The sequence below is a fragment of the Canis lupus genome, chromosome 18, assembly GCF_011100685.1.
Source record: "Canis lupus familiaris isolate Mischka breed German Shepherd chromosome 18, alternate assembly UU_Cfam_GSD_1.0, whole genome shotgun sequence".
In the NCBI taxonomy this organism is placed as follows: domain Eukaryota; kingdom Metazoa; phylum Chordata; class Mammalia; order Carnivora; family Canidae; genus Canis; species Canis lupus.
In genome coordinates this window covers 17,041,194-17,978,042 of record NC_049239.1, presented here as the reverse complement: position 1 = coordinate 17,978,042, position 936,849 = coordinate 17,041,194, and the positions used below count along the sequence as shown (strand labels likewise).

The window sequence follows — 936,849 nt, the reverse complement described above, 5'->3', positions numbered from 1 at the left end:
GCCTCTGGGCCTCACCCCCTCGCTTCTATGGAACTGGGGTGAATTTCTAGCTTGAACCGAAGATGGGAAGATGGGGAGTTGCTGTTCCTTACCCTCAAGCCGACGCTGCCCCGAGGCGACCAGGGCCGCCCCCTGCTGGTCTCTGAAGCTTGTGTAGGGATTGGAGTCCGAGGAAGGCGCCCCCTCACCTGACGGAAGGCGCCCTCCGGCCCCTCCTGCCCCCCCGGCCGGCCCCCCGGCCCCTCCGGCCCCTCCTGCGGGAGGTTATTGCGGCGCCTGCGTCCACGCCCTGGGGAGAAAACGGGGTTGGGCTCCCAGGAGGCTAGCCGGAGGGTTCGGGAGCTGGGCCTCTAGGACGGCACATTCATCTTAAGATCTTGTTTTTAAGTCATCGCTGCACCCGGTGCGGGGCCGGAACTCGCAGCCCCAGGGTCCAGTCGCGAGCTCCCCTGGCCCAGCCGGCCTCGGCCCCACACAGCTCGCCGCAAGCCGCGCGGCGGCCCGGAGGCCCGGAGGCCGGGGGGAGCCGGAGGGGGAGGGGGGGAGCCGGGAGGAGCGGGGGGGGGGGAGCCGGGAGGAGCGGGGGGGGGGAGGAGCCGGGAGGGAGCCGGGGGTGGAGCCGGGGGGGGCGGGGCGGGGAGCCGGGAGGAGCCGGGGGGGGAGCCGCGGGGGGCGGGTGGAGCCGGGAGGGAGCCGGAGGGGTAGGGGGGGAGCCGGGAGGGAGCGGGGGGGGGGAGGAGCCGGGAGGGAGCGGGGGGAGGAGCCGGGAGGGAGCCGGGGGTGGAGCCGGGAGGAGCCGGGGGGGGGGCCGCGGGGGGGGGGGTGGAGCCGGGAGGGAGCCGCGGGGGTGGGGAGCCGGGAGGAGCGGGGGGGGGGGAGCCGGGGGGAGCGGGGGGGGGGAGGAGCCGGGAGGGAGCCGGGGGTGGAGCCGGGGGGGCGGGGCGGGGAGCCGGGAGGAGCCGGGGGGGGAGCCGCGGGGGGCGGGTGGAGCCGGGAGGGAGCCGGAGGGGCAGGGGGGGAGCCGGGAGGGAGCGGGGGGGGGGGAGGAGCCGGGAGGGAGCGGGGGGGGGGGAGGAGCCGGGAGGGAGCGGGGGGAGGAGCCGGGAGGGAGCCGGGGGTGGAGCCGGGAGGAGCCGGGGGGGGAGCCGCGGGGGGGGGGGGGTGGAGCCGGGAGGGAGCCGCGGGGGTGGGGGAAGCCGGGAGGGAGCCGCGGCGGCCACGGCGAGGCCCACCCGCACGTTCGCACCTGCAGGCGGTGGGCGGCGGCCCTGGGAGCGGAGCCCAGGTGACCCCGGGCGTCGGGGGGCGGGGCGGGAGGCTGGGGCGGCCCCGGGGCCTCCAGGCCAAGGCCCCCTGCTCGCGGCTGGGCTCCCGGGCCCCCTCCCCCCCGGACCCCCGCCTTCATCCCGCAGAACACGACCCGAACTTTCCTGCCTGCGACCCCGCACCCCGACTTCCTCCCACACGGGGTTAAGGACGGCCGCCCCGCCCCCCTCCCCTCCCCCCGCCCGGGAGCCGCGGCCTGTGCCCGCAGGAGCTCGGGGCGTGTTTGCCGGCGGGTTCTCAAGATCCCTCCTTGTCCGCAGGCACGGGACAAAAGGGAAGGATCGCACTTTTTCGAAGATTTTACTTTATTCATGAGAAACACACAGCGAGGCAGAGGGGGAAGCAGGTCTGCGGAGCCCGCCGCGGGGCTCGATCCCGGGACGCGGGGCCACGCCCTGGGCCGCAGGCAGCGCCCCTCCTGGCAAGGCTTTAGGATGACTGGGGAAGACCTGTGTTCCGAGATGGTCCGGGTGCCTGGCACCCTGCAAGGATTAGGCAAGTTAATCAGAGACAAGCCTGAGTCCGCACGAAGGCTACAGGTGCCCTAGGAGCGCTCGTGCCGCCTGCGAGGCGGGGCCCCCACCTGGGCCCCCCGCGGGTGCAGCGCCCACGCAGGCGGTGCGGCTGTCGGCTCCGGGCGCGCGGGGCCTCGGGGCGCCTCGGGCTGGCTCTGCCGCCCCCGCCTGGCGACCGGGGGAACAGCCGATGTTCCAGCGCCTGCAGCCACCACAAAGGCTCTACTTAAAATCCTTTGTCAAAGATTGCAACTTTCAGAAATCTTTGTTCCTAAGCGAATTCACATGAAAGTAAAGTATAGACATAAAACTCCTACATACACGTTACAATTTACTCCCACTACAGGGAAATGGATAGTGACAGGTGGAACAGTAACAGAACAATGGGCAGCTCGCCTTAGGTTGAAAAGATGGTAAGAATACTTTGTCCTGCTGATTGACTAGCAATAGGAAATTCCCTATAAACTGCATTTCACTTCTGAAATAATGAAATGTTCATATATAGAATTTTAATTTTTAAAAATTTTTCTAATGTTTATCTCAGCTAATCTCTGTATCTTTCAAATTATGACATGTAATATGGTATTACATATTTTAAATATTTTGCATAGAAGCTGCATGAAACTGTTATTGTGTGCTTACTTTAAATACAATGAGAAATGCTGAATACTTAGGTTTTATGTTTAATACAGTGTATTACTGGGATCCCTGGGTGGCTCAGCGGTTTAGCACCTGCCTGCGGCCCAGGGCATGATCCTGGGGTCCCGGGATCAAATCCCTTATCGGACTCCTTGCATGGAGCCTGCTTCTCCGTCTGCCTGTGTCTCTGCTTCTCTCCCTCTGTGTCTCTCATGAATAAATAAATAAAAATCTTAAAAAACACAGTATATTAAATACTTTTTCACATTTAGTATTAGAAGATATTGGAAATATTCTAATAAGTTAAAAACAGACAAAGCTAAAACTTAGAAGGCACAATACTTTAAAAAATCACAGAGGTATAGATGATCTGCACGTTTGTGTACTTACTAAACCATCCTACCAAAGAATTTTTCAATCAGAAAAAAATAGAATATTGAGGGGCAAGGTGGGCAAAATGGGTGAAGGGGGTCAGTAGTCCAAACTTGCAGGTATAAAACAAGCCAGGGAGATGTACTGTGCAGTGACTGTAGTTGATAATACTGTACTGCATATTTGAGAGTTGCTAAGAAAGTGGATCTTGAAAGTTATCATTGCAAAAAAAAAAAGTTACTATGGAAAGAAAAGAATTAATGATAAAAGAAAAACAGTATTTTAAGAAATTTAGAATTGTTTCCCTGTTTGGCTATTTGGGGCTAACTCCGTGGTAGCTAAAGAATGTTTTTGCTTTAAAAAAAAAAAAAAAAATTTATTTGAGAGCGAGAGCACAGGGCACAGGAGCCCGGGAAGGGCCGAAGGAGCAGCAGACTCCCCGCTGAGCAGAGAGCCGCCAAGGGGCTTGATCCCAGGCTCCTGGGATCCCGACCTGACCAGAAGGCAGACGCTGAACTGAGCCTCCCGGGCGCCCCTAGAGGATATGTTCTTGTTGAGCCAGAAGCACATTCTCAAGTCACAAATGCTACGTCATGACGTCAGGATAGCGGTTACCTATGCCGTGCTATCTCTAAAAAATGTAAAACGACTGGAATCTTTGGAATTCCCTTCCCCCACTAATTCAGCAAAGCCCAGATTTGTTGTAGGTAGAACACGGAGACACGCCCTCCAGAGCCACATAAGATAGCTGCTTTCCACTGGTTAAATTATCTGATGTGCACATCTTTCGAGATTTGTGCACCTTAAAAGACAAATAACTAAGGAAACAGATTGGAGCAAATCTGTTTAAAAAAATACAGTTCCTATTCAAAACTACATCTGCTTTGCACTTTTAGCAAATATGCAAGGGCTTCCCATCAAGTGGTTATGTGCCAAAATCTTAGTTTAAAGCTTTTGCAATTCTCCATCTGCCAGAATGAAAATGTGAGCTTCTGGCCTTTAAGAGCTGTGTAACAAAGATCCAGTATTAGAGAATACTTAAAAACTGAAATTGATTCACATTTTGTTATTTAGAAAGCTATCAGTAGAATCTTGGGGCACCTGGCTGGCTCCGTTGGTAGAGCGGATTTCAGGGTTGTGAGTTCAAGTGCCATGTTGGACACAGAGCTTACTTAAAAAATAATAAAAAAGGAAAGCTATGAATAGAATCTGAATTTTAGATATCCAGAGTAACGTCACTAAAAGCAGGTATTGAGATATCTGAGAAAACAACAGCAAGAACTTTTCCCAAACTATCACAACAGTGCTTTAATTCAATTTAATCCTACATTTAGGATTAAACTAGAATGATTTCATGGATTGTAATCAAGAGTACCAAATACGTATTTCAACAAAAATATTACAATCGGCATACATTTTAGGGCTCAATATAATTAAGATGATATTCTTTGAGTCTCAAAAGCTTCAGATTGCAAATTGCAATCATTCTTTTTATTGCTCCCCTTCACATTTGGCACAAAACATTTTTTGGTTTAATTATGAAAAAAATCTTTAACGTATATGTATAGATGTCTTCAGAACAGAGCCAGCTATTCAGTTTGGACACTATGGATATATTTTTGGAAAAGCACTCCCAGTGAGTGGATGATGTCTAGTGGATGATGTCTTTGACCACTCTCCGAGCTGGCTCCAGGAGCAGGGACAAGTAGAACAATCTATTATTAAGCTTCGCTCCATGAGTGTATTTATGTGAGTGCTTTAAATTGTGTCAAGAGGTATGAAGTTTGAAAATACAAAGACTTAATAGAAGGGTGGTTGGGAATGTAAATCAAAATCAGGTGTGGATTAACTATCTTAACATGTGCTATGGTTTTGGATTCAGTTCACCTATTCAACTGACATTTATTTTCTCCTCTGTCAGGACAACGTTCAAGAAAACATATATTCAAAATTAGTTCTACTTTACACATTTAGCTGTTTTCAAACATATATATATATATATATATATATATATATATATATATGCCAGCATTTTCACGAAATATGATCATTTCTCTCAAGGGGCTAGGTTAGTAGAGCAGGAAGTCTAACCAAGTACACTAATAAATAAATGGGGTACAGTGTAGACAGACACAAAGAGAATACGGCTGATTGACTTGGTGTGGGAAACAGAATGAGATGAAGGGCTTAATGGAAGATGCAACACTTGAATCAGTTGTGATAGATGAGTAGGGCTCACCAGAACAAGGACAAAAGTAGGGTGTTCAAGACAGAGGGTATAGTAGGAGTACGGAATGGGGGCTCAGGAAATTTTAAGTACAGGTGACCCTGTACAACACGGAAGTTAGGGCCCCCTGTGCAGTCAAATATCTTCTTAGAACTTTGACTTAGCTACTACTAGCCTACTGTTGGAAGTCTTACTGCTAACATAAAGTCTGTTGACATATATTTTGTGTATGTATTAGATACAGTATTTTTTTAAAGACTATTTGAGAAAGAGAGAGGAAGCATGAGCAGGGGGAGGAGGCACAGGAAGAAGCAGACTCCCTGCTGAGCAGGGATTCCCAACACGGAGCTCAATCTCAGGACCCCGAGATTATGACCTGAGCCAAAGGCAGGTGCCCAACTGACTGAGCCCTAGATACAATATTCTTACAATAAAGTAAGCTAGAGAAAAGATGATTAAGAAAATTAGGGACGCCTGGGTGGCTCAGTGGTTGAGCGTCTACCTTCGACTCAGGGCATGATCTCAGGATCGTGTCCTGCATCTGGCTCCCTGCACGGAGCCTGCTTCTCCCTCTGCCTGTGTCTCTCTCTGCCTCTCTCATGAGTAAATAAATAAAATCTTTTATAAAAATAAAAAATCATCAACACGGAGCACCTGGGAGTGAGAGGCACAGGCTTCCAGTTATGGAAGGAATAAGTCACAGGGATGACAGGTACAGCCTAGGGAACAGAGCCAATGGTAATGTAATAGCATTCACTGCATGGTGAAGATGGTAGCTAGAACTGTGGTGAGCACAGGGTAACCACAGAGTTGTTGAATCACTATGTCATACACCTGAAACTAATGTAACATTATGTGTCAACTAAACTTCAATAAAAAATTGAAAAAAAACTTTAACAGTGAAAATCCTAAGGAACATACATGTACAGTACTGTACCGCCTGTAGTGAAAAAAATCATATTGGGGCATCTGGGTGGTTCAGTCAGTTAAGCATTCGACTCTTGGTTTTGGCTCAGGTTGTGATCTCAGGTGGTGAGACTGAGCCCCACATTGGGCTCTAGGCTCAGAGCCAGAGCCTGCTACAGTTTCTCTATCCCTTTTCCTCTGCCCCTCCCTCTGCAGGCTCTTGTGCAACCAATCTTTAAAAAAAAAAATCATGTATAGGTGGACCTGTTTCAAATCCTTCTTGTTCGAGGGTCAACCACAGTTCATTATGACCAGAGCGCAGACATAAAGCGTAGTTTAAGACTATGACAGGCAGCAGCAGACAGATCTTGGATGGGGTCTTGCATCATCTGCTAGGTTAGGCTTGATCCCGTGAGCCTGGCTCTCCAGTTTCGTTATGCACCACAGTCATCTATGGTGCTTGTCCAAAACATTCTTTTTTTTTTTAAGTTTTATTTATTTAAGTAATCTTTATACCCCAGGTGGGGCTTTGAACTCACGACCTCAGTATCAAGAGTCACCTGCTCTTCCGACTGAGCCAGCGATGTTTGTTAGGTGTTTTACTGGATCTCAGTAGGTGAGCTGAGAAGGCTGCCTAGGGCTGACTCAAGTATTAGAATTATGAAGCCATGTTTTTGCAGAGGCGCTCTCTATTCTTTAAGAGTTGAAGCCCCATTCACACTCATAACGTAAGGACTTAAAGAGCCAGCAGGAAGGCAGACACGAACTCTAATTTGCTAGGAATGAGGAATGAAAAACTAAGACAGGTTGGCACTGTAAAATTGTTTTTGTTTTTTTAATGGCAGGTCAAATATCCTGAAACATACATGTGTTTTGATAGTCTTCTAATCCCACTTGAGTTCAAATATTAAAGTAACACACACAAGCTAAGAGAATTCAATATTGTTCCAAGGCACTTACTGAATCTCCATGACTAGATGAAAACAAGGACAATTAGGATAGACAATTAGACAGTATATAATATAAAAATAACTTTTGCTTACAATTTACAAAATGTATTATTATTACAATCTTTGATCTCTGATAACCTGCAATGCTGGCTGCATGAATCCAGCAATTTTAAAATTCAGAAACTATTTTCTAAAACTTCAGGGCAAATAATTTACAAATAAGGTACACAAAGATTTAGACCATGCAGAAATTTCTTACATCTTCTGTTAATAATATTTTATGACTGCAACTTTATCAAATTATATACCTACTTGCCCTGTACATATACAAAATAATGCATACATGATAAAACATTAGCAAAAGAGTAGTCCTTAAACTCAATTTATCATAAAAGTATTACTATATTAACATGTCTACAAGCAGCGTGTAACAGGGTTAAGAGACATTAAGGCAATAATACTTGAAGTTACAAAATAAACCATATGTAATACTTTTTCCTAAGTGTAGTATAAGGCAGGTAGATGGTCCCAGCAAAAAAATACAAAGGTAACAATCTACGCTGCTGTTAGTCCCACATTTTTAAGATGGAATACTATAAATCTGGCTTTCGGTGGCACTTGAATTTTCCAGTATAATTTAAAGTGTCTTTTAGCTCCCTGAATCATGTCCATTCTGAAGGTGGATCTCTTGGTCCTTTGGGTTTCCCACAGCGATTACGAAAACCTGTAATCACAATACCATAGTAGCTGGTCAGATTCCAGGATGTATTATAGTTTACTAAAAATTCTTAATTTGCTTTAGGTATTTCATTTAAGAACCTGAATAAATCATAGCACAAAGTTTGATAAACTTTGCCTTAAGGAAAGCCTGAAATGATGGCAAATAACCTTTTCTCATTCTTGCCAGCATTAACTACATAATTAAAGCTTTAAAATTACTGAGCAAACGAATTACCAATATCTGTGGCCTCTGTTGGACTTTCTGATATCTGATCTTTCTGGTTACTGAAAATGGCTCGACATTCTGTACAAGTTTCTGTGTGAATACCTCCTGATGGATGATCTAAAATGTGAAATAAAGCCATTGTTAATCACCATCATGTGTAGCATCATATGTAAAATCCTCTAATCGTTTTAATGTCTGTATTAAGTTAAAAGAGCAAGTTTTCTCTCTTGGGCATCATAATTTCAGAGGCCCAGATACATAAAAATGTAATGGTAGTGAACATAGGAAAATCATGTTAGGTGTTCCTGAGGGGACCTAGAAATCTTCACGCAATGTATGCATTCTCCTTATGCTCTTAACTTTACTTAATAAACCTCAATATTGCCATTTTGTTTCCTTAAAGTAGTTACAGTGTGTGCTAAGGCAATAATTGCAAGTGAATGTCTTTATATGGAAATCAATGACAATCAAGTTCATAGTTAATGGACTACTGGCTTCTAATTTTTTTTTTGAAAGTTTTACATCACTGAAATTTTAGTTTACTTATTTAATTACCAAAGTATAAGATTAGTAACAAAAGAAATTTTGTTAAAGAAACGTTTATGGAAACTTGGAATACAAGTCAAAGAATACATGATCCTTGTCCTTAAAATGCTTATAGTTTAGACAGGGGTCAGCAAACTTTTTCTATAAAGGGCTAGAAAATAAATATTTTAGGCTTTACAAGCCACATACAGTCTCTGTCACATATTCTTCATTGATTTTTTGCTTGTTTTTAAACAACTTTTTTTTTTTTTTAAGTAAGCTCTACACCCAATGTGGGGCTTGAACTCACGGCTCTGAGATCAAGAGTCACATGCTCTACAGAATGAGCCAGCCAGAGGCCCCTAAACAACTCTTTAAAAACGTAGAAGTTAATCGTTCAGCTCAAGATCAGAACAAAAACAAGCCAAGGCCTAGTCTAGTAGGAGAGACCGACAAGCACATTATTATTATACTGATGTGGTAAGTCTTACAGTTAAATGATGCAGAATGCAATGGGGACTGAAGGGAGAGGCAAGGAGGTGAAACTAGTGGTTTCAGGACTGGCTTCTACTAGGCAAAACTGATGATCTACTGAAAAGGCTTCAATTTTCTCAGTGAAGTAAAAGGTCACCTACTGAGTAAGTCAGTAGGACTGATAATTTCAGAAGAAATTAGAGATTTATTATGTACGTATTTATATTTATTTAATTCAGGGGTGTGGGGGTGTGGGCAGCAAAGCAAAGTTTAATGAGGCATAGTACAAAGCTCCTGATGAGGGAAGGGACCCCTGAGGGTTGCCCAGAAGAAATTAAAGATTTGGAAAATGCAAGGAAAACAAAAAGGATACCAACTAGAATATATGAGATAACCAAGCAAAGCTAAGAGCTCAACTATGGATGAAGACTCAGAATTGTAGGCTCAATCTATGAAACGGAGTGAGGTTCTCAGCAGTATTCAGGAGTTTCAAGGGATAAAATGGTATGAGAGGGAGGAGCAAGAATGCAAGGGTAATTTCAAGCATGACAAGAGTAATGGAGGTCGGTGCCTACACTGGCTGGAGAAGAGAAACGGGAAAGGAGTTAGCGTGCAGTAAGAAATAAAGGGCCCATGGATCCAGCAATAGCGACAGAAGTTAACAGAATAAAAACAGTAACAGTAACAGGCCTGCTTCCATCCGAGTGCCTCCCATCATTTGCAGACCACAGAGCTGATAGTCCACGAATGGGATCTGATTAATTCCTCACAGCAGTGCTCTAGGGTTGGTGCTGTTATTACCTCCATTTGATGGAGAAAACAACCGGGGCTAAGATTAAGTGACTTGCCCGAAGTCACATAGTAATTAAGTAATATGGAAAAATGAAATTCCAAACCAGATGGGTTTGACTCTAAAGCTGCTGTTTCTTTCCTTAAGTTGCCTCAGAAAAGTAGACAAAGAGTAATGAGAATTTATGAGAGGGAATGGAGCCGCATCAGACAAAGATGCAGGGAGGAGGGCCAGAGCAGTGGGCCGATCAACTCGGGGAATTCATCAGTCTGGCTAGGATGTCTGATGAGCTGCTTTCATGGTCATTGATGTACAGGAATTAATAATAACTTGATGTATTCTACCATTTCGGTATAAGAAATGTGGCAGAACGATTTTCTCATTTGGCATTCTAACTGGGCTGAGCTACACAATCTTATTGGTCCTTCACGAAGGCAGAAGTCCTAGAAGGGAAAATTTTAAAACAACTGACTTTTAGGGACCTCATTCAATAATCTGGTGAATTTGGGACATTTATTCAAATCACTGTCTGATCTAGATTCTAAGTGTTTATTTGATGCACAGCAGAAAATAAAACACAGAAAAATATTTTTAAAATCTTTTCTTTCCCATTACCCTGTAACTACCCTTAGTAAATGCTGTTACTTTCCAGATTTATCTGGGTATATTATCCAGATATAGTATCTGATACAGTAAGTTGGAAGAATTATGCTACATAGTTCAGGTTCTAGAAGTGCCCTTCACATTCTCACATACAGAATGGGACATGCTATTTTATGGAAATTATCAATATAATCTATAACAAAAATCTAACTTACCACGTTTTTAAGTTAGAGCAAACTCTACTTACCACATTTTTCACTTCCAGGGGTTATCAAGCCCTATAAGGAAGATATTTAATAGCTATTACAATATATCCCTTTTGTAACAAAGAACAGAAAAATTTGTCTGTTATGAGTATATATCCCAAGAAATCAGGATCTATTAAGATTCTCAGTGTCAAAGGGAAAGAAAACAATGGTATTTTCAATTAGGCTCTAAAATTTTTTAAATGTTATGGTATTTTATACTGGGAATAAAAAGACAGGTAAACTACTTTATCCTTCTGGATGGAAACTGAAAACACAGGAGCTACAACACAAAGAAACACGCAACTCCATTTTGTCAGTCCTCTACCATACTCATCAAATTATGACATTGTAAGACATAACATCATGAGTATAGGTTACCGCTATTTTATGTGCCAAGGAAAGTATATTATGTTTCTTGATCAATTGTAAGATGTGCCCTAATTTGGGGGATACTAAAATATGGGGGAAATATGAAAAATAATAATGTCGATGAAAAATGGTATTTCCCATGACTAATATATTTAGCTACCAAACATTTCCTGACTGTGAGAGGAAACCTCTTATGACCAGACAAACCGAGGGATGGGACTATGTAGTTAGTGTTACAATCTAAGACAGTATTATGACCCTGAAAATGTAGCTTCTGTTCTATTCACACCTCCAAAATGATTCAAAATGTGGCATAATTTACAAATTTCGAAAAGGGTCCAGGAAAATGACACCCTGAAGTGATAGTCATATATATATCATGTTGCCCTTTTAAAAAATTTCATGTCTCACATTTCATATAGGCTTTTCATCTGAAATCTTAGCATAAGAAATGCTGATCAAAAATGATAATTAGCAGTCTTAAGGTTACAGTTATTGTAACAAAGATAAATTGACAAAAGAGCAAAAATACTGAGTTACAGCCGTTCCCATCCCAAAAGGACTCACTTCAGGTATTTTTTGTTCAGAATGTTCCTGACTTTGAAGTTCACTCCATTCAGATCTTACAGGTATATCTGAGAAAAATGAAATCTTACAATTAATATTCTTAATTCTTGCATTTCTTGCATTACAGTAAGATACAAAAACAGACCCTAGAGATTTTTTAGAAACTATCACTTCTATAAAATATTCTCTTATTTATTAAGTCAAGAAAATCCCTTTAAATTTCCTTCCTTAAAAATTTCAAGAATTCAGTTATCAGTTTATTACATAATTATAAGCTCACTGTAATCTATACCTGTGACAGACTTAGATATATTCATTTAGTAGTACTGAAGTATATGACTTCACTGTTTTTAACATTCTTAAAATCTGTTAAAATTAATATAATATTGGTAAAATGTAACTCAGATAAGACTGAGTGGGGAGGGACCCCACGGAGCTTAAGACACTATAAATCTAACAAAGCTGTTCCTGTACTCTTTTTTAAGAAGAGACAGAGAAGAAATATATTATCAAGGCTTTGGAATATAATCACTTTTTCCCAGTTCTCACAGATACTCATGTGGCCTAAAATCTCCCTCAATTAACACCAACTGAATTGATGCCCACCTACAACCCAAGTTAAATATTTATTTGCCTAAACTGGCACCCAGTGGAACTATGCCTTTTCATATATATTGCTATTTTTAGTGAATGAAAAGATACCAACTTGTGAAAACAATTATAACTGAACTGCCATTTTTCACAATCTTAGCAAATAAAAAATACCACTTTAAAGTATTTTTCAAAAAAATAAAAGTATTTTTCATACAAGGAATTAAAAACATTTGTATCAATTCAAACCTCTTTTTAAACTTAACTTAATTATGCATTTAAATTTAAATTTGCAATTCAATAGCAAATAGACTAAAATCAGCCATATTTTTTGGAGTTTATTATTACAGTATGAAGAATGTAAAAGCAGAAGAGACACTCACTATGTTCACTTGCTAATACAAAAGATTCAGGAGTTCTTTCAGGTAGGGGAGGAGGTGAATCTTCACTAACGTCAACATCTATATTAAATACATAAAATTCAGACAAATTATGAACTTGTTAAAGAATATCAACTCATTGAAGAATGAATTTGTTATCTAAACAAAATAAAATTTTACTGACATTGTAAAAATCAATTCCTAAGTATCTAAGAGAACCAGTTTTTAAAAATGCAAAAACAAGAAATCTTTACTACTTGACTCGTTATCAAGAATTATTGATGCTTAATGAGCAAAGTGGAATGAACTCCATCACCGCTGCACAGAGAAAATGACTCTCTCCTGACTTTCCTGACACCTTGCAGACATTATTCACTCTGCCCTCTCAATCTGAATGCAATCCTCAGTAGAAAGCGAGGGACCTCTCCATTAGGCTTGCGGGTGACGCTCGGAGTCCACGAAGGAAAGGTTTGGTCATTGACAAAAGCCAGTATTTTACCAAGCTGGATTCAATTGCTTAATTCCGCTCCTGAATTCTGCCATACTACATACTACCATCTGTCCTGATTTTACTTTTTAAATCCCACTCATTTTTAAATTAACCATATCCTTTGGTCACATTTTATTTATTTGGGGGGTCATATTTTAAACAGTAATGACTAAAATAACAAATTTGAAGTGTTATTTTTCTAATATACATAAACTATTAAATTTTTTTGAATGTTCATTTATTTAATGCCTAAAATCTTCTGAACAGTGGCTATGACCTACTCTGAGAATACTGAGCCCATATTAAAGCTTTTCACCTATAAAAAAAGATTCACTCTTGGAAAAGATAATGCCCTAAGCGAGCCTCATCAGTTAGCATATGACCTATTAAAGGTGTAGTAAATCTTTTGAGGTGTCACTGGAGGTAAAGACTATATGAGGATATAATTCCTTGTATGGACTCTAAAAGTTAGGGAGGATGGGGTGAAGAAAGGGAAACATACGAATCCTATATTATTTTGTCTGGGCCCTGACAATTGTTCTCTTTAAAAAAACGAACAGTCTTGCCATGATACTTTGCTATTTAACCATATCTGATAGGCTGTGCATTAAAGAGACTGAAAATCAATAAAGCCTTTTCAGTTTTCAACTAGCATAAGCCAGGTATGACTGCTCATGCCCTTCCTACACTATTTAGCTGAAGACCCAAGAAAATATAGCCTCTGGGTCCTGCTGAGAAAAGAATTCCAGTCCATGACTTTATGTGTCTATCACTAGTACTGGAACTCTCTCTTGCATATGAAGTTAAGCCACTGAAGAACAATCCACCTTATCCAGTGGTAATAACCAGAGCCATCACCATTCTTCCCCTTGCTCTTATGTTATAACAGCTCACAACTGAAGAGGCGGCTGTTGGAAGGAAGGGATGCATAATCTTGCATTGTGGTGCCAGTTCGATCAGGAAGGACAGTCCTGCTTAGTTTATATTAAATATCAGGTATCTTTCAGAAACTCTATACTTCTTTTTCCCATGACAGTCTTTATTCTTAAAGACTTTTATTTTCTAACTGTGGCTCTTGCTTCTCAGCTCTGGTTTTCCTTGGAACTCTAGACTGCCTTTCCTATGTTATAAACTTCTGTTTTTAGAGGTTATCCAATCAAAGACTGGACATTTTACACAGGCTTTTGCAAATCATACACTGAATGGGGACTCAGTGTAGTCATGTTTGAGAAATCTTTCCGGAGGCCTGAGTCAATATTAAAATCGGAATTCATAGCCAGGAAGTTAACTTAATGCAAAGGTTGTTTTAAGTATCAAAACAAAATTATTCTGTTTAACTCCCTAACAAGTTTTAAAACGAGCAAACAAAAACCTAATTCTTATGCCAGTGGTTCATCTAACAAAGTAAATAAACATTAAAATAGAATTGCTTGTAATCATGTTGCAGCACAGAGCACTTACACAGGAAAATTTTTTCAGTATACCAAACTCATTTAGCATAGTTACAATAGGGCAAAAAGAAACCAGAAATCACATTTACAGCTATCTTTGCTTTGACATACAAATAAAATGGAGAGAACAGACGTGAGCTGGTTTACAGCAGAAAGACTTCAACTATCCTTACATAACATTTTGTATTTTAAAGAACTATTGTCACCACCAGAAGATTAGTCCTGTAGCAATAACTTTCATGTATCCTTCCTGCCCTCACACCAAATTCTATTTCTACTAATGGTTTAGAGAAATAAATTTCCCAGGTACAAGATGCATGCCTGATATCCTCCAAAAGCCCAAAAAGGAAGTTTGTCAGCACATTTCCTTGTGTTAGTTACAACCTGGCTATTATTTTCCAAACTCTGAAGTGGAAGAAGAAAAAAGATATTAACAAATTTAAATTATAGCAAACTGGTAAAGTAGTATTTATTGTGGTAACCATTATCGTACGACGATCCAAAAGACAGTTGCCTGGGTGGCTCAGTCAGTTAAGTGTCTGACTCTTGATTTTAGCTTGGGTCCTGAGATTGAGCCTCCACTGGGCTCTGTGCTCAGGGTGGTTTGCTTCTCCCTCTCCCTTGGCTTTTCCCTTACCCCCTCCTCTCTCTCTCTCTCTCTTGAATTAAACACACACACACACACACACACACACACAACAATCAAGACTACAGAAAATCCTGTAAATTTAAGAAATGACCTTGGATTCTCGCCTACTCTATCATATACATTCTCAAGATTAAAAAACACAGTATGTGTGAGTTGGGGAGAATAAAGGCATCACAGTACAGATATTACTCATTAGGTCAGAAATAGAAAAAGAAAGTTATCTTTCAAGTTCACAGTACTTACACTGCCTGCACTTTGTAAATACCAGCCTATGTAGGTGACGACCAAAGTTCAATGACAAGTAAATGACCACTGATAATCGATCTACCAGTAATTGCTTTCACATTTATTACATTTGCTCTCAACTTATGGCCTATTTAAGAAGGCAACCAGAATTATCTCAGTAGATCAAAGATGAGTTCCAACAACAAATAATTCAACTTGGGAACCAAGTGCACATATTACCTTGAAAAGCTAAGACAGTTTTAAAAAGAGTCATTAATTAATAGTATCAATGACTTACATAAGAGGATAGATATACCCTGTTCACTACTGACTGAATTAAATTTCCCATATTCTGCTGAGTAGTTGGAATTTTGCTTTTTGGTTACTCTCAAGAGCTAAAAGTAGCCTCATTTGCAAGAATTTTGTGAAGGGACTTTTTTTAAAGGTATTCTGTAGTTAAAACATAAAAAAGATGATGAACTAAAGTCTGTGATAAACATAGATAAAATTAAATTGTTACTTTAAGCAATTCTATCTTCCCTAAATTATTTCTGATTTTCAGTCAGTTAAATCTTTGACCTACATAAAATACTAAAAACTGTAGCACAGGAGGAAAAAAGTAAAAGCACAAAAATTTTCAGTTACAACTGAAATACTTGGGAAACACAAAACCTAGCAACGCAATTAATAACCAAATTAAGGTAACAAATAGAAGCTGACTTTTAAAAAATGAAATTCTGCTGTAGGTACTAGAGCAAAATATGGAATAAAACATAATTAATATAGAAGAATGCTTAACACAGAAACTGGCACACAGTAAAAATATTCAAATGTTAGATACTGTTATTACCTTTTTCAGCACCTGAATGTATTGTTCCTGCTATATCATGTCTAGCAATGGACATTGGCAATACTTTCCTTGTAGAAATGCTTTCAGTACTAGTGGCACCAGAAACTGTGGCACTTGCTGTTGAAATATTAGTTTTATTCTTGGTCACAGCACCATCAGAGTTCCTTTCATCTGAGTCCGAATCATCAGAGTGAAGAGGATTAGTAAAACTGAGGGGTGCTCTGAATAGAGGCGAACTGTTATGATGATCTGCAAGATCATGGGTTTCAACTGGTGTTGTGGGGCTTGGTGTTAGACTCACAGTTTTCATTGCTTGACATGGGGTATCTGAAGGTTTGCCTTCAGATGAATCAGGCCTGGGTAGGGTATTTTCAGGTCCATGAAATGACCATGTTACATGTCCTTTCTCATCAAGAGGCAAGCGGTCTGGCCGTGGAGGTGTGCCTGAATTCTTCTGTGATTCTTCTGGTGGAGTAAGTGGAATTTTATTTGACTGTGTTGCACTGCAGTCTACACAAGAATTCTGAGAAACATCATCAACTTTTAGATCCCCTGAACTCAATTCCTGTAACTTAGAGATTTTATCACTTATACAAGGTGGAGTCGATTTAATTTTAATGGCATGTCCCCTATTCAAAAGTGTGTTCCCATCAAAACTTTTTGGTCCCTCTTGGAGGGGGACCTTCTTAATCTCAAAACTTAAATTTCGCTCCAGTTTTTTATCCATCTGTTCAATGGTTGATTCATTTTTCCCCGGAAGTTCTGCTGACTTGTTGTAGTTTCTGTTGAGGTCTGTTGAATGTTGTTCTGATGAAACCATGTGCAACACTGGCTTTGGATGGTATCTGTCATTGTCCTGCCACACAGTTGTGACTGTTGGAAAAGCTGAAGGGGGAGAAGGTGTCAAGATGGGTGGTACTGGATGAGGTTCCGGTGGCTGAAGTATTTCTTCCTTGGCATCCCCTTCTACAAGGCAACTGAAAAACATTAAGAAAAGGGCATCATAAGAATGTTCATCCTTTTATGAATAAAGAATTGTAAACTGTCAAAATTTAATGTTTAATAAGGCAATACATGTACACTGTTTATAGCCCTTCAGCTTTCCAGGGACATCAACTTTTAACCTTCTTAAATAGCTGCTTCTAAGATTCACCTCCATTATTTAAAATATTTCAAAATGCACAAATTGTTATTTCTTGATCTACTTCAAGGTTCTCCATTGTCTTCCTACTATGTATCTTTTGTCTTCTCAATACTGTTATATTGTAACACTTAGCTAGTTCAATCTTATGACTATAAATATTATTCTCACCCAAGACAACATGATTTCCTATATTTTCTTATACAACTTCTTGTTTTTCTCTAAAATTGCCTTGGGTTTCAGATGGCTTAGTTCTCTATATCATCAGTAACTCTGCCCTTCTTCAAACTTTCTTTTAAAAAAAAAAAAGATTCTATTCATTCATTCATTCATTCATTCATTCATGAGAGACACAGAGAGAGAAGCAGAGACCTAGGCAGAGGGAAAAGCAGGCTCCCCACAAGGAGCCTGTTATGGGACTCGATCCTGGGCCCCAGGATCATGCCCTGAGCCGAAGGCAGATGCTCCACTACTGAGCCACCCAGGCGTCTCTTCTTCAAACGTTCATACAGATTTGTGTACTTCCTCTCAATTGGTTAATCAAGCAGACTAGATAATCATCAATACCACAGGTGTCCCTCTTAGATTCTTGGGCTTCCTACTCCAGTATGTACCAGTGACTACCTAGGAACATTCTCTCCTGTGTCAGACTCTCCAGTTTTCTAGGTCCCATCTTAACTTTCCCTAATTATATTCTTCCGTTGCTTCTTAAGAACTATACAGGAGACAGGGGCGCCTGACAGGGCCGCCTGGGTGGCTCAGTCAGTTAAGCATCTGCCTTTGGCACAGTCATGATCCCAGGGCCCTGCAATCGAGCCCCACATCAGGCCCTCGGCTCAGTAAGGAGTATGCTTATCCCTCTCCTTCTGCCCCTCCCCACCCCTGATCTTTTACCACTTTCTCTCTCAAACAAAAAAACAAAATTTTTTTTAAGATTTTATTTATTTATTCATAAGAGACACACACACAGAGAGAGAGAGAGAGAGAGAGAGAGAGAGAGAGGCAGAGACCCAGGCAGAGGGAGAAGCAGGCTCCCTGCAGGGAGCCCAATGTGGGATTCGATTCCAGGTCTCCAGGATCACACCCTGGGCTGAAGGTGGTGCTAAACCTTGAGCCACCGGGGCTGCCCAAAAAAACCAAATTCTTAAAAAAAAAAAAAAAAAAATCTGTATATAGGAGGCAAATTTCTTGAGGCTTTTGTATATTTGAATATTATATTTTCAAGTTACCGATTTTTTGAAAAGATACAGAATTCTAAATGAAAAATAATTTTCCTTCATAATTTTAAGTGTTTTTTTTTTTTTTGGATGGGGGGTAATCTCTATATCCAACGTGGGGCTGCTCAAACTCATGACCCTGAGATCAAGAGTCACATGCTCTTCCAACTGAGCCAGCCATGCACCCCTCCTTCACAATTTTATAATCTGATTCCTGCTCCTTTAAATGGGAACTGTGTTTTTTTTTCTCTCTCTCTTTCTTAGAGCTTTTAGGTTCTTTCTGATTCTTGATGTCCTAAAATCTCATCATGGAACTTTCAAAATCCATTGTCATGTAATTTTTTTATCCATTATGTTGTCAATTTTCTTTTTAATTTATTTAACTTATTTTTTTTTAAAGATTTTATTATGTATTTGAGAGAGAGAGAGATTATGAGCAGAGGGGAGGGAGAAGTAGACTCCCCACCAGGCAGGGAGCCCAATACACACACACAAATACATACATACATATATATATATACACATATATATATATATTAGAGAAAGTCAAAGTATATATGTGTGTGTGTGTGTGTATATATATATATATACTTGAAAAAAGCACATATATATGTATGTGTTACATATGGTATGTGCTATATATATATTTATAAATTAAAGAAAGTCAAAGCATATATATATTTGAAAAAAGCATATATATATATATATATATACATACACACACACTACATACAGATTTTCCACTATAATGTCTAATACTCCTTTTTTTTTTTTTTACTATTCTGATGTAAAAAAAATTCCACTGATAGACATATGACTTGGGTAATTCTTACTGCAAGTATTGGTTTTAATCTGATCTCTTTGGAAGAAGGCTTATTTTTCCCTTCTTAAAAACAAAGCAAAATATTCAGGACCTACCACATAGTAATAAGCATTGTACCAGTGTCAGAAGAAGACAGAACAATGAATACAACAGTTTGGAGAAATAGTGAAAAATAAGGCTATAAAAGTAGATTGAAGCTATACTCTGAAGGCCCATCATTTCAACACAAAGACGTGAACTTTATAATAAAAAAATTTTACATTTCTTTGATCAAGTCTTAAAACAAGTGACTATAATTTTTTTTCAAATTGATGTTTTATTTAAAAACCAGAAATTACTTTTCTTACAATAATTTAGGCTAAATTGCATATGGGGTGGAAAGAGTATGGAAGTGAAGAAAATGGCAACCAAAAAATTAGAACCTAACACTTAAACGCAAAAACCTTTACCATTCTCCTTTTTTCTAGGGAGGTAATAGCATATAATGACAAAAAGCATTACTGGACTGGAAGATAAGAGATTTGTGTTCTCAGCTGAACTTTGCTAGCCTATGCAGGTCAATTCTTCTGGAAAGCAGCTATGTTAATATCCCTGTAATCAAAATCACGGTAAAAATCAATGAGTTTGTGACATCACTTATCATCACTTTGATATATTACTATCTATAGAATAGACAACAAAAAAGGAAGATGAGAAAACATACATAGTAGATGTTAAAACAATGCAAATGATTACTTTTTTAAACCAAAACAGTAGTATATCCTATATTGCTTAAACTTTGGAGTTAAGAACAATGTTCTACTTATGTTTATCCTTTATTTCTTAGTTTTATTAAATATTGTGACTGTTTATCAATAACTTTTAAAATTATGCCAGGGATCAAAAGTATTTCTAACAGTAAAAAGAAACCAACACAAGAATCAGAGAATTACAGTAAGGATGCATAACTTTGCATTTTGCCAAAATTGTATTTTGCCAAAATCTACCCTTATTTATCTTAAAGGGTGCCAATTAGGAATGAATAATTCAATTAGAACTTAAAAGTTTTAATTAGTCACATAGATCAATTTTGTCCTTTGTAATTTCCTTTATCCCTTCTAGGATATCCCCCTCCTATAAAAGTTTGCCAAATATTATATTTTGTTTTAATAATTGACTTTCTCTAATTTAATTATCTGAAGCTTGCTTTGATATTTGATATAAGGATCTAAATATATTTTTCTTCAGATGGTTACTAACATTATATTCTGACTTAATAAATAAATAACCCTTTTCTTTCTCTCCCTATTTGGTATGTATTAATTCCTAACAGGATCTATTCCCTAGCTATTTATTCAACTCCATTAACTGGCAATTAAGTTAAATAAATAAAAAAGAAAATTGCCAACGTAATGGATTAAAAAAATTACATGACAATGGATTTTGAAAGTTCCATGATGAGATTGTAGAACATCAAGAATCAGAAAGAACCTAAAAGCTTATACCACTGACAGACTATTTTATTATCACTGATAAACTATTTTAAATATTATAGTTTTAAAAGAGTTGGTCCGGGCAGCCCCAGTGGCGCAGCGGTTTAGCGCCGCCTGCAGCCCAAGGCATGGTCCTGGAGTCCCGTGATCGAGTCCCACGTCAGGCTCTCTGCATGGAGCCTGCTTCTCCCTCTGCCTGTGTCTCTGCCTCTCTCTCTCTCTGCATCTCTATGAATAAATAAATAAATAAAATCTTTTTTAAAATAAATAAATAAATAAAATAAAAGAGTTGGTCCTCACTTATCACTATTTTCATCCCAAGTTTTGATATTTCTGTCTCTTTACTCATCCAAATGAACCTTCACATTGCATTGTCAAGTTCAGAAAAGATTCCTTTAGTAATTTGATGAAAATTACGTGAAATCTGAAAAGAAATGGTATTTTATATATCATTGATAAAACTAAATTACATTTAACTTTTCCAACCAAGAACACTTTTTTCAATAATACAAATGAGTATATTTCTACCTAATGTTCTACTTTCTATATATAAGGTTATTTCCAGGGATTTAATATTCTGAAAGGCAACTCTTCTAATCATTTCTCTTCTTATTTGGCTGGTCTATAGGACCATTTCCTACTGTTATACTATCACTTTGCTCCTTTCTTAAAAATTAACCACTTTAAAGCAATATATTTGGATTTAATATAATCTATTTTTTAAAAATCAACAAAAGAAAAATAACATTTCAAAATAGAACCAAGATTTCTTTTATAAACAGAAAAACAGTGGAGTAGAATAAGAACTGTCGTGTGAGATGGATTTCTCCCATCACCTCATTTTCTACTTGCGATTTTTCTAGAGTCCTTGGTCACCAAAATCCTACCAGATTCTTTGCTAGATGAGAACTCCCCAAATCAGGTAACTTCAAAAGCCTCCCAAGTGAGCAGATCTTAACTCCTTGTTTTGACCCCACAAATGCCCTCATCTATTTAGGATATGCTATGAGCCATCGATGTCTGCAAGTCCAGTTCATTCTCCCAGGGAACCTTTAAAGAAGTTGATATTCCTTTATTTCTGCCAGATATGAAACACCTTTATGGCTTATAGAATGCTACGGTTTCCTGGTTTTACTTTATCCCTTGGTGGTTTTCTTTTTTTACAGCTTTCTTTTTTGGTCTGTTCCTCACAAATTATGGTGCTTATCAGGATTCCCTCCTTAGAACTTTGTTAAATGTCCAGAATCTGAAAGACTTTATTCCTGCCCAAGTCTTCTATATACCAAACCCTCAATAAGTCTTTACCTCCAGCCTAGATATCAAAATGTCTGAAACAGAACTACATTCCGGGGATCCCTGGGTGGCTCAGCAGTTTGGCACCTGCCTTCGGCCCAGGGCGTGATCCTGGAGTCCCAGGATCGAGTCCCACATCAGGCTCCCCTGCATGGAGCCTGCTTCTCCCTCTGCCTATGTCTCTGCCTCTCTCTCTCTCTCTCTCTCTCTCTCTGCGTGTGTGTCTCATGAATAAATAAATAAAATCTTTAAAAAAAAAAAAAAAAGAAGTACATTCCATCTTCCTTCCAATACCATTCCTACTTAAAACTGTCTGAATTGAGAGGCGTTAGGTAAAAATATCCAGTATACTGTCACTGTCTCTAGTATTACTATAGCACATACCCATTTGTATCTCTGCAGTAAATTTGTTGACAATTTATAGAACCTAACAAGGTATACTTCCAGAGTGCTGGTGTTAGTGAAAAAACATCAAGAACTGTATTAGTTTAACAAAACATGTAATGAAAATGGAAAATGAAATCTGCTATTCAAAATCTTCAATAAGAGCATTGTATAAACCAGTTTGTATAAACCAGAATTATATGACTGATTAAATCTAATACAATCTCTAGATCTTTCTCCAAAAACATGTACTGAAAACAAACAATTCATGTATTTGCTTACCATAGCCATACTGAAAAACAATGTGTACCATTTTTACTTTTTATCAATCACAGGGCTGTCATGATTTTATTTTTAGTTAATTTACAGTAGTTCTAAAACTCATCTCAACCAGGAACTCACAGAGTATGCTTTGTGGAACGTAATGAAATTCTGCCATTTAACTCTATTGCATGATAAAAAAGATGACCTCAGAATGTAATATAAAATCACAGAAATATAAAAATTTGAGCACATATCCCTAAATAAAATCCTGTCTTAAACTGAATGAACATTTTTCTGCTAATATTCATTTGCTACTTCTTTATTATCTTTTTATTAAAGAATAAGAAGATTCAAATTTTCAAAAAGGCAAATGAGAAAGACTTAAAATTCAGAACATTCTATTCATTTTTTTTCCCTTCAAAATTAGGTAGATACTACCACTATTTGTTGTTGGAAATACATGACCATGTACAACACAAACATCAATGTACACTCTGAGAACCTCTACACTGGCTCAATCTCAAAAAACAGATTAAAAGATATTAGGGTAGCAAAAATATTTCTTGTTTTATCACCTTTATATTTATAGCCAGTACAGTTTCTTTTAGAGTCCCACAAACTCATATGTGGAACAAAGAAGTTAGAGAACTAAAACCTTAAAGATTTTAACTGGATAGCTTCCATAGAAGGCTAAAATCCCAATTTCAGAATAGATACCAAAGTGTAAATCAAACAAGAAACAACTTCTGGGAAGTTTTGTTAGTGCATAGTTAACATCCTGAGCATTTAAATGCTGACACGTAAACCCATCTTTGGGTTCCTTAGAGAAGCACACAAAAGTATTCCAGAGACTATAGTAGCTATCATATCTTGCCTTAGTTATCAAAGAAAATTGGAGGCTTTTCTTTTATAAAGAGGAATAATCTCATTAAGGTATAGCATCTCAAGGAGAAGGCTGAACCCCATTCAACTTTAGACAATTTCTATCACACGTTTAAGGGAAAAAAATAATTGGTGAGTCATATATAAAATAAGTCCTACTTTGATGTAAGGCCAATCAATCCCTTTGGGCAGATCTTTGCTCAAGACAAGACCCTGTGTAAATCATTCTAATAGTTTATTATTACAGATGTTCTACTGTGCCTCCTTTTAAAAATAATTCAATTAACACCATTTTAATTCCACATTCTAATGGGAAAATTAACATGTAATGGAAATCTAACATGTGCCAAGTCCTATATGCAGTATTTTCACATAGTTTATTTCATCCATAGAACAATACGTAAACAAACAAAAAACCCAAAACCAACCGTTAAATAAGTGAAGTGACTTAATCACAACCTCAAAGCGTTTAGCCTTTCAGCTAAATGGCTGAAAAAAACTTGAAACTGAAACTTTCTGATTGTATCTATATTCTTTCTATACTACCATATAACTGACCTAGCAGCTACCCTAAGTGAAAAAAGAAATTAAAAAAGGAGCACAAGAATATATCTTGACTTTATTATAAATGAGCTTGATATAAAAGTAATAAAGTGCTGAAACTCATTTTTGCTAGTAATGTTATTAATTTCTTCAATGTGCATATAATTTTTGACAATCAAATATTACTTTAGTCATTATGCAAATACTGAATCTTTAGAATATTTAAAATTTTAATTGTACTACATACCAAAATATGAGCTATTGTCAGTTCAGTTACATTCATTATTCTGGTACAGTATACTACTGAGATTTTACCGTAAGTGAAACAGAATTCTTAGTACACCAGTAACAAATTAGTTGCATTCACATGCTATTCCCTAAACAAAAGAATGATAAAAGTTCCAAAAATAACTTGGAAATATTCAGGTTTTGTTTTAATTAACAGTGAGTAAAATGAAAATAACCTTTCAAAGAAACTGTGATGTACAATACCTGCGGGTCCTTGGTGGTTTTGGAGGAGGAGAATCTTGTTTATCAGGATCTATGGAGCTGACCATATTTTCAGTGTTAATTTCATTCTGCTGAGGGGGGAAAAATGCTTCATTAAAGTCAGAAGAAAAATAATTTTTCATGTTTCACATAAACTGTTTCTAGGCTTTTGAATTTTTAAAATAATGCCAAATGTCCCAAATAACAAAATGGGTTTTATATTCTCTATATTTTAGGCTGAAAGGGCCAATGAGAGAGCTTAATATCAAAAAATAGTCTAGGGCACCTGGCTGGCTCAGTCAAAAGAACACGTGACTCTTGATCTCAGAGTCATGAGTTTGAGGCCCCCATTTGGTGTAGAGATTACTAAAAAAATAAATAAATCAACTTAAACCCAGTCTATTTCCAGTTACTGAACATTCAATTGTGTACATGGCAATTCAACACATTTCAAATGCTACTGTAAAGAAACAGATTTCCCAAGAAAATAAAGATAAAACAAGATACAGCTTTATTTCAGGCATTACTACCAGCAGAATCTTAACATGTACAGAGAAGAAAAAAAGCCAATAAAATAAGGCTTATATCTTTTAATTTTCCCAATCTTTTCTGGGATTCCTATTGCTATCTAGTACTTTTAAGCAGGTTCCAGATCTCATTTTAATCATTCTTTGCCCTACCCTTTATCACCATGGAGTGCCCTGCTCCATTAGCATATATAGCCCTTATATCACTCCCTAGCCAAATAAGCCTCCAAAAGGCAGAGAGCCCATCTAGGCATATCTTTGTTCTTGCTGGTCTCAAGGGCCAGTAATATTAACATTGATGTTTCTAGAGTCATTACAGTTATAAGAATCTTAAGTTGTTGGGGCGCCTGAATGGCTCAGTTGGTTAGGCATTTGCCTTCAGCTCAGGTCATGATCCCAGAGTCCTTGGGATTGAGCCCCACATTGGGATCCCTACTCAGTGGGAAGTCTGCTTCTCGGCACTTGATGGGATGAGCACTGGGTGTTATTCTATATGTTGGCAAATTGAACACCAATAAATAATAAATTTATATAAAACTAATAAAAATAATAAAATCTAGTTTGCCTGAAAAAAAAAAGACAAAAAATAACAAGTGTTAGAGAAGATGTGGAGAAAAGGAAACCATCATGCACTGTTGGTGGGAATGTAAACTAAGTGCAGCGATATGGAAACAATGTGGAGGTTCCTCAAAAAACTCAAAACAAAACAAAACAAAACACAACCATACGATCCAATAATCCCATTTCTGGGTATTTATCCAAAGGAAGTGAAAACACAAACTAAAAAGATATATGCACCACCATGTTCACTGCAACCTTATTTGCAAGAGCCAAGACATGAAAGCCACCCAAATGTCCATTGATGAAAGAACTGATAAGCAAAATGTGACATATACACACAAAGGAAATCTTGCCATTTGCAACAACATGGATGGACCTTGAGGGCGTTATACTAAGTGAAACATGTCAGAAAGAGAAAAACAAATACCGTATGATCTCAATCATATGTGGAATCTAAAAACAAATAAACAAAAAACTAAATCATGGATATAAAGAACAGGTTGGTGCTTGCCAAAGATGGGGGGTGGGAGGTGATTGAAATGGATAAAGGGGGTCAAACAATGCAAATGTCCAGTTATAAAATTAAAAAGTCATGGGATATAATGTGCAGCATGGTGACTATACTTAATAATACTGTAGTACATATTTCAAAGTTCATTAAGAGAAAATCCTGAAAGTTCTCATAATAAGAAAAAAAATTGTACCAATTTGTAATAATGGATGTTAACTAGACTAATTGTGATGATCATTTCACAACATACACAAATATCAAATCACTATGCTGTACCTGAAACCAATATAATATGATATGTTAATTATATCTCAGTAAAAAATAAAAATTTTCTATACATTTGAAAAATATAATGGTTAGAGTATTTTTCACTTGTATATACCAAGGAAATGGTAGTCTAAAATATATACATTTCTTTTTTTTTTTTAATTTCTGTAGTATAGAAGCTTTAATTTTGAAACTAGTCTTGCATTTTTAAAAACAACAAATATTTGCTTAAAGGATTAAAGAAAAAACTATTTAGCTTTCTGAAGCATCAACTGAATGTCAATTTAAATAACATTATACAAAATAATATATAAAGCATTCTATCCTATTTTATAGGATATTTGGCTACATTCAGCACAGATTATAACAGGTTTTAATTAAACTAAAAGGAATAAAGACAGGTGCCTGGGTGGCTCAATTGATTAAATGTCTGCCTTCAGCTCAGGTCATGATCTCGGAGTCCAACATCAGGCTTCCTGTTCAGCAAGGAGTCTGCTTCTCCCTCTGCCCTTGCTCATGTTCTCTCTCTCTCATAAAGAAATAAAACCTTTAAAAGAAATAAACTACAGGGAAAAAGAGATAGCAACGTGTAAGGCCTATGTTAACATAGGAAATAAAAAAGAGGTCACATGTATTAATCTTAAAAATCAGCAATTATCACTTGGCTACTAAAGGAACTACTTACTACAGCTACTTAGCTAACGCTAAACTCATGGGTCAATATTAGATTATTTTAAGACACTGAGATCAGCATTGGGTAACAAGAAATTGTTACCACTTACAAAACCAAAAAATTTCAAATAGTCTGGAAAAATGCCAAAAACAATGTGAAGATAGAAAGGGGGAAAAAGGTTATAAATTTTACAACTTTTTTCTTCATTTTACTTTAATTATTGAGGGTAAGTTGATTTATCATGTGATGGCTATCTTAGGTTCAGGGATAAAAATGTAAAGAAATTTTACCAAAAAAATAGCCCAATTCCTTCAAGGACAAGATGATTACATAAAGACAGCAAATAAAAGAACTAGTTACAAAACAGAGACAGAAATGAGAACTCTATGAGAATAAGTATTTCTGTCAGGTCAAAAGTGTAAATGTCCAATAAGATCTTTTAAGGCTAAAATGACATTGAACTGAACACATGCCAGAAAGGGACTTCATTGTAGCACTATAATTCTACTAATTAAAAAGCCTGTACAAAATTAACTACAAAACTTTATATCATCATGACCAAGAACAAAATTTAATTCATGTAGAATCAACTTAAAATTACTTACTTGAAGGATAGAAGAAAAGATGGAACAGTGCAGTTAATTTTCTTAAAAGCAATTTATACTTGAAACATTAATGATTTCTGACATAAGACCTATCTGAATATTATTTAACTTGTACTAGTCATTAAATATCCATGACAATAGAGATATTCAAACAGGAAGAAGGAAAGGGGTTAACAAAATTGAGGTTAAACAAAAATAACAACTGTCATGGCTATTCTCCTGTTAGATAAAACACAGATGACAGTTAAAAAGCTAAATATTAAATCTTGGTAAAAAGTAAAAGTTTTCAGGGTGCCTGGCTGGCTCAGTTGATAGAGTATGGGACTCTTGATCTTGGGGTTAAGTTTGAGTTCCCATGTTGGGTGTAGAAATTACTTTAAAAAAAATAAAATCCTAAAAAACAAAAAAGAAAGAAAAGTTTTCTAAAATTAATAGACCGAGAATACCTACCACTCCATCAGCAAGTTTCTGAGCTCCATGAATTTCATATAGTTGTAGCTGTTTTTCAAACAGCTGGGCGATAGCTCTATGAACAAGCTCATACTGCTCCTATTAGGGAGATGACATGATAAACAAGGAAAAATAAACAAAGGAAAAGACATTTGGGGAAAAAAAAAAAACACAAGAAGGCATTTATAAAACTACAGTTTATAAAATGAAACAAAAAAACTATACCTTAGTTTGCACTGCAGAATGCCTTTGTGTTCTCATTTCTTGTATTAAATTAAATACATTAAATTCCTCTGGTATTTTCTAAAACAAAGAATTTAATGCATCAACTCTTTTTCACATAGACCTTTAACTTTTCATACAGACCTTAAATTACATGCTGGATGACCAAAAACATTTATTGAGCACTACCTAACATCCACTAGACACTACTGCTAGCATAGTGAATACAAAGCTAATCTTAACCCTCAGGGTTAATCTTAACCCTAGTGAGATATGTGAACAAATAAATATCCAGCCAAGATATAATTGAAGTACACTGGGAATAAAGATGCTGTGACTAACTCTAGTTGGTGTGTGGAGTGAAAAGTGAAAGAAATATACATAAGCACAGCAAATTAAATGTATAATGTATTTGGGGAATTAAGCTCAATGTGGATATAGCCTAAAACTGAAAGAAGGGGAGGTATTTAAGGAGGAAAGAAGATAAGGGTACTTGGGATCAGACTATAAACATAATAAGAGTTAGAACTCCTTCTATAGGCCACTGATTTCCTGGGCTGGCTACATAAGGACCAGCTAAGAAAATTGGTAAAAATACAGATTCGTCAGCTACATCTCTGGAGACTGAAACATCCTCAAGAATTCTTTGGTACACCTGTAATTAGAACTACTACAACAGGTAACACAGACATTGAGTAGATTTGATACTTGGTCCGCTTTTGCAGCAGAGGAAGAAGACAGTCTGAAAAGGGGAAAAAACTGGTAAAAGTTTACTGAAGGAGTCTAAAAAAAGATACAAAGTTAAAAATTATTCCCAGGTTTAGTGCTTGAGAGTCTTAATATACATCAAGAGATTTTTACATCAAGTCCTAACCTAAGACAAAGATTATAGATATGTTAAGCCAAATGCAATCAAATGAGGACTATGTTCAAAATACACAACTTCTGAAATGTCTAGATATTTATTTTACTTACTATTTAAATGCCTTTTTCCATACCAATTTTAATCTTTGACTTTTATGTTAAAATGGGTTAGGATCCTGGTTAAATTTTGTTAAAATTTAAAATTTTTTAATTTTTAATTTGAGTATCAGAAGGTGATTACAACTTTTGAGGAATACAAAAATAAAATTTAACCCCAGAGGGCTTTTGAAGAAAATTTAAAATGTAACTATTCTCTCGCAAAATTGAAAAATACTAAGAAGGCGGGGGGTGGGGGAGAGAAAGAACAAAGGGAGGAAAGGAGGAAAAAAAATCCTATTTTATTAATCCTATTTTACACACAATAAAGATGGACATATTTACAGAACATACTCTAAAACTATAAAGGTGTCTACCTGGCTGGCTCAGAGTAGAGTATATAACTCTTGATCTCGGGGTTGTGAGTTCAAGCCCCATGTTGGCCATAGTGTTTACTTTAAAAAAATAATTTTTGAAAAAGCTATGAGGAGGGGATCCCTGGGTGGCTCAGCAGTTTGGCGCCTGCCTTTGGCCCAGGGTGCGATCCTGGAGTCCCGGGATGGAGTCCCGCATCGGGCTCCGGGCATGGAGCCTGCTTCTCCCTCTGCCTGTGTCTCTGCCTCTCTCTCTCTCTCTCTGTCTATCATAAATAAATAAATAAATCTTTTTTTAAAAAAAAAACAAGCTATGAGGAATTAAAAACTTCTCCCTAACGCACAGAATATGAATAGTATAGAACTAGCAAAAGAAGCAAATCTACATACACTGAGAAACATTTTTCAAATCTGTAATGAGGGCTGTTTTATTCACCTTTTATCTTTCACAGTACTGAACACAATGTCTTGGAAATAGTAGTGGTGGTAACAACAGTAACCCCACAGTTGTAATGAAAACTCTGAACTGAGCACTTGCTACAAGACACACACACAGTTCTAAAGAACTTTACAAAGGTCAATTTATTTCTTATGAATTATTAATACTATCCCCATTTTTTTGGTTGAAAAATTGAGGCAGAACGAAATTAAGTAATTTGACCAAAATCCCACAGCCAGTAAATGATTAAATTTTAACCTGGGCAGTTTGGGTCCAGACTCAGCATCCTTAACCACTATAATACAATGTTTGCATTTAGGCATAAATACTTCTTGAATTGACTACATTTATATCTAGAATATATGTAAAAGGTAAGGAGGATTCTGTATTGGAAAAGTGAACCCAGACTTTACATTCTTAGTGTAGGTATCAATTCACATAAAACAAATTGTGGTAACATGTTTACTTTGCTGCCTCATGCATTATCTCAAGTAATATACATCATTTATACTTTTTTCCAGTTCTACTACCTTTTTTCTTACATAGTAAAGCTACTTCTAAAAAAGTAACATGTAAAATGAAACACATGCTATAATTTATTGCAATTAGCCATTAAGATGGAAAATAATAGATCAATTGGATATAATGCTATATAAAAATTATTCTTACCCCAGCTTTTAGTAAATTCCATGTATAATCTATGGCACAAATGGCACCTGTTCTTCCACAGCCTGCACTATAAAGTTTGAAAGAACAATTTGATTTTTGTCATAAAAGAACTATAAAATAAATGAACATGTTAATTCTCAGAAGCAAAAAAAAAAATCACTTAAGAAATTTGACAACATTCTCTTTTAGTAAACAAATTGTAATTTAGAGTGTGTACACAGCAAACATCTTTAAGATTAGTATTTATATCTCGTTTTTATTTAATTTAGGGAACTTCCAAGATTCAAAGGAAACCTAAGTGATTCACAGATTATTTAAGAGTTTTAACTTTGGAAGTCTAATTCTACCTCAGAAAATCTTGTCTAGCCAACTTAGTTAACTTGCAGAGAGGAATTTATTTTTTGTCCAAAATGGCTCTGGTGCCTTAGAGAAGAAACAATACATAATTTCAATTTGCAAAAGGTAGAGAAAACATGAGCAATACCACAAGCCCTAGAAACTGGTTTGAACACTAGCAGTGATTTCACCAGAGCAACAAAGATGCGTGATGCACTCTCATTTCCTAAAAAAACAACAGAACTTGGAGAATGTAAAGTGAAATTCTGCAGGTTTCTTATTTTAAAACATGACAAAAGTACTTTAGAGCAACTGCTTCTCAACTGGAGGGAGTCAGGAGACATGTCCCTCAGGACTGAGAATAACTCTGAGTAATTAAAGACATTACTGTCTTCACCAGAATAATTTTTATTTTTTTTTTTTTTTCAGAATAATTTTTAGATAGAAAAAAAGTTGGGTAGCATTTTAATGCACATCTTGAAACCTTTAGAAATAGCAGTAGTTTGTCAAACATGTCATCTAACAATTCCTGATAAATTACATCTATCAGCAATTGAATATGATTTTTAAAAAGCTCTTTAAAAATATCAGTAATAGGGATCCCTGGGTGGCGCAGCGGTTTAGCGCCTGCCTTTGGCCGAGGGCGCGATCCTGGAGACCCGGGATCGAATCCCATGTCGGGCTCCCGGTGCATGGAGCCTGCTTCTCCCTCTGCCTGTGTCTCTGCCTCTCTCTCTCTCTCTCTGTGACTATCATAAATAAATAAAAATTTAAAAAAAAATCAGTAATATTTATTTTTAACTACTGATATATTTATCAATTCCTTCCATCAAAACATTTTCAGAATTCTGAGTTAAGAGTTACTCTGGGCCAAATGACATATATTTAAAACTTGATGGTTAAAGTGTGACTTTACAAAGACTTACACAACCAGACTGATGAAACACAATGCAAAATTCAGAAACAGAATTGAGTATATGTAAGTATTATAAAATGGTGGATTCTCCCATGAAAGAGGAAAGATCAGACTGTTCAATGAATGATACAGGGAAGTAAGGCTAACCAGAACAAAAGCTGGATTCTTACCTCATAACTTAATCATAAAAATTCCAGATGGATTAAAAATGTTTACAAAAAAACCTATAAAAATGCTTAAAAGGAGTTTATGTACTATTGTTATAAAAGGACTGTCTAAGCATCTTAATGGACAGAAAGCATACATGAAGATTTACAACTCTGACTACATAACAAATTAAAACTTATGTGTGGCAAAAGATAGGCAGAGTAAAAGCTATATAAAAACCATGCTACTGGGATCCCTGGGTGGCGCAGCGGTTTGGCACCTGCCTTTGGCCCAGGGCGCGATCCTGGAGACCCGGGATCGAATCCCACGTCGGGCTCCTGGTGCATGGAGCCCGCTTCTCCCTCTGCCTGTGTCTCTGCCTCTCTCTCTGTGTGACTACCATAAATAAAAAAAAAAAAAAAAACCATGCTACTTAAAAAAGAAAAAAGAAAAAAAAAGTGCTACTGGGATCCCTGAGTGGCTCAGTGGTTGAGTGCCTGCCTTTGGCCTGGGGCATGATCCTGGGATCGAGTCCCGCATCGGGCTCCCTCCGTGGAGCCGGCTTCTCTCTCTGCCTGTGTCTCTGCCTCTCTGTGTCTCTCATGAATAAATAAATAAAGTCTTTAAAATAAAAATGCTACTTAACATGACTAAAAGTGTACAACCTCAATATATATATAAACAATTTATAACATGATTATTAAGAGATGAATGACTGCTATAAAATAATTGGTAAAGTATACAAACAAGCAATTCACAAAAGAATATGAACCATCAAGAAAAAAACAAAACAAAACTCTTGCCTGTCATGCAGGCATTAAATCAAACAAACAAAAAGATAACAGTATTGAGGAGAGTATGGGAAAATGGGCACCCCATAAACTAATTATAATTAGCATTAGCTTTATGGATAACAAAAGTTAAAGTATGTACTAAAAGCATGAAAAAGTTCATGTTCTTTCACTTAGAAATCCCATTTGCATATATATCCTTTTTTTAAGTTACGGTTTTATTTTCTTCTTAAATTTATATTCAATTAATTAACATATAATGTATTATTAGTTTCAAAAGTAGAGGTCAGTGATTCATCAGTCTTATATAATACCCAGTGTGTATATATCTATCCTAATAAAGTAATTACAGATGTGCTCAAAAATTTCATGACGAACACCTGCCACTTAGACATTTAAACTATTCTTTTAGATGAAAAAGAATGGAGGAGGGATAGTAAATACCAAAGAATGGGGAAGTTAAATATAAAGTATAGGGCAGTCATAATTCATTGTAGAAAGAATAGTTACATGATTTAGAAAAATATACATGATTATTTTACATGGGGAATATTCTTTAAAAATACTACACACATACTGAAAGGACATATACTGAAGTTTTTAAATGATCACCTCTACTAGAATTGTGAGCAATTTCCTTCCTTTTATGTAGGTATTTTCTAAGTCACTACAGTTAACATACTATTTTATAGTGGTTTAAAAATATTAAATGGTCTATTTAATTTTTAAAGGAAAACCCTCCTATCAAATTGGATTTATGATCTACATATACTGACTGGGTAACATTGATAGAACAAATGATTCTGACTAACTTGTGAAGAAAAGTCAAAGCAATTTCTATAATTAGATTTTTCTTCTTAAACAGTCACCTATTTAATTAAATGGTCAACTAACCACTGAATTAACTGAAGAAAAATACTTTTTTAATTAACTAAGTTGTTAACTGACTCCCACATGCCCATAGCAAATCACCCTTCTGGCCCATAAATAAAAAGCAGCCTTTTCAACTACTAATAGTTTTTCTTATCCAATAGGTCTGACTGTAATGCTTATCATTGATGTTCTGTCTCCACTAAAAAAAAATCTTTGAACTATTTAAGTAACCAGTAAATTTCTGAGTCTGAGAAATTTCATTTACCTTTTATAGCAAATGTGAATGCAGATACAAGTCACTTAGAGAAAGAAACAGTTTTATGAAGTACTGTGTTTCCAAGTCTTTTAGAAGAATCTAATGTAAATTAAAAATTAAGAGAAGAAAAACTGCCTCAGAATTCAGATAGCTTTTACTATTTGGTAACCCCATATAATGACTTATCTCACTTGGTAATTCCAAAAATTAGGTTTCAAAATACCATACATCACCCATATTACAATGCCACTTATATTCCAAAGTACTTAAATATTTGGAAAATTCTTTTTACCTGCAATGAATACAAATAGGCACATCTTCATGCTCTTGATATTTCCTCATTAAGCTGATCATATCCAGAATAGAATCAAATGATGTGGGAACATCATGGTCTGGCCAATTCACATAATGAAACTGATATAGCCTACGAGATTCCTTCAAGAATAACAGAAATTCAGCAATTATGAAAAGACACTACAAATTTTAAAACCTACAGAAAAGCGTATCTCACTTTACCATCATTTCTAAGATATTTATGTGGTATTTAACACTGCCTCAAAAAAATAAATGATAACTACATTTACTGACTCTCATATACTAAGTACTGATCTAAGGGTTTCAAATATAACAATTTATTTATTCTCCATGTGATGCTATGAGGAAGGTACTGTTAATACTATCCACGTTTTATAAGTAAGTAAATTGAGACAGAAAGATGAAATAACTTGCCTAATGTTTCACGGTAAGTAACAAATGTGGGATCTGAACCCAGGCACTCTTACCTCCAAAGCATGCACTTTAACCCTTATATTTTGCATATTCTTTAATTAATCCACAGTAAATGGATGAGCAGTACATCATAAGCACTGTTTGAGTCTACGGTAATTAGAAGACTATTAGAATAATAACTGAACTGAAAAAGAAAATTAGAAACAAACGTGTCCAACCCCAACCCATTTCTTTATTTTATATCAGTGGTTCTCAAAGTATGGAGTGCTGGAACTATGTCTATTTAGAAACAGGAAAGTAGGAGGTGTAGTATGTTTACAAATGTAATAGTTGGGCAAGACTGATGCACTTGATGGCCATGATTAATTGTTCAAAATGGTTTAAAATTTTAAAATAATCAAAATATAGAGACTGAGGAAGAAACCAATAGCATTCTCTAACGTCCATCAGATTTTGATTTCTTCCTAGAAAATTATCATTTTATATAGATCTGAAACACTAAAATCAAGGGCCTCAAGTGAAAACAATATATAATCTAAATGAAGACTTCGTTTTGATGGTGGTTCGTTTCTAAAAAGTTGTAAACTAGCAAAAGTGAGTAGTAATTCTGTAAACAATGTAATAATCTGCTTACTGTAATAGAGGAAAACTATTTGTAGCAAAGATCCAAATATTCCAAATATAGTAAATTTTATTTAGGAAAATTGTTTTAAGGTAAAATATATATTACTTTATCTAATTTGATAAGCTTAAATTAAAGCTCAAAATACTAAGTAAAACATTGCACCCTGATTTTCTTCTTATTTTACATAAAGGAAATTAACAAATTTCCTTAACTATGCAAGATAAGACAGGCTACAATTTATATATCTTCTCTTTAAAAATTATCCTTAGAAACCATCTCTAAATGGAAAAACTTACATTTTGAAATTCAAGTAAGAGTGTCCTAATGAAGTAGTCTGTTCTTGCTTGTTCAGCTTCCTAAAGGAAAACATTGTAAGTCAGTATGAACACTGAAACAAAAACATAAACACAATGAAACAAACAATAACCTTGTATTTAAAGTCCACAGTATAAAATTAATCATTAAAATTCCAGGTATACCTCATAATTACAAAAACAACCATTCTAGGGCACCTGGCTGGCTCAGTCAGTTAAGCATTGGACTCTTGATTTTGGCTCAGGGTGGTGAGATCAAGATCCAAAACAGGCTCCACAATGGGCATGGAGGAACCTGCTTAAGATTCTCTCTTCCTCTGCCCACCCAGCAGCACCCCTCGACCGCTCTCCCCACTCAAAATAAAACTACACTAAAAACCATCAAACCATTCTAAAAGTCACTAAGTTTTACTTAAAGTTAAAAACAAAACAAAACAAAACCCAGAAGTGTCTGTTAACCAATTACTTAACTAGGAGTCCATCACCAATAAAATATTTGCAAATTTATAACTTCCCCAGAATTATGTTACAGAAATAATACAAAAAATATATAATAGTACAAAAAACCTACTACCATCTTCAACTATGATTTTCCTAACCTAACAGTCAACTTTCAGTTAACTGAATACCAACTTGGGAAGGAAGAAGATGCACTCATAAAATTCTAAATTATTATTTTGGTTGATGACAATATAACTACTTTAGAAGTCTCTTATTATCATTTGTCAAAGTATTAGAATGAAGCCATTATATCGGTTTGTCCCTTAGGAAACTGTTCTTTCTGCTTTGTAGTTAAAACCACAGATAATCTTTGACACTGACTGTCAAGAACAGGGTAACCTGTTTTTTAATAAAAAGAAGATTCAATATTACTCCTGCTTTAATTTTTTAAATCACAGTAGTTCATTTTGAACTTTTCAAATAACAATAAAGGGGACGTTTATGTTTTTACTTTCAACAAAAAAAGGAGTATGGATGAAAACACCATTCCAAGACTTAACTTCTTTTTTCTTTGAAGATTTTTTTTTAAGATTTTATTTATTCCTGAGAGACAGAGATAGAGAGAGAGAGGCAGAGACACAGGCAAAGGGAGAAGCAGGCTCCACGCAGGGAGCCCGACATGGCACTCAATCCCAGGTCTCCAGGATCACGCCCTGGCCAAAGGCGGCGCTAAACCGCTGAGCCACCCAGGCTGCCCTTTATTTTATTTTCTTAAGTAATCTCTACACCCAGTGTGCGACTCGAACTTAAAACCCTAAGATCAAGAGTCATATGTTCTACTGACTGAACAAGTCAGGGACACGTAGGCTTAACTTTTTCTTGCCTAAAAAGGCTAGATTGTAAATATTTCTGGCATTGCAAGCCATAAAAGTCTTTGTCTACTCAGCTTTGCTGTTTGCTGTTGTGATAGGCAATGTGTACATTAATGGTCATGGTGGTATTCTAGTAAATATTTACAAAACAGGCAGTGGGTCAGACTGACCTATGCATAGTGTGCCAACATCTGGTCTAAGTGGTTACATGCAGCAACATGCAACTGAGTTCCTCCTAAGAAGTCCTCCCTCCAGGGATGCCTGGGTGGCTCAGCAGTTAAGTGTCTGCCTTTGGCTCAGGGCGTGATCCCAGTCTGGGGATCGAGTCCCACGTTGGGCTCCCTGTGAGGAGCCTGCTTCTCCCTCTGCCTATGTCTCTGCCTCTCTCTCATAAATAACAAGTAAGACCCTTAAAAAAAAAAAAAAAAAAAAAAAAAGGAAGTTCTCCCACCCTCTCCCACCAATATTTTACCCTCTTTCTCATCACCAAATCCAGAGAGCTCCGGATACTGTTCCTGATACTGATTAAAACCTGACTGTCAGTCAAGTCACTTACTATGGTTATTTAATTATAAAGTTAATCTTTTTAAAGATTCATTTATTTAAGAGTGCGCAAACAGGCACAGGGGGAGAGAAGAAGGAAGAGCAAAGAGAGAATTCCAAGCAGACTCCCCACTGAGTGTGGAGCATGACTTGGGGGCTTGAACCCACAACCATGAGATCACGACCAGAGCTGAAATCAGGAGTCAGACACTTAACAGACTGAGCCACCCAGGCGCCTCTATAAAGTGGATTTTTGTTTATATCAGTGATAACAAATCCTGAGTTGTTGGAAATAACCACAAGACATACAAATTGCTTCCTCTTTGAAATCTTGAAAGGATTTTCTTCTTTGGCATGAATTGACCCCAGTATTGACACATCAAACCAGCAACTGCTAATCAAATCGAACTTCTCATCAAAAGAACTTCTTAAATTATCTTTTAGTTCAATTTGAAAAATCACCCAGGACCCCTGAGTGGCTCAGCGGTTGAGCATCAGCCTTCAGCCCAAGGCGTGATCCTGGAGTCCCAGGATCGAGTCCCACATCGGGCTCCCTGCATGGAGCCTGCTTCTCCCTCTACCTCTGCCTCTGTCTCTCTCTGTGTGTCTCAAGAATAAATGAATAAAATCTTTAAAAAAATGAAAAATCACCCCAAAAAGTCAATTCATGTTTTTCCAAATTATAATCTTTCTTTCTTCTATTCATTATTTTAAATATTGTTTTACTATTCTTAAAGCCCAACTCTTCAAAAATTTCAACTCATTTAGTTGTAGAATGTTAAGCATCATTTGTTTTTTAATTCGTTTTCTCAGATTTCTGCTGTGTTAGTTTTAGAACAAGAATTTAACTCATTTCCAGAGCTTATTAAATAGATATTTAAGTTTCATAATAAATTATCTGCCATATAGGATCAATTTTTACTCCTAGGATTGCAGTTCTCAAAACATCTTTGTATATAATTTTTAAAAATCTGGATAGCATAACATATGAAACATTAACACAATACACTATACTTCAGTCATCAAGGGTTTTTCACATATCAGTTTGAAATTACCCTGAGATTAAGAGTCACATGCTCCACTGAGTGAGCCAGTTAGGGACCCCAACTTGATACTAATTTTCAAATAGATCATTCAAAGCACACAGCTAGGTTACTCTGTTTACCCTTATATACATAAACATGTATTATCAACTTATATACAAAGACTAACACAAAATTAACATAATAAAAGGAAATTACACATTTATGAAGTAACTTTCAAAGCTTTTAAATTTAAAAGCAGCATAAAAATAAACAACATTTTTTTTTTTGAAGATTTGTTTGAGAGAGAGAGAGAAAGCAGGGGGAGAGGCAGAAAGAGATGGAGATAGAGAATCCTCCTGCAGACCCCCTGCCAAGAATAGAGCTGGATGTGGGGCTCAATTCCAGGATCCTCAAATCATGAACTTAGCCAAATCAAGAATTGGTCACCTACCTGACTGAACCACCCAGGCACCCCTAAAACCAAACATTACTATTATTATTTTTTATAATTAAGTGCCAATTTATATGGAAATATTGAATGCTTAGCTTTCATAAAACTGAGTTCATACCATATTATAATTATTCAACAGTTTAGCATCCCAATTTTCTAATTAAATAACATACATATAAATAAGTACTTACACAAGAAATTTTAAAAGGTGCAAATGTTATAGGTTCTTCTCCATACAAAGGCCAATAGCGTTCACATTTTTTCTGTTGTCCAAAAAAAGAGTCAGTAAGTAATTCGTATGATAGTTTTTCCTGAACTTTTACAAATACTTTGTGTACTAGTGTGCAACTTGTTGCTTTTCCCAGAAAACAAAAAAACCTGACATCAGTAAGACAAAGTGTTAGAAGAACTTAGACTTATCCAACTGTTCTTAAAGGGTAGCTACTGTTGGCTCTTCAAGATTACTCATAAAAAAACTTATTAATGTAAGTGTCTGAGCTGTTCATTGCTATCTGCTTGGTCAGTAAGAGTAAACTCCAAAGATCCTCTTCTAGAAAAGAAACACCGTTTTAAAAAAACAAAGTGCCTGGCACAACAAAGTTCATTTAGTATAAAGGGTTGCCAGACAAGTCCTAATACTTGTAAAATGACAATCTCTATAATATCTAGCTGAATTCCCGTTAGGTATAAAATCTGTGGATAGTGGATAGGATAAAGCTACTTGCTTTAAAAAGAATTTTCCAAGTCCTAACGTTACTATTTTATTGACCCTTAGGTTCCTTTACTTGTAAAAATGGGAGTAATAATCCTTATCTTGCACCATTGTTGCAAGTACTAAAAATATTTTTCAAATATTCTATTGATGGTAAAAACTCTATACAAGCATGATGTACTATTTAAATTATCCACTTTTATTTGAGATTACAGAAAGTTTAATTAGTTTGCCCTCTTACCTTCCCATTTTTAACAAGTATAGACTTAGAACATTCAACTTTCACTGGTTACTAATATTAAGCCCCATCATTTTAGAAACTTTGGTTAAGTGAATGCCTAACTTTGTAGAAGATACAGTGATTCTGATGCTAAGAAATGATGCAATTTTATCAAGATCCTATAAAATTAAAGCCTGTAATTAACAATCTAGCTTAAAATAAACCTTTGGCAGTGGGCAATGCATCAGTTCTTACCAGATTCTTACAGGTCTAAACACGTAAGTGAAATCATTAACTACAGACTGGAATTATCTCTAAGTTGACAATAATGCACACAGGACAACAAAGTAGAACTATATAGTAAGTATGTCAATTTAGCTTACAGTAAATAGTGGTAATATTTTAAAAGACTTAAAACCACACACCTCATTTCCCAGTGAAAGTTTACAGAGAATAATAAAATTAATTAAATTATTTTTTAGGGTTTTTTTTTTTTTTTTTTTTGAAGAGAGGGTTTTCTACTGGGTCAAGTCTTAAATCTTGAAACAAGCAAAATACAAGTTATTGGAGTTTAATTTAGTAAGAAATGAAAGCTGCATGACTAACATGTCCCTCTTTATAAGTTATAACTAAGGACTGGTATTTATATTCCAGGTATAAACTTAATAAACAATCAATACCAAAAACTATGTGCTAAACATCATACACGTGTAACCTAAGAACATCATTCATTACAAAGATGAGGAAACTAAAGCTCAGAGAGATAGTTCACTTCACCATGGTCAAAATGATAGTAAAGTGTAGGTTTATTTGATTTCATTATCTATGTTCTTTCCATTAAGTCATATTCTAAGTCAAGATGAATCACAAAATCTTTAGCTTCAAAAATTTCTGTATTCAATACCTTTTTTCATCAAGTATTATTACTGAAATACAAGTAGTAAACTTATTAATAGAATGGAAGGAGGAATAAATCCTAACCTTTAACAGTAACTTAAAAAAACACTAGGAGAATGAAACTGAAATATTCTACTGCAAACAATTAATAATACTGTTTGTTACTAAAGTACATCCTGTCGAATCTTAAACAGATAATTACTTAATTTCTTGGTTTGTGTATTTTCTAATCTTAGACTGTTAATTTTCTACCCAATGTTAATTAATATTTCCACTACTGGTAAAGGATTTAGTAGGGAGGAATGACAAAAATTATTAGTTAGAATAAGATTTTCCGTTGATTTATATATTACAATGTCCACATAACTAAAAGATGCACTATCTTGCTTAATGCAATATATCTCTTACTGAATAAAATTTCACAAGAATTTTTACAACTTTTTTGCTAGAGGTGAATTGGGTAAGGTGATAAGTGAAATAGATTTTTAAAAATTCCACTTTAACGTACCACATTAATATAAAGAAAATTCAAATCACCACATAATTTGTTCTAAGTCTGATATGTGTGTCGGACCACACTTAAGTTTTACTTAATATCTATTATATATAAATCTATTAGCACCTTCAATATTAAAACTTAATTGGTCTTAATGCTGCACAAGACCACAATGGTTTTAAAACTATTTCACTAGCACAGAGTATAAAAATAACAATATTAAAAATTTCAGATTAAGGAATTTTGTTCTCTTTGCTTTTGAAGATAGTACGAACAAAAGAAATGTTGTATTCTCAGAGAAATCAGAATATTCAAGCTACAAGTTGGTGATAATTAATAAAAATTTTTTTAACTCATTTTCATTTGCTCAATTTTATTCTTATTTTGAAATACCTCTCTACTTCAGTCCATAAATAGTCCATAAATACTTATAACATCATTAAACATCTAAAGACTATGAAATAACACAATATCTACTTTTTAAGTGTATCATAAAACATACCTATGAAATGTAAAAAAAAATGTTCATGTGTTTTAGAGATTATGATGTTCCTTTTATCAAATAAAACCAATAGCAGGACACAAAAAAGAAGTATCTACTTTAACCACTTGGGTTCAGAATATAATAAAGGACCAGGAATCATAATATCACTAGAAATGAAGTGATAAAAAGGATACTCCACAATTATTTTAAATGTTAATAGTTATACATACCCTTCCCATCTCAAATTCTCGACAGGCCATCACAATGATCTAAAAAGAAATGGGAGATGGGATGAGATGAAGAATGTACCAGTTAAACACAATTTTACTTTATAAACAAAATATGAATTCCAAGAACTACTTTTTACTCTGAGTAAAATTATACCTGGCCTGTCAAAAAAAGTAGTTTTAATATTAAAAGCAGGAGTTAAAGAAATGATCAAAATAACACCTTATTATCAAGGGGTAACTATACAGCAACAAATTAAATTGGCTTCAATTAACATAATGTATTTTATTTGAATTAAACTTTATGATTCTTACAGGTTGGCCTCTGACTTTTGAAGTTACATTAAAATATAACTTTTAGGATATGTTTACTCAAACACTATGAAATATTCTAAATACATTTAATAAAATTATCTGAAGGTTGAATGCATTTAATGTGTTAAACAAAAAGGTTATTAGATTTGCTTCTTCATCCTAATATTTTGTAATGTAACGTTTCAAACATATAGCAAAGTTAAAATAATTTTACCTACCATCTATATTCTACCCTTAACATTTCACTCTTCTTGGTTCAATCACATAGCTATCCCTCTATCCATCTATCAGTTCATCTTACTCAGTAAGTCAATAACTTACTAGTTATTGACTGAGGAAAAGTAACTAGTAAATTACTTATCTTCTTAAAATAGTTCAGCTAATTAGTGAGAATTGAATGATACACCCTAGATTTCAATTTCTGTCTTTTTAGTAAACGTTATAATTAACATATCCTTATGGCTAAAAAGTCTTCTTATCACTTATTCAGTAAAACATCCTATGTCATTACATTAATACTTCTCAAAACAGATTATGAAAGGTAAATTACTTACTACGACATTGTACTCCCATATCATCCTCCAAAAATCTATTACTGTATTTGCTAAAGGTCCTTGGGTTGCCACATACGCTTTTGGCCCATAAACACCCTAAAATAATTAAAAGGAAATTTCATATTATTATAATTACCAAAAATACTCCCTTACCTAAATTTTAAGGTTTCAAATTTTATTAGTAATACTCCTCTTTTCACATAAAATATTTCTAAATAATTTTTCTTTCATAGTACATAAAAGCATGACAAAATATATTCAATTCACTTCAGCTTTTGGAGAAATACTATTTTTGTGTATTTTTAGACATGGCACACAGAAATGATAATTAAACTAAACTGCCTTATGCTATGGGATGCCTGGATGGCTCAGCAATTGAGCATCTATCTGCCTTTGGCTCAGGTCGTGATCTCCAGGTCCTGGGATCAAGTCCCACATCCGGCTCTGTGAGGAGCCTGCTTCTCCCTCTGTCTAGCTCTCTGCCTCTTTGTTTGGGTCTCTCATGAATAAATAAAATAAAAATCTTAAAAAAAAAAACTGCCTTATGCTAATTTACAAATTATTATTTACTTGGCTCTTAAAAAAGAAGCCCCAATACCTAGTCAACAAAGCTCACTGGAAAGAAACATAAAAAACATGCACTGATTCTAAAAACAATAGTAAAACTACCTAACAGTCCAATTATTTACTCAAAAGGTTTACTTGGTACCTACAATATACATATCTAATTACATACCTGGGAATATATGAAATAATATGCTAAACTAGTACATAATATAATCACACAATAAATCACTGTTACTAAGTAGAATTAAAAACATGGACTTTTCTTTGTTTTCAAGGATTTTATATTTAAGTAATCTCTATATCCAACATGAAGTTCACACTTACAACCCTGAGATCAGGAGTCGCATGCTCCATCAACTGAACCAGCCGGGTGCTCCAAAATACTAGAACTTTTAACAAATGTCCTTATAAAAGAATATCAACATTGACAACATCTAAAACAGCAAACCACCTACATATTAGTCTTTGTTTAACTTTTTAGTTTTGGGTTTTGCCATAATTTTAATAAAATTGATTTTGTTGGGGAAAAAAGTTTTTATTTGAAATCATGACTTTAATGTTGACACAGATAATATTAATTTTACCATATAACTTGTACCACCTTAATATTTCAACAAAATATTTTTTAAGTACCTATAAATACCATATATAAAAGAACTGAAATTATTCAAAACACAGAATAACTATTGGAACAAAGTAGTCTTTTATTTAATCAAGTAGCAGTTTGGGCAGCCCCGGTGGCACAGCAGTTTGGTGCCGCCTGCAGCCCAGGGTGTGATCCTGGAGATCCAGGATCGAGTCCCATGTCGGGTTCCCTGTGTGGAGCCTGCTTCTCCCTCTGCCTGTGTCTCTGCCTCTCTCTCTCTCTCTGTGTGTGTGTCTCAATAAATAAATAAAATCTTTAAAAAAAAATCAAGTAGCAGTTTGAATCTATTGATAACTATGTAAGAACTTGACTGCTTTTGTATAAGAGTAACCAAAAATGGTTAACTACATAAAGGCTGTATTTAATCTTGTACTCACTAGTGCTGCCACTTGAAAAATAGTGACAATTTTCAAAAGGTATTAATCTAAGTCTGTAATTCTATAATTTTGAAACAGTATTACACACTAATTCCAGCCCTGATAATTTATCCTCAGAAATTCGAAAGAAAAATGTTCACTGCAATATTACAAACTGGAAACAACCTACATAGCTCAACAACACGGAATGACTATGTCTGTACATTTTTGTACATAAACTCAGAGGGACAATGGAAAAGATTTAGCAACTGGTAAACTGTTTATAAGTCTTCAATGTAAAAAAAGAAACAAAAGAAAAAATAGAAAGCCATCACAACTATCATGAAACTAAGCAAAGTCTTTATCTTTGTGAATAAGGTTAGAAGGAAACCACATAAAAAGTGTGCAAGGGCTGTAATTTTCTTTTTGTTTTTGCTATTGATATAATATTCAGGCAATTTAAAAAAAATTTAATTATTATGTAAGAAGACATTAAGTAGGGCAGAGAAACACCATTTAAAGTTAATACATACCTTAATAAAATTTGCATTGATATAGTCTGAATCTTGAGAAGGAGTCTTTAAAGTCAACTTAACTCGACTGTGATCAACTATAAGGAAAAAAAAATAAAAAGAATTTCATGAATTATGCCCTGTTGATAAACATATGTTTTCTAATAAGCCATATAACTCAAAATATTTTCTTTAAAAAACTTATAATATCATATTTATAGAAAATAAGTCTATAAAAACAAAAATCTGATGATGTAAAGCTATGTTTTAACGCTATACTGTAATCAGAATAATCTCAGGAACTCTTTTAAAATACAAATTCCTGGGCATCATCCCAGATTTTGCTAGACAAGAACCCAGGGTGAAGCCTTTGCAGTTTTTAAACAAGTATATATGAGGTAATAGACTCTAACCACTGATGTACAAGCTCATTTGCTAAAATTCTTATTAGGAAATGTAGCTTTCATATTTCACCAGAAATTATAAAAATTAAGTAAATTATGACAAATGAAATAAGATGATTCATAAAAGTGCTCAATACTACACTTGGCAATAATATTCATTATTAGGTAATGACAACTTAAGGCTAAAAAAAAAATCTTTACCAAAAAAGTTCCAAAATAGAAATTTCATTAGTTTTATAGAATTGCAACTTTATTTTTAAAATAAAAGTAGTATGTATATGATTTTTAAAAATCAGATTTTAAAGAAAGTTTTTTTTTTCTTTCTTTCTTTTTTTTTTTTTTTAATTTAAACAGGCTCCATGCCCTAATGCAGGGCTTGAACTCACAACCACAAGACCAAGACCAAGACCTGAGGTGAGATCATTTGGACACTTTACCAACTGAGCCACCCAGATGCCCCTTAAAGAAAGGTATAAAATGAAAAGTAATCTTCCCCCACCCTTGAAGTCCAGGTCCCTTTCCCAACAAAGACACTATTAAGGTTCTTTTTACCTTGCAGAAGTAATTTTTATGCATATACCTACATACTTGAAAAACTATGCAAATGCAATCATCTCATATTCTGTATCTCACTTTTCAGTTAATCCCATATCTGGGAACTCTTCCCAAAGCTAATACATATATCTATCTTATTCACATAATGTTACATGAAATCCATTATATGGATGTTTTATTATTTATTTAAACAGCTAGTGTACTGATGAACCATTTTTTCCTATTAAAAACACTACCACACTGAATGCTGCTGTCCATGTATCTGCTTTCACTGCTAACAGTGGTATAAGATAGGTTCTTAACAGAAGAAATGCTACTTGCCTTCTAAAAGGTGTACAGTAACTTAAACAGTACAAATGCTATTTGTTAGAGTGACTGGTGTTCTACTTTTTAATAAGTGACATTCTAAAAAGTAAAAACATCAGATGTGTATTTCTTGAACTATGCAAGTGGTCACATATTTCATAATTATTGATTAGATTTCTTTTACCATAAACTGTCTGCTTATATCCTTTGTACATTTTTACCTATGTCTGTTTTCCTACTGATTTATATGAAAAAAAAAATCAGTCTTTAGTCATAGATAGTACAGTTTTGTTCCAGTTTGTATTGATCCTTAAAATTTTACTTAAAGCTGATTTTAGATTTACAGAAAAACTGTAAAAATAGTACACAGAATTCTCAAATGTCCCTCACTCAGCTTCCCTTAATGTTACATAACCATCACACAGTTATCAAAATCAGAAAATTAACATTGTCACACTATTTTAGTAATTATTAGTAATTAACAGACTGCATACAAATTTCCGCAATTAAAAATTTTTTTTTCTCTTTCCCACATTACATGTAGTTATTATTTCACCTTAGTTTGTTCCAATCTATAAAAGCTGCTCTGACTCATTTTGTTTTCTTCTGATTAGAATGAGGGTATGCATTTTTGGCAAGAACACCAGAGACCGATGATGTGTCCTTCTCAGCGAGAAGACACACCAAGTGGTTTATGATGTCAATATCATATTACTTGCCATGTTAACCTTGGATACTTGGTTATTATGTTGTGGCCTGGTTATCCCCACTGCAAAGTTACTATCTTCCCATTTGCCATAATAAATATTTGGGGGGAGATACTTTGAGTCTATGAAATCCTAAAGTAGTAGGATTGACTAATAGTCACAAGTATCCAGATTAGAGAAAACCACAACATATAATATGTGAAATGCTATTATCATATTATGGTCCTTTCTAATCCAGGGACAATGAATATTAAAGGCAATTAAAGGGCAGCCCAGGTGGCTCAGCAATTTAGCACCGCCTTCGGCCCAGGGCCTGATCCAGGAGACCCAGGATCGAGTCCCACATCGGGCTCCCTGCATGGAGCCTGCTTCTCCCTCTGCCTGTGTCTCTGCCTCTGTGTGTTTGTGTGTGTGTGTCTCTCATAAATAAAATAAAATAATAAAATAAAATAAAATAAATAAAATAAATAAATGCAATTAAAATAGAAAAAGACAAATACAGAAATGGTAACAGATGAATAAAACTTAGCAAACTCTTAAAAGTCATCTAATGAATAATCTGTCAATGACTCAAATTTTATACATTAGTACTAGGGCTCAGTTCCTCTGATGTTATTAATTTTTGGTGAAATCTTTGGAAACTTGTAGGAAGAGATACAGAAGACATACTAGTCTCCAATTAAAATCATTGATCTCTTTTCTGTGTTTCCAGAAAAGAAAATGTTTATATGTTTACTAATGCTTTGTTTCTTATCTCATTTGATCTTCTGGTAAATGGGAATACTCAGTTGTTAGAATAATGACAAGTAATTTACACGAAGCTTCCTCTTATCATTTTTGTTAGTAATGAGGAGTCCCAATTAATTACCTTTATTCATGTGGCTATTAGCCTCCAGTTAAAGTATCTCAAACATAGGGCTTTGTACAACAGTCGGTTTACCACTGGATCCTCAGTAATATGTTTCTGGGGATTGTGAACCCAAATGAGAACAGTGGCTCCCAACTCATCGTCCATACTGGGACCAGGCTGCTACATCCAAACTGTTAATTTTTTTTAAATATTCTATGATAGAGAATTTTATGCATACACAAAAATAAAATAACATAATGAATCCCTATATATCCATTACCTCATTTTAGTAATTTCAACATTTTAAGGTTTTTATCTAAGTTCCAGTTCGATTACAGTGTAATATTTAATTACAACATTTTGCCAATCTTATTTCATCTATCTCTAATTATATAACACCTGGGGAGGGGGGTTGGAGAAAGCAAATTAAAATACAAGACTTCTGAATACAATATTCTGTAGTAAGTTTGATTCAGTAAGTTCAAGGTGGGGCAGAAAAATGGCTTAAACTGAAGCACAAACAAACTTTGTAGTCGTTGTTTTATACTAAACAATTGTAGTATGTTATTGACAATTTTTAAAAATCAATATTAGGTTGCTTATATAACATAATACATCATCCTATGTATTTTCAATTCTTCATTGGTGCTATTAAGCATAAACATGTATAGAACTTAAAGAAAATTAAAGAAATGAAAACAATTATTCCTCTCCATGGTTTTGCTGATTGCCTCTACAATCTCCCAAGTACCCAACTCCAAATATGCCTGGGTGGCTCAGCGGTTAAACGTTGGCTTTCCACCCAAGGCATGATATCAGAATCCTGGGATCAAGTCCCACACCTGGCTCCCTTCATAGAGCCTGCTTCTCTCTCTGGCTGTCTCTCTCTCTCTGTGTTTTTCATGAATAAGTAAATAAAATCTTTAAAAAATAAAAACAAAAAAACAAGATTGGCCACACAGGAGGCTCCCTAAGAAGCAACTTTTTTTTTCCCCCAAACAAACATCAGCAACCTATGGCAACAAGGAGAAAATATTTAAATATTGTCACCTCTGAAGTAACCAGAACTTCCTCTTGATTAAATCCTAGGTCTTAGGGAAAAAAAGAAAACTCTCCAAATTAAATTATGATACATACATCACACTAATCTATCATTTCTAAAGGACAACCAGTTTGATTTTAGTCCTCTGAGCAGACAAAGCACAGATCATTCTTGACACAGGGCATCTAAATATTTCTTAATTCTGGAACTGGCCTCAGTATTCTAGTATAAAGTAAATCAAATCTCCAAGACAGCTCCAGAAAAACCTATATAATCTTTGAACAATGATGAAACTACTTTTAATGGACCAAAAGCAAAAATGTCTGCTTTTGCCAGTTTGACATTGTATTAGAGGTCCAAACTAGTAGAATAAGGCAAAAGAGACATTCAGATAGGAAAGGAAGTAGTAAAACTGTCATTATTTGCAAATAAAATGACTCAGTATATAAAAAAAAGCTAAAGGATCCATAAAAACTGCTAAACTAATAAATGAGTTCAGGAAGGTCACTGGATTAAAAAAAAATCAATACAAAGATATAAATTGTATTTCTATGTGCTAGTAATAAAGAATTTAAGAATAATTTCATTCAAATAAAGAATTTTTTAAAAATACAAGACTTGTACACTGAAAATAATAAAACATTGCTGAGAGAGAGTAAAGATCTAAATAAATGGAGAGAGACATTTCATGTTCACAGATTGGAAGAATCAATAAGGTTTAAGATTGGCAGTTCTCCCTAAACTGATCTGTAGATTCAATGCAGTCCTTATCAAAATCTCATTAGGGTTTTTTTTGCAGAAATTGACAAGTTGATCCTACAATTTGTATATAAATGAAAAAGAAACCAAAAGAACCAAATAAATTTTAAAAAATAAGAACACAGTTGGAGGACTTAATTCTTGCTTTTAAAACTTACTACAAAGCTACCATAATGAAGACAGTATGATACTGGCTTAAGAATATAATAGCGTAGTAGGGAAAAAAACAAAAAGCCCTTATATTTATGGTCCAATGATTTCCAACAGGGGTACCAAGGCAATTCAGCGGAGAAAGGACAGCCTTTTCAACAAATGGTATTAGAACAATCCTACTTACACAGATTTCAGAACAATCCTACATACACAGATTTCAGACAATTAACTGAAAATGGATTATAGACCAAAATTTAAAAGCTAAAGCTATAATAGTACTAGAAGAAAAATAAGAAAACAGGGAAAATCTTTGTGTCCTTGAATTAGGCAGAGTTCATGGATAGAATATCAAAAGTATGATCCATAAAAGTGACAACTGGACTCCATCAAAATTAAAAGCTTGCACACTTTAGGGCAGCCCGAGTGGCTCAGCGGTTTAGTGCTGTCTTCAGCCCAGGGTCTGATCCTGGAGACCCGGGATCAAGTCTCACGTCAGGCTCCCTGCATGGAGCCTACTTCTCCCTCTGCCTGTGTCTCTGCCTTTCTCTGTCTCTGTGTCTCTCATGAATAAATAAAATCTTTAAATAAAAAAAAAAAAAAAGCTTGCACACTTTAAAAGACACCTTAAGAAAATGAAAGGACAAGCCATAAACTGGGAGGAAAAAATTTGCAAACCATATAGATGAAGAAAGACTTGTATCTAGGACAGCTAAAGAACAACTCAATAGAATTAAAAAGAAGTCTAATGGAAGTACAAAGGATTTGAGGAGATTTTCACCAAAGAGGATATATAAGTGGCTAACAGAACATGAAAAGATGCTCAACATCATTAGTTATTAGGGAAATACATGTTAAGAGCACAATAAGATACCTCTACATACCTACTAGAATAACTATAATCAAAAAGACTGACAGTAAAAAGGAATGTGGAGAAACTGGAACCCTCTTATGTTGGTGGTGGGAAAATACAACAGTATACAACTACTTTAAAAAAAGTTTAGCAGTTTCTTAAAAAGTTAAACACAAGCTACTATAGAATCAGAAACTCCATTCCTGGGTATCTATCCAAAAGAAAGAGAGCCATGTGTCCACACAAAGATTTGTATGGAAATGTTCATAGAGGCATTATTCATAATGTTCATCAACTGGTGAATGGATAAACAAAATGTGATATATCCATACAATGCAGTACTACTGAACAATAAAAAGGAATGAACTACTGATATATGCTACAACATGGATGAATCTCAAAATCGTGCTTCGCAAAAAAAATCCAGACATAAAAGACTACAATTTATATACTTACATTTATGTGAAATTTCCAGTATAGGAAAATCTAGAGACAGAAAGCATTAGTGTTTGCCTGGGGCTAAGGACTATAAACTGACATAAAAGATCATTCTGGGTTGATGGAAATGCCCTAAAACTGTACTGTGTCAATGGTTACACAACTCTATAAATCTACTAAAAATTATTGTATATTTAAAGTGGGTAAATTTTATGTATGTAAATTATACTATACCTCAATAAAGCAGTTTAAAAAAATACTGTGTCTGGAAGCACTGGACATGCTAAATATGCAAAGGAAATTGACAGCTTACATTATTTTTATGACAGTAAGTAAATATACATTTCTAAGTACAATTGCTTTTAATATAGTTTTCCCAAATTAAAATGACTAAAAATTTACTGAAAACTGACTTACCAAATCTTAAATAACTTAAAAGGAAAAAAGACACTACCAGTCTGACTAAAGCATAATGATTGACCTCAGGTTCTAAAGCAAGGTTTCTCAACCTCAGCACTACAGACATTTTGGCCTTGTGTAATTCTTTGCTTGTGGGGGGAGGCTGCAGCCTCTGTATTATAGGATACAATAGCATCTTTAGCCTCTCTCTACCCACTAGATGCCAGTAGCAGCCTGCCATTCCATATCCCAGTTGTGACAACCAAAACATCTCCAGACATTGCTAATTGTCTCTTCTAAGGGGCAAAATTACCCTAGTTGAGAATCACTGCTCTGGACAACAACTACCTGAGTTCAAATTCTCATCGACTCTATTAACTGTGTCACTAGCTATATAATTTCTCTGCGTCTCAATTTCCCATTTGCAAAGTGGCAGATAATAGTACCTACCTCAAAGTTTGTTGTGATGATTATGGCAAATAATCCATTTACTACAGAAGCTGACAGTACAAATTAGGGTTTTTATTTATTAGAGGGTCAATTTTACAGCACCCTACTGAACTTCCTCCTCTATCTCTATTTAAAATTGTAAAGCTTCCCCCTTCTAGTCTCATCTTTCTCTATGTGCTTCATCCCTACTATATTATCCTCGATACCACTAGTTACCATCTTAGAGACCATATATGTTATTTGTATTTATTTATTGTCCATTCCCTTGACTAGAATATAAATTCCACAAAGGCGGGGATTTTTGACAATTTGTTTTCTACTGTATCTCCAGCATACAGTACTTGCTCAAAGCTTTTTGAATAAAACAAAACATACGAAAATAGAAACCTGGAGCTGTTTAAGATTCATTTCCCCAGATGACAGAAAAAGAAAGTAAGGAAACTGTCTCTTTAATAGTATGTACATTAATTCCAGAGTACATTAAGAGCATGTTGAGATTATCTTGCTTAATAAAAACTGTCCAGAAAGCCATCCCATCCACCATTCTAAGGAAGACTGGTAAGAAAGTGGAATGTGTTTTCCAAAAGCTTAATGTGTACTTACTGTGTGCTAGGTATAATTCTAAGCTTTTTAACATGTACTAACCTATCTAATGCTAAAAATAATCATAAAAAGTATTATTATTTTAATCCCCATTTTACAGATGAGGGAAAAAAGGCACAGAGGAGAGGAGTTCAGAGTCACATAAATACCAGGTGGTAGAGCCAAAACTGGACTTTCAGAGCCAAAACTCATCACCATTATACTACATACACTTGCCACATAGTAATTCTGCTAATACTGGCCACCCACAGATTCCACAGCTGAGAATACAGTCGAACAACGAGAAAAAGATGAAGGATTACATTTATGCAAAGAAGACAGTGAAAAAGAGGGATGAGGCAACTTGAAATCCAGAAGGATATCATGGAAGAAGAAAATTTCAGAAATAGAGACTAGTTGATGGCATCAAAACAGTTAACAGGAGTAAGCACTGAAAAAAAAAAACTACTAAATCTGGCACAAAGAGTCACTGGAAACTTTATCAAAGACATTTTAGGGAGATGAACCTTTAAAAATCAATGAGATTTTGTCAATTTTATCTCAATAAGGCTGGGGAAAACAATGAATGAGAGTTGAGGGAATGGTGTCATGGAATGTATTTCAAGACATCGAAGGGAAAGAAAGAAACTATTAGCAGCTTTAAGAGCTAGCACGTATGATGTAAAGATTTTATATAAAACAGGAACACTCAAGTATGCATGCTTTTAGAGTTAAAAGTATTTTGCCAAAAAATGTGCTTTTAAAGAATAAAATTATATTATTTGTATAAAATAATGTTATAAGTCTAAGGTAGATTCTCAGAGACACATACTTAGACTACTGAGAAAGCAGGTATCAGGCATGAATCATCTTATATGGTTCATTTTTCATGCATAATTAGTCAATTACGGTTCTAACTGTAAATAGATAATAGATAAGAGTTAATATTTTTAGCATTTTATAAATTTATTCCATTATATTTACAGAATTATCTATTTCATTTTAACAAAACAACTTCTTTGAACAGGGAGTCACAAAATATATACTTGGATTTTTCTGTATTTAAAAGTTAGTATCAGAGCAATTATGATGCTTAAAGAAAAAAGTAAACAACAAAAACTACTTTCAGAAGAAAGAACAAAAAGCACAATTACAAATTACCTTATCATGTACCTTAAAAGAGTAGTTAATTACTAACTCAACAATCAAACTCATTAGGAAGAATAAAACTAGTTTAGACTACAAGCTACTAATTAACATTTCCAATTGTACTATGAGGGCATTTCAAACTTACATGGCAGTATGTCCTTATATCTGTTCTTTTTAACATTTTCTTCTTTTTCTCCAGTGGCTGTGGGATAAATCTTTTCTGTTCTATATTTAGTAGACAATCTTCTTAATCGCTTAAAACATAAACAAAAAATTCAAGTTTATAAAAACATTAATATCTTCACAATTTTAATGATTTATAAATAGCTCTTTATTGAATTTTGCTAACCCCAATTCCTTAAAACTCATTTTCCTGTTTGTCTAAGCTCACAGTATCTCCCTATCCCTTAACAATTAACCCCAAGGAAATTTTTTTTTACCTTAAGTGAAAACATAAGATTAATATTCCAAATGGCATTGAAAGAGGACACCAAAATACAAGAAAGCAATTTTATTTAAAGAAATCATTAATAAGTTTAGTCAGAATATTTCAGTCCTTAACTTACTCAAGTAATTTTTGTGTTTAACTATGGGTCCCTAAAACCAAGTAAATCATGCCTAAAAGATTATTTACAAGTTTCTTTATTCCTTCTCTCAATAAACCTTGGGCACCCATGATGTGCCAGGCTCCTTCCAAGGCATAAGCTAATAATTACTTATAAGACACTGCAAAACAAAGTTCTTTCATATTGCATTGGAAATGCCCAACAAAGACCAATTCTGCTTATTCACTGCATTACAGAAGTGGTTTGTGAGTTAGTGACAAATTCTTACCACATATGGCAGTAGGGATGTTCTTTGGGCTGGAATATTTCTGCATGTCAGTAATACACTTCCTGCTTTCAGAAGCACTGAAAGTCAGCATTGTGAATTGTTTAAATTCACTACTCAACTACATTGCTGAAATTTAATTTCAAAGAAGCCTACTTTCTTCCAAGCTTAAAGACATATTGAAGGCATTCTGGTTTTACTATTCAACAAATTATTGAATACAAATGAAATGAACAAAAAGTCTGGTAACATTTAACTTTTTCACCATTTTACTTTTGCTACTTGTAATGTTCATGTTTAAGCAAAAAAAAAAAAAAAAGTTTTTTTAAAATCACAGAACTTATTTAAGGTTCTTATTCTTGTTATGATATACTTCACAACATACAGCACTTGAAATAATCTTTTAAGTAGACAATTATCATAGAATAATGAGTCTTTTGTTTTTCTTTGAAAAACTACTAAACTTTATAATGACAATATTAGAGACCTAAAAGAGGAATGAATACACATTTTTTTTTTCAGTAAGATGAAAAGACCGACGAGAATCTTGTTCTGCATTGGCACAATGCCGAAATTAAATTCCCCACATTTATGATGCTATTTTCTATGGTAATAAGGTTTTCAAAAGTAGGTTAGGGAAAAAAATTATATTTAAAAGTAAACGTGCTGTTGGTAAGAGTGTGAGAAAATCAAAACTTCAATATAATGCTGGTAGAAAAGAACATTAACACAAGCCCTAAGGAGGGTAATTTGTTGATTACAAATACACATAACCCCTTAACCCAGGAAGTATACTTCTAAAAATTTGTCCTTTACACAGCACATGTGAAATGACATATTATACACCAAGTTATTTATTGCAGTATTGTTTAAAACAACAAAAGACTGCAAATAAAAGTCTATTAATAGAGGACTGGCTAAACAGATTTGTTTCATTTATACAATTAAATATAATTGAAAACAAATAAGGAAGCTCTTTATATACAGTGATATGGAAATGCCTCAAAATACGTATTAAGGGTAAAAAGCAGGGAACACCATAGTGTATATAATACACTACCACTGGTGTTAAGAATAAAAATATATTTGCATTTCCTTGTACATGTGCATAAAATATCTCTAGGAGAGAAAATGAACAAGGTTGTTGTTATTAGTTGAGAAAAGAAATGAATAGCTATAAGAAATGGATGGGAAAGAAACATTACTGTATGATATCTCATGCCTATTTGATTATATGCATGTATTGTCTATTCAAACTATTAAATGCTGAAGGAGTGCCTGGCTGGCTCAATAAGAGGAGCATATGGCCCTTGATCTCAGGGTCATGAGTTCAAGCCACATGCTGCATGTAGAGATTACTTAAATAAATAAAAACTTGAAAAAAGATTTTTAAAAATTAAATGCTAAAAAAATTAAAGGAAAAAAGACAGCTATTTTCTTAATCCATATTAACAAAGACCCTCCCAGTTATGCACTATAAATCTTACATATTTAATTAGAATCTCTATTATTTTTGCTCAAAGATTTTAATTTTCAGGTATTTATAGTATCTTAATGCATTACAAAATATTGTATGTGAATGTGACTTACAGAAGGATATGAGTCTAAACACAGGGGTAAAGGAATTAACTGAGGTAATAATCACTGAAAAAAAATGTAACTACAAAGAAATGGGAAAAGGGGATGAATTTAATTATAAAATGTTAATGCACTTCTGGAATACCTGCAATTGTTCCATTTATTTTTTTACACGATGAATTATTATTGAGAAATGGACAAAATAAAGTTTTTATATGAAATGACTGCATTTTTCATATTTAATTTTAGAATACTTTTGTGTACAAATAAACATTACACATGAGTTTGAATTTTATACATTCAGTTTTCTTAAAGCCCTGCACAGTATGGTGTACTTCTACTTCAACCTTCCAATGTTCTATTAAAATAAGTCTACATAAGCAGTATACTTAAAAAGTTTCATACTCATCAGCAATACTCATCTCTGGTGTAGTATAAATAAAACAAAGGTGGTCCATTAAACATTAACCTTTGTACATAAAAAAATTGACATTGAAAAAAATTCTACCCAAATGTTTTTTAAGAAGATAACAAGTAGGGTCTAATTTTCCTAACAAAACAAAACAAAAAAAAGGTCAGCTTTACAGTTAGTTGCTTGAATTAAAATTCTAGATCTACCACTTTCTAGCTATATGACAATGAACACAGTTAACCCATCTCATCTTCTGTAATATGAGGACAATACCCACACTCAGTAAACAAGCTTCCAAATCTTATCTACTTTTTAAGTCTTAGCTCCTTCAAAGTTTCTTTTCCCACTCATGCAAAAATAATCTTTTCCTTCTGAATTCTTTTTAGACTTTATATGCACTCTCAAAATACCATTTCCTTCTCTTTATGATAAATATGTAAAGAGAATACATTTTATTTCTCCTACTACACCGTAAGCTCTTGAGTACAAGATTATAATTAGATTAACATTTGTAATGTTCTGTACCCCTGGAACATATTAAATGCTTGTATGCTAAATACATTAATCTTAGAATACGATTTAAATGCTGGCCTAAACAAAAGATTTTTTTTAATACATCAAAATGAATGTCCAAATAGTGACTGAAGTAGAGATAGCACCAAAACTCATTTAACTACAGGAAATGAAAGTATCTATATATGTAATTTCATTTTAACTTCCTGGCCACCAATTCTATTGTCTCTAGGTGAAATTAATTACTAGGAAATTAACTGAGAAACATATAAAATACTAAGGAATCTTATTCATAGATATAGTGCATGTGACAGACTGTGTCAAAATAGCACTGAACTAAAACACCAATAAAATAATTCATTTGTTAAGTTTAACATAGTTATTTAATATACTCCTAAGGAAGAAAGTACTTTGAATCATTTACCATCCTAACTGAGCAAAATATAGCTAAATGGCATATTTACATAGGCTTACAGATACCATACCCTGTATCAGATATGTTTTTTTAATTATGGAAACAAAAAGCCTTTAAGAAAAATTTTCAATGGTCTACTCTTAAACATCTTGAAAAAGTCAGTAAGTTCTTTTAAATAATTTCATATCGCAGAGTTACTGTCCTAAAAGGCAAATCTGATCATTTTTAGTCAATCACATTAAAATCCTCTCGTGTCCATGACTTCCAAAATAAACTACCAACTCTTTAATTACAACATTTTGAATGCTGCCTGTCCAATTTCCTAGCTTCTTTTTTTTTTTTTTTAACACTCTCTTACTTAAGAATCTGATGCTTCAGCCACATAGAATCACTTAGTACCACCACCACCAAAAGCAATCCTCCACCCTTCAACATCACAGTTTGACATTTTTACCCTTGCTGGTGAATTAACAGTAGGATCTGGCTAAAGTGTTATTTCCTTTGTGAAGCTTTCTTGACCCTTCCCCTTAACAGCTCCTCAGCCCCCAGCACCAAAGAGTCAATAATACATTGCTCTCTTACCACTTGTGAAATTTCAGTCTTGCCGATCTCACCAACTATAAAACTGAAGGCACAAACTGGACTATCTTACTGGACTTTATAGACCAAGATCTAATGCAAATCACATTAAAAATGGGTGACATCATTTATTTATTGAGTTCAGGCAAGTTATACAGATGTCTCTAATAGATTAGAATTTTGGATGCACAAAAAAAACGAAGTTTAATACTTTGTTTTAATGTTCCAAATTCTTCTCTTTATTTCTTCAAACACAAAGCTTTATTCTCTTAATCCTGTATCAATAAACTGATTTCTCAAAAGCTTCTAACAGTCACATGCAATATAACTATTCTCTTTTAAGATATCCATTTGGTGTCAAGATTTGAGTTCTTTAACAAAGTAGTACAGTTTAATTGTTTACCTATGGTTCTAAGCTAGTAAGAATGTGTTGTGTGCTGTTTGTTGAATCTCTCTAGTCAAACAGCTGTCTACTGGATTGTCCACTGGGTGTCTCATGAGATCACAAACATGTCCAAATAAGCACTACCATTCAACAATTGCTCAAATCTAAAAGCTAGGAATCACCCCTGATTCCTTCCTTTACCTCCCCTACAACATCCAATGCATCAGCAAGTTGTGTTAGCTCCATTTCTAAAATATATCTAATTCTCTTCATATTCATTGAACACTTAGAATTCAGAATATGTTGAGGTAAGCAAAGTATTAATTGGCTGGATTTTAAATCAGAACAACTAAGAAAACCATGGACACAAAAAGTAATAGAGCTAACATGGAAATTTAGCTAACTCAAATAAGATAAATATCTTTTGGAATAAGATAGAATATAAATAAATTAAATATTGGAGCTCAAGACTTCTTACGCTATTACCAGGCCACACACTACTGCCCCAAATTCCTCAATGTCAACACTTAAAAAACAGTATTGGGGCACCTGGGTGCTCAGTCAGTAAAGCATCTGCCTTCGGCTCAGGTCATGATCCCAGGGTCCTGGGATGGAGCTCCACATCAGGCTCCCTACTCAGTGGGGAGCCTGCTTTTTCCTCTCTCCCGTACTGCTCCCCTCCTTGTGTTCTATCAAAGAAAAAAATAAAATCTAAAGAACAAAAAAACAATGAGTTTCATAAGTAGTAAATATGCACACAAGAATATACAAACCTAAAAACTGAACTTTAAGGGGAAATAAAACTGAAATACTTTAAGCTTAAAGTTTATATTGCACCAAAATATAATACCTAATGCCAAAAATAGTGGTTTTGCCACTGCTCTGAAAAATTTGAGACAATTATTGAAGAATCCATCTGAATTTTATTTTATTTTTTAATGTTTTTGAGAGAGCAAGAGCGAGCACATGTGAGCAAGGGGAGAGGGGAGGCAGAGGGGAGGAAGGGGGGAGAAAGAATCTCAAGCAGATGCCCTGAGCTCACAGGATCCTAAGAACTCTGAGATCATGACCTGAGCCAAAATCAAGAGTCTTAACTGACTTAAAATCAATGCTTAACCGACTGTGATCCATCCAGGTGCCCAAATCTATCTGAATTTTAAAAGGGAGGGGGCTTGGCACATAGATGGCACTCCATACTAACTGTTAAATGAAGAATCTGATTTTATACCTGAAACATTTAACTGTCCTGTCACAAAGCCACTCAATTATAGTATTACTAAGTTAATACTACTATACAAATTGTATGATCATTAAGCCAGAATAATTTTTAAACCCCAAATACAAAGTTAACAGCAATAAATAATAAAATCATATTATAATTCCCAGCAAAAGTATACTATCTCTAACTAGCTTTTCTTAAATCTTTACAAACCTATTTATATAAAAATATGCACATCACTAACACCCATCACAGGAATCAAAACAACCAAAAGGCCTTTAAATCATACAATTGCAATGTCTATATTCAATTGTAAAACATCCAATTCTGCCTTTCAAAATTCTTCCTATCTTTGCTCACGCTTTACCTATTACTGTATAACAGACTAACTTTAACTTGTCAGCCATTCTTTTTCAGAGAGGAAAGCTATGCGTTCTTTGAAGCAAAGTCAGGACAAATGGTAAAAGGATATTATTTTGAAGTAGGAGCAATCATATGGGTTCTTTGGGTAACAAAAACATTTTATTCTTTATTCATGTTGATTTTAATGCTTCAGTTATCTTCTTAGTAGTATACACCAAACAAACTCCTCACTTTATTCTAGCTCACTACAGAAATCCTCTTGTTAAAACATTTCCTGAGACCAGTCCTGGCACCAAACCCCATCTCCCACTTCCTCCCAAAGTGCTTCCTCATCTCTACCCACAGCTCTTTATCCTCTACTCTAGGACATATCCCAATGTGCAGTAGTTACTTATATATGTATCTATGCCATCAGAACATGAATTTCCTGAAAATGTCTTCTTTCTGTTAATACTAGCTACTACCGGCATAATTCATAACTCACAGTAGTGAGTAAATAGTGAGTAAATAAACTGTTTAGGTCTTCTCTGGTGGTAATGTTCAGAGAAAATGAATACAAATTAGAATTGACCAGTATACTTAAGAAACAAATGTCTATGCCCTCTTACACTTTATTACTACTTCACAATGGGACAGCTTTGAGGCTGAGACACTAGAGTTCAATTCCTAGTTCCATCAACTGCTAGCAAAGGAGATCTCCCGAACATAGCAACTTTTATAATTCTCCTCGAAGGGGTAGCAATAAGCTTTAAGCTTGTCTTTGTTTTTGCTTTTTAAAGATGTGTTTATTTGAGAGATCGAACACGTGCGTGCCCACCCACATGCACAAGTGCAGGGAAGGACAGAAGGCGAGAAACTCAAGCAGACTCATGCTGAGCTTGCAGCCTGACACACGGCTCCATCTCCCGATCCTGAGATCATGACCAGAGTGGAAATCAAGAGCTTAACCAAGTCATATGCTTAACCAACTGAGCCAACCAGGCACCCCTTGAGAACTTGTTTTAGAATATAACTTTGTACTATAGACTTTTTGTGTCTGTGCAAAAAGGTGGTTTTATTAGAGCACAGGGACAGGATAGGACCTGTGGAAGAAAGAGCTGCAATGAACTATAGACTTTATATATTAGAAATAATAAATATGGCAAAGCATAAAACTAAAAGGAAAAATAAATTCCCAATTCTATAATCTTTTTTTTTTTTTTTTTGCACAGCCCAGACAACAAGCAATACTTTCTTTAAAGGAAAGGCTCTTGTTCTTAGGTTGGAAAAGACAACACAGTGCTTTCTCAAGATCTCAAGTAAGTTAGGAGGATGTAATAAAATTTCTCCTCTGTCAATGTGCAAGTAACATTCTTATGGAAATAAAGTAGAATCCCATTTGAATTAACAGGACACTAAAATTATATATATAACTTTTACTGAAATGAAGATATATAATACATACAACAAATGGCAAAGAAGTGTTTGCAGGCTTGATAATTTTCTTTCTATACACAGGTTCTCACCTGTCCGTTCATTCCTTTCTTCATCATCCTTATCTAATGGTCCTCTTACTACCATTTAACTCATGAAACCACTGGTTCCACATTTTGCAGGTTAATCCCAAATTCAAATATTTTGTCCCACTGTCCCAGCAAATTGCTCAGAAATTCCAAAATTTGGGTATTATACTTATGGCTCCTGACCATGCCACCCCCTTTATCTGATTATGTGTCCTGACTGAAGAAAACACGTCATGACAGTCCCTACCCTTGAGTTTACACAGGGGAATACTCTGCCAAGCCCAGACTCTCATAGTTTTCCAAAGCAATCTATCACCAATTTCATTATTCCATAACATAGAGTATAAATAAACATACAGTAAAATTGAGAATACACAGTTCCAGCTTTAACACATTAAGCCACAATAACAGCAACTGTCGAACTAAAAAATTAAATATGACCCCCAAATTAATAGCATGGTTGCAGAATTCCTATTTACCTTTGCAAAAACAAATAGCACAGGAAGAGTCCCCTTAGCAGCTTAAGAGTTCAATACATATTTACCACTATATGGAAATAAATTATGTTTTGCTCAGCCAGACTGCCACTAAGCTGTGGCCAACAGATCACAGTTTTAAAGAGAAACCTGAACGTACTGGTGAACCTTTAACTCCCGAACCCCTCAAAAATTTCAATCTTCTCTTTACCACTTCTACTGAAACTACTTTTATGAAGTCACCAGTAATCTCCAAACTCCATCAATATCTCAAAGCCTTAATTCCGAAAAGTATTTTATTTAACACAAATGATCCTCCCCCTTTTAAAATTCCTTTCTTAGATTCCATGAAACGGTCCCTTGATTCTCCTCTTACCCTGCTAAATTAGTCCTTTCTGCCTCCTCTGCTTTCAAACCCCTGAATGTTGTGTTTTCTATGGAACTGTTCTCTTCTCAGATTTCATTTTTTAGGAAGCTTATCCCCTCCCTATTCTGACATTAACAATTACATTTATGAAGATTCCAAAATCTCTATTTCCAGTCCTGACTTTTCAGTTGTAGTTCCACAAACTGCTTATTAAACATCCCCAACAGCAATTCGAACCTAACTAGATAAAAAGAAACCTAATTTTTCAAATGATTCTTTTTTTCATTGCACCTCTGCTCTCCTTACCCTTTCAAAGGTAAGACCTCCTAAGAAGTTTTGGACTTTTCCCCTCTTATCTATCCCACTTGCTTCCTCTCACACCTAATCAATTTCAAGTTCTCATGAGTTTACTTCAGTAAACAACTCCCAAACATGGCCCCTTACTCTCCAGTCCCATCGCCAATGAAGAAAGAAAGCTGTTTTACTATATGAAATAGGTAACTTAATTTTCTTTCCTTTAATTACTTGTCTTTTCAATTAAAAATTAAAAGACTTAAGAAATCTTTTGAATGAGGGAAAAAGAACAACTTGGTGGGCTTAACAAGATAAATATAATAAATAAATAATATTGTTTATGTAATAATTATTTTAAATGTGATAATTACATTAAGTCAAGGAGTAAAGACAGAAGAAATGCATTTATTAAATCATGCATGTAAAGTACCCTACATAGCACCTAGCATAGAGCATGTCTTTAAATATGGAAAAATTAAGATAAGCATGAAATTTATTAATAGATGAGGAATTTAAGGGAAAAGTTTATTTTTTTTTATTTTTTAAGGGAAAAGTTTAATTAGCTGTCTCAGATTAGCTGAAATGGCAGACATCAAATTATCCTTATTTGTATACTCAAACACTGTCAAAAAAAAAAAAAACAACACTGTCAAATTTTGGTTCTTAAAGAGCAATTTAATCCTTTTTGTGTATACCCTAAGATTTGGTGCCATACTAGAGTAGGATATTGAGACCACACTGATTACCAGCTCCAATTCTTCTTTTAAAAACTCAGAAAGCAATATAAGTCTATTTAGACCCATTACATAAAATAAATCATAAGCCAAGTTCTAAAATGATAAACTGTCATTGATGTTCTCTCTAATCCTTCCATTGTCAATCCATACAGAGACCACAGAAGTCCTAATTGTTATATATATCCAAAGGCTTGAAAATTACTTGGCAAACCAGAGTTAAGTTTTACAAGCCATATTTTTGCACCTTTCCACTTCAACTCCCCAATAAAAATACATAAAGCATTATCATTAAGGGATCTGCTATGCCAATTTTTCCTATCAATGCATAAAAACATTCTTTGCTTAGTAAAAGATATTTGTTTTTAGATATAAAAAATTAAGAATAAAGGATCTGCTTTAACAAAATTACCATTTTTCAAAAAAAGGAGAGACCAAGTAGAAATAAAGTCGTGTTAGGTTGCCAAACTTTTGTCTGTAGAATTAGGTTTTAAAATCTTAATAGAAACATAGTTTGGCAATTCCTGAAAAGGATAAATATAGAGCAACCCCACACAACCCAGCAATTCTACTCCTAGGTATATACCCAAGAGAATGGAAAATATATGTCTGCAGAAAAACTTACATACAAATGTTCATAGCATTATTCATAAAAGCCAAAGAGTGGAAACAGCTCAAATGTCCATCAACTGATGAATGAACAAAATATGGCATATTCATACAGTTGACTATTGTTCAGTGATAAAAAGAAATAAGGTACTGATGACATAGTTAACAAATGGGTCTTGAAAACATTATATACTATGTAAAATACACAAAAAGCATATGTTTCCATTTATATGAAATGTTCAGACTAGGAAAATCAACAGAGGCAGAAAATAGATTAGAAGTTACATGGTATTGGGGAAAGGGAGAAATAAAGTGTTACTGGTAACGGGTATGGGGTTTCTATTAGTGACAAAATGTTCCAAAACTAGATAGTGATGACAGATACCCAGCTTTGTTACTACACTAAAAACTACTGAAACGTATATTTCAAAGAGGTGAATTTTATGGTATATATGAATTAATCTCAATATATGTGAATTTACCTTAACAAAGCTGTTATAAAAAAAAATCCTTAAAAGGAACTTAGATAATATCATTAATAGTAATTATTGGCGGCATCAGAGCATGCTAACGAAGGCATCCAGTCCCATCCAGTAATAAGGAATATCCATCCTCCCCAAAAGGAGTATTACGAAACTTTTGTTCTTCACTGCAGACCTTCTCATTAGAACATTAATTTGACAGGGTCAAACATAACAAGAACACAGAATCTGGCTGAAATAGGAGTAAAAGGAAGAAATTACAAATGAATAATTAGGTCTATTAGAAACTTTGGCCAGTGAACTTAGTGTATAATTTTTTTTAAGATTTTATTTATTCATTCATAGAAACATAGAGAGAGAATGAGAGTCAGAGACACAGGCAGAGGGAGAAGCAGGCTCCATGCAGATAGCCCGACGTGGGACTTAATCCAGGATCTCCAGGATCATGCCCTGGGCTGCAGGTGGCACTAAACTGCTGCGCCACCAGGGCTGCCCTAGTGTATAATTTTTTAAGGAAAGTATAGGTAAGTATGATGAGTAAGAAAGGTAAAAAATGCAGGTTTTAACATAACTTGATGTACAAATCACACTATGAAGCTAGACAACTGATCTGGAAGACCAGATATTAGGAGAGGAAGACAAAGAAAATGCTGAGGGAAAGTAGGAAGAACTGATAAACTATCTAAGATTAGGGTTGAAGTCTAAATTCTATACTTGTATAACTCTAACCCAAGATAGGAAAGAAAACTAAAGTAAAAGAATTAAACCCAAACCTGATCATCAGGAAGTCGGCTTGAGATTCTCTCTCTCCCACTCCCTCTGCCCTCCCCCAATCATGCAAGTGTGCATACTCTCTGTCTCAATAAAGAAATAAATCTTAAATACAAATTTATGATATAGAGGAAATACATAACTAAAAATATTATCTAGAATGAGTTTCTTAATTTTTTAAGAAAAAAGATAAAATAAGCCAAAACTTTTTAAATTAACAATATTTTGACAGCTTTTCAAATTACGGTCAAAGTCACTGAAGAGATTGTACTAATATATTCACCAGAAGAAATGTTACGGAGACAAACAGACTTGTCAATCTGTATAGTAGTCTTGTGAGGAAAAATGATAAATAGCTGAAACTTCAGCTGACTGTAATAACTATTAATTAAATTGGAAATAGGAGGCCATGGGATCCCTGGGTGGCTCAGTGGTTTAGCACCTGTCTTCGGCTCAGGGTATGATCCTGGAGTCCCGGGACTGAGTCCCGCATCGGGCTCCCTGCATGGAGCCTGCTTCTCCCTCTGCCTGTCTCTGCCTCTCTCTCTTTGTGTCTCTCATGAAAATTAAATAAAATCTTTAAAAATAAAATAAAAAAAAGGAAATAGGAGACCATATAACTATCCCATATGATGAGAGCATTTAACTTCAAAGATGACTCATAGTTTTATTATGTTTGGTAAATTTTTATAAGCTGAGACTTCTCTGTGCTAACAATGGATGTATAGAAATACCCTGATATAAAGAGCTCCCACAACTCAACAACAAAAACTAAACACTGAAATTTAAAAATGGGCAAAGGACTTGAGTAGATACTTCTCCAAAGAAAATATACAAATAGCCAACACACATATTAGATGCTCAACATCACTAGTCAGCAGGAAAACACAAATCAAAACATAGTGATGTATCATCTCATGCATTACAATGGCTACTACCAAGAAAATAAAATAACGAATGTTGGTGAGAATGTGAAGAAACTGAAATCTTTGTGCACTACTGGTGGGAGTGGAAAGAAAATGGTACAGACATTAAGGGAACCAATACAGCAGTTCCTAAAAAAATTATCACTTGAATTATCAGATGATCCACAAATTCCACTTCTGGGTATACAACCCAAAAGAATGAAATGCAGAGTCTTGAACAGATGTGTGTACACTCATGTTCATAGAAACATTATTCATAACAGCCAAAAATGAAAGCAACCCAAATGTCCATTGATAGACAAATGGATAAACAAAGTGTGGTACACATATACAGTGGAATATTATTTAGCCTTAAAAAGGAAAAAAAGGGGGATCCCTGGGTGGCTCAGCAGTTTAGCGCCTGCCTTTGGCCTGGGGCGTGATCCTGGAGTCCCGGGATTGAGTCCCACGTCGGGCTTCCGGCATGGAGCCTGCTTCTCCCTCCTCCTGTGTCTCTGTCTCTCTGTGTCTATCATAAATAAATAAATAAATCTTTAAAAAAAAAAAAAAAAGGAAGAAAAGTTTGGCACATGCTGCAACAGGGATGAACCTTGAGAACATTATCCTACTTGAAATAAACCAGTTATAAAAGGACAATTATTGTATGATTCTATTTAAGTGAAATACCTAGAATAGACAGTCTTAGAAATAAAAAGAATGCTGGTTGCCAAGGACAGGGAGAGGAGGGGAATGGGACTTGTTTAATGAGTACAGAGTTTTAGATTGCGAGATAGAAAGAGTTGTAGACCCTGGTTGCCCAAAACAGTGAATGTACTTAAATTAGTAAACTGTATGCTTATAAATGGTTAAGATGCTAAGCTTATGATGTTTGCATTTTACCACGATTAAAAGGTTTTTTTTAAAAAAAATAAAAAGCAACCCTTTGTAGTTCTTTGCTTAAAAATTAAATGTCTATCTAGTCATAGGAAGAGGAACAGCTAGTTGTAGGTAACATCATTAAAATATCTCAGATTAGGGCAGCCCGGGTGGCTCAGCAATTTAGCGCCACCTTCAGCCCAAGGCGTGATCCTGGAGTCCCAGGATGGAGTCCCACATCAGGCTCCCTGCATGGGGCCTGCTTCTCCTTCTGCCTGTGTCTCTGCCTCTCCCCCCGGCCCCCGCCCCCATCTCTCATGAATAAATAAAGTCTTTAAAAAAAAAAAAAATCTCAGATTACTAGGCCATACAACATTCATATAAAATCAGATAGCTCTGCTCTGCTCATGAATTAATAGTTACAATTTTCAAAAAAAAAATCTACTTTTTCAGTTTGTTGACATACTGGATTCAGGCACTTCTGACAAGGAAATGAGTGAGATTCAATTATCACCTTCATGAGGATGACTGATCTCACATCATTTTCTCCTAATCTAGTCTGTGTGCCAGGTTTTCTTTTAGGTGCTATAAATATAGTGGTAAATAGGACAAAAATCCCAATTTCATGTGGCATATATTTCAAAAGCACATCCTGCCTGTATAGCATTTATTATTTCTTCCTTTAAAGCCACCATCTGTTTACATGGTTTATTAGCCCATCACTACCACAGCTGCTGCCGACCAAGATTATAATTCCCTGTCAGTGACAATCTTTTATATTTCTCTTTATTTTCTGACAGTGCCCAGTGTATTCCATGTATTATATATCAAAGCACGGCAAGTCTTTTAGACATATTGGTAACTGATAAGCACATTCAGAACAACACATAGTCAAATGAAATTGGGCACCCTACTGTCATAGTTTTGTTTTGTTTTTTTTTAAGATTTTACTTATTCATTCATGAGACGAGAGAGAGAGAGAGAGAGAGAGAGAGAGAGAGGCAGAGACACAGGCGGAGGGAGAAGCAGGCTCCAAGCAGGGAGCCCGACATGGGACTCAATCTCGGGTCTCCAGGATCATGCCCTGGGCTGAAGGCAGTGCTTAACTGCTGAGCCACCGGGGCTGCCCAACTGTCATAGTTCTAACACATTTAGTTCAGTAACTTGAGATAATATAGTTTGTATAAACAAAGAGTATACTCTTAAAGCCCTTTTATTTGGTTCTATATTATATTACCTACAATGTCACCAAGGAAAGTTTGCAATCTTCTATCACCAGGGGAAAGATATGCAGAATAAAAGGGCCACATAATGTACACATATTAAAAAAAAAAAAACAAACATCAACATATCTTTAGAGATGTGTATGTATATACATACATACAATTTAAACATGTAATACATTAAATTTAACATTTTAAAATTTATATAAACAATACATGCAGATGCTAAAATATTCAAACCATACTGACAAGTTGTATCATGTATTCCCAAGACCCATTCAAACCATACTGACAAGTTGTATCGTGTATTCCCAAGACCACCTTCAGGTTCAATGATTCACAAGAAAGACTCCTAGGACTTAAATACAGTCACTGACAGCTATGATTTATTACAGCTAAAGGATACAAAGCCAAAGTAGCAAAGGGAAAGATGCATAAGGCAGGGTCCAGAAGAAACTAGGGACAAGCTTTGAAGAGTACTCTCCTAATGGAGTCACATAGGACCCATTTAATTCCTCCAGTATTGAGCTGTGACAAAACTTGTGAAATGCTGTCTACCTGGGAAGCTCATCAGAGATTTAGTTAGTGCCCAGTGTTTTCAATGAGGGCTGGCCATAGCCTAGCGTGAGTCAAAATTCCAGATTTCCAGAAGCAAAGTAAGTGTCTAGCACAAAACCATATACATAAAGGCATGGTGAGCCACTCTTACAGGGAATGATGGGAACTCTCCCAAAGGGGTAAGTTTCCACAGACTTTCCCCAAGGGCTAATCTTGCAAACAGGCCTTTCTAAGGATAGCAGTTTCAGGCTTGCTATATTAAATTTCTTATCTACACAATTATAAAATGAAAAAAAAAAAACTCCTCCTTCCCCATATTCCTCCCCTTAGAAGTAACCAACCATGTTAAACCTCTTTAATAGGTATTTTGTTTCACAAAAATTGCTGCAATGAACATACTTGAAATACTATTTTACGTACATAGCAAATATCATAAAGAAAAGATTCCTAAAGGTTGACCTGCTGGGTCAGAGTATATGCATCAATTCTATTAGAAATGGCCAAACTGCCTTCCAAAAAAGGTTTCACCAGTTTATATTACCATCAACAGATAGAGAATGCCAGTTTTTCTATATCTTTGCCAACATTTATCAATTTTTTAATTTTACACCAAATTTGGTGGAATCTGGTGAACACTCCCCCCAAATTTAATGTTGATTAATTTACATTTTTCTAATTATTAGAGAAGTTGGCAACTTTTCCCCATGCTCAGTAATTATCTGCATTTTTCTTATGTTAATTACCATTCATAGCATAAGCTCATCCTTCTATTGGAGTGTTCTTTTTTAATGATATATAGAAGCTACTCATGTTTCAGATAATAACCCATCATCCAGGGACGCTTAGGTAGCTCAGTAGTTGAGCATCTGCCTTTGGCTCAAGGTGTGGTCCGAGTTTCCAAAAGAGTTTCCAAAAGAGTTTCCGAGAGTACCGCATCAGGCTCCTTGCAGGGAGTCCGCTTCCCCCTCTACCTATGTCTCTGCCTCTCTCTGTCTCTCGTGAATAAATAAATAATATCTTTAAATAAAAAATAATCCATCATCTAGTAAATGTGTTGAAAATATTTTAACTTAATCTACTTATTTTTCATTACCTTTTGTATTATAGAAATTTTTAATGTTTATGAGATCAAATTTGATCTTTATTATATTTGTGCTTTAAATGTAAGTCTGAAGAAAAAGCATTCTAATTCAGAATTGGTTTTGACCTTAAATGGTGTTTCACCAGTCTCCTTACATTGGCATACTGACTGACTTCCTCTAAGAAACTATTTATCACCCTAAAAAAAAAAAATTTACCCAAATATGGTGGATATTATATCTTTTTTAAACTTGCTTATTTTATTTTTGAGGGGGAAAGGGAGAGGGAGAGAGACAATCTTAAACAGGCTCGATGTCCAGGGTGAATCCCAATATGGGGCTCAATCTCACAAACCTGAGATCATGACCTTAGCTGAAATCAAGAGTCAGGCACTTAACCAAGTGAGCTACCCAGGCACCTCTCACCTTGATAAAGGAAGTCTTAGGCAAAGTGGTATTCTTCTGGATCACTTTGTGAAGTGACAATTCTTAGGCACCCACCTAATTCCTAATAGGATGAGGACTTCAATGTGACCCAGTACTACACTGCTTAGAGACATACAACACTACTTATATAAGCCTTGATAGTTAATGTGTAGTGTGGGTACACTGACAATCCCTGGGGTTAAATTATTTTAGAGCATATCCCCGGTAATCGAATAACACTTATTTTTTTTAAAAATTTATTTGCCCTAGGCAGGGAGGGAAAGGGAGAGAGAGAAAAAAAAGAGGAGGGGCATGTGGGGGGGGAGCGGTTAGTACAGGGGAGAGGGAGGGAGTCTAAAGCTGACTCCTTATCGGGCCTGGAGCCTGATGTGGGGCTCAATCCCACACCCACAAGATCATGACCTGAGCCAAATCAAGAGTTGGACACTTTAACTGAGCCACCTTCTGGATTCACTTTATGTATTTACTTTTTAAAGTTTTTTTTTTTTTAATGTTATTTATTTATTCATGAGAGACACCGAGAGAAAGAGAGAGAGGCAGAGACACAGGCAGAGGGAAAGCAGGCTCCATGCAGGAAGCCTGATGTGGGACTCGATCCCAGGACTCCAGGATCACACCCTGGGCGGAAGGCGCTAAACCGCTGAGCCACCCAGGGATCCCCTATTTTTAAAGATTTTATTTATTTATTCATGAGAAACAGAAACAGAGGCAGAGACACAGGCAGAGGGAGAAGCAGGCTCCATGCAGGAAGCCTAATGTGGGACTCTATCCCAGGACCCGGGGATCATGCTCTGAGCCGAAGGCAGATGCTAAACCGCTAGCTACCCAGGCATCCTGGATTCACTTAAAAAATCCTTTCTTATAAAGCATTCCATGACTGTCCTAAAAGTATATGATTTTTCCCTTTTAGGAGTCCTCATTGCACAAAAATGTGGATGTGCGCTTAATGTCACTGAACTGTATATATTTTTTAAAGACGTTATTTATTTATTCATTCATTCATTCATTCATTCATTCATTGAGAGACACAGAGAGAGGCAGAGACACAGGCAGAGGGAGAAGCAGGCTCCCTCAGGGGAACCCAATGTGGGACTTGATCCCAGGACTGGGGGACCACACCCTGAGCCAAAGGCAGAGGCTCAACCACTGAGCCCACAGTCGTCCCTAAACTATGTACTTTTAAAAATGGTTAAAATGGGTAAATTTGATGTATATTTTACGATAAAAAAAGAGTTACAAAAAAAAGAAAAAGAATCCTTATGGCACTTTGTCCCACAGTATTGTATTCAGCTTTGCATTAGTTGTTTGTGTACATCATTATTTCCCCATCTCTACTCAAAATTCCCTCAGGAAAAGGATCACACACGGAAAGGGAATGGAATTTAAATGGGTGGGTTGAATTTCCCAAAAAACTCAGAATAACTCACTCTCTTTAAAATGATGCAAATTTAGGATATTTCTACATATGATTCATTCCAATTCTAATGTGATTAAGAAATACAGAGGTGACCATTTAACGTCTGTTTTTCTAACTTCAGTAGGTGAAAAAGAGCCTATTAGCTTTACTTTTACAGACTAAATTAGTGCTAAACTACTTCATTGAACCAAAACTCCATTGAAAATTATTACACTGATAAGAGACTTTAGAAACATATGATCATTATTCATTGTTATCATTATACCATCAAGTATTACTTATGAAAATATATACTAACTAGTAGAGTATATAATGGACAGAAATGCTTTGATAAGTTTGCAGAAAAGAAACCACCCCCACTCCCACCTGTGATTTAAAATGGTTCACATGTAGCATGTAAAAGAAATTCCATGTTAAAAACTATGGGACACTAACATGTTCAATCCATACCCAAGTATATTTAAGGTAAAGGATTCTGACAAATAGTTGACAGCCAACAGGTATGTTAACAAATTCTAAGATGTCAGGCAACCACTTATTTCCAAGGTTCTGCCAGTGACTCCCTCTCTCTCACAGTGGGAATGGATGATTGTGCTGCTGGTGCCAACAAGTGCACTGAAAGAGGTAACAGAACATAACAGTGAACAGCAGAAGTTTATACTGGAGTAGTTCTGCCACTTACTACCTGTGTGACCTTGGGCAAGTTCGGATTCCTCACTGCAAAAACAGGAATTAGAGTAGTCTGAGGATCCAATATAAAAGAAGGACCTGGTAATGTTTCTTGCAGAGTTCATTGTACAAATAAGATATATAGTAGTTTATAAATACATCATTATTTGTGTTATCTGGTAAACATACTTTGTAAGTACACTGTAACGACTAATTTATTTAACAAAATTTACTAAGCACCTATATGTAGCCATTGGCTAGGTACCAGAAGTATAAAGGCAACTCTCTATAGCAAGCATGAGAGTTTATCAACCTCAAACAGACACTTAAGTAACTCTAATGTTCTATATTCCTCTGTTATTCTCAGTATATATTATCTCAATTTCATCTTCAATGAGTTCCATAATCACCCATACACACACAAAAAAATTAGAGATCTATTAGGGAAACCAAGACATTGACCTGAAATCTATATTCAAATCAAATTCAATATATCTACAATTGCACTCAGTACCCAACTCCTCAGATTGTTTTCCTCCTGTATTGTCTTTCTCCTATCACTTAGTGTCCAACTTAGCTTAGATGAGCTCTTCCTCACCTTCTAATATGACCAAGTCTTGTAAATGCTACCTAAGAAGTGCCTTCCAAATTCATCCCTTTTCCTCAATTCACCGTCATAATCTTCAGGCCCTCCTGCTTCAACTACTGGAATAGCTTTAAGTGGTCTCTCCTTTGGTTCTTAACCTCCTAAATTTTAGTCTCCACATAGCAGCCAAGGTGATCCTGTTAACATAATACCTAAGAGTAAAACCTAAAAGATTCTCATCTTACTTAAAGACCATTCTTACAATGACCTACAAGAACAGAGATAGTCAGCCCTAACTCCCAAGCCTACCACAAATATAGTACTCTCTTCATCACCTATTCCGCTCAAGTAAACAGCTTCCTTCAACACTCTTAACTCAGGTCCATGGGCACTTAATGTTCTGTCTGGAATGCTTTCCTCGCAGATAACTACATTTCAAGTTTTGGTTCAATGTCTTAACCACCTTTTTAATATCTCCTAGGGCACCTGGGTGGCTCAGTGGTTGAACACCTGCCTTTGCCTCAGGTCATGATCCCACACTGGGCTCTCCACAGGGAACCTGCTTCTCCCTCTGCCTGTGACTCTGCCTCTCTCTCTGTGTGTATGTATTTCTCATGAATAAATAAATAAAATCTTTAATAACAATAATAACAATAATAATAATAATATCTCTTCTACTTGTCATATGGTAGATTGATCATATTAAAAGCCTAGTTTTCATCCTTCCCTGTATTAATTCCACATGTGACTTTTGCAGGGTTTTTTTACTTAAAAGATGAAATTGATTTCCCCACCCCTTGAAGTAGATATGGCATTGTAACTTGCCTTGTTTAACAGAAAGTAATGGAAGTGACAGTGTGCCAGTTCCAAGACTAAATAGGTCTTGTGTATTTGTTCCCCTCACCTGCACCTCTGCAACAGCCATGTAGCCTATTGGGGAATGAAAAACATGTGGAGCAGGGACAAGCAATCCTAGTCATCCCAGCCATAGCCAGGATTGATGTGCTGACAGCCAGCCAACCCCCAGAAACATGAATGAACCCAGTCAAGATCAGCAAAACTGCTTAGCTGACAACCAACAGCATGTAAAAATATTTATTATTATATGCCACTAAGGTTTGTGGTTGTTATACAACATTACTGTGGTAATAGATAACTGACATACTCCTTTTTCTTCCTTACTGTTTTACTGTTCTCTATTGCACTTAATATCTGACCTAGTTACATTTACTTGTTTATTAGGTTATTCTATGACTCTTGCCAATAGAATATAAGCTGCAGGAATTGTAGTCTTCAGAGTCTAGAATAACATTTGGCACACAGTAGGCATTCATTAAACATTAAACAAAGAAATAAAAATAAGCATGATGATTTAATGAACCATTTGGATCTATGAATCTGTCAATTATCTTTTTTTTTTTTTAAAGATTTTACTTATTTATTTATTCCTGAAAGACACAGAAAAAAGCAGAGACATAGAGAGAGAGAAGCAGGCTCCTCACAGGGAGTCCAATGCGGGACTCGATCCCAGGCCCTGGGATCATGCCCTGAGCCAAAGGCAGATAAATGCTCAACCGCTGAGCCACCCAGGTGTCCCAGTTATCTATTTTATTTATTTTATTTTTTATTTTATTTTATTTTTATTTTATTGTATTATATTGTATTTATTTTATTTTATTTTATTTTATTTTATTTTATTTTATTTTATTTTATTTTATTTTATTTTATAGAGAGAGAGAGAATGCACAAGCAGGGGAGGGGGCAGCAGGAGACGGAGTTGATTCCCTGCTGAGCATGGAACCCAGTCTTGAGGTCACCAGGCTCCATCCCAGGGCACAGACATCAAGACATCATCCAAAGTCAGAGGCTCAACTGATTGAGCCATGCAGGTGCCCAGTCAGGTATCTTTTTAATCTAAGGAAGTAATTAAACTCTGAGCCAGTCTTTCAAATCACTATTTTACAAGGTGTTAAAATCAAGACTTTTACAAAGTATTTTAATTTTACTGAATATCCTTTGTCATTAATAAATATTTTTAAAATTTATGAATATTATTTATAGGCTTTATCTCATCCTATTCTAATTTTTATATGTATTTTATAATAAATCTTAGCATCTGAAACTAATGATATACTATTATATATTGGTTAACTGAATTTAAATTAAAAAATAAATTTTAGCATAGTTGTATAAGTATGTAATTTATAAATTAATGAAAGTATATTGAGAAGGTGCATGCTTAAAAATTACTGTAATCAAAAGTTTAGAAATCACTGGCTTAGAGAATAAAGTCAAAACTCCCAAGTTGCTATCAATGATATCTTCAGATAATTACATTACATTGTTTCTTTCTCTATCATCAAAGAGGTTCAAAAGCGAAAAAAAGCAAGGGGTTGCCTTTTCCCTTCACATTTATTTTACTTCTCACTTAATGCCCTTAATCACTCTTCATTTCTAACTATGATTTATTTAGAACAACATCTAACACTACATTATGTTCTTTATTTCATATTATTACTAATTCTCACAGGGCAAAGTATTCCTGTTTTATGGATAAGGAAACTCAGATTGAGAGTAGCTTAAAGACTTATTTGAGAGACAGAGAGAGCACATGAGCAGGAGGACGGACAGAGGGAGAAGCAGGCTCCCCACAGCCAGACGTGGGGCTCAAGCCCAGAACCCTGGGGTCATGACCTAAGTCAAAGGCAGACACTTAACAGACTGAGCCACTCAGACGCCCCAAGAGTAACTTAAATAACTTACTGAAAATTACATGGATATGTAAGTAATGGCTAAATTTAATCCAGATAAAACTACTGTGATCTACATTTGCTAGAGTATCCAATGTAACACTAGACACTCAAATTGCTAAAATCAAATATATCACAAAGATATGCTACTACTTCCGTCTGGTCTTTTCTTTCTTGACATCTACACATTCCTTTCTTGACCTTAAATTATAATTCCCTTCCCCTAGCATCAAAGATTATTTTTCTGCCCTCTTCTAGTTAAAACATATTTTAAAGATAAAATAGTGACAATTTATATGTCTATTCAATCCACATTCTGTTTTAAAATAAAATTTTCTAAACCTCCATTAACAAGAAAAATAGTAAATGGTGAGATAACTCAGGAACATACTTGAAAATATTAACTATGGCAAAACAAGATATGGTTTGCAACCGATATATAGCTTGTAAATAATGTAAAAACTAGCATATAATACAGTGATAACAGAAGGATTGGTTAAATATTAATCCTATACTTCTAGTTTAGATTGTTACGTTTTCTAAAAATACTTTAAAAATAATCTGCTAGTCATCACAAGAATGTAGAGTATAAGAGAATATCAGTATTTTATTATTCTTTGAGACTCTTCACCAACATTAGAGCAACCATGTCACTATAGTCAGTTTCACAAGATTAGGAAAATTCTTATTTCTAAATATTCAATTATATTTCCCATAGGACTTCCCATAGGGTAAAAAAATAGAAGGTATATTACATCTGAGCCACTATTAGAGGAGAAAGACTAAAGAGAGAGGTTAAAAAAAAAGAAAAACAGGTATAAATGTTTCAACATCAGGTTAAGGACTCAGAAAAAAAAGACAGTAATTATTGCTGAATGCTAAAGAGGTATCAACAAACAAAGATGCATACTACTGTAAAGAATCTACTGGATGTGCCCTGGAGATCTGAGACAACCATAATAAATGCAATTTCAGCAAAATAGTAGATCCTGAAATCAAATTACAATGGGGGTTAAAGAAATGAAGAAGAGGCTGAGCAGGTGGAGTTAGCCAGTAACTACCTATTAATCAAGAAAGGAAATAATAGTTCCTATGAACATTGACTTTCACAAGTAAAATTTTTTTGTTTCAAGCTTTTGAACTATTAAAACATCCAATCTCTTTACTTTTCCACAAAATGAAAAGACCAAAGCATCTGGTATATTAAGCATTAAAACCATAGTTTTCTTACTTTAATAGCCTTCTATTATTCATACTATAAATTAAACAAGAAAAACTTTTTATTTTGAAAATCTAATAATGTCAGTGAATAGGTTTAGCAATAAATATTTGAACATAACCAGTTATTTCAGTTGCAGAATCCTATTATTGATATCCATCTACTCTATGTTCCTCCACTTATGTGTCATTTATTTACAGTATTAAAAGCAAAGAATTACAGAGGCACCTGGGTGACTCAGTTGGCAGAGCATGTGACTCTTGATGTCAAGATTATGAGTTCAAGCCCCACACTGGGAATAGATCTTACTTAAAAAACAGTAAAAGAATTACAAACACTAGGCATATATTATAGGAAATTTCTAAATTACACAGTACATCCTGATCTATCTCTAATACCCATTTCTAATACACATTAATCTGAGGCACAAAGAGGTGAATGGACAGCTAGAGAAACTATGAGTAGACAAAACATGGCAGAGAGATACAGAGGGAAGCAGATACAAAGGACATGCACACTATTGACAAGGCAAGATATTACATTACTCAGTTTTTATATGATTCAGGAACTTCTAAAAGAACTATAGATCTATTTTGTTGAAGCAAAATCTATTGTGAAGTAAATACATTAGTCTTTCAGATAATGATATATTTCAGATACACATTTGAGAAGTGAAAAAAGAATGACCATATAATACTTCAATAAAATGATCTTTTTTTTTTTTTTTAAAGATTTTATTTTATTTAATCATGAGAGATACAGAGCAGGAGAGAGAGAGGCAGAGACACAGGCAGAGGGAGAAGCAGGCTCCATGCAGGGAGCCCGATGTGGGACTAGATCCCGCATCTCCAGGATCACGCCCTGGGCTGCAGGCGGCGCTAAACCGCTGCACCACCAGGGCTGCCCTAAAATGATCTTTAAATAAGATATACTTACAAGAAGGTAAACGTTCTGGTTCCATATTTTAACACTGAAAAAATACAATTCAAATTTTAGATTCCATTAATATGCAACTTAGAGACTATCTTAATTTTATAGTTTTCACACACACCAAAAATTTGCCTGGTGTTTAATATGTACTGTGTATGTGAAATTAAACACCCTACCAGAGCCAACAGAATGATCTCTCAAGTCATAAGGACTCTTTAGAGCCAAAAGAATGATCTCTCAAGTCATAAGGACTCTTTATACTTCTTTTCCCCTTCTCTGAAAGAGAGTAGAAGTTTATTTGGGGCTGAAACTTCAATAGTTAAATTTTTTTTCAGTTTTGCTTCAAGGATTTTTGGACTAGGTACTCTTCGGACTGCCTGCCTAGTTAGTGAATGATCATTCTATTTACCTAAGAAAAGTCCCTTCCCCCTCCCATACATCTGAACAAGCTCCCTACTTGGTCAATTCACACAATACTCCTCTCACTGGTGAGTTGACTGATTCAGGAATGTGAAAAAGAGCTCAAGCAACTCTAGTCATTCTGATCTCTTACCCTAAACTGAAATAAATGAATGAGTTAGTTGAGACACCGAGATGGATACCTTTAATTCAGAATACCTTTATTCAGAACAGTGAAAGTCAAAATGCAGTGAGAGAAAAATAAAGCAGGTGCCAAGAAGCCAAGACAAGTATCCAAAAAGCCCTCTAGAAACAGAGAAACTGATAAATCATAGAAAGAAGGGCTGTGAAGAGAGAAGGTAAGGTTATGGACAGCTCTCCAATTCTTGGTTTCTGTTCTTCAAGTAGCTCAAGGGCAATATTCTATTGCAATTGATTTTTTTTTTTCATTTAAGCTAGTTTGGAAGTAGGCTGCAGACAAAAACTATACCAACAAGGAATTTTTCTGTATTTCTCATGTTCTGCTTTTTTACTGTTTTCCCTAAATAGTGAGAATGCAATTGTTGGCCTAGGCAACATCATGTCATAGAAAAAGCATGTGCTTTTATAACTTGGGACAAACTCAGCTCTGCCAACCTCTAATTGTAAAACCTGCTACAAACTCCTTAATTTCTAAACAGTTTTAATGTTTCTTTTCCTATCAAAGGGTCTATAACTTATGAGTAAATCCATTGTACATAATGTGGGAAGAAGTTATCCAGAAAAGCTTTTCTCCACATTTTTGTACCATGGAATCTAGAACTCCCCTTCCTTTCTCACTTTGGTTCTGGTCCCAAATGTGTAGTCTCAAACACTCTTGAGTGATCTTATGCAAAACTCACATTTGCAGAGAAATTCAAACTAAGCAAGAGGTCTACCACTATAAATAGGTCTAGGTCCTAAAGATTTTTTTTAATGTAATTTTTTTACAGGCCACTTTTAACAGAAGCCAATGAAAAACTGATCTAACGATCTTAAGAACTATGTAAAGTACTATTTTATATACCTGGGATAAAGTAAAATTACCAGATTAAGAATACTGACCACATGGTTGGAACTCAGTTTTATTTTTATTTTTATTTTTATTTTTTGGAACTCAGTTTTAAAAAGCTCTTTCATACCAACCAAATTGTACACTGTAAGAATAAACAACTATGTCATAATAATGAGACATCAAAACACTCCTCACCAAAACATTAAAAAATGCAAAGGTCAACTTCATATTCATCTCCTACTCAACATTTAAGTTGTCTCCCTTTGGGAATTCCCTTCCATATTTCAGTATATAGGGTTTGTTTATTTTATATACTTTACCACTCTGTTCCTCTCATCTAAAAACCAAAACTCTTATCTCTATGTGTTTTTAAGTGCTGTTAGTTTTCTGTATCTGAAATGCCTTTATGCTAGTTCACCTGACAAACTCTTCCTGTAAGAAAGAGTCAGTTCAAATGAGCTCTCTTTGCCAAAACGGTGCATATCCTGCCTCTAAGGTTTAAATCTTGAATACATTTCCACTAGAATAATAAGACATCTTGAATTACTACTGAGTACCTTGTACAGATGATGTTACTAGCTTTACATACATACTATCTTGACCTTGGTCCATCCAGGTAGGTACTATATATCCACAATTTCCCGAGACAACCAGCTTAAAATCAAAGCATAGCCAGGATAAAAATTCCTGTGTAGCTCAAACCTTGTTATCTTTCTACTAATCTGGAAGTTCCAAAGGTTTTTGGAACCCAAGCCCCTTGAAAATCTAAGAGCTATGAACCTTCTCTATCCCACCTCCACCAAAATGGGCATATACAAAAAGTATTAAATATAATTTGAAAGGGTTCAGAGACCCCCTGAAGCTCACTCAATGGAAACTTCCTGCTGCTTCTCCTAAGTCTGTTCACAGTTGGTAAACTTCTTGAGGAAAATGACTTTCATATTTTCAACTGCCAATTCTAAACACAAGTGCCTAGGGCATAGTGGGAACTCCAGAAATCGCTTATTTATGAACCAGTGGATGGCAAGAATCATGGAAGGATGACAGGGATACATTTTTGCATTCCTTCAGAGCCTACTAGGATAGCTACTCCAATATTGTTAAATAGCTTTTCAAATGCAGATTACATCTAAGAATAGTTATTATAAGAATTGTAGACATTAGCATATATCCCAAAGCGTCTGAGATTAACATGATCCACATTCCGTATTTTCTAGGAAAAACTCTGAGGGACCAACAACTTTTATCTGCCATAAGGCAGCTCATAGACACTACAATATTATACAAATGGAAATAAGACTTTTGTGTGTTTCACAGAGAAGGAGATAATTGTTAGGGTTTGACTGCATGAATCTAAAAAATTTTTTAGAATCGAAAGAACCCAAGAATCTAAAAATACTACAGAAAATATGAAATGTTGAGAGAGAAGTTCAACTATCTGGAAGAAACTTAGGGTGTCGTGAGGTTTAGAATAACTGCGTATCACTGGACTTGCATTAGGCAAGTCTTGAACTCAAATCTAATGCAAAACTTTTTCCTGATATTAAAAATCAAATTTTACAATAGAGATAGTATTACAATACAGATAACATTACAATGAGATATTACAATGGAGAAATGCTTAAGATAAACTGGGCTAAAATATTTACCCCAGAGAATTAATTACATTTTTGCTTCTAAGTTTGAGGTCAGGGTCAGAATTTTCAGTATTCTGATCTTCAAGGTACTGGTTAAGAAGTTTTCTAAAAAATGGAAAAAGTATGTTTAATAGTACACCACAAATAAAATTTCATTCATCCAGTGGGAATGCTCAAGGACAAGATATAGATTATTCCAGAAGGAAGGGGATATATATACTGCAGAGTACAGGATTTTAACACTGCAAAGGTGACAAACTATGTTAAGGCTCTGGAATGCCAAGCTAAGAAGTACAGACTTTATCCTATTGGCCTGTGATTCTAAACTAGGGCAAAAGTTATAAAATTGGGAGGACAGGAGAGAGGGAAATTGGGAAGACAGCATATAATTACAGTATGAAAATAATCAGAGCAAAAAAAAAAAAAGAAAAGAAAAGAAAAGAATCAGAGCTTGGATCTGATGCTTTGATTTGGCCTGGGCATTTAAGATTCTAATAATTTTAATGGTCATCAAAGGGAGCCTTGAATTGTTTTTGAAATTACATTTTTGATAATAAAAATAAAACCATTTTTCTTTCTTTCTTTTTTTGTAGGCTCCATACCCAGCATGCAGCCCGATGCGGGGCTTGAACTCGTAACCCTGAGATGGGGGGAGACCTGAACAAGATCAAGAGTTCTGATGCTTAATCAACTGAGTAACTCAGGCATCCCAAAGATAAAACCATGTTTCCAGTACCATCCTAAATAAACTTATTGATGAAAACAGAACTAAGGAGCAACACAGGGACTAAAATAGACATATCCTGATTTTTACAACCAGTGTTTTCTATTATCCCACAGATGCCAACACTTGAAAATGGTATTTTAGGAAAGTGAGTATGATATGCGGAATGGATTGGATGAGGCAAGAAACCAGAAGCAAGAAGAGAACAACAGCTATTGCTGTAATCACTCCAAAACACCCACAAGTTACAAGATACCACTATTTTTTGAAGAAATGCTAATAACATGGTATCTGGATTTTATCAATGGAACCTAAAATCAAAAGTTAAAAGTAGATATTTTATTAAAGTTAATATTCTAAGATAATGGTCTCCAAGTAGGATTCACGGGGTGGGGGATACATAAGCAGTTACTTCAAGTGGTTCCCTGAATCCTTACACATATCAACCAGCATCCAGAGAAAAATACGTACTATCTTTCATATTTATGCAGCAGATATTACAATTAATAAAACCCTGTTTATCTAAAAGTTTTCCTGAATGCAGCCTGATACTTTATCTCAAATTTTTTCAGTGGGTACTAAAAACACAAACACATTGTGTAAGCATACACAGAAGTGTGTACGCAATGAAAGGGGAAAAGCAGTTCTGCTCCTCTAAGAGACAAATCCCTTGGACCATTTGAAGAATCCACCTGGGGATCCCTGGGTTGCTCAGCATTTTGGCGCCTGCCTTCGGCCCGGGGCGTGATCCTCGAGTCCCGGGGTCGAGTCCCGTGTTGGGCTCCTTGCATGGAGCCTGCTTCTCCCTCTGCCTGTGTCTCTGCGTCTCTCGCACGCTCTCTCTCACGAATAAATAAAAACATAAAAAAAATAAAAAAAAAAAGAATCCACCTGAAGAATAAATCTCTGTCTTACAGTTTCAAGCTCACCACAATTTCTGCTCATGCAAGGGCCATTAATGCCTGTTAAGTGCCAGGCACTATATTAAGCAATGAGGATACAGAGATAATTAAGTCCCAATTGCTAGCCCTGGAGGCTTTCAGTCCAGGGAAGTCAGAAATGTAAATGTTTATGAATCTAATGAACTGAATGTTATAGAAACACAGAAGCATTTAACATATGAAGAAAAAAGTTTTAATCTGAATGTTAATGTCTTACTTTCAAACTGTCAAAAACCTTTTCCAAACTAAATGTCAACTATTGAATGAAAAAAAAGCTAGCACTATTCTGAAAGTAAATACATACAATAAAATTTTTTGAGAATTAACTATTAAATTTGTAGTATGCTGTCTCTGGTAAGCCATAGGGAAAGAGTTACTTAAAAGTTTACTTCCACTTATTAAGTTACTTAGAAATATGTTTGGCTGGATACTCATCAAAGGATGGCTTAGAAACTAAACCAGTAGCAAATGCAAAAAGAAAATACTTCCTATCACTCTAGGTTTGAAAGACACATTAAACATACAGAACCATTTATATAAACTCACTAGGATATTTTAAAAACCTACAAGTCAACCACAAGATACACTCCACCCCACTAGGATGGCTATAATCAAAAAGACGGACAAGTGTTAGTGAGAATGTAGAGAAATTGGTGGGAATGTAAAATGTGCAGCAGCTTTAACAGTCTAGCAGTTCCTCAAAATGTCCAACCATATCACCCATTAATTCTACTCTTAGATATATACCCAAGATAAAGGAAAACATATATCCTAACAAAAATGTGTACATAAATATTCATAGTAGCATTATTCATAAAATACAAAGTATTCTATTTTATGTATTATTATATAAAGAAAATATTCCAAAAAGTGGAAACAATTCAAATGTCCATCAGTGGATGAATGGATGAACAAAATGTGGTATATCCATACAATGGAATATTATTTAGTCATAATAAGAAGTCAAATAGTTTCAATTCCTGCAACACATGAACGAACCTTGAAAACATTATATTAAGTCAAAGAACTCAGTCACAAAACAGCACATATTGTATGATTCCATTTGTATGAAGCAAATCTATGGAGACAGAAGGTAGATTAGTGGTTGCCTCGAGGTCAGGGATAGGAAAGGGAGGAAGAATGACTGCTAATGGGTATGGGGTATCTTTTTGGGGTGATAAAATTGATAATGATGACTGCATCATTTTGTGAATATACTAAAAACTATTAAATTATACAGCTTAAATCAATGAGTTTTATTAAGTGAATTATCTCTCAATAAAGCTGTTACTGATTTTTAAAACACCTCAATCCACAGCATTTAACACTTTAACAATGAAAATTTTTATACTTATTTCGGCTGTGCAGCATAAAATCTTCCAGGCTTTCCATCTTTCTTCACTTCATGTTTTCTAACATTTCAAACCCAAACTTTAAAAAGCTTTAGAGGCCTCATTTAACCAAAAGACAAGTTCTTATCTGTCTTTTAAAATTATATTTAAAAAAAAATAAAATTATATTTAAACAGCAATCATTTCACAAACGAGGACACACATATAGTTAAGAAACATATAAAATACTGCACCTATCTTACCTTTAACACACACACACACAAAAGCAAAGTTTATGAGGGGAGCTCTCCTTCAATCTGTCTTCCTCCAGTTTCTACCATCTACTTTCAAAATGTTAAATGTAAATGTTAAGAATTTATACTCATTTGACCTATTTTCTCCTCAATCAACTACAATCTAGACTCTTCCATATCCTACCCAAACCACTTTTTGTGGTCACCAAATCACTCCTACTTGGCAAACAGAATGGGTACTTTCTCAATCTCACCTTACCAGTCCTTCTAGAAGTATTTGTTTTTGCTAACTACTCCTTTCCCGAAACCCTCCCAGGCTTTTCTGACATCCTCTGGGTTCCCTTCCCTCCTCTCTGAGCATACGGGCTGCTCTTTAAATGCTGCTGCTCTCCAACCTAAAGCTGGTCACTTTATACGCTCATCTGAATAAATTCATTCCCTCTCATGCTTTCAAATACCTTTTATATGCTCATATGGCAACTTCCAAATTTTTAACTACATCCTGTCAGCTTTCTTGAGCTCTACATTTCTGCCTGATGTCTCAGGCACCTCAGTTTACCACATTTAAACTAAACTAATTCTCTTCTACCTTGAAATTTCCTCCAACCACCTTCTGCTTGGTCTCTTCTACTTCTTTCTCTTCCCGTACTCCTAACCATACCAAATGGTATCTTCTAACTTGGGTGATAGTATACCAAACCAGGAAACTTGGAGTCATACTGTAAATATTCCTTTCTCCTGGACTACCCACATCTAGTGAATCGAGACTTCTTTCTTAATCCTTATCAGATCCTATATATACTCTCTATTCCACTATCTTAGTTTAGTTCAGGCCCTTATCTCACTTCCTATATTTCAACAGCTTCCAAAATGCTCTCCTTCATCACTAATTCCATCCTTAATACTGCCACCAGAATCAACCCCTACAAACACAAATCTGCCAAATGACTGCTTACCCTTCTTAAAACATATAGTGGCTATCCAGAATCTATCTGTATCAAAGAAGTGAAGGCTCATACTAAAGCAGTCTGTGGCAGAGGGTGGGGGTAAGTAGTTAGTAGTTCTAACATTGCTAGAATGTTCAGTTACTATGTTTATTTTCTTAACACCTGCCCACTTTCCAAGTGACCCTAAGAGTTGTAGTATAGAACTATTCAAAATCACTAATACTGATCTATTGAGTAAATTATAGCATAGATGCAAGAATCTTCACAATCTAACCCCTACCTAATTTTCTCAGCATCACCATTAGCCCTTACCATGCATTACTTCACTGGTTCTCAAAGTATGGTTCAGGGACAGCCTAGCCCCTGGCCATTTCAGAGAGTCCATGAAGTTAAAATTCTTTTCCTAATAATATTAATTTATGTTTCCTCACCTGTAAATATAGGAATGCACAGACCTAAGGCACGGTAATTTTTAAAAATCATTTTCATTCTCCTTTTTAGAGTGTACAGTGGCGTTTTCTAGAGTACAAACACTGCAACCATATGAACGAATCAGATACGAAAACCCAAATCCAGTTTCCTATTAAGCCAGACATTAAAGAAATTTGCAAAAATATAAAAATAATGCTTCTTCTCACTAATTACTTTCTGTTTTGAATAATAATTATCTATAGTTAATATGAAGTGGGTTTATTATTTTTTTAAGCAGATTTTTTTTATATATCTATTTTAGTTTGTAGTACAGTAAATAAAAGCTTTTTGGAGCCCTCAATAATTTTTAAGGCTATAAAGGATTCTAGAGACCAAAAGGTGTGAACTACTGTTTTTAGGTGATTATCTACCACTCCCCTAAACATGTTCAACTTTAATTTTTTTTTAAGAATTATTCATTTATTTCAGAGACAGAGTGTGCACGCACGAGTGAGTATGCAAGCATGCACGTGGGGGGAGGGGTAAAGGGAAAGAATCTCCAGTGGAATCCTCCACGCTGAGTGAGATTCAGCTCAATCCATGGACCCATGAGATCATGACTTGCACCAAAACCAGGAGTCCCAAGCTCAACAGACTGAGCCACCCAGGCGCCCCAAACATCTTCAACTTTAAAACTTCCATCCCTTTGCATGGTGATATACCCTCCCCACCACTAGCCTAGTCCCAGCCAGGTCCCAAAGGACCTCAGCTGCATCCTGGAGAAACAGAACAAAAAGAACAGAGGTTTTGGGGTGCCTGGCTGGCTCAGTTGAAGGAGCTTGTGAGACTCAATCTCGGGGTGATGAGCTGGAGCCCCAGCTTGATATAGAGATTACTGAAATCAATAAATTTTAAATGCTATATGTTGGCAAACAACTTCAATAAAAAAAAAATATATATATATATAAATTTTAAAAATGCTATATGTTGGCAAATTTAACTCCAATAAAAAAATAAAATAAATAAAAATAATAAATAAATAAATGAATTTTTAAAAAGAACAGAGGTTCTGAAGTCAAGCAAAATACTTAATTTCTCAGAGTGTGCTTCCTCATGTGTAAGATTCAATTTACATCTATCTCATAAATTGTTGACATGTGAAGTAAGATAGGGTGTAAAGTATCTGGCACAGTGTTTAGAATATAAAAGGGACAGAAATGTTAATTTCTTTTTTACTTAAAATAACTTATAAAGACTAACATTACTGTAGTAAAATAAAAATGGTCTAACAATTATTTAATCATAACAAAGCAAGCAGACAGGTTGCTTTGAGCAGTTATGTCAGGATTACTGTTTGTAGAACAGATGGTTTTATATAATAAATCCCTTGAAATGGATAATTTCTACAGTAGTTCTGAGTACTTTTGGTTGATAAATTAAGTTCAAATTAGTTTAAAACACCAGAATTGGGACCCCTGGGTAGCTCCGCGGTTTAGCGCCTGCCCTCGGCTCAGGGTGTGATCCTGGAGACCCGGGATCGAGTCCCACAACAGGCTCCCTGCATGGAGCCTTCTTCTTCTCCCTCTGCCTGTGTCTCTGCCTCTCTCATGAATAAATCAATAAAATCTTAAAAAAAAAAAAACAACACATCAGAGTTATTTTAAATAGCATTTTAACGTAGAATAGCTTGCTATTATACCTCAGTTTGGCTTTAGAAAAATGTCTGTAAATACTCTTCACAACAAAGTCCTGAAATTCACACCTCTACTGCATCCTGTTTTTTAAATACTCAACTGAATTCACTCATTATATTTTTGTTTTCACCTTCATGAATGGAGAGAGAACTGGTTTTTAAGCCGAAACTGCCATATTTACTTGTAGCTTACGTGTCATCTGTAATTATTTTTTACATACAAGTGTCTAATATAAATTAGATAAACTTTAGTCTGATCAAGAGAAATCTACTGCTTGTTTCAATGTTTCAGACATTGTAAAGATTTATTCATTTATTACTTATTTTTAAGTAGGCTCCCAGCATGGAGCCCAGTGCTGAGCTTGTAATCATGACCCTGACAAAAGATTGGAGCTGAGATCAGGAGTTGGATACCTAACTGGCTGAGGCCAGGCAGGCACCCCTAGACGTTATAAAGCTTTAAAAAGCACAAGAAAATGATTGAAAACAAAAGCCCAGATACCTTTTTCTTTTTATGTCTAGTTATCTGTAACTGACTACATAAATTAGCTATATGAGACCACAGACTTTAGCACCAGGATTTGTTAAATGATGACTCTAAATAATCACTCCCATACCTCAGCCCTATGAACTAGGTAGCATTTTTCTTCTTTAAAAGATGACAGAAATCAGTCATCCTATTTTCTTCAAAGTGGCCAGCCCAAGGTCCAACAGCTATACAATGAAAGAGATGAGCATAAAACCAGGTCTATCAAACACGATTACACATCACTCTATCCTATACATTTACTTGTCATGATCACTGTCTGCCATCTTGTAAGAAGACTTAAAGTCAAGATGCTCAAATCGAGTCCTGCATCTGCCACAAATCAGATGTTGAATAAGTAATCATCTTGGTGCTGTAGTTTACACCACCTCAATATCTTAGTTTTCTCCTCTTTAATGGTGGGCTGGAGAGGACACAACACACCAAGACAGGAATAGACAACTCAAAATAGTTAATGACAGGTGGAAAATTCCCTAACCTTACTAGTCAACACAAAATTCAAATTAAAACAAGAAACCATTTTCCAACCATCAAATGAATTAAATGAACGCTCATGTACTACTGGCAGTCGTATAAACTGATACAACTTCTTCAAAAGGTTATTTATAAACATGCGTTAAATGTTTATATCTGGGGCACCTGGGTGGCTCAGCAGTAGAGCATTTTGCCTTCGGCTCAGGGCATGATCCCAGACTCCTGGGATGGAATCCCTATCAGGCTCCCTGCAGGGAGCCTGCTTCTCCCTCTGCCTCTGTCTCTGTATCTCCCATGAATAAATTAATAAACTCGTAAACTCATAAATAAATAAATAAATAAATAAATAAATAAATATCCTTTTACCTAGTACTTCCACTACTGGAAGATATCTTATGCAACAATCCAAAATAAGGAAGTTTTACCCATAAATGTTCATAATAGAAAATAAATGGCCAAATATTCAATCACAAGGAAATGGTTAAGCTATAAAATAGTTGCCAAGTAAAATATCATATAGCCACTGAAATATTAAATAGCTACTGGATTTTTACAAATGAAAAGTACTTATCAAAATGATAAGTTGGGAAAAAAAACCAACAATATAAAATGAAATAAACAGCACCGTCAAACAGATGCATTAAGAACATTAACAGAGACGGCCTTTGGGTGACAGGACTAGGAAGGCTGGATACAACAAAGGGAAGAACATAATCCACCCCACATTCCTAAGAGTAAGGCATTATTAATTATTATTCTATAATCTCCAAATTTGAAATTAAAAAAACTAGTACTTTATAACTGAATAGTATTATAATAGATTATTTCTAAGGCTCAGTTCTAAAATGCTACAATTTAATAATGCATTTTTGATCCACATAAGAATTTAAGAGTAACAGAACACTTGAAATTATTAGCTTATCTTCTATTCTCTCTCCACGGCACAGGGGACATGGTCTCCCTCTAGCCTTCCAGTCAAGGGAAAAAGCAGCACCATCTATCTAGCAGGCTTAATTATAGCTATTGCTTATCAAGTCATGGAATAAAAAAAGCAAGCCCTATAAAAGAATAGCCTTAGTCATCAAATCTCCAGCGTAGAATCACCTATCTATCCCTAGGTATTATGGAAGATAAAAGAAACTCAGTCCTTCAGAAATGAAATCTCCAATAGGATCCCTGACTCATCCGCAAAGCACGAACCCCAAGGCTACTTCCCCTGCACATAAGTTCAGAGACTGGGCACCTGTCCTGACGGCCTTCATCACCAAACAATGCTCTTTCCTGACAGGATATGCCCAGGGATAACAAGATGACTAGCATGCAAACTCACAGTGACCAAGGACCACACCACCTCTTCTTCCATAACGAAAATAAGACTGCAAAAGCCTGGTTTTAAACTTCTAAAATGCCCTAAAAGTAAATATTTTCTATTGGCCAAAAAAAGGAAAAAGGGGACTCCCTCCAATTACTTCTGAGTGGCACGACCCAATTCTCACTAGTAAGAAGAGAAAATACCCTCTTTATTTTCCTCGGATCAAAAACACATAGGCTAAATATCCACAGAAAATGTCCAAAACAGGACACAGATTATTTTACCTACATTTTTCCATCTTCGAAAGATACTAACAAAATCTCACTCCCATCCTCTTTCACCGGTCTAGGAAGGCGGGAATCACGAAGCTCAACAATACTATTACACTGCTGTATAAGGTCAACGATCTATTGTACAAGCTGTTAGCAATTTTAATGCCTAAAACTGTAGATAACCGAGTCTCTTTAAAATGTGAAAAAGCATTTTCAGGGCTAAAAGTCATTTCAGCGGCACCTTGTAAACAATCAAACTGCACTTTGAAACAAACAAACAAACAAAAACCCTAGACAATGTGTGCTGCCCATTCATTTTTATGGACTTAGCCGTGTGTCCTTTTCACAATGGAGAATTCCGGGGTTAAGGGATCATTCTGCGGGGGGTACCTTGCCCGGGACCAACCTCTCCCGAGCCTATTTCCCATTCCCGAACCCCGCCGCGGCCAAGGAGCAGCCACTTCCCCAAGTCCCACTTCCTTTTCCATTCCCCAGACCTCCAGAGTTTCCAACGCCCCGGTCTTGCGCAACATCCGTAGGAGCAGCCGCCGCAACCACCGCCTCCTGAGCCGAGAAACAACCCTAAAGGGAACATTGTCCAGCAGAAAAATAAAAGGTGGAGGGGAGGGGGGGCGATGTAGGAAGCGGACTTCTGGTCCCACGCCTCTGGCCCTGACCCCCTCCTAGGGGCTGTGCCTCGGGCGACTTCGGGAGCAGGACCTCGCACCTCCCGCAGCCCGTGCGCCGAGCCGAGGGCGGAAGGGGGGGCAGGGAAGGTTATCTCCCGGTGCAGCGCTCCGGCCGCTTCGGAGCCTCCGCCCCACCAGGACTATTGTTCCCGAGTTCCCCGCCCCCACCCCGGATAGGAAGTGATGGTCACATCCCCTCCGCCTCCGACGACACCCCCAGGGGTCGGCGGGGGCTTCCTGCGGGAGCGGGAGCGGGAGCCGCAGCGCCGCGCACACCCGGGCCCTCCGACCTAACGTCGCGGGGACCCCGGCGCCACCGCAAACCTGGGTGTCGGGGCCCGCGGCCGACCCCGGCCCAGCCTCGGGGGTCCTCGGGGGTCCTCGGGGGTCCTCGGGGGTCGCGGCGGCCAAGCGCCCCGTGCCCACCTCCGCGGCCGGCGGGGCAGGGCGGCCCCGGGCCGGGGCTGACCTGGCGCCCCCGTCCCTCCGCCCCGCCGCGCTCCCCGGGTCACCTCGCCCCGACCCCGCGCGCAGACCCCGCGGGGAGACCCCCCGGGAGACCCCGCCGGGCGGGGCAGGCTGCACGCTCCCGGCCCGCAGACAATAGGTGGTCGCGGGCGGCGGCGCGCGGGGCGGGCTCGGCCGGGCGGCGGCGGAGGGAGGCCGAGGGCGGCGGCGGCGGCGGCGGCGGCGGCGGAGGAGGCGGCCCGGGCCGTCCGCCCCGCTGCTCAGCTCACGGCCGCGCACAAAGCGCCGGCGGGAACGGGCGGCGCGGGGCGCGACTCACCATGAAGTCCCGGGCGAAGTTGTCCTCCCCGTTGTGGTCCGGGCTCTTCATGGCCTGGACCCTCTGGATGAACCGCCTCAGGATCTCCACTTGCTCCATCCTCCCGCGCGCCCGCCGCCGCCGCCCGCCCGCCCGGCGCAGCGCCCGCTCAGCCTTCCCCAGCGCGCCGCCCGGCCTCCCGCGCCCCGCTCCCCCCACCGCCCGGGGCGGCGGCAGCGGCGGCACCACCGGCCCGGCGCCCGACGCCGCAACTCGAGGAGCAGCCGCCGCGCTCCCCCGGTCCGAGGCGAGCCGCTGCGGCTAGCGCCAGCCCCAACCCCCCGCCCGCTCCATCCTCGTCCCCGCCCTCCTCCTCCCCCGTTGGAGACGCCGCCGCCGCCTCAGGAGCTCGGCTCTCCCTGGCCCTGCCCCCCGGCCCGGTCCCTCCTCCCCACCCCCTCCCCACTGCCCGCCGCCGCCGCCGCCGCCGCCGCCGCCGCCTCTCCCCACGGGCGCGGCCCCGCCGCCACCCAGACGCGCGCCCCCGAGCCGTGGCCCCGCCCCAGGCGCCGAGACGCCCGGCCAGGCCCCGCCCCCGCCCGCGGGCCCCGCCCCCGGGCCCGCCCCGCCGCGCCCAGACCCTCTCGCAGTGGCTGCGAGGCCCGCGGCGGCCTGCGGGGCCGCGGGAGCCACTTCCGGGGCGTGGTCCGGCCGGGGCCGCCTGGAGCGCCCGGGGGTGGGGCGTCCCGCAGGACGGGGTGCGCCTCCGAGCCCAGGAAACCCTGGTCGGTCCAGGAAGACTTCCGCTGGAACTTGCGGGCTCACGGCCCGCTGGTGGGAAAGGCGCACTTTGCGAGTGTTTCCGCGCCGCCCTGCGGCCACAAGGCCCGGCCCGCGGGAGTCGGGGGGGGGGGGGGGCGGGACGCAGAGGCATGCCGGGAACCGTAGTCGCGTCCCCCCGCGTCGGGGCGGGTGGGTCTGGGTCCCGCTGCGGGCCCGGGATGCTGACGGCGCCTGACCTTGCCGCCTCGGGCAGTGGCTGCGGCCGGGACAAGCCAAATATTCCTTGAATGAAAGGCCTTCTGCAGATCCGTCTGCAGATTCAGCCCTGGCGGGTGAGCCCTGAGACCCGGAGCGCACCCGAACACCTGCCACGCCTGTGTTGGCTGAATGAGACGCACTTTGTGCTTTGGAGCTCAGATTCGCAGCCCTCCGGACAGAAATGATTAACAGGCTTTTTTCTCCATAGAATGGACTTGATGAATTTGTGTGCGTCTTTGCAAGTCTTCTGGCAATTAGAGAGAATCTGTCCTAATCTAATTCACCATTTTTGCGAAGAAAGTGGTTTGCCTGGGCCCACCCCTGCCCCCAGCGTACCCTTAGCAGAGCCAACACTAGAACTCAGACCTTCCTGCTTTCAGTACAGCCCTTAGATGGATTGCCCCTCACTAAGGAACGTAGTGGTAACGTGGCAGGACAGAATGATTGGATCCCTGGACTTCTCTGGATCCCTCCTACCCACACCCAAGAAATTTATCAGATAAGCTTGGGCAGGGAATGGGTCGAAAATAGGGAACATGCGTGCTAGCCCCCTCCTCCCAGATGAATGTTTAGAACCACTATGGAGCTTAACGATAAAACTCCTTGAAGAATATAGGTGGGTACAATATTTTTCCTGTTTCAAAGAACGATGTTTCTCTTTAAAATGCACAACTGATGTATGCCAGTCCAGTCCTGCTCTCAGAAATACGCACTTCCAGGTGTGCCCTCCTCAACCTCCTATGTATCTAAGTGGTGTATGTGCATATGAAAAGATAGGGATCCCTGGGTGGCGCAGCGGTTTAGCGCCTGCCTTTGGCCCAGGGCGCGATCCTGGAGACCCGGGATTGAATCCCACGTCGGGCTCCCGGTGCATGGAGCCTGCTTCTCCCTCTGCCTATGTCTCTGCCTCTCTCTCTCTCTGTGTGTGTGACTATCATAAATAAATAAAAATTTAAAAAAAAAAAAAAAAGATAGTTCTGTCCTGTACTCAAAGATTCACTTAGAATAGTTCAGTTTCCGAGTTAGGCTCCATTGGAAACAAGGGTCTGGAGTATTTTACTTTAATTAGATACTGAGACTCAGTTTTCACTGGATGTAGGAAAAGATCAGGATCTGGTCTTGATCACCCACCAAGGGTCACCCTGTAGGTAACCCTTTTCCCCCCAGAACTGGGAAAGAAATTAAAACTCTAAGCAAAGCAATGGGCAGATGATGAGGAGTGCCTGTACTTTTGATATATCAAAAGAATGTACAACCCAGAGGGTATTTGATGACTATATGCTAGACAAGTTGAGTAACAATCTAGGGACTGACTGATTGGATGTGTTGACTTGTTTTGAGTACGGAGCCTCATATTGTCTAGTGTTTTTGCAGTATTTTTACTTTTCCTCTTACTGACAGCCTTCTCTCTCTCTTTCTTGTAAAACTTGAGTGTTTTTTTAAGTTCCTAGCATCTACCTTTGACATCCGATGTAGATTAGGGAAAACAAATGTAGAGTACCGTTATGTATCTTGACTCTTTTGCAAAGGCTTACTTAGCATTTTAGTATACTTAGGTCACCTTTCAATTTACAGATAATTTTTGAACACCTCAAAATATGTGTGTATGTGAAAGATGCAAAAATGTTTTAGGGATGGCTTCTTAGTGTTTATAGCCTGGTTCAGGAGACAGGAAAAAAACAATAAACTTAGTTATACTGTGGGTTCATAAATGCCAAATGCATGATACAGACGTTGGATGGCTTAACATTTCTGAGAAAGTTGGGACCCCGTTAGCAACATGCAGTGGTCTCAGGGGACCTTGAAGTCTATGTGGAATTGAACAAAAAAGAAGAGCTCCCTGGTAAGAGAAGCGATAAAACAAAAAAACACGAAGACAGCACAGCAGAAGTTTGAGGCAGAACTTTGATATGCCCGTGAAGGTGCTAACATAGACAGATTGGATTCTAGAGAGTGTTGAATGCCTGCCTAATGACTTGGATTTCATATTGTCAGTGGGAGCCACCAAAGGTTTTTGAGAATAGACATGAAATTAGGAAAATAGTAATCTGGCTTTTTGTGGTTGTTGCTGTTGTTAAATCACAATAAGGGGAGAGAATGGGATGAGGTATTGGGAGCCAATATTATGAAGCAACAAAAACTGTAACTAGGGGCGCCTGGGTGGCTCAGTTGGTTAAAGCATCTGCCTTCAGCTCAGGTCATGATCTCAGGGTCCTGAGGTGAAGCCCCACGTTGGGCTCCCTGCTCAGTGGGGAGCCTGCTTCTCCCTCTCCCTCTGCACCGCTTATGTTCCTTCTCTCTCTCTTTCTCTCTCTCTCTCTTTCTCTTGCTCTATCTCAAATACATAAGAGTCTTTAAAAAAAAAAAAAAGCTTTAAGGTTACAAGACATAGATGGAGGTGAGAGAGACAAAGACCTCACAGAACTAGGGACTGACTTAGTAGACAAGAAAGGAGGTAGAATTAAAAATGACTGAAATTGCCAGGTTGGAAGAGATCAGAAGGTTTGACAATGCAGGGCTATGCATAGTTTCAGCAAATGGGAACTTTCATGCATGAATTGTGAGAGAAATCTGCACATCTTTGGATGCAGTTTGGCCATAAATGTATAATAATGGAAACCTCACACGTGCTTTGGCTGAAAAAACCTTAGAGGTAATATTTATAGGTGTATACAAACACAAATTTATTACAGTCTTATTTGTAATGGCAAGAGTAGAAAGGGGCCTGCATTTCAAAAGGGACTGGTTAAAAAACAAAATCACATCCATATAATTAGGTTTTTTGAAGCCAGTCAAACTATAAAAAAAAAATAATCTGTGTACGTTGATGTGGAGTAGGTCCCAAGATCTACTTACGGAATGAGAAAAGCTAGGCATTGTGTTTATGGTATTCTTACTTTTATATAAAATGGAATGTGGATAAAATACTTGAACACAGAATTTGTCTCAAGGATATTTCAAAAAACATTAGCTGTGTTTGCCTGTAGGAGGGCCCTGGCAAAAAGGAGACAACTTCAAATGTGTATACCTTTTTTTTTTTTTAATTTTATTTATGATAGTCACACAGAGAGAGAGAGGCAGAGACACAGGCAGAGGGAGAAGAAGGCTCCATGCACCGGGAGCCCAACGTGGGATTCGATCCCGGGTCTCCAGGATCGTGCCCTGGGCCAAAGGCAGGCACCAAACCGCTGCGCCACCGAGGGATCCCTGTGTATACCTTTTTATATTCTAAATATTACTGTGTATGCATTACTTTTCCAACAAAATTAAATCTATTTAATTAAAAATTTTTTAGACTTTCAATCTAGGTGACAGGAAGAATGGCAGTATCTTCAATAGAAACACCCAAATGGAGAAAATGGAAGCTGATCTTATTTGGGGAAATTTTTTAAAAATGGCACAGGTGTTTCAGAATGCCGACCCACTTTTACCACAATTCTCGAGAAACTATGGCCACCTTGCTCATTCCCAGCCACAGCTGCACTTGACCTATGCTGTGTAAACAGGCCAGCAACCTGTGGCCTGGTGTAGGAACAGGATCTTGGCCAATTAGTTCTCACTGTTCACAATCTGAACTTAGAAACCTAGAGAGAGTAAGTCATCAAACAGCAAGGTCAGAAACTGAATACCTTGGGATATTTTTAGGGAACGTCTTATAAGAATAGGAATTATAAAGAATCTGGTTGGTTAGTCAAAAGTCACTAACCAGTCATGCAGACATATGTAGAGATGTCACTCTGTAACCCACGTGGCCATGAGAGAAGTGGAGAGAATCCCTTTAACTGAGAACTGACTTAGAACTTTTCAGGACAGGTTTGGCCGGCATTTAATCCATAAATAAATTCTGCTTTTCCCGAAACAGAATAGGTCAGAATAAAGAGCCTGGGCTCAGAAGTGAGAGAGATGAAGTTTCAAATGCCCGTTCCATGCATTTCTTAGTCAGGATGTCACTTCAGCTCTCTAAGCCTTGGGTTGTAGAATTAGGGTACTGCACGTTATGCTTGCTCACAGAAAACAAAATAAGAACCGGTTAAACAAACAATGGATGATTTCTGGACCCTTTGCTTCTTTACCTACTGTCTCCTTAGGCTCTTGCCCTACTCACTAACCACCTTTACTCTGGGTAAAGACATGAGGGATGAAAAGAAAGCCAAAATACCATTTTCAAAATGTATTTTCTTAGTACATTTGTGAAGGTTGGAGTGAGATTTTTAAACCAACAATTCAAAATGGGTTTCAGGATTATCCACCTGTTTCATTCACGATATCCCTTCCCCCTGTCACTCAGTTAAAAGTGATGCTTCATATCTGTGTAGAAGTTCTGACTTTTAGAGTATTTTTGCGACTGTTCTCTTATGAAAACTACCTTTGTTATGGCTTACATGGCATTATAACTCTTTGTGAGTTCTTTTTAACAATTCTGGAAGGCAATTTGACGTCATTGTCCTCATTAATAGATGAAAAACTAAATAAAACATGGGAGTGAACACGACTAGCTCACTTGTAAAAATACAAATGTCAGACGCATATCCAGAACTGAGTTTCCAGCTTGTTGCATAAACCATTGAGTCACAATGCTTTAATACCTGGTGTAATTTAAGCAAAACTACACATAAGGATTCAAACCATTCCTGAGATTCTTCCAAAGTATTCTCCCAAAGTATTAGCACTTCTAATATTAACTTGTCATTAGAAACATCCCTCAGTTGTCTCTGTACTTTCAAACTAAAGGACTCCTAACGAGGAAGTTATGGGAAATAAAAAGGGAGGGAAATTCTTCTCTAATTTATTCCTGGTATCCCTTACTCCCTCATTCCTAGACCTGGTCACAGCAAAAAAGTTGTTGACCACTTGTAATCTGTGAATTTATTTTTGAGGTATGTGGTCCAATAGGGAACTGGAGGGAAAAAGCAGTATAACTTTTTAGTCTAGTGTGGCATAACATTTTTAGAAGAAAGGCACATAAAAATGGAAAGAAGTTTGGAAAGGATGATATTTCTTAAATATTTGATAAGTATTTGTAAAGCTAAGATTTCAGAGCTTTTTGACATAAGACTCCCATTTATTCCAATAACTCTATCCTAAGTAGGTAAGCCACGTATGATTATCTCCATCTTTCTTTATACATTAGAATGCTACTGAGGCTAATAATGCCTAAGCTTAAAGGAATTATTAAATGATTTGCTGAAGGTCGTATGGATAGCAGAACTGAACCAAAGCCCAAGTGACTCTCTATTCAATGAAAATTTCCCAGTGTTATATAACAGAGGTCAAATAGTGCAACAATAAATACTAACTGCAGGTGAATGCAATAATTAAATCCGCCCTCTAACTTTTCTATCTCATATTTCTTATACTGTTTCATTTAACATTCAAAGAAAAATTAAAATTTTACAAGTAACCTCAAAGTCAAGTACCTTAGCATCTAATTAGTGATCCTGCAGCCTAATGACATATACTTTCTATATTCAAGAATGGATCATTAACAAGGACCGTGAAATATGATTGTACTGTATAAAATCCATTCAGTGTATTGATTGGACTCAGACCCAATTAACAGAAAGCCTCAAAACAAAACAAGCAAAAATCCCTTTCATTCAGTGACTGCTAATATTTTATTTTATTTTATTTTTAAGATTTATTTATTTATTTATTCATGAGAGACACAGAGAGAGAGAGGCGGGGTCCCATGCCCACATGGGACTCAATCCCAGGTCTCCAGGATCACACCCTGAGCCGAAGGCAGCACTAAACCGCTGAGCCACCCGGGCATCCCAACTGCTAATATTTTAAAGTTAAATTGTAGACAGAGACGAATACTGAATGGTCTCACTTATCTGTAGAATCTAAAAAAGGGAAGAAGAAACCAACCTCAGAAAAAGGGATCAGACTTTTAGTTACTAGAGGCAGATGGTGGGGGAGAGGGATTTGGAAGAAGATGGTAAAAAAGTAACAAACTACCACTTAATAGGCTTAATTAAGCACTAGGTTTGTAATATGCAACATGATGATTATAGTTAATACTGCTATATAATACATTGGAAAGTTAAGAGACTAAGTCCTGAGAGTTCACATCACAAGGAGAAAGGGTTTTTTTTCTTATCATATATGCAATAATGGAGGTTAGCTGAACTGATTGTGGTAATCATTTCACAATATATATAAATCAGACTATCAAGACGTATGCTTTAAACTTATATAGTGATATATGTTAATTATCTCAATAAAATTAGAAACAAATAATGATTCCACTTAAATGAGGTATCTAAAACATTCAAATTGATAGAAATATTAAATAGATTGGTGATTGCCAGGGACTGAGGGTAGGGGGATTAGGGCAGTTGTGGGTTTTTTGGTGTTTTAATTCCACTATAGTTACCATACAGTGTTACATTAGTTTCACGTTTACAATATAGTGATGCAACAATTCTATTACATTACCCAGTGCTCATCATGAAGAGTGTACTCATAATCTCCTTCACCTATTTTCCCTATTTCCCCACCCACTTCCCCTCTGGTAACCATCACTTTGTTCTCTATAGTTAAAAGTCTATTTTTTTGTTTCCCTTGGGTTTTTTTCTTTGATTTTTTTTGTGTGTGTATGTGTTGTTTGTGAAATCCTACATGAGTGAAATCCTTTGGTATTTGTATTTCTCTGACTGACTTAAGTGGCAAGATTTAATTCTTTTTAATGTCTGAGTAATATCTACACATATACCTGTACACGTACATTGGTATACCACTTCATCAGTTGACAGACAGTTGGGCTGCTTGCATAATTTGGCTATTGCAAATAATACTGCTATAAACACAGGGGTGCATATCTTTTTGAATTAGTGTTTTTGTATTCTTTGGGTGAATACTCAATAGTAGAATCATTGTCTCATATGGTAATGCTATTTTTAATTTTTTGAGGAACCTCTATACTGTATTCCACAGTGTCTGTACCAGTTTATATTCCCACCAACACTGCACAAGGGTTCTTTTCCCTTCACACCTTTACCAACACTTCTTGTTTCTCCCGTTTTTGACTTTAGCCATTCTGACAGGTGTGAGGTGATATCTCATTGTGGTTTGATTTGCATTTCCCTGATAATGAGTAACACTGAGCATCTTTTCATGTATCCATTGGCCATCTGGATGTCTTCTTTGGAGAAATGTCTGTTTGTGTCTTCTGCTCGTTTTTTAATTGGATTATTTGGTTTTTGGGTATTGAGTTGTATCAGTTCTTTATATATTTTGGATACTAGCCCTTTATTGAGTATGTCATTTGCAAATATCTTCTCCATTTAGTGGTTGTCTTTTAATTTGGTTCATTATTTTCTTTGCCATGAAGACACTTTTTATTTTGATGTAGTCCCAATAGTTTATTTTTGCTTTTCTTTCCCTTGCTCCAGGAGCCATATATACAAAGGTGTTGCTACTACTGATGTGAGAGAAGTTACTGCCTGTGCTGTCTTCTAGGAGTTTTGTGGCTTTAGGCCCCACATTTAAGTCCTTAATCCATTTTGAGTTTATTTTTGTGTATGGTGTAAGAAAGTGGTCCAGTTTCATTCTTATGCATATAACTGTCCCTTTGTCCCAACCACTTGTTGAAGAGACTTGTCTTTTTCTAGTTGCATGTTCTTACCTCCTTTGTCAAAGATTAATTGACAATATAATCATGGATTTATTTCTGGATTTTCTGCCCTGTTCTATTTTGATCTGTACGTCTATTTTTGTGCCAGTACCTTACATTTTGATTACTACAGCTTTGTAATATAACTTGATGTCTGGAATTATGATGCCTCAAGCTTCGCTTTTCTTTTTCAAGATTCCTTCTGCTGTTTAGTGTCTTTTGTGGTTCCATACAAATTTTAGGATTATTTGTTTTAGTTATGTAAAAAATCCTGTTGCATTTTTTATTGTTGTTGTTTTAAGATTTTATTTATTTATTTATCTGAGAGAGAGCACACAAGTAGGGGCAGGGGCAGAGGGAGAAGAAGAGAATTTTGAGCAGACTGCGCTAAACGTGGAGCCTGACCCAGGGCTCAATGCCAGGATGCTGAGATCATGACCTGAGTGGAAACCCAGAGTTAGAAATTTAACCACTGGAGCCACCCAGGTGCTGTGCTGTTGGTTTTCTGAGAGGAATCACATTAAATGTGTAGGGTATTTTGGGTAGTATAGAAAATTTAAAAGTATGTGTTATTCCAATCCATTAGCATGGAATATCTTTCCATTTCTTTGTGTCATCTTCAATTTCTTTCATCAGTGTTTTCTAGTTTTCAGAGTACAGAGCTTTCACTTCTTTGGTTAGAGTTACTCTTAAGTATCTTATTATTTTGGTGCAGTTGTAAATTGTAATCCCAACTGTAAATGAGATTGTTTTTTTAATTTCTCTCTGTGTTGCTTCTTTATTGGTGTATAGAAATGCAACAGATTTCTGTAGTTTGATTTTGTATCCTGCAAACTGATTTTATCAGTTCTAGCAGGTTTTTGGTGTAGTCTTTGGGTTTTCTGTATAGAGTATCATGTCATCTGCAAATAGTCAAAGTTTTACTTCTTCCTTACCAGTTTGAATGTCTTTTATTTCTTTTTGTTATCTGATTACTGTGGCTAGGAATTCCAGTACTATGTTGAATAAAAGTGGTGAGAGTGGACATCCCTGTGTTGGTCTTGACCTTAAGGGAAAGGCTCTCAGTTTTTCACCATTGAAGGTGATGTTGCCTATGGATTTTTCATATATGGCCTTTGTTATGCTGAGGTATGTTCCCTCTAAACCTATTTTGTTGGAAGTTTTTGTCATGAATGGATGTTGTACTTTGTCCAGTGCTTTTTTCTGCATCTATTGAAATGATCATATGGCTCTTAGCCTTTCTCTTATTGATATGATGTATCACATTGATTTATTTGTGAATATTGAGTCACTTTTGCAACCCGAGAATAAATACACTTGATCATGATAAATGTCACTTGAATGATTTTTTTTAAGTTTACTTATTTATTTATTCATTAAATTTTTCTTAAGTAGGCCCCATGCCCAGGGTAGATAAAGCCCAATGTAGGGCTTGAAACTCACAACCCTGAGATTAAGACCTGAGCTGAGATGAAGAGTCAGATGCTCAACCAACTAAGCTACCCAGGCACCCCTTTTATTTATTAAGTAATCTCTACACCCAGCGTGGGGCTCCAACCTAGACCCCAAGATCAAGAATCTCAGGCGCCTCCAACTGAGCCAGTCAAACACCCTGTGAATGATTAAAGTATTGTTGAATTTGGTTTGCTATTATTTTGTTAAGGATTTTTACATCTATGTTCATTAGAGATATTTGCCTGTATTTCTGTTCTATTGAATGTGTTTATATGGTTTTGATATCGGGGTAATACTGGCCTGATAGAATGAATTTGAAAGTTTTCTTTCCTTTTCCATTTTTTGGAATACTTTGAGAAGAATAGGTATTAACCTTTTTTTAATGGGCAGTTCTCATATTAATTTTTGGTACCCCCATGGCTCCACAAGCCCTATACTCTGCTTCCTCATTCCTAGAGAAAATAGGAGTTACCAAGTTTGAACCCACTCACTGTCTCTGCTTTCCAAATAAAATTTGGAAATCATAAATTTACCTTATATCTATTTGTTTCTTTCTATTATTAGGATTCTTAGTCCTTTCCAAGGCTAACCTCTCTCTTTGTTGAATCTTTTCTGCACTCTTTTTTATCTCTTTCTAATTTTGTTGTACAGAGATCTCCTCTCCTTTACCTGTGTTCAGCCTTTCCCTCTCCACCGACTCTCCTTATTCTACAAAATGCTCAAGACTCCCATGAGCTGCTACACTGGCCCATCTATTGCGACCCATAACAATGTGACTACTGGCACACTTCTATATGGACTCCCCCCACTTGCCAGATCTTTTTTTTTTTTTTAAGATTTTATTTATTTATTCATGAGAGACATAGAGAGAGAGGCAGAGTCACAGGCAGAGGGAGAAGCAGGCTCCCTGTGGGGAGGCTGGTGGGGGACTTGATCCCAGGACAGGACCCCGGTACCCCGGCATCATACCCTGAGCCAAAAGCAGACGCTCAACCACTGAGCCGCTCAGGTGCCCCCTACTTGCCAGATCTAATGAGCTCTTAGTTTATATCCTACTCGACTGGTCTGGGTCATCTGACCCTTTTTGATAAATACCCTTCCTTCCTTAAATTTCTCCCTTTAGTTTTATTTTTAATGTGATGTGACATTGACATAGCATAAAATTGACCATTTTAAATTAACAATTCAATGACATTTAGTACATTCACAGTGTTGTGCATCCACCACCTCTATTTAGTTCTAAAATATTTTCATGACCTAAAAAGAAACCCTGAATCCATTAAGCAGTTACTTCCTACCCCAACCCTGAATCCATTAAGCAGTTACTTCCTACCCCAACCCTGAATCCATTAAGCAGTTACATCCTACCCCTCTGCTTTCGCCCCAACTCCTGGTAGCCAGTGATCTATGTTCTGTCTCTTTACTTATTCTGGGTATTTCATATGAATGGAGTCATACAATTTAGGGCCTTTTGTGCCTGGTTTCTTTTATTTATTGTAATTTCTAATTTCTTTGTTTTCATCTCAAATTCTAGTAGTTTGCTGTATATGCTTCAGATTTTATTTAGGTAACTAAACATTACAGAGAGAATTGAGATGCCTTTGTTGTCCTTCCCTTTCCTCCCTCCCCAGAAATAACTAGTATCTGGGATTTAGAATTTTTATTGAGATGTTCAATTTTTTTCTTAAGATTTTATTTATTTATTTATGAGAGACACACAGAGAGAGGCAGAGACACAGGCAGAGGGAGAAGCAGGCTCCCTGCGGGGAGCCCGATGCGGGACTCTATCCCGGGTCCCCAGGATCACCCCTGAGCCAAAGGCAAGCGTTCAACCACTGAGCCCCCCAGGTTCCCCCTGATGTTCAGTGTTACATTGAGTGGTGTCTTGCCTTGTTAAACTATGGTTTAAAAAAAGTGACTTAAAGTTTACTATCTGGGGTTCTGTGCTCAGTGGGTAATCTGCTTCTCCCTCTGCTTCTCCCCCTGCTCACGCATAAATGCACTTACTCTCAAAAAAAATGAATAATCTTTTTAAAAATTTTACTATCTTAATTATTTAAAAATGTACATTTCAGTAGTGTTGAGTATATTCACATTTTTGTGAAACATTTCCAGAACCTTTTCATCCTGCAAAACTGAAAAACTATACCTATTAAATAACAACTGCCCTATTTCCCTTATAGCCCCAGGTAGTCACCTTTCTACTTTCTGTATGTATGCATTTGATTACTTTAGATACTTCAAATAAGTGGAATCATACGGTATTTGCCTTTTTTCTGACTGGCTTATTTTCCTTAGCATAATATCCTCAAGCATGTGACAAGATTTTCTTTCCTGTTTAAAGCTGAATGATCCTCCATTGCAAGTATATACCACATTTTTCCATTTGTTGATATTGTTTCCATCTTTTGCCTTTGTGAATAGTGCTGCTATGAACATACTTATACATGCATTTGGAGCAGTATCACTCAATCATATGATATTCTGTGTTTACCTTTGTAGGGAACCACCATGCTATTTTGCGCAGTGGTTGTGCCATTTTACATTCTCACTAGCAATATACAAGGGTCCTAATTTATCCATATCCTTGCCAACACTTGTTATTTTCCTTAAAAAGAATTTTTTGGGGGGGACACCTGGGTGGTTCAGCAGTTGAGCGTCTGTCTGTCTGCCTTTGTTACACATTGTGATATCTCAGGGTCTGGGATTGAGTCCCACATCAGGCTCCCTGCTGGGAGCCTGCTTCTCCCTCTGCCTGTGTTTCTGCCTCTCTCTCTGTCTCAATAGATAAAATCTTTTAAAAAAGAAAAAAAAATTTTTAATCTTTAGATATCTTTGTGGGTGTTAAGTGGTACCTTGTGGTTTTGAATTGCAACTTCCAATGACTATGATGCTGAGCATCTTTTTGTATACTTGTTGGCCATTTGTGTATTGGAGACATGTCTACTCAAGTTCTTTGCCAATTTTTAGTTGGGTTCTTTGTCTCTTTATTATTGAGTTATAAGAGCTCTTTATATATTCTAGATACTAAACCCTTACGAGGTATATGACTTGTAGATATTTTTTCCCATTCTGAATGCTGTCTTCTTTTGGGTTTTAAAACATTACTCTGCTATTTTCCTCCTATCACTCTTTCAAACATTAACTTTATTCAGTAGGTTAATTTTGATTTCTTAGTATAGTGTTAGTCACTGTCTTTGGTACTAGCAGTAAAAATACAAATATTATTTACTATCTGACACTTTTTTATTTCTTTCATTGTCTTCTGTATTCCTCTTAATGCTTGAATGTGATCATTCTCCAGAGTTAGGTTGCCTTCTCTGTGGAGGTTTCCCACCTTTTTGTTTCAGAAAAAGCCCTATTTAACCTTCAGGTCCCAATCTGAACATTAGTCCTCTGGGAAGATTCTCTGATTTCACCAGAGAGAACCAGTTGCTCCTTCCTTGTTCCTGTAGCACTTTATACATTTAGCACAATATTATAACCTTTACAATGCTTGTTTATATATCTAGGATATGAGCTCCTTAATGTACATTATCCTCATAGCTAATAAATCTTTCCTGAGCTCCTAGTAAAAGTTCGGCACATAGCAGTTATTCAACAAGTATGGAATGAATTATCAGGCCCTGGATTTTTAAAACTTTACTGTGAAAAATTGTAAATTGATATAAAAATAAGGAGGATAGTGAAATGAATCACCATTCTTCATTAATCGGTTCTGACAATTATCAACATAAGGCTAGTCTTGTTTCCTCTAACTCCCTCCAATTCCCTCTCCCCACAGGATTATTTTGAAGGAAACCTCACAGAAGTCATTTCATTCCTAAATATTTTTGTAATATTTTCAAGAGAAAATTTTGGACATTAAATATAAAACTTTAGTGTACCTGGAGTCAAACAAACAGAAACTTTAATTGTTCTTCAGTTTTAAGAGAACTGGACAAATTATAAGAGCTGATCTGCAGTCTCAGAGCTTAAAATATTCAACTTTGTAGGTTATAGTCTTAAAACAATTCCAGCATTATCTACTAAATTTCTACACTTGGAAAAACTCAGACAATAAACTGATATTCATTACACTGAACTTAAAGTAGCAAGATCTAAATTATCAAAGAAATAACCAAAATAAAATATTTTACGTAAGCAAGAAGTATTTTTTTTGTTGCAGAGTTTTTTTTTAAAAAAAAAAAACATTTTATTGAATCTTGTTTCACCAGAAAATAAAGCTTCCTTTTATTTACTTACTTATTTATTTAGTAGGCTCCATGCCCTTCGTGGAGCCCATCATGGGGCTTGGACTCACAACCCTGAAACCCTGAGATCAAGATTTGAGCTGAGATGAAGAGTCAGATGCTTAACCGACTAAGCCATTCAGGTGTCCAGCTTTATTATATTTAGATATAAAAATGACATAGCTAGAAAGCCAAGGTGTTTTTAAATTGTATCACATAATGAAGTAATATTACAGGAGTATTTTAAGAATATTGAAAATTATTACTCTTTACATTCTTTACTAAGCATTTTTTTGTTTTTGTTTCATTTTTTAAAATTTAATTTAAATTCAATTATTAACGTATAATATCTTACTGGTTTCAGAAGTAGAGGTCATTGATTCATCAGTCTTGTATAACACCCAGTGCTCATTACATCACATGCCCTCCTTTTTTTTTTTTTTAATTTTTATTTATTTATGATAGTCACAGAGAGAGAGAAAGAGAGAGAGAGGCAGAGATACAGGCAGAGGGAGAAGCAGGCTCCATGCACCGGGAGCCCGACGTGGGATTCTATCCCGGGTCTCCAGGATCCCGCCCTGGGCCAAAGGCAGGCGCCAAACCACTGCGCCACCCAGGGATCCCACATCACATGCCCTCCTTAATGTCCATCACCCAGTTACCCCATCCTCCCACCCATTCCCTTCCAGCCCCCTCAGTTTGTTTCCTGTGATTAAGAGCCTCTTATGGTTTGTCTGCCTCTCTGATTTTGTCTTGTTCTATTTTTTCCTCTCTTCCCCTATGATCCTCTGTTTTGTTTCTTAAATTATACTTATGAATGAAATCGTATGGTAATTGTCTTTCTCTCATTGACTTATTTCTCTTAGCATAATATCCTCTAGTTGCAGCCACTTCATTGCGTATGGCAAGATTTCATTTTTTTTTGATGGCAGAGTAGTAGTCCATTGTGTATATATATGTATATACACCACATCTTCTTTATCCATTCATTTGTCAATGGACAGCTGGGCTCTTTCTATAGTTTGATGATTTTTGGACATTGCTGCTATAAACATTGGGGTGCAGGTGCCCCTTTGGATCACTACATTTCTATCTTTGGGGTAAATACCCAGTAGTACAATTGCTGGGTCATAGGATAGCTCTATTTTCAACTTTTTGAGGAACCTCCATACTGTTTTCCAGAGTAGCTGCACCACCTAATAAACATTTTTTGAGTTCTGTTTCCTACGTGCCCTTTGGGTACTCTGTCTGAAACTTATGGAGGTCTTTTCTGATATATCTCATATTTCTACTTTGCTACTACCCTTGGCCAAGCTGCTGTCTTCTCTCATCTGCCTCTTATGATCTTTGTCTAACTCTCCCTAAAAGTTAGAACAATCCTTTTCAGACATGTCAAGTCATATTCCTCCTCTGCACAAAACTTCTAGTGGCTTCCCATCCCTCTAAGAGACAGGAAGTAAAATTCTCAGTGGGATTGGTATTGCTCACTAGGGTGTATGTGGCAGATGTTTCTGGGGATGTAGCATTATTTTATTTTATTTTATTTTTGGGTGATGTAGCATTATTTAGTGGCATTTAGTGTAGGGGGGCCTGGGCTACTGCTCCATCCCACAAATTCTCTCACTTTCAAGAAGTCTCTCTCATCCTTCATGATATTTTTTAAAATCAGTTTTTGAGATACAATTTATAAATGTAGTTTTGGGGGATTAGCAGTGTAAAATAAAATATACCAGTTTAAGTATACAGTTTGATGCATTTTGATAAATGTGTATATCCAGGTAACCACAACAATCGAGATATCAAACATTCCCATCACCACAAAAAGTCCCCTCCTGTGTCTTCTGCATGACTTTTGGATGTCCTTTGGACATTTCTGAAGGTGAAGAGCCTGTTTATAATAACTGGACCTGGAACCTAACTCCATTTATATATAAATACAAAATATTTTTTGCATGGTTTTAGTGTACACTTGCTTTTCCAGAAATGCAGTTATTATGTAAATCGAGGGAAGAGGATACTCCATTCAGAATTTTACCAGAGGTTTGCCATTTTGAAAAATCATGTCAGAGACTTGCATCAGCATCACTATTTGTGGCATTTGAATTTCCAAGAATACGCTCCTTGGTCAGTCTGCACTTGTAGCCATCACACTTGTAGCGATTCTACATAAAGGTGACATATTTCATTCTTTAATGGTGTTTATGTCTGAACATTTACATATTGAAATATATATTATTTGATTATAAATTAATTTATTTCTCTCATAGATTCTTTCATTTATTTCTTATTTATATTGGTTCTTTTGAAGTTAGGTGTATAGGTAGGTTGTACTATCTGTGAGGTCAACTTGAGGATAATAAAGGAAGAGTACAAAATATTTGTTATAGAAAAAGAGCATTGGGCCTGTCAGATTAGAGAAGCACTGCCCTATGTATTCCGGTCCTGCTCCTCCCAACCCCACTCCCCCCCCCACCCCCCACCGCCTCCACCAAGATTACTTCTTATCAAATCTGCTCACTATTCTCTGTGTTCCCTTTCTGTAGCCACACTGGCCACTGGCTTCCCTACTGTTCCATGAAAGCTGCAGGCATATAGCCACCTCTGGACCTCTGTCTGCCTTTGCTGCTTGTTTCCTCTGCTGGAATGCTCTTCTATGGGTATCCCTGTGACTCATTCTCTCCTTTATATGTAGCTCTTTGCTTAAATGTCACCTTTCCAGAGAGGCTTTCCCTAACCATTCTTTTTAAAATTGTACCTCTACCCTCTAGCACTACTCATGTTTTCTTCTCTGCTTTATTTGTCTTATAGAATTTATTAATCTCTGGATAGACTTTATATTTTCCTTATTTACTTGTTTATTTTTTGTCTGCCTCCCCGACCACCACACTAAAATGTAAGCTTCATTAGGACAGCTGCAAAATGTGGGTTAGTGCCAGTGGAAAAAAAATTATTCAGTTCCCCAGCAAAGTGGCATTTGTTTCGATATGTTACATAGTCAGCTCTGGGCTCCCTTCTTATCTTGCAGCCTGGTGTATTGTACTGGCTTCCACCATCCCTTAGTCATATTTTATAAAGGCAGCAGTATTCCTGGAGTTTAGAATTGTATCCAGCACATAGTAGGTTCTCAAATATTTCCTGAATGAATGAATATATTTAGAACAACAGGAGAAGTGGTTTTGTGTGATTTTTATCTGAAAGTTTGGAGATTTAGATATTTTTATTTTTATATTAATATGCTCTTCTATAGAGTAATACAAAGTATATTACCTGGAGAAGTGCCATTTACACTCCCTTATGCTGTAAAAGTTGGTTGATGCATAATTGGTTCTTTAAAGGCCCTATTGTATTCTTTTCCTCATTAAGAGGATTGACAGCTATAACCTAGTGTTATTTATAAGCTATACCCATAGGCACATTGAAGTGTGTCCTACATATGGTGTAATTAACCTGAGTCTTAAATTGCTTATCAATCATTTGCCCCCAGGTGTCAGAGGCAATATATGGTGTCTTAAGAATAAAACTGGGGAAACATTGTTAATACAAATATACCTCATTGATTTGAGCCCCTAGTATTTCAGAAGTTGAGTTAAACTTGAACTGAGCTAAAATTTTTAACCCTTCCCTAACCCCTGAACAAAAGCAAATTAGTGGTGTAAAGAGGATTATAGGAAAGTGACCAACCTGTTTAAGAGAGCAACCTACTGGGATCCCTGGGTGGCGCAGCGGTTTGGCGCCTGCCTTTGGCCCAGGGCGCGATCCTGGAGACCCGGGATCGAATCCCACGTCGGGCTCCCGGTGCATGGAGCCTGCTTCTCCCTCTGCCTGTGTCTCTGCGCCTCTCTCTCTCTCTCTGTGACTATCATAAATAAATAAAAATTAAAAAAAAAAAAAAAAAAGAGAACAACCTACTTGTAAGCAATCATTTGAAGTAAGCATTCATTATTCACCCAGCCAGTATTTATTAAGCAGCTATAGATTACAATTACTGCACCAAGCATGAGTCTGGAAATAGAAGGACCAATTAGGTAAAGTCCCAGCCTTTAAGGAACTTACATTATACAAGCAAGTAAACAAAGAGGAACAGTAAAATGTCATGATTGCCAAGATAACAGTCTTATGGAAAGCAGTAGAGGTGGAAGTGTAATGGTCACATCTAACTAACTGCAGGACTGGGAATGAGGCAGAGAAGTCTTTAAAAAGAAAATAACATTGAACTGACTCTTAGTTAAGAATGTGGTTGTGGGGATCCCTGGGTGGCGCAGCGGTTTAGCACCTGCCTTTGGCCCAGGGTGCGATCCTGGAGACCCGGGATCGAATCCCATGTCGGGCTCCCGGTGCATGGAGACTGCTTCTCCCTCTGCCTATGTCTCTGCCTCTCTCTCTCTCTCTCTGTGTGACTATCATAAATAAATAAAAATTAAAAAAAAAAGAATGTGGTTGTGCAGCTGAATGGATGAGACAAAGATCTAGGCATAGAGTGCATGATATAGAGGTTACAGCAATCTACATGGTCAGCAGAATTGTTTGGCAGGTTTACAGCTAGACTGCTACTACTGATGGAGTACAGTGAAATCAGGCTGAGTACATGGATAGCCTGATACCATGGACTAAAGAAATTTGAACTTTATCTTATGGGCAGTGGAGAATCAGTGAAGTCTTTTCAGCAGGGTAATAATATCAACTTACTTTGCTGATGCGTTAGCAATGGATTGGGCAGGTGGAGCTAGGGAAGGTTAACTGTTACAATAGTCCAGATGAGCAATGATTGAGATCCTGAAGTAGGAATGTAGCAATCAAGATGAAAGGGAGGGAGACAGATTAGAGAAATGCTAGAATCTATAGGATTGCTGATTGATTGTAGCAGAGGTATGGCAAAAGGAAGGATTTAGGACAAGAGTGAGCCAGACAGATGACACAGATGAATCAAAGGAACATCAGCATCCACTGTGGCCATTACACTTACTGCATGACCTAAGAGCTTATCTGAGTCTAAATGGGACCTCTGTTACTCAGCTCTGGCTGATTTTTCCATGTAGATAAGATCTGAAGTTTCCTCATCTTCTGATTTTTAAAGAAAAGCTAAACCTGTGTTTTTATGCGAAATGTCCCAGATCCTAATTGTTGGCTCAAAGTTTTTAAACTGTTGTCTGAATTACATAAAAACAACTTCAGTAAATAAGCAGAGAGGTTCCAACCTCTCTTCTAGGATGACTCCTGTTTACTAATTTGAATGAGTAGGAAAGTATGGCACCATTCAAACAGGAAAGGGAGAAGGAGAAGCAGAATTAAAATAGGAAAGTGAGGAGAAGCAGGTTGGGAGGTGACGCAGGAAATGTAAATGGTTACATTTTGAACATGTTGAGTTTGAGATGCCTCAACTGAATGTGGGTCTGAAACACAAAAAAAAGCCTGAATTGGAAAATACAGATCTGGGAGTTGTCAGTAAATAGATGGTAGATGAAACTACTGGAGGAAATGGTTCTGCTTAGAGAAAACAACATATGAATAAGATGAAAAGAGCCAAGAACAGAATCTTCGAGAACACTATCGTTTCAGAGGCAGGCAGAGAAAGAGCAGCTCGCAAAAGACAAGAAGAAATTGTCACAGAAGTAGGAGAACTAGAGATCAATTATGTCCTTCAAGTCCAGAGAGATGAATATATTTTAAGAGCACCAGATTTCTTGAAGAAGTCAAGTAAGATAGAGTGAAAGAAGAGAAAGCGTGGAGGGGGTGTGTGTGTGAGAGAGAGATTAGAGTTGGTGGGTGAGGCTTCAACTTTGACCACTTGCTGAGGATGATAGGCGTAACAGACAGAGTTGCACTGACTGATTTGGAGAACACAGAGCCTACTGAGATTCCTTTGGTCCTATTTTGTTTTTAGCAAACTTTGGCCTTTGCTCTTCTCTCCAGTAGAATGCTACGGAGAAGTTTTCTGGGTATTTCTGAAGAAAACTGACATAGGCAGTTAGCAGGAAGAATTAGCCAACTTCCTATAAGGTGAACTCCTGATGGAATCATAGATATCTGAAATAGCAACAAGGCCTGGGATTTGCATAAGCCATTGGGTCTCAACTCTAGTTACATATTAAAATCATCTGAGGAGCTTTTAAAACTACTGTTGCCCTAGCTCTCCTCCAGATCAATTAAATTAGCAGCTCTGTGGATAGGTGTGTTCTTAAAACTTCCCAGTTGAGGGACACTGGGTGGCTAGTCAGTTAAGCATCTGACTTGGACTCAGGTCATGATCTTGAGGCCCTAGGGTCTAGCCCTGAGTCACACTCTGTACTCAGCAGGGAGTCTGTTTGTCCCTCTCCTTTTCCTTCTGCCCTTCCCCCACTCATGCTGTCTTTATCTCTTTCAAAAAGAAAGAAATAAAATCTTTTTTAAAAAGTTCCCAGTTGAGGGATGACTGGGTGGCTCAATGGTTGAGTGTCTGCCTTTGGCTCAGGGCAATGATCCTGGGGTCCTGGGATGGAGTCCCACATTGGGCTCCCCACAGGGAGCCTGCTTCTCCCTCTGCCTGTGTCTCTGCCTCTCTCTGTGTGTCTCTCATGAATAAATAAATAAATAAATCACTTAAAAAAAAATTCCCAGTTCTACAGTTGATTTCCAAAGCTAAGAATTAATGACCTTGAAGAACTGGAAACACCTGGAACTGCTTGGGAAAAATGGTACAAAAGTAGAGTTATTCCCATATGTACAATAATAATGGTAATTGCTATTATTATTCATAAACTGTATAAGAAAAATACATTTCTTTACTCTCTGTAATACGTTAAATTCTGTGTGGGCTTCCAATCCCACCAGGTTGATGGAAAACTTAAGAGCAATCCTTTAAGCCTCTCCTCCTCCCCCAGTTATACTAGGTTCTGGTATCTTACACATCGCCAAGTTGTCAGGTATTGGCACCTTGTTGCCACAGAAAGAGTTACCACCCCAGTTGTCCATGTGGTCACCAGCTTCCAATGATTATTACCTCCTGACATCCACCTCCTTGGGTCACCCCCTCCTCCATCATCTGAGAGTTGGTCTGTGTGACAAATAGAATTCAGGGGAAATAGTGGCCTGTGGAGATTTGGAGATTAGGTCAAAAAAGTGAAATTGCCACCTCTGACTTGCTCTCTTGTTCTGGGTGAAGCTAGCCACCATGCCCCAGGAATACCACAGAGTTGGTCTGTGTGACAAATAGAATTCAGGGGAAATAGTAGCCTGTGGAGATTTGGAGATTAGGTCAAAAAAGTGAAATTGCCACCTCTGACTTGCTCTCTTGTTCTGGGTGAAGCTAGCCAGCATGCCCCAGGAATACTCAAGCCCTGTGAGAGGTGCACATGATGACAACCAGGCCACCTGCCAATGGCCAGCACCAACCTGCCAGCCATGTAATGGAGCCATTTTAGAAGTGGATTCTCTAGCCCTAGTCAGGTCTTCAGATGACTGCAGGCATGGCTGATATTTTGACTACAACCTCATGGGGAGATCCTGAGCCAGAAGCACCCAGCTAAACCACTGCTATGTGAGATAACTGTTGTTATTTTAGCCCGCTAAGGTTAGAGAAGTAACTTTCTATACAGCAATACATGCCTAATGCATCATGGTTCATTCAGATATAAACATTGTCTCTTGCTTACACGTTACCCAGGAGCACTGGAATTCTGCTGTTTCATGAGGCACTTTGAGTATGGAAATTTTTGTGGGGTTGTGTATGACCCTGTTGACCCCAACACACCATATAATTATTCTTTCACTGGGATTCTACCTTCCTAGTTTCGTGCTCTGGAAGCAAGTCCCCCCCCAACCCCCATCCTTCATTCATAGCCTAGAGATATTTTGTTTGTCTTGGAGAAATCCTTACCCACCTTTATGGCCATATTTTCTTCTTCAATCTTCCCATCATCTCCAAGACTGTTAGAAATAAGTCAACAAACCTGCTGGCTTATCCGTTTCCTCCCATGTTCTGCTCCCTTCCCTGTGAACATGTAGCAATCTTTTTGAATTTCAGGCGGTGGAAAAGGGAAAAGGAATATGAAGGGCAAAAAATTGTAGGTAAATATCTCAAAATATGTGCTACTACAATTATCAATATGTGTTGAGTGCTTACATGCACCAGACACTACACGGAATGCTTTTAGATATTTTATTTCACTGAATCATTATAGTAAACTATGAAGTAAATACTATTAATCATGCTCATTTTACAAATAGGAATTTTGGGTTCAGAGGTCAGACTTTTGATCATTACTATAAATTTTCTGGTGAGGATGAGAGAGGGTGGATCTAAGGATACTCACCTTTGGCTTTGTTTGCTCACATAAGCATGTATGCCAGCCGTAGCTAATATTTATCTATTCATTAAGACATTCAGACAGGCGGTTCTCTGTGCACTTGAAAATGTTAAAGCTGCAGTTCTAAAATACTAACTCAGACTATTTCATTTAGTTAAGTAGTTATGTAAAATAATTGAAATGCAGGATGGATGTTTGTAGATAAGATAATGAAGAGGTTTGTTATACCACAATAACAAGTTAAAAATATTAAAATGTCACCTCAAAGGTAGACTCTTGTCCAAAGATATGCTTTGTTTGGTGTAGGTTTTTTGGTGGATTTGTCTTTGATTTTTGGTTTTTTGGTTTTTTGTTTGGTGTTGTTTTTAATTTTAGTATCTTTAAGCAGACATACATCCTCCAGTTTCCTGTCTCCTTGGGCCCACCTCTTCATATTATATGTGACCCAACTAATCACATAGTTGGGTTTCCTACCTACCCCTGTAGACATTTGCGTTTATTCCTTTTGCTACAGCAATGAGGAATTACTGGATAATATTTTACAGCAGAGAGAACATGAATGCATTTGCTTTTTTAGAGAAGACCATTTTGGCTTACTGTGGAGGATGAATAGTGGGGCCACATGGGAAGGAGGGATATGCAGATTAAGAGTCTGAAGGAGCCCAGGGAGAGGAAAGAGTTATGATTTTCAGGTTCCCACTGGATGAAGCATGGTTCCTTCTACCCAAAAGGTCATAAAATTCCCTAGGAAGTATTCTAGGGCACTTGCAAAGAGTCCACAAAATGGATATCAGGAATACCTGGATGAGATTTACCAGGAGACTTTTCAGAAGTATCTTAAATGTACCTATAAATATTGTGACGTATTTGTGTCACAAATCAGGATACATGTAGGACATGTTGGAATGTACCAATGGTAATAATGAGATGCACTGTTTATTTTTTTTTAAGATTTTATTTATTTATTCATGAGAGATACACAGAGAGAGGCAGAGACATAGCCAGAGGGAGAAGCAGGCTCCCTGTGGGGAGCCCAATGTAGAACTCGGTCCCAGGACCCCGGGATCATGACCTGAGCCATACGCTCAACCACTGAGCCACCCAGGTTGAGCCACTGATCTCAACCACTTAAACACCCAGACACAATGTTTAAAATGGGAACTGTTCTGAAAAATCTGGTGTATGTGGTCACTAAATATAAGAATTAGTTTATAGTCTCATTTGGGTTTTCTCTAATCAAAGTTCTCTCTAAATAAAAATATTAATTACCATTAGAATGTGCATATCTCAAGTACAGCTGGTCAATCTGCAGCTGTGGTTGTGCCCCCCCACTCCCGCCATTTGTGGTTTCAGTTACCCATGGTAAACTATGGTCCAGAAGCAGATGATCCTACTGTCAGAAGGCCAGTATTACCCTAACACCACATCACGATGCCTATATCATTCACCTCACTTTATCTCATCATCACAAGAAAAAGGGCAAATACAGGACAAGAAGATATTTTGAGAGAGAGAGAGACCTCATTCACATAACTTTTAGTATAGTGCATTGTTATGATTGTCCTATTTTTATTATTATTGCCAGTCTCTTTCTGTACCTAATATACAGATTAAACTTTATCATAGGTAGGTATGTGTAGGAAAAACAACATATATAGGGTTCAGTACTACCCACAGTTTTGGGAATTCATTAGGGGTCTTACACCCTGTGGATAAGGAAGAAATGTATTTCCTTATTTTCATCTCAAATAATAATTTAAATAATAATTTAAAACTCCTTTCTACCATCCTTTTTCCCCAGAGCTCTAAGTGGTTAACCTCATCAGCTGACTTGACTTTCTTTCCTCTCTTTTTCTGTAGCTCACATTCACTGGAGACATTAATGAGAAATATGTCTAAAAGACAGCAGGAGAGACATGGGTAAATCTCCACACTGGTTACTCAGGTACTAAGTAATCTTAAATCCACAAAAGTCTCTTCTATAATCTAAAAATACCTAGCACTTAAAGTACAAGGTATATATAAGAAGGAAAACCACACTGTAGCAATGTCTCCCTTGCATTCTGTACATATTACCATATTATCACTTTATAACTGTTAAACCTCATTTTATGTTAGAAATAATTAAGTTACAAACTTTCTCAAAACTTTAGAAACACCTTTAACCTACCAAAAATACTGACTGAGATACTACACAGACCGTAAGGGTGTATAAAACATGATTTCTTCTAGGAGCTAAATAGTTAATAGAGGAACTAAGAAAAAATAATAACATATATGGTGTCAAATAGTTCTGATAAGTACATACTTTACAAATAGCATGACAAATAGTCCAAATGATAAGGAAGTAATATATTTTTTAATCAAAGGGGCCCAAACAGTATTTGTCAGTAGTGAATACATGCTCATATTCAGGAATGCTTTACTAGTTAGTATGATAATGTGTTCATGATGTTCAAGTAATGACAATGTAAAGTAGTCTCATTTTTTTGAGGAAATCAAATATTCTACTACCAAATTCTAGATCAAAAAATAATCTATCCATGAGAAAGTCAAATATTGCTCACATTAAAGTCTTTTATTGAGACGCCTGGGTGGCTCAGTGGTTAAGCATCTGCCTTTGGCTCAGGGCCTGATCCTGGAGACCTGGGATCAAGTCCCACATCAGGCTCCCTGCATGGAGCCTGCTTCTCCCTCTGCCTGTGTCTCTGCCTCTCTCGCTCTCTTTCTCTGTGCCTCTCATGAATAAATAAATAAAATCTTTTTAAAAAGTCTTTTATTAATTAAGGATAGTAGATTTTAAAGATATCAAACAAATTATTGTTTTAGCATAATAGCTTTTATTGTAACTTGTATTTTTTCTTATTCCAAAAGTAATACATATTCATGCCGAAAATTAAGGTAAAAATGAGCAAAACATCATAATGAGTTTTAATATCATAAAGTAAATATTTTGACTACTAATGGTAAACTGGGTTATTTGGACCAATCTTTCTAATAAAAATTACTAAAAATGCTAGAAAAAGTATAAAAAATAAGTTTTTTTCAAAATATTTTATTTATTCACAAGAGAGGCAGAGACCCAGGCAGAGGGAGAAGAAGTCTCCCCATGGGGACCCCGATGTGGGACTTGATGCCAGAACTCCAGGATCACACCCTCAGCCAAAGGCAGGTGCTCAACCACTGAGCCACCCTGGCGTCCCAAGAAATAGTTTAAAAGCATTGAAAATGTGGGAAACTCAGGTTAGTGAGCACAGAAGCCATTTGCTAAAAATACTTGCTGATCCTTAGCATACTTCACCTTTCATTCTGTTAGCCTTATGAGGCCAAGGGCACAGAAATCAAAGTGCTTGGTCCACATGTCAAGGAGTTAATAGGCAATATGGACTCACACAGTTAGTTGAAGGTCCGAAACAATATACCTTCCTGGTAACGGTAAACTAGAGATAAACCAGTGCCCAGTACACCGGCTTGGGAGACAGAAGTCCTAGTATTTCAGCTTACAACAGTACAGATTTCTAAGGTCACCCATTTGTACAAAGGTTATTAGTTCTGGCGCTTAAATCACGTCTCTGACCTGTCAATTTATACCATATACCTTAAGGAAATGAAAACAGCCTTGAAACAAACAATGAAAAGAGAACTAATCATTAGATCCCTGTATCTGTTGGGAATAACCTCAGATCTAGGTAAAACACCCCAATAACAATAGCTCAAGCAAGATAGCCTTTTGTTTCTTTCTCACATAAAAGTCTGCAGGTCAGGTGGTCCAGTGCTGTGGTAGCTCCATTCCCAAGATCACCTCATGTTCCAGCTACACTGTGCCAGCCATCACAACCACATTCTGGTCTGTCTGGAGGAGGAAAAGAAGAATCAAGGGCCTAGGGTACATGCCAGCTATCCTTTAAAGAAGGTCTCAGTGCCATACTTTGCTTACCTGTGAGAAAGAGAAAAGCATCCCCTGACATTCAAGAGCTGCCCTGGCCCTCGTGGCTGGGCCTTGGTATTCTGTTAAGCACATGCAATTTCAAAGAACATCAACATCAGACAAGGCCATAAAAGCAAGACTACTCCATAATTATGCCTGAACACAGACAAAAATAATGAACGTTGTCCAAACCACAAAGTGACCAGACATCTCCCTATTTTGCCTAATGTGAACGACTGCTGCTTTGTTACCAATTACAGTTTTGGTTGTGTTTCATTCCTCCTGATAATATTTTAAGATACCTAATTATAGAATTGCCCCTGCTTCCTGACAGCACGCGATCCAGAGTAAAGCTCTGCTTCTTCAACCCTTCCTAAAATGGCCTAATACAGGCCAAATTCTATACTAAAGTCCTTCTAACACCCTGCCACTGAGACACCCATGGTTCGCTGTAGTCTTCATTCTCCCTCCTTGCCACAAGCAGTAAGTTCAACTTGTTTAACTACTGGCTTATTCCTATGATCTTTGGATGAAGATCACTGACACCTGTTATTGGAAATAAATTAGTTATCAGACTACATTCAATTGTGGGGTTGCTGAGAAATATAGTCTTGTCCTTGGGCCAGCATGTGCTCAGTGAAAATTGGGGTCTCTGTTGCCATAGGAAAGAGAATAGATACAGGACCAATAGACCATCTTTTCCACAGTCTCTAAACTTAAAAAGCTTAAAGGCGCTTCCGATGTCACTGTCCAAAATAAATGTGTGCTAAGAAGCAAGAAGGTGCCTTCAGAAAACAGGCCGTGTAATTGGCATGAGTCGAGGAAGCCAAGTTGTAGGCTCAGTCTCTTTCAAAAAAGGGAAAGATGTCTCAGGTGAGAAAAGCAGCCTCCACAAAGGAGCCAGCTACAGAATAGAAATCAGTTGGACCAAAACCAAATTCAAAGAGCACACTGCAGAATAAGACATCCTTTGTAAGCTTCATTCTAACAGCAGAAAAACAAAGTCATAAAAAGTTATGATTGTTGATGATAAATGTTGGCTACTGCTAACTCCAAGGTAGTGTGTAAGCAGAAACAGGGATTGGTTCTGTCTGGGAACAGGAGAGATCTCAGTGCCAGCCTCACAGAGGAGCTAATATTTTAGCTGCGCTTTGAAGAACTAGGAGGAGTCTAGTAATAATACAAGTTTTAGGAAAACTATTAAATGAATGGATTTTTCTGCATTGGATGTAATAAAGGTCATTATTTGTGGCAGGGGGTGGGGTTGGGTTGGGAACATGCTGCCAGTGTTCATTCATGATAGACACAGAGGGAGAGACAGAGACACAGGCAGAGGGAGAAGCAGGCTCCTGCGGGGAGGCCTGATGCAGGACTTGATCCCGGGACCCCGGGGATCACTCCCTGAGCCGAAGGCAGATGCTCAAGCACTGAGCCACCAGGCGTCCCACATGCTGCCAGTGTGATGAGGTTTTAAAATTAAAGTGAGGAAGACAGTTGGTATTACTGCTGTCTAGGTTTTCTCATTGAGGGGGTACCTTGCTGGCTCAGCAATAGAGCACATGACTCTTGATCTTAGGGTTGTGAGTTCATGCCCCGCATTGAGGGTAGAGCTCACTTAAAATAAAATTAAAATTAAATAAAAATGAGCAGCTTGAAAAAAAATTCCTACTGAGAAGTTGCTTATGATGTCCTTTGGCCAGCCCTTTGTGTTTCCATATGCTACAGGTAAGTGTATTAGTTTTTTTATTTTTAAGCAGCAAAACAAATAGCCCTGGGTTCATTGCTTAAACAAACAAAAATCGTTGTAATTAAGTTAGCTTCGTAGATGTTTCTTCATAGATGCTTATTAAAGACTCTTCAAAGAAAGGATCCTGGGGCGCCTGTGTGGCTCAGTTGGTTAAGCGTCCCTCTCGGCTCTCGTTTCAGCCCAGGGCATGATCTCAGAGTCCTGGGATCCAGCCCCATGTGGGACTCCCCACCCAGCAGGGAGTCTGCTTCCCCTCTCCGTCTCCCTGTGCCACTCACATACGTACTGTCTTTGTCTCTGTGTTTATCTATCTAAAATAAATAAATAATGGCCTAATGAAGGTATTCCTCACCTTCTAATTTTTTGCAACCAAAGTAGGAGCAATGACAAAATAGGAAGAGAACATTGCCTCTTCCACTGAAGACAATGTTAGATGATTAATTTCTGTAGCTTTATGAATAATAATAGCAGCTGACATATTTTGATCCTTTATAGATTATTGCATTTAAGCCTCCACACAACTCTATGAATTAGTTATCTTTTATTTTAATTTTACAGATGCTCAGAGTTACACAGCATGTAATTGGCAGAGATGACATTTGAACACAGACACTTAAATTTTAGAATCTGAACTCTTAACCACAATGCTCATGCCTCCACTTATATAATAAATAATACACTGGCATATTATTTGAAAGTAAGCAAAAAGTGGAGTAAATACAGTATTGAGGACAATTAAAAGAAAGAAATCAACTGCTTTGAGCAGCTACAATATGCCAGGCATTATACTGTGTGCTCTCATTTAACCTTCACACATCTAGTATGAAATACATAGTATTTTTTATTTATTTATTTATTTATATTTATTTATTTATTTTTTTTACATAGTATTTTTAAATTTTCTGTTTTATAGATCGGGAAACTAAGGTTCAAAGAGCTTAGATAATTTATACAAAGTAACTTCAGGTCTATTTGAAAGCAAAATTCATGCTCTTAATTACCTGAAAGTGTTAGCTACATATTTATGGTGATGTTAAAACACTGGAAGATGTTTTCTGTTTTTGGTAAGAATGTTCATTTTTAGTTGTCTACATTTTTTATTTTATTCAAAACATATTTTCAGTTGCTGATCAGCTTCATTATATTGCCCACAGATGTCACTTAGAGAATGGAAAAGAATTTTAGTATTGGAATAAAATGTAATAAAAATAAGTACCATATTTGCTTTAAAATGATCACATACTATTAGATATTATCAATCGAAATATAAATGACTTTGTAACTATATACTTTTTCGTATGATTCACTATATTTCAGTTAATGAAGTTGTAAAATTCATAGAATTTTATTTTTTTAAAGATTTTATTTATCTATTCATGAGAGACACACAGAGACAGAGAGAGGCAGAGACACAGAGGGAGAAGCAGGCTCCATGCAGGGAGCCTGACATGGGACTTGATCCGGGTCCCCAGGATCACACCGTGGGCTCAAGGCAATGCTAAACCGCTGAGCCACCCAGGCTCCCCACAATTCATAGAATTTTAAAAATTCAGAATTTAGTATCTAAATTGTTTTCACAAGTCCGTTGATAGCCATGACCCACTAATTAGTGTTTTTCTCATCTGAGTTTTGAATGTCACAAAATGTCAAAGGTGCCTGGGTGGCTCATTTGGTTAAGCATCTGACTCTTGATTTCGGCTCAGGTCACGATCTCAGAGTTGTGAGACCAAGCCCCACATCTGGCTCTGCACGGGGCATGGAGCTGCTTAAGATTCTCTCCCTCTTCCTCAGCCTCTCTCCCCTTCCCCCTACAAAAAGAATGTCACAAAATGTCAGAATTATAAAATCTGAAAGTTGGGCCAGACTTTTTAAACTATGTAGTCCAACCTTCTCATTTTCTTGATGAGGACACTAGGGTGTCAAGAGGTTAAAATGGTTTGCCCAATGTGACAAAACAAGTTATGCCAAGGAATAGCTGGAAGCCTTACTACTACTACTACCTGCCCTTCTCCCACCCACCTTAAATAAAGTATCTAAATAGAAATGTGTTTGCTATGTTACAAAACATGAAGACCCCAAAATCTATTGGAATTACCCCAAATCACTTTGAATTTACTTAAAAACTGTGTTTGCTGTGCACTTATGAATCAAATTGCTGCCTTTGTGCCTCTTTTTTCTGTATAAATTCTGGAGTCATCAGTGTGTTAAAGCCACAGTTCCTCTAACTTCAAGTGCAGTTCCTTCCTTCTGGTGTCATTACTGAATTCACTCACAACATACTTAGAGTAATACTTGTGCTTGCTCTGGCCAGCGGCTCTGTTCAGTGCTTTATGTATATTGACTTATTTGATCTTTCCATGGTCCTGTGATAGCCACAGTTTGTAGATGACAGGACAGGCACAGAGAAATAAGGAAATCAGATCCTTTAAGTTTCAAGTGACAAAGCTAGTGATTCTAACGCAGGCAGTCTGCGTCCACTATACAAATACTACAATGACAACAATGTAACATTCATAGGTCTTTCTAGAAAATTTTTAAACATCTATCCTCAGAATTTTTTGCATCCATATATTCCTTTGATTCATAATTAACTTTTTTGTTTTAGGCAAAAGAGTTCTTCTTTTTGGTGCTTTTAACCCCCTTGGATTATGCCAGTCGTTATACATCGTCTACATAAATTTTCAATTAACAAAATAGCTAAAGTAAAATACATTAATTTTAAAATAACCTAAACAACATAAAATACGTAAAGAGTGAAAATCTCTTAGCCTCCTCTCTAGTTCTGTTCTAATCCAATTTTTCCAGATACTTTTCAATCTATTTTCAAAGATACATTTTTAAATGTTACACATAAATGCATTTATGTTATATATACTTGCATATGTATAGAGCTATATGGACACATCTGTGTGAATAAATATATGAAAATCATACAGTTTAAATTTTTCACATGTAGAAATCTACATCTTTTTAAAAGAATTTTAAATTTAATCAGTGAATACCTGGTGCCATTTGAGCTCAAACAGGGAGTTTTTTTTTAAAATAGTTACCTCTAAAACCACTTGACATGCTTTTAATGCTGTTTCTTAATTTATCAGTTTAAGACTTTGTATTACTTATCTATTGCTGTGTGACAAATTACCCAAAAACTTAATGGCTTAAGATAACACTCATTCATTATCTCACAGTGTCTACAGGTTAGTACTTTGAGAGTGGCATAACTGGGTGATTCTGGCTCAAGGTCTTGTGAGGTTGCAGATAAGCTCTCAGTCTGGTTTACAGGGTGGACAGGGGGTGGGGGCCTCAAGATGGCTTGTGGGCGGAGACACTGGTTCCCTCTCCATCTTCTTTAGAGATTTAGAGATTTGTTAAAATGTCTTGCTATTGCTCCTTATTTCCTGCTGTCTTTGTCATTATCGATGTATATGCTGTTTTATTCCTTTGCTGTTATTTAAATGAGATTTAGTGTAATCAGTGCATCATCTTTAACTGGAAGACCACCTCATACCATTTAAAGGCTGCACAGTATTTCACAATAATAGCTGTACAGTAACTTTAAGCATACTTTTATAGAAAGACATTTGGATCATTTATTTTATTTAGATCCTCCTTGCTTATAGATCTCTGAATATTTGTAAAAGTGTTTCTATGGGATTAAATCTCTATAATTTGTTAAGAGATATATATATATATGTGCTACTAAGGGCTGTCTAGCTGGCTTGTGACTCTTGATCTCAGAGTCAAGAGTTTGAGTCCCATATTGGGTATGGAGCCTACTTTAAAAAAAATTTTTTTTTTTAATTAAAAGTACCACAAAATTGCATTTCACAAAGCTGTACCAATTTACTCTGAAATTTAGTTTTGGTCATAGTTGTTCATACATAAACATTCAAACATCCTAGGACTAAGCAAGTATTCCTCTGTGTTATATCCTGTTCATGAAAGAGTGGGAGGAAAGGAATATATAAGGTGTTTCCACAGCATAATGACAATTCCATCTTTAGCCTGTAAACAGGAAGTAGAACCAGGATGAAAATATGACTTCCTCCATTTTCAATGAGAAAAGCATAACAAACACCCTCCGCCTCCAGTATTACCCCCCACAAAGAATTAAGCAGCTAAATAAACATGCCACCACCTATAGATAACCACATTCACAAGCAAAATGAAGGTTGACATTTTAACCAGATGAAAGCCAGCCCCAAACGAAAATGGAATCCCTGTATATAAGGACCTATGCCACCGCGGCCACCTCAACGTATATAATAACTGCCTGAGTAGCTATGTGTAAAATGAGTTTTTTAAGTAGAACAATACATTATATTTACAAAGAGTGTTCAACTCTTAAATGAACTTTATGGCAAATCAGTCTTAATGTATTTTTTAATTCTATAAACATCTGTTTTCTCAGATGAATTTTGAATAGATCCCTTATTTAGAGTAATTGAGGTCTTTATTTTAAAATTAGCCAATTTGATTTAAACCACATTTTAAGAAACTATTGTTTTTCTGTTCTTGCTCCCTGGTGATATTTGTTAGTGATACTTCTCCTGGTCCTTTTAGGAACCCTTTATAGTACCTGGCACAGTGAAGGGCTTCAGAAAAACTCACTTTCTGGCAAAGAAAAGGATTTTTCTCTTAGTTTCTAAAGCACTGTCCTTATCCTCATGGCTGTTAGCTTTGTGTGTTTCTGAGCAGGAATTTTTTTTCTTTCTTTTTTAAAAATCATTTAAATGCAATTTAATGAACATGTAGTGTATCAATAATTTCAGAGGTAGAATTTAGTGATTCATCAGTTACATATAACACCAGTGCTCTTTCCATCATGTGCCCTCCTTAATGCCCATCACCCTGTTACCCAATCCCTTCACCTCCTCCCCTCCAGCAATGCTCAGTTTGCTTCCTAGAATTAAGAGTCTCTCATGGTTTGTTTCCCTCTCTGTTTATGTCTTATTTTTCCCTCCCTTCCCCTATGTTCATCTGTTTTGTTTCTTAAATTTCACATATAATATTTGTCTTTCTCTCACTGACTTATTTCACTTAGCATAATACCCTTCAGTTCCATCCACATTATTGCAAATGGCAAGATTTCATTCTATCTGATGGCTGAGTAGTACTCTATTTTATATATATATAATATATATATATATATTATATATATATCTCGCATCTTCTTTATCCATTCATCTGTTGGTGGACATCTGAGCTCTTTCCATAGTTTGACTATTGTGGACACTGATGAGCAGGAATTTTTCTGTCTCTGATGGTACCAGAACTGGGTTGAGGTGGGCTTCCTGAAGGTAAAATGTCTCCAAATGCCACTGTTCTTATATTACAAAATTGTAAGTTCTTTTTTTTTTTTTTAATTTTTATTTATTTATTTATGATAGTCACACAGAGAGAGAGAGGCAGAGACACAGGCAGAGGGAGAAGCAGGCTCCATGCACCGGGAGCCCGACGTGGGATTCGATCCCGGGTCTCCAGTATCGCACCCTGGGCCAAAGGCAGGCGCCAAACCGCTGTGCCACCCAGGGATCCCAAAATTGTAAGTTCTTAGAAGGTGGAAATCTTCTGCCCTGTTTCCTGATTCTCCACTAGCAGCTCATTTTTTTCTGCAAATGCTCAGAAATATGAATTGAGTAAACAAAACTGGTATTTATTTTGAATTTTCAGGCCACACGAAGATAAATTTGTTTCACAAGGTTATCTCAGTAGCTTACTGATGTTACATGTAGGCTGTAAGTCAGGTGCACCCCTATTAGCCTTCTAGTAGGCTTCACATGCCTCCTTATTAGAGGGACCTAAGCTGAAGAAGCATTCCCTTTGTGAGACATTCCCTTCTCATGGCAGAAAAAAAGATGGCTGGTGGAAACACAATGTCTTTTAAAGCTTCTACTCAGACATTATGTATATCATATCTGCTCACATTCCCTTGGCTAGATCCATCATCTGTGAGTGGGGATACATAATGTTTCAGGAAGCCTATCTATACTTGCAGTCTCTTAGACAAGGTGACTCATATTTTTTATAATATAGATGTGATGAGGAGATGAGAAGAAAGTGCTACATTTGAGATGTTATTCTTCTGATAGGAAAGGAAAAGTGCTTAGAAATAATTAGATCTCTGTGCAGAAGAGTGGAGGGTTTACTGGTTTTGACATTTTGAAAGAAAGAGTCAGATTACAGTGGAGTGAGTCTGCAAACAGATCTCAGGCTGGATTGCTAATGGTATGGAGTTTCTTTTTGGGGTGATAAGAAATTTCTATAATTAGTGGTAATGATTGCACAAATTTGTGAAAATATGAAAAGCCACCGAAAGGTATACTTTAAAAGGGTACATTTTATGGTATGTAAATTATATTTCAATAAAACTGAGATAAAAAAGTACTTGCATGCTGGAACTGTAAAAGGATGTTTTTGATACTTTAAGGAACTTTATATTTTTCTAGGGTAATGTTAAAAAAAAATATATTCAAAGAGGGGCAACTGGGTGGCACAACCAGTTAAACATCTGACTCTTGGTTTCAGCTCAGGTCATGATCTCAGGGTCTTTAAGCTTTTTATTATGGAAAGTTTTAAACATACATAATAATATCACAGTATTATAAAATCTATATACCCATCGCCCAGTTTTAACAATTATCAATTCACCAGTTTTGTTTTCTACTATGCCTCAAATTACTTGAAGTCCTAAGTAAATATTTAGTACACATGTCTAAAAGTAAGGACTCCACCATTTAAACATGATCACAAAATTATTATTACAGATGCAAAAACAATGGTAACTTTTTAGTATCATCAATTTTGTAGTTAGTATGCTTATTTTCCTAATTGTCCTATAAGGACAATTTAATAAATTGTATGAATAATATTTTTGTGAAGTCTCTTTTTTTACCTGAAAGAAAATCTAGTGCTCTAGATTATTATAAAAGAATTACGGGATTCAGAGCAAGAAAGTAAAATTCTTTATAAATATATATATAAACTATTTCCCAGAAAATACTAAGTATCTGAAAGGGAACTTCTTTCTTCAGCCTTAATGACATATTTTTACCCTAACATTTAAATATATGTGTGCCTCTGCAGGTAGTTACCTTTGAGGAAAGGAACTGCAGGTAAGGAGGGGGATTTTTCCTTTTTCTTTTTTTAAAGTAAGCTCCAGGCCCAATGTGGGGCTTTAACTCACAGCCCTGAGATCAGGAGTCCACATGCTCTACCGACTGAGCCAGCCAGGCACCCCAGGAGATTTTTAACTTATTCTCTATACTATTTGGATTTCCTAACTTTGGCAGCATATTTTCTTTAAAAATTAATATCAAGAGGAGTTCTCCAGATATTCTACTTTTGCTATCCCCTTTTTATTTTCCTCTATTAATATATAATAAACGTTACTTTTTATGTAAGGCGACAATGAAGGCTGAGACAAAAGACAACTGTCAGATGCAGCCAAGGGTGCACATACACCATTGAACTCTATATAATTGCTAGGAATGGGTTGCAGATTTGTGTTTAGTCTTTATAGTGACCAATAAAAGGATAAGCTGATGAGATACACAAGATATTACATAAGAAGAAAGTGAACCAATTGCTTAGGGAAAGCACACGTAGGCCTCTTAACAGAGGCAGAAGAAAATCTCCTAAGGGTCCTCATAGAAGATTCCACTTTGTAAAGAACATGCAATCCACACCCTTGACTATAGCTGAATGCAGAGTTTCTCGGGCTGTTTTATAGCTTCCCTAAATGTAGGCTGATGCCAGCCACCAAAATTAAAATCAGCAAAAGCAATGCTGAGAGTAAAATGGCAATGCCTGATACAGTCCTAGCCTCCAGACCTCTGCTGGTCCTCATTGATTGTAGAGTATTCGTAGACGTTGCAAAGGCAGACGTGTGTGGAGGGTGACCACCTGGAGATCCCCTGCCCTAATTAAATGGCACAGCTGCCATTTTCTCAGTTCTAGCAGATGTTGCCATGTGGGGACACCCATACAGTGTTTCAGTCCTTCTATATTTGAAATCTCATAATTTTTCAATGTCAGCTCAAATTTTTAAAGATACTGTGTGGGCCAAATAAAGTATGTCTGTGTGCTAGATTGATCTTATTTTGTGACATTATCTAGAGGAATGAATTGATTTCATATCCTTCAGATAATCTCCACGATCATGCTTCTTTCAGCACATCTACTTGTTCTAGTTTTTTTCTGGACTGGAGTAACGATCAACTTCCTCTTGCAAGAATAAGAGTTGCTTCAAGGCATGCGTTCCTGAATAGAAGGCCAAAAAGGAAGAGAAGGTAATACATTCCTTCTCAGTTTTCATGAAATGATCAGCAGAATATTAATTTTAGAGCTAGCCTTCTTCCACACTACACTTGGAACTAACCCAAAAGAGGCCTTACTTATCACACAGTGGCCAAAAATGACCTGGGGGCAGCAACCAGAAGGCATTTCCTCCTCGATTAGGTTCTTCTATTTGTACTTCCCACCACTGACATTAGGGCTTGTTGTTCTCTTACTCGTAGGTCACCAATTCGGAGTTCACAGATAATGGTGACTGGAAGAAGGTTTGACCTGTAATTTTATTAGAAACAGAGTACTATTGAGACGTCAGCATGATTCGTGGGTGTCCCAGTTCTTACATTGTGGTTTTAGCAGGTCAGCCCTTCTGATGCATGCATACCACTAAGGCTAAGTCAAGGAGAATGCTTCTCATTAGCATCTCCTCTAGGACAAGTATAAAATGTACATAACTCCCAGACTGGCAAGTTTCACATTTGAGAATGACCTCAAATACTCAGCTAATCAAAGTCAAAGGAAATAAAAATTTTAGAGACCACAACTGGAAATATGTCAGATTTGTTTCTTTTTGATTATAAATCCAGGGAATGATTGAGATTTTTTAAATTCATATGTGGAGTTCTATGATTTCTACTATTAATTAAAGGAAGTTTTTAGAATAGTTGGAGTACATGGCATTACATTAATGATGTAATATATCTATTCGGAGCTGTTTAACATGTTTGGAGGCAACCATATCTACTGCTGCTACAGGGTGTCAGTAGATTACATTTAAATAAACACACATTCCTAGTGTTTGGCTCTTGTGGTAGATATCACTTATCAGGAGTCAGATTTAACCTTTAATCAAAATAATTGTTAAAATTAAGGGGAAAATGTATTTAGTTTTGGCAGGATATAATTATTTATCTGTATTCTTTCTAAAAAAGATTTGAAGCATTGAGACATTTTTTAAAAAAGAAAACAACAGAATAAACAAGTCAGTGTTCAAACAGGTTATTGGGAATGAGAGGTTTAGGGATGATGAATAATTAATCTGAAAAGAACAAGTAGATGTTAAAATTGACTAGAAAACTTAACTCTGAACTCCTGGTAAAAAGAGAAATATAAGGCACCCCTAGGTGGCTCAGACAGTTAAGCCTCTGCTTCCAGCTTGGATCATGATCCCAGGGTTCAGGGATCAAGTGCCATGTGGGGCTGGCTGCCTGTTCAGCAGGGAGTCTGCTTCTCCCTCTCCCTCTGCCCCTACTCCCACTCGTTCTCAATAAATAAATAAATACACAAACAAATAAATAAATAAATCATTTTTTAAAAAGGGGAATATAAGTCACATAGTTCTTAACAACAACTAAAATGAAACATACTAGTTGATGAAAAGAAACAAGTATTGCCAAGCATTAAACTCAAAGACAAGTTTACCACATAGATCTTATGGAGGACAAACAAAAATGTCATCAAATTAAAATCTTTTGAAAGATGACAAAATAATCCCTACTTGGTTGTTTCAGCATAGGTTTTTGGCAGAAGTCCAAGAACAGAATGTTAAATAGATTTCTATGAAAGCTGAAGAAATATAAATTTATTTTGTAACTTTGGGGGTGATTGTAGAATGAACAAGTATAGACTCGATAATTGCTATGCTTCTTAGAATGTCCACTTAGTGTACAATGAAAGAAATATTGAAGACAACGCGTTTCAAGACTCACAACCCTTTTGAGATCTTTCATTTTCATTAATTCATCAGGTATTTACTGATGTCACTACATATATGTTTATTTTATATGTGTCCTAGAATGTTCATGATTATCTTATCATTAGATGGCCCTAAGTATTTATTTATTTATTTATTTATTTATTTTAGATTTTTATTTATTCATGAGAGACACAGGCAGAGGGAGAAGCAGGCTCCATGCAGGGAGCCCGACGCAGGACTTGATCCCGGGTCTCCAGGATCATGCCCTGGATTGAAGGCGGCGCTAAACCACTGACCCACCCGGGCTGCCCGGCCCTAAGTATTTATAAGTATTTATATATGATGTGTACATCCACTTGGTTCTAAAGAAAATTGTACTTACTATCAGCTCTACTCTCTGAGATATATACATATTAAATTCTATATTCAACTACTGTTTTCATGAGATCTATAGATAATTAATTTTCACCTCTTGTAAAAGTGAGGGCATGCACTTAAATGGGAAAAAAAGTCAAAGAAAAACATTCCATGGATCTAGTTTGGACAGAACATTTTAAATTATTAATATAAACAATTTAAATAATAAGAGGCAAGGAATTAAAAATAACCAGAAAAAATTCCAGACCCTCCAACTTTTATCTGGCCATTTGATCTAGCCATTTGTATTTCGGATAAAGTCAAATATTTTTGGTCAAGTTCTCATATATGCATTTATTTTGAGCCTTGGCTTTGGGAACACAGCTAATATATGTGCCAGATGATTTTGATCATAATGGGTGATAAAAGATGAAACATCAAATATTGTAATATGAGGCCTATGTCAAACTCCGAAGAATAAACCTAACAATTCTCTCTACTTCTGTCCTCTGGGAAATTATGTGTAACATTAGTTTGAAATGCGTGAAGAGCCTCTCCCAACATAGCAAAAAAGATGGAAATAACTTCACTCAGGCTCTAACAGGAGAGACAGTATAAGGCATCATGCTAGGCATTTTTACAGGTATTATACATTCTCATATCCTGTCCATGGCATCTCGTACATGAGGGAACAGATTTGGGGTAAGTAACTTGACCAAAAAAAGTGTACCAAGTGAGGATGGTAATGATGGCAATAACGTGAGGAGGCTTCCTCCAAAGGTGGTAAGGTAACCTGCCCCAAACCCCACACTAAGTGTTGGACCAGTTTAGTTCTTTGCCCAATACTTTATAGGCACATTTAAAAAATATATTTATTTATTTGTTTGTTTATTTGTTTGTTTGTTTGTTTATGTTAGAGAGAGTACACAACAGAGCTGGGGGAGGAGCAGAGGAGGGAATCTCCAGCAGACTCCCCCTGAGCGCAGAGCCAACACAGGGCTGGATCTCACCACCCCGAGATCATGACCTGAGCTGAAATCAAGAGTCAGACGGCTCAACCAACTGACCCACCCAGGCACCCTGGCACTCACATTTTAATAAGTAAACAAAAGGACACTGTGATAATTGTTAACTTTTTGTGGAGAGAAGGGTGTTGCTGGCAGTGGAACAACATCAGTGAACCAAGTGAACAAAATCCAGTGCTTGAACTTTCTGTGCTCCTTATCCATACCTTGCCTTTCTCAATCCCTGTTTTCCTGTCATATGCTTATAAATTTGAGGGAATGTGAGAGTTTAGAGAAACCATAAGAACATATTTTAGGTGTATGAAGTTCCCCCAAATTAGCTTACGCTTTACCAATTTCTAGGAGGCTCTTCTGTTATCTAAAAAAAATTAGGAGGGGTGTTTTATTAAATTAAATCAGTTCTGAAAATCTGAACTGTAATTTCTCCAGATGGTCTATTTACTAGATTTTTTGCAGAATAAAAATTTTTGTAACGTGGTATCTATTTTTGCTTTGGACAGAAATGAATACTCGTGGCATTTAACTTCTAAAAACACAACAACTCCTTTGCCTCTCATTGATAGCAAAGCTTTGTCTTCCCTCAATATCACCAGTCATGTCTAGTTGGGTTTGTGTGTTCCAGAGAGCTTCTTTCCATTAGGGAACTTTCTCCTGTGATATATCTACTTCTTTTGGGGTGGAGATTCCACAAACTCTCCCTCTGGGTAGCTGATTCCAGTGCTTACTCATCCCTGTAATCAGGAAGTTCATCTTTGCATCTACCATATATGATTCCCCCTGCATCTCACCAAGCTCTGCCTGCTGTGCCAGTGGGAGCAAGTTGGCAGACATGTGCTCACTGGGGAGCCTTCCCAAACTCTTAAGCAGAGAATGCACGAGGGAGTGGTTGTTGGCCAGTGAGGTGTAGAACAAATTACACAGTGCCCACCATGGCCTGTAAGTGACAATAATCCTACTCTGATCCCAGCCCAAACTGGCTGCTCCATTAATCTCAGTACCCCCCAAATTATTCTATTCCTCTCCCTTCCCCCTTCAAAACAGCTGCTTAACCAGGGATTGAATGGAGCAAACTGATGAAATATGTTTCATTTAAATATGTTTCATTTAGATCTGAGTGATTGAGAAGGCTTTTTTTCTCCAGCAGGTATTTATTTTTTAAAGCAAACCCCTCTTTCTTATTTTTTTTAAGATTTTATTTATTCATGAGAAGCAGAGAGAGGGAGGCAGAGAAAGAGGGAGAAGCAGTTTCCTCCTGGAGCAGGGAGCCCAATGCGGGGCTCCATCCCAGGACCCTGGGATCTTGACCTGAGCCGAAGGCAGACACTTAATTGACTCAGCCACCCAGGTGCCCCAAGCACCTCTTGATTAATAAGGAATAAAATGCTTATCAGTGAAAGAAATTAGAAGCTGGAGCTCATATTACTTCCTTTCAGGCCTGTGTAAAGTTTAGAAATAATACAGTAATAAACTGCTTAACAGATTATACCCATAAAGCAAATAGTATCTACTATTATTAGATCTATAATCCAAATAGTCTTTGATCCTGTAAATAATATTTCTATGTCCTTATCTGGAGAGTTTGGTGCTTTAATACAGTCCATATTAATAGTTTTGAAATGGAGACTCAACTAATAAGCTCAGTTTCTTTTTTTTTTTTATAAGCTCAGTTTCTTAAACTTGTCCTTATAGGTCTGATTGTATATTTTTTAAAGCTTTTGGTTATTTTTCCTTGGAATCTTTAATTAATTTGTAATATATCTATAACATTTATTTTTCTAATATTTCTATAAGATGCATACATTTTAAAATGTGAACAGCCAAGGGTCACCTGTGTAGCACAGTCAGTTAAGCATCTGATTGGTGATTTTGGCTTGGGTCGTGATCTCATGGATCCTGAGATTGAGACCCACCTCAGGCTCCATGCTCAGTGGGAAATCTGCTTGAAATTCTCTCCCTTTGCCCCTCCCTGACTTTCTCTAGAATAAATAAATCTCTTTTTTAAAAAAAGATTTTATTTTTAGGTAATCTCTACAAATTAACGTGGGGCTCAAACTCACAACCCCAAGACCAAGAGTGACTGAGCCAGCCAGGCACCCCTATTTTTCTTTCCTAAAGTAATGTGCTACTGGTGTCCTGCAAACCATCTTCTGGTCTTACCCATCTGTTTTCTTGTATTGTTAGAAATTTTAGTTTTAATTCAGTTTTCCTAGTTCATGGCCACTCCAGCCACTTTGAAGTTACTCTTAATTATCATTATTCAAATTATAATGGAACTGCAAAATGGCATAGGGTTCAGGACTGATCTGTAAAACACTCTGCAGTGCCCAAGTCCTAATTGGCTGTGGTATATTGGAAAGAAGGGGATGTTGAAAAGGTGGAGAAATATTTGGAAAGGAAGGAGGCCAGAATGAGAGAGAGAGACCTAGAGATCCAAATAGAAAGATATAGATGAGTAATGAGGTTAAATGGAAATATGGGGCTAAATAGGAAAAAGGAAAAAAGTATGCAACAGAGAGACATAATAAAGTTCAATAAGTGAGTAAGTAAGCAAAAGTTTAATGTATACACCAAGTCTTATTTAAAGCTGGCACACCAGCTGTCCATTATTTCCAGTGACTATTTGAAAATACAGTCTTAAGATAATTTTTTAAATTAACCATTACCATTTAAAAAAATTCTCTCCAAAAGATAATCTTTTTATATGGAGAAAAATTAATAACAGTTATCTTTGATTTGGGCTAACATACAGAAACAGATTTTTTTTTTCATTTAAAAGAATTGCAGTATGGTATCTTAGAATAAACAGGGGTTTAAGATCTAGGTAGATTTGAATTTCAAGTCTTTTCTTCTTGCTACTTGTTAATCTCAAAAGAATCACTAAATTCTCTGGCCTTTTTTCCTCCTTTACAAAATAGAGCTGTAATTAAAGACTTTCAGGCCTGTCATAAAGCTTAGAAATCATGTACATAAAATGTTTTGCAGAGAGTATGCATAAAATAAGTCAAAGGTATTTTTATCAGATCATGCAGTCCCAATTAGTCATTGATATAAGTAATATTTCTTGCCTTGATCCCTGACATTTCATTTAATAGGACCACCTGTATCTTTTCTTATTTTGTGTGCTTGGTATTTTGACATTAAATAGGAAATTTTAACATTCAGAAAATAATCTACACAAAATAACTCTAAAATGTCATCTAATTATTTCTTTACTGCAACCAGTAATTTATCTTGTCTTGCTAATGGGTACTACCTTAACCAAGTGACCAAGTTACATCACTAATGAGCAAAACTCTCTCTGTATGCCCCCTGAAGTAATGCGCTAAAGAAAACACAACATCACTCATTAAACATTCTTGCCAAAAATACATGTTTTGATCTACTAATGAGGCAACCTCAAAGTAATCTAAATTGGAGAATATTCCGTAAAAACAAATTCTAAAAAAGTCACTGTCATGAAAGACAGAAGAAGGCTGGAAAACATGCCAGATTAAAGGAGCTTTAAAAATGTCCTCTAAGGGACACCTGGGTGGCTCAGTGATGGAGTGTCTGCCTTTGGCTCAGGGCATGTCCCTGCAAGGAGCCTGCTTCTCCCTCTGCCTGTGTATCTACCTCTCTCTGTGTGTGTCTCATGAATAAATAAATAAAAATCTTAAAAACAAAACAAAACAAAACAAAAAGAATGTCAGCTAAATGCAATAAGTGGTCCTGGATTAGATCTTGGATTAGGGGGAAATTTGCCAGAAAGATCAATACTGGGAAATTGGTGAAATTTGAATAAGAGAATATATTAAATAATAACATATATTGTATTAAAGTTTGAATTTCTGGTTATGTAAAAGAATATCTATAAATATAAATACATAGATAGCACACACAGATAGATAGGCAGAGAGAGAGACAAAGGAAACTCTAAAGCAAATGTGACAAACTTAAAAATTGGTGAATCTAGGTGAGGAATATCCAGGAATTCTGTGTCCTACTCTTGCAATTCTTTTGTAAGTTTGAAATTATTTAAAAATAAAAAGTTCAAGGTGAATTTATCTTGTTTTATAGAAAGCAGCTGATTTGTTGATGCAACTAGAACTCAGTTAGAAAAGGTTTCTCGTCCTAGCCTTTAGCAACCTGTTAAAATTTATTTACCATATTGATTCCTTATTTTCGTGAACATACTTACAAGAAGTAATGAGGGTGATGAATTCTCTGCCGTCCTTTTAATATGTGGTTCCTCCAGGCAAGCAGAATATCATGGCTAGCTCTGTGTGTAAAAGTTTGCATTATTAATAGGAACTGAATTGATGATTAACTAGAAAGCAGCAGTTACAATTAATAGTTTTAAACTTCCATATAGAAGTTGTACCCGACAAATAAAAATTAAATCTTCTTTAGGAAAGATCGATCTCAATTTAGCCCATTGATCTTCAGAGAAAACTGTTAATATATACATTTTGAAAAGTCATTTTAAATATTTTAGATTTGTTTTCTCTGAGAATTTAAGAAAGTATCACTCATATAACTTCCCCTGAAGTCTGGAAACAAGATTAAATCTTACCTTTTGGTATTAAGAGGATAAAAGGGGGGGTCTCAAACATTTCACTTTTCCCCCAGAATATGAAATTCCTTATGAGGTAGCCATCAAAATATGCTGTTTCAACAGCATAAAAATGATACTGTTATTTGGATTTGGTTCACATCTGTATTTTCAATTTTGTGTGCATGCATTCATTTTAGACTAATTTTGGGTTCCATTTCTATTTTTAAAAATAAATAAATTTTCTTTATAAAACTGGCAAAAAAAAAAGCAAGTGCTCCTTTATTTAATATATTCTCCAGTTGGGAATGGTCACAGAATCCTAGAGGCCATGTGTCATGAAGTCAGTGAAATCACTCCTTTGTTGTGGAGCTGAAGTGCTTTCGTGAGTCCCTGTGGTTTGACCGGATTTCCGGGTTGAGTTAGAACAACCTTTGCTATCATGGGATGCCTTGCCCTGGTTGTGCAATGTAGCCATTAAAACCAAGCAAACCTGTTCAACTACTTTAATTCTGTTTCTTCTATATCCAAATCAGGTTATGCCCATGCAAACATGGTTCAATAGAATATTTACCACCTGACAAGAAGGATTGCAAAAATTTCTGTGGACTTATTGAATTAAAAAAAAACTGGTTTGAAAATATGCTATGAGTCCACTGGGGCTTGAAAGACACTCGGAAAAACAGGCTTTATTGTCTGAGTAAAATTCAGGTTCAGCCAAGAATAGGTGACATCAGATGCAATTGTTCCTGACAGGTGGCTCTCCCTTTCTTCTCTCTACCCACCTGGGCTACCCACAAACTCCTTTATTTCTCATCCTGGAACTATAGCACAGGTGTGGTAGGTGTGGCACTGCCACTGGTATAGCACTGGAAGAGATGCTCCTGCTTCCACCCAGGCCCGGGACCAGGTCATTGGTGTAGGCATGGATCCTTTGTTCTAGTTTTGGGGCAGAATGGGGGACAGAACGTGAGAGGAGTATATGAATCATCCTCACAAGAGAACGTATAAAGTCCTAGTTTCAGTGATTCCAGATTTCTTTAGTTTTTACATGATGACCTTAAAAGTCCATCATCTATTTCCTGTGAAGTAGATGATTTTTTTTTTAAAAAATTTTATTTATTTATGATAGTCACAGAGAGAGAGAGAGAGAGAGAGAGAGAGAGGCAGAGACATAGGCAGAGGGAGAAGCAGGCTCCATGCACCGGGAGCCCGACGTGGGATTCGATCCCGGGTCTCCAGGATCGCGCCCTGGGCCAAAGGCAGGTGCTAAACCGCTGCGCCACCCAGGGATCCCTGATGATTTTTTTTTTTTAAGATTTTATTTGTTTATTCATGAGAGACACACAGAGAGAGGCAGAGACATAGGGAGAAGGAGAAGCAGGCTCCCTGCAGGGACTCGATCCGGGTCGAGAACCCGGAGATCACACACTGAGCTGAAGGCAGACACTCAACTGCTGAGCCACCCAGGCGTCCCAGAGGATTCATTTTTTATGCTTTTTGTTCTGCTTTTGAAATTTATTTTGAGAAAAATGTGAATCAACTAAGTTTGAACTCAATTTTAACTGATATTAATTTGCTAACTCAAGTATTAATCCCTCAAAAAGAAAAGAAACCACTTGTGATCCCCAAAAATGGATTTGGAAATATTATTTTTAAAAAGAGGCAAAGAAATGGCTTAAATTTCCCTGGGCAGTTCTGTGTTGTAACTTTCCATTGCCAACATCTGAAACTTCCAGGGTTTCTGTTACAAAAACTGCTCTTGCATAAGGTTTTTCTTCTTTGTTTTATTTTATAATATTTTGCGCCCCCAATACTTTGCTGCATTAATAGGACATTTTGGGGTCTAAACCATGAAAAGATACACAGATTATTAATTGTGTCTGTGTACTAAACAAGTAATTGCTGAGGGCCTACTATGTGCCAGCCGCTGTTTGTGTGCCCAAGGTACAATAATGTTGCTCGCAGTCTAATTGGAGAAATATCTATGTATCTGAATAATTATGAAGTGGTCAAGGAGATGGTAAAAGAGATACTTACAAAGCACAACCAGGACCAGGCAATGGAACAATGAATTGTGCAAGAGGGAGGCAAGAAATGTGGTAATATTTGATCAAGGTCTTAAAGGATGACTAGAGATTCACTCAGTGGGTTCACCCGGTGGGAGTAGGCATTCCAATCACAGGGAACATTGTTTGTAAAAGCAGGGAGGCCTGAAATGCAAGATAAATCCCGAAAGTGGCCTGGAATTACTGGAATTTAGGGTACAAAGATTAAGCATAACTTCCTTTCACCAGTTGGCTGGCTCTCAGCTGCCTCTCACATTCTCTCTAGCTTCATGCCTGCTTCAGCCCCTAATACAACAGAGCTCTTTTTCTCACCCAGCATCTCTGGCCATTGAGTAGATAATTTCTGGGCTAGTTTATGAGCGTCAGACTCCTTTCATGAAAGGGACACACCTAGTGCCTCTCTGTGTGTATTACTCTCTTTAACAAAACCAATCTTGCCTAGTCTGATTACTCCTCCTGTTTATTGGGGTTTATTCCCAAAGACTTTTGACTGCTTTCAAGTCAAGTCTACCCTTAAAGAGTAAAGATTTGTCATCATTTGGGATAATTAAGGAATATGTTGCACATTCTGAAAATAATCTTGAGAAGTATTCCAAAAATGTTTTGAGAAGAGTTGGCATCACTTTACAGCCTTTTAAGGTGATTCTCTGAGAAAACTCCTTTGGATATGCAAATTGTAGTGTATTTTAAAATAGTCACATATTGTTCATTTTAAGGTGTGAAAATGATATTGTGGTTATATCTTTTAAAAAATTGTTTTTTAGAGACACATACTGAAATAATAAAGTGAAATGGTGTGAGATGTGCTTTAAAATAATCCAGGGGTGGGAAGAGGAGGCAGTGTCAGGAGTACAGATGAATTAGTGGATAGCTATTGGGGTTAATCGTACTTGGTCCTGCACGTGGTTTTTTTTTTTTTTTTTTTTTTGCCATGTTCCAAACTTTCAATGTCAGAAAGTTTTTTTTAAAAAGTCACATTAGGTCAGGACGCCTGGGTGGCTCAGCGGTTAAGCGGCTGCCTTTGGCCCAGGAAGTGATCCTGGAGTCCCAGGACCGAGTCCCACCTTGGGCTCCCTGCATGGAGCCTGCTTCTCCTCCCTCTGCCTGTGTCTCTGCCTCTCTCAGAGAATAAATAAGTAAAATCTTAAAAAAAAAAAAAAAAAAAGTCACATTAGGGGCACCTGGGTGGCTCAGTGGTTGAGCGTCTGCTTTTGGCTCAAGTCATTGATCCTGGGGTCTGTCCTGGGATCAAGTCCCACATTGGGCTCCTCACAGGGAGCCTGCTTGTGTCTCTGCCTCTCTCTCTGTGTCTCTCATGAATAAATAAATACAATTTTTAATAAAAAAGAAAAAGTCACATTATAGTCACCCTTCTTGTACTTGTAGGTGGGAAAGGAGTAATCATTTTCACAAACATAAAGATCCATGTACATTCAATGTCATCCCTTCATTATCCCCCTCCATAAGTTGAGAGAATCTTGAGTTCTTTATAAGGACCTCTAAAACCTTTCACTATAAAGAATTGTAATATATATTCATATGTGGATAAGTAATCTTTTAGCAATTCTAAAGATTCCTAAGTGGGCAACTAAATGTATACTGTAAAACTAACAAATTAATGTATCCTAAAAAGTCTACCTTTTATCCCAAAGAGGGCCTGACTTCTTATTTTAGTTCATCGTTATTTTTTATTTCACAGCACTTCTGGACTGTGAACACTAATGAATAAATATTACCAAATGTAAATGTAGAGGTATTTCTCTCTCTGTTAAAATTTATCAAGTTACATTGATTTATCTGTCCTTGTTATAGCGTCCTCCTCCACCGAAATAAAAGCTTTTAAGAATTCCAGGCATTTGGGGACAATAAAGATCTTGTTGAAGTCAGGTCTCTCTTGAATTCAAATTGTTTAGCCTGTAAAGTAGTTTATAGAGTGAGATGTCTTCAGTCCCTCTCCAGCATATAAAATGTTTTGTTCTAGAAATGGCAAGCTGACTCAGTAGGTCCTCTTCTTGCCTGGGAGAGCCCGCAGACTCCAGAGCACAGTGAGCTCATCAGTCTGAGCTCTCCTTCCGACCTCAGCCACTGGAGATGAACAGTGGCAAGTGAATCCTGAACTCCTAATATATGCATTTTGTAGTGGTCGCCTTGCTCCAGAGTCTGTTTAATTAGCCCTTTGGTTTCATAAATCACCTTCACAGATTTCAATTTATACATTTTCCAGGACATTTTCTTTTTAGGTGAAAGTTTCCCAAAGTGTGACCAAGGTTCACTCATACCCACATCTCTTGGAATGCTTGGAGAGCCACCCCCCACACGTTCCAGAACACATCACTGGAGGCAAGGCTGGGCACAGGGCTCTGGTACATGGTAATAACTGACACCTAAGCTTTAGAGGAAGTTTTCATATGGCTTTGGGATGGCAGGACCGAGGCCAATAAACCCCGACTGCACTCCTGCCCACACCTTCTTTCTTTAGAAGTGTATTTCCTCAAGTGGTAAAATGCACTTTTGATCTAACAACAGCTTCTTGTGCAAAAAGAAATCCTGCATTTTGGACAAAATTTCAAAAATATTAAATGCAAAAATATCCATCAGTTCTAAGAACAATAATAACATTGCACATATGTTTACCAGTTGTCACTTAATAATAAGCTCTTTTAAAATACAGATTTAAATGGTTAGTCATTCTCATCCTTTTAAGTTTTTTTTTTTTTTTCAAAGTGTATTTTATGCCATTGAGGAGATACTGCTTAGGCAAGTTGTTTTAGGGTAGCAGTCTTCAGATTATACCTAGGTCTCCCGTGGCCTAGTAGGAAGACTTTATATTAGATATAAAGGCCAAGGAGAGCTTTAAGGGAATCAAGATTGTGAATATTCCATTTCCCTTTGCGTTCCTTAAAACTGATCTGAAATAACTCCTGGAGGGAGGACCAAAATGGTGACATAGGAGGCTTGTGAGCTCACCTTGTCCCATGGGCTCACCTGAGGGTACGGCTACGCATGAAGCAATTGTTAATGAAAGAGACCCAGAAACTAGCCAAGCAACTTCTACACATCAGATGAATAAGAAGATACCCACATCAAAACATGTGGGGAAGGCTAAGGCACACTTGCCATAAACCTCCTCCTACCGTCCACACTCCTAACTCCCAGTTTCTCCCTGAGGAGCAAAGGGTTTGGACCCCACATTTAGTACCCCAACTTGTAAGACTCCCACTTGGCTGGCCCCCAAAACACCTAGCTTTGAAAGTCAACGGAGCTGCATCCACAAGATCCACAAGACCATAGAAAAAAGTATCATCAATAAATGATGTTGGGAAAACTTGGCAGCCATGTGCAAAAGAATGAAACTAGACACTAGACCACTATCTTACACCATACACAAAACTAAGTGGATTAAAGACTTGGATGTAAGGCCTGAAACTGTAAAACTCTTGGAAGAAAACTCAGAGGGGTAAGCTCTTTCAAACTGATCTTGGTAATGAGTTTTGTTTTTTTTTTTTTTAATTAGACAAGAGAAGCAAAAATAAACAAGGGAGACTGCATCAAACTAAAAAGCTTCTGCACAGCAAAGGAAACCATTACCAAAATGAAAAGGCAATCTATGGAATGGGAGAAAATATTTGCAAACCACATACCCAGTAGGCATTTAGTATGCAAAATAAATTAGAAATTCATACAACTTAACAGCAAGAAAGGAACTAACCCAATTAGAAAATAGGTAAAGAATCTGAATACACATTTTTCCAAGGAAGAGTAGAAAATTGGTTACGATGTCTGGGAGGTGAGGGAAATAGGAAGAGATTGGTAAAAGGGCACAACCTTTTGGTTATAAGATGAACAAGGTCCGAGGGCCTAATGTATGATATGTGTAGTTAGTAACACTACATTGCACAATTGAGATTTGCTTAGAGAAATTAAATATTCCCATACACACAATATAAATGATGTGATAGGTGTGTTAACTCAATGGAGTGAATCCTTTCACAGTGTATAATATATCAAATCATCACATTGTACGCTTTAAATATCTCGTAATTTTGTCAGTTATACATCAATAAAGCTGAAGCAGTTTTTAAAAACCTGATCAAACTCAGGATATATTTCCAGCTCAGCTTCCACATGTCCCTTCCCCATTATCTTATATTTTAAAGAAGAAAGGCCCCCTTCTCACCCTAATCTTTCTATAGCATATTACCCTGTAGTAGAAAAACTGTACCCCATTGATATCATTAGAAACATAGTACAGGTATTGGTATCAGTGTTGAGAGAGTCACACTAACCAATGAGTAACAAGTTCTTTTGTAGTTAGATGGTTTCCTAGTTTGCTTTCAGTAAAGCAAGGAAGATCTACAATCAGCTGTCAACTGATAATTAACAAATTTTGGTGCAAGCTGCCCCTGTGATTTTTGGCATATGACTGAAAGTGCAAAAGTGCAAAGAATTGAGAGCACTGCTATAACAAAGCTCCTTCTATCCCCACCTACTTATTTATATAAACAGTTTTTCTCAACATTTTCAAAACACAAAAAGGTGGGAGGATAAAACTGATGTTGAGCCCTGTCTTGATTTAGCTGAAAGTAGTAAGTAGGGATCCCTGGGTGGCGCAGCGGTTTGGCGCCTGCCTTTGGCCCAGGGTGCGATCCTGGAGACCCGGGATCGAATCCCATATCGGGCTCCCGATGCATGGAGCCTGCTTCTCCCTCTGCCTGTGTCTCTGCCTCTCTCTCTCTCTCTCTCTCTCTCTGTGACTATCATAAGTAAATAAATAAAAATTAAAAAAAAAAAGAAAGTAGTAAGTAATTATGGCTAAATTGATACGTGACCTAATTTTAGCAAAAATTAAATACTTGACCTAATTTTAGCAAAACCAGCCAGTCCCTATCCAGCTCTTACCATACATCTCAAATAAAAATTTTGATTTTTCTAATTACTTAGCAAAATTTATAATAAAATCCATTTTGTTTTCTTCAATAGTATGCTAATAATAATTGAATAACTGAATCCAGAATAATTTTTAAATACAGCTTCACAGTCATGGGGAAAAAAAAATATAATTTCAACCTATATGTCTTTTGTTGTGATAAGGTAATTGACCAAAGTCATTGAAGAAAAAAATATGTCATATTAGAATGATAGTTTTTGGTAGAAGCAGAAGAGAAATAGGAGTTCAAGAAGAGAAAGGAAAGATGCAAAATATCTGATTATTAAAGACCAACTTGCTTGTATATATTTAAAAAATAGATGATATGGTTTTAGATTCTATTAGATTTGTTAAGTACTGTTAAAAATATATTTTAATGATAATATTTACAATACTCTGGAAGTTAGATCTTTTGCAAGTATTTTAACTCAGGATGAAAAGTTTTAGATGTCAGCTTAATAATGTGCTCTCGAGAAGATACAAAGCTTTACAAAATCATTTTGGAAGTGTTTGCAAGTAAAAGGTTTGAAGACCACTATTTTAGGAAACCCAGTCAGAGCTCAGTGTGTAGTATGGGGAGGAATGGAGAGAAACTAAGCAGGGCACCAGTTAGGAGACAATTGATTTTTTCCAGATGTAAGGAATTTGAACTGTATCAAGTTCATAGTCATGGACATGAAGAGAGGCAGACTAAAATCCAAAGCTAATAAGAAGTAAGAATTATTAGTATCAGCCCTTGTTTCCTTTCTTTTATTTTTATTTTTATTTTTTTAGCCCTTGTTTCCTTTCATCTTAAATTTTAAATACTGTCAAAACAGAATTTTCTGAATTTTCTACCTGGACTTGATCTTGAGCTCCTTGCTACCCACTTACCCTCCCTCCCCTCCTTCCTTTCTTCCTTCTTTCCTTCCTTCCTTTCCCTCCTATTCAGTAGACCCTCTGCTGAGTGCTGGGACTTCGAAACAGTTAACATCAGGTCCCTGGCCTCCGAAAGCTTCCAGTTTGGTAGAGAAGCTTACAGCTAAGTACAATGCTGAGAGAGATCCATGGCCCGTACTACTCCAGCTCTCTGCCCTTTTAACACGCTAGGGGACAGAGAGCTAAAGCTTCCACTCCCCAGACTTCAGATTCCATATGTGGCCCACCCAGCTTTTGCCAAAGCAGACATATGAATGTTATATTTGGAAGACAGAAGTGAGACAGAGGTGGCACTTCTGCTGTTTCCACTACCACGCAAGGATATGGAGGCTCTGGCTTCTGTGTAATGTAGCAGAGGCCCCGGGGTCTGGTACCTATTTCTTTGGATGCCAGGGACATCCATTTTGATGGCATGGCTCTGCACTGAGACAGTGTGCCTGGAGCCAGGAGTTGAGGCTTCCATTGCCTTATTCCTCAGCTTTCTGGTCATTCTCCCAGTTTTCTGAGCATTGTACAGGTTGGCACATCTTGTGGTTATTTCTGGAAGCTCATCCCGAGGCCTGTTTCTCCAGACTTTCTAACCATTTTGTAAACAATTCATTATATTAAATCCCCTTGAATTTAAAATAACTAGAATGGCTTCTTTTATTGGCAACCAAATCCTGGCTAACACAGATGAAGCCCATCATTCCTCCCAGCCTCCTATTGTTCCCTACATCTCTTTATTGTCAAACAGCTGTTCTTCTATGGGCCCTGTGATAACTCTGGAATGGGACATTGTTACTTGAGTTGCTGCGGTTTCCCTTCAGTGTGCTTTAATTTTCAGAGCTAGTCTCTGGCATATTCTAAATGGTCCCGTTTTTGGTGAACCCCAGTCTCCCCTGCCTTACCCTGGTGAAGGCTATTCATAAACAGATCTAAATGGGGACTTCAGAAATACTGAACCCTTACATACTGTCTACTCTTGTCTGCCTCTGTGTTCCACTCACCTGCTTGGGACTCCATGACCTCTTTCTGTGTCCTTTGGACAGGGTGTCTTACTTACAGTGTGACTTCTTTTAATTGGGTCATTTCCTTTAGAAAATCGATTCTGTTTATCTGGCCTAAGAAGTCCCCTGAAGAGCTCATTTAAAAGGCAGATGCCCAAACTCCATCCTGACACAGTAGGTCTGAGGTATAGCTGAAAGTCTACATTTTTAACAAATGTAACAGGGCATTCTGATCCACTCAGGCCTTGTACTGCACCTTGACAACTCTGTGATGTCAGTATGTAAACCACTTGAGTGGTTAAGACAGAGAGTAGATCCTAACTCCTTCTGTTAGATCCCTGTACTGTGAAGGATGAAAAAAGAGAGACAATAAAGGTAGCCCCTAGGTTGTAAATTTGAATGACTAGGATTATGATTGTAGCACTAGTTCAAACAGGGAAATTAAGAAGGGAAACCAGTTTATTGAGGAAATAACGAGTTCCATCTGAGGCACATTGGGTTTGACATCCAAATGAAAATTATATACTGTTGGCGGCTTGTAATGGATTAATGACTCAGGCCTGGAGGTTGATTAGTGGGATGGATTCTCTGTTGTGTGGACTTCAGAGAATCACTGCTACAGCTAAATCATTTCTTTAATGGTACAACCATGATTGTCCTGAAGACATACATCTATTGGTGTCTTTCCCAATATGGCATGGAATCAAATATATTTTGTATTTTTTTACCGAATTGTATAAGAGGAAATGTGAGAAGATTCATGGTAGGATAATCATTGTTATAAGTTGCCTAGGAAATGCCTAAGATACAGCTCTTTCTCTTAGAGCTCGTTTTTTTCTCCCTCAGTCCTCCCTTCCCTTTCCTCCAGCCTTCTGAGAAACACCCGTTAGGTATATAACTTGGGGAAAGAAAAATTATGTAGGATAAGTGTAAGAGAAGAGAATAAAACCCAAAACTACAGGAATTACTGTAAATGCAAATGTCTCACAAGTCTTTGTGTAAAGGAGAACTCTAGACTTTTCTTCCAACTTATTGTAAAAGCTCTGCTTCTTCTCTGGACTCAAAGCCAGTGTTTAGGGATGGTTTTCAAGCTTTCTTCAAGTGAAATCTTATGCAGAAAAAGTATTTCAGAAATATAACTGTGCTTGATTGAATTCAAATGTATACCATTTATTCATTCTAACCTTGTTGCCTAGGTTCCATGGAACAATGAAACTATTTTGATGGACATAAAAGTTTAAAGCTAGGTTATATGGACATTGGTTGTATGTGAGCAGATTTCTTTTCAAATTTGTACCGATAAAATCCTGATTCATTCAGAAGAGTAGTTGCAAATGAACACTTAAACAACAACAACAACAACAACAACAACATATTTTGCAATCTTGGCCTACTGAAAGTAGATTGATAAGGTAACAGAACCCTAATTCTGAAACCTACCCTATAATTATTTAACTTTGTCAGGGGTCAGTCATAAATATTCATTGAATACTTAGTACATTCTAGATACTGAGGTTATGTTAGAGAAAACAGACACATGGAATTTATGGCCTAGTAGGGAAGGTAGACACTAAAAAAAAAAAAAAAAAAAAAAAGGTAAGTAATTTACAAGTGCATAGCATAAATTACAATTGAAAACAATTTTAAGTATGTCGGGAATGTATGACAGGAGACCTAACCTTGTATAAAAGTGGTCAAGGATGTTCTTCCTAAGGAAATGGTGTTTAAGCTGAGACATAAACCGCGACCAGGCAAAGGGAAGGGCAAAAAAAGTATTCCAGGTCGATGGGCCTCTCTGTGTAAAAGCCCTAAGGTGGTGGGAGAGGGCATGGGCTATTTGATAAATTAAAAGTCAATGTGGCTTTTCCCCAACAAAGCTGGAGAGACTAGAGAGCTATTGATAGAGTCCGAATAGTACAAGACTTTCTAGCCAATGCACGAGGGTAGTTTGTACAGTTATGAGTTGATGTGTTTTAATGCCAGTATCATTATTAACCCTCACCCCTCTACCACTTGGGCTGTAAGCCAAGAGGATTCCCCCCAAGAGGTGGAGCAAGTGCCATAAAGAAAACCAATAACAAAACTTTAAATATTTGGCTAAATCTAAACCAAAATAATAATAATAATAATAATAATAATAATAATAATAATAGGCTGGGCATTAGAAAAATTGGGGCAGTATGGTTACTGAGTGAGGGTAGAGGAAAGCACCCGCATGGGGTACCTGAGAAGAGGACCTGAGCACAGCCTCACAGATGAAGGTGATCCCCTGTGGGCTGCAGGGAGCAGCCCAGTATATTCCAATGTGACCAGAAAGTTACACTAAAAGGTAGGCTACTGAGGAGGTTGCTTGCAAGGGAATGCCAGTACTGAGGGGAGCAAGTGTCCAGACTGGGAGAGACAAGGGATCAGTACGTTGGGGTGGGTTGGGACTCCATCAGCTCATATTTCTTATAGTGTCCTGACATATCTCTGTTAAATATTGGGCATTATTTGAAAGGTAGTAGAGGCCACTGAAAGATTTAAATAAAAAAATATTTTATTTATTAGAGAGACTAGGAAAGCACATACACGCCCGCGTGCAAGCATGACCAGAGGGAGGAGCAGAGGGAGAGGGAGAGGAGTAGGCTCTGGACCAAGCACAGAAACAGATGGGTACCGGGCTGGATCCCACGAAGGCAAGATCAAGATCTGAGCCAAAATCAAGAGCTGGATGCCCAACCAACTGAGCTACTCAGGTGCCCCACCACTGAGGGATTTTAAATAGAAACCTGTCTTGAGGGGGCACATGGGGTGGATTAAGCGTCTGCTCTCGGCTCAGGTCATGATCCCAGGGTCCTGGGATCAAGCCCCACATCAGGCTCCCTGTCAGTGGGGAGCCTGCTCCTCCCTCTCCTCCCTGCTCATGCTCTCTCTCGCTATCTCTGTCTCTTCTCTCTCAAATAAGTAAATAAAATCTTTAAAGAAGAAAGAAAGAAAGAAAGAAAGAAAGAAAGAAAGAAAGAAAGAAAGAAAGAAAGAAAGAAAAAGAAAGAAAGAAAAAGAAAGAAAGACTTGTTCTGATGATACCTCTCTAGCTGGGTATACAGAATGGTTGGCTGTAGGTGGAACTGATTTCAAGGGAAAACTGCCAGAAGGATACTGCAGTGGTCTATCTGGCAAGAGATGATAAAGTGTGTATGAGGATGGTAGCAATGGAGATAAAAGGAAACGGATATAGATATCTGTCTAAGTCTACTCAAAGTGCCATAATAAAATATACAATAAAGACTGGGGAGGGGGGGCTTAAACAACAGAAATTTATTTCCTCACAGTTGTGGAGGCTCATTGTCCCAGATCCAGGTCTACCAGGGTTGGTTTCTGGTGGAGCGACGAGGAACTAGTCCTAGCTTGCAGATGGCTTGCATTGTGTCCTCACATGACACAGAGAGATCTCTTTCTTTCCTCCTCTTCTTATAAATGACTTCATTTAACTTTACCTCCTAAAGCCCCTATCTCAGTTAACAGTCACACCAGGGGTTAGGGCTTCAACATACAAGTTTAGGGAATACAATTCAGTTCATGGCAATATATTATATCTTTAGGAAATAGTACTTGATTGGATGTGGGGATGAGATGGAAGAGGGTAGGGGAGTCAAAAATGAACTTAGGTTTTCTGGCTTGAGTGGAAGTAATAGTGCTATTTATGGAGATTGGAATCGCTGGAGGTAGAGAATATTTTGGGGGAAAATGTCTCAACCTAAATGTTAAACTTACTTATTTTGAAGTATCTATGAAATATCAATAGGAAATGTCAAGTGGGTAGTTGGTTCTAGGGGCCTGAAATTCAGAAAAGACATCTGAGGTACAGATGTAGATGTAGGTCTCATCTGCCTATAGATAGTCATTGACCACAGGAGTGGGTGAGAGTCCCCTGGGCAGTGGTTCTCAAACAGAAATGTGCATCACAATCACTTGAATAGCTTATTAAAACAGATTGCTTGGCCCCACCCCCAGAATTTCTGATACCACTGTACATTCGGCAGCATATGAACACTTTAGGGCTTTTGAAATATACTGGCAAATTACTTTCCAGAGAGCTTTTGACAATTTATGTTTTTATCAGGTGAGCATAAGAAAGCCCATCTCACTGCACCCTTTATTGCATTGAATATTGTAATTTCTTAATGCTAAAGAAAAGTGAACTCATTGCAATTTTATTTTGCACATCTGTGGTTATCTGTGATGGCGAACATTTTTTCACATTAAAAAAAAATACTGCTTGAAGGCCCTTTGGTTTTTGGTAAAAACTTTTCTGTTTTTACATATTTCTATTTTAACACATATTCTTTAGCCCCTTCAGTACGCCATTGTAGTTTGTGATCAGCATATTTGCAAGATAATTTGTGCTGATGAAACGTAGCCTAACGTGTGTGTGTGAATTGAAAGAATTAGGCAGGTCTTTAATATTCCTCTTTGTCAATACAATGAAAAATACTCTGCTGCTGATACTTTTTCAAGTTGAATAATATAAAAAACTAGGCCTAAATGGCGCTAGAGATAGTTTCCATATGTGTGTAGGTTAAGTAAGACCAAGACATTGTCATTCTGATTGATGCTAGCTTGTCCTATGGCCTTTAGGGGGGCAGAGGCCCAGAAATTCTTCTTCTTCCCTAAATGTGGAACACACTTGACTGGCTAGGGCAACTGGCCATGACCTAATGTTCCATCTTACACCAGCACATTGCATGTGAAAGCCAGCCCCGAAGCTTAGCTAGATAGCAGTGAAACTACTGATGACAAAACCAGATCCTGCTGGGAGCTCAGCTGTCTCATCTCTGTGGCTCTTTTAGTCAAAACTGTGTTACTTTTCTGACAGCCTCGTTCAGTCAGCGACGTTGGCCGACTTGAAAGTATACTTCCGCGTATGTTAGAAACATCTTATGACTCTTTCCTGGCCTACAGTCGTCTTTGTCAATTTGTTATCACATCTGCCTTGGCCCCCTGTCACCACTTGTTTTGGCACCTAACAATCTCAATGCACTGAAGCTGGGACTCGGCCTGGTTTGATGGCTGTGAAGCAGATGTTCCCACAGTCATCATCAAATTGCATTTCTCAAACACCCACCCTAGCATTAGTTAATCACAGAGATACATTCCGGCTATTTGAAGTGAAAGAGAGCCAGCAGATTTTGCAGATAAAGTGCACAGAGGCATAGTATGATGTCATAGCAAGGGCAACTCCCTTCATATCCGCAGGACATTGGATTTTACAATATTTTTTTGCTCTGAACAGAGATTCTGGGACCTCGTACCTCTTCTTAGATTGGGAACAAAGCATAGCGTGATGGAGCAGACTTGAATTTTGAGTTTAAACAGACCAGTCTTCTGGCTGCGTGGCCTTGAGCAACTTTCTTCGTTTCTCAGAATTTGTTCCTTCATTTGTGAAGTGGGGTAATACATTTCTTACAGGGCTGTTGTGAGAATGCGGAAACATGTAAAACACTGCAGGTGTCCAAATGCCAGTTCCCTTCCCTTATTGACTCGGGGTAGCCACCATTTTATGAAAGGACTTATCAGTGTGACTCGGATTCCGAAGGTAAGTTGTCTCGTGGATGGCCAGATGATTCTTGAATCACAATGGCTCAGCCACAAGGGCTTGAGTAATTGTTTTATTGCTTTGAACTTCCTTTGGCACAGAGCCCCACCCAACCCATGTGAAAATGAATACCACTGAGCAGCCAAGTGTTCCTCAGTTGTTAGCACTCTCAACACAAATTTATACAAAGAATTTAGTAGCCAGAAATCAAATTACTACAACGGAATATTGCATATGAAGACCAGGATTCCCAGGACTCTCATTCCATGCCATGTCTTTAGCGTGGCTGTCTCTCCCATTTCTTTCTGGGGTCCATGATGATAGGAAGAAACAAGGAGGTAGAAAGAAGAGAATGTACCTGTTTTGGGCTCCATCAAAGGTTTCTTGCCAGGCCTCCACTTTCTCTTTGCTGCAGATTTTTCATGATTACAGTAACACCATCAGTAGAACTTCTGAAAATCACAAATTAAATAAAAGCTGGCTGGGCTTTGGACCCCTTTGATGTAGGGTTGTTTGGAACAACTCAGCTTAGATTCGTCATATGCTGATCACCTGTCATCCATATCCAGTCATTAAAACAGAATTTCTAATCTCTGTGAGCAAGACATGGTCAGCTTAGACTTATTGCTGTTTTTACTTCAAAGAAAAAAACTCTTCTAAATTAAAAAAAAAACTATTCTTTTGATTAATTCAGGCTGTGTCTCCCTACAACCTCCAACCTCGTCTGGTTCAAATTCGGCACTTGTAATTATTTGAATTTATTTTCCTTTGAGCATGCTGAATACAAATATGAAAATCAGAATTTAAATAAAGTTTAGTATAAGTTAGAGGCTAGTTATTAACTTTATGGAAAAGATTTCCTTCTGTAGTTGGAAATTATCTGGTTCAACTAAGTCAGTGATAAGGTCATGGAAAAACGCAGGCGGGAATGCTTGAGGAGAGCTCTGGTCTAGATTCTAGGGCCATTACTGACCAGTTTTGTCTCATTAGTTGTATCCTCTGGTGCTCAGTTCCTTACTATTAGTGGGTTAAGCAAGATAATCTCCATGGTTTCTTTTGTAAATTCAAGTTACAGGAACTCATCCATTGTGTAAACCCAGGCCCAAATTTCTGTCTTGGACATTCTGAGTCTCATGTCATTGTTAGTGGAGTCAGAAATTTCCCAAACTCTGTTTCCCATAATTCCTTAGTTCTACCATTAAGTGCCACTGTAATAGAATTCTAAGTATTTTGTTGTAGCTACAGCAATTAAACATTATATTCAAGGGCAGGTGGAGAAAAAGTGCTTTGAGTTAAAAGGATGCTAATACATTTCGTATGATAATGAGCTTATTCAATAAGCTTGCAAAGTTTCTAACTAATGCAGTATTATGTTTTAACTTGTATCTGTAGTCTATTAAGTAGTGCCTTTCCCCTTTGATTCAAATTTATGCATGTTGACATTAGTGATCACATTTTCTTTCAAATCACACCCATCATAGAACATGACCTGAGTCCTAAATTTAAATTCATACTGCAGTACAATTCCCTTGCCTTCTTCTGGTACATCTAAGATGCAATGATGGTATTACTCAACCACTGTTTTGGACATTTAGGATAACTCATTATTTAAAAAAAATTTGAGAACCGAAACTCCACTAACCATCAGAATGACTTTGAAAGTGACTCACCCAATTTGGTAGTCAGACTTTTTAAAAAAAAATTAGGTTTGAATGGAAAATGGAGAAAGCAAAAGGCTATTAATAATGACAGGAGGTGGGTGTATAAACAGGTGTAGTAGATTGTGGTGACAGAGATGTGAAAATGCTCCTATTCTGAAGAACCACATCCCCATTTTTTTGTCACCTTCTCAGCAAATGGTGGTTTTATGACTCGGAAAAAGATATACTGAAGGTTGAAACGAGACCATCAGAATCTTTTTCTTATTTAAGAGGATGAAAAGATTTCAGTATAAAACTTCAGGACTCGAGAATGAGTGTTATTTGTTATTTGTTTTAATCAGAATTTTGCACCAATAAAGGAGATCGCACATTTTCACAGGCATTTTTAATGCCCATGACCAAGAAGTCATTAATTTCATACATCTGGGAAGTTATCAGCTGTCACTGATCCTATGTCCTATCTTCAGTTGCATCCTCTTTTCTGTGTCTTCCCTGTGACTCCGTAGGCTTCCACCATTGTCCTTTCTTACCCGACAATGACACCAGCTCCCAACTGCTCTCCCTGCTTCCAGTATTGATTCTCCATCCTGTCAACAAGCTGACCTTCCCAAACATGAGTCTGATCATGGCCCTCCTCTTTTAAAAAGCCACCAGTGCATTCCGATTGCCTTCAGAATAAAATGCAAACCTTCAGCGTGACATAGAAGATGCATTAGGATCTGCCCTTCTTGTCAGCCTCACCTGCCAGCCCTCTGTTCTGCTCTCCAGCTTCAATTCTTGGTCATGCTGAATCAGATTTTAGTTGCTAAATTCACCCTGCTTTCTCCCCACACTTCTCTGCACGTACTGCTCCTCTTGCTTGGAATCACTTTCTTCATGTCTTCATCTGGGAAACTCTTACTCATCCTTTAAGATTCAGCCACCGTCTCCTTTTTTCATCTTTAATCACTCTCTCAGGTTGATGTTTCACCCATGCGCTCCCATGCATGCCCTCTCCCGTGATTCATTCCATTCTAGGTTGCACTTTATTGCCACGCTGTGCTGCAGTTGTCCGTCCCCCTACACTGAAACTCCTGGAAGGGAAGGACTGTCTCATTTGCTCTTGTCTCTCAGCACTTAGCATAGTGTCTGGCACAGAGCAGGCATTCTACAAATGTATGGTTTTTTTTTTAATTTTTTAAATTTTTTTTATTTATGATAGTCACAGAGAGAGAGAGAGAGAGAGAGAGAGAGAGAGAGAGAGAGGCAGAGACACAGGCAGAGGGAGAAGCAGGCTCCATGCACCGGGAGCCCTACGTGGGATTCGATCCCTGGTCTCCAGGATCGTGCCCCGGGCCAAAGACAGGCGCCAAACCGCTGGGCCACCCAGGGATCCCTACAAATGTATGTTAAAATAACCAACGCATAGATAATCCAGGAAAGAAAAGTTCAACATGGAACAACTTTATTTTTTTAATATGAAGCAACTTTAACATGGGATTATAATGATACTGATTCCATTATATTTAATAATACCAAAGCTGCTATGACCTACAACAGAAAGTGGCCCAAAACCGTGCAAATAACTCAGAGGAAACATTATTTTCTACTTGACTAAAAAGAACCACGCTAAAACAACAACCTTTCCTGATATTCTTTTATTTTACTTGAAAAGGAAGCCTTCATGATTTCCCCTCCCTTAAGCTATGGTTATTACTGGCACTTAAATCTCTGAAACTTCATGTATTCCAGTTAAAACGTCAAGTATTCCAGAACAATAACTACTGATTATACCTCTTCAACCATTTCTGTAAAATTATTTGAAATTTTATTTATATGTTCACAATGTAATTCTGTGAAAAATGCAAGCCCCCAGACAGTAGGCTTTCATAGGGAGAAACAACAGGCAAAGCAAGGATGGATGGATCTCCATGAACTTGGGCATCCAGGAAATCCTTCCTTATTTTTCTATATGCCTGTCATTCTATGAACTTAATTTCTATATAAGCCTGAGTAGGAAGGCCAGAAGGAGAGGTGACAGAAAGTTAAGCTCAATTTGAACTTCTCTTTTCTTCTCAAAGTCCAGGGGCTGATCTAGTTCCTGAGGATCAGAGAGCCAGGGAGAAGGGGTGTTTGGTTCTTATGCTTGTCTTTTAAGCAGCTACATCTCAACACACACACACACACACACACACACACACACGATAAAAATACAGGCCATACTCAGTTGACACTGAAGTTGGCTATTGTGACATTCAAGCTAGTGAAAAACAAAAGTGATAGCATACTGCTCTCTACCAGACCCAAGTGATAGATTTTATTAACTAAGCTCTAAAGCATTTACTATGCCCTCTGAGAATCTTAAACCAATTTCAGATAAGTTAAAAATGTTAAGCAAGGTTAATGCATGTCAGGAGTCCTACATCAGCTAAAATATGTAAGGTTTAATGTATGTAACCTATTGAACAATAAAGTCGATATGTTACAAAGAAGTAGATGATTTCTATCAATAGGAAATCGTGATCATGAAACAAATCCCGTGGTTTTAAACCCAAAGGGAAATAACAGTGGCTTTGAAATACACAAAAACAGAAGCCCTCTTGGAACTACATAGGTATCTGTGCAGCCTTGTTAATGTAACAATAGAAAAAAAATCAGAAAAATGCATTCTGAGGTATTAACACTAATTATATTGGGGTAGCAAGATCTCTGATGATTTAATAATTTTCCTTTTATTCTGTAAATTTTCTTTAATGCATATGTGTTATTTTCAGGATCAAAATGATTAAATTGTATTTCTAAATTCCACTTTTGAGGGTATTGTTCCTGAGACAACAGGCATTGTGTGTGTACTCGTGTGCACACATGAGAAGTCTGAAGGTAGCACGCGGGCTGACTGTATTCTAGCATAGTAGAGAGAAGCTCAAGTAATAATGGAATTGGGAAGGGCATACAAATAGTGTGGGTGAGAAAAAAGCAAGTAAAATGGAAGGCCAAACCCTATCTCAAGAGGGCAGCTCATACTCATTGCCAACTGACTGCCGAAAATGAGACGATAGAGCTCATAGAAGTTTTTCATGAGAAGCCAGATATCTAGATTTTTATGTGAAATTTTTTAATGTTGAAAGCAAATTATTTTTTAACTGTCACCACTGTATCTGCCAAACCAAAGAGGTCTGTAGAACAGATGTAGCTTCTGGGCATCATATTTGGACTTCTGCTCAGACCTATTGGTTCATAATTTCTTAAATTAATTCACAGTGCTTTCCAACATATTTGACACCAGAGCACACATAAAAATATGGTAACATTTGCACAGCACACTGAAAGAAGCTTTGCGTTGCTTAGAGGTATCTGAACTGTGGCCCCTTAATGCTTAGGTTTCAATTCTCCCCTGCCCTACCCCACCCCCGATTTATAGAGGGGCTGAAGAGCTCGCTGTCCCCGGCATCCCTGTATCTCACTGGCATCCACTTGCATCATCCACTGTCGTATACGGCCCACTTGACATAAGACAGCTTGGAGGAAATGAAACAGCACAGCTTTTCGTGCTGGAATAGGGAACAGGAAACGGGGAGAGATCCCAGGATGCAGAGAGCATTTGGTAGGAAGCAGGGGAGGTGGCTGGCCGGGCTAGAGCCCTTCGGTGAAGAAGCTGAATCTCTATCAGCTTCTTTGAAGACCAAGAGCATACAGGTCTTTGTATCCCTGACCTGGCACAGAGGCTGACATAGAAAGTGCCTAAAAATGTTTGTTGAATAAACGAGATGCAGTCCCTGGGTGCTGATTCAGGAAGAAGAGGCCTTACCTCAAAGTTGTCCCACTTTGTGGGGGGGTGGAGGGTAGATGTAGCCCCTGACTGCTCCACCTATGGACACCTACCACTCCTTCCTCTACCCTCCTCCCCCCAGATCCCTGAGGAATTGTCCTTGTCTGCAGGGGTCACATTGGCTTTTCTTTGTACAACTCTCAGAAAATACTCGTGGACTTAATTTTTATCTTTGCCTGCCTCTCTCTCCCACCTTCGGATAGGGCATGATGCAAGAAAGGAAATGCTAGTCAGCTTAAAGCAACTAAAGGTGCACAGGATTTCTATGAAGCACAGGGGCATAAAGATAGATTTGTTGGATGGAATCCAGTTGCTTCTGGATCTTCAGCTTCCTCTACTCTCTTTCAAACTGCATGAAGATATCCTTGAGGTGTGCTGCTTGCTCCTTTCTCACCGCCTCTTGCATAATGCCCTCCCCTCCACCTTGCACATTATGAAAGGGCCTCCCTCCCACTGGAGATGTTACAGCCGCACATTGCTGCAGGGTGAAGGAACCTCTGAAGTGTCGGACAAGAAGACAATTCAAATTATTGGTTTGGATGGGGGACGGGGGAATCATTATAACAGTCTTTTTGAAACTCAGGTTTTCTTTACTTTCAACAGAATTCAAGGAGGAACTAATTGAGCGGTCAGCTGGTGATTCATTAAAAAATAATTTTTATGATTCATTTCTATGTGATTTCAATTATATAACTCAGAAGGGGTTCAAATAATTGTAGGTCATTGCTGCAATAAAACTTTCAATCTCTGTTTCCCATGCATATGACTAAGTTTTTTAGTACTTACTGTAAAAAAGAGGGTTAAATATAAGTCTGATTCTAGCATAAGTAATATTAACCCACAGATACAAAGCCTAATTTAAAAAAGGCCCCATTACCTCATTAAAAGATACGCTTACAATAATATGTTAACCTATATTTGACATTCACTTAAATGTGTCAATTGGGTTGTTTGATCAGTGTTGTCATTCTGTGACAGTAACTACAGAAGAAAACAGTAACGGTATTATAGAAGCAGAAAAAACTTCAATGTGCATGTGTATTTTTATTGTAAAGAATTATGATACAGTGATTAATCAGGGACTTTCAACCATCAAAATATGACATATTAGGATAAAATTTTGTGAGTAAAATGGTATGGAAATATGAGTTCAAGGAGAAAACGTGATGTGAAATTCCTGCATATATAATATAAATATATATTTGTTTTTAAAAAAATATATATATATTTTTTATTTTTGTTTTTGTGAGAAGGAGAGAGCTTGAGTGGGAGCAGAGGAAGAGGAGAGAGAGAATCTTACACAGGCTCCACGCCCAGCATGGAGCCTGAAGTGGGGGTTGATTGTATGACCCTGAGATCATGACCTGAGCCAAAATCAAGTCAGATACTTACCTGATTGAGCCACCCAGGCGTCCCTCATACATATTTTTTTAATGATGTGGGAATCAAACCTCTCTGGTGTTACATTCCTGGACTACATTTAAGAGTCAGGTAATAGTTTAATTTCAAACATGTCAATAGTTATAATACACCAGGAGTCACATCCTTTGCCATTATTTAAATGTATCATGAAAAAAATTAGGCACAAATTTAGAAACGTGTGAAGGACTATAAAGTCTTTAAAAATTATTTTAGGTAGCATGCAAGCAGAGTCTAAACACCGCTCGTTTAGGAGCCAGGGACCGGATAGTAGGACTAAATCAAATCCTTTTTTTTTTCCAGTGATAAGATAGACTCCATGTTTGGAATTGTAATAATCAGTGTATTTACTTCTTCAGTGAAACAGATACTAAAGAATGCTGTAAGAAAATCTCAGTAATTAGCTGTTACTTGGTCATAAGGAGAAAACATCTAGAGTATTTAGCTTTAAATAACTTGTAAGTGCAGATGATTCACCGACTGACAGCTCTCACCCAGACCTCTCTCCTGAGTCTGGACTTACAATTCCCACCACCCTTCCCACCACCCGTCAGGGGGCCACCTGCTGTCTCTGGCAGGCCCTCTGCCCACACCTCGTCCCCTGTTCCAGTCCTGATACTGTAATTCCCTCTCAGAACCTCGCACTGGTTCCTCTTGCCAGTAAGTATAGCCTCCCCTGGGGTTTTAGGCAACTGTGGCCCCTTGCTGCATGTGGGACGTGAAAGAAATAAGAAAAGAAAAAAAAAAGATTAGGAGGGGGGAAAAAACCCAAAACACCTAGGTGATTTCTTCTGTTTTCTCTGAGCATTAGAGGTCTCCTTGCTTGCTCTTTGGGCCCGAACTGGAGCCTTCCAGCATCCTCTCTGTCCAGGCCTGGCTTCCACTTCTGCTTTGGGCCGGCCCGCGTCCAGGAGGCCCATTTCACTTCGGAGTATTCAGGTGCTCTGTCCATTGGGACCTGTACACAGTGACCGGCACAGGATGGAGCCTGCTGATGCGGAACCGGAAGCTCTGTTCTGGATCTTCTTATTGTGGAATCAGCATCTTCCATGTTTGCTAAGTAGTTACGGGGTGCCTCCCACACTTTTGATTGTTGTTTCCCACTTCTGTCTATTGTAAATGGTGATGAGCTTATAGTTTGGAGAATCTCTCTGTGGGGCCTGAGCCTTCCAAACACAGTCCTGTTACAGTGAGACTCTTTCTCCTTTTCACCATTAGACTGTCTCTTAAATTAGCCGGAGTTAGTAGATGTTAAGTTATAAGGGAAGATCGAGCAAGTCTATTTGAATTTAGGGGCAACTGTATTTGATCTGTAAGACTTAGAGCATCGTAATTGAGGGTGCACGGTGGCCCAGGGCACGCATGCCTGACCATTACTGAAAAGACGCACAAATGTATCTGAGTAGTCCCATAAACGTCAGAGCTCTCTGGCTCTCTCTCTTTCTAGGACAACCTGGCGTGAAAGGATGTGGGTCAGTGTGATGTGTTACACCTGCTGGAACCTGCAAAAAAAAAAAAAAAAAAAAAAACAAAACCTGCATTACTTTTCTCTCCTGAGGGGATGAAGCAAACCCTGTGATCTTGGGAGACCCACTTGTTTTGTTTTGTTTTTTTTTAATTTTATTTATTTATTCATGAGAGACAGAGAGAGATTGAAAGAGACAGAGAGAGGCAGAGACACAGGCTCCATGCAGGGAACCCGACGTGGGACTCGATCCCAGATCTCCAGGATCACACCCTGAGCCAAAGGCGACACTAAACCCCTGAGCCACCCAGACTGCCCGACCCACCGGGTTTTAGATGCTCCCAGGTCTCTCCACTGCCAGTACTCTGCTTCTTCCCCGGGAGATGAGAGTTAGAGCCCTGCTGTCTCTTGGAGTAGGGACCCTCCTCTTTCCATCTCGTTTAGTGTGGTGGGCAGGAGGTGGCACAAAGCTTGTTTTTCTATCACGCATCATATGTCTGTATTCTCCATGTAAAGTCTCACTTGATTAGAGGAAAAATAACCAGATTTTAGTTCCAACTTGGGGTGTAGGAAATTACTCTGATTTTCTTCTATCAGGCTTCATCTGTCTAAATGATTAGATTTCTCTCCAGAAAGATGGGACCAATCTACTTTTCCACTAAAAATATATGAAAATGCCCGTCTCACCATACCCTTACCAATAATGCTCATTTCTAATATTTATTAATTTGACAAATGAAAGATGGCATTTTCCTATTACAAATGTTCTCTCTTTAATTGCCTGTGAAGTAGAACATTTTTCCACGCTGCCAGTTGAATCTCTTCTTTTGTGAATTGTTCTTGTTCACTGTCTATACCATGGGCAAATGTTCATAAGTGTCACATTTTTAAAAGATTTAACATTTTATATTGATCATCTAGAAAAATCAGCAGTGGAAATACAAAGAAGTCTGACAAAATTCTGTTCTTTAGCTCTGAAATCGTTTCACTGCATTGTTTATTCCGGATCCACGTGGGAGAATGGTGGCAATTTTTGCACGAATAAGGAAATGTAGAAAGACCCTAAAGATCTAAATTAAGATAATGTCCTAAGTTTTCTTCCAACTTCTTGAGCAAACCAGCTACCAATGCTCTCCTTCCTGCCCTGCCTGCCCTCTGGTGGAGGTGTTAAAGAGCAGGCCCGGAGATCAAGCAAGCCATAGGGGAATAGAAATAGTGCAAAGGACCAGGGTTAGCACAAATGACACGGGCCCATGAGTAATGGAACAGCCAGTGTTTGACTTAACAAACCTCTGATCCTTGGTTTTTCTAGCATTAAATGAGGTTATGAGAATTTACCATAATTTGCCCCTTATTTCCACCACGGTACCTTTCCATAGGTACTGCTCTCTCTCTACCTTTGGTCTTGCTGACCTGAGTTATTCCTGCATGAGTAAAACGATCCCCAATTCTGGATCTGGAAAAGGACACAGGTTGACATAGTCTAGAAGTTGACTATGTCAACTAGAAGTTGACTACAGACTAGAGCTATAGTCTAGAAGTTAGGGCTCTCTTCCCAGCTCCAGCACTCGCTAGATAGTTGAGTGCCTTTGGGTAAGTCCCTGAAGCTCTCTGAGTCTATAAATTAAGAACAATGATATTAATGGGTCTATTGTGAGGCTCAAACGAGATAATAGCAGTGAAAGTGCTTTGTAAACAATAAGCCACTACAGATCTAGGGTGATATTAATACAGTGTTGACAACTCTTTCTCTCAATCAATATTTAACTTGACTTAGTTGCCTTTGTATTTTAAAACAAGAAATAATCAGTTTATCCTTTTAAATCTTTAGCAAATAAATGGAGCCTTTGGTCTCACATCCATAGAAAAAGCAAATTACATGTCCCAGTGTGACCCAGCTCTGTGTGTGTACTCTGATCTCACTTTCATTTTTCGTTGTAATTATAGCATTGAAAGAGTGGAAGGTTTAAAATTACCCCTGTCAGAACTAGTCATTATTCAGTGACTCTATGTTTCAAAAATATTGCTCATGTCTTTAAAATAAATTATCAGGTTCTTTTATTGTTACCTTGACCTAAATATAAATTTATTGACAGAGTGATGATAATGGTCTTTAGTGTTTTTTAAAACATTTCCTTGAAGTTGTAATAATGTGGAAGATTCAAACATACTATTTAAACATATTAAATATTTACATACAATTTAAGTATTTAAATTGCTGATACATTTTGTTCTGGGTGGCTAAAGATAAATGTGAAAATACATAGATTTATATACCTAGAAGAGTTGAGAGATTTGTACTCCTTTCTCCGCTACGTACATAGTCTCTCCTTCCTCCTCCCACCCACTGTAGTATGATACACTAGAAGGATAAAAAGGTAGATTATCTGAAAAGAGACAAAACTGTCAAAGGTATTTGGTCCAAGGCACCATTATTCTTGCCTGAGTATTTATAATAGCCACCCATCTGGTTTTCCTACTTCTGTGTGTTCTTAAAACAGCAGCCAGGATGACTCTGTTAAAATCCAAGTCAGCTGAGTGAAGTAAGTCAGTCAGAGAAGGACAAACATTATATGTTCTCATTCATGTGGGGAATATAAATAATAGTGAAAGGGAATATAAGGGAAGGGAGAAGAAATGTGTGGGAAATATCAGAAAGGGAGACAGAACGTAAAGACTGCTAACTCTGGGAAACGAACTAGGGGTGGTAGAAGGGGAGGAGGGCGGGGGGTGGGAGTGATTGGGTGACGGGCACTGGGGGTTATTCTGTATGTTGGTAAATTGAACACCAATAAAAAATAATAATAATAAATAAAAAAAAAATCCAAGTCAGAGGGCAGCCCGGGTGGCTCAGTGGTTTAGCACTGCCTTTGGCCCAGGGCCTGATCCTGGAGACCTGGGATTGAGTCCCCCGTCGGGCTCCCTGCAGGGAGCCTGCTTCTCCTTCTGCCTGTGTCTCTGCCTCTCTCTCTCTGTCTCTCTCATGAATAAATAAATAAAATCTTAAAAAAAAATCCAAGTCAGAGAATATCATTTATATGCTCAAAAACCTCTGATGGCCTTTACTACCCAGTCCCCTTTTCCTACCCACCCCCTCACGCCCTCTGTCCAGCCACACTGGCCTCCTGGACCACACAGGTTTCAGTTCAGCTTTGCCCTGGAATGCGCTTCCCTCAGATACCTATAGGAGTGGCTTCCTCACCTCCTTCAGGTTTATTCATTTTTTTTTTTTTTTAGGTTTATTCATCTTTTCAGTGGAGTCTTCTCCTTTGCCACTTCGAAAATTCCAGCTCCCACCCCATTCCTACATCCCTGCATTCCGTAATGCTTATCACCATCTAGCATACAATATGCTTATTTATTTCTTCTGTTTATTATCTGTCTCTTTTCCAGAATGTAGACACCACGAGGGCAAAGAGTTTTGTTTGTTTTGTTAACAGCTGTATTCTCAAGGCCTGGCTCATAGTAAGTGTTCAGCAAATGTTTGCTGAATGAATAAATGAATGCATAAAACAAAGATAAGTCATGGTCTTATTTGATTTGCGACACTGTGAAAATTGTAAATTTTCATCAAAACTTTTTCAAAAGCCAGAAAACTTTGGATCTTTTCTGATGATGAGACATCCAAGGTATCAGTGTTTTCCTTTTTTACCCTTCTCCTAATATCTTGACCATTTTACATCTGAAGAATTAAGATCTTCATTAATCATCACTATCCTGTTTTATTTGTATAAATCACTCCTAGTTTGTCCTGAAAGGATAAAATAATTGAATAATAATGAAATGTCTGTCCTTTGCTTTTTTTGACACTATCTCTTGATGATTTTAGTTTTGGCGACCCTTTTTCTGACTTCTCTTTCTTGCTGTTTCCAAAATATAAGTATCACCAGAGGATCTTGCTTGGATTTCTTTTCTTACTTTGCGTATTCTTAACCACTGTTGTGGCTTTTGTTATCTCCTTTTCTTAGATGACTCTTAATTTGTAAACTCAATCTTGATATTTCTTATTGGCTCTCAAATCTGCGTGTCCCAGGCTGGACATATCCAACTAGCCACCTTGCAAGGTCTCAAATCTTACATATCTAAAACCACATTTATCTTTTTTCCTTTATTTTTTTAAAAGATTTTATTTACTTATTCATGAGAGACACAGAGAGTGAGGCAGAGACTCAGGCAGAGGGAGAAGCAGGCTCCACGCAGGGAGCCCAGTGTGGGACTCAATCCCTGGACACCCAGACGTCCCTCTTTTTTTCCTTTAAAACTGGCTCCTAGGGGCGCCTGGGTGGCTCAGTTGATTAAATATCAACTTCTGCTCCTGTCATGATCTCTGGATCCTGGGATCAGGCCCGTATTGGGCTTCCTGCTCAGCAGGTAGTCTGTTTATTCTCTCTCTTTCTCTCTCTTTCCCTCCCCATCACTCATTTTCTCTATCTCTTAAATAAATAAATAAATAAATAAATAAAATCTTTAAAATAAAATAAAATAAAACTGGCCCCTGTTCCAGTAACCAATTTCTGTTAATAGCTTTGCCTTCTTCCAAGTTTAGAAATGTTTCTAAGGCTTGAATTGTTTGTAACTCTTTCCACATTGTCAGTTGTCAGCCCTTCTTGCTTGTATTTCTGAAGTAGCTCTTGATTCATCCTCTTCTTTAAGTAGATCGGGAATGTGGCCTAAGATTCTGCATTTCTGGTCTGCTTCCTGAGTCAAGCTGATATTGGTCTGTTCACCACACCTTGAGTAGGAAAGGCCTACTATAGGCTAACAATGGCCATTTGAACATAGTCTTTCGCTTCCCAGGCCATGGCCGTATCTAAGGAATACTTAATTCTCTTTCAAAATGGAAATCTAATATTGCCTAGTCTTGCTTTAAAAGAAAAAAACATCTTTTCTATGTCATAGATTTAGAAAGTTATAGAGACAGAAGATAAAAAATTCAAATCAGCCATAATGGTCCATTCACAATTAATCATCAACACTTAGAGACATCCTTATAGTCCTTTATTTCTTTGCATACAAAAAAAGTTCAGATTTTATTTATATTTTTAAAACCACAGAAGGATCTTTGATTCTTTCTTTAGTTGCTCTATGTATGCATTCGCTGAGTGTGTTGAATCCCTTGTCTTTTAAAGTAGGATCTGTCTTCCCTATATGATACAAGTGCTCACTGCTCCTTTTCTTGACCTCTCTTCCATCTGGGAACTCGGGACTTGGTGCAGCCAAGCAGATGCATCCTCTCTAGACTTTGATTCAAGAGCTGGTGACTCAAACAGCAGGGATGACGCAGAATCTGTCCTGGCCAGGGCACAGCAGCAATGGCAGCTGCATCCGGTTTCCAGTGGCAGGAGGGACAGCTGTTCTGTGGCAGGGGGCAGTGTCCAGCATCCAAGGACTGGGCACTGCAGATCACGAGGTCAGTGCTTGGCAGCTGCCATAATGACCAGCTTTTCAGAGTGCTTTGTTCGGGTGGGGTTCTTGCCCAGTGGTTTGTCTTTCCACCTTTACTTCTTAAATTAGCTTAAAAGTGGACTTAATTTACTGTCAAGAAGTTCTAATGATATTAACAATAACTAACTCTTTGGATTAGATATGCCTGGCAAATTTCAAAGGATATTTATGTATAAGGTATGCTTTGTGTGTGTTCATTCATTTAATTTTTACAACTTCTCATGCATGTACTGGTGTTACCCCCATTTTGCAGGCGCTGAAACTGAGTTACAGAGAAATTAGGTTACTTGCTCAGGGCCTGCGGAACTATAAATGGTGGCCCTGAAACTCAAACCTGGTCAGCTGACCTAGTTCTTCAGAGCCCTGCCTGACACATGTACTGTTTTATAACCTGCTTTTTTCTATACTAAAACTTCATGGGCACTTCCACATTATTAAATATTCATCTAAATATTTAAAGTAGCTGCATAGTGTTCATTTGTAAGGGCGATTCCTGATTGGTTTAACGAACTTGTAATTGTTGGACGTTAAGAATATCTTGGTGGTTAAAGTTTTTTGTTTTGTTTTGTTTGTTTTTTAAATATCCATGACTCTCCTTGGGATAAAGTCCTAGAAGCAGGACTTTAGTCAAAGGGTATTCCAATTGCCTTCCAGAAAGTTTCTACACACAGCAGTGTATGGGAACATCCTATTTCCCCGAGTCCTTAATAGCAATGGATATTATCATTAAAATTTTTTCTTTATGGTATTGAAAATGATATATAGCTTTCACTGAAGCCTGAAATTCTTTAAACCTTAAAAATAAATCTATTGATTATTTGTCAAAAGTTCTTTTTTGAATTGACTACTCCATCACCTATGGGATAAAGTTGAAACCTTAGAAGGCAATTCAAGGCTCTTCCTACTCTGACCCCAACTTCTTCTCTAATTCTCCTACAAGTCCTAAAAAACATTCACCCTCCACATCCAGGGGGATTATTTTGTTTTGTATGAGTTGGAACTATGTGAATGTGCTATTTTTATAGGCCACAAATGGTTGACTATTGACGTTTTCTTATGGTTAAGTCTTATAAATCTCCAAAATATTTGCTTTCCCACTAGAATGTTTTCCCAAATGTCTTCGTGTCTCGCTGCTTGGTGAAATCTTTCCCATTCCTTATGAAGCCATGTTCACTGGTCCTGTTCCTTACCCCCTTATTCCTTTACCATCCTTCTCCTCTTCCCCTTCCTACCCCAGTTCAGGTAACTGTAAATCACTCCTTTTCACCATTTCCACTCTACTTCTTTTCTATCTAGCTGTGGAATGGATTACAGCTGGATAATGTGCATTTGCCTGGCAGAGGCCAAGCCTTCTGTTGCTTTTCGCCAGCAGAGACTCTCTTATTTATTTTGGCAGTTAACAAGGTTTCCGGCTCACAGCAGTTGCACAACAAATGTACGTTGCAGTGAAGAACCAGTAACTTTAGGGCCCAGGAAGTGCCTTATTAACCAAATAATAATTGCAATTTCCTTCCATGTTAAATAAGGAAGAGCATGTGTAATATCTTCTAATTTGGTTGGTTGGTATTTTGCTTGGCAGTGGCCCTATTTATTTGGAATCCTCCATCCTTCTCTTTCATTTTTTTCCCTAAATTCTCAGATGTGGTAATTATATTGCAATTCAAAGAAATTAATTTACTCCATGGCACAATTCTCAAGGGCGAAAGAACACAATTCTCTAACTGGCTAAATAGTAATCAGTGTACTTTCCAATTAATTAGATTCACCTTTTTTCTTAGGTAGACTTTTAGGGAACATTTAGTGACTTCCAGGAAACACTAATTGCTATGGATAGAATTACAGTATTTCAGCAAGCTACAGAAAACATTAAGAGTAAAATTTTGCTTTAATCGAAGTGGAGTTGACATACAATATTATATTAGTTTCAGGTGAACAAAAAGTAAAAATACTTTTAAAACCATTAAAAACACTTAAACTGAATCTCATTAAGATAAAGCCTTCTATTTATAAAAAAGATACATTCCATGATCAATTTAAATTGTACTTACAGGAAGAAAGTCACGGAATCATAGAACTTTAAAGGTAGAGGGGATCCCCAAGGTTTTTAGTATGTTCTCTGGTGGAAAAATATCAAATAGGAATAGAGAGAAGATAATAGTCTGAATTTAGCATTGGCTCCATATTCCCCTCTCCAGTGAATTTTCAAGTGAAGTTTCAACCCTTGGTCATCTTCTCTCACCCACATATCATGCCCTAGCCATGCCTCAAACAAATTCAGGTAGAAGCAATCTCAATCCAGGCCTCTTTTGTGTGTATAGTCAGAAGAGACTGGGTGCCCCGGATCCCCCATGACTTTTTCTTTCTGCTTTCTCAGAATTTTTCCTTTTTTTTTTTTTAAGTCGCCTCCATGCCCAGTGTGGAGCCCAACATGGAGCCCAACATGGGGTTTGAACTCACAACCCTGAGATCAAGACCTGCGTGCTGATTAAGAGTCAGACACTTAACAGACTGAGTCCACCCAGGCACCACAGATTTTTGTCCTTTGTAGGTGGGCTTTGCTACCCAAGGAATTGGTTCAGTTGCCAGATCCAAAGGTCCAGAAGATCTGTTTGAGATTTTTAAATAGAGGGTGGGATGTTATGATGACAAAGGCAGATAATAACAACTAACTGGCAAGAATGTGGAGAAATTGTAACCCTCATGCACTGCTGATGGAAATGGGAAATGGTGCAGCCACTTTGGAAATAGTGGCCGATGGGTCTTCAAATAGTTAAACACAGAGTAACCATATGATTCAGCAAGTCTACCTGTAGGTGTACCCAAGAGAAATAAAAACATTTGTCTACACAAGAACTTGTAGATGAATATTTATGCAGCATTATTCATAACAACCGAAGAATAAAAACTACCTAAATGTCCATTAGCCAATGAATGGATAAATAAAATGTGGTAAATTCATCAAATGTAATATTATTCAACAACTAAAAGGAATGAAGTACTGATACATGATACAACATGAATGAATATTGAAAACATGCTAAGTGAAAGAAACCAGTCATAAAGGAGCACATTTTTGTGACTCTATTTATATGAGATTTCCAAATAGGCAAACATACTGACAGTAGGTTAGTGGTTGCCTAGAGCAATGGCACAGGGTGGGATGTAGGGGGTTCTCTTTGGGTCATGAAAGTGTTCTAAAATTGATTGTGGTAATGGCTGTACAAGTCTGTGAACATACTAAATGCCATTGAATTATATACTTTAAATGGGTAAATTATACAGTATGTGAATGTTATGTCAATAAAGCTATAAAAAAAAAGAAAAAAGGGATGTGTGTGTGTGTGTGTGTGTTTCATTTAATTTTATCTTTTTGTACTTCTCTGGCCAGCTAGACATTCCCATGTCTAATTTCAGACTCTCTTTGCCCTTTGATTCTGCTTGAAGTCCAGCCAATAGCTAATGTAGCAGGGTGGAAATTTAACTCACACTACAACTCAGACACAAAGAGAAAATGTAAGTTCTTTATTTAGGCTGTAACCAGTCTGGTTTTTCTCCTGCAGCCCCAACTGATGAATAGTAGTGAAGACGAACAGCATGTTTAGTCCCCAGTCTCTGGGAGGCCACTATGATGGAAGGAATGGGTGGGACTGATTTACCTGCAACAACCACACACTTCTTGTTGCAACTAGAACTACTCAAGTGACCAATGGACAGGAAAGTATGATGTGCTAAATATATGATGCTGAATTCTTGATTTTTAACTCTGTGCCTTGCTTTGGCCTTTGTTTTCTATGAGATTCAAGACTTGCTTTGAACTCCTGAGCGTATGTGTGCTGCATAACTCATGATGGCTCTCCTGACATCTGACTACCAGTTCTGTCTTACGCATTGGTTTCCAGGTAATGAATATGTCTCTGGGTTTGCTTTTTTCCTGTAACCGGCCGCAAATGTTCATTGTTTCAGTCTCCTGGTCATGGCTTCTAATCTCATCTCTATGATCAGTAGCTGGCTCAGGTGATAAAATGATTGTTTTGTGGTTTCCTGAAGCATTAGAGCTTAATAGACTATATATATATACTTGTTCCCTTCTAAGGAAGGTACATTTGAAGGCACTCTAAAATATTTTAAATAAAATTTAACATGTGCTTATAATTTTGTATTGATGATGCTCTGAGTACTTACTTTACTTTTTAAAGCTGTGTTTTCTGTTTTTTTGTTTGTTTGTTATTTTTGGAAAGTGGACTGCCTGACTACTGGTGCTTTGAATGGAGGGAGGTACAAAATAGTATTATATTAGTTGGCGGGGAGGAAGATGAACTGTGATGTATATTGGCACTTCAAATTGTTTAATCTTGGCCAAACCAGGTCAGTAACATGACAATTCAGAAAGGAATTCAAAGAGTACTTACTGGCTGCTTTGAGCAATTGATTCTGAAAAGTTGTGACTTCCTTAGACACCAAAAATATTTCAAAATTGATGTACAATCAGGACTGAATAGGACCTTAGCAGTGATATGTGTCCTACAGTCTGAGTGCCAATCCCGGGAGGTCTTTTTTTTGTTTTTTGTCGGTTTTTTAAATAAATAATACATTATTTGGGGGGCAAAACCCCCAAATTTAAGAACATTAAACATTATGTGAATGCCTTTTGAGTTTACAAAGAGACAAAATTGATTAAACTATTTGATTACTAAATGAATAGGGATTTGAGTATATATTTTATAGGATTTTTTATTCAATTGAAGGTATCTATGTGTACATATATAAATTAAAGTTCAGGGGGAATATATGTGAATAAATATAAATAAATATGTACATATAAGTAAATCATAAATATATGTATATATTCTTTCTTAGGTATGCTGTGCTAAGATTCTGCTGGATATAATTTTCATATTATCCTCTAAATGAAAATATTTGTTAATTCGTAAATTATACCTATAAATTCACTAAGAAGTGAAAAGTTGATAATGACCATTTCAAACAAGTGTATTCTTTTGGGTAGTTATTTGCTTACTCAGATACTCAAAAGTTCTTATGAGATATTAAAAATGCCTGAGACATTTGTAAGGACCTTAAAGCAGCTATAGAAGAAATACTAAAAAAGCATGAAGTGAAATTACATAGATTGCTAGGCCTGAATAAATGCAAGGATGGTAGACAAAGAAACGTCAAGAAGGAGAAGGAAACGGGCACCCGGGGGGCTCAGTCCATTGAGCATCTGCCTTCAGCTCGGGTCATGGGCCCAGAGTCCTGGGGTTGAGCCCGCGTCGGGGTCCCTGCTTCTCCCTCTCATTCTGCCCCTCCCCTCGCTTGTGCTTTCTCTCTCTCAAATGAATAAATAAAATCTTTTTTTTTTTTTAAAGGAGAGATGGAAGTGGAAATGAGAAGAGTGAAGTATCGAAGGACTAGTCTATCTAACTGGGGCTCCTGGGTGGCTCAGTCGGTTAAACATCTGCCCTCAGCTCGGGTCATGATCTCAGAGTCCTGGGATCCAGCCATTTTTTGGGCTCCCTCCCTTGCTGGGCAGGGAACCAGCTTCTCCCTCTCCCTCTGCTGCTCCCCCTGCTTGTGCGCATGCACGCACTCTCCTCTTTCTCTCTGTCAAATAAATAAATTAAAAAAATTTTTTTAAAAGGACTAATTGGGGATCCCTGGGTGGCTCAGCAGTTTAGGACCTGCCTTTGGCCCAGGGCGTGATCCTGGAGTCCCAGGATCAAGTCCCACATCGGGCTCCCTGCATGGAGCCTGCTTCTCCCTCTGCCTGTGTCTCTGCCTCTCTCTCTCTGGGTCTCTCATGAATAAATAAATAAAATCTTTACAAAAAATAAAAATTAAAAAAGGACTAATTTAACAGAAGCCCTGGGTGGGACACTGATGATCACTGTGGAAGAATGGAATGTGTTTGCACAATTTAAACACTGTGCTGCAATGAATGTGTGTATTCTCACCCAGCTCCTAGCTCGTCTTCTAATTATATTGGTTGGGCTGCAGGATAGACTTGTCTCAAGCGGGCCCAACATAATGAGTTAAACAAGGAAAATCCAGAGTCAACAAGGTGGCTTCCAAGTGCCTGGGACTGAGGCTCCTAATTCGTGGCTTTGCCATTCCTGAAGATGTTACCTTTATCATTCACACTGCAGAAAATGTCTCACCAGCATCCCGATCGGGCCCACATTTTAGCCAGTGAGAAAAGGAAAGGCAGAAGCAGATGGCCTTATGAAGCCTGACATGGTGTTAATCAGAAAGGGAAATAAAGGAGAAAGAAACCTGACCATGTGTCCAGTGTGATCTAAGAACAGCTTGATTTGGAAATTTAGCCCTTTGGGCAACCCTTTGGGTATGCCTTTCTAGGAAAAAATGGTTAATCTCTGGGGTCCCCCCACCCATCCTGTTTCTCACCTTAGAGAGATGCCCTGTTATAATGGGAAGAGGATGTGGTTTATGTGTCCCTGATGTGGGGTGAATTGGAAAGGTTTGGCTGCGCACCAGGTTTCAGCAAGGGTCAGCCACAGAGATGATCTCTTTCTAGGGCGCTACATGAAAATCAAGGACAAACTCCTACGTCATTGGTATTACTTTCATTTATTCAACACTGGTTCTCCAAGTGTGGCCTCTGGACCAGCAGCATCAGTATCACCTAGGAACTTGTGAAAAATGCAAATTCTCCAGCCCCACCACAGACCCACTGAATCAGAAACTCTGGGAGTGGAGCCCCACGACCATCTTTTAACAAGTCTTCTAGGTGATCTGAGGAACGTTAAAGTTGGAGAATCATGGATTTAATGCAATTCACTGAAAGGAGGAGTAGGAATACATGTTTGACTGCTTCTCTTTTTTCTCTTGGTCTCTTTCTCTCTCCTTTCCACAATTCTCTGGGACTAAGAAAGAGTAAGCTCTCCTTTACTTCCCCTAATGTGATATCCTACTTCTGTATAGCACCCACTTTCATATCAACCTCACTTAACAAAACAGGCAACTAATAAACCAAACTAACAAAGCCGTGAGAATGGGCCTTCGGGCTTAGTTGGGGAGAGGGGAGGAAATAGGTATTTGGAAAATAGTCTGGATTTCTGCATGATCCTACTTTGAATGCCAGAAACTATTTTGCCTTTGCATTCCTTCTTTAAGGTTTACACGTTTCCAGCCCCTTTTCCTTTTTTTTTTTTCCCCAGCCCCCTTTCCTGATGGATACCATGAACTCACTATGCTGACGACCCTGTTCTCAGGGCAGAAAGGGAAGAGCACACTTTCCCAAGTATTATATTACCCAGTTGCATCTATTTGTTTTTGCTAGAAGTCTACACTGAAATTTGATGAGAATGTTGTTGAAGAGGACTGACTGCCTACTCCTACGATGCTCCACAGAAAGAAATAGTACTGGGCAACAAAATCCAGAGAGAAATAGTCAAGAATAGCGAATGTCTAATTCCAGCTCTGCTTCTATCCCAGCATCCTCAGGGAAGTGCATAGTTTCCCTTGATTATAAAATAGAGATAAATTCTAAATGCAACATTACATAAAAAGGCATTTATTTTTGCTTCCTCCTCTGCATGGAGACAGTAATTTGTCTTCATCTTAATGTGAGTTAGAATTTATAATGCCCGAATAAAAAAGATTTCAATTTTCATTCATTTAGCAATAGTGTGTTTCCTTGGGAGGGAGTTGCCGAGTAAACAAAAAATGTGTGGGATGTTAGGCTTTTATAATCATTTAAAAGAAATGACTCTAAACATGCTACATTAATATGTGTAAATTGGAAGTTGTCATTTTTGTGAATGGAGAATTTATGTGGAAAGAGGCATGATTATTTCCTTCACTTAATCTATCCTCCACATGTCTGACCTTCTGAATAATCATTTTAAAAATATAAATTGCATCATTCCCCTCTTGTGGGGCTTCCGAGTGCATTTAGAGTAACCTTCAGTTGCTGCTGAGGCTCTACAGGATCTGCCCCTGCATTCTTCCTCGGCGTCCTCTCAAGGCTTTTTGCTCTTGCTCATCTTGGCTTTCTCTCCATTTCTTAAAGGAACCAAATTCTTTCATAACCCAGAGCTTCGGGATGTGTCCTTTGCCAGGAATGTCCTTTCCCTGACCTTTCATACAGTTAATTCCCATGTGTTCCTAATTGCTCAGTGAAAGGTCTCTTCCTCAGGAAAGCCTCCAGTGGCTTTAGAAGCCCACTGACCCTTCCCTTTCATATCTGCTACCAGTTTGGAGTTTTGTATTAATTTGGTGCTTCTTATTTTATTGTCTAAATTAGAGAATAAACCCTGTCACAGCAGAGACCATGTCCATTTTGTTTCCCTCCCCCTAACCAGTGCCTAGCATGGTGCCTGGCGCATAGTAGGTGCTCAATAAACATTGCACGGTTGGATTACCAAAGGGCTTTTTTTTTTTTTTTAAGATTTTATTTGTTTATTCATGAGAGACACAGAGAGAGAGAGAGAGGCAGAGACACAGGCCAAGGGAGAAGCAGGCTCCACATAGGGAGCCCACATGGGACTCGATCCCCGGGTCTCCAGGATCAGGCCCAGGGCTGCAGGTGGCACTAAGCCATTGAGTCACCCGGGCTGCCCAATTACCAAAGGTCTTATCCGACCGCACAACAGCCACTGTGGTTTGAAATGTCCACGATCCATTATCCTGAAATGTTGACACCATTACAGCATATTGAATCTCACTGTTCACAAATGAAATTGACCCCCAGGATCTGCTAACTGGTTATTTGCCAGGTCAGATGTCTCTGTAGAAAAGCCGGCAGTGTTGATCCAGGGCTACACCCGCGGAGAGTAACGCTTAGAGATTTTCTACCAGCTTATCTCCATCCCGTTATTGGTGTCGTGAGACTTCGGTTTCCAAATTAGGGTTCCTAGTTTTCAGCCTCCACTCAATTTTTGAGGTCTTTGTTTTTGTGAAATCAAGATAGAAGTGGTGTGTTTAAAAAGATGGGTTTTTTTAGTTTTTCTCTCAGGGTCTCTCTCAGTATTGGAATATTTGCATGAGGAGAGAGAAGCATTGCTGTGAAATTGCTCTCAGCAGAAGAGGTAGCCTTAAGGAGCTGGAAAGAGGGGGGCCTGGGGGCTTGGTGGCTGAGGGCTTCCTGCAGCCCAGGGCGTGACCCCGGGTCCTGGGATCAAGTCCCGTGTTGGGCTCCCTGCATGGAGCCTGCTTCTCCCTCTGCCTGGGTCTCTGCTTCTCTCTCTGTGTGTCTCATAGATAAATAAATACAATCTTTAAGGATTTTAAAAGAAAAGGAAAGCTGGGGAAAAGAGCATCCTCCCGAAGGAGTTTGGGAGGAGATCTGCAAGCACACCGTGTCTGGGTGTCCGCAGACTGGGGGTGCAGTGAGGTGGGGGGGGGGCGGCGACCCTGAAGTCAGCTCCTGGTGCTCTGCTGGTCATCGTGGCAGCTGCCAGGCTCTGACCGCCGTGGCAGGGCTGGCTCTCAGAGACCTGCTCGGTGGCACCTAAGTGTCACCCACCGGTGGGCATGTATGACTTACAGGGCCCAATATTAGTCAGGCATCAGCTCTCTCCTTAAGGTCAGTTCAAATCAAATTCAGATTTGCTTTCAAGTCCCTCCCAGACCTATAAAAGCACATTAGGCTCAGAGAGGCCTAAGTGGTGAAAAATTTCCCCACCAGAACAGGAGTTTCCACAACAGCCTTGACAGGTGTTCCTGCAGCCTGTGTTTGAGTACGCACCTCCTCCACACTCAGCCTGCTTCCTATTTGGACAGGTCTCGTTGTTACATATTTAACTTCCTTACGCTGTAATGAAATATGCCTGCCTGGACTTTCACCTCATTTGTCTTTGTTCTGCCCTCTGGAGCTATGCAGAATTTGTCTAATCCTTCTTCAACATGACAGCTCTCCAGGTATTTGAACACAGCCGTCAGACCCTCTCCCCTAAATTCTCTTTGCCAGGTGAAATAGCCTCAGCTCTTCCGATTGTACCTCTTCTAAATAGCTACCAACGTGGAGAGTGTATGAGCAACTGCCCTATGCAGACCTAGCTTCTGTTGATTTGTGTATTCAATTACTTATTCCTTTTGCATTTATTCCCACTGGTAAGTAGAGTAAGTACGATCAATCCTAACAAGTAGAAGCACTTGGTTCAGTGAGTGCAGATACCGAGGGGTTTGGCCAAGGCAGGGAAGTCAGCTAAGGCCCTCTTAGGAGGTCACTGTCCAACTGAACTGATGGGTGGGCAGTAGTTAACAAGGTGAAGAGGAGAGGAATTGCTCTCTCCATAGAAGGAGCAGTATGTACAAAGGCCCTGTAATGGGTAGGGCACGTGATGGAGGTTTGATCTTTAATTTCCATATATATGCAGAGATGGACTGTAATACCTTCTCCCTTATTAGACAAATTATTTCAAAATTATTTCAAAAAAAAAAAAAAAGAAAGAACGGGGGCGCCTGAGTGGCTCAGTTGGTTAAGCATCCAACTCTTGATTGGGCTCAGGTCATGAACTCAGGGTCATGAGATCAAGCCCCAGACTCTGTGCTGAGTGAAACCTGCATAAAATTCTCTCTCTACCTTCTATCACTACTACCCCCACTTGTGCGCATACACCCGTGCTTTCTCTCTCTCTAAAAAAAAAATTCAAGGACTATTGAAATGGATATGAATATGCTTTAAAGTGGTAACGTCCTATGGTATTATTCATAATAAAATAATCCACTAATCCAATCAGGTCTGTTCCATCACTAGACATCTGTCCTTTTGCTTCTGCTCATCCCTTCCTAGAAAGGCCTCCTCCTTTTCTGCTTATCCAATCCCTGCAATACTTAATGCCCGTCTTATTCCTCTGGGAAACCTCTCTGAGCCCTCAGGCCCAGGTCTCTTTCCACCATGTAACGGCTAAGTGCAGGGTCCTGGGTTTGAGTCCAGGTTCCATTTCTGACCACCTTATGGCATTAGACAAATTATTTAATTTCTCTGACATTTATGTATTTTCTTTTAAAGATTTTATTTATTTACTTGAGACAGAGAGAGAGAAGGAGAAAGAGATCACAAATGGGGGGAAGCCCAGAAGGGGAAGCAGTCTCCCCACTGAGTATGGAGCCCAGGACCCTGGGGTCATGACCTGAGGTAAAGGCAGATGCTTAACCGACTGAGCCACTCAGGCACCCCAATTTCTCTGACATTTAATTTCCTTGTCTGTGCAAGAGGTAATAGCAGTAACTACTTCATTCAAATTTTTATGATGGTTAAGTAAGATATTTACGTATCTTTATGTCTATAAATCTCTACCTATATGTCTCTGTCTTTGTGTTTCTCCATCAGTTTGACAGAGCACTTCCTAATGGTTCTTACTCCCTGTCCTGTATCTCCTACCTGGTTCAGTAGTTCTAATGGTGGCTCCAAGGATAGAGGCTTAGGGAAGAAGCCATATGCTCTGCTGCTGAATATTTGAAGCCTCTGGTCTCCTGGCAATCGCTAACCCACATCTGGGGGAAGTGCCCTTGGTAAGCCCACATGTACATGCGCACAGGACCTCTGAGCCACCCACTGGCCAAACCAGGAAACTTACAGCTCCTCAGGCTCAGTGTCACCATGCTTGACCCAACCACCCCAGCGAAACTGCATGAGGCACGTTATATGCTTTAAGTGGCAAGTAAAAACATGTTTCAGAATGTCATGTTGAAAGGCTTTTCTGAATTAATAATTCTTTTGCAGAATCCTATTTCATAAATACAGCTTGACAATGTTTAATAACCAGAAAAACAAACTGTTTAATTCTTAAATAAACAGGTTTTTAAAGTACTTACATTCAAATGAGGTTTACTAGGTGAAATTCTAGTATTATCTTCGAAAAGATTGCAACCTGTGTACCAAGACTGCAATTGAGGGTGTTGTAGTGACAAGATATTGAATTTCCTTCTTGAAAAAGACCTGGAAATGTGTTAAATTGATTAAGTCAATTGATTTAAGATTCTTTATGTTTACCTACTGCAGACAATAGTGGTTCAATATTGCAAGCAGTTTTCCTCTCTGTAAAAGTAAAAGAATCTGCATAATAGAAACTAAATCAATGTTGTGCTTGCACTTTAAAATATAACCCCTTACCAACACCACTCTGCATTTATTTCATACTCAGATACTTCTCATGCTCTTCCACTAGGCCAGGGACTATAGAAGACATTGTGTGTGTCTAATTCTGCAATCAATAAAGCTAATTTAAACTATCCTTTAACAGGTGAGGTAAAAGATTAGCATTTAGGTCTGGGATTAACAAGTAAAAATAGGTCATTCTGTGATATCTTCAGGGACACAGCACAGTTCAGGGTTTAAGGCTCAAAGAAAATCTGTTTTGAAAAGGACAAAGTCAAATACTTACTTCAATGCGGACAGACCTGTATCACATTAATGATGAACCTTTAACTTCAGTTCTGGAAGCGTCATCTCTCTATTAGGATATAACACATCTTTCCCCCACCAACCTCAGTTCATTCAGCTGAATTTTTCTGCCCTTCCCTTGGTTTTCTAAGTGAAGCCTTCAGTCACATTTACCTTGATTACTGCTTTGACAGATACTAAAACCAAGATCAATGTGCCTATTTTTCTGCTGCAACTATTTTGCATGATAAGTATTCAGATAGTACGCAAAATCTCACTGAAGCACTCAATTCAAAACCTGAAAATGTGGGTACAAAAACATCACTACCATGATTCTGTAGAGTTGAAAATTGGCCATTTTGCTTTCTTATGAAATTGGTCAAAACGAAAATGTACATTTTGTTCTCTTCATTTGCTTTTCCCTATCCTCTTTAATTCAGTTTTATTTCCTTTGTTCTGTGTACTTTCCCTCACCCCCATGCTGATTTTCTTTCTGCAAATCCCTTCAGTGATGGATACTGACATCAGTGTCCACAGTTTTAACATTTTTATTAAATCTAACACCGTTCATAAAAAGCCAGGCACACTCTAGGGAATTAGGAGCTCACTAAATGTTCAATAACCTCGTTTTATGGCCAAATTCCTCTTTTCCTGTTGCTCTAACATTTATTTTATTCAATTGTTATTACCTTTTGATCAAACAGCATGATAAGAAATGTAATTGAAGTTCCATTTTTTCTTTCACCGTCCAGCATTTTGTTTTGATAAATTTCAAACAGGCAGAAAGGTTGAAATAATTATATAGAGAATATCTGTACGCCCACATGTGCATATTCTATGAACATTTTATTACATTTGCTTTATCACCCAAGTGTGCATTTATCCATTCTTCAATACATCTGTCAACCCATCATAATTTTTTGATGCAAAAAGTTAGAGTTATCAGTATACTTCATCTCTGAAGTTTCAGCATACATATGTAGCGGTAACTAGAGTTCTATATTGGTTTACAATTCCTTTTTTTCCTTTCAAGTGGTGTGTATGTGTAATGACCTGTACAAATATTTAACTTACCGTTTGCTAAGTTTGGGCAAATATAGACACCTGTGTAACCTCAACCCCTATCAAGACAGAAAACCTTACTATCACTGTAGAACATTTCCTCGTGCTTCTTTCCAGTAAATCCTCACCCCCCCCTTTGCCCTGACCCCAGGCAACCCATGCTCTAATTTTTACCACCACAGATTAGTTTTGCCTGTTTTAGAACTTCATATGGATGGAATTTTAAAGTAAATGCCATTATGGGCAAAACTTTTTTCATTCAGCATAATGTTGAGATCCATCCACGTTGTGTGCAGCAGTAATTAGTTCCTTTTTACTGCTGAGTGGCATTTTGTTATATGACTGTCCTACCTTTGGTCTGTCCATTTTTCTATTGATGAAATCTGAGTGTTTTTCACATTTGGACCATGATGAATAAAGAAGCAGCCATGAGCATTTTTGTAGAAGTATTCTTGTGAACATTGTTTTCCTTTCCCTTGGGTTACTATTTAGGAATGTAATTGCTGGGTCCTAGGGTAGGTGTATACTTAATATAAGCAGGGATGCCTGGGTGGTCCAACTGGTTAAGCATTGGACTGTTGGTTTCGGCTCAGGTCATGATCTCAGGGTTGTGAGAGTCAGCCCTGTGTCAGGCTCTGTGCTCACCAGGGAGTCTGCTTGAGATTCTTTCTCTCCCTCTCCCTCTGCCCCTTCCCTTGCTCTCTCTCTCTCTCAAATAAATAATGAGAGCTACTTGCATAATTTACATATGAGTAATGATATATTTATGCTTATCTAAAAGAATGTGCATTTCATATATACTTATATTCTAATATTCTGATTTGAAATCAGTTTGTATGAGAATACAGCTATATATTTTTTCTACTAAGAGTTAATGAGTGTAGGGTGCCTGGGTGGCTCAGCTGGTTAAGTGTCTGCCTTCAGCTCAGGTCATGATCCTGGGGTCCTGGGATGGAGCCCCACACCAGACTCCCTGCTCAGTGAAGAGGCTGCTTCTCCCTCTCCCTCTGCCCCTCCCTCCACTTGTGCTTGCTCTCTCTCTCTCAAATAAATAAATAAAATCTTTAAAAAATATTATAAGCAACTACGAGGCCGATTTCTAAAATTGTGCCATGTCACATTTCTATCAGCAATGTATGGGATGTGGTTGCTCCACATTCCTGCCAACATTTAGGGTTGTCAGTCTTTTGAATTTTAGCTATTTTGGTGGGTACATATGGTATATCACTGTGTATTGTGGTATTCCTTGGCATTTCCTAATGACTAATGACGTTCAGTACTTTTCCTATGCATCTTGGCCGTTTTTAGGCCCATTTTTTGTGAAATGTCTGTTTAAATCTTTGTCTATTTTATTTGGTGGTTTATGTTTTTGCTTTTGTATATATCCTGGATGCCAGTCTTTTGTCAGATATATGTTTGTGAACCCATTTCTTTTTTATTTCATCCGTCTTGGTCTCTATTCTGTAGCGTAATTGATCCTGGGTTGAATATTGTCTCCATAGCCTGTCCAGACTCTTATAAGATTGTAAAATAAATTCCTGCTATATTTTTCTTTAATGCTATAGGAAGGCAATTGTGGAGTCCTGAAAACTGTTGAATGTCAGTAACTAATTTTTCTATTTTTTGAAGTTTTTTCTGTAGTATCAGTGGTTTTTTTCAGGATGGAATTAGCACTTAGCTTACGTTTCAAAACAGTTTCAGGGGTTTGTGGTTGGCTCAGTCGGTTAGAGCACATGACTCTTAATTGCAGGGTCGTGAGTTTGAGCCCCATGTTGGGGGTAGAGATTATTTTTTAAAATAAAAATAAAAATAAATAGTTTCACCTAGGGATCTATTTATAAGGTGATACAAAGTGAAACAAATCTAAGAATAATTATAAATCTAAGAAAACCAGGCATCACTGGAAAAGGTTAGAAAGCCAAGAAATAAATCCACTCATATATCATCAATTAATCTACGACAAAGGAGGCAAGAATATAAAATGGGAAAAAGAATATTCAATAAATGGTGCTAGGAAAATCGGACAGCTACATGCAAAAGAGTGAAACTAGACCACTTCCTTACACTATACACAAAAATAAACTCAAAATGGATTAATGGCCTAAATATGAGACCTGAAGCTATTAAACTTCTAAAAGAAATAACAGACACATCATCCTTAGAAACATATTTACGGGGATCCCTGGGTGGCGCAGTGGTTTGGCGCCTGCCTTTGGCCCAGGGCGCGATCCTGGAGACCCGGGATCGAATCCCACGTCAGGCTCCCAGTGCATGGAGCCTGCTTCTCCCTCTGCCTGTGTCTCTGCCTCTCTCTCTCTCTCTGCGTGACTATCATAAATAAATAAAAAATTAAAAAAAAAAAAAGAAACATATTTATGGAATCTCTCCTCAGGCAAGAGAAACAAAAGCAAAAATAACCCATTGGGACTACACCAAAACAAAAGAAACCATGAACAAAACAAAAAGGCAACCTAGTGGATGAGAGGAGTTATTTGCAATAATATATCTGATTAGAGGTTAATATCTAAAATATATAAAAAACCTATACAACTCAACACCAATCCCCCCAAAAAAACCAAAAACCAAAAAACCAACCAGTCTAGTGAAAAAATGGGCAGAGGACCTGAATAGGCCTTTTATTAAAAAGACAAATGACCAACAGACACAGGAAAAGTTGCTTAGCATCACTAAATTACCAGGGAAACACAAATCAAAACAACAATGAGATACCACCTCACACTTGTCAGAATGGCTAGTATCAAAAAGACAAGAAATAACAGGTGCTGGTGGGTATGTAGAGAAAAAGAAATCCTCATGCACTGCTTGTAAGAATGTAAATTGATGGAACCACTGTGGAAAAAGGTATGGAGTTTCCTCAAAAAATTAAAAATAGAAATACTGTATGATCCAGTAATTCTACTACTGGGTACTTCCTTAAAAAAAAAAAAACAAAACCACTACATTGAAAAGATATATGCACCTCTATGTTTATTGCAGCTTATTTGCAATAGCCAAGATATGGAAGCAACCCAAGTGCCTATCGATAAATGAAAGGATAAAGAAGTGGTGCATATATTTACAATGGAATATTATTATGCCATAAAAAAGAGTGAGATCTTGCTGTGTGCGACAACATGGATGGACCCAGAGGGTATTATGCTAAGTGAAATAAATCAGAAAGAGACAAATATCATGTGATTTCACTTATATGTGGAATCTAAAAAGCCAAAATGAGTGAACGAACAAAGAAACAGACAGACCCTTGAATACAGAAAACAAGGTTGCCAGAGGGAACATGGGTGGGGGATGAGGGGAATAGATAAAGGGGAGTAAAAGGTGAAAACTTCCAGCTATAAAATAAATAAGTTACAAAGATGAAAAATACAGCATAGGGAATATAGCTAATAGTACTGTAATAAAAAAAATACTGTAATAATGTATGGTGACAGATGTGACTACTCTTATCATGGTAAGCACAGAGTAATGTATAGAACCGTCTAATCAATATGCTGTACACCAGAAACTAATATAACATTGTGTGTCAATTATACTTCAATAATAAAGAAAACTAAAAAAAATAATAATAAAGAAAACTAAGCAATATTTTACTGTCACTTTATTCATAGTTATTAGGGGGAAAAGTAGCTAGTGCTGTCGGTGATTTGATGATGATAATAAAGTTGGTGATGACACTGCATATGTGTGAAACCACCTTTTTTATCTTTAAAATAAAAGCATGTCCACATTTTTTTATCTTTAAAATCAGGAAACAAACTTGGGAGTTACTTTCCTCTCTAAGAGAGAGTACTGCAACTAGTGTAACTGTTGTGGCAAATTATATTCAGATCTTGTTCTTAAAACCAAGGTGTAAGTGAAAATCATGCAGAGTTAAAGTCCTTCTGCATCATGCGTCACTACATCGTATTACAAAAGATTGGTAACGGTTCAAATAAACTGTTTTAACCATCCAATGGAATACTTTCTTTCTCTGCCTCCTGCTGGATGTGTCGCTTGTGTTGTTTTATGTTTTCTTTCTTGGTTTCATAACCACTGGGTTCTACAGATGGAAAGAACTTTGGGGTCCTCTGGTTCTATCTCCTCATTTTACAGAGGAAGAAAAAATACCCGATATTAAATATTATGCCTCAAACAGTAGAACTTATAATTTGAGGAATTACTACTAGGCATAGTTAGGACTAGACACAGATCTCCTGATTGAATAATCTTTTAGTTTCATGTTTTTTCTTCTATTGTCCAGCCCTGTGGATTTTTGCTTTAAGGTGACGCTTGTATTTACCCCCTTCATTTCTACTATGTTTGCCAATAGGGTCTCTAATTATATCTAAATTGGATTGTCACTCTAATCTATTTCCCTCAGGTCCATCCTGCACTGTTTAGTCTCACTGATTTTCCTTTCAACAGGCGCTCTTGCTTTCCAGCAACTTCAGTGGTTGCTATTGAATCAGGTCCTAGATCCTCAAGGATCTTCATGCCCTCCTCCCACCTTGCCTCTTCATCCTTATTTCCCACTCTCCCCAACCTGCACCTGCTCATCAGGGTGGTCTCCCTGTTACCTAAATTCCTATTGTGTTTCCCCTGTTAGTTCCTTATTCTGGAAACCCCCTCTCCCACCCCTGCTCTCCATTAAATCATTTACATACGGTTTATAGTTCAAAATCCAGCTCAAGCTCCATGAAATATTTTCTAATTCGTCTCAACCAGAATGATTTCTCACCCATTATTCATGCAACATACACTGCAACATCCCACGTATCAGTTGACGTGGGTACTAGCGTCCATAAGAGATAAACCCCCAAATCTCAGTGGCTTAACATCATAGAAGTGTACTTATTCAAGGATGATAGTGTGGAAGTATTCGTATATTGCCAATGCTGGTGATGGGAGCCCTGTGCCTCTTGAGGCCATTTAGTTGCCCAGGGTGATGGAGACTGTCATCATTTTTTAAAAAGATTTTATTTATTTAATGGGGGGGGAGGGGAGAGCATGAGTGGGAGGGGCAGAGGGAGAATGAGGAGCAGACTCCCCACTGAGCAGGGAGCCGGATGCAGGGCTCCATCCCAGACCCCAGGAATCATGACCTGAGCTGAAGGCAGATGCTTAACCAACTGAGTCACCCAGGCGCCCCTCTGCTATCTTTAATACAAAGCCCTCATTGTTGCTCAGGCATTGGAAATTGGGGGAAGAGTGGAGAAGGCAAAAATTCTTCTTAGCTACTTCAGTCGAGGAGGGACATGTCACAACACTTTTGCTGGTCAGAACTAGTCACAGGGCTCTCTATCTTTGTGTGCTCCCTGATTCAGCCTGTGTATCCCTGGAATCACTCTTCACTAAGGAGGGAAGCACAAATCTCTGGGGGGTGGCTAGCTAGCTTTCTTAACAGTGTTATTGTACTGATTTCTAATTGCTTGGTGTCCTCATATCCCCATCTGAATTTTACACTGTAACTAAAATTCCACAAATGTATATGGCAAAATGAGTCTGGCGCTTAGTGAAGGCTCAGCGAATGCTTGTTAAATAAGAGAATAATTTATAATTTATATGTTTTTTTTGTTCTTAATTCCTAAATTGAGAAAGAAAAACAAAGAACAATAAGTCCTTAGGGTTTCTGTCTTTGCCTTTTTTTTTTTTAAGATTTTTATTTATTCATGAGAGGCAGAAAGAGAGGCAGAGACATAGGCAGAGGGAGAAGCAGGCTCCCCATGGGGAGCCTGATTCAGGACTCGATCCCAGTACCCCAGGATCACGACCTGAGCCAAAGGCAGTTGCTCAACCACTGAGCCAGCACTCAGGCACCCTTTGCCTTTTTAAAGAACACATGTGCAATAAATTCTTCACACACAGAAAGGGAAACTTAGCTGGATTATCTTCAATTTAAGAATAATAACATTGTTTTCACCTTTAAAAATATTTTTAGTTGGTGCATCTTGTTTTCCTTTTCCTAAATTTCTTCTGCTATAGAAAAGCTTACACACAAGAATAGAGTGAATATTTATAATGAAGTCCCACGTACACACTGCTTGGCCTCAGTAATGACTGACCCGTGACCACTTCTGTTTCATCTATATGCCCCACTCCCCTCCCACGTTGAATTTCCGAAACTAAACATAAATATCATATTATTTCACGTGCAAATATTTCTATTTATATTGCTAATAGACGAAGCCTAACCCCACCCCCATAATAACTATATCTTGTTTAAGTAACAACAATTATTTCTTTCATCACTTAAAGAATCCAGTTAGTAAGCAAGCTTCTCCCATTTTAATAAACTATTAGTTTGTTCAAATCAAGATCCAAACCCTACATCTGAGACATACCTCTTAGATATTTTAAAAATTATAGTTCTTCTCCCCCTACCCCACTTTTTTCTTGGAAATTATTTGTTGAAGAAACCAAGTAATTTGCCCTATAATAGTTCTCATTGTCTCAACTTGGCTAATTCTATCCTTACGGTTCCTTTAAACAGTTTAATGTGCCTCTGTCTCCAGCATTTCTTATAGGCTGCAGTTAGGTCTAGAATCTCAATCTGATTCAGGTTTGATTTTTCATCATAGATCGGGGTGTGTACCACTATCAGAAGACACGTGACGTCTGCTGATCTCTCGTTTACAGGTTAACCTTTATCAGTGAGTTTAAGAGTTACTCTGATCCATCCATTATAAAGTTTGCCATCATGTGGTCTGGGCCACCACGGATGATCCACCTAGATCCATTATATCATTGTGTACCTCTTGTGTCTTTTTATAATAAGATCTTTCAAAGCTTTGAAATATTTTATTATTCCTTTTCATCTTGTGTGATTAAACATATGTAAGACATTGGAACTCCTCCCCCCAGTCGTAATAATGGTAATTAATATTAAAGTAAAGTGTCCACTTAAAATATTTTCACACGCACTGTTTCACCAATATTATCTGATCCTCTCAAATCACCTTAGAGGGAAGCTGGCTTTATGACCTTAGGCAAAGGTTGTCATCTTAAACATGAAGAAAGTAGTAATAACCATCTCTAGGACTGCTGTGAAAATTTAACAAGTTAAATACATATAAACCGCTTGCAATAGTTCTCACCCGACTCTGGTAAGAGTGAAACAAATGTTTGCTGCTGTTATTATTAATATTATTATATTGCTACCATCAAAATTTCCTTCTATTGTAACCCACATGCTGTAGTTTTATTTTAATCAATGTATGTAAGACTATCATATAAAGTGAATAGATACATTAGAACCTAGACGTAGAGACCACTGACAGCCCTTCCACAGGCATTCTATGCCTGGTAGTCCCATCCGTTCACACACAGTTGTACCTGAAAGAAAGATAGAATTGCAAGGCAGGTTCTAGGTAATTTTTCACTTTTGTGTATTTTTTTTTTGCTTTTATCATGGAAAAATTTAAATATACACAAATGTAGAAAGAATAGTATAATGAATCCTTAGGTACCCATCACTCAGCCCACTATCCATCAACCTAAAGACATTCCAGTTCTATTCTTTCCCTCATTCACTTCCCCTTTTGTATTATTTTGAAGCAAATTACAGACATCATACCATGTCCTCTGTAGATATTTGAAGTATATTTATCTAGAGGAAAAAAACATTTAAAAAATAATCTAAGATCAATCATCACACCTAAAGTTCCTTGATTTAATTAGGCAGTTGGTATTCAATTTTCCCTGTTGTTCTACAAACATCAACTTTTTCAGTTCCTTTTTTTTGAATTGAGATCTAATCCCCCACATTGTAATTATAGCTCCTTAATCTATGTTACTTTTTTTTTTTTTAATCTATGTTACTTTTGACTTTATTCGTGTTGAAGAAGACAGATTTTTTTTGACCTGTAGCTTTCCCCAGGGTCTGGATTTTACTGCTAACATCCCTGTAATGTAGTTTCAAGGCAGCTTTAAACGTTAGAGTGTTCATGTGTATTATTATCAAGGTTTCACCAAATGTGATGGTATTATTTTGAGCACTGGTGATAACAGCCAGAGGTCAGGGGAAGCCAGCATTGCTGGTGGATCCCAGCTGACTGTGAGCACTCTGTGACTGGCTGAGGTCGACTTGTCAGTAGGAGCAGCTGCTGTTGGGCTGAGAAAGCTTGTCTCCTGCCCCAGGCCTTTCCTGCTCTCTAATCTAAATGGGACCTCTTGTTATATATACAGTTTCAGGGCATCCTCTACTTTTCCTTCACAGCAAGTGTCACAATTTGTAACTGTAGTGGACTTCCCCCATTTATATTCAGAAAAGTCGGCAGTGCATGAATGTAACTTGGTGTACAGCTCAATTCCAAAGAACACACAGACCGTGGTTTCCAACTAGGAATGGGGCAACACAAACCTGACATGATAATCATTTCCACATTGGAACTTTTTCTCTTATGACTAAGCACCAAGTTAAATTGAATTCGTTCTTCCTCTTCTCTTCTCCCAGGGAGGACTAAGTTCCTGGGCCAGAGTCATGCCATTTATATGCAGTTCTTTCTTTATTCACTCCTCCCCTGTAACTGAGGTTGAGGCTATTTCTTCATTCTGCATTTGTCCTGATTTCACAGGTTTGTAAAAACTTTATGGTCAGTCTTTCCTCCAAACAGACAAGGAGAGGAGACTCAGAGGAGACAAGAGTAGAGAACAGATGCCAATGCGTGCTGAGAAGAAGCACAGGGCACCATGTTCCTTATGGGGCAAAACCAAGGGGGAGGTATTTGCAACACCCAGATTTTACTTAGATGAATCTCAAGTTTGGAATAGCACCCAGCCAATAGGATGTCTGGGTAACCAAGGACTGAGGGAGCCCTGGCAGATGGGCTGAGGACAGTATTCTAGAAAACTGCACATGCCAGAGCAGTGTGGGGAGATTACTGAGAGTTTTAAGCCCCTGAACGATTTGAGGGTGGTGGCAAAATGCTAAGAGGCCCAGGGAACCAGGAGACACTGTGTGTGTGGACCTTGAGGCTGGAAGCAATGGCAGGGCTTGCAGACACCAGCACTGGATGCCAAATAGACTGTACCTTGGCTGATGTGTGTATGTGACTCACCAAGGACCATGTGGACAACCACACTACCGAAGCCGCTCGTGCCCTGATGCTGGAGGGTAGTTAAGGGCTTCCTGGGGAAGTTGGCTTATCTTCAAGAAAAAGGGAAACAGAAGAAGGAAAACTGAATCAGAATGCATAGTCACTCGTTTTAAATGGAAAGATACTGAGTTATCTTCAAGTGGCAAATTTGAGCTAATTTTCCTTCCATCAGCAGAAAGGGGACTTGAGCTAAGTTTGAATTCCATCCGAAAAAGATAAAGGCACATTCCAGCACATCTGGGTTTTTGGTTTTTGTTTTTAAGATTTTATTTATTCATTTGACAGAGAGAGAGAGAGGGAGAGAGAGAGAGGGAGAGCACAAGCAGGGAGAGCAGCTGGCAGAGGCAGAGGGAGAAGCAGACTCCCCGCTGAGCAGAGAGCCCAATGCAAGGCTTGATTCTAGGACCATGGGATCATGACCTGAGCTGGAAGCAGACAATTAACTGACTAAGACACCCAGGCACCCCTGCTCTGACTTTATTCTGTATCTGAAGGGTATATTGGATACAGCAGTAGCCATAGCTGCAGATGACAATGATTATTCTGTGGAAGATGCTGAATAGTCAGTAGTGACTTCCCACCACCAACATAGTCCTGGCACCTTGGTTCCAAAACTCTCTCTCCTTTTTCTTCCCAGCCTGGGATCCCTTCTATTCTCATTGTCCTCTGCTTTTTCTGTGTTACCACGTTTGTCTGCTCTTGCCCATTGACACCCCCAATCTTCATGCCCTTTCAGGGGAGAATTCCTGGCCAGACAGGGGACATATGTTCTGGTTGGCTCTTGTTTCAGGTAGTCTTCTTCTTTGGGGAAACCAAGAGGAAATTTTATTAAAATATGTCAGTACGCTGGGGTGCATAGGTGGCTCAGTTGGTTGAGTGTCCGACTCTTGGTTTCTGCTCCAGTCATGATCTCAGGGTCATGAAATCAAGCCCCATGGTGGGTTCCACATTCAGCAGGGAGTCTGCTTGAAGATTCTTTCCCTCTGCCCTTCCCCTCACTCGTGTACATGCATGCTCTCTCTCTCAAATAATTAAATCTTTAAAAAAATATGTCAAAAAAAATAAAAAAATATGTCAATATGCAATTTTATATCTATATCTTTAAACCATTAATTTGTATTCCAGGGGCACCTGGGTGGCACAGGGTTAAGCATCTGCCTTTGGCTCAGATCATGATCCCAAATCCTGGGATCAGTCCCCTCATCAGGCTCCCTGCTCATCGAGGAGTCTGCTTCTCCCTCTCCATCCTCCTCTCCTCCCACTCACTCTCTCACTCACTCTCTCTCAAATAAATAAGTAAAAAATATTTTTAAAAATTTGTATTCCACCTCATTCATAAAGTATTTGAGGTAAGTAAGTATATCTTAGTGAAACATTTGTTGTAAATAAATTCACTAACCAGTTAAAAAATCTGATTTTGACTTGGGAAATAGGGACCCATAATACAGTATTTCCTGAATTTGCCTGAAACACAGATTTATCAGGCCTTTCCCCTCAAGACTGATTGGATGGCTTTTTTTTTTTTTTTTTTTTTTGCTTTAGGTAATTATTTTCACTTGAAAACTTTAATAAAAATCACCAATGTTAAAAAAAAATTTTAAAAAATCACCAATGTTAACAGGGACAGTGGTGGATGAAGACACATGAGGAATTGGGACAAAAGATTGTGAGGAGAGACAAAGAAATTTCTGAGTGAAAAGGAATTTGATCCAGCACTCTTTTTTTTTAAACAGTTTTTTGTTTTTTTTTTAGTAAACTCTACCCACAACGTGGGGCTTGAACTCATGACCCCATGATCAAGAGTTGTATGCTTTACTAACTGAGCCAGCCAGGTACTGCAGCACTACTTCTTTTCCTAGTATGAATATTTCTGTGTGAATGTTGATAATCAAAAAAACTCATGGCATTATGGAAAAATGATAATATTGATGGTGGCAAATTATACTGAACTATCAAAGTTTAAAAAAAAAAAACTAAAAATGTTGGTCAAGTTGTGTCAAGTGGTACTAATTACAGCCTTTCCAAGGATCTCCTTACTACTGTATCTTATTTTGCAGCATCAAATGTGTCCAATTAACTGAACTGTAAGTTTTATTTGATTAGAACAGTAACCTCCCTTCAAATACCTATTTCTATCCATATATGCATCTTCCTAGGCATTTGTATATGAGCATGATACCCTCTCAATTTTATTTTTTTTAAAGATTTATAAATTTATTGTAGAGAGAAGGTGAGCACGTGGGAGAGCAGGTGGGAGAGGCAGAGGGAGAGGAAAGAAGAATCTTAAGTGGACTCCGAGCTGAGCATGGAGCCCATCGTGGGGCTCAATCCCAGGACCCTAAGATCATACATGAGCTGAAACCCAGGGTTGGAGGCTTAACCAACTGAGCCACCCAGATGCTCCACCCTCTCAATTTAAAATTATTCAAAGGAACACTGCATAGATAAGATCTGTTCTTTATTCTCATTTTCTGAAATTTCAGACAAACAGCTTTTAGAATATAGTAAGTCACCTATTTTATAGTCTCTTTTGAGAATTTTGTTCCTTTCTGCCCCATCTTCCCTTGAACAGAATTCCACATTTCAGAAGCTTCTCCACTCAGCAAAGAATAGCACTTATGGAAAGGGAAATCCCAAGGTTTTGTATTTGGGGATCTCCAGCCTCTGAAGGCTCTGTCATTCACCTCCATGAGTCTCAGCCTCCCAGGGAGGGAGCTTCTGGGAAGGAGAGCCTCCAGGGAGGTTGGCAGATGTGAAGGGCAAGGATAAGGGGGTCAGGAGGGCTGGAATGGGCTCCTTGCTGCCAGAAGACCTCAGTTGCTAGGGATTTGTGAGGGTCTCGTGGAAGCTGACAGTCTGGAGACTTCGAAGGCCTTCTGGCATCTGATCCTGCCATAGTGTCCATTGCTTAAAAAGTGAGATTATTAAAACTAATAACTCCAAAAGGACACAGTTTTTGTAGTAGGAATCTCTTCCTAACAAAACACAGCACCATGTGGAAGGCGTTTCTTGGAGCAGGTTTTCGGGCCATTGCATTCTCCTGCCCACGTGGTCTGTGGGTCCTGTTGCTGTTTCTTGTCAGCAATCTGGCTTCTGGCCAGAGACAGCATATTTTCTAAGCCTGTCGCACTGAAAACTATTGCCATTCATAAAAATTCCTGGTTGCTTAGTCCTTTCCAAATGCTAGGTACTTTGAGAGGTTTGTAGCTGTGCAATTATGTCTATTGGTGTGATGTTACCACTGCCCCCGACTCCCGCCACCCCGTCTGCTTTTATGCAAACAAGCACATGGTGCTGGCTGGTCAGGTACTGACGGAATTCAGCAGGGACCCTGAGCATATTATCCAGGAAGATTACATCCTGGTTTCATAGAGTCACACTGCTGCTGCCTGTGTTTACCACTCTCGTCCTTTCCTCTCTTCAGCTGTCACCACAGAGTTTGGGACATCACTGAAGAATGGAGAAAGGAAGCCTTTAGAGTTTCCCACAACACATTTTCAGGAATCAAAGGGCAATGGCATTGATAGGAGAAGCAAGCTGTATTAAAATTATTTGGGCCCTTAGCTGGATTTCCTTGCCGGCTGGATTTGAGTCCCTTCCTTTGTGTCTGCCTGTCCATCTGTGAAAAGGGGATAATTACACCTGTTCCTCATTTGCCTCCAGAGGGATGTTACGAAGATTCATTTAAAAAGTCTATAAAGCTTTTGGAGCATGGAAAAGTATAATTATAAGAAAATAGATTGTCACTGCAGTGGTCCTGACAAATAGGAAGTAGTTTCATTCATCAATGTAGAGATGAATATGCAATATTCACCCTCATTACATAAAAGTTGGCTCTTCATGCTCTATGACTTTTCCCAAAGTATATATGTCTAAGAGGTGGGAGTTTAGAGAACAGATGACCAGCCACAAAGGTGGATTTTAAATAATCCATTTTCTTTTAACTCATTGTATTCAGGCTTGATGCTTAAAGAAATGAGCCAAAGAAATGACATGAAGGAAATAGTAATCCTCAGCTACACTGTACAGACTCTAATATTTTTCTGGCTTATAATAAAAAATGACCATCTGAATCAGAAAGATTTCTTCAGGTCAGAAATGCTTATTTCTGTTTCCTATTTTATTTTATTTTATTTTATTTTTTAAAGATTTTATTTATTTATTCGTGACAGAGAAAGAGAAAGAGAGAGAGAGAGAGAGAGAGAGAGAGAAAGAGGAACAGACACAGGCAGAGGGAGAAGCAGGCTCCATGCAGGGAGCCCGACCTGGGACTCGATCCTGGGACTCGATCCTGGGACTCCAGGATCACACACTGGGCTGAAGGTGACGCTAAACCGCTGAGCCACCTGGGCTGCCCTCCTATTTTAAAAGTTCCTGTGGGCAGCCCTGGTGGAGCAGTGGTTTAGCACCGCCTGCAACCTGGGGTGTGATCCTGGAGACCCGGGATCAAGTCCCACATCAAGCTCCCTGCATGGAACCTGCTTCTCCCTCTATCTGTGTCTCTGCCTCTCTCTGTGTGTGTGTGTGTGTCTCTATGAATAAATAAATAAAATCTTAAAAAAAAAAAATTCCTGTGTAGGGACGCCTGGGTGGCTCAGTGGTTGAGCATCTGCCTTTGGCTCAGGTCATGATCCTGGGGTCCTAGGATAGAGTACCACATCGGGCTCTCCGCAGGGATACTGCTTCTCCTTCTCACTATGTCTCTCTCTGTGTGTCTCTAATGAATAAATAAAATCTTTTAGAAAAGTTCCTGTGTAAGTCTTAACAAATCACCTGGACATATTTTAATTTTAATTTTAATATAATTAACAGACAGTCATATTAGTTTCAGGTGGATATATAGTGATTCAACAATTCTATACAGTATTCAGTGCTCATCACAAACAGTATGCTCTTAATTCACCTAGATCTTTTTAAGTGATAAGTTTTCCTAAGGATTCGAAAGAATGTCAGAAGTCAACTGACACATATACTTTAATTTTTTTTTAAAAGTCAATTGACATAACCCTAAAACTGCCAACTGTCAATTATGTAAGAGGCATGGCTATCACAGATATATAGGAAACACTAGTTTCTTCCAAAATATCATTTTACCTATTATTAAATTTTCATTGTCTTTCAAGGAGGTGAGCAACAGCTGTTTCCTGAAAGTTGCTAACATTGCATTTAGCACTGTTGTGCTAAAATTGCATCAACAGCGTGGGAAACAGAGTGAGGAAAAGGTACAACAAATAAATACAAATCCCCAAATCCAAATGAAGCAATTCCTGTTTTTTCTGTTCCACAGCACTCAACCCTGACCTCAAATTACGAAAATGAACAACAAATGGTTGTTAAATGCCTGCCTGCTATGTGTGGGAATCCTGGTTCTCAAGTGTGCTTTCCTAGACCAGCGACGTCAGCATCACCCGAGAGCTTGTTAGAAATTAAAATCAGAAACTTTGGGGCTGGAGCCCAGCAATCCATGTTTTAACAAGCCCTCCAGGAGATTCCCATACTATGAAAGGTGTCTTTTAGAGCTGGAATTTCACAGGGTAATGATGAGGTGGAGACTGGGCTGGGCACCCTGTGGGCAGTATGGGGTAGTCGCTGCTACAGCGAGCTCCTCCCTCTGACTCCTCAGGGGGTGCACCTCAGTGCCAGCTCAGGATTTGCATTTTGGGAGAAGAATCACTTTTCTCTGGGAGTCAGATCTCATTCCAGATAAAATGCTCAAATGGAAGAGATTCCAATTTGTGGTTAATACTGTGCCATGAAAACAAAGCTGTTCTCTATTGCTCTCATGACATTCGCTTACAGAGCTGGGGGAGGTACCTCAGAGGGAGGGCATAAGGACAAGAGGGCCTCAAAAAGATTCGGTCCCCACTGTTACCATCTCTCGCCTCTACATTCCTGCCCCACAGCTCTTTCGCCCTTTGCCTTTTGACCTCCCTTTGTGTGTGGCACGCTCTCCTATGAATTTTGGGAGAGCTGAAACAGTGAAGGTGAGATCCATGCTAGAGATGGTGTAGAGAGGGAGGCCCCAGGCCAGTCTCCACCTCACCCACTAACCTGCCAGGTTCTGATTCCAAGGGCAAGTTGCGGCTTCACTAGCCAGAGCTATACTATATATCCAACTTCACTTCCTTCTGGTTATTTTATTTTAATATTTTTGAAAGCAGTTCCTGGAGATAGAACTTGTCTTTCACTTAAACAGGACGTAACTCTGATGTACCTTCCAATTTCCACTGTTGGTGACCCAACTCCCAGTAGAAAGACCAAGCTGCCCCTACCCTAGTCCTTGGTGAAGAGGGCTGCACCCCCCATGTTCCCCCTTCCCGAGGTGCACAGAGCATGTCAGCCCTCTGCACACAGTCTCAGCAGTCGGATTTAGGGACCAATCATGCTTGGTGTCAGTATTCCCTGCAAGAAACCTTCCCTTTTGAACCTTTGGATCTTTGCAACATCAGAGTTCACCTGTGGCTTAAAATTAATATGTAAATATAATGAAAGAGAAAGAGGAAGCTGAGTGGAGTCAGCCAACCTTGACATCTGGGTCTTTTTCCCATACGAATTTTTTTGCGAGATGATTATTCAGCTGCATACACTGAAAGATTACTAACCAAAGGATAGGAGACAGAAGGGAAAGTTTATCTGGAATCCATATAATCCATATGCAAGGAGATAGGATTTTCCTAACACTGAAAGAAACCTTGACTAAAGCATTTAATTTTTTTTTTTTTAAGATTTGTTTGATGGCATGAGAAAGCACAAGCAGGGGAAGGGAGAGGGGAGAAGCAGGCTCCCCACTGAGCAGAGAGCCCAATGTGGGGCTTGATCGCAGGACCCTGAGATCATGACCTGAGCCAAAGGCAGACACTGGCTCAGAACTGGCTGAGCCACCCAGGTGCCCCTTGACTAACGTATTTTAAAGCAAATATTAGCAAAGTTGCTTATATCTTAGATTAACTAGAAGCATTTAACTACCCCCAAAGTATGGTCAGGCGTTTATCCAGTGGTCTGTGGATAAACCTACAGTTTGCTTTTTTAGGGGTCTGAGCGGTAGAAGTAAACTGCTGTTTTTAAAGACTCCTTAATATTCCTTAATTTTTAATTCCATTTCCACAGTTTTCTTTGTGCAGTGTGTTTTATCCTGCTATTTAGGATATCTTTGTTAAAATTTTAGTGTTTGCTTACTAGCACAATTTTTCTCCTAAGCCTCTCTCTTTTTTAACTTATTTTATTTAAATTCAATTAGTTAACATACAGGGTATCATTAGTTTCAGAGGTAGAGTTCATTTTTTGATCCATTGCATATAACACCCAATGCTCAATCCATCAAGTTCCCTCCTAAATGCCCATCACCCAGTTACCCCATCCTGCAATCCCCGTCCCCTTCAGCAACCCTCAGTTTGTTTCCTGTAGTTAAGAGTCTCTTATGGTTAGTCTACCTCTCTGATTAAATCTTATTTTATTTTCCCTTCCCTTCCTCTATGGTCCTCTGTTTTGTTTCTTAAATTCCGCATATGAGTGAAACCATATAATGGTCCTTCTCTGATTGACTTATTTCACTTTACATAATACCCTCCAGTTCCAGCCACGTCATTGTAAATGTAAGATTTCATCCTTTTTGATGGATGAGTAATATTCCTGTGTGTGTGTGTGTGTGTATGTCTGTGTGTGTGTCTCACACCTTGTTTATCCATTTATCTGTTGATGTACATCTGAGCTCTTTCCATAGTTTGGCTGTTGTGGGCATTGCTGCTGACACCAGTCAGAACGGCTAAAATTAACAAGTCGGGAAACAACAGATGTTGGCGAGGATGCAGAGCAAGGGGAACCCTCTTGCACTGTAGGTGGGAATGCAGACTGGTGCAGCCGCTCTGGAAAAGAGTGTGGAGGTTCCTCAAGAAGTTAAGTATAGAGCTACCCTACGACCCAGCAATTACACTACTAGGTATTTATGGAAAGATGTAAGCCTTGTGATCCAAAGGGGCCCCTCACCCCAATGTCTATAGCAGCAGTGTGGTCAATGTCCACAACTGGAAAGAACTCCGAGCGTCTCTTGACATATGAACTTGGTGACGGATTGGTGAGTGGAGATCTTTTTGGGTTATCTTATTGCCAGTATAGTTAAGAATCTTATAGTTAAGAACTAAGTGTAGCTAAGAATCATATTCTTAACTATACTGGCAATAAGATATACCAAAATCTACCTCTTCTAGGTATACTCCTTTATACCTAACAGAGACTTCAAAGATCATAGTCCAAGGAAACCAAGTCCAGAAAGTTTGAGTGGCTTGCCCAAAGTGCTTGAACTGTCTGATGCCAGGACTGTGACAAAATCCAGGCTTTCCCCCCCGCCCCCAAGATTTTATTCACTTACTTAAGAGAGAGCATGCGAGCTCCGCACCAGGAGGGTGGAGGAACAGAAGAAGGAGAAGCAGACTCCCCACTGAGCACAGAACCCATGCAGGCCAATCCCAGGACCCCAAGATCATGACCCGAGCGGAAGGCAGACAAATAACTGAGCCATCTAGGTGCCCCACCCTTTTTTAAAAAGTAAGCTCTGCGCCCTGTGTAGGATTTGAACTCAGAACCCCCAGATCAAGAGTCAAACGCTCAAAGGACTGAGCCAGCCAGGCACCCCAAGAATTCAGACTTCTTAACTATCAGGCCAGTACCGAGTACGTCACCCTACTGCTTTGCTAGTTTGTTTGCTTTAATACCTGACATTCTTTACTCTCTTGAGATTCCCTTCAGCATTCGGCCAACCTGGTGTAGATATCAGGTTTTTCTTAAGCAAGGAGGATTTGATACTATCAAAGGATACCAACATAGGAAATTGCTCCCAAGGGTGGACACAGATTAGATGGATATTTGGAAAGCTAGAGAGAAAGATGACACATTACAGGCTTCAAGCTGCCATAAGTGCTAAACATTCTGATGGTATTGTGATTTTGTGCAAGAGAGAGATAGGTCTTTCCTGCTGGTTCTGACTTGTCTCCCATTTTCTCTTTCAGCAGTCTCAGAGACCAGGCTTAATTAAAATAACGTAAATAGGGGAATCCCTGGGTGGCTCAGCGGTTTAGCACCACCTTTGGCCCAGGGTGTGATCCTGGAGACCTGGGATCAAGTCCCACGTCAGGCTCCCTGCATGGGGCCTGCTTCTCCCTCTGCCTGTGTTGTGTCTCTGCCTCTGTGTGTGTGTGTGCCTCTCATGAATAAATAAATAAAATCTTTAAAAAATTAAATAACGTAAATATCATGAATTTTTGAGAACGAAGATGGCTTAAACTAAATATATTTCCAAAAGTTAAATGAACAGAAGGGGGAACATTAATGGAATCCTCAATGTAACTTTAAAAACATCACCTCCAAATGCCCTGTCATTTTGGCTATTAACTGCTTGGATCCTCTTTTTTCATGCACCGGGCTAGTTTTGATTTCTCTGAAGCAGTCTGATTTATTTGCATGCACCCAGAGAAAGATTCAGAGGTCTCCTTTTTTTTGGCACAGTAAAATCTTTTTCAAAAAGATTTTCTATGATGTGGATTTTTAATACTTCAGGTCAAATCATGTTCCCTTTGTATATTGTGATTCATGATAAGATAAATAAACCACCACTGAAATTTGAAAAGAAGCTACTTCAGGAAGATCTTTAAGTAGTTAATGAGTCAGTGTGTATTCATAGAACTTTGATCAATGCTTGCAGGGACTATTTTGTGCTGAGAACAAAGACACCAAAGAGATAGGGCCACTGGGAGGAAGCTGGAGGGAGTGAACAGGCTGCCGTTGCAACCCTGGAATCAGGAAATTCCCAGCCCTAATAACCAAAGCCAAGTGCAGGGGAGAGCAGCTGGGAAAAAAATTCTGAACTGCCAACAGGTGAAAAATGCAGAAAATCCAATTCTTAGCAAGGAGAAACACCTTTTATTTTAGATTACCTGCAACATATTTTCAGGGTACAATCTTGGCTAAGAAAAGAGGTTCATGTGATTCAACAGCTGAAGACAGCCTGTCGTGTCCCCTCCAAAAAACCCCGACACTCCCTGGAGGGACACCAGAATCTTCTGCACTGGAGCATCACATCTTACAACAAAATATTTCATTTCAATCGAATGTATTTTCCTAGGAGCATTGCAAAGTATGGACTTAACCCTCTGCTATCGAGACGGTAATTTATTTACATAGTTCCTGTTTATTGGGGACCTAGCTTGGCTGGTTGCTTCCTCCAGGAATTACCCCTCCGGAGGCGGTGACAATAGGTCTTCTGTGCAGGGAATTGCTGGGAGGGCCACCAGCTTCAGCAGAGGCAGCTCGAGGGAAAGGGGGAGCCCAGGGCCAGGCTGCCAAGATTTTAATGAATCGCTCCAGATATGCTCTCTCATGCCTTCCCCTGTGTTCAGAAATCTGAAAGAAAAAAAAAATCCACATACAAAACACATAGCAGTTGGACATTAAAAATCTGCTACCCACACCAGTATCTGTTATGTTTCTTTTTAAATGGCTGAGTGCCATTTAAAAATGTACCTTTTTAATGAATATTTTTCTGTAGTAGGTGTTATTTAATTTTTAAATCAATTTCCCTATGAAATAAAGTCATATGATTGCTCAGGAAAAAAAAATGTTTAATTTTAGTAATTTTTTTTCCTGGGGCCAGTTAATGGAAGATTCCTATTAGGGAAAAAAGTCATTTCGGAGGTGAAAAAATACAATTTTCCATCATGCTTCTGCTTTTATTTGACTGTGGCTTATTTTCAGGCAGTTTGGGAGAACTTCTTAAAGCACAAGGTAAATAAGTTCAGTAACTTTCTTTGCGTTTCTTTAAAGGCAATCTAATTTAAAGCCTTTACATCTTCCGATAATTCGATGTTCTATTTTATTTTTTTAAATATTATATTTATTTATTAGAGAGAGAGACAGAGAGAGAGAGAGATTGAGCACAAGCAGGAAGAGGGGCAGAGGGAGAAGCAGACTCTCCACTGAGCAGGGAGCCAATAGGATCCTGGGGCTCTATCCTGGGATCATGACCTGAGCCAAAGGCAGCCACTTAACCCACTGAGCCACCCAGGAGCCCCTGATAATTCAGTGTTTTAAATCCAGCCCACCCATGTCACTATTTAAAGTTTTCTCTTAACTCAAAAATAATAGCTCTTTCTATGGGGAAAAAATAGTTTATGAAGCTTCTGAAATATCAGTCATTCTGAAAACATTTTTGTTTTTAGAAATATTTTCATCTTGAAACAATCATAAATTTACAGAAAAAGTGGGAGTATCATATAAATAACTTTTTTTCTGAACCATTTTAGAGTAACTGCTGATCTGATGTCCCATTTCCCCCCAAAACTTTAGTATATATTTTCTACAAATGAGAACATTCTCTTACATAACAATAACCAAAATCAGGAAATTGACCTAAAAACATCACTACCATCTAATCCTCAGGCCCATTCAAGTTTATTCAGTTGACCCAATAATGAATTTTTATAGCAAAAGTATTCAGGTCATGATCATGTGGAACATTTAGCTGTCATGTTTTCTTTAGTCTCCTGTCTGAAACAGTTTGTCTTTCAGTGGCTGTCATGACCTTGACACTTTCAAAGATAACAGTCCTTTTGTAGAATATTCTTCACTTGGTTTGCTTGATGTTTCCTCGTGATTAGGTTAATATTATCATTTTTGGAAGTGACTATATCCTATAATTTCCATTTATCCCATTACTGATGTAGTTTCTTTTGATCCCTTGATCTGGGGCATGTATACCAGGCATAATAAGGATTCTGTGGAGGTAGTACTTGGAAATTATCTAGATCCACATCAAGCTGCCTTCCACCTAATATATATGGTGTGTGTATGTGCATGTATTACTATGGTTTTCTGTTTTATTTAACAGGCTTGTTAAATTAATTAGAACAAGGAGGCCATTCGACTGAAGTGGCTCTAATGTCATGGTGGCCTATGTAAGAAAACCAACATCTAAGCCTATAAATGCCTCAACATTTTTGTTTTTGTTTTTAAAGATTTTATTTATTTATTCATGAGAGACTCACACAGAGAGGCAGAGATGCAGGCAGAGGGAGACACAGGCTCCTTGCGAGGAGCCTGATGTGGGACTCGATCCCAGGACCCTGGAATCATGACCTGAGCCGAAGGCAGATGCTCAGCCACTGAGCCACTCAGGTGCCCCTGCCTCAAAATTTTGAAGTCAAAACCTAAAGACAACCAATCACAGTCAACCAAGCTTTAAGTTACAGCCAATCAATAATTTCCTTATTTTGCTTCTACCTTTCCTCTATAAAATTTTTTCTTTAGCAAAGCACTTCTAACCATTTCCAGTTTGGTGCTGCCCGGTTTCAAATGGATTTTTGTTCAAATAAACTGTTAAATTTTAATATGCCTCACTTTAACAGTTCATAATCTTTCATTGTAATTGTGTATTTTGATACTCAGATGATCCCAGACTTGGCCATTTGGGATCCCCTACACACCGGCTCCTGTGTCCTGACATGTCTTCATCATACTTCACAATACTTTCTGGCACTATGAGATGTTTTAGGCTCATTTCATTCTTTCCTTGTGCCAGGTATGTTGATTGATATCAGAGGTATTGTTGTTCCCAGGCTTTCAGTGCCAAACTAGGGAATATAGGTGTCTGTCTGTCTATCATCATCTCTCTATCTAATGGAAACAATAAGTTTACACTAGTACCTCTAATTCCAATTCAGTACTACAGAGTTCATTTTTGCTCCCCCCTCTTTTCTTGTGACTCCCTTGCCTGATAGTGAGAAACATGATTTATATTATTCTTAGTATGTTTACTTAACTGACCAATCCTCCTGTAAGTAGATATACTGTCATCTCAGCTGCCATTCCCACCCTTTGTGCAGATGCCCTCCCAAGCCACTTGAAATCTGACACCTCATGTTGGCCCCCCACACACCCCTCTCCCACCCACATGGATGGATGCAGTTTGTATGAGACTGGATTCTGATACTTCATACTGGGTCATTCCTCCCAACCCATGCAAACCCTCTTCACTCTGCTTGGGCTCTGAAATCCAAATTTTGGCCAATACCCTGTGCTCAACCCCACCTGTGCAGATGCTTACCTTTCTTTGCCCCATCTGGTGGTTTTAGAATGTAATTTTTTAGGGACAGAAGGGGAAAGGGGATAATGCGGCTGGGGCAGGGGAGAGAGGATATAGGGAATACGGGGCAAAAAAGAGAGGGAAAATAAGGAAGGGGAAAGAACAACATTTATGTTTAAATATATCACAAGTCGGGGCACCTGGGCGGCTCAACGGTTGAGCGTCTGTCTGCCTTCAGCTCAGAGCGTGATCCTGGGGTCCAGGGAGCCTGCTTCTCCCTCTATGTCTCTCATGAATAAATAAATAAAATCTTTAAATAAATAAATAAACATATCACAAGTCGGCAGATTGTTTTTGTTAATAAGATATGGTTTAAATACAAAGAGAAGAATCTAAGAAGACACTTAGAAATGGAGTGCTTTCTGACATAGAATATAACAAATTTTTTTTTCCAGTCCTTACAAGTAATATGAAAATCCATGTGTTACAGCCCAGCTTTCACATGATTATATATTATGTGGATGATGATCTTTTCATATTTTGTATATCCATTGTTCTTCCTATTTGAGATACAGTAATCCCACACAGTTAATAATAAAATTTACTCCTCAGTAAACTTTCACAGGAACTTTGTGAAACATTCTTGCTGCCAGAAATGTTCAGCAGCCTTTCTGACTGTTTCACCCCAAAACTTCCCTATTCCATGATTAACTCGGATATAATTCCTTCCAAATGGATTCAGACTGTTGTCTAGTCCATCTTATTAAATGTCAATCCTCCATTTCCCTCCAAATCATAAGGCTCTTATTCTTTAGAACATTGCCCTAAAAGATCCATGTCAGTTTTCTTTTCAGCAAATGATGGGGAGAGTGCTCTCATACTAACATTGGAAATAAGTAAGCAGATTGAAATAGTTATTCTATCAATCACTGCTACATACAGTGTCAGCTTCCTATAATAACATATAAAAACAATCTATAATGTTGTTATATGGGGCAAAAATTGGCACAAATTATCAGGAGCATGGTCCCTTAAAGCTTGAACAGTAATTTTATTATTAAATCAGAGCAAAGGGATGCCTGGGTGGCTCAGTGGTTGGATGTCTGCCTTTCACTCAGGGCGTGATGACGGAGTCCCAGAATTGAGTCCTGCATCGGGCTCCCTGCGTGGGGCCTACTTCTCCTCCCTCTGCCTGTGTCTCTGCCTCTCTCTCTCTCCCTCTGTGTCTCTTGTGAAAAAATGAATAAAATCTTTAAAAAAAATAAAATAAAATCAGAGTGAAGATAAATATTTTTTTAAATTAAAGTTATTTTCAAAATCAAAGCATTAAAGGCTTAAAAAACGTTTCATGTAGTTATATTTCTCAGAGATAACTATTGTTAGCAGTTGAGATAGTCTTTCAAATTTGATTTGTAGGGATACCTGGGTGGCTCAGCGGTTGACCATCTACCTTTGACCCAGGGTATGATCCTGGGGTCCCGGGATCGAGTCCCATGTCAGGCTCCCTGCATGGAGCCTGCTTCTCCCTCTGCTTGTGTCTCTGCCTCTCTCTCTCTCTGCCTCATGAATAAATAAATAAAATCTTAAAAAAAGAATTCCATTTGTAACTGGTAAGAAATGGAACTATATCTTCTATTTTTAAACATATCTAAGTATGATTCCTTTCTTAGATGAAGAAAGTGTGTAGGATGTTAATGTGTTTCGTTTTCATTTTTAGAACAGAATTTAAAAATACTAAAAAATGACTATAAAAACATCTTCATCATAACAGAATGGAACTTGGAATTGGTGATTTAGGAACATAGGGATTATCCACCTTGAACATATTTTTAAAAATTCTCTAAAAAGATGTCATGTTTTTCCATCTCCTATTGTGTAGAATTCGAATACGATTACTAGAGTCACATTAAGTAAAACACTGAAACAATCTGAACACAGGTAAAGAAGATGTTGACTTCAGATGCCCATCTGTTGTTGTGTTAGAATCACTGTGTTGTGATGTGTACAGAATAGATACCTTCCCAGGACTCCTCTATTCCTGCAGCTTGGAGTGAGGCCTCTGCTCTGCACCTAACCACACAGGCTTGAACCTCAATAACTCAGTCGCAGACAAACAAAAAGAAAGAAGACAACTCGGGTGCCTGGGTGGCTTAGTAGATTAAGCCTCTGCCTTCAGCTTAGGTCATGAAGCCCGGCATCCTGGGATCCTGGGATCGAGCTCCTGTAGGGCTGCCTGCCCCACAGGGAGCCTGCCTCTCCCTCTCCCTCTGCCGCTTCCCCTTCTTATACATTCTCTTGTCAAATAAAATCTGAAAGAGGGCAGCCCCGGGTGGCTTAGCGGTTTAGCGCCGCCTTCAGCCCAGGGCATGATCCTGGAGACCCAGGATCGAGTCCTGTGTCGGGCTCCCTGCATGGAGCCTGCTTCTCCCTCTGCCTGTCTCTCTTTCTGTCTTAAATAAATAAATAAATAAATAAATAAATAAATAAATAAATAAATAAAGTTATTTAAAAAAAGAAATTATTTAAAAAAAATAAAATAAAATCAGAAAGAAAGAAAGAAAGAAAGAAAGAAAGAAAGAAAGAAAGAAAGAAAAACTCTTTGTTTTAAAGCTAGAATAGTACTTCTCAAACTTTATTGTGCACGTGAATCATCCAGGGGTCTGTTAAAATGTAGACTCTGATTCACTGCCTTCCTTCCTCTCCTCTTGCTTCACCTTGTGTCTGCATTTCTCCTATAAAGTGTCGGCACTTTAATTTTTGCCAGGCTCTGTTTTCTAGAAGTCTTGGGCTATTAGCCTTTTCCTTTCATCTAAAATGGTGCTCCCTTCGGTTCCTGACTTTCTGTGGTCTGCTACTAGAAGTGGTGGCCCATGGCTTGGTTCTAACCTGTGGAGTCAGGACTCACCCTCATGTTAGACTTGTCTCCAGACTCTGGGGAGCGTCTGGGGTGTCTCTACAACCAACCCAGCCCAGCCTATCCTCGCCTGGCCCTCTTTGGGGTGAAAGTAAGGGAGGAATACATGGGTGGGAAGATCCTTGCAATAGGTAATAGAGCTTTGCAGTTCATGGTGTCACTATGGACCGGCAGTGGCAGCTCATCTGGGGGCTTGTTAAAATGTAGACCCCAGTCTGCTGAATCAGAGTCTACAGTTCAACAAGATCCTCAGGTGAATCGGATGGTTATTGAAGTTTGAGAATCCTCAACTTGGGTTGCTATTAGCAGAAGTAACTGAAAATCCAATTCGAACTGGCTTACATAGTAAAGGAAATCTGTTGGCTTATGTAATTGAAAAGTGTGGCTGATGGAATGAGATTCAAGTGGGATCAGATCCAGAAGTTCTTAAGTTTTATTAGGGTTCTGGAACTCTTTTTGCTTATCTGGGCTTTTTTTCCCTCCAAGCCTATCCCTGAAACATTATTTCATTTTATATTAATGAGAACAAAACAAAAATATGGAACAATGTATAAATAAATAAATAAATAAATAAATAAATAAATAAATAGCACTCTTTAGGGAAGGCTACCAAAATTTTAACACAATGGTCCTTTAAAATTGAGACCCTTGGCTGCAAGTAAAATAAAAGGCTCACTCAATCTTGTAGACAATAGGAAGTTTGTGATCTTTCATATCAAAAAGGCCAAAGGTAGGTCTGGTGCCAAGACTGACATGCCAGGGCTCCCTTTCTGTGCAATTCTCTGGCCTCTGCCCAAGCCCATCTGTGGACTCCCATCTTCAGACTGGAGCAAAACTGGTGAAGTTCCAGGAATCATATCCAGGCCTTCAAATATATAAAGGCCGAAAAAGGACCTCCTTTTCTCATGTCTCATCTTTAAGAATAGATAAATCTTTCCCAGAAATAACACAGCAGAGACTTCCTGACCGCCCATTGTCCAGGATTAGGTTTCAGGCCCATGACAGAGACCTCTAGTTACTTCTGAACATCCATTCTCTGTTTTCTTTAGCAATATTGTTCTGATTTTATCTGGACATATGGCTAGCCAGCTAAAAGACTATTTCCCTGCTTCCCTTGCATCTATATTTGGCCATATGACTAAGTTCTAGTCAACTAAATGTAAGTAAAAATGTTATGTAGAACTTCTGGGAAGTATCCTTTTTGAAAGGGAGGCAGCATCTTCTCTTACTGCTCTTCCATTCTGATTTCTGGAAAGCAAGCAAAATGGTTGAAGCTTTCATGGTCATCTTAGATCATGAGGATATGGATATACTCAAAGAGCTGGTGAAATAAAAATCTCAAAGAAGCCCGGGTCCTTGATGACTTTGGGACTTCCCATTACAAGTAATAGACGGCCCACCACTAGGTTATGCAAGAAGAGAAAAGCTTATGTGTTTAATTCACTTTTTAATTTGGGTTTTCATTAATCTTTGGTGAACCTAATTGTGACCAATGCACATGCCCATTCCTAAATCAATCACTGGCCAGAGGAAATGTTACCACTTGACTGAGGGCAAATGGATTTTAGGGAGGCAAATGATTACCACTTTAAATATTTATTTACTTATATATTAAATATTTCTATTAAAAATAAATTACTATGGGGGACCTAAGTGGCTCAGCCGATTAATCATCCGACTCTTGGTTTTGGGGTCATGGGATGGAGCCCCACGTTGGGCTCTGCATTCAGCGCAGAGTCTGCTTCAGATTCTCTCTCCCATTCACACTTTCTCTCAAATAAATAAATAAAATCTTTAAAAAAATAAAAAAAATTACTATGGGGAGGCAGCCTTCTCAATATCTACATATGAAGCTGCCTTGTTGTAAGTGCTGTAGCATCTTAGTTACAAAACTTAGATGATTATTTCCTGTGAAGTGCAGAGTAATTATTTCCATTTATATTCTAATGGGTATTTTGGTGACTTCTATTAATTTTCATGAAAAAATTCTCATAAATCAAAGGGTTACTCTCCAAAATGCAAGGTTTGGTTTTTTAATTGACGTACTTTTACTTAATTTCAACACATATGACTTTATTAATGAAAACATTCTTTTAGCACATTTACTGCTCCACTGAAGGTGAGTCTCAAACCTGGTCTCTTTAATCCTTTCCTTAGATATCTTGCAGTTTTATACTTTGGGATGTGCTTTTTTAAATAGACCATTTTCTAATTCCTTCAAAATCAAATTGTAGAGCAAGCTCTGTCTCGGTTGGGAGAGTGAAGTAGAACTTTTCCTTAGAACGTCTCTGTTCAAGAAACTATTCTCATTTACAAGGGATTCACAACTCATATTTCCAATTCCTTTAGTTTCCTTCAACTCTAAAACTCCAGATGAAATTACAAAGAGCCAAAGCTATCGTGAAAAGGCCATATGATCCAAGCTCTGTAATATCTCACTGTGGTCTCAGCAATCCACCTCAATCAGGGTGTGGGGTTTGGGGTAACTAGAAATGCACAGGCTGTAAGTTAAGGTAAGAGTACTCTCATTCTGTTCATTGGACATAATTAATGCAACCACCAGTAGCAGAAGACTTGTTCAGAGCCCAACTTTGTACTTAACTAGCTTTGCTGCTTTAGACCAGACATTCATTTCACCTTTTCAAGCATCAAGTTTCCTCATCTATAAAATAAAGGCCCTGATTGTTACAAGATCTTTAAGTCTCCAATTGTTTTTTTAAAAATTTATTTATTTGAGAGTGTAAGAGAGGGAGCAGGAGCAGGGAAAGGGGCAGAGGGAGAAGCAGACTCCTCACTGAACAGGGAGCCCAAGGCAGGGCTAGATCTGTGACTGGGATCATGACCTGAGCCAAAGGCAGATGCTTAACCCATTGAGCCACCCACGCACCCCTAAGTCTCCAGTTCTGTGCTGTGCTCCAATTTTAAGGAAGACGATGGTTTATTTCTAAAATCCCCAAGAAGCAGAAGTATTTTTTCTTTACCCCAAAACCAATTCCATGGCTTAATGATTCTGTGAGGCAGCTTTCTTGTTTCCAGCTTTATTAAGGTATAAATGACAAATGAAAATGATATATATTTCAAGTGTACAACCTGATTTCATTTACATTTTTAAATGATTACCACAATCAAGTTAACACATCCATCAGGGAAGCAGCCTTTTAAATAAAGAAGATATGACTGTCACCTGTCTTCTCTGGAGTTTAAGGATAATCCACCAGGGACTCCTGGGTGGCTCAGCGGTTGAGCACCTGCCTTCAGCCCAGAGAGAGATCCTGGAGACCCAGGATTGAGTCCCGCATCGGGCTCCCTGCGTGGAGCCTGCTTCTCCCTCTGCCCGTGTCTCTGCCTCTTTCTCTCTGTGTCTCTTTAAATAAATAAATAAACTCTTTTTTAATAAATTTATTTATGATAGTCACAGAGAGAGAGGCAGAGACACGGGCAGAGGGAGAAGCAGGCTCCATGCACCGGGAGCCCGATGCGGGACTCGATCCTGGGTCTCCAGGATCACGGCCCCGGGCCAAAGGCAGGCGCCAAACCGCTCCGCCACCCAGGGATCCCAATAACTCTTTTTTTTAAAAAAAAGGATAATCCACCAGCACTCTTCTTCTATTAACCCTTCACAAATTTTAAGCCAGTAAGTCACCATTCACCAGTCTTCTCCTTAGTGAGTGATCTTGAAAGTTCAGCCATTCATGTACTACCTTCATGCTTTGGGCATCATCTTTCTGGTTCTCTGCCTTGGTTATCACGTTCTCTATGTTCCTTCTTAATTTTGGAGAGAATTTTTGTATAATCACGGCTTGATGAGGACTGTCTATGAGGACTCTATCAGTCTTGCTTGGCAAAAACAGAGGTTAACTATGGAAAAAAAAAAAAAAAAACCCAACCCAGAAACCTACTGATTTTTAAAATAGGCCAGTAAAGACTTCATGACAAAGGCAACAAGCCTCACTTGGTATGAAACACTGAAACATTTGTTGTAGTAGCTGGCCATGACTTCCTCCCTTCCGTGCATGAGCAGTATTAGTAGCCTCATGAAACATTTCTGCTGAATCTTTATGCACTTTACAGGTAGGAGGATTTTCCTAGGTTTAGGGCAGTGAGTAATGGAGGTCAACCTGGAATCTCCCACGACCTCAACTGGAGAAACATGTCTCTAGGGCAAAATCAATGGTTTCTTTTACCTTTATTTAGAATAGTTTTCAAACCCTAGCAAGCCTAAGAATCACCCGAGGCTCTGGCTAAAAAGTTCATTTCTGGGCCTTGCCTAGGTCAAGACTAGAGCCTAGGAATCCGCATTATAAAACAACTTCCCAGATGATTGCCGTGCAGGCAGTTTTCAGACCCTAACTTTGAGAAACACGTGCTAAGGCTTTCCTTGGTCTATTACTGGGTTAGCTCAGTCTTCAATAACTTGAGTGCTTTTCCGTCCTCTGGTAGGTGCCCCTGCAGCGGGATGCGCCAAGACTTAAGATTCAATATTCATGGCTCCAGGCAGTCTAGGACCGGCAGATGAAGCAAACTGGCAGCCTCTCTCTAGGAGCTCAGGGCTGGGAAGGCTTTGTGGATCCAGATCGGAAAGATCTGATGATTGATTGATTGATATTTTTTTGAAAGGTGGGTGGAATCAGAGGGATTCTGGAAGTTAGGCCTGCGTGGAGCTGAAGCTGTAGGTGCAGAGGCTGGAAAGGTCAGTTAAATCGCAGGCCCTTTCTCCTCGGGCGGTCAGCTGTGACTCGAGGTCTTCATCGCAGCGACAGGGGGACAGTCTTGTTTTAGGGAGAGTAATGAGGCGGCGTTGATGCTCCAGGTGGACGGGCTGTGGCTGAGCGCGGGGGGAGGCAGCTGCGCGGCCCGACTGGCCCGGGTTAGGCCCCGGGTTCTCCGTGGGGCGGACGAGCTGCCCAGAGGCCCGCGAGGCTTCCGACGGTCGCCGGGGGGTCCCGGACGACTCGGCGCCGTGACAGCCCTGGGAGGGCTCGCCCATTGCCTGGGGCAGGAGGGGGCCCGCGGCGCCCCCGAGGAGCCGTCCTCGCGCGCTCCCCGCCGCGGCCCCCGGAGCACCGGCCTCCCCCAGGGCTCTCCTGCCCGGTCGCACCGCCCGAGAGACCGAGCGAGAAAAGAAAAGAAACAAGTCAGCCCGGCGGCCCCACGGACGCAGCGCAGCCCCGCGCCCAGCGGGTTGGCGGCCTCGGCGCGAGCGGCCCGGGCCCCGCGGGAAGGCGCTCGGCTCCCCGGGAGGAGGGCGGGGCGGGGCGGGGCGGGGCGGGGGGAGGGGCGGGCGCCGGCCGCGGGGGGGCGGGGGGGCGGGGGCCGGGCCGCCGGGGGAGCGGGGGGGAGCGGGGGGGCCGGGCATGCCGGCGTTGCGGGCTGCGCCTCGGCGGGCCGCGTCGGGCGATGGCGCTGCGCCTGGTCTGCGACTTCGACCTCCGGAAGGACGTGCTCCCGGGGCTGCGGGCGCGGCGGGCGGCGTCGTTGGCCTCGGGGGCCCGAGGCGGCGGCCCAGGTGCGGGGGCGCGGGGCGCGGGGGCGGGGGGGGCGGGCCGAGGTCGGAGGGCGCCCGGCCGGGGCGCGCGGCTGCTGGTAGCGAGGCCGCCAGCCCGGGGCCCGCGTCGCCGCTCGGGGTCACCACCAGGGGCGGGGGGGGGGGGGTGCGGGGGCTGCGACGGGGCCCCCGCCGACGACGGCTCCTCACCTGGGGGCTCGGCCCGCCCCCGCGGGGCTCCCGCAGCGTGGCCCGGGGCCAGCAGGCAACCCCCCCGAAGATGCCCAACAGCTGCGTCGTTTGTCCTCCCGGGTGTGAGGCGTGTCCCAGGGAACAGCGTCGGTGTCTTGGGGGACACGCCCCTGCAGATGTGAGGCGCGAGGGGCAGGGGGCTGCTCCCGGGCTGTGAGCCGCCTACGGCCTGCCGCTCCGCACCCCGGGACGCCCCTCCAGCAGGACACTCTCACCCCGGGACGCCCCCACCCGGGACATCCTAACCCCGGGACGCCCCCACCCCGGGACACCCCCACCCGGGACACCCTAACCCCGGGACGCCCCCCACCCCGGGACACCCCTACGCCGGGACACCGTCACCCCGGGACGCCCCTCCAGCGGGACACTCTCACCCCAGGACGCCCCCACCCGGGACACCCCCCACCCCAGGACGCCCCCACCCGGGACACCCCTCACCCCGGGACGCCCCCACCCGGGACATCCTAACCCCGGGACGCCCCCCACCCCGGGACGCCCCCACCCGGGACATCCTAACCCCGGGACGCCCCCCACCCCGGGACACCCCTACGCCGGGACACCGTCACCCCGGGACGCCCCTCCAGCGGGACACTCTCACCCCAGGACGCCCCCACCCGGGACGCCCCCCACCCCGGGACACCCCCACCCGGGACACCCTAACCCCGGGACGCCCCCCACCCCGGGACACCCCTACGCCGGGACACCGTCACCCCGGGACGCCCCTCCAGCGGGACACTCTCACCCCAGGACGCCCCCACCCGGGACACCCCCCACCCCAGGACGCCCCCACCCGGGACACCCCTCACCCCGGGACGCCCCCACCCGGGACATCCTAACCCCGGGACGCCCCCCACCCCGGGACGCCCCCACCCGGGACATCCTAACCCCGGGACGCCCCCCACCCCGGGACACCCCTATGCCGGGACACCGTCACCCCGGGACGCCCCTCCAGCGGGACACTCTCACCCCAGGACGCCCCCACCCGGGACGCCCCCCACCCCGGGACACCCCCACCCGGGACATCCCAACCCCGGGACGCCCCCCATCCCGGGACACCCCTACGCCGGGACACCGTCACCCCGGGACGCCCCTCCAGCGGGACACTCTCACCCCAGGACGCCCCCACCCGGGACGCCCCCCACCCCGGGACACCCCCACCCGGGACATCCTAATCCCCGGGACGCCCCCCATCCCGGGACACCCCTACGCCGGGACACCGTCACCCCGGGACGCCCCTCCAGCGGGACAGGCCTCCCCCGGCCTCCGGCCTCCTCGGGTCACTGGGGCACCTCCTTCACACTGGGGGCGCCGGGTTTAATCTGTCACCAAGTTCCTTCGTTTTGGCTTCGATGAGGGAGAGAACAGTGACATTTGAACTTTTCCAGCATTAATCAATCGAAACTTTAAAGTCGGGGAACTCTGTGATAGCTCGCATCTTTTTCTTTTCTTTTAGAGAAATTTGCTGTAAATAATGATGCTTCTCAAGGCTTAAACTGGGCCCCGGAGCTTCCCCCCACGCGAGCCGCCACGCACCTGGGAGGCCTTCACCTCCACCTGTGCGCGCCCCCTGCCTCACCCCTGCGCTTTTCCTTAAACTGCGCAGCCTGCCCGGAGGCTGTTTTCGCAGGGTTTACCCTTCGAGCTACAAGTTCTCGCCCTGCCTCCCTTCTACCTTCACACCGTCCCATGTCCCATGGCTTTAGCAGAACTCTTCGTAGGGTTGCGTGTCTTGGCATGTTGGTTATTGGTTCCAAATAAGGAGTCCTGGTAGCTCAAGGCTTGGGTTTGCTGTAGTGTCCTAATTAGTAAAGTTTTGCTTTTTGGGGAAAAAAAAATTTAAGTCTCCTAAAGAGGTTTTTTGGTTTTAAGATTTTACTTATTTATTCAAGAGACACAGAGGGAGAAGCAGGCTCCATGCAGGGAGCCCGATACAGGACTCGATCCCAGGACCCCAGGGTCACGCCCTAAGCTGAAGGCAGACGCCCAACCTCTGAGCCACCCAGGCCTCCCTACTAAAGAGTTTTTGAAGGTTTAGCTTTTTAAAATACACTGGCCTGCTTTCCACTACAAAATAGTCCTTCGGCCAAGTCTTCATGTCATAGAGCTAAATGGCAGGTGTCTGTAAATGAAAAATTAGGTGAAGTGTGAAATGCCACAGTCGTACATTTCAATAATACGTGTTGTGATTGAAAAGTTCTACGTGAACCAGTTAGGCTTTAGCTTCCTGGGCCTTTCACTCATCTCTGAAGAAGTATAAGCTTGTGTGTTGACATTCCGCTAAACAGCAGATGAACTTAGGGCCTCGCAGATAAACCTGCTAGAAATACCAGCTTTTTTCTAATCTCGGTAGTATTTCGCTCTTTGCAGAGCACCTTGGCAAGATGATTAGCCCTGTCAGGCTAAGAGAATTGTTCCTCCTGATGATCACCAGTGGGTGGTAGCTCAAAAGAACACGGTTAATTCCTCTCCTATAATTGGTAGCACTGGCAGGGGAATCTGGGATTCTATTTTATGTCTAGCATGGCTGTGACTCCACACATTTGGCAAATTATTTTCCATTCAAAGCCTCAGCTTTTCAAGTGTAAATTATAAGTAATTATACCATTGTAATGTCTCCTCTCTGCACATTTGCTGTCTAGATTTGAAGCCTTAATATTTTCACATCAACAGATACAATTGAAGATTTTTTAGCGATGCTAAGTAATACTAAGTATGACATATTCCTGGCAAAATAGCCAGGGAGCTGGGCTAAGTTCGCCATGGAAATTCAGCACCTGTGAGGTAGTATTTTAATCAAGCAGGGTTTAAAGAGTAAGGAGGCCAGATTTGGTTACTATACGTGCTTCTGGTTCGGAGTTGAACTTTGGGAAAATGATCTCTCTCCTGCAATAAATGGAAAAAATATTTCTTTTAAAAATTAAAATGATGGGGCATCTGGGTGTCTCAGCGGTTGAGCGTCTGCCTTTGGCTCAGGTCGTGATCCCGGGATCGAGTCCCACATCGGGCCTCCTGCGGGGAACCTGCTTCTCCCTCTGCCTGTGTCTCTGCCTCTCTGTGTGTGTCTCTCATGAATAAATAAAATCTTAAATTTTTTTAATAAAAACTAAAATGATATAGCAAAGAAAACTTTGACACTTGTAAGCTATAAAAAACAAAAACTAAAATCGTGTACCCACCTTTAAGTGGGCAGCCTGGGTGGCTCAACAGTTTAGCACCACCTTTGGCCCAGGTTGTGATCCTGGGGTTCCGGGATTGAGTCCCATGTCGGGCTCCCTGCATGGAGCCTGCTTCTCTCTTTGCCTGGGTCTCTGCCTTGCTCGCTCTCTCTCACTCTGTGTCTCTCATGAATAAATAAAATCTTAAAAAAATAGAACAGTATCAGGGGCGCCTGGGTAGCTCAGTTAGTTGGTTGAGAGTCCGACTCTTGATTTCAGCTCAGATCATGATCTCAGGGTCATAAGATGGAGCTTTGAGTTGGGCTCCACACTCCATGTAGAGTCTGCTTGAATTTCTCTCTCCCTGCCCCTCTCCACTTGTGCACATCTACATTCTCTCCAATCAGTCAATCTTAAGAAAATAATATCAAGACTTTTGAAGGCTTTTGCATCTCCCAATCTGATCCTATTTCTCTATCCTTCATCTCCCAGTGGTAACAGCCATTTAAACTTTGATCTTATTTGTAGTTTTAACCTATATGTATATCTCTCTGTGCAAAATACCACTTGGTCTTGCTTGTTTGTGAACTTTAAATGAAAGAATATTATTTTCTATTTTGCTTTTGTTCCTTCTCAGTATCCATGTTGACTGCTGTAGGTCATTAACTTTCACTGATGTGTAGGATTCCATTGTGTGAATATACAACAATATGGTGACCATGGAGATGTACTGCTTAGATTTCCTTTCAAGGAAGAGCTTATCCCAAGTGCTCTCAGGTGGTCAGTAGATACATTTCAGCCTTTAGCCACTTTAGGGATGGCCTCCACAGAGGACTTTCTCGCCAGGTGTCAGGACATTTTGGGTGTGGCTCACATTTAATTAGGGATTGAAGTGGGGTATAAAGGCCTGGCTATTTTGACTCAACACAGAACAACTTTGACAACCCATTTCAGTACGAGAGACTCTCCCATGGGGGATTCCAACCTTACCCGAGGTTACTGCCTCTTGACTTCGCCCACTTCCTCCAACAGGTGTTAATCCCATTTCACTGAACATTCCCTGGTAAATACCCTGGATACTAACCTGTCTCAGAGTGCTTCTGAACTTTGCTTATCCTTTTTCTAGTGGTGATATTTGGGAAGTTTCTGGGGTTTGCTATTACAGCCAGTGCTTTCACTCACTTCCTGGTGCATGTCTCCTGGTCGACACATGTACACGTTTCTCTAGGATGGATGTCTAACTGGAGTTTCTGAGTCAAAGGTTATGTACATCTTCACTTTTCCTGGGTAGTGCCCAATTGTTTTCCAAAGCTGTGGTACTTATTAACAATCCCGTTTGTGGTGTAGAAGTGTTTTTGTACTCTGTATCCTCACAGACTTGATATTTCCACATTTTAAATTTTTGTCGAATGGGTGAGTCTAAATGTTACTGCATTGTGGTCTGAGGTTTAGCATCTTTCTATATTTATCGACCTTTCAAGTTTCCCCTTTTACGAGATGTCTGTTCATCCTGTCCATTTTTCTATTGTGGTTTGTTTTTTAATTTTAATGTAGCCTAATTTATGAGTCTCTTCCTTTTTGGTTTGTGCTTTTTTGAATATTTTAAGCAATTCTCTCCTATTTAGAGGGCACGAAGAGATTTTCAAATTAACTTCTAAAAGTTTTGCTCTTTGCATTTTGTTTTTTTATTCCATCAGGAATTTCCTTTTGTGTGTGACATGAGTTAGTAATCAAACGGGACACAAGAGCCTTCAAAAGTCTTGATGTTCTAATTTTAAGCTGGGTGTGGGTAAATGGTTTTGTTTCATTGTTATATATAAACTTACATGTGTCAAAATATTCTTTTGTAAATTGTATTGGTTTTCTATATTAATAGTTCTCATATTACTAACCAGGTAACTCTACCTCTTCTCATTGACAGCAAAACCATTTCTGTCACATATCAAGTTTCCACATATGTGTGGGTCTCCTTTCTTGGGTTCTTAATTTTGTTCCTTTTGTCAACTTAAGAGGAAAGCATCTTAACTATCTTTATGATAAGTCTTAATAACTGGTAGAGTAAGCCTGTGCACCTTGTCAGTCGTCAGGACCATCTCTGCTATCCTATGCCCTTTGCTCTCTCACATACATGTATTTTGGAATCTGCTTATCAGATTTGACCAAAAAGTCTGTTGGAATTTTGATTTGAGTTGCAGTGAATCTAGACATCAACTTTGGGAGAATCAGCATCTTTACCATATTAAATCTTACAACTATGAATCAAGTATGAGTTACTATTCATTTAGATCCTCTTTATGACTCTTAATAAGTTTTAGAACTTCTTCCATGAAAGTCCTACACACTTTTTGCTAGATTTATCTCTAGATTGTTGTTATTTTATGTTGCTTCCATAAATGGCACACTTAAAAACATCACATGTTCTAGCTGTTATTGGTATGTAGCAATGCCATAGATTTTATATATTAATTTTTTATCCAGTGCTTAATCTCCTATTGCAATGTATCACTTTCAAGAAAGTAAGAAAAAAGTCTGTGGTATGAAAGTTGTCTAAGGTTAAGTGTCATATGTGTTTAAGACCAGAAAGGATGTAGATTTTCTGGTCTATATTGTCTGCTTTGAATACTCTTGGACCTGTGATACACCAGATTGCTTCATCTTTCAAAAACTGTCATCATTCATCTTTACTAGGGAAGCGATGTATTTTATCAGGTGACTGATACAAGAGTAATGTATTTCTGTTGCCTCCTGTATACCATCCCCACTGACCGATTGTGGGGGCCTGGCATTGACATGTTGTTTTTATTCATTGTTTCAGGATTCTCTTGCTACTGTCTTTTTCACTTTCCCTCCTCCTACCTTTCTAGCCACCTTTTCTACTTCTCATATTTTTTTGTTGCTTCTTAACTCATCACCCCATCCTTGCTTTTTTTCATTCTATTCAGAATATGGGTGTAAATCATATAATGATATTCACTATATAAGTTTAGGAATTATAATATCTGGTAATGTTGAGCCATGGACTTAGGTAAATTATTTACAGAATAGATATGTCATGGGTATAATCCTATTTTAGCACCTCCTGATCTATATATTAGGAATTAATTCCAATTTTTGTATAAGACTGTGAGACTACTCTCCCCACCTGCACTCTTCCTAGTATGGTCATTGGAAGACAAGAAATATTTTTATCTGGTTTTTGTCTCAAAGTAGTTGGGAACAAAATTTACACTTTTGGCAAACATCTTCCTATAAAGCGAAATCTCTTGTATTTGGCAAAGATCCTAAAATGGACAAGAGTATCTGACAAACCAGCTCTAATTTTACATGAGCTGTGACTTACCAACATCTTTAGTATTGGAGTACTGTCCTTTTTTTAAATAGGTTTACTTATGCACGTATCTACATTTTTTCTTCATGAGCTCTGAGGACGCTGAACTGTAAAATTAAACCACATTTCCTCATTTGAATTGCTAAACTTCCTCCTCTGGACTTTCCAGTGATGAACTACTGGGAGAAGAGTCAGAATGAATAAGCAAAGAGGTGATTGAATACTTCTTTTAAAAGAGTGTGTCTAAACCATGAGCAACTAACCCGGGGAGGAAGGGCTGATAGGCTAATAGTGTGTGGTGAGACACTGGTCTCTGGATTTCCAACATTGCCAAATTTGTCTAATTCAAATGTCCTTGAGATGAGAATCATGCACTTAACTACAGGATTATTTTAAGACTACAGTTATTACTACCTAACAGATCCACGAAGGCATTATCTTTATTATTTATTTCAACTTGGTCTATCATGGTTACATTATAAGCTAGTCCCGGAAATGCTATCTAATGACTATTGTTTAATATGTAATATGAATATGTAGCCCAGTGGTTCTCAACCCTGACTGCACATTAGAATCACATGGGGAATTTAAAACACACACACCTTGGAGACTGGGCTTCTCACCAGTGCAGGAAAATCAAGATATTTGGGTAGGTCTTGGACATCTAGGTACTTTTAAAAGCTTCTCCCTAATCATTCTAACCCAAAGCCAGGGTTGGGAACCACTGGTTTAATGAAACAGGCATATATAATTTGTTGTCATCTGTACTTGGGGATTTTTTTCTCTTAATTGTTAGTGTTTTGAAAATAGATGTGCTTTTGCAAGTAAATTGAACTTTCTTAGCAAGATTTCTTGTAAAGGAGTTTCTTATCTTAGCTGAAACCTTTTAAGTGTGCTTTCGAGAGGGTCTCTCCCAGTATCCCTATAATCTTGAAAGAAAAAAAAAACTTCTCAAAATATTGACATATTGCATTCCAGAAGTTTTGAGTCATGTGCAGGATGAACAGAAACTCCCTGAAATTCTCTTGAGATGTCTACTAAGGCTACCTTAAAGGATTTTTCAGTAATTATCCCTTGTCTCATTGTAAGCATGATATGGGAAGCTTAGTTCATTCTGTTCACCTTTTTCTTGGTTTGAGATTAGTTTGTGCCACTTTTTTCTACATGATATTGGCCAAGCATCTGAACCTCACTAAAAATTGTTTTCTTAATACAGCAGCCTGTAATTCCTGACACAGTGTGGATGAGAGAAATAAATTTGTAAATTGTTAAGTGCTATTTAGCAGTAAGTTATTGACTCATTATTGTCCTAAGAGACTAGGTGATTATTTTTTCATCAGTGGAAAGTGTGTCTGACAGCTCAATAAACATCGAAAAGTATATATGCTGGTATTGAAATAAAAACAGCACTTCCCCCCTCTCCCTTTACTCCACTCCTAGAAGATCCAGGCAGCTTCTTTCTGTGAAGGATGGAGAAGATGATGTCAGGATGATTCCTAAATTTTCTATGAAATCTGCTCTTTGTCTTTTGAAATGTTTCCCACCCCCAATTCCAGTGCAGGGGTCCAGGTCACCACCAATTATCTTTTTTTTTTTTTATGTATTTATGATAGTCACAGAGAGAGAGAGAGAGAGGCAGAGACACAGGCAGAGGGAGAAGCAGGCTCCATGCACTGGGAGCCCGATGTGGGATTCGATCCCGGGTCTCCAGAATCGCGCCCTGGGCCAAAGGCAGGCGCCAAACCGCTGCGCCACCCAGGGATCCCTATCTTTGTTTTTTTATCCTGTTTTCTTTCTTTCTTTCTTTCTTTCTTTCTTTCTTTCTTTCTTTCTTTCTTTCTTTCTTTCTTTCTTTCTTTTCTTTCTTTCTTTCCTTCCTTCCTTTCTTCTTTCCTTTCTTCTTCTTCCTTCCTTCCTTCCTTCCTTCCTTCCTTCCTTCCTTCCTTCCTTCCTTCCTTCCCTTCCTTCCCTTCTTCCTTTCCTTTCTTCTTTTTTTTTTTTTTAGAGGAGGAAGAGCAGACAGAGTAGGAGAGACAGAGAATCTTAAGCAGGTTCCACGCCCAGCACAGAGCCTGATGCAAGGCTCTATCTCTATCATGACCTGAGCCAAAATCAAGAGTTGGTTGCTTAACTGACAGCTTCCCAGGTGTCCCCTATTTTTTTCTTTTAAATCAGGAATGCAAAGTGAAGTTTGCTCTGAGTTATAGGATAGTTTGCATATGTTTTATCTGAATATTGGACCTTGTCATAGTCAACACAATATTTGAACATCTAAAGCATTATTCATGTGTGGGGAAAAGGAGTCAAGTTTAATCAATTTAATTTTGAGGAAATTGGGGAAATATGCATTTCTCTCCGGTTAATGATGATAATTATCAAAGCTGCATCTACTAATGTGTAAACCCTTTAATTGTAGAATTGAGAGAAGTATACTAAATTTTTAGCTGAAAGTTGATGGTCAATTAACTTACAAGTTAAATGTTTTTGTTTTTTAAGATTTTATTTATTTATTCATGAGAGACACACAGAGAGAGGCAGAGACATAGGCAGAGGGAGAAGCAGGCTCCATGCAGAGAGCCCGATGTGGGACTCGATCCCTGAACTCCAGGATCACGCCCGAGCAGAAGGCAGATGATCAACCGCTGAGCCACCCAGGCGTCCCACAAGTCAAATGTTTTGTGTAAAGACTCTTTTCTCTCTCTCTCTCTTTAAAGATTTTATTTATTTATTAGAGAGAGAGAGAACACAAGCAGGGAAGAGGGGCGGAGTGAGAGGGAGAAGCAGACCCTCCCTCCCCACCCTGCTAATCAGGGAGCCCAAATCAAGGCTCAATCCCAAGACCCTGGGATCATGATCTGAGCCAAAGGCAGGCTGCTTAACCGACTGAGCCACCCAGGTGCCCCAAGAATCTTTTTATCTTTAAATCAAAATATGGCTTTCATACAGAAAAGTACACAAATCACAAGTGCATAGCTCAGTTGATTTTCATAAAGTGAAACTCACCCATGTAACTAGCACTCAGAGCAGGAAAGAGAAATTTAATAGAACCGTAAAGGTCTCCTTCATGCTCCTTTCCAGCAGTCACTCATCTAGCACCGTAGATTCATTTTGCCTGCTTTTGAAACTTATACATAAATCAAATCATAGTTTATACCTTTCTTGGGAGGGGGAACAACCTGGGCTTCTTTTGCTCAGCTATTTATATTGTACATTATAGCAAGTTATTCATTATTATTGTACAATAGTCCATTGTTTGGATATCCCACAATATATTTATTCTTTCCTTGATGGATATTTTGGGTTCCCAGTTTGGCTATTATGAATCATAGTGCTATAGAAATTATTTGTGTCATTTGTCAAAATATGTGCATATATCCGTTGCAATATATGTACAATTCCTGAGCCATATATGTTCAGCTTCAGTAGCTACTGCAAATTTTCCAATCTACATTCTTGTTAACAGTGTATGAGAGTTTCAGTTGCTTCACATTTCTTGGCATCATATAATATTAAAACAATAAGGATTTGTATTGTAATCTTTAGGGTAACTAATAAAAGAATAGCAAAAGAATGTATAATTGACAATAAGTAGGAGAATGAATTAATATGATTTTTGATTAAGCCAGAGGAAGGCAAGAAAAAACAATTGAGTCACATGGAATATAAATAGTAATATAATTGATAAAAATCCAAAATATCAGTGATTAAATGTAAATAGACTATTTTAAAGGATATTGCTTGTGTGTGTGTGTTTTTAAAGATTTTATTTATTTATTTGTGAGAGACAGAGAGGGAGAGGCAGAGACACAGACAGAGGGTGAAGCAGGCTCCCTTCAGGGAGCCTGATGCAGGACTCAATCCCAGGATCCTGGGATCACAACCTGAGCCAAAGGCAGACACTCAACCACTGAGCCACGCAGGCGCCCCATAAAAGATATTGCTTGTAAGACTACAGATCTTAGATATAAGGACACAGGAAGAGTAATAATAAAAGAATAGGAAAAAGCTGTGTAAGCACTAACCAAAGAAAGCTGATGTTGCTATACTGATATCAAAGTAAACTTAAAAGCAAAAAGAATTATTAAAGATAAAGGACATTTTGTAGTAAATAAAAGGGTTAACTTGTCCAGCTCCTGGCTAAAAAGCTATGTGTGATTTTTCAGGTGTAACCATATGCAATTGCGAAAGCTTTACCTGGAAGGCCTCATGGGGGAAAGCCACCCTCCCCAAACCAGACTTGGTGAATAGCCAGTGCACTGCAGTTCCTGAAGGGAGTTGTAGACAAGACTCAGGGCCCCCTGGCTAGACATCATCATATCCAAGGTTGCATTCTCAGCCCAGGTGCCTTCATTCAGGGGCCTCTTTATCAAAAGCCATCAACGGAGACCTTCTGAAGTACCTCTGCTGAGACTACCTCAGTAGGAAAAGGGGGGGAACCTTGAAGATACTTCTTCTCCACTTTGACTCAGTACTTTTCCACTCTTAGGTCTTCTCCCTCTCCCTGCAGTGGTGTGGACTCTCTGAGCCCCGGAGTCCACACCACCACACCACTGCAGGAGCCTTCTGTTGAGGGCTTCTTCAGCAGTTAGACTCCCCACTTCCCTGTTGATCTACCTGAACCCTCCACCAGCATGTCATTCCATGGGGGAAATGAACTGTGATGCTGGTGCCTTCTCTGGTATGGACTCTTGCTTATACTATCATAGCAAGTGTTAAAAGGCTTGACTGTAAGTTATGTTTTTATCTTATTGCAATAATCAACTACTCAGACACCAGGCAGTTAGTTCTACTGAGTTCCTGATAGGTTAATCCACCAGGAAGCAATAACAGTTCTAAGTTTTTATGCCTCTAACAACATAGCTTCAAAATACTTAGAGCAAAAACTAATAGATAACTTAAAATTTATTGAAGTATAGCATACACACAGAAAAGTATATGGGTTAAGAGAGTATGGCTCAGTGAGTTATTGCCAAATGTGTTGTTGGGTATATCGTATGGCCAACACATACAGCATTACCAGCACCTCAGAAGGCTCCTTTGAGATACCTCCCAATTACTAATCCTTTCCTCTTTCCTAAAGGTCACTACTATTCTCACCTCCGACACAATAGATTAGTTCTGTCTTTTTTAAAACTCTATATAACAGAATCATCAGTATGTGTTCTTTCGTACTTGGCTTTCCACTAATATTTGTTAGATATGTTTTTAAACATTCCCTGTTGAGGCACTTGGGTGGCTCAGTTGATTAAGCATCCAACTCTTGATTTCAGCTCAGGTCATGATCCCAGATCATGAAATTGAGCCCTGGGTTGGCCTCCATGCTGGCTGTGGAGCCTGTTTGAGATTCTCTCTCACTCTTCCTCTGTCCCTCTCCCCTACTCACGCACATGGTCTCTCTCTAAAAAAAATAATAAATTTAAAAGTAAATTTTAAAAATTCCCTGTTAAGTATTAAATTGCTATTATTATCATTTTAGGTATTTTAGAAGATAATTATGAGAGCTTACGTATACTGAATGTTGAAAGAAATGGAAATATTATTTATACCTATAAGGTATGTCTGTATTCTTTTTTATTGTGTAAGAAATAGAAATATTTGTACTATAAGGTATGTCCTTTTTTTATTGTGTAAGATATGTGTAACATAGAATTTACTACTTTAACCATTTAAGTTTTTTTTTTTTTTTTTTTTTACAAAATTTTATGCTATATCTTACTGAGAGGTAATGAATAAGACTTGTTGGCACTTAACCTTTTACATGACTCTTTTATTTTGTGAGATTAAATAAGGTGATTGAAATTCAGTCTTAATGTTTCTTTTTTTAAAATACGAACCAGATACAATGTCTGACACAGTGCTCAAATTTTTTAAGTGAACAGTTCAATTTTGCAGAGGAAAAAATGCTAAGTGAAAGATGTTTAACCCTAATTAAAATGTAAGGATTTATCTCAGAAAATATTAAATATAATTCCTCAACATCATCTGTTTAGACTTCAGTATGCTCAGACTTTTGAGGCATTATTGTTTTCAATGTTAAGTGTTCTAAGGAATGAAAATGTAGCTTTACTGATAACTTTACTATAATAGTGGAACATGAGAGAATAATTTCAGTGGCTAGCTTGCTCTGCATATGTGTATTATTCTATTTATTTATTTGCTAAAATGTTATTTTAAGTTGGGGCACTTGGCTGGCACAGTCGGTGGAGCATGGGACTCTTGATCTTGGGGTTGTGAGTTTGAGCCCCACGTTGGGTATAGAGATTACTTTCATAAATAAAATATTTTTTAAAAAAGTAATTTTAAGTTGTATTCTATATGTGTGCTGCATTTAAAGAATTATATGATTCAAAAAGTTTTATTTACAGGAATATCATGGACTTGTTGTAGCCACTCCCAATCTCTATCATATATATTGTCTTAAAGAAATAAACCCAAGTACAGAAAGATTTGCTCCTTTGCTAGGTTCTACTACCTCCTAGAAAGGGTCCCCAGATTGAGCTGTACACTCTTAATCCATTTCACTTTTTAAGCCCATATTACTAGCTGACATAAGTTTGGTCCCTTTCTGACATGCTACCTTTAGCATGTACTTATTGGTAATACTTATTGTACTTATTGGTAATATTGACTGAATTATTGCAGGTTTAAGATTAATAACATCCTAATTTCCTAATCAATGATATATAATACATATCTGGTTAATTTTTTTTAAGGATGATAAGGGAAATGTTGCCTTTGGATTATATGACTGCCGAACCAGACAAAATGAGGTAAAAAAAAAAAAAACATAAATCTTAGATACTCATTAGTTATTGCTTTTAGAGTTTTTTCTTCTTTCTGCCTCCTTTTTGTAGTTACAGATTCTTATTTCATTTTCTAAAAATTTAGTTTTTCTTTGTTGGCCTGCCTTCTCTCTTTTACCATCTCTTGATGCCATTATCTTTAAAGATAAATAAGTAAATGAAGTGTAAGGACTCCTGAACCAAAATATCACTTGAATCCTTTGAGATTTAAGCAAAGTTGGCTCAAATCAATTATCCAATATTCTGTAGGAATGTAGGAAGTCCAGTGTCTTCTAAGATTTGTGAGCTCCCAGAAGTTTAGGATCTCATAATGACCTCTGGTTATGAGTTCTGCTTCTCTTTAACCCTCATTTTTCTTGCTTCTCAAGGATCCAGATATAGAACTCAGCTTCCTTTTCTTAATTTTTCCCCACACCACCCACATAGGACATTGGTTTATATGACAAGCTTATCTAATTCTTGGTGCAAATGTGAGGGAGTCATTTTGTGTCTAGGTAAAAACAACTTACAAACATTAAGGGAGTAAGAAGTCTATAAATGTACACTGACACAGAAGGTTCTCCAAAATATACTGTTATGTGAAAAAAGCAAGTTGCCAGAATAATATATTTATGTTTTAAGACAACTATACCATATATATATATGTGTAAATATATATTAAAAACTTGTTTAAAAAAGATCTGGAGGCTATCGAGTAAATTACAAACATGTTTCCTTTTGGAAGGGAGTTCATATGGGGTGAGCATAGTGGAGAGCTTTGACTTTTTATTTGGTGGTGTTTCATGTTTTAAACACTGAGCCTATGTTCATGTGTTATTTTATAATTAAAAGGGTAAAACACTAAAAGTTAAGTGTATACTTCCATGATTCTTCTTGTAAATTAGAATGCCTCAGAGCAGGAGTCCAAGGAAACCAAAATGTCTCACATGAATTCAGAGCCTCCTTATTCACTCAAAGTTCACTTTTTCTAATCAAGCATTTCATGACTTTTCAACACTTTTCATCAACTTTGGGCCATAGGATTTTAGTGTGTTCTCAGTGCTTTTTTTTTTATTTTTTATTTTTATTTTTTATTTTTTATTTTTTTTTTGCTTTTTTTTTTAATATGCAAGTACTAATTACCTTCCTAATACTCTCGCTATGAGTTGTTTTTTCTTAACCTGTTCTCTGTCGAGGTCTAAGACTCTTCATCTTTTCTTACCCTCTGAAGGTATTCTAAGAGAGTTTGCCTAATATAACTGTGATTGTCTTCATTTCCTCAATTTGCATATCATATCCTCCTTCTGCATGACCATTTTCATTTTCTTTAATATTTAATAAGGAAATGGAATCTTGCAACACTTCAAACATCAAGAAAATTATTAAAAGGGCAAGTAAAAACAGAAGATTACTTTGCCAAGGCTCTGAATATGAGTTTTATAGGAGATGGGCTTGATAGTCTCTTAGACATAGTTAATGATATCATAGTTAAGTAACTTGATTAAAACTTTACTTGTCTCAATAATTATAATAGCTGACATCTAAGTGCTTATTAGTGGCAGACATTGTAATAAGTGCTTTGTATGGATCATCTGACTTGATCCTTCTAAGGATTTCATGAAATAGGTATTATGATTTTTATTTTACTGATGAGAGAATAGAAAAATGAATAACTTGTCTAAGGTTACACAGCTAGTAAGTGGCATCATCAGAATTTGATCCTACATCTAGCCTGTCTCCAGGGTCTAGGTTCTTAGCCACTAGATCATGTTGCCTCATGGTTAAGCTTCAGTGCCAACTATGGCCTACAATTGGAAACTTCTTTCTTAAAAAATAATCTGAAACTTCTCAGTATGGATAAACTGGTTAATTAATGGTTCTTTAATAGAATGTCTTGCCACCATGATACCTGTTTCAGAGCTAATTGGGAATTTGAATTCTAAAATTGTTCTTTAATACAAAACTCCAAATTAAAAAATAACTTTGTTTTAATAGCATCTCTATACATTTGAGAAAGACTTGCATGTCATCAGTTGCTCTATCAACAGTGAGAGAACTTTGCTTGGTAAGTTGAATTCTTTTATTGCTACATGTCAAGAAGTAAACTACATTTGTTGAGTTTCAAAGTATTGGACCTTTGCAATATTTGACTATCCTATACCAATGATTTTCTGGGAAAAGATGCTCTTGGGAGATTAATTTCAAAATATAAAAGTCTACTTACAAAAAAAGATTTTTTTTCTGCATTACCTTAATCATTCACTGACAGATTCTTGGAGCCCTTAACTTTTTTCAGGTATAAAGTGGTAAACTAATCAGCCACTGCATGGATTCTTTGTTAATGGATTATTTTTTCTTTTTTCATTAGCTGCAAGTTTAGTTCATTCTGCTAAAGAAGGAAGAAAGAATGAGCTTCAACCAGGTATGAAACATAAAACATCTTTATGAATAGCTTTTATCTCAGAATGAAAAGGCAAAGGCCATGTCAAGCATGAAAACGTTTTTTAAATTATTTTTTGAAGTAAACAAAGTACAGAAAATAATGTAATAGTGAATAGAAGTATTAGAAAGCAATTAGCACTTGCAGACAGAGCAACACTGAGGAAAAACTAGAACCCTATGATCAGAAGCTGGTGTAAAAGGCTGGGAAGGGGGTGGTATTCCTTCAAGAATATCATTTTTTTTCTTACATCTGGTAAGCAGTTAACTGATACATAATATATTGTGAATAATCTACCAATTCTAAATAAAAATTCTCATTTGTCAAAGCCCACTTTATAATTTATTGTCTTTGTAATATTCTTTCCTTCTTTTTAACATTCCATATCCCCCATCTGTCCAGAACTCAACAAGTAAGTGCATGGAGTGGGTCAGGCACTTTGCATGCCGCTGTGGATAAAATGTTATGCAAGACAGGTGTGGCAGTTGCCCTCGTGGTGAGCTGTCGAGGCTGGTGGTGGGTGGGGTGTGCCATGGGGCATCATCTCATCTTCAGTGGAGGGTAATAAGCCCTGTGGGACCAGTTTTTCAATTTACTGAGAGAAGTGTGGACCTTTACATAAAATTTTGTTAAATGTTGGCTCAAATTCTTTTAAAAAATTCTACTTGTTGCCCTTATTGCCTACTTATCTACTTATTGCCCTTATTAAAAATGCCTTGTTGGCCCTTACTCCTTTTAGCCTCAGGAATTCCTTATGCTGGTAAACCCAATAGAACCTATATTCCTTATGTGATGTTTACCAACTATGCCTAATTGTGCTGCAGAAAAATGATAATTATGTACATTATAAAATATATGTTCAAAAATATATATGTTCAGACCAACTTTATTTTAACTTTTATTAAATTGAATCCTGTTCAGGGGGTGCCTGGGTGGCTCAGTCGGTTAAGTATCTGACTCTTGGTTTTGGCCCAGGTTGTGATCTCAGGGTCACGAGATCAAGCCCCGCATCAGGCTCCGAGCTCAGCAGAGAGTCTGCTTGAGCAGCTCCCCCTCTCCCTCTGTCCATCCCCTCTGCACATTCTTCCTCCCTTTCTCTCTCTCTCTAAAATAAATACGTCTTAAAAAAAATCCTATTCAGGTCTGCTTACTCAGTCTTTGAAGTTTGATACACCTCTAGTGAAATTATCTGATCACATCTTTAAGAATATCAGAATGGACATTGTTAAGTATCATATTGGCTTCCTGATGTTTTATATCTTCTCAGCTCACCTTTTATGCCAGCTGCTGCGGTAAGAGCCAGATCTGCCCAGAGCTAATTTGACAGGCAGGGCCTTAACTCAGCCTCTCTGCCTGCGTCTCGTTTTTTTGCCCAGCGCCTTGGGAATGTCTCTTCACTACTTGCACGTGTGCCACCTGGAAGTATGGTCAGAAAGGATTCCCAATAGGACAAGCCATGACCATGGAGGGGCCAGGGAGCTGAGGGGTAAATACTCCCCTTTCCATCCCTGAAATGGACCATTCTGAGGTGTGCTCCATGCAGCTCTAGTCCCAAGGTGGTCATAAATTTGATAAGGTCCCCTTACTGGTGGATTCTTCCTGTTTCAACGCTCTCCTGCTTCCTCATGCCACTCAGGGCTAAAGTGATCCAGTCCCCTGAGATTACTTCTCATCTTAGTTTGCATTTTCCCTCTAAGTAGAGCCTGAGGCAGGCATTTGAATGCAATTAGTTTATTTGAGGAATGATCCTAGGAAGCACTATGTGGGGAGCATTTAAACAGAGATCTAGGGATCCCTGGATGGCTCAGCGGTTTAGCGTCTGCCTTTGGCCCAGGGCACGATCCTGGAGTCCTGGGATGGAGTCCCACGTCAGGCTCCCGGCATGGAGCCTGCTTCTCCCTCCTCCTGTGTCTCTGCCTCTCTCTCTCTCTCTCTCTCTCTCTCTCTTTCTCTGTCTATCATAAATAAATAAATCTTTAAAAAAAAAAAAAAAAACAGATATCTGAAAGAAGGGAGGGAGCAAGCCCGCGACTGGGGGGAAAGCACATTTCTGACAGTAACAACAGCCAGCACAAAGGTCCTGAGGCCAGAGTGTACTAGGTGGACTCGCTGATCAAGGATAGTGAGGAGGCCGAATGAAAAGGGGGCAGAGCAGAGTGGTATGAACTGAGGCCAGAGGAAGACAGGCCTGAAGTACACCTAGATCCGTGGAGACCCTACAAGGCCTGTGTTCAGTTAAGATTTCAGAAGTGATGTGACCAGAAAGCACTGTAGAATCCATTATGGTGTTTTATTCTTCGAACAAATGTCTTGGAAAGCCTTATTTTATCTGCCCATGAATGACCTGATAAGCCATTCGATTATAAAATGTAGTTTGCCTGGAGGTATTATTTCACACTCTATTGCTTATGAAGAGATTTTTCCGTTGCAAGTAAACTGTAACATCTTTCATATGAACAAGATAGGCTTTTTGGTCCACACACTTGCCAACACAGTTTTTATCAATAGTGCTTCTCTTCTTGGCTTTGGCCATGGCAGATTAATATTTTGTTTAGAAAACAGTAAAAGGGGGGATGTCTGGGCAGCTCAGTCAGTAGAGCATGTAACTCCTGATCTCAGGGTTGTGAGTTCAAGTCCTATGCTGTGTATAGAGCTTACTTAAGAGAGGGAGAAGGAGGAGATGAAAGGGGAGGAGGGGGAAGAGGAAGAGGAGAGGAGGGAGGGGAAGAGGAAAAGGAAGAGGAGAGGACCGGATCTAGCTGCCTCTTCTCCCTCCCCTCTGGAGTTGCATTTGCTGCAGGTCACAGTAGATCCCCGCTGGGCAGCTGTTGGGGTGGCCACCTGTGTTGGGCCCCTCTGCCACTGAGACTCTTCTGAGACTCCCTGTACCATTATAGTGAAGTCCTGCAGCTGCTCTGTGGCGCTGTGGTTTGCTTCAAGAGCTCCAGTAACCAGAGCTGCTTCAGAACTAGGCACTGCTGGACTCTTCTAACTTTGTCATCATTCACAACATGTGTCTTCACCTGGCTCAGACCAGATTCCTTTGCCCAGTGTCTACCTGCCCACCCTGCCAATGCCATGCTAATCCCTGTGCTTTTGTTTTTAATATTTGTTCAATTTATTTAAACTAAAAAAATAAAACTGTTCCCTTGTTTCTCCCATTCTCCAACCCTCATCTCTTATGATTGCCAATTTGTTTTCTGTATTTATGAGCATGGGTTTTTTTTTTCTTTCTGGGAGTCCACACGTAGGAAAGATGATACAGTATTTGTCTTTCTCTGATTTCACTTAGTGCAATGCCTTCAAGATCCATCCAAGTTGTCACTTCTGTTCCTGCTGTCTCTACTTTCTGTGATATCCACATCCTGCCTGGACCTGCCTTACCCTACAGCGATGCCCTCCCAGGCACCCCTGACATCTGGATTCTCTAACTTCTGAAGACGACTTTAAGCACTCCATAGAATCATGAGATTTCATGACTGAAACTGACTAGATAAATGATCTGATTCTTTAGTTTTTGTTTTTTTCTTTAGTAACAAGGCATAGAAGCCTAGGAATGCATTGTCCTTTCTGAAAAATGTGTATTAGGTTAGTAGCAGAGTGTAAACCAAAACTGACATCTCTAGAATCCTAATCCAGAGTATGTCATGTTACACCATGAAATCACATGATATGTTACTGAGAGAAATGCCTGTTTGCACGGTTACTCTTATCATTATGCTTATTATATTAGTTAATTGTCCAGGATGCCTCTATAAAGGAAAGAATTAGTGTAGGAAGATGGCTTGTGTCCTTGTGTCCCATTTTAAAGTCAAGTGGATTTAGCTGATAGCTGGTTATCAAATTTACTGCCAAAAAGTCCACATATGAGTAAAGTGATTCTTTACTTTTCTAAGGAGAAGATTCCCCACCTAGCCCCTAAAAAGTTTTTCCCCCAAATTGGAAAATGTAAACTTTTAGAGCAAGACATAAAATAGCCAATGTCAGCTTGTACTACTTAGTATATTAATTTAATTATACACACTTAATGTAAAATAACGTAATAAGGAAAATTGCTTTTTTTCTCATTCTTACATTTCACAAAGCATTTCTATTTTTCTTAAGTCTCTTTGACACTAATGTCTGTCTTCCTTCCTTCCTTCCTTCCTTCCTTCCTTCTTAAAGATTTTATTTATTTATTCATGAGAATACACAGGAGAGAGAGAGAGAGAGGCAGAGACACAAGCAGAAGGAGAAGCAGGCTCCATACAGGGAGCCCAACATGGGACTCCATCCCGGGTCTCCAGGATCATGCCCTGGGCTGAAGGCAGCGCTAAACCACTGAGCCACCCAGGCCACCTGACACTAATGTCTTTTTTTAAAAGATTTTTTTAAATTTAAATTCAATTTGTCAACATATAGTATAACATCCAGTGCTCATCCCATCAAGTGCCCTGCTTAGTGCCTGTTACCCAGTTACTCATCATCCCACCAACCTCCCCTTCTGTAATCCTTTATTTGTTTCCCAGAGTTAGGAGTCTCTCATGGTTTGTCTTCCTCTCTAATTTTTCCCCATTCAGTTTCTCTCCTTTCCCTTAAGGCCCCTTTCACTATTTCTTATATTCCACATATGAGTGAAACCATATGATAGTTGTCTTTCTGCAGTTGACTTATTTTACTCAACATAATACCCTCCAGTTCCATCCACATTGATATAAATGGGAAGGTATTCATCCTTTCTGAGGCTAATATTCCACTGTATATATGTGCACCACATCTTCTTTATCCACTCATCTGTCAAAGGACACCGAGGCTCCTTCCACAGTTTGGCTATTGTGGACATTGCTGCTATGAACATTGGGGTGCAGGTGTCCTGTCCTTTCACTACATCTGAATCTTTGGGTAAATACCCTGTAGTGCAATTGCTGGGTTATGGGGTAGCAAGATTTTATTTATTTGTGAGAAAGACAGCACACATAAGTGGGGGAAGGAGCAGAGGGGGAGGGAGAGGAAAGGGGAAAGAATCTCAAGCAGACTCCCCCCCTGAGCCTGGAGCACAATGCAGGGGTCAACCTCAGGACCCTGAGACTATAACCTGAGCCAAAGCAAAACCAAGAGTCAGATGCTCAACTGACTGAGCCACCCAAACACTTCAACACCAACGTCTTTCTTATTTTCTAGAGCCCCTTTTTTTTTTTTTTTTTTTTTTTTAGTTATCTAGCAGATTCACAAAGCTCCTCACCTTTACCTCTATCCCAGTTAAACAAGTATAGCCCTTTTGAACTGATATACAATCACTGGGATTTTTATCATAAGCTACAAGTATCATTGACCAAACAATATTTGATCTTCATTTGTTCCATCCTTATATCTTTGGGATCCCACGTAGTAACTCGCTGTCTTGCTTTTTCAGTAATATTTAAAAGGCATGTTTACAGAGATATCCAGTGCTTGTAATTGTAAGGCCATATGGTAGGAATTGTTTTACATTTTTTGCCTTTATTTTCTGTCAGTTTAATTTCTTAAATAGTGAAAATTGGCATTGATTCAATGCTGTGCTGTCCTGAAAATTGTACATTATTACTCAAAATAAAGTCATAGAGAAAGCACCTGAGAATATTAGACTCTGCAAGAACTCAGCTTTAAGGCAACTCCTTTTTTGAGGTTTAATCTTGGGGGAGGGGAACTCTTGGTCTAAATGTGGATCTCTGTGGTAATCCCATTGTAGCCTGTGTCCAAGGACTTCCTCCTAATTGCTATCTTTTATGTCATTTGCTGCAATGTGACACTGAGGAAATAAGTGGGTCTTTATCCACGCAGCTCTGCCACCATTCCAGAGGGAAGCCCTGTCCTCTTAATAGGGTCCGTGTACTGGAGCATGTTCATCCGCCAGAAATATCTTTATATTTTCATCCACAAGTGATATTCATTCATGTGCTGCAGAACTGGAGTGGTAGTGAATGGAGTCGTGTTTGCTTAGACTTAGGAGCCCAGAGGGCCTGTGAGGCTGTGCTAAGTGGCTGAGGAATGGTCAGGAACTCGCTTCTCACTCTGCGCCTATTGATTTCAACTTTGTGAGGTTTTCTTCTTTTGTCAAGGGTTTTAAGAACTGCCAAAGAAAATTTTAAGAAAATTACTTTTCCTCTTGGAATAACTAATACAATAGGTAACATATTTATGTTTTCAAAGTACAGACATAGGTGGAGAAGATAACGAATGACATTCTGGCCTCCTTTACTAAAAGCCTCCTTTCCTTTGTAGGATCAAAGTGCTTAACTTTGTTGGTTGAAATCCACCCTGTTAACAATGTGAAGGTTCTAAAAGCGGTGGATAGCTCTATTTGGGTGCAGGTAAGCGAGCAGGAGCAGGAGCACGATGTGGTTATCACTCATCTCACTAATCAAAAGGTGTGAAACCTAGAGGCAAAGGTGCTTATAAAGTGTTTTCACACCCATTATCACATTTAATCCTCAAAGCACTCTGGGAAACGGGTTTGGCTGGAAACATGGAAATTAAAACTCAACCTAGCTACTCTGTCTCCATTATAAACGGGTTTTCTGATCATAATGTAATATTCTTACTTGATAAAATGCTGACTCTCGACACATATCAGGTAAGTCTAAAAAATGGTTTATTTAATGTATTGCTTTAGTTGACAGAGTAAATATGAATAAATGGCTTAATCCCTGAATTTATCAACTCCAGGGAAGGATACAGAAGCGCTGTATGTATAGTGCAGGTGGACCATAGTCCGTCTTCATTACCTGCACACTCAGAGTTTGTGAATTGTACTACGCACTGAAATCTATTTGTAAACCAAAGTTGATTCTCACGGTGCTTTTAAAGTCATCTGCAGCCGTGTGCACAGTGGTGAAAAATTCGTCACTCAGCTGAGGTTCAACAAGGGTGACTGACACTGCCTTCAGGGTTCACTGCTCACACTGTAAACAGAGGTTGTTTAGTGCCTTAATTCTCACATGTTTGGGGCTCCTCATTGGTGATTGCACTATTTAAAATGTTCCCCGTGCATAGTTCCCAAGTGCTGTCTGGTGTGCTTCAGCACAAGAAGGCAGCAATGTGGTTGTAGAGAAAATATGTGGGTGAGATAAGCTTCCTTCAGGCATGAGTTTCTGGCGCGGTTGACCATGAGCTCAATGCTAACGGCTCAACAATATTTATTAAATAAGATGTCTTTAAATAGGAACACACAAAAGCAAAGCTATGTATTCATTGGTTGCTACAAATGTCATGACCATGCAGGAGCCCGGCCTCGTATTTCCCCCGGGAGCAGTGGTTCAGAATTCAGTGCATGCTGTTTGTGGTGATCCGTAGAATATGCCTGCCACAGGGGACACCTGACTGTTACATGTTCCTGCAGCGCTGTAGCATAACTTCCTTGTGGAATCTGAACTATCTGCTTCTTGTTCCCCCCACCTACTCCCAGCCTTGAGCCTACGGAGAGGATCTCCGCTTGCAGAGTGTCAGGAGAGGGGCCTCTCTCCCATCTGCCCCCTGCTTATAGGCAGGGCCTGGAGTGGAGCTCCTAGGCTGCCCTCCCCCTCCCCCAGGAAGCTGCTGTGTTTACACTGTCATCAGTACAGGGGTGACTGTGGGACACATCATACTTCCCTTTTCTGGCCTATTCTGGCTTCCTTAGCGTCTCCACCCAGGGCTGTGTAGGCAATGGAGACATTATGGAAAGATTGGGACAGCTAAAGGGAATTAATTAGAACATAAGGAAGGAATGAGTTTTTATGAGTATGTGGTTACACAACATTGTGAATATATTAACAACTGCTGAATTGACTATTTTAAAATAGTTAAAAAGGTGATTTTTCTCTTATGCAAATTTTGTCTCCACTTGAAAAAATTAATAGTACATGATGCATGACTGCTTTCCTAGGCCAAAGGGAAAGTCCCCCACCCAAATGAAGTAAAACCTGTACTTGTCTTGTGGACCCATCTCTGTTCCTAGCTCTGCCCCTTGCTCCTCATACCTCTGCCCCGGGGGAGAGAAAAATCCTGCAAACCTCCACCAAGGGCAAACTCCCACCTCCCTCTCCCCCTCCTGCTCCCCTTCACAGAAATGCCATTCACTGTCCACTGAGTTTAGTCTTGCCTGCAGTCTGTCTCCCTTTTCTTACCAAAACATTCATGGTGATCTCCAGTAGTACATTTCTACAAGGCTGTGTGTGCGGCCTTGACCTCCTTCATAGAGGAACTTTGGCGAGACAGTACTGGCTGGGGTTTGGATCCCAATCTGGTACTTTTGAAACTTGCCTACCAGCATGACCTGCATCTTCCAAATTGTTCCAGATATCCACCTATAGTGTATATCTTCCAACTATGAATATTAATAACCAAAGTCTAGCTCCATATTTGTGAAGATCAGTGTTGCCCTAATATGTTGTAATCTATATAGATTTCTACTGACACCGCAAAAACAAAACCAAATCTCACACGCTTTTATAGAGTGTGTCTGAAGCCTGTCTGTTTATAGTCTTACTTCCAGGCTTTGCTCTAGGGCTGCCTCGTCATAGAAAGGAAAACCATCACCACCTAAATGGAACTTTTGAAATCACGTTCCCACTGAGTGCCACACAAGACCCGGCAAAGGTTTAGGACTCTTCAGCACCTTCCTCCAGGTCCCAGTTCTAAGCAAGCATGCCTTGGCCACCTCTGGAGTCCCAAGGGAGGCCAAATCGTCTTCCGTAGGAGCATCTCCTTATTTTGAGGCACTGTTTGCTCTTCCATTATCAGTATGGTGCCACTCCCCTTTGCTTCTCCTCAACCCCAGGACACAGTTTCCTGTTTGATGTGCAGTTTCACAAATCAGGACATCCCAAGTTCTATATTACTTTCATAGCTGAATTCTGCACTGCTATCTATTTTATAATTTTGAAGTTTATGGTAGTGTTTTGATTTTCGATTCCAAAAAGGAAAACTTACAACAAACAATTTAAAAAATTTATCAGTCCTGTTTTCATTTTTCATTAGCAGTCCTGTTTCATTTCACTTTTATGAAAAGTTAGACACCAGGTAACCTATTTTGTCAAAATTTTTCGTAGTCTTTAGAGAGGCTGCCAACTCTAAAGTAGGGACATAAAAGGATTATGTTCTTTCGTAATGCTTTGAAGTTTAGAGGGAAAAACCAAAATTCACTGGTGGCTCTTATCTAGTAAGCTGTCTTTTCATGTTACAAAACAAAACTGCTGATTTATAGGTACCCTTTTGATGATGAAAGAATTAAGTCACTGGAGTCATCTCATGACCTCTTTTCCCTCATTGTCACAGCTCATAGCGCCAGGCCTGTGTTTCTGGCTGGCTGCTTTGTCCTGTGGGCTGGCACATAAGGGAGAGCACAGATAAGGAGTGGGGTGGATCAAGCCTTTTCTTCCCAGTGCAGTCATTCTATTATTTGAGGCTTGCAAATCCTCCACCACATGCCACATTGTGAGTCATTGTTCTTCTTGGAAAGTCCCGCTTTACGTTGTGCTTTGTCTCTTGGATGCGGGAATTTGGAAGTTGTAGAGCATACATTTGCTTGGTTCACAAATTAAATACTAGGTTTAGTTGCATAACAGATGTATTGATCACTTTTTTTGTGCATGTGAAATAGAACTTTCTGTACAGGTGTTGTTTATATTGTTTCTGAGTGGATTCAGAATCATGTATTCCAAAATAGGAAGCACCATCTCTAGAAATAGCTTATGCTTTAGCCTTACTGTTTAAATTAATTATGTTGGACCTGTCATGAATTTCCCCCCAGAAAAATCGGCTCCTAAAAGTATTCTTTTTCCTCCTTGTTTCCATCTGCAATGTGTGTATGTATGTGATTTATCTAACCTATTCTGTGGTTCTGAGTACCTACCTTCTATGGTATATAGTGATATAGTACAGTGATCAGACACTTTTGGAATATTTGTGTAAGCAAGGTTGTTGCTTATGATTTTGTGAATTTCCTCTTTACAGTTTCTCTACCCCCAAGTGGAAAGTCACCCTCCTCCAGAGAACCATCTGTTACTGATTTCAGAAGAGAAATGTAAGTATATCTTTTAGGTGGTCTATGTGAACTTCATGAAGGGCACATTTCTTGGTGAAGTATGGGACTTGACTGAATCTTCTAGATGTCCACTCACCAGTGCAACTGACCTTTGATGTCCACCTAAGACCTAGCACTCCTGTGGAAGGGCTTTTCCGTCTGCCCCCACGTCTTCCCTTAGGCTCTGCTCTGTTTCCCCATCCTGGGAATGATGGGCTGGCTCCTATATACATAGATTTCCACTTTTGTCACATGGTAGAGTGTAGTACAGTTGTGGAGGTCATTTTTACCTTCTTTAGTTCATCCTTCTTTAAGATGTCTGGCACCTTGGATAGAGAAAAGGAAAGGTATTAGAAGCCAGAAGAATTTGATGGCACAATTCGAGGACACATACATGGTCAAATTCAGGTAGAGGCAAATAAGAGTGGGACATTCTGTAATGAAGTTTACACTTTTGAGTGGGAAGGGTGGCAGAAAAAGGACAAAATCCACTGGCGGATCATATCTAGTAAGCCATCTTTCATATTACAAAATGAAACTGCTGATTCATAATGGCAAGGACAGACCTTGGGGGGGTTATTAGGTTTGTGTTCAGTTCCTATGCTCATGACCAATGATCTATCTCACATTTTTGTAACTAGAACTGGCAAAAGGTTAAGTATGGCCACATCTAGATCGCTTACTGAGAGAAAGGGGTCCACCTTACAAATCAGCTTAAATTGTTTTGGGTTTTCTTATTGTGAAATTGACCCTTGTAAAAATATCAGGGTTTCTACCCAATATTTTTATACAAGAAGTGTTTTGAGATAAACCCTGCCAAATGAACCTCTGTGTGCTCCAAATAAGGCTGATGATGCAGGGAAGGCCAATATTAAGGGGAGCAGAAGGCTTGAATGCTGCACGTATTGTTGATATTGATGAGCAGAGTAAATGCTGGATTAGTGGTAGACTGTGGAGGGAGGCTGGAGAAAAGTGGGTTTTGTTTTGCACTTATATTATGAATTGCTATCTGTGATATTACTATTTTTCCAGCCAGTTGATTACTCTGCATTGCTTTTATAAATAAAGGTTCACCATTGTGAGGTGTAAAAAGTGATTTTTAAATGATTTTCATAAAGGCTAAACTGTCTATCATTTCTCTTTTAAAAGATATTGAAAAATTTCATATCCACGTCATCCAAGAAGACGGAAATAAAGTGGTAAATATTTGAAATCTCTTTTGCTTCAGAGTTGTTGTTTTTTTTCCCCACAGAGTAACATTTCAAGACTGTTAAGGATAGAGTAATGTTATAGAGAAAGACTGCTTTCTTTATTTGATGTCTTGTTGTTGAAGCAGAGAAATAATATAGACATATGAAGGAGTTAATTATTTCTTTTCTCTTGACTTCGCTCTCCAGTCTCAGTCTCAGTCTCCTGAGATAACTCATGACAGCCTTGTGGGACTCTTTCCCTAGCTCATACACACTTCCACAAGGTTAGTGCACATAAACACGGATTCAGTCGTTTTTACCAAAATAGAAACATAATATATATATATATATATTGATTGGCCATTTTTGTTTTTACTTTTTACTTAGTACACCAGGGCTATCGCTACAGGTTTTCAGATAGAGATGAAGTTTTTTTCCTCTAATTTTTATACCTACAGAGAATAAATGGGATCATAATGTATATACTGGGAGTTTATATAGTTCCTTTTTTTATATAGTTCCTTTCCTTTTTTCCCTGTCTTTCCTCTCTTTTCTTTACTTTCTTTTCTTTTCCTTTTTCTTCTTTTCTTTTCTTCTTTTCTTTTCACTTGCATTCCACTTCTCCCTTGTCTTTTCAAAACCTCTGACTTTTGTCTACAGCCTATTAGGTATCCTTTCATGCATTTCTCCAAACCTGTGTATCTGCCGTCCCCACCCCTGATGCACCCAGGGGTTTATTATCCACTCCTTCCTCATTCAGCTTTGTGGCATTACCTCCAAGTCAACCAGAATAGATCAATTCATTCTTTTTAGAAGTACATAATAGTCCCTGGTATGGATGTACACAATTTTAATAGTTTTTTTTTAAATAGCTTTACATATTTGATACACATTATTTCTTTGGGCTAAGTCCTCAGGGATGGATAATTGGGTTAGTGGGTATATGCATTTAATATATCTCAACATATTTTGCTAGATTGCTTTCCAAAAAACCTTGTAACAATTCACTGTTGTACAAACAATGCATAAGAGTAAGAGTTCCCTTTCCCTCTATCCATACCAGTCATTGGTGCATTTGCCTTTTTAAAAAAGATTTCCAGTTTGATGAGTGTTAAGTTGATAACATTATTTTAGTTTGCATGTCCATTAATATTATTGGCTGTGTGAATTTGTTTTTCTGAAAATTGCTTAGTTACATCCTTGTCTATTTTTCTATTGTGTTATCTTTTTTTCTTGACAACTTGTGTAAGATCATAATCTATTATTGATATTAAAAATCATTTCCTTCAATATTTAGTTTGCATCAAAATAATCCTTCTCTGAAGATTTTAATTTTAAATTTAAGTGAGCAACATTGAAATGGAAAAATGCATTTATTAGTTTTATATCTCTGATTGAAAGACTCAAATCAAGAGGCCTGGCTGGAAAAGTGTGACTAGAAAGTGTGTGGCCAGAGCTTCGAGCCACCAGGGGCATGGTGCCACAATGGCAGGGCATGGACAGAACAAGTGGTCAGCAAAGAGTCAGGACAGGAAGGAAGAATGAAGTCAGAATCTCAGAGCCAGCAATGCGCATTTAGAGGAGAGAGTCTCCTAAACAATTCAAGGTCAGTGAACTAAACAAGACCACGAATGGGTAGATAGTGGTTAGAAGAGGGGCCTGGAAGCCCTGGGATACCCTGCAGAGGGAGGGCAGGGAGCATCTGCCAGCAGCCAACACAGTGTAACCTCACACGCCTTCATCCTAGTTTGCCCTTCTCTGAAGCATCATCGCCTTTCTTCTTCTTTTTTTTTTTAAGACTTATTTATTTACTTGAGAGAGAGTGCGCACACATGCAGGGGAGGAACAGAAGGAGAGGGAGAGAAATCCTCAAGCAGACTCCCCACTGAGTGCAGAGCAGGTGTGGGAGTTGATCCCAGGACCCTGAGATCATGACCTGAGCTGAAACCAAGAGTCAGGTGCCTAATCGACTGAGCCCCCCAGGTGCCCCCACTGGCCTTATTCTTAAGGGCTTAGATGATAGCTTCTTAAGGCCTTCCTTTCTGGCCTGACTTTTCTGACTACTGGCCCTGTCCATTCCCTTCCATCCCATGCATTCATGACATCTGTGGTAGGGTAGGTAGGCAGAATTATAATTATCCTCCTGTTTACTGAGAGTACAACAAGCAAGGCTCACAGGGGTGACAGAACTCTAGAGACGGACAAAACTGAGATGTGAATCTGGGTTGCCACATTCTGATGATCATGTATATACCTTTATCTGAGAGTCCCCAAATCTATTCTAATTTAACAAACTTCAGAAAAATGGAAACATGTGTTGCCCAAAGTTTAGACTCTTGTTGAGAATTTAAGTTGAGAATATAAAGGTATTGTAGGAGAAGGCATACTCATTGGGGTAGACCTATGGCTTTAGTTAAATGTAACTGTAATAGAAGTATGCCAAAGTACCATAGGAATACAGAGGTGGGGAGCTTTGCCTTGGAAGGAGGTGAGGGAGGCTTTGTGCAGGAGACAGTGCCTAAGTTGAGTCTTGAAGGATGGACAGTATCACCATACTCATTGTGGAAGACATAGGGGTAAGAAGCATGACCAAAGACACACGAATAGCTATGGCAGATCTGGGCTCATTGCCCAGTGCTCCCCAGCCCCAGCCTCAGGCCTAGTTTTTCCTCATCATTACAGCTGCTGTCTTTGGTGGTAAAGCCTTTCTGTCTGCAGATACCTGAGTGGGTTATGTACAGAATGGGAAGAATGAATCTTCTCTTTGGCCTTGGTGTTGATTTGTAGTTGGTGTGGCCTTGCCTTCAACAGCTCTAGCCTGCCTGGCTAACAGGGACAAGAATAATATAGTTCATCATAGAGTCTTTGGGAAGAGCAAGTGATTAAATAATGCCTTAAATCTTTTCTGGGAAGACTTTCCATGTGCATGTGTTGGGGGCAGGGGACTGCCAAAAATAAACTGTAGAAATATTTGTATGTATTATAAAGATATAATATGTAAAATAATGAATCCAGATATATTCTCCTTTGAAATAGTGGCTTATCACTAACATCTCTTTGCCTCTCTAGGTACTTAGAGACTCTGGCCATCTCCCAAGAGAGAGAGTAGCTGAGGATTTTGTTTGGGCTCAATGGGATATGTCAGAGCAGAGATTATACTACATTGTCCTGAAGGTAAAAACTAGTCCACTGGCCTCCTTTACAGTTTAATTTTGACATTACCATTATTACAATTTATTAAATACTGCATTTTCATTGATGGGGACAGTCAATGAAGGTTTATTAAAAATATGAAAGGTTTTCATTACTGTTTGCCTCTTAGTTGCTTCCTTTTCTTTTTTTATTTTATTTCTTTTTTTATACTAATGTTTTTGTTCTTTTATTTTTATTGTTTTTAAAAGATGTTATTTATTTATTTAGAGAGCATGTACGTGCATGCACATGGGCAGGGAAGGGGCAGAGGGACAGGGAGAGGGATAATCTCCAGCAGACTCTGCACTGAGCACAGAGCCCAACGTGGGGCTTGATCCCATGACCTGGAGAGCATGACCTGAGCCAAAACCAAGATTCGGATGCTCAACCAACTGAGCCACCCAGGCTACCCAGTTGATCTTTCTTTTAAAGATTTTATTTCTTTAAGTAATCTCTAAACCCAATGTGAGGTTCAAACTGACAAGATCAAGAGTTGCATGTTCTATCACCTGAGACAGCCAAGTGCCCCTTTGTAATTTTTTTTCTTTTTTGTAATTTTCACTTACTCTGTTTTCTCTTTTAGAAATCAAGGAGTATCTTAAAATGCATCCAGTTTTCTGCTAACGAGAAGTTTAACTTAATGGTAAGTCCAGAGAATGTTGGGCTGTAGGAAATTTTATAACACATGGCCTCCTTTTAAAGAGAGCTGTTATCAGAAACAGCATTTTAGCATTCTTGTTACATTAGTCACTTGTATGAGCAAGTAACATAGTTCTTATCGTCTCAAGGCTTTAACTCTATAACACACACAATTAACATGTAGGTAGAAGAGCACAGAGGAAATTTCTGCTAACTGAATGCCTCTCATTAGAAAAAACCATGCATGAGTGAGGACCTGTAGAAGTAATAGGTATGGCCTATGGTAGATAGCTTTAAGTGGTTACAAGTCATTTGACCCCAAAAGACTTGCGAGGATGGTGGATTTGAGTGTAGGGTAAAACATCAATGAGAGTGTATAGTTTAATTAGTAAATATCTAGCATCACTCTTGGCAAAGCCATTTGGGATGCTAGTCTTGTGAGGAATCATAAATGTCTTTACCTATGGTGAAGAAAATATTATTCTTCACTAGGATTAATATTGATGTCTAATATACATTGATATCATACTATTACAAGAATTTCATTTACTCCTCCCGCCCTTTTTTTTTTTTTAATAACTTATTCTAAAGACACCCAGTCCTTCTCTCTGTACATGGTCATTTGTGTCTTGTAAAAGTGTACCCCTACTGATTGGCTTGTTATACAACCATTTATGATATTCACATCTGAGGCAGTTTGTCAAGTATTAGCTCTTTAAGAAATAAATCTACACCAAGCTTATGATAATATGTAAACTCTAGAATATTCTCAATGGACTTCCTGTGCTGTGGATTTAGGGGATAATGTCTAAAAATAATGATGGTTAAAAGGATTCTTTTTCATCAATAGGCAAGCACAGCGTGGTCAGGCTTGCTCTGAGTTTCAGAACTATCGTCACTAAATTAATGTTATTTTTTTTTTTGGTTTGTGTTCTCATGATTTTTTGACAGTTTGAAGCACCCTTGGATATAACATTAAGTGCCTCGGGATTTGAGTAAGTTACTCATAGATTATTGTTAATTTGTATACATACTTATGGGCAGAATGATTATATTTATACCTAATCTATGGCATGCAGATATAAGGACAATTTGATATTCCGTGTGTGTTTGTGACCTTTTATATTCCTGTCCTCAATAGGGAATGTAAACAACTTTATCAAGCACAAACACAGGATTTTTCATGTAAAGTCAATCATATTGATTTTCGTAGTCATTTATTTCTGTAGGATGTTTCCATTTATTTTGATCTGTGGAAATGTTCTTCTCCCTTTGCTTCAACAAAAGGAGTTGATGAATTAGGACTACATTTAGAATCAAACATCAAAATCCTTCTCTTGTTGCCACAAAGAGGATGTTGCAGTCAATCCACTTGTAGCTCAGCTGTGTCTGTTGCCTTATTGTTTGTTTTCCTTTTTACACCTTTACAAAAGTAAGCTTTTCTTCTCCCAGACTGTTTTATGTATAGTAAAAAAAATGAACATTTTTGAAAAATAATAGACACAAGCCCACTAGTGCACAGAAGAACGAAAGTCTTCTTGAATTAGAGTAATAATAATCCAAAATTATTCTACATTTCAGTAGCTTTATTTCATCGTATATAAACACTCAGTTGTGCATATTTTGAAATCATATATACAGAAAAAATTTTATTACCTTCAACTTGTTGTTATATATTTTTTCTCTATTGCCACAGCCATGCCATTGATGTATTTTTTTTATTATCGTTTTATAGAACTTTTAAACAGACAAACAAACACATTATCTACTTAAATTTCTCAGGGACCAGTCTCTACTTCTGTTGGGTATGTTATAGTGGTTACTGTCCTTTATGAGGGAACTTTATTTTTCATTTAAAAAAATTCTTATTAAACTGTGGTTGACATACAATGTTAAATTAGTTTCAAGTGTACAACATGGTCAATTATGCATTGCTCACTGCATTAAGTGAAAGAGGGAACTAATTTTTAAATGCATTCAGTGTCTTGTCCTTTATGTTCTTAGACTTGTAAACTTTGGATGTGATGATCTTCAAGACCAAGGGAACCTATCCAAACACCTGACCCTGTGCGTTTTTACCAACCATACAGGTAAAACCAGGATTGTATTTATCAATTTATTCAATTGTACTTGAGTTCTATGAAAAATTTAGTCATTGTTTAGCTATATCTTATATATATCTTAAAATGTAATAGAGCCACAATCTTACATAAATGATCAGATGACTGTTTATATACCAAATTATCTTCTCCACTGCAATTTTATATATACGCTGTCTGTATGAGAGAAGCCACAGTCAGCAGGGTTATTGTTCTAATAGTTATTTGTGTTTTTTGATAAGAGGGGATAGATTCATATGTAATTGATCTACATTTTCTCACCTGCTCCATCTTTTAACAAATGGTGTACAATTATGGGGATGCTTTTTGTGTCAGGCTTACTGATGTATTTGAGTTCTAAACCTATGTACCTAGCTGCGCTAAGAACCATTCTATAACTTATGAGCTGACAGTCAAAGCTTGACATAAAGTTATTAGTATACTGTAATCATCTAAACAGTCAATTCTAATTACTACATCTAATAGCCTTTTTAAATACACTAGCTTGAGTGGACACTTACCACGGAGTTAAGTAGCACTTGGAATAAAGCTGTATCCCTTTAAAGCCAAATTCTGTGGTATTCACTAAGCCAATGTTTATGGAGATTTACTGTGTGCTAAGTATTGGAGATAACAATGATGAGCAAAACTGACCTAATTTTTATTAGTACAAAGGTTACTGTTTGGAGTTTAGACATTAAATAAATGCACACATATGTTTCAATAGAATCTTGAGAAATTGTAGGAGTTGGGAAGTCATGAGCATATATGTAATGAAGGTTTAATGGAAAATGATAGTATCTTCAAATATGTTCTAGTTCAGCCAGTGTGTCCCTGTTGTTCTTATTGTATCCCATTCAGTCTTAGTCCTAAAAATTGTCCCCTTTCCCACCTCACTTCATAATCCAACATATTGTTTCCATTCTCTCTCAGGCCAAAGTTCCTCCATAAACCAGTTTTGGGGAGTTTAGGGAAGGAAGTGATGTTTCACTTGAGACTTGGAGGGTGTATATGAACTAAGAACAGTGTGATTGAACTAGAGTGAGCAAGCAGGAGAAGACCAGGATTGGGGGAGAGCTGAAAAGTAGGCGTGAGTCAGGTTACATAGGGCCTTGCAGATCATGAAAGAGTTTATATTTCATCATCAGAATCCTAAAGTCATTAAAAGGGCTTTCTTTTGTTGTTGTTGTTGTTTTAAAATTTTGAGAATGCTCAAGCATTACAGAAAAGTTCAAGAACAGAATGAACATTCATGTACCTTTTACTTAACCATATAATTTACACTATCTGCTTGATCATATTCTCCACACATAGGTCCATATTCTTCCTTTTGACTACATCATTCAAAAGTAAGTTGCAGACATCTTGACACTTTACGGCTAAATAATTTAGCATGTATCTCCTTAGGTCAAGGGCACTCTTTTACATAACCTCAGTTCCATTATTAATCACACTAATCAGTAATTATTTCATATTCAAATTTCCATAATTATTTCAAAAAATTCCTCTATATGTATAGATTTCTATATGTGTATATATGTATGCATATGTGCTATATATGTCTCTACGTGTATTTGTATATAAATGATAAATGTATGCATGTGTATAACTTCTCAAGTCAGGATCCCATCAAAACTCATGTATTGTATCTGGTTATTATGTCTTTGTCATCTGTTTTAATGTAGATCACTTCCCTACCCCTACTCCCTACCCACTTTGTTTTTCTTTCACAGCAATGATATTTTGAAGAGTCCAAGCCAATTACCTTGTGGAATGTCCTGCATTCTGGATTTGTCTGATTGTTTCCCTGTGAAAGTATTTAACTTCTTCCTCTCTCCTCCACATTCTCTGTATATTGGTAGTTAGGCTGAAAGGCACCATTACACATAGGTTAAAATTTTTTCATCAGAATATGTCATGGGTGATATTGTGAAATTTATTTGCACCAGATCCGGAGGCACGTAATGTCAGGATGTCAGGATGTCTTAACTATTTATGATGCTAAGTTTGGTCATTTAGTTACATGGTAACCACCGTCAATCTCTCTTGAAAAGGTACATTTTAATCTCTGCGTGAGTGATCTGTGAATTATTGCTTTGGCATCACATGACTGCCCTTTCCGCAACAACTTTTCACGTGGCACTCCTTGATGCCCCTTCACTGAAGTGTTTTAAGCAGGCAGTGATGTGATTAGATGTGTATTTTTAGAAGATTACTGGCTGCTGTGTGAAGAATGGATTGGAAGAGGCAAGAGAAAAAGTGGGGAGGTGAGCGGATAGGATGAAGTTGTCATACATTTGGGTGGAGGATGGCCTGAACTGGGACAGGTGGCAGAGGTGGTAACTAGATGGGTTTGAGATGCATTTGGAGATAGAACTGAGAAGACTTGCTGTCGTTTAGGTGGAAAGGAACGGTTCTCAGGCTTCTGGCATAAGCAACTGGGTGAATAGTGGTGCCATGTACTAAGGTATAGTGGCTTGGGTGGGTCTTTGGAATGGAGATTGTGAGGGGTTTTTTGGACATGTTAACTAAGAGATCTGGAACTTAGAAGAAAGGTTGGGACTGGACATGAATAAATGTGGAAGTTTTTAAGACTGTAGTTTGGCATTTGAAGCCATGGGAGGAGTTTATAGGGTCAAAAGGGAGGAAATTTAGGAATAGGATCTAAGAAGCAAAATACATAAAGGTTAGGTGGAAGGAGAGAGGGAGGGAGGGGAAAACCAAGTGTTTTACTACAGCAGCCAAAGGCAGAGGCGGTCTCACAAAGGACGAAGTAACTAGCCGTTAATAGGTAGTGGGGGGTGGAGTCCACTGGGTCTGGTGGCACGGAGGTCACTGTAAGTGGGTTGTGTTGGGTGACTGAGGTGAAATTTTGGTTGTGTTGGGTGAAAAGGCATGTGGGAGTTGAAAAATATCACAGCAGGTGTAGACATGAGAGAGACAGCAGCTGGAAGGGCTAGTAAGATGTAGGGAATATTATTTTTGAAGGTGATAGAGACTCCCGTATGCTTGAATGCTCACAAGCTGTTTAGTGGCAAGAGAACACAGCAGAGGGGAACAACTAACTGATAGAGTTAGTCTGCTTGGAAGGTGGGCAGTAATGGGATCCAGCTCCCACGGAGGGCACGGGGTAGGCTCTTCCCTAGTACTTTGTCTTTAAATCAGTTGACTATAAACAATCATTTGAAGCTCTCATTCTTTGAAGCTAGTATTCCTTTTCATTCTAATGCCCCTAGGAATGTCTCCTGAACAGTAGCAGCTGTAACTTATAAATGGGCGATCTGTGACATGAAATGTTAGGTTTATCTGCATGAGAAGTAGAAGAGTGTTCTTTCCTTTCTCGGCAACATATAGGAAAGTAGAAAATGAGCCTTGCTCTCCACAGGCAGCTTTGCAATAGAAATAAGCCTGTTTCAAATGAGATGCTTCCCAAGTTAAGATGCAACAAACCAGAGAAGCAACCTTTTGATTTTTAACTAATAAACTGTCAGCACATGTATTTCCCCAAACTGCTTTTTACAAATGATTTTTCACCTTTGTGATTAAACAAACAAAAACCTACTTCAGGGGCGCCTGGGTGGCCCAGTCAGGTTAAGCATCTGCCTTTAGCTCAGGTCATGATCACAGGGTCCTGGGATCACGCCCCCTGCATCAAGCCCTGCATTGGGCTCTCTGCTCAGCGGGAGCCTGCTTCTCCCTCTCTCTCTGCCTGCCACTCTGCCTACTGGAGCTCTCTGTCTCTGTGTCAAATAAATAAATAAAATCTTAAAAAATAAAAAACCCTACTTCAATGAAGTAGGAATGAAGAAGGGAACAAATAGTCATCCCTATATGGCTCTCTCTATACTACGGAGCTTCATTTCCCGAGGGCGTGGAGACCAGAGAACGTCGTTCATGAAATGAATGCTGACAGATCAGGGTCTTCAACAAACTCAATTTTGCATCCGTGATGATGCTGTAAGAATATTTGATATTCCAGGATCCCTGGGTGGCGCAGCGGTCTGGCGCCTGCCTTTGGCCCAGGGCGCGATCCTGGAGACCCGGGATCGAATCCCATGTCGGGCTCCCGGTGCATGGAGCCTGCTTCTCCCTCTGCCTATGTCTCTGCCTCTCTCTCTCTCTCTCTCTGTGTGACTATCATAAAAACAAAAAAAGAATATTTGATATTCCTTTATCCTATATTGGTCATTGGGAGCTACTTTGTCCTTTCACCACTACTTGTTACATTCTTTTTTTTTTTTTTTTAATTTTTATTTATTTATGATAGTCACACAGAGAGAGAGAGAGGCAGAGACACAGGCAGAGGGAGAAGCAGGCTCCATGCACCGGGAGCCCGACGTGGGATTCGATCCCGGGTCTCCAGGATCGCGCCCTGGGCCAAAGGCAGGCGCCAAACCGCTGCGCCACCCAGGGATCCCCTACTTGTTACATTCTTGAAAGCATCTTTGACCTGAATTTTCCTGCCCTAAGAAATGAAATCCACTACCTTCCAATGAATTAGAGGGTGAAATCTGGATGATGGGGGTGCTCATGAGAGGTGACGAGGGGGCAGAAGAGCTGTTGCTGTTGTCAGGCCACTTCCTTTTTTTTTAAGATTTTATTTTTTTTCTATTTCTTTTTTTTTTTAAGATTTTATTTGTTTATTTGAGAGAGAGAGTGAGGGAGTGAGCACAAGCGAGGTGGGCAGACGGAGAGGGAGAAGCGGGCTCCCCACTGAACAGGGAGCTGGATGCGGAGCTCAATCCCAGGCCCCAGGATCATGCTAAGCTGAAAGCAGATGCTTGACCAGCTGAGCCACCCAGGTGCCCCAGGCCACTTCTGTATTAAGATTGAGTTTATGTAGATTTGTCAAACTAGTTCTAGCAGGAGGGTAAATCAGAGACTTCCTAAAGCAGTGAAGGAAAGAAAATATTCTTATTCCTGTCCCATCTAATAGTCCAACCATGCAGCTATGCTTGAGTCAGTGGCCATCATTCTTTCTTGTGCACAACCTACTGGGACGTAGTGAGGGGTGAAAAGTGTACATTCTCTTTCCCGTTCGTATAACTGCAAGAGTTGCCCTTCACAAGTTCCCAGAATTAGCCTTGTGTTTTAGCATTTTATAGAGCCTTTTACAATGAGATAATTTCCCTTGGAAAACTTTGTCCATAATAGCTTTCATTGTCCAAATAGTTTCCCAAAGGCTCGCCAACTTTGAGATTTTATCTTCATCATTGATGAATATTTATTAAACATCTCTTTCTGGATACGCCATTAAGAGCATGCTTTGTTTTTTCAAACTGCGACTTCCCCTAACTTGCAAATAGCAGCAAAATCATTCTGGAATACTAATAATCACAGCTAACCTTTATAGCTAGATAACACTTCTTCAGAAGAGCTTTATACATATTATCTCATTTAATTCTTATCTAAGAACTGTATGAGGTAGGTTCTGTGTTTTCTGTATTTAGAGACAAGAAAACTGAGGTTTGGAGAATTTAATTAATCTGCTCCAGTGACATTTTATTTCATTTATATTTTTGAGTTTGTTTACTTATTTAAGTCATCTCTACACCGAACATGGGACTTGAACCCATGACCCTGAGATCAAGAGTCGCACACTCCACCAACTGAACCAGCCAAGCGTGCTACCCCAGGCACATTTTAAAAATAGTGATGCCTGTGGTGCTTGGATGGCTCAGTCAGTTGAGCATCTAACTCTTGTTTTTGGCTCAGGTCACGATCTCAGGGCCGTGAGAGAGAGCCCCGCATAGGGTCTGCTCCCTGGGCATGGAGCCTGTTTTGGATTCTCTCTCTCCCTCTGCCCCTCCCCCAGTACTCGTACTCTCTCCCTAAAATAAATAAATACATACATACATACATACTGATGCCTGAGTCTTACCTTCAGAGATTCTGGTTAAGTTGATGTAATGGGGAGCTTGAGAATCTGTGACTCTCAGGTGAGTTCAGTGTACTCTCAAGGTTGGGAACCAGTGCTCCATTGTTGGATGGTCCAACGTGGTAGCCACATGTGGCTATTTAAGTTAATTAAAGTTAAAAAAAAAATAGTTCCCCAGTCATAATAGCTACATTTTAAGTGCTTCAATAGTCACATGTGGCTAGTACCAATTTAGCCAGCACAGATATAAAATATTTCAATTATCAAAGAAAATTCTATCAATGGGACAGGTTTGCAGAGTCCCATCACATCCCATGTCACCTTGCTGTCTGTGTCTTTAATATTATTCTTCCCCCTTTGGGCTTAGGAAAGGGAACTAAGTCACAACCTAACTTGGAAATATTTGCTTATGAGATCTGAAGATGGCTCTTGGTGTATGTAATCAGGTACATCTATTCTACACCTCACTGTAATTTTCTTCAAAACAAGAAAAATGATGACCTCCATTCTCTAAAGGATCGTGTATGGAGGATTTGGCTAAAATAGAGGATATAATCTTCTTTATATTGTTGACATTTCATGTTCATGCCTCAGGATAGAGTCCTACAAGAAGAATTTGGGTCAATAGTATGAATATATTTAATCCTCTACAAAACTGTATTTCCGAGGGGTTGTACTAGTTCTCTTTTTTATTATTTGAGAATGTTCTTCCTACTGCTCCCTTGACAGAATTGATTATCATTTTAAAACTTTTGCTAATTTGAAAGGAAAAATATGGTGCCTTTAAACATTTTTTTATTTTGTGATTAACAGGCTAAAGTTTTTAACTATGTTTGCTAAAAATTTCTTCCTCCTTGTGATCATAGAACATAAAAGGACAAGTTAAACCAGTAGTTTTTTGCTGGTAGTATGTTTACTTTATGAAAGTAGAGTGGTACATGGAACTTTTTTTAACTGTTATAATTACTATTTTTTGTTTGTGCTTTAGTATAGTGTTACTTTGATTCTTAGTGAGTCTGCTGTAATTTTAAAGAGAAGTTATTACTGTGTACTCAGTAACCATAACAGTAATTTTACATCTAACAGAATTAACTATTTTTTACCTGAGAAAATGTTTCTTTTTTGTTACTTTGCATTTAAGATATTGCAATAGGGGCGCCTGGGTGGTTCAGTGGGTTAAGCGTCTGCCTTTGGCTCAGGTGATGATCCTGGAGTCCTGGGATGGAGCCCTGGGTCAGGCTCCCTGCTCATGGAGAGCCTGCTTTTCCCTCTCCTCCCTGCTCATGCTCTCTTTGCTATCTCTCTCTCTCTCTCTTAAATAACTAAAAGAAAACTTAAAAAATGATATTGCAATAAAATATACTTCTAACAATATGTTATGGGTTTTTTTAAAGATTTTATTTATTCATTCATGAGAGATACAGAGAGAGGGGCAGAGACATAGGCAGAGGGAGAAGCAGGCTCCTCATGGGGAGCCCGATGTGGGACTCGATTCCAGGACCCTGGGATCACGTCCTGAGCTGAAGGCAGATGCTCAACCACTGAGCCACCCAGGCGTCCCTATGGTTTGGTTTTAAATGTCATTAAAAATGGTCACAAATGATAACCATTATAACAGAGTGCTCATTAATGTCCTTAATAGCCTTCTTAGAGAAGATTGGCCTTTTTTTTTTTTTTTTTTTTTTGCCACCATGATTCTTTGATTAAGGACCTAGTAAAGTATAACAGGAAATATTGCTGTTCACTGAGGTAATGATTGAATTTACACAGCTAGTTAAACTTAGCTCTGGAAGTAGAACCCAGCACTCTAGACCCAGTCAAGTTCCTTTCCACCCTGGAAATCTCCTGTTTCACATAATCACATAAATGTTAGCACTAAAATTCTCAGCTTCAGCATAATGCCCTCTTTGGTAGGTCTTTGTTGAGTTTATCTAGCCTACATATCTGGCAACAGCTGCTAGAGATGATGGACATATTCCACATTGGAATATTCCTCATATTCCAGAGAGTGTGAAGCCTGAGGGTGTTCTGGAGTGATGGGGTAAGGGAAGGTGTCAGGGCTCATCTGGAAAGACTACTGTGCCAGGAGCACTGTCCTTTGCACTTCAGCCAAGGCTCTCGTGACCCAAATACGGGTGGGTATGGGCCAACACACACTTGCTCTTACTACCCCAGTTTGCCTTCCAATTCCAGATAAAAATAAGGCTGGAGACTCTCTTTAAAGAGGAGATGCATTTTGATAAACCCAGGTCTATAATGATTAGTAATGGCCAGAAGACAACCTAAATGAGAGAGCAGGGCAATATATGTATATTAGGAGAATCTCCTTTGTAAACTTCTCTAGATTCCCATGATTTAATTTATTTTTATTTTTTTAATTTTTATTTTTAAAGATTCTATTCATTTATTCATGAGAGAGAGAGAGAGAGAGAGACAGGCAGAGGGAGAAGCAGGCTCCATGTGGGGAGCCTGACATGGGACTTGATCCTGGGACTCCAGGATTACGCCCTGGGCCGAAGGCAGGTGCCAAACCTCTGAGCCCCCCAGGGATCCCCCCCCCATGATTTTATATGCAGGAGTGTATCTCTATTCATTTTCCTCTCCTTCCATAGTTCACCACAATACATATGTGTGTGCCAAGTAACTGTTGAATTAAAATTTCTTAGCAGCTTGTTAATAAACCAGTTCTAGAATTTGGGAATAATCTATGAGGTAAGTTGAAGTAGAAACATCTAAAGGAATAGAAGTAAGGTTAAGTGGCTTAGGAAACTTTTTATTTGTCTATGGTTCTTTTCACCTCTAATAAACACCTTCTTACTTCTAGGAAGTTTGTGTGTATGTTACAGTCCGAAGTTTGACTCTTGGGAAAAAATCACGTATTCAGTGTTTTACTTTCATAAAGGTACATGTCATTTATTCTTGATTTTTTATTTTTACATAATCACTCTTCCACATAGTAGCAAGTTAGAAGTCTTATTACCTTGTAATAAGTTTATCAGTACATTCTATACTTCTATAATACATGTTTCCTGGAGAAATTCACTAATGAAGAATACAGTTAACCCTTGAACCACATGAACTTGAACTGTGCAGATTCACTTATATACGGGTTTTTTTTTTTCCCCAAAAATACAGTATAGTACTGTGAATGTATTTTCTCTTCTGTATGATTTTTCTTAATAACATTTTTCTTTACTATGATAATACAGTATACAATATAAGTAACATATAAAATATGTGTTAATTGACAGTTTATGTTATCAGAAAGGCTTCTGGTCAGCAGTAGGCTATTAGTAGTTAACTTTTGACTCCCTAAAAACTTATACATGGATTTTTGACTGTTCAGGGATTGGCATCCCAAATCTCTTTATTGTTCAAGGGTCAACTATATTGAGTTAGCTAATATTTTTATATATTTTTTCCTGACCTATGTTTTTTCTAGGCTTATAGTTAGACCAATACTTATGGAAATATTTGTCCAAAATGTGTTTGCTTGCTTTTTTATTATTACTAGTTGGAAAACATCAATATATTTAACTTATAGGGTTACACAGAGTTTTAGTTAAAAGCTTCCATCATCTCTGACCTCAACAGGTCTTAGACCTAAGATACCTTTATTTTGTTTCACATATCTGCAGCCCAGGAAACTGATTTGTCAGCAGTCAGCCTGGGGGGAGGAGTAAATATCCAAGCCTTTTCAGTTCTATAGTTGGCCAGTGTACCTGTAATAGTTTTAGTCTGAATCATGCTAAGGCATATTTATTTTACTTGTTTAGTTCTTTAAAATTAGTTCATGTAGTACATACTGTGGATAGAATTAATTTTTTTTTAATTTGAAATTTTTAAAACTAAAATAACTATGCCAGGCCATATTAGAGTTTATTTTGCAGGACTATCTAACAGTATCTTCAGAAGTTAAAAATCTAGGTAAAAAAAGTTTAACACCTTAATAATGAAGGTGTTAAAGCAACTTCAGAAGTAGACATGCTTTAATAGCATAAGTTGGATTTTTCTTTTGTGGAAAGTTTTCATAGATTTTTCTAATGATTAATATAATGGTTAAAACCATAAATAAAACTTCCATGAAAGTTTTATTAAGAGTTACTAATTCTGATGAAGAGTTAGAAAAATGGAGAGTGAAGAGAGAGTCTACTACCCTAAGTGATTGAGAGAAGTCTCAGAGGATCTTAATGATGGTAAGAAGGTACAGTAAACCGTGAGGGCCACTGAGCCACCTGGTCTCCTCCATCTCTTGGATCCTGAGGTAGATTCCTTTAGATCCTTCTGTCCCCACACAGCCCACCTTATAGGATCTAATATTATATGCTAAGCCCAGAACAATTACTGGGTCCTGATTGCAGTGTGATCTACCTTCCGAGCTGGCTTTTAGAGAATGATGGAGAACCGTGAAATCCAGAAATCAGACTCTTGGTTTGTCAATTTCACAGCTCCTGAATATTAAGAGTATCACATAGAATAGTAGCCTTGGGTGGAATTCCGGCTATTTGTTTCTTACCATTCTTTCCTTGGTTTCCTGTTCTCTCTCCACAGGGCACAGCAAGACCTTCACTGCTGCTCTTGGGAGTGTTGACTCACTTGTGACTAAGGGCCTTACTTTTCTCAACCTTGGTGAGTGAGAGAGAGGTGCATCTCTCTGCTCTGACTCTCCTTTCTAGTACATGTGATACTCAGCCTTCTATATCTCATTTGCTGCCTGTGTGCCCCATTTTCTCCTGCCTCTTTAGGACTTGGATTGTGATGATAACCACTGGCCTTTATGAAGCCTGATAGGGGAAGGTTTTTTTCTGGAAACCTTAGCACTCCTGATTTCTCTGTTATTCAAGGGTCAACTGTATTAAGTTAGTTAATATTTTTATAATATATTTTTCCTGACCTATATCTTTTTCTAGACCTATAGACCAATCCTAATGGATATGTTTGTGTCCCCCATTCAGGTCAGCCTTTTGGAAAGGGATGCATCTCCCTTTATAGAGAACCTAGGCTGTGAGCTTTCCTATGTTTTTAGTAGTAATACTAAAAAAGCCATTTGTTAGTATAAAAAATGATAACAGGGCACCTGGGGGGCTCAGTTGGTTAAGTGTCTGCCTTTAGCTCAGGTCATGATATTGGGGTCCCGGAATCGAGCCCCGTGCCAGGCTCCCTGCTCAGTGGGGAGTCTGCTTTTCCCTCTTCCTCTTCCCACCACTTGTACGCACTCGCTCTCTCTCACTCTCTCAGGTAGATTTATCTGTCTGTCTGTCTATCTATCTATCTATCTTTAAAAAAAAGTGATGACAGTGAGTGGGGCTTTCCCTAAAAGCCTATGAGAAATAATACATCTTGTCCCTTGATTCTAGAGAGGACAAAGGTCTTTGAGACATTGTCCATTCCCCGTTGCTAATTGCTAAGAGCTTCCAAGTCCTATAAATGATTCACGGATCAGCTCGAATGTGTTGATTTTCCCTGAGTAAATATGGTAAGGGAACTTGAGTGTTAGGTTTGAACATATTATGGAGACTATAATGAAGAAAATCAAGAGGGGGTTTATTGTACCAACCTACGGAAAGTGGCTTTTCCATGTCAGTTGGGATGAGGGGCACAAAGAAGTTAGCACAAGACCGAATAACAAGCCTATTACTTGCCCACCTACAGGACATGGCACAGTATTCAGAAAAGAAAAGCTTCAGGTGTAGAGCACGTGATTCTTTGATAACATTCCCCTCTTCCTGTTCCCCAGTCTGTCGACTATTATGACAAAGGTTTAGGAAGCTGTGATGGGAGGGGAGTTGGCAAGATGAGAATGAAAATGCTAAAGTTTATAAAAAAGATTTTTCTTTTGAACAATACTGTAGATGAGGTAAGATAATGAACACTGAGTGGGCCAGTATGTGGTAAATGTTAACATGAGCTTTGAACCTGTGGGAAATTGCCTTAGAGAGGCCTGATTCTACTGCTTCCTGTGGTAAGAGAGATAAATATAAGGTTTCCTGGGTCTGAGACTTGATTCTTATCAGAGAATGCTACATCAACATCCCATCTCAAGAGTGATGTGGGAAACTTTCCACTAAAAAAACTCCAGCATTTCGTGAGGTCAAAGGTAGCCTTCCTTTTTTTCCCCTTGAGAATGACTCTAGAAAAGGGCAGGCATGATTTAATCTATGGTCTTCGGACTGTGGAGCCAGCAGAAATACTAGAGCTTTGTAAAAATAGGTTCTTACATAAGTTATCTTTCCTTCTTAAAAGCATTTCATCTTCTCGGCACAAAATTATATCCAAGATTAAAACTATTCCAGAGGTAATTTTTATGACAACAGTATTGCTTTTTGAGTGATGTAGTTTTTTTCTTATGAATTATATGCAGTTGTCCTGAATTGTCACCCTATTAAAAGGGACTTATATTAATTAAAATATAAAAGCATAGGGGCGCCTGGGTGGCTCAGCAGTTGAGTGCTGCCTTCGGCTCAGAGCATGATCCTGGGGTCCAGGATCAAGTCCCACATCGGGCTCCCGGCATGGAGCCTGCTTCTCCCTCCTCCTGTGTCTCTGCCTCTCTCTCTCTCTCTCTCTCTGTCTATCATAAATAAATAAATAAATCTTAAAAAAATATTGAAGAATAGAGTTGGGGGAAGTTTTCCATGAACCCAAATACCTCTATATAAGATATGTTTGTAAATAAAAAGCTACCGTTTTAAAAATGAATACTATATGTTAAGCATGTTATTTCAATTATCTTGATCCTTACAATTCTGCTGGTGATGTTATCCTCATTTTACAGATAATGAAACTGAAGCTCAGAAAGACTGAGATGTGTACCCAGGCTCTTTTGAGTGTCTCTTGTCAGGGGCCCTGTGTTAGTTTCTTACTGCTGCCATAACAGATTATGACACATTTAGGGCTTAAAGCAACATAAACATTGTCTTCTGGTTCTGGATATCAGAGTTCTGAAATGAGTTTTGAGGGATTAAAGTGAAAGTATGGGTAGAAATGGTTCCTTCTGGGGAGACTCTGGGGAGGAATTCATCCTTGGCCTCCTCCAGCATCTCGAGACTAGCGTTTCTTTGCTTGTGACCACATCACTCCCATCCCTTTCATCCCCACATGATCTTCTCTGTAGCCCAATCTCCCTCTGTCTGCCTCCTATAAACATAATTGGAGTTACTTGGGTCCACTTGGATAATGGTACTCTTCGAATCTCAAGATCCTTGATCCCATCTGCCAAGGTGTCTTTTATCACTTCGGGTAACATATTCACAAGCTCTGAGATTCGCACATGTACATCTTTGAGGGTCATCATTTGGCCTACCACAGGTACTGTTGACATTTTTTATGAGATGATACTTTTTGTGTGAGAGTGTCCTGCGCGTTGAGGGATTTAACAACCTCCACCAAAAAAAGCAGTAGGACTCCTCCTTCCACTCCAATGATCGTGACAACTTGAAACACCCTCTTATATTTCCAAATGCCTCCTCTTCCAGGGACATAGTTATCACCCTAATTAGCTGGTTAAATGATAGGGCTAGAAGTTAATTTAGGTCATTTGATACCAACCGTTTTGACTGTACCTTACTATATCATTATTTATGGTTTTCTACTTAAATGTTGCCATAAGAAGAACATTATCGCAGCCATTTGAGCTATTCATTTTAACATCACTTAATCCACAGTGATCAAGAGGACACTTACTTAAGTCAATGGATCTGAGGGCTTTTTTTTTTTTTAGATATTTATTTATTTATTCATGACAGAGATTGAGATTGAGAGAGAGAGAGAGAGAGAGAGAGAGAGAGGCAGAGACACAGGCAGAGGGAGAAGCAGGCTCCATGCAGGGAGCCTGATGTGAGACTTGATCCCGGGTCTCCAGGATCACAACCTGGGCTGAAGGTGGTGCTAAACCGCTGAGCCACCGGGGCTGCCCCAATGGATCCGAGTTTTACATCCTCTTTCCTTTCCTCCGAATGCCTTCAATGCAAATGATTAGCATATATTTCTTTGCTTCTTAAGAAAAAAGAGTCCAGCTGGCTCACTTATAATCTAAATGTGTCATCTATATGAAATTCACTGCTATTGCGTGTGAAACATTATTGGCAAGGGCTACTTCCACCTTACCATTCTCCAGAAATCTATTTTTACACCTTGTCTCAATCTGTGTACAAGTGTTCTCGGTACAAAATTATCTGATACGGGGACCGTGAAGGTGTGAATTCTCGGCAGCTCACTATGCAAGGAAATACACTAGTACCTCACAATGTGTTAGAATGACTGCAGAGATTGTTCTGATGATTATTGATTTAAGGGTTCTCTAAGTGAAACGATGATGATGATAGTGATGATGCTGATGAATGGGCAAACATAGGAAACAAAATTTTAGAGCTTCCCCCAAATGGCAGAAACTAGGACGGAAATCCCCTTCTAAGCTATTCCCAGCCTACCAGAAAAAGGAATAATTCATATTGCTTGGTATTTTTTTTTTCTAATTTGCTTTCTCAGGCCATGTAGGTTCGTATGAAGCCACACTTCACTTAGAAACAAAATTACAGATATCAGTTAAGATAACCCTGGCTAAACGTATGAAGAAAATTAGCCACAGATAGAAATAAATGAGATCTGGCTAGTAAGATGAAATGTACCGACATCAGATGGTTTATTATTACGTTGATTAAAACTTTTGTGTTTAAATGGTTCAAAGAAAAATAGGGATACTGTGACATTCTGGGCTTTACATTTGCCTGTGCAGCTCTTGCTACATGCAGATAACTTATAGCTCTCTCTTCTAGACTATTATGTGGCTGTTTACTTACCTGGTCATTTCTTTCATCTGCTCAACATTCAGCATCCAGACCTGATCTGCCACAGTTTGTTTCTGACAGGTATGGCTATAGTTTTTCCCTCATGAACGTTGTCCATTTGGGTTTATCTTGGCCATGTTTATGTTTGGGTGAGAGAGGTTTCTTTTATTTGCTGACCTCTTTTTTGTTTTTTTTTTTGTTTTGTTTTTTGTTTTTTGTTTTTTTGCCAGGAAACAATGAAGTGGTTGATATGCTACCTCATAGTCCTTTACAGTCACTCTCAGGGTCCCTGGTACTGGATTGGTGTTCTGGAAAGCTCTATAGGGCACTCCTCAACCAGTCCTATTTATTACAGTTCCTATGGAACACTCAGCTAGACTGTGAGAAGATGGCCGTGTTGCACTGTGTGCTCTCCTGTGGCCGAGACCCCCGGTTCCTGGAAGCCAAGGTGGTGATGTAGCTTCAGTTTAAAAATTGGCAAATAGACACCAACTGTATATATCTGTGGTTGAAATGAATAGAAGTCACTTTTATTTGGTAATAATTAATTGAAGTTTATGGTTTGTGTCCTGATTTGAATGTATTCTCTTCTTGTGATTCTTTTATATGGACCCCAATCAGACCTCAGACTATGAGCATGTCTGTTCTTCTGACTCTTCTTTTCCATACTGTGCTAAACATTAGGTACATCAGTAACATTCCAAGAAAGTGTTCAGTAAATACTGAATAGCTTCTCAAATACCTACATTTTTCCTGGTCTATATTTGGTGTATAGTATCAGAAGAACTAAAATTTACTGGCATATATTTATTATAAATATTAATTTATTGTAATATACATCACAATGTATATTACATTGTAATAAGTAAATATTAAATATTTTATTGATAAATTTTATTTCATTTATTAATAAATATATTTGTAAATATATTTATATCGCATGATTTAATTTATGAAGCACTTTTACATGTTTTGTCATTTAATTTTACAGCTATCCTGTGAAGTTGGAGAAACCCCCCCATTAGAATTGATTGGGACCAATGGGTGGTTGGGTAATTGAAGAAAAGATACCTTAAACATTTTATTTTAACCTAAAACAAAAAAAGTACATTTATTCACATCTCTTTTGACGTAGATTAAGACCCTTCCTTTGTGTATTACCTGGTTGGAGTTCAAAATCATTTTTCTTACATAAAACTACTAGTAATGTGTTGTCTCTTAGTTCCTGTTAGTTTCTTCTTCCTTTTTTTCTTAACCCTACTACTTTCTTCTTCTTTTAACCTGAGAGCCATATTTTTAAAGATCCCTTCAAAATAATCCATATATATTGGGCAATTTTTTCTAATCTTTACAGTTGTCTCACACGAAGTTTTTTTAGTGTTTTAGACATGCTTTTGAGTCTTTCCAAAGCATTAAACTTTTATTGAGCAAACAACACTCTTTTTGCATCCATATTTCACTCCCTTATGATGATATTTTATTAAATTACCTAATTGTGAAGATAAGTACAACCAGCATGAATAGGTTTTGAAATAAAAACAACTTACTGGTAGCAGTATCCTTCATTTCTATAGTGGGAACAAGGAATTTCGGTACACCAGCAGGTGAGGATGGTTGTGGAGATAGAATTGTTACAGCTTGCCTTTGGGAGGACTGCATAGTGATGTTCACAAAGGTTAAGTGGTGTGACAGTGTTCACACTGTTGTCTAAGCTGGATTCAAACCCAGACCTGCTGCCTTCAGGCTTTGTGCTGTGATTTGGTTTGGTTTGGCTTTCTTCTGTATCCCACAGCTCTTCATATTGGTACTTTGCTATATAACATGACCTACCCTAGCAAAAATAAACAAGGGGTGGAAGGCTTATTTGGATTTCGACCAAAGGCATTTATGAAAAAAGATACGTAAAATGGACCCGATTTATAATACTGCTTAAGCCACAGTCTTGCATTACGTGTCTCGAAGAGAAGTGAGTGTATTCTTCGATGGTTCCAAAATAGATACAGAATTTTAAAAGATTCACGTGTATTTTGTACTTCTTTGATGGTGGGGGCCGGGTGCAGATGTAAATACCAACAGAATCGTCTTATTTCTTTTTAAAGATTATTCAGTGGATTTCTGAGAACATCTCCACCTGCCATTCATTTGACCTCATTCAGGAATTTATAATTGGTAGGTGTTGCTGATGGTGCATATTAAGTTGAGTCCTTGACCCTTTTGCGGGAAGGAAAACAGCAAATTGATAATGCCTCAATCTGTCAAAATGTTGGTTAGAAGCTTTTTTTTCCCTACTCTATTTCAGTCAGCAGCTAATTAAATTTCATTCTCTCGTGGTCTTGTGAGAAGCTACGACAGTTCAGAGACTGATGAGATTCAATATGATCTTGATTCGCTAACCTTATTAGTGATTTTCTTCCCCCCTGGCAAGATATAAAAACTTCTTGTGTTGGCTAGTTCTGTGTATAATGGTATAATGTCACTTTGGGTTAGGCAGAAATGCCAAGTAATTTTTTAAAAATTATTCTCATTGTAAAGATCAGAACCTGAACATTTCATAAGGTAGAACCATAAAGTTAGCCTTTTGAATATGTTCAAAAGGAGGATAAGGCAATAAAACCTTTTTGGGGGGTTGATTGTTTTTGATGAATTGCAGTGTCTACTGCCTTATTCTTCTTATTAAACCATGTCTTTTTTTTTCTTTCAAATATCTACCAGCTTCTTCATATTGGAGCATATATCCAGAGACAAGTAACATAGATAAACTTTTGCCGTATTCCTCAGTGCTCACTTGGAATACAGTAAGTTAACGCTTTGTATTCTTTATGTAACTAAAATTGATTCACAGTCATGGGTAAGTTGTAGGACATCCCTGTCACAGTACCCATGGCTGTGATTTGATTTGTGTTGACTGATAAGGATCTGAGTTGGAGTTTTCTGGCAGCAAAACAATAGTGAATCTTTGCTGTTAGCCAAAGGTATTTATATAAAATAGAAGAATCAAAGGAGAAAGTACTGAATATGTGTTACTCTTCTTACTGCTAAGCAGAAATAAGCCTCTGATTTAATAAGTCATCTTCAAATGGCATTTTAATTTTTTTTTAGCTACTGGAGTAGATTAAAATATTCTTTAGGTTTTTATAAATGAGAAATGGCCAGACCACTGCTGTCATTGTAAGCTGTTCTATTTACTAAGTAGATTGACCCCTTTTCCGAGCCTCATAAGGAAAATCTGTAATAATGGTAGAGCTGCAAGATCAGTGAAAGTTAGTAATCTCAAGCAAATTCACTGCCCTCAATCTTTTCCTCCTTCTGGTCCATCCTTCCTATTTTTCAGTTGAGAGTGCTGAGCTAACATATTGTTTATTTTCTCTTGAGCGTGGTATAGTAAACTGATATTTGTTGGATCAGAAAGTGAAAATCATGTACCAGCTGTCCCTGAAAAAGGTTTCTTCTTTCCTATTTAAATGTTAGAACTATATGCTTAGTCTCAAGGCAGAGGTTTGTATCAAAAAGGCATTTAGAAAAATAAATTGAATTCTAGTAACACAGACATGGGAGAGTACGTACTGGGATAAATTGTGACACTTGCCCATTTTGTATTTAGACTATCTAAATAGTCAGATATGTCTGATTTGTTTCTGAATGTTCGGTATGCACAAGGGTAGTGTTTTCCTAAAAGCCCTTCTGCCTTTAACTGTTATGAGTTATGAAGTTTTCTTGCCTCACTGTAGAATAACAAGGGAAAGGTGAGCTGGTTTTTCTCTGAGCCCTCACTCTTTGCTTTGAAAACTCATGTGAATATACATGCAGCCTCTATGGTGATGTGGCAGGAAGTTTGCAGGTTAAGCCACGAGGAGTCAGGAAATGCTCTTCTCTGTGTCCTTCCCTCACCACCCAACCCTATCATCCTCCATGTCTGTGTCTGGGAGGTGAGAACTGGGAACCCCCCTAGTTCCCAGAGTTGTGTTTAAAGATGGAGCACATGTTAACTGGATGTCCTGTGAGAGGCTCATCTTGACAGGCAATTCCTCACTTTCGCATTTCTCATGACTGGGGCGGAGGAGCTATTATAGACAGAGAGAGTGATGTCAGGAAGTCCTGTGAGAGTGTAATAGAAACAACCCACAGTTATAACCACCATATACTGAGCTTATTTTAGGGTTATACTTATACTGAGCTTATTTTAGGGTTAACCATGTTGCTCTAAACTTCAAGTGGTTGGAGTAGGTTACTTTTTTTTTTTTTTTTTGATGAGTTTATTTATTCAGGAGACAGAGAGAGAGAGAGAGAGAGGCAGAGACATAGACACAGACCCAGGCAGAGGGAGAAGCAGGCTCCATGCAGGGAGCCCGATGCAGAACTCAATCCCGGGACCTGGGATCACTCCCTGAGCCAAAGGCAAGCACACAACTACTGAGCCACCCGGGTGTCCCTTGTTATACCTATCTTAAGATGCCCTTTATAACCTAAAGCTGTAGTGAAATTTTAATACTTTTTTGAATTATCTTCTCTTACCAAGTAGTGATAAGTGAAACACAAAATGCATTCTCAACACAGGCTTTCTGTGATCACAGTGGACAACTCAGTTTTTTTTAATATTCTGGAAATTTATTTCTCCATTGCTGTGGTGCTCCTTTCCACAGGAACATTGTGTATCAGTAAAAATCTAGTACATTTAAGTTCTAAACAAATACCAGATTTTCTTTTTTTAAATCTAAATTCAATTAACCAACACATAGTACATCATTAGTTTCAGATGTAGTGTTCAGTAATTCATCAGTTGTGTATAATACACAGAGCTCATTACATCATGTGCCCTCCTAATTCCCATCAGCCAGTTACCCTATCCACCCACCAAACTCCCCTTTAGTGGCCCTCAGATTCTTTCCTGTAGTTAAGCATCTGTCATGGTTTTTCTCCCTCTCTGATGTCACTAGATTTTATTTCTACATAACACCTTCTGAATTATTTTCTCATATATCTTCTTTTTTTTCACTAGTTGAGAGGCTAGTCTACACAACTGATATAGAAGTACACTTCCAAAATAACTGAATGAAGGACAATTTTGGTTCCTTCTAGCAAGACAGGGGCCAACTATAACATAATACATTTAAGCAAAAAAAGAAGAGGGAGGAAGAAGCAATAAAATAAGGAAGGAACATGTATCCCTTATTTGATGGTGCAAATGTAGTTTGCCTCATTTGTTTTTAAATGGAAATGTGTAAATAATATATTATTTGCTCTGTATTCCTAATAGGCTTCTCCTTTCCTTCAGAGACACTGTCCTCTATTGTAATCATAACTTTAAAGAATATTTCCCTTCCCAACGCAAGAGATGGGTTGTGTTCCCTGTTATTTATAAACCCCAAAGTTTATTTAAAGTAGAGGTTAGCAAACTGGGAGCTGCCCTCAGCTTCTGTCTGTGCAGAAAACACTTCCTGGAGGCTCAAGCTTGTGGTGCTTGATACATTTAGCAGTCATGTGTGTGTGTTTTTCCCCCACCATAGGAAATTCCTGGAATAACCCTTGTGACAGAAGAGATCACATTGCCTTTCATGAAGGTAAGTCCTTGCAGAGAAGGACAAAAGCACACCGTGCATATGGCTTCCTTGCTGGCTTCCACACCTGACTGGAGTTCCAGCTCTGCTGCCTCGAGTATCATGGTGGTTCCCAAAGGGCTTGCAAACGGTCAAGGGAGGTTGGGGGGTAAGGGACAGGGTTAGTTCTCTAAAAAATCCTTCCTCGGGGGTTGAGTAGTAACTGAGGATGATATTATGGCAATTTTTTAGGAATACTCTTTGGAAAAAAAAAAAAAAAAGGAATACTCTTTGGAGAGGGAAGTTTTCTGAAGATAGAGAATGATGGGGATCAACCGAAACCGTACAGAACTCGTCTTTTCCATGCCGCCTCAAACCAGTTCACACTGGAGGGGTTCTTGTAGATTGTCCTTAGAGGACCTGGTAGCTGCTTCTTACTTCATTTGTATCCTCTCAACATGCACGCACGCACGCACAAATACACACACAGTCTGAAACCCATTAAGTAACCTGGGCTGGGATTATCTAATTTCCTTCTGGTTCTAAGAACAACTTTTCTGTTTTTCAAAAGTGACCTATGTTGTCTCTCTGTATGTGGTCTCTGTGAAGCTTCTGCACACCTCCTTCCTGCCACTAAGCAGTAGCGATTAGTGTCTTTCTGTAATCTGGTGGTTTCAGAAGAGTTTCTTAGTACAATAGGGAGAATAGAAAAGGGTGGGTGAGTAGAAAAGAATGTGTATGTAGTTAAAAACTGGAGAGTGTTTTAGCAGTTTCCTTGAAGCTCCTTTGTTGTTTTTGGCATCACCTCCTGTTAATTATAGCTTGGTGTGTAGTGGGAAATCTCAACTTTTGGCAGCAGGCAGCTCGCTGCACTGCCGCTCTTTTATTTACATTTGATGCTTTTGGATCCATGAAGGGCAGGTGAGGCCTGGGCAGCTGGGGAAAAGCTGAAACCCGTAAGGCTGAGGTCATGGTGGTGCATGGGCAATGAGAGAGGGCCAACTGGGGTAGGTTTAGCAGTTCTGGCTTTCAGGCCTAAGAAGCGTCCTGCAAGGAGGCTGACAAGTGATGGTTCTAGGCCCCAGCCTGAGACCACTGTGGAGCTCTCCAAAGGGAGGAGGATGAAGGGAAAAGAAAGGTTTGATTAATAGCTGAAAAAATTCTAGGGCACCTGGGTGACTCAGCCGGTTAAGCGTCTGCCTTCTGCTCAGGTCATGATCTCAGGGTCCTGGGATTGAGCTCCATATGGAGCTCCTTGCTCAGCAGGGAGCCTGCTTCTTCCTTTCCTTCCTGCTCCTGCTCTCTCTCAAATAAATAAAATCTTAAAAAAAAAAAAAAAAAAGCTGAAAAAGTTCTTAAGAGCCTCCATCTTTTCATTGTATGGTTTCTGCTCTTATCACTAGCCCTACCAAACCCATAATATGTTTGATGGACACACAATAAGCCAGTGAAGAAAATTTTAAAGAGAAAGTAATGTCACCCATAATTCTACAGTTCCTGACAGATCAACTTTCAGCTCCCCCACCCACCCCCGTTTCCTCCTGGCCTTTGTAATATTTTACCTAGTAATGACAACCATCCAGAGATATTTAGTAAAGATTGCCAATTATATCATTTTTCGTGCTGCTACTATGTGAACTTTGTAGTTATGACCTCTCATGGCTCCATAAGATTCTGCTGGGTTATTGTGTCCTAATGAATCATTTTTCTGTTTCGAGACATTTACTCTGTCTCCAGCCCGCATTAAAAAAATTGCTATTAAAAATAATGTTGCAGTGAATATTTTTACATAGATATATGTGATGTCTATGTAATGTCTATATTTGGTTTATTCCTCCAAGGTTAAATGTCCAGGAGTTTTACTGGGCGAAGACTATGACAATTTTAAAACTTTTGATTGTTATTGCCAAATTGGTATTCAAAAAAAAAGTTGTGATTAACTTACAAGGTTTTTATGAGTTTCAGTTTTACTATAACCTTTTCACCATTGTATATTTTCATTTAAAAATTGGGACAGCTGGGTGGCTCAGCAGGTGAGCGTCTGCCTTTGGCTCAGGGTGTGATCCCAGGTCTGGAGATTGAGTCCCACGTCGGGCTCCCTGCATGGAGCCTGCTTCTCCCTCTGCCTGTGTCTCTGCCTCTCTCTCTCTCTCTCTCTCTCTCTCTGTGTCTCTCGTGAATAAATAAATAAAATCTTTTTTTAAAAAAAAGCGTAAAGGAGTGATGTGAAGGTTCTCTTAATTTTTTACCCATTGGCTTATTCTAAGAATATGACTTGGCTTTCCTTCAGAACAAAGTAGCTTATTTTTGCACTTTTCTTTTTTCTATTTCTGTGTGTAAAATGTTGTTTTTATATTCATGTTTTTTTCTTTGATAGTCACCCTGCCATCTCCTTTTTTCTCCTCTCCCCTAATTATCTTTAGCATCTGGCCCTGCAGACAGATGTTTCCCATTAACCATCCCCAAACCTGCTTCGGAGATCGCTCTCTGCTCCACATGTGCCTACATGCTGGTAGGAAGGGTTACGTAGCGCAAGTTCGAGCCGTAGATCTCTTCACAACCCTGTCCACGCACATACGATGGACAGGCAGGGGAGCAAAGGTCCTGCTGGGATGGGCCTTGGGCTTTGGAGGAAATGGTACTAGATTTGGTTAGGCCAGTCCCCAGCCCAGCCCTGGTCACTCAGCACGGGGGACACAGGACACCTGGCTCTGATCTTTCTCGTTTGTTTCCCCACTTCTGTTTGCACAATAGCCCTCACTAGAAGCTGCTGCCTTTGACCTACTTCTTCTGCCCCAAGTCCCAGCTTAATTATATTGCGATGGACCTGCTTGCAGAGGCACATGCCACCCTCTGCTCCCCCCCCCCCCCAGCCCCAGTTATAGGACTGTTCTCAACATGCTTATTCAGCTACAGGAGTTGGCTCTGACTACCTATGACCTGAATCACAAGTTACCTTTCAAATGAATGTGTGCTTGCTGCCAGACTTTCCACGAGGCCCAAGGGACCTCTATTTACTCTCACCACACTTGCTTCCATTCTCCTTGGTAGATGACTAATGTGATAAGGAGTCCGGAGAGGGAAGGGCAAAGTGAAACTAGATAAGCATTTTCTTCCGGCTCTCTCTGCAAGTAATTCTCCTGTGCAGTACTTTACATAGGACTTAACTAGGACTATGTCATTTAACGTGCATAAACCAGTTAAATTAGAAGTTTTATCACCTGAAATGCAAGAGGCTTCCTTACATTATAAAATTGTTTCCCAGAGAGCTTTAAACAATTACCTGAATAGTATATTGAAACAAGGTCCTTGCCCTAAAAGCAGTGTTATCAAGAGTGACCTTCCTACAAATGATTTTATTTTTTAAAGATGTTATTTATTTATTCATGAGAGACCCAGAGAGACAGCGAGACACAGGCAGAGGGAGAAGCAGGCTCCATGCAAGGAGCCCAATGTGGGACTTGATCCCAGGACCCCAGGATCATGACCTGTGCCAAAGGCAGATGCTCAACCGCTGAGCCACCCAGGCATCCCCTACCAATGATTTTAACCCTTCATAAAACATGGTTTTCTCCAGGGAGGTGGCAATTTTCATTAAAGGCTTAAAATTACCCTTGATGTTATGGTGAGAAGAGAAACTATTAAAACTGTCCAACCACAGGAAGCACAAAAAGATTGAAAAGTATATAGAGACAATAACCTATTTGAACATAAAGATATAGGTGAATGAGCATACCACAAATGGAGAAATGGAGTATTTTTACCAAAGTATTTTTTAACCCAGACATCCTTAGTTTCTTTTTATAAAATAAGGAAACCTTTTCGTCATTTGTTTAGATTAACTGACTCAGAGACTGGGAAGACCAGAAAGACTTCTATGCCCTTCCCAGTTCTGTCCACTCAAACTCGATCGTGTTACTGCAAGTATCTATGGGGAGGGCTCTCAGTGCCCCCTGAGCAATTGGGAAAACGATCATGGGCACCTGGGCTCTTCTCCATTCAGAGACTTGTTTATTTAATTATGCTTCTTCACTTAAAAAGTGTCTTAAGAATACTATTTTAATTGGACAAGAGTATAATTAATTGCTTAAGGAAATAGAAACAACTTTTTTCCTTGACCCTCCCAATACAGACAACCACCATCATCTAAAGGTTGGGGATCCAGAGTATCAACAAAATTACAATGTAATAGCTTACAATTTTTAAAAGTGATGGGTGTCGCTTTGATAACTGTGTGTCCCAGATAATGTCAATTGGTTATGTGGGAAATTGATTTTGCAAAGTTCAGTTTGTACATAGGTGATACTGTGATATAACTAGAAATACTAGACATTTGGTCTCCATCCGTGATTCCTAGGACAGAGTTCCTAAAATCCTGGTCATTTCCTAAGTGATAAGAGCTATAGGGATATATTTTGTTATATTTAGCGTTTGTTCCCAGTTTCTGAAATAGCTCCGGAGCAAACCGGTGAAAAGAATGTCTTTTGTTATTCATATCAAGCCCCTTTCAGTTACACCTGAGTTATGTTAATGAGATGGTTTTTTGGAAAGCACCTAGGCTGTGGGCTGGTTGCATAAAGAACCAACCCTGTAGAAGGTTGGAACTTTCACTGCCTGCCCTCCTCTCACCTCCAGAGGTAAGGGAGAGTGGCTAGAGATTGAGTTCAGTGACCAGTGGCCAATGATTTAATTTATTCTGCTTGCGTAATGGAGCCTCCATAAAGAACTCTTACTGAAGGAGTTTGGATAGCTCCTGAGATGGATGACCAGTGAAGGTGTGGGAGGGTGCTATGCCTGAGGAGCCCTTGGAAACAGCCCTTTCCCCCATGCCTGCTCCTATCCATCTCTTCATCTGGCGGTTCCTTAGTTGTATCCTTTTACGATAAACCAATATATAATAAGTAAACTGTTTTCTTGAGTTCTGTGAGCTACTCCAGTGAATTATCAAACCCGAGGAGGAGGTCTTGGGAACCTCTAATTTATAGGCAGCTTTTGGGATCCAGTGCTGCTTCTTGGTAGGTAGTGTCAGAATTGAGTTAAATTGTAAGACACCCAAGTGGTGTTGGAGAAGTGATGGATGTAGGGGAGGAAACTCACACAATTGGTGACCAGAAGTGGAGTCTTCAGTGAGTAGATTGTTGTAGAAGAAAAAGAAGAGTTTTTTCCTATGCAAAATATCTCCTGGAACGGTGAGGTATAGCAAGTTCAATTAATATTGTCAAACATAATTTTACAATGCTACAAAGAAATATTACTGCTTAGAAACAGAGCATCAGGCTGGTGTTTTTATTTCTGTCATATCTACAGAGATGGGGGGTGCGCCTTCAGTTTACATCTCAGATGATGAAATTGAGGAACAGAGCCAGCCACTAGGCTGTGCTGCTGTTCTTCATAGGTTTGGTTGCAGATATACTGTTTAATGCTTAAGGTTGAAAGGAGAGAAATATGTTCCTCCTGGCTTTCTTAGGGCATGTGCTGGTTATGAAATAGTTTAGAGTCATACTTAGTGATTACATTAAAAATGCAGCCCATTAAAAATGGCTGAGAGAACTACTCAGCTGGGCAAAGAAGAGAACTGCATTTTTCTAGATGTGGGAAAGAAAGAGGAAGTTAATTTATAAATAGGAGAACTGGCACTCACAACATGCAGTCCCCTTTGCAGGAAGTCTCAGGAGTTCCAGTCACTGGTCCTCTGTATGGATCTGATGGTCTGTTCAGAGCATTTTGGCTTAGTATGGTGCTTTGCTAGTTTATGGACACACAAGGGTTTCTATTTTATTCTATCTGTGCTCAAGGTTAGTGGGTCACTGTGTTTCTCTGGGCTGCAAATAAAAGTTGATACTGAGATGGAATCCGTTGGACAGCCAAATGAAGTGATGCTCTAGTTTTGCTAGTTGAGCCCTGGTGTGGAGAGTCAAGGTTTTCTGAGTTGGCCTCTTCTCCTCTAAGAAGATGAGGATTAATCAGCAGATGCAGGACCAAAGCCAGAGGGCTTTTTAGAAATGAAAGGCAGATGTCTTTTTTTTCCTGGCAGGAATTTGCAGATGAGCCAGTACCACAGGGCTTTTTTTTTTTTTTTAAATCTCCCCAAATCAACTAGCAATCCAAATCATAAATGGGGAACAATCCCTTAATGTAACCCTCTAGTCCTTTTCTTCAATTAATAGTTTTTATGGGTTTTGTTTGGTAATTATTTTCATGTCTTCCTTAGAGACAAAATGAGATTTTTTTTTTTTGAAAGTAATCTCCACACCCCAACATGGGGCTCGAACTCACTACCCTGAGATCAAGAGTTGCAGGCTCCACCAACTGACCCAGCCAGGCGCCCCTATTTTTCAAGAAGAGACTTGGGATAATTTCCCTTCTTTCAAAATCAAGCTTTTTAACTCCTCCTCATGCAGGAAAATACTTCTGGGGCTTCCTTGAAAATCTGATGGCTTCTAACACCAGGATCTCCCAGAAGTAGCTAAATTTATGAGTATTTTTCTTTTCTTTTTTAATTTTATTTATTTATTCATGAGAGACACACACACACACACAGAGACAGAGACACAGGCAGAGGGAGAAGCAGGCTCCATGCAGGGAGCCCGACATAGGATCAGGGAGAAGCAGGCTCCATGCACCGGGAGCCTGACGTGGGATTCGATCCTGGGTCTCAGGCAGGCGCCAAACCGCTGCGTCACCCAGGGATCCCCCCTTCCCCGCATTCTATGTCAAAGCATCTAAAATTTTATCTTGGAGCTGCTTTAATTCCCTGGGTTAACGAGCATGCCCGTGTTACTCTGACGCTGGAGATCATCCTAGATCGGCTCCGACCTCCTCCTTAACCCTGCCTCCTGTTAATTAGCAACACAATCACAATCACAGGTTTTCAGACAGCTAGTTCTCCATCAGCCTGTGAACCAGAGGCGAGGCGGTAGATGAAGGAAACCTGTGGGGGTGGGTGGGCGAGGGAGATCACCTGGGCATGCTCCAGCAGCGTCCTCTGCCCCGACTGAGCGCTAGGGCTGCTCAACCCACCGCAGCCCAGTGTCCAGGGGATGCCAGCCAGGTGTTTGCTGAGCTTGGGAGTCACGTGCTAGAGGCAGAGCATGAAGTTCTCGTGTTGCTTTCTCCAATGCTCTGTCGCTGATCTAAATCCACGATCTGCATTCTTGTCACTTTGCTCACTCCCTAAGTGACCCATCTGAAACATCCTCTCCATGTCTTTCACTTACTCAAGTCCACTTTCGAACCCTGGGTCTTATCTATTACTCAGGCTTCCAAAGAGGCCTTCCAATTTACAGTGACCTCCGAGAATTTTCATAACTGAAAAAAATTATATCACTCACCTCATAGATTTCCATGTAGTGACATATGCCACTAATTGTTTTCATCTGTGTTATAACATCCGGCCCAGTGACCTTGAAAGACCTACAGGTTTATAGTAAAATAATTCCAGGACTTTTGGTTAACAGTGCTTCTTATTTAAATATAAGTGGTTTTTGTTTATTCTTTAAACTCAGAGCCTTTTCCTTCTAACTCAGGTGTTTGGGCTATTTTAGGTTATGAATTCCTTTAAACACTGGTGCAAGCTGTAGACCTTGTCCCCAGAAATGTCCCACAACTCACTCCATTTTACATACAGTCAGTGGGTTCATAAGCCCCTTTGAAGTCCAGCCATGGACTTGTTTTATCTGTTTATTCTCAACTGAGAAAAGGAATTTTTTTTAATAGGGTGGAAGGGGAAGGAAGAAGGTAGCTTGGGAGAGATCTTTTCTTAGGAGCTGCAGAAGATCCCATGAACACATGGGATCTTCTGACAGTACAGTGACATTTGGCCTGAGGGGAAGAGGCGCCCTGACAGAAACCAGTGTGCCCTCACAAGATGTCCTGGGCCTCACAAGATGTCACCGACCATAGCGTGGGACTGCTGTCCAAGCAGGCCGAGCGGGTATCTTAGCCAACCACTAGATGTCACCACAACACTGATTAGTTTCGAGGCTTTGTGTTAGTGTGCCTAACCCAGGAGTAGAAGAGCAAGAAAGCTGCAGTGACTTCCAGTCAGGGACTTAATACTGCCAAATGTTGGCAGAATTTGCTTTCATTATTATTTTTTTCAATAGAAGGAAGACCAAAGGGTGGACAAAGGTACATTAATTATAAATAAGTTAAAAGAGGAAGAAAAGGTGAGTGAGGTAGGTCAGTCAGGGACCGTGATGTGACACAAGTGTTCCAGTTTCCCCTAGAAGTGACCTTTTCTTGGAAATAGTTTTTCTTGTCTCTGTGGAAGGGATGTTGGCTGGATGGGCCTTTCAGGCTTCTAAAACAGCAAGCTAATATTATGTAAGCTAATATTATGTAATTTACGGATACTCCAAAATTCATTTTGAACCAGTGGGGACTGTCCTTTCTATAACAGTTTGGGTAATGTGCTATTATTTAACATAAGGGCATTTTTCTCGATTGAGGCATATTTTATTTAAAATAAAATATTTTTAATTTTTTTTTTTTTTTTTTTTTTGCAATGTAGCTAAATCTGTTACCACACTAGGCATTAGCTCACTTTGTTTTATGGCTACACATTGCACTTCTGGCCCTAGTCAAATCTTTTATAAATATGTATATTTTGGCAAGAAAGTATATCATAAATCTATCTTCACTGATTTAAGAAAACAACTTTTGTCAGTATATCCTTTGACATCAGCCATAGAAACCTTTTTCTAGATATGTCTCCTTAGGCAAGGGAAACAAAAGCAAAAATGAACTACTGGGACTACATCAAAATAAGCTCTTGCACAGCAAAGAAAACCACCAACAAAATGAAAAGGCAACCTACGGAATGAGAGAAGATATTTGCAAATAATATATCCAATAAGAGGTTAGCATCCAAAATATATATAAAAAAATTATACAGCTCAACACCCAAAAAACAAATGATCCGATTAAGAAATGGGCAGAGGACCTGAATAGACATTTCTCCAAAAAAGATGTACAGATGGCCAATAGACACATGGAAAGATGCTTAACAGTACTAACCATGAGGGAAATGCAAATCAAAACCACAGTGAGATTTCACCTCACTCCTATCAGAGTGGCTAGAATCAAAAAGACAAAAAATAACAAGTGTTGGTGAGGATGAGAGAAAAAGGAATCTTCATGCTTTGTTGGTGAGAATGCAAATTGGTACGACCATTTCAGAAAGCAGTATGGAAGTTCCTCAAAAAGTTAAAACTAGAATTACCATATGACCCAGTAATTCTACTACTTGGTATTTATTTACTTGAAGAAAAAGAAAATACTAATTTGAAAAGATATATGGACCCTTATGTTTATTGCAGCATTATTTACAATAGCCAAGATATGGAAGCAACCCAAGTGTCCATCCATAGATGAATGGATAAAGAAGTGGCGGTATATGTATATAAAGGAATATTACACAGTCATTAAAAAGAATGAGATCTTGGCATGTGCTACAACATGGGAAGACCTATAGGCATAGTACTAAGTGAAATAAGTCAGAGAAAGGCAAAGACCATATGGTTTCACTTATGTGTAAAATTTAAGCAACAAAACAAATAAATTAAAAAGAGACAAACCAAACTCTTAATTACAGAGAACAAACTAGTGGTTGCCAGAGGCAAACTGAGTGTTGGTGGGGGGTGGGGGGGAGGAATGGGTGAAGTAGATGAAGGGTATTAAGTGGTACTAACTTCCAGTTATAAAATAATTATTAGAGATGAACAGTACAGCAGAGAGAATATAGTTAATAAGATCGTAATAATGTTTTTTGGTGACAGATGGTGACTACAGTATTGTGAGCATTGAATAATATATAGAATTCTTGAGTCATCGTATTGTACCCTTGCAATACAGGATTGTATGTTAAGTATACTTCAATTTAAATTTTAAAAATTAAAAAATAGGGGCACCCAGGTGGCTCAGTTGATTAAGCATCTGACTCTTGGTTTCAGCTCAGGTAATGATCTGAGGGTCATGGGCTCGAGCCCAGCATCAGGCTTCGTGCTAGCAGGGAGTCTGCTTGAGATCCACTCTCTCCCTCTCCCTCTGCCCCTCTTTCCACTCTCATGCATTCTTTCTCTTAAATAAATAAATCTTATATTAAAAAATTAAAACTATTTGTGTCAACCCATTCTTCAATATTAAAAAAAAAGCATTAGAATTGCCTTTTATTTAAAAACAAATGTAATGGATACTTTATTGCTTCAATTATAGCAATATGTCAAGGACCTAGATAGAACGCCAGCAAATTCTGTTTTGGAGTTTTGGAATATTTTATGACTAAATGTGAAACTAGTTCACTCCACCTTTCTGATTCCTCGGTTCAGAAAGACATCTTTTGGTAGTAGATAAGCTTAGCAGTAAGTAAGGCTATTCCTGTGCTGTAAGTCTTATGAACTTTCTCTGAATATAGCATTGTTAGTACAACCTAAGTCAGAAAAGTGGGTGTCTGGAGAGGAAACAATTTTATGTGTTTAGTACAACACGGAGTTTAAAGCAGGCTTCCCAACATAGCCTTAACCTAGGTGATTCATACAGGTTTTGGAAAGTGAGCAGTAGTTCTCTATTAAAGGAGAAGAAAAGGAAATGGGGAAAGCAAGACTCCATAAGTCTTACTATTTTAGAATTCCTGCAGGAGGAGAATGCCATCTTTTGCGGGAAGAATTCACTCAGAAATGCTACCCTATATGAGCTGAGGAAGTAAGGCGAGCCTGGCTTTGCAGCAAGGCTGAGTGGTTCTCGCTGGTTGGTTGGGGCCACAGGCCCTGCTTGTCAAGCTCACCAATGTTTTTTTGTCTTCTGCAGGTCCACAGCTTTAAGGGCTACTGGGAAAAACTGAACTCCAACCTGGAATATGTTAAGTGCTCCAAACCATGCTTGCTCTATAACAACAGCATGGTCAAGAGAGAATGGCACAGCCTGATCTCAGAAGAGGTTTGTGTGGATTCATGAGAATAAAGCAAGAAGCAAAAGTACAGAGCGTTAGATGAGGTGATGCCCTTAAGTTCTAAGGGTGGCTTAAATTTGCAGCACTCTCCCTAATTGCCAGACTCTTTTGCACTGTTGCAAGAAGACCACAGTGCTTCTCTGATCTCTCTTCTCTTGAGGAGAATCAAGTGCACAGAAGTTAAGGGACACACACAGCATGTTCATAGTAGAAGTGAGACTAACATCCAGGTCTTATCTGTGTTCTTGCATTATTTGTATAGTTAAAAATTGGTTTAAATAAACCCAGTCTTCCCAAATTAGTGGTTGCCAGGGGTTAGGGCTGATTGAAAGAAGAGTGGCTGGGACTGACTACAAAGAGGGCAGCACAAGGGAGATCTTTGGGAGGATGAAACAGTTCTATATCTTGATTGTTGTGGTATATTGTGGCACATGAATCTATGTACATGATGAAATGACATAGGGCTCTACACTCATTCCAGCAATATCTATCTTCTAATTTTTGATGTTGTACTATCATCATTTATATAAGATATAAACATGGGGGGAGATTAGGTGAAGAGTCCATGAGATCTCTCGGTAGTAGTGTTAATGTATGTAACACAACACTGTATAGTTGATTTGCTACTTCCTATATAAATCCATAATAATTTCAGAATAAAATGTTTTTTAACTAATTTTTAAGAACCTTATGTATTTTGATTACTTGGAAAGTATATTTCTTTTTTCCAAAATTCTTTACTATATTGTATTATGTCCTTGGTATGAAAAATGTCACCCACAAAACCTCTATCTTCTACACCTCTGACATGTTCTCTCTTCTAGAAAACCGGAAGAAGAAGGTCCATGGTATATGTGAGGAATATTTTTGATAATGCAATGAAGTAAGTAAAATTAGGGATTAGTACCTACAAGATGGCTATTTTTTGCAGTTACTTTTTTGGATACCTTTCATGGAAGTAGTTTACTTTTGTTGAGTATCCTCAATAAAATGATGCCATCAGCTTAATGAATGCAGCCACCTGGGCCCTATTCTTGAGTTTGGTGCTAGAGTTTCTAGTGGGAAAATTGTATATGTTAAACGCCATAGACTTGCATCCTGAGGGTGGATGAAATATAAGCGATAAGTGGCAAAGAGAGCTCTTACTAAGTGAGCACTTTGGAGGGTAGAGACAATAGGTTCATTTAAAAAGCGTTAGTGGGCTGATGAGCTGGCTCTTATTTTGAAAGCCCATTTTCAGGACAGATGAGTCATCTCGGAGTGCTACAAGTACAGGCCCCATTCCAACCTTGTTCTATTTTCTGTTCCCATTATTTCCAATAACTGAGAGCTACGATTGTTCTAAATTGTTGTCATTGTTTGTGCTAAAGGGTTTTGAGATTTTATAATTGCCTAATGTGGCTTTTGTCAAGTTGATTAAAGTGTTTGAGGTTTTCAGCCACCTGAAAACAGTTTCTGCAGTGGTTTTATGGAGGATATCTTTGTATGGTATTGTGGCTTTTAAAAAAAAAATCTTCCTATGTGAATAACGTTGGCTAATTTCTTTGTAGGGTGATTTCTAACCTAGAAGCAAGGAATTTGGGTAAGAAAAGACCTGTAATAAAGCCTTCTGGATTTCAGTCAGTGTTTGGTTTGTAACACTGTGTTTCCTACCCCCGTGTTGGCAAGAAAATCACGCCCGATAGTGTAATGAAGACAGCACCCTTTACTATCTATCCAACCAGCTTTTTCCATGTCTGTCTTGGTACCAGGACCTTTAGGGACAGCTGCTGAATGTGCTTTTGCTGGAAGAGTCCCTGAGTGTTGGCTGTTTGGTTTTCGTTATTTTTCTTCATAGGCTTGATCTAATTACCATGCCCTGTAGCTATACCCACAGGATGCCCTTCTGCAGTTCCCCTAGCTTAGTGCTGCTTTCTTTCCAGCCATCTAATCACACAAGGGTCTTTGATTTTGGTTAATGTTTGGGCACTCACTGGGCTAGATCATAGGAGTACAAAGATAGGAGTCTCTGGATAAGCTTTGTGGTTTTGGGGGAAGAGCATGGGCTTGGAGCCAGACAGAACTTGGCTTCAGATCCAGTTCTAGCCACATGCTGACAGTGTACTCGTGGGTGAGCCATGTATTCATTTTGTGTATTATCCTTTTCAGGGCAAGGTGAGGGGGAAAATGAGAGCAAATGGGGTAATGTTTATAGTGCCTGTTACAGTGTTTGGCACAAGAGATGCCTGAGGTGGCTGCTTTGTCATTAACGTGTGAGGAAGAAATGCAAACGCACCATTTCTAAACCAGGTGACAGGTGTTATAGAACCACAATGGGGGAGGGATTGGGTCAGGAGTGGGGATGGTTGGGGAAGAGAGCAAGGTTAGAAGAGGCTTTCCAGAAGGAGTGACATCCGAGGTAAGTCTTGATAAACACCCTGCCAGGTGCAACTGGGGGAAGAGAATTTTAAGCGTATCTAGGTACAGCTTTTTTTTGTGGTTTTTGTCACTGGAACTCTTTCATGCTTCATAAAGGTCAGCCTCCACTTAAAAAGCTGTTAGTTTGATATCCCACTTTTGTTTTATAGGCTTGGATGTTTAGGTATATGTTGGGCGATCCTAACGGAAATTATTTTATACAGTGCATTGTGGTGCATCCTGCAGCTGTGCACACAGCTCACGTGAACCCTGACAGTGACCTTGTGATCCAGCCCAGGCCGCCAGAGCCTGTGCTCACTGCACAGCCCAGAGGGAAGCAGCCTCTGCCTGTGTTAGCAGACCATCCGTGCCTGAAGCCAGGGGTTCCACCACCGGCAGGAGCAGCAGGCAGGAGTCCTGCCTGGCAGCCAGGCTGTGGATGTGCCTGATTCAGGCTCGCCCTTCTTGCTCCGCTAGGAATTTTGCAACATGGGAAATGTTGCTGTTTGTTGAAGCTTTTGTTGTATCCGTCACTCCTGTCCCTGTTGGAGCTCTTGCTCCTGTACTCCCAGCCTGTTTGCATCCTGTGGCCAGTCACTCTCTCTGGGTGTACTTTGGGAACTTGTCCCTTCCTCTCACATGCTTTGCTTGCACTGTGTCCTAGGAAGAACGTCATCATTAACAGAAACAGAACAATCTGTGTGAAATTCAGGGCTGCTGGCATCAAGTTTTGAATTGCTTCATCTTAATCAAGAAGGTTGTTTAGGATCCAGGTTGGATTTATCCTGAGGAGTCGAGAGGCATCTGTGCTGGCCTATCCAGGGTGGTCAGCCTACTGACCAGGGCAGTTCTGCTCTCTTGATGGCTGTGTGCCTCAGGTGCTCCAGGAGAGGAGGAGCAGGGCACGAAGGTGCTGTTAGAGTGAGTGTTAGGGCACATCTGCCAACAAGACTGTGTTTGCCTGCCCCTCCAGTCTGCTGGTGTAGTGCAAATCATCGGATTTCACCTTCCATGTCACTTTTCCTCTTGATCTGGTTACCTTTTTAGTTGGATAACCTGTGTCAATTAATATTATTTGCTACAGTAATTGACAGATCCCCCTCAGTTCAATGACTCCCAAAGTCATTAAACTATCAGGGGGTCCCAAAGAAGGCAGTGATGTAATCCTTCCACTAAGTCCCTGTCCCTGTGTTTATGGCCCCTGTGGGGTTAAAAGAAGGCCCAAGTGTCTCTGACTCCAGTGAAACAGATTCTTAGACAGTGGTGAGCTTTCGTGTTAAAGAGAATTCAAAGCCAGAGCCTGTTGGTGTTGGGAAATGGGTTCCTTGTTTTCTTTCTCTCTTAGTCTGTTAGAGTAGAGCTTTCTGTGTATCATCTGACTGATAAGTTTGGCTTGTAGGAATAGGCCACACATTTAATGAAAAATTTCATCCCATCAGCAAAATGGTCTATTTTCCCAATAACTCAGAGAAGGGAAACCCAGGCTTATTTCTCTTCTTCTAGCCCATTTTCCAAAAATCACTCTGCTTGACTCTTGTTTTGTTTAATTTCAGAGCCAAGATTAACACCCCTCTTCCAGGAGGAAGACTATCACCAGAGGCTGCTTATAGGGCTGGTAAGTGGTCTGTGGGCCACTTGGGTGCTGGGAAACAACAGGATTCAAGAGAAGGGGAAAGGGCTAGATTGTGCTTCTCACATTGATCTTATTTTTCATTCACTCTTTTAATGCATAGCCATTACCAGCCACTGTAGGCCCTGTGTGTTCAGTGTTAAGCAACACTGATATGATTTCTGCACATTTACAAGTTATAGTCTGGTGGGAGAGATGTAGATGAATCAGTCACCACCCAGAATATATAATTACAAAACATCATAAGGAAATGCACAGCACTGAGTGTTTAAAACAAGGAAAGACAAGAACAATGTCTCTGTGGCATTTGTGTTTGGGGTTTAAAATACAACAGAATAAAGTATTCTTTCTCAAGAAGTCCTACTACAAGGAAGACCAAAGAGAGATAAATCAAAATAAATGAATGGGAGAGCAGAATTGGTAAATAAATCCAAAATCTATTTTTTAAAACACTGATTCAAGAGACATATGGAAAGTGTAATAAAATATTTTTAATACTGTGCAGGCTTAGGAATGGGATAATCTATTACCTTAAATATAGAAATTTTTAAAATATGTATAAATACATATTCACACATTTGAAAATTCCAGTTAAAGTTTCCTTGATAAATAGAAATACCAAACTTGAGCCAAGAAGAAGTAGAAATCCTTGAAAATACAATAACCATAAAATAATTTAAAAATATATCAAATATTATCTCGAGGGGTACCTGGGTGGCTTAGTTGGTTAAATGTCCAACTCTTGATTTTGGCCCAGGTCATGTTCTCAGGGTTCTGAGATTAAGCCCCATCTTGAGCTCTATACTGGGCATGGATGGAGCCTGCTTAAGATTCTCTCCCTTTCCCCCACTCCTGCCCACACACACTCTCTCTCTCAAAAAAAAAAAAAAGAAGTCAAAGATTCTTGCTATTTTCACTAAAATTTTACATTGTCTGGAAATTCTATACAGTGTGATAAGAAGCAAAAGTAAAATAAGATGCTATGATTGTCCAATGCAATAAACAAAATAATCACCTGGGGAAATGGAAAATATTAAGCAATTAGTAAATAAGCTGCTGATTCTAAATTTATTTTTTATTAGGATTAACTAGTTAGAAAAGTTAATGAAAAACTATTCCATTTCCAAATCCTTAGCATCTAGGCTTAATAAAATCACAACCAAAAAGCCAATGAAATTTCTCTGATGGTTGACCAGAGGAGTGGAACTAACATTATCAGATGGCCAAGTGTGTTATTGACCTACAGTAATTGAAACAATATGGTGCTTGTACAAAATACAGAATCAGGAGTCTCTAGTTTAAATTTGAATCTTTAGTGTATGATAAGTTAGGCATTTAAAAATTACTGGAAAGAAATAATTTTTAATCAATCAATGGCTGGCTATTTGGAAGACAGTTGGAGTCCTCCTATTCCAAATACCACCACCTTATACCACAAACCAACAGAAATACCAGATGGATTAAGGAATCTAATAAAAAAATTATATGCGTGTGTGCTTGCATATCAGATTGTCAAAAATTTAAAACTCACGCTAGCAAAGTTCATTGTACAGGGAATTCGGCAGCCCCATGCAATGCAGTTGAAAACTAGTATAACCACAGCAGGAGGCATTTCGGAAGTATCTCTAAAACCTTACATACGTGACCCAACAAGTTCCATTTCTAGGAATTTAGCTTGAGAAAATAATTGGGGATATGGCAAACAAATCATATACAAGAGGTTTTTTTTAGTACTGTTTACAATAGTATAAGAAGTATTCCATATGAGAATAAGAATATCCAATTCAATTTTAGTACTTTCATAAAATCTGAATACTGTGTAGCCCTTACAACCAGTGTGGTAAAGAAATTTAATGACATAAACTATGTCATTTTTTTATGAAAAAAAGCAAATTAGAAAACATTGAAATAAGTGTGCACACTGGGAAAAAAGGGGAATAAAAAATCCAAAATGTTACCACAGATGATAGGATTATGAGTGATTTAAAATTTCATCTTTATGGTTGTTACAGAAAAATTGAAAAGCATGACAAAGCATGCAATAATCTTTAAAAATTTTTAAAGTTTTATACCTAACTAACACATGGCCCAGAATGCCATGGGCTAAGTTTTGCTCCGGGTGTCATATGTGTAAATCTGCCAAAATAGAAGATATGTGCACACATGAGGTCAGTTGTATAATTTCCATGGAGTTTATTGGTGCAAAGATCGTTCCACCCAGGAGAGCCTCCAGCTGAGGAGGGCATTTAGGCAAAAGGGAGGAGGAAAAAAGGAGACAAAACAGCAAAAGGTGAGGAGGGCTGGGATGCTACACTGATGGGTGAGCTCCAAGAAAGATCAGAACAGAGTAGGTAGGGTAGCCCCGGTGGCGCAGCAGTTTAGCGCCGCCTGCAGCCCAGGGCATGATCCTGGAGACCCTGGATGGAGTCCCACATCAGGCTCTCTGCATGGAGCCTGCTTCTCCCTCTGCCTGTGTCTCTGCCTCTCTCTCTCTGTCTCTATGAGTAAATAAATAAAATCTTAAAAAAAAAACAAAAAACAGAGTAGGTATACAAGCCTGTTTAGAGGTGATGGAATCAATAATTTCATTACTTTTGTATGTCGGGGGGCTATGCCGAATGCCTAGAGCCCCTGCACAGAGGGGTACCTGATGCATTTCATTTTTACTCCTGCCTCTATCTTTCCAATGCCTCAAAGCATGCCTCTCCCCACTACACCTGCATCAACATAGTTCATCATTCAGGTTGTTCCTGTTAGTGCTCCAGGGCTGGGAGCAGTAGACTTCAACCCTTTGGTAGATCCCAAAGCCCTTGACTTCTAAGTTAGTGGCTTCCCTTGGCTTCTTTGGAGAATCCTCATCAGGGCTGGGAATCTGCCTCTCGGCTGCTCACTGGGCTCTGGGTGAATCAGCGGTTCCTCTTGAGGAATGTTGTTGTCCCTGATGTATGCCCATTAAAGTAACACTGTGGGTTATACATTTCTACCAATGGGCTCTTCAGGTCCAGTATTTTTCATATTGGTAAACTGTTAATAAATAGATCTAGTTTAAAACAGTAGCAGGTGTGAGTGGGTAGTTTGTGATGTATCTAATCCGTATCCTGTTTTCAGATGGTGTCTGAGCTAAGAGAGCATCTCCTGAGACACCTACAGGGTATAGAAAGAAGAAAATTGAACAGATGGTTCTGGACTACATTTCAAAACTGGTTGGTTTTGCTTTTTGTTCTCTGTCCTGCATTGCCCCAGCCCCCCTAGTATGTAGCTCCCAGTTTTTGGCTCAGTATGTTTTTCAGATTAGGTTTTTGCAGATTTTCTGTCCTCAAACCACTGTGTTTGGTGCTATAGATTGAACAAAGGGAAAAAAGAACCAAAAAACAAGGGGGACTTGGTTATGAAAGTGGTTTATTACACTCCCTTCAAATAGTGATCTATATGTTCACGGAAGCATGGAGCTGTGATGAGCTCAGCATGGTTGCCAAATGCTCACGTGCCTCTTAGCAACTTTCAGCTCCTTATTAAACTATCAGTAATGATTTCTATACATGGAGGCTGGTGAAGACATGAGAGAACTTGAACTGAAATTCTTAATGAGTGCCAACAGCCCAATTAGGCCAGATTCTTGCTTAATTGTGTAAATACTACCACATTAGAGTCTGCTGGTGAGATTGGTAGCTCATCCACCAGGTAGCCACCTGTTGGAATTGTGTGATCCCAATTAATAGCACCAGTCCATGTATAAACAGAAATGCTATGGCTAGACCGATTTTGAGGTGGTCTTGAGTCTCTCAGAAAGCATATGGAGCTGAGGCCTGACCCTACTTAGAAGCTAGAAATAATATGCTAGACAATTTCCTAAAGTATTTAAATTCATAGAAAGAGAAAGAACACTCCATTCCTCCCATTTGGGGTAAGACCAGTATGCAAATGACCAATGTGTGAACATACGTTTTTGCATTAAACTCTGGAAGATTAAATGTATTAGATATGGCCCTGGCTGGATTTCATGTTTAATTTTAAAGTTTTCTGCCTTTATTACAGTCATTAGTGTCTGTTTTTAAACAATATGTTTAGAATTTCACAATTTTTAATACATTAGGAGAGGTTGGTATTCTCACAAATTGATGTTTACAAGTGAGGCATTGAAACTTCCCTAAATAATAATTCTTCGTAGTAGAACCGTACCGAGGAGCTCACCTTATGAATGTGGCCTTTATCTTCTCCATGCTGGTATTAACTTGCTTTCCCTGTCCCTTAATAACACAAGTATTTAACATGTCCACCACCTTTCTTTCTGTTGACTTTAAATTTCACTTTGCAAAGTGTTAAAGATTTTTGTTCACGCATCATTCTTCCCTGTAGCTAAACCCATAAAAGTTTTAACACTAGTCTGTATTAACCACTAGAAGCAATGCGACCAGAAGTGGTAGAGATGTAGCCCCAGAAAACTCAGTACCCTGATTTCCTGACTTAGCAGTGACTGATGGAGGCCAGATGTGCGTGCTCCTGCCCAGCAGCAAGCAGCCATGTCCCCTGGTCCTCACAGGAGAGTGGCCCGACAGGCTTTCTGAAACAAATGCAAGAAGTTGCTGCAGCACGAGACTTCAGCCAAAGAGACACAGAGAATCTGTGTCGTTGAGAACTAATTATTTTTATCTGTGCCTATATGGAGATCCTTTCTGATTTGCCCCCTGGCCTTGGCTACACTTGCAGGACATGGGATCCATGGCTGGTGACAGCCCCAGGGAGACTGCTCTGTTGCTGACAAACTAGTCAAATGCATGACCCAGACTTGAAACTGGTCGCACTCCATAGTTGATGCTCGGGACCTCCATTCTGTTCTGTGTCTCCTTTCTCCTCATTGTCAGCTGTGGGCCTGTGTCATGGAACAGTCCAAGAGCAAATCCAGTTGTACTTGGCCTTCACTGCTGGCAGAGGGCCTGTGACCGAGGGCCTGTTGACCAGGCTGGGGAAGCTCAGCTGGGGCACTGCCTGCATAGACAGAAGGGACTCTGTTAGGCTCTGGTGCACATTTTCAGTCTTTCCATTTTGGATTCCACAACCTCTGAATTGGCTGCAGAAAGGCTGGTTCTGTGTCCAGGCGCAAGCTGAATGCCAGCCACCCTGAACATGCCTGTCAGGCCTGTGGAGGGCTCGCTGTAGGGACCCCGGAGGGAGAGGGAACGGGCAAAGGTTAACAGACTGTCTTTATCCTCCAGCTGGATCTCATTTGCCAAATACTAGAAACCAGCTGGAGGACACATCATCTTCACCCCTGGGTTCTCCACTTGTACGCAAGTATTTCTCATTCTCTTTTATCAAGGTGTACAAAGGGCTAAAACAACTCTAATTGCTGCCCATTTTGGCAAAGCTTTTTCAGAAGTTAACAACTGAAAACAGTTGTCACCAGCCCTGACACTGTCTTAGTTCTGTACTCATCATTTAAAGGAGTGGCCCAGTTACTTTACAGGTCCTCTTTCCCTGGCATATGGTTGATGGGGAGGAGGGGCACGTGATCTCAGGACTGCAGGGAAGGGGAATTTAGGTTAATACAATTTATCATTTATGCGCCTACTGTCTGGTTAGATTCTAGGCATTAGGCTGATGGTTGCCATCATACTCATGAAGCTTTCAGCAGGGCCTAGCCTTTCATAATTAGCATGAATTCCATCTCTATGTGCTATTCAGAGCCACTGCTTAGACAAACGGAGTTTTAGAGATGAACCCCTTGGCTGATGGCGATTCTGTTGTTTTTACCTGTCAGCAGGCGGGCCAGTGCTGCTGAATTTACAGTCTTTCACATCATGACCAGGATTCTGGAAGCTACCATGAGTTTGTTTTTACCTCTGCCTCCTGGTAAGTCTTGGCTCTTTTGTCCTTTGTTGTAAGAAATGTGTTCTTTCTTCTTCACCATGGTCCCCAGATTTTGGCAACATTACTGATTTAAGGATGAGACTTTCTGTGTTTGAGAAATTGTGTGTCTGGTGTCAGTGTGAGAGATGGGCCTGACGTTGGTCTCTGCAGACCAAATCACCCCTCATTATTAAATTATACTGTGACTTGTCACTAACTTCAGGGAGCTGAAGCTGGTCTCTATGCAGCTTGCAAGGATATTTTGAACCAGTGGAGCTGATTCAGGGAGATCTTTCCCTGATGTCTGCAGGCTTAGTTTATCTGATTGAGAAAGTTAACACTCAGGAGGAAGTGGGTCTGGCTGTTAGAAAATAGCTGATTTTTATGTGCTAAGAAGCTAAAAATCACCCTTAGGATTTTGAAACAGGACCAAGTCAGGCCTCAAAACACCCTTGGCACATGTATGTAGTCATTTATTTGATTGGTCATTTGTTCACTCAATAAACAAACATTGGTTGATTTTTTTTTATTACATTCCATATACTGTGCTAGAAAGTAGAGCAGTTACAAAAGTAACAGAAATCTAGTTGGTAACATGTATTCATTTTAAGAAACAATAAGCTCCTGTCTGCCTTGTGTTCATTACATATATATTCTTTTTTTTTTTAAGATTTTATTTATTTATTTACAGAGAAAGAATGCATAAGCAGGTGGAACAGCAGGAAGAGGGAGAGGGAGAAGAAGGCTTCCTGCTGAGCAGAGAGCCCATCACTGGGATCATGACCTGAGCCAAAGGCAGATGCTTAATGGACTGAGCCACCCAGATGCCCCCATTATGTACATATTCTGATGAGTGCTAAACTTTATGATAACTATCACTACATAATGTTTATCAGCCAACTTAATTTAACTTACTCATATACATTTATCCCATCATCTATCAGTAATTCATTCCTTTACTCATTTTTAAGTCAACATGTAGATGGTGCCCATTTTGTGCCAGTTACTATACTAAGTACTTTACATAAATGAGCCCATTCCATTTTCATAACAGTCCTAAGTAGGAGCTTAAATTGGACCACATTAAATTGCCAATACCCAACCAGTTTTTGACCAACAAAAAAGGCACTTTCATATAGTTCCACTTAATATTATTCCCACTTTATAGAAATTGAGGCATAGGAAGGTTAAGTAACTTGCCTAATAGACACACAGCTATTAAGCAACAGAGCCAGTGTTCAAATCCAGGAAGTTGAGCTCCAGAATCTGTGCTTTTACTACTATTCTGTGCTTGCCTCTTGAATTTTATATTTCATTTGAATTGGTTGATGCTAAAACATTGACAGTTTATTGGCCCAGAAATCCCCACAGCATGTTTCAGCCTGTCTGCATTTATGATACATCTGATTCAGTTTGGAATTCTTCATGCTTTCTCTATCCAACATATGCCTTATCTTATAAGATCTGCTGATATTGGAGGTACAAAAAGGGTTTCCTTTGATTTTTTAGGGATCCGAAAGTGACCATTCATGAGAAGAATGGATGACTTTAAATTATCCCAATAGAATAGGAATTTCAAGGTGCCCTCTAGAAAGAGTTAAGGGATTTCATGAAAAACTATGTATGGTTTTCTGGCTTCAACTCTTAATTATTTGTCATTAACACAAAAGAGTTGGTAGGGGCATGGATTCATGCTTTGAGATTTGTTCACCATGGATGTTCAAGCCTCTTTTGTAAATAAATGAAAGTGACTTAGTGGGGACAATATTATATCTGGGAGATCATAAAACTTTACTTTCTATGGAACATCAGGGACATGTAAGGAGGGAAAACATGGAAAAGTGTTATCCATAGTGATTAAGAATTATTATGAGTAGACTTTATGGTTTGTTTCCATGTGTCAGGTAAGGAAGAGCAGTATCTCTCCTTTTCTCTTAAATGTTTGTTTCCTTCATGTGACCTGGAAAGAGAGGTGAAGTGACACTGGATCACATGGGTGTACATGTGTGTGTGTAAATACAGGGTGTTTTTTTCATGTACTTGTGTATATAGGCTTGCTCTCCAAGCCTGCTGGACTTGTGAGAACTGTTTGAGTTCCAAGAGCTGGAAACTTGTAACCCAGTTGTTTAAGAAATAAGGAGAATGCGGACCATGAAAAAGTCATGGTTTCAAGGTGGAGCATTTGTAGTTTAAATGGGACCTGTGTTCCCCCCATGGGCTAGAGGAGGTCAGGAGCCCTGGCGGAGATGAGAACTAGAGTTGGCTGGAAAAGCTCTGTTTTGAAGCTGATGCCTGCTTATGCGTGCGCTCTCTCTCTCTCTCTCTCTCTGTTAGCCAATTTGCTCTGTTGCTTGGAGCTGACCCAAAGCCAAGAACGGACTGTTGGATGTGGAGCTGTGCCCTAGGGATAAAGGATGAAGGATCATCAGGGATCTTTAGGACATGGACACAGGTCTAGAGAAGGAATTCTGAATCCAAGAAATCTATAGGAACCTAATGAACTTTTCTTCAGAACAGATTTCATAACTTTTTCTAATCTTGGGAAGAATGTCCAAATCCACTTGAAAAATCTCATGTTATTGGTTACTGAGTAAAATCACTATTTTTTTTTCTTTTTTTTTTTTTTTTTTTTTTTGATTCAGGGAGGCCAGAGTGGAGTCATCCTGTTGTCAGCCCCTTAACATCTGCTTGTGGGCAGAGCCTGCACTTTATCTGACCCTTGATGTGGCCAAGGACTTAGGACTTAGGACTCAGTCTCTCACTGCTCATGATTCATGTGTTCAGAGAGACAGAGAAAACTCCACGATTGTTCTGAACTCAAATTCCAGCTCTTTGGGCATCATGTCTTTGTCATGTAAGCTCCTAAGATTAGGCTGTGATCCATTGTCATTCCCTACCCACACCCCATCAGTTTCCATGTCTGGACCCATTGCCACATGCTTCTAATCCCTTTCCTTCTCCTTCACTGTCAATGCCCCCATCACCCCTGGTGCAGGTTCATGCAGTGGCCTGCCAACACCGACAGCTTACACACCTCTTGCAGCAATCTGTTGATACTCCAGTCCATTCTTTGCCTGTTGCCGTTTTAATATTCCAAGAGCAAAACTCAGACCCTTTTTCCATCTTGCTCAAAAGCTTTCAGTGTACCTCCCCAAAGTCTTCTAAATAAGAGATTCCTTTCTGTCATTCAGCATTCAATCCCTGTCATGCACACTCAGAGCACCCTGCACTTTTCTTTCATAAAACTGGTCACTTTTAAAGATTTTATTCATTGTTGGAAGAAAGAAGGGGGAAGGGCAGAGGGAGAGAGAGCCTCAAACACACTCCACATTGAGCTTGGAGCCCCATGCAGGGCTCAGTCCCACAACCCTGAGATCATGACCTGAGCCGAAATCCAGAGTCAGATGCTTAACCAACTGAGCCACCCAGGTGCCCCAAACTGGTCACATTTTTAAAAACATATATGTTTGTAAATCTTTGATTGTCTTCCCAGCAGCCTGGGAGGTGGATGGGAGCAGTAGTGGTGTCTGTTTTGCTCATTATTGTACACCCAGCTGCTTGTCTGGTGTCTGGAAGGGATTTGTTAAATAAATTAGCCATTCCAACCTACCTCCTACCATCCCTCTTATATACCTGATTCCAACTCAGCTGGGTCATTCGATACTTTCTGAATATGTTCCATACTTCCTCACCTTTGGGCCTCTGTCCATATTGTCCCATTAACCCAGCTACCAATTTTTGGGGGCAAGATAATGTCATGGCTAAGAGCCTAGGCTAAAGTCCCATAGCCTGCATTCAAATTTAGCTCTGCCACTTACTAATTATATGATCCCAGGCCTTTCTTAGCTCCTGTGAATCTTGGTTTCCCCATTTATAAAGTGGGAATCAGGCAGTTCCCACATCATAGTGTTGTATGAGGATCAGGTTAGCCAGTGCAGAGATTGAAGGCCTTGCTACATGTTTGCTCTTGGTCACCATTGTGCTACCCCATTGCTAGACTCTTTTTTTTTTTTTTTTTTTTTTTTTTGTGCTAGACTTTTCATAGACCGAGGGCTGGTTCTCCAGGCAGTCCTGTGGAAAAGATACTGGTGGCTCCATTTTAGGGATGAGGAAATGGAGGCTCACAAAGTTTTAGCTGGTAAGCAACAGCAGGATTCTAGTGCAGATCTGCTCAGGGCAAAGTGGCTTTTTCAACTGCCTCCACTTTGTATGTTCTCTGGCCTCATTTCCACCCCCAGGAATTGCATTTACCCTACAAAGCTCCCCTCATGTGCTATCTTTTCTGAGAGGGCTTTTCTGATTGTTTCCTGGACCCATATCTTCTCCCATTGATATGGTTTTTATTGTTTATTATTAATAGTGTGCTTAGAACTCTGGATTTCTGAGCGTTTGAATAGCCCTCCCCATAAGACTTAGGTTTGAGGGAGTTGCCTTCCTCTCTTGAATTCCTATAGATTTGCTATCTGACCATATTATTTAGATTTTTCTTGTTTATAATTTAGTTCAAGTAGACCCCAAAAGCCTTTCTTTAGGGCATACCCAGAGATCAAGCATATAGACTGTCCCCGACTGGTTCAAAATTTTTCCACTTCAGCAAAGTGTGGTCCCTGTTAATCAGCCTTTTAGCCTGGGCATAGAGTTTGAAGGTCTTCTGTTAATTGTTCTCTTTTGCCATCTTACTGTAGAATTGCAAACCTGTCACACTGTACAACTGTTTTTCATCGAGCAGGCCTTGCACTCTTTTTGCCAAAGAAGGGACACAAAGTGAAGGACATGCCTGCTTGTTGGGAACTTACCATAGACCCAGCACAGTACTTAGTCACGATAACACAAAGAAGGAGACTTGGACCTTGTCTTCAAGAAGCATTTATTAGGGACGCCTGGGTGGCTCAGTGGTTGAGCATCTGCCTTCGGCCCAGGTCATGATCCTAGAGACCCGGGATTGAGTCCCACATTAGGCTCCCTGCATGGAGCCTGCTTCTCCCTCTGCCTGTGTCTCTGCCTCTCTCTGTGTCTCTCATGAATAAATAAATAACATCTTTAAAAAAAAAAAGCATTTATTAGGAACACCTGGGTGGCTCAGTGGTTGAGCATCTACCTTTGGCTCAGGGTGTGGTCCTGGGGTCCTGGGATCGAGTCCCACATCGGGCTCCCCACAGGGATCCTGCTTCTCCCTCTGCCTATGTCTCTCTCTCTCTCTGTGTCTCTCATGAATAAATAAATAAAATCTTTTAAAAAAATCAAAAGAAGCAGCATTTATTAGATTCTAGGTGTCAAGGCACTGAGCTGAGGGCTTTATTACTATCCTTGAATTCACTCCCTATAGAAGGCTGGCTGACCATGCGTACTACCCCCCCACCCCCACCCCCGGTCTCTCATCTAGGTTTTCATACTCTGCACACGATCCTTGGCGTCCACTGTCTCCCTTTGCATAACCTGCTGCATTACATTGACAGTGGGGTGTTGCTGCTCACTGAAACAGCTGTCATACGGCTCATGAAAGGTAAGAGGCTCTGAGTTCGCCACAGGGCCAGCGCCAGTCCAAGCCCCTTCCCGGCTGGCTTCCCGGGTGTGCACCCCGTGCAATCACACAGGGCCCTGCTGCCCTCGGGGATGCCCCACGTTCAGCTGCATGCTTGGCATTACATCTTAAAATTTGTAATATTGGAACAGGTCGGGGGGGGTGTCCTCATTTGTCTTCTGCAATGGACCCCAAAAATTACGCAGCCTGTCCTGCTGAGTACAGTTCATTTCCGGTAACCAGCCTTCGGCTAATTTAAAGTAGACTTTCAAGAGGCCCCAACGGGCTCCTTGATCCACACACAGCTATTGCATTCCTTTTCTGTACATGAGGGCACTTGAGGATAGGAGCCTCCAAAGGCTTGTTTCTCCAGAAAATGTCATGGAATGGCTTACTTTCAGCTGATTAACTCCGTCATCTCAGACTGGAAATGCAAGAAAAATTGAGAGAGTTAGCACTCATGTGAGTTTGGACTCGAAGGTCTCGAGTCTAATCACTTGCTGAAATTACTCACTGGGTAGCTTACAGATGTGTTGGGGTAACATACTTTAAAGTATTTGCTGTTGCCCAAGGTGCCTTCTGTTTTAGTACAATTGTTTTGTGACCGGCAGCCTCAGAACCCTGTCCCACATAAAAAGCACGTCAGTAGAGGAAAGCCCTTTAATTCAGAGACACAAACTAAAAATTTCAAGCTATTGTTAGACTTAGCCTGAGAATTCAGGGTGGGGAACGTGTGTTATCAGAATGAACCATCGAAGTATTATTCGCTTGCTCAGATATCAAAATGGAGATTTGTTCTTTTTGCCAATCTAACTTTTTTGTAGATCTGGACAATTCCGAGAACAATGAAAAACTAAAATTCAGCATCATTGTGCGGCTTCCCCCGGTAATCCTGACTTCTCTCTTATTCTCTCCATAAGCCTTGGTGTAAACCTCCTTAGTTTCTTCTTGCAAAGGGAGCATTTACTTGTTTTGGGCTAAAGTCAATTGAATTGTTTCACTTTTCGGTCCTTTCCAAGAAATCCCATGCATCTCCGCCCCGCCGGCCGTTCCCTGCTGCGCCCAGAAAGTGCTTGTACTGCCCCTGGCCTGGAGTGCCTGGCACGGCCTGCCTAGAACATTTAGCCAGTTTCTCCCTCTTAGGAAACCACACTAATATTTACATCTGTGAGCCTGTGGGGAGGGAGAGGGGAAACATGTGCTTCAGACCTTTAAACTGATAAGAAATTTAAATACAGGTGAGGTCAGAAGGTTCTGGAACTGCATTTCCCCCCACTGCCATTTCTACCACAGCAGGAAAACATTCCCAGGTTGAAGGAAGAATGAGAAACATGAGAGAAAGGCTTGTCCAGACACTCCTTGTTTTTATGGGGGATGTTAGCTCTCCAAGTCAGAACTACTGTGAAAATACAGAATTCCACAGCAAGGTCCTAGAGCCCCAGACTTCGCAGACTTGCTGACCCGAGAGCTCAGCCGGCCCTGCTGTTGACATACCTGGAGCGCCTGTACCTCCGGCTCAGTCCTCCCACGCAGGGATGTCCTTCTGGGCCTCCTCGGTTTCCTTTGTAACACCCCCTCCTCCTCGCAGCTCACTGAAGCCCAGGCAAGGGCAGAAAACAAGGCATATTTTCCATGGCTAGATCTCTCTGGGGAAAATCTCTGAACATTTAGTTTGGTCTCTAAATTTGATTTTTTTTTTTTTTTTTTTTTTTTGCCTCAATCTCGTAGGGAGTTACATTTTTCTGGGCAAGACGTTGGCGAGAACATGCCTACAACCTTTTGTTTCCCAGCAAGATACTGCTTAGAGTTGCAGGTACCCAGTTTTGAAGAATAGCAGATGAACTCCATTTCAGAAAAAGAAATTTGGCAAGATCAGTGTATAAACTACTTTCCTTGGGGTTGAATTGGAGTATTTATTCAAAATTCAGAAGCACACCTCCTAGGAAATGGCCTTTCTTCAAAGGGCCTCTCTTTTATTTTTTAGTTTTTTTTTTTTTTTTAAGATTTTATTTGTTTATTTGACAGAATGAGAGAGCATGTGTGAGCCAACACAAGCAGGAGGAGCGGCAGACAGGAGAGGAAGAAGCAGGCTCCCTGCTGAGCAGGGATGGGGTCCATCCTAGGACCCCAGAATCATGACCTGAGCCCAAGGCAGATGCTTAACCCACTGAGCCACCCAGGCACCCCAAGGGCCTCTCTTTAGACTAACTAGCTACTTTGGAATAATCCTTTTAAAATTATAAGTAGATAAAGGTACACATACTTGATGCCAGTATAAGCTACATTCTCCTCTCTATATTTTTTCCATTCTTTTATTGTTATTCTTGACTTAGTTTTCTTAGTTTTAGATACACAGGAAAATTGAGTGCAAGGTCCAGAGATTCCCAGTACACCCTCTGCCCCTACACATGCATAGCCTCCCCCGTTACCAACATCCCCCACCAGAGCGGTCCATTTGTTACAACTGATAAACCTGCGCTGACGCATCACAATCACCCAAAGTCCGCAGTTAACATTAGGGTTCACTCCCGGTGGTGTTCATTCTATGAATTTGGACAAACGTATAATGCAGTGAGTGGGTCCATCATTATATTATCACACAGAGTATTTTCACTGCCCTAAAAATCCCCCTCTACGTATTTTTCAATTTGCTTAACAGCATATTGGTCAGAAGATCTGTCGACTTTGGGATCATCCTATGAGTTCTAACATCATTTCGCGGAACCATGTGAAGCAACTGCTGCTGAACTATAAGAAACAGGTGAGTCTGTGGGCAAGCACAGCCCACCAGATGTTGTATGGATCCTATTTGCCCATTTCAACATAGCCACAGTCAGCAATTGTAGTGCTTACCACCACCACCACCACCCCTTTTTAAAGTTTGTGCTTGTTTTGGAGAGTCCGCTAATACCAGAAGTGGTTTCCCTTTTAGCCTCAGAGTTCTATGATTGACAAGTCACCAGGCAGTGTGGAGTTTCTGCCTCTGAACTACTTCATTGAAATACTGACAGATATAGAATCTTCCAATCAAGGTAATTGCACTCATCTGTCCTCAGGGCTCTCCTGCTTTTCTCTTGACACATCAGTCCCGATTCGCTTCTGCGTACCCCTTTCTTTCCAGAATACGCCTTACTCATAAGTAGCCCTTACTGCAGCGGGTTTTAATCAGTAACATACAGTTTAGTTCCTGGAGTAAATTACCAAAGGAATAATCACCCGTGAGGGGTGATTAGGGTTGAAGGGTTGAAGAGGGTTGAAGAGGCTCAAAAGCCATTTGGTTGATGTGAATGACCTTTCTTGGGACTTACGTATAATAAATTTTAACAACACATTTTCAGAGTCATGTGTTTTACTCAAATATAAAATAATTACGATTTCAATGAGCTGTAGGCCCAATGTTTTACCATGGCTACATAGTAACTCTTTTCTCCTTATTTCTTCCAGCTCTGTATGCTTTTGAAGGACATGACAACGTGGATGCAAAATTTGTGGAGGAAGCAGCTCTGAAACACACCACAATGCTTTTAGGCTTATAAAAGAGAAAATGCAATTATATCAGCTTCCAGTATTTTAATCTTGCTCATCACCTTGACTTCTGTTGAGACTCCTTTACCAATATTTAAAATTGGTAACCAAAATCAGAATACATTGTTGAACCATCTGAATTTCAGTTTGGTACTTGTTCAGAGAGAACTAAACTGCTGTACCTCATCCCAGTTTTGAAGAGCAGACGAGCAGTCAAGTGTAGAGGAGTGACAAAACAGTCTCAGAAGCATGGACTGTCTCAGTGAGGACCCAGTGGCTTATCTTCCTAATGATTTCATAGGCCAACAGCTAGTTTGTATTGCACTCTGAAATAAAATGTGCTTTAAAAAATGCAGGGAACAGTGCTTAGAAAAACAAAAACGAGATGTGTCGCGGAAGATAACGTACGACAAGTAGAAAAATGAAATGTTACATAAGAACTGTATTTGGAAAGAGGATGCTTTCTAAAGAACTGAATTTGGACCAGGTCAACTCTGCTATTTCCAGTGTGGAATGCTTTGTAACATACAGCAGCGTGTACATACAGTTCTGAGAGTGGGCTTTGTCTTTGTGATGGTTCAGATGGAACTTTATTTAATATGTTAAAGTTTTTTGTATTTATAAAAGTTTGATTTGGTAATATCTTGTCATTAAAAAAAAAAAAAAAAAGAACACTGAAGGTTCTAGCCTGATTCTTGGTTTATGAACCTTGCCTTTTTATTCCAGCCAGAAATCATGAGTTCATGAGCATGTTCCCTCAGAGGCCCCCAGGACATCTAACTAATTCTCCTAGTTTTTTTTTTTTCTTTTTTTTTTCTCTCTTTTTAAAAGATTTTATTTATTTGAGAGAGAAGAGAAAGAGCACACAAGCAGGGGGGAGGGGCAGAGGGAGAAGGAGAAGCAGACTCCCCGCTGAGCAGGGAGCCTGATGGGGCTCCATCCCAGGACCCCGGGATCATGACCTGAGCTGAAGGCAGATGCTTATCCCACTGAGCCACCCAGGTGCCCTTTCTCTCTCTTTTATAATGACTTAATTCTGACCAATAACAATAGTTGCTTGCCTGGGGTCAGCCAGGCCCTTTGCTTTTCTATCTTTACACTGTTTCTTACAGTGAACTTGTGAAATTGTAATGATTATAAATATCACTAGCTGGTAAAATAATTCAGCTTCTTTTCTAAAATCATGCTTGTGTTCCAAAAATTGCCCTCTCCTATGAATTTCCCTTTTTGGTCAAATATTTAGTTGTCACAGAGACCCCAAATCCTGAAGTCCTGTCAGCATGTTAGACTCTTCCTCTTGGAAGATCATTATTTTCCCCTCCCTACCCTTTCATACTTGGAGTTGTTTCGGTGTCTTTCTGAAGTCTGAGTCATCGGACTCACGTTGATACTGGTCCTGCCACCACTCTGCTCATAGCCATTCATTTCCGGATAAGATGCCAACTCCCTGACACTCAGTGTTTCCTAAATCCCAGCCTTACACACTCCCCCAACATGAACACGCTGTTTCAGCCAGGCCAGTTCTCTGGGCCCTGAGCACCTTTTTCTTCCAAGCCTTGCTTTAGGCTACTTCCCTCACCTGGAATCCCCTCCCCACTTATTAAAATCTTATTTATGTTTAAGGGCCAGATAAATAAGTCCATCTCTGACCGTGATCCCTGGCTATTCCCACACACAGTGACAGCTTCCCCTTCTGAACCAGTAGCACATGCTATAATATTTAAACATCCATCCCTTTGTGTCAAAAAATTGTATTTCCATTCTTAAGTTGTTCCTACAGGTATATTTTTTTGATTACTAATGCAATTAATAATTCCTACAACATAGGAGCTCTAAGTGTGCAGTATTTCTTTGTGTTGACCACACAGTATTATCATAGGCACTTTGCTTTATAAAGCCTTATATAAAACCACCAAATTAGATTAGATTCAGGACTGATTTGTAGGCTGAGAATGAGATTAAATTCCATTCTGGTAGGATGGGGGCTTGGAAAAGATTTTATTTCCATTTAGAGAAAGAAGAAAAATAAGGAATGTAGTATTTTTCATTTCCAGAATTATGACACAAAATCCATACCTGACACCAGTTTGAAGTATGGTTTGAAATATTAATGAAGTAAAATCAGTTTTCAAATCTTGTGTATTTTCATAGATGGGAAAATATAAAAACAGAATTAGGAAAATGTACTTGGGTGAAATGCAATAAAACCAGAGTAATGAAATAAGTGGAACTGGCCTCATTTTCAGCTCTGCCACATGCAAAGCTGTGTTTTCATTGCAATTTTTAAAAATCTGGAATCAGAACTTAATAACAGGCTTGTTTGTATATAATGTGAAAAATCTAGATTTAGAAGAAAGATAAATTAGGGCATAATTATTTTTGCAGCTAAAGGATTCTTGTAAAAAGAATTATCACGATGTAACTTTAAAAAGGACAAGCTTCCACACGGCTTTTTATTTGATTTACATTACCAACATGAACTTCAAATGCATCTATTTAACAAAGTGAATTATAACCCCCGTGATACTTGGGATACATTCCTTTTCAAACATTTTATCTTTCTCTTTCAAGGGAGTATATTGAATAGTGTTTGCTTTTTTTCTTCAATAAACAAAAACCACTCTGCCAATTCAGTAAAAATTGATTTATTTTTCTTGCATTTTTATAGCACTTGGACTACTATATAGTTTTGAAAGTCAATATATAGAGTGAAAAAGGAAAAAATGAACAATACAGATATATGCTTTGACATAGTTGTAGGAAAATTCTATGTCTTACTTAATATCGTGTAAAATATAGTAGCTGATGAGTGTAAAAGGAACCCATGCTGTTTGCCATTGTTGGTTGACTGGGATGCCATATTTGTCTGTAATTTAGAGCTATTCTGCTGATACTTTCCAGCTGTGCATCTGAGGAAGTGTGGCTGAAGTGTTTCCTTTAGAAGCCCAGATTGGTTCACACGCTCAGATTTCAATCGGCTTTGGAACAGGTTTCCTTATGTGCCTCATATTGGCCCCTTGTTCACTGGGCTTGAAAGGAGCCAAAGCGCCATACGGTTTTGGCAAAGGAAGAGCGGCCTCTGCCTCTGGGATGTAGGCATTTGGACGTGGCTCTGCAGTTGTGTAAACACCGTTGGGGAGTTGGCGGTTGTCTGATACCAAGAACTCCTGCAAAGAATGATTTTTCCTTTTTAGTTTCCTGAAAACAGTAATGAAATCCCTTCATCCTTAGGGCCCAGCAGACACAGCTGCATCTGAGCAGCCTTACGCTGTGCTGGCTGGTATTTTCCCCCAGGGATGGGAGGGTATGAGGGTGGAGTCACTAAACACACACACACACACACACACACACACACCACACACTGTGTCTCATCGGCATGACCCTTGTTGCTCATGCATCACTCTGTTCCTGGAATTGGGTTTATCATAGACTGGCTGGTGGGTCCTAAATTCACTGTATTTCAACTTCAATATCTTTCATCAAGCACTAATTATTTCCATATTTTTGAAAAAGGCTGGAGTAAGTCATCGGTGAGCAAATGTTACAAAGGAGGAAATAAGGATAAAGTAGAACCAGAGGAGAGAAGTGGTGAGCAGCTTGCTTTGAACCTCCAGGTCCTCAGAATTGTGCCTGTGCTTCTGGAGAATAGAGGAATTTCTTCTAGCGTTAAAAAGCACTCTAAGCAATGGAGACAGGTAAATGACAGTGGGGACAGGTAAAATCGGAATGCCCTCAAAAACACAGCCTCAGGCACTGTGGAAATTATAAACCCGACCCTACTTTCAGGTATTCCTAGCACATATTTGGAAAGCATGTTTTCTTGGGTTAGGGGTGAAGAGCGATCCTTTGGGGGGGTATCTACTTGACGGTCTGAGAGTGAGCCGTAGGTTCCCAGGATGTGGTCTTCTTAGGAAGATGCCTAATTCCATTGTAAGAATGTCATGGGGTGGGCAGGACTGGGCCCCTGAAGGGCAGGGGCAGTCTGTGTTAGGCCTACACGGGGGCCCGTGGCAGGAGAAGAAGCTGTGACCTTGAGGCCTATGACGCACACGAAGCAGAAGAGGCTGGAGGCCTCACAATGTGCTCCAGTGGCCCCAGTAGCCAGATGTGGGCTGAGGAGGGACGCAAGCAAGGACAGAGACTGAAGACCGTTGGACAGAACCAGTGCCAGCCTGGCCGCTGTCCTGCCAACGGGAGTCCATGGTGTTCAGCCACACAGGCCACGATGAAGGGCTGTGCGCTGGGACTTGGCGCTCGGTGAGCGTTTTCTGGAGAATATCATGCACTTTGGAGTATTATTTTGCCCTGTCTACATCCTCTCTTAGAACTCCTTTCTAATGATCGTCAGAACTAAGTGTGTGGTAGAGTGGGACATTTTTCATACATTTTGGGAGGACCCAAATCCCAGAACACAGCCCTTCCTAGCACACTTTACAAATGCAACACAGAAGACCAAGCTTACCCGAGACTTCTCAGCGACGGCCAAGGCATACATTTCTTCATCTCGGAGTATCTTCAACCATTCTGTCTCGATGTCTTTATTGAGTGGCAGGCCCTTTTCTATCCTGGAATTGCAAGAGAAAATGAAGTCTTCTTTCTCCCTGACTTCCTTTTGGAGTTCAATGGCCAGAGCTTGCTTCATGGACAGCTCAGCAACAAGAGCCATCATCTGTTCCGTAGCATCTTTGATCTTCTTCCGGTAGCCATTCATCTAGAATGAAAGAGCCCAAAGCTTAGACTATATATATTCCATGAAGAGTCAAGAAAATGGCAGGCTGAGAGCTGTCTAGAACGGTGAGGTGTGTGTGTGGGGGGGGGGCGGCGGCGGGCATTCTTGCCTGAAGGAGGGAGAGCCTAAGTGGGAATTCAGAGAAAATAAGAACTAGGAGAGATCTCAGAGATTGAGCCCAATTCCCTGGCTGTGTAAGTAAGGAGAAAAACACATCTGTTCATTGAACTATGGAGTTCCAAGTGGATAGGTAACATTGAGGGGAATAGTCCCTTTATTTTTAAGAGGTGAGAAGAAGAAAAGGACAGGATATTTTTGATGTCTAAGTTCTGGCCTAAGATTGCCATGTTTTTAATTTGTCACTTATCCAGCGGAAAAAAATCTGGTAGAACAAAAACTATACTTAAAAAATACTCATCATCATTGGGCAGCCCAGGTGGCTCAGTGGTTTAGCACCACCTTCGGCCCAGGGCCTGGTCCTGGAGACCCGGGATTGAGTCCCACATAGGGCTCCCTGTGTGGAGCCTGCTTCTCCCTCTGCCTGTGTCTCTGCCTCTCTCTCTGTGTCTCATGAATAAATAAATAAAATCTTAAAAAAAAAAAAAACTCATCACCTATGCAGAGGTCCCGCATCTGAAGTGATTTTTAATGGAAAATATCGTACCTCATTGTGGTTGCACTATTGATCATAATTCCTGGGATGTATCTTTATTAGGTCATGAGCAAGCATGAACTGAACCGGGGAAAATCTGGTCAGTCATTTGAAATGAAATGTTCCTTGTTCTACACGTATGTTTACCATTTCACATCAGGTGGTTATCATCAAAGACTTAAAAGATCAGGCTAAGTAGAACATAGCACGATTAAAACAATATTTGTTGAATGAAGGAATTAACGAATTCTATCTTAATCCTCCAGCCTTTTGAGCCAGGGTACACTGAGAAGCCATTTGCTTCTAGGAAAGATGAGAGCCTGGAGATCTGCATTCTTGTTGAGTCCCCACAAGGGGCTAGGCCACTTCTTACCTAGTGAATGCTTAAAACAACTTAAGCTAATGTCACATCCCTGTCACAGATTAGAAGACTTGGTCATTAAAATCCTCTCTGTGTCCTTCTCAAGGTCACTCGCTAGTATTGCTATGTCCCTGACCTGGGATCTGAACCATTCTACCCCTAGTTCTGCCTACTGTGAAGAGGTCATAATGTTGAATGAAAAAACAAAAACAAAACAGGGAGAGAACACCAAAGGTGGGGAAAGGCAGGGGAGATCAACCACTAGGCTAGGACTCCTCTGACGGAAGCCTCCCAGGTAGCAGTCACCACCATTCACATTTCTCTAGCCTTTCGGTTGACTTCCAGACTCTGTTGACCAGCCAGCCCTGGGTGAAAACGAAGGACTTCCCCTAAAGAGAGGGAAGTTCATTTTGCAAAAGGAAGGAAGGCAACATTTAGAGAAACAACATTTAGAGAAAATTAGAGAAATGCTGATTCAGGCAAGTTCATGAGACTAAAGAAGTCTTAACATCTCCTATTTCTGGAGTAAAGTTGTGACCTGTGCAGGAGCCGTGGGACTGGGGGCTCAGTGTGCTAGTGGAAGTCCTCAGAGCAGCCGGGTAAAAGCCAAGGGAAAACGGCAAAGGAGCCTTGAGATTTATAATGATTTTGTTTCTTTAGTGCACCCAAGTGTTTCTGGAATGGGACTGACTGTTCATTCATTCAACAGATTGTTTTTTTTCTTGAGCTTAGTGCACACCAGCTTTAGGGAAATTAAAATCCCCATGCCGTCACGGCGGGATGCTCCAAGGGGCCAGGAGGCCCAGCGAGCAGGGGACCCGGACGGCCCTGTGCGGAGGCCCTGCCTCCCCTGCCTCCCCTGCCTCCCCGAGCTCCCTCCTGCTGACTGCCCCGCTCTAGCACCAGCCTGACGGGTCGCTCTAAAGTAGCAGGCCTCAGATTTTAAACGTCTGAAATTGGGAAGCTCCACATTCAAGGTGTCGCCTTGCTAGTGGGGCCCCGGCAGTGGCTGCCCCCCAAGACTATTAGGCATGGGTGTCGTGTGATTGCTGTTCTCTTGTCATGGTCCCTGGCCGTTTCTGAGTTCTGGCTGGGTTCTGGATTGGGGCCCCTTCCATGCCACCTGCTGGCTAAGTGAGGCCTTCCGATCACAAGGAACTAGAGAGGATTCAACTTGGCACATGAAATATAAGGGTGACAATTTCCATATTTTGAATATGTGAAACTTGTAAACTGTCATCGAAAAGCTTAAGTCTGCCCAGTAAAAAGTGAATCCACTCAGGGAGCAAGATTGAAACTGACTCTGGACAATTTTTTAAGATTCACCTTTACATTTTAAATTTTACATCTTTGTTTCTCTAGTCGTAAAGTCTAATCTCTCCAGTGCTTCTGTCAATGAATAACGCAGTCGGCGGGAAATGAGAGGGGTATAGGATAAGGGACAAGGCAGGGCAGACCTTTTTGGCTAAGAGCAGCGTGTCCTGCTTGTAGGCCTGAGTTTTGCTGCAGAGCCTGTCTGTGAGCCGAGACACCTGTTCATAGATAAAGTCCTTCTCCAGTAACTTCTCCTCCTTCTGGGCCAGCTGTAGTTCCAGCTACAGTTGAAAACAATTTCAATAAAAAGGAAAAAAGTCATGCAAGTCAAAATCTCTCTTAATTAGAGCACTGTTTCTCCCCCTTAATGGGGACAGATTGCTTTTATACAGTTGCCAAGATGGCTCCAGGAAAGTCTTTAGCACTGGCCTAGGTCAAGACTTCCCTTGCCCACCCCCCCCCCCCCCCACCTCCGGATAGCTTTGGGAGGTCTTCCTCCCCTGGTAGAGGATGTCCCTCTCAGGGCCAGCCAGCTTCCATGTTGCCACTCCTCAAATTTCATCCACTGAAGATGCCAAAACTGTCCTTTGGGCTCTGAGACAAAACTGGGCATCTTGAAACCACTCAGGTTTTACTTCTTTTTAGCAAACACTAGAAACAAGCTTAGGTTTAGCTACAGAATTACAAGGAAAGGACTGGATTAGTGGCTAGGACAGTGAGGGATGAGGGACAAGTCTGTCTGCAGAAGCTGGCACAGCACCACACGTAGCTGGGCGCTGACGGACACCATTCTGAGGAAGACCACTTACCGAATCTAGTTTTTTTATCATTTCTTCTTGGGTCATATCCTTCCCTGGAATGAAGCGGATTCTGTTCTCACCGTCAGGATTTATAAATTGTTTCTCCAGGTCCTTTATTCTCTCTGTGCACTGTGAAAACTATTTAAACAAGAAACATTAACTTCAAAACCAACTCTCCTGCTCAGTAAATTTTAAAATTACATAGCCCAAGGTCTTTAAAATCTTTCGGTAGGATCAGTTTGGGGCAAGGTGAAAGAGGAGGACTGTCACCATCCCAGCCGCGGGGACCCGGGGTCGAGCGCCGTGTCCCGTGAAGATGATGCCCGGGACTGCTCTCCGCAGCAAGGCCGAGATCTGGGTCATCAGAGAAAAAGCTGATTTTACCACCAGCCCTCCGTGTTCTGCCGGTGGGATGCTGTGTGGTTGCAGCGCTCAGACTGTACTGACCTGACCTCTTTATTTTAGGTTGTTACGGAGGCCAAAGTAGACAACGTACAAGGCCGGTGACACACTAGACTCCAGCTTAAAACTCTGTTGGAATAGGTTTAATGGCTTCCAGAAGAACAAAGTTCTCAATTATTGGGTCAATCTGGTGTACGGTCTGCAAGGAACTGCTGAACTATTTATATTTTTTTGCTAACCAACCAAGGTAGTGTTTCACAGATCAACTATATTGGTTGAATCAATGAGACTTTGGCGGTAGGTGAAGAAATACGCTAACTCCCAAGCAGGAGGGGCAGTCACACTCAGCCTCACTTCATGGGGAGAGATGTGGAATGCAGTGAAAACCAAGAGTCATCACTTTCAACTTTTTTACAGAAAACCTGTAGAATCTTAGGCAAATCATTTATCATCTCTAAACCTTAGTTGTCATAGGTGGCTCAGTCGGTTAAGTGTCTGCCTTCAGCTCAGGTCATGGTCACAGGGTCCTGCCTTCAGCTCAGGTCATGGTCACAGGTCCACATGGGGCTTCCTACTCAGCAGGGAGCCTGTGCCTCTCCCTCTGCCCCTCCTCCTGCTCATGCACATGCTCCTCTCTCAAAGAAATATATAAAATCTTAAAAGAAAAAAAACAAACCTTAGTCGCTTCAACTGTCAAATGAGAAGATAAGGCCTAATCTAATGCAGTTGATTCACTAAATGAGATAACGCATCTTGAGTACTTTACAACATATTCTAGGGTGATGGGAGTAGAATTTAATTTTTAATTCATGTATTCACCTCCTCCCCCTCACAAAAAGAATTTTAAATGGTGATATAATTATTTTTTTCCTCTTTTATCCCTCTCTCTCAACATTCCTTAGTTGCCCTCAATATGGAGTTAAAGTATACATATATACATAACCAAGCGTAAATACATAATTATGCCATTTATTATTAACAATGCTTCACATTTTCGTTTCTTAATTAGGAAATAAAATAAGGAACAAAAATATGGTGCTTGCTTATCAAAATAGTACCTTGATTGGCCTTATTTCCCTATGGGTCGTTGAGGAAAAACTATATACTTTTTCTTTTTTTTTTTTAATTTTATTTAAATTCCAGTTAGTTAACGCACAGTGCAATATTAGTTTCAGGTGTAGAATTTGGTGATTCAACACTTACATACACCACTCAGTTGAACAAGTGCCCTCCTTAATCCTCATGTTTACTTTTTCTATATAAAATAGTGCGGTGTCCTAAAATAGTTCACGTAATTTCCAAGATCCCTAAAAAGGAGCTATTATTATAGGCACCAGGAAAATGTGACTCATGATCATCCTTGGATTACATTGTGAGACAATTAAAAATTGTTTCAAACAACTGAGGAAATGCAAACCTTAAGGGAATTCTGGAAATGATGCAAAAACTGGGAAGACTTTGGGGAAAAAAACACAAGACACTGCAGCTGTAACAAATAACAGGATGTGACAGGGCTCCAACACGGCAAGGCAGGGTACAAAAATGATTTGCCTAAGGCAAATTTTACATCATGTCCTTCAAAGGGCCCATGTGATTTCTGCTGAGTAGACAAGTAAGTGCAGCTTGAAGACTAATAGGAAACTTTTTTTTCTTTTTCTTTTTTTTTTTTGAGATTTATTTATTTATTTATTCATGACAGACACAGAGAGAAGCAGTTCATAGGCAGAGGGGGAAGCAGGCTCCCTGCGGGGAGACCGATGTGGGACTTGATCCCAGGACCCTGGGATCACGCCCTGGGCTGAAGGCAGATGCTCAACCACGGAGCCAGCCAGGTGCCCTGATAGGAAATTTCAACAGTTCTTAAGCTTAGAACTGACTCTGGCAGGACAGGTAACTGATGCTAATCCCTAGTCCATATGTCTCAATTCGTACGCAGTGAGAATGGAAAAGGCTCAGATCAGACATAAACGCTTCAGTAGTTTCCTCTTGGGTCAACTAAGCTCATATTTCACACCAGATACCTGGTTTTGTATAATGAAATGCCAAGTGCATATGTTTTAAGAACAATGAATTTTATCCATTGACTGGAAGCCCTGATTTGCAATGAACACACACAAAGTGCCTGTACAACAGGGAGAGAAGTTTTCTCTTGTGGATCTTTTTTTTTTTTTTTTTTTTTTTTTTTTTAAACTTTTATTTATTTATGATAGTCACACAGGGAGAGAGAGAGAGAGGCAGAGACACAGGCAGAGGGAGAAGCAGGCTCCGTGCACCGGGAGCCTGACGTGGGATTCGATCCTGGGTCTCCAGGATCACGCCCTGGGCCAAAGGCAGGCGCCAAACCGCTGCGCCACCCAGGGATCCCTCTCTTGTGGATCTTAATGAATTTAGAGTCCTTTTGATCTGCTGGGCATCTTGATAGTGTAGTATGGGCACAGATGGCCCTGAGGCTCTGTTTTGGGAAGGAGCTGGAGAGAGACAAATTATTCTATAAAATCGAGACAAGTGTGGAGTGCCTGGGGGACACTGTGGGGTGGTGGGGCTGCGGAGAGAAGAGGATGAAAGGTGGAAAGGCAAGCAGGTGAAATGGAGCCAGGCTAGGGTGCTGCATGGGCCAACACACGTGGACACTGTTAGCAGTGATGGGGTGGCTGCCCGTAGGGCTCTGCGGGTATGGGTATCTGATACTGAATTTGAGGTTCTTCACATTTCTATAATGTACCCCATCATGCTGTTGCCCCAAATCGTCAATCAGTTCACTAAGGTCTTGCATGAATGGTTCTGTGCAGGTAGGCTGAAGAAGGAGCTGGTCCTGAATCTGCATTGATGGGGCATAGAAGTGAACCAGAAAGTGTGTGTGCCAGTGGCGGGGGGGGGGCTATCCTTCATATGAACCACTCATTGGTAGTAGGAGTCAGACCCACAGGAATCCTGGGGAGGTGACCTTGGAGACCTGAGGGACTCCTGGGAGTGCCAGCCAACCCATCCACATCAGGCTACACTTATGAAAGAAGTGATTAGGAGAACTTATGACTAAAAACAAACATACATGGGGCAGCCCGGGTGGCTCAGCGGTTTAGTGTAGCCTTCAGCCCAGGGCCTAATCCTGGAGCCCCAGGATCGAGTCCCACATCAGGCTCCATGCATGGGGCCTGCTTCTCCCTCTGCCTGTGTCTCTACCTCTCTCTCTCTCTCTTTGTGTGTCTCTCATGAATAGGTAAATAAAATCTTAAAAAACAAACACACACTGGAATTAGAACCTTGGTACATTTATGCACAATGAAAGATCCCATCACTGATAAAGCATTTACACACTCAAATGGCATAAAAATATGAAAGTAGACCCGTTATCTGGTTCCATAGTCATGTAAATCCCATGACAGATTAAATGGAAAAAAAAAAAAACCCCAAAAAACAAAACCAGGACTCAAAACTGTCTACACATGAGCTAATGAAAACCGTTTACTTATATATCTTGAAAAAGACCAGAAGGCTCTCTGCCAGATTTTTGATAATTTTAATAGTGATTGTATCACAGGAATAGAATTTTATTTTTTTAAATGCTTGTATTTTTTCAAAACTTCATTAACTGAACATGTTTTAATTTTATCATCAGGAAAAAAAACTGAAAACAAATCTGACATTTTAGAAAACACACTATAGGTTAAAATTTGTTCCTGCTACGTTGAGTCAATGGAAAAAAGTGTAAGACACAAATCTTTATTTAATTTTTTTCTTCTATTTTCATTAAGAAAAAAACAATTACATGTGAAGAAAGTAGTTTTATGTTCATAATTTTTTATGTATATGTGTATGTATATTATTATATATTATTATTTCATGTTTAAATTGTTTGGCTTTATTCTACATTTAAAAAGACTGTGTCAGAGACCAGGCTATTCAATGGCAGGGAAACTACAGGGATTAATAAGGAGTGTAATTATATGTGATTGCTAATTAACAAATAGCAATCTCGGCTTCTAAGGTTAGGAGTTCTAAAAATGAGAGAATGAGATGGTCTCCAAGATCTTTCTAGCAAGCATGAAAAACATAGTTATGCTGGTGGCAGTGAAGGCCTGGACTCATTAAGTTTTGAGGTATAAGGAAGCTAGTGCTGAGATTCGGGAGGGCTTAAATTCCAAGGAAGGCAGAAAATGCTTCATGGGGAACCATCTGTAGCCTGCATTCCTGAAACATAAATTCCACCTGGAGCAGCAGAATTTTTTTTTTAATTTATCTATTTTAGAGAGAGCAAGCTGGGGGGGAGGGGCAGAGGGAGAGAAAGAATCTCAGGTAGACTCCCCACTGAGCACAGAGCCCTAGTGGGGCTTGACCTCATGACCTTGAAATCATAACTTGAGCCCAAATCAAGAGTATGACGCTCAACCGACTGAGTCACCCAGGTGCCCTGGAGCAGAGGCAGTTTTAAAGAAGACACGTAACTCATGGGTTTGTACAGGTACCAGGAAGGGCCTGGCTCAGTTTACATGTAAGAACTTGATATGATCTTCAAACCAATAAAGTGAGGGGAGGCAAATGGCCCCAGGAAGCGTCTGATGAATGTTTCCCCCACCTGAATTTGCAGCACTGCTAAGTCAGCATCCAGGGCCCTCTTGGTTGGCAATAATTTCTGGGTCACGTGAATTTGTCTTTGTTTCTCAGCAATCTTCAGTTTCAGGAATCGGATCTTTTCTTCCAGGACATGTATTTCAATTTCTCCATTTAGTTTCATCTTCTCTTGGATATTTATTTTTTCATAAAAGATGCACACCTCCTCTTCTCGCTGTATCAGCTGAACACCACTATGGCCAAAAGGAGAGGCAGAGGCTAAGAGGAAGTTGAGACTTATGGTAATTCCCTCTGGATTTGGGCACAAAACATCAACATTACGGAATTCCAGAAGACAATAGATATTTACTGTCTGCTCTCTAGTTAAACACTTTAAGTATTCCTGGGGATATGAGAGGGAGGGTTGTTTAGTGTCTCTGCTCTGAGCTGATCATGCAGTTGGCTGGTCACAGTATCTCTGCAAGTCCCAAAGGCTTTCTGAGGGTGGGAAAAAAATGTCATTCCCCATGCATGAATGAAGTGACCCCATAATCTGATTTTCTGCAGACCCGTTTCTTGGGCCCGGCTTGCCAACCGAGGTCTGGCCAGAAGTACCCAGGCAGGGGGCCAGGGAATGTGTTTCTGCAGTGATTCTATGGAACTTGCCAGGCCTATTAGGGTTTTTTTTTTTTTTTTTTTTTAAGTTGAATATTTTTGATGCAGATTTCCCCCTAAACAGGCAAAGCTCTGTCCTTTGTAATCACGCCAGGGGAAAGACCCCTCCATGTGAGGAGAATGTGGGAAAGAAACAAAGTAAGAATTTTCCAATTCCAGCCCTACAGGTCTGACCAGGGCCTGGGAAACATACTGCCTAAATAATTTGTTTTGTGCCGAGAGCCAAATAAGAGCACTTTTTTCCCCTCTCTCTCAGAGAAAACACCTGCCAGTAGTTTGAAAAAGTAGTGTCCTTCGCACCCTGAAGCTCTTCCCACACTCTGCATAGCCATTATCCCAGAGTTCATCTTTAGTTGCTTTTATCTCTTTCTCTCTCTCTTCCCTTATAGTGTGTGGACACATAATTGGATTTGCTTAATCTTAATGTTAAGATTATTATATTTCATCTGCCATTTTAGTGGCTCTTCTGGGGATCCTCTCATTTCTCCTGACAACAGAAGCCAGCAGCAATGATTTACCACCTTTCTGTGCTTGTAGGGTCCAATGCTTAGAATGTGGCTTCACGTGGAGCAGCCCACAGTCAAGCCACGATGAGGCCAGAAGCAATCCCTACAATCTCACTTAGAGCTCCCCATAGCTCAGGCAGCTTGGGAACCCCGCTACAGCAGTCACTGTGAGTAACATAACCGTAGCCTGCAAAAAATAATGCTCTTCGAAGAGTCTTACCTGCTGAGAAAGCGAGTTGGGAGAATTACTTGACAAATATCATACTAGGACCAAACCTGTCACAAAGGTGGTTACAAGATCCGAAGACTTATTTATGTCGATTATACTGAAATAACTTGCTGGTATCAGGGGCAGCCTGAAGGGTAGCTTGGGGAAGACCCCTGATCTTTGAGTGAGCCACCTACACCCACCTAAAGCCTACTCTTGCCTGTCTCTCTCTTAAAAGAACAACTTCTTATTTTCAGGCCACACACGCAGCTCACCCCCCCCTGCACCCCCACAAGAGGCGAGTGAACCCAAAACGTCAAATGCCCCCCACTACCCACCATCAAGTCTAGAGAGGAAAAGGGGCAGGCAACCTGCCTAAATGGGATCTCTGGGTTTCATTGCTCACATGATGTTCCTGTTTTTTTTTTTTTTTTTTTTTTGTTTTTAAGATTTATTTATTCATGATAGAGAGAGAGGCAGAGAGGCAGAGATACAGGAGGAGGGAGTAGCAGGCTTCCTACCGGGAGCCCGACGTGGGACTCGATCCCAGGACTCCAGGATGATGCCCTGGGCCAAAGGCAGGCGCTAAACCGCTGAGCCACCCAGGGATCCCCCAGATTCCTGGCTTTTTACCTTTCATTTCGACGCTGAACAGCTTTTTCATACTTCTTGCGCAGCTGCACCATCTCCTCTTCGACGGTGGTGATCATACTGGCCAGCCTGTCGATGTTATTCAGCTGGGCTTCCTTCTTCTCTTTCATTTCCTGGAGTTTTGCTACAATTTTGTGCACATCATTTTGCATGCTTTCACGGATGGTAACATTGTTGGCATGTTTCAGCATGGAATTTTGGAGCTTCCTTTAAAAATAATGGGAAAACGGGGAAGATGATCGTTTCCTTTGATTACTTTAAAAATAATGAAGACTTCAGAAAGTATCAAAGTCTCTGGGGCTGTAGTCTGTCCCTCAGAACGACAGGAGTAGTACGTAGTCCACGCGGGGACCTGGGCGTTTGTCACCTCCCAGCACCCCAAGAAGGGTGAGTACAGTACGTGAAGATACTTTGAGGGACAGGAAGAGAGACCACATTGACATAACGAATTCCAGTACGGCTGACCCTTGAGCGACGCAGGTTTGAACTGCGTGGGTCCACCTATAATGTGATTTTTTGGGACAAATACGGCACAGTGCTGTAAACGTATTTCTCTTTTTTTATGATCATCTTAACATTTTCTCTTCTCTAGCCTACTTTATTGTAAGAATACAGCATATAATACATATAACACACCAAATATTTGCTAATCAACTGGTGCCTGGTCAGCAGGAGGTTATTAGTAGTTAAGTGCTCTACAGGGATTGGCCCCCTGTGACCCGTGTGTTGTTCAAGAGTTAACTGTATATTGCTATAATAGTTCTACTTTATTAGTAGTTATTATTAACCTCTTACTATGCCTGAGTTATAGGTTAAATTTTATCATAGGTATGTATGTGTAGGGGGGAAACCCCATAGAATATTTAGGGTTCAGTAGTATCTGTGGCTTCAGGCAGCCACTGGGGGTCTTGAATGTATCCCTCGTAGATAAGAGGGGCTACTGCAGTAATTTATTTGAGAGAGAGAGCACGAGCAAGGGGAGAGGGAGAGGGTCAAGCAGACTCCCTGCCGAGTGCAGAGCTTGGAGTACCATGCAGGGCTCAGAATCCTGAGGTCACGCCCTGAGCCAAAGTTAGACTTTTAACGGACTGAGCCACCCAGATGCCCCAAATAAGGACTATGTTTATTGATAAGAAAAGCGAGCCCAGAGAGGTAAGTTAGCTTGCCCAAGGGCATGCAGCCAGTCAGCTGCGGGGCTGGGATTTGAGTCTAGAAAGCTACCTCTCTTAACCACTCTGCTGTACGGCCTCCTACAAGCACAGTAGATGCTTCAAATCTATATCCAGGGGGTGCTGGTTAATAAATATTTGATTGTCTTCCAACTTTAAATGCAAAGTGATCAGATTTGTGCTTTTCTTTCTAATTCAGTAAATTAAAACAGTATACAAACATGGTTTTTTATTCACTTAAAAATATGGCTATCCAACGTGGAAGCATACAGAATCGCATTCAGATGCTTAGAGTGTCATTTGTAAAGCATCTTTGAGCAAGGGCTCTTCCAGCTTTGTTATATGAATATCTTCTACTTTACTATTCCCAGGTATTTTAGAGTTCAATGAATCAGAAGAGAAACTTTTGAAAAGACAATAGTTATTATTACACTTACCTTTCTTGAGTAACTGCACTATTTCTTAAAATTTCCAGTTCGTTTAACAACATTTTATGCCTTTCTTTTATCTCATTTACTTTCTGGTGAGCTTTGTGAAGTAAGTTAACAAATTTGTTTCTTTCATTTCGAATAGTGTCATACAATTTAGCAAACTCTTTGAGTCTGTGGAAACATGAGGGTTTTTTTTTTTTTGAAACTTGTGAAATAAAATCCATTTTTTCCCCACCTAACAAGATAGATCATCATGTAATTCTTTTACCTGCGATGAATTTCACGTTTTTTCTTCTTGTGTATCCTGATTTCAAGATCCTTTGTTTTGATCTCCTTAACAATGTTGGTATATCTTTGCTGAAATATGAAAATTAAGTGTGAAATTAAAAAAGAAAGAAAAGCCCACCACCATCAACATATGGACACTCCAGCTTCACCCTAGCTCATTCCTGTCCAGTAAGGAGGAGAAGTCGGTCTTAGCCAGCTGAGTTGTACAGTTGAGGGGAAACTGTAAGGGAGAGATCTGGAAGCTGTCTGCCCAGCTGAACTGAATTAAGGACAAGAAAGAACAAGAAAAAGGGAAAGAAAAGAGCCTCTACAGGTTGGCTTTGAGGAAAAGTTTGGGGAACTTTTGAGAGAGCCTAGGAATGAGTGTGGATGGCACAGACGGGCTGGGTAAGTGAGGAGTCTGTGGAGGATAGCTGAGGAGAGGGGATTTGTAGTTAGTTTTGACAGATGCTATTGTCATATTTTGTGAGAGGCCGAAGCCGTGATTAAAAAAAAAAAAAGAATTTATTTATTTATTTATTCATGAGACACAGAGAGAGAGAGGCAGAGACACAGACAGGGGGAGAAATAGGCTCCCTGCAGGAAGCCCGATGTGGGACTTGATCCCAGGACCCTGGGATCACGACCTGAGACAAAGGCAGGTGATCAACCACTGAGCCACCCAGCACCCCCAAGGCCATGATTTTAAGGTGCTTTTCCAAGAAGAAATGCTACCCTGTGTAAATGCTTGGCTCAGAACAAAGTTTGCGGGATCCCTGGGTGGCTCAGTGGTTTAGCACCTGCCTTCAGCCCAGGGCCTGATCCTGGAGTCCCAGAATCGAATCCCGCATCAGGCTTCCTGCATGGAGCCTGCTTCTCCCTCTGCCTGTGTCTCTGCCTCTCTCTCTCTCTCTCCCTCTCTGTGTCTCTCATGAATAAATAAATAAAATCTTAAAAAAAAAAAAAAAAAAAACAAAGTTTGCCCTCGGAAACAGCCAACATCTGGGTCCCATGCTAAATTCAGGAATTCTCTTTTAGTAATACATTACATTCATTTTCAACAGGAAACCTCTGAACATAATCCTTTCGTGGAATAAATGATTTTAGCTGGCATGACAGCACAGTCATTTTTTTTGCCATTGGTTTCATTGTTCTTTTGGTTTGGGATGTTGCCCTGGGTCAACTCCGGTACTTTGTTGGGAGCCCAGTAAAGTCAGGGATTTGGAGCAGTAACTAAGGGCATCCTAGCATCGGGCTAAACAATGCTGGCCTGATGGCCTTGGGAGGGACAGCAGGCGAAGGCCACTGCTCTTGATTTGTTCTTGGACAAGCCCTGGTGGCTTGTGAGCGGCTGGGGAATCAGAGACCCGCCACCTGTGCACTGTCCGCTCTGCCCTGGAAGGTCCCTACCTTATTCTTACTGAAGTTGTCATGTGCTTGAATCCTCTGCTCATTGTCATTGACCCAGTTCATTTTTCCTCTAGATTGCTGACTATCGCTAGTTGAATCCTGAAAGCCTTTTTCACACTGTATGATTGAGTTTTGTTTGGGGAAGCTGTGTAGTCAAACTTGAAGGATACAATTACAGCTTCCTAACGAACACGGTGTACAGCTGAGGATCTCCTGAACTCTTACGGTAAGTAATGGATGGTTACAAAAATGCAGTTACCTGAGCTTTCAGGAAATCCTTGGATTTTTGGTCCTTCTCATCAATTTTGATTTGAGTCATACGGACAAGGTTGAAGACAACGTCTCGCATGTTTTCTTGCTCCTTTAAAAGCTTATTTTCTTCTGCAAGTTGTTGTTCCACTAACTTGGTCTCAGCTTCTGATAGGATTTTCTTTTGAAAAGCACAACATATTATAACTTTTTTCTTTGAAGAAACATACTAGGGCCAGTACCTTAATTTTTTTATTTCCTTTGTAGAATTTATTTTACTAGGATGTAAAACAAAGTAATGACTGCCTTAGCTCCAAGTAATTTATCTTATAAAAGAATGTACAAATATGATAACATGTAGTTTTTCTTAATCAGACTGTATTTTCAAGTAACTTTAAGAAAAAGAAGAGACAGGGCAGCTTGGGTGGCCCAGAGGTTTAGCGCCTTCGGCCCAGGGCGTGACCCTGGAGACCCGGGATCGAGTCCCGCGTCAGGGCTCCCTGCATAGAGCCTGCTTCTCCCTCTGCCTCTCTCTCTGTCTCTCTCTTTGTCTCTCATGAATAAATAAATTAAATCTTTAAAAAAGAAAAAGAAGAGACATAAAACATGTTTTTGACAGTGCTTGAATAAATAAAATTTGAAAATCTAGAATTAGACATTGGTGAAATAAAGCATATATTATTTTAAAACTGATTATATACTCAATAGCCCTTTTATTTTAATTTTTGCTGGTTCAAACACATCCTTTTTTCCCAAATTCAATGTGGGGTTTGGTCTCTGAGATGAAGAAACAGACCCACATGAGGAAGGATCAGTATTGATGAGCTTTTGTGAAGCATAGTTACAAACACAACTCTTTATTAATCATTCTCAGATAGAAGCTTAAATAAGAGTTGACATTAACCTGTTGGGCCAAATTCCTTTTAGCCACTTCCACTTCCTTGTGGAGTTCTCTCCTTCTCTCAGATAACGTAGAGTCATCTTTAGGGATAGCTTCAATCTGGAAATAAAAATTTTAAACTGGCATTTCCACAAGAACAAAATATTCAGTGTCACGTAGTCAAACCCATGATGTACCTTTTGCAAAAGGCGGACAAATTATGATTCTCAGTCTCACAGGAACTGCCTTTTATGCTGAATATTTTTTATAAAATCCTGGTAAACGAAAACATAAAAATCTGCCCCACATCTATAATTCACCAATTGCAAATATTCTATTTCTGCTTCATTTGGAAATAAAATATATTTTACTAATAATAGCTGCTAATAATTATAGAGCATTGACAATGTGTCGAGAAAGGTTCTAAGTGCTTATATGTATGGTCATATTTAATCCTCACAATAACCCTATGTGATAGGTAATATTATTATCTCCAGTTGTACAGATGAAGGGAAGGAAGAACGTTTAAGCAACTTGCCTCAGTGATACAGATGCAAACTCAGGTAGGTTAGACTCAGAGTCCACGATCCTCACACTGTATTCGATTGGTTCTCTAACTCATGACTCAGTACTTTGGAAACATGCATGTTCGAGTGATATTTATTATACTTATAAAATGTGAATTCACATACTAAATCCTATAGATTAAAAAATAGGAACTATTTATTAATAATAGTAAGAATACTTGGCTACTCTTTATTTTTAAGATTTTATTTATTTATTCATGACAGACACAGAGAGAGAGAGAGGCAGAGACAAAGGCAGAGGGAGAAGCAGGCTCCATGCAGGGAGCCCGATGTGGGACTCGATCCCAGGACACTGGGATCATGACCAAGGGTAGACGCTCAACCACTGAGCCGCTCAGGCGTCCCTACTTGGCTACTCTTATGTCATTCAAGGAATAGCTGGAAAGTTCTTACCCAAAAGAGAAGTCTCTTAACTGTTTTGTTGAAACCTGACATTCTACCCTTACATTTCTATTGCATTCGCTTGTGCTTTTGTCCTCTGCTAAAGTACTTCGGGAGAAAGTACCTTTCATTCTATCAGTCTTTGCTGTCTTGCTAGATTCTTTATGATGGAGGAGAGAACAGGGAGGAGGAGGACACATGGCAGCTTCCGGGGAAACACTATCCAAACGCAGGAGGGGTTATCCTGGGTGCTGACAGCACACTTGACTTAGAGCAGATTTAGAGTTGATCGTTGTACCAAAAGCACAGGACTCCAACCTGATATGGTTTATTTCCTACTGCGACAGGCAACAAAATGGAAGAGTGGCTAAAATTTGTATCAAGAAGGAAAGCTCATACTGTTTAGTAATGTAAAGGTCACCTAACAGACTCTTTCTGAGATTTATGTTGCTTTTTAAAAGTAGCTAAAGTAGGGGCACCTGGGTGGCTCAGTCGGTTAAGCGTCTCCCTTCAGCTCAGGTCATGATCCCGGAGTCACAGGGTAGAGCCCAGTGTCAGGCTCCCTGCTCAGTGGGGAGTCTGCTTCTCCCTCAACCATTGCTCTTTCCCCAGCTCATGCTCTCTCTCTCTATCTCTCAAAAAATATGTTTTAAACACCTTTAAAAATAAGTAGCTAAAGTAGGTCTTTGGATGTCCCAACATCCACGAGCCTGTGCCTCTTCAGTAGCACCTTCTGTACCCTCAGATGCCCAAGATGCCCAGCTTCCATCCCACCTGGGGAGCTAGCTGTTAAGAAGTACACACTGGATTAGAAAGATGAGACATGGTCTTGTGAAATCCATGTAACGATATACAGAATTTGTGATTTTTTAAAATAGATTTTTTTTATTTATTCATGAGAAACACACAGAGAGAGACAGAGAGAGAGAGGCAAAGACACAGGCAGAGGGAGAAGCAGGCTCCACGCAGGGAGCAGGACGTGGGACTCGATCCCGGGTCTCCAGGATCACGCCCTGGGCCGAAGGCGGCACTAAACAGCTGAGCCACCCGGGCTGCCCCAGAATTTGTGATTTTGATGAGCAGATAAATGCAAGTGCAGATCAGAGAAGGAACAGCTAAAAGTAGACTTAAATAATCAGGGAAGATTTTTTGGAAGAGTTTAAGAGCAAGAAAGAGTTTGATTTCTCCTTCTGGAGAGTGGAGTCGATTCTTCCAGAGGAAGTCCAGCAAGCATCCCAGTTCCTGGCTACTTCTCTGCCACAGGGGCCCAGGAGTGGGCTACTCCAAATGCTTTGCTCCCCAAGTGTAGGCAAATCTGTATAGGAATGCTAACTGGGACCAGGGAAGCTTCCAGGGTTTTTTACAGAAGATGTGATGAGGGCACACTCACTAGCTACTCTGTCAATTAAAGGCTCCTAAGAAATCTTCCTGGTTTCAGGTCTCAGACATTTAGGTCCAGTGTTTGGAATTACAAGCAATCCTGCAACAAATTATATTTATTTCTGAATCCTGGCTAGCTGATACCATTTTTAATTCTCCATAAACTCAATCCTCAAGTTTCAGATGAGAATTAGGATGCAAAAAAAAAAAAAAAAAAAAAAAAGAGAGAATTAGGGATGCTTGGTTTGTGGAAGGGGTAAGAAGGTGGCCCATTGGTAGCGAGCCTGCTGGTTGCCTAACCTACATCCACCTTCTACTTTGACTTTACTAATAAAACCCCAGTTTTGTTCATAGCTGCAATGTATCCAGGATTCCTCAGACTCTTTTGCAGCTGGGAGTGACCAGCTGAACCAGGACAGGCCAGTGAAATGTAAATGGAAGTCTGCTGGAGAACACCCCTGAGAGGGCGACTGCTTTCCTGTTAAAAAGACAGAGTCAGGGATCCCTGGGTGGCGCAGCGGTTTGGCGCCTGCCTTTGGCCCGGGGCGTGATCCTGGAGACCCGGGATCGAATCCCACGTCGGGCTCCCGGTGCATGGAGCCTGCTTCTCCCTCTGCCTATGTCTCTGCCTCTCTCTCTCTCTCTCTGTGACTATCATGAATAAATAAAAATAAAATCTTTAAAAAAAAAAAAAAAAAAAGACAGAGTCAGGGATCCCTGGGTGGCGCAGCGGTTTGGCGCCTGCCTTTGGCCCAGGGCGCGATCCTGGAGACCCAGGATCGAATCCCACATCAGGCTCCCGGTGCATGGAGCCTGCTTCTCCCTCTGCCTGTGTCTCTGCCTCTCTCTCTCTCTCTCTGTGACTATCATAAATAAATAAAAATTAAAAAAAAAAATTTAAATCTTTAAAAAAAAAAAAAAAAAGACAGAGTCAGTCAAGTCAGCTACCATATGGCTTTTATTTTCTTCCCTCTCAACTTTGTTCAGTCTTATGCCTAAACGTGGAAGGTCTTGTGGCCTTCGAAACAAAATATACACATTAAGGATGACAGAAAAAAAAGAGCCAAGAGCATCCTGAGCCTGCCTCTGGACTTTTTATGACGTGAATAAAACAATCCCCTAGTTAAGCCACTGTAATCGAATTTCTGTTACTTCTGGCCAAATCGAGTCTAGTTATTTTAGTTATGTTCTAATGCTGGGGTGGCTTGAGATATTTACTGTTACATTTAAGCCCCAAATTGCATCTATCAGTAGGTTTTGTAAGCCTATTTATTTTAGTTCTTTGTTTGGGTTTTTTATTTACATTTCATTCTTAGAGAACCAACCAAAAAAAGTGTGTAAGGTAAGAAATTAAACATCTGCTCCCACCTTTACTTCAAATACTACTTCCCAGGAGTCACTGTTAATTGTCTGGTGTCTGCTCTTCCAGACATTTTTAATGCACGAACCAACATCAGTAACTTCCATAAAAGTTAAGAAGTTAGACATGATTCTGTTACAGTAAGCATCCTAATTATTTGATATCAAAAGAACCTCAGTTTCTTTAAGGCTTTGATATTTTCCTAAAATATTTCAAACTTTCATGAGGTTTGTGGCTTGAATTTCTGGAGTCTCTACAGTCAAAAGCCACAGGAGAATCAAACCACTGTCTCCAGGGGGAAACGAGGTCTGAGGAGTAGCTGGAACCCTTTATGCTTTACCTTTTATCTCTTTCCTTTTTGGACCGCGTGCAAGGCTGAAATGTTCACTCATGCTGGGAGTGACTATTTTCAAGTACTGCCAGCCAGCGTAGGACTTGGCCGGGCTAATAATAAGCCATAAGGTCAAAGAGGAAGATAGTCTCTCCCTGAAACAAACTGCACTAGGGCAAAAACCTAGATTGTTTGCAAACCCAGTGAAGGAAGAGGATTTTATTTTATTTTATTTTTTTAAATTTTTATTTATTTATGATAGTCACAGAGAAAGAGAGAGAGAGGCAGAGACATAGTCAGAGGGAGAAGCAGACTCCATGCACCGGGAGCCCGATGTGGGATTCAATCCCGGGTCTCCAGGATCGCGCCCTGGGCCAAAGGCAGGCGCCAAACCACTGCGCCACCCAGGGATCCCAGGAAGAGGATTTTAATATGTTTTAATTTCTGTTAGTTTTATATTCATCGGGTGCTCTTTTGTAAATTGAATAGCTAGAAGTGTCCTAACATAAATAGCTTCTATTTATTAAAATCTGAACAACTTGTGAGCCTTCTACTGCAATCTCCCCTTGGGTCAAGGTCATTCGTTACGTATTTGTGTTCAGGCAGGTCAATGTATAGTGGCGACCCTCATCATCAGAAACAGCTCCCAACTAGCTTTATAGCATCCCACTCTTAATTATGAAGAGATAGCCACAGGGCCTGTAAATTAGCCCAAAGTTTCTACTTAAACATCGTAGTGTGCTAGGACCTGGGCTAAGATGGATTAGTTTGTAGTAAACCAATGCTCCTAACGAGAATAACTTGAAAAGTTCGATCAAAAGATGTGTTTGAAGGCTTAAGAGTTGCAAAGGTAAACAGAGTTAAAGTCTTCAAAGGTTCTAGCCCTGAGAGGTAGTAAATTACTAATTTATATGGACTCTAATTAAAGTCAAGGATGAGTGTTGGACCCTTTAACCACTTTAGGCTAAAGCATGGAAAGAGAATGCAAAACTAACTAAAGCATATCTAAAATGGGGAAAATAGAACAACTGGAAATAGAAATAGGACAATTCATCTGAGCCTCTATGATGGGTTGGATGCATTTTATTTTACTTTTATTTATTTTTTTCTTTTTAAAAATGTTTTATTTATTTATCCATGACAGACACAGATAGATGCAGAGAGAGAGACAGAGAACTAGCAGAGGGAGAAGCAGGCTCCATGCAGGGAGCCCGACGTGGGACTGGATCCCGGGTCTCCAGGATCAGCCTCTGGGGGGAAGGTGGCTGGCGCTAAACTGCTGAGCCACCCGGGCTGCCCAGTTGGATGCATTTTAAAATTAGCATTCTCTGATTTCCTTTTCTTTATCAATAGCAACAACAATTTCTTAAAATATTTTTACTTCAAAAAGATGGCACTGATCTTGAAAAATCAAAACGTAGTGTATAGCACTCACCTCTAATAGAAGCCTTTGATGTAGTGCTTGAGTTTGAGTGAGTGCATCCCAGGACACTTTCAAGAGTAGCTCCATCTTTTTTAAATTTCGAAAATCTCGTTCTTTTTCTCTTTGCTTACGAGAAAGTTCATCATGGTAGTTCTGCTTGTCAATGAGACAGTTTCGTAAATTGAGATCCAAGATCCCTCTGTTCCAGGTAAAGAGGGAAAATGAAGGTGATTTGTCATCAACTGCCCTTCATGTTTTTCAAGGCAGCATGCTCAGCATATTCATACAGAACTATCCTCATATTAGAATCAACTTTTAAATCATGCCAAAAGCAACTTTGGAGGTTGACATATAATTGAGTCACAGTCTTATAAAAAATGCAAATGGAATAGCAGCTCAGCAGAAACAGAGGCTCAGAGGCTGAAATTTTATTTAAAAATAGGAATTAACACCTTCCCAAGGAACTGCACCACAGAGGTATTCCCATTAAGAAAAACTCATGATTACCCCAGAAATACCATTCATCTGTTGGAAAAATCCCTCACCTATAGCATACTCCAGTGATACACTTTTCAGAGGCACATTTCAAAAACCTACCAAAATACAATACATTGTTCCTTAAGATTTGGTCATAAGAAATTGAAGAAAATGATGAGTAAAAGGTGGGGAAGATATTTGGAAATACTCTATGTAATATTTTTTAAATGGTAAAAATCTATAAAATACTTAATTGAATCAACATTAATCTATTTGAGATTATGTAATGATCCTCAAATATAAATTGAAGAAAAATTTTGATGACATATCCCAGAGATATTACTAACCTTTCAGTTAGTGAAGTTGCTTCACTCACCCTGGTTAATTCCAGGAGCTTGACCAATTGGTTATATTCTCGTTCTTTGATTTCAAGTAAGGCTCGTTTACCTTCAACTTCCTTTATTACATCTTCCTTCTCTTCCATTATAGAATTAATTTTGGTTTCAACTTTCTTTAGTGAGTCATTTAGTTCTTTGAGTTCATATTCCAAGACAATTTTTTTCTTTTCCATTTCTCTGTGGGGGATACATACATACATGTACAGATACATACACACATATATGTGTACACGCACACACACACACACACACGTCTGAGTCCATGCTATCTTTACCTATTTTTATTTTCTGAGAGGGCAACAGAGGAGCTAGTGATGAATTCAGAAGTGGGGTGAGGATGACGGGTGGGCGAGGCTTGGGGTGTATCTCCACTGAGGGCCAGTGAGGGCAGTGATTTGTTCTGCTTCCTCACTTTCTTCCCAGATCCCCAGTGTAGCATCTCCTGGGATCTACCCTCATCCTGACCAGCCTCCCTGAATCTCTCAACTTTGGTGGTGGTGGCGTGGCCTTCAGAACTGTTACGAACACCTGCTTTTTTCCCTTTGCACCAGAGCAAGCATACTGTTTCTCCAGAATTCTTGTATCTTCACTTATTTTTATCTTTGGGGGTCCTCTAAACCTTGAGAAATTTCTCCATGATTTCTGCCTCCAAATCTACTCTGAATGTTTGAGGGTGTTCCCCCATGTGAACAGTTGGTGAAGTGAAGAATTGCTGTCATCTTGGCATTAGGCTTCTGGCTGGCTGACACACTTCTAGAACACGGAAATTCAACACAGTTCAAATCACTTATCTCTTGCAGAGCTCTATGAAAGCCAGTTGGAATTCTCCATACACATTTAATTTGTAAACTCGAAAGACAATATTGACCCCAAATTAAGACATAACTGTTAGGCATGATAGTAATATGCTGCATTACTTTCTTTTAATGAACTTGACACACACACGCAACCTCAACAAGGCCAAATGCAGATAATTCGAAGGTCTTAAGAGTAATTCGATGTGTTCAGTGGTTAATATTCTTGTTTTAGCATGCACACATAACTTGGGGGAGAGTAGGATGGGAGGGATTAAGGATAATACTAAATCATACACTTTTTTGCGTGTCGTTTTTTCTATCTCTTTTCCAATTTGTACAGGAACAGCTTGATGATGGACCACCTCGTCCTAGTAAAGAAACAGGCCCGTGTTACATTATGTAGTGTTAGGCCAGAAAGCAGTTAAGACAAATTAAATAGAAAAGAATTATGATGTATAGAATTCTTGCTGCCTGTCCTGTACTGTGCAGGGTGCTTTAATTATTTCATTTAATACTCACAGTGACCTTAGAAGACAGCTACAGTTGTTAGCGGTTTAAAGAGGAGGCAGCAAAAAAAAAAAAAAAAAAAAAGAGGAGGCAGCTGAGTGTAACTAATGCTGTTTGCTCCCTATAGGAATGTATGCCCAGCCTTCGGGGGCGGTGGGATGGCTGCTAACAGCCCACGCTTGGTCTCCTCTGGGGGACTGCTCCTGGCCCACAAGAGCTGCCTTACCAAGGGATAAGGAGTCGAGGGAAGAGGGCATCCTCTGTGACCAGTGGTATAAGGCCCATCCCCTCCACCTCTGGACGGAAATCATGGTCTAGAGTTCCCCCTGGGGTCAGGTTGAGACTAGAGTGCTCCTGAAAACACATTTTGGCCCAGCCACTTCCCCAACTCTGTGCTGCTTCTCTCACCCTCCTATCAGATTCTCCTTAGTGCTCTCCCTCAACAGGTCCTTGTCCGAAGACTAGAAGCTCTGCTTCTAGAGAACTCCGCCTAAGACTCCCACTAAGAGAATTTATTATTATTATTATTATTATTATTATTATTATTATTATTTTAAGAGACGCATGAAGAAGGCCAGAGTTTGGACTTCATAGCCCTCTCAGATATGCAGACTCTTTTTTTTTTTTAATTTTATTCATAGAGACACAGAGAGAGAGAGAAAGGCAGAGACACAGGCAGAAGGAGAAGCAGGCTCCATGCAGGGAGCCCGACGTGGGACTCGATCCCGGGTCTCCAGGATCACACCCCAGGCTGCAGGCGGCCCTAAACCACTGCGCCACCGGGGCTGCCCTCCCACTAAGAGAATTTAAGTAATTTTCCCAAAGTCAGATGGCTAGTGAGTGGTAAGGCCAAGATCAGAAGCCAACTTTGCCTAGGACCACTTTCTCCTACGTCCTGTGGATTCACAGAAGGATTAGTTTTAACCTCAAGCGGCTTATGTACACGGCAGGGGTTCTGGAACAGCCTGAACCAGGATTGGTTGACTTGAGGATTGCACTGGACTTTGGTGCCTGGAGTAACACATGTGCACGGAGGTTGCACACATCATGGGGGTGAAATGCATTTCTCCCAGGGATCTGGCTCAGTCCTGGGGTCGATCCAAGTTTGGTAAGGCTAAGACTCTTAAGATTTATTGGGGGTCCTCTTTAGGAAGAAAGAGTACAAAATGACAAATGCTAAATAAGCACAGGGCCTTGGAAGAGGTTCGTGCACGTGAGGGCCTAAGGCTCTAGCTTTGTTGGGCTCCTCGTAAATCTGTCTCTGCTCAGGTCTTATGTTCCAGGTAGCAGCTGGGTATGTCTTATTTGACTGCTCTAACCCCTTAAGGAAAAAGACATTAAAGTGAATCATAATTGTCCTTTAAGCCAACGAGCCTCAGATATTGTTGCTTTTAAAATAACTCCAGGTTATTTAAACCGTTTTGAGAGTTACGTATTTTTCTTTATTTTTTTTTATTTTTTTTTATTTTTAGGGCTTTTTTTTTTTTAGGGCGAGAGTTACGTATTTTTCAAAGTACAATGAACTTTAACTATCTCCTAAAATATAAATGCACAAAGTCTTCATCCTTTCATGGGAGGAAGGAAGTAGTGTGGAATCAAACAGACAAGGATAAAGTCATACAAAGATACACAAGAGGTTAGGACATTTGGTTGCTCTCCAAAGAAGTGATTGTGTTTGTGACATTCAATCCTCATGCTGAAAATGCCTGGTGAGGTCTAGAGAGGTCTTTTCCCTGGGCCAAACTAGGGCGGCAGCACCAAACACTCTCGAGTTTTGGGTGAATTCCCAGAGCTCAGGTTTAGTTTGATGGGATCTGTCACAAGGCTGAACGTTTCTGTCGGTGTGATCCTAGTCCTCTGTGCCAAACCCGCGCAGCTAGTCTTGGTAACCAGGCATCTCTACATCCACGCAGGCACAATGCTTAAGTATTTATGAACTGTAAGTAGCACACCTTTAGGGTGACCTGACATTCCAACAATTCTTCTAGTTCCTTCTGTTCCTTTAGTAATTGCTTTTGCTTAGATGCCAAATCTTCCCGTAAATTTTTGATTTCCAATTTCCTCTGCATTATTTCTTTACGTAATTCTTCAGTGCTTTCTCTCAATTGTCTCATCTTCTTCTCCATTTCCTTTAAAAGTCATGAAAATTTATCAGGTTATATAGAGCCTGAGCAAGCATCTGTCTACCAAAAAATAAAATTAAAAATAATTTTACTCACCATTTTTATTATATTTGAGCTTTGCAAATGATTTCTTACAAAGTTAAATACAATAATAACTTCTGACATCTTTGATAAAGGTATGACAGTTGTACGGCATGTATTACACATTTTACATTATATTCATACTTTTTTTTTTTTTTTAACTGGTGCTCCTTTCTATCCTATATTTGAAATGTGTCCTTTTTGAGTTTATTTCTATTTCATACCCAAAAAACATTAGTGGAAATTTCTAGCCTATTTTCTAGGTTTGTGATTTGACATCAGATGCAAATAATCTTTGATTATTGGGCTTGTGGTTAACCTGAGTCCCACACGAGAATTAAACACTAGGGAGGTAATATTTGGAAAATCCAACCCTTTGTGCTCCTTAATCCCCCACTTTCTTATTGGTATTACTTCTCTAACTCATTCAGATTCTCCCCAAAGGTCCTCCATCCCAGATTCATAACACATCTTTGTTCCCTTGAGTGATTATTTGGGGAGTGTTTGACTTAGGGGAGAGAAGCCTTACACTCAAAATATCTACACATGGGGTGCCTAGGTGACTCAGTCGGTTGAATGTCTTCGGCTCAGGTCATGATTGTAGGATCCTGGGATGGAGCCCCACATTGGGGTCCCTGCTTAGCGGGGAGCCTGCTTCTCCCTCTCCTGCTCCCCCTGCTTGTGCTCTCTCTGTCAAATAAATAAATAAATAAATAAATAAATAAATAAATAAATAAGTAAAATCTTAAAAAAAAAAAAAAAAAGAAAACCTACACATTATTAATGACTGAGTGAATGGATCCATTTAGCTGCTCTGGGCTTTCTGCACATCTCCCTACTCCACTGCTGCTGGGAGAGGATAAAATTGGTGATCCTATGATCTGGAACTAAAATTCAAAATGCTTTTTCCCATAAAATCTGTTTAGTAAATGATAGTTAGGTGTACTTCTAGAATAGTGCATATTTTATATGCCATATATGTGAGTGTATGCCACACACACACACATAAAAAGTACTATTTTACTCCATGCTAAACAGGTTTTTGTGCCTTGGAGTTAAAACACCAACAACACACTTTTGACATATAACTGTTCGGAAGAGGGCAACAGTGCAAAGTGTAATGACATTTCTATTTACTTTATGTGATAGATCATGAAAAACAGACTCAAATTCCTCCTGTTCCTGTAGTTATTCTTCTCATTAAGAGGTAGAGCCTATTTCTCTACCCCTTGAATTCAGACTTAGCCATATGACTTGCTTTGACCAATAAAATATTCTAAAAGCAGAGGCTTGAAAAGTCTTGGGTCTTGGGGTTTGCCATTACCTGAGGCTGTTTGTCTCTTTCTTGAGTCTGGAAACCCTTCCATCATTATAGGACTAACTGGTGACATGTGATCTTAGACCAACTAGCCTGCCAAGTGGCCAACACATGATGAAGCCATCCTAGACCACCCACACCCAAATGAACCAGCTCAGACCAGAAGAACTCAGAACTGTGGAAAATAAGAAATGTTGGTTGTTTGAAGCCACTAAGTTTTGGGGCACTTTGTTATGCAGGAATAGATAAGTGATACATCTCCTCCATGAAAATTTCCTATAATAAGCTTGAGATGTTCAGGAAGCCCTGAGAGTAATAACTATGCAAAAATAATGTTTTTATGTGCCAGCCACAGATCCCTTTTTTTTTTCTGAAAACAAAGCAGATAATTGTCCAACCAAACACAGCCTAAATTAGATGCCAAATAGCTAAGCCTGTAATAGGCATCACTGTGTGTATTCCAGAAGTGATTCCTTCCAGCATTATCCATACTTAAGACTCTTGGATCTTTCATTATGTCTCAGGGTGTGGTTGTTATGATAAACACCAATATTTATCAAAAGGGATGTTTAATACAGCTGTATTTAACAAACTGTAAACCATCTAAGTAAGACTTACTCCTGGCTTAGGTATCTTCTCAAATTCCTTTATTATGAGATTTTTTTCTTCTGTTAAGCTGTGAAAAGAAAAAAAAAAAACAAGTTTGACAACGTACAAAGGAGTAATAAGCTATTTCTGACAACGTACAAAGGAGTAATAAGCTATTTCTACAGTAATAACTTTCTACTTTCTCTTAGAATGTGCTTCCCATGTTTGTTTGCCAGGTAACCTGATGGCTTCAGTGACTCCCAACTAGGTGCTTCCTCCCCAGTTCTCACACAACACTGTGTACACCCGCCCATGGGAACAGCTGTCTTACCACAATACAGCTACTTGGTAGCATGACCTCCCCGCGAGACTCGGACCCCTTCCAGGCAGGCTCTGGGCCTTTTCTTTTTTTCTACTATTTGCAATGAACCAGTGCCTGTCTGGATTGCTGCAATACCTCCCACTCACTCCATCAAACAAGCAGGTCTCGCCAGCCAGTAGGCCTGGGAACTTGGAGCTAAAGATGCATTCACATCTTTAGGGTTTATTTTTGTGAGTTTTTATTTGCAATCATGTAAATTAAGGTTAATGTTGCAAGTGTGTGCCACATGGAATTTAATATAGGTCAGCTGTCTGGGACACAAGCTGAAGTTGAACTTTCAGAATTTTGAATATGTAGGCCTTTGCTCTTAGAGCTTGCATACAAATTGATAATAGTCTCCTTCCCACCTATTGATCCTACACCTCACCCAGGCTGCCACCAGGGGGTGGTAGTGTGCTGCCATATTTTGGTTGTAAAGGACACCTTTATGCCCCTGAGTTGGAAAAATGGTGACATGAAGCTCTCCTGCAAGACAAGACTCACAGCCTTTCCTTTAAATAAATGTAAAATGACCTTTTCCTTAAACAAACATAAAATGGCTAATTCCTTAGGACACCTTAAACTAGTTGCATTTCTATCATGTGTTTTTTATTAAGAAAAACTGATTGATGTTTTCCCTTTAAAAGATGCATATTTTTCAGGCTCCTGGGTGGCTCAGTCGGTTAAGTGTCTGCATTCGGTTAAGTGTCTGCATTCGGCTCAGATCATGAACCTGGGGTCCTGGGATAGAGCCCCACATCAGACTCCCTGCTCAGGGTGGAGCCTGCTTCCCCCTTTCTCCTTGCTCCTCTCCCCTGCTCATGCTCTCTCTCTGTGTGTCCAATAAATACATAAAATATTTAAAGAAAAAAATGCATATTTTTCAATTTACAGAGAAATATATCATTCATATTCCCATCCCATCACACCACAGTTGATCATTTTTATTTTCCTTCTATCTTTCAATAATATTATACAAAATGTGTACCTATGATTGAATTCATTTTTACCCAACATGTAATTAAAGATATCTTCCCAGGGGCACCTGGGTGGCTCAGTGGTTGAGCATCTGCCTTTGGCTCAGGTCATAATCCTGGGGTCCAGGGATCGAGTCCTACATCAGGCTCCCCACAGGGAGCGTGCTTCTCCCTCTGCCTGTGTCTGTACCTTTCTCTTTGTATCTCTTATAGATAAAAAAATCTTCCCAATTAAAAATATTTTTAGACTTCATAATAATATAATAGTTTCAAAGTTCCCTAGTGGGTAGATGTCACATAATAAAATAATCGTAATATCATCTTTCACTGATCCTATGTCAATAGGATCAGTGAAATAGTAATTTCACTGCATAGTAATTTACATGCATCGTTTCTAAACTTCAGAACTTGCCAGGTAGGTATTGTTTTCTTCGTTGTCAAATGAAGACACAGGAGTTAAGTACCTTTTCCAAAGTCACATAGTCAAGGCTGAACTGACATTCAAACCTAGAAACTGAGCTCTGACTCAATACCAAGCTGCCCCCTCTGGAATACATTATTATTTAAATATTCCATTTTTCTTTAGAATTTAGGTTGCTTTCAGTTTTTCACTTTTATTTATTTTTTTAAAGATTTTATTTATTCATGAGAGAGACAGAGACATAGACAGAGGGAGAATCGGTCTCCTCGCAGGGAGCCCAGTGAGGGACCTGATCCCCACCCAGGATCATGTCCTGAGCCGAAGACAGATGCTCAACCACTGGGCCACCCAGGCGTCCCAGTTTTTCACTTTTAAAAGCAAAGTATAGTAAGTATCCTAGTAAATATCCTACATCCCTAAAGACATGTATTATGTCTTTTTTTTTCCCTCCTTTTAGATTCTCCTTTTTGCATGGCATTGCTGAAATAAAGAAAAAACACTTTTGTGCCTCTTGATACCTCTTAACACCTAATCTTTTAAAATGACATTAATATTGAAATCTGCCTGCCACCTTTCGCTTTCCTGGCTAAGGGGTGCTTCGGTGTCAAAGGTCTTCAGGATCCATTTCTTTCCTGAGACCATGTCATCAAAGACTCTTGGTTTTAAGGACTCGTGAGTAAACAGACAGTGCAGGAGGCCTGCATGTTGTTCTGTGCAAGAGGCATTCTTTCACCAGTGGTAGAAACAGCCTGAACGAGTGGAAATTGCCGCCGGTAGATTTTTGAACCAGTGCAAGCAGTAGAATCTAAGAGTCAGGCCGTCCAGAGCTGGAAGGGGCTGCTGGGGGCCGCCGTGGGCTTCTGTTGGGAGCGGGGAAAGCAGGCTGGAGGTCACAGAGAAGGTTCAGGGGGTCCCTAACGTGTAGTCAGAGCTGAGAACCATGAGGGTGGGGAGCAATTCTTCAACTGGACATGTGGCCGAATCACAGGGGGAGCTTGTAAAGCACTCGACGCTGCCTTGGGTGGGGAGGCCTGGGCAGAAACTGGAATCTTGCTTTAGGAGTTGGGTCTACCTTTCAAACAAGCCTCTCAGGTGCTTCTCTCTCTTTCGGTCATGCAGACTGCACCCTGCAGAGCCTGGTCTAAGCTCATGGTGCTCTTGGCTTCCACAGGCCGAGCAGGAAAGACTTCACAAGTGTTCAGAAAGTGCAACCCGTTGCAGCTGTGAGTTCTTACTAACTAGCCCTCGTGACCTGTGTGCCCCCTGTCATACCTAATACCCCGGGGTCCCCGAGGCATTGCTAAAATGACCTAGCTCTTCCTTTCTCCCCAGGGTCTGCTGGTTTCTCTGCCCGACCTGGCTGTCACTGCCGGACTACCAAGGCCCGGCTGACTCGGCACAGTGCGTCAGGCTGAGCACTGATTTATCTGCCCTCCAAATCCGAGAACTACCAGAAAGCAGACAAGCTCCAAAAGATAACAAAGTGAAGGCAAGGGAAAGGTTGAAAAGAGTATTGGAGGGGCGCCTGGGTGGCTCAGTCGGTTGGGCGCCCGCCTTGGGCTCGGGTCCTGATCCCGGGGCCTGGGGTTGAGCCCTCCGTCGGGCTCCGTCTCCCTCTGCTGCCTGCCCCCTGCTCAGGCTCGGGCTCTCTTTCTCTCCCTCCAATAAATAAAATCTTTTAAAAGAAAGGTATTGGAAAATCTTTTCAGAGAATGTCTTTAGAAAGATAATGACTTTGACTTTATTTCGAAAATAAGTTCTCAATAGTATTTATTACTTCATTATTTATGTGTACTATTTCTTTTACTTAAGAAGGTTATATATTCTTTCCTAAACTGCATATTCAAGAGGTCAACGAATATTAATCTCAAAGCTAAAACTATGGCGACAGATTTAATTATTAACCGGACAACGTAATTATATGCACCATTACATTTCTTAAAGATTTATATTATGTGAAACCGTGAGAAAAATCAACCAAATTACAGAGTGGAGTTTTTTTCTCTAGAGCATTTGAACATACTATTCTTCATAGTTGCCAATGATTCAGAAGTTCCCAAAGATATTGGGGTGGAGGGGTGCTAGTTATTAGGGCTTCTGTTATTTAGATGCTGAATAAAATGAGTTTGTTGTGCTGATCTGAAAAATAGCATCTGTATATTCAGATGAATGGTTTTCTCTCACTGGCTTAGTTTCTTTATTTTTAGGTGGGGATGGACCTATCTACTTTTTTCCTGGGGAAGGGGTGTTGAGTGTATTCGTTTCAGTACCATATAATATGAAATATGTTAATCCCAATGAAATACAGCCTATAATTCTTCCCTGGTATTCCTTTTGGAATCACCATTATTTTTATGGAACTAAGTTTGTTCACTCTTGAGCTGCTAATATTTGAGAATGTGAGGGAGTCTGCTCAAGCTAGAATATGATGTGTTACAAATCCAAAAACAATACACACTAAACAGTTCTGCAAATGTGTGTCCTGAATGTTCTCGTTCGCTGTCGGGCACTATGCACAGTCCCCTTCCTACCCCAAGTAACTCAGCGAACAATATGCCTGTCTATACCTAAAAGGCAAGAGTTCTGGTTGTTGCTGGGTTTTTTCCTTTGGCAGGAACACTTGGAAATTTTAAACAATTTAAATATCAACTGACTTATGTTCCTCTTACCCTTTCGTGGAAATGTCAAGCATTCATATTTTCAATACTAATGAACAACCACCAATTGTTTTAATTTCATTATTTTCTCAACTGAAAGAGTGCTTACAGAGCACAGAAATAGCTAAGCTTTCTTTTTATAGATCTCACTGTGAGCCTGAAACGAGTTTAGATTGAAAGACAAAAGAGAACTCAGATTCCCCCCCCCCCCCCCCAGTCTAACTCTTCTGGGTAGGCTAGCCTTCTTCATCCCCCAGTTGAAACGATAGGCCCCAAAGAGAGGATTCAAAACCCAGGGCTTGCAGAGTCCTCAGAAAAATCGCTCAAGTCATTTGCTTATCTCTCAGCGGGAATGAATTACATTCGCTCTACCGACTCTTAAAAATAGCCAGGGAAAGTTCTTCCACCTTAAAAGGTAGCAAATCCTAGGAGCGATTGTTTGGCCTTCTCTTCGGTACCCAGGCAGGGCACCCAGCACACCACAGCACAAAACTTGGATGGTAATCATTTTGAAATTCCATCTAAATAGTGTGATTTGCTGAACACAAGTCAGACTCTTCCACTGACTTGCTACTCCACAGGAGGAATGCTAGAGATTTTGGAAAGAACATTTGCCTTCCAGCAATACATCTCTCCTTTCGCTCACTGGATGACATCCTCTAGATCTGCATAAGTGAATGTGTCCTCCAAAAGGATATTGCTTTCTCTCTTGATGCTGAGGAATAGTTTAGGAGAATAAGGTTGACTCTATGGTTCATGTTCCTGTATTAGAAAAACAGAGGGAGCCACATGTGACCCTCAACTCACATAGGTCTGTCTGCAAAGTGCGTGAGGGGCGCCTGCCATGCAGCATATGGTCTGCTGCTGCTGAAGGGACACAGGGCCACCGTCGGGGTGAAGGTGGAGACTGTGCCAAGTCCTTGTTCTATGCAGGGTGTTCTCTGGCTATGGCCAATGCTTATGGCTTTGTTCTGACTCAGGGAAAACAAGAGCAGGCGTCTCCTCCTGCGGGTGTCTCCCTGTCACCTGAGATTTTTTTTTCTAGAAGCTGTGTGACCTTCTCGTTCAGGGATGGCCCGTTCTAGGAAATGAAGGAAAGAGCTAGGCTTATAGTCATCTTACACATTGCCATCTCATACTCATTGTGCCCAAAATTCCTTCCCGAGTCTAATTTTTCTGTTTTTGTTCATGTGGAAGGAGCTTTGTTCAACTCTGTCTTCGGTGTGTTTGAGAGAATTGTGTGCTTACCTATTTAACCTGTACTGAGTGTGGGACTCTCTTTCCTTCACTGCGTTGTATTCATTTTGATACTTGAGGAGTTGTTCTCGCATTTTAGAGACCTCAGTGGTGGATGCCTCAGGGAAATCATCAGCTCGCTGCAGGTGAAATTGCTGCTGCTGTATTTGCTCGGTGAAACGTTTGGCATCCTGGAGCAGTTGGACCTCTGACTCTTGTGTGCTGGGTTCCATGAAACAGAGATTCAAATAATGAGAGGGGCACAGTTTTAACACCTGTAGTGGCTCACATAGGGGGTCTAGCAAGGACAGCTCCTGGTTCTTTCCATTCCTGGGTTCAATTCAGTTCAGTGATATTTTTGTGTCAAATATTGTACTAGGTACTTCTAGGTACTGGAAGCGAATGGAGCTCACAGTCTAGCAAGGGGAACAGATGGAATAGGTAGCCGGAGTACCAGGTGACAAGCACTACCACTGGTGTCAAGACCAACATGGTGGGAGAGAGAGGAGCATTGAGTTGGATGGGAATGTGATATTTGTACTTGACTTTGAAGAACAACCATGACTTCCCAAACTGGGAGATAAAAAGGGGGAGAGTGGGTCCTCCCTTCAACTTTCCCGGCAATGCTGGCTTTCTCTAATTCCTGAATCCTCCTCCTGACTGTGAGAAAATCTTTTCCTTCTTGGGGAACTAAGAAACAACAAAGTTTTCTAATGACTTTACTAGGAAACTAGGATGAAAAACTCTTCTGTAAAATTATGGACATAAACCACCTTACAGATTTCTGATCCTATCTTTAATGTCTGGCTGGAGCTGGACTTGAATGTCACAGTTGAGGGGGACTCCCTATCTAGGTCTTGTTCCTGTCTAGGAAAAAGGGTTCAATATCTGGCAAGAAGCAGATTTGAGTGGACACAGGAACTGGACTTGGTGAAATCTTCTAAAGCTCCCCCACCTGTTCTGCATGCTGGCATCAGCTGCAGGCTGACCAGCAGCCCTGATTCAGCTGCCTCGTGTTAGCTACCTCTCCCACACGGAAGCAAGACTGGTGCCATCTCCTGCGTTAAAGCCAGCACTCCTCCTTGGCGCACACCCCACCAAGTTCCCTCCCCAGGAGAAACCGTCAGGGGTCTCCTCATGTGCAGAGATGCCCAATGACCTGATGAAGGCTGTCTCAACTGAAGTTACCTGCTCCACCCATTTCCTCTGGCGTTCATACGTCATTTGGCTCAATAACATCCAGCGAAACATTAACTGGGACAGAGTATGTTCCAGGCACTAGGTTAGGGTACCAAATAGCAAAAGCAGCTACAGTGCTAACACATATAACTTCTAATAATGAACGCTGGAGTGGTTTCTTACAATTCATTTTCCTTGCATATTAATATACTTTGTAAATCTAAAGTTGCCTGAGCTCCTTCATGAGGGTCTTCAGCTGCGGAACTGTGAAGTGTTGGCTTGTGCCTGATTTCCCCAGAAAGAAAACGGACAAAGCAGTTAGGGTTCTAGCCAGAAGGCAAATGCTGATTTACCCACATGGACTTGAAATATAGTGTCAGCAGAAGAGGATTTAACAACTTCTATAACGCGGTTCCTATGTAAAACCCATTCAGTTTCAGTTCAGCATTTCCAGGCTCTCTCTGCCCTGCTGAAACCCCAGCAGCAGGAGTGGGGAGCCTGTATCTTCATGCTGTTCTCACCCACCAGGCAGGGGCAGTGGGAGAGGGTGGTGGATGTTTGTAATGACAAGAGAGGGAAGTAAAGGGTCAAGAGGAGGTAAAATGTGGGTAGCAGAAGGGAAGTAATGGTTCTGCAACACAACCTGGAAGTAGGAAGAGATAACGCCATAGCTTTGGTCCTACATTATTGTCCATCACTGGGGCCCAGGGAACTGAATTGTGGGCCAGGGAAGGAGGAAGCTAAATCAGCCCCCCACAAAGCTCTGCTGAGCTCTAGATTAGAGCTATCGGGAGGGTGAGAAATGTTGCAGGATTCTTTGTATCTGCAAAGGGACTTGGAGAGATGCCCTGAGAGCTGCATGGATTTGTTCTTCCCATTTAAGCAGTGTGAAATATGTTGGAAAAGATTACCCCAGACTTCCTATCTAAAGTCTCCAAGTTCCTGAGTCTTGAGAACTGTGTGTACACTTTGGTAGTCAGGCCAATTGTGGGGAAATGGAGTCTCCGTGAGGGATGGGGAGTCAGCTTGAGGCTGGCATAGAGGAAGAGGAGGAGGAGCCAGAGCTGGGCAGTTACCAGGAACTTGGATGGAGCTGAGTAAGTAAGGCGTGGAGTGAAAGTGAAGGGTGCATAGGAATGCAGCTCTGCTCTTCCGGTGATTCACTCTTCCCACGTGCTCCCATCCTCAAAGTAGCCAAATCGACTCTGGACAGGAAAAGAAGTAGCCCAGGAAAAGAACTCTGGGCTAATGTTTGAAGACTGGGGGAGAAGATGGATGGGGAATGAAAGGATGGAGCTTCTCTACATTGCTGTCCCTCCTTGGCTTTTGGGGAAGACATATGAGGCAGAAGGTAATGGGAAAGAGAAAGAAGGATGGGGAGTAGTGAGGAGTAGCAGCAGAACAGGATTTCCCTTCTTTCTTCACTCTCCTCCCTTGATTCCCAGAGGCTCATAGCAGATGCTTGGAAAACTTTGTGGAGTCATCCTATGGAAGCCTATTCTCACCTGTTGCTGGTTGGGACTAGACTAAGGAGGGTAGCCTAGGGTAGGTGGAAGAGGTGAGAAGACCAAAGGCTCAGCAGATGTAGGCTGGGGTTGTGCTTGAACCTACACCTCCGAGTGGTAAAGAGAGGTGAAGAGCAAAGAATCCTACAAAAGCATCCTGGGGCAGATAATGTCAGTCTTCCACCAGATTCCCCCCATCTCGGTCTGCTCTTGGGTCACCTGTAGCTTTGGTGGACGGTTACCAGCGCGCCTCTGCCTGAGGGCTTTCTCTGGCCATAGGAACTTGCTTGGCTTCTCAGAGGGCATGCTAGAAGTGTCAGGAGCCCCTCTCCCTAGGAGCAATCATTCAACAAAGGATGGAAAAGAGTGGACAAATATCCCAGTTTCCTCACCTTTTGATGGGAGAGTTCTGAGGTGTGTTCCACACACGCAGAGGGTCCTCAGTGCGACTGAGCACCAGTTGGCCACAGGATAAAGCTGCAGATAGGCACCCCCCGCCCCCGATCCTTCCCTTCTCCATCTCACTTCCCCATCCTCCCATGATAATATCTGGTATCACTTCTCAAACTACTTGAACTCAAACCTTTGCCTCAAGGTCTGCTTTTGGGAGGCTACAAAAACAATACAGATCCCATCACACAAAAAAGAAATATATGATAAAGATGTCTCCACACGAGCAAATAGCCTACCTTACCACGGTATCATGCAGCAAGGTGTACTTGGCTTTTAACTCTGCCATTCTGGTTCCAGGAAGTTTCCCGAGACTGTGTAACTAGCAAAGAGAACACAGGATCACTATGAGAGATAATATGGATATAGGGATATTTTATAAAATCTTCCTATTCAACATTAGAGAGGAAACATATTAGGCAATGTGGTGTACTACAACGATGCTAGGTGTTTGGAGAAAATATTTCTCTTCTGCCTCCGGTGATCTCTATGTCCCTGGGCAAGACTCTTACCTCTCTAGATTATGATATCTTCACCTGTAAATTGAAGTAAGGAATGGAGTCAAATTCTTCCAATTGAAAAAAAAAACATATTTCTAGGTTTAGCCAACAACCTGGATAGTATAGATGACTAGGATGGCTATTTTTAAGTTGAGAGAACTAATAATTATCGAACGTCTTTTACGAGCAAGCGTTGGACAACAATTATTTCATTGTTAAAAATGTTTTTGTGAAGTAGGGATCATCTCCATTTTACTAAAGTTCAGAAAGTTAAGTGATTTGTTTCAAAGCTACTGAGCTAGTTAAAGGCAGTGTCAGAATGTAAACCCAAGTGGCCCAGCTCCAAAAACCCATGATCATTCCATTTTACCACACTCTCTCTGCCTCTACAGTCAAAGAAACATGAAAGTTTATTTCGTACAAAAGTGATATTATTTGTTCCTTTCTCATTTCTGGTAAAAGAACTTTTGGATTTACTCTCGGAGTTAGATGATAAATAGTAATAGACATCACAGCACAATATGAAACACTAAAGTTTTAACATTTGGATGGAACTAAAGGAAAGATCTGTTTATCAATGCCATGTTGTTCTTACCTCTAAAGTATTTCTTGAATCCATCTGTTTTCTTCTCCCTTCCCTGGGGAGGGAGAAGGGACTCACTAGTCCAAGTCACATCCCAGCTCAGTGGGACTACTGCAAAACCTCCCCTTGTCCCCCTCTCCATCCCTGTGTCCACTCAGGGCCCCTGTCTATCTACTTTCCAGGGAGATTTTTTTGAAATTTTTAAAAAGATGTTATTTATTTATTTGAGAGGGAGAGTGAGTGAGTGAGAAAGAGAGAAAGTGAGCAGGGGCAGAGGGAAAAGCAAGGGGCAGAAGGAGCCTGACACAGGACTCAATCCCAGGACCCTGGGATCACAACCTGAGCCAAAGGCAGATGCTCAACCAACTGAGCCATGCAGGCATCCCCAGAGAGATTAAAAAAAAAAAAAAAAATCAAAGGTTTTGCTATGCTGGGTGTTCAAAACTCAAGTGGAATAGAATTCAAGAGCCTGGGTATGACCCCTGAGGTCCTGGATGACCCTGCTACCTCCCAGTCTCCTTCTAGAACCCTCTCATCAAGCTTTTAGTGCTCCAGCCACACTGGCTGCCTTTTATTTCATTCCCCCAGGCCTTTGTGTTGGCCATTCCTCACTTATCCCCAGGCCAGATTCTTTCTTCATACCTCACTTTCAATATCAATCCATAATCAGGCCTTCCTCTGACTTCTAAATTAAGATAGATACCCCCACACACCACTGACCCCAAAAGAACACTGCACTTCATAACATATATTATATGATCTGCAGTAATAAATATGTGACTAAAACAACGTTACTCCCCAACTATCATGGTTGTTTAAGTGCCACGAGGAAAGGGCCTGGATCACCTTGTTCTTCACGGTGTCCTCAGCCAGTAGAAGCCCAGGCACAAAGCAAGTACTTGGCACACATGTGCCGCGTGAGCAAATGCATGAATGCAACTGATAAAATATGACGGTCAGAGTCTCCACAGTGGGCTTTCGTGGTCTCTCTACCCAAATAAGGGTGGCAATCACATTGTAAAATGCACTATGAAGCCCTCTCACCTTTGTGAAAGTGTGTGGGGTCTCCTGTGAGGGACTTACAAGCTAGTGCCAGACCTGGATTCCAATCCTCCAACCTTCACTTTCTATGTATGGTAAACAAGGCTTTTTTTTTTTTTTTTTATTTACATTCCAGATAGTTAACACACAGTATAATATTAATTGCAGGTGTACAATGTAGTGATTCAACACATACAACACCCAGTGCTTATCACACCAAGTGCCCTCTGCCCTCCTTAATCCCCATCATCTATTTCACCCATATCTCCACCCACCTCCCCTCTGGTACCCACCCGCAGTTTGTTCTCTATACTAAAGAGTCTATTTCCTGGTTTTCCTCTCTCTTTCCCCCTCCTCATGATTGTTTTGTTTCTTAAATTCCACATAGGAGCAAAATCATATGGTATTTGTCTTCCTCTGACTTTTTTTGCTTAGCATAATGCTCTCTAGTTCCATTCATGTCACTGCAAATGGCAAGATTTAATTCTTGTTTATGGCTGAATAATATACCATTTAGTAGATATACCACTCCTTTATCCATTCACCAATCAATGGACATTTGGTTCTTCCCATCATTTGGCTATTGTTGATGGGGCTGCTATGCATTAGGCTGCATGTATCCCTTTGAATCAGTAATCTTGTATTCTTTGGGTAAATACCTAGTAGTACAACTGCTGGATCTTAGGGTAGTCCTGTTTTTAACTTTTTGAGAAACCTGAATACTGGGTAAATAAGATTCTTAAGCCCTTTGAGGAAGTTCTACTTCTCACTATATCAAATAACTTAAAATGTATTCATGTGCCATCTAAATATAATTTATTTTACATGTAATTTTTAAAGTGTTGAGTTGCTACTGGTAGGTTGACTTAATGTTACACTTTATAGATATTTAATTAAACACGTTTATTTTGTTTCTTCCATTTTCTTTCTGCATTTTTGAACTATTATGTAATTTACTTCAGATCTCAAACATTTTCATTGGTTCTTAAAAATGGTGTAGGACATAGGCTCTGTGCCCTTAAGATTTAATATGTTAAAAAGAAAAAGCTTTGCACATGGGCCCTCTTAAAGGAGAAAAATTACTGGGAAAAAATCATGAAAAGGCAAGGGTAAGAATGTGTGTTTGTATGTCTGTGCGTGTAATACAAAGATCATGCGGTGACCAGCCTTATAATTAGGCAACAAGTTAACCACTCTAGGTAATCCATTGGGTAAGGTAATTATGGACTCTAATGTTAAAAAACAAATATAGTATTTATAGTTTCGTTATCAGGCTGAAAAGACATTACCTCTCACCTAGTGCTGTGCATGTTGAAAGCAGAAGTAAATGTGACATAGGTCCTCCCCTAAAGCAGCTCACAGTTTGAGAAGATAGAAATTACAAAATGCTTACACTCAGTAGTTTTATTGTTAGTAAATAACCATATTGGGCATTATGCAAGTATTTTCTCTATATTCTAAGTTATAGCAAATGAATAAAATGATAAATTACAGACCATTTCCAGGAGGTGGAACTTCTAGAATGGTATGTGAAGAGTTTGATGAAGACCTTGATGAAGAGCTCTCCCTCAAAGAAACATTGATTCAACTTGTCAAGATTATCTAACTCAACCTTTAAAGTCTCTGGAAATTGATCTAAGGGCTTCCAAAATAATGAGATGTATTTATTTACAAAATATGAAACTCGGGACACCTGAGTGGCTTAGTGGTTGAGCATCTGCCTTCGGCTCAGGGCATGATCCTGGAGTCCCAGGATCGAGTCCCACATCAGGCTCCCTGCATGGAGCCTGCGTCTCCCTCTGCCTGTGTCTCTGCCTCTCTCTCTATATCTCTGGGTGTGTGTCTCTCACGAATAAATAAATAAAATCTTTTTTAAAAAATCTGAAACTCAGAAAAATAGGAGACTGTGACATTTGAAACATGAACTGCATCCATTATCCTCAGTTCCATGTTGTGGAAGAAGTATTCTGGGCAGGCTTAGCAGCCAGGGAAGAGCTCATCTTCCCCACCTTCCTATTGCTAAAGACCTATTCAGGTGGGTGGGGCAAGGTTAAAAATAAAAGCAAGGAAAGAATATCTACACAGAGACATCAGAGGCTGCACACTATAGGGGGGAGAGGGGAGATACACTTTGCAGAATTAGTCCAGCCAAGTCACTAAACAAATAAACAATGAACAATAACACAAACCCAACAGCAACAACACGAAGCCAAGGGAGAATCCGAAACCAGAGTTGTTACAATAATATTATCTAAAATGTCCAATCATCAGCAAAAAATTAGGAGTTATTCAAAGGGGGTGAAGGGCAAAAACTCTTTGGGGGGGGTGCAGATGTGGACTTTAACAGACTTCAAAGCAGCTATTATAAATATATTCAGATAATGAAATGAAATCATATTTAAAGGATTAAAGGAAAAAATAAAGTATTAAAGGAGATTATGATGACAATTCATCAAATAGTGAATATCGATAAGGTATTGATCTAGAAGGATAAGAACTAAGATGTTAAAATGGTATTCTTTGGGTAGTAAGAATGTATGGTTTTCGTATATTTATGTTTCCTTATCTGTATTTTATAATTTTCTCCAACACATATGTATTGTTTTAATAATAAAAGTCTATTAAAATATGCTTGAAAACTTTGCTGTAAACAATAGGGATTCAGCAAAATTTCAAACTGGAGAATGCTGTGATCAGATCCTACTGGCAGATACAGCCAGATTCTAGCTCGGACTTAACGAAAACTCAGCTGTATTAGTGCAGTCTTTTCTAAAATACTAGTTAATCGAAGCCTGATGGCAGTTGGGCCAGGGGTGCATGTTGGCAGGTTTTATGACTACAGAAAAAGCAGGAAGGCTCTAGCCTCTCTACAAGCTTCTTTTCTTATTTGCTGTTTCCATCACTCCCATAGCCATACTTGCCTTTGATGCCTACAAACCTATGAAGAAAGCTGACAGGGTTAAACATCTGGTATGTCTTTGTCATTTCTACATAAATTGAAAAAATTTAAGTCATAGATGTTTAGAAAGAAGATTGATAAGCTACCTTTTATTCGATCTACTCTCCTAAAAACAAGTCTCTCTTAAAAAAGGAAAAGATCAGGATCCCTGGGTGGCTCATGGGATCTCTGGGTGGCTCAGTGGTTGAGCGTCTGCCTTTGGCCCAGGGCGTGATCCTGGAGACCGGGGATTGAGTCCCGCGTCGGGCTCCCGGCATGGAGCCTGCTTCTCCCTCTGCCTGTGTCTCTGCCTCTCTTTCTCCCTCTATATTTATCATGAATAAATAAATAAAATCTTTTTTTCAAAAAAAAGGAAAAGATCAAACTGCGAAGAATGGATTCTAACCTCCCTAAAAATAAAATGCATAATCTGGATGTAATATTCTTCCAACGGTGACTTTTCTGTGAAATTGCAAACTATCTCTTTAAGCAGGTCTATCTCTGGTTGGGAACTTCAGACTCCATTCTGGTGGATGAAATGCTTCACTCATAAACATAAAATAGCTGCATTTTCCCACTGCATGATACAAATAGGCACAGAAACCAAGTTTGTCATGTTTTAAAAATGCAGGATCTAAAGAACAGAGCATAAGGCCCAACTCAAACTGTCAAAGAGTATACATAACGAAAGGTTAGATATAATGTCATTAGGTTCATAAATATGATTTCACAATAGATAATTGTGTTACTGAATTGCCTTGTTGGTAATTGAGTCTGGAAGGAAACATTTACTCTAGAGCTGAAAGTTTAACAGGAGTTCATGATTCATGGATAGCATGTAATGATACGGAAAAAATTTCAAAAATGGAAATTCTAGGACATTCCAAGGAAAGTAAGAACTTTCACCAAGTGAACTTATCTGCAAGGGGGTCAGCATGAGGAAACAATTAAGTGTTTGTGGGGGTGTCTGAGGGGAACCACAATGACCATGGTTATTAACCTATTCTATTCTCATTGCCTCTTTGACATTACCTAGTGCTTTGGTCTTATCCCAATAAATCATTGGCTTTGGGGGATAACATAAACTTGAAAGCATAAATCCTTACCATCTTGTCTCCCACTCATGCTTTCCCTATCTCTGCTAGATATAAACAACATGGCCATTTGTAGCAGTTTCCAAATGCAATTGAGCTCTCAACAATGCTTCATCACTACTTTTGTCTGACCTTTCTCCTTGGTTGTTATATTAAGCTTTAGCTTTCCTGTATACCTAACTCATTGACCAAACAAAATTAAGCCACCTGAACTCATCATCTACATCAACAGATCCCTTTATCTACAGCCACACTCACCTTTAAGTTCTTTCCCCAGATCTCAAAAATGAAGGCAAGCCTGTCCACCTGTGTTTTCAAATATATACTCTCCTGCCTCGTCCTAGGCATTAAAGCATCAGTTATACCTTCCTTTTCTTTATGATCTCTATTTCTCCCTCATAACTGGCTCAGTGTGGTATTGTAATCAAATACAAATATATCAAAGCAGACTTCAATGTGAATTCCAGCTCTACTATTTTTTTCAAATTCCAGTATAATTAATGTACAGTGTTATATCAGTTTCAAGTGTACAATATAGTGACTCAGCAATCCTATGCATTACTCAGTGCTCATCACGATAAGTGTCCTCCTAATCTCCTTCACTATTTCCCCCATCTCCCGCCTCTGGTAACCACCAGTTCTCTGTATCTGACTCTGTTTTTTGTCTCTTTTTTTCTTTGTTGTTGTTATTTTTTAAAGATTTTATTCATTTATTCATGAGAGACACAGAGAGAGGGGCAGAGACATAGGCGGAGGGAGAAGCAGGCCCCATGCAGGGAGCCCTACTTGGAACTCGATACCCAGACCCAAGGATCACACCCTGAGCCAAAGGCTGACGCTCAACCACAAAGCCACCCAGGTGTCCCATTGTTTTATTCAGCTCTACAGCTTCTCAACCTTGTAACTTGGAGTAATATTTAATCAATCTGTGCCTCAGTTTCTTCAGCTGTAAAAGACAAAAGTAGTCCCAATTTCATAAGTCTGTAGTGAAAACTAAATAATTATATATAAGGTATTTGGTATAGTGTCTAGTACACAAATAAGAGCTTAATCAGTGACACTTATTTTACTATTGTCATCATTGACATTATCCTCAACCTGTAAATTTGCTCAAGTCTTTCTCATTTAAAAAGCAAGCAAAAAATCCACCCCTGGGTGCTATGTTCCTATCCTTCCTCTCCTTCACTCTCATATCAGCTTTTCTGAAAAGAGTAGTCTCTGCTCTGTATCTCCCCTCCCTGACCTTCAGGTCACTCACCAATTCATAGTCACTGGCCTGCCAGCACTTCACCAAACTGACAAATTGACCAATGAATTTCTCATTTCTCTGGCTGATTTTGATATTTTTCCTCTAAACCACTGTTTTCCAGTAATTTTTTTAATGATATATCTTGATGTGGTTTTCTCTGGCCTGAAATTTGTTCACAATGTTGGATCCATAAGTTTATCGTTTTCATCAAATTTAGAAAAATTTTAGATGTTGGTTTCTCAAATATTTTTTCTGTCCCCCTCTCCTCTCCTTCTGCAAGTGTGATTCATGTTTGGCCACCTGATGTCCACAGACCACTGAAGTTCTCTTCATTTTTATTTTACACTCCTTCTTCGTTTCATTTTTATTTTTTAAATTAAAAAATATTTTATTCATGAGAGACACAGAGAAAGAGGCAGAGAAACAGGCAGAGGGAGAAGCAGGCTCCCTGCGGGGACCCGATGTGGGACTCGATCCCAGGACCCAGGGATCATGACCTCAGCCAAAGGCAGATGCTCAACCACTGAGCCACCCAAGCATCCTTCATTTTTAATAATATCTATTGTTACATCTTAAAGACCATGAATCTTTTTCTTTAGTGTTTAATCTGCTGTTAATCCCATCCAGTGAACTTTTTTTAAATCTCACTGTCTTTTTCACCTTTAGAAGTTTGATTTGAGCCTTTTTCTAGCTTTCCCTTTTCTCATTTTATTTATGCTTCCTTCCACCTTTTTTTCAACATTCAAAATACATTTTAATATCTGTTCTGATGTCCTTGTCAATTAATTCTACTTCTGTTCCACTCCATTGTTTGACTTTTCTCCTCATTATAGGTCATATTTTCCTGCTTCTTTGCATGCCAGACATTGTGAATTTTACAGTTGATTATTTTTTTTTATATTCCTTTAAATATTTTTGGGCATTGTGAGTCACAGTTAAGTTACTTGGAAACAGTTTGATCTTTTCAAGGCTTGCTTGTAATCATTGTTAAGGAAGTCCAGAATGATCTTTTGTCTAAGGCTAATTTGGCCCCACGACTAAGTCAATACCCTTCTACATAGATTAGGAGGTCTTTCTATTTTGGTTGGTGGTGACATGAACGATTGGTTCTGTGTGGGTTCCAGGTATCATTCCATGCTCTCCTCTCTGGGAGTTCTTTCTCCAGCCTCAGCATATCTTCACAAGCATGCATGATCTCTGGAGCTTTTCTTCTACACTCTTCCCTCTCCTTACCTATGTATTTTAGCCAACTTGGCCTCCCTGAATCCCAAAACCTGTCATCACAAATCAGCAAGACCACTTGGTTCTGTTTGGGTTCCCCCCTCCCCATGCTATCACTTGGAAACTCTGAGTTGTAAGATGGCACAATTATAGGTCTCAACTTATTACATACCCCCAGAGATTAATGTCCTGTGCAATCTGTTGTCCAAAGTCTGAAAAACATTACTTCATCTAATTTGATTTGATTTGAGTTGTTTAAGGCAGTAGAGTAAATCTGGTTCCTGTTACTCCATCTGAGTTGGAAGTGGAGCCCCAGTGACCTCTTAATTATTATATTCAAATGACATTTCTCTGTCCTTAGGTTACTTGATAATTTTATGACATTTATTACTATTGGCTTATTTTATGGTTCATCATTCCTGGAAATCTCTCCTTTTCCAGGTCCTGTAACATATAGTCTCACAGTTCTCTCTCTTAATTTTCTGTTTTCTTCTATAGTCCTCCCTTTAAAAGTTGGTGTCATCCAGGATTTGGTCCTTATCTTTTTCCTCTTTTTAAATTATTTGCTTTCCCCAGGGCCTCTTATTTACTTCCATAGTCTGAGATACCACTACCTGCTGAGGACCCCCAAACAGAGGGGTCTGCAGCCTGTCATTGGACAAGCTAGAACTTTATTTGGGCAAGGGCCTTTTAGGACTATGGAAGTTACAATTAGAGAGTAATAAACATCTTTGTCCAACACCTGGAATACATGAAATTGTTTACTTAATACAATATCAATGTTCAGGTATTGTGATCATTTTTTAGAGAGAAATTTAGGATTATGTATCATTTTATCCTTTTATAGAATAAACAAAATCTACAATTCTTTACTGAACGTGTGGCAATAGATAACTAACCACTTTCCCTGACTCTAAGTCTGTCTCCCTTGAATGTGTCCTCCGTACTGCCAGCAAAACACAATCTTCACCTTGCTTTAAATCCTTCAAAGGATTCCATCATCTTCAGGATTGATTATAGGTCCCTTAACATGGTTTACAAGGGCTTTCATTACCTGGCAGCTGCCACTCTCTCCAAACCTGTCTCCTCCCTTTCTAAACCTCCCATGGCCATTTCAGTTCTATGTTGTGTCCTGCAGAATGATGCCTTTCCCCCTGTCCCCTAAGATGTCCACATCCTAATCACTGTGACATATCTAGAAATATGTTACTTTACATGGCAAAAGACACTTTGCAGATGTGATTAAGAGTGTGGACCCTAGGGATCCCTGGGTGGCTCAGTGGTTTAGTGCTTGCCTTTGGCCCAGGGCGCAGTCCTGGAGTCCCAGGATCGAGTCCCACATCGGGCTCCCGGCATGGAGCCTGCTTCTCCCTCTGCCTGTGTCTCTGCCTCTCTCTCTCTCTCTGTCTATCATAAATAAATTTTAAAAATCTTAAAAAAAAAAAAAAAAGAGTGTGGACCCCGAGAAGTGGAGATCACTGTGGATTACCTGGCTGGGCCCAATCTAATCATAGGTTAGCAGAGGACCTTCCTGGCCATGTTGAGAGGGATGAAATGGAAGAAGGAGAAAGATTGGAAGTGTGAGAAGGACTTGACCCACCAGAGGAAGGGGGTCATGGGACAAGGAAAGTGTGTAACCTCTAGAAAAGGAAAAGAACCAAATACTCTGGTAGGGCCTGCAGAAAAGAATATAGTCCTGCTTACACCTCAGTTTTAGCCCAGTGAGACCCATATTGGACTTCTGACCTACAGAATTATAAGATCATAAATTTATATTGTTTAAGCCACCAAGTTTGTAATTGGTTAGGAAAGCAGTAGAAAATGAGTACAGTGCCCAACCGTACCACACCTTACATGTTCTGTTCTCCTACCTTCAATTTCTTCTTTCTCCTGTCCACTTGGGGAACTCTTATTCTCCCTTTAAAACATCTCTGTGGTAACCACCTGAGACACCTCCAGGGAGAATTACTTCTTCTTCTGTATTTCTAGATGCATCTATTATTGTACACATGGTGCCCTATTACCAAAATATGTTTAAATATCTTTCTCCCACTACACTGCACATTCTTTGATGATGGAAGCCCTACCTTATTCATCTTTGAGCCCCAGTGCATGGCTTGGTATCTTGTAAGTACTCAATAATGTTCACTAACCAGTTACTGATTTGAGCTTATCTTAAAACGAATGATGCAGTTGGAAGAACTCTTGTTCATTCACTTGTCAGAGAAAGAGGAATAGGTTCAGGCAAGGTAACTTGGCCTGAGCATAGACTCAAAAAAGCAGAGAATGTGCTGTACAAAACTAGCCGCCTCACCCACAGATTCTCTTCTCCCTTCTGTGTGGGCGGCAGGGTGCACAGGACGAGCAAAGAGTCCCTGCAGCCAGCCGTCTTGTTCCTCTTCTGGTGGCCTACCACAGGAATTCGAGGGGGAGGCTCCAAGTGGCAAACAGGGCCTCCCAAGAGTTTAGGTTTCAAGTGCAGTGGACATCGTGGGTGAGTAATGCAATTGCTTAGCTATATGTAAGACTTCAAAGTTAAGTTATAATCATTTTAAGATAATGTGTGCAGCCAAATAAATAAAAAGCATGCCTAAGCATGTACATGCTAAAGGGTGGCATTCCTTTAAAACACTCACATTTGTCCCCTGGAAACTGCAATTGCTTGGAACTTTATCAATCATTTATCTCTTGTTTAAGATTTTTCCCCCTTTTCCCCAAAAAATCATGAGGAGAAATGGTAGCAGGATGGAGTGGCTGTAAGCCTGGGAGGCAGGAAATGAGCCAGACTGAAACCCAGCTGCTTCTTCAAGAGCTTCAAAGGGCGAACCAATGATTGAGAGCAAAGAACTTGACTGGGCCAAAGATATAAGGGCCAGTCACATAGGGTCCCAACAGAACTGGAGTCAGGAAACAGAGCCAGGTTAAAGCCAGTGAGTGACTAACGTCAGGAAATAGTACACAGAAGAGTAGGGGGCGGGGGCAGGGGAGAGGGATGCTATGGGCTCCAGGGAGGATGGTGTTGCCCAGCTGGCTGTCACCAATCGCATGCAGAGGTGCCACCTCTAGTGCACCTTTAAAGATCTTGAGTGGGTTTAGGCAGTGAGAACCCTGAAACAAAGCTGGGGCCCTTCATGGCCAGGGCATTTCTCACACAAGGATTATAAATGTATGAGGGTCATGTCCACAGCTAGTCAATTAATTGTTCATCTCACTTTATAATAGCTCACAGACCAAAGCCCCTGCTCTGACCCTGTCCTCAGGAGCTGTTATTGTGAATGTGGGCTGACTCTCCAGACCTGGCTGCTCTCTCTGCTGCGGAGTAGGTGTGGGCACCCACCTTTTGGGCCTCCTTTGGTGTGCCACCAGCACCGCCACTCAGCTGGATGCCAGCAGAGGTCCCCCAGCTCTGGGCCTTGAGGTTGGAGGGAAGGGATATAACCTCTCCCCACAACAAAGAAACTCAAGACGTCTAGTGCCCACCTTCCTGTTTTGAAGATGCTTCTGCCCACAGTGCTCTTGCCAGTATTCACAAGTCATAATTTATTTAGCACAGAGGCATCCAGGAAGCCACCGGCACCAGCATCACCCTCCACTTCCCCTTCTAGCAGGCAGATTGTGAGGGACAATGAAGTCTTTGACTGCTGATTGAAGAAGTGTGCTTTAAAAAAGAACAAAAACCCAAAGTTGCAGCTTGAATTTCCCCATTGATACTATAAAATGGAAACTTGGGAGCAGAATATGGGGATGTTTGAGTTCCACTCTTGTTCTTTTCTTTCTTTCTTTTTTTCAACAAGAACATTTTTTACTTGATGCATACTTCGGAGTACATGGTTCTAAAAGATATATATACAGGGCAGCCCCGGTGGTGCAGCGGTTTAGCGCCGCCTGCAGCCCAGGGCGTGATCCTGGAGACCATGGATGGAGTCCCTGGATAGAGTCCCACGTCAGGCTCTCTGCATGGAGCCTGCTTCTCCCTCTGCCTGTGTCTCTGCCTCTCATTCTCTCTGTGTTTCTATGAATAAATAAATAAAATATTTAAAAAGATATATATACATAAATGAAACATTTCACCCAAGAAAGATAGAATTACACATTTTCCTCAAGTACACACAGAATTCCCTGGTTAAATCATATAAAAAGAGACATAACAAACATTACAAATTTAAGAAGACTGAAATCATACTGAGTATATTTTCTAACCATAAGGGTACAAAACTAAAGATTAGCAATAAAACAAAGCTGGAAAATGTACAGTGTACATATTAAATAGTTACTATGTAAATACTAAACAATACACTACTGTACAAGCAATGGGCCAAATAATAAATCAAACAACAAATCACAATATATTTCAAAACAAAAGAAAACACAATATTCCAAAATTATGGAATGCAGCTAAAGCAGATGTTAGAACAAAATTTATGCTATAAATGTCTATATGAAGAAAAAAAAAAGTTCAGATAAACAACTTAACACGATACCACAAGGAACAAGAAAAAGAAGAAACTTAGCTGAAATTTAGTAGAGGAAAGAAATAACAAAGAAAAATCAGAAATAAATAAAATAGAGACCAGAATAAACAATTATATAACATTGAAAGTAATGGCCAGTTTTTCCAAAATAACAAACAAAATTGGCAATGCTTTAACTACAATAACTAGGAAAAAAAGAGAGAAGACTCAAAAACCAAAAAGAGAACTGGAAAACAGTACAACAGATGCCACAGAAACACAGTGTGATAACAAGATTATTGTAAACAATTATATACTAACAAATCAGATAACAGGAAAAAAACCAGATAATTTCCAAAAACACATAAGTTACCCAGATTGAGTCATGAATCTTGAATCCAAGAAATAGAACATCTTTTTAGACCAGTAACAAGAATGAAAGTTGAATTTGGACTCAAAAATCTCTCAGCACAGAAAAACCCAAGACCACACAGTTTCATTGGTGAATTCTACCAAACATTCAAAAAAATAATTAATGACAATCTGAATCAAAATCTTACAAATAGTGGAGTAGAGAGAATGCATTCAAAATCATTCTGTGAGGCTAGTATTACCCTCATATCAAAACAGCATTAAAACAAGAACAGAAAGTCTAGTTGGTCTGATACAAGTATTGCTACTCCAGCTTTCTTTTGACATCCATTTGCACTACTAATGTCTCTCTGCCCCCTCGCTTTCAATCTGAAGGTGTCTTTTGAGCTAAAATGAGTCTCTTCTAAGTAGGTGAGTTCTACTCTTGTTAATTCACTGGTAATGGGGCTTTAAATTCTGGCAGCATATTTGGATGAGCCATTTAATTTTTGCTAAATTTAATCCAAGTATTTTATTCTTTTTGTTTCTATTGTAAATGGAATTGTTTTCATAAATTCATCTTTAGATTGCTTATTGCTAGTGTGCAGAAGGCATTTAATGTTGTTCACTAAAATTTTTAACCATGAAAATAGAACCATAAAATAAACCATAAAAATTAACCATAAAATAGTCGTCTTCACTTTGGTGTCAGCCTTTTTTATATGTTCTACAAATGTTTCTTTGAGCCTCTTGTTATCTTGATGTATCCTGAGCATCTAGAATAAACTATCTGACACTAAGGTACACAAAAATATTTAATGAATGAGGCCACTATATCTCACATATTCCACAAAGTACATATCTTGTCAGTGTTGAAGTCTTGCTCCCATGTCTGTCTACCAGGTGAAAAGCTCTCTGGAGGCAAGGATCAGTCTAGTGCCCCCAAAACCTTGCATAGTACATGGCATGTGGCAGGTGCTCAGCACATGTCTGAAGAACCGAACAGTATCTAGCAGAGCAGGAGTGTGATGTAAATGATCAAACATATCACAAAAGGAAATTTCAATATATGGCTTTCCCTCTCCACATACACACGTGAATTGGGCCAAAATGATCAGTAAGGACATCAACAAGAGAATCTAAAGAAGTCAGTCTAGAAGGAACACCAGCAGCCTGAAGAGTGTTTGCGTGTATGTGCACATGTGTGTAAAAAAGTAAGGTGATATTAACTTTATACTGATTGTGCGAGATTTATGGATTGGTTGACTATATGTGGAATATTCATTGCCTATACAGTTTGGAATGGAGTATTAAACACCTTTGAATAGAAAATTTGTCAAACATTTTCTCCTGATACCCCGCCACCCAGTCCTCAACTCAACATGATCTATGTGTGGGGATGCATTACTCAGCCCATAGTTAATAACTTCAGTAGATTGATGGGCCAAATTTAAGTACCAGGGAGATTTAAATCCATAAATAAAGTAGAAAATCAAATATCTGAATATTTGAATCCTAACAAAAACTCTTTTAAGGGCAAGATAGTATAATTTTTCAAAACTAAATGGGTATCATAAAGTATTACATTTAAACATAAGGTTAGATCCTAAGAATCTTCCTAGTTTGTGTACTAATTTGAACCATTTAGTCACCTTATAAATTTCTTGAAATCCTGCAGTTGAATGGTAACAGATGGATAGCTATTACCCATGGCAATTACATAACAAATTATCTTGAAATTTCCTCAGAAAAGGGTGGAATGTTCAGAAATTAACATAGTTTTCCAAGAAATCTGGTTTCTATGATATTTGGAGACATAGTTTGTTAGCTTGTCTTGGTTTTGTTAAAAGGAAAGAAAACTATGTAATACCACCAAGTATACTTTTAACTCTCTTCACTTGATACCAACTTTGATACCAAGCAAAGCAAAATAAAAAGAAATGAGGGGGAAAAAGTTAAAAAATAGATCGTAGCAAACATTTCACCAAACACAGCTGTTTCTAGTTCACTAAGTCAACTATTACAAAATATTCTAATGTGCCTTCTGGCAAAACACAAATAACATCATTTCATGGAAATACCATGCTTCCAGTTATTCCTGATAGCTTGTAACAGTTTAAGGATATGCAACCATTTTTACAGATGCCCTGTCTTCCTTCCTTCCTTCTTCCTTTCTTTTTTTCATTTCTACATATTTCCATATCAGGAATAGAAGGTAAGACACTATCTAATCTTTAAACACATACAAGAAAGACCTTAATCCATGTCATAAGAGCGTATTTCACAACTGCAAACTAGTAGTCAATAGCATAAATACACTCTGCAAATGCTTTTAATATGCACAATATACAAATAAAATTAGAAAATTAGCCGAAAGCATTTAAAAATTGGTAGACTTTAAATAAAAATGGAATTTTCAGCTTCTCTTGATAAATTACCAGATTTTATGACACCAGATTCATATTCCAACATTACAACAATCAATTGGCATTTAGCAGAGGCTGACTTTCAGAGATACTTAAGAGGCTACCCCTTTTAAAAGGAGCACAGTCTGCCCCACCCATTCCATGTATGGCCCATGTACTAACACCTAGGCTGTTTCACTTATTTACGTTACTTTAATGGATCTTCTAGGCATTTGAGATTGGGATGCTGTACATATTTTATGATATGTATATAACATCTATATCTAAAGGTAGAAAATAACCAATTGATTAAGAGAGTAGCTCCATTCATAAAACTCCTGCACAAACTTTTTGGAGTGTCCTTTCCTTGGGGTTGTATCTGCCTCTTTTGCCTATCCATGTACCTACCAGACCACAAGGGTATATGACTGCATCATCTGGGGTTTAGAACTTGGCAGTTTAGGGGTACCTGGGTGGCATAGTTAAGCCTCTGCCTTCAGCTCAGGTCATGATCCCAGGGTCCTGGGATCGAGGCCCACATCGGGCTCCTTGCTCAGTGGGGAGCCTACTTCACCCTCTACCTCTGTGCTCTCTGTCTCTTGCTCTCTCTCAAATAAATAAATAAATAAAGTCTTTTAAAAAAGAACCTAACAGTTTAAAATTTGAGATTTTCTTACTGTTTTTCCATTTTAGCTCCTGATAATTTTATCAAATAAACAAGAATCTGATAGTTTTTTGACTAATTGACATATTTAACAATTATTTGAATTTAAATATTTTATTATTTGGATGTTGAAATGAATTTTCATTTTAATAAAACACTATGGAACAAAAAATAAGCTAAAAAGATCATGAATATACTGTGAAAAATTGTGTCAGCTAAATTTTGCTAGGGCTGAAAAACAGGAAATATTCAGTTAACATAAAGGCACTTTAAAAAAAGTCTATAAACATTATCCTTGCAGTTAACTATACTTTTGGTTATGTACTTTACGAGATTTGACAAAAAGAAAAAAATAAAGAAAAAAGCCTGTAACTTGCAAGGGAAGTGCAGAAAAATTCTTAACAACTTACTCCAGTAGTTATCATTTTAGAAGTCTGCACCATATAGGAAGTGAGCATCCAGTAAAGTAGTCAAATGAGAAAATTATTTCCATGCAAATCAGGCACCGGCACAGTAGGGATTCTGAGAGGGGAGTTACAGGGACAAAAAGAACTTATTTAGAAGTAGCATATTTCAGGTCATCTGAGTAGCTCAGTTAGTTGGGCATCCAACTCTTGGTTTTGGCTCAGGTCTTGATCTTGGGGTCGTGTGATTAATCCCCAAGTCAGGCTCCGTACTCAGAAGGGAGTCTGCTTGAGTTTCTCTCTCCCTCAACCTCTCCCCCTGCTTGTGTGCTTTCTTACTCTCAACAAATACATAAAATCTTAAAAAAAAAAGCATAATTTATGACTTGCCATAAGATGGAAGACTGGAAGTTCCATTAAGGTAGGGACTCTCATCACTATAGCCTAAGGTCTGTCCCATGTGGAACTCACAAAGACTTGAGTAAGTGGAAGAAAGAGTACATGTGACGTAAGCAGTCTTTCAATAAATATTTACTAAATAAATAATTCCTAAAATGAATTTATTCAATAAATATTTACCAAATGAATGAACACATGAGTAAAATTAATGACTCTTATTTCTTATTGAAAGTAATGCTTAACATTTATTTACTTATTGAGAGATTGTGTTGTAGTTTGTGTATATTATATCTCATTTAGTCCTCACAATCATCCTATAAATAAGTATTACAATCCAAAATTTTTTAAAGTAAAACTTATAAAAAATAAAACTTTTAACAACAGCAACAAAACTCAAGATGGTTGAAAAACTTGAGCAACATCATAAGGCTGGTGAGAGGCTTTGCAGGGATTTGGCCATAATCCTATTCTGTTACTTATTTTCGTGAATTAAAGAAACAAAAAAAGAAAGAAAGAAAGAAAGAAAGAAATTCCTTCTCTCTGTGTGTCTCTTGTGAATAAATAAGTAAAATCTTTAAAAAAAAAAAAAAAAAAAAAAAAAAAAAAAAAAAAAAAAAGAAGAAAGAAAGAAAGAAAGAAAGAAAGAAAGAAAGAAAGAAAGAAAGAAAGAAAGAAACTCGGAAATGAGTAGCATAGTCTTTCTGATAGCATGGAGACAGTGTGAAACATTTAAAGAACTTAAGGTAATATAGGTTGGCAAACATGAAAGACCATGCAGAGGTGGATGATATTCATGAAAGGATACTTTATCAAATTGATGCTGTGAGGAAGGATGGGTGAAGAAGACATGTAATTAATTCTTATATCACTTACAGTGTGAAACCAAAAGACAGTAGCCAAAAGTAATATGATGAAATGAATTATATAATGCTATGAATATACAGGTAACCATTATAACAAAAACACAAATCTTCCTAAATTCCAGAAGCTGTGCTATAATAAAGACATACATAAATATAAAGGAGGGTTAAACCTTGAAATAGAATTATACTACAGGAAGAGGGAGGGAACAGGGTGGAGGGGCTGGGGATAGAAGTTAGGAATTTTTTAACATACTTTGTTTTGGAGAATGATGTCGAATAGTACCTTAAGTATAATATTAAATTCATAAGCAACTCTAAAAATTGAAAACAAAATAAATTGATTGAATGTAACTATATATCAAATTGGCACATAACTGCATAATAATAAAGAAAATTGTACAGAACAATTAGAAAAGTATGAGTGGTTCTCACAAATATAACATAGATGGAAAGAAGTCAAACAAAAAATACATTTTGTATGATTCTATTTACATCAAATTAAAAATATACATAAAATAAAAAAGTATGGTGTTTATGGATTCATGCTTAAGCAGTAAAACTATAAACAATAAAAAAAGGATTACAAAAGTCAGAACAGTAGCTACTACAGGTTGAGTGACAGGGTATAAAGGGACTTTCTGGGAGTTGACAACATTTCATGTTTTGATTTGGGTAGTGGTTGACTATCTGACTTGAATTGTACTTTATATTTTGGACACTTTAACATATGTGTATTATACTTCAAATTTTTAAAAGATTAAAAACGATGTAGAAAATGGTCTATTTTTTAGAAATGCCACATTCAGAAAAATGACTTGAAATATAACAAAATGTTAAAGTATTATTACACTTAACAAAAAACCCCAAACAACCCAATTAAAAAATGAACAAAGGACTCGAATAGACATTTCTCCAAAGAAGAATATAAATGATAAATAAGCACATTATAAGATGCTCAACATTACTAATCATTAAGAAATGCAAATCAAAATCACTATGAGATACCACTTCACACTCATTAAGATGGCTATTATTGAATAGATATTGTACCCATTTTAATAGCAGTACTATTCATTAAAGCCAAAGGTGGAAACAACTCAAATGTTCATCAGTGGAGGAGTAGATAAACAAAATGTGATGTATACAGACAACGGAATATCAGTCAGCCTTAAAAAGAAATGGTATGCTATCCCATATCATGCTACAATATGAACGGACCTTGCCAACATTATTCTAAACGAAATAATCCAGATACAAAAGTACAGATATTGTTTGATTCCACTTATATGAGGTTATCTAGATTAATCATATCCACAGAGACAGAAAGTAGAGGAACGATTACCAGGAGGGGGATAGCGGGGAATGGGGATTTATTGTTTCATGGGAACCAAATTTCAGTAGGGGGTGCTGAAAAAGTTTTGGAGACAGATGGTGGTGATGGTTGCACAACAACGTGAATATAGTTAACACCGCTGAATGTACACTTAAGAATGATTGAAATGGTGAATTTAATGTTATGGATATTTTACCATGATAATAAAAAAGAAGTAGGATTAGTTTTCATATGCATTTCTGTATTTTCTAGTCTTTTTTACAATGAGCAAGTATTTCATTTATAATGAGAAAAAAAAGTTTCCAGGAAAGGGATTTAAAAAATTGGTCACATGCCTCCTAGAATGCAGCTCTGGGCAGGGTGGGACACAAGACGTTTTTTATAAAATAATTATTTTAAGAATTTATACTCTAAGCCAGACAATACAATCAATCATAGACAGACAAATGGGAAAAAATTATGAATACAGATGAGCACATATTGGAGAAACTGTCTAAATCATTTTCATGTAAAGCAAAGCATGTGAATATAGCATGTTTGGGAATTCCTAATCATTTTGAAAGATCTGAAGAAACTGTCTTGCTTTCTAAAATCCCAGAAGCATTGTATTAGGAAAGTTTTAATATGGGTAAACTATATTTTGGTTGCATTTTTCTATAGTCTAGCAACAAATTAAGAGTACTATACAGATCAATCCAGAATTAGCTAGAAAAGCTAGTCTGGAAATTGGAAGACCTGAGCAGCCTTCATCAGGGTTGGACAGATCATTTAGCTCTACCTAGACCTGTTCATTCATCTGTAAAATGAATGGGTTGGTCTTGAAAGCATGAAATATCATTTCCTGAGAGTTTATGGCACCATGAAAAGCTTGCGATAGCTGTTTAATATTAAACAGCTCTTTAGTATTAAAGTCCCTTCAGTAAAATCTAAGCACTATTTGTTCTAAATATTTTTTATCAGTTACTGGTTTAGTATATTCACCTTCTATCTAACAATATTATTTTGCTATTTGATGTCGTATTTGTGTTTCAAAATGTGAAAACTCAAGGAATTACAGGGAATTAAGTTGTTATGAAAGTGAATAGTTCCACAACAAAACTCCTTTAAATATTTGGAAATTGGATATGCTGGCTAAAAGTTTCGCACTGTTTGTGAAGTTAAGCTGTTTAGAATTTGTATGTCCTACAAGTTTATTTAACTTTGCTGATGGGCAATATAATAATATAATCCGAAGCAACTAGGGACACAACTAGCCACTGTCAAAATCATGGAGAAGGCACTTATTTTTGATGCCCTAATGCTCTGATTCCAATCTTATCCTATAACTTTGTTCTCTTAGTATCCATTCCAGGAAAAAAAAAATCCCATAAAATTAGCTTTACATATGGATTTAATATCTTCATTAAATAAAAGATGAGGGGCACCTGGGTGGCTCAATCAGTTAAGTGTCTGCCTCTGGCTCAGGTCATGATCCCGGGGTCCTGGGATCGGGCCCCACATCATCGGGCTCCCACCTCAACAGGGAGTCTGCTGCTCCCTTTCCCTCTACCTCTCCCCTTGTTTGTGCTCCCCCCCCCCTCTCTCTCTCACACACACACACACACACACACACACACACACAAATGAATAAATAAAACCTTTAAGAAAACACACACACACACAACCCACAAAAGATGGTGGTACAGTTCCCACCATGATTCCATTTTGCTCTCTTTTCCCTCCACCCCCAAGTCTGGTCTTTTTTCTTTGTTGTCTTTCCCCCACCACCTCCATCTCTCAGGGCTCCACTTCATTCCACTGTATTTCTGTCTTCTATGTTTGGGTGGGAATTACAGGGAAAAATTATAGAAGATGGGCACATAATAAGCAGCAGATGTTAGCTATTTGTAGAGCAGTGAGGAAGAGCAGCTTAAATTTGGCCTAGATTCTCCAAGTCAGGCCAGGCTCCTCTTCTGGTGCCTGCCTTATAAAGAGAAAAATAAAATCCCCCAATCCATATGCTGCTTCTCCCTCCTTACTCCTCACTGGTTCACACTACTGAAGCAAAGGTATAAAAAGGAGGGGGAAAAGTAGGAAAGGGGCAAATGTAAAAAGCAGAAAGTTTTAATATATTTACCTCTTGTGTTTTTATATTTTCATTACTACAGCTATGTCTTTATTCTGTGCATTCTGAAGAATTTATAATTTACTGAATTGATAAATCCTATACTCATTAAATAAGTTTTAGACTTAGGGAAGCTACATATGCCATTTGTATGGAATAAGGTTTTCTTTTTAAAATCCCTTTTGTTCTAAACACTTATTTCTTCTGCTTTGTAAATGAAAGATTTTGGAGCAGTGGTGGTTAGGGAGATGGGTTGAGACACAAAGAAAGAAGCCTAATAAGGGAGACAAACAGGAAGCTGTCTTCTCAACCCAGACAGCATATATCCACGGTAGCAGTGATTATTTACAGACACTATACAACCTTCGTGGTCTAATTTGAAAAAAAATGACTTGAAAAGTGGCCATTTCAGGAGTAGCAAAAGGACAGGCCAATGCCATGGTATAGAGGCAGGGAATTGAAGGGTTCAGGAAATGCCCTGGTGTGCTCTAGGCCAAACATACCACCTCTGCCCAAGGCTCGCTCTGGCTTGGAATAGGTTCCTCTACAGCTTAAAGCTCCACCAAGTGAGGGAAGCACCTGTTTTTTCACCCTTGTGATCTCCAGGGCCAGTACGGAGCATGGTTCAATAAATATAAAATAAATATCCATTGACTGGATAAATAAGACAAAGTAGATCTTTATAGTTTTTCATTGGAATTAATAATTTTAATTAAAGAATTGTCTGTACTTTTTTTTGTTCTACATTTTGATGCTTTGCTTTGCTATTCTATAGCTTCTAATGAATAACATTTAGAATCATAAACTGTCACAGCTGAAAAGAGCCTTAGCAATCTCTAACTTGACTTTCTCATATTACAGATATGGAAATTAAAGCCTACTTTAAGTGGCAAGAGTTACCTCATAGGAACATGAGTTCTAAGACTACCACCCTAAAGCTCTTTTCACTGTATCGTGTCAAGCTATTTATTTATTTATTTGTTTGTTTGTTTATTTATTTGTTTATTTTTAAAGATTTTTATTTATTTATTCATGAGAGACACAGAGGGAGACAGGCAGAGACACAGGCAGAGGGAGAAGCAGGCTCCATGCCAAGAGCCTGACGTGGGACTTGATCCCGGGGCCCCAGGATCACGCCCTGGGCTGAAGGCAAGCGCTAAATCACTGAGCCACCCAGGCTGCCCACGTCAAGCTATTTTTTAGATGATCCCAGTAATGAACAAAGATTTAGTTTAAATTTACATTTACATATGACTGACAAAACTTTTGTGTCTGTTTTGTCTTCTTTTGGTGCAGTACCAATTGTTGCAGCTAAACTTTGTATCACTTGTCATAACACAAGCCAAATCATTGGTACATGCAAACATAATCAAAATGACTTTGTATTAAATACACAAGCAGAGGAAAGCTGTGATTAATAATAGTTCATACTTAAAAATAAACAAAATAAACAATAAAGCAATTTTACATCTGTTGATAATGATCATAAAGTAGTTTCTTCTACCCTGAAAGATTTTCACTGAAAAGAACAGGAAATGACCCAAATCATAGATAACATCAAATGAGAAGCAGAAAAGGAAATAAACTAAATAAGATCATACTGCACCTCAGAATACTAAACTGTAAATGCTTAAAAAGATTTCCTACGAACCTGGGAGACCTATCAGTGTGTTTTAGTGTTTACTATTTACAACATTTAAAAAATTATTTATTTATTTATTCATGAGAGACACAGAGAGAGGGGCAGAGACACAGGCAGAGGGAGAAGCAGGCTCCCTGTGGGGAGCCCGATGAGGGACTTGATCCCAGGACCCCGGGATCATGGCCTGAGCCGAAGGCAGACGCTCAACCCCTGAGCCACCCAGGTGCCCTACTATTTGCAACATTTAATCCTTTTTATTATTTTCTCTACTCACCAGCATAGGGGAAATCAACCTTTATTGAGAGTTCACATTTTGTCATGTTTTTCATAAGATAAACTTGAGTCTTTTAAAAATGAGTCTCAGAGTAAAGACAGGTATTTAAAAGACATGCATTCAGGATGAAATTATCCAATTAGCATGGAATTAGTCTAATATTTTCATTTTTCCATAATTATTTAATTCAAAATGCACACTATTCTGATGAATTAAAAAATAAATCCTTTAGCTAAATTTTATGATTCAACTTATTTTTTTAATTTTTCAACTTATTTTTTTAAGATTTTATTTACTTATTCATGAGAGACACACAAAAAGAGAGGCAGAGACACAGGCAGGGGGAGAAGCAGGCTCCACGCAGGGAGCCCAATATGGGACTCGATCCTGGGACTCCAGGATCACGCCCTGAGCCGAAGGCAGACGGTCAACTGCTGAGCCACACAGGCATCCCTCGACTTATTTTGTACACATTATATAACACATATGATATATAGGATATGGATCATATGGATTTAATGTATATGTTATACATAATTTATATATTCTTTTTAAATGCCAAATAAAGCACTACCCTAAGGAAAGCAAGTGTTGAAACAGGTAAAACCAAATTATCCATTTCAGCTTAGAATGAATGAACAGACATTTCCCAGAATTTAAAGCTATGGATTTTGTAGCAATATACATTCAGTCCTCATTATTCATGGAATGTGTTTTTGAAATTCACCTACTCACTAAAATTTGTTTGTAACCCCAAGATAATACTTGCAGACTTTGGGGATCATTTGTAGACATCCCTAGAATGGTGAATATTTAGAGTTGCCCAACATTCAGCTGAGCTCAAAGAAGGCAACACTCTGCTGTCTTGCTTCAACTCTCATCCTGTAAACAGTATCCTTTCTATGGTCTAAGTGTCATGTTTTGTGCATTTTTGTACCTTTTTGTGGGCGATTTTGCTGTTGAAAAGGGCCCCTGAGTTTTGTGTTGAAGTGCTGCCTTGTGTTGCTAAGTACAAGAAGGTTACCATGCACATTATGGAGAAAATACATGTGTTCGAGAAGATCACATGAATTATAGTTCTGTTGGTCATGAGTTCCATGTGAATGAATCAACAATCTAAAATAAGATATTTTTACACAGAAACACATTTAAAACAAGGTTAGGTATTGACCAGTTGACATACATGTTATAATCAGAGGCTCACAAAAACCTAACCCAGTATGTCCCCTAGGACCGATGGTTCAGTATTTGTTAATGCAGTGCTTGCAATGATTTTATAGGAAATAACTACCAGAAATAGTGAGCAACAAAGAGAAAGTGCGGAAAGCCAAATCATGGCTTTGAAACAAAAAAGAAAGAAAGACACAATTAGATTTTCATGATTTTTTTTACTATGTTTTAATTGTTTGCTTTGTTTCAGGAATATAAAAAGGAAACTTAAGATCAATTTTCAATAAAGAAATAAAAATAAATACATTGTTTCTCCAACATTGGTTATATGAAGTTTTCTAAGTCTCTGGAAATTAGATGATAGCAAAATTAGATGTCATGTCCCATGGACCTCTTGGATCCTTCATGATCCCCGTGCTTGGTGTGGGATACATGGTAAAAAGAGATTTTGTTGATAGATAATGACTGATGGACATCTCAAGACTCCCATGGGATATTCCAGTTTCATAAATTCCAGCTCAAGAGCCCTAAGTACCCCCACTGAAGACCCAGGCCATTAGCATGTCTGATAATTATATATTCTGTAGTCTCATAAAGAGTGGACCCTTGGGTGTTTCTGTCCTATACTTCTTTTGAACCAGAATCTTTAAGGATTCATATAACAGATCTTTCATAGTAGGTCCACACTAGAGGGATTTCTAGTCTGCATCTATGCTAGTGAAGTAGTTGCAAAACAGATCAAAGAAACTATCAACTATTATTCTAGTTTTAACCAAAACCAGGCAATTCTTGATGTCTGTATGGGTTGCTGAAATCAGGATATTGTTTAAAGTTCTTTCTATGAAATTTATAACAAACAAGGACTAAGATCCCTAAGGAATATTAAAACAATAACATTGTTTTAATATTACTAAATATTAAATTTAATAGTAAATTTAATATTTAAATTAAAATAAATAGTAAAATAGTAAATAATAAATAATTTATTTACTATATTTATTTACTATTATTATTTACTATTTACTATTGACATTTCAAATCAAGTAGTTTAAAAAGTGAACGATTCAGAAAGGGAGACAGAACGTAAAGACTGCTAACTCTGGGAAACGAACTAGGGGTGATAGAAGGGGAGGAGGGCGGGGGGGTGGGAGTGAATGGGTGACGGGCACTGGGGGTTATTCTGTATGTTAGTAAATTGAACACCAATAAAAAATAAATTAAAAAAAAGATTACGAAAACTGGAAAAACTCAAAATATGTAATTTTGACTTAACAAAAGCAAGTATCTTTCCCTCTCTCCCCACCCCATTCCATATTTTTAAAAAAGCTGGGGGCAAGAGGAAAGGTTAGGGAAAAAATTGTTTATGGCTACTCAGGTAATTCTCCTTTCACAGTTTTCAAATTTTGAGCTCTTTACCCACAATTTCTCTGTCCTCTCTGTTTACAGGATTAAATGGACATTCAAGGACCTGCACATTTGGTCCCAGCATCCTCCCAGTTCACCCCGTAGGCCACCCACATGGACTCATTGTCCTCATTTTTGTGTTACAACTTTCGCACATGCTACTTCCTTTGCCTGGAAAGACTTCTTTCTGATTCAACTTGCCTGGAAAAGCCCAACCATCCTTTAAGAATCAGCTCAAAGGTCACCTCCTCTATGAAGGCTCTCCTGTATACTCAGTCATTCACCCACACATGCTTATTGAGTACTGTTGTGCTCTTCAGCCAAGACTACCATGAACCTGCCAGCAATGAAACAAGGTAGGAGATGCCTCCATGGGGGCATCTCCGTAACAGTGTTACACAGAACTTATTATAAGATGTGGATTTTGGTTTGGTGATTTGGGGAGGATCTAAGAAATCAAGAATTTGCTGTAGATTGGAAACCACCAGAGAACAAGGGCAATTCTATGATTGGGTTTTATGGGTGGCACAGTGACCTTGTTTTTGTCTTTGCAGAGACAAAATTATGCAGTGACCTTGTTTTGTTTCACTTTATCATGGTTCAGAGTAAGTTTATCTGAGGTTGGTGTTCTGTAAGACTGTTTATGTCCAACAAAAGAATAAAATGGCCTGGCTATGAGAGCTTGTAATACTAAAAAAAAAAAAAAAAAAAAAAAAAAAAAAAAGTGAACGATTTAAATTCTTTATTATCCTAAAAGCATGTATTCCCTAAAGTATAATCAAATACTCTTGAATTTAAAAATTAGAAACTAAAATATATTAATACATGTACATAATATCAGTGAAAATATTTCAGTGCTATAAATAATGATTGTCATATCAACTTCCTTTGGTACAAAGGGAGACATAAAGGGTTTCCTTTAAAAAAAAAAGCTGCATTAGAGGACATGGAAATTTACTTTTGAAATCTGAAAAATGCAGTAAATGCAGATCCTCCCTTGAATGTACTTTGAATAAGAAAACAATAAAGAAGTCCGAATATGTTGTGAATATAGGCGGATGAAATTAATTTTCATATGTGGCTTATAGAAATTCTATCATATGGTGCCATATAATTTGTTTAGATCTGAAAAACAAATCTGTAAATGGGCATAATGTGTCAGTTCTGAGCTGAAGGCAGATGTGGGAAAGAAGGGAAGATTCTGACACTGTTATGAAGAATCACACCCAATGGCTCCATCCATTCTCTGCCTTCAGGTCAGCTCAGGAGCCCAGGGTCCTGGGATCCAGTCCCTGCTCAGCGGGGAGTCTGCTTCTCCCTCCGCCTCTGCTCCTCCCCGCTGACTCTCATGCTCACTCTCTCTCTGTGTCTCTCTAATAAATAAATGAAAATCTTGAAGAATCAGAGGATAATACTCAAATCAGGGCAGAATGGGCATGAGAAAATCCAGAAGACTTCCCAGCAAAAAGCAGGAGGCAAAAGGTGAAGGTCAGATGATGAGAATTCCATAGGCATTGAAGACAGATCTTCAAACTTTTGATTATCTGATAGCTGCCTGCTTAAAAACCTCTCTCCCAGTCTTCACAACACCGCATTCTTCTAGTTCTCGTCCTATTTCTTTGACCATCTTTTTGGTTCCTGTGGTTTCAAGTTGATATCCACATGTATTCTGTGATGATTTCATATCTAGATTTCCAGCTGTTTGGCAGATATTTCTACTTAATAGGCTTGTCAGTTTTTTCAAGACAGAAATAATACTTCCACACTCTACCCAACCTGCAGCTCCCTCCCTACTCATTACATTACTTAACTTCAACTAGAGTCATATTTCATAGTTCTCCATTTCCCTCCATTTCTGATCAGTTTTCAGATCTCATGGCTTCTGTCAGTTCTCGGTAATAATGTATGCATTAATGTATGCAATAATGTATGCAACCCCCTCTGGGTAAGAACCCAGAGGATCACCTGCCAATGTCAATGAGAACTGATTAACAAAGCAGTTCTCTACCTTTTTAGGGGAATTTTTTATAGATCCCAAAGGGACAGAAGAGCCAGTTCCCCTCCTGCCATCACACTAATACCTCTCACCTACAACTCCCATTTCCTATTCGTTTGTAGTAGAAGATCCATTCCTAAAAATGGTCATGGGGTTGGCAGGGTAAGGTTCCTGTTGTTAACTGACATTTGAAAAATGTCGTATACATCACTTCCCTCTTGGCCAACCATAACACACTTTAGCACATGACTGATCTTCCTCAGATCTGCTTGTCCTGAAACTCTACTCATCAGCATTTAGTTACTCATGTTCCAGGAAACGTACTTTGGGAAACAATGACTTGTATTTAACTGGCCTCTACACTGCTTTCCTCACCTAATCTTTCCCTTTCTAGTGCATCAAGTATTCATTGACAGATTAATTTCTCTAAAATGCTTAACTGATAATATTATTCTCTTGCTCAAAACCCTTTTGTGGCTCCCCATTGGTCTAAGCAGTGGTTCTCCATAACATGGTACCAATATACCTCTCCAGTATTATCTTTCTCCCTATGTGGCAGTGTGGCATGGGAGAAGAGATAAGAACTTTGGAGTGAGATCCAGGTTCATATTTCAACTCTGTCTCTTGAAAACTGTAAAATGGGCAAGTATTTAATGTTCTGAGCCCCTTCTTTGCTCATCTGAAAGTGCACATAGTAACTGTAGAGATGGAACAATGTAGTGAGATAGTATTAGTGAAAGCTTCTCAAATGATTGTAGCACACACTCTCTGGCCTCGTGGGTTATAAACTCATTAGTCAGGTTGAACCACTTTCATGTTGTAGTCACATAATGTCTGCCTGCATAAGTGACCAGTGATTTTTTTAAATTAAGAACCCAGAGGATCACTTGCCAATGTCAATGAGAACTGATTAACAAAGCAGTTCTCTACCTCCTTTTTAGGGGAATTTTTTATAGATCCCAAAGGGACAGGAGAGCCAATTCCCACAGCACATCCAAGCTTTTTATGTGGAACTATGCCATAGCTCTTGGCCAGGTGGGGGTGCAGGGCCCAAGAATCAGCAGCAGTGCTGGAAAGTCAATCCCTGATTCAAACGATGAGACAACAGCCCAATACAAGAGTCAGAAAGCTGCACCTTCATTAGATTCAGAAACTTTTTAAAGTGCTTATGACTTACTTCAAAGTCCAATGTGAAGAAAATCCTGCCTAAGAAGGAAAATGAGATTTTGTTTGATTTGTTCCCTAGTGTAGCCTAAGTACCTGAAATAGTGTCTTGCCTATAGAGGATGCTCAGTTAATATATGATGGATAGAGGGATGGATAGATGGATGGATGGATGGATGATGGATGGATGGATGGATGGATGATGGATGAGTGAATGAATGAGGCCATGGCATGCATTTTACATATGATCTAGCATAGTGCTGGATATATAGAAGGTCATTAATTAATACCGGACTGGTTAAATATATAGATTGTATTCTAGCTAGTTAAGGGCATTCAGTAATGTATTCTAAACTAAATGTTATTCCTACATATTTCTACTTTATACAATATTTTTATGTATTATCTATGTTATCATCACTCTCTTTTAAAATTATTCATGTATTTCTCTCCTTACAATAGAAGAGTATCACTCACTTGTGAGAAAAGATGAAATTAAGAGATTATCTAAATATTTCTAGTCAAAAGTTAAGAAACTGTGTATATTGGTTTGACCACACTGAAAGGAATGAAGAGGAAACAAACTTAATTTTTTTAAAAAGCTGGAAGATGAGGAAGGAAAACGAGGCATAAGGTGTACAGAATGCGTTTGATAAATTTGTTTGGAAAGAATGTTACGCTTATACACCACATTTGCTATACACTTCACTCAAATTTTTTGTAATTATCGTTCTTGTATGAGGGAAGGACAGCCAAATACCTCCTTCACAGCTACAGGAACCAAGGCTCGGTAAAGTTAATGATAATACATACGATAAGAGGTAGATCCAGGAGTGGAATCCAGGTCTTCCAAGTATTCAGGAGTAAATACAATTGCCAAGGTGTAAAGTGAGCCTGATGTATTTAGAGAACATGTTAGGGTGAATAGAGTATCTGGCTGGAATGAAAGGTGTATAAAGAAAAGTCACAGGACATCAAGTTAAATAAATATGAGATAGATTATAGAGTATGTTAAAGTAATACAATAAAGAGTTTGGATTTTAATCCATATCAGTTATTTTGAAATTATTTTTAAAGCCAAAAAATACTTTTTAAAATAAGAAACTGGGACACCTGGGTGCCTCAGGTCGTGATACCGGAGTCCTGGGATCAAGTCCCACATGGAGCCTGCTTCTCCCTCTGCCTAGGTCTCTGCCTCCCTCTGTGTGTTTCTCATGAATAAATAAATAAAATCTTAAAAAAAAAAAAAAGAACCAAGAAAACTTATATGAGATGCCAAGATGTAAAACAAGGTAAAAGGAGGTGGTTTCTCCAATTGGAGTGTTCCCCCTTTCTGCCCCTCAGCCTTTGAGGAGAAAAGGTTGAAAACTGCGAAAAAAGGTTTAAACCAAGACAAGTCTGAAGAGGCATGAGTGCTGATATGTGTCTGGGCAACACAGTGACAGAGCAAGTGGCAGAGAGGCGGGTGGAGGGACCCCCTGTGGGCGCAGAGAGCCCTGACGCCTGGCTGCCAGTGGGAAGGAAAGCAGGGAGGCTGGGGACAGGAGAATCAGAATAGAGCCAGAAGTTCGAAGACAGTGTCAGAATATGACTGAGCTGGTGAGGGCGAAGGAGAAGGCTCTGAGGAAGGGCGATGATGCACTTTTAAATGCGTTTTTGTCGTAGAGACATTTCCACCAACTGTGCTGGGGCCAAAGCGGTAGAAAGCAACCCCTTCTTCTCGACCAGTTTTCTTCTCCTTTTCAAACAGGTGAAACAAAAGTGCATGGCAGGAGTCAGAAAGCTGCACTCGTGGTCATAGTTCTAAAAATTTTCAAATGCTTAAGATTTCACCCGAGAGCCCAACACGAAAAATACACAGAATCCTCAACGACCCCAACCTGAAAAGGAAATAAAAGCCCATCTCCCGTTTATGTAAACTCCCCCTTCTTCAGGCCGGATAACCGGCACCTTAAGCTTCATTTTTAACAGCTGGTTTCCCCAGTGGCATTAAGTACGATTTGTTTCAAGGATAATTATGGTGAAATCCGAGATTTTTTTCCCCAGGGCTGCAGAAACTACACGTACAAGCGCAACAGGAGGAACGAGTGCAAGCAGTCAGCCACCGGGGTTCTGCGCCCGCCGTCCTGGGAGCCACCGAGGGCTGTGCGGCGGCTGCGGGGAGGGCAAGGCCCCCGCCTCCCCGCTCCCCCTCTCTCTCGCTCCCGCACTCCCCCCGCTCCCCCCTGCTCCCCCGCTCCCGCTCGCCCCCGCCCCCCCTGCTCCCCCGCTCCCCTCTGCTGCCCCCTGCTCCCCCCCCCCGCTTCCCCGCTCCCCCTGCTCCCCCCTCCCCCTGCTCTCCCCCACTCCCCTGCTCCCCATCTCCCCTTCTCCCTTGCTCCCCCTGCTCCCCCGCTCCCCCCCACTCCTCTGCTCCCCATCTCCCTTCTCCCTGCTCCCCCCGCTCCCCCGTGTCCCCCCCACTCCTCTGCTCCCCATCTCCCCCTTCTCCCTTGCTCCCCCTGCTCCCCCGCTCCCCCCCACTCCTCTGCTCCCCATCTCCCCTTCTCCCTTGCTCCCCCTGCTCCCCCGCTCCCCCCCCACTCCCCTTCTCCCCATCTCCCCTTCTCCCCTGCTCCCCCCGCTCCCCGTGTCCCCCCCACTCCTCTGCTCCCCATCTCCCCTTCTCCCTTGCTCCCCCTGCTCCCCCCGCTCCCCCGCCACTCCTCTGCTCCCCATCTCCCCTTCTTCCGCCTTGCTCCACCCCTGCTTCCCCCGTTCCCCCCACTACCCTTCTCCCCATCCTCCCCTTCTCGCCCTGCTCCCCCCGCTCACCCCCTTGTCTCCCCCCACTCCTCTAGCTCCCCATCTCCCTTCTCCCTTTCTCCTCCCTTCTGCGCTTCTCACCCGCTCCCCCCCACTCCTCTGCTCCCCATTCTCCCCTTCTCCTTGCTCCCCCTTGCTCCCCCGCTCCCCCCCCCCCCCCCTCCCTTCCTCCCTTGCTCCCCTGCTTCCCCCGCTTCCCCCCCACGCCTTCTGGCTCCCATCTCCCCTTCCTCCCTCGCTCCCCCCGTGTCCCCCTCCTCGCTTGCTCCCCTCATCTCCCGGCTGCTCCCCCGCTCCCCCGTGTCCCCCCACTCCTCTGCTCCCCATCTCCCCTGCTCCCCCTGCTCCCCCGCTCCCCCCCACTCCTCTGCTCCCCATCTCCCCTTCTCCCTTGCTCCCCCTGCTCCCCCGCTCCCCCCCACTCCCCTTCTCCCCATCTCCCCTTCTCCCTTGCTCCCCCTGCTCCCCCGTGTCCCCCCCACTCCTCTGCTCCCCATCTCCCCTTCTCCCTTGCTCCCCCTGCTCCCCCCGCTCCCCCCTGCTCTCCCCCCCCCGCTCCCCTCCCCGCCCCCCTCCCGCTCCCCCGCGGCCCGGGCGCTGTGATGCAAGCGCCCCCGCCCGTTTCCGAGCACGCCCAGCGCCGCCCCGGCCGCCAGCTGCGCGCCCCTTAAAGCCGCGCGGGCCGGCCGGCGCCCCGGGGTGAGCGCCCGCGAAGATGCCGCCGGCCGGCTGGTGCTGGCTGGGCCCGGTCCTGGCGGCGTGCGGCCTGCTGGCGGTGGCGGACGGCGCGGCGGAGGCAGGCGGGGGCGCGGGCGCGGGCGCGGAGGCCGCCTGCCCGGCCACGCTGCGCAGCACCGGCAGGTGCGCGGCGGGCGGCGAGTGCGCCTACGAGGTGCGCCTGCCCGCGCTCACCGTCCAGCTGCCCGCGCAGTGGGGCAGGCTCGAGGAGGTGTTCAAGGAAGTCCAGAACCTCAAGGAAACGGTGAACAGCCTGAAGAAGTCCTGCCAGGACTGCAAACTGCAGGCTGACGACAGCCGGGCCCCGGGCCGAGGCGGACAGCTGTCGCCCAGCCCGGGAGCCCCGGGGGAAGCCGAGGACGGGCGGGTTCGAGAGCTAGAGAGCGAGGTTAACAAGCTGTCCGCCGACCTCAAGGACGCCAAGGAGGAGATCGACGTGCTTCACGGTCGCCTGGAGGAGCTCAGTCTTGTAAATATGAACAACATAGAAAATTATGTCGACAGCAAAGTGGCGAATCTAACGTCGGTGGTCAACAGTTTGGATGGCAAGTGTTCATCCAAGTGCCCCAGCCAGGAACACACACAGTCGCGTCCGGGTATGTACGACGCTTTCTCATCGCTTGTTCCTGACTTTTATATAGCTATCTGTAACTATCTGTAAACATTAACTTCAGCAAACAAGTTCGACAAATGGCAGATGAGATAAAAATTAAGCCCTGTATTCACCAAGGTAGTAGAGGAGAAACTACTATCTTTGCAAATGTGACCATAGAGATAATATAAGAATTCTAAAAATCGTGCTTGATTCTGTACCTTGCGAGAGCACTTCCAATTTCAAAGATCTGATGTGCTAATGCTAGAGCTACACACAAATGGAAGTGGAGAGATGTTGTTTTGATATAATGTTTCAGTGCATTTAACTTATCTTTTCACTGAAAGGTTTGAGAACAACAGAGAGAAAAGGCTGTATTTCTAGCTATGCTTTTTGTTCATTGGAAATCAGTCTCTTGTGGTTCGCTGACTGTTCCTTCTCGTGTGGTCACAAGAAGTCTTTGAAAGATTTTAACTTTCTGCCGCTTATAATCCCAAATATCTAATGACAATAGGAGATTTTATAGATAGAGTAAAAGCAGCTGTATGGCTTCATGTGTGCGCAGAACTTTTCGCTTTGAGGGGCACAAAAACATTTTAAAGGGAGAGTTTTGGCAGGCCAGGAGGACCACAAACCTAACTACTACTGCTTAACTACTCCTGCTATGCCCACAAACTTCTAACTGTGGCACTGGTTCCTCCAAATGCTGGCTTTCCATCTGAGTTCCTGGGACACTGCTGCTGATGGTCTGGCTGCACTTTGGAAAGCCATCTCTGCATGAGGGCGACCGTTTACCATGAGTGTAAGGTTGAAGGGATATGGCATGTGGGACACAGATCATATTCCGTTGGGCCAAGCACCTCATGTGTGCACCATCCCTAGGGAATCTGCCAAGGATCCGGAGGTAGGCAGAGCTTTCAAGGACCACTGGTAGTCTGGATCTGAATGTACCCTGAACTGCGAGGCAGAGGTTCACATCTTGGTGACATCTCTGGGCACACATTAGATTTGATGCTGCGTAGCAACTTGGAATGATATCAAGATTCTACTATTCATTTCTGTGCTAAAAGTTTGGAGGAAATATTGGGGTACTCTGAGTTCTAAACACACATGAGTGTGCCTCTGAGTAGCTCATATTAAATTTACCTTATCTGGTCCAAATCTTTATAGAAATTCTTTGAGAGTAATATCTGTATTTGACTCCTACAGAGCTATGTCGACTGATTATTATATTTATCCTGGACATAACCACCTGTTATTTCTTTCTAGAAACCAAGCATATGAAACACTGGCTAAATACTTTCCAGATAATAAATTCAGAACAAGAAAAATAAATAAATTCAGAACAAGAATATTGATATATTATTTTAAAAATTCTTTTTTTTACTTGATCTTTCATTGTCACACAAGTAAAACAAATGTGAATTTATGATCAGTTCTGTACCTTAAAATTTTAATACATCATTTGGACATAACCAAATGATGACAGAGGAAGGTATTGGCCCCTTTGGGTGAAAGGAAACAGAAAGAAACCTGTGCTTTTTTTGTACACATGGAATGCAGTTCTAGGAGAGTTGGAGGCATCTGACCTTTAGCACCAAGGAATGAAGTAGTTACAAGAACAAGCTTTACAGCCAGCTAGACCTCAGTGTGTCCTGGCTCTGCCACTTAATGCTTCTGTGAACTTGGGCAAGCCACTGATTTCTCTTTGAGCCTATTAAACATCCTCACCTACAGATCGGAAATAATACCTACATCATAAGGTCAATGTGCAGAGTTAAGTGTGAAAACGTGAAGTCTATATAGAATGCCTGGAACACATAAGTAGCACTCACTAAATAGTAACTAAATTACTGAAACTACTTTACTGAGCTCGTTGTTTATTGTGAACATTGTCACTACTATTACCAAGAGTATGTGGAAGAGCCGTGTCTGCTTTATAGCATCAAGTTCTGATTCCGAGGCCTTAATAAACATTTGCTAAACATGTTCAAGTAAGTTTTGCAGAGCAAGGTTTCATTAACATCATTGAGTTATCAGACTGCTTTTGTAAATGTAAAGAATTCTTCAGATGCATATTTTTTATTAACAAAATCCAATGCCTTTGTCTTCTTCCCCTTTTAGTGCAACATCTAATATATAAAGATTGCTCTGACTACTACACAATAGGCAAAAGAAGCAGTGAGACCTACAGAGTTACACCGGATCCCAAAAACAGTAGCTTCGAAGTTTTCTGCGACATGGAGACCATGGGGGGAGGCTGGACAGTGCTGCAGGCACGTCTCGATGGAAGCACCAACTTCACCAGAACATGGCAAGACTATAAAGTGGGCTTTGGAAACCTCAGAAGAGAATTTTGGTTGGGGAATGATAAAATTCATCTTTTGACCAAGAGTAAGGATATGATTCTAAGGATAGATCTTGAAGACTTTAATGGTGTCAAACTCTATGCCTTGTATGATCAGTTTTATGTGGCCAATGAGTTTCTCAAATACCGATTACACATCGGTAACTATAATGGCACAGCGGGAGATGCCTTACATTTCAGTAAACATTATAACCATGATCTGAAGTTTTTTACCACCCCAGATAGAGACAATGATCGATATCCCTCTGGGAACTGTGGACTCTATTACAGTTCAGGCTGGTGGTTTGATGCATGTCTTTCTGCAAACTTAAATGGCAGATATTATCACCAAAAATACAGAGGTGTCCGTAATGGGATTTTCTGGGGTACCTGGCCTGGTATAAGTGAGGCACACCCTGGTGGCTACAAGTCCTCCCTTAAAGAGGCCAAAATGATGATTAGACCCAAGCACTTTAAGCCATAAATCACTAATGCTTATTCCTCTGGGTATTCATTACCTAATAGGGCAGTTAATTCCTTCAGCACTTTGGAATATGTTTCATACTACTTTTCTGTGACTAAAAATTTATCTCTAAGGAGTAGGTTCTTATGCTACACAGCATTTGAAATAAACTGAAAAAAATGTACATTTCAAAGGAGCTCTTTGTTGCTGTTGTATTGTTATCCAAATGAGTACTTGCAAAGCGATTGGGAGTATTGAGAATTATACATTAGATTTATGATTTTCTTAATTTCCATTAATTGAAAGGTTTTCTACTTACTTGTATTACTATAATTATGAAATCATTGTTTATTTAGCAGCCTGGATTTTTACACAAGTAATCTGTATTTTGATTGTGACTTAAACACAATTCAAGGTAGATCACTCTTTTCAAACTATTCTCAGTTATTGAGTATTTCTTCATCTCTAAATATCCTAATCCTCATTCTGAGATAAACTCTCTCAACTGATGGCATTTACTGTGGTTCAGGAAGACCCCTATAGCATTTTAGTTCCCAGATGAAGGGAAATCTATATAATTAGACCTATTTAGGTACTATTTGTGAAATGTAAAATATTTGTCATTTAAGAGATTTTGAAAGCGGTAGCATAATGTCACTTCTAAAAGCATTCAGAAAATTAATTCAATCTTAAAGACTGTGGTTTAAAGGTAATTCACAATAACTCTTTAGATGTTGGATGGTAAAAACTGCTTTAACATAAAAATTAGCTTCCTTTGCTCTGTATGCACAATAGTTTTTAATTTAAGTTTGCTCACTACTGTGCATGACTACTGGTAGGCTTTCTTTTAGAAGGGCAGTTATGGGTGGGGAATGAAGCATTTATTTATAGACTAGCATACTCTGAAGGCCAAAGCATTTATATCCAAAGCAATAATTTCATTAAGTGATTCACTTCATAGAAAGGTGTTTTACAGGACATATGAATTTTGAACTATATAGAATAGTAGTTCAATAGTATGTATTTCAATTCTTAGCTGGTGTATTGCTTATTTTTTTAAAAGATTTAAATATAAGTGTTTATTTTTTTAACCAAACTAAAATATCTGAAACTTTTATAATTCACTAATTCTGGCAGTGTAGGTATCATTTTAAAAAAGATTATAAAAAATAGTGTGTTAAATTTCATCACTGTATAAAGAGATCATTTCAGAGAGAACAGTAGTATTCTGTTGAACATTTAAAAATATTTTAGAATAAAATTTGAAATAATACACTATATTGTATGTGAGTCATAGAAATATACTTAGCTTTTAATTTCCAGTTAGTTTCTATCATAGTAACCAAATTTTCAAAATAAACTCATAAAGATGCAACTTTACTCATTTGAAAATGATTAAAGAGGATAGTTGCTTTAGGTAACAAATTAACTTTTTCAAATATTACCCTTTATAGAAAATTCTAACCCAAAAAAGAAGCAAGATATTCTTTAAAATATATATATGACATACAAAGTTTTCAGGTACACATGATGAAAATTAGGTTACTGTGAACACTATCAAAAGGTTAAAGCAAGAGCAATGCAGATAGAATTGTGATGACCAAAATGTAAAATATCATTGTAGATTTCAAAGGCTTCATATCTACTCCATAGTTTAATAAATGTAAATGTAACTGATTTACTCTTTATTTCTCTCTTCTCTTAAAAAAAAGATTATGAAGATTTTGATATTACAATATATTTATTTCAGAGAGGATTTTCATTTACTGTATGTAATTATTAATATATGCATAAGTTTAAGTAATTTTCTGTTATCAAAAATGGACTTGTGAGGCAGGATGTTATCCTCTCAAACTTCTAATCCTCACAACAAAGAAAAGAAAAAAAAATAGACTCTTCACAAAATACAGTTCTAAAGAAAAATAGCCTATATAGTGAGTGTCTACTGACTTAATGGGAACGAGGTATCATTTCAGGAGATTTGGCAAACAATTCCACATAAATACTCAAAAGCTTGTCTTTCTATCTTTCCACCTTATTTTGAAGGATCAAATTTTATTTTCAATTATACTTTTATGGCACTTTTCTAATAGAAAGTTCTGTGACATAGGAATTCCTTTTTGAAATCATTTCATGTCATTTATAAAATATGTTTTATACTTTGATCATCTTTAACATGTTGATGGAAATAGATGATATCTCAGTTTTTTGCCTTAACATAGCTATTCACTAATATATGCTAATGTTCATAAATGTTGATTGATATCAGATATTTCAGAGTCTTGGTTCCATTTTAAAGGCTACTATTTGTTATCTAAATTAAGACTTTATTTCTAAGCTTTATCATTCTTTGAAAATGTTGACTAAAATTAGTCCTTAGAAATTCCAAGTGAAACGAATTCACTCATTGCTGAGAAGAAAAATCAAATTCTTCTTATAAGCAGTAATATTTCAAATGAACTAATGACACATCTGTCCAGTAAAATAAAGAGCTTAAATATACAAAGTATAAAGGATATCCTAGTAACAAAATTAGCTGGTCCTTATTTTTAAATGTCTATCCAAGAAAGGTTTTAAAAGTAAAAGTGATGGGTAGTCATAAGCTTTTGTTTAAAATTCTTATTTTCTTTTATGTATAAGTTGGTTTATGTCTCACGTCTTTTAGCAACTCTGTAAAATAAAAGATTTAATCTTCACCTCTATTTCTGCAATGTGGAAAAATTATGTATCATTGTTTGTAAAATAATATTTATATATTTACTTTTGTTTGAAAATTTGCCTAGTGTTTACCTAATTAGACTTTACCTTTGATCCAAAAAGACTTTAATGAGTTCTATTTGGTTAACAGGAAGACAGAGGCAAATACAGGAACATTATCTTATTTCTCTGCAGAATATTGTTGACACATATGAAATACAAAAGTTTCAGTTTCCTTTTGCAGCATTCAGCTCCATCTTTTTTCCATCATTGATGTTGCTGCCTGCCTCAGCCCTTATGAACTCCTTTGGAAATGCAAATGCTTTCTCAGAAACCCACGCCTTCTGTTTTGATCTGTTCCAACCCACCCTCCATATTTCACTGTCAGACAGGCTGTTCAGAAATACAACATATTATTCCATCAACCCCTCATTTCCTATAGGATAAAAATCCAGCAAATAAACCCCTTCATGAATTGGTCTCTGCCTCTCCTTTCAGTGTCCTTATCTGCCACTACATATACTCCTGCCATACCGAATACTTTGTTGTTCTCCAACAATCTCCGTGTTCTCTGAGTTTTTCGCTATTTTCGCTATGTTCCCTTGGTCCAGATAGAATGCCATCCTCAGCCCCTGCTGAGTTTTGTCTTATCGCTCATGATTAAGGGCAGGGACTCAGGAACTGGACTTGCTAGATTTGAATTTCAGCTCCACCCTTTGTAAGCTATGTGATCACCAGCCAAGTCACTTAATCTCACTGTCCCTTGGTTCTTTCAGTTATAAAATGGGTAACAGTAGAATCTGACAGTTATTGAGAGCATTAAATGAGACAACATATGAAACACCTAGAATACACACACACACACACACACACACACACATATACATGCCATCATCAGCATCATTATCCTAAATAGTTCTCTCTTTTGGCCAGTCTATTCTGATAACATTAGGAGGGGGTTGGCACCTCTCTTCTTTGGTCCTGCCATCCTACATATTCCTTATTATACATTACATTATTCAACAAGGGTTCTACCTTGAAATCAATCTGTTTGGCTAGGATATAGACAAACGACGGTCTCAAACGACAGTGTTGTTATTCAAAATGTCGAGTATGTTACCACAGATAAAGAGCTGTAGTGTAAGAAGCTGGAGTTATAACTGGGGAAGGAGCAGATACAATCAAATCTGAGGACTTGGGAGGCAGTGAATACAGGTGAATATAGGTGAGAAGTGGTTGAAGTCGGGGAAATATGACAAGAGGATGAGTATATATAGATTGGGTACATACACTGGCAAGCCTTTAGAAGGAGTTCTGGGAAACAGGCCTCTGGATACATGTCATGCAGAGGGGTATGGCAATACCAGAACACACAGTGATTGTTCTCCTTGACTGTGTTCCTAAAGAAAAAAGACTTTTTTCCCCATACTTCTTATACCATATTGTAATTTTGAAATTAATTTTGATCATACAAAATCCATGAATGCTTTAACTGAAGAAAACTACTATTAGACTAGAGACCCCTTTGCAAACCACTCTCAATTCCAATCTCCTCCCTCTCCCACGGCAACAAGCAGAGTCGGCTGAATTAAAACTAATTTTATTCTGTGTCTTGCCAAAATGCAATGTCTACTGAGTCATACCTAGGCCAGGTTTCTTTTGCTTATTTATTGGGAAGAGCTGGAAGTGAGAATAGAAATGAGGGAGTCTGGGTGTGCTTGGAGAACTCAGTCCCCTGAATTCCCAAAGGTGACCGAGCCTTCTTTGCTCCTTGAAGTGGCCCCTCCCCAACACTGAGAAGGTTCATCTTTCTTGAAGACAGTATTGCTTTCTTTTCTGATGGAGAGAGCTTCATTCTCTGTTCAGGCTCCTTCGTCCCACTCTTCAGCCTCTCTAGAACTGTAACCAGGGCATGCTCTCATGTCAATTATGAAGTCAAATTGGAGGAGAAGCCTTTACAAGAATTTGCTAATTTTTATCAGCAGAAAGCTGGGGGCAACATATGGAGACCGATCCTGAGGTTGCTTGACTAAGGAAGAAAAAACAGACTTTCAGATGTGACTGAAATCTATTGATATGGGCATATTTACCAGAAGCTCTGGATTCAGTGGGCCGGCTTGAGCAGATGTGTTTGGTTCTCATAGTTTGCTTGATTAGTTAACACAAACCTAGTATCAACAGCAGCTCATGGTAACTAAGATTAAGAAGCCAGAAATGCCTTGGAACTAAAGAACTTATGGGGATAGAAATGTTGGAGTGGATTCAGGTGCAATTCATTCAAACAGTATTTACTGAGTGTATACTATGTGCCAGACAGTCTTCTAGAAAGCCAGAAATATATCAGTTACCAAAAAGCCTAATCCCAGAGAGTTTATATCTTATCAGAGGAGATGAATAAATATATAATAAATGCCATAAGCCGTTAAACAGGGCAAAGCTGATAAGGAGAATGATAGGAAGGTCACTATTTTATAGACACAGACTGGGGAGACCTCCCTGAGGAGGTGACATTTGAACAGAGTCTTAAAGATATAAGAGAATAAGCCAGGCAGATACTGGGAGAAGATATCCAGGCAAAGGGAGAACCAGGTGCAGAGGTGCATGGCATGTTTTTAGGGTTGGCAAGGAGGCTAGTGTAGGAAAAATGGACAGTCTAGAGTGGAGAGGATTTAGGAGAGAAGACTGGAGAAAACTTGGGGAGGTGGGGTGCAGTGGCAGTCAGACCATCTAGACCTTATAAGTCATGGTAAAAATTCTGCCTTTTACTGAGAGTAGGTAACCAAATGTTTTTGATTGGAGGAGCTACATGACCTCACCCCATTTTAAAAGGATCACTCTTGTTGAGTGGAGAACATGCTCTTGGGAGACATGAATGAAGCACAAACACTGGTCTGACAATGTTTGCAATGATCTTGAAAAACTGTGCACCACAGTGGTTGCAGTGAAGTGGTTCCTTAAGGTAAAGCTGACAAAATTTGCTGATCAAAGATCGGGGTGGATGGCGAAAAGACCGGAGGTATCACAAACAATGACAAGATTTTGGCCTGAGCAACTGTGAGGGGTGGAGCTGCTGTTACCCGAGGTGGAGACGCTGCAGGGGGAGTCTGTCCAGAAAGTGTAGCAAGGGTGGGGTGAGGGGGTGGCAGTGGGCAGTTGTGAGCATTCCATGTTCAGATATCAATAAAACATCCAAGTGGATGGCATGTGGAGTTAGCATGACATGCAGAGACAACATCTAGCATTCAGAAATACATTTCTATACTTAGAAATACGAGAATGTAGATAGTAATGCATTTAAGGACCTACATGAGATAACTGAGTAAATAAGTGTACATGGAGCAAAGACTTCCACGGAAGAAGAGTTGGAGATAAGGAGGAACCAGCACCGTGGCAGCCCATCCTCTCACCCTGTAACCTTCATTTCAGAGGTCACGTGGCTGCAGAGATTTATTTCCACTGCAGCAGCTTTCTCTAGATTATTCTAGATTTAGATGTGCTTTTCCTTGCTTCTGCCGGCAACACTATTTTGATGAGTTACTGGATGTCTTAAAAGCAGTTATGGTATCTAGAAATGGTATTCCAGAAATCATGGCTCCTGACTTAGGCAGTCACTTCACAGTGAAAGGAGGAGGCAATGATCTATTGAAACCTCAGATGCTGCATCTTCTGGGGAACAGCACCATGTGAGGTGGGAGTGTTGTCATGTAGGATACAGTGTGCTGTGGGTTTTTTTTTTTAAGATTTATTTATTTATTTGATAGAGAGGATATGTGTGGGGGGTGGGGTGCAGAGGGGCAGAGGGAGAGGCAGAGAGAGAATTTTAAACAAGCTCCACACCCAGCACAGGGCCCAACACAGCGTTTGATCTCATGACCCTGAGATCATGACCTGAGCTGAAACCAAGAGTTAGACACTTAACTGACTGGGAGACCTAGTGCCCCAGATATGGTGTGTGTGCGTGTGGGTGTGGGGGGTATAGCAAAAGGAATATGAATATGAACTAGATTAGAGACCAAAAAATGTTCTTTGTTAAGAGTGTAATCCCTGAGATTGAGTAATCAGGTATGCTCATTTTAAACCATTAGGGTACTAGTTTGCTATGATTATAAACCTTTAGTTAAGCAAAGACTGATTTTACTCTTTTTTTTGGAGACAATGATCTTTCAAAAACATTTTTCGGGGGCGGGGCAAGCTGGTGGAGGAGTAGGGTCCCCAGTCACCTGTCTCCACTGACTTACCTAGAGAACTTTCAAATCATCCTGAAAACCTGCGAATTCGGCCTGAGATTTGTTTTTTTTTTTTTTTTTTTTTAAAGATCTTACATATTTATTCACGATAGACGGGGGAGGGGGGGCCAGAGACACAGGCAGAGGGAGAAGCAGGCTCCACGCAGGGAGCCCAAGGCGGGGCTCGATCCCGGGACTCCAGGATCAGGCCCTGGGCTGAAGGCAGGCGCTAAACCACTGAGCCACCCAGGGATCCCCTTGGCCTGAGATTTAAAGAGAGAACAGCTGGAATGCAACAGAGACAAGGGTTTGCGCTTCTAACAAGGTAGGAAGACAGAAAATCAATCAATCAATCAATCAATCAATCCAGTGGGGGAGCCCCCCCCCCCCCCAGGCGCGAGGAGGAGCCGGGCTGAGCGGGGCGGGGGGCCTGGGGACAGGAGAGCCCAGTCCCGGAGAAGCGGGAACTTTAAAATCCGCTCTGGGTCCTTCCCGGAGGGAACGGCGCTCGCAGGGAACTCGGGCAGGACCCCAGGAGGGGCAGTGGGGCCCCCGGATTCCCGGGTTCCCGAGGCTAACGGGAAGTGCGCCGGGGGAGAGCAGTAAAGGGCTGGAGCAGCGGCAGCCCGGGTGGCTCAGGGGTTTGGCACTTGCCTTTGGCCCAGGGTGTGATCCTGGAGACCCAGATCGAGTCCCGTCGGGCTCCCTGCATGGGGCCTGCTTCTTTCCCTGCCTCTCTCTCTCTCATGAATAAATAAATAAAATCTTTTTTAAAGCTGGTCTCTGGTGGGGGGGGGGGGGGGCTGGGGCCCCGGGAGTGGCGGGAGTGGTTCTGCGGAGGGAGCTGCGATCCCGGGAGCGATCCCAGCGCTGCAGGCCTGGGAGCCCAGGGCGCCGGGGGCCACAGCCCAGGATCCTGCGCTCCCCCAGGGACAGGCGGAGGCCGGGAGGGCCCAGGACAGCCGGGATGTTCCTGCCACCAGGCGCCTCCCGCCCCCGGAGCATCCAGACCCCTGCGGACTGGGGGCTGCGGTGCTTGCTGCCGGAGCGGACTCCAGGGCTGGGGAGCTGGCCGCCGCCAGTGGGGTTGTCCCTCCTGGTGTCACCCTGTGCCTGGGACGGAGCGGGGCGGCCAGGGAACGGGGCCTCACAGGGTAATCAGCTCCACTGAGCCCAGCACCTGGCAGGGGGCGGGACAGCTCCCCCAGGTGCACAAACGTGAGATTCAGCACAGCAGCCCCTCCCCCAGAGACCAGCTGCAAGGACAGGGGAAGAGCAAGTTCTGGACCGAGCAGCACTAGAAAGCTCCAGGGGAAGTTGAGGGATTTACAGTCTATAGAACCAGAGGATAACCCGCCTTGGTTTTGTTTGTTTGTTTGTTTGTTTGGTTGGTTGGTTGGTTGTTTTTGTTTGTTTTTCTCTTTTTCTTCCTTTTTCTAGTACAACTCGTTTTTAGCCACTCTGCACTGAGCAAAATGACTAGAAGGAAGAACTCACCACAAAAGAAGGAATCAGAAACAGTACTCTCTGCCACAGAGTTACAGAATTTGGATTATAATTCGATGTCAGAAAGCCAATTCAGAAGCACAAGTATAAAGCTACTGGTGGCTCTGGAAAAAAGCATAAAGGATTCAAGAGACTTCATGACTGCAGAATTTAGATCTAATCAGGCCGAAATTAAAAATCAATTAAATGAGATGCAATCCAACCTGGAAGTCCTAACGATAATGAGGTAGAAGAAAGAGTGAGTGACATAGAAGACAAGGTGATGGCAAGGAAGGAAGCTGAGGAAAAAGAGAAAACAATTAAAAGATCATGAGGAAAGGTTAAGGGAAATAAGTGACAGTCTCAGAAGGAAAAATCTATGTTTAATTGGGGTTCCAGAGGACACCGAAAGGGACAGAGGACCAGAAAGCATATTTGAACAAATCATAACTGAGAACTTCCCTAACTTGGGAAGGGAAACAGGCATTCAGATCCAGGAGATACAGAGGTTCCCCCCCGCCAAAATCAATAAAAACCATTCAACACCCCGACAGTGAAACTTGCAAATTCCAAAGAGAAAGAAAAAAATCCTTAAAGCAGCAAGAGACAAGAGATCCCTAACTTATATGGGGAGAAATATTAGCAGCAGATGTCTCCACAGAGACCTGGCAGGCCAGAAAGGGCTGGCAGGATATATTCAGGGTCTTAAATGAGAAGTACATGCAGCCAAGATACTCTATCCAGCAAGGCTCTCATTCAGAATAGGAGAGATAAAGAGCTTCCAAGGTAGGCAGAAACTGAAAGAATATGTGACCACCAAACCAGCTCTGCAAGAAATATTAAGGGGGACTCTGTAAAAGAAAGAGGACGCCCAAAGAAATAGCCACAAAACCAGGGACTGAATAGGTATTATGATGACACTAAATTAATATCTTTCAATAGTAACTCTGAACGTGAATGAGCTTAATGATCCCATCAAATGACGCAGGGTTTCAGACTGGATAAAAAAGCAAGACCCATCTATTTGCTGTCTACAGGAGACTCATTTTATACCTAAGGACACCTACAGCCTGAAAATGAAAGGTTGAAGAACCATTTACCATTCAAATGGTCCTCAAAAGAGAGCAGGGGTAGCAATCCTCATATCAGATAAAGTAAAGTTTATCCCAAAGACTGTAGTAAGAGATGAAGAGAGACACTATATCATACTTAAAGGATCTATCCAACAAGAGGACCTACAATCATGAATATTTATGCCCCTAATGTGGGAGCTGCCGAGTATATCAATTAATAACCTAAGTAAAGACATACTTAGATAATAATACACTTATACTAGGAGACTTCAACATGGCACTTTCTGCAAATGACAGATATTTTAAGCACAACATCTCCAAAGAAACAAGAGCTTTAAATGATACACTGGACCAGATGGATTTCACAGATATTTCCTGAACTTTCCATCCAAACGCAGCTGAATACACATTCTTCTCAAGTGCACGTGGAACTTTCTCCAGAATAGACCACATACTGCATCACAAAACAGGTCTTAACTGATACCAAAAGATTGGGATCGTCCCCTGCATATTCTCAGACCATAATGCCTTGAAATTAGAACTAAATCACAACAAGAAGTTTGGAAGGACCCAAAAGTCTCCACCCCAAGATTGCTAGAACTCATACAGCAATTCGGCAGTGTGGCAGGATACAAAATCAATGCCCAGAAGTCAGTGGCATTTCTATACACTAACAATGAGAACTAAGGAAAGAGAAATTAAGGAGTCAATCCCATTTACGATTGCATCCAAAAGTATAAGATACCTAGGAATAAACCTAACTAAAGAGGTAAAGGATCTATACCCTAAAAACTACAGAACACTTCTGAAAGAAATCAAGGAAGACACAAAGAGATGGAAAAATATTCCATGCTCATGGAGTGGAAGAATTAATATTGTGAAAATGTCAAAGCTACCCAGGGCAATTTACACATTCAATGCAATCCCTATCAAAATCCCATGGATTTTCTTCAGAGAGTTGGAACAAATCATCTTAAGATTTGTGTGGAATCAGAAAAGATCCCGAATAGCCAGGGGAATATTGAAAAAGAAAACCAGAGCCGGGGGCATCACAATGCCGGATTTCCAGGTTGTACTACAAAGCTGTGGTCATCAAGACAGTGTGGTACTGGCACAAAAACAGACACATAGATCAATGGAACAGAATAGAGAATCCAGAAATGGGCCTTCAACTCTATGGTCAACTAATATTTGACAAAGCAGGAAAGATTATCCACTGGAAAAAGGACAGTCTCTTCAATAAATGGTGCTGGGAAAATTGGACAGTCACGTGCAGAAGAATGAAACTAGATCCACTCTCTTACACCAGACACAAAAATAAACTCAAAATGGAAACCACAATGAGATCCCACCTCACACCAGTGAGAATGGGGAAAACTAACAAGATAGGAAACATCAAATGTTGGAGGGGATGTAGAGAAAGCGGAACCCTCTTGCACTGTTGGTGGGAATGTGAACTGGTGCAGCCACTCTGGAAAACTGTGTGGAGGTTCCTCAAAGAGTTAAAAATAGATCTGCACTATGAGTATTATGCAAGTCAATTGGAGAAGGACAAACATTATATGGTCTCATTCATGTGAGGAATATAAAAAATAATGAAAGGGAATAAAGGGGAAAGGAGAGAAAATGAGTGGGAAATATCAGTGAGGGTGACAGCACATGAGAGACTCCTAATTCTGGGAAACGAACAAGGGGTAGTGGAAGGGAGGTGGGCGGGGGGGTTGAGGTGCCTGGGTGATGGGCACTGAGGGAGGCACTTGATGGGATGAGCACTGGGTGTTATGCTATATGTTGGCAAATTGAACTCCAATAAAAAAAAAGAAAAAAAAATTTTCCAAAAGTTATCCCAGTTAGCAGTAATCGGAATCTTGTATTTCTAAGACTTCAAAGTGAAAATAGCTAGAAAATGCATTAGAATAGCTATAAATGAATCTCACTGGCAATTTTCACTTAATGTTGGGTCCAGCTGGAAATGTGTATAGTCCTCTGTATACGGGCAGGTTCCCCTGGTGGTGTAGACACACACATCAACACACAGGCATACACGTATGATACACACGCAGGCTTCTGTGTGCTATCTGTAACACATGCTGTAATACACAAGAAAACCTACCAATCCAAATAAAATAGCTATGCAGCTCATATAGTCAAAAAAGTCAATACAACAGAATAAACATGGGCCAATAGCTAGCTTATTTGAATAATGTTATTTAAAACAGGCTGCCATAAAAGAACTTCAGACTGCTTTCTTTAAATCCGCGATAACAAATTCTCTGTGCTATTGGTGCTGCTGTTATTCCTTGAAATGTCCCCTCCTCACTGCCTCTCTTCTCCTCCACAACCCCATAGCATGGCTCCTTCTACTTTGCTCCTTCTTCTTCTTGACGACCTCTCTGTCAGGTCAGCAGCCTACTGTTGCCATGTCCATATTTAATTCTGCCTCTGCAATTTTGCTTACCTAAAGTCCCAGAGGTAAACCATAATTAAAACCATGATCTAGCTAACTCGTGATCAGCATCTTCTTAGACACAACACAATATCTCAAAAAGATCTATATTATTTTATTAGTAATTTTCAGAAGGAAACTTACACTACACTTCTGAGGATATAAACTCTTCTTTTGAAATTCCACCTCCGAAAATCATATTTAGCCTTTTTTGTCTAAATAAGACCATAAATAAAGGCCATAAATAGCCTTTTTGTCTTAGTCTTTTAAAATAGCTGATATTACACTTATATTTATATTTCGATATGAATATGTATCATTTGCCAAATATGTGTATAGCATGATGCTATATGCTTATCAGAGTATTTTGGATATGATCTTTTCCAAATAACTATAAAAACTCTCAAAATCTGAGTTTAATCTCTAGCATTCAAGGTTTTCTTAAGAAGTAAGGATGATACTATTTAAGATGAATTGGTTCTCTATTACAAAAGACCTCATACAAAGGTTCAGCTTATTTGGGACCATATAGAATCTAAAATTTGTTCAGTTTCTGCCTCTGGAAATTGGCTTTCTCATCTTCTGTCAGAATCAAATCAAATAGTTCGTGCTTACGTTTTGAAAGTTTATCAAAGAAAGTTTCGCAAAACTACTTGCTTATATTTATGTTCATTCAGTAACGGTAGTATCACATTTTTTCCAGTTAATTAAGTCGCCTGTTTTAATTTTATTTAGAGATTCTTGCTTCTGAATAGTAATAATGACAAGCAGCTGTCACTTGCTGAGTGCCAGTCATGTGCTGGACACTTCCCTTGGGGCATTTCCAATGTTGTCTCTGCTGTGATTAATGCTGCAATAGGGAGGTAATATTTTACACTCACTAAAGTCTCCCCTGAAAAACAAACATACAAACCTCTGTTCCCTGCAAATTGTTCGTGATGTGTGGTCCATTACCCACTTTCAGCTTTCCTGGCTTTCTGGGTATATTTCTCATGAAATGGGCTAATTTTCCATGAAAGATAGTTTATGAGATTCCATGGTAAAGTGCACACAGAAGCAAATCTCAGTATTACCCCTCCATGGGTTTTCTGCGTGAATTTTTTTTTAAAGATTTTGTTTATTTATTCATGAAAGACACAGAGAAAGAGAGGGAGAGAGAGAGGCAGAGACACAGGCAGAGGGAGAAGCAGGCTCTGCCTGAGGTGGGCCTCGATCCCGTGACCCCGGAGTCACGACCTGGGCTGCAGGCGGAGCTAAACCGCTGAGCCACCTGGGCTGCCCTCTGCGTGAATTTTTAAAGTGGAAAATGATTCCAATAAAATCTCAATTTAAGGTGAAGCCTATATTTTTGTATTTTGCAAAACAAATTACATAATATTCTGCAGACAAGAGATATTTTTAAGATTAATACATTTTCAAGTGTTTTAATGTCCCTACTTAACCTAGTAGTTAAAAATTATTTTCTTCCTGCAGCTAAGTCAGAATTTATAACAACTCTGACAGAAAAGGCCAAACAAGTGTTCTATGCTCTCCAAACACTATTTTACTTCCATGGTTACGTGGCACAATTCATGATGAAAACCTTCTGCTTAAGTGCAAAGCACTTTGTAAGTTCTTTAGAAGCCAAAACATTTATCATGTAAATGCCAAAATCTTTATTTTTCGTTTGTTATATAAAATAATTATTCAAAAATGTAAACATCACTTATAAATGAATGGTGTTAGCAACGGCGACTTTTTAATTCTTATATTCAGGTAAAAATTTTGTCTTCATCGGATCAAGTCAATGATTGCACATCTAGAGAGGCCACGGTACCACGGGTAGCTATGCAAAATAGACAAGAAGACTGATGCTTGTCTGATGAGCATGGAGTTGGCGTTTAACCTGCTGAACTGCTAGGGTGGCGAAGGTTCCATAGACTATTCTGTGAATGCCCATGGAAGCGGGTCGGAAGAACCGGGAGAGCGTGTGATGCATGAAACGCTGTTCACCTAGAATATAGTTCTGCTTTCATTCTATATCTTGGGGCTCCACCTTAAGTTTCACTTGAAGAAGAGGTTTTGTTTTCAAATATATATTTGAAAAAAAAATCATTGCCTCCCCACTGCATATCCCTTCGGGGACCCAGCCAGCGAAAATGAAACTATAATAGATGCACGATCATTCTAACTTGGTATGATCTTTCTAACTTAGACTTTTAAGTGGACTTGATGTGGTTAAACACATTCAGAAACTTGGAAGAAATGTCCCCCTCTTTGAGTTGGCTTTGTAAAATGGTGATTCAGGAGTGTGATTTATTTTTTTTTTCGTGGAAGGCTTTCCTAATTACAATGTTGGTTCATTCTTTTGAAAATGGCATGGCTACACACACGATGATAAGCTAAACAAAGAGTTTTCAGGGAATATCAAGACGAATAGCATAGGCTTCCTGCTTTCAAAGTTCCTAAAACTACCAAAATTTAGTTTAAAAAACAGGAGAGAAAATAGTAAATGGCATAAGGTACAAACACCATGCAGGGAATTGATAGCAGAAACAGGGATCTCGGGGCACCTGGGTGGCTCAGTGGTTGAGCACCTGCCTTCGGCCCAGGGCGTGATCCTGGGGTCCTGGATTGAGTCTCACTTCGGGCTCCCTGGATGGAGCCTGCTTCTCCCTTGGCCTATGTCTCTGTCTCTCTCTGTGTCTCCAATGAATAAATAAATAAAATCTTTTTTTAAAAAAACAACAACAATAAATATTTTTTAAAAAAAGAAACAGGGATCTCACTTTGTCAGGAAGTGGAATGCTTCAAGAAAAAGGCAGGATTTGAGCTGTCTTTAAACAATGAGTAGACCACTGAAGCTCAGAAATGTGAAGGAGAGCACTTCTGAGCTGGATATAGGAGGAGCAAAGGCATCGGCAGGTGGCAAATGGGGCACTAGTTAGGAAAACAATATTGTGTCTAATTTGGCTGGAGCCTGGGGTCTCTGTCCAGGGACAGTACCAAAAAGAGAGGAACGGTGGAGACTGTAAAGGGATTTGCCTGTTAGGTCAAAGAGGTGTGATAATCTCAAGCAAGAAAACCTAAGAGAAGGAAAATGTCAAGTCAAAGTACCTACTATCTGCCCTGCCAACTACTCACGGATTGCTCAGCTCTGTGTCCGGGTCCGTGAGGTGATGGTGGGATCCTGGGTGGGAAGGAAAATTGGAAGGAACTCTGAAGACTGTCTTACAAAATAATGAAAAAGCCAAAGATGTCAAGGAGAGGATGGGTAGAGATACAGAGGGGGGAAAAACAGCTCGGGGACAGGAAAACAGTTTCTGGAAGAGTTTTTAAATAGGTGCTAAAAGGCGTGTGGGAGAGGCATCTGCTGTGAATTTTAGGGAGTTTTGCTGCATTATGTGCTGTGGAACTCCATCCTCTGTTCCTGAAGGAATAGTCATGTAATCAAACTGCTATCCAAGGCTTTCTGGAGGCAGATCTGTGTTTCCTTTTGGCTGTGCTGAGATGGATTTTAAGGTGAGAGAGAGAGCTCAGTTTTATTGGGCTCACAAACTATCTGTACAGAGCATGGGGCTCCCTCCACCCCCATGGTGTGCTGATGGAGACAGGAGATGTGAAGGAGAGGGCAGAGGGCACCTTCCACTCTGTATGCTTCACCTCTGCACCCACCACACCCACATCTGTTTACAGACTGGGGTGCTGTATAAGATTTCCACCGGAAAAAAGTGATGAAAGCGGTTTAAAAACAGAGTGAAATGAAGGGATAATAAGCTGAGAAATGTACTGTTAGTGTAAAATGAGCTTCAGAGAACCGTATTGATGCTCAAGGCTCTATGGCTTGTACATGGCAGAGCTAGAACTAAGACCCATCTGTGCTGAACCACTACTCCGCCCTGGCCGATCAGAGATTTTCTTCCCAAACCAAACCATTAAGATTTAAGATATTTTGAGCCTGTCCATGCTCAGATATAGTCTTTTGTAGACAGCAAAATCTGTCTTTTTAATCTGAAGCTTGATAGCAGGTAAGCCTTGTACCCCTTATTTCATATCTCAGATGCACCCTGGTGTCCCTGTTTGCCCCCCGTTGGGTATGCATGGACTGGGAATACAGTAAAGAACTTTTGCCTCAGAAGATAGTGGACTTGGAAAAAAAAATAAAAAAATAAAAAATAAAAAAAAATAAAAAAAATAAAAAAAAGAAGATAGTGGACTTGGTGTTAGGTTCTAAGCTTGCTGCTGGCATTTCCTTTCTGTTTGCCCTTACGTCAACATAAATGCCGGATGTGACAAAGGTTAAAATACGATGACTCGAACTATCAATGTACTGGGAGAAAATACAGGAAACAAATTTATGATCTCAGAGTAACAAAGGTCTTCTTACAGTATGACACAGAATCTGAAGCCATAAAAGAAAAGCGCAATAAAAAAACGAATTTCCACATAAAGAAAACCACCTTAAGGAAACTCAAAAGAAATCCAACAAACTGAGAGACTTTTGCAATGCATATTATACACAAAGGCCTACTTTTCTAAATGTATAAGGAATTTCTATAGATCTATAAGAAAAAAACTACACAATAGAAAAATGGAAAAAAGGATGTGAACAGAACTCGTACAAAAAGAAGTACAAATGGGTCTTTGTATTAACCATATGGGTTCCCTGAAGCTGATGCTTTAACGTCTGCTCTGTATGCCTAGGCTGGCCAGATACACCTTATTCTAGACAACCTGATAAGGTGCCTGAGTCACATCGCCTTAGCCTCCTGCCTCCCTCATCCTCCCCCTTCCCAGCCTTGATAGGAATCTTCCTCCTGGAGGTACACTTCTCAAATGCAAACCAACCATTCCAGAGTCCATGCTCTCAACTCTCTCCTTATTAGGCTGTCACAGGCCACTACACTTACCCCCATCACCCCAGAGCCAAGTACCAAATAACCAGGGACAGTCCCTATGGCCCAGAGCTCACTGAACTTAATCCTACTCACCAATCCCAAGCCTGCCCTACCCTGCTTCACTCATTCCTTCCCAAGAAAGTCACAATAAAGGCTCTTGCCCAGTCCCTCCCTCTCCCTCTACCTCCTGAGTTCCCAGTGCTTCCTCAGGTTGCTCATCATGGCAAGGCATGTCCCTTTTCCTTCAGAACTGTGAGTAATAGACTATCATTTCTACTATCATTTCAACATCTATCTCTTAATCTGTTTGCCTTCCTATACAGGACATTTTGTCTATAAACATATGAAAAGAAGCTCTGCTCCATGCATTTGAAGGTAAGTGTAAATGAAAACTATGATGAGGGACTCCTGGGTGGCCCAGCGGTAAGCACCTGCCTTTGGCCCAGGGAGTGATCCTGGAGTCTCAGGGATCAAGCCCCACATCCCCGCGGGGAGCCTGCTTCTCCCTCTGCCTATATCTCTGCCTCTCTCTCTCTGTGTCTCTCATGAGTAAATAAATAAAAACTTAAAAAAAGAAAAGAAAACTATGATGAGATAACATTTTCCTTTCAGCAGAGTGACAAAGGTCAAAAAGTTAGCGCACAGTAAAGTCACATTCATTTATTGTCCCTGGGAACATAAATTATTACAGCCTCTATGGAGAGCACTTCAGCAATAACAGTGAAATGTCAGAATATGCAAATTCACAATATGGCTATTCTACTTATGGGTACATACGCAAAAGAATTGAAAGTGAGGATCTTGAAGAGATATTTGTATACTCTGTTCATGGCAACATTATACAAAATAGCCAACAGGTGGAAATCACCCAAGTGTCCATAGACAGAAGAATGGATGAACAAAATGTGGTGTATACACACAATGGAATATTATTCAGTCTTAAAATGGAAAGAAATCCTGTTACATCATACAATATGGAAGGAACAACACCAGTTTGAACTGCGTGGATCCACTTATACATGGATTTTTTTCCCCGATAGACACAATACAGTACTATAAATGTATTTTTTCTTCCTTATGATTTTATTAATATCATTCTTTTTCTCTAGCTTACTATATTGTAATAATATAGTGTATAATACATATAACATGTGAAATATGTTCATCGACTATTTATATCATTAGTATGGCCAAGAGTAGGCTATTAGTAGTTAAGTTCTGTTGGGAAGGGTCAAAAGTTATGTGTGGACTTTCAACTGTGCAGGGAGATTGGCACCCATAAGCCCTGTGTTGCTCAAGGTCAATATATATTCAAATAGTTCTTGGGTTACTGAAGGTACTGTTTCACAAAATGGATGTTCTCTACTGAGAGCCACAAACTTTCAAAAGTCAACTTACTTTCACTCTCAAGAACTTTCTCAAAGGAAAAAATAATACTATTAAGTATTTCTTCCTAATCCTTATTTTTAAGAGCAACATCTGTTCACAGTGACAATTTAAAAAAAAAAAAAAAAGTATCTGAATTTAGGATTTTTTTTTTTTTTTTAAGTAGGCTCCATGCTCAGTGTGGAGCTCAACATGGGGCTTGAACTCACAACCCTGAGATCAAGACCTGGGCTGAGATCAAGAAGCAGAGGCTTAACCAACTGAGCCACCCAGGCACCCCTTTAGATTATTATTTTTAATATTTAATCAACTTGCTATAACAGTTTATCTAAAGAATCAATGAAAAGTACAGGGGTAATTAAAATTTTATTAAACATATAGTGAAAAATAATACAGGCACATGCATATACACAAACTAGCTCCTCATTATATCTATAAAAGAATCAAAAAAGAGAAAGGGAAATTAAGGACAATTAACCACACTGAGCAAGGGACAGATGAGATGCTTGGGGGTGGGGTCACTGTGGCATTGTCTTCTGGTTCCTAGCCCTGAGCCTAGCCTGTGCTCAATGCTCAGTAAAGATTTCAGAATGAGTAAAGGAAGATAATCTCAGATAGAAACAGAGGAACTCTCTCTGTCCTTGATTTTCAAGTCCCTTCTGACTCCCACTTGCCACTGATCACATGTTCAGATAGCAGAGTTTTTCCGACAACACCCTGGATTCCTGGACAGAATCAATCTTCATGTTTTCCATTTTAAAAGTACCAAATATAAGGATACCCTAACATGGAACTTTCTTTTCTCTTCCCCTGGACTCCTCTGCAGTATATGATTTTACTGATTGAATTTAGGGGCGTTAATCTACTTTGCAAAGTGGAATATGACTTGTATTCTTATAATCCTAATATAAACCTTTAATCTTTGTAAATAAATATTAGCCATGTCAATGCCACCAATATTTAAGTGCATTGCAAGCATGTCCCAAAGTCTTTCTCCATACTGGAGAGATTTTTAAATTTCCACCTTACTGTCAGAGTTAAAAAAGAGGAAAACACCAAAAATAAATAACTTAATGGGAAACATGGAACCTATCTGTATTGTTTAACAAATTATCAGTCTGTTTAAAGTTTCTTGACAGCCAAAAATATATCCTGAAAAATTATTCCCACAATGCTGGCTGATGTCTAAAAGGACAAGTGAAAATAGACCAACAATAGCAACACTTGTAGAAAGATTTTAAGAAGAGATTTAATAGTTTTTTTTTTTTAATGCATGTCCTCTACATATAGCATATTAATGAAGTGTGATAACTAAGAAAAGGATAGGGAAGTTAAGGAGAAATATTTTAATAGAACATTAAATATTTATCTTTATTGCTTTTCTTTTAATACACAGTTTACTTATAAAGTCAATTTGTTAAAATCCTAAAATAGTAGTGTTTAAATGTATCAATGTCAAGTGAAGAATGTCAGATGAAATGTGCACTAAGGGAGGAGCCAGGGTTCCTTGCCTGGCTCAGCACCTGCCCAGCTCAGGGCAAGTCTCAACCTTTCAGAACTTTAAGATAAAAATAGTATCTTAAAATTCCTATTCCTTATGGAATTGCTATGGGAATCAAATTACAGGCTTAAAACGACATAGACTAAGATCCTTGAGGATGAGGATCTTAAATGTTCATCTTTGTAACCAGTTACTTGACTAATTCAGGTATGAAAGAAATAGAAATAATTTTCATTCTTGAAAAACATTTTAAGTTTCATTACAGATTAACCCAAGAAATTTATTAGTATCTAGAGGAGGTCAAACCTAGAAAATTAAGGAAGCTTTTGTAGCACCAGAAAATCACCAATATTTTCAGTAACTAATCAAAATTTTGTATTAAAAATTCCTAAAATTATTTAATCTGTTACCATCCTTAGGAGAATGATATGTGTAAAGAATAAGAAAGTATCTTTTGAATATGTGGATATCCCAGTAAAAGTAAGAAATTAAGTAAATGATGGCAACATCTTTTTATAAACACACAGTGGTAGAAGGTGCTGTTAAATATAGATAAAAGCAACTTGCAATCCTTTCAGAAAGCAATCTGAATACCGGTGAGAACCTTTTATGTATATATATCCAGCCCAAGGACATCCCTGGGAAACTCAAGATCCACATATTGGGCATTCCTCTCAGACCTGATACTTCTTCTGGATTCTCTGTCCCTTAGGATACCATAATCTGGCCACTTTCCCAAATCAGAAATCCATCCATCAGTTCACTCCCTTTTCTCTTCCTCACTCCCCTCCTCCCTGTCCATTCAGATGCTAAGTCCAGTGTTTTCTATTTCCTTAATATCTCTCCTGTATATATTCTATCCCTTTTCCTATTGCCACTGCCATGGTTCAGTCTCTCCTTACATCTTATCTTGATACCAAAATGGCATTCTAATTGGTAATATGGCAGGAATGGAACAGAGACAAATTCAATAGGTATTTAAGAGATAGAATACAGGACAAACACTAAGTTTAGGAGAAGAATAATGAATTTAGTTCTGATCATGTTTAGCTTGAGGTACTTTAGGATCATCTGTTAAAAATATTCCCAGTACATGCGTGTATGGGTGTGGGCAAAGCTTAAGGACAGAGAAATAGGTTCATAGTAGACATAGTGAATATGGCTGAAATAGACCCTCTTGTGTCCTACTCCTCCAAAAAGCTTTTTCCAGATCATCCCATTCCCAGTCATTGTTCCTTCCACTCAATTCTGATAACTTTGATTGTACATTCCAGGTCCACAATTATATGTTGCCTTTTGTTGATATTTAGTATTTCAAGTTTCTTTTCCCCAAATTAAGCTTCTATATAATAGTAACTTTTTATATGCTTTATGCCTATGAATACCTATGCTGTCTGGCACTATGCAAGCATACAGGAGGCACTCAAAACAAAGAAGGAGCTGGCGGGATAAATTTGATTTTAGTGACTTTAATAATAACTATAATAAATATCTCCTAGCATAGAGTTTGGCACATAGTCGGCATTGAATTAATATCTGTTAAATGGATTAAGATCTAAAGTTTCCCATTACTCTTCAAAAACTTCTTGGTATCTCAATTGATTCCAAATCTGACATGCAACTAAAACTTGGACACGAATATATTTATTACACATTTTGTAAGAAGTCCAACTGTTGATAGTCTTATATAACTTGTTTCAGTGAAAAGGTCACATATCAGCAAGCTTAATCCCTCTTCATCTACTCACCCACAATACTCGAACACCCCCACACACTGCTTTTACAGAATTTCGTATTCTATATTGACATACATTCCTACTTCCTTAGTGTTTCCCTCCAGTGTTCACATTGGCCCCTCATACCTCCAAATGCTCTTGTGCTACCTTTTCTCTTTACAGGTCAAAGACTTAGCTATGATTGGCACAAGAATTATTTTCAGGAAATGAAGAGAAGGAAGGTTCTTGTTGAAAAACAAAAAGCCAAAAAGGCAACTTAATTTCATGTTTTGACTTTGACTCTTGGCATTAAAACAAGAATGGCTTTATGGCTTCGAAGTCTTGGAAAACTTCAACATCTGACACACTGACTTTTGACACCTGACGTCACACTTACAAATCAGTGGTACTTTACATAACTATGTACAGACAGAAATAGAAATCCTAACTTGGGGAATACCATGAAAGCTATAACTTATGTTAATCTTGGATGTACAAACAGCAGCTAGTATGATGCTTTGAACAGAGACATATCCAAACTATTTGTTGAAAAAATGATTTTTTATGCTAAATATTTACTGCTTGTCTCTGTGCAAGGTCTTGAGCCAGGTGCTGTATAAAATGCAAATAAAATAACACTTGCCACTGTATTGGACAACAAGAGTTATATATGGCCCATAGAGTGTGTTGTTGGTATAATCTTTTTGGAAAGCTATTTGAAGTTATCAGCTATTTGGAAAGCTGAATATAAACCCAGACTATGACCTAGTAACCCCACTCCTAGGTATACACCCAAAACAAATGAATTCATAAGTATAAGGCATGCATAAGAATGATCACAGAACTTTATTCATAATCATCCAAAACAGGAAACAACCCCAATCTCTAAACAGAATAGTAAGGATAAGCACATTATGGCATATTTACAAATAAGAACACTATATAGCAGTAAAAAAGAATGAACTACTGCCACACTCAATGCTATGATCAATTTCAAAGACGTAATGGGAGCAAAAGAAGCCAGGCACAAAAAAGCACAGACTATGTGATTCCATGTCTGTGATATCTAAGAAGATGCAAAACTAATGGGTAGTGATAAATCAGAATAGTGGTTAACTTTGGTGGGAGCAATGACTAGGAAGGGTCTCAAGGGACACCCCGGGTTGCAGGAAACATATTTTGATCTGAGTGGGAATATATGGCAGGAGTGGAGAACATATAAATTCAAGAGATATTGGAAGAAGATATTTAATTCTCAAACTGACAAAGAGAAGAATTAGGATTGGGAGAAGAATGATGAATTTGTTCTGAATGTTTTGGGTTATAGGACTACGTGAACATTCACTCAACTGTACGCTGAGTATTTGTAAGCACCACTGTATATATGTTATATGATAACAAAAATTTTTTTTGATAACAAAAAAATTAAAAAAATAAAATAGAACACCATCAAGTTTTCAATAAGACAATAAAAATCTGTGGAGCATCAGGCCTCACAGGTGGACAGTGATGGTAGAGTTGGGGAGCAGACGTGCAGCATTAATCCATACAGTCTACTGCTGGAAGCCATGTGGCTTAGTTCCTAAGTACCACTTGGAACATTCATCCCAGTGTGAATCAACACAGTGTAGTTCCTGCCCTGTTAGGTCTTAGTGATTTATATAGTCCCAGTGTCAGTGGGGAATTCTAAATTTTCCATGTAAAATATTATATGAGGAGAAGATATTCCATAAATATCTGTTAATGACCTGGTAACACGTGACGGGTGGAGCCTACAAATGCTTGAACAGTTGAGAGGTTGTAGGGAACACTGGCAAATTTCTCTAAGGGAATGGGAATTAAGCCAGACTCTAAAAGATTAGGAACAGATGCAGGGGTTACAAAGTATGGCCTATACAGGTATTTGATTTGATTTCTTTGGGTGTGAATAGCACAGTCTTTCAGGAGGCAATGTGACTAGAAGTATTTCTGGACAGCCAGATTTCTTGCAACATGGTTTGTGAATATGTGCCAGTTCCCTAGGCTTCTGAGTGTGGGAGAGTCCCTGTGATGGAGTGCACCATAAACAGAAGATCAGAAGAATCTAAGTGAATTATTAGCTTGCACACGTGGTTTGGGCCCAAATCACACAGTGCTATGAATACCATACTGAGCATATTCTGCAGGCAATGTTTTTTTTTTTTTTTTACTTATTTATTTATTCCTAGAGACACACACACACACACAGAAAGAGAGAGAGAAACAGAGAGAGAGACAGGCAGAGGGAGAAGCAGGCTCCATGCAGGGAGCCCGACGTGGGACTCGATCCCAGTTCCACTCGATCCCGGTTCCCCAGGATCACACCCCGGTGTGCAGGCAGTGCTAAACCGCTGCGCCACTGGGGCTGCCCTCTGCAGGCAATGTTAAATGAGACCTTGCCATTCGTATTTTGGTAATGTGGGCCAATTGTGTGACTAGCATTAATAATAATACATGCTGTAAGCAGCTTCTGGTTCTTTCAATGTGATGCCAAGCATCTGGACTTTTGAAAGTGGATTTCTGACTGCTTTCTTTCAGTTGCCATCTGAACTCTTGCTATTCTGCAGATACAGCTTCTGTTTAGATAAGCAAAGGAGGGAAGCTTATATAAAGTAGGTCAAAAATTTTGTTACGACTCATAAATCTTAGACAAATGCTGAAAGAATTAGCAAATAAAGCTATAGATGCCAACAGGAGCAATTTCAGTGGTGTTTCTTATGGAAATAAAGTTATTTGATGCTGATAATCATTCTGCAAGGTTTTGCTGTCTTGAGGAACAGCTGTCATGCAGTGAAATTACTGATTTAATTAGTAATGTAATTTTACGCTACTCAGAAGTGTAGATAAGACAGTTCTTTGACGCTAGTCTAAGGTATCAACCTTATCAGGGGCCAGTCATCCCCAATGTTTAATAACTATAATTTATGCATACATGTATATTGAGAGATTCTTGAGATATTTAATAAATTGTTACACTGAACATCAGTATGCAGAAGTTGTCCTAAGAGCTCCTTTGACTTTATAAGACAAACCTTCCATGCTTCATTATCTGTGCCTTAAAAAACTTGACTATAATTTTTATTATTTGCATAACCTTTAGTAGAAATGAATTCCAGTATAGCCTTATTTTTTATTTGATAGAATTGTTAAGGGTAGTGGTATAAAAATAGAAATTCTATTGCAAAAAGTTAGATATATGATGGATTTTAGCAGAAACAGAGAGCCCTTAAAAATATTAAGACTAGAGATGTGAATTCATGGTTTTAAGGATATAAATATAGATAAAGAAATAGCTATAAACTTGTGGGTAAATATATTCATGCATCTGTTGCCTAGCTGTCTTCTGAGAGGACTTAGAAGCAATGACAGACCAGTAGCTATGAGCATACCCAGCACTGAGATCTAAGTTTGCAAATATATCATTCTCCACTAAAAGGAACCAGGGATCCTTTGAGAAATTTTGAGAATTCCAAGGCTGGAGCAAAGAAAATGCAAGATGAGTCTGGAACACATTCTTATGACAGAAATTAAAGAATTACACAAAGAATCATAGAGTCATGTCAAAAGAACAAGTGAGTCCTCTTGAAGAGGTGTACAATGGCAAAATCAGGGAAAATTGAAACATCAAAACAAAAAATGACAGTCATGGATTATAACTCACTGAATGGAATAAGAACTTATAGGTCTAGATAGATACATAGGAAAAAGGTAGATAGAAATAAAAGAAGAAAAAGTTCTGCCTTACAGAAGCCAACTAATAAATGAAGATTGAATAATGGAATTAGACAATCATCATTTGGCAACCATCATAATAGGAATTGATTTGGGCAAGTATCATCAAGAGATGTAAACCTAGTAGGTGAAAATTTTAGGAGGAATAAGATATTTAATCTCAGTCTCAGAGAATATCCCCATAGGTGCTGATTAATTTCAAACAGAAAAATAACAATTTTACAAAGGAGAAACATTGTGAAAGTCACCACTTTAATCAAGTGATCAAAATTAACAGTAACAGGACAAGTGGACATCTTGTGTTCCTGATACCCTGTTTCTATATAAAATAAAAATTCACAGTAGTGGCAGCAATTATTTCAAATCTTTACACCAACAAAATATTTGGGTGGGGATTTGGTTTTGCTTCTTGGTTTTGAATAAACTCTGATTTTGTTCTAAGAGTTTTTAAGCTTATTTTAATTTTTATTTTTTAAAGATTTATTTATTTGAAAAAAAAAAAAAAGATTTATTTATTTGAGAGAGAGCGAGCAGAGGAAGGGGCAGAGAGAGAGGGAAATGGCGAGAATCCCAAGCAGACTCCCTGCTGAAAGTAACCCAATGAGGGGCTTGATCCCATGACCCTGAGATCATGATCTCAGCCAAAACCAAAAGTGAGATGCTCAACTGACTGAGCCACCCAGGCACTCCTAAGCTTATTTTTATTATGACTATCAACTTAGAGATTTTATTCAGTTATATTTGCATAAAGTAAATAGTCTAGAATTCAGATGTCCTCTAAAACACTTTCTAAAGTATAGTTCTCAAGCATGATAAGGTAACAGTTGCATATGTAGTCAGTTATTATTTTAAAAAGAAACTCTCCTCATATATGAGCATTTCCTAAATGTTCACCTTTTTAAAAAATTAGACAATAAGACAAAAATCGAACAAAAATCATATTTCCTTTTTTCTTCTCTGCTAGTTAAGAAGCAGTATATTTCGGTGCTCTACTGCTCTAGCTACATTTAGTTAGGTAAATGTACATTTTTCTATCATTATATGTCAAGATCTTTTATCTTCATTTTATGGAAGTGAATATAGCATATTCAATAATGAAAGAAATTTGCTCTCTTATATCATTTACTGACCTATAGAATGTACTTAATTGACCATATATATGCAAATATTTATTATGCTATAAAAGTATCAGAATCTACACCACTGTGTTAGTCCGAGATTGTATAAGACTTTGGAAGAGAAGGTGGGGACTATTTTATTTTAAAATGCTTCAAACTATGTATATTGCCTACAGGTTACATGTAATGAATCATTTTGATAATAACATTAGCTTCATCTGATTTTTAAGTAGATAATGACAGGTCTTAGTATAGTAATATGTAAAGAGAAACATACCTCATGTAGACAAATGAAAGCTGGAGTCGTAGATAAATCAACACACCGCTCATCTTGGATATTAATTGTGGGTGCTATAGCATAAATGGGGTCCTCTTGATCTTTTTCATCTTTCTCCTCTTCCTCTTCTTGTTCTGTGTCTGTTGTACTGTCTTCCATTTTTCACAATTCTAAAATAAAATGATACCATATCCAGCTTTAGGGAATCTTCAACTATAAAGTAAAATTAGTAGAAAATAATAAAAGCAAGCAAAAGTCAACTGGATTAAGCTATTCTCCAATGAAATTTCAGATCAGTAAACTTAGCTATAAATTATTATAAAGTCTCCTTTGTTATAAAGATATTCTCCATTGTTACACTCAATAATTCTTATTTATGTATTTATTTATTTACTCATTTATTTGACAGAGAGAGAAAGAGCACACATAAGCAGGGGGAACAGCAGGCATGGGGAGAGGGAGAAGCAGGCTCTCCAAAGAACAGGGAGCCCAATGTGGAGCTCGATTCCAGGATTCTGGGATCATGACCGGATCCTGATATATACATCATACAATATACATGACCAAAGGCAGACACTTAACTGATTGAGCCACCCAGATGACCCAATAACCCTAATTTTAAAAAGTAAGCTATTGTTGCATTAATTGGAAAAAAGTGATGTAACTAGAATGTAAGCTCCATGAGAGTAGAAACCTAATTTTGTTTACTGAGCAGTATAGTTATCTTCAATTACTATTTATTGATTGGGTAAATAAATATAACTTTCACTCTTAAAATATAACACAAAATTAATTCAAAAATTTGGGGGGAAACTAAAAATCAACACCCTATGGTGGTGAACACTGCCTGAGGCATGCACCTGTGCACCAGCCCGATTGCTTAATTGCTCCATACCTGTATTCCTGCTATGACCACAGCTCAGGCCTATGCTTGTATGTACTGCCTTGCCCCTCGCCTATATCTGCTGCCCATGTACATGCTTAGTTATCCTATCAGACTTCACTTATAAAACATAGGTTCAAGAATAAAATTAAGGATATCAAGATGGTGACTAGCATTAAACCAAGCTCAAGCCCTTCTGAGAGCAGGTCCTTATATGACTGCACAAGTCACGTAGCCAGCCCATTGATTTGCTCACATATTCAAGTGGATCCAGAGCAACCTCTAAAAGGACCTGTCTTGGCCTGCAAGGTCTCTTCTGGCCCATTTTGGTGGCATTGGGATAGTTGCTCTTTTAAGAGAGCTAGTAAGAAGACTCCATTGCATTTTTTTTTAAATGCCAATTTAATCATTTGCTCTTTGATTTCTGACACATGTGAATCTTCACTTAGCAGAAGAGTATACTTGCACTTTTCTCTTGCCAGAGAAGATAACTCCAACTGTCATAAATTTAAGGTCCAGATCTTCTGTTGAACATGTATCATCTCTCACGTCTATCTCATCAGATTAGCTGCTCCTTGATGATGGGAATCCTCATTCTTTTAATAGGGAACGCGTGATCTGTAATATGAATCTGGAAGGCACGGTAGGCTCTGGCTCCTAAATTTATTAGTCAGGTGGCCATAGTCATGCCATTTATTCATTAAGTTTCTTTTCTTCCTCTCTAAAATGGGAGTCACAGCAACTAATTTTTGTTTCATAAAAAGTATACACAAATTAAATATGATAATACCTGTGGACTTTCGGCTTCTATTCTGCTATCTCTAATTTTCTACCACAGACATAAATTATACATACACTTGTTTTCCAATTCTTGCTACAAAAATACTTCATAGGTGGTAGCATTCATTTCCATCAGAAGGCACTAAATGTCTGATTGTCTTTCTTTTTCTTTGTTTTTTTTTTCTCTTTTTTTGTCTTTTTTCTTTTTTTTTCCTTTCGCTTCATTTGGTTGTCTTTCTTTTTGTGATAGTAATAGCTACTGAGATCGTTTGGATTCCCACTCCTTTAATACGTGTATATTTTTTTCAGTGCCATAAAGCAGTGTTTTATGTGGGGTAGCTGGGTGGCTCAGTGGGTTAAGCGTCTGCCTACATCTCAGGTCACTATCCCAGGGTCCTGGGATTGAGCCCCACATCAGGCTCCTTGTTCTACAGGGAGCCTGCTTCTCTCTCTCTCTCTCTCTCCCTCTGCCGCTACCCCTGCTTGTGCTCTCGTTCTCTGTGTCAAATAAATATATAAAATCTTTAAAAATATATAATAAAATAAAAGAATCTGTTGTTATTAAGGCATCATAATACTTCAATTTTACCAATTACATGTTTGTTGTTTAAATCTTTAAGGAGCTAAAAAAGGTTTGATTACATATCTACATTTGTTTGTGTTTATACGCTAAAATATGTAGGTTCAACCATTTCATGGGTGAAAAATGTTAATGACTATCCCAGCAAAATATATCCTTCAGAACATTAGATCATACCTGTTAATTTTAGCTTTTCCTTTAAGAAATATTTCAAATATAAACAAAAATAACAGAATGGTATAGTCAATCCTCCAGTGTCCATCAACTAGCTTCAACAAATAATAATTCATGAACAATTTTGTTTTATCTAAACCTTTCTACTTACTCCTCCGCTCTCCATATAATTTTGAAGCAAAACCCAGACATGGAGATTTAATAATATACCCTAAAGAACTCTATAATACTGTACAGAGATAACCCTCATGTCATTGCACACCTGCACAACACTCCTTTATGTGGCTATGCCACAGGCTACTCAATCCCCAAATTATAAACATGTGGAATGTTTCCAGTTTTCTGCTATCACAGTTTTGCAAAGTATAGTACATATATTTCTTTAAAAATACTTTTTCAAGGCTCTTGGAATTTTTATAATCAGGATGACATTAACTTTCAAAACTTAATTTCAGGCAATCTTCTCAAAGCCCTGCACTTTACCTAGGGCACTGCACTTGCCCAGTGCAGCTTACCTAGGCAACAAAAGAAGGTCACTATGCTGAATTTGTACAAATTCCTCAGTCTGGGGAAGTTTTCAGTCTGTATTATCATGAAAACATTTCAAATACTTTAAATCAGGTAAAACATTATCCAGAGGGAAGCAACAAAAAGACACTATAACAGAGTTCTGATAGATATTATCAGACAAACTTTGACCTTTAGAAAAGAAAGGGAGAGTGAGTAGGAAAGTTAGAAAACACAATTGGACAAATACAAAAGTTTCAAGTGAATGTAAACCTAGAACACTAACTAATCTAAATAACGGGTTGAAAAGGGCTTAAATAGATAGCAAAATTTAACAGATTAAACACATATTCAAGGATTCATTAATGTGAGATTGCAAAGCCTATTAATATCACCATGCTGCAGGTAATATGATTGACAGCTATAAATAAAAAAAATAGAATAAAATATAGTTTCAATCTACATGATATAAACAAGGAAATATTTATAAAACATCTAAATTCCTAGTGTAGGAGGAACAACACAGCTATCAAGTATAGTCATTCTAGAGATGTGTATTTCCATGATACCTAAATCAAGTAAGCAAATATATACTGAGTTGTTTTATGAAGAGCAATAATTTACAAAGAGCCAAGCAATTTACAATATAAAGAGAAATCAAGGCAGGGAATAACTAGCTTTATATCATACAATGTAAGGTAAAATAAACCTAAATAAAAAGCAATGTTGTCCTACCAACATTGAGATAAGCCTTTAAAAGCAGCATGTAGCCTGGAATTTAGATTTTAATCTATAGGAATTGGAAGCCATTACTTTTTTGCTTTGTTTTTTTGTTTTGGTTTTGGTTTTGGTTTTGGTTTGGTTTTTTGGATTGAGGAGTTATCTGAGCTTGTAAAGGTGTTAGTGACAATGAAAGGAATGTTTTGGAAAGGGTGTGAATTCGAAGGCAAGGAGACAATTTAGTGGTTGTGAGTCAGATCCCTCTGCTAGGGACAGGAGATAGATTCTTTGGTGAGCAAAACCAGACCAGGTGTCTGGCCTCAGGGGTGCTCACAGACTGGTAAGCAAGATAGAAATTAATCAGAGAATTACAGAGATAAATGTAAAAATAAATATAACTGAAACAGGTGCTATGAAAGCATGGACCACAGGCAGGGTTACCATGCACTGCACATTTCCAGTAAGCACAATTCCCACGGCAAATGCTGCAGTGCAGCAGCTTGATGAGAATGTTAGAAACTGAGAACCTGAGCAGAGGCAGTACTGTGAGTCAGTACTCCATGCTGTAGGAGTCCAAAGAAGAGAGGACATGGTTTTATGAGGCTTTCTAGAAGGGAGAGGACATGTACTGAGGTTTAACACAGAAAAGCAAAAGGCTAGTGAAGGAGAAAGGCAGGTAAATATGAGCTTTAGTCCTATTCCATAAGAACACTGAGCGTCTCTATTATTCACACTTTGTCTCAGGCTTAAAAGATAAAGCCAAAATAGGAAGCTTCACAAAGAATAATGAAGCAATAAACATTGCAGAGTATGCCTTGTGTTGTAAGACAAACCACTACTTCCTTTTCTCTAGAGCCAAAGAAGTGATCATCATTTTGTGTTTTGATTTTGTACTCTTAAGGAAATTTTTCTTGACAGTTACAAGGAGCACATGCAAAAACCAAATAGTCCACGCACCAGAGAATGGGGCAGAATACACAAATGATGGTGATTTTTTTGAAGATAAAGGGCTATGCTTGCTTCAAGAAATATGTGGCAGGAAACCACGCTGCCTGATATTACTTGCCACCAAACTAGCCCAAGTTTTGCTCATCTTAGACTAGCAGGGTATGATGTAAAGTAAAAAATGATATAGTCCTACACTGAACCTGAGCATTCTTTATCATAAGTTAGCTCCTCTATCTGCCCTGGAAACATGATCACATGCTCCCTCCCCCAGCAGCCCATTGCTATAGGTGAGTTATGAGACTATGTCTCCAGTTAACTCAGAGTTGGACTTGTTGGACGAAGGGAAACATTTGGGACAATTATTTTGTTTGTTTCAGTTTCCTGTACTTACCAAAAAAATATGTCAAAATGAGGTTACAAAAATTGTGGTATATATAGAGTTATATGACAAGTGTCTTTTGGTCCTGTCAGTGTATCTCTGATTATATGCATATTCTTTTTTAGAGATGAGATTAAAAGTCAACATTGAAAGCTCTTCCTAAAAGGCCCCTGGTCCACATACCACAGGCTCAGAATATTGGGCACTGGATCCCACATGCAACCTATAGTTATCTCAGATCCACTTCATCCAACAACATCATCACCTGATAACTACCAACTCCAGAGCCCTAAATGCAACAGATACAATCACTGCATTTATTCATGTGTAGATCTTTAATTAATGTACGATTACATAATACCCATTGTTATTATACAAAGACACGGTTAGGGGTTAGAGTTGAAACATTTTTTTAAAGATATGGATGCAGACTTCAGGTCCTGTTTTTAAGAAGTGGGGGTAGATAAGCTTTGTCATTCAAAGACCTAACAAATCAAACCACAACTTCTTTCTGTTCCTAAAAAAACAAGGAAAGAAAGAAAAGAAAAAAAAAAAAAAAACACTCTCAAAAAAATAAAAGAAACCTGCAAAAAAAAAAAAAACCAACCCAATCTGGGACAAAAAAAAAATAAAACCACTGCAGTTCAGTAAGTACAGATAAAATTTGCCTCATAACTGAAGTGTTAAAGTAAAAATGTGGGTTAAAAACATACCTACATACATACATACATACATAGACATAAAAGAAAACTCTTGAGAGGAAGCTCCAAGTGCATATCTAGCCTTTAAAGTAAATGTTCACAGTATTAGTTAAATCTTAAAAATAAATAAATAAATAAATAAATAAATAAATAAATAAATAAAATAAATCTTAAATTATACGCATGTGTAACTAATGTTCACTGCCCATGATCGCAGAGAACCAGTGTTCTCGGATAAGCTCCCTCCTTGGGAGGGAAGGGAGCTAAGAGAGCTCTAGTCCTTCTCCCAATTCATTTCACTGTCCTTTTGCCTCCCTTTGCATGCTACCCGACAACCCCAAACACAGACCCAAGGAAAGTTATTCACCTTCTCTTTAAAACTAATTCTTTTTCCTTTTCCTCAGAAACCCACACCGTCAAAATAAGCTCCATATTACTCATTTCTGAGTGGGTATAACATATAGGGTCATGATGGGAAGGACCATCCACGTGAAAGACTTCAGAGAATCAGACATGATTCTCGTCTCTAACATAGGCTCCTGGTTGTGCTCATGAGCAGCTGGGAACTCCTGCCCAGTGGTGGTTCACCTGTGCACTTAGTAATAACAACACATAGATAGCCCTTCACAGTTTAAACAGAGTTTCCTTCATATGATTTCATTTTATTCTTGTAACAGCCATGTTCATAACTATTATTATCTCTATTACAGACAAGGAAATGGAAGGTCAGAGAATATAAGTGATGTGCCCAGGATCACACAGCAATAAGTGGGCAGTACTTATTCTAATTCACGTCCACTGGCTCCAAATCCCTTACCCTTATGTACCATCTAAGGACTCTTGCCATGGCCTTGATAAAGCCATTTGAGCTTAGCCTCCAGTAACGGAAAGCAGAATCAAGGATATAGCAGGCTAAAGGAATTTGACTTCTGTCATGGCAAAGGTGCAAAGCTACAACCCCTTTAGCAAAGAGCAGGCCAATACAATGTAAATCAATTAAAGACAACTTAATTCTTGTAGAGCAGTGATTATTAGGCAGTGCTGGAGGTGGTTAGACTGAGCTGTGCAAAACAATGGGCTATAGAACTTGTTGCTATAGTTACAAACCAAAGGAAAGCTTTAGCACGCAAAGTGTGGCAAGAAACACTGGTCTCACATCCGCAATAATTTACAGTCATTCTGCAAGTCCAGTCAGGCTTCAGAAATTCAAAGGATGCCTGAGAGGCCCTATCAGTTCCCCTGATGGTTACCAAATAATTTGTAGTGAGCAGAAACAGTTCCAAATCCTGTGGGAGGTTTGGAACGCTCAAGTAGGTCTGAAGCTGTCTTCCAGAAGGTCTGTGAAGCAGAGACTCTATATGTTTGCGTGCAATCTAGAATCTTCACATTGCAGGCCATTCCTTACTTTTGCTACAAAAATGTGCATGTTTTTCAAATTCTACTGTTAACTTTGCTTAAATTTTAAAAAACATACTTGAAAGCACATTCATAACATTACAATGCTAGTTTAAATGTCCTGTCAAATTAGGCCATTGCCTTGCAAACCTGCTTTTCAATTTACTCCTTTCCTCTTCCCCATATGCTACTCAGTAGGAACTGTGATTCTAGATTGGTCTGGCTTCTTAGCAAAGAACTTCATGAAGCTATTGCTGCTTCCCATCTGCAACAGCCCCCGGATCTCCCTTATTTCTCCCATTATTTCATCTAAGCCTGGGATTAGTGGCTTTAACTTAGTCTACCAGCATGACAGTATGGGGTAATGGAAATGAATACTTTGAAGTTCCATTCAGGCTTGAATCTCATTGCTCCCCTTCCTGTGTGACCTTGGACAAGATATTCAACCTCTAAGTGGCTATCTTCTCAACTGCAAGATGATTTAAGGGTTGTTATGAAGATTAAATGGAACAAAATCTCAGCCCAGCCCCAGCATGTAGTCTTCAATAAATGTTAGCTCCCTCCCACCACGGTCTGGTTCTTTTGCTTTCATGTGTAATATGCCTTAAATGATTTTGACAGGGATCAAATAAACAGATGTCAGCCTGTGACTGGATCAAATAATTTAGGAATCTCTAGATTGGGTCTTCTCTAGCATGAATTTGTCCCAGAATATTTCCTTAGGATTTCGTGTGAGAGTCTTGGTAAGCCTAACCTTCAACGCTCACTATCAGATGTTTTAATCTAGGAACAGAAAGACTCTGGAGGATATTGGGTGCTGCGAAATATTTGTATTTGCAAAGTATTTGGGTCCTTGAAAGAATATGTGTCAACTCTTAGGGCAGGGCCAGCTTTAGACAATAAGTAGGCAAAGTTCCTTATGCCATGGCTAGAAATTTCATAGCCTCCTCTTTTCATTGCATAACTACTTCCTGTTCTCAGGCTTCCCCTGGCCCTACACAGATCTCCACTTCGGTCTTCCTTCCCTTGGGCAGCATCCCTTACTCAATTTCTTTCCTTCCTCTAAAAGTAAAAGGTTCTTACATTCATTATAGGGTTAGAAGAATATTTACCGAGCCAATTTTCCTACTTTACATTGGAAGAGGAAGTTAAAAAACAAAACAAAACAAAACAAAACAAAAAAACCCACCCATAACCTCTCTCTGAGCCAGGGAGCAAGGAGAGTTGGCATGGGCCCCTGTGGCATTCTGTCTGCCCAGGACAAGGTTCAGGAAACGAAATCGTGGAACCTCAGAGAGAGGATGTGCCTCTTCTCCCAGGAGAGAGGTGGGGCAAGTGGCAAGGCTCCATACCATCACCGATCCTACCCTTGCATTCAATGAAGCAGTAGGCAGGGAAGGCCCAAGATGTTTCAAAGTGACATGGGAGACACACTGAGGTAGAGATGACAGTGCTACCTCCCAGGCGCCCTTGATGTTGTGATGAAAGACACAGCTTCAGGAAGCTCTGTGCCCCACGCAACTGAGAGAACCAGATAGGAATGCAGAATTCTCAGAAGGTGCCAACAAGGAGAGCCAAGTGTGAGACCCAGGTGAACGCATATCTCAAGAGAGGTCGGCAGGGTCAAACAGCAACCACTGGCCGGGCAACCATCCTGATGCCATAATGCTACCTAATAACACTTCACTTGGGCGTCACATTTAAGAGGAAGAGAGAAAAAGATGAATTAAGTGGGGTTCTTTAGTCAGTTTTATGGAAATACAATTTGTGTCATAAAACTCGCAATCTTAATAGAATTTGATGAGATTTTACAAACATTGACAGTTGCGTCATCACTGCCACAAACAAAGCCATTGTTCTCCAAGTTTCCTTTGGGTGCCTTTACACTCAGTGCCCATGGCTATCCCCCTGCCTGCCAGCCCAGGCACCTGGTAACATCTAGTTTTGTTTTTTCCAGTAACTTATATAAATAGAATCATAGATTTTTCTGGCTTCTATAATTTAGCATAAGGTTTCTGAGGTTCATCCACATTGCCATGGACATCAATATTTCATTCCTTTTATTGCTGAGTAGTATCACACTGTACAAATACATCACAATTTATTTGCAGATTTACCTGCTGATTGACATTTGATTCATCACTCGTGTTTGGCTATTATGAATAAATTTGCTATAAATATTTGAGTATAAGTCTTCATGTGAAGGACTTCATGTATGGTTTTGTTTTTTGGGTAAATATCTAGGAATGGAATTACTGGGTCATATGATAAGTATATGTCAAATTCTATAAAAACCGTCAAATTATTTTCCAAAATGGCTGCACCCTTTTATATTCACACCAGGAACAAGTGGACACCAAGGTTCCCACTAATCCATATCCTTGTACACTTGATACTGTCAGTATTTTTATTTTTTGCCATCCTGGTAGGTGTATAGTGGCATCTAATTTTAATTTTTAATTTGTAGTTCTAATTTGCATTTCCATAATGACTTATTAATGTTGAACATATTTTTATGAGCTTACATGTCACTTATATATCTCCTAAGATGAAGTGTCTATTTTCTATTGTTTGACCAGTAAAAAAATCAGGTTCTTTTGCTTCCTATTAATGTTGTGAGCACTCTGTGTATTCGGGATATCAATCCCTTATTAATCTGTTTTGTAGATATTTTCTCTCAATCTCTCCTAATCTTTTCATTTTCTTAGCACTGTCTTTTTGAATGGCAATTTTTTTTTAATTTTGAGGAAATCCAATTTATCATATTTTTCTTTTATGGTTCACTTTTTTTGTATCTTAAGATATCTTTGCCAAACTCAAGGTCACAAGATTTTCCCTTATGTTTTCTTCTAGAACTTTAGAGTTTTAGCTCTTCTACTTGCATCTTTTATCTCTTTCAAGTCTTGTGTATGCTGTGAAATAAGGGTTGATATTCTTTGGGAAGAGGGGCACATTAATATCTAGTTGTTCAGCACCATTTGTTAGGAAAAGCATCCTCTTCCCAATGAATGACTATGGTACCTTTTCAAAAATCAACCAAATATTTCAAAAATCAATTAACCAAATATTTCAAAAATCAATTAACCAAATATTTCAAAAATCAATTCAAAAGTCAATTAACCAAATATGTGTAGGTCTATTTCTATGTTCTCTATTCTGTCCCATTGATTTATGTCTATTCTTATACCATACAATATTGTATTGATTATCATAGTTCTGCAGTAAGTCTTAAAATAAGGTAGTGTAAATCCTCAAAGTTACTTTTCAAAATTGTTTTGGCTATACTATGTATTTTTATTTCCATAAAAAAGAATTAGAAGCAATTTATCAATTCCTGTTTTTAAAAAAGCCTGTGCAATTTTGACTGAACAATGAATAAATACATTAGTGTGGGGTGATATGCCATCTTAATGTTGAGTTTTATCTTTCATGAATATGATTTTTCTCCCTAGCTTTTTAGGTCATCTTCAGTTTCTCTCAGCAATATCTTATGGCTTTTAGAAGATAAGTCTTTGTATATGCTTGTTTAAATTTATCCCTAAGTATGTCACATTTTGTATGTTATCATAAATGATACTATCTTTAAATTTCAACCTCCAAATGCCATTGTTAGTCCTTAGAAATAAAATTGGTTTTTGTTATTGACCTGCATCTTGCACCTGGTGAAACATTTTTATTAATTAAGTAGCTTTGCACAATATTCCTTCGAATTTTCTACTTATCTGAACATGCTATCTGCAAATAAACACAAACTGACTTCTTCCTTTCCAATATAGATTCCTTTTATTCTTTTTATTGTCTTATTACGCTATGTGGAACCTCCAGTACAATGCAGAACAAAAGTGGTAAGAGTGAACATTCTATCTTTGTTCCACATCTTAATGGGGAAAGCATTCAATCTTTTATAGTTAAGTATGATGTCAAGTGTAACTTTCTAGAGATGCCTGTACCAGGTGAAGGAAGTTTCCTCCTATTCCAAGTATGTAGAGAATTTTTAACAGGACTAGGTATTGAATTTTGCTAAACAGTTTTTTAATCCATTGAGATGATCATATTTTTCAACAAATGATGCTGAATAATTAGACATCCTTATGTAGAAGAATTTACCTCAAACCATACCCCACATCATTTACAGAAAGTAACTGGAAATGAGGCATATACTTAAATGTAAAATCTAAAAGTAAAAAATGTTCAGAAGAAAACATAGGAGAAAATATTCACAACCTTGGTTTAGAAAAAGTTTTGTTAATTTTTTTGTTAATCTTTATATATTTTTTAAATTTTTTATTTATTTAGTTTTATGTAAATTCAAATTGTCAACATATAGTGTAACAACCAGTCCTCATTCCATCAAATGCCCTTCTCCTGGAATATAAGAAATAGTGAAAGGGATTATGAGGGAAAGGAGCTGAATTGAGTGGGAAAAAGCAGAGAGTGACACAAACTATGAGAGACTCCTAAATCTGGGACACACTGAATCTTTAGAACAGCCCATTCATATCGTAGCCCATAGAGGAGATGAATGTGATGCTAGAGGTAAAGTATCTTGCCCAATTTCCTTTAGTCTAAATCTAGGGTGATGGGTTTTCTTTTTTTTATTTCCTTTTTATTTTTTTTATTGGAGTTCAATTTGCCAATGTAGAGCATAACACCCAGTGCTCATCCCATCAAGTGCCCCCTCTCATGTTCTGTCTCCCTCTCCGATATTTCCCACTCATTTTTTCTCCTTTCCCCTTTACTCCCTCTCACTATTTCCTACACTCCCCAAATGAATGAGACCATATAATGTTTGTCCTCTGATTGACTTATTTCACTCGGCATAATACCCTCCATTTCCATCCATGTCAAAGCAAATGGTGGGTATTTGTTGTTTCTGAGGAATGGCTGAGGAATATTCCATTGTATACATAGACCACAGCTTCTCTATCCATCTTTCGATGGACACCGAGGCTCCTTCCACAGTTTGGCTACTGTGGACATTGCTGCTATAAACATCGGGGTGCAGGTGTCCCGGTGTTTCACTGCATCTGTATCTTTGGGGTAAATCCCCAGTAGTGCAATTGCTGGGTCGTAGGGCAGGTCTATTTTTAACTCTTTGAGGAACCTCCACACAGTTTTCCAGAGTGGCTGCACCAGTTCACATTCCCACCAACAGTGCAAGAGGGTTCCCCTTTCTCCACATTCTCTCCAACATTTGTTGTTTCCTGTCTTGTTAATTTTCACCACTCTCACTGGTGTGAGGTGGTATCTCATTGTGGTTTTGATTTGTATTTCCCTGATGGCAAGTGATGCAGAGCATTTTCTCATGTGCTTGTTGGCCATGTCTAGGTCTTCCTCTGTGAAATTTCTGTTCAGGTCTTTTGCCCATTTCATGATTGGATTGTTTGTTCATTTTTAGATTGGATACAAAACCACAAATCATAAAAGGAAAAAATAGATCAATTGGACTTTTTCAAAATCTAAAAGATCTGCTTTTTAGAAGACAGTATTGGGAAATGAAAATGAAAGTCACAGATGGGAAGAAAATATGTGCAAATAATGTATCTGCCAAAAGACTGGTATTGAAAATATATAAAGAAATCTCATGGTTTAATAAGAAATCAGGGACACCTGGGTGGCTCAGTGGTTGAGCATCTGCCTTTTGCTCAGGTAGTGATCTGGGGTCCTGAGATGGAGTCCCACATCTGGCTCCCTGTGGGGAGCCTGCTTCTCCCTCTGCCTATGTCTCTGCCTCTCTCTCTGTATCTCAAGAATAAATAAAATCTCTTTTTAAAAATAGGATATCAAACAGACCAATCTAAAAAATGGGCAAAAGATTTGAACTTATATTTAACCTAAGATATACAAATGCCATATAAGAATGTGAAAATATGTTCATTTCGTCAGTAATTAGAGGAAATGCAAATAAAAATCACAATGAGATACAACTACACACATTAGAGTGTTTTATTAAAAGTGACAATACCGGGGATCCCTGGGTGGCGCAGGGGTTTGGCGCCTGCCTTTGGCCCAGGGCGCGATCCTGGAGACCCGGGATCGAATCCCACGTCAGGCTCCCGGTGCATGGAGCCTGCTTCTCCCTCTGCCTGTGTCTCTGCCTCTCTCTCTCTCTCTCTCTCTCTGTGACTATCATAAATAAATAAAAAAATTTTAAAAAAAAGTGACAATACCAAGTGTTGGTGAGGATGTGGAGTAACTGGAACTCTCACATATTACTAGTGAGAATGTAAAATTGTAGAGCTCCTTTGGAAAATAGTTTACTTACTTCCTAAAAAGTAAACATACATTTACCAAATGACCCAGCCATTCATTCATATGTATTTATTCAAAGGAAATGAGGATATATATCTATTCCAAAACTGTACACAAATGTTTATATTGACTTTATTAATATTCACCCCAAACTGAAAACAACTCAAATATCAACTTATAGATGTATAAACAGATTATGGTATATTCATTCAATGGAATTCAACTCAGAAATTAAAAAAAATAAACTATTGATACATACAATAATGTGAGTGAATCTCAAATACATCATATTAAGTCAAAAGGCTATGTACTATATGATTCCATTTATATGAGTTTCTGGAAAACACAAAAATATAGGGACAGATAATAGATCAGTATTTGCTAGAGGCTGGATATTAGGGGAGAATAAATGACTAGTTGTATGAGGGAACTTTTGGCGACGATGAAAAAGTTCTACATCCTGATTGTCATGGTGGTCACATTACTGTATACATTTGCCAGAATTCATAGAACTGTTTTCCCAAAAAGGGTGAATTTTACTGTGTGTAAATTATACCTCAGTAACTTTAAAACAAAGCAAAGCAAACAAAAAGAACTAAACTTACACAAAGTGTGAAAACTGTAGACAATCAAAACAAAGGAAAAAAATTCTGAAAACAACCAAAGAGAAAAGGCAGTTTCTCTACAAATGCACTAAATTAGACAGATAGAAGACCTAGGCTTCTCATTAGCAAAAACTATACTCCTTCAAAGTACTGAGAGACAGTAACAGTCAACTAACTTATTACTTAAGAGTAAGGGCAAAATAAAGACATTATCAGGCAAAGTCTAAAGAAATAACTCAGAGACTCATGGAATATATGTAAAGATATACTTTGGTAAAAACAAAACCAAAGCTAGAAGGAAAGAGGTGAGCAAATAAATGGGTAAATGTTGCTAACCTAAAATGAGGACAAGATATAAAAAACAATAACAGGGGCACAGGCAGGTTAAGTGACCAACTCTCGATTTCACCTCAGGTCATGATTTCAGGGCTGTGAAATGGAGCCTCGTGTAGGACTCTGTACTGAACATGGACCTTGCTTAAGATTCTCTCTTGGGGCACCTGGGTGGCTGGGTGGTTGAGTATCTGCTTTTGGCTTAGGGAGTGACCCTGGGTCCTGAGATGAAGTCCCACATCTGTCTCCCTGTGGGGACCCTGCTTCTCTCTCTGCCCATGTTTTTGCCTCTCTCTGTGTCTCATGAATAAATAAATAAAAATCTTAAAAAAAAAAAAAAAAAAGAAAACCTACAGACTAAATGAATGGAGGAAAAAGAGGACCCCTCCCCTCAAAAAGCAAAAAGGCAAGGTTAATAGAAAACACAAAACAAGATGGCAAGAATACATGTAAATGTAAAAGTAAGCCAAAAATGTAAGTGGATTAATTTACCTGTTGAGACAGATTCTCAAATGGGTTTTAAAATATCCTGCTGTATTCTGTTTACAAGACACAAGTCCCAAATATAATGTCATAGGTTTGAAGTAAAAGGATGAAAATATTATTAAAAATATAAATAAATACAGAAATCAATACTAGAGATAATGATATTAAATATTAATATTTAATGACAAAAAGGAAATTTATCAGGAAACAATATTAATTCTGAACCTATACATCACGAGCAGCATAGCCGCAAAATATAGAAAATGTAAGTGGAATTTCTATTCAATGCTACTACTATGTGGATGATTGAAAGGCTATTGCTACTTGTCAAAATGGAATTAAACATTAGCATAAGCAAGACTCTTGTCTAAAGTTAGCTTTTAAAATTTTTCTATTATGAATGAACTTTGGTTGCAATAAAGTACTATCTTAGATGCACACAGACACACAAATACATATTGCTTTAACATACAAAGTACTCGAAAATATGTGTATCATAGGCAACTTCTCAAGGTGTTTAGAGTGGGGAAATTTGATTGCATTATATAACAACCTTTTACTTGTACCTCATGGGCATAGAAACAAATAGCAGGTAGATTTCAAATGAGGCTACCTACATATTCATTAGATATCTTAGTACTGCCAGTTACTAGTTTAGATTATTGAATTTATTAAGATTTCATAACAAGAATAAAAGTCATAAGATAGATTGTAAAAGTTTATAATTGAGAAAGTTAGCAAATTCCTCGGGCTTCCCTCACTTAAACTGAATTCCAGAATTCTTTAAGTTACATTTTTCTGAAAACTCTCTCATGCCCTCTGCTGTCCATTTATTGAATATCAATTATTAAATAAAGTAAAATCTTCATGGGCATTTTTACATTTAGATAGGAAGACATCCTCCATCTATTTCATTATTTGAGTTAGTCTTAGGAAACAATATATTTTAAGAAGTGCTTTTAAAATGTTTAAATTATAGGGATGCCTGGGTGGCTCAGTGGTTGAGCATCTACCTTTGGCTCAGGTCCTGATCCCAGAGTCCTGGAATCAAGTCCCACATCCCCGCAGGGAGCTTGCTTCTCCCTCTGCCTATGTCTCTGCCTCTCTCTCTCTGTGTCTCTCATGAACAAATAAATAAAATCTTTTTTAAAAGGTTTAAATTATAAACGTAATATGTGTTTATTATTGAAAACACACAAAAAATGAAATGATTGGCATCCCAAGTGGGTGGGAGCAGTCTTGTGAAACTGAGCTCTTAACCTGTGGGATCTGACACTATTTGCAGGTAAATAGTGTCAGAATTAAGCTAAACTGCAGAACACCCCGCTGGTGTCTCAGAAAATTGCTTGTTGTGGAGAAAACCCCAGACATGTGGTAGCCAGAAGTGTCAGAAGAAGTATTAAAGTTATACTTATAACTTCTTATAAGTTATAAGAAGAACACTTATAAGTGTTTATAAGAGTTATAATGGTAGTAGTGTGAGAGCAAAGGAGAAACACACAGGAGAATTGGAGTTTTCCTTTACAATTATTTTATGGAAGAGTTCCCCTATCATTGAATTGTCTTCAAAATATAATTTTTAAATTGCTGCATAATATTCCAGATGTTTACTGATTTATATAACACCTACTATTTTGGGACATTTAAGTTGCCTAAGTAATTATATAATAAACAAAATTCCTTGAATGTAAGTTTTTTTTTAATATCCCTAATTTTATGCTTACATTAAATCTCCAAAAGTATAATTTCCAGGTCATGGTTTCACATATTTTTAAAGTGCTTTATGCATACTGCTGAATTGAACTCTGTAAAGTTTGTAATAACTTACACTGCCACCAGCAATATATATTCACGACTACAGGAATGTTTTTTTTTTTTTAAACTGAAGATGTAAAAATATCTTCCAAGTCAGCTTTAAGGGGAAAAAGTTACATATGATTCTCCATTCATTTGGTGAATAATCATTTTTCTTCAAAGGTGTCAGGAGGATCAAGGACCTTTTCAGTACAGTGGGAAGAGGGCCAGACCTTAATTGTTTAATCTTAATCTTTCTGAATTTGTTTCTTCATCTATAATGTGAGGATAATATTTGCCCTGATAAACTTAATGTTTTATAAGGATACTATAAGATGACACGATTTGAAAACTATAATATCATATAGATGGAAGGCAGTATTTTTATTAGTCATCATTGACATGTGGACAGATTTGATACATAAGTCATGTATCCAAAAAAAGTATTTTTAAAGTATCAATAACTTTTTAATATCCTATAATGTTATATCATTTTCTCCATTTTCAAACTCATATAATCAGAAAAGTAGTGTTTCAATTATCTTTATTTGAAATTTATTTCTTTCAAATAAATTTATTTGAAAATAATCAATGATTTTGCACATAGACAAGTATGGTTCAGTTGACAATTCCATGAACTTAGTTTGTTCCAGAAAACGAAATATTACCATAGAAACAAAATGATCTGCTAGGTATTCCTATATAACCTAAAAATATTTGGCATGTGTACACAAATGTTAGTGCATTCTCAACTTGCTTAAACCAATGCCCTTTTCAAATTTTTTAAAAATTATCCCCGTGGGTTTTCATTAAAATGACACTTTGAAGATCTGTCTGAATAATTATGACCAAATGAAACAAAGCCAAGGACAGAGCTAGTATTCAGTGGGAACACGGTGAACCTAAAAGCTAGCACCTATCATGAGCCTTCACTAAGAGGAAGAATAAGGAGGGAGAAAGAACTAGGAGGACAGAAAAGAAGAAAGGATAACTTGTGAAAGCACTGAATTTTAAAAAAGATAATGGCTAGCAGAGAACCCTGTGACCTGGGCCCATGTGGACTTTAGACCAGTTCATTAGTTCTTTAGTCCATCTCTCTATCACTATATCTCCCATAATTCCACTTATTGCACTTTTGCCATAGGCTTCAGTTTGTTTGTTTGTTTTTAAAGATTTATATATTTATATGGGGGGAGGGGCAGTGGGAGAGAATCTTTAAGCAGACTCCCTGATGAGTGGGGAGTAGAAGTGGGGCTTCATCCCAGGGCCCAGGAATGATGACCTAAGTGGAAACCAAGAGTTAGACGCTAAACCGACTGAGCGCCCCTGGGCACCCCAACAAGGGCTTCAGTTTTTTGACACTCAGTTTCGGCACTTGCATTTTATTCAATGTCACTGCAGTTTGTCTTTACTGAAGAACATAGGGAATACTTGGTAGGAAGAGAAAGGGGTACAGAAAGGGAGAGATATGCAGGGAAGCAGGAAATAAATCTCGTGGGGCTTTTTTTTTTCCTTTATTAAATTGCCTGCAGAATAAAAGGTAAAAGAGATCTTAAAGAGTCATTTAGTACAATCCTTCTTCATCTTAAAACAGAAGCAGATTCAGGTGACCCAGATAAACCAATGATAGAGCCAGGAAAATAAGCAGTCTCATGCTCTTCCCATTGCACTGTGTTGACTCTTTTTTCCTTATTTTAGTTTTTTTTTTTTTCCTAAAACGGGGGGAGGGCGTCATTTGTAGCCAAAGAGATCAATGCTTCTGTCGACACAAGTTCTGATCTCTCAGATATTTCTTGGTTACTAAGAATCGATGCTCTCCCTAAAACAAAAATACAGTAATTTACACTGCAATTTTGCAGCCTGTGCATAGAGTTCACATCCATTACCTTATTTGATCTTTGCAAAAACTTTTTGAGGCAAAATAAGGGAAGTATTATTGACCTCATTTTAATAAGAAGAAATTAAAACGCTGAGACATCCAATGACTGGTTTAAGATCACTTAGGATCAGGAAGGAGGAAGGACTCTATTGCTATTTCTATACGAGGGCATTCCATTAAAAAAAAAACTACCAATCTGGTTTCTTATTTTCTTGCCCAGGGATTCACCACCCCAGGGTATCCCGCACTAGTTTAGTGAAGTTTAGATCTAACCACTCACTGGGGGTACTCTAGTTTGCATCCAGGTCTCACCTTTTGAAAGGTTTCTTACCCCTTAACTTGGTCCTGATCCTCCTTTAGGTTCCTGTTTTTCTCGGTAAATTAGGACCTCCCGCGTCTCACTCCAAAGGTCTACCCTGTCCAAAGCAGTCGCGTCCTTGGTAGCCATGGAAACCACGCAGTCCTGCCCACCGTGCTCCTTCCGCGCTTTCCATTGGCCAGTTGGATATCTGAGTAGCTCCTCCCCCCTCCTCCAATGGCTAGTGGGCACCTGCTCCCACTCCCCCTTCTGCCCTGCGCGTTGCCTCCTGGGATATGTAGTTTCTAAGCGGCCCGGAGCCCCACGACCTGTCTCCCCTTTAGAACTACCAATCCCATGCGCCTTTGCGAAAGGGGAGGACGCGGGCAGGGAGTCCAGGGGTCCGCGTGGATACTTACTGTCGGGGGCGGCGTGCGCGGCTGAGGGTTTAAACTGCCGACGGAAGTGAGCAGTCTTGCTTCGGCAAATCGCGAACGTCCGCCTTTCCGCCTTAAGGCGGGCGGCCCGGCCTGCGGCGGCGGCGGTTTGAGGGAGCGCGAGAGGGGCGCGCCATGTTCGCCCGGCGCCCTGGCTGCGGGCTCGGCGGCCTGCGGCTCACCCCGCTCGGAGTTGGGGCGCGCGGAGCCGGCCCGGCGCGGCCGCACGGCGGAGGCGGAGGCGAGCGGCCGCCGGGCTCCGAGCCCCCGCCCCCGCCAGGCCCCTCGCGCGGGAGCCTGAGGGCGTGGGCGCTGCGGGTGAGCCCGCTCGGCCGGCTGCGCGCGCGGCTGCCGTGCCACGTGACCGTGCGGCCGCTGGACCCGCTCGCCCACCCGGCCGGCGACCGCGTGCTGGTGGCGCTGCGCGCCGCGGAGGGCGGGGCGCGGGCCCCGGGCGGGCTGCGGCTGGAGCGCGGCGGGGCGCCGACGGAGGTGGCGGTCGTGCCGGACGCCCTCGACCCCGGGGCGTCCGTGGACGTGAGCGCGCCTCTGCAGTTTGGCAAGTGAGGGGGAGCAAACCGGGTTGGGGTCCCGGGACACAGCCCGAATCTGACCTCAGGCAGGTGTGCACTTTTTTTTTTTTTTTTTAGATTTTATTTATTCATGAGAGAGAGAGGGGCAGAGACCCAGGCAGAGGGAGAAGCAGGCTCCATGCTGGGATCCCAACGTGGGACTCGATCCTGGGTCTCCAGGATCAGGCCCTGGGCTGAAGGTGCTAAACCGCTGAGCCACCCGGGCTGCCCAGTTGCGCGCTTCTTATCGCAGCTCCTGCTGCTGATGCGCGCTTCCTATCGCTCCCCCTGCAGCTGATGCGCGCTTCCTATGGCTCCCGCTGCAGCTGATGCGCGCTTCCTATCGCTCCCCCCTGCAGCTGATGGGCGCTTCCTATGGCTCCCTCTGCAGCTGATGCGCGCTTCCTATGGCTCCCTCTGCTGCTGATGCGCGCTTCCTATGGCTCCCTCTGCAGCTGATGCGCGCTTCCTATGGCTCCCCCTGCAGCTGATGCGCGCTTCCTATCGCTCCCTCTGCTGCTGTTGCGCGCTTCCTATCCCTCCCTCTGCACCTGATGCGCGCTTCCTATCGCTCCCCCTGCAGCTGATGCGCGCTTCCTATGGCTCCCCCTGCAGCTGATGCGCGCTTCCTATCGCTCCCTCTGCTGCTGTTGCGCGCTTCCTATCCCTCCCTCTGCACCTGATGCGCGCTTCCTATCGCTCCCCCTGCAGCTGATGCGCGCTTCCTATGGCTCCCCCTGCAGCTGATGCGCGCTTCCTATCGCTCCCTCTGCTGCTGTTGCGCGCTTCCTATCCCTCCCTCTGCACCTGATGCGCGCTTCCTATCGCTCCCCCTGCAGCTGATGCGCGCTTCCTATGGCTCCCCCTGCAGCTGATGCGCGCTTCCTATCGCTCCCTCTGCTGCTGTTGCGCGCTTCCTATCCCTCCCACTGCCCCTGATGCGCGCTTCCTATCGCTCACCCCTGCAGCTCATGCGCGCTTCCTATGGCTCCCGCTGCAGCGGATGCGCGCTTCCTATCGCTCCCTCTGCAACTGACTCCCTGGCCTAACTGAGTTGCCTCCGCCCACAGAGCTTGCCTCTTTTTTTCTGTTCTGCTTTGCGTGGCCTGGTGAAAGGCAGACACCAGGTTCCCAGTTACAGACGATTTATAGATCCACGGGAAGTGTCGTCTGGGATCCTCTAAGTCACCTATTCTCGGAACCCTTGTGTCCTTCTTTGGCACATCGTTCCTGTTTTTCTACCCTGGTTTCTAAACCGCTGGGCCACTCGGGCTGCCCTGTTTTTCTGTGCTTGCACTTTGTCAATGGCAGACTGGTCTGCTTTCCAGGGTTGAGGCGTGTTGACCGCCCCTTCCGTGGCAGGTCGGCCGCCCCACATCTCCCCTTGCCCTCCAGCCTGCGCTCTTCCCTAGGATGTGACACTTCTACCTCGGACCAGGTGCTGGGTTTCACGTAGGCTCCTAGCTTCTTACTGATCTGTTTTAAGTTCTCCGTTGAGTAGCGGTGTTTGGAATACAAAAACAGGAAAACTGCCTTGGAGGCGTCATTCGCAGTGCCTGCAATGCTTTTAGGTATTCGGGTTCCATGATACTTAACCAAATGCAAGCCATTGTGTACGCATTTTCCTAGTAAAGTCACCCCAGGCTCCCCTTCCCGGGACTGAAGGGTGATACTGATGATGATGATGGTCATAGCACCTGACACTTAGAATCCTTTCTAATCCTTAGGATTGCACCGTACAGTAGTTACTGTTATTAGCACCGTTTTACATAAGGAAATTGAGATACAGCAAGTGTCATAAAGTAAGCATTTATTGTGGGTGAACGAATCCGTGCCCTCACGACACGGATTCTCGGGTAAGTCAAAAAAGATGTGTGTTCTCTCTCGGATATAAAGTGATGGAAAATTGAACTGATTGGAGTCTTCTCAACCGCTATGCTTTACTGCTTCCCAGCTTCTGTAAACTAGCCTAGGAGTAAAGGATCCTGGGCAGCCCGGGTGGCTCAGCGGTTTAGCGCCGCCTTCCTCCCGGGGTGTGATCTTGGGGACCCAGGATTGAGTCCCGCGTCGGGCTCCCTGCATGGAGCCTGCTTCTCTCTCTGCCTGTGTCTCTGCCTCCCTCCCTCTCTCTGTTTCTCTGTTTGTGTCTCTAATTAAATAAAGTCTTAAAAAAAAAAAAAAAAAAAGAAGAAGATCCTGCCCTCACAATGTACCAGTCTGGGGTAGGGAGGAAGGTTTGCCAGTATGTTATTTATCATAATAAAAAATGCACTGAGTATTGAAACAGAGTAAGCAAGGTTTTACAGTAACAAAGATAGAAATGGAACTATCTGTGCTGCTGGTCTCAAACCTCATTATTTGCGATTCCTCTTTTTAGAGTCAGAATCCCATTTCCAATTTACTGCCTCTAGATTTTTATTAAGCTTCTCAAATCAACATAATTCCATTTTCTTCATACATATTTGTTCCTCCAGTTTGTTTATACCTGTTTCTGTGAGTTGAGTAGAAGTATCATTATTGTCACTCAGTGTCTAGCCTCAACTTCTCTACCCATCTCGTGGGGATCAAGGATATTTAGAATATGTTTTCTTCTCTCCATGTCTATCAGCGCTGCCTTGGATCAAGGCTGTGTTGTGACACTACTTAACTGGGTAAAATTTATTAGTTACATTTGCATCCACGTAACCATGGGGTAAAATTGTTGGTTTATGTATTTTAGATTATTGCAAAATTATCATGTATTTTTAGATTATTATTGTATTCTGGATTATTTTAGATTATGTATTTAGATTATTGCTATTTTTAAAACCTTTATAGAGACTGCAATATATAAAACTGTCGAAATGTATTTTTATGTCCCAACCATTAAAATTGATGTGTTAAGCCTCAGTAGTTTGTGTGTGAGGCAACAAACAGATCTATACCACTCCTACAATTTGCTTTTAATTTATACGAAGTATGGGAACAAATCTTTAAATCATCGTGAAAATAAGAGAGAAGAGGCTCCAATTTACCATAATGACTTTTTAGCTTGCTGTATTCTTACTTGAACCTGTGTGTGTGTGTGTGTGTGTGTGTGTGTGTGTGTGTACACTTTATCAGTGGGGAAGAGGTTTCCGTGATCTTTCCCAGGAATGTCTGTTGTAATTGGAACCTCTACCCTCATTTATTTTTCTATGTTACTTTCTCTCTTTAGATGATATAGGTCAACTGGAATAATGCTTTATTTCTAAAAACCATAAAAGGGCACTACATTTGTCCTTTTGCTGTGGTGGAGACCCCTGAGGTGCTGACAACTATGGTGTCTCCAGAGTTCAATAACATAAACATAACAGAAAAGACAGATTTCTAGGGGGTACTAAAATGCTTTGGAGCTCATTAGCCATAGTACTAATTTGTTTTCTCTTTTTTAATTTCTAGATCTGAATATCAAGGCATCAGGGTCTGGTTGTGTAGAAGTCCAAAATATTGAGTGTGATAATTATTGCAGAATTGAAACTGAGCAGGGGACTGCCATCTTACAGTCTGTTAAGGTATGAACATTTTTCTAAAAGTCTTTCAGTATTATTTTAAAAAACCTTAAACTTTGAGCTGCAGTATCGAACTAGTGCTATTCGGAGTATCATGTATTGAGAATATTGAATACTATTTATTTATGTCTCAGTTCTGGCAAAAATTTTGTTTTGAAATCAGTTCTGCTCTGAAAGTACAGAAGTTGTAGCAACTTTCAAGATTTTCCTCATTTTTCCTTTAGATTTCATTTGAAAATGTACAGTGAAACTAAAAATACATTCTTACTATTCTTAGATCTTATTAACTTAAAGAAATTTTAGTTTTAACAAATGGTTTTCTTCCATTTATTAAAGAGTAAGGGAAGTCTTTAAGCACTCTAAATATGCTTCAAATATTAGTTGCATTTTTAATGTACCAGGTAGCTCATTACTTAAGGATTAAGTAGGTATTTTTGCTAAACAAATAATTCATCTTGTTTTATAATAACACTTTTATGTTTAATTCTTAAAATTAGATTAATCTCAGCTCTAAATGATTTCAAATATGTCTCTGGTAGGTTCTGGTTTATCATTAGTACTGGTACTTATGTATTTTTTACACTTGTATATTCAAAACACAATACTTTTGTGAACTTTGATGGCATATAACTTTGCTGAAGAGAAGTTTCATAATTGCTTTGCTTCATAATTACAAAACACTTTCATTTTTAGATTCATGAACACTAATTAGAATGATTAATTTGATGCATTTAAGATTTTTGGGTTTGATTTGTATTTCTCTGATGGCAAGTGATGCAGAGCATTTTCTCATGTGCTTGTTGGAATATAAAAAATAGTGAAAGGGAATAAAGGGAAAAGGAGAGAAAATGAGTGGGAAATATCAGTGAGGGTGACAGCACATGAGAGACTCCTAACTGGTAAACAAACAAGGGGTGGTGGAAAGGGAGGTGGGCGGGGGGAACTGGGTGATGGGCACTGGGGGGGCACTTGATGGAATGAGCACTGGGTGTTATGCTGTATGTTGGCAAATTGAACTCCATTAAAAAAAAATACCAAAAAAATTTTTTTAATTTAAAAAAATAGAATTTTTTATGTCATTTGTTTATTTCTTTTATTTACACACCTGCCTTTAGTATCTGTCCACATGTGAACCATTTCAAATAAATTTAATTGCACAAATATAAAAGATTAAAGAATACTATATATCCTTTTAGCAAAATGAGATGGTTCAGGTTCTTGTTGTAAAAGATACACAACGAAGTCTTCATGTTGAGTAACTAACTGGATAATAATATTCATAGTTCCTTTGTGCCTTTAGAAATCTACTGTTGACTCATCAGTGCTTGATGTTCAGAAAATTCATCTGGAATATTGTCTTCTGAAATCTTGGTATCTTATATTTTCAGTTTCACAATCAAAATTAGAAGCTAGATGGCACAAACAAAGGATATTTGGGATTGGAAGAATTAATATTATTATTAAGATAGCCTTACTACCCAAAGCAATCTATGGATTTAGTGCAATCCCTATCAAAATGCCGGTAGCTTTTGTCACAGAACTAGAATAAATAAATCTAAAATTTGTATGGAACCACAAAAGACCTTGAATAGTCCAGTAATCTTGAGAAAGAAGAACAAAGCTGGAGGTGTCACAATCCCAGATTTCAAGACACACTACAAAGCTATAGTAATCAAAACAGGTACAAAACTGGCACGAAAATAGATATATAGATCAATGGATAGAGCCCAGAAATAAACCCACACCTATATGGTCAATTAATCTATGGCAAAAGAGGCAAGAATATACAATAGGGAAAAGATAGTTTTTTTCAATAAATGGTGCTGGGAAAATTGAACAGCTACTTGCAAAAGAATAAAACTGGACCACTTTCTTGTATCATAGACAAAAATAAACCAAAAATGGATTAAAGACCTAAATGTGAGACCTGAAACCATAAAACTCCTAGAAGAAAACATAGGAAATAATCTCTTAGACATAGCATTAGCAACAGATTTATGGATATGTCTCCTCAGATAAGGGAAATAAAAACAAAAACAAAAAACTATAGGGACTATACCAAAATGAAAAAGTTTTGCACAGCAAAGGAAACCATGAATAAAACCCCTTTTTTTTTTTTTAAGAATGCGGAGTATTATATTTTTAAACTTCCAAATTTGAAAACAAAACAGCCTAGGTTAAATAATGTAGTTTTCCAAAGCTGAATGTGCTCATTTGGAGCTCAGTTTCTCTGCCTGCAGTACAAAACCAACTTCCTAAAACTCATAGGCAGGAGCAGTACTGTTGTGATGATCTGTGATTGTGTGAACTGATCAATCTCAGTTGGTAACATTCCTTTTTTTTTTTTTCTTGGCAAAGGTTTAAAAATTTTTAGAATAGATGCATTTTTCTAGTCTTACACAGACAATTTCATTCCAAATGTCTCCTGTAAACACCTTCTAATTAATCTTAATGAGCTCACTCATGTTGATGTGATCAGGTACAAGGAACTTGATTTTATCCAGGACAGGAAATTCACCCTTGTACTGTTCTAGTGAATGTGAGAAGATATTTGTGAATGATATATTTGCTAAGGGGTTAATATAAAAAATATTTAAAGAACTTACATAATTCAATACCTAAAAAACAAAAAATCCAATGGAAAAATGGGCAGAGGACCTGAATGGACATTTTTCCAAAGAAATCGCATAGCCAACAGATACATGAAAAGATGCTCCACATTGCTAATTATCAGAGAAATGCAAATCAAAACCATAATTAGATATCACTTCACACTAGTCAGAATGGCTAGTATCAAAAAGACAAGAAATAAGTCTTTGCAAGGTTGTGGAAAAAATGGAAACCCTCGTGCTCTTGGTGCAACTGCTGTGGAAAACAGTATGGACATTTCTCAGAAAAATAAAAATAGAAATCCCATATGATCCAGTGATTGCTTTACTGCGTATCTACCCAAAGAAAGCAAAAACACTAAGAAAGATATATGCACCCCTATGTTTGTTGTGACATTATTAATAATAGCCAAGAGATCCTGCCATTTGTGGTAACATAGATGATCCTAGAGGGTATTATGCTAAGTGAAATAAGTCAGAGAAAGACAAATGCCATATGATTTCACTCATCTGTAGAATTTAAGAAACTAAACAAGCAAAGAGAAACAAAAAAAGAAACCAAGAAACAGATACTTAAAGAGAGTAAACTGATGGTTACTAGAGGGGAGGTAGGTGGGGAGGGGATGGATGGAATAGGTGATAGAGATTAGAGTACACTTATCATGAGCACTGAGTAATGAATAGGTTATTGGATCACTATACTATATAACTGAAACTAATATAAAACTATATGTTAACTACCCTGAAATTAAAATTTAAGACTTAATATATTACCATTAAAAAATTGATAGTTCTGTGGGCACTGTTCAAATATAAATGTGCTCAAAATAATCACAATTAAAAGAGCTACAGATTTTTTAAAATTTAAAATTAAAAAATCGAAGCTCCTATCCTAATGTTAGTCTCTTTGCTTTTATCTTTTGATTCATCTGATAATTCTGAGAGATCTTTTTTGGTCATTTTTCTTCCTCCTGCCATTATGGACATAAAACAAAAAAAAAAAATGGTTTCTCAATCTTAGCACTATTGATATTTTAGGCCAGATAATTCTTTGTTATCATGGGCTGACCTGTGCCCTCTAGGATGTTTTGCAGCATCCCTGGCCTCTACCTACTAAATACAAGTAGCACACTCCTCAGTTTTATGACAATGAAAAATATCTCAACATTGCCACATGTTCTCTGGGGGGACAAAATCACCTTTAGTTGAGAACTACCATTCAGGGCAAGTCCTTCATTTCTTCTCTTGTATTATCATTTATTAAGCATGGTTGAGAATAATTGATGGATAATGATGAAATAATTCCTAGGATAATGAAATAGCAAAATATCATAAGATATGAAAAGTAAGAATACTAAGAACCCATAAAATATTTTAGATTTATAAGAGTCCAGTATTCTGATTATAGTAATTTTTTTAAGATAGAATGTGTTTTATTCTATTTTTTTTAAGTGAGTAAATTCTCTGTTTGTTCTTTGGAAGACCTCTAAGAAAGAATACAAATCATCAAGTCCTTAAAATAGTTTAAAAAAATATTCAAGAGCTAAAATTGGGTCCAATGGAGCTAAAATTGGGTCCAGTGGATCCTAATGGTATACCAAAGATCAAGAGAATTATTCTTAAGATCTTAGGATATAACTGACTTAAATTCACAAATGGGAAGCACTTTGTGAAAGATCTTGTTTAATTTTTAAATGTACAATATTATCTCAAATTAATGATTGCCTATTAATATGTTTCTCTTCCACTCATTTTAAGGACGTAAGTATATTTGATCTGTTTGATAAAATGTTTATAGCAATAATAATAGCTGTTGTTTTCTGGGTCTTTTTTGTATTGGGAAACTTAACTAAACCTTCATTTAACCCGTGAATTATAATATCTCCCTTTTATCAAGGAAGAAACTCAGGCACCAAGAGATTGAGGGATCTCATTTAGGTTCATATAGCTAACAAATTAAGCTGAGATTTGAATTTTAGTCTTTCTAATTTCCAAGCACATGTTCTTTCCACCTTTCTTTACTGTTGAGTAAAATATATGGCAATACTACATTTATTCTGCACTCTTAGAGAACAAGTAAGTAAATTTTTAGACAACAGGTACATAACTCATGGGAGGCCACACCTTTGCGTTTTTTAAAAATGCAATACAGTAGCTTATACTGAATTGGTTCTGATTTATTTATTTATTTTATATATTTTTAAACATTTTATAATCTGTAATTTTTTAGAGTTATATTAGTTTTAAATTATAACAGCAGCTCTTAATATGTTTGAGTCTTAGCTCTCATTGAAGATGATTATCTCCTTAGAAAAAGATGTACATATATGAAATTTTGTTTAGTTTCATAAGTTTCATAGACTCTCTAGAAATTCACGTAAGCTTGATTTAAAGTAACATTTGTTTTGGAGGTACTCTTTTCAAAAGTTTATCAATTATTTGATGAACACTATTAAATGCAGTTTGACTTCAGACTCATGTCTCTGTGGGCATGAAGTCTACCACTGTAATATAAATAAACTTATTAAGAATGATTTACTTTGTCCTTTTCACTAAATTTTTTGAAATTCATTCCTGGGCTTTTTTATCTAAGGTTTTTCTATTTTTCCCTTTGCGTAAAGCAACCAGAAGGTATATTGTTGTTTTGAATTTAATTTTTCCCTACAGTTTAGACACTTCTCTGCTTTTGCTGGTCTGGTTGTTGGTGAGTGTGCTTTTGCTATTTTTCTTCCTCAGCTATTTACCTATTCCTTTTTTTTCTTTTTTAATAATTATGACAGAACTGAAAATGTAAGTAATGGTTAAGGTAAAGCACACTACTCCAAAAAATAGACCAAATATCTAGTGGCTCACACACAGCTATAGTTTATTTCTCTCTGGTGTCCAAGTGTGGCGGTGGCTCTTCTATTTAGTGATTCTAGGTTCTTTCCATCTTCTGGCTTTGCTATCTCTTATAGTCTTACTGTAATTTGCACTTGTCTGGTGGAAGGGACAGAGTACAAAGAAGGCATACCAACTCTTCTTAAAAGCACCAGTCTTGAAATTGCCAGAGCATTTCCACTTAACATTCTGTTGGCAAGAACTTAGCAACCCCTTAAAATAATAGAAGCTGGAAAATGTCATCTCTTCATGGGCCCAGCTATGTTGCTATTACTTTGGGGGGAAAGATGATTTTTGTAGACCTATGGTAGTTTTGTCAATAGTTGCCAGGTGTGAAATCAAATCTTTCTCTCCTTCCCCAACCCCCACAGCCCCTCACTGGTCCACACCCTTTTTTTTTTTTTTTGACAGAGGAGGCTAACAGTGACTGTTATGTATATGAGTTTGAGATATTTTCTTTCTTTTTTTTGAGCTTGAGATATTTTCACCTACAGTTCCATTTTCTGGGGTGTGTTATGTTAGAAAGTTTAATAATCAGTGGGCTGTTACCCGAAGTATGAATATATCCTTCTTCAGAAGACTGGCCATCAACGTGGGTTTTGAAATCATACGGAGCTTGATTCTGTTTGTTTATATTTTGTTGTTTTCTATCACCTGATAAAGTTAACCTTTCTGATTCTTGAATTTCTTCCTCTAAAAAATGGGGAAAATATAGCACCTATTTCTGAGTTGTTGTCAAGATTAAATAAGTCATGTAAAGTAGTGAATACCATATTTGGTACAAAGAAAATGTCAAGTAATGTTAACTATTACTGTTATTAATAATGATGAACAATAATTGTTACCTTCCTTATCATTTATGTTTAGTTAGCCAGTCACAGTGATTTTATATTCCCAAGCCCTTTTTCAGTGAAGCTACTGGAATACCCATGTATCTTCTTTTTCTCTAATGAGTACAGATGACTTATTTAATCCCTTTAATGGCAATTGACATTCTTCCCTGGTTGATGTTATTATTCCAAACAGTGTGTTTCTATTTTATTCTTGGTTCCTTTTGCTGGTTTATTATTTAAAAAGAAATGTATAAACTGTTGGAAATTTTTTTATTAGTCTAAATCAAATTTATTCTTTTTCTCTGTATTTTTTGTCTTTCAGAGTAAAAAATTACATGTTCAAACAAAAGGAGGCAAAGTGATCTGTCTGGGAACAGTTTATGGAAATATAGATATTCATGCATCAGATAAAAGTGTAAGATTGAAACCTTTTTTATTTAGCAATTATTTTATATCTAGTTGGCTCACACAGCTTGTAGGTAGATTCTATAAAACTTGTAGCATAACTTTCTTTTTTAATGCATTTTCATTCATTAGTAAATTCAGATTTGAAATTGAAGTGATTAAGTATTACACAACTTAAGTTTTAGTTTATGATTTAATACTTTTGACAGTTATTTAGTTCTTTATTTGGAATTGATAACATCTTTAAGTACTAAATGTTTATTTAATTCAAGTTCAGAAAAAAAAAAAATTCAAGTTCAGAAGGAGTGTTTATGATCATGGATTAAAACTGGTCATTAAGTAATACTGCCATGATTAAGATTAAAATTTTTTTATGTACTAGATTTATTTGAGCATTTTCCCAAGACTTGTTTACTCTTCCTTTAGACAGTTGAAGGTTGAATTTCAAAACTCAACTTTCTTAGTATTTGCCACAAGATGGCACCATTAGATAGCATTAGTGTTCTCCAAAAACTTATCCGTAGGGATTTGGGTTGTTATGAGATAGTTTGTATTTTTTTAACTTTTGTCACTTTCTGTGATTTAGCATAATTTTAAGAATATAGGTATAATTTTGAAGTATAAATTGTCACAGTTTTTTCAACATTATGGATAATGTTGTAAATCTTTGAGAAACGGGCTGGCTCCCTTACAGGAAGCCTGTGTCTGCCTATGTCTGCCTATGTCTGCCTATGTTTCTGCCTCTCTCTCTCTGTATCTCTCATGAACAAATAAATAAAATCTTAAAAATATATATATCTGAGAATGATCTAGTTCACCTTTTATTTTACACAGTTTGCAAGAATCTTTCGTTATAAATTTAAATTCTCTACCCAGCTTTATTCGCAGGTAATTGGTGAGGATGAATTATAAGTATATCTTGTTGGTACGTTATTTTTGGCGTAATTAAAGTAGATTATAACAGTAACTGTTTCTACTATTGTCACTTTTATTTTCTATCACCTTTGTCTTAGAACCTGTAGGAGACTGTTAAAGCCCAAACATTGAAGTTTATCCCTTATCTTAAGATAGAAAAGTATTGAAAGATACTGCCTGTCCCACTTGGCAGCTCTTTTAAGATGGCATTTAATTTCATCCCTTGGATTGCTGTGGTCTTAGAAGTACAAAAGGGAAATTTTGTAGAACTTTGTAGCTCCTTCAAACCCTGTCCTTTAAATGTTAATTGAAATGAACTAAGTTACCAGAATATTACATATTGACGTTCAAATAAAAGTATCAAAGGAAAATTTAAATCATTTCTTAATTATTTGCTATTTTGAACATTTTAGCCACTGTGTCCACTCATTAGCTATTTATTTGTTCCAACTTCTGTGGTTTATTGAACATTCATTTATTCTTTTGTTTTTAAAAAAAGATTTTATTTATTCATGAGAGACACAGAAAGAGAGGCAGAAACACAGGCAGAGAGAGGAGAAGCAGGCTCCATGCAAGGAGCCTGACGCGGAACTCGATCCCGGGAATTCGGGATCAGGCCCTAAGCCGAAGGCAGATGCTCAACTGCTGAGCCACCCAAGGATCCCTATTCCTACTTTGTATTGTACTATTTTATTTCTTGCCTGATTGAGTTTTGTGTTTTATTAAAAAATTAGTCTAGATAATTCTTTTTATTTATATTATAAAGTGTTAATATTTAAAATTTCTAAGTTTGTAGGGTTTTATATAAAATGCTTATGATACATGTTAACTCTTAATATACAACTGTCTCAGTGGTATGCTATCGATATTTGAGAGATAGCATAGTGAATTGGTTAAGAGCACAGAATTGAGAACCAGACTGAGTTCAAACCCGGGCTCAGCCACTTAAACTTTTTAACTTCATACAAATTACTTAACCTCTATGTGTCTTAGTTTTCTGGAAAATGGAATAAGAGTAATGGACTTAACTCAGAGGGTTATGAGGATTAAGTCACTTAATACAGATTAAGTACTTAAAACAATGTCTGGCACATAGTTAACCTAACATGGTGTTTACTATAATGATGATGATGAAGGTAAATGAAACACAAGAAGGATAACCTGATGAGTCCTAGATATACCAGTTAACTTTACTGAGACCTGTTCCATTAGTCATAAAATAGAGATATTATTTGTTTTTCCTACTCAACAAGATTGTGAGAATCAAATGAGTACTGTAAACATTTAACAGCATTTTTAATATGTCATTTTAAACAGAGTGGCTGTTTTTAAATATTATCATTAATTTTAGTATCCTAAGTTTAGTACAGAGAAGATAGAAATTCATTTCTTCTAATGGTTGGATGAATTGGTGACGTAGTTGTCAGTTGACCTCTCTTAGTTTGGGCTACAAAGTCACAGTGCTTCCTTAAAGTTTGATTTTCATTATATGTAATGTTAATTTATAACAACTAAACTTATGAAAAATTTTTCTTATGTAGAAAAGAAAATTAATTTATAGCAATATCTCTGTCAAGAAGGTATTAATTTTTGGATGTACTTTTTTTTTTTGGATGTACTTTTGTATCTTTCTTTAATTAGCTACTTCTGTTAATAAGCAAGCTATACAGCTTAATCCAAAGAGTCTATTTATGACTTTTTGTTCCATTAGCATTAATAACTATATGCAAGAGCTTCAACATTTTGCTATAAACTATGGTGTCCTAGCTTTAATTATTGTAGTTAGTATCTGATATAGTGCATTATATGTGGTCCTCAGGGAATTTTGAATTTCATTTCTTTGAAATTAATTTTATGTAATGATTGGTTAAAATAACTGTATTATTGTAGTGGGGAAGGTGTTGTATTTTCACTTGCTTTCTTTTGCTTTGGTGCGACAGGAGGGTATTTTTCTATAAGGAAAAATATTTAGTGTTTTTTTTTAATAAATTTTTATTTATTTATGATAGTCACATAGAGAGAGAGAGAGGCAGAGACACAGGCAGAGGGAGAAGCAGGCTCCATGCACCAGGAGCCCGACGTGGGATTCGATCCCGGGTCTTCAGGATCGGGCCCTGGGCCAAAGGCAGGCGCCAAACCACTGCACCACCCAGGGATCCCCAATATTTAGTGTTTAATGAACAAAATAAATCCTTGACCGTTTCCAGATACTCCTAAGAAGTCTCTTAAAGGCTTTATTTGGTTGTAGGGAGACTCTAATCAAAAGTGCTCCTTTGCCAATTTAATTAAGTTTCAAATATTTCAATATTTATCTTTTTTTTAATCCCCTAAACCAGTCTGATTATCTATAAAAAGCTAGAGTTGTCTGCTTAATGGAAATACTTGGTGAGTTTGAAACCATGCATAAAGCAACTTTCATGAAAAAACTTTGTAAGGTAAAGGACAATTTTTTTCAGGAATTTGTGCTCGCTTCAGCAGCACATATACTAAAATTTTTTTCAGGAATTTTACATCTGTACTATAACACTGAGGAATACAAAACATTTGTATTCTCACAAATCTGAATGAATGTAGGGTAAAGTATCTTTTTTTGACTGAGTTATTGAAACTAGATTTAAAATAAAAATTCCTATGAATCCATAATCAGTTTAAAAGAAACTATAGATAAGCAATTAGGTATATATTATGTACTTAATAAAAGTTAAAGAAGAAAGTTATGTACTTCAAATCCAGAGGACAAATCATTCTAGTTTCCTTCCCAGTGGAACCTCTGAGTGCTTTCCTTTTTCTTTTTTGTACTTCCAAATTTTAATATTCTTGAAACTCAGTTCTTATTGAATTGATGATTTCATTATATGTATGTTAATTTATAACAACTAAACTTATGAAAAATTTTTCTTATGTAGAAAATAAAATTATAGCAATATCTCTGTCAAGGTATTTATTTTTGGATGTACTTTTGTATCTTTCTTTAATTAGCTACTTCTGTTAATAAGCAAGCTATACAGCTTAATCCAAAGAGTCTATTTATGACTTTTTGTTCCATTAGCATTAATAATGTTCTTATTACATAGTATTTTGAATTTCTAACATTTTTTGAAGCATATATTAGGAACGAATGACACTGGTGTTGTGTTGATGATGTATTGAAAAACAAGGGCAGCCCAGGTGGCTCAGTGGTTTAGGGCTGCTTTCAGCCCAGGGCATGATCCTGGAAACCAGGGATCGAGTCCCGCATCAGGCTTCTCTCTTTCTGTGTTCTCATGAATGAGTAAATAAAATCTTTAAAATAAAAAGAAAAAGGAAAACAATGATCTTTCTTTAAATACCTTAGTGTAATACTGGAATTTATCCTGGGCAAAACTGTAGCATGCCTTCCTGGTGACTCGATTTTTATGTCAACAATTTTATTTTTTTATTTTTTTTTTTAACAATTTTATATTAACATTCACTTGATGCTTATAAAACATATTTAAAATTTGATAGAGATTATTTGGAGTCCTTAACTAGATATCTTCGTTTTACATTGTGCTCAACATTGGAAACAAATTCATGCTAAATTTTGTTAGGAAAGCTTAGGGATAAATACAAAATTCTTTCCATTTTTTAAAAATAGAAATAGAAATCTATTTTGTTATTAGATTTTAAATGGAAAATTGTAGAAATAATAGTGTATTCACTACATTAATAGATGATAGGAGAAAATCATGATAGTCCAATAAAATCAAAGATTACTAAAAATTAAAAACCCATTTATAATTTCAACAGCAACAACAAAAAAAAACAAATTTCAAATAGAAGGGACATGATACAAAGGATCTAAACAAGCATCTTACTCAATGAGGTTGCTATATTGTAAGATTTCCCTATGAGAACAGGAGTATGATTAGGTTGCTTACTAACTCATTGCTTTTGTTCATTATTGAATTGGAGGCCTGAGCCAGATAGGCAGGGCAGAGCAGGGAAAAATAGTATTAATATAAGGATAGGAAAGGAAGTAATGAAACTATCACTTGTAGGCAATATGGTTATGTATGTAGAAAAACTTCCTTAAATTCAGGGAAATGATTAGGATTAGTAAGTGAGTTTCATGAAGTTGTTGGATTTAAGACCAAATACAAAAGCCAATTAAAGTAAAATGAAGTTTAAAAAAAGATTTCTTTTATAATAGCATTTAGAAAATATCAAATAGAAATAAACTTAAGGGGATCCCTGGGTGGCACAGCGGTTTGGCCCAGGCAATCCTGGAGACCCGGGATCGAACCCCACGTCGGGCTCCCGGTGCATGGAGCTTGCTTCTCCCTCTGCCTATGTCTCTGCCTCTCTCTCTCTCTGTCTCTGTGACTATCATAAATAAATAAAAAAATTAAAAAAAAAAGAAACTTAACAGCTGAAGAACTTTATATAGAATATAAAACATTATTAAGAGAAATTAAAGAAGCTCTAAATAAAAAAGGAATTTAATGAGTCTATTCCATATACCATAGAGAATATACTGTTGCTCACAATATTGTAATTAAAGCCAGGGAATCAAAATCAGTAAAGTGATTATGTACTGGGTAGTAACTTTTTATGTAGTTGTCCACTAACTCTGTAGGTACAATTTTGGCTTTTTACCAGTCTTTGTTTTATAACGAAATAATTTTGAGTTTTTCCTCTTAATAGACTGTGACCATAGATAAACTGCAAGGAAGTACTGTTAATATATCTACTGAAGATGGTTTGCTGGAAGCCAAATATCTTTATACAGAATCATCATTTCTGTCTTCTACTGCTGGAGATATTACATTAGGAAGTGTTCATGGTAAGATGAAAGAGGCCTAATATATCTCAGACTCCACATAACAAATTTTAAGAGGTGACTCTTGTTTCTCTGTAGACAAAGAATCTGCCACTAGGAACTGGCCGTAGCTAATGGCCTACTAATCCTTTTTTTTTTTTTTTAAGACTTTATTTATTTATTCATAGACACAGAGAGAGAGGCAGAGACACAGGCAGAGGGAGAAGCAGGCTCCACACAGGGAGCCCAATGTGGGACTCAATCCCAGGTCTCCAGGATCACACCCTGGGCTGCAGGCGGCGCCAAACCACTGCACCACCAGGGCTACCCACTAATCATCTTTTTAAAATAATTAATTAATGGCCTAATAATCATCTTTTTAAATAATTAATGGCCTACTAATCATCTTTTTAAAAAAAACATAAAATGACTTATAAGCTATTCAATTTTATTTTGGCAAGAAAATAAATACTATTCTGTTATATTTGAAAGTAATAGTAATTGTGATTTTTATTGCATTTCCTTATTTATTTTTTGCTTAGCTATGCCTTGAATAGTTCTGGTAATTTGTAACTCTTCATATTTTAAAAATGACTTTTATGTAGCATTGCATTTTTGTTAATGACAGTGAAAAGACTGTACATAATATTTTGAGTACCTTTTAGTAGAAAAGCAATACCCAGAGCAATACTCCAGGATCACACCCTGAGCCGAAGGCGGAAGTTCAACCACTAAGCCCCCCAGCCGTCCCTAAATCCATTAATGTTTAATTTCTTTTGCTTTAAGTTAGATATTTATTGAACTTGGGGGGCACCTGGGTGGCTCAGTGGTTGAGTGTCTGCCTTTGCCTCAGGACATGATCCTGGGGTCCTGGGATTGAGTCCCACATCAGGCTCCCCACAGGGAGGCTGCTTCTCCCTCTGTCTGTGTCTCTGCCTCTCTGTGTCTCTCATGAATATATAAATGAAATCTTAAAAAAAAAAGTTTGTTATAGTTTGCTATTAATAACTTAATAGTATTAATAACATACATGATAGTAAACAGATGCACCTTTTTGAGGCAATCATCAAAAAAACTCTAGGCTCTTATATTGATTATTTAAAGTGCTGAAATGGAAACAATTGCTAGGGATAAAAGAGTTTGTTCCTTATCCTTTGTTAACGCCTTTTGTATTTACTGACCTTTAATCTGAAGTCTGATACCTTTTCTTGGGTGGTTTAAATTTGGGTCAGACCTAGATCCTCTTTGGGCTGTACTCTCAAGTTGGATTTCTTGAAAGCAGACTCTGAAATGGAAATTAGAGTGCAGCACATTTATTAGGGAGGCGTCTTGGGACCAAAGCCATGCAGAGGAAGGAAGCCCAATTTCCACTAGAGAAGTTGGACTGTGATGCATCCTCAGTACCCCAGGGGAGAGCTCTGAAGCTAGGATTGTCCTCAGAATTGTCTCAAGTTGAGGTGAGGAAAGCTAGATCTTTATATACCCATCATTAGATAGATGCAAAATGTTGTAGGAAGAAGTATGATCTTGGGCCAAGACGGCTCTTTTCAGCTAAGGCAATTCCATAAGAGGGCTGACAGCTGAGGGCTGTCTGCTAGCAGCACTCCAATCAGCTAGGAAAGTAAGCCCTCAGGTATGGAGGAGTTCTGGATGATGAATTACAGCATTCACTGCAGTTATATTTATTGATTCATTTAACACAATATTGAATACCTACTATGTGGTATTTTCAGATACCAAGGATACCTAGTTGGGCAAGAGATGACCCCTATCCTTTAAGAACTTGCAGTCTTTATTATTTGTAATACTAGTACAGCAATGAGAAGTAAGAGAAGGGAAAATTTGATACAGTCACCACTGTTGAAAAGCTTCCATGTTATTTAACCCTGCTTTCCCCATCTGATCCTTGGCCCACACTCCACTTTGGCTTTTCAGTGGTGGTAAATTTGTGAGAGAGATAAAAGGAACCCTTCTCATTTCTTCATCACACCAGTGCCTGCCACTTTTTAACCACCCTTTAGATAAGCCTATTTCTTCCCTCTACCATGCCAATCTTATCTCCATCCTTGTCCTAAGGGTGTCCTAATGGCATCCTTATCATTATATGGACATGCTACTGGAGTTTGGATCGTGGAGGTGGGATGGGTACATAAAAATAAGCAATGTTCAAAAAAAAAAAAAAAAGCAATGTTCTAGCCCTAGTAGGTGAGAAGATCAGAGTCATGGCTAGTGAGAAGACCCTGTGTTTTAGATATGGGGATTTTAGTAGGGAGAGATATCTTCCAAGGATCATCCCAAATTGGAACTCTGAATATATATTGCAGTGAATTCTTTGTTCTAAATGGGGATGGTCATATAACTAATAAATTATATTTTGGCTATATTTAAACAAGCTGGCTTGTTTATGGGAAAATGTGTTGCTACCTCTAAACCTGACTTACAGAAAAAGATTTAGGAAATATATACATTCTAAGACCTGCCTGTCCAGGATTTATTTAGTTTGGCTTCCTTTCTTTCCTTAAGCAAAACTTAAGCTTATTTTTTTTTCCCCAAGTAGATTTAAAAAAATTTTTTTCAAATAGATTTTTTAAAACTCAGCATACAGATGTTATAAAAAGCCCTTTTTTTTTTAACCACAGGTATGATGACAATATCTGTCTTTTTTGATAGATTTACCAAGTATATGAGTTTGGAGATTTTGATGTCAGTGGGTAGGTGGATGGCTTGAAAGCAAACATGTATTGAGGGCTTAGGTGGGCCAGACCCTTTGACTTAATGGACAATTGGCTGTTTACCAATTGAAGAAAACAAAACTTAGAAATGTCTGATTGTTTGTTGTCAATTACAAGTTAATGTAAGAGCAAGGATATGATCCAGGTTTCTTGACCTTCTAGATGTTTTTAAACAATGTTCAAACAAATCTGTGTAATAGCCATGGTGAATCCAAATACCATCATTGCTTTGAGGGCTTCCTGGCATGCTCTAGAGATGTTTTCTGTAGGCAGACAGTGCTACAACACAGATGGACTGCTTCAGCTATGTTCTATATTGTAAACTCCAGTTTCAGTAACATTTGTTATGCCTTACAACATCTGGCAAAAAAGTTGATGTTCTTCTGTACAGTGTTCAGGTTCAGCTTGGCTCCATGGAGATGGAGATATTTAGGCATTCAGTTCATTCCATAAAAGTGCTGCTGCTATCTTCAATGTATGGTTTCTAAGGGTTCTATGAAAGGAAGAGTGAGCATGAAATTTATCTTGTCTGTATTTTCTATTTGTTCATATACCCTGATGACAAACCAATACCCAACGTGCTTAGAGTACTGATGCCCAGTAAAAGGGATAATGAAAGCAGTAATATATCTTTTCTAACTGCTAAATTGACTCCTTTGTGTAGAGAAGAAAAAAATCTATCCTAAATGTGTTTCCAAATGGAATTTTTAAATATAGTCAACCATATTTTTTCTAGGTAAAAAAATGAGTAAGTTACTTGACTAGTAATATTTACTATTTGTAAGGTTGGTTGACTCATATCTATTATGTACGTGTACCTTCTACTATAAAAGAAACTGGTTTATTTATTGATCCAACAAATATTCCCTGCTGTTCTGGACTGACAATCTAGTAGAGAATAGGTAGTTGGATAGTTTGTGTTTAGGTATAAAATTTTGTGACAGTTTACTCTTTTGATTTCCTTCTAAATTATCAAAAATTATAGAGTCTATGTGAATTATATTTTATTATATTCTATTTGAATATTATTTTACAAGAATTCTATTAATGTATATGTAAGATATACATATAATTATATATATTCTACTAAATATGTTTTTAAAATATAAATATATGTAGTCTCCTGACTCTTTAGAAAGAAACAAAAGCTACCTTGAAATGGTTTACTGGGGGGCAGCCCAGGTGGCTCAGCGGTTTAGCGCTGCCTTCAGCCCAGGGCCTGATCCTGGAAACCCAGGATCAAGTCCCACGTCAGGCTCCCTGCATGGAACCTGCTTCTCCCTCTGCCTGTGTCTCTGCCTCTCTCTGTCTCTCTGTGTCTCTCATGAATAAATAAATAAAAATCTTGAAAGAAAGAAAGAAAGAAAGAAAGAAAGAAAGAAAGAAAGAAAGAAAGAAAGAAAGAAAGAAAAGAGAAAAGGAAAGAAAAAGAAAGAGGAGAGAGAAATGGTTTACTGGGATTGGTTTTCATTTATAACATAATTTGAACAATTAATCAGTTTTTAATATGTAAGCATACTCATGACAGTTGTTTTAGCATTTTATATTTAACTTGTTACTATTTGGAGTAAGTGATTAATAAAAGTGTACTTTAAATATTTAGATTCCCCATGTAACTTAGCCTGCTTCTCTCTCCTCCTGTGTCTCTGCCTCTCTCTCTCTCTCTCTTTTATTTTAGGTTCTTTGGGATATACATTGATAAATAAATTGCTGTGTATTAGTTCTCTCATTTTCTTGAATTTTTCTCATTTAACTACTTTGAATTTTAGAAACTCACAGAAATAAAAGCTCCATTAGCTATACAAGTACAGTTGACAACTTTGATATCAGAACTTCATAAATAAATGTCCCAATTTGCTTTAAGAAATGACATGTAGTCACTGGTAAAATTGTCAAACATCTGCGTTGTGAATTTAGGAAGTCAAAAATAATATAAAATTTCAAAAGAAAAGCTTTTATTGGGATAAATAGAACTTTTCATGAAGTTCATGAAAATGCTTTGTTTAAATTCTAGGATTTATTGTTAAGTCTGTTGTAAAGTTTCAGTCTGATTATCATTTGGACATATGTTATGTTAATGTTGACTCTGGACACTTAAAACTTTTTTATATGAATACTAGGAAGGAATTACTGCTTGCTTTGTGGTACGGAGAGCATAAATTTTTTTTCAGGATTTAGATATGTGATATATGCAATATTTGGGCTCAGTTCCAAGTCCAAGATGGACTTGGCTCTCTCTGTAAAGGTGATGCTGCCATCTTTATTGTGTGGCTTCTAAGCTTCCACCCAACGAAGAGAGATCAGAGATTCATGGGAAAGATTTCAAAAACAAGCTGATTCTGCCATATATTTTTATCCAGAATATCTTATTTTTATTTATTTTTATTTTATTAAGATTTATTTATTTGAGAGAGAGAGTGCCTGCATGCACACAGGGTGGGGAGGTGGGGAGAGGGAGAGGGAGAAGGAGAGGGAAAGAGTCTCAAGCAGACTTCACACTGAGCATGGAGCCTGAGCCAGGGCCAGTCTCACAACCCCAAGATCACCACCTTCACCAAAACTGAAAGTTGGGCACACAACTGACTGCACCAGCCAGGTGTCCCTAGCCAAAATGTTTTAAATGACTTTATCAAATTGGAAGAGGCTAAGATTGAGAGTTAGCGGTATTTTAAGGCAGGAAAAAAGCACACAAATATTAGTGGGCAGTGGTAGTCTCTTTCATGTTTTATATTTATAACTGATCTTTCTCAAACTTCTATGAATTCCTCCTTTTTCCACACCTTGGGGTATTCTCCAGGATTTCATCCTGTTTTATGGTTCTTTTGCTTCTTTCTTTTTCTTGGGCATCTTATATGCTTTGAGTCTTAACCACTCACTCCTATATTCTGATAATTCAAATCTATATCTCTAGCTCTGACTGCTGACTTATACATCCATCTCCTTGAAAGACATAGCTAATTGGATCTTTACAAGCATCTCAATCTCAACATTTATAACTTCTTTTATCCTACTTTTCCCCACTTCCCCAAACCTCATCCATATGTTCCTCCTCCTCTGTTTACATTTGCAGTTCTGATATTACCATGTACCAAACTCCCCAAGCTAGAAATCTTGAACTTATCCTAGATTCTTCTCTCATCTCCCACTCATCTAATTAATCACCAGGTTTAGGTAGGTTTTATCACCTAAATATTTCTTCAATCTGTCCCATCTTTTTCTTTCTAATTTCTACTATTCTCTTTAAGATTCTTGTCACCTCAGACAGCCTAGGTGGCTCAGTGGTTTAGTGCCGCCTTCAGCCCAGGGCGTGATCCTGGAGACCCGGGATTGAGTCCCACATCGGGCTCCCTGCATGGAGCCTGCTTCTCCCTCTGCCTGTGTCTCTGCCTCTCTCTCTGTTTCTCATGAATAAATAAATAAAATATATTTTTTTAAAAAGATTCTTGTCCCCTCTTGTTTCAACTCTAGCAACAACTTTCTTCCAGTCTTTGCTTTCTTCACATCCTTCCTCCTGACTATAGCCTATGGTTGTTTATTAGAAATGCACATTGAACATGGCATTCTCTTATTCAAACTTTTGCAGTTGCCTGAATGACCTGCCTAACTTTCCATTTCCCTTTGAACCCTATACTTTACCCTCCAGAATTACATAATCTCTTACTTTCCCATATATATTCTTACATGTTTTATACTTTCAAGTCCTTGATCAGAGCCTTTGACTATACTGATCATTCTGTTGATAGTTTTCTTAAAGTGCTTTTCCCATCTTTCTTTACTTCATTGACTTTTATTAGTGTTCAGGTAAAGCATCATCTCCTCATCTTTGGCCTTCCATTGACCCATATATTTTTGCCTAATTGTAAGTTCCTCAAGAGCAAGGATAATGTTCTTCTGTTCATCTGTGTATTCTAGCATTTAGAACTATGGCTTACAAATAGCAAGTGCCTCCCATCCTGCTACCTGTCCCCTCACCCCAATACAAAAAGAATTTAACCTTAAAGGATATTTGATTGCTCTGTTTGGATTATTAGAGTATATGATTTTTAAAACCATAATCAAAAAAAAAAAAAAAACCTTAATCACATTTCTTTTAGTGAAGAAAAATAAACTCATGTTCATCTCTAATTGATAGCTTATCTTTTCTTCCCGCCCTACTAGAATGAAGAATTACTAGCTAAGAAAAGCAATATGTTTTCTCAAACACTGGGATTTGTGGAGAAGTTGCATAACTTGAGAGTAAGCATACATGGTTATTACAGACCTTATGGCATCCGCTTTATTGAAAAGAAGACTTTTACAAAGATCTCCTCCTCTCAAATAGTGATTTGTTTATTGGAGACCAAATAGGTAGAACCAAAATACAGGAAACTGTGCTAGTATTAGGTTGAGTTGTGTCCTTTTAAATAATCTGCCTTATTCCACAAAGCATTTGAGGTAAGAGGTCCATTTTGCATATTATAATGACTTTGGAATATTTCTGTTTGGGGTAGAGTTTTGTAAATATTTTGATATGAGTTGAAAATATATTTTTTTTTACTGCTTTAAAAGTTCTTTAGCAGTGACAAAAATATTTTGAAATATTCTTTATATTTATAAATATTTCTTATTTTCATAGTTTTTCTTGTTCCACTATGCTTTTACAGTATAGAATTATTAACATTCAAGAGAGATGTAATCTGAGACTCTAGGTGCCCCTGTAATATGAACTAGTCTTCATTCTTTATTTTTTTTTTTAAGATTTTATTTATTTATTCATGAGAGACACAGAGAAGAGAGGCAGAGACACAGGCAGAGGGAGAAGCAGGCTCCGGGGATCCCTGGGTGGCTCAGCGGTTTAGCGCCTGCCTTTGGCCCAGGGCATGATCCTGGAGTCCCAGGATCGAGTACCATGTCGGGCTCCCTGCATGGAGCCTGCTTCTCTCTCCTCCTGTGTCTCTGCCTCTCTCTCTCTCTCTCTCTCTCTCTCAAATAAATAAATAAATAAATCTATCTATCTTTAAAAAAAAAAAAAGAAGAAGAAGAAGAAGCAGGCTCCATGCAGGGAGCCTGATGTGGGACTCGATCCTGGACTCTAGGATCATGCCCTGAACCGAAGGCAGACACTTTAACTGCTGAGCCACCCAGGGTTTCCAACTTCATTCTTTAATAGATCTAAAACTTCTATCTTATGGATGTAAGAACCGTAACTTTGAGATCACTTTATTTTCATGATGAGCAGTAATGCTTAGCTTTTGAGAAACATGTTTTCCTTAAAAAAAAATAGGAAATATCTATAGAATTCATTGAGACTAGTAGAAGATAATAAAGCTTTTTTGCCTTGCTGAGTGGGCAACTGGGCCCACTAGCTAAATGACTATAAAACCGTCATAGTTCTTTTTTTTTTTTTTTAAGATTTTTTTATTTACTTATTCATAAGAGACACAAAGAGAGAGGCAGCGACATAGGCAGAGAAGCAGGGTCCCTTGGGCAAGCCTCATTTGGGGGACTCAATACCAGGACCCTGGGATCACAACCCAGCCAAAAAAGGCAGATGCTCAACCACTGAGCCACCCACATGTCCCTGTCATAGTTCTTTACTAATAGTTAAAATCACAAAAATCAGTGTTCTACTTCATTTTATTTTTGAAGTGTTCAGGAGGTGGAAACAATAAAGAGATTTCTGAATAGAAGTTTTCACTGTTTCACACTAGATTAATCTCCCTAAAGCATGGTTTTCTTATTTGTATCCATCTTGAAATTCTTCACTGACTCTTTGAATTTAGGATAAAGTCCATAGACTAGTACCCTACAGTTCTACAGATTGCTCTTCATTTGTTTTTCCAAACTAAATCTGAACATTTAAAAAATCATTCAAATCAATTTTAAAAATCATTTAAAAAATGATAATGTTTTCTGTGCACTGGGTACTGTACAAAGCTTTTTGGATATAATGATAAATAAGAAAGACATGATCCCCATCCCTATAGACGTGCCTAATTGCTTCAGCTTAACTGATTTGCATAATTTAAATATAGCATGTTTAGTTCTGCCTTTTTACCTTTGTTTATGTAATTCTTTTTTCCAGAAAATCCTTCCCATTGAACATATTCAAATTTTATTCATGCTTCAAATCTCAGCTCTGGTGATATCTGTACTATGTCTTCTCCTTGTCCACATCAGGTCATTTTAGTCTCTTTTTTCTGAATGGCCATAGCACCTAATACTTATTGTTCACTTTTGACTTTCACTTATAATTATTTATAAATACCAATTTTTAATTTTTTATGTATGTATCTCCCCAGATACCCTATAAGGCTTTGGATGGCCAGGCTGTCTCTGGCTCCTCCCCTAAATGATTCATGTCCCTCCCACATGCAAAATATACTCCCTTCCAAGTTTCCTAAAAGTCTCATCCCATTAGGTACCACATCAGAATACAGAATCTCTTCATCAAAATCAGATCAAGGTGTAGATGAGGCTCCTCAAGTATAGTTGCTTAAGTACAACTCCTCAAGAACAGTTTCTCGAAATCTGAAGACCTGTGAACTAAAGAGACAAGCTATCTAGCCTCCACATCCCCCCATGCACACTGCCTATACACTGATGGGACAGGTATAGGATAATTGCTATAGAGGTTCCTGTTCAAAAGTGGGAAAATGAGAGGCACGAAGCAGTCACTGGTCCATAGTGATTTTGAAATTTGGGTGGGCAGACATTGGAGTTTCCTTAATTATATCAGAAGACCTGAGAATAATTTCTTAGGGTTTCAGGCTTTGTCCTCTTGGTTTTTGTTCCTCCCTTTGAGTCATCCTTACTTTTTCATGAAATAAAGCATGTGTTTGCATCTAAGTGGTTTTCTTAGTCAGCTTCCTGACAATAGAATTTTGGAGGTCCAGTGGTCTCTTTTTACTTTGTACTGTTCAGTGTTCTTTTTAGTTCAGTTTAGCAGTGTGTTTGCTGTTGTTATTCTCTCAAAAATTTTGTCAGCCTTCTGTGAATCATGTTGGGGTTTATTCCATAAGATAAAAGCCACATCTAAGAATCTCTGTGGAGATATTGAGGTAAAATGTACTCAAGCTTTCTAGAGTGTCTGTTGTTTGATTGAGAGGCTCTGTGAAATATACCTTTAATCTTTTTAAAGGGCTTTTAGTATAATTAGTACTGTGAAGTACCACTCTTGACCTTTCTGGGGTCTTAAGAAGAGGTTTTGCAGTCACCCCTCAGCTTCATTTTAGGCCATGTACTGCCCTGGATTCAAACTTTGTTTGGAAGCTATTCCTAACTTTAACATCTTTTGCCATCTTGAGAGGCTGAGAATTTTCAAAACTATTTGTGTCCTGGTTTAGTTTGTTTGTTTGATTCGCAGCCCTTTCTTTAGATTAGTTTATCTCTCTTCTCTTGCATTTTACAGTAAGTGGTGCAAAAAACAAAACAAAACAAAAAACCTACACATAACACAACACTTTAACCTTGCTTGGAAATTTTAGTTAAATCATTCACTTCATTAAATTACATTTCTTAGTTTCCACACTACTGAAGATAATGGTGGTGTTAGGTTTCTGCAACTACTAAACAGGAATTTGCGTTTCTCCAACTTCCAAAAACATTTTCCTCACTTCCTCCTGAACCTTTGTATAAAGAATACTCAAAGTCCAACTTTCTACTAACTGTCTGTTCAAGGCAATTTAAGCTTTCTTTAACACATCCCTCAAAATCTTTCCAACCTCTACCCATTGCCAAGTTCCAAAACTACTCCTACATTTTTAGGTATTTATTATGGCAGCACCCCATGTTCAGTTTTCAACATCTATACTAGTTACTTCTAACAAGTTATCTCTAAACTTAGCAGCTGAAAGCAACAAACATTTATTGTCTTAACAGTTTGGTTAGGTTAGGAATCTTGGTGTGGCTTAACTGGATCCTGTCAGCTGAGGCCATGGGGTACATTTGAATGTTCCACAAAGGGACAGTCTGCTTCCTAGCCCACTCATGTGGTTGTTGGCAGGATTCAGGTCAGATCCTGTTGGACAGAGGCCTTTTTTAGTTCCTTCCTAGTGGGCTTCTTTTATGGGGCAGTTGACAGCATGACTAGCTGGCTTCCCTCAGAGCAGAAGAGGGCTGGCAAGACAGAAACTATTATCTTTTTGTAACCTAATCTTGGAAGCAACATCCTATCACTTTTGCCTTATGTTCTGTGTTAAAAGCAAATTATTAGGTACAGCCTATACTTGAGGGGAGGAGATTATACAAGGGTATGAATACCAGGAGGCAGGGATCATTGAAAGCCATCTTAGAAGCAGTAGGATCTTTGGCCACTAATTGCATATGATGGTGAATCTGCATTTACTGGGTTTGAAAATTGGAAGAGAGTGTCTAGAACACACCAATGAAATAATATTTACATAACACATTTAAAAGAATCTTTACAGGGATCCCTGGGTGGCGCAGCGGTTTAGCGCCTGCCTTTGGCCCAGGGCGCGATCCTGGAGACCCGGGATCGAATCCCATGTCGGGCTCCCGGTGCATGGAGCCTGCTTCTCCCTCTGCCTGTGTCTCTGCCTCTCTCTCTCTCTCTCTCTCTCTGTGACTATCATAAATAAATAAAAATTAAAAAAAAAAAAGAAAACTGGGATTTCATATCCATTTTAAAAAATAAAAAAAATAAAAGAATCTTTACAACCCTGTAACTTACTGAGACTTGAAAATAATTTTAGGAGCTTAATTTCTTTATACAAACCAAGTTTTATGCCTACACAAATGTATCCCCTTGTTTATATCCTTCACTTGAAGTATGATGGAGTAAAAGACTTTTTAGAGAGATTTTTGTAATCAAAGTACATCTGACTGTAGGACAAATGATCAAGTGCTTTGTTGGCTTTTTCTCAGTTACTGATATATGACCGTATTTACAGGATGTAAGAAGTTAAGTAAATGAGGTCACTTGCCCTGGATATTTCTGAGATAAAAGTTATTCCTGTACCTTTTTAAGGTAGTTCTGGTATTATGGTAGAAAGCCATGTTGCTTGCATTTTCAGTGCAGTGAACTTAGGTGGTATGACTCTAGGAGTAATTCTACAAACAGACACACATATGAAGAAAAATCATACTAATTTTGGTATTAGAAGAAAGAGGCTGAGAAGAATGATTGCAATATCCTATACTTGTCCTGGAAAATGTATTTTCATCAAAAGACAGGAACCTCTGAAACCTTTTTCTTTGTTAGTCATACTGCCGTGTGTTCATTATTCCTGCCCCAAACTCTGTAACTCTTGGCACAGAAATGACTTTAACAGGCCCGGCAGAGTGGCCTGAAAAATAACAGTAATAACTTTTTTCCATGGATTATTTTAGTATTAGTTGGTTCACAACTTGAGTGATCTGATAAATATAGTGATGTTTATGCTGAAAATACATAGTACATTTAAGTAACTTTTTCATTTACGCGTTACAGAAATATCCTTACATTTCTTTCATGTTTCCCAGAAAGTATGGTGGTTCCTTTTGTAGTTACGCTAGAGAAGCTTAAGGTAGAATAGAGGAAAAGAGTTTGTATAGATGACTAAAGCTAGTTATTTCAGAGTTGCAGCTAAATCTCTCAGTAGATTTGTAATAGAAAATTTGTCAACAATAATAACAATGTTATTAAATAACATGGATAGCCAACCGTGTTTTATTTTTTTAAAAGATTTTATTTATTTGTTCATGAGAGACAAAGAGAGGCAGATACATAGGCAGAGGGAGAAGCAGGCTCCTCACAGGGAGCCCAGTGGGGGCTCGATCCTGGAACCCCAGGATCACACCCTGAGCCAAAGACAACGTTCAACCACTGAGCCACCCAGGCGTCCCCCAACCATGTTAGAATACTATACAACAGTTCCTTTCTAGATTATCCCTAATATATAAAATTGTCTTTCTTTTTCCTTTACAGGTGATATAACGTTACAAAGCAAGATGGGAAATATCGTAGTAGGTATGTGCTAAGCTGCTGGTTGGTAAATTTTGCATCCTTTTAAGAATAGCTATCTTTGTGATATTTTATTAGGGTAAATAAAATCTGAAATTTAGCTGACGAATCTGATAGAATCCTGATAATGGAAGTCAAATATAGGCAGACCCATTGTATGAATACATAAAATTATTTCTGGAAATTCATTGACTCCTCATCCTATAAATAATGTATAATTATAGATTTGGTATCAGTAAGAATAAAGTTAGAATTCTGACTTCACCACTTTGTATAAATGGGCTAATTACCTTCTCTGTGCTTCAATTTCCACATCTAAAAAAATAGAAATAATACTAAGTACCTATCATTTAGGGTTATTATAAGAAGTGAGATCATATATTTAAAGTACTTCACGATTTATGACATTTGATAAAAATTGAATAAATAATAGTCATTTTTATTATTGTTCTAATCCTAAGTCAGAGCTAATAGTGGCTAATGGTACCTTAGACCTCATCACTACATGTGATTCTGCATCTGTGGGAGAAAAAGTTCAGATTTCAGAGAGTTTAGATAGTTTTTCTCCTCCCAAATAGCACCAAGTGGGCAAAGGCACACTGAACCCTAAGAGTAGTGGTGGTTTTTTGGCCTTAAAGGACTGGGGGTGGGGATGGGAAACCAGAACCTTTGTGGGGAAGCTGTGGCTTATTGTCATTATGAACACCCAAGCATCCTGGCTTTGTCCTTTTTGACATTTTACATTTTTCCTTTCTTTGTACTGATTGAAATAGTAAACATGTTAAATAGTTCTTTTCACTATCACTCCTGTAGTTTCTGGCTAAAAGTACATACCTTTTTAAAAATTTTTAAGAGGGCAGCCTCGGTGGCTCAGCAGTTTAGCGCTGCCTTCAGCCCGGGGTGTGATCCTGGAGACCCGGGATCAAGTCCCACATTGGGCTCCCTGAATGGAGCCTGCTTCTCCCTCTGCCTGTGTCTCTGCCTCTCTCTTTCTCTGTCATAAATAAATAAATAAATAAATAAATAAATAAATAAATAAATAAATAAATAAAATTTTAGAGGATAGTATCTTTTATGTTCAGTGAGTGATTAAGTAGAAAATAAAGCCTTCTTTTTTTTTTTTTTTTTTTTTTTATTTTATTTATGATAGGCACACAGTGAGAGAGAGAGAGAGAGGCAGAGACACAGGCAGAGGGAGAAGCAGGCTCCATGCACCGGGAGCCCGACGTGGGATTCGATCCCGGGTCTCCAGGATCACGCCCTGGGCCAAAGGCAGGCGCTAAACCGCTGCGCCACCCAGGGATCCCAAAATAAAGGCTTCTTAAGTGGTAGTTATAAATCCTTTTACCTAGGACTCCTGGGTGGCTCAGCGGTTAAGCATCTACCTTTGGCTCAGCGTGTGATCCTGTGGTCCTGGGATCGAATCCTGCATCAGGCTCCCTGCATGGAGCCTGCTTCTCCCTCTACCTATGTCCCTGCTTCTCTGCCTGTGTCTCTCATGAATAAATAAATAAAATCTTTTAAAAGAAAATTATTTTTAAAAAAAATCATTTTAACTAAGACATGACAGAAGGATTTACCTGTTTCCAGTAATCAAGATTTTCTGTTGACTGCTCAGGCCATTTCGTCAGAGCACACATCTTGAGATGGTAAGGGAAATTTCTAGTGTGAACAAAAAGGTACACTGGTGAGAAGCTAAGCTAGCTGAGGAGAGAAAATGCTAGACAGAGTGGAGTTTGTAGTAATAAGGCAAGAGGGGAAAAAGAGAATATTGCAAATTGGGAGGCACAGAATTTCAATACCAACTAGAAGGCCCTTTAAGCAGATATGAATTTGACGAATCTTATGATTATAATATGATAATGCTAGTGTTATTCTTGGATGGAAATATGGGAACAAAACGGAAAACCATTCTCTAAAATTGGAAATGGTTATTTATTTATACTGGCAAAGAATAGTAATAGCAGGGATGAAATGAACAGTAATGTACGTGTTTGAAGATGGTTTCAAACTCTGTATAAATGATTAACATTATAAATTCTTTTTAATTTTCCATATGAACTTTTCCCCACTATTAAGTACCAGAGGGATTTTCAAACAAAATGTTTTATTTTTCTTAGATTAATCTCTGTCTACTCAAAGAAAATGACCTAAGTCCAATGTTAAGAAATATATTATAGGGGGGACGCCTGGGTGGCTCAGCGGTTGAGCATCTGCCTTTGGCTCAGGTCGTGATTCTGGGGTCCTGGGATCGAGTCCCACATCGGGCTCCCTGCAGGGAGCCTGCTTCTCCCTCTACCTATGTCTCTGCCTCTCTCTGTGTCTCTCATGAATAAATAAATAAAATATGTTTGTTTTTTTTTTTAATATATTGTAGGGGCGCCTCGGTGGCTCAGTCAGTTGAGTGTTGGACTCTTTGTTTTGGCTCCACTGGTGATCTTGGTATCATGGGATAGAACCATGTGTTGGGCTCCATGGTTGGCAGGGAATTTGCTTGGAGAGTCTGCTTTCTGGCCCTCCCTCTGTCCTGCCACCAGGGCATACTTGCTCGTACATGCATGCTTGCTCACTTGCTCTCAAATGAATAAAAAAATCTTCTAGATTCTAGAAGTAGTTAATGACCCTTTATATTTTCTTTAGCAAAATTTAAATCGAGTCCGTGGTTTTAGGTTCTTAAAAATCCACAAATATGTGAAAGTAAATAAAGGTTGAATTCTTTATTTGGTAAATGTGGTTGATAAATTTAGGGTTTTATTTTGGAAGAATCTTTTAAAATAAGAGAAAATGTATACATTTGTTAAATTATATTTTGATCTGTTGTAGTGTGGAGAAGCATGAACTGTAGAAGTAGATTTGATTGTGAATTTTGGTCCTACCACCTATTTGCTGTGTGAGTTTGATCAAATTAATAAGTGTTTCTGAATTTGCATTTTTACACATAAAATGGATATCACTTAATATAGTGCAACATTGTTAAGATATTAAATAGCATAGTACCCACTAATAGCCTACTGTTGACCAGAAGCCTTAACCAATAACACAAACTGTTAGTTAACACATATTTTGTATGCCATATGTATTACATATTATATTATTATAATAAGTAAGCAAGAGAAAAGAAATGTTAAGAAAATCATAAGAGAAAATACATTCACAGTACTGTACTGTATATTTATCCAAAAAATTCACTTATGAATTTTCACTTTTTCAATTTTTTCAAATTCATAAGTGAATTCAAATTTTTTCAAATTCCTAACAGTTCAAACCTGTGTTGTTCAAGGATCACCGATATAAGGTACAGCCCAACAAATGGTAGTTATTCAATAAACTATCCTTCTCTTTCTTCTTGGAGTTTATTATCTATAATATAAAACATGTAAGCCACTATGTTTTAGCCCTAATTATGAAAGAAATGTTTATTTCATAAATTCCTTTCTTTCAGTATCTATATCAAGACTTTGGAAGAAAAATATAAATTATGTCTATATTTACTGCCTCAACATTGTGCTAATATTTGAAGACAATCTTGTGTATGACAGTAACTAGTCAACATCTATTTGTTGAATGCCTGCTCTGTATCAGGAACTCTTTTAGGTACTAGGAAATATTATGGTCAACAAGACATAGTCTCCATGCTCACGTTTGGCCTGAGTAGAAAGACAATAAGCATGTAAATAACCAAAGATAACTTCAAATTGTGCAATGAATAAATAAGAGGGTAATGGAATAGAGAATGAGGAAAGAAAGCTATTGCGTTTAGCAATCAGGAAGAGTCTGAAGAAGGGACATTTGAACTAAAGCCAGAATGGGAAAGAGGCTCATAAAATTCTGGATACAGAGCTCCCCAGATAGAGGAAAAGCTGGTGCAAGCCCTGAAAATTGAATGAACCTACCATTTTCAAGGTATAGAAGGAGATCTTGTGGAGAGTCATGGGAGATGAGGGAAGTGAGGGCTAAATCCAGATAGAGCCTTATAGACATTGTAAGAATACGGACTTAATTCCAACTACAACAGGTGTTAGCAGGGGAGTAATATATGATTTATATTTTGAAAAAGCAACCAAGAGCTGTTGTTTTGTAATGTACCAGAGGGTATAGAAGTTGAAGCAGGCAATTAGAAAGCTTAATTTGTTTATCTATACTGTTGATGGATACCTGGGCTGTGTCTAGTTTTTGGCAATTGTAAAAAAGGTTGCTATGAACATTTTTAGACAAGTCATTTTATGGAGGGATATATGGATTACATATATATAAATATATGTGTACATATGTGTATATATATATACACACACATTTTTATGTATGTATTTTTCTCCTCTTGGGTAAATACCTAGGAATAGAATAGCTGATTTGAGTTTGCATAATAAACTACCAGATAAACTACCCCCCAAGTTCCATTTCACACTTCCTCCTACAGTGTATGAGTTGTTCCGCATCCTCACCAGTATTTTTATTGTCAGTCTTTTAATTTCACCCGTTCCAGTGTGTGTACAGTGGTTTCCCTATATTAATTTACATTTCCCTGATGACTAATGATGTTTAGTACTTTCTTGTGTACTTATTGGTTATTAGTATATCTTTTTTTTTTTTTTCAGATTTTATTTATGTATTTGAGAGAAAGAGAGCATGAGCAGGGAGGGGCAGAGTGATAAACAGACTCCCTTCTGAGCAGGGAGCCAGACATAGGATTTGATCCTGGGACTCTGGGATCATGACTCCACTGAAGACAGACCCCTAACCAACCGAGCCACCCAGGCGTCCTCTCTTTCTTTATGAAGTTTTGTGTTTTGTTTGTTTGTTTAAAGATTCTATTTATTTATTCATTAGAGATACAAAGAGAAAGGCAGAGACATAGCAGAGGAAGAAGCAGATCCCTTACAAGGAGCCTGATGTGGGACTTGATCCTGGACCCCAGAATCATGCCCTGAGCTGAAAGATGCTCAACCACTGAGCCAACAAGGCGTCCCTCTTTTTGAATATTTTGTTCAGATATTTTGCCCATTTAATTTTCAACTGGATTATTTATCTTTTTATTATTGAATTGGAGGAGTTGTTCATATGTTCTGGGAACAACCCTCCGTCAGATCGTTGTTTTTCCATATTTCCTCTCAGTCTGTGACTTGCCTATGCATTTTCTTAAGTGTGTTTTGATGAGAAGATTTCCATTTTGATAAAGTCTAATTTACTGATTATTTTCATGGTTATTGTTTCCTGTGTCCTGAGAAATCTGTATCTGCTTTCAATCATAAAGCTGTTCTCTTATGTTTTTCTCTAGCATCTTTAATAGTTTCTGCTTTTGCCTTCAATCTATCTCTAATTTTTGTGTTGAGTGTGCAATAAGAATCAAGATTTGTTTTTTCCCATATGAATGTTTTAGTTATTATATCGCCACTTGTTGAAAAATCTTTCATTCTCCAATGTATTACTTCATCATCTTTATCTAGAATCGTGACTGTATAGGTAATAGATACTTTATTATTATATTAATAATTTGTTTTATCTGGTTTTACATTTGGTGATTTTTTTCAAGAAATTTGTCTATTTTGTCAAATTATCAAATTTGTTCACATATTTATGCAAAGTATTCCCTTATACTCCTTTTTATGCCTATAGGATGTGTAGTGATATTTCTTTCCTCTTCATCCCTGATATTGATAGTTATATTCTCTTTTTCTGGATTAGTGAGACTTGACTTTATAATTTTGTTAATCTTTTCAAAGAACCAACTTTTCATGTTGTTAGTATCTCTATTGTTTGTTTTCTAATGTATTGATTGATTTCTGCTGTTTATTTTGTTCTTTCATTTACTTTGAGTTTCCTTGCTCCTCTTAGTCTAGCTTCTTCAGGTAAAACATTAGGTCATTGATTTCAGACTTTTTATTTTAGACTTTGTTTTTTAATATTAGCATTTAAATTATAAGTATTAAAAAGCAATATATTCCTCATATTTTGAAATTAAGTTTTTATTTTAACTGTATTCAAATGCCAGTTGGTTAACATAGAGTGTAATATTAGTTTCAGGTATACAATATAATGATTCAATACTTCCATATATTACCCAGTGCTCATCACAAGTGCACTCTTTAATCCCCATTGCTTATTTCATCCATCCTCCCACCCACCTCCACTCTGGTAACCCATCAGTTTGTTCTCTATAATGAAGAGTCTGTTTCTTGGTTTGTCTCTTTTTTTTTTTTCCTTTACATAGATCCATGTATGGATCCAGCATAGATCCATCCTTGTTGCAAATGGCAAGATTTATTTTATTAGTTTTAGGTGTGGAATATAGTGATTCAGTAATTCTGTACATTACTAAGTACCCATCATGGCAAGTGTACTTCTAATCCCCTTCACCTATTTCATCCATCCCCCCACCTCTCCCCTCTGGTAACCATCAGTTTGTTCTGTATAGTTAAGAGTCTCTTTCTACATTTGTCTCTTTTTGTCTTTGTTGATTTGTTTCTTAAATTCCACATATGAGTGAAATCATATGGTATTTGTTTTTTTCTCACTGATTTTTTTTACTAGCATAATACTCTCTTGCTCCAACCATATTATTGTAAATGGTAAGATTTCATTCTTTTTTCTGAGTAATATTCCACTGTATACCACATCTTTTTTATCCATTCATCTATCGATGGACATTTGGGTTGCTTCCATAATTCAGTTAGTGTAAATAATGCTGCACTAAACACAGGGGTGTTTTTATCCCTTAGAATTAGTGTTTTCATATTCCTTAGGTAAATACCTACAAGTGTGATTACTAGATCATATGGTAGCTCTTTTTAATTTTTAATTTTGCCTTCTTTTGAAGGATATTATCACTGGGTATATAATTCTGAGTTGACTGATTTTTTTAAAGTATAAAAAAATATAAACCAGGGTAAAAGATAAGTAACAAACTAGAAGGATACCTGATATATATCCATATAGACATATAATCATGGGAGGGGGGTGTATGACAAATGAGAATAAAAGGAACACTCAGTGACAACATGGATGAACATGAACAAGCAGTTCACAGAGAAATAGTCAATATACATATATAATACTGTTCCATCTAAACCATAAACCAGGGATCCCTGGGTGGCGCAGCGGTTTGGCGCCTGCCTTTGGCCCAGGGCGCGATCCTGGAGACCCCGGATCGAATCCCACATCGGGCTCCCGGTGCATGGAGCCTGCTTCTCCCTCTGCCTGTGTCTCTGCCTCTCTCTCTCTCTCTCTCTCTCTCTCTCTCTCTGTCTCTGTGACTATCATAAATAAATAAAAATTAAAAAAAAAATAATAAACCATAAACCATAAATCAAAACCATCTAAACATAAGCAGCCATGACTTAAAATACTAATAAAATCAATTGGTGATAAAGTTACAGTGAAACATGGATTCCTATCAATATTTGTTCAGGTGTGAATTAATTAACCATTTTGTAGGTCAATTTGGAAATGTATATCAAAATTGGAAGTGTCTACATTTACTTTGCTCTAGCATTTCCTCTTTTAGAACTTTATCCCAAGAGGATAATCTGGTGAGAATATAAAGATATATACATTAGGATATTCATCTTTCTGTTTATAATAGAAAGATAGTGTACATTTTAAGTTGTTTCAGTAGGGGAATAATCAAATTTATTTGGCACATTTGTAAAACAAAATATTAGCCTTTAACAATATAATAACCTGACTCTATAGTTTACAATATAGACATATATTCCTGATATATTTTTTAAGATTTTTATTTATTTATTTGAGAAAGAGCCTGAGCAGGGAACCTGATGTGGGACTAGATTCCAGGACCCAGAGATCATGACTTGAGTGAAAGGCAGACATTTAACCCAACTGAGAAACCCAAGTGCCCTTGACATTTTTTTTTTTTAAGATTTTATTTACTTATTCATGAGAGACACACAGAGAGAGAGAGGCAGAGACAGGCAGAGGGAGAAGCAGGCTCCATGCAGGGAGCCCGACGCAGGACTCAATCCCAGGTCTCCAGGATCACGCCCTGGACTGCAGGCAGCGCCAAACCGCTGTGCCACCGGGGCTGCCCTAACCTTTTATTAAATGAAAAAAACCAACATAAGACGTTGTACTATTATTTCATATGTTTATATTTATAGTGAGTATTAAATCAGAAAAGGACAGGAGGGAGAAAAGAAGAGAGCAGAGCACAGCAAAAAATACCCAAAACTTGAATTCAAAGTTGTTTGGGTCCTGTTATAAATTTCTTCTTTTGAATATATCTGGACCCAAAAGTCACTGATTTGTGAAAATACATCCCATTTCTCCTAACATCTGGAACAGAAGATGTCATACAATTTCTCAAGAACCCACTTGTGCTCCTTTATAAGAAAAACATTGCTGAATTTTTTGTTTAATAGGAACATAACAGCTTAAGAGGTCAAACCAAAATGTGATGACATAATCTAAGCAAGTCAGCAAAGTCCTAGGTATCTATTTGATAAAAATAGTGAGCAGTCAAGGTCAGTGAAAAGTTAGAACTGCCCTGAGACAACTTTTTTTCATTTCTAAGCAAGAATTTAATATCTGTATACTACTAAAACCTTAGGAAAAGAGCTGATTTCAGTAAATTGGTAAATCTCATTGTCTTAAACAGAATTAAATTTTACTTTTGGGAGGGGGGGTGGGCAAGGGAGAGCTTATTTTCTCAAACCAAGATGTTTTGCTCTAAGGAATCAGCAGACTCTGTAAAGGGCCAGATATTAAATATTTTTGGCTCTGTGGGCCACACAGTCTGCCTGTACTATGCAACTCTCACATTGTAACACAAAGCAGTCATTGACAATGCACAAACGAATAGATATGTCTTGTTCCAATAAAACTTCATTAATTAAAAACAGGAGGGCTGTAGTTTGCCATCCCTTCTGTAGAGCCTAAAAACCTTGTTATGAGTCTGGTAAAATTTTGGATATGATGCCTTAATCCCAAAGGTGAAGTTTCTTGATTACTTGGCTTGTGTTTTTCATAAAAGGTTTGCTGGAGAGATTTGAAGGCAACTCTGAATCATGGTAACCTAATTAAAGTCTACTCAGTAACCTTGGATTTTGAGGAATTGAAATTGCTAATAAGCAAATTAGTTACAAAGAAACAAAAAAGTGATTTGTAGGAACCTGAGAGGGAAGTTTATTAGAATAGCAGAGACTTCAAAATATTGGAATAGGTGGTAAGAAAAAGTTATATATAATATTATCAAGTTAGAATATTAGGAGACTTGAGATGATTTAGGTATTATCCTATCTGATAAAGGAAAATAGACAAAGTATTCTTCCTATGATTCCTTTATTAAGAAGAATATAATTCAGGTAAAAGGAATTTAGATAATATAATTGATCAGGTTCTTAAGTATTATCTTATCAGTCATTTGGATTGTGTATATACATTATAATATGCCTCCCCAAACCCCATTCTTCCTAATTTCTCTCTCAGAAGCTAAGTGCTGTAAAAAAATTTTGATTATATATGTCAAAACCATGATTTTCTTTGGACTCATATTTCTTAAAATGTCTTTTTTTTTCTGGAATACCAGATCATCCATTTAAAATGAGTCAACAGGGGCACCTGGGTGGTCAGTCAGTTGGGGATCTGACTCTTGGTTTCAGCTCAGGTTATAATCTCTGGGTCGTGGGCTAGAGGCCCCTATTGGACTCTGCCTTAGTGTGGAGTCTGCTTGAAGATTCTCTCCCTTTGCCCCTCCTCTCACTAGTGAGTGCTCTCTTTCTCTCACATAAACAAATCTTTAGAAATAAAATAGTCGGGATCCCTGGGTAGCGCAGCGGTTTGGCGCCTGCCTTTGGCCCAGGGCGCGATCCTGGAGACCCAGGATCGAATCCCACATCAGGCTCCCAGTGCATGGAGCCTGCTTCTCCCTCTGCCTGTGTCTCTGCCTCTCTCTCTCTCTCTGTGACTATCATAAATAATAATAAATAAATAATTAATTAATTAATTAATTAATTAAAATAAAAAAAAGAAATAAAATAGTCAACAGTAGAAAGCAAAGCTTGATAGTAGATGACAATAGGATAGGAATGCTTAATAGAGTTGCTCACCTAGCCTTACTTTCACTGCCTTATGTTGCCTCTTTTGGAAGGCATTGCCAGAAGCCATGTACTGGTGATTTTATCTTTAAAAGAAGAATATATTTGGAGCAGGAGGTGGCATGGTTTGCCTTGTGTGTCATTTGTAAGCCCAGCTTCCTAATGCTCCCTCCCTAATACAGGATACTGACTTAGAAAGCTTTACTTGAAATAACCTTACAATTCTGACTTTGTATATCCTTTATGTCCTGTGTATGAAATTTGTTCCTTGTAATTAGTGTAGCTCTGGAAGTTGTAGGACTCGAGTTGCAGAAATGAAGAAATACCTTTTGTGTTACCGTATCTTAGTATCTACATGTTGAAACTTGAAGTTAAATGAAAAATTGAGAACTTTCTGAACATGTTTGATTTTGAAAGAATTCTTTCTTATCTGAGAGTTTGGAATTTTAGCCTTTCAAGTAGTTTTTATTCTCTATTAGACAAATGTATATTACAAATATATGGGGTTTTTTGGTTGTGTGTTCTGATTAGCTAATAGTCAACATCAGTTTTACCCTACAGTGTGTGTAATTTTCCAGGAAAACCCAGTGGTCTCTGGACAAGGACAAGATCCTTGTCCAAAATTGTGAGGATAGAAAACTCTCACAGAGAGCCTACTTATTCCAGACACTTATCTGGACTGATAATAGCTGTTTACTTCTTAATCGCCCTCTAATGCATATTTCCCTTCAGGCTTCTTCTAAGAGCTATAGAATTTCTCCATTATGTGAATTTCCAAAAAGTAAAATTTTATAGAGGAAGTCTTAATTTGACTCTTGGTAATTAATTTTTAGTTCCAGTCATTTGTATTACAGAAAACAAAAGAAGATTGGTGTTTGTTTTGCTACATAGCTTTTCAAATATCACTTTTGCTTTCTCTCTTTAAAACATATCTTGAGGGTTTTTTTGTTTTTGTTTTTGTTTTTTCAGTCTCCAAGGGATGGACCACTATCAAGAGCTCACGACTGATAACACGAGGATATAATTACTCAGTGGCTTAGAATAAAATTATTTAGCCTTTGTTTATTTCCCATTGGGTTGGGGGGAGAAGTATTTATTAGCTTCATGAAAATCTTGTGTAGTTTTTCCCCTAGAGACAGCAAGAAATCAAACATGTTTCACATATTTTACTTTGTTCAACCTGGGATAATATACACATTGTGTAGTCCACATTTCTTTTTAATTGTAATATATTTTTACCTGGCTTCCTTTAGGATGCAGTAAGAGATTATATAAAAGGAGTTTCTGTTGGTAACTGAGGAGAGAGATAATCATCTTTGCCCAACTATTCTATGTCATTTTTTATCACTAAAGGCTTAATTTCCCAGCATCAGGTTTACTTTTGAACTTAGAATTAAATAAATTGGGTCCAATAAAGGGCAGTTTTCAGTATACATTATAGATAAGTATTATGAATTATCTTGGGGTCAGATTTTAACCACTTTATTCCCAAGTTGCTTTGTTTAGGGTCATTTAAAAATTGAAAGAAAAACGTCTTGTATACAAATGTTTTTTCTTCACATTTTACTAAAAGTATAATTTTTGACATTATTTTCACCACACTCCCTAATTTGTTTCCACTTTGAAGTAGTAAAGTTCCTGATAAAATAGGCTTTTTAAGAGGTTTTTCATATATATATATGCGCTTTGGCCTTCTCAGGGCATTCAGACAGAATATTAAAAGTTCAGTTGCCATGAGGAAGAAGCAGCTACTTAGTACTGACTCTCCAACATCATTCTCTTACTTCTTTATCTCTAACTTTGTTAGCTTTCCCTTGAACTTGAAATGTTGGCTTTTTGAAGACTGGGGTCAATGATGACAGATTTGAGTGTCAAACCAGAACCACTGTAATTATGATTTTCTTCTCCCAACTGAAAAATACCTGTTCAATTCCAGAACTTTGAAAAGAAATATTTAGATATAAACAAGCTTCACCCACTCTTTAAGTGACTCCCTTTATCTCCATTTCTGTCTCTCTAAGAAATGCAACAAAATCTTATCCAGAGTAAGTGTTCACTATTAGCAGTACCTTTTTAGCCCCAACAAATTTGCTAAAAGGAGAAAATATAGGATAGTTTTGATTTGGGGGCACCTGGGTGGCTCAGTTGGTTAGTGTCTGCCTTCAGCCCAGGTCATGTTCCCAGATCCTGGGATGGAACCCCACATTAGCCTCCCTGTTCAGTAGGAAGTCTGATTCTCCTTCTGCCACTCCCCTGCTCATGCTCTCTCTCTCTCAAATAAATAAATCTTTTTAAAAAGTTTGATTTTTGTTAACTTTGCTATTCTCTGTATCTTCATGAGATAAAACTCTTTAAATATTGAAAGTTGATAATAAACTAAATGTATCAATGGTGCTTAATAGTCTTGGCTGTCAAGGATCCCCTGCTTATGTACTCTCCTTTCTATATATTAGGTTGCAGAGTAAGGATTTTTATCAATAGGTTATGCAAGTTACTATGGACATAGGGATTTTTTGTTATCTAGGTGTAGATTTGTAGATTTCAAATTCTGCTTTCATTTTAAAGTGAAAGATGGCATAACTATGGGGAAAATAAAAACTTTGCAAGACTCTTAGTGCCTTATCCTACTGTTGAAGTGGAGTCTTTTATTTCAAGTTTATCATTTCAATTACTACAATAAGAATGATTATACTTACAGTTTTTCTTTTTTCCTAGACTCATCCTCTGGATGTCTAAAGGCCACAACTCATCAGGGTGCAATCGATGTGTATGTCAGCCATCTAGGGCAAGTGGAGTTGAAATCCCATAAAGGTTAGCCAAGTGGAATGTTTTATTTTGATATATGGTGTACAGAAGGTTTTATGTAACATCCAGGAAACAGATGGGCAGATTATTTTCTCTCTACTGACATCATGAGCTCAAGAAAATTTCTCATGATAGAACTTGATTTAAAGACTGACTGGGGGGCACTTGGGTGGCTCAATTGGTTAAGCATCTGCCTTTAGCTCAGGTCATGATCTTGGGGATCAAGCCCCGCATTGGGTTCCCTGCTCAGTGGAGAATTTGTTTCTCCTTCTCCCTCTGCCCCTTCCCCCCCACCTCCCACTCCTCTCTCTCTCTCTCTCTCTCTCTCTCAAATGAATAAATAAAATCTTTAAAAAATAAAAGACTCACCAGAGGGGCACCTGGCTGTCTCAGTTGGAGGAACATGCAACTCTTGATCTTGAAATTGTAAGTTTGAGCTCCACATTGGGTGTAAAATTTCTTGAAAATAAAATCTTTTTTAAAAAAAGAATAATAAAGACTGACTGGGATACTAATAACTCTCTGGATCAATGATTTTTGAAACTTTTGGAACAGGTGGCTATAAAGACTGTTGTTACCTTTGTAGTATAAACAAAAGTGTTACAATATAGTGTCTGTTGTGGAATTATTTAGTGTTAGTGTTTGGATTTCTCAGTTTGGTTTTATGTCTGAAATAGAATATTATTTGGAGGGAAAATGCTCCCATACATTTCTTTTGGCAGCTTTTCTACCAACTTGTTATAGGACCTTCTTGAGCCATCACTCTAGAATAATTCTTTGCAGTGTGTGGTCCTGAAATAAAGATATCACCAGGAAAGCCCTCTAAAGTAATTGTTGACTTAATCTCTTGAAATATTAAGTCTTATTATGACATGTCTCTTTATATAATCTTATTTCTGTTACAAATAACTTATTCTAAGAATCCAAGTATTTAATTAAAAATAATATACTTTTTAGTCATATGAAGATTGAATATAAGTCTGTGTACATGGTGGCAAGTGGCTTGTATACTTGGAGTAGCTTGGCCATAGGAGCTGAAGTGACCTGGGTGCAGAAAGTTAAGAAATGTAGCTCCGTCTAAAAAAATTTTTTAAATAAAACTTAGACCTTGCATTTTGCTCAGAACAGAGCTATATGTGTATAACAAGGAAAATACTTCCTTACAGAAGTTGTTCCTGTTGTTAGTTTCTTGGGCATATTTTCTTGGGCAATACATTCTGTCCAACAAGGCTCTCTCATCAGAGTGTCAAAATAAAACTACAAACAGAGGCCTAAATCAGAAGGGTTTTTTTGCTGACACACAGGCGATTTGATTTCTCAAGATTACATTTTTTTCCTTTAAAATTGGATAATATTGCATTATCACTGAATTCCTGAGAGCTTCAGTAATGCCATTCAAGATATTTTGTAAGTTCTATTTAAGTCATATAATGCATTGTCTTATTACGAAGGCCCTAAGAAAAAATGTAATTTACCATAACTAGTAAGAGTACAAAGTTTTCAATAAGTAGCTTTTATATGAAAGTTATTTCTATTTTGTATGGATGGACAAAAAAGTAAAATAAACAAGAAACATTGTTAATCTTTATCTACTTAAAATATCTTTGAGCATTATTTGGGATGCTGATCCAGTAACCTATTGAAATAGCATATGATGTTGCAAAATTTGATTAAGTTTATAATTTTGTGTTTTTCCTATTGGACTGGCATGAAGCTTAAGGACAACTGGAAACCAAAAAAATGTCTTATTTCAGGTATCTTAATTCTAACTATACTTGGGAACAGTAACTTTTTAAAAGAGTAATGGAAAATTATTCAGGGTTCTGTTGCTTAATGCTTAGTGAAGAGATCTAGAATCCTTTCCAACTCTGCCTGTGTCTTACGGTAACAGGGTTTTGGAAACAAACCACTTGAGTGTCCTAGATGTTCTCCATTTCCCCATGTGAAAAAGAATGTGTGCTTGTTTTTCTCTTCCTATGAGTTAATCTTATTAATTCTTTCAAAAAGGCTGTGTTTAGGCTTAAGAGTCAGACCTGCATCTGAGTACTGACTCTTCCATTTAAATATGTCCTTGATGAAACCACTGATCCTTATATAGTGTGCCTTCACTATGTGGTATAGTTAGTATTAGTTCACTTTTTAATTTAAAAAATGGTATTGATCTCAGTAACTATGAAGATGGTTTATGAAGTGAAAGAGTTTGAAGTTGTAGCAAGAGCCCTCCTTTCTGAAAAAGGTAGTTAAAGATAGGAACATTTGAGAAAGTTTTCAAGTCATGAGAATTCTTTCATAAACAGTAATGGAGTTCTGATGGTGACAGCTTTTGTTTTTTAAGGATGTGGAGAGAGATGAGGATAGAGCAAGTTGCATTGCTTAACATTTTTAAAGCTCTCAGAGATTTAACACCCCTTTTCATTTAAGAACAGAAAAAAGTATTCATAAAATTACCACATTTAATATATTTAGAAATAAAAAGTCCTACAAAAAAATTTTTTTAAACTATTATTTTCTACTTTTAAAGTATGGTTGGTAGAAAAGCATGCATCTTCTATTCATTCTGAAATTCCCCAGGTTTTTTTTTTCCCCCTGAATCCCTCATATCTGTTGTTATAGGGAATCTCCTATCAGTAGTTTATATTTAAAAACTGAAAAGTAGTTTGTTTTTTAAATAAAATAACCTAGTTGTAGTGATATGCTTTGTCGTGTACTCCCACCTCACACATTTTGAGCAGTAATTATGAGAGTTTATCAGTTTTACTTCAGACTTTCCAGCTCCAGTTAGGAAGGCTGAGAAGATACGAAGTTAGACCCTGACATCATGACCCGAGCTAAAGGTAAAGGTCATGATCTTAACTAACTAAGGTACCCAGGTATCCTGCACCGCTGTTTAAATAAAATGTGCTAAGGAGTAAAGATGGTGTCCCAAGAGCATGCTACCCTTTCAGTCATTTTTCAAATAACCCCTGGTACTTTTGATTTCTTTGCATTAATAAACTTTTTAAAATTTATTACAGGCTCTATTCTTGTCAAGGTCGCACCTTCCATTCAAGCTTATTTACAGTTATCAGGGAAAGAGGTTAATGTAAACTCAGAAGTCCATGTTCAAGAAATGACTGAAGTTCACAAAGAGGATGGCGTAATTATTACTGGTAAGGGTGCTGCATTTTGCTATGTAAGATGAATAGTCATTGTTCACACATAAGTAGAAATATAGTACACTTAACTGCAGCTTTAGTCTTTTATTCCTTTCCATCATCACATTTTGATGTTTGACACTCTTTTCTTCCAACTGCTTATCAGTAAGTAGCACAGTACAGACATTTAGTTTGAGATACTCACTAACCTGTTATTGGATTAAGTCAATTTAAATAATTTTTCTATTTCCAAAGCATAGTTGCACACCCATGTTCATAGCAGCATTATTCACAGTAGCAAAAAGGTAAAAGCAACCCAAATGTCTATTGATGGATGAATGGATATGTGAGATATGGAAAATACATACAATGGAATATTATTTCACCTTAAAAGGGAAGAAAATCTTGTCATATGATACACATGGATGAACCTTAAGAACATCATGCTAAATAAAATAAGTCAAAAAAATAAATAAATAAATAATAAATAAATAAAATAAGTCTGTCACAAAAAGACTGTATGATTCCTCTTTGTATGTGATACCTGAAGTAGTCAGATTCATAGAAACAAAGTAGGGGAAGGGGAAAATGAGTTGTTCAATGAGTATAGTTTTGCAAAATGAAAAAGTTCTGGAGATCTGCACAACAATGTGAATATACTTAACATTACTGAACTGTAAGATTTATGTTATGCATTTTTTACTGCAATCTAAAATTTTTTGAAACCATGCATTTTTTTTCTGGTATAGCTGCTTTCTAATTCTTGGCCTTAAAAATCATCTAAATATATATAGTGCAATATTTAAAGTTAACTTTGCATGATTGGAATAAACACAAATTTGGATTGGTATTATACACATTGTAAACTTGCTCTTTTAATACAACAAATTCTCAGTCCCAGAAATGTGAATGGTTTTGCACATTTTTTCTGACTACTTCTGGCTGCATTGATGGCTGATACTATTTTTTAAAATATTCATCGTACACAGATACATAGTAAATACATGTACACAGTACCAAAAAAAAAGGAATGAATTCTGGTGAAGTTTTCCTTTAAATGTTACAAGAATGGCATTGAGAAGGAGACTGAAAAAGGGCATGTGGCGGTGTCTTCACAAGATCAGATTTCAGTTCTATTTTTTTTTTATTTTTTTTAAGATTTATTTATTTATTTATTTATGATAGACATAGAGAGAGAGAGAGAGGCAGAGACACAGGAGGAGGGAGAAGCAGGCTCCATGTCGGGAGCCCGATGTGGGACTCGATCCCGGGACTCCGGGATCGTGCCCTGGGCCAAAGGCAGGTGCCAACCGCTAAGCCACCCAGGGATCCCAGATTTCAGTTTTAAATACAGGCATACCTCAGAGATACTGTGCGTTCACTTCCATACCATTGCAATAAAGCAATTCAAAAGAATATTTTCAGTTTCCCAGTGCATATAAAAGCTATGTTTATACTATAGTGCAGTTGTTAAAAGTATACAGTAGCACTGCATTTTTAAAAAAAATGCAGCTACCTTAATTAAAAATGCTTTATTGCTAAAAAACAAAACAAAAAACATGCTAAGCATCATCTGAGCTATCCATAAGTGATCATCTTTTTGCTTTGATGTTGATGGCTGGTGATTGATAAGAGTAGTGTTTGCTGAAGGTTGAAAGTTGAGATGTCCATGACAATTTCTTAAATTAAAACAACAGTGAAGTTTGCAGCATTAATTCCTCCTTTCACAAATCATTTCTCTGTAGCACATGATGCTGTTTGATAGCATTTTACGCACAGTAGAATTTCCAAATTAGAATCAATCCTCTCAAATTCTGCTGCTGCTTTATCAAGTAAGTTTATGTAATAGTCTAAATTCTTTGTTGTCATTCCAACAATCTTCACAGCATCTTCACCAGGAATAGATTCCTTCTCAAGAAACTACTTTGTTTATCCATAAAAAGCAACTCTTCATGCATTAAAATTTTATCTTGAGATTGCAGCAATTCAGTCACAGCTTCAGACTAGTTCTCCTTCTAGTTCTTTTCCTCTTCCTACCATGTTGTATTTACTTCTTCCACTGAAGTCTTGAACCCCTCAAAGTAATCCATGAATCAGCTTCTTCCAAATTCCTGCTAATGCCAATATTTTAACTCTTTCCATGAATCATGAATGTTCTTACTGGCAGCTGAATGATTAATCCTTTTCAGAAGGTTTTTAATTAAAAAAAAGAAGAAGGTTTTTAATTTATTTTGTCCAGATCCATCGTGAAATCACTTTTTATGGCAACCATAGCTTTATGAAATGTATTCTTAAACAATAAGACTAAAAGTTGATTTACTTTTTTTAAGATTTTATTTATTTATTCACGAGAGACACACAGAGAGAGAAAGAGGCAGAGACACAGGCAGAGGGAGGAGCAGGCTCCATGCAGGGAGCCCAACGTGGGACTCTGGGACTCGTTCTGGGGTCTCCAGGATCATACCCTGGGCTGAAGGCGGCGCTAAACCACTGAGCCACCCGGGCTGCCCTGAATTTACTTCTTGATCCATATGCTACAGAATGGATATCGTGTTAGCAGGCATGAGGACATTAATCTCATTGTACATCTCCATCAGAGCTCTTGGGTGACCACTGCATTGTCAGTGAGCAGTCATATTTGAAAGGAATCTTTTTCTGAAAATAGGTATCAACAATGGACTTAAGGTATTTAGTAAACTATGTTATAAACAAGTGGGCTGTCATCCAGGCTTTGTTGTTCCATTGATTGAACACAGAGTAGATTTAGCATAATTTCGAAGAGCCCTAGGATTTTCAGAATGGTTAATAAGCATTGACTTCAACTTAAAGATAGCAGCTGCATTAGTCTCTACCAGGAGAGTCAGCCTGTCCTTTGAAGTTTTGAAGCCAGGCATTGACTTTTCCTTTCTAGCTATGAAAGTCCTAGGTGGCATCTTCCTCCAACATAAGGCTGTGTGTATACATTGAAAATCCTCTTGTTTACAATAGCCACCTTCATTAAAGATCTTAGCTAGATCTTCTGGAACTTGCTGCAGCTTCTACTTTAGCCCCTTGTGCTTCACCTTGCATTTTTATGTTATGGAGACAGCTTCTTTCCTTAAACATCATGAACCAGCCTTGGCTAGCTTCAAACCTTTTTTCGTGTAGCTTTTTCACCTCAGCCTTCATAGAATTGGAGAATGTTAGGGCTTTACTCTAGATTAGGCTTAGCTTAAGGAAATGTTGTGGCTGGTTTGATCTTCTATCCAGACCACTAAAACTTTCTGCATGTCAGCAATATGGCTGTTTTGCTTTCTTATCATTTGTGTGTTCAGTGGAATCATACTTTCAGTTTTCCTTCAGGAACTTTTTTTTTGCATTCACAGCGTGGCTAACCATTTGGCACAAAATGCCTAGCTTTAGGCTTCCTCAATAAGCTTAATCATTTTTAGCTTTTGCTTTAAAAGTGAGAGATGTGTGACTCTACCTTTCACTTGAACACTTAGAGACTATTTTAAGGTTATTAACTGGCCTAATGTTGTTGGCAAAATATTGTCCTGTCTCAGGAACTAGGGAAGCCTGAGGAGAGAGAGACTGGGGACTGGCCAGTCCATGGAGTAGTCAGGGACACATACTTACCAGTTAAGTTTACAGTATTGTATGGGTGCATTTCTGTGCTTCAAAAGTCACATTACTAACATCAAAGGTCACTGATCACAGGTCACCATAACAAGTGTAATAATAATAATGAAAGAGTTTAAAATATTGTGAGAATTACCAAAATGTAATACATAGATACTAAGTGAGCAAATGCTGTTGGGAAGAAGGTGCCAATAGACCTTCTTAGTGCAGGGTTGCCACAGACCTTCAATTTGTGAAAAATGCAAGGTCTACAAAGCACAATAAAGCAAGGTATGCCTTTGTTCATTTTATATATCATAAAAGTTAAAGTAATTTGTTAAAAATCATAGAATCTTAACAAAAAGCATGACAAGTAATAAAAATAAGTCCTGTACACCCACCCTCAGGTCTAACCCAAAGCATAATGAGCAGACTCATAGTGACATAGTGAAAATTTGATGAAAATTTAACCATATTAAAAGGAGTAAGAATCAATTTCTTGTGATCTAATCTCTGAAGTTTAATAAGGAGACAATAAAAAAAATAATGAGACAATAGAGTTGCCTTTTTTGGCTCTAGTAATCTTTTTTTTTAAAGATTTTTTAAGATTTTATTTAACTTATTTAAATAAAATCTCATGAGAGACACAGAGAGAGAGGCAGAGACACAGGCAGAGGGAGAAGCAGGCACCCAATTCAGGACTCCATCCCCGGACAAAGATCATTCCCTGAGCCAAAGGCAGAGGCTCAACCACTGAGCCACCCAGGCGTCCCTTGACCATAGTAATCTAAAGCAATAATATGAATCTGTTTAATAATGTTCTGAATTATAGCATATTAAATTATTTTACATATGTTAAGAATGTTTGAATTAGAAATTATTTTGTCATTTTTTGTTCTGTTACTCATAGAATCTTGTGTCTTTCTGAAATTTACTTTTAGCTTTAATTTAGTTTTAAAACCCTATTTTCAACACTTTAGCCATTAAAAAAAATAATAAACCTCATTAAATGATTTAAGAACACTTACTAGTCCTGTCACTGGATGAAATCAGTATCCCAGGCCTGATCTCTCTTTTTTCTGGCCCATCCTTATTCTGTTAAACTAGTACTACATCAAGCATAATATATTTGAAAACAAACATCATCTTTCCTTTGCCTAGCTCCTGTCTTCTGTATTTTCCTTTATTTTGTCAGTCACTCAACAAACTTTTATTGATTATTGAATCAAGCACTGCTAGAAATTGGGAATAAAAGATCTCTCTGTCATCTGGGAAGCTCATATCCTAGTAAGTAAGACAAATCAATGAACACAATGAAGTGGAATAAATGTATTAATTATATGTATATGATATAGTGAAAGGGTTTATATGACACATCTAAATTAGACTAGCATTATGAGTTTGAAGAAGTGAGAGAAGTCCAGCATACCTGGAGTATAGAGAGTAGGGGAAAATGGTATAAAGAAAGGCTGGAGGGCAGCCCGGGTGTCTCAGCAGGTTAGCGCTCGTTCGGCCCAGGTCGTGGTCCTGGAGTCCCAGGATCGAGTCCCACATCGGGCACCTTGCATGGAGCCTGCTTCTCCCTCTGCCTGTGTCTCTACCTCTCTTGCTCTCTCTGTGTCTCTCATGAATAAATAAATGAAATTAAAAAAAAAGAAAAGGCTGGAGACTTTGGGAGGGGTCAGATCATATAAGGCTGATTTGGATTTTATACTAAGTGCATTGCAAAGGCACCAGAAGGTTTTCATCTGGGTTTACACAACCAAATCTATGCATTACAAAGATCATTGAATGTTGAGTGGAGAAAGATTGGAAAGAGCAATGGTGAGTGAAGGAAAAGCTAATTAGCATGTTACTGTAGTAAATCAGGAGACCAAGGTCAGTGGCCTGGACTCCACAGTAATCTATCTTAAACTCCACAAACAAATACATAAACCTTCAAAAAATTTTGGTTGAAGAAATAGATGAATGCTATGAGGAAGATAACACGCTTACTTCATGAGCTATTATGAGACTCCTCAGAGTATTTAATTCTTTTTGTGTTATATGTTATTATGTCTTACACTCCAGCCCCTCCTTCCTAAACCAGGAAGGCCCAAGTTGCAGAATGAAGTTTATTTCCCGCCCACAGCGTAAGAATCTAGGTACTTAAAAAAAAAAAAAAAAAAAATCTAGATACTGATCAACAGAATTTTTTTCTTTTTTTTTTTTTAACTTTTTTTTAGTGGCTTTATTGAGATTTTTTTTTTTAAGATTTTATTTATTTACTCATGAGAGGCACAGAGAGAGAGAGAGAGGCAGAGACCTAGGCAAAGGGAAAGCAGGCTCCATGCAGGAAGCCCAATGTGGGACTCCATTCCAGTACTCCGGGATCACGCCCCGAGCTGAAGGCAAACTCTCAACCACTGAGCCACCCAGGTGTCCCCAGAATTTTTTCATAGAGTACGACATGACATACCATGAGCCCCAGATGTATCTAAAGATTGTCTCTCATATTAGGTTAAATCCATTAGAGTAATTATGCAGAGGGACCTCAGATAAAAACAGAGCAATCCCTTTGGAGAGCTGTATGAACAAGTGACTGAGTTTATAGAAACTTTCATAATTCATTTTAATTCTAAAACTGGGGGATCCCTGGGTGGTGCAGCGGTTTAGCGCCTGCCTTTGGCCCAGGGCGCGATCCTGGAGACCCGGGATCGAATCCCACATCAGGCTCCCAGTGCATGGAGCCTGCTTCTTCCTCTGCCTGTGTCTCTGCCTGTCTCTCTCACTGTGTGCCTATCATAAATAAATAAATAAATTTTTTAAAAAATTGTTAATTCTAAAACTGGTGCCCAGAAGGCCACAGACCTTTTTATCAAATGGATGGAATAATTTAAGAGGCCTAGAAAATCAGAGCAGATTGCTTTTTCTGTGGAGATTTCCAACATAAAACCCAGTTTTGGAAATAATGAGCAGCTTTATATGTGAGTTGTTATTATAGGCAGCTGAGCTCAGCTCATCTGGGCTTTCCTTACAGAGCCTATGAGGCATAGCAACAGAAATACCCTCACTGCTAAGAAGTCTGGATTGTATCTGTAGCATGACTGCTGCATGATTTCTGCAAAAAAAAACCCTGCCAGTAAAAATTAGTCCCTAGGGCTCAGGCTTCCCACAGGGTTTGCTGTGTCAGCTTTGTAATTTTGTTTGATTTCCTGTTTCATGGCTTCCCTCACTGTCGCTGTCACTAATAACTGTACATTGTACAATTCTTAAAGTAATTTATAAGTATTATATCCTATTCTGGGGACAAAGGAAGCCTAGGACTCTCAGGCTGAAACGTTTATGTACTTTAAAAGCTGTACACAATGTGTATTCTTTGGAGTGCATTTTTTAATCCTTAGAAGATCCTTGATTCCAAGTTTTGTGCTCTACCCATATATGGCAAATTCAACGAGTGGTGAATGGCTTAGGTAAGATATTTCTTGGAAGAAATTGATTTCTCAGGACGCCTAGGTGACTCAGCGGTTGGGCACCTGCCCTCAGCTCAGGGTGTGATCCTGAGTGAGATATGAAACCTCACTGTGGTGTATCAAGACATTCTGGGACCCAAAACCACAGCAGTACAAAATCCTTTTGTCTTAAAGGCCCCAGGTTAGATGTTTAGAAAGTATTGCAGATAAAGCATGTTGCCAGCCAATGATGTTTACTCTTGTCTGCTTAGTAGAGAGGGTAATACTACTGAGTTCTCTTTATTTTACTCAAACTAGAAATGTAAATTAGAATATAAAAAATGAATTCATTTTGGAACAGACCACCAAGTCAAAAGAGAGTTCTCAGCTTGTTTTTAGGCCAGAGTTAGACGTTTAGTGGTATTGTGATTTATAATGGAAAACTGGTTCATAGATTAGAAAAGATGCTGAAATGGGACTAAGCCCACAGAAAGCTACTTTTAAGATCTAGTGACAGTGTTTTCCCTACAAGTGGGAAAAAAACTAGTTTTTGATATGACTCATAGAAATAATTCTTTTTTTAGAGCACATTGAAGTTTGAGTTTTCTCCAACCTTATAACACATGGATTTGTCAGTCATGTAAATGTGCCTTAAGATGACATGGAAGAAATTCCATAAGAGAACAAAAAATGCTATAGGTTTATGACTGTCTGCTTAAAAATACTTTGACAGGAAGCTAATGTAGAAAAATTGCCTTTAGATTGTTTGTAGTTTTAAAGTGTTTTTGTTTCCCCATCATTTTGTTAAAGTGTAAGATACTGGGAATGTCATAGATAATTACACATCAACTTTGTTCATTAATGTTTACCAAAGGTTTTGTTTCTTTTCATCTGCAAACTACCTGTAAGGCTAGATAGTAAATATGTTAGACTTTACATATTCTTTTGGGGTTTGTTTTTTTTGTAACCCTTTAAAAATGTAAAGCTCATTCTTAGCTTTTAGGCCATAAAAGCGGGCCTCAGGCCAGAAGCGGGCCTCAGGCCAGATTTGGCCTGTGGGCTGTAATTTGTTGACCTCTAGACTAGAGATCAAAGTGAAAAATCCCTAATCTTAGAGCATATGAATTATGCTTGTAATGCCTGGGGATTTTTGTTTGTTTTTATTTTTGTATTTATTTTGTTCACTTAAGAAATACTTGAACCGCAGCCAAATCTTACCCTGAATGACCTCTTCCCAGTAGTAAGGAAAAAATGATTTGAGGAAAAAGTGTAATTATGTAAGATTTTAGAAACAATGCAACCATAAAAGATAGATACAATGGCAAATAAAAACACAGAAAAATGTTCAGCATCACTAGCCATCAGTGAAATGCACATTAAACCCAAATGAGATACTACCTATTCGAATGGGTAAAATAAACATTAAAATATTTGGTTATAGAATTGTGTATGGTTAGAGGTTTTATTTGTAAAACATATGCATTAAAAATAATAAAATTTCAGAATCATTATTTTCATGTTTCACAAGTGTATGATTTATTGTCCCAGCCAGTTGGTAAACTTCTTGAGGATATTAACATGTCTTTGTACATCTTTTGAATGTGAAGGTATAAACTACTTTAGCCTGGTGCTTCCCCTAGTGGGTGGTCAGTAGTGTTTATAATGTAAAATGGGGATCCTCCAGCTATGAATCATTGAAGTTAAATCTGCTGCTAATAAGGCAGCACCAGAATTATCCTTCTGACCCAAATGTTAATAAACTCTGTTATAAGGGTCGGGAAAGGGAAGTGGAGGCTGGGAACAGGGAGGAGAAGGGGCAAGCTCACCTTAGCCAAGAAGCTTTTTAAGCCTATTTTGAAACCAGAAAATTAAAGTCTGCAAATTCCTACTTAAAGCCCTATCTTTGTTCACACCTAGTGTGATTAGGTCAGGTATATTTGGGGTTAAATAATGATTAATGCTTCTCAACTAGGTATTTGGGGGTAAATAAAATAACTTGGAGATTCGTATATTTGGGTAGATTTGGACAGGACAGATTTAGAGAGCAAACACTGGAGTTTAAAACATGTTCTGAGGGGCACCTGAGTGGTGGCACAGTTGGTTAAGTGTCCGACTCTTGGTTTCAGCTCAGGTCATGATCTCAGGGTTGTGAAATCGAGCCCTGCATCAGACTGTGTACTCAGCACAGAGTGAGCTTCAGAATCTCTCTCTTTCTCCCTCTGCCTGTCTTGTCGTATTCGTTCTCTCTCTCAAATAAGCAAATATTTTTTTAAATGTCCTGAGAAACAGCTTTTTCTCCCACTTAATGGAAGGCAAACTACATAAGGATAGGGTTGTCATTTCCCATTTTTTTTGGCCAATAAAACATTGATTATCATTGGCAAAGGGTTAAATAAGGAACAAGTTTCCTGCAACTGCAAGTTCCAAAATGTGTTGCAAGATTTTTGTAGGAAGGAATTTATGAACTTTACAAATTAGAATAGTCCCCACAGATTCAGACCAAAGAGTGAAGAGCTTTCAATAAATTACTTATGGGCAAGATAGGGAAAGCCATTTTCAAGCAACCTAAATGGAATTGTATAAACCATCTTGCTTTTTGAGTATTATCTCTAGACTAAAATTGCTGTGTGTTCATTTTGTTAGTAGCAGTAGCATTGTGTGTAGTGTGAGGGCCAAGGGTGGGCTGCCCCAAGATGGATCACTTTGGCATAAAGATTATTTCAATTTAAAAGTAATCAAAACCCAGCAGGTGCTGGAAAAGCTGTCTGCCTCCCCCTCAATTGCCTAAATTTACATTGGAAAGGAGAGCCTGGGCCAGCATGAGAGCTATTAACAGAGGCTCCCCTTTACCTAAGAAACTCACCTGCATAAAAGGGCAACTGTTGTTTTTCAAAACATCTTTCATATTCCTGCTTATGGCCTTCTCCCCTTTGTATCTTCAGGCCCTATCCCTCTCCTTAGTTCAAATAAGTTTTGTGTTGCCTCATTGTCTTTAGGATTTCATGCCTGTGTGTGTTCCCCATATGTACACCTATTAAATTTGATTTTCTTCTGTAAATCTGTCTCAGGTCAATTTAAGTCCAGCTAGAAGAACCCTAGGGGCAGAGGAAGGTCTTCCTCACCAACAGTAGCCTTCTACTGCTGCAAAAGGAAAGGAGTAGATTGGCTACTCTTTCCATAAGCAAGAAAAGCATGATTGGGGAGGTAATAAATAAATCTATTGAGGAAAAAATCTTAGTTGGAAAAACATTACTATTGTTGATGCTTTACTACTGATGCCAAATAGTGTAAAAAAATAATAATAATGAAGTTAGAGCAACCACTCTTCAGGATTTCCAGTTCTTTCCTCTACACTTACTTGAATTACTAGAAAAAAAAAATCTGTATTATAGAAAAACTGTTAGGTGCAAGTACCTCAAAAATTCATGACCTACCAAATTCAGCACAGGCACAAAAAGAAGAACATTTGAATTGACAAAGCTGAACCCCTTAATAATGAGTTGGAAGAAAAAGAGAAGCTTTTGTGAATTAACAAAATTCAACCAGGTAAATTTAAAGATCTAATTGGCTTTATTGAACGATTCATGAATTGTTTGAATTGTGCGGCACCTCACCTAGCAAGTAGAGAGGAACTCCAGGAAGTTGTACCAAATGGCAGATTTTTCTAGAGGATGGGGGGACAGGAAAGTTATTAGCAAAAGAAAAGGATTGTTCCAGGCTAGGCCAGGGGGGAAAAACAAAGGGGTCTTATTCACAAGAGCTTGTCTATCTCTAGGGGATGGAAAGGGCCCTTGTGTCACTCACTGGCACTGACTGAAAAATTCCTGACTGACCAGCTAAGACTCCATTGCTGGGGTAGTTTGAAACTGTAGTTAGATTATGTATTAAGCACCTGTTTGGGAACTCAGTCTAAGTGACACCATTTGGGCTTGTGGTATTTTTTTTTTGTTTTTTGTTTTGTTTTTTTACATTTCTAACATCAGGATTTACCACTAGAAATGAGATTTTTAACCAGTTTACTGAGAAGTAATGATGGCATTGAAATATAGCAAGAGAAGTAGAAGGGAATAACTCCAGAAGTCATTGGATACTTGAAAGATGCAATGAACTCTAAGACATAGACAAGATTATGGCTCAGATTAAAGGGGAGGCAAGAACTCAGAGAAGAATTTGTATCCAAGATATACTTTATATCAAAGACACGAAGATTGGATTGGTGTCCAACACCTTTTCATCAACTAAGAACATCACATGTTACTAACAAAGGAAAAAACTATACTAAAGAAAAGAGTTATTTCCTGATTTGTGTGCTTGGATTCAGTTCAGATTTGATTGGTCTCTTATTTTTTTTTAAAGATTTTATTTATTCATGAAAGACAGAGAGAGAGAGGCAGGCTCCATGCAGGGAGCCCAGTGTGGGACTTGATCCTGGGACTCCAGGATCACACCTCGGGCTGTAGGTAGGCGCTAAACTGCTGAGCCACCCAGGGATTCCCTGATTGGTCTCTTAAATCCAGAATTACAATGGAGCTTTAGTTACCTTGATTTAAAGAAAAAAAAAAACAAAACAAAAACGTAGAACTAAAAGAGAGATGGGAAATAAACCTGGTGAGCTCTATGCCTGCTACAGCTTATTCCCTGGAGGTAATTTCCAGGTTGCAGGGCAAGGAGGGGTAATACAGAGCCCAAAAGACTCCTGCAGAGGAGGACACTGGACTGAGCATCTGGGGAGACCAAGACTGCTAGATTTCACAAGAGACCATTCCAGAGAGGAGATGGAGCTGCACACGGTGCCCATGAGGCTTCAGCGAAGTACTGATCAGGAAACTACCTGATACCTGCCTCAGTATGAATAAACCTCAAAATGATTATCTTGAGTGGAAGCACCTAGATTTTTTTAAAAGAATAAAATACATATTATTTTGTTCCATTTATTAAAATTTTAGAAAATGCAACTAATCTGTATGACACAAAGCAGATCAGTGATTGAGGGGTTGGGGAGAAGTGTCTGGAGGTGACAGGAAAGGGGCAGGAGGAAGAGATGACAAAGGAGCACAAGGCAACTTGTAGGAGTGGTGGATATATTCATTAATTTGATTGAAGAGATGGGTTTCACAGTTTTAAGTATGTCAAAACTTAACTGTATTGCATATGTTAAGCACATGTAGTTTGTCAGTTGTACTCTTTTTAAAACCTGCATACAAAAAAAAAGCTAAATACAAATAAAAGAGTAGCTTCCCTTTCAGATGTTCTGAGAAAATGAAAGGAGGGAATAAGCTCAGGTAACCCCTTTGCAGCTCTCCCAACTCAGGCTATCTTTTCTAAGATTTTTGCTGTTCCAAAAGTATCTTTCAGTTTCAGAGATGGGTTGTTAGGATCTATGTAGTCAGATATTGCTCTTGTCAATGAAGATATAACTTTATGCAATTTTGTGTTTCAGGGCTCATGAACCAAGCAAGCAAACATGAAAAATGGATTAAGGCCGATGCCCCAGAAGGCACTGTAAATGTTAGAAGTCAAAGCTGGTTTCAGTCCCTGAAACTGCAGGACTAAGGATGGTTTGAATTATATTTATAATTTTTAACAATGACGGGGTGCCTGGGTGGTTCAGTGGTTGAGCATCTGCCTTTGGCTCAGGCCGGGATCCCGGGGTCCTGGGATGGAGCCTGCTTCTCCCTCTGCCTATGTCTCTACCTCTGTGTGTCTCTCATGAATAAACAAATAAAAATCTTTGCAATTTCTAACAATGATTAACAGATCTGTGACTACAAAATGCAAAAACCATAGTTCATCTCAATGTTGAAAACAACAAATTGGAGTGAATGAATACTGGTGAATTGTCTTGTGGGGGCCTTTTCAAAATTTGTACTTAGCTATTGTATTTGTTTTCTCTTTCCCTGTCATGAAACTACACAAACTTACCGACTTAAAATAACACTTATTTTTAGCTTACAGTTTTGTAGGTTAAGACACCTGCATGGCTATGTTCTCTGCTCAGGGTGGACAAGGCTGGACTCAAGGCATTAACCAGAATATGTTCTCATCTGGATGCTCTGGGGGGAAAAATCTACTTTCAAGCTTGTTCAGATTGTTGACAAAATCCAGCTTCTTGTAACTACTACTGAGCTCTCTCTTTTCTTGCTGTCCATCTGTGATCATTTTAAGTTTCCACGGGCCACTCGCATTCCTCCATTGTAAAGCCAGCAATGATGCATTCAGTGATCCTGGTACTTCAATATCTGATCTTGTCTGCAACCAGCTGGAGAAAGTGCTTTTAAAGACCTCACTGGAGGGCACCTGAGTGGCTCAGTGGTTGAGCATCTGCCTTTGGCTCAGGTCATGATCCCGGGGTCCTGGGATCAAGTCCCACATAGGGCTCCTCGTGGAGAGCCTGCTTCTCCCTCTGCCTGTGTCTCTGCCTCTCTCTGTCTCTCATGAATAAATGAATGAATCTTTAAAAAAATAAAGGGTCAGTTGATTAGATCAGACCTACCTGGAATAATCTTTGTTTTGCCATATACTGTAACATAATCATGGAAGTGCTATCTCATCATATTTATAATTTCCATTTACACTCAAGAGGAGGAGATATACAAAGGCATAGGTAATGGGGGGCAGTTATCTTAGAAATTCTTGCGCCATAGCTCTCTTGTAACATGTTTGCTACTTAGTACTTCTTATGACATCAATGTAAATTGAAGCTATGAATAAAACACATCATAAATGTGATGCTTTTGCCACCGATTCTTAATTTTTTTGTATTATTTAAGATATAATGCATTGGAAAGAGGAGAAAATTCAGCTATTTTATAGTCTGCTGTATGAATATTGATTTTTACTTTTACAGTAGCATACTGTATAATTTCCTAAATTTCTCTTTCAAACCTTACTTTGTCTACTTCTGGGGTATTTAACTTACCCAAGACTGAATAGACCTATCTTTTGGATTATGTTTTTTTATGATTAGGATAAATCAGTTCTTAAATAATGCTTTCTAATAAACCTCAAATACTATGATTTATAATAGTTTCTTGTTAATATTTTATTTATTTGCAGTTCTACTCTTCATATTTACGAGACAAAGTAAACTTCGTGGAACATCTCATAGTATCCTTTAGTTAGTCTTCATGAAATCAAGATTTATAGGAATCCCTGGGTGGCTCAGCAGTGTGGCGCCAGCCTTTGGCCCAAGACATGATCCTAGAGTCCTGGGATCAAGTCCCACATCGGGCTCCTTGCGTGGAGCCTGCTTCTCCCTCTGCCTGTGTCTCTGCCTCTCTCTTGCGCTCTGTCTCTCAAAAATGAATAAATAAAATATTTAAAAAAAAAAGCTATAGTATTCAAAACAGTATGGTGCTGGCACAAAAATAAACAGATCAATGGAACAGAATAGAAAGACCAGAAATAAACCCACAATTATATGATCAATTTTTTAAATTTTTTTTTAATTTTTATTTATTTATGATAGTCACACAGAGAGAGAGAGTGAGAGAGGCAGAGACACAGGCAGAAGGAGAAGCAGGCTCCGTGCACCGGGAGCCTGACGTGGGATTCGATACTGGGTCTCTAGGATCGCGCCCTGGGCCAAAGGCGGGCGCCAAACCGCTGTGCCACCCAGGGATCCCTATGATCAATTTTTGACGAAGGAAGCAAAAGTATGCAATGGGAAAAAAAGACCATCTCTTCAATAAATGGTGTTTTGAAAACTGGACAGCTACATGCAAAAGAATGATACTGGACCACTTTCCTACACCATACACAAAAATTAATTCGAAATGGATTAAGAACCTAACTAAATGTGAGATCTGAAACCATAAAAAATCCTAGAAGAGAGCATAGGCAGTAATTTCCCTGACATCAGCTGAAACAACATCTACCTAGATCTGTCTCCTGAGGCAAGGGAAACAAAAGCAAAAATAAACTGTTCTACAACTCAACACCAAAGAAACAATCCAATTAAATAGAAGAAATTAACAGACATTTCTCCAATTAAGACATCCAGGTGGCAAACAGACACATGAAAAGACACTCAACATCACTCATTTTCAGAGAAATCTAAATCAAATGCATGAGATACCACCTTGTACCCTTTAGAATGGTTAAAATAAAAACCACAGTAAACAACAAACAGGTGAGGATTTAAAGAAAAAGGAACTCTTGCACTATCAGTGGGAATGCAGACTGGTGCAGGCATTAAGGTTCCTCAGAAAATTAAAAAATAGAGCTACAATATGATCCAGCAATCACACTTGTAGGTATTTACCCAAAGAATATGAAAATGCTAATTCTAAGGGATGTATATACCCATATGTTTAATGCAGCATTATTTACAGTAGCTAAATTACAGAAGCAACCCAAATGTCCATTGATGGATGGATAAAGAAGATGTGGTCCACAGTGGAATATTATTCAGCAATAAAGAAGAATGAAATCTTACCATTTACAATAATATGGTTGGAGCTAGAGAGTATTATGCTAAGTGAAATAAGTCAGAATAAGACAAATACCATATGATTTCACTCATATGTCGAATTTAAAAAACAAAAAAAAGTGACAAAATGAGACAAAAAGAGATTCTTAACTATACAGAACAAAATGATGGTTACCAGAGGGGAGGTGAGTGGGGGGATCGGTGAAATAGGTGATGGGGATTAGGAGTGCACTTGCCATGATGAGCACTTCGTAATACATGGAATTCCTGAATCACTATATCGTATACCTAAAACTAGACCTAAAAGTATTGTATACCTAAAACTAAAACTATACTTAAAACTAATATAATATATTAATTTAACTAAAACTAATATAATACTGCACGTTAACTACACTGGAATTTTTTAAAAAGTAATGGAGAAAATAGGTTAAAGACTGATCCGGTATTACCAACACAGGTCATTTGTGACAGAACAGAGTTGTGCTTTTCCCTGGACCCTCAACAGAAATATCAATAGTGATAAAAATCCACAGGTGAAAGCTTAATAAGGAGGTACGCGACAATCCATACCTTTTAGCATAAAATAGGAAGAGCATCTTTTTTGACATAGCATGGTTGTTAAAATTCCTCTGTAGCACAGATGTGATTAAAAAGAGATTTTTCGGGACGCCTGGTGGCTTAGTGGTTAGGCATCTGCCTTCCACCCAGGGTGTGATCCTGGGATCCAGGATCGAGTCCCACATTGGGCTCCCTGCGTGGAGTCTGCTTCTCCCCCCCCCCCCCCCCCCCCCCCCCCCCCCCCCCCGTCTCTCATGAATAAATAAAAATTTTTTTTTAAAGATCTTTCTGAAACATTGCAGGGATATCCTTTCAATTCACATGTAGTTCATATTTCTATTTAACTTATCCCTGACTGTTAAATCAAATGTGAAGGTGAGTCCTGGGTTAAGTGGCATTTAGTTCTTATTGTTAAATGTCTGGAAATAACTAAGAAAGCCTTGTTTCCTTTAAAGATGTATGTCTACATTTTTTAAATCATCACAGATCCTTAAAATCATTACCCAGGCTCAAACTCTTACACTGACTCATATGACCTGACCATCTCTGCTTTCTTTTGTGAAGAAAAGCTTCTAAATTCCTTGTCAAAAACGTCACATCTCTCAGGGTTATTTTATAACTGTAACCTTAGATTTGATAATCTCATCAGCACCATTTGTTTGATGAAGGTAAATTTAAGTAGAAAATTTACATAGTAGCAATACTTGATTTGGCTTTTTTAAAAAATCATGATTAAACCAATTAGAAGAACTAATAATGTATTTAGAAATATTTGTAGTTGGAATAAAAATCAGGAGATGATTTGCTGCTTGGTTACACTGTTGAGATCCAGCTGGTAAAAATACTTTCATCAAATTAAGCTACCAACTTCTAGATTTTTTGTTCTTCTTGCTTGAGGCTGAAGGTCATACTACTTCCTCTTCACCACTGTATATTGAATCTGTCACTGTGATTTCTTCATCTTCTTTAAGTGGTGTTATCTCTTGTTTTGTAAGAGGCTTGCCTTCATAATCATAGCCAAACCAAAGTGGAGGGTCATTAGGGTTATATTCTTGCTGCTGAACCATAGATGACATTCTCCTTGCTGCCTCCCTGCAATAAGAGTGATTTGCATTAGCCAGTTGCAGAAGTAATTGCTAGCGCAGAATTTTCAAACCAGAGCAAATTTATAGTTAAAGAACTGTCTCAAGGCAAATGAATTGGACAGCTCTTTTGCATTCCTGAGAGAGTATGCAAATATTCAGGATCCCAAAGTTTAAGTAGCTCGGTAGCTCTCTGGTTCAGTGGGATCAGAGATTAACAGACTCAGTGAATGGTTAGGGAAACTATGCATGGCAATGGAGTGGGAACACTGAGGCCACTCTAGTGCTCTTGAGTGAGCCTTCTGCCCCGCATCTCTAGTTTCTTTGATGAGGGAGTACCCTAACCAGCCAATCTATGAAGTCCCACCATGGAGGAGCTCTTAACCCAGAGTCCACAGATCCCTGTTGGATAGATGGATGAACTTCAGGGAAGTCCATGAATTCCCTGAAAATTTATGCAGTTTTGTATCTAATATATATTTTTCTGAGGAGAGGGTTTGTGCTTCATCAAACTCTCAAAGGTGTCAGTGACCAAAATGATTAAAAATATTACTGTCTTTCTTAGGAAGAAATAAGGAAGAAAGGGAAAAAAGCACCTAAACGTGATTCTGGACCCAAATTTTAAGATAGGTGGGTGGAAGTTTCCACCCCTAACTAAGCAATTCTTAGCAGCTGGGTATCCTACAATTCAACTTAATTTTGACACTGTCTACCCAGAGACAGCATCAGATTCCACAGATTAAAGGCCCATCCTCACTAGACTGCCCTCCACTTCAGATACCAGTTGCAAGTCCAGGTTGTCACTCAGGCTTCTGACTGACTGGCTATAGAGCAAAAGTTCCAACAACCCCGGCCCCCCGCCTGCCCCCACCATTCTTGGGTTTGATTAATTTGCTGGAGTTGCTTACCGAACTCAGAGAAACATTTTGCTTACTGGTTCACTGGTATTTTATAAATGAGTATAACTCAGGAATAGCCAGGTGGAAGAGATATATGGGACAGGGTGTGGGGAAAGGGTACAGAGCTTCCATGCCTTCTCTAGGTGCACCACTCTCCAAATCCACACATACTAACCAACCTGGAAGCTCTCCAAACCCTGTCCATTTAGGATTTTATGGAGGCTTCATTATGTGGACATGTTTGATGAAATCATTGGCCACTGGGGATTGATTTAATCTCTAGCCTCTCTCCCCTCCCAGGAAGTCAGAGGGTGGGACTGAAAGTTCTACCCCTCTGTTCTTGGTTGGTTCCTCTGACAACCAGCTTCCATCCTAAAGTGCTTTCCAAAAGTCACCTCATTAATATAAACCCAGTTGGGGTGGAAAGGAGTTTGTTATAAAAACAAGACACCCAGTTCACTTTTATGGCTCTGAATTGATTTCAGGAACTGAGGACAAGACCAAATATTATGACAAAAGATGTTCTCATTGTTCTTGTAGCCCAGGAAATTTCAAGCGTTTGGGGAGCTGTGAGCCAAGAACCATGACGAAAGACCAATATATATTTCTCATAAATCACAATATCACAGCATTAGAAAAAAAAAGTATATCTAACTCAAAAATGCCTTCTCAAGGGTTTTCAAGGGTAGAACAATGCCATTTTTCTAGGAAGTTGGTTTGAATATTGAGGCCAGTACTAAAAAAAAAAAAAAAAAAAAGTAATTGGCAATTTCTGTAGGATCAGAAATGAGTAATGATATTTGCCTATGAAGGGGCTACTTTGCCCACTATTACCATATATTACACTGAGTTATTAATTGCAAAAGTCTGGAAACAGTCATTGATAAAGAAGCTGGTATTACCACATGCTTTGAGTTAAATTTGTGCTCAATGGCTATATGTGTTCAGGCAGCACATATGAAATTGGAAAAGGCTGAGATGCATCAGTTGTTTAAAATGCATTTCATTTAAACCAAATTTTAGATGTATTAAAATAATTATAACCAACTCAACAGGAAGACAACCATAGCATTACTAATTCCATCTCTTACCACATTGCTTTTTGGCATATATAATTCCACTCACATAAAACAAAAACTAAAACAAAACAAAACACACAAGTTTAAAGAATAACATAAGTAAAAGCAAATTATGGTAATTTCTAGTTCTGAGCCATCAATCCTATGAACTAAAACTTGGCAAACCAGTGTCTTCTCTTTAGAGAAGTACTTATTCTCAAATTTGAAAATTTTAAGTTTATGGTCAAAGATGAAGTTTTACATTCTGGTAATGTTTTAATTTTTTTTTTTTTTTTTTTTAGTGTGGTCCTACATTTGAAAATTCTTTTTTTTTTTTTTTTTTCCCAAGCCAAACTGTATCCAGCTTTATTAAAGATACTTTTCATAAACAATCATGGTATTTCAGGCAGGACATGGGCGGATGATCGTTAACAATATACAACAACTTTCAAACTCCCTTCTTCAATGGACTACCAAAATCAGAAAGCCACTATAAAACCCAATGAAGTCTTCATGTGATGCTCTGAACAGGTTAAGTTTAGAGTGAGGGTTGACAGTTCACATTTAGCATGTTGTTTAACAACTTTTCACAAGCCGACCCTGACTTTCAGGAAATGAAATGAAAATGGCAGAATTATCAATCTGAAGATCCACAAGCTAAAAAAAGGAACTCTTTTGAGGGACGCCATCTCAGTGGTGACACCGTAAAGTCCAGATTGCCTGACATACTGGGAACCATTTCATGGGATCAGGTTCCAACAGGTCTCTGGGTTTAAGGGAGTCAAGTCTATGTTGAAGGCAGAGAGGGAGAAGAGGACATAGAAAAATGAATTTTAGTTTTTCCACACCACCAAGGTGGCTCATGTGTGTCAACATCAAGGAATCCCTCCTCCTGGGAGCCAAGAGGAAGTTTCTCAAAACTAGAAGGGGAAGGTGTTTTTCCCTCTTGTTATCAATCTAGCTTCGGAGATATTCTATTAGTGACATATGCCCTTCCCCCAAAACAACAATGAAGTGTTCCGTGTGCTAACAACATAGCTTAAAAAAAAAAAAAGTAAAACAAATTCTGCATTTTTATAAAACTTGATAAAAAATAGTATTTCAAACTGTACAGTCACCAGAAGTACACAGTTATCAAAAATGCACACACTTCACTTGGCATCTCCAGCACCTTCAGCTTTCTGTGCCTGGTGTGTGTTGGCATCTCTATATTCTGCAGGGTTATTTCCGTCCTTGCCAGCATCAGCTTTCCCCTTTTTCCCTTTGGGTACCTTCTCTCCCTTCTTTGCAGGGGCCTTTTTAGGCTTGGGCTCTGGCTTTGGAGGAGCAGGTTTAGCAGATAACCTTGCAGATCTTCTCTGTGGCTCATCCTTCACCTTGGCTGTATCTCCTTTAGCATCCCCTTCAGCCTTTCTCTTGGGCGTGGTGGCGACGGCGGCGGGATGTAAGCGCTGGACGCGGGGATGCGGCGGCAGCGGGCCTTGGCCGGTCCGGGGGTCGTTCTCGCCTCTTCTTCTTCACACTGCTCTGAAAATTCTTATATATGATCTTTATATGTCCTCTAAGTAGGACATCATTGTGCAGTAGTAAGAGTGTTATATCTTTAGCTTCTTCCTATTTTCTTCTGAAGATTATTCTCCCCTTCCAATTCTATGGAGCTGAGATTGTTAAGGTTTTGAGGGTGTTTTTCATGAAGATTGTTTTCCCTTGAGCACTTACTGTAACATAATACCAAATGTCAAGGGAATCTGAAGCATAAAATATTGGCACCATCAGTTTCAAATATAAAACACCTCCTCGGCAACAGAGCTTCATTGTTACTAACCCTTCACCCCATGTCTGCCTATTTAAACTCAATCCATCTTTCAAAACTTCAAAACAATCCAGCCTCTTGTAAAGACCCACACCCAATCAGTTCCTCCTCTGAACTCTATAGAAAGTTGATCATGAAGTTAATTTCTTTCCAATACATAGCTTCATGGCATTAATTGTTTACAATTTTAAACTTTATTGGGATGCCTGGGTGGCTCAGCAGTTGAGGGTCTGCCTTCAGCTCAGGGTGTGATACCGGGATCCAGGATCAAATCCCACGTCGGGCTCCCTGCATGGAGCCTGCTTCTCCCTCTGCCTGTGTCTCCGCCTCTCTCTGTGTGTGTCTCTCATGAATAAATAAATTTTTTAAATCTTTAAAATAAATAAATAAATAATAAATAAAAATAAACTTTGATATTTTCCTTTTGTTTAAGAAGATAGTAAATTATTTAAGGGTATATTCCATTTCTTTGTATCTTCAGTGGGAACCCAAACAAGACATTTTCAGCAGTTTACACCAACAAGGGAAGCCGTTTTAGCGCTCTTACGTCCTGCAGGTTTGTTTGAGGCATTCTTAGGTTGCTTTTTCCAACACCCTCTTGCCCCCTGCCAGGATCCTCCCAAACAGCAGAGCTCTGGCCTCACATTCTGTAGTTCACAGTAGTTGGTAATGATTCAGTGTCACTGATGGTAAGTCCAGTACAACTATAGGCAACAATGGCCTTGAGCTTTAGGAAAAGGATGAGTTTGAGGAGTAAAAGATTTGTAAGTAATTGACTAAAGTATATGTATCCTTTGGCCTCAGAAGAGCAACAGTTTTTGAAAGGTCTAGATAACTGATAGGAAGATAAAAACTCTTAATGCTAAATTTGTAACATATGAATAATGGGTCATACAGTTCCCCAGTCAGCTACGAGCCAGGGTAAATGAGATGATAATTAGGGCAAATAATGGGAGTTTGAGAAGATAACCAGCAAGTTGGGGATACTAAATCCTCAATATAGACAAGAAAAAATAGGGAATGAATAGGGAAGAGGACTTGTTAAATGCAATCTGATGAGACAGAGTGAACTTGAGTTTCGTATTAAGCACTACCCATGGGGGAAGTACCCAGTGGTATGTGCTGTTAACTTCAAGCAGATAAAAGAGCAATTTTGTTTAAGGTAAAAAATAAATTTACTTGGGAATAGCAGAGGAATCGCAATTAAGGACAAGCAAGCTATGGTAAGCCATAAGCAAGTTCAAAAAGAAAAAGGGAAGGTCAGCTTTTATTATGTTTTAGGAGGAAATTGGGGAGGGTTGTTTTCAACAAAAGTTTATTGGAAAAGAACAAGAGTTTGAGGTTGTGGCAGTTTCTCATTGGCTGCAAGTGGTGGTCAGTGCGTTGTTGCTGGGGCAGGGAGGGATCTTCCTTTTCTGAAAAGCGGAGATAAAATTCCTGTGAAAAATGTCCTCTCTTGTTGAAATACAATTGTCCTTGAGCAACACAAGGCTTAGGGGTGCTGACCCCTTATTTCTTGACTCCATGCCACCTTTATCGCTTTATCATAGCTCTTAGTGGCAATCATTGCTTTTTGTTGTACTCTTCGTCAGCTTCATTGAAACTCAACATCCGAAGGTCCCCTGACCATTGGAGGTGATGCTTACAGACCAGAGAGAAGCAAAGGATCAGGTCTCTGATCCTTCTCCCTTCCCTTCTTCCCCAGTCTCAAAGGCCAGGACGTTAAGGCTTTCTGTAGCTTAGAGTGTTTCTGAAGCGGATCTTAAAGTGCGTATGCTTTCACAGCACGGTAATGGGAAAAAAATGAAAATCTGAATCTGTCTTGGGGCAAATCTGAGCTTATTAGAATTAGAATGCCAGCATAAACTATTCCCTAATCCACTTTCTCTCCACCTTTTAGAAAATCCTTAGCCCATGAACTAGCTGTCCTTACCACCTCACTTGAACCTGTGGCATCCATCCTCTTAGGACTGACTCCTAAGACTCAGGACCTGGCCAACAGAACAGACCAGCATAGTGTCTGCCAGCAAATATCTCTGAGTGCTTTTTCACAAATCCTGTTTTGCTGTGTGTTTGCACACATGCACTTTTGAAAAGTATCCAGAAACTTGAAAAATGTAGAAACCGAACATTCCTGCCAAAAAGAACTCTCTCTCTCTTTAGTTATCAAAGTAGTTTGGTGGCCTGGTATGATCAATATATGGGAGCTAAGAGATGCTGAAAAGAAGATGTCTGCTTAGGAATTACTATGTGTTCTAAATGTCTTAGAGTACATATGGAATCCTTTGACTCCTTTCCACTCTGGCTTGACTTAAGTTGTCTCTAAGACCCTTGGACCTTGTAGGAAATGCTTTGGGAACAGAATCAGTGCACTGCTTAGTGATCGTTATTCATTTAACTTGGTGAGGCAGGCATCTCTGGATCAGTAGAGAACATGATTTTCCAAATGATACATACAAACAGTTGTGAAGTATCACATTAGATGTTTAGTAATAATGAGGTACTGATGATTTTAAGTGATTTTTGGTTTTTATATATTAAAGGGGATTTCAAGTTATTTCTATAATAACACTACTTGCTCTCACATACATTTCCTCCTAGTTTCTTGAGTAGCATAAAAGGGGGTGGAGTGTTGGAGCCAACGCAGATTGCTGGAATCAGCAGCCTCTCAAACGTACACATCAGCAAGTGAATTGGGCACAACAGAACCCATGTCTCCCCTTATTTATCAAGTCCTTTGAATGTCAGAGCTTTAAAAAAAGCTTGAAAATCACTAAGCTAAAGGTAAAAGAGCACCACCGTGATGATTAAGATATAGGTACAAAAAGTATGGCTCTGCCTTTTATTTGTTTGACCTTGGAGCTTTATTTAAGCTGTTTAAACGAGTTACCTTATTCATTTTTAAATATGGTGGTATTTATGAGCATTAGATGAGATAGTAAACAAAATAGGATTAACAGAATAAATAGCAGATAATAATTGTTAGGTAATATTATTTGTTCATACTAATAACATTCAGTAGCTCCAGATTACAAAGGCCTTTCCCCAAAGATTTTTCCATGAGCTAAAGAGAACTCTGATTAGAGTTTTATTTCCTAGCAACAGACCTCTCAGGGGGGTTGGCTAGTACTTCATGCTGCCAGCCAGCAACTGCTACAAAGGCCTTCAGGATATCTCTTTTTGGAGCTCTAAAAGCCACCAAGACTTTACTCATCTCTTTAGAGTTGAAAGTTTTGGACTCTGAATACAAAAATGTCAGAAAAGGCCCTTTATTCTTTGCTAATTATAGACTTAATGTCTCTTTTACCTCTTTGTGGCTCAGACCCTCCTGGGTTGTGAAGACCATTGTTTGGGTCTTGTTCCCTCTCTTCAACTATGCTCTTCTTCCTTTCCATTGCTTGTTTTTCCCACCGAAGGCCATATGTTAAAAGGTTGGTTGTACACAATTGATTCAAATCTAAACTGATATTTTTGTCATGTTTATGATCATAGTTGCTACTTATTGCTCCTTGAATTAAAGGAGCCTAGATTATGTCTCCGCATGATGCTTCTGGAACCACTTCTTGTGATCCCTTTAGGCTCTGGGGTTGGTAGAATGACAGTATATCTCCTGCTGAAAGCTCTCTTGCAAAATTTGCCAATTTGCTCTTTGACCAAAAGTTTCCTACTCCCCCACTTCAGCTGGACAGGCGTCTTTGGTTTGCAAATCTGGCTTAAAATTTTTAGATTCCAATGAGTATAGGGTAATTTATACATAGAAAAGTTTCTTCTGATGACAGTAATTGGATTTTAAGAGCCACATCATAGGATATTTTCTTGTTCAAGTGGAAACAAACATGTGGGAGCCCAACACTTTGTGATTCAAAGCCATTGAACCACTTCCCACGCAAGAAAAATTTCCTCTATCCCAACTACCAAATGTTCTATTTCACCCAGACAAAATGGCCATTGCAGTTGAGGGAGCCACATTAGTCATGGAAAGAGCAAACAACTCTGATTTTTTAGAGTCAATATAAGTAAGCGATTAGACATCATCACAAACTTGAGTCTTGAAAGGGCCACATATTCTGTGCAACATTTCCAATTCCACCCAAGGATTTAAGTGGAGGAGGAAGCTGCTTTATAATCCTTAGAGCTGCCCCCAAACAAACCTGACCCTACCTAGCCAGGCCTTAACACTTCTCCAATCAAAGTTTTCAGACCAGGTATTTTGGAAGTTCCTTGACTAAAAAACAGTACCTGTCCTAGAAGTTGGAAGTCAAGACAAGTATTTGCAGAGCCTTACTAGTCCAAATGCTAGGACTCTCCAAGCCACTCTACTGTGGGGACTGCCCTTCTTTATTGCTAGACAAAGACAGAATCAGAGGATTCTAGGCCTCTTTCCTACTGGAGTGTAGCAGGGGTGGGCCTATGAGGAAGACTGAGGTGGTTTGGCCTTTTTAGACAATGAGATGGACAGACAAGCCAGGTGCCCTCTAAACACTAGGACCATGTTTCTGCTTCTTGCTGGTAGGGACAGCCAGCTATGGTGGTAGAAAACAAAATAGGCCTTGACTGTCCTAGCTTAGGAAAGGAATCTTTCATAGATCCAACTAGTTGACTAGAGTTTTGCATCGGGTTTTGGGGGCCAAGCCTAGCTAGTAATAAAGTCTTACTTTGCCTTATTTTGTTTTTGTCACATATTTTTAATCTAGTGACTTTGAAGGCAGGATTAGGATATTACAAAATATTTTGGGTCTTCTTAACCAAACACCATTTTTATCATACTTTAATATCCCATACTATAATTAGGTTCGTGTAGACCCGTACTAGAAAGTCTCCATTCATTCTTACTTAAAATCCCACTTATTAGAAGTTTAGTGATATTACCTCCCCAAAATACTAATTTTGTTAAAACTCAATGAGAAGATTAGAAGCCAGACTCTTTTGTGTAATAAGTTATTCATTCATTGTCATATTACCCAAAATTGTCTGTTTAATGATATGACAGGGTTGGCAGGGACTCCCAGGACCTTATTTTATGGTATCCTTTCTCAATGAAGTTAATATCCATTTTAGTCATCTCTAGACCTATTATGAAGGGTATGAGTCTCCATTCCTCTTCAAAAATTTTCAAAGACCTGCTTCTTTTCTTCTGACCCAGCTTCAGTTGGCCTCCCCCAATCAGGCCCAGGCTCAATGAGAGTGCCTGTCTTACTAGTAATAATTTTTGTGTGCTTCCCCCTTCCCCCCCCCCCATTTCATTTCATTTTAACACATACAGCCTTAGATCAGAAACCATTTTCTTCCTCAGGCTTCAAGTGATCAGATCTCCTAGTTCAGCTTGTGCCAAGACTATTTAATTAAGGAAGTTCCTCTGTGACATATATGTGCTTACACTTTATACTTTGATAATATTAATTCTTAGTATTCATTTTTCCAGCCTGCTGCAAAGAACCAGACCTTCAGGGATTGGTCAAGAATTCTCATTTTGAGCACTCCACTGGTTACTTCATCAGGTCAGCTAAAACTACTTGCATGTTTTTACTCTCCACCAATAAGGAAACAAACTAAACAATGAAGCAAATAACTGCTTTATATTTTAAAACTCACAGAGTAGACACCTGAGACCCTCTCCTTATATAGAGTGCTTATTTATCTAACGTTTGCTTCCATGGAAACATTTTGCAAATTGTAGGAACCAGCACTTGGCCTGTAGCAGTCAAGCCAGAATACTTTACTCTGAGCTGTAGCTCTTAGAGGAAATCCCTAAATGAGTAACAACTATCAAGCAACTAGCTTTGAGAGAGATGGGGCTTAGGGGAACTGTTAGTAATTTATACTTAATTGTTAACTGGTTTAATTTAATTATTTCTTAGCCTGTAGGGGAGATTAACTGAATGGAAATATTTTTGAGAGATGAGTAGAGGAAGAGGTCATGATAGTTCTATGAGGAGCAGAGTTAAGCTTTTTAACACTGGCATGGTCAAAGAAAGGGAGGTGAGAAGGTCTGCTAGTAAAGGGATATAAAACCGCAAAGACTATTTTAGAAGAAAGCGTAATAATGTTCAGTTCAAAATGTGACTTCAATTAGGCAAAAAGTAAAATGAAACTTCATAACTCTGAAAGCCACTATGTATTACAAATGCCATTCTGTTGTCTCAGAAAGTTGTTCTCAAAGCTTTTCATATTCGGGTTCGTACTTACTTGGAAATAAGTCTGCAGTATTGCATCTTAAGGATTCGAAGTTGTTTGCAGCCCATCTGAAGGTCCTCAAGCATTTGGTCAGTAAGCAGGACACAACCAGAAATATCCAAAATGTGCAAGTAATGGCATTTTGCTGATAACATCTCCATCGCTGAGTCAGTAATCTGAACACACAGCCAAAGTTAAGTACTGATTATTCTGATGAACTCCATCCCAAGAAAGAATGTGTACTAGGCAATTTGAGCTGCTGTAACAAAATACCATAGACAGAGTAGTTTAAACAACAGACATTTGTTTTGCATAGTTCTGGAAGCTGAGAAGTCTAAGATTAGTTTACCCACAGACTGAGTGTCTGGTGAAGACCCTCTTCCTGGTTTGCAGATGGCTACTTTCTTGCTGTATCTTCACAAGGCAGAGAAATAGCTCTGGTTTCTTCCTATTCTTACAAGAACAGTAATTCCATCATGGTGGCTCTGCACTCATGACCTCAATCTAAACCTAATTACCTCCCTAAAGCCTTACCTCCTAATACTATCACGTTGAGAATAAGAGTTTCAACATATGAATGAGTGGGGGGCAAAAATTCAGTCCATAACAAACAGAATCAAAACTCTTGCCCGCTTGTCATGGGATGAGCCTATAACTCATGTTAGTCATTTAACTGTTTGCAGAACAGAAAATTATATTTTAGGTAGTGCCAATAGACTTTGTGATCTTGCTGTTATTTTCATTTTAGAGTTGTCTATTTTGGATGGGTAATTTCATCAAAATTTCCTTAGTAATACCTATTACACCAATATGAGCATCTTATGAAATGTTGCCATAATGGGATTTGGCTTTAAACTTGAATTCACTCTAAGGCATCATCAGTTTAGAAACAGAGGGTTAATAACATAGTATGTTATAAAACTATGAGGTTAACCCGCATACAAGGTCAAATTACTCTGAGGAATCTGAACATCTCTTATGGTTTGTGGGTAGAGTAACACGGTTATGGAAAGGGACAAGTAGGGGAGACATGTTTGTAGGCAGGGGAAGAAAGAGCAGAAGACCACAGAGACCACATGAATCTTATTCTGAAATATTCTGCTGAGGGTTCTGACTTTTTTTTTTTTAAGATTTTATTTATTCATTCATGAGAGACACAGAGAGAGGCAGAGACACGGGCAGAGGGAGAAGCAGGCTCCTTGCGGGAAGCCCCATGTGGGACTCGATCCCAGGTCTCCGGGATCAAGCCCTGAGCCAAAGACAGACGCTCAACTGCTGAGCCACCCAGGGATCTGGGTTCCAACATCTTGAGTTTGCCCACATGTTCTGCAGAGATAATTCAACTCCAATTCTTAGATTATTTTACTCACTCAAGGCCTAGCTTTTGAATTCATAGCTAAACTGAGACTGGCTGTAGAATCAACGAGATTATTTTCCTCAAAGGAATTTTTTTTCCAACTGGATTTAATTTCTCATTTTAAATGTCTGAACATTCTAAAAAAAAAACATGCCATGAGGGACACCTGGGTGGCTCAGTGGTTGAGCATCTGCCTTTGACTCAGGATGTGATCCCACACTGGGCTCCCTGCATGGAGCCTGCTTCTCCCTCTGCCTGTGTCTCTGCCTCTCTCTCTCCCTCTCTCTCTCTCTCTCTGTCTCTTATGAATAAATAAATAAAATCTTTTTAAAAATGCCATGAGGCTTGGCTCTTGTTTTTAATATAAAGTTGAGAGACTTATACAGAAAACCCTTCAGTTTGAAATGTACACTAAGTTTGAAAAAACAGATGTTGTCATTGTCTGAGCATGGCCTGTTTTCAGAACATGTTTAGGACCAAGGTTTAACATTGTGTCTGATTCTCCCAAAAATGCCTTCAGACATTCCTGCCATACTGTGTTTGTCTTTGAGGATCTGATGTCATTGGAAAGAAATAGGAAGGGAAAAAAAGCCCTCAGAATTGTAGAACACAAGAAAGACAGTGAGGAGATGCAAGAGTCCAGGATGGGTAGAGTTCAGAGAGCTAGGATTTATTGCTTCTGAAGGAGTGAAAAAGGAGGCCAACATTTCCATAGATCAGAAGCCCAAGATGTTCAGTGACTGAACTGTTGTTGTTGGGACTTATGGGGCTGGGAACTAGAGTCGGAGGTGACTGGCTAAATTCTTAACTTCCCGATACGAGGTCCTAATGAGCAGAGATTGTTATTCCCACTTTAGTGCTGGGTAAGATGGGATCACAGTACTAATTACTGAACTTGGTGAGCTGGTTGCAAGAAAGAGCTGGTCAAAAAAATAAAATAAAATAAAAAAATAAAATAAAATAAAAAAAGAAAGAAAGAGCTGGTCATCCAGGAGATGGATAAGGTGACCATTCAAGATTGCCTCATGGGCTTTTGAGAAACCTAGCCAAGGATGATGAGTCAGATACTAACGTGTTTAATGGCTCATCAAAACCAATATAGGTAGAAATATAACACTGTATGTCAACTATATTGGAATTTAAAGTAAAATAAGATTTAATTTTAAAAAGCAATGTAGGTGGAATACATTAGACTGGACCCATAGCCTTATGATTTCTCAATGAGGAGTATTCCGATTGGCCCAGATTATAGTCACTACATCTTTTGAATCAGGATGCTTACTTGATTCACAGAGATAATAAAGCTAAACCCTTCTTCTCTCTTACATTGAGGTTCTGGAATAATCTACTCCTTTCCCTTTTTTTCACCCTATATATTTGATATAGGGTGATTTGTTTTGTAGTATCTTATTTGTGTAACATCCTCCTTAGTTTCTAGGCTGCAAGATAGTATCCTCTGCCCAGTTTATAGGAGGAATTCCCTCAGCTTCTCCTTACCAAAAACCAAAAAACCCCCAAATCATACAAACAAAAAAATCCTCTGCCCCAACTCCTCTTCTCACTGGAATCTTTACTTCTCTCATTCTCCTACTTTCCCCTCTAATTAGTAGAGCCACTAAAAAGCTGAGTCCCCATCTGTGCCTGCTTTATGGCCAGGGTAATTCCCAGTGAGCCATGTGTTTCCCATGTGTCCACATGTCTGTATGCATTGAAAACAAGAACTCTGCAGAGGGTCCATGGTCAGTGCTGCTAAGTGTCCTGACCCACTTCTAGAACCAGATGATGCTGACCAGAGACATTTGGTTTCTCTAGTTCTAAACAAGTATATCATTAAACAAGAATTTTGCTGTGAACTTTTTTTTTAAAGATTTTATTTATTTATTCATGAGAATACACAGAGAGGAGAGAGAGAGAGGCAGAGACACAGGCAGAGGGAGAAGTGGGCTCCATGCAGAGAGACTGATGTGGGACTTGATCCAGGGTCTCCAGGATCACGCCCTGGGCTGCAGGTGGTGCTAAACTGCTGAGCCACCGGGGCTGCCCTGCTGTGAACTTTCTAAATTAATTTTGTCACAATTTACCACATCATCCCCACCCCCCCACCGCCTCCTCTTCCTTACTACAGCACAGTTAACTATGGAGGAACTAGGAGGTTTTAGCTTCACTCTCTTAATCCACTCATCACACAAACTAAACAGCTGAGAAGCTGAATATTTAGACTAGCTGGAATGCATGGCATCCTGAGAGTTTGGGTGACACTTTCCTAAAAAGAAGTCCATTAGTGTGCACCACCGAAGACAACACAGTTGTTAAATGTTCTTTTAATTTCTGAGGATTGTCTTTTTAAAGATTTTTTAGTTCTCTTTCCTCTGCATGTTTTTATTCCTCCAAGTTTTTTTTTTTTTTTAATTTGTTTTGGTCTTTATCTTCTACTTTAGAGGCTTGTTTGTTATGTCTGGTAATCCTTGATTGTCTACCATTTATTAATAACAAAAGGACTAAACACTGATGGGAAGCTCTGAGTGCATGATATGGGTCTTCTCTACATAAAGCTTCAATGGTTAGATGGATTATTAGTTGGTAAACCCCCAAATGTCAATATTTTTCTTTCATCCTGCAGTAGTCAAGAGCCTCCAGAAAAGAGGGTCCCGTCCCGGTCTCCTGCCTGAAGGGGAAGACCTGGCAGCCACATTCTAGATGCTGCGTTGGAAGAGTTCTTGAGTGTCTCTGCATTTGGCAGTCACTTAATTCCTGTTTTCACTTTTGTACCCAAACTCTAAATTATACGTAGTATCTCCCAGCCCAGCAACCCTCTGTTTCCTGAAGGCTTTTTTAAGATTGATTCATTCATTTGGGGGGGGAGGGGGGTGTGCATCAGAAGGGAGAGAATTCTTAAGCCAACTCCCTACTGAGTGCTGAGCCTGATTCCTTAACCCATGAAATCATGACCTGAGCCGGAAACATGAGTTGGACACTTAATCAGCTGAGCCTCACCGAGCAGCCCTCTGTTTTTCCTATCTGTAGAATAAGTGGTAGAGAGCAGTTTTGCTCCCCAGAGGACATTTGGCAATATCTGGAGACATTTTTTTATTCTTACGAGAAGGGGGTATGGAGGACCAGGAGCTACTGGCATATAGTTGGTAGAGGCAAGGATGCTGTTGAACATTCTACAGTGCATGGAACAAACCCTCACTACAAAGAATTATCTCATCTAAAATATCAATAATGCCAGGATTGAGAAATCTGGGAAATCAGTATCTAATCTTTTGGTGAAGGTAGGGAAGGGCAGATGCCCAGAGGTGTGAAGTAGAGGAAGAAATCTAGGGATCTGTCTACTTCTCAAGAACTTTTAACCCAGCCTTCCTCATTTTAGCCACATTCCTTTTTTTTTTTCCTAAGATTTTATTTATTTGACAGAGAGCAAGAGAGCACAAGCAGAGGGAGCAGGAGTGAGAGAGGGAGAAGCAGGCTCCCTGCTCAGCAAGGGGATTCAGGGCTCAATCCCAGGACCCCAGGATCATGACCTGAGCCTCACTTAACTAACTGAGCCATCAGGCACTCCATTTTAGCCATGTCTTTAACCCAGTTCCAGAGACAAGCAGTGCTATCAAATTTGAAGATCATAGTATAAATCAATTTTTCCCCTAGCTTTCTCTACTGTTGGCTTAGGATTCAAAGCTATCTCTGGCCTGCTAAATTAGTTGATCTACATTCAAGCTTCTAAAATTTTCTTGCTCTTTTCTCCTCTCCTGTTGTCCCTATCAACATAGGCATTCACCCTTTTTCTGCAGTTCTGTAGGGTTTCAAGAGGGACCAAAATTATATGCGTATATTCAGTTGCTATATTAATTCAGATTCAGAGATCTCTATTTCTTGACATAGTGATATGTCCATAGTGTAGTAACAGAAAAGAAAGTAGGCTACAATATATTTTGGAAAGAATCACTTTCTATTCTTAAAAAATAGAATCTTAAGATTCTATTCTTAAAAAAAAAAAAGACAAACACAAACCTTTTATAACTATTTCTAATCTCTGTGGAAATAGAAAAATATTCTAGAAGATTATGTATAAAATTCCAACAATGGTTATGTCTGGATGGCAGTACGACAACAGATTTTTTACTTTCTTCTTTTTGTTTTTATATGTAGTCCAAGGGTTTTACAATAAGTATATATTTCTTTTATTAACAAATATCAAGAAAAATGATCAAACACTGAAAAGAAGACAAAAGATGATTACATGTCTTTTCAATGTCATATAGAACATTTTTTAACAGGCTCACCAGAGGAATTCTATAAGAAATTATGCCTACTAATAACTATTGACTAGGGCCCAAACTCAGTGAAGTTACATGTTATAACTTGTTATATTTTGTCCAGGAGAAATGTACATTATTTCTATCTGGTGGTAACCATAACTCCAAGATTATGGATTTATTACCTTCTAGGACATTAACCAGTTTTGTATCTAACCTAACAATCGCATTCCAACATTCTTTTTCTTCAGTTCCTATAAATACTCAGTTTGATCAAATGCTCTATGACCTGGTTTTACCATTAATGAATAAATAAACCTTTAGCACATTTTCATATTTGGATGAGAATTGTTTTTAACTTTTTGAAAATTCTATTTTGAAATAAATGAAACCATAAAATGATATGGTTTATAAAATAAAATTTTATTTGAATAAAATAAAATTATTTCCAACTTGGGGAAAGAAAAAATAATGTAATGAATACCCCAGTCATAGCGAAGAAGAAAGTTCTGCGATGAGCCTAAACTCTGACTGCTACCCTGCCTGGGGTCTTTGTCAGTGCTTCAACTGGACACATCTGAACTCTGACTCCTGCACATACCTTTGGACAGCCAGCAATGCTGAGAGATGTGAGGTAAATGCAATAAATGGCCAGTGCTTTGATAATCTCATCTGACAGCTGGGGGCAATAAGAGACATCCAAGTGTTCCAAGATCAGTGAGCCTTTGCAGAATGCCTGCAGGAAATTCCAAAGTCAAAGTTTTTTTCATCCTAGAATTATTCAAATGTTGTGTGCGTCTGTTTACTTACCCATAGGTTTTTTTTGGGGGGGGGGAGGGGGGTTGTGACAGATGTGGTAGAAAGACCAAAATGAATTCTGAAAGGAACATAACCTTACAAAATGGCCTAGAGTTTAGGCAGGTTAGAAAGTAATTTTGCTACATGTATTTATGCTCGTTCAGTTCCCCAAACCTTTCCCACAATGTTATTGGATAAAAACTGCAGGAATATCACACAAATTATCAACTCAAGATGTGCAAGTTGCAAGGTTCTTTAAAAGTTCATCTTAAAAAGAAAAACACTGGACAAAAATGAGTATTCTTTTTTCCATCCCTTTTCTCTCAGTTTCTTGGCCAGCTCTGCATGTGCCTTTAATTCTTTCTCAAAGAGAAAAGTGCCTTCTGTGAGGCTGTACTTGGTGGTCATTCATTGTCACATACTAGTTCATAATTCACATTCATCCCTTTAAACCACATTGAAACTTCCAATATTTTGCTCATGAGAAACTCTGCAGAGCTGAAATGTAGCTACAGTGTTGAAAAAAAGAAAACAACTTAGTTTTTTTGTTTGTTTTTCTTCCCAAAGAGTTTATTTATTTATTTATTTTTTATTTTTTTTTCATGATAGGCACACAGTGAGAGAGAGAGAGAGGCAGAGACACAGGCAGAGGGAGAAGCAGGCTCCATGCACCGGGAGCCCGACGTGGGATTCGATCCCGGGTCTCCAGGATCGCGCCCTGGGCCAAAGGCAGGCGCCAAACCGCTGTGCCACCCAGGGATCCCTCCCAAAGAGTTTAAAGGGAGATACAGTTTATTATGGGAGCAGTTTATTATGCATTTCAATCCTTGAAATACAGATGTGGTACATCTTGTTGGAAAATAAAAGCTATTACATCAAAAAAAATTTTTTTAACAAGAGACATTCACACACCAGCTTAACAGTTTACTAATATTCAAATTCCTGTTAACAGAATTTGGTTTTCCTGAATTTAGTGCTAATGAGAGTTTACCTATGTGGTTAGTAATTCTTAGAGTTAGATTCAGTCAAATGACTGGAGGCAAAAGAATCTGGAAGGGAGAATTAGATGGGAGATGGTGTTAATGTAACAAAAAGACAGGGTCTTCGGAATCAAGCAGACCTGAGGTTTTGTTTTTGTTTTTGTTTTTTTTAAGATTTTATTTATTTATTCATGAGAGACACAGAGAGAGAGGCAGAGACACAGGCAGAGGGAGAAGCAGGCTCCTCACAGGGAGCCTGATGTGGGACTCGATCCTGAGACTCCAGGATCACACCCCAGGCTGTAGGCAGGCGCTAAACTGCTGAGCCACCCAGGAATCCCTTCTTTTTTTTTTTTTTTTTTTTTTTTTAATCAGGGAAAATAATATCTATCCTCTAGCATTGTTCTTGAAGTACCAAAATGTTCATCTGAAATTTCTAGGGCTAGCAAAGGTCTGGAAATCATCGGATATCCTTCCCTTTACCTTAGTAGTTCTTAATTTTCATTCCCACTTTTCAGGTAAAAAGCAAGAACTAAATGAAAAGAATCCATGAGGAAATAACATTGAAAAGTTTACAACTGAGCAGTTATACAAATACAAAAGGATCCATAAAAGTAAGCCTTATAGTAGTTGTAAAAATATCCTAAGATGAGTAGGAAACCATGATGAATTCAAGATATACTAATACCGTACTTTAAAAAGTCCCTGCCCCAAATTATAAAAATTAGAAATTATCAACATGTGCTCAGTCACTCTAGAGGTTTTGCTTCATTGTGAAGCAGCTCAAACTCTTAGAATACTAGAGACCTCAGTAAATGATGGTTTACCATTAATTTTAGTTACAAATATTAGATTTCAGTAACTAGTGAGTTACTAGTAAGGCATTGCTTATTTATGTGTAAAAATGGATGTCCATTGGACTACCTATCATTTTCCTCTCAGAACTGAGGGAAGGGCCTGGCTGGCCCCTTGGATCACTTGATGGCCCTCAGGATGACCCCAGTGGACTTCCCTCCACTGAGTATGCTAATTTCCACTCCTTTCAGCCCTAAGGAAGACTGGTAAGAACTAGTCAGCCCACTATTTTCTTTAACAAGTTAATAAAAGAGGGAAATTTTCTAGCAGTGGTGGTTTAGCCTAGGAGGTAAAAGATAATACTAAAAGATATTGGATGGGCAGCCCGGGTGGCTCAGCGGTTTAGTGCCGCCTTCAGCCCAGAGCGTGATCCTGGAGACCCGGGATCGAGTCTCATGTCAGAATACCTGCGTGGAGCCTGCTTCTCCCTCTGCCTGTGTCTCTGCCTCTCTCTCTCTCTCTCTCTCTGCGTGTCTCATGAATAAATAAATAAAATCTTAAAAAAAAAAAAGATATTAGTGGTTTAACCCTCAATCACTATCTTTTCCTGGCCACAAGAATCAACAGCATTTCCTCTTTCCTCTGACATCATGTGGAACTTGTCTTTTTCAACTGATTCAGCAGTTACAGTACTTGACTTATTCCTGTGTTGTGGCTAACTAACTTTGTATGGAGATCTGTCTTCTCTAGCGACTAAGTGATGTCAAACACTGGAGGAGGCAGCTGGTCAGGAGACAGTGAAGTCCCTGTCTTTGGAGATAATCAAGTATAGAGGGGCTACCCAGTGGTGGTGCAGAGGGGAATCTGGCTTTGAAGGACTGGAATTATTTGTCTTAAATCTTAGCTTGGAAATTCAACTAGTTTTTCAATGGGAATGCAGGAAGTCTCTCAAAAGTATTGTGTGGTGTGTGGAATTTGACTAATTTTTTTTTTTTTAAGTTTCAGAGGTAGAATTTAGTGCTTCATCAGTTGCATATAACGACCAGTGCTCATTACATCAAGTGCCCTCCTTAATGCCCATCACCCAGTTACCCCTTCCCTCCACCCACTTCACCTCCAGCAGCCCTCAGTTTATTTCCTAGAGTTCAGTTTGCCTCCTCAATTTTCATCTTATTTTATTTTTCCTTCTCTTTCCCTACGTTCATCTGTTTTGTTTCTTAAATTCCACATATGAGTGAAATCATGGTTTTTGTCTTTCTCTGACAGACTTATTTCACTTAGCATAATACCCTCTAGTTCCATGTATATCATTGCAAATGGCAAGATTTCATCCTTTTGATGGCTGAGTAATATTCCATTATATATATGTATCCCATATATATATATATGGGATGTGTGTGTGTGTGTGTATTCCCCACATCTTCTTTACCCATTCATCTGTCAGTGGACATCTGGGCTCTTTCCGTTGTTTGGCTATTGTGGACATTGCTGCTATAAACATTGGGGTGCATGTGCCCCTTTGAATCACTGTTTATATCTTTGGATAAATACCTAGTAGTACAATTGCTGGGTCATAGGGTAGTTCTTTTTTTAAATTTTTTGAGGAATCACCACACTGTTTTCCAGACTGGTTGCACCAGTTTGCATTCCCACCAACAGTGTACAAAGGTTTCCCTTTCTCCCCATCCTCACCAACATCTGTTGTCTCCTGAGTTGTTAGTTTTTCTGCTGGCTTTTTATACCCCCTTCACAAGCATCATATTTATAATACAGTAGGTTCTCAATATATATTAGTTGGTTGATCCATCTTTATAAGTGTCTTCAAGAGTACAAAGAATTCTGTTTTTTTTTAAATAATTCTGTTTTAATAAATATAGGAATTATTATGTCACAAGGAGTAGGATAACATTGTTTACTACTTAGAGAATGGACAGAGTTCAGGGAACCAGAGAAAATTTAAAGTAAGAAGGAATATTTAAACTAAGAATAATTTATTAAAAGATGAAGTGAGCTTTAAAGGGAGATTCAAGGCACTTAGTATCTGAAAACCCTTTCAGTAACATCTGTTCATGTTTTGGACTGCTTGAATCAGTTCTGCTTTAAGCCTTAAAAAAAAAAACCCTAATATTCTTTGAAGCTGAACTTTCTTAGAGGTTTTAAAATTAAAGAATAACTTATAAAAATGTATTGGAAGGTCTGTAATACATTCATGGTAGCATTCTCATCCATGGAAAATCTGAGGCATAAAGATTGGTCTTAGGCTTTATGTTTGGCATAAGTCAGTGCAGATCTGAGAAGTAAGTCAGAACTTCTTTCTTTGTAATTCATATTTTCCTTTAGAGACATGTAAGTCATAAGTAACTTAAGTCTGCAGGCATGTTTCAACATAATCACTCATGAAATTCCATTTCTCCCCTACAGATAAGATTATGTTTTCTGGCTCCAGTGATGCAGATTCATACATATATCAATGCCATTGATTTTCTTGTGTTAGAAAATGTCAGGCTAAGCATCCTTCCGAGACAATATCTTTTGTAGTGAAGATGGGGAGAAAACACAGAAATTGTGAAGTTTGGCTCCCATCCCACATACCAACCAGTTTTGCTGTGGGTTAACAATTTTGAAGTAAACTTCCAAATGTCTCAGCGAGTTAAATCATTTCTTTTCTGTATCTTCGGAGCTGAGTCACAGTGTGGGAAGGCTTAATGACCACATTCCTAAATTGGGTATGTAGAGGAGACTTGAGTTTCACTGACATTTACTGTCACAATAACGTACTTTTGCCAAAACCCTGATTTAAGCTACCTCAACAGGTGGCAGCTCTCAGCTTCAAAAAACTCCCCTTGTGGTGCATACCCGACTTTTGACTATTTACCTAATTAGGTTCCGATGAATTCTACTACTAAAATTTGTGAGTTTTCCCTATTGGTAATTTTGAAAAAAATCTTGTACTGTCAAGAACCATTTTCTGTAATGAAGACTGTTTTTGGCTGCTTCAAAGGCTAAAATACAACTTCCACAATTTTAAGTTATAAACTGGATTCAAAGCTACAATTTCTTGGGCCTCATATATGCCACCAAAGATAGTCTTGCTCCTAGTAAGCATCAGAGCAGGTGAGTGTAGCCATGGCTGTGGCCTGGGCACACTGAGCTGGGAAATCTGGGCATTGCTACCAAAATTGAACTCTATAAAGCCTGTCTTCTCACCTTGTAGTGAGACATTTCCCTGCATTCCCACCCTCCCTGCTGGAGAAACCAGGCTGAGCAAGTCTTAGCTAAGGCTAAGGAGAATACTTCTTTTAAATATGGAGGCGTTTTGTAAAGGGGAAAGGCCAAAGCCTCAAAGATACATTTCCAAAGATACTTTCATGATACAGTTTTTTACCTAATTATATGGTGATTTGGGTAATAAGCCTCAGCTTCAAGCCAGCCCAAATGTGGCTTACTCCACAAACTTTTCCCCAGTTCCCTCCTCTGGAAGACATGCCTCTTCCAAATCCCTATAGATTTTCGTTTTTTTGTCTTTCTCACTTTCTATTACATAAATATTATATAAATAGCTATATAATTGTTTTATCTTCTGCATTGACTTTAGCTTCTTGAGGGCAGTATCCATCTCTGATTTATTTTTGTGGCCTCAACATCTAGAAGCAAAGGAGGTTCAAGATGAGAGAATGACCAGAGGGAAGAGAAGATGCCTCTTAGCATAAGAGTGAGGAAAATGAGCTCCCATAGATTGCCATCAGGACACTAAGTGCGGTCCTTCCTCACACCCTGTTTAATAACTGCAGATACAAAGGTGGTTAAGAGCACAGAGTCTGGGGCCCACCAGCCTGGGTTCATATCCTGCCACTTAGACATTTTGTGTCTCTGGATAAATTACCCAACCTCTCAATTCCTCAATGATCTCATTTGCAACAGGGAAATAACATGGTACCTTAATATGACACCTACTTCACAGAGTTGTTGGGAGGATTGAGTTAAAATGAATAAAGTAAATGAATAGTCGCTGGTGCATAGTAAACGGTCAATAAATAGTAGCTAGTACTATTATTTGTATTCTACTCCTCTTGTACTCTGCTGCTCTCTGGTATGATTGCCAAATTTTTTAAATCTTACATACCACAGTAAACATATTTTGAGCATAAACTTTCAATAAATGTGTATTAATATATTTACAAATTATATAGACATACAACTATTCAAATATATACATATATTATCTTATAAATATATAGTATATGTATCTTATATATAATACATCATATCATATAAAAATAAAACAAGACAAAAATAACTGTAAATAGTTCTAATATTTTCTTGTCACACCGAAATAAACTGTCTTGCTCATTTGCCAAAGTAAATGTTTTCTCTGGAGACCCCTATTCAAAGGTGTATCTTTGGTTGTCAGTAGACCTTGATGACTCACTAGCTGCATAGACTGTGGATATTTGGTAAAAACAAGGGAATTGCGTTTAAAACGTAAAATGTGACAAGTGCATAAAGAAGGGCCAAATGTGGGGAAATTACAGAAGAGAAAGGGTAAGCAATCAAAGAGAATGTATATTGGAAAGAAGACCTGGAAAAGAACAAAACAAAATATGTTTGAGTTAAAATTTGCAATTAGAATTTGGCAGGAGGGCAGCCCCGGTGGCTCAGAGGTTTAGCACCACCTTCAGCCCCAGGTTGTGATCCTGGATACCCAGGATCGAGTCCCAGGTCGGGCTCCTTGCATGGAGCCTGCTTCTTCCTCTGCCTGTGTCTCTGCCTCCCTCTCTCTCTCTCTCTCTCTCTCTCTCTCTCTTTCTCCCTGTGTCTCTCAAGAATAAATAAATAAAATCTTAAAAAAAAAAAAAAAAGAATTTGGCAGGAGTAGGGGGGATTCCAGAACAGGATTCATGTTTTAGATGTTATCTCCAAAATAAGCATAAGCCAGGATTGGACTACCCAAAAGTCAATCAGGTATTTCTCTTGTGGCCTGTAGGATAACCTACACTTTCTCTATTTTTCTAAGATAAATAAAATGGGTGCCCAGTGGCACTCCTCCAGGGATTTCTATGGACAAGAAGGGCATAGAAAAATTACTTAAGCTATAATAATCAGCCTGAAAGAGTTGATAGGATCTGTTTGCACAGCCAGACACTCTACTTGTTCTCTTTCTCATTCTTTCCCAAGAAAATGGGAACTCAGAACTTTTACTCTAAAAACAAAGTCATATCGTCCTCCTTAGACCTCTTCCGTTTAAGGATCTCTGGGACTAAAGTTCATGAGCCATCAGTGCTGCTTTGATCTTCCATTTGGGGCCATAATGGAATAAGAGATGACGTCATCAAGGGAGGTTACCGATTTAGCCAGAAAACTTAAAAGGCCTGAAGTTGTGTCTGTGACCTTCAGAAGGTTAACCTCAAGCTTCCTTACCTTTAAGAGAATGAAAACAACTGAAAACCTATCTCAGGCTTACTGGAAGATGGGAAGAAATTGTGTACTCCAAAAGAACTTGACAGACTAACAATGCTGGCTTTTGTCTCTCAGCTTTGGAACCAGAGAGGTCCTAGAACAATCTTGTCTGCCATTTAAGGCCTGAGAACACAATTTCACCATCTTCCACATGTTGAAGGCTTCAGAGTGAAGAATATCATGTGCAAAATTTAGCTGGAAGTTAATAGAGAGGGTAATTAGAAGTCATAATGTGGAAAAATCATAGCTCTTGTGAGACATGCCACAGGTACTCAGTTCATGTCAGGTGAGGCATGATAAGCAAAGCCCAGGCACTTGGCTGAGAGAATTGGCCACTTAGATTTAAGAAGGAAAAGAAGCATAAACTCATACTCTTGTGGGAAAGTGGGATTTTGATGTTTATTTTTCCTGCCTTATTGTTTTGGGTTTTTTGGGGGGTTTTTTGTTTGTTTTGTTTTTGCCTTCAGACGATCTGACAGGTTTTGTTTAACTTTTGGCAAGTTTCATTTTATCCAGGATAAACTAATGTTCCAGGGGTAGCTTAAAGGTTGGGAGAGGCCTCCAAAGGATTATCTTCCTTTTGACACATTCTCTCATAATTCTTCTCTGTAGATGCTCAACATCTACATATGTTTATGCTTTATGCTCAACATAAAAATAACAGATGTGTGCATTCATTTAGCAAGTCTGTCTGCTTCAATTGTCCAAAAATAGTTCTCCCCGGTGGGATTGGGCAAGAAGCCAGGACTGGTGTCGGGTGTTCTCCATTTCAGCTATTTATCAGCCAAAGAAACATGGTACCCATGACTCCAGTATCCCTCGGAACCTACAGACTGTGGGAAAATGACAAGCTGTCAAATCCCACATCCTTTAAAGTCTGGCAGATTTCTAATTCTATTGAATTGCCTCTACAACTGGGAACACACCAGGGTGAGGAGCAACAGGAATACTGAGCTTATTTCTTTTGCTCACAGTCTTTGAAGAGAAAATAATGTCTAAGTATCTTGGTAAGAGTTTGTCTGTGACAATGAATTCTAAGTGTCTTAGGTCTCTGAAGGATATGTTGTTCTATTATAAATTCTAGGAGATGAGGATGACGGCACATGAGACTCCTGACTCTGGGAAACGAACAAGGGGTAGTGGAAGGGGAGGTGGGCAGGAGGTTGAGGTGACTGGGTGGTGGGCACTGAGTGGGGGCACTTGACAGGATGAGCACGGGTGTTATATGTTGGCAAATTGAACTCCAATTTAAAAATAAATTAATTAAATAAAATAAATAAATGAAGGAAACATTAGAAGATAAATAGATAGATAGATAGATAAATTATTTTAAATAATCAAAAATAAATAAATTCTAGGAGACCGTTCTTGGCATGAATAGCCATGAAGTTCAAATTTGTGTAACAAAGCTCTTACCTGTTCTAGGTTTTGTGGAAGTTGCTTTTTCCACAAGGCACCAGATACTTTCTTCATTCTACCATAGGAATTCCTTGATTTCCTCTCCCCAAGCCCTGTAAAATGATTCTGAACCTGGGACCTTCTGAGATCTTCATCACTGAGAGTTTAGTCAATTATTTCCTAACAGTAACCTGGAATATTGGATGAGGTAAAGAATTTTCCTGAGCAGTATGGCCAAGAGGTAGTGTCCAAATGTCTGGATGCCCTGTCTCCCCACACAGAAGATTTCAGAGCATCCACTGCACCAAAGGCCAACAATTAAGGCCATTTTGGAAAGGGATCCTCTGTTTGTTGCTTCCCTCACAACCAAGAACATAACTATATCCCTGGAGAAGAGGTGGAGTTATTGGAATCTCGTACTTTGACAATTTTTGAATGATTTAATCTTAGAAACCAAATAGAAATCAATGTTGGTTTTTGAAAAAATTGTTACTATGTGAAGCCAACACATCTAATCCGTCTTTGACATTTTAAGTCAGTATGTGTCAAAAGCCACTAAAACCACTAAACCACCAAGGGGGTGGAATCTAAAAACTGATGAGAATGATTGATGAAAATCTTGCATAAACAACATAACTAGTCAGAAAGCTTGGTGATTCAAAGTAAGAGTTTGAGATCAGAAAAGAGTCTCTCGAGAGTAATCCACTTCTTGCTCCTAGGGCAAGAATGAATCTAACATGACTGTTAGGTCAAGACACTACACTCTAGAGGGAAATGTCCAGAAAAGGCTGCCAATGGGCAATTCTTGGGGAGGAGGACTCAGAAAAGTTGCTGAATGAGGTGGGTTTTCTCCTAGGCCTTTCTGACTGAGTATCCATGGATCCCACACAGTAGTTGTAAGAGTTTCAGTTCTCCAGCACCAGTGGTGCAGGGCACAGGACTGACAACCCTAAAGCTCCTACTTGGACTCAGCCTGGAGCAGCCTCACATCTAAATGAACAGCAATGGGGGCAGCCCTGGTGGCTCAGTGGTTTAGCACCGCCTTCAGCCCAGGGCCTGATCCTGAAGACCTGGGATTGAGTCCCGCGTCGGGCTCCCTGCATGGAGCCTGCTTCTCCCTCTGCCTGTGTCTCTGCCTCTCTCTCTCTCTCTCTCTCTCTCTGTGTGTGTGTGTGTGTGTCATGAATAAATAAATAAAATCTTAAAAAAAAATAAATGAACGCAACGGATCTCAGTCTGCTGTTTTGCCAGCTATGAAATAGCTCATGATTTACACCATTACAGCTACCCTTCCCAATCCCTTATTCCTTAATCCCTCTTCTCTGCTTCTCTATTTATAAATCAAGAGAAATCTGTTACTAATGTAAAGGTCAAAATCAAAAGTTTGTAACACAAGGGAAAGAATAAGAGAGGTTAAAAGTTAGAGAAGAAAAGATGAAAGAAAAAAGGAACTTGTTATCTCAAATGCCTAAGCAGTTAGGTCAAGATTAAGGATCTCAAAATAAGAAGGAACTGTATGTAAGAGAACAATGAGGGAAGTGGATGTACTAGCATCTCTACTGCTGCTTATGTCCCATAACCAAAAGTTGTCAAATACTTTTGTGATCATCAGAGAACATGACATTCATGTAGGCAACAACTAGGCTCTTAAAATTCATCAGTGGTGCCATTTAGGAGATTTCAGTAAACCAGCTTGTGAAGAATATGCAACAATTAAGCAGAAAAGACACAAGAGAGTGGATAAAACTGAGCCACTAAGACATGCCTCTCATTTTTCTTATGTAGTTATAAATACCACCCACTGCATTCTGGTTGCAGGGCTTTAAAACACAGATATCTATCTCTATGAGAGGTACTTTTTTTTTTTTTTTAATAATAAAAGACAACAGGAGGCCATGTCTGGGTTTGCAGAACAGTGATAATATCTAAGTCTGAATTTTCCCCTCTTCTCCAAACCATAAAATTTGTAGAAAGAACAAACAAAACTACACAGTGCTCATACACTCATCCTTACTAGGAGACAGAGAACACTACAACCTTCAAATTATCTAGAAGTAGCATAAAAACAGAAATTAATTCCAACAGAGTTCCCTTAGCCTACCTGCAGCTGCCACAAGCCTCTGGTTTGAGAGAGTGGGAAAGGTGACGTTGCCATAAGAGTAGAAGAGCAAAGAGAGCTTCAAGGAAGCAGACAGAAGCACTCACAAGAGAGAAAGTGCAACAGTAAATGCCAAAATACTGAATAGCACATAGTAGGTCATAGCTCTGGCTACATGACTTAGCTATGGGAAAGAGCTTGAAAATGAGGGTGCCACAAATCTCCCAGGCAGCCAGATGCATGGATGTCATCCTTAACCATGTCTTCCCCCTCATCCCTGTCCAAACTATCAACAAGTCCAAGGATTTGACTACTTAAATGTTCTCCAACCCATTGCCTTCTCTTTAGCCTCACTGTTAGCGTTCTTGTCAGGCTGCCACTCTCTCCCCCCTGGACTATAATAAAAACCTCTTCACTTACATTCTTTCCGTATATCTTAATAGCTGTTTTCTCTTCCCTCTGTCCTTCAGTCTAACTTCTACTTTTCTTCTTCTTTTTTTTAAAGATTTTATTTATTTATTCATGAGAGACACACACAGAGACAGAGAGAGAGAGAGAGAGAGGCAGGGACACAGGCAGAGAGAGAAGCAGGCTCCACGCAGGGAGCCTGACACGGGACTCGATCCTGGGTCTCCAGGATCACACCCTGGGCCGAAGGCGGTGGTAAACCACTGAGCCACCTGGGATGCCCCATTTTAAAAATTTTAGAGTGATTCTTTGTTTTCAAAAAGTGAACAGATTATCTCAGTGCCCACTACGTTGAAAGTCCAGTCCAGATGTTTTTAGTTCAACCGTGAAGCAAGATTTTCACAAAATAAATCTGAATGAGACAGGGAGTATGTCTTACATGAAAACATGGAGTTAATCATCTGAGTTTAACTTAATCATTTAAGTTTTTGCCAACTCAGTGATTGGAAGTAATATCCTGGTGTTGTTAGGGAAGCTTAAGAATCTTCATGAATGGACACCATCAAAGTACCTGGACTTTGGGGCAGCTATGGGTTCCATCTGTATGAGCACAGCCGCCTCACCAGGCTGCACCCTAGGGGAGCTCAAGGAGAGCAAGCCCGTGACCACCAAGGAGTGCGGTGCTCACCAGCAATGGCGCCTAGCTGGCTGGCTCAGACAGCTCTCTGCTCCTGGCTCCAGAGCCCTCCAGTTCCTGACTTCATTCCTGGGTTCTCAAGACCTGATTCAAGCCTAATTTACATTTATCATCCCTTTTGGATGCTACTTATTGAGGCAGCATCCATGGATCCATAAGTAATGTTCCATTTTCCAGTCTGTCATGAGAGTTTGGAACTTATCACTTCCATTCTCAAAACAAGAAAAAAGGTGAGTGAACTGAAAATCAACAGCTCTTCTTAGATCTGTCAGATAATTGAGGTCACAAAGCAAACCACCACTCTGAAAACTGGAGAGACAGGTGAATACAGAGAACCCGGGCTTACTAGAACCAGAAGCCTGTGGCTGGAGCCAGTATCAACATCTGTTCTCATTAACAAAAGCCTGACCTCAAGGGAAACTGACCAGGACCCAACCAACATGGGTTTTTTGCAAGCCAGTCCTCATCCTCATGGGGTGAGAGAAATACCCAACTCTAGCCCCTCTGACCTTCTTGTCTTACCTAAGGGTAGCAGAGCCAGGGAGAGGGGTTAGAAGCACTTGTAAACTTGTAAAGACCACAATCCTGGGGCATAGACCCATTAAAAGACTGAGACCTGGTCATATGAATATAGAATGAGTCTCCCTCGACAACACACCTAACTAGGACACAAGTAGGGTTCCGGTATAATAATACCTTAACAAAAAGATTAGAAATCATACAAAATATGCTCTTAGGCTACAACAGAATTAAACTAGAAATCACAAAGACAGCTAGAAAATCCTCAAATATTTAGAGATTGAACAACATTTGCTAAATAAACATGGGTCAAAGAAGCCTCAAAGGAAATTCTATGCATATTGGAAAATATGTTTAATATCATAATCCCAGTGAAAAACAAGGATCCATTTTCTTTTAAACTGATTTGTTCTCTTATACTATTTTCAAGAATAAAGCAATTATATTTATGTAGTGTTCTAGGTTTTTAAAATGCTTTTACATATGTAATTCATTTAGTCAATTATATTTAAATGCCTTGGGAAAATGCATTGATTCATTGATAGGAATAAGAAAATAAATAAACTATGTCTTCCAGGAGCATATTCTAAATTATCTCCTTAGTTTTAGAGCAGTTTGGCTGTCAAGATTATCTATTTTCTGACTGTTTAACTAAGGTACATAAATTATCAAACCATTATACTAAATATGTTCATTTTTTATTTACTAGTATTAGTTTCTTTTTCATTAGAGTAATAATCATAGTAATAGTTCATATTCATCATGCAGCCTGTGTCAGGAGCCATGCTAAGTATTCAAATGTTTTATATCATTCAATTCTCACAACAGGAGGACTATTTTCTTTTCTTTTTTTTTTTAAAGATTTTATTTATTTATTCATGAGGGACAGAGAGAGAGAGAGAGAGAGAGAGAGAGGCAGAGACACAGGCAGAGGGAGAAGCAGACTCCATGCAGGGAGCCTGACGCGGAATTCGATCCCGGGACTCCAGGACCACGCCCCGGGCCAAAGGCAGGTGCCAAACCGCTGAGCCACCCAGGGATCCCCCCTGTTTTCTTATTATATCATTTTTATAAGTGAAGAATCCAGAGCCTGGAGAAGGAAACTAACTTGCCCAAGATCATACATCTTGACGGACTAAAATTGTAAAAATCTGTCTGACTCTTGAGCAGACATTGGAAACTGCCAAATTTTACTTGCAGGCCAAATATCTGATCTGTCACTGGTTTTTATATGGCCTTCAGTCTAAGAATGGCTTTTACATTTTTAAATGGTTTAAATAATCAAAGACTAATATCTCATGACATGTGAAAATTATATGAATTTAAGTTTTGTTGTCCATAAAGTTTTGTTGGAATACAACCACTATCATTTATTCATGTACTTTCTATGGCTGTTTTTCACTCTGCGTTAGCAAAGTTGAGCAATTGTGACAGAAACTGTATTGCCTACAAAGTTCTCCGGCCCTTACAGGAGAATGTTATAGAAAAGTAACAAGAAAAGGGGACTTCTATTCAGAGTGCTAGTCCTGCTCCTCACAATTAAAGCCACTACAGGAGCAGAGAATTGTTGTGATGCTTAGTGAATAACTTAAGATGATGTGGCCACAGAAAAGACAGAATCAGTATAAAAATTAGGACTGTGGCTTGCTTGCTAGGCCCACATTCCCAATATTATATCATTGCCTTTGCTATCAGAGAGCTCATCTTCACACTTTTGTAAAAAGAAGATTCTTTTAATTTACATGAATATTTAATTTTTTAAAAGATTTTATTTATTTATTCATGAGAGACACAGAGAGAGAGAGAGAGAGAGAGAGAGAGAGGCAGAGACACAGGCAGAGGGAGAAGCAGGCTCCATGCAGGGAGCCTGACGTGGGACCCGATCCCGGGTCTCCAGACACCCCTGGGCAGGTGCCAAACCACTGAGCCACCCGGGCTGCCCAAGATTTAATTTTTAAAATTAAAATATAAACAAAAAAGTCATACTTTAACAGACTAATTTTAATGATTTGCTTTGAATATTGATCACATTTATTTGGTCTAGGCCTAGAAATATATATAATCTTACAGCATCCCTATACACAATTTGGATATAATAAATATACAGACACATTGACATATGTGTGTAATCTAACATACACTAAAATGTGTACATATATTTAATACATATGTATTAGACACATAGATGTGCACATATTTACATGTAAACATGCAATCTGATGTATGCTAAAATTTAAACATATTTAATTTGAACACCTATACTATGTAAGTATAGCTTTACATATATATTTACATGCAAACATATACAAACACACTTTTCAATCCATACACACACTAAGTCCTTGTGGTAAGTCATAACTAGACTTGGTTTTCCCCTCTCCAATGCTCGTTCTTTCTTTCTTTCTTTCTTTCTTTCTTTCTTTCTTTCTTTCTTTCTTTCTTTCTTTTTTAAGATTTTATTTATTTATTTGTGAGAGACAGAGAGAGAGAGAGACAGAGACACAGGCAGAGGGAGAAACAGGTTCCCTCTGGGGAACCCGATGTGGAACTCGATCCCAGGACCCTGGGATCATGACCTGAGCCAAAGGCACACACTCAACCACTGAGCCATTCAAGCATCCCTCCAATGCCCTTTCTTAATCAACTACCTCAACCCACCACACTGAAATAATAAAAATTTTGTCCAGCTGCAAATGACCTACATAAAGAAAAATGTGTACATTCATATGTCTATTAGTGCTAATGTATTTACAGCATACTTCATTCCCAAAAACGGTAATGAGAAATATGAACTAGATAAGGGAGTATAAAAGGCCATTAGAGTAAATAAATTGCATTTATTCCATTGGTTTATCCAAACAAGACAGAACTTCCATTTTATCTGTATTGCAACATCCCAATTAAACCAATTCTTTTGCCAAACTTGACAGTTTGTTAATTAAATACACAAAATGCTCAAGGAAAAGATTTCTTGAGAAATGCTCCATTATGACTGTATCAAACATCTTTTCTAAACCGTGTGTGCCTTTTAAGAGCACCAAATAATTTTAGTTTAGCATGATCATTGAATGTTTAATGTTCTCAGGAAAAAAAAAAAAAAAAACAAAGTTGGAAGAAGTAATTAAAACCAGATCTTAAGTCAGTACATCTGAGACTCCAGACACTTAATCTGCATGTGCTGTGGTTTTCCAGTAAAACACTAAAATGAGGTAATTTTTTATTCTTAATATGGTCATGACTCTTGCAAAACCTAACCAGGGTGAAAAATGTTTATCTCATTTTCCCTCATTAAATCATCATGCTGAATATAAGTTTCAATGTCTTGTGCTAAAAAGAGAATCTCTTATCTTTACCTTTGAGAAGTAACAAGAAAGCGAATTCTCGATAAATTGTGGATAATCTAAATATCTCAATGCAATCACCTTATTTTACTCACTTCTCTTTTGTAAATCCAAATAAGGAATTGTGAAATTGGTTTACGTGTCATTTTCTCCTCTCACCTTTGTCTCATCTCTTTTGGGACTTAATAATTGGGCTGGAGGAGGCACAGAGAAGAAAACTTTTCCCAGAAGTGTTAACCTGGGAACCTTAGAAAGGAAAAACTGGTTAACAGCCACAACATACACACAGAACACATTGAAAGCAGGGAGGAGAAAATGAGATGATGAAAAAATTTTTTTTCCATGAACTTGAATGGAATAGCTGATCTTGTGTAACTAATAATTAAATAATTCTGCATGCCCATGCTCCTGTAGTCCCCATTTTTATTTTTTCTTTTAGATCACTGAAAAATATATTTTTAAAATATTACATTTTTTTCACTCATCTGTATGATTATGCCAGGTGCATAACAATTAGGAACTTCAGGTACTGAAACACATGGGGTAGCATATTTTATCATAATGGAAAGAATGAGCTAAGTAAGTGGATAGGATAAATGATTATGTGCTCAATTGGTACTTTAAGAGCTTATGAGAAAAGTAAATTTCCTAGATCAGGTCTTGAGGAAGGTTCTAGAAGCCATAATATAGCTATTGTAAGCAAGCCTCGATGTAATGTTTATTACAACATTAAGCCTCTCAATGTGCTATTAAAAGAAGAAAAACCACAATCATAGGTCCATACATGTATTGAACCAGGACAAAATCTGGTAACCTATTAGTAAATCATGGAAGGTAACTATTTTTTAGATTTTATTTATTTATTCATGAGAGACTCACAGAGAGGCAGAGACAGGCAGAGGCAGATGCAGTCTCCATGCAGGGAGCCTGACATGGGACTCAATCCTGAGACCAGGATCACGCCCTGAGCCAAAGGCAGACGCTCAACTGCTGAGCCAACAGGCATCCTGAAGGTAACATTTTTAAAGAGCATTATTTTTGGATATTCTCAATTTTTTCCCAATCAAATAAATTGTCAAGAATGTCCATTAAAAATGCAAGGAGGACAGTCCCGGTGGCTCAGCGGTTTAGTGCCGCCTTCAGCCCAGGGCATGATCCTGGAGACCCAGGATGGAGTCCCATGTGGGGCTCCCTGCATGGAGCCTGCTTCTCCCTCTGCCTGTGTCTCTGCGTCTCTCTCTGTCTCTCATGAATAACTAAATAAAATCTTAAAAATAAATAAATAGTCTCTCTGTTCTTTCCTAAATAAATAAATAAATAAATAAGAACTAATAACCTAGGAATTTGCAAACTGTTAAACACACTAGAAGCCCCAACTAATATGTCCTAAGAGTTGAAAACCCTAAACACTTATGAAAACTCAGGGCTAACATAGCAGAAAAAAAACAATCTTTTTAAAGAAACTCTTACTGAGATAAAAGGATTTATCTCACAAGTGCAAAGATAATGCAAGTGGAGAGCTGAGAATTCCACAGAGCACCACAAACTTGAAGCTATCTTCTGTGAATTTGAAATGGACATCACAGGAAATTCAAACATGACTCAAAAGAGTCTTAAAATATTATATAAATGGTGAGCTAGAGAAGATGCTGGGTCAAATGGTGCTCTAGACTTTAGCATAGAATTCTAGAGTTTTGCAGCTACAGGAATCCTAGAACCATCTAATCCAACTCCCTAATTTTACAGGGTAGGAAATTAAGGCCAAAAGGAGTTAATGACTGTCTAAAGTCCTATACCTTTCTCAGTAAGCTAATCCAACTACAGTTTTATGGAAATAAAGAGTAGAAATGGAAAACTGCTATTCTAAATGGCTGATTGACAACATGGCTTAGTGGAATTTTTTTTTTTTCAAATTATTTTTGCTGTACTTCATTATGTCTGGGCAATTACTGGCATGTAAGGGGAAAAGGTAGCACCATTAAGAAATCTCCTTTAAGAGGCACTGGTGTCAAGCAATGTCATTTTCTCCCACCTTCAGAATCTGGGTACTAAGGTTCTAACAAGTTCCCAAGGACCTCACGGAGTCAAAGAGAAATGAGAGAAAGCACTGGCTTTCTAATATTTAGCTTCACGTTTTGATCAGTATTTTTTCATCCCAAGGAGCATTTTAAAAATTAGTAAGTGGTGTATATTAAGAGGCCATGTCATCACTATGATCGGTTTCAGTACTTCTGAATGATTTGTGGTTAGTGGTCAAGTGTAATTATCACCGTATAAGAAATATAACCCAATATTAGAAATGTAAATATTTAACTGTTTTATTTTAATAACTTTTGTCCTATTACCTTGTCAAAGACCTTTTGAAAAAAAAAAGAAAAGACCTTTTGAAACCCTGACTAGATGATATTCATGGATAAAGCTTTATGTAAATGTATGTTTAACTTTTAAGTAGGGTAAATCAGAAGGGGAGACAGAACATCAAAGACTCCTGACTCTGGGAAACGAACTAGGGGTGGTGGAAGGGGAGGAGGGCGGGGGGTGGGGGTGAATGGGTGACGGGCACTGAGGGGGGCACTTGACAGGATGAGCACTGGATGTTATTCAGTATGTTGGCAAATTGAACACCAATAAAAAATAAATTTATTATAAAAAAATAAAAAATAAAAAAAATTAAGTAGGGTAAATCATTGTTTAACCTTAGAAGAACCCTTTGGCTTTTTCTCCTAGTAGATTACCGATATCTAGATGTTTTGTAACCCCCTTTTGGTATTGTAGAGTTAAATTCTTGTCCATATGGAAGTTGTTAGTCCTCTCTGGGATTTTTGTTTTGAAGGATACTGTTCCTTCTTTTTAATTCTTTATACAGTTGAATATACTGCTAAGCAGATTCCTTGAGAACTTGTTAGAACTTTAGTACCAATTGAGCACATAAACACTTATCTTATCCTATTACTTAGCTCATGCTTTCAATTATGATAAAATATGCTACCCACTGTGTTTGAGTACCGGAGCTCCTAACTGTTAAGTACCTGGTATAATTTTTCAAACTCTTCCAATTTTCATGATTAGATTATATGACATTTTTATCTACAGAACATATTCTTTATATGAGAAGATTTAGATCACTCTCTAAATAAAATGTCTACCTATCCTTATTTATCCCATGAGTGCTAACATTGGGAAGGGAGAGTAGATAGGAAAAAATGAAAAAACAAATCATCTTAGTCACTTTAGGCTATGAAGGCCTGTCTAAAGCCCAGGAGTTTATTCTATCTCAACCAAGATCACATGAGTTGTTACATTTCCAATCCACTAATTTTTTCATTGTGACCTACAAAGTTTATTCAATTTATGCCTAATTTTTCATTATAATTCTTTAATAAAAGAAGTTAATTACCTTACCTGAATTCCAACATCGGTGATTTTATAACACTCAGATAGAGAAAGTTCCTTTAATTTTTTATGCCTGGAAAGTGACATCAAACCCTAAAAATATTTAAAATAGAGATAATTTTGTGACTATAATTTAGTACAGACAGTATATTTCTGATAAAATAACAACTATTTCTGTAAACTAAAAAAAAAATTAGCTTCTGTCTTGTATTTCTTTATGCTTAAATTATAAAATCACTTTGTTAGGCAACATTATTAAATAAAAATTTTAGGTTGTTGCTAATGTTTTGTAAAAAGTATAACAGAATCCTCCTGAGGCAAGGGAAAGGAGAGCAAAAATAAACTATCAGGACTATGTCAAAATAAAAAGCTTCTGCACAGCAAGGAAATAACCAATAAAACTAAAAGACAACTTACTGAATGGGAGAAGGTATTTGCAAATGACCTATCAGATAAAGGGTTAACAGCCAAAATATAAAGAACTTATACAACTCAACACCCAAAAGATGAATAATCCAATCAAAAAATGGATGGAAGACATGGATGGATATTTCTCCAAAGACATCCAGATGGCCAACAGACACATGGAAAGATGCTCATCATCACTCATCATCAGGGAAATGCAAATCAAAACTACAATGAGACATCACCTCACATTTGTCAGCATGGCTAAAATAAAAAACATAAGTGTTGGTAAGGATGTGAAGAAAAAGAAAACTTTTTGCCCTGTTGACAGGAATACAAACTGTTGCAGTCACTGTAGAAAACAGTATGGAAGTTCCTCAAAAAGTTAGAAATATGACTAACCTAGGATTCAGCAATCACAGTACTGGGTATTTATCTAAAGGATATAAAAACACTAATTAAAAGGGATACATGGACTCATATGTATATAGCAGCATTATTTACACTAGCCAAATAATGGAAGCAGCCCATCCATTGATAGATAAATGGATAAAAAAGATATGAGATCTTATTTATATATAAAAAAAGAATGGAATCTTGCCATTTGCAATACCAGAGATGGAGCTAGAGAGTATAATACTAAGCAAAATAAACCAGTCAGAGAAAGACAAATATTATATGATACCACTCATTTAGAATTTAAGAAACAAACAAGCAGGGGTGTCTGGGTGGCTCAGTTGGTTACGTGTCTGCCTTCAGCTGGGGTCATGATTCCCGGATCCTGGGATCAAGCATACCCAGTGTCTGGGCTTCTGGGCTTCCTGTTCAGCGGAAGGCCTGCTTCTCCCTCTCCCACCTGTTGTGCTCTCTCTCACTATCTCTCTCTCTCAAATAAATAAAATCTTAAAAAAAAAAAAGTGCACTTTGATGAGCATGGGATGATGTATGGAATTGTTGAATCACTATAACATACATCCGAAACAAATATAACACTGCATGTTAACTATACTGGAATTAAAATTTTTAAAAATAGGGACCCCTGGGTGGCTCAGTGGTTTAGCGCCGCCTTCAGCCCAGGGCCTGATCCTGGAGACCTGGGATCGAGTCCCATGTCGGGCTCCCTGCATGGAGCCTGCTTCTCCCTCTGCCTGTGTCTCTGCCTCTCTGTGTCTCTCATGAATAAAAAAATAAAATAAAATAAAAATTTTAAAATAAAAATAGAAATACAAAAAAAGAAAAAAAGAGGATATGGCTACTCTTTTATTTCTCCTCCTCCTACCCCAGTACTTAGCATAGGAAGAAGAAAAAAGAAGTGTCACAGAATCCCAGAGCCAGAAAATTCCTTATCTTGTTTCCTGTGTCCAGGTACATATTATCTGAATCAATATAAACAAATCTTAAAGACCCCTAAACTTATAACTTTATTTTGAAGACAATTAGTGTGGCTAATCTATTTGTTGGTAAATCTTTATACCTAATGTAAAAGTCTGAAATCTTTAGCTCATTTTATTATGTTTAATTGCTTAGAAAGGGGACAGATCTTTATATAAAGGCCTACAGACATATAATCATTCATCAGTAGCCCACTTTTTCTGTTTAAAAGCTTTGTTTCTTTTTTATTCTTATTTAATTCTTTGTTGCTTTTAAATTCTTTCAATTAAAAAAAAATGCACTTTTTAGTCCTTAATTTTTTTAATATGGGGTTCTGCTGTTCCATTTCTCAGTACTTTCCCCACTAAACTGGGGAAACTGACTATGTGCCTTATAGATGCCATTCTTCTGGATTTGCATTCAGGATCACTTTTATTACACTTCCTATGAGATGGACAAGAGCAGTTTCCTCTCATCCTATGGTCCCAGAGCTGCCAGGCAGGGAAAACCCCAGAAATGGTACATGGGTGTGTCCTTTTAAAGTTTTATTTGTAGGACTGGTTTACATTTTATTGATCATAAATACAGCATTTGGACCATAATTGAAAATGGGTTATGAAAATATTAAATCCTGTTTTTTTTCACTGAGGCACATATTAGGCCTTTTCATAAAAAAAAAAAAAAAAAAAAAGAAAAAGTCCAGGTCAAGGAAAGAAGTACTTGAAAATCTATTTAAGAGACACCTGGGTGGCTCAGCAGTTGGGCGCCTGCCTTCAGCCCAGGGTGTGATCCTAGAGTCCTGGGATCGAGTCCTACATTGGGCTCCCTGCATGGAGCCTGTGTCTCTGCCTCTCTCTCTCACTATGTCTCTCATGAATAAATAAATAAAATCTTTAAAAAAGAGAGAAAATCTACTTAATTGTTAAATAATCTATTTAATTACAGTTTAAACAGTAATCTCTGATTTTATTTAATGGTTTTGTATGCCATCCAAAAATAAAATCACTCCATTCATTTTAAAAACTTTATTGCAAATATGGACTCATCTGTTAGGAATACATTATGTTTTCTGACTCCTTTTTTCTTTCTTTCTTTTTTTTTTTTTAAGATTTTATTTATTTATTCATGAGGGACACAGAGAGAGGGGCAGAGACACAGGCAGAGGGAGAAGCATGCTCCCTGCAAGGAGCCTCATGTGGGATTCGATCCCAGACCCTGGGAAAACGCCCTGAACCAAAGGCAGACATTCAACCACTGAGCCACCCAGGCATCCCTGCCTCCTTATTTCGAAACAAAAAAATTACTAAATCCTGTGAAGCCAGCACATGTGATCTAGGTTCCAGATCTGAATGCTATTTTATTCATGTTAGAAGAATTGGAGTTTAGATATTCCCTCACAGAAACCAAGTTGTTTAAACAAAAATAATAAGAGATGCAGGGCTTGTCTGATTGTCCTATACCTGATAATAGCTCAGTGTATTTTCTTAGCCTATGGGGAATTTGTCCTATGAAACTCTCTCTGGAGTTTTCACATTTTTTTTTCCTTTTCTGTAGTCAAATTAGAATTTTTTAAGACAAACTAGAAATGAAGTATACTTGTTAAGTATGACATTTGCCTGTGTTCTCTTTACCACTTTATTCAAGATTACTAAAAGTTAACTAATATTAAAATAGAATGTTGTATTTCATCACTATAATTGTTCATTAAAACATATGGCCTCAAAATTTAATTATTTAAACATAATTAGCCACTAGGTAAATGCAAATCAGAATCACAATGAGATGTCACTGCATACCTTACAATGATGGCTATACTTAATAAGACAGATAAGGGGGCACATGGGTGGCACAGGGATTGAGCATCTGCCTTTGGCTCAGGTCATGATCCTGGGGTTCTGAGATCAAATCCCGCATTGGGCTCCCCACAGGTTGCCTGCTTCTCCCTCTGCCTGTCTCTGCCTGTCTCTCATGAATAAATAAATAAAATCTTTTTTAAAATAAATAAATAAAAATAAACATAAATAAAAAGACATAATAAAAAATGTTGGTGAGGATGTGAAGAAATAAAAATCCTCATTCACTGCTGTTGGGAATGTGAATTGGTCCAATCACTGTAGAAAATTCAGTCTGGCAGTTCTTCAAAAAATTAAACACAAAGTTACCATATGACCCAACAATTCCACTCCTAGATATATACCCAAGAGAAATGAAAATATATGTCAATAAAAAAAATTTGTACTGGGATCCCTGGGTGGCGCAGCAGTTTGGTGTCTGCCTTTGGCCCAGGGTGTGATCCTGGAGACCCGGGATCGAGTCCCGCGTCGGGCTCCCAGTGCATGGAGACTGCTTCTCCCTCTGCCTGTGTCTCTGCCTCTCTCTCTCTCTATCATAAAAAAAATAAATAAATAAATAATAATACAAAAAAACTTGTACTCAGATGTTCCATAGCAGCATTATTCATAATAGAGAAAAGAAATGAAACAAGACAAATGTCCATCAATTGGTGAAAGGATAAATAAAATGTGTTATATCCATATAATAGGATATTATTTAGCAATAATAAAGTATGATGCATACTACTGTGTAGATAAAAAAACTTTTAAAACATTATGCTGAGTAGAAGAAACCAAACCCAAAAGGCCACATATTTTATGGTTCCACTTATTTGAAAAGTCTGGAATAAGCAAATATGTAGAACCAGAAAGTAGATTAGTGGTTGCCAAGTCTGGCTGGTGACTGGGTCGAGGCTAGGGAATACTGCTTATGGGAGGGGAGCTTCTTTTTGAAGTGATGAAGATGTTCTGGAATTAGATTGTGGTGATGGTTGCCTAACTCCATCAATATACCAAAACCCACTAAATTGTACACTTTGAATCATTGAGTTTTATAGTATGTAAATCATATCTCAGTAAAGATGTTTGTAAAAATTGATTAATGTAGTAATTGTATAGCTAAATACGAATCAGAAATACTCCTACAGCATCCTTTCAGTCCAAGATGAACACAGAAATTTCTCAGACCCAGACGGCCAATCCTGTTAGCAAGACAGGGAGCAGGAGATGTCATCATGCTAACGCGCTGGACAAGTTATCATAAGGCCATGCTGCCGTAAGTAAACAACTTTGTGACTGAGTAGCAAATCTAATCCAGCTGGAGGAGACCAGGCCTCTGCTGAAAACTGTGTTGTGCTAGTGTGGGAGCCCAGCTCTCAGAACAAGTAAAATACACTATTCCAGTCAACAGGATTCTTTCTTTTTTTTTTATGATTTTATTTATTTATTCATGAGAGACACACACACACAGAGGCAGAGACCCAGGCAGAGGGAGAAGCAGACTCCATGCCGGAGCCCGACATGGGACTCAATCCCGGGACTCCAGAATCGCTCCCTGGGCCAAAGGCAGGCGCCAAACAGCTAAGCCTCCTAGGGATCCCCCTCCCCCCGAGGATTCATTTTTTTAATGGCTTTTTGACTCAGAAGCTTTTCAGATTCATGACCTAAAGAATATCAAAGCCGGCAAGGTCAAATGTTCCACTTGGCACCTTGAGGTTCATAAATGTTCCACATTAGATGTTCCCTGAAATCCTTGTTAAGTGCTTGGGATGAAAGTCTTGGGGGTTCCAAACTTTTACTTCTAGGAGGTGTGGAAAGAGGAAGGTGGGACGATAAGGAAAAAATAAGGAGGAACGAGGAAGCAACAAATGGAGTGACTGGGCCTCATTAGGGCAAAGGGCAGGTGGAGGCTTACTTTTCAGGGAAGTTGTAACCAAGAAAATTTAAGTCCTCCTTAAGCTCCTTCAAAAATCAGCCAAACTTGTGAACATTTTACTGGAAAGGTTTTGGTTTATTTTCCCAAAGCATAGGAAGGGAATAAATTGTAATGAAGCACAGGAATCAGAGGGAAAGCATCTGGTGTGGTAGGCAGGATTATAGGTTGGATGAGAAGTGTGAGGCCCCCAGAATCCACAGGAGTCCTCAGGAGCAGTTTACTCCTTCGTAGGCCATGTTGCGGGGAGTGGGGGGATCTGGATCTGAGGGGCTGCGGGACTCCCAGTAATTGGTTGATATTGTAGCTCTGGTATCAGGCCCATTGAAGCCAGCGTCAAGACATAAGACTTAAAAGAAAGCGGGCACCAAGTCCCAAGAGCCTTATACATCATTCTAAGGAATTGGGACTTCATTCTGTGCAACAGAGTTAAACGAAAGTTTCCCCCTTTAAGGAATATGAGTTGATACCTAAGTGACCATAATGCAAACAAAAATAAAAAACAAAACCCACAAACCTCACGTGTTTTAAGAGCGGTATAAGGACCACAGAGCAGGACCTGGCAGTCTAGAAAAGGCTCATGGAAAAGGGGAATTTGAATTAGGCCTTAAAGACCAACTAGGATTTTTGATAAGCAAAATAATAAGAATAGTGTTTTAGACTGTGGAAAGGGCATGAACAAAGACTTCATTAGGAATGTGTGAATTACTTGGGAAGTAGTTCAATTTAGGGTCACTAGAAGTCGTGGGAGGGAACACTGAACGCTGCCAGGAACTGCTACATGTACACAAGACATTTCAGAGCAAACAAATCCTTGAAAACAATTCTCCCCCCTCCCCCAATTTTACATCTGGAACTATTTAGCAGCTGTAGATAGACATCAGTAGTCAACTAGTTACCAAATGTTGGTGTGTGTGTGTGTGTGTGTGTGTACTTAGCATACAGCTGAGTCATACACCTGTATACTCTTTACCTAAACTCACCAATTGTAAACATTTGCTACATTTGCTTAATTAATGTGTGTGTATGAACATACATGATTTTATTAATATATCTGTGGATATAGTTTTATATATATGTATATATACATATGTGGAGTCTTAAAAACAAATGAACAATCAAAAACACAAACACAAATACAGAGAACAAGCTGGTGGTTTGTTCAGAGGAGAGGGAGGCGGGGGCGGGGGATGGGCAAATTAGGTGAAGGGGACTCAGGTACAAACTTCCAGTTTTAAAATAAATGTTTTAGGGGATCCCTGGGTGGTGCAGCGGTTTGGCGCCTGCCTTTGGCCCAGGGCGCCATCCTGGAGACCCGGGATCGAATCCCATGTCGGGCTCCCGGTGCATGGAGCCTGCTTCTCCCTCTGCCTGTGTCTCTGCCTCTCTCTCTCTCTCACTGTGTGCCTATCATAAAAAATAAAATTAAAAAAATTAAAAAAATAAAATAAAATAAATGTTTTGGGATGCCTGGGTGGCCCAGTGGTTGAGCGTCTGCCTTGGGCTCAGGGGAGTCTCAGGATCAAGTCCCACATCAGGCTCCCTGCATGGAGCCTGCTTCTCCCTCTGCCTCTCTCTGTGTCTCTCACAAATAAATAAATAAAATATTTTTTAAAAAATGCTTCAAGAAAATTTATATATATATTATATATTATATATAAATATATATATTATTTATATAATATATATTTATATATATAAATATATATTATTTATATAAAATTTTATATATTTTATATATATAAATATATATATATAAAGACTTAAACATATATAATATGTATATGGTTACATTTGTTTTGTCCGTGGCTTCCTTTGCTCTCCAAAGCTTTTTATTTTGGTGTAGTCCCAACAGTTTATTTTTGCTTTTGTTTCTCTTACCTGAGACATATTCATAAATTGTTTCTAAGGCTGATACCCAAGAGATTAATGCCTATGTTTTCTTTCAGAAGTTTTATGGTTTCAGGTCTCACATTTAGGTCTTTAATCCATTTTGAGTTTATTTTTATATATATTGTGTAAGAAAGTGATCCAGTTTCATTCTTTTGCCTTTTTGTAGCTGTCCAGTTTTCCCAACATAATTTATTGAAAAGATTGTCTTTTTCCCATAGTATATTCTTGCTTCCTTTGTCATGAAATAATTGACCACAGAAATGATCAATTTCTGGGCTCTCTATCCTGTTCCATTGATCATTGTGTCTATTTTTGTGCAAGAACCATAGTCTTTTGTTTACTATAACTTTGTAGTATCTTGAAATCTGGGATTGTGATAACTTCAGCTTTGTTCTTTCTCAAGACTGCTTTAGCTATTCAGGTTCTTTTGTTGTTTCATACAAATCATAGGATTATTTGTTTGGTCTAGTTCTTTGAAAATACTATTGTTATCTTCATAGGGATTATGTTGAATCTATAGATTGCTTTGGGTAATATGAATATTTTGACAGTGTTAATTCTTCTAATCCACGAGCATGGTATATCTTCCCATTTGCTTGTGTCATCTTCAATTTCTTTTATCATTGTCTTATAGTTTTTGGAGTACAGGTCTTTCACTTGCTTGGTTAAATTTATTCCCAGGTATTTCATTCTTTAGTGCAATTGTAAACAGGATAGTTTTCTTAATCTCTCTCTTTGCTACTTCATTATTAGTCTATAGAAACACAATGCTTTCTATATATTAATTTTACATCCTGTAATTTTACTCAATTCATTTGTTACTTTAGAAATTTGGGGGTGGAATCTTTACAATTTTCTATGTATAGTGTTATATCATGTACAATTAGTGACACTTTTACTTTTTCCTTACCAATTTGGATATCTTCTATTTCTTTTCTTATCTGATTGCTATGGGTAGGTCTTCTAGTATTATGTTGAATAAAAGTGGTGGGAGTGGACATCCTTGTGATGTTCCTCACCTTAGAGGAAAAGCTTGTAGGTTTTCACCATGGAATATGATTGCAGCTATAGATTTTTCATATATGGCCTTTATTATGTTGAGGTATGTTCTCTCTAAACTTATATTGTTGAAAATTTTTATCATGAACAGATGTATTTTGTCAAAGGCTTTACTGCACTTATTGAGATGATTATATGGTTTTTATCCTTCCTCTTGTAAATGTGATGTATCTCATTGATTGATTTACAAATATTAAACAATCCTTGCATGTCTGGCATAAATGTATTGTTGAATTTAGGTTGAGGATTTTGTTGAGGATTTTTACATCTATGTTCAGCAGTGATATTAGCCTATAGTATTCTTTTCTTTCTCTTTCTTTCTTTTTTTTTTTTTTTTTGTGGGTTCTTTGGATTTGATATCAGGATAATAGTGGCCTCATAGAATGAATTTGAAAGTTTTCCTTCCTCTTCTATTTTTGGAATAGTATTAGACGAATAGGTATTTTTGTTTGTTTGTTTGGTAGAATTCATCTGTGATGCCAGTTTTTCTTGGACTTTGTTTGTTGGGAGGTTTTTGTTTGTTTGTTTGTTTGTTTTTTGATTTTATTTATTTACTCTCGAAAGACACAGAGAGAGAGAGAAAGGCAGAGACACAGGCAGAGGGAGAAGCAGGCTCCATGCAGGGAGCCCGACATGGGACTGGGTCTCCAGGATCACGCCCTGGGCTGAAGGCGGTGCTAAACCCCCCGGGGCTGACATGTTGGGAGTTTTTTGATTGCCAATTCAACTTTATTAGTCATTATCGGTCTGTTCAAAATTTCTATTTTGTCCTCATTCTGTTTTGGAAGATTATAACTTTCTAGGAATTTATCCATTTCCTCTAATTTGTCCAATATGTTAGCATATAATTTTTATGATATTCTCTTATATCTGTGTTGTTGGTTGTTCTTTTTCTCTTTAATTTTGAAAATATTTTAGTTCTCTCTCTTTCTTGATGTGCCTAGCTAAAGGTTTGTCAATTTTGTTTATCTTTTCAAAGAACCAGCTCTTGGTTTCATTTGTCCTTTCTATTTTTTTCCTTTCATCTCTCTTTCATTTATTTCCACTTTATTCTTTATTATGTCCTTACTTTTACTAACTTGGAGCTTTGTTCTTCTCTGTCTAGTTCCTTTAGGTGTAAGTGTAGATTGTTTTTTGAGATTTTTCTTGTTTTGAGGTAGGTCTTTATCACTATAAACTTTCCTCTTAGAACTACTTTGGCTGCATCCCAAAGATTTTGGATGGTTTGTTTTCATTCTCATTTGTCTCCATGTATTTTTAAATTTTCTCTTCTTCATTGACTGATTGATTGTTTTTTAGGATGTTGTTTACCTTCCATGTGTTTGTGGGGGATTTTTCGGGTTCTTTTTGTTATTGTTTTGGGTTTTTTGTTTTGTTTTTTGTAATTGACTTATTTTTTCTTGAATTTTTTTTGAAATTTTGTTCACAAAAGATGCTTGATATGAATTCAGTCTTTTTAAATTTATTAAGACTTGTTTTGTGGCTTACTATGTGATCTGTCCTAGAGAATGTTCTATGTGCACTTGAAAATTCTGTATTCTGTTGTTTGGGGATGGAATGTTCTATATATACCTCTTAAGTTCATCTAGTCTTATTCACAGCCATTATTTCCTTGTTGATTTTCTGTTTGGATGATCTATCCACTGATACAAATGATGCATTAAAGTCTCCTACTATTATTGTATTGCTGCCAATCTCTCCCTTTATGTCTGTTTAGCTTTATGTATGTAGGTGGTCCTATGTTGAATGCATAGATATTTGCTATTATTATATATTTCATATATATATGTTATAAATTTCCCTGAACCATTTGAAAATAGGTTTCAGATATCATGATGCTTTACCCCTAAATATTCTGTAGCTTTATGTATGTAAATTCTCCTTAAGAATAAGGACATTTTTATTTTTTTTATTTTTTATTTTTTTATAAATCCTTTTTATTTTTTTTATTTTTATTTTTTAATTTTTATTTATTTATGATAGTCACACAGAGAGAGAGAGAGGCAGAGACACTGGCAGAGGGAGAAGCAGGCTCCATGCACCGGGAGCCCGACGTGGGATTCGATCCCAGGTCTCCAGGATCGCGCCCTGGGCCAAAGGCAGGCGCTAAACCGCTGCGCCACCCAGGGATCCCAGGACATTTTTAATATACATAGTATAGTATATATAGTATTATAATGCTTAAAATTAACAGTAATATTGTACTATCTAATATAAAGCCAATATTTGTTTTTTATCCAAGACCCAGTTAGGGTTCATGCATCACATTTAGTTGTCATGTGTTGTTAGCCTTTTTTTTCTTTACATTTTGCCTTTGAAGACATTGACTTTTAAAGCTCCCAGGTCAGTTGTTATGTAGAATGTCTCACATTTTGGATTTGTCCAATTGTTCCTTATGATTAGATTCTAGGTAAAGATTTTCTGCAAGAATACTACGTAGGTGCTGTTGCATCCAGTTAAGAGGCATGTACACACGTGAGGTGTCCCACTGGTTGGTGATGCTCCTATTCTCTTGACTCAAGTAGTAACATAGATCTTTCATTAGAGTATATTTTTACTTTTTACTTAATAAATAATCTGTGGTGTGATTCTTTGAGACCATAAGAATACAGTTTTCCAGAAACCTTTTGGTCAATGGTTTTAGCACTAATTGGTGATACTTGACTAAATCACATATTTCATTGAGTGCAAAATGCTGATTTTTCTCATTCTACCCCTCCTTCAATATTTGTTAGCACCTTTCTATCTTTTCTATCATCATTTCTCTTCAATTTGCTGAATATTTTGGGAGATGTTTTGAATAAAATAAGATTATTTTAGACATAACAACTATTGCTGTTAATTTTTTTGTGTTTACCTTAACAATATTTAAAGTTCTCCAAGTTCCTCTTGAGCATATACAATATAAATTTACTGTTTTGATTGGTGTGATTATGTTATTTATTGGCAAAAGACAACACACCGAGGAAAACAAAAACACCAATATTTTGTCTTATTTTAAGACATTTGATCATAATTTAAAAACAAATGAAACATGTTTTATAAATGAAACTGATATGGATGCAACTTTATGAAACAAAGCTTAACATTCTGAAAATAAATTTATTCTTTAAAACCTGAACTTGGCTCTTTTCTGAGACACTGTGTTTTTAGAAAAAGTTTAGAAAGATGGTCTAGGAGTATTAACATTAGAATAAAATACAATGTAACTTATCTGACAGCCACATTGCTACAAATCATCTGTATTTATAGTATGTTTCAGTTTGAAACTGTCAACACTTTAATACAGGCACACCAGAAGAGTAAATAATCTAATAAACTTTATAATCTCTCCTGCATGAGTAAAGAAACAATTTCTTAGTAAAATCTACATAAGATTGCATAGTTTGTTCAACTTTTAATTCATTTTTCTTGAATATACAAGCAGTAGCTTGTAGGCTTTCAAATTAAAACACTGAAATCTCTCTTCCACAGTAGTGAGATAAGCCATTGTAAAGATATGGAGAAAATATGAAAATATGACAAATGATTAATAATACACTATTAGAGGCAATTCCAACAAATTGGCAGAAGTATTGAGACCCCAATGTATGAGTGTGTAAAGAATTTCAACAGAAAATTCATGTAAGATGAAATACAATTGTAGTGATAATCAGCAGATCTAGGACAAAATTATTATTAGAATTTTTAAAATGCAAATTCAATAACAATAAAGTTTTAATTCCTAGATATTTTTGTGAAGTTAAAACAGGCAATATTGGTAAATGAATGTAAGGTTTCCATGTTTATTTTATTGCTGATAGCAATAAAAAAATTTGCTACAACCCATAGGGAAAGCAAGTAGTCAAAACAACAAAATGTCCAGTTCAAAAGAAGAGAAAAATTGATGGGGGAAAATATTTATAACAACTTCAAGGCAGACTTCTTGTCTTATTCTTGTTTTTACACTCAAACCTAGGATTGCTGCTTTAAATATAGTAGGACCCAGCTAATTACATATCAAAAGAATGAAGAAAAGGGCAAAGAAAATGAGTGAATAAACCTGTGAAATTTCTCAATGTTTGTGAAAAATAATTTAGAATAATTTGGAAAAACATACGTGTGTCCATTATTAAGTCTTTTTGTACATCTACAAAGAATTATATAAAACATTAACACCGTGCTTAATTCCTTTACACAGACCCACAAGAGTTCTGGGTAGTTTACTGTCTGTCCCAAACAAACTATAATAGCATAAAGCACCAATATTCAACCAAAATACTAAGCTTTTTTCTTTTCTTTTTTTTTTTTTAAGATTTTATTTATTTATTCATGACAGACACAGAGAGAGAGGCAGAGACACAGGCAGAGGGAGAAGCAGGCTCCATGCAGGGAGCCTGATGTGGGACTCCAGGATCTCATCCTGGGTTGAAGGCAGAAGCTCAACTGTTGAGCCACCCAAGTGTCCCCATCCTAAGCTTTCGATGTGCCCATGTACAACCATATACATGGATGAGCAATTTTGTTTTATAAAAATTAACACGTCCCTATCTTCATATTACTTGAGGCACGTGTGAAATTTGCCCTTGCTGACAGTCTCCTGCATTTTGAAACACCACCTCCCTTCATTCCCTCGATATTAGTCTAAACTCCTTCCTAACTTACTTCTCTGGATGTTCATTTTCAGTTTCTTTTGTGGGTTCATCTTTCAGATCCACCCAATAAATACTGGTTTCCTGGAGGCTTGAACTTAACCTCTTTTCTTCTTCTAGCTCATCTGTGGCTTCAACTACATCAACCATCTCTATATCTAGCCCAGATCTCTTTCCCGAGCTCCAGATCTTTCCTAATTGATAATTAGATGCTTGGGTGTGCCATAAGCACCTGAAAATCAGTATTGTTACTTTCAGAGCACTAGCATTCAAGCTGGAAACCACGAAGTTTTAATGGGTCCCTCAGTAGGGAGTCTGGCTGAAGGTGAACGGCTCATGATGAACTTTGATTTTAAGTACCTTGCTCTTTGAGTTTTGCAACTTTTATGATTCTCTTTATAGGTCCTAGATTTCCCTGGCTGGGAAACCTATAAATGTGACCTGTGCAACTTAGGATATTTGATATTTGAAGGATATTAGAAAACACATTCAATGAAATAAGATGCAATGGGGTACTCAGGAGTCTAGAATAACTGAGAACTTTGATGTAATTATTAGAAGTTTAGGTCATAAGAAATCAAAAAAGAACAAAAGATCCCTGACAGCAAACAAGAAGCCTCCTTTCTTGCTGCCCCACCCCCTTTTTTGAGGATAAAAATGAAATGTAAATTGTGATAGAAGGGACAGAACTTGGGAGAGGCTGTTGAAAACCTGCTTTTCAGTAAATTTTCTGCTTTCAGTTAATGGTTGAATTGGAATATACCTAGTTCCTATGATCCCTTGCCAGACATACTGAGGAACAAAATGAAACAAAACAAAAATGGTGACTCCAAAAGTCAAATGGTTATGTCTTCTTCTTGCCACTCAGAATAGAAGGGGCCCATAGTGTAGAGGGTTGTGTCGTAGTAGTGGAACCAAACATGTCTAAAATGGAATTCAGCATCTTGTTTCCAAGTCCTAATCTCTCTCTTAGGCTCTTTTTCTGGTTAACAGAACCACCATGTCTGCAGTTGATCCAGTAAAAACCTGGGCATTGTCGGTTTCCCCCCATCCCCTCTACTCTCTGTATCCAGCCAATCAATCACCAAGCCCTACCTAACTACTTCCTAAATGTCTCTTGTACATATCCATTCCACCACCACCATCAAAACCTCATTTCTATCTGTACGAGTTCCACTCCGAGTTCTGCAGTGGCTCCATTGCATATAGCACATAGTCTGAATCACCTCACAGAGCACCCAAGGCCAGTCACATTCTACCCTCCACCTTTCTCCAGCCTCATCCCCTATCTCCTTGGGCCATGCTATGACAACACAAAATCAGCTGTGGGTCCCCCAACACATAACCCTCTCTCATGTCTCCATGTCTTCCCACCTGCTTCTTCCTTCACTGAGAATGTCTGTCTTTACCTACAAACACCTACTGAATGAAACCTTCAGCCTCACCTCAAAAGCTGAAAAGTGTCCCCTGACTTCTCCACAAATAGACAACAGAGACATAAGCACTCACTTTTCAACTTATCCATGCTGCCAAGATATAGCATATGTAACCATATATATTTATATATATACATAAATCTTCTTCACAACAAATATACCTCCTATGCCATAATTTGAATAAATCATTGCTAAGATCCATTGAGTGCTTACCATGTGCCAGGAACTATGTTAGGCAGCTTACATTTGTTATCTTGTTTACTCTTCACAACACTATGAGGAAAGTATATTATAAACAGTGTTTTAAAGACAGGGAAATGAAGGCCCAGAAAGGTTAAGTAACTTGCCCAAGATATCATAGTGTGGTCATATCAGACAAGATGTGAAGGCACACTTTGAACTTATGCTTTTGGTAACTTTTAACCAAGTAGTGTTGTCACTCTTGTTGTTACTGTTTTGCCACTAGACTGTACCTTGTGACCAGATCTATGTCAATTTTTTTTTATGTCTGTAAATTTAGTACTCCCAGAACCTTGCATGGTGTTTAATAGACAATTGACAATGAATAAATATTTGTGAATGAATGAGTAGTCTGTAAAACTATCTGTTTTTGTGGAGCCAATTTTATCTTGCTGGCGTACTCTCAGAATTCTTGGATAGAATCTATTTCTCTTCATAATTATGTGAACTAGTGCTTATATTTCATATGTTCCTTTCTGAAAGATTTGTTCTGTTTGGTGCTGCTTACCACATTCTTTTAGAGATAAGGAACAAAACTTATACTTGGAAATATGTTTTATCTCAATTAGCACATCCTCTTTCTAAAATCACTGATAACGCTATCTTGTGCAAAGTCCTTCAGAATGTATTTTAACCTCACAAGTGATTTTCCTCTTATTCTATGGTTAGCAATTACAATTTTATTTTATTTTATTAAGATTTTATTTATTTATTCATGAGAGGCACAGGGAGAGAGAGAGGCAGAGACACAGGCAAAGGGAGAAGCAGGCTCCCTGCAGGGAGCCCGATATGGGACTCGATCCCGGGTCTCCAGGATCACGTCTTGGGCCAAAGGCAGGCGCTAAACTGCTGAGCCACCCAAGGATCCCGCAATTACAATTTTATAAAAATAATTTAGCTTTCTTTTTCTCAATTTTTAATCTATTTTATCTATTTATCTATTATTATTTTATCTATTTATCTATTAATATTTATTTCTCCTTACTTGATTGTTAGTATGAATTTTGTAATCATATTTTTTAATGTATTAACCATTAGATCTAATTTACTGACCTATAGATCTAAAGGAAATCAGGCTTTGGTCAACACACAGAAATACGTCCTCACTCTATATATATGGAGAGAAAGAAAATCAGCATCTTTGTTACCTAGAAATAGAGCATCTGGCCTTGAGACTGCTTGCCTTCTATCTAATGGAGGTCAAGGGGAGGGTTCTGGCATCAAAGATTCTCCTTTTGCAACGTTTCCAGTAGGCATTTTGCTGGCAACAGGAGACAATTGTCCTGTAGCCTCTGTAAGGAAAATCACTATTGCTCATGATGGTATCAACAGAGTCATATAAGGCCACTAGCTAGGAGAAGGGCCTGGAAAGGACTAAGAAGAGGTCAAACTCCATATGTAAGCATATAACCAGGGCAGAGTGCTTGTTCTATGCTTTTGAAAATCCAAGGCAAGCCCATTTGCCTCTGAGTTTCCCTGTTTCCTTTTAATTCTCATTCTTTCTATTTATTGAATCCCAAGTGATTTCATATGTTTCCTGCTTTAGAGGTTATGCTTCACTAAGCCTCAGGCCTTATTTATGTGTGTGTTCCATGCAGATGGGTGGTCTCTTGAAAGTGTATCACCAGATTAAGACACGCAGCTGTAAGCACTCCTACTCCAACTCACAACATAGCTGAGAAAATGTGGAATTTAAAGAAGCCTGGAGTGTTTGGGTAAAAGGAAAGAAATGGTACAAAATTCATTCATTCACTCACTCATTGACTCACAAATATTTTACATGCCCCTAGGCATTATGCTAGGCTTCCCAGCCTTTACCATCAGGAGGCTTACAGTATTGTAGGGAGACAGGTGTGGAATAAATATTAAAATATAATGAGCAAATGGCTTTTGTGGGGGCATTGTAAAGGACAGTGGAAATAAGACAGAAAGATCCTAAGTCTGCCCAGGAGTTCCGGGAGAGCTTCACACAGTTGAAACTTTTGGGATAAGCAAGAATTTACTAGGTGGACAAAGGGAGAGGGTGTTTCAGACAGAATAATTTTCAGAGGTGGGAAGGCAAGGAGAGCATGACATGTTTGAGGAGCTACAGGAGAGTCAGTTCTGTGTCTGTGGAGTTCAAGATGAAAAGTAGATGTCTGGTGGGGGTGAAGTGGTAGAGGTAGGTAGGGGCCACCTCAGGAAGAGATTGGACCTCTCCACTAGATTGGTTAGACTTTAAACCGAAAGCAAATGTGGAGCTTTTGAAGAAATATGAGCAAGGAAACAATAGGCTCCAATTTGCATGCTGAAGGATCACACTGCAGTTGAGTGGAGAACAGCTTTGAAGACCAGTGACACTTAAGGCAAGAAGTTAGTAAGGAGAAATAGTGCTTGAACTATTTGCAGTGGCCGCAGGGATGGAGCAAGAGGCAAAGGGATAGAGAGAAGAGATTTTAGACTACACTTTATAACATATACAATTACAATTAACATGGAAACCATATGCCAACATTCAATCAGAATTTTTTTCAATTCAATTTGAAAATATTTTGCATCCTACCCGTGATTCAAGAGGTATTATTACTGTGAGGCCATCTAAATAGATAACACCTCTCTGGGGAACTATGCTATAGTGTGACAGAAATAAGATATGGTATATTAGGAACTAGAAAAAAAAAGGAACTAGAGAATTCTTACTTATTGAGAAAAAACGTCAAGAGACATGAGTGTCACCCTGTGATTTATGTTTTCTTAAGAAAGAATGCATCAATAAAATAAAACCCATTGATACTGTCTTGGAGTGACCTAGACTGAGAAGTGTGATTTTTTTAAAAGATTTTATTTATTTACTCATGAGAAACACACCCAGGGATCCCAAGAAGTATGATTTTTTTATAATTATGGAGAGCAGGACCAGTGTTTATTATAAAATTATTTCAAAAAATTTAACAAGGCACTATTCTCTTATGCCAAGATGTTTTCACTATGTTACGATCATCAGGGTTTACTTGCTCAGCATCTCCCTACTTAGGCACGTGAAGAAGAGAAGGAGGCACATCCCAGGCAGGAAGTGCAACATGTATAAAGGTCCTGAGGTAGGAAAGATTTTGACTTGTCTGCGGAGCTAAAAGAAGGCAGTGGGGCTGAAGGAGAGGAAATGAGGAGAGGAGGAGCATGAGATATCGGGACGGTAGGCAGGGATCTGTTTAATTAATAGTAAATATTCTTTCAAATTTTAGTCTTTCCATGTTTTATTAGACACTGTTGGATATTCCTCAGTCCTCCTCACATGACTACACTCACCTGGTTCTCTTACAATCTTTCTCACCTTCTTTCTTTATTCTCCTTTATGGATTCATCTTATTCCCACTCCTTAAATATTGGTATTCTATTGTGTTCTTCCTGGGTGCACATTTCTCTTCACTTCCCACACTCTCTGAGGATCTTGGCCACATTCACATCTCCATGCTAATGACTCCTATGAATCTCCCTTCAAGATGTCTCTCCCACACCTTTGGCTGAACGTGCTATACACTCTATGTCTGATAAAAGTGAAATCAGCTTGCCCTCAACACCAGTTATCTCTCTTTTTCGAGGGAGGACCGTCAGCTACCCAAAGCCAGATTTTTGGAATCCTCGTTATCCTTCCACCTTCATGCCAGGTCCTGATCTCCCACAACTAATCAATCTGCAAGTTCTTTCGGTGGCATGTCCAAAGGTATGTTCCTTTCTTACTATTTCTGGCCTCTACCTGGTTCACAAATTCATCATGTGTTTCTTTAGCTACTAAAAGACCTCCCACTGGGCTCCCTACCTTTAGTCTTTCTCTCCTCCAATCTGTCCCCCAGGGAACAACTCAAATAATCTATCTAAAATGGGAAGCTAACTACGATTGTGACTTCCCTACTACCTGCTGGCTCGTCATCCACTGGTTCAAGTCCAAGCTCCTTGGCACAGTATGGAATTCCTCAGTGACATCTCCTTTTCATAGTATATTTTAGTCATATCAAGCTACCTAGAGTCAGTCCCTTGTTCACAGAGTTCATTCGCATGCTTGCATGCGGAGCAGGCTGAGCTAAGAGTCCCCTTCCTCTCTTCTTCCAACACTATACTTGTCACACCATATTTAAATTACCCTTACTTACCCTTCCAAACTGGACTGCAGAGAACAGATGCTGTTCACATTTGGTAACCCTATAGCTCAGCATTTGTTCCTTCATTCAGTGAGTATTTATCAAGTGTCTACTACCCCAAGGGTTCAGGGAAAACAGCAATAAAGAAAACAGAGTCTTCATGGATCTCACATCCTAGTAAGGGGGCTCCAGGAGATTGCCCACATACAGGCACTCAAGATATGGTGCTCATAATTAAAGATTTCAAACATCAGGCAAATGAAAGAGTCCTAAACCACTGTTTAAGCGCACTGTCTGGAACATTGCTCTGACTCATTTTTCCTTTTAACAGCAAACATGGCAGTGACTAAGACAACGTAAGCAATGGACTGAACTGCCCTAACTGTGGGTATGTGGTCTTGGTAGGTGCTAATTCTCCCTAACTAGAAGAAAATATTTTCCCACATACATGGAGATACAACCTCATATTCAAACAATCCTCCAGGGTAGCAAGGGAATTATTAACATCCTATTTAATTAGACATTTAAAAAGCTATAGGAGATTAAAGACTTTTACAATACTTTAAGATACCATCACAGTAGGGGTGCCTGGGTGGCATAGTCGGTTGGGCATTCCACTCTTGGTTTTGGCTCAGGTCTGATCTCCAGGTTGTGAGATCCAGCCCCACATGGAGCCCTGCGCTGAGCCCCTATGAGGCTCCAGGCAGTGTGGAGTCTGCTGAGTTTCTGTCTCTCTCTTTCTCTCCATCTTCCCCCCCACCCGACTCATTCTCTCTAAAATAAATAAATAAATAAGTCTTTAAAAAAAAATTACACCATCACATTAGTAAGCTATTTCTTTCACTAGTAAACCCTGTCCTCTTTATATCGGAAGAGGAAAACTGATGTATTTCCTCATTCTCTGAAATGTAATTACCAGATAACTTCTTAAACAAGAACTTCTTAAACATAACTTCTTAAACTTCTTGAACTTTTATTCATGGATGATGCATTATTCACTATTTTCTAATTATTATAAGATATGTATACAGTTTGAAATAACTGTGTTCTCCTCTTTCCTCCCCCATTTAAATTAGCTTTCTCACTTAAATATCTAAGTTTCTGACTATACGCGTTTTTGCTTTTGCTGATTAACTTCCTCGTGAGTTTCCATGATTTTCAGAATGCAACACTGCTTCACCCTCTGCAAACCTAAAAAGCTCTTTCTATCTCTGAGGAGTGAATTTCGGTGATTTCTCTGAGTATTTTCTGAGCTCTCTACAACTCTATAAAGCTGTCTTACAGGTGACTCAAATAAACAGCAAACCTGCTCCTCCCACTGTGGAAAGGACATAGTTCAGTAAGGGACACCACCATTTATACAGATGCTCAAGCCAAAAATATGGCATCATCCTTGATTCCTTAACTCTCTTCTTTATCCCCACAGTCTATTTCTATCTCCTGTTGATTCTTTTTCCTCAGTGCCTCCCAAATCTGCAGACTTTGCTCCAGCCCTATTACCGTCTCCCTCCCACTAGCCTTAATGTGGATGCTCATAACTGGATTACTGCTTTAGTTCATCTAGTTCATGAACTATTCATCTATTATTCCTATATCTATCCAGCAGATAGAGTCATCTTTAAAACATGTCTATTTGACCTTATTATAGCGTAGTTGACAATACTGAATGTCCCTCTGTTGCCAAAAGGGCAGAGAACAAATTCCTCGATGTGGTTTCCACACCCATCATGAGCTAGTCTCTCTGTTTCTTAAGTATCATCTCTCACCATTCTCCTCATGATCAAGCCATACCCAAATGTGCAGATTTCCTTGAGGCCACCATACTTTTAAACCTCTATTTAATTAGAGGTCTTTATTCAGGTGTTTCTTTGGCTCAGCGCATACCCCTCTTTCTCTCTTGGAAAAGTTCTTCTCTGACTCTGAGCAACGTTATTTCCCACACCCACCATGGTTTGTAACCACTTGCCCCAAGCCTGAGGAGCCATGTCTGTTTTCTTCATTCCAGCATCCCCAGCACTGAGTACGAAGTAGTCAGAACACAGATTTGTTAACTAAATGAGTAGTATGATTCTAACTGAAAACTCATTATTTAAAAGAACTGAGAGTGAACGTAATCATTAAAAAATGTAAGAAACTTTTTTCCCCAATAGGCACAAGTGGTCACATTTGATCCCTAGTGAATATCTGCAACATTCCAGAGTTTAAATCCCAAATGTTAAGTCTCTAGTCAGATTTGCACTTCATCAGACCTACAATCCAGACTGGGGTTTAGCTGCCCAAATTGATATCTGAGCTGACTCATTTTATTTTGACTGTTTGAAATTAGCTTCCACAGCTGTTGTAGTACTGCATTGTCAATCATTTGCCTTTTAGATCAGAATTTAACCAATTTGGAGGAAGAAAACAACAACCTTCAGAGGACTTATTTTTCAATGTTTTAGCAGAACATAACTACCATTCTCCCCATAGATATCCATTTAGAGCTCTCTCAGATTGTGTATATTCTTTACAAGAAAAAAAAAATGTGAATGGGACTTGAGGCTATATCCTAAGTTTTTAACTTGTCCTCAGTAGATAAAACTTTAGTATATGGTCTTTGAAAATAAAAACTGAGCTTTCCCTAAAAAGTAGGATAAAGCATTTAAGTTTCCCTGCTTTTATTCCACAAATGTTCACCAGACGCTCTGGGCTTGTGATGAGTGCTCTGGTGGGATCATATTTTGATGTGTTTTATACTGTGCTTTGATCCTCTACCTCTTGTTACCTCATGACCCTTCTAAAAACAGCTGGACATCTATGTGTCAGGAAAGGTTTTTACAGAAGAACACAGGAGAAAAAAAAACACAGGTCTTTAAGCTTTAAATTTGAAATCATGAAAGACTTGAGACATAATATTTTTCAAACCATATAATCAGTTGGAACATTTTTTTCTATTCCTAGATTAGATAGTCTATGTCAAGAGAAAAGAAGAAGAGCAAAACAGAGAATAAGGGAGAGGAACAGAAGGGGAAGGATAAGAGAAGGGAGGGAGCAGGGAAGGGGAGAGGAGGTGGAAGGAAAGAGTAGGAGAGGGAGGAGCTAGAGGGAAGCAAAGAATGAAGTGCTGGGGGATCCCTCATTCAGGGCCCTGTTCTAGACCTCCCTGGACTCTATCTGGAGAGAAAGTTGGAACCTCCTGATAGGTTTGGGGACTGGTGAATGGGAGTCCATTCTACCTTTCCCTGGTAGGGTTGTGAAAAGCAAGAAGGCATCAGAGGTTTCCTGTGCTTGCTGTTGTATCAGCTAAGATCTAAAGAAGAAAACAGAAATAACTCTGCATAAAACTGAGGACATTTCATTGTGACAAGGAATGGCTACATTTGTGGCAGAGAAACTAAGAAGCCAAATAGGATGACAAATCTAGAGGCGTGAGCAGCCACAGGGAGCCACTACTCCCCCTACGCAGGAAGACCAATGAGAAGAGATGTTTTTAGACCCCAGGGGCCAAGGTCACCAAGAAAGTTGGAACTACAGGAGGCCTGATTGGACGGAGAAGATTATAAAGGAAATGTAGCTGATGGTGATGATGAAAAGAAAGGTGGAAGTAAGCTCTGGCCTCTTCCCCTTCTTAACCTCCAATTGCTCACAAATTCCTCACAAGGACATGACTCAGCCACTCTATGGCTGGGTGAAAGAAGGGTGAGGCTTGGGCCTGAAAGCAAATGCACCCAGAGGTAAGAGCAGGAAAATGTCTGCAGGGCATGTCTAGGACTACGGACTTAAAACAGCCTCAGATTCCCCCAGCATGACCCAGAGGGGTGCAGAGCAAGGCATACATATCAAAGGAGCCTGAAGACTTAAAGGAACTTTGGAACTGGGACAAGGAAGACACATCAGGGATCTAACTAAACAGGAAACCACAGACATCCCAGGGGATTCCAGCTTGGACAGAAGACAACATTGACAAGATCAGACTTGTCTCCATCATAATGAGTTGACTACATGTAGCTGCCCCCACCCCACTGGTACCATACATAGATGACACTACCAAGGAAAGGGAGAGGAAATCATCTAGCAGAATGGAGACCAAATCAAAATTCACTCTTAGATAAAGGAAAGAACCAAGACCAATAAACAGGTACAGTCTTACATCTAACAGAGCCCACTAAATGTCAGGAAAGAATGGACACAGCACAGATATCAGTAATGCAATGAGAAATGAAGAGAAATAGGTCATGTTAAAGGATGTGCTGGGGCTGTGGCCTCAGGTGATATTTGATGAGCTTGAGGGATAAATAGGGATTTAGCAAGCAGATGGGAGATCCTCACCTCTATTGTCTTCCTATATTCATTCCAATGCACTGATTCTCTTTTTAATATTTTATTTATTTATTCATGAGAGACAGAGAAAGGCAGAGACACAGGCAGAGAGAGAAGCAAGCTCCATGCAGGGAGCCCAGTGTGGGACTTGATCCCAGACCCCAGGACCATGCCCTGAGCCCAAGGCAGATGCCCAACCACTGAGCCACTCAGGCATCCCAATGCACTGATTTTCAAAAGAAGCCAATGCATTCCTTTTCTAACTACAGCCCATTAAAGTCTTTTTGAAACCTGGCAAATCTTTCCAGGTTTATCTTCCTTTTGATTAGTAAGTGGGGCAGTGCTGGAATGATAGGATGAGTGTGAACTCAGTTTCAACTCTCATGTATATCAGCCATTTGCAGGAAATGAGCTTCTTTTTTTTTTTAATTTATTTTTTATTGGTGTTCAATTTACTAACATACAGAATAACCCCCAGTGTCCGTCACCCATTCACTCCCACCCCCCGCCCTCCTCCCCTTCTACCACCCCTAGTTCGTTTCCCAGAGTTAGCAGTCTTTACGTTCTGTCTCCCTTTCTGATATTTCCCACACATTTCTTCCCCCTTCCCTTATATTCCCTTTCACTATTATTTATATTCCCCAAATGAATGAGAACATATAATGTTTGTCCTTCTCCGACTGGCTTACTTCACTCAGCATAATACCCTCCAGTTCCATCCACGTTGAAGCAAATGGTGGGTATTTGTCATTTCTAATAGCTGAGTAATATTCCATTGTATACATAAACCACATCTTCTTTATCCATTCTCTTTTTTTTTTTTTAAGATTTATTTATTTATTTTAGAGAGAGAGAGCATGGGGGAGGGGCAGAGGGAGGAGAGAGAGTCCCAGGCACACTATGTTCAGAGCACAGACCCTGACAAGCGACTCCATCTCAGGACCCAGAGATCACAAGCTGAGCCAAACCAAGAGTCCAACACTTAACTGACTGCGCCACCCAGGTACCCCAGAAATTAGTTCCTTAAAATGATGTGATGAACACTGGGTGTTTATATGTTGGCAAATTGAAATAAAAAAGAAAATATAAAATTTAAAATGAATAAATAAAATGTATCCTTTTGTAGATTTGATGAGGCCATTTTTAGACTTTAGTTTTGAACTAAAGAGTGAGATCTTAAGGCACTCAGCTAGTCTTACTGAATGTTCAGTCCATAAGAAAAACATACATAAGCCAACTGGAATATATTATTTCCACATTACCAAACTTCTATAATGAAACAGATTTCAGATCTATCATGTAACATTCCAACCTGTCAGGACTTTGCTCAAAATACTGAGTTTACCATTTTATAAGCAGAGAAACAAGACCATTGATTTACAAATAACCTCAACTATCACTATTCCAGAAACAATATTCCTAATCTTACCTTTTATAATCTAATAATTTAGGAAATAAAAATAATTGATGTTCTCGTCATTGTTTACAAAATGAAAAATGATTATATTGCTGAAAACAATAAAAGTCCTTGAATTAATTTGAAAATTTTCTTTTTTTTTTTAATTTTTTTTGAAAATTTTCTTTACCTCATTAGAGATGTTTGTTCCAGAGAGATCTACCGATACCAAGGAAAAGATGTATACAATATGTTCAATTCCTAAGTCAGTCAAATATTCACAATTTCGTAAACTCAAGTAGTTTAAATTAGAGCAACTGAAAGAGAGTACGAAGAATTAATTTTAGCTTTTAATCACAGTGTCAGTAGTAATTTCAGACAGTAATCAAAACTGTCTGAGAGAAGTAAATGGTATTGAAGCAAGGACTTTCTTTTCCTCAAAATAAAAGTAAACTTAAAAGTGGAAAATAATTTGGTATTACAAAGTAGGATGAATTGGAGGTGGATTATGATATATTATTAAATATGTAACATATACTATATATATCTGTGGTTTCATTTCATATTGCAGCTTCTAATAAGAAAAAATACTTCATGCATACAAAAAACTATCATATAAGTAGGACGAATGACCACTAAAAGTGGAAGGTCAAATTTCCACTTATCCCTTACTTGTTTGCTACAGGAATTGGCTCTTACTATACACAAGATCTCTGACAAGTAAGGAGGATCAAGAACAAACCCACCAACTAGAACATCCATTGGGAGAGTAAAGGTTTACATAGATAGAGATAATGTCCTTGAAAGGTGCAGAGAAGTCACTCACGTCTAGATAGTGACAACTTCATTAATGACTCCCTCTCAAACATTGTCTAATGTGAAATTAATGAGAAACATCTCAGATATGATCAAAAGACTAGTCTACAACTCCAGTGTTTTTTATTTTATCTCACTGAGTATTAGACCTGTTTCTTGGTCTCCCAAGAGTTTCCAAAATGGCTCTGAAGGTTTATCTCTGATCTCTGCTTTAGCAGATACACAATTACTAATGATATGATGTAAAATTTTATTTTTTTATCATACCGCTCTGATAGTTTCACAATAGAGGCATCACTCAGGTGGATACAGTTACTTAAATTCAGCTCTCTTATCCTTGTGCTCACAGGACCATCAAGAAATTGCTTTAGTCCCACATCACCAATTCTGTAGGAAAGAGGAAAGCTTTACATGTGATTTTATATGTAAATCTATAGAGTACTACTTAAATAATAGCTACTACATTCAATATGTTCTAAAATAGCATGGTAATATCTTTATACTGGCATTGTGTTGATATTTTAAAACCAAATTTGGTTATATAACTTTTAGTGTTATAGGAAAAGTACAAATGATAGTAATGGGAGAAATACTAATTAAAATGTTCTTCCTAAAAAAAGTAAAAATAAAAATAAAATAAAATAAAATAAAATGTTCTTCCTGTCTACTGCTCATTCAATTTGATGGCATAATTATTAGAATTATTAACAAGACAGATGGTTCTTAAGATCTCTTTCTCTTGGGTTAAAATGTGATCCAGTTAAGGAGCTCCTGATGCAGTCTCTCCTGCAAAAGCAAAACACCCAAACTTAGGAAAGAGAGAAAACCAAGACTAACAGGCAAACTACTGCCAGAATAATGAAGGAATTTTCACAAAATACAAGGTCAAGTTAGCTGGACTGGAAATCTAATGAGTGTGGATTTTTTTCTGCTGAAGTACAGAAACCTGGATGAAGACCTTGACCTCAGTCTTCCCATATTTTCTACCCCTAATTCAGAGATACCAGTGTGTCAGGGCCATCTCCATCCCCTGCCCCAACCATGCTTTATAGTTGCCTGGAGATCTGTTTGGCCCATCCATTCCTTGTCTTCCATTGGGAGTTTTATTTCTAATTCCATGTGGAGACCACCAGCTCTTTCTAAAAAGCATTTCAGTAAATAAAGCACAACAGGAGATTGCACATTGCATCCAAAGAGGGGTGGCTTTCACACAGCACAACCCCACAAGTAGGTGTACTGATGAGAAGAGCCTTGGGAGCAATATATGTTGACTGCTGACAGCTTTTATGCCCTGTATTTGGTCAAATTTACAAAGAACTGCGAAGTACGGACAGAAGGTGAATGGGCCTGTTTAAGCTGCATGGGCCATATTAAGTGGATACTTCCTGTGTCCATCAACTCACCTTTCATCTGTACTAGGACAGGGAGATGGTGGCAGCACGTGGGAAAGCAGTTAAGGGTCTGGTGGGTGGATGGGTGAGGGAATAGGAGGAGAAAAGGGAGAAAGAGGGTACAAACACAACTGATTGACTTATTTATTGGCAAATACAAGGGCTGGAGTAGTCATTGAGAGATCTTATTACTAACCAGAAAATAAATACAGCATAGGATTTGTAAGACTTGAGAAAGCATACCTTTGAAAATGATTTTTGAAAGAAAATACAAAAACATTAGAACATATTAAACAAACAGTAGGAATTAATAAGTGACCTGGCTATACCACAAATATTCTCAGATGCATTCTACGATGAAAAGGCAGTGACCTGAGATAAGACAGATGGCAAACATAGCAGTGTTTTTCTATATATCTTGATTTTTCAAGATATGTCTTCTAAGGCAAGAGAAACAAAAGCAAAAATAAACTATTGAGGGACTAGATCAAAATGAAACCTTTTTGCATGGCAAAAGAAGCCAACAAGATAAAACAGCAACTTACTGAATGGCAGAAGGTATTTGCAAGTTACATCTGATAAGGGATTAGTATCCAGAATATATAAAGATCTTATAAAAGTTGGCCCCTGGTGACAGGGTCTGGAGAAGGGGCAGTGGGCACCATGTCAAGCCACAAAGGTGGCAGGAAGGAGCCCCTGAAGCAGCCCAAGAAGCAGGCCACGGAGATGGACAAGGAAGATGAGGCATTCAAGCAGATACCGAAAGAGAAGCAGAAGAAATTGAGGAGCTAAAAGCAAAGGCCACAGGGAAGGGCCCCTCGCCACAGTTGGAATTAAGAAATCTGGCAAAAAGTAAGCTCTTCCTTGTACCTGAGGCAATGGTGATTCTTATCTCCATTCCTGTTTAAACATCTGTATTCTGTCCTCAAATCACTAAGTTGTACACCTGAAACTAATGTAACCTACAGCTAGAATAAAGTGTTGTCTTAGATCCTGTTGTACATTTAAGAATGAACTTTTGTAAAAAGATAAAAAAATCAATCGATCATAAAAAAAAAGCTTATACAAGTCAACACCAAAAAAAACCAAATAATCCAATTGAGATAGAGGACCTGAAGAGACATTTTTCCAAAGATTTACAGATGGCTAACAGACACACAAAAAGATGCTCAATGTCACTTATCACTAGGGAAATGCAAATCAAAACTACAATGAAATATCACCTCATACCTGTTAGTGTCTAGCAGCAAAAAGACAAGAAATAGTGAGTATTGGTGAGGATGTGGAGAAAAAGGAATACTTGTACACTATTGATGGGAATATAAATTGTGCAGCCACCTTGAAAAACAGTATGGAGACTCCTAAAAAAATGAAAAATAGGACTACCATATGATCCAGCAATTGCACTATTGGATATTTACCCACAGAAAATGAAAACATTAATTCAAAAAATATATATCAATCCCATGTTTACTGCAACATAATTTACAATGGCCAAGATATGGAAGCAATCTAAGTGTCCATCAATAGATGAACGGGTAAAGAAAATGTTGTATGTATATACATATATATTATGTATATATACACACATTATACAATATACGCAATGGAATATTATGCAGCCATAAAAAGAATGAGATCATGCCATTTGAGACAAAATGGGTGGACCTAGAGGGACCTAATTGAAATAAATCATACAAAAACAAAACCATATAATTCCATTCATAAATAAAATCTAAAAAAACATATGATTCCACTTATAAGTGAAATTTTAAGCAAAAGAGAAGAAAACCAAATGAATAAACAAATAAAAAGCTGAATCAGAGGATCCCTGGGTGGCCCAGCAGTTTAGCGCCTGCCTTTGGCCCAGGGCGCGATGCTGGAGTCCCAGGATTGAGTCCCACATCAGGCTCCCGGCATGGAGCCTGCTTCTCCCTCCTCCTGTGTCTCTGCCATTCTCTCTATGTCTGTCATAAATAAATAAATCTTAAAAAAAAAAAAAGTTGAATCAGACCTATAAATACAGAAGACAAATGGATGGTTGCCAAAGGTAGAGAGTTGGGAGGATGAGCTAAACGGATAAAGAGGAGATACAGGCTTCCAGTTATGGAATGAATAAGTCATGAGAATAAAAGGCACAGCATAGGAATACAGTTAATGATATTGTAATAATGGTGTAAAGGGACAGATGGTAGCTATATACAGATAGTGAGCACAGCATAAAGTATAAATTTGTCAAATCACTAAGTTGTACACCTGAAACTAATGTAACACTGTGTGTCAACTATACTCAAATTAATAAAGAAAAAAAGAATAGATGGCAAAGAAACTAAAAATTCAATGATAAGTATAATAACCTAATTTAAGTCATCAGAACCAAAACTGACCCTTTTAGAAAACTGAATATGTAGAAGGCATATTTGAAAAGTTCCTTTGAAATGCAGAAGGGTAAAGAATTAAAAATAAATGAGATAAAAAATGAAGAACCAGGATTCAGTCTTTAAATAAAGAGGATTCTTGAGAGATATAACAATAAATAAAGCAATAATCAGAGACATATAAAAGCCTTTAAAATAGCAAAAGAGGGCAGCTCCGGTGGCTCAGTGGTTTAGCGCCGCCTTCAGCCCAGAGTGTGATCCTGGAGACGAGGGATCGAGTCCCACGTCGGGCTCCCTGCATGGAGCCTGCTTCTCCCTCTGCCTGTGTCTCTGCCTCTCTCTCTCACTCTGTATCTCTCATGAGTAAATAAAATAAAATCTTTAAAAAAATAAAAAATAAAAAAATAAAATAGCAAAACATACTCCATACATTAAAAAAGAAAAAGTAAATAAAAACAAAAGGTAAAAAGTACAAATAGTAGAGACATAGAACACAAAGAAGTCCTAATATATTAGTTTTATAATAATTTATAATAATATAAATAAGTTGAAAATATCTCCTATTAAAAGATGAGATTGTCAAATTGGTTTAACAAATAACTCTAAATTATAAGTAGTCTATGAGAAACACATTTAAAATAAAATGACAATACAACAAAATAAATTGCAGGGGTGCCTGAGTGGCTCAGTTGGTTAAGCATCATGACCCTGGGGTCCTGGGATCAAGACCCAAGTTGGACTCCCTGCCCAGTGGGTCTTATTTCTCCCTCTCCCTTGCTCCTGTCCCCTGTTCATGCTCTCTTAAATAAATAAATAAATAAATAAATAAATAAATAAATAAATAAATAATTTTTAAAATTTGCAAAGATGTATATATAATTTTATATTATAATCCAGGAGGCATCAAAAGTCAATAGAAAAGGATTATTCAGTTAATGTTCCCAGTTAATTGGTTAATGTAGTTAGTCCCAAATCTGGCTGTTCATCAAAAGCATCTGTGTTGTTTAAAAAAAAAAAAAATACAGGGGATCCCTGGGTGGTTCAGCGGTTTGGCGCCTACCTTTGGCCCAGGGCGTGATCCTGGAGTTCCAGGATGGAGTCCCGCGTTGGGCTCCCGGCATGGAGCCTGCTTCTCCCTCTACCTGTGTCTCTGCCTCTCTCTCTCTCTCTCTCTCTATGTCTATCATAAATAAATAAATAAATAAATAAATAAATAAATAAATAAATAAATCTTTTTTTTAAAAAAAGACTATCCTTTAAAAAAAAAATACAGAATCTGGGATTCCATTCCTAAATATTCAAATTCAGTAGCTCTAGGGTAGGGTTTAGGTGTTTGTAGTTTTATTCAGCTCCTCCAGTGATTCTGATACCCTGGAATTTTTACTTTTAAAACATGTATATGTTTTTAATTTACCTTTTCATTACTGGTTTTTAATTTAATAGCATTGTAGTAAGAGAAATAGAGTTTGTTGATACCTATAATTTAAAAGTTGTTGAAACTTGTTTTAAAACTTCATGCATAGTCCATTTTAAAAAGGACTGATGTGTGTTGAGGGAAATGTATATTCTCTGACTCTCAAAGTTACTGTTTAAGCTTATCTCTTATAGATGAGTTTTTTAAAATCTAATCTGAAACTTTTATACTAAACTTTCTCTGTCTTTTTATCCTACGATATACTCTTTCATATTTTATTTTTTATCTTTTTTTTTTTTTTTTTTTTTTTTACTCTGCTATCATGAAAGGAATTATCTTCCATCTCTGTACTTTTCTCCTCAGTGAGTTCTAATCTGCTATCTGGAAATCCATTGAGTTTATTTCAATAACTCTTATATTTTGTATTTTTTAAAGTTGTTTTTTTCTAAAAAAAATATTTTATCATATTTTGTTGCCTGCTAATGTTTCTGATTTCATTAATTTCTTCAGATATTTCATACACATTTGCTTAATATCCTATGCCTGATAACTCCAATATCTGAATTATTTGAAGGTCAAATTTATTTTGCTGTTTCTGGTGACTCTTTTTCATGGTGTCTCATGTCTTCATACATAACAATTTTTAATTGTGAGCAGCTATATTTTATTCTTAATCTGAGGAATCCTAGAGGCCTAAATAGAAAATGCTCTCCTCCGGGGAAGCATTGAATTAACTTCTTGCAGGAGCCTAGGCAATGGTGACATAAACATCTATGCTCAGAGCAGCAATACCTTTTATGTTTGTTTGCTATTCATTATTCATCTCAGAGTATGTTTGTTGAGAGGCTGGTGCAGAATCAGGATATTAGATATTAGAGCTTTCTCTTACTCTTTGTGGGTTCAGCAATGTATTTAAAGTATGTTTCATCAAGGATATAAATTGTGGCAAAGGGTCGTTTGAAATGTTTTGTCAACTATGGAAGTAGAAAACCTCCATTTATTTTTTTTTAAGATTTTATTTATTTATTCATGAGAGACACAGAGAGCGAGAGAGGCAGAGACACAGGCAGAGGGAGAAGCAGGCTCCATGCAGGGAGCCCGATGTGGGACTCGATCCTGGGTCTCCAGGACCATGCTCTGGGCCGAAAGCAGGCACCAAACCACTGAGCCACCCAGGGATCCCCACCTCCATTTATTTTTAAAGTAGTTAATCTGTAGAAACTTGAGTGAAATATGAGGCTGAAATTCAACTTTTATTTTATTAAGAATTTGTCATCTGTTCATCTGTTAGGGAATCCACACGAGGAAAAATCTAACCAGTACTCAAGAGGAAACCCTTCAGTAAGATTGATTCCTCCTAAGCAGCTAACAAAGCCCATTTGGGAAAAGGCCTGTTAACTGAACTAGCCATGAGAACCCTCACTAGGAAAAGTAGCCCTTAAGTGTTCCTGGGAATTCATTTAATCTTTTAAGGGCCCATGATTCCACATGGGTGCCCCTTCTTGGTGTTGCCACAGATTTTCATGTTTACTGACCAGTGAGCATCTTGAGGAGAGGGTCTTGCACATTCTAGATAATTAATATTTCTTGAATATATAACTGAGTGACTCATTACCTTATACAATTTGCCAAATTCAACACAGTTAGTTGCTTCAAAGGTGAAAGCGACATAAGGCTACCATCTGTTATTCTCTTGCAGTCTACCATGTAAATGTGATTGATGTTTGGATAATTCTTGTGTATATATTTGAAGCATGCATCAGTAATCCTTTTATTTCCTGTTTTAAAACAAACAAACAGAAGACAAGTATTGTATTTGTAATTCCCCAAGAATAAAATTAAACATTAATGCTGAACCCCATTTTTAATATCACAGACCTTCAAATCGGATCTTTCTGAGGTTACAAGTCGAAAGAGCTTTAAAAGCACAATCAGAGATATGTGGCGCACCAATGAAAACTATTGATGTAATACGAGTGCACTTTTCAGCTAACGCCTTTAGAAGAAAAAAGATGATTAAATTTACCACTGTGTATAGAACAAGCTTAGCAAAGTAATGAGGTTATTTATTTTTCTCAATATTTTCAGAAGCAGACATATTAACTATTAAATTTTCCTAATTTCAAAGACAATGGAACTTTTATTTAATATATTTGAGTATAGTTACATTTGAGTAATGGAGAGGAATCAGAATTAAATCATGTTATGAAGTTGAGGGACAACATGAGAAAATGGAATGCTGAAAAATATTACTACATTTAGAAGTTTGACGTGTAAAACTCAAAGTTTATGCTTAGGCTACAGTATCTCTGAAACAAAAATATCCTAATTGTGAAACAAAGGTTCTTGTAGGGTGTGTAAGGATTCAAATGTTCAAATGTTTGTGTGTGTGTGTGTGGGTGTGTAAATTTTTAATGATTTTCTTACTATAAAAACAACTAAATTGAAAATCCCATTCATACTTTTCAGTAATTCACGCCACTAAAAAATGTGCCCATCTATTAGGACTGAGAATAAAATGTACTTTGCAACTACCTACTTTTACACAGTTGTCCGTCAGAGTTGGCATGTCATTGATGGTCAGATGCATAATTCCAGTGCAGCTGTTTGCAATGTTCCTGAAGCCTTGGACTGAAATCTGAATTGTACAGAGTAGATGAAAATGATGGGAGAACCCATTAGCATGACACCTAATAAAACCCTAAAGAAGTTATAAATAACCAAAGGTATGTCATGATTTTGCTACTATATTTTAAAACTGAAACCATTAAATATGGCAGACGTAAGAGGGAAAGAATCTAGTCTTTTCTTCTTTAATACTTAATTTCTTATATGTATGTTTTGTGAAATGATTACCACAATAAGTCTAGCTAACTTATTGTTTAATTTCTTATTGAGGCAAAATTCACATAACACAAATTAATCACTTAAATGGGCCACTAACCATTCATAGTTTGATGCAACCACAACCTCTATCTAGTCCCAAAACATTTTTATCACTCCTAAAAGACACCTAATCTATTAGGTAGTTTCTTCTTACACACGCCTTCTCCCAGCCCCAAGAAATCACTATCTCTGTGGATTTACCTATTCTAAATATTTCAAGTAAGTGGAATCATACAATATATAGCCTTTTGCGTCTCCTTTCTTCCACTTAGCATCATGCTGTAGCATCATGTATCAGTACCTTATTCATTTTTATGGCTGAGTAATATTCTTTTTTTTAAGAGTTTATTTCTTCATTTGAGAAAGAGCATAAATGGAGGGAAGGGAATGGGACAGAGGGAGAGAGAGAAGCAGACTCCCCTCTGAGCAGGTAGCCTGACACAGGGCTCGATCCTAGAACCCTAAGATCATGTCTTTAGCCAAAGGCAGACATTTGACCGACTGAGCCACCCAGGCACCCCTATGGTTGAATAATATTGAATGAATATACCACATTTTGTTCAACTGTTCATCTGTTGATGAATAATATTTGGGTTGTTTCCATCTTTTGGATATTTTGAATAGTGCTACTATGAATATGCATGTACATCTATTTGTTTGAGTACCAGTATTTCAATTCTTTTGAGTGTATGCATAGGAGCAGAATTGCTGGACTATATGGTAATTCTATGTTTAATTTTTTAAGGAACCACCCAAATGTTTTCTACAGTGGTTACACTATTTCACTTTCCACAGGCAATCTAGAGTGTTCCCACTTCACATCTTTGCCAACATTATTTTTCATTTTCCTTTATTTTTTTAAAAGATTTTATTATTTATTCATGAGAGACACAGAGAGAGAGGCAGAGATATAGGCAGAGGGAGAAGCAGGCTCCCTGCAAGAAGCCCTGTGTGGGACTTGATCCCAGGACCCCAGAATCATGCCCTGAGCCAAAGGCAGACACTCAACCACTGAGCCACCCAGGTGTCCCCCATATTTTCCTTTTTAAAAAATTTCCTAGTGGTTTTGAAATGGTACCTCATTGCGATTTTGATTTGCATCTCCTTAATGACTAATGATATTGAGCATCTTTTCATGTGTTTATCAGTCACCTGCATATCTTCTTTGGGCGAATGTCTATTCAAGCCCTTTGATTATTTTTTAATTGGGTTGTCTTTCTGTTTTTGATTTGTAAGAGTTCCTTATATATCCTAGACACTAGACCTTTAGATAGGTGATCTGCAAATATTTCCTCCCATTCTTTGGGTTGTCTTTCCCTTTTTAAATAATGTCCTTCGATGCACAAATTTTTAATTTTGATGAAGCCCAATTTACCTGGTTTTTTTTCTCTTTCTGCTTATGCTTTTGGAGTTATATCTAAGAATCCATTGCCCAATCCAAAGTCACAAAGATTTACCATCAGTGTTTTCTTCTAAGGTTTATTATTTTAGCTCTTATATTTAGGTCATTGGTCCATTTTTTAAAATATTTTATTTATTTATTCATGAGAGACACAGAGAGATAGAGAGGCAGAGACACAGGCAGAGGGAGAAGCAGGGTCCATGCAGGGAGCCCGACGTGGGACTTGATCCTGGGACCCCAGAATCACGCCCTGAGCCAAAGGCAGACATGCCACTGCTGAGCCACCCAGGTGTCCCAGTCATTGGTCCATTTTGAGTTAATTTTTGTATTTGGTATGAGGTAGGAATCCAGCTGCATTTTTTTGTGTGCAGATATCCAGTTGCCCCAGCACCAACTGTTCAAGAGAGTATTCTTTCCCCCATTTAATGGTCTTGGCACCCTTGTTGAAAATCAATTGGCCATAAAAGTGTAGGTTTATTTCTGGTCTTTCATTCTATTTCATTGTGGTTTTTTTTTTTATTTCATTGGTTTTTATGTCTATCTTAATGCCAATACCACACTGTTTTGATTACTGCAGGTTTGTAGTATTGATTTTTCTTTCAGCCATTATTATCCACATTAGTGGAAGCAGCGGCAGTGGAGTATATTCAAAATACTGAATGATCGAAGGATCAGATGCATTTGATTATGAATTTTCTTAAAATAATTTATTTAGGTTTCATTTCCTATAACAAATAGGATGGATGGGAAATCAGATGGCATTTAGACTCACTCACTGTAAGAGTGGTGATAATTAGACCGAGAGTCCACCCAGGAAGAGACAGCAGAGGGAACACCCCTGCAAAGTCATCGTCACAACAGTATGACAGAGAACAAGCAAGAGCAGCTATAAGGGACCTCTTAGGAGACCTCTGAAGACTTCATGTATACCATCTGTCACTCAAGGTGACTTCCAAGGTTCTGTCATTAAAGCCTCTACCTATTTAAAAAGGACTAGCCAAAAGTTAGGGAACTGAGTGCCACATCCTCAGGACAACCAGAGCTCAGCTCAAATGCCGCCTTCTCCTTAAGTGTCCCTGAGCCTCAGATTAGGCCAGGGTCTTTTTAGACACTTAAAGCACTGTTTAAGTATCATAACTATAGTTAAATTTATATTATATTTAATTGTTGAACTAACTCCCTTGTACCCCAGCTCCCAGCAGGGTACCTAGAGTGTCAACTGAGTAGATAATCAAGTAATATTACTACGTGAGTAAATGGAAGCATGTGTGAATGAATTAGGAGAACCATGCGTATAGCTAGGTTCTGTTGCCCAGCACACATGACAGTGTGAGTACTTGGTCAAAGGCCAGGGGAAGCCCTTGAGAGCAGGGTCTGAGCATGCAACCTTGAGGGGCTGCCTCAGGTAGAAATATATTTAGTCTATGTTCTGAATGCTTGTGTCCCTGCAAAATTCATATATTGAAATCCTAAACCCTCACGGAGGTGATGTCATCAGGATATAGATCCTTTCAGAGGTAATTTTGGACTCTGCTCTCATGATTGCATTTAGCACTCTTATAAAGGAGGCCCCAGAGAGATCCCTTACCCCTTCCACCATGTAAGGTTACAGCGAGAAGGCACTGTCTGTGAACCAGGAAGCAGACTCTAAATAGACATTGAATCTGTCAGTGCTGATCTTGAACTTCCCGGCCTTCAGAACTGTGAGAAATAAATGCCTGCTGTTTATAGCCTGTCTAGTCTCTGGCATTTTGCTATAGCAGCCTGAATGGACTGAGATACTAGAACAGTTTTTTTCTAAAGAGTTTTTGGGAAATATGTTTCTAATATCTGAACAATGTCTATTTTGGCCCAGGAATTTGAGAAAATTATCCTAAAGAAATAGAGCTGCACACAGAAATTTATATATAAGAATTCTCTTTCTTAGCCCTTTGTTCTACTTAGACCTTCAACAGATTGGCTGAGGCCCAACCAAACTGGGGAAGGTAATCTGCTCTACTCAGTTTACCAATGTAAAAGTTGACTTTATCCAGAACACCCTCACAGGGACGCCTGGGTGGCTCAGTGGTTGAGCATCTGCTTTTGGCTCAGTTTGTGATCCTGAGGTCCTGGAATCAAGTCCTGCATCAGGCCCCCTTCAGGGAGCCTGCTTCTTCCTCTGCCTGTGCCTCTGCCTCTCTCCGTGCCTCTCATGAATGAATGAATGAATAAATAAATAATCTTAAAAAAATTCCCTTCACAGACAAACCTACAATAATGTTTAATAGAATAGTTGGATACCCCATGGGCCATTCAAGCTGGCACATAAAATTAACCATCACAGCTACTTTGGGGGCTTTGAACATTTGAGATTCATAGCTGATGTTGTTTGCTCTTGCCTGCTTGGTTTTGGCTGATCATATGAACTTGCCTGGCCACATTTTTATCCATATCATCATCTTTGAGATTATCCACTCTATCTGGCACCACTAAGTATTTGAACCAGGCAAAATTTAAAAGGAAAGCTTAAAGATCTTATTGTCACCTCATATTGTGAATTTAAAACAGAAACCTTCAAGCCTTTAAAGTTTCAATTCCAAATACTTAATTAAGGAATTTCAGTTTCTCAAAGTTGAATAACTACATTAGTAGGGGAAGCATTCTATTTTTAAATGCATGTGTCTGAGTATTATTTAACCTGTGTAGCTTTGCGAGAAATCATTTTTCAGAGAGGGAATGTGATTATCCAGTGTTATGGAAGTCTCCACTCAGAAGTGACTGCTCACACTTGATGACCTACTACAAAATGGCTGGAGGTAGGAACAGCCAGAGAAAGGCAGGCTATTCCAAGGAGCTTGGACTTCTCCTATATGCTGAGATAGGCTCCAGGAGATAAGGAAACAGATGCTCTGGTTCCTTGATCGTTTTTCCCCAGATTAAAAATTGACAGAGCAAGAACACAGATGTTCAGACTCTTAATCCAGTGTTCCTTCTGATTAATATTCTTCAGCAACAACATCCGTTTCAACTGTCCCATCCCAGCTGCCATAGGTTTTTAAACCTAGATGCCCCAGCCAGAAAGACATCTGATTTCTCCAGTACTCAGTAGACCTCTCTGCTTTTTTCTGACCTTGTACCTCCCTCTGCCTCTTTCTCTTTTCCTCTACCCAAGCCTTGACTATTTCTCAAGTTCCAATGCATGACTCCAGCTACTTTCCTTCTCTTTCTCTTACAAGCCTAAAGCTCTATTTTAGCCATAACCCTTTCCTATAATCTGCATGTCTTAATTACCCCCCCCCAAATAAATGAACTTACACTCTTTTTAAAATTTCTTACTGTGTTGGACAACTGTTTGGGGCCGAATGAATTAAATTTGGGAGTAAGACAAATAAAGTCTGGGAAAGAATACAGAATCTGACTACAAACAAAAATTGAAAACAATTCCAAGTCAAAGGTAAAGGACAAGTGAAAGCAAAGCAGTGGGAGCGCTAGACTTGGATAAAGTGGCAAAATCACCCTTGGGATAAATAAGAATTATATAGTGGGTAAGGAGGGAGGGAAAGCTAACGGAAGACCCATAAGGCAAGAATGAGGTATTTTCTACAAGTATTCCCAGAGAAAATTCCAGGGGAGGTGAATGAACATTAAAAATCTGGAGATCAGGGGATCCCTGGGTGGCTCAATGGTTTAGCGCCTGCCTTCAGCCTGGGGCGTGATCCTGGAGTTCCGGGACCGAGTCCCATGTAGGGCTCCCTGTGCGGAGCCTGCTTCTCCCTCTGCCTGTGTCTCTGCCTCTTTCTCTCTGTCTGTCTCATGAATAAATAAATAAAATCTTAAAAAAAAAAAAAATCTGGAGATCAGAGAGCTTGGAGTCAGCAGAGATGGGTTTGAGCCTGGCTCTGCTTCTTTCTCACAAAAGGCAACTCAACCTCTCTTGACACTTAGTTTTGTCATCTGTAAAATGGGTATAATAATACCCCAATTTTTTTTAGGAACTACTTAAGAAAACAAAATGGGATAATGTATATGTAAAAGTGGTTAGTTAGCACAGTGTCTGGCATGTAATACTGGACACATGCTTTCTTATTACTATTCTCCTGAGTGCATTGTGCTCCCACAGAGAAGTGAAGATTCAAGAACTAGAGGTAGAGGACCTTGAGAGATCATTCTAGTGCATCCCTCGCATCACACACATAAAGAAATGAAATGGTATTCAGAGAAGTCGTGAGATTTGTCCCCAGGGCTGGACCATGTCAGGAAGAGTGAGTGCTCCACAAGTACTGAATGAATGAACAAATGATACTGAGTCACACCATCTAGAGGCCACCAATCCCCACAGGACACACAATTCAAGGGATGGGAATAGTTGTTTTTTACAATACTTCTAAATTCTTCCCCTTTATCTCAAATCCTGGGCCATTACCCTACCACTAGTGTTTCAAATAATGGCTTCCCCTGGGGGAAAGAAAAAGAAAGAAAGAAACTTTTCTTTCTTGCTGTCTTGGAAACATATTCATGACAAGATTTTCTGAACAAGGGAAAAAATTATAGCAGTAATCAGCCACAGCTGAGTGATTCCTTGCAATGCAGCCAGACACTTGGTGCTATCAACCAATAAGACTGTATCCAGAGAAGAGGTGGGGGAAACCTCTAAGAAGAACTTTTTAGTTTTGTCTTGGCACGAAATGCTTGGTTCTCTACATGGTTTATTTTAGAATATCCAAAAAGATGCTTGGCTAATATTTTATGACTCAAATATTCTTGCCAGAATCTTTTAGGCCAACCATTAGTTGTCCTTTCTCTTCACTGAAATAATGGTCATATAAGCCTGAAATTAAAAATTCCTCTCCTAGGGAAAAAGTAAAATACTTCACCATGTTAAGAAGCAAGCCCTGCCACAGCTGATACCTGTGCGTTTTCTGTTTAGTATTCTTACAAAACTTGGGATCTAATTTCTCTTTGTTTAGTTGTTAAATGGCTTTAGTCTGGACACCAACTGGAGCCTTTTCACTCTGCTCTCTGCTGGTTGAACTCCCATTGGTTGGGAAGTTGGCCGCACCAATGCTGTTCCAATCTCAAGTCCCAGCAGACAGCTACTGCTGCTGATTGGGGATAGAGAAGTTTTGGTGATCCTAGGAAATTCTCTCCAGCTGCCTCTGGGTGGGTCTCAACCCATGAGCAGGACAGGACAGAGCTGTCTGTGAAGGAAATGAGTTGTCAGTGAGCAATACAAAATGAAAACCAAAGTGTGAGCACCAAGGACTAGCTCAGATCCCTCTTTGCTCCTCCAGGATAGTAAAAAAAAAAAAAAAAAAAAAAAAGAAGAAGAAGAAGAAAGAAAAGAAAGAAAGGAAGGAAGGAAGGAAGGGAGGGAGGGAGGGAGGGAGGAAGGAAGGAAGGAAGGAACGAACGAAATTAGCTCAAGGAGAATTAGCATAGTACTAAGTTCACACTTCCCACTTCTTTACAACATTGTCTCTGGACCAGTTAACTCAGCAACACAGAAAAGAGATATATGTAGGGCCAGACCTTCTGTGACAGCTAGAAATATCTATCTTAGGTAGACATTGCCCAAGTTGTGTTCCTGTACCATTTCCAGCTGTTTCTCTCATTTGAACAACACTGTAACCAATGACTAATGGATAATGTAATGACTTTAGTCATATCCATATATCCTTCATGACCTCCAGGTAACCTCAAAGAAGACTGGCTTAGCGAGTGGAATGAGTGGTTGGAGAGAAAGACAAAGATTTTTCCCAAAACATGGAACATTTTGTTTTATTGCATTCAAATGTGCCACAAGCTTCTAAAATAGCAATACTTCCCAGGACCTGTGCTAAAAAGCCTTGACAGGATTTCAAATACTGTGTCCCCTGTGGTGACAGGAAGAGAGGCCTACTTATTATCCCTCTCATGACCCCATACTTTCCAGTCTAGATGTTCTTCATGGCTACCCCCTCCTCTGCGTTTGCTAACGCACTTCTCCTAGGTACCCTCCCTGGATCGCTTCAGGTAGGAGTGTTTCTTCCTCTTAGGCCCCAGAACACCAAACACCATAGGCCTCAGTTTGAATTTGCATCATCTGCCTTGTATGATAACTACTTATGCACATGTCTAATATTCTTGCCAAGGAACACAGACAGCATCTTATCCATCATGTCCTTTATGGTACAACACAGGGGCTTGGAGCACCGGATGATATAACAACTGTTTGTTAGTAGACTAAGTAGTTGTTGAATAAATTTTTTGTAGAATGTAAATTAAAATTACTAGTTCCAAAGGCGGAGGAAGGAGGTAATCAGTATGGTCATTTGTTAAAGATTACTGTATTTATCTAAAAACATCGGATAGCCAATCATAAAAAAGAAAGTTTCATCTTCCAATGTGAATGAGAAATTAGAATACAAGATTAGTGAAGCCTACAGATGCCAGGAAGGCAAGCATGCATGGCAACTCTGTGCGCTCACTACACAATGACTCAGGGCTGTGATCTGTAGAGGCAGCCTTGGTCCTTCTTAAACTTTATTATTCTTGTTTAGAGTACACTATCCTGTTCTTTTCCTCATCCAATGGCCAAATTACTCACAGCTTCTCCTGTACTATAATGGACATTTATCTCCTTTTTGACTAAGAGAATCACAACCATAATTCTTTCTTATTCCAACACAATGATCCATGAAGCTACTCGGTTTGTCTAGATTAACTGAGCTAGAGGGTGGCTTGCAGCTGGAGCTCTAACCACAGGCTTCACCTAGGTCCAAAGACTTAAGGAGAGTTTTGTGAAGAGTTTATGAAATTTTGTCTGTAAGTCACATCCTAAGATAGGGAACAGAGTAGAAACTGAAAGAAGTATGGTTTTTCAGAAAGCACTAAAATTTTTGTCAAACCTTTTTTCAGGAGTATGAAACATGATCTTCATCCTCTGAGACTCATTTTGCCATCTGATTTTTCAAGATCTAAAAATCATTGCCAGATGTTTCATTTTTTTACTGCTTAACGTAATAAACATCCTAATACAGTTTGCCTACAAAGAGATTGTCTTAAGCAATGGATGCTAATAGTAGGTGTTTGTTGTATTTCTCTATTTTTATTTTCAATATGGCTAGCATGAAGTTACACTCAAACTAATATCATAACAACCATTTAAATTTATATGAGTCCTATCTTACAAGAAATATAAAACAATTTTCATGAATTTTATTTTTTCCCCCAACACAGTTTGAAGTGTGATTCAGAAAAGATATAAAGCATTCCTTTAACAGGGAAACTGAGGCACAAGAACTGATGCAGAAATTGTACGGTGGCTATTCTGATTCATGATTGTTTTTCCACTAGAACTCCTTCTTATTAATGACACTTAAGACCACTTACTGTTTTTTTCAAATAGGAAATGCAACTTTTTTTTTTTTTTTACCATATGCAGTATATAGCACTTTACAATTTTACAAATTACAGTCTGCTGGTATAGAGCCTATTCTTCAGAATTAGTGAGATCAAGGTTCTAATCTCGGCCAGACATTTTTTGTGTGACCTTAGGCGAGTTACTTACTCTGTCTTCATTTTAAGTGATGTGTGGGGCCAGTTAATACCAGCTTGCAAGCACAAACTGTTGAATTTTTAGGCTCTGCAAGCCTGTTGTTAAATTAGATTAGACGCTCCTATGTGGCTCAGTCGATTAAACATCTGACTCTTGGTTACAGCTCAGGTCATGATCTCAGAGTTGTGAGATGGAGCCCTGAGAGTTCAAACCCTGGGAGATGGAGCCCCTCACTCAGTGGGAGGCTGCTTCTCTCCCTCTCTCTCTGCCCCTCCCCCTGCTCATGCTCTCTTTCTCTCTCTCAAATAAATAAATCCCCCCCAAAAAATACAGCCAGATTAAAAAATAAATCATATAAACTTTAAGTAAATTATATCAACAAAGCTAGTGAATACTCAAACTTGTCACTTCCTAATTATCTTATTATGTGTTACTATTACCTATGCTCTTGAGGATATTGTTTATTGTATCTGTATAATGAAAATATTACCTCATGGTATACCATGGTACCTCTCTTCCCAACTCTCTGTTCAATGACTTCTCATTGGAAACTTGAAATAGTTAATGGTGAGAGTATTTACACCATGGAAATGATCAATCATTGAAAATCAGGGCTTTTCCTGCTCTCTGCCAGTTGTTAAATATTTGCCAGCACACCATTTTTCAGTTTCCACATGTCTAAAATGAGAGTTATGATACCCACTTCATATAGTTATTTATAAAGATTAAATGAGATAATAAAATAATAAGGAAAAACCTCAACACCTAGCACCCAGTCAGTACCCAAAAAATGACAGAAATTATTACCATCCATTAAAATACATAATAAAGGAAAATGGAATCAAACAAATATAAATGAATTATAATTTTGAATTTAACTGTCGCCAATAAATTTTGGTACATAATCTGCTTATTTGCAACTGGTGTAGCTGGTCGCACAACTATTACTGTTCCAACTACCTATTGGATAACCTAGCAAAACTGTGCCTCCACTCTCAGTTCTGTGCCAAGGACCAGACATCCACACAGAAAGAAGCACAAGATCCTAAAGCCTAAAAGGACCTCAGAGATCATCTAGCCCAAACGAGCCATTGTGTAGATAAGGGAACTGAGGCAGAAGACCACGTGACTGTCCAGAGTTGCACAAGCGGTGAGGGGGATAGCAAGGACTAGATCCCAGTGCTCCCCACTCCAGGCTGGGGCTCCTTTGCCCATCCCACTGCCTTCTGCTGTGTGAGAGAGAGAAAGAAAGAGAAATTGCTTTCTCCCCTTGCTTCACTTATGCAATCTCTCCGTTCCATTCGGCTAGTACATTCATTCCTGGACGTGGCTCTGTGACTTTCTCCCACCTCTACCGCAATCCCCGGAGGTGAACGAGTAAGGCCTTCCATGATCTTTGCCTCTCTGGAAGGGGAGGTTAGAAGCCCAGGGAGAACTGAAATGACCTTGGAATCTTCTTGTTCGCAGTTTGCACAACCTACCTTTAAGATTCACGGGTCCCAGAGAGACTTAGCAGTACAAGCACTACTGATTAATTATTATCGCACTGAGTCATTTGGACATTTCTGGGATGCTGTCCCTTTTCATTTTTCTTGACTTGTGTCTAGTGACTGAAAAATAACTTATGAAGAAAATACTTTCACCATAGTATTTCATAGTTTCCTAGGCTCGTCTTCCCCTGAATCTAAAGAAATGGCAGGGGTGCCTGGTTGGTTAAGAGTCGGCCTTCAGCTTAGGTCATGACCTTAGGGTCCTGGGATCGAGCCCCACATCAGGCTCCCTCCTCAGCAGGGAGTCCACTTCTCCCTCTCCCTTGGCCCCCAACCCCTGGCTCTTGTGAGCTCTCTCTCTCTCAAATAAAGAAAATCTTTAAACAAAAAACTAAAGAAATGTCAGACTCCACCCTTACCAAGAAAAGACTCTGAGGCTTTGCTCTGACAAGTCGCCAACGCCTTAGCTACTTAACAGACTCCTTGAGCTTCCACCTACAGCATCTGGCTGACCATGCCCTGAAATTGGCTGCTGTTTCTTTCATTTGTTCATTCATTTATTCATTCATCAAACATTGATCACAGTCCCTCTTCATGCAAGGTACTGTATTATGTGCTAAGGAGGCAGATACACAGGTCAACAAGGCAGCATCCTGGCCATCAAGGAGCCCACAATGGGGAAAATAGACAAATAAGCAGACCACTGAACACCTAGAGAATGCTTAGTGGAAGTACGATTATAGAACACACAAGAATCCTAACAAGAGGTTGGTGAGAGCTTCCTAGAGAAGACTGTGACTGAACGAAGCCTCAGAGATCTAGAACAGTTAACTTGGTGAATGGGAGAAAGGGTCAGCATGAGGGTGTCTAAACAGAGGGCAAAGGGTGAGCCTAGTAAAACAACAGGCTGGAAATGAAGAACAGGGGAGGCAGAGGAGCAGAAGCTCCTATTACAAGTTCTCTAACTGTTGTTGCTGTTTTTTTTTAAGATTTTATTTATTTATTTATGATAGAGAAAGAGAGAGAGAGGCAGAGACACAGGCAGAGGGAGAAGCAGGCCCCATGCCGGGAGCCTGACGCGGGACTCGATCCCGGGACTCCAGGATCATGCCCTGGGCCAAAGGCAGGCACCAAACCACTGAGCCACCCAGGGATCCCCCTGTTGTTGCTGTTTTTTAAAAGATTTTATTTATTTATTTGAGAGACATTCAGCGAGCGAGAGAGAGAGTGAGCGAGCATGCACACGCAAGCCAGAGGAAAGGGAGAAGCAGACTCCCTATGGAGCAAGGAGCCTGACACGGGGCTCAATCCCAGGACCCTGGAACCATGACCTCAGCCAAAGGCAGACACTCAACTGACTGAGCCACCCAGGTGCCCCCTAACTCTCTGGTTTAATTCTCTTAAATCTGAATATATAAATGGGAACCTCGGCCTTCATCTGGCTCCTTCTTTCACCCCATGTTCAGAGTTGTTGGTTTTCCAGGAATTTCGATTTCAGCCTGAGACTGGCTACAGCCCTAGCCTTCCTTCCCAGCATTGCTGCAGTCATTTCATGCTGGGCTTCCTACACAGTGTCATAACCCACTGCTACACACAGTTGGGGATACATAAATCTGTAGGGGAAGTGGCCACCCAAAGATCATATCCACAGGAGTATCCTTGCAAGAGCAGAGGATAAAGGGAAAGCCTAACCAGGAATCACTGCCGTCCTAATTGGGATTTCCTCATCGACAGCTAGGAAAGCTTTGTGTTCTCCACAAAAGCTCTTCACCCTACCCATATTTTTCTATTTTGAGATTCTGAAAGAAACAAGAACTTTTGAAGAGTGCTAAAGTTACTAGGGAACCAATGTAGGCATCTTTGGAGCATTTTAGCTCATACCTTGTTATCCATTTACTCACTTATGGGGATGTGTGGGAAAAGACCCAGGAGATGAGGAAGGTAGCCACCCAGAGAGCTCAGGAGGAGGATTCTGGGCAAGAAAGATGGCCAGTGCCAACCCCCTCCAAGGCAAGGGCTCGTGTGCCAAGGGAACGGGAACAGCAAGGCAGCCAGTGTGACTGGAGCAGAGTTGGTAAGGGGGAGGTAGTACGAATTCATGCCACAGGGGCAGTTGCAGGAGAAGACAGAGAATGTAAGGTCATGAAGGTCCCGCTGAGGTCTTTCTTTTATTGAGTAAATGGGATGCCTCCCCAGGTATTTGAGAAGAGGGAGGACATTGACTTGTTTTTTTTTTTTTTTTTCAAGATTTTGTTTATTTATTCATGAGAGAGAGAGAGAGAGGCAGAGACACAGGCAGAGGGAGAAGTAGGCTCCATGCAGGGAGCCTGACGTGGGACTCGATCCCAGGACCCTGGGATCATGACCTGAGCCAAAGGCAGACGCTCAACCGCTGAGCCACCCAGGCGCCCCTGACTTTGGTATTATTTATTTTTTATTTTTTATTTTTCCGACTTGGGTTTTAAAAGTATCACTCTAGATGCTGAGTTGAGAGCAGACTTATAGGAGGCAGAAGTGAAAGCAGAGAAACCAGTTAGGGGCCCATGACATTTATGTAGACAAGAGATGCTGGTGACCTGGGCTGGGAGCTGCGGAGGTTGTGAGGAAGAGTTAGATCCCAGGTAGTTCTGAAGTAACAGCATCCTGGCTTTCCTGGCAGAGTGATGTGCAGTAAGAGAAAGAGAAAAGTCCAAGATAACAGACTAGTGAGCTAGATCTGCTGTAACAAAGTACCACAAACTGGGTGCCTTAAATAACAGAAATGTGTCATCCTACCGCTCTGGAGGCTAAGACTCCAAGATCAAGGTGTCAGCACGGTTGGTTCCTTCTGAGGTTGCTTCCTTTAATGCGAGGGAAGAGGGAAGGATATGGTCCAGGCCTCTTGGCTTGGCTTGTAGATGGCTGTTTTCATGTTCACGTGGCACTGTTCTGTATGAGTACATCTGTGTCCCAATGTCCCCTTTTTTATTAAGGACGTCATTTATATTGGATTAGGGCCATCCTAATGACTTCATCCTAGCTAATTACATCTGGAACAACCCTATTTCCAAGAAAGGAGGTTCTAGGGATTGAGGACTTCAATATATGAATGTAGAGGGTTACAATTCAAGATGTAACAGGTGACTCTAAGATTTTTGGCCCAAGGAACTGTAAATGTGGAGCATCTGTCCTTAAGTGACACGGGGAAGGTTGAAGGTGGAACAAGGAGTTATTTTTTAGAGCAGGGATTTTTTTTAATAGGAGTCTGAAATTTGAGAAGGAAGTCTGTGTTGGAGATACCTATCATATATATGTGTCTGTATATATATATCACATATTACTTCTATAAATATAGATTACTTCTATATCATCTTATATGCATACATAGGCTCCTACAAGCATATATACATGTATATGTCTGTAAACACACTCCTATAGACATATATTATGTATATATGTATGTATATATGTGTGAGTGAGCATCTCTGTGTGTGTGTATATATACATATATATATTTGCTTATTATTGTAGGTGATATTTAAAGCCATGATCACCAGGGGAGTAGGTATAGGCTGAGAAGAAAAATGGACCAAGCACTGAACCCTGGGGCTCTCTGTGATTCAGGGTTTGGAGAGAAGAAGAGGTACTTTAGAGAGTCAACTTTAGAAATATTGTCAGAAATATTGTCAGATATATAGCACAGCATCATGCAGGAGAATTAAAACATATACACACAGAACCACAATATAAGAACTCAAGACTACATTCTTACATAGGTATCCCCTGCTTTTTGAAAGCTCATTGGGCTACTTCACTTTTACAAAAAGACCTCCATTAGTACCTATTTTCACTAGCCAAAAGAAATCCAAAGAGGATTTTGCAGTGAGCCATTACAGAGACAGCAGGCACCGCAGACAGTCCGAGTGGCATCTTCCCTGGGAGCTCAGCACCCCAGCATCAAGCCGCCACTGGTCTCAACTGGGTCTCAGAGCAGCTGTGCTTTATCTCTATTTATTTTGTGCATCCATTAGCAAGACATGTCCCTAAATGTCAGAAAACCTAAGAAAGATTAGTTTTAGGGTCTGGGAGCACTCAAGGATGTTTCCGTATGAATTAGTGGTTACTGGTTGTTTACTTTATGCCATTTCTGCTTAAGAAAAGTTTCATAGGAACATGGTACTTTTAGACAGCAGAGGAAACCTGTATGTCTATAAGAACATATATGAAATCACATAAAACAAATTAGAGGGTTTGTTTGTGTAGGGGGAGGAGAACGGGAGTGGGAAATGTGGGTAAAAGGAAATCAATAAAACAGGAGAGTGGCCTTACATGGGCTGATGAAAGTCCATGAACTGAGGAATACGAGTAAATCTGTTCCTGGTGCCTGGGTCCCAAAATAGGTAAAATAAAATAAAGTAAATCTAACTAATGAAATAAAAATTCCCAGTTATGTTTCTTCCTCTGAGTACTTTTTCTCCCCTGCACAAAATGGCAGAGAAAACAGTAATTTTTTAAAAGATTGATTTTATTATTTATTTATTTATTTATTTATTTATTTATTTGAGACACAGAGAGAGAGGCAGAGACACAGGCAGAGGGAGAAGCAGGCTCCATGAAGGAAGCCCGATGCAGGACTCGATCCCAGGACCCTGGGGTCATGCCCTGAGCCAAAGGCAGGTGCTCAACCGCTGAGCCACCCAGGTGTCCAAAAACCATATTTGAAATCCCTTCTTCTGGGTCACCTGGGTGTCTCAGTTGGTTAAGGTCTGCCTTTGGTTCAAGACATGATTCTGGGGCCCGGGGATGGAGCCCCACATTAGGCTCCTGCTCAGCAGTCTGCCTGCCTCTCCCTCTGCTCATGCACTCCTTACTCATTAACTCATTCTCTCTCTCTCTCTCTAAGAAGTATGTAAAAATCTTAAAAAATAAAAAATAAATCCCCTCTTCTTAATTTCTTTTAGTGAAAGTGGTCACCAATAGATAGGTTCTGAATGCTTGATAAAAGATATTTGAAAAGAGAAAAGTTCAATGAAACCTACTTAATGTGGAAGTGGATATAAGATAATTTAAATATTTACTGGTAATTTCTGAGAAGGGAAGAGTACTTACCAGGATAGAAACCCACTTTAGGTTTGAATGTGGTTCTCCTACCTCTCTTGATAATACTGCTGCTATGAAAATAAATCTTGTGGGTAAATATAGGAAGTAGGTGTGGAGAGCCATAGCCTTAGCTTTCCAAGAGGAATCATATCTATATGAGGTTTTTTTTTTTTAAAAAAAGATCTTATTCATTTATTCATGAGAAACACACACACACACACAGAGAGAAAGAGAGAGAGAGAGAGGCAGAGACACAGGCAGAGGGAGAAGCAGGCTCCATGCCGGGAGCCCGATGTGGGACTTGATCCCGGGACTCCAGGATCACACCCTGGGCCAAAGGCAGGCACTAAACCGCTGGGCCACCCAGGGATCCCCAAGTTTTTTAAATTATAAAAATTTCATTAGGATTGACACAGCCAATTTAGGAAACCAACAGAATTAACACAAACCAAGCTTACACATGCTTCATGACCCAGACATTCAGCTCCATGTGTATACCCAACACAAGTGTCTGATATGTACACAAATGATAAAGGGACAACAAATTAGTCTAGACTTACACTCTCCAGGCCTTGCAACCTCAGGAAAACAGAATTTATTTTTCCCAATGTTGAATATCTAGAAGGATTCTAAATGGTTCTGGTAGGGTCATCCTCCTTTCCTGGAAAAATCACAGCCACTGCAGATGCAATTAAGGATTGTCTAGACCTGGGCCAAATGACTCAGTACCCATAGAAAAATCCTAATGGTTACTAAACATTTACTATGTGAAGCCACGTTCTATTTTTTTTAAAGGATTTTATTTATTCATGAGAGACACAGAGAGAGAGGCAGAGACACAGGCAGAGGGAGAAGCAGGCTCCCTGCAGGGAGCCTGGAGTGGGACTCGATCCCGGGACTGTGGGATCATGCCCTGAGCCGAAGGCAGATGCTTAACCACTGAGCCACCCAGGCATCCCTGAAGCACTGTTCCAAGCATGTTTTTTTTTTTTTGATTTGTCCATAGTTTTTTTATTGATACTTTATCAGTGTTACGGAAAAGTATTGAGGATGTAGAAAGGAAAGCCATGCATACAAGGGAATGCAGCATCACTTTAGATCTCAGGAAAGTGAGCATCTGGTGGGTCTTTTGGGGAAATTGGGAAAGAGGAAATCCAATAAAGAGAAAGACCAACGTAGAGACAAAAGAAAGACTAAGAAATGTAACATCTTCCTGGAACCATAATAGAGAGGCTAAACTAGGTCTTCATTCTTTTTCATGGACCATATAGTCTCTGGGAAAAGAGAGGTGGGAAAAACTAATTCTTCAGAGAATTACTAGTTCACAGAATGAATGAGTAGAATTAGAGAGCCATTGACAAATGTGAGGAAATAGCTGTGTTTAGGTTTTGGCAGGTGGGCAGGGAGTGGTAATAATATCATAGGGCTGCCATTTAATGAATCACAACTATTACATGCCAGAGACCACGTTTCGCCCTTTACAGAGTGATTCTTAAGGATTGCAGCAACCCCATGAGGTAGGTATCATCATTATTGTTATCATCATCATTAGCATTCCAATCTTATAGAGGAGGACACTGGACTACAGATTAAGAAGCTTATCCTGTCCCAGCAAGTGGCAGGGTTGGGAAAAGGACCAAAGCCTGCCAGGCTCTGAAGCCAAAGTGCTTTACATATCCCTACTTCTCCATGCTGCAAATTTCAAAGGGGTCGGGTGAGGGTGACTTGGGAGTTTACAAGTTCCCAGTGAAGTTAAAGAACAATAAGATTCAGATCTGAGCAAGATAACTTCTAAATTTCACAGAATTATTGGATCTTGCCCCTAGAATTTCCAGGGAATGGAGAGAAAATGAGAAAGAACCAGTGAAGATGGTGGGAGGTAATTTTGATTGGGGGATTTCTTTGAGGAAGGGACCTGGAAAGGAAGAGTCAGGCCCTGCGGTGGATCCTAGACAGCAATCCGGTAGTTGGGATGGACCTGGGGCCTGACGTCGCAGACCATGCCAAGAAGCTGGGCCAGGACGCGTTCACGGTTTCTCTGCTGGGAGCTCTGCATGCCCTGCATCTGGCGTCTGGTAGCCTGTTCCACCTCAGCCGACAGGTTCCCCTGGGAGCCCGTGGCCGCCTGTTGCTTGCTCTGGAACTCCTGCTCTCGTTCTCTGCGGTACAGCTCCACCTCCATCTGTGCCTTCTCCTTTGCCTGCTTCAGATGCCGGGCTTTCCTCTTTCTGGCATCTGCCACCTTCTCAGCCGCCCGTTTCTCAGCTTGCAGGAGCTGCTGGATACCCTGGGACTGACTGGCCATTTCTGTGATTATGGCTGATGCTGTTTTGGATGTTACCGAGGTACCAGATGGCTCCCCCCACCACCACTACACTGTTCCAAGCATGTTATATGTGTCAATCATTTCATTTACACAACACACGTATGAGGTAGTTATATGTGTCTATCTCAGAGATACAGAACCTGGGGTATACAGAAAGCTTGGGAAACCTGCCCCAGTCTCATAAGTAGTAAATGGCAAACTCAGGATTAAAATGCAAGTGCCCCAGAACCCATGCTCCCAAATACTATCATGTACTGCTCTCGAGGCAGAGCCACAAGAGAAAGAAGTGGTTCCCGAAGCAGAGTATGAGGTGTAAAGGAAAAACTACCAACATTTCATAAAATAGTTCATTAGTATCACTTAATTAACTAGATGTTAATCCAGATATTCAATAAGCATCTGATAAATGTCTACCATGAGCTAGACCATCACACATCATTCTTCAGAGCACAGAATAAGATGGACCCATTCACTGTCACCAAATGTCTCCCTGACCGTAGATCACAAAGGACCGCTTTCTTCAAATAATAAAACTACTTTATCTGCAAAAAGTCTTCCCAAATTGTACTTAAGTATAGTTTTTCAAAAATTGTTTTATGGCATAAGCTTATAACTTTGAGCAAATAGTAAATATAGAAGCAGATATATTAAATGTGTTCAACTGATTCAATCAGAATTTTTTGTTGGGTGAATGTAGATTGTTTTTTTTCTTTCTTCTTCTGAAAATAGTATAATGAAAATGTGGCACTCTGGATCTGAAAGAAACTTTTTCATTAATTTGAAAAATATTTTAATAATGGCAGCCTGTTGGGAAAAATGCTGTTATCTAACAAGTATTTATTAAGTGCCTGGGTATGGTTTAACCTTACAAGTAATCAGAGAAATATAAATTAAAACATAAAATATCATGTTCAATGTCAAATTGGCTAATGTTTTTTTTTACATATTATTCTTATGAAGATACCAGACATTACTTTACGTTTATGGTAAGTTCTATTGACAACCTTTGTGGAGCATGGATGACCTTAAAAATAACTATATCCTCTGACCATTTCACTTCTCAAAATTCATACCAAAAAATTGCCTAGACATATGGAAATATATGGTTATGAGAATTTCCCTCACAGGTTATTGATGATAGAAGAAAATGGTAGGCCACTAATGAATGTTTTTTTTTTTTTTCCACTAATGAATGGTTAAACACATGTTGGTATTTTGATACGATGGAATACTACATAGCTATTAAAGGTAAGTTATAGAAAATATTTAACAGGGAGATGTTAACTTTATGGAATAATAAAAGATATGTGTACGATATAATCCACTTCAGTTTTAAAGAAGTATAGCTGTACATAGATGAAAAGACCAGAAAGCCTTATCCTGAAACGTTAACAGTGTTTGTTATTTCTGGGTGGTGAATTTCAGATAATTTAAATTTTTTTGCTTCTTATTTCTTGTGCTTTTGTGTTTCATGTGTAAAAAGAGAAAAAAAGCAAAGGTTTTAAAAAGTGAAAAAAGAAAGCTCAAAGTGATAAGTGTATGATTAGAGGTTTGCAGTGTGTAGTGAAAGAAGAGCTCACTAGAGTGTGGCTCTATCCTGATTCAAGGCCAAGCAGGCAGAGGCTTTTTTGAGAAGAAACTGAACAGAGGGATCACTTCAACCACATTAAAGATGATGACATGCAAGTGCATGTGCAAGTGCTGGTCTTCATTAGGAAATCAGTCCCGTCACTGAACACACCTACACTGTTTATCCAATCCCCCCAAAATGCAGAGTATTTCTAAAACATGTGTAATTGATTTTCACTTTTCTTTGCAGTTCTCCACCATGCATTTTTTTTTTCTGACAAGTATCGTTAAAATACTTTCCCAGTATTGTATAAACACATCTTTCCTTTTTTGGGGAGCAGCCACAACCACATTAAAGTTTAACCCTTGACACTGAGGGGGCACTTGATGGGATGAGCACTGGGTGTTATGCTATATGTTGGCAAATCGAACTCCAATAAAAAAATATATACAGAAAAAAAATTTAGCGCTCGACATACTTCACATATGTTAATCCAGAGCTCCTGGGAGACAGGATGCTGTTTTACTCATCACAGTATGCACAGTATGTGCACAGTATTCAGCAGGCACTTGGTTAACACCAGCGGAAAGCAGGTAGGTGTGAGCTTCTATTCTCAAGTCTTCTTCTTTTATTAGGACCTTTCTTCTTGGGCAGATGTATTACACATGACTTCATAGTGCAAAATCCCAAACTTACAAAAAGAAAATAGATTTTCGTTTCCAAGTGGAAAACCTGAGAAATGTGTGGATCATCAGTTTTCCTTCTTTGAAACCATTTTTGTACCATCGTATCAATACAAGTAGGCCTGGAAGAGTGACACTGTCCTCACACCCAGAGCTGGGGAAGTGAACAGAGCCTCCTCATAGAATTTCAAAAATCCCTCTGAAGCAGTAACATCCAAGCTTCACCCATTCTTCCTGCATCTAGGGCAGCAGTCATTTTAGAGATATCTGGGGTTCATAACAAGCTCATTTCTTACTCCCCAGTGGGCCTAAAGGGGCTCGGTTTCAAATGGCACAATTTCCAGTGACTGAAACAGTGTCTGACACCTGGGGTTACATCTCGGTTGAATTATGAAATACACAGATGGGAGTGGAAGGTGGATGAACGAAAGAAACTTAACTCTATTTGCATAGTGATGTGAAATCCTAACTTCATGGTGGTTTGAGACTTACAGATTAAGGGACAATCAGGAAAAGAAATCTACTCTTTATACATTCAGACCAAACTTAAATACCCGCTGAGGACAGGCAGGGGAGGCAGTGGCATGAGAGGCCTATGGGCATGTGCGGATCCTACTGAGTGGAGGCGAGGCCAGCATTCCATTTCAAGGGGGTAAGGGCAACTTGGTGCTGGCCCTTTGTAGCCATATGGCAATGCAGGCCCAATTTTGCTGGTTTTACCAGTTTTTTAAGAGAAACTTAAAGTCTAGATTTCTTTATCAAAACTCCAAAATTTTAAATGTTGGCTCAAAATTTAAAAATAGATCAACTCTTGTCTGTGTGTTTTGTGTGTTTATCTGGCCAGAGGCACATTGATTTGCAACCTCTCGTTTTGACTTTACTGTGTCTGAGAATATTTATCCCTAGGACATGTGCATGTGTGTTTGTGTGTCTGTGTATGAGTTGTATGTTGTTGCTACCTTGTGAAAATCATTACCTTGTGGGAACTGAGAAGAACAAGGAGGTAAGCTACACTGTGGCGAGGGTTTTTAAGCACTGGGTGAGCTGGTGGAAAAATCTTGGAGGATGCATCTTTAGAGAGATGTGTCATGCACATTGAGTTATCCCTGACCTTGCAAATATTTTTCTCTGTGATTAGGCCCTTTGTGTTTGCTAAACGACACCCAGAGTGAGAGTAAGCATCTACCCTCCCACAGACACTGGGAGATACCAGTACTATTTCCCCTAATGCTTATGTACCAAAGGATGGCTCCCGGGCCCTTGAGGAAGACATTCCTGGGTCGTAAAACCTGCAAGAAGCTTTTAATGAGGTTTCTATCTATCTCAAAGAGAGCAAAGAAAGAATGTACAGTTGCAAGTTTTCTAAAATAAATGCTTGGGGCGCCTGAGTGGCTCAGTCGGTTAAGCATCTGCCTTGGGCTCAGGTCATGATCTGAGGGTCCTGGGCTCAGTCTCTCTCTCCCTCTCAAATAAACAAATAAAATCTTTAAAACAAAAATGCCCTAAGAAAAGGGCGGTCAGGGGCTAGAGTCAGGAAAAGCCTGTCTCAAGTTTAGTTAAGCTGAAGAGAATGTTAAGTCCATGTCGGTCATGGAGTGATAGTAGATGTTGATGGTTAGCAAGCTACACATCAGAACATCAGAAATAAATGTAAATTCTAGATATTCCACCCCGAACTAGAAGCCCTCCTAGCCTTTCCCCTGCCTCCTCCAACCCGCCCAGTGCCTAGGGAAGCATGGAATGCCAGTGATGTGAGTAGCTAAGCTCTACCCACTCAAGAACTTGGAGAAGGAACTGGTACTAGGCTGGTATTCGCTCCAGAGCACTGCCTGTCTACATCTGTACCAGCAGGTGCTCCTAACTCGCACCAGCACTAAGGGCCTTCACTGGGTGTGCAACCTGGGGAGCCATGGTCTCTTCATTTCTAAAATGGATGTAATAAATACACACTATATAGCACTTGTATGAGGAGTGATACTGATGTGTGTAAAGCACTCAACATGGTGCCCAGCGTATAGTGACAGCTCAGTAAATGAGAACTCTCAGTGTCGCAGCCAGTTCTCAGCTGTGCCATTACATTATTTTCATAGAAGGACGAACATACTATGATACTAATATTAACAAAATACACAGAGAGGTAGAAGAAAAGAAGTTAAAAGGGCCACTACTTAAATCTGCCCAAATAGAGCAGAAGAAACTACCATTGAGGTAGTAACTCATCCCAAAGTGCCATGGCCTACCCTGCCACAGCTCCACCCTATTTTCTACCCAATTTTCCTTCACCTTGTTCCCCCAGACTTCAATTTATTTCCCCATGTAGATCTCCAATCTCCACGTTACTTAGCCCAAGGATATAATGCATTTTTAAAAATTACAATCTTTGTTGTATTTCCTTGGCTACATTGAGCCCTTCCAGCATTTTACCCAGTGCTATTTATTTTTGGAAAGCCCACGTGGGTGCTAATTGACTTTTCAGGAAGTGCTTTGCAAATTCTCCCCTCCCCAAAAGGCTTTTCCTTTGTTTGTATCTTGGTAGCAATTCTAAAGTTTTCAACATTTGGACTCTGGTATCATAATTGTGCTCAAAGTATCTACACAGAAGTGGTCTGTTTCATCATCCAATGAGCTCGGCCCGTGTGTGGATGTGACACTCCAGTGGAAGGAAGCCAGGAGCCTATAGTAACGATCCTGGGGAAAATTTAAGCAGCTGTGGCTGTGTAATTCAAAACCTCTGAAAAGTGTGCTGCAGTCCGTGCACAGCATTAGTATAACATGAGGGCTGGATGTAGCCCGGCCCCCGGAGGACTTCCTCGCCTGCTGCAGGAAAGAGAAGGCTGAGAGACAAACCTGGGTGCAGCCGGAAAGGTCCAAATAGATGAGCTTGTGGCATCCATTCCCTAAATTCAGGTACCGTAAACCTTTGTCTGTGAACTTTCTGCAGTAAGCCAAACTAAGATTCTGTAGGTTTGGGAAGTACCTGAAAAGACAGAGGCGAGAGAAGAGAGGAAGGAAAGGGACTCTGCTTGAATCGTTTTCCACATCTTTCTTAAGCCACTTATGACAAAGAGAAGTAAAACTATAAATTAATCTTTTCTCCTTGCAGATTTTCAGCAGTTGAGCCTAATTAATTCTCCTACCGTTAGGTGAAGGAGCTTGGAGTGGCATATCAAATAATGCATAATGCTACTTTAAATGAAAATACAGATTTGCCTAGATTTTTTATAAGGCTAATTGGGGGAGAGCTCTGGGGGTGGGGGATGTTTGTGCATTTATATGGTGTGGATGTTAGTGTTTGAAACCAAAATTACAGAGTTTGCAGTATTGTTGCATTTAGATTTTCTTTTTGGAGCACCAAAACAATGTGCAAATGTCTAGATGGACAAACCCTTTGTAAACATTTAAATGGCAATTAACTGTTGCATGACAGTGAGGATTTGGGGCAGAAAGGAGGCAAAGTTAAACATAACAAGCTCCTAAAGCGGACATGGTAAGCAAATGGTTGTTTAAAAAAAAACCCATTTGAATATGTATGATTTTGTAAGTGTTTCATTATCACGGTTAAAGAAAGACTAATTGATACAAAGAGCTTAAAAATGGGTTAAAACGAACAATCTGCAAATGAGTTGAGCAACACATGAAGGGAATAAAACCGACATCAGAGACTATTAATCTCACTGGAGTTCAAACAGATTAAATATGGCATTACCACCATGACCAAAATGATTGCTTCCAGAAAAAAAGGAGGGTAATTAAGATGAGCCTGTACTACCGTGCAGGGGCTTACGGTTTGAGGACATTCTGTGGACAATTTTCCAAGCCTTCCTAAGCCTGGCATTTTTTAGAAGTGCAAGAACTCCCACTATTGCTCGCTCTTGTAATGGAATTAACAACATACTCTTGGTTTGTGATCTGCAACAGTTTAACAGCAAATTGGAAAGCAAAAAGAACAAAAAGTGGGAAGATGATGCATCTCCGTCCCTCAAAAGCCCACAAATGACAAGTAAAATTTACTTTCACATAAATGGGAAATAAGATACGCAAACATTGACAGTTAATCAGATTTATTCCTAAAATTTGAAAACACATCTATATGATATGTAATGATTCCCATTCCATAGTGACTTATTTGATGCAGAACACACATTCCCCTCTAGCAATGTCCATGAAACTCAACAGAACAAAGGGGGACGCCATCTGGGTTCCCCAGTGGCTGTGGGCAGGGCCATGGAGCAGAAAGCAGCACTAACATCCCAAGGACACGTCCCCTCTCCTGGGGCCCCTGAGTTAGCCAAGAGCTATGCTAAAGTTCTGGAACGCTTTATCTTCCTCTCCTTGGAGTGTACCCTTGTGATTCAACTGAGTAAAGTACAGTTTTCTTGGGGGTGTGTGGGAGGTTGTCATTGCTAACAAGCCTTTAGCTCTCTAATTTGGAGAAAGGAATAGTAAGGCTGACAGCACGACACAATGGAAAATACACAAGGATTTGGAATCTGACCAAACTGGATTCAGATTTCAGCCCTGACACTTACTGCAACTTCCCTAACCTCTCAGAGATTATTTCTGCATCTGTTAAGTGGAGATTATATTACTTTGTCTCTCTCCTTTTTTTTTTTTTTAAACCCTGACCAGCTTTCTTGAATCCCAGTTTTCTCGTCTGTAACATGGATGTAATTCTATCTGCTTTCCTTTTAGAGGTATGACAAATACATAAGAACATAGATGGAACAGTATTATATTAAGGATGACTTTTGATGATTCAGCTCAGCAGGTAGAGCTTTAAAATCTATATTACTGCTACAATTACTTCAAATAATAGAATATTAATTATTCTTAAGAAGTTCATTCTATCTTCTTCCATGTAATGGAATGAATATTCATCTGACAACAGTGGTGCATACAACTGATTCCAAGAGTTTGGAGGACCTCACGTTACATCTACATCCTAATTTTGGTCAAGGTTTAATGCCCTATTTAATCTGTTTTAATTAATAAATAAAATACCTTTTATTCCCCTCACTTGTTGCCCACTCATTTGCAGACTGTTCTTAACCTATTTTTAACCTCTATATTGATTAGCCTATCTTTAATTAAAATAATGTAGGTATTACTTACAAAATTATGCATATTCAAATATATTCAAATCTAGTCCAAGCCTACTGTTTGATTTTTTTGAGTCCTAACACTCAATACTAAAAGTCCTTTTACTCAAAATACTAAAAATAGGAATTGAATGAGGAGTTCGTAACTTTTTTGTGCGTAACAGACACCTCTGGATCTATGAACCCTTGGTCAGCATCATGTTTTTAATGTGTAAAATAAAACACTTAAAATTATAAAAGCAGCTATTTATATTGAAAGATACCACTATCAAAATTTTTTATAGCCAAATGAGTGGAATAATAAATTATGTGCTTCTTTATCAGCGTATTAAATAACAAGCTCTAGTGGTAGGGTTAATAACTACCCATGATTTTGAAGTATTGATGAGTGTCAGTGATACTTTGCGATACTTGTATCAACTATAATAAAACATTTGAGATTTATATGGTAAAAAAAGTCCCAGGAACCGCTAATGCTACTCTGAGTTTTTAACCTACAGTTCAGTTAAAGCTTGGTGAAAATAGAGATGATTTTCCCCCCACCAAATTCAGGGAACCTGGTTTCCTTGGGGGATCCACTGACCCCAGGTTAAGAACCTCAGGTTTGGCAAAAGAAGTTGTTCACCGGACTAAATCGTTCCCAGACTGAAAGTCCCTAGATGGCTGTCTTCAAAGTGGAACCTCCTGGGAGCCATCCGTTTGAAAACCAAGCACAGGAGGAACCCTGAGTGGCTCTATAGGCCTTTCTAGGGATTTACAGGGCTACAGACTTAAAGCTGTTGGGGATGGGAAAATAATTAGTTGACAGTGAAATCATTTGGCAAATTTTATGCAATACTGCAACTTTTTATTCTGAATTTTGGCAAAGAAGTAAATCCCTTACGTGAGTAAGATCTGGTTCATCATTTTCTCAAGCCAGAGACAACTTGGTGTTTCAAATTCCACTTTGAGGCAGTGTTTGAAGGCTGTGTTTATCTTTTCCTAATTACTTGATAAACTAAATATTTCTAATGGGGGGGAGGGGCTCCCTTGGTGATTTATTTTTCTACTGCTACCATAAACTTTAAGAGGTCACAATTCTTATAGAAACAACAGAAATCACTTTTTCTCTTTTCTTTCTGCTTTTTTCCATTAAAGAATTGAAACCTTCTGTGTTAGATCACCAATACCTGAGGGAATTACTATTGGAAGGAACATAGAATTATGTATTTAAACAAAAATCTCTCTGAAAAATCACCAAGACAAGGCCTCGTCTGTAAAAAGAAAGGATTTGCAGGCAGTTTCTTTTGAGTGTTGAGTTCTTTAGTTTCACAAGGCAGTTTTGCATAATAGAATTTCTGCAGAAATCCAAATGCAGTGTTTCAATCTTATTCATAGGGTAGATCTTGAGGATGTCCAGTCAAGGCAATAGCTTACTGTGTCTTACTCACTCTGATGGTTACTGATAAGACTATGAATAAGTCTCCAAGCCAATTGAAGGGTCAATATGAAAAATAATGAAACACCGTGTCACCATAACACATGAAGCTTTGCTCCATTAAGGAGCAAAGATCATAATAGTTTTATTCACCCCTGTATGCCCAGAATGTCTCACACACAGTAACTGATCAATACATGGTGAATAAGTTGTTGCTATTAGGATTCAGGAAAAGGAGAAATCATTGTGGAATTCTGGTAAGATGGTATGACTTGAGATGTAAAGGCAATGGTGTAGCAGAGAGGAGGAGAAAAGCATTCCAGCTGTAGAGAATGAGAAGCATGCAGCAATCTGATGACCAGAGTTAAGGGCCTCCCTTGGGAATTCTGGGCAGGTAGGTTTGATCAGATAATGTTGGGGATGGCAAGGGAAGAGTCTAGACCTTAAGCATGTCATCAAAGACAAGACTGTTGTTCAAGGGATCCCTGGGTGGCACAGCAGTTTGGTGCCTGCCTTTGGCCCAGGGCGTGATCCTGGAGACCTGGGATCAAATCCCACGTCGGGCTCCCTGCATGGAGCCTGCTTCTCCCTCTGCCTGTGTCTCTGCCTCTCTCTCTCTCTGTGACTATCATTAAAAAAAAGACTGTTGTTCAAGATGATACTTATCGCATGAGGCAAAATAGATTGAAGAGAGACCAAGAATGAACCGGCAGGACGCTATGGCAAAAGAAGTGCTGAGAGTGCCACCTACGTTGTAGAATGAATGGAAAGGGTTTGATTCAGGAAATATTTAGAAGTAAAAATGTCCTGGAATGGGTATGAGCTAGGAGCAGCCCTCATTTTCAACTTTAGAAAACTCAGTAAGTCCCCAAGGAAGTGAGGGAAAATGTTCAAATAAGATGCTGGCAAATCAATGTTGTCACGATGGGCAAACAAATTATATTTTTCTTCTGGTAAGTGATTTCTTTGGAAAAAAATGCTAAAGGCACTGGAGAATGACAACAGCACAAACAACATTTCTCCAGTTATTTATAGCATAAAGAACACTTTTGCATACCCAAGCATATTTGAAACAATGGAAAACAGAGCAAAAATAGAGAATCATTATGAAATGTATTTTTATCATAGATAAGAAAGTCAGTGAATATTTTTTTCATATGACAAAAATCATTAATACCCAATGCCTTTACCCTGGATGTTCTCTCAATTCCAAGAACTAGAGTTAAAATTAAAACAAAATTCTCATTTTGGGTCCTGTTTTTCTAACTGTTGCCCACTAATGGTACGGCTTCATTTGTACAATAAATGGCCCTAAAAAACTATGCGTGGTTGTACTATTATTTTAAATTTCCTAGGAGAAAAGATTATCTCAAAGTACAATATCCCAAATCATCTACTTTGTAAGTTCAGATTTTCACATATGGATTTAATGGATTTTGTAATGTATTCTCTCTCTCTCCACACACAAAAATATGTATGTTCTCTCTCTCTTTGTGTTTCTATACATACATATACACATACACACATTCATACATGCACATATACTCATACACATATGGAATGGCTAAAGAAAAGTACTGATTAATATTCTATATTGGAGGACTAGAGAACTTTCTAGAATTCCTGAGAGGGTCAGGGCCCTCCACAGTGGTGTCATTGGAGCTGGCTTGCACCAGCCCCTGAGAGCCAACTCCCAACTCCACATACAATGACATCATGTTGGTATATTAAAACTGATCATGGTGGTAGTATTTTACATCACAGAAATCAGCAAATCCTACAAATCAGAACATATCCTTAACCCCTACATAAACTAGTTATTAAACAATTACTGGAATACAGGTATCCTTGGAACACACTTTGAGAACTACTGACAGAAGTATGCTGAGGAAATGTATACAGAGACAAAAATGGCAAGAGCGATGCTGGCATCTTTGAAAGACAGGAATAAAAATTCAACCTACAAATAAAAGAGAATTCTTAAGATAACACCTGAACAAATGGAATAGAAGCATTAAAAAGAAAAATACCTTCCTTGGCTGATAAAGGGTTTCAGTTTTAATGTTCAAAACATTTACATGTTCCAGGAAAGTTAATTAAAATGATACAATTAAACTTGGAAAATGTTTTTAATTCCTTTGTAAAAAAGGAAATTCCTGTAAGCATAGTGGCAGAAAAAAAAGGTTACCAACAAAGGAAAAAAAAATATCAAGCTTTACCCTTCGCTTTAACCTGAGATATCAAAGATTAAGGGGCAATATTTTTAGGATTTTAAGAAGAAAGTAAGGGACATGATTCAAGAACTACATACCAAGAGGAGTTGTTCACGCTCCAAGACAAAAGAAAGTAATTTTCAGAAAACAAGGGCCTAAAATCTAACACTTGTTTATCTTTTGAATAAAAGTTTTTAAAACTATATTTACAGTCACCATTGGAAAAAATCAGATTTAAAGAATAAGGAAATTGTGGAACAAATGGACCATTAATGAATGACGAAACTAGAGTCAGTACTACATAATCATAAGCATCATCACAAATATGAAAATATGAAATCGTTGTTCCATCATGATTTTGATAACTGGAGAAACACATAGTAAAGCATATTTTAAAAAAACCATACAAATAGCCACTGATTGGAATACAGAACAGAATATGCACATACCTCTGAATACCTTAAGACTATAAAAGTCAACAGCATAGTTTATGTAGCAAAAGGTGGAAACAAGGACTACAGCAACAGAAAAATCAAAAACATAAAACAAGATGATAAAAATAAGACCATAACACTCCACTTGGAAGGAAATATTAATCTTCTAAACTATGCTTTTAAAAAGGCAGAATGAAACATTTTAAATTAGAAGTTAGCTATATGCTTCATATAAAAGGCAAATCTAAAATACACCAACATAAAGATTAGAAATACAGGGGTACAGGAGGCAGATGGGTGGCTCAGTTGGTTAAGCGTCCAACTCTTGATTTCAGCTCAGGTCATGATCTCAGGGTCATGGGATCGAGCTCCACCCCAATCCCCTGGCATCATGATGTGAGTTGAAGGCAGATGCTTAACTGACTGAGCCATGCAAGCACCCCAAACACGATGAACTTTTAAATTTAATCTGCTTTATTATTTTTCTCCATCATTTGCTCAAGTCTAAACAATCAACAAAAAAATAAGTCAAGCCCTAATTTGTATTGTCTGCTATTTCCCAGGGTGTAGAATACTTCTGACTGGTGGCTGATTCCAAGCTACCAATAAGAGGTTACTGAACACGGAGTTGGGAAGAGATGCACAGTAGCAAACTATTATGTAGTATTTTCACATACAGATTCAATGCACATACATAACCTCCAGAACACAGGTGATAGTAATGTGTACACAATATTAGAAAGTGATGAGTTTTGAGCATTTACTGCCTATATAAGAATCTTAGATATATAAGGAGGTATCACACATCACTTGAGAAAAGGTTTATTCAATAAATGATGCTGGAGTAATTGGTTATTTATTTAACAACTCTGAAAGTGTAAAACATATCCTTAGCTCATGGACTGCCCTAAGTCAGGCTTTGGACCACACGAGTCATAGTTTGATGAACCCTGTTAGATATTTGCTTCATTTATCTACCAAAATAAATTCTAGATTGATTATAGATTTAAGTAAAAACAAATCATACAAGAAAAAAAAAAGTGACATCAAACACCTGGAAGGTGTTTAAAAATTTTTATGTTTAAAAGTATCAGAAACTTTAAAGGAAAGTTTTGATAGATTTGACTACAAGTGGAAATTCAATTAATGGGATAAACAGAAAATATGTTACCACTTTTTTTAGGCTGGCACATTTCCAGAAAACCAATTAGAGACAGAAGATAAGGAGAACTGCCACATAGAATTTTCTCTAGCTTTTCCAAATGCTTTGCTGTCATTTTTCAAAGGATCCCAGAAAGTTAGAATCTCAAAAATGGTTCATTTTTTTCACAATAGTTTGTAAAATGTTTTTAATCTCTCCTAACATGATTATCCACTCTTCCTGATTCATATTTCCTTGGTGAAAATAAGTGGTAGTTGAATGACATAAATATAAATACTCTTGTCAACTTTTGGTGATGTCTTGTATTCTTCTGTCCCTTCTCCCTCAAAGAAGCACTGGCTGAGGAAAAGCAACATTTGTGTTCAGGATTGTCAACAGTCCATAAATCAAAAAACAACCAGTATCAGGTTTCCTGGAGGTAGTGGAGATCCAGAGCACGGCGGGTTAACCAGAGCATGGCAACACAGAATGTGGGACTGCAGTGCTCAGGGTCCAAGGAGGGAAGACACTGGGGTTCCATTGTCAAGGATCCAGACATGGGACTAGAATTTAAGAGCCAGGCTCCCCTGCCGAGGAAGGAGGACCTGAAAGAGACAGGCAGTAGCCTAACTCAAGCTACTGGGCACTTGGCTCCAAGAGTGACACAAAAACGCTGACCAAGGAGAGGACCAGTTATTTAACCCAGGTCTACCCAGGACGGAGAGAATAGGCACTAGCTTGGGGACTTGACAGCAGCGGTCCTGTTACCACGGTGGTGGGGTGTTGGCAAGAGGAACGCTGCCTTTGGGGAATGCTAGAGCAAGCCAGAGCCTAGAGGAGCATAAGTGTTTTCAGGGCAATACAGATAACACAAGAATTACCTTGGCAGGAGTCGCATCGTCCTATTAGTGATAGTCGTGTTGGACAGATTGAGGTACAGGACTCCAGCACAGCCCTCGGAGATGTATCTCATTGATTCATCCTGCATAGAAACAGAGGGAAGAATCTTATCGAAGTCTAACAGGCTTTGTTATTTCCGTATTATCTCTCTCCCTGCTCCCAAAAAGTATATGCAAGCCTTGGTCTCTTCATATTCTTTGTTATTAATTGTAAATCAAATTAAACAGAAGGTGATGGTTTTGTTCGAAGCTTCATTACTCTCTCCCCTTCCTTTTCTTTGGAGATAAAGTCCCATTCCATAACAGTGACACTTCGTTCAAATTTGAACCCTTGCAAGTTCACCTCTGACAGAAAATTTGAGCCCAAGTTTCGAAGTGTCAAACACTCCTGGCTCCTCAGATGCATAAAAGTGATTAAAACCTAATCCATTTTTAAAGATTTTATTTATTTATTTATTTATTTATTTATTTATTTATTTATTTATGAGACAGAGACAGGTGAGGGGAGGGGCAGAGGGGGAGGGAGAAGCTGACTCCACATTGAGCAGGGAACCTGATGTGGGGCTCAATCCCAGGACCATGACCTGAGCCAAAGGCAGATGCTTAACCAACTGAGCCACCCAGGCGCCCCAAAACCTGATCTATTTTTAAAATTGCTAAAATCATTCTGAAGACAGGAATAGTAAATGCTCTCAACTGGACTTCATTAAAAGTGATTCAATATTTACACATATATATTTATATAAATGGGGGGGAATGGGTGTAATGAAGTTTTTGTGGTCCTATTAGTATATTAAAACAGCTAAACAGATTCTCAACAAATTTACTTGAGATGGTCTGAAGTAAAATGTAGGCTACACACGTGTTGAGCCTGAATTTCAGTGTTGAGCGTGTTGTGGGTGAGACTTTCAAAGATTCAAGCAACCCTCCCCCAGGGAGTTGAAACTGAGGTACAAGAGAACAGTGACTGTGACAGGAGACAGGAAAACAACAGTCATTTCAAGCCTGAGCTCTAAATTGACATTTATAAGACCAGATAAATTGCAAGCTTTGATTGTGGTGGAGCTGCTTCTCATCTGGGTAACTATTTATAAGACGTTCCAGTATGAGTAAGTAGCAGCAGGTTTTTATTTATTTAATGATAGCTGATGAGTTTCCCCAGGAACACCAATGAGGTCAGCTAGTTTTAAATATTTGTAGCACATCCGTCCTGGAAAGAATAGGCCATTGCAGGAAGAGGCAAATTGTCACTTGGCGAGGGGATATGGTTTAGGAAAGAATTGTGCGTGTTCAATATGGCTCCCTCCAACACCACTAAGGATGGCAAAGGTTTATTTTCAGCAGGATCATCAATGTTTAACATTCTATTCCTATTTCCCGAAGCCAAGGATATTACAATAACAAAATCCTGCAGTTGCAAAAGCGGTAGTTCTGCTATAGGAAAGGTTCTGGGTGCTGACACCACATGAGTGCACGTACAGGGCTTCAACAAACACTGGATTCTTGCCACTGCCTTCAAGCTGCCGGCAATTTTTCTAGATACTCCACCACTAAAATGCAAGATTTAGGTATATATGGATAGATTTTTTAAAAGTATACAGTACAATTTTCCCAGAAAGAATGGGGAGAATAATCATAATGAGTGGCATTGTAGTTTAATATAAACAAAATCTGTCTTCAAAAATGTTCATGGTGCCAATCAAATATCAAAGTGATTGTGCACCTATTGAAAGACTGGCAAAAATGCAAATGAGATGGGTAAAGAGAGGATAGAAAGCTGGTTTATCTACTCTTAGGGAGCTAGCCACAGAGAAGGTGAAAATGTGGGGCCAGGAAGAGGAAGTGTGTTTTATGCACCATAGAGGAATCTGATTTTTCCTTTAAGATAAGGAAGCAAACCATTCACTGCATTTTCCTGTCTGGAGGAGCTTGGAATCCAAGAAACATCAGATGAATCCTATTCTCAGCATTTAAAAAAAACTCAGGGTTCAATCCCCAAATGCTTGAGCTCATAAATGCAAAAACTGTTTGCATGTCTTCATTGCAAAACGGTTGAATTTGTCCACAATGTACCAAATCTTTCTGAATGTAATATATTCATAAGGCAAGCTTCTTAGAAAATAATATATTCATAAGGCCAGCTTTTTGAATGAACGTTTCTCAACTCCTCTTTAAATGTAAGCCTGTCTCTCAGACTATGCTTCAAAGAGAAAGACAATAGTAAAATGTAGCTGGATAAAATTATCAGCCCTGTATAGTATTAGACTCCAAAATTGGAAAAGACTTTGATGTTCACAAATTCAGTGCAGATGGCATTGTTTTGACTTCCCTATTAGGAAGCCAAATTTAAAGACTATGATCTTTTATTCAGGTGCAGAACTGAAGCCCCTTGAGGGCAGGAACTAAAACTTGATTCACTTTAAATTGCCTCTAACACTTGTATTTTATAGCATATAAATTCCCTACATATCTTTATACATAAAGATAAACATATCTTTAATGTAGTAGGTACATCTTTAATGTAATGTAGTAGGTACTAAAAATATCCACAGAATTAAACAGAAGCTTGAAAGAACTATAATGATGACGCTGGGAGGTGTGTGTGTGTGCCATGCTGGAGTTTGAAGAGCGTGACACAGTCAGACTCTTCTGTTTTCACCCTACTTCTCTTACTGTTCTCTCTTACGATTCTTCTCTATCTCTTCTCCTCTGCCTACTTCTAAAAGTCAGCAATCCGCAAGGTCCAATCCTAAATTCTCTTTACATACCTTCTTTCTCTCTCTAGGTTGATCATATTCACTTCTGTAATGTTAATTAAGAATACAGACACATCAACCCAAGATGGAATCTCAAGTTCTAGGCCATGTGATTCATTACCTACTCAGTATTTCCACACAATTTCATTCATTAAACAAATGTTACAGAGTATTTACTATGTGCCAAGGTCTGTGCAATGTGTTATGACTACCACAGATAATAAGACACATCTCCTGCCCTTTGGGCATCTTAGGCAAATGGAGGAGGCATAAATGGTGTGATTAGGGCTAATTATTATAGGAACCCAGAGGGGCAGCAACGAACCCAGCCCTGGGTGTCAGAACTGTCTTGATAAAGGAGGTAGTACCTAAAGTAAGCCTTAAAGCCTGACAAAGAAGAAAGCAACACCTGAGGACAAAGCAAAAAGGGATTCCATGCGAGGAACTCAGTCTGAGCAAAGAGCAAGGAGTAGCTTGGCTCATGCAGCAAAGAAAGTGTTGACTGTGTGGTTGCTGAAACTTAATGTGTGTGCAGGAATTGAAGCAAGATGAGGGTGGAAAAGGAGGCAGAGGCAAAACCAGAGGGTCTCCAAGATATAGTAACGTTAAAGAGCTTTGACTTTATTGAATAGTGTAGTTGACAAATGTGTGTATAAATGATGGAAAATGGGAGTGAAATGATCAGATCTGCCTTTTAGAAAGTACATGTGCTATATGTTCGCAAATTGAATTTAAATTTTCAAAAATCAGAAAAAAGAAAAGAAAATGTATGTGCTCACAGGATGGAAGATAGATGGGAAGTAAAAGAAAAGCCTGGAGACAGAGAGCAGGAAGGAGCTACCCAGGGTTACATTTCCATCTTCATTGGCACACAATTGATAGCCATAAAGACCATTAAAATGAGGGATCCCTGGGTGGCGCAGCGGTTTAGCGCCTGCCTTTGGCCCGGGGTGCGATCCTGGAAACCCAGGATCGAATCCCACGTCGGACGCCCGGTGCATGGAGCCTGCTTCTCCCTCTGCCTATGTCTCTGCCTCTCTCTCTCTCTGTGACTATCATAAATAATAAATAAAAAAATTTAAAAAAAAAGACCATTAAAATGAGCCCGTTGTTTCTACTGGGACCCTGTTTTTTTCTGTCTCACAAACATATGGCCTTAAATGTAAATATAGTTCATTTTTGTGTAATTCTTGAATAGTTTCCACCTTCTAGGGACTCCAACCTTGGGCATATAGCTACAGAATTAATAATAGCATTATACAAACGGGATAAAATTTCTTGCCAATGTTTAACATACTTTGCTTTTTTACACATTTGATCCTAAATGAGCTCACAGGCATGTATTCTGGCAAAATCTCTGTGTATTGGCACTCCAATATAGCAAGTCTGAATCTATATAAATAACAGTAAAATAAGTTTCATATACTCACTGTGAGTGTTGGGCAGTCAGAGACATTCAGCTCTTGCAGATTTCTACAGAGGCCTAAATCAAACAGGTTAAACATCACTAAACAACATAGTGCAAATGTTTAAACTTAAAATTTTTCTTCCTACATTCAATGCAATGTATTCATTAGAAAATAAACAAAAACCTTGGCAAGTAACTTGTTCTAAGTATATGCTCCTTTTCCCAGAAAACCGATTTCTTTTGGCTTTAAAATTAAAATTTATACACATGTTTATTATCATTTAAGGATTACAGAAGAAAGGGGGAAAAAAGGAAAACACTACTTTGGGAAAAATAGTATATATTTAGAGCTTTTAGCTGGGAGGAAAACCAACCTGCTTTTTTTGTGGCATGACTTTTTGTTCATTTTTTCATTTTTGTCTTCTTTTATCATTTTATTTTTTTTATTTTTTTTAAAGATTTTATTTATTTATTCATGATAGTCACACAGAGAGAGACAGAGAGGCAGAGACACAGGCAGAGGGAGAAGCAGGCTCCATGCTGGGAGCCCGACGTGGGATTCGATCCCGCGTCTCCAGGATCGCGCCCCGGGCCAAAGGCAGGTGCCAAACCGCTGCGCCACCCAGGGATCCCTTCTTTTATCATTTTATTATAAAAATCTTCAAACACAGAAAAGTTGAAAGACTTGAAGAACTGTACAATGAATATACCTAGATTTTATTTATATTCCACTGTATTTGCTTTTATCACATATTCACCTAATAACATCCATCTATCTGCCCTTCGATCCATTTTATTTTGTATGCATTTTAAAGTAAGTTACAGGCATCAGCAAACATCCCTTCATACGTCAGCATGAATATTACAAATAATTCAGCATGCATTATAATTAACAAAATATTTATGATTCGTTTAAATTAGATTCACATACAATTTACAGTGAATTACAGACAGGGAAGTGGAGCATCAGAAAGGCCAAGTGGCTGATTAACTCTGGGACCAGAGGCAACTGCCCAACTTATGGTCTTGCACGAAAGATGATACATGTATGCAAAGAGCTAGAGAGCCAAGTGTTATATAGTCAGCATCCTGGGTCTAGACTGATAGGAAGTGAAACTCCAAATCAGAGACAGAAAAGAAGTATCTAGAGGAGAGGACACAAAACAGTAAAGGGGATGAATGCTTGAGGCAAAGGGAGGGAAGTCATTCTCGGTGGGGGAGACCCCCATCAAGCAGGAACACTCCCCGGCAAGGGGGTGATCCTGGCATTCACACTGCTACCATGAACAGAAAACACATCTGCTGCTCATAACCACTTAGCTCCACAAAAATAACAACAGAAATTTTATTAATTATAAATCAAGTTTGAGCATTTCTTCCTTTGCCAAGAATTAGGACTGTGTCCTAAGTAATAAATGCAAACCAAAAATCACTTTCAGAATTTAAAAATGAAAACAATTCTTTGCAATGTGCAGATCTTAGAAGTCATCAGTAATACTTAGGAAGGAAGAAAAGAGAGTCTCAAAACAATGTCGTAACAAAATTGATGATATTACTTTTATAGAATAAAAGTCAGTAATTCATGCATCCAACAAATGTTTACCAAGAGCCTTCTACGTGCCAGAGATTCTACAGATGCTAGAAATACAGCAGTGAACAAAACAGACAAAAATCCCTGCCCTTGGGGAGTTCACATCCTAGTTGGGGGAGACTGACAGCAAACAAAATAAGTAACATATCTACTTTGATGGATGGTGATAAGTAGCATGGAGCAAAATAAAACAAAAAAAGGGGGTAGAGAGTGGCTAGCAAGTGAGAAGAGATGCACTTTAAACAGAGTGGTCAGAGAAGGCTTTGCTAAGGTGACATCCAAGCCAACATGTGCAAGACTTGACAAGGCCGGTGCAGTATACTTCCAGCATTTCTGGATCTCACATTGAATATGGTTGGTTAATGGGGAGATAGTACAGGGAAGAAAAAAAAAAAAGCTTGGGAGGACCTAGCCATTGCACACCTACTCTTTTTTTTTTTTTTTTTTTGCACACCTCAAGGCTGTAAGAAGAATCCCCTTAACTTCTTGAATCCACTGTTTCACTCTTCCTACTGCTAAGCCCTAACACAGCCAGGTGCTTCCCCTAGACTCGCCCTGGGCAGAGTCTCAGGCGCCTGAGCCTGTCTCCTCCTGGCAGCAGTGCTTCCTGCGAGGCATCCATGCCCCACTTCACAGATGCAGGAGAGGGCTGAGGTAAGTAGCCTGAGGTCACACAGTGAAGCCAGCAGGAGAGGCTTCCATCCAACCCAGGGCCCCAAGGTGCAGCCACCAAAGCAGGCCGGCGGGAGGGGGCACCGTTCAGGCTGGGCCTTTATTCATTGCAATGTCTTTGCTTTGAAAAAAAAAAAAATATATATATATATATATTTTATATATATATATAAATATATTTATTTATAAATATATTTATATATAAAATATTATATATATAAATAAATGAATATATTTTTATATACATATATACTCATTGAGGTGATCATCTCACAACATATGCAAAAGTCGAATCATCATGTCATACCCACGTCATCATGTCATATGCCGTCATACATCATGACGTCAGCCGTCAATCACACCACCGTACAGTACGAATGTAAGGGAAGCGCATGTGTTTGTGAGACTGCTCAGGGTCGGGCACCCCAGGCTCACAGTGTTTTCTCGCACGGCCTAGGGACTGCGGTGCGCGTGCGTGGGGTCTCGGAGCGCCCAGGAAGCCGTCGGTCCGTCCGTCCAGGCCCGGGGCCAGCTGGATGTCAGGATGCGCGCGGTCGCCCTGGTGATGCTGCTCGGCCTCTGCGAGGCGGCGGAGCTCCGCAAGGCCAGCCCGGGGGGCGCCCGGGGCCGGGCGGGGGGCGCCCGGGGGGGCTCGGGGCCCCCCTGCGAGGCCTACACGTACCTCCACGAGAAGTACTTGGACTGTCAGGAAAGGAAACTGGTTTACGTGCTGCCCGACTGGCCTCCGGATCTGCTGCACATGCTGCTGGCCAGGAACAAGATCCGCATATTGAAGGACAAGATGTTTTCCAGGTTTAAGAGGCTGAAAACCCTGGATCTGCAGCAGAACGAGATCTCCAAGATTGAGAGCGAGGCCTTCTTTGGTTTAAATAAACTGACCACCCTGCTGCTGCAGCACAACCGCCTCCAAGTCCTGACGGAGGAAGTGTTCCTTTACACGCCTCTCCTGGGCTACCTGCGCCTCTACGACAACCCCTGGCACTGCACTTGTGAGATGGAGACCCTAATTTCAATGTTGCAGATCCCAAGAAACCGGAACTTGGGGAACTACGCCAAGTGCGAAAGCCCCCATGAGCTAAAAAACAAAAAACTGCGGCAGATAAAACCTGAACAGTTGTGCGATGAAGAGGAGAGGGAACAATTAGACCCGAAACCCCAAGTGTCCGGGAGGCCCCCAGTCATCAAGCCCGAGGTGGACTCTTCTCTTTGCTACAATTACGTGTTTCCCATACAAACACTGGACTGCAAACGGAAAGGTCTGTAAGTTTCTTAGTTTTTCATTTTCATGGGCTATTAAAAAAAAAATGATCTCTGAATCTTATAACCCCCACCCTACACCCCAACGTGCCTGGGGTTTCTGGTGCGACTTTCCCCAGAAATCTTTCCCCGGGGACCATGGAATTTACTCCAAGCTTTTCCAGGGTTCAGACTCCAAGTGATTGGTGATTGCGGGCCAGTAGAGTTGCTTAGGAAAGGTAGCCCCTTGGGTCCTACTCTGAATTTGCTAATCAAAAGCTGTGGCTGTCAAGAATCTCCTTTTCTTATATCACAGCGTAATAGAATTTAGGTAAACAAGGGGTATAAAAACAGGTCCAAATGCTCTCTACATAATGTGACTGAAAGCAAAAACATGGCATGCATCCGTGGGGAAATTACCTCAAGGAGGATCATGTGTAATTGGAGACAGGTGACAGGACCACGAGAGAGAGGCAAGGTGGGATGTGGTGACCACCAGTGTCTGTACTTTTAAGAATTGGTGTCAAGGTTTTAATACATGCTTGCTAACATCTTGTATCTTTCCTGTTCCCAAATTAAAACCAAAAAATATTGAAAGAACTAAATTGAAAGTATTTAATCCAAGAATTATGAACTCTTTCCAGAATACTTCTTCCTGAAAAATCATTGCTGGGTTTTACGTCCCACACAGTCTTGCTCTGATACTGTGCAGGGTCTCCATATACAGGATTAATTTACAAAATAAGAAAATGGGAACTTTCAGTAGTGGTCTTGATGGGTTAGTAAAGATGTTCTCAAAGTGTGGTCTGGGACCTGCTAATCCACCCTGGACAACTGTCCTGTGGGACAGTGTCTGCTGCATTTCTGCATGGATTGATGACTTATACGTAATATTCAATTAAAGCTAGATGTCATTGGATTAGGGTCACATCAGAGCAAGGTGCTATTCCTTCCACTTATCTTAGGAGGTTTTGCTTTGTTTCATTTCTTTAAGAACAGAAAGAGAAGGTTAAGAGCAACCCAGAGACTTTGGCTCCTTTCGGGGGAACCATAGGCAGGAATTAGTTGAGCCCGAAGGAGCAGGCAACCTGAACCAGGAGTAAATGTGTTCATTTATCAGCAAAGAAGTGCCCAAGCCTTGCCCCCTCTCCCAGACTCCAGAGGCGGGACCTGGTTAGAGCACATCACAGCCATGTGACATGGAAAGGTAAACAGCAAAGCTAAGATTTGAACCTTGGCCTGCCTAATCTTGCCGTCCTCCTTAATCTGATCATGTTTAACCAAAAAACTGCCTCAACAGTAGAAGCATCAAAGAATTCCAGATAAGTCAGCTTATGCCATTTCTCCGCAGCCGGATTGGGTAGAATTTCCCTGACATTGTTGCACTAAGTACTTAGTGCCCCATGCTGAAGAGCATGTTGTACTAGGAGGGCCTTTGGGATGCTTAGATTAGAAGCTTAAATTATATATTCAAGAAACTAATACAAAGCCTCTAACCCTAGACTTGATTTAGAAAAATTACATGAAAAAAAAAAAAAAGAAAAATTACGTGAATACAACAGAGGCTCTCCCCTCAAGCTAAAGTTAATTCGCACTTGCTACGTCAGGTGATAAGGAGAAAATACTTACAGTTAGGTTCATTGATTAAGAAAAATGCCATTAAGGGCAGCCTGGGTGGCTCAGAGGTTTAGTGCTGCCTTCAGCCCAGGGCCTGATCCTGGAGACCCGGGATTGAGCCCCATGTCAGGCTCCCTGCATGGAGCCTGCTTCTCCCTCTGCCTCTCTCTCTCTCTCCCTCTCCCTCTCTCTCTCTCTCTCTCATTAATAAATAAAATCTTTAAAAAATGCCATTAACACAAAATTGAAGACCGACAGCTAAATTACACTGTAATTTAAGAATAGATAACACGGAGGCACTTGGGTGGCTCAGTCGGTTAGGCATTGCCTCTCGATCTCAGGGTTGTGAACTCAAGCCTGGGCTCCACCCTGGATGTGGAGGCTACTTTAAAAAAAATGATATGAAGGGAAATATCTTCCTCATTTATGGCTTTAATGCTCTTTGCCATTTCCCTTCACAATGAGGCTATTTCTGCCTTTTCTTATTTTCCATGATATTTTTGCCTCATTTTTTTTTTTTTTTTGCCTCATTTTCTTTTGGCAAACATCAGCTTATAAAAACAGATACATTTAATTTTTTTTTCTTTCCTCAACTTATTGTTGTCTAAATGCAACTTCCAGGTATGTCCCATAAATTAGGGGGGCAGATAATGTCCCTTGTTTTAAAATATACATTTATATACTGGAAATAATATAAAGCTTCATGGCATACACACTTTATAATAACACTGGCTCATCCATGAAAGGACAACTCAAGTTCCTCCAAACGATAATGACTACATAAATCAGAGAACAGACCTTTCAGATTACAAAATGAAGGGTAGTTTTGTCTTTAAATATCAATATAAATTGCTTTCACTATGGTTGATATAAATCTGTTGATTCAGTTGATTGTTTATTTTTCATCATGGTGTATTGTTGATTCCCAGAAGTTTAAAGTTTATCTCTTAAACCTCTTACTCCCAGGTAAGTGCCTGGTACAGGGCCGTATGCTTTAGACTGATGATAATAACGGAAGTGCTGGGGATCCCTGGGTGGCTCAGTAGTTTAGCGCCTGCCTTCAACTCAGGGCGTGATCCTGGACTCTCAGGATTGAGTCCCACATCGGGCTCCCTGGATGGAGCCTGCTTCTCCCTTTGCCCGTGTCTTTGCTTTTCTCTCTCTCTCTCTCTGTGTGTGTCTTTCATAAATAAATAAATAAAATCTTTAAAAAAATAAAATAACGGAAGTGCTTTCTTCTCTTGCGAAAGCAGTAATTTAAACAACCTTTAGAAATAAAAATACATAGAATTAAAAATCATGGCTAGAATTCAAGTATGACAATCTGAATTTAATCTACTATAATTTTCCTTATTCCATTCTATAAATAAATAACAAATGTCAAATGTGAAGAATCCCTGCCAAAGTATAGTGATACTTTTGTTTATGTGCCACATGTTAGATACTATGTAGAATCCAAAGAAGCCTAAAACCTGCTATTAAGAGTAGATCTCATTAGTGAATAAGAGCTGTCAACTGAATGCTCCGTGTGCCTACGACATAGCAGTTTATGTGCATTATGTAATTTACTCTTCATAATCTTCAAAGAACACTGTTATTATTCTTATAAAGGAGGGAACTAAGGTACACAGAAGTTAAGTTGCCCTTCTAAGGTCACAGAGGCAGTCCCCAAGCCATTGACCTCCATGCAATATCATATCTTGTTTCAAGATTCTAGGTATATCTGTTAACCAAGAAAAATGTATAAAAGCGTTCTGGGTGCTTTCTCCCAGTACTGACACTCCTCTTAGGCTCTGTACAATATACCATGTACATGAAGACACATAGGAAACCCAAATACAGATTCTCCTAACTCAGGAGTTGTGCCTTTCCAGCTGGCAGACGATGGGTACCCAATATGTGCCAGTTTGACCACATAGACCTCAAAGATCACTAATTTTGCCTTAAACATTGGACAGCAAGAAAAAGAAATAGTAGCTTTATTCACTGGGGGACAGGCACTTGGCCAACAAAACTTAGTCTTTCAAAGGGAATAAATGTGACCTTAGTTGAAAGGCATGTTTATGCCATATTGAGGTAAATGGATTTGCCAAAAATACATGAAAGTGAAAGTTGAAAACTGCATTTAAGCTTCGTATTTACCAGAATAATTTACAATTTTTCAGGATTCATTTTACTTCTAATGAATTAGGGCCAGGGAAAATTATGCAGGTAAATTGCTCTCAGTTGTCTCTGAAGTTAATTTCACTGCTAGTCTGAGCAATAATTAAGTTTTTATTTGCAAAATTGGGGTCATTTATGGCTCTTTGCCTTCAAAGTAGTTCTGACACTGCTGACAACTAAGATAGCCCACTAAATGGGAACTTCCATGGAGAAAAGTTTCCAGTTCACTCAAACTCAGCAGGTTTTGGTTGGGGAGTCATAAGGCTTGTCAAGGGTAAGTGAGGCATTTTTTTTTTTTTTTTTTGAGTGTTTACCAAGAATCTTAAGTAGCAGCAAATAACTACATGGTGCCTGGTCTAGAAATGGGGGCATTATGTACCAAATTTGACTTGTGGCCTGAGGGAATTTGTATTTATATAATCTTTATCAAAGACACACACACTTAACATTGATATTTGCGATTCTCATTGAAGTCTAAAAGAACTAAAGAACTGTTCTTACTCATCAGTATAACAAATAAGATTTTTCCATGTTTTTCTAAGCCAAACCAGTAAAGGCTCTGGGTTACATTTCCTGGTTTTACTTGTGGATCCTATTTTTACCCTATTTTTACTGCTGACAATGCCAAAGTTGGTTCTGCAATTCACAGTCCCTTTCCAGCATCCAGAGGCCTGTCACGCTGCTTAAACTGGGTTTCCAGGAGTTCTCATAAACATTTTTTTCTACCCATTTATTTGTGGTTTACCCACTTCAGCTTGTTCTACAGTGGTTGTTTGGGAGGTCTCTGTCACCCACCACATGTCCAACCCAGCAAACAAGTCCTGATAAAGAGCCTGCTTTCCAGAACCTAGGAGATACTGCCTGTGGTGGCAAGTCCTTAATGGCTTCATTGGATCTTAATGAGGACTTGAGCTTTTATTCATAGTGCGAGGGGAACAATGGGAGGATTTTACCCTGTGGAGGATTGGAAGCCATCGGGGAAAATGACATAATCTATGTTTAGACAGTATCTCATGGGCTTAGGACTCTTTGGAGGATAATCCAGACAAGAGCTGATGGTGGCTTAGACCAATATGGTAGCAGTGGAGGAACTAGAAAGAGAAGAGATCTTGGGTATTTTGAAATAAATTCTATTCTGCTCTTAAAAGCTTTCTAAAAAGATGCCACAGACATTTTCAATAATTATTCCAAACATTTAATGTCTTTGATCTGTCCTCAGTTGTCTCCATGGTTTTATTATTGTTGGGATTGCCACCTCCTTGTTTACATGTAGGACCCAAGAGAGAATATAACTCTCCAATCAGGGTCTTAATGATCCTCAAAGGAGGATTACCATGCCGTTGCAACATTATAATAAATTCAAGTCTTAAAATCTTTCACTTTTCAATATATTGGCAGACAAAATTCTAGGCCAAACAGAACAATGACTTACCAAAGGACAGAAATAAGATCACTCCATATTTTATTTTTTTTATTTTAATTTTTTATTTTAAAAAAATATTTATTTATCTGAGACAGAGAGAGAGAGAACAAACAAGGGGAGCTGCAGAGGGAAAAGGAGAAGCAGGCTCCCCACTCGGCAGGGACCCAGATGTGGGACTCGATCCCAGGACCCTGGGATCGTTACCTGAGCTGAAGGCAGATGCTTAACTGATTGAGCCACCCAGGTGCCCCAGATCATATTTTAAAAGGATTTTTATTATAAGAATCCTTAGTATTATTAAATCATTAAACTCAACATTTAATGAGCTTTTATTATATATTTACAATATATTATCTGTTGCTGACTGTGATGAGCCACCCCAAAACTTAGTGGCTTGAAATAATACACATTTATTATCTCACAGTTTCTGTGGGTGAGGAAACCACACATGGTTTAGCTGGGTCCTCGGCTTCCAGATCTATCACGGGGCTACAACCAGTGTATTGAGCAAGACTCATGCCTGTGGACTCATCTGAAGGCTCAGCTGGGAAAGACTCCTCTTCCAAGCTCATATGGCCATTGGCAGAATTCAGTTCCTCAAGGGTTGTTGAATAGAGGGCCTGAGTTCCTTGCTGGCTGTTTCCCAGAAGCCACCCTTAATTCACAGGCCTCTCCAACATGACAGCTCACTTCATCAAACTCAGCAGAAAAGAGTCTGCTGGCAAAACAAAAGCCATAATTTCTTGTAACCTAATTGTGGAAGTGACATCCCATCCCATTTGCTGAATTCTATTGTTGGAAACAAATCACTAGGTTCAGGCCATACTCAAGGAGAGGGGTTGACACAAGGACATATACTGATACATATATCAGTAGAGAAGAGCACTGAGAGCCATTTCATTTTATTTTATTTTTTAAAGATTTATTTATTTATTCTCACACACACAGAGAGAGAGAGGCAGATACACAGGCAGAGGGAGAAGCAGGCTCCACACAGGGAGCCTGACATGGGATTTGATCCTGGGTCTCCAGGATCACGCCCGGGGCTGAAGGTGGCGGTAAACTGCTGAGCCACCTGGGCTACCCGAGAGCCATTTTAGAAGCTCTCTGACACATACCATTATTTATTTAGGATATATTAGGCATTGTCCTAAGCCTCCACCATGAAGCTTCTATGGTGGGCAGGAGACAACAATGAAAGCAATCAGTAAAATGTATACTAAAGCAGGTAAAGATAGTATTACTGTTATTGCCCAACAGAAAACTGGGCGACGTCATTTTAAATATAGAGCTAGGAAAGTTTCATGACCACCCCAATATATTGACTCCACCTCAGTTCTCCCACATTCCAACTTTACCCTTTGCCAGGCTTGAGGATTCTAAGGAAAATGGAACGGCATGAGTGAAGCAGAAAGGTACCAGGAACAAACAGGCAGCAGAGCATAGTGGTTGGAAGTATATATTCTGAAGCTACAGCATGTGTGTTTAAATCCTAGGACTATGACTTGGGGCAAATTGTATCCAGTTTCCTCATCAGTAAAATGAAAATAATAATAGTACTTAGCCCATGGGGTTCGTGTCACTTAATACTTGTTAGAACACCTAGAACAGTTCCTACACATAGGTATCAAGATACTGAGATCCCATCAAGGAGAGAAATCAAATTTAGCAATAATGAGGATACTAAAGAAGGAACTACCAATACCATTCCATGTGAGACCATGGGTTCTGAGTGTCAAGAGAGGGAAAATATAAGCCTGAGTCTTTATGGAAGTAAAGATATTATGAGATAAGAAGTCCTAAATACCAGAGCTTTTTTTCTCTTACTTTTTTTTTTTTTTTTTTTTTTTACTATTTTGAAGAAATTCTTAGCAATTCAATTATTCTGTACCAAAAAGGGTATTATGGATAAATGAATACCCCCTTTTATAAGCTTATTTTACTCTACAGAGTTCAGTTCAACAAACTTTATTCAGAAAGCCTTTGGGCCGTGCTATTTCTTGGGTGTCAATTAATCTAGACATTTTATTGTGTCTAGTTTTCTTTTGCAGAAATAATTTTCTGTCTCTTCAGTTTTCACTTGCCCTACATAAAATTAAACCTCAGAATATTTTGCTAAAGATTAAGAGAAAGGATAAATATTACGCTAAAATATAAACACTTAACTTTTTAAAGCATGATTTAAAGAGAAACAAATATTAAAGACAAATTAGGTGAACCCTGATTTCCTATTAACCTGTGAAAAATAACGCAGACTCCTCTACCAGAGGCTCTTTCTATAGAAGCAGTAACAGTAATACCAGTATTTTTGTTCCTGAGGTATCCAGTAATCTAGGAGTGGTGGGGTATAAGCTAAATCACAAGGATTCAGGGGATGTGGTGATGAGGAAGCAGGAGCAAGTCAAGACTACACTTTCTCAAACTTTAGCATCCAAGGAAAGGAGCAATAAGATAGCAGCTTGAGGACCATTAAGGTCAAAAGCTTTTTGTTCCTTTTTTAGGGTGGAGAGACCCGAGCTTCTTTGTTGCCAGAAGGAACATAAGAAGAGGGATGAAATGAAAATACAACAAAGAGGCAGTAGTTAAATAGTGAAAACCCGTAGAGTGGGTGGGAAGGGATTGGAAGGGGACACACATAGACTAGTTTGGTTGGCTTCATTTCCTTTCAGGTTTTTAATTTTTTTTCTAAAGCTTCCCAGGTGCTTCAAAAGGACAGCCAAGAGGGAGCCCCACTGCCTCACTTGATGATGACCAGGCCAAGATGCAGTGCCTACTGTCCTCTTGATTTCTTGATGCCACCTGTAGGACATTTCTCTGAAGAGCTCAGCAAAGAGTGATGGCCGTTCCTCTAAGTGTGACCTCCTGGTTCACAGGGCTTTGGTGGAATTCGGACTTTCTAAGTCTTGTTCACGCCAGCATTCTCTGGCTTTAGATAATCCCATTCCCCATTAAGAGCTAACTCTTCTACCACAGGTGGAAGAATGACAGAGAATGTGGGGAGAGGGGAAAACCTCAATAACCGGAATGTTATTCATTTTTCCAGAGCTAAAGAAAGTTCCGAAAAACATCCCTCCAGATATTGTTAAACTTGACTTGTCATACAATAAAATCAACCAACTTCGACCCAAGGAGTTTGAAGATGTTCATGAGCTAAGAAAATTAAACCTGAGCAGCAATGGCATTGAATTCATAGATCCTGGTAAGTTCCACAGAATAGCCCTTTAAGTGGGTAATGGGGATGCTCTGATTTTTTTTCTTATGACAACATTTGTAGTAAATGCAATTTAGTTAAAAAAAAAAAAAAACTAAACTAAATAATAAAAGGTTTAAACACCATGCCTAAATTAGAACTTGTTTGGTACTCAGAAAAATATTAACCAAAATGTTGCTTTATGAAGGATGTAATACTATATATTACTAAGCAAGTTATTCAGTTGTTCCAAATAAAAGTGTTTTGTAGAATAGATTTTAAAAATAAGAATACATGGTCAGTAATATGTTAATGAACATTATAGTGATTTTTAAAGGGAAATTCAGATTTGGCATTTTCTTTGCTGTCCATTAAGTTCAAACTTGTTTAAGGCAAGACTTTAACAACTTGTTTAAAGTAAACTTGAGGGAATGGGGTGCCTGGGTGACTTAGCTGCTTAAGCCTCTGCCTTGGGCTCCGGCCCTGGGATCAAGCCCTGTGTCAGGGTCCCTGCTCTGTGGGGAGTCCACTTCTCCCTTTTGGGCTGCCCCTCTCCCTGCTTGCGCTCATTCTCTCTCTCTCTCTCAAATAAATAAAATATTAAAAAATAAATAAATAATGAATAAAAAAACCTTGAGGAGCACATTAGTGAAGTATGCAACTCTCGATCTTGGGTTGTGAGTTCGAGCCCCAATTTGGGTGTGGCGATTACTAAAAAAAATAAATAAAACTGAAAAATGTAATAAAGTAAACTTGGAACAATCTGCTAAGCACCAAGCTCATAAATTAAGATAAAATGTGCTCAAGCCAGAGCCAGATGTATTTTATCTAATCCTAGATCCGATTAATTTTTTTTCATCATTCAAAGCTCTTCCCCATTTGCTAGTAATAAGCAAAGCCTCTGGTGAAAATGAGCGTGGTACATTAAAGAAACACACTGGATTTGGAAAGAACCGAGAATTACTGCAATATTGATCAGATTTGTAACATACTTAACATACATGCCTTCACAGTGCTAATTCAATTTGAAAAATCCTTTCTATAGTGCAAAATGGGTTTGTTTTATTTCTAGTGGTATTTTTCCCTCATCAGTTATGAAATTCCCATAATTGCAAGGATTCCTTTACTATCCTTGAGATCTCCTGAAGGCCTCTTAGACTTGTTTGCCTGGTGTGCTTTCCTTGCTGACACATAAGATGAACTCTTGTTACCAGCAATAGTATTATTTTCTTTCTCCTTTGTTCAATTCAGTCCCAAGAAAATATTTTCTACATTAACAAATATGTGTTGAGCACCTACCAAATGCCAACCACATTCTTGATATGTCTTTTGGAACAACAACAAAAAATTATCTCAGTTCTTTAATAAGTCAAAATGACCTAAAGAAGTTTTAAAATAAGAGACCTTCAGGATGCCCCACCGGTGCAGTTGGTAGAGCATGCGACTCTGGATGTCAGTGTTGTGAGTTCAAGTCCCATATTGGGCATAGGGCCTACTAATTTTAAAAATAATAATAATTATTATAATTAAAATAAATAAATAAATTAAATTAAATTAAATTAAAGACCTTCTATATTTCAGGACCAATGAGATGAAACAGTGCCCAAGTAGAATTAGTTAACTACTTATGCTGGCAGGTACCCAAATGCAATGAGATTTACTGGTTTTAAAAGGCGTGAAATAACAATCTCATAAAATGCCAAACTTCATTGCAGAAGAGAAAGAAAAGACACCCTATTAGGGGTTTTATCTTCTCTAAGAAACAAATGAAATCCAGCTTTTTCAAGTGCTTGGATACATATGATTTAAGTAAAAACAATAGCACTTGCAAAATAAAATCTAGGAATGTTTTCACATGCTTTCAGTCTAAAGGGCTGACTTGTTCTAAGGAAAGTGAATTGTGAGATCATTGGTTCATAGAATGTTAGCAAATAGGGGAAAAAATGCAGTGTCTTCAAAACTGTCATTACACGGCTGACCTTTTGCTCCTCCCCAGCCGCCTTCCCAATCTCAGCACTCCAACCTAAGCCATTGCTTTTGCACCAAAATAGAATTCTTTTCAGGGGAAATTATGAGTTTTGTCTGAAAACAAATGATATAAAAACGGTTCATGGTATTGGTATTAGAGCACATTTTCCAAATTCAAAATAAGGACATTGTTGTATGCCCTGAGTATTTTAAAACAGTAATGAGAAAATGTTTGAAATAGAAACAAAATATTTGAAATCAAGGTTGACCAATAAGTTCCAGGGTTAGTTCACATCAACTGAAGTAGGGATAATCTAGATTTAGATTTCTTTTCTACTCCTGGAGGGGAAAATAAAAAAGGGTTTTGTTGTCTTATTTTTATGTTATATGTTTGACATTTGTTAATTACCCACCCTCCAGCAGAATTAAATACATATGGATTCAAAGCTGACAGCTACCAAAGTTTGCCAAAACACAACCAGATGTTTTCAAAATGTTGATAAAAATTGTTTCATTTTGGACTGTAAAGAAATATAATTCCCTCCTCATAAATGGGGGGGGGGCTATTTTTGAAGCATTTTCAGAGTTTGCTCATATCCCAGGAACTGTCACATCATCACCATACACATTTTTCCTTGTTTATGCACTTATATCTTACATTTGAAATATTTTCCTAATTCATGCCTTTTTTGTGGCATCTTTGCAGTGAGTATTAAAAAAATGCACTTGAGCCCCAAATACATTTTTTTAGAAAACTAACATAAAACTGATTTTTCAAATGATATATTGTATTCTAGCCAATTAAATCCAGGAAAAGGCCTTGTGTGAGTAAAAACATACTGCAGAATTTTGCATTTAGACACGTATACTGTTAGGAAAATATAATGAAAACCAAAATTTCCCAACACAGAAATTCTCTCTACAAAGGGAGTAGAGAAAAACAAAACAAAACAAAACCACTTTTCTTATTGAATAAGCATTAAACCAGAATGTGATGGACATCACAGGCAATCTTCTAAGAGATTACAAAGACAGAAATCTTACTCTTTTATGTAGCAAGCAGACAATCCCATACATATTTACCCTGAAAACATGCATACATGGTAAATAACTAGTCAACTGAAAGAACTGACAGCATTATTTGTCATACATGGTGGTCCTAACTTTATCTAGTAATTGAGGTGACCAATTGGCTTTATCCAGAGGAAAACAAATTCCATTGTTACATGAGGAGGTAGTTTTGCAACTAGGAGCAAGGCCCATAGGGTCCCACAGAAACTGGAAGATAGGGCTGCTATCTCCCTTGATGTTTACATTTCAAAGATGGCTTTCAAGTCCTTGGGAAAGTCATTCCTGGCTCTAGATAGAAGCCCTCGTAGTCTTGTAAAGGATATGTATACATTTCAAAGAGAGTATAAAGTACTTAAAATTACAAGTTTTCCAAAGTAAATGCTCTGCGTTAAAGGAAAGGAGGACAATCTTTTTCTTTATTTTCAACCAGGAGAATTAGTCTCTTATTTTTTTTGTACTTGTCCTTATAGTACACCATACAGTTGGATGTAACCCAGCTATTCAGTTCATTAACAAAGATTTTCTGTTTCTAGCTGCTTTTTTAGGACTCACACATTTAGAAGAGTTAGATTTATCAAACAACAGTCTACAAAACTTTGACTATGGAGTATTAGAAGACTTGTATTTTTTGAAACTCTTATGGCTCGGAGATAACCCTTGGAGATGTGACTACAATATCCACTACCTCTACTACTGGCTAAAGCACCACTACAACGTCCACTATAATGGCCTGGAATGTAAAACGCCTGAAGAATACAAAGGGTGGTTTCTGGGAAAATATATCCGCACTTACTTTGAAGAATGCCCCAAAGACAAATTACCGGCATACCCTGAAACATTTGACCAGGATACGGAAGATGACGAGTGGGAAAAAATACACAGAGATCATACAACAAAAAAGCAACGTGTAAGAATCACTATAGTGGGATAACTTAGAAATTGTTCTGAGTGCAACTAGTTTTGTATTTGCTATACTGGTGTCAGAAAGCCGTACGTTTACATTGTGATTAACTGTGTTGCCTATTTATGCAGGGTTTTCTGGCTAAAGGAAGGTGGAAGGTTCCCTTATTAGTATTATTATTGTGAAAATTCTAGCACTCAAGGGAAAACTTTCATCCTGCTTGCCTGCCTGCCTATTTGCAGACCAGCGTCTGGTGATGATTCCTTACTGGTAAACTGCGGAAGTTGGGTCCTAATGATGGCATTGGAATTTCATAATGTCCTGTATAAATGTTTTTACTGCTTTTTGAAAATTAAAAAAAAAAACTTGATTTATTTTTATATGCTTTGTGATAGCTGCTTGTGTATACCTAAAGATCAAAATGAAAACATGAATGCTTAGTAATAATAAAATACCATTCTCTCCCCTCTGCCCCCTCCCATTTTTTTTTTTTTCAGTAAGTCAGCTTATACATAGACTAAAATTCCATTTCAGATTCCTGTACATCCCAAAATGAGGTCCTGGTAAACCCAAATTCTCAAGTACTCTTCACTGATTCTTGTAAAAAACTGTCAAGCTAGACCTGAAGAATTGTCACAAGCAAATAAATAGAGAATCTGGAAATTATATTAGACACTGGCCAGAAGATGGGACTCTGAAGAAGTTGTAGATGGTGTGAAACATGAGCAATAAAGAGGTATAAACTCTAGAGAATGTGGAAATAGCACTGATTTTTGAACAGAATTCAGACTAGGCAGCCACCTGCCAGTAGGAAGGGCTCAGGCCCTTTCTGCTAAGCTAATATGCCAACCATAAAGCAAAGGATGAAAGTAGAATCCAGCATCAGGATTGGGGATGAGGAAGAAGCAAACAGGAGGCAGTGATCTCAAAAGCAACTGAGTAAGAGGTGTTGTCCAAGAGGAGCCCCATGATTTGGGTTTGCAAGTTAAAATTAGCTCACCCAGGAAAGCAGATCAGCAGAAAAAAGTGGGAACACCTGGAGACTAGCCCCGTTAGCTGTTCTTACAGCTGTACTATTAGAAAAAATTTTAATTTTTTTTAAAGATTTATTTATTTATTTATTCAGAGAGAGAGAGAGAGAGGCAGAGACACAGACAGAGGGAGAAGCAGGCTCCATGCTGGAAGCCTGAAGTGGGACTCAAACCCTGGTCTCCAGGATCATGCCCTAGCCTGCAGGCGGCGCTAAACCGCTGCGCCACCGGGGCTGCCAAGAAAAAATTTTTAAAGAGAGAAATATATATATATAGTTTAAAATGCCACTTTTTCCTTTTTATAGAAATTTCCCTTTCACACTGAGTTGAATACATTTTCATTTCTTATATCAAAATATTCCTACGAAGTTTAGCAACTGGTCTTACTTGATACTTAACAAAGCAGAGAAGATGGCATATGACAAATAGTACTGAGCATTTCTTAAGCACCGACTAGATGCCAGATGCTGTGCTTAAAGCTTTACATATTCTATGTCTAATTCTCCCAAGATCCCTCTGAGGTAGGTAATATTACCTGCCCTTTTCTAGATGAAGAATCCAAGGCTTAGAGTTTAGGTAACTTGGACAAAGTCACAGAGCTGGCAGGTAGCAGAGGTAGCATTCAGGTCCATCCCAGCCCTTCCTGTTGTGGAGGGCTGCAGAGCACTCTAAACGTCACCATTGACCTTGGCTGCCTCACATCAGGACTTGCAGAATCAGATCCAAGAGAGGAACAGGTACCAAGAATGTTAATTAAGCCTATTTCTCCAGAAACACCCATGAGGACAGTTGGCAGCAGACAGTCTTTGGTCCAGGGCACTTAACTGTATTAATATGTGTAGGAAACCAAGAGAATGGGAAGCTGGAAAAATTGCTGGAGCTGGTGGTTCAGGAAATGACTCTGGATTGTGAGGCTCTAACCACTCTACCCATTTTACCAGTGGTTTGGACTAGAGGTAGAGACTTGCACATACTGGGCCTTAATGGAAATCCTCGCCTTATTCACTGAGGTATTAAAGGCAGATGTTAAATCTGTTACTAGAGCATAATGTTCATGAACACTTAAGAGTCGAATATTAAGGACACGGGACCCATTTCAGGTCTGATGGTGGAAAAAACCTGGATGGGACCTCAGTAGGAGACTGAGGCACACAGTGGGGACACAAGGCTTCTAGAAAAAGAGAGAAGATTAAATCAGACTCAGAGAAAGGGCTCAAGCTACTCTCTGGTTCCATTTTTGGAGCCTAGTTGAAGATTTTATTAGTTGATTTTTTATATTCAGTGTCATCTACGAGATCTATTTGGAAATAAAGCTCTAAAACACGTTGCAATAGAAATTGATCTGTACTATCCAAAAGTTTAACCTAGGTTAGAGTTGCTAATATCTCCCAGGACCAAAATTGAAACACATTTTTGAAAGCTTAGGATTTGCCCCTTCTCTGTATCAGAGTTTCTGCCTTTCAGCGAAACAGAGTTGATCAATGATGGAATAAACAGTTAGGTACATCTTTTGCCGATTTCTTGATGGTTGAATAACTTGCCTTTCGACCTTCCTTCTGTTCAATAGATGATGAAGGTCAGGAGATTAAAAAATAACTATATTTTGGGGTAGTCAAAAACATGATAATCCAGAGATCTATATATTTGGATATACATGTTTAAATGTCACTTGAGTATTTATCCAAATATTATTTGAGTATTTATCCAAATACTCAAGCTTTGTTTGTTTTAACTTTCCCACTAGTCCTCAAAGTCCCTAATTTTTCCAAAGTAAATAAGATTCACTGCAAGCTGAGGTCTCTTGATTCCTAAATCTGAGTCATCTCTGACCTAATGCCTAACCATTCAACCTCTGGAGCTTACACCCTAGATCAATTAACATCTGTTTCTGAGGAATCTGTTTCTCCAGCTCTGGCAAATAGAAGCAATTCAGTACTGAAAACCTGCTTGCCTAGATTCTATGAGACATCGAGGCTTCCTTCTTCAGGATGTGTGGGGTGTTGGTGAGTGGAGGGAAAGATGGAATCTGTGACTAACAAATCAGTATCAATGCTAGAGTGAATAAGAACAACATGAATGGGGCAGGGAGACTGATGAATTCACAATTCTGTTCAAAACGATTTCAATATTATATCTTATAAATTCTAGAAACATAAACATGCAACTACAGGGGTGTTCACAAGTCAAAGTTGTTTTACTAAAGCACAACAACACAACTCCTGAACTTAGAAATCACTTGTGTACCCTTGCCGAATGTTTGCCACAGTGTCTTAGCATATACTCTGCACACGTAATTGTCCCAATATTATAGCAAGCATTGTTCTCCCCTGCCTTCATCTGCCTTTTAAACATTTTAAGATAACAGTTTAATTTCATTCCAAAGTTTTTATAGGCAAGGATTTTGTACAACTCTTATGGCCATTCAGTCAAGCAGCTCAAATGATCAGCCAATATTTATCCTCAAATATAACAATAAGAAAGTCAAACTTCTTGCCAAAAAAGTGTGTAATTCTAGACACACCAACAGATTGACTAACCCTAGCTGGGGGAAAAAAAATTGAAACGCTGAAACATCACTGAGATTGGGTTTTTATCTTTGATATACTCAGGGTAGCTGGAATTAAAACTGATTTCATTAAAAAATCTTTAGTAAATTAAAATATCAAAAAGATGAGATAGGCATTACATTTACTTCCTTAGGAAGTCAAGGTCTACTTAAGCTTGCATGTTTAATTTTTTCCTTGATAAAAGCTTTTGTACTAAGAAATATAGAATTACACTTCCAGATAAATGCTAGTTTATCTGGTAAGAGGGGCAGAGGCAGAGAGGGAGAGAAAATCTTAAGCAGGTTCCATACCCAGCACTGGGCTTGATCTCACGACCTGAAGTGAAATCAAGAGTTGGTCACCCCACCTAGGTGCCCCAGATAAATACTTAATATTCTTAAATAGACGACAAGATACCAAAAACTTAAGGCAGTATTTTTGGCTCTCTTGGACCTCAGATAAAATATAAATCATCTAAGATATATCTATGTATATGATACAATATATGAAATATATATTACATATATAAGATGTATCATCAGCTGATATAATGAACATATGCCATTGCATGGTACAGAATTGATCATTTTTTGGCCCTCTCTGTATTCTCTATACAAGTTGCAGCTCCATGTTGCCCATTTCCTCTCCATCCCAAACTTCCCAGTGGACTTTGTGCCTAGGCATCAGGAATAATATTTACGTGGAAACAGTTTTTTGTTTTTTTTTAAAGGAAACCTAGGGAAGGCTATAGCTGTAAATGCCAACATTTTAAAAGAATACAGACCTCAAATCAATAACCTAAACTTCCACTTTAAGAAACTAAAAAATAAAAGCAAAGAAATCTAATGCAAACAGTTTAATAAAGATTGAAGTGGGGATAAAATAAAAATAGAAAAACAATAGAATCAATAAAATCAAAGTTGCTGTTTGAACACTCATGTTCATAGCAGTATTATTTCACAACAGACAAAAAGTGGAATCAACCTGTGTCCACTGATGGTTGAATAAATAGACAAAATGTGGTATATATACCTAATGGAGTATTTTTCACTCTTAAAAAGGAGGGAGATTCAGATTTGAGCTGCCACATGGGTGAAACTTAAAGACATGATGCTAAGTGAAAGGAATCAGGCTCAAAAGAGCAAATATTCAGGAGTCCACTTATACAAGGTAGTCAAATCCATAGAGGGAGAAAGTAGTTGCCATGGGTTGGAAGTAGGAAGAAATGGGGAGTTAATATTTAATGGTTCAGAGTTTCAGTTTTGCAACTAAAAAAAAAAAAAAACTTTTTGAAAAAGTCTGGGGGCACCTGGGTGGCTCAGTCAGTTAAGCATTTTGCTTCAGCTCAGGTCATGATCTCAGGGACCTGGGATCAAGCCCTGCTTTGGGGGTGGGGGGTGGGGGGGTCCCTGCTCAGTAGGGAGTCTACTTGTCCTTCTCCCTTTGCCCTTCACCCTTCTCATGCTCTCTCCTTCTCTCAAATAAATAGATAAAATCTTAAAAAAAAAAAAAGTTCTGGAGGTGGATGGTGATGATGTTTCCACAACAATGTGAGTGCACTTAATGCTACAGAACTGTACACTTAAGTTGGTTAAAACAGTAGTTTTTATGTATATTTTACTAGAATAAAAAAGGAACTAAAAAGTTGGTTGTTTGAAATGATCAACAAAAATTAACAAACCTATAGCTAGACTGATCAAGAAAATCAAGAGGGAAGACTAAAATTTCTAAAATTAGAAATGAAAGTGCATGCATTACTATTTTCTTCACAGGAATGAAAAGGATTATAACAAAATACTATGAACAATTGCACCTCAACAAATTAAGTTACCTACATGGAATTGGCAAATTCCTAGGAACACACAAGCTACCAAACTTGACTCAAGAAGAAACATAAACTCTGAATAGATTTATAACAAATAAGAATATTAAATTAGCAATCAAGACACTTCCAAAAAAGAAAAACCTAGGACAGATGCTTCATTGACAAATACTTTTTTTTTTAAGATTTTATTTATTTATTTATAGAGACACAGAGAGAGAGAGAGAGAGAGGCAGAGACACAGGCAGAGGGAGAAACAGGCTCCATGCAGGGAGCCCGATGTGGGACTCGATCCCGGGTCTCCAGGATCACACCCCGGGCTGCAAGCGGCACTAAACCACTGAGCCACCGGGGCTGCCCTTCATTGGCAAATTCTACCAAACATTTAAAGAATAATTAACGCCAATCCCCAATTCTTTCAAAATATAGAAAAGGGGAAAATAGCCCCTAACTCATTCTGGGAAACCAGTATTACTCTGACAATGAAGCCAAAGACCTCACAAGAAAGTAAAACTGCAGACCAATATTCCTTTTAAATATAGACACAAAAATCCTTAACAAAATAGCAAAGAAAATACAGCAGCATATTATAAGGATTATACACCATGAACAAGTGAAATTGATCCCAGGAATGCAAAGATGGTTCAACATACAAAAATCATTCAACATAATAACAATATATTAATAGAATGAAGAAAAAAATTCAGTTGATGCAGAAAAAGCATTTGACAAAATTCAACACCCTTTTATGATAAAAAAGAAAAGATATAAGAATAGAAATCAATGGAAATAAATGATCTGCCTAGAAAACCCATAGGAATCACCTGTCAAATTGTTAAAACCAAGAAGATACTTTAATATGTCATCAATACAATAACATAATATAAAAGCTATAGCTTTTTTCAGCATCAGTAATCAGTCAGAATTATCCCACTTTGTATGTTTTCTTTACTTTTTCAATTAAAAAAAAAATTATAGGTACAGTTGAAACTCTCTGGAGCACCTGGGTGGTTCAGTCAGTTAAGCGTCCAACTCTTGATTTCTGCCCAGGTCATGATCTCAAGGTCATGAGATCAAACTCCTCTTTGGGCTTTCCACTGGGTGTGGAGCCTGCTTAAGATACTCTCTCCTCCCTCTGACCCTCTCTCTCCCTCTCTTAAAGAAGGAAGAAAGGGAGGAAGGAAAGGGAAGGAACGAAGGTAGGAAGAAAGAGAGGGAGGGAGGGAGGGAGGAACTAACTCTTTGTGAACCTTTTCCCTACTTCATTCAACTCTGTCCCCCTCAGGGGTAACCATTATCTTGATTTGGAGTTTTAATTCCCATGCATGTTTTTTGTATTTTGCTCTATATCTGTATGTCCCTTTAAATATACATTATTTAAATTCTTTCAAAATATTAAGTATATTATTATTTTGCACACTGAAAAATTATATGCAGATAGTATTAGATTATGTGTATCATTCTGCAACTTTCACTCATATATCTCTAGACTCATCCATGTTGATATCTACATATGTTTACGGCATTCTTTCTCATTAACTGAAATCAGTATGGATTATACTTTTTAAAATATATTTTTTCTTCCATTTCCAGATATATGGAAATTTTAAAATGCACCTTAAACAACATATGGGTTAATGCAATGGACTGGATGTGTTCCCACCACCAAATTCAGAGGCTGAAATCTTACCTCCCAACGTGATGGCATTAGGAGATAGGGCCTTCAGGATGTAATTAGAGTGGAGCTCTCATGAATAGGATTTGTGCCTTTATGCAAGCCCCAGAGATCTCTCTCTCCCTCTCTCTGCCATGTGAGGATTCAAGACAACAGTCTACATAACCTAGAAGAGGGCCTTCTCTAGAACTATGCTGGCATCCTGGTTTGGGACATCCAGCTTCCAGAACTGTGAGAAATAAGTTTCTGTTCTTTATAAGCCACCCAGTGTATGAAAGCTTTTTTTTTTTTTTTTTTTTAATGAAAGTTTATTGTAGCAGCTCAGATTAAGGCAGTCAAAGAAATGTCACAATGAAAGTCCAAAGCTGTTTGGAAAAAATTGGAAATAACTTCAATGTCTATCAGAAGGAAGAAAGTTAAGTAAATTATGCTACATCCATAATATGGAAAATGATTCTAAGTCTTTAAAAATAATTTAGTTGTTCAAAAAATAATAATTTAGTTGTTCTATATATACTGACAAGGAAAGATTTCCAGGCTATAAAAGAATATATAAAAAATATTTCCTTTCATGTTAAAATTTTTAATTGTGTCACATACATGTCAATGTATTTTAGAAAAACAGAAAACTGGTAACAATGAGTATCTTTGAAGAAGCAAATGGGTTTGAGGGAAATAAAGGGAGGTTTTTGTTTAATTGTCTTGTTGGAATTTTTAAATCGAGAATATATTCCTATATATATATATTTTTTTTTTGGTAGATGAATTGAGGATATATGGGTAGACAAATGCTAGGCAAAAAAAAGTAGTCAATAAGAATGGACAAAGGAGGGCAGCCCCAGTGGCACAGTGGTTTAGCGCCGCCTGCAGCCTAGGGCATGATCTTGGAGACCCTGGATCGAGTCCCACGTCAGGCTCTCTGCATGATGCCTGCTTCTCCCTCTGCCTGTGTCTCTGCCTCTCTCTCTCTCTGTGTCTCTATGAATAAATAAATAAATAAATAATCTTTAAAAAAATATAAAAAAAAAAAAAGAATGGACAAAGGACCAGCTCCCAGAGCATACAGTCCAGTGAGAGCCAATTATACTATAAGCATTTTAAATGTTTTTAATTGGCATTCTTATGGCCTATGACTGTAACTGGTTTCTATTTTATTTATATTTTATTTAATTAAAAATAGGAAAGCAAGACAAAGAGTTATAATAAACATACTCATACTCACTGACAGATCTCAAGGTTTTCGATCGGAGAAGACAACCACGAAAATTCAAACGCAGCACATTTAGACGCCACCTTTGCAAAGTAGACACTATATATTTATCTGTGATTATATTTTTTACTTTGGAAAAATCAATCTAAAAAGGATAAACAAAAGACATTAAGAAATAAGAAAGATCTTTTGCATGTAAAATTTTTTATATTTTTAAAGCATCAAGAAACAGGTTTCTTCATCACATCTCTTTTCACTTATTTCTTTGTGTTCATGATCATTCTGGAGTTTAATTACAAACAGATTTTTTTTTTCATGGTCATTCCCATGTTTAATTACAAACAGATTCCAAATGTCCAGTCCAGGTCGACAGCTGGGAGGGCAGGAGTCTTGCATCTTCCCCACAACAGAGTTGATTGTTGTTGGAGTGGCTTGGCTACCCTGCCATCATCCCAGGTGAGCCCCAAGGCTGCCTGCCCCCCCACTCAGTCAATGAACCCATCCTGGGTTCATAAGGAACGTGTGCCTGCTTCTTTAATCATGAGCAGAGACTGTATGTTAAGTTCTTCACTACAGAGAAGACAGTTTAGAGTGAGAGGTTTACAGTAGCCCTCTCATAACTCATAATTTGGAGAAGGGAGGTCTGGGGAAGAGACCTGAGTGTACCTAGCTAATCACATGAGATTTATGTAAACTCCGAGTGGCTAGGGCCAGTTAATTAATAACATTGATATTGTAGTATTAATAATGTCCTTCAGCTAAAAGATTAAGTTTATGAATTCCAATTTTTTTAAAATATTTTATTTATTTAAGAGAGAGAACAAGTGGGGGTGGGGAGCAGAAGGAGAGGGAGAAGCAGACTCCCCGCTGAGCAGGGAGCCCAACATGGGGCTCAATCCTGGGACTCCAGGATCATGAATTGAGCCAAAGGCAGACACTTAACCAACTGAGCCACTCAGGCACCCCTGAATTTCCAATTTCTCACTGCCTTCTGAATAAAGTTATTTTTTGTGCTAAAATGTTTGTTCTAGTTGTGCCACACTTGAGCACTCACGAATGAAGGTAAAACTAATAGAAGATAAAGGATAATTGTGGAGAGAGAAATTTGCTGAATATAAAGAAACTTAACTTCCTACCCAGGCTTTGTTCTTCACTGACATGTGCTTATATTTTCTCCAACTTTACCTCGTAAGATCTTGGGCAAAAGTAGCAAAAGTACTAGCTTTTCCCACCAGGCTTCTGCAGGATATGTCCTGATCTTAATATTGTACATATTCTTTCTCCTTCTGATCATTTGGGCTCATTTTTTTTTATTTTTTACAGGTTTTCCAAAGCAAAAAGTAATATTTCCAATCTGTCACATAAGAAATATTTATCACTTTAAACCAATGATAAATTTAGCAGTGAGTAGTCTATTTTAACAATCCCTTCAGATGTTTCTGATGCATTCTGAAGATTGGATATCACTGCCTTAAATTAAAAATAAACTTAAGACAGGAATATTAAATTTGGTGGCTAAGATGGGTTAGTTGAGACACAGGCACATTTTCCTCTTGCCATTGATGCACAAGGTGAGAGTGGAATAGTAAAGCGAAGAATGGGATGTCAAGATGTTGACTTGATTTATGAGTGGAGTGGTTCCTTAGTTTCTTTGTCTAAGTTTTAGAATTTATGTGGAACGGTTCCAGCCATCTATTCACAGGCCTGAGCATGTGATGTCATTACTGCTCGGTCATTAGCTATTAAGGAGAGGTGGTAAAGTCAGCTATTTACTGGACACTAGGTGGTTGGGAAAATGTTGCCACTGCAACACTGATTGATGGCAGAAATGATTACAGAGATTAAAGTATCATCCAAGAAACAGAAAAGACATCAAGGACAATTTATGTCTATTTTTTGCTGTTGGCTGAGACCTCTCCCCAGTGTCTCATTGAAATGAGAAATTCTAGGTTATAAGAATGGTATAAAAAAATAGTATAAAAATGGTACAATGACAAGAGTAGTGTAGAGGTACCAGCCTAGAAGTCTATCCTAGAAACTGCCAGAGTGTATGTGTGTCTGTGTGCATGCAGAGACACTCAAGCTTTGTTTACATGTTGTATATTTTAGCCCTATTATATGCTCAGTTTTTTTCCCCATTACTCCATATTTTGTGCTACTTTATGTTTTTCAAACCAAAAATAAGAGCTAATATTTATTGAGTGCTGTTTACACACCAGGCTCCACAGTAAGCACTTTACTTGCATCTCCTCAATTTATGTCCACAGCATCCTGAGTTAGGCAACATTAGGTCTAACTCAGATATAATGGCAATATGTTTCCACCCAAAAAAGAATATTCAATTTGTTTCTGCCATTTAAATTAGGAAATACTAATAATCTCTCTCTTAAAAATAACATTATTATCTTTCTATCTTGTCCTTTGGGCTAGTGCCTGGACAAAAGAGAAACAAATGCACCTACTTTTTTGTGGTCGTATTGGGGGAACAGGGAAAAAAGTAGTCCCTAGTACAGTTGGCTTTATAGCTGGCTGTTCTCCTTTGAGAACTAGAATGAAGATAGCTTTGAGTCATGTCTACTTACACTGTTCCACAGTGAGCTTGCTTGTGTCATCAACATCCAGGAGTGGCAAACTTGACCACATATTACTAATTCTCTTAAAGTGAGGTAGTAGAAAATCTAAACAAAAGAAGAGAAATACACAATTTTGAAAATTATGTGAATTTAGGTGCAAATCTTCCACCTACCTTTTTTTGTTGTTGTTAATGACGATAATGTAAGCCATATGGTAGCAGCTGGGGCTCAAGTGCTGGAATTTTATCTGAACATAGGAATTTTATCTAAAGTACTAGAACTTATCTGATGATGCCTCTGATACAATGTGGTCTTTGCAACTGATAGTCACAGAAGGATGGGGAAGATAGGCAGATTTTCTGACTGCAACTGGCTTTCTGCTAGCAAATGAATCATTTTCCTAAATAGTAGCTGCTACATAGGAGACATTCAATGATTGCTTGCCAATCTCAACTAGATTCTTTTTCAAAGTTAAAGGATGCCTAGGAAAGGTCAATAAACCCATCTTGGCTTCTATTTCTGGAAAAATGGTAGACTAGAAGATCTGCAAATTCTCTTGATACAAAATATGAGTCAATGCTATAACAAAGCTTTTAAAGATTTCTTTAAAAATTTTTTAAATGTCAGCTTTATTGAGCTGTAATTGACATATAAAATTCAAGATATTTAGGCGCCTGGATGGCTCAGTCAGTTAAGTGTCTGACTCTTGGTTTCAGCTCAGGTCATGATCCCAGAGTCTTGAGATCAAGTCCCACATCAGGCTCCATGCTCAGTGTGGAGTCTGTTTCTCCTCTGCCTGCTTGCGCTCTCTCTCTCTCAAATAAATGAAATCTTTTTAAAAAAATAAAAATTAAAAAATTAAAAAGATATTTAATGTGTACACTGTAGTTATTCGATGAACATATAGTGAAAGGATCCACTTTAATTGGCATTAATTAAAGCTAATTAATTAATGCTAATTAAGGTTAATTAATGTATTAATATGTCCATCACCTCACATATTTATCTTTTTTATTTTTGGCAAGAACATTTAAGTTCTACTCTCTTAGCAAATTTCAATTATACAACACAGTATTATCAACTATAATCACCATGTTTTACATCAGATCCTCAGATCTTATACATCGTATAACTCAAAGTTTGTACCCTTTCTCCCAGCCTCTCCCTACTTTCCCTACCCCACAGGCCCTGACAACTACTTTTCTACTCTCTAAAACAAACTTTTTTATAAAAATGTACCTGAGTTTTTAAGAAAGTAAAGAAAATATCCAGGCCCACAATCTTTGTAAATCCAGACTCATAGTAAGGTGTTCATGCTATAGTTGCTCTGGATAAAGGCACAGTGGGGATGGCTGCTGCTTTTCATGACAAACAGATTCAGATTTCACTGGCCATGGAAGGACAGAATAAGTTACAGGCTGTGTAAAGCTAAAAGTCCTAACTGCATCAGAGAGAGAAAGAGAAACAGAATTTGAAATGGGGAAATAGAGAGAGAACTCCTGGATCATTAAACAGAGAGGTTAAAACCACAACAACTACTACCTATTGGTGAGGAAAAAACTAAGGTACTTAGCCCGGGACAAAAAAAAATTCTCAAAGAATTTATAACCAAAGACTATCTATCACGTGGATTAGAATTTGAATTTTAATTATTTGTGGGGTAAATTTGAATTTATTACATTTGTAACTGGATTTTATATATTAACGTGCAAAGAGCTTCCAATAACCTAGTGGTAACTCTAGGAGATTTGACAGAAATAAATACCATCTCTCTAAAGAGACACATCCTCAAACCCTGCCTTATAGGATTCCTACAGATTAATCCCTCCTCCCAAAATGAGCTTTCAATAAAAATTACAAAACACATGAGGGAAAAAAAATCCAAGAGCCAACAACAGACAAAAAATAAATAGCTTCTTTAATCAAATTGTCAGAAAGTAATTATGAAAACATTAAGATGATAAAAGGCTTAGAAAAATAAATTCTTGAGAAAAGCTGTTGTCACAAAAGGACGGAACAGATTGATAAAGGAACCAAATAAAATTCATGGGAATTAAAAATATAATGATTGAAATTAAAAACTCAATGGATGAGTTAAATAAAAGGTGAAACTCAGCTGATATAAAATAATATAAAAGGGGTTAAGAGGCATTACATACCACAAAAAGGCCCAACATTCTATATATATCTTCGTAGAATTTCCAGAGGGAAATAATGGAGAGAATGGAATATAAACAAAATAAAAAATAAAACAGATGAAAATGAGAAGCAACAATTCTCCTGCTCAAGAAGCAAAAGAAATCCCAAACAGGAAAATCAAAAGATACAATGGCGTTGTAGTAAAATTGCAAAAGGCCAAAAGAAAAGGACAGCCTTAAATTCAACCAGATTATCTGGAAAGAATGCCACTTCACAAAAACCAGAAGTCAGCAGAAAATACTTCTCAGCCTCAGACACCACATGCAAATAAATAACAACTCAAGGATGAGCGTTAAGGAAAGGCACTCTGAGACAGAGATTGAGAGTTTATCTGCAATAGACCCTTCACAAAAGAGCTTCCACAGGACGTTGGAATCAGAAAGAGTGAGATGGAAACAGTAATGATGGGCAAAGAAATTAATTAAGTAGAGAGGTAAAGACATTAACCTTAAAAAACATATGACTAGTGGGGGATACGGAAACAAGCTGGGGTAAAAATCCTAGATAGTACTAATATTCGAAGACTGGAGAGAGTAATCAGTTAGTATTTTAAATTCCAGTAATCATGAGGAAGAATGTATAGGTATGGGGATCCCTGGGTGGCTCAGCGGTTTAGCGCCTGCCTTTGGCCCAGGGCACGATCCTGGAGTCCCGGGATCAAGTCCCACATCGGACTCCCTGCATGGAGCCTGCTTCTCCCTCTGCATGTGTCTCTGCCTCTTTCTCCCTCTATGTCTATCATGAATAAATAAATAAAATCTTTAAAAAAAAAAAGAATGTATAGGTAATAATTTTGACATAAATTCATACGTTAAAAATATTTAAGAGAAAGCACTGAAATTGTAGAAATAGAACACATATCCTCTAAAGCATAAAAATGGGAAAAAGCAAATTTTAAAATTTAATAAATAAAGGCAGGAAAGGAGAAAAGAAACATGTAAAAAAGAGGATAAATAGTGTAAAGTTAGAAGAGGATTATGAATCCAGGTATATCTAGTAACAATAAATTTAACAAAATTCACTGGTTAGAAAACAAAGATTATCCCTAATAATGTTTTTGCTTTAATGTTTTCTCTCTGATTTACTAGAGCTATCAACTTCCCTTTCATCTGTCTTCATCATGTTCAATATTGTATTTTAGGTGGATTTTTTTTCACTTTAGATAATATTTATTCCCATTGTAATGAGAAAATTAAGGATGAAAGACTATACGAACCCCTCTCTATGACATGTAGACAGGTGTGATAGAGCAGGAATTCAGGTCTATTTTTTAATTAATTTTTTTTTAAGATTTTACCCATTTATTTGAGAAGGGGGGGGAGCACAAGAACAGCGAGAAGCAGCAGACTCCCTGCTAAGCAGGAAGCCTGATGTGGGGCTCAATCCCAGGACTCTGGGCTAAAGGCAGGTACTTAACTGACTAATCCAGATGCCCTTAATTTATTTTTTTTAATTGAAATATAGTTGACACACAATGTTACATTAGTTTCAGGTGTACAATACAGGGATTTAACAACTCTATAGGGGCACCTGAGTGGCTCAGTGGTTGGGCATCTGCCTTTGGCTCAGGTCGTGATCCCGGGGTCCTGGGATCGAGTCCCATATCAGCCTCACTGCAGGGAGCCTGCTTCTCCCTCTGCTTATGTCTCTTTAAAAAATAATTAACTCTGTATACAATGCTATGCTTATCACAGGTGTAGGTACCATCTATCACCATGCATTGTTATTACAATATAACTGTATTCCCTATGCTGTGCCTTTTATTCCCCTGGTTTATTCATTCTGCAACTACAAGCCAATACATCCCATTCCCCTTCACCCATTTTGCCCATCCCCCCATGCCCTCCTCTCTGTCAACCATCATTTTTCTGTATTTATGAGTGAGTTTCTGCATTTTGTGGTGTTTTGTTTTGTTTTGTTTCTCCATTTAGGTGAAATTATATGGTATTTGTCTTTCTCTGACTTCTTTCATTTAGCATAATACCCTCTAGGTCAATCCATGTTTCCCACATGGCAAGATCTCATTCTTTTTTTTATGGCTGAGTATTATTTCATTGTTTATGTATACCACATGTTCTTTATCCATTCAACTATCAGTGGACACTTAGGTTGCTTCCATATCTTGGCTGTTGTAAATAATCCTGCAATAAACACACGGGTTCATATATCTTTTTGAATTAGTGTTTTCGTTGGTAAATACCCAGAAGTGAAATGTTTTTTTCAAAGATTTTATTTATTTATTTATTCATGAGAGACAGAGAGAGAGAGAGAGAGAGAGGCAGAGACATAGTAGAGGGAGACATAGCAGAGGGAGAAGTAGGCTCCATGCAGAGAGCCCAACCTGGGACTCGATCCCAGGACTCCAGGATCACGCCATGAGCAGAGGGCAAATACTCGACCACCGAGCCACTCAGGCGTCCCCCAGTAGTGAAATTACTGGATCATTTTTCTTTTCTTTTTTTTTTTTTTTAATATTTTATTTATTTATTTAGGATAGTCACAGAGAAAGAGAGAGAGAGGCAGAGACACAGGCAGAGGGAGAAGCAGGCTCCATGCACCGGGAGCCTGACGTGGGATTCGATCCCGGGTCTCCAGGATCGCGCCCTGGGCCAAAGGCAGGCGCCAAACCGCTGCGCCACCCAGGGATCCTGGATCATTTTTCTATTTTTAATTCTTTGCAGAACCTTCATATGGTCTTCCACAGTGGCTGCACCAAATTACATTCCCACCAACAGTGGGTTCCTTTTTCTCCACATCCTTGCCAGTGGTTGTTATTTCTTGTCTTTTTTATTTTAGCCATTCTAACTGTAAAGACGTAATATCTCATTGTGGTTCTGGTTTGTATTTCCCTGGTGATTAGTGATGTTGAGCATCCTTTCATGAATCTTCTTTGGAAAAATCTCTGTCCAGGTCCTCTGCCCATTTTTAAACTGGATTACTTGATTTTTTGGTTTTGAGCTGTATAAGTTCTTTATGTATTTTGGAAATTAACCCCTTACTGGTTACTATCCCCCTTATATCATTTGCAAATATCTTTTCCCATTCAGTAAATTGACTTGTCATTTTATTGATGGTTTCCTTTTCTGTGCAAAAGCTTTTTATTTTAGTGTAGTTCCAGAAGTTTATTTTTGCTTTTGTCTCCTTGTAAGGAGACATATCCATAAATATGCAGCTAAGACTGATGTTTTGGGTTTTTTTTAAGATTTTATTTATCTATTTATGAGAAACACAGAGAGAGTGAGAGAGACCGAGACACAGGCAGAGGGAGAAGCAGGCTCCATGCAGGAGCCTGATGTGGGACTTGACCCCAGGACTCCAGGATCACTCCTTGGGCCAAAGGCAGGCGCTAAACCGCTGAGCCATCCAAGGATCCCAAGACTGATGTTTAAGAAATAACTGCCTTTATTTTTTCTAGGAGTTTTATGGTTTTGGATCTCACAGGTAGGTCTTTAATTTATTTTGAATTTATTTTTGTGTATGGCTTAAGAAAGTAATTCAGTTTCGTTATTTTGTGTGTGGCTGTCAAATTTTCCCAGAACCATTTATTGAAGAGACTGTTTTTACTCTATTATACATTCTTGCTTCCTTTGTTGTAGATTAATTGACTATATAAAGCATGGGTTTATTTCTAGGCTTTCTATTAAGTTCTGTTGGTCTATGTGTTTTAGTGCCAGTACCATACTGTTTTGATTATTATAGTTTTGTAATATATCTTGAAATCTGGGATTGTGATACTTCCAGCTTTGTTCTTCTTTCTTAAGATTGCTTTGTCTATTTGCGGTCTTTGGTAGTCCCGTACAAATTTTAGGATTATTCACTTTAGTTTTGTGAAAAATACTATTGGTGTTTTGATACAGATTGCATTGAAGCTCTAGTGTAGATACCTTAATAATATTAATTCTTCTAATTAATGAGCACAGTATATCTTTTCATTTGTTTGTGTCATCTTCAATTTCTTTCATCAATGTTTTATAGTTTTTGAAATCAGGTCTTTCACTTCTTTGGTTAATTTACCCCTGGGTACTATGGTCTTTTTGGTACAACTGTAAGTGGAATTGTTTGCTTAATTTTTCTTTCTGCTACTTTGTTATCAATATATAGAAATGCAATAGATTTCTGCCTGGGTGGCTCAATTAGTTGAGCATCCGACTCTTGATTTTGGCTCAGGTCATGATCTTAGGGTTGTGGAATCAAGCCCTGCATTGGGCTCCATGCTCCACATGGAGTGTGCTCAAGATTCTCTCCCTCTCCCTCTGGCCCCCACCCACCTGCATGGTAAATAAATAAATAAATAAATAAATAAATAGTAACAGATTTCTGTATATTAATTTTATAACCTACAACTTATTCATTTACTACTTCTAATAAATTTTTGGCAGTCTTTAGGGTTTTCTATGCATAGTATCATGTCATCTGCAGATACTGACAGTTAAACTTTTTCCTTAACAATTTGGATGCCTTTTATTTCTTTTTCTTATCTGATTGCTACAACTAGGATTTCCAATACTGTGTTGAATAAAACTGGTGAAAGTGGACATCCTTGTCTTATTCCTAATCCTAGAAAAAAAAGTTCTCAGTTTTTCACCACTAAGTACAATGTTAGTTGTGAGTTTGCCATATATGGCCTTTGTTATGTTAAGGTATGGTCCCTCTAAACTCACTTTGTTGAGAATTTTTATCATGAATGGATGTTGAATTTTGTCAAATGCTTTTTCTACATCTATTAAGATGATCAGATGACTTTATCCTTAGTTTTGCTGATGTGGTATACACATTCATTGATTTGCAAATATTAATCCTTGTATTCCCAGGATGAATCCTATTTGGTCATGTTGAATATCCTTTTAATGTATTGTTGAATTTGGTTTGCTAATATATTACTGAGGGGTTTTATTGGACCTATGTTCATTAGGGATGTTGGTCCATAGTTTACTTCTTTTTTATTTCCTTTGGCTTTGGTGTCAGGATAATGCTCACCTTGTGGAATATATCTAGAAGCTTTCCTTCCCCTTCTATTTTTGGAATAGTTTGAGAATATTAAACTATTAAATGTTTAGTAGACTTCACCTGTAAAGCCATCGGGTCCTGGACTTCTGTTTTGGGGGAGCTTTTTGATTACTGATTCAATTTTGTTACCAGAAATTGGTCTGTTCGGATTTTTTATATCTTCCTAATTCATTTTTGGAAGCTTATACATATCTAGAAATTTATCCATTTCTTCTAGGTTGTATAATTTTTTGGCATATAATTTTTGTTGTAGTCTTTTAAACTTTTTTAAAATAATTTCCCATTCAGTAAATTGACTTGTCATTTTATTGATGGTTTCCTTTTCTGTGCAAAAGCTTTTTATTTTAGTGTAGTTCCAGAAGTTTATTTTTGCTTTTGTCTCCTGTAAGGAGACATATCCATAAATATGCAGCTAAGACTAATGTTGCTTACTCTCTGTGTGTTTATGTGTTTCCAACTTTTTTCTTGTAAATAATTTCTATTTTCATACCACTATGTTAAAAAAGATGCATGACATGATTTTAATCTTCTAAAATTTATTGAGACTTATTTGGGGCCTAATATGTGATATATCCTGGAGAATGTTCTATGGGCACTTGAAAACAATGTGTTTCTGTTGTTTTGATGGGATGTTCTGTATTTATCTGCTAAGTCCATCTAGTCTAACATGTCATTCAAAGACCCTGTTTTCTTATTTATTTTATCTCTAGGCGATCTATCCATTGATGTAAGTAGGACGTTAAAGTCCCCTCCCTACTATTATTGTGTTACTATCAATTTCCTTCTTTATGTTTGTTAATATTTACTTTATATGTTGACGTCCTTCAGTGTTGAGTACATGGATATTTACAATTTTTAAAAAGTTTTTATTTATTTATTCATAGAGACACAGAGAGAGGCAGACACATAGGCAGAGAGAGAAGCAGGCTCACTGCAGGGAGTTGATCCTGGGCCCCTGAGATCATGACCTGAGCCGAAGGCTGATGCTCAACCACCTCTTGTTGGATCTATTTCAGGAGGATTTTTTAAAAGATTTTATTTATTTATTCATGAGAGACACAGAGAGAGAGAGAGGCAGAGACATAGGCAGAGGGAGGAGCAGGGTCCACAAAGGGAGCCTGCTGCGGGACTTGATCCTGGGACACCAGGGTCATGCCCTGGGCCAAAGGCAGGCACTAAACCACTAAGCCACCCAGGCATCCCTATTTCAGGAGGACTTTTAAAGCTTATCTGATATAGAGGGTTACTACATTACAAATAAAGGAAACAATTCAAACAATTCTCTAAAGATTTATAATAATTCTAAATGTGTAAGCCTCCAATAACACAGCCACAAAGATACAAGGAGAAATTGACAGATCCACAATCACAATGAAAAATTATATCAAATATCTTAATTGTTAATAAATCAGTGTGAGGAAATAAATCTTCCCTGAATTTTTCAGTGCTTCAAAAAAAGCTCTAGCCTCTGGAAGCACAGAAACTTCACTTCCTCCAAAGTTTCCTTTCCATATACCATGGGGATTAGATCTATAACTATTTGTCCACTTGTCTAGTTAATTTCTCTGATCTAAAATGTAGTAACACTTCTGTTGTTTCTGTAAGAAGGTCAAATGGTTATAGTTTGGCCTCTAGGTCAAGCTCCCAAAATGCTAGGAAGATCCCCAGTAATTTTCATGTAAAGGAGGTATGTGTCTCATTCAGGACCTGGAAGACATCTCTAGGTCATAAAAACTAGAGACACTGGGGCTACCTAGCCCTTGAAGAGGTGTATTTATGAGAAGTCCCGCCTCCCTCTTTTACCTACAAGGACCTATGTCATTATACTGAGTCCACCCAGACACTCAAGGATAAATTTATCAAGGATAAATTTATCATCTTAAGTCTTTAACTTAACCACATCCACAGAGACTCTTTTGCCATTTAAGGTAACATATGCTCAGGTTCTAAGGATTACGATATTAATTGTAATTGATATTATTAATTGTATTTGTTAAACTTCACTTCTTTTTTCTTTTTATTCTTTTTTTTAAATTTATTTTTTATTGGTGTTCAATTTACTAACATACAGAATAACCCCCAGTGCCCGTCACCCATTCACTCCCACCCCCCGCCCTTCTCCCCTTCTACCACCCCTAGTTCGTTTCCCAGAGTTAGCAGTCTTTACGTTCTGTCTCCCTTTCTGATATTTCCCACACATTTCTTCTCCCTTCCCTTATATTCCCTTTCACTATTATTTATATTCCCCAAATGAATGAGAACATATAATGTTTGTCCTTCTCCGACTGACTTACTTCACTCAGCATAATACCCTACAGTAAACTTCACTTCTTAAGCTGTGTGGTGATTACACAAGTATTCATTATATTTCTTTGCATGCCTAAAATATTTTAATAATCTCAGTTTTGAATAAAATACTCAGGAATAAGTTTAACTAAGGAGGTAAAAGACTAGTACACTGAAAACTATAAAGCATTATTAAAAGAAATTAAAGAAGACCTAACTTAAGTCCATATTCATAGACTAGAAGACATAATATAAATAAAAATAAATGGAACTAAGTTAAAATTTGAAGTCTACCAATGAACAAAAAAATACCAATAGGCCCACAGAGAGTTTTTACAAGAGTATCCTATCAAATATTCAAGGAATACGCAATTTAATAAGAAAAATATTAAGATGTCAGTACTGCCCAAAGTGATCTATAGATTCAATTCAACCTTATGAAAATTCCAATAGTTCTCTTTTCAGAAATGGAAAAGCTGATCTTCAAATTCATATGGAATTTCAAGATGCCCCAAATAGTTAAAGAGTTTTCAAAAAGAAAAATAAAGTTGGAGAACCCACACGTCACAATTTTAAAACTTAACTACACTGCTACAATAATCAAAATAGCATGGTACTAGCATAAGGATAGACACAAAGACAAACGTAGTTGGATTGAGGGTCCATAAATAAACCTATACATCTATGGTCAATTGACTTTTGACAAGGATGCCAAGGCCATTCAATAGGGCAAAGACAGTCTCTTCAATAAATGATGCTGAGACAGTTGGATATCCAAATGCAAAACAATAAATTTGGATACCTACCTCATATGATTATAAAGTAGGTTAAATTACTCAAAATGGATCAACAACCCAATATAAGAGCTAAGAACTATAAAATTCTTAGAAGAAAACATAGGGGTAAACCTTTATAACTCTGGGTTTTGCAAGGGATTCTTAGATATGACACTAAAGGCATGATCAGAGAAGGAAAATATAAATCACATTTCATCAAAATTTAAAACTTTTGTGCAGGGACACCTGGGTGGCTTGGTGGTTGAGTGTCTGCCTTTGACTCAGGGCATGATCCTGGGGATCCGGGATCAAGTCCCACACCACGCTCCTGTGGAGAGTTTGCTTCTCCTTCTGCCTGTGTCTCTGCCTCTTTCTCTCTCTGTCTCACATGAATAAATAAATAAAATCTTTTAAAAAAAATAAAACTTTTGTGCATTAAAGGACTTTATCAAGAAAGTAAAAACTTTACCTTTTTGTCTACATGTACCATAAAGGAAAAAATATGCTACCAATTTAGTCAGCTATTGAAATGGCCAGGAATCACTGGAAAGGTACTATGGTGGATCAAATGGCCTGAAAACTATACTTGTACAGATTTGTAAATATATTTGTATATATTTGTGGGTTTTTTCTTTAAGTAGGCTCCATACCTAGCGTGGAGCCCAACACAGGGCTTGAAATCATGACCCTGAGATTAAGACCTGAGCTAAGATCAAGAGTTGGATGCTTTGGGCAGCTGGGTGGCTCAGCAACTGAGCATCTGCCTTTGGCTCATGTCATGATCCCAGGGCCCTGAGATCCAGTCCCACATCAGGCTCCCCACAGGGAGCTTGCTTCTCCCTCTGCCTATGTCTCTGCCTCTCTCTGTGTGTCTCCATGAATAAATAAATAAAATATTTAAAAAAAAGAAAAAAGAGTTGGATGTTTAACCAACTGAACCACTCAGGCAGCCCTACTTGTATATTATTTTTTTAAGAGAGAAGCATTATGAAAGGTTCTATGCCCAGAGGTAAAAGCAACCTGGAAAAGAGAAGCAGCAGCACAGAATAGCAGTAGAAGAGAGCCAAACTTCTGAGAGTATAAGAGATACAAAAACCTGTGTAAGAATTGTGTAAGAACAACTTAAAGGAGAGGGAGGCCAGGAAGTGAAGCCCTAAGGGCAGCAAACTGTATAGAACTAATGAAGACATAAAGTCAATAAAGGGAGCACCTCTAAGTACCCCCAACATATAGGCAGTGGACACAAGAGCACAGTTGCTCAAGGTGGACTGAGCCTTTATTCACTGGGCCTTTATTCCTCAGGCACCACTACTCCTGAAGGTTACTATCTTAGTTTCCTAAGGCTGCTGTAACAAATTACCACAAACTGAGTGGCTTAAAATATCAGAAATGTATTCTGTGACAGTTCTGGAAGCCAGAAGTCTGAAACCAATGTCAGCTGAGCCATACTCCCTTTGAAGGCTCAAGGGGAGGATCCTTCCTTGCCTCTTCCTAGCTTCTGGTGGTTGCCAGCATTCCTTTGGCATTCCTTGGCTTGGAGTTCTATCACTCCAGTCCTTGCCTGTGTCATCACATGGCCCTCCCTCTTATGTGTATCTGTATATCTGAATATCTGAATCTCACTCTCCTTTCTCTTATGAAGATATGAGTTCTTACATTTAGGACCCACCCTAATCAAGCATGACCTCACCATAGCTAATTACAACTATTTCCAAATAAGATTACATTCTGAGGTTCTCCTTGGATGTGAATTTTGAATTTTGAGGGGATTACTCAACCCAATATAGCTCCTCTGAGTCTGTTTCCTCATCTACAAAACAAAGGTCTTTGATGAGATAGTCTCTAGAGGCCAATTCACTGAATACTGAAAATTTTGTGTTACTTTTATGATTTGTGGCCAGATAGTCAATACTAGGCTCCTAACTGTATTCCTATTACGTAATCTTTAATGTCACATTTTTTTTTAGATTTTTAATTTATTTATTCATGAGAGACACACACAGAGAGAGGCAGAGACACAAGCAGAGGGAGAAGCAGGCTCCATGCAGGGAGCCCGATGTGGGACACGATCCTGGGTCTCCAGGATCATTCCCTGGGCTGAAGGCAGGCCCTAAACCGCTGAGCCACTAGGGCTGCCCTTTAATGTCACATTTAAAAGGTTTATTTTCTCCCTACCCAGTGATTATTTTCAGCTATGAATTTTAAAAGTATATTATTCATAACCAAAAGAAGTCCATACTTAATTGGATTGTACCTATCCTCTAGATGCAAATTCTTACATAAGTGGAGACACACTTTGAGAGGCATATATAGATTCTTATTTAGATAGTAAAGAAGAAAGGAGCTATTAGAAGACCACCTAAATGCCTTTTCCAAAATGTAGTTATTAATGTATTCACTAGTGAACCAATTCTCATTGCTAAGTACCTACCCTATTCTATGACAACCATACCTCACTAACTCCATAGAACTTTGCCCAGAAATATTTACAAGGCAGGTGTTCCACATCTCCATGTGGAATAATCTTTTGTGAAGAATTTAAGTGCAACTACCATGAACTTATACTTTCTCCTAGGGAGTCTTGCCATTGTTATATAATATATAGTGAGAGTTTAAAAACCTTCATATGTATTTGCACTTGGAAAAACTAGAACATAACTTCACAGGGAACATGGGCTGTTGCCAACATGAAACCCTGGGAAGAATATCAGGGCAAGTGAGTGTGGATTCCTAATTCAATTCCATAGATACTACGTGGTTGTTCTGTGTAAGACATTCTAACCAAAAAATCTGGTAATATGCGACAGAGAAAAAGGGGAAGTTATAAGAAAACCATAGGCCACTGAAACTGTATATAATTATGAAGTATGAGGCTACTCAATCATCCTAGGCAATATGTATCAGTTCTTCACTATGTGCCGGTGGCGGGGGGGGTGGCGGTTGGATTTTTAAGAGAAGTAAGCACATTTAGTGGCCCGTGAACAGTGAAGTGGGCAAGAGGAACGAAAGCCCACATCACATGGGAAAGGAAGGGATGTCGGGTAGAGGATAAAAGAGGAGAGAAGAGCCTTTCACCCCTAATAGGGAGAGAACGAAACAAAAATAATTTACAAATGCAAGGAAGCCTACTTCTGCCCCTTGAAACGGGTCCTGAGAGTAACGATCCCAACTAAGAAATACTGAGGCAACTGCAAGAAGAGTCTTCCTAGAGTCTGAGACTTTTGACAACCCCTGCCGACTCCTCACTCCTCCTAACTCATGTGGGGATGCCGGACACTTGGTATACTTGTGGTTCTTGGGATGAGGAGAGCATGAAATACCGACAGCAAACTGAAGCACCAGAAGCAGGTATCTGCATTTTGACCTCAAGTGATAGAACTAGGATCCATGGGAGGGTCAGCAGCCAACAGATTTCAGCTTTAGGTAAGGAAAGGCCTCCATAGGCTAGTCCGTGCTAGCACAAAGGCTCTACAACGCTAAGATTTTTGTCATTCTCTGCTCTCCGAAACAAGAGAGTACCAAAGGAAGAGACTTGACAATGCTTATGATGAGAACTAAACATATTCCGTAAGCCCCTGTGGTGTTAGATTGGGATTGGGGTGTCAGCACACATGTTCACACAAGAACAGGGAGGAGGAGCTAAAATGGAGCGGACTGAGGAGGAGGGGTGCCTATGCACAGACTCTGATAGAACATTGGGCGTGTTACTGAGGGGACACAGACTCAGGGTGGAGAGGCCTGGTGGAAGAGATGAACTTCCTTCCAGCACAAAAATTCTAACATTTTATAATTCAGTGCCTCTGAGACAGATCAGCTCTCAAAGAAAAGAACTTCGTTGGGGATCCCAGGATGGCTCAGTCATTGAGCACCTGCCTTTGGCCCAGGGTGTGATCCTAGGGTCTTGGGATCGAGTCCCACGTCGGGCTCCCTGCATGAGGCCTGTTTCTCCCTCTGCCTGTGTCTCTGCCTCTCTCTCTCTCTTTCTATTCATTTATCATGAATAAATAAATAAAATATTAAAAAAAAAAGAAAAGAAAAGAACTTCGTGAGAACTAAATCTATTCCCCAGCAATACCAACACACCCTACTTTTTTGTTAGATTGCCTGGATAGTAATGCATTTCATGTGGGAGTCTTGCTGCAAGAACAGTGGAAACCAAACAAAAATAAATCCAGACACTATTGGCACTAGAGGAAAAAAAGCTACAGTATAAATCTTCTAAATTAGACACAGTTCATGCATGACAGAATTATGTGACAGCAAGCACCATCAAATAACAGCAAGACCTCCTCAGCAACTGGATAGCACTTAATCTACAAGATGCTTTTACACACATACTTCCAGGTCACCCTGCAAGGACTCTGTTAATGAGAAGCATAACCAAGAGACCATACCTGAGGGCTGGAGAAATGGAAAAGATCCTTTCCCTTGATGAAAAATAAAATATAATAAAAATTAAAAGTTCCCACTTTGGTCTACCATACATAATGGGCCTTCAGGTAGGCCTGTTAGTCTCTCCAAGAGCAAAGAAGAATGATGGAGAACGTAGATCTCTTCCTCTTTCTAAAGCCATTTAGTTTTTTTTTTTTTTAATTTATTTATGATAGAGAGAGAGAGAGAGGCAGAGACACAGACAGAGGGACAAGCAGGCTCCATGCACCAGGAGCCTGATGTGGGACTCGATCCCGGGTTTTCAGGATCACGCCCTGGGCCAAAGGCAGGCGCCAAACCGCTGCGCCACCCAGGGATCCCCTCTAAAGCCATTTAGTAGGGCTAACAAAGTAGGCATCTATACGGAATGTGGGTAGTTGTGTCTCCTAGAGGAGGGTGTTAGAACCCAAGCAAAGTTAGAGTCCACTTAGAAGGGCTCCCCAGTGCTGATGTCCACACTTCACTTGAGGAAGCAGGCATCCAAGTGAGACAGGGAAGAGGGGTTTGGGCTACAGTAGGGAAGGGGCATGGAGTGGAATGTGGGAGCCCCAACAGTGTGAGAAGACCAGTTTGGCACAGGACTAGAGCCTAAGTGCATGGGAAAGTGGTCAGGTCAAGGAGTGGTGACACCAGGGGAAATAAAACAGGTGGTCACAACAGGGGGTGGAGGTAGAGTTTAGTGATATAAGAAGCTCATCTATCGGCATTTGAATGGCTCAGTTGGTTGAGTGTCAGCTCAGATCATGATCTCAGGGTCATGAGATAGAACCTCGCATTGGGCTCTACACTCAGTGCAGAGTCTACTTGAGATTCTCTCTCTCCCTCCCCCTCTTCTCTCTCTCTCTCTCTCTCTCAAATAAATGACTACATCTTTTTAAAAGAAGAAGAAGAAGAAGAAGAAGAAGAAGAAGAAGCAGCAGCTGCTGCTGCTCATCTATTTACTCATGGGATCAGGGACTAGCCTGTGTGAAATGTCAATATCAAAAGACTGTAAGGGGGTATTTGCACAGGAAAGGAGGCCACAGCAATGGGATTTTAGTACATATAAGGAGGGGGTAGACAGATCAAATAGGTAAAAATATTAGGAAGATGAGAACCAGGCTTCTCACTCTAGGACAGATAGTTACAAGTATGGAAAAGAAGACTTTAGTGAATTTTGTAGTGTTAGATTGGAATTGGTGGGCAATCATGGTTTTTAATGTACATAATCTGATAGACAGGTGAGGCTGAGTGGGAAAACCTTCCCTTGAAGCTCATGGAGAGTGAATTTTTGAACCAAATCAAGGTACTGTTTGCAAGAAAGAGGGGGAGATATTGACTCTTAAGTAGCAAACATCCTTCCAGTCATTGCCCAGTAGATAGTTTATCAAAGTAGAAAGCAAACGTCTTTGACTCCAGAGCATTTTCTCCAATTCTTTGAATCCCTGGGTGTTACCCACAAACCTATAGCAACTAACCTAGAGTGATCCCCTAGAAGTCAACAAACTTTTTCTGAAAAGGACCAGATAGTAAATATTTTAGACTTTGTGGAACAAGAAGCAATGTTCTAAACTCTTTGAGCAACTGTTCACCACAAGGTAAATGGTCTTTTTTTTTTTTTTTACCTTTTTTTTTTTAACATTTAACATTTGAAAATTAAAAAAAAGAAAAAAAAACATATTCTTAGTTCAAAGTCAACACAAAGACAGGGGCTACATTTGTTCCTCAGGGCATAGTTGGCCAACCCTGCTGTAGACCACCCACATCCCCCACATGCCTGTGATGGGTCTAGCTTAGATGCTCTCTGGGGACCTAATGTGCCAAATCTATGGCATCTGCAAGAATCCTTGGGGGCAAGCCAAACTTTTAAACCTACTTAATTCTTGTTATCCCTGCTGAGGGCAACCTATGTCCTGAAACACCCATTTCATCAGAATAAATAGAGCCAAAGTTAGGAACAAAAAAATGAAAATTCCCAAGAGATATTTTTGGTGACACTGTATTTGCCTCAAAAGGGCCAGTTTTCACAATTCTCAGATAGTAAAAGTAAAGTTCTGTTAGAATGTGAATGTATTTAAGCCTTCACTTGTAATGTAGGTCACTGTAGGCAGTTTGGGCATAAGCATTTTTAAATGTCACGGTAAACCTCTAGGGTCCATTCCACCATTGACTGTCTACCACTGGGAGTGTTTAGTATTGGTTTGGTCTTAGTCTAGTTATGTTTAGTATTGGTAGGACTATTCACAAACATTACATCTTGTATCAACTCTATCCCCAATATCCCCAATATATTATCAGGAAAATCAAAGAGTAAATTACCTGCTGTAGGTTACACAGTGTCTCAGCTTGGGTTGCTACAACAAAGTACCATAGACTAGGTGGCTTAAACAACAGGCATTAGTTTGTCACAGTTCTGAAGACAAGGAAGTCCAAGATCAAGGTACTGACAGATTTGGTTCTTGGTAAGGTCTCTCTTTCCTGCAGACAGCTGCCGCCTTTTGTTTTGTTTTGTTTTTTAGATTTTATTTATTCATGAGACACACAGAGAGAGGCAGAGACACAGGCAGAGGGAAAAGCAGTCTCCATGCAGGAAGCCCGATGTGGGACACAATCCCAGGACCCCGGGATCACGACCTGAGCCAAAGGCAGATGTTCAACTACTGAGCCACCCAGGTACTCCAACAGCTACCTTCTTGCTGTGTCCTCACATGGCTGAGATAGGAAGCTCTGGTATCTCTTCCTCTTCTAAGGACACTAATTCCACTATGGGGGCCCCAATCCTCATGACTTCATCTAAACCTAATTACCTCCCCAAGGCCCCACTTCCTAATACCATCTCACTGAGAGTTAATGCTTTACCATATTAATTTGGTGGGGGAACAAACATACAGCCCATAACATGCAGTTATCCAGAGCTGGGATTCATACTCTGGTTCACAAGATTCATTTCCTTTATACAAGTTCCAGAGAAATCTTACACCATTTTAGAATAGTAGATTCTACTATTCTATTCTACTATTCTATAATAGTAGTCCTGCCTGACTGCCATCCTGCCAAGAATAGAATGAGTTTATTTATCTGTAAAACACCTTTCAGCATAAAATTCAATCTTTACCATCTGAACTCTATTTTTAACATTTTCCCAAATGCTCATAATTATTGGACATTTTCCAATCATAAACTACTTGACATTATGTAATGATGATTTTCTTTATTTTTGCTGACAGATTTTTCTAAGATATTCATGACAAAATTCTCCAAGCATCCATTTACTTGAAGACAGAATTTGTTCAAAAGCAAACCTCTGTTGTTTAATGAAGTCATTTTCTTCACCCAAAATAAAAATGAAACTTTGACCAGTACAACAAGGTCAGGTTTTTTGTTCCTTGTTTAAACTAACCATTCCTTTTTGCACAACATCTAGTGTCAAAAAATACAACAACACTTCAACTTCTAAATACTTAGAGGACAATTTAACCACATCCCATTAGAAACAGAACTCCTAAGAGTAAAGCACTTAACAATTAAACAATCTGCTTCCATGGCTAAATTGCATGTTATGTTTAAAACTTAATCTTTAAAATTTTTAAACATTAATATAACACTGGGCTATTCTTAGCAATTATCTTGTTCTGCTTACACAAAGTAGGGCTTTTTATAAAAGTTATTTTTTGTTTTTAATGCAGTATTTCTGATGCATAAAATGGTAGATATTCTAAAAATTCTTAAAAATAAAAATTCTTCTCATGTATAGAGAATTTGAAGGGAAAAATAATTCATATCTAAGTTTTTCACTCTAGTTTTCCCTATCTTAAACTTATCCTCAAAAAAGATACATGATCCCTAGAAGACAATATCCTAAAAACAGTTCTATATGTTTCCCAAATGCCATTAAAATACTGGGGATCCCTGGGTGGCTCAGCAGTTTAGCACCTGCCTTCGGCCCAGGGCATGATCCCAGAGTCCTGGGATGGAATCCCACATCGGGCTCCCTGCATGGAGCCTGCTTCTCCCTCTGCCTGTGTCTCTGCCTCTGTGTGTGTGTGTGTGTGTGTGTGTGTCTCATGAATAAATAAATAAAATCTTTTTTTAAAAAGGTCAAAATACTGTTTAGCTTCCATATGGGTCTGAGCCATGGTGGTGATAGTCCAACACTCAAGCACTGGATCCCAGGGACATATAAACCAATATTTCTGTAAGTGTTCCTCAAAATATTAAAAAATATTTTGTAGGGGAAAAAATGATTGCATGGCCAAATAAGTTATGGAAATTCTGATCAAAACCAAGTAAAACATTATGAAACATTTAAGCACATAAAGAAAGAAAGAAATTGATAAAAGTACATATCCACTAAGTTAATTAAACAAATATTACCCTTTTAGAAACTAAAGAACTTTTCTTTAGGACCCTCTTCATACCTACAAAGACAATGACATTAACCTTTTACTATGGACCTCATTGTGCTTTTTGTTTGTTTTTTTAATGAAAATTCTCTATCTCCCAGCTTCCAGGATATCAATTATCCATTCTTGTTTTTCCTTAATTCTCCATTCCTGGTTCTCTGCTCCGTCCATTTGTCCCTATATCAGTCTAAAGAAACAGAACCAACAGGAGATATCTATCAACCAATGATGATAGATAGATAGATAGATAGATAGATAGATAGATAGATAGATAGATGATAGATAATAGATAATCTCCAACCTCTTATGATGGTTCAACTCAAGATTTTTCAACTTTACAATGGTTGAAAGCCATATGCATTTAGTAGAAACTGCTTCAAATTTTGAATTTGGATTTTTCCCCTAGCTGTGTGATATGATCCTAGCAGCAAGCCACAGCTCCTAGTCAGCCATATGATCACAAGGCTAAACAACCAATATACTTACAACCATTCTTTTTTTAAATTTCAGTATAGTATTGAATACATTGCATGAGATATTTAAAATTTGATTCTAAAATAGGCTTTGTGGTCGATGATTTTGACCAACTATAGGCTAATGTAAGTGTTCCAAGCATATTTAAAGTAGGCTAGGCTAAGCTGTGATGTTCTACAGGTTAGGTGTATTAAATGCATTTTTAACTTATGATATTTTCAACTTATGATGAGTTTATTGGGACATAACCCTATCATAAATTGAGAAAGATCTGTTCACACGTATGTGTGTGTGTGTACATCTATCTATATATTTTTTAAGTTTTTTTTTACTCTAAGAAATTGGCTCCCACAATTATGGAGGTTGAGAAATCCAAGATCTATAGTCAGCAAGCTGGAATCCCAAGAGATCCAATGGTGTAGATTCTGTGTGAGTTTGAGGGCCTGAGAAGCAGGAAAGGCAATGAATAGTATAAATTCCAGTGCTAGTCTGAGTCAAAAGGCAGGAGAAGACTGATGTCCCACTCAAAGACAGTCAGATATGGAAAGAAATCTTTTTTAGTCGACTTTTATTGTAGTCAGTCCTTCAATGGATTAGATGATACCTGCCCACACTACGGCAGTGAGGCGTGAGGGTGAGGGCCATCTGCTTTGCTCAGTGTACTAATCCAAAAATTAATCTCAGTTAGAAGCATCCTCACATACATAACCAGAAATAATGTTTAACCAAATATTTGGGCACCTCACAGCCTGTTCAGGTTGACACATAAAAGTAACCATAACAGTCTCCAGTTGGCTTCCCTGCCTTTTCTCAAATTATGAGTATTCCCTAAGACTCACTCTTTGGCACGAGCAAATTTTTAAAAATTCTCTCCTTCAAAGAGTTCATTCATTCTGAGGGTTTATATGATGTTTTATTTATTACAACTATCTAAACAAAAATTTTAATGCTGTACTTTCACTAAGAAGGGAAAGGAAGCTGTACAGAGGTAGAAATTTATATTTGTTGTGCATTTCCTCTGTGCTATGCATTTCATTTTAACTATTACATGTCCTTTATTATCTTGGTTTAAAGAAGAAGGGACCTATCTCCACACCATTTTCTAGTTCTACCTGGATTTAATTACAAGATACCCAGTTAAATTTGAATTTTACATAAAAAAGAAATAAATTTAAAAAAATTAAAAAAAAATTTAAAAAATTTAAAAAAAATTAAAAAAAAAAAGAAATAAATTTTTGAAGATTTTATTTATTGAGAGAGAGAGAGAGAGAGAGAACACAAGCAAGGGAAGAGGAAGAGCAGAGGGAGAGGGATAAGCAGGCTCCCCACTGAGCAGGGAGCCCGACTTGAGGCTCGATCCCAGGACCCTGAGACCATAAACTAAGCTGAAGACAGACGCTTAACCGACTGAGCCACCCAGGCTCCCCAAAATGAATAAAATTTTAATATAATTACCACATAGTGTATAGGACAAACTTAAACTAAAAAAAGAAAAGAGGGGCACCTGGGTGGCTCAGTCAGTCAAGCATCTGCCTTCAGCTCAGGTCACGATCCCAGGGTCCTGGGATGGAGCCCCATCTTGGGCTCTCTCCTCAGCGGGGAATCTGTTTCTTCCTCTCCTGCTGCTCATTCTCCTGCTCATGCTCTCTCTCTCTCTCTCTCTCAAATAAGTAACATCTTTTTTTAAAAAAGAAAAGAAAGAAAGAAAAGAAAACAGGGCACCTGGGTGGCTCAGTTGGCTAAGTGATAAACTCTTGATTTCAGCTCAGGTCATGATCTCAGGGTCTTGGGATTGGGTCCCAGGTTAGGCTGCATACTCAGCGAAGAGGCTGCTTAAGGAAGGATTCTCCTTCTTCTCCCTCTGCCCCTCCCCCACTCATGCTCACTCCCTCTCTCTCAAACAAATAATTCTTTTAAAAAGAGAAGACAGTTTTATCTGAAATTCAAATTTAACTGAGTAACTTGGGTTTGTTTTTGTTTTTGTTTTTTTTTTTTGAGAGAAAGAGAGAGAGCACACATGCATGTGCCAGGGGGTGGGGCAGAGGGAGAGAAGTAATCCCAAGCAGGGTCAACTCCCAGCGTGGAGCCTGATTTGAGGCTTGAGATCATGACCCCAACTGGAATCAAAAGCCTGATGCTGAATCTACTGAGCCACCCAGCCCCCCTACATCTTGTATTTTTATTTGCTAACTCTGACAACACCTGTATTGGGGTTCTGCATTGCTTGCACTGGTCCTCCCTCTCCCTTAGCCCTGCATACAGACCCTCAGTGCCTGTCTGATGACCTATGCCTGATGAAAATAAATGTCCTGCCATCACCAATGTCATTACATGCCAACAACTTCTATACCGTCATCACTGTGCTCTACCCACTTACAGGAATCTCACCAGGTTGGAAACCTTCCATTTTCACCACCGGGCCTGACTGTGGCCATTTGGCCAAACTCTCTGAAGATTTCATAAGATTTCTTATGATAAGCAGCTATGGAACAGTTTTCCCATCACTCCACCCAGAGCTTACACCACCCTGGCTCCTGATTGAGTTTCCCACCAGCATACAAACCACTCCCATCTTCCATATAATATGAGGTCTTGTGGGAAGAGGGAAAATGTGGATATAAAACTGATAAAAAGCAAACCTTGAGAGGCATGTTATAGCTCAGAGCAGCAGAATGAGCCCCAGAAAACTATGTAGATGAGATTTGTGTTCAACATTTTTTCAACATGGATAAAGCTGTAAGCATTATGTTTATCAAATCAGTGAATTCCACAAGGCTGGATGACATAGCTAACTCACAGACTTTTCGAATTAGAACCAAAATCAACAAGATGAAATTAAACAGGAATAACAGGAACTGCTGTGTTTAGATTGAGAAAAGCAGTGACATAAGGTAGAACTGTGGCCAGCAGTTCAGATAAAGAAAACCTCAGCATTTTGGTTCAACACAAGTTCAAAGATGGGCATTATGTAGTAGAGGGAAAAAAGAAGCCTTAGATTCAAACAAACACTATCTCAATACCTGATTTCCCTACTGAATTCCTGTGACCCAGCTGTCTCTCTCCTCATTGCAAAATGGGTGTAATACCAAACTCACTAAACTGTGAGAATTGACAAGATAACATACATTAGGCATGTCACACCACTTGAAGGATATTCGACTGAAGCATTAATTTTTGTTTTGTTCTCTTTACTAAAGGAGTCCAGAAGAAATGTGAAGACAAGATGTGCGGCCTCGTATTTGAGTCCTCTAACGGCATTTACATGGCAGGGCCAAAAGCAAAGATTGCCAACCACCAAAAGCCAAAAAAAAAAAAAAAAAAACCCACAAAACACCTAGCCTCAGAGAGAGGAATTGGATTAATCAGTGAAAAGCATTGCTGGTGAATGGAGGGGTTTCTGAGACTTAGACAAAGATTTGGGCTCATGGCAGACACTTGTGTCACATTCACATGCAGACCCTCTTAAGAGGTGGTACACCCTCAGATGGGAGCCACTGGAAGGCCAGAGCAACTGACCACTAAGTAACCTGCATTGATCACCACAGTAGAGGTCCCTGCGCCGAGACTTGGCTCAGAAACCATGGACCCTCCTGCCTTTAAGGAACAGAGTTAATTGGCAGGAAGCACATGTGTGGAGGCTAGTGCGGGCTCAAGTCCAGTGCTCTTCTTGAGTACATGGGCTGTGAGAGACTTCTAGGATTCCTGTACAACTAAGGAGCAGCAGCTGGGTGGTGGTAGGAGTGGGGTGGTGATTAGGATTGAACTTCACCATTGAGATTGATTTTACTGGCTGCCAAATGAGTGGGCACATGGAGCACATTGACCTGATGTAGGAGGATAAATAAATATGACATTTATTTTCATCCACTATTAGTGAGTATAATTCACACTCTCTACAAAATCGAAAAGGCTTGTTCAGAGTAACTGAAGCCAAACCCAGCCATACCACTGTGATTTAACCTACTTCTCTATCATTTCTTTCATTTGCAAAAAAGAAAAAGAATACTTCATTCACAAAGCCCTGGAGAGGACTGTACGAGATAACTTGTAAGAAACATCCCAGCAGAATTCTTAGTGTAGTGTGGTTGCATTTTACACAATTTGAACTCTGTAGATTTAGAATAGTGCAATTAAGATATAAGCCTCAGTATATGGCAAAAATTTGAAATAATGTGAATCCCATTTTACATTTATTTCATGTGAAAAATGCATCTTGAGTTGGCATCATTTGCTAATCACTAATTGAATATGGAGAATAAAAAAAAAAAAGAAGTCAAAGATGCCCCCCCGCCCCAAGTTCTAATTTGGGTGACAAATGAGAGTATTGTTTCCCAAGAAAGGCCAGGAACATGATGGGGTGGAGAAAAGTCTTGTAAAGGCAGTGGGAAGGTGATGTCTTTTTTTTTTTTTTTTTTTTTAATTTATGATAGTCACAGAGAGAGAAAGAGAGAAAGGCAGAGACACAGGCAGAGAGAGAAGCAGGCTCCATGCACCGGGAGCCCGACGTGGGATTCGATCCCGGGTCTCCAGGATCGCGCCCTGGGCCAAAGGCAGGCGCCAAACTGCTGCGCCACCCAGGGATCCCAAGGTGATGTCTTAAAGTTAGACTTACTAGGTAGTAGACATTGTGCAAGGAACATCCAGGTGGAGTTACTTGTCAGGCATTGCTGATAATGACCTGGGTCTCAGAATAGAAATCTCTCTGTAAACACTCGTAAAACAATCAATGTGATTCATCATATCAGCAAGAGAAAAACCAAGAACCATATGATCCTCTCATTAGATGCAGAGAAAGCATTTGACAAAATACAGCATCCATTCCTGATCAAAACTCTTCAGAGTGTAGGGATAGAGGGAATATTCCTCAACATCTTAAAAGCCATCTACGAAAAGCCCACAGCAAATATCATTCTCAATGGGGAAGCACTGGGGGCCTTTCCCCTAAGATCAGGAACAAGACAGGGATGTCCACTCTCACCACTGCTATTCAACATAGTACTGGAAGTCCTAGCCTCAGCAATCAGACAACAAAAAGACATTAAAGGCATTCAAATTGGCAAAGAAGAAGTCAAACTCTCCCTCTTCGCCGATGACATGATACTCTACATAGAAAACCCAAAAGCCTCCACCCCAAGATTGCTAGAACTCATACAGCAATTTGGCAGCATGGCAGGATACAAAATCAATGCCCAGAAGTCAGTGGCATTTCTATACACTAACAATGAGACTGAAGAAAGAGAAATTAAGGAGTCAATCACATTTACAATTGCACCCAGAAGCATAAGATACCTAGGAATAAACCTAACCAAAGAGGTAAAAGATCTATACCCTAAAAACTATAGAACACTTCTGAAAGAAATTGAGGAAGACACAAAGAGATGGAAAAATATTCCATGCTCATGGATTGGCAGAATTAATATTGTGAAAATGTCAATGTTACCCAGGGCAATTTACACATTTAATGCAATCCCTATCAAAATACCATGGACTTTATTCAGGGAGTTAGAACAAATTATTTTAAGATTTGTGTGGAATCAGAAAAGACCCCGAATAGCCAGGGGAATTTTAAAAAAGAAAACCATATCTGGGGGCATCACAATGCCAGATTTCAGGTTGTACTACAAAGCTGTGGTCATCAAGACAGTGTGGTACTGGCACAAAAACAGACACATAGATCAATGGAACAGAATAGAGAACCCAGAAGTGGACCCTCAACTTTATGGTCAACTAATATTCAATAAAGGAGGAAAGACTATCCACTGGAAGAAAGACAGTCTCTTCAATAAATGGTGCTGGGAAAATTGGACATCCACATGCAGAAGAATGAAACTAGACCACTTTCTTTCACCATACACAAAGATAAACTCAAAATGGATGAAAGATCTAAATGTGAGACAAGATTCCATCAAAATCACAGGCAACACCCTTTTTGAACTCGGCTACAGTAACCTCTTGCAAGATACATCCACGAAGGCAAAAGAAACAAAAGCAAAAATGAACTATTGGGACTTCATCAAGATAAGAAGCTTTTGCACAGCAAAGGATACAGTCAACAAAACTAAAAGACAACCTACAGAGTGGGAGCAGATATTTGCAAATGACGTATCAGATAAAGGGCTAGTTTCCAAGATCTATAAAGAACTTATTAAACTCAACACCAAAGAAACAAACAATACAATCATGAAATGGGCAAAAGACATGAACAGAAATCTCACAGAGGAAGACATAGACATGGCCAACATGCATATGAGAAAATGCTCTGCATCACTTGCCATCAGGGAAATACAAATCAAAACCACAATGAGATCCCACCTCACGCCAGTGAGAATGGGGAAAATTAATAAGGCAGGAAACCACAAATGTTGGAGAGGATGCGGAGAAAAGGGAACCCTCTTACACTGTTGGTAGGAATGTGAACTGGTGCAGCCACTCTGGAAAACTGTGTGGAGGTTCCTCAAAGAGTTAAAAATAGACCTGCCCTATGACCCAGCAATTGCACTGTTGGGGGTTTACCCCAAAGATACAGATGCAATGAAACGCCGGGACACCTACACCCCGATGTTTCTAGCAGCAATGGCCACGATAGCCAAACTGTGGAAGGAGCCTCGGTGTCCATCAAAAGATGAGTGAATAAAGAAGATGTGGTTTATGTATACAATGGAATATTCCTCAGCCATTAGAAATGACAAATACCCACCATTTGCTTCAACGGGGATGGAACTGGAGGGTATTATGCTGAGTGAAATAAGTCAATTGGAGAAGGACAAACAGTTTATGTTCTCATTCATTTGGGTAATATAAATAATAGTGAAAGGAATATAAGGGAAGGGAGAAGGAATGTGTGGGAAATATCAGAAAGGGAGACAGAACATAAAGACTCCTAACTCTGGGAAACGAACTAGGGGTGGTGGAAGGGGAGGAGGGTAGGGGGTGGGGGTGAATGGGTGACGGCACTGAGGGGGGCACTTGACGGGATGAGCACTGGGTGTTATTCTGTATGTTGGTAAATTGAACACCAATAAAAAATAAATTTATTAAAAAAAAAAAGAAATATCCCTGTAGATAAATAGATTTGGAAGCCATGAGTAGACAACATACAACCTAGAGCGTGTCTTTGACATCACCCAGAGATTGAGAATGTAGTGAGAAGAACAGAGAAGCAACGATAGAGCCCTTACCAACACCATCATATCATATAAGAAGTGAATGGGAACACATTTCCCTAAAGGAATCTTAGAAGAAATGATCAGAGAGGTGGACAGAAAGCCAAGAGGGAGTGTGCTCACTGAGGCTGAGTTTAAGAGATAGATTTAATGCTAAAGACATTGTCATCCACATCAGGTCACAGAAAGGTCAATAAAATCATGAAATTGTCATTAGGTGTTGAAGGCCGATGCTAAGCCTAGCTCCACAACTTCAGTGAAAACATGGGAGCGAAGATGGCCTGCAGGAATGTCCAATACCAAGTATTAAGCAAAGTAACACTTATCCTGGATGCTGTACCAACTAGGTCACACTTGGGATACTTTTTCCAACTCTAGGTACTATTGAGTGTTATATACTGATTAGAGGAGGAAGCCGTTGTACAGGTAAGAGTAGACAGGCAACAAGATTAGGTAGTAGAAATGGAAGATAAATTATAAAATTCAAGGCAAAACAAACAGGTCGTATCATGGGGAAATGATAAAGACAAAACAAAGAGGCACAGGCAGAAATATGGTGATTTACATTCTTTTTTTTTTTTTTTAGTTTTTTTTTAATTTTTATTTATGATAGTCACAGAGAGAGAGAGAGAGAGAGAAGCAGAGACACAGGCAGAAGGAGAAGCAGGCTCCATGCACCGGGAGCCCGATGTGGGATTTGATCCAGGGTCTCCAGGATCGCGCCCTGGGCCAAAGGCAGGTGCCAAACCGCTGCGCCACCCAGGGATCCCTACATTCTTTTAACTATGATGCTGACAGTAGCCAGGAACACAGGGGGAATCAGACCCCATGGGGCGAGGGTCTGAGAACAGGGCATTCTTCACTTGCTATTGCTTTGCCAGAGGACTCCATGATGCAAACAGCATTATGAGAATAGCCACAAGCTAAAAAGGAAACCATAAATGGCGCAGAGCCTTAGGTGATCTCCCTTAGCTGGGAGAGAAAGCTTTCCATGTAAAAGTCTTAACTTGAACCTAGGTGTTCAAGACACACTTTGGGCTGCTGCTTCTCCTACTGATTCTTATCTGACTCAGTGTTAAGTAATAAATCATGTGAGTGAATAACACTGCCTTATAGAGTTTTCTCTTACGTTACTGCTTGAAGGAAAAACCTCAGGACCAGGATAAGGAAGGAGCTCAGTGATGAAGTGATGAACCATCACAAAGTGATGCAGGCAACCTATACCTACAAGCTCCCCTGCCCCTCAAAGGACTGGGCCCACTCAGAGTGGGGAGAACACGTGGACCCTTCCATGAGGAACCAACAAATAGAGAATTCTCAGAAGGTGTCAACCAAGAAATTCTCAGAAGTGGGTCTGGGGAGGGTTGAAACTAGAAAATGTCATAAAAGAAAACACAGTTGACTGAACTGGGAATGTGTAACCATCAAAGGACCACAGAATCAAGTTATATGTTTAAATAATTGACAAATGTGGTCTTAATCCTCATGGATGCAGGAAAGGAATGAGGGACAGAAAGTACTGGGGAAGCTGCTTTTTCTGATAAGAGGAACAGCTTTATAATTATCCAATCCTTCCCCAAATGGAACAGAATAACCTCAAAGTCAACAGCCTCTTCAACACAGAAAGTGTTAAGCCGGAAGCAAGATAAACTTTACTGTTAATGGAGATTTTTCATCATTCCCTTGGCCATCTGGAAGCACTTCGGTAACACTACATGCCTCTCTCTCTCCAACCCTCATGCCTCCTCGGGGGAAGAGCAGGGATAAACCAACTGAAGAGTTTGGAAAAAAGATCCAGGCCTATAAGTCAACTCCTGCTCTGCTCTGCCCTGACCTGAATGCAAGATGCCTGCAGCTGGCCGCTCTCAGTAGCCTGAGGAAGGTCTGCAGTTGTCCAGCCATGTAGGGACTGAGGGTAAGTTTATCTAATTCAGATCACCTTGGTAAATGATCTTAATCCATATTTTCCTAGCAGCTGTATCAGATTAATATTTACATCTCCATCAACTTTTCTTTTTTTAAAGATTTTATTTACTTATTTGAGACACAGAGAATGGCACAGACATAGGCAGAGAGAGAAGCAGGTTCCCCACAAGGAGCCCGATGTGGGGTTCCATCCAGGGACATCTGGGTGGCTCAGTGATTGAGCATCTGCCTTTGGCTAAGGGTGTGATCCCAGGATCCATCTGTCAACTTTTCAATTGGTTGCAAACTCAGACAAGGAAAAGATATTATGATATTGCTTCTAAAACCTCCTATGTATCTATGAGGAATATTGTCCTGGGAAAAAGTTTGGACACATTCTAAAGTTGTTTTAAATGTAGGATTCTATGACTTTAATGACTCTTCAGGTACTCCTAGGACTTTCTAACTTAATGTCTTAATGACATTGCAAGTTCAATGAATCTAAAATTAAATTTCTCTTCCCCGCAAACCAGCTCACTCTTGCAACACACTCCACATTGCTGCATATCAAAGGTACAACTGGCCTTACATTGATTCAGATTAAAAAGGTTAAAGTTCCCAAATGGTAGAGAAGTTGAAAATATCCCTATCATAGTTGCAAATCAGTACCAATATCAGCAAGTGGTTGTCAAAAGCCCAACTCTGATTGCCAAGATTTAGTGAAAGTGTAGAGAAGAGAGGGCCAAAGTCAACATCCAGAGGTGCCATCAGGGGCCTGAGGGGTGAGGGGAGGGTGAGAAACTTATCATGAGGGCAAAGAAATAATTCACAAAGGAGATAACTAGGAAATGCCATGCCCAGAAGTAAAAAAAAAAAAAAAAAAAAACATTTCAAAAAAGAAGTATAAAATGCTACAGAAAGAGCACAGAGGATGAGAGGTGAGCATGGACTATTGGATTTGATGATTAAGAAATTCCTGGAATGAGAACAAATTTGTAGGGGTGGGGCTGAAAGGGCAAAAATTATTTTTCATTCATTCATTCAACCAACATTCATTGAGCGGTTGTGAATTCAAAGCATGAAAGACACTGTCCCTGTCCTAAAGACACTAACAGTCCAAGAGGAAAATGGAAAATAAGTAATTATACTTATTATAAGAGACAGAAGTGCCTCAGGAGCTCAAGGAACACATATGATGGGTAAGTAATAGAGATTCAGGGGAAGGACAGAAGAGCAAAGTTGAGCTCTGAGCTGTGCCCAAGCAGAAGCAAGCCAGTCAAAGAAGACGAGAAGGGGCTCTGTACAGAAAGGGCTCAATGGCTAGAAGGAGTTTTGGGGCGCCTAGATGGCTCAGTCCCATTAAGGGTCTGCCTTTGGTTCAGGTCATGATCCCAGGGTCCTGGAATCGAGGCCCAAGTCACGCTCCCTGCTCAGTGGGAAGTCTGCTTCTCCTTCTCCCTCTGCCTGCTGCTCCCCCTGCTTGTGTTCTCTCTTGCTCTCTCTCTCTCTCTCTCTCTCAAATAAAATCTTTAAAAATAAAATTGTTATAGTTTTGTACTTTAAAAAAAAATTACCCTCACTTGGGTAATGAGAGTTCCTTAGCATGACTGGAACCAATGATTCCCATGGGGAAATGGTGGAGACTGAAGCTGAGAGGCAGGGAAGGGCTAGAACATGAAGGGCCTTGGGGGGTGAGTTAAAGCCAGTGGTGAGTCAGTAAGTGATTTTAAGCAGGAAAGTAACAGGAATACATGTGACTTTAGAGGGGCATCTAGGTGACTCCCAGGACATCCAACTCTTGATTTTGGCTTAGATCATGACCTCAAATGTCATGAGATCAAGCTCTGCATCCAGCTGGGCACTCAGCTCAGAGGCTACTTGAGATTCTCTCACTCCCTCACACTCAGCCCCTCCCATTGCTAAGTAGATAGATAGATAGATAGATAGATAGATAGATAGTTGGATACATACATACATACATAAAAATTTTTGTGGCAGATTTCATTTGGTGGGCAAAGAAAATGAGTTGGGAAGTCAAGGTTAAGAGCAGATGCTGGGGGGATCCCTGGATGGCTCAGCGGTTTAACGCCTGCCTTTGGCCCAGGGCGCGATCCTGGAGTCCCGGGATCAAGTCCCGCGTCGGGCTCCCGGCATGGCGCCTGCTTCTCCCTCCTCCTGTGTCTCTGCCTCTCTCTCTCTCTCTCTCTCTCTCTCTCTCTATGTCTATCATAAATAAATAAATAAATCTTAAAAAAAAAAAAGAGCAGATGCTGGAAGACCCCATTAAGGAGCTTTGCCAATCATGTTACTGATAGGCACAAAGTACTAAAGAGAATGGAGAGGAGACAGAGAGATTACACATTACAAAGGAGAGAATATGCAGTAGGGGACAAAGAAAAGAAGTCAAAGATAATTCCCAAATTTACCTCGGTCAATTGAGTCAATGATGCCTCTCATTTAGAAACAGAATACAGGAAAAAGAGAGGGTTGGAGGAAGGAAATGATGAGTTCTATTCTGGAAATGATGAATTGGCTTGTGCCTTTGGAACACCCAGATGGAGACTGGTTAAAAGCCATCTCTGAGGGTCTCAGTGATGGGTGGGAGGTAGAGTCAAGAAGTTTCACAACACATCTAAGGAGAGAAATAGAATGTTAACTCAGTAGAGAAGGAAGGAGGATTGAGAAATGTTTCAAAGGACTGAGTGAGATATATTTAGAGACATCAGGGAATAGATCAATGAAGAGAAAGCAATTGAAGATGATGAGACCAGGGAAGGCACAGTAAAGGAGCAGGAGTAGCAGCTCTCTACTTAATTTTACCTTGTGGTGTGATACAAGGAGAGTTGTCTTCTGAACATGAAACACAAACTCTTGAGTTAATTAGTAAACTGCTTCAGTGCAGATCTCAAGCCATCAAAAACAGATGGCAAACTGCTAAAATGAATTAGACTCCACCAGCCATTTCACTGGAATATTGTATGGTATGGAAAGAAAAACACTTGGCAAGACAAGAAGCATGAGTCAGGAATAAGTGTTGAGTGATGTGAGTCATGCATTTAAGATCAGTAAAAACCTGGCTCTGCTCCTGTTAATACTTGTGAGCTTCCCACCCCTCTAGTCACTCAGGCTCCAGATCCCCTATCAGGCTCCTCACTCCCTCTTTCACACCACATAGCACTGACCCCAGAATTCTGTTAACACTTTGCTTCCCTCATGGGTCCTTTCCTTTCCTCTGTGTGTGTGTGTGTGTGTGTGTGTGTGTGTGTAAGCATGCGTGCATGCTGGCAATGAGTTTGGGTTTTCTTTCAAATTTTTTTTAATTGATGTGTAGTTGACATGCAATGTTTTCACATTAGTTTCAGGTGTACAACATAGTGATTCAACATTTATATACATGACAAAGTGATCACTACAATAAATCTAGCTGCAGTTTGTCACCATACAATGCTGTTACATATTATTAACTCTATTGCCTGTGCTGTACATTGTCTCCCTGTGTCTTATTTATTTTATAATGGGAAGTCTGTACCTTTTAATCACTCTCCCCTATTTCACCCATACCTTCACCTTCCTCTCCCCTCTGGCAACCACCAGATTCTTCTCTGTATCTGTGTGTCCGTTTCTGTTTTGTTTGTTCATTTGTTTTATCTTTTAGAACCCACATATCATGCCCACTAATGCTGTCCTACTGCTCATTGTTAGAGAACGCCCCTTCCACTTTCAGACTTCACCCCACCTCCATGACCCAAGTATGGGGGGAGGGTGAAGACAGGAAGAGGAAAGAGAGCTGCTTTCTAAATCTGCCATCATGTCACTGCTTACTTGTTTTAAGCCCAACATTGGAGTAGATCCTCAAGGCCTCAACAATATAGCTCCATCCCATCATTCCAATTTTATATCTTGCCGCTCCCAACATAAGTCCTTCATTCCAACCAAGCTGACCTTACTCAACCACCCCTGAAATTTTTCTCCCATTTTCTTGGTGTTATTTTTCTTTCAGTTCTTTCAACAAACATCCCATAGAGAGAAGCCTCTCCCTGATAGCATAGCACACTCCAGTCATTTTTATTTTTAAGTGAGATATAATTGCCATATAGGATTGTATTAGGTTCAGGTGTACAACACAATGATTCGATTTTTGTATATATTGCAAAATGATCACCACAATAAATCTAGTAATCATCCATCATCAGACATAGTTACAATTTTTTTCCTGTGGTGAGAACTTTTCAGATCTACTCTCGTAGCAACTTTCAAATAGATAGTACAGTATTATTAACTATAGTCACGATACTGTACATTATATTCTCATGACATTCATTTTATAACTGGAAGTTTGTACCTTTTGACTACTTTTACCCATTTTGTCCACATCCCACCCTACTCCTCTGGCAACCACCAATCTGTCTTCTGTACCTATGAGTTCAGTTTTTTCATTTTCTGTTTATTTTGTTTGTTTGTTTTAGATTAAGCATATAAGTGAGATTATATATACTATTTGTCTGTCTTTCTCTGATTATTTCATATAGCATAATGTCCTCAAAGTCCATCCATGTTTTTGCAAATGGCACGATTTCCTTCCTTTAAATGGCTGAATATGGGATCCCTGGGTGGCGCAGCGGTTTAGCGCTTGCCTTTGGCCCAGGGCACGATCCTGGAGACCCAGGATCGAATCCCACGTCGGGCTCCCGGTACATGGAGCCTGCTTCTCCCTCTGCCTATGTCTCTGCCTCTCTCTCTCTCTCCCTCTCTGTGATGTGATTATCATAAATAAATAAAAATTAAAAAAAATAAATAAATGGCTGAATATTATTCTATTGTGTATATATATTACATCATTTCCTTTTTCTGTTCAAATGCCATCTGTTGATGGGCATTTGGGTTGTTTCATGTCTTGGCTATAGTGAATACTGCTGCAATAAACATGGAGATGCATTTTTTTCTTTTCAAATTAGTGACTTTATGTATTTTGGATAAATATTCAGAAGTGAAATTCCTGTATCAGGTGATATTTCTATTTTTAATGTTTTGAGAACCCTCCATACTGTTTTCTATAGAGTTTGTACAATTTTGCTTTCCCACCAAGAGTGCACAAGGGTTCCCTTTTCTTCATATCCTCTCCAACACTTATTATTTCTTGTCTTTCTGATGTTAGCCATTCTATCAGGAGTGAGGTGATATCTCATTGTGGTCTTGATTTGCATTTCCCTGATGACTAGTGATATTGAGCATCTTTTCACATGTATTGGCCTTCTGTATGTCTTTTTTGGAAAAATGTCTATTCAAATCCTCTGCTCACTTTTTAACCAGATTGTTTGATTTGTGCTACTGAGTTCTATGGGTTCTTCAATATACAGTTGACCCTTCAACAACACAAGTTTGAACTATACAGGTCTGCTTAGGTGTTGATTTTTTTTTCAGTACAGTGAAGTGCTATAAACATATTTTTTCTTCCTTATGATTTTATTAATAATATTTTCTTTTTTAGCTTACTTTATTATATAATATAGTACATAATACATGTAATATACAAATATGTGTTAATCAACTGTGTATGTTACTGGTAAGGCTGTTGTGGGGTTTTTTTGTTTTGTTTTTTAAAGATTCTATTTATTTATTCATGAAAGACAGAGAGAGAGAGGCAGAGACACAGGCAGAGAGAGGGAGAAGCAGGCTCCATGCAAGAAGCCCGACGTGGGACTCGATCCTGGGACCCCAGGATCACGCCCTGGGCTGAAGGCAGCGCTAAACTGCTGAGCCACCAGGGCTGCCCTGGTAAGGCTTTTGGTCAACAATTGGCTATTAGTGGTTAAGTTTTAGAGGAGTCAAAAATTATACATGAATTTTTTTAGTACAATGGGGTTAGAGCCCCTAAATGTTGCTCAAAGGTCTTAGCCCTTGGATATTTTGTATTTTGGATTAACCTCTTACCAGATATGATTTGCAAATATTTTCTCCCATTCAGTGGGTTGTCTTCTCATTTACTGATGGTTTCCTTTATTGTGCAGAAGCTTTTTAGTTTGATAAACTCCTACTTGTCTATTTTAGCTTTTGCTACTTTGGCTTTTGGTGTTCCTTTTAGTAAAACTGTTCATCCTTTATCCCGACTCCTTTTCTTCATAGCATTTAACTCTGTATGACACATTCTTGCACATTTGTTTATTTGTTCACTCTTTCTTCACATAAAAATATAAGCCCCATGAGAGCACTACTATTTCCCCAATACCTAAAACAGAGCCTTGTACATTGCAGGAATCCAATATCATTGTTCAATAAATGAAATAAAATCTATTGAGTGACTGTGACAATCTTACGAACTGAGGGTAAAGAAGTAATCAAAACAGGTGTAATATCAGAACCTAAAAAAAGCTTTTACTTCAGTGGAAGAGACAGATTAAAAAACAAGCATGTTATTGAAAATTAATAGCTATTTACAATGACAAATGTTATGGAGGAAAAGAAAAAGGCCTTAGAGCGGGGACTGATTTTAGATTGAGTTGTCAGGAGACGTCTCTCTGACAAGTGACAATTAAGCTGAGACAGTAAAGAAAGCAGAAGAGCTAATCAAGCTAATAGTGGGGTGGAGAAGCATTCAGGACAGGGGCATAAACAGAGACAAAGCCCTCTCTAGGGTTTTGTGCATTCACTCCTGATATTTTCCTCTGTTGGGATGCTTGTTTCCAACCAAGAGTCATAGATGTGTAATGCTAGAAGTTGGTCTGAGAGGCCATCCAGCTTACCCTCTCTTTTTAACAGAAGAAACTGCAAGTACATACATACTCTGCTAGAGATTTCCAAAGTCTTTAAACTGAGGCTGAGAGAAGTTAGATGCCCTCTGGGATCTGCAAAGTGACAGAGCCAGCAGGACTGACTTTAGAACCTGGTTTTCCATGACTTTGTATTCAATGGTTTCTCCATCACTCAGATATCTAAATCCAACTTCCACTGAGAAATTACAATGTGCTGGTCATTAGTCTAAGTGTTTCATATTTATTAAATCATTTAATCCTCATAATAGCATATACAGGAGATTTTTTTTATTATTATCTACCCATACAAGTGAGACAACTTAAAAGAGATTAAGCAACATGCCCAAAGTCACACAGCTAAAGATAGTATTGGCCACCCACACTCCAGAGCACACACTCTCAATTTCCAAGTAGTTGCCTCTTTCTATGGTGTAGTTTTTTCATCTTAGGAACGAGATGCCAAAGTGGTTCCTGCTAAAATTAATGTAGTATCTTCTACAATTTGTCATTAAAACTTTATAGGAAAATAATTTGTAAAGTACTTAACTTAGTATTACCAATTAGAACAGAAGTGATAATAAAATTAAGGTCCATGGGCGGAACAGGCTTGCACCAAAAATAAGCTGATCCTAAAACAATTTTTAGATGTTTTGCTCCAGCTGCTTTTTCACCACACCACAGATCGAGCCAACACACACATAGTTCCTTGATAGAGCAAGGTTTTGGAATCTTCCCTTATCTGAAGTTCCCATAATATATGCCTATGAAACCTGGAACCACTCTCTGCTTCAGTGAATTGAGATCGCTCTGACCCCTGAGGTTATCAAAACATGGATTTAAAAAGTCATTGAGAATTCTCTTTTGTTTTACAATTCTAAGTAGCTTAATCCAACAGGCCTGAACCATCTGGTTCTTCTCCTGCAACATGGCACAAGTTTTAATAGCTATCCAGGGGTTTTAAGGGGTTTCTTTCTGAGTGAGAAGATGAGTCATCAACACTGAAGGTGATTTTATAACTCCCTGTAAGTTCACATGCTACTATCTTTTACAAACAAACAAAATATTATAGTTATTTAAAATGAAGGGCAGCAAAAAATAAATAAAATAAAATAAAATAAAATAAAATAAAATAAAATAAATAAATAAATAAAATAAAATAAAATAAAATAAAATAAAATAAAATGAAGGGCAGCCCTAAGACACTCCTTATATTATTAAGCTGATCAAACAATTTTTTTATTTTAAAACAACCACATTCATTACCTAACAAGATTATTTAGACTTTCCAAATTTGTCAACATGAGGCTTTCTCTGTATTGCTTGCCAAACTACACAGATACCAAAAGAAACAAAACAACCAAACTTACATTTTCATGGAAAATGGTCTTAGCCAACCCTCCAGCTAGCTCTGAATTTGAGAGATAGTGTATGAGTCCTACCATCTGCTAACTAAGCAGCCTTTCCCAATGGGTAAATGATACTAAGGAAAATGGTTATAAAACAGAACCTGACCTATTTTCATGGATTGATGTAACTGAACCTAAAAAGCAAGCCTGCAGTGTCGGTGTGTTTTCCAAGTTCAAATTGTATCACATTCCAGATTGCTGTTTTCAATTATTCCATCAAAAAATCAGACAACCTAAATTGTACAATCTCAATTTCTTTTAAAGACCAATACTTTTGGGACGCCTGGGTGGCTCAGCGGTTGAGCGTCTGCCTTCCGCTCAGGGCCTGATCCCAGGGTCACAGAATCGAGTCCCGCATGGGGCTCCCCATGGGGAGCCTGCTTCTCCCTCTTCCTGTGTCTTTGCCTCTCTCTGTGTCTCTCATAAATAAATAAAAATCTCTAAAAAAAAGACCAACACTTTCAAAAACTTTAAAGTTAGATCCAACTCACATTACATTTTCATGCTTATAACATCTTTTTTTCCTTAAGTCCTTGAGAATCTATAGCATTTAACAAGCTTAACAAATCCAGCTGTTTAGGACGTGAGTCTTAGAATCATTAATTTCCAGTTTTTCACTAGTAAATAAATAAAATCTTCATTATTTTATTTCCTTTGCATTATTTTTAAAGATTTTATTTATTTATTCATGAGACACTCAGAGAGAGAGAGGCAGAGACACAGGCAGAGGGAGAAGCAGGCTCCATGCAGGGAGCCTGATGTGGGACTCGGTCCCGGGTCTCCAGGGTCAGGCCCTGGGCTGAAAGCGGCGCTAAACCGCTGAGCCACCCCGGCTGCCCTCCTTAGCATTTTTAATGGACATTCTTGACAATTTATTTGATTGGGGAAAAAAATGAGAATATCCAAAAATAATGCTGTACTTTAGTGTCGTAACAAGATTTAGTCATTTTGAAAAGAAAAATATTATTCATCTACTTTTAAGGGTAATACAACTAAACAGATATAAATGGTTCCATTCCTTTTTTGTCTCAGAAGTAAAATATTCATGTACACATTCCATTTTTCTAGAATTCTCCAAGAAAAATAAACAGAATGGTATAGGGTTTATAATTTTAGTCAAGAATTAGCAAAATCAGGTCCTGGTCTGAGTTTTGTAGTTGTCTGACTTTGGGAATGTCATTTGATTTCTTAGATCCTTAGCTCCTAAAAAAGGTAAAATATCAGCACAGAAATCTCTACGTTCCTTTCTCAAGATCATGCTATGGTTTGAGTACTCTGGTAGACTCTATCAATATGATCCCAAAAAGACTCTATGTAGTCCCACATGAAAATGGGAGCAGGCATCAGGGTAGAAGGAAGGAGAGGAATCCTGATCATTCCCCATGATGTGATATCAGAAAATAATATGTAAAATGCAAAAAGTGGCAATGACTTTCATTGTTTTGAAACTTCAAGTAATCCAACATAAACTCTTCTCCATAAATTTACAGTTCAGTTGGAGAGAAGAGAGCAGGGAAGTTTTGCAGATCAAGTGCCAAGAGGGCTGAAATTGCCTAAAGTAATATTACTGGTAATCAATGAGGGAGTACATGAAACCACTTCTTCTGTATTATCAACCAAAACACTTCTTATGAGAAAACATGCCAGTTCATAGCTCATCATAAGTGTTGAAATTTCCATGTACAAGTCTGTATTAGGCCCTGGACCACTTAATGAGATGGTTTCCTGACTCTGGACACTGATCCTTTATTAATTGACATTTTGGCTTCTCTGAATTGGGAGAGGGAAGAGCATTAAACCAGAATTCCTTTGCAGCAATTATATACTGACTTCTTAAATACTTGCTTGCTTCTTATCTGTGGTAACTTACTCAATCCCCACTCAAAGTCCCCTCCTGCCTAGCAATTTGCAGTTAGACATGACAAATTTCTAGCCTAACAATATCAGTGAAAGACTTGACTGTGGGGTCTAGGGGAAACTGGCTTTTCTACAAAACAGGAATCGGCCAATCTTTTTGCTTCCTACCACTGGGTTTTTCACCCTTCTTCAGGCCTGATAAGTGAAGATATGGCTGGAGGTGGAGTAGCCATATTGCAACCATGAGGCAATAAGCAAGAAGATGCTAAGGACTACAGAGTGAAACAATAGTTTTTCATCATTGAGTATGATGTTAGTTGTGGTTTTTTTCATATATGGCCTATATTATGCTCAGGTATGTTCCCTCTAACTCTACTTTGTTGAAGGTGTTTATCATGAGTAGAGGTGTACTTTGTCAAATGCTTTTTCTGCATCCATTAGGATGATCATGTGGTTTTTATCCTTTCTTTTGTTGATGTGATATATTATGTTGATTGATTTGCAAATATTGAGCCACCTATGTAACCCTGGAAAAATTTCACTTGATCATGGAGAATGTTTTTTAATGTATTGTTGGATTCAGTTTGCTAATATTTTGTTGAGGATTTTTGCATCTATGTTCATCAGAGATATTGGCCTATAATTTTCTTCTTTTGTAGTGTCCTTGTCTGGTTTTGGTAACAGGGTAAAGCTGGCCTCGTAGGATGAATTTGGAAGCTTTCCTTCCCCTTCTATTTTCTGGGATAGTTTGAGAACAGGAATTAACACTTTTTAAAATGTTAGGTAGACTTCATCTCTGAAGCCATCTGGTCCCGGACTTTGTTTATTGGGAGTTTTTAATTACTGATTCCATTTCATTGCTCATAATCAATCTGTTCAAATTTTCTTTTTTATTATTTCTGATTCAGTTTTGGAAGGTTCTATGTGTCTAGGAATTTATCCACTTCTTCTAGGTTGTCCAATTTGTTGACATATAATTTTTCACAATATTCTCTTATAATCCTTTGTTTTTCTGTGATGTTAGTCATTACATCTCCTTCATTTCTGATTTTGTTTATTTGAGTCCTCTCTCTTTTTTTTCTTGTCTAGTCTGGTGAAAGATTCATCAATTTTGTTTATCTATTCAAAGAACCAGCTCCTGGTTTCATGATCTTTTCTATTGTTGTTAAGGTTTTTTAGTCTAAATTTCATTTATTCCTGCTCTAATCTTTATTATTTCCTTTCCTCCAGATGACAATGGTACTATATACAGAAGACCCAAAAGAGTCTACCTAAAAATTACCAGATCAAGTAAATGAATTCAGTGAAGTCACAAGATACAAGATTAATATATGGAAATCTGTTGCATTTCTATACACGATGAAATAACAGAAAAAAATTATAAAAATAATCATATTTATAATTGCATTAGAAAGAGCAAAATGCCTAGGAACAAACCAAGGAGGTGGAAGACTTATACTCCAAAAACCATAAAACCCTGATGAAAGAAAATGGCAATGATACAAACAAATAGAAAGATATTCCATGCTCATGGATTAGAAGAACAAATATTCTTAAAATGTCCATACTACCTAAAACAATCTACATATTTAAAGCAATCACTGTCAGAATACCAACAACATTTTTCAGAGCACTAGAACAAATAATCCTAAAAGTCGTATGGAACCATGAAAGACACCAAATAGCCAAAGCAAAACTGGAAGTATCACGATCCTAGATTTCAAGATATACTATATAGCTATAGCATGCAAAATAATATATATGTGTATGTGTATATATATATACACACACACACACACACACAAATGGAAAAAGACAGTCTCTTCAACAAATGGTGTTGGGAAAACTGGACAGCAACATCAAAAGAATAAACCTGGACCACTCTCTTACACTGTACACAGAAATAAACACAAAATGGATTATTAAAGACCTAAATTTGAGGTCTGAAACTCCTAAAAGAAAACACAGGCAGTAAGTTCTTTGACCTCAGACATAGAAGCCCTTTTCTGGATGTCTCCTCAGACAACGGAAGCAAAGAAGATATGATTGACAATTTGTAAAGAGGAAATTATGGGTGAAAATACCCTTATTCTAACTCCATGATATAGATAAAATGCAAGATTAAATACAGACACACAGATATCTTCTTCCCAAATATAATTTGACCTTAATTCTGTACATTTAGTGGGGTGTATTTAATACATGGAATTTTATAATGTGAAGCTGCCATCAATCAGAATAAAATCATATTTTATAGCTCTTCCACCACTTACCAGGTGATCTCACAAAGTGGAAGTTACTTATCTACCAAAATAGGAGAGAATATAACCAATAATTGGAATTATGGCTTATTTTCATTGATCAGTTCAATGACTTGTAAACTGTAACTACCCGATTCTTTTTTGAATTCACAATCTAAGGAAAAAAAGATAATATAAAAATTTTAACTATCTGAAAGTTGCAATAAGACAAGCCCATTTACTGGGATCCCTGGGTGGCTCAGCGGTTTAGCACCTGCCTTTGGCTCAGGTTGTGACCCCAGGGTCCTGGGATAGAGTCCCCCATTGGGCTCCCTACAGGGAGCCTGCTTCTCCCTCTAGCTGTGTCTCTGCCTCTCTCTCACTGTGTGTCTCTCATGAAAAAAATAAATAAATTTTTTTTTTTAAAAAAGACAAGCCTATTTACATCTTAGAGTGAAGGCATAATATTACGATTACAAGATTAGGGATTAAAGATTAAAAAGTAAGTGCCGCAGGGATCCCTGGGTGGCTCAGTGGTTTAGCATCTGCCTTCAGCCCAGGGCGTGATCCTGGAGTCCCAGGATCAAGTCCCACATCAGGCTCCCTTCATGGAGCCTGCTTCTCCCTCTGCCTGTGTTTTTGCCTCTCTCTCTCTCTCTCTCTCTCTGTGTGTGTGTGTCTCTCATGAACAAATAAATAAATATTTTTTTTTAAAAGTAAGTGCCAGAGTATCTAAAATCTATTCCACCTTAAATGACAATGTATGCTTGATGGAAGAATGTTTTCCTTTCCTTCTTATTTTCTACAGCTTTACTTTCTCCACTTTTGATTGTTAGATTCATCTTATAACCATCCAAAAGGATGACCTCTTAAAAAATGAGTTGAATCCAAAGCTAGTTGTAAAAAGAACATATTTCTTTGAAATAGGATTTCCATCATTCATGTAAGGTTTATAAAACCACTAATTTTTTTTAGATTTTATTTATTTATTTGAGAGAGAGAGAGAGAGAGAGAGAGAGAGAGAGAGCACAAGCTAGGGTAGGGGTAGAGGAAAGAGGAGAAGCAGGCTCCCCCACTGAGCAGGGAGCCTGGTGCAGGGCTCCATCTCCGAACCCTGAGATCATGACTTGAGCTGAATGCAGACGCTTTACCAGCTGAGTCACCCAGGTGCCCTAAAACCACTCTTTAAGTAGACATTGTGAAAATGACTAGTTACAATACGTGAATTCATACAAACCTGTGAGACTGCTCTTTCAGGTAACAGTGAAATGTCACATTCAGGAATCCCGCCTAGAAGAGAGGCTTTAGACAGACTGTGTTCAGGAGGAATGGGTTCTTCTTTAGCAGCTACTTTTACCTTGCTTCTCCATTTTCGCAGTTGAAGTTCATGTTTTAACATCTGCCATGACAATAATTGACAAATTCCATGTAATTGTTGTAAAGGTTAAAATGAGATGATATACATAAAGCGCAGTACCTGACACCATAATAGCATCAATTAAACATTATTTATTATTATCATCACCACTATCTTTGTCCATAGCATGTTTAATATTCTCTAGACACCAGAGCATTAGAGATCATTTCCATTAGTTGTCAGATATCATTGGCATAGGCAGCAACCTCAAAAATGTGGTCCAGCGTCCTCTTTTAGATGAGGAAGCTGAAACCCACAGAGTCAAGGTTTTGGTAATGACAGAACTGATATTTGGGGCATGGAACTGATATTTGGGCAAGGTGGTTGGCCCAGAGACCAAAAAAAAAAAAAGAAAAGAAAAGAAAAAGAGAGAGAGAAAGAGTCAGAGGAAAGCACTTGGGGACTTTCCTGATTTATTGTTACAAGAAGTCCCCATTTCAACTTTCAGTACATTCCTTAAAACCACATAATCAAGAAAAAGCCATAAGGGTAAGTAAGTGTTACATTTTGATTGGTGTGTGTGTATATATATGTATATATACATATAATTTTATATCCATATATGTGCCTAAGGAAGAGCACACATTGAAGAACTAGCACACAGAAGTGTTCCGTGCTTCTCTTCCCAGAACATACCTGCCATCCTCACTTTACCCACTTAAGTGAGTGACTGTAAGGTGAAGAAATTGCATAGCTAAAAGAAAATATTTTCTCTAAACACCCAATTAATAATATACATCTATATTAAGAATAATACGGTATCATATATAATATAGTGTTTTATATATATTAATATGTAACACCTACTGCATGCAAAACATTATGCTCTGTGTATAGCGATGATTAAAAGAACAATATTGCTTCAGGGATGTTCAGTCCAAGAGGGGTGGAAAAGGGGCAGACTAGTCATGCACAGTCGCTTATTTCACCATTAGACAATCATTGATTAGGCATGGAGGGAGCCAGGGTCAAAACACTAGCTTAGTACACAGTGTTGAAAAATGCTGAACAGGGGCGCCTGGGTGGTTCATTCAGTCAAGCGTCTGACTCTTGATTTTGGCTCAGGCCACCATCTCAGGGTCGTGAGATCAAGCCCTGCATCAGGCTCCCTGTTCAGTGGGGAGTCTGCTTGAGATTCTCTCTTGCTCTCCTTCTGCCCATTTCCACATACCTCCCTCCCCACATGCATGCACTCTCTCTCTTTCAAATAAATAAATCAATCTTTTTAAAAAAGAAAAAAAGATAAAACACTGAACAAGCAGACTTAAACAGTGGTACATAAAGTACAAGTGTTAAACTGGCAACGTTTGAAACGTACTCCACCAAAGGCAAATGCTAGAGGACATCCCATAAGAACACCAATTCAATAGATGAAAAACTTCCAGAGAGGGAGAACTATGCTTTATGCATCTCAGTGTCCTCTGCAGAGTCTAGCACTGTTCCAAACATAAATATTTCCAATCTCTCTTTTCTTTAACCCTCTTGGTATGTATACAGTATCATCAATCTCAACATCTGAACCAGTGAGGGGTGGGAGGCGTTGACCCTGCCCTCCATGGAGGAACTCCAAAACAGGGAGTTTAATTTCTTATTTTTCTCTTTCTTATTTATCCCAACCTTGTTTTTTTTAATATTTTATTTTATTTACTCATGAGAGATACAGAGCGAGAGAGAAGATACAGGCAGAGGGAGAAGCAGGCTCCATACAAGGAACCTGACGTGGGATTTGATCCCGGGTCTCCAGGATCACGCCCTGGGCTGCAGGTGGCGCTAAACCGCTGAGCCACCGGAGATGCCCAAACTTTGTATCTCAATACTATTAATAAAACATTGCCTCTGAAGTAATACAACTAAAAAAAATTCCATTTTTCTATGTCTGATCCTAATAGTGTGAATATTTAAAACAACATTAAATAATAATGTACTAATAGCTTAAGCAAACTAGAGATATTTTTAAGTTTGGAGAAATTTGCTTGGGTCCTCTGTTTTAATTGCTTTAATTCCTAGGGGGTGTCTCAGTTAAGAATGATCCTTTAAGTTTAGCAATTTAGTAATTTTTAAAATAATTTGATATTAAAATTATAATTAATTCATTGAATATTAAGAATAATAATTTAATCTTATCTAGAAAAGAAAAAATTTATTCAGTCTTTATCATATCACAGTTTCTCTTCAATTTTATTTTTTTCTCTTCAATTTTAGACATCTATATCCATCTAAACACTTGCTTAAACAAAATTCTTAGTTGTTTTTTTTTTAATTCTTAGTTTTTAAAAATAATTTTAAACAAAATGTTGAAATGATTTTTTCCTCAGTGTTCATAGTTGAAATGAAACAACAAAATTTATTAGAAAATATTTTTGGTAGCTGAAGTAAAATTTAAATTATTAAATTAAAAGAGTAAAGACCCCATCAAAAGTATATAATATTGGGTCACCTGGGTGGTTCAGTCAGTTAAGCGTCTGACTTTGGCTCAGGTCATGATCCCAGAGTCCTGGGATCAAACCCTGCATCCAGCTCCCCACTCAGCAGTAAGGCTGCTTGTCTCTCTCTCTCTCTCTCAAATAAATATTTTTTAAAAGTACATAATATTCAGGATTTTAGTACTTTCCATGCATACCATTATTATCCGAAGCAACATCAGTATTCAGTTTCTAAAAAATATTAAGTTTCCAAGATACCATACCAGCTCATCTTCTCTCTTTTTATACTCATATCTTGCTTTATCTCTCCATTTAGTCAGGGTAATTATTAGCTTGTAATGGTGGCACATCTTTCGTATTCGCAATAGTGCTTCTAAAGAAGATTTATTAGATTATTGCATATATTTAAAGATGTTTCCAAAAAAATAAAGTGTATAATATTCTATCATGTTTATAATATAAACCAATATTATATTTGACAATTCTTGTTTGAGTTTTCATCTAAAATTAATTACTTTTGACAGCAGTAGATTTTTACTCCTGAAACTTTATTAACCTGTAAACATCACCTTTGCCCTTAGAAATTAAGATGTAGGGGTATCTGTGTGGCTCAGGTGGTTAAGCATCTGCCTTTGGCTCAGATCATGATCTTGGGGTGTTGAGATCGAGCCCTGAGTCGGGCTCCCTGCTTGAGGGGGTGTGTTTCTCCCTCTCCCTCTGCCCTTCCCCCCTGCTCGTGCTCTTTCGCTATCTCATTCTCTTTCAAATAAATAAATAGAACCTTTAAAAAAATTTTAATATATAATAGATGTAATAACACATCAAGACATATATGATACATATAATTTCATTTTTTAATCAACTCTGTTTTTTATAAAACCAGAACATCCAAACTTATTCATAGAAATACAATTATCAGGTGGTATTCTGATTTAGTTGAATGCCCTATGATTAAATAAACTGCTCCATTTTGTGTTTTAACCAAGGATCCCAAAGCTCAAACATATGAGCCAGGCCAGAAAGGAGGATGACTAAGGGCAGGCCCCAGGGACACCACTTAAGAAGACTGTGGCTTCTAAGCTGCAGCCAATTGTTTCTTCTCAGAATTAGAGGCCCATCAATCTTATGTTAAAACCTTCAGAGGGCACCTGGGTGGCTCAATCAGTTAAGTTTCCGACTCTTCATTTCAGCTCAGGTTGTAATCTCAGGGTCATGAGATTGAGTCCCATCCTCTGCCCTGTGCTGGGCATGGAGTCTGCTTAAGATTCTCTCTCTCCCTCTTCCTAAGCCACTTCTCCCCCCCTCACCCCCCATGCTCCCATGTGTGCTTGCTCTCTCTCTTTTCCTCTCTAAAAAATAAAACAAAACAAAACAAAAACCTTCAGAGGGCTCACTGTAACTGAGATATCAAGAGGAAATGATTCTCTGGTTTGCAGCAGCCATAAACCAGTATCTGGTGAAGTGGCTAAATTCTGAGCAAAAGGCTGGAGTTCCCTATTTCTATTCCAAAGATCATGTACATTCATTGTCTATTCATTACAGTTATCAAGGGTATAAGGAAAAGAAAATTTGTTTTCTTTGTTTCCTCATGTATCCATTAAATGAAACATCTGTAAGGAATGGAAAACTCTCTACAAGAAATAGTCCATTTCGGTACCTGTCTGTGATATACCAGCTCTCTGTGAGTAAAAATGATGATAGTAGATCCCTATTTATATTTATATTTGTACATACATCACACAAATACATATAGGATTTCATTTTAAACATGCCTGTTTTCTATTACAATAAAACCCTTTGAGGGCAGCCTGGGTGGCTCAGCGGTTTAGCAGCGCCTTCAGCCCAGGGCCTGATCCTGGAGTCCCAGGATCAAGTCCCATGTCCGGCTCCCTGCATGGAGCCTGCTTCTCCCTCTGCCTGTGTCTCTGCCTCTCTCTCTGTGTCTCTCATGAATGAATAAATAATAAAATATTTTTTTTAAAAAAAACCCTTTGAGACAAATCTCATTAAATATTTTAAATTAGTGGTTTTAGGGATCCCTGGGTGGCGCAGCGGTTTGGCGCCTGCCTTTGGCCCAGGGCGCGATCCTGGAGACCCGGGATCGAATCCCACATCGGGCTCCCGGTGCATGGAGCCTGCTTCTCCCTCTGCCTGTGTCTCTGCCTCTCTCTCTCTCTCTGTGACTATCATAAAAAAAAAAAAAAAAAAAAAAAAAAAAAAAAAAAAAAATAAATTAGTGGTTTTACATTTCATGACAGTTCTCTAGACATCATAACAACTTCTCTAGTACAAACTGCTTAATTGTTAAATGTGTTGATTCTTTGAATACCCGAATACAAAGACCAACTGCTAGTATGTAAAGATTTACCTGTAAGTAGTTTTTTTTGACCTGCTGCATAAGAGTGCCAAAGACGAAATACATATTTTTGAAGTCTGAAATTGTCATATTCTATTGCTTTTTCCATTTTTTCAGCTAGAATGTTCTCTTCATTTATAAGAGGTATTGCTATGTCTCTCCAAATGCTATAGGCAGAAAGTACAGAAAAATAGTATTTTGATATTATGGCAGTACATTACTAATAAATGGAGAGGGAGAGGAGTAATAATACCTCCTTTGTCTCCCCTAAAACCACAGTATAGGGGTTGTTCAATTATTGTTCAATTATTGTTATTGTTTTATTTCCAGCTAGTCCTTGCATTTCCTTTGAGCTTGCTCTTCCTTTTGCTACATTTCTAAAACCCAGAAAAGATCTGAAATTCAGAAGTTTTTGTTGTAACCTATTTAGAGGCAAAACTAGACCTGACCTAAAGTAATTTTGCATTGGGGTACCTCAGCGGCTCAGTTGGTTGAGCATCCGAATTTGGATTTCGGCTCAACTTACGATCTTGCAGTCCTGGGATCCAGCCCTGTATCAGGCTCCACATTCACACAGATTTGACTTGAGATTCTCTCTCTCTCTCTGTCCACCCTCACCCTCCACCCCCCACTCCCACTTTCTGTCTCTAAAATAAATAAATCTTTAAAATAAATAAATAAAAATTTAAAAACTAAAGTAAGTTTGCATCAAAATCCTCCCTGGATTTAACACATAGCTGTTCACAGTCTTTTTTCCACTTTATTTCATATACATTTCATTTTATATACATATACATAATATATAGAGTAGAAATACTAATATATTTGAACATGTTTGGTTCCAACATGCTGCCCCAAACACCACTGAAGATGTTATATAATATATAGAATGTACAGAAGTTACCTTTGTAAAAATTTTTAAGAAAAGGAATCTAAATTTCAAAACATATCTCCAAGGATTTCAGATGAAGATATTGTAGACTTATCCTTTCAATTTTGAAGTTTTATTTTTTTTTAAAAAGCAATGCCTTGAAGTAAAGAACGTATTTTAATTAAATAAAAGCCAAATAAAAATACAAGAAATATACAATGCAAAATGATGGAGACATGATTAAATAGATAAAATCAGAACAACTGGCCAAAAATGAGTTCTTCATGTGGAGAATATTAAGAATAAAAACACAAATAAATAGTATGTAAAAATCATTTTCTTACCAAAAGTGAGTCTTTACTAAATGTCCAGTATAAAAAGTACATGCTTTTATCATCAGTTCTGGAGTCATCTAAAGTAAACAAATAAATGAAATACCAAACATTAGAAATAAATGGAATGCAAAGGCTAACCCCAGAAGATACACAGGAAAATGTGAGCAATGGTTGCACTGGGCAGTAGGGTGACAGGAACAGACTGGAAGAACCACATACCATTTATATATTTTGTAATTTTTTTGTATATGTCTCTTACCTATTTTTTTTCTTTTTTTTTGAGATTTCATCTATTTATTTGACAGAGAGAGAGAGCACAAGCAGGGGGAGCAGCAGGCAGAGGGAGAAGCAGGCTCCATGCAGGGAGAGAGCTGGATGTAGGGCTCCCTCCCAGCAACCTGGGGTCATGACCCAAGCTGAAGGCAGACACCCAACTAACTGAGATACCCAGGCACACCTGTTATCTATTTTTCAGAAGTTAAGATTGCAACTTAAAATTTTTTCATTATATTGTATTTAAAGCATTTTAAGTAAGTTCTATGGTATTATTATTGTCAGCTGCATTGATAGTAGTATAGAGTTTGTGGATCTGCTGATCGTTATTAAACTGAATGATTTTCCCTTCTGGAGAGTATAAAGTTAAATAGTCTTTTCTTTTTTTTTTAAGATTTTATTTATTTATTCATGAAAGACACACAGAGAGAGGCAGAGACACAGGCAGGGGAAGAAGCAGGCTCCATGTAGGGAGCCCAACGTGGGACTCAATCCCGGGTCTCCAGGATCACGCCCCGGGGCTGAAGGTGGCGCTAAACTGCTGGGCCACTAAGGCTGCCCAAATTTTCTTTTCAAAAAAAAAAAAAAAAAAAGGTGTACAGGAAGGCATCACCAAACAGGAATGGGAAAGCCACATAAATTAAAATTTGGGGCTATGCTGAAAGAGAAGCAAATGTATTTATCACTTGGCAACTATTCACAATAACATACATTAACAGGTGGGAACAGCTGACTGAGGGTTGCTGAAATCATCTGTACCTTCTGTACATTCTTTAATGAGTGAAGATAATATTATATCAACACATTAGTTATATGTTCACGGCTACTGTGAAAGGCTAATACTGTTATTTTTTTCCTTATGTTATCACCACCATTTGCCATATAAATAAACATGTGGCCACCTCTGTTTGGTTCAAATCTACATCAACTGCCCAGAATTCTGAATTCAGAGACTAATGTTTTTCTCCTTTGCTCATTGTTGTAAATGCTTTGTTAAGTTTGTCGATACAACGTATGTGTTAATCATGGATTTATTTTAGACACACCACAAAGGCCTGCAGGTCCCGTGATACTCTGCATGATGTTCAATGACATTTGGAAATCCTCAGTTTCATGGTGATGATGTGCAAATTATGCTCATAGTGAGGGGGAATATAAATCATCGAAGTCATTTTTTACTAAATTCTGATTTTCATAAGGGAAGGGAATCTAGATAAATAAAGTAAGAGTACTGGGAATATCACAGCAGAGTGGATAAACCTGGAAAAGGAAAGAAGCAGCAGAAATAAAGACAAATTGCATCTACAATACAGTTTTTCTGCTCTGCCATTAGTCCCTAAATTTCCTACAATTAGACTTTACCTGGAAAGTACTATATAAATATCTACAATAAAGGGCATAGTTCATTTAAAAAATAAACATTTACATGATCAAATAAATGAAAACAAGAATTGTAATTCAGCCAGTAACTCTTGAACTCAAGTTTTCTAATAATCAACTCTTCAAATCAGCATGAAAATGTTCTTTCCATTCTGTTCTTGAAAGAATTTGAAGCCCTTGTTAATCCACAATCTATATGCTGGAAGAGTTTGTTATACTAATATTCCTTTTTTTTTAAGAGTTCCTTTCTCTAAATCCTTTTTATTTTTATTTTTTTTAAGATTTTATTTATGTATTCACGAGAGACACACAGGGAGAGGCAGAGACACAGGCAGAGAGAGAAGCAGGCTCCCCAAGGGGAGCCTGATGTAGGACTCGGTCCCAGGGCCCCAGGATCACGACCGGAGCCAAAAATAATGCAATCTCTCCAATTAAATTTTTATCAAGAAGCATTTTATTCCAAAGCTACTGGGAACAGAGAAGTTTTAAGTTCTTTCTATAAGGTGGTACCATTTTGGCAGGTTAACAATTGTGCAATTAGTCTTAAAGTGCAAGTTTGACTTATTTGAGGTCTTTATAAAAGAATCCCTTTAAAAACAGTGTGACCGCCAGGTATGGTTTGAATAGAGCGACGAGTCCAGAGAAAGGAGTGCTATTTGGCATTTTTAGGATTTGTGGTTGAAGAAGCTCCACCTCAGTTGGACTTCAGAGCTCTCAAGGCAGCAAGAGTATCAGCGCTAAGACTCCACTTTTAAGCCAGGGACATACTTTTAAGAGGAATTCTTGAATTCACACAGGACAGCTTTGGGAGTTCCAGACACAACTGGTTGGATTTTTTTTTTTTTTTTTTTTTTTAAGATTTTACTTATTTACTCATGAGAGACACAGAGAGGCAGAGACATAGGCAGAGGGAGAAGCAGTCTCCCTCTGGGGAGCCTGATGTGAGGCTTGATCCTGGGACCCCGGGATCACACCCTGGGCTGAAGGCAAATGCTTAACCACTGAGCCACCCAGGAGTCCCACAACTGGTTGGAATTTTAAGGGGAAACCAATCTCCTGCATTATGATAGAAACTAGAGACAGTGAAATTTGGAATATCACTATCAACACCATTCTACTTGTATCCCAGGCTGCTAAGGCCTGGGGAAATTTTGTAATAAATTAAAAACTAATGAAGTAGCATTTTAAAACACAACTAACAGATTACAAATTATCTGTTCATTAATTTACAGATACTGAATTTATGGTTCATTAGTGTCAACAATGACACTAATTGTAGTGATAGGGAGTAAATTGGTCCCCATTAATAATGTAATTTTGTTCAATGCTATCCATTTATTACATCTGAGGAAATTGATGCATTTAAATAATTCCAATAGAAAAAAAAAGTTTTACTTCTATAATATATGAAGTACCTAGTGTAATGTTAGGAATCTGGTAAGAACCAAACAAAAAAAATATGTAAATCCTTACATTCATATTATCATTTTTGGTTTTTAGTATATTATAACACAATTTTTCTTCTGGGAGGCAGTTCTTTTTTATGCTCGGTTAATCCTTGAATCAAGAGATTATATACATATTTTTTGAGATTATATATTAAATTATTTTAACATCTCTCATCATATTTTTTTCTCATCATATTTTAAAGCACTGTGTCTTTACTTCATTCATAAACTTCATTAATATCCCACATAGCATCATTCTAGAATAATGCTAGCAAGATAGTATGGGATTTGCTATAGATTAAATGTTTATGTGCCCTAAAATTCAGATGTTGAAACCTGATCTCCAGTGTAATAGTATTTTGAGGTGAGGACTTTTGGAGATGATTAGCTCATTAGGGTGGAACCCTTGGGAATGGCATTAGTGCCTTTATAAAAGAGATTCCAAAAAAAAAAAAAAAAAAGAGAGATTCCAGGGAGTTCTCTCATCCCTCCTGCCATCTGACATAACAGCATGAAGATGGCAGTTTATGAACAAGGAACCAGACTCTCACCAGACAAATCTGCCAGCACCTGGATCTTGGACCTCCTAGCCTCCAGAACTCTAAGAAACAGACTTCTGTTGTTTATAACTGCCACCCAGCCTGTGGTATTTTGTTATAGCATCCTGAGCAGACTGAGACAGGCCTAAAAAATATGTGTTGAATACATTACCTCAAATCCTTCCCAACTCTAATTTTTAAAACTTTTCAAAGGCTCGAAAAATTAAAAGTAATACAGCTGCCTGGGTAGCTCAGTGGTTGAGCATCTGCCTTTGGCTCAGGTCGTGATCCCTGGGGTCCCAGGATTGAGTCCCACGTCGGGCTCCCTGCATGGAGCCTGGTTCTCTCTCTGCCTGTGTCTCTGCCTCTCATGAATAAATAAATTTAAAAAAAAATAAATAAAAAAGTTAAAAGTAATAACAAAAGTACTAAAAAGAAACAATGTCTTTAATGCAAAAGTAAAAAAAAAAAATGCAAAAGTGAGCAGTGTCTATAATAGCACCAAGATGTGGTACAAAGTGTTGGATTTCTCATGATAAGTGATTTTCTTATTTTTTTCTATCTTCTGCAAATTATTGAAAGAGTCTTGAATGCCCAAGGGGGTCTTGGGCCTAGAGACAAACTAACTGCTATTTTTATTTTACAGCTCTATTTAATGAACACATGTTTAAATGAAAACAACTTTGAAAAATCAATTTCCTTAAACATGTAAATGTTTATTACAAATTTTAAGTAAATTCCCTGAAACTATTTAATTAAAATTTAAAATTTACGAAAATGTTTAGAACACTCAAATGCCATATGTAGTGGGCAAGCATACAAAAATGCCCTATCATCAGTTATTACTACTTACTTTACACTAAAATTTATAATGTAAACAATATGAATCCAGTTCATATCTTCATTATTTCTCACCTTATTTCTATTCCTCCCAGGTTACTGTAATACTCAGTTTGATTCCTTTTCAGAAAAGAGTAATCTAGCAAATTTTAAAAGAAAAAGGATATTTTTGCAAATCAGCCAGGATACAGAATATGGTTATTGACCAATGGATTCTTGTTTGGGGAAATCGATCTGCCTGCCTCTCTCAAATGATTAAACCCTAGCCACTGGGGTCATATGGTTAAGTTTCCTTTTCATAGTTCTTTTTTTTTTTTTTTTTAAGATTTTATCTATTCATGAGAGACACAGAGAGAGAGGCAGAGACACAGGCAGAAGGAGGAGCAGGCTCCATGCAGGGAGCCCAATGTGGGACTCAAATCCAGGACCCCAGGATCACCACCAGAGCCAAAGGCAATGCTCTACTGCTGAGCCATGCAGTGCCCCTCCTCTTCATAGTTAAACTTTGTTACACCAGCAAGACTTTTAAGTGGATACCTTTCATTTATAATTTATGGTTTTGTTACACAGCTCTCCCTACAATAACATTGTTTTAAAAGGGAGCACTCTAGTACCTATTAAGTGAGAAAAGCAAGAAGCAGAAGGCTACACATAGTCTACTACTTCAATGTAAGAAGTTGAAGGGGCAGAGAATACAGTGTATTCGCTCATGTTTTTCAAAGATAAACAATGGATGGGACATCTGGGTGGCTCAGAGGTTGAGCGCCTGTCTTTGGCTCAGGTTGTGATCCTGGGGGCCTGAGATCAAGTTCTGCATCAGGCTCCCCACAGGGAGCCTGCTTCTCCCTCCGCCTATGTCTCTGCCTCTGTGTCTCTCATGAATAAATAAATAAATAATTTTTTAAAAAAAGAAACAATGGAAAAATTAAAGAGATAAACTAAAAACTACTAAAACTGGATATTTAAGAAAAGGGATGGGATAGGGAGGAAAGGAAGGTAGAAATAGAAGCAATACTTCTCTGAACACTCATTTTATTGCTTTGCTTCTGCTGTCATGTAATATTATACATACAAAAGCAAAGAGAAAAAAGGATGACCATCGGCATAAAGAAAGAATTACTTTGGGTAACAAAAAAAGTATTATTCTGACTGAAAATATTTGGTAGGATATATACATGTTCAGGACAAAGAGAATTGTATAATTTTTTTGACTTGCATACCTCTCTTAAACTGTATTCAGTGATTTTTTTGTTCTTAAAGATTTTATTTATTTTGAAAGAGAAAGTACAAGTGGGGGGGAGAGGCAGAAGAAGAGAGAGAAGCAGACTCCCTACTGAGCAAGGAGTCCATGCAGGGCTCAATCCCAGTACCCTTGGATCATGACCTGAGATGAAGGCAGACCTTAACTGACTGAGCCACCCAGGTGCCCCTGCATTCAGTGGTTTTATTGTTAGTGGTCCTATAGTACTGTTATTCCAAAAATGTTGCATGTGTATTATAAGATGAAATTAATAAGCAATGACATTACTGTCTATAGGGATCAAGATTCATAAAAACTGGGTTGAGGAAAAAAAAAGTAGGTTGAGCAGACTACTGGGTGTCCCCCCCATCTGATGCACTAGGAAAAACATAACACCCCCTCTGCAGTTATTCCTGTCACCAAGAGGAAAAAAAAAAAAAGAGGAAAAAAACCCTGAATATCAAGTTTGTAGATCTAACGACAAACTTGAAAGAAATACAAGAAACAGAGCAAACAAAATGATGCCAGAAGAAACAATGAGAATGTGGGACATTTTACAAGATAAATGATGTCTTTCTCAATAAAGAAGTAGAATGGGAAATAAGATAGTAGGTGAGTTACAAGTAGCATTAGATCAGACACCCAAGGGCAATGTGGACCCTGCATGGATTTCGATTTGACAGAGCCATGTGGAAAAAGGGCATTTTTGAGACAATTTGGGAAACTCAAATATGGACTAAATATAGAATATATATATACCTGAAAAATAATTAGCCCTATGTGATTGATGCTCAGGAATTATTGCTAATTTCATTACATAGAAAATGGCACTATGCTATGTTCTCTAAAAGTGTCATTTTTTGTTAGAGATGTACATTGATGTGTTTACTGGTAAAAGAATATAATTCCTGGGGTTTGCTTTCCAATACTTCAGAAAAAAAAAATGCAAGGGGAGAATAATTAACAAGATTGGCAAAATGTTGATTATTGTTTAAGCTGATGATGGGGGATCATTATGGTGTTCTACTTGCATGTTATGTTTAAATTTTTCTAAGATAAAAAGATTTTTAAAATGCCTTTTCTTCTTGCAATCAGTACCCATCTGGAGATTTCATTTCCTAAGCAATGAGAATCAAGTCTGTGAAGTTAGTTTCCTCCTGACAGTGGTGGATTCTTTGATCTTGGAACACACAGTTAAAATGTCTATTTGCTATTATGAGAGCAGTGCCTACTTTTCTGTAACTATGTGGCTTACTCACAGTTTCCTATATTCAATCTTCTCTGTTTTCACAAACAGAAACAAATACATAGTTATAAATAGGCATATACAAGCAGTCTTTGCAGGCCAGTGTCATGACAAACTGTAAAAATGACTGCAAGCTGAAACCATACAAAACAATCTTAATAATGGGAAAAATCACAATTGTTTGTGATCTCTTACCAGCAATTGTAGCTATATAAGAAACTATATGAAAAAGAAAAATGGTGGGGGGGAAGCAAAGCTGTTATTTATTTAGTATACTCTAATTGAAAATAATTGGAAACTTTAAGGATTGAAGTGCCTTATTCTTTGTAAAAAAATTTTTTTTCATTTTCCTCTGAGGGTGAAGGAGAAATAAATTAATATATATTCAGCCTTGGCTGAGCCCTCTAACTAAGCAATCCTAGGCACCTAGAGAGTTACCTTTCATGAAGTCACATCTAGTGTGTTTTTCCTACCTTATAATATGAAGCGGGCATCTTTTCTATACCTTGGTGAGTTATCAAACTCCTTTCTAAGTCTGGATGAGCTTCCCGTAGTTTTTCCTTTGCACTTTAAACATCATGAAATATCTCTGAAAATTCCATTTCTTTTTTTTTTTAATTTTTTTTTTAATTTTTATTTATGATAGTCACAGAGAGAGTGAGAGAGAGGCAGAGACACAGGCAGAGGGAGAAGCAGGCTCCATGCACCGGGAGCCTGACGCGGGACTCGATCCCAGGTCTCCAGGATCGCGCCCTGGGCCAAAGGCAGGCGCCAAACCGCTGCGCCACCCAGGGATCCCGAAAATTCCATTTCTAATAAAACTTCAGGCTTGACGTAGCTATGGTGTCTCAGAATTCTGTGCAATTCTCTAAAAAATTTTCTACAGGCTTCTAGCTGGACATCGGACATAATTTGGTTATATTCTATAAAATCATTTTCAAAATATTGACAGTGAGGTTTATCCCTCTACCTCTCTTATCCCAGGTTTTTAATAATTTTCATATCTGATATCAGAGATGTTTAAACTTTTTTCATATGACATAGTCAAAGTGGAATGATTCTAGAGTGTGAGGTGGGGATGAGAGACCTAGAATCCCATCCCCTGGGTCTCAGCTCCTGAGGTGGCTCCCCTAACATCTCCAAGAACACAGTTTGCAGATATCTATGCTTGATAGTAGAAAAAGTTCTATGGCTGATAAAGTTAAGGCATTAAGACACCCACACACCATGATGCAGATCAACTAAGATTCAACATGTGGGTTCTTCCCAGTGCCCTGGTTCTCTGAATCATCCCAGTCTTAGCAGAAATATCCTATCCCTCTATTCCTGTCTCTCTCTTGCAGACCACCAATTAGGATTCAGTGTTACCCTCCACCGGGCCTTCCAAATGAAGCTTCAGGTTGATCCTGGCTCCCAGCATCCACCTTGACCGAGGCTTTGATTGCACGTTTCAGTGCCCAACTTTACCAGTAACTCCCGAGACCTGCCTACACTGACCAAGACATCAGCCTGGGATCTAGAGGTATCACACGTGGTTCCACACACATGTAATTTGTGTTGGTATTTCTCTCCCCACATGCTTTTTGCTATTTTAGCTTCTCTCAGATACAGTCTTTGTTCTAAAAGTCTCCACGTCCTGAATTACTTCCTTGCCCTCCTTACAGGATCAAAACCAGCTGTTGGAGCTGGTCACTGCTTTCATTAACAATCGGGTCTGGCTTTTAAGTTAGATTTCACTAATGTCTGGCCATATCTTTATAAGCATAATCACGGGGGGGGGGCGGCGGGGGTGGATGGCAAAGAGAACAGAGAAGGGACAGAGTACAGAAGGAAGTAGATTAGAAAGGAAAGAACATATCCTCCTTTGATGCTTTCTATAATGCTGTTTTTATCATTATAAAGATACAAGAGAGGAGGAGAAGGAGAAAGAGGAAAGGGGAAAATATAATAGAAAGATTTTATCAGAAGAGGAAGATTAAATCCCTGGTAAATGCCTCTTGGAAATTTGGGGAGGTTGCTATGAATGTGGCTCTGTGCATACACACGTGCGTGTGTGTGTGTGTGTGTGTGTGTGTGAGAGAGAGAGAGAGAGAGAGAGAAAGAGAATGAGAGAGAGAAGAATGTTCCTTTGGGCTTCTGAGTGTCCCGCATTCCAAAACAGTTTGACCCCGTATATCTCATAAAATCAAGTATCTATTTGAGAATTTCCATCAAAATTTGAGATGTATATTTTAAAATGTTTGATTATTAATACTGACCAGCTGATCATCCAGTCCAAAAAGTTGTTCCATGTAAGTTTCAGACAACCTCCGAATTTTTGGCTTCATTGATGGATCGATGCACATATCCCTTCAATGAAATCATAAAACATGGCCAAACATTTCATTTCATAGTACTTAGTTCCATAATTAAATCAGCGATTGAAATCCATGATTCTATGGGTGGAGTGTAAGGAAGGGGTAGGAACAGAAACTCCCCCTTGGGAGAGGCATATCAAAATCACCTACAGGGCTTTTTCAAAATACCCCCTCAAGATTTTGCTTGTGCTCCCCAAGACAGTATGCCTCCCTTTCCTCATCCTCAACTTGAAATATCTGCCAAATGAGCACATTATTGATGAGAGAGGGCTACATTTCTCAAGTTAAAAACCAGCGGGGAAATTGTTCTTCTTGAAGTCTTTGGGACTTAAAAGCCTGTGGAGGGATTCTTTAACCATCTTGAGACTGGAAACATTCATTGACAAGACCTTTTTCGGTACTGTACAATGGGTGCGTTACCTTGAAAATAAAATATCTCCCTACCATAAAGCAAAAGAGTACTTACCAAAGAAGACTTTCAAGACCACTTTCCATGATAGTAATGATCATTTTCTGTAAATACTTCAGCGGATCCTCAGGACATGTAATAAGTAGACCACATAACAGAGCCTAGGGAAAATGAAATAAACTCAATCTTTCTGGATTTGCATGTTCTTCCTAAACAACAGATAGACTTCTCTCAGACAAGTACAAAGTCGAGGGGCACCCGGGTGGCTCAGTGGTTGAGCATCCACCTTCGGCTCAGGTCATGATCCCAGGGTCCTGGGATTGAGTCCCATACTGCTTCTTGCTCTGCCTATGTCTCTGCCTCTCTCCCTCTGTGTCTCTCATGAATACATAAAATCTTTAAAATAAAAACAAAAAGCCAAGTACAAAGTCAAATAATGTGACACTTTTTAAAGTTGACATACCTTCTAGATACCCCCTCTTTTTATCCAGTGTTAATATTTTGTTATAGGCAAACTGAAATGTTGTTTACCTTTACTATTTAAAGAAAAATCCATTGTAAATGACACAAGGGAGCTGCTGCTCAGTGTTTTATATTATGTGAGCAGTACTTTGTAGTCAAATTGAAGACATAATTGTGATACTTTTGATGAGTGGTTTCTACCCTTTTTAGGTTTAAGACTGTCTTTTAAAGTCAAAAAATTCTTTGGACCCACCACAAAAGTGATTGAGAAAATCCACCTCAAAATCTACTGTGGGTTCAAGAAATTTTTTTAAACATGTATTTGTATTTTATCATTCACAACAGCTGTAGAGCATATATTTGAAAAATTATAGCACATGTTGCTCCTGGCTGGCTTAGTTGGAAGATCATGCAACTCTTGATTTTGGAGTTGTGAGTTCAAGCCTCACGTTGAGTGTAGAGATTACTTAAATAAATAAAACTTAAAAGAAAGAAAACTTGTAGCATAGTTCACAAACATGGGAAACAATTAACTTGTTGGATCTGGATGTGTAAAGCACATTTATTTATGAATGCAGAAAGCTGCGGCTATCTTATTTTCTTCTATGAGTTTTCCCACAAGGAGAAACTTCTTGTAAAAAGTATTGGTGAGACCTACAGAATCATTTAATATTTCTTCGTGCGAGACAGAGAACAGGTTAACAGCACACCTCCCACAGAAACCGCCTGGAATCATCCTTAGACATTTCTCTTGCATTTTTGATTCACTGTCTGCTGGCAGGGTCTAGGGTGTATGGGGGCTGGACTGGGGGTGGAAGTGAACAGGCCCTTCTTTTACAGAGGGCCTATTCTTGCTGGCTGTTTTTCTACTCACTCTCTTGTGAATAAAATAATTCCACCCCTTGAGTCATACAGACTTCTTCCCACCCCCATGGACCAAGTGTCAGCAGATCCAGGCCTGGGGATCCTGTCTTAGACTCTCAGCAGTTCTCATAGTGTTATTCCAAATGGAAAAAAAAAAAAAAAAAAAAAAAGAGGATAATTTCCCTTGATTGGACCCTGCACAACATATTTCTCCCTTTGCAATTAGTTTCATGTCCCCTTTCTAGTGTGCCTACGGGCTGAGAACCCAGCCCTCCAGACTATGGTAAAGTGATCAGACCTAGATGTCTCTCCTTCTCCAGCAATGACTTCCTCCCACCCCAGATGTTCACAGTGAGCCTTCGGCCATCTGCAGACTGACTTCTGTCTCCCCCAGACCTAGAGACTATAACTGAGCAGGAGGTCAGGATTCTCACCACAGTTGCAAGATAGATGTAAACAGTATTCTGTTACCTAAGGCCTGAAGTCTTCTGTGACCTGGAGGCCAGACTTCAGACAGCTCCCTGAATAGCCCTGACCAAAGGCCCTTCTGCTTTCTGGTACTTTAGTGCCCGAGTCCCCAGGATACTGAGTTCCTCTATTCCCCACTTGTCACCAATCTTTCCTTCTACTCTGGCATCCTGAAGACACCTGCATCAAAATCACCTGGGAGGTGAACAGGTCTCTGAAGATGGGGCCTAGGGAGCTGCATTTTGATGAGCTCCCCAGGTGATTCCTATACACTAAAGTCTGAGGACTAGTGCCCAAAGGGAGCTCAGCATTTTTTTAAAGAAAGCTGGGATCTGATTAATGAATATGAGAAATGACTTATTTTTTTACATTTCTAAGTTCCAACAGAGTAGAAAACTACTTTTCCTGAAAAGTCCAATCAATTCGAAAGGATAAGCCTCTGGAACACTAATAAAGGCTTGTGGAATAGCATAGTTCAAATGTTCCCTTTCTGCATAAGAAATCTCACTGTTCAGTTTCCCATTGGGCAAAATAAAATTGGTTGAGGCTTTCTAGATTAATGTGTATAGTACATCGCTATGTGCCAATAAGAAAACGTAATTAGTGAATCAATAGCTTTGTTTTCTCCCTAATGGAAAGAAAAATTATAAAACCAGTAGCTTGGTCTTTATAAGCAGAAGCAAAATATGCAAACATCCCCACAAGATGAATCTTTGACTCTCAAAAAACATCAATTAGGGCTTTATTACTATTAGGTTTCCTGGTTAAAAACTTACACAATCAGGGACAAAAAAGACCATCACTTAATAATTGAGATTGGCTCCCTCAAGCTAATAATTCACAAAATAATTTTGCAATTCTCCACTTTATTTTGGCTCTGCTGTCTTACTCAGACCCCAATATTTCTCAAATATTCTGAAAGATGTCTGACGACAAACATGGGTTTATCTAAGACAATAGTTCCTTGTTTCTTTTTTTTTTTAAGATTTTATTTATTTATTTTGGGGTGAGGAGGGAAGAGCAAGAGGGAGAGAGAGTCTTAAGCGACTCTGCACTGAGCATGGAGCCCAACGTGGGGCTTGATCTCATGACCCTGGGATCACCCACCTGAGCTGAAACCAGGAGCTAGATGCTCAACTGAATGCATCACCCAGGTGCCCCCAAGACAATTGTTTTTACTCCTTTCTACTACTACCCATCTTTCAAGGAGCCAGTGGGTGGAATCCACTGGGTTTATATCCTGGATTTGCAATCTTCTAGTGTGGAACAAGTTACTTCCCTTTTCCTGTTTCCTTACCTATCCATGCGATAATAAAGGTACATATATCATAGGAATGAAATGAACTAATGTCTGTAAAGTATTTTGAGTAGCATAAAACAAGTACTCAATAGATAATAATGATAACAAGCCATCATTATTTTTCACTATTCTATTGCTAATTATCACCTCCATTGGAGGAAAAGACTTGAACAAAGAGAAAGAAATTCAAAACTATTCCCTTGTACCACTCAAAGCCAGTGTGATGACAGAGAGATTGACTTTAAACCAAGCCTAAGGGATTCCCTGGGTGGCGCAGCGGTTTGGCGCCTGCCTTTGGCCCGGCGCGATCCTGGAGACCTGGGATCGAGTCCCAGGTCGGGCTCCCTGCATGGAGCCTGCTTCTCCCTCTGCCTGTGTCTCTGCCTCTCTGTCTCTCTCTGTGTAACTATCATGAATAAATAAATAAAATCTAAAAACAAAAAAAAACAAAAAAGAAAACAAGCCTAATGGAAGAGATAAGGACAAATGCATCTGGGGGGCAATGATTAGGAGAGAGAATTTGATAGAACAATAGTTTAAATATAAACGGTAAGATAGTAACTGTCTATGAGAACTATGGTTAGATATAAAATACTTAAGAGAGCAAGTCTTTTTTTTCCTTTTAAGATTTTATTTCTAAGTAATTTCTATACCCAACACAGGGCTTGAATTCATGACCCCAAGATCAAGAGTCACATGCTTCACTGAATGAGCCAGCCAGGCACCATAAGAACAAGTCTTATTTGGCTTTTCAGATATGCAATAAATATAGTAAAATATATTAAGGGCCTCTGTAGCAACGCAAAAATTAATTGCTCTATGAGTGCAGAGATAAAGTGATTACAAAAGGCTTGCGAGGCCCTCAGCAGTGAGAGAAACTTCCAGGTGCCAAGAAATGGGCAAGAGGTTTACAGATAGGGTCTTTCTCTAGGTAATTTACAGAGTGAGTAGGTTTTTAAAGTATAAACTCAGAGCTCTTCCCTTGCCCATAGCATACAGTCAGGCAAAATTGTCTGCATGTGTATCTTCCCCCAGAATTTGAGGGTTTTTTTTCACATTATCTATCTGAAAATACATATTTTTTTAAGATTTTATTTATTTATTCATGAAAGACACAGAGAAAGAGAGACAGAGACAGAGACACAGGTAGAGGGAGAAGCAGGCTCCATGCAGGGAGCTCGATGTGGGTCTCCATCCTGGGGCCCCAGGATCACGTCCTGAGACAAAGGCAGACACTCAACTACTGAGCCACCCAGGCGTCCCTGGAAATATTTTATTATATGCAAACCCAGAAACACATTCTTCTTTTAAATAAGTGGTAGAGTAATTAACATATAGTTTTCACCTTGTTTGACTTCTTTCTTAGATGAGATTGCTTTTAAAATGCAATGTTAAGTACCTGCCTTCAGCCCAGGGCGTGATCCTGGAGTCCCGGGATTGAGTCCCACATCGGGCTCCCCACAGGGAGCCTGCTTCTCCCTCTGTCTCTCCCTCTCTCTCTGTCTCTCTCATGAATAGATAAGTAACATTAAAAAAAAAAAAAAAGAATCACACAGTTACAGAAACCTCTTTCCTTACACACAGGTTTAAGTTTCTATTCAAAGTCCTTCTACCCCCACTTCCCACCTCCACACCGCCCAAACAAGCCCCAAGTGACATCTCACAAATGCTTGCCATCCCCATCTATGGTAGAAATGGAGTTGGCATGCTATTGCGTCATTTGAGGGGACCTCTTGATTTTTTTCTATAGTAAATTAAAAATTTTTAAACAAAAAGATTTCTGTGTCTTCTTGACATTTAAATGGAAGGTGCCGAATTTTTATTTGCGAAACCCTATCACTGAAAGGATACTGATTACTATTGAAAAGGGTCAGCTGACTTCAGCCATTCACAGGGGAACCCCAGGCAGAGGAAGACGCACTCAAAACCAGAGCCTGAGGGGTTTTAAGGCAGACTGGACACAGAAGGAGACGCAGTGGCCCTGAGTTGACAGCAAGACCGTAGCTGCTGATGCCTGCTGGGTGCCTGGCTGATGGGGAGACGGCCACCTCCAATCCCTGGGCAGGTGAATTGTTAGTGGAGCAAGAACAGTCGTATACTTGTTGGTTACTTATGTGCTCCCCAAATTTGCCTCTGGAACTGCATCTGCAAACAGGCTGGCTGGGCTAAGGGAACTCGGCAAACCTAAGCACCCTCGGGAAAACCCAGAACCTTCTAGCCCCAAGGTCCCATAAAATGAGTCAGTCTATCCATTTCCTTTTCTCCAACAAGGGCTGGCTGTCTCTTGCCCCTATATTCCCATAACTCCAGATTCTTGCATCAATGGCAAATATTTGCAGCTGTTAGTCCCTCAAAGAAAATACCCAGGGACAGTCTGCATAATGTAGAAATAAATGCAATATTTTAAAAATGCAAATTGGAAACAATCACAAAAGAGACACAAAAACTGCAAAAAGATCATAAAGTAAAAAATTGTTATATATTTCTAAAAATAGAAAACTTTACTTAAAAATCATGATTTGTTATTTAAATACGCCCTCTGCTGGAAATGTCTTGCAAACGAAATGTTAAACCGAAATCCGAGCTAACATTTGAAGAGCACTTTTCTGCTCTCAGAGACAATCACTATATATAGATGTTTAATAATTTGGTAGACACTGTACCCCATAGTACCTCACCCATCTCTGATCCCCAAGGGGTAAACCTTGTCTGTAGACAGTATGCTCACTACTGACTAGCAGAAAATTGAGAGAAACCGGTTTTTAAATATTATTGACAATGTGTTTGTGAAATTCTACCAAATTCTACCAAAAGGGCTTCATTGTGTATTGCTCCTATCTTAATATCTTTTAAAATACAAATGTCTCTTGCAAGGAATCTATCCAAGGAGGGAGATTTCAACAGTGGTGGGATGAGCATTTCAGAGTTCTTAGAACTGTCTCAGTGAGTGAAGAATCAGAAGACAATGCTCAGTTTTCTCACAGTTCTATCTAGGTGAGGCTCTGTGTCCCCATGCAAACATTTTTTTTTAAACTTTGAATTTCTAAAATATGTTTCCTGAATTTAAAATAGTACATAAGGAGTAAATCTTTTATTGCCCATATTTCCAAGTATTTGATCAATGACTTCATTTATTTTAAACCTAAAATCAAAGTTTAAAAAATGCTTGCTGCCAAGGTCTAAAAAAACAGACAAAACCCAGCCATTCTATATCTTGATGTTTATATCTCTTGTACAAACAATACATGTAGATTGCGTGGAAGGCATATTATACGCTAGTGTTCCCTGAGGGAAGTAGACCAGCTTGCTGCAACATGAGGATATGAACCATGAAGAAAGAGATTATTTCCTAATCACTATTAATCACAGTGATTTCAAAATCATTTTTTTTAAACAGAAAAAAAAATCTTAAAAAAAATAAAACCAAGCTCATGGGAATCCGAAAATATATCCACATAAAAGCGGAGCTATTCTTTGGGATGTTGCACGATGGGTGTCAAGGGAAGCAGCAGACCTCTCTTCCTTCCAAAGCCCTTTCTCCAGCCACACAGCAAGCCTCATGGGAGTCATTAGAACCCTGGGCTTCTGCTCATACAAAACAAAAAAGAAAACCTTTGGAAATCTACCTGTATGCACCCAGGCACACACAGACCAACCTAGAAACTGAGCCAGAGTGAGAGGGTTTGATGAAGGTGCTAGGTGGGATAGAGTGGCCCACCTAGGAAGCGGGGTGTCCAGGAGAGCTCGGTTAGTGGCCAGAGGCAACAGAGCTCTCATCTCAGGGAGACCAGACAAGGCCTGCGACAAGGCCTGCGACAGGCCGGCCAGCTGGATCTGGGACGAGAAAGAAGAGCTTCCCAATAAGAAGTACTTGTACACTCCCTGTGCTTTATTACTTTTTTTTTTTTTAAGATTTTATTTATTTATTCATGATAGAGAGAGAGAGGCAGAGACACAGGCAGAGGGAGAAGCAGGCTCCACGCAGGAAGCCCAACATGAGACTTGATCCCAAGTCTCCAGGATCACACCCCGAGCTGAAGGTGGCACTAAACCACTGAACCACCCTCTTTATTACTTTCTAGTTTATTTGGTGATAGTATGGAGAAAGTAAAAGAGGGAGCATTTTTTCCCACATTGAGGCCAGCATTTCAGTATTTTCTTTTAATATAGGAAAACTTCTTTTTCTGATTATAAAAACAGTATATGGTCTATGCAATTTGGAAAATTCAGAGGAAATAGAAGAAAATAAAAATCAACCACCATCCTGCCAACCTGAAATAACCTCTAATAAAAATTTTAATTTCAGTCTTTCCTCAATGCATATACTTTTAAGTTTTAAAATTATAATTTTATAAATTACAATTAGGATTATGTATTGTTATTGTATATCTTTTTTTTTTTTTGGTATAGCCTTTTTTTTTTCTTGGCTAATCATGTTGTGAATATTTTTCCATTTCTGCTCAAAATTCTTTAAAACATCATGCACTGGGGGGCCTGGGGGGCTTAGTCAGTTAAGCATCTGCCCTTGGCTCAGGTCAGGATCTCAGGGTCCTGGGATCAAACCTGGAGTCAGGCTCCCTGCTCAGGGGGAAGTCTGCTTCTCCCTCTCCCTCTGCCCCTCCCCGCACCCCCGCTTGTGTTCTGTCTCTAATAAATATAATCTTTTTTAAAAACTCATGCATTGAGGTTGATTGATAATCTACTGCAAAAATAATAGTACTATAAATGTTTAATCATTTCTAAATGGTTGGCCATTTAGTTTCTAACTTTTTCCCCTTATTAAAAATTATAGGGCAGCCTGGGTGGATCAGCGGTTTAGCGCTGCCTTCAGCCCAGGGCGTGATCCTGGATACCCGGGATCGAGTTCCACATCAGGCTCCCTGCACGGAGCCTGCTTCTCTCTCTGCCTCTGTGTGTGTGTGTGTGTGTGTGTGTGTGTGTGTGTCTCATGAATAAATAAAATCTTTCAAAAATTTTTTAAAAATTTTAAAAATTAAAAAAATTATATGATGTAATATTAATTTTTACTACTAATGATGACATGTATGTATCTTCATCTGACCATTTTCTTAGGATAGATTGCAAGAATATAGAATCAGAAGGTGTGTTTTGAAGCTCTTCATATGTTATCTCAAAACTGCCTTTTAAAAAGGCATTATGAATTTATACTCATTAACAACCAATGTGAGTGTCCATTTTACCTTGCTGACACCGAGAATGTAAAATTATAATTTTTGTTGATTTGATGGATGGAAAACAGTAATTCATTTCATCTACATTTTGTTTTGTCAGTAGGACTAAATAAGTTTTCTTACATCTCCTAGCTGTTATGGACTAATTGCGTTGCTTCAAAATTCATGTATTCAATGTGATGATAATTGGTGATGGGGCTTTTGGAAGATAGGGTTAGATGAGGTTGTGAGACTAGGGTCCTCATGATGGAATTAGCACTGTTATAAAAAGAGAGTCACCAGATGGCTTGCTTTCTGTCTCTGCCATGTGAGGACACAGTGAGAAGGCAGCCCTCTGCAAGCCAGGATGGGTGCCATCACCAGAACCCAACCATGCTAGCACCCTGACCTCAGACTTTCAGCCTCTAGAACTGTGAGACAACAAATTTCTGTGATTTAAGCCACCTAATAGAATGGTATTGTGTCATGGTAGCCCAAGCAGGCTATGACACTAGCCGTCTATGATTTTGCATACACTTTATTTGTCCTTTAGTGGGACAGGCTTCATTTAGATAGGATAAGGGAGGTAGATAAAACCGTACCCAAAGAGAGACAACCCTGGAGAATGAGAAATTCAGAAAGACAGAAGCAAGGCCACTTGAATCTCCATTCATATCCCTGGAAGTCTCCCCTAGAGTCCTTCTCACCTATGGGTTTTTTGTTTTGTTTTATGTTTTGTGTGAGATGGAGAGAGAGAGAGATAAAGAGAGTTCCCACGGAGTGGGTGGGAGGAGGGGCATGGGGAGAAGAAGAAAGAGAATCTTAAGCAGGCTCCACACCCAGCTAGGAGCACCCTGCTCCACCCCCTGACCCTGAGATCATGACCTGAGCTAAAATCAAGAGTCAGATGTGTAACCAACTGAGCTACCCAGGTGCCCCTCAGCTAAGGGCTTAAAGGGTCTTGTGGTGATGTTTTTTTTTTAATTTAAATTCAATTAATTCACATACTGTATTATTAGTTTCAGAGGTAGAGTTCAGTGATTCATCAATTGTATATAACACCCAGTGCTCGTCACTTCACAAGAAGGGCTTTGTGGTTTGAAACAACAAACCACATCAACAGTCTATTCGGGCTGCTATAACAGAACATTGTCGATTGGGTGGCTTATAAACAACAGAAATTTATTTCTAGAAGCTGGGAAGTTCAGGATCAAAGTACAGGAAGATTCTGTGCGTGGTGAGAGCTGCTTCCTGGTTCACAGACGGCTGTCTTTTCACAGGGTCCTCACATGATAGACGGGAGAGGGATGTCTCTCAGGCCTCCATTATAAGGGTACTAATGCCATTCATGAAGGCTCCACCTCATGATTTAATCAATCACCTCCCAAAGGCCCATCTCCAGATACCATCACATGGGAGATTAGGCTTCGAGATATGAATTTGGGGAGACATAACATTCAGTTGATAGAATGCTCTTATTACTTTTACATTTTCACAATAAAATCTATTTTTTAGATTCAAAAAGAGACACCAGGATCACCAAATAGATCACCAAAAACAGACACCAGGATCTATCAAAAATAGATCCTTTGGTGCATGTGAGAAGAGCTGTTCCATGTGTGACCCCGCTGATCGCTGGGAAGGAGGTAACCAAGATGACTGGCCGTCTGACAGTCTCTCCACCCTCACTGTGACACTCAGGCTTTTTCTGAAGTTCCAGAAGCTTGGTTGCCCTTGAAAAGAACAACCTTGGGCAGCCCCGGTGGCTCAGTGGTTTAGCACCACTGCCACCTTCAGCCTGGGGTGGGATCCTGGAGGCCTGGGATTGAGTCCCATGTTGGGCTCCCTGCGTGGAGCCTGCTTCTCTCTCTGCCTGTGTCTCTGCCTCTCTATGTCTCTCATGCATGAATAAATAAAATTTCCTTTTTAAGAAAAGAAAAGAACAACCTTCTTGGAGACAGTGATCATTTCTGGGTCAAGGGTAATTTTCCTTGGCTTATTAAATACGTTAATATGTTCTAGACCCGCACTGTCCAATATAGGAGCTACTAATTACACGTGGCTATTGAGCACTTCAGACGTGGCTAGTCCAAATTGAGATGGGCTGTAAGTGTAAAATACATGCCCGGTTTTGAAAGCTTAATGTGATTTTATATTGAGTCCCTGTTGAAATGACTATATTCTGGACAGACTGGTTTTATAAAACATATTATTAAAATCAACGTCACCTATATTTTTGCTTCTTTAATGTTTCGCAGGACACCCAAATAGATAAATGCACAGAGAATGAAGGAGAAAAATTTGGGCTAGAGACAACCTCAGATTCACAGCTGCAAGTGGCCAAAGCCATTGGGGCATTTTCTACTAGCACACGGTAGATACCCAGCAAATATTTACTGATGGAGTGGCCCAATGTACCCTCCTCCTTAGCTTACCACTCCTGCCGCCCCCAAGAAAAAAAGGCTGGCGGGAGTCAAGACCTTAATTTGTTGTTCAAAAAAATAGAAGTTACCTGACGAACTTGAATTGAACATACAATCCAATGGTATTTAAGACGGGTGTACAAACCCTTAGGAGCCCACAAAACCATTTTTCCTTGTGGACACAGGATAAACACCAATGGCTCCCAGGGCTACATGCTTCTCTAGGAACATCCAGGGATGGTGTATCTCTGCCCCAGCATTCCAAGCAGCAACCTGATGTAAATTGGCTTACATCCCATCTCATCTTGTCTCATGACTACCACCACCCACCATGGTCACAAACACTGTGGTCCGAGAAACTGAATACACTGGTTGTTTAAACCAATGAGGTTTACACCATCTTTTTTTTTTTTAATTTTTATTTATTTATGATAGTTACAGAGAGAGAGAGAGGGAGGCAGAGACACAGGCAGAGGGAGAAGCAGGCTCCATGCACCGGGAGCCCGATGTGGGATTCGATCCCGGGTCTCCGGGATCACGCCCTGGGCCAAAGGCAGGCGCCAAACCGCTGCGCCACCCAGGGATCCCGGTTTACACCATCTTTAAAGCGGATCTTTAAGCCCTGTTTATCCACTCCAGGTGGTACCACATGAAGCAGACACAAGCTCTCCCTGAAAAACCTTTCAGAATTCAGATTTTTAAACAAACAAAATGATTCTTGTTGTTTTAAGCCACTAAGTTTTCCAGTTGTATGACATAGCAATGGGTAACTAATACAGCGAGCAAACAGAAAATGACTGACCAGCCAATCACACCTGTCATTCCAGCCAGACCCTAACTACGTACGGTATGAGAAAACACAGCCAGCCATTACTATCCTTTAACTTTTTATTATGGAAAACTTCAAACATACAGAAAGTAAAGGAGTATAATGAACCCCTATGTGCACATACCCAGTTTCAACAATTATCCCATTCTGGGAGTCTTCAAAGCTGATCATGTTAACAATGATTTTAAAATGACAACATATTAAAGAAAACAGGAAATGATAGACAAAATAGCTGAAAACAGGCAAAATTTTAATCAGAATGTGTAAAATAGAATCGGCTGATATTCTAAAACTGAAAAATATACTGTTTGAAATTAAGAATTCATTTGATATACTTATTAACAATATCCTGGACACAGCATAAAACAGAATCAATAAATTTGAAGACAATCATGAAAAATATCCAAACTTGAGCACAAAGAGAAAAATAAGGAAAAAACAGAGCAGGGGGTGGGGAAAAACTAACATAATTACGATTGCAGTCCCAGAAAGAGAAAGGAGAATTGGGTAGAAGCATTATTTGAAAATGATCAAAAATTTTCTAAAACTGATGGAAAATATCAATCAATAGAATCAGTAACCCAATAAGTCAAGCAGGGTTGTGTTTTGTGGTTTGTTTGTTTTCTTTAAATCAGCCTCTATGCAGGGGTTTGCAGGGAAATGACATCCAGGTTTTATTCAGGATAGGCGGGCGAAATTCAGACGAGGTTAAATATGCAGGGAAGTCCTGATTTAAAAAAAAAAAAAAAAAAATGTATGTATTCCAAAGCTTGCCGAAGATGGGTTTTAGAGGATTGCTAGTCCTGTTGAATCGGGTCAGATGAGTAGCTGTGTAGGGATATGAGGCTCAACGGGTTCATCCTGATAGTCCTTTAGGGGAAGTGGGTAACCAGGCTAAGGAGGGAGCGGGGCTCCCAGAAGCCTGCTCTCTTGCCCCGCTGGTAACGTGGTCAGAAGTGACGGAAGGGCTCATGAGAATATCGCCTTCAGTGAAGGGCACTTCTGAGGGCTCCCCTTCTCTGGGAGCAAAGCAATGTGGTAGGCTGGTGGGCTAGGGTGCTCTCACCCAAAGGAGGAACCAGGGATGCCTCTACCAGCTTATGGGAAGTGGAGAGCAAGGTGAGGAAAGGCTATCACTTCTCTGATGCTCCCGGACCCTCAGCTCGAGCCCACTTTCTGCTATGTATCTCACAGCCAACCAAGACAGGGTCATCGCAGCTATTCTGAGTGATCTAAATCTTAAACCCAAATATTCCACTTTCGGACCCCTACCCTCCTATTTTTCCAGCTCCCACACTCAGTTACTCCTGCTAATCCTCTTTACTCCTTAGGAACCTCCACTTTCTACCCATGTATCATATCCGGTCCCATTCTCACCTCATACCCAGTCCCTTGGCCCATCACTCAGGTACCCTAAAAAGCTTAGCTCCTTCCCCGCTGCCCCTCCACACTATATGCCTGGCCAACACCTCTCCTGGATGAAGTCAATCTTATTTCTGTACCTCTATTGGGTTTACTGACTGCTACTTAAGGAAAACCAGGGCAGCTCTGATGGCCCAGCGGTTTAGTGCCACCTTCAGCCTGAGGTATGATCCTGGAGACCTGGGATTGAGTCCCACGTTGGGCTCCCTGCATGGAGCCTGCTTCTCCCTCTGCCTGTGTCTCTGCCTCTGTGTGTGTGTGTGTGTCTGTCATGAATAAATAAATAAAATCTTAAAAAAAAAAAAAAAAGAAGAAGAAAAGAAAGAAAAACTACACCCTGGGGAAGATGAGTGCCATGCTCTCTACATATTTTGAAATATAATCGTGTAGAAGTAAAACATGAATGAGACTCAGCAGAAAAAAAGTAAAACAATACACAAGTATACACAGCAAAGAAAATTAGGGTTCTCTCCTAAAAGCATTCCCCCCAAACATTTGCTATTAATAGTTTTGCATATGTTCTATGCATGCATTATTATTGTCTTAAACGTCGCTACACACAGACATAGGAAATCACAGTAGGGATCCCTGGGTGGCTCAGCGGTTTAGTGCCTGCCTTCCGCCCAGGGCGTGATCCTAGAGTCCCAGGATCGAGTCCCACATCCGGCTCCCTGCATGGAGCCTGCTTCTCCCTCTGCCTCTCTCTGAGTCTCTCGTGAATAAATAAATAAAATCTTTAAAATAAGAAAAAAAAGGAAATCACAGTAGCTACATTGTAGGAGACACTTCTGGGGCAACTTGCATTTTTCTTCTTCTTTTAAACTATGTCTTGGAGAGCTTTTCTTCTCAAAAGGTATACACATACTTTATATACTATCTCATTCCCTTATTCATATAGAAGTTATTTACTATTTTCACCATAATGAATATCCTCGGACAGCTTTCTGGATACACGTGAAAGCCTATCTCTCCAGTGGATCCCTAGAAGTGAAATGTTTGGTCAAAGGCTATATGTAGTCAACATTTAATAAATTTAAATTAACCATTCAAAAAGGCTGCACCGAACTGCCCTCCCAAGTGCACAGCAGTCACTTTCGCAAGCTGGGCTCTCAGGGCTGCCGGGCTCTCCTCGTCTCTTTCCCCAGACTTCTCTCCCCCTCAGTCTCCACACACGTGTCTCTGCTCAGACCCCTTCTGCAGCCTCCAAACCCGCGCAAACACGCACGGCTTAGCATACGTCTCACCAAATCTTTGTCGAGAAAATGGCAGTCACCGGGTCTTGCTTTCCTAATCCCCAAACCTACAAAACCCGCCGGGCCTCTCCAGTCCTTCCTGCTGTAACGACGGGGGGAGGGGCCCCTGGTCAGGCAGGGTCGGGCTGTGGGGTCGGGGCCTGCCGCCTGGCGCCCCCAGGCTCCGCCTCCCCCGGGGCCCGCCGCTGCCCGCTCGCTCTCCCGACCACTTGCGCATCCTCCTGCGGCCCCGGGCCTCTTGCCCAGACCTTAAGTGCGGGGCTCGCGGTTCCTGTCCCGGGCCCCGCGCCCCGTGCTCTGGCCTCCGAGCCGGTCCGCCCCGGGCGCCGCGCCGCCTGCCCTCTCCGCCCCCGGCTCCCGGCCGGGCCCAACCCCCGCCCCTCCTCCCGGACGTCTTCGGGCTCCGCTGCTCTAACGCCGCCGCCGCCGCGGGCTCCAGTACCTCGCACACCTGAGGAATGTAATTCTCCTTGAAGTAGCTCCTCAGCCGGGAGTCGGCGGTGCGCAGCGAGGCCATGACCGGGGCCCCCCAGACTCCGCGCCCCGCGCCCGCTAGCGCGTCCCGGCGTTGCCCTGGCAACCGCGGGGCGGGGCGGGCGCGGCCCCGGAGCCCCCCGCCCCCGCCGCCGCGAGCCGCCGGGAGCCGCCGGGAGCCGAGGAGAGCCGCCGGGCGTGGAGGCGGGCCCGAGCCCGGGCGGGAGCGAGGGGAAGCCCACCTCTGGACGGGGACCGCGTCCCCCAGTGAGTCCCCTCGGTGCGCGCGGTCCCTGCGCCTCCTCGCGGAGCTCCGCCCTAGCTCCGCCCCCTCGCTCCGGCCCCGCCCCCGCTCCGCCCCTGCCGCCCCGCCGGGCCGCTCGGGGCGCAGTGGGCGGTCCCTCCGTGTCAGCAGGGCCGTTTCCGGGAGGCGGGGCTCGGGCCCCATTTCCTGTGTCCTCCCGGCGCCGGCGCTCGGGCTGAGGCGGGATCCGCGGCTCCCCGCCTCGCGCGCCAGGCCCAGCGCAGCGCCCCGGCCCCAGGGCAGCATGGGCGGCGCCCGGGACGTGGGCTGGGTGGCGGCGGGCCTGGTCCTCGGGGCCGGTGCCTGCTACTACATTTACAAGCTGGCGCGGGGCCGGCGGCGAGGCGCCCGCGGGCTTCGGCTGCGCCCCTCGCGCTCGGCAGGTGAGGCCACGGGGTGCCCGGCAGGTGGCCGGGGCGGGGGGCGGGGGCGGGGGCACGGACGACGGCCCCCTCGCTGGGGCTCTGAGCTGCCGCCTGCGTCCACCTCGTCCAAAATCCCGGGGTAAAAACGCCCGGATTTTCCTGGCTGAGGGCGGCGTCCCCGCGGAGGATTGGGTGGTTTCTCAGAAGCGCGTGGGTTGCCCCTCAGGGTCAGGACCCGCCGCGGAAGGTGCGGTGGTGCCTGCGGCCGCCCCTGAGGAAGGAGGGCGGGGGCCCCGCCGCGGCGCGGAGGCCCGGGGACTCCCTGCGGTTCGGTTACGAGGTTGCGGAGGTCCCGGGGCCGCGGATGGAAGCAGCTGCCCGCGCGGGGAGCTGGGGGCGCCCCCCCCGCGACCCCCCGCGACCCAGCGCCGGGGTGGTTGCTGCCCCAAAGCCGGTGGTGCATCGGGATTCCGAGGATTTGCTGGGTGTTCTAGGATAGTGCGGGTCACGGATGCCAACCAAGAAACTCCTCCCTACAAATGGAGGAAAGAACTAAAGCTTTATTGTTGAATAAGCGCGACTCCAGATTGCCGTGCCCATCACAGGCGATCAGCTGATGGGATTGAGAAGACACACGTGTCTTCACTTCGTGTATCTGGCGGATAAAGTCTGTTTCGTGTCATCTCTGCATGTTCTGAAGATAAACAGGAACTTGTCCTCAAGAGGGCTTGACAGCACCATTCACACAGAGTCCATCCTAAATTCGCTGGTAATCGGGGTGGCTATCGCTGTTAGCTAATTGCCTTGATCCAGAGGAAAATAAGACTTCTCGGGATCTTTATGATGAGCAGGTGGTTACCACGTGGAGCCAGGCGCCAAGGCTAAACTTAGGGGTCTGCGCTCCATCTTTTGATGTTTACATTTCACATAGATGACCCCAAAAGCCCCTAAGAATGACTTTCTTACATGTAAACTGGCAAGACGGTTACTTAGCTTTTTAAAAGTCATTTGGGGCACCTGAGTGGCTCGGTGGTGGAGCGCCTGCCTTCAGCTCAGGTCATGACCCCGGGGTCCTGTGATCAAGTCCCCCATGGGGCTCCCTGCATGGAGCCTGCTTCTCCCTCTGCGTGTTCCTCTGCCTCTCTCTCTCTGTTTCTCGTGAATAAATAAAATATTTTTTTAAATGCCATTTATATCAAAGAGAGGATTTACAGTTCTGGCTGACGTTTGAACAACAGGGGTTTAAACTGTGCAGGTTTACTTACACGAGATTTTTTTTTTCAATAAATATATGCACAGTTCTGTAAGTGTATTTTCCTTATGTTTTTCTTAGCATTGCCTTTTCTCTAGTTTATTTTATTGTAAGAATACCGTATATAAGACATATACCAAATATGTTAATTGTTTTCAGTAAGGCTTCCAGTTAATGGCAGGCTCTTACTCAAGTTTGGGGGGAGTCCCAAGTTACACATGGATTTTTCAGCTGCTCAGAGGTTGGCACCCCTAACCCCTTGTTGTTCAAGGGTCGACTGTGTAAGTTTACTCAAGGAAATACTCTAAGAAAACAGAGTGAGGAAAAAGTCTGTTTTCCCTTTTGTCACAAAAAGCAATTTTCAAAACAAGATTTTTATTTACCTTTACTTACAAAGCCTAATTTGTTGTCTTTGTGTGAGAGATTTCTGGGTTCGGGTACCTTCTTGCTTATACTGACTCAACCTTGTGAACACTGACAGAGTCTTATTCTTAAGCTTAATTTTACCAGTTTAAGTTACGTTAGGTCAGGCATCCTACAAAGAGGCTGCTCCTGGTCCCCTCTTCCTGAAGCTGCACACCTTTATCTTGGAAGACTTGACAAGTACCCTTTTTTGCAGCAGCATCCGTAGATTTCAGAAGATGATCTTTTTTGTTTTAATTGAGATATACTTGGCATATAACATTGTATTAGTGACATACAACATAATGATTTGATATATGTTTATGTGTTTATTTGATATCAGTATATATAAGGTAAATATATTTGGTTGGATTCGATCCAAGTATTTGTACATATTGCAGAATGATCACCACAGTAAGTTCAGGTGACATGCCTCACCTCACATAGTTCCAGGTTTTTTGTTGCTGGTGATGAAAACTTTTAAGCTTTACTCTCTCAGCAACTTTAAGGTATACAAGACAGTGTTACTTGCTGATTGTCACCAAGCTGTGCATTACATCCCTAAGACTTATTTATCTTAAGCTAAGTCCATACTTCTCACCACCTTCAACCATTTTACACTCCCTCTTCACTTGCCTCCCGGCAACCCCAGTCAGTCTGTTATCTGTATTTGAGTTCGGTTTTTTTTCATTTTCTTTCTTTTTTTTTTTAGATTTTACAGGTAAGTGAAATTATGTAGTGTTTATTTTTCTTTCCTGTCTGACTTGTTTCGCTTAGAATAATGCCCTCAGAGTCCACCCCCCATGTTGTTGCAAATGATAGGATATCCTTCTTTTTTGGGGCTATATATATACACACATAGACACACACAACACACACACACACACACACACACTACATTTTCTTCATCTATCAGTGAGGTTGTTTCTGTGTCTTAGCTATTATAAATACTGCTGCAATGAGCATGGGGATGCCTATGTCTTTTCAATTTTTCTTCAAATAAATACCCAGAAGCAGAATTGCTAGATCGTGTGGTAGATCTATTTTTTGAGAAACCTCCATACTGTCCAGTGGCTGCACCAATTTACATTCCCACCAGCAGTGCAGCAGGGTTCCCTTTTCTCCACGTCCTCACCAATGCTTGTTATCTCTTATCTTTTTGATACTAGCCATTCTGACAGATGTGAGGTGATAACCTCATTGTGATTTCGATATGCATTTTATACATGATTACCGATGTTAAGCACTATTTCATGTATCTGTTGGCCATTTATATGTCTTTGGAAAAAATAGCTATTCAGATTCTCTGCTTATTAATGATTATTTGGGTGGGTTTTTTTCTGTTGAGTTGCATGAGTTCTTTATATATTTTGGATATTAACTGCCTATCAGATATATGGGAAAAATTTCTCCCATAGGTAGCCTTTTCATTTTATTGATGATTTCCTTTGCTGTGCAGAGGTTTTAAATTTGATATAGTCCACTTGTTTATTTTTGTTGCTTTTGGTTTTGGTGTCAAATCTAAAAAATCCCGCAAAGACCTTTGTCAAGGAGTTTGATGGTTTGAAATCGTATGTTCAAGGCTTTGGTATGAGTTGGTTTTTGTATATGATCTAAGATGGTGATCCAGTTTTTTTGTTTTTTGTTTTGTTTTTTTTTTACATGTGGCTCTCCAGTTTTCCCAGCACCATTTACTGAAGAAACTGTCTTTTCCCCATTGTATTTCTTCAGCTTTGCCATAAATTAATTGATAATACTTGTATAGGTTTATTTCTGTGCTATCCCTTCCATTGATCTGTGTGTCTGTTTTTATGCCAATACCCTACAGTTTTAATTACTGTAGCTTTGTCATGTATTTTGAAATCAGGGAGCATAATGCCTCCAGCTTTGTTCTCAAGATTGCTTCGGCCATTTGGGGTCTTTTGTCGTTCCATACAAATTTTAGGATGGTTTGATCTATTTCTGTGAAAATGCCATTGGGATTTTGATAGGGATTGCATTGGATCTCTAAGTTGCTTTGGGTAATATGGACATTTTAATAATATTCTTCCAATCCATGAGTATGAATAACTTACCATTTATTTGTGTCTTTAATTTCTTTCATCAGTGTCACAGTTTTCATTGTACAGGTCTGTACACCACCTTGGTTAAATTAATTCCTAGGTATTTTGTTCTCTTTGATGTAATTGTAAATGGAATTGTGGGGCGGCCTGGGTGGCTCAGTGGTTTGGCACTGCCTTCAGCTCAGGACGTGATCCTGGAGGCCCGGGATCGAGTCCCACCTTGGGCTCCCTGCATGGAGCCTGCTTCTTCCTCTGCCTGTGTCTCTGCCTCTCTTTCTCTGTGTCTCTCATGAATGGATTAATGGAATCTTTAAATAAATAAATGGAATTGTTTTTCTTAATTTCTCCTTCTGATGGTATGTCATTAGTGTATAGAAATGCAACTCACTTTCTTATATTGAGTTTGTATTCTGCAGCTTTGCTGAACCTGTTTATTCTCAGCTTTTTCATGGAGTTTTGAGGGCTTTCACTACCTAATATAATGTCATTTGCAGAGAATTTTACTTTTTCCTTTTTGATGTGGATGTTTGTTATCTCTCTCTTGCCTAAATGCTCTAGCCAAGACTTCCAGTACTATGTTGACTAGAAGTGATGAGAGAGGACATCCTTGTCCTGTTCTTGATTTTAGAGGAAAATCTTTCCAGTTTTTCACCATTGAGTATGATGTTAGCTGTGGGTTTGTCCTTTATGGCCTTTAGTATATTGAGGGACATTCCCTCTGCATCCTCTTAGTTGAGAGTTTTTACCATGAATGGATGTTGGATATTGTCAAATGCTTTTTCTACATCTGTTGAGAATATCACCTGATGTTTATCCTTCATCTCCTTACTGTGGTATATTCTGCTGATTGACTTGCAGCTGTTGAGCCATCTTTGCATCCGAAGGGTACATTCCATTCAATCATGGTGTATGAGGTTTTTAATGTATTGTTGGCTAGCATTTTGAGGCTTTTTACATAGGTATTCATCATGGATATTGGCCTGTAAATTTCTCTCTTATGGTGTCTTTGATTTCGGTATCAGGGTAATACTGGCTTTGTAAAATGAGTTTAGAAGTGTTCCCTTCTCTTCTGTTTTTTTGGAAGAGTTTGAGGATTGGTATCCTTCTTTGTAGAATTTGGTAGAATTTATTAGTGAGGCTCTGGGGTCTTGGACTTTTGTTTGTTGGGAGATTTTTGATTACTGATTAGATCTCCTTACTAGTAATTGGTCTGATCAGGTTGTTTTTTTTTTTTTTTTCAATCAGATTTTTCATTTCTTCAAGTCAGTCTTTGTAGGTTGTATATTTCTAGGAATTTTTCCATATCTTCTAGATTGTCCAATTTGTGGCATATAGTTGTTCCCGATACTCTCTTAAGATCCTTTGTATTTTTGTGTTATCAATTGTAATGTCTCCTTTTTCACCTCTCATTTCATTGAGTCCTCTCTTTTTTTTCTTGGTAAGTGCAGTTAATAGTTTGCCTATTTTGTTCATCTTTTCAGTAAACCAATTCTTAGCTTCATTGATCTTTCTATTTTCTTTCTATTCTATATTTCATTTATTTCTGCTCTGATCTTTGTTCTTTCGTTCCTTCTGACTTTGGGCTTTGTTCTTTTTATGGGTCCTTGAGGTGTAGAGTTAGGTTGTTTATTTGAAATCTTTCTTGTTTCTTTTTTTTTTTTAAAGATTTTATTTATTTATTCATGAAAGACACAGAGAGAGAGGCAGAGACACAAGCAGAGAGAGAAGCAGGCTCCATGCAGAGAGCCTGATGTGGGATTCGATCCCAGGACCACAGGATCACGCCCTGGGCCAAAGGCAGGCACTTAACCACTGAGCCACCCAGGCATCCCTCTTGCTTGTTTCTTAATGTAAGCATTTATCACTGTGTACTTCCATCTTAGAACTGTCTTTGCTTCACTCCATAAGTTTTGGTATGTTGCATTTCTATTTTCATTTGTCTCGATATTTTTTTATTTCTCCTTTGATTTCTTCTGTGACTCACTGATTGTTCAGTAGCATGTTTAATCTCCATATATTTGTGAATTTTCCATTTTTCTTCTTGTTGTTTATTTCTAGTTCACTACCTTATAGTTGAAAAAGATGGATGATATTATTTCAGTTTTCTTAAGCTTATTAAGACTTATTTTGTGACCTACTGTATGATTTGTCATGGAGAATGTCCCATGTGTGCTTAAGAAGAACATCTTATTTTGCTTTTAATAGAATGTTCTGTAAATGCCTGTATCAAGTTCATTTGGTCTAACATATCCAATGTTTCCTTACTGATTTTCTGTCTGGGTGACCTATCCATTGATGAAAGTGAAGTATTGAAGTTTCCTACCATTGTCTTGTAGTCTACTTCTCCTTTTATGTCTGATTATATTTGCTTTATATATTTAGATGCTCCCGTGTTGGGTGCATACATATTTACAAATGTTATATGCTCTTATTGGATTGATCCTTTTATCATTATATAATTATCTTCTTTGTCTCTTATTAGAATCTTTGTTTTAAAATCTATTTTGTCTTGGGGTGCCTGGGCAGCCCAGTTGGTTAGGCGTCTGTCTTCAGCTCAGGTCGTGATTTCAGGGTGCTAGAATCAAGTCCCACATAAGGCTCCCTGCTCAGCGGGTTTCTGCTTCTCCCTCTCTCTCTCTCTATCCCTCCCCCTGCCCATGCTCGTGCTTGCTCCCCGTTCTCTCTCTTAAATAAATAAAATCTTAAAAAATTAAAATAAAATCTATTTTGTCTGATATAAGTATAGCTACCCCAGTTTTTTTATAGTTTGCATTTGCATGGAATATCTTTTTCTCTCCTTTCACTGCACTTTCAGTATGTGTATCCATAAAACTGGAGTGAGTCTCTTGACAGCAGGTAGTTAGTGTTACATTGTGATTTTGAATCAGAATAATTCTTCATCCTCATTTCTGGCACAAAGCTCCTAAAACCTTCAGAATTTTCTAAGTGCTGTGAACAATAAAGGTATCTTTTGTTATGTTAATGGTAACTATTGGAAAGTCCGTTGGGATGGGGTCTTGTAGCCAGGGAGTCAAGCATGTGATTAGAGGGTAATAAACTGTGCTCAGTTTGCAGCGCGTATACTAAAATTAGAGGACAATAAACCTAGTAAGTAAAATTTTCTGAGTTGTGCGAGCTGCTCTAGCAAATTAATTGCAACCACGGTGGAGGCTGGTGAAATCTCTGATCTATACCTAGTTAATCAGAAGCACTGGGGACAACTTGGCCTTGCCCCCTGGCATGCAAAGTGAGGGGAGGGGGGGGGCAGCCTTTGAGGGGCTGAAGCTGGAATCTGTGGGATCTGATGCAGGTGGATCATGTCAAAATTGAGTTGAATTGTAGAACCAGTTGGTGTCCAAGAATTGCTTGGTGCTCTGGAAACACTCACCATATGTTATAATGGGTGACCAGAATCAGAATGTGAATTGGGTCTTGTTTTTTGTTTTTTTGTTGTTGTTGTTTTTGTGTTTTAGTTTTATCCCTTCAGCCACTCTGGACTTTTTGCCTGGAGGATTTACTCCATTTACATTTAAAATAATTTTCAGTAGGCATGAACTAATTGCCACTTTGTTAATTGTTTTGTGGCTATTTTGTAATTCCTTTATTCCTTTCTTCTCTTGCTCTCTTTGGGATTTGATGATAGTGGTAGGTTTAGGTTCCTTTCTCTTTAATGTTTGTTTATCCACCATAGGTTTTTGCTCTGTGGTTACCATGAGGCTTACGTAAAACCTCTCATAACAGTCTGTTTTACATTGATAATAACTAGAGTTTGAGTGCATTCTAAAACTCTACATTTTACTCCCCCCACATACACGTATTTTATATTTCTGATATCACAATTTATAATTCTTTTTGTCTTCTGTATCCCTTAACAGATTATTGTACTGATAGCTATTTTTTACAATGACTTTTAGCGTTCATACTAGATTTATAAGAAAAGTGATTTACCCACCATCATTATACTATTGTGAACTTAACTATGAATTTATCTTTACCAGCAAGATTTACACTTGATTGTGTTTTCCTACTACTAATTAGAACCCTCTTGTTTCAGCCTCAGGAAATTCCTTTAACATTTCTTAAAAGGCCAGACTAGTGGTGCTGAACTCTTTCAGCTCTTGCTTATCTAGAAAATACTTTCTCTCCTTTATTTATGAAAGACAGTTTTGCCAGTTAGAGTATTCTTGTTTGGCAGGGTTTTTTTCTTCCAGCACTTTGAATATACCATGACACTACCCTCTGGCCTGCAGTTTTGGCTAAAAAATTCTGCTCATTCTTATCGTGTAATTTGTTTTTCTCTTGTTGCTTTTTAAGATTTTCTCCTTGTCTTTAACTTTTGACTTTTTAAAAAGATTTGATTTGTTTATTTGAGAGAGAGAGCATGAGTGGAGGAGGGGCAGAGACAGAGGGAGAAGCAGACTCTGCTGTGCGTGGAGCCAGGCATGGGGCTCGATTCTAGGACCCCAAGTTCATGACCTGAACTGAAATCAGGTGCTTAACTGACTGAGCCACCCAGGCTCCCCAACTTTTGACATTTTTATTATAATGTGTCTTGCTTTGGGCCTCTCTGGGTTCCTCTTACTTGAAACTCTCTTTGGTTCCTGGATCTGGATGTCAGTTTCCTTCCCCAGGTTAGAGAAGTTATTTCTTCAAATAAATTTTCTGCCCCTTTCTATTTTCTCCTTCCAGGACCCCTATAATGCGAATGTTGGTTAACTTGATGTTGTTATCCCATAGGTCCGATAAGCTATCTTCACTTTTTTTTTTTTTTAACCTGCTCTAATTGGATGAGTTCTCCTGCCCTATCTTGGAGTTCACTGATCCATTCTTTTGCTTCATCTAGTGTGTTTTTGAATCCCTCTAATAGATTGTTTTTGTTGTTGTTTTCAGCTCAGTTATGATATTTTTCAGCTCTGTGACTTCTCCTTGGTACTTTCGTACATTTTTCTGTCCAGTGCCATGTAGGAAATGAACCTTACTATTCACCTGTTCCCAGCTCTTGATCATCTCTCCAAACTCTGTGATTGTCCAGGCAGTCTGTTTTTAATAGTTGAGGGTGTGCCAAGACCCATCAGTGTCCCAAAGGGGAGGATCTCCTTCAGTGCTTAGACAGAGGCTGATTAGAAGCCAGACCTTCAGGTAGCAGCTTTTAAAGTGTGGAAGTATACCTGTCAGTGAAGACAGAGAGGGGTGTTTGTCTGAACCTTCCGAACTGAGCCCTGGAGTGATGGCTGATTGTGAACTATTTCTTTGCTACCATCCCACTGAACCTGTGAACACAAGCCCTGCTGGCTGCCAGAACCAGGTGGTCAAGGGCATGTCTTGGATAGCATCCACAAAAACAAGGGCTGCTTTCTGGGAGATAATAGCAACCTGGCATGAGGCACAGGGAGAGTGCAAAGGTGGTGCCCATCCAGTTTCCCCATCTTTGGAGAGTATTGCTGTCCATCCCTTGATGTTTGTTAAAATAGAAGCCTGCCCTTCACGCTGCCTCGCAGTTATGAAGATAAGCAAAGAGGCCTCAGTCTATGCCTCTGCTGGCCCCAGGGGGTTAGCTGTGCTTCACATGTGCAAGCCCTTTAAAAACTGTCTCTCAGTTTGTTGTAGCCTGGGGGGGTCTAGTGGATGCAAGACTTGTTGGCTTTCAAAGCTAGATGTTGGAAGTCCATATCTCAGGTAGAAGTCTTAAAAGCTGGAACACGGGATGTGGGGTCCAAAGCCCTTTCTCCTCAGGGAGAAGCTGGAGCTGTGAGTTTCCTCCTGCTGGTGTGTTGCTGCAGTGAGGCTGGTGTTTATGGCAAGATTGTGTTTCATCTTCTTCTACCAGTTTTAGTGTGGGTTTTTTTTTTTTTTTCCTCATTTCTAGATTTCTTTCAGAGGGAATTACTCTCTATGTAGCTATAGATTCAGTGTGTCTGGGTGAGGAGGTCAGTTCAGGATTTTCTTGTGTCACCATCTCAAACCAGAGCCAAGTGATTTTTTTTTTTAATTTTTTTTTTTTGGTCTTCAACTTAAATTGTAATTCCTTACTGCTAAGACTGTTTGAGAGCACTGAAAAAGATGGAAATAGTCGCAAATTCATTTATTTAACAACCTGATACCAAAACCTGATAAGGAGAACATGAAAAAACTATAAATCTGTCTCAATTATGAATAAGATATAATGATTTCAGTAAAATATTAGCAAATCAAATCCATCAGGGCATTAAAGTAGTGATGCACGAGGCCAAGTGGATGCATAAGGAAGATTCATATTGGGAAATATAATAATGTAATTTATAGCATTAATAGATTAAAAGTAAAAACACATGACCTCATAATAAAAGGACATTTGAATATTATTCTTTCTGATAAACTTTTTTGTTATTTTTATACATTACAAAGTGATCCCCATGATAACTCTAGTTACTGTCTGTCATAAAAAATTATTACAATACTATTGATGACTTTCCCTGTGCTTCCTATACATTCCCATGATCTATTTATTTTATAACTGGATGTTTGTACCTCTTAATCTCCTGCACCCAAATCCCTCCCACTTCTGGTAACCAACAGTTTGTTTCTTGTATCTATGAGTCTGTTTCTGGTTTTTGTTTTGTTTGTTCCACCTATAAGTGAAGTCGTGTGGTATTTGTTTTCCTCTAACTCATTTCACTTAGCATAAGACCCTCGAGGTCCATCCATGTTGTTGCAAATGGCAAAATTTCACTTATTTTTATGGCTGAATGATATTCCATTGTGTATATATACTACTACTTTTTTAAATATTTTATTTATTTTATTTATTCATGAGAGACAGAGAGAGAGAGAGGCAGAGACACAGGCAGAGGGAGAAGCAGGCTCCGTGCAGGGAGCCCGACGTGGGACTTGATCCCAGGTCTCCAGGATCATGCCCTGGGCTGAAGGTAGTGCTAAACTGCTGAGCTACCCGGGCTGCCCCATACTACTACTTCTTTACCTATTCATTTATCAGTGGACACTTAGATTGCTTCCACACCTTGGCTATTATAAAAAATGCTGCAAGAAAGGAGTACGTGTATTTCTTTTTTTTTTTTTTTTAATTTTTATTTATGATAGTCACAGAGAGAGAAATAGAGAGAGGCAGAGACATAGGCAGAGGGAGAAGCAGGCTCCATGCACAGGGAGCCCGATGTGGGATTTGATCCCGGGTCTCCAGGATCGTGCCCTGGGCCAAAGGCAGGCGCCAAACTGCTGCGCCACCCAGGGATCCCGAAGTACGTGTATTTCTATTCAAATTAATGTTTCCATTTTCTCCAGATAAATAACCCAGAAGTGGAATTGCTGGATCCTATGGTAATTGTATTTTTAGATTTTTGAGGACTCTCCAGACTGTTGTGTATAGCGGCTGCACCAGTTTACATTCCCACCAGCAATGCATGAGGGTCCCCTTATCACTACATCCTCACCAACCTTGTTATTATTTGTGGTTTTGGTAATGGCCAGTCTGGCAGGTGTGAGGTGATAGCTCACTGTGGTTTTGATTTGCATTTCCCTGATGATTAGTGATTTTGAGCAGCTCTTCATGGACCTGCTGGCCATCTGTATGTCTGCTTTGAAAAAATGCCTATTCAAGTAGTCTGCCCACTTTTTAATCCAGTTTTTTGTTTTCTGCCACATATATGTGTACCAAATTACACTTGAAAGATGCATAGGCACCTTTGGAACCAGTTACAAGTCTTAGATCGACTCCTTTCCTTTTTTTTTTTTTTTAATAGCTGAGAAAGCTGAGACCCCTAAGAGATTGAGTGACTTGCCTGCACTTTGTATTTTCCTTTCTCTGGTTTTTGCTACTAACTACATGTGTGGCTTCAGGCAAATCCTTAAACAATCCTGCCTTCAGTTCCCTGGTGTGTAAAAAGAGAAATTTGGATGAACACCCCCCCCCCCATATTCTTTCCATTCTAAAAATCTGTTTTTGTCATTGTTTCACTTTTCAAATCTCTTGGGAGTGAAATATTGCTTTATAAAGTGCAAATGAGGCAGGTAATGGATTCAGGAGTAAAAGCATAGTCCAGAGGCCCTAAGTATAAAACTTAGGAGTGAGAAAAAGCTGGTTTTTCGGCTTTTAAATTTCCTGAACAGGTTTCTTATTTGGCTTTCTCAGGAGGACATAGCACTTACTGTTTCCCACAATCTGAATACTTGTCCCTTTCCGTCATATTTGTCGGTGATTCATCTTTAAGCAGTATACTTAATTATCTTCATTACGGGAGTAATATGTAATTATTGTAAAAAAATAAAGTGCTCATAAGCACAGGGTAGAAAATAAGTCATTCATAATCCAATGCCCAAAGATAACCACCTTTAATAATTCAGTATTTGAAAAAAAGAAGCATGGCTCAGGTCTTGATCTCTGGGTCCTGAGATCTCTGGCTCTCCCTCATCCCGCCATGGGCTCTCTCACTCAGATACGTAATCTGATTAGATAGATAGATAGATAGATAGATAGATAGATAGATAGATAGATAGATAGGAAAGAAAGAGAGAGAAAGAAAGAAAGAAAAAAGAAAAGACTAAGAAAAGGCGCAGCTGTGACATATAGCACCCACTGTTGTAAGCCGCCCTCCCCAGGCAGTGTTCTGTGGACGGTGCATTGTCTAACATGTAATCCTAGTTTCATTTCTCAGGAATCCTGTTCTATGTTTATAACACAATGATGGGGTTATAAAATTGTTTCTGTTTTTCCTGTGGTAATTTCTGTAAATAGGTTTTTTTCCCTCAAAAGTAAAGCTATAAATTCTAAGTAGTGACTTAGAATTGACCAGTGACCAGAAGTGATCAGATCCAGCATTTGACTGCTCTAGCATTTACTCAAAATGAAAGCGTTGCTTTTCTCTCTGCCCCCAACAGGACTGTTATTCTAAAAAAAAAAAAAAAAAAAAAACTGTTATTGTCATCACACCATGTTCACGTCAACCAAACAAAAACGCCACCCTACCAACATGACTACTCTCATGGAGTTCTCTCCAGCCTGAACACTGTGATCAGAAAAAGTCCATTTAATGCAAATCCATTTCCTTAATGAAAAACTGTGCCTCCAGGCAAGTGTTCCCTTGGATGCAAGTACCTGGTCTTTATTTTTTTTTTTTTTTTAAATTTTTATTTATTTATGATAGTCACACAGAGAGAGCGAGAGAGGCAGAGACACAGGCAGAGGGAGAAACAGGCTCCATGCACCAGGAGCCCGATGTGGGATTCGATCCCGGGTCTCCAGGATCGCGCCCTGGGCCAAAGGCAGGCGCTAAACCGCTGCGCCACCCAGGGATCCCAGTACCTGGTCTTTAAAATAGACAGAAAATGCTCAAGCATTGCAGTGCCTTACTGAGAGAGAAGTACCAAGTGACCATTGGCTCATTACTTTCTTTTTTTTTTTTTTTTTTTTTTTTTTTTTAAATAGGCTCCATGCTGAGCATGAAGCCCAATGTGGGGCTTGAACTCACAACCCTGAGTCAAATGCTTAATCAACTGAGCCACCCAGGTGCCCCCGCTGGCTGATTTCTTAATGTCCATAAGCCTTGGACATAATAATAATAAGTCCATAAATTGTAAATTGAGAATTATAAAAAATATCTTCCTCCAGAGGTTACTTGAAGATCAAACAAGATAAAACATATGAAGTGCTTAAAACTGTGCCTGGCATCAGAGTGCATTCGATACTGTTTAAAAAAAAAATTTTTTTTTAGGGACACCTGGGTGGCTCAGCAGCTGAGCACCTCCCTTAGGCCCAGGGTGTGGTCCTGGAGTTCAGGATCGAGTCCCATATCGGGCTCCCTGCATGGAGCCTGCTTCTCCCTCTGCCTGTGTCTCTGCCTCTGTGTGTCTCTCATGAATAAATAAATAAAAATTTTAGGGGCACCTGGGTGGCTCAGTTGGTGAAGTGTCTGACTTTAGCTCAGGTCATGATCTCAGGGTCCTGGGGTCAAGTCTCTATATGAGGCTCAGCAGGGAGTCTGCTTCTCCCTCTGCCCGTCCTCACCCTGCTCATGCTCTCTCTCTCTTTCTCTCTCTCAAATGAAGTCTTTAAAGAAAAAAAAAAACATTTAGGGGGACCTGGGTGGCTCAGTCAGTTAAGTGTCAGACTGGATTTCAGCTCAGGTCCAGATCTCGGGGTCATGAGATCAAGCCTCATGTCAGGCTCCTCCTCCCTCTTCACCCTAACCCCCGCTCATACACTTATGCACTCTCTTAAAAAAAAATTTTTTTTAATTTTTTTAATCTCATATTGATTTTAAATAACTTTGTTCTTTTGCAGAAGACTTAACCAATGGTTCATACGATGATGTCCTAAATGTTGACCAGCTCCAGAAACTCCTCTACCTGCTTGAGTCAACTGATGATCCTGTAATTATTGAAAGAGCTTTGGTCACTCTGGGTAACAATGCAGCCTTTTCAGCTAACCAAGTAAGTACCTAGTTTCAGAATGGGCGCCTCCTGTGTAACTCCTTACATAGTAGCAGTTAATTGTGACCCTGGTGAGGTACTTAATCCCAGAGCCTCGCTCTCATCATCTATATGGTTTGGGGATGTGTAGCTACAGCATAATGTCTGTTTACTTCTGAAAAGCACAGCCAAATAGGGACATGAGTGTTACTGGGATTCTAGATCCTTATGAGGTTGGTCACAGGCATCACATGTGTGGTAAGTGTTATCTGCTCCCCACTTAGCATTGCATGGCCTTTTTAATTCTTGAAAATTCAGCAAGCATTACTGACAGCATTGCTAACATCAAGTACATACTTTTCGTGGTATGTAGGTCTTGGGGGCGTGGTTCTGATGCTGGGCCCTGGGCCCTGGGCCACTGACAACCACTAAGCATGTAGACAGCTTCTACCAGTAGAGTCTTAACGCCAAGTCTATGCTTCCTTTTCCCCATTATCCCCATGGAGAAAAAGTCAGAAAAAAATGTGTAATGATTTTTAGTTAATGCCTTTCGCTGACTTTGTCATGGAAACAAAATGAGGTTGAATTTATACTCTGTTTCAAATACTTTCCAGTGTGGCAAGGCTTACAGTATAAGCTCTTGAGGTTTATAGGGGAATTTAAAGAATATCTGTTGATTACTCGTATTCTTTCAGTTGCAAGTGACAGAACCCTTCTTAAATTATTTTAAACCCAAAAGGGAAAATACTGAGCTCAGTTAACTTGTACATCCAAGCATAGCACTGGCTTTGGGCACAAGTGAAGACAGTTTAAGGTTGCTGAGAGCATTACCAGGGCTCGCTCTCCCGCCATCTCTTGGCTCTTGCTTATCCCTGTGTCTTTTTTTTTTTAAGATTTTATTTATTATTCACAAGGATAGAAGCATAGACACAGGCAGAGGGAGAAGCAGGCTCCACACAGGGAGCCCAATGTGGGACTTGATCCTGGATCTCCAGGATCATGCCCTGGGCCGAAGGCAGGCGCTAAACCACTGAGCCACCCAGGGATCCCTATCCCTGTGTCTTTTGATGTCCTGGTTTTTTGTCTCTCTGGCCACAGAGAAGTTTTCATTACAGGGATAGAAAGAAAGCCGCTGGCCTCCAGAGCTATTTCTGATGCCATAGTTTTAATATCCCTCTGAAACAAACTGTAGTGGGAGTGGATCCACACAGCCACTGTTCCAACGAGTGCTTTCTTGGGTGATGGGGGTCAGTACTCCCTTGTCAGAAATCATAGTACCTTGATCTGCTTTAATAGGATAGTCAAAAAACGGTTAGATTTCTAGTGATCACAGGGATGCCCAGGTGGCTCAGTGGTTGAGTGGCTACCTTTAGCCCAGGGTGAGATCCTGGAGTCCCGGGATCCAGCCCCACATCGGGCTCCCTGCAGGGAGCCCTGCTTCTCCTCCCTCTGCCTGTGTCTCTGCCTCTTTCTGTGTCTCTTGTGAATAAATAAATAAAATCTTAAAAAAAAAAATTTCTAGTGATCACAAATTCTCAGGAAGAGCCCAACTTGCACAGCAGAGGTGTTTTTTGTTTTTTCGTCCTAATGCTGAGCCCACTCTTTTTTTTTTTTTTTTTTTAATTTTTATTTATTTATGATAGTCACAGAGAGAGAGAGAGACGCAGAGACACAGGCAGAGGGAGAAGCAGGCTCCATGCACCGGGAGCCCGATGTGGGATTCGATCCTGGGTCTCCAGGATCGCGCCCTGGGCCAAAGGCAGGCGCCAAACCGCTGCGCCACCCAGGGATCCCTGAGCCCACTCTTGATGGTAGAGTTTGGGGCTGTTGGTAAAGAGCAGATGACACCATGATACTCTTTCATTCTTTTTCTCATAGAAGGGCATGTTTTGTTTTGACAGAAGTAATTTTCAGCTTATTTTTCTTGTAAGAATTAAAATATCATCCACTGTTGGGGCCAAAGGCACAGAGTAGCATAGTCTTGCAACCAATTGTGAGAAATCCCCAGATTATTTTTTCTTGGAAAATTTGGGCATCATTTCCCAGATTGTGTAGAACTCTAATTCTTCAAGATGTTAATAGGGGTTTCCTCTCCCCTACACACACACACAGACACACACACACACACACACACACACTGAAAAATGACCCTTTCTTTTGTGTATACTTCATGGAAAAGCTCTTGGAGATCCCCAGTGCATAATGGATGCTTCACTATATTAAGTGTCTACACTTACTTTGCCCAGAGTTTCTCTAACTTACTTAACTGTGGAATCTCCTTTTTTTTTTTTTAATGGAACGACTATTACTCTTGAAGGATTTGTATTCCAAAAAATACATTTTAGCAAAACATTATTTTAGTATCCTAATTTTCCAAATGTGCCTATAATAGAAAAGTCATATCTTATTTCAAAGTAAAATCATGTGTTTGCAAATTGCTTTGAGTTCATTTCAGTAGCTGTACAAATCTTCATTGTAGATCTTCAAGTTACAGTTTTTAAATAATTACATATCTTAATTTATTTTCAATCTATTTTCTTTACCTTTAAAATATGGAAAGTAATTTAAAAAAAATAAGAATTACAGATTGTGCATAGGAAAGGTGTTTGCAAAGAGTCATTAATTTGTATCAGTATTTGTGGATGCAAAAAATTTGATGAAGGGGGTGCATATTGAAGTGATGGTCCTGTGTTTTCCCCTCTTAGGTCATTATACGTGAATTGGGTGGTATTCCAATCATTGGAAGCAAAATCAACAATCCCAACCACAGCATTAAAGAGAAAGCTTTAAATGCGTTGAATAACCTGAGCGTGAATGTTGAAAATCAAGTCAAGATAAAGGTAAGTTACCTGAAATCATAAATGGGTAGGTTTACTATAAATGAAAGGGAAAACCATAGTGTTAGCTAAGACCTCCATCACGTCACATAGTTACCTTTTTGTCAACCTAGTGAGAATATTTAAGATCTATTCTTTTAGCACCTTTCAAGTATATAATACAGTCCCCCTGCTATACATTAGATCCCAGAACTTATTCACCTTAAAGCTAGAAGTTTCTACCTTTTGACCAAAATCTCACTATTTCCTTTATTCCTCAGCCCCTGGCAACCACCATGCCACTCTTGTTTCTGTGAGTTGACCTTTTTTAGATTCCACATATAGGTGCCATCTTCAGTATTGTCTTCCTGTCTTATTTCACTTAGCCGAATACCCTCATGGTCCATCCATTTGTTGCTAATGACAAAATGTCCTTCCTTTTCATTCCCGAATGATTTTCTGTTGTATATACAGACCACATTCGCTTTATTTATTCATCTGTCAACACAAGTTGTTTAATCCCTTTTGCTTTTCTGCCATTACTCTGGTTTCTATGGTAACGTGGAATCTTTGGGGTTTTTTTTTTTAACCTAATACTGGCTTATGGGACAATTGGTCATTAGCATTTTATATTAGGAAACTTTTCTTATCGCTTAGAATTTCTGGTGGAGTTTTCAGTTAGGTGAATAGTGATTATCTGAGACATAATTTACCAAGCTGGAAAGATCCTGGCCAGAAATAGAAAGCAGTTTCAGAAACTTTTCCATCACGGTGCATTTAGTTCTAGCGTGTCTGAAATAGGAGTGGTACCGGCATTGCATTACGTTTTGCCAGTGGCAGTTACAACATCAGGAAGGAGCACTTCATTCAGATGTACCCAGGTAAATAAGAAAATTGGGCCAAAGACAATTTTGCCTCTGCTTACTTTTGATAGAACTAACCCTAGAAAAAAATTGTTTCACTTTGATCACCCTATTCTTTACTTCTAACATGATGCAGCCCCTAGACCGTGTTGTGAATGTGTTTACCGTGATGCAAGATGGCCAGACAGGTCTCCCTGGCATCCTCGTGTGTCCACACCAGCTGACACAGAAAGGAAGCCTGAGATGGGAGACCCCCCACAATTGAGAGACCACTGGTGTTGGGAGCATGGTCTCTGGAATTGGACATCACTTCCCTACTCGCTGGCTTGATTATTGATCTAAGTTCTTTGAGGACTTGTCTTTGTCTGTCAAATGGCCATTAACAACACCTACCTCACTAGAGCTATGTTACGGAGTAGGTGAGGCGTATTTGTAAAATGCTCGCACATTGCCTGGTATTAACAAAGGTAGCTCAAAAAAAAAATTTTTACCAAAGTTGGAGGGCTGGAAAGCCATCTTTTCTGAGGACCCAGCCTCCCCCTGAACAACAGCCCTTCTCTGCCGTGCAGAAAAGTTACTGCTTCAAAGATGAATTTTTAGAGATTCTAAGATGCTCACTCCCTCCCCCCTCCCAGGTATACATCAATCAAGTCTGTAAGGATGTCCTCTCTGGTCCCCTGGACTCTGCCGTGCAGCTGGCTGGGCTGAGACTATTAACAAACATGACCGTGACCAACGACCACCAGCACATGCTTACTGATTACGTCACAGACCTGTTCCACGTGTTGCTTACGGGGGATGGAAGCACCAAGGTACGAATGAAGCAGTTATGACTTGAAAGAGAGCTTATTAAGAGCTTATTGCATCAAGCTTATTAAGAGAGGATTAAATTTCTGAGTCCCCTGTCTTAAGTTAGTATCCCTTAAAAAAAAAGAGTAAGTTCAGTTAACATTTATTAAAAGCCTTTTCATGAGCTTAAGAAAGTAGATTATTTTTATTCCCAAGTATGCGTTTCAAAATTCGTTTGTGAAAATGTGCTGTTTCATTTATCAGTAGATTGTCATTTGTTTGCTTTTCTGAAAATCGGTTTACCTTTTACTGACATGATGTAGTGGGCTTCCCCCACCATCACCAGGTTGAATTATACATGATTGATTAAAAGGAATCTTTGAGAGATAATGCTGGTTAATTGAATTTTTTGCTCACCTTGCAGTTAGAAACATTTTTTTGATTTAGCCATTATTTGCTGAAAAATCTTTTGAAAACCACTTTTAAGTTAATAATGGATGTCTGGGTGGTTGATTTTGATCAGTTATACAGAGGTAGAAGGCAACAGAGATTGACCTATTTAAATAGGATCTCAGGAGACATCCCGTGAAAGTAAACCTCTCATATTTGTGGGCATTTTTCTCAAATGCCATTTTTTAAGAAATAGCATAAAAACATAGCATAAATAGCATAAAGGTAGGGCAGCCCAGGTGGCTCAGTAGTTTAACACCACCTTCAGCCCAGGGTGATCCTGGAGACCGGGGATCAAGTCCCACATCGGGCTCCCTGCATGGAGCCTGCTTCTGCCTCTGCCTGTGTCTCTGCCTCTGTGTGTGTGTGTCTCTCTCATGAATTAAAAAAAATTAAAAAAAAAAAAAAAAACCGAAGATAGAGTAATCAAAGGCTCTGATTAGTTGGGTTGATCATCAGTGTTTTATTATATTGGTCGCTGTTCTCTGGCACAATTGAGAGAAAAATGCACAAGCATTTTCAAAGGACCAAATGTAAAGCCCTACTCCAAATATTCAACATCAATGAAGTTATTTCTATAGATCTCAAATGGGATTCCAAGACAGCCTCACTGTAGCCCTATTAAAATTTGTTCTGGCCTTTCCTCATTTCCAGTAACCAGAGTTCCTTAGATCTGTTCTAAAGCATACCCAAAGGCATTCAGAATTAAATGTAATAATATTCTTAGCAATATTTTCGAAATATGCTCCATCCATAGGCAATTTCTAAAATGCACACACCCATCAACATCTCTTTTTCCAGTAGAACAAAGTAACTTCCAGCCTTTGAGGCCTCAAGGAACCCCTTCCCTCTACCTTAGAGTGTTGCAAATACAGGACAGATCTCTCCTCTGCCTATGTCTGCAGCAGCTCTACCCAAAACTTCAGGAAGAACAAGGAGTTCCAAGCCAGGCGAGTCTGGCCTTGGAGCTGTATAGATCTGTCTCAGACATGGTCTGTGTTTTAATATATTTTATGTCTTTTTAGAAGATGACTCTCACCACAATAGTATGTTCTATTTTTGGTTTGTTTTTCCATTCCACTGCCTAGTACAGCATTTCTGGGATAGAAACGTTGCTTTTTTGGTCTGTCTGGGAACCTGACCACCAATTATAACATTGTCCACAAAAAATAAGTGTAAATTTCCAACCTGCAAAGGAACTTTTGGATAGTAATCCATTTGTGAGAAAATGTACCCATTTTAGATATTTTCTCAGTAAATTACCACCAAAATTGATTTTTTAGAAATCTTATTTTTATTAAGAGAGCTCACCTTACCATAACCATCCTTTGGGTACAACACTGATTCCTAACCAAATACAAATAATGGAAGATTAACGCAGATAATTCTTGTTAAATCTGCACTGAGAGCAAAGAAAACCAGTGGCTTAAAAGAAATGTCGTGGAGTCACCACAAGATGGCACATGTGATAAGAGAAAAAGAGAGGACTTAACATGGTTCAAACCAGAATACCGACAGGTATCCCCCCACCCCCATCTGAAAGTAGGGCATTCCTAGGAAACATTTCCTGAGCCAAAATGGTGTGAAGTGGAGCAGTGCTTACCGGTAGTTTATATGGAAAATTTTTTGAGCATTCAACACACACCTCCCCGCCCCCCAACCTCTCTCAGACTTTTCTGATAGCTTGGAACCTATCTTGCTAACCGATGCACAAATTAAATCAAGATAGCACAGATGTTCACAGACACAGTTCAAAGCTCTGGCTGCCCAATGCTGAGTGTAGTTTCTGGACTGCGCATTGCCCCTGTTAACGCTTGCTGCAAAACAAACACCCAGCGCTGTGGTTTTTTCTTTTCTTTTTCTTTTTTTTTTTTTTTTTTTTTTTTTGTAAAAACGAAAATCCTCTGGATTTCTTTCGGGTAGTGGAAACAGGTACCAATAATGTAGGTCTTCTATAAAAAGCGAAGTGATGTAATGCAAACATTTGAAAAGCAAGGGACACCTGCAGCTATTTAATCTGTAATTGTGCTCTGTAAATTATTTTCTCATGGTTCACTCCCTTCCAGAGCCTAGCAACGTGGAATTTTAATTCAGGCTGCTAACTAGCTGTTACTATTCCCTGGTTATAAACTTGCCCTCGTTGGCCACTCAGGCCTTATGGATTCTGACCTCAGACTTATTTCCTAGGTTTGGGACCTTCCTGTTTCAGAACTCCTGTTTTCTTAATAAAACATCACTGACAGTGGGGACAAGTGTTTATTCCTAAAACTTATGCTTATTGTTGCTGGTGGCCAGTCAGGCCAGACCTGATCTGTGTAACGGTCAAAAGTTCTTTCCTCTGTTACCTTAAGAGGCTAGAATTTATAAAGGATGTCTATTTGAAAAACATAAACACGGTCCCTACCTACACAAGAAACTGTTACCAGTAGTTTCTGCTGAGGGGGCGGGACAGGCAGACAGGATGGTGGCTTTTATTTTGATCCTTGTTTCCCTCTGCAGTTTGAAATTTATCATGGCCATGTATTTATTAAAAAAAAAAAAAAAGTTTAAATGGCTGATAAAAAAATTTAAGCAAAGCCTTTTATCCTCCTTAACAAATTAGTATATACGGGATCCCTGGGTGGCACAGCGGTTTGGCCCCTGCCTTTGGCCCAGGGCGCGATCCTGGAGAGCCGGGATCGAATCCCACATTGGGCTCCCGGTGCATGGAGCCTGCTTCTCCCTCTGCCTGTGTCTCTGCCTCTCTCTCTCTGTAGGACTATAATTAATTAATTAATTAATAAATATAAATAAACTCATAAATAAATAAATAAACTATCATAAATAAATAAATAAATACAAACAAACAAACATGACCCAAGGAATATGTGAGATACAGTATAGGTGTATAAAAAGACCATAAAGAAAAATAACAAAACTTAAGTGGTCGTTTTGGTCATGGAAATAGGGGGGCAATTTCCTTTTCCTTTGTGCTTTTCTATCACTTTTGAAAAATGTTCTGTAGGAGGGCCGCCTGGGTGGTTCTGTTGATTAAGCATCCAACTCTTGATCTCAGGGTCATGAGTTCAAGCCCCACACTGGGGCTACTTAAAAATAAATTTAAAAATAATGGGACGCCTGGGTGGCTCAGTGGTTGAGCATCTGCCTTTGGCAGGGTGTATCCTGGGATTGAGTCCCACATCAGGCTCCCTGCATGGAACCTGCTTCCCCCTCTGCCTGTGTCTCTGTTTCTCTGCCTCTCTCTGTCTCTCATGAGTAAATAAAATCTTTTATTAAAAAATTTTTATTTTTTAAAGATAAAAAAATATCTTTTTATTTAAAAATAAAATATTTTTAAAACATCTTTTTAAAATGAATAAATAAAATCTTTTTAAAAATAAAATCTTTTTAAAAATGTTCTATCGGAAATACACAAGACCTTTGTATTAAAAAGTTTTCTGAAATAAAGGTCTGGGTTCCTTTCCAGGTCTAGTAGAAAGCACATCTGTCCCTCCTCGCTTCTCAGTTTGTGTAATTTCAGGTATCTTGTATAAAGTACAGCTTTATATGACCTTCGTCTCTAAACAGGAATTCAGTTTAAATGTTATGACAGCAGTCTCCCCAACCCCTTATCCATGGTTTCACTTTCCGTGGTTTGTTACCTGCTGTCAGCCGCAGCTGGGATGCAGTGATCCTTCTGGCTTACTGTCAGAGGGTCAGAAGTGCCTAGTGCCATGTTACAACATGTGTCATTCACCTCCCTTCATTTCGTCACGTAGGCATTTTGTCATCTCGTAAGAAAGGTGAGTATAGAAAAATAAGATGTTTTCAGAGAGTGCTCCCTTCAGCAGCACGTATACTAAATAGTATTGGATATTTCAAGACTGTATTTATTTATATAACTTTTTTTATTAATCTCATACTGTGCCTCATGTATAAATTAAACTTTATCATAGGTATGTATGTATAGGAAAAGACATAGTGTATGTGGGGCTGGATATTATCCACGGTTTTAGGCATGTTCTGGGGGTCTTGGGATGTATCCCCTGCAGATGAGGGGGGCTACTGCACTGACTGATTATAAGTGAAAGGAATGCAGATATTTTAGCTAGTCAGCTCTAAGTTAACATTTGTTGCCAATTATTTATGTCACTGCCTAAAGGATTTTAAAACATTTTTCACATTAAAAAAAGATAAGCTCAAAGGTTCATAGTAACCTACTAAAAAGTAAAGAGCCATATTTTTATCTAGTCTTGGTAACCAGGCTGTTCCAAAATTTCCATACTTTAAATAGAAATAAACTGAGCTTTGAGAGATTCCTTTTTTTGTTCCAAAGATCATATTTCACTTACCAGTAATTGTAATAAAGATCATTTATGTAACCTACATTAAGATTATTACCACGGGTTAGGGGTGAGGCAGGTGGACATTGAGATACTCACCATTTTCTCCTTTAATAATGTAGCTGGAAATTTAGTTTCAATAACCCTGCTGTGTGCCAGGTGTTGTAGAGGAGAGGGCTCCATGGGGTAGAGAATTTGAGCCAGACCGTGAAGCCCAGGCAGGACTTTGAAGCGTGGACACGCTAAGAGGACAGGGTGCCGGGGAGAGCAAATCCATGCTCGCTGGTCTGAAATAAACCCGTATGATTCTTATTTCAGGTTCAAGTTTTGAAACTGCTTGTGAATTTGTCTGAAAATCCAGCCATGACAGAGGTACTACTTGGTGCCCAAGTAAGTAGCTCACATACTTGTTTTATAAGTATACAAAAATAAATGGATTTGGACAGACAGATATAGAAAGATTTATCCCAAAATGTTAACAGACTATCAGTGAGGAGCACAGGGGGGTTTGTTGTTGTAGTTTTGGTTCTTTTTGTCTACACAAATTTCCTAAATTGTCTGTAACGAACATATTTTAAAGAATCATTTTGGGAAAGTCTTCCCTAGCAACAATAAATTATAATTGTTCTGTTGATCCATTTTGGGCCACACGTATGTGACCACACCTTTTCCCTTTGACGTGTTCGCATGTGTCTTCCACGTCTGCTCAGACACTAGTCTACTGATGGATGTGCCACACGCTGAGCCGAATGCCAGGACACACCAGTGAGCACACATGACACAGTGCTGGGCCTCACAGAACTTATGAAAAGAGACAAAAAAAATATGTAACAAACGAACACAATAATTAAAAGCTGTGATAAGTGTTTTTGAAGAAAGCGAAGGTGGTACTGACACAGAACAGGCCTCTACTCCTGTGAAGGTGGGACCTGCTGGATTGAGCTGCTCGTCCTGGCGCCCCAGCCCTGCGCCCACACAGGACAGCTCTGGGGGATCCATGATCCCCAGGGAGACTAGGAGGGCCTTAAAAAGGATGTGGGTATTTTTCCAAATGACTGCCTTCTAGCACTCCCAAGAGAATCCTATTTTTAGCTAAAACAGTGAGACCTTTTTTCCATTAGTGTATAGTGTAGGGGTGCCTCATATTTTACATTTAGATTAGAGGATTTTAGGGATAATTTTCTATGACCAGATTTTTTTTAAATGTATTTGATGTAGTTTTAAAATGCAAAAATATACCTGAAGAATATTTTTGTTATTAAAATAATACTCCTGGTTTCCTCTTGCAGGTGGATTCCTCATTCGTTTCCCTTTATGACGGCCACGTGGCAAAGGAGATTCTTCTTCGAGTCCTGACGCTATCTCAGAATATAAACAACTGCCTCGAAAAAGGTTCTTTAGCTGTTCAGCCTACTTTCCCTAAAGGTTCCCTGTTCTTCCTGTTATATGGAGAAGAGTGTGCCCAGAAAATGAGGGCCTTAGCCAAACACCATGATGCAGACGTGAAGGAAAAGGTAACAGTCATACCCAGGTTCTGACTAGTTTTCATCTGCCAGCTGTAGAATCTTAAACAGTAAATACCACATTTCATTATTAACCCAGCTAGAACCTGCCATGGTCTTGTGGCTTATTTTGAGCCAGTTCTGAACCATTTGATCGATACCAAGTGAACTGAAGAGCTTTTTCTGACACCCTTTCTTTTCATTTGCTGTTTGCCAAGTTTACTTCTTCAATTATTTCCTTAATGTGACGCGACAGTTGCCTTATTTACATGTCAGCTAACCTTGCGTCCTTGGAAGTGCTGTGCTGTCACCTGCCTTCACGTGTGACTGGCTGGTTGCTGCAGGGCCGCAGCCGGAGAGCCCCGGTGCTTGAGGCAGGGAGGGCTTCCAGAGTCTGAGGCCAGCAGGCCAGCCCAGCCATACTGCTTCCAAAAGTCTCTTCTCATCATGAGAGTTTATTCTGAGTCCATGTGTCTCCTCGCCCTCACCACTCCCATTCCGTAGGCCAGCCTCTGAAGATGTAGCGTGTGACTCCGTCCATAGGCAACTGGTTAAATCAGTTCTCTCATCTTAAATAAGGAGTCTGAATGTGCTCATGTGGAAAGGCATCCAGGAAATGGCTGGGTTTTTTTTTTTAAATGAAAACTATTTATGCTTATATCCAGAGAGATTGATGTCTGGGAGTGGGATGAAGGAAGGAGCTTTCCTATGTACACCTTCTACCGTTTGAATTTTTTAACTATCAGCATGAATTTTACAATTTTTTAAATAAAAAAGAAAAAACAAGTTTATGTGCTTTCTCTTGATAGTACTTTATTTATTAATATTCATCCATATTTTACTTAGCTTTTTGTATATTTTAATTGTAATCATTGTCACAATAGCTTATGGAATAAAAATATTAATAGATTTCAATTCAGCCAGGTTTTATAATATTCAAGTTCATAACCGTCACCATGCTTAGTATTAGGTAAATCCATATGCAAGCAGCTTTCCTACTCCAGGTATTTAAGGCAAAGCTGTACAAGTACTTTAAACTTCATTTGGATTTCCATAGGAAGTCACAAATCCTCAAACAGAAAAATGTGTATTTTCAGGGTTAGCCTTATACAGAAATCAAACTTGCAAGAAATATTTTTTACAGTAGAAAAAAGATTCCGTATTAAGGTGAAAACATGTTAGTTCCCAGCTGGCTACGGTAGTAATGTGTATATGCTGGCAAGAACACTACTTATGTTTGCATTACTGATAAATAAATGTCCTAATTCCCTGAAAGGCACATTCCTTTATAACGAATGTTTAAATCTGCCTCTTTATGAAAACACAAATGTATGCATGAGTAAAAACTAGGATTTGATGTGCTTCAGCAGCACTGGATTCTAAAACGCCATTTCTTTTCCTCCGTCTTTAGTTTAAGAGATAATCCCAGTTTCTGGGGTTCAGAGCATTGAGTTTGAAATGTCAAAATGTTAGATAAAAGGGGAGTCATTTTTAACTTCCTAAAAAATTACAAAGTCAAAGTGCACAAGGAATTCCTGATCTATGTAGGTCATGGCACATCTTGGCTTTTATTGGGTGGGATTCCCCCCGCAATGAGTGATCCGACCCTCTGGTCAAGGAAGAACCAACCTCTGGGTGTCCATCACTTACTACAGGAGGAAGGGACTGTCCGTAAGATCTCACAGGTTCGAATGGGTGCTGGCTAACTGGAGAGCAAAATGAAACTGATCAGGTAAGACCAAGTAAAAGGCATTATGCCCTATGTTAGACTGAATGGACGCAAGAGAGTGGATTTGGCTTACTTTTCAAAATTTGGTTTTGCTTTGTACATAAACCCTGCAAAAATGTAGCTAAGTGAAAAAACTGAAACCACACAAACTGCACGTGATTCTACGAGGAAACATGAAGCTCCATACACTTCTTCACAAACAAGATGTCAATGTAGAAAGAATGTGAATGGTAATAAAAATTAAAGCTTCTGAGAAGGCCTAGAAAAAGGCAGTCCTTTTCATTAAATGAACTGGATGGAACATGATTTAAAGTGCTCAGAGACCTGCAGTTAGTTTCTGTGAATACAGAAATAATGTTAAGGCCATTCATGGAGAAGACAAATTAAGATGGTCTTCACAAAGCAGAGGTGAGAGATGAATTTTCAGTGTGGCAGGCAACAGCAAGGAAGGTGACCACACAGGCTAGTACTAGGGTGCCAGCAGCCCCCACCACCGCCAGCTAAACCACCCTCAACCTAACACCTCCATTCCCATCTGCTTGCTAGAATGTTCCTTTGGAGTGAAAAGGTTTATGGTGATTCAGCTTTTTTTTTTCCTGAAGGTTATTTTATAGGTAAATTTTTTCTGCTTTAGTGCCCCAAATCACGTACATTCACATCATTATATACACATTTCCCCTTGACTGATTTGCATCTTTGTAAGATAAAAATGCTAAATTTTGATAAATGATCATTTACATTTATTTTGTCTGTGACTCTTCAAATTTACAAAAGGAGATAAAGTTGTCAGTCCTCAGTGTTTCGTGCCCTAAATATATATGGTGGATTCTGCAGCAGGAATAATGCACTATTCAAAAGGACGAGCCTATTTTCAGCTTTCAGATCTACTGATCTATATTAGGCAGTGATGTCTTAAGAAATAGTTTTCTCCCTTATATTTTCAAAGTGCTTTAAAAAAAATCACTATTCACATTTTTTGGAGGTAGGTCAAAATTGTCCTCTTGTACGTGAGGAAACTGAGGCACAGTGCGCATAGGTGACATATGGCGGGATCCACGGTAGAGGGACTCAAATTGAGATTATGTGGCTAACAGGTGGCGTGCATATATAGTATGTGAAAATAGGATACTGCTGGGTAGCATTTGGTGTAGAAAACCTATTTTGATTATTTTGTGTGAATAAAGTTTACCTCACCAAGACTGTGGAGCAGAAAGACAGGATGGGCCTCTAATGTATCTGATCGGCTCTCATGGAAGGTTGAGAGCAGTCAAGCAGCCAGAGAGCCCCTAAAGGACTAAACTCAAGTCAGCTAATTGCCAAAAAAATCACCATTTTTCTTTTAATTGCTAGTATTACTAGCTTAGCAAAGTAGAATCATGCTTAGAGGTCATTTAATATAAAAATACAAGCCATCTGAATCATGTAAAACATAAAATATTTATAGACCTTATTGATATATTCAGGGTTGGAGCTATGAAATGAGTGGGAGAAATGAGCAGATGGAGAGAAAATGGAATACAGAGAATTATTAACATTTTAAGATCTGCATTTATCTTTATAAAATATTTCCTTGCAGCTATCTTTGTGCTTAGCAGGTCTTTTAAATTAAAAATAGAAAATGTCACCAATCATGTCCTTATAACCACCCCCTTTTCCCTGCCTCTGCCCAGCTCCACTTCCGATTTAGGGATTGTAGACGTGCAACAGAAAATACTCCTCTTTTTAAAAATTAAGTCTTTAAAAATGGGAACCTAGCCCAACCTATGTTTCTATGCTTAAAAAAATAAATCACTTCACATTTGGCATATAAGCTAATCCTGACAGAGCAAGGAGAGCTGCTGTAAGCATGTGGCTGTCGATTTCACCACATTCTCTATTGGGAATACAAGAAGCGGGTTTCTATGCGCAGGCCTCTGGAACAGTCTAGCTAGATAGACTCAATCTTGCAGGAGGCCCTTAACCAGAAGAACAGAAATAAGACCTCAAAAATCAGTTTTCATAACTTCCAAATACTACCACTAAAGTGTAGTGCTCTTGTTAAAAAATAGTTCCATTGCAATGCTTATACCATTAAGACAAGATTTTAATCCCCCGTCACCAATTCATTATGGAAATGACCCACCTCTGAACTCTTCTTTCTCTGTATGAACTGGCAGTCGGAGGAGCAAGCAAGTTACCACGCAAAACATAAAACACTAATTTGCAGAAGTTGTTTCCCAATGTAAAAAAAAATTCTCATATTCAGGAATTCCTTGGTCTTTCTTAGAGGATACCTTAGTCACTAAGAGCTCCTGTGCTCACATTTATTCAGTTTTCCTCATCGGCGTTGAGGTATCTGGATTCTCCATGCTTCAAGACAAAAAAATCTTCTGAGTTAAGTCCGTATCTTCCTAGAGCCTCACTCAGCTTCACTGGGGGCTCTAAGTAATGCTGGCAGAGGGCAGACGGGGAAAAATGAAAAAGGATTAACCATGCATATATTTGGGAGATATTTCAAGTAAGAGTTGAAGCTAAAATAACCAACATACGCCTGCTTAAAATAATGTCCTTTTCATTCAAGCATTACCAAATGAGTCGATCATGGCTTCTAATCAAGGATCATTAATAGGGGCACCTGGGTGGCTCAGTGGTTGAGCATCCGTCTGCCTTTGGCTCAGGGCGTGATTCTAGAGTCCTGGGATCAAGTTCTGCATCAGGCTCCCTGCAGGGAGCCTCTTCACCCTCTGCCTATGCCTCTCTCTGTCTCTCTCATGAATAAATAAAATTTTTTAAAAATCCTTAATAAAGCCAACAGAAATGGCATACTTCCCAATCTATCTAGATATCACGAATGTCAAATGTGGTACCAACTTAGACTGAACGTCATGAGATTGCATGAAATCTGATCAGTTTCACTACATGAAATCCTGATCTAAATGGAATCGATGTGCCAAAGACAGTATTATCTTAACCACACCCTTGAGGAACACAGAAGCTTAAGTTATAAGAGGGTGTGTATAAGCAAATGCTGGAGAAAGGTTTCTGGCTCAGAGAAGGCTGTTACCCTCAAACGCTGGCCAAGTATTGACTGACACTAGTCTACGGAGTGTACGAAGGACCCAGAGAACAGAACTAAGACAGACTTTCCCCATATCCCTTTGTCTCCTTTTTCCTTTATTCAGGGGTCTTTTTTTTTCTCCGTTTCAATGAGAAAAGTTGTAAAGTGTGGAAGCATAAAGTAGGAATAAAAATCAGTCTCTGATCCTATGGCCAGTGGTCGGTCTACCTCTACTCATCCTACAACTGTCTTCAGAGTGCCTATCTGAAGTAGCCTATGTTCTAATAATAGAACAAAATGGGAATAAGAAATGGATAAGATGATGTTCTCAGAGTGGTTAACACAGTGTGGGGAGAAAATACGGAGGGGTGATAAATGTGGATGGAGCTTTAATTTTAAATACCACAGGCTAAGGGTGGCTCAGTCAGTTAAGTGTCTGCCTTAGGCTCAAGTCATGATCTCAGGGTCCTAGGATCCATCTCCGTGTTGGGCTCCTTGTTCAGTGGGGAGACTTCTGCTCCCGCTCCCCGTGCTTATGCTCTCTCTCTCTGTCAAATAAATAAAATCCTTTTAAAAAAAAAAAAAAGATTTTGTTTGTTTATTCATAAGAGGCACAGAGAAGCAGAGACATAGAAGGAGAAGCAGGCTCCCTGTGAGGAGCCCAATGTGGGACTCGATCCCAGGACCCACGATCACGACCTAGCCAAAGGCAGATGCTCAATCAACCACTGAGCCACCCAGGTGCCCCTAAATAAAATCTTTTTTAAAAAATTAAAATAAAAAAATACCCCAGGCTAGGAGATCCTCTATGAGAAGGCCATGTTTGACCCAAGACCTGGATCAGGACTGCATGGGGCTTTGCCAGCAGTCGTGGGAGCCAAATAGGAGGGAAGCTGACCACATTGAAGGCATAAAGGTCACTGCCCTTGAGAGTGTTGAGAACAGACTGGAAAGGACAGAGTAGAAATAGTCAAATTGTGAAAACTAGTCCAAATCTGAAATATTCGGGGGTGGGGGGTGGGGGCTGGCTGGCTTAGTAGAGCATGTGACTCTCTCTCAATCTTGGGGTCATGAGTTCAAGTCCCATGTTGGGGGTAGAGATTACTTAAAAATACTATTCTGAAGGTTGAGCTGACTGCATGCAGGGAAAACAGGATGGGGGACAGAAGTCCTGGTTCTGACCTGAGTCAGAAGAACCATTTTCTGAGAAGTAAAAAACAATTCTGAAGGAAGATCAGAACTCAAGTTTTTGGTACCTAATGGACATCCAGGTGGAGATGTCAAGTAGGCAGCTGGAATATAAACATGGATTATGGAGAGACTTGGGAGTGAAAGGTACAACAGACCACTGGCCATAAGACTGAAAAGATCCCTACTCAAGGGAGTGACCCAGTAGGGAAGAGGCCCAGATGGAGTCAAGGGCACTCCCTGCTTGAGGGGGTGGGGGGCAGGAGGGGAACCAGCAGTGACCAAAAAGGGACAGACAGCCAGTGATGCACTAGGAAAATCAGGAAAGTTTTCTGTGGCCTAAGAAAGGTAGTCTGTCAGGTAGGTATTGGCCATGTGGGTCTCCTCCCTTGTACGCTTCTGGATCATATAGGAAATTGCTAATAGATCACCCATAAAGTGTAACTTTAACTTTGACAACCTAAGTCAAAGCATTTCCCTTTCAAAATGTTAGTATGAGGGGATTGAAAAGGATGAAATTTCCCACTGAAAAATAACGTGCTTTGTTAATTAAGTCTCACACACACACTCCCACCTCATGCACACCCCAATGCCCTATGAGTCTTGGACAATGACACTTATACAATCACCCTACACTAGTACATTTCGTAGCTCATCAGTCACTTAATTGGCTCTGATTTAGTGTGGATTTTGACGTTGCATTATCTCTCTGAGTTTCTCTGTGGGTCTGTTGGGTATTTCGGCCATCTAGAAGTAACCTTAGAAGGCAAGAAAGCCTTCTGAGTGACTGATAGCAATCTCATTGTGCAAGTATACTTCAGTCCCACGAGGGAGGTGGAAATGCCCTAGAGCCATACAGCAAGACAGCAGATTAGAGAGGTAAGAGTGAAGGAGTAGAGGAAGTGCCCGGCACTAGGCAAGCAGCCCAGACAACTCATAAATTCCCTTTAGAGGGTCACTCTCTTATGATCTACCCCAACAGGATATGTTCAAAAGTTACATATCTTCTGTGATGTCTGAAATTTGTTTCCACCAAAACCAGTGAATTTTTAAGTCTTAGTGCTTAAATTCATCATGTAGGAAACTCACTCATAATTACTGAGATAAATTAAATTTTGCTATATATGTGTGTGTGTGTATACACGATACACAGAATAAGAAACTGCCACTGAATGGTAGGGCAGGTCACAGGAAACCAACACACAATTTTTAAGTGTTGCCAAGTTAAAGACCTCTTCAGTCTGCTGTCTAGTAAGCAGCTATTAGAACTACTTTTATGTAAATCATTTTACAGTGCTTACTCATAGGGTAAACACCCCCAAATTCTGTCGTCTTTATCATTTAACAAACTCATAGTTTTCAGGTTTATGCATCTAATGTCAAAGTATGAACACGTTCTAAATTGCTAAGACTTATGATTGAGTTACAGGTTTCATTAAGAAAGGTGGTAAAAAAAAGAAAAGAAAGAAAAGAAAGAAGAAAGAAAGGAAGAAAAGAGAAGAGAAGAAAAGAAAAGAAAAGAAAAGAAAAGAAAAGAAAAAAGAAAGAAAGAAAGAAAGAGAAAGAGAAAGAAAGATTTGTAACAAAGAATTCTTGGGAGGCTGAATAACACCATTAACTATTGATGATGGAGGTTTCTAGCCTCTCCTCTTCCCCATCTCAGTAAAGAGCATGACCATCTTCCCAATGACTTGTTAAAAGTCTAGGAATCATCCTGATTCTTCTCTTTGAACAGGGTTTTAATTTTTTTTAAAGGTTTTATTTATTCATTCATGAGAGACAGAGGCAGAGACCTAGAGGGAGAAGCAGGCTCCCTGTGGGGAGCCCAATGTGGGCTCCATCACGCCCTGAGCCAAAGGAAAATGCTCAACCACTGAGCCACCCATGTGCCCCATCTTTGAACAGATTTAATAAAGTAGTATGGGGATCCCTGGGTGACGCAGTGGTTTGGCGCCTGCCTTTGGCCCAGGGCGCGATCCTGGAGACCCGGGATCGAATCCCACGTTGGGCTCCCGGTGCATGGAGCCTGCTTCTCCCTCTGCCTGTATCTCTGCCTCTCTCTCTCTCTCTGTGTGTGTGACTATCATAAATAAAGAAAAAAAATTTTTTTTAATAAAAAATAAAAATAAAGTAGTATGACTTCATAAAAGTCTCTGTGTAGATACTATATGGAACATACACACAAGTATCTACATCTATATACGTGGAATGGATGCACATGATACACACACAGAATAAGAAACTGCCACCAAATGGTAGGGCAGGTCACAGGAAACCAGTACCCCATTTCCCCTTCACGTACACATGCATCATCCTGTTATTCATCCTCCCTGGCCCTGGGGTCCTTCATTTATTCACTCCATTCCATCCCCTCCGTTGCTTGGCTCAAGGGCTGCTGCATCGTGGGGTGGGAATTCTGATGGGGCCGGAGGGGGTGGGCAGGCAGTGTGTTAGGTAACTACGGAACAAGTTAGTTAGGAAGAGAGCAGGCCAGAAATAGGGCAGAGGGAGTGCCTAGGAACAGCCTGGAAACAGGGTTCCTGCAGAGCGGCCCTGGGGTGGGGAAGAGGCCACATAAAGCAAAGTAGAAGCCAAGTTCAACCACCCATTTCTAAATTTTGCTTGTTTTCTGCTTATCCCAGAACCCTGGCTGATAGCTAAGTTCTAGGATTCAACTACCTAAAGGAAAAAAAAAAATCAGTTTTTCTGTGTTAATCTAGGGAGAAAAACCACCATGTATCCCAACACCTGGCACACAGCACTCCATCACTGTTCATTACTGGATGAATAACATATTCCTAAAAAGTCCCAAACTGTCCAGCCTTACTTCCCCCATGGCCCTCATGTCACATCCATACTCTGGCTGAACCAATTCTTCACTATACCCTCTTTGCTTGCTGCCTCCAAGCCTATTCCCTCCCCTTCCTCTTCTTGAAATGCCTTCCTTGCCTTCTCACAGCCAAGTTTAGATGTCACCTCTTCCATGAAGCCCTCCCTCCCCACCCCCTCCAAAATCAGTGACAGTCCATGAGTCATGAGACCACTTTGTCCCACTGCAAAGCACTTCTATCAACACCTGTTTTAGAGTTATGTACACACCTTACATCTTCGGCTAGAATAAATGCCCCCTTGAGAGGGAAGACATAATCTGTTCATTTCCCTATTTCCCAAGACTATACACATTTTTTGTTCTATAAATGATGCTTCATTTACAGAAATAAGCCAAAAGCACAGCATATACTGAGGGGTTATGTTTTTTACTGTACATAAATACGGTCTTTCTAATAAAAGTGATCAATCCCTCTAATTCACGTGAGGACCGTGCAGGTTCTGATTTCAGTCTCGTCTCTGAGCACACTGCATGCAAGGTGTGCTGATGCCTGAATCCTTTCAGGTCCAACACATAACCAAAGTTATTTTTATCACAGTCACTCACCTCATTTGCTAAAGCAAAAGTCCCCCAGTGAATAGCCACAGATTTCTTTGTTTGAACGTCAATGTGAATCCTCACAGCTTCTTCTGGGTCCACGTGCTGGTATTTCATAAACCACCTGATAAAATAGCAATTTATTAATTCTGGCTTTGAAATACAAATTCTAATTACTACTTCATCTAATCAACCTTTAAAGGTTCTGCACAAGAGTAAGACAGGCAAAACCATCTCTTTTGAGTCTACTCTTCTGCTGGAAACAAAATAAGAAAAATCTTATACAAACTGCTATGCAATAGCTAAGTCTCAAGCCAAACTCCCCATTGGAAGGCAAGATGTTGTTTCACGGGTCTTTGATTTTACTGACCATTTATTCTGAAGATCTGTCTTACTGTTATTTTAAAAAGTAGGGATCCCTGGGTGGCGCAGCGGTTTGGCGCCTGCCTTTGGCCCAAGGCGCGATCCTGGAGACCCAGGATCGAATCCCACATCGGGCTCCCTCTGCCTATGTCTCTGCCTCTCTCTCTCTCTATCATAAAAATAAAAAAATAAAAAACTTAAAATAAATTTAAATAAATAAATAAATAGATATTTTACAATCCTGGTATGAATCAAAGAAATTAAATAATGGGTAAAAAACTAAAAACCAAAAGAGAACCTGATAACTTACCGAAACCATTTTTTTTTTTAAACTTGCTAAAGCAAAAAGCAAACCAAAATTAGTGTAGGACAGGCTAAAGACTGGAAGGAAAAAAATACTATTCAAAGGTTTTATTTAAAAATGATACAAGTGGGGATCCCTGGGTGGCGCAGCGGTTTAGCGCCTGCCTTTGGCCCAGGGCGCAAGCCTGGAGACCCGGGATCGAATCCCACGTCGGGCTCCCAGTGCATGGAGCCTGCTTCTCCCTCTGCCTGTCTCTGCCTCTCTCTCTCTCTCTCTCTGTAACTATCATAAATAAATAAAAAAGTAAAAAAAATAAATAAATAAATAAATAAATAAATAAATAAATAAATAAATAAAAAGTAAAATAAATAAAAATGATACAAGTGAACAGTGAGGTGCAGGATTCAGCAAGAAGAGGATAGAGAAGGGGGATTATGGGGAGAGTGTGTGGAAACCGCCGTAAAGCTGCCCGATGCCTACGGAAGAGCAGAGCTCAGGAGGCAGGGGCCTGCAGACCCCAGCCTTACCCACTGCTGGGAATGTGTATCTCAGCTCTGCTGCTGCCCGCTCTGCTGCGGTTAAGACTCATGGACCCAGATTCAACAGGTGCTTCTGCATTTTTTAGAACACACCATGGAAAAGTTCATCCATCTGCAAGAGCTAAAGGGTTGTTATTTACTGTTAGAAGCTGCCGGCCCCATGGGAACCTAGAAACAAAGCCACTGTGTTCTACTCAACAGCAGATTAGAGAAGCACTGTTTGTCCTGTGTCCTAACACTGGGAATTCAGGACAAGATGCAGATAGTTTTTGGTATTTCTACTGATTTCTTTTTTAAGTCCTATAGCAAATCAAAGGGATGGACATATGCCTTTCTACCTTCATGTCTATCTGAAATAAATTAAAAATTTTTATTTTGGTGTGAAAGTTACAATAAAAACAACATCCTATGGCACTCAGCAGGCTCAGTTAGTAGAGCTTATGACTCTTCATCTTGGGGTCTTGAGTTTAAGATCCATGTTGGGCACAAAAGCTTACTTTTTAATAAAACAACAACAAAAAAAACATAAAAACAAAACTTCCTAACCAGCTTGGATAGAATACTGGTGAGAGGAGATTCCCCCACAGGGATACTACTGAAAGCTGTGTTGGTGTAATGGTTGCACATTTATAGAATACTCTTAAATTTCACTGATATTCTTATTTCTAAAACTGTTAGTACTGGCCAAAGAAATGGATTACACAGGAGAGGCTCCCACAATTTAATTCTCTTAGAGCAAATACTGTGCTCCTGGCCTTCTCCCAGTTTAGTAACAAGACAGCTGCAATGCAAGCAGCAAAGGGGAATTCTGTGAGGGATTTGCGTAACCTGTACACATTAGATCATCACTATATATATGATCTTTATATATTGTGACACAGGAAAAAATTTCATAATTACAAGTAAGATGCTTTAATATATTAAGAATATCCACTGAGGGCAGCCCGGGTGGCCCAGCGGTTTAGCGCCGCCTTGGGCCCAGGTCGTGACCCCGGGGTCTCGGGATCGAGTCCCACGTCGGGCTCCCTGCATGGAGCCTACTTCTCCCTCTGCCTGTGTCTCTGCCTCTCTCTCTCTCTGTGTCTCTAATAAATAAAAAATCTTAAAAAAAAAAAAAAAAAGTCACAGATGACCTCACAGGACATCCCCAGCTCGCAAGTGCTTTAGAGCTCTGGAGCCACGTCTACACACCTCGGTTCGTACGCTCCGATGGGAATAGCTGCCAGGTCAAAAGGGCCAAACCTCCTTCCTATCTCTTCGAAAGCTGAGCAGTAGCCAGTGTCTCCGGCGAAAAAGAAGCGGCTCCAAGGCCCCAGGACGGCCCAGCTGCCCCACAGAACCCTGTTGTCGTCCAGGAGGGTCCTCTTGCACCAGTGCTGGGCGGGCGTAAAGACGAAGGTGACGCTGTCGTGCCCGGGCACGCAGTTCTCCTCCCACCAGTCCAGCTCGATCACGTTCTCGCAGCCGCACTTCTGCATCCAGTCCAGGAGGCCCAGGGGCACAAACCAGCGGAGCTCGGGCCCGAAGCGCTCGTTGAGCGCGCGCACCGAGCCGCAGTCCAGGTGGTCGTAGTGGTTGTGGCTGAGGACGACGGCGTGCACCGCGGGCAGCTCGGCCACCGAGCAGGGCGCCCGCCGGAAGCGCCGCGGCCCCACGCGCTGCCACGGGGAGGCGCGCGGGCTGAACACCGGGTCGGTGAGGAGCACCAGCCCGTCCATCTCCACCAGGACCGTGGCGTGGCCCAGCCACGTGACCCGCAGGCCCGCCCCGCTCACCCCCGCGGCCTCGGGGCGGTCGACGAAGTAGGGCCGCAGCACCGGGAGCTCCTTGTCCAGTTCCTGCGGCGGGAGAGACGAAGAAAGGCGGTGTCGGGGGGTGGGGGGGGGGCAGGGGTCGGGGGAGGAGGGAGAGCAGGGGGGGAAGGGGGCAGAGGGGTGGCGTGGGGGAGGAGGGCGGTGGGAGCCCGGACCTCGTGCAGGACACGCGCTGTTCTGCTTGGCACGTGAGCGCGCACGTGCTGCCCGGGGAAGCGGAGCGGAGGCCGAGTGAGTGACACGTGCGCCTGGGCCCGGCTTGCTCCTCCCTCGGCCCGCGGCAAAGCACCCCCGCCCCCAGCCCCACCCCGCGGCCTCGGGAAGATGTGCAGCCCGGTTCGGGCAGGCAGTGCCGCCTCCTCCGACTGGGACCCTGGGACCGACAGGGAGCCGCGGGGTCCCCGAGGGCGCTCCCCGGGCCGCGGCGGGTGGGGCGACCGCAGTCCCCGCGGCACAGCAGCCCGACTGCTGCCTCCGGGGGCCTTCACGCTCCGCGGTGGCGGGATCAAGCAGCACGTCTGCCTCAGGGTCAGTCCTGGCGCTTAGAAAACCGTTGCCTTCTTTTTTTTTATTAAGATTTTATTCATTCATGAGAGACACAGAGAGAGAGAGAGGCAGAGACACAGGCAGAGGCAGAAGCAGGCTCCATGCAGGGAGCCCGACGCAGGACCCGATCCGGATCCCGGGTCCCCAGGGTCACGCCCAGGGCGGAAGGCGGCCCTAAACCTCTGCCCCCCCCCCCCGCCCCGGGCTGCCCCGTAGGACCCCCGTCTAACCCATTCGCTCTGACACTAACGCTCTAGGGCGCCCAGGGTCCCTCCGGGCAAGGTGCTTCGCGCCCGGCCCCGCACGGACGGGACGTGTGTTCAAGACTTGCTCCACCGACTTTGATCGTGCCTGTATTTCTCTACACTGACGGTGCACTTCTCTCCTACGTTCATCCGCCGGGTTTTGACTCCCCTATGTATGTTTGTAAGCTGCTGCAAATCAATGCAGAGGGAGTGTGGCATCGGATAATTAGGGAACATACAAGATGTGCGACAGCCAATGAGAAGGAATGAAGGGCCCAGGCGCCAAAAGCATCAGACACAGGAGCCTGTGTGAGCTGCAGAACAACTGATGAGAAGTTCATGATGCCAGAAAAAAGGGAGGAGGTCGTTTTAGGTGCAGAAAATGCCCAAGCAAAGGCACGGAGCCAAGCGGGAACATGGCGTTTGGGGACAGGGGACAATCTGTAAAGGATCAGAACACAGTAAGAATGCCGTAGTCCACCCAGAGACAGGAAGCATTCTAAAGGGGGATTCGATGGGGGAGAGACCCGTCTGGGTGGCTCCGTCAGTTAGGCACCCAACTCCTGATTCTGGCTCTGGTCATGATCTCAGGGTCGTGAGATTGCGCCCCGCATCTGACTCGTGCTTAGCAGGGAGTCTGCTTGAGATTCTCTTCCTCTGCTCTCCCCTGATGTGCACATACACACTCACTAACAAATGAATCAGGAAGAACAAAAAAAAAAAAAAAAGACTTGTCCCAAGTAAGGTTTAGAGAAAAACCCCTCTGGAGTGTAAATGATGACCTAGAATGGGTGACAACAGCTGCCCAGATGACAGATGACCAACGGAGACAGCAGTCAGAGCAAGTGTGGGGAGACGCTGGTGGAGGAGAGCCAAGAGGTCACAGATGGTCTGAGTGGGACAAGGGCTGCGACCGGGGAAGAGCAGGAGCAGCAGAGGTGGAGGACAGCAAAGCCGCCTCTTAGCCCCTCTATACCTTAGTTTCCTCACCTGAAAAATGGACACAACTGTACTCACACTTCATTGTTGCGGGGACCGGAGAAGGAGCGGCTGTCGTGCTGTAGGCACTGTGTAAGTATTCCAGATGGGGAAAGAAACCGCAACCTGGACAACTGGTCAGGCACCAACTCAACGTTTTTACTTGGTTTCTTTTCTCATAGCCATAAATCTAGTTTAGATCCTGAATACTATCCAGACACTTTGAAGTCCTCCCTGATTGCTCACCTGTCACACTCAATCTGTACACAAGAGCCACTTCAGAAAGAGTCTACTTAAGTATAGCTCTCTCCCTGGGACAGACTCTCTACCGATTGACAAAACCCATCTCCCCTCCTCAGCCCAGGAGGAAGCCGACCCGTGGAACCCCCAGTCTTCCTTTCCAGCTGTTTCACCCAACTCCTGCAGGCCTGTGTCCCATCTACACCGGGACCGCTCGAGAGCCCCGCACAATACTGATCCCGTTTCTCAGGTTACAATGCCTTGCCTCTAATCCCTTTGAGAACTTAATCTGTGTACCCTTCACAGGGCCGAGACTGAGTCTCCATAGACAGGGACGATCACTCCAGCACCCACAGTCCCTGCCACTTTGTTCGTGCACCTTCCGTGGACATCCTGCCCAAACTGTGGTAAACAGGATGTGTCTCGTGACCTACTCAACTTGGAACCACCCACAGTACCCAACGCACAGGGCAGTGATGAACACATCATGTGTTCGATGAAACTTGTAAGATAAAGGAGTGTAAATTTTTCAAATCAGTTCTCAAAGTTGGTAGAATAATGAATGTCATGTGGTGACCTTTTCAAAAATGAAGGAAGAAACAGGGAGGGAATGAATATCACCTGGGAAGCTGCCACATATTACAGGCCTCATGCTAGGCACCTGATAGTGATGCTGATGATGATGAATCAAGGATGTCAAGCATCCTTGACACAAGATAACACTGACAAGAGCTATCATTTATGGAGTGCTAAATACCACACTAACTATTCTTCAAAAATAATGTTTAAGCTGGTACCAACCAGAGGGGGCCTAGGTGCCCCAGTCAGTTAAGCATCTGCCTTCCACTCAGGCATGATCTCAGGGGTCCTGGGATCAAGCCCCACATCGGGCTCCCCGCTCAGTGGGGAATCTGCTTCTCCCTCTCCCTATTCTTCTGCCTTCCCCACTGCTCATGCTTTCTCTCTTTCTCTCTCAAATAAAATCTTAAAAAAAAAAAAAAAAAAAAAGATTAATCCAGTACCAACCATAACACTGCAGGTAACTCCTATTAACTATGTTCATTTAACAGAGGAGAAAACCGTGATGACATACACACGAGGTCACCCCAGCTAGCCTTCACACATACTGCCTCTCACCACTGACTCCTAAATATTATCTCATTTAATACGTATTTTTTCAAAAACAAGTTAACAGCCCAGAGGAGACACAAGGAAACTTTTGGAGATGACAGCTAATGTACATTATCCTGACTGTGGTGATCGTTTCATGGGAATATAAATAAGTCAGAACACCAAATGGTATTTTTTGAATATGTGGGGCTTGGATTATCTTATTAAAACCATTTTAAAAATCTTAAGCAGCATCATGTTTAAACAGTGCATCAGGGATCCCTGGGTGGCGCAGCGGTTTGGCGCCTGCTTTTGGCCCGGGGCGCGATCCTGGAGACCCGGGATCGGATCCCACATCGGGCTCCCGGTGCATGGAGCCTGCTTCTCCCTCTGCCTGTGTCTCTGCCTCTCTCTCTCTCTCTCTGTGTGACTATCATGAATAAATAAAAAAAATAAAATAAACAGTGCATCAAAATATCTGTTAACAAAATTCCCTGAAAACAGTGCTGCACTTTCTTTTGGCTGTAAGTTCAAAAGCCATTTGGAGTTCGCTATCTTGCATTATCTGCAGACTGCTGGGAGGGAAGGAAACCTGTAGCAAGAGCCTCTGGCAGCCTCACCTGCTATCGAAACAGAGAATTAACCAAGTAAAGCACTGACAGAAGCCAGTCACCAAGGGCCACAGCCAGTATGGTTCTGTTTATGTGAAGTGTCCACAGCAGTCAGGTCCATAGAGACAAAAGACAGATCAGTGATTTCCAGGGGCTGGAGAAGGGCGAGATAATCGGGAAGGGCGAGAGAATCGGGGGCTGATGACTAAGGACACTGGGTTTCTTTTTGGGTTAGTAAAAATGTATTAGATGTGGGAATGGTTGCACAACCCTGAATGTACCAAAAACCACTGAACTGTACATTTAAAACAGGTCAGCTGTAGAGCATGTGAATTACAACTTAACAAAGCCCTTTTTTTTTTTTTTTCAAAAAAGGCCAAGTCCTGACATGTGAACCTAAGCAATCACACCTTCATGTTTCCTTCTGCACACTGTGTTTCTAAGCCGATTACAAAAATGCACCTTATTTGAAAGAATCTGATCCCTAACACCACTGTCCCATAAAACTCAAAGAAAGAGAGTCTACAACTGAGATTCCAAAAAATATTTGTCTTTTTGATCCTGATCATCAGAGTTTAAAAAACCATGTAGTGGGGCGCCTGGCTGGCTCAGTCAATGGAGCATGTGACTCAATCTCAAGGTCGTAAGTTTGAGCTCCATGTTGGGTGCAGAGGTTACTTAAAAAAATAAAATCCTTAAAAAAAATAAATAAAATTTTTTAAAAGCATGTAAATTGGAGGTAGAGAAATTGTTTATTTGAAGAAACCAAGCACTTGGCATCTTCTTTACTAGGTAAGGACTTTTCTTGGCTGGCCTTCCTCTTTTAAAGCTGCAAACGGGAAAATCCCTAGGCCCATAATTAACCAGGACACTAGTTAATGTTTAGTTTGCTTGGGGAAAGGAAGAAAATCCTAATGTGCATTCAACCACTATTCTTTGCCAGATGCTGTATATGGAAGCAGATGTCACCGCCGTTTTACAGATACCCAGATGCGGGGGGGGGGCCGGGGGGGGGAGGGCGGTCACTAAGAAACTCGCCGAGGTCACACAGCAAGTATGTGCATTATCACAGGTCTTCCTGGCTCTAAAGACCTTACCTTTTCATTAAACCATAACTGTTTCCATGGCATAAATTTCATTAACTTTAAAAAAGTGAAACCTGTGCTCTTATTAATACTATTTTAAGCATATGTGTGTGTAGTAGACAGAAGAGAAAGATTTGATACAAATCTGCTAAAATCATGTTTTCTTTAAAAAATAAAATCACATTTTAAGACTGGAGTTAAGCCTTTTCTTCCAACTGAAAGTATACGTTGCAACTCAGATTTAAAAGAGATTTTTCTTTTTCATATTTATTTTGATGATATTATGTTAACATTGAATAGAGACTGAGCCGTTACCCAAATACTTCCAATGCAATCAATTATTGATGCTAATGTTTTATATTTTTGCCATGCTATCTGTATTATGAATACCAGATCTATCAAAATGGCTTAATATTTTTAAACTTCTCCTTGATTATAAAATACCCTTCATAAAATATTTGCAAAATACAGGAAAATATAAAGATAAGAAGAGTAGCCATCCATTACATCAGTCTGCAGAGATTATAGCCACTATTAACATTATCCTGTCTTTAGACACAGCCCTATTTCTGTGCATGGCTAATATCCTGAAGCTACCTTCCTACCTTCTTACCTACCTTTCTTCCTTCCTTCCCTTTTTCTTTTTTTTTTTTAAAGAAAGAGAGAGTGAGCAGGGAGAGGCAGAGGGAAAAGGAAAGAGAATCCTAAGCAGGCTCCACACCCCACACAGAGCCTGACCCTGAGATCATGGCCTGAGCCAAAATTCAAAGTCAGACACTTAACCAACTGAAGTGGTTGGGTTTTTTTAAATCTATTTTTTAAAAAACAATTTTCATATTGTGACATTTCATCCACCTCTTAAAACTCTGAGACACATGCTGAAGTATTTAAAAATGAAACAAATAGGGGCACCAGGGTGGCTCAGTGGCTCATGATCTCAGGGTCCTGGGACAGAGCTCCGCATTGGGCTCTTTGCTCAGTGGGGAGTCAGCTTCTCCCTCCCCCCCTCCCTCCTTGAGCTTGCATGCACTCTCTCTCTCTCTCTCTCTCAAATAAACACACAAAATCTTAAAAATTTAAAATAAAATGAAAATGAAACAGATTTCCTCAATCTGTCAGAATGTAAAAAGAAAAAAGAAAAACAATGAAATACAGGAAAAATTGAAAATTACATAAGACTGACCTAGATGATCCAAAATATAATTGGTAGTTGCTTTAGAAACTGAAAGGATGAGGAAAGGAAAATTTCTTTTTTTTTTTTTTTTCTCCTCTCCCAGGAAAGGAAAATTTCAAAGAAATACTCAAAATTTCCCAGAACTGGAGGAAACAGATTTTCCACATTTTCTTTTCTTTTAAATATTTTATTTATTCATGAGAGACACAGAGAGAGAGGCAGACACACAGGCAGAGGGAGAAGCAGGCTTCCTGTAGGGAGCCTGATGCGGCACTTGATCCCTGATCCTGGGATCACACTCTGAGTCAAAGGCAGAGGCTCAACTGCTGAGCCACCCAAGTATCCCAGATTTTCCACATTTTCTAAAGGGCCCACAAAGCACTGAGCATAACCAACAAATATAACACATCACGGGAGAAATTTCAAAAAAGATATTTTCAAAGCTTCTACAGTGTTAATACATACATATCACACAAAGGACTGAGAATGGCTCTGAACTTCTCCACAGCAATACTAAAAAGAAGATCATGGAGGTAATGCTCTGAAATTCTGAGGGAAAACTATTTCCAAATAACAATTCTATACCCACACTAACCAGTAAGAATGAGAACATAAACACGGTTCCAATCCAAGATGGTGACTATAGGAATTTAGAGTAATTCCTCCTGAAGAACTGAGGGCTGACCCAACAGCTTCCACATAAGAGAAGACAGACCCCAAGGGGTGATCCCGGGGTCCTGGGATCAAGTCCTGCATCAGGCTCCCCACAGGAAGCCTGCTTCTTCCTCACCTCTGTCTCTGCCTCAGTGTCTCTTGTGAATAAATAAATAATAAAATCTTTAAAAATAAATAAATAAAAGAACTGGAATACAGAAAAACTAGCCCTAGAACCCTGACAAATGGTAGGGGAGCTGCTGGCACTCTCCCCCAGGTCAGAGGGGCTGCCCAGCACCACAGTTTATATTCTACCTTAATAGCATGGACTGGAGCAGGGTCTGGGCTCCCTAGCCAGCCTACCACCTCACTGCGCCCTGAGCCCACTATCCCATGGCAACCCCAGCACAGAGTGTCCCAGAACCCCCAGCCCATGCTAGTTACATCTCCAGCTAGCCAAAGTCACCAAACACATAGTCTACCCAGAGGACAACCATACAAATGCCATTCCTTCAAATTTAGAAGTAACTATTTTGCCTAATTCCTAGAAACAAACATAGAACGTCAAGCAAAATGGGGAGACGTCAGTAATGTGCTCCAAATGAAAGAACATGTTCAAATAAAACTTCAGAAAAAGATCTAAATGAAAGAAATATGCAATATGCCTGATAAAGACTAAATAATGACTCTAAAGATGTTCACTGAACTGGAGAGAAGAATAGAGGAACTCGATGAGAACAAAAAGGGCACCTTTGTGGCTCAGTGGTTGAGCATCTGCTTTTGACTTGGGTCGTGATCCCATGAGTCCCGGGATCCTTTTAAAAAAAAAAAAAAAAAGAAAGAAAAGAAGGAAATAAATAAAAGGATTATATAAAGAGAAAACTACAAAAAATTAAATGCTGACAAATTGGACAACCTAGAAGAAATAAATTCCTGCAAACGTAGAATCTTCCAAAACTGATCTCAGGAAGCAATAGAAAATCTGAATAGACCAATTACTGGTAACAAAACTGAACTGGTAACCAAAAAATTCCTAACAAACAAAAGTCCAGGACCATATGAATTCACACCTGAATTCTACCAAACATTTAAAGTAGAGTTAACATCATACTCAAACTACTGCAAAAACAGAAGAAAAGCTTCCAAGCTTCCATTCTATGAGGCCAGCATTACCCTGATACCAAAACCAAACATACTACAAAAAAAGAAAACTGGGGCACCTGGGGGGCTCAGTGGTTGAGCATCTCCCTTTGGCTCAGGTTGTGATCCCCAGGGCCTGGGATTGAGTCCTGCATCAGGCTCCCCATAAGGAGCCTGTTTCTCCCTCTGCCTGTGTCTCTGTCTCTCTCTCTCTCTCTGTGTCTCTCATGAATAAATAAAATCTTAAAAAAAAAAAAAAAGTAAATTCAAAATGGATTAAAGACCTAAATGTGAGACCTGAAATCATTTAACTCCTAGAAGAAAACATAGGCAATCATCTCTTAGACATGCTGCCTTAGCAGAGTTTTCTAGATGCATCTCCTCAGGCAAGGGAAAGGAAAGCAAAATTAAACTATTGGGACTAAACCAAAATAAAAGGCTTTTGCACAGTGAAGGAAACAAGCAACAAAATGAAATGGCAACCTAATGAATGGGAAAAGAAAGATATTTGCAAATGATGTATCCAAAATACATAAAGTACTTATAAAACTCAATACCAAGAAAACAAATAATCCAAAGAAAAATATTAGGCAGGGAGCCTGAATAGATGTTTTTCCAAGGACATACAGATGCCAGCAGACACATGAAAAGATCCTCAACATAATGATCAGGGAAATGCAAAACAAACCACAATGAGATATCACCTACACCTGTCAGAATAGTGAAAATGAAAAAGACCAATAACAAATGCTGACAAGGATATGGAAAAAGGAGATCCTCATACACTGTTGGCGGCAATGTATATTGGTGCAGCCACCATGGACAATAGTGTCTAAAAAACTAAAAACAGAAGTTTCAAAAAACCTAGTAATTCCACCATTGGGTATGTATCCAAAGAGAATGAAAACATGAATGTGAAAAGATATACGTACCCCCTACGTTCACTGCAGCATTATTTATAATAGCAAATACATGGAAGCAACTTTAAATGTTCACTGCTAAATGAATGGACAAAGAAAACGTAGAATGTATAATCAGCCTAAAAAAGAAGATCTTGTCACTCACAACCACAAGAATGGACCTCGGGGGTATTATGTTAAGGGAAGTAAGTCAGACGGAGAAAGACAAATATCACATGATTTCTTTACGTGTAGAATCTAAAAACAAAGGAATAAACAAACAAAAAGAAGAAACAGACCCTACTATAGAGAACATGCCGATGGTTGCTGGAGGGGTGGGGGTTGGGAGGATAAGCAAAATGGAGGCAGGGGACTGGGAGATTCAGGCTTATGGAATGAAGAAGTCACAGGAAAAAAAGGATGCAATGTAGGGAATATGGTCAATGATACAGTGACAGCATTACGGTAGCAGATGGTACAATTGTGGTGAGTGTAGCACAAGATATAGGTTGTCAAATCACTATGTTGCACACCTGAAACCAATACAATATTGTGGGTCAACCAAAGTTTTTAAAAGGCCAAAAAAATGATAATAAAGACATTTCAGGGATCCCTGGGTGGCGCAGCAGTTTGGCGCCTGCCTTTGGCCCAGGGCGTGATCCTGGAGACCTGGGATCGAATCCCACGTCGGGCTCCCGGTGCATGGAGCCTGCTTCTCCCTCTGCCTGTGTCTCTGCCTTTCTCTCTCTCTCTCTGTGTGACTATCATAAATAAATAAAAATTAAAAAAAAAAAAGACATTTCAGATAAGTAAGTTATCAGAAAACTGACTTTCCATGTACCCTTTTCTCAAGAAGTGGATTAGGAATGTGCTCCACCAAAATGAGAACACAGCCAAGAAAGAGGAAAAAGTGGGGTGCAGTAAACAGCACTAAGGAAGCAAAGGGGTAAGGATGGTGGTGAAGGAAGACTCCAGAACGGAAACATGCAGGGAAATGGGAGGGCTGTCAGCCCAGAAAGAACCCGGTGCCGAGAAACCAGCTTAGAGTCTTTCCTCAGGAAAGCAGTTGAAAAAGGAATGGGGGGGAATGATTAGTTACTATTACATACGAAGTTAAGCAAATGAAAAAATAAGGTATTGCTAACCTCAGCAGGCGGGGGGAGCGTGGGGGCATGTAAGAAAGAAGACATGGGCAGCCCGGGTGGCTCAGCGGTTTAGTGCCTGCCTTCAGCCCAAGATGTGATCCTGGAGACCTGGGATCGAGGCCCCCGTCGGGCTCCCTGCATGGAGCCTGCTTCTCCCTCTGCCTGTGTTTCTACCTCCCTCTCTCTCTCTCTCATGAATAAATAAAATAAAATCTTAAAAAAAGAAAAAAAAAAAAAAGAAAGGCGACATGGCCACGGTACATTGCTTGGTTCATCAATGAAAACCAGTGATAGTCCCAGCAGTGCATACAGCAAAGGGGGAGGCCAAGTCGACCCACAGGGGAGGGATGGGGCAGTAGGCGGGAGGGAAACTTGACCCTGCACACAAAGGAATGCAGAAGCACTGCATGGTTCCACAGGTTGGGGTCTAACAGTTAAATTCACAGAATCAACAAGTGGAATGACGGCTGCCAGGGGCTGGGGCGAGAAGGCAATGTGCAGCTCCTACAACCAGGCCCACCGTTCCAGACAAGCAGGACGAAGCAGCCCTGGAGGTATGTTGCACACTGCGCCTACGCTTACCAGTAACGTGCCGCACACTGAAAAATTCGGGAATACAGACCTCATGGTAAGTGTTCTTACTACAATGGATTAAGAGAAATGAAGATGAAGGCAAGCTCCTGAGGAAACAGCTCAAAGGTCTGCAAGCCATAGCCTCCAGAGAAGGAGGACAAGTGACAGGGGCTCGTTAGAGGACTCATATTTGTTTGATAAGCCTTTTAGCACTATGAGTTTTAAAAAACTGTGTACATGTTGTTGTTTTTTTAAATAAAGTAACCTGTTAGGCATACCACAGCAGAGATATAATTGTTATTTTTCATTCTTTCAAAGGGCACCACAATATTCTTCCAAGTAGTATACATCGGAAGAGTGCGTGATATTTTCAAAGTACTTTCTTTTTTTTTTTTTTTAGATTTTATTTATTTATTCATGAGAGACACAGAGAGAGAGGCAGAGACACAGGCAGAGGGAGAAGCAGGCTCCATGCAGGGAGCCCGATGTGGGACTCGATCCCGGGTCTCCAGGATCAGGCCCTGGGCTGAAGGCAGGTGCTCAACCACTGAGCCAGCCAGGCGTCCCAAGAAACACATTATTTTATTATTATTATTTTTTTAAGATTTTATTTATTCATGAGAGAGACAAAGAGACAGGCAGAGACACAGGCAGAGGGAGAAGCAGACTCCATGCAGAGAGCCTGATGCAGAACTCGATCCCGGGACTCCAGGATCACGCCCTGGGCTGAAGACAGACGCTAAACCACTGAGCCACTCAGGGATCCCCTCAAAGCACTGTCTTGCATCATGTGAACCTTAAAACAATTCTAGCAACCTCCATTGTCTTAACTTTAGGGACCAAAAAAAAAAAAAAAATCGAGTACCTTTAAGATTTGTGATAGAGATCAAGCCACATCCTCAAGGAGGTATCTGAACCTGAGCCTTGTTTCCAGATTCCTGGTGTCCCTCTCTTCCTACCAGCCCATGACGTGCTACCTCAGCTCCACGTCTCCCTCACACTCGGATCTGACTGGTCCCCACTCGCTTCCACAGCAGTGATGGCTGAGGACAGCCTCCTCCAACTAAGGCACCTCAGGAGGTTCTGCTTCCCTCCTTCTCTGGAGGGCTCCAATGGTCTCTTCTGACTCCTGGTCACGATGATCAACAACATCAACCAAAGTCACTGAGCCGACTCCAACAGAACAAAGCCATGACAGCATCAGAACAACATAAAGCCTGTTGGGAGGCACTGGCGGGCACGCTGCTATAAAGACCCAGACAAGGCAGATATCACAAACGGTCCAAGGAAAGAAACAGTTTTCTGCCCAGCCAACTAAACTGTTTAGTTCTGCTGATGACCAATTTTCGTTGTACTCAGACCTGTCCTTTTGTACTTTATCTTCCTCCTAAAACCCTGTCATATGTACATACCTAAATCAATATAATCTACCATACGGATATAAACTGCATAATATATAGGAATTATAATCCTATGTATATATTGTCCCTGTCTCCTTCCAAAAATAATAATTTGAAGTTTTATTAAACTTTAGCCCCCCCATGTCTAACAAAAACAATTTCCAGAAATCTGAATAAATTCTGAATTCACCCAATGATCTGAAGTAAGTGTTCTCTACATGATTTTTTTTTTTCTGGAAAATGCAGAACTCTAACATATCTAGGAGTCGATGAAAGTTAATAATTTTGGCAATTTAAAGGGATTAAATATGGAGTTACACATGAAAATAAAAGAAGTCAATATGTATTTGACCTAGTTCTTAGCTTTAACTGGAAACAAGGAGGAAATAAGGTGCAGGTTTAAAAAAAAGAACTGGGATCCCTGGGTGGCTTAGCAGTTGAATGCCGCCTTCGGCCCAGGGCATGATCCTGGAGACCCAGGATCGAGTCTCACATCGGGCTCCCTACATGGAGCCTGCTTCTCCCTCTGCCTGTGTCTTGCCCCCTCTCTCTCTCTCTTTCTCTCCCTCTCTCTGTGTCTCTCATAAATAAATAAAATCTTTAAAAAATAATAATAATAAATAAAAAATAAAAATAAATTTAAAAAAGAACTAATAAATGTATTGGAATAAGATAAAGATGTCTTCTCTCTCTCTCCTGTTACAGGAAGCTGAATGTAAGTGGTGCATACTGAGACCTCCTTTAATTTTTTTTTTTTTTTTGAGAAAGAGCATAGGCAGTGGGAGGGGGTGCAGGGATGGGCAGAGGATAGGGAAAGAGAATCTCAAGCAGGCTACATACTCAGCAGAGCCTCATATGGGGTACGATTCCATGACCCTGAGACCATGACCCAAGATGAAATCAAGAGTCAGATGTTTAACTGACTGAGCCACCCAGGTGCCCCTCCTTTGACATTTTCTATTAAAAAAAAAAAAAAAAAAAGGGCTAGTGATGCCTGGGTGGCTCAGCAGTTGAGCATCTGCCTTCAGCCCAGGGTGTGATCTCAGAGTCCCAGGGTGGAGTCCCACATCGGGCTCCCCCAAGGAGCCTGCTTCTCCATGTCTCTGCCTCTCTCTGTGTCTCTCATGAAGAAATAAAATCTTAAAAAAAATATATAAAAAGGCTAAAGAAAAAAAAAATAAAGAAAAAAAAATAAAGAAAAAAAAAATAAAAAGGCTAAAGAAGATAGCAGAATAAAAGTATCCAAGGATCACCTCCTCCCATAAATACACAAAGGCAACAACTACATATAATGCAACTCACTCTGAAAATAGCCTGAGACCGGCAGAGCAGATTTCCCACAGCAAAGGACTAAGAAAAGGCCACATCAAGAAGGGCAGGAGAGGAAGAGACCCAGAAGGAACCAAAATCCTGGCATGGCAGCAACCCACAAAAGGGAGAGATCACAGGCAAGAAGCCACTCCTTGAGAAGTAGGGGTCAAGCTTCAAATCAGGCACCCCCAGCCCTGGGGATCTGCACCAGGAAGATGAGTCTCCACGTCTGGCCTTGAAAATCAGAGGCCTAGCTCTAAGAACTCTGAAAAGCAGCAGGGCTTAACTCCAAGACAGCCAGAGATAGAGGAAACTGAGTCTGTACTTTTAAAGGGCTGGTACACTGTATCACGCCACCCAATGCACCATGGAAGCAGCAATTTGAAAAGTGCCAGATTTGCTGACTAACTTTAGGACATGTGCCAGAGAAGCGAGGATCTGCAGGAGCTTTCTCTGGGAATGGAGGCGCTGCTGGGTGCCATGTTTCTTGCCTTCTTTCAGCCTAGTTAGCCAGACACTTGTGGAAACAAATCTGACCCTCTCCATCTACCTTGTCAGCACTGCTTGCCCCACAGATCTGTTCCCCTGCAGACCCACCCCATCTAACACATCTATGCTGATCCCATCCAACCACACCAGCAGGTAGCCTCAATCAGACCCAGCCATACATCTAGAGTGACTACTGCTGTCCCATACCTATGGGCAGACCCAGTTGGGACCATCACCCCACCAAAGACACTATCACCCTTCCACACCTGTGGGCAGCCTCAGCCAAGACCAGCCTCCCCTCAACCAGTGGGGTTGAACCACCATCCCTCCAAAGCATTTCCCTCCGAAGGGGGTTGCTAATTCCATGCAGTCACGTGCCCCTAGTGGCTACAGCAAGGCCTCTCAGTCAGTGTGTAGGGGGCAAACCCTGCCCACCAATGCACCCACAACAGTCATAGCCAGTCTCTGAAGACAGCAAGGCTGAGGGCTGACCCCACTGACCAGTGCACGCAGAGCCACAGCAGCCCCACCACAACAGGAGGGCATATACAGCCCATACAGGAAACACTCTGGAGTGCCTGATTCTGGTGACCAGGGGTTACTGCACTACTGGGGACCACAGAACACCTTCTACATAAGGCCGCTACTTTCAAGACCAGGAGACACAGCTGAGCCACTTACTAGAAAAGACACAAACACAGAGAGGCAGACAAAAATGCAGAGACAGAAGAATATAATTCAAATGATAAGTCAAAATCCCAGAAAAAGAGCAAAATTAAAAAAAAAGAGCAAAATAAATGCTAATAAACAATCTACCTGATAAAGAGTTCAAATGGTCATAAAGATGTTCACTGGACTAGAGAGGAGAATGGATGGACTGAGAACGTTAACAAAGAGATTAAAAATATTAAAAAAAAAAGAACAAGTCAGAGCTGAAAAATACAGTAACTCAAAAAATACACTAAAGGGCCAAGAGCAGATTAAAGAATGTAGAAGAATGGATCAATAATCTGGAAGACAGGGTCATGGAAAGCAACTAAGTGAACATGAAAGAGAAAAGTAACAACATCAAGTGTAATAACACTTGCATTACAGGGGGTCCCAGAAGAAGACAGAAAGGGGCAGAAAACTTATTTCAAGAAATAATAACTGAAAACTTCCCTAACCTACGGAAATAAAAAGACATCCAAGTCCATGAGGCACAGAGAGCTCCAAACAAGATGAAAACAAGGAGTTCCACACCAAGACACATACAGTTAAAATTGCAAAAATTAAAGATAGAGAATATTAAAAGCAACAATGTAAAAGCAAACAGTTACATACAAGGTAAAGCCATAAGACTATAAGATGATTTTTCAGAAACTTCGCAGACCAGAAGAGAGTGGCACCATATATTCCAAGAGTTGAAAGAAAAAAAACCCTACAACTAAGAATATTATACCCTGCAAGGTTATCATTCAGAATGAAAGGAGAGAATGGAGTTTACAAGACAGACAAGTTGAAGGAATTCATCACCACTAAATCAGTCTTCCAAGAAACGTTAAAGGGAATTCTTTAAGTGGAAAGAAGTCATAACTAGAAGAAAATTGTGAAAAATAAGCAAAACTGACAAATCTTGAGCCAGAATTAATAAAAAAAAAAAAAAGAGGACTCAAAAAAAAAAAAAAAGAAAGAAAGAAGTTAAAACAGACACTACGGAAATACAAAGGATATGAGTCTACTACCAAAAAATTTCATGCCAACAAATTAGACAACCGAGAAGAAATGGATATATTCCTAGAAACATACAATCTTCCAAGACTAAATCAATTGGGACTACATGAAACTAAAGGGCTTTTGCATTGCAAAGTAAACAATCAACAAAATAAAAAGGCAACCTACTGAACAGAAGATCTTTGCAAATGATCACTACCTGATGAGGGGTTAACATCCAAAATACATAAAGAGAGACACCTGGGTGACTCAGCAGTTGAGCATCTGCCTTCAGCTCAGGTTGTGATCCCAGAGTCCTGGGATCAAGTCCTGCATCAGGCTCCCTGCAAGGAGCCTGCTTCTCTTTCTGCCTGTGTCTCTGCCTCTCTCATGGATAAATAAATTTTAAAATCTTAAAAAATAATAAAAAATAAAAAATAAAGAATCCATACAACCCAACAGCAAAAAACAAATAATCCAATTTAAAAATGGGCAGGGGACCTGAATAACCATTTTTCCAAACAAAACATGCAGATGACCAACAGACACATGAAAAGATACTCAACATCATTCATCATCAGAGAAATGCAAATCAAAACCACAATAAGATACATCACTTTACCCTGGTTAGAATGGCTAGCAAAAAGACAGAAACAAGCACTGGTAAGGATATGGAGGAAAGGTAACTTATGCACTGCTGGTAGGATTATAAATTGGTGCAACCACAGTGGGAAATAGTAGAGAGGTTCCCTAAAAAATTAAAAAAAAAAAAAAAAAAAAAAACAAATATCCTATAACCCAGTAATTCTACTTCTGGGTATTTATCTGAAGAAAATGAAAACACTTTAAAAAGATACATGTGCACGCCTATATTTACTGCAGTATTGGAATTGGCCCTTGAACAAAGTGACCCCTGCACGGTCAAAAACCCACGTGTTGGGCAGCCTGGGTGGCTCAATGGTTTAGCACCACCTTTGGCCCAGGGTGTGACCCTGGAGACCTGGGATGGAGTCCCACATCAGGCTCCCTGCATGGAGCCTGCTTCTCCTTCTGTGTCTCTGCCTCTCTCTGTGTCTCTCATGAATAAATAAATAAAAATCTTAAAAAAAAAAAAACACATTATTTTTGACAGTCCTAAAGTTTAATTAGTAATAGCCTGCTGTTAAGCAGAAGCCTTACTGATAACATAAATGGCCGAGCACATATTATATCTTATCTGTATTCAAAGGTCAACTATATTTACACTAGGCAAGATACGGAAGCAACCTAAGTGTCTCATCAATAGATGAATGGATAATCTCATCGAAGGGTGTTTTGCTGGTTTCTGCTGTAAAAGAATTGCATTTAATACCAGCTAAGATACATCCTGACCTCAGCTTCTGGAGCTACTAATCAGAGGATGTGATTTCAAAAATTAACTCAAGGGTTTTCAGGGATCCCTGGGTGGCTCAGCGGTTTAGCACCTGCCTTCGGTCCAGGGTGTGATCCTGGAGTCCCAGGATCAAGTCCCACATTGGGCTCCCTGCATGGAGCCTGCTTCTCCCTCTGCCTGTGTCTCTTCCTCTCTCTCTCTCAGTCTGTGTCTCTCATGAATAAATAAATAAAATATTTTTTAAAAAGAAGGGTTTTCAAGTAGATTCTGCATATGCTTCTATTTGTTCTATGCTGCAAATAGTGATATTGTTACTTGGCAATGTTTGGATGGCTCTGTTCTCAGGTCATACATCTTTTTCTCTTGCAATGACAATGACCATTACTGACATTGTGCTTCTCTTTCTCACCAGATTGATGTATGAAGCAAACCAGACATCAACTTCCATACAAGAAAAATTTTCAAAGGATCCTTCTGAGGCTTTAGAAACAGAGGAACCAGCAGCCACCACCTGACTGTGATGCCATCTTAAACCTGGAAATCCTTCTGGATGTGGACATTTTAAAGACTCTTGGACAGTTTTAAATAGGAATAAACTCTGGCTTAAAAAAAAAAAAAGATGAATAGATGAAGGAGATTGGTATGTATACACCATGGAATATTACTCTGCCATAAAAAAGAATGAGCTTTTGCCATTTGTGAAAACATGGATGAACCTTGAGGGTATTACACATGTGAAATAAGTTGGACAGAGAAAGATAATGTCATATGATTTCACCTATATGTAGAAATCTAAAAAACAAAACAAGTAAATTTAAAAAAGAAACAGACTCACACATACAGAGAACAAACTGGAAGTTGCCAGAGGGGTGGTGTGTAGGAGAATGGGTGAAATGGATGAAGCGGATTGATAAGTAAACTTCTAGTTGTAAAATAAATTAAGTCACGGGGTTGGGGGAGCACCTGGGTGGCTCAGTCAGTTGAACATCTGACTCTTGATTTCAGCTCAGGTTGTGATCTCAGGGTCTTGGGACTGAGCCCCATGTCTGGCTCCGCGCTGGGTGGCGTGGAGCCTGCTTGAGATTCACTCCCTCTGACACTCCCCGCACCCAAAAAAATTAAAATAAGTCACAGAACTGAAAAGTACAGTATGGGGAATATCATCAATAATATCGTATAATTTTGTGCAGAGACAGTGGGTAACTACATTTATCGTGGTGAGCCTGAGTAACGTGTGTTAACTGTCAGATCACTAGGTCATACACCTCAAACTAATATTACATGTCAAGTAAACTTCAGCTTTAAAAATCTGCCTGGCACCTGGGTGGCACAGTCAGTTGACACTCAGGTTGGTTTCAGCTCAGGTCATGATCTCATGGGTCATGAAATGGAGGCCCACATGGGGCTCCACACTCAGTGTGGAGTCTGCTTGAGTTTCTCTCTCTCAAAAATAAATGAATCTTTTTAAAAAAATAAAATAAAAATAAAACTTCTTGCCCTAAAAAATAAATAAAAGCTTACACTTCATTAAAGAATGCAGCTCCCACCTCCATCACCTAATTTCCTTCTCTGCTTTATCATTCTTCCAAAGCACTAGTCATGTTTTAAGAGATCACATATTTTACCCATTTGTTTGTTTCTCTCTTCTACTAAACAAAAGGTCTAAGAATGCCACGGTGTCTTTCTTCTGCATTCATGGCTCTATCTCTACCACTTAGAACTGTGTGCCTGGCACAAGGCAGGTGCTCAATAAATACTAACTGAATGAATGAGTGAATGAATGAGTCAACTGGAAGGGGTTGAGAGGCCCTTGAACTCACTGAAATTATCGTAAAAGGCAATGTGCTTATGTCCGCAGAAGGTCCACAGCTTTCATCAGATTCTCAAAAGGAGCCAGGGTTGAAAAGAGCTTCAGAACCACTAGCCTGGCAAGCTCTCAGAGGTTCAATGCAGTTTTCAGAATATCTCCAAATCCTTAGGATGCACAGATGTATTTCTGCCCTCATGTGATCACTCGCTTCCCATGTGAAAGAAAACAAAACTAAAGTTACCATTGCTTACTTCTGCAGTTTTAGAAGCTATGGCTCAAAAACCAGGGAGAGGGCAGCCTGGGTGGCTCAGCAGTTTAGCGCCACCTTCAGTCCAGGGCGTGATCCTGGGGGACCCGGGATTGAGTACTGCATGGGGCTCCCTGCATGTAGCCTGCTTCTCCCTCTGCTTGTGCCTCTGCCTCTCTCTGTGTGTGTCTCTCATGAATAAATAAATAAAATATTTTTAAAAAAACAAAAACAGGGAGAAAATTTACCCCAAACAAGTAGACTATCCATCTTGGCCTCCAGCCCTATCCACTACACTTCACTTTCAGGTTCACAGGCGTTCTCCAGAAGGAAAAAACAAGGTGAGGGGAGGGTTCTTGTTCCTCCCATCCTCAAAGTTGAAACATGTAGTAAGGTTTTATCTATTTTTTTAGGGGTTTTTTTGTTTGTTTGTTTGTTTTTGTTTTTTTAAGTTTTATCTATTAATGGCCTGCCTCATTCTAACAAGGTATTGGAAAAGTTTTATTCCCATTAATCAATTCTGTTAACTACGATTAATAGTGTGAACATTCCTTAGCATCAAAGTGATAATATCAGGGGCTTTTTAATCCCATATCCTTAAAAAAAAAAAGACACACCAAGGTAAAGGATGATCCACCACCACCCACCACCACCACCACCACCACCACCACCTCCTATTGCCTTCCCCCCTGCAGCTCAAACCATCAAGGATGCCTGCACTCTTTTATCCTATCACCCACTCCCAACATCAAGTTCCCTCTCTCCTCACTCTCCACAAAGCCTGACAGGATAGGGCCTGGTAAAAAAGAGAGGCCAAAGGAGATAGACGGTAGAGAATAGAAATAAATTAGGAAAGGAGAAAGGACAGAAGAAAAAATTGAATTGGGAGCCACCTACCCCCTGCCAAATGTAATCATATCGATCTAATAAACTGCATGCCATGGGATCCCTCCCTGGGTGGCTCAGCAGTTTAGCACCTGCCTTCAGCCCAGGGTGTGATCCTGGAGACACGGGATCAAGTCCCACATCAGGCTCCCTGCATGGAGCCTGCTTCTCCCTCTACCTGTGTCTCTGCCTCTCTATCTCTCATGAATAAATAAATAAAATAATTAATTAATTAATTAATTAGAAATAAAAAAAATAAACTGCATGCCAAATATTAATAAGTTGCATCCTAGGTAAAACTCACCTATGTAAAGGTCAATGACCTATTGCCAATTTTTAAAGGTCTGGCAGGGTTATCTGAAGATTTCTTATACAGCTTCAGCAACTTTATCCAAGGATGGGGGGGAAAAAAAAACGCCAAGCACTCTGGGCAATGTCTTAACCTTATTGCTTAAAGCCTTAATTCATATTCCAAACACGTATCAGGTTCCTACTTTATGGTAAGTGTCATGTACTTTCTCCCCTCCTTGACCTTGTCTATGCCATCACCCACCTGAAAAACACTGCCAAAATACGTTTTATCTTTCTAGGCGCAGCTCAAATATCATATCACCTCCTCTGGGAAGCCATCTCCAGCCCTGCCAGTTAGAATCAATTGCTTCCTCTCCTATATTTCTAAAATGCTCTATTCCTACCTCTGGCTGCCATCAGATCAAAGCTGGTTATTCATAAGTGTACTTTGTTGCTAAATTATGAACCCAAGGGCACCGTATTCACTTTTTCTCCCCAGATCCTACCCCTATGCCTTATCATATAAAGGGGGCTCGGGCACCTGGGTGGTTCAGTGGATTGGACATCTGCCTTGGGCTCAGGTCATGATCTCAGGGTCCTGGGATCGAGCCCCACATAAGGCTCCCTGCTCAGTGGGGAGTCTGCTTCTCCCCCTGGTTGTGTTCTCTCTCTCTCATTCTCTGTTAAATAAATAAATCCAAATAAATAAATAAATCTTTTTTAAATTTCAATTTAATTAAAAAAAAATAAAGGGGGCTCAATTAACTAACTTGAGTGTCATAATTCACTGCAAAATTAGGTAATAATAGAGTAAACGCAGAGCCCCCCAAGAAAACCAAACGCTACCTCTTTGGAGCTTGGAACACCACTGTGATTTTTTTCCATTATCAGCCATCGGAGAACATTTGGGATGGAGAGATCCTTCCAAGTTGGCCACGGGTTAACAAATCTGCCATCCTTTCCTCTCTTTGATTTGGTCACATCTTCCTCTAGTCTGTAATCTAGTTTGAAACTTTTCCTGGAAAGCCTAGAAGAATCACTTCCCACAGAACTCCGTGCTGAATTTTGGCGTTTCCTTACTGCTTCTTTAGGATATTGGCTGCTTGTCATCAGAGATTGGTTGCTTTCATTTTCATCCATGTCCTTTTCAGAACTAAAAAAAAAAAAAAAAAAAAAAAAAAACAGAGGGAGGGTAAAAATATTGACTTCAACATAAAGACATGAAAACGTATGAAACAGCATCCAGAGTATTATTTCTTAGCCAATAAAAAATTTCCTCAAACTTCTAAAAACAGTGTATCTCTATCAGCTTGAACTTCCTTCCTGCAAAATACAATTTTGTAATCCAGGATTACTGCTTGCTAAATAGAAAAGATGTTTGCTTTACCTACTCCTGCCAAAGCTTTTAAATGTTCCTTATCTGCTGTAACCCAAAGCAATGTCCATGCACCAGGCAGCATTTTAAACATATGAAATTTTCCATCTCCATGATCTTACACAATTAAAGCACCTTCCTGAATTTGTAATATTTTCATTCCTGAATTTTAAAAGTATTATTGTTAAAAACACAGTGAGAAGGGCTGAGTTCCTGGAGGATAAGCCAGTACTTCCAGTGATTTACAGAGAGCTCCACTAGGTCTAGCCATTTTTACTTTGAAGATAATCTGTTACTAATTCCCCTAAAAAACACACTGAGTTCAGATCCCAGGAAAGGAGATGATAATGTTAATGGAGAGACATTTCAATAATGTATTTAAGTGGCTAACAATGCAAATTTGAATTAACTCAGGTTCAGAACTGCTGGGACAGTACAGTATGCATCCCAGCTAGTTACCTTGGGTAAGTTTCCTAACCTCTCTGGGCCTCAATATCCTCATCCATAAAATAGAGATAACAAAACCACCTAATCTCTGAGGTCTACTGGGAGGTTTTAAAAAGCTAATACAAATAAAGCAATTAGAAACAAGCATATATTTTATATATATATGTAACCACACACACAAATGGTAAGAGCTCAACAAATGTTAGCTGTTGCTGTTGACATTATTCCCACCACCACCACCACCACTTAACTCAAAGAACCAAAATCCTTGATTTATTTATTCGAGAGAGAGAGAGAGAGGGGCAGAGACATAGGCAGAGGAAGAAGCAGGCTCCCTGCGAGGAACCCGATGCAGGACTTGATCCCAGTACCCCAGGATCACAACCTGAACCAAAAGCAGACACTCAACCACTGAGCTACCCACATGTCCCAAAATCTTTGATTTTTAACTATGTAGGTACTCCAGATATATAAAAGTGATAATATATTAAGAACATACATTTATCCAGGGGCAGGAGGGTGGCTCAGCCAGTTAAACATTCGGCTTTTGATTTCAGCTCAGATCATGATCTCAGGGTCATGAGACTGAGCCCTGCCTCTCAGGCTCCATGCTCAGCAGGGGTCTGCTTGAGATTCTCTCCCTTGAGCCTTCACCCCCAGCCCATGTATGTGCGTGCACGTCATTCTTTCTCAAATATATAATAAATCTTTTAAAAAGAAAAAAAATAATATGCATTTATCAGGGCATCTGAATGGCTCAGTTAAGCAACTGACTCTTGATTTTGATTCAGGTCAAGATCTCAGGGTCAAGAGATCCAGCCCCAAGTGGGGCTCCCTGCTCAGCAGGGAGTCTGCTTGAGGATTTTTTTCTCTCTTTCTATCCCTCTGCCCTACCCCTTGCTCACACATGTGCTCTCTCCTTTCTTAGATAAATAAATCTTAAAAGAATATGCCTTTATCTGCCATAAATTTCATTTCTTTCCTTTTTTTTTTAAAGATTTTATTTATTTATTCATGAGAGACAGAGAGAGAGAGAGAGAGAGAGACAGAGAGACAGACAGACAGGCAGAGACACAGGCAGAGGGAGAAGCAGGCTTCATGCAGGGAGCCTGATGTGGGACTCGATCCCGGGACTCCAGGATCACACCCTGCGCCGAACGCAGGCGCTAAACCACTGAGCCACCCAGGGATCCCCTTCATTTCTTTCCTATTCTACTACACAAACATTTGCTTTCTGTAGAGTTTAAATACAATGCATACACATAATACACTTCATAACCCTAACAAAATAAACACAACAGAAAGCCAAATAGTTTTATGGCTGCAATGATGTTTACCATAGAAATACTGTCCAGGAGGGAAAAGGAAAGAATACAAATACTAGGATGAACATATACACTGAAGTAAAACTATTTTTCCAAACTGTCTACGGTAAAATAGTCTATGGTCTGGAGAATAATTGGTGTTGAGAAAAGAAACCACAGCTAACAAAAGCTAAAGCACACACTGTTGCTCAGCCATTGGTGTTTGCTGGAGAGCCTAATAGCTACGAGAGCCTAACAAGCTTTATATCTTAGGCAAATAACAACTATCCTAAGACCTCAATTTTCTCCTCTGTAAAATACCTACTTATCTCATGGGGGTCCAAAGGATTAAATGACACAGCATACATAAAGGGCTTGCCACTCACCAAATGCTAATTCTTTTTTCCCTAATCCTGCTAACTGGCCATATATCTTAATTCTTTAAATTCCATCAGAAAGCAAAGAATCTGGGTAAGTTACCTCAGTTCTTCTCCAAGAATTGCCCTACTTGGGATATAATTAAGTTCAGGCCCAGGGGTACCTGGAGTGGCTCTGTGGCTCCGGTCATGATCCTGGGGTCCCAGGATCAAGTCCCACATAGGGCTCCCTGCATGGCGCCTGCTTCTCCCTCTGCCTGTGTCTCTGCCTTTCTCTGTTTCTCATAAATAAACAAAAATCTTTAAAAAAAAAAAAAAAAAGTTCAGGTCCAGGACTTTACAAAGGGCAGGAACAAGGACCAATCATTTAAATACTACTCCATTTAACAGATGTACACAAACCAAATTTAGAGACTTTATTTCCTGACAATGTAACATGTCTAATAGATGGTAGAGCTGACCTGATGCTACCTACCCCTTGTGATAATAAACAGCTTGTGAGATACGTACATGGGCCTATTTCTACAGACACATATACACAGTATTTACACATACACATATAACACACATATAATATTCCTACTAATATGTAATAAAGTTTGGCTCATTGTTTTAAACAATTAGAAAAAGGAAGGAGAAATGGGCCCTCTGATTCAAAAACCACAAAAGCAAAGTCACAACAGGGTTTTGAGACAACATCTAGCCTTCCAAGAGGCTGGGACCTAAGTAGTAAGGAAGGCTTGTGAGAGCCAACAGCGAGGGCATGAAAGGTGGGATTCGATTTGGGGCCTGGCCTGAGACTTTAAGGAGGTCCACTACACTGTAAGCAAGGAAGGAAAATGAAGGGGCTTAGAAGGGGACAACTGATAGGATAAAAACGAAAGAATGTGGCCAAAACACTGGAGCCTGGGAGATCAATTTGTGAGCAGCAAACAGGCAGCCCAGGACACCCAGTAACAGCAAAGCACTCTGCTCCGTGGTTCACACATTCCATTTAAATAACCACTCCTGGGACACCTGGGTGGCTCAGTTAAGCATCTGCCTTCCGCCCAAGTCAGTCTTCCACTCAAGTCACGATCCCAGGGTCCTGTACTGAGTCCCACACCAGGCTCTCTGCTCAGTGGGAAGTCTGCTTCTCCCTCTCCCTCTGTGTGCTTAGCTTGTGCACATTTCTAATCGAAACACGAAGTAGTAGTAACAGCCCAGTGAAAAGACAGGAGGCAGGGACAGAAAAGAAAGCACAGAATAAATCCAAGAAACAAAGGGTAAATCACCAAAGCCCAAGTCTCTGGATGGTCACAGACTTTGGACAGTTTGTAGGGCAGGTTGGGAGGCAGGAGTCAGAAATGACCAATAACCAAAAAAGCACCAATAACTAAGCCAAGGAATTAGGGCAAAGCAAGTGTTTAGAGCATGGAAAAGAAGTGGATTTCTGACCCAGTGACCTGGAGACAGTGTGTGAGACAACAAGGAGGCATCCAAGAGGAAGTGCTCATTGACACCCAAGGAAAAGATGACCCTGGGACCCAGGTTGCTTGGGAGGTGATACAAGTGAAGGTAAGAGAACAGAGAGGTTTCCAGGGACCTGGGAGTAGAATGAGAGTGAAAAATGGGTTCTGCTTCATCCTTGAACAATAAACTGTCTCTGCATGCTGCCCCCATCTTCTTTCCTCCCATCCACTCAGGCTCTCACCCCAATCAACCCATGGGAACAGTTCTCCAGCAAACAGCAAGCAATCCTCTCTTAACATACCCTTCACCCCAATACACACAAAATCCAGTCTTCAGGAATGATCTTTTTATTATATTTTTTAAAATATTTTATTTATTTATGAGAGACACAGAGAGAGAGAGAGAGAGAGAGAGAGAGAAAGGCAGAGACACAGGCAGAGGGAGAAGCAGGCTCCATGCAGGAAGCCCCATGCAGGACTCAATCCCTGGTCCCCAGGATCACGCCCTGGGCCCAAGGCAAGCGCTAAACCACTGAGCCACGTGCTAAACCGCTGAGCCACCCAGGGATCCCCAGGAATGATCTTTTTAAAGGCAAATCTGATCAATGAAAAGAAAAAGCCTCTAGAAGACTCCCTTGGTTCTCAGAACAAGGGCAAAGGTCAGTAAGAAGATGCTCCAAGAGGGTGTTTCTTGCCCTGCCCACACCCTGCTCTGCTCCAAATACATGGCCTTAATCTATTTCCTGAAATGCACCATGCTCCCACCTCAAGGCCACCCACTGCCATCACAGGGCCTTTACACAGGATTCTTAAAATATCCTTCAGTACCTGAACATATATTCACACGATTTTATGCTACCATGAAAGTGTTCAAGCAATATGAAATATTGGCACTATGCTGCACCACTGCACACTATGCACACTAGGAAATGATCGGGAAAAAACGGAAGGACATGAACCTTAACCATCTGGACTTGTTCTCTTATAGGAAAAGTACTGCCAGTCCATTCGGGGAACATGCAAAGTGACAAGCTCTACCAACAGGTCCTCCGGTGACAAAGTGAGCCTCAGCCAGTGGAGACACAGGAGCTGGCCTGATGCTAGGTCATGTGAGAAGCTCCTCATTAACTATCTGTGTTCTGGTCACTCTGTAATGCACAGCAACGATCTCACAAGGGTCATCTTGAAATACCAAAGATAAAATGTTGGGAAAAATGAGGACTGAATTAGAGTGGGTTCTGTGGATGGCCCTGCTAGTAACTAATTAGCTTTCAAGCTTTGTAAATTCAGACAAACCCCTCAACATATCCAGGCTGGAGTTTCCTTAATTAAGTGTAGCAAATTTTCTCATTATTTCTGGCTATAGATCTCTCCAAATTTAACAAGTAAAAATCCAGCCTTGATCTCAGGCCAACAGTAAGCAAAAGGAGATGGGCAGACTTATGCATACACATACAAGATAAACAACCTGTGTTTTAAAATTAAGTTCAAAACTTGAAGAAGAGCTTACATTATGCCGATTTTCATCCAATTTAAGGCACAGTGTCATTTTATGAGGCACTAAGATGGTAAAAATATTATCAATTATAAGGGCACCCATTATATGACACAACCTGTTGTCGTCAGTGGTGGTCAAATATGCATAAAATGCCTGTCCTGACATTGATAAAATATACCAGTTTTTATATGGAAATACAGATTTTGGAAGAGGAGCCAAAACATTAGCCTTGGTAATTAAATACAATCAGAATCACAATTAATGTGTTAACCTTCCTTTCCACTGTGAACAACAGCTAACTTTGTGAACAATAGCTAAATTTGGACTAAAAATCTACAATCCAGAGGCAAATTTAAACAAAGCCCTATGACAACCAATATAAAATACAAATAGTCTCTTTTAAAGAGCAATTTGTTACAAAAAGAACATAATTTCCATCTAGTAATTATCAACTACACTGTCTACATTTCTTTGAAGATTAATTGCCTACTTAATAGGAGAAGGACTTATTCCAATGTCTCTAACCAAAGAGAGATCTGAGCTGTGACATTTGGTGAAGACAAGTCTGCCAAGTACAAATATTTTATTTCAATAACTGCACACATGGGTAAAATGCTTTCAAAAAACAAGGACTGTCTATTTCAAAAGCAAATGTTTTATCCTTTCTTTCTTTGACATTTAAGATTTGCCAGCTGCCTAGAACTGAATGCACTGCTTTATCATTTAAAAAGTTCAAGAAAAAAATTACATTAGCACAATGTATGTTTAGGATTTCAACATGCTCATAAATCATGACCCTGCAAACCATTATTCCTGGAGGTGACATTTAATAAATACTAAGTGAGTGATTATCCATTACATGCCAACAAAGATGCTGACCTGAAATCTGGAAAACATTCAGAACTATATTTTCAGACATCTAAACACAAAATTTACCAATTTATATTTGCAGTCCTATCTTTAATAGAAAGGATCCTTTTAATATAATGCTAAATAACATAGCTAATGAAACTATTTCAACTCACTAAAGTGTCTGCAAAGGGCTTCCACAGGTGAAATTAAACTGTCTCAGGGACACCTGGGTGGCTCAGTGGTTGAGTGTCTTGCCTTTGGCTCAGGTCATGATCCTGGGGTCCTGGGACAGAGTCCCACATCAGATTCCCACAGGGAGCCTGCTTCTCCCTCTGCCTGTGTCTCTGTCCCACTCTCTCTCTGTGTCTCTCATGAATAAATAAATAAAATCCTTTTTAAATATCTACAAAAAAAAATAAAAATAATCTGTCTCCCTCCCTCACATGCATTACAGACTTCCCTTAAGACTGGTGTTAATCCCCACATGTTTTCAGGAGTCTGATGGGAGGAGAGATATGTCCAAGCGTGGGAAGAACACTGGCTAATGAAAGGGAAAATGTTCTGTGGGAGGTATGTACACACCATACGTCAACAAAGAAAGTACCGCACTGTTTGTTATGGGTGAATTTCATTTTTTTTTTACTTTGTTGGCTTAACAACCAGTTTCACTAAAAAGTTAAAGGAAAAAGCAAATAGCTCAATATACTATACCTGGGAGCACAGTAAAAATAAGTCATGACAACTTTTAATAACAATTTTTGAAGTTAAGGGGCACCTGGGTGGCTCCGTGGTTGAAGGTCTGCGTCTGGCTTGGGTCATGATCCCGGGGTCCTGGGATCGAGTCCCACATCAGGCTCCCTGCAGGGAGCCTGCTTCTCCCTCTGCCTGTGTCTCTGCCTCTCTCTGTGTCTCTCTCGTGAATAAACAAAATCTTTTAAAAAAAAATTCTTGAGTCAAAAATGTTTTAGAATACATATAAGTACACATATATACATAATATACACTTAGATGTATATGTATATAGGATATAAATTTTTAAAAAAAGGATATAAATGTATTTACCACACCAAACAATTTACCTTCCCAAAAGGGAAAAGAACTTGGGAGTTGGGAGCATAGAAGACGGGACTCCAGTGTTACCACTAAGTGGAGAGGGATTAGCGCAGGAGAAAGCAACTTCACCTCTCTCAACTTGGCCTTCCTCCTCTGTTAAATAAAGAGAACTACCAAATGTCTCCCTGATGCACTGTAATGATGAGCAAGGACATCAGGGGTTAGTATTTCCCAAGCACTATCCAAATGCAAATCATGACAACTATTATTTACGTTCAGTAGAAAAGTAAAGGATATGGTAACTAGAACCTTTGTTCAAGTGAAAGATAACATCCTAGAATTCCAGATAGATTCAAAACAGATTGCAGAAATTGTTCTTAAAAATTTTATGTTGGGGGGCCTGGGTGGCTCAGTGGTTAACGGTCTGCCTTCGGCTCAAGTCATGATCCCAGGGTCCCAGGATCGAGCCCTGCATGGGGCTCCCTGCTTCTCCCTTTCTTTCTGCCTGCTGCTCCCCTGCTAGAGCACACAAGCTCTCTGTTTCTCACTGTTTTAAAGTATTTTTTTTAATTTATGTTTAAAAAAGTATTTTTAGGGATCCCTGGGTGGCGCAGCGGTTTGACGCCTGCCTTTGGCCCAGGGCGCGATCCTGGAGACCCGGGATCGAATCCCACGTCGGGCTCCCGGTGCATGGAGCCTACTTCTCCCTCTGCCTGTGTCTCTGCCTCTCTCTCTCTCTCTCTCTCTCTCTGTGATGACTATCATAAATAAATTAAAAAATTCTTTTAAAAAGTATTTTTATAAAAAGTCTACATTTCTCTATCCTTTATAAAAACCAAAGTATTTTCTTGTATAAAAAAAAACTTTAAATTTGTCTTATAAAGTGTTCTGATTATAGACAGAAAAATTACTTCAACAAATGATAAAATTAATTCGAATAGCAGGACCCACAGAATGGAAGCTGCCCCTGTGGCCTGGCCCACAAATCTAAACCCAAGTCAACCTGCACTTACGGGAAACCCTATCACACACCAATCACAATCCTCCAATTCAGCTTAGTGCGTGTACCTGACCCTAAAAAAGACTCCTAACTCGGGAACCGAACTAGGGGTGGTGGAAGGGGAGGTGGCCGGGGGGTGGGGGTGCCTGGGTGACGGGCACTTGACGGGATGAGCACTGGGTGTTGTTATTCTATATGTTGGCAAGTTGAACGCCAATAAAAAATAAATTTATAAAAAGAAAAAGAAAAAAACAGCACCTGCCAGCCTGATAAGAAAATTCCCAATCTCCTAACCAATCATTCCTTGTTTCCACATTGCCTCTTCTATGCTCAATAAAATGGACTCTTACAAAAAAATTCCTCAGGAAAAGTGTTCTACTGAAGCACCATACTCCCCACATCCCATGATTTTTTTTTCCTTAAATAAGGACATGGAGGGATCCCTGGGTGGCGCAGTGGTTTAGCGCCTGCCTTTGGCCCAGGGCAGGATCCTGGAGACCCGGGATCGAATCCCACGTCGGGCTCCCGGTGCATGGAGCCTGCTTCTCCCTCTGCCTGTGTCTCTGCCTCTCTCTCTCTCTGACTATCATGAATAAATAAAAACTTAAAAAATAATAATAATAATAATGACACGGAATTTGTTACTAAATTGTGTTTTGTCATCTGACACAAGTAATTCTCAAAGAAATGCTACCTTACCAAAAGCACCTAAGACTCAGGATAGACAGTTTGGAAAAAAGGGAGTACAAAATACAACCTGACACTCCAGGATACAAATGAGAGAACACGTTTTCTTTTCAAAAATTAATCAAGGATAACAAATGTTCATGATCACACAACACCAAAGGCTTTGAAAATCCTTTGCTATTTGACAAAATGCAATATATTGAACTAAAAAGTCATTTAACAGGCTATCAAGAGATTTTTACATCACCAAAATACATACAGTGTAAGCGCTTCCTCTATAATGAGTTTTTTCCTATAAGAAAGCAAAGCTTTGGTTAGAATCAGAAACAATAAACAAGGCAGCTTAAGACCAAAGCCCACTTTAAAATACCACCTACAGTACTGCAACTGGAAGCCTCAGGATAACGCTACTAAAATGGCATGTTATGGCAAATTGAGAAAACATGCATAAAGTAGGTTTCCTGAAATGACATAATTATCACCTCCTTAATATCTTAAAAATTATGCAAACGAAAAGTTAAGATTCATTTCTGGTGTAATCAGTAAAACCTAAATAATACAATTACTTAACAGAAAAGGCTGGGAATATGGGGAGGAAAGACTAGCCCGATGCTTGAGAAACTTAAAAGTGTACCCTCAATCTGTCAGATGATCTTACGTGTTCATTATTCCTTAAGCCAAGATTTGAACAAAAATATACTTTCAAAATGTGGTCTTTCTCTCTCCTGTCTCTGTCTCAATCAATTATGCAAAAAGAAAGTTTATTTTTAAAGCATAACCCATAAAAATATATATCCCATAAAGAAAAGGAATGGCGGGGTGCCTGGCTGGTTCAGCTGCTTAAGTGTCTGATTCTTGATTTCGGTTGAGGTTATGAACTCAGAATCACAAGACCCAGCCCCACACTGGGCTCCACGCTGTGCATGGAGCCTGCTTAAGATTCTCTTTTTCCCTCTCCAACTGCACCCCCCTCTTTGCCCGCTCCCGCATGCACACGTGTGTGTGTGTCTCTCACACACACACACACACACACACACACACACACAAATGCTCTCTTCCCCACTTAAAAAAAAAAAAAAAATAAGATTGGAGAAATTGGTCTTCATAGCTCCTAGATAGAAAGGAAGGGTAATGAAAGGAAAAATACTCTCTAACTTCCGACTTCAGTTCCCTTTTTTTTTTTTTTTTTAAATATTTTTTTATTTATTCATGAGACACAGAGAGAGGTAAAGACTTAGGCAGAGGGAGAAGCAGGCTCCCTGTGGGGAGCCTGATGCAAGACCCGATCCCAGGACCCCAGGATCACACCCTGAGCCACCCAGGTGCCCCCTCTAATAATCAAAATCTTAAAAAAAAAAAAAAAAAAAAAGTCACTGTCATTGAGACTTTCTTCTTAGGGTTAGGGAAGGGGCACAACCTCAAGGCCCCTTCACCCTCCTAGGTCCTATCAATCCGTGGCTGCCCCCGAGAGCCTGCTCAGGCCACGGAGGAACTGCCCCTCTAACGTGGCCCCACCGCGGCGTGCCCCTGCCAAGTCCACCCCCGGAAGGAAGTTCCCAGCTACAGTTAGCTCAGATGCAGCCACCTTCCCAGGCTGGGCTAGCAAGGGATAAGTATAACAGTTTTCATCTGAGAACAGCAAAGTTGGCTACCTGGAGAAAGTAGAGTTCCCTGGGTTTACCCGGCAAACCAGGTGATTATTTATTTACAGCTTAAAGTATTTCAGAAGAGATTTCATGACAAATCTGAACATCAAAATCATTTGATTTTCACCCTTATAATAAAGTTTCAGGTATAATTTGTAAGGGCCTATACTTCAATCATTTTTAGAGACATTTACCAAACATGTTTGAATGTCTACTACATCTAAATTCTAGCAAAAAAATGGGGATCCCTGGGTAGCCCAGTGGTTAGGCGCCTGCCTTCGGCCCAGGGTGTGAACCTGGAGTCCAGGGGTCGAGTCTCACATCGGGCTCCCTGAATGGAGCCTGCTTCTCCCTCTGCCTGTGTCTCTGCCTCTCTCTCTCTCTCCCTCTCTCTCAATCATGAAAAAATAAATAAAATCTTAAAAAAAAATTATAGACAACCATACAGATTTTGGAGAAACATGTTTACATTAGTGTTAGCTATGAATACTAAAAACTGTATGAGGCATTTCCAAAACACCTGAATACTTGCTCCTTATATGCCAAGTGGTTCACACTGATGAGAAGTTCTGTGATCCACAAGATCGGGGATGTGGAGGAGGCTCATAAGCCTCTGAATGCAGCCAACCAGTAACAGGGCCTGGATGTCAACACAGAGGGTGATGGAAAGCAAGAAAGGCACCAGGGAGGTTGCTTGAGGCCCTGATTCATGTACAAAGGAGTATGTCAAAAGGGCACACAATCCTGCATGAGAAAAAGGTAAAGGACAACTAACCAACCAACAGTGGGAGCTTTTACAAGGAAGCAAGGCCCAGGGCACCACTGAGGTCAGACCCTGTTCTGCCCATTGGCTGACAGTGTAACAGCAGGTTCACAGTGGCGCCATGTGACATCCCCAAAAGGTCAACTAACATTTTTTTTTCAGTGTGTCTTTTATAAAGGTTTCATTTATTTATTTGAGAGAGAGAGAGAGAGAGAGAGCGCGCACAAGATGGGGAGATACAGAAAGAGAGGGAGAAGCAGGCTCCCAATGATCAGAGAGCCAGATATCAGGCTCCTAATTCAGGACCCCGAGATCATGACCTAAGCTAAAAGCAGAGACTTAACTGACTGAGCCACTGTGGCATCCCTCAACTCAGTGTAGCTTAAGAATACCAGAAAGTGGGACACCTGTCTCTCATGAATAAAGAAATAAAATCTTAAAAAAAAAATATCAGGAAGTATCCTTACTTACAGTATTCTTAAGAATACCAAGAATTTAAAAAAAAAAAAGAATACCAAGAATTATAAAAGCATATCAAAAACTAGATATAATTAAAATATACTTGAATCAAGTCATCAGGAAAAGCCACATTACCAGAAAAAGGAGCACAAAAAATGTAAACATTTTGTTTTTTTAAACATTTTAAAATAAATATTTCCCAACTTGGCATGTATCCTTGTCACCTCTAAGTCTTAGTTTCCATGTCACTGTGGTATTGGACTAAATGTACGTGATCCTTAGCCCAGTGTCTGGCACACAATAAGCCCCTAATAACTATAAGCCACTGTCTTATTATATTCTAAGCATATATTCCATTTTTAAATTTCTACACTAATAAGATACAAGAGCTGAGCATAATGGCATGAATAAACTGAAATGACATAAACTCTGGAATATGTTTTTGTTCTTATATTTGAGCAAGAGCAGCCCTGGTCTTCCCGGAATTCATAAATCTCAAAACAAATATGAAGCCACGATTCTCCACAGGATTCCTATGCAACCCCATGGCTCCTTGTGACCTTAGCAACTCTCTGAATTCACCAGGAGACTCTTCATAAACTTTGAACAGTGTCCTGGTTCTGGAAATAACAATCCTTTCCACCCTCACCCCATTATCTCCCCTCACTGTCCCCCAGGGAGAAAAATGTGCCAACTCAGGATGCTCATAGCGGCCGCACCCACTATCAGCACTTCACCAGAGCCTGAGCCCAGTTAGCAAGGTTCTCTGGCTCAGAGGAGAAGCTTCCCACCAGAGGAGCAGGCAATTTAGGCAGGCCAGGCAACGCTGGCTAAATGTCCCCTAAAGCATTTGGTGCCTTCTATCTCCCAACCAAGTGACTACTGGTCTCAAGGTTTTCCAACTTCCCCTTCCGGTGGTCAAACAGGGTTTTTTTTTTTTTTTTTTTTTTTTTGTAGATTTTATTTATTATTCATGAGAGACACAGAGAGAAAGAGAGAGAGACACAAGCAGAGGGAGAAGCAGGCTCCATGCAGGGAGCCCGACCTGGGACTTGATCCGGGTCTCCAGGATCACACCCTGGGCCAAAGGCAGGCGCCAAACCGCTGAACCACCCAGGGATCGCCCTCAAAACAGGTCATTAAGGAAAGATCTGATCTCCAGGATAACTGATAGGGAGCAACATGGGACTCCTCTTTAAGTATTTCCAAGCCAATGGCTACAAAGCCTTAAACCTGGGATTCTCAGGCACCTGGGTGGCTCAGTGATTGAGCCTCTACCTTTGGCTCAGGTTGTAATCCCGGGGCCTGGGATCGAGTCCCACATCGGGCTCCCCACATGGAGCCTGCTTCTCCCTCTGCCTGTGTCTCTGCCTCTCTCTCTCTCTCTCTGTGTGTGTGTGTGTGTCTCTCATGAATGAATGAATGAATCAATCAATCAATCAATAAAAATTATACTCGAGGCTACTGAATCAAAATGTCAGGTGGGGGTTCCCCAGATAGCTTCTAAAAGCTCTGTGGGTGATTCCAATACACACGGTTAAGAACAACCACTTTGAATTAGTCATTGGTATAAAAGTAGGACAGGCATGTAAGAAGGACCACAGGGACTTTCTGATACCCTCAAATTTATGTCAGCCTGGCAACTGTCAGCCACAAAGCCTAGTCTTCCTCCCTGCCCCTCACTACAAGTTAGAGAGGGCACATAACCACAGGATGACCACACAGTGCTAGGACTGGGAAGACCACATCGCTACAGACAAAGTCTGATAGGTCACAGACTTGTATTCAGTCCAGTTGAGTCACAAATTCGACTCTGTGCTCCTAGGAAGCCGAACCAAAAGAAAAGGAAACATAATCCATGATGATTCACATTGTCTCCAATAACCCTGAGCAGCCTATACATGAGGAGTATTCAATAAATATTTATTGAGGGACACCTGGGTGGCTCAGTCTGTTGCCTCCGACTCGGGTCATGATCCTGGGGTCCTGAGATCAAGTCCTGCATCAGGCTCCTTGCTTGCTTCTCCCTCTCCCACTCTCTAGCTGTTCTCTCTCTCTCTCTTTCTCTCTCTCTTTCTCTAATAAATAAAACATTTAAAAAAATAAAAGTTAAATTTTAAAAATGTCAAAAATAAATATTTATTGAATGAATAATGAAGAATAGGAGTTTAATCTCCTAATTTCTTCACTGAGACAGAGTTTTTAAAAAATTGTTTTTATTTCAGGGTTTTTCAAAAAGATTTTATTTACTTATTTGTGAGAGAGGGAGAAAGAGTGCGTGGGGGAGCATACAATGAGGGGAGGGTCAGGGGAGAGGGAGAAGCAAGCTCCCCACTGGATAGGGAGCCCACCACAACTCAGGGCTCCTTCCCAGGACCCTGGGATCACGGCCTGAGCTGAAAGCAAACACTTAACCACCTGAGCCACTGAGGAGCCCCCAGAGTTAACCGGTTTTAAAAAGACTTACTGGGAATCAAATTATAGCAGAAGCACAAGTAACCAAAGGACAGTAAGACAAAAGCCAACAGAGGGCATTCCTACTACTAATTACAGAAATCAAAACTGAAAAACCCTAGGGAATTCCTGAGACCTTGAATTTCTATAGTGGTAAAGTTGTGACCCAGTGGTAAGTAAAGATTATAAGATGCTGAGGCACCTGTGGGGAACTCAGTAAAGTGTCCAACTCTTGGTTTCAGCTCCGATCATGATCTCAGTCTTGAGATGGAGCCCAAATTGGGCTCTGCACTGAGCTGAGCGTGGAAGCTACTTAGGATTCTTTCTCCCAAAAAAAAAAAAAAAAAAAAAAAAAAAAAAAAAAAGGACTCTCTCCCTCTGCCCACCCTGCTCATGCAGCCTCTCTCTCAAAAAAAAAATAAATGAAAAAATTTTAAATGCTTTTAAAAAAACAAAAACAAAACTAGAAGAGGCTTACCATAAGATCTAATCCCCTCCCTTTCTCTTCTGTAACAGAGCCCCAGTTTCACTTAGGATAAGTAGCTATGCACCAGCTACATGACCACCTTTCCTACCTTTCCAACTAGGGGATTAGCCATATTGATGATACTTTGTGATTCAAGCAGGAGTCTTCCAAGATGCTTCTGGGAGCCTCCCTAAGGGCAAGGGAGACATTCTTTTTTATTCTTCCTGCACCTTGCTGGCCGGAGCCACCTGGAGTATGAGGGCCACGTCCTAGGAATGGCATAGAGAACTAGGACTTCAGGAGCCACAATACCCACTCCAGAATTTCCTAATCCTAAACCTCCCAAAACTAATCCCGACTGAGACAATAACCATAGCTGCGAAGTTCAGGGAAGCTATGGAAACACATAATCCTTCCTGATCCAAACATGGGTACACCGAGCAGCACACCTGACTGCTAGTTTACTGCTCATTAAGCACTTACTCTGTGCCACTTTAAATATATTAGTTATCTGGGGATCCCTGGGTGGCTCAGAGGTTTGGCACCTGCCTTCGGCCCAGGGCGTGAACCTGGAGTTCCAGGGTCGAGTCCCACGTCAGGCTCCCTGCATGGAGCCTGTGTCTGCCTCTCTCTCTCTCTCTCTCTCTCTCTCTCTCTCTCTCTCTCCGTGGGTCTCTCATGAATAAATAAATAAAATCTTTATAAATAAATAAATAAGTTATCTCATTCAACCCTTACAACAGTCCCAGGAGGTACAAATTATCCTCATGTTAAGGGTGATATAACCAAAGGTTTACAGTTTTATAGTTTGCATAAAGTCAAAAAGCTGGTTAACAGTTGGACCTGGAGATCCAACCCAAGTTGAATCAGATTCCAGAGCCCGTGCTCTTTCCACTAATCACATTGAATCTGCAAGGAAAATCCAATAAATTTATCTTGAACAGATACGGGGTTCAAAGTTTGTAAATACAGCCAACAGTTAGTCTCACTGCCAAGGCTAACCTTTTTTTATTTCAACCATGTCTTTTTTTTTTTACCTTTCAAAGTAAAAAGCACTTAGTAGTTCCCTGACAAGTTCCCTCATAAATATAACTGCCCTTTTAATTTTACATGGAGATTTCAAATGATGATGTGATCTATTTAATCACTAAACTGCTCTCAAAGTTATATAAAAAAGAACAAATAATGCTTTTATATATAGCTCTATATTCCAGTCATATAAACAGGTAATATACATGAGGCCTTGAAGATATTTTCTTTGCCTTTGAAAAGATACCTAAATTCATCCAGCACATAACCACCTGGCATTTTATCCAACTGGGAAGAACTGTTAATCAAGTTCAATGAAGAGACAACTTCGGGCAGGGGGACCCTACTGTGCCCGGGGCTTTCCCAGTTCTAGCACCGAGAGTCCTGCCTCTTGAAAACCTCAGTCCCAGAAAAACCTGGAGGAATGATCACTCTAGGCTTCAGGGACCATATAAATGCAAAGTTAGGTCTTCAACAAAACTTACTAAAATGTGAACAGTTGATAGTAAATTGGAGATGAGCATTATTACAAGCTACGATTTAAGACAGTTGGGTAGTTAAGCAAAAAGGAATTATAAAGCTCCTATTCATGCTTAACCAAGAGAATGTTACTGAGTACAGTTTGTCAAATTCTTTTTTTTTTAATATTTTGTTTTAAAGATTTATTTATTTATTCAGAGAGAGCGAGAGAGAGGCAGAGACACAGGCAGGGGGAGAAGCAGGTTCCATGCAGGGAGCCCAACGTGGGACTCAATCCCGGATCTCCAGGATCACATCCCGGGCTGCAGGCGGCGCTAAACCGCTGCGCCACCGGGGCTCCCCTTTTTTTTAAGATTTTATTTATTTATTCATGAGACACACACACACACACAAGCACAGGCAGAGGGAGAAGCAGGCTCCATGCAGGGAGCCCGACGTGGGACTTGATCCAGGGGCTCCAGGATCAGGCCCTGGGCTGAAGACGACACTAAACTGCTGAGCCACCCAGGCTGCCCCATCAAATTCTTTATTGTGATGATATTCAACATGCCCACTGGCATTCATATTCACCCAGTTAAAAAAAACAGGCTCTGAGCAGCATCATATATACATTCATACACACCAAACATCGCATCTACATATGAAATTAAGATACTGTATGTGCAAAGAATCAGGAATTAACTTTCATCCAAGAATGTTACAAGTACCTCATCTCTGTGAAATGGTAGAAAAGTCTCGTGTTTTTTTTTTTTTAAAGTCTCGTTTTGAGGTTTGAGTTTTGCAGTAGAAAAGTCTCGTTTTGAGGTTTCAGTTTTGCAGTATCATGATAGGCTAAAAACGCTTGCAAGAGCAGAAACAGGAAATCTGGAAATTAAGAAGTTGAACCGGAACGTACTAAAGTCCTTTCTAACTTGGCCATGCCAGGACTCACGTTCATCACTGTGTGACCCCTTTACTTTAAAGGTGAAGCAGGTCAGGCCAGAGGGTGACATGACATTCCAAGGGTCCAGCTCTGGCTAGTGATAGAGCCTGGAATGTCCATTAGCCATGCTCTCATCATGATCATGTTTAAAAACACCTGGGCCAAAAGAGCATATGATCTGCATAAAAAGATAAAGGACACATTTCACCCCATGTAGAGTATTTTACTTAGTTTAGCTCATAAACAGATGAATGGGTCTTAAGGTTTTTTTTTAAAGGGAGTCTAGAAACTCTGTAAACTGTCCCTAGTTACTTCAACCATCTAACAGCACAATACTCTGAATATATACACAGTACTTCTTTTCACAAACTCTCCAAACAAGCCAAAGGAAGGAACACAGTAACTTAAAAAAAGAACAAAACATCTTCCTAGTCTGAGGACCCTCCAAATACAGAAACCTTCCCAATCCAATTATTGCTGTTGTCCAGGTGTCCTAGCATCAGAGTCCTGTAAGCAAAACAAACATACATCTCACCAGTTCAAGGAGTGCCAGAAACAATGAGGAAGCTTGGTGTTTCTTTATTCTGACAACTTTACTCTTAAAAACAAGAAAGATTACAAATGAGTACAGAAGGGCAGCCCCGGTGGCCCAGCGGTTTGGCGCCATCTTTGGCCTGGGGTGTGATCCTGGAGACCCGGGATCGAGTACCGTGTCGGGCTCCCTGCATGGAGCCTGCTTCTCCCTCTGCCTGTGTCTCTGCCTCTCTGTCATGAATAAATAAATAAAATCTTAAAAAAAAAAAAAATGAGGGATCCCTGAGTGGCGCAGCGGTTTGGCACCTGCCTTTGGCCCAGGGCGCGATCCTAGAGACCCGAGATCGAATCCCACGTCGGGCTCCCGGTGCATGGAGCCTGCTTCTCCCTCTGCCTATGTCTCTGCGCCTCTCTCTCTCTCTCTTTCTGTGACTATCATAAATAAATTTAAAAAAAAAAAAAAACTTACGTTGTTTAAAAAAAAAAAAATGAGCACAGAAGTATACAGGTACTTGCTGTTCAGTCAGTTGGCTACTGGTCCCTTCATCTAGGAAGACTTCAATTTAGATAAACCTGAAAATCTGCTGCCTTCCAGGGAAAAGGTGGATTGTTTTAGGTAGTGGGTACATATGAAGTTGTTTCTCAATTACACTTTTGAATTGATGCTGATCCATCTATACGCAAGCCCCATACCCCCATAACCAATGATACCACTCACACACAGGTTTGGGGTGTAATCTATGGCCATAATGCTGGCCAAAGCTTACTGTGCCACACCACTCGACCTTGGCTTCATTGGTACCCCTTTCTACAAGAGGTAGCAAGGCCAGAGCTGTGGTGCTAAGGGACCTTGCCTAAAATCTCCCAGGCTTGGGACACCTGGGTGGCTCAGTGGTTGAGCTTCTGCCTTCAGCTCGGGGCATGATGCCAGGGTCCTGGGTTCGAGTCACACATCAGGCTTCCAGCAGGGAGCATGCTTCTCTCTCTACCTAGGTCTCTGCCTCTGTCTCTCTCATGAATAAACAAAATCTTGAAAAAAAAATCTCCCAGGCACTCAGTTTCCTGTTTGCCTCATCTGTGGAATGGGATTAACAACATCACATACTGTATGCCTATTAAATCAAACTTAAAATACAGAAATACTTGAAAGACATTTGTAAATTAGTTATGTTATCAAACCAACTGAGTTGACAAGACTATTTCTGACATAACAAACCTGCCCCTGGGGATATACGAATTCATACATAATCTGTCACGAAAATCTGTTAATAAAATATTTAAATACACAACAAATAGTTATTAATTCAAAAGACAAGTCGAGCACTATAAATTCTAGATAGGTAGACTTACTTCAGTAATATAGCGGTTAGAATGGTATATTACTTGAACCTCATGCTGCAAATCATTTGAATGATTTTCTTTTTTAAAGATTTACTTATTTTAGAGACAGGAGAGGGGAGAGGGAGAGAGGAAGTGGGAAAGGCAGAGTTAGAGAATCCCAAGAAAACTCTGTACTGAGCGTGGAACCCGACTTTGGGGCTGGATCCCACGACCTGACACCTGACCCGAAACCAAGAGTCAGATATTTAACTGACTGCGCCACCCAGGCGCCCCAAAGGAGTGATTTTTTTAATGCCCATTTTATACATGCCCTCACAGGCCTTCAGGATAAAGGTGCTCATTAACAATTACATGCACAGTTCATTTCCCCAATAATACTCCAATGCAAACACTCTTTCACCTGCATGCTTTTCAATCTAAAATGCCAGATCAACGCAGCCCCCCAGCTCCAGGCATATTCTTATTTACATAAGAAGAGTAGAACGGAAAAACCCTCCACATCCACAGCCATCTACCACTACAAAGAAAAAGCAGAATGAAACAAAATCAAAGGCAAATAATACTTTACCCAAACAGACAAAATGTTCTTAAAAATCCCCTCAGCCTCCCAAACACGTTAAGTACCAAAGGAACATAATGTCCTTTCAAACAAACATAAGAGGATGACTGTATCAACTAAAACATAACCAAAACCCTACAATGGAATGCTTGTATTAAAATGTCCTTCATGTAATTATCCTTGGACCAATTTAAAAATTAAGTTCTGCAATATGAAATCGGTACAATTTAACTTGGAATTGTGAATGACAATGGAGTATGAGAAATACTCTAAGTATTTTCCCCTCTTGGAGACTTACAGAAATTCCTGCAGCAGGAAAGCCTGCAGAATGTAATAAAAAAAAATTTTTTTTCTTGAAAACTGGGGCTGTATTTCCAGTGGACTCACAACGAGCTTAAGTGAAGCCGATCTCTGTTTAAATTCTTAAACAAGTGCACCTGCCCTAATTATTTTCTCTCCCAGACCTAATGTTCTCTTGCAGCATCAGGCTGATGTAGCCTATGGGTAACCTTTTCTTTTTAAAGATTACATAACTTCTTTCTCAACGATATCGATGTCCGAGGCTCAATCAAAAACAGTGTAGCTAAAACAGAACCAAAACTGCTAGGTATCCACTTGTAACAGATTGAAATGGTCTGATTTCCAGAGAGCCGTAGCTCAGCAATGACTTTCTCGATAAATTAATCAGAATGATCAAAGAGCAAACACTCCAAGCTCTCAGCCAAAGTAAACGAGATGAGTCATATTATAACAGTAAAGGCGAGGACGAGAACGAAATGGCTCTTGGAAGGCTGACTTCCCTCGCCCTCCCGACCTGCGGCGGCGTCTGCAGCTCCGCGCTCCGGCCCACGGCCAGGTCGGCGGCCCGCGGGGGAGGCGCCCGCCAGCCCCAGGAGCCCGCGGGGGCCCCGCTCTGGAAACCCAGAACTCCAGAAAGCCCCGGCTGGCCCGGCCCACCCCACCCCACCTTGCACCTCTCTTCTCGCTCTCCCTTCCCTGCTGAACTCCGAAGACCCAAGCTGAGAAACCTGTTGGAATGGATTTTTTTTTTTCTTTTAAAGGTAAATATCAGACACGAAACAGAAATAAGTTGCTAAAAAAAGAAATAAGTTGCTCGAAGGAAGCTGCCGACCGATTCATCTACATACAGCGCTCGTCCTCGGACCCGGGGAGCGGCGGCCCGGCGACGTGCGGACCGGACGGGATCCACGCGGCTCGCAGGGCCGGCGGACTCCCCCGAGGGCAGGAACACGAATGGCAACACGAAGCGGGCTCCGCGGCTCCCGAGGCGCGCGGGTCAAACGAGCCCCCGCCCCTCACAGGCGCAGCATCCCCAGGAGGAGGAGGCAGGGCTCGGCGCCCGCGAACCGCCCGAGGCCGGGACACAGCGAGCCCGAGCGGCGCCGCGGGCGGGGAGCACCGAGCCGGGCGGGAGCGGGAGCGGGAGCCGGAGCGAGAGCGCAGACCTCTCGGCGCCCGGGGCGGGGGGGGGCGGGGCGAGGGGCGGGGCGAGGGGCGGGGCTCACCTGGCGTTTGGGGCGGCAGGGCGCGTGCGCCGCCGCCGCTGCGGCCCCTCATGCGCCGCGGCCCACAGCGCCCCCGGGCACAGCGCCCCCGCGCAGCGGGAAGGGCCACGGCGGCCGGCGCCTGGGTTCCTCCGCCCCCGGCCCCGACGCGCCGGCTCCGCCGAGGGCGCCAGCAGCTGCAGGCACCACCTCAATGCCCGCCGCCTCGCCATCCCTGACGCGAGCCGTACCCACAGGCCGAGGCAAAGTTCGCTCCACGTGGCCTGCTCACTCACTCACTCGCGACCTTCCGAGCTGGCCGCTCCTGCCCTTACCAAGATGGCCGCCCCCGCCGACCCCAGAGCCGGCGCCATCTTGGTAAAGGAGGCACCGCGGGACGCGCGTGCGCGCTTCGATGTGTATTCCCCACCCGCCACCCCCGCGCCCGCGAGCGCCTCTGGTTCGCGCTGCCGAAACCCTTCTCAGACCGCTTTGGGTCCCCGGCCCCTAATCAATAGCTCGTTTTCAGGTGCGTGAGCACGTTGCTGGACCCCAGCCATCACTGCGAGAGCTAAATGGGATCTCGGTGGCCTCCGTCACCGGCGCTGTCGTGGTGGAGAGCACTGGGGAGCCCGCGAGCCTGGCAGCCGGGAAACTAATTTGAAGCGTGTGCACCGCCTGTCCCAGCCGCTCCTCGCCTTTAAAATGATGTCACAAAAATAGATAGATGATTAGATAGATAGATAGATAGATAGATAGATAGATAGATAGATAGATGATAGATAGATAGATAGATAGATAGATAGATAGATAGATGATAGATAGATGATAAAATGATGTCACAGCCTATTTGGTACACACAGTTCTTGGGTTGTTTGGGTTTTTTTTCCCTCTCTCAGGTTAAAGAGCATGAAATTGTGATTCCGAGTTTCTCCCAGAATTTTAAGATTGTACTTTTTTTTTTTTTTTTTTGAGAGACAGCACAAGCAAGGGGTGCAGAGGGAGAAGGAGAAGCAGCCCCACTGCGAGCTGGAGCCCCGGAGCCCGGGGTCATGACCTGCAGGGAAGCAGACACTTCTCGGACTGCACCATCCAGGGATCCCCTGGGATCTTCTTTTTAAACTGCAGGATCACATTAGCTGTTTCAAGTAGTATAAACAGGTTGAAATCGCGGTGAAGTTAACTTGAACAGCAGATGGTTGGGCAAGAAGATTCCTTCCTAAGCGTCTTCTGTTTGTGCCTCTGGAACTCGGGGGGTGCGGTGCGGTGTTACGTTGGAAAGGAACACACGGGCCCCAGATGCAGATGGAGCTGCGGGAAAATGCAAACCAGACTATTTTGCCATCTGAAAGTGAAGGTGCAGGGGTTACACTGGAGAAGTACAGGGATCGGCTCAGGTGTGAACCTTACCCTCCTGCAGGCTGGGCTGATGGCATTCGATATTCAGTCCATAGTCAAGTTCCTAGGATTGTCCCAAGAACACGGTTTATAACTTTCTCCCTCTGAGCTAGGATACTCTCTAAACTCATGTGTTGCATTTGCTAACTATGCTTAAGAAGTGGTTTGGCGGAAAAAAAAAAAAAAAAAAAAGGGTGGTTTGAGGGCAGCCCGGGTGGCTCAGTGGTTTAGCGCCACCTTCAGCCCAGGGCGCGATCCTGGAGTCCCGGGATCCAGTCCCACGTCGGGCTCCCGGTAGGGAGCCTGCTTCTCCCTCTGCCTGTGTCTCTGCCTTTCTGTGTGTGTGTCTCACGAATAAATACATAAAATCTTTAAAAAAAAAAAAAAAAGTGGTTTGAAAAGTTCACTTCCTAACCCTTCTCTCCATATACTCACAGGTACTACGAAGAGAGGAATGTTCACCGGGCTTGTTTCCTTGAGAGCAGGTACTTCAGATAAGCACATCTCTATAAATCAGTGGAGTTTAGGAGGAATAAATGGTCTTTTAACACAACATTGAGATTTTAATTGAAGCTGTATTCGTTTAGTAGGAGTAATGTTTATGCTTGTTTAACTCCTGGAATACTACATAAACTTTATGGATTGTGTTGTAATCACTGCTCAACACAACTTCTAAAGCTAAATGGTTGGATTTTTTTTTTTCTAGACCTAGAAAAGCTGATTAGTGTAACAATTTAGATCACTCCAGGCAAAATTTCTACTTTGCCCTGCTTCCCAGTACAGGGCAAAATGAATACTGCACCCTGTGCATTTTACTCATGGTTTAATTTTAGATCCTGACTTGCTGAACTGAGCCTTATTTGTCCTTCCCTCTCTGCCACCCCTAGGAAGTCAGGCACTTAGCATATAATGCTAACTATTTGTCTTCAAATTGTTACTGTTAAAAACCGGTAACAGGCCCCAAATTGAGTCACTCACGCTAAGCTTCACATCTCCGAACTGAGAATTCGATTTTACCGCTCTCAGAAATGGAATCTTTTTTTTTTTTTTAAGATTTTATTTGGGATCCCTGGGTGGCGCAGCGGTTTGGCGCCTGCCTTTGGCCCGGTGCGTGATCCTGGAGACCTGGGATCAAATCCCACGTCGGGCTCCTGGTGCATGGAGCCTGCTTCTCCCTCTGCCTGTGTCTCTGCCTCTCTGTCTCTCTCTGTGTGACTATCATGAATAAATAAATAAAATCTTTTAAAAAAAAAAGATTTTATTTATTTATTCATAGAGACCCAGAGAGGCAGACACACAGGCAGAGGGAGAAGCAGGCTTCATGCAGGGAGCCTAATGTGGGACTCTATCCCAGGTCTCCAGGATCAGGCCCTGGACTGAAGGCAGGCGCTCAACCGCTGAACCATCCAGGCTGCCCCAGAAATAGAATCTTAAACCAATGAGGAAATCACCCAGTCAGTCAGCACTGGTGAGATCATCTGCCTGACGGACCCCTGCCATCACCTAAGGGAGAGACCTTCCCATACCAATCCACTTTTTGCTCATGGAACTTTTTTGTCCTGCTCCCTTGGAAACTGCTACAGAAACGTCAAGATGGATGGAAATTAAGATGGACACACTAATGCTTCAGCAAGGCTTGACTTTAAACTGGCAGTTTTCCTTCCTCCTTCATGAAGCCTCCCCCTCCCCTTCCCTTAATTTTCTATAGAACCCCTTGTTCCAGAAACTCCGTTCAGATGTTGACAACTTGCTGACCACAATGTACAGGATATTTAATAACAACACTCAGGTGGCCAGTGCTAGTCTTGAGACCACCTTGAAGACCGTGAATGGGGCTGGAAACCCAGGCCAGATTCCTAAGGAAACTGCTTGGATCCTGTACTTTCCTATAAAACCCCTCGGCCTAAAAAAAAATAAAAATAAAAATAAAATAAAATAAAACCCCTCGGCCTTTTGCCCCAGGCACGTCCGCAGTGTTGAAGGCCTTAGCCTGTGGCAGCCTCCTTCACCTGGCAAAGTAACACAATGATCTTTGCCCTTTATCGCCAAGCTCTGTTCTATTTCAGCTCCGGGATAGAGATTGGTTTTCAGCACCTTCTGCCTACAAGTCTTTCATTTTGTACAGCTCCTCAGAACTCCTTTCTATCTGCTGGATGTGATGCTGCCCGACTCCTGAATCCTTGAATAAAGCCAGTGAGATCTGGAAAATGTACTCAGTTGAGGGGTACCTGGGTGGCACAGATGTGGCCAACTCTTGGGTTTGGCACAGGTCCTGATCTCAGGGTCATGAGATCGAGCCCTACACTCTCTCCCTCTGCCACTCCCACTCATGTATTCGCTTTCTCTCTCTTGCTTTCTAAAAAAAATAAATCTTTAAAAAAATTTACTCAGGGGCACCTGAGTGTCTCAGTGATTGAGCATCTCCTTGGGCTTAAGTTGTGATCCTAGAGTTCTGGGATCGAGTCCCACATCGGGCTGCATGCAGGGAGCCTGCGTCTCCCTCTGCCTGTGTCTCTGCCCCTCTCTCTGTGTGTCTCTCATGAATAATAAATTTTAATAAATAAATTTAAAAATTAAAAAAAAAAAAACGTTCCCTAAAGTTTCCCTGGGAGTGGCTAGTCACCAATGTGACTTTTCTGGAGATCAATATTAAATAAAATTATTTTTATATTTAACAATGTTAGGTGCTACTTACATTACTTTGGAAAACCACATATAAAACAATTTTAACATAACGGCTCTCACCTTTAAAATGAGGTCTGTGGGGCAGCCTGGGTGGCGCAGTGGTTTAGTGCCTGCCTGCAGCCCAGGGTGTGATCCTGGAGACCCGGGATCGAGTCCCACGTTGGGCTCCCTGCATGGAGACTGCTTCTCCTTCTGCCAGTGTCTCTGCCTCTCTTTCTCTCTCTCTCTCTCTCAAGAATAAGTAAATAAAATCTTAAAAATAAAATAAAATAGGGATCCCTGGGTGGCGCAGCGGTTTGGAGCCTGCCTTTGGCCCAGGGCGTGATCCTGGAGACCCGGGATCGAATCCCACATCAGGCTCCCGGTGCATGGAGCCTGCTTCTCCCTCTGCCTATGTCTCTGCCTCTCTCTCTCTCTCTCTCTCTGTGACTATCATAAATAAATAAAAATTTAAAAAAATTAAAAAAATAAAATAAAATAAGGTCTGTAATTAGTACTATCCGTTCTCCTCCTCGCTCCAGGCCTAAAGGCACAGAACACAAGACTAGTTACTGGAGGATTTTAATTCAATACATATATTTAGAGCAGCACCTGTGGAATTCAGTTAACTTCTATCCTCACTTCCAGTCAAATCAAAGATGGTTTTCATGATCATTAAGAATCTAGAGGTAACTCCAAACAGCAAGAAAGACCTTAAGTAGCTAAATTCTAATTGATGCTCTGCCACTAACTCCTCTTTGACCTTGGAAAATACCCATCTTACCTCCCCAGACTCCCCTACCTCAAAAATACCTCTAAGCCTCTATAGCCACTTGCAATGTAACATTTGGTGACTTTTTTTTTTTTTTTTTAAGATTTTATTTATCTGGGATGCCTGGGTGGCTCAGCGATTGAGTGTCTGCCTTTGGCTCAGGTCATGATCCTGGGGTCCGGGATCAAGTCCTGCATCAGGCTCCTTGCAGGGAGCCTGCTTCTTTCTCTCTCTGCCTGTGTCTCTGCCTCTCTCTCTGTGTCTTCCATTTATCCATTCATGAGAGACGGGGGGGGGGGGGGGGGGGGTGCAGAGACACAGGCAGAGGGAGAAGCAGGCTCCCTGCAAGGAGCCTGATGCAGGACTTGATCCCAGACCCCAGGATCATGACCTGAGCCAAAGGCAGACACTCAATCGCTGAGCCACCCAGGCATCCCATATTTGGTGGCTATTTGAAAAAAAAAAAAAAAAAAGCTTTGAGAGAAAATATATGAAGACCGGGTGATTACAGGGGGAGTTGAATTGTGTTAGGCCAAGAGTCAGCAAATATTTTCCATTCAAAGTTTTTCAGAATGAAAAATCCTCAATTTTCATTATAATGTTACTTTTTTTCTTTTTATTGGAGTAAAAAAGACTTAAATTGTAACATCTTAACAATTTTTTGTTAAGTGCATGGTTCAGTAGTGTTAAGTATATTCACATTGCTGGGAAAACAGATCTCCAGAACTTTTCATCTTGCAAATCTGAAACTCTATACCATTATTTAAGACTTTATTTATTTGAGAGAGCACATGAGGAGCATGAGCCTAGGGAGAGAGAGAAGCAGACTTCCTATTGAGCAGGGAGCCCGATGCAGGACTCGATCCCAGGACCCAAGAATCATGACCTGAGCGGAAGTCAAACACTTAACCAACTGAGCCACCCAGATGCCCCTGAAACTCTATACGATTAAATACTCCCCTTTCCCCCTTTACCCCTAGATCCTAATAAAGTATTCTACTTTGTTTATGTGAATTTGATTATTTAAGTATCTCCTATAAGTCACATCATCCAGTATGTCTTTGGAACTGGGTTTTTCCACTAGGCATGTCCTCAAGATTTATCCATGTGGTAGTGTGGGATGGGACGTTCTTCCTTTAAGGCTGAATAATATTTTATTGTATTTCTTTACCACATTATTAATCCATTCACCCACTGATGGATACTTGGGTGGCTTTTCCCTCTTGGCTGTTGTGATTAGTGATGCTATCAACAAGGATGTGCAAAGATTTCTTCAAACCCTCCTCTTCATTCTTTTAGATATGTACCCAGAAGTGGGGTTGCTGGATCATTTGGCACTATTACTTTTAATTACTTGAGGATCCTCCATGCTGTTTCCATAGTGGCTGCATCATTTTACAGTCCCAGTACCAATGCACAAGGGCTCCAGTATCTCCACATCCTCACCAACATTTGTTAATTTTTGATTGGTAGTAGCCATCCTAATGGGTCTGAGTAGATCTCATTGTGGTTTCTACTAGCAATTTTCTGGTGATTAGGAATGTTGAACATCTTTTTGTATACTCGTTGGACATTTGTATAGCATATTTGGAGAAATGTCTATTCAAGGCCTTTGTCCATTTTTAATTAGACCATCTTTTGTTGTTAAGTTGTAGGATTCTTGGGCAGCCCTGGTGGCGCAGCAGTTTAGCGCCGCCTGAAGCCTGGGGTGTGATCCTGGAGACTCCAGGAGACCTGGAGATCCTGGAGATGTGGGACTCGATCCCAGGACCCCAGAATGATGCCCCAGACCAAAGGCAGGTGCTAAACTGCTGAGCCACCCAGGGATCCCCTCTTCTCTCCTTTTAAAAGCAGAAATAGCAGGGGCACCTGGGTGGCTCAGTCAGTAAGGCACCTGCCTTTAGCTCAGGTCATGATCCCAGGAGAGGGAGCCTGCTCCTGTTTCTCCCTCTCCTTCTTCCTACCACTCCCCCTGTTTGTGCCCGCTTGCTCTGTCAAATAAATAAAACCTTTAAAAAAAAATTATGAGAGCAGAAACAGTAGCCAAGAGAAGTCAAATGATGTCACCTTACAGCCATAGCTTCCCAGGTGGGTTCCCCCAACCCAGTGGGTATGCAGGAAGAAAGAACCTCTGTTTATCTTTTTAAATCTTTTGTGCTTTCTGATCTTGAGCTTCACAGTAATATGTATGTATCTGTAAATAACATATTATAAAATTAAAAAACAAATATGCGATATTTGTATGACATTCACAATAAAAATTGGAGACCACTGCAGATCTTTAAATTAGGAAAGTATAGTAGCAACTGGAGAAGGCAGTTGATCTGAAGAAATAACTAAAAATTAAGCCCTTTTGCTTCTTAAGATTAATTTCACACACTACAGTTGTGAGATCATACTTTCAATTTCATTTAGCATTTATCCCACTAGAGAAGAGTCTAGCCAGATAGTATAGTGTTACAATTGTATGAAAAGTAATATATACCTCTTGCTGGTAGCTGGCCAGTTTATTTCACTTTTTTTCTTTTTTTTTTTAATTTATTTTTTATTGGTGTTCAATTTACTAACATACAGAATAACCCCCAGTGCCCGTCACCCATTCACTCCCACCCCCCGCCCTCCTCCCCTTCTACCACCCCTAGTTCGTTTCCCAGAGTTAGCAGTCTTTACGTTCTGTCTCCCTTTCTGATGTTTCCCACACATTTCTTCTCCCTTCCCTTATATTCCCTTTCACTATTATTTATATTCCCCAAATGAATGAGAACATATAATGTTTGTCCTTCTCCGACTGACTTACTTCACTCAGCTATTTCACTTTTTTTCAATCTAAAAGACTCAGGGTATAATCTCCAAACTGGAGAATCTAAGCCCCAGGTAAACTCACCAAGTAATGCTGATTGCTTTGACAACTTTAAAAATCAGAATTTTTCTGAGAAATAGAATTTTCTGTGGATTAACACCACAAAAAATACACGAGAAAATTCCAGAAGCAGAGGGATGAGTCTGCCACCATCACTATCTATTCTACCTGGAAAATTCTGTGCTTCCAGGAATAACACTGAGATAGTACAAGTTAGCAGGCTACTTTGAATCATGAAACTTGAGACATATTTAAAAAAAAAAAAAAGTTCCTGGATGGCTCCGTCAATAGAGCATGAGACTGGATCTCAGGGTTATGAGTTTGAGCTCCTACTTTGAGCATGAGATTACTTAAAAAAAAAAAAAAACCTAAAGCAACCAGTAAATATTTCATGATTAAGAATTTTAAACTTCTGGGGGGTATTTTTTTATGTTTGAATTTATTTTTCATGAATAGTTTTTTAAAGATTTATTTTAGGGATCCCTGGGTGGCACAGTGGTTTGGCGCCTGCCTTTGGCCCAGGGCGCGATCCTGGAGACCCGGAATCGAATCCCACGGCGGGCTCCCGGTGCATGGAGCCTGCTTCTCCCTCTGCCTGTGTCTCTGCCTCTCTCTCTCTCTCTGTGTGACTATCATAAATAAATAAAAATTTTAAAAAATTTTATTTTAATTTATTTGAGAGATACAGAGAGAACACTCAGGCAGAGTGAGGAGGGGGAAGGAAGTGCAGAAGGAAGGGGAGAGTCTCAAGCACACTCCGAACTGAGGGTGAGCCTAACGTGGGCCTCAATCCCAGGACCCTGAGATCATGACCTGAGCCGAAATCAAGAGTTGCATGCTTAACTGACTGAGGCACCCAGGCGCCCTAAATTTATTATTCATTTAAAATACTAATTTAGGGCAGCCCCGGTGGCCCAGAGGTTTAGTACCACCTTCAGCCCAGGGTGTGATCCTGGAGACCCGGGATAGTGTCCCATGTCAGGCTCCCTGCACGGAGCCTGCTTCTCCCTCGGCCTGTGTCTCTGCCTCTCTCTCCCTCTCTCTCTACCTATCATGAATAAATAAAAAATAAAAAATAAAAATCTTAAAAAAATACTAATTTAAAAAAGTAAAGGGATCCCTGGGTGACGCAGAGGTTTAGCGCCTGCCTTTGGCCCAGGGCGCTATCCTGGAGACTCGGGATCGAATCCCACATCGGGCTCCTGGTGCATGGAGCCTGCTTCTCCCTCTGCCTATGTCTCTGCCTCTCTCTCTCTCTCTCTCTCTCTCTCTCTCTCTGTGACTATCATAAATAAATAAAAATTTTAAAAAAGTAAATAAATAATACAGTAAAATACTAATTTTAACTTTTATTTATTTTTTTAAAGATTTATTTTTATTTATTCATGATAGACACAGAGAGAGAGAGAGGCCGAGACACAGGCAGAGGGAGAAGCAGGCTCCATGCAGGGAGCCCGATGCGGGACTCGATCCCGGGACTCCAGGATCGCGCCCTGGGCCAAAGGCAGGCGTGAAATCGCTGAGCCTCCCAGGGATCCCCTAACTTTAACTTTTAAAAAGATATTAGGCTTGAATGTAGACTTCAGTTTTTAGTCTTCACGTTAATTCAATTAGGAGAAATACATTGATAAGTCAACAAAGAGAATTTGGTTTTCTCCAGGGAGAAACTCTCCACACCTAAGTGGTTCACAGACTAGGATCTGAGTGAAGTCTTCATGGCAGCACACTGATTATATGAAAAATCATGTATTCTTTTGATCTTAGTTTTTGGTTAACATTAGTTTTAGTTCCCATGGAGCTGAATTACCTAGTATACAATGTAAGATTGTAATTCAGAATAAAGAACCAAACATATTCCAAATCTAAACACTAAAACCCAATTGTTAATGTTGAAGGCATTAAATTGTATTCATCTCCTTCAGCCCAGCTAACTAAACACCCTATGTTATAAAGGTTGAGGCCCTGGGATATTTTCCTAATGACTTGAAGGATTAATTGAACATTTTACATTCCATTGAATGCCCAAAGAACTGAAGACTTGATTCCTTCCTATGGCAGTGCTTTGCTTGTGCTGCCTTGTGCAACATGGCCTACCTGTCACGTAGGCATTGCTGTTGGTAGCAGTGAGCGTAGTTCTGGCCAACCTGCCACTAATACACACAGAGCCTGAGGTAAGCGTATTAATGAGGCATCCATCCTACATCTCTAATTATTGACACATTAGACACCAGATTGAAACGGTTAAGTGAAAGATATTCAATCCTCCTACCTTACCAAAATACACTTTCATGAGAATGGGGCCCAGGTCCTTGAGTTTTCTACCTCCTTAGAGCTCTCCACCAAACCCTCGAGCTCACTTGGGGAGACCATGCAACCGGTCCATGATACTGGTTTCAAGTTTTTGTCCTTTACTGTGATGGCCTGGAGCTTACCCATGTAGACCGTCCCCAATGTCTATGTCCCACCCATGCCCAACAGAAGGCCACCCTGGGCCTTGGGGTACACACAGTAGTGTGTTCCCTGACCTCATGAGGACAGACATAGGGTGAGGCTGGTGCAGGCCTGGGACCATTGTGGCAGGACTCCAATTCCTGGGTACCTGGAAAATGGTTGGGGATGGAGCTTGGGCTCTCAGAGAACACATCCCCATGGCACAGTTAGGGGTGCAGTAAAAGGAGGCCAGCGTGGGTCCTGGAGCATGGGCCCCTCTTAACTAGGTCTAAGGATGGTTATGCTCTCAGACTAAAGGCACGTGCCAATCCAGCATCAGAAACTCTGAATCTGGGATCCCTGGGTGGCGCAGCAGCTTAGCACCTGCCTTTGGCCCAGGGTGCGATCCTGGAGACCCGGGATCGAATCCCATGTCTGGCTCCCAGTGCATGGAGCCTGCTTCTCTCTCTGCCTATGTCTCTGCCTCTCTCTCCCTCTCTCTCTCTCTCTGTGACTATCATAAATAAATAAAAATTAAAAAAAAAAAAAAAAAAAAAGAAACTCTGAATCTGGGCAGCCCCGGTGGCTCAGTGGTTTAGCACCGCCTGCAGCTCAGGGCGTGATCCTGGAGACCCTGGATCGAGTCCCACGTCAGGCTCCCTGCATGGAGCCTGCTCCTCCCTCTGCCTGTGTCTCTGCCTCTCTCTCTAGCTGTGTCTCTATGAATAAATAAATAAAATCTTAAAAAAAAAAAAAAGAAAGAAAGAAACTCTGAATCTTCAGTATATCCACATCAAGACAACTTATTCCCAGTGCTCAGCCAGTCATGTGGCTCTGCCATTCGTCTTCAGCAAGCAAAAATTTCAGGAGTCCTCTAAGCCTTTATAAGTTGCCCAACACATTTCCAATACAAGGGTAATCCGACTTGGATGGCTTTGGGCAGAGAGAGAAAAACTATTGCCTTCTCCACAAAGGTCTGACCTATCCCTCAGGTATCTGATTCTCCATAGACTCCAGTAAATGATGAGGGTACTTGTCCTGGCTGTTCCCATCCACCCCCCGAATTTCCAAATTCCCAGCCACAAACAGGTATGTGTGGTCTGCACACTTCAACCCAGGGACAGAGAGTACTACTATCGGTAGTAAACAGAACAATCCTCTTTCTCCTTAAAATATCCACCTCCTAATTCCCAGAATCTGTGAATGTTACCCTATGCGGCAAAAGAGACCTTAGGCATGTGATAAAATGGTTTCAGCAAGACATCCAGACTCTGGAGAAAAAGAGGTGGCTGAGGGATCCCTGGGTGGCTCAGCGGTTTAGCGCCTGCCTTTGGCCCAGGGCGCGATCCTGGAGTCCTGGGATCGGGTCCTGCATCGGGCTCCCTGCTTGGAGCCTGCTTCTCCCTCTGCCTGTGTCTTTGCCTCTCTCTCTCCTTCTCTCTCTCTCTGTGTCTCTCATGAATAAATAAATAAAAAATCTTTAAAAAAAAAAAAAAAGAGGTGGCTGATTTGTGTGATGATTTAATGAGGGAGGTTAGCCTGGATTATCTAGGTGGTCCCTAACTGTAATCACAAGGGTTCTTATAAGAGGGAGGCAAGAAGGTCAAAGAGAGAAAAGTAGTATGATGACAGCAGCAAAGATCAAGGGGAAGCAGCCACTGCCAAGGACACACTCAGCCTCTGGGAGGAACCAGTCCTGTGATACCTTGACCTCAGCCCAGGGAAATGGATTTTGGCTTTTGGCCTCCAGAACTCTAAGAAAAAACTTGTATAAACCACCAAGCTTATGGTCATTTGTTACAGCAGCAATGGAAAACTCACACTCCTGTAAGCAGTCTTTGATGTCTGATAACAATTTCTTTAAAATATTGATGTCGGGATCCCTGGGTGGCGCAGCGGTTTGGCGCCTGCCTTTGGCCCAGGGCGTGATCCTGGAGACCCGGGATCGAATCCCACGTCGGGCTCCTGGTGCATGGAGCCTGCTTCTCCCTCTGCCTGTGTCTCTGCCTCTCTCTCTCTCTCACTGTGTGCCTATCATAAATAAAAAATAAAAAAAAATTTAAAAAAAAATAAAATAAAATAAAATATTGATGTCACACTAACTTGACAAATGAGTAGATACATAGATCTAAACTCCAAACTGTGGCTTCCAGGTTGAACTCAGACACCCAATTTCCGAGCATTATAGAAATAACTTGCAGGGTTGCAGCTAGGGTTCATGGTTGGAGAAAGGAAGGGACCTAGCCCTGGAAGGGATTGCTCTGGTCCTGGTGTGAACAAGTCCTTGACTCCCCTGTGCCACCATGATCACTAAGATCCCTTCTGATTCTAAGATTCGAATCTGGAGCCAAGCAGGTCTTACCTTTAAACTTCACATTCATATGGTCCTATTACAATCTCTCTCCAGTCTTCGCATCCACCAGATGTTCTTCACGCCAACTGCCCACAAGTCCGAGCTTGCACACACGTTACTACTTCTGCTCAGAATTCTCTTCCTGCCTTCATCCTCTGAGCACTCAGGCTCATCCCTCAACACGCAGATGGAGAATCATCACCTTTGAGCAGATCTCCCACCTTCCCAAAGCAGAATGGTCATCTCTGACCTTGGTGCTTTCAGAGAACTATTCAAGCAGTTATTATAGTGTGACTCTTTGTTTCCATTTCTGTCTCCCTAACCAGAATGTGGGCTCCTCACATACAAATACTCTGATCCGTATTTATACCTCTGGCCCCTATTTCTGGGGTTGGCACACAGCCCACACTCCTATTATAACTGTCGACTAGATAAAACAGATGAAAGATTATTCCCTGAATTCTGAAGAGCCTCGTTGGGGCTGGCTCAGGGTGGAAAGTGGGGAGAGATGGAGGTGAAGTATGAGAGGACAGGAAACTCATGTTTCAGCAAGACATCCAGAGCCCTGGGGAAAAAGAGGCGGCTGATTTGTGTGATGATTTAATTCAAGACTATCCTCAGATGCTCATTGCACATGCAATTTGGCATCTCTCTTGACCTTGCTTCAAAGTCAGTTTCTAAGTGGAGTTAACAGTATGAGCTACCTCGCACAGCAATCTGCTGATTAGAAGCTCTTAACTGGGGCGGATGGCAGGCAGCCATACACGATTTGTCAGCTCTGCATCCTTGCATGCCTCTAGGCAGAGGCTACAACTTAAGAATTTTATGGAAGCTAGCTAACAAACTCTGTCCTCATAGACCATTCTGGACAACTCAAAACACTCAGCTTTCCTTCTTAGCCCTTAAAAATGCTCTCACCCCAACTCCTTGAGGGCTGCAGACAGATCTTGCATTTTCTTGACACAAAGTACAAAGGCCGGGGGAACCTGGGTGGCTCAGTGGTTGAGCATATACCTTTGGCTCAGGTCGTGACCCCAGGGTCCTGGGACCATGTCTCACATCAGGGTCCCCGCAGGGAGCCTGCTTCTCCCTCTCTGCCTGTGTCTCTCATGAATAAAATCTTTTAAAAAAATAATAAAAATCATTTCATTTTTATTATTTGTTTTATTTTTAAAAAAGTACAAAGGCCAAACCCACTCAGAAAACCTCCTTGAAGTAGAAATGAGGCTGTCATTTCCATGCACCTAGAAAAACCATGAAATCACACTTTTCACAATATATAGATGTTAATTTATAATGTGTCCTTGATCATGCAGCACTCTTCATTCGTTATGATGGAGTCCTCTCTGTGTATTCCTTTGCCATTTAGACCTATGTTGGTTTAGAGTTTTACATTTCCAGTTTGGCTTTTTCAAGGTCCACTTTTGTACATTTTCCATGTCCCAGACACTATGCTAAGTACTTTACAATTCTCAATCTTCATAATAAACTCAGACACTAGGCATCATTACACTCTCCTTTTAGAGGAGAAAATGGAGATTTAGAGAGACTAATTAGCTTTCCCGAGGGCACAAATCTAGTAAGATGTGGAAGCAAGATTCAGGCCTATTTCTCTTGGAGGGAGGGATCCAATAATTAGACTAATGTGACATTATATTGCTTAATAAATACTACTCAGCAGTTAACAATAGCCTGGGGCGGAATGGGGAGGGGAAATGAAAAAATGTAATCCTTGTTTCCAAAATTCAAGATTTCTACAATTTCCATTGTGGGAAAGCAAAGGCACCGCCATCATGTAGCATATCATTTAGTACTATCATCTAGGTGGGTAGAGCCGCGTACTCCCCGTGCTCAGGGTCTCCCAGCATTAAGGGCTAATGGTTTACCCTCTTAGAAAACAAACTGCTCTGTTTAATTCTTAAAGTTACAGAGAGCAGAGTTAGAGCCCCAAGGATTTTCTACATAGATCTAGGCCAAAAATGAAATACAGGTTTATCATGTAATATAAATGTACATTGAGGGGAACATTAGTGGAAATTATAACACAGTAGAAATTCACAGTAACCTCCAATTTCGGTCAGATTCTGTGCCATCATTAAGACAAAATCCAGGGATCCCTGGGTGGTGCAGCGGTTTGGCGCCTGCCTTTGGCCCAGGGCGTGATTCTGGAGACCCGGGATCGAATCCCACATCGGGCTCCCGGTGCATAGAGCCTGCTTCTCCCTCTGCCTATGTCTCTGCCTCTCTCTCTCTCTCTCTTTCTCTGTGTGACTATCATAAATAAATAAAAATTTTTAAAAAGACGAAATCCACTGTGAATTAGGATTTATTTTTTAAGATTTTATTTGAGAGAGAGGAAAAAAAATACAAATGGAAGGGGGTGGTGAGGAGCAGAGGGAGAGGGAGAAGCAGACTCCCCACTGAGCCAAGAGCCTGACAGAGGACTCGATCCCAGGACCTAAGCCAAAGGCAGACACTCAACCAACTGAACCATCCAGGTGCCCCTGGGATTGACTATTTAGTAAACACAATCTGTATAGTATCCTGCAACCTAGATCTTCCATGGAGGGATAAGGACCGTGAAAGAATTTCTAACACAAGCACAGTGAATTTAGGGTTTGCAGATTATTCCAGATTTGCAAGGACAGCCTAAGATTTACTCTTGGCTTGGTCTTGGCTCCTACAAGAAGCTATTCAATTCCCCAAGAATAAGAATAATAGACCTTAGTGATTTCCCAGAGGTCTAGGAGCAAGCCCAGATGATTGCCTAAAAATCACTCGGAATGTGTGTTTAAAATACAGACAGAGAGGCCTCACCAGCATTAGTCTTGGTAATAGCAAGAAGCAGGACTTTATACAGTAGTGTTTACTATGTTCCAGGCACTCTTCAAAAGAATTCATAAACATCAGCTCACTTAACCTGCTCAACAATCCTTTGAGGGCAATATTGTTATCACCACCTATCGATGAGGAAACTGAGGCACAGGGAGATTAAAGAAGTTGCCTGAGGCCACCCAGCTAGTCAGGGCCTGAGCCAGATTTGCACATAAGTTGCCTGGCTCCAGACTGTGCACTTTCAACCTCTATGCTCTGTTCTCCAGACCCCATACGTGAGCAAGTTTCCCAGGTGATTCCCATGTGTAATAAGGCTCAGAAAGCCCGACAATCCTCCATGGAGTATGAATCTCCTTCTCTAACCACCCTGTACCTGGCAGCCTCTGAGCTAGGATTGGGAGCCAACTACCTCAGGACAACCTGGTTTTTGAATTTCTAGTCATTAGCTATTGCATCCTCTGCTCTGTGAAGACCAGCTCTGATCCTGGAATGAAGCATATAGAAAAGAGTGTAGATGGGGAGTAAATAAAGATATAATGTGGAAGAGCTGTTTGTGTGCATATCTTCCCAACCTTATTTTTTTTATTTTTTTTTTTTTAGGATTTTATGTATTTGAGATAGAGAGTGAGCACTAGAGGGAGAGGCACAGAGGGAGAAGGAAAACCAGGCTCCTCACTGAGCAGGGAGCCTGATGTGGGGCCCGATCCCAAGACTCTGAGATCATGACCTGAGCCAAAGGTAGACACTTAACTGACTGAGCCACCAGGCGCCCCCACCAACCCTATGTTTAATAGCATTATGTTGATGGCTTGAACTCCCCCCCCCCCCCATGGGAGTAGTTACACCAGAGAAATCAGCCAACACTACAAACCAGGGTTTCTGTTTTCCCGGAGAGCCAGCAGTTAAACCTCACCAACACACCACTGGATTGGGAGCATAAATCCTAGCTCCACCATCTGTTGGCTACATCACTTTAGGCGCATTTTAAAACACCCCAAGCCTCGGTTTTCTGGTTTGTGAAAATGGAAGGAAAGACTGTGGAAATCAAATGCAGAAGCATTGGACAAAGCTTTGAAGAGATGGATCAAGCGTGGGCACCTTCCCAATATTCTCTGCTTTGCATTTCCCAGTTGCTCCCAAACAATGGAAGGCATCTATTGTATTCCCCCATGCCTGCTTTCCCAGGCTCAATTTCTTTCAACTATTACTCATTTGTCAGCATTTCCAGACTTTTTCATATTTTGAGATCCATCACAGAGATCACAGCTCTAGCTCCCGTGAGAAGCATTTTGGTTATTTCCCCGAGTTCCCAAGTCTCACTTTTGCTCCCAGTCTGGACAGCTGCCCTTCCTGCTCCAGCTCACTCTGCTGGCACCATCTCCACCTGCAGCCCTGCTGCCGGTGCCAGACTCCTCCGTCACTTCTGGGTACCGTTACTGGTGCACCAGAGTCCAGGGAAGTTCATGGTCTTGTGGCAAAGCAGGAAGACTGCCCCCCACACCCAGATGGTTGACTCTCTTCCACAAGCACAGAGAACATGTTGCTTAGCCCCCAAATCTGGAAGTGTTTTGGTCAAATTGCTGTTAACAGTTTTGCTCCTGTGTCCTCTCAATAGGAATCAAGTATGAATTTGAGGAAGAGGGATTGCCTGAATCAGGAGATAAATTTAAGTGATAAACAAAATTTAAGATGATGTAATGCATAGCACGGGGAATAGAGTCCATAATACTTTAACACTGGGTGGCAACAGATGGTAACCAGACTTACCCGACTAACCATTTGGTAACATGTATAAACATCAAATCACTGTCGTACACTTGAAACTGGTACATTGTTGGTCAACTCTTCAATTAGAAAAACCCGTTGGGCCACCTGGGTGGCTCAGTGGTTGAGCATCTGCCTTTGGCTCAGGGTGTGATCCCAGGGTCCTGGGTTCGAGTCCCACATCAGGCCTCCCTGCAGGGAGCCTGCCTCTCCCTCTGCCTTCATCTCTGCCTCTTTCTGTGTCTCTCATGAATAAATAAATAAAATCTTTAAAAAAATAACTTTGAAGGAAGAGGGAGAGGGACATAAACACACTGAGATAGAGAAGAAAAACCATGCTAGAAGGAGCGGGAAGGAAAAGGATGCCCTTGGCACACTCTTACGTTAGGTCTCTATGCAAAGACAAAAGGCATTAGCAAGCTTTTGGACAGTAATTCTAATTATTACCCATGAACACTATTGTCAGAATGACTTTTGAAGACTCTGTTAGTCATACATAGGACACTCTAGCTCTGCTAAAGCTGGGAGTGCAAACATATCCCTTGTTTTCTCAGAGACTTGCATCCTTTTGACCCCTCACTATCATGACACTCATGCTATATATCTGGAGGCCAGGAAGTCCAAGATCAAGGTGCCAGCACCATCACATTCTGGAAAATCATCTTTGGGATCTTATGAGGAACATCTTATGGCGTGTGAAGTCTGGAAGTAAGATCTGCAGTGGTTTTCCTTAAGCACCATGCAAAGACCTGGGGATACTACAGTGTAGAAGTAGACACAATCTCTGGAATGTTTACTTAAGTAAAAAAGAATGACTTACATTAGAAACAAACAGCAACAACAACAAAAAACTCTTAGGATAAAAAAAAAAGAAAAACACCGAAAATCCTCCTGCCAGACCACTCATCCCTTGACACTTAAGGCTTCATGAGTGAGTCGGGGTTAGTTGCCTGACTCTTCCTTTTGCTTCCATTCTCTCCTGAGAGGCTCATTTGTCAACCACCCAGACTCACCGGTGTGGATCTGCATTTCAGCACTAAGTTCTGATAGGTTCACCCCGGGGGGGGGGGGGGGGGGGGCGGGGCTCCTGTAAAATTTCTCAAGTATATACCCAGAGTGGAACACCTAACATCCTTTTATGGGCAAAAATATGACTAAAGTGATGGGTTTTTACTGAAAGATACAGGAAAAAGGCCTCAAGGCAGACTGGACAAACGTTTAACATTTAGGGTACAGCAGTAGCTCTTGGGCCCAAAACCTCTGGCAACCCAAGGCAATTCAAATGTTAGTGACACCAGTATTTCTGAAGCCCTGCATCTGTCTTTGTTTCCTTGTCTTTCTATGATCATTGCTCTCTTTGATCTACTCCACTTTGTATAAGGATCCATCAGGTAACAACTGATGTTAATTCTCAGGGTTTCCACCGAATTAGTGAAATGGCCCCACGAGAATGTTGAAGCTACTACCAGGTCCTGTCACTCTAAGAGTATTCATGTTTTTTGTTTTGTCTTTAAAGATTTGAGGGATCCCTGGGTGGCTCAGCGGTTGAGCGCCTCCCTTCGGCCCAGGGAATGATCCTGGGGTCCTGGGATCAAGTCCCTCGTCGGGCTCCCTGCATGGGGCCTGCTTCTCCCTCTGCCTGTGTCTCTCATGAATAAATGGATAAAATCTTAAAAAAAAAAAAAAAAAGATTTGAGAGAGTGGGAAGGAGAGAGAGAGTGTGCACGCATGCACGCAAAAGTTGGAAGAGAGGGGAGGGAGGAGCAGACTCCCCGTTGAGCAGGGAGCCTGCCGTGGGGCTTGATCCCAGGATCCTGGGATCATGACCTGAACCAAAGGCAGATGCTTAACCAATTGAGACACCCAGGTGCCTCTCCTGTTTTCTTACAGTAATGACCATTTCCTGTTATTTCGATATGGAACTGTATTATTGGATACTACCAGCTTGATGCTTGAGCACACTTCTCCACCATTTGGGGGCACCTGAGTAGCTCAGGCAGTTGCGCATCCAACTCTTGGTTTCTGGCTCAGGTGCTGGTCTCCTGGGCCATGGGAATGAAGCCCACCTTGGGCTCTGCGCTCAGCGGGGAGTCTGCTTGAGCATTCGCTCCCTCTGCTCCTCCCTCCACTCACATTCTCACTCTCTAAAGTAAATCAATTTTTTAAAAAATCACCATTTTAACATGAATCATAGGTTGCTTATATTGATGTTTCCCCAAAGAACAAAGAAATTGGAGCCAATGGTGCTCATTCACATACAGTAAAGAGTGTTGTTCGTGGAGTAGAAAGATTGTCAGCTTGGACTTAGGCAGACTTCAACTTGCCTCTTCTTAACTCTATGAACTTGGGCTATTATGTGTCCTCATTTATATTAAGCCTCCTTATTTATAAATTAGAAATAATTTTTTAAAAAAGAAATAATTGGTACATTTGGGTGGCTCAGCAGTTGAGCATCTGCCTTCGGCTCAGGTCATGATTCCAGGATCCTGGTATCAAGCCCCACATCTGGCTCCCCATTCAGCAGGGAGGCTGCTTCTCCCTTTCCCTCTGTCTGCTACTCTCCCTGCTTGTGCTCTGTCGAATAAATAAAATCTTTTAAAAAATGTTTTAAAAAAGACACAAGTACACCTACCTTGCAGAAGTGTTTTGAGGTCAATGATAATGGCTGCAAAGTCCTAGAGCAGTGTCTGACACATAGTAGGTGCTCAGCACATAGTTTATTATTCAGGTTCTATCTGTCCCCAACTATCTAATCCCTCCTCTGACTCAAGCCTGATGCCACCTCACACCCCCTCCAGGCCCTGCTTCCCACCAAATTGCTAAACTCTGGATTGGTGTTTAGGCCAATCTGAACCTCATAATCAACCCTTTCCAGCTGCTAGTTTTCCTCCCGTGCCCCCCACCCCCCCACACACTGTGCTTTGAGATGTGGACCGCTGCCCTGCTCCTGTAGGCCTGAGCCTTGGTGCTCCATCCAGTATCAGGTCTGTCTCTTTGGAAATCCTCCTGTCACACCTTCCAGACCCACAGTGCTTCCTCCACAGGGAGGATCAAGGCCAAGGCCAGGAGGCCAATCCCATGATGTGGCCCAAACACCTTGTTAGGCCCACCAGCTAACAAGCATCCGAGATCCACTGCCGGGATTTCCAAGTATCACCTGTTCTGGACTACAAGGCCTCATCCCTCACCATCTGGTATATTCCCATTGGTTGGGGCTAGACCCCCTCACTTGGCTTGGATAGCATATCCTTCCAGATCCACCTTTCACCCAGGACATGTTCCCCCAACACATATCCCAACCCAGTTATCAGGCCTAACTCCTGAATGTGGTTCATTCCCCCTGCCTGTTCATATTGTAGATGTCAGAATAGTGAAACTACTCTACCAAAGTCTTTGGGGGTGTGGGGGACGGAGGGTCACATGGGGGTAAGATCTAATTAGCCTCTGACCTTTTGACCTTGTGAATGATAATGAAGCCTGCCAATATTAGGATCCAGGCAAGTCACCACTTGTGGGGAGCTCTAAGTTAATCTCAAAAGTTCATGTAACAAAGAGCTAGAGTTTGGTTTCTCTTCACATTAATGGTTCACTAAAGACAGCTTCAGTTTAGATGGTAGATTAGTGTTGTTCTAGTAGCACAAAATCTTGAAAAAAAAACAACACAGCTGTCGATTGTTGACTATATTTAGGAGCTAAAAAGTAATGTGCAGGCGGGGCTGGTACTGTTTTGCCAACACTGCCTCAGAGTATGCCCAACTCACACCCAGCAAGTCGCTGGACTTGGTCACCCTCTCTTCCTGATGAAGCGTCTGGGCAAATTTCAAGCACTGTATGTTGTTAAAAGACATGTTTTTCTAACTTTTCTATCTGCCGATTGACCCGTAATCTAAGTAACAAAAAAGACAAAGAACATTTAATGATAAAAATAAAGCATGTTTACTTTAGAACCTCAGTACAGTGAAGCACTAAGAAGCACTAAAATCCTCATCATCTCAGCACGAAGAGGTAAGCGCTGCTGACATTTTAAGCTACAGGAATGAAAGCAAACAAGATAACTTCACATGTGTTTATTAGGAAACAGTATTTGGAGGGGAAAAAAGCAATAAACGTGCCAGCCTCTCTACTAAGTGCTTTCATATTTATCATCTTATTTAATTATCCCAAGAGCCCTGTGGGGTAAACAAAAGCAGTTTCAAGCCAGGCAGCCTGCCTGGAGCAGGTGTTCTAACCCAACAGAACATACGAAGACAAAAACAGCGACTACTCCTATTCCTAGGACTCCGAGGACCAATTTCGAATGTTACATTTTAAGAAACTGATTTTGAAATTCATCAGAAGAGACACCTCTGGTGATTTAGGGAACCGCAGCGATGTCAAGTACAAAGCATCAGCGTGGGTAACGGGTAATGGTTCTTGGACACGGTCTCTCGCAGGCAGGATGCTGGCCTAACTCACCTGGTCGGCTCCCTCGCTTCTTCCTGCAGCACCTGTGGGCCCAAGCAGCGACCGGAGGAAGTGTGGAGGAAGGACAGGAACGTAGAGGAGCGCGCCTGACCTGGGGCGCAGGTGAACTCCCCGCCCTAAGGCCACCTCCTCGCCCAGCGCAGCCTTCCCTGCAGGGCCGCAGGGGGCGCAGGGGGCCGCAGAGGGAGCAGGGCCACAGGGGGTGCAGGGGCCGCGGGGGTGCGCAGGGGGCGCAGGGGGCCGCAGAGGGTGCAGGGCCCGCAGGGGGTGCAGGGGGCCGCAGAGGGTGCAGGGCCACAGGGGATGCAGGGGCCGCGGGGAGCACAGGGGACGCAGGGGCCGCAGGGGGCCTCAGGGGCCCCAGAGGGTGCAGGGCCACAGGGGGTGCAGGGGCCGCAGGGGGCCGCAGGGGGTGCAGGGGGCCGCAGAGGGTGCAGGGCCACAGGGGATGCAGGGGCCGCGGGGGGTGCAGGGGCCGCGGGGGGCCGCAGAGGGTGCAGGGCCACAGGGGGTGCAGGGGCCGCGGGGGGCTGCAGAGGGTGCAGGGGGCGCAGGGGCCGCAGGGAGCCGCAGAGGGTGCAGGGGCCGCAGGGGGTGCAGGGGGCCGCAGAGGGTGCAGGGCCACAGGGGATGCAGGGGCCGCGGGGAGCACAGGGGCCGCAGGGGGCCGCAGGGGGTGCAGGGGCCGCAGATGGTGCAGGGCCACAGGGGGTGCAGGGGCGCAGGGGGCGCAGGGGGCGGCTTGCGGCTCTAGCAGTGCCCACTCAGGCCTCTCTGCAGAACAGACACAGCGGCCTCGTTACACATCCAGCTGGGGTGCCTCTTGGGGTGCCAAGCCCCTTATCTGCCCCCCTGACCCTGTGGGCCTCCTCCCGACTGCACACGCTGGGTCCCCGTGACCCCCCCACCCCGTCCCTCCGGCAGCCGCTCTCGAGCCCTCCGCCTGGTCACGGCCACAAGCTGCTTCTCCTGCCTGCGCTCGGAGGCCCCCCCGGAGGAGGTGGCTTTCCAGACCCGCCGCAGAGACCAGCTCCCTCGGGTGGGTTAGGGCACCGTCCCCCCTCTTTCCCAGCGCAGCCCACAGTTCCAGTTTGACACTGGATATCAGTCTCCTTGTCTAGAGCATGAACCCCGAGAGAACAGGCTCCATGTCAGCAAGAGCTCCCAGGGCTGGCGGAGGCCCCAGTAGGCTCCCCCCAACAGTAGGCTCCCCCAAAAATGAGTGAAGGGGGCCCGCCTGGCTCAATCAGGAGGGCTTACGACTCCTGATTCCCCAGGTTGTGACCTTGACCTCCACACTGGGTATAGAGATTATTTGGAAAAAAAAAATTTTTTTTTACTGGAAAGTTTACTAGCTGTTAGTTTTAAAGTAAGTTGCTTATGTGAATTACTGCGTCATTAACGTGGTAGGAAACTGAGCATTAAGCTGATTTTTAATGTCCAGCAAAGGCTAGAAAGCCAATTCCACAGAGAGGGCTTCAGCTCTATGGGATGGAGCCTTAAGGAACCAGGTGTTCCAGGCTTTAAAGCCACCTCCACAAACAGTCCACAGGCTGAGGGGTCCTAACCGGTGGGACGCAGTGGCAGAGCTAAGTCACAGACTGCTGCTGACATTTCACCGTCAGGGCGCTTCGCTTACTTACAAGTACTTACTTACTTACAAGTATTCCAAGAAAAAAGTATTCTATTTCTTTCTTCTGGAGTCCTGACTGCTACCTTGATGTTTCTCGTGCCTTCCACAGCTCAGACTTCTGCAGATCCTTTTTTTTTTTTTTTTTTTTACTTCTGCAGATCCTTGCAGGGAGAAGTCCTCAAGGAAGACGGGGACTTCTTTTATCTGGTAGGACATTGGGCTGCGTTCACCTGTAAAACGAGGCCAAGGTTCTCTTCCTCAAAAGTTTCTTCTGCAAGATGAAGAGGACTCAAGGGAGATAGTGGATCATATTCTTAGTAGAGACCACTTAGATTTTATTGAGAATGCTGTCCGTGATTTAAATGATAAAATTGGGGGGATCCCTGGGTGGCTCAGCGGTTTGGCACCTGCCTTCAGCCCAGGGCGTGATCCTGGAGACCCGGGATAGAGTCCCACGTCGGGCTCCCTGCATGGAGCCTGCTTCTCTTTCTCTCCCCCCTCTCTCTCTCTGTCTCTGTGTCTCTCATGAATAAATAAATAAAATCTTTAAAAAATAATAAATAAATGATAAAATTAGGGGCAGCCTGGGTGACTCAGCAGTTTAGCGCCGCTTTCAGCCCAGGGCCTGATCCTGGAGACCCGGGATCGAGTCCCATGTCGGGCTCCCTGCATGGAGCCTGCTTCTCACTCTGCCTGTGTCTCTGTCTCTCTGTCTCTCTCATGAGTAAATAAATAAAATCTTTAAAAAATAATTTAAAAAAATGATAAAATTGGTTTTACTTGAAGACTAGCATACCAAGCCCCTCTAAGTGGTGCTATGCTCCTAAAGACTATTCCCATTTCTTTATTGATATTCTAAATTAGGTCTTTTATGGAAAAGCTCCATAAACAAGTTTTTCTTTATTATTTTTAAATGATTTAAATTTTTAAATGAAATGATGCCTTCAGTACCATAAAATTCAAAGCTAAGGTTGTTTGGAGAGATTCCTTAGACATCTCATGAAAGTGAAGACTTAGGGATGGCAGGGGCGTCCATAAAGCAGAGAATTTGGTCAGAGCTCTGGGTTCTTTTCAGCATCACACCATGATTTCTTAGAAGCTAGGTGATCTCAGAGCCTCCTCTGTAAACTGGCTGTGATAGTATCAGCTGCTCACCACCTTATTGCAAAGACCAGCATTTTATGGGAAATGGTCAACTCCCATACATACTGAGTAACTCTTACTTGTTCTATAAAAATAGCACTTTTATAAAAATAGCTAGGCCTAGTTCTCCACAGAAACCCACATTGCCTCCACCATTGTCAGCAAGTAGATCCTGTGGGCCTTATAAAGCTCAATGTACCTAACTGTTAGGGGACCCGAAACACCAATGTAAAAGATGACCACATGACTGTAGGAGGCTGAAAACCATAATACTGGCATATTTTTCCAAGAAGATGTCCAATCTCTAGTCACCCAGGAAGGAGTACATCAGTATTATACATGAATACAGCGTCCCCATCTGATTAAAATTGAAGGCATCATATTGTTGCTAGCCTAAATGAAAACTGTGAGAATATGTATGTAAGATTTGGTGGGAAATAAGCACAAGTTAAGAGTCTAAAAACAGACTTATTAAATTTAATCCCATATGAATACTGGCTTTAAAAGAAAGTCAACATAGACTTGATGAAGCATCTGCATTCTCTGTCTCTGTAGGTACATATGAACATATATGTGCATACAGTCTATATACACATACATACAGATGGACTGTTCTCCCCAAAGCATTTTTCATTTATTTGCACAAATGAATCGTTTTGTCATTCCCTTCATCCATTTTTAGAGTGGGGAAAGGACTTCATGAATCATTCAAAGTATTTTTTTTATGCCTGAGAAAGTTCTAGCTCTCTTAGAAGCAGGCTGATTTGAGACAAAATGACAGGCCTACTTTTTGTGGGTCTCTTAAAATGCTGGGTAGCTGACATCTACCAGTAAAATCTGTGTGTGAAGACTTTGCAGCCTGATCCTCCCTGAAGGAAAATCCTAATCACCAATTTCAAAAGCCTGAGCTTCGCTAACGAGCAACAATGCAATCTGCAGCCATTATGTTTTACTTGAAACCAGATATCCATCCAACTCCAAGTATAAAGAATCAATCTCAATGCCCTGAAGACTCTTCAGGCTATTGCTCAGTGATTAATCATGGGAAAAAACCCTATTTTCGGCTTAATTGGTTGGAGGGCAATCCATAGATATAAAAAATGCAATTCACAGCCCACTAATGAACAGCTATTCAAGAAATTCACATATTGAAAACACTATATACGTTATAGGGAACACATAAAGCCGAATACTGCTTCATTCACTCAATCTTGTTGGTCTTATTTGCTTGTTCTATTTTTTTTTTTTTTTTTTTTTTTAGTTCCTATCTGCTGCTTCAGTAAGTGAAAAGAACCTCTAGGCAGGAGCCATTGAAACACTCTTTATGTGCATATTTTTATTAAACACTCCAGGCTGAATCACAAGTGCTGATGCTGGCCAAGTAGTCACAGGAGAACAAGGGGGACTTTGTGTCTGTGTGTACGCGTGTGTGCGCGCATGCGCTTGGTCTTTTCAACACTTCTTTATTATTATGAAGCTTTGGGGGATCAGTGAGGGTTTGACCACCTGTGTAGCCAGCTCATTTTGTTGGATTTCAAAAGCAGCCAGAAAATCCTCCATCAAGACTTACAGTGGTTGAGTCTCAGGGTCGGAAGGGACCCTTTATCAGTGAGGGTTTTGGCAGAAAGGCAGCATTGCAGGCAGAGGGTGTACCTGAAGGTTACTTCACGGCCAGGTGAGATGTAGGGATGTGGGCAGCATTGAGGGATCCAAAAAGTGTTGAGGAAGCACCCAGGGCTCACCGTGGGGCTGTTACCACCCGGGCCTTGAAGGGAGAATGCAGAAGATGGTTCTGAGAACCAGGAGAGCTGGAGCCATGGAGGGATCTGTAGTCCCACCCAGAGGAAGACACCATCGCTGTTGGAACCTTAGCTGCTGAGGCCGGGAAGCAGCAGGAAAGGCCTCCCGTCTTCCCTCTCTCCCAGTCTCCATCCCTTGGCGGTGCCTCGCAGTGGATGAGCCGAGGGAAAGCAGACGCAGGCATGCTGAGAAGGCCCAGCTCCTGCCTGGGGGAACAGACCAGGGTGGAGAAGGCCAGAGGATGGACTAACCCAAGAGACCCCTAAAGATCGGTGAGCCTAGTGGTTCTCAGACGTGTGCAGGTGGCCAAGCACACGGTCGGCTTATTTCCTGTACGATACATTTAGTGCCATCAACTTTAACTGCCTGCCCACCGTGTGCTCAACCCCGCTAAAAGCAGGTAAATTCAGAGCTGCTTAAAGCATCATTCCCGGTCCCAGAGGGACCTCCAGCCTAGGCCAGGACAGACTAGTGAGGAAATCATTCAGGTTTCACAGACATGTGCAAACCGATGCCTCTTTGCATTCATCTACTATAGTGGGGTTTGTAACAGCCAGAATTAGAAATAAATTTCTGCCAGTTGGGGATTGGTTAAATAAATGGGACCTCAATTCGGTGGAATCCTCTGTAGTTGTGTGTTTATTTATTTATTTATTTATTTAAAGATTTTATTTATTTATTCATGAGAGACACAGAGAGAGAGAGAGGCAGAGACACAGGCAGAGGGAGAAGCAGGCTCCACGCAGGGAGCCCGATGGGGGACTCGATCCCAGGTTCCTAGCATATGTGCTACCGAAGTGAGCACAGATCCCAGGTCCCTACGATCATGCCCTGGGCCGAAGGTGGCGATAAACCGCTGAGCCACCTGGGCTGCCCTGTAGTTGTGTATTTAAAACAAAGATCTTAAAAAAATAAAAAATAAAAATAAATAAAACAAAACAAAGATCTTTATATAGTGCTATAGAGAGATCATGGAGTTCTATGGTTTAAAAATCAGGAGCTGAAGGGGCACCGGGCTGTCTTAGTTGGTAAAAGCAGAAGACTCTTGATCTCAGGGTTGTAAGGTCAAGCCTTCCATTGGGTGTAGGGATTACTTAAAAAAATAAAAGCTCAGGGACGCCTGGGTGGCTCAGTGTTTGAACGTCTGCCTTCGGCCCGGAGCATGATCCCGAGAGGTCCTGGGATCGAGTCCTGCATAAGGCTCCCCATAGAGCCAGCCTCTCCCTCCACCTATGCCTCTGCTTCTTGGTCTCTCATGAATAAATAAAATCTTTGGAAAAAAAATGAAAGTTCAAATGAAAAAATAAACACAGGAGCTGGAAGTTGTTAATGATATGCCGCCGTTTGTCTAAAAGGAAGGGAGGGGGGAAAAAAGAACAGTATGTATGTTGCTTTTGTACACTGGTCAAGGCCTCAAAGGAGTAATGAGAAAGGGGGACATAGGTGGTCTCTGTGGAAGGGAGACGTGGCCAGGACACAGGGTAAAGTGGAGGCACAGTATTTACTTCCTTTTGAATTTTGATCCATGTGCAAGTATTAAAACAATAAATGAATGAAAATTAAAAACTTTAAGTCCGGGCAGCCCAGGTGGCTCAGCGGTTTAGCGTCGCCTTCAGCCCGGGGCTGATCCTGGAGACCCAGGATTGAGTCCCACATCAGGCTCCCTGCATGGAGCCTGCTTCTCCCTCTGCCTGGGTCTCTGCTTCTGTCTCTCATGAATAAATAAATAAATCTTTAAAAAAAAAAACAAACCTGTCATCTTTGCTTGCTGTTGGTTCACGCATTTTGACAGGTTTAAGAAGAGAGTTCCTAGAAATAACTGAAATGGAGAACATTCTACCAAATAGCTTACCAGGATGGGAGAAGACGCTCACGTTGATGCAGGGGCAGAGCACCTGGTCAACACAGCACTACTTTTCTGAGGGACACAGGGCAAGAAGCACAGCTCTCCTCCAACCCACAGCCCAGTGCCACCAAACCTGACCAACTCAGAGGAGCTGCTGGGGGAGGGACCATCGGACCCCAGAACATACCTCCAACCCTCCACCCAGTCCACAGAGGAGTAAAGGATCCCAGCATTTAAAGTTACAGCTTGGGATGCCTGGGTCGCCCAGCGGTTGAGCACCTCCCTTAGGCCCAGGGTGTGATCCTGGGGTGCCAGGATTGAGTCCCACATCGGGCTCCCTGCATGGGGCCTGCTTCTCCCTCTGCCTGTGTCTCTGCCTCTCTCTCTCTCTCATGAATAAATAAATAAAATCTAAAAAAAAAAAGTTACAGCTTTAGTTTCTGGTCACAGATTGCTTCCTCATTTATTATAGGAGTTGGGCAAGCACTTAGAGCTCTGGTTTCCACATCTATAAAACAGGGGTATTTATACCTGCCTTGCCGATTTCACTGATATTGCCAGAAGAAACTGAAAAAACGGTTTGTGAATGTGCTCCAAGAAAAATAAATGAGGAGTTAATAAAAATCCACTGATGACCGTCCCAGACACAAAGCAGACTTGTCAAGCTCATCAGCCTGGACTTATTGAGCATTCAATTACAACCAGAAATAAGGAAACAAAATCTACCATTAATTTCCCCGTTAGTCACCGGGGAGACCCATGCTCCACACATTATAGACGTTCAGTAAAATAACAGATCGACTAACGGTAGTTCACAGGACTAACCGGATCCCAGGACTTCTATCTAGTTTTGACATTAACTCAAGCAAAGGAGTCTCCTTAAGCCTTTTACTTAGATGTACTTCAAGGTCATTTAATCAGTAGCTTGAAAGGAAATGAGGTAGGAAAGAAAGACAGGTGTGTTAGAGGCCAAAAGCCCTGGAATCCATTGACAAAGCAGACTGTCCCTTGTTCTGTGTCCTGAGCGAGTGGCCTCGTGCCCCCAAACATCAGTTTTCTCAACACTCCCAGGGGAAGAAACAAACACTACCACTTGACTATACTATTTTCTCCTTTTCTTCCTCCTCCTCCTCCCTCTTCACATGAGGCAAGAATCCAAGTTAATGAAGACTGGTTTTCTAAGTGCTTCCACTTATAAACACGTAACTTGCCAGTCATGGTCCAAGACACAACGTGAGCCTTACATCCACTGCAGGTCATGCTCATCTTGAGAGAAAAACCCCAAAGTCACCCCCTCATTCATCCATTCGACTTATTATCTCCCCCAGGATACAGGGGCCAGGTGCCACTGCCGGGGATACAGAGGTGAACGAAACAGGCGGGTCCCCCCACCGGCCACTCATGGGGCTCACGGCTAAAAGGGACACAAAATGAATAAACCCACAAACAAATATAAAGTTACTATTCTTATATAGGGCGATGACGGCAAAGAGGGTCTATGTAGGTGGTCGTGGAGAAGGCCATTTCCATTGGGGGCCTCTTAGAGCAGGTTCTCTAGAAGCAGAGTCAGGGGGTGGGGATGCTTGTGCAAGTCATTCATTGAGAGAGTGCTCTCAGGAGAAGCCTGAGAGTGCAAGGGGGAGAATCAGGGTAATTGGGGGTTTCAGGAGAACTCCAGCCTCAGTCTGGTGTCACTGAGAGCTCTGGGCGATTAACGGCAGGACCAACCCTGTCCCACTCACAGGCAAGGGGGCTGAAGGATTTTACCCCCTATCAATTGATAGTTGGCCCAGGTTGCCCTCTGGGGCCAGAATACCCTCCCAGGCATCTCCCAGGAGGCGGTGCCCTCAGGCCAAGGCTCTGCTCTGGGGCAGGGGCAGGTGTGCCGCGGCTGAGGCCTGGGAGCACCGTGAGGTGCAGGTGAGTTGGGCAGGGCACGGGAGCATCCGCAACAGAGCGTCTGGGGAGGCTCCTCCAAAGTCATTTCTGAGCCAAGACTCGGAAGAGGGGTCGGAGTTAGCCAGCAAGAGACTCCAGGCTGCAGAGACCGCAGGAGCATGAAGGGAAACAGAAGATCTCCAGGGCGGGAGAGTTGTGAGGGGAGAAAAAGTGGATTGTGGTTACTTGAGGGAGAGCCTACATCATTTTGGATTTTCTCCTATTTTATCCTAAGGACCACAGGAAACTACCAAAGGGTTTTAAGAAGTGAAGGGATGGGGCACCTGGGTGGCTCAGTCGGTTGAGCATCCAACTTGGGATTTCGTCTCAGGTCATGATCTCAGGATTGGGAGAAGGAGCCCTGCCTTGAGCTCTGGGCTGGGTGTGGAACCTGTTTAAGATTCTCTCTCTCCCTCTGTCCCGCCCCCACCCTTGCATGTTCTCTCAAAAAACAAGAGACACAATCCTCCCATTTTTTAAGATTTTATTTATTCATGAGAGACACACACAGAGAGAGAGGCAGAGACACAGGCAGAGGGAGAAACAGGCTCCATGAAGGGAGCCCGACGTGGGACTTGATCCCAGGACTCCAGGATCATGACCTGAGCCGAAGGCGGCGCTAAACCACTGAGCCACCAGGTGCCCCCTCCCCCGTATTTTATTATCATTTCAGATTGGCAGACAACATGGTGTGAGAGCAAAGGGAAGATGCTGGGGGCCGTGCAAGAGGCTGGTTTGTGGTTGTCTGGGCTGTGGCTTGGGGGGATGGAAAGGAAAAGAGGGCTCAGGATGATTTCAGAGGTAGAATCAACAGGACTTGGTAGTGAATGGCCTGTGGTGAGGGAAGTTCTATATCTTGATGGGAGATAGAGGTAGAAATTTTTGTTTATAAAATTTTTCCTCTTTTTATCTCTTATATGCAAAACACAGGCCTCTGTTTTGTTTCTGTCTGTTAGCTGGTAAGGCATCCTGAAAAAAACGGACAATGGAAGTAAGGCCACAAAGCAGCCAAGCTCTGGAGATTAAAAGCCACATTTGCTTAATACTGCTGCAGCACACACGCACACGCGCACACACACACACTCAGCAGCTTACTTCACGCATGTGGCCTCCCAGCTTCCTGGGCGCGGAGCTGAGCCAGGCTTAGCTGGGTTTTCCTCTCCAGGGTCTCACAAGGCTGTCACACAGCGTCAGGCAGGGCTGGGGTCTCACGGCAGACTTGGGGGGTTTCTTCCAAGTTCACACGGTTGTCGAAAGACTTCATGTCTTTTGGTGGCTTGCTACTCCAGGGCCAGCAGGAGAATCTCTTCTAGACCCTTTGAAAGGGCTCACCTGACTACGTAACCCCAGCCCCCCCCCCCCCAGGACTGTTTGATTAACTTAAACTCAGCTGATTAGGTATTTTTACTCCACATGAAAGATCCCTTTACCGTGGCCCTATGATGAGACCTAATCACAGGAATGAGATTCCATGGGAAGGCATTATATGGGGGTACGGGTCACTGAGGGTTATCTTAGAATTCCAGCTACCACATGCGGAAAATCAAAAGAGATCAATTATAGAAGAACGTTTCATGCGAGCTTAGGGATTTGTAGGAATTTTTTTTTTAAAGATTTTATTTATTTATTCAAGAGAGAGAGAGAGACAGAGGCAGAGACACAGACACAGGCAGAGGGAAAAGCAGGCCCCATGCAGGGAGCCCGATGCAGGACTCGATCCCGGGACTCCAGGATCACGCCCTGGGCTGAAGGCAGGCGCTAAATCGCTGAGCCACCCAGGGATCCCAATTTGTAGGAATTAAAAAAAAAAAAAAAACCTTTATCATTAAATTTCTACTTTAAGATCTCTACCCATATTTGGTGAAATCAGCCAAGGGTAAGAAGCAGGGGTACACACAGGAGATTCGGGTAGGTAGGTAATCAAGCTGACTTGACTATCTTGTGTCCCTGGAAATCTAAGGGTTTTTGTTTTGTTTTAAAGATTTTTATTTATTTATCCATGAGAGACACAGAGACATAGGAAGAGGGAGAAGCAGGGTCCCTGTGGGGAGCCCGGTGTGGGACTCGATCCCAGGGCCCCGGGATCACGACCGGAGTCAAAGGCAGATGGTCAACGGCTGAGCCACCTGGCTGCCCCTGGAGGTCTAGGTCAACTGGTAAGTCATCATCTCCTACAGCTTCTGACTCTCGTCTTTTCTCAGATACCAGGAAACCGAGAAGATATAAATAGGTTTGACCTACTTTTGCATGAATCGTATACCCAGATCTGAAGCAGCACATCTTGGGGCCCACGTGCTTTAGATATTTGATATTCTTGCAAATTTGTTTTGAGATCGTCATTGAAGCTCTTCCCACATTAAATTATTATTATTTTAAAAATTTTTTTATTTATTTATGATAGTCATACAGAGAGAAAGAGAGAGAGCCAGAGACACAGGGAGAAGCAGGCTCCATGCACCAGGAGCCCGACGTGGGATTCGATCCCGGGTCTCCAGGATCACGCCCTGGGCCAAAGGCAGGCGCCAAACCGCTGCGCCACCCAGGGATCCCCCCACATTAAATTAGAACCTAGACTGTGTCTTCCTCTTTCCCTCTTTGTCAACCCCCTTGGACTCTTCTCTTGAAGATTTAGTGAGTTTAAGTCTATCCTATGGGTGCCACTGGAGACATCTGGAGCAAAACCTGTGTCCAGAAGGCACTGTCGGTCTCCACTACAGGAAACACAGAGCCCCTAGAAGGTTGTGGAGTGCTTAGAAACCAGGGGCAGAAACATTCAATATACATCAATCTGCTGTGAATCAAGGAGCGCAAAATGAATGAACAAAGAGAAGAACAAAACATGCAGGCAATTCCTGATTTGAATTGATCCCAGGAAGACCCCTGGGTGTGGAAAACCCCTCATAATTTGAGGTCATCTAGGCCAAGAGGAAATGCAAGTGAGAAAGATAGAAAATCAGAGTTTGCTGGCGACCTAACTGCTGGACTCCGTTCATGGGAAGAGAGAAGGTGGCCTGGGTAGGGGTAGGTGGGAGTTCAGATTTTGCAGAAATAACTTTTCTTTTCCTACACTCCAGTAGAATTGATTCCTAGCTAAGAAGCAGTAACCGGTCATTTGAAGGATGTGAAGCTGCTTGTCTAAGGCGCCCTGCGTTACCTCCTGCCTCGTCCTCAAGGACCCACCAGCTGCCCTTGTGCCTTGGTGCACAGGCCCACAAACCCACACTCCATTCAGGAACATTCGGTTCGCAGGGAAGTGCAGGAGCCGAGCCCCACGCTGACAATAGACACGCAGGGGCTGCACTGCGGCCTCAGTTCCCATGGTGATGATGCCTCTCGGGCCTACTGCCCCTCCGCACAGCCTCCTTAGAGACTAGGAACAAGAAGAAACAAAGCCCAAACACCTCCCTGCGTCCAGATGCAGGGGGCTCCCCAAACTGTGCCCCCCCCCCCGCAGCTCGCTAATTGCTCGCTCAGCACCAGGGGGCCCCTGCTAGACAGGCCACATCGGGAACCAGCAAAGATGTTTTTGCTCCAATTCATTTGCGGTTCCTTTTATTACTTTGTTAGTTATGGCCGGATGAACAATGTGGAATCTCCCTGCCTATTTCAGTCTGTACAGGAAACCGTGTGACCGTGCGTGTGTGCGTGTGTGCACCTGTGCAAGCCATGACCCTGGCTGCTGCTCAGTCAAAGGCCTCACTCTTCCCACACCGGTCCTCTCTCCTAACAAAAGCATTTCTTTAGAATTGTAACTTCAGGTTTTCTTTTGACCCGACTTTTTTTTTTTTTTTAAGATTTTATTTATTTATTCATGACAGACACACAGAGAGAGGCAGAGACACAGGCAGAGGGAGAAGCAGGCTCTCTAAAGGGAGCCTGAGGTGAGACTCGATCCTGGGACCCCGGGGTCACCACCTGAGCCGAAGGCAGATGTTCAACCACTGAGCCACCCAGGTGCCCCTGATTCAACTTATTTTGAGATCATTGTAGGTTCACATGTGGTTGTTAGAAATAATCCAGACATCTCATGTACCCTCCATCTATTTTGACCCAATGGTACCACCTTGCCTGACTACACCCCAACCAGGAGACTGACATGGACATAACTCCCGTAACTCGCCCTCTCATTTTGCCAGTTTACATGCATTCATTAGTGTGTATCCTGTGAAATTGTATCACGTGTGGAGATTCGTGCCACCATCACCATATTCAAGATAGAGAATAGTTTCAGCACCTCCAAGGTGGCTCACACTACCCTTTAATGGCCATGCTTACCTCACTCTTGTCTCCGCCCTCCTCCCCTCCCTACCTCACACCCTGGCAATCACTAATCTCTTCTCCATCTCTATAATTTTGTCTGTTCAAGAATGTTACATAAATGGAATCAAATAGTATATAACTTTTAAGATTGGCGTAATCCTTTTGAGGTCAGTGCATGTTGTTGCGTTTATCAGGAATTTATTTCTTGGGGCACCTGGGTGGCTCAGTCGGTTAAGCCTCTGCCTTCAGCTCAGGGAGCCCCACATTGGGCTCCTTGCTCAGGCGGGGCGGTGGGGGGGGGAGTCTGTTTCTCCCCATTCATGTTCTCTCTCAAATAAATAAAATATATTTTTTTAAAAAGTTCATTTCGGGGATCCCTGGGTGGTGCAGTGGTTTAGCGCCTGCCTTTGGCCCAGGGCGCGATCCTGGAGACCCGGGATCGAATCCCATGTCGGGCTCCTGGTGCATGGAGCCTGCTTCTCTCTCTGCCTGTGTCTCTGCCTCTCTCTCTCTCTCTCTCTGTGTGTGTGTGTCACTATCATAAATAAATAAAAAATTTTAAAAAAAAGTTCATTTCCTTTTAGTGCTGGGTAATATTTCATAGTATGGGTGCACTTTTGTTTAACCATTTAATGATTTAACCATTTACCTGTTGAAGGACATCTGGGTTCTTTCCAGTTTTTGGCTATCGCAATTCAAGCTATTAATAACCACATAGATGTTTTCATCTCTCTGGGATAAATGCCCAAGAGTGCAATTGCTGGGTTGTTGGGTAAACATATATTTAATTGTATTAAAAAAAAAACCTGCTGAAAAAAAAAAAAAACCTGCTGAGCTATTTTTCATAATGACTGTACCACTCTGGAATTTTACATTTCCACCAGGATTGTAGGAGAAATCTCGTTTCTCTGCATCCTCACCAACAATATGGTATTAAGGCTATTTTTTACTTGAGCCTTTCGACTGTATGTGTAGTGATCTATTATGATTTTAATTCAGATTTCTCTAATGGCTAATGATATCGATCATTTCATGTGCTTATTTGCCATCTGTATTTCTTTGCCAGTGAATTATCTCTTCATGTCTCTTGCCCATTCTTAATTGGATTGGTTTATTTGTTTAAAAAAAATTTTTTTTTACTATTTTGAGGGTTATTTATATATCATAGACATGAGTCATTTGTTGCATGTATGGCTTGCAATTATTTTCTCTGTCTATAGTTTGTCTTTTCGTCCTCTAGCAGTGTCTTTTGCAGAGCAAAAGTTCTTACTTTTTTTTTTTTAAGATTTTATTTATTTATTCGTGAGAGACACAGAGAGAGAGACAGGGTCAGAGACCCAGGCAGAGGAGATCCCAGGTCTCCAGGATCATGCCCTGGGCCGAAGGCGGTGCTAACCGCTGAGCCACCCGGGCTGCCCCAAGTTCTTACTTTTGATGAAATTCCGTTTATCAGTTTTTCCTTTTATGGATTATGCTTTTGGTGCCAAGCCTAAAATCTCTTTCTTTAGCCTTCCATCCCAAAGATTTTATCCTATGCATTTTTCTAAAAATTTTATAGTTTTTTTTTAAATTTTTATTTATTTATGATAGTCACAGAGAGAGAGAGAGAGAGGCAGAGACACAGGCAGAGGGAGAAGCAGGCTCCATGCACCTGGAGCCCGACATGGGATTCGATCCTGGGTCTCCATGATAACGCCCTGGGCCAAAGGCAGGCGCCAAACCACTGTACCACCCAGGGATCCCATTTTATAGTTTTATATTTAAGTCTCTGACTCATTTTGAATTAATTTTTATAGAGAGTGTGAAGCTTAGGTTGAGGTTCGTTTTGGAAAGAAGAGGGCCGAGGAATATACAATTGCTTCAGCACTGTTTGTGGATAGGCTATCCTATAGCCATTGCATTACTTGTGTGTCTTTGCAAAAAATTAGTTGGGCAGATAAATTATTTTTCAGGTATAAAAAAGTTGCATGCTCCACTGACTGGGTGAGCTAGGTGCCCTCATATTTCAATTTAAACAATAGCTTCTGGGATGCCTGGGTGGCTCAATGGTTGAGCATCTGCCTTTGGCTCAGGTCGTGATCCCAGGGTCTGGGATCGAGTCCCACACCTGGCTCCCCACAGGGAGTCTGCTTCTTCCTCTGCCTATGTCTCTGCCTCTCCTCTGTGTCTCTCATGAATAAATGAGTAAAATATTTAAAAAAATAAACAATAGCTCCTGACCTCTAAAGAGGTAGCTTTTGGGGAATAATGTCTCTTGTGGTGAAGAAATCTTTGATGTTCAATGATTCCTTCAATTTCATTTTAGTTTTTGTTTTCTTCTATTAAATTAAAATTAAATACTGACAAATTATAGTGCTATGAAATCAATTGGCATCCTATTACTGCTCATTCACACTAATATTGATTAACACAAATTTAAAACTTTCAACCAGTCTCATTTCCAGCTTATCCAAGTGGGTTTAATTTGAAGAAAGTTTAACAAGGGGGCTTTTTACAAGGTAGGGATGGTGTTTAGAGAAACCAAAAAGGGGAAGTGCAGTATTCCAGAACTAGCCTTAGAAGAGACCTGTCCCCATTTAGCCTCCAAGGTAGAAGAAGAAGAGAAGACTACTAGAGTGCAGAGGATGGCTAGAGAAGAGGCTGTTCCCTTGGCAGACAGATGCGAGTCCCAGGGAGGAACCTGAGGGATGAACCTCACTTCTCCAGGCTTTTGTATCCTGCTGTGACTTTCATTGGCTAACCCCACCTGAAAAACCCACCTGAAAACCCGATGATTCAAGCAGTCTGTAGGCTGGCTCCCTAAAGAATAGAGTTGGAAAGGATGGGGAGTGAGGATGAAAGGAAGATACCCAGATACTAGTAATAAACATAGCATTAACAAATATCTTTTATCCCATTCTTTTAAAGACTATTGATTGAGAATTCCATCACCACAGCTATGTACTCATCCATCCACCCATCCATGCATCCATCAATCTGTCTAACCCTCCTACCTTTCTAGTTACACATACACATAAAAAGTTATCTAGAATGTTATACCCTAATGTTATTGGTGATACTTTTTGAATGGCAGGATTTGGGGTATTTTTTTAAATTGAGATATAATTTATGTACTATAGAATTTACCCTTTGAAAATGAAATAGTCAATGGATTTTAGTATATTCATAAAGTCTCTACAACCATCACCATTAAATATTTCCAGAAAATTTTCATCATCCCTCATGAAACCCATAACCATTAGCAGTCATTCCTCATTCCTCCTTGCCCCTGACCCCTAGTGAACACTAATCTACTTTCTGTTTCTTTGGATTTCCTATTCTGGACATTTCATACAAATGAAACATATAATATGTGGCCTTTTATGGTTAGCTTCCCTCATAGCATGATGTTTTCAAACATCCATATTGTAACATGTGTCAGTACTTCACTCTCTCTTTTTTTTTAAAGTAAGCTCTATGCCCAATGTGGGGATTGAACTGATGTCCTTTCTACTGATTGAGCCAGCCAGATGTCCCAATACTTCGTTCCTTTTTGTCACTGCATAATATTCCATTTGTAGAGATATACCACATTGTGTTTATCCGTTCATCAGTTAATGGACATTTGACTTGCTTTCACTTTTAGGCTATTCTGAATAATGCTATATGGACATTTCTGTATGATTTTTTGTGTGGACCCATGTTTTCATTTCTGGGGCATATACCTAGGAGTGGAATTAACTCTATGCTTAACTTTTTGAAGAATGGCCCAACTGTTTTCCATAGTGGTTGTACCATTTCACATTCCATTTCACATTCCTCAACCAGCAATGTTGAGGGCTGCAGTTTCTCCATATCCTCATCAACACTTGTTACTGTCTTTTTCATTATAACCATCTTGGTGTGTATGAAACAGCAGCTTATTAGAGCTTTGATATACATTTTTTGATGGCATCTTCATGCGCTTATTGTCTGTTTGTATATCTTTTTTGGAAAAATATCTGTTCAAATCCTTTGTCCAATATTTGGTAATAGTTTTACTGAGATATAATTTCACACATCATATAATTCACCCACTTAAAGTTTACAGTTCAATGGCTCTCAGTATACTCATAGAGTTGTGCCACTAATTGTAAAGATGTATTTATTTTGAGAGAGAGAGAGAGAGCATGAGCATGAGGGACAGGGGTGGGTAGGAAGACCCAGGCAGACTCTGTGCTGAACCCAGAACCAGCATGGGGCTTGATCTCAGGACCCTGAGATCATGACCTGAATTCAAGCCAAGAATCTGACACTTAACTGACTGTGCCATGCAGGTGTCCCCTAATTCCATGATATTTTAATCACCTCAAGAAAGAAACCCTATACCCATTAGCTGCCAACCTCCAGTCTTCCCATTAATCCCAACCCTCAACAAACACTAATGTACTTTATTTCTCTATAGATTTGCCTATTCTAGGCATTTCATAGACAATGTGGCCTTTCATATAATCATTGAATATACTGCTTCTTTCACTTAACATAATGTTTTTGAGGTTCATCCATGTGATAGTGTGTATGAGTCCTTGGAGTAGAATTTCTGGGTTAGATGGTAACTCTGTTTAATTTTTTGAGCAACCACCAGATTGTTTTCCAAAGTGGCTGTACCATTTTTCATCCCCAATAACAGTGCTTAGAGATTCCAGATTCCAGATTCCACATCCTCACCAGCACTTTTTATTGTCTTTTTAATTTTAGCCATCCTGGTAGAGGTAAAAGGGTATCTCCTTGGTGTTTTGATGTTGACTTTGATTTTCGAGGGAGAGCAGGGGTAGTGAAGAAAAGAGGTACAGCAAAAGTAACCCTAAGACCCTAAGAATATTGGAAGCACCATGCTCCCAACGATGGCAGTGCCTTTGACATCCTGGCCTTTTTTGGTTCCTGCTCATTTTCCAAGCTTGCTTCTCCAGTTCCTCCATTGATTCTGTGAAGCACAAAAGTTTTTAATTTGTTGAAGTCCAATTTATGATTTTTTTCTTGGCTGCTTGGGTGTTAGATGTCATGTCTAAAAAACTTTCACTGTCCTCTCCTTCTGGGGCTCCTGGTATGTGTATGTTGGTAGGCTTGAGGGTCCTACAGCATTCTGAGACTTTGTTCACTTTGCTCAATTCTTTTTTAATTCTTCAGACTGATAATCTCCGTTGACCTGTCTTTAATTCTCTGATTCTTTCTTCCATCAGTTCACACCTCCTGTTGAATCCCTCTGGTAAATTTTTCATTTCAGTTACTGTATTTTTTAATTCCAGAACTGTGATGTTTTTTGAAGATTTTATTTATTTATTCATGAGAGACAGAGACGAGAGAGAGAGAGAGAAGCAGAGACACAGGCAGAGGGAGAAGCAGGCCCCGTGCAGGGAGCCCGATGCAGGACTTGATCCCGGGACTCCAGGATCACGCTCTGGGTGGAAGGCAGGTGCTAAACCTCTGAGTCATCCAGGGATCCCAAGAACTGTGATTAAAAAAAACAAACAATTTCTTTATTAATATTTTATATTTGGTAAGCCGTCATCCTCCTACTTTCCTTTAGTTGTTTTTTTCATTATTTCCTTTAGTTCTGTGAACATTTTTATTTTTATTTATTTATTTTTAAAGATTTTATTATTTATTAATTTATTCATGAGAGACACACAGAGACAGAGGCAGAGACAAAGGCAGAGGGAGAAGCAGGCTCCTTGCAGGGAGCCTGACGTGGGACTCGATCCTGAGACTCCAGGATCACGCCATAGGCCTAAGGCAGGCGCTAAACCACTGAGCCACCCAGGGATCCCCTGAACATTTTTATTTTTATTTTTATTTTTATTTTTTTAATTTTTATTTTTTTTAAAGGAGCAGCATTAGCATTGATTAGTGCTCTAATTGGCACTTTATTTATTATTATTATTATTATTTTTATTATAGTCACACAGAGAGAGGCAGAGGGAGAAGCAGGCTCCATGCACTGGGAACCCGATGTGGGATTCGATCCCAGGTCTCCAGGATCGTGCCCTGGGCCAAAGGCAGGCACTAAACCGCTGTGCCACCCAGGGATCCCCCCCTGAACATTTTTAAATAGCTTTCTTTCTTTCTTTCTTTCTTTCTTTCTTTCTTTCTTTCTTTCTTTCTTTCTTTCTTTCTTTTCTTTCTTTCTTTCTTTTTCTTTCTTCTTTTCTTCTTTCTTCATCAGAGACACACAGAGAGAGAGAGGTAGAGACATAGGCAGCTAGAGAAGTAGGCTCCCTGCAGGGAGCCTGATGCACAACTTGATCCCAGGACCCTGGGATCATGACCTGAGCTGCAGGCAAACACTCAACCACTGAGCCACCCAGATGTCCCCAAATAGCTTATTTTAAAAGTCTTTGTTGGGGGATCCCTGGGTGGCGCAGTGGTTTAGCGCCTGCCTTTGGCCCAGGGCGCGATCCTGGAGACCCGGGATCGAATCCCACGTCGGGCTCCCGGTGCATGGAGCCTGCTTCTCCCTCTGCCTGTGTCTCTGCCTCTCTCTCTCTCTGTGACTATCATAAATAAATAAAAAATAAAAATAAAAAAAAAAAAATAAAAGTCTTTGTTAAGTCCAATGTCTAGCCTTCCTTGGGGACACTTTTTTTTAATTTTTTAAAAATTTTTAAAGATTTATTTATTTATTTATCATAGACAGATAGAGAGAGAGAGAGAGAGGCAGAGACACAGGCAGAGGGAGAAGCAGACTCCATGCCGGGAGCCCGACGTGGGACTCAATCCCGAGACTCCAGGACCGGGCACCGCGCCCTGGGCCAAAGGCAGGCGCCAAACCGCTGAGTCACCCAGGGATCCCCCCCTTGTTCATTTCTTGGGGACACTTTATTTTTTTAAAGATTTATTTATTTATTCATGAGAGACACAGAGAGAGAGAGAGAGAGAGAGAGAGAAAGAGAGAGGCAGAGACACAGGCAGAGGGAGAAGCAGGCTCCATGCAGGGAGCCCAACACGGGACTCGATCCCAGGTCTCCAGGATCACATCCTGGGCTGACAGCGGCACTAAACCGCTGAGCCACCCGGGCTGCCCTTGGGGACACTTTATATTGATTTTCTCCCCCCTGAATATGACCATAGTTTCTTAGTTCTTTGCATATCTTATAATTTTTGATTAATAACTAGCATAAAATACAGTGTGGCAATCCTAATATCCAACTCCACCCCATCCCAAGCTTTGTCATTGCTGTTTGCTTTTGTATGTTTGCTTAGTGGCTTTTCTGATGAATTCCTTAAAGTCCTGTATGACTGCTGGGGTCTGGTTAGCTTACTGGTAAGGTAATGATTGGACAGATTCCTCCTAAATGCCTGGAAACAATGACTTTCTCAGTCATGGTGTTTGTTTGTTTATGTATATAAGTAATCTCTAAACTCAGTGTGGAACTCAACCTCTTGAGCCCAAGATCAAGAGTTGCATGCTCTACTGACTGAGCCAGCCAGGTGCCCCCCCACCCAGTCTTTGTTGAGGAGCTCTGCCTGCCACATACCATACCATCAATACTTAGCTAGGTAGTTGACAACTATGCCTTAACCTTGACTTCCTGTTTACAGAACCTCAACTTCAGCCAGCGAGGAGAGTGTAGGGCCTTCTCAGGTCTTACCTGGGCAGGCGCACAGCCCTGGCGATGCATATACAGTTATACACATGTGTATGGTCGTGAAGAGTTTTCCAGTATGTGTCTGAGTTTTTCAAAGCCTCTATAGGCCCCTCAGGCCTTACCTTTCCGTTTTAGGCTTTTTCTTTTAGCTATTGTTCGCCTCTGCTGTTTTTTTGTTTTGTTTTGTTTTGTTTTTACCACCTCCAGGTAGCCACAAAGTGAAATACAAATAACTACCTCTACATATTTTCACCCACACCCCCAGAAAAAGACTTTTTGCTTTGAGTCAGGTCAAACAAAGGCAAACTTGCAGTGAGGTCTTCAAAAGAACCACAGGATAGATCAAATAATTTCAGTTCTCTGGGCTTGGGGCTTTGAAGGAGCTTCCACCCAATTCTGCTTTCTCTGGTGGCTGCTGGGTGTAGGACGTGGGTTTTTTCTTTCCTTTTCTTTTTTAAGACAGAGAATGTGAGCACACAATTGTGCGCATGCGCACAAGGGAAGGGGACTGATGGGAAGAGGAGGGGGGAGGGACAGAGGAAGGGCAAGAATCTTAAGCAGGCTCCACGCCCAAGAGTTGGGGGCTTGATGTCTCTGCCTGAGGTCAAGACTTGAGCCAAAATCTGGAGAGTGGCAGGGATGCTAAACTGGCTGAGTCCCCTGAGGAGCTCTGAGATGTGGCTTTTTAATAATACCGTGAAATTAGAGGAAGGGGGTTCCAGATAAAATAAAGCACTATGAAGCTACTCTTCTTGAGGTTTAGCTGTTTTTAGTAAATGGAAGCTCCCTAGATTACCAAAAGCTTTTGTTTAATTTCCAGAGTTCTGAAAATGTTGCTTCTGGCCATTTTTTAATTAAAATTTTTATTTAATTTTTTAAAAAATTTATATTTATTTATGATAGTCACATAGAGAGAGAGAGAGGCCGAGACATAGGCAGAGGGAGAAGCAGGCTCCATGCACCGGGAGCCCGACGTGGGATTCGATCCCGGGTCTCCAGGATCGCGCCCTGGGCCAAAGGCAGGCGCCAAACCGCTGCGCCACCCAGGGATCCCTAAAATTTTTATTTAAATTCAATTCAAGTAATCTATACTGCATTATTAGTTTCAGAGGTAGAATTTAGTGATTCATCAGTTGTATATAACACCCAGTGCTCATTACATCGAGTTCCCTCCTAAATGCCCATCACCCAGTTACCCCATCCCCCACTCCTTTCTCCTCCAGCAATCCTCAGTTTGTTTCCAGAGTAAAATTTCTGGCCATTTTATTATTATTTTTTTTAATTTTTTAAAAATTTATTTATGATAGTCACAGAGAGAGAGAGAGAGAGAGAGGAAGAGACACAGGCAGAGGGAGAAGCAGGCTCCATGCACCGGGAGCCCGACGTGGGATTCGATCCTGGGTCTCCAGGATCGCGCCCTGGACCAAAGGCAGGCGCCAAACCGCTGCGCCACCCAGGGATCCCTCTGGCCATTTTAAAAACCAGTTTTCTCATTTCCTCTATGAGAAAAAGAGGTCATTCTGTCATTTTCCTTGACATTCCAAATTAATTTTAAGTGAAAATGGGCTTAAATTTCCCAGGTGCTTCCTGTGATTATACCTAAATATTTGTGTATATATATTTGTATGTTTGTATTTCTTTATTAACAGTTAACACACATTTGTTTTGGAAACATGAAGGAATAACCTTGGCTGTCCTTATTATGTAATAGAGCCTGTGGGCTGAATCTGTGAATCACAGCACCAAGGGGAGGTGGAGAGAGAGGAGTCCAGAAACATAAGTGGGAATCAGATCATTAAGGGCCCTATCTGCCCTATACTAAGGAGCCTCCACTTTATCCTGACCACAGAGTTACTGGAGGAATTCTCATAATAGGACTGTCGTGCTAAAAGTTGCATTCTAAAAAGATCCTTTGGACAACAATCTGAAAAACTGTGACCACTGGGCTGGAACAGATTCAAGAGGCAGGAGAGGGTTGTGTCAGTTGGATGCAGAGAGGAGAAAAGAGAGGTGGTAAGGCTCGGATCCAGGTTTTTGGTGTGGATGTCTTCATGATCGTAAGTCTCCTTGGCTGTTTTGCATTGGACATAGAGGAACTGAAGTTTGGACAAATTGATCTTGAGCTGCCAGTAGGGGAGTCAGGTGCAGTTTTCTAGTCATTGAATGCTGAGTCCTGGGCCTGGTGCTCAGGAGAAAGGCCTCCAGATAGACCGGGAAGTCCTGTGGGAATAGAAACTGTTGGGGAGAGTGTGCAGAAGAGGCCCAGGTCCGTCAGGCTACAGAACACCAACTTTCAGGGCAAAGGGTTCAGAATTTAATAGCACAGGCTTTGCAGCCAGACCGCCTCTTGTTGGCATGGTGACCTCAGGCCATTTACTTTACCTTAATTTCCACATCTGTAAATGCGCATAAGAATAGCAGTTAGGAGAGTGCTTACTTTATTTTTTTAAAGCATTAATTAATTAATTAATTCATTCATTCATAAGAGACACAGAGAGAGGCAGAGACTCAGGCAGAGGGAGAAGGAGGCCCCATGCAGGGAGCCCGACGCGAGACTCGATCCCAGGATCCGGGATCATGACCTGAGCCAAAGGCAGAAGCCACCCAGGTGCCCCAGCGCTTATTACTTTAGTTTCATTAAGTGATCTGTGAGTAAAGAACTGCCTGAGAAAGTAAAGAAGGAACTGTGAAAAGGAGGAGGAAAATTTCCGATCTACGACGTTCCGCCTTTAGGGCCGTGAGACACGGTCCGTGAAGCCTCCACGGCGAAGCAAGCAGTGGCCTCAGCAAGAGCAATCTCTGTGGCACGAAGTGAACCAGACTAAAAGGCTGAAGAGGGAGTAGGTCGACGACCCACCCTCCCGCCGCGACCACCGTGTCTCTTCCTTAGGGACAGTCTGGGGTCGCTTGCCCTGGGCTTAACCAAGTCCACGGCCGATGGGACAATGGGTCGCAGCGGCGACCTTGAGCTGCTCCACCCCGGAGCCTCCCGCGCCACAGGGGCTCCCGCATTCCCGCTAACCCGACGGCTCGTGCCGGGAGCCCAGCCGCAGGCCCCGCTCCGCGTCTTCCCGGGCGCTCCAGGGAGCGTCATTTCCGCCGCGGCCGGAAGGCGGGGCGCGGCCTCTGCCACGGGCCTCGGGTCACGACCCCGGAAGCACATCCCCCTCGCGGTCCCGAGCGGAGATGGCGGCGGTGACGGCGGTGACGGCGGTGTCGGCGGCGGCCCGGGGGCGGCTGTTCTCCGCAGCGCGGCGGCGGCCCTGGGCCTTCGCGGAGAGGCGCGCGGTCGGAGGCGCCGCCGGGAGGGCGAGCCGCCCTCCGCGTGTGTGGGTGCCGCCCGCGCGCGGCCTGCCGGTGAGGGGCCCGGTCGGGCGGGAGTCGGCCCTGAAGGCCGTGGTGGCACGGAGCCGCCTTTCAGAGCCGGAGCGGAGTTCTGAGCCCGAGGCTGAGCTCCCGCCGCCGCGGGGCCTCCGCTCACTCCCCCAGGGCCGCGGGCGGCCGCCTCGCTTCCCCTCGTGCGTGTCCAGGGCGTCCCGCTTGCCCGGAACCGCGCCCGCGCCGCGCGTAGCGACCCCTCCTCCCCTCCTCCCCTCCCCGCAGCGGCCCCGAAGCCCCGCAGCCCCGCAGCGCCTCCTTGGCTTCCTCTCCGAATAGGAAAGGTTTCTGGGGGAGGCGCTGAAATAAAAAGCGGTTTCTTCCGCGTGAGGGTCCTTTCTGGTTTTCCCCTAAGGGTTGGGCAGGAGGGGCGCCAGGTGCGGGCTGCAGGAGTGCGGAGCGAGGCCCCGAGGCGGCGGGGGTGGAGGAGAGACGAGGGCCCCCGGGGCGGACTTGGCGCTCTGAGCGGCGCGCGGGGTCGGGCCAGTGACGGCCTCGCCTCCTCCCCCCCGACCAGTCGCTGTGTTTAGGAGGGAGTCGCTGGAGAAGTACACAGGCTGCTCCCCAGGTGGTTCTGAATGTTCCTGAGACGCGAGTAACGCGTCTGGACAATGGACTCCGAGTGGCCTCCGAGGACTCTGGGCTCTCGACGTGCACGGTACGTGATGACGGCGACCCCTTCTCTGGGGACAGCAGGTCGATTCCTTTTGTAAGATTTTATTTATTGCTTCATGAGAGACGCAGAGAGAGAGAGGCAGAGATACAGGCAGAGGGGAAAGAGGGCTCCTGCAGGGAGCCCGACGCAGGACTCGATCCCGGGTCTCCAGGATCAGGCCCTGGGCTGAAGGCAGGTGCTCAACCACTGAGCCAGCCAGGCGTCCCAAGAAACACATTATTTTATTATTATTATTTTTTTAAGATTTTATTTATTCATGAAAGAGACAGAGAGAGGCAGAGACAAAGGCAGAGGGAGAAGGAGGCTCCTGCAGGGAGCCCGACGCGGGACTCGATCCCGGACCCCGGGATCACGCCCTGGGCTGAAAACGGCAGGGTCCACCCGGGCTGCCCAAGAAGCAGGTTCTTTAGGCTGCTCTGTGCCAGCTGTTCTTACATAGATTGTCCTGTTTGATCTTCAGTCCTTTGTAGTAGGCATAATCACACCCAATTGAGGGGCAAGTTGAGCAAAGTTAAATGTTTTTTTCCAAGGTCACAGAGCTAAGACATGACAGAGCCAGGATTTGAACCTAGATTTCCTGACAGTCTCTGATGTTCTTTATAACTGTAGTTGTCCGTTGGCTGTACTAACAAGTTGGGCTACAAATCTGGGTCCTCAGTAAAATTGGCAAGTGGATAACTTTAGCTTCCAGGAAAAGCCCAAAGACCAACATTTTTAAATCTCATCGTCCACTGGAATGTGTTGTCAATCCACTGAAGTAAAAAAATCTTTAGTGTTAGGACTGGAAAGCATTTGCCAATAAAAGGAAGGAGCCTGCCCTCTCTCTCCACTTCCTATTCCCCCCCCCCCCCCCCATAAAGAAAATGATGTTTTATTTAATTTTTCCTTGACTGCATTAAGGTTGGGCTCTGGATTGACGCCGGAAGTCGATATGAAAATGAGAAGAATAATGGCACTGCTCACTTTTTGGAGCATATGGCTTTCAAGGCAAGTTGTAAGATTTTATGAATTTTCTTTAAGAGGCATCAAGCACAAAATCTCATTCTGAGGCAAAGAGAACTACTTCAGTAGCCTGGTTTGTGTACATATGTATTTTTTTTTAGATTTATTTGAGAGGGAGAATGCATGTGTGCGCCTGGGGTCAGGAGGGGCAAAGGGAGAGAATCTCCAGCAGACTCCTGGCTGAGCGCAGAGCCCCACACAGGGCTTGATCTCATGACCCTGAAATCGTGACCTGAACTGAAATGAAGTCGGATGCTCAATGGACTGAGCCACCCAAGCACCCCTAATAGTATAGTATGTTTTATGTATTTAATCTTTTTTTTTCCAGGATAATTACCTGAAATAATTACTGAAATTTGCTTTGTAGAGTTGAAACAAGGATTTTCTCTTGGCATGTAAGGGTTATCTGAAAGTATACCATTGTTTTTGAGACCCGATGCATTTTAGGAATCAGAGTCGGTCCTTGCATGAAACTGATGATGCTTATGTCCTCAAATTCGTTGTCTGAAGTGCTTAGAATAGGTGAGAAAGAAAGGAAGGTATCATAATTTTCGTCTTCTTCTTTGTTTCAGGGCACTAAAAAGAGATCCCAATTAGATCTGGAACTTGAGATTGAAAACATGGGTGCTCATCTCAATGCCTATACTTCCAGAGAGCAGACTGTGTATTATGCCAAAGCATTCTCTAAGGATTTGCCAAGAGGTATTGTCACTATGTATACTGCAGTTAGGTAATTTCCACAGGTTCAAAAATACTCTAGTACTGTTTTTACTATGTCTGTTGTGAAAGAGTAACCCTTAGAAATGTGAAAAAAAAAAATCAAATTCTGGGTGAGGGGGCACCTATTTTTTATTTTTATTCTCTAAGTATGACAAATGATATCAAATAGTTGTAAGTTGCAAGACTCGTACAAACCAGGCTCTAGCACTTGTTTCAAAAATACTTTTTCCAGATCCTTATGTGTGTAGTGAAACAGTTTTAATGCTTTTGCAGTTTGTTGATGATTTCCTTTGCAGTGCAGAAGTTTTTTAGTGTGATGTAGTCTCACTTGTTTTTTATTTTGTTGTCAGTTTCAAAAATAAAAAATAAAAATAAAAAAAATTGCTAAGACCTCTGTCAAGGTACTTTACTGCCTATGTTTTCTTCTAGCAGTTGTATAGTTTCAGATCTTAATGTTCAAGCCTTTAACCCATTTTTAGTTAGTTTTTGTGTAGTGTGTTAGATAATGATAGTTTCATTCTTTTGGATGTGGCTCTCCAGTTTCCCAACAGCATTTATTGAAGAAACTGTCCTTTTCCTGTGCATATTCTTGATTCCATTGTTGTAAATTAATTGACCATACATGTGTGGGTGTATTTCTGGGTTCTCTGTTCTATTCTTCTGTGTATCTATTTCTATGCCAATATATACTGTTTTGATTACTGTAGCTCTGTAATAGAGTTTGAAGGGAAGGGAGTATGATGTCTCCAGCTTTGTTCTTTCTCAAGATTGCTTTGGCTCTTTGGGACGTTTTGTGGTTTGATACAAATTTTAAGATTCTTTGTTTTAATCCTGTGAAAAGTGCCACTGGAATTTTGGTAGAGATTGCATTGAATCTGTAGATTGCTTGGGTTAGTGATGGGCATTTGAATATTCTCCCAACCCAAGATTGCTTGGGTTAGTGATGGGCATTTGAATATTCTCCCAATCCCAATGGAAGAGCTTTCCATTTACTTGTGTCATCTTCAGTTTCTTTCCTTAATGTCTTGTAATATTCAGAGTTTAGGTCTCTTACCTCCTTCATAAGTTTAATCCTGGATATTTCTTTTGGATGCAGTTGTAAATGAGATTGTTTTCTTAGTTTTTCTTTCTGCTAGTTTGTTATTATTGTATAGAAATGCAACAGGTTTTTATATTTTGATTTTGCATCCTGCAACTTTACTGGATTTATTCATTCTAAAGTTTTTTTTTTTTTTTTTTTTTTTTTGATGGAATCTTTAGGGTTTTCAATGTATGTTATGACAGCTTTGCTTGTTTCTAATTTGGATACCTTCTATTTCATTTTCTTGCCTAATTGCTCTGGTTATTAGGAGCATTTTTTTTTTTTTTAATTTCCCTGTTCTATACAAAAACAAACTACCACCTGCAAGTAAATAAAATAAAAATTTTATAACATGGTAGTTTAACTTGCATTATAACCAATTAAAATGACAATAGTGGGGAGCATGTTTTGGTTTGACTTGTAAAAAATTGGTAAGATTCTTAATGATTTCCTCAGAAATGTTTTACTCTAGGACTAGTTAGGGATTAACAACAGAGGGTAGACCAGGCTGCTCTAAAGGGTTGTTTATTCTAGCTCATCCCTCTCTTTTTACACAGGAAACAGCAGGGAAAGCAAAAAAAGAGGGCTAGAGAGAGGACAAGACAAGGGAGAAACCACTTTTTTCCTCCTGGCTTCCGGTTGGGAAGGACAGAGCCCCTGCCAGTGCAGTGGAAAAGCCAGGAACCTTCTTGATCGGAAGTGCTCTCTGAAGTAGCTCTTTCAGGGAGTTTGCTTACGGTTTTTATCCCCTCTGTTGGGTGAAGCCTGGTGTATGAGGTCATAACAAGATATTCAGACTAAGGCTTTCCCAAATGTCCATGATCACCCATCCTTGTCGGTAAGAGATTTGGTTATACATCAGGATAGGTATATTTACAAATTAAATACATGTACTAAACACATAGAATATCAAACATATGTTAAAAAGATTCTGATTAAAACAAATTCCAGGGAATTTGAACTCCCACTTGAACAAATACCAGTCCAGACTACCAATTCTACATAAAATAGAGTCTTCACACAGGATTCCTTGTCCTCCCATGTCTTTGGGCTCTTGGGCACCCACATGGCCTCTGGTTCTCGTCTGGACAGATGGTTTTTATTTGATTTTTGCAGATAATTTTTTCCCTTCCTTTGGTCATGATTTCTGCCCCAACATACTTTGGTGTGGCAGTCTTTTTTCCTCATGGGCAAAATGAGGGCAGTCTAGAGGTAACTAATGATAGTTGGAATGTAACCTAATTGCTTCTGAGACAAGGCCCCTTAAAGTGAACTTAAAAGGAACAAAAGTTTGCAGTAAAGAAATTAAAAAAAAATTTTTTTAAGATTTTATTTAATTATTAATGAGAGACACAGAGAGGGAGAAAGTGAGAGAGGTCGAGACACAGGCAGAGGGAGAAGCAGGCTCCATGCAGGGAGCCCGATGTGGGACTCGATCTCGGGACTCCAGGATCACACCCTGGGCCGAAGGCGGCGCTAAACCGCTGAGCCACCCGGTCTGCCCTATGTTTTATATTTTTAATTTTAATAGTGTCCTTGTAGGTATATTGAATGTATAGAAAAATTTGTTTCTTTGTGGTTTAATTATTTAGTCAGAATCGAAGGATGATCAGTGTCGTGGTTTCTGATGCTAGTTTAATCTTAATATTGAAAATTAAGATTCTTGGTGTTTCTTGCTTTATTTTCAATTAGCTGTAGAAATTCTTGCTGATATAATACAAAACAGCACATTGGGAGAAGCAGAGATTGAACGTGAACGTGGAGTAATCCTTAGAGAGATGCAGGAAGTTGAAACCAATTTACAGGAAGTTGTTTTTGATTATCTTCATGCCACAGCTTATCAAAATACTGCACTTGGACGGACAATTTTGGGACCAACTGAAAATATCAAGTAGGTAAAATTCTCAGGATTTTTTTTTTTTTTTTTTTTGGAGAAAAATTTGAGTTTTGAAAATGAACATTCAGAAACATTCAAAAAGTGTGTTTCAAAATGTACTTTTTTCTTCCCTGATATTCCAGATGAAACTAGTTAGCTATATTTTAGCCCCACCTAACTCTCAGGTATCAGGGGCTCATGGTTACTACTGAAATAACAAGTGATGGTATTGGATTTTTTTTTTTTTTGATATAAAAAAGTTGAACTTGTTCTGATACTTGTTACCTTTATCTCATTTCTGACTGCCATTTAACTTAGAGGCTTTAAGGGCCAATTTAATGTGAGGTGTGTATTATGTGAAGATCAGTGCCTTTTAGTTTTCTTTTATATTGCTATTCTTACTCCATTTACAGATCTATAAATCGTAAGGACTTGGTGGATTATATAACCACACATTATAAGGGGCCAAGAATAGTACTTGCTGCTGCTGGAGGTTAGTTGATTTAAATTTCTTTATGTTTTATTTTATTTCTTATTGTTTTAAAGATTTATTTATTTATTCATGAGAGGGGGCGGGGGCAGAGACACAGGCAGAGGGAGAAGCAGGCTCCTTGCAGGGAGCCAACATGGCACTCGATCCCGCAGCCTGGGATCATGACTTGAGCCAAAGGCAGGCACCCAACCGCTGAGCCACCCAGGCGTCCCTCTGTCTGTTTGAAACACATAGAGTGATGTGCTTATTACTTGGATCCTGTTGGGATATGTCTTGGGATTTTTTATTTACCAAGCAAATTATTTGATATGCTGTTTAAAGGAAATGTGGAGCACTGGAAATCAACTTTTCCTGTCTTCTCTTCAGTAGAAGTTTTTTAATAGAAAAATTTACGTAGGTGTACACACATAATGGAATTTACTTGCAAGGAAAGGGGCAAATGAACAAACTGGGAGTTAATGGCATTTGCAAGAAGGTGTGTTAGAGTTTGGGAATCTCTTGAGATTTTAAATTATTGAGAACCAACTTCATCCTTGGTCAGGCATGAAATGGGTATGTTGTTCATCCTTTGATTTGTTCATTCACTCAGTAGATGTAGTTACTGAGAAAGGGAAGTTTATAGGGAACCATGAGAGTGTTTAATGGGAACCCAAACATGCAGACGGCATTAGGACAAGGCTTCCTTGGGGATGGGTTTTGAAGCCAGTGGATGGAAGAAAATTCCTGTTAGATTCTGCTGGATTTCCTGGCAGTCTGAATTTAGGCAAACAGTATATTTTATTGGTTTCCAGTTTATTTACTCTTGGTCTTTTTAGGGCAAGACAAAGATAGACGGTGTTCTTTTGTGTAAATTTAATTTCTCTTTTTAGAAATGATAGTAAATTAAAAATCTAGTTGCCTTGGATAGATTTCTGTGCTAATTACTTGGGAATAATAGAGAAAATGAAAATGATGGTTAAGTATATCTCTAACATGTTATTCATTGGCCTCTGAAACTAAATCATGTGACCTTTGTAATAGTAGGCAGTTCCCTCTATCTCAAGAGAATTTAAGAGAATCTCAGGAGAATTCTAAAATGGCTGGTGCTGAGTGGGGGCGTGGGGGTGGAGCCCACAGTTGAAACTGCCTGAGAAACAGGAAGACAGAGGAAGCCTCAACCACTGTGCTCTTTGGAATGTCTCTGTTATTGTTGGTGGCATATGGACACAGCGGGTTTTATCATAGTTCATGGGTTCATTTTGACATTGCTAGAGTTGGGATATCTTACAGTTAATGGCCTGTCCTATGTGAATTATCGGCAATCTATCTTGGTACATAAATGATGAACCTTATAAACAACTGCGTCTTAAATTCAGTGAAAAAGACCAGAACTAGCTTTGTTAAAAAAAATTACTGGCTCCCTGCGTTATGGATAAGGAAACGCAGAGGTTTTGGAGCAGGAACTGAGCACCTGAAATGTCCAATCAGGAGGACTGTAGGTGAACTTAGTAATAAAACAGTGGAAGTTTGTGTCGTCAGGTGCTGAGAACTGTGTGCACGTCCATGATTTTTCACTCTCTGCTTGTCATTCTTGGGACACCAGGGTCTTCCTGGTGTTTCATCACCCTCTGGATTGATAGCCAGGGTGGCTCTCCTACACAGTGCTTCTGAAAACATGCAATCAATCATACATGGTCTTGTTTTGTACCAGATTTGTTTGGGAAATATGGGTGTAAGTTGTACTTTTACATTCTAAAGGAATGTTTCCTATGAAGAACCCTTGGAGGAATTTTTTTTTTTTTTTAATTTTTATTTACTTATGATAGAGAGAGAGGCAGAGACACAGGCAGAGGGAGAAGCAGGCTCCATGCACTGGGATCCCGATGTGGGATTCGATCCCGGGTCTCCAGGATCGCGCCCTGGGCCAAAGGCAGGCGCCAAACCGCTGTGCCACCCAGGGATCCCCGGAGGAATATTTTTTAAAGCACTTGCTGCATACCTAAATTTGTTTTCTAAATTTGTCTTTGTGTTTAAGAATCCTTCACTGACTGTGTTTGGGTCATGAGTTTGAATAGTCATGTATATAGAACCTATTCTTCTCAAGTTTTGGATGGCCAGCAGTGAATATTTGGATAGCTCTGGATTTATTCAGAAATTTAGATGCAATTATTTTATTCCTGAATTCTGATAGCAGAGCTCAGAGAACACTCATATTTATATTCTTTTCCACTTTAAAAAAATGTACTGAGGGATCCCTGGGTGGCTCGGCAGTTTAGCGCCTACCTTTGGCCCAGGGCGTGATCCTGGAGCCCCGGGATCGAGTCCCGCGTCAGGCTCCCAGCACGGAGCCTGCTTCTCCCTCTGCCTGTGTCTCTGCCTCTCTCTCTCTGTGTGTGTGTGTGTATCTATCATGAATGAATGAATGAATGAATGAATGAATAAGTAAATCTTAAAAAGTACTGAAAAGTGTTTTTGCTAATTTGCATTTTGGGACTTTAAGTAACTTAACATGATTTTGTATGGAATGTCGTATTTACCATCTTCAGCTGTGAATTTATGTTGATGAAAACTGTTAATTATTCTACAGACTAAGAAAGCTGTGCAACCCCTAACCTTATAATAGCAAGGAAAGTGTGCTGTGAGCTTACTCTTTAATGGCTTTAAGCACATTATACCACCTTGAGCTTACTAACAAAGCTTGGCAGTTAGTTGTCTGCTTTAGGTTGTGTTGCTACTAGATATATGAAATATTTTCCTTCAATTTAGGAGTTTCCCATGATGAACTGCTTGAGTTAGCAAAATTTCATTTTGGTGATTCTTTGTCCACACACAAAGGAGAAATACCAGCTCTGCCTCCCTGCAAATTCACAGGAAGTGAGGTAGGGCGAGCCTCCTTAGCTAGTATTTATATTTAGCCCTTTGGGTTTCTTGTGTTGTATTTATGAATGAGTATACAAAATGTGCTTGTTTCTAACAGGAGTAAAATGGAAGAAACCAGAGGCTTAAATTAAAAAGGGAAGAGGTGGGATCCCTGGGTGGCTCAGCGGTTTGGTGCCTGCCTTTGGCCCGGGGTGTGATCCTGGAGTCCCAGGATCGAATCCCATGTCGGGCTCCCTGCATGGAGCCTGTTTCACCTTCTGCCTGTGTCTCTGCCTCTCTCTCCCTCTCTGTGTCTCTCATGAATAAATGAATAAAAAATTTTAAAACATTATAAAAAAAAAAAAAGGGAAGAGGTTGTATTCACGTGCTTATATTCCATATTATTAACCACCTCTCTTTCCTAAGGAAGCACGGTTTTGAGAGAAATGTTGTAATTTGCTTTTTGTGCTTTTTCTTTGACGCTATGCCCATTTATATATTGTGAGGTATAAAAATGTTATTCTTAAAATGCCCCAAATTTTGACTTTCATCTTGGGTTTACTCCTGGTTAAGTTCTGCCCACAGTATATTTCTGTGAGAATTGGCTACTTGTCAGCTGTAGCCTGAAGCTCATCAGAGGCCTCCTTTGCCACATTAGGGATGATACTGAAAGTACATGGAGAGAGGTGTCTGATGTTGGTAGAGGCACAGGGCTGTGTAGCATCAGTGGCACAAAAATAAGCCTGTTATGTCAGTATTAGAATAGTACTGATTTCTACCAGTGAAATAACCTAATACTTTTTGACCACGTCATCAGTCCTCTGGTGGCTGTCTGTAGTATTTCATTTGGAGACCTTTTGGTGAGGTGTTCTTTCCAGAACCCAAGAAATTTTTCCAGATTAGATTGTTCAATGTAACATGGTGGTGGCATGATTAAATCCTCTTTCTTATTAAGCCTATTAAACAGTGGCAGGCTTAACTGGAGTTTTGTTTTGTTTCCTAACTAGATTCGAGTGAGGGACGACAAGATGCCTTTGGCACATCTTGCAGTAGCTGTTGAGGCCGTTGGTTGGGCACATCCAGATACAATCTGTCTCATGGTTGCAAACACACTCATTGGCAACTGGGATCGCTCTTTTGGGGGAGGAATGGTAAGTTATTTTAAAAATGATTTTCCATAATAAATGACAAGGTGGAACTTTACTGTGACTAGACTTGTAAAATATAAACTGATCCTGAATATCAGAAAGGGAGACAGAACATAAAGACTCCTAACTCTGGGAAATGAACTAGGGGTGGTGGAAGGGGAGGGCAGGAAGTGGGGGTGACTGGGTGGCGGGCACTGAGGGGGGCACTTGACGGGATGAGCACTGGGTGTTATTCTGTATGTTGGCAAATTGAACACCAATAAAAAATAAATTTATTATTAAAAAAATAAATAAACTGATCCTGGATTGTGTCCTGGGCCAGAAAAAATTTTTTGTGTGTATATAATAAAGTTTGTAAGTTGGATAAGTAGTAAAATTTGAATAAGGATAGAATGCACTAATAGTATCATATCAATGTTAATATTCTGTATGGAGGCTAATTTCCTTGTTTTTCAGACGTGTACACAAAACATTTAAGGGTAAAAAATCAGATCTCTGTACTCAAACAGCTGAGAAAATTTGTTAATGATAAACATGGTGAAGTAACAGTTCTTAGGGAATTTGGATAAAGGGAATTTCTTGTACTATTTTTGTAACTCTTCTAAAATTCAAAATACAAAGTATGTTTGTACTCAAGATTTCAGCAGAAAATAGTTCATATAAATATCTTAGGATTCACATGTAATAGATTTTCAAATCTTTAAGCATACACAGCCAGGAGCCCTGCAAATTGGGTTGATAACAGCAGTGAATTACGTTAGAGGTGGTGGGGCTACTATGTTAATTAAAAGATTTCACTGCTTTTACATCGTGACTTTCTGAGGACTTAAGTCTCCTTGAATTTTAAGTTCTTGTTGAGATGTTGCTAGATGAAACAAACAGTCTCTGGGGGGCATTCACTATTTGCCATAGGACTCATTTTTCTTTCTGGTAATTTGGGCACATATACCTATAGATGTCTTGGACAAATTTTTTCCTTACAGAATCTGTCTAGCAAGCTGGCCCAACTCACCTGTCATGGCAACCTCTGTCATAGCTTCCAATCCTTCAACACTTCCTACACAGATACAGGATTATGGGGAATCTATATGGTTTGTGAACCAGCCACCATTGCGGACATGCTACATGTTGTTCAAAAAGAATGGTGAGAACATGAATCTTGCTTAGAATTCACACTTTTAAACTAGTTTCCGCCTCACATGGTTGGTGATTGGTTTTGATGATGTCAGCATTTAATCAAGAGAATAAGACTGAAGAATAGCAGTGTTTGCCATGTTTTTAAAGATCTAAGTCTCATGTGTAGCAGACTTAACTAGAGGAAATTCTTAATCCTTAAACAGATTACTTAAGAAAGGAGATCCTAAAAGTTTGTTTGGAAAGTATGTCTATAAGTTATCTGTCTTGGAAAGGTGGTGTTATGCAAATGAATCCAAAGTTGTCATTGCTAAAAGAAAAATGTATTGTTTTACTCCGAACTAGTGCCTTGAGACAGAGACAGAAAGTCTGATGCTGCTTGGAAAATTTTTTCTTAGCTCTGGTTCCTCTCCTCCACCATTCTGAAATGGCTTACAGGTCTATAAATCTCATCAACTGGGTAATTATTAGATTCAGCTGGATTCTTTTGAGAAACTAGTGGCCTCCAGACCCATCCTCTAGCATGTCAGATCCTAGCATGGGGATTGGGAAGTCTCAAAACGATTGTAACATTTCTCAAAATGTGGTCAGCCTATTTTCATGTTATATTGAAATGCTATCTGTAATCATACTACTTTTGAGAGATTAATGATCCTGGGAAAAGAATCCATGATATTTTAGCTTGTGTGTAGCTACCGAGTTGAAGTCCTAATCACTTCTATGTCTTGGTATAGGATGTGGACTACAGCATCATATCTTTAAGACATTAATTCAAAAAGCACATAACATTTTCAAACTACTTGACATTCTGATTTTTCCAAATGGTTTTAGGATGCGACTCTGTACAAGTATAACTGAAAGTGAAGTTGCACGAGCCAAAAATCTTCTGAAAACAAACATGTTGTTGCAGCTTGACGGTAAGAATAAAGACCTAATTCTGTTCTCATATGGTTGATCTGTATTCCAATATTTAGTTTTTCCTTCTGTTTTTAAACAGGTTCCACTCCAATCTGTGAAGATATTGGTAGGCAAATGTTATGCTATAACAGAAGAATTCCCATCCCTGAGCTTGAAGCAAGAATTGATGTGAGTAGTCTCTAGATACTATAGGGGCTTGTAGAAAAGTTCCTTGTTACAAAAGCTGAAAAGTATGTATCTTAAATCCCTGCTTTAGTTCTAAAAAGTTCCAGGTATAGACTTTGTCTTTACCATAAAAAACTCTGAATGCCGGTATCTTCTCTATTTCAGGCTGTAAATGCTGAGACAATTCAAGAAGTGTGCACCAAATATATTTATGATAAGAGTCCAGCTCTTGCTGCTGTTGGTAAGCCCGGCTCCTGTTCTCTCCGCACAGAGTGCCTAAGTACTGGTCTTTTATTCACTTTCTGTCTTCTTTTAATCCTTAGGTCCCATTGAACAACTGCCAGACTTTAACCAGATTCGCAGGAACATGTGCTGGCTTCGTGATTAAAATGCTCCTATTCTAAATATTTTGGACATGTATATTTATAAAGCTAACTGATCTGCAAGTTTTAAGCTACCAGTCCCTAAAGAAAAAAATAAAAACATGTACTTGGAAATTTGAGTGAACAACTACTGCATCAGACTTTGGAAGGATAAGACCACCACAGTGAATGGTACATCACACTTTCAAATCATCACTATAATCTTAAGAATGAAAATTTGTACAATATTTTCAGTTTTATTATAAAAATGCACACACAACAAAGATTGTCATAAGTCATTTCTTGGCTCTACTTGCATTCAGCACTTGCTCTTGAGCAGCTTTCTTTGCTTTTACCATCTCGACAAGTTCCTAAGAGGGGAGAAAGGTGTTAGTTTAAGATGTTGTCAGAATTTGCATACTTTCCTAATATTTGCTTTGGTACAATTATGTAAAACATTCTCATTGGGTAAATCTATAATTAAGACACCAATGGAAAGGCTTATTTTTACTAACTGCCAGGCTAGAAAGCTTCAAGGTTTGTCATTTCTTTGGAATATAATTTAAATGGTAATGGAATCAAATCCATAAGCTCTGAAAAGTCGATCACCTTATATCGCTTCATGCAGTCCTTCTTTGTCCTGCCAGGCACTGCTTCTGCTATTTTTTCCCATCTTTCAGGTGTATTTACTGGGTATGTTTTTAAAGCCTGTTCCAAAAGCTTCTGTTCTTCCGTTGTCCAAGGGGTGAAATCTGTGCATGGGCCTGTTCAAGAAAAATTTCTATTTGAAACCTCTTATTTTATTTATTTTTTAAAGAAAGTGGTACAGAGAAGCCAGTCCACTTATTTCAAAAAAAATTTTTTTTAAGATTTATTTATTTATTTATGATAGAGAGAGAGAGAGGCAGAGACACAGGAGGAGGGAGAAGCAGGCTCCATGCCGGGAGCCAGACGCGGGACTCAATCCCGGGACTCTAGGATCGTGCCCTGTGCCAAAGGCAGGCACTGAGCCACTCAGGGATCTCCTGAAACCTCTTATTTTGATAGAAAATTCTGAAAAAAAAAAAAAAAAAAAAAAAAAGAAAATTCTGTTGCAGCACCTTCCCGGGGGAGTCTTCTGGTGCACAGGTATCTATTCAAATCTGTGGTAATTTTGAAGAAACTTTTAGGATAGCTCACATTCCCTAAAATATCTCAAATATCTGCCTTATGTTCCTGGTCTCTTACAACCTAATAAATATCCTACCACACTGGTTCAAAAAAGCACAAGTCATATAAGAGCTGCCTCAAACTTTAGGTGGGTGAGACCCTGAAAAACATTCTCTTTGTATACTGGAGGAAAGAACCTAGCAAAATTAAACGCCCAAGGCTTCAGTGCTCCAGGGGCATTAGATTCTGTGTTCCAGTGTGGCATTTTCACATCCATCCATCAAGTTCTTTTGGAGCTACTACTCTACTAAACTAACCTCTTTGTGCTTGACAAGACCTACAGGTATCAGAAAATGTAGGTCTTCCTAAGGATGTAAGTATTACATATCACATTTCTGTAGGAAAATGAAAATGCTAAATTGTTAAAAAGCTGAAGTCAGCTTTTAATTCCAGGAAGCCCTTTGTGGAATTTCTTTTCATTGGTCTCAGGCCCACATTTAACACCACAGATTGAACTCATTTCCTCTCTGGGAACAAAGACACAGGGAGAGGACACAGGGAGAGGAAAACTCCCTTTAGAGTGCCCTCTGCGTGTTCTGGAACTTCCCTTTGTGACTTACCTTAAAACCGCCTAAATAATGCCCAGCCTACACAAAAAAAACCCCAGAAACACTGATTTTTGCAATCACAGTGTGATTTTTTTTTAATACAAAATAAGCCTCTTTAATACTGAAATTTTGGGATAGTACCAGATTAAGAATACAGGAAAAGTGGGACTTAGAGGACAGGGATAGGTTATCACATAGAGTTAGTTAATGCCGAAACATATTTGGAACTGACCTGGAAAGCATATCCCAAGATTAGTTTAGGGGGGAGAAGAGATTGGTGGCTCACAAATGTAGCAAGTGAAATAGAACTTTCTACATTTTTGTTACTACTCACAGAAAAGAGTCACACACCCTAAATGCACATGTAAAACATGGACAAAAGTTTTACAAATAATGCCCACTTTTTAAAATAAGGTATAATGAATGCACTCTGATATTTGCTATTTGTGACCCATCTATGGGCCATAATTTACAGTTTGAAGCACATTAGTCCAAGGTAATCAAATTAGCTATAACACCGAGACGTCAGCACCCTAACAGGTTTTAACTAAGTTTAATTTTGAAATAACCCCTGTACATGTTACTCAGATTCCCCAAATCTGAACATAATCTTTACCATGCTTGCTTTTTTTCTATATTAACAGAGGTAATTTATTCTGAACCATGTTAAGTTGTAGACATGATGCTCTTTACTCCCTCATTTTTCCTTAAGAACATTTCCTTAATTATAGGGTATTTTTCAAAGTCTGGAAATTAAGCTTGATAAAATACTATTATCTAGTCTGTAGACCTCATTCAAATTTCAGCTGGCCCCCTAAATATCCTTTAATACTGATTAGCAAAATTTGTTAAACGAACCCAGCCCCTCCGCTAACGCATCTGAAACGGAAGAACTGCAGTTCACAGTGGTGTTGGGTGAAGTCAATCTGTGAATGTCCTAGATATGCTTGCTTTCCATTATCACAGTGTGAGCACATGGCTAGCATTTTCTTTCTATCTATCTATCTATCTATCTATCTATCTATCTATCTATCTATCTATCTATCTATCTATCATCTATCTATTTATTTATTTATTACAGTCACACAGAGAGAGAGAGAGAGGCAGAGACACAGGCAGAGGGAGAAGCAGGCTCCATGCACCGGGAGCCCGATGTGGGATTCGATCCCGGGTCTCCAGGATCGCGCCCTGGGCCAAAGGCAGGCGCCAAACCGCTGCGCCACCCAGGGATCCCCCATGGCTAGCATTTTCTAAAGAAAAACCATTACCTTCAAATCGTTCTGAAGGTGTTGCATTGTCGGCTTGAGGCACCACTCCATGCTCTTTTTTAAATTTATCAAAAGCCTTTTTGTTTATGTCATCTTTTTGATGAGGGTCTGAAACATGAAAATTACAGTTCTCATTTAGTCTTTCATTAAATTGCATAGATTTTAAAAATATTTATTATAGTTAGCAAAGAAATTGATTCGCTCACCAAGTTTTTGAAGACTCTTTGCTTTGCCAATAACATCTTTGGCAGTTCTCTTGACTCCAGAAGAAGAGTGTATGTTCATATAATTAGCGATAACTTCCCATCTAGAGACATCAATATAGTAAGTTAAAGGGTAAAAATGCCCAAATAAAATTTAGAATGACCCAGATATCTAATACAGAATTAGCTTTAAACTGGTGGTCTCATTATTACCATCTGGACTATAATACCTCTTGCTTTTCATATGTTTAAACCAATTGTATATAATCTTGGTTTCAAGTCTATAAAAAAACCTTACTGATACCTGTGTACAAACCAAGAGAAACGAAATCCTACATTTGTGTGTACTGCCATTTGGACACAAATTCTGTGAACAGTCTGTTTCCTCATCTACAGAAAGAGGGAGGCTGGATCTCAAAGGCTTCTTTTGAGGATTCTTTTTTTTAATAAATATTTTATTTATTCATGAGAGAGAGGCAGAGACACAGGCAGAGGGAGAAGCAGGCTCCATGCAGGGAGCTGGATGCAGGACTCGATCCCAGGACCCCAGGATCACACCCTGGGCTGAAGGTAGATGCTCAACTGCTGAGCCACCCAGGCGTCCCTTCTTTTGAGTTCTAAACTCAGACTTTGCAGTAAGTTCCAGTTTGAGGTGGGAAGCAAGAAAGAAGGATTAAGACTGACTAACTTTGGAACACAACCTAGTCCCCAGTACTAGCCATGGTGGAGTAAGCCAGTGTGAGAGTCAAGGTTTATGTCTCATAATCTTTAATTTCCTGAGAAATTGGTGATGTAAACTGCAAAAACCTGCAGGTTCAAAATGTACTCTGCTTTTCACACTTTTTACTGTGGCACTGAACTCAGCGGACCACAGTCTGTCTAGACTCAAGCATAGCCCTGGAAGTTTCTGCTGTAACCAATGTTATTTGGGTGTTGTCTGCATTTCCCCCAGGCTCCAGTTTGTGCTCAAGAGAAGTGTCAACAGGGGCACCTGGGTGGCTCAGCCGGTTAAATATCTGCTTTCGGCTCAGGTCATGTTCCCAGGGTCCCAGGATTGAGCCCTGTGTGGGCTCCCCTGCTGAGGAGGCCGGTGGGAGTCTGCTTCTCCCTCTGCCCCTCCTGTTTGCGCACTCTCTCTCATGAATAAATAAAATCACTTAAGAAAAAGAAGTTTCATTAAGACCAGTACCTTGAATTTGTTCCAGCAGGGAAGAGGTTCACAGCTTTAATTAGTAATTGCAAATCATCTTCTGACCAGTTTTTACTGCCATTTCCACTTCCACCAGTTGATTTCTCTGCATTCTTGGATGCTTGTCGCATTCGAGCCTCAGCTTCCTCTTTCTCTTTTCTAATCTGCTCATTTATTTCTTCTATCTACACAAATACCACAGGTAAGTCAGGGACTTAAAACATCTTGCTACGCTCTGGTTCTCACTTCTCAGTACCCTCCTAACAACGTCCTACAGGCCTCCCAAGCCAACCCCAGGACGGGCCATCAGCTTCTCTCTCGAGCTTTGCCTCACTCGGGCTTCCAGGCTGCATAGCTCTGCTTGAGGAACCAAGGACCACCCTCAACTTGACCTGTCTTGTGTTCGTGTTGTGTGACTTCTACTTGCGTTGGACACTACTTATCAAGTATACAGTCACTGGGTTATTCACCCATAAGGGTCATTTCAAAGCTCTCTTTAAGCTCATATCCATTGTTTCAGAAGATAACCTCATTTATTCTCTACGAAAAGGTAATGACCTAGAAAGTGGCCTGTTTTATCTTGACCTTTCACCTGTTACATTGTTACGTCCAGGCAACCTTTAAACATGTGCACAAGTAATAAAACCTTTAATGGGCCTTGTTGCCTCTGTCCACAGCTCTCTTGGGGTCATCTGTGACTCATTTCCCCCGTCCATTCCTCAGAACTAGTCACCCAGTGCCAGTGGCTCCAGACTCTCCTCACCTCTCACAGCCCAAGTCCTAGTGAGAATCTTTTAACTAGTCCCACTTGTCCAGGCACATCTTGCCAGCAAATGCCAGATTCATAGCACATTAACCCTTTGCTACTCAATTTATCTCCAGTAATGGAAAACAGTTATGGTATTAAAAACCTTAACTGGGCGCTACTTTTCCTCACCATTTTTATCTCTCACTTCTTCCTGCTCCGCCCTCTATGGTACGGTTCATGCTTCCCTCTGACCTTCATCTTAGCACTGTCTATCCTTCAAGATGGGATCAATGGGACGCCTGGGTAGCTCAGAGGTTGAGTGTCTGCCTTCAGCTCATGGCATGGTCCCAAGGTCCTGGGATCGAGCCCCACATTGGGCTCCATGTGGGGAGCCTGCTTCTCCCTCTGCCTGTGTCTCTACCTCTCTCTCTGTCTCTCATGAATGAATAAATAAAATCTTAAAAAAAAAAAAAAAAAAGCCAGGCTCCAGCCCTTCACTGAGCCTTGCCTGACCACTGTGCCCTGCACTGGGCACTTCCTGTCTAGCCTACAGCATTTACTGCAGACCCTCCATCTTCTGGTCCTCAGGCCTTTTCTCTTCAGTGTAACTTCCTAAACTCCTCTGGAGCAGCAACAGCACTAGGCTTTCCTCCAAACAACCTACACATAGTGCTGTATATTGTAGGTACTAATACTTGTTACACTGAATTGAATTTCTGAGCCTGTTTCCTCACCTGTAAAATAAAAGGTGAACACCAGACAGAACAAAGATTTCTTTTGGTCCTAAATGTTACTGTCCTACAAAGATGTTCAAGGAGAAATCAAAACATTAATTTTTCTAACAATGACTGAAAAAACTATAATGTGCTAGATACCACAAATCCAACACCATCCATGGTAACAACTCCTAGCTAAATCCAGTTAAAGTAACGAGCACTTACTGGAAGCAAAACATACTGGGGGACACAAAAGATTCTTTGCTGTTACTCGTAATTTATATGTTAGGTGGGGAAATACTAAGTGAAAGCAACACTATGAACAGAATCAAATGCTAAATAAAGGTAGAAGTGATGTGTTCTATTACCTGTTTTTCCAGAGCAGCCTTTCCTACTTCCTTTGTAGATGATGTGAGTGTTTCATTCAAGCACTGTAAGCTAAAGGAAAAAAGGGGATGAAACTGTATCCTAAGCCCACAGCAAGACTTCAGCAGCACTTAGTTATACCTTGCTAGTTCAAGCCGATCACAAAGTTTTTCCACTTCTTCCATCATTTTAACCCGCTCTGCCTCATTATCAGAGAAGTGATTCCAGGCCTAGAGGCACAAACACAAACATTTTCATCTTTTATCTACCAGCACTGAAGCACATGTCCATAAACACAAATGCAGAGCATGACGTTCTCAAGAGATTCCTAGGTGGATGGAATGCGTGGCCTTCTGACCATTACCAACCACACTCCGGGGCTCTCCCGGTCTGCCCGCAACACAGAGCCGTTACCAAGACGGGGGAGGGCAAAACAAAAAAGGTGATGGCGTGGAAGATCTCTGGATGGTATAAGTCAGGATGATTCCTCAGAGAACCACTTAAATTTTGTATGACGACTCAAAATTCTGTTAGGCTGCCTCTTCTATCTTTGTGCTGAACTGTAAAATTTTATTTTATTATTTTATTTTATTTTAATTAATTAATTATAGACACACAGAGAGAGAGAGGCAGAGGGTGAAGCAGGCTCCATGCCGGGAGCCCGATGTGGGACTCGATCCCCGGACTCCAGGATCACGCCCTGGGCCAAAGGCAGGCGCCAAACCGCTGAGCCACCCAGGGATCCTCTGAACTGTAAAATTTTAAATGTGAAATTAAAAAAAATTCTAATCCCTCCTATTCCTTAACACATTACATTATCTTTTTTATCTATTTATTTTTATTTATTTATTCATGAGAGACACAGAGAGAAAGAGAGAGAGGCAGAGACACAGGCAGAGGGAGAAGCAGGCTCCATGCAGGGAGCCCGATGTGGGACTCGATCCTGGATCTCCAGGATCACGCCCTGGGCCGAAGGCAGCACTAAACCACCCGGGGATCCCATATTAGAAAAATTTTAAGATTGTGCTCAATGTCTCCCATTCCTCACTTTTCCATGTTTCCTTAATCCACACAGTCTGGCTCTTATGAGGGTCCCAATGCTGCTTTTACTGTTGACCCGTCTCTAGTGTCCAGAAGCACTACTGATTTTCTTCCTACCTGCCTGGTCACTGCTTCCCTGGCTCCTCTTCGTTTATCAGTATTTTATTATTTTTTAAATATTTTATTTATTTATTCATGAGAGACAGAGAGAAAGAGAGAGGCGGAGACACTGGCAGAGGGAGAAGCAGGCTCCCTGCAGGGAGCCCAATGTGGGACTCGATCCGGGACCCTGGAATCACACCCCAGGCGGAAGGCGGTGCTAAACCACTGGGCCACCAGGGCTGCCTGTTTATCAGTATTTTAAGTAGGGTGTTTGCATCCTCCATCCTCCTCCCTCTTAATCCTTTTCCTTGGTGATCTCACATGGTTCCTAGTGGCATTGAGATAAAGACTGTTCGAGATCCCACTCAAACTCCAGGCTTGTACGCCCAACCACCTACTCATAATTACTACCTGAGCATCTCAATGCGCTCAACATGTTCTAAACTAAAGTCAACTGGTACAGGTGGAAATGGCAGGAGACTGAACTCATTTCCTTTCAGCTTTTTCCTTTGTTTCCTATTTCATTCAATTACACCATCATCCACCTAGTGCTCCACGCAGGAAACCAGGACTATGTAAATCCTCCTTTACTAACCACCTCCAAAATATGATCAATGGCACACAGGCAGCAGCCACGTCTATCTCCTAAATACTCATTCATTTCCTCCTATTCTATTCCGACCCTCTCAGCTGAAGGCACCATACTCGGGATGCCTGGGTTACCTGTTAAATCCTTCAGGACCCGGCTCCTTACCTCTTCAGCTGCCTCTTGTCTGGGTGCTTCCTGAATCTCTGCCTTCTTTCTGTGTTCCCTGACATCCCTTATCTCTGATCTCATACATATACTGCTTTGGTTAAATCCTACCAGATCCAAAAGCCTGCCTTGACTACCATTCTTGTGGTACTTTCTCATCCTAGTGCTCATCATAATGTGTTTGGTTTTAATTCTCATTAACCAGATTTCTAGAAGGCAAAGACCATATCATTATATGTACATAAATTTTAAGTGCTTGGCACATAATAAGTGCTCACCAGCTATCTGATGAATCCATGAACTCCTGCTAGAAAAGAGCAATAAAAGAGTTACCTAATGCCAGAACACTTAACCCTCATTTATGCATCATGTCTAGGTACTATTCACACTTTCTATTTTCTAATTAGCCTTTTTAAGTTTTTACAGATTTCTCATATGCCAAATGTGCTAAATACTGCATGTGAATAATCTCATATAAACTTCACAACTCAGGGGATCCCTGGATGGCGCAGCGGTTTAGCGCCTGCCTTTGGCCCAGGACGCAATCCTGGAGACCCGGGATCGAGTCCCACGTCGGGCTCCCGGTGCATGGAGCCTGCTTCTCCCTTTGCCTGTGTCTCTGCCTCTCTCTCTATCATGAATAAGTAAAAATATTAAAAAAAAATAAACTTCACAACTCTACTACTAGGTACTGTTGAGCTACTGTATAGATGAGGAAATTGAGGCACAAAAGTAACCTCCCGAGGGCCCACAGACAGTTAAGTGTCTGGTGGAGAATGACTTCAAACCCAGGTAGTTTGCTCTCACACATACTTTATCACTATGATCCAATGCATCCTTCTCAAAATAATTTCCTGGGTGAAATCCAAGGAAAATACTTCATTTTTTTTTCTATTTTATTTCCTCTTGCTGACCAAAAGCCTGAAGAGGCCACTTGTGCTTTTATTTTGACTGAACCGTTTTCAAAGCTTACTGATGGGGCAGGTTAATTTCAATTACATTATTAAGTGAAGATTCAGGATGGTATAAATTAAAATATATATCCAATATCTAGGGCCTCTGGACGGTGACATGGAAGAGAATGTTTCCACACACAGTAAGCACTTACACACTCGCTGAAGTTAACTCCGTGGAATAGTACATAATACTGTATGGCAACCTCTCCCTATACCTTGGCGTTCATTAATTTATTCATTTAGTGCTATTTGATAAAAAACAATACCGGTCTCTACCAGTTTAAATTGTAAGAACAGCTCTTGGGCATAACTACATTTGAAAACTTCTGGGATTTTTTGGTCAGTATTTTTTAGTGAAAACTATCTGAATGCAAAATACTAGTATTCTCCCAAACAATATTTTGATAAAAGTGAAATCTTTAAGCTCCTTAAAAAGAACCCAAGATTAACTTCTAAAAGAACTTTTTCTAAGATAAAAATAGACTTAACTCCAATAAGGAAGCAACCAGCCAAAACCAAAGTCTGGGACATTAGCAGAACAAATGATCTGGTTTTTCGACAAATGAACGGCAATGAGAAACAGGAAGAGAGGTGGTGATGGTGGGGGGACCTGTCACAGACACAACTGAAGCCTCTGTAATGATCCTCTTTAGATCCTAATTTGAATAAATCAACCACACAAAGACATTACTGGAATAATCAAAGACATAAATACAGACTATTAGAATAATTGAACAAGATTATTTTTAGGTTTGAAAATAAACACGATGTTTATGTCAAAAAAACCCAATTACCACAGTTGCCTACTGAAATATGCACATGTAAAGTTTTTAAAAAGTGAATTTAAATTATTTAAGAAGTTTAAATAAGATAAAATGTGTCAAACAGCATATGTTTGCACAGTGGAAGAAAAGAAAAATTCTTAAGTCTACTCAGCAATTAGATTTGTTACCTAGTGTTGGTTCAGTCACAATCTGACGTACCTTGCAGGAGTTTCGAAGTTTTTGCCTTTCCTTCTTAATGGCTTTTTTCTGGATATCTTTTTCCTTCTTCGCCAATAATGCCTGTTGTCTAACTTCCTCCTCTTCTTTCTCTTTAGCTAACCGAGCAGGCTTCTAACTCAGCTTGTCTTTGCTTTAATAATGGAAAATAAAATCATTTTAATACGAAACTTAGAATTTCTAAATATCTATAATCGTATTTAAAAAAATCAACCTTAAAATAAATTAGGAAAAAAGGGGACATGTCACCTTATGGAAGACTGAAGGTTGAACTGAGAAAAGCAGCTGGTACAGTTCTACATTTATTAGAAATGTAAAATAGGCCCATTAGAAATAAGCATAGTATTTTTAAAAAAATTTAATTTATTTATTCATGAGAGATCCATGTAGGAGCCTGATGCGGGACTCGATCCCGGAACTCCAGGATCATGTCCTGAGCCAAAGGCAGATGCCCAACCGCTGAGCCACCTAGGTGTCCCTAGAAATAAGCATAGTATCAAAGGATATATACGACATCCTTCTGCTTAGTAAGAATTTGCTGGTAAGGAATATCCCTGTAATTATCAATGGTATCAACTTATTAAGATTTATTCACACAACACCTAATTCTCTACTTCAAGATTATAGTAGTTGTTTTTAAAGTAGGCTCCACACCCAGCATGGAGCCCAACACAGGGCTTAACTCATGACTCTGAGATCAAGAGTTGGACACTTAACCGACTGAGCGACCCAGGCACCCCTCAAAATTAAAATTTTTTTTTTTTTAATTTATTTATGAGAGTCACAGAGAGAGAGAGAGAGAGAGAGGCAGAGACATAGGCAGAGGGAGAAGCAGGCTCCATGCACCGGGAGCCTGATGTGGGATTCGATCCCGGGTCTCCAGGATCGCGCCCTGGGCCAAAGGCAGGCGCCAAACCGCTGCGCCACCCAGGGATCCCAACACCCCTCAAAATTATAGCTTTTTACATAGATCTGAAGATTGAAGATTTTATGAATGCTTAAAGCCCAACTTCATCATCTTAGTTTCATAAGATGTCCTCTTACTTTTTCTTTAGCTTCTTGCTCCTTCCGTTTTGCTTCTGCTTTTGCTTTCTTTTCTGCTTCTTTCTTGGCTTTTTCTTCTTCCTTAAATTTTTTAATTCTTGGATCACAGCTATATGCATTGTCTACCAGAGAAAAAGGTTAACTTTTTCAATTTCTAGTATCTGATTAAAGAACCTTTTAAAAAATATTAATTATACTTACCAACTAATGTTCTTATTCTGTTCATCTCTTCTTTTTTTCTTTGTGCCCTTGTTGCTCTGTTCTGCTTTTCAATCCATCTCCTCTCATCACGACTAAAAAACAGAAAATATTGCAAACAAATTACTGAGGTTAAAATGCCATGTCACTATTAACATTAGTTAAAGGGTGTTCTACTTAATGTTAATTTTGGTTGATTTTTGGGGGAATATTCATGTTAAAAGTATTTAACTTGTGAGATGGGGTCTCAAAATACTACTAAAAAACTCAAAAACAGATACACAGAGAAAATTATTTAAGAAAATATATGTAGTATATTTATTCATCATCACAACAAAGAACCAAATATCTTCCTTTATTAGTACCTTACATACATACCATTCTGCTTTTTCTTTTTCTTCTTCATCTAAATAAGAAAATTCTCTCCAAGAATCAAAATTATACCTAATATAAAAACAAAATAAAGTTAAGCCAAAACAAACGAAAAAAAAATTCCTTTTAAAATTAAATTAGATGCATGTAATTCTAAGAAACTTTAATAGCGAATGGATGAGTTCGTGTTAGTAGATCCCACCCATCCTTGGCGGAACTAACACTATGCTCAAGTCATCTTCTGTTTCATCTTTCTGAAATGACTCTGTTATTTGGTATCAAAACCTAAAAGTAGGGATCCCTGGGTGGCGCAGCAGTTTGGCGCCTGCCTTTGGCCCAGGGCGCGATCCTGGAGACCCGGGATCGAATCCCACGTCGGGCTCCCGGTGCATGGAGCCTGCTTCTCCCTCTGCCTGTGTCTCTGCCTCTCTCTCTCTCTCTCTCTCTGTGACTATCATAAATAAATAAAAATTAAACAAAACAAAACAAAACAAAACAAAACAAAAAAAACCTAAAAGTACACTCATCACCCATAAATTAAAATCACAACTCCTTGCCATCTCCATTAGCTTTCTCTCTTGCCTGGGACTTGTTACAGTTCTCCCTATCTCACCTATCCTAATCTGTCAAGTTGTAGGGTAACCCTCAAAGTGGTTACTGTATCTCTGATTTGTAATCCTCTGAAGGGAAAAGCAACTATAACTGTTAGAGCTAAATTTGGTCACTTTTGTTTCACAATAATTTTATGTTTTCATTTTCTGTATGCTTAATGAGAAAATATAGCACATGTATTCTAAATTGGCCATGAATACTATTTATTAAACATTAGTGAATCAGTTACAGAGACAAAGCACTGCCTTCCACATGTATTCAAGTATTTTTTAAAATAAGACAAATGAAAATGTATTTATTTTTATTGAAATCCAGTGGCTCCTTATTTTTCATTTTTTACCACTATAGTATGCTTGATATTAAGGGATCTGATTATTAGAAAACAGATTAAAAAATCATAAAAGCTTAAACGTCACATACGAGATAATATAGCATTTTGTGAAAACCTTTTATGATTATTTCTGCATAAAGTGCTTTTGTTCAGGAAAGGTTCTGTGATCCTCTTATCCTTCAATTAGTTTATGAACCAAATATTTACTGAATACTTAGCCATTTAAATATGACAGCATCATAGAAATAGTGTATTCATTTACCAGAAAGAATAAAACGCATCTACATCTTCAAATGATGAATTCATATCACCAAGTTTAGGGACACTTTTTTTATTTGACCACCTGAAACAATAAAAGAGAAAAATTCAGTTTAAAATTTTGTACAAAGGTCAAGAAACTAATTTATTAAAAAAGCACTTTTGGGACGCCTAGGTGGTTCAGTGGTTGGGCATGTGCCTTCAGCCCAGGGTGTGATCCTGGCGTCCCAGGCTCGAGTCCCACATCGGGCTCCTTGCATGGAGCCTGCTTCTCCTGTCTCTGCCTCTCATGAATAAGTAAATAAAAATATTAAAAAATAAAAGTTTTTACTAATCCCCTATAATCTCCCTCCCCTGTGACTAAGAGATGGAGCTGGAAGATGAGCAGTGGGGTGTTGAACAATGCAGGTGTAATGAGGACAAGGGTACACAGGGTTGGAGAGGAAACAATGAAACCATGTTCTCATCATCAAGTTGTCTTCAGCTCTACAAATTAGCAGCTGTCACACTGCCTACGTAAAACAGGTTTGGAAAAACCCCTTTCCCAAGCATACTTACTCCTGCCTCTAAACAGGCAGTACAAAAGCAAGGTGAAGGCCCAAATTAAAAAAATAATGTTAATAGAGAGATGATTCCCACCTCATCATCACCATGACCATTCCCCTAAGAGTCAGACTTCTCAGTTCAGCACCTCACTCATCATCTCTGAAAGGATCCTGAAGCTGTCACTGACCTATGTTTTCTACTCTATGAAACCATTCCACAACAAAATATATTACACTATTTTGTTTTTACCACCTTCAACACGATTACAAAACAAAAATGAGAAGAGTGGAGAAAATATTAAGCTGCACTAAACCAATAAGGTGGGTCTCAAACCTGACTGCACATTAGAATCACCTGTGAGTATTCAGATACCCAACAGGCATTCCAAACTCATTAAGTCGAAATCACAATTAAATCACAAGCTCTCCAGGCGGAACACAGCCATCAGGAGTTTTTCAAGCTCTTCAGGTGATTCCAATGTGCAGCCACGCTGTGATCTAAGGAAATCTTGCAGCGTAGATGGAATAATAAAAAAAGTAGAATAGTGATATACATCACTAAAAAACTGACTTTAGGGGCACCTGGGTGAATCAGTCGGTCAAGCGCCTGCCTTCGGCTCAGGTCATGATCCTAGGGTCCTGGAATCGAGTCCTGCATCAGCAGGGAACCTGCTCCCTCCACCCCCGCTTATGTGCGCTCTCTCTAATAAGTAAATAAAGTCTTAAACAAACCTGACTTTAATGAAATAAATTATATATACACTAACATTAAAGATCTATCATCCTTTGTTAGAGACCCTTATGATAATGAAATGCTCCAAGAAATAGCTCAGAAAGAACAAAAACTTTATCAAATGATAAGGGGCTAAACTGAGTACATGCACATCAGTAAAGGGCGAGCAAAAGAATGGGAAGTTACTGTCACCTAAGTAATAATATTGCATTACATAAAGTCAGCTATTGCTCTTTCCCACAAAGGAAATCAGAAAGAAAAACATCCCCTGAGGTGTAAGGGAATTTCGCCATGGAGACGCAGAACTTCTGTTTGGAGAGCAAAATAAGAGCAGTCTGGGGATCCCTGGGTGGCGCAGCGGTTTAGCGCCTGCCTTTGGCCCAGGGCGTGATCCTAGTAGACCCGGGATCGAATCCCACGTCGGGCTTCCGGTGCTTGGAGCCTGCTTCTCCCTCTGCCTATGTCTCTGCCTCTCTCTCTCTCTCTCTCTCTGTGACTATCATAAAAAAATTAAAAAATTTAAAAAAAAAAAAAAAGAGCAGTCTGTTCACCAGCGGGGCTCAATTCTGTTAAGAGGAGGAGGAGGAGGAAGAGAGCAAAACTCTTACCAGAGGAAACAAGCCAATACAGCATTATGGTCACAAGGAGATCCCTTAACTCACCTAGAATTCCTTTCAAACACTGGGGAGAACACTTCGAAGAAATTGTCCTTGGCTTCACTTTTAGAAGGAACTGAGTTATCAAAAGTAGGATCTACACTGTTGAATGCCCGTCTTTTCACTGGATCAGATAACATTTCATAAGCTGAGGAGAAAATGATAAGGTCACATCACCACGACTCTACATTTTTTTTCCTTTGAAACCACTCATAAGTGAGAAAAAAAATTCCCTTCCTTAATAAAAAGTTATTTTTCATATTTAAAAATTTTGTGTGCTTGTGGGAAGGAAAAGATGGACTCTAACTACTGACACCTCCAGCACTTATGGGATCTAATCTCACTTCACAACTTCTTTCAGTACCTCTTCTGGAAGGCACGTAACAAAAACAATGGTTAAATACTCATCCCTTAAGAATGCATGACTCTAAGGAAAAGCAAATAGAAAATTAGCTGCTAGATTCCAAGGATGTAAAAAAAAATCAAAGAATCTTTAGCATCTTGAGCACTGTGTAAGAATGGGCCAAAAAGTTAAGTTTGAAACATATGTACACAATTTAAAAAATTTAGCATCTAAATGTACAATCAGGGGCTCCTGGGTGGCTCAGTCAGTTAAGCATCCAATTCTTGATCTCAGCTCAGATCTTGACCTCGGGGTCGTGCGTTCAAGCCCCATATTGGGAGTAAAATCACATTTAAGGACACATTTAGAAATGGCAACAACCTTTGCTGAATGAAGATATGGTTATATAAACAGCAATAAACAGTTGTAGGGTCCAAAGGAGGATATAATCAATTTTTGGATTTAAATTAGCAAAACATCCGAGGAATAATTTAGTCCTACTAAGTAGCTGAAATGGAGAAACTAGTATTCTTGTTAGACCTAACACTTAGGATGAATTAACTCTAAGATGAGCTTCTTTAAGAATCACCTGATGATCTTGTTAAAATGCAGTCTGTGTCAGTAGATCTGGGGTGGGGCCCAAGCTTCTGCATTCCTGATAAGCTGTCAGGTACTGCTGATGCTGCTGGTTGGGAGAACCTCACTTTGTTATAGTGAGGCTCTGGGGCAGATTATCAGAAACAACCAGATATAAATGAAAATGTTTTGAAATGTCATGGTGTAGTTAAATTAACTACAGAATATATACTAGGAATCCAATCCCAGCACTTAATAAACATCACCACTATTAGAAATTCCGGACTCTAAAAGTATTTTCTTACCTTTAGTTATGCAAGTGAAGTAGTCATTATCTCCTTCTTTTATTGGTTCACCAGCTGCTTTCCGTTTGTCTGGGTGATGTTTTAAAACCATTGCTTTATCTGCAAAACAGGCCAGATTTAGACAATTTGTCACTTCATGCATCAAAACTAAAAATAAAGATGAAGAGCTTGGGAAGATGGCGGCGTAGGAGGATCCTGAGCTCATCTCCTCCCACGAACCCATCAAGACTGCAACTCACTCTGAAAAGGACCTGAAGACCCAACAGAACAGCTTTTTCATAGCTAAAGATGTAAAGAAAAAGCCACATTGACAGGGGAAGAGATGCTATCCAGAACCAAATCCCCAGTGTGGCAGGAAGGATATTTCAGGTACAGAGGTCCTCCCTGAGGAATGAGGGGATCAAGTGCCCACTGGGCTCCCTTGCCCTGGAGTTTCATACAGAGAAGAGGAGGCCCCATAACATCTAGCTTTAAAATCAGTGGGGCTTAATTCCAGGAGCTAGAAGGCTATACTAAGACTCTGCTTTTACAGGGCCAGTGCACTACATCACTCACCCTGAAACCCAGCACAGAGGCAGCAATCTTTTTTTTTTTTTTTTTTAACAGAGGCAGCAATCTTAATAGTACATGGGTTGTATGTGACAGAGGTTTACTAACTACAGGGCAAATGCCAGACAGACAGGGACCTGGAGGCACTTTCTGCAGAAGGAAAAGTGCTAGCAGTTGCCATTTTCCTTGCCCTTTTCCAGCCTTGCTGTTCTGATGTTGGTGGGAGCTGGTTGTGACATTCTCCATTTACCTTGCTAACACTAGTTGCCCCACTCCATGCTCCCCTCAGAACCACTCCTCCCAAAGGCGCTCATCCTAAATGACTCCTGACCCACCACCACACCTGGTAGGTAGGTAGCCTGGGTCATCCCCATCCACCTTAAACAATTGTAATCTGACCTCCAAACCAGCTGTGCTAGGAGCAAGCCTGGCCTCCACTGCATCCACAGCAGTCTTGGACCAGTCACAGGAGGGGGCATGCAGTCCCCACACTAAACATTTCTGGAGGGCCTAGTTCTGGTGACGAGGGTGGGGAATGCACTACTGGGCACCACAGGACACTTCTAACATAAGGCAACTACTTTCAAGAACAAGAGAGGGAGAGGACTGACCAAACACACAGACACACAGAGTAACAAACCAAGGAGATAGGAATATGATCCAAATGGAAGAGCAAAACAAGAGCCAAGAAAAAAGAGCTATTAAGCAAAATGGAAATAAGCAATCAACCTGATTAAAGGCTCAAAGTAATGGTCATAAAGATATTCATTGGGTTGGAGGGAAGAGTGGATGATTCAGTGAGTACTTTAACAAAGAGACAGAAATACGAAAAACAAACTAGAAAGGATCAATGCCAGATTAGAGAATGCAGAAGAATGATCAGCGATTAGAAGGACAGGGTAATGGAAAACAATGAACAGCAAAAAGAAAAAAAAGAATTTAAAAAATGAGGTTATGTTTAAGGGACCTCTGCAACAACATCAAGTATGATAACATCTGGATAAAGAGGTCACAGAAGGACAGAGATAGGGACAGAAGATTTATTTGAAGAAATAATGGTTGAAAATTTCCCTAACCTGTAAAAGGAAACAGATATCCAGTTTCAGAACACAAAGGAAGCCCATAAAGGAGATGGAAACCCAGAAGGTCTACCCCAACACATAATTAATTGGCAAAAATTAAAGATAAACACAGAATCTTAAAGCAGTAAGAGAAAAGGAAACAGTTAGGAACCCGATAAGGTTGATTTTTCAGCAGAAACTTTGCAGGCCAGAAGAGAGTGCCATGATATATTCAAAGTGCTGGGGGAAAAAAAATCTAAAACCAAGAATATTATACCCAGCAAGGTTACCATTCAGAATTAAAGGAGAAAGAGTTTGCAAGATAAAAGTTGAAGGAGTCCATTACTCTAAACCAGCCTTACAAGAAATGTTAAAGGGAATTCTTTAAGTGAAAAGAATAGGCCATAAACAGAAGAAAATAGTGAAAGGAAAACTTCATTGGTAAAAGCAAACATACAGTGAAGATAGATCACCTATAAAGCTAGGATGAAGGTAAAAAGACAAAAGTCATAAAATCAATTGTATCAACAAAAATCAGTCAAAAAATACACAAAATAAAGAGATGTAAAATATGACAACATATACATAAAAAGCATGTGGGGGAGTAAAAAAGTAGTGTTTTTAATTTTAAAATTTATTTATTCATGAGAGACAGAGAGAGAGAGAGAGAGGCAGAGACACAGGCAGAGGGAAAAGCAGGCTCCATGCAGGGAGCCTGACATGGGACTTGATCCGGGGTCCCCAGGATCACGCCCTGGGCTGAAGGTGGCGCTAAACCACTGCGCCACCAGGGCTGCCCCAAATAAGAATTTTAGTACAAATGGAATACACTGTCCAGTGTCCTAGAACCACTAGCACTTGTTACAATACTAAGTGAAAGAAAAACCAGCACTAAACTGCTGAGCCACCCAGGGATCCCTCCTTCAAAAAATTTTAATCATTATTTAGTAAAGTACTTCAAGTAGATTTATCATAATTTGACTATTCATTTTTGGATAGATTGCTTCCAATTTTCCACTACTATAAATAAATGCCAATTTTAATAATTTTGTAGAGACGTATTTGCACATATTCTGGATTCTTTGTCCTTAGGATATATTTACAGAGGTGAAATTAGTGAGTGAAAATATAGAACAAGTTCCTTTCTAAATAATGGACCACTTCATACTTCTATGTGAACATGTATTTTACACTGCAGCCTCACAAGCACAAGGTATTAATCATTTAAACCTCTATTATTGAGGAGCAACAATTTTTCTTGTTTCTAACTTTCATCCTTCATCTATGGAGGAAGGAAAAGTTCTTTTAGTTTCTCAGTCTATATGACTGGCTAGCTACAATAACATATAGCTAGCTGTCAATATCTATTGAGCATTTAATATGTGCTAGGCACCATTTATTAATCTTCTCAATAACCCTATGAAGAAAGTGTTATTATTTTCTTCATTTTACAGAACAGGAAATTGAGGCAAAATAGTTAAGTAACCATGACCACTGCAACCCATCATCCATAGTCCCTGGCAAATCAAGCTTCAACCCAGGCAGCCTGATTCTTCAGGTTGTGCTTGTATACTGCCTCTCTCAATCCATAATGCTTGACACTAATGCTTTTTCCATCTGCTGTGATTACCTTCTGTATTTTTTCAACATTTAAAATTTTTGCTTATTTATTTATTAGAAAGATCACAAGCGGGCCGGAGAGTGGTGGTGGGGGAGAGAGAGAACCTTAAGCAGGCTCCACCCCCCAGTATGATGCTCAACCTGGGGCTTGATCTCACAGACGCTGAGATCATGACTTGAGTTGAAATCAAGAGTTGGGGCGCCTGGGTGGCTTAGTCGGTTAAGCATCTGTGTTCTGCTCAGGTTATGGTCCCAGGGTCCTGGGATGGAGCCCCATGTGGTGCTCCTTGCTCAGTGGTGAGCCTGATTCTCCTCCCTCTGCCTGTGGCTCTGCCTATTTGCTCCATCAAATAAATAAACAGAAATCTTAAAAAAAAAAAAAAAAAATCAAGAATCAGACACTTAACTGGCTGAGCCACCCAGATGCCCCTGATGACACTTATGTTTTAAAAAAGCATTTTTTTTCCCTTTGGTTAAGTTTCCTCTCTATATATCCCCCATGAGAATCACAAGCTATTTATGTATTTTATAAAGATTTTATTTATTTACTCATGAGAGAGAGAGAGAGAGAGAGAGACATAGGCAGAGGGAGAAGCAGGCTCCATGCAGGGAGCCCGATGCAGGGTTCAATCACAGGACTCCAGGATTCGCCCTGGGCCAAAGGCAGGTGCTAAACCACTGAGCTACCCAGGGATCCCTTACAAGCTATTTATTACTTACTGTTGTATCAGATAAAGGTTTTAAGTAATACGTGATTTAACATGTATTTTATTTTATTTTTTAAGATTTACTTATTTATTTATGATAGACATAGAGAGGCAGAGACACAGGAGGGAGAAGCAGCTCCATGCCGGGAGCCCGAAGTGGGACTCGATCCCAGGACTCCAGGATGGCGCCCTGGGCCAAAGGCAGGTGCTAAACCGCTGAGCCACCCAGGGATCCCCTAAAACAAAAGTTATTTTAAAACAAGTGATCAAAAAAAGTAAATAAATAAAAAATAAAACAAGTGATCACTTCCTTTAAACTCCTAAGTTCTATTAATAAACTTTTTGGCAAATGTAAAGTGCTCAGTTACTAATTCAGAGAAATATGCTTTAAGAGTAATCAACAGATTCTTTAAAAATATTCCTTGCCTGAACTGTTCACTGTACAAGGACCTTAGCTCAATTATTTTGTCACTGTGCCCTGTTAACTCTTACTCATTTGCTTGGAATTACCTCCTGTCTTCATTCACCTAGACCAAATTCATCCATCTCTCAAAGTCATTTTTTACTTATGTCTTCCATGAACATTTTCCTGAATATGGAAATGACTTCTAGATTTTCTACAGTAATTTGGGCTGTAAAATGGCTTATGAGGAACTAATGTAGAATTTTAGAACTAGAAGGGATGCTTTATCTAGTCACACTTTAAATTTTACAGTGAAAAGGGCAGCCCTGGTAGCCCAGCGGTTTAGCGCCGCCTTCAGTCCAGGGTGTGATCCTGGGGACCTGGGATCAAGTCCCACGCAGGGAACCCGCTTCTCCCTATGCCTGTGTCTTGCCTCTCCGCCCCCCTTCTCTGTGTCTGTCATGAATAAATAATGTTTAAAAAAATAAATTTTACAGTGAAAAAACTGAGACCCGCAAACTCCTTACTGTTCTATTCCTGCTCAGTAAAGCTCAATTTTCTTACTACCTCAGCTTTAATTTAAAAAGGGATTATCGGGATCCCTGGGTGGCGCAGCGGTTTAGCGCCTGTCTTTGGCCCAGGGCGCGATCCTGGAGACCCGGGATCGAATCCCACATCGGGCTCCCGGTGCATGGAGCCTGCTTCTCCCTCTGCCTGTGTCTCTGCCTCTCTCTCTCTCTGTGACTATCATAAATAAATAAAACATTAAAAAAAAATAAAAAAAATAAAAAGGGATTATCTACTGTATGTTTCTAAAATGTTTTTTTTTTTTTTAAGATTTTAAAAATTTATTCACTCATGATAGATAGAGAAAGAAAGGCAGAGACACAGGCAGAGGGAGAAGCAGGCTCCTCCCCGGGAGCCCGACGTGGGACTCGATCCTGGGACCCCAGGATCATGCCCTGGGCCAAAGGCAGACGCTGAATCGCTGAGCCACCCAGGGATCCCTAAAATGCTTTTTCTATGAATATTGTAATTTTGTGATATACATCATACATTCTACATATATCATAACATATATACGTTATTTATACGTATGCAAAACTTTGACTTTTTGAGATGGGGGACTTTCACAGCTAAGTAACCTAATGGGAACTCTAAATAATGGCGCAAAATCCTCAAAATAGAAGTTTTACATGTATAATAACATATATGCATATGTCATATGTATGTAAAGTCACACACATTTGTATACCATATATATCATTTTCATTTATGATTACTGATCATTTCCTTTATAATTTTTTTCAGTACTGATAAACTTATAAAGTACTTTATTCTCAACAATTTTAATATTTTGTAGTTTCATTATTTTTTAGGGTTAGAACTGAAAAAATTTTTAAATTTTAGAATTTTAACATATTCAAGTAAATATCTAAAGCTTTCTAAGTTCTAATAACATCTAATAATCCTTCCCTTCTCCAATGACGTATGTCTCCTTTATTATAGTAAATTTAATCATGGTTTGTTTCTAATTACCTATTCTTGCCCTGGGATCATCTTTAAAATGATTATGCCCTCCTAACAAATTTTTTTTAAATTTTTATTTATTTATGATAGTCACACACAGAAAGAGAGAGAGAGAGGCAGAGACACAGGCAGAGGGAGAAGCAGGCTCCATGCACCGGGAGCCCGACGTGGGATTCGATCCCGGTGCTCCAGGATCGCGCCCCGAGCCAAAGTCAGGCGCTAAACCGCTGCGCCACCCAGGGATCCCCCTCCTAACAAATTTGATGGAAACTTCCAAAAATTATTATTTCTGCGTATTTCTCCTGCATTTAGCTATTTGACTCAACCCCTTTTGGTTTTCTAGATAGATCCCGTATTACCTACAAATAATGTTTTTTCTCTCCTTTCTGATCGTTCTTTTAATATCTTAATTCACTAAACCACACTCCTAAAATAGCATAAACAATAATAGGCAGGTTAGCTTCTCCCATGCATTTATTTTTAAAGATTTATTTGAAAGAGAGCATATGCGCAGAGGGAAGAGGTGGGGTGGGGTAGGGGGAGAAGCAGGCTCCTTGCTCAGCAGGGAACCTAATGTGGGGGCTCAATTACAAAGGCAGATGCCTAATGGACTGAGCGACCCAGGCACCCCCCTCCCATGGATTTTAAAGGTAATTATCATTAACACCACATGATTAAGTTTGTTGGTTGTGGGGCAGCCCAGGTGGCTCAGCGGTTTAGCGCCACCTTCCTCCCAGGGCCTGATCTTGGAGATCTAGGATGGAGTCCCACGTCGGGCTCCCTGCATGGAGCCTGCTTCTCCCTCTGCCTCTCTCTCTCTCTCATGAATAAATAAAATCTTAAAAAAAAAAAAAAAAAGTTTGTTGGTTGGGTGTGACTTACCAAAGTAGGAAATTAACTGTATTTGTTTGCAAAGTTCTATTTATCAAAAAGGAATGTGTATTAAATTACATTCTATATTTTCACTAATTAGGAAATCATGTATTACTAACGTATAAATAAACTTAGGTATATTAATATATTTCCTAAATTAGATTCCTGAGAGAAATCCTACCTGTTCGTGGGTATCATTCCTTTAATGTGCTGTTGAATTGTATTTGCTATTATTTTTAAAAGCTTATTTTAGTAATCTCTACACTTACTGTGAGGCTTGAACTCACAACCTCAAGATCAAGGATTGCATGCTCTGCTGAGCCAGCCAGGCTCCCCTAAAAACTTTTTTTTTTCAGGAGGTTAACACTTTGATGACTTTTCAGATTTCTTCCTACTTACTGATGCCTGAGTGGCTCAGTTGGTTAAACATCTGACTCTTGGTTTGGGCTCAGCTCATGATCTTGGGGTTGTGAGATCAAGCTCCATGTCAGGCTCCAAGCTCAGTGCAGAGTCTGCTGGAGATTCTTTCTCTCCCTATGCACTCCCCATTCATGTATATGCTCTAAAATAAATAAAATCTTTAGAACATCTGCCTTTAAAATTTCTTCCCGATTGTTTTTTTAAAGATTTATTTATTCATGAGAGACACAGAGAGAGAGAGGCAGAGACATAGGCAGAGGGAGAAGCAGGCTCCCTGCAGAGAGCCCGATGTGGGACTCAATCCCGGGACTCCAGGATCAAGCCCCAAGCCGAAGGCAGATGCTCAAACACTGAGCCACCGAGGTGTCCCCCTTCCCCAATTTCAAGAAAGTTAATAAAAAATTTTGAATCTATATTACATTTAATAGTGGTCTCAATCAAAAATATCTTCTGTCATGGTTTTCTTTTTGTATTTCACTATTTTTTTTTCTTCTTGTAAATCCATTTTGGGATATTGTTGTTTTATCTCTTCTATTTTTCTCTCCATGTTCCATAGTGCTATTCTTTTAAACGTATGAATTGGATACCCGTTTTATTTTTCCCTCTTTTTAAAAAGTAACCGTAGTTTATTTTTTTTTACTTTTTATTTTTTTTAGTAACAGTAGTTTAAATCAATGAACTTACTTATGGTACAGCTTTAATCACCATTCCTTAAGTTTTGACAGGCAATGACTTTACTCCTACACAAAAGGAATCCCTTAACACAATTTTTGTATATTTCTAGGCTGCAAAGAGTGTAAACGATTTCCCGAGTAATTGTTATTTTGCTTTGTTTAATTACATCTGCTAAATTAAAATTTACATTGAGTTTTGACAATTGTATACACCCCTGTAACTACCACCAAAGAAAATACAGACCATTTCTTTTTTTATTTTTAAAAACATTTTATTTGTTTATTCATGAGATACACACAGAGAGAGAGGCAGAGACACAGGCAGAGGGAGAAGCAGGCTCCATGCAGAGAGCCAGAAGTGGGACTCGATCCCAGGACTCCAGGATCACACCCTGAACCAAAGGCGGACGCTTAACCACTGAGCCACCCATGTATCCCAATACAGACCATTCTATTACCGAGTTTCCCTTTACCCTTTCTAGTCAACTCCCATACGCTACCCACCTGATTTCCTTTACCACAGACAACTTTTTGCATGCTCTTGAACTTCATGTAAATGGAATTAGAGTTTTTTGTATTTGATTTCCGCTCAAGCTAATGTTTTGTTATTCATCACCATTCTTGCATGTCTTAGTTATCTGTTTTTTTTTTCAAGATTTTATTTATTTATTTATTCATGAGAGACAGAGAGAGAGAGAGGCAGAGACACAGGCAGAGGGAGAAGCAGGCTCCATGCAGGGAGCCCGACGTGGAACTCGATCCCAGGTCTCCAGGATCACGCCCCGGGCCAAAGGCAGAGCTAAACCACTGAGCCACCTGGCAGGGCTGCCCCTGTTTTTCTAACTGTAGGTTCTGCTCTTCTGTTTTCAGTGTCCATGCAATTCTTTTTAATTTCCCCTAGTCTTTTTCTGCAATGTCTACACCACCCCCCAAAGCAGTGTCTTCGTATTTTATTGACAACATGGGAAGATAGTTAAATCTTCTTTTGAACCTTATGATAGAAGTCTGAGCCATGATGTCTCAATTTTTTGTTGGATAGTCTCCTCTTACGCTGCACAGGATTTTTCTTCATTGAATTCTCTGCCTAATCTTTACTCATGCATGTATGCTAGAGTCTGAGACGGTTCTATACCGTCTCTTGGGGAGGGGACAAAAGATATTTCTCAATATTGAAAATAAAGGAGCCAAAGAACAACTGAAAAAGAAACAAGGGTACTTTGGGAACAGCAGTTGATTACTGAAATCTCAAAGATGCCCCCCGCTCCTCCCACTGAATACAGTTTCTAGGATGTTCTGAGAGAACCGTAGCAAAAAGGCTTATTGTACATTCATATTGCTACTATTATAAGATGTCTCTGAACAGGACTTTTAATTTTTAAGAAGCATAATGAACAGCTTCAGTTTAAAATGCCAGAAATATTTTAAACTAAATTATTAAATTTAGAAAATCCAAGTCACCAAAGACTTTATTTCCATGCAAAGAATATCAGACCTACATGCATCATTTGCCAGTGTAGCTATTTTACTTCAAAACAAAATTATGTAAGCAACTGAAATACCACTTTTAGTATTCAAGTACTTTCTCTTAACCCGTCATTCAACTTTTCTAATGACTTATTCTTTTTAGAGAAGGAAAAAAATGACCACTTACTTTATTCACCCTTAACTGGCTAATTTTCATTACAGCAATTCAAATTACATTAAAAAAAAAACTCTTTTATGTGCACAATAGGATGTAAGAATTTGAAAGATTGCAAACGCAGTTAAGACTTTTTAACTGAGCCTACTTCTTTGTGCTAACAGTAACGATTTATAAACACTAACTTTGCATTTTTACTTTTGGACTAAATTTCAGAAAGCAGTAAAGCAGCAACAGCCTATTTTATAACGATAGAGGTAAGAGAATGACTGTTGCCTTTTGAATAAATACTGAAAATACACAGTGGCAGAAAGTGAATTATAATTCTACTTAATGTCAATAATCTGTGTACCAAGGTTGCAAAGCTTCTGGCTATAGAGTATTCAATTAATTTCTATTATGCCAATTTAAGTGATTGGAATTAGAAACAAATGAATGTTTCTTTTAGAGCTTATTGTACGTTTTTTATCTTTAGAGAAAAAAACAATTCCTTCACCTTAAAACATCAACTATTTTCACAGTTCTAAATCACTTCTAATTCTTTCACAAATTTATTTATTTATTTATTTTTATTAATTTAAATTTTTATTTATTTATGATAGTCACACAGAGAGAGAGAGAGAGGCAGAGACACAGGCAGAGGGAGAAGCAGGCTCCATGCACCGGGAGCCCGACGTGGGATTCGATCCCGGGTCTCTAGGATCGCGCCCTGGGCCAAAGGCAGGCGCCAAACCGCTGCGCCACCCAGGGTTCCCTCACAAATTTATATGTTCCAAGACTCATTTGGTATTTGTATGCTGTTCTTTCACATAGCAAGACTTTGCAAGTATTTTCCCATGGCAAATGAATTTCCCTGGCATTCATGTATTTTTCAATGACTCTTCATATACATTAACATATGCTTAGTCTAAAACTATGCCAGCTTTTTAAGAAACCAAATAATAGATCTAAAATAATCTCATAAATTCCATTTCCTTGATAAAAATATTTCCCGTGTTTTTCCTAAATATAGGCATTAATGGAGAAAACTTTGAGTTTATCTACTACACTGAATATCAACTAGTATTTTTCAACATGAGACGGTGTCATTCAGCCATCTTCACCCAAGTACTCTACTTTCTCCTCTTGACTGGCCTTAACTCCCTAACTCCTTTTTCATATGGTCACAATCTTACCTCCTCTGACCTCAATATCTATTCTCTAGAGTGGAGGGTAGAACATTCTCTTAAAACACAGAAAACTAATCACCTTCATCTTGTTCATCAAACTTTACTAACCAGGTGAACCGAGTGGTGTGAAGGGCACTAAGGGGCTGGTGTTTTATAAGGCATGTGAAGACCAGGTTTCCAACAACTCCCCCCCAATTTTTAATCTTGTTAGTGAAGAGGATAGTAAAACATCATATAATTCTTCCTTGGGCAGAACAGACAGGGTGGTATCAATAAAAATGTAACCTAAACTACAAAATAACATCAAAAAACCTAAGTAACAAGTCAGCTCCCACTAAATACAGCTGGCCATACTTCTAAAGAGAAATGAAACATTTTTTAAAAGCCTGCGTTGGAAAAATGTTTTTTATCTTGGTCACAAACACACCCACCCATGCACCCTCTGATTTCTTATCTCAGTGAGAAAGTCCATGCATGAGATTGTTTTTTTTTTCTGTTCTGAAGGTAAAAAGAGTGTGGTTATGCATCATTATGACAACATAACAAATGCTGTTGAATCTAGATTTATCACTATAGACTATGATTGCGCATACCTTTTCAAAAGGATAACAGTTCCTATACCAGATACTGCATTATTTCAAAACAACTAAGTACTTACGAGCTGCTTTGATCTGTCTCTGTGTAGCCTTGTATCTTACATGTCCAAGTCCAAGTACTGCATAATGATCTTGGTTCTGATAAAGACACGAAAGATAGTCAAATGTGAAATGGAGCAACATATCTTATCCCTTGTGCTGGTATCCTAAAATAGTGCTTCCCATACTAGGAGTCCAATGAGACGGTGCATATAAATGGATTCTGTTCTAAGTCTAGGAAATGTGGACAGTGATACAGCCTTCATGATTTTAATGTACATAAACCTAATAAAGACTCTGAGAAGTCCTGCAATTAAAAAAAAAAAAAAAAAAAACACCAAGCAAACAGAAACCTATAAAACCCAGCATTTTCTAAACTTACTTGAGAAAATCCCTGGGTGGCTCAGCGGTTTAGCACCTGCCTTCGGCCCAGGGCATGATCCTGGAGTTCCGGGGTTGAGTCCCAGTCAGGCTCCCTGCATGGAGCCTGCTTCTCCCTCTGCCTGTGTCTCTGGCCCTCTCTCTGTGTCTTTCATGAATAAATAAATAAAATCTTAAAAAAAACCAAAAAAAACTTACTTGACCACTGAGCCCTTTTTTCTGTTAACACCTACTAATATCTTCTGGTCACCCTAAATCAAAGTATAGCCAGAAAGGGGATCCCTGGGTGGCGCAGCGGTTTAGCGCCTGCCTTTGGCCCAGGGCGCGATCCTGGAGACCCGGGATCGAATCCCACATCGGGCTCTCGGTGCATGGAGCCTGCTTCTCCCTCTGCCTATGTCTCTGCCTCTCTCTCTCTGTGACTATCGTAAATAAATAAAAAATTAAAAAAAAAAAAAAAAAAAAAAAAACAAAGTATAGCCAGAAAGATTTCAAAACAAAGGGAAGCATTATTACAGCCCCACAGGTTTGGGCCAGGGCAATGACAGGACTAGGAGTCATGTAGAGCAAAGAAGGTAGGTTGGATGGAAATTTTGAGAAAGTGAGGGATGAGGATTCTCTGGAGAGGAAATACCTACTTTCATTTCTGCTTTGGTTAATGACCTTGTGAATTTTCAAATTGAAGGAGTAACTGCAGTCTCCCTACAAAACTCAAAGGGTGTATCTAGTATTGGAGAAGTGAATGGGGAGGAAAGGAAGTCAAGGGCATGAAACATGGGACAAAAAAGTCAGTTGGGCTGACTGGTTTCCCCTAAATTCAGGACTGCAAAATTCATATGGATGGCCTTCTTCATTATGCCTGGCAATCGTACTTGGTTCTAGTTGGTTTACCTTTCCACTCCCTAAGGTTCCTATTTCTCTAGTCTCCTCAAACCTCACAGATCCTTCTCTACCTTATCAACAGCCCTGCCTCCTGCTTAACTAAAAATGTAAATTATCCCACTCAAATTCCTACTCAATCTTTCTACCACCTGACTTGCATCCATGTATCTTTTCCCTTTCCCTCCACTAAAAATTGAAAAAACCTGTTCTACCAAGACAAGCTACTCCATCCTTCCCGTTGGTTCTGAACACTGTCTTCTCTAAGTCTCCTCAAAACACTAGCATCTTCTATTTTCTAAATTTCAACTGGATTATCTTCATCTGTATAAAAGATGATGTTAGCTTTTTTTTTTTTTTTAAAGAAAGATTTGATCAATTTGAGAGAGAGAGAGAGAGAGAGAGAGAACACCCATGAGCAGGGGGGAGGGACAGAGGAAGGAGAAGCAGGCTCTCTGCTGAGCAGAGAGCCCAATGGTTCTATCCCAGGACCCCGGGATCATTACCTGAGCCAAAGACATCAGCCAGGCGCCCCCATTAGCCCTCATCCTTAAAAACACTTCCATGATTTCCCTTTCCAGCTGCTGCTCTGCTCTCTATTTCTCTGCTGTCAATGAAAAACTTCTTGAAAAACCCATCCCCATGTTTTACCCCCCAAACCACTGCACTTTGGTTCTGCTCCATCCGCTCCCACCGCGGATGTGGTAAGGCTGCTCTCTTCAGTATGAATTTCCGGAGACCAAATCCAAGCTCACTCATCTGCCCTCACTTGACTTCAGCTCTAAGTGGCAGCACAGCAGACTCCTTCCTTGAAATATTACCCTCCTCTAGTGTTTCTGTGATTCACTGTTTTCCTCCCACATTCCAGTACCTTCTTTCAGCTGCTCTGGCTTCTCCAGGACCTACAAGGCTCAGTTCTGGGGTTTCTCTTGTCTATAATTTAGTCCTTGGTGACATGAGCCAGTGCCAGGCCTAGAATACAGTCCTGTGTATGCTTATGACTCCTCAGTTGACTTGAGCACAGACCTTTCCTCTGAGCCCCAAATGCACAGAGCACCTCTAACTCTCGCTATTGCGGGCCTCTTACTCTCTAGTGTTGCAGTTCACCACAGATGTCAAGCTCTTTCTCCTCACGTACCGTTCTCCCCACCTAGCACATCCCCCTCTCTCCATGTGGCTGCCATCTTCTCATCCTTCAGTCTCAGCTTGAATGTTATCACCTTATTTAGAATAAACAACCGTCTCTCCCCATCTCTGTTCCTTCGTGTTCCCTCTAGGGTACTTAAAAATTGTCATTGCTTCAAACTCTCCAATGCCTTTCCAGTGACTATTGTTCCTTACCTCCTCACCACGCCCTTATACACTATTCCACCCATTTGCCTTCTTTAGTTCCTGGCACACTTCAAACTTCTTTCTGCCCCTGCACAAGCTCTCTGCCTGGAATCCACTCACCGATTTTTGTGTGTCATTCAGGTTTGATCTTAAATGTACTCCACCAGCCTTCTCCACCCACTCAGTCTAAGCAGTCACCTGGACACTCTACCCAGCACCCTATTCTACTTCTTTGCCTAGCACCTGGTGACCATGTCCTTGATGGTTTGCTTATCATCTATCTCCTATATAAGCCACGTGGAAGCAGTGACACTGTCTTGTTCATCAGACTCCTCAGCTCCCAGAACAGTGTCTGACACGAACCAGATGCTTGATCCCTGTTTGTTGAAAGAAACAATTAACTGAACCATTGTATGGACCTTACTACCTTGTTCTGACGTCATCTACTCTTTTCTGTATCAAAGATTTTCTCCATCATTCTTTTTCCCTTGTAGACCTCAATGGTCCCTGCCTTTCTCTCAAGTTAGTATTTTCTCTACATCCCATTTTTAAAAGCATATTTCGCACTGTCTCCACTTCATCACCTTCTAATCACTCAACCCAATGTATGGCAACCCAACCGCTTGCCATCTCAACCATTTTACTGGAACTGCTTTCAATGTGGCCACCTGATGTTCATTTGCCAAACCCGTTGACTTTTATTATTATTCATGTTACGTGATGACTGATCTCTCCAAAGCAGTGACACTGGTGACTGTTTTGTCCTTCTTGAGACTTACCCCTCTCTTAGTTTCTGCAATAGTCTAGTGCCTGATGTTTAATATACCTTTGTTGAACTAACAAATGTCTTTTTGTTTTCTTTCTACCTCTTTCACCCTTCTTAGTATCTTTTGCTGCTTTTCCTCCTCTGCCCACCCCTTAAATATGCAGGCTCCTCAATGTTCAGTCCTTTTCTTTTAAAATTGATACGGACAGTATGTGAATCAGCTAATGTTTTGAGTGCTTATCTACTTTTCTAAGCACTTTACACATACACCTCATTTAATCCTAACAAGCTAGGAGATAAGAACTCACTATCCACTATCTGTTCAGTATTTATCATGTGTCAAGTACTACATTAAGTGCTTTATATGCATCACTGCATTAATCTTTGCTATATTCCTTTGAACTGTTAGCAATCTCTCTTTTTTAAAAGATTTTATTTATTCATGAGAGACAGAGAAAGAGAGGCAGAGACACTGGCAAAGGGAGAAGCAGACTCCATGCAGGGAGCCCGATGCGGAACTCGATCCCGGAACTCCGGGATCACACCTTGAGCCAAAGGCAGATGCTCAACTGCTGAACCACCCAGGCGTCCCAAGCTGTTAGCAATCTCATTGCACGAAACAGATTTGTCAACTCTCCCAAGGTCCCAGTGCACTAATGGGCAGAACCAGATTTGAATTTTGACACTCTTAGTTCTACAGTATATATACTGCATATTGTATACTTAAACTGTATGCTACCTACCTGCCTATATCCTTCTCCTCAGCTGATGTCACTCAATTCGCCCAGTTTCAACTACCACCTACGACTTACCAAAGACTTGCAAATGTTTTTGGCTTTATCCTCCTTTCGGAATCACAGACTGATTTTTTTTTTTTTTTAAGATTTTATTTATTTATTCATGAGAGAGACACAGAGAGAGAGAGAGGCAGAGACACAGGCAGAGGGAGAAGCAGGCTCCATGCAAGGAGCCTGATGTGGGACTCGATCCAGGGTCTCCAGGATCACGCCCTGGGCTGCAGGCAGTGCTAAACCTCTGCGCCACCGGGCTGCCCCACAGACCGATTTTTAACCACCTACTAGAAGATTTCACCAGTATTTTTACTAGAACATCAATTTTGACAGAGCCAAACTTGAACACAAACACCATATTCCCCACAAACTCCCTTTTTCCTACATCCCAATTTGGTGGCTGGCATCACATTCCAGCAGGTCATTCAAACTGGAATGCTCAGAGGTCTTCTGAGTACGTCTTCTCTAGTGCCACACAGCCAAGGTCACCAAGCTCTATCAAGTCTACCTCCAAAAAAAGCACATGTTCCCTCTTCCTCAAAACCCGGGCATAAATTTAGCTCAAGTATGCATTCGCAGGCTTGGATTATCGCACTAGCCCTGGAACAGCAAACGATTCACTTCCCCTCCAGCCCTGCTCTCCCTTTTCAAGCAATTTTCTGTACTGCTAGGAGAATTACTTTGCTAAAATTAGCTTAGAAACTTTTGATGACTTCCTACTGCCCTGAAAAATCAAATCTGAGTTTCTTCCTTAGCATGGCATAAAAAGGCCACTACAACTACAATCTGGTCTAGAATCTTGTTTTAGGACTAATTTCTCACGACCACCATTCAAGCACCCTACCCACTCTACTCTTCACTAGTCCCCAAAGAGGCAGTATACATTCTTTTCTCCTGTGTCCTTGCAGATCTATTCCTTCTACCCAGAACACCCTTTCTCCCTTCTCTGCTTAACAAACTGCCCTTCATCCTTTTAAGGCCAGCTCAAACATTACGCTTCTGTGAAAATGTCCAGAATTTTTCCAGCAGAGACAGTATCCTATGATGAGTGCTATCCTACTCCAAGCTTAACAATAAATGGGTGCTCAATTATGGTGCTCTTGTTGAGCATCTTAACTTAGTGTCAGAAAACTTATGGGAAAACCTCCTACACTTAACAAAGCATCTGACTGAACAAAAGATTCAGATATTAAATACCTTCCAGTCTTTGGGATCAAGTGTTTTCAACATGGGAAACTCTTCTAATTGCAATTCTTCATCTTCTGATTCCTCTGATAACTCTTTCTTATCCTCCAGTTCCTGAAAAGAGGCAGAAGCATTTCTGTTTCTCCTCTTAACAAAAGCTTCAAACCATCTTCCCACAGGTTCAACTTGACAGAGTGTTGAGGCTGTGATTGAAAGCGTTAAGAGAGGCTTCAATGTATTGCATGGAATAAATCTATTTCAAGGCAATATAAGATTAAAACAGAGACAGCATCAGAATATAATTTAAAGACCATCAACTAAGGAAATAATTACACTACAGGGATACCTGGGATAGTGCAGGTTTGGTTCTAGACCACCACAAAAATGCAAATACTGCAAAAAAAAAGGTGAATCTAATATATTTTTTGGTTTCCCAGTGCATACAAAAAATTATGTTTTACACTAGATTGTGGTCTATTAAGAATCCAATAGTATTACGTGTAAAGAAAACAACGTATATACCTTAATTTTAAAATACTTCATTGCTAAATAACGGTAACCACCATCTGAGCTGTCAGGGAGTCATAATCACTGATCTCAGATCACCACAACAGTGTTGAAAAATTTAAAAGCCTCTATTACCAAAATGTGACAGAGACACAGAGTAAACAAACACTGCTGGAAAAGTTGTGCAGATAGACTTGCTCCACACAGGACTGCCACAAACCTTCAATTTGTTTAAAAAAAAAAAAAAAAAAAAAAAGGCAGTATCACCCAAGCACAATAAAGTGCCATAAAACAAGGAATGCCTGCAATCCAGTAAACATGAGGGCTAGCAATAATCATTTCCTAGTATTTACAGAATATTCAATCAACCTCTTCCAGTTATCAGACAAATATTCAGCAATATCAACAATGAATCAAAACTTTCCTGAGAATGTAAGAGGAAGGTGAGGAACAGGGAAGAAATGCTGCCAACTGCTTTACTTTCAAATCAATAATTGTTAAAAAAAACAAACAAACAAACAAATGATAAACTGTCCTAAAAAACTATCATCAAAAAAAAAAAAAAAAAAAAGGTTTTCTGAAAACAAGTCAAAATACCTTAATTAAAACCTCGAATTCAGGTAGCTTTTAAAAATGTTAAGAATTTGCTAGCAATGGTTTGTCCTGGAAGACAGCTCTCCAAGCAGCTCATGAGGATCTACTAAGACAGCGACGCTACAGTGAAACTCGCTCTAGATGTGAAGTGAGCAGCTCTGGATTTCGTCTAGGTCTGACACTCGGGGGCTGTGGAGAATGAGCCAGAGATGTACTGCAAAACCAGAACGGTATCTATCTTGCATGGTTCCGTGTTAGACTGAGTGACAAACCACACTTTGAAAACCACAAAGTGTCCTATCAGAGCAAGGCGTCCTCGTCATTCCTGAGAAGCAGGGATAAATCACTGTACGTGCGTATATGAGCAGTTCAAAAAAAGGGTAATCTGAGTCAGGAAAGGAAAACAACCCCCCAACACCACTTTGATTTCATGGGTCCGTATGACTGCAAAAAGCTTCCCTGTGTCCAGCAGTCAGCAACTCCGATCCAAGTCTCCCCTTGTACCCGATGCCCACAGCTTTCTAAAAATAAAAATAACTGATTTTTTCGTGCTTTAGTTGCTTGGGAAATTAAGCGTTCCTGTCCCCTACGGAGGAGAGGATTCAACACAGAGTTCGAGGAGCGCTGGCTGCGCAGCACGCGCCGGGGCTCTAAGAGCCTCCTCTCCGGAGCTTTCCCTTCGGGCGCACGCGGACTCCGGCTTCGGCGGGCGGACGCCGCGCACACCCCGCCCCGGGGCCGGCTGTCTGCGCGGCGCGGGTCACTACGGGGCCGCGGGAGGCCGACACGCACCGACCCAACGGCTCCCGCAGCAGCGCGGCCGCGACCTGTCCACGCCGAGGGGCTGCGGGGAGCGGCGTCCGAGTCCTGACACTTGGGGAAACAAAGCCGCCGCGAGCGCGGGGCCGGAGCACGGTGCGCAGCGGCCGAGCAGCGGGGGCCCGCGCAGCCTGCCGCCCCGGCGCCGACACGCTCAGGGGCCTCCTTGGGGGCCGCGGGCTCCGCTGCCGACCCGGGAGTCAGCAGCCGCCACGCGGGGACGACGCCCCCTCCCTCCCTCCGTTCAGCCGGGGCAGGATTTCTCCACCGCCCGCTGCGAAGAGGCCCCGGCGTCCCGGCCCCACGCGCCGGCCGCTCGTCGCCGGGGCCGCGCAGGCGGAGGACGGCGGCAAGGGCGGCCGCGGCGGGACGGAGCGGGGCTGGGCGGGCACGTACCCGAGGTCAGAGCGTGGCTGATGGCGGTGCCCTGGCCGTCCGCGGCGCTCGGCAGGAGCAGCATGATGGCGCCGCGGCCCGGGCGCAGGGCGCTTGGCGTCCTCTCCGGCTCTACCTCTCCGTCCGAGCCTCGCGCCCTGGCTCCGCGACGCCCGGGAGCCGGCGCATGGAGACGACCGACAACTACTTCCGGGATGGACCTTTCGCGGTGCGGCGGCCGAAGCCACCCCCGCACGCCGCGCCAACGTGGGCGGCAGCCCGGTCCGGCCGCTGTCTCGGTCCGGCTGGGGACCAACGCTCACAAAACAAAGGTTCCTAGACGCCTCCGTTCCGCGGCGAAAAGGAGTCTTCTCCACCACCAGGGGCTATACCCGTGAAGCAGGATTTTCCCAAGCGGCTCTTAAAATATTATTTTTAAATCACTCAGTTAGCCCGAACCTAACCGATGATTTTTCCAGTAGCTCTACTCCTAAGAATAGAAAATGAAAGGATATGTACAAATTAGTGTTGAGAATTATTGTACTCTACATCTGTGGAGAATTTTGTACCTACATCTGTAATGTCTTTGCATCTACCTAAGTAATGTCAACTAAGGACGCCTGGGTGGCCCAGTGGTTGAGCATATGCCTTCGTGATGCCCAGGGCGTGACCCCAATGTCCTGGGATCGAGTCCCACGTCGGGTTCCCCACAGGGAGCCTGCTTCTCTGCCTGTGTCTCTGCCTCTGTCTCGTGAGTAAATAAAATCTTAAAAAAAAAAGTCAACTAATGTTTGTTGCGATATTACTAAGTTATTTACCTGTGTTGTCTCATCTAAACCTCATAACATTTAGTGAAAATCACCTCCTCACTGTTAAGATTCTATTCTAAAGCCGGCAATCTTTTTTTACTCTGCTTTAAAAGCAGGAAGTTTTTTGTTTTTCCCAAGATATTACCAATTATAGGGCCCTGGAACTTAGTTGTTTAATGTAAAAATCAGTTGTACTCCTACTATAATTCCTTCTGGGTGGGGATCCCTGGGTGGCGCAGCGGTTTGGCGCCTGCCTTTGGCCCAGGGCGCGATCCTGGAGACCCGGGATCGAATCCCACGTCGGGCTCCCTGCATGGAGCCTGCTTCTCCCTCTGCCTGTGTCTCTGCCTCTCTCTCTCTCTCTATCATAAATAAAAAAACAAAAAAAAATTAATTCCTTCTGGGGGGATCCCTGGGTGGCGCAGTGGTTTGGCGCCTGCCTTTGGCCCGGGGCGCGATCCTGGAAACCCGGGATCGAATCCCACGTCGGGCTCCCGGTGCATGGAGCCTGCTTCTCCCTCTGCCTGTGTCTCTGCCTCTCTCTCTCTCTCTGTGACTATCATAAATGAATGAAAATTAAAAAACAAAAAAAAATTAAAAGATTATTTATTTAAAAAAAAAAATAATTCCTTCTGGGATTGAGGTCAAACACAAGAACTAGCAAAAGGGAACCAGTACATGAAGAGTCACCCCTCTCTCCACCGCCACCAGCCACGTAGCAATACCTGGAATAGGTTGAGCAAAATCAGAGAATCCGTGTGTTACAGAATACCAGATGTTAAGAGCTTTATTCTCTAGGAATGATATTTTCACTGTTAAATAAGTCGAATTGGCCTGCTGTCTACCACATGATGAAAATGTCACTTCAAATTCGACATTTCTAAAAAAGATTGAGAGACAGAGAGAGAGAGAGGCAGAGACGCAGGCAGAGGGAGAAGCAGGCTCCATGCAGGGAGCCCAACGTGGGGCTTGATCCCAAGTCTCCAGGATCACACCCTGGGCGGAAGGCAGACACTAAACTGCTGAGCCACCCGGGCTGCCCCAAAATCAACATTTCAAAAAGTAAGTTAATTATCTCCCCCTAAACCACCTCCTGACCCTTTTCTTTATTAATATAACCGCTTATGAAAAAAAAATCTTTAAGGGGCACCTGGGTGGCTCAGTTGGTTAAGCATCTGCCTATCGCTCAGGTCATTATCTGAGGGTCCTGGGACCCGGCCCCAGGTTGGGCTCAATGCTCAGTGGTGAGTCTACTTCTCCCTCCCGCCTCTCCTTCCCTTGCTCATGCTCTGTCAAATAAAATCTTAAAAAAAGAAAAAAGAAAAAAAAATAAAACAGGAAATAGCCTGACTCCACTTTAATTTTTTCTCACTCCTACCCCATCCTTTTTTTTTTTTCACACCTACACATCTGTTCTTACAGTTTCTCTAAGGTCATATGGGATTTTTCAAAATTGTGGTAAAATACACATAGCATGAAATTCACATCCTAACCATTTTTTAGTGTACAGTTTAGCGTTAAATACATTCATTTTGTTGTGCAACCAATTGTCAGAATTCTTTTCAACTTGCAAAACTGAAACTCTAGACTCATTAAATAACAACTTCCCATTTTGGCCTCCCTGCAGGCTCTGGCAACCACCATTTTAACTTGTCTCTAAGAATTGTTTTCTTTTTAAATATTTTATTTATTGAGAGAGCATAGTATGCGCACACAAGCAGGGCGAGGGGCAGAAGTGGCAGCAGCAGACTCCCCGCTGGCTGAGCCGGGAGCAGGGCGAGGGGCTCCATCCCGGGACCTTGAGATCATGACCTGAGCCAAAGGCAGCCACCCAGGTGCCCTGCTCTAAGAATCTGACTACTCTAGGTACCTCATAGAAGTGGAATCACTTGCAAGACGCTGTCTTTTCGTGACTGGCTAATTACCTGGCATAATATCTTTACAATTGTACTATGTGTCCGAATTTCTTTCCTTTTTTTTTAAGATTTTTTTTACTCATTTATGATAGACATAGAGAGAGAGAGAGAGAGACAGAGACAGAGAGACAAGAGGAGGGAGAAGCAGACTCCATGCAGGGAGCCCGACGCAGGACTCGATCCCAAGATTCCAGGATCGCGCTCCGGGCCAAAGGCAGGCGCCAAACCGCTGAGCCACCCAGGGATCCCAATTACTTTTTTTTTTAATTTTTAAATTTTTATTTATTTATGATAGTCAGAGAGAGAGAGAGAGAGAGGCAGAGACATAGGCAGAGGGAGAAGCAGGCTCCATGCACCAGGAGCCCAACGTGGGACTCGATCCCGAGTCTGCAGGATCGCGCCCTGCGCCAAAGGCAGGAGCTAAACCGCTGCGCCACCCAGGGATCCCTACTTTTCTTTTTAAGGCCAAATACTATCTCACGGTATGTACACTTTCCTTACCCGTTCATCTGCCTATTGGGTTGCTTTCACCTTTTGGCTATTGTAATGCTGCTACGAAAATGGAGATATAAAATTTTTTTGAGACCTGGCTTTTGGTTCTTTGGAGTATATCCAGAGCTGAAATTGCTAGATCATAGGGTAATTTATATTTTTAATTTTTTTTTTTTTGAGGAACTGCCATACTACTTTCCAGTTATATCTCTTTTTATTCTCACCAACAGTAGGGAGGGGTTTCTTTTCTTCACATCCTCCCCAACACTTATTTCCTTTCTCCTCCCCCCTCCCCCCTTCCCCCCCTTTTTTCGTAGTAGCCATTCTATTGGGTGTAAGGCGGTATTTCCCGGTTTGGATTTGCATTTCCCAGTGGCTGGTGCTGTTGAGTATCTTTTTCACGTGCTTGCTGGCTATTGTATTTTTTTTTAAGATTTTATTTATTTATTCATGACAGAGGGAGAGAGAGGCAGAGACAGGCAGAGGGAGAAGCAGGATCCCTGCAGGGAGCCCGACACAGGACTTGATCCTAGGTCTCCAGATCACACCCCGGCCTGAAGGCGGCGCTAAACCGCTGCGCCACCCAGGCTGCCCTGTATTTTTTTTTTTGTTTGTTTTTAAGATTTATTTATTCATGAGAGAGACACAGAGAGGCAGAGACACAGGCAGAGGGAGAAGCAGGCTCCCTACTGGGAGTCCGACGTGCAGTCGGATCCCGGGACCCTAGGGTCACGCCCTGGGCCAAAGGCAGGCGCCAAACCGCTGAGCCACTCAGGGATCCCCTATTGTATATCTTCTTTGGAGAGATGTTTGAGTCCATTGCCCATTTCTAGTTATTTTTTCTAGATTTTATTTACGTATTTGAGAGCAAGCAGGGGAGGAGCAGCGGGAGACAAGGCGATTTCATGCTGAGTGCCTAGCTCATGCGAGACCCCACCCTGGGGCCCTGAGAGCATAACCTAAGCCAAAATCCAGAGTCCAAGGCTCAACCCGCGGGGCCACCCTGGCGCCCCCAACGCCCCTTTTTAAAAATGGGGCTGTCTGGGGATCCCCGGGTGGCGCAGCGGTTTAGCGCTGCCTTCAGCCCAGGGCGTGATCCTGGAGACTCAGGATCGAGTCCCATGTCGGGCTCCCTGCATGGAGCCTGCTTCTCCCTCTGCCTGGGTCTCTGCCTCTCTCTCTCTGTGTATCATAAATAAATAAAATCCTTTTAAAAAACGAGGCTGTCTCTTGTTGAATTGGTTTTTCATATATCCAAGATATTAATCCCTTATGGGATTTATGACGTGCGGATACTTCCTCTCACCTGCAGGTCACAGTTTCACTCTATTCGCTGTCAGGCTTTTCATTTCCAAACTTACAGTTGTTTCCTAACTACTCACTTCTGTTCATCACCTGATTTTTTTAAAAGAAAATTATATCATTTATTATTTGTCATTCATTCATTCATTCATTCAGTCAGTCAGTCAGTCAGTCATTCCTGAGAGACACAGGGAGAGGCAGAGACCCAGGCAGGGGGAGAAGCAGGCCCCCGCGGGGAGCCCGACGTAGGGGCCCGATCCCGAGACCCCGGGGCCCCGACCCGAGCCGCGGGCAGGCGCTCGACCGCCGAGGCCCCCGGCGTCCCTAACTTCCTTCCAACGCTGCGCTCTGCCGCAGCTGCCCTGTACCTGAGCACGGGCCTCCCCGCTCCTGACAGGACGTCCAAAATTCCAGACTGTTCACCGCCTGCCCACGCGGACAGCGAACTAACGAGAGCTTCCGCTCCCCTCGCGGCTCCGCCACTCGCTGCGCAGCCCGCGCGCCACAGGCTGAGTTACGGTAACGTCCGGGTGAGGTAAGGGCGGCCCGGGGCGCGGAGCGGTCACCCCAGGCGCCCCGCAAGGCAACGGCTAGACGCGGCGTTGAACGCGGGGACGCGGCCGGGCGGGTCTCGGAAGCTGGAGCCCGGGCCCGCGCCGCTCGAGGCCGGGGCCCACCCGCGTGCCCCACACCGAGCAGTCGCCCCACGGCGCCCACACGCGCAGGACGCGGGCGCCTGGCGTCCGGCCACCCGCTTCCGGTTGTCGTGCGCAGACCAAAACGGTCCCCCGAGCCCGGCTTACTTCCGGCCCGGAAGGGAAGGAGCGGCGCCACCGGAAGCGGCCGAGGTGCTGTGTAATCCCCGCGGAGCCCAGGCCCTCGGAGCTCCGAAAATGCCGGATTACCTCGGTGCGGATCAGCGCAAAACCAAAGAGGACGAGAAGGACGACAAGCCCATCCGAGGTCAGTGGACACAGGCCGGCGCCCGCGGGCCCGGGAGGGGGGCGCGTGCGGGGCGGGCGCTGCGTCCCTGCGGCCGCCGCCCCAGCCCGCCTGCCTCCCGCGCGCCCCCCGTGCGGCCCCGCGTTGCGCTCCGCCCCGCCGCCGTGGCCGCCGGGGCCTTGGGGGCCTTGGGGCCTTGGGGCCTTGGGGCCTCGCGGGCCTCGCCGGTCCTCGCTTCCCCGCTGGCGGCGCTCGGTCCCCGCGTCCCCGCCCCCCGCCCCAGGGCACCGCGCGCCGCCCCGGCGCAGCCCGGACCCTGACACGTTGTTTTCTTTAAAACCAAAACAGAACCGTCCTTTGACCGGCTCGTATTCGAACAGGTCAAAACACTTAGGGCGTGAAACGCAGAACACTGAGAAGTGCCTCGTCCTCGGCCCCGGCCAACCATTACTCACGGAGGCAACCGGTGCTGCCATTTTGCGTAGATCTCTCTAGACCTTGTCTGTGCGTCTACAAGCGCTTGTTTTATTTATTTTTACATACATGTAGCATACTGTACGTCTTGCTCCCCCCTCCCCTCAATCTTAGGGCGTCTTAGGGATAAGCTCATACCGTTATAAAGTCAGTGATGTCTGCCTGCCTGCATCTGCATACTTTCCCACTTCATTGGATGAGCAGTAGAATAGATCTGATTAGTCCTCTCGGGGCGCCAGGGTGGCTCAGTCTGTTAAGTATCTGCCTTCGCCCCGGGTCCTGATCTCAGGCTCCCCGGATCCAGGCCCCTGTCACACTCCCTGCTCCGTGGGGAGCCGGCCTCTCCCTCTGCGCCTCCCTCTGCTTGCGAGCGCGCTCTCCTTCTGTCAAATAAATAAAATCCTTAAAAAAAAACAAAAAAAACAACCGCTTGTTGATGCACATGTATATTTCTTCCACTATGATGGCCATTCCAGAGCAATGAGTAACTTTGTTCCTATTACTTTTTTTAAAAAAAGATTTTATTTATTTATGAGAGAGAGGCAGAGACACAGGCAGAGGGAGGAGCAGGCTCCATGCAGGGAGCTCGACGTGGGACTCGATCCGGGTCTCCAGGGTCTCGCCCTGGCCTGAAGGCGGGCTAAACCGCTGAGCCACCCAGGCTGCCCTGTTCCTATAACTTTTACCGCAGGCACAAACACAAGCTTTGGAGTAGATTTTATTTATTTATTTATTTTTTAAAATTTTTATTTATTTATGATAGGCACACAGTGAGAGAGAGAGAGGCAGAGACACAGGCAGAGGGAGAAGCAGGCTCCATGCACCGGGAGCCTGACGTGGGATTCGATCCCGGGTCTCCAGGATCGCGCCCTGGGCCAAAGGCAGGCGCCAAACCGCTGCGCCACCCAGGGATCCCTGGAGTAGATTTTAGAGGTGGAGTTGTCATTTTGATATTGGGAAATTACTCTCTGGCACTTCTGCCAACAGTGCAGGAGATCATGCACACCAAGCCGCCCCCCCCCCCCCCATTTCTTCCCCTTTTAGTCTCTGATTGATTGATTTTATTCATTCATGAGAGACAGAGAGAGGCAGTCACAGGTAGAGGGAGAAGCAGGCTCCCTATGGGGAGCCCAATTCAGGATTCCATCCCACTGAGCCACTCTAGCATCCCTATGTTACACACTTTGTAAAAATCTGCCTTGACCAAATTAGGTAAAAGTTCCTTGAGTCCAGAAACTTTTTGTTGGTTTTATTTAAATTGTTACAACTTTGCATACTTTTTGTCACTCAATAAATGCAATTTAAATTGAACAGAAAATAACTGTCATCTTTAATTTCCTCTTTTTGAAACTAATATATTCATTCTCTTATTTTAGCTCTGGATGAGGGAGATATTGCCTTGCTGAAAACTTATGTAAGTCCTTTCATTGTCTACCAAATATAGATGTTTTATGTTGAAATAAGAACTGTTGTTGATATTATCCTTCCAAAATAATTCAAGGACAGTGTCTAGCAGATTATAATAATCCTTCCTGAAAGAAGTTAGGTATCACACTTTCTCTCTAGATTAGATCAGAGAGTAAATATTCCTGCATGTTAAAGCTTGTACATGTGGTAATATATTGAAGAATATTTGAAATAGTTTTCACAAGTGTTTACTACATTTAAAATGTATATAACTGAACTAGATCTGAAATGGAAAGTTTTAATGCATAGAAATGAGCTTGTAGTTGTGGTTAATTTCAGGCATGATTTTCATTTGTTAGTTTGCATAATAATGGAGTGTTGTCTGGGGGGAAAATACTGGTTTAGAAATACCTATGAAAGATAAGCTCAAAAAAATAGAAAGATAAGCTCTCTCTACTTCCACTTCACAAGGGTTAGGTCAATAATAGCTATTAAAATTGTAACTTAAAAGTTTCTGTCTGCAGTGTAACAAATTGTTGTCTTAATGTTCTAATTAAAGTGATCTTTATTTCCTAGGGTCAAAGCACTTACTCTAGGCAGATAAAGCAAGTTGAAGATGACATTCAACAGCTTCTCAAGAAAATTAATGAGCTCACTGGTATGTATTTCTTTATTTTTATCTCCTGTCTTTAAATGTCATGTGTTAATTATATCAAAATAGTTTAAATACAAATGTTACTCTTTCATGAATTGCAGATTTAAAAAATTATTATCCTTCCTCTCTGTTAAGAAAGTAGATCTCCTTTAATAATTTTTCACTACCTCTTAAAACCAAATTCAGTGTTTAAGTAGTTAAGCAACATCATCCTTTATTTATTTATGTATGTATGTATTTATTTATTTATTTATCTATTTATTTTCCAACATCATCCTTTAAACAAGTAATGTTTATGTTGGTCAGAACCATGTTCGGTAAACTAATAAACAAGTAAAAATTTCTTAGTGAATAAAAATGTGGTCTCACATGGTATTGCTTGAAGTATGTGGGCTGTTGCTTAGCCGTTGGAAACTTTTCTACTTAGTAATTTGAGTGGTGAAGTTTTATAGTTGACCTGCACAAATTTTTCAGATATGGTGTTGAATTTTGGCTTGTGGCTACTTTAGGGTGGTGGTTTTCAAATGGGGTGATTTTGTCGAGTGCCAAGCTTCCTTCAGGACATTTGGCAATGCTAGAGATACTCTTGATTCTCATGACTTGAGGGGGAGGTGGTGCTGGTGGTATCTGGTGGCTAGCGGCCCGTGATGTTCCTATATGAAAATGCACAGGACAACTCCCACAACAAATTATTCAGTTCAAAATGTCAGTAGTGCTGAGGTTAAGAAAGCTTGCTTGCAGGTGATGCATTATGTTCTGGTGAATTTTGTTACCTTTTTTTTATGTTTTATGTAGGTATTAAAGAATCTGATACTGGCCTGGCCCCACCAGCACTCTGGGATTTGGCTGCAGATAAGCAAACACTGCAGAGTGAACAGCCTTTGCAGGTTGCGAGGTATGGATAGCATGCTGGACATTTATTTTTATCTATACTTCCAAGCACTTTTTAGATCTAGGATATAATGCAATAGTTCATAAAAACGTTTTATTCCAAATTCTTTTTATTTATTTTTATTTTTATTTTTATTTTTAATTAATTAATTAATTTATTTATTTATTTTTATTCCAAATTCTAACTACATAAAGATTTCTACAGAATTATCAGGGATTAAATTTTATGCCTTCGACAATTATTCAAGAAGTAGGTGAAGACATAATCATATGAAAGATTCAGATGGTACAAAAAGATGAGATGAAAATAGCTAAACCTCCCTTCGCATTTTCACTGTCCTATTGCCCTTTCCTCAGCTGTAACTGGAAATAGTTTGGTCCTCTTAGTCCTTCCTTGTATCTTCATATGTATATTTATGTGCAAAGGAGCATATCCTGATATTTTTTTAAGGACTTCTTTTTCTTGTTTCTCTTGTTTTTAAAAAATTACTCATCTGTAGATTTTGATTTTCAGTTTGTTACTTTACATGGTGCTACCTGAATGTTTATGTTAAATGTTTCTCTGTGTGTGCATATACTTCTGTAGTGTAGCTTATTAGCAGTGGAATTGTGAGATCAAAGGCATTTATGGTTTTGAAAATCTGGAAAGAGGTGGTTTGACCAGTTTACACTCCTTAATATGAGGTTTTGAGGCAAATGCCTGTTTGCCTGATTAGTATAAGATACATGATTTTCTGTTTTTATGCTTTTACCATTTGGGGGTAAAGAAATCTCATTTTAATTTGCATCTTCTGATTGCTAGTATGACAGCTTCTTATACTTACTAAACATTTGTATTTCTGTGTCCGTTCATGTTTTGTTCTATTGGGTTGTTTCTTGTGAATTTTTAGGAGCACTTTTATATATTGTATATATTAATCTTTTTTCAATATGTTACAAATATCTTTTCCCATTCTATCATTTGACTTTTCACTTCTCAGTACCTTTTGTTGTATTAATGTTTAAAATATTTAGGAGGTTAATAAAATACATGAATATTTTCATTATTAATTTTGGTTTTGATTGTTGCTCAAGAAGGCTTAATTGGCCCGATCCAAGATTATAATCTCCTGTGTTTTATTCTAATCATTGAAAATTTTGTTTCAGTTTTACGTCTTTACTATAGCTAAAAATTAGTTTTCCTTTCCTCTTTTCCTTCTATCCTCACTCCCTTTTTTCTGTCTCTCCTTTGCACTTACTGGTTTATTTTTAAGTTTCATCGTGGTTTTATTTATTTTTTATTTTTTTATTTTATTTTATTTTATTTTATTTTTTTCATCGTGGTTTTAAAGAATTAAATAATTCTAGGGCAGTAGCTGTCTTTCCCAATTCCTCTTCCCGGAAGACACCTATTTTCAAAATTTTTAACTGGTTATTTGGTTTCTAACTTCATGATTCTTACACAATTCTTGTATATTGTAGATTACATCTTTTTTTCTTTTTAATTTTAGGTATTTTCTGTTGGCTTGAGGATTTTGTTTTGTTTCCTCTGCCTTCCTCCCAAAGACATACCTTTCCCATCCCTACATCCTCCTAATATAATTACATTAAAATTTTGGTTAGAGCAGTAGTCATTGTTTTTGTTGTAACTGTGGCTAAGTAATGCTGTTCACAAAGAGGCAAGTAGTAAAACTGTGATTACTTTTTCTTTCTTGTACCACTTTCTGTTTTCCTTGTCATAATTGTCTTATTTTCTCGTTTGCCTATGTATGTAAAAACTATTGGGTTGTTTTCTATGTATGTAAAAACTCAATCCTCCAGTTTTTCCTGATTGTCTAAATTGCTCTTCAGATGCGTTAGGTCCATCAGGTTTTTTCTCATGTATGCTTCAGGTGCATCAGCTGTGCCACAGGTTCTCTCAGGTCCATCTTCCTGAAGAAGTCTTTCCCAGCACCTGCCGACCCACTTCGGTTTGCACTGTGGCCTATTGCACCTGCTACATCACAACCATCCTGGAGCTTTCTTTGCCTCTCTCCTGTTGCTTGCATAGGAGTTTCTCTTTTTGGTTTACTTACACTCGCATTAGGTGAGCTCTATTCTTTGGAGCTCCCTGAAAGAGGTGAGTTGGGAGGCAGTATTTTGAGACCACATATGTCTGAAAATATCTCAGCTGGTATAAAGTTCCTTCTTCTTCAGAACTTTGAAGACATCATTGAATTGTCTTCCACCTCCCGGTGTTTTTGGTCTGAAGCTGTTCTGATTCCCATTTCTCTATATGTGACTTGTGCTTCATCTGAATGTTGTAATGTCTCCTTGCTCTCATTCTGAAACTTCATGATGACATGCCTCAGTATTGGTCTATTTTCATCCAGGGTACTGGGCTTCAGTGTCCTTCACTGTGGCAGGTTTTTTGGAAATTATTTAATTATTTCTTTCCATTTTCTTGTTTCTCTATCCCAGACTTACAAGCTTTTGGGCCCTTTTGATATCTCTGCTAGTATGCTAGTCTTTTCCTCTGTGTGTGTGTGTGTGTGTGTGTGTGTGTGTGTGTGTGTTTCTCTTTTTGTCTTACTGTTTGTGAGATTTTCTTCACTTTAAGTCCTCTTTTTTTTCCTTCCTGTATTTCTTCCCAAGTTTTTAATTTCTAAGAGCTCTTTATTCTTTCAATACATGTGTTTTGTTGTTTTTCTGAATGTCCTCTATTTTTGAATCATGGTTGTAATATGTTCTCATCTCTAAGGAAATTAATGATAACTGCAAAGTTTCTACTTCATCCAAGATGCTTTTTTCCCCTTTGCTTGTTTGATGTCCATCTTTTGTGCTAGATCTGGTAATCGTACATTGGGATTTGGTTTTAGTGGGAGACTTAAAAGCTGAGAGAAACTAGATTCCTTAGTGAGGCATGTCAGTCGTAAGCTTCACTATAGCTTATGTGATTGGATATTTACTTGGGGAGCCTTCAGTGTCAGTATCTTTAGATCTTTTCATTTGGATGGTCATTTTTCCCAGAGAAGGTTTCAGTCTCCTATAGTATCTAATGTCTAATGTTTGGGAAGAACAGTGAACTAGAGGGCTAGTGAATTTTGGCAACGGGTTCACTTATACTCACCCTTGCCCTCTCCTCTCCCCACTCTCCTCATTTTCAGTAGTTACACCACCACCATCCCACCCGACCCCAGCATTGTTTGATACTTTTGTTTTATTCTCTTCAGATCATTTTCATCACCCCCAAAAGAAACCCCATACCCATTAGCCATCCCTATTCCCCTCTCCCTTCACCCCTAGTAACTATGAATCTCCTGTCTATGGGTTTGCCTATCTTGAACATTTCATGTAAATGGAGTCATACAGTATATGACCTTTTGTTTCTGGATTCTTCCACATAGCATAATGTTTTAGGATTCATGCTATAGCATGTATCAGGACGTAATTTCTTTTTAAAGCCATAAATATATGAGCCAAACTTTCCTGTTTCAATGTCTCATAATTTTTTGATGGAAACTAGACATTTTATTTTTTTTTATTTTTATTTTTTTTAAATTTTATTTATTTATGATATTCACATAGAGAGAGAGAGAGAGGCAGAGACACAGGCAGAGGGAGAAGCAGGCTCCATGCACCAGGAGCCCGACGTGGGATTCGATCCCGGGTCTCCAGGATCGCGCCCTGGGCCAAAGGCAGGCGCCAAACCGCTGCGCCACCCAGGGATCCCAAACTAGACATTTTAAATAATGTAATATGTCAGCTCTGGAAATTAGATTTCTGTTTTCCCCAGGGTGTGTTATTGTTGCTGTTTTTCCTTTGAATTTTTTGTCAGCCTCTTAATAGCCACAACTGGTAATGCCACCTCACAGTTTGGATATTAAACAATTGCCACTGATAGTCACTAACAAATGCCCTGTTGGTAGGGGTGTTCACACAGGGTGAGCTCTGAGTCAGGCAATAAACAGAAGTCCTGAGAATGGAGCTCTTTGGTTAGCTGCCAGACAGGTCAAATAGTGACATGTCCCTTATGCTTGGGCTTTTGGGGAACCCCAAACCCATTCAGGTATCCCCATCCCCACCCTATCAGTAGCTGCTAGGTTACTGTTTTTCACGATTACCATGGTTGCAAGGCTGTTGGCTTTCAAGTCTATTGCAGAGCTGAGGAAAGAAGACGAGATACAGGCAAGCTGGAACACAGCTAGGCTCACTGTTCCTAAAGGGATGCAGCCATTTTTCTTGAATGCACATTCTTTGGATTGTTACCAGACTGTAATTAATTTCCAGAGTTCTGAAAATGATGACCTTGACTGTTTTACAAGATGACTATCTTCTTGGAAAATAAAATGCGGAGTAACTTAAGATACAGAGGAGTACTATCCTAGGAGAGGAATACAGTTATGAAAATCAAGAAATTAGAGAACTGTCTTAATGATGAAATATGTGGTTTAACTTAATTTTTTATAGAAAAGGATTTTTAACAGTGACCTAATTTCTGCAGTTCTGGTTTGTACCTGCTTGTTAGTATCCTGCTTGCCCAGGAGAGAATCTAGTTACTTGAATTCATTATTAGTGGTTTAGTTTCCTGACACTAATCAAGCCTTCTGTTGTGTTAGGTGTACAAAGATAATCAATGCTGATTCGGAGGACCCAAAGTACATTATAAACGTGAAGCAGTTTGCCAAGTTTGTGGTGGACCTCAGTGATCAAGTAGCACCTACGGACATTGAAGAAGGGATGAGAGTGGGGTGAGATTCTATTTGCAGTAAATACTTTCCTTTCATTGAAGATATGACGTCACAACACATCCTTGGCTTTCTTTTGAATGAATGAACTGGTTGCTGCAGAGTACCAAGAAGTACTCCCATAGAGCACTACTATTGAACATCCTTTCTTCTGCATCTGCTGCTTTGCCCTAACCCCACTAGGGCTTTTTGTGAATGGCTTTAATTTTTTTTAAGATTTTATTTTTTTAATTTTCAATTTGTGAATGGCTTTAAATGTCATATTCAAGTGTAGGACTTTAGAGTTGAGTTTGGCAGTCTATTTAAGGTAATGTGGTGTAAGCAGATGAAACACTTGCTCTGGGATAGTTAGGATTAAATAAGTTAATGTATATACAATACATGATAATTAGCCTAGTAAAGTTTTTGAGTACTTTGAGTGAGGATCTTTTTTATTACCTCCTTAGTGTGGACAGAAATAAGTATCAGATTCATATTCCGCTGCCTCCTAAGATTGACCCAACAGTTACCATGATGCAGGTAAGAAAAGAAAATATGGGAGGGAAAAGGAATGACATGACTATGAATACAGTTGCATCCATCTCAAAGAGTTTTAAAACTTTGACTAGTAAACTGTCAATATGTGGGCCTATACTGAAGAGTTACAAAAATGTTTTGAACAATATTTCAATGAGAAAGTTTTTAAATCAATCCTTTTTTTTTAACTGGTTTTTCTTTCACTTAGTGTTGTAACAAGTGATATTGCAAGTGGTTCTAGGACACTGGACAGTGTGTTCCATTTTTACTAAAATTCTTATTTGCCATGAGTCTGATTTTTCTTTTAGCGTATTGGGTCTGCTTTACTGCATAGAACATTTGAACTAGTATTCAAAAGCCTGTGGCTGTGTATTACACATTTTCATCTTTATCTTAGGTGGAGGAAAAACCTGATGTCACATACAGTGATGTGGGTGGCTGTAAGGAACAGATTGAGAAACTTCGAGAAGTAGTTGAAACCCCATTACTTCATGTAAGTAGCTAAGTCCGTGCATTAAATTGCCTGTTATTTGATAGCTTTAAAAATTTTATGTTTAGTGAAAATTTTTGAGGGGGTACAGGATAGAGAGGTGGTGAGCTGGTACATTCCAGAAGAGAGAAAGCAGAAGGATTGAGTGATCTGACCTATTCAGAAACAGAAAGATCTGCTATTTTGAGGGACAGAGGAGGTTGAGGTGGAACCTTTAGCAATATGCTAACTCTGTTATAAGTTATTATAGAAGAAACCATGTGTTTTAATGATACCAAGAGCAAATAGGCTTAAATGGAGTCAAATTCAGCTTGGGAGGATAATGAAAAACTAGGATATTAAACACCAGATAATACTTTTGTTTATTAAAACACTGTAATTTGTTTAAACTGGGGGGAAAATGTTTGTTAAGCCTGGATTGGAGAAATACCTTTAAAAGCTGTTCAGCATTGTGTATTGATAGGAGTCTAGTTTAGATCTCATGTCTTAGAATAAGTAAAATTCTTACTTAGATCAAGTATATAGGTTGTGGACTTAATTTTTATTTAAATATAATATTTATAGATATGATACAGAAGTAATTCTGTGTTTATTATACAGAAGTGATGACTGTAAAAATAATGTTTCCCATCACAGCCAGAGAGGTTTGTTAACCTCGGCATTGAGCCTCCCAAGGGTGTGCTGCTTTTTGGTCCGCCGGGTACAGGCAAGACACTCTGTGCTCGAGCAGTTGCTAACAGGACTGACGCTTGCTTCATTCGAGTTATTGGATCTGAACTTGTACAGAAGTACGTCGGTGAGGTAAAGTAAATTGACCAGAATCTAAGAATATGTAACCCTGTGAAAGATTTATCATGTGGAATAGCAGTTCCTCATTGAAGGATGGAGACAGGATTGGTGGATTGTGAGGAGTAGTTCAGAAGCCACCAGCCTTCCCTTGGTCATTGGAAACTACTGCCTGAAACTTTTAACCAGTATGCTCCTTCTTCAGAAAGATGACCTTTTCTACAGATTTGGTTTCTAAGACCCCAGAAATGTGGTGAATACATTCAAAAGTATACTTCCATTTCAGGGGCAGCATTTCATATTCTACTGAGAGAGAACATAATCGTCTTTGTATGTGCGAGGGTATATACACATCCATACATGTATACATACGTATTTTTTTGTTAAGTCTAGGACTATATCGCATCTGAAACATTAACGATTAATATACTTAGAATAAGAATTAGTAAAAGAGCTGCATTCTTCTATTCCTTGATCAAAACATACAAAGCAAATAGGTGATTAGAAATGCCAAGTGGTAAAATCAGATGCTTTCATTCATTTCAAGTTTAACTGAAGTGCCTTTATTCGACAGTATTCATTTGACCTCTTCAGGTCTTGATGTATTGGCTATTTAATAGGTACAGAATCATGAAATTAATCCTGTTTTTGAAGGTAGTGAGATTCTTCTGATGGAATAGGTAACTTGTTTCTTTTGAAAAAGTTTAGGTAATAATTGAGAATATTGTTAGGAACATTGAAAAGCTTCTTACCATATTTAAAAAATGTTTTAAACCAACTCTGAATTATTTTTCTCATTAGGGGGCTCGAATGGTTCGTGAGCTCTTTGAAATGGCCAGGACCAAAAAAGCCTGTCTTATCTTCTTTGATGAAATTGATGCTATTGGAGGTATGAGTGGTATTTTAGAGAACTGCTTTAGGATTGGTTTTTGTGAACATTCTAACGTAACATATGTAGAGTTCTCTTGGTAATCTTGTATAAAATTTTAATTCCAACTCTTCTATGGGCTCTGGCATGTCTGAGCTACAGATCTAATAAACAAGAGATACACTGTAAAGGAAAAAAATATAGAGCATTGCTATTTCTCAAGTCTTTATACTTTCCTAATTTCATTCACATGACAACATTTTTAACAACTCCTAACTTGGGATATAGCTCACATTTTAACAACTCCTAACTTGGGATATAGCTTCATTTACTATGTCATAAGAAAGCACTGGGGCGGGCATAACTTAGTTGATGGATTTTCATAAAGTATACATAAAATAAATGTCATTGTTGGCTTCATAGATTTGATGAAATACAGTATTAGCAGTGAGATCTAGACAGGTTATTCTAACTATGAGCCACTGTTCACTTGTCTTATAAAGAGAACAGTTCCTGCCTTGTTTATTTCATGGGTTTTTTAGGGGTTTAAAGTAATAGGGGCACCTGGGTGGCTCAGTTGGTTAATAAGCATCCAACTCTTGATCTCAGCTCAGGTCTTGATCTCAGGGTTATGAGTTCAAGCCTTGCATTGGGTTCCATGCTGGGTATGGAGCTTACTTAAAAAAAAAAAAAATTGAGAGACTTTGAAAATTAAAGTGTTCTGTAGGCCTAGTAATAGTTTGAGAGTGATCTTTTTTTTTTTTTTTTTAGGAGGGGAGGGGCAGAGGGAGAAGGAAGAGAATCTCAAGCAGGCTCCATGCCCAGCACTGAGTGTAATGCAGGGCTCAATCTCATGACCCTAAGATCATGATTTAAGCCAAAATCAAGAGTTGGACACTTAACTGTGACTGAGCTACCCAGGTCCTGAGAGTAATAATTCTTAATAACTCGAGAGATATCATATGTTCAGTTATTTAACAAACAAAAATGACTTGAAAACATGGTGCACCCTGTAAGGCTCTTTGAGGACTGCAGTTAGGTTACCTAGGGTCTTGTCTTTACACTGAATGGGTATTGTTGGGTTTGGAAATCTGTGATTAATGTCTCAGAGGGGCATAACGTGACCACAGTGTATCAGTTGTATGTTGTGACTCTGAAGTTATTTATATAGTATTTTTGGAATAAGCCTTCTGATGTCAGGATGCTCTGAAGCGGTGGTTTCCAAAGTAGATTGTGTATAAAGTAGTATTAGGGGCAGCCCGGGTGGCTCAGCGGTTTAGCGCCGCCTTCAGCCCAGGGCGTGATCCCTGCATGGAGCCTGCTTCTCCCTCTGCCTGTGTCTCTGCCTCTCTCTCTCTCTCTGTGTCTCTCACAAATAAATAAAATCTTTTAAAAAAAAAAAAAGTAGTATTAGGGTACAGGAGGGAAACCTAGAATTTTTCTTTATACTTTTAATCTCATTTAAAAATTGTTTTTGTTTTATAATGTATGCAATACATTAATTACAATCATGTAGTTATACAACCTAAAAATGAAATATGTATTTGGAGGCCTTTTGTTTGTTTTTTGCTGTTTTGGTTGAAATGAGAGATTGACATTAATGCTAAGGTCTGCATGTATTTATTCTGTTGCCTTATCCAGGTGTATATATCATGCTGAAAATGGAAGTGTTCTTGAGTGATTTAAAAAAATTCCTAAAAGAGGTTTAAAAAAAAAAACTTTAAAGGAGCCTCTGTTAAATAAATCTATGATGAGTCCTTTTGGAAGATGGACTTTCTAATTAGTTTTGTGTATAGTAGGCTGTTCTTACAGGATGTGCTTCAGAGTGAGCTGTTCCTGATGTGAGCTGAGGCGTACAGTACTTTGGAGTCCCACATAGTGCTCCTCCTGAGTGGACATGAAGAGCTTCTTTCCGTCTTCTCAGGGGCTCGTTTTGATGATGGTGCTGGAGGAGACAATGAAGTACAGAGGACGATGCTGGAACTGATCAATCAGCTGGATGGTTTTGATCCTCGAGGTAACATTAAAGTGCTGATGGCCACTAACAGACCTGATACTTTGGATCCTGCACTGATGAGGCCAGGGAGATTGGACAGGAAGATTGAATTTAGCTTACCTGATCTAGAGGTAAGAAAAGCATTTCATTTTAGAGAATTCAAGAATCCCTACTCTTGAAAATTTTTTTCCAATGATATTTTTCCACTTTAATATTTATCAATTTCACTTTTAGGGTCGGACTCACATTTTTAAGATTCATGCTCGTTCAATGAGTGTTGAAAGAGATATCAGATTTGAATTGTTAGCACGACTGTGTCCAAATAGCACTGGTAGGTGAAAAGGTCTTGCTTGTTATATTTGCTGGTATGTCTATTCAGGCTGCTTTAATAAGCCTGTTGTTTTCTTTTTGTTTGAAAGGTGCTGAGATTAGAAGCGTCTGCACAGAAGCTGGTATGTTTGCCATCAGAGCACGGCGAAAAATTGCTACTGAGAAGGATTTCTTGGAGGCTGTAAATAAGGTCATTAAGTCTTATGCCAAATTCAGCGCTACTCCCCGCTATATGACATACAACTGAGCCCTGAAGGCTTTCATGAAAACACTTTTCATTGGAATCCTAACTTAATTAAATAGACTTGTTAATAACCATTACACACACAAAAATAAAGTGTTTCAAAACTGGATGCTTTTTTCAGATGTCTTTTCTTTGTAGTACAATAGAAGGTGTTACCTGGTGTCGCTAGGGAGAAAAGCTTATTACAATGTATGCGGTGTTTTGATCCACTACCATTTAAGGGTCCCATATCATGAAGTGCTTGTTCAGACCACGTACATTCTAGGCATCTGCTGGCTGAGTGCTGATTGTATCTTCCCATGTGCCCAGTGAGGTGGACCTAATGCATCTTGGTAGAAGGCACACAAAAACTTTCCTACTTCTCACACTTGTAGCAGAGCTGGGATTCAAGTCCCAGTCTGTCAGCTCCACTCCTGTGTTCCTCACCTTCATGCTCTTCCGCCCCCCATCAAAACAGCTCATCTAGGCACAGGACCATGTGTGTCGATGCTTTTTAAAATTTTTTTCTTACCACATTTAAAGTGGAAGAAGCATCTGATATATTATTAGATTTTACTATGTCATTTGAGTTGATTTCAAATTAATCAAGAAGAATTAGTGACTTTTTAATGACCAAAGTAGTAAAGCATAAAGAAAAATACATACACATAATCTAATTTAGAAAATACAGAATTGGTTTCATATAGAAAAGTACTTATTTTCATTTTATAAATTAATGGTTTAAAATTTTGGTAAAGCTTCTGTTAGACTTCTGGTGAAGCGAAGTATTTGTAAAACTAAAGTTGTATTGGATCCTCAGCAGATCTAAAATGCAGCCATCACCAAATCCCCTCCCATCTTTCATCACAGTTAGCCTCCCTGCCCAAATACTGAGACCCAAGCACAATAAGGAATGTTTTTATTGCAGTTCAGTATTCATAAATAAGTAGCAAGAGCTGGATACATTTTAATTGACAGGAAAAAGTTGAAAACATAGAAAATGCTTTAAATGTTGTATTGAAATATTTAAAACATGAACATTTTCAAAGAGAAAAACAAAAGCTTTTCATTCATAAAATCCAATCAGCATTCTTTTCTCTTTTTTTTTTTTTTTGTGAAATGGATCAGAAAGATTTTTCTAAGCCTGCCCTGGTGTTCCATGAGGTACGAAACAGAGCAAGCCACTTCTAGGTGTTATAGAAGGCTTATAATAGAATATACTCCAGTAAATGACTGATGTATGTTTTTGTAATGTTTTAATAAACATAAGCATTTACATCACACTCAGAAGTCTTACCAATTTTTCAGGTATCAGATGCACCAATGTGGGATAACTCAAACTGGCTATGTTGAGCTCACTCAGGCCTAACATGTTACAGGCTCTGAAAAATCTTCATCTGTTACATGATGAAAATCTAACTGGCTACACATCAAACTGACAATTACTTGAAATATTTGAGTGTTTCTGCCCAATACCATTAACCCTATCTAGATTAGCATCTTTGTACTCCACTTTACAAGATAAAATGAACACGCATTTCACCAGTAACCCCCTCCACCTAATCTATATGTGTGTACATATACATGTGTATATGGATGTGTATGGACACATGTATGTTTGACATTCATCAGGGGGCTGATAAAATACAAAGAGTTGATGACTAGAAAAATACTGATGACTACAAATTACTTTCTAATAAGCATTTTAAAAATGTGATTGGATTTATAAAACTTTAATTTCCACAAAGCTCAGGTTTATGTTACATAAGGTGAAATGAAAAGCCTCGTAATGCTTTTTTTTTCAAAGGCAAGATAGGTTTTTGAGATGCTCAAACTTGATTAAATTCAAGTCAGAAAGCCGGGAGGTTACCTGCTACAATGCTGAGCTTTTGAACATTCTATTGTTGGGATCTGAGGGGTTTCAAAGCCATTGCATGCACTTTGGTTGGCTATATGGAGAATTAAGGTAGTACTTTGATCAGTTTTCATACAACTTTTATCAGCACTCAAACCACAATATCAAGAATCTAAACATACTGAATCCTAAAAGCATTCCTGAAAGCTACACTAAAAAGAACCAACAGCATTTTTGCACTCAAACCACACAGTCTCACACCAAGGACATTTTTGAATTTAAAATTTAAATTGATTTACAATCTTTAAAGGGGCAGATATAATAGATAAAACCTTCCCTTCCACGTGCCCTATATTCCCTCTCCCTGACCTCACTCAAGGGCATACAGGACCCCCACCCCCCAAAAAAAAACAAAAACACACCTACCCACTCCATGGCAGATTCTTTGGGTTTGTTACCTTCGCCTTTATCCACACATGAGGGCAAACTCATTTCCTCAAAATGTACCTTTGGAGGCAGGCACCTCCTTTATCTGTTGAACAGGTAAGAATACAGGATCAAACCACATGGAATTGATATTTTAGATGTCACCTGAAAATTAAAATGAGCTACTCACAGGGCTTGCAGAGGATTCATATCCTTTCTTTTTTCTCTGAGTCCCACTGCAGATGATACTGACCATTTCGATCCTACTCTAAGCTGTCCTAAGTTGTCTTTGTCACAAAGAGTTGTTTCCCCGGTCCTTGTTCGCAATTATTTTCAAACATATTCCGTCTATCCACGAGGCAGAAATCAACCACTATCATATTGTGTAGTATTTGAGAAAAACAAAGGACTTCTCTATGTGGGACCCTACCTGAACACAGGGCTTTTCCCTATTGCCATAAAAGACTTGCCAAGTCCCAATATCTATCATTGTGCATTATGCCCATTTTGGCAGTGCAGTAAGACGGAGTTTGAACCAGCGCTGAGAAACAGGAAGCATATGCTAGCAGCTAGTAAGGTCCAGAAAGAAGAACATAGAGGCATACTTAAGGTAAAAAAAAAGTCAGGAAAATTTCCCCTATATTAAATAATTTTACGTAAAGCATTCCAACATATTTACATACAGATAAAACATTTTGAAATGTACTCTTAAATTCTTAGAGGCATGCTGAAAATAAAACAGACTTCCCTTCAGTAAAACTAAGGTGCTTTTTATGTACATGGTAATATTCCACTCACAACAGGTTGAACATTAAAGAACAAAAGTTAAATACAAATCTGTTAGATACTGGTAAATACGGTTTTTGTACACTACGTTCAATCTACCAACTACTAGGACGTGAATATCTACTGTGTGTGAAGCATTTGCTGAAGACAGGTGTTAAAGTATATGGGGTGAAGTATTGTAGACTTGTTTAAAATCTGAAGTTCTGCTTTAATGGCTGAAATGGTGCCGGCCCTTTGACAAAAGCTTCCACTAAAGCAGAGGTTCTACAAATAAGTGCTCTTTCAGAAGGCAGTCTGTACCAGAATGCAGATGTATCTGCTCTTGTGTGTGGTGAATCCAAGGGAGTAACTGGATGGGAACCTAGTTTCACTCAAGATCTACATGAAGTACTGATTAGAAAGGAGGGGGTCTACTTTAAGTTAAATTAGTAAAGTCACTGAGCAACCCCATAGTTAAAGCAAACCAACCACAGGGTTTGGTTGGAGTAGACCCATGCTAACCATTCTTTCTTGGGATCTGACCACACCACTTTTCCCCTGGCAGTGTTTTCTTCAGGAAAACTAAAACAAGAATAAATAAGAAAACATATTTTAAAAACTGTTAGGGGAAAAAACAAACAAAAACAAACAAACAAAAACTGTTAGGGGCATCTGGGTGGCTCAGTTGGTTAAGTGTCTGCCTTCGGCTCAGGTCATGATGCTGGGGTCCTGGGATCAGGTTCCCTACTCAGCAGGGGAGCGCCTGCTTCTCCCTCTCCCTCTGCTTCTTCTGCTCCTGCTCTCACGTTCTCTCTCAAATAAATAAATACATAAGTAAAATCTTAAAAAAGAACCACAAACTATTAGCAGGAAATCTCAGCAGAGGAGGCTTTAGGCAGGTTAGCTAAAACTTGTGCTTTGATCTGGAATAAGGAGGTAGTTGGAACTACAAGAACAAGACCTTTTGATGACAAATTGGCTTGAAGTTCTCCCCAACTCCTTTTGGACAACTATAAAGAGTGCCTCAAATAGGCATTTAACTTAATCATAGGCTTAACTCTGGGTTTGATGAAGAATTAACTGATAACTCTTATGGACTTCCAAGAAGATACTAAATTATACATAAGAGTCAGCTTTCTTAAGGTTACCTTACTATCAGCAACAACAAAACTTGTGGTCACAGTTGTGACAATTTGAACAGCAAAAAAGAACAATTATAATGGACTGAAGAACACTCAAACTATAAAAATTCATGAGCCTATAATATGCCAAAAAAAAAAAGAGAGATGTAAAAGAACCTAATTTGTCATGTTAAACTGACTCCTTACTTTGAAGTTGATAATTAAACAGAAAAAACATCTAACCTGCCTTTTCCAGTAAGAGATGTATTTAAGGATGACCAGACAACTGAAGTGGAGGAGGAATAGTTGTAGTTTACAAAGAAACACCAACTGATAAATGCTGAAGAAATGAGAGAATTAGAAAAAAATCACAAACAATAAAATTATTGATTTGGGCAAGGATTATCACCAGATGTTAAAACCCCTGGGTGAATGGCTAATGGGAAACCGGGTATTCGTTCAATGCCAAAGGAACACCATAAAGTAACTCACTAGTCACAAAGGGAAAACCTAAATGGGGTATCAGGCCGTCCTGTCAATCCAGGGATCTACCTCCGCATCATTAATTGTAGGTCAACTAGATGTTATGTGTTTTCTGATGTGATGAGATTTGAAGCATATGTCTCATCTATGATATATTCTAGCAAAAAAAAGTTTTATTTAAATCCATGAAACTTTTAGATAGAACTTTTAGATTACAGGTAGTTCCGGAAATAAAGGGACAAAAGAAATAACACTTTGAAAAAACCAGATGGGATTCTAAGGACAACTGCCCCAATCTAACTCACGGTCATAAAAGGGATGATGCTGGATTCAGATAGACTTAAGGGACTTGAAAGGACATGACCAGCTGTAGTGTTAGGTCACAGAATGAATACTAGTTTGGACAGACCAACTACAAATTTGAGGATGATGGGAAATTTGAATATAGTCTGAGGTGAAAGTATTCTGGAATGAGAAAGCAAGGATTACTGATGTGGAAAAAATGGGTTACAGAACACTATGTTGAATATGACCTTACTTTGGTTAAAAGATAAAAATATATATGCACGGAAAAAGATGTGGAAAGAGACGCATTCAAGTGTTACTGATAATCTTTGGGTGGTAGTAATATAATGTTTTTCTTCTATTTTTTCTAATCTTTTGATTGTTCTTTGATAATAAAAGGTAATTTTAAAAGAACTTCTAAAAAATTGTGGGTTCGCTCCTTCTGTTAGATAACTCTGATTACAAAAATCCTGTAAATCAACAATTTCAAGAGCAAGGAGCCACTAACCATCTGAGGACAGCATATCTGATCTGTAGGTGAAGTTACTTAAAGGAAATAACTTCTTAAATGCTCAGTTTATGAAGTTAATACTAAAGAGTAACAGAAATGTCACTGCACAATAGATGCAGCCGAGAGGACAATTTATCTTTGAAATATTCCATTAAAAATAAAAACACAAGTAAGATACATCTTGCTACGCGTCATTCACCCTCCAAATCAAGCCTTGACTGCTAGGAGAGAAATCTAATGATACCCTTAGAAAACCAATCTAATGTCTAGTACTTAAAATTTGTAACAATGAGCAATTTCATGAGAGGCCCATAGCCCATCCCAGCTGAGTTCCTCATCTACGCTTCGGGAGTGGTGGGAGTGGCGTTGGGCTCGGAGTCCTCCTGGGGAGGAAGAGCCGAGGCTTCTTGTTCAGCCAGTGCTTCCCGAAGTTGGCTGCCTAAGACTGCATCGTGGATGCTGTGGAACAGCAGCTCCTTTAACGCAGGGTTTTCAAAAAATCGATTTTGAGTGAGGTCGTTTACAACTTGTGCTATAAAAGAAGGAAGGAAAATCAGTCCACATTCTGGGTACCAGTCTTGAACATTAAAAAAATTCACACTCATATAGTTTCAATACCACAGTGATATACTAAAAAACTGTCACTCCAATCCTGTCCTCATGATATCACACACCAGTAGCAGGAAACTACTTTCTTTTTTTTTTAATTTCAATTTCTTAAAGTTTTTGTTTAAATTTATGGTTAAAATTTATGGCAAAATTGGTTTCTAGAGTAGAATTTAGTGATTCATCATTTACATGTAACACCCATGCTCATCCCAACAAGTGCCCTCTGTAATGTTCATCACCCACTTACCCTATCCCCCTACTCCCCTCCCCTCCAGCAACAGTTTGTTGTCTATAGTTCAGGGTGTCTTATGGTCCACCTCCCTCTCCGTTTTTATCTTATTTTATTTTTCCCTTCCTTTCCCCTATGTTCATCTATATTGTTCTTAAAGTCCACGAGTGAAATCCTATGGTATTTGTCTTTCTCTGACTTATTTCACTGAGCATAATACCCTCTAGTGTCATCCACATCGTTGCAAATGGCAAGATTTCATTCTTTTGATGGCTGAGTAATATTCCATTGTGTGTGTATACACATATCTGTATACATATCACATTTTTTTATTCTAGAAATTATTCTTTTTGTATTTATACAAATAATACAAATCTATATTATTTTTCCTTTTTTCTTACCCAAAAGTATCTCTTTAGCATTATATAAAATATTATACATATATAAGACATGATAATACATAGTATAGGTATAAGATAAATTATATATATTTTTTCTGGATTTTTTTTTACTTTTTTTTTTTTTTTTTTTACCACTGCATGATATTCTATTGTGTAGATGTACCCTAGTTGAAGGCTGTTCCATTTTGCACTCCTGCCAGCAGTGTCTAGGAGTACCTGTTGCCCCACGGTACACCTACAGAGCGTGTTGTCAGACACTTTTCCTTTCTGCCATTCTGGCAGGTGAAAAGTGATGCCTTTATGTAGGTTTCATTTTCAGGCACTGTTTCAACCCAAAGTTTATTATAAAGCAAAAATAGCAGGTGTTGTATGGAAGAACCTAAATAATTTTACAGAACTATGTTTAAAGCAACCCTTAAATAATTACTAAAAAATGGACCAGCCCAGAACAATGGTTTATAAGCTCCTTCTATCCAGTACAGGCCAGGAAGCCCTGCCATAATTGCCTGGCGCGGGGGGTTGCCCATGAGTGACTAATTTCAAAGCTAGCTTTAGAGTGATTTTCAGAAGAACATTTCTCATCTTTTTCCCTCCCCGCCTCTGAATAATTTTCATTTTGGCCAAAAACTGAAATTAAGGGAAAAATATTTCCAAACTTTTAAAAAGTTATTTAAAAAAAGAGAAATGAAACTAAAATGTTAAAACTTCTCCCCATTCTGGAAGTGTACTCACCGCTGCATCCTGCTAAATACACATAAATACCGACATCTCCATATTCTTTTACAATCTGTAATAATGTTGAAATAAAGTTTAGTTTCTCTTGACTACGTGCCAGATTTAAGTCTCTTTCTACCAGTATGTAGTCAGTGATACAAGACACTAATTCATTCACCTGAGCTACTTATGCATTTTTGAGCTAACCATTTAAAACTAATTTTGTATTTAATTTTTATATGGACAGTGATAATGAGGGCTAGCAAAGAATTCTTGTTAAATTTTATGTAGGTGTAATAAAGGTATAATGGTACTGATTGGTAAAAGAATCTTCTCCTTGTAGAGCTATATCCTGAAATAGTCACGAAGAGGCGGTGACTGGGATGTGCTTTAGAGTCAGAGAAGTGCAAAGTGGGTTGGGGGGGTGAACCGAACAAGACTGCCCACAAACTGATGAGCTGTAGCAGCAGAGTGGGAGTCCTGTGGGGCTTCATGACACTGTGCTCTTTATTCTCATACAGTTTGGAAATTTTCCACAACCAAGAGTTGAAAACAACAACAAAGAATTTTAAGAGTTGAAAAAGGACACCTAGATCAACTCTCTGATCTTACTGATGGCACAGAGATATGAAACGACTCATTTAAGAGGATGCTTACCCCAGCCAGGGTTTTGACACCAACGGAATCGATAAAATTGACTTGGGTAAAATCCAGAATGACGGTGTGGATGGTATCCCCAGGGGGCATAAATCTTTGCAGTTCTTCAGGGAAAGTGCTCTTGATGACTATTGGGGGATATTTTACTTCATCATCCTCTTGTTCGGGTTTCGTGGCATCTTCTCCATCCACTTCTGCATCCTGTCAACACATAAACCAAACCAGAAGTCTATGAACACCTCGCATGTTGGTTCAGAGAAAGATTCATAAGGGAAAATTAGTTGCCATACTGTCAGGCTCCTGACTCCACCAGACCTCTTCTAAGATATTTGCTGAATCCCATACTTACAATGTGACGGAAAAAGGATGTGTACATAATATGCAGTTTTAGCTCAGTTTCTTTTCTTCTCTTCTCCTTTTGTTGTTGTCCAATGAAATCCACTCTCCTTAGTCATCATATCCAATCTCTCCTCACCTCTAAAATGGTTCCATTAACTTCAGCACAACCACAAGTTACCATAAGCTTGAACAACAAAATCTAGCCTTTGAGGTTTTTTTGTTTTTGTTACTATCAGCTGACTGAATCTATGACAAAGTAGCTATGGTAAAATTTATTAAGATACTACTGTGTGATCTTTTTTTTTTTAAACAGTATTTTCCGGGGTTCATATCCCTACTTTTTTCATAATTGGCCTTATCATATGTCTTTAATAGATAAAGGATACTGAAATGGTTTTGAAGCTTTCCTATCTTAGGGGCTTCCTGCTGTGTTAAGACCTCAATCATGAATGAAGGTGGGGCATGGTGCAGATTAAGAGAGAAGGAAAAGTTACAGGGAAGAGACCACTCACCACTTTGACAACAGTTGCATTGGCCACATTTGCATTTCCAACTTCCTTGGCATACTTCTTCATGGCCTTTCTTCTTGCTCCCATTATGACTGCTGGGTTCACTCCAGTCTTTGCAGAAGAGCGATACATGCAAAATCATTTGTTGGCACCCAGGAACCCACGCAAATGCAATAAATCTTCAAGTCCCCCCCCCCCCATCTATTTTCTATGCCAAGTTATCACTCCACCTCTTGCTCTACCATTCCCTCAGGCACCCTGAACTGAGTTATTCCCTTAATAAAGGAACATGAGTAACTCTCCTTATTCTTATGTGCATTTAGCAGGATATGGCAGTGAGTACACTAAAGTATCAAGGGGAATTTTTAAAGCAGTGTTTTTCAAATTCACTCTCAGATTCTCATATTTAAGAGACTCTGGGGGTTGACTGAGAGATTTTCTTATATACTGGGCAGTGTGGGGTCAAGTTCTAAACACCATCAAAGGAACCCACGTTATCTAAAGAGTGAAAAACCTAAATTTATTTTTTCACTTTTTTTTTTAAGATTTTATTTATTCAGGAGAGACACACAGAGGAGAGGCAGAGACACAGGCAGAGGGAGAAGCAGGCTCCCTGTAGGGGAGCCTGATGCAGAACTCAATCCCAGGACCCTGGGATCATGCCCTGGGCCAAAGGCAGACAGATGCTCAACTACTGAACCACCTAGGCGTCCCTCACTTTTTTTCTTAAAATTTTTTTGAAAAGGTAATATGTGCACAAGAGAAGAGAATGACTAGTGGTTTTGGCTGCATAACAGTGTGAATATAAATTCCATCTGCTGAATGATAAATTTACTGAAGATGGTAAAGTTTATGTATATTTTACTGAGAGCGAGTGAGAGAGAGGGAGGAAGGGAGAGAATGGAACAGTATAAAAGGTATATCAAGGCATTTAAATGTCCCTTACATTCCTGTCAATCCACAGGTCCCCTCAAAAATAATCAATTTCTTGGGGCACCTGGGTGGCTCAGTAGGGTAAGCGTCTGCCTTCAGCTCAGGTCATGATCTTAGGGTCCCAGGATCAAGCGAGCCCCTATTGGGCTCCCTCTCAGCCTCTCTCTCACCCTCTTTCTCTCTGTGCCTTTTCTCTCTTTCACACTCTCTCAAGTAAATAAATAAAAATCATTAAAAAAATCAATTTCTTGTGACTCACCTTTCTTTTCAAAGCATTGCTATACAAGTCGCTATTTGCATAATAAATTGGAGCATTTATTTGGAATATTTTTATTCCAGGAATTTCTTTCACCTGAAATAAAATGTCAGTGAATTTAACACAGGGAAATATTTCAGAGTCAAAACTGCACCTGCTTCCCTCCTCCAACCTGAAAATCTACACAGAAGTTGCTCAAGGCCCTCTCTTATAGGGTTTAGATAAAATGGTCACTGTGTCCTACTTACTCGTGTCCTGGACAAAGGAGTTCTGAGAAGAGAGCCTTTAATACACACATCTTCACATTTCTCCTAAGTCTTTGTTTCATATTCACCATAAAACACAAAGAAGGAACCAAAAACTATTAAAAACAAAGAAAAGGAAACAGATAAGAGAAGGGAGGCTGGCACTCAGACCCTGAGGAATAAGCAGAAGGAGAGGTTATGTTGGTGACTCCAGGAATGCAGACGGGCTGAAACAGACCCAAGAGCAACAGAGAAGCCAGAAGCCTCTAGAATGCAGTTTAGAAATGAGAAATCCAGCACATAATTCTCTAGAAGGAGGGAAAATGAGCAATCCTCAAAGCAGTCTCATCTCCCAGTATCTTATAGTGGGTCTGAGAATGTCTTCCCAAACATAAAACAAATCAAAGAGAACTAATTTTAAGAGGTTCTGTAAAAGTCTTTGAGACCCTCTGTAAGGATACTAAAAATCAAGGGAATTTTAAGGCATAATTTTAACATACAAAGCATCCTCTCAGTATTTTGTAAATATATACTTTAATTCCAAGAATATATACTTATCATTACAGAAAAGGGAAAAATAAATATTAGGAGGTTGACTAATTATAGTATAAACTCTAAAACTGAATCCAGATAGTAAATCTCAGTTCATACTTTTCATTCTGACCACTACACCTCCCTACTTTTCAGCTCCACTTTTTGTCCTGTGTAAAAATACTATTTAGTCTGCCCATCACATGACATGCTTACAACCATCTAAAATGACAGGAAAAAGGTCCTACCTCCTCATAGGCATCTATATCAATGTACACATCCGTGTCGGGAAGCTGTCCAAGGACTTTGTAGCTGGGACTAAAGATACAGGGACAGTGTGTTACAATACTATTGTGTTGAGGCCCAGTATGTGATTTAAACATGAGGTTTTCCATGTTCACATGTCATGTATGGACTTGCTAATGAACTCAGGAATACATGATCCTTATATGGTTACTTTTGCAAAGGGCTTCACATGGATCACATTCTCAGGGCCATTCCCAGCATGCCCCCACACCCTGCCCCCAAGGTACAGGACACACTCACCCTACACACACACTCACACACACATCCCTCACATATCACACAATCTGGTTAGGACAAAAGACTCAGGCATTTAAAGATGGAGGCTAAAGTGAACTGTGCAGAGTTCAAGTCATGCCAGGGAATGTGTAACTCAAATTCTCATCTACTCAATAGAATTGTCTTTCTACTCTCAGTCTAAAGCAGGAGAGGAGTTTTTCTTTTTGTTGCTAATAAAAGGCTCTGACTCATGGGAGTGGTTGTCAACTGAGGGTATGGGAAGAAAAGAAAAAACAACCCTCAAAGTAGCATGGAAGTTTTTTTAAGTTTGGCTCGAATAGATTTTAAACATTGTTTCTGGAGAGCCCTCCTCTTTTTATAGGACAATCTGGCTCAAACTGGATACTGTAATGATGACAGATACTACTGCTTGAGCACCTCATATTACCTTATCATATCCTACATACTAGACTTATTTCTGCTGTTGTATGGCTGAGACGTTGAGGCCTACTGGAGTGTGTTGGTCATTGTCAGAGGGATTGGCAAAGATAAAATATGGCTCAAGGTCTTGATATGACGTTCCATGGACTTGCTACAATGCCCTGGTGCTTCTTAGCAGTATGCACAAGTGCTTTCTGTATTAGAATATATAATATGAATGTGAGCTGTTTTTTCTGGGTGGAGTCTCTCAGTAAGCTTTCAGAAAATATACACTATATGCCCGGGACTGGACTCTGGGAATATCGCCTCCACAATCAAGATGCTCACACTCTAGTGGGGTCTGTTGATAATTATAATAAAATTAAAGTCAATACTGCAATTTCAGGCAGGACAATCACGTCCATCCCAATTTGTACACTTACCTCTGTGTTCTGTAAATCACAGTTAGCAGAGCAATGATCACAGCTGTAATCAGACCATAGTCCAGCCCCAGAAACAAGGAGGAAACAAAAGTGGTAAGCCAGATGGTCTGCACAAAAGACAGAAAACTTTATGTGAGATCACGCTAAAAATTTTCTAAGAGTCTGTCATGCAAACACACACACACACACACACACAGTACCTAATGTTGCCTAACTAGATGCTACACATAACAAATGACTGCATTAGCTTATTTTTCTCACATTTTAAAAAGATTTTATTTATTCATGAGAGAGAGAAAGAGTGAGAGAGAGAGACATGAGAGCACACAACCAGGGGGAGGGCCAGAGGGAGAAGCAGACTCCTCCTTACAGGGAGCCTGACGTGGGGCTCCATCCCAAGACCCCAGGATCATTACCTGAGCCAAAGGCAGATGCCTTACTGACTGAGCGACCCAGCCCCACCTTTCTTACATTTTTAGCAGCACATCCATGTGTTGCAATGACATATTAACCTAACACTCATCTTTGTTACTTACCAGTTCTATTTTGCTTGTTCTCCAGAAAAAGGGGAGATCTGAGAATTGCATAAACATTCCTTTCAGGTTGACAATCACAATGGCCGACAGCACAGCCTGAAACAGAGCACATCCCGCATGCCTCTCCTTTTGTGTCCACAGAGCCTCCTTTGCTGGCTCCTCACTGTCCTCCTGCTGCCCTCCCCATGTCTTCTCCCCACTCACTTCCCATGTAGCAGCGATGGTACGTTTGGAGCCTGGACACCTGGATTTTCAGGACTTGGTTAGCTAAAATGGGTCTTGGAAAACCCATTGGACAGGCTTATATCATAGTAGCAAACCTGCATGGCGGTCAAGAGGTTCAGAGTTTAACTTGGTACTCCAGGAATGATTTGACCCATGGTTTTCCTACATTGTGATTTTCTCCACTCTATATTGTCCCTCATCTCTACTAGATTAAACAGATCAGCAAACAAACGTCTTAGAAGTGGAGGCCATCTCAGAGTTTTAATGGAAGTGCAAGGTCACAGAAGATCAATGAGAGAAGGAACCTTGGAGATTAATCAGTCCAAACTCTCACTTGCAGATAAGGAAACGGAGGCCCAAAGATGTTGAGATGGTTTTCCCAGGGGCAGGACTGTAGATTGTGGAGCGGGATCTTGATCCCAGCCTTGCTCATTCTTATACCACTCTGCTAGAGTTACAGTAAAAAGGCACGAGATGGCCACAAAAATATAAACAAATAAAACAGCAAAATCTCTACACATGGTAACACCTCACACCAAGTTCAAGCTACGCACCTGGGGTAATGATTCGAAGAGGAATCCGGTGGCTAATATGACCAGCAGAATCATTAGTGAGGCCAAACAACCTGCAAGCTGAATGAGAAAGGATCCATGGAAGGGGCTTTTAGGAGATATGAGTAAGAGGCAAGGCAGAGGGTGATCTCAGTCTTTTTAAAAAAAATTTTATTTATTTATGAGAGACAGAGAGAGAGAGAGAGAGAGAGAGGCAGAGACACAGGCAGAGGGAGAAGCAGGCTCCATGCAGGGAGCCCGATGTGGGACTCGATCCCGGGTCTCCGGGATCACGCCCTGGGCTGAAGGCGGTGCTAAACCGCTGACCCACCCAGGCTGCCCTGATCTTAGTCTTTTGATAATCACTGAAGGAAGATCAAGAAAATATGGATTCAAACAAGTCATCAAAACCAGTGCATAAACCTGTAACTCCTTCACACTCCCTTTCTGAAGTTTTAGTTTCTCTTATAGCTTTTATTTTATTTTATTTATTTATTTTTATTTTTTACATTTTATTTATTTATTCATGAGAGACACAGAGAGAGAGAGGCAGAGACCTAGGCAGAGAGAGAAGCAGGCTCCATGCAGGAAGCCCGATGTGGGACTCGATCCTGGGACTCCGGGATCATATCCTGAACCAAAGGCAGGCACTCAACCCCCGAGCCACCCAGGCATCCCCTCTTATAGCTTTTAAATAGAGGCTGAGGGGCGCCTGGGTGGCTCAGTCAGTGAAGCACCTGCCTTTGTCTCAGTTCAGGATCCTGGGGTCCTGGGATCGAGCCCCAGGTCGGGCTTCCTGTTCAGCAGGGAGTCTGCTTCTCCCCCTCCTTCTGTGCTCTCTTTCTCAAATAAATAAAATCTTTAAAAATAAATAAATAGAGGCTTACATGATTAAAAACCCTGACTGAAATGCCCTTGCCAGGGGTGAGGAAAAGGAGATAATGACCCAAGCAAGATCCACAAGGGCCAGAAGAATAAAATGGGACCCTGCTGTCCAATGACCACTAGCCACATTCAGTTATTATATTTTTAAAGTTAAAATTAAATACAACTAAAAATTCTGGTCTTGGTTGCATTTCTCACATTTCAACTGCTCAAGGACCCCATGTGGCTAAAAGCTGTCATACTGGACAGTGAAAATAGTGAACTTTCCATCATTGCAGGAAGTTCTACTGGACGTGCTGGCATCTTGACCATACTAGGTCTCAGACTTTCATAGCAACATCCTATGTCTGGACTGTGAGGTTTACTGGCAGCAGAGACTGTTGTATAATTTTCAATTTAACTGGAGAATATACCTCTTTCCTATATATTCAGTTCCTGTGTTTCGCTCTGACTATTCATGCCCTTCTCTGATTCACTGCATAGCTCAATGGAGCGTCAATCTTGAGATGGAGCAGCTTTGTTTGGGTTCAGAATAGAATCAAGGGATTAAAGTTTACCACCCCAAATCACCGTCCTGAGAGGCCGGTTGTATACACACCTGTGTCTTGCCTCCGGTTCCCTCCTGAACAAGGCTTCGAGACAAGGAGCACGAAATGGAGAAAGTCTGGAAGAGTGAGCCAATGGAATTGCACAGTCCCAGGGCAATGAGCTCCTTTTTCCATGTGGAAACAAAGCACACCAGAGGTCAGTCATTCTTCAGAAAAAAAGGCAAGATGGCCCATTTTAGACACATTTTCGGCAGTGTAGGGTGTCTCTTTATTCTCTTTACAAATATAAAAGTTTGCTTAGCATGAGTTTAAAATAGACATTCTTAAGATGAGAGAAAAACCACTTAGGGCTTTTGTTCTGCAAGATAAAAGCTGCACTCACTACTTAGTCCCCTCTTTCCCAGACACACTTTCTTACACAAATAATGTTTTGTCTTTTTTTTTTTTTTAAAGAAAACTGCAGCAAAAAGGAACAGAATATTTTTGTTGTAAGTTTTTGGTATAGAATTGTTGGCATCTTCTAAATGCCTCGACTCTTGCCCTTCAATGAGTACATGACATTGTCCTCTTGGGACCAGTGAGTGAGACCTGCTTTCAGGGCTACTTCTGGTCTTTCTAGTTGGATCGTGTCCTTGGGATTGTGGAGCATTTAACATTCTCCTAGAAACACACAGTGTGTTAAAGTAGACACTGTCATGCCAAAATTATGCCTAATGGTATTCAGCTTATCTATTGATAGGTTATAAAAGGAGGTGGCGGGGCACCTGGGAGGCCCAGCCATTTAGCGACTCTTGATTTTGGCTCAGGTCGTCTTGATCTTATGGTCATGAGTTCGAGCCCCACATTGGGCTCCATGCTGGGTGTGGAGTCTGCTTGAAGATTCTCTCTTCCTCTCCCTTTGTCCCTCCCCCCATCCTCTCTAAAAAACAAAAAAATTTAAAAAGGAGGTGGCAGTTTTCCAGAGTGGCTGCACCAGTTTACATTCCCATCAACTGTGTGGAGGTTCCTCAAAGAGTTAAAAATAGATCTGCCCTACGACCCAGCAATTGCACTGTTGGGGATTTACCCCAGATACAGATGCATTGACACGCTGGGACACCTGCACCCCGATGTTTATAGCAGCAATGTCCACAATAGCCAAACTGTGGGAGGAACCTCGGTGTCCATCGAAAGATGAATGGATAAAGATGTGGTTTATGTATACAATGGAATATTACTCAGCCATTAGAAACGACAAATACCCACCATTTGCTTTGATGTGGATGGAACTGGAGGGTATCATGCTGAGTGAAGTAAGTCAATCAGAGAAGGACAAACATTATATGGTCTCATTCATTTGGGGAATATAAAAAATAGTGAAAGGGAATAAAGGGGAAAGGAGAAAAAATGAGTGGGAAATATCAGAAGGGAAGACAGAACATGAGAGACTCATAACTCTGGGAAATGAACTAGGGGTGGTGGAAGGGGAGGTGGGCAGGGGGTGGGGGTGACTGCGTGACAGGCACTGAGGTGGGCACTTGATGGATGAGCACTGGGTATCATTCTACATATTGGCAAATTGAACACCAATAAAAAATAAATTTATAAAAAAAAAGGAGGTGGCAAAGAATATAATGTGGAGTTTGAGTGATGAATCATATATTCCAAGTTCAATGAACAAGGAAATGTCTTCCCAGAAATGGTTCTAGATAAACATTTACTTCTCAGGCTGTGAGCTTTGAAAAATAGGGATAACATCTGTTGGAGTATGGCAAACTGAAAGCCTCATATCCAAAGGTTACATCTTCCTAGCAGGACCCCTACCTGTGACATGAGGTAGGACTGTATCTCAGTGCTCTGATGATCTAATGCACATAATGAAAAAAAAATTGTAGTGTTGAATAAATACATGTTTCCAATACCTCCATCATCAAACTAGAAGTTTTTCTATTGAGACAGAGAAATTCCAATCATTTGCCTTCCACAGCACAGCAGGATGATTATACCATAATGAAACATCTGGAGGGAATTAATGATTTCCTACCTGATTGCCATCAACCTGGTAGCCATGTTTATTTGCCAGGGTCTTGGCCATTGATATGGTCACTGAAAATCCAACAATGGCTATGGCGATGGCATCCACGTACACAAGGTGGAAGAGGCTGGTGTCCGGGTTGGCTGGAGGTAGTAGCCTGAAAGGTCAAGCTGACTTTAACTCAAGCATTGTGGCCATGGGGGAAAAAACATGCAACTAGAGGGGAGCATTTCAGGACAGCATCATCTGCAAATGAGGTGATCAATGCTTGGATACCTGTGTGCTCTGGTTTGTCAAAAAGAAACACCCTCTTTGACACACAAAGGTTCTTTTTAGGCTCCAACCCTATTATTACTAGCTTTCTACCTGAATGGGTTATCAGCAGACATCAGATGCGGTTTTATTTAGAAAAGGAGTAACCTCATACCTCATGACACCCTGTATGGCAGGTGTAAGTAAGACACCGAACAGGAAGAAGAGAGGGTCAGCGAAGTGCTCAGATGGCACAAGACATTTGAACCAAAGTCTGAGGGCAGGAAGTCTATCTTAGAGGAGAACTACTGTCAAGACTGTTTCCTTTTGTTATTTCAAGTAAAGACTCTGTTTTCCAGGATCCCTTTAAGTGAATTTCCAACACGGGAAAGGAGCCACAGGTTATCCACTTTGGGTCTCACCTGGTAGTCCTGGGAATCTAGAGGGACCAATGGGGAATCCAGTTTTTGTGGTCCATGCTTATAGTTTGAAACCCTTGTCCTAAAGGAACAGAATAGGGATTTCCTGGAATGGTATGGGGTAAGGGGCAATAGAGGTTTTTCAAAAGCATCTGATTCAATACAAGACATTGGGCTAGATAATAATACTAACCAGTTTAGGTACCATATAATTCTTTTTTTTTTTCCATATAATTCTTTTTTACATTAACAACCATTTATTAGGTGCTTCCCTTGTGCCAGGTTCTGTGCTTATTTATCTCAGACAGCCCAGTGAGCTAGGCACCAGTATATTCCTCAGTTTACAGATGATGAGGCATAGTGAGACTAAGCAACTTGTCTAAGGTCAAATGGCTCATGTACACATCGCCACCAGTACAACAAAAACCATGAAGAACTGGCCTCCTTGTGCCTATTTCTCTTACTGTGTCGTATCACGGTGATAAAGGGGGTGTCTCAGGTACTGGGGTAAGGGAAAGGGAAGGGGAGAAGGAAAAAAAATTGAACATATAGTGAGCCTACATTTTGTGCTGTATGCCTGAAATACATCATCTCATCTGTCCTCATAGCAATCCTATTAGATGGGTGCCATTAATATCCTAATTTATAGGTAAAAAAATGGATACCTGCAGATGTTATTTGTCCAAGATGGAGCAAGGAGTTAAACCCAGGAGGTCCCACTGCAAAACTTATTGTCTTTCCCTTGCATTTTGCTATAGAAGCACTTGCCATGAGGAAAGCCCTAGCAGCAGACTTGGGACTGCAGAATAAAAGAATGTATTTTTGAATGAGTTAAGGAAAGTAGACCAAGAAACAGGATATATTGCCAAGATTGGGATCTTTAAGAGTCAACAGTCACTTTCTGGACACGTGCTGTGTGTGTATTTGTGGGTGTGTATAGATGCATAGTTTGCTTTCAAATATGGCTGCCAACAGTTCCTCCCATACTTGTATGTGCTGCTTGTCCCCTGAGGCTGGGAGGATCTGTTTCTCCTCTGGTGAGTCTGGGCTGGTCTTGTGATTTGATTGAGCCAACTGAATGTGGTGCAAGTGATGCTGTATGAGTGCTTTTAGCAGCCTGGCACCTCCTATTTTTCTGTCTTGTTTCCTTGAGTCACCATATAAGAGTCTGGCTATCCAGCCAGAGTCACCATGTGGGGAGAAGATGCCAGCCAGTCATCACCCATTCCAGGCCTCCACCTGAGGTGTCAGACACGTGAGTGAAGTCCTCCTGGATCCTCCAGCACCAGGCACCCCTTCAGACATCTGTGGCTGCATGAGAGACCCTAAGTGACACCAGGAGATCACCCAGCTCCCTACCTAGGTTGTGAATTGTGAGCAAATAAATGGCTGTTGTTTTGAGATGTTTTGGAGCTGTTACTGAGCAGTAAGACTCATAGATAACTGAAACAGTATGATTACATGTAGATATGTAAATAGGTAAGCATTACTTATTTCCTGCTTAGTTTTGGGCAAAGTTTCAGAAAGTGTAGCCAAGTTATAGAAGGGTAAAAAAATTTTTTTTAAAGTATGGCTCTCACATATGGAGGAAAAGCAACATATTTCGGTACAAAGCAACAGGAAAAGGAAGGTATTGGGTAGAAACGGTAGTGAATTGCATGTAAATTTTTAAAAGGAGAAATCTAACCGTAAGAATTCACATTTAACCAAATTATTTGTGATCAGTTGTTGAATAGAATTGTCTACTGGATCTAGTCAAAGACTAATGTGTAGCACTCGATTAATTATGTTAGGGACCCAGGTGTGAGGTAATGGAAACAGCAAACAACTGAGCATCGGAAGACTGTATTCTGGGTCCAGGCTGGGACTCACCTGTGAGCCACTAAACCTCATCCACATCTCTCAAATGTCACCCTCTCTGGTAGCCTACTTAACAAAGCAGCTCAGCCCCTTCTATCCCTTAGCAGGCCTCCCTTTTCTGCATAGCACTTCTCACTACTTTTTCTCCACCCACCCATCCCTCCACCACCGGAGAATATAAACTTCAAGGTAGCAGACACTTTTTTGCTTGCATGGCTGCTTTTGTTTTTAACTGCTGTGTCTCTGGTACATAGTAGGCACTCAATAAACATATGCCAAATAAATGAACTTCTTTACCTTATAAAATGTATGTATGTCAATAGTGTTATTGTGAGCACCCACTGAGATGGCAGGTATAAAAGTATTTTATAAATCTTAAGTCCAAACAGAAAAAATAGGTGTTATTACTGTGTTTTAGGCCTACACTGAATCATAAGTAACATGTTCATAACAGCAACCCATTATTTTGAAGGGGAGTGCATGCTTCCTCCTTCAACACTTGCTCTGGGGTAGGGGTGGGAGTTAGGGGTGAACTCTGGCTTCCTGAGCAACTCCTGCCCTTGCGCCTCCCAGGAAATTCTCAGATGGAACCAGAGGCAAGGCTTGATGCAGTATGCCAGGTTCATCAGTGGCCAACATCTGGGCAAACATCTGATTCTGCTCATCTGGGAAGAGAGAAGAAGGCAAGAGAAAGAGACAGTACAAGAGACAGAAAGAGACAGAGAGAGCAATACAGAGATAGCCAGAGCGTGTTGGAGAGGAACAGAATGAGATGAGAAGAGAGGCTCATAGTTATGCTAGCTCCTTCAAATATAAAAAGAAGAGTAAAAACATTTGAAAGGTAGAGTTAAAGAAGATTGACAAAGCATATATGACTTGAAACTAGAAAATCTGTTGAAAAAATGAGCCACAGAACTTCAATTAGCATGTCTTCAAGGCTTCGAGGTACACGCTAGGTGGTGCTTTATGTGCACTATCTCCGGTGGCCTCACCATTACCCTTGACACAGGACTTGATTACCATGCTACCCTGGCAGGGGAGGAGGCTGGGGCTTTAAGAGGGTCAGTGACCTGCCCAAAGTCACACAGCTAGTAAGCGTCAGGCTAGATTTAGGTATTTTTGCTCTTAATTCTGATGCCCTTCTCTTGAAGAGAGATTTTAAAAACCAGTAAGTGCTAAACAATATGAAACAAAACACTACGTACCACTGTTGGTGGGACTTTAAAATGGTGTGATCACTACAGAAGATAGTATGCAAGTTCCTCAAAAAGTTGAAAATTGAACTATCACTTGATCCAGCAATCCCACTTCTGGGACTATATCCAGAAGACCTGCAAGTAGGGGTCTGAGGACATATTTGCACATCCATGTTCACAGCAGTAACATTCACAATCGCTAAGAGGTGGAAGCAACCCAAATGTCCATTGTTGGGTGAACAGATAAATGTGATTGACATATATATATATTGTATACATACACACACACACACCGTGAAATTTTATTCAGCTTTAAAAAGGAAGGACACTGTCACTTGCTACAACATAGATGAATTCTGGGGATTTTATGCTGAATGAAATAAGCTAGTCGCAAAAAGGTAAATAGAATTCCACTTATATAAGTTATCAAGAGTAGTTAATTTGTACAGAGAAAAAGAATGGTGGTTTCCAGGGGCTGGGAGGAAGGGAGAATAGGGAATTATTGTTTAATTATTGTTGGGTATAGTTTCAGATTTGCAAGATGAGAAAGTTCTGCAGATCTGTTTCACGACAATGTGAATATACTTAACATACTGAAGTGTATGCATCCAAAGGATTAAGATGGTAAATTTTCTGTTATATGTTTTTTTTTAACCACAATTAAAAAAAAAAAGGCTAAAACTCAAAAAACCCAAAGCCTCAGCTATTTGATATATAGGAAAAAAAAAAAAAGATTTTGGATTGTAAGCATACTAAAGCAGGAGTTAGAAACAATAATAGATCTATTGATTATTCAAGTCGCACTGTCACTTAAAATAAAACTTTTCCTACCCCAGTGGAAGTGTCCCGACGACATCCATGTTGTATGACTCTTTCAAGTTAAACCCAGCTGAAATGCCAGTTCCCATCACCACCTAAAACAGACACAAATCCAAATGCGCCTTCATAGATGAAAATTCAACTGCCACAAAAGTAAGGTTCAAACAGTTTGTCAGCCAGGCTAAAACCTACTTTCACTTTTAACTCAAAACCTTTTAGGAGTTGCCTTTGCCTTTGGCAGTCGAAAGAGTCTCTGGCTAAGATGGCATCAACAAAGGACGTTGAGAAGTATATTGTGAGGGTGGTACACTGACAGGGAGTCTGTACAGAACCTATGTTTGGACCTATGTTTGTGTCCATGGCACAGCACCAACTGTGGTTACAGGCCTCTGCTGTTACAAGCACCCACCTCAGCTACAGTCAGGGTCATGGAGTTCCATTGTGTGTAAGCCCTCCTGGACAGTCAGGGCAATGTAGAACGAGCTGGTGTGTCAAGGGCAACCCTTACTGAAGTAAGTGCAATGGAAAAATAACAGAAGGAGAAGTTATACTTTTCATCTTGAAGAACTATTGCTCTAGAACTTTCTGAGTGGGTCATCCAGGAGAGTTAGGGCTGGTCAGGGTAGGGAGCCAGGGCCTCACAGTAGTGGCCGCTGCGGGAAACCAGTAATAAGGTAATGTTATAATGAAACAGTTGTGGTCATTTAAGAAGATAATAGAGTATATAGCAGGTTCATTGCATGTGCATTGTTTTTACAATGGTTCCTAAGTTGTTAGATGGAAGTATGTTTTACGTTGTAAATATGTATTAAGTACTAATACATGGAACTGTTGGGTATTTCTTTTGGCCTAGGAGTGCCGGGAACCAAGAAAAATCTGGGAACCTTTGGTCTCTTGCTCTTTTAAAAAATGGAAACAGCTTAATTTTTTCAGGTTATTAAAGTTGTAGGTGTTCATTATAACACAATCAGATGATAAAAATTTGAGGAAGAAAAATATTCCATAATCTCATCACTCAGAGATGATTCATATTAAAATTTTTATGGATGACCTCCACCTATATTTTAAAAATCATCCCTGTCTCTAATAGATTTCCTTTTCTTTCAGCATATTTGTGGAAGTTCCCCTTGACAAATTCTAACCTTCCCTTTGGCAGATCTGGGAGAAAAAAGGTAGAACTTCCTGTTCCTCCTCTGTCCAGATCCTTCTCCAGAATAGCTAGGTGTGTGTGGCCAAAGTTGACTTACCGCAAAGAACTCTAAAGGAATGGGTGCCGGCAATTTCTCTTTAAATCTCTCATTAAACTCCTTGCCACCCAACAGCAAACCAAAAACCATCAGCCCGACGCCTAGAGAACACACGTTGAGGTTTTTAACATTCTGCAACACAGCAACTGTACTCTGTAACACAGTGAACACTGGATGTTTATATCAAGCAACAGCCCCTGAACAGAGACACTAGTGCACTAATTCATACCAGCCATCCCATCACCATGCATTTCTAGTTAAAAGAAAGCTCTCAGACTGAGAGTTCTCTGTCCTACCAAGTAGGAGGCATTTTTACCCAGTCATATAACTTTATAGTTTCTTTTTCTTTCTGAGAGAGAGCACAGGTGAGCAGGGGAGAGGGAGGGAGAGAATCCCAAGCAGTCTCCGCACTGGGCTCAATCTCACATAGGGATCTCATGACCCTGAGACCATGATAGGGCCAAAATCAAGTTGGATGCTTAATTTACTGAGCCACGCAGATGCCCCCATAGTTATAGTTCTTAACCAACAATCTTATACTATAAGTGTTCTTTGATTTGGTAATGGCTCAATGTAGTATATTCAGAAAAGTACCCCTTAAATTAAGTCCTGAGCATTAGAAAAAATTAAAGGTTGATATCAGCAAAATAATGCAAAGATAAATATACAGAAAAATTTTAAAGAAGATTTTATTTATTTTTTTGAGAGAGCGCCAGAGTCCGAGCTGGGTGACGGGCAGAGGGAGACTCCACGCTGAACAGGGAGCCCAATGTGGGGCTCTGGGGCTCAATCCCAGGATGCTGGGATCATGACCTGAGCTGAAGACAGACACCCAAGCGACTGAGCCACTCAGGTGCCCCCACAGAAAAGTTTTAGGAAGGTCAAAGGGGGAGAAAGAAGTCACGGGTAGCAGATGAGAGAGGGATCAGGTGCATTTCAAAGGCGAGAGAGTGCTGAAGTTTGGAAGAAGCCCAGTAGAGTTAGAAAGGAAAGTCTCCTATTTGTATCCTAGGGTTGCAGCCTCAGCACCCCAAATATGGTCAGTACTCATCCTGGACCCCGGAAGAGTGGGTCACAGTGAGCCCAGGCTACACACCACGCCTGCCAATATCTAGAGTGCACTCAGGTGCTGATCTGCTTCCTCTGCAGCAAAGTACTGAGAGAACTCCCAGAGTAGGAAGCATGGCCTCAGCAACTATGAGAAATGAAGGATTTAGTTATTTAAGGGATGTTCCCACAGTTTGATACCATTCTAATCAATCGAGGACTCAATTTAAAATGTCACTGCTGGGGGAATCCCTGGATGGATGGCTCAGTGGTTTAGTGCCTGCCTTTGGCCTAGGATGCGATCCTGGAGTCCCAGGATCAAGTCCCAAGTCGGGCTCCCGGCATGGAGCCTGCTTCTCCCTCCTTCTGTGTCTCCACTTCTCTCTCTCTATTAAATAAAAAAATAAAAAAATAAAATAAAATAAAAATAAAAAATAAATAAAATAATTCTTAAAAAAAAAAAAAGTCACTTCCTGGGGATCCCTGGGTGGCTCAGCGGTTGAGCGCCTGCCTTTGGCCCAAGGTGTGATCCTGGAGACCCGGGATTGAGTCCCGCGTCGGGCTCCCTGCATGGAGCCTGCTTCTCCCTCTACCTGTGTCTCTGCTTCTCTCTCTCTCATGAATAAATAAAATCTTAAATAAAATAAAATAAAATAAAATAAATAAAATAAAATAAAATAAAATAAAATGTCACTTCCTTAGAGTGATTTTCTTAGACCTCGAATCAAAAGGTGTCCCTATTCAACTTTTGGAGCAGTCTGTACCTTTCCTCCATAGCATGTAACACGGTTTGTAATTCATTACCTATTTTTGCAATTCGTGGTTTACCATCTGTCTTCCCATTGGACTGTGGGCTCCAAGAGGCAAGGGCCATATTTGCCCACTCACTGCTATGTCTGGCATTGTGAATGGCACCTAAACACCTGCAAAGGCCATTGGTCCTTCTGTCCAAGATTAGCTTTAGCAGCATTTGACCGTCATTTGGTTTTAATTATTTCATAATTTCCTCTTTATCCAGGGACTAACCAGAAGAAGGTTTATTGTTTTCCAAATGTATGGGGTTTTAAAGGTATATTTAGTTATCGGTTGCTGCACTGTGTGAGAAAATACTGAATTTTTAGAACTTGTGATCAGTTTCAACATGATCAGTTCTTGCCATTGTTCCCTCTGTACCTGCAAATAATTTATATTTTCTCGGACCTAGAGGCAAGGGTCTACATATATTTTATTATATTCAATGGGTAATTGTGTTAGTTAAATCTTTTATAGATTTACTTAAAATTTTTTTTGCCTGTTCGAGTAAGCAGTTTCTGAGAGAGATGTGTTCTTCTTCCACGATGCATTTAAATTATGTTAGTTCCCAAAGTGAACACAATTTGGTTTTATTTTTATTATTTTTTTAAAGATTTATTTATTTATTTATTTATTTATTTATGAATGATAGAGAGAGAGAGAGAGGCAGAGACACAGGAGGAGGGAGAAGCAGGCCCCATGCCGAAAGCCCAATGCGGGACTCGATCCTGGGACTCCAGGATCACGCCCTGGGCCAAAGGCAGGTGCTAAACCGCTGAGCCACCCAGGGATTCACCCACAATTTGGTTTTAAGAAAAAGTGGTCTCTTCTGCTAATTAGGGTGAAGATGCAGTCACCAAATAAAGGCCTAGTAAAAAAATTCCTTGTGAGGCATCACATGTTAATAAAATGGGACTGTAAAGTTTAATTCCCCTTGTAGGGTTCTCAGAAAAGTCTTAGAATAATGAAATCTTTTCCATTTTTATTGTATTTTTTAAAAATATTTTTATATATTTGAGAGAGAGCAGACTAGAAAGAGCCTGCTTCTCCCTCTGCCTCTATCATAAGTAAATAAATCTTTAAAAAAAAAAAAGAAGAGAAGAGGAGAAAATAAAGGAGGAAAAACAAGTACCAATAAGTCAGCAAGTAGCTTACTTACATACACCACTGAAAAGATCCCACTGTACCGCTTTGTTTTCACTCCAAACAAGTATTTTAACATGGAGGTGAAGACATGCACAGCTGCCGCGGTGGTAAACCCACGGACCAGGGGCTCTGTGAGATATATGGCCACAAATCCAAACCTACAGACACCTAGGCAAAACTATTTTTTTTAATGACAAAGAAACAAATAAGTCATATGATAGATCAGGAAGTAAAAACCAATAGAAAACAAAACAAAAGTTCCTTCTGGACTACTTTCTAACACTACACTCCTGCATCTGCAGTGGCCAGAAAACAGTGGAAGGTTTGGAGAGGCTTGGAGCCCCATGGAGCACTGGGCACACTCACCCTTTCCCTGTCCTTCAGAACTGGGGGCACATTTAGTCAATGAACTTCCTGCTCCTTCCAAGCAGACAAGAGATGTCTTCTTTCCATTACTAATTGTTCCTGCTTTAAACTTTTCTTGCTTTTAGAATCTCTGAAGTACCCAACTGAAGCTTGCTCGTTCCTAATAAATACCAACTTAGGGAAAGCATGCAGTGGGACTGGTGATCCCGAGTGCTCTGAATTTTGCTAGCTGGACCCTACCCACCACGTAGACCAGCCACGAAGACTCAATAGATATTTATGAAGTGAACAAATAAGAGCCAATTTTTCCATCTATGAATATTACCTGGATGATTCCTGAAAGTAAGGTCACAGACATGGCGACTTTCACTCTCAAGGCATCTCTTGCCTCTGTGCCATTGGTCGCATTTACTCCTCCTGGAATGACTATATCATCAGGGACTAATCTAACAGCCACACCGCCAATCATCAGGCTAATCACAGCAAATGGACCTGAAATAGTGAGGCATTAAATTAAGGAAACCATTTTCAGCGCATCTCATGTGGTTGCTGGGTCTCCAGGAGACATGGGTGAGGTCAATTAAAAAGCATCACTGATGTGAAATTGCACTGCCCTCCTTCAGACTTCCTCCCCTGGGTTATGAGTAAGCTGTGTTTGTATAGATCATATTCTCAAAAAATGAACATGATGATATCTTCCCTCCCATGGACTCTTCTGGAACCTGGACATCTGCCCATTAGGAGGTAGTCAAATTCCTCTCTCCTTGAATCTGGGTGCACTTGCGACATGTTAATCACCACAAGAATGCAGGAAAAGTGATACTGTGTGGCTTTGGAGGCTAGGTAACAAGGTGATGCTGCTTCTAACTGACAGCTATACTACTTGTTTATGCTTGGGCCCTGAGTGTGAGCAAGCTCAGTTAGGATCATGGGGAGAGAAGGATAGAGGGCGGAGAGGGTGGGAAGAGTGAGTAGCTGCTCCAGCTCCTCCTCTGATTCTCAGCTGCATGACAGACTCAGAGCCGGAACTGCCCAAGAAGAGTGCTTCCTAAATCCTGACCCATAGCAACTGTGCAAGATAATCGAATAAGTATTTTAATCTGCTATATTTGGGGGTATTTGTTACCCAGCACCAGTTATCGGAAACATCATGTGTGGACTTGCTGGTGGCAGTCTCATGCAGCACCAACACTGTTATGAAGTCCATGTAAATCTTATCCTAAATACACTGGGAAAAATCATGTATAATTCAGAGCCTAAAAGAGGATGAAAAGCAATACATGCATAAGTAATCAGGAACATGCAATAACACCAATAAAATAAAATAAGAAAAACCAGGTATAAGCAAATTGTATTATGAACGAAGGTACTTACTTCCCAGATTTCAACAATTGCTCTTTTTACACAAGAAAATGGTCTTTTATTTTCTTGTCATGCCAAGGTTATAAGAAAGCTATTAGTTCTAGAAATCTGGGGGAGGGGGTGTATTTTTATAAAGCACCTACTGGGTATGCTGTAACAAACGTTACCATTTAACAGATGTTCTGATAACAAACATGCTCTTTCTTTGGCACACTGCAAATCTTGGAAATCCAAACTAAAATACCAACTCTAAGCTTTTACCTATGGATATGTGTCTGGAAGTTCCAAGGAAACAATACATGATAACAGGGTAAAATGAAGAGTACAGGCCAAACACGGGAGGCACAGCAGCCAGCATTGCAAAGGCTAACCCTGTGGGATCGAAACCAAACAGAAACGGACAGATCATTAGAAAGCAGAGGGTAATGTGTATTTGTCGCCTGGCTCTCTATGATGAAGAGGTGAAAGCCACATTAATTTCAGCAGCTGTATCTTCACCTGCCCACCCCCTTACATCCCAATCCTACACCTAGGCTGAGACCATTTCCCTGGTCATCTCCTCTTTGCCAAGGGGTGGGTTTTTCTGTTTTATTCTTTCCCAACCTAAGTAAGGGTGGAAAGTCTTACTTGATTGGTGGAGCTATGATCTGCATTGATGGCCAAATGCTGGCTGTTTCTCTAATGGGGTGTTTTTGTGGATTTTTTGCTGATCCCTTTTCAATAAGGAATTCCCAGGTGCCAGTTCTTACACCTCCTCCAGGTCCTCTCTGCTGGCATATGCTCCTCTGTAGGCAGTCTTCTTGGGTAGGTACCTTTCAAATGAGCCAAGCCTTGTTACCTTCCAGAGCACCCACTTATCCAATGGGAAAGCTTGGCAACTTTACGCCAAGCAACTTCAGAAGTGCAAGCCATGCCCACTGGAGGGCTCTCCATTCCGCTTACATGGGTGGTTTACACCTTTTTTTTACCTGTAGATTTTTTTTTTTGCAAGAATTAGGCAACAATCCCCCAAAACTCCAGGGGACACATGTCCAGCGCTCTGAGTGGTTCTCTTGCAGTCCCTCGTACCTAGACTTTACATGGAGGAGAAACGTATAGTGCTTTTACCTAGAAAGCACTAGAAAATTCTAGAAATCCTAGAAAATTCTCATTCCAAATCTATTATCATATACCTGGTCCCCAAATATATCCTGTTGAAGTGATGCACTAAAGAGTCTGGTGTCATTCACTCATAGTTTTTGCATCAGTGGTCTGGTATCTTTTTCAGGACATGGAGACAATAAACACCCTTGTTCTCAGCTTAGGGGGCTTAGCCAAATATCTGGGACAACCAGAAAATTCACTTAATACACTGTCATGTTGTGAAGAGAAAAAAATTTTTAGCAAAGAAGAATAGGGGAAGCATCCCTAACCCACATATAATATTATCATTTTAATGTTGTCCTTTTTAAAAACAAATTCTACTTTTAATTAAAAAAATTAAAATTTAAAATTTTTATTTCAAAGATATGCATGCTCATAGTTTAAAAAGCCAGTACTAAAAGGCCCTGAAGAAAAGCCTCATCTCCAGGTTCTGCTCGCCAGAGGCACTCACTTCCAATTTGTTTAGCTCTTTTTCTATCATTTATCTCATTTCTCTGAATCAGTCATTCTCAACTGAGAGGATTTTGCCCCCTAGGGGACATTTGACAATGTCAGGAGACATATTTTATTATTGTCACTGAGAGGGTGGGGCTGTTCCTGGCATGGTGTGGGTGGAGAAACTTTGCTCTAATGTTACTACTGTTATTCTTAGTTTTTTAGATTCAGATGTTAACCACTATTTTTTTTCAGCTTCCACTTAGTTATATCCTAATTACATGACTTTCCCCCCCCCCCCAAGAAGCTTTGAAATCTTCTATTTATCCCTGATATTCTGAGTTTATTATGCTCTACCTCGTTTGTTTGTTGTTTATTTATTCCCTCCCTCATTCTGCTGGGTACTTGGTGGTTTCTTGCAGTCTGAAAACTCATGTATTTCAATTCTGAAAATATTCCTTAATAGTCTCTTCCCCTCTGTTTATCCTCTTCTTTCTGGAATTGCCAGTGGATGACGGAACACCAGGATTGATCCTCTGGTATTTTTATCTTGTCTTTCTTATTGTGCTTGTATTCATCTTTTTCTTTGACTTCCAGATTTCCTCTATCTTCGAACCCTTTGATTGAATATTTTATTTCACCTATCATATCTTTTTAAAAAGATTTTATTTATTTATTCATGAGAGACACACAGAGAGAGGCAGACACACAGGCAGAGGGAGAAGCAGGCTCCCTCTGGGGAGCCTGACACGGGACTCGATCCCAGGACCCCAGGATCATGCCCTGAGCCGAAGGCAGACGCTCAGCCACTGAGCCACTCAAGTGCCCCTTCCAGCTATCATATTTTTAATTTCTATGAGCACGTTCTTGTTCTCTGAAGGCTCTTTTTAAAAATCACATCCTAGGGTGCCTGGGCGGCTCAGCTGGTTAAGTATTCAACTCTTGTTTTCAGCTCAGGTCATGGTCTCAGGGTCCTGAGATGAAGCCATGTGTAGGCTCTGTGCTTAGCATGGAATCTGCTTGATATTCTCTCTCTCCTCTGCATCTGCCCCTTCCCCTGATCATGCTCTCTCTCAAAATAAATAAAATTAAAAAAATCACATTGTGTTCTTATGTCATGGATTCAATATGTTTTCAGCTCTTGCTGAGGATATTACAGAGCAAATGTTTTATTTTGCCCACTCCATTAGTTATGTGCCCAATGAGCTTTCTGTTTGGTTTGTTTTCTTCTTTGAAGCTTTGTGCACATTGGCTCCCTTTGTCTACTGATCAGCTTTACTGTATGGCAACTGGGGGCACCCGCCAGCATCTTGGCCAGAGAACCTCCAGTTGGCACTATAGCTTTTTCTTTCTGGGGGTGGTTCATTGTTTGCCTTGGGCTGTAGGTTCTGACAGGCTCTTTGGAGCTGCCAAGGACAAGGAAGAGCCTTTGTCAGCGCACAGGTCAATGTGTAGACTTCATTCTTTCAACATCTTTCAGTGTTTTCACCCTCCTATCCACTGCACAGTACCGGGGTGGGGACCTGGGTGTCCATGTGCTCACAACTTAGGATAAAGACTTCAAACAATCCTCTTGCTTCTAGCCATCTGCCTGACTCTCACCTTTGACAATCCTTGGAGCTGCCAATTTCCCAATGTTCTCCAAGGCAGACCCCAGGATCTTTCTCAGCTCTGATTAATTCAGCTTCCTCAGCTCTGATAATTCAGTTCTCACTTGTCTATAACTTGCCTTTTTTTTTTTTTCCTGCTCCATGGTGTTGGCTTTCCCTTTGTGGGAAAAGTGGTGTCCCATTCCCTTTGTCCTTGCTAGTTTACACCATTTCCCCTGTCCCTTACCATCATTTTTTTTTTAAATTTTTTTAATTTTTATTTATTTATTTATGATAGTCACACAGAGAGAGAGAGGCAGAGACACAGGCAGAGGGAGAAGCAGGCTCCATGCACCGGGAGCCCGACGTGGGATTCGATCCCGGGTCTCCAGGATCGCGCCCTGGGCCAAAGGCAGGCGCTAAACCGCTGCGCCACCCAGGGATCCCGAATTAGAGGGATTTTAAATGAATTAGAGAAGCACGTATTGTTTCAATTTGATTCCATTAATGAATCAATTCAACACTTAACAAAGTCTTTTTACTGACAACCAACCAGGAGAAATTAACTTACTATATCTTGCATCTCTGTGTTTGCTACATTTTGTTCTTCCTATTTACCTACCTTCACTGACTAGTGATGGGCAGAAAAACACCTTTTCCATACAAATTTGATTGTGGGATGATTTACAACTCTTAGTGTTCAGCCTACTGGGTCATTCCTTCTTCCTTTCTGTAATACCAAAGGCTCATGGTTCTCCTTCCCCTTTCCAGATGCTTCTTTCTTTTTCAGTTTCTTCTGCTGATTCTTCCTTTTTTGTTTGGCCTTTAATGTTGGATAAAGTTTGATCCTGCCTCTCTTGTCTTTCACTCCACTTTCTCTTCTTAGGTGACCTTGTCTATTGCTATGGTTTAAATGTCCTGTGTATGTCAAAGATCCCCAAACTGACATCTATAATCCATAGCTCTCTTTTTAGCTCATCATATTTTTTCCATATTTTAAATATAAGCATATAAACGTTTGTCTATCTCACAAGCATTTCAAATTTAACATGTTCAAACTTACCCTTCAAATCCATTCCTCCTGCAGTCTTTACTATATCTGCAATTAGCCCCTCCAACCCTCAGATGTTAGATCCAGAAACCTGAGAGTCACTCTTGACCATCCTTCTTCTTCTATGTACCCACATGCAACTCATCAACCCAGACACCTTAAAGTAATTCTTGACATGCTTTGCTTCCCCATTCTCCTACCAATCAATCCAACAGCTAGTCTGGCTGGCTTTACCATAAAATATAGCATGTATCTTGAAAATTCTTTTCATTTTATAGCCACCACCCTAGTTTAAGATGGAAGACAGCTAACCAGTCAAAAACAAATTTGTGGAATGCCATTTTAGTGAAAACTCAAATAGGCACAATCCTGAAGATCTCTTCTAAGTATTAATTGACATGGGGCAGTCACTTCCTGTAGCTTTATCTGTCCCACGTTACTGAATGTTAGTTTCACTTGTTTCCCATTTCAGATACTGAGCCTTTGTGCGCTCTGCTCCCCGCCCCTATCTCTGCCTTTGATCTTGTCCCCTTCTCTGCCCTTGGGGTGTTGGTACCAAATGCATGTGAAAAACCATCCTAAACCTGCTGTAAAGATTTCGTTTAAAAGATTTGGTAAATCAGTCACTTGGAAAATTAAAAATGCAGCTAACAGGGGGAAGGGGAAGGGTGTTTGTATGTTTGTGTTTTGTGTGTGTGTGTGTTTTTAATAAATTGATCATTTGGTAATTAATTTTGGGGAAACTGGAGAAGGGAATAGATTCTTGGCCAACTGACCTAGAGGCTATTCAAGCCATTATCACCTTTTGCCTACACTAAGTCACTGTAACCCCTAATTGGTCTCCTCATTTTCATTCTGGTACCTCTCCCACCAACCAAAGCCATTCCTTCCCTGCGAACAGCAGTCTCGGTGACCTCTTAGAAAGAAACCCCAAGTGAAAGCATGGTGATAGCTTTCAGTGCACTCACTCAGAGTGGAATCCAAGAAGTGGCTAACAAGGCTCTGCAGACCTGCCACTGCCTCCACATCTCTCTTCTTCACACCCTACACTCCTAGCAAACTGCTTTTCTGTTAGTTCTTCAAACTGAGTCTTCACTCAGTTCTTTTCCTGTTATGTGTCTTCACACATGCTATTCCTTCTGCCACAAATGCACTTCCTCTCATTCTTTACCTGCCTCCTGCTCACCCTTCAGGGCTCAGCTCAAATCTCTCTTAAAGGATGCGTGGGTGGCTCAGTGGTTGAGTGTCTGCTTTTAGCTTGGGTCATGGTCCTGGGGTCCCAGGATCGAGTCCCACACTGGGCTCCCTACAAGGAGCCTGCTTCTGCCTCTGTCTCTGCCTCTCATGAATAAATACATTTTTAAAAATCTTAAAAAAAATCTCTCTTAAAGAAGTTTCTGTGACTTACCTAGTTAAGTTCCCCTGTTTTTTTTTTTTTAATTTTTATTTATTTATGATTGTCACAGAGAGAGAGAGAGAGAGAGAGGCAGAGACATAGGCAGAGGGAGAAGCAGGCTCCATGCACCGGGAGCCTGATGTGGGATTCGATCCCGGGTCTCCAGGATCGTGCCCTGGGCCAAAGGCAGGCGCCAAACCGCTGCACCACCCAGGGATCCCCTTAAGTTCCCCTGTTATTATCTTCTGGTACTCTGTATATTCCTTCATTGTGCTAACATCATTTGTAATCAAACATTGTAATTAAACATTTATATGTGCTTTTATTTACTTCCTGCCTTTCTGCCTAATTGGACATTAGAATGTGGACTTACAAGCCAAGAACCTTAACAATGACAACTCCATCAGCACATTCATTGGGTGACTGATGAACTTAGCAAGAAGTAAGGCCATGTCCAGCCAGTTCCTATAAATATACTGATCTGCAAAACTAGTATCACCATATGCTATTACCACTGTCTTTGGCCATTTATGGGTTAAATGTTTCTGAAGAATTCCTTTAGACAGGAAAAGGTTACTAGAATGATACAATTAAAAACCATGAATTTCCAATCATGATGAAATTAAACAGAAGAGAAGGTCAACAATTGTTGGAAGAGATGGTAGCAAGGGAAACAACAAAAAAGAAATAAACATAGCTACTAACCTTGAGGAAGCTGAAGTACCCCTGTGCTTATGCCTGAGACCAAGTCACCCAACACATACTCTTTGAACTTGTATGCTGGCAACCACTTAGTTATGGGCAGGAACATATAAATGATATTTCGTATCTTCTTAGGAGTACACCTGGGAGGGCAAAAACAAAAAACCAAAAAACGAGATAAAATGAGGAACATTTCTGTGAAATTCACACCAAGGTATTGTCCCTTCCTTATATTCTGGAGGAATAAGGAAAAATTTACATTTAATGTAAAGAATGACCTTTCCACTCTGCAGAGATCAGAAACCAGATGACCTTCATGCAACTTTTTTTTTTTTAATAGGAACATCTGAATTGGCTCTATAATAATGCTCTACAACTTACCATGAAAAATAAGAAAAATTTAGTTTCAAAATAATTGAGATACCCTGGAAACTATGATTTTAATAGATGAAATCCTAAATGTACCTTCTGTGTTGGTGTAAAAACAAAGTAAGGGGAAAAAAAGCAGGGGAATTATTTACTGATTGAGTAAATTTTTGAATGTGGAACCACTGATCAGCAGGCCCATTTAGCTTCCCCTGTCCTTACACAATGAAGGAAATTTACTCAAGTACTATGAACTTCATGAATATATTTTCAATGCTTTAGGGCCTTTGATCAGATAAACTCAAAAAAACACCATTTGTCACTGGAGTGTGTATTAACAGATTCTATGTATGGCTGTCTTGATTAAGTGGAACATCATGCTGATAAAATCAAGGCCTTGTATTTAATCCCTATATAGTTCAATTGATTTTGAAACATAGACTATGTTCTGGGGCATGGCCAGTCCTTTTGCCAGTCTATGCCAATAACCAAAGACATCACCAAATAAAAGCATGGACAAACAAGTTCCATCACCACTATGACAGCCCCAAGTCCTCCTGGTGACAAGGAAGCAATTTATTCCATTCAAAAGACAGTGCATTCTTGCAGCATGCATGGTACTTTATATAATGTCTTCAGTGGCCAAAAGTATCTGATCATCAGGTGAAGGAAGATATTAGAAGCAAATTTGGGGCATCTGTGGCAAGAGCCATGAATTTGAGTGAAACTAGATTAGATGCCAGTCATCTTGTTTAATAGCTACATTTATGTTTAATAATAGCTACATTTATGTAGTGCTTGCCATGTGCTTTGTACTTTGCATATATGCACATGGAAGCACTACATAAGTGCTAGTAACTCTATGAGTATTATTATTATTATAGTAACCCCTAATAACTATGAGCTTAAGTATGATTATTATCCCCATTTTACAGAGCTGGAAACTCAAGCACACAGTGGGTACATGGTTGGGTCTAGAATTAAAACTCAGACAGTCTGACTCCAGTGATTACATTTTAAACCTCTCCTGATGATCATACCTAGAGCTGAGGGTCCCTGTGAAGTTTACATGAACATAGAGCACAGATCTGTGGTCCCAAGGGCCCAGAACGCAGCAATCAAACCTAAACCTGGGAGCGATCAGGAGACACACGTCTCAAGCACACATGTACTAGCATTCCCAGGTCTGCAACATAGCTGTGTAAGCGTCTCCAAAGTGAAGAGTCCTAGGACACTGAGTGTCCTTGACAGCTGGGGTTGGCACTTAGATTCAGGATGTTGCCAAGTAGAAGTCAGGGTGGACAAAATGACAGAGTGATTGGAACATTCCTGAGAGACAAGGAGAAGAGGTGGATATTTTGAAGGTGGTGAAGTACCGGAAAGCAAGGTGTTTCGAGGAGCTGTTAAACAGATGCAAGTGTAATCAGAATTTAATATATAAGATGAATTATATGTTGAAGCTGGGGTTCAATCAAATACTTATCTCTGAGCGAACCATGTGGACAGTTCTGCAAATCCTAAGTGCTCACCATTTTTTTTTCCCGCCACACCAGATTTTCTTGATACATTTGACCTTGCTTCTGTCATAACTGGATGCCAGGATAAAGGAAATAGGTTAAAACACAACCTACGTGAATGCCTGTTTCAGCTTATCCCCGATGGAATCCGAAATCTTGTCTTTCTTGTGCAGTCTTTCCTGGAGGACCGGGTGACTAAAGATAGGTCTTTCCACATAGTACCTCTGGCTTGCTGTGAGGATTTCATTTTCTTCAGCATGATCCATAGTCCTCTGAGATTATGCATCAACAGCAGGAGACAAGCATTGCCTGAGCGTCACTAAGGGAGAAAATAAAGAGCCTATTTCAGATGCCAAAATCCGACCAATGACTGTCCTAAGCATCTCTTCCTTGTGGGATTGTGAGTTCTTCAGAGGACTTCTTCATCTTGGACCTCAGAGCACCTACCACAGGACTCAGTACCTAGCAGCCACTAATAAACCAAATGAAGTCAAAAATCAATTAAGAAAAAATCCCACACGTGACGTATTTCCTCCCAGGGCAATACATGGTAATGTGTATACTTTCAATAAAAGCTTGTATTAAATTCAGTGACTAAATACTGCAGTCAGCTGGTTCTAGGTTCCTATGGGAGAAATAGTGACTCAGGCTGACTCTGACCATTTACATGTCAAGGAAACAGGATAAGGGGCAAGATCAGTCCTTAAATTGATCCCAAATTTGTTTGTTTGTTTGTTTGTTTTTATTCTTTTTTAAACATTTTATTTATTTACTCATGAAAGACCCAGAGAGAGAGTCAGAGACATAGGCAGAGGGAGAAGCAGGCTCCATGCAGGGAGCCCAATGTGGGACTTGATCCCGGGACGCCAGGATCACACCCTGGGCCTAAGGCAGATGCTCAACCACTGAGCCACCCAGGCATCCCTGATCCCAAGTTTCTTGAAGGTATATCACCCTCCTCTTCAATTCTGTACTCACATTTGATTACTCCTTAAATTCTCCCATGGTTCAGAATTGACGTTCATACATCTCCATGAGGGAAATTCCTGGTGACTAGTGAGAAGTTACAAGTTGAAAATATCAGTGCAATATTATGATATTGTTTTAAAGGTGATGATATTGTCATGTTTGAGACAATTAGGATGATTTATACATAAATATACATATTATGTGTTATATATATTTAGCATACAGCGTATATATATATATGCTATAAAATGAATGCTACTAATATGAGTAAAAGAAATGATTAAGGAATAAAAACCCAATATATTTGTGCAAATGAAAATGTGTGCAAGGATGTTAACTACAGCTTTATTATATTGAAAAATTGGGGGAAAAAACCCTCAAATGTCCTAACTGTACAAAATAAAAAGTAAATCTTGGTATAGTGATATGTTGCATGCTATAAAGTAGTTCTAAAAACTGAACTAAATCTATTTGTGTCATCAATAAATCTCAAAAACTTAATTTTCAATAAAAATGCAAGGCACAGATAGATACTTCAAGGATGCAGTAATCTAAACAAAGTTTAAAAATGTATAAAGCAATATTATATGTTGTTTATGGACACATATATGTAATAAATGTATAAAACCATGAATGATAATGAAAAACACTAGGATCAGGATGGTGGTTCCTTCAGAGAGAAGGGGAATCAGACTCAGGGGAGACAGAGTTTTAACTTACTGTATCTACAATGCTTTAGTTTATAAAAACAATTGGTGCAAACAGAGCAAAATGTTCAGATTTGATTAAGCCTTGCAGTCAGTAAATGGGTGTTACATGATTCTTAGTATTTGTCTGTATATTTGAACTATAAACCTTATAATAAAAATTGAATGCACAACAACTAAAGCCAGTGTTCCCAACTGAAGGAAGTTGACAGCAGAGGTGATGGGGGTTAGCATGAGTTAATGGTTAGTGTCTATGCAGTGACCATAGGAGTGTGGGGGATTACTGATGTGGCTTAAGACCATTCCTGCCTGATGAAAAGTCAACTTTTCACCAACCTGAAATTACATTCACACTGAACTCAGGCTTGTGTGATCAACCACAAAACATCACACAAAAATAAATGCCTATGTCCAAGGAGGTTAAAAATTCCAGAGTCTAGATTAAAAAGGAAGTCTAACAGCAAATGCAGGCAAGTACCGAATAAGGAGGGAGAACGAGGATTTTGCAGCAGATCTGACAGATATCATGTGTCTTTTGTTTCAGGCTAGCAAGGCTGGTTGGCCATCTCTCAGCTAACTTTTTATGGCCACTCTAGGAATGCATCATAATAGCCAAAGAACGACAGCACTGATGTATGTGAGTGGAGTCTGACATGGGGCAACACAACCACTCTGCCTTCCACCTGCCCCAACTCCTCCAGAACCTTAGATGAAAGCATTGTAGAACCATCTGTAATTCAGGCAACATATACCATGCTGGTTTACGCCACTGTGCCCACACATACAGTTCCATCCACTCTGAAAAGAAATGCGATTTCCCCCCTCACTCTCCTTCCATTGTCCCTACACCCTAATCATTGTATCTTTCAAAAGCCTGGTTTTGTCTTCTGTTTCTCTTTAGTCTTCCCTTACCACTAATCCCCTGTGGACTGGGTCTATACTTACTAATATAATTTTCCAGTTTTCTTCCACTGATTATAATTAACGGTCTCTCTAGATTGTAATGCCTGAGGCCATATCATACCCTGAGTTCCAAGGGCCTAGCTCAGTCCCAGTCTCTTAGCAGGTGCTCAGTATTTGACGAATGCACGGTATCTTTGGATTGGTGCTCATGACTGCTGATTATGTAGGTCATGCTTCCTCTCTGTTATAGAAGATTAAACCTGCTTTAAAATGTATTATTATTAATTTTTCTATACACCTCCATGGTCATCTTCTGTTCCATTTGAGATATATCTTCCTTCATAAAGCCACTCCAAGAGAAAAAGACAAGGTTGATCTGAGGGAGGTCTAAAAATTAGAGTCAGACTTTTTTTCCCCCTGTTGCAAAGACCCTGTTTTACCATTGATTTTACTGTTCCCCAACATAAATTCACCCAGATGTCAATGGGATGGGTTGTGAGAAACATTGTCTAAGGATGTTGTAACATCTATACTCAGTGGAACCAAACCTGGCCCCTTGCCACAGTGGTCTGGGGAAGATTTTAAGTACTGATGCCAGGGCTTCACTTTGAACCTCCTGAAATAGGATTTCCAGGGTTAGAACCTGGACAGTGGATATTCACTCTGCGTGGGAATGGGCATGCATTGCTGTATGTACCCATATGTGACAGACTTCTCCAAAGATTTCAGAGCAGCAGAATAGGTTTACACTGAAACATAGTAGAGGAAATAAAATATTTTTTTATTTATTTTATTTTTTAAAGATTTATTTATTTATTTATGATAGACAGAGAGAGAGAGAGAGAGAGAGGCAGAGACACAGGAGGAGGGAGAAGCAGGCTCCATGCCGGGAGCCCGACTTGGGACTCGATCCCAGGACTCTAGGATAGCGCCCTGGGCCAAAGGCAGGCGCCAAACTGCTGAGCCACCCAGGGATCCCCAATATTTCTTTTTTTAAGATATTTTATTTATTTGAGAGAGAGAGCAGGATCAGGGGAGGAGCAGAGGAGAAAGAGAGAGAAGCAGACTCCCTACAGAGCATGGAGCCCAACGTGGGGCTTGATCCCAGGACTCTGACACCATGACCTGAGCCAAAGTCAGATGCTTAACCTACTGAGCCACCAGGTGTCCCGAAAATATAATATTTCTGAAGTATTAGACATTCTTATCCTTATTCTCAAAAGTCTTTTGGCTATTCTTGACAGGATTCCTCATTTACATCCATTACTCTGAAGGTCATTTGCCAATACCTCATTTCTCCTCCTCTTTGAACCTCAAAATTCCTTCTACTTTATTAGGCAGGGCAATTACATGTATTTTATTTGTTTTTATTTTTTTAATTTTTAAAAAATATTTTATTTATTTATTCATGAGAGACACACACAGAGAGGCAGAGACACAGGCAGAGGGAGAAGCAAGCCCCACAGGGAGCCAGATGTGGGACTCCATCCCAGGACCCCAGAATCATGCCCTGAGCCGAAGGCAGATGCTCTACTGCTGAGCCACCTAGGCGTCCCTCCATGTGTGTTTTAAAAGTTACCTAGATGCTGGCTCTTGTGTATAAGCAGGACCTGCCTTCGGGAGGACAAGGACAGCACACCCCCGTCCACTGCAGGAAGACAGAGCATCTGGATACAAATGCGCTTAGGCTGGTAGATCTGGTGCTAGAAAGGTGCGTTGTTTCTCTTCTATGAACTGTATTGAAAGGGAGAAGGACGGCACCTGAGTGGCTCAGTCGGTTGGGTGTCAGACACTTGATTTTAGCTCAGGTCATGGTCTCAGGGGTGCTTAGTGGGGAGTCTGCTTGAGATTGTCTCCCTCTCCCTCAGCCCTCCCCACTGATCTTAGAAATAAATAAATCTTAAAAAAAATAAGAAAGAAGGAAAGAGAGGCTGTTGGAGTTCTGAGGAAAGAGAAATTAGACCAGAGATGGACAAGGTGTTGCCAGGTAGGAATGGGTCTACTTCTTCTAACTAGAAGAAGTTAGAAGAAACTAATAAACACACAAATTTGTTTTCTTCCACTAAAAAAATAATAAAAATAAAAAATATATTTTTAAAAGATTTTTTAATTTATTCATGAGAGACAGAGAGAGAGAGAGAGAGAGAGAGAGAGAGAGACAGGCAAAGGGAGAAACAGGCTCCATGCAGGGAGCCCGACGCAGGGACTCAATCTCAGGATCCCGGGATTACAACCTGAGCCAAAGGAAATGCTCAACTGCTGAGCCACCCAGGTGCCCCCCCCCCCCAAAAAAAATTTTTTTTAAAAAGTTCCCCAGGAGATTCAGATGATCAGCTAAATAAGTATTTGACATATTAAAAAAAAAAAAAAAAACCACTGGCTTTTAACTCTGCCTAAACTCAATCTCCTCAGGTGCTTTTAAAAACAAGAAATTCAGGTGACTGGGTGATGGGCACCGAGGGGAGCACTTGATGGGATGAGCACTAGGTATTATACTATATGTTGGCAAATTGAACTCCAATAAAAAAAAATATACAAAAAAGCAAAACAAAACAAGAAATCCTAGGCCCTATACCAGACCAATTAGGGCACAACCTCCAGGAGGGGAGCTCAGGCATTTTCTTTAAAAGCATCCTAAGAGGATTTTAATGAGTAAAGAACCACTGATTTAAAACCTAAGAGAGACAGAGGAATACATATTAAAAAGATATAAGAAAACCACAAGTAACTTGAAACGATTTTGAAGATGAATTTGAAATATAAGGACATGATTTAGCAGTAAAAATATTTCTTTGAATTTGCCATTTTCATTTAGGGAAGAGGTTCTCAGCCCCAGCTACTCACTGGAATCACCCGGGCAGCTACTGATGTCTGACTCTACTGCCAGGGATTCTGATTTAATTGGTCTGGGAGGCAGGCAGGGGCTGAGAATTTAAAAAGCTGTCCAGGGGATGATAACTCACAGCTAAAGTTCAAAATCACTGACTTAGTGACTTAGGGAATGGCAATATAAACACCCCACATCCAAACAAAAAAGGAAAACTGGATAGGGTGTAAATAAATTGTGTGCAATGCATTATATCACCATCTTTGATTCTGTGTGTCTTTGAAATATTTAATAAAAAATTACAAAAAATATGTAGCTAAAGTTTTTCAAGCAAAGTTTTCTTTCTATTCTTATATTCTCAAAACAAGAGGGGGCTGTGTGTAGGTGGGCAGTGCAATACCCGCTAAAGTTTATGCAAATATAGTCTCAGTCGTTACAAACATTTCATCTCGGGTTGAAATTAGGAGTAAGTCTCAAAGTTAGACCTCAAAACATTAGATGGATTTAGGAAAGCATTAGGGTATGTACACTCTGTAGGGTTGCCAAATAAAACATAGGATGTCCAATTAATTTTCAATGCCAGACAAGCACCAAATAATTTTTTAGGGTAGGTATGTTCCAAATATTGCATAGAGCATACTTATATTAAAATTTTATCCTTTGGGACACCTGGGTGGCTCAGCGGTTGAGCATCTGCCTTTGGCTCAGGGCGTGATCCCAGAGTACTTGGATTGAGTCCCACATCGGGCTCCCTACTCTTCCCTCTGTCTCTCTCTCTGTCTCTCATGAATAAATAAATAAAATCTTCAAAAAACTTTTTATCCTTTATCTCAACTTAAAAAGAAAAGGCTTTATTTATTTGTGTGAGAGAGAGAAACAGCGATACTGACAGGAAGAGCAGGGAGGAGAGGGCAAAGTAGGCTCTCCACAGAGCAGGGAGCCGGACTCAGAGCTTGAGCTTGATCCTAGGACCCCGGGGATCAGGACCAGAGCTGAAGACAGATACTTAACTAAGTGAGCCACCCAGGTGCCTCCCCGTATCTCAACTGTAACTGGTATCTTATATCTTTGCTAAATGTGGCAACTGTAACACTTTATAGGTTAGGAAGAGACAGAGAAAAGAGGGGATTCTCAAATATTTTTGAGGTGTTAGGACCCTGGCTATAGTCTATGTCTCCTTGAGATATCTGTTTGGCAGTTTCTTCTTACCTGGGAAAGGAAAGGAATGCTGGAAAGGGTAAGAATAGGACAGAAAAGAGGGTGTTATAAAGAAAGGCTGTCCTTTGGGGGAACTCTTAATGCTCATCAATAATGGTTAAATAATTAAAGCCATGAAGGCTATCAATAACCACCTTATCAGAAGAAGAATGGCAAAGAAACCAAGGGACCAACATGAGCAGATCAAATGACCAGGCTCTTATCTGACAGATACTGAGGTTCCAGTGTGCTGATTGAAATATAAATCACCAATTGTAAAACTACACAAACTCTCACATGAGAAAAGTCACTTTCAAGTTGGTCTAAAGGGACAAATCTTCTGACAGGTCTTCCAACAAAAATACTAGTGACAGAAAAAAGAGATGACCTACAGGTTCAAATCCTGTTTTCCATAGCTATGACAGAAGGAATTTAAAAACTATTTAGAACATCTTTCATCATAGATTTCTAGATCTGAAAGTAATCTTGAAGATGATCCAATTCAACCCCCTCCCTTGGCAAGTGAGAAAACAGATCCATCTACTCTCATGTGGGGGCTAAGTGACTTCTCCAAAAATATTCACAAAAAACAAACCTTATTTCCTATTTCCTATTCCTTATTTCCTATTTCCTAATCATCAAGTTGAAAAGGCACAAATGTTTATAAATAAAAACTACAACAAAATGGTGGGAATTTTTAACTTCAAACTCAAAGCAAGAATTAGTTGCTTGCCGATAATGGAGATTCACCATGGTTTTGTGGGAGATGCTCCAAAGTGGAGGTCACAGTCAAGGTCCATCCAGGCCTACTTCTGCATCTCAAGTGTCTGAGCCATTCAATACTATTATGGCGGGGCCAACTAGACCAGGGCTTTCCATACTTGAAAGCATGTCTAAATCACCTAGGGAGCTTGAAACGACAGATTTCCAGGTCCTTTAGAGATTCTGATTTAGTAATTCTGGAATCTGCATTGTTTAAAACTCATGGAGGGAGACTGATGAACAACCTGTTGGGAAACTCGACTGTGAGCAGAAACCCAATGCCGTGGATTTCTGTTCAGTGATGGTTATTTAGAACTCCAAAATGCTTGTTGAATGAATATAGGAAAACAACTTTCCTCTTTTGAGTCTTAGTATTGTCTTCATCTCTAAATGATATTTCCAGTGAGAACATTCTGAGAACTGTGTTTGGCAAGTTTGTTCAAAATGCCAATTAAGGGGCAGCCCTGGTGGCGCAGCGGTTTGGCGCCACCTGCAGCCCGGGGTGTGATCCTGGAGACCTGGGATGGAGTCCCACATCGGGTTCCCTGCATGGAGCCTGCTTCTCCCTCTGCCTGCGTCTTTGCCTCTCTCTCTCTCTGTGTCTCTATGAATAAATAAATAAAAATATAAAAAAACAAAACAAAACAAAATGCCAATTAAATCTCTGTGAATTTAGCCAGAATGGATTCAGTTGTCTGAAACTAAGACACCCCACCCCATCATCATATACACATCAGTTCAATAAATCCTTTTAAGTTGGAAAGTAAACATTTTTCACTGTGGACTGGAGGTATCCGAAGACACACTCAGGGCATCCATCCACCTATTCAAAGTAATCAACTTACCTATCTATAGCTCTAATTATAACTATATAATTAATTAATCAATTAATTAGTCTTAATGCCTGTGTTGACCTTTTCATTCCAAGCATGCAAGCACTTGCCCAAACTTACTATAATCTTTCAAATAATTTCTCTACGGGCAATTTCTCTATGAACAACTAACAAAAATAAATGTTATTTAATGGGGCACCTGGATGGTTCAGTCAGGCATCTAGGTTACGATCTCAGGGTCCTGGGATCAAGCTCTGCATCGGGGTCCCTGCTTAGTGGGGAGCCTGCTTCTCCCTCTCCCCCTGCCCCTCCTTTCTTCTCTCTCTTTCTCCCTCTCCTCCCTCTGTGGATCTCTCCCTCAAATAAACAGAGTGCAAAAAAATGTTATATATTATGAAAATTTTCTACACTGCCCAGGGCATAAACTTTACTATAATGGACATAGCATATAGAAAAGGCTCATGACTTAGAATCCAGAAAAAAAATTTTTCACTTATGACTTTATCAGCCTTTTCCTGAAAGCAATTTGAAAAAAAAAAAAAACAAACCTGCTTCCTTTTCTCTATTCTTTTGGGACTCTTCATATATTATCTGCTTTTTCATATTAACAATCATTGCTTAACTGCAGTGGCCAATATGTACAAAGAGCCAAAGGCCCTAAAATCTATGCGAGCTGCTCCTGAATGTGGGCAGTAGGCTCTGTGAGGCCAGGCCCACTGTCTCTGTGACACAGCACACACTCCAGCATGCAGCAGGCTCCCAGACATTTGGTATTTGCATGGTAGGGGCTAAAGGTGCCAGAGTACCTAGCTTGGGTTCTACCCAACGTTTCCTTCTTCTATTTATCATACTTTTCTCAAATTCCTCTGCTTTGGGACACCTGGGTGGCTCAACAGTTGAGTGTCAGCCTTTGGCTTGTTCGTGATCCCAGAGTCTGTGGATCAAGTTCTGCATCAGGCTCCCTGCTTCTTCCTCTGCCTGTGTCTCTGCCTCTCTGTGTGTCTCATGAATAAATAAATAAAATCTAAAAAAGAAAAAAAAAAGATTTCTATCCAGAGATGCAGCATCATAATGTAGGCGTTGGGTTCAGAAGGACTATGTTTAGATGATGGAACTGGAGCTTAATAGATATATGTTTTTTGCGAAGTATGTAAGTTTTCTGTCCCTTCATTTGCTTATCTGTAAATGGCAGTTGGGCACATAGGCTGTGGAGTCACACAGACCACAGTTCTGATTCTGCCATTAGGACAGGACATCTGGCACATTATTTGACTTCTCTAAGTAGAGTGACTGTAAGCCCTGGCCTATGCTTGCTGTCCCAAAGTAATTATTACTTTCCAAAGTGTCCTAGATGGGAAAATAAATTCTGTTTCCTTTAGATTCTTCAGCTGTAACACTGAAAAAAAATCTCAATATAGATCCATGAGGAATTAGAGAATGTTTCTAAAGTACTTATCAAGGGGCCTGTCACACAGTAGATGCTCAATAAGTGACTATTATTATTACTACTGTAGGCAGGGTACCTAATTTCCTTCAATCTCAGGTTGCTTATACATAAATGGGAATAATGATTTTCTTCTGTTTTTATTTAATTATCTTTCTGAATTACTACTTTATTCACATAGCCTCAAAAATTCACATATAAAAAGAATTAAAGTGCAATCTCACTTCCATATCACAATAAGAGTCCTCATTTTTTACAGGTTTATTTATTCACTTGAGAGAGGGGGGAGAGTGCAAGACTGCATGTGGTGGAGGGGAAGAGGGAGAGAGAATCTCAAGCAGACTCCTCGCTAAGCATGGAGCTGGATCTCATGACCCTGAAATCATGACCCAAACTGAAACCAAGAGTCAATACCCAACTGACTGAACTACCCAGGCACCTCCCTCATTGTTCTGTTTTTTAAACAGCTGCATAGCATGCCATTATGTGGATGCTCATAATTTGTCTAGCCAGTCCCAACAGTGCTGCACTGGGGATTAACATAAGAATTATAAAGCACTTAGAATAAAAGGACTCAAGAGACACCTATGATTACCTTTTAAATCAATCTCACCTTTATTTCCTTTCACCTGCTCCATTTCTCAATGCCTTGGGTCTCTATTCATTCATTCAATATGATTCTCCACCTCCAGTTTGGCTGTCACATTCAAGTTTGTGTAGAGATCAATAGGCCATAGTTTACATGCCCTCAGGAACCTTGTCATCTAATGTTTTTGCAGCATTCTACATCCTCTTAAGGATTTTTTTCGAAGATTTTATTTATTCATGAGAGAGAGAGAGAGAGTGAGAGAGAGAGAGGCAGAGGGAGAAGCAGGTTCCATGCAGGGAGCCCGATGTGAGACTCGATCCCAGGACCCCGGGATCAGACCCTGAGCTGAAGGCAGACGCTCAACCGCTGAGCCACCCAGGCATCCCCTTTTAAGGATTTTTTTTTCTTTTAAGGATTTCTTACAGGTGGGTAGAAGCATATGAAATGATAGAGCATATAGGGGAATAAAGAAAGTTCTGGGGATGGGAGTAAGGGATTGTCAGCAAGAAAATATCATTTAGGAAATGAGACAGGGCATCTGATATATAAATTATGGGTTTTTTTCCTCATTATAAAATAAATGAGCACTGTGGAAATTTGGAAATTTTCCATTTTTTCTCATGCATAAATAATACATATTGAATCTGAATACATATATTTGTACATATATATTTACATGGCTGGATATTATCTTAATAGTTTTGCAGTAAAAAAATTTTTTTTAAAGATTTTCTTTATTTATTTGAGAAAGACGGAGAGGGGGTCAATCTGAAATAGATTCCATGCTAAGCATGGAGCCAGACACAAGGCTCTATATCATGATCCTGATACCATGACCTGAGTTGAAATCAAGAGTCAACGCCCAACTGACTGAACCACCCAAGTGCCCCTGCATTAAATATTTTTCACTTAATGTGATATCATAAACATTTTGCCATGTTAATAAGCAGCTTCAGAAGCATAATTTTTAATGGTTGCATAATATTTTCTAATATACACATTTATGCCTTAGTTAACCACCGTCCTTATTATTGGACACTTTGGCTACTTTAAGTAAGCTCTACACCCAACGTGGGGCTTGAAACCACAACCCTGAGATCAAGAATCACATGATCTACACACTGAGACAGCCAGGCAACCCCCAATTTTTCGTATTACAAGTAGAATTCTGGCTATGGTCTGTGTGAGTTCACATGCGATAGTAAAAAAAAAATAAAAATAAAAATAAAAAAAAATAAAAAAATAAATAAAAAATATTCACCTGTAAACAATGTTAATACTCATTTCAAGTATTGGGTAATTACAAAGGGAGTACATAAAAACTTACAAGTGGACTTAAAATAATATGAATGGTAGACATTTATGTGAGCTGCTTCTTTATGCACAATAGTTAAACATAATTATAGCAGCTAACATTTACTGAGACTGTGATTACAGAATCACAGTATCCATGAGAGGAAAGAATTATCCACATTTTTCAGATGATGTATTTGTGGCTCTGGTGGAACAGGGATGGGATTCAGGTGTTTTGATTTCAGAAACCCTATATGTATGTAAGGCTGCCTCATTAACCGTGTGTCAGACTGGTCATGCCAGAATGTCTATCTAATTTTATCTAAATTATACTAATTAGAGGCATGTATTCTCACTTGTTATTTGAGGTAATGAGGTATGGTGGTTTTAAGCACATTACAAGTGAGAGCAGAGGTCAAGGAAGGCTTCAGAGAGGATACTGGATTTGAATTTTGGGTAGAAGGCAGAAGACAGGGCATGTGATTCTGCATAGAGAAGTGAGAGGTAAAAATTAATACAAAATGTTCGTAGAATACCAAAAGCACCGTAGAGAAATTATGTTTTAAGTGGTTACAGAAAATGAAACTGGAGAGGTTGATCAGAGCCAGGTGTTATAGGATGGTAAGGGGCCGGCTCTAAGCTTCAAATGAATCCATATGCTCTAGTTATTTGATTCTATTCACGTTCTGCTTTGTTCTAAGTAGAACTACTGATCAGGACGCCCGGGTGGCTCAGCAGTTGAGCGTCTGCCTTTGGCTCAGGGCATGATCCCGGTTCTGAGATCGAGTCCCACATCGGGCTCCTTATAAGGAGCTGCTTATTAGGAGCTGCTTCTGTCTCTGCCTCTGTGTATCTCTCATGAATAAATAAAGTCTTAAAAAAAATGGAACTACTGATCAAAACCACTCTGCCATGGAAAAATTATTTAATTTTATTAAAAAAATGAAGCCCCCCTCCAGCATTAATTTGCTATGACTCCATAAGTTGATAAATTCTAAAATTTATTTTTCAACTGGAACACCTGAAAGATCATTAATACTCACAAGATATGCTTCCAGAATCATCTTTGGGGTAAAAAGCTCAGCAACTGAAATTGATGCTCAGGTTTGAGTGACAGATATTTTAATAAGAAAAAGTTCTGAACTTTATGTAAAAATGGAAGAAGAATCTAGTGGTTTACCAGTCATTTCTTTTTCTGAAATGGTAACTTTAGTCAAAACACTACAGACATGATAAAGCTGCAAGTATTATGGGAGGGCTAGTCATGAAAAACAACAGTTTTCCACCCCTCTTCTCCCCAAGTCTAGCCCAACTTCTTGGAACTATTTTCTTAAAATTATTGTTTTTAGTTCCTCTGGCGGGTTTATTTTGAACTCTATGTCAGTATTTCTCAAAAAGAGTGCTGTTAGTATTCTGGGGGGACTTGTGTGGAACTGCCCTGTGTATTTAGCGCTTTTGTCCCTGACACTCAATGCTAGGAGCACCTTCAGTCACTTTGACACATTTCCAAATCTAAGTTTGGGAACTACTTCCTCAAAAAGTTAGAGCTATCCTATGACCCAGCACTTGCACTATGGGTATTTATCCAAAGGATACAAACATAGTGATCCAAAGGGGCACCTGCTCCCTAATGTTCACAGCAGCAATGTCCACAATAGCCAAACTATGGAAAGAGCCCAGATGTCCACTGACAGATGAATGGATAAAGATGTGGTGTGTGTATGTAATATATGTATATATATGTGTGTGTGTGTAATATGTGTGTATATATGTAATATATGTATATATATATTACATATATTACACACACACACAATGGAATATTAGCCATCAGAAAGGATGAAATCTTGCCATTTGTAATGATGTGGATGGAACCAGAGGGTATTATGCTAAGCAAAATACGTCTGTCAGAGAAAGACAAATAACCATATGATTTCACTTATATGTGGAATTTAAGAAACAATATGGATGAACATAGGGGAAGGGAAGTAAAAACAGAAAGGGAGGCAAACTCTAAGAGACTCTTAACTCTAGGAAACAGAGTTATTGGAGGGGAAGAGAAGGAGGAGACGGGCATTAAGGAGGGCACTTGATGTAATGAGCACTGGGTGCAATATGCAACTGATGAATCACTAAATTCTACCCCTGAAACTATAATACACTATATGTTAACTAAATTGAGTTTAAATTAAAAAATTCAAAAATACTAAAAAAAAAATAAAGATTGAGAATTACTATTCTGAGTAATAGAATGATATGGCTATTTTTTAAATCATGGAATTTAGGCATTATCTACGAATGCTTATCATTATAAATGAATATTTAAGTCTCCTTACTTTCCATTATTTTTGCTAGGTTTTTTTTTTTTTTAAGATTTTATTTATTTATGAGAGACACACACACAGAGAGAGAGAGAGAGAGAGAGAGAGGCAGAGACACAGGCAGAGAGAGAAGCAGGCTCCATGCAGGGAGCCTGATGTGGGACTCGATCCTGGGACTCCAGGATCACGCCCTGGGCCGAAGGCAGGCACTAAACCGCTGAGCCACCCAGGGATCCCCTTTGCTAGGTTTTATTACTATTTCATTTTGTTTACTTATGGAACAAATACAGGCGAATTCAGTCTCTTACCCCCTTCTAGAATTTCTATTAGACATTGATTGGAACTTCTTGTATCATTGTGTTTTTTAAACCTCTGACATTTCTCATCTTTTTACTTCAATGAGCTGATTCCAGATAACTTTTCTCAGATTTGGCTTCCAATTCACTAATCTACCTTTGGCTCCAATATGTTATTTAGCTAGAATATTAATTTTTAAAAAATCAATGTTTGTATTTTTATTTCTATATCTTCTTTTTGAAATATGCTGGTCTTTTTTTCATAGTGTACTATTTTCCCTTTAGTCTTATATTCATCTCTTTAAAGTTTTTAACACACTTAATATTTTGTCCATTTATTTCCATTATCTTCTATTCTTGAGAATCTAACTCTTCTATTTGTTTTTTTGTTGATACTCCCTTATGGTTGTTGGCAGGTTTTTAAAATAATGAGCTCATATTAAATGGGAGGAGGGGTGGTTCCTTATCTCTTTAGGCCTGAGGCCATGTCTTCTTTCCAGGTCTGAATGTGTGACCCCATCCCTACACCCTAGGATCCAGATCCCACAGAGAGATGCCTATGGGTTGTGCTGAGCATGAGATTGCACATACTGCTCTTTAAAAACATTTTTCTGCATTCTTCTGGTACTCTTTATTTAAAATTCACTATATATTTAAACATTTAATTGTGTTTTAGCCTTTGTTTTTGTGAGTCTGTACCGAGGGGAGGTCCATAAAACTCAGCTTAATCAATCCTTCATGTTGCCAGAAGTTCCATTATTATAATTGTGTGCAAACTCCCCATCACTGGTTCTATCTAGTGAATGGAAGTCAAGTCATTCTTCTTGGAGCTCACTGACTATTTGACCTAATTTGTATTAATTTCTTTCTAAGTCTGGTTAGCATCTTTCAGTCCAGGATTTATTTTAATTGCACTTGAGGAGTTACACTTTTAACTCTCATTTTGCTGGAGCACATCCTTAGGTAATTGATTCAGGAAGTATACATCTAAGTAAAGGGTTAGAACCTTTGAATGTCTGAAATGTCTTCATTTCATGGATAATTTCATGGGCAATAGAATTTTAAGTTCAAAATACTTTTTCCTCATATTTTTTTATTTTTGAGAGACAGAGAGAGAGTGTGCGACCAAGGGTAGGAGCAGAGTGAGAGAGAATCTTAAGCTGGCTTCATGCTCAGCACAGAGCCCAATGTGGGGCTTGATCTCACGACCCTGAGATCATGACCTGAGCTGAGATCAAGAGTCTGATGCTTAATGCAGTTAGCCACCCAGGTGCCCCTTCCATCATAATTTCAAAGGCATGGCTTTATTACATTTTAGTATCCAGTTCATTGATGAGAAATTTTATGTCAATCTTAAGTGACTTTATATTCCCTTTTAGATACTAATTTTAGGAGCCTCTCTATATTCTTGGGACTCTGAAATTTTATAACAATTGTATGTTTGTATGGATGTTATTTTCCCAATCACTTGATAGATCCTTTTTGTCATACTTCTTAAGTACACAGATTTTTTTCCCTAGTATTTCTTTGTCAATCTCTTTCTCTCCATCTTTAAAAATTTTTTTCTTTCTAGAGCTCCAATAGGTTGATATTGGACTTACTGGTCTGCTCCTCATATGTTTTTTTTTATCTTTTCTAGCATATATATTCTCTGTCTCTATGACATTTAGTTGTATCTTTCAGGAGATTTCTTAAACTTTTTTTTTTTTAATTCTGGTATAGTTAATATTACTATGTTATATACTAGATTCCTTAAACTTTATCTTTTAGTCCTTCTAATTATTTTTATCATAGCAATCTTTTTTTTAAAAAAAGATTTTTTTTGGTCTGTTATTTTTCTTCTAAAAGAATTCTGTCTAAAAATAAAATAAAATAAAAGAATTCTGTCTTTGTGCATGGAAGTATCTCCTTAATCACTCTGAGGTTACTCAGATTTTTAAAAAACTATTTTGAATGACTGCCCTGAATGATCTCCCCTCTGGCATTAGTAACTATCATTTTTAATACTCCTTCATATGTCAGGTTATTCGTAGTTATATATTTATATTTACAAATCAAAGACTTCATTGACTTTTCTGGTTTTCCTCCATTATCATGTATCAAGTGTTTCCAGCATAGGACCCTTCCCTGAATGAAATGGTGATCAGGAGGCTATTGCACCAGAGTTGGCTCTGCTGAGTGCTTGTTTGACTTTAGGGTTTTTCGGGCAAGAACTGGTCTGTAGGCTAGGGCTCACCCTCTTTCCAAGAGCTAGGAAGAAAAAGGATTTATCTATAATACCAAACTCATATTAGAAGCACTGGTTCATTTTATTTAATGCACAAGAATTTCCATTAATCTCTCTGCTTTAATGCCTCTGCTCATCCCTGCTCTGTCCTTGCTGACTTCATGCCCAGAGCTTCTTTCTAGAAGATCACGCTCATTCCCACCGTGGTCCTTCTTGTGCTAATCTTTAGTTCTGTTTCACGGTTACTTTCCTCCAACCGTTTGTCTATCTCATTCTCTTCAGAGTTCTATTCTTTGCATAATTTTATAGCCTTTTAAAAAGAGTTACAGGATAAAGAGGCAAATGCTTGTGCTTAATCCTTCACTTACTTTTTTTTTTCATTTTGAAAATTGAGGTGTGTGCTAAGTTTATCAATCAAATGTATTTTTAATATAAAATGTATAGGGGGATCCCTGAGTGGCTCAGCGGTTTAGCGCCTGCTTTTGGCCCAGGGCGCAATCCTGGAGTCCCGGGATCGAGTCCCGCATCGGGCTCCTGGCATGAGGCCTGCTTCTCCCTCCTCCTGTGTCTCTGCCTCTCTCTCTATGTCTATCATAAATAAATAAATCTTTAAAAAAAATAAAATGCATAGAAGTATGAGAAGGATTTGAGAGCATTTACTACCAAATTGTAAACAGAGGTTACGTTTGGGTGGTGGAATAGTGGGTAACTTTATTTTTATTTTACTTTCTAGGATTCCCATAGTACACACTATTATTTTTGTGACAAATGTAACAAAAGCAAGTTGTAAGTGCTGATAGGAGTAAAAGGGACTTTTCTGTATCCTCTCAGGGGAGGTGTCTGCAAACACAGGAGACCCTTGGTGGAAGGGTGAGAGTCATGTCCAGAGGCCTCTCAGAACCCTAAGTTTGAGAATAGCACTGAGAGATGGATGTGGATATATATGCTGGTTGACCAATCTAAGCTATCAGGTCTGTTTTCATACTTCACTTATAACCCTGGAGGCAGGTACTATTTTTTCTGCTGCCAATTACACATATCAGGCCCCCTACAGATTCGCTCACCACTGATAGCTGAAACCAAAACCACTGAGAGTCTGCTGTGGGAATCATACAGGAGGGTCCAGGTAGGTAACGACAATGACTGAGGTGAACCAAGTGAGTCTGTGCCAATCTAGAGAGTGCATGCCAACCCAGCCCCTGCTGCATACTGGCTTCCATTTAAACATTTTCTTTATATTTAGGTTCAGTTTACATAGAGCAAACTGCACAAGTCAGTGTATTGTTTAATGAGTGCCACCATGCATTTCAGACTATTATGAATAGAACCTTTCTGTCACCCAGAAATTTTCCTCATGCTCCTAGTCAATCCCTAGTACATCCCTAAAATCATCAAAGATTAGTTTTGCCTATTCTACAACTTTATATAAAGATTCATTTATTTGAGAGCAAGCGAGCGAGCATGCACGCATGCAAACTGGGTGAGGGGGAGTGGGAGAGAGAGAAACTTAAGCAGGCTCTGTGCTGACTGTGAAGTCCAAAGTGGGGCTCGATCTCAGGACCCTGAGATCATGACCTGAGTGGAAACCAGGAGTCAGATGCTTACCTAGCTGCGCCACCCAAGTGCCCCATTCTAACACTTTATTTAATAGAACACCCAATTTTTAAAGAGAACTTGAAACTACGCTTTAATAAAACTTTATCAACTTTTAAATGTCAGAGGCCAACACAGGAATTTATAAAACAATGTGCAGACCCAACAAAACACACAGGCTAAATTCAGCCTACCAGCAATGTGGCCCCTTTCTGCCTGGCCTACCATATAAAGCAAGATATATATTGCACAAACTTCTTAATTTTGCTCATGATTGTTGGCTTTGATAATCTACCCTACACTTTTTATTCTTTAGCAACTAATAGTGCGTTCTTTACGAAGGAAGGGAAACAGGGCATCTGGGTGGCTCAGTCGGGCATCTGCCTTCGGCTCAGGTTATGATCCCAGGATCTAGGGATCAAGACTGGTCTGGAGCTGCCTGTTCAGCAGGGGCACCTGTTTTTTCCTCTCCCTCTGCTCCTCCTCCTGCTTGTACTCCCACCCCTATCCAATCAATAAATCAATCTTAAAGAAAAAAAAAAGGGAGAGCCTCATCTGCAGGGTAGCAAGCAAGCAAGGGGAAGGAATGGGAGACTCAATCCTACTCCATAGCCACCTTGGGAAGAAAGGAATCCCAAGGGAAGGAATGGGTAGAGGCTGATTGGTGAGGAAAAGAAAGCTGAAGACCACCCTGAGGGCAGGCGTAAGAAAGAAGAAACATTACAAAGCTGCCAGGATGTTGACAAAACAGTAAGAAGCCTCATCTTCCCATCACTTCATAAGCATCCCACCTGAAAAGGCCCCAAAAGACCCTTAAAGATGACTTTAGCCTCTCCCAAGCTCCTGCCCCACACCCCCCACTCTCCCAGATGGCCTGTCCTTCCCCTTCCCACCTTGCTTTAGCCACCTACCTCCCTGCCATGCTGTGTGCCAGGCACATGCCTGCCTCAGGCTCCTGTCCTAGAGCTGCTCAGAACCTTCTCCTTCACCACCTTCAGGCCTGGGCACACCATCATTTACCCCCCACTCTCCCAGATGGCCTGTCCTTCCCCTTCCCACCTTGCTTTAGCCACCTACCTCCCTGCCATGCTGTGTGCCAGGCACATGCCTGCCTCAGGCTCCTGTCCTAGAGCTGCTCAGAACCTTCTCCTTCACCACCTTCAGGCCTGGGCACACCATCATTTTCTCCAATGGAGCTTTCCCTAACTACCTGATATTTTTTTTTTTTTTTTTTTTTTTTTTTATTCATGATAGTCACACACAGAGAGAGAGAGAGAGAGAGGCAGAGACACAGGCAGAGGGAGAAGCAGGCTCCATGCACCGGGAGCCTGATGTGGGACTCGATCCCAGGTCTCCAGGATCGCGGCCTGGGCCAAAGGCAGGCGCTAAACCGCTGCGCCACCCAGGGATCCCAGCTAACTACCTGATTTTAAAAACTGCCCAGCTAGCTCCTTCACTGCCTTCTCCCGGCTTTATTTTCATCCAGAGCATGCATCGCCCTCTCACCCACACTGTATGTCACTTCATTGTCTGTCTTTGAGAATGAAAGCTATGTAAGGACAGGTACATAATAGGAATTTACGGGACATTTATTGAATGAATGGGTGAAATCAAGGAGGGAGGGAAGAAAGAAATGAAAACCCCTGCTAGCTTTGGAGACTGTTGTTAAGTGTTCAATCAGACAGGGACCAGTTAAGAAAATTTTATCTTTTCTAATTGTCTTGCAACATTTCCACTGGATATTCTTTTCTAATTATCTTGCAACATTTAATTGTTTTGAGGGAGTAAAGATTTAAAAAGCAAACTAATAAGAATCCTAGGGACCAGACCAACCCTAAAAATACTTATTAACTTCAAAAATTAAGTTTGTGGGAGGAAAAAATGCTTAAGCACACAACTGAGCATTTGAGTTTAGTAATAATTTTTTTACTTAAAGTTTTAAGTTAAAGTTTTAAGTTAAAGTTATAAGGACAAAACCCATCTTTTCATAGTACATTTACTCCTGCCTCTTTTAAAAAAGATTTTTAGGGCAGCCCAGGTGGCTCAGTGGTTTGGTGCCGCCTTCAGCCCAGGGCCTAATCCTGGAGACCTGGGATCAAGTTCCACGTCCGGCTCCCTGCTGGAGCATGCTTCTCCCTCTGCCTGTGTCTCTGCTGCTCTCTCTGTGTGTCTCTCATTAATAAATAGATAAAATATTTTTAAAAAATAAAAAATAAGATTTTTAGTAATCTCTACACCTAACATGGGGCTCAAACTCATAACCTTCAGATCAAGAGTCACATGCTCCACTGTCTGAGCCAACCAGGTGCCCCACATTTACTCTACCTTAATTTAAGAAGAAGGTAAAGAATAAATTATGAAATAACAAAATAGCATGTGCCTAATATTACTAAATATTTGAGAATAATGATCAGCAATAAGCATATGAAAATGAATACAAGACTTTTTTTAATGGCAGGGATCCGGCTCAAGATAGATGGAGAGGTGGGAGCTAGCTGGTTCTGTTGGTCTGCATTAGGTCTTGGATACCAGGTAAGGGCAGTTCCTCTAAAACACAAAGGTAAAGAACTCTGGTGTCAGTAGCTTTCCTAGGTTAAGAAAAAAAAATATTCCTCAACCCAAGACACCATTTAGAATTAACTCAGGCCCTGGGATCGGTCAGTGCTGGATTAGACCAAGTGTGTTCAGGCTGCCAATTCACCTATAGAGACACCCCTCCATCCACCATGATTGGAAGATGGCAGGGAACATGCTGGAATCATGGGCCACAAGTCCATATTTTCCAACACATAGCAGGTGAAATACAATGATTTGCCTACGTTTTAGAAAGCCTGAAAATGAATCTGGAGCAGCTATAAGGCCAGCAGCAGAAAGAAGAGAAAGAAATCAAGGGCAGCTCCCTTGCAATCCATGGGCCCTCTTACCCTTGGTTCTATGTCTCCTCCTTAATGCCTTTCCATCTTTTGTCAACTCATGTCCGTTTCTCTTTTACTGATCTGACAGTCACACATACATACTGTTTTTTTCGTCTTCTAGGTGTTTTGGGATGTGAAGGGCAATAGGAGAAAAAAAGAGTAGGATAAACAGAAATGAATTTCATGGATTACAATTTAATAAGTTATATCTTTAAATCTGAGAATAATTTTCAAAGTGTTAACATCTACAGAATTAACAACATAATGGCAACAAGACCGGGTCCCAACGAATGACTAAGGTAAACAATATGCTCTTTTTTTTTCCTATCCCAGTTCTGGTAACTGGATAGTCTACAACTACCTGAGAAGGTGCGAGGATCACCTTTTTTATCTTAGTTTGGACACAGAAGCTCACATTTCAGCAACGATCAAGGTCATCATCTTTATCCCTTGCTGACACTTTTCTCCCATACCCCTACCAGTCACAGATCACCTCTAGGAAAAAATTTCAACAGGCTATTGAACACTGGCATGGATACCCAGAGGAGAGAGACAATCGTCTCTGGGGACACTGAGGAACAGCTAGTCATCCTGGATGGGCAAAGTTACACCGAGTTCAGTCCATCACACGCACTGGGCACTAAGGACTCGCAAAGCACTGTGGGAATACTGAAGCAGTGAGAAGGCACAGCACCTTCCCTGAATGAACTGAAATGGCCCGGTGCAGACTGCTTCTTAGGAAGGCATATTTAGGCTTGGTTACCACTGAGTGTATGGAATCCTGGGCCAGGCTATGGAGACCAGGGATTTTGTGGGCCTGCTTTCTATCTTCAGGTGACATGATCTTAGAATCAGTTCTTGGTGAGTACTTAACCCAATGATTCTCAATCTTGGCAAGACATTAGTGTTTCCTGGTTGCGGGCGGGGGGGGGGGGGGGGCTGCTTTTAAAAAACAGAGATGTCTGGGCCTGCCCTAGTCCAATTTAAATCAGAATCTCTGATCCAGTTGCTTTCTTTTTTTTTTTTAATAAACTTTTCCTGTGATTCAAATGCATAGAATTATACAACTACTGATCCCATATGACACAGAAAAAAAATTAATAAAAAAAATTAATCTCTAAAGAACTGACTTGTTACTTGTCCAAGATCAGACACCTAGTTACAGATACACCTTGGATTAAAACCATGGTCTCCACCAATTTACTCATCCAATTAACATCTATCAATGGCATTGTAAGGTTGGGACCAACCACCTAGCTGTCACTCAAGAATAAGGTAAGTCAAAGCTGCTTCATATCTAAGGATCAGTTAGGCTGGTCCTGATCTAAGTTAAAAGGAGAGGGTAAGCTGTGCTGCTTCTGGCAATCTCTCTCTTACCCTTTCCTTCCAAATAGTGGTGTACGATTCAGGACTCTGGAAATGTTAAGAAATCCTGTGCTCTGCATAAAATCTATCACTACCCATGACCTGCTTTCCCATTTTATTAGTTCTAGGGGGCCCTCTACCTACCCAAATCCAATGTGCAGCACAAAGGGCCGGGGACAGGTCCCCAGATGAGAGATCTGGTATAGTTCAGTGAAACCTTGATTAGTAGGGCTGAGAGCTGGAGAATGGAGAGCTCGCTCCTCGGCCCTAGGACAGAAGAAAGGGAAGGTAAGCCAGTGGTTGCTGGTTTGTTCTTTGAAGGAAGTGATGCCCAAAATGTTTCTTAATGTGGTCCATTCATTCCTAATGCCAACCAACTCTCTCCCAAGACACTACTGCTATCGCAGTGGTTTATATGGAATATGGTAGTTATGTAATACAAAATACACACACAAACACACATATACATGTCCTTCCCAAAGGTGAACACTGGTGTGTGTGTGTGTGTGTGTGTGTGTGAGAAGGCAAGTTCATATTCTGAATTCAACCATTCCCATCCTGAGCAATTCATGGTTACAAAAGTCAGTATGTGAGAAACTGCTCTGAGTAGGGCATTGGTACCAGGAGAAGAATCTCAGAAGCACTTTTCTTGAGAAGAACAAGAAAAAAAAAATGAGATTCATGATGTTCAAGATAGAGGCTGATACTGATCAACTAAAAAATTAACAGGGCAACTCTTTCATCTTTTACAAATAATACAATTATTACTTTCTATTTACAGAGCACTTACTCAAAAGGCCAAGTATTTACTTCCATTCCAAAGTAAATGAAGTTGTATCCACTCTGTGGATTTACCCATATCTTTGCTTCATTTCCATTTCCCTCTGACTGAATCACTGCCCCCGTCAAGGGAGGTCTTATTCCCCTGAAAGATATACAGCATTTTGTGTGTGTTTTTAAATATTTTATTTATTTATTTGAGAGACAGAGTGAGCATGGGAGAGAGCACATGAGCAGGGGCAGAGGGAAAAGCAGACCCCTGCTGAACAGGAAGCCCAACACTGGGCTCAATCCCAGGACCCCAGGGATCAGGACCTGAGCCGAAGGCAGATGCTTCACTGAGTCACCCAAGCACCCCAGATATGCAACATTTTGAATAGTGTATGTATTTTCTAGGAAAAAAGTCCTTAGCTTTGACAATATTAAAAAAAATCTGTCTCCTCCCCCAACCCCATTCCCTAATACAACTGTTTATGAGGGTGAAGCTAAAGAGAAGATGATGTAGTTGATGATTGCTGGTATCTACAATGAGTTTCTGAAATTGGAGATTTTCTGGAAGTGTCTTCCAAAAGAACTGAAGGATGTCATGAAATTGGATCTATCCTCCAAAAGGATGAACTTAGATAAAATATAATTTGGGAAGCACCAGAGGATTACATTTATCCATGCTGACTTTGTCTTCTTTTGTGCACAGCTGTACTAGTTTGAAACCAAAGGAAAATCATCTCCTAACTTTGTTGATTTTGACTTTATTAACTTGATGATAATGCAAACACTAGGGAAGATGGACATATCTTCTTATTTAGTTCTATCTCCTAGAAAATCTCTTATTTGGAATAAAATGCTAGAAAAACTACAAAATGATTAGGATATTAGGGGGACACACATGGCATTTAGGGTGAGATAAAAACTCAACTTGTTTTTCCCATATTTCAAGCTACATAACAAAGCTGCAGACATCAGAACAATATGGTATTGGCTGAAAAACAGACACACAGATCAACAAAACAGAGTAGAGAGCCTGGAAATAAACCCGCACATACGTGATCAGTTAATCTACAACAAAGGAGGCAAGAATATATAATGGGGGAAAAGACAGTCTCTTCAATAAATGATGCTGGGAAAACTGAGCAGCTACATGCAGAAGAATGAAACTGGACCACTGTCTCACACCACACACAATAAACTCAAAATTAAGGACCTAGATGTGTGGCCTGAAACCACAAGATTCCCAGGAGAAAACACATTAGGCCTGGAAAACTCAATTTTTAAAAATGATTTTATTTATTTATTCATGAGAGACACACAGAGAGGCAGAGACAGAGAGAGAAGCAGGTTCCCTGCAGGGAGCCCGATGTGGGACAGGGACTCTAGGGTCACGCCCTGGGCCGAAGGCAGACGCTCAAGCGCTGGGCCACCCAGGTGTCCCTCAACTGGTTTTGATTTAAATTGAAGACGCAGCACAAACCTGCGTCTACACCTGACAGGTGAGTCCACTGTTGTTGCTGTGGTTTTAATTGGAAAATTCTTCTATCTTCCATTCTTCTGCAGCGTTTAGCAAAGTGTCCCATACAGGGAAGGTGCTCGAATACTTGCTGGATTGAGGCAATTCTTCGGTATCACTCATAAATTAATGAGCAACTTGTAACTCTGTATAGTTTCAGAGTAGTTAAAGAGAAAAAAAAGAGATGCTACATCACAGGATTGGGCCTTGAGGTGTTCCCTAACAGACCAGAAGGCTTTCCAGCAGTGTACTTAAGATAGCAGGCAGAGCAACCTTACCTAGGCGGTCTTCCCTCGGAGCTTTTTTCTAATGCAAATTAGTCTGACTTTCTCTCCCGGGCCTCTGGCCTCCCACCTGAGTCTTCTGAACAAAGAAATACTACAGTCATTAGACGGACTGCCCGGCAAAAAGCGATTCCAAGTTTCATTTCAAATAGGTCCTCTGCTTCCTGGGGCATACTTCAGCTTGCCCTCTATTTCCAAGCTTAACTTAAGTTCTGGATATTATGTGCATTTTTAAAAATTTTATTTACTTATTCGAAAGAGAGAGAGGCCGAGACACAGGCAGAGGGAGGAGCAGGCTTCCATGCACGGGCAGCCCGACGTGGGGACTCGATCCCGGGTCTCCAGGATCACGCCCTGGGTCGAAGGCAGGCGCTTAACCGCTGGGCCACCAGGGCTGCCTTATTATGTGCATTTTTTTAAAAAAGATTTTATTTATTTATTCATGAGAGACACAGGGAGACAGAGGCAGAGGGAGGAGCAGGCTCTGTGCAGGGAGCCCGACGCGGGGCTCGATCCCAGCCACCCCCCCATCCCGCCCTGGGCCGACGGCGGCGCTGAGCCGCGGAGCCCCCGGGGTCCCTACACACTCGGTGCGCTTCTGGCTAAGGCACGGGCCTCCCGGTTCTCAGGGGGAAACAGCTGAACCTCGGTGCTCTGCAGCCCCAACTACCATTTCTGCTACGAGCGCTCCCATCCACGGGGGACCAGCGCCAGACCCCGAAGCCACAACCCGCCCCCGCCCGGGCCCCCGCCCCCGCCCCGGCGGCCCTCCCTCCGCCCGCTCCCCCCGCTGCGCGCCCGCGACTCCCGAGCGCCGCTCTTTCCCGGCGTGTAAGGGGGCGCGGGCGGCGGTCGGGGGCGTCTACGAGGAAAGCCCGCGGACTGTAGGCGGCGGCCACTCGGTCGCCTCTTCAGCTTCAGGGAGACTGAGCGCCGCGGACAGACGGCGCGCCCCGCGGCCCGGCCCCCGCCGCCCCTCCTCCCGGCCCGCGCCCGCGCCCCCGCCCCCGCCCCCGGACGCCGCGCCCCTCGCGCGCACTCACCGGCCGGCGCTGCCCGGGGGAGCCCAGGGCCCAGCCGCCTCGACCCGCGCCTCAGCCTCCGCGCGCGGCTCTCGGAGGAGGCGCCGACCTGCTGTGCGGCCAGAACGCCCCGCGCGCCGCCCGCAGCCCGAGCCCGCCCCCGCCCCGCCCCCTCCGCCCGGGCCCCGCCCCCTCCCGGGCCCCGCCCCCTCCGCCCGGGGACCCCGCGAGCCCGACGGCTCCTGGCCGACGGCTGGAACTTCGGGGCGGGGCGTGCCTGGCGCTAGAAGCCGGGCTGTGGGCTCCCGCTGCTCCGGAGCGGCCGCCCCGCCTCCGCCTCCGCCTCCGCCGCCGCCTCCGCCTCCGCCGCCGCCGCCGCCTCCGCCTCCCGCTGGCCGCGCCCCCGCGGGGCCTCGTGCGGCACAGGGCGGCCCGGGGTCGGGCCGAGACGCCGCTTAGTCGTACCGCCGGGGAGCGTGGTCCCCGCGCGGCCACCCCGGCGACCCTGGGACTCACGGCCGGGGGCCGCGGAGACGCAGCGGGGCCGGCTCCCTCCCTAAGGCGCCGTGGCCGCCTGCCCTGAACACTTCCTCTCGCAGGAAGGCACAGATCCGTTCTTGAGCCATTCGAGTCAGAATGTACAAAACATCTTTAAAAAACAATAAGTAAAAAAGAAGCAAAGCAGGCGCGCCTTCCACTCGGGAGAAAGGCAGACACCGGGGGACGGCGGCGGCGAACGCGAGGCCGCGAGGGAGGGAGGGCGGGGCGCGAACCGGCCTCGTGTCTCGGGCGGGAGCCGGCGGCGGAGCGCTGCGTCCTGGATGGCGCGGCCCGGGCGCCCCCGCCCCGCCCCCGGGAGCGTGCTCCTGCCGCTAGGTGGGGACGAGGCCCGGCTGCTCCCGCGGCGTCCCCCCGCCGAAGCCTCGGGCGCCTCTGCGCAGGCGGTCGGCTCGCTGCCCGGGACGCAGGGGCGCCGCAGCCCCCGCCCCAGCGGAGCCCCCCACCCCCCGCAGGGGCCGACCCTCGTCTGCGCCCCGCTCCGCGCGGGGGCCCCATCTTCACGGAGACCCGGATCCCGGGCCGAGGACCGACCGCGGGCCCCTGTCCTCACAGAAGGGCGTCCGCAGGGGGCACTGGGTTCCTGCGACAGGGCTGCTGGTGTTCCTTACACATTGGACACTTGGCCTTGCCCATCGTAGCAGGTCCTCTTGTCACCTGCGTGTCTGGGAGCCCAGGACAAGCTATGAGGCAGATTCCAGTCACCTGGGGGTCTTGTTAAAAAGCAGATTCTGGGATCCCTGGGTGGCTCAGCGGTTGAGCGCCTGCCTTGGGTCCAGGGCGTGATCCTGGAGCCCCGGGGTCGAGTCCCGCACCGGGCTCCCTGCATGGAGCCTGCTTTTCCCTCTGCCTGTGTCTCTGCCTCTCTCTCTCTCTCTCTCTCTCTCTCTGTCTCTCATGAATAAATAAATAAAAAATAAATAAAATCTTAAAACAAAAAACAACCTGGATTCTAATTCAGTGGGCCTGGAAAGGGGGCTGACATAAGCCCTAGGTCGAGCTGATTATTTATTTATTTATTTATTTATTTATTTATTTATTTATTTATTTATTTATTTTTATTTAGGTGCTGATGTATTTAAAATTTTTTGAATTTAAAAAGAGCACAAGCGTGGGGAGGGGCAGGGGCAGAGGGAGATGGAGAGACAGAAAGAAGCTCAAGCGGACTCCCAGATGAGCACCCAGCCCTGGCAGGGGCTCCATCTCACCATCCTGAGACAATGACCTGAGCCAGAATGAAGGGTAGGACATTCACCCCCTGAGCCCCCCAGTGCCCCCGTTGTGCTTTGGGAAATAGCACCGGGTTGCCTGCTGTCACAACGCTTGTCTTAGACACTATGTGGCCGACCCTGGGAGCAAGGAGCACTTTGCTCTCTCCTAGAGTTTACAGCCTAGCAGGAGAGGAGACACTTTACTCAATCACATTAAGAAAAGTGTAACTGCGAATTTGGAAACTCTCAAGGCGAGCAGAGCAAAGCCAGACGCGTGACCACAGGTCAATACAGAATCCAATCCAGATCCGGATGGTGTGGATTGTCCCCCGAAACAGGCAGAGGTGACACGGGGAGGAGCTGGCAGGTGCCGGGGCCCTGTAGGTGTGAGCAGCGCAGCTCCAGGGGGGAGGAGCAGGGGTGGGGGCACAGAGGGCCGTGGAGCTGGCCACTGTGGATGGAGCTCGCAGAGTGGGGGAGCACGAGGTAAAGCTGGAGAGGAAGGCGCAGGCCAGACTTGTGAGCCCTGGTGGGTCAGATGCTGAGTTTAGGTTTGGGGAACCCTTTGAAGAGTTGGAGCAGGAGGGGTCATGATCATAGGTGCACGCTGAAAAAGGATCAATCCAGTCACTGCTTGAAGAATGGGTTGCAAGGGACCAAAACGGACGTAGAGGACGGTCAGGTGCTGGTTACTGTAATAATCCAAGTGGAAGAGGCCTAGTCTGTCAAGGAGACCAGGATAACACAGAACAGTAAGAGGAAACCTAGAAGGAGAGGCCAAGACCACGGCCAGATCCTAGAAGAACTGGAGAGATTACGGCCTCCCTGGGGGTCTTGTGTCTTCTCTCAGCATCCGTGCAACAGTGGGAAGCTGACCCGGGCGGGGGCTTGCAAACAGGGTAAAGTCTCAGGCTCTTCCCGGTTCCTGCCAGTAAGTTTTCTGAGAAGGCAGGATGGGATTGAACTCAGAGCAGTAGGGGAGAATTTGTCTTAGATTGGGAACGGGAGAGGGGCGCCTGGGGGGCTTGGCGGTTGAGCATCTGCCTTTGGCTCAGTATGTGATCCTGGGGTCCTGAGATCGAGTCCTGCATCGGGCTCCCTGCAGGGAGCCTGCTTCTCCCTCTGCCTGTGTCTCTGCCTCTCTCTGTGTGTCTCTCATGAAGGAAAAAAAAATTGGGACTGGGACAATGATTAAGGTTTTTCTCTTTATCAGCGGTTTTTTTTAATAAGGATTTTTTTGATTTTTCATGAGAGACACAGAGAGAAGGAGAGGCAGAGACACAGGCAGAGGGAGAAGCAGGCTTCATGCAGGGAGCCCAATGTGGGACTCGATCCCAGATCTCCAGGGTCACGCCCTGGACTGAAGGCAGCACTAAACTGCTGAGCCACCCAGGCTGTCCTTTATCAGCAGTTTAAAAAAAACTTTTTTTTAGGGATTTTATTTATTTGGTAGAGAGAGCACAAGCAAGGAGAGCGGCAGAGGGAGATGGAGAAGCAGGACTCCGCTGATGGAGTCCCATGCAGGACTCGATCCCAGGACCACAGGATCATGACGTGAGCCCAAGGCAGATGCTTGAGCAGCTGAGCCTCAGAGGTGCCCCATACTAGCAGTTTTTATCCACTTAATTATGTATGATATGCAGCAGAGCGCTTTTCTTTGCGCTTACCCTGTTTAAAGTTTGCTGTGCCTTTTGGATCTATAGATTGATAGATTTTGTCAAATTTAGAAGCATTTTAGTTATTAGCTCTTCATATCAATAGTTCATTTCTGTGTGAAGGTGCCTGGTTTCTGTATCTTACTGTATTGGATACAGATTGGTGTTTCTGACCCGTCTTACTGAAGTCTGGCAGTTCCAGATAATGTCTATGATGTTTCTCAGCTTTCAAAACTGTGTACATTTGGAATGTGTTGTGATTCATTTTCCTTTTCTAAATAAATATATAAATATAATGGTACCTAATTTTGCATTTATAACTTTGAGTTCTTTCTTTAGGATTATTTATTTATTTGAGAACAAGAGAGAGAACACAGAGGGAGAGGCTAAGGGAGAAGCAGACTCCTTGCTGAGTGGGGAGCCTGATGTGGAGCTTGATCCCAGGACCCTGAGATCATAACCTGAGCAGAAGGCAGATGCTGACCCCACTGAGCCACCCAGGTGCCCCTTGAGTTCCTTCTCTTAAACAGAGGTACATCAAATTGTATAAGCTTCAAGCCCATAAAACCTAGCCCTGCCCGGGTCACTAGCAGCATGGAGGTAATAAGGACTTGAGAAGAAAGTGACCTCCAAGGATTAGAGATAATGTATTGATATAATTGTCTATTTCCTTCTCTTTTTTTAATTTTAATTTTAATTTCAAAAAAATTTTTTAATTGTCTATTTCTGGCTTACACGGTGCTTGAACATCTCTTTATTTGAAGATCAGGTTCATTTTCTTGATCATAAAGGCTCTTGATTATAAGAGGCAAGGGAGGGAAGCTACTCCACTGGAGGTACTTAAAGTATCAAAAAGCAAGTGTTTGTATGAACTAAGGGTTTGGAACGGGTGCAGCGGACTGGCCTGTAGGTCCGGGCTTACAGGCTCTCCACTCCATCAGAGTGGAAGACTTTAACGGCATTTTTGCCAAAACATCGCCTCGGTCACCTGAACAAATAACCTGAAATTTCACCACTGAAGCACTCCTTCTTTTGGCTCTTGAAGCTTTTCTTTTCTTTCTGAACAGAATTTGTTGTGTGACTTACCACGATACGTCTGCCTTCCCTGATGGTAACATCTATCCTGTGCTAACTTCCACCTAAGTTAGTTTACTGGCCCTATTACGAGGCAGTATTTCCTGCACACAGTTCTGTGCCTTTTTATTATTCACACATATATCCATATATTATTCTTCCAGTACTCTTTCCATAAAAAAGTCATGTTTTCAGACGCAGCTTCCTCTTTCTGTGCTGCACCGACATGATTTCTAGACAGTGGATGCAGACCCCGAGATCGCGTAATGAGGCCCCCAGGCAGTGGCCGACTTCCCCACGACTGTGTGCTCTCTGTGTCTATAGAGAGAGCATCAATCTCCATCAGGTTGCATTAAAAAAAACTGTAAAAATTCATTCCTAATAAGTACCCAAAGGACTAAATGGAAGATGCAGTAAGATGACAAAGCCCTCACACCTCTGAACTGGAAGTCTTTTCTGAATTTTCCGAATTTTAATAATTCTTTCCCTGCACGATAAATAAACTCATGGTTGCTTTTGCATTCACTACTGTATTTTGTAGGTGAGGCAGTTTGTAGTTACTCTGGAGAAGCGTGAATCCTTAGTACAGTTCTTTTCAGATGATTTAAAATTAGACCTCAGCTGTTGTCCCAGATCTACCCATGAATTCCAGTGTCCC

The 936,849-nt window shown here is 39.8% G+C and overlaps 14 protein-coding genes and 4 long non-coding RNA genes across 48 annotated transcripts; 10 read left to right on the top strand and 8 right to left on the bottom strand.

Annotated features, from left to right (window-relative positions):
• Nucleotides 1–6,792: 6,792 nt before the first annotated feature.
• PTPN12 (protein tyrosine phosphatase non-receptor type 12) lies at nt 6,793–91,607 on the bottom strand. Of its 5 annotated transcripts, XM_038562811.1 has the most exons (19): nt 91,449–91,464; nt 90,470–90,554; nt 53,954–54,062; nt 45,186–45,262; nt 43,084–43,179; nt 42,218–42,256; nt 39,370–39,441; nt 35,829–35,888; nt 34,471–34,613; nt 30,860–30,926; nt 28,421–28,498; nt 28,196–28,294; nt 24,605–24,693; nt 16,094–17,070; nt 12,432–12,509; nt 11,458–11,525; nt 10,521–10,551; nt 7,891–7,998; nt 6,793–7,659 (listed from the first exon to the last, which is right to left on the bottom strand). In XM_038562811.1, the coding sequence occupies exons 2-19, from the start codon at nt 90,503–90,505 to the stop codon at nt 7,598–7,600; spliced, it is 2,289 nt and encodes a 762-aa protein (XP_038418739.1). In that variant the 5' UTR covers nt 90,506–90,554; nt 91,449–91,464; the 3' UTR covers nt 6,793–7,597. The 5 variants fall into 5 exon arrangements, with proteins under 5 accessions (XP_038418739.1, XP_038418737.1, XP_038418738.1 ...); XM_038562809.1 differs by lacking the exon at nt 90,470–90,554 and having other exon boundaries at nt 91,449–91,607; XM_038562810.1 differs by lacking the exon at nt 90,470–90,554 and having other exon boundaries at nt 24,605–24,690; nt 91,449–91,607.
• On the top strand, nt 74,833–83,065 carry LOC102154647. The gene is made up of 2 exons (XR_005373211.1): nt 74,833–74,999; nt 81,660–83,065. It is a non-coding gene; the product is annotated as an uncharacterized LOC102154647 (long non-coding RNA).
• Nucleotides 91,608–125,607: 34,000 nt separating the features above from the next.
• LOC119864103 lies at nt 125,608–136,003 on the bottom strand. Its single transcript, XR_005372918.1, has 3 exons — nt 135,653–136,003; nt 135,278–135,358; nt 125,608–128,298 (listed from the first exon to the last, which is right to left on the bottom strand). It is a non-coding gene; the product is annotated as an uncharacterized LOC119864103 (long non-coding RNA).
• A 31,273-nt stretch (nt 136,004–167,276) lies between these two features.
• Nucleotides 167,277–169,550, top strand: LOC102154601. Its single transcript, XR_005372917.1, has 3 exons — nt 167,277–167,423; nt 167,707–167,809; nt 169,277–169,550. It is a non-coding gene; the product is annotated as an uncharacterized LOC102154601 (long non-coding RNA).
• A 38,217-nt stretch (nt 169,551–207,767) lies between these two features.
• Nucleotides 207,768–291,711, top strand: GSAP (gamma-secretase activating protein). Its single transcript, XM_038562789.1, is given in 32 exon segments — nt 207,768–207,899; nt 220,090–220,166; nt 221,327–221,383; nt 223,391–223,460; nt 223,764–223,817; nt 230,076–230,164; nt 233,787–233,856; nt 235,006–235,055; nt 238,116–238,220; nt 238,822–238,881; nt 239,829–239,872; nt 240,882–240,967; nt 249,679–249,756; nt 251,406–251,483; nt 255,629–255,721; nt 255,871–256,088; nt 257,740–257,809; nt 258,353–258,435; nt 261,145–261,198; nt 271,981–272,109; nt 272,947–273,005; nt 273,673–273,704; nt 276,073–276,134; nt 279,258–279,303; nt 279,306–279,352; nt 281,363–281,433; nt 281,908–281,999; nt 287,380–287,499; nt 288,342–288,403; nt 290,177–290,278; nt 290,450–290,549; nt 290,962–291,711. Coding segments are annotated over 32 exon segments (2,559 nt in total). The 5' UTR covers nt 207,768–207,790; the 3' UTR covers nt 291,054–291,711.
• Nucleotides 291,712–293,671: 1,960 nt separating this feature from the next.
• Nucleotides 293,672–412,873, bottom strand: CCDC146 (coiled-coil domain containing 146). 8 transcript variants are annotated; one of them, XM_038562783.1, is made up of 20 exons: nt 412,711–412,873; nt 412,306–412,409; nt 393,578–393,747; nt 331,071–331,153; nt 327,710–327,919; nt 322,076–322,133; nt 319,888–320,064; nt 317,723–317,796; nt 316,581–316,808; nt 315,769–315,955; nt 310,319–310,414; nt 309,425–309,595; nt 307,757–307,845; nt 307,495–307,659; nt 305,871–306,095; nt 303,874–304,102; nt 298,908–299,036; nt 298,242–298,379; nt 295,505–295,753; nt 293,672–294,209 (listed from the first exon to the last, which is right to left on the bottom strand). In XM_038562783.1, the coding sequence occupies exons 3-20, from the start codon at nt 393,734–393,736 to the stop codon at nt 294,006–294,008; spliced, it is 2,871 nt and encodes a 956-aa protein (XP_038418711.1). In that variant the 5' UTR covers nt 393,737–393,747; nt 412,306–412,409; nt 412,711–412,873; the 3' UTR covers nt 293,672–294,005. The 8 variants fall into 8 exon arrangements, with proteins under 8 accessions (XP_038418711.1, XP_038418712.1, XP_038418709.1 ...); XM_038562784.1 differs by lacking the exon at nt 412,306–412,409; XM_038562781.1 differs by lacking the exon at nt 412,711–412,873 and having other exon boundaries at nt 412,306–412,522.
• On the top strand, nt 308,918–357,609 carry LOC119877234. 2 transcript variants are annotated; one of them, XR_005373208.1, is made up of 2 exons: nt 308,918–309,391; nt 356,964–357,609. It is a non-coding gene; the product is annotated as an uncharacterized LOC119877234 (long non-coding RNA). The 2 variants fall into 2 exon arrangements; XR_005373209.1 differs by lacking the exon at nt 308,918–309,391 and adding an exon at nt 341,821–341,951.
• Nucleotides 363,597–370,202, top strand: FGL2 (fibrinogen like 2). Its single transcript, XM_038562799.1, has 2 exons — nt 363,597–364,220; nt 366,341–370,202. The coding sequence occupies exons 1-2, from the start codon at nt 363,602–363,604 to the stop codon at nt 367,045–367,047; spliced, it is 1,326 nt and encodes a 441-aa protein (XP_038418727.1). The 5' UTR covers nt 363,597–363,601; the 3' UTR covers nt 367,048–370,202.
• Nucleotides 412,864–471,675, top strand: FAM185A (family with sequence similarity 185 member A). Its single transcript, XM_038562537.1, has 8 exons — nt 412,864–413,287; nt 416,721–416,833; nt 423,475–423,567; nt 429,138–429,276; nt 441,892–441,933; nt 454,692–454,787; nt 457,796–457,930; nt 470,387–471,675. Exons 1-8 carry the CDS (start codon nt 412,864–412,866, stop codon nt 470,497–470,499), a joined length of 1,155 nt encoding a protein of 384 aa, XP_038418465.1. The 3' UTR covers nt 470,500–471,675.
• A 3,004-nt stretch (nt 471,676–474,679) lies between these two features.
• FBXL13 (F-box and leucine rich repeat protein 13) lies at nt 474,680–679,079 on the bottom strand. 9 transcript variants are annotated; one of them, XM_038562793.1, is made up of 22 exons: nt 679,017–679,079; nt 664,166–664,269; nt 663,601–663,691; nt 654,386–654,453; nt 653,183–653,337; nt 651,078–651,187; nt 648,212–648,373; nt 606,109–606,204; nt 603,539–603,671; nt 579,412–579,464; nt 575,208–575,308; nt 566,870–566,999; nt 543,610–543,708; nt 542,949–543,066; nt 542,686–542,848; nt 536,155–536,274; nt 535,262–535,388; nt 510,471–510,554; nt 507,228–507,314; nt 491,179–491,313; nt 484,977–485,140; nt 474,680–475,030 (listed from the first exon to the last, which is right to left on the bottom strand). In XM_038562793.1, exons 2-22 carry the CDS (start codon nt 664,207–664,209, stop codon nt 474,844–474,846), a joined length of 2,427 nt encoding a protein of 808 aa, XP_038418721.1. In that variant the 5' UTR covers nt 664,210–664,269; nt 679,017–679,079; the 3' UTR covers nt 474,680–474,843. The 9 variants fall into 9 exon arrangements, with proteins under 9 accessions (XP_038418721.1, XP_038418718.1, XP_038418719.1 ...); XM_038562790.1 differs by lacking the exon at nt 679,017–679,079 and adding an exon at nt 678,743–678,870; XM_038562791.1 differs by lacking the exon at nt 679,017–679,079 and adding an exon at nt 678,752–678,862.
• Nucleotides 560,434–561,834, bottom strand: LOC111090910 (V-type proton ATPase subunit G 1-like). The gene has a single exon (XM_038562808.1). The coding sequence runs from the start codon at nt 561,746–561,748 to the stop codon at nt 561,392–561,394; it is 357 nt and encodes a 118-aa protein (XP_038418736.1). The 5' UTR covers nt 561,749–561,834; the 3' UTR covers nt 560,434–561,391.
• LRRC17 (leucine rich repeat containing 17) lies at nt 566,555–595,711 on the top strand. Its single transcript, XM_038562800.1, has 4 exons — nt 566,555–566,929; nt 582,110–582,929; nt 591,156–591,311; nt 594,875–595,711. Exons 2-4 carry the CDS (start codon nt 582,197–582,199, stop codon nt 595,270–595,272), a joined length of 1,287 nt encoding a protein of 428 aa, XP_038418728.1. The 5' UTR covers nt 566,555–566,929; nt 582,110–582,196; the 3' UTR covers nt 595,273–595,711.
• A 163-nt stretch (nt 679,080–679,242) lies between the features above and the next one.
• ARMC10 (armadillo repeat containing 10) lies at nt 679,243–705,094 on the top strand. The gene is made up of 6 exons (XM_038562807.1): nt 679,243–679,461; nt 693,434–693,582; nt 696,267–696,401; nt 697,876–698,052; nt 703,120–703,191; nt 704,091–705,094. The coding sequence occupies exons 1-6, from the start codon at nt 679,323–679,325 to the stop codon at nt 704,337–704,339; spliced, it is 921 nt and encodes a 306-aa protein (XP_038418735.1). The 5' UTR covers nt 679,243–679,322; the 3' UTR covers nt 704,340–705,094.
• A 3,003-nt stretch (nt 705,095–708,097) lies between these two features.
• NAPEPLD (N-acyl phosphatidylethanolamine phospholipase D) lies at nt 708,098–758,746 on the bottom strand. Of its 6 annotated transcripts, none has more exons than XM_038562802.1 (5): nt 758,431–758,746; nt 737,448–737,754; nt 716,082–716,728; nt 713,694–713,808; nt 708,098–708,462 (listed from the first exon to the last, which is right to left on the bottom strand). In XM_038562802.1, exons 1-5 carry the CDS (start codon nt 758,436–758,438, stop codon nt 708,340–708,342), a joined length of 1,200 nt encoding a protein of 399 aa, XP_038418730.1. In that variant the 5' UTR covers nt 758,439–758,746; the 3' UTR covers nt 708,098–708,339. The 6 variants fall into 6 exon arrangements, with proteins under 6 accessions (XP_038418730.1, XP_038418731.1, XP_038418733.1 ...); XM_038562803.1 differs by having other exon boundaries at nt 758,447–758,744; XM_038562805.1 differs by lacking the exon at nt 758,431–758,746 and adding an exon at nt 757,140–757,157.
• Nucleotides 758,747–803,750: 45,004 nt separating this feature from the next.
• Nucleotides 803,751–816,642, top strand: PMPCB (peptidase, mitochondrial processing subunit beta). The gene is made up of 13 exons (XM_038562779.1): nt 803,751–803,924; nt 804,463–804,603; nt 805,522–805,608; nt 806,196–806,325; nt 809,117–809,315; nt 809,714–809,793; nt 812,539–812,651; nt 813,639–813,782; nt 814,763–814,923; nt 815,745–815,830; nt 815,911–815,999; nt 816,162–816,237; nt 816,320–816,642. Exons 1-13 carry the CDS (start codon nt 803,754–803,756, stop codon nt 816,382–816,384), a joined length of 1,542 nt encoding a protein of 513 aa, XP_038418707.1. The 5' UTR covers nt 803,751–803,753; the 3' UTR covers nt 816,385–816,642.
• Nucleotides 816,590–851,607, bottom strand: DNAJC2 (DnaJ heat shock protein family (Hsp40) member C2). The gene is given in 18 exon segments (XM_038562778.1): nt 816,590–816,729; nt 816,968–817,122; nt 819,384–819,491; nt 819,590–819,690; nt 820,776–820,960; nt 822,608–822,677; nt 822,747–822,835; nt 826,442–826,567; nt 826,569–826,592; nt 827,504–827,625; nt 827,705–827,796; nt 828,080–828,145; nt 829,279–829,359; nt 831,215–831,356; nt 832,433–832,531; nt 843,736–843,811; nt 849,059–849,249; nt 851,363–851,607. Coding segments are annotated over 18 exon segments (1,866 nt in total). The 5' UTR covers nt 851,427–851,607; the 3' UTR covers nt 816,590–816,654.
• Nucleotides 851,608–856,603: 4,996 nt separating this feature from the next.
• Nucleotides 856,604–870,274, top strand: PSMC2 (proteasome 26S subunit, ATPase 2). Its single transcript, XM_038562780.1, has 12 exons — nt 856,604–856,823; nt 858,653–858,690; nt 859,260–859,341; nt 860,134–860,233; nt 864,807–864,938; nt 865,382–865,454; nt 865,849–865,944; nt 866,578–866,742; nt 867,529–867,616; nt 869,520–869,722; nt 869,826–869,922; nt 870,011–870,274. The coding sequence occupies exons 1-12, from the start codon at nt 856,754–856,756 to the stop codon at nt 870,166–870,168; spliced, it is 1,302 nt and encodes a 433-aa protein (XP_038418708.1). The 5' UTR covers nt 856,604–856,753; the 3' UTR covers nt 870,169–870,274.
• A 3,653-nt stretch (nt 870,275–873,927) lies between these two features.
• SLC26A5 (solute carrier family 26 member 5) lies at nt 873,928–931,833 on the bottom strand. Of its 6 annotated transcripts, XM_038562773.1 has the most exons (23): nt 931,715–931,827; nt 930,666–930,750; nt 928,248–928,370; nt 926,748–926,855; nt 906,841–906,915; nt 905,977–906,181; nt 903,983–904,122; nt 897,925–898,035; nt 896,627–896,793; nt 895,949–896,113; nt 892,951–893,103; nt 891,716–891,798; nt 887,167–887,314; nt 885,194–885,307; nt 883,714–883,791; nt 882,935–883,030; nt 882,399–882,505; nt 881,262–881,331; nt 880,241–880,333; nt 879,052–879,159; nt 878,201–878,401; nt 877,562–877,616; nt 873,928–876,122 (listed from the first exon to the last, which is right to left on the bottom strand). In XM_038562773.1, exons 6-23 carry the CDS (start codon nt 906,126–906,128, stop codon nt 875,929–875,931), a joined length of 2,235 nt encoding a protein of 744 aa, XP_038418701.1. In that variant the 5' UTR covers nt 906,129–906,181; nt 906,841–906,915; nt 926,748–926,855; nt 928,248–928,370; nt 930,666–930,750; nt 931,715–931,827; the 3' UTR covers nt 873,928–875,928. The 6 variants fall into 6 exon arrangements, with proteins under 6 accessions (XP_038418701.1, XP_038418700.1, XP_038418705.1 ...); XM_038562772.1 differs by lacking the exon at nt 930,666–930,750 and having other exon boundaries at nt 931,715–931,833; XM_038562777.1 differs by lacking the exons at nt 897,925–898,035; nt 930,666–930,750 and having other exon boundaries at nt 931,715–931,833.
• Nucleotides 931,834–936,849: the final 5,016 nt, after the last annotated feature.

Bases quoted from the DNA above. Each gene is read 5' to 3' on its own strand.
- PSMC2 (XM_038562780.1), top strand. From the start codon at position 856,754: ATGCCGGATTACCTCGGTGCGGATCAGCGCAAAACCAAAGAGGACGAG. The intron at 858,691-859,259 runs GTAAGTCCTTTC...TTTATTTCCTAG, and splicing joins TTGCCTTGCTGAAAACTTAT to GGTCAAAGCACTTACTCTAG. The intron at 859,342-860,133 runs GTATGTATTTCT...TGTTTTATGTAG, and splicing joins GAAAATTAATGAGCTCACTG to GTATTAAAGAATCTGATACT.
- PMPCB (XM_038562779.1), top strand. From the start codon at position 803,754: ATGGCGGCGGTGACGGCGGTGACGGCGGTGTCGGCGGCGGCCCGGGGG. The intron at 812,652-813,638 runs GTAGGGCGAGCC...TTTCCTAACTAG, and splicing joins GCAAATTCACAGGAAGTGAG to ATTCGAGTGAGGGACGACAA. The intron at 813,783-814,762 runs GTAAGTTATTTT...TTTTCCTTACAG, and splicing joins GCTCTTTTGGGGGAGGAATG to AATCTGTCTAGCAAGCTGGC.
- FAM185A (XM_038562537.1), top strand. From the start codon at position 412,864: ATGTTCGCCCGGCGCCCTGGCTGCGGGCTCGGCGGCCTGCGGCTCACC. The intron at 413,288-416,720 runs GCAAGTGAGGGG...TTTAATTTCTAG, and splicing joins GAGCGCGCCTCTGCAGTTTG to ATCTGAATATCAAGGCATCA. The intron at 457,931-470,386 runs GTAAGGGTGCTG...TTTGTGTTTCAG, and splicing joins GGATGGCGTAATTATTACTG to GGCTCATGAACCAAGCAAGC.
- FBXL13 (XM_038562790.1), bottom strand. From the start codon at position 678,817: ATGGCCTCGCTGCGCACCGCCGACTCCCGGCTGAGGAGCTACTTCAAG. The intron at 575,309-579,411 runs GTGAGTATATGA...GTTTCTATGCAG, and splicing joins CTGACTGCCCAACACTCACA to GATGAATCAATGAGATACAT. The intron at 535,389-536,154 runs GTATGATAAAAA...ACTCTCTTTCAG, and splicing joins ATTGTGAAACTATCAGAGCG to TTGCTCTAATTTAAACTACT.
- PTPN12 (XM_038562809.1), bottom strand. From the start codon at position 91,547: ATGGAGCAAGTGGAGATCCTGAGGCGGTTCATCCAGAGGGTCCAGGCC. The intron at 30,927-34,470 runs GTAAAAAGAATT...CAAACTTTATAG, and splicing joins CCTATTTGTATTCATTGCAG to TGCAGGCTGTGGAAGAACAG. The intron at 28,499-30,859 runs GTAAGAATAATT...TCTTTGTTTTAG, and splicing joins GGAATTTACTAAAAGCTGGG to AAAATACCAGAGGAATTTAA.
- NAPEPLD (XM_038562802.1), bottom strand. The intron at 713,809-716,081 runs GTGTGTAGACGT...CTATTTTATCAG, and splicing joins ATCGGAGCGTACGAACCGAG to GTGGTTTATGAAATACCAGC. The intron at 708,463-713,693 runs GTGAGTGACTGT...GCCCTCTGCCAG, and splicing joins CTTTTGCTTTAGCAAATGAG to CATTACTTAGAGCCCCCAGT.
- SLC26A5 (XM_038562772.1), bottom strand. From the start codon at position 906,128: ATGGATCATGCTGAAGAAAATGAAATCCTCACAGCAAGCCAGAGGTAC. The intron at 883,031-883,713 runs GTGCGTAGCTTG...GCTCTGTTTCAG, and splicing joins TCTTCGAATCATTACCCCAG to GCTGTGCTGTCGGCCATTGT. The intron at 877,617-878,200 runs GTAAGCATCCTC...ACATTATTACAG, and splicing joins GTGTCAAAACCCTGGCTGGG to ATTGTAAAAGAATATGGAGA.
- ARMC10 (XM_038562807.1), top strand. From the start codon at position 679,323: ATGGGCGGCGCCCGGGACGTGGGCTGGGTGGCGGCGGGCCTGGTCCTC. The intron at 698,053-703,119 runs GTACGAATGAAG...TTCTTATTTCAG, and splicing joins CGGGGGATGGAAGCACCAAG to GTTCAAGTTTTGAAACTGCT. The intron at 703,192-704,090 runs GTAAGTAGCTCA...TTCCTCTTGCAG, and splicing joins AGGTACTACTTGGTGCCCAA to GTGGATTCCTCATTCGTTTC.
- FGL2 (XM_038562799.1), top strand. From the start codon at position 363,602: ATGCCGCCGGCCGGCTGGTGCTGGCTGGGCCCGGTCCTGGCGGCGTGC. The intron at 364,221-366,340 runs GTATGTACGACG...TTCCCCTTTTAG, and splicing joins ACACACACAGTCGCGTCCGG to TGCAACATCTAATATATAAA.
- CCDC146 (XM_038562783.1), bottom strand. From the start codon at position 393,736: ATGGAAGACAGTACAACAGACACAGAACAAGAAGAGGAAGAGGAGAAA. The intron at 315,956-316,580 runs GTTAGTAATATC...TACCTGGAACAG, and splicing joins GCAACTTCACTAACTGAAAG to AGGGATCTTGGATCTCAATT. The intron at 299,037-303,873 runs GTGGGGGAAACA...TTGTTTAAATAG, and splicing joins TAGCAGTGCTGCAAATTCAG to TTTTCACAGTGCACAGAGAG.
- LOC111090910 (XM_038562808.1), bottom strand. From the start codon at position 561,748: ATGGCCAGTCAGTCCCAGGGTATCCAGCAGCTCCTGCAAGCTGAGAAA.
- LRRC17 (XM_038562800.1), top strand. From the start codon at position 582,197: ATGCGCGCGGTCGCCCTGGTGATGCTGCTCGGCCTCTGCGAGGCGGCG. The intron at 582,930-591,155 runs GTCTGTAAGTTT...TCATTTTTCCAG, and splicing joins ACTGGACTGCAAACGGAAAG to AGCTAAAGAAAGTTCCGAAA. The intron at 591,312-594,874 runs GTAAGTTCCACA...TTCTGTTTCTAG, and splicing joins CATTGAATTCATAGATCCTG to CTGCTTTTTTAGGACTCACA.